The 1,153,433-nt window shown below is 34.6% G+C and overlaps 1 protein-coding gene and 2 pseudogenes across 4 annotated transcripts; 1 reads left to right on the top strand and 2 right to left on the bottom strand.

Moving 5' to 3' along the window:
• Positions 1-457,998: 457,998 nt before the first annotated feature.
• Positions 457,999-461,386, bottom strand: LOC306655744 (tyrosine-protein kinase ABL1-like; annotated as a pseudogene). Its single transcript has one exon. The product of its transcript is annotated as a tyrosine-protein kinase ABL1-like (transcript).
• A 41,365-nt stretch (positions 461,387-502,751) lies between these two features.
• Positions 502,752-1,118,870, top strand: DPP10 (dipeptidyl peptidase like 10). 2 transcript variants are annotated; one of them, XM_079135625.1, is made up of 26 exons: positions 502,752-503,380; positions 641,054-641,168; positions 667,871-667,966; positions 810,757-810,851; positions 841,821-841,895; positions 985,862-985,914; positions 986,012-986,093; positions 1,025,726-1,025,846; positions 1,036,352-1,036,506; positions 1,041,758-1,041,855; positions 1,048,035-1,048,158; positions 1,053,635-1,053,673; positions 1,058,449-1,058,556; positions 1,066,546-1,066,637; positions 1,067,015-1,067,062; positions 1,070,419-1,070,540; positions 1,071,651-1,071,698; positions 1,080,310-1,080,408; positions 1,080,519-1,080,588; positions 1,096,488-1,096,682; positions 1,097,346-1,097,400; positions 1,109,957-1,110,056; positions 1,110,302-1,110,360; positions 1,110,470-1,110,542; positions 1,114,311-1,114,384; positions 1,116,254-1,118,869. In XM_079135625.1, the coding sequence occupies exons 1-26, from the start codon at positions 503,309-503,311 to the stop codon at positions 1,116,386-1,116,388; spliced, it is 2,403 nt and encodes an 800-aa protein (XP_078991751.1). In that variant the 5' UTR covers positions 502,752-503,308; the 3' UTR covers positions 1,116,389-1,118,869. The 2 variants fall into 2 exon arrangements, with proteins under 2 accessions (XP_078991751.1, XP_078991752.1); XM_079135626.1 differs by lacking the exon at positions 502,752-503,380 and adding an exon at positions 503,516-503,621 and having other exon boundaries at positions 1,116,254-1,118,870.
• On the bottom strand, positions 927,797-929,251 carry LOC306656764 (annotated as a pseudogene). The gene has a single exon. The product of its transcript is annotated as an uncharacterized misc_RNA (transcript).
• Positions 1,118,871-1,153,433: the final 34,563 nt, after the last annotated feature.

Raw genomic sequence — 1,153,433 nt, 5'->3', positions numbered from 1 at the left:
TGCATGTGGATGTCTAGTTTTCTAAGCAGCATTTGTTGAAGAAGCTGTCCTTTCTCCAATGTCTGTTTAGGGCATCTTTGTCAAGAATCAGTGGTGGTAGATGCTTATGTTTCTTTCCACATTCCCTATTCTGTTTGATTGGTCTGTGTATATGTTTCCATGCCATTACCATGCCATTTGGGTTACCATAGCTCTATAGTATGTCTTGAAATTAGGTACTGTGATTCCTCTGGCTTTGCTCTTTTTGCTTAAGATTGTTTTGGCTATTTGAACTCTTCTGTGCTTCCATATGAATTTTAAGATTTTATTTTTCTAGTGTGAAGAATGTCATTGATATTTTGAGGGGATTGCACTGAAACTTTAGATTGCTTTTAGTTATATGAACATTTTAACAATACTAATCCTGTCAATCCATAAACATAGGTGGTCTTTTCACCTTTCAGTGACTTCTTTCATTTCTTTCATCAGTGTTTAATAGTTTTCGTATAGAGGTCTTTGGAAGATTTGTGTTGTGACTATCGTAAGATTGCTTTCATGATCTTTTTCTTGGCAAATTCATCATTGGTGTATAGAAAAGCTATTGAGTTTTTGTACATTGATTTTTGCATCCTGCTACTAAACTGAATTCCCTTTTCACTTTTAATAATCTTTTGGTACAGTATTTAGGTTTCTCTCCACTGGATTAAAGTTTTTGTTGTTGTTGTTTGCTTGTTCTTTTTTGTTTTTACTTTGGTTTTCAAGAATCTGACTATGATATCTCTGTGTGTATTTAATGTGTGTATTTGTATTTTGTTTGGGATTCACTGAGCTTCATCTAGGAATTGAATTTTTTATTTTTTAACAGAAAACAGATTTGGAGTATTTTAAGCCACTATGTCTTCAATTGCTATTTCTCTGCCAATCTCTTCCTCTTTCTTCTGGGATTTCAGTTACATACATGTGAGATTATCCAATGTCTCCCAGGTTACTTTGGTTTTATTAAAATTTTTAACCTTTTTTCCTTATTCATATGATAATTTTGGAACTTCTATTGCCCTGTCTTGAAGTTTACTAATTGCTTATCCATTTGCAACATTCAATCTCCTGTTAAATCCAAAGGTGTCTTTTCAAATATTTTTCAGTTTTATAATTTCTATTCAGTTCATTTTTATGGATCCTATTAATTTGCTGAGAATTCTTATTCATATATATGTATATAATAAGTATGTATATTATAGATATAAGACATTATTTAAGAAATATTGACAAGTTGTAACACTTAAGCGTTATATATATCTACATATATCATTTTCATGTATATGTATTTCATTTTCAAAATCACTGAACATATTTTTACATTCTTTTAAAGAACTTTTCTATTAGTTCAAGTACCTGTCATTTCTCTGGGCCTGTTTCCATTGACTATTTTTTCTCTTGGTCATGAAGAAAAGCAAAGGATTTCATTGTCATGGTAATCATGATGTAAATATTGCTGTGATTTGACTTGACATAGCCATAGGCAAATTTTATATAGCTTGACATCATTAATTTATTCCAATTACATGCTTAATGTGCCAGTAACAATCTTTCTGGCCTAAATTAGTGTACAATAGAAAACTTAGCTAATATGCAAGGGAACATAAAAATATGATTACATATGATCATGAAAAGCAATGATGCCTAAGTATTTGGATTTGAACTCTGTTTTATCTTGTTGAACTGAGAATGCTTAGGTTAAAGAGTAGCACTGCATTGAATAACATGAATTTGACAGAATTTGTTGGACCTTTACAAGTAGAAGAAGGGAAGAAGAAACTGCAACATTTTAAAGAGATTGATACCAGAAATAGACACCTAACAGAGACAAGTTAGTCTTCTCGTTTCCTTTTCCTACTTACCTTTCAGCATTTGAAGACTCCGCATTGTAGTAAAGAACTCAAATTTCTTTCTTCAAACCTCTTAGAAACTTCAGAGTAATAAGTCACCCTGGTGGGAAGACAGCTGTTTTTATATAACATCCCTTTATTAATTTATTCAGTATTTACTAGGTACCTGATATAGTTTGGCACTCTAACAGAACTTGTAATAAGTAGGCACAGACTTGGTTGTTATTTCCCTGGAATCTAGAAACTAGTTAGTGTATTTTTTAATGCTATTAATTTGACAGCTATGTGGAAGCCACCAGGTCCTTCAATGAACTACCTTTGCTCCATGGTCCCTAGACCATGCTCCTGCCAGACACATGCATATTTCTTAGACTTGGTACTCCATAAACTCTCAGTATCACATTCTTTCTGTAAGGTAGGACTTCAGGTAAAATATTTTGGGTGTAGCTTTACAGTTGTTTATGTCCTTCTGTTTTAAAGGGGTTAGGAAGGAAGGTGGGACTTATATCACATTCCACACACAACACCGTGGGATTCCATTTCAAGTTTTAATGATAGTATAAGCAGTACATTGAAAGACAGCCAATAACATCCATCTCTTTAAATAAGTATGCTGCAGGGCTGAAATAACTTTGGCTTTATTGCTTTTAAACTTCATGAAGCCTGGGTTAAGCTCTTGGCTACGTTACATCTGAGAAATACAGACCTCATTTCACCTGCTCCACACTACAGCTGCAGTTTTATTTGGAAAATTGATGAGGGCATTAAGATCTGAACTCGTGTTGATTCTAATGTAAATAAATGGCATCATAACTTCGTACTTGGGAGTGCCACTAATCCAGACCTTAAAATTAAGGGTTATCTTGTTGATTGGGGGAAAATTAAGGCAATCAACTTTCAAGGCTTTAATAAATGAGATTGAGCACTTAAAAATCATCTTCAAACTGGCTTTAAAAGCAGATGACTAGAAAATCAATAGAAGTAATACATACCCATGGATGCAGAATGGTCTATATTTATTTTTAAGGATACTTTCTTCGATTGTTTGTCTTAAATTTATTAATAGGAGACTTAAAAGCAATTATTTAAAATATTGAACATATTTTAGTCATAAATATTCACTGTTGCAGTTGATAGAAATAAATATAATTGAAATCATGAAAAGTTGAATTTTCAAAAGAGTGATAATTTAGACTCAGTAGAACTAATGTAAATTCATGAAATCAAAGGACATGAAAGTTTTCTCTAGAAGTTAGAGAGGCTCACTCATGTTCCTTGTCACTTTTGCTCCATGTTACTTGTGTGTGGTGTGTGTGTGTGTGTGTGTGTGTGCGTGTGTGTGTCTGTGTTTATCCTTGTGTAAACTTTATTAAATCATAATATATAGTAGATTGATCTTAGAAATTCAGCTCTATAAAATGTTAGAATGCAAATTACTTCATCACTGAACACTATCACTGCTACCATCCCAGCTTGGATTTCTTGAGTCTGACTGTGTGCTGGAGAGATTATGTACTAAATCTTTATTATGAAATGCTTTCTCAATGCATGTTTGCAAGATATTTTTCTGACATCCACAGGGTCCAGTATAGTTATTCTTTTGACATTAACATGAAAGGTAAATGAAAGTTTTACTTGCATTGGGGAAGATTTCAGATGGGGAAGTTTATGAGTGAATTCCATGAGTAGAAATGGGTAGATGTGAAATAAATTACAAATTTATGTCTAAGGTCAGTGTGTGCTTAGGGAACACAACCTGGTCATTTCAAGACAGCATTTGTGGTGGTTTTTATTGTTTGCTTTTATGTTTGAAGCAGATTTGTGCTTAACATGAGATATTAAGCATTGCATAAATTTTGAGTTCAGAATTGATACAAATGAAACTTTCGGCACTAATCTGCATGTTTAATGAAGTACATAATAATTAGTGTGCTGTGTTATAAACATGAAAAAATAGTATCAGAGTAGTATGCCCTAAATAGTCCAAATTGTCTGTCTTGCCATCCCCAATTCTTGGGGCCTTGGACTGAGCAGGCATAGGGCCCTGGGACCAGACAGATCTCTGTTTTACGTATAATCAGGATCATAGCAATCATAAAAATGATTTTCATTTGTTTTGAATTTACTACATGCCAGGCTCTCTGTTACATAAGCATGCATATCTCATTTTAATAATATGAGTGAGACACATAGATGCAGTTTTCAGATGAAAAAATTGAGGCTGAAGACTTGGACATGAGGGCGACATGATATAATGGAATGAACGTGAGATTTGAAATCAGATAAACTTCAAGTCAGGATTTACTACTTATTGTGAGATCTCCAGAAAATTATTTTTCCCCTCTGCATTCCAGAGAAGAATGTTTAATCATAACATAGAATTACTTTTGTTTCCCTGTTAAAATGACTCATTTGGATAATATGCTAACCCAAACATTGTACCTGGGTCACAGGAGAATATGTGCAAATGCTCTCCCCTTCTCCTTCCACTCCTGGGATCTACTTGCAAAACTGTTCCTAGATTGACACAGTTAGTGTTTAGTCTGGCTTCAGTGAGGTCGAGGGGAATGTGACCAATGGTTTTCTTTATCAGGGAAGGGCATGGGTGAGAGAGGCAGCATATGCATTTTTCTTACCCTTTTCTCGAAGCACAGCCCCAGTAAGCTCTTATGGTAGCTTTGTTGGAAAATCACCATGAAAGGAAGAATGGTAAAAAAAAAAAAAAATGACCTCCTAGCATGAAACAGAAAGTATGTTGGTTTCCAAGATTATTTCCCAGATTTGATGATTCTCTGAGAAGACTACTAGGACTCAGCATATTGTCCTATTTATGCCTATGATCTATCACAACAAAAGGATCCAAAGTAGAATCAACAAAGGACAAGGCACAAGGGCAATGTCTGGAGGAAACTGGGTGAGAATTTCCTGGTGTCATTCTCCAGTGCAGTCAATAGGAAGCATTTAGTTCCCTCAGAAATGGATTGTGGCAGCAAGTGAGAAATGTTGTCTTCAAAGGAGTCACATCAGAGTTTTTATGAGTGCCTGGTCACTTCGACACCCATTGCCTGGCATAGACCAAATTCCAGACAATTTCCCAAGAGGAAAGCAAGAGCTCAACCTCAGTCATATATTTTGCATAATTAGATTAAGGGCAGTGAACATTAAGAACATTTAAGCTGGGAACGGTGAGAATTTTTCCCACCCACTTTCTAAACACTCTAGTGTCAAATATGCAAATAGAACCTCATATGGATGGAAAGCTCAGGCCTGCTCAGTTGACATTAAATCATGCTATCCTGTGTACAGGTATGTTAAGTCTTATCTGTATAGAAAGACACAGTCATGTACCAGGACCTAAGAAAGACAGAGCAGGATACAGATGAATCTGTCTTCTCCATCAGGCATGTCTAGGTTTGAACCAACTGTACAGTCTTTTATGGTTTTCCTGCCTCTTAGGGAAGTCTCCCATGGAAAGACATGCTCTCTGACCTCATTTGGTCTTCACTTTCTGGTCCTTTAAGTGTTGATTGGCTTTTCTCACTGACCCAACTTGATTTCTCTGGAGTAGCTCTTTGCAAATACTGAAGGTTTGACAAGTGGTTTACAAAAACTTGGATTAATTCTTCACTGGTTTCTGCCCACTGGGTACTAACAAGAAGCTTAAAAAAATTTAAGTTTATCTTGTATTTAGGATTCAATAACCACTTTGATTTGTGTATCTGTGTCTTTTTAAATTTTTATTTTGTTTTTCTTCAGTAAATACTTCTGTGAGGTAGTTTGGACTCTGATCAGATAGTTGAGGTTCAGTGACCATATATTATAATTATTAGATTCTACCAGAATACAGATTTACTATCTCTTGAATAAATGCCCTTCCTAATTAATTAAAGTAATATTAAAAAGTAATTTTATGGAAAGAATCATCATAGATAGACAATTTTTCTTCAAAAACAGGTAGCTCTTTCTTTTGTGACCTTGTAGGTGAGTTCTGCTATGGTATGGCTTCAGAAACCAGAGCTATATTGATTAGACTAGGAAATTCTTTCAACGTGACTAGAATCTAATAACACCTAAGGATACAGGCAAATGAGTAGATGATCAAGACCTAAGGAACCCTATCTGGAAATCCCATTTAAAGGACATGAGTGAGGAGAGTGACAGGAACAGAACTTAAAGTATAATGGGATATATATATTCAGGAACCAAGTAGCAAGTGAGTGATGAAGTTTAAAACAAGGACAGAGATCCAAGTATATTACCAAGAACTAGACAAGGATGTTCAAATCTTGCCTCTGACTAGCTTATGATAGCTCATATTTTCTCCCTCTTATTTGGACACAGTTATCAAGTGAATGGGTAGGTCATCGGATTTGAAGCCACCGTGTGTCATAAACAAGGCTCTACTTATTCAGGTCTCATTCACTACTTGACAAATGTTGAAATAACTATTTGGGCAGGAGAGTAAGTTTTATAGAGACATCCCACCATAAAGGATATTTAGTATTCAATAAAGCTTGCCGTTCTTTACCTTAATGACATGTCTTAATATATTGACTCAGGTCTCATTGGAAATCTGAGACACAGGTTCCATGATCTATACACTTAATAAAGCTTTAAATAAAGAAACAGAATATACTTGAAGGGCCAGCTATCTTCGTTTCTATTTTATGTCTGTACTTTTATGGGCTTGATGATTAGGACTCAGACTGACTCTTGGTAACATTGCAGAATTAGCAAAGGTCCTTCCAGCTCTATCCTGATTTCTCACTCTTATCACCCTTATTGCATATAAGTTCTTTTTCCAGTTGCTTCAAGTTCATATGTTTCTCTGATTTTCATATCTGTCTCTACCCTAAAGATTTTTCTGCCCTAGGGTTATCCTATGTACCAGATCAGAGTTCTTCAATATTCTGGGAGTTACTTGTTGTTTTCAATTCTTCTTTTCTTATCCTTATAGAGAAGGATATATCCATCATCTCATTGGTTGAACCAATCTAGTATACAAAAAGTGGTAGTAGGGGCATGAAAGGGAAGAAAACAAATGCAGTATCAGATGGCACCCAGGAAAATTCTGTACATATTGTCAGACCCCAAATTCTTCAATATCAGCACAGTGAGAAGTCACTTTGCATAATTTTCAGTAGATATATCATACCTTATAATTCTGTTCCATTTCAGGAATGCTGATGTTCATTTAAAACTAGACTCTTATCAAAAAGTGTCGTGTCTTGGAAGGAGATGACATATTATTGGGTAATTGAGACTTATTCTGGCTAAGTAAATTGTTGGAAAGATGGAACCCTAGTCTATAAACCCTAGAAGGATCATGACCCTGTGTTTCCCAGTGGACATCCAAGGTCCTGAAATGCAAAGCACCATATAAACCCCGGAGTAGCACTGACAGGATGATGGAAACATGACAATGATGTCTGTCATGAGAGTGTTTTAGGACACAAGGCACCTGTAATCTGATGCCTTAGATTAAATCTTACAAAATTCAAGTGATAAGAAAAATACATATGGGCTTCTTTTCCAATGGGTATATCATGAATGATTCTCATTTTTTCTTATGTGATCATAAAAATATTTAAACATCCATTAGAGATTTCATTGACTCTTAGCGAAACGTAAGATACTATTTGAGAATGAAAGGTATAGAGGGAACCCAGTTATCCATGCTGGAAGCATATGGTAGTAAGATTGAAAGGCTAAGAGAGATTTAAAGAATGACCCAATGCTCTTATTTTTGTGGATAGAAATGTCTTATGGGAGAAAAGATTTGCAACTGGAAGAAGACAAACTATTGAGTGTGTTTGTATGTGCCTATGTAATAAGAGGGACCTTGATTGCAATGGACTAACTTAGGTATGTCATATAATTTTCCTCCATGAAACCATTCATGAACATTAAATCTTACACTTAATGAGGATAGGAAAATGCATCCCAGTCTTTCAAATATGCTCTATGTGTATTTCTAAATGCTACCTTCTTTTTCCTTTTTTCTTGCTGAGTCAACTATAAATGTGAGCCTCTGGCTTCATGATTTCATCAGTATTTATCAAATTCCTACAGAGCATTTAATAAGCCACGTTCACTGCTAAGCTCTGGGAATATGTAGTGAATAAGTGAGGCAGATTTTCTTTCTGTCCACTCCTATACTCATCAAATGTTAGTAGGAAGTATTGTTTATTCACTGTTTTGCGTTCTCTGACACTTACTGAGATGATGCCAAACATGAAACTATTATTCATGACCTGGCATGGTCTTTTGTTTCAAGGGAGACTCTTAACCTCATACAGTGGATGGAGGATGAAGGAAGGACCTTACTCTGTGATGGATCACAGGCTGGAAGCCTGTGGGCTGGTGATGACCCCCAAGGTTCACATACTCTATAAATCTCATGAGCTCTCGGTCACCTATGCAAATAATATCACCTCCTCCAAAATCCTGGCCATTACATTGGAACTCTCCAAACATAAGCATAAACTGGCCCTGACCAACAAAGTTGACTTGTGAGGGAAATAAAGTGAGGGGATGACCCTTTTCCTTAGTGACTTACAATTTTCTGAGAAGACAAACAATAGAAACAATAAAATACTCGAGAAGATAACCAGATGGCTTGGATTTTTAGTGCCATTTCCATTCTTTCTCAAATCAATCATACTTAACACTAACCCACCCAGCACAGATTTTTTTCTCTCCCAATTGAGAAACAAGCAAACAAATGATAGTAGTACAAGGCCAACAAAGTGCATATGGAGAGGGTTCCACAAGACAGAGATGGCAAATATGTTACAAATATGTTACAGGGAAATAGGATGATGAATATCATTTAACTTTTAGGGAATTCTATTTATATCACATTTATATGAATTATGTCGTGTTATTTCCATAAAACTTTAAGATATAAATAATTTATTAATAAGGTTTCCCCAGGATTTAGAGTTTGGGAGGTATTGTGGACCATGACTTTAATTTAAAGCATGACTCTAGGAAGCAAGAGTTGGGGTACAAGCAAATAAAACAGTAAGGAGGAAGAGAAAGGATAACGATGCATTTCTGAAGTGGTTAAGACCAAGCATTACTGATTGCTTGGTTAACATTACTGTTCCCCTAGAAGCTGGGTAAGAAATATCTCAGAACTTTCACTTGGGATGGAAAGGGAGATGAATTTATGAATGATATTTGTTTCTGTCAGTCAAAGATGATCCCCATGGACCTTAACTTTCTTGCTCACCAGTCATTTGAGTTGTGCCTCAACAAGAGGTGAGAAGCCCACTGTTCTGCCTAGGGATGGGGCTATTAGCCAGTGTATGTGAAAAGTTTGACTTCACAGAGAGTTGAGACAAAAGACAGGTGAGGCCAAGAGAATTTGGAAGGACGTAGAAATGGTATTTAGTCCATTACTGTTTCCTTCATTTTACAGGTGAAGAAATCTGATTCAGAGAGTGAGGTAAATTGTCTAGTTAAAACCTACTATGTGATGAGGAGGAAGATTCAGACAGAGATTCCCCACTTCTCTATTCAAACTCCTAACTAACTGCTAATTACTGATAGAAATCCTCCCCTTGGAAACTTTTAGAAACTGAACCCTGAGATGACATAGACTAAACATTTGAAGAGCATAAAAATGAAACCTGTGAATGAGAAATTCGTACTAAGTTATGAAAAGACAGTGGTAAGAAATAGTTTGTCCTTAACTTGAAAACATTTGATTAGTTTGAGCACACCCTTCAATTTTGTATCCCTCAGATGCTCTTGCCTGTCCACACAATATAGATCTAAACTGGGTGTTAACATTCTTCAGTGTACTTGGCCATGTTCCAGAACAAAGAGAGATCAGTGGTCATATCCATTAGCACCTGCTCTGTGCCAGAGTCTGAGCTTAAATCTTTCACATGAGTAGTATTTCCAGGTAGGTATGATTAACTCCATTTTACAGATACTGAAACTAAGGCACAAATGGGTAAAGAGAGTTTTTCATTATCCCACATCATCTCAGTGGTATATATTATAGCATATATCTTAATTTTGATCTCTGACTGCTTCCTATAATAATACCATGGGGGTGGTATCAACCCTTAGTGGGTATCAGAATAATGTAAGAATTTTGATAAACTTACAAATTTCCAAGCGCCATCTGAAAGGGACTGTATTCAGTCTTCCCTAGCTAGGGGTTGAGATGTCTGTAATGTTAGCATATTTCACAGGGAATCCCATGGGAAGCCAGACTTGTCAGCCCAAAGGGCAGACAGAAAACAGTGAATATGCTTATAAAGCTGCATGATATAAATATGCAATATTCAGAACAAGGATTGGGAAAAATAATAGCCCTGCTCTTTGTACAAATCAGATCATCTCTGAAGAGGTGCTTTGAAGTTTGGGTAGCTTATATCAAGTGCCAGGATAGCAAAGAATGATTTTGCTTGAGATTACCATTGTATCCAAGGGACCTAAGACAAAGTCCGACAGAGCACTAGAGTCTAGCGATTTGGGGAGGGCTACAGAGTGTAACTTTCTCACCTACCTGTAACAAAAAAAGCAGTAGTTTCTCCTGGCTCAGTTGCTGTGCTTTTGGTGGCAAGAAGTAGGCCCAGTTTCTAGAAGGAGCTTAGCCTTGTTCCTGCCAAATCTTGCCCACAGTGAAGTTTGCATTGGGTCTTCACCTTGCCCTCCATTGCCTAAGGCACAGCGCCACCCCTCCCTCCAGGTCACCATCACCCACCTCCCACACTCCGGCAGTTTCAGCAGGACAGCTATTTTCTGACATACTCAGGCCCAACTTCCCAACTACACAGCTGTTCTACTTTCGTACCCTCAGGTGTAATTATGAAGGCTGTCCCTGTGCTCCTGCCTACCCTGCACTTAACAGGGAGGGAAGGTCTCTCCTTCTCTATTAAATGTTTTGAAAGAAAACCCGTAGGCATGACAAGGTTCAGGCACCGAAATCCAAGTGCCCCTGCTTTGATGGGCACGTGCAAGGAGTTTTAATTATCTACAATTTAAAAATTGTTCCCTTGCGCTATAAAAAGAAGAGAAGGATGACAACCCGATTTCCTGTGCACACAGGGAAGGGAATTGGTTGAGAACATGGTCTGCTGTCACTTCTCTTATTTCTTCTTTCATAATGTTTATTTTTCCCATCCAATGTGTGAACAATAAATAAAGAAAATAGGAAAACAGAAGTGCATAAAGATGAGCAACATGTAAACCCACAGTTTAGATATAGCTTCTATTAACATTTTTATACATTTTCATCCAGTTTTTCTCATGCACTCACACACACATACACACAATAGTGAAGATCTTATTGTAGGGTTGGGCATACGGTTCAGTTGGTAGAGTGCTTGCCTTGCATGCACAATCTGGGTTCAATCTCTAACACCACAAAAAAGTAAAGAAAAAAGAAAAAACAGGAGATTTTATTGTAAAAGTTTTACACTGATTTTTTTTGTTTCATATTACATCATGAGAAAAACTTAATGCTATAAAACATATTTTAAAGCAGTTTTGCAATAGTCCCATAGTATTTGTCATATCCTAATGCATTTTCCTTTTTTTCCTATTATTGAATATTTAAATTAATTCCTATCATTTTGCTGATAACTCATAAGTTATTTATTTACTTAGGCTATTGACAAGTCATGTTGTGTTGCTGACATTTTTCGTGAGGGCATGTTGTGATACAACCTGAGTAGGCTTGGGAGACAGAAAACTCCAGGGCCGAATCCTGGTGGTAAACATGCTGATACAGGTTAATAAAAATTTCACTGTCTCTGAGAATCTAGGTGAGTCATTAAAATATTTTTCTGACATGTAAAATGCAGTTCATGCTAACTTTCCTGCTTCGTGTTCTAAAACTCTTCCTTATATTCCCTACTACAAACTAACTGTATTAGTCAGGGTTCTCTAGAGGAACAGAATCAACAGGAAGTATGATTATAAAACAGGTATTTATTAGATTAGCTTACATGACCAGAAGCTCGATAGTCCACAATGACTGTTTGCAGCTGGAGAGCTGGAAGAACCAGCAGTTGTGCAGTCCAGGATGCAGAAGCCCCAGAACAAGAAAGATTAACAGTGTAACCCTAGTCCGAGACCAAGACTTCTGGAAACTACCTGGAGAATCACTGGCAGAGTCCACTTTGGAAAAATGAAGAAGTGAGAATCTGATATCCTCAAAGGATCAAAGCAGCAATCAAGAACCTATTCAAGAAGAACTGAGCTTGCATCTGCTTCCTTGTTCTTCCAGCTTTTAATCTATCCTATTGGGCAGTGCTGCCCATGCTTAGGGAGGGGCTCCATTCCAGTTCACTATGCCACATTCCAATCATTCCTAGACATACCTTCATTGACACACCCAGAAGCTTCTTTTAGATTCAATGCAATTCCAATTAAAATCCCAATGACGTACCTCACAGAAATAGATCAAGCAATCATGAAATTCATCTGGAAGAATAAGAAACCCAGAATAGCTAAAGCAATCCTTAGCAGGAAGAGTAAAGCAGGGGTATCGCAATACCAGAACTTCAACTATACTACAGAGCAATAGAAACAAAAACAGCATGGTAATGGCACCAAAATAGACAGGTAGATCAATGGTACAGAATAGAGGACACAGATACAAACCCAAATAAATACAGTTTTCTCTTACTAGACAAAGGTGCCAAAAACATGCAATGGAGAAAAGATAGCCTCTCCAATAAATGGTGCTGGGAAAACTGGAAATCCAGATGCAGCAGAATGAAACTAAACCCCTATCTCTTACCCTGCACAAAACTCAACTCAAAATGGGTCAAGGACCTTGGAATCAGACCAGAGACCCTGCATCTTATAGAAGAAAAATTAGGTCTAATCTTCAACATGTCAATTTAGGATCAGACTTCCTTAACAGGACTCCCATAGCACAAGAAATGAAAGCAAGAATCAATAACTGAGATAGATTCAAACTAAAAAGCTTTCTCTCAGCAAAGGAAACTATCAGCAATGTGAAGAGAGAGCCTACAGAGTGGGAGAAAATCTTTGTCACTCATACTTCAGATAGAGCACTAATTTCCAGAATATACAAAGAACTCAAAAAACTCTACAGGAAGAATACAAATAACCCAATCAACAAATGGGCTAAGGAAATGAACAGACACTTGACAGGCTAAGATCTACAAACAATCAACAGATACATGAAAAAAAATGTTCAACATCTCTAGTAACAAGAGAAATGCAAATCAAAACTACCCTAAGATTCCATCTCACCCCAATTAGAATGGTGATTATCAAGAATACAAGCAACCATAGGTGTTGGAGAGGATGTGGGGAAAAAGGTACACTCATACATTGCTGGTGGGGCTGCAAATTAGTGCAGCCACTCTGGAAAGCAGTGTGGAGATTCCTTAGAAGACTTGGAATGGAACCACCATTTGACCCAGCTATCCCATTCCTTGGCCTCTATCCAAAGGACTTAAAATCAGCATACTACAGAAATACAGCCACATCAATGTTCATAGCTGCTCAGTTCACAATAGTCAGATTGTGGAACCAACCCAGAAACTTCTTAATCATCAGCATCTCTTAACCCAATCAGGGTGACAATTCAAATTAACCATTACACTAACTATGTGAGATACTCTTCCCACATGATTCTCACTCTATCTTAAACTTGCAACTTCATGTTTCCTTTTCCAGCTTTACTTCATTTTCAAGGTCAAACATGAATCCAATACCATCATCTCCTCCCTTGACTTGCTCTGTCTCTGTCTCTTCCTTTTCCAGGTCCCACACGGACTCTGCATCAATGTATAATCAGACTGATTCTTGAGCCATTATCTCTCATGTCTCTGCTTTTGCACCTATTATCCCTTTTTCCTGGGACCCTCTTCTCATTCTCCTTCCTTCATGGCTGTCCAAATCCTTTTGTGTATGGGAAACCACCTGCAGCCAGCATTCTTCTGGGAGGGCTTCCAAAACCAAGACCATAGAAGAGGCTGAGTCTTCCTGATTGATGATTCTATGACTTGAAACCAAGTTACTCTAAGGAGAGAGATGTTCTATTTTAAACTTTCTGAATTTGAATATTTGGGGGTTCCCCCCACTATTTCTTCTAAACTCTCAACCACACAACAACTGTTTCTTTCTTTTCACTCTACCTCTAAATATTTCTCTGCTACACATGGTGATATGATCGGTAGTCACATAGATCTGACTCTGTCCTAAACATGATTCGTCTATAGTATCCATTGATGAAGTGTAAATGGAAGATGTATTCCTTAATACCAGAAAGAAAAGAAAACACAAAAAGTGAACTCTCAGTACATGACTACATGAAGCAATGTAGGTTATAGTTCATAAAAAAGTTCTGAGTTTTTCTGACTCCTTCCTTTACCAGCTATTTGGTACTGAGTAATCTTCTGAGCCATGTGCTCTTTATCTGTTTACATGAAAATAATGTGTGCTGATTCTTAGAGTCATACCAATTAAATAAATGACCCATAGTAATCACTTAGTGAATCACAGCTTTATTTGAAATTATTCTCAACTAGCTGTAGTTATAAATTATTAGAAATACTCTCAACAGTTATTGAAGAATCACATAAAAGAATTCCATTAAAATCCTATGAGAACATATGAGGTATAAGAAGTTATTGATATTTGACATTCACACCAAGATATGTAACATTAAAATTCAATAATGAAACAGATATCAGTGATCATAGCATTTGTCCCAACATCTCTAGAAATCTGCCATGGTTTCGTGTGTATGTTTAGCTCCCAGAAAGAAAGTATTAAATTGAATCATTGGTGTAATAAATTTTGTAGAGGCTTTGATATTCCATTTTTAAGCACCCATTCTATTCTACACACACTTATTAGCATATTTAAGAGACAATGAAGGTATTAGAAGATTATTAGGTTATGGACCTTAATAGAGAAAAACATAAAAGATCAAATAACCTAGGATGAATTTTATCATTTATAAGGGGAATTGAGGACCAAAGAGTTTTCATGAATTGCTAGGGCACAGCCTAAGAGGAACAGAGGTGGGATAATAGTCCGGGTCCTGTCCTTTGCCTCATCTACCCCACCCAGATTTTCTTCACATTTCAAAAGACTGGCCCTTTAAAACTTATGTATCTAGTGTAAATATGAATTTATATTTAAATTCATTTTCCACACTGATAAGAATTGCAAAGTGCCTTTAAGTGTTTTGTTGTTGAAATTGCCATTCCCTTCCTTCTTCATCCCTCATCCCAATTCCCACAATTTTGATTTTTTGTTCAAAGAACTTTTTATAGAAATAAATCTAGATGAATTCTTATGTTATATGTCAAGCTCCCTTATGAATCTGTCTAAAGCATAAGAAGATTAAATCCCAGGGCAGGAGAAACTTGTATTCATACATCTAATTAACCTTTAATTGTCTATTGTGACTGCCTTGCATTTCAATAGTTGCTTGATTTTTATTATCCACCTAATTAGTATGGTTTAAGTGGCTTCTTATGTCAGATTTTATTATATCATTTTGCTTACATAATTTCAGGACACTCTGGGGAATTCCAATATCATTGTTAAGAGCTACATGTATATGTGTTGTTCATTTTCCTCTTAAGAAAAAAGTGCTTTGACCAGTTTCTCCCACTAGGGTGTATAAGTAGTCTATGAAATTCCATGATGATGGCTAAAGCCTTTCTATTAATTGTGCATAAATTATGAACACACAATTTTTCAATCCTAATTAAAAACTTTTCTACCCAATAAGCCATCAAATTGACAGACTGGGAATTCTGAAACAACAGGAAGCAGTGGAGACTATCACTGAAAATACTATGATTTAGGAAAAACTAAACAAATATGCATATATTTGTGAATCAGTTTCCTTATGAAAATAAAGTTTAATGAAATATATGAATTGCAGCTGAGTGTCCATCTATAATTGAATGGTTATGATTTAAAATAATCAATTAGGTGTACAAATCTTATTCCCTATTAGTGATTTTTTTCCTTTTTCTTATTTTAACTTGTGAATTCCTTTCCACATGAAAAAAATAAGCTTATCTTCAATCATATAATTTGCATTTTCATTTGATTGTTTTCTTATTTCATAAAGTTTCTAAATTACTGAAAATTAACATGTACACAATTTAACAAATTCTGTCCCTATAGAGCAGTATGGTTGTTTCTACTATGGAAAAAGACTTTACTCTCTATTAGACTCCCTGAGTTCTTTATTTTCTTTGTCTCTATTCCCTTGGCTTTAAAATAAAATTAAATATTTTGACTTATTTCTAGATCCCTGCTTCTGTCTCTTTCTGTCTCTGCACTGGCAACATACAAAAGATCCGATGCTTACCACTGTGCTCACACTTCTCAGTTAATTACTAAAAGTCCATATGTTAGGTGGCAATTATCTTATATATGGAAACAAAGGGGTATTATCTGATAAAGGGTAGCCAGGCAATGTTTATGTTATATAATGTGATAATATTGATGAACACACATAGAAAGGAGAACTGAACTCAAATGTGTTTGAAATATCTTCTAGATCTGCTGCATCATTATAAATCCAGATGAATTACACTCATTATTTGTTTTTTAATCTGAAGAAAGATGGGGAAGAGATAATTAGAAAATAACCCAATTAATAAATGAGCAAATGAATTAAACAGACTTCTCAAAAGAAGAACTACAAACGACAAATATATGAAAAAATGTTTACGATTATTAGCAATTAGGAAATCAAAACTATACTGAGATTTCATCTCACCAGTCAGAATGGCAGTCATCAAGAATATAAATAATAATAAATGATAGAGAGGATATGGGGGAAAAGGAACACTTTTACACTATTGGTAGGATTGTAAATTAGTACAACCACTGTGTAAAGTATGGAGATTCCTCAAAAGACTTGACATGGAAACACCATATGACCCAGCTATACCACTTCTCAGTTTTTATCCTAAATAATTAGTCAGCATCCTACAGTGATACATATATACCAATGGTTATCCTAGCATAATTCATAATAGCCGAACTTTGGAACCAGTCTAGGTGTCCATCAGTGGAAATGGTATAAATACATAATAGAGTTTATTCAATCATAAATAAAAACGAAATGTCATTTGCAGGAAAATGAATAGATCTAGTAACCATTATGGTAAGTGAAATAAGTCAAACTCAAAAGATCAAGAGTTGCATTTTTTTTTCTTTTATATGTAAAAGCTAGAGAGGAAAAAGAAAAAGATAGGTGGGGGCAGATCTCAGGAGAATCAAAAGAAGATAAGAAGAGAAAAGAGACCAAAGAGATGGAGACCAAAGAGGGAGAGAGAAAGTGCTGGAGAGTGATACTGGTCAAATTATATAGTTAAATTGTGTACTTGTAAGAATACAGAACAATAAATCGTATCATATGTACAACTGTACTGCACCAATCAAAATGTGAAAAATAAAATCATCATGGTAGATTGGATTTTCATTTGCAACTATTATTCTTATTATGGAAGAATTACACAGTAATTGCCTTTGTTGAGTCACTTTTTAGAGCTTCCTATTAAAACTGGAAGAGTGTGAAGCCCCCTTCCATTGATGGTTTTGTTGAGGTGAATCCTTTACCCAATGGAATACATTGTACTAATGAAGACATATTGTGTCATTTTCAATCTAAGTCTTAAATCATAAAAAGTTTCTGCTATTCTGTATGGATTTTTTTCCTTTTGGCCAAGAGAAGATCATGCCTCAACTAGCTGTTGCTCCTTCCTCTGCCAAACATGAAGAACAAAGAAACTTGGAGCAAACTGAGCCCAAAGCCTGGATTCCTGTACAACTCAGCTGATATCACTATAGACCAGCTTACCTTCAGCCACATCTAGGAGCATGAAATTAATGTTGTCAGCTTTGGAGATTCAAAGGTTGTTTGCTAGGCAACATTGTCATGGATGAGGAAAAAAACTGTTAAATACCTCCTTGTATGTTCAAATGAAATTATTGATTAAAGAAGTGCTCATCAAAGAAAGATAAAATGATTAAATGAAAGGTCAGTGGGAAACAGTTGGGATGTTGTGTTACAACAAACAAAAATGCACATGGTATCAGGCTATAACTCCAAAAATTTCTAGTGTGGTACAGAGAATAAACATAACTTTCCTTTCAACAGTGAGATCAAGCTTTCACTTGTCTAGCCCATGCATCACTAATTATGTGACACCTAAACTCCTCCGAATGACTGTCTTTGCCAAAAGTAATTAGTAAATCTTTAGATCCAACTTTACTTTGATGGAAAATAAAAGCAATGGAGTTAGAAGTCGATACCACCTGCTGACAACAAAAAAGTCAGCATAGATGCACTCTACTACCCAACTGACTTGCCTCTTCAACAACTTAATGTTGCTAAAATAAAAAGAGGAAGAAAAACTATAACAGCCACATGCGATGTGTAGTTCTAGATTGGATCTCACTTTGCAACAAACTACTTAATAAAGATATTTGAAGGCATTTGAAATTTAAATATGGATTGGCTATTAAATCTTAATCAAAATTTTATTAAATTTGGTTTAATATTGTGGTTGTTAGTTAAAAAAGTCATATATTGAATTATTTAGCATCTCTAGCTTTTATGTGTATAATTTACTTGAAAATACTTTAAAATTGTTATTATAATTATGGCAAGATGATGCCAATTAAATTTGGAGAAAAGGTATAAGATGTCTATCATTCTAACAAAATTATGTTTGAAAACATTTTTAAATAAAATAGACTAGTCATAATGCACTTAGGACACAGGATGAAATTGTTTATGTTGTCAGACTCTGTAATTTGTTCCTGTGTTTCATTTTGTTTTTTAGTGTCCTCCAATTGTTGTATCAGTTTCAAGGCTGCATCCCAAAGAGGTTAGTAGGCTGCAGGAAGATTAGTAGCAAGTTTTATACTGTTTTGTCACTTAGAACAAACACTTGGTGGACATTTGAGCAAATAAATTTATCATTCCATCAAGATGAAAGTTTCTTTTGTTCATTATTACATTATTTTCCTCCTTTGTTCTTATTAGTGGAAGTATAGACTGCAATTTTATGGCATTTTGTGCTAACAATTAGTTGTTAAATCTTTTTAAGCACTTGAACCACTAGTAGAGCCATTTAAACAACTTTTTAGAGCTAGTAAAATATCAAATGCTGCTACAACTCTAGTTTCACTTTTCATGTCACCTAATAAGAAGTACAAAGGAAAAGACTATATGTTTAAACAAAAAATGGGCCTATGCATTTTCTTTCTCTGGGTCTCTGTGAGAGACTGGATTTTGAAAGAACTATTATGATGTAAATAAATATAAGAAGCCTGCAATATAAGTTTCAGTAATAAAAAGGCACCCATCATATTAATATCAACAAATTAACTGTATAACTTTCTTAAATTCTTTTATCAAGTATCCTGTGCTTTCAAAGTAATGGTCAAGATAATGAAATTGATTGATTAGTATTTAAAATTCCTCAGGGATAATGTTTAAAGCTTGAAATACATAGTAATTTTGATCAACTATAAATATTCAGTAAAAGGGGCTGGGGATGTAGCTTAGTTGGTAAAGTGCTTGCCTCACATGCACAAGGCCCTGGGTTCAATCCCCAGCACCACAAACAAACAAAAAACAGCCAGCATACAGGTCTTTTCATTCTTGTAGTGTCGCAGAGCTCAGAAAACTGAGGTTTTCATAAAAGAGATGTGAAGTTGGGTTACACACAGAGACAATCACTTTAAAAATATAAAAAATCAAATTATGATACAATTATTCATTTTGGACCTAACCCAGGAATAACTGAGAGGGTCTAAACATACTTTTCTTTTTAAAGAACAGTGGGAGGAGTTGAACTAAAAGTCTTGCATGCTTGCAGTATTATTTTAAGCAACAATAGTCCTAGTAGGAATTAAAATACAACAAAACAAAAATCAATGAGTTGTGACTACATGGACCAAAACCTTCTAGGGAAGACTACAGTTTTCAATATTTTCTTTTCTGACATTAGGTAAATACAATACCAGATAAATATAGTCAGTATAAAGAAATTGTAATAATGAATCAAATACCATATAAATTCAAGGCAAAAATAGCACTCTGAATTTGCAACACAAGATAAAGGAAGTTTTAACAATAAAAAACCCAATGTCTACATCACTTTGAATGTACAGAATCAAGCTTGAAATCTCAGGTTTAGATATCATCAGGAATCCTTGATACTGATTAGAAAGAAGATTTTAAAAAGGGAGCAATAGGTCACATGTTGGAAAGAAGACTATTGTGGAATGTTCACAGGGATTTGTTCCTTGAGAGCAAAACCAGCTGAATAATTTAGATGTTGTCAGGTAGGAATGAGGTATGGGAACAGTATGATTATGATGAATAAACAAAGGGTGAATTACATAAAATGTGCTCATCTACATGTGCTATGAGGTCAAATTTTAAGAGAAAATATTTTTTTGCAATTCAGAAACAGCTGGAAATATGTATTGTTTATATTAAGTTTGATCATATTTGATAATAACTTGAAAAAATTTTAGATAATCTAAAAGAAATGAGGTAGTTGCGTTCAAGTGACCAGGTAAAAGTGCAAACATCAGCATGTCTTCAAATTCTTTCCAGACATCAAAATATTTGCACTTTTGTCTCTGTTGAAAATAAGGATTTTTATGTTGTCTCTTTCCACTTGAACCTGCTTCCTAAAATGAATTGATCTTTCGAAAGATTGTTTTCATCATGGTCTCCTAAACTTAAAAAAAAAAAAAATGTTGCCAGTAGTTTCTCTTTACCACATCCAATTTGTGATTACCGGATGGGAATCTATTCCAGTATGCTTCTCACTATATGATCCTCTTAAACCCTGAGTGGGATATATTTTCTTCAGTTTCTACTTGCAGTCCCTCTGCAGGGGGCTGAGATGAAAAGTTTGGGGGGGATTTATACAAATATCTTTATCACTATACCAGTACCAGAACTCCATCCCTACAACTATTGCCTCCAACCTTCTCATTACTGATTCTGTGGCCTTGTGACTTTTTCTATTTGAAATAGCTCTTCCCTTTACTTTTTCACTGTAGCCAAAAACTAAACCCTCATATGAATAGACCCCTATTAGGGCTATTCACCAAGTTTTTGAAAAGTCCTAAATACCTCAATATATGTTTAAGTTGGAACTTTTCCTATCATATTTAATATTAAATTGATTATTGATATACTCGCATTTTCCTGCCAAACTATGACACTTAAATGGCAGAAGTTAAGTGCTGTTAATTCTTCTTTAATGTGAAGTCAATATTTAGGGAAACATTAATTCCAAACTTTTCAATTCTGTGAACATAATTTAGTATTCAAATATTGCTTCAAAGTAACCATTAGTAGGTATTTATTGCTCAATTTAAGATTTTATAGGTGTTCTACATCCGGGACAATGGGACGAAATGAATCAATGAATAGTCATCAGTGGCCATTTATATTAAAGTCTTGAAAATGCAAGGAAGAGAATGGGTAACCTGTGTCTTCAAAGGTTTTTCACTGAAATAAAGGGAAAGCAATGTTTAAAAAGGGCGAAAAGAGCAGGACTTGTTTCCTAGATCCACAGGAGCTTAGAGGGGATGAAGGACCCACCTTTCATAAGGACAGTAGAATTACATATGAGAAATGAGAAGTTCAAGGCATGGAACTGAGGAACATAGATGGCCTGGATACTTCATTATTAGGCAAGAACAGGGAGTGGGTCAACTTGTCTAGAATGATAACTTATCATGTGGAGAGGGAGTTGAGGTGACTGCTAGGATGATGCTTACAGGCTGCTAATTATTGCCTTATTTGAAATCACCATTTTCCTATTCAGAACATTAATTTAACTAATCATAATGCACCAACATCATTATGTTTTAATTGAGGTTAAACAGTGAAGTCTCGTATTTAATTAAAGGTGGGAAAATAAACCTATTATATAGTATGATAAAAAACCTTGTATGTGCCTGTTCCCTCTTACCCCAAGAATTACTTGCAAACCATTTCCAATTGACAAAGCAAAACCCCTTCATTCCATAGTATTTGATTTTTATATCTTTAAGAGTGTATTCAGATGATTTCAGAGGATAGTATTAGCACAGTTAATCGGCAAATTCATTTGTGTCCCTACCCTTCAGTCCCACTGAAAACAAAACAACACAAAACAGTTTTTACCACAGTTGCACAAACCTTCAGCACTTGGTACCCAATGGGTAATTTTCTCTTATTTCCCTCTCTCTCTCCTTCTAGATATCTGGGTGTATCTGAATATTTGTCTTTAGTGGAAAAAAAAAAAAAACATGATAAACCCAAATCTAGTAGAATTGGTAAAATAAGAATCTAATATCTCTACCAAGCAAGTATCAGCAATAGAACCTTATTTTTCAATTTTAAATACTTATTAAATTCCCATGTCAAACCAAGCCAAAATGTGGAGCCAGATGAAAAGCCCTGTGGGGTTCCTAGGCTAGAGATGCATGTGATCCCAACCATTGTCTAATTTTCTGCTATCCACTGAGAATGAAACAGATCAAAACAAGACTGAAAATGAAATCAGTGTTGGACGAGTGCAGCTGAATAATAGGCAGATGCTTATTATGTGTAGTGTTCACTGTTTCAGAGGAGAGAAAGACAGTAGCAATGCTTACATATGAATGTCTCTAAATCAAAACTAATTCCATTTATACCTCCTACATTCCCTAAATAGCACAATAGTAAAACTTTGCCAGTATTTGCTCCCTCATTTATGTTCCTTACACTATGCTGAAAAGTCCCTTACCTGCACCATCTTATTTAACTTTCATTTTACTGATAGAGATCCTGCACACAAATTCTAGAAGTCTCAAAAATGTGTAATCATCTAAGTTCACATAGATTCTGAATGGAGGATATTGGGGTTAACTACAGATCTTTCTCCAAAGTCTAACACTTAGTGATTATTTTATCTCCTAGTGAATCATTAACTATATACTCACATTAAGTTCTAATGCTTTTCTAGGTGCAATTAGTCCTACTACGTATCGACCCAATCCACAAGTATTAGGAAGGATATAGCTTCAGCAGCATGACACTACATGTCTCCACCCAACACTAAATGTCCCAAATTTTGTCAAAGAATAAATAATAATTAGGGACCTTTTTACTTTTATTTTATAGACACAGTCTTCCTCAGTTAACCATTTCAATATTTATTGCCTCTTCTGGTTGTACATGCTTCCATATATATAATATAACTTATTTGATCCCACTAACAGTACAAGGATAAAAAGGGCCTTTCTTACTCTGTGCTCAATGAGTAACTAGTTCTGGACTAGGTACTGCATCAGAGTACAAAGAAATGACATTAGTTTCTAAGGAGCTTAGAAATTAGTTGATAAAGCATTTGCATATCTAGCACATGGAGGCTGTATTTCTCATATGCAATTAAGTGCTACACTGTGACTAGACCAAGAGAATTTCACAGAGTCTAGATGAAGAGAGCAAAGTGATTGATGACTTCCTTTATGAAATGAAACTTCCTTTGGTATTAAAGGAGTGTACCTTCATTGAGTGATCATTGTTAGGCAAGAAGTGTGGTATGTGGTAGATACTTTACCTAAACTTACCCATTTGACCTTCATGAAGTAGGTATTACTATCTTTGCATATTTTATAGAGAAGAAAACTGCCATTAAAAAGAAAGTAATTGATTAACTTCACATAAAGTATTTGCAAATGGTCAGAATCTACATTTGCTGCTTTTTATACTACTTTACCATTTTCTCAATGATTGCTATATCTTCTATAGGTAGATAATAGTTATAATTTCTTGTCTGATAACATATCTTCTGCATTACTTTGGAAGACTACACTATCCCCTTTGTCAATGTATGTCCTTCAGGTAAGACTGGCAGCTTTCCATCATCTCTAGAATTAGACATGTGCCAGCAAAACTAATCTTCCTGGTCACAGTAATTGTTTCAGGTAGTATAATTGTTCAGGTATGTGTGTTGGGATAAAAAGATATTTCTCATAGAAATCTAATCTCTAAGGAATATGTTATTCAGCTGCTATTGACTACCAAATGTGAAAGGGTAGCATGAAAGAGAAAGATAGCATTAGAGAGAAAAACAAAAACAAAACAGGATCAAATGATAGAGACAGAAAGATTTGTGCATAAGCATTTACTTGCCTGGCCATGCATAAATTTTTATTTTTGTCTCCACCAGTTAGATTTGATGTTCTGCCATATAAAATCAAATAAGCCCAGGCGTACATGGAAGATAGTCCAAGAATGCCTGACAATTTGAAAGTGTCAGGATGAGCCAAGGTTAGAATAAGGAAAATGGCATGTATTAAATAAAAATATTCAGAATGTAGGCTAAATACAATGGGGGTACTCTATAAGAAGTGGTTAAGAGTCAAAAATCTTCTGTTGACTTCTGCTTCTTGCTACAAAGGAGAATTTGACCTGAGTTGATGGCACAGGAACATTCAAAGCAACAGAGCAACAATGCACTGAATGTTAAAATTTACAGCAGAAATAATGTGCATCATATATCTGTGATAAAAACATATAATTGTGGGTACTCTATCACAAATAGAAAATCTGTGAAATATATGTACAGAAACATTCAATGTATTATGCATAAAATAACATCCTCTAAAATGATATGATTGCAGCAACATAGTTTATTTTAAAAGACAAATATACTCTAAAAATAAAATGGGTGAACCAAAAAACACATTATTTGTTCAGGTTGTACTTTGAGGTCAACTGAGGTGCACTGCTAGTTTCTTGCAATTTAAGGGCCACTTATAAAAGTAATTTTCAAATGAGATTTAGGGAAATAGCAAAGAATCAAAATTCTTAACTTTCTTCAACAAAAAGCAGTAGCAATTTTTTTTAATCTGTAAAAAGTCTCAAAACAGTAAAAATGATGAAGCAAATAGTTCATAAAGAGCTCTATGGCACAATTACCTTTGCTTTCATTTTTCATATCAATCTATTCAAATAAATCTATTCAAATAAATGAATATAAATCACACGAGTTAATTCAATCTAAACTTTGTTGCATTATCTAAAAATTAATAGTTTTAAGTCTAACTCAAATTAGTAGTTGAAATTTCAAAAATAATAAAATTTAACAAATAGCTACTGAGTATACACTAAATACCTTGTACTATTTAATATTTAAAATATAAGAATAGATAAAATCAATCCAACCCATCAGGGAAGGGCCTCTTTTTCTTCATCTGTCAAATGGGGATGATAGTAGTACCTAACTCATAGGGTACTTGGGATTGGGAAATTAATTTATATAAAGCATTTGAAATAGTGGTTGGTGCTTCATAAATATAAATGATTGTTATTACTCTGAATAAATAACATTCACAGAAGTGTATGGTAGCATTAAAGAATGACTAGTCCTACCTTGGGACTGAAGACGTCTTCACAATGAAGGCAGAATTCTAGCTAGATCTTTAAGGAGGAGTGGAAGTTTGATGAATGGAAAAATGTAGGTAGAATCTCTAGGGAGAGTCTGATGGACCAAAATTCTGGAACCATGGAAGAGCTTGATATGCTCTGGGAAGGAGGGGATAATGAGGAGGATACATTAGCTCTAAAGGAATACTTGAATTTCATTCTAAGAAAGAGAGGGAGAGAAATTTTATGTGTGTAAGTATAATTTATTTTTTACAGACTAGTGATACAATATAGATTAATTTCAGAATCATCCCTAAATTTTCATGTGGATATTAACATACAGTAGTAGCATGGAATGGAGTTAGCATCACCTGGCTTAAGACCCCATCTGATACTAAGCAAGTTCACTTTTGAAAAAATGTGACTATTGAAGTAATATTTTTCTCAGAGGGTTTTCATTTGAAAGAGACATTTGTAGATGCTCCTCACATTTTATGATACTATATACAGCTTATACATGAGTATATGTGTATATACTCATGAGTCATGAGTATATGTCTATATATATAAAGTATTATATAGTATAATTACTAATATGCTGATGTGCATTTTAAATGTTGCCTTAATTAATGAACATAAATAATTGTGAAACTCATTAATGAAATAAAATATCAAGCGCAACCAAAGTAATTAAAATAACAATACAGTAATGAACTACCTTCACCCACCTTTAACATCTATCAACTCATGCCAATCTTGTTTCATTCATTTCCCTGTTTATATTCCCTCCTCTACAGATTAATTTGAAACAGATTCCAAAGAAATATTATTTAATTTGTAAATAATTAGCATACATCTCCAAGAGATATGACTTCTTTAAAATCATATTCCCATTACATTGTAATAGCTAAAAATCAATATTTTAGAATATCCACTTTTTGCTCACAATTGTATTAGATTTGTCTATTAAAATCAGCATTCAAATAAAGTTTGCATTGTAGTTGTTTGCTTGCTAATGTCTCTGTATTTATTCATCTCTTTGTTTCTTGGCCATTTTTCCTTGGTTGTATTGTTGATGACTCAGGTTGTGTGATCTATAATTTTGAGAAGTGTGGACATTGCTCTTACTGTATATTTTAGGTGTGTTTAACAAGATCTTCCAGTCCCAATTTATTCTGTCAATTGTTGGTTAGATCTAGAGGATGTATCAGATTTAGATACATCTAATTTTTTGCAATGGAAATAATTGTCAAGGACTTGAAAATAACAGTATTTTAAGTGTATCATTCCCTTCTCATTTAAGCTGAAGTACTATAAAAGAAATCCCCCTTTATCAACTACTAGGTTGTCCTGAGGTATAATGGGATACATGCTCAATGCCTTCCCTTTAGTTCCAGCTTTCAAAATCATGAGTTGGTGATTCTTTATGGTCTCCAAAGGTAATCAATGCATCTTTAAAAATATTATGAACTAGTGAATTGAGAAACATTATGTGTTTTAAAGTGATCACTTGCTAATTTTACTGAAGTTGATTTTCCCATTTTGAGGAAAATCATTTTAGCAAGATGTACATGTGACTCCTATATGTTAATATCCACATTAGATTCCCATCCAGTGGAGTCTAATTTGAGTGGGCTCATGAATACTTTTGGAGCTTTCTTTCTGATATATGAGGTACTCCAGGTTCATTTCATATCTTCTGCAGATGTGGATTTCATCATTTCTCTAAGAATCTCTAGTTCCTTTTAGTAGAAAATAGAATTCATTCAGACTCAGAGACTAAAATCTAAGAGTTAAGAATACTTATTCCTATGGAGTTGGTCCTTAATTATAGTCTTTTAGTTGACAGAGCAAAGGATATTTTTTTGGAAATAAATTACATTGTGTGTTTATACTGATGACTGCAATTCTAGTTCAGGGCTATAGAATTTTAATTTAACTTCACAGTTCTTCATTTTCTAACTCCCATGTTAAAAATCTTGGTATTCAACAGCATAAATGTGATTATTCATTTGCTTCAACCCATACTACATATAAAATACACTATAAAATACCACCAAATATTTGATTACTCAAAAACAATTCATAACTATAGAAACAAAAAGTTTTACCCCATTTGTGTACAATGAATCTCAATGCAGTCTGTAAACATAAAAATTAAATAAAAAACTTAAAATATTCATAATTTACTGTTTTTGAAGTTCATCTTGCCTTTAAGGTGTATCTTACAGTGAAAATACTGTTGCGCTATTATTAGAATAGGTCTTCTTTCTATGGCAATGTCATCAAATGGATATTTAGTTAGATTTATTTCCTTTTAGCTTTAAATTTAAGAATTTTTAAATTTAAATCATATTTTATAATTATGTGAACCACATACATGGTTTCAAGTCAAATCTATGTATTCAAAACACAGACTATTGAGACTTGAGAAATGTTGGAACCACTTTGCACTAGGGGGATTTGGGGGCAGTTGCTGAATCCATACTTGGAAATCATGAGTTTCTGTGAAAGACTGAAGGATCACCAATCTACAACCACATCTCAAATGACACGGAAGGGAGCTGGATATCACCGAGTACCAAGGGAAAACAGCAATGTGAGAGTATTTGAGAAAATGTTCAGATCTCTCTTATTCAAAAAAAGTAAATTATCAAATAACATTATGAAAGTTTTGAAAATTAAGGAAAAATATCAGCCACAATTTCTTTCTACCTTTGTGATATTTTATGTTTCTGTTTTACAGAGTTGACATTAAGAGGTTATTTATCACTTGCTAGTTTGCACTTTCATTTGACATTCTGTTATAAACATTTTCCATGTTGCAGCATATTCTTCCCATTATCATTTTAATGGCTGCACACTGTTCCATACAGTAGATAGACTAATTTAATTAATGACTGCACCACTGTAGAACATTCAGGCAGGTTCCAATTTTTGTGCTGTTATAATATTCTTACAACGAGCACACAAAGGTTTTAAAAAATAAGCATTGTCTACAGCTTTGGCAGCAGTAGCAAGTAGTATTTTTGGTCATCTAGGTGCAACATACCAAGTACTGTTCACCAATTAGATTAAATATTTGCCAATTAGAATGCAAGGAATAGCAAAGACATTAAATATCATTGTTACTCAGCTTCTAAGAGAATAGATGGAATCCAGTGGTATCTGGAACATTTGACCTGAAACTGTCCTCTGACCAGATTAATTTGGTCTTATATTTACCATGTAATAGTTTGCTACTCCAAATAAAATAACTACTTTTACCTTTTTTTCCCTCTTGCTGATGATACCATATACCACCTTGTTAAAACACCCCATGCTGGAGGTGTATGACTGGCTAGTTCTTCCTGCAGACCTAGATTTCCTGTAGGTGAACTAAACATGGCACACATTCTGCTAAAATGATCAGCCACAGCACTGAACACTAAGGGAGCTCTGTGGTCTTACATAATAATTGCACAATGCCTATCAGAAGATGAGGTGTGATGACTTCAGCAAGTTCATTTCTGAAGCTTCAGGATTATGGAAGGAGATGCTTTCAACATCTCTAGAGATAATATAAGAGCTTGGATTTTTCAGATCACCAGTGTGGATTGGTTTTGGAGATGTAAGTGATTGGAGGCAGAGAATTAAAATGTACTTTCCAAACTTGCTGGTCATGCAATATCATTTAAACTCACAGAAATATTATTGGATATTTTGTAAGTTATAAGTTATAAGGAAAGTCTGTGACAGATGACATTAATTTACTCATATAAGGGCTTGAACTAAATTGAATAATTAACTATTATTCAGATATTTGATTCCTGCCAGATTAATTTCTTTGCAAAACCCCAAAAGTGCCTACATTTTGAATTAGAAATTCACATTCTTCATGAAGCAATTTTTCACCAAAGACAATCCCTGCTGAGATTTAAATGAGTAGGACTCTAGTCATCTTGGGGCATGAAACACATGTCTAACTTTCCCATCATTTTATTGGAATATTATTTTATTCGAAATTTGACCCACTTCATTAAGACAAGAAAATCAAGTGAGTGAGAAAAGCAAGTTAAGATAATTAGTTAGAATTTTTCATTTTCAAAGTCCTTTGCCAACTTTAATCATTAACCTGGCCTTTAACAAACTCGAATGTTCTTGACAGCCTGACTCTCATCTTGAACTCTCCAATCTAACTAAAATTCTCCTTTCTTGAGATAAACTGTACAACGCCTCTTCAACCATCTGAGTGTCGGGAGAGTGTGGACAAATAGACTAGTAGTCCTGTTGAGATAGGCAATAGGCTACACTTGATTAATAGTAAGTTGAGGAAGTCATTTTATCCTCTCTTGGAGCTATCTCTTAGAATCAAGTTTTGAAATTCACAGCAAAGTTGATGAGCCAAAGGGTGAATTTGAGGGTTTTCTTATTTCCTTATCTCTGTTAGAAATACTAAATCTTACCTTTTCCAAGATTCCTAAGCTGATCCGCTAAGAAGAAACTGGTAGGCTATTATCTACAATTATTTTATCATGACACACAACACAGATGGTAGCTCATGTGCTGCTTCTTCCCATAGGCTAGTTTAAGTAGCTTCTCAGGTGTTTTGGATGTGCCACCAAATTTGAGAACAGCTGGCTGGTGGAAACAAGATGACACAGTATACTCACTGATAAAATAAAAATGATAGAGTAGAAGATTGCTTATGTTACTTTAGTTTTTCTTAAAAATTCTATTCCTTTTGCTTTTAAGTTAGATCGTTGTGAGTCTACCTCTTTGCCTTTGCTGAATTACCTAATGTAGTCTCAAAAACTAATTTGGACTTATAGATTACAGAAAAACTTCTAGATAATACAAAATCAGAGTCATAACATATTTTAGAAGATGTTTCTCAGTATACTTTAAAAAATTGCTCTGAAAAAGATTAAGTCCCCTAAAATACAACAAACTCTTACTAACCAATAAGAAAGTGGATTTGGGTTATGAGCTTTGGGAAGCTCAAAAAGAAATAAAAGTGGGTAAGAGCATTTGAAAACCAGTTTAACACTATTGATAAAAAATACATATATTTGAAATAGTAACAGCACAGTTTTGAGTATCAGATGTCATTAAACTAGCAACAATTAATAGCAAATCAAACTAAGAAGCAAAAACCAAAAAAGTCCAGTGGGAGTGAGTTGGTGAAGAATTTATATTGCCAGATTGTTGCCAATTGACATAGCTATTCTGAATATTAGACAGTAGGGACCTAAATTTTTAAAAATGTGAATACTTACTGAATCAGCATTTCTAGGAATTAGAATAAAGAAACATTTTTTCAATTATTCAAAGGGGTTGATATACAAATTCATAGAAGCAATTTTGTATGTTATTCAAAATCTGAAGACAAACTCCGTGACCATCAATTAATATATTTTGATGACCTTTTAATAAACTTTAATGTAGCCATGAAAACTAATGTGAATAGATGCTTATCTACATAAATTGATGTTTGATATATAGCAATGAAAAAATGCTATAAAATCACATAGGTATATATAGGCATACATACACACATATACACACAATATATATATACACATAAACAAGTTTCTTCAAAGTTTGATGAAATTTGGAAGATTATAAATAAAGTTTTAAGCAATAGTTCTCTCTTGGAGCATACTTTTTTCCCTGATTCTCTATGTAGGTAAACATTATAGTTAAATATATATTATTAATTAAATTTTAAAAAGTTAAAATCAGCTGTCACCTAGATGAATATAGTAAGAAAGTATACTATTTCAAAATCTGTTAACTCTTAAGAGTTTATTTCAGGCTCTTGGAAAGAAAATTGAATGACTGATTCAGGCAGGAGTTTTATATTCTGTACAGTTCAAGTCAATGCTAATAAATCTAAACAAATTCCAAAGTTCTGAGGCAAGCAAAGTCTGACTTGGAAAGGTCAGTTAATGAAATAAAACCTGGTTAGTATCAATTCTCATCCTCCTCATCCCATTCTATCTGATCATTTAAAATTAAATGAGAGAAAAAATATATTAAAATAAAAACAATGCTACATATTAGCATTCTTCCCATCTCAAGCTTTCTTTAAATCTCAAAAGAATAGCTGCCAACCCCACTCAGGTTCCAAAGAGAGGCCTGTGGCACCAGATCACCAGAGCAGGACTTGCTGATGAGGTCCAGAGTCACTTTTCCACCTAAGCTTATCTGACCATCCTCCTACGAAGGAGATTGAGAGACTTAATTTGCTGTAAATCAGAAGAGAGTTTTGGCAAGATTTTTCAGAATACTCTGTGATGCCTCCAACCTTTCTCCTACTCCACCATGGGGGAGGAGTAGAGAAACTTTTTCTTAGTTTCAAGATTAAGGAAAGAAGCTTCAGTGCTTCTACTTAGAAAGTTTGAAATGTGCCTCTCTACAGCTAGATACTCGTGCACTAGCATCTAGTTGATGCCTGTTCTAATGCAGAACAAAGAATTGCTGCAATGAAAACTTCATGAATTTCCAAAATATATGGAAATATAGTTTAGATATTCTAGGGATTAAATGTGGCCAAGATAGGAGAGGGAGGAGAAAGAAGCAGAGGGATATTCCAAAACTGTCTTAGAGGAGGTAAGAAAAGCTCAAAAGAGATTTGTGTTGAATGGCTACCACTGAGGGAGAAGCCAGGAGCCAGAGGAGGTGGATTTGCTGGCATGGAGAGAACTTCAAACCAGAATATGGAGTTTCTGATGAATCCACATTTGTCCCTATAGCATTAACTTTAAGAATGTGCCACCGGGCATGGTGGTGCACATACATAATCCTGGTGACTTGGGAGGCTAAGACAGGAGAATTGCAAGTTAGAGGCTAGCCTCAGTAATTTAGTAAGGCCCTAAGCAACTTAGTGAGATGCTGTCTCAAAACATAATAGAAAGGTCTGGGGATGTGGCTCAGTGTTAAGTGGCCCTGCTTTCAATCCCATGTACCAAAAAAAAAAAAAAAAAAAAAAAAATAGATAAAAGTGCCAAATTAAAAAATAACACCACTCCTTGCTGACCATGTTCCTATTACCCATGGAGGTCTGTGAATGATAGAGGAGCTACTGTGGAGAAATAACAAATGTCTCTTGTGACTTGGTTTTTCCAAATCCAAGACCCTCTGGAGCTAGAGGAGGAGATGTGGTTTTACTTTCCAGTAAGTGGACCATTTTGATTACTCCATTATTGAATTGTGAGTACTCTTTAAAAGGGTTGGAGGGATTTTTATCCCAAAACAAACAGAAAATTCAGTTGTTTTCCTCACACCTGAGTGTTCATACATTATAAGGAAAAAAAAAGAGTAGCACCTTTTTTTCATATTTGTTTCCATTTATCTCCTCTATTTCTGTTTCTCATTTAAAATAAATCAAAGACATCTCCAAAGTTTCTTATGTATTTCCTAAGAATAAAGACAGTTGCTTCTAGGACTAGCCTATTATTGGGACTTAAAAAATGAATCAATTGTTTCATATCTTCTAATATTTAGTTAACAGAAAATTACCTAAATGTTGCAGTCTTTGTAGCAGTTTTCAGTCTGACTTTATATACTTGCACTTATGTCTCTTTAGTCTCATCTACTCAAAAATATCCTTTTCATTGCTTTTCATGGTATTGCAATGTGGAAGAATCCAGGATAATATTATTGAATATTTCACAATCTATTTTTGCAAATTGTTTTCCAACTTATTCCAACTTGACAATTTTCTTTGTTCCCTACATTTTCTATAAAATTAAGTAAATTAGTTTCAGGCTAAAATTTATTTTTCTATTTTTGAGAATAATTTGTAGGTAGTATTTCTTTGCTATGTCATATCAGATTGCCCTGACATTAGAGATCTAAACACATTCACTTGGTTAATATTGTGACTTTACACTTCCCCTTTGTAATCATTAAGAAATCTGTGAATAGCCTGTTCTACACCACTTTTTAACTAATGGTTTTAGCATTCATTAGCAATATGTTCCTTAATAAATTACATTATTACAAGTTTATAAAGTGGTAATTTTACAAGTATTTTTTTCCCTTCTACATTTATTAGCTAGATGTTTCCTGCAAAAAAGAGTCTCTATTTTCTTCTCTTTTACTTTCTTTTGTTTGAGCATAACTTTGTACTTAGGGATTTTAACTTGTAGTAAGGATTATGATTAAATACCATTTACTTAGCTTTGCAGTTAAATTTATACACACTTGTCAATGGATGCTTCTTTAAGTTGGCTCCTTTATTCAGTTTTGAAAACATCTCAGTAAGTGCTTGCTTATTTCCTTTTGCCAGGATCCCCTAGAATTTTCTAAATCACAGACCTGAAATCATTCATTCTTTCAAATACATCCCATTCTCTTCATAGAACACGGTGTTTAGAAGGCAACAGCTAAAGAGCTAGGTGTGTCATTGCTACTGAGGTGTTGTTGCTTCTAGTGTTCTTAGTGGACAGACTCAGCACATATAGAAAATTAATTACTTTGCATTGATATTTCCATTACGGATTTAACATTACAGATTTTTAATTCTTTAGGTTTTGTTTTGATTTTTTTTTCCCTTTTATTACATTAGAAATCTTGGTTCTTAACTTTTTTGTGGATTTTAAATTAATGGATTACAAGTCGATCTATCTTAATTGGGTACATGTGTATTATTAAACTTAATGAGTGAAATTTAGATACAACCTCTTGGCAGATTTGCTCTATGTATGTATTTTAAAAAAAGATTCCACTAAAATTTGGAATATTGGGTTTAATAGCTATTTGAAACAATTCTTTAATTTGCATGTTTTTTTATTTAAATTAATTTAGTTCTCAGTGTTAAATTTTAACATGTATTTTGTATTTTTTGGTAAGATTTTGATTTTCAAATATGCAGAACCTTTACATAGCTAAAAAGTTAAAGCAATTTAACAAGTATATTCACAGAGTTCTCATTCCTGTCCACCTCATTTCCTATTCTAATGTGAAGTTACTTGAGGACAATGGTCATGAGGGATAGGGATTATCTTCATAAACACACATGGCACAGAGCGTTAGAACCATCTTTTAATCCGTGGCAGTTTGACTGCAGAGCTAAAACACTTAGCCACTTTGGAAAGGTGTTATAGATTTAACACTGTGAGGAAAATAGCGAGCACAAAAAACTTGAAAATCATAAGGGTCTATGGATTATTTTCTGTGTGACTTTGAGCAGATTTCTTAACTTCTCTGAGCTTTGTTGTCCCGAATTAAGAATCAGAAATAATAATGTTTACTTTGCAGAAAGGTGACAAGGAATAGAGATGATTAATGCAAATAAAGTAGATCGCTAGGCATGTAACAATTACTCAGTGAATGATACCAATTATTATAGCTATTAAAACTATAATAATCAGTTGTATGGTCATAGGGAAAGACAAATTAAAAACTAAAGATGTAACTTCATATTAGGATAGGAAATGAGGCAAATACAGATGAGACCTCTTTGAATTTATTTGTTAAATTGTTTTAACTTTTGAGCTATGTAAAGGATCTTCATATTTGAAAATCAAAATCTTAGAAAAATTTGAATTTCTTATCATTGAACTATGTTGGGTTCTGATTCTATATTAATTTCATGTAATAAAATTATAGTTTCCTAAGAATTAGTAAACTGAGTCATCAAACTAACCTCAGATTCAGGATGGTAAATTATGGTTTCAAAAGGAAAAAGAATCTAAGAGGAGTGGACTGACATTGCTTTTATGTTTTCAAAATAGTTGTAATATTTGAGTCAAAAAGAAAAGTTCTATTACCAGCAGGCAGAGAGAAGCAGCCAGATAATTTCTGGTTGAAGTGAGTTTTTCTTGATCTTATGTTAGTTTAATTTGCTCATTGTTTCCCTTTTCTGTTTGCAATATAAGATGTTCATATGCTCTCTGTGATTTAAAGAATTTTCATCCTGTGTTTAACACAAAGAAGGGTGAACTGTGCAGAGGTAGAATTTAATTTGTATAAAATCCTCTTAATAGCATGGTCTAATTAAGACACCCATTAAATTCATGTAATGCTAATTTAATTTGGAAGCAAATGTAATTGAGAACTATTGAATTTCTTTTAACATAAAATTAACTCAGTGGACATAAAATGAATGTGCTAATTGGATATTGTTATCAGAAATATATGAATGAAAATCATGAATGCTATCTTAATATCATTAGTTTACAGAATAACAAATATTCAACTTATGTTTACTAGCAAATATATATGTGAAACTATACGAGTAAGACTGTTAGTGACTGTTTTTCTGAAGAGGAGGTCATTCTATAATGCTTTTCTTACAGTAGCAAATGCCTCAGTTCTAGCTTTAGAGAGTTTGTTATATTGCTGAAATTTATGATGATGTCTTGAGCACATTGAATTATGTTAACACTATATATTTCAAAATGTTTGATCTCAACACCTCTTATAAAGGGTGATTTTAAAAAATGCTTCATAATTATTTAGAACTTTGCAAAACATATTAACATTGATTATACTCCTTGATACTTATTATGTGAGGAATTTGAACTGACACATTTAAATAATATATATTCGTTAATTCATTTAAAATAACAAATTCACATTAACATGAATATCATAGTTTATATGAAAATGACTATATTCCTCCACACAATAATGCAAAGTGTGAAGTTTTGATTTTTGTATATCTCTTTGAAGTCTGGTTTAATAAAAGATATTTGATTCCTATTATTTTCCACTGCATTGAATCTGTGATGATATATAGCTTTGGTTGTGGCTTTGGTAGAAGGATATAAATAAAATACAGGCTTCTTACATACATTTGTAATTGGAAAAATAGGATTGGTTTTCTGTAGTCTTTATGATTTGTGGCTAGTCTTCTTTTATGCAATACCAAAGTTTTACAAGAGGTGATTTCTTAAAGAGTGTTGGTAATGTGGTATATGGAATGATACTAATTTAAGTGTTCACATTTGGTTTTACTTTGAATAAGAATTCATGTTTAATTTTGTAAGATACTACATTGATCATAGTTTGCTGGGCTATGTAAAGTTACCAAATGCTGACAAATTACATCATATATTACTTGAAAATTGTATTACACTGTTCTCAACAGCAAAGTCTCTATGTGCTGGGAAACTGGCAACATCTGATTGCCAGATACACATTTTTCAGAATTTAAACTTCCTTAGGAGTTGTCAGTTGTTTCTTCATGATAATAGATCCATTAGTTCATTTTTGAGAAAATGTCTACCAAGAACCTGACTACCTCACTCTGAATACCTTTGGTTTATTGATTTCTTTCAAATAAAAATCATTTTAATAAAAAAAAAGCTGGTTCACTTAAAAGTCAAACAATTGCAGAATTGATTTTCCTTGAATAACCACTATGCTTCAATAGGCAGCAGAATTGTCCTATACAAACTTCTCATTTTATCAGAATGTTGTTGTTGATCTAAGGGTTAATGTATAACTAAAATTAATAATGCTTATAGAATCAACAAGAATATTCTTAAATAATATTGGCATTTCCCGTCCTTGCAAGTAAATGCCTTCAAATACAAGGCCTTCTTGAACAGTTTGGTGCCACCTTCCTGAATCTTGCAAAGACAGCCACAGTTTTACCCATGATTGGTTTTGCATCATTAGTAAAATGTCAACACAACCAAAAGGTCAAATAATATCTTAGAATTATAAGAAACAGTTTGACCTTGAAGACCACTGAAAAGAGACATGGGGGAAACCCAGTGGTCTGTGAACCATGCTTTGGGAACATTATAAAAGGTCCATATATTCCCACATGCCTTTAAATCAGGGAAGAGACATTTGCAAGGAAAGTTGGGATCATTTCTATGATGCCACTTATCTGGTGAGTCTCTGGGCAACTTACTAATGAATGCCAGTCCCTGCCTGTCTCCACCTTTCCTTTCCTCTCCTCTATTCTAACCCCCATACCTCACAGACCACAAAGCACATAAACAAACATAACAGAATATCTTAATAAAGAGTTTGAGCCAAATTTTTTGGTGGGGGAAGGGAAAGTATAAAAGGAAATAGACTGTAAAAAAAATGTTTAGAGCAAGTGAATCTCTGTGAGTAAATATTCAGATAATGTCAGAGTCAGAATATATGTTAGCCTTTTCATGGAGCTTTTCATGGAATAGCAGACTTGTATACTGTCAACTTTTACACAGGTGTTGTTAGTGTGCAGGCCTATTAACTTTGTTTCAAAGAACTGTCTTGAAAGGACATGGCTATTAACAATTATTCCTGCTTCTGTTATCTCAGGCATCCATACCACAAAAATCTAGTTTGGTATAGGAACACATCAAAAGGTCCTGCAGCTTCCCAAAGGGTGAGGCTCTTAGGGTTGATTTATTTATTGAAAGCAGAAACTAAGTATTCTGCAAACATGAAACCCTGGATGCTTCATTCAGTCTTTCATTTTCATTTTTAAAATACTACCTAAACTACAGATTGCCTAGGAAGAAACTAAGAATGCAGATTATTCTCCATGTTCTTTGAGAATTTGGGGGTAAAATGAACTTCAGTAAGAAGACAAAATTGTTCCTGGTCCCAAATCCACACATTGTAATTCGTTGGAATTTGATAGATTTCTGAGTCACAAATACAGAGAAAGGGTGCCACTTCAAATACTTGGGGAGTGAGGGAAGTAAGGGTGAATAGGATCACTTAACAGGTTCAAATCCTGCAGTGGTGGGACTTTACTATTGCCACATACTGGGAAAGATGACTCAGAAATAAAAATGTGGAGGAAATGATTAGAAAATTAATGCACATATTGTCCTTTGCTTAAATACTTGGTTTTTATTACTCATTATTTAAAGAATATTGTTTTTCTTTGACTAGTTTGAAAGAAATGCTTGCCGAAGGTGGAGTAAAATTCTAGTATCTTATTTTAAGATCCTTGAGCAAGTAAAGTTTATTTAAAATACTTAGCAATGGGAAAATGACTAAAAATGTATAATATTGATAATCATGTTTCTTTAATACTTTTGCCACATAGCAATTACTAGGTAAAAGTGTATTTTCCTATAGAACAAATGTCACAAGATTAAGTATATAGAGAAGTTCTTTGATCTGTTACCTTTACTGTTCTCTTCTAGTCTACTCAGAAACTGGTTGAGCATAATGTTGAATTGTTAAAGATGTCCAGGGAAAAATCAGTCCTTCCAGTGTACAGAAATCACATTTAAGATGATAATTCTTTTTCTACTGTTTATGGTAGTACATTATAATTATACACAGTGGGTTCGTTGTGACATATGCATATAAGCACATAACATAATTCGCTCCAATCTATTCTCCAGTATCTCTCCTTTCCCTCTCCTCCTTCCCACTCTTCTTCCTCTACTCTTCTGGTCTCCTTCTATTTATTTACATATTATATGCATGTATGTCATTGGTACATATTATATGCATGTATGTCATGTCATTATAATTATACATAAAAGTGGGATTCATTGTGGTGTATTCAAGCATATAACAAAACTCAATTGATTTTATTTTCTAGTTCTTTTCTCCTTTCTCTTTCTTCTCTTCCCTTTGGTCCCCTACATCTATTTTACTGCTCTCCCTTCTATTTTCATGATAATCTCCCCCTATTTTTTAATTCCCTTTTCTTCGTAGCTTCCAAATATGAGAGAAAACATTTAACCCGTGACTTTCTGAGTCTGGCTTATTTCTATCAATATGTTGTTCTTCAGTTCCACCATTTACCAGCAAATGTCATAATTTCATTCTTGTAAATACTACATACTTTTCACCTATAAGATTTATTTCATAAAATAAGCTATCAGTTAATTTGGAAAAAATTCAAGTTTAAGAACTTTTTTTTTTTTTTTTTTTTTTGGTTCCAGGAATTTCTAAAGATGTTGAACAAATTTTCTTCTTAATTTTATGTTTTTATCTTATTATACATGATTTTCTCAGGAAAATTTCCCCCAATTATAATTATAATGTAATAATTATAATTCCCAAATATTTCTTCTTGGATAAAAATGTGATTTGAAATGAATTTCTACTAAAATTTGTTAATATGTGGAATGAAAATCTTTTTCTTCCTCCTTTCTTTTCTTTTTTCCTTTTATCTCTGCTGGGGATAAAACCAAAGTCCTCACCAATGTTAAGCTAATATTCTACTACCAAGCTATACCTTCACAACTTGGGATGAAAATTTCAATGAAGATTCCTTTTCTTTAATATTCTTAAATTATGGGAGGAATAATAGAGGAGCAATGGCACAAATATAATCTACAAATCAGGATGATGAATGGCTTACAAAGGGGTTTGATTCTGTTGCCATTTCTATCACTAGCAAATTGTGAACTTATGCATGTTTTGAAAAAGTAATGCATAAATGATTCTGCAATTCAAGATTTGCTGAGGCAGGTGGAAGCTTGAAAACAATTGTTGAACATAGTTTAGATAGACTGTGGGTTCACTTACTGAAGCATCCTTGGAAGGGCCAGGAAAACACCAGAGTCTAAAACAACTCAGAGATGATCACATCCATTAGTCACTGTATTGTAACATTAGAATCCTGCTTTGTCTCTCCTAATAGCTTATATTTTTCACCATTTTGTTAGCTGCTAAGGTTATGTGACATTTTTTATATCAATATCTATTTCTTGTAACTCAGGGATAATTTCTATTATTCCTAGTGTATGCAATAATATCTCTGACTCCCCATAGTCTAGTCACACCTTAGGTCAGTAACCTAGCTTCTTTTAAATCCCTACAAACCATCTGGTTATGATAGCCATTCCTTGACCACCCCTGTCTCCTCTCATTTACCATCATGGTAACCTCTTGCTGCGGTACATCATGGGCACTTTTAGAAGTTGCCTCTTTTAATGTATTTCTTCCAATCAATCATAGAATGACATTTACTTTGAGGGATTTTTTGGTTTAATGGACTACATATCTCTTTTCCTTACTTAAACTTTCCTTCTTGATACGCCCTAGGAAAGGGAGAAGCTGAATGCAAGCTATCAAGATATCCATATAACTTGGTCTTGAAACAAAGAGGAGAGAGGTATTGTTCTGTTCTAACAATATTTCAAAAGAAGTCTGCTAGGCCATGTTGCAGAATCTTTTAGGCAGTTTCTATACTTCCATCATGGTTCATTTAATTCTTTAATTTTAATTGTCTGTCTGTCTTGAAGAGAAGGAAAACAAAAGATGAAACAGCTAATAAACACTGCATTTCACATGTCAGGGTATTTACTTTCACAATAATCAATGAGAGACTTGTAATTATTTCCATTTAACAATAGCAAAATGGTGACTCCAGAAAGATTAATAATGTTCTAAAGAATTTATTATTGGTGAGTCTATCTAAATCTAAATTTTGTTTTTTAATTTCTTTATCCATTCCATGCTGTTTTGTATTTATTATCATCATTTCATTTCACAAACATGTTTTGATTCAGACCTTTCTCTTTCTCCTTGATAGTTCCTTTGTTTTTAGTACTGCTTTCCATATTCATGACCAGCATATCCTTCTCAGTATGTAAGACAATGACTCATTAGAAAAGTCATGAATGGCTACTTCCAAATCATGCAAACTTATGTTAGTAACAGATACAATGATCTGGTGGACACTGCCAAAATGGGCACTGCACACATATATGATTTTAAATATTTTTCTAAATTTTAGATGATCTCAATGTCTTGCCTTCTAACTTGATTTAACTGATAATGATCCCTGGCCACAAGTAAGGTCTATTTTAAACTTATAAATGTTCTCTAATGAGGAATTTTTAAGAGTCCAAATAAAAGCCCACTATTCTGTAGTTAGAATAATTCTGTGAAATTAACCATGTAAATGCTCAATGAAGCAAATGATTAAAGAAGAAATGAATAAAAATATAGATTAAAATGGATAAAATTGTATTTTGTCTTTTTGGTACTGCTTATAAATCATAATTAAATTCTGTTGGTTCAAAAGCATAAAACCAGTTTCATCACTTATCAGGAGTGAAAAATAATGCTGATATCTTTTCTTAGTTTTAGTGATAAGTAGGATCTACTTTTTCACTTAAAAAATCACTTAGTACATTATTCTTTAATATTTGCTTTCTTGATTATCATTGACAATAATAACTGTAAATTTGATAATTTTAAGCCTTTGCCTTAATGATAACTTCAGACACAGATCTGCAGCCAGAACTAAAATATCTTTGTAATTGAGAGTCTTGCTTCCTTTTCTAATGAGGGCAATATATACAAGAAATAATCACATTTTTAAATTGGCATTTAAAATCCCAAATGTACCTATAGTTCTCTTTAGCTTACTAAGCTCTTTAACACATATGACCTCATTTTTATAATTACAGAGTATGGAAAATAAGCTAATGTAGGTATTATCACAACCATTTAACAAGGTAGGAATTGACAATAAAAGAGGTTAAATGGCATTTTCAAGTTCTTTGACTAAGGATTTTGACTGAAATCCAGATGGGTTGATTTCAAAATCCATGTTCTCTTTTGAAATGCAATGCTTCCCATGAATTAAAAAATAAAATAAAATAAAATTACACTAAGAACTAAGTAGGATTATATTTTCATGCATATCTAGCAAGTCATCCTGAAGGAGTTACTGTGTACCAGATTTGCCCCAGCAGGAACGGTGCAGATGGTGGAAGAAGCTGCTGAGTGCCCCAGGGTTGCAGGCATGTCAGCAACTCTGGATACCTTAGTCAAATAAATTGCTCTCCAGACAGTCGCAAAAATCACTCAACTGTGGGAGAGAGCCACAGAGTGAAAGCCTGGCCTATCAGGAATTCCACCTGGTCTCTGGAAACCCTCCCTCCCCTCACTTCCCATGTGTCTCTTCACCAAGCATCTGCATAACACAGATTGAAGCTGTCCATCTATTGTGTTGTTGATACCAGTATTTGAATGTGCAAAACTGAAAACAGAACCTGCTTGGACTACTCATGGAAATAACTACAATAAACTAACATTGTTTTTTTTAATTCCCCTTCATTTCTGTCCCATTTTCAAAGTATTATGATGCCCATTTTTCACTGGCAGATTCACATGGGATTATACACTCATTTATACACAATGAGTCTGAAGACAGAAGCACATGAGATCTTAATTTTGCTGTACTTGAAAAACTGTTTTCAGCCTAACTAGACTCATCTTTGAAGACATTGAACCATTTAAGAACTGCTTCTGGACTACCTGTGACCTCTCTGTGCTACTATAGTGTCCCAGTCATCCTGCTGTTCTACAGTCTTCAGTCCTCATCTTAGTTACCTTCATGGAGAGTCCTCCAAACTCTCTGATGGCAGACAGAGGCAAGGAGGACAATGCAGGTAGCAAGTTAACACAATTCCCAATTTGCAAAATTGGTCATCTTTTCTCCCCTGAAGCAATGTCAATCATTAGAACAAAAGGTGCAAGGTAGTTGCACACTTGGTTTATTCACCTTGATATTCTGTCCTAAGTGTCAAGGTCAGGGAAGACTGCTGCCACTCCTGACATATTTTTTATTTAAGACCCAAGGTTTTATTCTATGTTTTGAACTTTGTCTTCTGCTCAGCCTTCCAAAGATTCATCACAAGTCTACCATTAAGTAAAATTCTCCAGACTCATTATTTTCCTTAATATTATTTGCTTCATTTGCTTGTGATTTTTCTTGATAATAACATTAGTTTGGAAGGGGTTTCTCTAGTCAGAACAACCAGTTTACTGGTTTTCTATTGAACACTAGGCAGATCCTGTAATTATTCTTGGTTAAAGCTCACCTAAGTTTTGGCTTGTTTCTCTTTTAGGGGATGTCCATACACTTTGCCTTTCTTTTCACTATTATGATTTTATCTTACTGTCTAAAACCAGTTCTTTTAAATGCACTTATTAAGTATATTCTAGTACTACTAAGATAAGACATAGATTTTTCCCCAGAATAAATAACCATGTAATCATTCTTTGACATAGTTTTAAACATGTATGTTGATGTGATTTTTCACCCATTGTATATATCTTTCTAAATGTCATGTTTCTCTATAAAAGATCTCTTTTTACCCTTGATTGTTTCACATCATAATTTAGAATCTCAGGTTCCTGAAGGTTGGGTTTTTTGTTTGTTTGTTTGTTTGTTTTGTTTCTATTGCTGATAAGTGTAAGTTAGTGAAACATCATTTACCTTGGTCATAGCAGAATTTCTAGACACAGAGACCTGGACTCAGGATTTGCTAAGAGCTCTGCAGTGATTTTAATATGAAGCCAGGAAGGAGAAAGCCCATTGTTTTGATTCAGAGAATGGCAGGACTGTACATAAATTGCCTGTATCTTTTCTTTTTTCAGTCAATATTTATTAGCAACAGTCACTCATTTAGCAAACTAAAATATTCAATCTACTGTGTGACTATAATGGTAGCTCTGCAGGTAGCCTACTAACTTTTATCATTTCAGATCTTTCTGGTTGGATGAAAAGACATATAACCATTATAGTTGCTATTTTACTTTTTCTGCTAGAATTAAAAAACACACAAGACTTCCCTTCCACCTCCTAGCTTCATTTAATGAAATTCAGTCACTACAGATACAAATGCAGGTCCTAATATATGGTAGACAAACCCTCAGCATAGACTAGTTGGAAGACAGACCCTGTCCTGCCAAATTGAGACACTGAGTGAGAATTGTGTGATAAGTGATGTGAAGAGGCCCAGGGAGTTTGCTTTACCTAACAGGTATGCTAACCCAATTTCGCATCTGCCAGACTACATCTTTCTTTCCTCCTAAGTGAATTATTTCAATGTATTGTTGGTTAAAACCCCTCTTATAAATTCTAAGCCTATTTATTATTCCTATATGATATACTTTTATTTGCCACCTGTTATTTTTCACAGCTAATTTAAGTGTCCTGAATGAGGCTCTAAGAAGAATGAACTGGTCTAACCCATAGGCCAGGATAGCTGAAAATTCTCTGAGGTTGCAGGACATGGATATTTGATGAATTTTCCATGAAAATCTATTTCTTAGGATTTTCCTCCATTAGCAACACTTGAGCTATTTAGAGATGAGAACAGAGAGCATATCAAACCTCTCTAACAGGATGGGTATTATGTCCTGGGTAAATTTTTAGAGATAATTATAATATTTCCATGTTTAATTTTAAGAGTGTTTTTCAAATTTTGGACACAGTGTTCTAATCTTTTGTCCCTGAAGTCTGCACCTTCACTAGTCTATAGCATGAGGAGCTGAGGCCCTGCTCCTATGCACACCTGGCAGAGCCTGGGTATACCTTGCTGTCTACACACTGCTCTTCCTGCTAAACTGTAACTTACCAGGGTAGTGCCTGAAATATGGATTTTTTTTTTCTCCTTAACAGTACCCAAAATATTTCTAGCTTATGTGGCATCCATGAGCCAAATCAAAGTAGCTTCTTAACTCCAAATGAAATGTAGGTTTTCTCAGAAAAAGTGAAGAAAGAATTAAAGGAGGCCAACAATCACTGTTTGCATCCATTTGGATCAGTGCCGAGTCAAGCCAGTCTTTAGTGGTACTGGATTCACCAATCACACAAGGTGTGTTTCCAATCTGCCTTATTTTCACGGATGTGGTAAATTGAACAGAGAAAGCATTTAAAATGAGGGTTGGGAATAAAGGAATAAAAGAAGTCATCAAAATGGTAGAAGTATATAAATGACAAGGAATATTTTACTTGCTTTGCTTTAGTTGTGAGGTGCCTGAGGGTAGGCTGCACATGAAGAAGTCTTCTTGGGTCATTTTTATTCCTGCTTTCATTCATCTGTCTCTGTTAGCAATCTTCCGGTTCCTATAATTCAGAAGTGCTCCCCAAGAGCAAATTAATCTAATGGACTCTGCCTTAGAGATAGCTCTATCTCTGTTATCTGTCCCCAAATTCCCTCTCAGAAGGAACAAATAAGCAAAAAAGAGACAGTATTAAATCATATTTATTTCAGTTGTAACACATACATGCTATTTTCCAGCATGCTTTAGGTGGGCTTCATTTCAGGATTCTGTGTCTGAATTACTAGATGAGCCCAGAGGATTCCTAAAGGGAGTTTTCCTTTATGGGAGAAGGGAACACTGAAACCTAGTTTCCTGTCTTTTTCTTCAATCATTCCCCTAACATGTACAATGCTATTTGCAAAGATTCTTTTTGTAACTGCAACACTTACTAAAAAAGTATTTTGGGAACCATAGAACTAGTGAATCCCTACTCATTTTATCAAGGAGAAAACGGATTCAGAGGAAAGCCTGGCTAAGGTCCCCTAGACAGTCAGTTTCCACTCAGATGCTGGAACTCCAAACTGAATTCATTTTCTGCTATACTACGTTTCCTGGCATGGCATCATCTTTCAATTAGCTGTGGTCACTGCCTCACATATATATTCAATAGAATCCCAAGGAAAGCAAAATGAACATATTTCCAAATCAGCAAGCTCAGCTCTGAATAAGAAAAAAGTTCAAGGCAATCTTATGAGATGTCTCCAGGTGTCCAGCCTTCTACTTTCTCCTTGCTATCACTTTCTCCATTCTCAGGGGTGGGGGGAGGGCCATTCCCATTGACTATCCCTTGGGGTGAGCAGAAATTGGATGCATTTAATTTAGATTTTCCTCAGGCTCTTTGACTTGTAATCAGCACATCTTTGTATCCTTACCTCTCCAGCTGTTCTCTGTGCAAAGCTGATCTAACCAACGCTGTTGAAAATGCCAGAGTCATTTAATATCAGGGAATTTCCCCAATTGCTTCAACATTCTTAAAGTGACTAATTTAACTGAAATTATAAGACATCAGATAATAATGCTCTCCTTGGTGACATTTTTAGGGAATTTTATACTTGCAACGGAACCCATAATGAAAAGGAAAATAGAACTACATTTGGGAAGCAAAATCATTTATATTTCTCATGCAGCAGGTAAAAATAAGGCATCCTGAGTAACATTTTAACTTTGATTTTACCTTGAGACACTTATGATAAGCCTGATAAGTGTGGATAGAAGACTGTTGGGGCAGAATGAATTCCCATTCCATCCTACCTTCACCAAGTATTTCTCTAACAGGAAGCCCAATTCATTAGTCACTGTCTTGGAAGACTAGGATCCCAGTTCTGGCTGCTGATTTTATTTGCCATGTGTACTTTTTGTCTTCTAGTCTTGTTCCTGTTACAATTTGTCATTTTTGTTAAAAAAATTAATTTATTTTAATAAGTTATACATGACCATAGAATATACTTTGATACATCATATGTAATAGAGTATAATTTCTCATTCTCCTGGTTATACATGATGTAGAATCCCACTGGTCATATAGTACATGGGGTACATGGGGTAATAATGTCTGATTCATTCTATTAACCTTCCTACCCCCATGACCCCTCCCCTCCCTTCACTCCCCTCCACCTAATCTAAAGTAACTCTATTCTTTCCTAGACACCCCCTCCATTGTGAATTAGCATCTATATATCAGAGAAAACATTCGAATTTTGGTTTTTTGGGATTGGCTTATTTTACTTAGCATGATATTCTCCAGCTCCAGCAAATTCCATAATTTCATTCTTCTTTGAGGCTGAGTATAAACATATATATATATAAAATATATATATATGATATATATGATACACACACACACACACACACACACACACATTTTTTAATTCATTCATCTGTTGAAAGGAATCTAGGTTGGTTCCATAGTTTAGCTATTGTGAATTGAGCTTCCATGAACATTGATGTGACTGCATCACTGTCATATGCTGATTTTAAGACCTTTGGGTATAAACCAAGAAGTGGGATAGCTGGGTAAAGTCATCAAAAATACAAACAATAATAAACGTTGACAAAGATGTGGGGAAAAAGGTACACTAATACATTGCCGGCTGGGCTATGAATTGGTGCAACTACTATGGAAAGCAATATTCCTCAGAAAAATTTGGAATGGAAACACAATTCGGCATCTTGACTGCTATTTTCTATTCCTAACATTTGGGGACAATATGCTGTGACAATTCTGCATGTTCACAATCTTAATAGAAATATTTGTATAAAAAGTATCCTTGGAAGATACAGATAGAGCTCATCCAGGGGAAGAAGATGGTATGATGACATCTCCTTTTAGGACAAGAGTTGGACAGGTTTCTTGCTCCCCGCTTCCTTGATTGGTTGTTTTGCTTGCAGGTCCATTCACACGTCCAATGTCTTCTCACTTTGGGATTTCTCAGCTTTGGTGTAAAGCTACAGTGCATGGAGCATCTCCCCTGGTCCACTTCCATATGACCCTTAACCCCTACTATCACCGAGGGATTTGAGGGACCAAAGCCACTGATAAGAATATGAAGTTCAGGTTATCTCTTTGCTTCCATTCATAAATCATTTATCTGATACGGGAACCTCTCATCTTCTGTAATTATCTATGAAACTAGCAGACTGACTGGCTAACTAGCAAGTAGGGTTAAATCTTAGAGCCTTCACAGTTATTGACACCTGGTTTCCTCATTCTAGAGTATAGCTTTAGAGTTACATCATTGATTCCTGCTACAAAATTCTTGTACCAGCATCCCTCCCCATTTCAAGGGCTTAGCCCATATTTCTACTACTCCTCAAGAGATTACCGCTAAGCTGGCTCCCTCTTTGTGGTCACAAAGAAATAGAGAATTCCTGCAGGTATACAGAGGAGGCAGGACAGCTATATTTCACTTTGTATGTTGAATCTAATTATCAATAATGGCAATCTGGAGCTTATGATGAAAGGATTCAGAAATTATATCTAAACTCAGGAAAAAGAGTTGCATTTTCCATAGGTCAGTACACAAAATGGTCTAGATACTAAAAGTCCAAAAATCTGCATTTAGGGCCTTAGTGTCAGGCATACCCAGTGAGCAGATTAATACATATGTATAATATGAAGTGAGCTATTTTTGATAATGGTGAAGCCACTAATAATTCAAATAAGTAATGGATAAATACTCTGGCTATTTGTTAGGGTTGAATGTATTGAGTTCTTTCTAATTCTTTCCCTGATTTCTCTATGACCAGGCAATTTGGATGCTTTTGATATTTAAGGATAGAAAATACAGGTATTAGTGTTATAAGGCCACTGTTAATTTAGTAGGGTTTCAGAATGTAGGATTGGTTTATGAAGTTTTTAAATGGTACCATTTCTCCCTATGTTTCAACACCAGGAAAACTGGTAAATCTCCTGAATATTTAACTTTATTTTAAAATGAAAATGTTGTGATTTGTTCTTACTTATTCTTTGCATTAGCTGTTAGGAAGCTCAGAGCAAGTTTTTTCCATTAACAGCAAAGTTTCTAAACACTGACAAACTTCTGAAATGCCACAGAAGATTTAAAAAAATGGAGGTTTGGGTTCCAACACCACAGATTCTTACTTTCTTGTTTCGTAATGGATGCTGGGGATTTTAAAAACTTACTATATGCTTATAATATGAAGCAATAATTTAAAAGTGACTGTTTTATAGGATTTTTCATTTAGTACTTCATACTCTCTAGAATTCAGTTTGATATTAGTATATACTAAGGATCTAACTTTTATTTTCCTAAATAGAAAACTTCTCAATATTATTTATGAAATCTTCTATTTCTTTGACTAGTTTGTTTTCCTCACTGATTTTTAAACGATGTCTTTACAAATAGTAATTCCACATGTGTGATTGGACTTCTGGGAGTCTAGATAATTTGATTGGTCTGTTTGACTATTCCTTAAACCAAACTCATACTGCTTAAATTTCTATAAATTTACAGGGTGTTATGATAGGAAAACAAGTTCTGCCTAATTGCATCACTCTTTCAAAATGTTCCTGACTCTGTTATACATTTTCTTTTTTTAAAAAAAATTTAGAATATGTACATAAAGTTCCATACTCTGGTGCTTTGGGCCATAGAACTAGTCAGCTCATCTGATTAGAAGAATATGGTGTTCTGACTGGTCAGACATGAGTCCCTAATTTTAACCCTGAGCCCCATTTGGGAACACATGATTCTAGATCCAGGAAGGAGTTTTAGGGAGGCATAGCATGGTGTCAGATAGAGGGTAGGGAAAAATTGGGACCCTGTTACCACAAGGCAGGTATAGCTATGCCACATCAAAACCAAGCAAATGTCTTCTACCTTTTATTTCCCTTTTTATGGTAGTGGGAATCCAGAAGGCAGAATAGTGGTCCTCCAAAAAGTAAGCCAGAATTACAAATGATGTACTTTTATACTGGTCAATGCTGCAATCCTGTGGCAGTCTTCAAGGCTGTGCTGTATCACAAAACTCTTCCATTTTCAATATTTAAGATATTTAGAACATCCTATTAGTTTACCTAAGAAAAAATGGAATTAGAGAGATAAATGAGGCATAGGTGAGGCCTTGGTAGATGGGAAAATTCTATTAAGTATAATCTGTACTGTATAAAAATTCTGTATAAAATTCTATTAAGTAAAATCTATTAAGTATAATTTTAGAATTGCAATGGAATTTCAAGTCGTATCTGTCCCACCTTATTGTGCTTATAAATGAGCCAGCCCACAGAACTTCCATGGTAAATGTCCAGTCATAAAAACTCTGATGAGGAATTCTACTGAAGATATCATGAGTTTTCAGTCTCAGGGCCTTCATTCCTGATTTTTTTACCATCTGGAAATTTCTTCTCCATTTCTTGCCTTTGTCTAGCTCACTTTGCAACCCATGAATTAAAAATTTTCCTATATCTGTTGATTGCTTGTAGATCTTCTGGGAAGTGTCTGTTCATTTCCTTAGCCCATTTGTTGATGGGTTATTTGTATTCCTGGTGTAAAGTTTTTTGAGTTTTTTTAATATATTCTGGAAATTAGTGCTCTATCTGAAGTATGAGTGGCAAAAATTTTCTCCCACTCTGTAGGCTCTCTCTTCACATTGCTGATAGTTTCCTTTGCTGAGAGAAAGCTTTTTAGTTTGAATCTATCCCAGTTATTGATTCCTGCTTTTATTTCCTGTGCTATGGGAATCAACAGATATATGAAAAAATGTTCAACATCTCTAGTAATAAGAGAAATGCAAATCAAAACTACCCTAAGATTCCATCTCACCCCAATTAGAATGGTGATTATCAAGAATACAAGCAACAGTAGATATTGGTGAGGATGTGGGGAAAAAGGTACACTTATACCTTGCTGGTGGGGTTGCAAATTAGTGCAGCCATTCTGGAAAGCAGTGTGGCGATTCCTTAGAAAACTTGGAATGGAACCACCATTTGACCCAGCTATCCCACTCCTTGGCCTCTACCCAAAGGACTTAAAATCAGCATACTACAGTGGTTCAGCCACATCAATGTTCATAGCTGCTCAATTCACAATAGCCAGATTGTGGAACCAACCTAGATGCCCCTCAATTGATGAATGGATGAATGGATAAAGAAACTGTGATATATATATACATATATATATATATATATACACATACATACAATGGAATATTACTCAGCCATAAAGAATAATAAAATTATGGCATTTGCAGGCAAATGGATGAAATTGGAGAATATCATGCTGAGATAAGCCAATCTCAAAAAAATCAAAGGACAAATGATCTTACTGATAAGCGGATGATGATACATAATGGGGGGTGGGAGGAGGCAAAAATGGAGGAAGGAGGGACTGTATAGAGGGAAAAGATGGGTGGGAGGGATGGGGGGAAGGAAAACATAACAATGAATCAAACACCATTACCCTATGTAAATGTATGATTACACAAATGATATTCCTCTACTTCATGTACAACCAGAGAAACAAGATGTACCCCATTTGTTTACAATAAAAAAAAAAAATTTTTTTCCTGGCATTTTCTTAGGAAGGTGTGGATAGGATCAAGTGACATTCAAGAGCCTCCCAACTAACACCTAGTTATTTATTTTTTGGCCCATCTGTAATGAACTTGGAGAGTCACCTCAATACCCTCCTCCCTGTGTTTTATGGTCTCTTGCTTCCACTTCCTATTTGTACACAAATTCTTCCTCTCAGAAGTCATGGGATTTTTCCCATTCATTCATTTGCACTTAGCTTGTATGTAATCACATTCTGACTTTAATTACAGGGCTCCGAAAGGGTATGTTGTGTTGGGATCTGTCTGTATGTTCGAAGGCATTTCCTTCTAATATATTTTTTGTGTTTCCAGCCTGAGAGCCAGACTTCACTCATTTTTTTCTCCCATAGAACTTTAGTGAATAGCAAGAACTCAGTGACAGTGTTTCTCAAGTCCTTACCGAAGTCACCTGAAGAACTTGTTAAAACATTGTTGTCTTCTCCTCTCTTCTAAAATTCCTTATCAGAAGGCATCAGATAGAACTCAAGAATTTGAGTCCTAATAGTTTAGGTGATGCTGTTTAGGTGATGCCAATGCTGCTGGTTTGGGATTCACATTTTGAGAACCACTAATCTGTGATATTGTTCTCAAACTTGGTTCCTTGTTAGACTTAAAAAAAAAAAAGAAAAGCAAAAAATCTGTGCCTGGGTTTCACCATAGATTACATCAAGAGCTCTGAGAATAGAGCTTTTCTTGAAAAGAAAAAAAAAAATAATAATAATAATACCAGAACACAGATGTCAACAGGTACAACTCCTCAGGAGATTTTAATGTACAGGGTACAATGAAGAAGCACAGTCCTAAGTAACAGAGCACACTTGCTAAGAGGGTAGATCACAGCAAATGTCATAAACTAGTGAGCAAGAGGGAGTTAGGAAACCTGTGTCACATTTCAGTGTGCTTACAGGTAAGATGTGGATAGCAAATCTGGGATCATGTCTGAGAAACTATAGGTCTAACAAGCTACCAGATGAATCCTGTCTAGGAAACACATTCTGATTAGCAAAGAGTTGAACATCTCTAAATAATTAGGGTCAAGGTAAGCAAAGGATGTGAAAGGCAGGTGGGTAGATGGGACCAGGTGAGTGAACCAGGGCTGGAGGCCCACATCCAAGAATTCTTCAGGAATTCAAAAATGGGAAGATCAGGGAAATGCTGAAAGAATTCTCTGCTGAGGAATTTACTTGAAAATCTTAAGTCGAAGATGTTAAGTGAATTTCTGGAGAAAGTATCCAGTCTTGACAAGACTGGCTCAGACTAAGTGTATAAATTCAACTTGATTGAAGAGGCAGGTGTGTGAGCAAAAAGGCAAATGCAACTTCTACAGGAGCATCCTAACAGAACGCCAGAAAGATTTTAGGAAAGCCTATGGGCTTTCTCTGTCTTCTTAGTTGCCTTAGTGGAGAAGATAAGTTCCATTATGTGGGAAAAAAAAAAGATTTTGTTTTATTCCCAGCAGCTGGCATTAAACTAGTCCTATAGAATGTGTTTGGGGACCACATTGATGAGCACAGCTGTCTCAGCAACAGGTGCTTCCGATTCATATAATCATTTAACCATACACCCTGAACATATTTCAGTTCTCTTATTTGGGTTGACTTTTATGTACAGAATACCTATCTGAAGGTGTGTTCTAGTAGATGTCTAATTGATGGTGCCTGTCAAATTTTATGCTCTATAAATGCCAAGTACATTTTCCACAAGTATGCTCTTCCCCAATTCATTTCTCCAAAGTAAGCATTTGAAAGAAATTTAATTCTTCAAGGATTGTAGGCAGGACCCAATTTCCCACTGATTTTAGAGCTCAGGTTCAGGGTGGGGAGGAGCATTAGAGTCCCCTAGGCTCAGCAAAAATGGGTTGTGCCCAGACAACTTGCCTAGAAGAAATAAATGAGAGCAATTGAGAACCTCTGATCTAGAGCCCAGGCTGCTGCCCCCATGTCTCCTCTTTTCTTTTTCACTGGAAGACTGTGTGTGTGTTGTGTATGAGTGTGCTCACACAGCCACATGTGCACTACCTGTAGGGGTTTGAATGGTGACGTCAGAGGGAGTCATCCATCTATCTCAGAATCTGTGGATAAGATCTGAATTGGAAAGAGTCTTTGCAGATGTAATTAACTTAAGTATCTTGAGAAGTTATCACCCTAGATTGACTGGAGTATGCTTAATTTCAATATGAAGTGTTCTTATAAGATTCACAGAAGAGAAGCCCATGTGAAAATGGAGACCAAGGTAAGAGTAATGAAGTCACAAGCCAGGGACACCTGGAACCCCAGAAGGTGGAAGAGGAAAGAAACAGAATTTCCCCTGGAGTCTCCTGAGGAAGAGAACCTCATGGAAAACTTTATTTTGGATTTCTGCCCTCCAGCATTAAAAACTTCTGTTTTTATAAGTTACCCAGTTTGTACTATTTTGTTTTAATAGTCCTAGAATGTGAGTATATTATGTAATACCCTGTAGGGAATGAAAAGAAAAAATACAGTTCCCAGGCCCTCCTAAAATCATTGTTTTTAAACTTTGTTTCCATGCATTGTTGTGCCCTTTTAAGTGGACTTCTGCAGACAACAATACCAATGACCCTTTGATAAAAATAGGGTCTTTCTCCATTTCTATCTGAACACTGAGTCTAAATACAACTGATAGGGCCTGAAGTTAGGGAATTTCTGCATGGGTGGGTTGGTGGGAGGTGTGTCTTTATGTGCAACCTAAGTCTGAATTAAGAGACCCCTGTGGTGTAAATAAAGTGTTGAATATTTAAAAGAACATTCTCTTTGGAAATTGCTATCACCAGCCTCTCTGTAGCAAATATTGTCATTTCTTTTTAATCTTATAAAATAGGCACTGGGAAAGGAAACAAATCCCTTGGGGGAATCCCCAGCCCTCCAGGTTTGCTCCCAAGAGTCTAGTTGATGTTATCTGTATTAACATAGTATTACCTCTTCTGGTTGGTCTTCAATCACACTATGGAATAATTTTTTCTCTCAAATATGAATAACAAAACAGTAAAAGATGTCCTTCTTGCCTGTTTTTCCTGCCCATCCTCTCCCACTGCCATTCACACAGACTTAGCACTTTGATTTAATTAAATGAAGTTCAATATGAGACTCTGTTTTTACTCCTGCTTAGATTTCCAGGCAAGTAATAAGCCTAACCAGATGACAGATGAGCTTAGGTTAAATGACTCATCCAATTATATAACTTTTGACTTCTGTTCTTGTCTTAAACATTGGCAAATATTCAGTGTTAGGTGTTGGAAGGAAGGAAAATCTCCAACTATTGAGAATAATTTGTAGTCATTTAAAACAAGAGAGAGAAGTAAAAAGCAGAGTTAATTTCATGAAGTGAGAAAAACATATACTGTGATAGTCACAAGCCCAAACTGGAGAAAGCACAATTAAGTTCAGCAGTACCAAATAGTCCAGCAGAAGTTAAACAGAAGGTGAAAATTGGCACCCTCTGAGCTAGTTCTGACCTGCAGATGTACTTTTAAAAAAATTAAACCAATATTTTTTTTTAAAAATCAGGATATTTCACATAAGTGTATGAACTTTTATTCTCCTAAAAATTTTTTTATGGCGGCATTTTGGGCTGCATAACTGCATTGCCAGGAAGTGGTTCATGACTGCCCCCTCAACGGAGGGGTGTTGACTTGGGCCAGTCTGTAGTTTATCTGGCCAATCATGCTAAAGCCAAACGTAGTTAAATAGGAATGTAACATTTGCACTGGGGTGACTGGATGAATCCTTGGACATTTTCACAAGTCAAAGCATCCAAATTAAAAGGAAGGGATACTAGAATGAGTTCTCTGTTCTCAGAAGCGGATATGGAGTTCTAAAATTCATTTTAATTTTAGTTCCTTTATTTCCCTAATGTTCCTATTCTCTATCATGCTGTCATCACTAACACGGTGTCGGACCTTAGATAAGTTAGTTTATATTCCTGAACCTCTAGTGCTTTGTACACAAAGTGAGAATAATTATAAGATCTACCTCCTGGGGTTTCTGCAAAACCTGAATAAGATAATGGTCTGACAACTGGAAAGCAAAATGCCTGGGATAAAAGGAACACATATTTGATATTACTATGATTGCTATTATTTTAAAACATGATATTGCTTATCATTAATGATGTTGGAAATTGGAAGTTTCACATACAATACAAGATAGTTAGTAGCTAGGGACCCGTGATGACTGGAAATAATAGGAAAGTTAGTTACTGCTATACTACACTAGCCCTTGAGAAAAAAATGGGCAGTGTTTAAAGAAATTGCTTGCTAAACTTCTGTATGGCCTCAGTAAAAAATTATGCTCCATTTTCACAGCATGAAAGTGGCAGTTAAGGCAAGAATAGCACGTTTAGGAGTTTGAAGAGTGCAAGTGTCTGATGGGCTAAGAAATGAGAATAACCCTTTGTCAGTTAGGTACTCTTTTTTCTTTGTCTAGACAAATTCTTTAAGAAAAATAGTTAACATGACTTATGAAAGCAAAATAACCATAGTGTCTTTCTTGTTTGTTTTCTATTTGTATTTTGCCCCCAGGTCCATTTTATTATCAAATAAAACTACTTTTCCAAGTCAATGTCCGTTTTAGTAAAATTGTTCTTAAAGCATTCAGTTTACGTAATTGTTTATGGTTTTGTGGTTACCTTTCATATCCCAAAGTGAGGACCTCCTTAGGATCTAATTATTTCTTCCATTGAAAACAAGATGTTTCACAGAGAGAAGCTATAGATCAGAACTCATTAGGAAGGCATCTCATTATTTTTAATGAGCAATTCCATTATTTCTGATTCAGCTGAGAACCGGACATAATTCTGTCAAAGAGAGAAGCTTGTTAAAATTTGGTGGTCAGAAACATATGACTTCCAGTCAAATTTAGCATTGCCAATTATTAAGTTTAATGACACAATCTCATAGGTTTATGTGGGTTTCACAAAGGTGCATTGATGTAGGAGGCATATTTCCATATAAAGAATAATTAGATATGTCATGATTCAGTATTATTTGTATACCCCTGCCTTTGAAACTCCTCTGAACAGGAGTACCTTTTAGCAACCATTCTCTGTATTTGAACTACTCAAAAATTTTCAGTTGGGAAATCATTGAATAAATCTTCCGATTGCCGCTAAGATCTGGCTCAGTCTTAGAAACTCAGTTATCTCTGATACTTGAGACAAATCTGTGGTTAATATTTGGGCAGTTTGTCCAAAATTTCGTGGGAACAAGATTAATGAAACGGAAAGAAAGAAAGGGACCTTATATTTGTAGGAGAGAGCAAAGAATGACTTGTGGAAGATAAGAAAGAAGGTAGATAAAAGAAAGGAAGGAAAGGGAAAATAAAGTCCATATAAATCTCATATTTGATATCTTGAAAGTAAATCATGCTGTAAGTTGTAACCATATCTACAATCTATTTTCACATAGTCTTTAAAGGATAAAAGATGTACCATATCTATTTGTACATAAGAAGGTAAGAGATGAGGCACTAAATCACTTTCTCTGGAATCATGACTTCACTGATACCTGATGCATTTATTGAGTAGTCATTATATACATTTTTGTGTTTAATGCTAAGAACATGTAGAAAACAAGACAAAAGTTGTGTTTAAAAATACACTGTGAGGATGTGGGTGGGGTGGGGGTGGGGGATATTATATACAGCAGCAACATCTGCTTATCATCATAGTACAGCTTAATTGAACTTCCAGGAGAGAAAATTCTCTCAAAGTATTAACTAACAACTTTATCACAAGCCATTAAGCCCAAAGTGGTCAAATCCAGAGGAACAAAGAACAGAGATGAAGATGGAAGAATGCAGGGAAGGGAGTAGAGGGAAGATAGAAAAACTATGCACACACCATTTTTGTCTTGAATCTTTATGATAAGGCTTGGGAAACTTGACTTTGCATATGGACACATCATAAATCTATGCCCGCCAGGGATCAGAAAAAGCCATCAGAGTTGACTTTAGACAATTTTAACATACTATGGACCTAGAAGATAAATGGGTAATTTCAATTTCCTGATAATTCTTCACATGTGCAAGTTTATACCTTTTAAGACTTAAAAGATGTATAAAAAATAAAAAGTTCATTACGAAATTTTCAACATAACCACCTCTACTTCTATTTCTATGTTCTAGCATAGATACTTAAAAAGAACTGGATTTTTTTTAGCTTTAAATTCAGACTCATATAGCAAGAAATAGGCCTTTTTTCCCTTTTATGTTTTAAAATGACTACCTTTCAGTGCACCCTTTTCTAAGTAGTCATAATTTAGCTTGAAATTTTTAAATATTAGCAAGTTAGTCATTATTTGGTATTATTTCAATTTTATATGCTTGGTTAAATAAAATCAGCTTGTCAGATCTATATACTAATTATTTTCAATGTTCTTTTCTCTGTAATTTAAAGCTATGAGGTAAAAATAATTTTGTTCTTTGTACATAGGTTCTGAATAATCTATTGTTGAAAGCTGAAGTATAGTTATTACTTATTGTTTTGCTAAATAACATGTTTCTAAATTTGATAAAATATCTTTGTGTATGATATGTGATACCAACACATTGAACAATTCTTTGATCAAACATATTAGCATGTGAAAAATGTTTAAGCTTCTTGGTGTTTTATGAAATTAAAGCATAATTTTATTCATGTATAATCAATTTTGTCTTAAGGATCCACACATTTATTTACTCTTTATTATTTAAACCTCTGTTAGGTGCAAGATATTACATTAGCCTCTATAAAGTTTATAAAAGTGAATAAGGTATCAACTTCTTCCCTTGAACAATTTACAGTCTAACATACGCATTTGTATATATAATCTACTGCTAGAAAATGCTAAATAATCTAAAGAAAACATTTTTAATTGTTGTGAGCTAAAAACATATTTGGTGTGTGTTTGAGGGAAAAGAGTAAAGCGGGGCAAGTTGAATATGTATGGGAATATGTGTGGGGGTGTATGAAATTGACAGCCTATCAACTAAAACTGTGTGTGTGTTTGTGTGTGTGTGTATGTATTAGTCAGTATTCCATTAGTATCACAAATGCCAGAGATAATCAAATTGTAAAGAGAAAAGATTTATTTTATCTCACATTTTTTGAAGATTCCAATCTATGATTGGTTGGCTATTTGCTTTTGTTTCTGCAATAAGGTAGCATGATGTGTTGGGGAGCTTTTGGCAGTGGAAGACTACTTTGTGACTGGGAAGTGAAATAGGTTTGAGGTCCTGCTATCACCTTTGGGGAGACACCTCCAGTGTCCAAAGATCTCCCTTTAGGTGCCAGCTCCTAAAGATGCCACTACCTCCTAGTAGGATGATGTGGAGGATTAAACCCACATACATGGACCTCTGTGGGATGGTTTCATAGCAGTGTGTAACTGTGTGTGTGTGTGTGTGTGTGTGTGTGTGTGTGTGTGTTAAGAAGTAACCAGAGGCTTATGAATTTCAGTATGCTTTTACTATTTGAGCTGCTCTTATAGAATATATAGAATTTGGAAATGTGGAGAGAAGGGATATTGGACCTGGGAGGGGAATATATGTGTATATGAGTAGAATTTGTAGACTGAAAAATTGAGGACCTGTTGAAAGGATGACAAACAGCAGTTTTAGCAAAAAGACAAGTAGTATTAAGAATAATAATGGAAAATAAATTTAGAAAAATAAGCTTATATCAGATGTTAATTTTTATTCTTTAATTTTTAGTTGTAGATGGACACAATACCTTTTATTTATTTATTTATTTTTATGTGATCCTGAGAATCAAACCCAGTGCCTCACACATACTAGGCAAGTGCTCCACCACTAAACTACAAGCCCAGCCCTCACATGTAATTTTTTTGTCATAGAATTTTAAGTCACATTCTGTAGACAAGGGAGAGTTGAATAGGAAGAAAGAGACACCATTAAAGCTACACCAGTGCTCTAAGCTAAGTACATAATCAATGAGGGTTGGGTTAGAACTGCATTTTCAGTATCTTGTATGTTTTTCTTCTTATTCTTGCACCCCACAAAAACAGTCATGAAAAGTGAGAACTAAATGCAGACTCTTAAGCCAATTAATAGAATATACTGTGTCACTATCCAGATTAACTTATAATTGGTAGCTTGTCTATTCTGGGTTGGTGAAGGTCAATGAGTAGAATTATTGTATCTTCTAGAAGGTGAGCTTACATTGATGGGTATCAAACACTTAGATGTCTGTCACCAGGGAATGTATATAGCAGGAGTGTCTCAGAATCCCTGTGAGACAAATAGGATAAGAGATTGTGGATAACTTAAATATTTATACTAACAAAAATAAAAACCATAAAGTCCAAAAGTGAATTGTAATAAGGGATATGGAAGGACCAACTCATCATGGACCATTGCCTGATCTTTGCATTGACTGTGCATTTCCTGACATATTTGGACAGAGCATTATCTCTGATGTTTAAAAATATTCCCTTACCAAGCCAAACAATGGGATCAGACCTGGTTTTTCTATTTTAATATTTTTTTCTTGAGCTGATCAAACATTTATGTTTCTTTGAGAAAACAGTTATCCAAAAGTGTATCTATTATTTATTGTGGTGGGGTGCCCTTTAAAAAAAAAGTATATGGGAATTAGTGGGTTTAATTATGTTCCTCAAAAAATATGTTGAAGTACTAACTCTGAGTATCTCTGAATATAACCTTTTTGAAAATAATGATTTTGAAAATTTAATTAAGTAAAAATGAAACTGCATTTGATTAGAGTGGGCCCTACATCTAGTAACTGGTCTTTTTACAAAGAAAAGGAAATTCAGGGACATATAATTATACACAAGGGACTAAGCTATGAGAAGACAGGGAGAAATTGAAGGTATGCAGCTGTACATCAAATAAAGTCAAATATTGCCAGCAAACATCAGAAGCCAGAGAAAAGGTATGGAATGAATTCTTCCTTAGAGCTCTCAGAAAGAACATGGCCCTACAGACACCATGACTTCAGAATTCTAGCCTCCAGAACTGGAAACAAATGCAATTGGTTTTAAACTACACAGCTGTAGACTTTGGTAGATCCACCCTAGGAAGCTGGTACAAGAACCCAAAAAAATGGGGAAGGAAATGAGTGGGTCATATCATGTTTCTCATGTAACCACTATCAGTAATAAATGGCTATTTATATTTAGAGTCTTCACATCAAATGTACTTAATATTTATAGGGTACATGAATCAGGTGTGGAAAGTTATGATACCTTTTTCTTAGAGAAATTATATTCCAACATTGATCTTTGCTTATTAGATCTTCTGGAACGAGATTTATAGGATCATAGTGTCTTACTAAAAATCAGTGCCACACAGGAGACCTGGTGCCCCTGGGAACCCCAGTTCTCAGGCTTGAGACAAGGTACCCTAACTAGTTCATAGACATGAGATACTAGAGAAGCTTATTCAGTCTAGCATAGCTTGGCTAAGTGTTTATTCCTGCAAAGGTCTTAGAAGCAGTAGGCCTGAATTTGATTCCTAACTTTACAACGTAGTAGACAATGACCTTGCACTTGCTGAGGAACTGTTCTAGATTTCACTGGTAATATGAAAGCTTTGTAGGAGGTGAACTGGAATGTTCCCCTCTGCTCCATGAGTCAATGACTCACTAGATGAATAATTTTCCTAAAATAATATATAAAGAATCTGAGTTATGCAACTGGAATTCATAGTTTACTCACCCATAAGTAACAGCTTTCAAATAATTTTAATTAATTTAGGTTGAATTATGAATTTTATTTGTATTTTGTTATAAATGAACTGTAACTCTTATAGGTGATTTTGCTAAGAATAAAAAGAAAGGAAGTAATTTGAATTTCAAATTTCTAACCCATCATATGAAATGAATATTTAAAGATGAACAATAAAATTAGGTTACACTTTTGAGAAATATTTCTGTGTGCTAAAATCAGAATTATGCAGCCACGACCTTTAAAATCAAAGACAGAATTTCAGATAAATGTAGTAGTTGTAGATCATAATTTCTGGAGAATTCACCCAAAATTATATATGCCCATTCATTTTTTCTTTAAAAGAACAACAACAAAATCTGTAATTCATATGAATGTTCTGGAATGTTAAAATAATGTGAATGCCTTCCACTCTTCCTTATAATATGGATTCCCACAAAGATTTATAATTTCACACCCATACTTGACTTGGCATTTGAAAATTCACCACTAAATTTGCATCCGAATATGATTAGCTATTGGGGTTGTTTAGTTTTGCTCTTTTTATAGGCCACATGTTGTATTGGGTGGTATATTGATTGAGTGCAAAATAAAGATAAATGGAACTTAGGTTTCCCTTGGCAAATTTGGTTTTTCTTGAGATGTCATACTACAAGTATTTTATATATATACTTTATATATATAAAATACTTTATATATATAAAATACTTGTATATATATAAAGCAATTACTCCACAGATTAGGGCATATGTGTCAATATCATGAGAGCATCTATTGGAAAGAACCTGAAATATGCAATATAATAGTATTGGGGACAGAATTATCAGGTAATTTATGTGATAAGGTAAAAAGGGAGCAGTGTTATTGGAGGGCTTAGGCAATACAAGTAAAAACAGAATTCTCCTAGTCATCTTTTCACTTCTTATCATACCCACATTTATTACCTAAGTACATTCCCTGTTGCCTTTGTATGTATGTTTTATTCTGCTGGCTCAAAGTAGGGTAAATCCATCTTTGACTAATACTGTGAAAGTATATGAGAAATACAAATATTTATAATGCAGTCTTTGGCATTTGGACAGTCAAGCATGTTTTCTGAGACTTAAGTTTCCCTTGGCAAATTTGAGTTTTCTTGAGATGTCATACTATTAAGTATTTAATATATATTACTCCACAGATTAGGGCATATGTGTGAATGCACATAGTGATAAATTTTTTTTAAAATCCAACCAAAGCATGAAAACATCTCCTTCTCAATGAAATAATAACATAGAGATGATGATTCTTGATGCATAATGAGCCTAACAGTTAACAAGAGAACTTAAGTCATTAAGAATTTGGACTCTCTAGAGTCACACTACTTGGATTTAATTCGCAGCTCTGCCACTTGCTAGCTGTATGACCTTGAGCAATTTATTTAATCTCTCTGTATATTGCATGCCATAAAGATAGAATGGGAAGGATAAGAGGATCTTCCTCTGAGGACTGAGCTAATACATGTAAAGCACTTAGAACAGTACCCTTAACAAAAGAAGCACTTTATAAGTCATAGCTGTTTTATTAATGAGAGCGTAAAGATGGCAACTAGATAGGCAATTTGGGAAAAAGTGTAAATGTGCATCATCTACTAACATCAAAGGGAGAAATTGTACAAAATTCTACAGTTGCATTTTTTCAGTTTGAATCTTTGCAATTCAAATATTATAAGCATGGAGGATCCGGTTTGAAATTCTTATTGTGGTAGGTCAACACAGAACATGAGAAACTGAATTTTGATTATCCTTTTGTTTTGGGTTTTTTCTTTTTGTTTGTTCTTTTAGTACTAGGAATTGAACCAGGGGTGCTCTACCACTAAGGCACATCGCCAGTCTTTTTATTTCTTTTGTTGTGAGACAGGTTCTCAATAAGTTGCTGAGGCTGGCCCTGAACTTGGAATTCTCCTTCCTCAGCCTCCCAAGTTGTTGGGTTACAGGCATGCACCACTATGCCCAGCTTGGGTACATATTTGTAAACTTACAGTTGGCTCTTTCAGAGCTGGTCAGTGGAACGTAGGCAGCATACGAAATTAAATTCTAAACTTCTTTTCTTCCTTTTCACTTAAAATAAAATTAATAAGAACCACATGGATAGACTTAAAGGCAGCACAAGAGTCACAACAAATTTGGGAGATAAAAGAGTTAAAGTTCAGTAGGGAATGGTCATCTCATTGTCAACACGTGTAGCCACAGACACAATAAGGGTCATTGGCATAGGGCAGACAATTATGGTATAGAGGCTGCAGAGGGTTAAGAGCTGCTCTTGCAGTGGAAAGAGGCATATGATATAACAATAAGTTAAATACTAAATTTTGGATATACTATCAATGCAACCATGTAATAATATACTCATGGAAAGATAGCAGTTTATTATTATTATTATTATTATTTTGTATCTTAGCGTATGTTCCTATCTAGGAGATAGGAAACTTTTCTATTAAGAGACCATAAGATTTTAGGTTTCAGCATAAATCTCCTATAAATTCATAAGTCACTTATATTATAGTTTAGTGTTCAAGAAAAAATATATGCTGAAGAATGTATCTGAATGTTGCCACAATGTATTGCTTTTCTGACCCTAGCCCAGTGACTGGACCACATTAACCAGAGAAAACTAGCACCAAAGTTAAGAGGGTATTTGTCCTACTCTTTGGGATTTGACAATGAGTTTGCTATTCAAGAGCTACTTGTCTAATGGTCTCACCTATGCAGCTTCCCTTCTTCCCTAGACTTCTCTCTTCTCACTTGCAGTTTATCTCAGCCAGAAGGGAAATGAGCTTACTCTTTGCATGCACACTTTCCCCTGATGATGATTTCCCTTCTTTTCTACTGCTCATGACTGTTAAAAAGATTATGTAAGAATTGTCCCTAAACAGGAAGATGCTCTGTCTGGTATAGATTTCTTGCTTATAAGCAAAAATGGAGGCGATCCATAGATTTTTCACATATATCAAAGAAGGAAGGCTATCTTTGAAATGAAAGGGCTAAATTTATGTAAAGAGATTTCACAGAAAAAAATCTTTTTCATTTCCCCATTAGGAAAATGATTGTGGAAGTTGTACAAATAACAGGAACACTGACATTTTTGTAAAGTGGAATTTCTAAAAGCAAAAGCCCTTCAGTTCTAGGTGATTCCAAGGGAATGTGTTTGTTAAAAGAGTAAAACTGCGCAGGTTGATGGACTAGAAAAAATATGTGCCCCAACCCTCTTGCTTATAGAAATTACTGAATTGTACTTAGTACAACATACATTTTTAAATTATGAGGAAAATGGGATCCAGGATATTCTAAGTAGGATAATGTAATCTCATGGTTCTGTCCATCAGCAGTTCTCACTCTATATCATGAAACTGGAGTACAATTAGAGACCTTAATATACATCTGATCAGGTCAGACTCTAGAAAGTGATGGAGATATATCATCATGATTTTTTTCTGAATCTTATTTTAAATATACTAGTCAGTGGGATTCATGTTTTTATCTTCATGATTTAGGATTTTATTTCCTACTGAGTACTTCTTTAGAGTATAATATGTATCTTATTCATGTTTCGATCCCTAATGTATAGTCCAGTGAGCTGGGCACATAAGTCATTTAACATGTTTTAATAAGTGGATAAATGATTAACAGATAAAATGAGCATTCTTATACACATCTCTCAGTGATCACATTACAAGGCAAAAAGCAGAAAAATCCAAACACATTGTGATTTCCTATTATATTTTATCTACAAAGTTGACCTAATTTGGTTTTCTAGGAGAAAGAACATGCAAGGAATGAATATGTAGTATTATCTCCTTTTAACAGAGTTGAATAGCTGCTCATTCTCTTTGAGAATGAAACATGAAAACCTAGACTCTCCAGTAGGAGCCATACAATGGGTGTCAGTAAAGACTGGAGTTTTTCAGTGTGGTCTGTGGAGAAGAATGCAGAACCTGACCCCTCGGTTGCCCTCATTTGTGTTGGAATTAAGAAATGACCATATATGCAACCTCTGAAGTCCTAAGTTTGTGATAGACTGTGATAGGGAGCTGTACAACAAGAGAGTATCAGAGTTGTGAGCACATTATGTAGAAGAATTTTCTTAATCCCAAATATGGAAATTGGGAGTCCAGGGAGAAGCAGTCATGCGGTTCTGTCCACTCAACAGATACTGTAACAGTTGTTAGAATAGGAGAAAGAGCTGCTGTCATCATAAAAAGAAGCATATGATACAAGAAGCATTAAGTAAAATACTAAATTTCAGATATGCTATCAATGTACCTATGTAAAACATATTCATGGAATGGTGACTATTTTTTTATATTTATGATTATATTCTTATCCAGGATCTAAGAAATGTTCTCTGTTAAGAGACAGTAAGTTTTTAGGTTTTGTGGATTAAGAGGCTATATCCTTTGTCTTTGAAGAGTAGCCATTGACACTGTTTAAATGTCTGATCATCACTGCGTCATGACTGGTATAAAATAAAGCATGCATAAGAACCATGCTTCATTTCTTCAACAAATATTTGCTTATTAAACAAATATCAGATACCAGACATAGTGCTCTACACTGGAATACAAAGGTAAATAAAACTTGATCTGTATATTTAATTATATCATGATCCAAAACTATGATAATTGCCTTAAATTGTCCATGGATTATTTTTCTCCTTGTTGACTTCTCTCCTGTTGATATAATCCAAAAAATAAGCTTCTTCTTAAGAATCTAGTGAAAGAGGAAATGCAAATGAATAAGGTATGCTTTGAACTTATGTGAAGAACATAGCCTGCCTATGCAGGGCTTTTATTATCACGTAGCTTTGCACAGAAAGAACAGAACTCTGTTTATGTTGAAATTTGTCTTCAAAGACAATGGAGTCAGTGAACTCTACAGAATCCTTGAGATCCTTTATGGAATATTCATAGTTGGCAAATCTCACTCTGTGTGCCATTATTGCTCAAATAGAGCTCAGGGGATATTGAGTAAATGCTGCTACAGAAGAGATAAGACTTCAGAGAAGATGAATGCAAACAGAAATGTGCGTTTTTACAAAGACATATGAATGAGTACTAATAAGTGCAAGTACTAATAAGTATGCAATCAGGAATGCCTTGTAGCAGTGGGGTAAACACAAATCAATAACTTTACAATGGCTGTGTCACAGCACATTCTACATGCTGGAATTTGGACAGAAATTCTTATCAAGTAATGCTATGAGTTTAAAAAATATCCAGTAAGTGTATGCTGATTATCATTTGTGTCTTTAAGTCAGTGACCTCTTAAGGCTTAAGAGAGACAGAAAAAAATTATTCTTGCTAAGAGACAGCACTTTGAGAATTTTACAATCTAGTTCATAGGGTATTCATGAATTCTCCAGAGAAACTGAACCAATATAGTCATATAGAATATATATATATATATATCCTAATATATACCTACACACACAATATCCACAAGGAGATGTAAAATGTATATATATGCATATATATACACACATATATACACACATATATAAAGCATATAATATATATGGATATATATATACACACACATATATAGAGAATAATGTAAAATATATAAGGAAATTTGTTATAGAAATTGTCTCATATGATTATGGAGGTTGAAAAGTTCTATAATCTGATAATCTGCCATCTGTAAGCTGGAGAAACAACAAAGCTAGTAGTTTAATTCAGTCAAGATGAAAGGCTGAGAACTGGAGTATATATGAGAGGTTGGATAGGAAGGCACACACTAATGGTCTAAGTTCCAGAGACCAAAGACTTGAGAACCAGGAGCTCTCATGTAGGGAATCTACATGGATGTCCTGACTCAAGAAAGAAGAGGGAGAATTCATCCTTCCTTAATATTTTTCTTCTATTCAGCCCCTCAAAGTATTAGAGGGTTGTATGAGGACCATTCATGCTTATGAAGTTGTATCCTCTCTTCTCTGTTGATTCAAATACTAATCCCTCGTTAGCACCCCTCTCACAAACACACCAAGAAATAACATTTCATTAGCTCTGTGGTCTTCCTTTAGATCACTGAAATTGACACACAAATAAACCATCACATAGTAGGAATAAATTCTTTCAACTTAAACCCAAACTCAGCCAACACAGAAAGTAAACTAAGATCAAATCGGATGCTTGTTGATGATTCCTACCACTAGTTGTTGATATGGGAAGAACTAATATATTCTGCAATAACATATAGCACTTGTATGTGTGAAAATAAATAAGCTTTTAGTTCACCAGAAGGCAAACTTCTTCTTTGAATACTATTGAGTTGATTGCACTGAAAATCCAGCCCATGTGAAGTGGCATATAAGGAATATTGAAAGAAAATGACATTATCAGAGAGATGCTCAATTCCAAATTGATCTCTGCACAGAAACTATAACCAGGATCTTTAATAGTAGGCAGAATCTTTGCTGACCTTTTCTTTCTACATTCAATATCCCTTCCTCTCTTCTCTGACAGGAGAATTTTATTGTATTTCAGGTTTAAAAAGTCATGCCCTTCATTATTTTTTCTTCCCCCAACATGTGTTTTCATCACACCTTGTATATTCACGGATGGATCAGCCATCAGCTGTTCTCATGTATACCTATTTATAAGTCTATCTTCTCTGAGACTCTCAGAGAAGACTATCTTATCCCTTATATCTGAAGATACACTTTTTTTTTAAACAAATAGTTGGCTCAGGAGGTATTTTATCAAGGTTGTATCTACTTTCTTGTTCTCATAACTATTCAACAAATTATCTTCACTAATTGTTGTTTTAAAATTCTGATTAAATTTTAATATAAAAATATCATAGATCACAGTATAATAGATTCCTAGTATCCATAGCTTGCATTAACAACTGCATCAAGAGCTACTCTGACTATAGCTATGCTTTTAAATAAAGGCATAATCAAATGAAATAAGCATAATTTTAAAAGCTAATAATATGTGATGTGCAAGATTGACTGTTTAGCCTGCAATAATCACTGTAAATATATGTTTCTATAGATTGATAATAAATCTGTTGCTCCTAAAGGGGCTTTTGGTTTGTGTGTATGGGAATATTGTTTTGGGAAATATCTATCTGCAGAAATTTTTCCCTTAATTTCTCACTACAAATCATCAGATTGAAAGAATCAGGTTGATGCTCTAAAAAGGAAGAGCAATTTTGACAAGAAAAGATTTCATACAGCACTTTCTTCTTTTCTGTTTACTACCTACACAAGAAAACATATCATTTCTAGTAGTTAAAATGACACACTTAAAATAGTTTAGTAATTTCTCATTTACCTGTCTTTAAACTGACAACATTCTTGGTAATTGAACCCCCCTCACCAAATGACCATTTAAAAAATTGTGAACATAGTATATTTCAAAGAGAATATATACTTTAAATCATCTTCCTTCATTAGCATCAAACTTTACCTAATCATAACCCCCATTTAATGTCTGCAAAATTGAAAAATTATTTTTTCTAAACATAAATCTGCACATGTCAACAGACAGGATGTAAAGAGAAACTTGTATTTATATTTCAAGGGAAAATTATGTGTATCCTATTACCTATCATCATAATACCTGTCTGAATTGTTTTTGTAAGTCATTCATCATCTTAGAAGTAAATAATTTTCTTGATGTGTTGTAGAAAAAATACATCAATATAGAGAATGATGATGGCATGATTATAGTAATTATCACATATAACATGGACAGATCCTACCATTTAATTCTGTTCTAAGTCATTACAGAGCTTGTAAGAGTCACATTAAGGAGAAGATACAAGATGAACAACCTGTGAGAAATTTTCTTCACTGGAAATAAAAGGAATCAAAGGCTTTGAAGCAGTTTTGATTGACAATTTTATTCTAGCTAAATTTCAGTGCAAGTTATAATTATTGATATTTTTATTTTCAAAGGGATTAAAATAACTTTCTATTGGAAATGGTATTACAAATGATCATCTAAAATATGAGAAAGTAAAGGAGACCACAGACTAAAACTATCTTATTCAAAAAGTTATAATAATTTTTGTTGCTGGTTTTCATTTTCTTTTACTGGACCCTATATTCTTCAAGGGTGGAAATCAAGTTACTGCCATTTTTTCCCCTGGTGCCTTACAAAATGTTTGATATACAGAAAGCAGTATGTGTCCGGAGTCTGACTCATGCTGGTTTGCTAGAGTTGACTATTAAATTTTCAGGAATTGTGCAAGCTGTTAGGCATTGTGTTGGTAGCTTGAAATCAGGCACTGTGGGAGTATTTATACAATGAAATTGGCATGAAAGCATTTTCCCCCCAGGAAGTAGGTTATTAAACATTTATTAGCATTCTACTAGAAAGAATTCAATAAATGTTGAGTGAACAAAGAATGAGTAAATGATAAACACAACTTATTGATAATTGAGATAATAAAAATAAATGGAAACTGCCCATGTAGTAAATCATGGCATTAAACAAGATGAAGTTAGTATAATCTAGTATCAAGCAGGACTCCAGTCCTAATTGGGGTTTTAGCAATGATCACCTGTATTCTCATGCAAGATTTTTATATTCTCTGAGGGTTAATCAACTTGTGGAATGGTGTGTGTGTATGTTTCAAAACTGTTGCTAACAATGGTCACAGTATAGGAATATAATGGAAAGTATGAACACTGATTGCCAAAATATATTCAATTAACTCACAGTGAACTGACATCTTTAGTAAGATCAATAAAAGTGTTAGGATGGGGAGGGGGTTGGGGCCAGGAAAGATAATGGAATGAGACAAACATCATTACTCTATGTACATGTATGATTACACAAATGGTGTGACTCTACTTGGTATACAACCAAAGAAATGAAAATTGTACCCCATTTGTGTACAATGAACCAAAAAATAATAAATAAAGAGTGTCAACAGTTTCACATGATTTCATCTTAGGCATCTGAAATGCTTGAAGGGAGAAATAATAAGAGAATAATAAGAGAAATTTGTTAGGCAAGAAAGAAAGGATCTAGAAGATCCTAGAATTTTATCAAATCAAATAAATACTTTGATGTCCATACACATCCTGCCTTGTCTTGGGGTTCACTACTGTAACACAAACTGATGTTCTCTTAAAACCTCTGTAGCTGCCTTCTGAATTGTGCAATATGTATCCAGTATAATTTAGAGTAAAATTTAAGTCAGTATGTGGTAATGCTTTGAAGATGGTAGTTCATTTAGGTTATATATTTGGGACCAACTTAATTAAGATCACTTTTTAAAATCTACTTATGTTGTTAGCTAGTTGATTTTTACAAAGCAGTATGAGCCCTTTGGTGGGGATGTGTGGATAGAATCACAGCTAAATTAAAATTTAACTGAAGTTTAGCTGAAGTTTAACTTAGGCACTAAAACAGAAACCCTGCACCTAATAGAAGAAAAAGGAGGCCCAAATCTTCATTACGTCAGCTTAGGATCCGACTTCCTTAGCAAGATGCCTAAGGCACAAGAAACAAAATCAAGAATTAATAAATGAGATGGATTCAAGCTAAAATGCTTCTTCTCAGCAAAGGAAACAATCAATAATGTGAAGAGAAAGTCTACAGAATGGGAGAAAATTTTTACCACATACTCCTCAGAGCACTGATCTCAAGGATATATAAAGAATGGGAAAAAAAAAACACCAAATAACCCAGTCAATAAATGGGCTAAGGAACTGAACAGGCACTTCACAGAAGAAATAAAATGGATCAAAAATATATTAAAAAAATATTCAACATCTCTAGCAATTAGAGAAATGCAAATCAAACTGCTCTAAGCTTTCATCTCTAGTCAGAATGGCAATTATCAAGAATACAAGCAACGATAATTGTTGGCAAGGATGTAGAAGAAAAGGTACACTTAAACGTTGCTGGACTGTAAATTGGTTCAACCATTATGGAAAGAAGTATGGAGATTCCTTAGAAAATTTGGAAGGGAACCACCATTTTACCGAGCTATCCCACTCTTGGTTTATACCCAAAAGATTTAAAATCAGCATACTATAACGATGCAGGCACATCAATGTTTGTAGCAGCTCAATTCACAACAGCTAAACTACGAAACCAAATTAGATGCCCTTCAACAAATGAACAGATAAAGAAAATGTGGTACATACACACAACAAAAATTACTCACCCTAAAAGAAGAACACAATTATGGCATTTTCAGGTAAATGGATAGAGCTGGAGAATATCATGCTAAGTGAAATAAGCCAACCCCCCCAAAACAAAGGTTGAATGCTTTCTCTGATAAGTGGATACTGATTCAAAATGGGGCCAGGTAGAGAAGAATGAAGGACTTTGGGTTGGGCAGAGGGTAGGGTAGGGTAGGGGGTATAGAGACAGGAAGAACAGTGGAATGAGATGGACATTATTACCCTTATATACATGTATGATTACAGTACCCGTGTGACTCTGCACCATGTACAACCAGAGGAATGAGAAGTTGTGCTCTATTTGTGTACAGTGTGTCAAAATGCATTCTACTGTCATGCCTAACTAATTAGATTGAAGTTTAAGAAATAAAAATAGCTGTATATCAAAGAGAATACATACAAATATTGATTAGAACATAAATCAGATCATACTATGTTGTCTGCTTTTTGCTAAACAACTTGCTATGGACATCTTTCTATTTGAATACATATGAATCAATTTTATTTCTTATTTTTATATGTTGTCCTGTTGTATGGATGAGTCAAAATATAATTAATAAATTTTCTTTAAATTTTAACTTTAATAATGCAGCAATGAACATTTAAATGTACGTGTGTGTGTGTACACATACACATGTATGTGGAGAGAGAGGTTACATACATGTCAAATTACATATGTGAAAATATGTTGTTTTCATACAGGAGTAAATATTTCTATATGTAAAGTCTTTGAATTATAAAAGCTAGGAAAATAAGAATTTCCATTTAAAATTTGGACAGATACAACTAAATTGTTCTCCAAAAAGTATGCTCATTTATACTTTCTCCAAATGTATCAGAGTATCTGTTATATAAATGTTCAAAAACACTTCATAAATCATCTCTTGTATATTTGTAAGTCTGATTTATGAAGTGTCTAAAAATTTGTACTAATTGTTTATTGAATCCAATCACCCACATATTTATGTAGTCTTTATATTTTCTCTCTGTATTTCTTCATATTTTTTGTTCCTGTTTCTTTTGGGTTTGAATATATTTCCTTTTGTCAGTATGTTCCAAATACTGTTTCAAATTTTAATTTGTTCTTAAGATTCTCTATAATTTATAGAGAAATTATAATTTATATTTATATTTTATTATTATTATCTTTATTATTATTATTTGTGCTGGGACGTGAACCTAGGAGTGCTTTACCTCTCAGCTACATCCCCAGCTCTTTTTATTCTTATGTTGTTAATTGTCCTGGCTGGTCTTAAACTTAATGATCTTCCTGCCTCAACCTCCCAAGTCACTGGGATTATGGTCATGTATGCCCAGCTTCTCTATGGGGCTTGTTATTATACCAATGTTTAAAAATTTTTATGTTGTGAAATATTGTTTTTCTTTGTTGATAACATACATGCAGATTTTCTTATTTTTCCAGTATTACATATGTTTTATATTTAAATACTTGATCTGTCTAGAACTGTTTGGTGAAATGAGTGAGCTCTGTCTTACTTATTATCCAATGACTGACAGTTATTGAATGATCTCCCTTCCCTTCGTCTATCTGAAATACTTTCCTTTTCCTATTTTAGTTACCAATATATCTTGGATAGGTTTAAACTTTCAAAAATTATTTTCCAGTTATTTATTCTGGTCCTGCACTTACAAAACCTGTTTGTAATCTTGGTTGTTTTATTATGTTTCAATGTTATTTAGGGCGACTACTTGGTCATTATTGTTCTTTTATTTGAATGTTCTTAAATTTTTCTTTCTTTTTATAAATTTTTAAATATTTTGACATACTAAAATTAAATATAGATGTAGCATAAAGCGACAGACAGACATGTACACTCATTGGGACATCTCCTGAGCATACACTGAGTTTATTGATGGTTTATGGAGAACTCACATGATAGAAAATTAGATCTCTATACCCAAAAACAAAATAAGTTTCTCCATTTACTTAAAACTTATTGCCTTAGCAGAGTTTTAAAACTAAATTCATGAATCCTTCATATTTTTAGTAGTTATTTTCAAGATTCTTTTTTTACTCTTGCTATTGTGAATGAGATATTTTTGAAATCACATTTTCTGCCCTGTTATTATTTCAGTAGTAGAAAAATATGTGTATTTATTTTTTAACTTTGCTACTATTTTGAAATTCTTTAATATTTATAACTTTTTAAATAGACTCCCCATTGGATTTTCTATTTTTGCTATTGTTTTATACTTATTATGTATATTTTCTGTCTCTAGTCCACTGGCATTATGTTGGCAAACAATTCCAGAATAATAGAAGGAAAATTAGTTATCTGTCTCTCATGCCTGACTTTGATGTCAAGGCTTTCAGGATTTCACATGTAAACATGATGTATAAAGGATGGCAGATTGTGTCCTATGTGCTGTATTGTTTATATTTTGCATCTATTAGTACAGAATCCGTTAGTTTCTAGTTTCCTGTTCCTGTTATTATTTTTAAATATTACATTAAGCATCTATGATGACTTCCTATATACCTTTCTATTTTTCAGAGAAGGAAAAAATAAGCACATTTCCTAACATTCCGCTGTTGTTTTAATATGCTGTTGCAATTGATTTGCTAATAGTTTGTTCAGAATGTCTGCATAGATATTCATAAGTGGGATATATTTGTAATTTTATTCTTCTGTCCTATATTCTAAGTTTTCCTAATGGTGTTATTATGATTTTGTAAGAAAGAATTGGAAAGATTTCTTTTTAAGGCTCTATCTGCGATTCCCAACCATAGAATTGTAAATGTTAGGTACTTTTTAGAAATTGAGGCTGGGACCCTGCCCTGGATCATTTACATGGGTGGAGGGTATCTTAAGTTTCAGTTTAGTATAGTCTCAGATTCCTTCTGTTTTGCCTTGCCAAATAAGATATGTGAAAAAGAGTGCCTGGAAGAAAAAAAAATAGGATAATTAAACTGATAAAATTATCATGTTTTCTTTCTGCAAATTCTGTCTCTCCCAGTTTACATAGAAAGAAATATTTGGTAAATAAATTAGGTGAGACTTCTCTACATGAGTGAATTCTTTGAATCCTTGGCATTGACACTCAGTGATTACATATTTATGTCAACACTTTCTATTATGTTCCATCTGTAGAATTTGAAGTCACAAACTCAATCCCAGCTTCAGGAGACAGCAGATAAAATATGAGACAACGAATGGGAGGACGTGATGCTGGTTGCTTTCGGGAAGACTCAATTTGTCAGCTAATGGGAACCCATATCTTTCCCAGTTGACCTTTCTTGTTACATTTTCTGTACTTTTTTTAACACATAACAGAAATTACCATGAAAGTTCATGGGGAGACTGTCTGATTCTTGGAACTGCATATGTTACTTTGTGCAATTTATAGCAGCTTTCTGCAAATAATTTATCAGTGCTGTTGTTTAATGCCCTGTAAAAGAAATACCAGTTCATGCTCTCCCAAGAATATTGAGAGCCTTCCTCCATATGCAGACTCTTTCTTGATCACACTTAATTCTGGTACTGGGATGTCCCTAACAGCAATGTCAGGGAGCATGGCATGGGGCCTCCCCTGCATTCTGAGGTCCTCCAGCATTAATAACCTCTTCTCATTCTATTACCTGCTGTTCAGTGGGTTCTTAGCCATCTGCTTTCTGGCTTAGTACTGTGATTTGAGTATTGTATCTTATGAGTACAAAGGGTAAAAAGATAGATGTTAAACATTTTCTTTCTCAGTGTGCTACTTAATTTGCTTGACATATTATACCTTGTAAGTTTCTCATGTCTCTCTACATCCTCACTAACCCCAAACTAGCTTGCAATGTTTTTATCCTAAAATATCATCATCCCTTCCATACCACCATAGCTCCATACGGTGTCTAGGAGGAGCAAATTGTCTTTTTTCTCTATATGTGTGTATATGTAAGTTTTGCACTGAACCTAGGCCCTTATGCATGCTAGTTATACTCTCTACCACTGAGATACATCCCCATCCCTGAGAAAATAATTTTTAAATTACTTGTTGATTCAGACTGAGGACTATAGTAAATTATGATATTAGGAAAATTCCTGAAGTCATGCATTTGCTCCTCTGAACTCATTCCACAGGGAAGATGTGTTGACGGTGATTTGATTTCTATATTCATTACTTTCTTTTTATGTAAGAGACACTATTTTCATACATATAACATTTTCTTAATTTATAAAATATACTAGTTTGTTACATCAACTTTCGATTTTTATACTCCTCATTAAAACCAAGTTTATCAATGAATTTATTGCATATTGATAGAAGTTGTGGATATTTGAAATTGTATTTCTTGAATTCAGTTAATTTCTATGGTAGCATGTAAGGAAACAAGTATCTTTATGAATTAAACTCTCCACAACTGAGAACAGTAGATGTTTGTCTTAGTTTGATTTAAACTTCAAAGTCTTTTACTTTATTTTACTTTATGCTTCCAAAAGTTTTTCAAGTTATATTAGTAAATTTGAAAAGTAGAGGAGACTTTAATGAAACAACAATAACTTTGATGATCCTGTCCTACTCACTGTTAAATATTATTTGGCATATGTTCTTCCCACTTTTTTTGATATATGCATAGTTTTAATTAATCAAATTTATACCAAATAAACTTGTATATCCTCTTTGTTTCACCTTCACTGTGTGGGTGACTCTTGCAACAACACTCATAAAGGGCATCTTTTATGCAGAAATCTTTTAGTAGAGCAGTTTTCCCAAGGACCTTGCTTTATTCTTTTTGTTTGTTTGTTTGTTTTTTGGTACCAGGGATTGAACCCAGGGGTGTTTAACCACTGACCCTGACACATATCCCCAGCCTATTTTTATTTTTTATTTTGAGAGAGGGTCTCACGAAATTACTCAGGGCCTTTCTAAATTGCTGAGGCTGGTTTTGAACTTACAATCCTCCTGCCTCAGTTTCCTGAGCCACTGGGATTACAGGCCTTCACCATCCAACGGCCTTTCTTAATAGCCTGAAAGTCAGGTAATTCTCATTTGAACTGTCAGTTTTAATTATTATTATTATTTTATTTTTACGGACTGCATTTTGACTCATTGTACACAAATGGATATAACTTTTTGTTTCTATGGTTGTGAACGATGTAGATTCACACCATTTGTGTAATCATACGTGTATATAGGGTAATGATGTCTGTCTCATTCCACCATTGTTCAAACCCCTGGCCCCTGAACTGTCTTTTATGTTCATCTTGCTCCTTATTCCCTATCTCCTCTTTTTGTTAACTGGTCTGACATTGCATGAAGTCATTTGTCAGTGACTTTGTGTGGTTCTTCAACATCTCTTTTTATGAAATCTTTAAATGATTTGCAAAAATAGGAAATTTTATTATTTTCTTCCTTTTTTACTTGAGTTTTAAACATCTGTTTTCTTTTCAGTGGTAAAAATTAGGAAGAGATGGATATAACTGATAAAAGGGGAAATTTTTGAGTGTGAACTGATTAGATAAATTGCCCATTAATTAGCAAATTTTGTGTTATAAATTTTAACCAAATCCTAACTTTGGAATTGTGGCAAATCAATGTGTGGGTGACAAAGGCCATCTGTTTGACCTAGCCCTTGTGCCCAACTTACCTTTGAATGTGGTGTGAGGTCTTGTATTTTTCAATCAGAAAGGCAAAGCTAGATGAAGACATTCTTCACAGGAACCCTAAGGCTAGTTCTATGGAAAGCTGCAGTTCTCAGCACTGGCTTCACTTAATTGCCTCAGGAACTTTTAAAAAATGCCCATGTCTAAGTCTCACTCAGATAGATTAAGTCAGAATTTCTGGAGGTGGGTTCCAGACATAAGTACTTTCTTAAGGATTTTCTCTAAAGGAAAAATACAAGTATGTATTCTTCATTTTATGCATCTTCCATTCCTATATTCTGATTAAATGTATTAGTGGTCCCTATATTATCCCTATAAAATCATGACATAAATTATCTTAGGGAATAATGTGATCTGCATGAAAAGTAAGTACTAGAAAAGCAGGTGAATTAGTCTTTTTCTCAGAATAGCAGTACTCATTTGTTTCAATTTTTACTCTTCTCCAATTAATATAATCAAATACCTATTTTCAACTTTCCATAAGATTGTGACTACTTGGGTAGAAAAGAACTAAAACATGTATACCTATAGAAAAAAACTAAAACTTATATGCCAGTTTGACCTGTTTCATGATGAAAATTGATTATACAATATTTTAATTCAACTTATCAAATATTAATATATGATATTATATATAAAAGACACTGTGTCCCAATATTCATGGAGCAATTGTCATTAAAAGGTTCTCTAGATCAGTGCTGTAAAATTTGATTGAAAATTTAAATTATCTGAATTGTTTTTGAAACGCAGATTCTGATTCATATGACTGAAAAAAAACTCTAGAGTCTACATTTCTAATAAGCTTCTATGTTTTGCAAATGTTGTTGAATCTTGGTCCAAAATTGGAGTAGAAGACTCCAGGGTATATAGTGTGTGTGTGTGCGCGCGCGCGTGTGTGGGTTATCTTTCACACAAAACCAGTTTAGGAGAGCTCCTTCACTTAAAGTTGCCCCCTAACAACCTCCCCATGATTGGAAACAATAGAAAAAAATATACTTAACTACAATTTATTAAGCACCTTTTATGGAGAGAGCACTTTAAATATCAGACATTAAACACCTAACATTGTTTAATCATATTTAACTGAACTCAGGGAGAGAGAGTAAATTGTCCAAGGCCACGCAATTTAAATGGGCAGAACCAGGTTTCCTATCCTATTGGTCTGATCCTAACATCTGTAACCAGAATTTCTAAGCTTGACTTCCTCTGGCTCATCTACTTTCTACCATCTTCTTAAACCCAAGCTTTTCACATAATTGTGGGTCATGATCAGTGGTGAATGTTTAAACTTCGTTGCAGGCCACATACAGTGCACTGAAGATGACTGTCTAGGCAATATTTTTAACTATTAACATCATCGTGGAGGCCAGGAAAAAGTGAAATACACAGTTTGTTACCATACATAGTATCTCTTCCAAATACTCAAGTCCTCTTCTACTTAAGGGATTTGAACTAATAAGGAAAATGCATTACAAAACCCATCTTTATTTGGAGATGAAAAAATAGAGGAAAGAGAATATTTTTTCTAAAGGGAAACTAACGGCCTTTATTGATCCCTACAGAGTACTGGGCATTTTGCTAGTTCCTTCATGTATGGACTATCCTACCTTGTCCTTAAAACAGCCTACTGAATTATTATCTCCCACCTTCTACAGATGAGGAAACTGACAGTCAGGAGTTAAAAGCTTGCCTGCAGTTAACAGCTGCTAAATGATAGAGGCAGTGTTTGTCTTCTTAGTGAATCAATATGGTTAAAGGAATGTGGTGTTTGTTTCTATATAAACCACAGATAACAATTTGGAATACATTAGATGAATTTGAAATATATCATGCTAAAATGGATCTGGTTTTATTTTAGAACAAATGAAAACATGTTTAATCCGATGATCACTGCAATAACTCTAGCCTGATTGAGATTCATGGGAGTAGTTATTTATGTGAGGAAGATAAAGAAGCATTTGTGAAAGGCACACCCAACCACTAATATTTTTACATGTGACATAAAATAAATGCTTCTTAAAAGAAAAGATATGGAGTGTTTTATTTCTTGTATTTTAACTTTTGTAACGTGCCATAACATGATAAATGAATCAGGTTATATTGATTAGGTTTTTGCTGCAGTCAGTAATCATTTCACTTTCTAATCACTTATGCCTGAGAGTAAGAATTAAACAAATGGCTTAATTACAATGAGAGGAAATATCTTTTTTAGTTCTAAGTAGTAGCTGTGAAGATAAAACCATACATGTTTCACTGATGTCTCACTTCTAATTGATGATAAAAACCATTAGTATGTCAGGAAATCTGTGTTTGCCTTACTGCTTCTGATTTAGGTCAGTTTTCCTAATATCTGTGTGGATGCATCTTTTTGTTATCATTCTTTCCCTGAATTTTGTTTTTCTAATTCTATACTTAAGAGTTTTCACTTCAATTATGGGAAGAAGTTTGCAGCTTTTCTGATCTTGGATTCCTTTGTTTCACTAACTAAAGATGAATGATTTGACCTACCCTATAATGCATGCTGGTAAATGGTCTTATCACTTTTCTTCTCCACTCTTACTTTATTTTAGTTTTGTTAGTATATTGTAGTTATTTATCCATCATGTTCTCTTTTAGAAGCAATTCCTTGAGGGCAGCATCTTATAGGAGAAAACAACTTTGAAGCTCCAGATATCACAAAATGTTTAGCACTTTGTAAACTTAGTAGATGTCAGTAGAATTAACTATGAAATGCACATGCAGAATATTACTTGATTAATGTTCTTAACAAACTTTCTAAAATTTTGGGCTAAATAATAGTAAAATGATGATCCCTTTTTTTCACTCCTTTCACTCTCAGATTGATCTTGATTATGATGTGATTTCTAAGGAAATCAACTCTGTGGGATCAAAGTAGTTGTTTGAAATACGATTCCATTCCTTTTCATTTGGATCAGTCACATGGATCCGTCTCCTTAAATAAAGTCTCTTTCTCAGCATCCTGTTTCTGATCAGGAGTCCATTTGTGTCCTCAAACATCTGAGACCTTCATTTTGTTTTAGTGCAAAGACTTTCAGAATAGTGATAGCCATTCTAATATTGTACACAGAACTAGACTGTGCATTTCAGACAAGGTCTGATGCCACCTCAGTGGTTCATGAAATATAATGTATGCCACTCGTTTCAAAGTATGTTGTCAATGAACTCCTCAAATGAAAGTTTGAAAATTGACTTGAGTGGAGGAATGAATTACAGAGAGGCAAAGCTGAGATCTTTTGTAATGGCTAAAAGCTTCTTGGCCTCCAACACAGAGACGCTTTCAGGGAGAACCATAATACACAGTGTGTCACACTACTACTTTTCTACCTGTATGATAGTTGGATAATTGTTTTCTAAAGGGCTATTTCCATTGTAATGGCTCTAACTGGCATTTTTGGGCTCCTTTTATTTATACTGTAGTATTTATTTGCAAATAAATATTAGAGGACTCTTGGGCTAGAGAAGCAATGCAGGATGTAAATTACCTGCATGCTTTACTTAGTTTCCTCAATAGCTTAAAGAAAATCTTTGTTTGTGTACTAGGAGTAACCTGGATGTTGAAGAATAAGGACCTGGCATAAAATCAACGGCCTCACATACTAGTTATTTATCCTTAGGCAATTTTTATAAGCCCTTTTGTCCTCTATTTGTCTGCAAATTGTAGATAATAATAGTTCACTAAGTAGCTGTGAAGATTGAAATCAATCATTTATCCAAAAGAGCATACCTATGCCTGGCACATTGAAAATGCATACTACATATTATTTCTTCTTTGATGGCAAAATGCTATAGCCATTTGTAGTATAATATTAAAGGATATTCACTAAAACTGATTGTCAAAATTAGATTAAAAATAAGAGTTCTAAGTGCCTCCTTCAGACATCACTTTGCATCATTTAAATTAAGAAGCACTCAATGTAGGCATCTTTAAGTGAGCAATAATTCCTGATATATTATGGCATTTAGACTATAGATCAATCATCAACAAGTTTATAAAGGGACAGATAGTAAGTATTTTTGACTTTGTGATCATACCATTTTGGTCACAACTACCCAATTTTGCCATTGTAGTATTCTAAAAAATCCATAGAGAATATGTAAACAAATGAGTACAGTATGACTCCAGTAAAATTTTATTCACAAAAACAGCTGGTTGAAGATATTTGACTCATAACACCAGCAATGTCCCATTAGGTAGTATAGATAGAGATTATAGAATGCTGTGGTTTGGATCTGAAATATCCCCCCAAAAGCTCCTGTGTTAGGAAATGCAGGAATATTCAGAGGTGAAATTATTAGATCATGAGAACTGCAACCTCAAGTGGATTAATCTGTTTGTTAGATTAATAATGTGAATGGACTACTGGTTGGCAACTGTACACAGATGGGGCATGGCCAGAGGAAGTAGGTCACTGGGGGAGTGGTTTTTGGGACTATATCTGGCCCTACCCCTTTTCTCTCTCTCTCTCTTTCTCTCTTTTTCTCTGCTTTCTGATTATGTCCCAACAGTTTTCTTCCACTATGATATTCTGCTTCACTGCAGGTCCAGAGCAAAGGAATCAGCAAACTATGGACAGAAACTTCTGAAGCTGTGAGCCCAAGACAAACTTTTTCTCCTGTAAATTGTTATTGTCAGGTGTTTTACTGAGAGTGAGAAATTGACTGTCACATGATTACTGTGTAGTATATCAAAGATGAAGGCACTCTCTGCTACTGGGCTGATGAAGGGAGGTGCATGTGGGTGTTTCATTTTTGAGTGTGTGGGGTGCAGAGGTGTTATCAGTCAGTCTGACTTCACACAATGATTGGGACAACAGGAGCGATTTAGGTAATAAGTCATGAATTACTTCTTAAAGATATGTCTGCTGCAAAGTGTTTTTGAGATAGACTGTGAATTCCACCTTAGGACTCTAGTTGATTACAAGAATGCTCCAAACTAATATTGTGCAATACAAAGTTATTTAAGAATTGAAATGGCAAACCTCTTTCTGTTGTAGTAAATCTCAGGAAGAAAGCTCTGGAGTCTCAGTACAGATAACCTCTAGGTAAATAAGTTGACATATTCAAATATGCTGACTAAGTTCAGATATGGGAAATGATTCTGCAGTTCATAAAAGAATTATCCTTGGTATTTAAAAAAATGTAAGTAGCTCTTCTAGGATATTTATGTTAGGATATAATTGATATAAATCAATTTGCAGAATCCTGTCTAGAACAGATATGTTGGCACATCCGTACTTTATATTTTTATGAAATTATCTCTTGATGTTTACATGCTTGAGGAAAACTTATCCATTGTGACATCAGTGTCCAGGCTAAAGATATCATGGAAGGCAAGTAAATTTAGAATGCTGATATGCAAATGTTAATAAAACTTTTTGTTTTTGATAATGTTTCTTTTGAGAAATTCATGCAACATTTTCCCATTGTCATTTTGTAATCACTTCAAACCACAGCTATTTTCTCACTTTATTAATCTCATATATATTCTTTATCAAAACCATGTTACCACAAGTATTGTAATTCTAGTTCTTTTATTTTAAGAGCTTCAAAACTAAATTGCAAAATTCTTTCATCGCTCTGGTTCCATATTGTTCTTTCTGTCTTAGAAATGTAATTTTACTTCCTAAATCCTTACTTTTTAAGAGGTCAACATTTTTCCTCTCTCTTTTAAAAAGTAATTCTCTGTCTTTTCATTTAATTGTGGCCAATTGAATAAAAACATGTTTTAAAAGGTTAGTATAAACCTGTCATTTAGGGATTATATGAATGTACTGAAATTATTCTTCATAAATGTGAAGGACAAACAGTCCTATGAATATAGTCCTACAGAAAATGAAACAACTTTACTTTTTTAAATGAAAGAAGTCCAACCCACTCAAGGTTGTTTTCATAGGCTATTCATATGTACTTTCAGGAACCATTCTATAATTTACATTATCATTGAACTAAAATTATGACTCAAACATGGCGTGGGCCTAGAAAAGCATGTGTTCCAGAAATAAACAAGTTTATTTAAAGAAGGCATGAATTTTAACTACTACATTGTAAAGTTCTTCATGAGGAGTGTTTACTCCCTGTTTTCTGATTTCATGACTTGGTTTCTTTTCATATTGTTCATATTACAAATCATAGTCCATATTTTTATGTACACAGATCATAATAACTTTTTTTTAATTAAGTTGCTCCTCTCCCTAAATGTCCTTCCCAATTCTGTACCTATTCTTTCAAGAATACCCATCTTTTCAAGTCCTAGTTCAAATATTGCTTTCTTAGAAGTCTTTTTCTATGGTTCATATTTTTTCTTTGAATTGCTCTGATACAATTTTTTTAAACACCACCATGCAGCATTACAAAGTCCATTACAGTCCAAAGTAGGAGTAAGTCTTGCTTTAGCAATGCTTCTCCTAATTCATGTTAGTTCTTCCATACACTGTTCTGGTATGTAAATAGGGACTCTACAACCTTATGATCCCTTCCAATACCATTTCCTTTTTCATCTGAATATGATAAAGTGTCCTCCTCTTATTCTTTTCTTTTTCTTTTTCCAGTATTGGGGATTGAACCCCAGGTCTCATGATGGTAGGCAAGTGCTCTACCACTGAGCTACATCCCCAGTCTCAGTTTTCTAATCTTAAAATAGCATTTACCAACTCTGTCATGTGGACCAGAGTATAAATTTATAAGAGGAACAAAATGAGATTCCTTTGCTTAAGTTTCCCAGTTAGGACCTCCTTCGGAGATGCTCATTGATACCCTGTATTCCTGATCACTGAAAGGTCTTTTCAAAGAAATGCCTCCCATGACAAACGGAGGCTTTGTGCAGGCTTACTGTATTATGCAACAGCAGGGAATATCTGTATTAAAAAATGCTTTGAAAGGATACATTTTGCAAAGCATATAGTAGATCAGAGTAGCCGAGAGTGACTCCATGTTAGTTTTTAAATTGCTTTGGGATGAAGACAGCCATTTTTTATTTCTTTGTCATATAACATTGTTACAACCATGATAGACAATTAATTTGCTGTATTTTATGGTCCTATTATAATCTATATTGTGAGGTAGAGCACTGGCAGTGGTTGTAATGTTAAGAAAGTATGAATAGTATTACTGTGCTTAAGAAAGATTACATTATTTCCAATTATGGACATCCTAGAAAACTTAGCTAGCAACTGGACTAGGTCCTGGATGGTTGGAAATGCTTGGAAGAGATGGGCTAAAGTATTTCAGTTGTCCTATTTCATTCTTTCAGTAAAATTGCTGAAAACTAAGGACTAAGTTTGAGGCCCTGTTATAGTCATTTCTAGGCAGGTGTAATTGACATCTCCTAGACAGACTCTCAGATTGGTGTTCTCTCTGTCTCTCTTATTTGCTCCTACTCTCTTCCATTTTTCTGTCTGAAAGGTTAGACCTGTTCAGAACTGTTCTATCTAGTCAAATCTAAATCATTCTGAAAGCAGATTGAAATACATGTTTCCAGATTCAAGTGCCAGCTGGGTTTTGAAACATCATTTCAGAGACTCATTGAGCTCTGAGATTGTGTGATTCTATGAGATTCTAGTTTATCTTGTTCTTTTCCATTTTTTCTTTTAAACTTAATGTTTCTAGTGTACGATAGTCATTGACAACTATTTAACTTCGAAACATTTTCTTGTACTTTGCATAATCCCATATTTAGAAGTGTTTACCCAGTGATTAAGTTTGAAATGCAGTTGCCAAATCATTATCATCATTGTTATTATTAGGTTTTCAAATAGTATGGTATATTTCCTTGAAGTTAGAATTTTTTCCCCATTTTTAAATAAAATTCTTGATGTATATGTAACATCTGTCACAGGACCCACATATTTTAGCCTTTCTTATGATACCATGGTACCGAGAAAAATTTTTACATATATAATTATTTTATAATTAATTTTATAACTGTATTGTTATACATACACATGCCCCTTTTATAACCTGTGGAATTTCATTGAGTACTGAGGGCATATTCATAGCATGCCCTAACTCTGTTGAACCTGCTTAACTAGTGGTAAAATTGTCTTCCCTTTTCAGATCATGTATGACAAGTATTCCAATCCTTTAATTACCTTTTCCATGTATAAGCTAAAGGAACCTATACCTTTGAAATTTTGTTAATCACTGCAATGCAAACATAGATTGAATGCGTCTCATGAACACCAGTGGTAAGCAGTGCCATTATGTTTATTTTTCCTTGAATCTTATCAGCCACTCTTCATCAAGGTACCCTATTTACTCCCATTCTTCAGATAAAGAAACTGAGTTTATAAAATATTAGTCAACTTACTTAATGTTAGATAAATTCGTCCTATCTTACCATCTCTTATTTCTTTTTTATTTTAATTTCTCAAAAATATTTATTTAGTTCCTATTATATACCAGGTACTGTTCTAAACATGAGAAAAATAGAAGTGGGAAAAACAGAAGTGGTTCTTGTTTTCATGGAGTTTTTAACTAGTAAGTGATAGAAATCAAATCCTAATCCAGGTCCATACTTTTCCGAAGATAAACTCTACCACACAATAAAATAATGAAATAGCCACAGTGGACATGAGAAAAGTTTTACCCTAAGTCTGGTTGACTCACTCCTTTGTACTCCTTGGTGACAGTTCCATCCTTCTGTCTTAGGCCCATGTCACACCCTGACCTGCAGGAAACCCAGACAGTCCCATCCCAGGGATGTCATCCCATCTTTCAAGATTTACATTTCTGAATCTGGCAGATGTTTTTCCTTTTCCAAAGCCCCTACATAAGATGTTCTAACCTATTGCGTAGGAAAGACATGGCCATTTCCACATTATGACAGAAATCGACTGCTAATATTTATTTGTACTATCCCATGAAATAAAGGACCAAATGTATCTGTGACAAGTGAGCAAAGATTCAAGGGTTCTAATTGCTTCTGGCTTCTCCTAGCACCCTGGGCAGGGAGAATCCACACACCAGCACCTGCTAAGCCATTCACCACATTCCAGGTAGGGAAGATTTTTTTTTTTTTTAGGTTAGTTTCAGCTTTTAGACTGGGTTTGTGGTTTCACTTTTCACATAACTGTGAGTCAGGCCCTGTAGGGTTGGAATCCAAGTGGGCCTTCCTCACATTTACATAGATGTCTCTGAGTCGCTTTCTCTTTGGCTTTCTGACCACTTTAGGATAAATGGAAATTAAAGGAGTTGGTTTCACTTCACTGCCACTTCACCGTAGCACTCAATGTGGCAAGTTCACATGGTGTTCAAAGGATTAAAAGGAGTGAACCCCACAGTAGAGAGAAATATAAAAATGCAGAGACAAAGGGAAAGACAAAAGGGAGAAAACAGGATGAGGTTAAAACATAAAAGTCTCTTCTTTCTCTCCTTCTGGGCTGGATTCACAATGCTGCCATGCTGGGGTGGCTGCCTTCTTCAGTACTTTGTTAAAGGTCTCCAGTTGGGTAAGAAACTTCACTATAGTAGGAGACATCAAACATCCCGCAAGCCTTTGGTCTTTCCCAGGAGCCAACTAGCAGGGCCCTGTGCTTCTGTTCTTCCTTTCACCACATTTTGCTCAAGGGGTTTGGTTTGCTTCAGACACTCAGTTATATATTTCACAAAGGAAAAATGTTAGTGCACAGAAAATGACCATCGATTTTAACAGGTAAAGGCAAGGACAATTTATCCTCTCTTCCATCATGAGAGATCCATGAAAGCATATTTAATTCATAAGTAAGCCTACTTTTTTACTAAGTTCTGTTCTGTTCTCAGGATACTTGGTGTTGTGTTTGTGAAACTCAGTAGACTCTACCTAATGGAACACACAGAGACTCATTGGAGTGACCATGGGTAATTGTGATTGCATTCTTAACTATTTAATGGGCATCTACTAAGTAACATATTATATTAAGGTCACCAAAAATTCCCCACTCACTGGATCAAAATCATAAATTCCATTTTGGTATTATATGAACATGCTTCATTGTCTAGCATGAATCATTGCTCTCTGTTTTCAGATGCCTTCACTTTTCTTCTTCTGAGTTTCTTCTCCTGACAGCTCATCCTCTGCCTAGCTCTGAAATACTATTATTCACCCAGAGTTCCTTTTACATTGTTCTCAAGCTCCTCACTTCTCCCTACTTGTCTAAATGATTCCCTTACTCCTGTAACACATGAGATAAATCCAAGATTTGGACCTGTGAAGCTATTCCCCATGTGGGGACAACTCTTGACTCCTATGAATCACAGCCTAATCCCTACCACCCTTGACTCCTACTTTAATTTTGGTCAATAACTAAATAATTAACTTTTGACTATGAAAAGTATGGACCTATGACCCACATCTAATACAAAACAGACCTCTCTTTTCAGGTTAATGATTCCCATTTGTCCCCGATCTCCCATTTCTGGAGACAACTCTCCAGAAAGAAAGAGCTATTTGTTTGCTAGGATTCCCATATGATATCCTACAATTAAGTGTATAAAGTTAAACTCAGTTTTTCTTCAGTCCACCCATTCTGCCTATGTTTCCATGTTCCGCAAATGTTATCTAGCCACGTGCTCAAAATAAAACATGGAAGTCTTTCCTGATTTGTTCCTTATTCTCACCCTTTTTATACCCATCATGTTCCTACTAATTAGTGACTTCATTTCTATTCTTTCTAGATGTCTCCACCTCATTCAGATTCCATTGTTTATTGTCTGTATGATCATAAAAGGCTCCTATCTGGTATTCTTGCTTTTAATATTGCATTCTTAGAGTGCTTTGTTTCCACTATAGCCAGGCTTGTTTTTCTAAGGCATTAATTTATCCTCTTTATCCCTTGCTTATGTTCTTTAATAATGCCACCATCATCAGTTCTTGCAGTCCCCCGCAGCAGTGCATTCTACCTTCTTCCTTGAGTGCTATTTAAATTTTTCTTAATAGAACATGAACATGTTGGTCTTCTCACCTATAATGTGTGCACCCTACCTTCAACCTCATCACTGCTGGTCACTTTCAGAAGACCAGATCCTGTAAGAAAAAGAGTATGATCCTACTTATAGTCTCATACTAATATTTTATTCTAGTTCTAAGAGTTCTGAGATAAATAACTTTGGAATATTATCCACTTTGTTAAAGAACAATTTACTTACCTGTTTCACATAAAAATAGTACTAATGGTTATTTTAAAAGGATAATGGATTGAGACAACATAAAATTTTAATTGGGTGCTATAGGAAACATAAAATAAACTCCAACAGATTAAAACAAGGAATACTGATCTGCTATGGAGACTATAATATTTTACAAAATTAAAGAAAAAATGCCAAAAACAGAATAGATTCAGAGTTATAGAAGTTTAAATGTGAGAACATCATAATTTTAGGATTCACTCTTCTTCTCTTTTTATTTCTTATCTCTCTTTGCCTCTAAGTTTTGTTTAATTTTTAGTTCCAATTATACCAGCAGATCCCATAAGCCCAATTAGCCTCATCAAAAAAGCCTGAACAATATCTGATTTCCTATCTTGGTTCTGAGTGCTGTGTCTTGGGTTATATGTCTAACATTTGACATTCTAGTTATTGAGAAGATGGGAGGAGGGTTCAATTATTTTATAATAAACTGACTTATAAACCCATCCATGTGTTAGAAAGTATGAGCAGAGAAAGAATGCAGCAATTATATCCAATAACTTATTTGACCAATATACACCACATTCTTCCTAAACAACAAAAACAGCAAAATTTCAAGCATCCCTCTGTCTAATATAATTCAAATACCACACAAGCATTCTCTATGTTACAAGTGAAAGATAACTCAAAGGCATATTCAACTATTGTAATCAATACTCAGTTTAGGGTTTCTTTGTGCTGTGAACTCCTTTGACACTCATTATCTTGAAATATATGGATGAATTCTGTATAAACATCTGTAGACACCTGTTATATGACAATGGTGAGAAAAATAGGAAAACCTCACTGAAAATTCCTAAATAGAAAAGTGGAATATGAGAATTCCATACATCTGACACTGTTTGAAGGAAATATGTGCTAATGGGCAGGGATGGTAAGCAACAGATGGTTGAATTAAGCTCTTCCATTCACATAATTTCCTCATCTTTGCTGGCCTCCTTCTTCTGATTTTCATGTTACTTCTGAACATTATTCTTTCTGGCTACACTACCTAGGAACTGTAATTCATTGGCTGTCCTCTAATTTGATTGCAAGGGTATAATAATTGTCTTAGAAGTTGAATATTAACAGATGTACTTGAAACATGTTAAATTTCTTTGGCAATCCAACTACATAAATCTTAAATTAGCCACCCAATCCTGAGTGTTTTTATTTGGGCAGATCTTCTTTGCTTTGAAATAAAATCCCAAATTCCTATTCAGTTGTTTCCTTTAAATCTGAGCCCTGACCTCAGTTCTTTATTAATAGACTGTAAGTTTTGTCCATTACTCTAAGACTTATTTAAAAGTTTCAGCCTGTTCCCTGCCTTAGAATTGTAGATTTTGTACTAAGAAAAGATTAACAATTGCCCTGGCCCCAGCAAGAATCCTTTAGAGCTGAGCATGGCAACTGAAGGTACCATAATTTCTTACTGAATTTTTTTTACTGGAATGTGCCAGAAAGAGATAATAAGTACCTATGGCATATGCTTCCCCATTTATCTAGATATAGCAATGTCTTGAATGTCTAACATTTGCTTGGCTTGGCCTCTGTAGCAAATGGTTCTAAGCCATTCCTACAACCACCCCTTGGGAAGGTGCAATTTTCCATCTTCACAAGACGACCTGCTACCTCTTGTTCCAATTCCTCACAACTTCATATTCTATGAAAATCACTTTTCTCTATAAAGAAAAAATTTGTACTACTGTATAGTGGAACTTTTTCCACTTCAACAACCAAAAATAATTAGTTATCATCTATATGCTATCTACTTGTTACTATAGGAGAGTCTTGTGATAGAAATACTAAAATCACAGTTCTTAGATTCAAAAGGCTAACAATTAGAAGGTAGGACATGTAACCAATTGAGTAAATACAGAAAAAAGAGAATATACTGAGATAGCTGTACCCAGGACAATAGGATTAGGAGAATCCTAAGAAATCAACCCCAATAAACAAAACAGAGCCGAGAAGACTTCCTGAGAGAGGTAAGGATGTGAAAGGCAACAGGAATTTTTCCAGTGAAGGGCCAGTGGATAGAAAATCATAGATGTGGTGCATTAAAATATCTACATATAATTCTGTAGAATTAGAGTAATGATTCTCTTCTATTTTTTCTACCTAGATGAATCTGAGGAATAGAGTATATTCCCTTTTGCTGTCTCATACAATAATTAAGCAGTAATTAATCCAAGAGAGGTGGAGGAGTACTTTTCTAGGAAATAAAACAAAACCACCAAGCCTCTGCTTGACTAGAAAAGTCTCCAATGACATTCTTGTACTTGGTTCCAGAAAATATTGCATTTCACTTCTACTTGAGAATTGCTAAGCTGAATGACTCGATTAGGATTAGGGCTACAAGGCACCTGTCTTGTGTTATTTGAATACAGAAGTAAACAAGCTATAGTCTCTGCATGAGAGGAACCCACAGTCCAGGTAACTGACAAGTGCATCTAGGCTGACAAACCATGAGAGCTATGAGAATGGGGTATTATGGGTTAGAGAAGACAAATTAGGTAAGGATTTCTAGAGTAGGACCTATGTGGAATGAATTTAACATAGGATGCTATATAGTTTTCATTTTCAACAAAAGTAAAGAAGTTGAATTATAGGTGATATATTTTTTATATATGCTAGCTGCATCAGAAACTTAGATGGGGGTACTGGGCCACTGGAACATATTCTGGCAAATTAAACCCAGAATATTTGTTTAAAGATACAAAGCCATCAATACAACTGATGGAGAGAGGATGAGGGAAAAGGAATGTGACTCAGTTAGGTACAGCATAGTGACATGGAACATCTAATATGTTCTCTGGTTTTCCTCTCTGTTCTGAAACCAGTATAGGAGTACAATGAATATTTCAGATGCTAGAGTAAAACAAAGGTTTAAATCTTAGCATTGCCTCTCACAATCTGGGTAACTTTAGGAAAATTACCAACTTTCTTTGAACTTAGTTTATTAATTTTTAAAATGAGAATAATAAAAGTACCCTCCTCACAGGACTGCAGTGAGGATTAAGGGAATTAATGAATATAAAACATAGCTCAAGGCCAAGCATATGGAAAGACCTTAAGGAATTTTATTTCATTGATTATAAAACACACATTTTCCCCCTGTATTTTAACATCTCTGTAGAGAGGTTATGTCTTATAATTTATGGAATCTTACAGATGATCTTATAGTCATTGAAGTAACATATTCTTGCTTAAATATATGATTAATAATTGAAGGTTAGCATTTTGTTTAAAAGTGTTAGAAATCAACACTAGAATCAGATACCAACGCTCTCAGATGGGAATTATTTGCAGAGAAGGAGAAAAATATATGAAATTTGCAAATTGGGACAGAATTAATACCTGTCTTCTCCATTTTGAATTTATTGATTTATTCATTTCACAAGCATTACTTTGTTGAATGGAATAACCATGTGCTTGACTCTGTGTAGGTCAGATTTAAACAATGAATAAAACATGATGTTTCTTCAAATACCTAAAAGGTGTTCCTGGAAGACAGCACAAGAATCTAAGCACAATAATGGAAGTAAGCCCCTAAAAAGACAGTTTACATAGAAGCAGTACCTAACCCACAGGGAATTTGGGTGAAGAAAGACATAATGAAAGATGAGATTCATAGGCTCAGTCTCAACTGACAGGCATAGTGGGCTAGATACAAGGTGAGGAGAAGCATGTCCTTAGGAAGAGGAAACAGGAAAAAAGATCTCAAGAGAAGAAAATGAATGGTCTTTCTGACTCATGGTATTGTGCAATATTTAATTTGGATGACTTATTTGGGAAGGAATAAAGAATCTAAGCTAGATGTTAAGAAAGGTTGGGGGTTATGAAAAATGGTGGAAGGAGACAGCTGTCATTACCCTATGTACATGTATGATTATACAAATTGTATGAATCTACATCATGCACAACCATAGAAATAAAAGATGTACCCCATTTGTGTACAATGAATCACAATTCAGTTTGTAAAAATAAAAAATAATTTAAAACAATTAAAAAACATAAATTTCAAAACAAAAAGGTAAGATTTTTAAAGGACCTTTTGCAATAATGCTACAGGCTCTGACTTAAGCATGAACCAAGTATAAATACTCTGAAGGAGTTTAAAATGCTGGAGTAGTATAATCATAATTTTATTTCCAAAGTATTACTTACAATGATTAAAGTGGGCAAGGTTAGATACAAGGAAAGCAGTTAGAAATTTACTTTGATAATTCTTAATGGTATTGAGGATGTAGAAAGTGCGGATTTGAAAGATTCAAAGGGGATGAGATCCATACAATTTGATGATTCATGGGATTTAAATTATAGATAAGGGATAAATTTGAATTAGCATATCTCAGTCTATATGATTAACAATGATAAACATCTTAAGAGCAGAGAACATGTTTCCATACCATTTGCATGACTCATTGGGCCTACAACTGTGCTGGGTTCACAATAAACATTTGGTAAATACTTGTTGGCCAATCATCCATTCCTGTGGAAATTCTTTGTAGATTTCAAAGGCAGATGACCATAGTGAATTAACATGTTATTATTAAGAGAAAAAATATTCCTGGGTCAACATTCTAGAAATGTTCAGTTGTCTAGAACAACTTTTCTCATTGTCCTTTTTTTATAACAATATGGTGACTTAGAATATAACATGACACCAAGAAATAGAAAAATAAAAAGGATCTTTGAAGCAATTCCTTTTTATCTTGCTTTATTCTTAACAGCATTTCTCTGGTCTAATTCTTTTATGGTTCCAGGGAGAATTACATTTCAAATTCCATAATTGCACTGGAGAATTGGAGTCTTGTAAAAATTTAGAGCACTCTGTTCAAAGGCAATTTTTATTATCAACTGAACCTATGCTGCGATGCAGCCCAGGAAATTGTTTAGAGCATCATTAAAAGAACCCTTTTAATATGACTGCTTTCTCTTGAAAAAATGTAGCACATTCTTATTTAATATTTTCTTATTACTACAATTGACTATATATTTGTTGAAAGTCTTATGGTATGGTATTTAGGGTATTGAACCAGCACAAAATATACATGAACTTTATCAGTTTTCATTTTCCTTTTACAAACTGAGAACAATATTAAATGACATTTTATGACATTTGATAGGTATTTAAAATTTGTTATTGCGGCTGTTCAGTGAACCATAAAATACAAGTGTAACAGTATGGCTGTGTTTTCATTATGAGAAATGTGAGCAAGAAGTACTTAAATCAGCATCTTACAATATGTGCCCATTTTCCATCAATGTCTTGCTCCTGATCCTCTGCCAAGTTCATTATCTCCTCTGTACCTAAATTTGTCCCTATGAAAAATTAGGAGAGAAGGAAGAATAAATTAAAACTTGCCTCTAAAATGATCTGAAATTCAAGAATGGAAAATCTTATACAAGTTTAAAGGACAAATTTATTCACTACCGCCCTCATTTGTTTGAACATAGTACAGTGTTCTGCAGGAGAGTAGCTGAGAGACTGATGCATTATTCCTTTTCACACCTTCCATCCATAAAGACAGTTCTTTTATTTGCAGCTGAAGCTATTATATCCAGAGCCCATGGCTGTTTGGCGCTTTTAACGATGGAAATTTTAAAAGAGAAACAGCAAGTAAAATGTGAAAATGTCCTCTGGGACATTATTTTATTACTACATGTCCCTTATCATTTAGCAAACTAGATGCAATATGAAAAATTCACTCAGTTTGTTTGGTCGCTAGTTGGAAAAGAATCAAATAGCAGGTACTAAAAAAAAAGTAATACTTTGCTAACCTAAGCTGTATGTGTGTGTGCATGGTTGTACCACTGAGTCAAGTTGGAGAGGTTAATGACACAAATCAGTAGAGAAGAGGCAAAAGCCAGGTATCTTGAAAAACCAGCATAGCATCATAGAGGAAGAAACGGTTTTGAAAGATGGTGCACTTGGATTTGATAATCATTTCTGAGCATTCTCTTCTTCAATGAAAAATATACAATCATAGCGATATCGTACAGAGTTTTAAGTTTCAAATGAGATATTTTAAATCAAGAATTGATCAAGATTTTTGCCATCTTTATGCTTGATTTTAATTCTGGGATATTGGCAATGCAAAAATAAAGCATTGTGAAAACACTTACGTCCTTCCTTTTCCCATGGTCTCTCAGGTTCTTGGCTGATGCCTCTTTCAGGTGGTTATTATCGTTTTGCTTTAGCATGCATCAACCCTTTGCATATAACTGTTATGTGGAGAAGTTATTAACTGTATTCCAACAAAATTGTCTTACTGGGTCTAATCTGTTCAATCCTGGTGTTGATAAGCACTCTTTGGTACTTATCAATAACTCACTAATATTGAACTGAAGATGCTGATCAGAAAGAAATCTGATGCATCAGAGAAAGGAAGGCTACCAACATTAGTAGCTGAACTAAATAAGTTTATGGTAAATTTTCAAGAATAAGAGATCATGGATAAGTAAATAGGGAAGATACCAGGAACAGAGTAGCAGAAGTGAATCAGCAGTTCTTTTTTTTAAATGTTCAACCTTATTATTACCTCTTTGTTCTCTATTAGCTATAAGTCACTTGCTAACCTTTGAGTAGAAGCAGAGTAGACCACCCCAAATTTCCTTCTTATAAATTCATCTTATAGATTTTGGATTGGCTTCTATGTTGGTTTCTATGATCATGTAAATATTTGCAATTTCTCTTTCACCTATTTCACTATTTCCTTATTTGATTTCATGTACTGTAAAGAGCTGTATCCTCTTCCACATGAAGGCATCTGCCTTTTTATACTACTATCAAAAGATGGGCATTTTTAAATGTAAAGATAGAGGTACTTCTAAATATAAGGATAGATGTACTACTAAAACATTGTTTACCTGCATAGTGAGTTAATCTTTGTGATTCTTTTCTTAAAACATCATTAACATGCACACAATAAGTGTGACAATAAGTTTAGAACCCTCCTAGATCCCATCTGGCCTCACCAGTTCTGAAGTACCCAGGGCTTACTGTGCCTTTTTCTCCTTTCCTTTATTGTAGCAAGCCTATATGGTTCCCTGAGAAATCAAAGTCAGCCAGTGAACAACAATGGTAGGCTTTTACCAGGGCAGCTTTCCCTCTGTCCAAAGTTCTGAATGTTGAAGTATCTAAATTTAATTTCAAAACCTCTCACCACAGCTGGAGTGTTGGCCCACAGTCTCTAGTGAACTGTTTCTCTTCCTTGGAAAGTGTATCCCTTTTTCTTTTGGGTCAGATCTGATGTGGTGTTCCTGGGCATTAAGTGTCATTAATGGTTTCACAAAGTCTGTCTGCTTGAGTTTAGAGCCTAGAAATCACCATGCTGCCACCTCTTCCTGCGAATGCACACCTTTACTGTTTTTCCACTTTGCTTTCCTTCTCTAGGAAAAAGTTAAAAAATAGGAAAGCAAACAAACAAATAGAACTAAATATTAAAATGAATATAAAGAGTAAAAATAAATATAAAAGTAGGAAAACTATTTTTAAATTTAGTGGACTCTGTGTTTAAAAATGCATGTTTTTCATCTTCTTGCTTTAAGTCCTTATTTTAAAAGTTATTGTGCCTTACTGTTTTCTGCCCACACTTTTTATATACTCAAGACTTTTGAATACTATCAAAAAATATTTAATAATATATACCTGATGATCATGTATTTATAATTCAAACAAATAATTTTTAGCTATGTACTCTTTTAGTCATTTTGATTTATTTAATTTTATTACAAAAATATAGAACAGTTGGAGAACAAAATCCAAGAGATATTTAATCATTTTTATTCCAAAATTTAAGAACCAACATTTCTTACATTTTGATATATTACATTTTTATTTTTGCATTTTATAAATCAGGTAGTCTCCTGTTCTTTAATGTACTTTGGTAACACAGTTGAATACTCAAAAGTTTGCCTCATGTTAAGACAGTAATTTTTAAATCATATTCACCATGGTATTCAGAATACATGAAAACATTCTTCATGTACCTTTTAATTATTACATTAGGAAAAATGCTTTCCAGACATATCCATTTCCCCTCCCACTGCAGGGTACTGCAGGGTGGGTAAGGGACAATAGCTAAGCATGCATAGATGGACCCTTGAACCACCAGAGGTTCTGGTTGGCAGTCTCCAAAGAGGCTTGATGCCTGTCATCTTGTGATCACATTAATATATGTATTCCCCTCTCACCTTTTACTATAAGTTGTCTGTGTGGCAACAGAAAATGAATAGGTGATAGTATGTTCCTTCCAAGATTAAGTTAAAAAGACATGGTCCTATTTTATTCTCTCTTTTTCTCTCTTTCTGGGCTCTTTCCTTTTGGGCTATCATATAAAAGGGGTCCACCTGGAAAGGAACTGGGCCTCTTGTTGAGTGCTATGAGAGTGCATGGAATTGTAAGTGGATTCTTCAGTTCTGGTAGTCTTTGATGTCCACATCCTCATCTGTTCTCTCTACTGCAACCTCATGGTGGACCCTGAGCCAGAACAACTCAGTTCAGAGTCCTCTGAATACCCAGTCTCAGAAATTGTGTGAGATAAATTTGTCTTGTTTAGCTACTGATTTTTGAAGTAATTTGCTATGCAGCAATAAATGATAAATACAGAATGTCTAGGGGTAAGGTGCTTCTTGCCTGTACTCAGGACACTGGAGATTAAGCCCCTCTAGAACAAGGCTTAATTAAATCTAAACCGGGAGAACAAGAATCAGTCAATAAATGGACCTTAGAAAAAAGGAGGGCAACTTTGGAAAGTTGAAAACAGGTTTACTGGGAGTGGCCCATGGTCTAAATGAATTCCCAAGACCAAGTGCAAATACTTACCTGGCTTCTTGCATGTCTGCAGCATGTATTTGGAAAGATAAGCATGGTGCATTCAAAGGGTAAAGACAGATAGCCAGGACAGAGTCTGAATATTGTTTGCATAAGTCTCTTACGGAGTGATAAATGCCCTTCACTTATGCTAAATTTTCCTCTTACTGTCACATCATGTTTATAACTTCTACATCATACTGCCTTGAAAAATAAATTTCATTGGTCAGAAATAGGCAATTCCTATTTTTAAATGCTCTCATGATGTGTTCAATGAGACTCTCTTATTTCCTAGACTTTACATTTCTTTATAGACAAAGAGCTTCTCTTTTAAATAATAACTGTATAGACTAGGCTATAAAATCTGCTTGAAACCTGTGGTTCTATGAATCTATGCTGTAAGTAAGAAGGAATAAAACTACAAATGATTAAATGATGATAATCTAAATACCTTACAGAATTGTCTTATAGTTGACCTCTGAAAAACTTACTCTATACACGTTGAAGGTAGCATGCAGGTTGGTCAAAGGTGCACATGCGTGTGTAGGGGAAGGGAGTGAGAGCAAGTTTTTATAAATTAATGCCTGGGTATACAAAGAAACTCTGGTCCCTTGGCTACATGCTAAAAACATTGCTGCATAGTGATCTTTGGAAAACCTGTGTGACCATGTTATGATTCTCTTTAAAGTTCTTCAACAGCTCCCAACATATATAATATGCATTCCTACCACAAACTTATGGATCCTTACAAATTCTATGGCCTTTTAAGGAATCTATGCACACTGAAAACACTATTATGATAGAGTGACACTTTCTTCTCCCCATTAGCAAATTTGTTCCCTTTCTCTGAAACCTCAGAAAAGAACCTTGGCACATATAAAAGAAGGAAACCACAGCAGTCTTCTATAGGCAGAGGCTGACACTGTAAACCCTAGAGTTTCATTTTAAGAGGAAGTTAGTACTAGTAAGAGGAAGACTTATTTATTAAGACAAACAGATGAAAAAAGTGAGCAAATACAGGACTTGAAGATCTCCCAGTAGTTTCCTAGCTCCATCAAAGAGAATGGAAATAATTAATGGGAATTAATATTAATGGAACTAATTAAGAGCTGAAGCTATGCAGTGTGGGAAGAGCAGAGGGACCAAGAGGAAAAGAAACAAGGGAGAGAATGAAAGAGGAACTGTTGGATCCTATATGAACAATTAGGAGAGTGTCTATTTTTTTATAATACATTGGTTAGGATATTACTGAATACAAACAGTGAAAATATAATTCATGTTTGTTTAAATACTTAAGAGGCAAAGATACCTTAGAAAAGGGGGACCCATGGTAGGTGCACATCAAAGATATACTGATTCTGTGGCTCACAATTTTCAGTAGAAGTCACATTCCTTTCTAGATTTGCATTTTGCTCTCATGAGACCAGTTAAATTCTACAGTCTAACTCCCCATGAGGGTCACAGAATATAGCCATCATTAGCCCCTCTGGTTGCTGCTACATTCTTAACCATATAAATGAAAAGAAATTGTGCTCTTTGCTTCTGGAAGCCCTCCTAGAAAAGCAAGGCAGCTTATTTCCTAGAAGCCCTCAGTACATCTTTTCAGAAAATCACTTGGTGAAATGTGAGTCTCATGCTTCCCTGAATCAATAATGATGGCCAAGGGCTAGGATTTTGATGATCAGCTGAAGCTGGAACCACACCTCTAACCCTAGATCTTGAAGATCAAATCAGTTTCTCTCATAGTATTTTCATGTTATGTGGAAGAAATATAACTACCGAAATGAAAACTGGGAAAGTCTCCAAGAACAGAGGGTGAAAAACAATGGTTGATATTGGAGAATCACTCACCACCCCCATATTACTGTATCATTCTGTGTTCAACTAATAGATAGAGAAAAAAAATAAAAAAACGAATAATTTAAGCTATAGAATTCTTCCCACACTTACCAGTATTGAGGGTATTTAGAAAAAAAAAAAAAAAAGTGCATGTAGACCAATATGTGTATATGTATCTTTTCCTAAAGAGACCTTAAAAAACATTTGCCAGATTGAAAGATATTTATGATCTCAAAATGTTATGAATCACTGTAATTTAGGTGAAGTGCTAGATAACTTTCTCTTCTGGTGTGTCTCCGTTTTTCAGGCAGAACACTAACACTGAACAGTTCAAACCCTTCCCTTTTGCCATCCAGCATCATTTCATGCTGACCATGTCTATTCTGCTTTCTGGCAGTCCTTATACCTTTCCTTCCAGGTAAACTCTGAGTCTTTCTTTAAGACTGACTTCATGCACCACCTCTCCAGTTCAACTTTTCTTTATTGTTCATGCTTTGTGAACAGAGTAGATCCATCTCTTTTGTACTCTAAGTGTCCCGGACAATAAGTACATAATCTACTATATTGGTACTCTTTGTTTGCATGTCCCTCTCCCTAATAGGACTGAGAAATTTATGTCCATGATTTGTGCCTTTCCTCTTCATCTTTAGATCCACTTGGCTGGCTTGTTTACCCTGGTTCAACGAGGGCAAAACCTCTGATAGGAGAAGAGTTGTGTCAGTCAATTGGAAATTGAGAATGTGTGGGAGCTTTGTGATGGTACACTATTATAATCATTATTATTAATTTCAGAGAGATTTTTCTCAATCCACAGTTAGGACCTAGGCACAAAAAAGACAGTATGGTTAAAAAAGATATTTGGATAAATTATCTGATTCCATTTAATATTTGAAATTCACAAATTATGCCCCTAAATCAAGATAATAAACATGAATCTGCAGAGTTCACCTTTATTAAGTGCTATCAAAATGTCTAATACTATGCTATGTGCTCTGCAGATATTATTCCATTCATGTTTACAGAAGCCTCAGGAGATGGGTTCTATTGTTACTGCTTTCATTTTATATGTGAGAATGCTTAGATTTAGATAAAGAATACAATTTTCCAAGGTCATATTATCTCTAGGATTTGAATTCATGTCTTTCCAGTTACAGTTGAAGTCCTGAAGATCAGCTAGGGTGCATGTTTTAAGGTTCTCTGCTAGATATTTTATTAGGAAATATTTTTAACTTGCACAATCTTGCAGGAGATATATCATAATTCTTATTTTAAATGTAAGGAGACTGAGTTTCAAGGATGAAAACTAAATTTGCCCAATTCTCTAAATGTTAGAACCACCCTTAATTGTTTACTTAGCACTTGATGACATGCATTTTTCAATAAAAATTCTGGAAAATGAAATGTTACCTACATCCAAGGAATTATGCCTTAGGTCTTTATTAGAAAATGCCTCTTCCTCACAGGGATCTATAATACTGTGAAGATGGCAAAAATAGCAAATCAAATATTATAAAATTGAAGATTAGGCTTGGCATTTGATAACATCTAAGAAAATAATATTAAAGGTTTACATCAACTGGAAAATTTAAGTAGTCATTCAGTTGAAGACTAGAAAGATATTTCTGGATAGAAAATGACTACATATTTCAGTTGGATGAATAATTATTGATATAGACACTTGAATGAGAGAATTTTGACTCAAGATTCACTCACTCTCATTAAAGAAGCTACTCTGTTGAGTATCTACAGCTTCACTACAATGTAAAGCTATTTTAGATTATTTTTAGATCACTTCCACTAGACTATAAGTATTTTGAGGGTAAATAAGGAAGATGCATTGCTCTAGTTTTGTTCCCAGAAATTGACCCAATTACTTGGAAGTTATTCAGTAAAAATTTATCACATAGTGTGTCATCATCCCAGCCAGAGGGGGCATGGCCAGAAGGATCATCATAAAGGAAGTAAGTTTTAAAGTGAGGAAAGGTTTTGGTTAGCTTAAGAAATGGGAAATCTTTCCAGGTGGATGAAATGTGCGAGCCACTTTATCTCATCAGGAGAAAATCTCAGGGGGTAATGTTTACCCCCAGAAGCCTCTTGGTTCACTGCTACTAAGTGGTTATTGATACCTGGGTGTGTCCCTGCACATAGGGTACAAAGAATGTCACAAGTGACAAGGGAGAATGTTAGACTTTAGAAGGTGTCATCCCACCTCCAGGGTTGCCATGAGTGTTCTGGATGGTATGCAGTCAGAATAATCAAGATGTGCTTTTTATTAAGTTTTTAATTATTCTGTTATTTGAAAATAGGCAAGTCATTTAACTTCTCTGAATGTCAACTTAGAAAAGAGTAAAATCAATAATATTATGTCATGTACCACATAATGATGTTTAGGTGGTAATGGACCTTATATACAATGTTTGTCCCATAAGATTATAATGGAGCTGGAAAACTTCCTATTGCTTAATTATGTTGTACTGACTCATATCATGTAGGTTTGTACAAGTTCAGTCTATAATGTTCACACAACAAGGAGAGAGTTGTGTCCCTGCAATTAAGTGGTGCATAGCTCTATGGTGTTTATGATATTTAACCTTGATCTTGGATGATCAGGTCTTCTTTTATATGCTCTGTCTCCTTCTCCCTGGTTCATGAGGCCATTTGAAGACAAATGACCATTTTATTACTTGTTGGATGTGGCTTTACATTCCCTCTTAATATTCAACACTAATGATGGAATCTGCTTACCTGTGAGTCACAGGACCTCATATTTTGAAGGCCTAGGAAGCCTGAGTCATGCCTTACTTTGTTTAGACTCATTCTGGATTCTTCCCATTTTCTTAGAATAGGGTATAACACTAAAACTAAGGGTATCCCCAGACCAATCTGCTACATAGATGGAAAGACAAGAAGCAAGTTGAAAGAAAAACACTAGGTTATAGTTCACAAAAAGGACATATTTCCCTTGAATCTGTGCTTTTCTAACAAAAATCACTCTCAGATTCTTGAAGGATTTTGTCTAATTTACATCCAGATCCCTCTGTATGTTAGTATGTGAATGCGGTATAAGAAAGGTAGAACTATACCTTGACAGATGAGATTATGCTGGAGGTTGAAAAGTATCACGTCATCATGCTGCTAGCAAGATCAACTAATTGAAAAATATGTAAAATCAATTTGATGAAATGGAGTACAGTGAGCTACATATCAGAATTAAATGGTTGAATTGATATTGAAGTTCTACACTAAAGGCATTCTTGAAATAAGAGAACATGTCTAAACCTTTCACCTTGAGAACTATGCTCCTTATTCTGGAAATAACAAAGTATTTTGAAAAAAGTATTTTAAAACTCCAGAAAAATAGTAAATAGACTTGCAGAGCTGCTAAACATGCATCAGATCCCAGGTGTAATTTCCCAATGTGTCTTAATAAAGGAGCAAATTACTTTTTATTTTCATAGATGTAAGTTTGTTCCTAGGCTTTCCCATGTGGATTGATATACTTGTTTGAATGTGATTTCTGTTTTACCTTTATATTAAAACAAATGGAAGTGAAAAGGTCAAGTTTATTCAGAAAATTGTTAGCTATCACTGGGAAAAAATAATTCAGCAAGTGTGATCTTAATCAATTTTCATTCATTGTTAAAGTTCACACAAAGTTTAGCTTCATGTCCATGAGAAATGGAAATGGTGACTGGTATTATAGGTGCAATAAATATACCTGAATCCAAAGTCCTCTAGACAATATTGTTAATAAAACATATTTGTCTGGTTTCATAAAATAGAAATGTTTAAATTAGAATAACTGCTTGCTTAGATACTGGGTTAATAAGAGCATTTTCAGCACTCAATCTTCATTATTCCTGATGTCAAGAGGGAAAATTAACTCAAATACACATTCTGGGCTGTAAATCAGAGCAGTTATATAATGTCTAGGAGTAGCCACAGTGGGAGGACCTGGCAGTGAACAATGATGTGAGGGTCTGGGGTTTTTGCTTAGAGCTGCCCATACAACAGGGTTGTACCACATAATTTTTCATTTTTTTCACCGAACTTTCCACATAGTGTTAGGGCCATGGAGAAACAAGGGAAAGTTTTGTGTTTTGATGGTATGATGAGGATTATGACTAAGATGATCAGAATGAGTTGTTTGAGAAAGAAATTCATGCCCCTAAATAGAATTATAAAGACAAGATTAGGTGCTGGAGATGTCATAGAGCTAGTGATAGATGTACTGGTGATAGAAGTAGTGTTGGTGAACAATAATCAAACATGGAGAGGATCAGGGAGATCTGGAATAGCATTGAAGGGTGAAAGGGGGTCTGAGAGTTGTAAAGTGAGCAGAAGATTTGAACAGTCTAATAGAGTTGGGGTGGTCTTTTCTGGGTTTGGGAAAAATGAACCTAAGTAGAGAAGCAGGGATGCTATGTTATGGAACTCTGTAAATGTATACCTATTCTGCTACAGTCAGATGAATGTGTATATTGGGATCTTTGATGAACAAAGGCAAGTTGTTACACAATACCTTAACCAAATAGGCAATGACCATCTCAAAATGGGATGCTAATTGATTCCATCTATTTTGAAGGATCATTGTGGTCAAATTCTGGGAAAATTATCATTAGTACTTACTTCTCAGTAAATGCTAATATTCTTTTGCAAATAGGCTGCAAAAGTCTCCCTCTCAGTTTTAGTTTAGGTTGTATGGGTTCATTTGATAGATGTCAATATGCCTACAGGCTGAGACTTGAAGCTCACAATAAAAGGGTGATTTGCACCTTCCAAATCAATATGTGGAAGCTCTAGCACTGAGTATTACTAAATTTGGAGATAGCGTCTAAGCAAGGTAATTAAGGTTAAAGGAGATCATAATGGTGGGGCCTAATTTCCAAAGGACTAGGATCCATATAGGAAGAAGAAGAGATGACAGAACAGCATAGACACACAGGGAAAGACCATATGAGGACAAAGAAGATAGTCATCTGCGAGCCAAAGAGAGAGCCCCTTTCCAAAAACCAAGACTACTAACATCTTGATCACAAACTTTGAGCCACCTGAACTGTAAGAAAACTCATTTCTGTTGTTAAGACAACCCAGTATGTGATATTTTGTCATGGTAGTTCTACCAAAATAATAGGAGTTATGGTCACATAGCAAATACACAATGTCAGAAAATCAAAAGGCAAGCTGAATTAGATTCTTTCATAGACCCAGGTCAACAAAATGAAGAAAATTCCAGGATTATTCTAATCTATTTTCCTCTTAGTAACTTTGAAACAGTCTTGTTTTACTGGATGCAGTGCACATGTATGTTAAATTCAACATTTTGGGGGATGATTTTTAAACTAATTTCTTTTATAACTTTCTGATAAAGAAAAAAAAATATATATATAACATATACATGTGTGCACATATATCATAATACACATATTCATACATATATATACCCACACATATATGTGCATATTTATGAATTCGTGAAGTTTGTCCTGCCTTAAATATCCCATAAATAATTTATAATTTAAATCCATCTTCTTGGTTTACTTTCCTTGATTGCAGTAACAACTATCAGTTGACATAAAGAAATGATAAACATCTATTTATCTTGTTATGCTTATACTGAGAAAATTCTGGCAAACTTTTTGTTAATAATACACACACAAAAATAAATAAGCCAGGGAGTATAAAGTCCTAAAATTTAATAACTTTATACTTGTTGAATGTGTTAGTGAGAAAAAGAAAAGAAGTCAGTGAGGAAAAGAAAGGGAGGATAAAGAAGAACTGCTAGAATGCCTTTAGTGGCAAGTGGTAAAACATATTGTAGCAGGCTTTAATGATTAAGATTCTTTTGCTCTAGTTCCCAAGAAAATTCCAGTGTGCTTCAGGTGTAGGTTGGTCAGGTACCAATTCAATTTCTATGTTTCATTAACCCCTGTGTCAGCTTCATCAAAAGCCTGGCTTCTCATGATAGCAACATGACTCTATCATTTCCAAGACTCCACATGAAGGTTACATGCTGAGGAAAGAGAAGATCTCTGTTAAGTAGATTTATGCAGTTGTCCACACTGCCCCTCCGGTCATTTTTAAACTGTGTAGACTAGTCTCCTAGAAAACCTGATATTCTGGGAGTTTCTTAACTTAAGTGAAAGTTCTAAGCCACTGAAAGAGATGCCTGGCTATATGCTTTGATCCTAGAGCTGTGCAGGAACCAATCTGGCCACAGTTCACAATTCGGTTTAGAGATACACAGCCAGTATGGTAGAGTGTGTATATAAGAAACAGGGTGTTATTGGTTGGGACTAATCTGGGAAAAGAGGTTTTACAATCTTGTATTAGCTCCTAAGGTTAAATTTGTGCAAACTGCATTATTTAAAACAACAGAAATTTATGCTTTCACCTTTCTGGAAGCCATAATTTAAAAGTAAAGGTAATGGTGTGATTGTTTCTTTCTGGAGACTCTGAGGGAATATCTGTTCTATTTCTCTCCTTTAACTTCCAGTGGTTTTTGGTGACTCTTGGTGTTTTTTGGCTTATATGCATCTCTCCAATCTTTGCTTCCATCTTTACCTGAACTTCCTTTGTGGATATTGGTGTCTTCTCCTTTTCTGTTTCATTCAAGGACTCATAATTGGATTGGAACCCACTCTAAGTCCAAGATGATATCTTCATGAGATTCTTGACCTAAATAAAACTGTAAAGACCCTACTTCCAAATAGGCTCACATTCTCAGGTCCTAGTGGTCAAGAAATTGAATCTATCATTTTGTGTTCACTATTCCACTCACTATAGTCATTTTGGGAAAAATCTCAATAATATCAAGTTCAAGTGGTGGAGGAGCAGTTTCTAGATACATCTTAATTTTGCCAAGGAGAAGCTTGAATTTGAAAACAGCGGTCTCCTAAGTGGGGAGGAACAAGAATATTTAAATATTCTATTTATATTTTTGTTCATCTAAGAAAAGAGAAAGGGTTGGGTATTTTTTTCCTTAATATTGAGCTCATACATTGATGGTATGACCTTCCTGGGGTCTGTGGGTTACAGGAGGCATCCTGAATGGGAAAGTTGGTCTCCATATTGACAAGGGGCTGGCAGTAAAGTCTTTATTCAATCACTTGTGTGGATGGGATCAACCTCACTACTCGTGGGCCCCATTAAATGGGATATGAATGTTGTAGTGTTTTTAACTAAGATGATGCTCCTGAAATGAGCAAATGCCCTTAAATATTGCTTCTAATTGAGAATAATACTAATAAAGCTTGAGTGATGCAGAACAAACTTCTCTGTTTTGGCTTGTCAACTTCTTAATTACCTGTGTAAACAGGGTCCTATCTTGAATTTTCTCTACTTAAAACAAGCGCTAGTTTCTATTTTTTCGAGTCAGATACTAATATCCCTTTAAGGTTGAAGTGGGTGATCATGATGTAAATATACTTTACCATTTAGTTGCATGATGTTTTGCCACTGCCTATAATTTTATTTTCAGCTATGGTATTTTCTATACTCTTTTCCACCTAGCCGTAAGAAATTGCCAAGAACCAATTTCATTTTCCATATGCTTAGGGGATATTATATGAAAAGAGATAGAGATGATTGATAAAGCAAAAATCCAAATTTATAACTGGTGAATTTCAGGTCAGTTAGTATGATGAGAATAGATCCAAATATGATTTTTTTTCCATTTCCTCTTTGTAAACGAATGCCTGAAAGCCCATTATCTTTAATCAGAAATTTTTATTATTATCTTTTAAAGGTTTAGGAGAATAGAGCTTTAAGGAGAAATACAGAAGAGATGTGATTAGGAAAGGATTTTATGTAGAGAAAGAAAGAAATGTAAAGCAAGTCATAGTATTATCTTTGCATATGCAAATAAAGTATCTGATCTACTTTCAAGAGGCCACATTCTTTTGAGCTTTCCCAGTAAATGGAGAAGGTCTAATCAATAAATTTATGCTCTCCCTCTGCCAACTCTTCTCTTTGTTATATATTAGAATGTAAAGAGTTAGTGCTACACTGTGAGACATGACAGAACAGAAGTTGGCAAACAACAAGGCCTGTAGACCAAATCCATTTTGTAGTCTCTTTGTAACTAAAGTTTTATTAGCACATAAGCAAGTTCATTCATTCACTTACAGCCTATGGCTATTTACAAAGGCAGAGTTGATTAATTGCAATAGGCCTGTTAAACTGCAAATGTTTACTATATGGTCTTTAGGAAAAACTTTGCTGGCCCATACTTATCAACTTAGTAGTTTTGCATATGAGGGTCACCTAGATCCTTTTGCTCTTCAAGCAAAACATTTTGGAATATCTGCATTGTGCAGGTGTTGTAGTAGGTGCTATATAGAAACAAAAGCACATATATGTATTTAAGGGTTTCTTCACATAGTAGGATAAATATAACACTTGCAAACAGAGGTATGACAAGGTTATCAATGACTGCTTACCAGAGACATAGGTAAGAATTGTTCCAGAAGACAAAGAGATGACTTCCAACTAAGATGAAGGCCCAAGTATCAGGGACCAAGATTTTCTTTTCTTTTCCGAAAAGGGAGACACAAAATTTTTACACTCTGGGTGTACAGAGAAAACAGAAAATTGGACAATTACTTGTGTTTCTGGTTCAACCTGAGAGAGATTACGTATTTCCAAGGAAAGCAGGATTTAAAAATAAGAAAGTAAGTAAAAGCAGTCTTCAATTAGCATTGATGCATTTATCTATTTACTCATCAATATTCAAGTGTCCTCTCTGCCAGGTACTGTATGGTGTGCTGAAGACAGAAAACAAACATGGCCAAGGTGGTTCCTATTCTCTGGGAGATTATATTCTGCTGGGTGGCAGAGGGTGGGTGCTTTCAGTGTTTTACAGTTACAATAATTTTGTTATGAAACTCAAATGATACAGAATCTGTGGTTATTTCCTTACAATAAATTCTTATAATTACTGAGTTGAAGATCAAATTAGTTTAAGGCGATAGATAGATGATAGATAGATAAATAGAAACAGTTTTCCAGAAAGAACACTATTAAATCAATATTAACTTATCTAATATCCTATATACAAACAGAGACAACTATAGAGTTTTCTTTCCTTAATTATCAAGTACTTTTAATTTCAGGTTACACTTGACATTGGACTGAACAATACAAAAATATCTATATCAGCATGCTTCTTGCCTCCCAGAATCCGTTGATGTATAAGACAAGTTAGAACTATTCTTTCTACCCTTTCACTCAACAAATGTTTGTTGAGTACCATTGTTTCCAAAATGGAAATGGTCAGTTTAAATTTGGAAGTGATGATGGGCTCCCTTGATTTACATCTCTGGTTTGGTATCTTGATAGTTCCTGAATTTTTTACCCTTATTTTTAGAAAAACTAATGCATGCTTAGAGTTTGGTTGCTTTTCTGAGACTATTGTAAGGTTTTCTTTGTGACCTCTGTTATGATAAATCTCTCATACTTGATGCAATCTGAATAAAACTATGTTTCATGGTATAAAATAAACTAAAATTATTTCTGAGGACTCTAGATTCTGATATATCATATTTTTCCACACTATGCAGCATCAGTAATCATTCAGAGTATCAAAAAAGAAAAAGAGGATGAACCACAGTGGGGAACAAGCAGCAACTAAAAGTGAAGTAGAGGAGCACATTCATCTTTTCCCATAATCATAAAAATCTCTCTAGAAAAATAGGACATTTATAAAAGTTCTTCTCAATTTAAAGTCATGAATGTATTAATATATAGTTTTCTAGCCTCTACTTATACACATAGATCCTTCATAATTACATTTTTGTGTCTATATACATGTGTGTGTCTAGTAAGTCTTCTGTCATCTGTGAGCATAAAATAGACTTTATGATAGAAATGACAAGAGGCACTTATCCCACTTAAAATGAAGACATTAATTTAGCACCAAAATAAAGATAGTAATTTAAAATAAAATACCCTCTAGTAGAAGATTTTCAGTAATTCGATTTTTATTGATATAAAAATAATGTTTCCCAACTTCATTTTGAATGATATGTAATCTCTTAATGGCTAAGTTGTCAATGGGGGAAAAATTAATGCTTTATTCATTGAAGAGGTTCAAATAAGAAAAGATCATCCTTGTTTGAAATGAAAACATACTCAATATTGATGTGTTTAAGACTCTTTTCCATATTTCTTTGAATTTTCCAAGAAGGAAATATTTTATTCTGCTAAAAAAGATTTAAGAACTTTTAAATATAAATACTCTGAAAAATGTTAAAACCTAGTTAACACTATTGTTATATTGAATCTCTTAGTATTAAAAATAAGCATGTTAAAAATTGAAATGAAAGCTAATTATTAAAATGAAAGTACCATCCACTAGGATTCAACTAATCAAAAATTTTAGTCAACTTAGTAAATTACTTTATTCTGGTATTAAAAAGAAGACTCACAGTCAAACACATATTTCTCATACACATATACAAAAATAGTGTTGGTATATTGATTGAGGGATGATTATACATATTTACATATTTGCATGTATCATTAAATACAAAAATATACTCAACGAAGTAAGAAGAATTCTGTTTTATAGTATCATCATGTTGACAATAAATATGAATGACAAAATTAGAAAATAGTTCAAGATTCTCCTAGATTACCAGATAAGTGGTTTATGTTTCCATTTTCATACTGGGATGAGGCACATGAAAACATAATATTAGCCAAATTTCTAGTGAAATGATTACCTTCTTTAAAAAAATAAAAGCCCTTAATACTTTTCTTAGTCATTTTTCTATTGTTATAACGAAATACCTGAGCATGGGTAATTCATTCAAAATAGAAGTCCATTTGGCTCATAGTTCTGGAGTCTGGGAAGTCTGAGAGTATGGTGTCAGTTTTGAGAACTTCCATCTTGCATCATAACATGGTGGAATCAAATACCTGGGGAGGCAGAGCAAAGTTTCTAGGAAGAACTCACTTTTATAACAGAGGTGTTCCTTTTATTAGTCACAAATCCGTGGATGGATAAGCTATTTATGAAAGCAGAGTCCTCCTGAGTCAGTCACCTCTTAAAGGTGCCATCTTCAGATTTAATTAACATGAATTTAGTGACTGAGTTTCTAACACATGAAATTTGGGGACCACAATCAAACCAAAGCAATGCTCATAGTAAAACTGTGGTCTTTTCTTTCAGTCATCTTCAAAATGTAAAAATAAATAAATAAATAAATAAACTTATAGCTAGATCACATAGAATTACATACCTAGCAAGTCTGACAAAACAAAACAAAAAGCTACCTTTTTGGTCATTTGTACTTTTGTAAAAGAAGTTTTGATAGAAATAGTAAAAGGCCCTATGTGAAGACATGGCCTAGAATATGCCCTGTTTTCAACCAACCATACACTGGGTCTTCTCTTCTTTAATCTTCCACATCTAAACCCTAAAAACATAGAGCAAGGTGTTCCTTGTCTTTTCTCATCCAAAGAAACTTCTCCATACACAAAGCTGTACACAAGAAATTGAACTTATTGAAATATATTCCCCCAGTACAAAAAGGAATACAGCTCACATGTCAGTTATGAAGTTATTTCAGTTAACTAGGCAATCACTCTTCTTCAAGTATTCTGATTAAGGAATGCCTTGTTGTATAAAAATAAAATTAAAATCTAACTAGCTGGTATGCCTTGTTTAAAGGATAATGGGTTAAGTGAATAATTCATGAAGTCCTTAAAATCATAATGTTTTAAAGGTGTGAGGATCTACTTTTGAGGGAGGATAATAATGAGCTTCATTAACCCCCTATTATTGGTGACTCAATATACTGAAGAATTTTTGTGTGTATGTGGTACTGGGGATTGAACCTAGGGCCTTGTGCACTCAAGGCAAGCACTTTACCAACTGAGCTATATCCCCAGCCCCTGAAGATTCTTGCCTAAAATAACTTCCATATTTATTCAATTATCTCATATTCAGATATGAGACGTGCACAGATTGAAACAGAAAACTCTGTGGCTACAAAAGCAGAGAATATAATTGTGACAGCCATTGCTGCCATGCCTGTATGCATTTTCATCCACAGTTAATGTCATCAACATAGTTAATTTTCCTGTTAGATCCACAAACATATGATGTTATGATAAGATATCATATCATCATAAAACTATGAAGGAAATTTAAATTTCCAATAAAAATATTTTAAAAATTTCACTAGGAGATTACTTTGCAATAAAAAGTTCTTATGTTTAGAGTAGACAGTAATACCTCTTCCTTGAGTATTCTGATTAATACTTGGGCTAGGCAAAGCAATTAAAGGCAGTAGGAAGCTCCTGATCTTTCAGAGTAGGTCTGCAGTTTTCAAAGACTATCTTGTTTTTGATCCATGTGTCATGAAAGATGATCAGTTAGGCACAGAACACTGATTCATCAGAACCATTTTGCTAGTAAGCCAGAAAATCTATTATAACTTTATTCTTAGAAATGTTAGTTGAATCAAAGTAAATGAAAGTACAAGTTTATCCAAAATAGAAAACAGAGACAAATCCCTGGAATGATTCAGTTATACCACTCATTTGAAAGAGTGAAGATCCAGAGTTTCCAGATTAATATAGCAGCTTGTGCCCATGGAGAAGTTTTAGACATGAATGTTGCTACTGACAATAAAAGCAACAGCACATGCAATGAATGTCATAGCATGCTGAAGAAACAGCTTCTCTTCATCGCCATTTCCCTTCTCCTGTTAAATGAATGGCGAATTTTATATTTAATAATAATTTAAAGTTAGAGAACATAGTCATTGATGATAAAGGTGGAACTAGAAATTATGCCTCCAAATTTTCCATCTGGTAAGCTGCTGAAGAGTTTTGGTATTTACTCACTTGCCCTGCTCTTGTCTTTTGCAGAAAATCTTATGTAACTATCTCAAAGTTCTGATGAGACATAGTATAAGGGACCATTGCTATTTGTTTCTCCAGTATAGTTTTGATATTTATTTAGGGGTTATCCTTCTGACACATAGGTCTAGAACTTGAGGAATTGTCTGTCTTTCCTTACTTCTGGAAAAGCTGGCATTGTCCCAGAAGAGACTGTTACCTAAAATCAGAAAAGGGGGAATTCATAGTGCCACATGAAAATGAAGACTAGAGATTTTCAAATATTAATTCTTGCTGCTAAATAGTATCATTACCTCTTGATTGCTCTTTGCCATTTACATAATATATAGCTATAGACCTGCTTTATAGTGGCTACTCATCATATGTGGCTAAATTAAATGGAAGTGAAAATTCAGGTTCTTGATTGTACTAGCTCTATTTTAAGTGTTTAACCTTCATGTGGCTAGAGGCTATTGTATAGATATAGACTATTTCCATCCCAGAAATTTCTACCAGTGTTACAGTTTAGTAAAATCTATTTGAGGATTCTTGAATGTTATGTGAAATGAATATTGAGCAAAATAGTCTTGCCTTGGGTTATAATCAGTAGATGTAGACACTTGAATGCTAAATTTATAAGGTGAGCTAGTCATAGAATTTTATAGCCATAAAGACCCTACCAGGTAATTTAATTCAACTCCTCTTATTTTACTGTTGTGGAAACTGAGGTGCAAAAAGGCTAAGTGTTATGTGTACTGTCACTAGGGATTCTGTGACAAAATTTAATCATTGGTATCACTAGTGATGAACATTCACAAATTCCAAAATGAAGGGTATAAAATTAATTCCAGTACTAAAACTAAGTAGAATTCCCACAGGAAGATATCCAAACTGATTTATATAACCCAAAATACCAAATTCCAATTCCATTCTGAGATCTATGGTTGTATTCTTTTCCTTTAGTCACTCTTTAATGTTCCAATGTTTAGCTGATTCAATCAGGAAGATTCTCTAAATGTACCATGACAAACCAAATTCAGTTTTAGCAAAATATTTTACTTTCATGATAGTCTATTTAAGTGGGTTCCTGATTCAAGGAGAGCTGGTCTAGGACATAGGGCTTATATGGTCTGGTTCACGAGAATGAGCCATGGAATAGGTATTTTGAAATCTGCAACAAGTATAGTAAGAGACAAAGCCATTCAGAATGAAGGAATGGGCATAATTGAGACTTGTTGAGATGGAAAGAAGACTGGCGAATAAGCTCTTCCCAGTAGACATTTGAGGGTTTTTTAAATGGAAAGCAAAGAAATTTGACAAGTGTCAGTAGGGGACAGTCATATGGATACAAAGAGATTGAGACCTGAACAGAGAGCTTCTGACAGGCAGAAAGTTGCTCAGAAGAGGCAGGGCACCCTTTCAAGAAGCAGTTGCAAATTGGGAATGAGGCCAAATCCCAGTTTCTCTGAAGATTAATTTCTGAATGAATTTTCCTCTTTGAGTTTCCTTGGACTCTGGATCTCTCTCATATAACTTTTCTATTTTAACATAGAATAATTTATTAATCTTTGCACCTAAAATGCTCCTATTAAAACACAGTGTGGAGGCTGTAGTTAAGGCTCAGTGGTTTAACACTTGCCTAGCACATGAGAGGTATTAGGTTGGATCCTCAACACCACATGAAAGTGGATAAATAAAATAAAGGTATTTAAGAAAAAACAGAGTGTAATAGTACCAATACCAATAATGTGTTGTAAAAGTTAAAAGGAAAACAAAGATGACATTTCCTAGAGAAAAAAGTCAGTTATAATTGAAAGGAATGAAATTCCACAAAACAAGTTATTTTCCTAAAATTAATTTTAAAAAATCTTAAGACTAAGTAAGCTTTCAAGGTTTGTGAAATGTTGAATTGGTCTTTCCTAATTTACAGCATTTATTATGAGCAGTAACCCAGAGGCCATGTCCTAATGGAGAGAACAGTAACCTAAACACCAGGAAGCCTGCATTTTAGAACTACTGTAGCAGATATTACTGCTTCTCACTCCTATCTGGTTCTCCCCTACCTTCTAGACACATAAAATACTACATTACTCAGACTGTCGCTTAGAATCATGTTACTAGTTCTGGTCAATAAACTGAGCACAATTAACACATGCCATTTCTGAGCAGCAGTCATGGTGAGCTGTAGTCATCCATCTGCATTCTTCATCCTATCATGATGATTCTGAAAATCACAGTTAAGATGTTGAAACCACACTTTGGAAATTGCAAAGGTATATAAAGTCATGTAAAAGATGAGATCTGCCCTGGAAAGCTTTCCAAATGATGGCAGAGTTTGCATGAGCAAGGAAAAGGAACATGTTAAAGGGATAAGCCACTGTGATGTTAGGACATATATGTTACACAGCAGAGCCTATTCCATCCTGACTACATTAATTCACAAGCTTTTCCTTTTGCTGCACTTTCCTCATGCATACAAATGAGGAAATTGGACATGATTGCTTCCAATGACATTTCTGGGGTATGCATTCATTCTATAATTCTTTCTAATGCCTGCCCTACTTATCTTGCAGATTTACAGAGAGAAAGCTTTGAAAAATAACAAGGTCCTTACCAATGCATTCTTATAAACAAAAGATGTTGCTGTCAAAACTGACAGCTTTCAGAAGCGATCTTGCCAGTTTGAATTAAGCATTTGAAATGGCATCAAGTTTAATTTTTAATTTGTCTATGTGCAATTTTTTTATCCTTTTCACTAGGAATATTGAAACAGATTTTTCCTTTTGTTTCTCTGGTATTTGAAAGCAAAATCGTGAAAGTGTAGAGAACATAACTGACTAAGTGTGTCTGTTAGCTCTGCTATTGCTCTTCTTGACTTGTTATTCTTCATTGCCCATTTGTGAATCCTACTTCTGAACTCTCTGATTCTACAGATCAGCCCTGCCCCAAAAGTGCCTCACTAGGTGTCACAACCATGACTTGCAGAGCATGCATGCTCCTGTACTATTGCACACATATGGCCTGATAGAGAAGGATCTACTAACTTCTTCACATTTAGTGTCATACAATGATCCTAGAGACAAATTAAAGGTCAACATATTGGAAATTCCAGCTTAAAAAACAATAATGGGATGGTGAGAAGATCCAGTGATTTTCAGAAAATTCAGTGGTTTTCATCCAAGTGAGATAAAGTTCCCCATTCTCACTATGTCACTTCCTATCTGGGTGACTTTTGTGCAAGTCATTTAACTTTTCTAAATCTAGTTCTCTTCTTTATAAAGTGGAATAATTACTTTATAGTGTAGTTGAGGAAATAAAATGAGACATCTTATATTAAATACCCAGAAAAGTGCTTGGCTTCAGAACTTATACCAATTCTCTTAATTATCTTACATGAAGGAGGAAAGGAAAGATGGTAATTTGTACTAACAAAGGAGAAAGGTCTAGATAGAATTGTAGGAGTGAGGTAATCATAAAGACCCTGTACTTAGAAAAATCGAAAAAGATAATTCATAATCCTCTTATACATACATTTAGAATTATTCCTATAAATAAATCAATTATAATTGTAATTAATTATGTTTTTAAACTATATTTATCAAGAATGATAGTTTACATTTCTTACACTGCCATGATGCTTTTTATAGATTTTTCCAAGTTGAAATTTAGGAAGAGGGGATCTGAGAAGTAGATGTGGAAAAGAGTATCATCCCAGTGAGAAAAAGAGTCCATTCAGTCATAGGAAGTATGTCCAAGAAGATTGAAGCACATTATATTCCTATTTGATAGCAGTCCTCATTGAAGGCTGTGAAGTAATGACTGGCATTAATTAAACCCAGCTGAGAAGTGGGATGTAATCTTGTTCTCCTATCCCTCCACTTTCTAATAGTTTATTTTTTTCTTTGACTGTCCTTTTTTTTATTCTGTTACCCATCCTTTCTAGCAAAGAATTACAAAGTCTCGGGAAAAAAATTTGCAAACTAATTTACAATAAGCATTAATGACTTGATATGTCATGTTAAATAAATAAATTTCTAGTGACTAAAGTCAACACAACAATAATGGTAGGAATTTGAAATTGGAAGCTACAGACTTGAACCCATAGATGAATCTTCCCTCTGCATACTCATATAAAATGATAAACCCAATGAGAGCAGTTAATCAGGGCATTGGCATGGGATCTTACTCATAGGAAGTGAGAAAACAAGGTGTAGTTTTTACATGTGTCAACAGATGTGCTATCTACCAGGTCATCTGTGCTACGAAGTTAAGTCATCTTTTACTCCCCCACCCATCTCAATGTCCACACTTAGAATTTTACGGACACCTTTGAATTTTGATTGTGTAATACATCTTGAATCTATTTCCCTCCCCTTTTCCATTCCCCATGACTTCTACCCTGAATCAAGCTTGTTGCTGTTAAAATAAGAACAGTCTCCTCCATGATCTTCCCAACTCTGGCCTTGTCCCCTTAAGCCCATCTTCCCCAGGGTTTCCAGGCTTCAAAGATCACATGCAATGATAAGTCTGCTTCTTCATTTGCACATCTCCTAGAGGAGAAAGTCTGAGCTTTGTCCTATGATATCCAGAGCATTTGATAATAAGATGATGAACATGGCTAATATTTAATGCTCAAAAAACACATATCATGTTCCAGATAAACTACACTAAGTCTTTTTATGTATATATTTAAATTAGTCCCTTAAAATATCTTTCCAAATAGGTATTATTATCCTTCTTTTACTGAAGGAGAAACTACTAATCAGATTTGTTTGCCTGACTAGTAAGTTTTAAAAAAGAGATTTGATTCAATGCAAATCTTTATCTTCAATATGTGCTTGCATATACTGTATTACACTTTTCTGCCTCTCTTAAACCAGCACAAAAAAGAGCGTTTTTTAAAAAAACCTGCTAAGAGTTTTAGTGTGTAAGAATAATTGAGTTGAAGTAATTTCACCAAAAGTGCTTCTGTAATGCATTTGGGAAAAGCTAACTTAATGGGCCAAATGATTCAAATGGGCCCATGATCAAAAATTGACCTTCAATTCCCAGGGCAAGTGGGAATGGGGAAGAATTTTTGTTTTAAGTACAGTCTCAACTTTCCAAACAATTGACACTTACATCTGTTATGAAATGACATGTTTAGCCCCACTTTTGTAGGAAAAATTCAGGGTTCCAAAGAACCAATGGTAAATGAACATTTTAAGCTAAGTGTACCCTAAGCAGTAGATCAATTTCATCATTATCTCCATTTTTGTACTGAAATGTTTGTTTCTGCAACTATTGGAATGTTTTACTTCTTTAAGTGATTTGTGGTTTCAATTATGGAAAAATAGAAAATGAATATCCTGAAACATACACATATCAGGAACAATAATGAAAATCTCCAGAGAGGTCAATAGCAATATTGTGACCTTCCCTGAATACCTGTAGGTTTAAGCAGGTCACCCATGGTTTAAATTGTGAAGGAAAAAGAAAATTTCAAAATATGCTTCTAGTTCTAGAATTTTCCCATGAAAACTTTTGCACGAATATCAGAATATGATTAGGATCTCCAATAGTATGTTCTGGGAATAGAAGCACTCCTTTTAATATACATAAATATCATTTAAAGAATGCACAGTTTGTCTTCATGTATGTTTTAGAAACATATTATTTCTCAATGCAGAGGGCATGCACTTCTTTAAAGGTTTTCTGCATGGGAAAGGAAAACATTTAAATATTTGCACCACCATTTTCCCAGCATTATCCTTTTAATGTTTATCAAATCTCACTCAGTTTTTATCTTTATGTTATAGCAACAGTGTGCTATTGGCTGTGTGCTTGATTGTTTATGAAGCCAGAAGGCAAGGGTCTTTCCAGTGGAGATTAAGCAGGAATTCAGGGAGCATATGAATAGTTGGGAGATGTAGAAGTGAGTCTGCAAGGAAGGCAGCAGTAGCAGCAGCAGCAGTAGCAAACAGAAGCTTCACCTGCCTCTTGTGACAGGGTCTTCAGAGACTTCCTCCAGGCTGGGTTTGCAGCTGGGAACATCAATCTCCCTCCTGAACAGGGGCTTATTAACATTCAGAGTATCACTTTCAATTAAATTTCTCGAATGCTCATTTAGTTTCTAGTTAATAAGGCAGGATTGGATGTCATGTATGATCCAGCAGGTTGCTTTAAGGGATAAAAATAAAAGTAGCCCTGGGTTAAGTTAAGTGGCAGACCTTATTCCTTTGCCAATGTGGTGGCAAAACCACTGACCACCATTGACTTTGCAAATGGAATCAGGGCATTTTTTTAAAAGGTACTTTTCCTTAATGAATGATTTTGTTCAAATATCCAGTCTTAGGAAAACTGGAATATTCTTTTCTTAAGTCTGCACAAGTTCAACCAGCTTTTGTGGTTCAAATAATTCAGGGTTTGTATAGTAAAGAACTCAAATATATATGGAATGGAGAGAGTTCTAAGGAGGTATGTGGATAGGCTCTGCCAGCCTCTCAACAACGTTTTAGAGGTGATAATGCTAATAATAAACAAGATCACAGTGAGAGTCACCATTTATTTATTGAGTGTCTATTATCTCTCTGTCACTGTGGTCAGCACTTTACTTAAAAACCCTCATTTAATTTTCACACTAATCATAAGAGAAAGGACTAATGTCCAATTTCAAATGGTGAAGTTGAGCCACAGAGCTTAATTTTTCGATGATCAAAGAACACATTCGTGCTAATAAAGAAGTGGCAACTTTATAAACAGACGTTAGTCATTCATCTTTGTTCTCCTCCTTTTCTCCATTCTCTTCTTCAAAGTCTGAGAACACCGTGGAACAGACTTAGCATAGAAAAGACTTCCTAGTTAACAGGATACTAAGGGGCCAGAGTGGTGAGGCGGAAGCAGGCATGGAGAAGAATCATGGAATAAGTCAGGAGAAGATGCAGAAAGTCGGCGTTTTCTACTCAAGGTCAGGTATTCCTGCTGTACCTGTACACCTAAACAGGGGCAGTGAAAAAAATTACTGAAAGTTCTTGCAGTTTGGTATCAAACACTATTCTGAACCTTAACTATGCCTTTTTCTTGTTATGTGATCCCAAGAGAGTGACTATTTTGAGACACATTTAGTTTTAAAAACATAATTATCCCCATTCTCATTAGTTTGGAAACCATGACCTTTGGTTTCAGGAATAGGTACATGAACCAGGTTTAGTCAATCACAATGAATGTCCCGTTCTTTCAGTCTCAGAAATGATTCAGAGATGGTCTTTAGACTCCTGAACACCAAGTCTGTCTCCAGAACTGGGTTGGACTTTAAAAGGGTCTTAGCTCTTTCAATTATATAGGTAAGATCCAGAATCAGTTATCCACCTTTCTCCATGGGGTAAAACCAAGGGAGTTGATCCCACCACATTCTCTCTACTTCCAACAACCTCAGCTAGTCTATTATTTTGTCTTAAGGAAAGTGCACATGCATTATTTCACTAAGTGCAGTTGGGTTTTATAAAATAACAGATGTGGAAGGGGTTTTGAAACAAAACCTCTGGTAAATAGCAAGGAATAGAAAAAACATGAATTTTTAAACACATTTAATAAGACTGTGAACTAGGCTTTGGAAGTCTCTTCTGAACTTGTCTTTTTGAAAACCATCCCACTCACAAAACTGTATAATCTGTAGTATTTTTCTTCGGCACATGACTCTAGACCCAGAGAGGGAAGGTGGTTTCACTGGGACAGAATTTATAAAATGCAGAGGGCTGTGATTACAGTCCAAGAACTTTGTATAAAATGTGCTAATAAGAAGCAACAAGTGGCATTTGAAAGAGATCCAAGGGAGAAAAATAATTCATGAGGAAAAGAATATTAAAATAAATACTTGCTGGGTACATGATGAATTCCACCAAAAGCACAACTTTTAAGTACATGTGTTCAATTGAAAGCCAGAAGGTGGCAGCACTGCTTACTGAATAGTGTCCCATGAAGGCACCAAAGAAACTTGCAAAAACAAGCCATTTTGTAGGCTATAAGCAGCAGCTAGACATTCATAGATAAAAATGAAGTGACTGTTGGTAAAATACACCTCTGAAACCCCTGAGAATCTTTGGGTATTTATAAACAGTTGGTTATCTGTATCCAAGGGTTCTAAAGTCATGGATTCAATCAACTGCTAATCAAAAGTAGTTGGGAAAAAAAAAAAAAAAAAAATCTATACTGAAGGTATAGACTTTTTCTTGTCATTTCCCCATAAACAATACAATATAAAAATACATGGCATTTATGTTGTATTAGGTATTATAAGACATATAGAGATACTTTAGAATGTATGGAAGGATGTGCACAAATTTTATCCAAGTACTATGCCATTTTACATGAGGGATTTCATCACATAACTTTTCTTATGCAAGAGGGATCCTGGAACCATTCCCATGGGTAGATTTTACCAACAATTATGCAATGAATAAAGCTTACTAGAAATAAAAGTAAAGTTTTTGGCAGTGTATGGCTTTTGACTAAATTTTTTCCCACTGGAAATGAAAAGTAAAAATCCAAAGTTTGGTCCCCAACCCTGAAGCATCATAATTATCTGGGGATTTATAAGCAATGTTAGTTTTTGAAGTATCATGTGTTATTCTATTAATATTTACAATATTTGTTATTTACATTTAAGAATTTAAAAAAGAAAGAAAGAAATGTTAGTTTTCCAGTCCTACCTTAGACTTACTGAATAAGGAGTTTCAGAACTGGAGCCCAGATTGGTGAATTTTCTGAATTTCCACTTGATTCTCGTTCTGGCTTAAGTCTGAGAGCTACAGGTGCAGATGTTTAGACTACTACTGGGATTCGTGTTTCAAAAGGTGGGACAAGTCCTCAAGTAGTATCTTGCTGTAGGGCTTATCAATTATGTGGTTTTAACTGTAGCCTCCAGCACTTTGAATAGCAAGTGTGAACAACAACAAAAAAATTGATCTGTCAGAAAGCAGTGCTTCAAATGGACCAGAGCAATTAGTAAGAAATGGAGAAATAAACTAGGTTTTCTTTTACCCACACCATTTGAATTTTTGCCTATTTGACAATAGCACAGAAATCTTCAGAAAGATACATTTATTTTAAAGTAGTTTATTTTCTTTATATGAAATGTTTATAAGTTATTCTTTAGAAAAGAAAGAAAACCTTGAAAATAATTTTTAATTGTTCTCAGAATAAATGCATAATAAAATATAATTTGAACTGTCTAAATACACACAAAAAATGCTGGGGGTGAAAAACTGCATACATTTCAAAAGCATAAAGACTTTTTGAAAGAAGTAATTTTGCCATTTTAATGGGCATTGACTAAAGCCTAATCCAGAAAAATTCATTCTTGTTTTATTAATTAATTATGTGGTTATACAGTGAATGGTGGATCATGGGATCATTATGTCCATTAAACAAAAACAATATGACCACAGAGAGGAAGGCCACAGACCAACCACCTCAAATGGAGTGGTTGGCTACTCTCAGAGGAGCTCAAGGGGGAGGATCATTGGTGTAATCACAAAAGTCCAAGGTCTTGCCTTAATTTGGCAGATTCACAGTGTTTATTATGGCATGACACCCAGAATTGATCAGTCCCTCAGATTTTTTTTTTTTAACTAAATACACACGAGTGATAGATATTAGGCCTAAATAATCATACCAGTGAAAAACAAACTGAGTTTACCTGTATAGGAGGTTAGGCAGATTTGTAGGTCTTGATTTAAAAAAAAATTGTGACCCTGGCAGAGCTTTTGTGATAGTTTTCAGGCACTTCTGCATAAGAACCCTTTTTTTATAGTCTCCCATCTTTAGTTTTGTTAGGCCCCACACAAAGGCATGTCTCAAGTTACATCAAACCAAAAATTTTGTTTCCTTCTAAAAGTCCATGGATGGCTTGGCTTTGGCTATACTCTCCTGCCAGGTGTTTAAGAACAAGTCGGTCAAAATTGACTTGATTCTACTTACTGTTAGAGAGTCAGTTGAGATTTTTCAGGAGGCACTCTTGGGAACCTAACACATAGAAGCCTTAATTTTTCAAGAAAGCCCAACATGACACAGTTAAAGGAGATCCTTCTACCAAACAGGTAATTCAAATAAAAACCTGTTTTACAGAAATCAGATGGCTTTAGATGTTTTAACTTGAGCTCAAGAGGACACCTATGCCATTACCAAACTAAGTATTGTGGTTATGACTAACTGCTAATGTTTCTAAAGCCCTACAAGGTCCTCTACTCACAAATCAATGGCATGTGGGATGCCACCCTAAATCAGTTACTGTCTTCGTGGTTTTCAAAGACTAATTAATGATTCTGAAGGTTTTTGTGCTGATTGTTTGCAAAAACTGACATTTTGAACTCTCATTTCTTGTCTCGGCATGATCACTGTAATCATGGGCCTCTGGACTGCCCTAATGTGCAAGATTCCCAAATTATAAATGGCCATACAGATGGAATCCAAAATAAAATCCCCACCTACCAGGGGCCCTTGGCTTGATCTCTATAGAAGGACCCTTCTGCTATTCCACTTTCAATGCCCCTTGCAGCTTGAAAAAACCAGAACAGTCACTGACCCTATCACTATGGGCAGTTAGGGGCACTTCTTGATAGGGGTAGAAATGAGTAAGATAGGGTGGATAGATAGCTAAACAGGTAGTCAGTAAAGGAAATGGGACCTATAAGGACTTCTCTAAATGTAAAGACCACTCTATGAGATTCACCTATAGAAGCATCTCAAACATTCCAGTCAATTCCTTTGTTCAGAGAAGCGGAAGAAGACTGTAGACTCAAGGTCTAAGCAATCAGAATATTTGGGTTGAACCAATCGCCTTAGAATTTTCTGAGACTTGATTGCTGTACTTACTGACCAATAGCCTTGGTACTTTTCCAATACCTATTAACAAAGATATTGATCAGTGCCCCTACCCAGTAGCTATATAAGCCCCTAGACCAATGCACTTAAGTGTCAGCACTTATTGGGACCCCTCTTACTCTGTAGGAGCTCTATTTCTTTTCTTCTCACTTGAATATATCCTACTTTTTTACATTCACAAAACAACAACACATAAGAGACTCATATTAGTATTACCTAATTTTTGTTTTTATTTTTTCTAAATAAGCTGTGAATAACTGAAATAAATAGCCAGTCAGAGTCTGTTAGCTGATCTACACATAATCTTCTTGGCAAATCTAAATGCAGAGTCAAATCGTATTTGGAAATGTGCTTCATGAATATAATATCACATCATGAGAAATTACCTGGAGAATCTTAATATTTTAATGCATCTTTATTGTGGAGGAAGACATGTTAAACAAACCTAATGTTTTGGTTTATGAGTCATAGAATTATTACTCTGGAACAATATATGTTCTAGTTTTTTGGTTGATTTGTACAGGTTCTGTGTTTAGCCTTCCCTTTCAGTTGATCTTTTCTAATTTGAGGTACACTAGCATTTTTAGTATTCATTTGAATATAATCAAATCTTAAGAAAACTTGGTCTTGGGAAATATTTTGCCTTTATGTTACTAATTAATATCACAATACTGCCACTCCTCCTAATAACAGTGTCATATTGTTCTTTTAATTTGGTCTTAAAGTGTCTCTTAGGAGAATAGCTATAGATTCTAGCCCTGCTCTTATGGGACTCCAGTTGAGGAGACTGTGGGTGTTCACCAAGTACCTTTCCTAGGACATTTCTTTCTGCTGTAAAACCTAATGCCTAAGTGTCCAACCATGACTGGGTGTCCCAATCATAAGAAACTTGCTTATACTATCAGATAGATATACCTGTTTTGGGTCCTGCCTCATCTGTGTCCAGTTTATTTCTACCAAAATGGCTACTTTCCAGGAAAAACTTCAACAGTAGAAAAATATGTCTAGGTATATCTGTCAGATGAGACATAGAGGAGACAGTCCAACAAAACACATGAAATAATAGAAGCAGTGTATTACTTACTGATTCACAAGAGAAGAAGGTACCAGAGTGACAAAGAGATGATGATCATGGGGACATTGAGATAAACTAGTAGGTAGGGAAAGAGAGAAAAAGAGAGAGAGAGAGAGAAAGAAAGAGAGAGAGAGAGAGAGAATGAATGAGAGAGAATGAACCTGTGGGCCAAGGCCTTTATAAAGTCCAGATGACACTCAAGTAGGGTTCTCATGGGCAATTCTAAGTGATAAGTTTAGAGCAAGCAGACATGAATTCCTGGATCCATACTATTACTTGGGGTGGTCATTGCAACATATCAGTGCAGCCTAGGCAAGGTACAGGAGCCAGCACAGGGAGTCTGGTGGGTTGTATCTATTTGTCCCATAGTTATTTGTAATGAATATTTGTCCTTTTATGTTGCTTCAGCATTCATTTTGAGAAGAGGGTAAACCACCTGATTTTAGAAGTCTTGATGAAAATCTTACTCTTTCTCAGTGCCCATATATTAGATCAATTAAAGTTTTTGTAGCAATGCCATAAGGTAGGTTAAACCTGTATTATTCTAATTGAACAGATAATTATTGCTTTCTTCTTTTTTGAATGGAGATTGAACCCAGGGGAATTTTACCACTAAGATATATCCCCAGTTCTTTTTATTTTTATTTTGAGAAAGAGACTTACCAACTTGCTGTGGGTGTTGCTTTTTACTCCTGATTACAACTTGTACCTGTTGATCATTCTCTCTCCTTTTTCCTCTCCCTAAGCTCTGATAACCTCCATTCTACTTTCAAATTCTCTGAGATCCTTTCTTGTGGAGTCCACTATGATTGATATTATGCAGTGCTTGTTTGTCTGTGCTTGATCTATTTCTCTTAACATAATGATCCTCAGTTTCATCCATGTTTTCACAAATGACAGGAATGACAGGGTTTCATTTTTTTTTTAAGGTTGAATAGTATACCATTACACATATGTATCACAGTTTATCTGTTTGCCAGTTGATAAACATTTAGGTTGTTTCCAGTTCTTGGTTTTTTTTTTTTTTTTTTGTGCAGTGCTGGGGATCAAACCCATGGCTTTGTAAGTTCTTGGTTATTGTGAAAAGTGCTACCATGAACATGAGAGTGTACATCTCTTTAAAATATTGATTTTATTGCCTTTGGATGACACCTAATTGAGATTGCTGGGACATGTGTTCATTCTATTTTTAATTTTTTTAGGAAAATTTATATTGTTTCCCAAAGTGAGGGCAGGTCTTTGAGATTGCTTGGAAAAAGGTGGTAGGTAAGGGAGATGGCACAAAGAAATCCACTTTTTTTTTTCTTTTAATATCAATCTCATTGTTTCTTCTTCTACAACATATGCTATTCCATCCCCCTTCAACACTAATGGATGATCACACCTCTGACTATTTGGATTATTTGACTGGGATTGGTGATGATGTCCTTCTTTTGGTGAAGTTCAAATTAGTAACCTGCTTGCTACAACATGTAAAACATACTGTGAAGATAGAGAAATCAAGCAAAAATGGGACTGCTCTATTCCCTACTCATAATAATATCATGTGATCTTCTAGTTCCAGCCTATTTTCTCAGATTTTTGCCAGACAGGTTTTGTCTTTTTGTTTGAAGTACCTGAGCTGATAAGATTCCTAGGTTAGGAGGGACAGATAGAAAAGGGAAAAGTCCTTTTCCCAGAAGTGGTGGGATGTTGTCTGACTTCCTCTTTATGTTTTGGATGGCTGATGGTAAAGACAAATAATAACTACTTTTAGTTTCTCATTTAGGGCCAGGAAGACTAGCATTTTTAGTTTTCAAATAAAATTATTGTAGAGTAGCAAGCATAATAATCCAAAGGAAGATCCAGGTGCCTCCATTTCCTTTTATCTAAATAACTTATGTAAATTATCTGTAGAAAAAATAGACAGGCCCTGTGGTATCATAGCTTAGGGATAATAATTTGTTAAGCTAATCTCTTTCCAGATGCAAGATGGATTATGACAGGAAAATGCCCAAGGTCTCCTAAAATATTCTACTTCTCCTTTCTTGCTAAAATTTGAAACAGATGAAAGTACTAGACTTTTGAAGCATGCATATATTTGGTTCATAGAGCTACCATCACAAAATACCACTGGAACTAGAAGATCACATGATATTATTATGAGTAGGGAATAGAGCAGTCCCATTTTTGCTTGATTTCTCTCTCTTCACATTATGCTTTACATGTTGTGACAAGCAGGTTACTAATCTGAACCTGGCCAAAAGAAGGACATCATCACCAATCCCAGCCAAATAATCCAAATAGTCAGAGGTAAGATCATCCATTGGTGTTAAACAGCAGAAATTTATTTCCTAAATGTTCTAGAAACTAGAAGTCCAAGATCAAGGCATTGGTAGGTCTGGCTTCTTTTGCAGCCTCTGTTCTTGTTTTGCAGATAGATACCGTCTTTCTGTGTATTGACGTGGCCTTTCTTCTTTCTATGTCTCCCATTTCTCTTTCCTTCTACAAGGACATCAGTCAGGTTGGATTAGGACCCATTCCAATAGCCTTATTTTACCTCAGTAACCTTTCCAAATATGATTCTGAGATACTGGGAGGTCAGGATTTCAGAATATGAATTTTGGGTAGACAATTCAATCCATAAAAGCACTTAATTGCAATCATTTTTTTCTTTTTTGTTGTTGTAATCTAAAAACAACAACAACAACAAAAGGGAAATAAATAAAAAGAGCTCTGTGCTAGAAATGATACAGAACAATAACAAAACTCAATTTGATATTTCCAGGCTAGGACATCAGAGCGCTTTCTGTTCTTCAAAAAGACAGAGGTATGCTTCCTGTGTTGGGCTAGGCCTGTCTTAGTTTGCTAAAGGTAAGCAAGTATCCAGAAGTTACAAGACTCCAGGTATCATGAAAATTTTTCAGAACATTTTTCATTATACTTTTTTACTTCTTTCCAAGTAAAATAAACTCACTGATTATCACACTGTTTTCATCTCTTTGCTTATGATATGTTTTCTTTGTTCTTAATGACCAACCAAATCAGCTTTCTCTAAAGGCAACAGAAGATTTTGCTCATAGCCGGGCATTGTTTTCAGAGACAGGCAGTATCACTGCTTTTTTACAATTTCCCATTGAGTTCTAAGAGTAACTCTGAAGATATTTGAGTTGCTAAATGGAAAATCTGGCTCTCTGAAAAAGGAATACAAAATTTGTACTTATAAGTTATAACTGGGTAATTATTTGTGTTCCAAGAAAACAAAATCATTAACTAAAGTGATTATTAAGGAACATTGGGACTATAAAAGGATATTTTCTTAAGTCACTTCTATATATGCATTCACTTCCTCCAAACCTCTTTAATCCTACTTTCTGTTCATTTTCTGCCTTACTGTTAGAAGAAGCATCTTAGGTCTTCTTCAACTCTCCTTCAGCAATTCTCAGGACTCCATATTCCTCTGCTCGCTCTGGGACTTGGCATTTTTCTACTCTCTTCTTCCAAGGTATATACCTCTTCTGTTGTTTTCTCCTCCTGAACTAGGAGTATGCTCATGACTTGTCCTAGATTCAAAACATGTTAAATCTATATATGAATCTGGTTAAATTCTATTTCTGAGAGGCAAAACTTTCCTATTTGTTGTTGTGGCTCTGTTACCATGAATGGTTTCTAAATTACTATTGTTCCTACATAAACCTTTGAATGAATGAATGAGTGAATGAATGAACGAACGAACATCCATATAGGGCAACGCATTCAGGCACAAGTTGATCAACCAAATGAGTATATGTTAATGGTGGCAAATAATTGGATATTATTTAGAAAAATAAAATTGTTCTCATAAGAGTCTATGAAACCAGAAATGTGTATAGCTAATATTTCAATAACCAAGTTTTCAAAGCCAGGCAATGGAGATAATTTAGGTTAAGTTCAATCTTCCCTCCATTTTCCTTGGACAGAAATGGAGTCTAAAACAATTTCCAAAGACTATTCCACTTTCCTTTGCTTCTGGCTACATGTTTCAAGGTGCGAAGGGAGAAAATAAAGCCTGAATATGTTAGTGTAGTTTGTTTCTGTTTCTGATCACTTGGAAGCTTGTCAAGAAATAGACAAAGTCAGGCCTTGAGAGACTATCCCAGAATTTTCAGGATTCTTTCTAATAACAACCCTAGACTAGCTATCTACTAAGTCATTCTTTTAGGGCAAAAGTATTTTCTGAGATCTTACTAAATTTATAGCAATTGTGTAAAGTATGAAAAAGAACATAGAGAAGGATGCATGAACATGACCTTCCATAATCATTGCATCTACAGTCTTAATAAAAATAATGAATGTAAGTAAATAGGAAACAGCAGCAAGAAATGACTAAGGTGCTTAAGAATTATTACAAACAAAGAATAAAGCTAAATGGTATTGTTAGCCTCTGCTCATAGTGGTGACTCAAACTTGTGGTTAAGATAAGCTAGATGTTAGTTATTTGCTTATCCAACCTCGACTCACTGGCATTTGATCAGTCTCGTCTCCACGGATCAGGTAAAACTCCATAAGACCTGGATCTCTCCTGAGCTAGCCAGAGAGTCTGGAGCTGTGTCCTGGAACATGTGTCTGATTGAAGAATGCTTGCAGGTGCCTCTTCTATCACTCTAGTCCCAGAAGACTTTTTTTTTTTTACATTTACTACGCATTTTTAAGAAGGATGCAGTGGTCTGTGAAAAGGCTAACATTTCAGGAGAAAGAAATCTTCCTGACAGATAAACATCCCTCCAGCCTTTCTTATACCCTGTTTGTAAAGTAAGCTTGATGGAAAGGGAAACTGTAAGACTTCAAGAAGAAACAGTGGAGAGATAGAATCAATAGGAGGCATTTTATCTCTCAGAAATCCAGACATCAGTGTGTTCTTATTTTAGAAGGCTGGAATCCAAGAAAGTCACATGGTAACCTGCAATTACCAAACCTCTTGGGGCTGACTGACACTCTTGCAAAAAGTATGAGACAGGGAATCAAGTGACATGGTTGTATTCTCAGACCCATCAAGGACTACTACTTGACCTTGGGCAAAACTCCCAAGCCTCAGTTTATAATGCACTTAATGTTACCCATGTGATAAAGCTTTCATAAGAAAGGAATGCAATAGAATGTATGAAAACACCCAACACAGTGCTTGGCACACAGTAAGAGTTAGACCACAACCATGGCTAAGTGCCTTTCTCATGCGTGAGCAGACTGCCTTCCTGGTTGATTTCAGGGAGACTGAGGATCTCTTCACTCACTGTTTCCCTCCCATTGATATAGAACAATGACTAAATATATAACGTCTCAGCTAATTGCTTCAGTGTCTTCATAAAGGATAACCTGCTTATTCCACCTCTCATGTAAAAAATAAGGATTGAAGCAGAGTGGCTATCTACTACAGGGTTAAAAGGGAAATTCTGAATCCAGATTGCTTGTGATAGAATCTCTGTCCAATTACTGCTTACTACTCAGTTGAATCAATTTTTGAACCTCAGTTTTCTTATCTATAAAATGAAGTGGGTAGAACGTCTGAGCTGAACTAAGACGATAAATGAAAATAGGTAACTTCTACTGCCTGGTATCCCATTCAGTAGCTACTCTGCCTCTGAATCAAATATCTATGACCTCAGAACGGAGGGACAGGAATTGCAGTGTTTATTGTAATTGTCCTAAAATCCTACCTTTATTCCTTTCTCTTTTCCTTAGACTCTTCTTCCTTCCAGAGGTGTGGGTTGCACATTGTAATGGTTTATATATGAGGTGTCCCACCAAAAATTCATGTATGAGACAAAGTAAAGATTTTTCAGAGGTGAAATGATTAGATTATGAGATAAAGCCTAATCAGTGGATTAATCATTAATGTGAATTAACTGAGGGGAAATTGCAGGCAAGTAGGGTGTGACTGGATAAAGTAGGTCACTGGGGGCTTTCTTTATGAGTTTATATTTTGTCCCTGGTGAGCAGAGTGCTCCCAGGTCTTCCTGAAGCCATGTCCTGAACTGTTCTCCTCTACCATGCTATTCTTCATGAGATGCTGCCTCACCTCAGGCCCAGAGCAATGAAGCTGGCTGTCCGTGAACTGAGAACTCTGAAACAGTGAGCCAAAATAAATTCCTCTTTCTCTACATTGTTCTTGTCAAGTCTTTTGGTCATAGCAATAAAAAAGCTGCCTAAAACCCTCAAAGTGCCTTGGGAAGCTCAGAAGCTCAGTCCTACACCCCTCCCTTTTCTTGATGTAAAATAGGTATCTCCCACAGTACCCAGCAGTAGAAATAAAGGCTCCCCTCCAAATTGTCCCCAGTTTTGTCTACTTGTTTCCTAAATTGAAGTTTCAGGATCTCAATTTGCTATCAGGATTAAAACATCAAAGTAACTTAATCTTTTATCAATATCTGATAAGCGGTAGACATGCTACAAAAAGTCCTGTGCATTAGACAAATGTACACTAATGAATACTAATCAAAATAAAGGAATTACCATGGGAGAGTCTTTGAGAGACATAGGTGCAGCAGTTTTTCCTAATACCCTTTCACCACCCATCTGCAAGTCCTTTTAAGAACAATGCAAGGCATCATTCCCTTAGTAGATATATTTGATTAATTGTATGAATGACAAAGTCACAGTAAATTTGTAATAGACAATCTATGCTCTTAAAATGACAACACAGTAGAACATCTGTCAGTTTTACCTGACTAACACTAATTTACAGTCATCTGGTGGCAATACTGAGATTATCCTTGGGGAACTTCTCCAGTGCATGCAATCCTTATGAGACTGCCCAAATTGGCCTCTCATTCTTAAGACAAGAGATGGCAGGGGGTCATCCAACCTAAATCAATCAAAAGGTCTCTTCTTAGAATATATTTTTTTCAGCAAAATGACTTGAAAATGCAAATTGGCATCAGGTCATTCATTCATCATGAAGTCTTAAATGTATATCTACACTTTTTTTAATTATTAATTTTATTTAGCTTTTGGTTCATTGTACACAAATGGGGTACATCATTTCGTTTCTATGGTTGTACATGATGCAGATTTATACCATTCGTGGAATCATACATGTACATAGGGTAATGATGTCCGTCTCATTCCAACATTTTTCATACTTCCCTCCCTCTCATTTCCCTCTAAAGTTCCCCCATTATTCTCTCATATCTACTCTTATTCCCTAGTATGTTAGTCATATTTTCTTCCCTGTAACAAAATACCTGAAAAAAATCAAGTTAGGGGAGGAAAAATTTATTTGGCTCACAGTTTCAGAGGTTTCAGTTTTGATCAGCTGGCTCTGAGGCAGAGACATCATGGCAGAACAGCGTGATGGAGGAATGGTGCTCACCTTGTAACAGCTGGGAAAGCAGGGAAAGAAGGCAGGGAGAAGGAGCCAGGGACAATATATAGTCCTTAAGGGCACATCTCCAAATACTCATTCCTTCAACTACGTATTTCTATGGTTCCCACCACTTCCCTATAACACTATCAAATTATTAATCCACTGATGAGGTCAGAGCCCTCAGATCCAATCATTTCCCCAAATTCCACCTCTGAATACTACTTCATTGGGAGCCAAGCCTTCAAAGCATGAGCCTTTAGGGACATTCCAGATCCAAGATATTCAGAGATATTTCTATTTGTGCCACAATCAAGTTGTTCAATAATTCCTCTGATTCTGTGAGCTAACCTCTTTTGTCCAGTAAATTTATTTTTCAACCCAAACTAGAGTGCATTGCAATTGCCTGCAACCAAATAAACTAAATGAGGAAGATTAGGAAAATACAGCATAGTTTTACAGGTATGATATTAGAAGCAGACACAAACTATGGCAGTGGGCCTGCTATCAATTATTCTATTAAAAAATAAAATGTTTACCAAAGGAGTAATGAGATTGTCTTTAAAAAGTCTAACTGAATTGTTTTAATGTAGGGTCTGTTTCTTTCGTGGTCTGGTTTCTGCAGCACATATTATACTTGAATTATAGATTTCATGACACTAACGAATCAGAACATCTTGCATAATGTTTACTTGTGAAAATTGTTCAGAAATTAAAGTCAAAAAAGTTTAGAGTTCCAAATTAAAAGTTACGAGACAAACATCATTACCTTGTTTACATAAATGATTATATGAATGGTGTTACTCTACGTCGTGTACCAACTAGAGAACTGAAAATTTGTAACCCCATTTGTGTACAATGAATCAAAATGCATTCTATGAAAATAAAAAAAATTAAAGATAATAAAGCAATTAAAAAATTAGATTGCTATGGGTATATGTGTATTTGTGTGTCTATCCATATAAGATATAAGGTATATGTATGTATCTATATGTATATATGCTTCTCTGCATATGTATCATTATAATAATGCTATAATTTTATTTGCATTTCTGTTATAAGGAACCAAAAGCTCAAATAGTGTGAGAATTATTGAGCTTTGAATGGAGGACTTGGATAGGAACCTAGTTTTCCTTGTTTATAAAAACAGCATCTTTTGTCTTCCTATGGAACTTACTTCTCTGTGTACGTAACATGTTTTTAAACCTAATCCCAGGAACATAGGGGAGCATCTGGCCATCAGGAAGAACATAGTTATTCTTGCAGTCCAAGTGATTTCTTGGTAATAGCAAAGGCCAGGCAGAGAGCAGGGTGAGCTATGAAAACTATGAGAAGGGAAAAGGGATTTTCAGGACTAGGGTCTTCACTTAAAAAATCCTGAATGAGAGTTTGCTCCCCACCCTCTTCTTGTTCATGACTTATAAGAGCAGAAGAGAAGGATGAGTGGCCCAACCCGTTGTTATATGCTGATTTATGTCCCCAAAAAGGTACATTGAAGTTTTAACTCCCAGAACCTATGATTGTGACTTTAATGGAAAATATGTTCTTCATAGACATTATCAAGTTCAGATAATTGGGGTGGGTCCTAATTCAGTAGGACTGGTGTATGTATATGGAGAACACTATGTAACACAGAAATGCACATGGAGAAAAATGACCACTGTGAGAAGATGAAAGCGGAGATGGAGTGTTGCTGCCAAGTCAATGAATGCCTGGGGCCACATGAAATTACAGAATTCAGAGAAGAATCTTCCCTGAAAGGCTTCAGGGAAAGCACACCTCTTTTCTGAGGTGCTTTTTAGACACAGGACCTTCAGAACTGTGAACACATTAATTTCTGCTGTTTTAGGCCACCCAGTTTGTGGTGCATTGTTACAGCAGTCACAGGAATCTTAACCTTTGTCAACACCCCCTGGTACCCCTTATTAATTCCAGGACCTCTCTGTTCCTATGGAAAAAGTCCAGGAAGAGAGTCTGGGGCATAAGAAGCCCATGACAGTTGGGAAAGGGATACGAAGTAGGATCTACTTGGAACAAAAGCGAAGGGTTATTTTGGAAAAAAGATCTAGAACCTGATGTACCCCATCAAAGGCATCCCAATGAAGTACATGCACTGACTCCTAGTGGGTATTTTGGAACTTGCTCTTGAGGTATTTGTGCAACAGTGTGATGCACAAATGCAGGTAAGTTAACATTGCCAATAATCTCAAGGTGTTTTGTTTATAAGCGTGGTAAAACACTCCTTGTGTACATAGACAGTTTCAAGGATACTTACTAGTTTCAACCCTTTACAAGAAAGTGGGAAATGCCATATTGTGGGTTTATGGATGAACGAGAGAAGGACTACAGATGAATGGAATTCACTTAAAAATTTTCATTCATATTCAAACCAGAGACTTGGATGGAAATGAAAATTTTTAATTTAATATTAAAGTTAAAAAATATATATAAATAAAGGCAGGTAAGAAAAAAAATTTAGATCCTGAGAAGTCATAAACTACTTCAGTACTAATCAGATTGTATCACATTAATCATATCCTGGGGCTTTTATGTTTAAGCAGGGTAACTCAGCGTCAAATACATAATAATTCTGATCAATGAGATCTCATTGAGTCATATATATATATATATATATGTATATATATATATAATGATCATAACCTTTATAATCCAGATTCTACAAAATGCAAACCTTGTAAATATGTATGAAGAGCTCAGCCTCCTGAGCCTCAGTGTTGAGTTTGGGTGCCAATTCAGCAACTCACTAGCTTGTGACCTCTCTATGCTGGTATCTTCTGCTATAAAATAAAGGTTATATAATTGCTTTAGTTTGTCCATCTATGGTTTCCAATGATTTAATACTTATAAAGTATACAAAATATGAAGTTTTATGAAGCCACATATAAAGGGCTAGGTAAAGATTAGTGATTGAAAATGTTGTCTCCTCTATATAGTATTGTTAGTCTGGGTCTCAGTGGTTGTGATCTGGTTCAAAAATGAGCCAGTTTCCATCTTCTACCAAGATAGTTTGCTAATACACAACTCTACTGCAAGGTGATATTAGTTAAGTACTTTAAATCAAACACAAAACTCTCAAAAGTAGATGCAGGACAGGCAACTTCAGACCAGGGATACTGCTGGTGATGGCAGCCTTTGAACTGGTCTTACAGGAAACTGATATGTAACCAAGAGGAGCTTGGAATCCATTGAGTCATCAGCACCATCAAAGCACAAGAACATATAAAGATTCTGATATGACTGATTACAGGATACAGAGCATTCAACAATTAATCATGCATATAACTAGTGAGGTCTGATGGTGCCATGTCCTGGTAAGGAGTCAGAACCTTATTTCTGTAGGTCACTAAGAGATTCAGATGATGTTTGAAAAAATCATGATTAGATTATAGCTTCTTCTGTGAAAAAGGAAAAAAATATATCTAAGTAGACTATTGGAGGCGTGGGAAGTTACAGAAAAAGAGACCAATTTGAGAGCAATTTTCAACAATCAAATGAGAGACAAAATCAGTGAACATTGAATAGTAGTTGAGTATGGCATTGGAAGGAGTAATGATTTGCAAGGATCGAAAGGAGGAATGGCCTGTACTATGATGGGCACATAAAGATTAGGAAGGGGGACATTTTCTGTAGGATGTAGGAGAGAATGCTAAAATAAAGTGAGCTGTGGAATAGATATGAAAAGGACTCAGTTACGCAGACAGTGCCAGCTGAGACATGATTTTTCAGAGGAGCAAGCTATGGCCTTCTGGCCAAATTCTGTCCACTACCTATTTTGGTAGAATTATGTTGTGACACTTAACTCTAATCAGTTTACCTTTTGTCTATGGCTGCTTGTGCACTGCAAGGACAGTGCGCAGGGCTATGACAGTGACCGTATGACTACATTGCCTAAAACATTCACAGTCTGATACCTTTACAAAAATTGTTTGACTCCTGAAGAGTACCCTGACAATTGAAGTCAATGTCAGCAATTGAATTAGCTAATATATACACCTCACTATTCCTTTTTGGGGGATTATTGCAGAGTTTCTAAAACTTCAAAGATTTTAGCTAGCAGTTTGGAAACTGTGAAGTATAATAGAAAAACTGGATTGAGGATGTACCTCTTCCCACCAGTGTTTTCTACTTTATTGACAAAAGGCTGTCATAAAAACATATACAATGATAAATTTTGCTTTATTTTACATGGAAGAGGAAAATTTATTAAAAATACATTATTGAATCATTTTAATTTAGGCAAAGAAGTTTTTAATCAAACCTAATCTTTGCTCTAGATGATTGCACACATAGCATAAAGAAATGTACAGTGTAGTATCTGTCCTATTTTTAATTTTTTCATAAGGAAACAATGTAAGGCAATATCAAATATACTGAAGGATAATTAATGGAAAATTAATTTCTATTTCTTCTTTTATTTATTCTTTAGAGTTAGGGAGAAAGACAAGTGTTAATAATTAGACACAAGGTGTCTCCTAAAATAATTGTGTAAGACAATGCAAGGCATTTTCAGAGGTGAAATGATTAGATTATGAAAGGTGAAACCTGATTGTTTGATTAATCCACTGATATGGATTAACTGGGTGGTAACTATAGACAGGTAGGGTGTGGCTGTTGGAGGTGGGTCACTGTGTGCATGCCTCTGGGGTTTATATTTTGTCCCAGGTGAGCAGAGCTCTCTCTTCTTCCTGTCAAGTTCTGAGCTGCTTTCATCTACCATGCCCTTCTGACATGATGTTCTGCCTCATCTTGGGCCCTGAGCTGTGGAGTCAACTGACCATGGACCCCACCCTGAATCCATGAACCCAAATAAGCTTTTCTTTCTCTAAATTTTTTCTGCTCAGGTATTTTGGCCACAGTGACAAAAAGCTGATTGAAACAAGTGCATAGAGAAATGACCAGTTTTGACAATTAGGATATTTTAAATAAAAACCCTGATGTGAGGCTTCTGAAGTAAACAGATCTGGCTACACTCTGTGTGTGGGATTCACAAGTCAAGAGGCCCATGAAATTGGGCAGTGGGTACCCATTAGTGCAGAGCATATGCACTTCTGTTCACATGGTCCCTATCATTTCTTCTTGTTTCTTGTTGGTCCTGACTTCCTTGTTTCTCTTATCCATTGATCTTTCAAAGTAATTGATTTGTAATTCTTGATTTGGAAGCACTATTGATTTCTTACTGGTTCCTACGTAAGAGAAAGGAACCATTGACCACTTACCTTATTGCCTGTGCTATTTTCCACTGCACAGGCAATTAGAATTTTATCTCCCCTTTTTATTTTCATCTTTTGTTTTCTATCAGTAGGCAACTGATGAAAGAGAATTAGACAGTTGCCTCTCTGTCTCAGCCTTTGTTTCTTTTTTTCCCCCTCTCATCCTAGTCCCTCTTGTTACAATTCTTTACTCAAATGTCTTGTGAAATGCCAATAAAAAATAACCATGGTGACACAGAGCTCAATAGATGTCCTAGTGGTTCAAAGAGCAGAGTGGTCTTTGGCCTCACCCTCCAGGGTCTATATCTGCTGAGCCAAGTACATTCAATTAACTCATTCACTTGCTCTGACCCCATTATCAGTCTTATTTTTTCTTGCCTTTCTCTGCTCCTAGGGCAGAAAAATCATTTTTTTAAAATCAATTTTAAAAAGAATTTAAAAATTGCTCAAAGAAATGAGGAAATAAAATCCCCCAATGGGTAAGTCATGTGCCCATGTCTGCAGAATTCAGTCATGCATGGTCACTTTTTAGAGAAAAAAAGCAGGACTTGATGTCCCTGTAGTCTGGTTTTATTGCAAGAAGAGGACAAAAACTTCCAGAGGACTGTGGAGGGTGGACCTGAGAATGATGCTTGGAAAAGTGACTGGAGCTTCTTTTCTTCTTTGTATTTGATGAACAAATACCAAAGGAGCAAATAGAGGCACTGTTATTTAGGACTGAGTAAGAATCAAAGCAAACTACCCTAGGAGGTTTCCCGTGACAAAATGGAAACAAGCAGAGAACAAGGGCACACCACCTGTCTCCAATAGCCTCATGCTCCCTCTACGTTTAACCATAGAAAGCAAAATTAATTTGTCAAAGAAACACTGTTCCTGAAACTCAGGTGGAAACAGAAGAGCTATCCAAGTCTAACCATAATATATATATGAATACATACATATGTATGTATACATCCTTAGTGGGAATGTACTTTCTCATTTATTCAGTCCTGAATGATTTGCTCTGCCATCTTAAAGGTTGAGTGAAGAGTGGTCTCTCTTTCTCTCTTACTAAGAAACTATATATCAATAAAAGAGAGATGGAGGAGAATCTTAACACTGCCCTTCCTTCCCTACTTCTCTGCATTTAGATGTTAGTCACACACACAGTATTACTCCTTTAGGATGTGTCTTACCTGACAACTTTCCTTTAAGAATAATAAACTATGTCCTTCACTAGTAAAAATGAGACTTTGCTCTGTGTTCCTTTTTATCAATCTTTTATCCTTCATAAATGTGATAAGTATGAAATTCTTTATTTAAGAAATATTCCAAGGATTTTAGACACAAATAGTATGCTTTTTAACACGGATATAGCAAAGTCACCTACGATGTACTTTTTCCATCCCTTAACTGAATTCAATTGTGTTGGTATAGAAGCAGTTGTCATTTATAGCCTTATCAAACATTATCATCTAGTTGTATGTGTGGCACTTAAAAATTGGTAAATTTAGAGAAATGCATAAATTTATGAGCACATTTTAATATACGGTTTTAAGGAAAAACCTATAAATCCATTTCTGAGTCAAGAATTAGAACTTTTTATAAAAATGTGGAATGGAAATGCTTTGTTTCTATGTCATTCTTGTGCAGAGTTTGTACTTTTTTTCAAGATCATTCTGTGTTTTGTGTGCTTTTCAGCTCTGTGTGTCTGTAGTTTTGTTCTTGACGACTGCGGTTCCACTTGCTTATTTCATTCAATTGCCAAAAATATTCATTTTGACCAGGCACTTCTAAAATAACTTTGCTAGAGATTTTTGTCCCTCCATTGAATTATCTTATGTAGTTAATGCATAGATTTGAGAATATGTTCAAAACCACGGCCACTCAAGTTATGGTCCATCAGTCCTGAGCCATAAACTGTTAGCTACTGACCTACCACAAAATTAAGTGTAGAGTTTGAGAGTAAGCTCTTAAAATATTATGGCAATTTGTCAAAGAAATTTTATGACTCTCACATCTAGTAATAAAAAAAACAGGTTGTGCATCATATGTCATTCTTATTTTTCTCCACATTCATTTTTATACTTTACAAAAGTAGATATCCATGAAAAATTGGAAGTAAAACAAAATGAAACAAGGAAAAATCTGGTCCTTAACCAAAATAATGTGAGAAGCACTGCTACACAGGAAGAGATACTGCTTGCAGACTTCATTTCACTTATGTATCACAAGTTGAGCACCCCAAATTCTTGAGTTAAGACAATGGGAATTTTTCGGTTTGAGCTTAAGATAATAACTTCCCCACCCTGTCATTTTGAAGAGTCAGCTTCCAGAACAGGATGGGCTACTTTATTTATAAGACTTTTGCCAACTGCTTTTCATTCCTAAGGACTGTGCTATTTAACTGTCTTGTCTTGCTTACTACTACTGGCTAAGAATTACTAGGTTTACAAAGATATATACACACGGACACTCATCTCAGCTTGCTCCAATGACAAAAATGTAAAAAAATACATATTCCAAAGAATAAGGTAGTAGTCTGCTACATTATGGTAGACACAATGAAAGAACAACCATAATCATTCCAGAAGCTATTCTAAAAGGAGGATTATTTGTATATACAGTACATAATGTTGTGCTGAGCAAAAATTTCAGGCAACAAAAGAGAAATTTTGGTAAAGAAAAAAAATACGTGTCCAGATGCAAAGAGACATATTCATAAAAATGTTCTCAGGGAATTATCCTTGGGTGGTAGGATTATTTGTAATTTTTAAATTTGTTCCTTTACTGCTTTTCTGTGCTTTGCATCAAGTATGCTATTCTTTCTAAACTTCATTTAAAATATTTGACAGAAATTGGAAAGAATAGGAATATTTGTCAGGGAAGTAATGAGACTGCTATGAAAGTTTGGTAGCCAGGTAAACCAAGGCAATAATGCAATGAAGGCAAAGTCTGTGGGTGGGCAAGGTAGGAGAAGAAAATTATTCATGCAATGGCAGCAAGATTTTTGGAAGCTGTTAAAAAAAAATGACTGGGCCCCATTCCAGACTGGATTAACCAGTATTTTGAGGGGCATGCATCATTATTTTTAATACTTCATTGGGTGATACCTGTGTTCCTCAAGGTTCGAGATCCAGTGGAATAGATGCCAGTCTACCTATTCTGCCAAATCCATCCATGTTGGTTGATTGACTTTCAGGAACAGGACTCATATTGCAATAGTCCCCCTTTATCCTCACTTTTGCTTTCTGACATGTTACCTAGGGTCTACTGAGGTTTGAAAATGTTATTTGGGAAATTTCAGAAAAAAACAATGCATAAGTTTTAAATTGTATACCCTTCTTAGTAGCATGATAAAGTCTTACACCATCCTGCTCTTCCAACCCCACCATGGGAGGTGAATCGTTCCTTTGTCCTGCATACATGCAATATATATATATATATATATATATATATATATTATCAGATATACTGTCATGTAATATTATCACAGTGTCCATGTTCATGTAACCTTAATTTTCTTAATAATGTTCAAAGCACAACAATATTATGCTGGCAATTCAGAGCTGCAAAAGAGAAGCTGTGCATGCTTTCTTTTTCTTTTATATTTTATTTTTGAGAAACATGCTAATTATACATATTAATGTGGTTCCGTGTGATGTTTCCACACATTCATACAAAGATCAAAGGAGAACATATTCACATAACATTTATTACAGTATAGTTTTATAATTGTTCTATTTTTTATTATGAATCTCTTACTGTACCTAATTCATAAATTAAAATTTATCATAGGTATATATGCCAAAAATGGTACCTATAGGGTTCTGTATTATTCCTTGTTTTAGACATATGCTGGGGTTCTTGGAACATACCCCACATGGTTAAGGAAGCCCTAATCCATTCCAAAGTAGAAGACTGAGAATCAAATAGCAATATTCACCTCTCACAAAGTACTTCCTCTCCTCTGTGCTAGTGGCATAAGCCTGAGGATTATTTGTGTGTGATTACAAATTTTGGAGACACCAGTTGAAATAATCTAAACATTCTAAATATTGAAAGCTAATTCTTTAATGAGATAAAGCTATGATCTGGAAGTTGAATGGAGAGATTGCTTTCGGTGGTATACATAGCTGCATCTAAGTCAGCCCTCTTGAAAATGTTAATTAGCACCAAAGAACAATGGAAGATGTCTGCTTTCTTCCTTGGAGACTAAGAGATTGGGACAAGCCATTCTGCATGTGAGCCGAATGTGGAAATGGCAAAGAGATTTAAATAACAAATTTTAATAGGTTTCATCCCACTGGGAGAGACACTTCTGATTATCTGTGACCTATACCAATTATTGTGATTCTCCCCACTGGCTTACCACAATTTTAATAACTAATCAAACTAAGCCTGAAGGTTCTTTGAAATGCCAAATATATACAAGGGCTTTTGCTAGTTACAAAGCTAGTACTTGTTACCTGACCTTTTTACAATTTCTCCAACTATATTCACACCTCAGCCACATGTTTAAATGCTCAGCGTTGATTTGATCCTTATTGATCCTAGGCTGCTACCTGTTTGGACTGAGACATGACCTTCTGTGGACATCTAGGGAGGCCTGCCCTGCTGTGAGGAAAATTTCAAAAGAAGTTTGGTTAGAAATTTAATACAGATCTTGGTTGCTAGTGAAGCTGCATATAGTGAAATGCAATATAAGAAGTCTCTGTATGGTCCAGGCCCAGGCAGTAGCTGAGCAGAATAGAGTTAACTAGTGAGCTCTCATGAGGCTAATGAGGATAGAACAGGTAGAAATAGATGCTTGGGACTCAGGAGAGTTCCACAGAGCCACCTCTCTCCAGGTTTCAATCTGTTTCCTCATTGCAGTCACATACCCCAGATTGTAATTTATATGTAGCTTAACCTGAAAACCTCACTAAAATCCTACCACCTGCTTCATGATTTGGGTTTTTTTTTTTTTTTTTTTTTTTTTCTTTCTTAACTGTACACTAGTACTTAAAAAAAAAAAAAAAAAAAAAACAAAAAAAAAAAAAAAAAAAAAAAACTTTAATATGCTTACAATCACCTGGGGTCTTTGTTAAAAGGCAGAGTGTAAATAGAACAGTAGGTCAAGCTGCCTGGTGATTTGGTGCTCTAGTGCCAGACCATGGGATGAGTAGGAAGACTCTTGTTGGTTCTCAGATGTAAGTGTGCATAAGAATTACCTGGAAAGCTTGTTAAAACTCAGACTGCTGGATTTTACTCACAGAATTTATGATGCAGTAGTCTGAATTAGGACTAAGAGTTTGCATTTCTATGAAGTTCTCAAATAATTCGTGAATGTGGTCTACACAGTGTGAACCTCTGCCTTAGACTTCAGCTTCCCAGTGAATCCCACTTTAAGTATGCAGAAGGACAGATTGCTGAGCACATGCCATGCTTATTTATTCTTTTTGGCAATGTTTGAATGAGAGTGGAAAGACAATATTCTTATGATTTGTTTGTTTGTTTGTTTTGTTTTACTGGGGTACCAGGAATTGAACCCAGGGGCATTTAACCACTGAGCCACATCCTCAGCCATTTTAAATATTTTATTAGAGAGAGGGCCTGGCTAAGTTGCTGAGGCTGGTTTGAACTGATAATTCTCCTGCTATAGCCTCCCGAGTCACTGGGATTACAGGTATGCACCACTGTGTCCAGCGACAGTAACATTCTTACTTTTCAGGTATGAGTAAAATAGAAAAAGAAAGCCTACCATAATAGAAGAAAGTCCCCCAACCTTTTAGACACTAAAATGGTATATTTAATAGAGAAAGAAAAAAAAAAACAAAGCAAGACAAAATCACCCACCCACTCTGATGAAACCCTGGAATTAAATGTACCCCATTTATGTATAAGGAACCAAAATGCAGTCTGTAAACATAAAAAAAAAAATTAAAAAACTGATAGATGGCATATCCCTGTCTATCCTTATCTCTCAGTCTGCATTATCAGTGCTTGTTCTGTACTCTACAGTCTCAGGAAAGGAAACTAAAGTGTGTCTTTTCTTACAAAGCTAATATTGGAGAATATGATATACATATAAGTTGATAATGGGTTTCTTAAGGCTGAGCCTGCATGTTTCTTAATGTTGTAGACACATGTGTGTACCCATTTGCAGGTTGTGCTGAACTCCGCAATCATCCCCTTATGGGGACCTGCCCAGGCAAAATATGTGGCATGGGGAAACAGAATGGAATGTATGCTCTTGCAAATAGTGAGCTCATGAAAGAAATGAAGACAGAGGGACAGAGGTAGGCAAGCTCATCTTCTTCTATCCAACCCAGCAATCAATAAATGCTCCTCCCCAAAAGAGCAGGAGAAGACAAAATAGATACCAGAAATAATGATCTAAGGGATGTTCTTTCCAAGGAAAAAGTGTGAGCAATTAGTTACTACAAGCTTCCACTCTAATCCCCCACCCTGCAAAAGAACCTAAAACTCAAGCTTGCCAACCTGCTCCCGCCCCAAAGGCCAAGGGAACTTCTATCCCTAGTAGGCAAATTAGTGACCAAATGCTCTTTCATCTTAGGTTAGTTATTTAATCTCTTTGAGTATCAGTTTTACATCTACTCAAGAGTTTAATAAATTGAATCTCCAATGATTGTTTTGTGAATGAGATATCAATTATAAACTAAGAGGGACTCTATCTTAGCAATTTTTCTTCCCATTCTTTCTTCTTCATACTTCAGCTTTGTTACTTAAAACAATGAAGTATATAACATTTTACTCACCTTTGAAAAATTTGTAATCTTGAGGAATAGTGCACAAAATGTTAGCCTATAAGGCAATGTTCTGAAAGGCTAAAATAAGATTAAAGTGAAGTTTATGGAATATAACATGTAAAATACTGAATAAAAAGCTTAGTGCTTAGTAGTAAGTTAGTCCAAAATGAAAAGCATACATGAGAAACATAACTATATCACAGGTTTGAGACAGAAAGATGGAGAAGGGGTGTAGAGTTGGTGCGGTAGCTCCATGAGAGCACCTTGACTTTGATTGGCTCCTGAAAGATAGACAAGCTATCAGTCATGGAAGAAAGAAGAGGCATTTCTGGGATAGGGTACAACAGATCAGACACCAAGCACAGAGGTTCAAGGATAAGTGAAATAGAAGGTTAGACCTAGTTAGGGTATTCACCTGTTGTCTCAGAACCAGCTCCAGTTCTGAATCAGTCTCCACGTCAGTGCCTTTGAAGTCTATCACTTATTCAGGTGGCTGCACTGACAACATAACTAGTAGCAATTTCTCTGCACTTTATGTATAATGACTCGATTGATTTGAATGTCAGGGCAACTCTCAAAGTCTGGAGAGCAAGCAGTCCATTCTCTGCTGGAGTATTGTTATTTTTCTTTAAGCCAATTATTCCCAATCTTTGCTACACATTAAAATTACTATAGAACATTAAAAATAGCAGCAATATCATGGCTCCATCCCAAATCAATGAAATTCAAATCTCAGAAGGTGGGGTCTGGGATGAGTATTCTTCGTAATATCTCCCCAGATAATTCTAATGGTGCAACCTGTCAGGAAAATATGTTTGAGGCCAAAGAAGTCTGTTTCCTTGTATAGAAATGACATTTCTATCATTGATTTTCCTCAGGAATTATTATGAAGCAATTAACCATAATTAACTAGATTCTGAGTATTCTATAGATAAGCAACAAACCTGTATGTTATTATGAAATAAAGCAACAAATGGAAGCATGTTTTTCAAATATAAGCTAGGACACTGATTTACATGCAGAATTTAAAAATCTAGCAAAGTGGCCTTATTTAAATAAATGGTTAAATTTTATTCATATTATTAAACTATAGAAGGGATTTTGCAAAAGGAAAGGTTATGAATATATTAACAACATTGAGGTGCCTATGTGAGTTTGATAAGGTCATTTAATGCAGATTTATCTGTTTTAATAACCACTTGGTGATTTCATATTTATGTTACTGAAGTGGTAAGTTTTAACCCATTAAATCCCAAGTTTTCAATTTTGTGAACATTTAAACAATTTGACACAGGTGCAAAGTTACTTTAAATGGTATACTTGTTGCTGAATTTATGTTTTTATATGTGTTCCTCATCTAGAACAATGGGAAAAATGAGGTAAATGTGTTGGAAATATCATAGCAGGTCTGGGAGATGAATCTGTGTAGTGTCTGGCATCATTTCCTTTCATTAATTTATTCTTTCAGCCCATGTTTATTAATTTCTTCTACTGGGCATCTAGCAGTGGACAAAAATTGGTTGTACTATTTGTAACTAAAACAAGTTTGTTTTCTGACCTCCTGGTTCTCTATATCCAAGAGAAGAAAGATAGGAATCAATGATAGGCTGCACTATGTGCAGTGAAGAAAGCAAACAGAATATAGTGACAGATGAAAACTCTGTGTGTCCCTGTGTTGATAGACTACCCGGAAGGCCCTCTCCACCCTTCTGAGCCATGACTGCATGAGGAGGTGGAGCCAACTGTTAGACAGGGAGCTTATAAGCCTAAGGGCTCCTGGGCAAGGAAAAATTTATCATGTTCAGAACTGTGATGATGAACATGCTAAAATAGTGAGTTTCCACAAACATGTTCATAATAATTCTTTTTATTTTCTGAGTTTATTAACATGTTGGGTATTTTTTTCCTTTATCCAAGTCAATATTGGATATTTCCCATGTATCAAGAGTTAAGATAGAGCTGTGTATGGTGGTGAATGCCTGTAATCCCAGCTACTTAGGAGGCTGAGGAGGGAGGATCACAAGTTTAAGGCCAACTTCAGCAATTTAGCAAAGTCCTAAGCTACCTAGCAAGACCCTGTCTCAAAATAAAAAATAATAATAATTTAAAAAGGGCTGGGGACTTAACTCAGTGGTACAAGCCCCAATAACAACAACCACTACCAAATATTTAAGATAGGCTGTGAGGAGGAGGATTCAGTGGAGGAAAAGAACACTAACACTTGTTGGGAGAAAAAGCCCTGATGTAAGAAAGGTATTATCAGCAAGGTATGAAGGAATGTGCATTCATAAAAAGGCAAAGGAGGGTGTTTAGCATTGCCTAAGGATCTGAAGCATCGGGCAGGAAATTACCCATGAGTTGGGTCTTGTAGACCTGGGATGTCACAATGATGATCCAGGGTTGTTTAGCTGACAACGGTTGAAGCTGATGAGAAGTACATTAATTAAAAGAGAAAAAAGTGGTAGCATCTTGAAAAAAAAAATTAGAAGTAATTCAGTTTAGCTCTGCTTGTTAGTCAACCAACCTGAGTGCTACTAAACAGGATCAAGGTCATAACCGGTTCCACAGTGGTTCTCAGGTCTGGCTGTGTAGGAGAATGATATGGACAACTCCACCACAGAAGAACCAAAATCTGTGTGGCAGGGGCCAGGAGTGACACTGAGCTCTGGGACTCTGGGAATGCACTTGGGAAAGATTGTAAGGCTTGTTCTCACACTCACAAGGGTTCAGTATCAAATGGGATGGCAATATAGCAAGAACACAATCTCTCTCTTAACCACCACTTTTTTGATTTTTTCCCTGTGTGAAAAAAAAAGAAAAAATATCTCAAAGATTCAGTTCATATATTATCTCAGTAAAACCTTTATTCATACTCCTATGGAAAGTTAGTTTTTCTTTAATAAAATAGTTAAGGAACACATTGTTGAGGTCCCTCTCACCCTTCATCATCTGGTTACTTTATGTATCAGATAGTAAAATCGTCAATAGCTTAGGTGAAAGGTGCAAAGCATCTGACTTGGTGCCTAGAACATAGAAAGCCTTGACTGCATCAATAAAGGAAGAAAGGGAGGGAGAAAAGAAAAGACATAAGGAAGAATGAACAAATTAATTTGCACAACGGAGGTTCTTAGGTAGATAGTGGTGTTCAGATGCCAGAAACTTCAAAGAAATGGCATAGAAAAGAATGATAGACATGCCGCCAGAGACTTTACTTATATGAGGGTTTTCATCATTTTAAAAATATTATTTTATATTTTTAGCTTTTGAACGCTTTCTTCAAATAAATCTTAGCAGGTTGACTAAAATATGTAATACAATGTAGTTGTTCTCAGTGTATAGTTCATTGTCTGACCAACAGAATATTGTTAGAAATACAAATTTTCACAGCTTACATCGGACTTCTCATGTCAGTAACTCCAAAGAGCAGGGCCAGCAATTTTTAAGTCTTCCTCAGTGCTTCGAATATGTGTGCGTTTGAAAACCACTGGTGTAAATAGAAGGGGATCTGCTTTGGCTTCTGACAGCCAGTTTCCCATCTGTGCCACATGCACAATTGGGACTCTGACTCTCTTCACAAAGTCCCTAGGTTCCCATGGAATACAGTCTAATAAGCTGACTCGGCAAGTTTGGATCCATGCCTATATACTCAATATTCAGTGCTGTTTGACTAAAGTTCCTTGTTTTCCACATGCATTCTTCAAGATGAGTTATTTCTGATGATTGGTTTTAGGTTTAGAATTTGCCAGTGCACACAAGTCCATGTATAAAGACTATCAGGGCTTTGAGAAAAATCAGCTGCATGACAGTGCCCAGTCAGTTCAACCCTGTATAGTTTCTACCAGTTATCTCATAACATTGCCCACTTCATGACTGATCCCAGAGGCAACCACACTTCCACAGGGGCAGCCTGTTTGACATAGCATATGTCAAACAGATCCCCATGCTACTATTTCAACTAGTCATATTTTACATAATTGAAGTCCTTTTCTGAGACACAGTCTGAGTATTATTTTTTCTTCTCTACTTAAGAATTCATAGCCATGTTAATTTAGCATCCCTCCTCATTACATTGGTTCTGAGTAAGTTATATAGTAATGATGAATGATAAATCAGGTGGCCAGGCCTGTATTACTCATGACATTTTAATAGTATTAATCTGGGAGAGCTTTTAATTGTCCATTCTACAGTCTTTAATGCTAAGAAGACATAGATGTTTCCATTATTCTAATTGTATTTCAAATAAATGTATAGGGCTCAAATTTTCCTTCTAACCCTCTTAAAAAAGGCTAAATTAGAGATGTCTCTATGCATGAAAAATCAATTTTTTATAGCAAAACTCTTGATTAATCACACTAAAAAAATAGCAGGAACCTCAATTAAGTGTACATTGTGGACACTTAGCCTGTCAGAAAATGACATCAACCATGGGAAAAAAAAATTTGATCATTAAATTAAAAAACAAAATTTCAATAACCATTCAAAACAGCTCCCTAGATCTTTCACTTCTATAATTTAGTTAAGTAAAATGAATGTTCAGCTAATGTTGTGGTCCTGTAAGAATTTTAATTATAATACAAAAAAATTATTTTTTTTTCAGTTTCTACTTGCTAGATAAGAAATGGACCAAAAACATATCTTAAAGGCAATTCAACAAGACTATTGAGACAAACTGAGTTAATTTAGAAGTTTCTGAAAAGATGGCTTTCCAAAGATTCTACTTAATCAAATTTGTATAAAAGTACATCATATATACTGATCATATTTAAGAGAAAGGGTATACTTTCCAGAAATTTCTAGGTAATCGATGCTTTCCATATTGAGCACCAAAACATCTGTTTATTAATCATTTTGATGTGGTTAAGTCATCTGTGGTCTTATGAAGCAGAGGACAAAGGCTGTCCGTAGATGTTCCTGATATGGTTGGTATCAGTTAGCATCATTCATATGAGCACAGTTCTTGTAGCAGTAACTAGGCTATAAAACATTCTTATCTTTTTGACACCGGAACTCAGTATATTTCCTTGTTTCTGTCCTACATAGGCCCAGCTGTAAATCTTTACAAAAAAGAAAGAAAACTTTTTTAGTTTTATCTTCTCCTCCTGCTATCCCTGTATGACACTTCTGTCTGGGACAAGACTTTATACCAAGATTTGAATGCACGTTGGAAAGTGGCTCTGCCTATCCTACTTCACAACTAGAAGATTGCAAGAATGAGGCAAGTAATTCAGTTCAGAAAAGCAGATCACAGAAGATTTAAAGTGTTTAGGCAGCAGTAGGTCAGGGGCCAGGGGAATAAATTAAAGTCAAGAGTGCAAAGGGAGTGCTCTAAAGTCTATGTGATTAGGCAGCACCTGGGAAACTGCCAGGCACTGGGGAATCAGAACAAAATTAAGTCAAAGTGCCAGGCAAAATAGTTAGCAACTAAGAGATTTCTGGAAATTGAAACAGATGGAAGAATTTGAAAAGGAGGAACAATATTTGGAATCCGATCACAAGAAAAGGACACCAACAGAGAGGCAACTGATATCTAGCTTCAACATTAATTTTGTCTTAGATCCACCCACGTCTTACCATCTGTAATAATTCTACCCTAGTCTGAGTTGTCCTACCTCATCCATAAAATCTAATACTATAGAAGCTTCTCTAACCCGTCTCCTCTTGCTGACCCACCAGATCCTCTATACCAGACAGGGATGCCCATCCTCCAAGAACTGTTAACATTGGCTGTCAATAGTTCACATCAGCATCTTTCCCCTGAGAGTTGCTCTTAGCATATGAAGAAGTACCTGAGAGAGTGCACACTACCCCTGGCATTGATCCCCAACCAGAGGTAGACAAAGCCTGCTCCCTTGCCTCAATGTGAGATCAGTGAGTTTCCTTGCATGCTCCAGAGTATCCTGTGGATCAGGCAGAGTGAGGTGAGATGTCAACAAAACTAACTCTTTGTCAGACTTCTAACCTGGCAGGATATCCTTGTCTTCAATTTCCTACAAATCCTGTCTTGCCTTGTATATCTTTCTTTCCCTTTCTCTCCCTCTATCTTTTTTTCTTTCCTTCTTATTTTCTTCCCCAAGCCCTTTCCTATTTGCTCAAGTAACCTCTTTCTCAAGCCCCAATTCAAGAAACCCTAATGTAAGATATTTTGACTTCATTTGCTGACCTATGACCCAAGTAAAAATAGTTATTTAACTTATGAAAATGACATATGATTTGGCAAAATTGTACTTTTAATTTCATTCTAGAATGAAGAAATTTCATATTATTCAAAAGAATGAAATACATATCAAAAAAGAAAAAACAAAACTCACTTTCTCACTTTGTAGAGAATGTATATAATCATATTTCTTTCATACTCTTTTTGGAAAATGTGGGAGAAACTCCACAAAGTGGACAAATATTACACACTCTGAGTAAATTGAAATATTTAGTAACCAAAAATGATCCTTCTGGGGGAGGCAAAGAAACATTCAAGAAACTAAAATTACTTATTGACTAATTTGACATTTTACTGGGTACATCACATCTTAGTAAATTCTTATTTTTAATTTTTTTTAATTTTTACAGACTGCATTTTGATTCATTGTGCACAAATGGGGTACATCTTTTCATTTCTATGGTTGTGCGTGATGTAGATTCATACGATTCCTGTAATCATACATGTACATAGGGTAATGACGTCTGTCTCATTCCGCCATTTTTCATACTCCCCTCACATTACCATCCATGTAATCCAATGTTCCTCCATTCTTCTCTTACCCCCTATCCCCCCTCCCCCACTATATATCATCATCCACTTACCAGGGAAAACATTCAGCCTTTGGTTTTTTGGGACTGGCTTATTTCACTTAGCATGATATTCTCCAATTCCATCAATTTATCTGCAAATGCCATAATATTGATCTTTTTTATGACTGGATAATATTCCATTGTGTAAATATACCAGTTTCTTTATCCATTCATCTGTTGAAGGGCATCTAGGATGGTTCCACAATCTAGTTATTGTAAATTGAGCTGCTAATAAACTTGATGTGGTTGCATTAATGTAGTATGCTGATTTTAAGTCCTTTGGGTATAAACTGAGAAGTGGGATAACTGGGTCAAAAGGTGGGTCCATTCCAAGTTTTCTGATGATTCTCCACACTGCTTTCCAGAGTGGCTGCACCAATTTGCAACTCCACCAGCAATGTAATAGTGTGCCTTTTTCCCCACATTCACGCCAACACCTATTATTGTTTGTGTTCTTGATAATAGCCATTCTAATTGGAGTAAGGTGAAATCTTAGAGTTGGTTCAATTTGCATTTCTCTAATCACTAGAGACATTGAACACATTTTCAAATATTTGTTAAACAGGCCATCTTTTCTCCATTGTATATTTTTGGCTCCTTTGTCTAATAAGAGGTGACTATATTTATGTGGATTTGTCTCTGTCTTCTATTCTGTACACTTGGTCTGCCTGTCTATTTTGGTGCCAATACCATGCCATTTTTGATACTATTGCTCTGTAGTATAGTTTAAGGTCTGGTATTCTGATACTTCCTGCTTCACTTTTTCTGCTTAGGATTGTTTTGGCTAGTCAAGGTCTCTTATTCTTCCAGATGAAGTTCATGATTGCTTTCTCTATTTCTATGAGAAATATCACTGGGATTTTATTTGGTATTGCATTGAATTTGTATAGCACCTTTGGTAGAATGGCCATTTTGACAATATTAATTCTGCCTATCCAAGAACATGGGAGATCTTTCCATCTTCTAAGGTTTTCTTCAATTTCTTTAGTGTTCTGTAATTTTCATTGTAGTGGTCTTTCTCCTCTTTTGTTAGACTGATTCCCAAGTATTTTTTTTTTTTTTTTTTGAGGCTATTGAGAATGGAGTGGTTTTCCTAATTTCTCTTTCAGAGGATTCATCACTTATGAATAGAAATGCATTCGATTTATGCGTATTGATTATATATCAGCTCCTTTATTAGTTCTAGAAGTTTTGTAGTGGAGTTTTTTTGAATCTCTAAGTATAAAATCATGTCATCCACAAATAGTGACAGCTTGAGTCTTCTTTTCCTATTTGTATCCCTTTAATTTCTTTTGTGTGTCTAATTGCTCTAGCTAGTGTTTCAAGGATAAAGTTAAATAGAAGTGATGAAAAAGGGCATCCCTATCTTTTTCCAATTTTTAGAGGGAATGCTTTCAGTTTTTCTCCATTAAGAATGATATTGGCCATGGGCTTAGCATAGATAGCCTTTACAATGTTGAGGTATGGTCCTGCTATCCCTATTTTTTCTAGTGTTTTAAGTATGAAGTGGTGCTGTATTTTATCAAATGCTTTCTCAGCATCTATTGAAATAATCATGTGATTCTTAACTTTAAATCTATTGATGTGATGAATTACATTGTTTGATTTCCAGATGTTGAACCAACCTTCCATCCCTGGGATAAACCCCACTTGATCATGGCACACTATCTTTTTAATATATTTTTGTATACCATTTGCCAGAATTTTGTTAAGGATTTTTGCATCTATGTTCATCAGAGATATTGGTCTAAAGTTTTCTTTCCTTGATGCATCTTTGTCTGGTTTTGGTATCACAGTGATACTAGCTTCATAGAATAAATTTGGAAGGGTTCTCTCCTTTTCCATTTCCTGGAATAGGTTGAGGAGTATTGCTATTAGTTCTATCAATTCTTTCTATTTTCCTCATGCTGGCACTGAAAACATTGGCCTCAGGTAACATATAACTTGGCAGCCTGTAACTGTTTGAACAGAGGTATTTGACTCCACACCCTTGTACTTTTACCAATGGATTTCAAGAGGAAATTCCAAGGAGTACTAATTGGGCAAAATGCTTCTATAAAGAGAAAGAAAAAAAAGAAGGGGGACATTTTAGTGATTTAGAAAACCACTTTTTTTTTAGTGATTGATAAAGTACTACATATTACATCCCTACTGGGAGACAATTCTCCTTAGATCCCTCATGTTTGTATATAGTCTTCATCTTTGAGCAAAAACACTTGTAGTCAATTTAAGAATGCTAGTATAGGGAAGTATTTTAGGATAGTAAAATGGAGGTTTCTTTGTCCTCTCTGGAGGGATCTGCTTGCCTTCTTGGGTGAGAATGCTGTCTCTGTAAAGGAAGATGAATACATTTGCTAGCTATTCTCTTGTACGATAGGGCATTTTCAAAGTCTGGTGTTCCTAGGACACAGAGCCCCTTGAGCATAATATCTACCTGGCACATCATCCCATGGGAATTGGGAGGCAAGAGGAACCCATGAAAGCACGAATTTCACATTGCCTATTGTAATGAGAATAATAAACTGTCAAAATCCATTTAGTCCACTGGCTCCTTATCAGCCACATCTGAGAACTATTTGATCGCATGATAATCCTCTTCCCAGGCATACAAAAGTGAAAGTAAGTATTTTAAGAAGTCTTTTAATAAGGAAACACTCTTTATTTCCACTTCATTTCATATAACTCATTTTCTTCTGTTGCAGCTTAACCTAGAAGGCAGCCTCACTGTGACAGAAAGGCAACAGAGCTGACTGGGGGGGGGGGGGGGGGGTCTCAGAAATAACTCTCTGCTAGCTACTACTTTCCATGTCTTGTTTGAAGGTTGATTCTCTCCAAGCACCAACAGAGGAAATTCATGAGGCAGATGCTACACCTCCTCTGAGTCACTGCTTTTATTTGCTTTTCCTATATCAACTGCCTTCCCAACTTTAATTACATGTCTTGGCACATTCTTGAAGTAAAGATAAATTCATAACTGATATTTTCCCCTCTTAAACAGCAGCTCTGGAGGAAGTCTTAAACATTAGATCAAGAATTCACTTGGCTGTCTGTGGTGCTTCTACATCTTTTCTTCTGCTCACTGTAATTGCTATGCACTACTATCTAACCTTTCAAAGAGTCTGACTTTCTTCTTCTCCCTGTTGCATTTCTTGGGATAATGATATAAACAACTAAGAAGCTGAAATAATGTGGTGTAAACTCTCCTCAAAGCTGGTCTGAGAATTCTGCAAGATGAACTACAGAGTTATAAAAAAGAACTCAGTTGGAAATATACATTGGAAAAATAAATTGGAAGATGACTTTAAATGCTTTTGAGTAATCCCAAGGAATATGAAAGGAAGCAGAATACAGAAAATGATAAACAAAACTTTCAAGGCTGACTCAATAAGTAGCTCTTAAAATAGCTATGAGTTTCACTCCTAACACCCAGCAGGCTGCCAATAACCAGATAGACAAATCGAAAAATTAGACGCTATGAGGCAGCATCTGAACAGATCTATATCATAACATTCTGAGTGGAGCCTTAACCATTGTCTGAATAAAATGATGCTGAGCACAAGAGATTATTTCTGACCTGGACAAAATAGTGGAAAAACTATGAAAATAGATTTCCTTATTGAGCATCTATGATGTGTTTGATGGTCTGATGTGCACCAAGGATGCACAGAAGTCTCTAAACTATAGAGGAGGAAATGGATAAGCAAAATAGTTCATACAATATGGTTTGGCAAGGATTAAAAGGGATATGTATGTCCCACCAGGAAATCAAGGGAAAAGGTATTTTATCCAGATATGGGGTGTTTGAGAGGCTGAGTCCTATTGTCTGTCTTTGTGGATAAATTAAAATTTTTAAGGTTAAAAAAATTCAGAGAATAAAAATTTTAGGAAGATGTAGTAGGTCAAAAGCATCAGGCCATAAAAGGGATGGTGCTTTGGGAAATGATGAAGGTCATTCTGGCTGGAAATTTGAAAACGTGAAGACAGATTGAGAGATGAATGCTGAGCTCTGGAAGAGGCAAAATCATGAAAGGCCTTCTGTGTTCTGCTAAGGGACTTGGAATTCATTCTGAGTTAAGAAGAAACCACTGGTATGATTTACACTTTGGACTCATTCTTTTTATTCTTTTTTCCTCTTATAACCTTCAGAGGACACTAAAACTAGTCATGAGAATGACCAATTCATAGTTTATATATCAAAGTATTCTGACCACATAAATTCAAAATTGGTTACATTTTTATACACCCTGACTTGATTTGTTTTCCTCCTGATTTCAATTACATTTCTATAAGTAAAGATAATAATTTTTGTATCTTGCAAAGATATTTTAAAAGTCAATGAAAGAAGACTTCATGGTCAATTACTTATGAAAATAAGTCCCAATAAGGAAAAAAAATTGGTAGTGTTAATAAAAAAAAATCTTAAAACCAAACTGGCCTTATAGCTCAGTGGTAGAACACTTATCTAGCATAGATAAGGGTTTGATCCTCAGCACCAAAAACAATTCTTAAACTCGGAAAAAGGATCGTGTTTACTTAAAACATTTCTAATGCCACATATCTCAGTGGCAATGGGAATGGTATAGGGAAACCTGGCAGCAGATTCCATAGAATTTGGCATGGGTGGCTTTTAGCTTTAAGCAAAATAGTGACTTTCAGCCAGTATCAAGGAGAGCAGCCCTGGCAACTTTGTGTTTCATCTTCCTTCTGTGATAGATCATTCTTTCAAGTGTCTTGTCATTGCCAATTTCTCTGATCAGATCCTAGATAGTGGCTACAATTTCTCTCCAGAATATTCTTTATATTGTTTCCACACACCTGGTTCTTTTGATCGAGAACTTTTTTAAAAAAATATTTTTAATTTGGGACACTGCAAAAAACACATCAAATACTGAAAACTGTTTCATAAGGATCAAAGGCTTGCTTCTTTATGCAACTACTTTGGGTAAATACTACTTGAATAGTTACTTGGATGCCTTCAACTGTACTACAAAATGGTATTCCAGTGAACATCAAAAAAATGGGAAGATGGTCCATTTAATCTGAAAAGCTGCATATTTTTATATTATTTATACTGCAGTGCTTGACATATCTCACTGTGTTTTCGTTTCCTTGCAATTGCTGGCCTCTTAAATTGCTATTTTTTTATCATGTTTCTATTACATTCAGACTTCTTTCTAGCCAAATTATTCTAAAGATAAAAAAGAAAACAGTTTTGATCTCAATTTTACTGGCTTCAAGATTCATCTATACAATTAAAAACTTTAAATTTATGTCTAGAGAGAAATTAGAATTCTTTAATTCATTTTTATGGCACCAAATTTCCTCACATCACTACCATTGCTTATATTTGTCATCCAGATAGTGTGTATGATATCAGTGTATGTGTGTGTGGGGGGGGTGCATTTATTTATGTGTCTACACACATATCTACATATATGCATGTATGTATCTCCAAAAAGATTAGCTAATAGTATTTATTTTGATTTGAGTATTGTCACCACAAATAAGTAACACTTTGCTGTGCTAAAAAAAATGACAGTTAAATAAACTACCAATTAAATTGAGAAAGAAAGTATTTCTATCTTTATGTACAACAATGTAATACTTTTGCTTAAGTTTGTGATTTATGAATGTAATTTTAGAGAAGAAAAGACTTCATTTTTACTGGATAGAAAAAGAAAAAAATCCTATCAGCTGTGACCTTGAGGGGTTAGGCTTTTGTAATATAACAAATATACTGTCTAGACTGGAGAGGTGGGATTCCAGTTTTTGAATGAACATTGCTTCAAATGATTTCTCTGTATTGGGTCAGTCATTTCAATCAAGAATCACAAACTCTATATTTTCAGAGTGTTGGTAGTCTGTAACATGGCACATTTTCATTTCTTTCTTCTGATGTTTATTATTGCAAGGTAAGCTGACCTCTGACCATCATCAGCTTTTAAAAAATGTGCTTTACACATTTGACCTACAATAATTATATTGTTGCAGTGGCAGATTGTGTGCATATGTGTGTTCGGGATGATGCTAAACACACCATGAATTCACTTCATCTTTGAGGGAATTTTTTCTTAGTAGAGACTGCATAAATATGATCCTGATACATCCCAAAGAGGTTATAATTTCTCCATTTGTCAGCTAATTTTAATTAATTTATTCACTTCTGTTCATTTATTAAGTGAACATTATGTGAATATGAAGCACTACAAAGAGACAACCTCAGCAAGTATGAGAAATGGAGTTGAGAGTGCATTCTTTGGTCATATGGCAGAAGAGAAGCTCAGGAAAAGAAAAAAGTGTAGAGCCAGGTGCAGTTAAGCACACCTGATCTCAACTACTATAGAGGCTGAGGCAGGAGGAGGACAGATTTGAGACCAGTGAGATCTGCTTCTCAAAAGAAAAAAACAAAACAAAACAAAAAAAAAAAAAACAAGTCAAGTCTTAGATTATATCAAACACAATTTTTGCTACTTTCCTGGGATTTTAAGAGAGAAAGGAAATCTTTCAATAGCCTAAACATACAACAATAATTAAATAAAACTAATAATAATAGTAATAACCAATTCAGAAATTCAGATTAACTTTGGGTCATTCATTTTATTGCAAGAAATGCTTGAGATTGAGAAATTAAAAATGGAAGCCTTACTTAAAATGTTGGAATGAAACTGGAATTTGTTTGGGAGGGTCAGTGAGGGCTAAAGTAGTCCTGGGTTAGTAGCAACCCCTAGCTTCCAGCATGACCAATTAGAAATCCTCGCTGGAAGAAATCTTCACCATCTGTGGTAAAGGAATAATATAGATTAAATTCAAGTCAAATGTTAACTCATAATAGAAATCAGAGCAATAAATGTGTAAAGTATAAATTACCATGACTGAGTATCTTTCAAAATAACCCACATATCTAGACTTTCAAGAACTTAAAAATTGAAATTATTATATACAGAATATAATACATGTAAAATGATCAAAGACATGAAAAAATTGAAAACACGAAATTGAACATAGAATAAGAAATTTATGTGAATAATTTCAGATTTTGAAAAGACCCAGATAGAATTCTTATAAGTCACTATCAATGAAATTTAGAACTCTTGGTTACTACACACCTATAACAAAAGTTAAAATGAAAAAGATAGTACCAAGTGCTTGCTAGGATACAGAACTAGATTTTTGTGTATTTCTGATGAAAATTCAAAATGTACAATCACTTAGAAAAAAGTTTAATTATTTTCTTATTATTTTAGCCAATAACTTTTTACCTGGCAATTACTCTTGGGCATCTATGTCACATAAAAGATTTATAGTCTCAAAAACTTGTATGCAAACACTAATGGCAGATTAACAGAAACAGCTCACATATCCTCCAGTGGGGGGGTTAATGGTTGAACAGGTGTGGCTGTATTCATATAGTGGAATATTATTTGGCAATAAAAAGAATAGGTGTTTTTTTTAAAATATTTTTATATAGTTTTAATGAGAGTTTGCAATAAAATTGTATGATATCCCGTAAAATTTTCACTAATTTCCTCCAGTGGTAACATGTAAAGTAGTGCACTATCACAACCTGGATTACAAGGGATTATGCTTAGTGAAAAAGTCAATCATGAAAGATAATTACTTATGATTCCATTTATGTAATATTCCTGAAATAATAATGATCTTAAACATAAATTTAGAGAACACACTCAGCTACCAGAAGATGGCGCAGCAGTAGGATTAGAATAAAAGGGTTTCCCTCCTGGTAACAGAAAATTCTTCATTCTGATTGTTATGATAAAAGTGATAAACATGAGATAAAACTGTAACTCTACATACAAACACAAACACAACAGATTCATATAACAATGGTGAAAACTGAAAAATGACACTAATCTATTTAACAGAAGACAAATGTGAGTTTCCTGCTTTGTTATTGTTATATCACCAGTGGAGGAAATTGGAGAAAAGTTTACGGGATTCCACATATTTTCAAATTTCAAAAAATTTAAATCTATATCAAAACAACTCTTAAAAACCAAAATACTCTTTGAGATAGATTGAATTAAATTTACACAAAATCTGCTCAGATGAGATTAAAAACAGCTTAAAAAGAGAGTTCATATACTGAAATACTGAAAGATATATTTCAATAACCAAAAAGAGAATCTAAAGATTATGAAAATGATATTAAAGGACATGAATGATAGAATGCAAAGGTCTAACAAAGGCTTAATTGGTTCAATAGAGAAGTGAGTAGGGAGAATTAAGAAGTACTGTGAAAAATAATTTATGGCAAGTCTCAAAAAATTATGAATGGCTTAAGTCCACAGATAGGAGTAGTAAAAGGATGCACCTGATGTGGACATGTTATAGGAAAAGGGTCAAACACCAAAGGAGGGGAGGGTATTAAAAGCATTCAAAAAAGAGAGATATCACTTAAAAGTCAAAAACATTTAGACCAGTTCTTATAATCACACAAGGCATTTATAAACATCAGCTTCCGTACACCAATTAATTACAAGTCTCAGAAGGGACCAGGTGTCAACATCTGTTTCAAAACTTGCCCTGTGACTGCAGAGGCTGAGAACACTGACTGAGTCTCAGAGCAGCTTTTCCAAGGTAAGCAGCTGAGACAGAAGCCAGTGCAAAAGACTGTTTTCAGTGCTCTCAGAGAAAAAAAGAAAATCAATTCAGAATTATAACTGAAGCAAAATGACTTCAAAATAAAACACTTTTCTAGTAGAAAATAAAATGTCATACCAAAAGACTCATATCCATCTAGGAATTTCTAGAGTATATATCTCCTGCACCCACAAAATGATTTTAAAAAGACAATGCTAGTTAAACAAAAATGGTGCATAGAGAAATTGATCAATATGTAAATAAATCTAGAACATATTACCTTTTAAAATAAATGATTGCAACAATATTAATCTCTGTGTGAAGTTTAAAAATGAATGTATGCTGAATAATATTTCATATAAGTTTGAAGGGGCTGCTCAGTATTAAAATATTTTAAAGTTGGATCACTTGGATCTCTAAGGCAGAGAAGTTAATGTATTGATTGACTGTCTTGGTCTGCTGGGGCTGCAATAATAAAATATCACAGGTTGTCAGGCTTAAACTATAGAAGTTTAATTCCTCACAATTCTGAGGCTGGAAGTCTGAGGTCAGGATGCCAGCCAGTTAATTTCTCCTGAGGGCTTCCTTCCTAGATTTCAGACTACTGCCTTCCCACTGTGTGCTCACATGACCTGTTTGTGCACAAGCCCAGAAAGATCACCATGTGCTCTGCTCCAGTATCTGTTCTTACAAGGAAACTGTTTTAGTCAGCTTTTTTTGCTGCTGTGACTAAAAGATCTGACCAGAACAATTTTAGGGAAGAAAAGTTTATTTGAGGGCTCACATTTTCAGGAGTCTCCATCCACAGAAGGCTGGCTACATTCCTTGGGGCTCCAGGTGAGGCAGAATATCATGGTAGAAGAGGGTGGCAGAGGGAACCAGCTCATATGGTGATCAGGAAGCAAACAGAGACTCCATGCTCCAGATACAAATATATACCCCAAAGCCACACCCTCAATTCCCACCTCCTCCAGCCACACCCTACCACTTCAGTTACCACTCACTTTATCCCTATCAGGATTAATTCACTGATTGAGTTAAAACTCTTACAACCCAATCATTTCTCCTTTAAACCTTCTTGCATTGTCTTACGTGTGAGCTTTTGGGGCACACCTCGCAATCAAACCACAACAGAAACTAACAGAAGCCCACCCTCATGACCTCATCTAAGCCCATTTACCTCTAAGAGTTCCATCTACAAATGCCATTTCATTGGGGGTTAGGCCTTCAATGTATGAATTTTGAGGAAGAATAAATATTCAGGCCAAAATACCCACTAAAATAATAGAAGTAAAGGTGAAAACACTTGATTATCTAGTAAGGATGAGAAAGGAAATGTGAAATGCTGAAAAAGTAAAATAAAATGTTTAATAGCAAATTCCCTCAGTCTTACAAAGCTGTATTGAAAAAGTACATACTAATAAGCAATGAATTAAATGCATTCCTTAAATGAGTGATTGAGATGACAGTAAGGAAATGGGACATCACCTTGCAATAAGAGAACAGGGATAAAGAAAAGATGGTTTTGGAACTGGACCCTAAAGAATGGGTAGGATTTGCATAAGAGGGGAAGAATATAGAGCAATATTCACAACTGATCACTGTCATCTGATGAGGGGTCTGCATTCATTTCCCATTATTGCAATACCAAATCAACACACACTTGGCAGCTTACAAAACACAAAAGTGCTATCTTACAGTTCTGCGGGGCTGAGCTCTGGCCTGAGTCACATTGGGCTAAAATAAAGCTATCAGCCTGGCTGTGTTCTTTTCTAAAGACTTGGTTGGAGAATTAATCTCCTGTACTTTAGAGTTATTGGCAGGATTCAGCTCCTTGAAGGTGTAGTACTCCTGCCTCCATTAGATCCTTGGCAGTAAGTAAGACCCTTTCCTACCTTGTAGAAGCTGTCCCATCAGAAGACTCCTGGCCTCTTTTCTCCAAGAGGAAAGACAGTGGTTTGAGTTCTTTTCAACTCAGATTTCTCTCACAGTGCCAGGAAAGACTCTCTAATTTTAAGGTTTCATGTTATTAGATTGGGTTCATTTTGATAGCCCAGAATACTCTCCCCTTCTCAAGGTTTATAACCTTAATCACATCTACAAAGTTCCTTTTGCAATGCAAGGTCATATTCACATTTTGTGGGGAACACAATATGAACATCTTCGGGTACTATTATTCCATTTACCACAGGGCTGTTTGGCAGAAACAAAGGGTTTAACTTCAAAGATAAAATATGATGCAAATGCACCTGGGATCTGTCTTGAAAGAGGTCTCCAAAATGACCAAGATTATGATACATTTCAATATTTGATAAAATGTCCAATATTCTATATTTTTGTATTCAGATAGAATTCACTTTGACTGAATCAGATTAATGAAGTTATTGGCTATGAAATCGTGTTGAAAATCATACTCTAGATTTTGGATGGCATTATAAACCACTTTAGGAGTTTAAATTTGTTCTTAAGGGAAATGAAGAACTTCTGACATATTTTTGTGCATCAAGAGCAAGATCAAATTAAAAGTCACATATTAGGATTTCTCTGTCATTTAAAGTTTGTATTGGAAGGAGGAATGTAGACAGAATTAAGAACTATAATTTAAAGGTATAAGTTAAAAGAAAGAGGGGACCATATAAAAAGCCAGATAAGTATGGCAGAATAAAACCCCAGAGTGAGAATCATAAAACTTGGGTTAAATTAGTGGTTGTTGGCAATGAGGTGCTGCTTGTTAAATATTCAGGAATTCTGTGAAGTAGTTGGTGATTTGAAATCCATTACAGTGGGAGTATTTACACCAGGAAGTCCACCAATGCGCTCCCCTATTTCCTCAGAGCCAGTTACTACCATGCTAGCGGTGTCATGATATTGACAAAGCTGCTAATTATTCAGCTTTGAATCATGAAACCTAGTATTAGTGCTGCTCACTTCATAAAGGAATTTTAAGGCTTGAGATGAAAAATGAGCCAGTATATATAAGCAAACAAGGGGGCCAGAAGTTACTGAAGTTAATTTTAATCCTTTTGCAGGCAAAGAAAGAAATATTACTAGTAGGTTTCAATGAACTGAACCTAAGTCAAATGTTATATCACTAACAGTGTTCAGTATCTGAATGCATTCTTATTCCTGTATTATGACTCATGGATTATTATATATAGAAATATGAATATGTATGTAAAAGAACAGGTTTTCCTCTCCTGAAAAAAATATATATGTACACAACACTCATACACATCTTGGAAACACATTAAGGAGACTTACAGACTTCTCTGGGTCTTCCAAGTTTATATTCTATTAAAATATTGGAAAAGGGATGGAGATTACAATGTCGATGTCGTCCTGATGCACTGATTGGATAATTAGGTTTTAGATCATTGGTCATAGAAGTTAGTTCCTTCAACCCCTGGAAGCAGACCAAAATAACTACTCAATCTCAATGTGGGGTAAGACTGGAAATTGCAATGCTCTCTGACATGGAGGGAGTCTTCTCCCTTGTGCAAAGCAGGGTGAATCCAAAAGGCAACATTGTTTGGTAGTGGCCTGATTCTAAAGATAAAGACGAAAGATGCACTATCAAAACACTCATGAGAATTTCTTCCCCAACAATCAGTACTCATGGGAAAGTATTCCTTGGGAAAGAGTGAATAAGGGGAAGCAAAGAAGCAGGACCATGATTCTGGTGTGGTCCCAGTTGGCTAAAGGGACTACAGACCCAAGGAGGCCCCCAGTAATCACAAAGAGGGGGATTTATATTATGAAAACTCAAAAACCCAATGATACAATTGTTCTTTATTTGATTAGGAAATGACATTAGTTTTTATATTAAGATAGGAATCTATAATGTATATGCTAGTAGTAGTAATTCACACACATGGAAACATGGGAAGCAGGGATATGCACACGATATTGGTAAGACAGTGACTTGACCTCAATTTCTCTAAAAAAGCATAGGTCTATGATGTAAAATCTCAAAATGTGTTTTCTCTTAATTTAGTAACCCCACTTATAGAAGCTTAATGTATATTTAAATAACCAACAATCATTAAAGAGTGACATCCCACTTTCATATAAAAATCATAATGTACTAATTAATATAATAATAATAATCATAATAGAAGACACATATAGAATATAAGAAAGGAATTGGAGGGAGGAGGGGAGGTTAAGGGAAAGTACTGGGAAATGATATTAATTAAATTATGTGCATATATGAATATGTCACAATGAGTTCAACTGTTAAGGATAATTATAATGCACCAATAAAAAACATTTTAAAAGACACAGAATACTTTCAAGTGTATATAACTGGGAGGGGAGGGAACCCATGGGCTACAAAAGATAGAAAAACCTTTTACAAAAGTCAAATTTTGGCCTTGAATAATAATGCCATTCTTCAGCTCTGAATTTCTTTTATAACCTCAGTCTTGCTATAGAATTTTTGATACTTTTCTTTCATTTTTAGGTCACTTCTCTACAATGAATAATCAGGATTTCCAGGAACTACTCACATATTCAAAAATTCTGGAAAAAAAAAAATGTGTTCAGTCTTGGCTGTGTCTCCTGATAGCCTTTAGCAAGAAATAGGTGGTTATAAAATCAAATGAAAGATAGGACAGCAATGGTGGAAGACATTTTAGTGTCAGATGCACTAATTAACTTTAGATATGAATGTTCTGTTTAATTTATGTAGTGGTCTAAACACTTCTCCACTATATGTGATTATGGCCGGTAACCATCATTCTGGAGGACTAATGTATGTAGAATATGTTGAGAAATTTTTCTGTGAACATCAATAACTGAAGAAAATTGAAGTCCTGAACTTCCATCAGAGATCTGGCTCCAAACATTTTATGCATTCACCAAGAGAAAGCCATAAAGTTTCTACACTCTGAAATAATTTCTGTTAAGATGTTGGTTGCATAGGGGACATCATTCCCAACTGCAAGGATGGTGTCTCCTTTGGGGTTCATGTCAGTGCCCAGAGAGACATTGATCACACCTCAGAAGTATATACTTCCTCATCTGAATGACTAAGCCACCTGAATGCCCATCAAGGTTTGGTCTATCAGGTTGATTATCTTTCTAATAACAGCAGCTGGGGCAGCCCACATCCCAGGATAGAGGAATCCATCCTCAGAAGAATCAATGACCTCACAAAGACAAGGTCAGTTTATGAATGCCTCTCCAAAAGCGGCAGCAGATTTCATGAGGGCAGTCACTTAGATATGTAAAAAAGGTTCTATTTAATAACAAAATCCCATCCTATGTCCAGAAAGGAAAGGACTTTATGCAGAAACAAGGAAAGTCCACTGTTCAACATCACTTAACCTGAATTGAAGGGGAAGGGAGAGCATGTGATTTTCAGTACTTAGGTCACTTCCACATTTCCCCAGTCATTCATAAACTCAATCTGTTTTAAGGCCAATAAAATAGTTCCTACCTTTTAAAACATTTAAGTCCCATGGTCTGAGCATATAGTAAGCACTTAAATACTTCTGAATTATACTAAGGAAGCAGATGACCTCTTGTAACACTCTACACACTCAGGCCAGTACAGTTGAGTCAGTAAGAGGTGTCAAGTAAGATCAAGCATTGAGAAAAAACTCTTTTTTTCAACAGTATGATTAATATCTCCTGGGAAATTGCTATTTTCCCAATTTTTACATTATATCAGAATTATTCTAATTCTTTTTTCCTAAGTTTTTAAATCATCTTAGAGCAGAGATACATAAAATCACGTTTTTATGGTATGTTGCCCCAAATCTCTATCTTCTTTATCTTATTTATTTTATAAACCAAAACAAGTGCTAATGATATAGCTCAGTGGTAAAGGGCTTGTGTAGCACGCATGAGGCCCTGGGTTCAAATCTAGCACTGCAAAAAAGCATAATAATAACACTAAAAGTAAAATTAAACATATTGCCTTACTCAGGTTTTTATAAGATGAAGAGAGGGAGACCCATACCTTGGTTGATAAATAATTTTGTCTCTGCATTTACAGTTTGGAAAGTTCCTACATATATATTGCATTGTGTACATTAATTTTCTAAATCTCATGTGTTTTTTAAGCTCTCTAGCTCTTAATTTACTTTCAGCCAAAGTAAGCATAGATGTGCTAACTCAGTTATTGTTGTGAGAGGCATGGTTCACCAGGCAAGATCTTAGGACCCTCCCATGGTGGCTAACCATTAATTAATGTCTCTGTAATTATTTGAGAACTCATTGAGCTAGAAGTTAAGGAGCTGGAACTAGATGAAGCTCACCCAGTGATATTTCCATTTATGTTCCAATATGCCAGCATTAGCTCTATATGAACAGACACTTTAATAATGATAATTAACCCCCTCCTGACAGTATTACTCTATTTAGTCATTGTTTATGAAATTTCTGAGATCAAAACTAGGCTTTGAAAGGGTAAGTTACTTAAGTTCTCTAAACTTTATAGTGTCTATAAATAATTAAATTGAAATATGTGGTAAAAGAAAAAAAATTTCATATTATATAATTTCTCTTACATCCCTAAAAAGGCACAGATGAAGTCAATAGATGGTAATGTCTTGCAGTAAGCATAGGAGATTAACAAGAAAGGGCACAAAGGACTTCTTGGGGTGGTATGTTTGTTGTCTAATGTTCTAGTGGTCACACAAGTATGTTAATGCTCAGCATGGACTTTATACATAGCAATAAGAAACTTGATTTTTTAAATAAAAAAAAGAAACAGTTTTATACACAATACATAAGCAATACACATTGGTTCTTTCTGTACTCTTGTGAAAAGGAGCTAAACATAACAGTTACTTAAATTAATGCCCTTCATCTTTGGAGGTGTAATTGGAAACCAAAGCAAGCATTTGCATTCTTTACACTTTTCTAAAGAATGTGCATTTCCACAGAGAAGCCGTGCAGATTTATGACTAATTTGAGAAATCTGAATTTAACTTCAGTGGAAGTAACCACCAAAGCCTAGATATAAAATAATCTGAGGAGCCAGGCACCACGGCACATGCCTGTAATCTCAGCGACTGAGGAAGCTGAAGCAGGAGGGCTCTAAGTTCAAAAACACCCTCAGCAACTTAGCAAGGTCCTAAGGACTTAGCAAGACACTCTCCCAAAATAAAACATAAAAAAGGGCTGGGGATGTGGCTCAATGATTAAGTGACTCTTGGTTCAATCTCCAGTACCAAAAAATTAAAAATAAAATAAACTGAAATCCATGTAGTCAAACTCATACAATGACTTACATAGTTGCAATCTCTATTCTTTATTGCTTGCTCTTTAAATAGTCATCACTTGTCAACAATAATAACAAAAAACAATGAAATCAAATGGGAAGTAAACATTAGTAACCTGATAGCTAAGAGGGACCAAGTGTTTATGTTTTCAACATACCCACTATGAGATCACACTGTGTATTATGAGCTGGAGACTTGGAGATGAATAAATAGAATTTCTGTCCTCACATAGCACAAATTTCATAGTGATTCAGAGAAATGTGTGGTAGTATTATGACAGTAATGTGAGTCTAAATAATTCTAGACTTGTAAATGTTCTTAGTGTATTTAAGCCCATAACCAATCTATGCATAATAGTGAATTGAGCATTTAGGCCTTGGGTTTTGCTATTATATTTGTTACAGAACAGCATGTTTGAATCACTCATCAAAAAAGTAATTTCAAGTGAGACTTATTTATTAGAGGAAGAAATGGAATAAAGAGGCAGGTGATTTGGAGGAATCTCTATTATAACCAAACAATTTAATTTCCAGGATAACAAAATTACACCCTAATACTAGCTGAATATTTTTAACACAAAAATATAAGAAACTTAAACTTTTTTTTTTTAAAAACGATGAATACAGTTTTGAAGTTGTGAGAATGTCATTATTTCAAAGTTAACTGAGAAGCAGAAATGACTATATATCATGATTACAAACAATGATATATACTCTGGTTACTTTGCTTGTATTGGAACATTTATTCATTGTTTGGTAATGGATGAGCAATAGCAGTGAAGAGTAACATTAATGGGTCAGTTTCATATATATATGGACATATAGATAGTAGGGATTACCCTTTTTTATCTCGAAGCATGAAATTCAATTCTTTTGTCACATGCTAATCTATCTTTTATTTTCTTACCAATTCTGGGACTAACCCTATCTTAAACTCTAGATACTATATAGTTTAATTCTCTCTGCAATCCTTTGTGGTAGTTGCTATAATTACTATTCTACAAATGAGAAAAACAAGAGTTCAGATAAATTAATTGTCCAATCTAAAACAATACATCAGTAAGTGACAGAGACTTGGAGATTGATTCTCAGGTACCTGGATCCTGATCCCAACCATTGACTCCACTTGACACAGTGATATAATAAATCATCAATGGAGATGCAGCTAGGGGTAGGCATTATATCTGCGTCATCTGGTTTAATCCTAAGGATAACTCTAATTTAGTTTCTGTTGCTCTTCCAATTTTGTATACATATTAGCCAGAGGCTATAAGATGTCCAAGGAAAGATTAATAGTGAATGGCATATTCCAGGAGAATCGACCTCTAGAGTCAAATTGAAATCTGCCAATGTAGATATTTGAAAGAAATTTCCATCTCTGAAATTCAGTGATTTTTAAGAGAAAGTTTCTGGTTTCTATAACTGGTGGAGGTGGACTTACATTGGCTGCCAAGTTTAGAAATACCCTAAAGCCATGCACAGCAATTCAAGGATCAGCATTTCTGCCTCACTTCTGAGCATCTTGGAAATCCTTCCTCACTCTTATCAGCTTCCTTATAATCTTGCTTAAGCTAAGCTTAAAGTGGGCATATTTCAGCCTGTAGAAAAGCTCAAGGAGGCTAAAGGGGCCTGGTGAGTTTTCATTCTCTAAGCAATGTTAGTATGAACTCTTGGTACTCATTCCCTCTGAGTCTATGAAAGAAGCGATTAGAAAAAGGTGAAGCCAGAAAACAGAATACTACAATCCCTTTGATCTTTGTTCAGTCTGTTGAATTACGGTCAAGAAGCATCTCATTAATTCAACACAATCCATAATAATACATTCAGTGTCTTCAATGTAGCATGCACTGTTCTAGGTTCCAGTAATGCAAACAGTAAAAGCCAGTCCTAGACCTCAAGGAGCTATCCCTTTGAACAGCACAGTCCTCTAAACAAATAAATTTGCAATGTTGGAAATAAATGTATGGAAGCACATAGGAATGTCCCCAAAGGAAGGGCAGTTTACCATGCTTGGATGTACACGGCAGGAGAGAAGGGGAATGAGTATGGAAGCAATCAAGAATGTTTTCCCAGAGGAAATGGAAAACAGAAGATCATGATGAGAAAGCAAACTGATTTTAGACACAGACAGAGTTAGACAAACTTATGGCAACAAATTAGAGGCAGGTATATCCTACTGGTCACGAATTGTCATTCAATTGACTGAACTACAACACAGAGCACAAAAAGTTCTCCCTGACGGGAGGCCTCCTTACCTCCCTTTCCCCATGTAACATGAGGAAAGAATGACACTGTGACAAAGCATCCATCCATGCCTTTGAAAACCCTTCCCTCTGCTTGAATGACCTTAACTGCTATAGGGCACTAGAACATTTACACTTATCCTTGAGGTTTTAGAGCTTCAAGTACCTTGTCAAAGAAAGCATCTCTGAGTTTCACCCCCAAGTAATTGATCCTTCCCTTCCAATGACTTATCTGTTTCTAGAACATACTTCCACTGTAACAAGTATTACCACATATTATTTATTTTCATAATTTGAATCTATCTCCCTTCAGACCATGAGCTCCAGGCAAGCCAACACTGGATCTGAATTAACACTGATAGTGGTGTGGCAGAGTTGGCTTATGTATAGTCAGTAGAACTATGTTAAATATGTGGAGATTTCATGAGTCATTTTTTTAATCTTTGGCAGTTCAAAATCACTTGTGGTGGGTATATTTACATCATGAGGATCATGAAACACCATGTAGGGGAATTTTCAAAAAAGTTGATGGTTAAATAAATATGTTGTATGAGAGCAAGTTTAAATAATGCAATCAAGCTACAATGATTTAAATTAAATAAAATTAGCTCAAAATGTAAGAATGATGAGTAGAGTGGAGAGACGTGAGTAGGACTGCCTCTGCACAGCGTGACACTGTAAAAGGAAACTCGATTACCACAGAGGAGATGGAGGGATGATCATAGAAGGCAAGGGGATAGCCAAACAGATGCTAAGGATCAGTGTTCTCACAAGCTAAAAACAAATAGGCATAATAATTCCTGCCACACAAAATTTTGAAAAGATGAAATACTCTATATGAAAATAATTTAGAGACTAGATAGCATATAAACTATGAATTGTATAACTAGCATCTATTATGTACTATATAAACTACAGCTGCTATTAAATTAGCAGTTGATACTGTATTTTACCTAGTACTTCAAAATTTCTTTTATTTCAGAAGCAACAGAGACACACTCTCTGAGAATGGGTAAATTGTGCTGTTTCTGATGATCATGTACTTATGTATTTTGAAAAATTCTCCTTAGGGTACAAAAGCGAGGGAGAGGGCCAAATCACATTCAAGCCATCCAGTTCTAGGCCTGGCAACACAGCCTGGAAATGACTGCTGGAAATGACTTCCTTTGTGTCTGCTCCTGCTCCTCTCATACTTCCCATGGGAAAAACAGGAATCGCAGACCTCAGAACATGTTACCCATTGACATTTCTGAGGAGGGATTCAAGAACTTTTTTCTGAGTGTTGCTTTTGGATATAGTATAAATGATAAATCTCTAGGAAAAGTTTTGGAAAATTGGCAGCTGTCCATTTGGTCCCTTGTATTAGACACTTGTTGCAGCTATCAGCAAAAAGGGAAGAAAGGGTCAGACCAGATACAATGGACTGGGTAGAAGTAGTCCTCTCAGAAATACTAGATTCCTTGTGCTGAAATATTTCGTGACAGAGCTTGAGAAATAAATGTAAAATAGTGTTTGAATTCTCATCTCAAAGCTGCTTTAGTAATAAATAAGAAGCCCAAAGCAGTAAATATTTAAATTACTATTTTACATCTCTTAAGTGCAGTATAATATCCTAGCTGTATGATAATGACATCATTACACAGAAATTCTGTGAGCTGTGGCACCAAGATTCTTTATACTAACTTCTATTAAGTTACATTGTGAATGAACTCCCTGTCTTTTAAATAGGCTCATGCACACCTATAATTTTATGACAGGATCTACTTGAATAATTGTAGGTTAGTAGTAATGCACGAACTTTAGGTCAATAATCTGAAGATCTGAATATGAGTTTTCCTGTGTATTTTATTAGTTGAACATTTTCTGGGGTTCATTTTCAACACATTTAAAATAGGAAAAATAGCAATTGTCCTATGTCTGAAAATAAGTAAGATAATGAAGGAAACTAATTACAGTTCATTACAAATATTATTCAACAAGGTGTCATTGGCACAATTGTCTTCATCATCTTTTTTGTGTGTGAAGTTGCCGGGGATATCATCAATTTAACCAGCATCATCTTTAAGAAATTCCTGTTGCTATATACGGTGCACAAAGTCTCCCTGTCTGGGCCAAGAAGATCATTTCAACATGCAAGACACAGAAATATGCATGAAAAGCATTGGAATTAGTAAAATTCAAGTGCCATGCATGTTGATTGACACCTGAACTTTCACATAATGTGTTTTGTTCATGTAAATCATATTCAAAAATACCCATTGCATCCTAAAAGATTAGATACAATGGGCAATTTTTATAAGAACAACCTCACGATTTGGTGGCTTACCACAATAAAGGTTTATTTATTAATCATGTTATAGTAAATTTAAGCTGGGAAGGGTAGAAATTTGTTAATGTGATTATTTAAAATTTCAGGCTTCTTCCATCTAATGATTTCATTCCATCAAACTCAAGTTTTAGAGTATTCCAAGGATTTGCCTGATCTGTCAAGCAAAAAGAAGAAAAATCACAGTTGATAGCAAGTATAGTGAATGAGTCATGCCTGGACGTTGTATTTGCCACTTTTATGCTGATTTTATTGTCTTTAAATTAATTGTGTTTGAACCTAATCTTGATGGTGACAGAGAGATGGTATAAAGGATCTTATGTGTCTTGCCAACCTCTGCTATAGGGTTCTAGCATGTTTTCATAAATCATAAATTTAACTGAATGACAACACAAAATTTAATAGTATCACAATCTCTTATGGTATTTACAAAAATAATGTGCAATCTATTCTCCCTCTTAAGCGACATGTTAAATAATTAGAAGCACTTTTGTTAATTCACTGTTAAGCAGCAACTGTCTTGAAGGGTATGATCATGAACTCTATATGCCAGGATTCTGTTCCAATAGAGTTGGTTCCAATAGAGTTGGATTCCATAGAGAATCAGGCAGTATTGTGGAGGACAGAGCACCTCTGTAGCAACCTGGGTAATAGCAAGCTAATCAGCATTTACCCCTATGACCCTTCAGCATCCTGGATATGGATGTTGAGACTAAATGCTCTTCATTTGAATGAAGAGCACTATGCTTTGTAAATATTTAAACCTCACAAGACATAACATTTAGGCAACCTGACTCTGGATCTGATAACATATTCCTGTCATCCAAACCTGCTCTTGGATGGATAGATAGATATAAATAGATATCCCATATGACTTAACATTTAAAATGAACAAAAGATTAAAAACAAAAACAAAAAATAAAAACAAAAACAAGATCTAGCTGAGGTTTTAAATAACCTCTGTAAAACTAAATCTAGGGTAGCTCCCAGGGTTTTAGGACCTGTTGCATTCATATATTATAAAATTTAGACTCATGACTGAATCCTTATTTATTCATTGCTAATTTTGACATAGTCCAACCTCTTATGCATTTCCTCTGAGGCCTTCTTTACATCATAACAGAACTTGACTGTATATCACATTTGATTATATGGCTCATTCATGACAAGCCCTGACCTGAGATAACCTCCCTTATCATATCTAGCATTAGGGATACCAAAAATTGCACTGAAATCATCATCTAACACCCTGGAATGCTGCCAATACCATCATTTCATCTGATGAAATTTACATGTTCATGCTTCTGTGATCATGTTCATCATAAATTTCAAAACTGTTTCTTAATAAGGATAACATGAAAAAGAGAGAAAAACAGAGAGATGAAAGAGGGAAGGAAAGAAGGAGGAAAGGAGGTAATGAAGGGGAGAAGGTCATTTCCCCTCCCTTACTCACAGGATACACAAGGTGCAGAGAAAACTGCATCTAACTCCAGAAACCAATAATATGACGTGATTAGAAAAAAATAATAGAAAATTATCATACTTCATTTTTTCTCATAGATCTTCCTTTATGTGTGAACTCTATATTCCTTGAAAAATCTAGTGCAAATAAGCACCAACCTAAATTCCTATCCAATTTTAGAAGTTCGAATATTGTTTCCATGTCTTGGGGTACTGAAAGGAATTTAATTTCAGTATACACTAAAAGACAATGTATTTACAAGTTAAAATTCAATTGGGCCCTTTCTTATCATTAAATGTCATTTAATCACCAGTGCCCAATTACTCTTACAACACCTGACAAAATTGTGACTGCATTTACTTATATTCCACATTCTTCAAGAATTATTTGACATTTGAAAGGTCTGGTTATTATGATCATCAGAAAATTCGTTATATTGTTTGCAAGATGTCTTAAATGTTATAAAGTTGATCGGTTGGCTTGTTGAGTAGAATATTTAAAATTAGCAGGCTATCTAGTTAAGTTTTTTCAATAAATTCTTAGAGTTACTATGAATGAGAATTTTGCACATTTGGTCATAGATATGGGACATTCTTTAAGTCAAAAGCATTGCAGTCTTGTTGGGAGGATTGTTCTACTGAGTATCATTTGTCAGTTATTGTAAGTGTAATGATGAATGAGATGTTTAATTTTCATGTACCTGGCTCTTCTACTAGGATATAAATTTTAGAAAGCAAGAAATATGTTGAACCTCTCTCTCTTCCACTCTATGTTCTCACAAACTGCTGTATACTTGTAGTTATCAAAAGTAGTTAAATAAAATGAATACATGAGTATAAAAAATAACTTTTTGCAGAGAGGATAGAAGAGTACCTAGAAATTTGCATTTAACAAATTGAATATCTTCCCATGTGCAGTTCAGAGGAAAATGTTCTGGTTTTCTGTTCTTGTTGTCCTATAGAGGTGGGAAATGCTCATGAAGCCTCTGTGATTCCAACTGAGAAGTTCTAAGTACATGAACATTTCCAAAAGAATCCAAAGTGCTATTAAAATGTCAACAAGTGATTTTCCATGGATTGTGGTATCTACAGCTTAATATGAACTTATTTTGTTTTATTGTTTTGCAAAGGGGCACAGAAAGACTTATTATTTGTGATGTATGGTATAGGAACATGAAAAGACTCATTGATAGCAATTTCAGAGCAGATGATACAGAAGCCCACATGTTTTCCCATCAAGAGCTATACTGGAACCATCAGAGCCTGACCTGGTCTGAAAAGCGTCCTGGTAGACAGAACCCTACTGGTGTGACATATGTTCAAAAGGGAAGCATGGAAAAACCTAGGTAAACATGATGGTGGGAAGGCACTTGGCAGCCTTCAATCGCTATAACAAATGCCTGACACAATCAGCTTGTAAAAAGATTGATTTTGGCTCATTGTTTTGGATGGTTCAGTCCATGAGGGATTGGCCTCAATATTCTGAGGACTGTGTTGAAGCAGTACATCAGAGTGAGGAGCGTGTGGCCAAGCAAAACCATTCACCTCATGGCCAGGAAGCAAAAGTGGGAAAGGGCCAGGGTTGGTCCCGTGATCCCCTTCCAGGGCATGCCCCCAGGGATCTAAAGACCTCCCACTAGGCCCTCTGTCTTAAGGTTTCTACCACCTCCAATAGGGCCAAACTGGGGACCAAAACTTTTTAACACATGGGCCTTTGGGGGTATTTAAAATCCATACCACTATAACAAAGAGCTATGGGTAGAAAAAAAATGATCTTTTTAAAGAGGTAAAGTCTCATATGCTTATCCTCTGGTATTTGCCCTTTGCTTCCATTGAGTTCTCTTATATTCACAGAACCAGATGCTTAGTGAACTACTGAAGGGACAAAGGAAGGAGAGTCCAGGGCCATCCACATGTGTCTCTCTTCACCTGAATCTTCTAAATTTTCCATGATCATCATTTATCACTTTCTTAATGTGAACATGTAATTTTTGTGTGTTTTTACAAGGCATATGCATTTTGTTTGATGCTTTTTATTTATTAAATCTGTTTCACAGATGCATCAGATTTATAGCTATTGTAAATTAAATAATTAAAAGTGGCCAACCACAGATATTATCCTGATTTGTGATTGAGGAAATAAAAGAACGGTGAGATGCCATGATTTCTCCAAAGTCATTCAATTCTTAAAACTGATCCTTAGCCTAACAAAGTATAATCTGTGTGTGTGCTTGTATGTGTTGCACATTTTCCGTAGAATCTTCATACTGAGTAGTATTCTATTTTCATTTTATAAATGAGAAGAGATAAAGATTAAGATAGAATAAGAAATTTGCTGAAGGTCACACAGTTAAGAAATGACCTAGTTTTGCTGTGAATGAGGTCTATGGGAGAAACACACACACACACACACACACACACACACACACACACACACACACCATGAACCCATAACAACTCCTCACATTTACAATTGGCTTTCATGCAAAAAGTCAAAGAGAGAGAGTTTAATTATTGTGTTTACAAACTCTGAAGGCACCCAATTCAGGAGAAGAGAAAAATAAGAGTTACATCAATTGCTTTAGAGAGGACAAGGAAATCAAATGGCCAATTGAGTAGTAGTTATCAAAGACCAGTTTAAGTTCTCTTCTCATTTTATTGTCACATTTACAGATTTAGAGCATTCCGAGCTATGGTAAACAGATTATGCAAAAGGAAGTAATTAAATGGGTAGTGACTATAGTAGCTTTTTATGTTAACTGCTTCCTTAAAATAAATGTTACCATATCCCTGCTTTGCTTGAGAATAATCTCAGTGGTTTCACATTAGCTTGCTTCAGTAATTTCACACAATGCCACTCACTTAGAGTAGTGGCAAGACCATAGGTTGAGGACACACAGACTTGAACTTAAAAACACTCCCCAGTGTTCTGGTCAAGGAAAGAAAGAGCAGCTATTATTCCCCCTATCATTTCCATCATTTGATGCCTATACCATGATCAAATGAGACAGCATTAATAAGATACGCAAACATCATAAACCATTTTCCTTACAAAGAAAATTAAAATACAGAGTAGAAAGCAAAAGGATCTCTGAACATAATCATTAAAATTAAAAGCTAATTTAGTGAGGATTTAAAGAACTGTAATGATACAATCTAAAAAACCAAATTAAAACATCTAAAAGTAAACAAGATTTGAAAAGACCCTTACCTTAGTTATTGGAGATATAAAATTGCATCAAAGTAAAAATAGAAAAAAGAAAGTTAATTGAAAAAGGGAAGGTTCTTATAGAGATGTAAACTAAAAATGATAAAATACAGTAAAATAATGAAAATAAGCACCTCAAAACTAAAATTTAAAAATTGAAGTTAAAATATAAAGGAAATTATTTTTTGTATTTCCATTTATTCAACAAATATTGATTATCCCTTATAGTTAAGAAGAGGTGAAACAAGAGTGAGTTAAAATTAGCATATTTCAGTAACACAGCCAACTCAATGTTTATAGCAGCTCAGTTCACAATGGCTAGATTGTGGAACCAACCTAGATGCCCTTCAACAGATGAATGGATAAAGAAACAGTGGTATATATACACAATGGAATATTATTCAGCCATAAAGAAGAATAATATTACGGCATTTGCAGATAAATGGATGGAATTGAAGAATATCATGCTAAGTGAAATAAGCCATTCCCCAAAAAACCAAAGGTCGAATATTTTCCCTGATAAGTGGAGGATGATACATAATGGGGGTTAGGGTGTGGGGTTGAGAAAAGAAAGGAGGAACTTCAGATTATGTAGAGGGAAATGAGAGGGAGGAGGGGGCGGGGATATGAAAGATGGTGTAATGAGGCAAGCATCATTTCCCTATGTGCATGTATGATTATGCAAATGGAATGAATCTACATCATGCACAACCATAGAAATGAAAAGTTGTACCCCATTTGTGTACAATGAATCAAAATGCAGCCTGTAAAAAAAAAAAAAAAAAAAAAAACATAAAACATTTGCCTGTTCCTATGGGGTTAATAGAGACAGGAAACAGTTATTAAATAACTGCACATATAAATATACAATGCATGTATTTGCCATTTCTTTTGTGTTATGAAACATCTCTTCCCCATACTGTCTTTCTGCTGTCACTACTATGGTGACCAGTTTTCCCCAGACTTCCACCATTCCCTTTCAGGTACAAACTGACAGGACCTCTATTTTTCCACTCCTTGCTCCTCCAAGGACCTACTCCTGCCCCAGGGTTTCTCAGGGGAACTGACCCGCATCTGTACATGCACTATGCATGGGTGCAAGAGAGTAGAAACCTTTGGGGCCATCCCTGAACAATGCGGTCCCTATGTAATTAAATGGATCTGAGATCTATCATGCAAGATTATCATAGATTCAATTGAGATTTGGAACCTTTGAGCTTTTCTCCCATTTCTTTTTGACTCTTATCAAAAACTCTGTAGGCAAAACTTAGGGTTGAAAGAGTTTACATAATTTAATCAAGGTCAACCCTTTTATAACAAACAGTGCCACCTGTTTTCAACACCTCTGTTAAAAGTTTAGAGAACTTTTAAAAATATTCGACTTCTTCTTAAATTTGCCTTCCCTTCTTCCTACCCTTCAGTGACTTGAAGACATGAGTATCCCTCTGGTCTGAAGATACCACTAGTGATTGATTATGATATGACCTCCTCAGTTATGTTCATATGACATATTTCTGAGAGCACAGGATGTCTAAAGGAATGATCTCTAATACTGGAATTCCAGTTATCCACCTGAAATTGGTCATTTTCCCCCAAATTCATAATCACACTGTATAGAAGGTAGCCACTCAGGCAATTACATACAGGCACCTATGAACCTCTCTGGTAGTAAAATAAAGAATAATAGCCTTCCATCTTGGGTTGGTTTCAAGAGCATCCATAGAACTACTTATAGAACTGTTGTATTTTAGGGACAAATGCAGAAATCAGCATTTCCAGTCATTTTCTATCTGAGCTGGAAATTATAATGGCATGCCAAGTTAGACTAAGCAGAAAAGGAAGAAGGAAGATTCACATTACTCTTCTCTGCCCACACAATCTACATAAGCTGAGAAGTCTGTAGCTTTTTGTTTGCTCCATTCTTGTTTTGTTTGGTTGCTTTTCTGAATGTTTCCTTACGTCTTCTCCATTCTGGTAGTTGTATTTTTCTTTGCTTTTTTCTTTTTTAGATCCAGTTACCTGACATTTGTGATAACTTGGTAGCCCTCTGAAGTTGAACTCCTTTCTGGTCACTGAATGATGGAGGGAAATACACAATTGAACTATTTACTCACACCTTGTCCCTGCTTTTGTTATATTTTTGAGTTCTGTGTGTTTCACAAAGTTAATAGTTAATACAGAATATGCTGCTCATCTGGCAGAGCTAATGGAATAAGGCAATCTTTGTTTGTTTTGCTTTTTCTAAAGTTTTCCTTCCCAAGTTATTGCCAGATCTGAAGCAAGAAGCACTGTCTTTCCCTATTTCTCACTAGGCATCCTCTGCCTGTTTTCTAGAAGCTGTTGCTGGCGGCTATGCCTCTGACTGGTCACCCTTTCTCCACCTAGGTAGCTGCCTCCCAAATTTGACACTCTGTTTTCTAGCATAGAAAGGACCTCTTTCAGGCAGGCAGGAGAGCCACCTGAATCTAGAATCGAATGCTAGATTCCATCTTTTAGCTGCATGAATTACACAGACTTGAACAATTTCCTGAAACTTAAAACACAGGTACAAGTTTAGGACCATCCATAACCCCAAATCTCTGCCAGTATTGTCAAAAATGTTCCATGAGCACTTACTCTGAAGGGAGTTTATAGGGCCCAAGGAGTTCAGTGGTGAATAAAGGGAGCCCACCCTTGAGCTGTGACAGTATGAAGGGGAGCTGAAGAATTCATAGACCGATTTGAAATTCAGAATGCATTTTGCTTTGTTAATACCATTAGGTTTAAGGTCTAGTTTTACATGCTAACCTATAAAAGTTGCTTTGAACTGTGAAGAGATTAAATAAACTACTTAGGGGAAGGAGACTAAATTCCATGTTTTGGAAGCAAAGGTGGAGGAAGCTAATCCCATTTTCTTTTCCTGAACTCAAGTCCCATAAGAAAGATATTAAAATGGTAGTTTGTTTCAGCACACAAAGCCCTACTTCCATTTCACCTACCTAGTTCCTTCCCTCTTGTGAAACGCTGTGCCCAGGTGCTCCTATTTAGAGAACAAGAGCTATTATGTCTTTGTACAAAATTACTCTTTTCCTTCTTCCTCTGACTGGCAAAGCACAGATTCTCACAGAGCAGCTGTTCTCAAGTTGTATATTAGACAGGAAATAAGGTGATTAAGCTAAATCACTCTGTAGTGTGAAGACTGCTGGAACCTTTTGTCTCCTGGAGACTTTAGTGTTTCAAACATCCTCCTTCACTTAAGTGTTTATCTCAGCGATTCTCAGACTTGTGTCTGGAGCATCATACCCTTTCAGAAACACACACACACACACATTCAAGGACTCCTAAAAATACATCTATGCATCTCCCTGGGGTCAGAGGATAATGGATGCAAAAGGACTGTTTGCTCCAGTGCCTTCCAAGGAACAGGAGGAAGGTGTCTGCCCAGATGGTAAGACATGCTGAAATGGGGCCAGGATGTATTTGAAAAGCACTGCAGCAATATTGAAGTGTAACATCATATTCAGAAAATGAAAACACACATACACACAATTTCTGTCTTAGAGATTCTCTAAAATAAACTTTTATGTTAAAACCTCACTGAGCATATGTAAAATATGAAATAATTTTCAAGTAGGGAAATAGTGTGTTAGGAGTTCATTCCAGAAATTTCATGTGTGATTGTACCAAAGGTAACACCTGAGCCCTGATCTGGTTACTGGTAATTTAGTGTCAATTTGTGATATGACACAATACACAGAGGAACCAAAGCAGAATAGTACTCTGGTTACATCCCAGTTCTGACGGGGACTGTAGAAAACTGAGTTACTTGGGCTATGTTTTCACAGCTGCTCCCCTCAACCATTCTAAATGCACCAATGAAGCAATCCTGAGCACTCCACAACAGCCAAGTCATTTATTCAGCTGTATATTGACTATCGATGTACCAGACGTAGTTCTAGGAATTGGAGTACATCCTGCTACCTCATACGGTTTACCTTCTAATTGAGGAAGACAGATAAAAAGGAATAGCAAATCACCATTTCTACTGTGGAGAAAACTAAACATTTAAAAAGAATGATTTGACAAGAAACAACCAGGGTGGAAGAAGGGGGATTAAGTAGGAGATGATGTTTGAACCTACTGTCAGTGACAACTTTCTAGTCCTGCACAGATCAGAGGAAAGAGTATTCCTGGCAGAGAGAGCAGGAACTACAAGTTTTGGAGGGAGGAATGAACTTGGCCTCTTGTAGAAAAAGAGAGAAAGCCAGCGTTAATGATGGAGGACGGCAGTGTAGAGAAGGGCAAAACCTGGAGCCCAAGCAGGCTTTTAGGCTATGGTAAGGAATCCCGTTTTCATTGCAAATGCAGTAGAAAGGCACTGTAGGGTTTTAAGCAGGAGAGTGGCAAAAGTTTACCTGATTTAAGCATGTTCCTTATAATAAATAGTGCTTGTAAACCAGTGACTCCTCAGATAGTAACTGAGTAACTAAGAGAACCCATGGCTGAGGAATAGGACTATTTTGCTGTTCCTAAACCTGTGGAGCCAGTGGAAAGCTGGTCTTTGCTGCTCAGCCCACTGCCACCAAGCCTGCTTTACATGCTTGAGCTCCTTTGTGCACGTACCTCAGACTTCTGAGACAAGAACTCTCTCTCCACCTCCTTAGCATGCATGCTGCAATTTCACTGAAGTGTCTGTGGGCTGCCCACTTTGCTGTGATCTTCTTTTGGACTATTTTAATGGATTTTAGAAGACTGTTAAATATCTGCTTTGTAAAGACTTATTCCTATCCTCAAATTATCTTAATTCATTACCTTCTTGCTATGATAGTTTAATTGAGTGTGGGATATAAAGCTAATTTATTTCACATTTTTGCTTTTAATAGTTTTCACTTTCTTTATTGAAAAAGTAATTACTGAATTCCAATACAATAACTGGAAATGACTTTTTCTAATAACATATATTATCATGTCACCATCAGCAGAAAATGCTTTAAAGTATCCTCAACTTTGGGTTACTGGAAATGAGCTTAATATTGTTAAAATTGTTCATTGGTTACCGCAACATTGGCCTTTTTATTTATTTTTTTAAATTATACAGTTGCCCATATTTATTGAGGGAAAAATGATAAAATACAGAAAAAGAAAAAATAATATGTTGCCAACACTGAGCAATAAGCAGTATTAACGTTTGGTGAAAGACCTTCTGCATGTTTTATATGTTCTTATATACACAAATAAGCACATTTTATTGATATACTGATATGATTTTTTATAATTTGCATGTCCTATAATTATGAAATTGACTCTTTGTTTACATCCTAGATGAACAAATGCAGGCTATTTCAACACAATTCAGCATAATAGTGTCATGATTTTTCATATTTCTAAATATTTTATTTTTTAAACGTTTGAGTATCTTTAACTTCCAGCATAATGCCATTTCTACCCATTTTTGTGGACAAATGATCAATAATTAAATTGTTTAACATGCAATCTAGCATGAACAATTTTAATGACTAACATATATTTCCAAATTTCCTTAAACTTACACTCTAGCATGATACGTAGTTGCTTACATCCTCAGTAATACTGGGTATTATTCTTTTAGTTTTAAATAATCTTATTGATAGAATATTTTTAAATCATTATTTCATTTGCATTTCCTTGATTTGCCAATTAAAAAAAGTAGACTGTTGTTATGGTTTGAATGTGAGGTGTCCCCCAAAAGCTCATATGTGAGACAATGCAGGAAGGTTCAGAGGAGAAATGATTGAGTTGTAAGAGTCTTAACCCAATCAGTGAATTAATCCCTGATGGGATTAATTGAAGTGGTAGGGTGTGACTGGAGGAGGTGGGAATTGGGGCACAGCTATGGGGTATACATTTTGTATCTGGAAAGTGGAGACTCTCTCTGCTTCCTGATGATGTGAGCTGCTTCCCCCTGCCACACTTTTCTGCCATGATGTTCTGCCTCACCTTGAACCCTGAGGAATGGAGTCAGCCTGCTATGGATGAAGACCTCTGAAATCATGAGCCCTCAAATAAACTTTTCCTCCTTTAAAATTTTTCTGGTCAGATCTTTTAGTCACAGCAGTGAAAAAGCTGACTAAAACAACTGTTTTTCATATTATTTTGTCACCAAACCTGGAATTTTTTACTTTTTTTTTTTTTTTTTTTTTAACAGCTCCTTTACACAGGCTTCCATGGGTTCATGAATTTTACTCCATGAGCAAAGTATTGCCAGGCAGGTTCATCCCTGAGGAAAATAAAATGGATTGAGAAGGTCCCAAATGGGACAATGAAATAAAATACTGGGCGTTGGAGGAGGTTCACCATATATCTTGGAAACTTAGCTGCAATTTGAGGGTGACTAAGATCACCTGGCCTATACCTGGCTTTGGTCTAAAAACCCATCAGAGATATTTTTGAAATCAAAATCTTCTCCAGATTAAGACGTTAAGAAGTCTGAATTAAGATTCATCAGATACAAATACCTGGGGACATATTTACTCATAATCCTCTACTCAAAAGCAAGTACTTAGTATCTCTTACTAGAGTAATAAAGGAATCAGCTTTGCCTGACTAGCTTTTACAAGTTTAATAAACAAGGACCAGGAGGAGTAATAGGAATGGTTTCCTGAACAAAATGAAAGAACATCAGCATGTTGAGGTATGTTCCCATAACTCATGTATAAGTCAGTTGTTTGTTCCTCACACATAGGATGAGGGTGATGGGGGATGGAAAGTACATGATCAGTTCTGTAAATGACTTAACTACTCTGAGTGTGGGCCCTGAACCAGGAGCTTGTTAGAAATGCAGAATCTCAGAACATCTCTAAGACTTGTTGATTCAGAATCTGCATTTTAACAAGGTCCCTAGGTGATTCATATGCACTAGAAAGTGTGAGAAAATCCAATTTAGTGGGTAAAAATTTGCAGAGCCTCCTAGATGAGATATAGAAAGTGAGAGAAAGGATAGCAGAAGAAACCACTGAATGTTGGTCTTCCTCACACATGAAGGTATTGATTAACAACTAGTACCAAGCAGAAGGAGGCAAGTTAAATAATGGTTCAAGGCATTGTGAGGTACAACAAATGAGTATGGGCACCAACTCTGTGAAGAACTCTGGAGAAGAGCAGGAACCCATGGGCTGGATTGGTTTGCCTTTGGTCCACTCATAAATGTCTAAATAATGTTCTTGACATCATTGCATGAAACAATACATGTTAAGCACCTACACGATGCCTGACACATGATGAGCAGGCAGCCAGCTTTAGTTATTATTATTTCTATTAGCATTGTCATCATCTTTGTGCTTTTTCATATAATTGGACTATTAAAGAAGACCATACCTATTAGAGAACAAGACTGTGTTGATAGGGGTATGGTATGACTACATAAGGCCACCTTAATTACTGAAAAATGAAAATAAAATGTCGCCACTTTTAAGAAGCTCAGCGGCAGAATATCCCACATCAGCACTTAGAGAATATGCTTGCAATTAAAATCGTGGTATAGAATTCTTGATTGCTCAGCTTTTGCAAATTGAAAGAATAATAAATAGCTCAGAAAGGAAAATGGTTACTTCTTCAAAGATGCATACAAACAAACATCTAATTTTCGTGTTATGCTTGTTTAATTAGATAATTTACTGTAACATGTATTTATCAGACAAGAGTATAGACCCGAGGAGGCTTTCCCCCCTTATATCATTTTACGAGTATTAATTTATACCGCACAAAGAGACTTGCTGATTCTCACACAGTAATGCTGGTGATTGAAATTTGCAGACAAAAGGCATTAACATGAGTGTGGAATACAAGAAAAGAAAGGGAAAATAATATGAAGAAACATGAAGTGTAACACGTAGAGGCATTCAAACACTTCTAGGGCAGCAGAGTAGCCAGTTCTATGTCCTGAGAGTAAGGAAGTCCAAGTTCAATTGTGAGATAACACTAAACAACAAAGCAATTTTATACATGTGACCTAACCTGTCTGGGATTCATCTTATCCATCTCTGAACAGAAAAGATAGGGCCCAGTATAAATCACTTTGGAAACAGTAAAGAGGTTTAAATTTTTCCTACTGTTTTCTGGGCATGGGTTTTGGAAGCAATTCCACTTTTGTCTAGTTTTGTCTACTGAACTAGCTCTGTGACCTCAATTAAATTAACCTGTTTCCCTACTACTAAATAAATGAAAGCTAGTGTGAATAGAGAAATAGTGTTCATATCAATTTCTAGGATGTTCCCCTTGTCAATCAGGAGCTACTGCCATGGAAACAAAAAGACAACGATGTGTGTCATCTTTCACTCTTCATCTGCTCGGAGTTTTACTATTTACTTGGACTTCCAAGTAAAGTTTTACAATATACTTCCTCTGAGAAAAAAAAAAAATGAAAGAAAATAAAACTACAAGCCTATTTCAACACCCTACCCAAGTTCTCACCCTTTCTGAACATGCCCAATATGTTTCTTCATTGAGGAAAAGCTGATGGTTATAGGTTATCCAACAGGAACAGTCATTGGTGCTTGGGATTCTGACCACTGAATATGGTAAACAGGGAATAAAAACGGACAGTGACTATTCAAGTGTTGGAAAGCATCAGAAAATGTGCTTACAACATCCAAGTAGACATAGAAAGTGGTCATATTTAATGGTAAAATGCAAAACTGTTTAGTATTATAACTAGTACCTTGATAGTTAGAAAACAATTCCTATGATAAAATGCCAAACATCTGTATATTCTAAATATGTATTTATGTCATTCAGTTTATATTTTCACATTTCATCTAGCATTTGATGGCACCCCATCTTATCTAAGTTGTCTTGCCTCTACTAATTTCTTCATAAGAAACAATTGTTGGCAAAGGAAATTGACATTTTCAAGGTGACATAACCTGTTTCCTTGGCATTATAGATAATTTTGCCTCCATAGGTAATGTAGATCTATTCTTAGCTTTTGTTTTTCATAATATACTATAAAAGAAGCATTATTATTTTAAAACATAAAGAATAGTAAGGCATGGTGGCACAGGACAGTAATCCCAGCCTCTTAAGAGGATGAGGCAGGGGTGTCTCAAGTTCAAAGCCAGCTTCAGCAAATTAGCCAGGCCTTAAGGAAGTTAGTGAGGCCCTGCCTTAAAATGAAAAATAAAAAGAGACATAATTAGAACAAGATACATTCAAAATGCCTTCTACTGTCATGTTTAACTAAAAATAATCATTAAAAATTTTAAAAATTAAAAGGGCTGGGCTGGGGAGATACCTTAGTTGGTAGAGTGCTTGTCTCTCAAGCACAAGGCCCTGAGTTCGATCCCCAGCACCGCAAAATAAATAAATAAATAAATAAATAAAAGGGCTAGGGATGTGGCTCAATGGATAAACACCCCTGGGTTAAATTTCTGGTATCAAATACACACACACACACACACACACACACACACACACATATACATACTTGATATGAATATACGTACATATATATCAAGAATAAAGATATCAAAACTTTATAATGCTGCATCAGCTTGGGAATATAATTATTGAAATACCATTTTCAGTTGATATATATTAGTAACAAACCCAAGGGTTTGAAATGGAAATCGAATTAGGTAAGAAAACTCTCACCTAATTCATAAATACAGTACCTCTCTGAAGAGTGCCTACTGTGAAAAGATGCATAATCAAATTAACTAAGATACCACCGAATTTATTTGTAGGATTTGTTATCTATACACAAAACCAGATGTTCCCAAAATGGAAATAAGTAAAACCATTTTTTAGAAAAGAATGATCATAGCAGGAGTGAGTCTGCTATCCTCCAGCACACTTGCCAGGATGCCCATGGCTGGTATGTGGGAACATGCATTTTAAATAGGTTCTCACCTTTCTCTGGGAAGATTGCTTACTGTATTCCAATTGCTTATCCAAACAATATGATTTAGGTTGAGGAAATACTTTCCTTTTGGTCGCCTAAAATTTTGGTAGACAAAATTTCAGATATCTGGGAATGTAAGAGGGCATCTCTATGGATAGTTTCAATAAATCAACTGAGTCCTGTTATCACAATTGCTTACTGGAAGAATTGAGTGTGTCCTATGGGAACCCACTGGGGGAGGACTTTTAGAATTGTGTGCCTGTTTTCTTTTGGACTTCATTCCACATCTTTTCCTCATTCTGCTCAGTTTTTATACTTTCTTGCTAAACATTAAACCTAGGTGTTCCCAGGGACTGAAAAGACATTATTCTTGTGTTTTTAAAGTACTGATGTTAAGAAGAGATATTAATTAATTACCTACTATGTCTCAGATACTGTTCTAGCTACTGGGGATACAGCAGTGTTCAGAACTGAAAATTCCTAAGCTGAAACTAAAAGATGTCATGACTAGTATCAGCAGAATACTGCTTAGGTTCAAGGTGCCTATTTGGGTCAGTTACAAATTATGACCAAATTAGCGAATTAAAAAGATGATTCTTAAAGTGTTCTTCACTTTCTACATGTATAAACATGCAGATACAGATTCCCACTTCCCAAAGCCTGTTAACATCCTCATTCTTCATTCCCTTGTTGCCAATATTGTTATGACCAAACTGTAATTTTGCCTGAATTGCTTTGTGCTTCTTCTCTAGCACTTTAAGTGGTGTGCTTCAGTTCTGCTGTAAGTTGAGAGCAAACACAGTGTATATCTTTCTTTGTCTTTATGTCCTAAAGTTATTCAGTGTAGTGTCCTGGAGAAAAAGTGTGCTTCAAAAACACTTGACAATTTTTTCAGTGGTTTCCCACAAACTAAAGCATTGCTGCATTTCTACCTTTGGATGATTCTTTTTAACTGAGAGTCACAAGTTCATGTATTTTACTTTCACATCTTTCTAGAGGATGGAATATTCTCCTAGGAGCTTTATTTGACTTTTCTATTACTGGGAATCCTAGTCTTTGTTCAGCTGTAATTTGGGTGCAGTTCCCTGAACCTCCACCAAACCAGACAACTGTAGCAATGCATGATGCTCAGAGCACTCATTGCTTCAATCACATGGCCCTGAAGGGAAACCAGCTCTAATGAAAGTGGAGGCAAAAGTTCACAGCCACACACTCTCATACAGAATCCACAGAACTTAGAAGTTCAGAGAAGGTGAGAGTGCCCTGTTCCATTGTTCCTGCTTATTTATATCTCTTTGATACAAAAATAATTTTAGACTAAGATGACAAGGGAGGGCAGTGAACAGTCTAAGGAGGGAATTCAGTCTTTCAAACACTTGTCAAAATGACTTGGGAAAATTCTACACTCAAATTAATGAGCAAAATATATCTTTGATAATAATAGGAAAATCTATTTTTTCTACTATGGTAATCAATTCTCCAACAAGTGATTATGACTTGAGATACTGCCTTCCTTTTTCAGTAATTCCATGTCATTGGATGAGAAATGAGATAAATGTATTTTAGAATAAGGACCTACAAATCAATCAGCACTTTGCTGGGCTACATTTATAAATACATTCTCAGTTCTAAACCAAAATTGCAGTTTATAATTACCTTTCTATTGGCATCATTAAATATTTTCAACCTCAGAATGATGAGAAAGATCAACAAAATGTCAAAGAACAATAGTACAAACTCTAAATGCATTGCATGAGACAGAAATCACCATTAATCATCTGGAAATGTATAGTAATCACTACTATTTTTTCTCTTGTGGTATTGTCACAGTATTTTGTATAGCACTCAGCTATCTATCTTTTAATTGTCTGATATTGATTTGAAAGGTTTGAAATTTACTTGTCATAAATTGTTCCAGTGTTTATGGAATTAATAAAAATGGAATGGATCTATTATAATGTAGAGCTTTCATCTCTTTACTAAGGAAATCTGTATCCAGAATTCTGAATGGACCACTGTGTCATGACAGAGAATAGGATTCTCAATTGGATAATTTTTTTTCTGAGTTAGCTGCTAAGTATACCATTTGGTACCTATTGTGTATATATACCTTGATGTGATCATTTTGCTTCTTGAGTTTAGGAAAAAAATGTGTTGACTCTTAAAGTCATAAATAAATTTTCTGTGTAGAAGTTATGGATTTACCTAAGAATATTTGTAATCCAGCAATTTGCCAGACTGACTTGAATCAGAATGCTTTTACCAGATAAAAATTATATTTGTTTAAATGTGTAAAGGATGGACTGGAGTCTCTGGGAAGTCCACTTCTGAAAATTAATAATCCTCTTCTCTTGTCTGGAACTTCCAGTGGAAGCAGAAATAGCAAGAGACTTAGCTATTGTGATCATAGAACTCTATTCAAAGAGCTACTTAGCTAAGCAATCAAGATACCTAAAAAGATGAAACAAGAATGAGAAGGAAAAAGCAAATCAGGATTAGTTTGTATCACCACATCCAAAGAATACCAAATTGGCATCAGATCCCAGGACTTTCCTTATCTGTCGACTAATTTTGGCTATCAAGATTATCATGAGACAGCTAACATTACCTTATGTACATGTTGATTACACAAATGATGTGAATCTACATCATGCACAACCATAAAACGAAAAGTTGTACCCCATTTGTATACAATGAATCAAAATGCAGTCTGTAAAAATAAAAAAAAAGTAAAAAAAAAAAGATTAGCATAACACCAGGGACCCAACAGTCTCCACTTATTTTGGAGAGGCACTAAGGCTGGGAAGCTCTTTCTCAGTTTGTCATCTACAGCTCAGTGGTGAGGCCACCCTTACTTGGATCCCAGCCTCTGGTTAACACCAATTATTTTGTGAGTAGATTATGCATAGCCAAGAATTTAGGGACTTGGTTATCAGAATTCTGGGGTTTCACCATTAATTTTGCATATATATCCTAGGAGATCTCATGCAAGATAGTGAACCATTGTAAGCTTTAATAACATTTTTTAAGAGAACATTATCATTGCCAGGCAACATTGGCACATTCAACAAATACCTGTGCCAAAAATTAAGAAAGCAGTCAAGAAATAAATAGATAACAGTATGTCCAAGGGACATAGGAGACCACTTAAATGAGCTTCCCAAATGGAAGCTGGAATAATAAAGTAACAAAATAAATAACAGTACAAAATTATAATATAAAGTATAAAATAAGTATACCTGAAACTACATACATATAAAGAAATGATACAATAAATACACAAATGGGAGAAAAGTGACAAATCATTCTTATTGGAGGGTTAAAAAAAATATCATAGGTAGATACAGTTCCCTCTGGTATCCATCAAGTGGAGTACAATTACCATGTCTCATTCCCCCTTGAGTGGGACCTGATTATTGACTCACTACCACAGAATATACCATGAAATGAGGAGGACAGGTATTTTCATAATGGAAAAAACAGGTAAATAGTACCTTAACCAAGAAGATAAAGTTTGCATCACCAGTGCAAGTCATGTTGATATCATATATGCCTTCACCAATACTACCACAATCTAGGATAGAATACCATTGAACAAGACTTCATTTGCTAGCTGTAGGACAGAGTAAGTAACCATGATTTTGCCTTTGAACTCAAAGTCAGGCTGGTGAAACTTAACACTGGAACCAACCTATTGAAACCTCATCTTCAGGCCAGTGCCTGAGTGTGGAGCCTCTAGAACAGCCCGTCTATCAGTGGGAGACACAGTGAATTCTTCTGAGCATCACCTGTTGTCTGGTTGCAGTGGTCATGGGCCACATGTTCACTTCAGGAGTAGTCAACCTGTAACAGTGTATGTCTTGCTTCTACCTCGTTGTGCTGATATTGGTGCGTTGTTAACTCAGGGTATGACACAGTTTTGCTGAATCAGTGGACAAGGTCATGGTTTAGAAGCCTGGAGCTCATTACTCAATGGATATTCTGCTCAGAGCCAGGTGGAATCCTGTAGTACTCAGTCACAGGTTAGAGACTATAGATGAAGACTTTAGGTCTATGTGTTACTTAGGGAGAGGCTTATGATCAGACTACCTGTCTAGACACTCCCCCAGTTCATGCTGAACAAACTACATGTTTGGTGGCAAACCTGGGCATGGATTGTCCTCTAGTGCTAAAACAGTGACAACACACCAACAATACACTCATGACAAACCTGAACTTGGGACACCATCTAGTGCTAAAATAAAAGTGCTGAAAATAAGCAGCCAACTTAGAATTTCAGGAAGGGCAGGCTTAAACAAAGTCAGGTTATAAAGACTGAAATGAATGCTTAATCTTTCAATGCCCAGGAAATAGTGCATACTAAAAATCAAGAACTTTCAGGGAAGCTTGTTCTCACAAAGTAAGACACCAGAAACCAACCATTAATAGCCAGTATGTGCAACTTCTGGATAGAGAAGTTTTAAGTAAATTTAATGAGCTTAAAGAAAATACAGAGTATTGATTCAGTTCTCTAACAGAGGAACTTAGAAAAGTAGGAGCAATGAAGAAAAATCAGAAAAATACACTAAGTGAAGTAAAAGAAATAACACAATAGAAGACAATAATAGCATAATAGATCAAACAGAAGAAAGAATTAGTGAGTTCAAAGACATGCAATTTAAAATATATAGTTAGAAGGGAAAAAGGATAAAATGCAAAGATGCTTCCACATATGCAAATAGATAAATGTAACTGAAGGACAAAACTCATATGACCATCTCAAAGTATACAGAGTAAGCATTTGATAAAATTCAACATTTCTAGCTTGGTGCAGTGATGTATGCCAGTAATCTCAAAAACTTCAAAAGCCTGAGACAGGAGGATTACAAGTCAAAGACCAGCCTCAGTTAACTAGTGAGACACAAATAATAAATAAAAAAGGCAGGGGATGTAGTTCAGTAATAAAACTCCCCTTTGTTCAATCCCTTTGTTCAACATTTCTATATGATAAAAATACTGAATCAATTAGGTGTAGAAGAAATGTCCCTTGACATAATAAAGGTCATATACCATAAACCAACAGCTAGCATCATACTGAATGGGGAAAATTAAAAGCTTTCTCTCTGGCCTGTACCAGGACAAGGATATCCACTTTTAGTACATATTCAACATAGTACTGGAAGTACCAGCCAGAGTATTAGATTTGAGAAGGAAATAAAGGGCATCCAAATTGGAAAAGAGGAAGTCAGATTGGTACCCTTGCAGATGACGTGCTCTTATACATAAAAAAAATTCCAAAAATTCCAACAAAAATTAGTAGAATAAGCAAATTTGTCATAAAATCTTGAGCATTGCTATAAGTCAATAGACAATTACCTGAAGTAGAAATCAATAAAGCCAATCCCACACAGAATAACTCCAACATAAACTATCTGAGAATAAATTTAACCAAGGAGGTGAATGATCTCTACAACAAATACTAAAAAATAAGGATCATATATAGTACACTAATAGCTAACATCATACTGAATGGGGGAAAAGTGAAAGTTTTCTCTTTATGACCTATACTAGGACAAGGATACCTACTTTCGGCACATATTCAACATAGTGCTGGGAGTACCAACCAAAATTTCAGACAGGATAAGATAATAAAAACTAAACAAATTAGGTATAGAAGGAAAGTACCTCACCATAATAAAGGTCATATAGAGCCAGCCAACTGCCATCTTTCTAAATGAAAGAAATTGAAGGAGACAAAAAAATGTAAAGACATTCCATGCTCCTGGATTAGAAGAATTGATAATATTAAAATGACAATACTACGCATGATATGTTACAGAATTAATGAAATCCCAGTCAAAATACCAGTTCTTCACAGGACTAGTAAAAACAATCCTAAAATGTATATGGAAGCACAAATAGCCAAAGCAATCTGAAGCAAAAAGGACAAAGCAAGAAACTTTACCTACCAAATGGTGGTTACCAGAGGCTGGGAAGTGTAGAAGGGACAGAAGGATGGAAAGAAGGGTTGGTCAAAGGGTGCTAATTTACCCTTAGGTGTAAAAGGCTGTGTTCTGTTGCATAGGAGGACGGTCATAGATAAGAACTATTTACTGTACATTTCAAAAAACTGGAAGAATTAATAAAAGAGATATGTTTTACCTGGTTTAAATATTATGCAATGTATTCACGTATCAAAATATCATCTAAAATCCTAGATGTTGTGTAGACTTTTTATATTTTAGGTATTGATCCAAATTTAATTTAAATTTAAAAATAAAAATATAGCTTAAAGAAATTTATTAAAGAAGAAGAAAATGGGCTTATAACTAAGTGTCTGTTACCTAGTATATAAAAGAAAAAAATTATTTTTAAAATTCTCCTTTTTCTTACTCATAGTGAGATTAGGACTCTCAGGCACTAGAAGCTAGACATAATATGATTGCATTTACATAAAGATCAAGAACAAACAAAGCTAATGATGATGTTGGAAGTAGAAAATGTCCTGTTTCTTGATCCAGGCGCTGGTTCCATGTGCATGCTCACTGTGAAAATTCATCCCTCTGGACAATTAGATTTTGTTCACTTCCTCTGTTATACTTGAGGGGTTTTGTTTTAAGTTTATATTGAAGAATAAATGCCACAGGGAAACGGAGAAGACGGGTTAGAGTTCATTTAAGACCTGGACTAACCCTCTCCCCTGATGATCAATCTGTGTCTCTGCTGATTGCATGGACCAGCCAGCCTCTTCTCAGGGTCATCTAGAACATACCCTGGACATGCCGCTTCCGAAACTTGCTGGAAAGAAGAATTGGCCGTAGAGTCACTTCCCTTACTGGATCATACTTTAATGACTCCAGAGCTGACAGCCCATTTTTCTAGGTAGTAGCAAAGCAAAGCATTTAGACAAGATGCAGTCCTAGGCAGCAACGGCAGAGTTCCAGTAACTGTAGGCTCAGTCCACTTCATGTATCCATACATTTTTAAAAAAACTTGTCACATTTACATTCTTTACCCTGGACAGGAAAATAAAAGAGCCAGAGAGAGTAAGAGAGAAAGAAAGAAAAGATCCTTCTCCCTTTCTAAGTAATTCAATTAGAAAATGGACGCTTGACTTTTAATACAGTCTGTTTTCTGAGTTTTGTCTGTCATCAGTGGCCGGTGACTAGACAATATTGCTGTTGCACAGGGAGAAATATGGAAGCAGTTTTTGACTCAGAGGCACTACTCACTTAGAGTCGGCTCTCCCATGAGAAATACCTATCAAGTAGTTTCAAAATAAATTGGAAAAAGAAGTAGGGAAAATGGAGGGGGTGGGGGGAGGCAGAGGAGTGAATGAAGAGTCAGCAATAGAGCAGGTTTCCATTTGAAATTTAAATTGGCAGCTGGCACTATTTGAATCATTCTGCATTTAATATAATTTGAATGGGGTGGATGATAGTCTTGCATTTTGAAGAGGCAAAGCAAAACCTTGAATAGGAGAAATGTACAAACCTCTGTTATTTTGCACAGCTCAATTTGACACACTTCCCCTCATGATGCTCTGAAGAAAATGAGGCATAGGTATTTTAGTTGTTTATTCCTTGTCAGCACAATGTATAAATGATGTAAGTGCAAGATTCAAACTGCATGATATGTGGCTATAAACTATTAAATGGGATTATTGAAATGAGGGGCAAAAATAAAACCTTGAACTTGTGATTGATTGAAAGGGAAAGACCATAATGTGGAAATTAAGCTAGGCTTAAAAGTAAGTCATTAATAATAAAGTTATCAAACTTGTAAAGGTTAATCAGTTGGGAATGATATGCAGAAAGGAAAATTTAATTAACAACAGAAATATGTAAATTACTTGTTATAGATCTAAGAGAATGTGCTTTATTTCACCAGAACACTGATTCTGTATACTTATTTCAATTAACATTCAGAATACAAACATCTCAAGAAAAACCAGACACATCATATATAGGAACATTAAAATTAAGTTAGAAGATAGAAAACAAAAAGATGAGACAAAGATTCTTGTGAAGAATGCATCTGACCACCACATGAAGATATACAGTGTCCTAGACAAATTTGTTATCTTACATATTAGAGGAGGGAATTAATAGTTATTAACCTTCTAGAGAGAATAATCTTTGTTCCTATATTATCCCATTTTATTCTTATAGCACTGAGAGATATGAGAGGTAAGTTTTGCTATTCCAATTTTATATATGAAATAATAGAAACTTGGAAAAGAAACTTTAGAGTCAGGCGGTCAGAGAAACCAGCAGAATTTGCACCCAAGTCTGGTGTGATCTTGAAGCTACTGTACTTATTCAACATCTTGCTGACAACTGTTTTCTTTAATGATTTCCATGAAAACATATACATTAGGAAAATCTCAGGGGAATTTTGGACCTACATAGTGGCATTAGAAAGAAAAGGGGAGATTTTTAAAATTGTATCCTTAATCTGAAATGGCCTTGTGCTGGTACAGAAGATAGAAGAAAGAAACGAAGGAGACAAGACTTCAGGCAGTGCTGCTGATCCTAAAGGAGGGGGAAATTGCTAGAGGTCATATGCAATTCTCAGCTCTCCTTCAGGGGCATCATGGTGGTGACTTGGCAGTCATTCTACTGGGGTTCAGAGTCCGAGTCTGCACAACTGTGTGACTTTGCCTGCAACCTCTTTGTGTTTCTGTTTGTTAATTTATATAGTGGGGTAGATAATTTGTATGTCATGGGGTGAATTGTGAATATGAAATAAGAAGCACATATGAAAATCTTACTGTAGTTTTGAAATACATGAGGCAGTCAGGTATTAGTTCTCTCCTCCTCTCATAATATTTCTTCAATAGAATGATGGATAAAGACAACAAGGGATGGGGGTTGTTTGCTCTGCATATAGCAAAGAAGAATTTCAGGATCTTGCCAATTATTCAACATCACATGGATCAAGCATAGAGATATTGGTTCTATTCCGTTTTCTTCTGTCTAGATGCTTGATTCATGGATACTTGTAACAAAACAACCAAATCTTGAAATAGTTTAAACTGAGGTTGCTTGTTCATATGGATCCAGTTTGCCAGTTTTCCAAATTTCTATGTTGTATGTGAACAAAGAACTTATGAAAACATCTCTAGTTATCTCCATCTCGCTCAATTTCTCTATTTATGCATATATAATATGGTGTTAGAAATAGAAAAGTAAAGAAACTCAGTAATCAGTTCAGTAGTTTTCACTTCTCATTTAAGGTGTCAGCCTAGAGAAGACAAATATTTTATGTAAATTCAACAAGTAGTAAAAGAATATAAATTAGCTAGTAACCAATATCTTAAATACATAAGCTGGGAATATAATCAAGTATGAGGTTTCAGAAAAGGCTGTTTCATGGTTGTGCATAATTTAAAAGGAGAGGGCAAGTATAAATATAGGTAATATGGGATGAAGGTATTTAAACTTTTAAAATATTTAAATGTGGTTTGATTGCATCCCAAAACAACTTTTTCTGCCCTGTCATCTGGTGTCACTAAATATAGCCTTACACGTTGGTAGATCAGAGCTGTATCTACTCAGTGGGATAATTAGCCTCTTGTATTAAAAATAAAACTTATAAATATCACATCATTAGTAGGATTATATCCTCACTATTACCTGTTTTCTTCATGATCTGGAATAATCCACAGTACATTGAGAAATCTAATGGATAGAATGGAATATCCAAGATTGGGTTTCAGGGCTATTGTGTGTTGTGGGTCAATAATGAAAAATGATTCCTTTGGATTTTAAATCAATGGGCTCTGAAGGAAAATAAATGACTTGAAAAGACCTTAGAATTTGAGAATTTGCTAGTTGCCTCATTTCTACATTTGGATATCCGTCTCAGTTTCGGAGTTATTTGCTGGCATGTTACAAAGAAGATTTCAGAATCCTACCATGGGGATCAAGCATACAGAGGTTGGTTCAGTTCTCTTTTATTTCTTGCACATTCAACTACTATATTTTCACCAAGGACATAATGATGAGTATTCGATTCTCAGATTTTTTTCTTTCAAGTAAGTACAAAATTTTATCCAAGGAAAACAATAATAATATACTCCAATCATCCTAAGCATCACTCCCACTATGTTCAAATGTGGTCACATTAGCATAAATGTTCATGCTATGCTAATGTTTAAACATCAAGGAGCTCAAATTTCTCCCATATTTTTCCAGAAGTCACCAAGAATATGTTCCTCCATTTAGAATACTGGCCCTCATGAAAACTCAAGATCGCTGCTTCTCAAGGACCAACCAATCTACTGCCTTCTTTGCATAGAGTCCCAATCTTCAGGAAGCTTGTCTGTGCTGAGAGGTACCAATGCACTAGGAAAATCCTCAGACAATAAAGTATATGGGACTTGGGCAACTCCTTCCTTAACCACATTTTCAAATGTGTTCCTTTTACTATACATGACAATAGAGTGTATTTTTTAATAACTGTTTTCTTCTTCTATTTCATTTTTTGTACCAGGGATTGAACCCAGGGGAGCTTAACCACTGAGCAACATTCCCAGTCCTTTTTGTATTTTATTTAGAGACAGGGTCTCCCTAAGTTGTTTAGGCATCACTAAATTGCTGAGGCTGTTTTGAACTTCAATCCTCTTGCCTCAGCCTCCTGAGCCACTGGGATTACAGGTGTACACCACCTGCCCAGCTAGTAGAATGTATTTTGACATATTATGCACACATGGAGTATAAATTATTCTAATTAGGCTCCCTTTCTTGTGTTTATATATGATGTGGAATTTCACTGGTGGTGTATTCATGTAAGAACATAGGAACATTTTGTCCAATTCATTCCACTGTCTTTCCTATATCTGTCCTCCTCCCTTCTCTTCCTTCCCCTTTGTCTAATCCACTGAACTTCTATTCTCCACACCCCACTTTGTTGTGTTTTAGCGTCGGCATATTAGAACATTGGACCTTTGGGTTTTGGGATTTGCTTTTTGTCACTTAGTGTAATAGTCTCCAGATCCATCCATTTACTGGAAAAATTAATAAAGCCATTCTTTTTAATGACTGAGTGATATTCCACTGTGTACATATACCACATTTTCTTTATCCATTCATCTGTTGAAAGGGCACCTACATTGGTTCCATAGTTTAGCTATTGTGACTTGAACTGCTATAAACATTGATATAACTGTGTTACTGTAATATACTGATTTTAAGTATATACCAAGGAGCGGGATAACTGGGTCAAGTGGTACTTCCATACCAAGCTTTCTGAGGAATCTCCATACTGCTTTCCAGAGTAATCTTAACCACATTTTTAATTACTTGTTCCCTAATTCAGAAGTTTGGCCAGACACTGACAAAATCTAATATGAATAAACTCTTGTAGCTCTTTCCCTAACCCTTTTCACATACATCTATTATGACTTGCTAAATTATCCTACTCTAAAATCCTATTGACTTAAAACAAAAAGTTTATTTTATACCACAGAATATTCTTTGGGGCTTAGCAGAGAAGCTATGTTTTTTGGAGGTGCTCACAGACCAAAGTGGGCAGATTATTTTCCCTGTCAAGTTGTGCTGCTTCTGTGCCAAAGAGAAAAAGAACTATTTAAAGAATTAAATGCTTGACTTAAAAGGCACGCATGACCTTCCATTTGCAACTTACTGGTCATAAAGATTACATAACTTCAGTCAGGGGGTTTAGAAGGTTCATGAAGTAGAGTCCTACCATGTGCCCTAATGGAAGGAGAACCAGAAGTCTTTGGTGGACTTTACTACCACTTTGTTAAAACATTGAAAACCAGTCTCACCAAGATCCTATGCAACTATAACACAAAAAAGTGATAAAAATGTAAGAATACAGCTATGTCGATTATACTGGTTTGATGATTATTCAATGTATTCATCCGTCCCACTATACTTAATATAAATTTACATATATGTTGATAAAAAATCATTAATTCAACTTAATGGGAAAAAAATCCTCTTATTGGTATTGTTCTCCACTATTCTTAATCCCTTTCCTTAGACCGAAACCAGGTATCTCTATATAAGACAACTTCTCCAGGAAACTAAAAAACTAAAAAACAACCAACCAAAAAACAAACAAACAAACAAACAAACAACAACAACAAAAAACTATCACACATCTACCATCAACCTTGGGGAATTTGTTCATGCAAAAATATACCTCAGAGTTTCCAGATTCTCTAGGGTCAATAAAAATAATCCAAACTAAACATAATACAATTTGAACTCAGGGAAGACACCTGACTATAACATATTCTTATTTCTAATTGATGTCCACATTGAAGGCTACTTTAAAATCTGATTTTACCCACAAAAACATTTGAAAGGGCTGGGATGTAGCTCAGTTGGTAGAATGCTTGCCTCCCAAGCATAAGGCCCTGGGTTCAATCCCCAGCACAGCAAAAAAATAAATAAATACATAAATTTGAGAGTAAAGTAAGTCATGTTATTACGTCCATTTGATGGTAGGAAACTATATCACCAAAAGTTTGAGTGGCTTATTTTAGACTACCAAGCTGGTTGATGATAAAGTTTAGTTTACAGTTTTAAAATTCAAGCTCAAATATTCATTTCTCATGCACCTATTTTAATTCCTTCACAAAAAAATTGCAACAAATGAAATTGTACCCTAAAGGCTGGAGAAAATGTATTTTTGAAAGTTAGATTGTCTTGTTTTAATAACTAGTAATGATGAGTGTTTAAAAAGTAAGCAGAAGGGGCTGGGGTTGCGGCTCAGTGATGGAGCACTTACCTGGCATATGTGAGGCCCTGGGTTCCATACTCAGCACCACATATAAATAAATAAAATAATAGATAAAAAAGTGAATAGAACAGCTTGCTCTCCAATTTCATTGAATTATTGGGAAGATATTACTGTATCATGGTAATTTGATTAAGTGATCAGTGGATTTATTTAGGGACGGCAAAATGAGTCTCCTTATTAAGAGCAGATATCATTTTTTATTAATATTTTCATGGACAAATCATAGTTGTATATATTTGGGGGTATAATGTGATATTTTGATATATACGTAGAATGTAAAATTATTAGATCAAGCTACTTGACATTTCTATGACATCATTTAACTAATATTTTGTGGCAAGACATTTGAAATTACTCTCTTATTTTGAAATATAAATTATTATTGCTCATAGCTACCTGCCATGTAATTGGCCTCCAGATTTATTTCTCTTATTCGAAACTTTGTATATTTTTCCCAATAATTGCCCATCATTTTCTCTTCCCCTTTTATGGCCCAGGCTCACTACTTCTAAGTGTTCAACTCTTTTAGATTTCACACAGAAGTTAAATGGTACTGTATTTGTCTTTCTGTGTCTGGATTCTTTCACTTGGCATAATATCCTCCAGAATCATCCAGGTTTTGTTGCAAATGAAAGAATTCCCTTCTTTTTCAAGGCTGAATGGTAATCCATTGGGTATATACACTACATTTTCTTTATCCACTCATCTATTTATGGACTGAGGCTGCCTCTGAAACTTGGCTATTATGGATAATATTGTAACGAACATGGGTGTGCAGCTATCCCATTTAATTTCTACCTAGTGGTGGGATTGCTAGTTCCTATGGTTACCAGATTTTTAATTTTAAGAATATACTAACTAGAAAACACATATCTGGAAAATTAGGCATATTATAAAATAATACTACTTGATAACAATGAAATGCATTATAATATCAGTAAATAGCATCACAATCCAACCAATTACTCAATTCAAAAATTTATAATCCTTCTTGATTCTTCTATTTTTGGAACTCCCAATTCCGTCTAATCTTATTGGAAATTCTCTTAACTTTTCTTTCAAAATATATCAGAACCAACATTTTCTCTCCCTCTGCACTGCTAGTCCATGCTGCTAGCATCTTTTTCATGGAGCACAGAATCATCCTGGAAAATTACTTCCCTACTTCCCTATTTCCTCTCTTGGGTCATTTTTCACCTGACAAGAAGAATAATATTTTCCAAAAACTTTTTATAATGTAATATAATATACATTCAAAAAAGTACATAAAGGAAAATATGCTTAACAAGTACTCTGAGGTAAGTATTCAAGTAATTGTTAATGAGATCTACAAATAGAACATTATCTGAATCCACAAGCATCAGGATAAAACCATTTTTTCTCTCCTTTAGATGGGCTCTTTATCTTGAATTTCATGGTAATCACATTCTTTGTTTAATGTTCCTCCACAACTAGTACAAATTGTATAACTAAAACATTTTTGTAAACCAATTGATGTAATTTGGGTTATGTTTATAACTAGGTTTTTCTGATACATTTATCCCTGTTGCCCTGGGTCTCAGTGGTTTTGATATCATTGTTCCAGTTCCCTATTGCTGTACAACAGATTGGTTCCAACTGGAACTTCAAAGTGCTCAGAAATGAAAAATTATTTTATTATGCTTATAGATTCTTTGGGTGCGGAATTTAAACAAGGCACAGTTTGTAGACTGGCCTTTGCTCCACAAGTGTCTGGGGTTTCAGCTGGAAAAGCTTGAGAGTCTGAAACTGGGGTCATCTGAGGTCATCTGGAGGGTCCTTCACTCACATGCCTCATACCCGGGCCAGGATGACACAGCTAAGAATCTAGATAAGTGTCATTTCCACCAAAATCTATTGGTCAGAATTGCCACTAGCCCAGATAAATTCAAAAGGAATACACAAGGATACCACATCTTGATTGGAGGCATGTTAAGTAATTTCTGGTTATGTGTTAAACAATATATTATCCATCATATGAATATACTATAATTTACATATCCATTCTACTTTTGATAGATTTTGGATTTGCTTCTAGTGTGGAAAATTTCAAACTATGCTCCCATAAACATTCTTTCAGTGTTCTCTAGTACATGTCAGCATAAACTTCTAGAAGAAATACACATAGGAATAGAATTGTTAGGTCTTCGAGTTTGCAATATTCAATTTACTACATACAGTCAATGTGTTTATTGAAATGATTGCATGAATTTACACTGTCCCCAAGCATAAAATGGGAACACTCTTGCCTATATAGAGTGCTTGCTTCAAAATGTAAGACTTTTGGTTTAACAACGTATGAAAATTCCAACAGTATTTGAAACAGAAATAAACCCTTTGCCATGACCTACAGGGCTATAGACCCAATCTCTGCACTTCTCTGTGCCCTCTTCCTTATTTTGCCATGAAGAACCAGCCCTTGGAGCCTTCTTTCTAGTCCTGAAACAAAAGAAGCTTGTTCCCTATCTAGGACATTGCTTCTGCCATTTTTCTCCGCCTAGCAACCTCACTTCCCCCAAGTCAAATCTTTCTTCTCCTCAGAAAGAACATGTGTGATTTCCAGTCTAAACGGTATGACAGTTCTCACCCCTCGTTTCTTCCTTCACTGCTATTCTATTTTCAGCAGATCACACTTACCACATAAAATCATTTTTCTTAAATGCTTATTTATTTAGAGTATCTCAAACCTCTAGAATCCACAGTGGCTTGAAATGTGTTAGAGACTGTTCTTTGAATTAATTAATTTTAATTTTAAATATTTAAATAATTGAGTAAACTCACTCAGATGCCTGACAAGAGGAGTTACATTTTATATTCTTCATATGTAAGGATTTATGCCTAGCACAGTGGTCTAGACGAGGAGATAGTCATAGTAATCGTTTGAATAATGTAATGAATATTAAGGTTGAAATGGAATAAAGTCATAGCCCAGTTTGGCTCTCAAAGTTTTAAGCTGAATTAGTAACATAGGTTCTGAGATTTCATTAAGAACTCTGTCCATTTCTGAATATAAGAAGGGCAATTTAGAGGTTATAACCCACCAGACTGTCATCATTGTTGATTTTCCTCTTTTAATTCTTCCGTTTCCTGCTATTATTTATCTCCCTTCATCCTTTGACAGGTCAAGCTCAGACTCCTTCTGCAATCTATTAATATGCGGCAATTCAACTCCAATATTTTTGAAGCCTTGATAAAAGCAGAAAATGGTAGAAAAAGTGTCTCAACAAGGCAGTGAACATCTCTCTTTTGCAATAACTGAATACTTGAAAAAGATTTTGATTTTGTTGTCTGATGCTATGTGACAATCTAGTGAAAGGGTCACTTAATTATGTGAATTTGAGACTTCTGAGATGAAGCTATGTGAGAAGCTTTGTATGAAGAAACTGATTCGCCCTGAGAAAGATATAACCAGCTTCCTTAGTGAATAGCAGTCACATTTCAGTTGAGAGCACATCCTTCAGTGTGGTGAGTCTCAAAGTTTAGCTGCAACATAACTTGCTGGTCCCCACACTCAGAGTTTATTCAGTAAGTTTGGAGTGAGACTTGAGAATCTGCATTTCTATCAGATTCCCTGTTGGTGCTCATGCTACTGGTCTGGGTGCCACTCTCAGAACCACTGCTTTAGAACAGGCTGCCCTTTCATCCTTGCCTCGGATTCTTGCTTGTTGATCTTCCCCTCAGACTTCAAAGGCTTATATGCAAAAAATTCAGTTTTGCCTGCACTCTCAAACTCTTGAGCATGACTCCATATCTCTAAATGATCAGTAGGTATTTCCAACTGGATGCAGTTTTGAGAGTTCAGACTTAGTAACCTGAAGTCCGCCCATAGCCCTCTCTTCCATATTCTAATAAACGATACATTTTTTGTTTCTCAATTTAACAAGATTTAAATGCTTTCCCACCTGCTTCACTTCCTCTTACTATTCAGTTTTGATGAATTTTATTATCATAAATCCAAAGAGTGGTTTTTAGGTAAGTAGCTACAGATGACATTTATTATTACAGACAAAATACCTGCAACCGCCTTTTCTGAATTCTGGTTCACAGATAAAATCTTGGTGGTCTTGGTAGAGCAAAGTTTAAAAATGAAGCAACTACTTCCAAGTTTAAAACAACAAATGATAAATTCCGAGGGTGGTGCCCAAGAATCAGTATTTTTAATAAAGAAGGCTTGAGCCAAGAGTTGCATTATCATTGAATAAGATATCATTATCATTGAATAAGATAATGGTTAGGATATATTAATGCCACTTGCTCATATCTTGCTTTAAGAACTAGGTCAGAAGCTACATTTTCCGGCAATATCAATATTTGCAACTCTTCTTTTTTCTGACATAGCCTTGGTGTGTGTGCAAATAGATGTTAGTTTTATGTCGCTGTGTTAGTGTGATTTTCTTCATTCCCTGCTGATACCCACTTTGGGACTCTGCATGCAAAATGCCTGGATAATGATGTGACTTAGACAAGGGTCCTCACCTCTGGTTTCCCTCTGAGCCTCTTCTGCTAGCATTCTTCAAGTTTGCCAGAAGAGTTTATTCATGCAATTGATCTTATCTTTATTTGTCAATGAAAATAGCCCTGAAGTTTTCCCCAGAAGATTCTTCTGACAACACAGATCCACAACAGAAAGGGCACCATGTTAAAAATAGAATAGATAATATTTTCCAGGCAAGATGATTGCCATGGCCTGTTACATCTTTCTCAGCCTTGGGTCTCTCTTTTGGGTTCTTTTCTCACAATATGCTTCTAAGGTAAAATGCAGGAAGAAAAACAGTCAAATGTTCTGAGGCTTTTGCTAACGTTCCATGGAGTAGGAAAGGTTGGGAGGAGAATCAGTGCCTCTCCGCCCCAATAACAACAACAACAAAATAGAATCTCATGTTCAGATTTCAAATGATCGCAGCGGGTGAAGCAGAAATCCCATAGATAATATAATTTACAGTGAGTGGCAACATTTCAAAAAATTTAATATGGTGAGAAAGGAGCTATCTCAGGGAATGAAACACTGTGAACAGTCTAGGTGTTTATTTAATATCTTCATTGTCCATGTGCACACATTTCTCTTGAATCACACTTTGATTATCACCAACACTTCTGCCAACACAAACTTTGCTGCTGCCTCCACCACCATCATCCCTTCCACCAGGAAAATAACTTCCAGTTCCACCCCCACTACCTTCCCTACCTCCAGTGCTGCCCCAGTATCACCCATCACCCACCATCATTCTCTTCCAGTTCCTCCCTGATCTCCTTCCAAACCTCCATTCTGAGGAAAGTCTTTCATTAACAATAGAGTGTGAATGACTCATGAACTCCCATCCTAGTGCTATGTACAACAGGGCAGAAGAGATCTAATATTTTTTCCTGGACCCACATGAGTGAGTCATAGTTCTATTTTCCTCCAGCCAGGTTTTCAAAGAACAAAAGTTCTCAGTAGGAGAGGGTGTCTTGGAGACCTAGTCCATCTCCTGAGGGAGCCCTTCAGGGCAACACTCAGCTATTCTCTGGATTGCCTGTTTTTCTATGAAGGTTTCCAAACTGAAACCTGTTTAAAATAAAATCAAAATCTCTGTAGAGGAGCAATGTCAAAGGATGCTTCTTTTGCCTGCAGGTAGCGCCTACTTGTAATTTTAAAATATGTTATAGAAAACATGTAAATTTACACAATCTGCGAGGTTGGTTTTGCAGGCCCAGTGGTCAGCACAGATGGAAACGGAAGTTAGAAAGACTCAAAACCTTGGTTTTATTTATTTTTAAAACCCCAGTTTTCCTGAAATGTTTGTGTGTATCTTTTTTAAAGAATCATGGAAAATAAATAACAGGAAGCATCCGTGTCTTCATTCTCTAATCCCACAACTTCCTCCTTCACTCACTTCCATGCCCACGGTTTTCAAGAGATTTTTTTTTTTTTTCTGGTGTAAACATTCCAAATGAAAAACTGAGTGACTGTCACAGAAATGAAATGAAAAAAGTTCACAGTCCTGCTCTCACAAATATATGGTTTTGGGGTTATATAGGCCAGATCTCTAGTTTATAGTACAAAGAAATGTTTGCTTGACTGATGCCCAAGGGAAGAAAGCTGCTGGTATTATTCCAGTTTCTTAGGGATCTGTGGCTCCCCTGAGCATCGGTGTTGAGTTATGTTCATGCAGCATGTAGCTTCTAGCATCCTGTCCATATCAAACCCATCCTCGTGGAAGCTGATTTCCATAAAGGAAGCTACTCATCAGATTTTTCCCTACTCTGTGTCATAATCATGATTCAACATAGTCTGGATTCTTTGGATTTCTTGAAACAAAAAAATATGTTAATAAATATGTTAATAATGAAGTAAAGAACACTCTGGGTTAACAGTGGCATGCGATTTACAATAAAGAGTCATACACAAAATGCATGTAGAAATAGAAAGGACGGGATTATACCATTTTGGGGATATTTGATTTTTATTCCTATCTGAAGCACAAGCTAGATATGTGAGCTCTGATGAGTTGTCCTCTCTTAAGTTTCATTTTCTTAACCTTTAAAGTGGGAATAAAAATACCTGAATTATACACAATATTTGCAAAGTACTGGGATTCATACATAGCAAGCACTAAGTAAATAGTATCTCTACATACTTTAAATTATTCTCTGAACCTTCAGTTTCTTTTCTGCAACTCTGACTGAGAAACAGGTATTACTGCTAGGATCTGCTACACTATCTGATCTCTGTTTCATTCGTTGCTTCAAAACCCTTATTCTTCTTCATTCTGGTTTTGAGTCTTTGTGAAAGACATGCCTGCCTGGTTCTATGACATTTTGTATCTTTAATCCACACACTTATTTTCACCACCATCTTCGACAGGAGTGTTATGTTTTTTGGATTAATGACTTTTTTCACCATACAGTTCTGGGGTGGAAAGAGAAAAAACATGTTCAATAGGAAGATATTTTCTTGATTTGGAGCTTTAACTGAATACAGATTTCTCATCAGGAATATGGCTTCCATGACACTTCTTGTATTGCCTAGAAATAATCAGTGGGGAGAAGGGAGTCATGTTAAATGATATCATGACAAATATTCTGTGACTTACACTGGCATGCATACATAAGCACATACCTGCACATGGATGCACACACACACACACACACACACACACATATATCATGAATTGGTTATTAACTTAATATTCTAAAACTCTTATTTTTTTCTTAATTTGGTTAATCAGATGAGCAAAATTTATTGAATGCTTATGTTTATCATCATTTTACTAGGCATTATGATGGATAAAAATAAAATATTAGGGCATACTGCCTTTAATAAACTTACTATCTTTGAGGGAATGAGACAAAACAATCTGATGATAATTAAAAGTCAGTTATGGTTTGGGGTTGCAGGTATATGTAAGTGGTAGAGCACATGTGTAGCGCATGTGAAGTCCTGGATCCAATCACCAGCAACACACAGACAAAAATCAATTGTGAATTGGAATCATGATTTTCATTGATAAAAGTTTTGAGAAGATGACTATGAGTTAGTGTTTTCTCTCTTTGTTAAAGAGAATTGTTGATGTTTGGAGTCTTTTCACATTGAGAAACTAGATGGGACTTTTATTCCTCTTTTGTTTATATCTTATTTCTTTATCTCTCTGAAAGTCTCTCCAGTTTTATTTCTTTCCTCTAGAGCAGAGTTGCACAAATGTTATATATTATTTAACATATTTGAACAGCCTTATTTTAAAAAGTGAAAGTAGGCAAGTGGAATGAATTTTAATGATATATTTTATGTAATCCTTTATATTCAAAATACTATCATTTCAACATGTTTTTATGAGCATAATTTAGGAGTTTGACAGCACATGTGGGTAGTTTCAGATAAGTTCTCAAGGATCACCACCAGATGGTCACAGAAACCCCTGAGCATCTCATCTCTCATGGTTTTGCAATGCTTATTCCTTTGGAGGGTCTTTGATTTTGTGTCATAGATTCTTACTTTCTTCTCTCCACAGTGATCCAGCCCAGGATCCTATAGCTCTCAACCCTTCCTTCCTTCTTTCCTTCCTCCAGTTGCTGTTGCTACTGTCCAGTTGAAAATGAGGGCAGTGCCAACCTTGGAGGATGTGGATTAATATGGTCTGCCATAGTCCATGCCCCACATAGGGATGGTGCTGGCAGGGGTAGGGTCAAAGAGTAAGGACAAGGGAGAGAACGTGATATGAGCATTTTTAATCCCATCCCATAATTTTATTTACATTTTCATATACAAGTCAGGGAATATTCGATTTTGGTACTTCACTCAGAATTAGTGAATTTAAGATGGTCATTTATTCTGAAAACATCACCTCAGAATCTAAATCATTCTCAGGACTGAGCCAAACATCGTCTTAACAGTACAGGCAGGAGGTGGTAATGTTTTCTAGAGTGTCTGTTACACACTGGCCAGGAGTTTGGAGATGGCACAAAGATGAAACTCTTCAAAATCATTTGTGTCTGGGTTGAGTGCGTCTTCGGAGCAGAAGGGCCACCCTTATGCCTGGTATGTCTTTCACTCAACTTTGTGCACTTCTTTAATTGCTTTTCAGAGAAGTTAGTACCTAAATGAGTGAAGTGAATAGTGACAATTATTTCATAATCTGGGCAAAACTGCCTAATGTTTGACCACCTAATAGTGGAATTTCAGGCATCACTAAACAACACAGAAGATGCATTCAGAAGAACAAGTTGTTTTTCTATTTCACCAATCATATCATTACTCTATCTGCGAACAATCTGTGCATAGGCTCGTGTACCAAGAACCAACGATTGGGAGTGAAATGCCTTTCGTTTCTCAGGTAGCTGCCAGCCTCTTGAAACACATTTTATTTTCTTTTTTTTTTCTGGACAAACTTCTTCTTAACTTTTCTCATCTTTAAAATGAGGCAAATAGTTTTATCTACCTAGATATTTGTTGGAAAAAAACAGATCAAAAAGCTATCTATGAAAATAGATCTCGAGAGGGCAATCCAAGAAAGTGGACTAGGGGGTGACTGCATCTCCAGTCGCTTCAGAACCCAGGATTCAAGAAGGGGAGGCATCGAGAGGCTCAGACTAAAATAGAACCATGGGTGAGTCTCTCCCACCCGGTGAAGCTTGGCCCGGGGGGCAGGCCCGGATTTGGGCAGCTTATTAGAGTAGGGCAGGGCAGCTAGAGTCTCCCCCAGTCAGCCCTGAGCACTCCGATGGTGGGCTCCTCCCACAGGGCCAGATTCTCCAGCTTCTTGGAGCAGGCCCCCCAGTGAGAGCCTTTCTGCACAGAACCAGCTCCAAGTCCCTGAGCCAGTGCGCGGAGAGCTCCGGCCCGCCCGCAGGTTGCTTCAGAGACCAGGACAGGGCAGCCAGGGACTTCTGAAGCAGCCCGGCTCCCTCTGGCGGGAAGCGCCTTTCTAGGCTAGCTTCTTGGAGCAGACCCCCAGCCAGCCACAAGTCCCCAAGCCAGCGGAGACCTCTGACCCGCAAGCAGCCTCTGGGACCAGGGCAGGGCAGCCAGAGACCTCTCCAGGTCTCTCTCCCTGGAACCAGTAGCAGGCTAGGGGCAGCTTTCTTCAGAAGCACTGCATTATCAAGTTACTCCAAGACTTCAGGCTACTGAAGGCTGGGAGGTTATACACTGGAAATCTACAGGGACACTATAAGCCAATAGAGAAAATCTGCAATATCACAGAGTCCCACTGACATCTGACCAATATGAGAAAACAAGGGAAGAAAATATCCCAAACAAACCTAGGTACTATATCAATAAAACCTAATGACAGCACAGCAGAAGAAATGTCAGAAAGGGAGTTCAGAATGTACATAATTAAAACAATCAGGGAAGCAAACGAGGAGATGAAAGAGCAAATGCAGGCATTGAAGGAGGAGATGAAAGAGCAAATGCAGGCATTAAATGATCACACCAATCAACAGTTAAAAGAGCAAATACGGGAAGCAAGAGATCATTTTAATAAAGAGTTAGAGATACTGAAAAAAAAAACAAACAGAAATCCTTGAAATGAAGGAAACAATAAACCAAATTAAGAACTCCATAGAAAGCATAACCAATAGGATAGAACACCTGGAAGACAGAACCTCAGATATTGAAAACAAAATATTTAATCTTGAAAACAAAGTTGACCAAACAGAGAAGATGGTAAGAAATCATGAACAGAATCTACAAGAACTATGGGATATCATGAAAAGGCCAAATTTAAGAATTATTAGGATTGAGGAAGGCTTAGAGAAACAAACCAAAGGAATGAACAAGCTATTCAATGAAATAATATCAGAAAATTTCCCAAATCTGAAGAATGAAATGGAAAACCAAGTACAAGAGGCTTATAGGACTCCAAATATACAAAATTACAACAGACCCACACCAAGGCACATTATTGTGAAAATACCTAACATACAAAATAAAGACAGAATTTTAAAGGCCACGAGAGAAAAGAATCAAATTACATTCAGGGGGAAACCAATAAGAATATCAGCAGATTTTTCAATCCAGACAATAAAAGCTAGAAGGGCCTGGAACAACATTTACCAAGCCCTGAAAGAAAACAGATGCCAACCAAGAATCTTATACGCAGCAAAACTTATTTTCAGATTTGACAATGAAATAAGATCCTTTCATGATAAACAAAAGCTAAAGGAATTTACAAAAAGAAAGCCAGCATTACAGAACATTCTCAGCAAAATATTCCATGAGTAAGAGATGAAAAGCAATGATGCAAATCAGCAACAGGAGGAACTAGCCTAAAGGAATAGCCAAATAAAGGAGAAACCAAATCATGTCAAAAAACAAAAATGAGTCAAATGACTGGGAATACAAATCATATCACAATAATAACCCTGAATGTTAATGGCCTGAACTCATCAATCAAAAGACATAGACTGGCAGATTGGATTAAAAAGAAAAATCCAACAATATGCTGCCTACAAGAGACTCATCTCATAGAAAGAGATACCCATAGACTAAAGGTGAAAGGATGGAAAAAAACATACCATGCACACGGACAGAGCAAAAAAGCTGGAGTATCCATCCTCATTTCAGATAATGTGGACTTCAAGCCAAAACTAGTCAGAAGGGATAAAGAAGGACATTACATATGGCTTAAGGGAAGCATAAATCAGCAAGACATAACAATCATAAATATCTATGCCCCATACATTGGCTCATCCATGTACGTCAAACAAATCCTTCTCAATTCCAGAAATCAAATAGACCACAACACAATAATACTAGGCGATTTTAAACCACCTCATTCACCACTGGATAGATCGTCCAAACAAAAATTAGATAAATAAACCATAGATCTCAATAACACAATCAACAATTAAACTTAACCTACTTATATAGAATATACCATCCAACAAAGAACGAATACACTTTCTTCTCAGCAGCACATGGATCCTTCTCTAAAATAGACCATGTTTTATGCCACAAAGCTACTGTTAGCAAATACAAGAAGATAGAGATACTACCTTGTACTCTATCAGATCATAATGGATTGAAATCAGAAATAAATGACAGAATAAAAAACAGAAACTTCTCCAATACTTGAAGATTAAATAATACAGTATTATATGATGAATGCATAACACAAGACATCAGGAGGGAAATAAAAAAATTCTTAGAAGTAAACGAGAACAAAGAAACATCATATCTGGGACACTATGAAAGCAGTACTTAGAGAAAGATTTAGTTCATGGGGTGCATTCAACAAAAGAAGTAGAAATTAACAAATAAACGACTTAACACTACAGCTCAAAGCCCTAGAAAAAGAAGAGCAGACCAACACCAAAAGTAGTAGAAGACAGGAAATAGTTAAAATCAGAGATGAAATCAACAAAATTGAAAAAAAGAAAAAATCGGAAAAATTAACAAAATAGAGAGTTGGTTCTTTGAAAAAATAAACAAAATTGATAAACCCTTAGCCACACTAACAAAGAGAAAAAGGGAGAAAACTCAAATCACTAAAATTCGGAATGAACAAGGAAATATCACAACAGACACAATTAAAATACAAAACATAGTTAGAAGCTATTTTGAAAATCTATACTCCAACAATACAGAAAACCTCGAAGACATCAACAAGTTTATAGAGACATATGAATTACCTAAACTGAACGAGGAGGACATACACAACTTAAATAAATCAATTTCAAGCAATGAAATAGAAGAGGTCATCAAAAGCCTACCAACAAAGAAAAGTCTGGGACCAGATGGGTTCTCAGCCGAGTTCTACAAAACCTTTAAGGAAGAGCTCATTCCAATACTTCTCAAAGTATCCCATAAAATAGAAGAGGAGGGAACCCTCCCAAACCCATTCTATGAAGCCAATATCACCCTGATACCTAAACCAGACGGAGAAACATCGAGGAAAGGAAATTTCAGACCAATTGCCTTAATGAATATTGATGCAAAACTTCTCAACAAAATTTTAGCAAATTGCATACAAAAACATATTAAAAAGATAGTGCACCACGATCAAGTGGGTTTTATCCTAGGGATGCAAGGTTGGTTCAACATCCAGAAATCAATAAATGTCATTCACCATATCAACAGACTAAAAGTTAAGAATCACATGATTATTTCAATAGATGCAGAAAAAGCATTCAATAAAATACAGCATCCCTTCATGCTCAAAACACTAGAAAAAATTGGGTAGTGGGAACTTTCCTTAATATTGTAAAGGCCATCTACGCTAAACCCATGGCCAATATCATTCTAAATGGTGAAAAACTGAAAGCATTCCCCCTAAAAACTGGAACAATGCAGGGATGCCCTCTTTCACCACTTCTATTCAACATCGTTCTTGAGACTCTAGCCAGAGCAATTAGACAAACCAAAGAAATTAAAGGGATACGAATTGGAAAAGAAGAACTCAAACTATCCCTGTTCGCTGATGACATGATTATATATTTAGCGGAACCTGGAAATTCCACCAGAAAACTCTTAGAACTCATAAGTGTATTCAGTAAAGTAGCAGGTTACAAGATCAATGCTCATAAATCCAATGCATTTTTATACATAAGTGATGAATCTTCAGAAAGAGAAATTAGGAAAACTACCCCATTCACAATAGCATCGAAAAAAATAAAATACTTGGGAATCAATCTCACAAAAGAGGTGAAAGACCTCTACAATGAGAACTACTAAAGAAAGAAATCAAAGAAAACTTTAGAAGATGGAAAGATCTCCCATGTTCTTGGATAGGCAAAATTAATATTGTCAAAATGGCCATACTACCAAAAGTGCTATACAGATTCAATGCAATTCCAATTAAAATCCCAATGATGTAACTTACAGAAATAGAGCAAGCAATTATGAAATTCATCTGGAAGAATAAGAAACCCAGAATAGCTAAAGCAATCCTCAGTAGAAAGAGCAAAACAGGGGGTATTGCAATAGCAGATCTTCAACTCTATTACAAAGCAATAGTAACAAAAACAGCATGGTATTGGTACCAAAATAGACAGATAGATCAGTACAGAATAGAGGACATGGACACAAACCCAAATAAATACAATTTTCTCATACTAGATAAAGGTGCCAAAAATATGCAATGGAATAAAGATAGCCTCTTCAACAATGGTGCTGGGAAAACTGGAAATCCATATGCAACAGAATGAAATTAAACCCCTATCTCTCACCCTGCACAAAACTCAACTCAAAATGGATCAAGGACCTCGGAATCAGACCAGAGACCCTGCATCTTATAGAAGAAAAAGTAGGTCCAAACCTTCAACTTGTTGGCTTAGGATCAGACTTCCTTAACAGGACTCCCATAGCACAAGAAATAAAAGCAAGAATCAACAACTGGGACAGATTCAAACTAAAAAGCTTTCTCTCGGCAAAGGAAACTATCAGTAATGTGAAGAGAGAGCCTACAGAGTGGGAGAATATCTTTGCCACTCATACTTCAGATAGAGCGCTAATTTCCAGAATCTATAAAGAACTCAAAAAACTCTACACCAAAAATACAAATAATCCAATCAACAAGTGGGCTAAGGAAATGAACAGACACTTCACAGAAGAAGATGTACAAGCAATCAACAGATATATGAAAAAATGTTCAACATCTCTAGTAATAGGAGAAATGCAAATCAAAACTACCCTAAGATTTCATCTCACCCCAATCAGAATGGCAATTATCAAGAACACAAGCACCAATAGGTGTTGGCGAGGATGTGGGGAAAAAGGTACATTCATACATTGCTGGTGGGGTTGCAAATTAGTGCAGCCACTCTGGAAAGCAGTATGGAAATTCCTCAGAAAGCTTGGAATGGAACCACCATTTGACCCAGCTATCCCACTCCTTGGCCTATACCCAAAGGACTTAAAATCAGCATACTACAGAGATACAGCCACATCAATGTTCATAGCTGCTCACTTCACCATAGCCAGATTGTGGAACCAACCTAGATGCCCTTTAGTTGATGAATGGATAAAGAAACTGTGGCATATATATACAATGGAATATTACTCCGCCGTGAAGAATGATAAAATTATGGCATTTGCAGGCAAATGGATGAAATTGGAGAATATCATGCTAAGTGAAATAAGCCAATCTCAAAAAACTAAAGGACAAATGATCTCGCTGAGAAGTGGATGAGGACATATAATAGGGGGTAGGAGGGGTTAGTGTTAGTGTTAGGGTTAGGTTTAGGGTTAGGGATAAGGAGGGTGGTAAGAATGGAGGAAGGAAGGACTGTATAGAGGGAAAAGAGGGTTGGGAAGGGTGGGGGGAAAGGGAAAAAATAACAGAATGAATCAAACAACATTGCCCTATGTAAATTTATGATTTTTAATAAAAAAAAGAAAGTAGATCTCAATTGTATTTAGTACTTTAAAAGCAAACAGTTAGAATAAAGGGCAAAACTATCTTCACTCCCTATGTGGAAAAAAGTCAACTCTGCTTATCACAGTCTTGACCCTGCACAGTAAGGACATCATCCTGGACCACTCTTCATCTTGGAGGTCAAGTCATAGTGCCCTGAAGCCCCACTTTGACCCTTCATCTTTGGAATATTCTTTCCTGAGACTAAAGTAAACAACCTCTTACTATAAAAGTTCAGACCTTAAGGTTTTTCACCTTAATGAGCATGACTCTATTCCCCTGTCTCAATAAAACTTTATTTACAAAAACTGGTAGTAGGCTGAATTTGATACATAGATCACAAAATTTTCTGCTCCCTGTCCTAGGCTTTCCATAATAGATATTTCTAGTCATTGTGGTGTCAGATCAAGTAGATCTGAGGTCTTCCTTGACTGCTTTATTCAAAGTCTCCTTGTACCATGTCTTTATTGTTTTGTTCTGTTTTATTGTCTTCCTAGTGTTTATTTACATTTTAAATGATCCAAGAATTTATTTGTTTACTGATTTATCATACACATGAATTTTCTGGACTATTATAATCCTAGTCCCCAGAGTGATGATCTGGAACAAAAATAGTTTATAGGAGATAATTAATTTGTTTCATACCTGAATAAAATAATTTTCTCAAAGGAATAAAATCATAGATAAAAAATTCCAAATTTTAGCGATAGAAAATAGAACTCCTTTGGGGGCAACCAGGGGCACACAAAGATCAAGAACTCCTGCAAATTGTGAATTTTGTTCCATGTATTCTCTTCCAAATAACATTTCTAAAAGCCAGACCACATGAAACAAAGTAATTTTTTTTTTTTTTTGGCCAATATCTGGGTACAATATGAACTGTGAATCTTTTTTTTTTTTTCTGGCTATAAAATAAACTGATCCATATAGTCCAGACCAAAGGCATAAATAATTCTAGTTCATTAGTAGGCTATGTGCTCTGAAATGCACATTTTGTAAGAGTAGCCAGTCCATTCCCTATGCAATCAATCAGCATTCTCAATCAAATGCCAATTCCATGTCATTGCAATGGATATCTATCAAGGGCACTAGCAAAATTAGAAAGCCTTTGGCTTCGCTATCAACAAGACTTATTACTTAATGGGAAATAGACAAAGATCAGATGCATATTGATAAGGGTACATCAGTCAGTGTCCTGGCAAGAAACAAACAGTTCACACCACAGGATTTAACCTAAAATGTTAGTGAAATCATGACAGTACACAGATGACAATGAGGCTAAGAGAAGCATTTGAAAAATGTGATGCACTCCACACTAGCAATAGTATAAAGCCATTCCAGCCCTTAGGCCAGAAGAATAAGGGAAGCAAATCATGTTTCCAGCATCCAGTGAGAGCTGAGAACTGGAGGGTTCAGCCAAAATCAGTCCTGACATTAAGCAATGTGGCTCTCACTAAACTCTAGCAAGACAACCTTTCCATTCTTCTACTCTGCTTGACTGAACAGTTAGAGGGAATGAAAGCTGGCTTATGGATCCCAAAGAAGCCAGATTTTGTGGAGCTGAGAAATGAACCTGGCATTAGGAGGTGGGGAACGCAAAGGTAAAATAAGTACAAGAGTAAGTAAGAGTAGGTAAGCCAAGGGTAGGTGAGCCAAGAGTAGGTGAGTCAAGGGCTGGTGAATCAAGGCTGCATCTTGGAAATCTACATTTACCCTACTGATTTTAATACTTCACAATATGGAATTTAAACAGAAAATAAGAAGCCAAAGAAGATTTTAGAGGTGTCTATTTTTAATACGTAAGGAAGTCAAGTCAAAAGAGTTCCAGAACTACTGGCAGAGTTGATCAAACTCAAGTTAATCCGATGACATCAGACAGAGATTTGAGGGGTTAGAAAGTGCTTTTCTGTCCTGCTGCCTGAGGAGGAAATACTCAGAATTGAAGATAAGCCTTTGCTTAAGACAAAGAAACCATAGAATAAATTTTCCCATCATCAGAAATATTGCAGGCTCATGATTGTCTAAAAAAGAAAAAGGGAAAGAAAATACTTAAATATATGCTTTCTATCCACTGGGCAGAGGTTTGACATATTCCTTGTAATGAAGGTTAATCACTTGCAAGCAATAGTTCTTCTTCTTCTATTATTAGTCAAAATGAAATCTCTTTTTACCCTGCCAAAACAACAATTATAAAACCAGGACCTATTACAGGCTGTATTATAGATCTTTGAAACTGGTATTTTAGGATTGTACTCTCTAAAAGAAGGTCTCTTTGCTCTGACATCTACTGGAATGAATTTGATTTTGATAATGGCCCCTCTCCTTTACAGACCGTATGATGCTGCAGCATACATATCATGCTACTCCTAAGAGGCCTCTCTACCACATGCACCCATCCTTCTCATTCCCTAGTGAGGAGCCTTCCTTACTCAGTTGAAGTATGAAGTGTTGACCAAATTTCTTCAAGCAACTCAATTTTGAACCCTCATTATCAAGTGATCATCCCAAATAACTTTTGCTTTTGTGAATTGATTTCATGACCTTTTGCCTAATCTTGTTATATAGTCTTGGTTAGTCCAGGTAGCTAATGGAAGGAAGGAAATGGAATGCTGGGCATTTCCTTAGGTGATTTCAGGAACACAATTCAATACCAAGGTGATTATCTTTTGTGATTTTCACAGTTATCTTCAAGTGATCCAAGCAACTTGTTTTGTGATTCCCTCATGGTTGCTCTGATTAAGTTCTCTTTCATAAAGAAGGTCCAGAACAAACGGGAACCTGTATGAAATAATTTCAACAGCTATCCCTTTGAAATTCAGGTTGATTTCAATGTTATTCTGGTCGAGCTATTAACAAACTTTGAGGCCTCCGACAACCCTCTGAGGTCCTCAGTATTCTCATCTATAAATGAGACGGATGGGCTAAGTGGTCCTTGGAGCCCTCTACAATTCTACAGATTGATTATGAGTCTATTGCATCCCTGGAAATATCATAAAAATTAAAAATAAAACTGATTGAATTGAAAATGATCCAACACTTACAAAGAAATATTTGACATTGTAATCAGGAACTCACATGAGTTAGTCTTTTGGCTTTTTAATTTTTGAAGCAGATGTTTGATTGCTTGTTTAAAGCCTATATAAAAAGTCCAGCCCAGTCTTGTGAAAGCTCAAAATATTCTTAAGCAGAGATGTGAATTACATAATTTCCTAGACCTGACAGTTTGGTTGAAATTCACTCATGGCATATTTAAAAGCCTTTTTCTTTGTGAGTATGTAGTATATTTCCCATTGCTCTCCTCCCAGGTATCCATTTGTTATCAAAACCAGAAGCACAGTGTGGCATCCAATTTGAAGTTCACTGTCAGCACAGGTTACATTTGTACATTTCCCAGAAAAGGAAAAGCTATTGTCATAGGACAGGATTAATGTGTGGCCATTTTGGTTCTTTATTATAATCTTTTCTTTGAAAATGAGAGATTGGAATGTGAACGCTTTCAATAATCTATGAATTATCAAGGCATGCTATACTGCTTTGACCTTTTCATCCTTTGGTAATTTTGATTGAGTGACCATCCTGAGCTTGTTCTTTTCAGTAGATCTATTACTCTGTGGAAAGAGGAAGGTTAGTCAAATTTTGAAACCACATTCATCCTGAAGCAAGAATGAAGAAGTCAGTTGCAGTGTGCCAGAGAGAATGCTTAGTAGTTAGTAGAACATCTCTTGTGTGTTCGTCAAAATACCAAAATGCTTGGTAGTTAAGAAAACATCTATTGTGTAATGTTCACATCATTCTGTGAGTAAATATCATTGTCACCATTTTATAGATGAACAAGTTGAGGCTCAGGGAAATGACCATAATGCTTCACAGGTAAGAGCAAGAAACAGCAATAAGTCTAAGACCATTTGTTATCACAGTCTATGCACTTTCCAGTGGATCACACAGTTTTTAAAGTTCCAAGTGAATCTAGTATGCAGGAAATACTTATAGACATCCTAAAATTCTTCCTCATTCCAGAATGTACTTTCAGCACTGGTATCTATTGAGAACCGATTAGCACCTATTATGTCAGGTTCTGTTTGGCTGGTAGAGATAGAGTGATGGACAGGATCCAAATCTCCACCCCCACAGAGATTACAGCCATGGATATATTGTCTCAGAGTTATGCGGATACACAAAGGATGGTGTGGCGATACACAAAGGATGGTGTGGCATGCAGAGATGAGTGATTTGGGGGAGGTGGTACCCAACCCTGATGCTGAGGACTTAAGGGATAAGGGGGAAAATAGTGGTAGTATAGTCCAGTAAAAAGTGGAACACTTTTCCTTCCTAATCAGTAGGAAGAATATTACTGTAAGGCTCAGGGATTTCCAAAAGTAAGAAGCTATATTTGGAAAGTGGAGGAGAAGAAATATCCCTTTCTGTCTTCTGTTCTCTTGTTGGCACCTCTGAATCCAACCAGCTTTCAGCCATCATAGAACCAAGGCTCAGCAACTGGTGACCCAGAGCATAGTAAGGAAGAGTAAAAACTGGGTTGGGGGAGAAATGTAGAATCGCCAATAAGATGGCTTTCCAAAAACTAAAAGGTAGCACATCTCAGAGATGGAATTCTGTGGATTTTTCTTTCAAAACAAAGTAACTACCTACAGTTTTCAATTGATTTGTTTCCAGCTTCTACACATCAAAAATCTCAATGGTGTTTTTTTTTTCTTTCCTGGAGTACTTTGTTTTTTTTATTTATTTATTTTTTATTGTAAACAAATGGGATACATGTTGTTTCTCTGTACATGTCGTAGAGGCATTCCTGGGGGGGAGGGAAGGGTTAGTGTTAGGATCAATGGTGTTTTTATAGGTAAACTTACATGTGGAATTCTCAGGTGATAAAATGGTTTAGGGATAGTAAGATGAGCTCCAATCAATCTGTGTAATGCCTGAGTTGTTGAGAGTGAGAAATGAAAGAAATATTGTCCTTCCTCATTTTGGTGTAAAGATATCTAAATTCAATACGCTTCTTCAATTCCTGAGATAATGCTGCATAACTGATGATGGCTTTCTAGAAAAAAATTGGAGTCTGTGTGCCTTTGGAAGATTGTGAAAAAGACTGAATATATTCATAGTTCTGCAGAATTAAAGTTGAAATTTCAAAATGACAACAGTAATGAGGGGTCTTTATTGGTTCTAGCATTAATTCAGTTCTTGAGAAGGTAAAGAAAAAAATACATGATACCACAAGTGACATTTAGGCAAAAGGCAATTCTGAGTCATTTTTAGATCATTTTCAGAGTCAATGCATTCACAAAGTTTTTAGATTTTAAAATATTTGGTGAATTATAATTTTATGTGTTTTATTAGGGAATAAAAATCATTTTAATTATTAGAAATAAGCTTACTTTAAAAACTGGCCATTGAAAATAGTATTAAGAAGTTTTTTTTTTTTTTTTGTTAGAAAGATCCTGAAATAAAGTGAATTCTTGTGTGAGAATTCTTGTCTTTCAGTATTTATAATAGGAACGCTAGGGAAATATGTAATAAGGTTTATTTAATAAAATTTCAGAAGAAGAGGGAAAACCACTTTATAAGAGAACTTTATATCCTATGTAATAGAAACTCTGTTGTAGACAAAGAAATGCATGCTTCAGTAAAAGGCAAAATGAAATCTCAGTAACCCTTCTGGGGGAGGTGTCCTCAAGATAACAGTTCTGAGAGGAGGTTTCAGTTTGATTCACTCAACAAGTATTCAGTAAAAATCTCTGTGTAGTTAATGCCATGGAAGGTACAAAAGTTATAATAATATCAGTTGTAGACCGAAGAATAAGAATGCATTTATCAAAAACTTTAGAGAAGTACATTTTCTAGTGTGAGATTTGGAAATCACATCTGTTGGTATAAAATCATCAGAGGTCTTCCCAGCAGACTCCAAGTGACTACACATCCTACCCCTCCGAAGTGTTTTATCCAAGAATATAATTAGTTTCCACTTAATATCTGGGACTGAAATCACAGGTGGAAAATGCCATGAGAGAAAGACTTGTTGAGAACTAGGGATGGACGAAACAATAGTTGAGAAAGATACTTCTGACCTGCTTTTCCCTGGATGTTAATTGCATGCCCACGAGATCAGTTCTCCTTACCTTCTGGTGTTGGCTGGGGAGTTATTAGCCAGCTGGTACCCAGATGACCACCCAATCAAGTATTTTTATTTCAGTTATGCATATGGTTGTTTTAGGACTTTCTTGGGTTATGCAAGATATAACATATATGTATACACACACATATATGTATATACACAAACTATATATATAAACTATATATATATAGTTTCTTTCCTATGGAATCAGTTTCTTATCAATCTAGGCATAAAACAAAAAGATGTATAGTTTAAGTTTCCTAAAATAATGACTCATGGAAACAATCTATGAATTTCATATTCCTTCTACCCTAAATGCAGGTCCAGAATTTGAGATGAATAGACAGACATATGTAGCTTAATAAATTATTTTCCTTCTCTTTTACTTTTTATTTTTGGATAAGTGATGAGTCCGGTGGAATATTCAGTTCAGTGACTGTGAAGTATTAAGTGACCAGTGAAAACCGTTTGCATGGGACACACGTAGCTGAAACAGTAGTGGTTTTAAGAAGGTAAACTAGTAAAATTGTGGCATATTTCTACTGATGAGGAAGAGAGATGGTTAACATCATGACAAAGAAATTATCATGGTGTTTTTGTTTTCTATGCATATGTTTTGGGCTTCATATTAGAAGTTACTATTTCTGCCCAAAAGAATGAAGTATAAAACACATTCCAATGTCTGCAGTAAATTCAGACACACTCAAAGGCAGATAGCAGAACATTCTTGAAATGAGAAGATCAAAGTTCTATTTTTAAAAATAGAAAAGCAAAATTTCTAATAAATAATAACCTGCCATCTAGCATTTGGCAGCATATGTGAGGTACAGAGTGAAATTTATGCCCTGGATGACAGAGAAGCTAAAAAGACATAGAAATTGTTTTTAAAACAGCAGTTAAAACCTGAACTTTGTGAAATTGCAGACAAGACCTTGAGAAGTCTTCCTAAGTGGCAGCACATACAGAACAGAGTCATTTCAGGAAAATAAATCAGAACTTGAACAATATATAACATTTCATACACATATGTTAGAAAAACATACATAAACAACTTAGTTGATGTGTTAATAAATAACATTTCAGGAATTTTAATAAGTATATGAAATGTTAAAACAATAAATAAGCAATAGTGTTGTAGGTGGAAATAGTAATACCTTTTCCTTGCCTATCTCACAGGTCATGGCTGGCACCTCCACAACAGAAGACAAATTAACAAAACTATGAGAAATTGATCAATCAAAGTTTTATGTGACATGGGAACTTTCAGAAATAAAGACCCAAGGTCTCAGAGAAAACTGTGTTTTAAAGTTAAGTCTGATGAAAGACATAAATAGTTGTGGGGAAGCATAATTCGACAAAAGGGGTGTGATCTAATGGTAATAAACTGGGGATAATTTAACAAGGTGTATTTATTTGAATTCTTTTCTGTGTGCCAATGGGATATTCATTTAACCCCAGATATGGGCTGAATATTTCTTACCTGAGGACATTTGAGGGTGGGAGTGTCAGAGGGTAACTTTTCTAGGATATATGGTTTGCTGTGAGGGGATAAATTCTAATTGTTATGACCCACTTGAGGAAGAAAGGGGAGAGGGAGAAAGGAAGGTAGGAGATCAGAGAGACCTGGCTTCTGAGACCCTGCCAAACTTGTTCAAACAGATCTCCACACTGTGGAGCATTATATTCTTAGGTGAAAGTGTTCACACTTAAACTAACAAGCATTCCTCCTCAAAGTCTCAAGAAAGAAGAGCTTTTGCATACACACTCTGGAAGTGCTTTTACAAGATGCATATCTGATTGAGATAAACTCTAACTGGGAAGCAATATGGTTCCCAGAAGAGGCAGGCTAGGTAACAAGCACCCTTTCCAGAAATTTGACTTAACATGTTTGTTTCACATGATGATCAAACTGAATTGAATTGAATGGACTTTAAAAGTAGAAACTTGATTTTCATTGATCGAATTTAAATTAAAGATTATAAAATTAATGCGTCCATTCATCAAAATTGGAACTGTGTAGAAGATGCCGAAAACACAGCAAATTCAGATCTTTATGTGCATTTATAGATATTACTTAAGCTCTATGAAAGCAGTACTTAGAGGGAAATTTATTTCATGGAGCGCATTTAATAAAAGAAGTAAAACTCAACAAATAAACAACCTAACACTACAGCTCAAAGCCCTAGAAAAAGAAGAACAGAACAGCACCAAAAGTAGTAGAAGACAGGAAATAGTTAAACTCAGAGCTGAAATCAATGAAATTGAAACAAAAGAAACAATACAAAAAATTGACAAAATAAATAGTTGGTTCTTCGAAAAAATAAACAAAATTGATAAACCTTTAGCCACACTAACAAAGAGAAGATGAGAGAAAACCCAAATCACTAAAATTCGGAATGAACAGGATATATCACAACAGACAGGATTGAAATACAAAACATAATTAGAAGCTATTTTGAAAATCTATACTCCAACAAAATAGAAAATTTCAAAGACATCAACAGGTTTCTAGAGACATATGAATTGCCTAAACTGAACGAGGAGGACATACACAATTTAAATAGACCAATTTCAAGTACTGAAATAGAAGAAGTCATCAAAAGCCTACCAACAAAGAAAAGTCCGGGACCAGATGGGTTCTCAGCCGAGTTCTACAAAACCTTTAAAGAAGAGCTCATTCCAATACTTCTCAAAGTATTCCATAAAATAGAAGAGGAGGGAACCCTCCCAAACTCATTCTATGAAGCCAATATCACCCTGATACCTAAACCAGACAGAGACTCATCAAGGAAAGAAAATTTCAGACCAATATCCTTAATGAACATCGACGCAAAAATTCTCAACAAAATTTTAGCAAATCGCATACAAAAACATATTAAAAAGATAGTGCACCATGATCAAGTTGGTTTCATCCCAGGGATGCAAGGTTGGTTCAATATCAGGAAATCAATAAAAGTAATTCACCATATTAATAGACTTAAAGTCAAGAATCACATGATTATTTCAATAGATGCTGAATACTGAGATTTTAAAACAAAGAAATGGACCTCAAACAGAAGGTGATCATGATTTGATGATCCAGAAACATATACAATAATTCCTGCTTTAGAATTAAACCATTTAACTATAATCAATGCCAGTCAAGTGATAGCAGACAATTCATGGAAATGATTCAGTAATGTTCCAATTATTGATGCTCTAAGAAGACAAAAATTACAGATGCTGAATTGTCTGTGGATGTATTAAAAATTTGGGACACTAGATTGTTGGCCATGGTTAATAGAGACAAGGCCATGCTTGCAGCTAGACATCTAATCATGGCTAATGGCCATCAGCAGGTTAATATATGGTTCATATGTAAAATATAATCTAAATCTGGACTCCTAGTGTCTCTTCAAACCACTTTTTTGGGTCTATTTGTAATTATTTAATTGTTAATTTAGCCATTCTTTGTGTGTGCTGAAGTGCAGTCGTTTAACACATTAAGATCTCTTAGCATAGCAAAACTTTTTGTGAAAATACACTTACCTATTTTGCCCAAATGATGGAAGTGGATGGAAGGAGATAGAACAAGTACAATGGAAAATTTTGTGAGGAGTCCAACAAATTCACCATTTTTGCTTCTTGGTGAGCCTGTCTGCCTTTCAAAGGTCATTATGAACATGTTCACATCACTTCTTCCTCTGGCAATAGTGTTTGCAGATATGAAAAAGTATTTCCCTTTGAGTTTCACCACTTGATTTTTCACTCTTTGCCCTGTACTTCCACAATGTGTGGAACCCAGTGCCTTCCACACATTAGGAAAGCATTGTACCATTGAGCTATACGTTCAGTACCACCCATTTCCTTTTTCACAATAATAAAAAGCAGATTTTAAAATCACAATGCACATAGTGACTTTTTTTTTTACTTTGTAGAAAAAGTTGTAGTTATTTATTTATGCATCTCTATTATTGTCATGATTAAAGTGAAATTTTCTTTTTCCATTGCTTTGATATTTCAATGTTTACATACAATTTCAGGGGACAAAAAAAAGAGTGGCATAATTCTATGACCGGGTCTTTTGGAGACAAAGCAGAGAGAACTAGGGGAATGTTGAAAGTTTTATGTTCTGATAATGGCATATACTTTTGAAACTTTAACTGTATAAGAAACTTTAATCCACTAAGTTCCCCCTCCCAGATGTGGAACACATAAACACTTATATTAAGCAGCAAATATGCCACTTATGATAACTTGAAATGAATACTATGGTTTTTACAGTTCTATTTATTTGAGAAAATCAGTAGGCAATTAATTGATTAGGGCATTTCAGCATACATCTATATTCATGTTTTATGTATTGAGCATATGTATTCATATGCATATGTGTGTGTGTTCCTTATATATAAGGGATATATAAGCTCTGGACTATAATTTCCAAACTATTTTAATGTAGGTGTATCGATTTTCATTTTTATTTTTTACTTTGAGACAGGATCTTGCTAAGTTGCTGAGGCTGGCTTTGAATCTGTGATCCTTCTGCCTTAGCCTTCCAAGTCACTAAGATTATAGGCATGTGCCACCATGCCCAGATAGCTGTGTCAATTTTGTTGAAGTATTCACAGAATTGAAACCTTGGAACTTTATGGGTTGATATATAAGGACAGAACATAAATTTCATATATTGTAGTTTGAATATATTTAAGGGGTAGGGGTATGACTCAGTAGTAGAGTGCTTGCTTAGCAAAATGAGTCCCTGGATTCAATCTCCAACATCTCTAAAGAAAATAAAAATTGCATTCACATCTATGCTGAGCACATGCCATCTTTTTTTTCTTTCATGATTCCCTGAATATCACAGCACTTACACTATATTAGTTACTATAAGTAGTTTAGAGATGACTTAGAATATACAGGAAGATGTTGTGTATTATTTGTCAATACTATTCCATTTCATTTAAGGGTCTTGAGCATCTACAGAATTAGTATCCTCCTGGGACCTGAAACTAATTCACCATGGAGTCTGAGGAATGACTATGATTATATGACTTAATATAATGTTAGCCATAATTATTTTTACTAGCACATTTTCCCTTTGCTACACATAGAAAATAGCAAATACAATTAAATACACATAGGTACTAATACTTATAGAAACACATTACATATTTATACATGCACACACGTAAGGAGTCAGTGCTTATTAAGAGCATAATAACTTGTTCCTGGTGGTATTGCAAAGATGAATTATTCCCAGTTTTGCCCTCAAAGACCTTGTGGTTTAGGTAGAGGTGACTTAAAAGTACAAATGAAATTCATAGACTAGTGTTTTCCAGTGAATAAGGAATTAAAAAAAACATGTGCCATAAATGAATGTGTAAAATAGCACAAGGGAATAGTATGCACTATTTGATGAACTAAAAATGCACAAAAAGCTCAGAAGTTTAAAAAAATGGACAAAGCTTATAGGGCAATGGAACCATGGGGATTTTCATGAAGAAGTTGGCCATCAAAATATGCAGGGTTTTGTGTTAAAAGGGCACATGAAATGGTAAGGATAGAGAAGTTGAGTGGAGAGAGGGAAGAAGAGGTTTATATATTTATTTTTAGATATAAATATGAATAGTTAAGACAGTGCATAGAAAATGGTATGCAATAAAGAGAAAACATACATTCAAGATAAAGTAATAGATTGATTTAAAAAAAAAGGAACTTAGTGAGAGAATATCAGCAAAACAAACAAACAAACAAACAACAACAACAAAAAAAACCCAAAAAACTAAGTTCTATAAAAATAGACCACTTGGAAGCCACATTTTCATTTCCCTAATCGTACTTCTAAGTGATCAAGTTGAGTTCCAACTATCGTGGAGCTCTGTCTTGAATCCACCCATTTTTCTCCTTTCCTGCTGCCTTTCACCTATTGACCTGTGTCCTTCCACTGCCATTGATTGCTGTCCTCCTCTGGGCTGTCTACTGAACATTCTGCCTTTGTGGTCTCCTCTTCTTAGATCTTAGTCTAATCAGAATTTTCTCTATAAATGCTGACATAGTAATATGGGTTCCCAGGTTATAAGCTTTCACACACTCGTTACTGCCTGGAAGATAATGCCAGACTCTCTAGTACAGCATTTATTGCTCTCATAATGTCACCATCAGTCACTTCCTTTACCCTGTTCCCCATTCATTTAACCCATTCACACTGAGATTCAGTTAATCTTCTTTGCATTTCCCGATGATTTGACATGCTTTCTAAACTCACTGCTATTTAGTCAGACTATTTCTTCGCCTATAGTATCTTTCTATCTTTTGGTTAGAAAATTCCTATTTCTTTTTAAGGCCTACGTAACTCATTTGTAAAAAATTATACTCTTTTTCTATTACTATGCCCCTGCATCTTTGTGAATATGCCTTTCACACCTGTCGCATAGTGGTGATTTTAAATTCTTGAATGCATTGTTTTAAAATGGAGGCAGATACAACTGTCACTTATTTTAATTTTATTTTAAAGGAGGATTTTTTCTGTTAGTATGTGTACTTTTTACTTTCTAGTTCTAATTATTTAAATTAAGCAGAAATAACACTCAGAGCCTCTTCTGAGAGCCGGAACATTATTGATAAATGCAAATGTTAGACCATGACCTCTACTGCAAGTTTTTATGAAGTGTCCCCAACTCCAAATTAGGAATAGACATTTGTCTTTATATAGTCCTTGCCAACATACACATTCTGTTTTCATTTAATGTGGTAATTGTACGTATTCATAGGATACAGTGTGATCATTTGATAAATTTGCACAATGTGAAATGATAGTGAGGATTATCTCTGTCTTTTTAAACATTTATCATTTTTTCTTGTTGAGAAACTTCAGTCTCCTCTCTACTACTTCCTTATTAAGGTTTTTTTTTTTTTTTTGTTGTTGTTGTTTTTGTTGTTGTTATTTTAACCAGGAATTGAGCCCAGGGGTGCTTAATCACTGAGCAACACGCGCAGCTCTTTTTATATTTTATTTTGAGGAAGGGTCTCACTAAGTTGCTTAGGGACTTGCTAAATTTCTGAGGCTGACTTTAAACTTACGAGCTTCCTGCTTCAGCCTCCTGAGTCACTGGCATTACAAGCATGTACCACCATGTCCACCTTAGTTCTTTATTAAGGATACAATATTGTTGGAAGCCAGGAGTGATGGCACTCACCTGTAATCCTGAGGCTGAGGCAGGAAAATTGCAACTTCTAGGCCAGTCAGTATAATTTAATGAGAACGTTACTCAAAATAAAATGAAAAGTGCTGGGAATGTAGTGCAGTGGTAGAACACTTAGCCAGTAAGGTCAAAGCCCTGGATTAATCCCTAGTATCGGATGGTGGGGGAAGAACTGCTGTGAATTCTAGTCACTCCACTGTATTATAGAACACTAAACATTCCTTCTAACAGAGTTTTGGTTTCTGTTATCTAATCTTCCCATCCCTACCCTTCCTTCCAGTTCTGGACTCTAAACTTCTTGTATTCCAAAGCTACTTTCTATCTTTCCTCAATTTATTAGGCCTAGTGGTTACATTGCTGGATATATTTTTATCTTTTTTTTTTCCATAGGAAAAGGTTTATACATTGTTTCTTTACTAGGCCTAACACAGTAGCAATTTTACTATATTGTCATAGTAAACTCACTAAACTTGTCAAATTGCCTAAGGGTGCACTTGAGCATTAACCCTTTAGGATGCATGAAAAAAAAAAGGTTAGTCATTTGACATGTTAGTTTATTATTAAAAAAAAAAAAATCAGCAAACATTGCTGAATCTACTTGTTTAATGTGCGTGTCTTGTCCACAACTCAGTTGTGCCAGGTTATTGGGGTATGCTGCAGGCAGGCCAAAGAAAGTACTGAGACAGCATGGGAGACAAATGGTTTACCAGGGAAAGCTTACGAAAAATCAGTGACTGCTCTAAGAAGAGTTCAGTGACAGCAGGCTGACAGATAGTACCCACATCCCTCGTGGTGCTTTGCCATGTAGGTGCCTTCTCTCGTTTCCTGCAGATAACACTATCTTGCCCTAGTTCCCAGAATGCATTAGGGAAATCCAGTGTCCTTAAAGATAACATGTATTTGGACTTTCTGGCCCAGGCTTGCTTGCACTGTTTCTTAACTTGGCTAGGTTTTTGGGAACAGAAAGGGGGCACTCAGTGACCTGGTGTTTTACTGTCCCTCTTTGGTTTACGAATGATACAGTTAGACAATATGTAGAGTTTTTAAAGAAAAGTTTTGTTCTTCAACCTGCCATGGAATATTTAAACACACATGCAAAAGATACATTTTGCTAAATTGTTAACATCAGAAACACATTAAAAATAGTGATGACAGAACATACATTTTTATGTGATAGTACAAAGAAATGGGGAAAATAAAAATGTTAATGTTAAAATTATAGCATTTCATTGTCTTCCTTCTCATTTTATACTGAGTTTTTCAATAGAACATAACTATAAATATAGTTTTCTTTATAACAACTTCACATATATATATATATATATATATATATATATATATATATGTCCCATATTTCACCATTTGGGATGTTTATAATGTATTTTAGGAAAAAGAAGCAGGTCAAATATCTAGCCATCTAATATTTCATGTTTATGAACAGGAGAAAACAAATTGAAAATTAGCTTTGGGTATATCCTAACTTAGCACCAACTCAGAAATATGGGCTTTTGGAAAGCAAATAATTATAACCCAATTTTCAGAGATCATGTAATTTTTTAATAACAAAGAAACAAAGTTATGTATCTAAGTTTTATTCAGAGCCATTTTGCATACTTAGTCAAAATGGTCAATCTGAGTTTTTTTCAGCATGAAAGATCACTTGGGAAAAATGGGTTTGCAAACAATGTCATTCAAAAGGAACCTTAAGCTTAAGAAGGGTCAAGAATCTATTTAATGTAACTAGAAATTAATTGCAGAATACAATTTAGCTACTATATCAGAGGCATACTTCAAAATGTTTAAGAAAAGGAAAATTAATTTTTAAAAACCCTAGTATTTATCAAGAAAATACTTGATTTAAAAAATTTATATATATATAAAAATTTATATATATATATTTAAAAATTTTTTTCCTCTTTAAAAATGGAAAAGATTCCTAAATATACAAGTGTTTTTAACCAAGACAAAGGAAAGCCATCTCATTGATGTTGTTTGACCAAGACTATCTTCTACTTCCTTTGATAAATATATTTATACTAAATATTTTCTATCTTCTTAAGGTTTAAATAATTTAAGAACCAAATTTGGACACATTTAAATGACTGGTCTCTTTCTTAAATATCTTATTATTCTTTTTTATCATTTTATACAGGAAGGCAGTTTTTAGGTTATATAATACACAAAGCAGTTGACGGGAGAAAATGTTTCAAGTGCCTTTATTTCACAATTAATCTTAAATTGCAAATGGTTGTGGTTGTGGCTACTGTTTTCCTTTGGCAGTCCTGGTGTTTGAACCCAGCATTTGCTTGGGCGAGGCAAACACTCAACCACTGAGCTACATTTTTAACCTGAAAAAAGTGTATTTTTTCAATGAATATTACTGTCTCAGATCTAGCTCAGGGTAAAAGTTTAAGAGTGCTCTGTTACAATTTTTCATTGCTATAGAAAGAGCTTCTTTCTGGAAAAGGAAGTTTGAAAACATATTTCAAGATGTCCTACCATATACTGCTTATAGTTAAATTTTGTCAATCACCATAGGAATCCCATCTAAGAACAAGAACCTTATCTAAAAGGAGCTAACATAACATTTTTTTCTTTGACTTGTGATTATACCCAAGAGTAGTTTTGTTTTCATACATTGTTAGACAATCCTAACAATGTACGTACCTTTCACTCAGTAATACCATTTTGGATTGATGTAAAAGATTCCATCAAAATAGCAAGCACCTTCATATATAATTTAGGAAACATGAGCAAATGAAATTTTTCATATTTACAGAGATAACTAAAAACTCAAGCAAATATTTGAGATTAAATTTATATTTGAACACATATATGGATAGATGGATGGATTGAACAGAAGGAAATCTTGAGGTGCTCTGAAATACTGTGTATGTAGAACCCATGGCAAGAAGAAAAGGTAACATGGATCAAATCTACCTAAGCATATTCCTTTTTCTAAGAAACTTTAAGTGATTTGATATTTTAGATTTGAATATAACTGCTATTCAGAAACAAAAAGTTGCTCTGTATTATATGTGCATTTACACATTATAATCCTAGGAGGAATTCTAATTCTGACTAAAATAACTAAAGGTCACACATTCAAACTTAGGAAACAAGGAAGACAATTTACTAGACATTGGGTGAAAATCTTGGCATTCTGGTCCTCTAACAGATTTCTCAATGGCATTTTCATTTGATATAATTTAAAAAAAATTTGTAGTACTATACTAGCTACATTACTTAATGAATAAATGAACTTTAGATTTCAAGTTATGGAAGCAATAAACTAAGCTGTAAGAACTGTATTTATATATTCTATGAAAGTTAAATAGTTTTTTAAAACTACATGAATTAAGCTAAGATTTACTTGCCTAAAAATTTAGATTTTTAAAAATTTATACAAATGTTTCTCAATTATCACCTAAAGTCTTTTTTTAGGAAATCACATTTCTTTCATTAAATTATTTCTCTTGAAAACCATAATATTTGACTTAGCAATGAGCTAAAAATCTAATAATTATAAAGATAATTTAAAAGCAAAGAGCATAGTTCTCTTCCAAACATACAGGTGGAGCTGATGTGCTATCAAGGAATAGGCTATGACATCATGATTGTAGCCATTAAGCTTGAGTTGCTTATATTATGCTGCTCAGAGTCAGTCAGTTCTTAGTTTTCTGTTGCTGCTAGTTGATATCTCTAAACCTCAGTTTTCATATCAGTCAATGTTACTTATTTTATTGTTCTACTCTGAGGATTGCATGAAACAAAATGCTGAGTATAATCCATTTATTCCAAAGCCTACCACATAATAAATATCCAATAAATGGTGTATATAGAGAACACAACAGAAGGAAAAGAATTGATGTATTCAGAATCACACATCCTCTTTTGTCCTTGGAAGGGCTTCAAGCATGAAATTTCAATGATATGTGGTAGTGCTTTTCCTCTTATAATGACCTAAAACTAGTCTTCCTAAGCAATCATATATATATATATATATACACACACACACACACACACACATATATACATATGTATATATGTATACATATATACATATACATATGTATATATGTGTGTGTGTGTGTGTATGATCATATATGCACACATATGTATAGCTATCATATATATGTATATATATATATGCATGCACACACTGATTTTCCTATCCCATTAACTTTAAATCATATAAAACTAATGATGAAATATGAGTTTGTCTTGTTCCTGCTGACACACTCTCATTTTTCTTCAGCTATTCTGATTGTTTTCTTCATAAATCCATCTAATCCAATCAGTCTTGGCAGGATTGAATCATGTTCTCAGTTGAGGTCAGGATCTTGTTTCCTGGTCACTGAAAGCAGGGTTAAAAGTAAACTCCAGAACTGCTTGTAAAATTCCTTGTCAATCAGACAAATACAAATTCCTGCTATGCACTCAATAGGCTATTAAACACTGGAGTAAAGAAAATCTGACCCTTATCACTGAGTTTACAGTCCATTCAAAAGGGAATAAAGAAGATTTTATATAATTAGTATTCAATTGTATGAGGCAGCATATAACTAAAAATATTTTTACTATGAGTTCGGATATTTCAGAGGAAATTTTATATTCGGTGAGTACTGGGTCTTGCCCCTTTTGTTTTTTTATTCCCTTTTTGTGATTAAAATAGGAAGAAATCTGGTATGTGCCACCTGTACAGAACATATGATCCCTTTGCCTGTTACTCTATGTGGTGTTTTTGCTCTTACCTGCAATAATACTCCTTGCCCACCCCTTGCTCTCTCCCCACCCTCTGGCAGTTCCATGCAAAGTCACTAAAAATATTCCTTTTCAGTAAAGTATTTCCTCAATTCCCATTTAGAAAAATTTCTTTCTCCTGCTGTCTTCAACTTTGCTTTATGGGTCTTGCTCAATTTGCAACTTGTGGTACATTCTGTTATAGTTATTTTATAATTTTGCTTGTTTTATACTTATGCAGTTATCCTTCATGAGGGCAGGATCTCAACAGCAGACAGAGTCCTGCAGACAGTGTGTATTTACAAAATACTGGCTAAAGTTGTGAGTGCACTTCAATAATTTGAGTACTTCTGGAATGTTAAGAGCTTTAATTCAACTTGTATAATGAAATTCTCTGTTTTCTGGGGAAAATAAAAGTAAGTACAGACCTTAAAAAATAAGTGGGAAGGTTTGGAAGCAGCTAGTAGCTACTCCTATCTCATGTACTCTTAGTCTTTCTTTATGTCTCTTCATGTAGTTGTGGTTTAGGGCTTTAACATCTCAGAGAATATTTTTGTTAATGTCAATTATATTTAGAATCTGACCCTGTGTTTTTAAATAATGATAGATATTTTAATGCTTCTTATGTGATCTTCATTCTAATAGCGAAATTTTGTCAGGAATTCTATTGAAAATCAGCTGCATGGTTAACAGGGATACTACTTTATTTCACTGTGGTTTAATTGTTGCTTGCTTATCTTGGAAAGTACCTCTGGGACATAAGAACTGGATAATCTGTGTTGTCACATGAGAAATATCTAAGTAAATGGCAATTAAATATATCCTATTAAAATATGCTGTGAGAAAGATAGATTTAAGTTGGAAAATAGCTTTAAGGGGACCTTACAGAGCTCTGGATTGATAATCAGAGAAGTCTAGAACAGATGCTATAGAAGCGATCAACTCAAAAGACTTCATTGACCTAACACATATGATATGGGGATTATTTTTTATTTATTCTATGCATCAATTCTATTAGTGATCATTAAAAAAATTATTAAGGCAAAAATAATAGAGCCATTATTCAAATAATTATTGCCCACTGGAGAGAAAACAGATCAAAAAAAAAAAAAAAATGAACTCTGCCTCCTTAGTGACTTTTTGGTAACTAACCCAATTATTTTTTTCATTTCTTCAGAGGAAATCTGACACTTACCAACTGTCATACATGTTATTTGTTCTAAAACTGTTTTATTCTGCTGTCATTCTGTAATTTTGTTTCCAACATTGCCCCATCTCTTTTTACTCATGTTTATTCTCTTCTCTTTGTTCTTAGATAGATAAAAAGTCAATTTTAAGACCACAAAACAAGAAAGGAGCAATTCGAAAGTGGCAAAGTTCTAGTTTATAGCAGATATTTCAGAAGAAAAATGCAAAATTCTAAGCAATCTAAAAAGACCCAGGGAGGATACAAAATATTAAGATTAACTTTAATAAACTATTGGGTAACATTGCATACTTAAGACCAATGAAAGAAAAAAAAATCTAGACAATGTTATGCATAGGAAAAGAAAAAAGAAAGAAAAATGCAGGAGAAAATAGTGTTCATCTTAGCACTCAAAGTGGTAGATCGTTCTCTCCCAGTTTATGTGAAGTTGAACTGGGGTGATATGTTTCCCCTCTATGAGCATTCCTTTGGGATTTCACAGAAGCCTATTAAACAGAAAACAAATGTTTTTCTAGGTAAGTATATACCCAGTGCCAGTTTTAATGAAATCTCTTTTAAATATTCATGAAGCATGCCTTATGAGTTGGCCCTTGAAGAGTACTTAGGGATTAAACGGATGTAGGGGAGATTTCTTGTTTTTGTATCATTTTTCTCAGCTGGGGAGTCTAGTAAAAACATTATTTCAAAGGAAGAAAGAGTAGTGTTAAAAAAAAAGTGGGAAGAGTAGGAAAGCCAATGCTCACTAAAGCACTAAGCATGTGGAGGGCCAGAGAAATTGTTTGGTCAACTCTCTTGTTTTGGGTTGTGGGGCTTGAGGTACAGCTGGAAATAAAATCCAGATTTTTACTACACTCCTCTCCTACTACCTTAATATCCTTAAATTTTAAAATAAAATCAAAACCCAAAAATTAAAGAAAACTTATTTTTTCTATCATTTTAAATAGAGAAATAAAGACAATAAAATCTCCAACATTTAAAACCCCGATATTCAAAGTCTTTATTTTAAAGAATAGATTAACTCAAGAACAGTAGTTATTATGTTTAGCAAAGTTTAACTGTTGTCTTCCATCCTCTAACTGCATTTGATGGCAGCAATCACAGAGTATTTATGATTCGTGGTTGTTCTTTGCCTCCACTAACCAACAAAGGGAGGATATTTGTACTGTCACTCTGTGAAAAACTTATCTGATAAGATTATGGTTGTACTGTGATGTTTCCCCCTATACTTTTTAAGTGGCTAATTTCATTATGCTTAGAATCCCAGAGAAGAGAAATTTTCTTTTTTTTTAATTTTTAACTTTTGTTCTTATTAGTTATATATGACAGTGGAGTATAATTTGACATGTTTAACCAACATGGAGTACATCTTATTCTAATTAGGATCCCAGTTTTTTGATTGTACATGATGAAGAGATTCACTGTGGCATATACACATATGTACATAGGAAAGTTAAGTCAGAATCATTCCACTGTCTTTCCTAATCCCCTGTCCCTTCTCTTCATTCCTCTTTGTCTAATTTACTGAATGTCTATTCTTCCCCTCCTCTCAACTTGTTCTGTGTTAGCATCTGCCTATCAGACAGAACATTTGACCTTTAGCTTTTTGGGATTAGCTTATTTGACTTAGCATAAAATAGTCTCCAGATCAATGGGGAAAAGGGTACACTCATATATTGTGTGTAGGATTGCAAATTAGTGCCACCACTCTGGAAAAGCAGGATGGAGATTTCTCAGGAAACTTGGAACTGAACCACATTTGATCTAGCATACTACAGTGACACAGTCATATCAATGTTTATAGCAGCTCAATTCACACAATAGCTATGGTGACAACCTAGGTGTCCTGCAACAGATGGGTGGATAAGGAAAATGTGGTATATATATGCAATGAAATATTACTCAGCCATAAAATAGAATGACTTTGTGAGAAATGAATTTTTTATCCATATCTGCATCTATTCTATTGGCACACAAGGTAACCTTCATGTATGTAGGATATATTAAACTAGTAAGCTTCTCTACCAGACTCGGAGATTCTGTGGTCAAAGTATGTGCCATGTCCCCTCCTATATTCCGAATGAATCCACAAATATACAGGGGAGAGTCAACTGAAATTTTTGAATATATATTGTTTTTAAACCACATCAAGTTTAAGCAATTGCTTACTATGAAATAACAAACCAAAGTTTCAAACCAAAATGTGAAAAAACAATCTTTTAAAAACAGTTGTGTGAGGAGGGGTATGAAAAATGGTGTAATGAGACAGACATCATTACCCTATGTACACGTATGATTACACAAATGGTATGAATCTACATCGTGTACAACCATAGAAATGAAATGATGCACCCCATTGTGTACAATGAATCAAAACGCAGTCTGTAAAAAATTTAAAGATAAATAATTAAATTTAAAAAAAAAAAAAACATTGTGTGACTATATTCAATTCTTGATATTTTTTCCTTTATACTGATTTATTGACATATTCTCAGATTAAATATTGTGGATACTTATATTTGGTGAGTTAGATCATTGAATACACAGGACTGCCAGCCGAAATAAATATCATGTAAGATGACAGACTAAAAGATCTAGGAAACTCCACTGGGTTGACATTCGAATTTTGGGGTAAGACAGGTATGGGGTAGAAATCCATTCAGAAAAATCAACTTGGGCATGATCCAGTCAGGGAGTGCCTGTAGGAGATTGAATTCAACAAATTATACTAGGTGATTTCAAACAGAGGTGAAAGTCAGAGACTAGGGATGTGTTGAGTTTGTATTTTCATACATAGCCATGTTATAGGTTAAGCAATGCTTTAGAACAGGGGTTATATAACTAGGGATTCAGAGTCAACTTCCAGGAATGAAGGAAAATTGAAGTATTAGACTAGTGAACAGTTCATGGGATGAAGAATCAAAGAGAAAATGTAATTCTGTGTACCAAACCAATATAAAATTTAGACATGAAAATCCATGAATCAGGGGCTACATAATCATCTGAAAATTGCAGAGGTCTTAGATTGAGATTCTGCTTGGCAGAAAGGATCTTAGCTAGATGAAGAAAATTGGAGGAGACAAGCAAGTGTGCTGGACCATACCAAATTGAAGGGACTATGGCTTCTCTCCAAGACACACTTGATGGTCAGTGAAGTAGACAAGAGCTAGGGTTACCGTATTATCATTATTATCATTTTGTCCACACCTTTTGATAAGGTTTAGATATGAAGTATCTCCAAACAGCTCATGTTAGACAATACAAGAATTTTCAGAGGTCAAATGACTGTTATGAGAGCCTTAATTTAGTCAGTAGATTAATCCACTGATATGGATTAACTGGGTGGTAACCATAGGAAGGTAGGGTGTGGCCTGAGGAGGTAGGTCATTAGGGGCATGCCTTTAGGGTTCGTATTTCATCCTGATGAGTGGAACTCTCTGCTTCCTGGTTCCCATGTTCTGCTTTTCTGACCCATGCCCTTTCACCATGATGTTCTGCATCACCTTGGGCCAGAGCTATAGAGTTAGCCATCCATGGACTGAAACCTCTGAAACTGTGAGTCCCAAATATACTTTCTCTCTTCTATATTGTTCTTCTCAGGTTTTTTGGTCACAGCAATAAAATAGCTGATTAAAACAATTTCACATTTGATTGTAGAAGGGAGTACTTTAATAATTATGACAGAACCACAGACAAAAGTTTGAATTGTTCTGAACAGAGTAGGATATGTTATCAGCATAACTATAACAGGGTCTGTAAAAGTTAGCAGGAGCTGAGTTTCAAGGATCTTTCAAGAAGGAATGGAGGGGCTAGAACTGGGGTAGTTTGGGAAACATTTATTTCTTATCTTCATGTGAAGATTATTTGCTTCATACCAGAAAGCACTGATAATTAGATTAGGTGAGATGGAGACAAAGATACCATGGCAGGAATTTGATGGAGGCCTGTAACAGGTTCATTAGAGAAACTCTGGAATAAAATTCTTCATGACCACTTCCTTTGGATTTCTGAGGCAATCATGAATTGGTTGGTCAGGAATTGAAGAATTAAGCCTACTGGACAAGAACAGAAGAAAAAAGGAACCAGTAAAGTTGAGTAACTTCCCATGATGAGAATCATGAAATTCCAGTGCACACAGATCAGAATACAGGAAGATAAAAGTCTTCTCTGTCATGAAAACTCCTCTAGTCACTATACAAGAATTATTATTATTATTATTATTATTATTATTATTATTATTATATTAAGAATATACACTTGGGAGAAAGTATTTCGTGCATTTCCCTCTATTGCTAATAGATCAATGTAACTGGGTAAAAGCAGTAATTTTAAATTAAAATTTATTCACTGAAAGAGAGTTTCAATAGCATGTTTCTAAGCAATATGGAAGACTGCTAAAGATATAAAGGATTGCTGAATAAAATAGCACAATCATCTTTTAAAGAAAATTCTAAACTGCTGGAAAGTAAGAGAACTCCCCAGAGACAAAAATAAGGAGATCATTGAAAATCTATGATATAATGACAACGAACTGGACTTTGAGTAAAGGAAAGGAGAGGAATTGTGAGTATAGTACTGTAGAAAAGCAGAGCCCATAGAGTGACATGCTTAGTAAAGGTTGGACTGAAAAAAATGTGCCCACCAAAAGGATAATGAAGATGTCTGGGCAGTGTGGAGAATCAAAGAAACTACCTAACCCTTGTGTGAGGATCATGCCACGAGTATGTCCTCAATTGCAGTTTTCATTTATACCAATTTCTCTCATGGCTCTGAACCCCACAATAGTAAATAAAAATAATTTTAGGATAGTAATAGTCATATGATTCTTGACCCAAGCCAATGTAAAACCTTATTGGAGGAACAAAAGTCATAGGACCTTTAAGGCAATCCATATATTACTCATGTTGCTATCATTGGTCCTCTGAAAAAAAAATAAATACACAGTCTCAGGAATGTTTTGCAAAATGCTATTTTAATTCTAGTTTAAATCCCTATCTTCTTTAAAATGATGCATAATGTCCTTGACTCCACGCCTTCCAATGATATGATTGCTCAACAACATAAAGATAATTTAGAAGTGGACAGAGTATGCAAAGGTTTACTATTTTTTCTGAATAACAGAAAAAATAATCTCCTTCCATCCACTGCTTATTTTTAGAATGTGCCCTTAAATTTCAGTGTTTGTCATTATCGTTCATAAAGCTTATCTATATTGACCTTTACTATCCTTTTTTAACATCTTAAAAGCTTCAATCATATCTCTGCTCTTCAATGTCTTTTCTTCAACTATTGTAATCTCAGTTTTTCTAGCTCTCAGAAGTAATATAACCTCCTTTCCCATTTATCATTCTGGTCCCGTCAATCCCTTCTGCCTCCTCAATGTCTTTTCTGTGACATTATTCCTTTCCCTGCTGAGGGAGATTGTCTCAAATGGTAAGTTGCTGAGTGTATTTAATCAGCTACCATTACAGTGTCTGGTTTCCCAAGACATGTTTGTAGCCTATTTCATAAATTTATTGTTCTTAAAAGCAAACCTAATTTTGCAATGAAACTACCCAATCCCCTTTTCATCAAAAGCCAGGGTAAAATATGTCTTTGGTGTAAACAATACTGTTCTGCTGCTGTGATCTAATTGGAATTAGTTTACCCTGCCTGTTCTCTAAACTCTTTTTTCTTGGACTTCTTATTACAGTGGATATTGCTTTGATCCCTTTTCAGTCTACTTTTGTACCTTATTTCTTTGCTATTTTTCCTTCACTCCTTGGGGCAGGCACATTCCTGTAACCTCAGAAAACAGCTGCCCACTGTCTCTGGTAGTCTGTACACAATAATGTGTGTGGCACTTGTGTTTTTACCCTGGATTCCTGGAACAACTATGTGATTGCTACTGGGGCCCAAATGATGGATCTTCCTCAGAAGCTAAAAGCCTCGCCCAAGATCCCATAAGGTGTGACACAGGAGGCAAAACAAGAGGTTGACTCTCTCTACCCCTACTTTTTTTACTAAACCAAAAGCCTGAACACCGAAGATTTTTTTTTTTTTTTTTTTTGACATCTGAAACTAGTAGGAGAGTATTATCAGGTTCTTGCTAAGATTGAGAGATTTCTTTATGGTGAATACAAGAACTATATTTGCATAATTTTAGCATATATTTGCATAATGACAACATGCAGTCAGTATAAAGTAGTAGTAAAGTAGTAAAGCTACTGAGGTTTGCATGATTCTTCTAAGAGCTGTGTTTTAAAGATTAGTTATCATCATCTGCAAATTGAATTTATACTTTCTATTTCTCCTATGATTTCTTTGATCTTCCATTTTTCTTTCTAGCTTTGTTGACATATACTAGCAATTCACATATTTATATGTTTAAATTGGGTACTTAAACAAGATGTAAGTACAGTAGCACTCCCTTATCCATGGTTTCACTTTCCATGGTTTCTGCTTCCCATGGTCAACAATGATAAAAAACATTAAGTGGAAAATTCCAGAAGCAAACAATTCATAACTTTCAAATTGTACACTCTTCTGAATAGCATCATAAAATCCCATGCCATTCCCTCCGCTCCATCCCACCAAACTATGAATCATCCCTTTGTCTTCTACTGTTGTACACACTCCCTGCCTTAGTCATTTAGTAGCCACCTGGCCTGTCAGATTGACTACCATGGCATCACAGTGCTTGTGTTCAAGGAACTCTATGGAGAAGATGATATCTGTGTCACAATGACTATATCATTCACCTCACTTCACCTCATCACGCAGGCATTGTACTGTCTCACACCATCAACAAGAAAGATGAATACAGTACAACAAGGTATTTTGAGAGAGACTACAGTCACACAATTCTTATCACAGCATATTATTATAATTGCTATACTTTACTATAAGTTACAGTGCCTAGTTTATAAATTAAACCTCATCATAGGTGTGTACAGAGAGGAAAGAACCATATAGGTGGGGTTTGGTATTATCTATGGTTTTAGGTATTCACAGGGGAATATACATGTGACACAGATTACAGATAAGGTGTAACTGCTGTAAATAAATTATAGCAGAGAATTGATGTAAACTTAATCTTACCTGGAGTCAGGGTGGGAGGGAATAATAGGAGGATAATGTTCACTATGTTACTGAGCACTACATATGTCATATATACATTCCCAGTAGACATTTTTTCTTACAATGCTGATGCAGAACAATAACCTTCTGTTTATTTTACAAGAATTGAAAAGACATTCTGAAGGGTAAATCTATTCAAAGGACAGGATTCAAACCCAGGTATTTCTGATTACAAAGTCAGTGCCATTCCCACTACAACTACAAGCTACAACTCCACATATTATGTGGTCTCAAGAAGCTACCATGACCTGGTACCTTGATCAGTCAATCAACATGAAGTAAGTTCATCTTCTGTATAGGATACTGAATAGGCAAGACACCATCTTCCTAAACAAGAACCTTACAATCAAATTAGTAAAGCAAGAATAGGAGACATGAAATGATTTTTAAAAAGTGCATAATTACTTCATAATGTACATATATGGGGACACAGGATATATAGAAATTCCCTAGACTTTCCTCTCAAATTTTGTTGTGAATCTAAAAGTGCTCTAAAAATAATCTTTATTAGTTAAGAATAGAATCAATCAGAGTTGAATATTCTTTGGAATTGTTACAACTTCCATACTCAGATCCTTATTGCCAATTATTAATTCAATCCAAGACATATGAAGCATCACTGTAAGGCAGGTACCCACGAAACGCAGACCAGGGATCCAAGCAATTTTTAGCAGCATTTTATTTATTTCTCAGTAGCTTCCATGTCAGCAGGTTCCCCCTGAGTGTTGTCTCACCCAGCAGGGTCTATGTGAGCCACAAATGAAGTATAGCAACTTGGCAGGTTGAGGTCTGCAAAAGGTGTGAAGAAATATCTTTTGCAAGAAGTGTGAAGAATCTAGCAATGGAAATATTGGCAGTCACTTCTAAATGGACACTTTTTCAGGAAGTGTGTTTCCTCACTTGTTTCTCACTCTCTCTTGGGCCCAGCTAATGTATAATAGTTTTGAGGTGTTAAAAGAGGCAAACTCTATCTGAACTTATTTATTTCCCTTGCTGAGACTCTTCAAGGAGCCTGAGTAGATAACTCTCTCATTTTTTAAAAACTCTTTACGGCTTCTTCTAAATCACTGTAGATAGTCTTTTTCTTGTACAAATTCATTTTTGTATATGGCATCTTACCACAGACAAATTTAAAGAAAAAGCTATGCTAACAACTAAGCTGGATTCCATTACCACTCAGTTCTACTAATAATTTCAGCATAGTTTGTCATAGACATAATGTACTTCTGATGGTGTGTCAATAAAATCAGACATTATTTTGAAAAATTTCTTAATGATATGTCGTTGCCTTGAATTGAAGCTTGGGACCCAGTTTTACTAATGCTGTCTCATTCAATGACATACTATGTGTAAAAAATCAAAATATCAAGCCATGATATCAGGTTACTTTTATGAATGCTAATATGCTAATCAATTATTTTTAAAAATACCCCAGATGAAGTCTATGAGAATCTGTTTGATTATAAAGTGCCAGAAATATGGCTATTAAGGAAACAAAATTCACCTCTCAATTGCAAAATAAGATCTGAGAGTCCATGATTGAATTATTTGCAGAAAAAATAATGGTGGCCCCAACCCACTTTCTCTCACACAACTTAGATACTAATAGGTAAAGGGCACTTTTGCTGTTTCCTAAATGAAAAGTGTATACACAGATTCTGATTTTTCTATTTTAAGATTTGCAAATTTGGTCAAAGCATTGGTTTTTTGGATTCCTGCACCAGAGATAAACTAGTGCAGCCCTTGCTTTTATCAAGTACCACATTTTCAGGCTACAACTTCAGATCTGTCCATAGAAATGGGAAGGAAAAAAATGAGCTTCCTACTGATTCTGGCTAAGTTGTCTTCAAATTGTGCTGAATGGGACTGAGATGACTACATTGTCCACATGTGCAATATTTGGGTTTGATTTTAAGGACGTCAAAATATCAGATTGTGAGTTATGCAATTGCCTGGTTAATTCTTTCATTTGCATCACCACCCAGGTTTATGTCTCAAATCTTGGAATGATTTGTTCCTTAGTTACTTTCAGTGCCTCACCTCTCACTGGGCCTTGCCTCAAACTCTGCTCCGGACACACTCACTTCTCTTATCACACTAGTTAAATTTACCTCTTTATTCCTCATCTCCAAGCACTGTTTGTGCTGATATTATCCTGCCCATGTTTTTAAAGTAACAGTTCAAAGATCAGACCTAACTTTTTGAGCACCTTCCACCTCCAGGTCAAAGCTCCCCTTCGTCCGTGTGCCCTAACTGCTATTGTCTGATCACTGAGCCATTTAATTTGTAAATGTCTTGGTAATAGCCTTATATAAGTTATCTTTCTTTATATTTCCCATCCTTAGAGTAGAATCTAACACATTTGAGGTGATGGAGAAATATTTTCAGAAAGACTGTCCTAATGAATGAATGGGGAAAAAAATTTCCTATGTAGAATTTCAAGATAATAAGAGTGGATGGTTTTTTGTATAAGTGAAATAAACATCTCCCTATTATGGTTTAGATATGAAGCGTCCCCCCAAAATTCATGTGCAAAATAATCTGAGAAAGTTTAGAGGTGAAACGATTAGGTTATGAGAGCCTTAACCTAATCTGTACATTAATCTGATAGGGACTCACTGGATGGTAACTTCAGGCAGGTAGGGTTTGATTGGAGGAGATGGGTCATTAGGGCCTGTTTTGTAAGTATATACTTTGTTAGTGAGCAGATCTTTCTCTCTGCTTCCTGGTTCCATGTTCTGGGCATCTTACCTCTGTTCTACTCTTCTGTCATGATGTTCTACCTCTTTTTGGGCCCAGAACAATGGAGTCATCCATCTGTGGACTAAGACCTATGAATCTGTGAGTGCCAAATAAACTTTTCCTCCTCCAATTGTTCTTGTCAGGTCTTCTGGACTCAAAACAGTGAAAAAGCTGACTAATATACTCCCTTACTTTCATAGTATAATTTTAACAGTTTTAAAAAGTTTTTATCTGTTTAAAAAGTTATCTATTTGGTACAGAAGTGCTACTAAGTAGCAGAGAATATTTCTAGTATGTGGAAGGTCCTGAGTTGAATCCCTAATGTTCCCCAACAAAAAGTTATCTCCTTATGATCCTATGACCATAGAACCTCCTTTTGGTAAAGGAAATGGTTTTAATCTTAAATGTATGAAATAAATGATAAACTAATAATGAAAAAGGAAAAGAATAACAGACCATGGGTCAGACAATAAGGAAGATGTATAGCTACCAAAATGTATCATAATAATATAGTAAGACAAAAAATGGGCTAAGGAATTGAACAGACATTTCACAGAAGAAGAAATACAATCAATTAACAAATAAAAAAAAATGTTCAACATCCGTAGCAATTACACAAATGCAAATCAAAACTGCAGTGGGATTTCAACTCACTTCAGTCAGAATGGTGATTATCAAGAATACAGGCAATAATAAACATTTCAAGGATGTGAGGAAGTTTCAAGGATGTGAGGAACAAGGTACACTTATGCATTGCTGGTGGGACTGCAAATTGGTGCAACCATTATGGAAAGCAGTTTGGAGATTCTTCAGAAAACTTGGAATGGAACCACCATATGATCCAGATATCCCACTCCTTGGTTTATACCTAAATGACTTAAAATCAGCATACTAGAGAGACACAGATACATCAATGTTTATAGCAGCTCAATTCACAATAGTGAAATTATGGAACCAACCTAGTTGCCCTTCAACAGATGTATAGATAAAGAAAATGTGGTATATATATATACACAATGGAATATTAGCCTTAAAGAAGAATGAAGTTATGGAATTTGCAGATAAATGGGATGAAGTTGGAGAATATCATGCTAAGCGAAGTAGGACAATCCCAAAAAAAACCAAAGACTGAATATTTTTTTGATATTTGGATGCTAATTCACAATAAGTCAGGGGGCTAGGGATAAACAGAGGTACTTTGGATTAGGCAGAGGGGTGTGAAAGGAGGAATGGGTATGGGGTAGGAAGAAGAGTAGAATGAATCAGACATTTTTACCCCATGAATATATATGATTACACGACTGGTGTGATTCTACATCATATACAACCAGAAGAATGAGAAGTTATACTCTATTTATGTTTGATGTGTCAAAATGCATTCTACTGTAGTGTTTAACTAACTAGATAGAACAAATAAAAAACAAATCAAAAAATAATAGAATACTGATAATGATTAGAATAGCAACATCTAAAAGTGTTTAACACAATGAGAGGGTTTAACACAATAGGTGTTGTGATAAAATCATATTAAAGTCATTAACTTCACCCATACTGACAAAAGTATCAGTCCTGAGAAGTGTGTCTGGAATAAAAAAGCCAGCCAGGCATGATGGTGCACACCTGTAATCCCAGAAGCTAGAGAGGAGGCTGAGGCAGGAGGATTGTGAGTTCAAAGCCAACCTCAGCAAAAGCAAGGTGTTAAGCAACTCAGTGAGACCCTGTCTCTAAGTAAAATACAAAATAGAACTGGGGATGTGGTTCAGTGGTGTATTGCCCTGAGTTCAATCCCTGATCCACCCCTAAAAAAAAGCCCGAAGTAGGAAGGATACATTGCCTTATACCCAGGACAGGGTGGAAGTTGAAACTGATTTGGGATGTTCAAAGGAGAGCTCAAGTCCATACGATAGAACCTGGATGAACTTAGCCAATTACAAAGATGCTTCCTTGCTATCTTCTCCTCAATTTGTAAAGAATGAAGTTTCTCATGAGAAACTACAACTCTGTCTACTGCTGTCCTGGAAAATGGGATTGAATTCACTCTGCACTAGCCAAAGCCCAGAATACTACAGATATGAATCTCAGATCCATGAAATCCTTGAGGCTCTAGTGAAGAAAATTTAACTCCACAGGGACAGGTTCACATTTCAGGGTACATGTTACTCAAAGAGTAAGCAAACCAACTCCAAGCAAAAATGAGTTCTAAAAAAAAAAAAAAAAAAAAAAAAAAAAAAATACAGCCCCGCTGAGGAGATGAAGAGCAATAAGGGAGAATCCACAAATGAAAAAGATGGGAGAAATGATGCCCCAAGGACTCTAGATAATGGAACATTATTTGATATTCCAAATGTTTGAGATTGAAATACTTAGGATCACATAGATACCACTAGGATTTTCACTGAAGAAAAGCTTGCTGTGGAGTTGAAGATGAGGTTACTGTGATAAATACCATGCCACTGTGACTCTACAAGCCTTGACTTATCAGAGTTTTGTTTGATGTAAGGGGATCTGAGGCTCGTGTTTCTAGGGAATAGGACTTTAATGGTCAGAGAATTTAGTCTACTTATGACTAACATCTCCTGTTGCACATTTGGGTTGCTATAACAACATACCTTAAACTGAGGGGCTTATCAACAGTAGAAATTTGGTTTCTCACCGTTCTGGTGGCAGCTGGGAAGTCCAAGGTCAAGACACCTGTAAAGTCAGTGTCTTGGGAAGACAGGCTTCTTGGCTCACAGGCATATCTAGGTCTTGCTGCATCCTTGCATGGTAGAAGGGACAAAGAGGCTCCACAACAGCCCCTCATAGATATTTAAAAATAATAGCTACAGGATATTGGATTCAATAAAAACATACACCCAAATTTATGTGGCCTTCCAGTCCAGGATTGGCTGGTTCTGGCTTTGGTTTCTTCATAAACACATTTACTCAGGCCACCAAGCTTTCACTTACTGGTTTCCACATGGCTAAGCAGTGCACCAGCCCTCTGCTTCTCTGAATTAATTGTCTTTTCTTTGCTGTCCTCTGCCAGGTTTTGTGTATGTGGAGTAAGATGGAAGGATACGTAAACACCATTTGCTTAAAATTACTTCTTAAAAGAGATCCACGTTCCAAAGAAAAAGGGATAACAAAACACAAGTCAATATCATTGCCTAGTAGCAATAGACAAGAGATAATTCAGGAACATCACCAGTTATAGCCACAATGTGCCTACAGTAATATAGATAATATGACTATTTTTATCTTAGTGTCCTTGGCACTGATCTCGATCTCAGGCACCTTTGGTTTTTAGAATTCAATTGTCTTACTCTAATTTTTTTGTTTGTTTGTTTTTGATAGCAGGATTGAACCTAGGGGTACTTAACCACTGAGCAACATCCCTAACCCTTTTTATTTTTTATTTTGAATCATGGTCTCATTAAATTGCTGAGGCTAGCTTGAACTTGTAATCCTCCTGCCTCAGCCTCCCAAGCCACAGGGATTACAGGTGTGTGCATGACTCTCTAACATTTTTGAGGAAAACTATCCAAAATTCATAAAAAACAATAAGAGATAGACTGAGAGGTTATTAAAGTAATATTCTTTTATGGAAAAATAGTCACTTAAATGTAAATAATTAATAGTGAAAATTGAATTAATGATGATACTTTTTGTAAGTGTGCACTGCTGGACACAAGCAATTTTTAAAATCATCATTGTCATACTTTATGAAGAAGATATTGCAATTTTCCCATAGTTGCTTGTTTTTAAGCTGGCTAAGGGTTTCAGTTCAGATCCTGAGATTCTGAGGCCATGTTATGGGGCGCAACTTAAGAACAAATGGATCACAACTGAGAAGTCCAAATTTGAGAGTCTTTATTAAGCCGGCCGGCTGACTGTCTCACACAATGCCCCCAAAAATGGCTGTTGGGAGAACAGCCCTGACCACAGGGCTGAAGGGGTTCTTATACCAAAAATCACATTAATCATAAGTGTCTGTAGCTATGATTCAAAATTACACATTAACATCATGAGATCATCGACAGAGGGGGAAGTGGGTCAAAATGACTCTTACCTAGGTACAAACTAAAGAATGGTTACTAACATCCACACAATCACCGTTCATCACATGGTACATTGTTTAGGAGCAATAGGGATCAAAAGAGAGCAATTTTTCTTTATATAGGAATTATCATTCTGTATTGTTAAACATGTCACACTAAGTAATTGATGATGGGCACAGAGGCGGGGTGCTCCCATGGGAGAAGATTATCTCCTACATAACATGGAGTCTCAGAGCAAAATGGAGTCTGTTCAGTCATTTCCCTTAGAGTCGGGCCTATAACTTTCTCATGGAGCCAGATCTATCAGCCCATCACAGCCAGAGGGTGAAGAGGGCTATGTAGTTGATAGGGACCCTGAAGCTGCTCCTCCCTAATTTCTGCTTCCACACTGTGTGGAAGGGGTCTTCTGTTTCTGAGATAAGAATCCTAGAAGACTCATGCAGATAGTATGTTTACTATTTACTGCCTTTAGTTTTCATGTTTTTTCCTTCCACTGTACTCAATTTTATGTCAGTTTATTTTTTCCATTTTTTAAAAAATTTCTTTGGAAATCTTCCAGATACTGTTTTGTTTAGAATATTTTGTAAGGAAAAACCTTATACCGTTTATAGCACTTTAGAACCAGAAATGTTTATTTGATGTGAATGAATTCTCTAGACAGAATTTTTTATAACTGCTTCATTTTGATTTAGTACCTTGACTCATTTTTCCCTCATTATATTTTTATTATAGAGAGGATAAAAGGCCAGTGAAGGAAAGATCAAAAGCTAATTAGAAGTAATCAAAAATTTTCCTTCTAACATTTATTCCTGACAGCAATTTTGGCTCATACCCTTTGTAGTATTTTTTAAATCAATGTTTGGCAAATTATTCTTCTGATCCTTATTTAGGGTTTAACGATGTTCTTGTATATATTGATCCTTATTTAGGTTTTAATGATTTCCTAATAGATATTATTAGATGGGAGTTTATGTACGTTATTGACAGCAAGTCTGATACAATAAGATGTACTGCATATTTATTATGTATCCTGAAATATCAAGAACTTTGAACCTATAGCTGACACTAACTGTAATACTATGAAGTAAATATTAACCTCTCATTCTATAAGATCTGTTTGGTTACTAAATCCATTCATTTAACAAGATGCTGACCACAAAATACACCTTATGCACTGTGATAGGTTTTAGGAATATAAATGAAAATAAGCAAATTCCTACTGTTAAGAGTCTCATTTTATTGTCAGAGCAAGAAAATACAATTCAAGCATTATAAATTGCTAAGTTATTTGATAACTATGGTGCTTATTTGCACAGTGATGCATATAATCCTTCATTTTGACTCAACAAACCTACAATTTAGTGATTCTTTAATGCAATGATTTTTAATTATGCAGGTTATAGACCTCAGCTCACAAAAAAAGTAAATTACCATCTCCAAATAAGGCATGCCTATACCTAGCACAATTGTATGTACAATGCCAGGAAATTTGAAGACTCCTAGAATGTCATCTGAAAATTTCTGCTCCCATTTTATCCCTTTCTAATCCATTACCTTAATTGTTCCTGTAGTCATTTTTGTGCAGAATAGACCATGCCACTTCTTTTCTTAAAGACTCAAAGTTTTCAATAGTCTACAGAGTACAAATATAAGCTCATAACCACAGTGTGTGCAGGGATTTGTGATGTGGACATGTGGCATTTTTGGAAGCCTCATTCTTTACCCTCATCTCATCACCATGATTCTCCCAAACATGCTACTCCTACTTCTTCTGCACATTTTTATAGATACTGAATTGTTATTGTTTAGATATTCAGTGTCCCCCAGAAAATCAAGTGCAAGTCAATTTCAAAAGGTATATAGGTAAAATGATTGGTTTATGAGAGTCTTAACCCAATCAATGTGTTAATTTCATGATAGGGGTTAAACAGTGGCCATTATGGGAAAGTTGGTGTGGATGTAGGAAGTGGATCACTGGGGATGTGCCTTTAGGGTATATATTTTGTGAGCTGTGCTTAGTCTTTCTCTACTTCTTGGTGGCCATGTTCTGAGCTGCTTTCATCTGTCACACTCTTCTGTCATGATAATCTGTCTCACCTCAAATCCTGAGGGATGGAACCAGATATCTATAGATTGAGACCTCTGAAACCATGAGCCCTAAAATAAACTTTTCCTCCTCTGATTGTTCTTGTTAGGTCTCTTGGTTGCAGCAGCAAAAGAACGGACTACAACACGAATCCTCTCTCTTAGTATAAACCTTTTGTCTATATTGCACTCCTAGTTACTCCTGAAATATTTCTTTTCTGGCCCTTCTAGACAGCCAGGATTCCATATTCTTGATCATCTCACTTCCATTAGGGTACTTGTAGCACTATGTTATGATCTTCTTGATAGGAAACTATGCCTATGAGTGTTTACTCCAATCATGTAGTTCAATGTCTGGCACACAGGGAGGACAAAAGCATATTTAGTAAATGGATTGATATACTCAATGTGCTCTGTATCTGGAAAACAAATTCAGGGTTTTACTTTATCTTCCAAGTATGCTATTCTCTATTCTACCTCCAGGAAGTAACACCCTATCTCTTAGGAAGTGAAATTTTTAAGGTAAGAATTTCAAACACCTTTATAGGCAATATTTTGATGAGATAATCTTCTCTCTGGACTCAGGATAACTGATCATACAATTAAACATATGGTGTCCTCAGCTAACAAAGCCAGACAAATTTTCATGGTGTGTTTCCATATAAATGAAGTTAAAAACAGGCAAAATTCATCTAGTGGTGATTGTAGTGGACTGTACTAGTCAGTTTTTCACTACTGTGAACAAAGAACCCAACCAGCACAATTGTAGAGGAGAAAAAGTTTATTTAAGGGCTCATGGTTTCAGAAGTCTTTAGTCCATAGAAGGGTGGCTCCATTCCTCAGGGTTCCAGGTGAGGATGAACATCATGACAGAAGAGTGTGGTGGAGGGAAGCAGCTTACGTGGTGATCAGGAAGCAGAGAGAGAGAGACTCCACTGGCCAGATTAAAAAAATATATATATATACATAACACATACACATGCACACATACACAATAGCCATGCCCTAATTCCTACCTCTTCCAGCCATAGGCCACCTGCCTCCAGTTGCCACTAAGTTAATCCCATCAGGGATTAATCCATTGATTAGGTTAAGACTTTCACAAACCAATCACCTTTCCTATGAACCTTCTTGCATCATCTCACACATGAGCTTTTAGGGGACACCTCACATGCAAACCATAATGTTGGGGTCTTAAGTCCCCTTGCTCTTCTTGACCAGGACAAGGGAAGGGGACACTCCCCAACAAGGTCAGACCGGGATAGGTAGGGCCAACTGACCGCCCACACCCAGCCCTCTGGGTGGAGGACAATCAGGCGTGTCAGAGAGACCAGTCACAGCAGGAACTCGTTTATTGAGGAAGTCACACAGCTTTTATGTAGGGTGGAGGCTAGGTGGGAACCAATCAGCTTAAAGGTCAGCAAGGCATGGGGGTTCACGCAGGCAAGAGTCCCACAGGACTATATGGCAAGTGCGAGCTGATCGTGTTTGCGGAACTGTTGTCAACCAATCCCTGATGGTGGTCCGATTTATCATCATTACCCTTTGAAACCACCTTTGATCCTTGATCTTTCTCACTCACCAGGGAGAAAGGAGTCATCCTGAGTTAGTTAACGTGTCATTAGTCCCAACACCATAACATCAACGTATAATGAGAAATGTTTATTTTGCTTGATGATTTCTGAGATTTCAGTCCATTATCCATTGGTCCCATTGCTTTGGACCTGTGGCAAGTAATTGTGTCAAGGTGAGAATGCTTCGTGGAGCAAAGCCACTCACTTCACAGTGGGGGAATATAAAAGAGAAGAGGAAGGGGTGGGGGTCCTAATATCCCCTTCAAGACCATGTCTCCAAGGTCCAGAAGAGCCACCATTAAACCCTGCCTCCTAAAGATTCCAAAAAGCCTCAGTATCACCAAGCTGAAGACCAAGATTTTAAGCCCCAGGCCTTGGGGGACACTGCAGATCCAAACTGTAGCATTAGTAGAGGTCAGAAGATATTTGGGGAACAGTGTCTAGTAAGGGGCCTCACAGAGCTTTCTTGAATTCTGGAAATGTTCTATAACTTGATCTATCTAGGTTTTATTTGCATGAACATAAACATATGTAAAAATTCACCAAGGTATCAGTGAAATACTGTTGCTACTACAACCACTAGTAATAATTTTTATAAATAAGACTGGAGCTAGATTTCACTATGATATATGTCAGCATGCCCACATTCTGATTCAATAGTGGACAGGGTAAATGGTTAGTCATCTTTTAAAAGCCTTGAAATGTGTTTTTACAAAATTCAAGGGATTTTAGGAGATGTTAAAGTCCACCCATAGCCTACACCCTATTAATTTTAATAGATAATGTGCTGTTCTAAAAGTATGCTCTCATATCAAATTATTTGATAGGCCATTCCTCAAAAAGATGGTCTAATGCACCTCTAGTCAAGTAGGGTTATACTTAGTGACTTGTTTCATTGACAAGGAAGAGCTAGTGAGAAATGATTTACAAATGTGGACACTAGGTTATAAGGCACTACGGAGTATTTCATCCATTCTCTCTTGCATCACTTATGGTGGAGAATATCAGCTTCTCTACTGTTAAAAACATGTGGTCAGGAACTGAAGCAGTATTCCTATACCCATGAATGAGCTTGTAAGTAGATTCCTAAGCTCAGGTCACACGTTCATATAGCTGGAGTCCTATCCAACATCTCAACTGTAAATTCACTGGGGATCGAACCAGAAACACCCTTCTGAGCCACATCTGTATTCCTGACATGAGAAACTTAAAAAAAAAAAAAAAAAAAAAAAAAAAAAGTATGTTGTTTTTAACTGCAAAGTTTTGAAAGAATGTGTTATGTATATATAGATAATTGATACATATTTGGAAGTTAAAGTCCATTGATGTTAAGAAACTTGTGTGGAATTATATATAGAATCATAATAAATATTTCAAGATGGTCTCAGTGGCACACGCCTGTAATCCCAGCAGCTTTGGAGGCTGAGGCAGGAGGATCCTGTTCAAAGCCAGCCACAGCAAAAGCAAAGCACTAAGCAACTCGGTGAGACCCTGGCTTGAAATAAAATACAAAATAGGGCTGAGGATGTGGCTCAGTGGCTGAGTACTCCTGAATTCAATACCTGGTATTCCAACCCTCCCCCCAAAAAAAGTGAATCTAGATTTCTATTTTATAATGCTGTATCAGATAGCTTTGCATCACTATAATGAAATGCCTGTCACAGGCTAACTATGAAACAAAAAGAGGTTCATTTTCATTTATGGTTCTGAAGGTTTTAATCCAAGGTAGGGTGGTTCATCAGTTTGATCTCTGGTGAAAGTGGTATTTAGCAATGTCAAGTGTACAACTAAGAGCAGGTGGTTACATCATGAGTCACGAAGCAGAGAAAGAGAGTGAGTGGGGGTGGGGGGGGAGAGAGAGAGAGAGAGAGAGAGAAAGCCCAAGACCAAGAGGTTGGGGCCTCACAATCTTTCTGGAAAGTACACTCTCAGTGACCTGAGGACCTCCCACTAGGTCCCATTTCCTAAAGGATCTACTATCTCCCAAAAGTGCCACCCCAGGGACCAAGCTTTCAACACGTGGGCCTTCAAGGGACTCTGAAATCTGTTGTGAATTATAGAAGAGATATTTTTGTAAAGCATTAAAGAATAATTTTGACATATAGTAAATTGAAAATATCAGTTTTAAAATTTTTGTTCTTCACAATTGATCTCAACAGATTATAATACAAGATAAAAAAATTTCAGCATATGAATCTTCACCATTAATCTCAAGGGCCATTTTTCTGAAAGGATGGATAAAGAGATTATCCATGTACTGTGTTCACAAGCCTGGCTATTCTCTTCAGATGAAGACATTGAAATGCAAGTCACCTCTGGTGGAGAGGCCAGCATTGTACTGCCTGATGATGCTCAAGAGCTTCAGGAAGATATTACCACCTCAGAAGAACTGAAACAGGTGTCAGAGTCAGGGAGCAGATATGACCTTGAGATGTAAAGATACCAGGTTTAAAGGAGCTCTCAAAAAATAAAAATAAAACTTGTCCTTTTTTTTTTTTTGTTATAGAGATTGTAAAAACATGAAAGATAGGGCTCTGGAATATTGCTGTTGAATAGTCAAAAAGTAGAATTATGTATTGGCTAAGCCATGGAACATGAGCTACATGGCACTTTTATTTATTTTATACTTTTAATTTGTCATTAAGAATAAGTATGATTTGGTATTTGATTTATTTCCCCAAACAGAAGATTGGGAGTGGATAACTCACTATTTCACAGTGTGAAAGCACATGCACATTTGTCCATGTGCATTTGTATATACCTTGTCTCAATCCATGAATAATTTAATGCAGAACAATGATCGTGTGGGCAGAATTGCTGCTCTGCTTCTACTCCTCGAGACTGCTGTAAGTCCTCAGAGGGACAAGACAAGAAGTGTCTATTGATAAACCCTGCAGCACTCTCTTTCCTTTCCAGGGAGATTCAACTTGAAATTTTGTTAAAAAGAGGGAATGTGGGTCTGAAAAAAGAAAGGCAGGATGAAGAGGAAGAGGAGAAAGGGAGGAAGAAGGAAAATGAGAGGGAGAGACAGAGGTGGGGAGGGAGCTAAATTATAAAAGTCTTATTATGGCAAACGACCATAGTACACAATCCAAAGGAATCTTGTCATCTAGTGTGCACATTCTGTGAAAAGCTGCATAGAAGTAAGTTCCTTCCACACCAAAAGGTGAGCATCTTAGATGATATAAATAATTTGTAAGAGGTAATTTAAAAATTCACAGGGCTATGCAGATTGTGTGTTTATTATTTTTTTGGCACTTCTACTCTTTTAGTGTCTTATCTTAATATGCAGTCCTGAGTGGTTGCTCTGTTATCCTGAATCTGACATAAATGTACTCCAAACAATTTCTAGAGGATTAGTGTTGAAGGAGCATTGAACCAAAGGTTACATCTTCAAACTAGGAGTTAGAGGAAAGGCTACCAAACAAACTGGTAGCATCGTCCTTAAATGGGCAAATAATTTATATACAGACTATATAAAAAGAAAAGGTTTAATAAACCAACAAGAAAAATGCTATAAAAGTAAAAGAAAGAATTAAAAGGAGCTAACCACTTGAATAGGTACTGCACAGGAAGAAAATATTGAGGCAGTAAATGAATACATTAAAAGGAGATGGATTTTATTAGTTATAAGTGAAACACAAATTTAAATTCCATAAAATATAAAATGCCCACCAGAATAGCTGACTTCTTAAAGCAACTGAGGCACCAAGTATTGGTAAAGATACAGAGAAAGATGGATTCTCATAATACATTTTTGGGAGCGTAAATGGGAAGAATCCATTTTGATACTGTATTCGATTATCTCCTAAAATTAAATGTGTACCTATCCCTGGCCTGCAATTTCACTCCTAAATTTACATAGACCACAATTTTGTCTTAACACAATTGACAATTGTGTCAATGTCACCAGAGAAAAATATGAGAGTTTTCAGGACAAAAGTAATTGTAAGTCAATAAAAACTAGAAATATTACAGTGTTTACCAGAAATATGAATATCCCTTATAAATAAAATATTATATAACAATGAAAATGAACAACTACTATCACACACCAGGGATCTCACAAGTGTAATATTTTGTGAAAGAAACTAAATACAAGAGGGGATATTATTGCAAAAACTTCTACATGTTTGGAAATTTAAGAAGCATGAAAACCGACCTCTAGTATTAAAAGTCAGAAAAGTGAGTACATCTGAGCTTGAGTAGAGGGTACGGAAGACTTTCTGCTTTTAAACTTGGAGTGTACATTTGCTTTGTGAAGACTCCTCTCACTGGAACACCTGTAATTTGTATACCTTTCTGGACTTCAAACATAAAACTCCATGAATGATGATAACACTAACAACAGCAACAATGATAACTGTTTTTAAATGTCTTACACCTGTCCATTATAATAAATACAACATAGTTGTCACTTCTTAAAATAATTTTTCTAGGTGTGTTTTACTATTCCAATTTGTAAGCAAAGATGCTGACAGAAAGGATGTGACTGAGGGTCAGAGAAGGGAAGTAGCAATACAGAATCTCCAGACCTAGAAATTGAAAGGATTAACTTCTAGCCCAGGTCCACTGAATCCAGAACTTATATATTTTTCTTTTATCCCTGCCTGTTTTTTAGTTGACGTGAATTTAGTTTTTAGTGCCTTCTATTCTTTCCCTATATTCATCTAGAAAAATTAAATGCCTCTTGTGTGTGTGTGTGTGTGTGTGTGTGTGTGTGTGTGTCTGAAGTCATCATTCCGCTCTGCTTGGAAAGTCAGTTTGGAGGCTTTTCAGAGCCTCCTGTCTTCTCATCTGCTGGTCGCCCCCAGCACACCTAACCTTACTGATCAGCAGAGATCTGCATCCTCTAGAGGTATCAAAGCATACAAGATTATATTGGTTGAGGTCAGTCTGGCTTCTTGGACTATTTCTCTCTGAGTTCTTCTATCCCTTTCTGGATATTGGCTCATGTTCTGAACTTCAATTCCCTTTCTTGCTTACAAACACCTCAGGCTCCAGAAATCCTCCTTTGACTTTTTCAGGTGAGAAATTAGAACTGGAATGAGTAGCAGTACTCATATAATGAAGATTCACATTTATGGAGAAGTTGGTTATTGGAAGAAAAGTAGGATGCCTGACTGAAATAAGTACATAATGGAACTTAAAAGTAAAATTGTTGAAGCATCTGTAAGAAGCACTTATTCTTACTTTACTCACATCTGTAAGAAGCAGTTTTTCTTCCTTTACTCACCTCTCACTGGGTTAAAGTTCCACCCTGGATGACGGACCTGTTCCAGAGCTTCTGCAAGTGAGGCAGGCAATGAAATGTCCTGAGGTGAGCTCTACTTTATTGTTCTTGTGACCTTGAGAAAGCTACTGTTTCCTTTAATACAAAAGGAACTTAAGAATGTCCAATTCATAGCTTGTTGACAAATTTATAAGATCAAGTGTGTGACTGTGCTTTGTGACATTGCAACTTTGCAGCTATAGGGGTTTAATTCATATCATCATTATTTGCTTTGAAATATACTCCCCATCTCCACAATTGAAGGAGACAATGATACAATGGTACATTTCAATCTCTTCCTTCCCTCTCTTTTTAGTCCTTTTTTTGAAAGAATTAATTTGTAGTATTTTACATTTCCTTGAGTTAATTCAACATAATCTATCAAAAGAGGTTGATTTCGCTTTCTCCTATCCAATAGGTCACTAATGAAATATATGTCAATTGAATCAGAGTCGAGCATTTTCTTTAGAAAAAGAGATTTGCAAAATGGCAGTGTCCTTGCTTCCCTTAGAACTATAATTGAAACATGCAAAATCCCTTGAAACTACAGAAAATCAAACATATTTCATGAGTTTTCAGGTATGAGTTGAGTTCCACTTACGGTTTTAAAAAGATGTGGAATAATATTAGTATTATTTTCATACCTGGCATTCATAAAATGTTTATGATGCACTTTATAAGTTTTCTTATTTATTCCTCCAAACAATCCTGGGAATTTCTTTGTAATATTCACATTTTACAACAGTGAAAGATTCTAGAAATCTGCACCCCAAATTTAAGGGACTGGATAACTAGTAAGAAACTGAGTTGCAGTGTATATTGAATTTGTGTGACTCCAAATCCTTTTCATTCCCCCACAGAGAGTCTTTCTGCAGAGCCCACACTTTGTTACAAAGCTCAGTAGGAATTGCAACTGAAGGTCCAATTTGTTTTTACACAATGTTGTTAAAATTGGTTGAAAAGTGAATTATTTAGTCAATCAGTAGATTTTTAAACATACATGTGACCACACCATAATTTTGACAGATTTTATATTTTGCTTAAATAGAAATTAGGTTTGAAGTTAAATTCTGACAAACCAGTCAATTTCATTCAACATATTATTCGAGGGAAGAAATAGTCAAACTGTTACTTGGTTTATGAATAGCAATAGTATATTTAATTGGAAATGGAAGTCACTACTTCTAAAGTCAGTGTGATATGTATGTTTCTAACACCACATACAAATACCTACATGCATCTCACTGTGGCTCTTTATATGTGTCTTTTCTCTTTGTTCATCCATCCATCTACCTGTGATCTCTTACCACATAAGTGAGAGTGTTTTTTATTTCTCAGCCAATTCTTTTGACATGACCTTATTGATTTTTAACTTAATTCCTGGAGTTAACTTCTTTTTGACCATCAGTGAGCACAATTTCATGGATAGTCTATACCATGACTTCTAAAACATTAATTAAACATATGAATGAATAATCCGAAGATCCTGTTAAAATATCTCATTCAGTAAATTTAGGATGAAGATCAAGATTCTGCATTTCTAATAGTCTTATGGATGCCTTTGCTGCTGGTTGTAGGACCACACTTTGAGAAGAAAGGCTCTACATAAACCAGAGTTAATGACAGATCAATTCATTGGATAGAACTTTGAATTGGTTGCTGGGCAACCTGACTTCTTATCTCAGTTCTTTTGGGATTTAAACATGTGAACTGATCAAGCCACACAATCTCTAGGTTTTGATTTCTTTAAATGTGTCTGCTTCACACCATACCTGTCCCTATCTTGGCCAGTTTCCCAACTCCAACATGAAATTGTAATATTAAATATGATACCACTACCAGTTACACTATGTCAAAGCACCTCCCAAGTTCCAAGCATTGCACTAGAAGCTACACATGTTGTTTCATTTTCAGTTTTACAAAAACTCACTGTAATAAACAATAGCATTATGTTAAATGAGCATATTGAGAATTACAAAATAAATACCTTTTTCAAAGCTTCAGGGTGATTTGAAATAGAGGCAGGATTTTATTTTAGTAAAATAGTATACCATTTAAAAGTTATATTTTATATTATTTTTTGTTAAATTGTTAAAACATTTTATATGTAAGCATATGTCTTTGTTCTTAGGGGCACAAATGTATTTACTAACATCTTTGCCACTATTTTTTAATTTACAAAGCTATAATTCATCATTACAAATGAAAATTTTCAAACAATAATTTTAACTGAATAAAGAAAGAAGGAAGATGGGCTTCATATGTAGTGATACAATTAACCAACACTTTTATCTTCATTTTACTTTTGCTCAAATTTTTATTTGCCATTTTTTTGTAAAGGTTATGCCTTCTCATGATTCAAAATATAAAGTTCACTAACAAGTGTCTAATGAAATGGATCCTTCCTTTTCCTATCCTTAGAAACAACTAATTTTGGACCTTTAAATTCTTCCTGAATTGCCTTATACTTATTTAAGCAACATTTTTCTTGTTTTTTATTATTTATTCATTTTTCTCCTATAATTTCTACATGAGGAACTAGGAGTTAAACCCAGGTTTCTTTGATTCAATGACTTCTAAAACATATCCCCTTTTTCTTACCAACACACAAATTAAGTATAAGTATTTTATTACAAAAGCAAAATATTTAGGTTCAAACACTATCCCTGACTTGAACTCTTAACTTTCTTCAAGTCTGGCTGCTGGGAGCCAATGCCCTGTGGAGAAGAGAGTAGGTAAACTGCATCTGACTGTCTTAGCACTCTTCCTGTGGCCAACCTGCCCATAGTCTGCAATGACTGATGTTGCAAAACTTAAGGAAGTAAATTGACTCAACTCCCATGGGTGAAGGCATCAAACCCTGAGCATGTTGCTTCAACAGTCTCTTCCATGAAGATCATGGCAAACACAGCAGTCCTTTTCTCACAAGAGACCAAGATTTTCAACCTGAAAAGTACCATATAGTTTCAAAACACAACAAAAGTCCACTAGATTTACCAATGCATAAATAAATACTATTGACATGATGCTTATTTATATTTTCAACTCAAGTACCAGATATTGGCTCTGCAAATAGCTAAAACAAGTTAACTTCACAACTACAATTATCCATAGTGTTTATACAATAACACATGGGAACATGCCAGATGAGGTTGAATTAACAGAATAGCAGATTTGTCAGTCCCTGGATGGTTTGGTTCACCCCATGTGACAAGTTTGATACACATCACTAAACAGGATCTGAGTTTTATAACCAATATATATATTTTTTTCTAATGCAGGCTTTTTGATAAAAGAGCGAAGTACCTTTGGGTACATGTTCTATTTTGGTTGTTTTTTCCTTGCTGAGGTTTGAACCCATGACTTTGTACATGGTAGGCAAAACCTCTACCAATAAGCTATACCTTCAGCCCTGGGAGAGTTTTTTAATGCCCAGGGTCTGTGGTCATTCCTTTTATCATTCTTAAACAAGGTGCTCAAACGAGATTATATGTTGACTTTTTTTGAAGCAGCCTGAAAGTTTCATCTTGGGAACTTGGAGATATTTTGGGGAAAACGTAGATATTGGTTCCTTTACTAGGAAGTAAGATATCCTAAAAGGAGAGAGAGGTTTATTTACATTACAAATGCAAAATAATTAGTGGATAATTTTTAAATCTCAATCAATTCAAATTGTTTTACATACATGCAGTAGGAAAGCAAAGTCTTAATTAATATTTTCATACCAGGCACAATGATCTTAAAATCTTTTATAAAACATGCCTACAAATCCAAATGGTCAAACCTAGAATTTTATTACTCATTTCAAAATTCCACTTAACATAACATTGTTATAGAGTGTAGCACTAGCAACAGTTTGCAAAGTGAACAAAGGTAAGAAAACAGACTTTTAAAACTCTGCAGACAAAACTCCATCTGGAAAGCATTCACCTACGACTGTCCAAGGGGGAAAAGAAAATGGAAAAGGCCCCAAATTTATTTCTCATGCAGGATAAAAAGGTTTTCTGTCTTCATCCTAAGATTGTGGAACTGCACTTTGTTATTTTCCCCAATGTTAAAACTGTGATCTAGCACTGGCAGCCTGTATGCTACTAGAGTGGGAAAAAATCTCCAGTCTCACACTTGGGAACCTGATGCCGACAACCTTTTTGGCAGATGGACTTTGATTTTTCTTTTCTGTAAAACCAAACATTCCAATTAAAATCGTTCTCTGATTTGGGGTCAATGATAAAGGCAAAAGAAGCTCCATGAAGAGCAGATGGAAAATTTAAAACAAAAATTCTTTAAAACGGCAAGAAAGATAAAGACAGGTGAGAAGAATATATCAGAAATAAAACTCAAAGCTGAAAAGCAGCTTTGAATTTTATTTCTGATATATTGGAGAGGAAAGGAGAAAAATGATAAATATAAGTGGAAGGTTATTTGAACAGAAGCAATGTAGAAGAAGCAATGATATTTGGAAAAAGTGGGACTATGTTACATGAAGTTTATTCACTCTTTGAAATAAACTTTTCATTTTACTGACTCTCTGAAACCCAGCAGTTTGGTCTTGTTTGCTGATATTGCTTATTTTAGAACAAAACAAAACAAAACAACTCTTTTAACTTATAGATTTATTGCATGGTTACCTCAGTTATTCAATAAACAGGAATTGACCCCAATCAGCTGCGCTGGGAATTGATCCAGGGTCTCACACATGCTAACCATGCATTTTAACACTGAACTACACTCCCAGTCCTAAACTACTTCTTTGGTACTGGACGACTAGGGCTGTGGTGAGGACAGCATGTCTGCATTTTCACCCATTTTTAATAATTCAAAGGAGGAAATGTTATTTTCTTAGAACAATTCCACCTTTCATACCTACCTTCTCCCTGTCCCTGCCCTTTGCGTACTAATGTAAATGAAGAAGAAAAATAATTTGATAGACCTCTGGGTGCAGGGACTAAGGGCCTCCAGGTCAAGTTTACATCCATGCCTCTGGCTGCTAATCTGCCTTCTAGGGGATATTAGTTCAGCTAATTGAAGGATTTTTATTTTGCTCAAGGGACATACAACTTGGGGACAGAGTTAAACTATTCAAACAGTAGAGGATACTGGAAATATCATTGTAGACAAATAGAATAAAAATAAGGAAGAGCCAATTTTAATAGAAAAAAGATACTATAAAAACCGAAATGTTGAATAGAGAGTTTTATTGTTTGCAGTATACTGCAAGACATAAACTCTGTTGTTGTTTCAAGAAAGCTAGTAAAATATACATTTCTCACTCTTTTGTGACATAGATTTACTTTATCTATGTGACATTTGCAGTGACCACAGTGATGAATAAAGAACACTGGGGTGCTTATCCAGATCTTGCTTTAGCATGAGGAACATGATATTGACCTGGAAAGTCACATTCCCTCCCTCTCAGCACTAGCCATCAAGTCTGAGAGCAGGGATAACATCATTAGCAACTCACAATACAGGCATAAAATAAGACTTGATAAAGGGAACTGGGAAGGAGATCAAGAGAATGCACACAGTCCTGCAAGCTCTTCTCAACCCACTGAGATCTCAGGATGGTTATTCCATGGTGGTGTCCCAGAGAGGGAATCCTTCCCTGACCTACTTTGCTTAAGTTCCAGGGGACACAGAGCATGCAATCATCCATATCACAGCAGGAGGTGTCAGGCCTGTGATACACCTTACTGGAAAAACCAATATCCAGAGCTGGGACCTAAGTCTATAGGGTAGTGTGCATGCCAATACCTGCCATTTGGAACTTCATGTTTCTTCCTGTTGATCCAATTTTTTGCTAAATGTTGAAAGAGAGCCACAGAGGACATCAAATGAAACAGACTTGCCTCTCCTGCACATTTTTTTTTCCAGTGAAATTTCTTACCTAGATAAAGAAATGAAAGAAGCAAAGTAAGGATGTTTAGGAATAACCACTTATAGCATCCAGTTAACTTATACAATCACTAGATATCTTTGTTTATCCAGTAAATTCACAAAGTAAAAAATTAAAAATAAACAGAAACTAAGAGAACATATTCTAATTTTGAAACAAATTTATCTGAGATAATCTGAGATACAAAATTTTGAAGTTTTACATATAGGTGTTAATTCTAGAAAGTAATATTAGAAAAAATTCAAAGAGATTCACAGAAGTTAAATTCAGAGAAATACGTTATGATGTTGTCCAACTGTATAATGACCCATCTACTCTGTGATGAATAAAGCTCCCTGTATCAGCCATTGGAATTTGGCTTGACTCTGTAGATGAACTTTGAGAGTACATTTAAACTAATATTCCACACGGCTTCCTAATTTAGACAAAGTAAATGTTGTAACAATTCTCAGTTTTGTGGAGATCTGTGACTCCTATAGCTTGAAAATGGATGACTAAATTCAAAATGAGAATATAAATTTCTCAAAATGAGATTACAAATGGCTTATATTCTCTCTCTCTCTCTCTCTCTCTCTCTCTCTCTCTCTCTATCACATACACATACACACACACAAACACATGCTTTCTGATAGTTTATGACTTCTGATTATGAATACTCTTCTTCCCATATACCAAGCAGCATCTCACACACCTAATACACCTTATTTTTATTTTCTTCCTAATAAGTATCAGTTGGAAACCAGTGAAAGGAGTCTAGATCTGCTTTTCTAATGGGCAAGTTCTTGACCTAATCTTCATCAAACAATTTTCACAGTATCCTTTTGGGTGATAATACAAAAGAGAGTATTTCTATGAGATAGGAAGGTTTTCTTTTAATTTCAGAAGTCACCCTAAGAAGTGCCAAAATTTGAAAAGTATATGTAGAACAAGAATTCATACTGTAGTTAGTGTGTATGTGGGGGGGCACATCTAACTGGAAGCAAAAGTTTCTGAGTATCTGATACTAGGGAAACAGTGACAGATGCTATTAAAGTTGTGCTGTGCTTATAAATTATATTTTCATATTGAGGCTCCCTAGGTGTTTACACACCCTGTGAGAAAGCAGTTTCACTGTGGGAGTCTCAGAAGTTGGGTGAGGCATTAAACCCTGAATATATTACTTACCTATTCTAATTGGTCTGAAAATGACAGTTATGTAAAAATTCAGGGTCAGAGATCTACTTTATTTACTAGTGAGACAAGCTTTCAATTCTTTAAGTAGAATGAAAAAAATAAGTATTTGCTGCATGACTTGTTTGCAGAAAAGGTGAGATAAATTCATAAATAAATCTATTACAAATCCTGACTGAAAACTAATGGTCTACTTTGCACATTAGGGCTTAAAATGCAGTCTTCAATAATGGGAATGGCATTCTTAATCTCTTCATTGTTATTTAATTTAACATGTTGAGCAACAGGTTCATTAATCATTTCAGATTCATATTCAAGAGAGACAGGAGATGCTGGGACTTGTTCTCTTCCATATAGTGATTCCATTTGATTTAGGCATGATAGGGAGGGAAGTGGAAGGGAGATTAACTTTCTGACACACTTATTTCTGCTTCATTATCCTGAAAGTCTTTTCTGAAACATTAGGAAAACTTTACCAGAGTAAGGCCAATAAAACCTCCTTTATTCAAAAGTTTGTTTATTCAAAATATAACCACTTTTATAAATCATGATAAAGAAGAGTGATCATTAATATCCTCCTAGATTTTTACTCATTTTGGGGGCATATAGAAGCTACTAGAAAATACAAAGATTGGCTTATTTCACTTAGCATGAATCTTCTCTCTGATACATGAATACTAAGACAAAATTGGGTGTAGGGAAGGAAGAACAGAAGCTTATTGGACTAGACAAAGGGGAATGAAGGGAAATGAGGCAGGATGGAAACAGGAAAGGTAGTAGAATAAATCAGACATAACTTTTTTATGTTCATATATGCATACACAACCGGTGTAATTCCACATCATCAACCACAAGAATGGGATCCTATTTAGAATAAATTATATTCCATGTAGGTATAATATGTCAAAATACACTATACTGTCATATACCTAAAAAGAACAAATAAAATTTTTAAAAATTGATAAAAGAAGAAAACAACTATTTACTGAGATCATGTATTGGGCTTTGTAGTTGTTTTTTCATATTGTTACTAATAAGTCATCACACATGTGAAGCAAAGCCTCTATCCTCCATGCAAAGCGGAATATATAAATGGACAATACAATGTAAGAAGACACTGTGTAATTTACAATAGTTAAATTACCTGTTGGAGTAGTAGATAGTAAATATTTAGCTTTATGAAATATTAAAGTTGGTGCATTGAAAGTTTTAGAAGCTTATTTAATTCTTATGATGAATCTATAAGGTAAATATTTCTGTTCCTATTTAACAGTCAAGGGAGCTTAGATTTAGGGATGTTAAACAACTTGTACAAGGCCACAGAGTTGAAAAGCAGAATTTAAAACCTATGCTCTTAATCACATATGAGGAAAAGGAATGAAGAGTTAACTTCTGTAAATTTACTACTCAGCATTTGGTTACCCTGTGACCTAAACAAATGTAAAAATATGCTCTACTAAAAGTCTCGGACTTTCCTACGACCTTTGTAGTTATAAGTGAAAACTGGAGACCCTCTGGCCTATCCTCAAGTGCAGCAAAGACCATTAATAGCTCAAACATTCCTTTTGAGAAGTTCTCTAGGTCAGGAGAAGTTGTCATGCCTTCGTACCTTGATCTAGCATAAAACCATCTATTTCCACAAGCAATTTTGTATTCTATCTTAGTAAGCAATGCATAGAGAATGAAAAACTAGACTCAATAAATGGCTCTATTTGCTTCAACATTTCCATTTCCTTCCAGTTTACACCAAAGTGGATTATTGTCACTGGTCTTGGTATTAACTATAAAGCTGAGCTCATGGGGAAGCTGAGTTCATGGTAAGAAACCAGAGTTAGACAAAGTCTTTATTTAGTTCACTCCTGCTTCTCATTTCCATCACAGAAGATCATCACCTTTTGAATGATCTCACTGAATATAATTTGAGTGGTGAGAATTTTTTAATTACCCTTTCTGGAAACCTTCCTTGGAAAATCTTCATTCTAGTTTTCAGAAGATAATGCAATCAAAACTGGACTTATTGGATTTTAAACATCCTAAGTTCCTTCCCTTTAGGAACACAGATCCTAGTTATGTTTTTAACTTCTTTTGCCCTCTGGGCAGAAGGTGTCATCCAATTACGTTGCTACAAGTTTTCTTATGCCTCTTTCCTTATAAGTTAGAATCTCATTAGATTTTATGAAAACTTTCAGTAATATGCAGTGTTTTGCAATTATGAGCTTTGGCATCTGTCTTAATATGATCTCTCACAAACTTTGAGAGTATTTATTTATGGCTGTATGTCTCATTATGCACCAAGCTGCAGCTTGCTAAAACAAAAACCATTTTTATGCCTCCTCTATATCATGGTAGGAAGTACTGCTCTTCTGGCAGACTGTGCTTTCCTCTTGTAAAGAAGTTCAAGAGCACAGAGAGATGTTGCCGGAGGCAACGTCAGGAAAATGAGGTCATTGTGTCACCAGTAAAGGTTGTTGGGCTGGCTCCTCTGAGCCTTCACATCTGACACTCAGCTCCCCAGGCCCACAAACTCAATCTTGTCAGGAGTGTCCTAGACTTGATTAGATTGGAACTCAGAGTCACATTAACACAGCTCCCACAAAATGATATTCAAAACCAGAATATACAGGTATTAATGTACTATGGGATAGATAATTGACAGAGGAGTCATGCATCTTCAGGTCAGTATTCTCTTATTATTCTCACATTAAAGACGAATTATGGTCAAAAGAACTTGGCAGTAAAACAGTTGCATTTATTATGATTTGAATATTTAGAATCTCCAAATACCACCACCTGGTGCATTTAACTAAAAATCTACTTGTTACCCTGTTCTCTGGTGGAACAGTTTGAGTCCTTATTAGGACCCCTTCTCTTAGGTACTTGAAAAGACTCTGCCAGTTTTCCCACACTTTATTATTAATTAATCCATTTTTCTGCTAGATACGTTGATTTAAAACAGAACTTCTGGTGTTTTCATAGTTAAATATTGCTGGCTTAAGAACCATTTTATATTAAGAGATTTGTGTTAAGGGGGCCATTATGTCTTAAGGTGACTTTAATCTCATATATAAGGTGCTGATTTGTAGTTTAGTCCTCCAAATTCAATCTTATTTTTCCCATTCTGCCATCTTTACCTCCAATTCTGCTCATGATCGAGTACTGGAAACTATCAGTTTATTACCCAGGAGTCAAGAGGTCAACTTTAAGATAAAAGGAATAATTCAATGTCACCTACTTGGTGTGGTCAGGAAAATGACAGGACTCTTTGCTTCTTATTCAGATTAAATCTGGAAAATTCCCAGGATCCAGGGTAGATCGTGATGGCAGGAAGAAACAAAAGGCTTTGATGGAATCTGGCAGGAATTTCAGGATATTTTGATATGGGACTCAAAATAAGCTTTAAAATATATATAAATGAAAAAGAACCTTAACAGTTTTTTTACTTGTTAAGTACTTTGTTTAATTAACTTGTTAAGTGACTCTAGAAGCCACAGAACATGTTGCTTATGCTCATGAGATGTGGGATCAGCCAGAACTGGCTCTGCCACTGTGTGATTTTGACTAACATAACCTCTCTGGATCTGTTTCCTCACCTGCAAAAGTGGAATATAATAATGCCTACTTACCAAGGATAGAAGGATTAAAGAAGGTAGTACTTGAAAAGATTAAGTTCAATGTCTGCACCATAGAGAGCATTCATTAAATGAAGGTTGTTGTTATATTTATTGGATTAAGGTGTTGGTTTTATTTTATTTAAGCATTATCAATTGATGGCTTGAGAGCAACACTGTGGCTTATTTGCAAAATAAGAATATGGAAGAATGTGTTTAGGCCTTTATTAGACTATGAGGTGTTGTGCATATTAAAATCCATGCAGAACTGTGGAATCAAAGCATATTTCCTTACACATAGGCAGGACTAGGTGCAGCAGCATAGATGTTATAGGTGAGACAGATCAGGGCACAGAGGCCCTAGAGCCTGACTACCTGTGTTTCAATGCTTGCTTCTCCCTTGTTAGCTCTATGGACTTGGGTGAATTATGTACCCTCCTTATAATTATAAAGTAAGAAAAGTAATTGTAATTTTCTAAGACTTCCGAGACTTTTAAATAACTTAATACATATAAAACACTACATAAAGAACCTGACCCTTAATAAGCACTAGACAAGGGAATCCTATGATCATAGGATTAGTTTTAGATTCTGTTAACCAATAATATATAGACATAAGTATTTATCATAAACTGGTTCTAGTTCACCTCTGTCTTTGGATCTTAAATGCCCTTTGAAGGCTCATATCCTAAGACACTTTGTCACAAACGTGTTTGAGGAGTGGGGTCTATTTGAAGGAATTTTAGACCAGTTGGTGTGTACCCTTGAAGGGGATATTGAGACCCCACTCCTTTCCTGTCTGTCTTTGCTTTCTGGCTGCCACACGTGAACCATTTCTTCTGCCATGTTCTCCCCACTGATCTACTGTCATACCACAGGCCCAATGCAGTAGGGCCAAGAGACCATGAACTGAAACCTTAGATTCCATGAGTCAAAGCAAGTTCTTTCTCCTTTTAAGTTGTTTATCTCAAGTATTTTGTTACAGCGACAGCTGACTATGATCCTCTTAAAAATCTCAATTACTCTCTTCTATTTAAAAGAAAGATTTGCTTATCACATTTCTACTGTTTACTTCACTGAAAAGATCAGACTTTTCCAAGTTGTTTTTCATCTGAAACTCCACAATCATCTGTAAAGAAGGCAATTAAGGAGAGACTCAGAAATTCTTTAGTCTCCATGACCCAACCAATCTTTGTCACTGTACAAACTTATTTTGTGTCTGAAGACAGGCAAAAAAGAATAAGAAAAAGGAAGAGTGGGAAAGATCAGTAAAGCAGTCCAGACACCAAGTTCGGTTCTGGTACCTGGCAAGATGTAGTGGTAAGGGAGGATGCAATAATATTTTTGATGATTATTTCTTCATTCAACAGAGGTTTTGATCAGTTTTTACAGCCTGCTACAGTTTCTGAGATATTGTAGGTAAAATCTACAGTCCTCACCCTGGAGATTTTTCAGTCTAGTGAGGGTGAACCATTGAATTAGTCAGCTCATGGTTGTCATTGTGAATTCTTGTGATTGCTCCTCTGCACTTCCCTGCAACCAAATTTTTCCCTTTTTACTTGGACACCAGACATAGTGGATAGAGCCATACTAATGGTGTAGTTTTAACTAAATTGGTTCTTTCAGGGTTTATTTTCAAATATAGTCACACTCTGAGATAATATATGATAAATACAAAGGTAGAATAAGCACATGATGATTTGGAATTTGAGCCCTGATTGAAGAAAGGAAGGGAGGAATGGTAGAAACTCAAGGATCTTCTGCTAGTTCCTTACATTAGGGGCACCGGCGGGGCCTGGTGATCCCCAGGCTGTCACCCAGATTATTCTCTCCTCCCATCTTCTGCAGATATCAGAAACTAACTGACTCAGCTTCTTCCCACCTTCAAGTATTCTTTTTAGAGATAGATTCCTAGGATTTCATCTGACAGAATGATGATGTGATCTTATATCACTGTCCCCAGTGCATCTGAAGAAAGGTTTTAACACTAGGAAAGAGACATGGAGAAAATCATGATTATCTATGAATGGTAAAAATGAAAATTATTCCTGGTGTTTGTAGAAATCTAAATGAATCTTGATTTTATAATTTTCTGGTTCCTTCTAATTTTAGGCATTGTTGTAAAAAAAAAACCTGGTAGTAGTGGACACTGTTTTGTTCTTGATGACAAGAATGTGACATAATGGTTAACTTCAGTTCAATTTCCAGATTTTTCTCATTATATTAGTGACCTTGAACAAACTTCTCAACACCTTATCTTTTTAGCAAAATGGTTGTAATAATAATGCTGCCTCTTGGTGTATTTGTGAGAGGTGAATGGGAAAATACATGAAAAATAGTGAATATATATTATAACCAGAATAAACACTCGATGAATTCAGTTTTTCCATTTTAGTCCGAATACACAACAATGAATCCATATTGGAATACTTATATCTGGAGAGTGTGTAGCTTAAAAACAAAAATATTCTCCATACATTAGTAGAATATTTCATGTGGAAATAACAAGTCTATGGTTTGGGCAATAGAAGTTAAAGAATCAAGTAGAAAGAGAAAAGTCTTGACTGGAGTAGGAATTTACCCTTTAGCTTTCCAGACCTAAATAACGTCAACTATTTTGCCCTAATGGCCTCTATATTTTGGAAGTTAACTGTCATTAGCTTCTTGATAAAACACTTCATCATTCCATACAAGGGGAACAAGATACTGGGAAAACAAGATGTCCATAAAGCAATTATAAAGACATTCAAGAATATGCAAAAAAATTACAATCAAAACATACTACCAAATCAGGAATAGGAGAGATTAATGTGGATGGAGGTGTCCTAGGGCAGATCTAATAAAGCAAATAGAGTTTAACGTGAAACTTGAAAGATAAAAAATTTAGCCCCTCATAGTCTGAGTTTTTAGTTGTATGTAGAATTGTACTCATTACATAATTTTATACTATGGGAATCAGGACCTACCTTTATGTATAGATTCCTCTCTTACCTGTAGTTTTGGAGAGGTCTGAACCTTATTAACTTGCCCATAACTTGTAGAAGAAAGATCAGGTTTTGGATATGGGAAATCTATTCCCATAATACCCTGTTCCAAAACTTTCCCTTATTATTGTACTAGCGAGAAGGTGAAGATTTCTTTGCTACTCAACTAGGCCAGATTCAGTGGTCCCTCAAATTACTACTTTATAAAACAATAATGTCTCACAAACAGATACATTGCATACCAATTCACCTGTAGTTAGAATGCTAAGTCTTATACTTCTATGAAGCACTGATAAAAAAGGGCAGCTTCATGACATGAGTTGGAATTTTGTAGTTTGCCTTGAATTCATATCAATTCCAGGGATCCTCAGCCAGAAGAAATAACAAACAAAGATTTGACGTACTCTCTTTTCGTGATATAATGCTTTCCTTGAAAAGTCATTCATCATTAGACATTTATAAAATCCTCAATTGAGAATGGTGCTATAAAAAGGAGGAAGCACAAGGAGAGGGCTATTCATGGTTCCTACTGACAAAGAGCTCATAGACTTTTGGAAGAGCAGAAGACACACAGATGAATACATTGCCACACGGCCTAGTGAATGACAAGACACAAGTGGCTAGATTTTTTTTTTCATACTTCATTCAGCTTATGGCAGAACTAAAATCAGTATCTTTATTTTGACTCCTGCATGGAATAAATCTTGCTTTGCCTCCTGGGTCAGTGAAAACTCTGTTGAGAAACTAATAAGGTCAGCCCAAATTCTCAGCAGTATGCTTGATGAGTAATAGCAGCTTTTGAAAACAAGAAAAGGGGTAAGGCAGTTCAGAGTACTAGAACTTGATCCAAATATTCAGAGAAAAAGTTCAGTTTCTGGTTATCTAAATAAGCAGGTGGAGACAGTTAAGAAATTAGCATAAGTTAAATAGTGAAGCATTCATTATTTCACAATTGAATTACTGAAATCCTTGGCATACACACTTTTATGTCATATGCTTTCTTATTGTTGCTAGTAGAAGGGAGTCAGGTACAGTTCAGAGAGACTTTAAGAAGAATATCAATTATTTTGAAATACATACATACATATAAAATAAAAAATAGACAAGGGCATCTTTAAAGTTATAAATTTCAACACCTCCGCATGTTTAGTGGAATATGACATTTTAGAATGAGTTATCAGACATTCCAATATATTTCTAGACTTTGAATTTTTATAAAGTGGAATGTCTTGGTCATTTTTTATTGGTCTGATAGTATATTCAGTATTCTCACAAACTACAGATAAAGTAAATGACTGTTCCAATATTTGACAAGAAGTTTATAAAGAAAAATATGAATGATATAAAATACAGAATAGAGTGTAATGAAAAGGCACAGCAAATACATTCTGTTTTATACACTCATATTTCTCAATTTCTATAACTATTCTCTAAGATCTTATGCAATATTGGGAGACAGATGAATTGACAAGATGTAGTGGAAAGGATATTCATTATGGCATCACCAACAGAGCAGGGAAATCCACAGATCAGGAAGACAAAGAATAAAGTTGGTGCTTTGTTCAACAGGTGTTCGTTCACAATTCGCTCCGTGATTTTTAGGTGAACCCCGGTCAGCTTCCACTTCCCTGTATTCATGGGTGGCAGAGTAGGCCATTGGACAAGCTTCCTGTGAATGTCAGGGGCTCTGGATTTTAACTTGACTCTGTCTTTTAATAGCATTGGTACTTTGGACAATCAGGTGTATTTTTCTTTTGTAAAGTAAGAAACAATATAAAAATATATAATCTATGAATATAATATATATCACATATTATATAGGCATATATTACATATCTTATCTTATGGATTAAATTAGATAATATATGTCATTATATAATCTCTCTCCCTACTTTATTAGTCCCTCAAGCCCTTCCTTACTTTTCCTCAGTGCCCTCTTGTAATCATCCTGAAAGTCCAGTTAACTTGGCTTCGAGTACAAATCTTACATCTGTCAACTTTTCTCCATCTTCCCTGATACACTTAAAGGACAGAAATCCTCAACCTTGAGGTTAGTGATGTTTGGAGCCAGGATCAGCTACATAATTTCCAGGGTCCAGTGCAAAAATGGAAGTGTGACATCCCTTCTTTAAGGGACATCCACAGGAAAAATGTGACACTAAATGTGCTAAAATATATTTTTCCTATCACCTGCAGTGTCTCTTTCAACTTGTCATAGTGTCTTAATTTGTGATTAATGTCATTCTTAATTGGGAAAATTAAAATGATACATTATGAACATGAATTTTGCCATTCATCTGTATTTTATACAATTTCAGTTTTAAGTACAAATAGAAGAATATTTAACCTGTATGCAAAAATCACTCAGATTATACAGTACATAGTATGTTCTTACCAGGACAGCAGAAAGGTTGAACGAAATTAATACTGTTGCTTTTGTTTCATGTCTTGATTTGTACACATCCTGAATTCATTCTGAACAAGAAAAGAAAGAAAAATGAAACAAGGTTTTTCCTATAGTGAACTTTCCTTCAATATTATCATTTTCAAAGTAAGTAGCTGGCTAATACAGAGGAATAATGTAAATAAGAAAGGATACATATGACCCCTTGATTCTGTGTGTTTCTTAGTCTTTGCCTTTTTTCCTGCATTGAAAACAATTTCAGATAAGAAATGTGGTCCCTCAGGGCTCTCTGGCATGTCACAAGACGATCATAGAAGTAAAATTGTAACCTTGGGCTTTGAGTCTTGCTCAAATCCCACACACCTAAGTCCAACTAATTCTGTGCTCACCAGGTATGTATGTGTCAATGTATCAGCAAGGAGGAGGGATACACATATCACACCTACTTCTCTTGTGCTTTTGGCATGCACTATTGTCCCAATGTACTTTACTTGCAAATCACAATACAATTACAAGTTCAACGACACTAATTTTAAGAATTCAGGATCGTAACAGCAAAGCAACAATTCCCGTGTGCATCCCTCAGAGGCTGAGCGGAATTCTGTGAGATCGTGCAAGTATTCCTTACACCACAGGATAATTCTTTTCGTGGAGGACACTTACGATGTTATCGGTATTTTTGCCTCTGTCCAGCAGATGCTAGCATCAGCCCCCTACTGGTTATGACATTGAAAAAATATCTCCAGATATCTCCTAGGCCAAAATTCCTCCTGCTGAGAGAAAGCACTCAGGACAAAATCACCCTTGTTTCTTACTAACTCTACAGCTTGCCGACCTAACCAGAATCCCTGGCTCCAAGGTTTACATCTTACATTTCACTCACTGTGCACCAGGATGATCTTTAAAACAATCTTATCACTCTCCTACTTAATTACTTCAGTGCTCACACCCTCACCCACTTTACTCTCTTCATATGTAAAAATTCAACCATCCTCAAGCCCCTGGATCAAAAGGCCCTTTGAAATCCTGCCCCTACTACATCTGCTTCTTTGTTTGCCTCAACTTTCCTCTTGCCTCCTGCGCTCAGCCTCAGCAGTTTTTAAATGTTTCCCCACATGCCAAACTGGTACATACATAATAGCCTTTGCACTTACTTTTTCCAATGTCAGAGTGTTCTCAGCGTGCTGACTCCTTATGTTTCATGATTTAAAAATCACTTCCTTTGAGGGAGTTTTCTGGACCATTAAAACAACATAGCTATACCGTCATTCTCTGTGATAGCACTACTTTTATATTTTCTGCACAACTCTTTGCTCTAATATCTTTTCCTTGCCTAATTATTTGTCTACTATCTGACTTATTTCCCCACTAAAATAAAATTCCATGAGAACAGAGATCTATCTAATTTCTCTTGTTCCCCATACACTAAATAGCAAGTATACAGTACAGAGTAAATGCTCAAGAAACAGTCCTTGAATGTTTGTGGAGCACACTAATTACTGAATGTATGGAAGGTTTATAAGAGACTTAACATCTCTTTTTTTTTTTCTTTCTTCTCCCATGACATAACTGTTTTATGCTGAGTGCTACCAGATTTGAGCTCTGACATGCCTTTCTGTTCCATGGATTATGATCACCTCGCTGTCTGTATTTTATTGATTACTTTGAAGACTGTCTTGTTCACCTTTCAGCTTGTGCAACTCTAGAGTGGGGAAAAGGAGGCAGGAAACTACTCTACTGAGTCCCCAGTACTAAATCCAGCACTGTGTGTGCTGTCAGAAACTCAGGTAATATTTGTGCATCATAGACATTTTTGTTAATATTATGGGTTAGAAAGGACACTAGACTGAGAGGAAACCTAGAGTCAAAGTCTTGGTTTTGTCATAACGAGCCATTGTCTTTTGAACAGCTGCTTTTCTCTATGGTTTCCACCATAGAAGAAGTTTGAAGTTCTTCAAACTTCTCCAAGTCCTAAAATTCTATAACACGAAGAAAATGTATAGACAAGTTTTAGGAAAAGAAAAATTATTAGAAAGGGAAAATACTCTGCTAGATAAATCATAGAAAATGTTCTCCAGTAATGTCATTTTTAATAAAGGCTACCAAAGTAGTAAAGTTTATAATCCTCTAAAAATTAAGTCTTTGGGAAACTCAAGAAACATGTACCCCCAAACTGAAACATTAATTAAAATATTTCAGATGTATCTGAGTAAAAGCACACTGATGAAGTTTTAAACAAAAATCATATCCTTTTCAATGACCCCATTGTTAGGAAAGGCTATTTGGAAAAGACTGGTTTTGCTAACATCTGAAAATTAGACAAATAAAACCTTATCTTCAGTATTGGTCTCAATTTCTGCATAGGTGAGAGGGGAGCATGTCGACAAGTGGATTCCTTCCATCCTTAATGAAGACAAGATGTAGTGCTTGTCCTTGGCAAAATTGTGGTTGACCATCCATCTTCGTGGCATTCTATCAATTCTCCATCACCCCAATCTACCTTCCATTCACCAACCATCAATTTCCGCTTGTGGGACGAGATTTATATTTGTCAGAAGCCACGCAGCATCTTTGAGGAGCTGCAGAACCGTAGTTATCATTTACATAAGGAGCTGAAGAAAGGACAGAAGGAGGAGTTTGGCACTATTTGGCAGGTTGTTCTTCTGGTCATCTCTCTACTTTCCCCTCACCTTGTTATGCACCTGAATATAATATCAGCACAGTCCTGGAAATGTGGGTGCAAATCCTTTAATGGACCTCAGCTGACCCCCATAAACATGGCTGCTCTCCATTGCTGCCTCCCAACCCTTGGCTTCCTTGATCACTGATATAACTGATGGCTGCTTGTGGGTTATTGATAAGCACCAACAGTGCCCTCCAGTTATAATGCTTTCTATTGCTGAGGTTCTCTGATATTTGTCACACCAGATTCATGACTTTAGAACTGGATAGCTTTTCAGAGTTCATTTTTCCAAAGGCTTACTCACTGCAGAAATTCTCTTTATTATATCCCCAAAAGATAATCTATCTTCCAGTTTCTGCTTGAACCACATTCAATGGCAGAGAACTTGCTAGGTTTTGAGGGAGATCATTGTACTGTTAACGACACTTAATGGATAGAAATTATCTCTAACTTCCATTCACTGATCTCCTATCCCCTCTGAAGTCACACAGAATAGGATTCTTTTTTTCCTGTGATGTCATGTTATATATCATTTTTCTCTAGATGATGGATTCAAAACTAATATCAAGCAGTCTGGATGAAATTCATAATTATGCTTTGTCTGCCTTATTCTGCTCCTCCTCCTCTGGTTTTTTAAGATATGGTTGTGTTATGGTTTATATGTGAGGTGTACTGCAAAAGCTCATGTGTGAGACAATGTAAGAAAGTTTATAGGTGAGATAATTGGTTATGATACCCTTAACCCATTCAGTGAATTATTCCTATGATAGGGATTAACTTGGTTTTAACTGTAGGCAGGTAGGGTGTAACTGAAGGAGGTGGGTCTTTGGGGGCGTGCTATTAGGGTTTATATTTTGTCCTTGTTGAGCAGAGTTCTCTCTCTGCTTTCTGATAGTCATTTCCTAAACTGCTTCCCTCTCCCATATTCTTCCACCATGATGTTCTGCTCTACCTTGAGCATGGTGGAATGGATCAGATTGTCCATGGACTGAAACCTCTGAAACTGTAGGCCCTAAATAAACATTTCCTTTAAAATGTCAGGTCTTTTGTCACAAGCAGTGGAAAAGCTGAATAACACAAATTGAATTGTTTTGGGTTTAGCCATTATTTGGGGACATCAATAACATGTTAGTGATTTTTAAAAAGAGTTCTGTAACGAAAACCTATAAGCAATCAACAGATATATGAAAAAGTGTTCAACATCTCTAGTAATAAGAGAAATGCAAATCAAAACTACCCTAAGATTTCATCTCACCTCAATTAGAATGGTGATTATCAAGAATACAAGCAACAATAGGTGTTGGTGAGGCTGTAGGGAAAAAGGTACACTCACACATTGCTGGTGGGGATGCAAATTAGTGCAGCCACTCTGGAAAGCAGTGTGGTGATTCCTTAGAAAACTTGGAATGGAACCACCATTGGACCCAGCTATCCCACTCCTTGGCCTGGATGCAAAGGACTTAAAATCAGCATACTACAGAGCTGCAACCACATCAATGTTCATAGCTGCTCAATTCACAATAGCCAGATTTTGGAACCAACCTAGATGTCCTTCAATTGATGAATGGATAAAGAAACTGTGGTATATATATATATATATATATATATATATATATATATATATATATACAATGGAATATTACTCAGCCATAAAAGAAGAATAATATTATGACATTTGCAAATAAATGAATGGAACTGGAGAATATCATGCTAAGTGAGATAAGCCAATCTCAAAAAACCAAAGTCTGAATGATCTCTTTGATAAGTGGATGATGATACATAAGGGGGGGTGGAAGGGAGGCAAGAATGGAGGAAGGATAAATTGTATAGAGGAAAGAGGGGTCAGAGGGATGGGAACAAGGGAAAAAATAATAGATTGAGATGAACATCACCCTAGGTACATGTATAATTACACAAATGGTATGACTCTACTTCATGTACAACCAGAGAAATAAGTTTTATTCCATTTGTTTACAATGAATCAAAATAAATAAATAAAAGAAAAGAAAGAGGAAGGACAATCAGAAAAAAAGTATTCTATGGACAGTATATTGTTCACTACTCAAAATAACTTTAGGAGGTAGGAATCATAATTATTCATTATTATTAGCATCACCTCTTTACTGATGAGAAAACTGAAATATGAATAGCAAGTCAGTAACACAGCTGGGATTTAACTGTGGCTTTTGAACCTATTCTCTTTCAAGTCTTGATACTAGGCTGTACCCTATAGAATATTCACATTGTGTAGGGTAATCTGTATTTCTACTTTCTCTTGAAACATAGAATAGTCTAGTTGTACTAGGTTTAAGTCTTTTAAGGCAAGATGACTGTAGAAAGTGAGGACTGGCTTCTACATTAACTGGGGAATTCATATGTTTAATTCACTGCCATTTCAAACCACTCCCTACCTCCTACTCCAACCAGTTATTTTGCCTATATCCTCAAACTATTTGAGTTTACAACATTGGAGACAAATTTTATATTTTCTGTGTTAAATATATTTTCTTTACCTACTTCCTAGAATCAGAGACTGAAGATCTTAAATGAAGAAATATAATACAAATATAGACTAAATGGGTTTCAAGAGATTTACTTGTGCTTTCTTTTAGGAAAGGAACTTAAGCAGGAAAAAGAAAATGTAGTCCTGATAATAAAACAATTCATAAAGTTGATGGCATGCGAAAATTGAAAACATGTAGAATTAAAAATATTTGAGTACATTCTTATTACGTCACTGACTTGAGATCTCACAGCTAACATGGCATTGCAAATATGATACAGACTATGGGCTTGATTTTCCATCCCTGACAGAAGCAGCTCTATGATTCTTCTATTTTGAATGAATGTCTTTGCCATTGAGAATAAGGGAGGAAAGAGCAAAAAGTGCCTTTTCATAAATGTCAGAAGACTAAATGACTGAGTCTTCTGTAGAATAAACTAATCAAGACTATGTATGATGTGTTTCCTATTTCAAGGTAACCAAGATAAATATCATGAGGGAGGGAATTTCCTTGCTTAAAGTAAAGGCAACTTTCAGGATAATACAGTTTGAAACACAACTTTAGCTTTTCATGATTTCATTTGAATAATTTTAGAAAAAAGTAACTGGATGTTACATGTGTAAAAATTACTTTCACTTATCCTTCCTGCCTTGAGTCATAGGATAAGCCTTTGGCTGGGTTAAGTAAGTAGCATCAATGCCCCCATTTTGCTATGTGGGTTTTTCTTCATTCTCTTTTAATAACTCTGCTCTTTATGCTCACAATATTGCCAGGCATATAAAACATTGTCAGTATCTGAATTCTTGCTCATGAAATTCTTCCAGATTCATCTTTCCTTCTGTTTGCTCTCAGTCTATTGATATCTTGATGCTAGTCATTGCCCAAACCTTGTTTGTCCCAAACTTTGATTTTTTTTTTTTTCCTTTAACTAGCCTATATTAAAAAAATCCTGGTTTGAGGCTGTTTGCATTGGATCTCTCCTGGCATTCCTATGGGATATTAGACCTAGGGAGCAGACCTCCTCTAACATCCACATTCCAGCACCAGGCCCTCCACATCACCGAATTATCCATCACTAGTCCCAGTTTGAAAAAACAAGAAAGCAGTTAGTATAAGGAAAAGAACAAGAAGAAAAGGAGGAGGAAAAAGAAGAGGGGGTAAGAGGGAGGAGAAAGAAGAAGAGGAGGAGGAGAAGTAGTCATTGTTGAATTATTAAATCATTCGGCCATCAGGTGTATAGTGGTAACATTTATAATTAAGTCTGGCTGTAAGTAACAGACAAATTGGATAGAATATGGTTTGAACCACATGGAAGCACTGTTCAGAGATTGCTCATTGAGGGGTTGTGAGGCATGAGGTCAGGGAGGTAGTTCCTTATATTTTGTGTCCACCATCTCTGCCCCCACTCCCAAAGGTTCTCAGGTCCAATATGGCAATAAGATCTTTAGTTATTTCATTTGCCCTTCAACTTGCAGAACAGAAAAGGACCTAAGTCCATGGCCCCTCCATTTAAAAACCCTTTGAAAGTTCTGAACTTATACTGATTTGCAATCCTGGTTCCTTTGGTTGTGTGTCCTGGGGAGTGTCATTCAACAGCTCTGAGCCTCATCTTCCTTATCTGGTAAATCATGAATTAAACAACCTAATGGGAGTATTGTAACATTTAAATTGAATTGATCTACTTAAAGCACATAGAATTATACAGATAGTTTCCTGACTTAGAAAAGCACCATAATTATTATCTCCACCATTACTAAAATCATTATCCTAACTATTATGACTGATTATTTGTTGGTTGGTCAGTTGTAAAATTTTCTTAAATCTTTTAGTATTATAGTATTTATTTTAGTATTATAGTATTTCTTCTTTGATATCACTTAGCATGTTTAAGACTTACTATAGTTTAAGTACCTGTTGATGAGTTTAATAAAATCAGATTCATTCTTCTTTTACTGTCTATTTAATGCCCAGGTTGTTTCTTTTCCTTGTCATTTGTATGTATTTCCAAGTGTTTTTATCGAAAATCTCTCTACCTCTGTCTGCTCATATGCATCTCTGACTCACATTTTTTTCTAGTACCAAAACTTTATTCGAGCTGTATAACTAATGCTATGAGAACCATCTAAGATGTGGTATAAGCTAAAAATACAAGTATCTCAATAAATATTAGAAAGAAAAGAACCATAGACCATTAAGAGAAACCAGGTATATATTGGAGTACTAACTAACATTTTGAAATTGACATAAAAGTATGAATATATTATTTTATAAATCATTTATGGGCATGCCTTAGGGACAATACTCCCTTGAAGACTGGATGAGGTTGTCACCCTACAGAAGTCAGTCTCCTTCCAACCTTCCACTCTTGGAAAAATCATTAACTTATTGTTCTTTATGTAACTTCTTTATCACTGGAAAGCGTCTGTGATATTTGAACATGTAAATATGACTCAAGTCACCCTGAGCAACGCTTGGATGCAAGTCTGAAGTCTATGAGCATCTATTTTAAGAACAGGGGTCCTTAAATAATCATTGGCTTTCATCCTTATCACTCCCCTTAAACCATTCTTCCAATGAAAAACCTCCACTCTCATAAATCGAATGACTAAGACTGGAGAAAAACGGGTTACCCTGCCACACTTGAACCATCGGCAAGATTTTGCTTAGGCAACAATTACAATTCCTACCTTGATTCATTCTCTTGGCTTCTCTGTTAGAACATACTGTACTCCTCGTTCTTTCCACAGACACTGACTTCTCTGTCTTATTTGCTAACTCTTTATCCCTATGATTAAATAACATGTAACTTTCAGGATTACTATTTTTTTTTTCCTTTTTTGGTTCTAATTTGTTGCACATGACAATAGAATGTATTTATACATTTTGATAGATCATACATAAAAGAAGTGTAATCTTTCATTTTTTTGATTATACATATTTTAGGATCACATCAGTCATGCAATCATATATGTACATGAAGTAATAATGTCTGTTTCACTCTACTATCATTCCTACCCTATACCCCTACCCATCCCTTCACTTCCTTCTACCTAATAAATAGTAATTCTATACTTCCCTATCCTCCCCCTTATTGTGATTTAGCATCCACATATCAGAGAAAACATTTGGCTTTTAGTGTTTTGGGTTTGGCTTATTTCACTTAGCATGATATTCTCTAACTCCATTCATTTACCAACAGATGTAATAATTTCATTCTTCTTCAAAGCTGGATAATATTCCATCCTCCTCTCTCCTCTCTCTCTCTCTCTCTCTGTATATGTGTGCATATGATATATAGATATATATATATATATATATATATATATCATATTTTCTTTTTCCATTCATTTGTTGAAGAGCATCTAGGTTGGTTCCATATTTTGGTTATGATGAATTGAGCTGCTATAAACAATGATGTGGCTGTGTCACTGTTGTATGTTGATTTTAAGTCCTTTGGATATGATCCAAGGATTAGGATAACTAGGCCAAATGGTGGTTCCATTGCAAGTTTTCTGTGGAATCTCTATACTGCTTCCCATAATGGTTGCACCATTTTCCACCTGCAATGTATGAGTGTGCCTTTTTCCCTACATCCTCACCTATATTTATTGTTGCTTGTATTCTTGATAATTGCCAGTCTGATTGGAGTGAAAGAGTAGTTTTGATTTGCATTTCTCTAATTGCTAGAGATGTTGAACATTTTTTCATATATTTGTTGATTGATTTTATATCTTCTGTGACGTGTCTGTTCAGTTCCTTAGCCTTTATTAATTGGATTGTTTGTTTTTTATGGTGTTTAGTTTTTTCAGTTCTTAATATATCCTGGAGATTAATGCTTTATCTGAGGTGCATGTGTAAAGATTTTCTCCAAATCTGTAGGCTCTCTCTTCACATTATTGATTATTTCTTTTGCTGAGAAGAAACTTTTTAGTTTGAATTCATCCCATTTATTGATTCTTGATTTAACTTCTTGTGCTTTAGGGGTCTTGTTAAGGAAGTCAGATCCAAGGCAGACACGGTGAAGATTTGGGCCTATTTTTTCTTCTAGTAGTTGCAGGATCTCTGTTCTAATGCCTAAGTCTTTGTTCCATTGTGAGTTGAGTTTCATGCAGAGTGAGAGATAAAGATTTAATTTTATTTTGTTACATGTGGCTTTCCATTTTTCCCAGCACCATTTGTTGACTAAGTTAACTTTTCTCTGTGAATGTTTTTGGCACTTTTGTCTAGTATGAGATACTTGTATTCATGTGAGTTGTCTCTATGTCTTCTAGTCTGTACACGTGATCTACATGTCTGTTTTGGTGCCAATACTCTGCTGTTTTTATTACTACAGCTTTGTAGTATAGCTTGAAATCTGGTATTGTGATGCCTTCTGCTTTACTTTTCTTGCTAAGGATTGCTTTTGCTATTCTGGGTCTCTTATTTTTCCAAATCAATTTTATGATTGCCTTTTCTAGTTCTATGAATAATGTCATTGGCATTTTAGTAGGAATTGCTTTAAATTTGTATAGTGCTTTTGGGAGTATTTTGACAATATGAATTCTGCCTATCCACAAGCATGGGAGGTCATTCCATCTTCTAAGGTCTTCTTCAATTTCTTTTTTTTAATGTTCTGTAGTTTTCATTGTAGAGGTCTTTCACCTTTTTTGTTAGATTGATTTCCAAGTACCTTTTTTTTTGAGGTGATTGTTAATGGGGTAGTATTTTTTATTTCTCTTTTTAGTTGGATTTCTCTTTTAGTTCCTAATGTATAGGAACTCATCTGATTTATGGATATTGATTTTATATCCTGCTACTTTGCTGAATTCATTTATGAGTTCTAGAATTTTTTGGTGGAATTTTTTTGATCTTTTAAGTATAGAATCATGTCATTGGCACATAGTGATAGTTTGAGTTTTTCTTTAACTATTTGTGTACCTTTAATTTCTTTCTTCTAATTGCTCTGGTTAGAGTTTCAAGGACAATGTTGAATAAAAGTGGTGAAAGAGGGCATCCTTGGCTTGTTTCTGTTTTAGAAGGAATGCTTTCAATTTTTTTCCATTTAGAATTATGTTGACCTTTCATTTAGCATATATGACTTTTAAGATGTTGAGGAATGTTCCTACTACCCCTAGTTTTTATAGTGTTTTGAACATGAAAGTGTTCTGTATTTTGTCAGATGCTTTTTCTACATCTATTGAGATGATCATATGATTCTTGTTTTTGAGTCTATTGATATGATAAATTACATTTATTGTTTTCTGTATATTGAAACAACCCTGTGTTCCTGGGATGAACCCCTGTTGATTGTGGTACTATCTTTTTAATATTTCATTACTTGAAATTGTTCTGTTTAAATGTTGTATGACCTCAGGATTACTACTAAAACTTTTCTTGATATCTACTCACCGTTTGGATAACCTTACCTCATGGCTTTGCAAGTCATTTACCCTTAAGATTACCAAAGTTTCTGATTTACTCCTGAACACCAGATTCATGTATACTAGTACCTTTCCATCATTTCTCCTTATTTTTTTAATAGTTACCACAAACAAAAAAATCTAAAATTGAACTCTTGATCTTGATCCTCCTTTTCCTCCAAGACCAATCCACTTACTGGCTTTCTAATTTCAACTCATGTTTAACTCAATCCATATTTTCTCAGACTAAGTATATTGCAGTCCTTTTTGACTCCTATTTCTTTCAACCATATTTAAGATCTTCTAGCTAATTCTGTTCACCTAACATTCAAAGAACATGCAGAATTTGGTCATGTCTCACCAACTTCACTGCTAAAAAGATACTTTAAATATATAACTTTAAGATCTATTAATTATTTGTTTATTAATTCAATGAAAATGTATTAAACCCCTTCTATATATCTTCAGCATAGTGTTTACAGGACATAAATTGGTACCAAAAAATAAAGCTTTTACACTTATAAAAGTTAAATTTCTTTGGGAAAGCATACTGTGAAGAGAACAAAAGAGTAGTATATTGAATAAAAATAAAGGAAGAAAAATGTTTAGCTACTAAAGTATACAACTTAAGATCTGGTGACCAAGGTAAGCACCAGTGAGAAGATGACATTTCAGCAAATACATCATGAAAATAAATGCTACATAACCAAGTAAAGAGTATTTCAAACAAAGGGAACAAGTTCAAGGGATTAAAATGCACGTGTCCCTATATGTTTAATGAACAACAAGGAGGTCACTATGACTAGGGAGGAGAATTGACAGAGTTCAAAGATTTTGAACTTCAGTCATGTGGGAACTTGCAGAACATGGCATTCTTTGTGAGATGGGAATTCAATTGTTGGAAGGACATGGGCAAATGGGTGACATTTTATTAATTGCATCTTAATAGGATAAATCTGGATTCTCTGTTTAGAATTGACATGGAGTGGGCTGGTCAGGAAGGAAGGAAGGAGAGCAGCAGGCTATGGGAACAGCCTAGATAAGAGATGATGGTGGCTAAGACCATTGTGCTGGCAGTGGAGTTGGTGGGACATGACCACAGTGAGTGAACACTTAACGGGACAATGACAACCCATTACAAGCCCAATTCCTGGTCCTTTTTAATAGTGAAGTAGCCAAAGAGCTGGAGAGAAAGTATCTGGTCATTTGAATCCCCCACTCCCTACTTGTGCTTGGATGAGGAAATCAAATAAAATGATGTTAAGAAACTCTAATGACAAGAAAAAAACATCCTTTCATGAATTAATCGATAAAGACTTCAGAATATGACACATCAAAATGATTTTTAAATGATTTAGTCAGACATTTGCCAAGTGGGAAAAAAAAGTCTCAAACTGATTGATTAGCTGGATTTACTCAAGATGGTTGAATTTAGACACTTGTAGACACAATCTGAAAGATCCATTGTATAACCTTTCTCTCAAAGTCTACTCAGGTAATTGCTCCTTCATTTGTAACATTTATGTCTGTTATTTCCATGTGAAAGGAATGGGAATTACCTAGGAAGGTGTGTGAAAACATTTCCTAGGAATTAGAGGCAGTTTTGCAAATAATTATCTCACTGAGAATATTATCATGTATATTTTTCAATTTAAAATATGTTTAAAATAGTAGATGACTTTTTAAGTACATGGTTTTGTTTTGTATTGTTTTCTACATTTGCTCCCATCCTCTCCCTAAGTCTTCTCTGACCACAAAATTTAACATGTATTTATCAAACAACACAGTTCATGCAGGGCATGACTGCTGAAGATATTGTAAGGTAGAGTCCCAGCCATCAAGTCCTGCCCTTAGGGAATTTACATCAAGGAATTATTAGTGGTTTTGTTACTTCACTATTTTTCTGCTCCATAACTGTCATTATTATTACTATTATTATTGTCTCATGAATGCCCTCATCTCTGTTCCTCACTGTATTACAAACCCATCTGACCAATTTATCCAAACTCTTCTAATACTATTGAAAGAATGGACATTTTTTTAAGTTGTCTGTTTTATCTCAACTCCCTAAGGTTTCCCTCCCAGTAATGGGAACAAAGCCCTTAAAGCTGTTCTCTGTTCCCAAACAGAGAGTAAAAGAGTAAATTGAGCCTGATAGCCAGATAGTGCTCAAACAGTAGGATTACCAGAAACTATTGACCAGAATCTACAGCCTGTTGTAAAACATTGTGAAACATGTTGTCAGCAAACCCAGACCCCCTTTGAAATTTCCTAGCAGCTTTGTTCCCCCTTTTCCCCCTTTCATGTGTGACCCCTCCCGATGTGTGGTTTCTGCCTTTATAAACCTACAAGATTTTCTGCTAGGGACTCGACTCCTGGAGTTGGGTCCCAGCGCGCTGGAATAAACACCTCTTGCAGTTTGCATCAAGTGACGCCTCCTGCGGTTGATTGGGGTTGCCATCCATCCATGGGACAGAGTTGGGGTTTCCTTTTGGGGGGCCTTACACTATCAATTTAGCCTTTTCTAAAAACTTTCAGGAGCTGAATAAAAACAGGCATCTTTAAATCTTCAAGGTATCTTTTCTTTCACTAGAATGCATAGAGATTTTCAAATAACTTCATAGTTCACATGTGAAATATACAATCTTAGGAAAAGAAAATTAAACATGATTCACATACAGTAACAAAAGCCTCCATTATGGAGGGTGAATGAGGATCTTTGTAATAACTGGAATATTTGGCAGAAAAGAAAAAGAAAATGTGATTTAGAATTCACTAAATAGGATGATAAATTCAAGAGGAGTTTTAAATAATTTTACACAAAAATTTTAGAATACAGTTATCACTTCCTGTTATTGACAGGAAGTTCCCCATGATTCATCATAGGTTTTAGGACACTGGGTAACTAACAAAATTTAATACTAATAAAGGCTAAGATGACTCTACATATGGAATTTAAGGATTTTAGCTACCCCAGTTTTGATGACAAATGCCATCATATAAAGTATTTTGTGACAATATATGATGTAACAGATGATTCCGATTCCTTATGGAACTTTTTCATCTTCATTTTACTTACTATTAACGTCTGTACTGAATAAATGAACTAGTTGAAACTGTGACATTTGATTCCTCCCAAACACTAAGGGGAAAAGTTAAATAATTCTGCATTAAAGACATTCACAGCATAAAGTTGAGGAACTTAGTTTATGTGCTAATCATTGTTTTGTACTGTTTGCAAAACAACCATCAAATTTGGTTCAAGACAAAATGAAGAATATTGTCTCGTTAACAAATTTGGCAGTGTTATAGTGACAGTAATCACATTTTTATTCTATTTTCATATTCAGAACTTCAAAGCAGCTTAAAAATATTCATTAACGAAGCAGGTTGCAGCATGCCAACCCATAGCTACATCAGCACTGTCATATATAATTTTTGAGCATTATCTAGAAGGGCAGAGTTTAGCTTTAACTGCAGGAAATATATACACACAAAGAAACATGCCAGATGAGATTAATGAAAATGTTCTGTTAAAAATAAATGAGCTTCTCAATAAAATGGAGGGAAAAAAAATCCTGCAGTGTAATTTGTTGTTTGGATTTTAAGTGCTGTGGTCAATCCTTAATGAGCAACATTAGTTAAGAAACTTTCCAAAGACTGAACTTTCTCTAAATACAATTATATAAAACAACAAAAAAGTATACAAATGTGCACAAGTGTGTCAAGCACAATAAAGCATTTACTTATAAAAATAGAAAAAGAAAATGTAGTAATATGAATGAGATAATGAGACAAATCAGTTTCAAAACCAAGTACCATGAAGACTTTGTGGAATTGTATGCAGTCTATTGAAAATGATACGAAAGTGAAAAATGTCTGGAACAATGGTGTGCCAAAGAAGATGTAGGCAAAGGACCAGGTAAAGCAGGAATGCCAACTACCAGCTATCCCAGGTCAGTTCTTACTTTATCTCTGTGGTGTTGGTGTGACTACAATTTTGATATAGGCTGAACTTAGTAAATCTTCACTTCATCTTTATTTCTAGACATGAAGATCCAAGGAATTGATTTCTTTTTGCTCTTAAATCAGACACATCAATAAAGAGGAAGAAAAGATGTCCCTTGTGCCCTGGTTGATGGGCGACTTAGCTTCTCAGGTCTGGCATTTGCCTGGGGTGATGGGAGCAATCAGGGATCCTTCTGTCCACATGTAGCATATACCTTATGCTTCCTCAAGCAGCATTTTGATTCTAAAAGTCATTATCTATTTGCACATTTTTTTGTAATTTATCATATTTTTAAAATCTGCTTTGATCTATTTGAACATATTATGTATTTAATCTACCTATGATCTAATAGGTTCAATTTATGAGGCAAATTAAAAAGTAATGAGGATAAATTGGAAAATTTAGACTAGGGCCAAATTAAGTTGTAGAGACCATGAAAGAAGTCCTTTTCATCATTGGATGTTATTGTTTTCTTTCTCTTGATGTTAGTTTGTGATGGAAAGCTGTTTCTCCAGGCAAACTCAAAGAGGCACCAGTGATTTTTAACATCCTTAGTGTATATGCTGAAAACAAATACATTGAATTAGTCTGGATAGTGTTTGCGTGAACACCCAAATTAACCAGATAGTTCCTGGTGTTCTAAAATTGTGTGACTGATTCACTCCTCCACACAAAGTAGGTCAACATGTGTGTTTATATGCCCAGTTTTTTTCAAAAAAACAGTAATTACTATTTTTTTTGGTAAAAGATTCAGAGTAATTCATAAGTACTATATATATACATATATATATACACACACACACACATATATAATGAAAGAAATAAAGTAAATGACTTTATAAATGAAAAGAGCATATCTAGGAATCAAAACCCAGAAATTATGAATGGTAATAAAATATTGAGTAAAATAAAAGTGAAAAATCATATTTTGGAAGGCCAAACATATACAATCACTATAGTTTATTTCTCTGATATTAAAAATTATGGTAATTCAAGTCTTTTAAATATAGATAAATAAAGTAGCTATCCCTTTAGTTAATAAAGTTGTATCTGTGCTGTTTAATTCTAAAATTGCCAACTTTCATTCTCATGTGACCTCTTTGAGTGAAGGAAGGCAAGTCCATACTTCCTCAACTGCAAGTTAAAGAAATGCAGGTATAGAAACATTAAATGCAAAATGCAGGATAAAGCCATTAATTATTGCAGCATTTGGGATGCAGATCAAGCATGTTAACCCCTGGGGAGAGAAGTTTTTCTAAAGTCCCAGGTTCATTCTTTGATTTGAGGACCATTCTAAGAGGGGCTATGTAGTGTTTGGGGGCAGAGGAGCCTGGTTTTACTTCACAAAGGGCAAGCGATACAGAGATGGGAAGGACACCTAACTCTGAGCCTGTACTTCTTAGAGGTTGTATTCATGGAATCACATGTCACACACAGAGGTTACTGGGGGCTCAGCAAGTGATTTCTAATTGATTAAATAGTTTGACTCCTTCAGGATTTATAATTACTAATACAAATTAGTAAGGTAGGCTTTTATCCTTCCAAGGAGCAGAGAGACTTTCATTCCCAGTGGCTAGGCCAAGTATATATGAATAAACACATTGTTAATTGTTGAAGAATATTAATTTGAGTTCATTTGGACATGACTCTGTCTCAGGTTTTTCCTGCTCACTTTTAATCCATTAGTAATATCCCTCCTAAATTACTTGATCAATGATAAATATTTCTGAGATTTCTGAGAAATTTCTGAGAAGAAAAATGACAAGTAAGATTTGCAACTATAATGTTTACCCTGCTATGATAAAACTACTAAACATTGAATAAAACTTTGGATGTGCCAAGAGCAGCCTGATCTTACAAGGTTTGGCTTGGGTCTTAGATGGTCTCACTCACATGACTGGAATTTGGGAAGAGTAATGGGAGCAGTTGGGAACCCAGATCTCCAACATATTGCAGCAGTTTAGATGTTCTTCACATGGCATTGGAATTTCAGGAAAATAAAAATTTAAAAATCAAGCAAAACCAAGTACTTTTTAAGCTTCTCTGTGCTTAAATTAGAATTAAAATTTCTGGGATTTATTTTCTTTTTCTAGTCTTCTATAACGCTAGCTTAATTTCAGGTTTGTGTTTTCAATTTTCCTTATGATAAACAAATGAGTTATTAAAATTGACTTAACTCTTTTTTGTGTTAAAGTGTCAAAGATAAAGTGAATGCACAAGAAGTACTGAGACACTGTTATGTTTGGTGAACTACTGCACTAGGTGATACAGTAAAGTTAAAAGTGCCTTTATGTGCTTCCATTGGTTTGTCATACAAGATGGTCTCCTTGACCATATAATGAAATTGCTGGCAGCGTTTTAAAATTTAATTACAAATTGGAAAGATTTTATAAAACAGAAACTACTGCTGCAAACTCTTCTCTTATGACTGTTGATCACAGGAGGGGCAAAACAACAAAATGTGGATAAATCTCTATAAGTCCACTACTGCTGCTAGAGTGTAGGTCAAGACTGGAATCAACAAAACAAACATTCCCTATACGTGGTTTGGCCTTTGATCTTATATTTCCTCCCTGTTTGTTGAACATTAGTGGACTTGAGAAAAAATGAAATTCTATTAAAAAATTCTTAAATTTATTAAGAATGAGGGATTTATACACAGTGTAACCTGATTTTTCAACTTTCATGAGTGACTCCACTGTACTGATTTCCCTTATACACAAAATAATATTTTTCATCACTAATATTTTAAATGATATCTAGATGTCCATAAGCAAAGCATTTAAAATTTTTAAACATCAAACTTCTTGTCTTAAAAATAGGTAAGATAATTTCAACTTGCAAACATTTGCATAAGAATAAAAGGACAAAGAAAATAATGTTCAAAAAGTTCTTAATATAAATCCATCATTCAATAAAGTGAAACTATCATTATTAATGTTATTTATGACAATGTCCCTTCCATTGTAAACTTCTTATATGTCTTTAAGTTTACGATTTTAATTGAAAAATCTTGCTTTTGGTCAAAACTTGAAATAACATCAAAGAGAAGTAAAATGTTATTTCTAGAAGAATATACACTTCAATTCCTAAATGATGTTTTGTATGAAAATCTTCAGGAAACATTATTCTTAATATCTGAATAAATAAGTTTCTCAGGCTATTCTGAAGTTTAGAATCATCTTTCACCTTGAATTTCAACTGCACATCATGAGTGAAAAAGCAATTCATACTGAGATTTCTTTTTTCAAACATAACACTAGCAGCAACATCCCCCTTTTACAAGCTCTAGTTGAAAATTTATCATATGAAGATTTGAATTTCAAGTTGTCACTGAACATCACATTTTTCTATCAATACAATTATACAGAAAACCCTATAGTGGTACCTAAAGAGTAGATTAACTTTCTCATGAATTCTGTTTATATCACAGTTTATAGTCTGAGAAACACCATCACCTGCAGGTTAAAATATCTTTGTTCAGCAGTGATTATAAAAGTATCTATTTATTGAGCATATAGGCTTAGATATATCCACTATATCTGTGTTAACATGCTGGTTCAATAATTTTTAAAATGTTTTTTATTTACAAAAATTATCAAAATTCTGTTATTTGATGTATTTTCTCTCCATGTTTAAACTCTCCTCACTATGAAGCATATTTTTCTCTTTTGTTGTGCAATGCCAATTCTTCAGTCATGTACTTAGGTGTCTTCCCAGAGAAGTACTGAGGAGCTGTATATATAGGCTTATCCACTTGCACATAATATTGAACTACTTTAACGAATGCTTCTCGTTAGCCTTCTTCTTCCCTGCTTTCCCCCAGTCTGGCATTCTCAGGTTTGACTCATAACTTTCCAATAGTATGGATTATTTTATTTTCTTTACGTGTCATCTATAGTAGTCTCTTTTTCTCTCTTTCCTCTTGATTTCTTCTAATCTATCTCTGTTATTTCTTCCCTTTCCCAAATTCCTCCCCATGTACTGATTCTCCAATCTCTCCAGTTTTTGCTAGAAACTTAGGACAGTTTCCCTCTCATACAAAATGATATTTTATATGAAAAATATCATTAGTCTTCTCAGTAATGACTAGTGTATCTGAGCATTTTGGATATTGGGATTTCAGGTTTAAGAGAATATATTGTAAAAATTACAAAGTAATTAATTAGTTTGAAGTGACTCAGTGCAAATTAAAATTCAAGATTATTCAAGATTGACTCAGAGGGAAAAGATAAAAACCTAACCATAAAACATTTTGTCCTGGGAATATGTCCTCTTAAATATGCTCACCATTCTCAGGACACCATTGCATGTAAATATGGATATTTATAGCCTTGTAGTTTTAGAACTATTCAATTAATTTACAAATTCTTAAGAGCAAGGTTAGGGTCTTAGAAGACTTTCAGAAGTATCGATCTTTCTTTTAATATTTGTGTCATCATGGAGCAGGTTTCTCACATTCTCTACAGATACTTCATCTTTAAAATGGTGATAAATGTGTTATTTCAAAGAGTCTATCTGAGGATTCCAGCAGCAAGATAGGGCAACTACTAAAAATGCTACTTGCCTTTCCTATTGCCCCATTTGGAGACAAAATATTCTATGGTATACTACAAAGCTTAGGAGTTAGTGTTGCTGGGTTTGATTATCAGCTCATGGGACATATGAGCAATTTACCCTTATATTTGAAACAGGTCTTTCATCTAGAATATGAATATTAATATGACTCTATGTTATAAAGTATCAGTACCCATACTCAGCATAGCTTCTGAGCATAGCTTTCTTGCACAAAGTAGAACCCACCAGATGTGTTGATTGACTGATCCCCATAATTTAGGATGAATTATAAAACACAAACTAAGTAGGTCATTAGACTGTATTAGATAAAAGCAAAAGAAGATACCTTTAATAGAGATGTTGACACAAAGTGACAGTTCTCAAAAAATGTTCATGAATCTGTATAGTGATTAAGAAGTTTTACTTTGAAAGTTTGATAACTATAGTTAGCAAAAAAAGAAAAAAAGATGATCAGAGAAGTTTTGGTTAACACAAAGGAATTAAAGTTCAAATTAGTTTGTAGATAAAACTTGAATTTCATGTTGGGAGTGACAGAAGTTTGGATTTAGGTTCTCAATATGGAATTCAGATAACAATCGTATCCTGGCTGAAAACATTACTTTTATTTCTTGTGTTAAAGCACTTCTTTATGTGATGATGTGTAGAGATTAATATATTTATTCTTTATGTTAAAGGTGATAAAGGATCCCATGTTTCTCTTCTCCATTTATTCCTACATTGGGGTGCCACCATAAGACAGTTGCCACAAATTATTTTACCCAGAATTCCTTCCTTCACACCTATGTTGTATAATAGGCCTAATAGAAGCTCAACTTCTGTTAGTATATTATATTGTTTGTTACAGGCTTAATTGTGTCTGACTCAAATTCCTCTGTTGAAGTATCAACCATGAATACCTCAGAATGTGACTACATTTGGAGATGGGATCTGTAAAGAAGTAAAATAAGATTTTCAGAATAGGCCATAGTTCAATATGATTGGTGTGTTTCAGCAAAGAATAAGAAATTGGGAATCAGATGCATATGGAGGAGAGACTCTGTAGACATGGTGGGAACATGACCATCTACACGTTAGGGAGAGCTGCCTAAGGGGAAACCAACACTTCTTTTGAGCTTTAAGTCACCACAATTGTGAGAAAAAATACATTGCTGTTATGTAAGATGCCCACTCTGTGGTGTTTCTTGACAGTCACAGCAAAACAATACATCCCTACTCACAGTGGCTCTAGCACTTGAGATTGAGAATGATTTCCTATATTTGTATTTCTTAATCTGTTCAGTATCTATAAAATAGTCTTTAGATCTGGATCTGTGTGATTCTAAGCAAACTTCAAATATTGCATGTACTTTTACGTATTTTGCTAATAGTAAATGTATGAGTTGAATCTAGTAAAATTAGGATATGACTCATCACTGTCATTCTTGCTCATAATAATGTAATCTTTGGGTCTGAGTGTGCAAAAAAATCTTTTGAAATTTTTCTATATAACATTGATTGCAGTTAATATTGTATGGAAGTTTTATAGTCATTCTTTTATCCACCTACGTAGCATTTGAGATTTTAAGGGAAGCCCAAATAAAATCATTGTCTTTGAAGTTTTTTACATTTGTCACTAATTCTGCAATGTCACTTTAAAATTTATGGATGAAGTTATCATAATGATATTGTCTGACATCTGGAAATTTGACAGATAATTCTCATAATTGTTCCACTTTTTGTTCATGTTTTGCAATCTATAGCAATACTTTAAATGAAAGGCATTTTATAAAAAGAGAGATACGTAGCATATACATTTTTGTTGTGTCTGTTCAGATATTCTTAAAGTCAGTGTTCTTTTGCAAAGGCCAAGTTCCCACAGTCAGTTCAAGAAGATTTTACATATGTATGACACGAATGATTATTGAACTAACATTTGTAGCAGTTGCTGTGATTCTAGGTATGGATGTGTGGATAAATAAGTCATGTCTCTCTCCCTTATAGTCTGGTGGGAAAGAAGCATGTATTAATGTCATTTAGTTCAGTGTGCGCTGTGAATGTCATCTGTATATTCCAGTGCTGATCAACAGGTTAGAGGACAAGATCTTGGCTTGAGTGATACATTAACACAGAATAAAATGGAATTGAGCCAGGAACACATTTTCTAAATGTTGTTGTGTGCTACAAGGCAAAGAAGAGAAAACATATTGCTCAAGAAATAAGAAATTGTTGAAAAAGGCAATTTGAACATGAAAGGTCTGAGAAGCAATATTGAAAGGAAATGGAGACAGAAAATAAGACATAAAACTACCTCCTACTAATGACCTTCCCCCTCAAATAAATAAGTAAATAAAATAAATACAGGTAGAGAGCAGAGGCTTTGGAAAGAGGAGATCTTAAAATAAAGCATACAAAAAAGGGAAAACATTTTTGAATTGTATCTAAGAATATAGAACATCCCTGAAGATCCTTAAACCGACTTCTCAAATTTCTATAAAAGTAGACTATAATTAGAGCAATTTAAATTATCACCCAATTGTTATTTCAGCCAAGATCCCAATACTTATTAGCATCATTCATTTCTGAAGCATGTATTGAGTTCTTAGTATATTCCACATAATGTGATAACAAATGAAATTAACTTTAAGAACAAATGAGGCTCTACCACTGGATATTAAGTTAGAAATAACAATATCTTCATTTTTTCTATTTATGGAGTATATTCCATATGTAGAGCACTGTAGCTGGGTACAATATGGCCAAATGCTATCACTCTGCCAGGAAACCATCATTTTATTTGGTACTTGTGTTCAGCTGCCCATAGTTCTGGAAAATCACATCATGATGAGACTATACTATGTAAAATCAAGACTGATTATTTTTAAAGAGACAGAGGGGAAATATGTCTTAGACAAATTCTGAGCCTGAAAGAATGCTTGTTCAACCAATTCTGTGGGAGGAATATCTGCAGAGTGTTTGGCAGCCAAGAATCCACATAACTGTAAAGGCAAGATGAGCAGGGTGAAAGGCCAGTGTCACAAGAATGAGATAGTCCAGGGATATATTAAAGTAGAAATTCAAGGCAAAAGAAGTGCAGTTGGGTCACAGCATAAGCCTTGTTACAAATTCTACAACAAATGCTTTTTTTTTTGACATGTACTTAATGTCTAATTGGAAAGATTATTCTACCTCTCTTTACCTCTCAGGGTTACTATGAGCTTGATGTGGAACACATGTATTAAAACACCTTAGGAATGTTAAACACAAGAAAAAATGGAAAGGCTTATTATTTAAAACTAAGTTTAGCTGTCTTGGGAAATACTACAAGTAGGTAGATGTGCAGAAGGGCTTACTTCAAGGGTGTGGAATGACCCAAGGATGAGACATCCCTGGTAATTGTGCCCACACACAGAATCATCACTCCCAGCAGAACCTTTATCAAAAAGGAGCATCATCAGTCATTAGCAAACAATTTCAAAGCGTTGCAAGAAAGTCATGTGAACTAGTTGAAGAATCATTTTCAATGTCTTTAAATGTGTTTTGATGGTTGATTATTCTTCTAATCTTCTTTTGCAATTAGTAATTGAAGGACACTGAGTCAAAATTACAATTGAGACAAGAAGAGGCAATCTGTACTTATCTTTCAATATCACATGCTGGGTGAAATGGCGATTTATACCCCAGTCGTTCTTGGAGGATGTATTGCCTGCTGAGGATGTCTGTCTGTCTGTCTGTCTGTCTGTCTTCCTGCACACCTAGTAAAATAGCACATGCATTTCTGTCTGGAGCCAGTACTAGCTCTCCAGAGGGTAGGACACTTGACTTCCTTTAAAACCAGAACCCTGCACCACCCCCATCCTTTCTCTGGGCTGAAAACTTTGAGACAGAAGTTATTGAACGATTCCTCCTATAACTAATGTCTTTAAAAAATCATATTTATTTAACAAATATTCATTAGACACAAATTATCATGACTGACTACTGTGGGTTACACATCACACAAGGATAAACCTCAAGGGAATTGTCAGCTACTAAGGGACCAAATTCATGCAGATGAGTGTGGTAAGATAAAATCTTATATTAACCATCTCCCCTGGTACTTTTCCCTAAAGCCCTGACCCATTCTTTGCAGCCAGTTATACTTAATATATGCTACTAAATTTACAGTGGAATTATATCCACTTTAACACATGTGAATTCAAAATACTGTGGCTCCAAAATGCATTTAATATATCTAACATACTGAACGTAAAAGCTTAGACTAGTCTACCTAAAACATGCCCAGATCACTTACATTATTCTACAGTTGAATAAAATCATCTAAAACAAAGTCAATTTTATAATGAAGCATTGGATACTTTATGTAATTTGTTGATTGCCTATATTCAAAAACTGGTGGCAACATAGTATGCTGCTTTGTATCAGTTGTTACCTTTGTGATCACCTGGCCTACTGGAAGTTGAGGGTTACTGCTGCTACATAGCACAGGGAGAGAGTGTCCTATAGCAGGTTGCTAGCCCTAGAAATGATCCAAATTTAAAATTCACAGTATAACTTAGACCAAATGTATATTTAAAACAATTTTAAGTCAAACCATTGTAAGTCAGGGAATATATATATATATATATATATATATATATATATATATATGACTAATTACATTGGAGGAAGTTCTCAAAGGAAAGCCAAAGAACAAAACAGTGCAATTCTTATTAAAAAAAAAAAAAATCTGATTTGTTGTTCCTAGACCAAACCAGACCAAAGATCCACAGAGCAAGTGGAAGCATGAGGCAAAGGTCTGCTTTGACTTCACTGGAGTTTATAAGAACAGGCCTCTGGACTCCATAGCCACAATTATCACCATCCCTGGGGGTAATAGAGCAGCTCAGCCCAAGAACTTTGTGTGTCCATGCAGACAGACGTGCACATCACTCCTGACAAGGACCCTATCAGTCATTCTTTTCCTCATTATTTGATGAGGACTGCCAACCCCAAAGCCTTTTAAACTTTAAACTTCCAACCCCTACCACCACATCCTTCCCCTGTGGATAAGCCTCCTTTCAAATACCGTGTACAGAAGATGAAACCCTGAGACATGCCAAGAGACATGGCAGTGATCAGAGGGAAAAGTCCATTCAACCGGATAATGAGATAGCAGAACCACTAAACTTCTTCTACTGAGTTGATGCATTAGTAAAACCAATACCCATTGGACATGAGGGTTTTCTTAAATGTATTTCCTGAGAACCAAGATATCATAAGAAGAAAAATCTTCACTATTAAAAAATAACAATTTTATAGTTAAACACATTTTCAAATATTTCATATTTTAATTCTCTCCTTGAATGTCTCAGAGTTCCAGGGAATATATACTAAGGAAAATGCAATTCCCCAAATTTATATGATCACGAAAATTTTTTCCAAGAAACATCAGACTCAGAGTACACTAATGATTCACACAACATACATACAAACTATGTATTTATCATCAAATATATTGCACATTTACTATGAGTTATATTTGGATCTAAAAGAATAACCTGGAAACCCATATAAAACTTACCAGAGATACAGATCAAATATTTTGCAGCTTCAAAGGAGAGAAGTTTTCTTCCAGTCAAGGCATATGGAGAGCCTTCGTGGACATTGCATTAAGGCTTGTTTTGAAATTCAGGCAACTTTTGGACCTTTGGAATTTGAGGAGAAAGATTTATTCTAGGATGAGGAAATAGCCCCCAAACAGACAGAGCCATGACAAAGAAATCCAGCACGTGGAAGATTAGCTTATCCACCCTGGCTCTAAGATAGAATCCCAAATAGAATAATGGACATAATAAGGCAGAGGAAGTTGGTTGGTACCAAGTATGGATGGTTGTGATTTCTAGAAGTTTGAGCTCTTCTCCACAGAGACAATGATACCCAGGTTTATAAGCAAAGCAATAACCCTTTTGAAACTTGAATTTTATATCAAATTAGGATATTTCTGATTAAAATATTCTCACATTGTGTTCATTAGCTATGTATAGTTAACATTCCAGTTAAAATTTTAAACAAAACACATTATTTTTTTTTGGCACTCCCCTTTGCTCTTGTTCTGTGCAGAGATTAACTCTTTTCTGTCTCCACTAATTTAAGACTTCCTGCCACCTTCAATCCTTTGTTGCCCTCATTTTCTTTCCTCCTGGATATCTTCCATTTCTCCTCATGCTTCTCTGCACCTTCCTATGTACCTTTCCAATTTTCAGTTATTTCACACATTTAACCAAGTCCCATGACAGAAAGTATCCAACTGGTGCACTTTTTTTTTTTTTTTTTTTTTTTTTTTTTAACAATAGCTATTTATATAATGAATATTGCAAGGTTTGGTTGGTTTTGACATAAATTAATTTTATCCTTATAGGAACTTCATGAAATAAATGATAATATTTTTATTTTGCAGGTTAGGAGAAGAATAGGTCATTGCACAAAATAACCCAATAGTTTCAAATCATGCCTGCCAGGTTAAAAAAGCTGTGTACATTCTTAACTCAATATTAAATTCATTTTTGAGTCTTCAGAGATGTTATTTAACCCTTCTGTAATTCTAATTAAAACAATGGCAACAACAACAAGAAAGGTTTTTAGCTGTTGTCTGAGGGATTGAACCCAGGGCCTCACACATGTCAGGCAAGCACTCTACCACTGAGCTACATCCTTAACCCAATGATTAAGTTTAAAGGAGGTTGAGAACACAAATTTAGACTTAGAAATGTCCACAAATCATCTAGTGTTGGTTTATTCCTTTCCCCCAGTATACCACCGTGGTTAATTATTTAGGAATTACCTGGATCTCGATCTATTGACCAACATTCATTGAGAAATATCAAACATTCTGGTTTTATTTGTTTGTTTTTGTCTAAAAGACATTGGAGAAGTACTGCTGTATGAAAGTAGACAAGAAATAACTTCAACAGAGGAGTCACATTTTTGAATAATATTCAGGTCAGTTTCCTTAGCAGGTATTTAGCAGATTTTTTATCACCTGATTTTACAAAGTTAATAAAATTTACTTAAGAAATGAACCAAGTCTAAAACATTCTCACAGTTTATCAAAAGAAAATTTAGAGTAAATATGCCCCCAGGCACAGTGTCACATGCCCTATAATCCCAGCAGCTCAGGACACCAAGGCAGGAGGATCAGGAGTTCAAAACCAGCTTCAGCAAAAGCGAGGCACTAAGCAACACAGTGAGGCCTTTTCTCTAAATGAAGTGCAAAATAGGGTTGAGGATGTGGCTCAGTGGTTGAGTGCCCCTGAGTTCGATCCCTGGTAACCCTCTCTCAAACAAACAAACAAAAAAAAGAGTAAATATGCCATTAAATATTAAAGTATTTTTAAGAGCTTACATTAGGTCTCCATAGAAATGTAAATGTACAGAATATTTGCATAAACAATAATATGTAATATATGGGAAAGAACATAGTTCATGGCAAGGATAGGTAAGATATAGAAAAGTACTAATGTGACGTCAATGAACTTGGTAAAAATTCTGTTTTACCTTGTTTGATTTACTAGAAATATGACAATTAGACAAGTTCCTTAAATCCTGCACCTTTGTTTCCTAATCTATAAAAATAGATGGCAGTAGTTCCCACTCCGTGTATGATTGTTGAGAAATTATAAGTGGTTTATAATCAGAAAGGGTGGAGGCAGTATTAAGTAAGAAGGACGAGCCATGAAAGTTTTATCTACCATTGTTATTAATAAAGAACCTGCAAATGAGTTCTAAGAGCATTTCCCTTAGTTTGAAAAAAAATGAAACAATCAAGTGTGAATGCCAAAATGTTTGCAAAAGTACCAACAATGAAGAACTGCATTAATGTGTCTGACAATGATCTTGTGAATAGAGACACCACAGAGATTCATCTGGCCCTTTCCCTCTTTCATAAGACAGACATTAGGAATTCATTTCTCGGCCTTATTGCAATTAGGTGGAGGCCATGTTACTGAGTTCTGGCCAATGGTATATGAACAAGAGAGAAGCAGGCAATTTTTAAGTGTAACAAAGGTCCCGCGGGACCCTCCATACTCTCTGGCATCCCTTATGTCCTGGGCAGCTCCTAAGGTAAATGATTCAGGGGGTAGCTTCACTGCTTTTAGGAGAGCCAAGAAATAAATGCTGAGTGCATTATGACTGTAGAGTATCCTGCCTCCATCCCCCAAACTGGCATCCCCAAATCTGGATCATACTATGAAACAAACATTTATTCTTGTAAGCCACTTAGATTTTGCAGTTGTCACAAGAGCTAGCCTACTGTAACTGATACAGTAATGAAAGAATATTCAAATAAGAGTTGGGACATTTGTGTCCAATTGTACTTCCTTTACTAGCTATGTAACATCAGGTAGTTTATTTAATCTCTTTGGATTCCCTTTCCTTTGGCTTGAAACTTCCATCAAAATGTCACAAGAATTAAATATTATGACATTCGTGGACATAGTATGGACCTTTAAAGGATGATTAAATTTAATTTAACAATGATTTAGTCAATACTTACATAGCCCTGAGCTATCTATATACATAGTAAATTAATTAAATAATATTTTAACAATGATGAAATTATTGAGCAGAATGGTTCATTTTCAATAGCATAGGTTGATTTCACAAAGATGGTACTTTCTCAAAAGTACCATGCTTCTTTTAACAACTTTCTCTAGCTACTTGGTATTGACACAGTAAAGAAAAGGACTATTTTTTATTTTTTTCCCTTTATGTCTCTGCCTCAATTCACCCAATCTCTTCTCTAATAGAGTAACCTGCATTTAATATGCAGAACAACTGCAAGTCATTAATTCTCTAAGTCTCTCCTAAATCAATTCTGTTTATGGACTAGAATCCTAATGCAGTTTTGGTAGTTGGGAATAACATCACATTTATTACATAGGGAGAGATGTGACATGGGAAAGATGCATATTAACTATTTAAATGAATAAATTTTTTCCTTAGGAATTTGTTTTTGAAAAATTGTTGTGAACAGATTGCTATCCTGGAAGCTTGTATATACTAGCTTAATCAATATAGAAATTCTATTTACAAACACACTTTTAAGCATGCCTATGTTTCACAGCTAATTGTCATCTGTTTTCTAGAACAGGCTAGACAGTGGCTAAGAACAAATTTCAAGTTTTTAAAAAAAATTTATTAGGAAATAAAATATGCAATCAGTAAAACGCATTAAACATTAATGTAAAGTTTAACATTTGCTACTTAATAAACTATTGTACAACAAGAAACATACTGCCAGCTCCTCAAAAATCCTTTCCAGTTGAAATGTCTCTCTCTCTCTCTATGAGATGAAACCAAAACCACTCTCTTCTCTTTCATGGCAATGAATTTCTTGCCTCCAAAATAGTTTTACGACTTAACTTTGTATCCTTATTGTGTTTTGAGGCTTATTTAATGAAATCATTAGTATTATTATTTTCTAATTTTCTTCTTTAACTCAACAATACTTTTTTAGGTTCATCTATGTTAATTAATGTAGTTATAGTTTGGTCATTTTCATTACTCTATAGCAATTACTTGAAGTCACATTTTTTATACCTGTTTTACTCTTTATGAACACTTGAGTTATTTCCAATTTGGGCCTATTAAAATTGTACTGCCAATAACATTTTTGTGATAGCCAACACTAATGCACTGTATGCTAAGTTTGTTAAGAGTGTAGATCTCATGTTAATATTTATAATAGCAGAAGATAAAATAATAAAATAAAACACAACAAAAATTCTTGTACATGTCTAACAGTGGTCATGTGCACACTGTCTAGTGGCTAGTACCTAGAAGTAAATTTTTTTACTTAGCAGTACACAATTTATATCCACATTGAGAAATTAGGAGTGATCCAATGACTCCCCTTCCCTGTCATTACATGATTTTACCAATATTTTAAATTTGGCAATCTGTTGTGTAAATCATTTTATTGCAGTTTTAACTTCCCCCTGCCTTTTTGGTAATGAATTTAATAGCATTCATGTTCATGATAATTTCCAATTATTATTTGTGAAACATGTATACAAATCTTTGCTCATTATGAAAGGGATTATTTCTCTTTTATTATAGATTTGCACACTTGCTGTGTTTAGTCTTGATAGAGCTTTGTATTAATGTTGCAGATATTTTTCCTTACTTTGTGTCTTATATTTTCATTTGCCTCATGCTTCATATTATGAACAGAAGTCTCTCTTGGAGTTTACATTATGTGGATCTGGACAAATGTATGGTGACATGTATCTGCAAATATAGAGTATCTTCATTATCCTAAAAAATCTGTGATCCACTTACTCATTTTCCCTCCATTTGACCACGTAAGACCATGAACCTTTCTACTGTCTCCATAGTTTTGTCCGTCTTAGAATGTCATATGTGGAATCATAAAAATGTAGGTTTTCCCCTTAATGGCATGCATTTAAGTTGACTTCATATCTTTTAATGGCTTGATAATCTCATTTCATTTTAGTACTGATTAATATTTCATTGTCCAGAAGTACAAAAGTTTATCAATCCATTCACTTACAGAAGAACATTATAATAATTTTCATGTTTGGGTGATTATAAATAAAAGTGCTATAAATATCTGGGAGCTTTTTTCCTGTGCACATAATTTTTTGTTTCCTTCAGGTCACTATCAAGGAAAGCTGTTGATCTTATGAATGGATGTTTAATCTTTTGGGAAATTACCAAACTATCCTCTAAAACTGTTGTAGCACTTTGAATTTCCTCCAGTAATGAATAGAGTTTCTGTTTCTCTACATCCTTGTCAGCATTTAATGTTGTCAGTGTTCTGGGTTTGGCCCATTGTAATGGGCGTGTAGTGGTATCTCATTATTGTTTCAATTCCCTGATATGTGGTTTTGAATGTCTTATACTATTTGCCATCTGTATATCTTCTTTATTGAGGTGTCTGAGGTTATTTTAAATTGGACTGCACTGCATTGCTGCATGAATTTGTGAAGAATTGCGATCTTTGCTATATTGAACCATCTAGTCAATGAACATGTGCTATGGACTGAATTGGGTTCCCCCCCAAATCATATCTTGAAGCCCTAACTCCTAGTGTGATTCTATTTGGATAGAAGGTTTTTAGAAAGTAATCAAGGTTAAAGGAGATCATTACAGTGGATCCATAACCTGGTAGAATTATTGGCCTTATAAAAGGAAGAGAATATCTCTCCATGTGCATGCAACAGGAAAAGGCTAAATGAGGACATAGGAAAAAAAACTGTCTACAAGCCAAGAAAAAGGCCACAGAATGAAAGCTGCCTCAAAGGAAACTTGTTCAGAATAGTAAGAGTAAGCTTCTATTGTTTAAGTTACACATACTGTGGCATTTGATGATGGCAGCACAAATTGACTAATACTGGTTTTGGTACCAGAAATAAGATATTACCGTAATAAATATCTAAAATATAGAAATTTCTTTGGAATTGGGTAGTGGATAGAGACTAGATGGGTTTTGAGATAAATACTAGAAAAGTCATCTGAATTTTAACTAAAATAATTCAAAAATGCAAAAATTTTATTTTAAATGGAATCAAAAAGAATTATGTACTTGGGAATAAAGTTAAAATAAATTAAGATGTTTATAAATAGAAACATTGATGAAAGAAATTAAAGCTCTTAATAAATGGAAAGCATTTCATGTTAATGTATCAGGTATTTAGTATTGCTAAAAAGATGGTACTTTTCAAAGTGGTCTGCTGATTGAACACAATTCCTAGCAATATTCCAGGTAGTTCTTTTGCAAAGACTGGAAAGATGATGCTAAAATTCATATATACACACAATAGTGAACTTTGTCATAGATTGTTAGAATGAATGAGAGTTTGACCAGGTTACTAGAAATAAATCCAGACAACAACAAAAAATCATTTCTGTATTCAAATAATAAACAAAACAACATTCTGCAAGATATATATATATAATAAAACATCAAATGCCTAGAAACAGAAACTCCTGGCTTTGATGGGCAGGATCAGATCTGTTGGGTAATCCTGTCCTGAAGGTACTAACCCAAAGGCTTCACCCCTATGGTTTAATTACCAAGGTTCTGGGTGAAAGTCACCTGCCTAACTGAAATCAGTTCAGTGGCCCTGATGACTTCTGAATTGCCTATGGGATTATTTTTTTAATAGTAGTAATAATAGTGCATGTTTACAAACAAATATTTCTATCAGCCCATCCTGTGAAATCCAAGAACTCTAAAGCCTTCATTCATTTCACCTCAACTCTGTCACCTTCAGTTCATGCTGGCTATACTTTGCTCATATAATCCATACTCTGTTTACTCTGGTTTTCCAGTCATTTCTTTACTGTTTTCTTCAGCATCCACTTTCTCAATTATTGCAATATGGAGAGGTTAATTTTCAAAATTTTCAAATTCTTGTTTCTTTTTGCTTTCTTCCCTTACATTCATTTTTAAAACTTATTTCTGCAAGGTCAAAATGATTTTAAAATTTTGCAGTTCTTTTTCTTGTTCAGTCTGGATGATATTTCTCATTTTATTCATATTTTTAAGAATTTCTAGTTTCATTGACTTTCTTTTTAATTTTTTTCTATTTTTTAAATTTATGCCCTAACTTTTATTATTTCCTTCATTGGAATTATTTATGAATAAAACTGTTATTATTGTGAATAAAACTATTTGTTTCTCTATTCCCAGTATCTTATCTTGGAATTTTTTTTTCTTTTCTTTTCACTTTTTTATTAGTGCATTATAGTTGTATATAATGATGCATTATAATCTATAATTATAGATGTATATAATGATCATAGTTGTATATAATTTGTTATTATCTATTTGCACATGTATACAATATAACAATGTAATTTGGCTAATACCATTCCTTAGCCCTTCCCCGCTCCTTACCCTCCTCCCTACCTCCTATCCTTTTCCTGCTGATCTCCTTTTGATTTTCATGAGATCCTCTCCTCCAACGTTCTGGAAAATTGGATATTTATTTGATATCTTCAATATTTGTTATAAAATACAGATTTTTCTGGCTATCAGTTTCTCTCTGAGCACTGCTTTAACTATTTACATTAAAATTTGGCATGTTGTATCTTCATTTCCATTTATCTTATAATATTTTTATTTTTCTTTCCCTGAGTGCTTATTTAATTAGAAATGTGTGTTGCTATTATTTTTTTAATTTCTCAATATTTGTGAACATCTAAAATTTCCTTCAGATTGATTTCTAACTTAGTTTCATATGGCTAGAAAACACATGGTTTTAATTATTTTAAATTTCCTTTTGAGTTTGTATATATATATATATTTAATGAAAAAAGTATGTGGGCTACTCTGGAAATTATTCCATATGCATTAGAGAAGACAGTGAGTTTGCTTTAATGGGTGGAGTTTTTTGTACACATTGCTAAGTCTAGTTGGTTTATAGTGTTCTTCCGGTCTTCTATTTTCTTATTGATCTTCTGTATAATTCTACTATCCATTATTAGAAAAGAAGTTCTGATGTTCCCAACCACTATTATTGAATTGTCTATTTTTGCCTCCTACTCTGAGGAATTGGATTTTGTTACAGACAAATACAAGCTTATAATTATTATAGCTTTCTGGTAGATTGATTCTTGTATCACTGTAATGTATCTTTCCATCCCTACTAAAACTTTTTTTGTTTTAAAATAGATTTTTATCTCAAAGTGTTATAATTTAGTTGCTATTCATAAGATACATTTTCCATATTTTCATTCAACCTATTTGTATCAATAAATCAAAAATATACCACTCCTACAAAGCATAAAATTGTATTGTGATGATTTTATCAATCTAATAAAATTTCAAATTTTTAAAATCGGATTATTTTTTCCCATTTTTTTTTAATTAAAATCATAAATTTACATAGGGCAATGTTGTTTGATTCATTCTGTTATTTTTTCCTTTCCCCCCACACCTCCCATCCCTCTTTTCCCTCTATACAGTCCTTCCTTCCTCCATTCTTACCACCTTCCTTATCCCTAACCCTAAACCTAACCCTAACCCTAACCCTAACCCCTCCTACCCCCCATTATATGTCCTCACCCGTTTATCAGCGAGATCATTCGTCCTTTAGTTTTTTGAGATTGGCTTATCTCACTTAGCATGATATTCTCCAATTTCATCCATTTGCCTGCAAATGCCATAATTTTATCATTCTTCATGGCGGAGTAATATTCCATTGCATATATATGCCACAGTTTCTTTATCCATTCATCAACTGAAGGGCATCTAGGTTGGTTCCACAATCTGGCTATGAACATTGCAGCTATGAACATTGATGTGGCTGTATCTCTGTAGTATGCTGATTTTAAGTCCTTTGGGTATAGGCCAAGGAGTGGGATAGCTGGGTCAAATGGTGGTTCCATTCCAAGGTTTCTGAGGAATCTCCATACTGCTTTCCAAAATTGAAAATTGGATTATTGAATAGACTTATTTTAATGTTGATGTTGACATGACAGCATTTTTATCTGCTGTTTTTCATTTTGCTTTCTGTATGTCTTGTGTCTGTTGTTCTGCCCCTCCTCTTTTTTTTTAATTTAATAAATATTTTCTAGAGTAACATTTTAAGTCTTCTAATGACTTAACTATTTTTTCAGTTACTTTTGTATTGATTATTCTAGGCTCACAATATATATTTTACTTTATCAGACTTTACTTCAGGTTTATGATATTTTAATTCCAGTGAGCTAGATAACTTCCAGTCTTATAAAAGCTCTTTCACTCCTGCCCTCCTTTCTGTGCTGTTTAATATTTTATCATCAATTATGGTATTTTCTATTAAGCTTTTATCCTTTTGTGGACAAAGATATAAGTAAATTCCTTTTTATATTTTTAAAATCTGCAATGAATATCGAGTTTTAACAAATACTTTTTCTACATCAAATGAAATGATCATGTAATTTTATTCTTTACTCAATGTGTTGAGTTATCTTGTTTGATATTTCTTTGGTAAATCAACACTGTACTTCTGAAATAAATATATATTTCTCTTGATGCATTTTTCTTTTTGTATGTTGTTGGAAATAGTTAAAAATATTTTACTCATAGTTTTTTATCCATATTTTAAAGTGAGCTTAATTGAATTATCATGTCATATTTTAGTACTGAATTCATTTTACTGGCAACTTGAAAATTATTTTATTTTTAAAAAAGTTTCTAGAAGTATCAATAAGCATGGTACAATTTCTTCCATAAATGTTTGGAAGATTTCTCTCATGCTGTTATCTTAGCTTGAACTTTTTGTCAAGCAGACATTTTTAAATAAGGCATTTAATGGTTATTAGTTTGCTATTTTGTCCTTGTATATTTCAATGATACATTATTTTAGGAATGTGTCTATTTCACTTAAATTTGCATGTATAGATTTCAAAATTTTCAAATTGTGATTATATAGCTTTTTTTTTCTTGTTAGCATATATTGTAGTCAAGCAGACTCTGATGTGAATGTGGATTCAGGTACATATCAGTTATGAGAAATGAGATACTCTTTCAGACCTACGTTTTTTAATTTCTTACATGAATAATTAATAATGCCTACTGTGTTCCTGGTGGTGGGTTTTCTATATGAAAGACACCTGATGGTACAGATCATCTAAACTCCCAGATAAAATATATAGGTAATTATTTAACTGGAAGTAAAATGAAAAAATTTTCAAATTGTATCAAAACAGAGTCTATTTTGAACTAGAGGCATCTGTGAATCACTAGTAGCTTACAAATCACATATACAAAGCCCCAAACCAAACAGTATGAGAACTTAGATCACACACCACAAAAAGCATACTTCCTAACCCTCAACTCTCTCAATGGAATCCTAGAAAAATTTCTTCCATTCAAAGGAAGTGTGTGCACATGTTTTTCTCAGTCTAGATCCTCAGTAAAGCAGAAAAGAAAAAAGAAAAGATTCTTTCTTAGAAGTCATACTTACAAGTCATCAGTCATTAGGTTGGGGCTAGAGTTTACAGAATGGTTGTATTTTGGAAAAAGTCAACAGTTCAAGTCATCCTTTCTGTGCAGAGTTGGCTATGTCCCTTGTTAGCTGAGAGAAGCAAACACAAGTCTTCTGTTTGAAATGCTTTCGGCTAGTTCTCAGTGTCTTCACAGTGCAAGTCCTAAAGGACATACATTTATGTACACAGGCATACACACCAGGTAACACCTAAGGAAATAAGCTACCATGCACAAGAGTCAGCACACAGAATCTCAGAATCTGAACCTCAGACTGAGAGATGGCATACACTGAGTATGACATATATGTACTTAAAGAATTAAACGATTATTTGAGGAAGTCAGAGCTGCCATACTATGCTTTTTCTGGATTCTAGGCACTTTTACATTCCTCCATAAATATAAAAACTGGTTTTAAAATAAAGTATTTTTGTGGGCTTTTAATGGTTCCATGCACCCTAGTCACTAGACCCACTGTATCTAAAGTATACCTTGGCTCTAGAGGCAGCAACAAGTCTTTATCAACAGCCAGGTTTGGAAGTCAACCAAATACAACTCGCAGATTTTAAAAGACTCAGTAAAAAACATTAGAATCTTAGTAGATGAGACCTGATAACAAATCAACCACAACTTAAAGCATAGTTACTATTGTATAAACTTACAGATTCTTATACTCAAATAACACAAAAATAAATGAGAAAAAACAAAGCAGAGATTAAGAGACACAGAGAAAAGCATGAGAATGAAAATCAAAATTCCAAAATGATAGACTATAAAGAAGAGGTTGTACAATGGCTGGGAACTTTCCAGAAATAATTAAAGAAATAAATCCTCATATTGAGGACTATCAATGAATCCCTTAGGGTATACCAGTAGGTCTCAATGAAAATAGATAGAGATGATTCTTACAAAGTAAATGGCAAGGTAAATTTATTAAAATAAGGGCAATTAATTAAAAACTGAAAGGAAATGTTGTCCTTAGCATTCTCAGGCACACTAAATTAAAGCATAAGTGGCCAGAACTAAAAATACAGTTGGATAATCTGTTATTCAGCCAAGTGAATTATCCATTATAATTAGAATTAAGAATTCAACATGGCACAATTTATTAGATAACCATCATTTGATAATAACCAGCAGGTGAACATTATCTAAGAAAGTACTGAAGGCTCACTTTATAGGATACACTATGTATTAATTACCTACAATTTATTTGCCTGAAATGGAGCTTTATTTTGCCAGGTTTTCCTGATATCTTTCCTGTGTCTATTGAAACCTCAGTGTTCAGTGTAGGCAGGAATCATGTTATTTATCTTGGCAGAAGTAGTTGCAATATATTTTCATTTGTTGCCTATTTTAGATAGTGCAAAGCTCTGTTTTGCTTACAGCATCTCTTCAGATTTACCAAAAGCCTCTGAGTAAACTGTCTGCCCTTTATTCTGGAATTAATATTTTGTTGTTATTCTTAGCAGAGAACATCTGCTTTGCACCTTAGCGTTCTTTATCCTTTTGTCAATTACTGAGATTCCAAAGAGGCATGTTTTTCTTTCCTTGAAAATTGATCATTTCTTTAAAAATGCTCATAGAATCTCATGCCTTTTAAAATGTTCTTACCTATTTGTAGAATTTTAAATCTCCAAGAGACCTTAGAAATAATTTAGTTTAGCCTTCTCATTTTACATCTGATATATCTGAATGATGAGGCTATTTGTTCAAGGTCACCTAATGTTTCAGAGACGTGTCCAAATTTAAAACACATTTTTCTCATTTCCAAACTTATAGTTCTTTTTCTGTATTCTGATTTTTTAAAACTGGTCAACACAAAGGCATTGGAGACTTATTTTGAGCCTAGAACTGTGCAGTGTGGGAGAGAGGATGCTTTAGAGAAGCTATTTATATATAATCTGTGGAATTTGGAACATTCCCAAAGATTTGCACATTGAAAATTCCAGAGCAACACTCTTTAAAAAGAAATACCGAATATCCATCTTTCAAAAATATTTTGGCTTGTGCTAAAAACAGATTCGATACCATTCGGAATATAGGACTTAAACTTTAATAAGCTTATTGAACTTTGAGCTGAGGTTGTGACTCAGCAATAGAGTGCTTGCCTAGCACATGTGAGGCCCTGGGTTCAATCCTCAGTACCACATAAATCAATAATATAAAGGTATTTGTCTGTCTACAACAAAAATTTTTGTTTTACAAATAAGTTTTTTGAACTTCAATTTGAACTTGCCTTTTCGTAAGATAATCTGAAGTTATTTCCTTTGATCTATTCTTCCCCCATGTGGAAAGTAAGACATAAAAGAAGTATATTGGTTCTTCCTATTCTTTAACATTCGACTATATAGATAAACAATTCAATTTTTGTATATGTGCTTCACTCAGTAGTTAGGAATCTCTCATGAGTCAAGGAACATACTTAATAAGTTCCCTTTATTCCTTCAAGAATTAGTATGTTGTTGGTGCATAGTATGTGTTAAATGAAAGTTTGAAATAGATTATTCTTTGTCTACTAGTTACAGAAAATCTTCACTTTTTATTTCACTTTTAAGTTTTTATGTTCTCAACTTATTTTTTTAATTTGCATTTTTGAGTGTCTTTTTATTGTCAAGGCAACAAGTTCTAACCTTCAAAGAAGATGTGCAATCTGTGTTCAAAGGATTGTATGAGAGCATATCCCCAACAAACCCATTTACTCAACTATTCTTTAACTTAGTGCTTAGCACTAAGACTAGAACATAACAAACGGCAATGGAGATCTCTAACCTTCTGGATCTCATGGGCTAGAAGAACAACAAATAGGTAGCAAATAGAATCATTGAGCCGTTATGGCAAGGCTTCATGATGGACATTAGGAGAATGTAGGCAGCTCATGTAGAGAGGATGTTCAGAAAAAGACTCTGGAGTACTGACCCAGATCCGGGCCCAAAGCACAGCCATGCCAAATCTAAGGAAAAAGTCATCCCAGCAAAAGCCTTACATGGAAGTAATTTTAATGACCACAGAATTAAGAAACTAGATCACACTGACTTTGTGGGACATGGTAAGTAGGCTACTACAGTAGGAGCATTGAATTGTTTTATTTAGTGAAGTAGCAATGAGACTCAGAGCAGCTTCAATGAGATATGTGATGATGTTCACTAGGTTTGGGGTTGCCAGGATAATGGTTTTATGCTTCTGCATAGTTAGAGCTTTCTGAGCATATTTTACTGGAACTTGGACCTAGAATTAAAAGGTAAACTTTAGAAGTTAAATTATGATTGGATAAATAGTGATAGGACATCTGGAGGAATATTCCTACCTGCCAGGTTGAATGTATTTATCTTATCTTCCTCTTGGAGATATGTATTAATATTTCAAAGAGTTAGAAATAAGAAGCCATCCAAAGTTGAATTTGTTTATACTAAGGAATGAACAGTTTCTGTCCATCTCTGAAGAGAGGAAGCAGGTCAGCTTTCCTCCTTCTCTATAACCCACCCAAAGTCATATTTTCCTGATTCCTCATCTGCCATACAGATCCTATCGTGTGACATGATATCTGACTCACCAAGAGTTGGAACAAAATAGACCAGTGCAACTCCCGCTATGAATAAGTAATAACTATTCTGTCTATGCTCTAGAAAACCTCATGTTATATTCATGGTAATGTTTTAAATACAAATGTTAAAGACTTAACATTAGGTTCTTGTAGATGACAAAAAGTGAGCTCAATTGAAATACACACACACACACACACGAAATGATGCAAGACACCTTCTGATGAATTAAATGAGGTTTGGTGGATGAAAGGGAGGAGTAGGGATGCCTCTAATTTTTATTTAAGTAACTTCAGCAAAAGAGACATTATTCGTTGAGATGATAAAAAACTGAGGAAGGAGAAAGTTATGAGTAGAGCAGTAAAATTCTGACTTGGTCAACTTAAGTGTAAAATGCCTATAGGGCAATAAAATAAGTACTCAATTATGCTATTTGATATGCACATCTATATGACAAGGAAAAGTTAAAATATATTTTAGTCTTGGGGAAATTTGAAATCACCCTGAATTATGGTTTGGATATGACTTAAGTATGTTTTTAAAGGCTCATGAGCTAGAAGTTTGGTTCCCAATGTGGCATTATTGATGTGGTGGGAACTTTAAGAGATAGGGGCCTACTAAGAGGTAATAAGATTATTGAGGGTCCCACCTTGGAAAGGGATCTCTCTTGGTATATTGCATAGTTCTCATGAGCTCAAGTTATTACAAAAAAAGCAAGCCTGGCCCCTGAGAACACTGGCTTCAGGTCTGTCCATATGATCTCTCCCTTACACAAGCTGCTTCCATGATGCCATCTCCTGGTAGGTTAATCTCAAGTAGATTTTCCTTTGAACTCAAGATAATATAGTCAGATATTGTAGAAGTGAACAATTCTGGTTCACATGGCTTCTGAGAAGTTACTTCCAAATCCACTATCCCTAAATAGCCCAAATAATCTCTTAGGATTCCATAGTCGACTGGCATAGGTGGCATTTCTCATTTGATGTCTTGCTACAGTTACAATCAGATGGTATTTGATCTGGAGGCATCTGAAGATATTTTCATCATACTTTCACTGTTTTAGCTGAAATGCCTCCTAGTGGAATATTCCTTTCTTCCCATGGCCTTTTCATAAACTTGAGCTTCCTAATAGCCTAGGAATATCAGGATAGGAGCTTTCTCTGTGGAAGATAATATTCTCCCCATGACCAAAGAAATCTAAGGGGAAGCTACAGTGCTTCCTCTGATCTAATCACAGAAGTCACATAATGTTAGCTTTATATTCATTGGTTAAAAATCCATATGTCAGTACAAATTCCAGGATTGTAGGAATAGACTCCATTTCTCAATTATTTTTTTATAGAGAGGTGGAAAGGATTGATAGTATTTATCTTGACAGCAATGTGCCATATTCTCCTGAGCATAGTCTGGTTTGAAAGGAAAAAGTTTTGTTTTGTTTTTTCCATACTTCAACCCCAATCAGGAGTGCTGACCAGATATGACGAATAGGGGACTGATACCCAAAGCACATGTTCCAGTGGAGAATTAATAAGGCTGACACCACCTTCCACCTCCGTTACATGCACACAGGTTAACAAGCCTCACAGAACCTGCTTTGGTCATTTGTCCATCTCCATGTAAGCTATCACTATAATAAGAATTGAAAAGCAGTCATACTTGCCACTCTCTCCTTACTTGTTAATGTGGTAGTTCTTCACATCTATACCTTAAAGATGCTCCACAGAGTGCGTAAACTCCCAAATCTACTTGAGCATGGTGGTACTCAAACTGTAGTTTGGGTACCATGGATTTACCACCATTAACCAATAGTGATACAGGAAACCATGGTGACAGATTAAGACTTCTCAGAACATTGTACCAAGCAGTTTAAAGTACCCTATTTCCAAATCTTTACACATGTTTTTTGTTATAACTGGTTAACTTGAGAATGCACTGTCACTCATAATATTCTTTCTTCCAATTTACTAAAAACACAAGGTAAACAAGCAAACAAATAAATAATTTCTTCACCAAATTAAATGCAACTCTGAAGTTAAAAATTCTCCTTGAGCTATAAAATTCACCAGGGCATAAAACAAAGGAGAAATTAAAATATTGAATTAAGAAATGTGTATTTTAGTATCTAATTTAGGTAAAACAATATGTAGGTTTTGCTCTGTTTCCCTGACTTGATATATATTTCGGTGAGGAATGAAATTCATTGTTGGAGAGGAAGTATTTTTTGCCTATTTGGAAATGTTGTTAAGTCATACAGTTGAGGCAGCATAGTCTAATGATTCTTTGAAATGTAGGTGAAATACTTTGGAGGACTACTATACTTTTATAGCATGGTATAGAAAACACATAATGAAAGCTTCTGCATATGAATTTCAGGTATCATGTATTTAATTCAGTGAGAATACATATCTAAAAACTTTTATCAAATTGCATTATGAAATATTATCCCAGTTATATTCATTAATGTTATTATATTATATAATAATTTCTAGCTACTGTGCATAAGATATATTAATTTAAACTCATAATGAACATGTTGAGAAGTCAACCTAAAAATGTGTGGGGAATTTTGATAATGTTATCAAAATTTTATTAAGGGATTAAATGAACAAAATGATTTTGGCAACTTCTGCTTTATTCCCATTCATTTTAGTGATCTGACTTTATTTAATCATTTGTTATTATTTTGGTTTTATATTTAGACTGTGGGTCACATTGATTCCAGGATACTGTCCGTCTCTCAGGGCTCTATTCCAGAAGCCTAGCACAATGCCTCACATTCGGTAGACATTCAGTGAGTGCATCAAGCACATGTATGTATGAATGAGTGAGTTCATGGCCAAAGGGACACATATATAGTATGCAGTGAACTTTTCCTTGTTTAAATGTCTATTGATTTTTTTACGTTACTTAACACTAGAACTTTTTGAGGGCTAGTACCTCTATTATGATGTCAGTTTGCAAAATGCTAGAAATATATCAAAGGAGTGTACATGCATTATGTTATTTCATTTGTTATTTGATTAAAAAAAAACAGCTTTAGTAATACACAATCCGCACACTCTGAATTTAACCCTTTTACTTTGCAGTGTAAAATTCAGTAGTTTTTAGTATGCTCACAGAAGTGTACAATAATAGCCAAAATCTCATTTTGAAACATTTTCAGCACCTGAAAAAGAAACCCCATACTCAGGAGCAATTGTTTCCCTCTCATGTTAGGTAGCCAGTAATCTCTGTCTCTCTATAAATTTGCCTAATTTACATAAGTGGGGTAATATAATAGGTGGTCTTTTGTTACTGGCTTCTTAGCATAATACTTTTCAAGGTTAATTAATAGTATATCATGTATCTTATTTTGTTTTTAAAATTTGCTGAACAGTATTCCATTTTTGTGATATACCACATTTTATTTATGTATTCATCAGTTGTTGGGCATTCAGGTTGTTTTTAACTCATATGATTAATCTCATTTTGAGCATTGCATGCAAGTTTGATATATATGTATATGGTTCTCAATTTTCTTAGGTCCATACCTAGAGGCAGAATTATTGGGCCACAAGATAACTTTGTGTTTAACATTTTGAGAAACTACCAACTATTTTCCCAAGTGGCTGCACGATTTTACAATCCCACCAGCAATATATGGTGGTTCTACTTTCTCTATCACTTTACTAAGCCTTGTTATTGTCTCCTTTTTTTTTTTTTTTTAATTATAGTCCTTCTAGTAGACAGGTGAATTTGATTTGCATTTCCCTACTAATTAGTGAATATCTTTTTATGAAGCATTTTACCATTTGCACACAATTTCATTTTCGTTTGAGGAAGTTCTCTTCAAATCTTTAAATTAAGTTGTCCTTTTATTGTTAATTTGTAAGAGTTCTTTATATACTCAATGCAGATTTCTTATCAGATACATAACTTAATTTTCTCCCATTCTTTAGATTTTTTCCCCTCTGTTTTCTTTTCTTTTGGTGGGGGAAGGGTGCCAGCGATCAAACTCAGGGTAGCTTTACCACTGGGCCAAATCCCCAGCCCTGTTTAAAATTTAAAATTTTAAGATATGGTCTTGCTAATTGTTGAAGCTGGCTTTGATCATGCCATCCTCCTGCCTCCTGAGTCACTGAGATTATAGGCAGGCACCATCATGCCCTTCTTCTCCATTTTCTTGATAGTATAGTTTGCAGCATAATTTTTTAAAGCTTAGACTTAATCCAGTCTATGTTTTTCTTTTACCACATGTGCTTTTGTTGTCATATCTAAAAAACAAAAACTATTGATTTTTAACTAACTTACTGAAAATAAATATAAATCCCTGCTATCCTCATTCCCTTCCTTTGTGCCCCAACCACACACACACACACACACACACACACACACACACATACACACACACACACACACACACACATACACACACACACACACACACACACACACACACATACACACATACAATGCAAGTCCTCCAGACTTGACAAGACTTTAGCTGGAACTGTCATGTGCTTTCTCTAAAACAAGTGCATGACAGAGCTGGGGTCAGCAGAAATCCTTTCTTAGTACTCTGTTGAAACCTACAGGAGTTTTCCAAAAGCTTCCTTACATTAGGGAAAAAAAAAAAAAAAAAAAAAAAAGTGAATTAAGGAAAGAAAGGAAAGTGTGAAGAAGTTGAGATAAAAAAAAATCTCAGGAGAGCATAAATGCTGAAAACATTACCAAACAATGACTAATTTGTGATACAACCTACAAATACTGAAAGCACAAGAGCAGAGTGTGTTTTAGGAAAGGAAAGAAGATTAGTCTGGTGGAAGAGACACCAGACCAGGGGTTGGGGGATGGGGTGTCCATAGGACCACATACAACCAAACACTATCGCAACAACACAAAACAAAAAAGCAAAATCAAACAGCTTCGGTAAGAGTGAAATTAATTGTAAAGATCTGATTCTAAAGAGCACTGCTTGTCACACTATTGTGCACACAGATTACCTGTTCAAAACAGGCTCTGATTTAGTAGGTATGTAAGGGGACATCAAAGTCCAAGCTCCACGTGATGCTGACTCAGCGTCCATGACCATGCTTTGAATCTCAAAGCTGTAGAAGAGAAAAGGGAACCGAGAGTTCATTCCGTACTTTAGAAGGGGATAAAACGGTTCACTTTTTGATCAGGCTGTTTATAAGATGACCTTTTTTGCATGTGTTAAGTCTTTAAAGGTCAGATCTGTTTTCTTCTCTCCAGCTGTGTGGGAATTGCTCATCTGTGCTTCCTGTGTGGGGTTTGATTATGTAACTGAACCAAAAATTTTCACAACAGCTTGGAGAAAGCTCTTCTTAATAGCATCCTACACTCAAGAGTTCAAACCAACAACTAATGGTTGAGCTTGGAAAGGTACCATCCTTTTGTTTTTTTCAGTTCAGAGTGAGGAATGAGTACCCAGAAACAATCTGGCCCAGAGCCCTATTGCTCTGTGTGTGTGTGTGTGTGTGTGTGTGTGTGTGTGTGTGTGTGTGTGTAGGTTGGTGGGTTTAGACCCTGTTATATATACAAAAGCATCATTTTGGGAGAGACTTTTTCCAATGAACCACTGACAGTGTTCACAGGCCAGTCTACGCCTAATTGGAAAACCAAAGAATCTGCCCTCAGCAGTTGAGGTGAACAATTTAACAAACTCTCCAGAATGCATGGTGCATACTAAGTACAGTGCCGGTGTCCTGGTTATAGAGATTAGTAAATTGCTGATGCCTAAAGTACACAACTTTCTGGGGAGACTGACAAATAAATTGCACCATAGTAATGAGGATGGTGAAACCAGAGTTTTGAGATAAAATTTGCTTCATTGCTTCTGCTTGCAGGTGTGGTCTTCACAGGCTGCAGGCCTCTGCAGCCAAGACAGTGTTGCAGCTCCTATTGGCAGGCCATTACTTTGCAGCAGAGCCCAGTAGTTCAATATCAATTTCTTCTCCTTTTAGGGTCCTTGTCTCATGAATTCAAAGAATGAAACCCATGGACTAGAATGAATGAGTCTAGAGTAGGGTTTATTGAAAAATAGAAACAGAACTCTTGCAGTGCAAGAGGGAACCCGATATCAGATTTTCTCTGGATGTGCTAGACTAGGAGTTTATATAGCACTTGGGTCACTGCTCTTGATCCAAATTTATATTCTTTAGGGTTTGGAAGAAGTACCAAGTCTATTGGTTCAAATTTGTATGGAAACATACTAATGCTATTGGTTAGCCCTGAATTCCATTCAGGTTTACCTTACTTCCATTTTCTCTCCATTTGAGAAACAGGAGGTTGAAGGTATTGAATTGCACATGCTCAGTGGGATGTCTGGAGCCACATCTGTGTGGAGCGTGTTTATGCAGTGAGCATCTCCACTGTGTTCAGGCCAGGTTGCACTGGGTGAGAGGTCAACTTGCCCCAGGCCTGCACCGCCATGGCAGGCTCCCCATGGTGGCCTGCATTTGATGCCTGTGCTTTAACTCACCTGGGGTGCAATTCTGCCACTTCACTGTTCCCCTACTGTTTCTCAGCAGGGACCACTGTGCTAGCTGTACAATTTGGTGACTTGGAAAGTCTTGTTAGTGGTATCGTAGAGGTAAGCAGAGTTTGGAGAAATACCCAATTCAGTCTCAAAGCAGAAATCTCAGAAATAATCTCAGAGGATGTGTGGCTTCAACTAGTTGCCCCTTCCTTTTTCTCTTCCCAAGTGACTTCATGCATTTAAGCAACTCTTTTGTCTGAAAAGTGTTTGGGAGTTTCCTCTAGTAGGAAGACAGAATATTTGCTGGGACAGGAATATTTCTTCAATTCTTAAAATCATACCACTGGGACGATTGCTGACATTTTGGAAGCTGGACCAGACCAGAGAGGCCCTGCCCTGGAGCAAGAGATCTGCTCCCAGGCTGAGCTCTTGTGCTTGGCCTGGCCCTGGATTTCCTTATTGGAGATGAGACTTGGGAAAATGCTAACTGCCTGCTGCCTTGCTGAACTACAAAGTAGTGATTTGTAGAAGTGACAGGTACTTTCCTCCTCTGGGAGAAAAAGGTAAGCCATGTGTTCTCTGTGTGGGCTTTCTGGCAGGCAACTTAATATGGAATCACACCCCTGGAGGAGACAGGTGAACCCTTGAACAGCAAGGTCAGGTCTGAAAGGCAGCAGAATCTAGATGCAGAGGCAGGTGGCAGCTTAAAATGACATTGAGTCATGAAATGTTTTTTTCTCAGCTAGGGGAAGATAGTTTTCTAAACAGTATTCCAGGCTGATGTGCAAATAAGTAGATGAAACACTCCATCTGATATTGGATTAAGCAGCCACGGAAACTGGGGCTGCTGCTCACTCATGACTGGGTAACTGGGCAGCAGAAAAGATGGTATGATTAGCAAAGAATGAGCATGGGACTTAGAGGAATTGAGGTTAGAAATCCGCTGCAGCCATTTACCAGCTACATATCTTTGAAAAATAACAAAGCTGCATGCTAAGATCTTTTGTGGAAAAAAAAAAAAAGAAAAGAAAAAAGAAAAATAACTGTATCAGTTATAGTTGCCTGGTAAAATACTGGATACCAAATAAAATTTGAATTTCAGATAAATAACAAATGACTCTTTTGTGGGTAAGCATGTCCCAAATATTGCATGGGACATACTTATACTAAAACGTATTTGTTGTCTGTTCAAATTTTAAATTAAACTTCAGATTCTACTTTTATTTGTAAAATCTGACAACCTTAGAATAAGTCATGATATGCCATTTTAAACTGAAGTATTATTTAACACCTTAATCACAAATTCCATGAAAACAATTGTAGTTCTCTAAGTGTGATTTCCAGAGAAGCAGTCTTAACCTTTGTGGAATCTTCACAACCTATAGAACTACTGATTCAGAAACTCTGAAATGGTGGCCAGCAATCTGTATTTTAATAAGCCCCTACTCGGAGCCCCTATAACTCTGACAGATTAAAATTTGAGAACAACTGCAAATATTTGCTGAATATCTAAAAGCTAAAACTGTCAGTTGAATAGCCTAACAATTCCACTGATATCTGTATACCAAGAGAAATGAATACATTTTCCACAAAGATATATGCATTAAACTTTCATAATAGCTTTACATATAAGAGCACAAAGCTGCAACAACTCCAATATACATCAACAGGAGAATGGGTCAATTGTGGTGTCTATTACATGGAATACTATCATCATAGTTTGGATGTGGTTTGAGTGTATGCCTCATGAATTCATGTACTGGGTTTCTCTGTGGTGGTGTTAAGAGGATCTTTAAGAGACAGAACCCAATGGGAAGTCATTGACAGCATTGCCTTTGAAATGAATGATGTAGTTCTAATGGGACCCTGGTTATTTCTTCCAAAAACCTCATTATAAAAAATATAAATCTGCCCCATTCCCAGCTGCTATGTTTTCCTGTATTGTCATCTATTTCCTCTTGCCTGCACTCCCACCATCTTGCCATCTGCCACGAGGTCCCCACTAGAGCTGTTGCCATGTTGTTCAGAACTTCAGCCTACAAAATTGTTGGATAAATAAACCTCTTTTCTTTATAATGTATCCAGCCTCAGGCATTTTACTATAGTAACAGAAAACAGATTAATATAACTTCACAGCAGTAAAAAGAACAAATTGCTTACATGTGAAAAAAAAACTGAGTGAATTTCATAGACATCATTTTAAGGGAAAGAAACAAGACATGAAAAGATATGTTCAACTTGATTTATTTTTATAAAATTCCCTTATATAAAGCTAATCTGTGGTGATAGAAATCAGAATAGTGGCTCCTGGGATGATTTGGTGTTTAGATTTTCTGGGAAGAGACATGAAAGGTCTTCCAAGGTGCTGGACATGTCCTAAATGTTGACTAGGTCATGGTCATGCAGGCATATTCACACATATGAATTTAAACACAAGCAAACTTAAAAAGAATGCACTTTTTGTTATACCACAAAATGAGAAGAGAAAAAATTTAACATAAATCCTAATGGCTAAAAATGTATGCCCTGCTCCTTCTACATGATTGTTAAAGCTTCCTCTAACCTAATGTTCATTCATCTGGCCTCACAGTGTGCAACCAGTTCCTGTTTCATGACAGGAGAACAGTATATTTGTGAAAAATTGGAATGGCTTTAAAATACCAACTTTTTGGAGCTTGGTGTACTAGATAAACTTTCACTGTGTTAGACATATATGATGAAAAATGTAGAATGGTCCTGCTCTTATGGAAATTCAAGTTTAAATTTAAAAACAAGACATTAGAATAAATTAAAGAAAAAAAATAAATCACAACTTTGAAAGATGCACCAGAACATTAGCCACTCACCCTCTTGTTTACTTGAAGCCTCTCTGTAATCAGGCAGCACCATCTGAGTTTTGGGTGAATAGTCTTGAGTTATCCTTTCCTGTCCTCTGCAATACTTCAGCATCCATATTAGTCATCATTCCATCCTGGATGGAATGGAGAGTAGAACTGTGGAAGCCAGTGTTGAGTGGAGGGACCTGAGTCTAAACTGCATTAAAGCTCAATGCAGAATTCATAATAATTGAGAGGACAAAGAACATCAAACAGGACTTATCATGATCTAACCAAAAATTATGGAGAATGGACTAAATTTTTCAAAAGCAGAAGACATAGAAATGTGAGGAGATTATGTATCTGTATATATGTATATATATACTAGCTGTGCTGTTTTTCTGCCTCACATTTCCCCTCACAATCTCCTCACAGGGATTGAGCCTGGGGGATTTAACCACTGAGCCACATCCCCAGCCCATTTTATGTTTTTTTTTTTTTTTTTTTTGTTGGGGGGGGGTGCTGGGGATTGAACACGGGGCCTTGTGCTTGTGAGGCAAGCACTCTACCAACTGAGCTATCTCCTCAGTCCCCTCATTTTATGTTTTGAGAGAAGTTCTCACAAAGCTTCTTAAGGCCTAAGTTCCTAAAGCTGACTTTGAACTCCCAATCCTCCTGCCTCAGCTTCCTGAGTCTCTGGGATTAAAGGCACATAGCCAGGTGCTAGAAAATACATTGAAGGGTGAGAGCTATATGATTAAAAATATATATCTGGAAGATTATCAAACATCTGCACCGGAGGTTCTCAAATTTTATCTTGCACCAGAATCATCTGGTGGGCAGTCTAGGCAGAGGAGCCCTACCCTAGTAGATCCTGAGAGGGTACTAAGAACGTGCACTTCTAATGATGCTCAGGTCATGCTGTTCTTGTTAGTTCCTGTACACACTTTGAGAACTGCTGACCTAGCATAATGGAAGAAATATGTTTGTGGCTTTGTGCAGGCTGCTCTTATTCTCAAACAGGAAACGGAGGAGTTCTGCTTGTGACTGTTCATGGTTTTTCCAAACTCTGCCATAAAAATGTAGGCATGTGATCTGTTTTAATGATCTGGATATTTGTGTGTGTGTGTGTGTGTGTGTGTGTGGCTGGGGAGGTAACTCAGTTGTAGAATTCATGCCCAGCACGTGTGAAGCCCTGGATCTAATCTCCAGCATAAACAATAATAATAACTTTATATATGTATATACACAGTGTTGGCACAGTGAATAACCATAACAAAAATTCAAAAATTATTAATAATAACACTTATATATACACACACACACATAGAGATCGAGAGAGAGTGAGAGGGAGAGAGGGAGGTGAATAACCTAAGAAGGGCAACCTGCCCTCCAGGACCACAAGAGTGGAATTGGATGATGCCATTTATTCAAGATGATATATAGGAGGCCTTTCAGTAGCAGAAGTTTGGAACCATGAATATAAAGGAAAGTTAGTGAAATAATGGGATAGACTAGAATAGAAAATAATACCATGGCAATCATTTTCATATTACAAATATCTTTTCTCCATGCCCTCATAAAATAGTATATTAATATACTTTTCCAATCAGTATCCAACAATTGATAAATTATCATATCATCACGATAGTCATGTTCATTCAATGAAAAGATATTTATTGAGTGGTTAATGAGCGCCAATCACTGTTAAAAGAGTTTAGAGTTTTGGAGATACACTAATGAATGAGATAAATTTACTTGAAGTACTTAATTTATTGGGAGTTTATTTTTAACTGCAGTCTTTTAACTGTGTGACTCACTGCTCTCTCATTACAACATAATGGCTTTCGTCTTTGTCCCTCAGTGTTTGATGACAACCAGTTGTTCTACTCTTATCTCTCCCTACTATCCTGATCAATAGGCCACTTCACTTGCCCTGTTGTCACCCTTTCCCTCCTGTTGAAAACAAACATCCTCTCAATGCCTTTAAGCCCAGCTCAACCTTGTTCCTCCTTCACGGGGTCCTTCACCTCCCTTTATTACTGGAACCCTTTATGTTCACTCCAACTCAGAGGCAGCGCTCTTACTCTCTAAATATCTTTAGGACCTAATGTGTCCATTAGACACTTAAATGTATGCAGTATTGACTTTGTATTGAACCATGTTATGTGTAAGTAGTAACCTCCCTTTGCAATTTCAATCCATCAGAATTATGGACACAATTTTCTGTCCCTTCATAGAATTCTCTTCCCACAGTAGTGTCATTTAAAGTTGAATCATTTTCTCATAGGCACTACGATTGCAGTTTGATGTCTATATTTGAAAGAATACTCTAATTCAGCCATTCTCCTACTCAGAAAAAACCTCCTGTATTATCTGTTTAAGTGTATGCATGTGTGCGTGTGTGTATGTGTGTGTGTGTGTGTGTATGTGGGTGTGTGTGTGTTCAGGTTTCAACCACAGAGCAACTATCTCAGGATTTCTGTGTAAGGTGCCCTGGGAATCTATATTTTAAACAAAGTACCTCCAGTGAATCTTATAAAGAAGCAAATTTGGGAACCTCCTGGCTGGCTGTTAAATTTATAAATATAAGGCATCAATATCTCAATAATTAACTTAGAATCTCTGAGGGTGAAGTTCCTTAGCATACATATTTCTAAAAGCAACCTGGTAGTCCTAGTGGACTATTGGGGTTGAGAAAAACTGCAGAGTATAATTTATGCCCAATATTGTTAAACAATCAGTGAAAGCAGGGAATTTGGCACAAAATCTAGTCACATGTATTTCCTCCATAAGAGATGTGGGGGACCCTTAAATTAGAAGAATATTGACCAATTGCCAATTTAATTCTGATAATGTAAGTGATATATATTCATTTTCGAAAAGCTGGAAAACTCTACAAAGTATAGAAAAGTGAAGTCATTCATTAATTCAACATGCACCATGAACAATGTGATCTATTTCATCGTATCCATTTGCTCCACAGATTATACATTGATCGACTATATGTTTGTGACAAAATTAGTTTTATATTTGTATACAATTTCAACATATTTTTCTATTACTATAAAGTATATATTTTTACATGTCAACATATTTTTGTAAAACATTATTTTAAAGAATGTCCATAATTAAATGGAGTAAGAAATCATTTAGCTGAAACATTTTCCATAAGTTTTCCCACTATAAATAATGCATCATGAATACTTACATAAACCTTTGTATATGCTGTTTAGCATTTGGAACATTACAGAAGATACATATGTAAATATCTTTATTATATGTGTTTATATACATAATTAAGCATGTAATTTTTTCCCAAGTAACCAGAAGTGTATATCTGAATTTTAAAAAGATCATACAAGTTTAAATTTCTCTTCAGAAGTATTATTGCTTTGTAAAACTGTGTGGAAATTCCTATGTACTTTGCTATAATAAAAATGATTTATTACAAATTTATTTTAGTTGACAAATTTTCTAAGTGAAAAGGTTGTACTTATTTGTTTTAATTTGCATGATTAAGGAATGGTGACTCTGGAAAACTATCTTTTCCTAGGCATTGGTCTAATGTTTCCCTTTGCAAATTGCGGGTACAAATGTTGAGTTATATTTTTCAGAGGGGAAGGGTGGCAGACATTTTTTTCCTTATTAATTTATATGGTTAAATTTTTTAAGTTCACTATCCTTTTTCCTCATCATGTTTTCCTCATCTTTTAAAAAAAATTCTGTATTAATTTTAAGTTTTATTTAGTCAATTACCAATTTTTTCAGAAGAGTTCTTTCTTTGATATTATGCTTCTCTTTTGTAATTTAAATCCAGATGATTAAACTTTTACTTATTTTTTCTGGCATCATATGTAGAATATATTTTTCATGCTTGTGAGTGTATGTACATAAATAAATATTCGTCTTTATTTCTTCTAGAATATATTGCACTATATAAAATGGTCCCCTTTTTTCATTTCTAGAACTACTTTTACATTTCCCTCAGTGGTAGTTTCAGTATGATTTTATTTTTTCTATTAATTTCTCAATTGACTTTATCATCTACTAAATTTTTCTATATTTTCCTTCCATGTTCTGTTTTTCTTAATTGACCTGCATTTCTACCCTTAAATCAATTTCACACTGTTTAAATTATTGAAATTTCACAATAGATGTGAGTACCAGCTGGCATAAAATCTATTTCTCTTTTATAATGAATTTAAATAATTTTATGCTAAACTAAAGATACTATTTAAGATAATAAATGATTTGAAGAAACAAAATCCATAGTAAATATAAATTTTAATTGATATCTAACTATCATTAATCTATTACAGATTCTATTACTATTATTATTATTATTATTATTATTATTTTGTGGTACTAGGAATAGAATCCAGAAGTGTTCTAACTGATTGTTATCCCCATCCCTTTCTTTAAATTTTATTTTGAGACAAAGTTTTGCTAAGTTGCCTTAGCTGGCCTCCAGTTTGTGATACTCTAGACTCAAACTTGGAAGTTGCTGAAATGACATGCATGTGCCAATCTGCTTTTAATTTGAAAGAAAATCATTTCACTTTCTCCATATTGTATAAGCACCATAGAACGTGTGTTCAAATATCTTTGGATGATATCTGTGATTTCTTCCATTTTATTTCTTCTCTTCTTAGGGGTTAACTGCTAACTTTACAAAATATTTTGATTCATATCTCTGGCTCAAACCAAATCTATCCTAGTGAATTATAATATTTCACGTTTCAATAAAGGTATGAGAGTCAATATTTGACTTTAATTTGAATATTTTATATACCAAAATATTTAATACATTATACATTTATTATTTTAATTTTAATATTATTTTATTTTTCATATTTTAATGTATCTTTTAGATCTAAAATTATATTAGAACACATTGTATAAAGTGAGTCTTATGAATCTACAGTGGATCATTAAATACATGTCCCAAATATTATATTTGGTATCCATGGTAAAAGTCTCTTGCACTGGTCTCTTGTGGCTTTCACTTAATCTGCCTTGTATTCTGGCAACTTATTTAAGCTTGTATTTTAATCCTTGGCAATTGGGAAAACATTCATAACATGCATGTAAACAATTATTTCTAAAACATCTTCCTTCCAGAAGCATGAATAATCAAAGGCTAATGCACAATCTAATTTTGTCATTTCCTGATCAAGCTTCTATTATTCTGTGAAACTCTCCAAAATTGCTCTATTCTACACAGAAGCTTCCACTGCTGTTTGTCACACAACACTTTGAGTAGTCTGACTATCTTATTATGTTCCAGTTGATACAGTAATCAGTTAGAGTCCAGACACATGTTTTATTATAAGAACAAACAGAGTGCATCTGCTCTAGGGATCAGAGAGAGAAAGAAACACGATTTGACAGCCATGGACTTCTGAAAACAGACTGTCCTGAAATGATAATTTTTGTAGCTAAGGCAGTTAGTATTGTGACAATCAGTTTACATCTAAATAACAGAATCTCCACCAGAGACCACTCAAAAAAAAAAAAAAAATGATGTTTTAATAAAATTCCTACATGTTTGCACTGGTTTCAGCCATAAGGAACAGAGCAACCCCAGATCAAGATATGAAACTTTTTCTCTATCTTGTGTTGAGGGAATATCAATTAGGTGGAAAAGAAATTAAAATGTCAGGTTTTGATAATATAGCATTAAATGATAAAGTGAACTGCCAAGACAGCAAAGCCATTATGTTAACAGTGTTGTGCATTACTATGACTTGTGTTTACTCCTGTGCCACACACATTTTATTCTGCCTGTGCATTCTAGTCTCTGGCCTCTTAAAATGATTAAAAGCTGTAATTTTTCCTTAAATATATCTCCTAAGTCACTAATTACATTCTCTAGGCTCTTACATCCTTATTCATGTGACCATTGCTTATAGTTTACAATGGCACTATTGTCAGCTCAACAATCCAGCTGTAATACCCAGACCTGGCCACACACTCTCAGTGCTAAATCCCATTACTGAATCCTTTTTTCCTGGAACTTGTTTTATCGACTACTTAAGAAAGGTTTAATTGTAAAAATGCTAAATGGGAATCCAAAGAATTTGTTCCTTTTTTCTTAAGTAAATTTGAAATTGCTTTGCTTAAAGCATGTAACAATTTCTGTGATGTGCATGGCATCAAGACAGTACACAGATAACTGCTTGAATCTCTGTGGTAACACTGTCTTAGGAACCAATCTTGTTGTCAGGTGTTCATTTCCAGGGTATTTACTGGATGCCTCAGATTTATTTGGTGAGTCAGATTTTTTTTTTGTTTGTTTTCTTTTTCTTTATTAGATATCATTCAGTTCTGAAATCCAAAGATCAAATAGTTACCCAGAGAAGCCTCTCCATGAAAAATTATTGTTTTTCCATAAATGAGTCAGATGTTCCCAGGAAATTAGTTATTCCTTTGATATTACAAGGTAGGGGAAATATTATTTTGTAGGTATTATCCTATAGGGGATGTATTAATACTAAGTAATAATGTTATTTTAAATAATTAGAGCATTTCCTTATTTTCAGATTATCAAATTTTAAGCAAATCCTTAATCTTTGTAGGTAGAGAGAATATGGTTTAGTGGTCTTTAAAGGTGTTCTCTTACAACAGATGATAATTCAATTTTGTGAAAATATTCTCTTAGCAGACAACAATTAACTGCCATTCACTTACTCTATACAAAGTAATAAACTCAAAGTTGACAGCTGATTGAAAAGGCACACCTCTAGCTGTCATTGGTTATGAGGTTTATGCTCATTCGGAAACACCCATGTTGACCTCTAAGGAAGAACTGAGAAAGGCAGTAGAATTTTAGAAAGAGTTGTACAGAAAGACTTTGGGAGAAAATTGAATCCATAGAGAGAGTGATAAATGTAGCTCAAATGACTTTTGTTCTGGATATTTTGTCAGATCAAAGATTATGATATCTCTATACCATCATTAACTATTTTGACCAATTCAGCTGGTCAATTCCATATGAGGAGGATGGTCAAGTACTGTGTCTGGGAAGGACATATCACTTTTTTTATTACATTGATTAATCAATTATTTTTCAAAATTGTGTTTCTAATCAGCGTGCCTCGTGCAGCGACTGTAGGCCCTGCTGCTACGGTCAAACTGCTCTTATATGCTGTAACCTCAGAATTATTTTCCACAAAATTTCCTAAATTAATTGCCTTACCTTGAAAGCAACTTCCTCACCCATAATGGTCATTATTCTCTTTTATTTTAAAAATATCTGTGACAATTATACCTTGCTTGGTCTATGTAACACAAATTATTTATGCTAAAGAATAAGGTTGTTGTGGACATTTATTTGACAACATCATAAAAAGTCATATTTTATAAAAATTAGAAATCAATTTCTAATGATTGAGTTAGATTGAGACAATCTTCATTTACTATTTTCATTAATATGATTTAAATAGTGAATATTAAAGAAAATATAGAAGTAATGAAAATGTTTTAAATGTCATGACTCCTGAAAAAAATCACTAACATGGTAGTGTATTTCTTTTCTTTTTAAAAAAATATTGTAGAGACTATGATGTATATACAATCACCTCACTACAGTTACATAAAATTTTACAACATCTTTTCCCCTGCTGTTATTATCTCACTTTCAACATAAGATATTATAGCTATACAATATTCTTTTGTGTTAATATGCTATAGTTTATTTTGCTTGTTCCTTTTTTTTCCCTATTTTTTGCTATCCTGATATAATTCTACAATAAACAGGGTAAAATATTTTCTTAATTTCAATTTCTTTTGGTGCAAAGGTTTTCTATGAGTAGAATTCTTTGTATATTAGACATAGTCTATTCTTGGACACAGTAAGAAGTGTATACATTTAGGGAAAATAGTTTTTTGGTATTAGTAATAATGCAATTTGTAATAACATTTATAAATATTAATAATGTGATCCATTATCACACAATTACTAGAAAGAGATACTAATTCCACCAGTTTAGATAGCTTGTCTTCTTTTACAGGATAAACATGCACTTCTACTTAATAAGCATCTTTCTCTGACAGCAGTGAGCTTGTTTCATAAGACAAACATTCATTTCTCATTTTTTCATCAATTATTTGTTTACATACTCTACTTCTTACCTACAACTTTAGACATTTCTTTCCTTACTAAGTCTTTTAAATTACATTTTTCCTTCTCAATCAAATAAAATATATGAGCATTGAACTCTGTAGCAGGAATTATTTATTTCCTTACCTGAAGTTCTCTCCAGTCTTAAAACAGTGTTAAAGATGTTCCTTTTTCCACTGGAACTACCTAATGTAATAATGACTGACACAAAATGAGCATTTAGATTTTTACTGGACACTTTATATACACTGCCTTTTTAGGTCTCAAAACAACAATAAGGAAAAATAGATATTGAGGTTGAAGGAAGATAAGTAACTACTGAATATTTTGCTAGACTTGCAGTTTTATGCTTTTTGAATCAATGCTTTATTAGGTTACTTAAGTAAATTTAAAAATATCTCACTATTGTATGATTTTTCTCCTTAGACTCTTGATATAGTGCATTTCACTGATTAATATTTTGACTGTAAAACCAATCTTAAATTCCTGAAAAAAATGCATGTTTTATTTTCCTTTCTATACATAGATGGATTTAGTTCACTAAAGCTTCACTTAGGATTTCTTGATGCCTACATTAATGAGACATAGGGTATTGTCTTCTCATTTAAGGTTTTGGTAGAAGTTTGTATCAGGGTCATGCTGCCTTCATACATGGTTTTGGGATGCACTGCCTTCTCTCTCTTTTGCTCTAAGAGTATACAGAAGGAGGGCCATTTCCTCCTTAAATGTTTGAAGTGTTCTTCAGTGAAGACTTATGAATTTCTACTTTTCTTCCTGGCAAGATTCTTAAATATGCATTATCTCCCATAAATAGATCTAGAAATATTCCCATTTTCCTTTCTTATGTCAGCTTTGTTAAGTAATACTGTTCAAGAAATACAAACATTTCATCCAAATGTTCAAATGTATTGAATGATTTCTGTTTAATTAAAGAAAGTCATGTCAAAATAATCAAATTAATTCTAAGATTTGATATCTTTTATATTTGGAGGCTAGTAAATGACTTCTATATTTGTTGATCACTACTATTCCTTTTCAAAATTAGCTCCATTAATGGAATATAATACCCACTTTGATATTATAGACTTTTATTTCTATTTTTCAGATAAGAAAATTGATAGCCTAACTATTTTCCATAATATTGGCCTTGTATACAATTTCTTTCCATCAGTGAATTTCTTGGTGTTATTTTAGTTGATCCCTCTTCAAATTATCTGAGAGCTAATTTGCATATGTGAGTTTGATTTTCAGTTCTGTTGTAATTACATGATCATTCTAATTTGTTAGTTTATTTCAAATTCTGAATTTTTATATACTGTGTTTTTATCTTATTCCTATTTTCTCTAAATATTCTTGATAAAAATGAACTTTGCTTCATTATTTTTATTCAGTTTTTATTATCCTTTTTCTCACAACTTTTAAGCCCATGCATGTATTTACTTTTCCAATCTGTTTCTGAACATATTTACTCTCTGTTTATATCTGTCTATCTGTATCTACTATCTCCTTATCTATTTTCTTCCAAATAAGATAAGTTTCATAGTATTCTTTCACCACTATTCTCCATTCCCACTCCAAAATAAGATTGGTTGGGAATCTGTCACTGCTTTAACATTCTTGATATTATAAGAAGAGAGGGTTTTGAATGCACTCACTATAAAGAAATGATAAAACTTTAAGTTGATAGATATGCTGATTACCCTGAGTTGAGCACTGCCCAATATATATGAATCAAAACATCACATTGTGCATCATAAATATGTACAAATATTAGGTGTCTGTGAAGCACCTAATTAAAATATTTTTATTTACTTTCTCATATTCCTCATATTTCTTTGCTTTTCATTGCAGTCATTTCTCAAAAAAAAATTCTATCAAAGAGGATAAAAATCAGACACAGTTTCTGTATATATGTAATTCCAGAATTTTTTTTAAACAATAATTTCAATAGTCATATATTTTAGGTTCAAACTTTATTTTTGACATATACATCTTTGTGGATATAAACTGCTTTCCTCTACAGCTTTTAGAATTCCCTTCTAGTTTTTTATGTTATGAAAGTTAATTTAGTGTGTTCATGGGTCTCTCCCCACCTCTTATCTTTTTAGTTCAGTGTAGCATGAACCCCTTTAATATGAGGGCTCTTCACTTTCTTTAGTTCTCAAAAATCCATGATTACTATTTTTTCAAAAATCCTTTATTTTTTTTAAACTCTGAGATTATTCATGAACATTGCCATTTCTATTTGTCTTACCTTATTTTTGTTCTTTTTATTTCTGCTTCTTTATCCCTCCTTATTGTCTCCTCCACAGATCATGGACTTAATTATTCAGTTTACCAGGTTTTTTGGTAGCTGAGTTCATTAGGCCATATAACCCTTCAATCAATTTCTTAATTTAATGTCTTATTTTTTAAACATAATATTTCTATTTTTTTTCTTTAAAAATGTTAGTTCATTTTTATATTTCTATATGGTCCTTATCTCTATAAAGATATTTATGATACATCTTTAAAACTCAAATTTTATCTGTTATTGCATTTTATTTTATTCTTGCATAGTTTGTCCTTTTAAAAATCATACTGCCCATCAGTTCTCTTGCTTTGTTGCCCTGAGGTTCATGGTTTCCAGGGGATCACAGCCACTTATAATCTTTTGTATCTGGGGAATATGAAAAACCCTGACCTTATCTTTCAACCTTCTGGTGATCTCTTCAGCAGAGAATTAAATACTTCAGAACTGATAACTGGAATATCAAAATGTGAACTGAAGTCCTTCTATTTCCTTACTACCAACACTGATCATTCTTTTCCCTTAGACATTTTGTTTGTTAATATCTTTCAAGTATGTCAGCACTCTCTGGAATGAGAGTATAGCAGGAAGCCATGGGTACCTGTTGGTAACCACTTGGTTGTCTCAAACTTGTCTGTTTATCAGAAGTACCTGGCAGGTTTGTGAAAACACAGATTATTCACTCCCACCCACAGAGGCATTGATTCATTGGAACCCAAGTTGTGGGGCCCAGGAATTTGTGTTTGACACACTCAGTCATTATTGCCAATACTAGTAGTCTGGGACCGCCATGAGAACTTTCACTTTTAATATCTGGCTTGAATCAGGCTAGTCTTGTTGCTTCTTCAGTGCTGTGGATGGAAGCATCGATTTATGCAGTCCAATGTGGGTGGGGGTGTGGTGTGAGGGGAAGAGGAAAGAAAAGAGATGAGAATTCTCACCGCAGCTCTGTGCTGCTTCTTTCTTCAATGTTGTGTTCAGTTATCTACAATCTATCTCCCCAAGATTTTTCAGTTTTGACATCAGTGCCTGGGACCGGTCAGATCACTTACTTCCCTGAAACATCTACATGTATGGTTGATTCCATGGTGGGGAACATGCAACCTCTGTTTGTTTATATTCTCTTTTGAAATTTTAAAGTAAATCTAATGAGACTTGTGAGAAATTATTAAAAAGCTGTTGAATGTTATTTTCATATAACCATATGCCAATTACTTTGATAACATTTGTATGTAAGATGCTCTTTCCTAGTTATCTGTGCCTACAGTAATGTAAATTCAAATCAATCTTATCTAGACCCAAGCAATATATTTCATGATATTTCCTTCAACATCCCTGGAAACTTTTCAGTCATTAATGTCAAATTGCCAAGATGATTGCCCTATGGGGACACAACTGTAATGATCGGATACATCTTGATTTTTTTGGATATAACATCTTGAGTAATTTTTAAATTCTAACATCTGTGCAGTCTAGAACACCTGAGTTTTCTAAGAAATGTACCTATAGTACTCTCTTTGGTGAGCTAAGTTTTGAAGGGACCATATCAAAAAGAGAAAGAGGTATTTCTGCATAGCAGAAAGAATTTTGCTAAACCAGGGACAAGATTTCAAATACTGAAAAACATTAGAGTCTTTTCAAAGACCGGAAAATGAATGATATAGAAAAACAATATATGACAATGAAACAGATGCGAGCTCATTTCTGTTAATGAGCATCCACGGGCTGCTTATTTGGTGGGTTGGCCTAACATTTACATCTATGTCAATTCTATGGATTATAAGGAAAGCATCTCTTGTTGGGATGACAATAGCAGGATATAATGCAACAATGAAATCTAATTGTTAATAGCGATTGCACTGGAATATCAATGAGTGACTTCATTGTTCAAGAGCTAGCATTGGCAAAGTTATTAAATTGGTTGGTTCATGAGGGAATATAGTACATTAGTGGACTATTCAGCAGTGACTGAGTGTATGTATTAGAAAGCATGCCTTCGTAAGTTTCCAACATCATAAATCAAAGCAAGATTTAGTGTACAACACTCCCTAGAAGGGGCAGTCGTATATTTTACAAGGCTTAGCTCCAGTAAGCTCAACCTTCAATCATATTTAGGTCAGTATTTCATCTTTATAATTTGCTCCATACTATTGTCATGTTTATTATATTTTGTTCTTGTACAGGGAACTTTATAAGATGAGCACAATTAGGACTGAGTGATAAAAGACTGTCCCTGCAGATTTCTATAGAGTTCCTTTTGTGCTTGGGAAATAAACTGTAACTTTTTGACTTTTAATTATATATGTCTGAAAGTGATCACAATCAACATCCTTGCATTTATTTCCCAGGTTGCTTCAATAAGTAATTACTGTAGGTTTTTAGCTATAAATCTAAATATTATAAAATACCCTACAGCTAGACTGAAAGTGAAGGTTTTTAATAAATGGATTTTTTAAGTGATAAGATTAGAATTTTACTTAGTATTTATACTATTCTAGCCAAAGTATCTCCTTCTTTTAGCAAGTCTTCTGTGGTCTTTCCAATCTCAATGAATATCATGCCTTTGAATTTTACCATGTTGCTTTATGCTCATTAAGATGCTTATCTCATTTGGCTCATGTTAGAGTTTTTCACATATCCATCTTTCCTCCTATTTTACTTGACTGTTTAAAACAGGAAGCATGCCTGATTATTTGAATATTTCCTTCTCTTTCCCATAATATGCTAACATATTTAAAGGCTCAAATATTTTATATGATATTAAAAATAGGACTTCATAAAACCTTATCAAATGCATTTTGGCTTAAGCAATAATCACTACTTTAGAACTTGTATATTCTGTTTATATTAATATAAGTAGTTTACTATGGTTAGGTATATAAAGTTACTAATTACTGAACTAACATTAAAATCTCAATAAAAATATGTTAGGATTATAAAATAATCTAATAAATATGCACTGTATATGATTAAATTCTCATACATGTTTGTATATAGAAGTACTTACATATAAATTATATCATGATATGACATATAGAGAGAATTCATGGGAATACATTCATGAGAAATGCATATGTACAAAGTCAATATTTTTATATTTAGCAATACTTTTCTGTGCAAAAACACATATACATGCTGTTCCAAGATCATTTCATGTTATAGTATTAACATGTTAAAGATGGTAGGTGTTGGAAGTACAATAGTCATAAGATTGGAGAGTTAGTGTCCAGTCCCAGCACACCAATAGCTACCACTCATTATTAGGAAATGATATAATTGCTCTGATCTTTGATACCTGTCTTGTAAAATTAGTATGTGAAACTCCTTGATTTCTAACATATCTATTTCAAATAAATAGTTATGAGCCTAAATATATTTGTAAAACTTCCATGTTCTTAGCTCTGTGCTAGGAGCTCTGAGTTCTGCTTGTATCTATGAACATATATGTGAGTATGTGTTAGAGGAAGGTAAGAAAAAACACACACGAAATTCACCCACTGTAAAATTTTACTGGGATAGGACTGGGTATATTCGTGTATCTCTGGAGAAATGTCTATTCAGATCCTTTGCCATCAGATCCTTTGCCCATTCTTTACTTGAGTTATTAAATTTTTTTATTACCAAGTTGTAAAACACTAGCAGTGTATAAGAATTCTACAGATTAGTTTAAACTTGTAGTTGTCATTTGTGTGCAACATGCGTAGTTCCATGTTTAATTAGGAAAAAAATTAGCCAGACCTGTGTTGCTAAGTAATGTTCATCACATATATGCATACCCAGCAAGATACTATCAATTACTAGTACTACCATTTGAAGATTTAAAATGTGTAGAATGCCCAACTCCCAGAAAATCCATTTGCTAGTTGATATTTTGATACCTTTAAAGCAAGAAAAGTATATTTCTATGAGTTTCAACTTTGAAAAAAGAAGTTGAAAACAAATAGATATTGTTCCTGTGGCTTCCATTTTTAAAAGATCTTTTCAAAACAAAATGTTTGTAATGAGTGGTAAAGGAGTATTCATTTGGGAAATGACTCCAGTGTCTCTGGATGCCCACAGTATACCTTGCACATAAATACTTTTGTCACTTGGGCTAAGACCAGTGATCTGAGAGAATAACTGCTGGAAAACCAAAGTACTAGAATATTCTTGGCAAAGTTAGTAGTTTTACAATTGTTAATTTTACTTATTTAAGAAAATATAATTTGTCACATTATTTCAGGTGTGCTGAACATGAGATGATTCTGCACGTTTCGTTTACACAGGTGGAATCTCCTTATCTAGGCTCAAGACAGTTAAATGAAAATCCAGTTGTAATCATAATAAGACTGCATAGTGGCGATATGTTATATCCATACAGTTTCTGCTCCAGTGAAATCCCATTTTAAGGAAATATCAAATGCTCTTCAGTCACTGGACATTCATTGTAATGGATGTCATTTGTATACCAATATGAATTGTAACTTCTTTCAGGTGGACATGTGTTCAAGAAGATGACTTTGAAAAACTCTCTACAGGGTTAGGTGACCAATGTGTTTTTCTGGCTGACAGCTCAAATGAGTTTACTGGGTAGTAGTGGTTAATATCCTATGAAAAACAGACAAGAATACATTATAACTAAACTATTATTTAGATTTAAACAGATAAATTTCAAATTCCAGAAATTATGTCACATCTACCAAGTAATGACCTTCTTTGTCTTTGTGTGTTCTTATAACACATTTTTATGAAATGAGATCAGAATATTTATCACACTGTAATTGTATCTGCATGTATATGCGTATGTGTGCACACACGTTTGTGTCAGAGAAACCTGAAAAATAATTAAGGGTATGGAATGTGAGGTTTATCTTCATTTTTCCAAAACCTCGTACAGTGTTTGCTATAAAAGGTACTCAATTCTAATTCATGAATTAATTGCTGCACTTGCCACTGTGAGAGTTCTTGCTACTTATACTATCCCTACTATTGTTAACTATTATTTATTGAGCACTGATTATGTGCTATAAGAGTTTCACTTTGTCACATTTAATTCTTGTGTGTATAAGATGGTGCTCTTATTATCTCAATTTTATATGGAGTTGTACAGAAAATGATCCTGGGAAGAGTTAAATGTCCTTTTATCAAGGTTTTTTTTTTTTTTTTTTTTTTTTCCAATTCTTTCCGCATTCATGCATTTGTTGTAGGTTTATTTAAAAAATGTGGAGTAAGGAGTTAGGCCCCAGCATGTGCTTTAAAATAAAAGTCAGAGTTAATGGGATTTAGAAACATGAAGATTTAGTCTGTCTCTTGTATCTGTGGCTAAGGGAAGGGAAGTAGGGATGGACATATGATTTTTAGTTCAAATATCAAAGAGGTAACATCATGTCATCTTCTTTTATTTGCCTTTCTGCTCAAAACCCACAGTGCATAGCTTGTCCAAAATGAATAAAGTGCTCACTAAATATTATTGATAGGCAGACTACCTGCCACATAGCGTCTTTGATAAGTGAATCATAATGACAATACTTTGGGTTATGATGTCTGCCCTTTGAGAGAAAGAGAATTTAAAGTAACCACAGACTCTCAGCCTGCTGGAGATATGAATCTCTTGGCACCCATTAGCATAATCTACTTACGGAAGAGACATAAACGTGGAGCGCAAGACTTGCAAAATGATTTGCTGGGCACTATTGTTGAGCACTAATTTAAATCACTTGGTTTTCTCAATTATTATTCCAAAGCCTCATCTGAATCCTTCTGACACTAAATGTACTTTATAGGGACAATATATTCCCATAACTTGCAAAATCTTTAATGTAAGATTTATATATCTTCAACGAGATGGATGAGAATAATTACATTGAGTCTTGTTAAGTTCCTTCAAGCAACACTGTTACAAATTTGTATAACAGGAAGAATTAAAATGTCACAAGATATATTTCTGAAGATGATCACCACAGCATTTAAAAACATTTTTAAGCACAGAATATTTTAAACAAAATCCATGGACTATGTTTGCCTAGACTTATACATGAGGACAGGGTGATTTCCCTGAAACCCTTAGTTAAAAAGATTGCAGATTCCTTTTAAGTACAGGCCAGATTTGATTATGTGAAAACAAACATTTCACCAGAGTTCTAGGGACACAATAGTTTAAGGCAGCAAATGTAACAACATCCAGTGGTCATTGTGTAAACTTGGAAAGAGAGGGTATAAATTCCATTATCCCTCAAAGGAAACACAATTCAAAATTCATTATTTAACAACCATTGACATAATCTCTTTTCTTCACAGGAGATAAAATCATATGTCAAAGAAAGATTTCTTTCCAATTGTTTAATTCTCAAAAGATGCATACATCGTCATGCCAAGAAGGAGGTATTTCTTCCATAATATGCCACAATTAAATTAGATTTTAAAAATATAGTTAATTTGAATTTATAGTATGGAAAGCAGTTAGAACCAGAAATTTTTCTGGGTGCATCACTGACCATTTGGAAGTTCACTAAATTATGATCTTAAGAAAATATGACTTGCTATGCCTGATATCAGTCTTACATCACTTAAATTTATGCATATAATTATTCATTGCCCATTTATCAAGCACAATGTGCCATACACAGATCTAGGAACTGTGGACACAGTGCTCAGTGTGTCAACAACAAAAATTCAAAAATCAAATTCAAAAATCCAAGTTCCCATAGAACCTATTTCTATTGAAAGCGATAAGACAAACAATTGTATCATTGTTCAACAGTTGGTCTTATTTGAAATAAGATGAGCAGACAGTGAAGCACTTTCAAAAGAGGAGTGGCACTGTACAACTTAGTTCTGGTTGATATTATTGTGGTTGCTTTGTGGAGTATAGAACAAGGAGAAATAAGGAGGCTACTGCACTAATATCAGTGGAGAGAAGATAGCAGCTTGGAACAAGGGATAAGTAAATCAGGTTGCTCATTCTCCTTGATCTTAGAGCTGAAAAATTTTCATATGGATCAGACTAACTATGCAAAGAGTTGAAGAAATGTATTCTCTTCAATTTTAATTCCATACACACACACACACACACACACACACACACACATATACATAAACATGCTGTATCAAAATTTTAATGTGGATTATTTTGTTTGAATCAGATAAAGATATGAATCTCATATGTGATAAACATCCAGGTAATCTAATATGTGTGTATCACTTTTTACCTCCATCAGTGTACAACTTAACATCTTAACATTTTAAGTTTGGGTCGTGTGAATAAATATGATTTTGCAAGTGGTTTCAGATTGCCTTCTTGTATCTTCAGGAAAGTTCCTAGAGCCCTTAGTAGAGTGTATATTTTAAAACAAATATATGTATATTAGAGAAAATTATATTCTTCTTTTCAAATAAAAATAATTAAGGTTATTGTGCATTTCAAAACTGGTATGGGTGCAACTGGCTTTTGGCATATTGATTATGCTAAAGGTCTATTTAAAAGAATAATGTATCCTGTTGCAGTGGCACACACCTGGTATCCCAACAACTCAGGGAGCTGAGGCAGGGGGATTACAAGTTTGAGGCCAGTCATAACCACTTAGGGAGGACCTGCTTTTAAAAGGTTTGAGTAGGTAATTCAATGGTAAAGCATCATTGATCTCCAGTACCACCAAAAAGAAAAACAAGAAAAAAGAAATTAAAGGATAATGTACATTGTTGTTCAAGCAAAAGCATTAACCCTGACAACTCTTGGGCTTTCATGGTTCCTTCACATGAAAGGAAAGGAAAGTCAAAAGATTTCTGTGACTGCTAAGGTGAAACAATATTTTATTGCATAGTTCTCTTGAGGAAACCAAATTTATGGCAGGTTAAGGGTCCAGGAGCATGTGTGGTTTGATGCTGAGCAGATGAGAAGGCTGTGCAAGATTTACTTTGACCCTTGACCTCTCATTCGAGCTGTATTAGTTAGGAAAATGAATGGGAACTAGAGGCTATAATTTAAATGACTCTTCTAAATTGAAAGGACTTGCTTTAGCTATGATATATTAAGATAATGAAGCCTTTCATATATTAACAAAACACGCTTGCTTCAAATGTCAAAGATTTTGAAAAATGTATCTATTCATTCATTTTTCTTCTAACAGAAAGGAAGAAAGAAAATAAACTTGGTTCAAAACAAATGTCTCTTGGGAAGGAATTCAACTTTAAAGAAGAAATAAGACTCCATATGGTATTCTTTATCTAAACACAGTCAGATTTTTACTTCAGTGTTGGATCACTGTGTTCAATCAGAGAAGCAGAACTACAGAAGACAGATCCAGATACTCCTTTACTTATATGGGGCTCATTAACCCATATATCCATTGCAAGTTGAAAATATCATAAATCAAAAGTACACCTAATACACCTAATGTACTGAACATCATAGGTTAGCACCATAGTCTACAGTACAGAATTGGTGTTTCCCCCTCAACACTGCCTGGATGCCAGGAACCATGGTTCACTGCCACCTCATGGCAAGATTTGGCTGTAGCATATATGACTAGCTTGGGAAAAGATCAAAATTTTAGATTAAAGGTACTATTTTTATTGAATATATATCACTTTTACAACATTACAAAAAATCAATAAATCATGAGTTGAACCAACAAAGAATCACTGTACATTGATGTTGTGTGCATGTGCATGTATGTATAGAAAAAGAGAGAAAGAGAGGTTTGTTGCAAGGGTTTGACACTAACCAATTGTAGAGACCTGTTAGGCAGTCTTTGTGAGGATGTTGTCTTTGTACCTGACACTGGAACTTGAAGTCTGCAGGGATGTTAATAGGACACAAAAATCAACTGAAAAACAACAGTACAAATGAGAGCACATTAAACTGATTATCAGTTCTTATTTGCTCCAACCCTGGTGTGTGAGTGTCCTGCAGAAACCAGAGTCCTTTATGAGAGACCTAAACACACTCCAGGTCCAGGAGTTGGTAAAACCAGAGGAGGAAGGAAAAGAAGGAGGAGCAGTTGCAGACGCACCACAACTGCCCTCCAGCCAGGGGAATCAGCAGGTCACTGGCAATGTGTGTCAGCTACAGTATCTCCTGAAGGAATCTCTCTCCGTGTTCCCTCTAACTAAGGGAATGAAATGCTGGAAAATATAGTTCAACCCAATTAACAGGAATAGAATGTTTGGGAAACTGGGTCCAGGAACAGGAATACTGGGTTCAAATCACACTTTATTGCTGACCAACTAAGATTTGAGGGGTGTCACATAAGCTCCCTGTACTTTTCTACCTCATCTGTAAACTGAGGTTAATAATGATAATTGTGAAGATTAATGTAGATTCTGGATGTTTAGCAGAACAGTGTCTAATTTTGACAAGTAATAGATCTGAACTTTTTACTTATTCCCTATAAAAAGTAAAGGAGGGCACCCCTTATGGGGGGGTCCTCTCTTGCCCTGCAAGAGTTCTGTTTCTATGCTTCCTGATTGACTAAATCCTACTTATTTGACTTTTGCAAAAAAAAAAAAAAGTAATGGACATTGTTTCATAGTTAACTTTTTAAATTATAAGATAATACTTGTTTAAATGTGTAAACTGGAATTGAGTTATTCCTCAGACTCCTAAAACATCTCAATTAAAAAAAAGAATCTGAGTCTTATTAATAACGTTAAAACATTAGATGAGAATTTTTAAAAGCACAAATAATATCCAAAATATTTTAGCAAATGGTATTTAAATACACAACTTAGAAATCTTTGAGAGAATCCAAATTTGCTTCATTTCTGAAATAAATAAGAAGGATCATTTGCTGTGAGAAATATGCCTAAGGGAACAGAGAAAAAATTGATCCAGTTGTTGGATTGAATACACAAGAGTAAGGAAAAAAGTATATAACATATATACATCAGAGATCTAAAATTTATATGGGGCACTAAAACATAATATTATATATTTCCTCCCCTATATAAGCACTCTGACCCTCTGTATCAATATAAACACACTCAGTTACTACAGCTTCTTGCACAGAAAGCAAAGGGATTCAGAGTCCATCCTACCTTAGGCTTCCACCACGCACGGCCATCTCATTAGGTGCTGGGCTGTGTGTGAACCTGCAGGACTGATCGAAGACTTGAAGGAAGCAAGTGAAGGGAAGACTTTACCCAGAGCATCCAGTCCCAAGAGATCTTCTAGGATTAAACTCTGGGGACCCTGAGAGTTCAGTAGCTAACTAAGAAGTTAAGAGTTTGAAACAGAAAACTATCAGGGTGGAACTGGGACAGGAGTTTTTGGAGGTAGAATTTGCAATTAGTCTTTGAAACAAAGATACAGAATAGAAGAAATGTTATATAAAAGTGTTTTTGGCTGAGCCCATGGGGATAAATGACCTCTGTATGGTTGAAGAAGTAACTAGGACTAAACAAAGAAAGAACCCACCCCTCAATCTCTGGGCGTTCACATCTTTGAGGAATATATTTGATTTCTGTAAGTGTGGGCAATAGCTAGCTTATCCTCCTTACAGAATATATGTGAAGAATTATGTGACTCTGAATATAAAACTACTTTGAAAAATCAAAAGTCACTTTCAAAGTAGAACTACTGTCCTGTTAGTTTTCCTTCACTTTCTCTTTTTTCCTTTCTTCCATTCAGTAGCAAAATTTTATGAACATTTAGTACTCACCAGACATTTAATATCCTCTATGAACAGTCATACCAACTGTTACTATGGAGTTTGCATCCTAGCTGGAGGAACATAAAATGAACAATATTGTGTATTAGATTGTGGGATTCAATGCTGTGGAGGATATAACATGAGAACAGAAGAGAACTGAAGTGATACAGAATGTCAGAGTATTGAAATTTTAAACAGGATGTCCATCAAAGTCTTCCCTGAGAAAGTAGCCTCTTCATAAAGACCACAAGAGGTGAAGGAATAAACTCTGCATATTTCTGCAAGAAGACTATACCAGCAGCGGGAAGAACAATTGCTGAGGCCACAAACGTGGAAGAATGCTAATATATTCAAGGATTCCCAGCACAGCAGTGAGGTAGGAGAAGATAGAGGGAGATAACTAAATGAAGTCAGAAAGATAACAGGGGAACAAGTCATATGGAATCTTCAGGGTCAGAATTAAAATTCTGACTTTTCTTCTGAGCATGGAGAAGCAGGACAAACGTTGGCAGCTCACTTTAAATATTAATTTGAGAATATACAGAAGAGGACCCAATGTTAAAATAGGGCACCTGTTTAAATATACTGAAAATAAACCACTGTGGAACGATTGTCAGGTAACAGAACGGCAGCCTTGGAAGCATTGAGAAAAGTAAAGATTTTTCAATATGTTGTTAGGGGAAAGTCAGAAGGTTGGCTGAAATCTTGGGTGAAGGTTCTTAACAAAGAATAAAAGAACTGAGCAAATAAGAGAGCTGACATCAACTGAGAACGAAGACTGGGGCAACAAAACTGGAGGAGGAGGAAGGAGTTCAGGAATTGAGTTTTGGACATTTACATTTATAGAAGCATAATTACATCCAAGTGCAGAGAGCAAGGAGCCTTTGGATATGAGTCTGGAAATTGTGGAAGTAGATTTACTTGAATTAATACATTTGGATATTGTTAGAGTAGAGATTTCTTATATCAAGGAAGCTGGTTAAGACCTCCAAGGAAGTAAGGACAGAAAATAGAGACACGACCTACAATTTAACTGGGGAATATTCATGTGTTTGGAGATCAGAAAGATGAGGAATAAATACAGAATGTCAAGTTAGGATAATACTCAGTACAGTGAGGTAATCTGTAATAAGGCATCTCTGGGGTAGGGAGTGATACTTACAAATGTTGCTGATGAAGATGAACATTTTCCATCATCCATTGACAATTTTGGCACAAAAAGTTTCACCTGAAATATGGAGGAGAATCATAAAGAATTTAGTTTAAAAAGACATGGGAGGGGAGAAATTAGAGACAGCAGGTGTCAATGATGTCTTTAATGAATTTTGCTACAAACAGTCAAAAATAAGACAAGGGGATTTAAATCTGAGCAAGGTTCTTATTTTAATAACATATATTCTAATGGGAATCATTCAGAAGAGGAAGATGGCTGATAATTACTGGAACAGTTCTTGAGCAAGTGAGAATGCATGAAATCTCGTGCCCAACCACAGGAGCTGTCCCCAGATGTGCTTGAGAGCTGTTCTCTGTGGGTGCAGGAGCATGCAGAGTAGGTGGGCACGGATGCATTAAGGATGGATGTGGCGGGAAGATCCTGCTCTCCACTGAATGGCTCTAGGTTCTCAGTTAAATATAAAGCTGAGTTAGGCTGCTACTGGCAGTACCAGCAGAGACTGGGAGAGAGAATGGACCAGAAAAAATACAGTAAAAATTTTGGACTGCAACATGGACCCAGTAAAATTTAGTGGTATAAATTTAAACTGTTTCAAACATTACTGCTTTGTGTTTTTCTTCAGTACTCGACTTTCAACTGTGAAATTCATATGAAAAGTAGTTGGAGAGCAGGGTTTAAGGAGGAGTCTTATCTATCAACATAATTGTCATCAATTGTGGGTTGAAGGACAAGTCAGTGAGAGGATAGATGAGGGAGTGAGGATGACTGGTTATTGAAGTCAGGCAAAAAGGAAAATGAGAAACAGAGCTTGAGGCAAAAGTCTGGAAGATTAGGTGGAAAGATTCCATGGTTCCAGAGCTTCTCAGTGGTCCTAAGAACCAACAGTCTTGGTTATTCATTTGCTAAAATGCCTTGGCTTCTTTTTACCCTTATTGCCACTGCTTTATTTTATGCTGTTATTACCATTCTTCCAGGACATTTTCCTTGCTTTTGCCTCAGTACTAACCAAAGTAACACAGACTAGCAGCATGAGCATCACTTGAGAGCTTAGTAGAAATGCAAATTCTTGGGCTCTGTGGAAGCATATTGAATAAGAGCCTCGATGAGCGGGACTCAGATGATTCTCCCGCATACAACACGTCAAAACCTCTGCCCCTGCTGCAGTCTGTACTTCTCACAGCCACCCTAGGGATTTCCCAAGTAAGCAAACCTCCTTATGTTATTCTTCTCAAATTTTTTCACTGAGTCTCCTGACCTAAAACATAACATCTAAAATTCTTTGTTTATTCTATCTCCATCTTTTGCTCCCATCTTGATTTTCATATTTCCATGCCTTAGCCTCTGCTGTGATTGTCTCTGAAGATTATTCCTTATTATGCTACACAGACAGAAAAAAAATATGACTCTGTTTTCATATTTAAGCTGAGACCTTTTCCGGTTCCCCTGGGTCAGCTCAGATGCTTTTCCCCTGGTGTCCATTGAACTTTATATAAACTTCCATTTTAACAGGCATCTCATTATATCCTTAATTTTTGTGTTCATTCCTCTCCACTAGACACAAAGTTTCTCAATGATAAGGGTATATATTAAAAATGTGTGTTTGTTATTTATTCTTGGAAGATGAATAAATTATTCCAAAGTAAAATGGTTTCTGAATTCAAATGCCATGCCATGTCTAAATCTGATGCACAATAATTTATTCTATACCGTGCACAGCCAGAAATAATGAACAATGTGTTTATAGAATTTGTTTCCTTATACTAGGTCATTTATAACTACATTAAATCATAATGTGTAGTACTTTTTATTCCTCATATGGTAAAACCCCACATTTACTATTTTTTCATCAGGACACTGTTATTTGAATGAATTATTTTTCTTGAACTGTATAGAGTTTCTTTCAACTATGTAGATACTTTCCTCAGAGCACCCTGGCGGCCCCTGACAATGTTTGGCTTTTACTTTGTCAAGGCAATGTGACTAGTTCTTGTAACTCGTTTTCCAGTTCAAACAATGATGGAAGTCATGATGATGACCTCATACATCTCTTGTTCTGACAAATGAGCCAACAGGCCCTTTCATAGTTGTCCTGTAGTTCATTCCATGGGGACATACCAAGCAAACACTTTACTGCTAATCTTTGACACCTGGGTCAACTGACACGTGTAAACAATCACAAGGTATTCTTGAGAAACTAAGATATAAAATGACAAAATGATTAATTTGGTTAATCTGCTTCCAATGATATCTTAAATTCTTTTCATTTCATGTTGGTGGATTAATGGAATCATCTGATCAAAGATTTCAGTTTGGTTTCAACATTTCTGATTAATGGCATATACTTTTCAAACAATAATGCAGATTTCCATTACTCAAATTACTATAGGAAAAATGTTACTTGCTTTGAATAACAGAACTACATAAGGCTCTAAAGTATCAAAGACATATATGAATTCTGGTGTACTTGTTTTGGAAGAGGATTTCTAATTTCACAAAGGAATTCACATAAATTTCTTAAGGAGTATTTTTATAATATAAATATATTATTTATATTTTGATTTTTCTCAGTTATGCCGAGATCATAGCCAGGATATAGAGATAGTGATATAGATTTAGATAAAGACATACATACATACTAAATTGAAGGCATTTTTGGAGAATCAGTTTACAAAATTATATGGTCCTGGGTTTAATAGTTCTAAGGACTCTCTGCTTTGCTTTGTGAAATCCTAGCTGTTTTCTCTTCTCTTCTGGAACACAGATAGATGGCATTTTCCAATATACTTACAGTTATGTGTGACCATGTGACTGAGTTTTGGTCAATGCAGTATAAATGGAAGTGATATGTAAAGTTTTCAGGCAAGCCTCCATCACCTGCCCCCCAATTTTTATTTTTAAACTTTAATAGCCTACTTTCCTGCCATGAGTCTGAGTGAGCAATAATCTAGGATTCCTGGCTCTAAATTGGTTCAATAGAGCAGTAACTTTCCCACTGCCAGTTTCTCCAAGGTCTTACTGAATTTTGATGTGATCAGAAAGTTTGCATTGTTGTAAACCACTTGTATTTCAAAAATCTGTCTCTTATAGAAGATAGGATACTTGCCTTGATGAGCATGATTGGCATCTACTTATTACAGCCAAAGGTCAGTTTTCTCCCATGCTTGACTCTACCTGAAAGTGTTGTTGAATGTCTAGGTCAGGCATGAAAAGATGACTTTTAGTCATTTAGTTCCATTGTTCCTGTTTTTTATCTCTAACTCTGAATTATGAGCGAAAACATAAACTTGGTCCCCTGAATATGACTTCATTCACTCAAAATCATGAACTGCATTTCCGTCCATGTGACATAATTTTATTCTTCTTTATGGCTTAATAAAACTCCTTTTTGTGTATATACCCATTTTCTTAAGTTATTCATCTATTGATGGACATTGAAGCCGATTCCCTAACTTGGCTCTTGTGAATTGTGCTGCAATAAACATGGGTATGCAAATACATCTAACATATACTGACTAATTCTTTGGGAAAAATCAAGGATTGATAGAGTTGGATCAAATGGTAATTCTATTTTCAACTGTTTGAGGAAACTGCATACTGATTCTCATAGTGGCTGTTATAACTTATAATCCCACAAACAAGTTATAAGAGTCCCTTTCCCTCTGCTTATTCACGTGCATTTTATGTTGTTTATGTTCTTGATGATCGCCATTTAGCCAGACAGGGTGTAGTTTTAATTTGCACTTCCCTGACAGCTAAATATGTAGAACCTTTTTTCATATAATTTTTGGCCATTTGCACGTCTTTGAGAAGCGTCTGATTAGTTCATTAATACATTTATTAATTGGGGTATTTGTCGTTTTTGTCTTTAGTTATTGACGGTTTTTGTCTTGTTTTGTTGTATTCTGGGTATTAATCCTCTCTCTCAGAAGTGTAGCTGGCAAATATGTTCCTCCATTCTTTCTGTTGTCCCTTCAGTCTTTTGTTTTCTTTGTTTTTAAGGAGCTTTTTAATTCAAATGCCAACCCATTTATTGATTCTTCTTAGTCTTATTTCCTGAGCTATAGGGTTCTCCTGTTCAGGATGTCTTTGCCTGCATCTGTATGTCGAAGTGTTTCCCCTATTTATTCTTCTAACACTGACATAGTTTCTGGTCTTATACTTAGGTCTTTGGTTCATTTTGAACAGGGTGAGGACAGGGATCAATTCTCATTCTTCTGCATAAGGATATCACCACTTGTTAAGAGGAGGTATATTCTTCATTGTATGTTTTTGGTGTTTTTGTTAAGAATTGGTTAATTGTAGCTGTGTGGGTTTGTCTCTGTTTTCTATTCTGTTCCACTGGTCTGTTTTTATGCCAGTGCCATGCTGTTTCAGTTACTGTGACTCTGAGGTATAATTCAAAATTGGATGCTGTGATACCTCCAGCATTGCTGCTATTGCTCAGGATTGCTTTGGCTATTCTGGTTCTCTTGATTTTCCATATGAATTTTAGGATTCTTCCTAGCTTTGTGAAGAATATCATTCATATTTTTATTGGGATAATAAAATCTGCAGATCACATTTTGTACATGACCACTTTAATAATATTAATTGTCTATCCATGAACATGGGAGGTCATTCCATCTTCTAATATCTTCTATAGTTTTTTTCTTAAGGGTTATATAATCAGGGAGAGAGAGGACAGATGGGTGGAGGTGTTGGGGTGTGAAATTGGTTAAATTATTTTTATGCACACAGGAATATGCATGTACAGTTCATTTCAATTAAATTGTCAGGTACAATAAATACAATGCTTGCTTAATGAAAAAACTTTTTACAAATCTAGAAAATTTTGCAATTAGATTACAAAGAATTTTCATTTCTTATTGTCTTGCTTTTATTTAAAGGAACTAAAAATGAAGTTTGTAGAAAATATATTGTGGTTTCATTATTCTGAAAGGAATTTATTTTATCTCTAATCACTGAACATGTACTCAAAGAAAGATTTGTTCTATACCAAATAACTAGTACACAGTGACTAGTGGAAATATTTTTTACTTAGCATAAAAATGTTAAGGTAAGCCTACCATTCCTATTTTAACAATATTTTTAACTCAGTGGTCAATTGTTTTAGATGAAAGCATTTTGTATTTCATTTTTTAACTAATACATAAGTGCTTTTAATTTAGAAATTTAAAATAAACCATGGTGTTACTTGATTTTAATGGAAGTAAAATTTTAAAAAATTAAAATTTCCTGAAATTTATATAAACGCTTTTTATAATAATATTTTAAAATGCTAATACTTTTTTACAGGTAAAACTCACCAAAATATTATAATTAATTGAAACTGCATTACTTCAGTTTTTTAGCATCTGTTGATTCTTATCTATGAAGGATGAAGTAATTAGCATTTTTCCTTCCCTATTTCTTTTTCTCACCTTCTATTCTAATTTTGTTGTTGTTGTTTATTCAGTACTTACATGCTATTTTGAGCTATAACTTCCCTATTACTATATTTAAATTGATCCAATACCTACTGCTATCTTTTCTACTATGGTGTCTACATTTTTCAGTTATTGCCATTTATTTAGGAGTTATCTAATTTTTTTTTCCAAGAACATGAGTGCAATATTCCCTGAAGGATTTTTTTCACATGTGAAAACGTCTTCTTGCTGTTTAGCTCAAATGATAATGAAATTGGGAATAATACAGAATTAATTAGTTATGCCCTCTTTTTTTAATTATAAGGATTGTTTTACAATATTTTGCAGTATAGAACAAAACTTCACAGAGAAGTTTGAAAACAATATATTTTTTCCTGTGTTACAAGAGCTTTTTTTCTGCAAAAATTCTATCTTTATCTTTGAAAAAATAAAAATTAAGTAGGATATATATGCACACTGGTGTTTGGTGATAAATTTTCCTAGTATTTTATTTATTGTGCCTATTTAGTCTGTGGGTTAAATGGTCTCTCATTTCAGGAAATTTTTTCCTGTATTACCTTCCCCAATACTATTTCCCATTCCATTTGTTGGATTTGCTACTTTGAGAACATCAATTATCTTTATGTTCAATCTTCTTTGTCCACCTTCCATATCTATCATCTTTTGATTGCTTTGATCTCTCTGTCTTTTCCTTTCTATTCATTCTGATTATTCCCCCTGTGCCAGTAGTTTGATATTCAGGGATCCACTTCATTTATTGTGCCTTCCATTTATTTATCATATCTGTACTGAAGTTGTTTTGATATTTAAACTTGCATTGATTGTTTTATCCTGCTACCTGTTGTCTTAGAATTTTTACTTTTTGATTGAATTTCATATTTATATTAAACCTGCTTATATCTTTTGTAATGCCTCTGTCCTTTGTTTTATGTCTTTTGTTTTTTATGTTTCTCTCAACACATATCCCAATCTTGCCCAAATGTGTCTGCATAATTATCATGACATTAAAATATTCTTGTTCATAATTACATTGGACAGCTCTGCCCACACCTTCTATTTGCTTTGATATTATATGAATAAATACTTCAAAAATTCACCATCTTATCTAGTATCTTTGTTTTTCCTTCAAATTATAGTTTGCTGGATTTCAAATTTAATCCATTTTTATAGACCTGAAGTCATGAAATAGTAAAGGCAAATATCTTGAGTAAAACAGACCATACCTTGCTGGAGTACATAGCTCTGTTATTTTCATTGAAATTGTTTGTACTAGAGCCGATTCTGCCAGCTAGGTAGGCATCTCCCAAGTCAGTAAGCCTTACTCTACCTCCCACACCAAAAAAATAATCCCTGTAAGCTTTTCCTATATCTGAGAATCCTACATTGGTATGTGTAATCTTCCAGATCCTACAAGTGATAATTACTTCTATTCTTAATATAATTTCTTATCAAATTGTCAAATATTATCAAAATTATCAATTCTGAACTAACTCCCCTTATTTTATTTAGTAGTACCATGGCTCGTTCCAGAATTTACTTTTCCCTTTTTGACTATTACTTTAGATGTTTATGCTGATTTGCTAGTGGTGAACCCTGTAAATTTTTGCACACATGTGTGCTGCTTTTGTGCTTTTTGCATGTTTGGGAGATACATTTTATAGTACTGTTTCCATGAAACTCTCTCCAAAATTCTCTGATCTCTAAATAATATTTATCACTACTAAAATGAAGTAAAAAGAAAAGAGTGCAAGAAACAAAGAGTCTTAGACATTTTAGTGTAATGCATGATGGAACGAAAAATTTAGAAATTTGCATCATTGTTATGATGTGGGCAATGTTATATAATAGAAATGTCTATGATGATGAAAATGTTTTATATTTTTACTATCCAAGGTGGTAGTCATGAAGCAATATGTGGCTACTGAATACTTAAAATGTGATTAGCATGATTGAAGAACTGATTTATTCCACTTAAAATAATTTAAACAAACTTTAATCATTCTTGTGGCTAGTGGCTACCATATTGGGGAACATAGCTAATGGTTTGCACAATTTAACATGTGTAACAACTTCCTTTGCATCAATGATTGGGAATTTTTTTCTTCTCTAATACTCCTCACACGATGTTGATAATTTCCATGTTCCTGGATTACATAATTCAGTATGGTGCTCCAAGACAAATTAGGACACTTTGTGATGTTCATATGGAGAAAAATAAAGCCCATCATTTCCTAGAGAAGAGCAGTTGACAGAATTTTCTTCAAATGAATAATCTCACCCTGATTTTCTTTGGTCCAGAAGGTTATCATATTTTATAAATTGTTTGAATTTTGGAAACATCTTTCAGGAATAACTCTGTAGAAAGATTCCCTCCAGCTAGAATATATGAGGTGGGAAATTCCTTTCTCTGACTTTATTCAAAACAGTAACCAAGCTTATTGGGAAAAGAGATGCAAAATGAAAAGAATAGCTTTTTTGGATGTTTTATTTAGAAATTTTTACTTTTCATTTTTGCAGGGGTATGCGGGATTGAATTCAGGGACCCTCAACCACTGAGCCACATCCCCAGCCCTATTTTGTACTTTATTTAGAGACAGGGTTCCACTGAGTTGCTTAGCACCTCGATTTTGCTGAGGCTGGCTTTGAACTTGCAATTCTCCTGCCTCATGGAAATTCTTACTTTTAATTATATGATAGGTCTTATTAGTTCTTCTCACCAGTTTTGATGTTTCCTACTACTTGATAATATTTTATTTCCTATGATGTTTATTATTACTTGTTTCTTTTTTAGTAGGCTTTTCCTATTCTTACTATAAATTTGTACTCAGTTATCATAGATTTCTATTACTTATTGAGTGAACACATTTGATATTTAGTGATCATTATTGAACAATCTGTCATATTTGATAATGTGTAAATATTATGGGTAAAAATATCATATTTTGAAAACCTGTTATTGCAAAAATACACTTTAACTCTGTAAATCAGTCAAGTGAAATTTATTCAGTGCTCCTTTTAAATGTTTGCAACATGCATGCATGAAGTACTTTTAAAAATTAAATGGTAAAAAAATGAAAATTAGCTGCATTAGTAAATACCCTAGTAAATCAGTGGAGAAGAATCATTGAATACTTATAAAATACAATTTTAATTATCTAAATTCTGTATTGATGTATTTACTTTTTTAATATAGGTGGGCAAAATAAAAAAAATATTAATTTGCCTATTGGCACAAATGACAATTGGTATTTTCCTAAGAAAATTTCTGTCTTTTGTAATCAGCAATGTATAATCTCAGGGTTTATTTGGAGTGTGGGGCTGTTTATTGTCTATTAATCAACTAAAATAAAGAGAATCTCATTTAGTTTTCTTTTTTTAAATAAGTAACCTTATTCCCTAGCCTTCACCATTTTTCTTTTTTTCACTTTTATCAAAGTAAAATTGACAATATATGCGTAGACTCAAGATATACAACAGGTTGTTTTGATATAACATGTACCATGTGAGATGTCTTTTGTTTTTCTGGATTTCTTTATCATACAGCCCCCATGTGAGGGCAGAGAGTAAGCTTGGTGTGTGTATGTGTGTTTACTGCTTTTTTTTTTTTATCCTTGCTACCTGTGAAAATAGGGAAGCATGTGGGAAAAGACAATGACCAAGACTCTGATCATAATGATCTTTTAGTAATTAATAGAATCACAAATTTCAGCATTCTAGCAATTGTCACAACTTTTCAGTTCTCTGATTCTAGCCATAAATGATGGATAATACATCTTAAATATCATTATAAAAAACCTCAGCGCTCGAGAATAAAGTTATGAGGAATTATGTCACAGATGTCCTGAGAGTCCATAAAAAAATTTAAAGGACAGATGACTAATTGGGGAAAACTTTTATAAACCACATAGCATACAAAAGAAAAAAAGCCATATTTTATAAAAACAATTTTAGAGAAAACAGAAATATATTTCCAGAAAAATAGAAAATGTGACTCAGAAATTCTCTGAAAATAAATGCCAATGGTAAAACACAATCCCAGTTTTAATTAAATAAATTCAAGTCCTAACAATGATGAGGTACTAATTTTAGCCCACTAGACTGACAAAAGTTGAAGATTAATAATATCTGGTCTTTCCAAAAGTATAAGGGGATAGACACTGTCACAAATTTATGGTAGGAAAGCATACTGGTAGAAACATTTCTGAGAGCAGTTTGACTATATTTCTCAGAATATAGCCTGAAATCCATTAACTGATTATTCTGTTTCTATCAAATAGTACTGCATAGAGGTCTATGTAAACAGCCCCTGAAACATTATATATATGAGTAAAATATTGGAAGTTACCACACAGCCCCTGTCTGGTAAAATGGACTATGTTGAGTCAATAGAATGGATTGCTTGTGGTCATTAAAAAACAAGAAAATTAATGTGAAAGTTGACCTTGTACTAAAAAACTATGTTGAAAACCATTAGCTCTAGCTATAATTTTTTATACAAGAGATGTACATACATGAATACCTACATGTATACACATGAGTATATGTGTGCACTTATATACAGGCCCCAAATGTTTTATGAGTCTACAAAGACACTCCAAATTGTCAACCACTGGGAACTGGGACTGAGAGGCTGAAAACTTTTCATTTTTTTAAATTTATAAATTATTTTACAATGAAAATGTGCTATATTTAGAATTTAGTCTCTTGCCAATAACATTTTATACTCCATAGTGTAGAACAATACAGCACAGAGTTACTCTTTCAAGTTTCAAGAAAAATAATCCAAATTAAATAAATGGAGGTTTATCCAAATATGGAAAGATACTTTTTGTTAAAAACTGAAGAGTGTAATCAGGAAAACTGAATATGTACCCAAAAAAATCTCTATTAGAAAACTTCTAGAACTCATAAGCTAATTCAGTAAAGTAGCAGGATATCAAATCAATACCAACAAATCAATTGCATTCCTATACACCAATGTTGAATCAACTGAAAGAGAAATCAGGAAGATTGAACCCTTTACAATAGTCTCAAAAAAATAAATATTTGAATCTAACAAAAGAGATGAAAGACCTCTATAATGAAAACTACAGAACTAAAAAAAGAAACTGAAGAAGACCCCAGAAAATGGAAAGATCTCCTATGTTCTTGGATAGGCAGAATTATCAAAATAGCCATATAATCAAAGGTGTTATGCAGATTTAATGCAATTTCTATTAAAATCCCAATGACGTTCTTCATAGAAATAGAAAATGTAGTCATAAAATTCAACTGGAAAAATAAGAGACCTAGAGTAGACAAAGCAATTCTTATCGAGAAAAGTGAAGACATGAAGAGACCAGTGGAACAAACTAGAAGACACAGAGACACACCCACATAAATACGGTTACCTCATCCTAGACAATGGTACCATAAACATGTATTGTACAAAAGGTAGTCTCTTGAACAAATGGGGGTGGGGAAACTAGAAGTCCATATGTAGTAGAATAAAGTTAAATCCCTTTCATCCTGCATAAAACGCACCTCAAAATGGATCTAGGACCTAGGCATTAGACTAGAGACCTTGAGGGTATTAGAAGAAAAAGTCCAACTATCCATCATGTCAGCTTAGGAATCGACTGCTCAATAAAACTCCTGAAGTGCAAGTAAAATCAAGACTCAATCAATGGGATGGTATCAAACTGAAAAGCTTCTTCATAGCAAAGGAAAAAAATCAAGAATATGAACAGAGATCCTACAGAATGTTAGACCTTTACTTTAGATATAGCATTAATCTTCAGATTCTACAAAGAACTCAAAAAGCTTAACACCAAAAATACAAAACAACACCAACAATAGAACCAACCAATCAATTAATGGGCAAAGGAACTGAACAAGCACTTCACAGAAGAAATATGAATGGTTAACAAATATATGAAAATATGTTTAACATCTCTAGCAATTAAAGAAATGCGAAACTAAAACTACACTGAGATTTCATCTCACTCCAGTCAGAATGGCAATTATTAAGCATACGAGTAATAATAAATGTTGGTGAGGATGTGGGGAGAAAGATACTCTCATTGTTGTTAGTGGGACTGCAAACTGGTGCGACCACTCTGGAAAGCAGTATGGAGATTCCTCAGGAAACTTGGAACCACCATTTGACCCAGTTATCCCTCTCAGTATTTACCCAAATGACTGAAAATCAGCCTACTACAGTGATGTCTATAGCAGCTCAACTCACAATAGCCAAGCTATGGAAACAACCTAGGTGTCCTTCAATAGATGAATGGATTAATAAAATGTGATAAATAAACATAATGGAATATTACTCAGCCATAAAGAAGAATGGAACTATGCCATTTGTCCAGTATTTACTGGATGGAACTGGAGACTAAAGCCAAAGGCCAAATGTTCTATCTGATTGATGGATGCTAACCCACAACAAGGGAGGGTGGAGAGGGGAAGAATAGAAATCTATCGGATTAGACAAAGGGGAAAGAAGGGAAGGGAGTGGGGTTGGGAATAGGAAGGACAGTATAATTAATTGGACATAACTTCCATAGCCTTGAAAACTGAAAAGCTTTGAATACAACCAGGGTAACTTTGCATCATGTACAAGCACAAGAATAGGATCCTAATTAGAATAAGTTATATTCTGTGCAAGTATGATTTGCCAAAATACATTCTACTGTCATGTGTAACTAAAAAGAACAAATAGAAAAAACTAAACATGCATATCATGTCAAAAAAGTCTTTCAACAAAATGCAACAAGATTCTTATTGATGGGGCAATATACTAATTTAAATTAATATCGTTTAACTTTTGTTAAGTATTAATACCGAAATACTTTTTTAATTTCTTTCATAGAGCATTAACATTTCATATTTCACTATTTCAACCATTTATGTTAATTTATCTTAGAAATTCTTCAATTTTTCCTTTTCACCACAAAGATTATAATGATCTAAAAAAATTCACAGAAATAGGGTCAGTAAATTGTGATAAAACTATCCTGTGACCCTCTGTGTCTTACTAATTTCACACATTTTATCACTGCTGTGGTACAGGTGACTATATAGGAAAAGGAAGGAATTGTAGTCAATATAAACCTCCTTTCGAAATTAATAAAGTTTCATCAAAATAACAAAACGCAAAAAAATAAAAAATATTTTTACTTCAAATACAAAAACTTTCAAATTTAACTCCAACATATAAAATTTTTTTTCAACTTTAGCATTATTGTCCTACTAAAAGTTCATCTTTACATATAAATTATATGCACATAATTTTAGATTTAAGATCAAAACCTATTTTCTTTGTTATTGACAAACTTACCCAGAGCTAACAGTGCACTCTACATTTGACCATGAATTTTTTTAAGTGAAGTGGGAAAGTAGATATGAAAAGAATGCTCATGTTCCTCATAGCTCTGGAAATTTCCTTTCAGTGATTTTAAATCAGTGTTACCAGGTGATCCAATTTCTCCCTACAAAGGTTTAATTAGTTACAGTGTTGAAAGTTTGACATAGTTCCTGGATAGTTTATATTTAAGACTTTTTTATAATTAAATGTCATATTATAAAAGCTCTTCTTGCTTCTGCATTAACTTATTAATGGACATTGAATTAAAAATCATAAAACTTAATACTGGTGAATAATTTTTAAATCTTGACTAATAAACAGTTGGCATATGGGCATTCTTGTTGAAATATAGGACATTTTTACTGGTGAATACATTTTGCCATTTAAAATTTTTTATGCTGATATAATATAATTGGTTCCATTAAGCCATTATAATATAAATTGCATTCCCCTAAGGTCATTTTAGTCTTTACACATGGTTAAAGGCTTTCATCAGTCATATAAAATTGAGTGCTGTCAATGAATTTTACTATTGTGTAGCAGTCTGCCCACTAGACTAAATAACTGAAAAAAAGGAAAAGAAATGAAATAATGATTTAAAATTCTTAACACTTACATAGACCTAATTACTAGTCATTGACTTTTTTAAAATTGTGTCTCCCATGTTAACTTATCCAACTCTCAAAATAAACTAAGAGGTTAACCTTAGTGGCATCCCCTTTGTAAAGCTAAAGTAACTGAGGCCCAGAGAATTTAAGTAATTTTCCTAATAATGTCATGCAGGTGGTAAGGAATTAAGTTACAATTTAAGCCTGGAAAGTGTAGCTCCAGAGGCCATGTTCTGACTTAACCGATTGTCTGCACTGCCTCTCCATGCAAACCTGCCTACTGTGTCAGTAAATGACAGACTGCCTATCCAACAGTGTCCTATAAGATTATATCACATAGAAATGTCAGAGCTGTCTTAGTGCATAAGCACACTGTATGAAGTCCGCACAGTGACAAAATCACCTGATGGCACATTTTCCAGAACATATTCCCAGTCATTAAGCATTGCGTGTACTAAGAATCAAGTGACATATAAAGCTGCAGGCACAGATGGACCCAAGATTTTATGACTTTAATTTGCTATCACAAGACTTGCAACTTGGAAGTTCTGGTTCCTCTGCGTATTTAATACATTATTAGGCTACACCAATAAATCTGATTCAGCTCTATATTTGCTGCCACCAAGTGTTAAACTCTAAAGAGATGTAGTTGGTTGCTTCCAATCCCCTGCCAGACAATTAATGTAGAAAAGGATAAGCTTTCTCATCAAACACACTGATGCTTGCTCTTATCTTAAGAGCCTCATTTTTATCACATTTTTTGTTAGAATACATTTAAAATACAAACCCCAGGTTGTGAAGTAGGGTGAGGTTGGCATATATTTGTAACTGCTACCTTTCGGTTCAAAAGGCCAAGTTGAACCAAGAGGAATATTACTTAAGGCAAGTGCATTTTATGAAATGTTTGAACAAAAAGGACAAGAAATGGTCATATCTGCAAGTCAATGGAGTGTGTCAATGCCACAGGCATGTTAAGGATGAAAAAAGGAAAATTACTAGTAAATAACCAGTCAGGCACCATTGTGCTAGTCAAAACCTAGCATGGATCTTCTTTTATTTTTTTTCCTCCCATCTCCCTACTGTGATGTGAGAGCTGATGGAAAGCTCTTAGCACTTTCCTGTTTAAAACTCACTTCAGTGAAAAGAAAAACTCGTGCATCCCCATAAACCTTAGAATACAATTTAGACTCTTTGCAAGGCACAAAGACTGAAGAATCTTGCTTTTCTTTCATTTTTCTCCTTCCCTCCACCATGCTCACTAATTTTCAGTTATACTGCTTCCTCTTGTTTCTCAAGAATGTCCCACACTTTCATGACTCAGAATCTTGCCACTTTCTTTCAGTTCCACCTTGAATTCTCTTCCCAAGTTCTTCAAAAGTCTGGTTCAACATCATTCAGTTCTTGCCTTTATATCACAAAGTTTTTGGGAAAATCATGTTACTGTCAAATAACAATAGTTTGAGCTCTTCTTTCCTCTAATTTAAGAAAATGTGGTATATAGTCACCATGGAATATTACTTAGGCATAAAGAAGAATGGAATTATGGCATTTGCTGGTAAATGGATGGAACTGGAGACTATCATGCTAAGTGAAATAAGCCAATCCCAAAAAAAACAAATGCAGAATAATTTCTCTGATATGTGGATTGCTGATATTCAATAAGGGATGGGGGAGAATAGAAGTTCACTGTATTAGACAAAGCAGAATGAAGGGAAGGTAGAGGGGATGGTAATAAAAAAGATAGTAGAATGAATCAGACATAACTTTCCTAAGTTCATATATGAACACTGAACAGTGAAACTCCACATCATGTAAAACCACAAGAACAGGATCCAAATTAGAATGTTATACTCCATGTGATATGTCAAAACACACTCTACTCTCATGTCTATCAAAAAAGAGCAAAGTTTTAAAAATCCATTATCTTGGAAAAATTTTTAATAAGCAAATGTATGATTTAGGAAGTTAAAATAATTTAATTTCAAAATGTTGCTATTAATAAATGTCATATTTATTTTCTTTTATTTTCCTTATTTCAGAAATCTCCTGAAGTATAAAAATGTGAGGAGAATTGAAACTAAAATGGACTTTATTTTTAAGTGTAGGTTTTCTTCTCAATTTTGTTTGGGCCTTGATTATAGAGTAATTACCACAAAACTTAATTAAGGTTTAACAAGCTTTTTCAGGAAGAAGTTATTATACTTATGTTCTTTCCAGAATTCTGAGCATTATCATTTGTACCCCGTTCCCTGAGTTTCTATTTCATAAAAGCCTTCTGGAAATAATTATTTAGGGAGTGTAAGAATCTCTGCAAATTGTTCCAAGAGAATGATCATGATTTTTATTTTAACTGCCAAGATTAATCAGATCTAAACACCACTTATTTAACAAACACAAGTCCATAACAATAACAATGAAATTACCAAACTCAACATCGAATGACCAAAAGGTAAATAATATAAATAGTGAGAATAATTAAATAGCCAAAGGTAATAAGAGTCTGCAAAAGTGTAAAGATGACTTCTGCAAATTCATTGTCATGGGGTACATTTTCTAATTTTCTTTAGAGAGTTTTTAAAAATTATGTTAAAAACTCATTGAGCCATACGCTTATCAGATTAATTTGATAGTATGTAAATTATGACACAGTAAAATTTCTAGAACAGTTACATACCAGAATTCTTTTCCAAACCTACGTCTATGTCACATTTCAAACTAATTTAGTCTATTTCTATTGTATATACAAACCTTCTCTTGGACCCAAATTTCATCACCAATTTAAATAATAAAATAAATATCCCCTAGTACCTTACACTTGGTATTACCTCTTCCTTTCTTCTTTTAATTATTTCTAACTGTATAATCCATTCATTCTTTTAGAGTTTTATCTTTCCCAATATCCACAAACTGTGAAGGACTGGCATGGTCTTTGGTCCTTATTGCTGAATGAAAATTTGGAGTTATTAAGCATTTTATTAATGTTTATTATTAAAGTTAATTAATAGGAATTGCTGTTTGTGTTGTTCATGTGGAAAGGGTTAGAAATATCCTTCATTTTATTGCAGCACTCTCTCTCACTACTGGCTCTGGCTGTATTCCCTAAGTGAAGAGACTGGATCTTATTTTTTTTTTTTTCTCATGCATCTCCTGTGACTGAATGTTTGTCTTGGTACTTAGAAAATAGTTAATATTAACCATATTTTATGGATTTAGTAGTTCCAAAGAAATTGTTGTATTTATTGCAGCAATCATTGAAACAATCAAATGTCACTGTAGAAAAGCATCACTTTTTCAGGTCTACAAATAATGAGGCACACAGCTATGTGGTACATATCAAATGGCCATTTTGTAAATAATATTATCACTCTCTCTTATACTAAGAAAGTAAATAAGGTGATGATATGCATGAGAAGAAAATGATAAAAAGCCAAACCTGTCCCTCTTTCCAGTACCCTACTCCAAAATTCTCCATAATTATCCCCAAATTTACTATATTTTTCTCACGCAGCCTTCCCTATGTGATTCATCTTGTAAGCACATCATCATACTCAAAATCCCACCTCTTACATAGAAACAAAATCAAAATATTTTTTCTTTTACTCCTTTCCCATGATACAGTCCGTTTTCTCTTCTTTTACAGTTCCTCTTCTCATCTTTTCTTCATTAATAATGCACCAACACTATGATCAACAGCCCATCTATCTGCTTCAATCTGGATCTTTCCCTACACTACTTATTATGAAATTTCTTATGAAAAGATCACATAACCTCAATAGTTAAATTGTATGTTTTATAATTAGCATTCCAGTTCTATCAAAATGCATTGTTCTTCATATTTTGTTTAAACCAAATAAATATGTATAATAATTGAGATTGAACAAAAATCACTGTGGCATTATTAGACTTGCTCATTTCAAACAGCAGGTAAACAAATTTCAGCTTTAATTAACAGTGAACTAGTCAATTCCAATCTGAAGTTCTCATTAATCACCTGCTGTATAAAAGGCATAGGAGAAATAATCAACTAATAAATTGAACTTTTCCCCTTAAGATACTGTATAATGGCAAAAACAATTATAAGAGCACACACTATATTATAAACCAGATTGCGATGCTGGAAGACAAAGAAGTCTGCATCAGAGAGAAGGGTCATTCTAATTGGAAGGTAGGAGGGAAATAGTTCTTTCCTTTTAGGTCCTGCCCTTGTTCTTCCTTTCTTCCTTTCTTCCTTTCTTCCTTCCTTCCTTTCTTTCTTTCTTTCTTTCTTCCTTCCTTCCTTCCTTTCTTTCTTTCTTTCTTTCTTTCTTTCTTTCTTTCTTTCTTTCTTTCTTTCTTTCTTTCTTTCTTTCTTTCTTTCTTTCACATTTATGAAATGTTATTTGAGCAGAAAATGTAGACCCAACTCTCCCTCAAGTTGGCTTAGGAACCAACTTCCTCAATAAGACTCTTATAGCTCAAGAAGTAAAATCAAAATCAGTGAATTGGATGGTAAAAAGTTTCTTCACAACAAAGGAAACAATCAAGAGCTTGAAGAGAGAGAGTACAAAATGGGAGAAAATCTTTGCCACCTGCACCTCAGCTACAGCATTAATCTCCAGGATACACAAACAACTCAAAAAATCTAACACAAAAAATCAAATAACCCAATCAATAAATGGGTGAAAGAACTGAACAAGTACTTCACAAAAGAAGCGATATGAATCAAAGAAATATATTAAAAAATGTTCAATATCTCTAGCAACTAGAGAAATGCAAAGTAAAACTGCACTGAGATTCCATGTCACTCCACTCAGAATGGCGATTATCAAGCATACAAGTAACAATAAATGTTGGTGAGGAAATGGGGAAAAATGAACATTCATACAACGCTGCAAATTGGTGAACCACTCTGGAAAGCAGTATGGAGATTCTTCAGGAAACTTGGACAGAACCACCATTTGACTCAGTTATCCCACTCCTGGGCTTATACTCAAAGGACTTTTAAAACAGCCTACTATAGTGACACAGTTACATCAGTGTTTATAGCAGCTCAATTCACAATCAACCTAGATTCCCTTCAACAGATATATGGATTAAGAAAATGTACACGCATACACACACACACAGGAATATTACTTAGCCATGAAGAAGAATAAAATTATGGCTTTTGCCACTAACTGGATGGAACTGGAAACTATCATTCTAAGTGAAATAAGTCAATCTCCCAAAACCAAAAGATGAATGTTCTCTCTGATTTTGGATACTGACACACAATAAGGTGGTGGGGGAAGAATAGAAGTTCATTGGGTGAGTCAAAGGGGAATGAAAGGAAGGGAGGAAGGATGGGATTAGGAAAAACAGTAGAACAAATTTGACTTAACTTTCCTATTTTGAGATCTGAATACACTACGAGGGCAACTCCACATCATGCACAACCTCAAGAATTGGATCTTAATTAGAATAAGTTATATCCTATGTGTGTATAATATGTCAAAATGCACTCTACTGTCAAGCATATCAAAATGAACAGATAAAAAATGGATTACATATGAACCGTATCTGGGTGGGTGAATTACATGGCCACAGTGAGAAGTGAAGGAGGCTCCAGAAGGATGAACCTGGGAGCAAAGAATCGAATGCTGTATAAGAGTGACACCACGTGTGTATGTGAAGATGGCTGCAGCCAGGTTTTAAAAGCCTTGCAATCTGTGTTAACACAAACACTCCACCAACAAAGAAGCATGAGCAGATGAGTTACTACTCAGGTTCGTGCAAGATTGTTCTAATAGAGGTACAGAGAATCTACCTGAGGAACAGGGCTACAGAGATGAGTTCGGAGGTACTTCATTATTAAGTAATAATCACAATTAAGATTTAAGAAAATATTTCTTGTTGGCACAGTAGTTTAAGACAAAAGATTTCTTAAAATGAATTTTTTATTCCATACGAATCCCCAAAGCCTTATAGTAAAATTCTTTTCCAACGCTCTTGTTTTTCCTAGAAACATTTACCACTATTGGAGTTTGGTTACCTTCCAAAACCCAGGTGCAGAGTTCCTGATCTATTCATTCCTAGTACTAAAACATAGATCGAGCTGCAGAATGGGAGATTCAGTTTCCTCAACTTGTCATTTATTTTCTTTGACTTGCTTCCCCTACTGCTGCTTCTTTCCTCTTTCTCCCGTCCTCCTTTTGTAAATTTGATATGTTTCCCTGATATTTGTTTTCTTATAAATTGTACTTTTCCATTCTTTCTCAAAATTCATTCTTATCAAGGTAAATAGCTGAGCAAAATTCCACTAGTTACAAATGTTCCTTGTGCCAAACCTAATTTGTTGTTTTTACACAATTTTTAAAAATTGAAATCTTACAAAGAGAAGTGGCTTATTTGTTTGGAACACTAACACGTGTAAACATATTATTTGAATGTATCAAACCTACAGTTTTCAACACAGTGACTAGAGAACTGAAAAGAGGGAGGTGCTAAATCTTTTGCAACATTTGATTAAAACACAAGTTGAAATATGTGAAAAAGTACTTGAATCTATCTATGTATCTATTTATCACCTTCCTCACCTTGAATGTGTGTGTAATTCTCCAGTTCCATTTTTCCCATATCTTAGATTCATCAACAGCTCAGATTTGGGGACTTAAATTTGTTACAATTGTTTAATTATTCTACATACAATAGTTTTTATGGCAAACAGTAATGTGATAATTTTCCACTATTAAAAATCCTTTTCCCCATTCACATATTTAAAGTTCTAACCTTTTTTCTTTTCCTTACATGGCATTTTTTTCTGAAAGATTCTTGACTGTTTTCCACTGGGGAATATTTCCGATCCCAGCATTGTTACTTCTTTGACATTAACATCTTGCTTTCTGCTGAAAATAGTTTCTACCTCTTCATTTTCTTTGACCCCCATCCAGCCTTCAGTCATGCCCTGAACTTACTGTCCCTGCTATTGCTTCTGCTGATATTCTATTGCTGATTCTTTTATTCTGGAAGGGACAAACTCTTAGTTACTCACAAAGCATTTTAATAGGTTATAATTAGTATTTAAAATTTTTAAACAGCAAACAAGCAATGGCATTTCTATTGCATTTGGTATATAACAAACTTTATGTACAATGAAGAATACATTTGTTAAAGGATCGACTCATAAAGTTTTCTATAAATAAATAATAGATAATATGACCAGACCATAATTATAGAATCTAAGATTAATTAGAAATTTTTGAAATGTTTCAATTTTTTATCAGTAAGTATATACTTGGTTTTGCTGTTATAAAATATAAGCATCAAAATATCAATATAATAATGCAACAAATGTTTATTTATATCACAAAGGCTGCCATAGGCCTGACCAACAGTCCAGGGCAGCTGTCTTCTCAATTTTGGCTTCGTAGTCCGGCTCCATGATCATCAAAAAGAGGGAAAGCATTCTGAAGAATTAGTGTCAATAATTTAAGACATTGGCGTAGAAGTGATAAAAGTTATTTCCTCTGAAAAACCATTAGCCAGAATTATTCACAGGTGTTCTTTTAAGTATAAAGCAAAAAAGAAGAAAGGTTAATTCTTTTAAATAGCTAGGGAACTTAAGTATCACACATGGTAGATAACTAGAAATTTCTACCACAACATTCTACAATGGACATCCACCTTAGCACAAATAGCTCTGCTTGACTCTGTGCTATGAACATTAGAAGGTTAAGTTGAGTAATTAGAAAATGTTAAATGGAGAGAGAGATTTTTATGGATGAGGCATTCTAGGTTTAGTGAATAAAGTAGCTGGGGCTAGAATAAATAATGCAAATACAAGGTAAAAGAGGATATATCAACTACAGGACAGTATATGCTTTCAGAGGTTTTTGATGATAACTTTTTTAAATTATATAAAATGCTAGCATATGGGAGAAATTGTATGTATGCTCTGTATGATGGTATTAAAACACTAAAAGATAGCATGCAAATATACTGTGCCATACAAGGCCAAAGATGGGAAAGGACATAGGTAAAGAAGAAACAAGTGCACTGTGGACCTTACAAGACACAGAGCAACCAGTACCTATGTGAAATGAAACCAGACCTAATATAACAGGCATGAACCCAGCATTACTGGTCAGAAAACCAGCTCATACCCTTCAGGGCCACTATAGAGGCTGGTGTGAATTTGGAATCCTGGTTGAGGAAGTAAAGAAGTATCAAAGAAGAGAAACCTTCTGAGCTCCTAACAGGACCAATGTCAGTGCCCAGGGTGAAAAGGCATTCTCTGTACATTTGCTTAATGCTTCAGCTCTTCTTTCGTTTTTATATTTCACTAAAATTTTAGTCACCCGTGAAGCTTGTGAGATGGCAACTGCTGACTCATTATTCAGGGTTCCCCCATGTTTCCTTGCTGAACCTGAGATATGTGAACGACAACATCGAATAGAAAATTTCCACAGATTCCTGCTCCCATGGTGTAGGGAGCCAAACCAAGTACTGCCTTATACCAGTGTGGCATTTATTATCTGTCCTGTGTTTCTTACCTATATAAATCTTTCGGGGGGTTGTTAGTTATAATGAGTCTCTGTTGCTTGCTACCAAATAATTACAATTAAGACTACTTTCCTCTCCTCTACCCACAAACAACTGAGATTTTTACATTCAGGGTAACTGAGAAACCTCTACAAATAAAGAGCAAGTTTATGATCCTGGCCTAGGTAGCATACATAGGAGACATTTAAAAGAGCAATGAATAGGGTTTCATGACTCAATGATTTTCATGAAGAAAAAAGAAAAAAGCCAAAAAAAAAAAAAAAAACACAATTAAAGAGCTTTTAAATTAACATCATTGGAAGAATGTAATGTGACCAATAATTATACAGTGTTTGTAAACTCTCTGTGGCTGTGTATTGGTATCCCCGCAAGGGTAATTCTATTTATTCTGTCAATTTGTCTCAATATTTCAATTACTCCACAAAGAAGAGGAGATATCTTCATCCTTTCCCTCTTTTATATCACCTTTCCACAGAGTCACTGAATGTAACTTTCCACAGTTACATTCAAATATGTGAATTTCTCTGAATACGTCATACCCTTCAGCACGTATATATTTGTGCCAAGTTATCTCTCCCTCATTGGAGTGACCTTTTCCTCCCTTTTCCTTCATCTCTTAGATGAGTTGTCACTTTGTAGAAAACTCACAATCAACAAGAACAGCTATAGAAAATATCACTCACTACTTCCTTCCTACAGTTCTGGGAACCCATTCCTAAGATTCCTTTTGTCAAATTGCAACCTATCACTGAGTTGCGTCTATTCTCTTTACCCAGAGTTCCTAGAAGTAGGACTGTGACTTTTTCTTTACTGCAAGACTGCATGTCTGGTACTTAGTACAGTCAGAGTGAGTAATCCTTGTTTTTTTTTTTTTTTTTTTTTTTTTTTAACATGGATGAATAAATAAATCAGTGATCTACCCTTAAGGTCATTCCACATCAAAATTTGACATATACACACAGACTTTCAAACCTTTAAAGAAGTAATCTTAGTTAAAAAAAAATCAATAAACTGAAAGCATATATACACAAGGTAGCTGCTAAATGAATTGTTTTTGTATATTTGCATGATGCAATTAGTGCTTAATATAAGGATTCTACCCTTTTAATAAAATGCCAAATTTTACCCTATATACATAATTGGCATAGCATGCATATAGTTGTTAATAATTCCTATTCTTGACTTTAGAACCTGTTCATATATTGTATAGCCATGTGCATGAGTTTGTATGTATGTGCACATGTGTATGTATACCTGAATGTTTACACATATAAGTGGATTTTGAGATATAATTGCAAGTAGACTTTGCAACTATTTCAGTGACTGCTGAATCATCATACCCACCATTCCTTCCTTGATTATCCTTATCCCCAATTACCACTTCGTCCAATATTGCTCCATTTTCCTAGTTTATATGTTTAGACCCTCATCTCCTGTGCTCCATGAAATTTACCCTTCATTTGACTGATGTACATTGTAATGTAGTGACTTGATTTTCATGAAACCAAACTAGAAAACCTATTTCTGTAAATATTCTAGGTTTAGTTGCTTTTATTAATTCAGAAGGTTAAGTTTTCATTTCAGCTCTGCACAATTTAGTGGTTCATATATGTGTATAAAATATAAAAGAGCTTTTTAAAAGCACTTGAAAAATACATTAAAACTCTAGATAGAAGATGGGGGATGGTAAATGAAATTACTATCTAGAGAAGCACAGTAAATCTCAAAGTACCTGAGAAATTTATTTACGAATAAATCATTTATGTATGAATTACTTATCAACCATGTATATAAATACATATACATACATAAACAAGCATATATTAATTTAAATATATATGAATTTATATATACACGTATATAAATTTAATTTTATTTGTATATACATATTTATATTTTGTATATATATATACATATTTATATATGTATATATACAAATTTAAAATGACCATAATAGGACTATCAAACATATTGTGAGACAGTAGAATTTATATTGGGCAGGGTCGTGCCATTTTTTTCCCTTATATACAACCTATTCTCTCAGGGTTTCTCATTTGTCCTCCTCCTACAACTCAACTTAAACCAACTTATATGAGAATTATACACCAATTCATATAGCCTTTGTGGGAGTAGCTTCCAATTTCCCGTCTCTCAGAGCCTTAGCTGCCATTTCCCAGCACCTGTGCTATCCCTTTTCTCCACTTCTGTACTTGATGTAGTGTCTCATGCTGTCCCTGGAGTTTCCTTTAACCCATTATACCCTTTTCACATATTCACAATAACTGAAACACCCTTATCTCCTCTGAAATCCTGGCAAACACCATTAATCTTTAAATTTCAGTTCCTCTAAGATCACTTGCTCCAGATTCTTTTAACTGAATAGCTGTTGGAATTGAGCTATTGTCTGCCTGATAAATCTTATTGTTGTACTTGCTACTCTGCATTTATCTCTCTACTTAATTTTTTGTATTATATTTTTAAAGAAATAGGACTGCAGTTCATTAATACCCCATGTCTTTCTGCAATGTTCCTTAATGATTTCTGCCCACTTTGAGACTGAACTTAACCATGTGATTCACTTTAGCCAATGGGATGTTAACAAATGTGATCAGAGACTCGCACTGAGACTCATTTGCTCCTGTCGTTTGCCATTGCTGTGGAAACTTGCACAGAAGACACTTGGAGCACAGCCAGGTTGTCCCAGTCATCTCAGTCACAGACATCCTGCATCAAATGCTAACACACAATGTTTATTATGTAACATTACTGTGACAATACATAACCTACACAGTTGACTAGCCTCTGCTCTGTTATCTATCTACTTATGAGTGAGGTATCTCATAAATGTCTTAATTTTTTCTTCCATTTCTCAAATACTAAGACCTGACATGTTTTGGTTTAATTGAACTTTTGAATGTCATTTGTCCTTTTCCCAGAAGTGAATTGCATATTTTTTCTGTTCGATAACTGGAAAAACTTGATCATCCACTTAAAAGAAGTACACACACACACACACACACACACACACACAAAATGATTGAATTATATAATCCCCCTGAAGTGATCAAATATGCAAATGATTAATTCATCTACCTCCATAGCTAGACTTAAGCTTGCCAAAGAGAATTTTAAAAGTGTGTATGTGTGTGTGTTTGTAAGTGTGCATGCTTGTCTAGTGCTTTTTTAGTTATATTCTGAATTTCTTTAAAATTGTAAAAATATGCCAGATTCAGGGGTGTTTCATCAGTGTTTCTTATTCACCCTTCTTCTAGCTAACATATTGGGCTCTGAACAAAGCCTACCATGCAATTTCAATGTGAACTGCATGTGTACATTAGCTAATCTCTCCTATTTCATATACTTGATAAAGTACAACTTCTAATATACATTTTTACAATAAAAATTACTTATAAATTTGCAAGACTGGCAGGTAACCAAATAAACCTAGCTCTCACTTTTGTGTAAATAATGGAAATCACACAGTCAAGATAGAGATGTGAAAAGATTGGGATTTCTAGGATTCAGCATATTCAGAAAGATTGCTCTGACCCCCTCACAAAGGACTTTTCTTTCAAGCTTTGAAGGAATCAATCTCTGTAAGGGTGTTTCTCTAAGCTGCTAGTCCAAAAGTAATAAACATCAAGCTTATGGACAAGTGTGGAAACTGAATGGCTTTGCTTTTCTTCTGAGGGATTTAATTTATTTTTAATATCACAGGTGGCTTGAGGCAAGGTGTAATCATCTGTCACTCTTCAGTTAAATCATATCCCCTCACTTCTAAAATATTCTTTGATCTCCCCACCTGTAAATCACATTCTACTTTCTTTGTCATAGACTGTAGTGCATAGATATAGTAATGACATTACAAATTGCCCAAGAGGCTAGGGAGATGATTGAGAGAAAAACATGCAAATACTAACCTAGAAGTTAACATTTTTTTTCTTCTTTTCTGACTTCAGTTACTGGAAAATAGAAATTACATGAAATCGAGGCAGAAGACAGTTTTAAATTTCTTAAATTTTAAGGACATTAGACTTCTTTTTAACTCTCTTTATAGTTTGGACAAAATTGGTTTCTTAAATCTATAATTCTGTCATTTTAAATATACAGGTTTAAATGTTCAAGTTATCTATTGGGCGGAGTTAGAGACTAAACTAATATATATTACCTTAATAACAGTTTGATTTGTGGTAGCATGTCTTCATTTATAAATTTCCTAAGGGGCATTGGGTATCGTATGCCTTATGAGTTTTTGTTACAAAAAGTGAGGTATAACATTAATTTTGGTTATTCTAATATAAAAAGTTAATTTGTTACCCTTGTCAGTCCAATCACTAAATAACTTATAATAAAATTTAATATTGCAGAAAAATAACTCTTTTGAATGAAGATCATAGATGGAATGAATATCTGAAAAACTTTTTGAAAAATTGTAGCACTTTTATTATAAAAATGACCAATTTCATACATACTTTACAAAGAATCAAGATCTAGTGAAATGGGAAATCCAAGAAGTCATTGTAGAAACAGCTTTGGTTGCGTCAGTGGTAAGATCTGTGGATAGCAATGAGGAAGATAGAAGGAAGTGCTCCTGTTTTCAGGAGGGAGCAGACCTGGGAGGTACATGAAAGTCATGCATAGCCTCTGCCTTCTCCCTCATAGGAAAAATAATTTCTGAAAATGCTCTTTTAATGGGTTTCTTTTTGAATAAAGAACTACTACAGCACTAACTCAAACCAACAAAACTGTATACAGAGAGTGACTTGAAGTAACTTTACTAATTTCTAATATTAGGCACAATCTTGTTGAAACTATGCCTATAGTTGCAACCAGTCAACAGAATTGGTCAATTTGGTTAAGTCCTGGTTTGGAAAGAATTCATGTACATATGTATATCAACTCTTTGCTTCTATTTGATACTTCTAATTGATACTTCTAATTGATACTTCTACTTTGCTTCTAATTGAGAACTTCTATCAAGAATGTCTGTTTGATACTTGCATGGTTGTTAATATCTACCTCAAAAATCAGAATTATGACAGTTGAGAACACTATGCCTTTTGCATTTTCATGGAATATACTCGAGAGTCTTGGAGCCAAAAGGTGCCCCAGTCTGAGCTGCTGTTCATTACAGACTCATAATTTGAAAGTGACTACAATCAAAAGCTAGTTCACTGTGGTTCAAAGACATGGTGTTCTTATAAGGCAGTAGTATATTCATGACCCAAACTGCAATTTTTTGTCTTTCGTAGATGCTTTGCATTTGAAGTAGTAATATGAAGTCTCCTCATGTGGATTTTATTTTTTGAGCTTCATAAGAGCTTTATAAGGCAGTAGTTATAGCATACTAAATTATAACTATCTTGCAAATGAAAACTAAGGCTGGATATTCCATTGCCTTGCCCCAGGTAAGAAATTGTCCTCCAGTTTATCTCCAAGGCACTACTGAACACAAATCACCTCCTTCATTGTCAACATCCTAAATTGTATAAAATATTAAGAACATGACAGGCCAACATTTGTAATGTTGTATTGCAATAGAATCCTCAACTAATTATCAGAAAGAGACATGGCTTCCACTCTTCTTGGAAAGAGTACAGCATTTTACAAGAAGGGCAATGGCTCATTACCAGGGCACATACTAGAATATAATGGTTCATTGTGCGCACATTGGAGAGGTTAATACTATTTACAGGTAATTTTCTAATAGATGCTTTTCTTTCCTACAAGTGATATCCTAATATTTATGTTGATAAGTCAACAATGAATCAATATATTAAAAATCCTAGGACTTTCAAAATAATTCTATTTTTATTATTGATGGCTTTATTTCTCTGAATACTACCAATTCCATTCCCTTTTTCTTCATAGTATCTTTTGACACTTACATCAAAAACATAGAAGGAAATTCTAATAGAATTACTTGCTGTATTAGGCAGCATGCTTTTTTAGTGAGAAATACATTTTTTTTTTTTTAAAAGAGCTACATTGATCAAAAGGTAGCCTGTATCATACAGGTGCTCTCATAGTAGCCAGTGGTACACTCAAAGCTCTGGGAAGACCTGAGATAGGAAACTCCTCCCTCAGAAGAACCTAAGTCATTTATCTGTCCTTACATCCCTTACATGAATTCAACTGATCACTTAGTGTCTTGATCAGAAATAAATAGCATACGCCAACTGAGAAATCTGAGCACAACTTAATGAAAAGAAAATTTATGAAGATATATGCAGCATTTTGTAGTACCAACAAGAAATACACAGTATCAGAGGGCCGGGAAGAGCAGAGAGTCATGTTCATATCCAGGCCTAGAGGAGCAGGGCAGAACAGGAGACTCACAGAGGAAAGCTGTGAAGGGAACATCCCAGGAAGATTCATATTCCCTACATCTCAGAACCAGCAACAGGTGTCCTTCTCAAGCAGCAATTTCTTAGATATTTCTTCCATTGTCATATCTCTCTCTTGTCACAATGGAGAAATATTATTCTCTTCTCAGGGTTTATGTGATTAATTTGAACATACTTGTATAACCCAGGATAATCTCTCCATTGCAAATTCTTTAATTACAGCTACAAAATCCCTTTTACAGTGTATTATAACGTATTTAGAGATTCCAGAGAATAGAACATGCAACTCTCTTGTTTTTACTTTGTCATACATGATAGCAGAATGCATTTTGACTCATTATACACAAAGTGGAGCACCCATTTTCTTTTCTCTGGTTGTACACAATGCAGTCACAAGATTTATGCAATCATACACATATATATGTTAATGATATCTGTCTCATTTCACCAATTTTCCAGCCTTCCCTCTTCTCCCTCCCTTCTTCCCTGTTCAGAGTTCCTCCATTCTTCCCTTGCACCAACCCCGCTATGGATCAGCATCCACTTATCAGAGAAAACATTTGGCCTTTGTTTGTTGGGGGATTGGCTTATGTGGATTAGCATAATATTCTCCAACTCCATCCATTTATCTGTAAATGCCATCATTTTATTCTTTAAGTTTGAGTAATATTCCATTATGTAATATATACCACAGTTTCTTTATCTATTCGTCTATTGAAGAGCATTGAGTTGGTTCCATAGTTTAGCTATTGTGAGTTGAGCTGCTATAAACATTGATGTGGCTACGTCACTATAGTATGATGATTTTAAGTCCTTTGGGTATAGGCCAAGGAATGAGATAGCTATATCATGGTGGTTCCACTCCAAGTTTTCTAAGGAATCTCCATACTACTTTCCAGAGTGGTTGAAACAATTTGCAGTCCAACCAGCAGTGAATGAGTATAACTTTTTCCCCAAAACCCACCAACATTTATTGTTTCTTGTATTCTTGATAATTGCCATTCTGACTGGAGTAAGATGAAATCTTAGAGTAGTTTTTTAGTGATTCTGATTTTTTTTTTTGAGTACTTTTCATTTCTCTGGTTATACACAACATAGAGTTGCACCATTCATGTAATCATATATATACCTCATCATTACCAATGTTTCTCTTATTCCACCATCTTTCCTTCCCCCTGCCCCATCCCCTCTCCTCATTTCCCTCTAAACAATCCAAAATTCCTCCATTCTTCCCTTACCACCCCCCACCCCATTATATATCAGCATCCACTTATTAGAGAAAACATTCAGCCTTTGGTTTTTTTGAGATTGGCTTATTGCACTTAGCATGATATTCTCCAACTCCATCCACTTAACTGCAAATGTCATAATTTTATTCTTCTTTAAGGCTGAGCAATATTGCATTGTGTATATATACCACAGTTTCTTTATCCATTCATCTATTGAAGGGCATCTAGGTTGGTTCCACAATCTAGCTATTGTGAATTGAGCTGCTATAAACATTGATGTGGCTGTGTTACTGTAGTGTGCTAAGTTTTAGTCCTTTGGGTATAGGCCAAGAAATGGGATAGTTGTGTCAAATGGTGGTTCTATTCCAAGTTTTCTGAGGAATCTCCATACTGCTTTCCAGAGTGGTTGCACCAATTTGCAATTCAACCAGTAATGTGTTAAGTGTGCCTTTTCCCCCACATCCTCACCAATATTTGTTGTTGCTTGTATTCTTGATAATTGCCATTCTAAATGGAGTAAGATGAAATCTTAGAGTAGTTTTGATTTGCATTTCTCTAATTGCTAGAGACATTGAACTTTTTTCATATATTTGTTGATTGATTGTATATCTTTTGTGAAGTATCTGCTCAGTTCCTTAGCCCGTTTATTGATTGGGTTACTTTTTCCTTTGATGTTAAGTTTTTTAGTTCTTTTTATATCCTGGAGATTAGTGCTCTATCGCATGTGCATGTGGTAAATATTTTTTCCCATTCTGTAGGCTCTCTCTTCATGTTATTGATTGTTCCCTTTGCTGAGAAGAAACTTTTTAGTTAGAATTAATCCCATTTATTGATTCTTGATTTTACTTCTTGTGTTTTAGAATTTTTGTTAAGGAAGTCAGGTCCCAAACTGACATAATGAAGACTTGGGCCTGATTTTTCTTCTCTTCAGTTGCAGGGTCTCTGATCTAATTCCTAGGTCCTTGACCCACTTTGCATTGAGCTTTGTTCAGGGTGAGAAATAGGGATTTAAGTTCATTTTGCTGCATATGGACTTCCAGTTTTCCCCAGCACCATTTGTTGAAAAGGTTATATTTTCTCCAATGTATGTTTTTGGCACCTTTGTCTAGTATGAAATAATTGTATTGACGTGGTTTGTCTCTGTGTCCTCTATTCTGTACCATTGGTCTACCTGTCTATTTTGGTGTCAGTACCATGTCGTTTTTTGTTACTATCGTTCTTTCCTTGTCTTCATCAGCATGGCTAAATGTTTATCAATTTTATTTATTTTTTCAAAGGATCAATTTTCATTTTGTCAGTTTTTTCAACTTTTTCTTTTGTTTCAATTTCATTGATTTCAATTATTTCATGTCTTCTACTACTCTTGGTGTTAACTTGTTCTTCCTTTCCCAGGACTCTGAGATGTAATGTTAGGTCATTTGTTTGTTGACTTTTTATTCTTTTAATGAATGAGCTGAAAGCAATGAATTTTCCTCTTAGCACTGTTTTCATAGTGTCCCAGTTATTTTGATATGTTGTATGGGTGTTCTCATTTACCTCTAAGAATTTTTTTTTTAATCTCCTCCCTGATGGCTTCTGCTATCCATTGTTCATTCAATAGCATATTATTTAGTCTCCATGTGTTAGAGTATCTTCTGTTTTTTCTTTTATCATTGATTTCTAATTTTATTCCATTATGATCATATGGAATGCAGGGTAGTACCGCTATTTTTTTTTGTATTTACTAAGACTTGCTTTGTGGTAAAATATATGGTCTATTTTAGAAAAGGATCCATGTTCTGCTGAGAAGAAAGTGTATTTACTCATTGATGGATGAAATATATTATATATATTTGTTAAGTCTAAATTATTGATTGTGTTTTTGAGTTCTATTATTTCTTTGTTTATTTTTTGTTTGGAAGATCTATCCAGTGGTGAGAAAAATGTGTCAAAGTCACTCAATATTACTATGTTGTTGTCTATTTGGTTCTTGTAATTGACAAGAGTTTGCTTGATGTACATAGATGCTCCATTGTTTGGTGCATAATATTTACATTTGTTATATCTCCTTGATGTACGATTCCCTTAAGCAGTATAAAATGTCCTTCTTTATCCCTTCTGACTAATTTGGCCTGAAGTCCACTTTATCTGATATAAGGATGGATACCCCTGGTTGTTTCCAAAGTCCATGTGAGAGGTATGTTTTTTTTCTCATTCATTCTTCTTCAGTCAAGGAAGTCTTTTCCTATGAGATGTGTCTCTTGAAGGTATCATATTATTGGGTCTTTTTAAAAAATCCAATCTGCCATGCTATATCCTTTGACTGGTGAGTTTAGGCCACTAACTTACAAGGTTATTATTAAGACATGATTTGTATTCCCATTTTGGTTTACTTTTGGTTTTTAACTTGACTTGGTTTCTCCTTTGGTCAGCTTTTCCTTTATGTAGTTCCTTCCTTTGCTGATTTTCATAGTTGTTCTTCATTTCTTCCTCATGGAATATTTTACTGAGTATGTACTGTAGTGCAGGCTTTCTATTTGTAAATTCTTTTAACTTTTGTTTATCATGGAAGGTTTTCTTTTTGTCATCAAATCTGAAGATTTAATTTTCTGGATATAAAATTCTTGGTTGGCATCCATTATCTTTCAGAGCTTAGTACATGTTGTTCTAGGACCTCCTACATCTGAGGGTCTGGGTTGAGAAATCTGCCAAGATCTGAATTGGTTTCCCCCACATGTAATTTGATGCTTTTCTCTTGCAGCCTTTAATATTCTAGCCTTATTCTGTATGCTAGGCATTTTCATTAGACTATGCTTTGGTGTGATCTGTTGTAATTTTCTACATTTGGTGTTTTGTAAGCCTCTTGAATTTGATTTTCCATTTCATTCCTCGGGTTGGGGAAATTTTCTGATATTATTTCATTGAATAGATTGTTCATTCCTTTGGTTTGTATCTCTGTGCCTTCCTCTATCCCAATAATTCTTAAATTTTTTCTTTTCATATTATCACATAATTCCTGGAAGTTCTGTTCATGGTTTCTTACCATCTTCACTGTGTGGTTAACTTTATTTTCAACACCACATATTTTGTCTTCATTGCCTGAGGTTCTGTCTTCCAAGTGATCTAGCCCATTGGTGATGCTTTTTATTAAGTTTTAATTTTGTTTATTGTTTCCTTCATTTCAAGTATTTCTTTTTGGTGATTTTTTTCAGAATCTCTATCTCTTTATTGAACTAATTGTTTGCTTCCTGCATTTGCTCTTTTACGTCTTTATTGAAGTGATACTTTGTTGCCTGCATTTTCTCTCTTATATCATCCTTTACTTTGCAGATCATTTTAATTATGTACATTCTGAACTCCTTTTCTGACATTTCTTCTACTGTGCTGTTAATGGGTTTTATTAATGTAGCATCTTGGTCTGTTTCAGGCACTTTCTTCCCTTGTTTTTTCATGTCGTTTGTGTGTCTTCCCCTCTAACAGTGCAGATCCAAGGGTATTATAGCTTCCATACTATAGACTTATAGTGTCCCTGCAGGTTTTCAATACCTCACCATTAAGGGGGAGATCAATATTAACAGAACCAAATACAAGCAATATGCAACCTTAAGTCAAATAACTGCTGTTAAGAAGTTTTTTGCAATAAACAGAAATTGTGTGTTCAATTTTTACTTATAATATAAACAGGTTTGCAAATGGGTCTACAATTTCTAATGATGAACAAAGAAAGAGGTGGTAGGGGGTGTAGGATGAAATGTTAATGAGGTGAGAGGTGAGAATATAAAGGTATTAAATCATAGGAAGCATGAAAGAAAATTCTAAAGAAGTTGGCTGTTAGCAGGAGAATAGAGAGAAAGAGATTGGTGAAACAGATTAGTGGGAGGAAATTATAGAGTAGTAAAATAAAATAGAATATAATAAAATAAATTAAATTAAATAAATAAAAATAATACTAAAAAACTATAGTATGTTAATGAGATTTCACAGTCCTCAGTAACCTGGTGCATGAAACATACTTGGTTTCAAAAATGTTGGGGATGAGAGACCAGGGAAAGAAAGAAAGCGGGGGGGGGGGGATCTCAAAGGAGTATTGAACATTGTTTCTGTTGGAGTTTGATACCTTTTCTGCTTCCCTTCTCATCTGATAGGCAGGGTTGTCTGGAGTTTGCTTGTAACTCCACCCTCAGGAGGGTGAACATTACTAGGATGGGAAGTTTATTCTTAGAAACAGAACTCCTGAGGTGGGATACAGCAATTTCCAGTCACCATTGGAAGACTGCACCTCAGGAATCTCTTTTGGGATCTTCTTGTGTGATGTAGGAGCCTGGTCTCAGCCTCTTATATTGACTGTGGACCTCACTATACTTGATCCCTGCTTTAGTCTTTGAACTGTATCTCTCCCACTCCTGCACTTTCAACTTCCCAATTTGGAATCTCTCTATTCCGAGGTACTGAGGGCTGGGCACAAGGACTTGTACGCCTGTCATGGAGAGCTGTTCTGTATCTTGCAGGTATTGAGAGCTCTGTGTTTGCCATGTGGCTGCAAGCACTGGACCAGGTTGGTAGCTGGGGGAGAGAGGGTTTAGGAGATTGTAGGTAAATTGATAATGGACTTTCAGGCCCCACTGGTGTCCAAAGATGGTAGTTGTCCCAACTAAAGATGGCAATGGCAGTAGCGTAGGGAACCCAAGATGGCAGCAAAGGTGTCCCAAGATGGAGGCAATCATTTTCAGAGATAGGGGAGCAATGGCAGGCCATATAGTGGTGTTGGGCAGCCTATTTAGAGATGCAGTGCTGTGGCAGGAGACTGCCTCTGGGCCCTGTTCAATGACCCCAGGGGGGGAGGTTTCCACATGGAGCGAGCTACAGCAGTGGTTGCAGCGTCCCAAGATGAAAGTGGCCGGGGGAGACCCATGTTGGCAGATGGGGAGCCAGGCACAGTGTGCAGATATGCAGCTCTGCTGAGGGGTTCATTCTCTGGCCATAACAATTCTGAATTTATCATGTTTACAAAGATTAAATGAGAGAAAGCATGTAAACTATTCATGATTGAATTTTGCAGAAAACAGATTGTCAAGAAATGTTGAGACTCTGATAATACAAGTGATGATATGAGAAAAAGTGCATGTAACTATGTGATATCATTTCAAGAAAGCGAAGCATATATATATATAATATATATTTTTTTTTTTAATTCAAATGATGTCACCTTTGCCTTAGTGGTTGAAATTCCACCAAAAGTCAACTTTTCCTTAGGTACTGAAAAATGCATATTGTCCTCGAAGCCTATAGGTGCTTTTAGAAGTATGGGGAAGTTGTATTGTTAGGAATTAACACCAATGAAAACAGAGCCTTCAACAGCTGTAAGAAAATAGATTTGTAGATTCATACATTACAACTCAAGGAGGGGGCTTCAACAATGCTCCCAGGGCCACTTCCTGAGGTTCATATTATCTCAGTCCAGATCACTTCCCAGAAAACTCTGAATCCTGACTGGCATCCCTCTCAAGTCCATTTCTACTTTTTTACACTAGAATGAGGATTGCCAATTTTCATCCCTCACTTCCTTGGTTAAATTCCAACTGGATTTTCCTTTTGTGTTTAAATAAAATCAAGTTCCTGTGGAAACCTTGAAGACCTGGACTGGCTCACTATTTTCCTTGTACTTTGCTCAGCAGTCTCATGAAAGGTTTTTTCTTTCCTTGCTCACCTGTTATTGCCAGTTATCTGAGTCTTTTGTAATGCTAACTCCTCTACTTTATTTACCCCTCCTGTCCTGAAACACCCTTGTCTGGCATCTTTGGTTTCATACTGAACAAAAGTACTACAACTTCTAGGAAAGCTCGCTGACACCTGAGCTTCAAGGTTGCTCTTCTCAACCTGGAGGATGCCTCCTCTTCTTTCTTGACTCTCTCTCTCCTGTCAAAATCTTGAGGGGAGGGGAGAGAATAAATGAAACAAAATTTTATTTTTTTTATTCCCTTTGGTATAATACTCAGCACATATGAAGAATGTAAGCAATAAATGAGCTAGAAACTACCAAATAAATAGTCATTCCATTTTGCATAAACAGACTTTATGAAAATCAGACATAAAACAATAAAAAGACAAAGGGCACAATTTCACTCTGAGCATACATACCAGTGCCCATGAATACAGAATGGGGAGAGAGAAATATATTATCAATTAATGGAGCAGTCTTGGGCAAATTTGGTAAGTTTTCTATGCTGTGACAGTTTCATCTGCCAATCCCAATATAATTTCTCACTGCACAAAATGTTATAGGTTCATGTGAGATAAGAGCTAGACTTAGAATCTTAGAAACTAATTCAACTATTAGCTTTATATGCTATGCATATAGCTCTGAAATGTATTTTTTAAATAGCAAACTTTTAAGTAAATAAAGGAAAATTCCCAGTACATCTATGAAAAAATTCTCAAAGTCACATAGACAGAAAAAAAAAGCAAATTAAAAGTAATTCAATGTGGGATACTTTTCTGTCTGTCAGACAGTCCAATTTTTTCTTGAAGATTTGTGTCTGATGCTACAAAGAAAAGTATACTAAAAAATAAGTGTCTATTATTAGTTGTAATAATGTTACACTATTTCCAAAAAAAACCAAAAACTTAACAATATTTATTTAAAGATTTTATTACTTTATATACATATATATTAAGATACAAAGTAATTGTTATGGAAACAGTGTGTTCAATATTCCTACATTTTTTGCATTGTTAATTTTGTTTTTATTTAAATTATACAGGTGGGGGTAAAGGGATACTCTAAGACTTTCAGTACTTAGAATCCATATTTGTATTCTAACTTTGAGTAGACATATATATGCTATAACACAAAATACCAGTAAAAATAAAAATGTTTGAGATATTTATATAGCAATTGCATTTTGAATGATCTACTTTATAGCACTGGAAGCATAAATAAATTAAATTATTTTAAAATGATTTTTGCTGCATATTATTTGAAAACAAAAATCTGAACTCAAGCATAGTTTCTCAATAACTGAAAATTGACTAAATAAAGGTACATATATCTTTTTAAAGGACTGAAAATGTATTAAGCATTAATCCAGTGTGATACTCATGGTGTGCCAATGATAGAAAGAGAAAAGTAAAAGAACAAAAGCAAGTTATAGATTAGTATAAAAGGGGAAATCACATTAATGAAATTTAATTTTATATATCTATATATATATATAGTAAGTGCTTGAATAAATAGTTATGAAGAATCATATATCTGGCATTAATTAGAGAATATATATATATATATATATATATATATATATATAAATTTTCTATCTTTCGTTACCTCTATGGGTGAGCATAAGAGTACAATGTTAGATGAAATACCAATTTTCCAAAAATGTATGATGCTTTATTTGCCAATATCAAATGTACTTTGATGACACAAAATCCTGAATTAAAAAATAAATTTAAAATTTTATGACTTTATAGAGTGGGGGTATTGCTTAGAAAGAGAGATGGCAGAAAACTTGAGAGTAGTAGAAATGTTCTCTATCTTGCTTATGGTAAGGTTAAATATATGTTCATAGGGGTATAGATCTAGAAGCACTCATCCAATTGTATCTTATAATAGGTACAATTATGGTATATTACTGCTCAATATAGACTTATAGCCATTTAGTAAGGAGAAGATCCAAAAGAATTTTTTATCTACATTCCCATAGTTAGATGCCAATGACTTTGTGTATGTTTGTGTGTGTGTGTGTGTGTGTGTGTGTGGTATTATAAGGGCCTAAAACCATGGCCTTGCATATGATGTGCTAGGCAAGAACTTCACCAACTGAAGTATTTCCCCAGCTTCCCAAGAGCCCTTAAGATAATTGGTCACCTTGAACTGATCAATGCTGGTGAAAGAGTAGACAAAGGCTGACCCAGAATGATATGCTGTATGCCATCCTTATCCGTGGGTTCCACATTTGTGGATTCAGACAATTGTAAAAAATGTTTAGAAAAATATTGCTTCTGTACTGAACATGCAGAGACTTTTTTACTTTGTCATTATTCTCTAAGCAATGCTGTATAACAACTACTTATTTAGCATTTACATTGCACTAGGTATTATAAGGAATCCAGAGATGATTTTACATATATGGGATGATGTGTGGAGATTATATGTTGGTACTATGCCATTGTATACAAAGGACTTGAGCATCTGAGGATTTTCAAATCTGTGGGAAAACTGGAACCTATTTTTCCTTATATGCCAAAAGGAAACTGTGTTATTATTCTTGCCAATTGAATCCAATCCAATTATCCCTAAGGTTATGCTATCTATGTGTGTATGTGTGTATGTATTGTGTATTTCCTGATGTTTTGTTTATTTTAAAAAATGAGAGTGTTGTATTTAGTCTGTTTTTCCCTTAACCACCTCTAGGCTAAGAATCAAATTTCCGGTTTAATTATAATAAATCTAGTGTGTTATGATGTCTACGTTTATATTTTCTCTTCCACCTTCCTTGTCTCTTTTAAACAAGAATCTAGTGTTGAACCCTCATTTTGCTTAGTTTTTTTTACTTATTTTTACAAATTCATATTTATGTACTCTTTTTGTAAATAACCTAAAATATATTTTAGAAAAATAAAGACAATTTAGAAATCTAATTATTCAAACTTCAAGTTAGTGTTTTTGTACACCAAGAATTATCTGTCACATAAAAAATAAATGCATGAAAAATTAGGGAACTTAGGTCTTAGGGTTCAGAATTTCTATGGTCAGTAATTTTCTTATTTTAGGAATCAACAACTCCAGAAAATAAATCCTTCCAAAAGAACTATATTCTGTAATGTGGAAAGAAATTTTATCTATTTAATTCTTTCAGTTGATTTTTTAGTACCTATATTTAAAAATAAATTTGTATCTTTTATATTGGTTCCCTTTGTCATTACAGTAAATAGCCTTGGAATGTAATAACCCATTCTGCTGCTCATAAAACCCGTTTGATCTGTGTTTACCATTTTTTCTCTAAGTAGCTCTTCATTTCTATTGTAGCTCCATGGATATGAAATATACTACTATAACAGTCTTTAAACACCAAGAGCACTATGAACCAGTATCTTTGGTGGGTATTTAAACAATTTTAATGCCTACACAACATAATTTAATTTCCCTTATATATATCGAATGTTCTTAAGCCATTAAAAGAAAACCACTCATTCTTGAAAACATACTTGATTCTGCAAAACTTAGTTCAGGCCTATGAGCAATTGAAGATCAGCTTTTCCTCATTTCTACTACTAAGTACCATCATATAATACAGTATCAGGTTTTGACATTTTCACTTATTTTGAAGAATTTTAAAAATTATGTTAAAAAGGAAATTTTAATAATTCCTATCATTTAAATATTTTTTATTTAATTTTTATATGTAATTAAAATTATTTGTTCTAATTAGTTATATATGAGTGTAGAAATGCATTTATGCCTTTTGATGAATCATACACAAATGGAGTATAATTTCGTAGAGCATATTTTTTGATCACATGCCTACAAATGACCTGTCAGGGAATATGGGACCCACCGAAAATAAAACATGAGCACAAAATAAATAAATAAATAAATAAATAAAAATTCTTTATAAGTTAAATATATTAAACACATAAGGAAATGAAGAGGTCTAGAACAATTATGTCATTTATGTACTACAATAATGCAAATAATTTGAAAGCAAATATAATCTCATAAATACACATTTGATATTCATGTAGATAATCCAGCAACATATTTCATCTATGTAGGAATCAAGGGATAAATTTTAAAGAATCTAGTGACCTTTCTAAACGTAGAGGCTTGATTTATTATGGTATTATAATAGCATTATTGTACATTATAGTATGCATATGATAGTACATATTATATGTCATATATTACCTATCTAGTATTATTTAGTCCATATATATTATATATAATATATATATATATACACACATACTTATATATAACTATACACATGTATTTACTAGTTTATTCATCAATTCAACAAATATTTTCTTGGTCCTTACCTGATGTCTGGAACTATGATTTGTGCTGAGAGTATAAAATTTAACAGTATTGATCAAATTATATTGTTATATTGTGTGCATTTACATATATGTAACAATCAATCCCATCATTATGCACAATTAAAATGCACCAATAAAAATGTGGAAAGAGAAAAATAAAATAACAGAGCCAGTTTTTGCCTGCAAGAAATGTTAAAGAAAATTAAGTAGATGTTTAAAACAGTGTGATAACTACACTAAGAGTTATCATAGGTTTTCTGAAGTTTTATAGTTCATCTTCAACTTTACATCTATTTCTTTATTTTGTCAAAAAAGATAATTGAATATATATGTGCTTTTCTTGCTGATTTTTTCATTCATGACTGATTTCTAAAAGTATACAACTTTGGTTTTAATAAAGCTTATTTTAAATATTCTGTAGGCAGTCATATAAAGGTAATCCAGAAACATGAGGACCAAGATTGTTAAAGGTGGTGACATACGGTGAAAATGTGAACAAATGAATGCAACAATGTAGTTAAGTTTTTAAGTTTTTAATTTATTCCTATTGTTTGATAATAACATGAGTTCAGGGTGATTGATGTATAGTTGCTATTTATCCAGTCACACATTGTTTGTGAGTAAGCACGATGTACAAAACCTCCTTTCTGCTTCATTAAATAAGTTAATCATATAAACCACAGGAAAAATCTTAGAAAATATGGATAGTTTAAACATGAATGATGCATTTTGCACTGCTGAAAATACAAACAGATATGACAATGCCCAGGTGTCAATCATAAAACATTATCATTCTTTATATAATGTGTATATAATGTGAATGAATAGAAAATTAAAAGGTCACATTGATATATATACTGCTCTCTGTAGAACATGATCACCAACACAAATCATTCTCCATAATTTCAATAAGTCTTAAGGGGTCAAAGACTGATAAGAATTTAAAATGAGATGCATATCATATCTGCAAAGGCAATCAACACATTTTTACAAAAATTCATCATTAAGGCAATGATGGATCCCTTAATGTATATTTTGTGAGTTCATGACAACAAATTTTCCATGGCTGAATTCAACCCCACAATGTCCCATATAACATCAATGAGAAGCAGTAGTGGCTTGGCAGAAATGAAAAATTTGGTGGAAAGCCATTGAATGAATGGAGAGGAAAATATAGTGATGACCATTTCAAAATGGATAATCAAGGCGCCATCTTAGAGGCAAATATTGGTAAAAATTCATCAATGTATTATGTTTTCATTTCCTATCAGTTCAAAATACTTTCTCATTTACCTTTTAATGTCTTATTTGAACCACAGATTATTAGTATATATTTTATTTGATTTCTAATATTGCGGGATTTTTAAGATATATTCTATTAATCTTTTTTTTTTTTTTTTTGTGCTGCTGGGGATCGAACCCAGGGCCTTGTGTTTGCAAGGCAAGCACTCTACTGACTGAGCTATCTCCCCAGCCCTCTATTAATCATTTCTAATTTAATCCAATTGTGATTAGAGAATGTACTTTGTATGCTTTTAAACCTCTTAGATTTATTGATACATTCTTCTGGTTGCTCAGAATATAATCTATCTCTTGGTAAATGCTTTGGGTGCACTTTAAAAATGTGACATTATTCAGTTGTGTGGTGTTCTATAGATGTAATGAAGTAATGAAGTTGAGTATATAATATCATATAATATAATCTTTTATATCATAATGCATTTTTTCTAGTCTGTAAAATTATGAAGTATTTGTCATCAGCTGTAATTGTGGATTTTGTCTGTTTTCTTTTTGAAGTCCTATCATTTTTGATTTATGTATTTTTTCTTCATTATTGGGCACACAATCATTTAGAAAAAAATTAACCCTCTATATCATTGGTAATATTCATTCTGAAATCTAATATTATTGTAGTATGAGCTACTATATTCATTACTATTAGTATGAGCTTTCTTTGACAGTGTTAACAGATTATGTCTTTTTTTCATTTGCTTAATGTTAAACAATTTGTATATTTCTATATCAAGTGGGTTTCATATAGACATATATAGTTGAGTCTTGGTTTTTAATTTGATCTGATAATCTCTTATTTCTAGTTGGGATTTTTAGGCCATTTACTTGTAATGTGATTAGTGACCTGGTTCAGTTTACATTCTCTTTGTCCCATTTTGTCTCATTTGTTTTCCTCTTTCCTTTGGATTAAATTTTTTAATGATTCCAGTTTTTATTCTATTTTGGTCTGATCAACTACAAATGATTTATTATGTTTTTAGTTTTTAATGATTTCTTTTGGGTTTATAGTATATGACTCCTTGCATATTACAAAAGATACTTTTAGAAGTTTTCTTCCATTCATACTCTTATAGCTACTTATGCTACTTAGTTCATTTTATTTCTATGTGTGTTATAAATTCTATAATAGGTAGTTTCCACACTAAATGGTTAAGTGCCTTTGGCAGAGAATTAAATAATAAGAAAAAGAAGTTGATTTGCCCACATAGTATCTTTCCTATTATGTGCAGATTCAGGTTTCCATCTGATATCATTTTCCTTTTGTCCAACAACTTGTTTCAATATTCCTCATCATTTAGCCCTACTCATTTTAAAATTCAGTTTGATGTACCTTTAAATGTCTTTATTTCACCTTAATTAAAAAGAACTCTTTGCATTTGGTCTAGAGCTCTAAGATGACAGGTTTTTGTTTTTGTGTGTGTGTATTGTTTTAATTTTCTTTCAGGATTTTAAAGCTATTCCTCAGGTGCCTTCAATCAATGCTTTGTGGCAAGGCTACCTACTTTTTGTTTCTTCTATGTATTATATATTTTCCCTCTGGTTGCTTTTAAGATATTATACTTATCAATGATTTGAAACAATGTAATTATAATTTTTCTGTATAGTTTTCTTCAGACATTTTGTGATTAAGATATTTTGAACCTTTTTGTTCTGTGAGCTTATAGTTTTCATTATCTTTGGAAAAATTTTTAGCCATTATTTCTTAAATATTTTCCCATACTTAGTCATCACTCCCTCAGGGACTCAAATTACATAATTATGTGGCTGCTTGAAGTCCCACAACTCACTGATGATGTATTCACTTTTTTCCAGTTTTCTGTTTTCTCTCCGAGTTTCATTTTGAATAATTTGTGTGCTTGTTTTCACATTCCGTAAGATTTTTTTAGTGCTAATTTACTGTTAATATCATCCAGTATTTTTTCTCAACTATTGTTTTGATTCGCTTTTATATTATTCTAGTATCGTATTATTTCTAGAAAGATTTCTATTGATTTTTCTCATTATGAGTCCTATTTTGCTTCTTCTTTGAATGCCTGAAAATTTTTGATTAGATGCCAGAGAGGTTTTCCATTGTTGGTTACTGAATATTTTTGCATCCAAATAAATATTATTGATATTTATTCTTAGATGAACTTAGTTGTTTGGAAATAGTTCCATCCCTTTGCATCTCAAATCTTTGTTTTGCTGATCAGACCAGGTTTTAAATCTAATTTTGCCTCACTATTAAGGCAAATTTTTCTATTTAGTACTCCACTTAGTGCCCTACTAATTGTAAGGAGTACTTCTCTGACTTGCATAGTTTCTTTAGCTGAAGATTCAAAGGGGCTGTCTGCAGATTTCTAGAGTGCTCTATGCTGCTCTCACCTTTTACTCTACAAATTCATGTAGTCTTCCCCTTGCTTGACTTTCAACTACTACTTTTTCAACTCAGAGAAACCTCAGGGCTCTGCCTAATAGTTCTCCCTACACCATGCCCTGGGGGCTCTCCAGTCAGTAAGCCAAGCGAACCCTAAGGCTCATTTAATATATTTTCATTTCTCAGAATCATTATCCTTTATTGCCTATATCAGGCCTATATCAGTGTCTTGAAAACATTATTCCATACATTTTCTCTGGTTTCTTGTTATTGTCTTTGTATTTTAGTTGTTTTAGCATAATGGTAGTAAAGCTGGTTCCTGCTAATCTTGTCCTGAAGTGGGTTTACTAAGATTGCATCTTGACCTTAGATAATATTTTACCTCCAATGATGGGTTTGCTTAAGAATCCAAACTCAGAAAATCAAGGGTCTTGTGTTTTCTCTCATATGTGGAACAGAGATAAGAAAAAGGAAAAGAAAGGTGTGTGTATATGGTGTGGGGGATCTCATGAAAATCAAAGGGAGATCCATAGAATAAAGTAAAAGAACCACGAAATGGGAGGAGGGAAGAGAGGGAGAGAGTACTAGAGAGTGATATTGAACAAATTATATTGTTATATTGTGTGCATGTACAAATATGTAGCAACAAATTTCACCATTATGTACAACTATAGTACACTAATTAAAAATGAGGAGAACAAAAAGAATGCAATTTTTCAACTATGGTATTCAGTACAAAATATAAGAAATTATTTTCTAACGTTTATTTATCATTTCAGAATTCTTCACAATTCTGGGGATGTCACCATCTTTGAGAACCTCATGACTTGTAGTTCCTGGGCTGAAGACCCCTTGGGCATGCATGATTTGCCTCCTGTCTCATTTAAATATTTCTCTCTTGGAAACATCTAACCACCAAACTATGGAGTTAGTGTATATATGCAACAGTAACAGTGTTATTCACAACTTATTTCTCTCCAAAATAATATTTCCTAAGGTAGTTGTCATAGAAGAATCCTTTGGTGAAAAAGGATTTCTTCTGTCATGTGGTGTTTATCTGCAAGTATGAACTGATAGCATGGAATGGTTTGGTGAGATACAAACTCTGGGCTTCCTGCAGCATCTTAGCACTGATTGCTCAGCTGTTATTGGTAGCTAGTAAGTCTTACAGGATGCTTAATTGGCTTTTCAGAAAAGATGACTAGTTTGCTTGGTTTAATTGTGTCCAATCAGGATGCATTTGCAATCTAATTAATTAGTATCTTCCTTGCCTCTGCTGATTTCCAGGGAAATAAACAGTGAAATTCCTAAATCACTGAATCATGGCTTTCTCTAATAAGTCAGTCTTCTGCATGAAGATTGCATATTAAGGCTAAGCAGCTTCATAGCTATTTATTTGAGGTGTTTATGAAAGAAGCAAATAAAAAAGGTGAGGAATTGCTGCTTATTCTTTTCTTCAATGTTTTCATGGAAGGGTAAATCTTTACAAAATCTCTCAAAAATGCCATGAGAGGTTTTTTCTTTCTTTTTTTCCCCCCAGAATGTAAAAACTGCAGCTTTTAGTCATTTGACATTACTAACATTGCTATTTGACATAGAGGAAAATCACTTTGCATTCTTCATGGCTGGGATTGGATATAAAAAGTTTTCTTGCCTGAGATATAGCCATAATGGTGTTTGTTCTTATATGGACTGCACAAGATAATAGTTGTAAATATCACTCTGGAGTACAAACCACCCATTATGTATGTAAGATGCTTCCACAATAATGTGTTTTGTAGCTGAATTTTTTTCATTTTCAATATTCACTATGATGACTGAAGGCAAAGCTTAAGTCTATCATATATAATTTTCTTATAGAATACTCTAGAAAAAAATCAAAATGAGAGAATGATTGCTCTTTGACTTCAATAATTCTGTATGAGAAAGGAAATAAAATGGCTACAATACAGAACAGGCAGTGTTTGATAACAATAGAAGGAAATATCCCAGTATCTGCCTTTCTTTGTAATAGAAGGAAACTTTTACCACTCAGGTATGTTCTGGAAGCTGTTTTTTCTCCTACTGAAATGCCAGGAGTCTCCATCCAGCAGAGCAGAGTCCACGTAAAGCAAAGCTCAGAGGCCATTTTAAGAGCATGTCACTGAAGCTGGCATTTAAGAGTGAATGGAAGGTGAGAAGAATGGAGGAGACATAAAATTCTCAGAGCTAAGAGAGCTTCTCAAACATTCCCCAAACCAAACAGAGCATCTCCTATGCCCTCAATATTTCCCCTTCTTTATTCTGTATGTATGAAAGGGGAATGACTGTTCAGTTATCCAAACTTAAACTCAAGACTCTCCTAAGTTAGTTAAAATATTTAAGGTGTCATACTAGACTCTGTAAACTCTTAATAATTATTAGTTAATAGAAAGTAGTTATTACCTTTGACTTCTGACTTCTTTTTATATCCAACTGATCCACAGCCATGACAATGCATCACTGAGCTTGTAACTTTTCCATGATTTTTACTGCAACTGTTTTAGTACCTTCATGCTATTTAATATAGAATACCTCAATGTGCTTCTCTTAGATTCTGATCATTACATTTTCCCACTGCCTACAGTGTTATCTTGCAAAAGTTTAAATGGGACCACATACTGAGTTATGTTCATATAATAATATCTTGTAAAGTCTTTCCCAATCTAGATTCAAGTTACAATGTCAATCACACCATTGGCTCTTTGCCCCCTAACATTCCCTGATATACTCTACCGAATTGCTCGTCTTGAGACTAGCTTCTTCCCACACCGACTTTCTATACTGTTTTAATATGTATAATCCTCACTTTTTCTTTCTGCCGAAAAAACTTTGACTCACTTTTAATCATGAGCTTAAACATCTTACCCTACCTATCTCCCAATCTCCTTTCATCTGTATCCCATCAGAGAAAATGGAAACCTAGCCCCTCACAGATTCTGTGCAAATTTTATTAACCAATTTTATAACATAACATTTTTCATTTTTCTGTAACATATTTTAAAATGTCATTTTTATTGCACACTAAATTGGGTACTAGTAAAGTAAAACTAATATGTGTTGAAGGAGGAAATCCGGTCTCATTTGAATTTTCAGAACCATATAATTGGCACATATCGAATTCTCAAAAAATATTTATGGAGTGAATACAATTAACAACTGTTAGATTTTGCCTTTTCTGCCAATTCAATGTAGGATTGTAAATAGAGTAGATACTGACTTTATTAGTCATGTCATCTCTCATACCCCAAATGTGAACTGATAGGAAGCCTCTAAACTATTCCCTATCTTGTTTCCTTTATCCTTGAATGCCAAAGATAAAATATTTCATAAAATTTTTATGATTTAAATAAACTCACATGTTTTCATATCTATCCATATAATATATAAAACTATAACTGGCACCCACTCTAGACCTAATAAATTAACTATTATCATTTTTAATCATTTATTTTCATTTTGTTATTTTTTTGGCTACATTCAAATGCATTGCTATGTACAAGTATTAATGTGTTCCAAGTTTCTGTGACATAAAAAGGAGAGATCAGTAATTTCCCTTAAAAAATATGAAAGGTATGTAATTTAGCCCTCAAATGCTTAGGGAGAAATGATAAAAGTTGTAGATTTCAAAGTAAGGATTGTTAGTGTTATGTTATTATCATTATTATTATTAGAAAGAAAAAAAACTTTTCTTTAAATTATTATACCCTCCTATTAAATATTTTAAAAATTAAAAAGTGGCTTTTGTCACATAATTCTAAAGCAAAAAAAGAGAAAACATGGAGACAAAGCATTAAGATGATTGCTCTTAATTTCCACCTTAGCACCATTTTTTTAGGTTCTCCTCAGTTAATGCTGCATGTGATCACAATGGTGAATTAATTTATTCAATGTACTTAATGTTCTTTAACTTATTATCTATATAGAGATTACAATTAAATATTTGCACATAAAGTTTTCTTATGCAAGTTTCTTTTGAGAGTCATTAAAGAAACTCCCAATCTTAAACAAGAGATCCACAGAAAATAAGAGAATTCTGTGAGCTGCCCCAAATCTGCAGGATATGAAACACCTTTCATCACTCACTTTTCTCAGGCCTCAAGATGCAACTACCTCTGAGAAAGACAATGAGATGTTTTACTGAGGGAAGGAAGCAAAGGAAGCCATTGTCATTCTTCTCATTTTAGAAATGGATTGAGCTGCCATAATTTGTTTATCAAACACAGACAAGAGGTTCTGAGCTAAACACAGATCCTGTGAGATGCAGGGGGCAGACCAGGGGTGCTGTGTTGATAAACTTAAAAATACTCTTGTTCAGATATAACTATTCACAATATTTATATATTACCATTAAATTTGTACTTCCTGAATATTATTATTTACATATAATGAAGAACTAGAGGATTGTGAAAGGAGATAAAAATGAATGAACTAACATTAGTATGAAAAATAGACATATAGTATACACACATGCATGTATCAAAAAGACTTTCTCTCAATATTTCTAAAATTTCAGGTGAGATCCTGATTCGGTATTTTTTTTTTTTTCATTTATTAAATAATTACACATTTAGCAACCATTAATTTCCAAGTGTTTTATGAAGTAAGAGAAACTAACAACAGATAAGACTATCCTTAAGAAACAGATACATGGTGCAGTGATTTTCAAAGCACAGTCTCTTGACTATGTGCATGAGAAGTACATTGGGTCTTTGCTAACAATGCAGACATCTGGCTTCACTCCAAATTATAATCTCCATGAAGGGGCTTCTGAAGTCTATATTTTTAGAAATCATCCAAATAGATTCTTTTGCTTTAAAACATTTCATATTAATCTATTGCTTTTCTTAAACAGAAGGCCAGAGATGTCTCCTACATAAATGTAAGGGGAGAGGTAAGGAATATCCGTGTATAGCAGAGTAAAATATGAGTGGTCATACCATGCTTAAAGCAATTTCCATTCTTTACACTTGAAATAAAAAAAAAAGAAAAGAAAAGAAAAGAAAAACCTCTACAATGGTCTTACTCAGTGTGGTCCGAGAAACAACAAAGAGATCAGCATTTCCCATCACAGTACTTTCAAATCACACTCTGCATTTCATTTACTCACTAGGTGTTGGTATGCATTTGAAAGTCTGAGAAGCACTGGTTTAGTCCACATGATTTCTGGAACCAGCTATACCAGTAATGTGGGAGACACAACCTGAAAGTTTTCTTTAGAACCTGAATTCCACCATTACACAGTATTCTAGTTTTAACATTTCTAAGGTAAATCTTCCCAAACTATTATACTTTACTTGAGTTTCTTGTGGTTTTTTTTGTTGGTTTAAGTTTTCATTGGCACTGGAAATTAAAATGGTAGATACGTGTGGTTTGGGCTGATTTGGTGAGTGTCTGGGTATGTGTTAACAGCTTAGTGTAGGCCTTTGTGGACGATAAATACAAACAGTCTAGGATATGGAAATGAAATCAGACTTAGCTCATCTACCTTCATTAATCCAATTATTCATTCGTTCATCAAATATCCATTAAGCTGCTTCTATGAATTAGGGATTTAAATAGAATTTAAATTATTGAAAGCAACTCTTTATGGACAATTTTTATTATGTGTCAGAAACTCTCCTTGATTGTCACATGTCACTGCATTAATGGTCACACCTTGTAATGGAGGAACTCTGATTATTCCTCTTACAAGTGAGGAAGCTGAAGCCTAGAAAGAGAAACATTCTCAGTTATACAGCTAGAATGACTTTTATTTGGAACTTGAACTCATATCTCTTTCATCAGAGCTGCTTCTTTCAACCTCCCTGCTATAGTACTTAGAGAACTGGCAATTATGTCTTCAAAGTTCTTATTTCCACGCACAGGTGAATAATACATATGATGAACATGCTACCTTTAAGGCATACAGGAAGTACCATGGAAGCTGGGCAGGAAGCAAGATTTCATTGATTTCCTTGAGGAGTCAGGAAGACCAAATGTTTCCTAGGTACATGTATGGGAGAAAGAGTGTTTTAGTCAGCTATTTTGCCACTGTCACTAAAAGACCCAACCCAGTACAATTGTAGAGGAGGGAAGATTTATTTGAGGACTCACGGTTTCAGAGGTCTCAATCCCTAGAGAGCAAGCTCTATTCCTTGGGGCTCAAGGTGAGGCTGAGCATCATGGCAGATGGAAGCAGCTCACATGGTGATCAGGAAGCAGAGTGAGACTCGCTTGCCAGATACAAATACATACCCAAAACCACGCCCCAATTCTCACTTCCTCCACCCAAACCCTACCATGTTAGTTAGCATTCAGTTAATACCTAGCAGGGGATTAATTCACTGATTGGGTTAAAACTCTCACAACCCAATCATTTCTCCTCTGGACCTTCTTGCATTATCTCACACATGAGCTTTTCGGGGACAACCTCATATCTAAATCATAACAAAGAGTGACATTCTGGCCATTGGAACTGCATGTACATAGAATAAGACATGAGAGAATACACCATGCTTAGGCAACTGCAAATTATTGGAAAGGTTGGAGGGTGAGTTTTCTTATGGGAGAGAAGAGGGCAATGATGGGCAGAAAGCAAGGGCCAGATACTGAAAATAATTTGATGCCATGTCAAGAATCTGAGCTTTTTCCTACAGGTGCATTATTGAATAATTTAGAATATATGTATTGTTATATTTCACTTCAGAGAGCTAGTTTTCAAGAAGTGGTAATTAATAGCACCAACTTTTAGACAATAACGAATCCAAATGAATTGTTATTGCAAATTTTAGTCTTCTGGGCCAAGGGGCACATAAATCCCACAAAACAGATGGGTTTCTGAGAGAGATTGTGGGTGTTCTGACCATGAGGAAGGTGTGAGCGTGATATGAGTTCTTTCACCAAAGGGCAAAACCTTCCCAGCAGTTTTTCTGACCTGGAAAATTAAGTGTGCACATTTTCCTCCCAGGAGTCAGTGTTATCCTTGTAGGTCAGTTGTATTTTTTAAAAAAGCATTTTAAGTCAACCTTCCTAAAGCAAGCTGATTTTTAAGATGTTTGTTAAAAAATAAGGTTTAGGTTGTTTGGTACTTTGGGATTGTAGAGACAACATATTATTGGACACAATAACAGTCTAACAGTGCCTAACGCTATTTACATACATATGTACATATGTATGCCACCTACATATCCATCAGCAACTGTCTCTAGATCAATTCTGGAATTAAATTATTAATAATAACACCAACTCCAAGCACTCAAAAATGCGATATTTATAAATCTTAACCTGAAGACATCTAATGAACTGTGTAAAACTACAGAAATACCAACACAGATGATGTCACAATTTATTTGTTTAATCCTTCTCAGGATCATTCAGGACACACATATGCACACACACCATCTGGAAATAATTTTTTAGATTTATTTTAAAATTCAAATAAAATTAATTCAAATTAAAATTTTAGAATTAAAAGTAGACTTTTAATTATAACTGACAAAATTTTAGTCACGATTTTGGACATAAATCAATGAGAAAGGAGAAAAACTTTATCAAATGATGACCATTTCTATAGCAAGTAACTTTTTATTATTATTATTATTTTGGTATTCTGTGATCACCTGGCAAATGAAACAGCCATGAAATTACATGTTGATGCAATCTTACTAATGTTCAAAGATACCAGTTTTGCTCCCATGCAATTTTCAGTATCAGGCACCTTTTTCATGTGAAGCAGATAATCATTGGTTTCTTCCTTTGAGTTTGGTGTGCCTTTGCCCCAGAAGATGGGTTGTTTGTCTTTCTTCCTAACTATAGATATTGCTTATGTGATAGGATCAAATAGAGAAAGAATATCTCCAGTTTAGTGGTTTTACTTTTATGATCCAAATCAGGACATGAACTTAAGCACCACTGCAAGACCTCGCGCACTGACAAGCTGTATGTTTTGTACGTTTTTCATGGTCAAGTGCTTGTTTGGGTGTTTCTTTACTGTTTCCTGCACTCTGATTCTCCAACACAGTATATCTGTCTAGGTCACACCTTTGTTGCCTTGAGAATTTTAATGAGAGTTATAAATCTACAGGATCCAGATACCTGGAAATCTCTTCCTGACCTCACCCTTTATCATTTTCGCATGAGAACTTGGTATGACTTTGAGTAATGGTGTGTTTTAAGAAAACAGATTATAGAAATAGGTGATGCCCTTTGTTCCACAACGAGAATGGCATGAGCCTGTGGGCCTCTGTCAATAGGTCTCTCCTTGTGTTGGTTCTTGGCTTTCCGGCAGGAGAGATGTCCTTGTAGTGCTCTTACCTTCTTAAATTAAGTTGTGTTTATCTCAATGTCTCATTATTTTTCTTTCAACCAAAAACCTTCCTTCTCTTTTTCTATATTGGACAGAGTATTAGATATCAAGAAAATACAGGTTTGAATTCAGGTTTTGTTACCTACTCATGTATTTCAGTTGTCAATTCTATAAAATGGATAAAATAAAATAAATCTTTCAGGATCATTGTAAATTTTAAAATATGCAATACAAATAAAATGTTAACATTGTATTTGCCATAAAATCCTCATAATATCTAATGTCATGGTTATCATAAAATTTTTACTCTTGATTATTGACTCATGGAGTATTCCAACTGAACCATCTCTGTTTATATTTGGAAGTTTTATTTTTAATTGTCACATAATTGTGCAAATTTATGAGGTACAGTGTGATATTTCAATATATGCATGCAATATATAATGACAAATAAAAATAGATTAACATGTTCATTACCTGAAGTAATTTTCATTTTTTGTGACAAGACACTCAAAATGCTCTCTTACAGAAACATACAACACACTATTATTGACTGTATTCATCCTATTATGAAATAGAAAACAACAACATATTTCTTGTAAATGTAACCCTGTACACATTTATCAGTCTCTTTCCATGCCTCCCTGCTCCCTACCCCCTCCAGCCTCTGATAATTATTATTATACTCTCTACTTCTGTGAGACAGACTTTTTTAAACTGAGCACGAGTGAGATCAAGTGCTCTTTATCTTTCTGACCTAGCTTGTTTCACTTAACACACTGTCCTCTGGACTCATACCTGGTTTCACAAATAAGAGAATTGCACTCTTTTTATGCCAGAATACTATTTCATATTGTATATGTGCCACATTTTCTTTATCTGTTCATCCACTGGTAGACACATTCCATCCAGTACCTATCATGAATAGTGCTGCAATGAACATAGAAGAATAAATCTTTATTCAACACACTGACTTCATATCTTTTGGATAGCTATCCAGTACTAAGACTATTAGACTATAAAGTAGGTTTATTTTCAGTTTTGTGAGAAATATAATACTACATGTTTTTTTTTTAAAGATTATACTCATTCTCACCTATACTATGCAAGGGGGCTTTTACTTCATAGCCTCACTATTATTTATCTTTGGTCTTTTGGGATAATAGCCATTTTTGCTGGAGTAAGGCAATACCACATTTTGGTGCTCATTTGCATTTCCCTGATGATTAATAAGGTTGAACATTTTCTCATACAGTTATTGGTCATTTATATATCTTCATTTAAGAAGCATCAATTTAGCTCTTTGGTCCATTTTTAAGTAAGATTTTTTTTCCTATGGGCTATTAAGTTGTTAGTTTTTCTTACATATTCTAGATATTCATTTATCAAGCATATAGTATGCAAATATTTTCCACCAGTCTGTAAATTATCTCATTACTCTTGTCACTTTTTCCTTTGTGGTGAAGAAACTATTTAGTTTGATCTAATCCCATTTGTTTATTTTTCCTTTTTTGCCTATACTTTGGGATCTTATCCAAAAAAAAATCCTTGCCTAGCCCATGTTATGCAGCATTTCCCCTATGTTCTCTTCTAGTACTTTCATAGTTAGAACTAAAATGTTTCTTGATTCGAATCCCTCATTTCATAGGTTTGGAAAGAAAGGGATAGAGCAGATAAATGGGTTGATCAGAGGTTACAGATGGAGTTAGCTTTCTTCAAACCTTGATTCTTCAATATCAATTTATGCTATTATCTGTCGTGCAATATCTGCTCCACGTTGACATTTTACTAATTTTTTGAGTAATTTTCTGATGGTTGTATTTACATAAGAGAGCTAGTTGGTATGTGACGAAAGGCTGTGTGTGTGTGCATGTGTGTGTGTGCACCTGTGTGTATGTGTTGCCTAATGGCAATTAAATTCAAACTGTATATTGCTAAATTTGAATTGATGAACTGTTTTCATATAGAGGCAATCAAAATAGACATTTTGATGATATAAAAAGGGAACATAAGATTCTAGCATTCAATCAGGGGTTCACAATTTAAAATTTTTTCCTTCTGTAAAAATCATCATTTTAATATGTGGTATTATTTCAAAGCAATGACAAAAGCCAACTCTGAATGCAAAAGGTATAATGCTAGGCTAATGAAATAAAAATATGTACTTATACCACTTGAATTCTTGGAGACATTAAAATTTAAGTATATTTCTACCATTCAAACCCCATGATTGTTTTTAATAAATCAAATAGTATGAATCTTGGCTTGGGTGAGGAAAGAAAACAATCTTTCTCTTCAGGATCCTTAGGTATACTACATCCACTTAACAATATGGTGGCCCTGTGAAGTTCTAAATTAGAGTAGGTGATCCCTAATTTCGCCCAGAGAAAACTCCTTAGTCTTTCACTTGAATAGTTAATGTTTTGAAGTTCTAAATCAGAGTAGGTGATCACTGATTTTCACTCAGAGAATCCTCCTTTCACTTGAATAGTTAATGTTTGGCAGTAGCAACTCTGTTTAATATATCAAACATCTGCAAAATACTTTGTGAAGGAGGAAGATAAAAACATTCAGTTGTCCAAAATATTACAGAGAAAAGCATACATCCAAATATAATTAAACTTAAGCATACCGTGACATTATGTTTGCTGAAGAATTTATCATTGATATTAATTTTGACTTCTTCTTACATAAATTTATTCTATATGAACTTTCATTGTTTTGGTATTACTTTCCATTCGTTTTCTCCTGTTGTGTATATTTTAAATAAAAATTGCCATTTTTCTAACCTTATTGCAAATTCAAATATGTCGTTATATTATATATTTTACTTTTGGGTTTATGAGTCTCATTTGATACAGATTAAACATGGACTATACTCTTTTTAAATCTGGTTCATGTTTAGAAACCAAGGTTGAAGAAGAATTACTTCTAAATTTCCTCATCATTTATTATTTAAAAGCAGTTGAAAATTAATAATTTCAGCAGTGTTAACCTGTATGTAATTCCATTGAACAATTAAAGTAACACTTGAAACTATAAATTATAAATATGCTGAATAGACAACTCTCATTCCAATATTTCATAAATCAAAGGAATATTGTATTATTCTCTTGATGATTCTAATCAGATATCTGGTTTTCAAAAATGTATTTAACTTTATCCTTTAAGTCCATTCATAATGTCATTGCTGCTTAGCAACAAAACCATTAATTACATTTTGACTATTTTCAATCTATTACATTTTGACTATTTCAATCACTATTACATTGTGATTTTAAAAATTGCTGTGTATTCAATTTAACCTTAATATTTCTCAAATTCAGAAACTATTTGTCTCCGAGAGGTCAGACATTCATCAGTAAGAATTATTTTCAAACAAAATTGAATCATTTCTTTTTCCTTCTTTAAGGCAGTAAAGTCTCAATATTTTTCTCTTTTCTTGTTTTACAAGTCTAAATAATATAGAATAACAAATCAAGGTGATTCACATTCACATTTTAAAATAAAAAGAATCGTCAACACTTTGCTTTAATAAGGACAATTTCTAAAATTAGAATGAAAATAAAAGTAATAATAAAAGGGGTACATCTAATAGATATTAGTAATAAAAAGAGTAACTGGAATACTTCTTGCAGATTGTTGCCTGCCACAAATATCCTCTACCAACCCCTATTAAACTCTTCTGTTCTGAAGCTATTTTTTCCTATTTATCCAAATCTGACTTGCTTAGGTTCCAGTCTTGCAATCTTCATGATTTGTTTCCTTAACTTCTGCAGCCACGGCTCTTGATACCAGAAAATAGTGTAAGCCTCAGGTGCACAACTTTTTGATTCTCTAGTGATATCCTAATTTTTAAATGATCTTTTATAGGTGTCTTACTTCCTTAACAAAACTGTGAACTTGGAGCATGTTTGTACTGTTGGATTTCCCATGATTTCTGACACGGTGCCATATACTGTGTACTATATATCTAGATGTGAATATGCCCAATATTCAACGCTCCACCTAACACCAGTTTCTCTTCTCTTGATTTCATATTTCTCAGCTCCACCACGCCTCCTCTTGGCCAAGACAAATAAGTAATGTCATCTTCCCCAATCTAGTAAGTCAGAAGTCCTACCTTCATCTATCCTTCATCTATCCTTCATACCTCCTTCATCTATCTTGAATTTATCAGTCACTCCCACTGACCTTGTCTTGGTTCAACCTGTCATCTGCAACCTAGCTTACAATGCCATTCTGCCTGACATTCCTGCTCAAAATTGCCCCCCAATACTTGTTTACCCTGTCTCCAGAATGGCATTTCTAAAATTAATTCTTAAGTTAATCCCCTCCTAAAATTGTCCATGCCTTTTTATTTTACTCACAGTAAAGTTTGAACTAACTGGGATTATGACTTGGCCTCTGCCCACTTTACCACTTCATGCCAAACCACTTCTTTCCTCATTTTGAATAGCTTATTACACTAAACTGACTTCAACTACCTTTTCATTTAATGTGACACTTAGCTTTTCCACATGCATTTCCTCTTTGTTAGGTATATTCTCCACACTTCACTTTACCAATGTCCTTTGGTCTTAGCTAAAATGTTCTCATAAAAGACTTAGGTGATCTGCTCCTCCAGATTTTGTGCTTTTTGAATTTCTGCATAATTTCTTCCAACTTAATTGTATAATTTATTATGCTCTTCCTACTTTAACACTTGCTACCTCTTACTTCAAGTTTTCTGTTTCCCTCAGTCTTCTGTGAGAAATTAAAGGTAGAGCTATGCCTTTCCTCTAGTTTTATCCTCAGCATTTAATAAGAATATATTTAAAATATATTTAACGAGTAAATGGATGATTGGATAGATGGCTATTTAGTTGAATAATTTTAATACCTAATAAACATGTGTTGAAAGGAAGAGTAATGAAATTTATATAACAATGATATAATGCATAATTGTTTCTAAAATATATTTTAAATCCATTTGCTATCTCATTAATTTTACTGTGATGTAAATGATAATAAGAGTGATGAAGCCGGGCACAAGAAATCCTAAGAAGTAACATTGTTGAGCACTCACTGCTAGATATTGTGCTGCTCCGTATATCTGACAATCACTCATGGCACTCATTGCTGATTTTCTTACCAAGTTTGAGGAAAAAGTGACTATAGAAAACTAGCTCTGGTTTCTTTGTTATCACCAAAACTTTCTACTTATAGTTATCCATTATTTATTTTTATCTATGTAGTGGAATAATATTTACTGCCTTTATCACAATATAGACATGGCATATGAGGCAAGATGCTTAAAATGATTTAAAATTCTTAGACTACATAAATTTGATGTGTTTCTTTTAAAAATTACAATTTCAGTTTCTCTAATATCAGAAAATAATGTTACCCTCATTCATATTGAAAGTACTCCACAATGGAAACTTTCATCCCTGTGGATCTGATATACTTAGTGTTACAGATAATTGAGGATGTCATATATAAATTTTGTATTATATTGTGCATTTCTGAACCCTTTGTCATGAATTAAACTGACAATTTATCTCTGATTGTTCCATTTATCTAACTTCTTTATAGATCTTTTTTAGTGGTACTTGGATATATGTAAATCATACTGAATCTTTTTTGGAATAGACTATGGAGAAAATGAGCCAGAACTCATGAAAGTACAATGTCAGAAACATGATAACCACCAAAAAAATAAATAGATTGCCTCAGATATCAGGTTATACTAAGTTTTTTTAACCATTGCATTAGGATTCCAATAAGTCAATAGAGTGAATTATTTCAAGAGAAATTTCCAACACAGTAAAAATAGAAAAGTCCATATCTAAATTAAAAAAAAAAAAAAACTCACAAAAGCATATAGAAACTGCCTAAATTTACATTTCTGGAATTCTGAAAACAAACCAAGATCCTAAAGAAATAAAGGGAATATTTAATGAAGAAAAAACAGCTCACTCTTGACAAGAACAGGAACCTCTGTAGTGTTTGAATTTGCACTGGTCTTATAAACCTCATCTTAGGGGAACCAATGATGGAACGTCTTATAAAACCCAGTACAGGTATCAGAATTCAAGAAAATCAAATGGGCTTTATCCACAAAGAATTATATGTTTTGACCCACCTGGAACCTGTTCAAAGGGTTTGCCTTAATTTCTTATAACTCAGAACTCTCCCAAGTCAGAGGTGGCTACTCAGGTGTCATTTGTCAAAAACATTTATAGACAAATCTAATAGTCACCATTGCTGGGGTGAACAGTTGAGGACAAAAATAGACTAACTGAAAACTTGGAAAGAAACACGAGGGAATGAGATTTTGGGGGAAATAAAGGCTTTGGAAATCTCCAATGTGTTTTTGGAAATCTAGGGGGCCATTGGTGGGCACAGGGTTGTAATATTTCTCACAAATAAAACTACAAAGTCCTCAGTCTTTTATCTCTGACTAAACATCAGGCTCTTCAACAGGAGGTGTGTGCTAGTCAGAAGCACAGCTGCCTATGTAGTGTTGAGCATATGTCCCCCAAACACACGGAGCCCATTCCCAAATTTGTGAGATATTATTTAACTGTAGACATGTAAGCAAATCTTTTTCCAGTCTCTAGATGACTACTCACATAACAATGAAGAACCTCATTAGTCTCCCAGGATAAAGAAAACAGACTTAACAATATTAATTCAGAAAAATCACTAGCCATCAGCAACTACAACAAGTAGAACAACAAAACATAATGAAGAAGGAAATCTGAATGCCATGGCTGCACCTTTTTATATTAAAATATTCAGTTTTGAGGAAGAACAGCAACAAATGCTAAACATGCAAGCAAGAAACTATGGCCCATGGACAGAGAAAAATATCACTTAATGTGAATTGTCCCTGAGTAGATCCAGTCATTGGTATTAGCTGACAAATCACTTTGGACAAGTCCACTATTTTAAATATGCTTCAAAAGCTAAATACAATCATACTAAAAATTAAATGAAACAAGGAGAATAACTAGAGATTATTAACAAGGAGATAGAAATTACAAAAATGAATAAAATGGAAATTCTAGAGTTGGAGAGTACATATATAAAGTACTGAAAGAAAAAAGAAAATTCTCAACCAAGTAAATAAGACTTTCCATGTTAAACAAAACAGAGATCTTCCTAAATATTATTATCCTGCAATAAATGCTAATAAATGTCATATGAACTGAAATAATGGAAACTAAATAATAAACAAAATGAAATTAATAATTTAGGTTAAGGATTTAGTAGCCAGAAAATATACAGAATTCACAAAACATAGTGACAAAAGATAAAGAACATGACAAAAAAATCAACAAGTAATCTGAATAAACATTTCAATCAGATAATCCATGAGCACATGATCAGCATCATTAGTCATTAGTCACTAAGGAAATGCAAATTGAAATTACAGTGAGATACTATAACTACCTGGATGGCGATTTTTTTTTTTTTGATAAATGGGAAAAGGATAAACAAGTATTGATGAAGAAGTGGGAAAACTACTATAATACAGATATGAATACAAAATGATGTTGCCACTAAGGAGAAGAGTGGACCATGCATCCCTACAGTTCCTCTCAGACCCTGCAGTTCCACTTCCAGGCATAACCGAGAGAAAGTATGTTTACACAGAAACTTCCATATAATGTTCATGGCAACGTTATTGTCAATAAACAGAAGGGAGGGAAAAAAACAGATGTACATCAGTTTATCAATGAAAAGATAATATGTCACATGTCTATAGAATGGAATATTATTCAACCACAAAATGAATAAAGTACTGGTACAGAGTATAGCATGCATGAACTCTGAAAACATAATGATAAATGCAACAAGTCAGACAGAGCACGTATTATGATTCAATTAATAAATGTCTAAAATAGGTAAAATCATAGAGACTTAAAATAGATAAGTGGTTACAAGGGGCTGGGGGTTCAAATTGATGGCAACTACTTAATAATTATGGATTTTCTTCTGTGAGTGATGAAAATCCTCTAGAATTATGTACTAGTGCTGATTGGATATCACCATGAAAGCAATAAAGATCAATGAACTGTATACTTTAAAATGGCAAAGTCAATTTTAATTCCATGATCATTCATTTTTATAATATTTCTAAAGAAATTTTTCAAAATATATAAATATAGAAAATAATAAGAATACGGTGTCATGCTCTGTAGTACATTATCAGTTCTGTTTGACTTTTTTTTCTAACACTTGTTTCACTCTAAAGTGGGTACAAACAGAGAAACAACATGTATCCCATTTGTTTACAATAAAAAAAATAAATAAATAAAAAATAAAGTGGGTTTCCCAGTACCCACTTGTAGAACTCAGCAAACGGTGTTATTTTCCTACTAGTCTATAAGCATCTTGAAGGGTAGAAATTATTTTTGTGCCATTTAGTTTACTATTTGCAACTAACTTCATGGCTTACAAAGAATGACCATACCTATATGGCCACTAAATAGCTGATTAATGATTCAATTAATTAATTTTCTGACTTGTGTCCCCATGCTAATATGTTATCATTGGCAGTGTCTTACCCAGTTCTTGACTTCAGATTCAAATACAAAAATAAAGAAAAAAAATATGGTTTCTTGTCATAGTTACCAGTAGGATGGAGCAGCTCTCCATTAGGTTCATAGAGATCACTCAATAGGGAAACATGAAACTAAAATTTAAGGTAACTTAATTTTCAGATACCCATGAAAACTTTATCTCATATAGTTTTGTTTTCCATTTATTATCATCTTTTATTTCAGTACTGAAGGTTTTCTGACCTCTTAGACTGTTAGTATAGTATACGTGAAGATAGAGAAGAGATCTACTTTCTAATAACTATGGGTTTCAAAATCATCATGTAGTTGATATCATTGAACTTTGTATTTAGCTTTTGCTAATTGTTTGCAGTTCTTTTAGCACATATATATCTGTTACTCTTAGTTCTAACATTACTTCTTTACATTTTCCTCACTGAAAAATGCAAGTGACATTTCACAGCCTTTTCAATAATATTATGAGAAAAAAATGTATACTCTTGGTTTCATTATTGTAGATTCTTACATTAACCTAATTGGAAGTTTTAAGTAAACAATTAAACATTCACTTCCTTAATTTAACCTTTGGGCTATAAAATTCTCATGTCTGATCTTAACTTTAGATATAAATAAATAAAAATATAAATAGCTATATTTCATACCTCCCATACATAACTTCTTTACAAATTACAGTGAATTTGGATTTGCCTTTTTATTGAGATTTTTGCTCTCATATTATTATTGCATTTCAGCATACCTTGTTTATTGCCCACTCTCCTTTAACAGTAATGTCACTGTATATTTTTGTGGTGCAGGTCATGGTATTGACCTGCCTTGTCTGCCTTTTTTCATCCAGATTATTTTCTTTGAACCAGTCTAGCCTTTACCAAAACAAAAGATGGCACAAACTAGTTATGTCTTGATTGCTTCAGACCCCTGAAAATGTTTTTCATTATTTCCTTGAATTTCCCTAAGGCCTATTTTGGTTTTAATCCATCTTTTCATAAGTAATAGAGCTATGCAATTCAACACAGAAAGTAGTACAAATAAAACTTATTCCAAGGACAACCACTGGAAATATTTTGCTATTTTGAAACTTACTGTGATAAATATAACAGAAACTGAAAGACCTTATCAGTGTCATTCTTGAGAAATGTGGCTTTCTTTTTCAATGATAGTAGGACTTATTTTCTTTGACAAAGTATGTTAGAAGAAAACAAGAAGTCAAGAACCATTTGAACTTTTAAGGAGTTCTTCAAACTTGAAATTCTGTTCTTTGGAGTTCATTATTTTTTATAGTAAACCTCTAAAATAAAATGAGTATTTGAGGAGCAAACCATCCAAAAATGGTTATTTTCAGACAGTTGTCTGACAGTGTTTGAAAGTGATTCATTTCAATTGCTGGTAGAAGTAGCTTAATATACCACCCAAACCTAGAATAAGAGTCTGACTGAACCATTGCTACAAGGGAGAATTTGCTCATCATTCCATATGTTAATGTTGTATAATGGTTACCCTCATAAACGTTTGCTTTTGTTGGGCCTTTCCTGCCACATAAAAATGCAGGTTTTATGAATGTAAAACTAAAAATGTTTCATATTACATTCACTCTTTTAAAAACTCATGTAGAATGTAAAACAAAAATTATGGAGGACATAATAAATAGATGCATCTCTACCCAGCTTAATAATTAATATCCTGCCAAAGATCAAATGTCCTTTGTTTCTTGCTTCTTGAACATCTCCTCCAGAAGGAAACTTGTTTTGCTGTTTCTGTTTTTAAATTTTTTTAATTTATCTTTTACTTTTTTACAGACCGCATTTTGATTCATCATACATAAATGGGGTACGTCATTTCATTTCTATGATTGTACATGATGTCGATTCATACCATTCATGTAATCATACATGTATATAGGATAATGATGTCTGTCATACCCCCTCCCTCTCATCACCTTCTACATAATTTAAAGTTCCCCCATTCTACTCTCACTTCCCACTCCCTGACTCCTATTATATATCATTTTCTCCTTATCAGGGAAAACATTTGGCCTTTGGTGTTTTAGGATTGGTTTATTTCACTTAGAATGATATTCTCCAAATCCATCCATTTATTTGCAAATGCCATAATATTATTCTTTTTTATGGCTGAATAATATTCCATTGTGTATATATACTACAGTTTTTTATCCATTCATCCATTGAAGGGCATCTAGGTTGGTTCCACAATTTCCCAAGTGTTTTACTTTTTTTGAGGTTACCATGAATGGAGTGATTTTCCTGATTTCTCTTTCAGAGGATTCATCACTTATGTATAAAAGTGCATTAGATTTATGAGCATTGATCTTATATCCTGCTACTTTGCTGAATTCATTTATTAGTTCTAGAAGTTTTCAAGTAGAGTTTTTCTGGATCTTCTAAATATAGGATTATGTCATCAGCAAACAGTGACAGTTTTAGTTCTTTTCCTATTTGTATCCCTTTAATTTCTTTAGTCTGTCTACTTGCTCTGGCAAGTGTTTCAAGGATGATGTTGAATAGAAGTGGTGAAAGAGGGCATCCCTGTCTTGTTCTAATTTTTAGAGGAAATGCTTTCAGTTTTTCTCCATTAAGAATGATGTTGGCTGTGGGCTTAGCATAGATAGCCTTTACAATGTTGAGGTATGTTCCTACTATTCCCATTTTTTCTAGTGTTTTAAGCATGAAGGGGTGCTGTATTTTATCAAATGCTTTCTCAGCATCTATTGAAATAATCATGTGATTCTTAACGTTAAGCCTATTGATGTGATGAATTACATTTATTGATTTCTGGATGTTGAACCAACTTTGCATCCCTAGGATAAACCCCACTTGATCATGGTACACTATCTTTTTAATATACCTTAGTATGTGATTTGCCAGTATTTTGTTAAGGATTTTTGCATCTATGATCATCAGGGATGTTGGTCTAAAGTTTTCTTTCCTTGATGTGTCTTTGTCTGGTTTTGTTATCATAGTGATACTAGCCTCATAGAATGAATTTGGAAGGGCTCCCACCTTTTCTATTTCCTGGAATACTTGAGGAGTATTGGTTTCAGTTCTTCTTTAAAAGTCTTGTAGAATTTGGCTGAGAATCCATTTGGTCCTAGATTTTTCTTGGTTGGTAGGCTTTTGATGGCTTCTTCTATTTCAGTGCTTGAAATTGATCTGTTTAGATTGTGTACCTCTTCCTGATTCAGTTTGGGAGGATCATGTCTCTAAAAATTTTTCAATGTCTTCAATGTTTTCTATTTTGTTGGAGTATAGATTTTCAAAGTAGCTTCTAATTATGTATTTCAATGATGTCTGTCATGATCTTTCCTTTTTCATCACAAATTCTAGTAATTTGAATTTTATCTCTCCTTTTTGTTAGTGTGGCTAAAGGTTTATCAATTTTGTTTACTTTTTCAAAGAACCAACTTCTTGTTTTGTCAATTTTTTGAATTGTTTCTCTTGTTTCATTTTCATTGATTTTAGTTCTGATTTAAATGATTTTCTGTGTTGTATTATTTTTGGTATTGATCTGTTCTTCTTTTTCTAGGGCTTTGAGGTATAATGTTAGGTCATTTAGTTGTTGACTTTTTATTTTTTTAATGTATGAGTTCAATGCAACGAACTTTCCTCTTAGTAATGTTTTCATAGTGTCCCAGAGATTTTGTTATGTTGTGTCATTGTTCTCATTTATCTCTAATAATTTTTTTTTGTTTATTCCCTGATGTGTTCTGTTATCATTGCATCATTCAATAGCATATTATTTAATCTCCAGGTGTATGAGTAGTTTTGTTAGTTATTTTATCATTCATTTCTACTTGCATTCCATTATGGTCTGATAGAATACAGAGTAGGATCTCTATTTTTTTGTATTTACTAATGACTTCTTTGTGGCATAGCATATGGTCTATTTAGGAGAAGGAAATATATTTGCTTGATGATGGATGAAATACTCTGTAAATATCCATTAAGTCTATATCATTGATTGTATTATTTAGTTCTGTAGCTTCTTTGTTCAGTTTTTGTTTGGAGGGTTTATCCAGTGGTGAGAGCAGTGTGTTAAAGCCCCCCACTATTAATGTGTTTTGGTCTATTCCATTCTTAAAATTGAGAAGAGTTTGTTTGATGTACATAGATGCTCCATTGTTTGGGGCATAAATATTTAAAATTGTTATATCTTGCTGTTTTATGTTTCCCTTAAGCAGTATGAAATTTCCTTCTTTATCCCTTCTGACTAACTTAGGTTTGAAGTCCACTTTGTCTGATATGAGGATGGAGATCCCTGCTCTTTTACTGGGTCCATGTGCATGGTATGTTTTTCTCCATCCTTTCACCTTTAGTCTGTGGATGTCTTTTTCTACGAGATGAGTCTCTTGAAGGCAGCATATTGTTGGGTCTTTCTTTCTAATCCAGTCGGCCAGTCTATGTCTTTTGATTATTGAGTTTAGGCCATTGACATTCAGGGTTATTATCATGATATGATTTGTACTCCTGGTCATTTGGGCTTATTTTTGGTTTTTAACTTGACTTGGTTTTTCCTTTGATTGGCTTTTCCTTTAGGGTAGTTCCTCCCTATGCTTGCTTGTATTGTTGCTTTTCACTTCCTCCTCATGAAATATTTTGCTGAGAATGTTCTGTAGGGTAGGCTATTTGTAAATTATTTTAACTTTTGTTTATCATGGAAAGATTTTAATTCATTGTCAAATCTGAAGTTTAGTTTTGCTGGGTATAGGATTCTTTGTTGGCATTCATGTTCTTTCAGAGCTTAAAATATATTGTTCCAGGTCCTTCTTGCTTTTAGAGTCTGGGCTGAGAAATCTGCTGATATCTGTATTGGTTTTCCCTTATATATAATCTGATGCTTTTCTCTCACAGCCTTCAAAATCCTATCTTTATTTTGTATGTGAGTTATTTTCATTATAATGTGTCTTGCTGTGGATCTGTTGTAATTTTGTGCATCTGCTGTTCTCTTGTATTTGATTTTCCATTTCATTATTCAGGTTTGGGAAATTTTCTGAGATTATTTTATTGAACAGGTTGTTCATGCTTTTGGTTTTTATCTCTGCATCTTCCTCAATCCCAATAATTCTTAAATTCAGTCTTTTCATGATATCCCATAATTCTTGGAGGTTCCATTCATGACTTCTTAACATCTTCTCAGTTTGTTCAACTTTATTTTCAAGGTTAAATATTTTGTCTTCATTTTCTGAGATTCTGTCTTCCACGAGATCTATTCTGTTGGTGATGCTTTCTATTGAGTTTTTAGTTTGGTTTATGGTTTCTTTCATTTCAAGTATTCTGGTTTTTTTTTTTTTTTTTTTTAGAATCTCTATCTTTTTATTGAAGTATTCTTTTGCTTCCTGCATTTTCTCTTTTAACTGTTTAGTGGAATGGTCATGCATTGCCTGCATTTGCTCTCGCTATCTTATCTCATATTTTGCTTCACAGATCATTTTAAGTATCCAGATTCTAAACTCTTTTTTGCATCATTTCTACTGTCATTGGATTTTATCACAATAGCATCTTGGTTTATTAGAGACAATTTCTTCCCCTGTTTTTTCATATCGTTTCTATATATTCCCCTCTGGTGGTGAAGATCAGAGCTATTGAAGCTCCCCCCGGCAGCCTTATTATGACCCTGCAGTTTTCCACTACTTCTCCTTTGAAGGGGAGATTAATAGCAGTAGCACCCAATACAGAGAAAATGTGGCTCTGAACCAGATAGCCCCTATAAAGACTTTAACATTATTCTAATGAACAGGATGAGTTCAATTACTATTTAAAGTATTTCTAGTTGTGAACAAGAGGTTGAGGAAGGGTGTAGGATGTAAGTGAGTAAGTGGAGGTACCTGTCAACAGGCCTTCAGTCTCCTATATGTTTCTCCTATATGTTTCTTCCGATGATGATGACCACGCCCTCAGGAATAATTTTAAATGCCTGCACCAGCCTTCAAAGAAGCTGGGGAATCCCAGCAAGGGTACACTGAGTCAGTACAGAGGCAGGGGCAGTCTCCCTCAGCAGTAAGGGGACAGGCGGGCAGACTCAGCTACTGGCCTCCAACCTCAGTGTCGGGGCGGGCTGGGGGGTTCAGCCCCTGGTCTGACCACGGTGTGAGGGTGCAGGTGGGCTCAGAGACAGCTGTAGTGTGGGGGGGTGGTGAGCCTTTGGATTTTTTGTTTTGTTTTGTTTTTAGTACAGGTGTATGTGATATCACAGAACAAAACAGCAAGGAAGCAAAGATGTGGTAAATTATTAACTTTAGAAGGAGTTTCCACTTAGTGGAAAACAACCTCATAGATCAATAAAATATAGGCGTAAATAAGAATCAGAGAATTTAAAAGTTAGACAAAGATTTTGAGATCATTCAGGGAATTTCTCCTAAGGGACAGAATGGTCCCAACATCTCTGTGAAAATGAGAGCTAGCCACACCTCCCTGTCTGGTCTGGATTTGAGTTTTTGTAAGAGTTTTGAGTTGGACTGGTTACATATCTGTTTATTCTCCAGTTTAGCACAGCAGTAAACAAGCAGGAGACTCTAAAGGACTTAATAATGTTTGGCTCCATAAAGTCTCTGGTGTGTGTACACTGGGACAGTCTTCTCTGATGGGTTGAGGTAATTTTCCATTTTGCCCAGTCAGGGATTTACATGGGCAGACTTCTCAGTGACCTGACAACATCCTGCTCTTTCAGTTTGAAAAGCACTAATTGTCAATCTCTCTTTTACAGCCTTAATTTGTAATCAAGCCTGGGTTTGAATCATAAAGTGGCAGGAAACACATTATTAGAAAAACTGCAGGGTCTCCTATTTTCTTAGCAGCCCCTTTCTTTCAAGAAGGCCAGAAAGGCACTTCTTAGATTTCCATCTGTGTCCTATTTCTGCAATCTGAATCAGCACAGAAAAATTCAGTGGTCTATTCTGCAAGATAACCCTTTACATTTTTTTAAAAAAACCACCTTCTCTTCACAACAGTTCCTAGCCTTAGGAATGGTTAATGCTTGTATTTCCAGACCCCAAATCCTAATAACATCTTCTCCCATAACCCAAATTTCTTTTCCACCATAGTACCTAACAAGAGTTTCCTCCAATGTGTTGCTACAAGTTATGAAGTGCAGATCTCCTAGCTGACCTGGCTGAGACTCAATCATCCTTCCAGGATATCACATCTCTATGAGGCATTCATTCATATCAGTGTTGGAAATCCTATGCAGACAGTTTCTGACTTAATAATGGTCCAACCTGCAATTTTTCAACTTTACAATGGTGCAAAAAAAGTGACACACATTGAAAAGAAATCATACTTTGAATTTTGATCTTTTCCTAGGTTTACAATATGTGGTATAATGTTCTCTGGTGATGCTGGGAGAAGCAAATAGATAAATCAAATTGATAGTTGCTTGAAACTTACTGTTCTTCTCTATTTGTGTCTAATAAATTAGGAATGAAACATTTTAAAGGCTCCAACACTTCAAGATTAAAAATTTTCTATTAATTTTATATATTCTGATGCTATACTATAAAGTAATAAGATTTCATGTTTATATTTCTACCAATAGTAAATCTTTTCAGTTTGTTCCATTTGACATTTTGTATTCTGGAATTGTGATGGATTTTTTAAGTGTTGATACAATATTAGCTTTTTGTTGAAATTTAAACATAATACACTATCATTTCATTAAACTTTGGTACATTTTAATCATCTCATTTTCATACAGCATATAAACAGATTTGATATTGTTGATAATTTTGTGTCTTTCATCTTTAGTCACTAATATTAGGACCTCAGATTTAAAATAAGGATATATAACTTATTTACACTTATCATGTTGGAATCAGACTTTGAGATGAGACTAGATTCTCTGCTTCGCCAATTTCATTCTGGGTTCTTGTCTCACAAATTTGAAGAATAAAATCCATTGACAATAATGGAAATCAAGAGTAAGTGGAGCAGGATTTATTTAAGTAAGAAGAAAAAAGAGCTCCTGCAAAGTGAGAGAAGAACTGAAAACAGGTTTTTCACCTATTTGTATCAGTCTAGGATCTTAGGTAACTTCTAGGTAAGGGCACTGATCAAAATCTCTGTTAAATAGATATTGGAAAAGTGTTAAGGCTATTGGCTTGGTCTGTGATCCTCTGATTGGCTGTATCCTTTAGCCCTGGACTCTGAACTTTCTTGTAAGGTCCATTCTAGTCCACCCCCACCTCCATTTTCTACCTGCTGTAGAAAGGAGTTGGCTGGAATGTTAAAATGTTTCTACAGGATAACCTCATAGAGTAGTCTTTATATTTGAAAATAATAATAACAGTTGAGGCCTGTTACCCTGAATGCTTGATCATTAACTCTCTATTCTTATTTATTGTCTACTAATATATTTCACTTTTCTTAGGTTGGGGATCTCCAGAAGACAGGGCAAGAGACAGTACTTCTTCTGTATGACAGTGTGACCCAAGGAAAAACAGTGAGGTCAAGTGCAGTGAAACATGCAAGAGGCAACAGAGTGTTAGTGACCTAACTTTCAAGAAAGTAGTGCTTAACATTGAGAAGTTGTGTGCCTGTGTCTCAGATTGTGAGCCCACAGGAGAATGGGGTGAGAAGTTATTCTCCCACTCCTACTGCCCAAAATTCTGACTGATTGGGGAGTTAATTCCCTAACACATTCTGGTTGAAAATAATCATTCACTGAGTTTCATGCACATGTATGTGAAAAACAAAGCACTTAAAGCAGGAGGCATATGTGAAGCACCAAGCACAGATCTTGAGGGGAGGTGCTATATGTTTGCACCCGTAGAAGGTAAACATGGTCCACTCAGTGGCAGTCATCACAGAAGTATTTGAGAGAAGGGCAGATGTGTCTGAGAAGGTAATGGACAGAGAAGAAGAACTAATCATAGTCTTCTTCCCAGCATAATGATTTGATTTATTTTTGTGGACTGATTTTTTCCAACATTTTTTCTAGTTTTAATCATTGTATAGCATACACCTACAGTTGTCCAAAAGTATTTAATATGCATGTTTATGCTATAATTTTTAAAGATAATTTAAATTGCTATGTACTTATAAAATTACCACAGCATACTTTTACCTTCCTAATATTCCATTTGCTTAACTTTCAGCAGTCACCATCCATTTTGACATCTTTTATATTTAACTTAATGTTAATAATATTTTTTGCACTGTTTCTGGATCATTTCACATAACTATATTACATATTTGTTTTCTGAATTCTGGAGAAACATTCATTATTGAGCTCACTAGTTTCCTTTATAGCTCTATCCATTCCTCAATTCAACTCATCAATTGTGTTTCCTAATTATCTTTTTTCAATTGGAAATTGAAAGTTTAAATCAAACTCTTAAATAATCACTGCTTAGTTTAACTTGTAAGAGATAATGGAGTAGTGGCTCCTGGTGCCCAGATCTCCTTGATGGATGACCAGAAGCCTCCCCTGCCCTTGGTATCCAGGACTCTGATTGCAGAGGTCTCCTGCACTGCTGAACCATAGCAGAGGGTCCTCCAACACCAAAGTGTAAAGGTTTAGTTTCTCATGTTTATTTTTTCATTGTTCTTTGTAATCTACTTATTTTGTTTCCAAGATTCTTCACAATTCCCCAGCACTCTTTTCCTTTCTGGTGCTCATTTTGAAGTGTGTGTGTGTGTGTGTGTGTGTGTGTGTATGAGTGTGTTTACTCTTGCCGTTGGTAGTAGGATCCTCCCCTCTCACTCTCTATTTTCTGCCATTTCTTGTCTTATCCTAATTTGTTCTCTTTCATTTTCTCTTTTCAAGGAATGTTTAAACAATCTGAGTAAGTTTTTATAGTCTTCCCCTTTGATCCAATTTCCAGTACATTTTCCAATTAATCATCCTTTGTTTTCATTAAAACATACATACTATAAGAAAAGACAAAAAAATCTTAATTGTGTTAGTATATCTGAGTTAGTATATCTTGTCTGCTTGATAATTTTTAAATCTAATTCAGTTTAACTTCAGCATTTGCACATCTATTTCCTGCTATTCTATACTGGGCTGTTTCTGAATTGGAGTAATAATTAAATGATATATTAATACATGATAAACTACTAAGGTGTATCTTTATTCTAAATCATGTTTCTTGACAAGATGCATGCTATTGCCTGTGATAAAAATTAGATATGTAAAATTAATAAGGTACTAACTTAAAAACAGTCTAGTAAAGACAACACAAATAAGGATCCATTTCTATACACATCATAACATATGATTCACTTATGTATATACATATAACTCTTTGCCAATCACCTTATGGATTATTTATTGGTTGGGATTGATATAAGCTGTATTTTTTGTCATGTGTCTGCATGCGTGCATACTTTACATATGCAAACATTTGTAGTTCTATATTTAGACATTGTTTCATGACCACAGGTTAACTTCAAGGATATGCGAAATGTGAAAATGCAAATAATAATATGAAAAGGACTAATGCAACTATTTGAACAACCTAAATACAAAATTCTAGCATGCCTCCAGGATCTCATGGAGTTTTAGGAATCCATTAGAGGGCACAATTGATTTATTGCTCAAATTTTGATCAGTAATACCTTTAAAGGAAATGATAACAAAATATTAGAATAGCATAACAATATTCCAACTGATCCTAAATGACCACCTGTTCCTAGCTATGATTTCCTCAACATATAATTATTAGGGAACTGCTTCTCAGAACCATTTAATGCATTAAAAGTATGAAGATAAATAAGGGAACAAAATAACCACCAAAATGATTGTTTAAATGGTTTTTTCAAACTTTATAAGATTTAATGGATACTTAAAAATTCAATATATTTACAATAGTCAATGTGGTATTGTCATATATGTTTACATTGCAAAATGATTACCACAATCTAATGAACATATCCCTTAACTCACAGAGGTACCTTTCCTGTGTGTCTGGTGAGATCAGGTAAGATCTACTGTTTTAACTATTTTTAAGTAAACACTACAGTTTTATAACTGTGGTCATTCTATACTAGACTTCCAGAATTTTTTCATTGTGACACTTTGTGCCCTTAAACCAACATCTTCCAATTTCCCCTGCCTCCAAGATTCTGGTAGCCTTCACTCTTCTCTATGCTTCCGTTGAATTCAAGTCTCAGATTTATCATATAAGTAAGATCATGCAGTTTTTGTTATTCTGTGCCTATTGTATTTCACTTAGAATAGTATTTTTTCAGGTTTATCCTTGTTACTGCAAATAATAGAATTTCTTTCTTTTTAAAAGTGAAATAATATTATATCTCTGTGGTGTGTGTGTGTCAGAGTTTCTTCATGCATTCATCCATCAATGGATACTTCAGTTGATTCCATAACTCAGCTGTTGCAAATAATGTTGAGAGAACATGAGAATGTAGATGGATTCTTGACATTTTACTTATAATGCATATGTGCCCAGAAATGGGACACCTGGATTGTATATTAAATTTATAATATTTTTAAGAACCTCTCCTACTGTCATGATAGATGTACTAACTTACACTTCCACTGAGGATTTCTCTTAGTCCACATCCTCACCAGCACTTGTTATCTTTATTCTTTTTGATAATGGTCATTCTAATAGATGTGAGATAATATTTCCTTGTGGTTTGATTTGCATATCCTTGATGATGAGTGATACTCAGCATTTTTCATATAATGGTCATCCATTGGTATATCTTTTTTCAGAAAGGTCTATTAAGATCTTTGGTATATTTTGATTTGGTTCTTTTTTTCTTGCTAGTGAGTTGCTTGAGTTTTCTGTATATTCTGAATATTAACTTCATATCATACATATGGTCGTATTTTCTGAACTTCCATAAATGTCCCTTCACTAAGTTGATTGTTGCTTTTGAGGTATAGAAACTTTTCTGTTTGATGCAATCCTATTTGTCAGGTTTTTGCCTATGCTTTAGGGGTGATAGCCAAAAGTCTTCATTCAGATAACAACTGAAAGATTTTTTCCCCATGTGGCATTCCAGCCTTTCCATGGTTGCAGGTGTGATGTCTAAGTCCTTTCTCCATCCTGACAAACAGAGTAAAATTGAATGCAATTACTATCAAAACTCCAATGGTGTTTTGGAGCGAATGGTCCATTTTGAAAATCAATTTTCCCTAAAATTGTAGAACTGGTTTTGGTATAGATACTCTATTCCACTGGACTACATACATATCTAACTTCATGCCAGTATCATGCTGTTTTGATTACATAGCTCTGAAGTCTATTTTGAAATTAGGTAATGTGATGCTTCCATCTTCATTCTTGCTCAGAATGGCTTTGATTATTTGGTAACTTTTATGGTTTCATATGAATTCTAGGGGTTTTGTTTTTTTCCATTTCTGTAAAGAGAGTGAAATTTTGGTGAGTACTGAACCTGTACATGCTTTGGGTAGTTTGGACATTTTAACAATTTTAATTATTCCAGTTCATAAACATAGACCATCTTTCCATTTATTTGTGCCTTCTTCAATTTTTTTCATCAAAATATATTATTGGTTGGGCTCAGTGTCACATGCCTGTAATCCCAGTGGCTTGAGAGGCTGAGGCAGGAGGATTGAGAGTTCACAGCCAGCCTTAGCAAAAGCAAGACACTAAACAACTCAGTGATACCCTGTCTCTAAATAAATTACAAAATAGGACTGGAAATGTGGCTCAGTGGCCGAGTGAGCCTGAGTTCAGTTCCCAGTAACACCCCCCAAAAAATATATGTATATATATTGCTTTCAGCATAAAATATAGATATTTCATTGCATTGCTTAAATTTATTTCTAATTTTTATGAAATTATAAATGGAATTGCTTTCTTAATTTTTTGATAATTAACAATTAAGCTATATAAATGCAACAGGATCTTATATGTTGATTTTGAATCCTGCAATCTTGCTGTATGTTTTTTAGATCTGAGAGTTTTGAGTGGGGTTTTTAGGATTTTTCTATATATGAGATCATATCATCTGCAAACACAGACAATTTAACTTTACCTCTGAAGGTTATTGCTATAGTTTTAATCTGGAGTGTCCTACAAAAGTCCATGTGTTAATGATGTGTTTCTCAGTTAGGCACTATTGGGAAGTAACGGAGTCTTTAAGAAGTGAGGCCCACTGGGAAGTCCTCGGGCCTTTGGGACATCTCTGTAAAAGGATTTGGGGACGTCAGTCTCTTAGTCTTTCTCTTTTACATCCTGGCCATGAGTTGAGAAGCTTTGCTCTAGCTCATGGTCCTCACTACTTTACCGCCTTGTCACAGACCAAAAGCAATAGGGTCAAACTGACAATGAATTTGAAACCTCCAAAACTGTCAGTCATAATAACCTTTTTCTCTTTTGATTACTTCAGATACTTGTTATAGTGACGAAAAGTTGACTAACAATCATAATAGGTAACCTGCAGACTGTTCAATCACTTCTTCAGAGAAACCACAATTTTGCTTTCAATAACCTCAACATATTACAAGACAAATGAAAATTTCAGGATGTTTTCTGTTGAAAATAAAATAACCAAGTTTATTTTCAGTTTAACATAGTGGTAAAGCATGTAGGCTTTGACTTTAGAGATATGTAAATTCCAATTCTTTTCTGACAAATTTAGGCAAATTTAACCTCTCTGAGTATCTCTGTTTTTTTTTTTTATTATTTGGAAAATGAATATAATAACCACAGAAATCCTATGTTTTATGATCTAATAAATATCTATTAATATATCTGTTTACCTATATCTATATAGAATTAGATATAGAGATATACATAATATTTAGCATAAGAAAGAATCCAAATAATGTTAGTGCCCTTACCGGTAAGTATTTATTGCGATATTTATGGACAAACCTAGGGTGTGTGTGTGTGTGTGTGTGTGTGTGTGTGTGTGTGTGTGTGTGTGTTTATGAAGTGTCCAAATTTAAATAAAATAGATTTGAACTTAATAACCTGGAATGTTAGCTTTATATCATCACAATCTATTAGGTTAAAATGTGGATGCTCTAAAACAAACACAATGAAGCCCCACAGGCTCATAAAAGCATAATGAGAAATATATTATGTGGTGATAAGAGCTAATATATCATGCAAATGTGACATTACACATCTCTTTGTGTTTAGGACTATACTTGTCAGCTATGCAAATGCTAGTCATTATTTCTTAACATATTTGGGCCCTTAAACAGCACAAAGACACAAAGATTCCATATTTCATTTATTTAGGACATTAATGTATTGTAATTTTTAAATAAAACTAAGAAGAACTAGAGCATACTATCATCTTTGATCAATGTTCAGAACAAATGTGTGGTAAAGAATTATTAAATACTACCTCAAGCATACTTTTTCCAGAGGGCAATAGATTATTTAGTACTGTGTCAAGTCACATAAGCTAATTCAGATATGATAAATTACTTTAAAAATCTGTTGATGTTTTGTTCCTGAATTCTAATAATGGGTATAAAATACTGTTGACTGTTATCAATCAGACACATTTATTAGCAAGATAAAAACTGGTTACCATAGTACTTGCAATAAAACAGTTAAGAGTATATGATTATTAAAAAGATATAGACATTATTTACAGCATAGGAGCTCATTTATTATAGGAGTGATGATTATAAAAATAAGCACAGAAACACTGATTTGTTAATTAAGTGAATTTAAATTCAATATTATTGGTACTGGTTGATTCTCTTTGCCTCCCTGAGTTTTACATTTTTTTAAAAAAAGCATTAAATAACTTGGAATCTTCTCTAATTTATCAGTGCACTTAGCCTTCACCTAATAAAAATGTTTATTTGGCTTCAGGCATGAAATTCTCAGATAGTCAAAAACAAATCTGCCAAATCAATGCCAATAGTCTTCTAAGTATTTTGAAAATTAATATTTATAAAGGACAAAAGGCTTCTTCCCTAACTTTGCAATTAAATGTCTATTTTCTCTTCATAAATAGAAAATAATTAATGAATCAATACTTATGCAATTGTCTGCTTGCCAATTAAACACTTATATTATGAATTCATAAGTGTCCTTGTTCTAAGAGTCAGCAATACAGAACATTTTTCTTTTCTTTTTATGATCTTTCTTTGGTCAAATTATTCCTTATTCTTCAAACTTAACTATTTTTTTCTCATCCTCTGTTCCCTAATGCTTGTTCTTTGCTTGTCTTCCTTCTCCTTATGTGCCTTGGACTCAAAAAGCAATGTGGGGAGCCGCAGGCAAGGGTGTGACTGAGGCATAGGAGGGAAATATTGTTCATAGGCCTAATCATCTTAGTTTAAATCACTTGGAAGCCAAGAGGAAGTTTCCTGATCCATAATCTAGGGGCCCCTTCTCACCACTGCCAAGTTTCTATTTTTCTTTCCCCCTCAAATAAACAGAGGATAATTTGACCATATTGTTCCATGTTATTGGCAGTGACCCAAGATAGGACCACAGAGTGAAGAACTTGAAAGAACAAGAAGAGCCAAGAGGAATTGTCCAGTTGTGCATATGAGAGAAGTTCAACCCTTAGTTGAAATGACAGAAGATCTGGAAAGGACAGGGAAGATGGTGGGGAGACAAAGAAGGAGACGTGGTAAAATTCATCAATAGGTTGAAGAAAAAATAGAAATGAGCCTCAGATTGGAAATGGAATAAATGCACACTTATGCCTTCTTCCCCTGCTGTTTTTTTAAAAGCACATATATCACCTGATGCTTATCTGAATGAGAGCCTGTCTGGAGAGGATGACAATCAGACTAAGCCAAGCAGACAAGTAGCAGCACTATGGGGAACAGTCCTAGGAAAGGGTTTTACGATTTAGCATAGATATGTCTTTTTTCTTAAAAGAAACAATCTTGGCTTATATTTTATTCATAGAAGCCATTCTTTACTCTGTTGCCTTGAGTGATTTTGGCTGTGTATAGATGTGAGTATAGTAGCTTTAAATTCACCTGTGCCCTTGAAACAGCAGCCTGTAGTACATTCAACATTGTTACATGCATTGCTTCTATTCTGCCTTCTTTGTGAGCCCATTATGAATCTCTTCTTGTCATAAAATTGTGGTCTTGTGCTATTATTGCATTAACACTCTGCTTAAACACATGTGCACGCACACACACATACACGTCTTGTGGGGAAAATATAGACAACACAAGAACAACACAAAGGCATTCTCTCTATGAAGATCATTTAAATAGTCTAAAATTTCCTATTTATATACTGGTGAGGAAGGAAGCAGGAAGGGATTTATTTGTAATAAATAAGCATGATGCACATTAAATAGAAAGTAAAATTTTATTTTCTTTCAGATGAAAATAGTAAGCATAATTGTCCTGCTTTTGCCTTCCACATTAAAGAAAAATTATTAACTGTCCAAAATTTGTTTGTTTATACAATGGATTTAAGAACCCATTCCCCAAAAAATTTTAGCAGTGCTTTCCAACCTTATTTTCACATTGAAATCCCCTATAGAGCTTCAAAAATACTGAAACCTGAATTCTGCTCTAAGAAATTCTCATTTCAAAATCCCACTGGTCAATTTCATGCATAGCCAAGGTAGAGAATCACTGTTATTAGGGCCTGCCTGTGGTTGAAAAAGATCTCTTCTACAAACTTACCTCAAAATAAGATGGGAGGTAGAGGGCAGTTCCTTCCGCACTTTAAATAGGAAATCAACCAGTTTACAGTTCTGTCACTGAGTAACCCTGGTATGTGTTATTCTGGGCTGTCCTTGCTTTGAGAAACAGTCTATGTAGAAGAGAAGGGATTGTGTAACCAGAGACCTCAACTTGAGTCATGCCTCTGATCATTTACCTGACTAAGATACTTTGGAAAATTATTGACTCTGTTGTGACATCAGCTTGCCCATCCATAAAGTAGACAAAATTAAAAAGTATATCCAGCCTCTTGGACTGTTCAAGTTAAATAAAAATTATCAGTGTGATTTAGCAAACAGGAAGCACTCAGGGTGTATGAATTTCCTTCTCCCTTGCAACTGAAATGTAGCCTCTGGTTCAAAGTCAAGCAAGAGTGATCAAAATCTAGGCAGCCTATTTGGTATTTTGGTGGTATCTCTGTAAACATTGGAAAAGATTGGCATTTTGAACTTCTAAGAGATGAAAATTATTTATTGTAATATAGTTTATTTTTGTCTTAATAAGAACTGTCCAACTTAAAATAATTACATGTGAGAGCTCTGGGTTTATGCCCAAGGTGCTCCTGCAGCTGAAAAAGTTTATCATAACCACACACACCTGAAATTGCTCTCTAGCATTCAGGGCACCTGAGGCAGGATGGCATTATAATATTAAGGCAAGATACTGAGACAACAAACCAAAGAAAAACAAGCTAGCTTCCCAACTCCATAGAGTTTACCTTTTAGAGGATGACAGATTTTGATCAAATAATTTTATAGATAACTAGAACATATAAAATGGCTATATATGGGGAGAGGAACAAATGTAGATATTCACAGACCAATTACAAAATAATGGACATTATCCAACAGGAGAGATGATGATATCCAAGACTGGGAGGTGAGGTGGAGGGAGGGAATAGTAAGTTTATATGAATTGTTCAGGAGGAAAAGACAATAGAATTTTAATATGGGGAGGGGTGAGATGAAAACCTATGTATGTAGTATTTTAGAACTAAACTTATCAGGATTTGAAGGAGAAACTCATGCATTATTATATCTGACTTGAGTAACCAGGTGAACAATTTCATTGTGCTATGAAATTGGGAGTACAGGTTTTGAAAAAAATAAGATTGAGTTGCCTTTGCTTATCTAAGATTAGATGTCAGGTATTCAGTTGGAGAGATGCCTCAGATCCACAGAAGACACAGACACATATAGAACATTGACTATAGATAGTAAGGTGACCAGTGAAGCCAGGTGTGGAAGGCATATTCAAAGAGAATACACAGTGAGAAGAGTGCCTTTACAAAAGTTTTTACTAAAAGCCTCCTATGATAGCACTGACTGGTAATCATGCTCATGGTGTACATAAAATAGCACGATCTAATTCACAAGTCTTCTTTTTTAGAGGTTGTCTAAAAGTGAAAGCAAACTTGCTTTTTCAAGAAATGTCTCTTGCAGATACTTGCTAGTCCTAGGACAAGAGTAAATTTACCAAATGGCCTTTTACATGTTGCCAGCATGTAGAAGAATCTAGTGAAAATCCCTCACTGAGAACTTTGAAGATTTTCCTGCCATTTCAGTATCATTCTCAGTCCAGGATCCTGGACTATCCCCAAAGAAATAGTTACCCATCAAGATTTTGCCAAAAATAGTCTCCTCTAAAAATAATTTCCATGTTTACTAGCTGCAATCTTTAATCTAAAATTTAATTAGAGATTCTAAATCTCACTTGAATATCTAATAATCTTTCCAGCTTTAAAGACATCTGAGGCTTACGGGTTTTGCTTATCTTAGTGAAGGGAGAAAAGTGAGAAAGCAATGATGAATGACTTTTCCTGTATTGGACCACTCTCTCTATTCCATAACACCACAATACCTACTTTTCAGTGAAAATTCTATTTCTATATACCTTTGGTAGAATAAATGAATTCTTACTATTCAGGTGTGCTGAATCAATTTAAAACTGTAACAAGTAAAACTTGGTTCACCTTTTCTTGAATTTAATCTTACCCTTCAAATTCAGGAGTGCTTTAATGGTTTGGGTTCCTAATAGAGTGCAGGAGGCATTAAAGAAGGGTGTTGTTTTGAATCATGTACCATGTTCAGAATTGATAGATCTGTTTTCCACCACCATCTAGGACACCGTGCCTCTGAACTTCAACTTCCCTAACTCTCATCTTCTTTATAAAGATTTGATCTTTTGTTGTTTCTATTGCTGTTAGAGTTTAAAAATTTAAGGTGAACTGTCAGACATTCAGGTAAGAACAAAGTATTCTAAAAAGTAACATAATAAATATTAAGGTTTTTCAAGGATTCACATTAGGAAATAACTGTTTCAGATTATATATTAAGAAATTAAACATTGCATCTACCAGTGAGGTCCTTTTCTTACCTGCATCCTATGTCTTTTCTTTCTCTTCCTCCTTTACTACTATTGCAACTAGGAAGTCGGTGCATATAAAAGAAATGTTGTAGACTAAAAGTCTTCCAGATCCTTAACTGTGACTGTAGATGGTAGAATTAGAGTGTGTGCTAAATCCATAGGTACTGACCCTGTTATATTTAAAAATACTTTCAGTAATGTATTTTATATTTTCACTACATAGGGATATATCCACAAATATAAGTTGTGTGGTTTACAGTTTTTGTTACCTTTTATTGAAACAGCATTATATTACCTGTAATATACACCTTGCTTTTGCACAACACATTGTTTCTGAGTTTTTATATGTGTTGACAGAGATCACTGGAACTTATTCAGCTACATATGTCAATGTGTTTTTTTACTTTTTAACTGGGGATTGAGCCCAGGGGTATTTAACCACTGAACCACATCCTCGGCCATTTTTATTTTTTATTTTCAAGACAGGTTCTTGCTAAGTTGCTGAGGATTTGCTAAATTGTGGAGGCTGGTTTGTACTCACAATCCTGATGTCTCAGCTTCCCAAGCCACCGGAATTATAGACATGCACCACTGAGCCCAACCCACAATGTAGTTTTTTATAACACTGATGATAAATATTAGGTCATCTACAATTTGTTATTATAAATAATAAAGCAATGAATATTTTTGCTATTGTACATGCCTTATGTTCATATGTGAAGGTTTTATACATAGGATATGACAATGTAGAACATAAAATCATTCCCCTTTGCTAAATTGCTAAATTTCCTCTGATGTGGCTGTAAAAATGCATACCTCTTTTAGCAGTTGCTAAGAGTACCCATTTTTTCATGATTTTTTCCAACAGCTAGTGTTTTCTCATTTTGTGTGCTATCTCAATTTTATCTCAGACTTTCAGAGGTAAGTCTTTGGTACCAATACCACTGCTATGATCATAATCTCCATAGACTACCTGACTCTTTTCACATGAGCACTCCTTAAACATTTAGCTATGATGAAGGGATCAATTACTGTGTGAAGTAGTGACTGATACACTAATATATAACCAATATAATCAAATTCATGAATGGAGCATTTAACCTATCTCATTCATGATATGTTAGCTAAGTGGTAAAAATGCGAATAATTCTGATTCTAATTCAATTAAAAAAGCTTTATGTGATTTTTGACAAGAACGTGCTAGATTCACTATGAATGTCTAAGAGTGGTACACAAAATTCTGTACTCCCATGGTTTGGATATATGACATTTGATCATGCTGGTAAACTAGGAAATTGATCATATTATCAAAGGTATTTTAGCTCACTCCAGACGCTCTTTGATAACGCTTCAAGTAATTTTAGAAAAAATGTACTAATGATCTTGTTCAATCCCATTTAAAATTTATAAACATATTTGCTTTTCAGAATATGAAACTGAGAGAGGTGAAAAACCCTGATAAAATCACATGAACTTTGATCTTTCACTTCTTTTAGGTGATTTATTTATTTACTTATTTATGGCAATGTGGTACCCCACAATGTGGTATTCTACCAAAACCTACCCCGATGAAGAGTTTAAGGAATCAATATTTCCCTGAACCACTTATGTACTCTACTATCTCACCAATTTCTTATCTATTGATTTAGGACTTTCCTCCTTGCTAAAGAAACTGGTAAATTGAACCAGATCTGACAGTGACTTAATGTCCTACCTAGTTCCAACAATATTGTATAAGAGAGAACTTTTCAGCCAGTTTCTTTTAAAGTCTCTCAAAATATTACTGTCTGCCATTATCTTGATCTTAGATATAGGAAAAAACACAGATCATTCTGAGTCTTTTTTAATTTTAAAATGCTTAAGTACCCATAAGAGGATTTCTCCACTCTGATCCACTCCATAAAGGCTGAGAATCACATTCACCACTTAAGTTCAGGCATATACAACATGCTAATGGTACTGAGGAAAATATGAAGGTAACAGTTTCTTTCTAATGCCTATTAAACTGTACTAAATTATAATGAAACATTTAAAAATACGTGACATTCAAATGAACACCAAATAATTTCATTTCACACTAGTCAATATTAAATTAACTCAATATTACATGAAAATGTTAAACATTACTGAGATAAGCAATAAAAGAAAATTATGTTGTAATATCACCAACACATCATGGTTGCAAATTTGTTATTAAAAAAAAGATTAAGGCAAATATTTAAAAACTATTTTGTCAATTTTTTAAAAGAATTATAGGAAAATATTACCACATCAGTAATCTTATTATATGTTTTAAATTAATGAACAAATAAAACACACTAAAATGTAGGACTGCATAAACTAATTGCTATTTGTACAATGCAAAACATTAATGATTATTTAAGTAGAATACTAAAATCTCAAAAATATGCAATCTATAAATGGTAACTTTCAGAATTATGTTTTACAGTTTAAAGTTGAAATAATTAACTGAAAATATCAGTAACCTAATTAAATTCTGAATTTGTAATATACATGTGATTGGTAACCTCAAATCAATATATAATTTGTGTCAAAATGTAGGCTTCACAAATGGACATTTCTTTGGTCTTTATAATATTCCCATTATTTCCACACATTTATTCCAGTAAAACACACATTTAAATATTTCAGATAATTTAAATTATTCAAATTATCAGTTAAATTACTGAAAGAGTAACACTATAATTACTATACAATAATATTTTGATTATTTTGACCTCTTTATAATCATGCTCAAGAGATATTTATAAGTTACTTGATTAATGGGCAATTTTGATTGAGCCTGATGGTAAAATTAAAAGTTACTCAGTACTTTTTTTTTCTTCAACCAAAAATTCATTAACACATAAACTCACTTGAGTACCCACTCTACACCATGCTGGGTCACAGAAATAAGATGTCTTTAAGGAAATCACAGCTTTCCATGGAAAACAAGGCAAGTACATAATGTATATGGGCTGGGCTTGGGCTCTAGGAACACAGAGTAGCTGTGTGTGATGACTTGGCCAGCACCCCTTGCTGGAGAAGGGTCACTTGAGTTGAAACTGGAAAGAACAGCTCTTGTCGGTTAGGCAAATTGGGGTGGGTTGGAGAGGACAGCCATGAGAGGGAAGCACTCAAGAGATCCTGCTCCCCAACATAAGTTGTGAGATGAGCACAGATGCGGTGAGAAAGTGGAGAAAGTGGCTAGAGAAATAAAGGAAATGCGAAAAGAATGGACCTCACAATTTGATAAGGAATTGTGACTTGAAGGACCAAGAAGTCCTTAAAAGAAACAAAAAAAGAAAAAAAAAAAAAAAGTGAAGAGGGAAAGGACATTATCAAGCTTGTGTTTCAGAAAGTTCATTCTAGTTGCATCATTGTTGTTGAATATTTCCTATAAGTGCACATAAGGAGATGCTTTGTGATAAATTGCCCAGGGTTTCACCTATAGACTGTAAGGGAAGGATGAGAGACCATGCTAAATTCATGGGTACCAGTATTGTAGATGTTAAACTAGAATAATAAAAGAAAGGATGTGAACTTTTTCAATTCTTTGTTTCATCTTCCTAAGCTGAGAAGTAAACTATGCTGGTAGAACTGGGAGTTCACTTAAGTTAGGGGTCTGGAAATGATGGCTACCTGACCGTATCCAGACACTGCCTGATTCTCTAAATAGAGTTCTACTGGAACCAGGCCACATTCTCCTTTTATGCATTGTCTCTGTCTGTCTTTGGACTACAATGGCAGAATTTCACAAAGGAGACCAGATGGCACACAAAGTCTAAAATACTTACAGTCTGTCCCTGTACAGAAAAAAATTGTCAACCCCTGACTTAAGAGATCATTCAGTTTACAGCATGTATTTTTCCCCATGCATTTCCACTTTTTTCTTCTTTTCCCTTTTTCCTCACCTGTACCTGGGACCTTCTGTCAAAATGCATGTGTTAGAATGTGTTCCATGCAAGTCTGCCTAAAGGACCCCACTCACTACTGTCAGTCTGAAAATGTCCTCTTTCATCAACATTCATGAAATATTCCCTGGGTTGTGATCATTCTCTTTTAGTAGATTAAAGAGTTTATTCCACTACCATCCATGTTTGTTGCTATTAAGAAGTCAGCTGCCACTGGTAACTCCTACAGCATTTAAGGCAATGTTTCCTCTTGTTCTTTGTTTTTGTTCAATTCTGGCCTCTCTGAAGAATTTTCTCTTATTCTTTTGATTGTTTGTCTTTTTTTCTTCCAGTGGTTTCAATGTAATAATATTTAGTTTCAATTTCTTTTTTAATTAATTTTTTAAAAATTTTTTTCTAATTAGTTATACATGACAGTAGAATGCATTTAGACACATTTAGACACAAATGAGCACAACTTCTTCCTATGGCTGAACATAGTGCAGAATTACCATGCATGGGATGGTGCCCTTTCTGAATCGATTGATTACTCTAGGAAATTCTTGACCACTCTCTCAGGATATTATCAGTCACCACACAGTCTCTCTTTGCTCAGTCAGGACTTCATCTACATTTCCTATACCTTCTTTTAGTGTCAATCTTGGTTATTAATTTCTCTCATGGATATTTCTCCCTGGGTCTTTTAGAATTGAAATCTAGATAATCGTTTAACCCATCTTCACAGCTAGTAAGAATGTCTTTAGCTACCAAAGATTTTGTTAAGTCTACTCACAGAGAATTTAATTTCTATTAATTTTTTCCTAGATTTTTTTTCAAACCTGCTGTTTTTTTTTCACAGTTTGTGGTCCTCCACAGATATCTTTAAGTTGGTACTTCATTTATTAAACATCATCAATATAGTTGTTTTATAGTTGGTGCCCAATTATTTCAGTATCCAATGCCTTTGCCTTTTGCTGGATTTCTGATTTCCATATCTTCCTTTTTCTTCTTGTCCTCATGGAATCTAGCATGCATATGTACCTAGTTATCATTTAGATGTGATGAACATTTTCTCAAAAATATTATTTTTAGAATTAATTGACAACCATTTTTCAAAGAGAGTGCTTATTGCTGCATCAAGTTTAAGATGGTATGCACACAATTCATGACTAGTTCTACCCAGACTCTGACACTTCTCTTGACCTGTAGCCTGAATATAAACTCTTTAGAGTATCCACTTACCAAGAACAAGGAAACTGATTAGCTTCCAACTTTAGGTAAATTCTGGCTTTGCTTTTCTTAGCATCTGCTAAGAAATTAAATACCTTCAGGACAGAATCATCTTTTGCACTGATATCAATCTCTGAGTTTTCATTATTCCTTTCCTGTTTGGCTGATGATGTGTTAACTGTCCTGTTGCCCTTCTGAGGCTTTTTAATTGTTTTCAACAAGAGAGTATATCACAATAGCCTGCTCTGCCTTTCACTTTCACAAAGTCTCCTGAATATTCATTTAAATGTGGGAATGTTAAGTTAAATGGGGCTTTTATAGAAATTTAACTTTCCACAATGTGGGGCTGAGGTAGATTGCTTGTTCTTAAGCCCTCCTATGGAATTAAAAAGCAACAGCCAAACTCTTCGTTGTTTTTGCTCCCACATGGTAAAAATTCCACACTAAAATAACTAACTGAGGACATTTTTATCCCTAAAGGACTGTGACTAGGGCAGATAACCAGAATTCTGCTAGTGTCAAGATATATTTCAAAACTGACAATTTTTTGCAGCTTTTCCAAGCAAACTGGGATCTATTTCTCCAGCATTGGAATCTAGGTTGCCTTGCATCTCATTTGGTTGGTACAGAGTTACTAAAGGATGCTGTTTGTGTCTCTGAGCATGGGCTCAGGAATCTTTGAGCACATCCACTCTTGCTTTTGATACCCTGTGAACTTCACATGAACACGCCAGAAAAAGACTACTTGAGAATTGGAAGTCATTTGGAAAGATGCCCTACTCCAGGCAGTAACCCTTCCAGTTGATCATAGATCCATGAGCAATATCACTTGAGGTTAACTGATCAACCAAGTCTCACTCAAACTTGAGTATAAGTGCTCAGCTGAGCATACCTCAGATTTATGAGCTAAATAAATGATCATTTTTTTAAGCTGCTAAATCTGGAAAAGGTTTGGTTTGCAGAAAAACTAAAATATATAACTATATTACTTTATTAAAATTATTCTTATTAAAATCATTAATAACCTCTTATTTGTCAACTCGAAGAAGCATTTTTCAGTCCATAGCTAATGAGACCATTTTTCAGAATCTAGCATGATTAATTACTATTTAAAAAATTGATCCTTTTTTTGTTTCTGTGCCATTGTACCTTCTTGCTTCAATTCCATCTTCCACACTTTTAATTCTTCATTTTCCTTATTTTTTTTTTCATTTCTTATTTTACCTATAAATGTGAGTATTAAGTAGGGTTCAATCTTTTACCCACATCTCCATCTACACTCTCTTGGGTCTCTTCTGCTGTTTTCTTTCTACTACCACCGGTCGATGTGGTTGTGACAACATAACCTGTATCTTTATATAACCCTTCTTTCTGCATTACAGACTTGAATATGTAATTTGGCAGTTAGAAACAGACATGTGTCCTCACACCCTGAGAGCCAACGTAGCCCAAACTATGTAATCACATTCTTCTCTGCCATCTACTGGCTGGCTGGCTACTCTTCTATTGTACATAGTGTTACAACCAGGCACCCAGGCACCTGTTAGAGAAATCCAGGCATGGCACTGGGCTTCCTCTTCATTGTCATGATTCTGCCCTCTCTGTTTCACACTGCCTCCACCCAGTCCTTCCTGCTCTCTTCTGAAGCACTGTACATTTCTTAACTCATTTCCTTCTCTAGTGTGTTTCCCTTATATCCATCCTAAACTTAGCTGCCAAAATAAGTTATTGAACAACAACAACTTTCAGAGGCTTAGCTTTCACTGCAGCAAGTTTGGCAAATAATAAGCACATATGTCACTACAATTTGTTTCTCTCCCTCTGATAGACATCATTAAGTGATTTCTGTATTATTTTCTAGTCTCCAAACTTCCACTAACAGTCATCCCTATTGGGTAGGAGGAGACTTTAAAGCTGAACTCTACTTGCCTTAGGATTGTCCAAGATAAACAAGACTGGATATTAGTGGAAGTTCTAAGAGCAGATTTTAAATCAGGCAGTCATACACTATTGCAAAAGAGTGCAGCATGAACAGAACTCAACTTTGATTTGCACATAAGTGACTGGACATTTTAAAAGGACTCTAATGGAGTAGTGAGGGGGCTTGTGAGATCTCTGAGTAAGGACAAAGAAAAATTAGAAAGTGTAAATGCACTTAAGCCAGTTGTCTATCAGTTGGCAATTACCAAAGTAAGAATCTGGTCTTCTCATAGGGTATTGACACCAAAGACTCAGCTTTCTGGGTTCATTTCAAAGGAATGGCTCTAGGTTATGTGAAAGACACTCCTGAGTTATAGGAGGTACATATGCATCTCCAAGGGACACAGGAAAGTTTCACAATTGCAAACCCTTTTTAGTAAATCTAAAATATCAAGCCATGATGCTACAACAAATAGTATACTCTTCTGGAATCCTTGAGCTCTCTCAGGCAGGCACTTTAAGGGGACTAGGGTCATACTAGGGATTTGACCTTGAACTGTTAGAACTATATTAGTGTTTGTTTAATTCTTTTAAATGGGAAGTAGAGAAAAATTTTTGTGTTGAGTGTATGTAGTTTTTTTAGCACACCAAGGTTGAGGTGTAGTTGAGAACCAGTACTCAAGAGAAGTTTACAGTTTGGCAAAGAAGCTGTGTCTTTGTCAGGATTGAGCCTTAAACTCCATAGCATGAGATTATGAGAAAACATGAGCACACAAATACTTACTGATTATTACAGCTATTTATACTACAAGGCAGCAAATAACCGCAAAACTCAGTGACTTATTGTTACAATGATAATTTACTTCATACACAAATTTTAAGTAAGTCAGAACTCAGGGAAGAAAGCAGATTTCTGCTCTGTGCAGCATTAGCTGGGCAGCTCAGCTCATTCAGACACAAGGATTCGCTGCTAAGTTATTCTACTCACATGATTGGCACGTTTGTGTTGGCTATAGGCTGGGTGCTTGATCTGTGAATTTAGTGGGTAACTGCTATTCTTCTCTATAATATAATGAGTCCCTATATGGGGCCACTTAAGCATGGTGTATACATTCCAGAAGCCCGAATTATGAGATAAAATACTTCTTTAGAAACAACCTGAGAAATCTCAGAAGGTATTACATACCTTCTTCACATTTTCTATATCAGGCAAGTATTAATTCCAGTCCAAATTCAAGGGAGAGGGATTCTATCTGTCACCAAAAGGAGTGTCAAAATATGGGTGGTCATTTTTAATACACCAGAGCAAGCATTTGAATGAATAGAGTAATAACTCAATGAAAGACACCTTTAACTTTATCCTGTCTGTAGCTTCTTATTTAACTTTTCCATTCCTTCTTGAAGGTTTTATGCAAAAGAAAATTGAACAACAACAAAAAACTAACCATTTGTTGTGTTCCTCACATATCATCTTTGTTTTTCTCTTTTACTATTCATGCTTCCTCTGCAGAGAATTTCCATCCTTTATCCTCCTTTTCATTCCATTGCCACTCACATCTTTTAAGATTTTTAAGATTCAATTCATTTTTCTTTCAGGTGTCCTGTTATGGAACACCTAGAAAGGTTGCATGCTGCACCTTCATGATTCTAACAAACCCTGCATAAATTTCTATAAATAAACTTACAGTTTTTTTTACAAGTTTTTGATAATGTATCTAGTTGCCTCATTAGAACTCTGCAATGTCAAGTATATTATATTAAGCATCTTCATAGTCCCAACATTTAGCACAGTACTTGACAATTTATTACCATTTAATGATTTTTAAAATTATGACACACACTTACTATATATATAAATACTGATTTCCCCTGCCCAACAATTCTGTGGACTGAACATCATCTGAGAATTAGACATTCAGTGAAGATTATGATTCCAGAATATCTATAAACAACTCATTCTCTTTTCTCAGGAAATGCCCAAGGTGTCCCATTTGTATGGACATGTTTTCTGACAAAGGTTTGTGAAATTAGGGTCACTCCCCTCTCCAGTTCTGCCTGGCACTGTGACTATAGTGCCTAAGCATCTTGAGGTTCCTGGGCAGGTGTACACCAGGCTGTAATAATTCAGAAGCTGTTTTGTGTTCTTGAAACATATGGTGCTAGCTTAGATTTATCTTGGGAAAAGCTGGTCAGGAAGAGAAACTGCTGAAGAGCCGAAATCTCTCCCAGCAGCTAAGGAAGTGATAGAGGGGCACTGGCATCCTTCCTCCCGGAGCTCAGGCTCTCTGCCAGTTTGTGGCCCATATGTTGAGCCCAGAGAGCTGCTTCAGTTCTCATAATGATTGTGTCAAGTTGTTTGGGGCTGATATTTCCCCAGAGAGCTCACGGATTCAAGCAGACCTAAATGCACCTGTTAGAAAACACAGCTTCAGGAAAAATGGATTAGCACTTCTAAGAAAAAGGTTTATTTTTATTCTTCCTGGTTAAAAGTTATAAGTTGGCAGTTCAGAAAAAGTTGTTTTTTGCATCACTCTGATGTTCAGTTGGGTGCAACATGTTTTTGTTCTAGGGAAAGCACACAGTACCAAATATGGCAATAGAGAAAATGCCAAGTGCCTCCTGGCTTATACATTTCAGAAGGATTTGCAATGATGCTGAGACTAGGACCACCTGAAATAAATAGCATCCTGAAAGTGCAGTCTAAATATCGTTCTATGATTACTTCCTTATAGTAGACTGAATTTGAACCATGAGTACTTTGCCCAGGGAATTATACGATCTTAGTTGACTTGATTAATGTACATTTTTGAAATATTTGCTTCATCTATTTAGGCAGTACCAGAAACTAATAAGGCAGTGCTAGTTCCTTCCTCTTCCCTCTCTTTCTTTCCCTTTCCTCTCTCTTTCAAGGAAATAGTTGAAGGAAGATATATGTATTAAGGATTTGTAATCCTTTAATAAAGGATATATTTTGTGGGAATAAAAACAAATCACTATAAGCAGTGATCCTCTCACATAATGGACATTATCAGAATCTTTCAGTGGGCTGAACAACTATCTCTGGAATTTCCAGTCAGTAAGCCTAGGGTGTGGCCTCGGAATATACATCTCTAACAAGTTCCCAAAGTATGCTGATGCTCTTGGCATCTTTGTTCATTAGGGCTGCTATAATAGAATGCTGTGAATAGATAGTTAATAAAAAATAGTAATTTATTTGACATAATTCTAGAGACTGAGAGATCCAAGATCAAGGTTCCAGAAAATTTGGTGTCTATTGAGAGCTCCCTTCCTGGTTCATAGATGGCCACTGTGTCCTCACATAGTAGAAGGTGTTACTGAGCTCCTTCAGGCCTTCATTTTAGGGACACTAATCCCATTCATTAGGGCCTATCCTCATTACCATTTACTTCAAGTACCTGCTTCCTAACACTATCACCTTGGAAGTTAGGTTTTTGAATAGAAGAATTTGGAAACAACACAAATATTCAGACCATGGTAGCAGGAGGGGAATACTCGGAAAACCATTGTTCTAGAGCAATACATAGAAGGTTCTGCAGTATGGATATCAAGAGGATATTGAATAAGATTAAAAAAAATAAAAAATATTTGAAAAAAAGGAAACTATTTGAAAAGAACTAACTTCCAAACAAAGAATAATAACTAACTTTAAAAAAAAATCACTTGGTTTATATTAATTCTCTATTCCTTTGCAATGAAGCAATTAGTAAAATGTTTAGTAAATTTTCATCCAAATGTAACCAAGGAGAAAAGATTGCCAACCTGGCATGATAAAAACTCCTGGACACAGTTTACTGATGGTCATGTGGCTTCCATACCCTGCACTGCCTTCCTATGTTGGCCATTCACCCCATATCAACATCCTGGAGAATGCCATCTTTCACACTGTTCCACCTGTCAGGCCTGCAATCCTTACATACCACTGTCTCAACACAGCCTCCTGAGATCCTTCAGGCTCTGTGTTGCCCATTTTCTTTTTTACCATTTTTCTCAGTTTCTCAGTTTATTCTCTTCTTCACTGTTTTTCTAAACACACCTAGACCTCACAGTCAATCATCACATTGACCGTTGCTTTGTAATATCAGGTAAGTCCTAGCTTCTTTGTCATTCTTCTTGCAACATGGCCAACATAATCCAACCTAATATTTCTTCCCTTTAACTTCTACAGTACTGATCATCACCAGGAAAGTTAGTTGTAAAACTCCATTGTGAATTTGTAACTGAAATATTGTGTGCAACATCTGTTGGGTTTTAGTAGTCCATATCCCCAGGGTGCTGCTTCCTGCCATTTTCCAGTCTCTCCTTCAGAAGCTCATCACGAAAGTCCCTTTCTCACCACCTTCTCCAACACACTTTAGAAAAAAACCTTTCCTCCAATTTCACACACATAAAATAACAGCCATCAGTCCACTTTCACTTTAACTGTCTTCACCTTTCCCTATTCTGCTACTTGTGTCTTCATTATTCTGTGCCATCTCTTCCTGCTTTAGAGAAAAATAAAAGCAGGAGCAAGAGTGAGATCAAAAGTGGAACTAAACAGGTAGTCCCATCCAGAGGGGGGAAAAAAAATAACAAATAATAGAGGGAAAAAAAAAAAAAACTAAACAGGTACTAGAGCAGTGCTTTGGAAAACAGGCAACATTAAGAGGTTCTGAAACAAGGCCAATCCACCGCAGGTTGCACTTTTGTTTACCATAGAAAACCAACCAAGCAAATAGCAAAATACCTCATTCTGTTGAAATCATTTCTTCATGTCTGGGGTTAGTAAATTTTCTGTAACACTACAAATATTTGAGATAGTCAACTTAAAAAGCGGAAAAAATATTTTGGCTCATGATTTTGTAAGTTTCTGTCTCTGGTTGGTTAGCCCCATTCCTTTTGGGTCTGTCAAGGGTGCTCATCACGGCAGATGTTTATCGAGGAGGAAGCCTGTTCACCCTTATAACTAGGAATAAGAGAGAAAGAGGAAGAGACCAGGGTCCAACATTCCCATCAAGACCATACCCCCAGTGACCTAAAATCTCCCATTGTAAGCTCTCCTAAAGCATCTAAACCTCCCAGCAGTGCCTTGGGCTTTAGAACAGCCTTTCATATAGACCTTTGGGGACGTACCAGCTCCAAACTACAACATCTCCTAAACAAGAGATAAACCTTTTGCTCTTTGAATCTTTTCTTTTATTTCTGTGTCTCCAAAACTAACTTAGTATCTGATACATCACAGAGTCAGCTCAGTAAATGAATGAATGAGTCATTCTCCTCTCTCAATATTTAATTTCTGCTGATTCTTATTTTGTACTCCATGGCTATCTCCCTCCTAGTTTTCTCTTCTTGGATATCATGGTTTATGATATGTTTTATTTGCACATCCATTCATCAAATGTTCATGTCTCATTTTAAAAATATTAAATAAGACATAAAAGTGCAAAGGAGAATTCTACTTGCCCAGAAGTAATCATTGCTGGTGTGCATCCAGCAAATGATGTTCTGAACAAGCCCTATGCATATTTGAAATGTGCAATTCTGGTTCTTATTCTGTGTTCTTTCTGTTATTAGTTCTCTCTCAACGATAAGCCAGGAGGCTGGACTTCTACCTGGGGTAGTCAAATATCATTACCAAGTGGTAGTGATTTTTGTCAGGGGTGGGACATTCTCAGCTGCCTTGGAACAATCTAAAACTTCAGTTGGAGAAAAAAGTTTCAAATATACTCTCACAAATTCTAATATATCCTTCAACTTAAGAGCATTTATCTATTCAGAGTTTGGCTTTCAGGGTAAGATTGTCTCACAGCAAAGTCCTCTGATAAGATGAGATGATCACCGCTAGTCATATGCCTAGGGTAAATTTGTTAGCAGGCCTCCCTGTTAGGACTCTCTCTTCTGTTCTGCCTTGGAAACTTAAGTATGTAGCAGGTCACTCTCCTCTTTCCTCCCTTGGACCATCCATACTTCTAGACCTTGTTGACACTCTCCACAAAGTATCACCAAATCACCTTTCCAGCACCATCTCACTTTCTCTGAGAGAAGTCTATAATTGTACAAAATCTGAGAAGATCAATATTAGCTTGAAGCCTCCTCCCTCATTTTGGTCCAAATTTTAGTATGTGACAAAGACTTTTTTATTTTAAGAATACAGTTAAATATTGAGAGAGGAGAATGACTCATTGATTCATTTACTGAGCTGACTCTGTGATGTATCTTTACCACATAGAATAAGTTTGTTTCCTCTCCCCACAAATGAGTTTATATATGTTTAGTGAGGCTAAAGGTAGGAAAGCAGAATAAAAATGAGCTTAACTCTGCTATTTTTCTGTGGATTTTCTTCCAATTTAGTTTGAAATTGCTTTTAAGAACAATGTACTAAAAAGGAAAAATTAACAAAAACAAAATACTGTTGCTAGTGACACTTTGCTCTGGGAAAGGTTGTATTTTGCTGTCATTTGTCCTGCAGCTCTGTTCAGATTCTCTCCTCTTTGAGTACACATGTTCAGCCCACCTGCATTCTGCATTGTGTTGTCTAGCATTGAAGTTGGTTTGTTGTTTAGTACAGAAAGTAACATCTTGTTAGAAGTGTAAACTGAAAATACTCACAGTGTTGCTCTCAAACCAACCTCTAAGAAATGCCATTAAATAGTCATCCTGACTCCAGCAAGCTAGGCGTATTTTTCCTTGCCCTTAGGGTATGTTCCAAGATACAACTGTTAGGAGACAGATAGATGAGGATCATGGGAACATGAGGTTAAAAGAATTCTATAAAATGGGTCTACTCTGCTGACCCCCGCATGCTTTCTTTACCAAAAAAACATTTTTCCTGCAGCCCTGCCTGGCCTAACTAAACAGAATATGTCGCATTCCTCAGCAAACTCAGTCAAGGGCAAAGGTTAAGCAGTCGGTATAAGTAGTTAATAATGGCAATAAGAGAGTGATGGCAGGTTATCAAAGAGAGAATAGATTGCTAGCAATATATGCCCCTGCTCCCACCACGTGTATAGGGAAGAAAGAGAAGATAACAATTACAGAGGGGAACTTGGGGTCTATAAGAAAGCAAGTTGCATCCCTTCCACAGGTTTTTGGCTCTGAGGCCCCCTTCTCTTTGGAGAAGTCTTGTATCTATCACTTTCTTACATAAAACTTACTCTCCATGCTTACCTGTGCATCTCTCTGGTGTTTAATCTTCAACACTGGGAAACAAGAACCCTCCCTGATCTGCACTGGACTGGTATCACTACTGGATGCCTGGAATTTCAGATAGTACTGAACCCTATGCATACTGCTTTTCCTATATATACATACCCACAACAAAGTACAATGTATGAATAGGCACAGTAAGAGAGTAAGCAATATAATGAATAAAAGATAAAGTAATTATAACAATATATGGTAATGAAAGTTATATGAAAGAGGTCTTTCACAAAATACTTCACTGCTTCCATCCTTTACCTTGTGACAATGTGAGAGGGGATGTGATGCCTTCTTGATAAGATGAAGTGAGACGAATGACCCAGGCATCATAACATATCACTAGGCAGCAAAGTTAGGGTAAATTGAACACAAACACTTAAATACTGTGACAGCTGATGTGATAAAGGAGACTGAGTAACTAACAGGCTGGTAGTTTATACAGTGTGGATACCTTAGACTAAAACATGATTCATGTCATCATGCTACTCAGGATATACAATTTAAAATTTATAAATTGTTTCTGGAATTTCCCACTTAATATTTTTGAATCGCAATTAGCTATAAGTAACTGAAACCACAGGACGCAAAATCCTTTAGTAAGGGGGAAACATTATAATAATAACAACTACAGAGGCCTACTAAGTACACATATCATGCCAGACACTCTGCTAAGGACTTGTTTAAATTTTAATCTATTAAGCAGCCTGGAACTTGTCTGCTATACCTACATTTTTAAAAGAGAGAGACTGAACCTCAGAAAGCTTAAATAATTTGTGCTACTTCATCATACTAATAAGTAGTGAACTCTCTCTGCTTGACTCCAAAGACTATATTCTTGAACACTATCCAAACTAATACCAAATAACTCACTTTCCAAACATTTCAAGTCCATTATCACCTCATTAATTTGTTCATTTTATCGCTCATTTCTAGAATGGCCTTGCCATTCTTCTTAACATAAAACTCCCATCTACCATTAGCCAGTTACAACTCAAACCTTACTTTCCTCTGATTATCCAGCATAATGTTTTTCTGTGCTACAGAGGCATCTCTCTTTTTAACATTTACTTTTAATGTAATAGTTTAAGTTAAAATGTATTTCAGATTTGCACTTCATATCTCTCATCATGTCTGGTACAGGACTAGTTTTTATTTTTATGTTTTTAGCCTTGATTTTAATACACCGTATGAAAAGAGGAGGCATGATACAATAAAAAAAAATAGTGTAGTGCTGGATACAAGAAGCTCTATATCCAATTCTAGCATTTACTAGCTGTGCAATAGTAGAAAATGCAACAGGGACCACTAGACCTCAGTATTGTTCTCTGTAAAATTGATCATCATAATAAAACTACTTGTTTTACCTTTCATTGGGATTTTAAGAGAGAAGCTACTGCAGTAATAGGCATAGACATATTTTATAACTCATAAAGTGCTATGTGACTGTATTTTGTCGTTACCAATAAAAAATAGTTGATCGATCAGCTGATTAATTTACTTTTAGATAGGTATATAGTAAATAGTAAAATAATTCTAGAGCTGAGCTTGTAAACCTATAGCAGGACTCTTGATGTTGTAGAAATGGTCTTTCCTTTAGCTGAAGTTCTCTTGTTACGCATTGCTTCAGGTGTTTTCACCTGTTAAGATAAAAGGCTAGAAGATAAAGACCAGGAAAGATTACAGAGGTGAGGTGAAAAAGTCTAGCTAGACTACAATGGGGAAAACCAAGATAAGCAACTACTGCTCCCCTTGGAGGTGTGGTAGAAGAATTAAACTATTACAATGATCATCAACAGAAAAACTAAGTTGCTGAAACATGTGGATACCCTATTAAGATAGCCAATGTGAATTAAGTCTCATATATATATTATATGTATAAATATATATATGTAATATACATAATTGTGTGCTCACAAAACACTTCTAAATGTCATAGTATAAGTTATAAATTGATTTGATTTAAAAATGTACTTAGTGGCTCTACTTGTCTATTATAAACTATATTTAAATTTAAAAACAATATTTATCTCTTTAATATAGATTTTAAGATGAATGATAGTTTCATAAAGTGCACTTGCTTTTCTTTGAAAGAAAACCAAATCTGAACATTCCAATGACAATATTTATTAAGAACAGTACATATTTAATAAATATTTGTTGAGTGATTATGTGAATGGCAGGTACTGGTATAAGCTAGAAAAACTTGTGGATTACAGTTAAAGCTGAAACAATGATTATTTTGAGCTCTTATGGTCGGTCATGTTATATATATATATATATACACACATATATTTGTGTGTATATTATTATATATGAAGATATGAACTTTAAAACATTTTAGGGAGATGTATAAAATAGCAACTAATATTTTCACTGTTCTGCAAAGTTAATTTGCTGACATTAATGAGATTTTAATTATTGCATCATGTCTTTGTGAAGACATTTGTGAACTACTTGTTTCCTTTTTAATTTTCTAACAATGAAGAAACATTCTTTTGTGTTCATGAAATAAACAGCTTTGAAGTTATTTTATGAAATTAAATGGATAGTTTAGGATTAATAATGTCATATATGTTACAGTGTGATATGTTTTAAGACTGAATGGGAGACATTTAAAGCATTCCCAGCTGTTTTTCTAGGGCATCAAGTAACTTTGAGTTGTTAAGTAATGAATTTTGAGTGATGGAGTTCAAGCTTCTGTTAAACAAAAGAGAAAAACCATTTGTATAGTAGCTTTAATCACTGTTACTTTACACAGTGATGTGCAAATTAAAATCAGGAACATGTCATTTAAATAGGTTTAAGAGTTACTCAGAGTAAGAAATATGACAATCGCTGACCTTTATTGTTATGCTTTACTGCAACAAAATCTTGGTGGATGTTATTCAATTTCTAGTGTGAATTGACTGAAGATGATAAAAGAAGTCAAATATCTGGATGAGATATGAATTTTAGGAGATAGAAAAATTACTTTCTTATCTTCAGCAAACTTTCTCATTGATCATAAGAGTCAAAAGGCAATCTTCAAGTCTCTGACTTACAACAGGTGGCCAACTCTTTCAATCGTAATCCATAAAATGAAATATAAAGATAATATTCTGCAAGTAAAATGAGGAGATTCTATTGAATATGAGCTTCTTGCATGAATAATTTTTACATCTCCTGGACCTAGAAAATACCTATTTCAAAATAGTAGCTCTGTGGTATTTATCGAAATCAACAGAATTTAATTATCTGAATTTGAATGAAGTTAAATTACCTGCAGAATGAATTTATCTTAAATAATTGTACTCAGCTAACAGCAACACCCAAGGCATTAAAATGGACATAAGTATGAGTTCTGCCAACATCTTCTGTAAAGAGAAAGAAAATATTTTAAGTCAGACTGTCAATCAAGGATATTACTTAGGTGCATATATACTATTTTACATTTAACCATTTAAACTTTTTTTTTTTATTTCTTAAATCATAAATCTAACAAAAGCAGGCAGTGGGCACTTTAGTTTTAGCTCATGAGCTACACATAGTTTACCATCCTCCAAACTATACTTTTGCAAAACCACTTTGAGAATTTTATCACATCGTTTACCTAACTAGTTCTATAGATCAGGTCTTTTGTAATGCAAATGTATACAAAATAGTAGTCAGATGATTAATTAGAATCAATTTCTTGTGAATTTAGAGTAAACAATTGAAACAAATCATTTATGTATTTATTACCATACACACTACTAAATTCTAGGAGACAATTAGATAATGTTGATAATGAGTTAGATAAGTCTGGGGTTTTTATTAAGAATAATAATAAAAAGAATGGTGTCATTGACAGGAAAAGATCAATGATGTCTAACATGTGCCTCAGAACAAAAGGGTAAATGTGGATAAAGGGAATTCCCCTGCCCTGGCAGTAGGAGGACTCAAGTGGATTTTGGGAATGTTATGAGGATGAGTGAGACCGAGTCAGAGTGAGCACAGCAGTTGACTCTACTTGAGGCAGGCCATTTTCCTTGAGGTCTGCCGTCAGAGTATCTAGCAATGAGAAATGTTAGACACAAAATCTATTCAGAAAACCATTGTTATCCTTCCCCAAAGGAATTTTGCATTTATTACTGAACAAACTGCACAATAAAATACACATGAGCAAAGGAAGTTAGCTTTTCATTGCTTTGACCAAAATACTGGACAAGAACAACTTAGAGGAGGAAAGTTAATTTGGGCTCACAGTTTGAGAGGTCTCAGTCCATGTCATCTGGCTCCATTTCTTTAGGACTGAGGTAGGCAGAACATCATTGCAGAAGGGTGTGGCAGAGGGAAGTAGCTCAGCTCATGGAGCAGGGAAGCCGAGAAAGAGACAGGAAGGAACCAGAGACAGATACATTCCCCCAGGCCACTCTACAGTGGCCAGTTATTTCTGTCATGATGTACTTGCCCAGAGTTTTCATCACCTCCCAGTAAATTCATTTTAATTATTAATCCACCAAATATATTAATCCAATCATAAGGTCAAAGCTGTCATTATCCAATGATTTCACCTTTAAAGAGTGCTGCATTGCCTAATACGTGGGCTTTGGAGTATATTCCACATCCAAGTCATAACACCTTTCATCAATTCATTTCTAGATTTTAAACAATATTTATATGGAATAATTATTGTGAGGCATTATTATTACCTTATTAATGGTACTGTATGCCATCTCTAGATTTTATGTGTTGTAAAATTAACTGGCATAATAGAAAAAAAATATAAGAAAAGCAAAAGCATATGAAGATTGGCAAGGACATTAACCTTCCTGAGTTTTAGTTTCTTCATGGTGAAGTGATATTATTTAAAGATTGTCAGTGATTTATCTATCTGTGTAATGCCTGGAAGCCATAAACTTTCTTAAGTATCTAAAGTGCAAAACTACTTACTGAACCACCCAAGGTACACAATGCACACACATGTACTCATTCAGTACCTAAACTCCTAGCTCCCAAGCTTCCTGTCAAAGGACAACACAGTGAAGTCAGTGATATTAGTCAGACTGTAGAAATCACTACCGTAAGTAGTTAACTTTCAACCTCAGATCACTGCATTACTCTTATCCATGTCTTACCATTTCAAAGCTGGGTTTCTGGCAATTGCTGTAACAAATAGCCATTACTGCTTTTCAGTAGCACTGTGCAGTGCAAGGACAGGTACAAAGGAACAGATACTCATCCATAAAAAGCCGCAGAAACAAAAAGTCAACAACAGTATAAAAAATGGTGTTTTAAGAATTGGCATTAATTCTGCAGAGAGTCAAAGAAACCCCCACCAATAGTAAATTCCTAAGGCATTTATATGTGTAAATACATCCAGTTCATTGTAGACCTGGGAAGAAGCATGGTAGTGTCCAACCTGATTCCAAGGTTTAAGGATTTGTGCAATAACTAACAGATTGTTAGGACACAAACACAATTTTCCCTTCACTTAACTACATAAGAAAGGATGCTAAATATTTTCTTTGTCCAGGAAATGTGGTAAAAATGATAACAGTACTGAGAATCAGGTTCGAGTCTTGTTCCCCTGGTGTTGAAGTTTAAACACCCAAGAAATGCCAAGGCAGAAACAAAAAGTATTATTTAAAGGTTACAACAGAGAAAGAGAGAGAGGGAGGAACAGATGCTACTCCGCAGAGGAGGGGGTCCAAGTTGGTGCCCAAGACAGTGGGAGTGTCTGGCCCCTTTTATAGATTTTAGATTTTTTTTTCTCATGCCCCATCCTCCTCTCACCTTGCCTATGTGATCAGTGACCAAAAGCTTAGAGAGGAGCTACCCAGAAAGGGACTCATTTACAACTTCTTACAGGGTGGAACAATTACCTGGAAGCAGTTAACCTTGGCAACAGGTTGGAGGAAGGGGAAGTATCCTGAAGGTATTAACATTGTATTTCCTTTTGAATCAGCCCCCATCTTCCTGACCCAATCATTCATTACTACACTGACTGTCCTTCTGCCCCTTGCCTTAAAATGATGACTGAGACATAAGGGTGCTATGAACAAAAGGACTGCTGAGATTCTATAGAAATCTTTTCCAGGTTATGCCTTTTCAGAACATTTTAATTTTCCAAAGCTCATTAACATGAATATTAAGTATACCTATCACAAAAGTTGTGACTTACAAACCCCAACCACATTTGTTTTTAATTTGTAGTGTTCTAACCACAAATGCACACAGACTTATAAAACAACTCTGACCCTTTATAAATTCAAAGTTTATCTTTCTACTTTTTCCCTGCTGGAAGTTACTCAATAGATTAGAAGCAACATTCCCCGGTCCATTGCCCTTTGATACAACCTACATCCTCTCATTCTTGTTACCGATGGCGTTTGAATTTGGGAGAAGCATTTCGTTGGATCTGTATTTATCTTTAATAGGCTGAAAGTATTTACTCATCTTAATACTCTAAATATTTACCACCTCAGGGATTCCTTTGACTGTCTCTGCCTGCTATTAAGATCAGTTCTTTCTACTGGTACTTTCTCTTTCTGTGATTTTGCATTGTATCATGCTACTGAAAATATTTATGTCTACTTAGGAAAACAGTGACAGTCTCTTCATTTTTTTGCATTTGTTACTTGACCCACATTTCAATCTGTGCTAAATTCAGTTTCCCTATGTATACCAAATATAATTACTTATCATGGTATATTTTTTTACTGCTACAGGTTCAATCTTTTCCTTTATAGCTGGTGTATTAAACTAAGTTCAAGGTTTTCCTTTCTTTAAATGATGGCCCATACCTAGATAGAAAGGCCAGTTTATGCCCAGATCACATTTGCTTTCTAGTCTTAATCACAACCTAATAAGGAATTATGTTCACTAATATGATTTCATCATATTTTATGTAGATTGTTAGATCTTCTAACTTTTTAGATAAGTCAGAAATCTGAATTTCCTATTATAATCTGAGCATTCCTAATCCGAAAATTCACAAATACTTCTAAATTCAATACTTTTTGAGCATAGTGTAATGCTACAAGTGGAAAATTCTATACCTGACCTCATGGGATAGGCCACATTTAAAATATAGGCACATTAAAAATATTGTATAAATATAACCATCAGGTATTATAAATAAATTATTTTTGAAAAATCTCAAATCCTAAACATTTTTTGTCCCAAACATTTTGGGCAAGTGATAACCTGTGTCATTCTCTAAAAGATGTTACCAATCAGTAGGTAAAGATTAGTGATTGAAAAATAAGTTTTTATCACATAAAATATATGTGTGTGCATGTGTGCATGTGTGTGTGTGTAAATGGAGAAAAGGAAGTTTAACTACCAGTTTACTAATACTTACAAAATTGGGGGTTTTATTTTTAAATGTCTTCCAAGTTACCTGTCAGAATGTTTCAGGATGCCAAAGGTGGACCAACTCTTCTCTGAGAACTCATCATGATTTAACCAAATCAAGCTGCATTAAAATGAGAAGTGTTTGGAGAAGGAGAAGGCTTTCAAAAATAAATTATATGTTTTGCTTTAGAAATTATTGTAATGTTAATAATTTTGGAATCTAAATTTTCCGATGAATAACTAGGAGCAGAAAATTGGAAAGAGCAAATAAAATCTGAGAATAAATTGCTAAACATTCATAGCATTTTTAAAAATCTATGAGGTCACTTGATTTGGTGATAACTGCTCCATACTAGTACACTCATCAGTGATCTAGTAGGATATTGTTTTATTAAAGGATAGTATCATAACACTGGAGAACGGCAAGGCTAGTCATGAATATAGATTAAGTTATAACTGACATATTCTATGAATGAAGGCAAGATCAAGTACTGGGAGTACCGAATATTTTCTATCATGAATATTTCCAAGTTCATAAGGTTTGATTTGAAGCCCTGGAACACATTTATATATGCAATATTTTGTTTACTGAAATTGCCAGATAATATAGTATCAATGCAATTCAAGGTAAGTATAAAGGTGATACATTTCAGAAAAAAAAAAAAAAAAAACCTCATAAATTCTTCAAATTTCTTTGTGATAAATGTCATTATTACATTCTTCATAACAAAAGTAGAATCTACGACCCCTTAAAAGTTGGTTGAGCTCATTGGTTGATATCTAACTTTGACATTACAACTTGATGGATGTGACATTCCAAACCTAGCATTCCATACAGACTGGCAGCTTCTGCCCTTGCTTTCTTAGCACATAGATGCCAGCCTTCCTAAGGAGAAGACACTATGTGGGAAATTTCCAACCAGATACAGGAGTGAGGCTATCTTAAATCATGAACCCCTTGCTCAGCAACCAGTACACTGCTACTGTGTGCACAGGAAAGACCTACAAAGGAATTATCCAAGTGAACTCAACCCAAATTGCCTGAGCATACATCAGGGTCACAAACTTTTCCTGAAATGGATAGAGCGTAAATATTTTAAGTTGTGAGACATACAATCTCTTACACAACAACTCAGCTCTGTTGTAGCACAAAAGTAGACAAATAATACAAAAACACCAATCATGACTGTTCTAGTAAAACTATTTCCAAAAAGAGTTGTCTATATTTTGCTAAATTCTGATATACATATACATATGTTACATATGCATATTTATATGCTTTCAAGAAATGTATACATATGTGAAAAGTCTCATGACTAATGAATTAAATAAGGAACAAGTAAGAACTTAAGTGAAGATGGAAGGTGGGTTGGAGAGAGCCTGGGTCTTAAATCAGGGAAAAGATTCAAGGGGGTCATCTTTCACATGTGAAAATATACATAAACACATGTATGCATATTTTCATTCTCAGGTTCTCTACAAAACATTGCTACCAATTGTATTTTTTATTTGGGTGACTGCTCATTTAATATGTAACAGATATCCAGCTTTTATTATTCTGAAGCTTATAAAAAATTTTAAGGCATAATAAATCAATGAATGTCTCATTTTGAACCTCATAGTTCTCAAGTTTAAAATCATTCCCTTGGTGCTGTCTCTTAAAAATAGTAATAAAAGGTTTTGCTCAAGCAGAATGCCTGCCTAATCTAGACATTGCACTCTTGTGAAACTAACCACTTTAATAGTAAGGAGATAGCCAATCTCATAGAGATTAAACTCAGACGGTTATGTGCCTATGTGACTGACATTCAGTTGGTCATGTTATTAAGAGCTAAGGTGCTGTGAAAATTATTTATACTAATAAAGGTGATAATAGTAATACAGCTATTGTAATCTGGCTAGCAGAGAACCCCACAAAATACTTTCTCCTTCACATTTTCCTAACTTCATACTAAAGATTATATCTCTGATTTCAGTTAAAGATCAAATTTTTAAAGTATGGAGACTTCAGATCTGTTTCTGTATTGAATTCTAATGTGAAGATCTTTACTAGAAAGCTCTGAAAGAGATTAGAAATATTGATTCTCATTTAAGTACTCTTAGATCACCAAATTCTCACTAATGAAGAATTTCTTGGGATAATGACTCCTATTGGCTGGTTAACAAACTATATCATGAACATGTAATACATTAATCCCTCAAAAAATATGACCTGAAATCCCAAAATTATAAAAGTATCACTTTGCTTTCTGCCTATAATTGATGAAAGTGTGGTATTACTGAAATGTTCAGTTCTTGCTCAAAGTTCATATGGGCATAATTTTTAAAGAAATGATTGGGCTCCAAAACCTCTTAAAATGCATGTTTGATTTTGCCTAATATTCATAACAGAGGTATTAGAGGTATTATTGGGTCATCTGGAGAGCTCAATCCTAGAAATTACAATTTATCCTGCTACTTTGAATTGTTTTTTAAATAGCTGTTTCTTTTGTTTTTTTTTTTTTTCTTTAAATTATGGGGGGACCCTTCTTGTCATCCAGGCTCAAATATCATCTTTGTTGAAAGAAAAAAAAAATTGACAATCCTTTTTATGTAGGACTCTCCAGATATTTGACTTCAAGACAGAAATGTGCATAGACTTTTATTTACTATATATTGCCCTTGGAATAAACTACCATGGGAGAGCAAAATAAACCTGGACTGGGCATAGGAATACCATCAAAATTAAGGTCTCAGCAGATCCATCTTTCCATCTAGGTGCTCTGTGCTGGCATTTATCTACAGAATTATCCCAACTTTCTCCAGAGGGGCAGACATTCATAGCCCCTCATCAGTCAGCCATAGGATGGGAGATGGGTGTAACTGTGAGTGTCCAAGAGGAATAAACTGGCTGAGAACTGTTAGCCAAAAATACTACTAGAAGTTTCAGAAGGATGAGCCTTAGTCCTAAAGGGGTAAGTAGATGTAGTACACCAGCATCCACAACATTACACTTCCTGTACCATCCAGATAGTCATGATTTGTGTATTAAGGTCTAGAATTAGTTCTTCATTTCCTACAGAAAGATACAAATGGAAAATAAATTAAATGAGCCATGTCCTATGCATTAGATCTTGTCTGAAGCCATAAATGATACTCCCTGTTTCTTTCCTTTGTCATCCTTTCTAGATTTACTAACTAGTACTCTATTAGTCTTAGCAATTTTGTAGAATGAGGTGTTAGCAATGTCATTCCTCAGAGGTCTTGGATCTTATTCACAGTAAGTTTCTTGGACCTTGCCTGTCTCTACTATCCAGTTACCATAAAAATTTTCCAAGAGATACCTGGTACATTACCAGGTGAATCCTGTGGGAATTAAATTCTTGCCTGACCCCAATATGAAACAGTAGCTATGCAATCTCCTGGTGATCAAGGTAAACTACCTCTTAAGAATGGTGGCTTATTTCTGTGTCTACTGGTCTATTCTTATGAGAAGGCCAGTTACTATATATTGAATTTTAGTAGGGCTCTTGTGGCCCACTGGGTCTAGGACACTTAAACCTATAGAGACAATAATTGTGAGGCCAGGAAATACAAATTCCCTAAATGGGTCATTGGGAGTAATGGTAAGTGGGAGCATTTCAGTTCTCTATCCATGTGTTATGCCTGTTGATAACATGGTTATATGTAATAGTTCTTTATATATAGTGCATACTGTATCCTGAAAGATGGTCCTCATCCTTTTAGTGTGTCCTTTCCAAGCTGGAGTCTCAGTTGTGTTTATATGACTCTTCTATTACTCTAAAAGATTGGCAGCCTCTAAGTGCTTGGTATGTGATAGAGTCAGGAGATCCTGTGGTCCTTAACTGTCTTATCTTTTTGTTGAAGTGTGCATTACTTGGTTCAGTATGATGTTGCATGGGATGCATGTTGATACATCAAAAATTCTTTAGTCCAATTATAAAGTGAGGCTTGCAAAGATCATGTGAGAAGTAAAGGCAAATCAATTCTTGCTATATGGAAAAATCCCAGTCAAATAAATTTCTGATTTTTCTAGAATAGAAAGAACCTAATGGAATCAGTATACTACCGTTTGACTAGTTGGTTCCCTCAAAGATTGGTGCCATATTGGAGGTAGAGCACTTCCCTCTTGTTGGCAGGTAGTGTGTTCAAAAGTGACAGTAACTTGATCAAGCTTGGGCAGTGGAAGATCACACTAAGTGTTATGGTTTAGATATAGTGCCCCACAAAAGCTCATGTGTGAGACAGTGCAAGAAGGTTCAGAGGAAAAATGATTGGGTTGTGAGATCATTAACCTAGTCAGTGAATTAGTCCCTTCTGGGATTAACAAAATGGTAATGGAGGCAGGTAGGGTGTGCCTGGAGGAAGTGGTTCATTTTGGGCAGGGTTTTTGTCTCCAGCAATGAGTAAGAGAGGAATCAGGTTTGGTTCCAACAAATGGATTTTATCCATGCAGTGCACACTCAACATTCCTAATAATAGCAAGTCACAAATATATTGAAGATTCACTCCCTTGTTCACCTAGAGTCCAATCCCCATGGATTTACTCAATGCACCGTCTCTTAGTCAAGAAGTCAGTCAGCAAGACCAAGGGGATTCTTCTCAGCCGTAGCCTCTCTCAGCTCCTCAAATGTCTTTGGATGTCCTCGAGTGTCTGATAAGCTGAAGACTGGGTGGCAGTTGTCACCGAGGGAGAGGTGGTCATCTGGCCTTGATCAGTGACAACGGTGGATCAGCAATCAGTGATAGAGTGGACAGTAGCCGGGGAGGTCAAGAGACAGAGTGACATGGAGTCCTCTGTTCATGGTGCTGCTGACAGTTTGCTCCAAAAGTCCAGGGGTTTAAGTAGTCATTTTCAGCCCAGTCATGCTCTGATCTTCATTGATAAACACCAGAACAAGACTACATTAGGAGTCACCACTCAAATCATAGATAAACATTCATGTGGGCATTGTTCAAGAGTGTCATCCTGGGGCTGGGGAGATAGCTCAGTCGGTAGAGTGCTTGCCTTGCAAGCACAAGGCCCTGGGTTTGATCCCCAGCACCCAAAAAAAAAAAAAAAAAAAAAAAGAAAAAGAAAAAAAGTGTCATCCTGCCACACAGCAAGTCTGTCACCAGGCGCCTTTATTTTAGCTTTACAAGTCCAGGCAAATACTAAATACAGCTTTTTATTACTACACATAACACACAACTATAGCAATTCTTATTATTTACTTGTCTCATTACAGTTATGGGGTATATAATTTGTATCTGGAGATTATAGTCCCTCTCTGCTTCCTGATCACCATGTGACCTACTTCCCTCTGCCATACCCTTCCACCATGATGCTCAGTCTCACCTTGAACCCCTAGGAATGGACTGGCTGTTTAAGGACTGAGATCTTTGCAACCATGAACCCCTAAATAAACTTTTCCTCCACTAAAATTGTTCTGGTCAGATCTTTTAGACACAGCAGTGAAAAAGTAGACTAAAACACTAGGGGATTCATGCACAGATTCTTCCCTGACACCATGACTGCTCTATTACTTTGCCTGTTGTGCCAGCACCAGAACGGCACATGAGAGTGGCTTATTAACATGAACTGCTACACTTCCATGCAATGACTGGGTGCCTCTTCTATGTTAGATGCTCTCTGGTAAGTGTTAACCTGTGACACAAAAAAGGATCATTTTTTGCCACCCCTGTAAATCCATTCATGAACCTCTTCCTCCAGTGTCTTTTATCTCAACCATTTAATTCCTCTCCTTCCCAGGACCCTGGCCAATCAGTCATGCCACTCATCAAAGTCCACGAACTTATGCATATATATTCTTATCTTGGGCAAGGTCTCTTTCCACACCAAACAAAAAAGAAGGTGAACCACCTGAAGTACTGGTCACTCGGAGGACTTCCTCATATGACGGTCCTTTCGTTTAAGGTTCATTTTTAGTTTCCATCCACATACTTATTCAACCCACCTATGAATAAAGCTCAGTAACTTTCCTTCTCTATTAGCTAGTCATAAGGGTACCCCTCTTGGAGCCATACATAGGTATGAGCTTAGGAAGGAATTTGTGTACAATGGCAATGGATGATATGGGATCTGAACTACCTGATTATGTTCCTTACTTGCTAGCCTGATAGGGATGCTATAACAAAATATCATATTCCAGGTAGCTTAAAAAATAAATGAAAAACATTTATTTCTCACAGTTCTAGAGTCTTAAACATCCAAGATTAAGATGTCAGTAGATTTAGTTTCTTCTGAGGACACTCTGGCTTGCAGTTACATTTTTCTTTGTCTTCCCATGGTAAAGAGAGATACCTAGTTTCTCTTCTTTTTGCTAGTTATAAGCAAAATAATGTCATTATAAGGGCCCACCCTTATGACCTCTTCTAAACCTAAACACCCACAAAAGGCTCTGCCTTCAAATACCATCTCATTGAGGATTAGAGCTACCATATATAAATTGGAAATGAAGACACTAACATTCGTTTCATAAACCAGGGAATACTAGTGAAATCCTTCATCTACTCAAGGAAAGAGTCATAAAAGAAAAAAGTGCTTTTCACAGCCCCAATCACCATTCCTGTATACCCTGCCCTCTCCACATTCTGTGTTCACATATGATCAGTGTCTGAACTTATGGCAGCCACTTTGTGGCCATGTGACAAAAGAGTCAATGCACTGAAAACAGTGATAATCATCAAAGACTTTGATGATATCAGTAAGCTAAAAAGGATTCATAGAGTTCTTGTCAAGAGCATTTTTCTTATTTGAGTTGAAATCTTTTGAATAAATTAATGTAACAATAACTGCTAAGAAAAACTCTAAAACATCAATAGCTTGATAATATAAAAATTACTGCTCTGTCATAACAGCTAACACAGAGGAATTCTAGTTGAATTACTCTCCTCTGGACTCTGGAGCCAAGATTTCTTTCAAATTTTGGTTCCACCAGGGGCACGGGAGTGCACGTTTGTAATGCCAGTGGCTCTGGAGACTGAGGAGGATCACAAATTCAAAGCCAAACCAGCAATTTAACCAGGCCTTGTCTCAAAATCAAAAATAAAAATGGCTGGAGATGTAGGTCAGTGGTTAAGTGGGTTCAATCCCTGGTACCAAAAATAAATAAATAAATGAATAGATTTTTAAAAATAAATTTAAGATTCACAAATTTCAGTGGTTTTACAAGTTCATATGTGTGCACACACACATGCACACACAGATAAGTCAATATTTCTGGGTTTTTCTTCAAAACATCATTCAGAAAACAAGTACTTTTTGTTTGTGGCCTCAACAGATAATTCCAAGGATGTTTGGGGGTAAGATAGACATATCCACTCCAGCATGCTGACATGGTAAGAGAAAAATCTTGTGTACAGGTTTTTATGGGTGAGTCTCAAAAAGGTTCACATTCCTTCTGATTGTATTCTTTCAGCTGAGACTCAGTGTAGCTGTGCACCCACGAAGAGGAGAAAGAGGGGAAATGGATTAGTGACTAGGTGTCAGTTAGCATGTCCTGCCTTTTCTGAAGTGATTATCCCTATCCAGAGAATCTTAGCCCCATTCCCCCTGCATTTCATTCTCTCTCGTTCTCCTACTTTACCTCTTTCATATAACATACCTGTTTCAGAAATGTTGATTATTTCTTGTGTTTTCTTGTTTACTTCTTCCCTTTCCTAATAACACATGAGTTTTATGACAATAACAATCTTATCTTTTCCCCTTATCCCATTCCTAGAACACTGCCTGGCTCATAGCATGAACTCAATACATGACCATTTAATGTCTGAATACATTAGTTTTCTTTCCTGTTTCACAGCCAAAATTGTATTTCTAGATCTAAAAATGTCTTGCAAATGCTTTATGTAACCATAGTATAAGATTCATGTAAATTCTTAGTTCTAGAGAAAGAACTCAAATGATATTTTCTATTATTAATAGATTCATGATTTCATATTTGTGTTTTTGTGTATGTATGCAAATATGTGTCAAGAGTAATGATTGACCTTCTTTGTAACAATACATAAGATCTCCCTAATTCATCACATTGGATGAGTTTTCATAAACATTTAAATAAGAGATAGTGGACTTTTTTTCTTTGCCAATAGCTCAGTGAAAAACAATTGCCTTCCAACATAACATCAAAAGTATCTGACCAACTAAGTAAAACTCTATCTTGTCTCGTTGTATAGAAAAATATGTGTCATAAAATGATTATTTACCTGAATAAATGGAATTTTCTCATGGTTAAAAGGAAAGATTCTAATTTATAAAAAACAATTTGGAACTGATATTATATTTTACCATTTGTCCTTAGTATCTGCCTTAGTCTAAGTCTACATCTTGATTGATTATACTTCTTTATTTTTTTTAGATAGCTATGTTGTAATTCTAAAAATCCATATGATTTTCTAACACACACAAATGGGTAAGCAGTTATAGATCATTGAGTAAGCTCTGAAGTCTGTTAAGTTAATATCAATCTTAGGCATATAAAATATTTATATTTTCTAGCAAAATATGTTCTGAAGCTAAGCACACACATTTGATGAATTATTCACTCATATATTTGATGTTTCTTTTTAATTATACAAAATTTCAGTGATTATGTTTAAATATATGCCAGCAAAAGACTCTAAATAAACAAATGAATGTCCTTGGAAGAAATATTATGTCGATATCAATGCAAGCCTTCTAATTTTTATTGTTAGTGTAACTTAGATGCTTTCAAGCTCAGGTCAGCTTAACTCCTGACATAACCCAGGCACTTAAACTGTGTCCTCTAGTACTAAAGACATGAACATACTTATAATTTCTTTCACCTAAAACTGTTTTGGCATTATTGTGATGGCCTACTGTACTTTTGCAAATTACTTTATCTCCCTTGCTGCTTTGTGATTCTTCTTGTCAATGCCATGTCTCTGATAATGTCACTTTGAACAGTGATTGTGTGAATGCTTAGAATTACTGATAATTTCCACAGACAGTATCTTGTGGTGAAGTAGTGAGGGGATATTTTTCCATTCTGAGCAAGTGTTTTATGGTGACTGATTTCCTACAAGATGGCTTTCTTGGCATCCTATGCAAGGACGCTAGTCTCAAGAGAAAACTTGATGCACAAATTAGAATGGATGAAAAGCTTGCTTAAAATAGCACTGCATTAGAAGATGTGTTCTTTCTTAACATGTTCTAAAGCAGATGATTCTGTTAATCACTAATTAATAATTATTATCATAACTCTGAACATAGTATTCATAAGGTAATAGATATTTTTGAAGTCTTCTTTTTCAATAAGTGTTATTACTTTAATGGGTATAATAGCACAAGGGGAATAGAGACCACCTATATGACACTCTATTGTTTGGTTTAATTGTGTACAAAGCTGAAATTCCTAAAAATGTGAAATTCAAAGGTCAAAAATAAATTGTTTATGAGGAGAAAGAGAAAACAGTGTAGCAAATGGAAAAGAATAAAGGAGGTTTAATACAAAGGTTTTAGGTTTGGTTACAGCTTAATCTTTTTCATTAAATATATTTTACTTTTAGGGGCTAATTATAAGGTCAACCATATGTCAGATAGCTTGAGCATTAAGGTTAACATTTTAAAAGCCAAGAATGTGAATCTTGGAAGATATATTTTTTGAAAATATCTTGGATTAGATAGACAGAGATAAAGACAGAGACAAATATAGTCAATCCTCTGTTATCTAAGGGTTCCACAAACGTAGATTTGAAAAACTGACCAGAAATCATTTGAAAAACACTTTTCTCAGTACTGGACATGTGCAGACATTTTTGTTGTGATTATTCTTTAAACAATACAATATAATAGCTATTTACATAATATTTACATTGTTTTAAGTATTATAAATAATCTAGAGATGAAATAATAAGGTATATGTGTGGTGTTAGAGGTGTAACTCTGTGGTAGAGTTCTTGTCTAGCCTTGTAAGAACCTAGGTTCAATCCCCAGTTCCTACACAAAACAACAGAAAAAAATTTTAAAGTGAGTGGAGGTTATATACAAACACTACTGCATTTTATGTGAGGGACTTTTACATTGAGAGATTTTCAAATCTATGGGATAGGAGGGTACCAGAGTCAATTCCCCAGGGCCACCAAGGGTGGACACTGTATGTATGCATATATCCATTCCTAGTATACATGTATATTAATTCATGCAGATGAAATGTGCTAGAAAAGAAATTATGGATTCTCGAACCTGGTATAAAATTAAAGAATTACAGCACTTCCAGACCAAAGTTTGCAAATTCAGATGCTAATAGGACTTTTGGAAGATAATATAATAGGATTGAACAGCCAGGAATAATCCAAATTGACTGCGGTAAACTTGAAAGCCTAGTCTCCTCTCAAGAAAAGTACTTATAAAAGAAGATTGTTTTATTGTTGAAATATGCAATAAATCTTAACATCATTGAAAAAGAAGTCAAAAATTCAAATTTTTTAGATAAAGTGTCAATTAAATGTAGGTAAATCATACAACTTTTTAAACAACATATAAAATTACATAGAACACATCTCTACCAGTTACACATATCTACATACAGCCATTTTAAATCTATGCATAGGTCTAGTAGAGGAATTTCAGATTTTTCTATAACAGAATTCTGAAAAAATTTCGTATTAAATTTGAATGCCTTTCAACATTATTTAGCCATGCCCACCATTCATATTATCTCATATGTGTAATCTTTATTCATTTACTTGCTTGCAGGCCTCCAAATTCTTTGGATTATAACCAGCATTGATCCAAAATTTTCACTAATGATGTTAGTATGACCACTCATCAGTGAAAGAGAGGTTAAGTGTAGGACTGAGAAGTAAGAATGAGATGTTTAGGAGACTGGATGACAGGTTACATCAGACAGATGTAATGATGCCCATTCACTGTCATATGTGGCACTTCTTCATCCATTTGAGTATCTGCAGCTATGTGGAAAAATATCTGAAATCATTTTTTCCGGGGTAATTGAGATTAAAATATCAACTGACCATTTCTGAAATGAATAATAAGAATTTGGAAGAACTGTGTCTGGCCTTGTCAGAGGCAAACAAGGGGTACATCTGCAGCCTTATCTAAGTCAGCTAGGGCAAGGTGGTTCTTTACAGTCAGACCTTTCCTGGATACAGTGTCCCTGGGAGTTGCTGAACTTTGTGCTTTTCAGAATCACAGGGCTCAGTTGAGATTCAGCACTTTCAACAAAAATTTGACTGTGAGGTACAAAGACAAAGCTAGAGAGAACTCAATTTTAAGGAACTGAAGTTCGTAGCATCCATAGCTGTTGGGCAGTGATTAGGAAACATCTTTGGTTGTCACAAACAGGTGGGAATACTTTTGGCATCTAGTATATGGAGGCCAGGGATGATGCTCTAAATGTTCTATAATGCTCAGAGCAGCCCTCAGACAAAAGGGAATTATCCAGTTTGAATTTTCAATAATAATAATAAAAACATGAGAAACAGCTATAGGAAAAAAATAAATAAAAATCACAAATTTGAGCACTGGATAATTCTCTGCCATTTTCTGGCTGGACTCCCATAAACAACTTATTAGTCTGTATCTAAGATCTTTATGTAGTAACTGAGATTTGGTTCATGGGTTGTGTTGGGAGAATGAAAGATCTATGTAAGCACCTACCAGAGCATCTGGGAAGTAAACCTCAGGTAGAAAATGTAAATTACTTGTCCACTTTCCATCTCCCTTCCATCCACTCCTACCCACTGTTCACATAGGCTCCTCTGGACTGCCTTTGTCAATTACTTATTTCACAGTGATTGGGAAGACAGGTGAACAGAAATACTCTGGCTCTGGAGGAAGGGAACCATTTTAGCGCCACCAGGATTTGTTTATGACCTTAAATAAAGTAACTTACTCTATTTAGCTTCCGTAACTGTCAAAGAATGAGAAGACATTTTCCCTTACCTGTCTCAGAGATGAGAATAAATGAGTTACTAGGAAAAGCAATGGTTTGCCCAGAAGAAGGGATCAATAAACGATTTTTACTTCAACATGTGAAAGCACTTTCAGAAGTTAAGCACATTATCTAAATTGAAGAATTTGAGTGGCCATCAAAATTTATTACATGTAATGTATTTACCTAGTCTTTTGTTGACAAGGGTGCTCTTTACTTTTTAAAATTTCATTTTAAATTAAAGAACAAACAATAGCATCTTAAATTGCACACACACAAAAAGTGAATATGAAATTAATAGTACAAAATTACTAACATACCACTATCCAGTTCTGCTCTGAATAATTGATTCCTTTTCATAATTTCTGAGTTTTGTTTCTTTACAACCAATTTCCCTTTATAAATTTGTTTTCAACTATTTCTTGATTTACTAACATTAAAGAATATCATTTGATTCCACTTTTCAGAATGTTAATCACTTAGTGACTAGCCTATCTATATATCTCTTCTCCTCTTAAAGTTTATTTTTCATATCATTATTTTAAAAATATAAAGTTTATGAATTTTACATTCGATATGGGGCTAAAGTTGTTTTCCAATTTTTCTGTGGGTTGGTTCCAAAAGTATAAGCACAATAAAAATGACATTTATAGTTTTAAGATTATGTAAATATTTAAAATTATGTAAATATGTAACTTAAGTACTGGAATTGAAACTGGAAAAGGAAATGCAACCTATGATACTGAAATTCTAATGTAGGAAGGAGAATATTCCAAGCATCCCACATCTAATGGCTTTTCTTTTGAGCTTATTATTTTCTTCAACTTTGGTGACCATTAATTCATATTCAAAATCATCTTCTCATTTTCTTTCATTCTTCAATGCTTTTGTCTTTTTAAAAATTTTGTGGGGCAGGTTCTTAGTGAAGGTTGACTTCCCAGAAAGTGGAATCCAAAACAGACATTTAGATTCAGGAAATTGATGGAAATTTATTGGACCTTTCTCCTGAGGATCATTTCTGGTGTGGAATGAGGTGCAGGGCTGGGTAAGGAAAAGCTGGGCTTTGAGGCAACCATAACAAATGCTTCTACTGATTCCCATGGCAGAACTCTAGAGTTCCGCTGCCCCTTGAGGATATTACCCCAAATTGACAGAAGCGAGGAGACAATGGACATTACCTTGGGCAAGGTGATCCTCTATAAACAGGACAGTACTGCAGGGTGGGGAGGGACCCTGCTGCAAACTGTCAGCCACCAATACTCCCAGGAGTTTGGGGAGTGCATGCTTCAAGACTTCAAGGTTATGACAGAGGGGGAGGGTATCCTAGCACCATACAATAGGATTAAAATAATCCCCAAAGGGGTTTTGGTTATGAGATCCTTGAACACTTTAAAAACTGAATTTAGAATTTTCCTTGTGCTTTGTGATAAATTGGTGGGGTAGAATTGATTTTCAAGATGTTTCTTTATTGTCTTCTTAACTCTCAATGCTCTGATGAAAATAAAATAACCAACCAGACTATTGCCATGTAGGGTGCCTATTTCACTTTTTCTCTTTGTGGAAGATTAAGAATTTCTCCTTATCCTTGAAATTCTGAAACTTTACAGGCATCTGTGAATGAGTCCATTCTTCAATATCATCAGCGTGTGTCTTAACATGAAGTTTCTTCTTTCCATTGCTATATGTTAGATAACTGGCACAAATATCCTCAAGGGACAGCTCTGAATTCAAGCAAAGGGATTATTGACAGTCTGCCAGGCTGCCCCTCTTTAAGGCACAGCAGCCTCCTGGAAAATACTTCTTAACTATATGTTAGGGAAGTCTGAGCAGCTGTATGGGGGCGGGGCATTAGGCAGCTCCCCCGCCCCCAACCCCGCACGTCAAAGAACAACCAATCAGATGTGGGGAGATAAACCCCAGTGATATTTTCCAACCGCCAATCAAGGGAGCCTCTAACCAACCCTAGGGGTACACTAAACCTTCAAGCCTGCCCCACCACCCCCAATTCTGGATTTTAAGGGCCCCTGGTCAGCCTGAGCCTCTGTGGATTGCCAGGCCCTCAGCCCTGGCCTTTCACCCTGGAGGATTGGTGAATCTTGCCTGAGGGCCAAACCCCAATAAAGCCTTGTTTAGTCACTTTTGGTCTGATTCCTTTCTGGTCACCTGCATCTGACCTTACGATATAGTCATGTACAAGGGAGTAGTTGAAAAAATAACCTGTCTGGCCCTGTGATTGTTATTTGGCATCTTTGCTATGGTTTAGATAGTTCGGAACTCTTTGGGGGTGGTGTGATTTAAGCCTATACCCTTAGCTTTGTTAATTTTATTTTCCATTCCACAAGGTGACTAAAAAATTTCTGGGTACTTTATGTTTTAATTCTTTTTGTTTTTTGATTATTTTTGAATTGAAATATACACATTGTATATATTTATTGTGTACATGTTTTGAAATATATACATTGTGAAAAGTCTAAAATATGCTAAGTAACACATAGTTAATATTTTTATGATAACAACACTTAAAATCTTCTCTCAGTAATTTTCAAGATCACAATGTATTCCTAGGAACACAGAAAGGCAAGTACTATGTTATTTCATGTATCTGTGACACAGAGAATTTGAGAGTAAAATGGTAGATAACGGTCTGAGGAGGATGGTGTTGGGGAGGTATTGCTCAATGGATACAAAACATCAGTTAGACAGGGGAAAATTCCAAAGATCTGTTAAACAATGTGGTGACCATGACTAACAATTCTCTTAATGACCACAACATGTACTTGTTTTCCTCTGGATGTACTTAATGTATATTTTAGCTATTTTCTTCTATCATTTCTATCTCTGCTTAGACAGGTACATATTTACTCACCCTGGTACTTTCTTTCATACTTGGTTCTTGTGTTTGGTGATTCATTAGTCATTATTTTATAGGGAAAAAAAAAACCTGATAAGTACAGTTGTTTTCATAGGTTAACTCTGCAGGTACATGCTCTGATTCTCCAAGTGATTAAGTTATGTATGGGTGCATGATGTATTGATGTGTGATTGTGAAGCAAGAACACAGGTCAGGCAGATAGTGTAGATAGATGATCCAGTCAGGTTGGAAAGAAGGCGGCTAAGTCAGTCTGGGAAGATGTAAGCTGATTCAAAGGTACTGGAATGTTAATATCTTCAGGGCACATCACCATACTGGTGACCAAAGTCATGTCACTGGCCTCTGGTATTGAAATGCGAATACCTCCAGAGCCCTTTCCCATGTTATAACCTGTTATCAAGGGGACCTGCTTCCAGGGAATTGTTCCTCCCAACAAGGGGCTGTTAATGAATGCCTCTGGGGCAAGCACCCTTCCTGACTGGACCCCTGTGTGGCTTTATTCCGGTCAGGAGTCACTGGTCACAGGTCACATTTGCAGGATGGTTGGGGAGAGGCGATGAGAACAAAGGAATTCTAAAATGTATAAAAGGGGCAGGATACTCCCACTTCTTGGGATACCAGGATACCAGCTATGGCCCCCTTCTACCTCCCGGGAGATCTACACTTGCCCCCGCATTTCTCCAGTGTTTACTCTTCACATCTGGGAGACTGAACTCCCTGTCACTGCTAACTGGCATTATCAATTGTGCATGAGCTGGGACTGTTCTATACATAAAATTATATTCAAATAATATATCAATGTTTATAAATTAAACATACAAAGGTATATTATTTATTTCATGTTATATATTTTATATAACCTGTATATTTTTAAATTTTATAAACATTTATTTCAAAAATACCACAAAGGAGAGATTTGGATTAAACAAAAAATAACCACACAGTCATATACAGAAACAAAAAATGTATTGGACTAAGGGAGAGAAAAGGGGATACCCCTGGCATCATGAAGGAATTACAGTGGAAAACTACATACTCATCATTTATAAAAGAGTAAGTCTACAAAAGAGTGTAATATCAAAGTATAAATGCAAAATGTAAGAAGAGAGACCAGTACCTCGCGGACACCGGCAATAGGGGAGAGGGAAGGAATTTGGCTTTATCTCAAGGCCGCTGGCGATGTGGTGGTGCCTCCCTGGCTGAGCCAGGGAGTGATAAACTGAGAATCGCATAAAAACAATCCAGAAGAACCCATCTTTTCCAGAAAAACAGAACATGAGTTAGGTGGCTGTGTGCGAGCAGGGCCTTGGGAGACTGCACCTTGCCTGCTCTTCAACTGAGGTCAGGGAGGCCCAGGCCCGGCCCCTGAGGGACCAGTCTGCACTGGGCTCTGGTCCTGGCCAGCCTGGCCCATGCTGAGGAAGCCTGGGGTTTCCTGTCTGTGGTTTTCTCAACAGTCCCTGATGGCCTCTCAGGAACACGGGGCTAGAGTTGCTCACGGTGATTAAATGAAAGATCTGCAGTTCCAAGGTGCCTGCACTGGGGAGCGGGGGTGGTCTTTAGGGAAGCCATGACACTCCTTCTGTGTGTGGGGCCTAGCAGCAGCTTCTCTTTGGGTCAGGTGACTGTGCGGAGGGCAGAACTTTGAAATGTTCCAGGAACTCCAGAAAACTGCCTTGTCACCAAGGGGAGGGAGGCCCCATGAGAATCTCCTCTGTCTCAGAGGATCAAGGAGGGAAGGGAGATTGGCCAGAAACCCAGTCCTTTTGGGGCACCTGAATGTGTGCAAGGAGGGTCCCCTGGCTGCCACAGACCTGCCCAGGCGCAGCCCTGGGCCAGCCCTTCCACTCCTACCCTCAGGACCCACTCGGGACTCAAGCTTTCTCTACAAAATTCTCAGTGCGTGTCACAGGGAGCCAGAGTTGCATGCTGGGACACAGGGAGGACAAACAGTGAAGACCCCTCAGCCAGATCCTCTCTGTCGGGCCTCCAAGGCTGACTGGTTTTAGCACCTGTGTTCCCTTGAATCCACAGCTGTCCTTCCTGCGAGGACAGTGACTGGCTGGTGACACAGGCACGCTACCTTCTGGGAACAGAGTTCTCCAGACAGGCCTTCAGTGTGGAAGGTCAGAACAGTAGGTGCAGATTCCCTCCAGGGAAGGTAGAGGCGATGGCACGTGGGGGCACAGCCCGAGCAGAAGGTCAGGAGAGAATTGAGGCCGGGATGACCCTCAAGGCTGTTCCCAACTGGCCTGAGAGCATAGTCCCTGCACCAGTGGGTGGCCAGCCTGGTAAGCCCTGGTGTGCCAGCTGCGGTCCACAGAGAGGGGACTCCACAAACACCAGCACAGAGGTGGCTCACAGGGCCAGACTTGGGAGGAGATGGTGCAGGAGGACAGTTTGTGCACAACATAGGTAATTGGGTGGGACTCTGGGACCCTGGTCCCACCTGGCTGCAGAGCCCTGGGCCAAGTACTGGCTCACTGGTCCTTTGTCAGGCAGGGCAAGCCCTGGCAGGCTGCAAGCAGTTCTAGCTACTGACCCCTGGCTTCTGCCACCTCGGCATGGTGTCACTGATCTCCACAGAACTGATTTGCTTGCTAAAGTCCTGTGTGGCTGCTGGGCCACTCCCGGCTCAGGCTGGGCAGATCTGAAGCTCTGGGAGGTTATTCTCCAGTTTGTTGATGGCCTCTCGGAAAGCCAATGTGTTCCTCATTTGCTGGATGGAATCCACATAGCTCACGTGGAACGTGTTAGAGGCTTTTGCCAGCCTCCAGCACTGCACTGTGGCTCGCCATTCGTTCAGAGTTGCTGGAGATGGCAAGGCACAGGGCCTTGGTGCCATCCAGGACCACGCCCTTTGTGATGGTGCCACTGGTGATCCTCTCTGGGGGCTAGTGGGTTTTCCTAAGTGATACGTGGGTTGATATGAGGGGGACAAAGACAGTGGAGGATGACTGGTCACCTGCTAGTGCTGAGGATGTTGCTGGCAACACAAAAGGGACAGGGGCTGGACTGGTGGGGGTGCCTCGAGGCTTGGTGGCTGATGGTGGCTTGGGCGTGGATGGGAGCACAGGCTTTTTGAGGCCTTATCCTGGATGGCTGGGCTTGGTGGTGTCACTGTTCACAGCATCCACAACCAGACTGGTGGACTTCATTTTGGCACTGGCGCCCATCTCCCCTGCAGCTTCGTGGCCCTGGCTCTGCGAGGGCTTCCTTAGTTTCCCTGTGGAGGCTAGGAGAGGCTTCAGGTGGGCTTGAGCTTGGATAACCTCCCCTTGCTTCTCCCTGGTGACTCAGAGTGGTGCTTGTGCCTTCTCACTCTGGATTCTTCGGCTGGGCCTTGCTGTGGCCCCCAAAAGCACCTGCCTGTGCTCCTGCTGGTGCTGAGTAGGGGATCAGCCACAGCAGGGGCCCTAAGGCACTTCCTTTCCCAGTTTCCTCCTTGTAGGGGAGGCCAGTGTCAGGAGCCATCATGAAATGCTGATGGAGGAGCTTTGGAGTCAAACTGGGAGGGAGGGCTGGAGCGTAGGCTGGCCCCCGTGCTCTTTGAGTACCTTATCAGCGGCCTCCTCACTCTTCTTTGCTAGCTGGAATGGAGGGGCCACCATGCCTCTGGTCACCTGGTCAGACCTGTTCTCACTTGCCCACTTCCGAGGCAGAGCTGGCTTCTTGCTCTTGTGCCCTGCAAATGTGGAGGAGTCTGTCTCCCAGTGGACTGCAGGTTCTGAGGCTGCGTGACCGACTTCTGCTCTGTGTCCTTGGCCCCGTGGGGCACACAGGAGGCAGAGCAGGACTGCAGGAAGTGCCTGCTGGAGCTGCTGCCACCTTCCTCTTCACTGGTTGCTAATTGGCTGCTGATCAGTGTGCTGGAGTTTTTCCACAGGTGGGAAGAACAGAAGCCCGAGCCCCCAGGTTCCCAAAAGTTTCCACTGGGAACATCAGCTCCATTACTAGGCTTTGGGGACTTGGTGGGCTCGGCTGTGTCTGCGGGGTTGGGAGCTAGCACTTCATTGCTAGTCTCCTAGCTGTCTTCCTCACTAGCCCCCTGCGCTCTGGTTGACCATCCATCTTCCCAAAGGAGCTGCTGCATTTAGGAGGAGTTGGGTCATCTTCTTCTTGATCAAGGTGCTGAACAGGTTGGTCTTTTTTCTTTGGAGAGAAGGTGCTCATCTTTGTTTAGGCTGCCATCAGGGGCACCTCACTCTTTTCAAGGGAGCAGTGGAAACACAGTAGGCTCATGGTCCAAGGGGTTGCTCTCTCCCTGACCCTTGGAGTGGGGCTTTTTGGGTATGTCAGTGTCATCTTTGTGCTCAGCAGCTCTCCTGGAGGTCCTTGTCTTGGTGGGCAGCTCTGGGGCCTGCAGGAAGGTGCTTGCAGCCTCACACAACTTGCTTCCCCAGCTCCTTTTCCACTTCGTCTGAGATACTGGATTCTTAGAACATCATTTCAAAGGTTTGGTGGATCTCAGCAAAGGAGGGCCAGTCAGAGGGTCTCCACTGCCAACATGCTCATGTGAGGAGTTCATAGACCTTCTCTGGACAGCCTTCTGGGTGCTCCATGCGGTAGTCCTTCTCCAGCAGCTCATACACCAGGGACAGGTCAGTTCCTGGGTAAGGTGACATGCCATAGGTAGCAATTTCACAAAGCAGTATTCTAAATGCCCAGATGTCAGACTTGATGGAGAATTTGTTATACACCAGGGTTTTGGGTACAGTCCACTTAATGGGGAACTTGGCTCCAGCAATGGACTGTGTAGGTGGCCCCGTCATGAATCAGTTGAGGCCAAAGTTGGCCACCTTCACCAAGTGGTTTTCCCCTGTGAGGCAGTTTCAGACAGCAAGATCTCTGTGGATGAAGATTTTCTTCTCCAGGTACTCCATGGCTGAGGAGATCTGTGTAGTCATGTACAGCAGCATCACTGAGTTCACCTCCTGCCAGTTATAGTCTCTCAGGTAGTCCAACAGGTTTCCGTTAGTCATGAACTTGGTAATTATATAGAAAGGGGGCTCCCAGGTGCAGACCCCCAGCAACTGCACCAGGTTCTGATGCTAGATCTCCTTTATGACTACAGCTTCTTTCAGGAACTCTTCCACCTCCATGGTATCCTCCTTCAGGGTCTTCACGGTCCAGTCAGTCCGTACTTCTTTCACATGCCCCTGTACACTTCCCATTATTGTCCTCCATCCATCTGTGCTTCATGGTGATGTCCATGGGCTCCATCTCCCACTTGTTGTAGTTGGGGGACATGCCATAGACTGTGGGCTTGTTGTGCTTGGGGGCTGGGTAATGGAGTGCGTGATGATGAGCCCATCTACCACTGTGGAGTGATGGTGAACCAACTCCATCAAAGTGTTGAAGCAGCTCTCAGAGGAGATGTATAGCTTGCCATGAGAAACAGTGTTGATCCTGTAGTGGTACACCCTCCCTTCATATCTCAGCAAGATGGATCTCTGGCCAGGACTGCTCTTGCTTTCCCGCACCAAGAAGCTGCTGTTGATCCCGTTGTTCAGCAGATACTCGGCAGCATTCCGGGACATGGGCCCGTGGTACCAGGAATTTTTCTCCAGACTGTTGACAGGTATGATGGAGTTGCTTGGGACCCATCCTTAGCCATTTTTGGTTTGAGCTTCATACCATTCCCCATTGTGATTGTAGCCTAAGACCTGGAGCTTTTCACCTTTAGTGATGCTGAGGGTGTTATCTCCACTGGCCACAGTCGTACAGTGCAACGAACAGGTTGGGGTCATTTTCACTAGGCCCAGCAAGGAGATTTTCCTTGGAGCTTCATCAAGCGCTTCGCTTAAGCCTTGAAGCTCAAAGTCAGATGATACTGGCCTCTGCAGGGCTTCTTCTAGGCAACAACTAGAGGACAAGGAGAGCCCCTTGAAGCCCAGCTTCAAGCAGATCTCCAACATTTTGCCATGGCGGCTACCTGTTCCTGGCTCATTGCGGGCCTGGGCCTGGATCCCCTGGCCTGTCAGGATGCCTTATAGCCTATAGTTTATATAGTATGTTTTGTTTTATGTTATATGTTATATTTTATGTCATACATTGCATAGTTGCATACGTTATACATGCATATATAGATATTTTAATGTGAATTTGAATACTTTTACAAAATGCAAGTTTCCCAAACGATTCTTTCGCCTCCAAATGTATATTCTCTTGGGTTCGATTTATCTTCAATATTTTTGTAAGGCATATTTTGGTCATGTTTTCTGCTTATAACCAACCATTCCAGCTCTCACTTCTCATTCCTCTGACACAAGGAAGAAATTTCTAATCTGACTATCTAGCAAACAATAATCAAGTCATGCTCACTAACATGTATGTTGAGTGTGGGTTAAATTATAAGCATCCATCTTCTTTTTCTTGGTACTCATGCAAAGCTGGACAAGCTCACGAGGGACTGGATTTCAGAATCAGCCCTCTCATGCTTGAGCATGTCTCTACTTTCTGCATTTACATGGCCAATTTAAGAGAGATAAGCTCTTGAGTTAAATATTTTTAGACAATATAAAAGGTTTCACATATGCTGCTCAAAATCAGATTTCACAGAGTTGTGTATTAAGGAAACAGGCATTTATGCAGCCGTTACCATTATATCATGGTTCTTATTTAGCTATTATTCCTTTTTTTCATTGCCCTGTTGAAAACACAGATGGGAGAGTGTATATGGTAAGTGAGCATTTGATTTTGTGAAAACATTGCATTAATCCCTTATAATACCTGTTTATATATTCTACTATGTCTATGTGATTCCATTTATAATTATGCATATTTATGAAGAATAAATTTTATTCATCTATTAACAAGCATTAATGATTGTGATCAAAATATTAATACTCACAATCTAAACCATCTTTATGTGCTACCTAACTCTTCACTTTTGCCCCTTGGTCTGCTCAGAGTACTGCATTTCAGTGGTGACTCCACTTATTTCACTCTCATGACAAGAACATCAAAGTACATTTCAATGCAAGCAAGCATTTTTATACTGATCACACTGAAGAACATATAATTCAAATAACAAAATTTCTTTCACATAATTTTTTTCTCAACCATTAATAACCAAGACCAGAATTAATGGCAAATTAACTTTTGACATGCCTATTTCCTTATTGTGGCTTATCAATTTGTTTTGATTTAGAAGGTAATATCAACACAGTGGTGTAGATAATTCCTTGATTTAACTGGATATAAATGTTTTGATAGGAATATGGTTGAACCAAAGCAACCCATACCCTGTGAAGAGTAGGCCCTACTAATGCACCACCTTGTGAAGAGATGTGCAACCATAGTGCCATATGTGGAATTAGGACTTACAAATGTAGTGTGCGTTTGTGTGTGTGTGGTTGTCTGTGTGTTGGGGAGCTGAGGGAAGTTTACGGGTTAGGAAACTGTATTTCTTCACCATTTCGCCAAGAGCTCCTGCTGTATTCCAATATCTTTGAATTCATAGGTAGTGAATTCTTTGAGTAAATAACTGAGCTCTGGAAATGGATAAATGACCTGGAAGCAAAAAGATGTGAAGAGGACTGTATCAGCTTTAGTGTTTGTCACTCTGTTTCTGTGGCAACCATTGCTAGCATGACAATAAAATCCATGGTTACTTTTATGGTTGTGTTGAGTTGTTGGGGGAAAAAAATAGAAAAAAAATTGGTTTATCCGTTCTCAGGAGACCCATTTGAATCATCGAAGCTTAATGTCATCTGTCTGTATCTCTTTCGACCATGCAATCCACACAGCAATTTGCTTAAATGGTGGATACACATGCCAAATCTAATTATCCCTATCTCACAAAGTCATTAATCATTCCTATCCATTATTCATTGACTACCCATAGTTACTCTACTCTTCAGTTCACGAGCCTTCAATACACATTACAATACCATGTTTGTAAGTGGCATTTATCCCTGAAACATACTGCATGACATTTCTAAGTCAAATGAAATATTCTTGGCAAGGAAATCAGTGATGTGTTTTATGATATCATTCTCATAATCTATAAATTTAATAATATAAAAACAATATGCTAGAGATCATTGCAAAGCTGAAAATAATTATTCCTCGTAACATTAATTAGCACTGTGTAGTGAACACAGTATGCACTTGTATAATATTTAGGGATCCCAAAGCACTTTGGAAAGAAATGGTGAATTACCAACAGCATAGGAGGAAAGCAGTGTCAGGGAAGTATTAGTTTAAAAGATGGATAAGTGTAACTGCTGGTAACTATACCATTTCCTGGTCATTTAGTATTGTCATTTGCTGTGTTTTACACAGTTCACATTGTGCCATATATTTTGAACTTTTTTTCTCCAATTTTCTTGAGTGGTGCAGACATAGACTTAATGATTAAATTCAGGACCCCCTCCAACCTCTTTTTTTTTTTTTTTTAAATACATTTAGAGCACATAGGATATAGCAGAGATTTGAATGCAAATACCCTGACTGCAACCCAGAACTGTTTCATCCCTGGATATTGAGGAATTAAACCAAAATATTTTTCAGTACCTCCTACATTACCAGTTACTATACACAATGCCATTACATTCACAAGTCTAAGTGAAAAGATTAATTATTCATCTCTATTTGCATCTACAACCTATATATCAATCAAATCATCAGTTTATTTATAAATGAGGAAATCAAGTGTCATCAAGATTGGACATTATGGCCAACCCTAGGTAACAAATAGGTCTTCTAAGATTTGAATCTTAGTTTGTCATATTTAAACTATAATGTGTGCATTTCAAGACTATACCTTTTATTAGTTTCATACACTTTGGGGCAAGTGTTATGGTTTGCATATGTGGGGTCCACAAAAAGCTCATGTGTGAGACAATGCAAAAACATTCAGAGGTGAAATGATTGGGTTATGAGTTTAGAGCTGAATCAATGTCTTAATCCACTGATATGGATTAACCTAGTTATAACTATAGATAAGTAGGGTGCAACTACGGAAAGTAGGTCACTGGGAACGTGCCTTTGGGGTACATATTTTGCCACTAGTGAGCAAGCTCTCTTTCTCTCTCTCTCTTTCTCTGTGCTTCCTGATACTTTCCTCCTCCACACTCTTCCACCATGATGGGCTTCCTCACCTTGGGTCCAGAGCATTGGAGTCCACCATTGAAGGACTGAGACCTCTGAAAGAATTATTGCCAAATAAACTTTCCTCCTCTAAAATTATTCTTGTGAGCTCTTTTGGTCCCAGAGATGAAAAAGCTGACTAAAATAGCAAGTGGGAAGAATGTGTCCTTTTTTTATTATAATAAGAGCAAATGCTACATTTCAAGGAGTCCATAGAGAGTACCATATCCAATTCCCTTATTCACAAGGTAAAAACCTGAGACCCCACCAAGGTAATTCTCTGCATATATGCAATTCTTATTAAAATTGAGGTAAAGCACAAATTTCCTACCTTTTACTCTCAATACTGTGTTTCTAACACCATGTTTTCCTCTTGAACTGCAAACAATTGATGTATCATGCCATACGTTCCTCTTTCATTTCTTCAACTTCTAACTAATACCTGTACATAATGTAAGATTGACCTCAAAATCTCCATCTTGCCTAAATACATACCAAATTTCCCAAGCACAGACAATTTCTCTTTTTGGGAATGAATAGGACATATATTTGGTACAATTAATCTTTTCCCAATTTGCTGTATCTTTAATTAATCAATCCTAATAAACACATCCCTTCCTAAACATGTTCATATCTTCCCCTACCAGCTAGTGAAATTATGTGAGAAAATTCCGTATGCTCCCTTTCAGTTCTCCACTCTTCCCTCCTCAGCTTTTCCATTTATTTCCTTTGCCATGATGGGCACTTAATCAGTGTTTGGTGATTGAATGATTGATGTGTGACCATGACAGAGAATGAATTGCTTCATTTATTCCATTTACAGGGTATAGGAAGTCAAATAATATGTGCTTTTATCATTTAAAAAAGGAAAAGAGAATTACAGAGGTTAGAAATTCACTTCAGTGTTCTGCTAGCAACCATGGAGGTGGAAAGCAAAAACACCAATTTTAGCAGCCAGTTTTTCCTGGAGTGTGCTTCTAGGCCAGTGAGCTCCTTATTCTAACATGGACTGTCTGAAAATAACTGCTAATGTTTATATTTCAAAATGTGCCTATACTTCACATATTTTATCACACCTTTAGAGTACTGACTTGTGCATAGATTCCTGAAAAGGCTTTGCAAACTCAAGATAGAATGAAAAAGAAAAAAAATATTTGAACTGGCTTGATCTTGTGGAAACAAATTATGAAAATACAAAAATAAATAAATTCAATGAGACAGGGTTTCTTAAGGGAAGGGATAAGAATAACTCTATTGAGGAGAGAGCAGAAGGACCTACATGAGACAGCAAATAGGAATACTATGGAAACTCCTTTTCTAAGTGTGAGGATTCTCTAGGAGAGCTTTTCAGAAATAAAATATGCATGACAATAAATTGTGCTTTAATAAAAATGTTTTCTATCCTGTTAAAAGAAAATCATGACACATTTAATAATAGATCTAATTGAGATTTTTATAATTTATGATGTGGGATAGCCTCCATTCTACAAACCAGAAAGTAAATTCACTCTGGGAATAGCAGAACAGAGAGTATCATAAAGTTGGAACAAAGAAACAACAATTTAAAAAAATGTTGATTGATTAATATCAGGTTACTTCAAGTTACTTTTTGTAAGGGAAGGACTAAAGCAGAGGGGATTTCCATATCACACTGCCTCAGGTAGATTGGAATCTCATATTCAGCTGAGACTGGTCTGCTTGGGGATCTGTCTGCTTCTTTAAAATGCCAATTTGATTATGTGGCCTTTGCCATTATTGGCTCCATTTTGGTTCGTTCTGGACTGGGAACTCAGTCCAAAGCAATAGCTTTCCATAATTGGTGTAACAACACAAATCTATCTTTTCTCTGGGGCAGCTTCTAACACTGATTAGCACCACCAACCACCCCTTTACTCAGGTCCCAAACCTACCTGTTACTATTGACCTATTCTCTTCATACCTATTATATCTAATCAATCACCAATTTCTCTTGAATCTCTCTCCAGAAATATCCCTGGGCTTGTTATTATCATCATGGTATAAATCATCATCATCTCTTACCTAGACTACATACTCCTGTAAACTAATTTCCATCCCTTTTTAATACTAAAAAAGTACAGATATTTGAAATGCCAACTTCCAAGTCTGATAGCTCACTGATTAGCTAAGTGATAGTGGGCAAATTTATTTAAGATTTTTGTAAATCAGAAATAATAATTATATCTACCTCACTGAGTTGTTACAAATATTAATGTGATGTGAGTATGTGTGTGTGTGTGTGTGTTCCCAAAACAGCCTGGTACGCAAGAAGTACTCAATAATATTAGCTGTTATTATTATTGTACCCAACAGGCCCAGGGACATATAAAATGCTTATCTTATTATGCCCTTTCAAGCTTAAAACCACTTAATGACTCCCATTATTTTTGGAAAATATTCCAAAATTCTTGATATAGCTCCAAATGAGCTTGCAATATTCACCCCTGAACACTTCTTGGGCAGGCCTTTGCTATCTACTCTCTCCCTCATTATCCCACCAACAGTTTAGTTTAAATTTGTTAGTCACACAAAGCACTCATTTGGGTCTGAGCTCTATTTACCCTATTAAGCTCTATTCCCCCTTCCTTGGACTGAACTCTCATGTATCTCCCCCTTTAACCCTGATGTTCTTTCAGAGTCCAGTTTAAATAGTATTTTCTCTGGCACATTTATTATGTGACACTGCTAAATGACTACTCAGGCTAGATCAAGTACCCCTTTTTATGCAATCTCATAATACCTAGAATTATAGATAATTAATTACTTATGTAATTATATGTTTTTGTTCCTTTATCTCATGCAAATTGTAATACATTAAGTTTATATTGAAACAAGCAATGTCTGCTTGTTAACTGTTTTGTCACTAGTGTATAAAAAAATAGTACTTAACATGTAGTTTAACAAGTAGCTCCTAAATAAGTCAATAATAAATTAATGGTTTAGAAAAATAACTGAGAGTTACTCTGATTCTATTCCTTGACTTCTTAGGGGCTCATTCTATATCTACTTACCAGAAGGAGAGCCATGGACACCTTAGGGTTTATATCAACCTACTATTTTTAAAGAAAACCCAGATAGCTGATACAACAATAAGAAGGGGCTTTCTCATCCTTCCTCAGTCTTGAATTCCAGTGTTTTCTTTTCTGTATTCACTGGGAAGGGAATCTCAGACTTCAATTCAGGCATTAGAAGTGATAATTGGACCAATTTATAAAGTTGTGCATTCCTAAAAGGGTTAATCCCAAGGTCCAAAATTCAAATTTTAGAAGTAACAAGATCAGTAAAATACCAATATAAAAAAAAAAAAGTCTTGGCACCATGAACAAGTGTTTCTCCTACCTCATCTAATTAACACCATACCTGGGTATAGAATGTAAATTGTGATGGATATTTTAAAAGTGTTCTTAAATTAATATTATAGAGATATGAAATGTATTCCAATATTTACAGTAGCACAATTCAGAATGGCCAAGTTATGGAACCAGTCTTGGTGGCTGTAAACAGAAGAATGAATAAAGAAAATGTGCTGTATATACACAATGGATTTCTACCCAGCCATGAAGAAGAATGAAATTACGTCATTTGCAGGGAAAAAGATGGAATTTGGAGAGCATCAGTCTAGGTGAAACAAGTCAGACTCATAAAGTCAAGAGTCAGATGTTTTCCTTTATATGTGGAAGCTAAAGATAAAAAGGAATTATGAAAGAGTGAGATTTCAAGAAAATAGAAGGAAAATCAGTAGAGAAGAGGTAGGAGACAAGGAGGGTGGGAAGAAAGGAGGGAAAAGGGAAGAACTGGAGAATAAAACTGAGCAAATTATCCTATGTGCACGTGTGAATATACCATGATGAATCTCACTTTTGTGTATAATTATAATGCACCAATTAAAAACATCTATATTTGAGTGAATAGAGGGAAGACCAGAAAAATGCAGAAGGAAGGAGTGGAGAGAAAGAGGAAATCCTGAGTAATTAATTGGAGCAAATTATAAACCTCACTATTGTGTAAAGTTATAATGTACTAACAAAAATTATTAAATATCAAATTATTAAATTATTAAATATCAAATTAATTCTAAACAAGAAAAATCAAGATAAAGGACAGATACCTGTTTTTGCCCAGTGCTTTAAAATATGACCCATTCTTATTCTTTCCACTGTGAGGAAAAAAATATTGTCTCTAATTTGAAGAAAGGTAAATATATAAAGCACAAAATTTGAAATAAAACTATCAAACCCAGTTTTGAGATAAACTTTTTTTGGTATTAGGAATTGAACCCAGGGACACTTTAACACTGAGCTACATTCCCACCCCTTTTTATTTATTTATTTATTTTTTTAGATTTCGAGACAGGGTATTACTAAGTTATTTAGGGCCTCACTAAATTGCTGAGGCTGGTCTTGAACTTGGGATCTTAGTGTCTCAGTCTCCTAAATTGCTAGGATTTATAGGAGTGTGACACTATGCCTAGCCAATTATAAGAGTTTAAAAAACAATTCATTGTAATTATACATCTACAAGCAGATTTTGTTTCTTTGTTTTCTCAAATAGTATGTCACCTAAGTACAATAGATCATAGTTTCATTAATAATATATTTAGATTTTCAATAAGCCATCTTATGAGTCAAAAAAAATTGTGATTTCCACACTGAGCATATATAAGTAACCCTGTATATCTGTGGGCATTGTATTTCACTAATTTCAGATTTAAAATATTTTTTATTCTGAATATAAACAGCCTGCCTTCTTGTCATTATTCCCTAAATGCTATAGTATAACAACTATGTACATAGCATTTACATTGCAATAGACATTCTAAACAATCTAAAGAAAATTTAAAATATATAGAAGGATGTATTTAGGCAAATACTATGCCTTTTTATATAAGGAACTTCATCACCTACAGATTTTGCATCTCTCAGAGGTTCTAAAGCCAATTCCCCAAGGGTACTGCAGTACAACCATATATAATTGTACTGAAATGGCTTCTTATGTTCAGCATTTCTATTTTATATAACTCTATTCCATCATTGTTATTAGTGAAAATTATGAAGCACTTAATTCAAGTTATTTTCTATTCTCTGTACTTAGGCAATCTTGACCAAATATAAAGGTTCTATATCAACCTAGAGTAGTTGAAACATGTTTACTTAATGGTGATAGTAATTATATAAATATATATAGAGATAGTGATTATATAAATAGTATTTATATAATTATATAAATAGTATAGTATGTCCTGAGGAAGAAAGTTGACATTTGAACTAGAGATGATATGTTCTATGTATCTTAGTTGTTTTTTACACTTGAAGTTCAAATGTTCTTTTTGTTCTTGCTGATCCAATGCACTTTCCCTTGTTGCTCTTTGTGTGTTGTAGACATTTATATTCCATTTTTTTTCCTAACCTAACCTTTCCCTGATTACAGGCATTGTGCTAATTATGCTCTGTGATTCCAAGGTTCAACCCAAACAACTTTCTTCTTACTTCTGCAAAGCACACACAAAAAAACCCCTTCAATATTGAGTAGGGAGTTCCTGAAAATAACCTAAGAGCATTTGGGAATAGATGTTCTTCCAGTGGGTAAATACCTATTCAAATAAACAAAATACACATTACGGAAGCATGGTTTTGAAATTCTATAGGCTTTCCAAATGAATCTGTTTGCAGTGAAAGATTCATACTATTCTAATACAAGTGTAAATATTTAACAGGTCATATGTAAAGGATGGAAAACTCTAGTAAGTGAAGATGCCCATTACTCAGGGTTCTTAAGATGTTCTACAAGAAAGGATGCACAGTAATAGGATCCTGTAACTGTGAAGAACCAAAAGAATATTGCTGTTATATTTTGATTTTGTGGGTATGTTTAAGAAAATGTACAAAAATTGGAGTGTCCCAATGTGTTTGTTCCACCTATGAAATTCTGACTTTGTTGATGCTAAAATGATAAATTATTTAATAAAAAATAATATCACACAAGATTTATATTCCTGACTTCTCTTGAAAAACTGAATACCCCCAGTTCTGGGCCCCAGGCCTGTTCCACAGCAACTACTGCCATTTGTGGTGGCTGACCCTTAGGGTGAGGTGGGTTCTGCACTAGCACTGTCCCCAACTGTCTTTGCCTCTCACTCTGAGACCTCAATCTCTATGACTTTCCTAATGTTAGACTTGAAAATTGAAAATATACCTTTATGGCCATATGTCTAAATAAAAAAAAAAAAAGTCCAACAGTCCAAGGAGAAAGAATATTTCTTTGCAGAAGCAAAGAATATTCTATCCTTTTAATTTATAAGGGTATCTGTGTGAAAGACTGCATCTTTGACATCCCACCCACTCTGCTTTGTATGCACATTTATATTAGCTTACTTGCCTCTTTGGAGTTTAGTGTACAAGCACAGTGACTGTAATACATTAGTTATAATGTGAGCTGACTTTAAACTGGGTGTGTGAACATATGGATACTTAGAAAAAGTGGCAAAGGATTTACTCCCAGTGTCAATGCACTATATTTGGCAAATGGGGTTATGTGTGATTGTAACTTGCCTGTTTCCTTTTTCATGTTATAAATTTTTCACCATGTACTTGTGGTATTTTTCAAAATAGAGGAAGAAGAAAAATAAAAAGAAAATAAGGAAATGGTTTGGGCAGAATTCTAAATATATATTCCCTATTTGTTCCCCTCTGGATGCAATTAATGCATACTTCAATCTTCATAGAAACTAACCCAAATGCAAGGGTCTTTATAATCAGTCTTCCCAAATTGATTTTCACTCAATCAAACCCTCCTCTCCAGGCATATTGATTTTCTCATTGTCCCTTAAACACACGTGAACTCTGAACCATTTCCTCCTCCACATTTTTATTTATTCTGTTAACCCTCTTGACTTCTATCCCAAACCAGAATATCTTATTTTGTTGATATATCAAAATATGCACATCATCCAAGACAGCTCAGACTCCTTGTTAGTGTTTTCCTGAGATCTTGAAATGATCACTGTACTCCCTAATTGCAACTGCTGATTATAGCAAACAGTTTAATCTTTACAGTGATAGTTCCTGATTTTTTTTTTTTTTTCCTCTTAGGAACTCTAAGACTCTGAGATAGTATTCGTTTTTATAATACAAAATGTTACATGATTTAAAAATAAAACAAAAATCTTCAGAAATATTTAGTTTAAATTAAATTAGCTAGATTTACTTTCTGCAGTACTTGAGGAATCATTAAGACATGCATGTGCTTCTATTTATATTAAAGAAGAGGGGTTTTAATATGTGGAATTTTGAAAATTCTTTGCAAACTCCTTTTTCTGTTCATTTTTTTTTTCTGGTAGAATTTCATAGAATATTATTCTGCAGAAGACTATCTGGGTAATAGTAGTTTATTGTATAGTTTTATGTTTATCTCTTTCCTCCAAATTAGCTAGAAAATTTCTAAAGACACCAGGCATATTTTTGCAATTTTTTCTGTGCTCTGAATTCCTTGAGTAATTATGAGATTGTGGTATGTGTACAACAACCACAAGCAGGTTAAGAATGGTTCCAACAATGCATTGTCTTTTGGTTAAAATTTTGGAGCAGTAGCCAAGAGGGGTGTCTCCCAGATTTAGATAACAAAATACCCAAAAGGACAATGCTTTCCTCTTCGTGACACTGGCATCTCCTTTTCTGTCTGGACCAAATGATTTCAAACCGGTGTTTCCATAGCTCTCCACTGCAAAAGAGGCTTAGGGAGATAGGATCACTTCCATTCTAAATGCACACTCATTTTCCCCTCTACTATTGGCAAACTGATAGGAACTTTACATCTGTCATGTCTTCTTTTAAAGATGAATGTGTGGCATATAAATGATAATGCACTTTAGTAGTTATTCAATTTCAAAATGAATGACAAGTTGAAAAACTCTTCCTGAAGTCTGGATCCAAAGAAACATGAGAGCTGACTTTGTACCATCGCTAACAAATTATGACCTTTACTTATTTTTGAAGTGCTTAGGTATCTATGTGTTCATAAAGAGAATTTTTGCATATATTTTTCTCACACATATTATGATACCCTAAAACTTTCAAAGAATTGACAACATGCGCTGCAAAGGAGAAGACATTCAGGTTAAGAAAGAATTTATAGTATGTTTAATGAACATGCCAACTATTTGTAGAACACGTTGTTATTTCTTCTTAGCATTTTGCCTTGTCAAATTTTTCCAGTTTTGCCCTTATACTGAGGACACTGGATAACCCATATTGCCTCAGTCATCCTACTGTCCTCTGTGTACTTATCTAAGAATTGTCAAAGCCCCAGAAGCATGGATCTCACCAAAGTTTGTTGGAAATGCAGACTCACAGGTCCATCCTTAGGTGCCGTAATTCAGAACATGCATCTAATCCTTTGGCAATTATTATGTTCATGAAGGTTTCAGAAGCTGCATACTAAGTGCCCACCTGAATTTTTCATTATGAGTTTAGTTATGTGGCTCATAAACTCTCTCCCAGTTTTTCCTCTTTTCATGTGGGATGTCTTCAGATATTCTCCTTCTCCTTCCTTTCAGCGAGTCAGCTTGCTTAGGACTCACTCCACCACCTTCAGGATCGATTTTCCACCCGCCCAATCAAAACTCTCCTACCCATCTATCCCCACTGCTACTCCAAACACAAAAGTTTCCTCAGGTTCGCCTCCCCATAGTTAACTAGTCCAGGTTGAATTCCATGTCCTTGGTGCTACTCAGATGAGTACTCCACTCTCCAGATCTATTTTAGCTTTTCATCTGCCCTTCTGCCTCATCCTTCTCCTCCAACTTCCTAAGTCACAATCAATTTAAGTTGCTGAACATATTGTACATTTTTCTAACGTCCATGGTCTGGTCTCTCTGTAGTCTTTGCAGCTATTGGTATTTTCCTTTTTAACCTCTCCTTTGGGGCTGGAGGAGATAGCTCAGTGGTAAACACTTGGCTCATATGCATGAGTCCCTGGAATCAATCACCAGCACTGGAAAAAAAAAAAAAAAAAAAAAAAAAAAGCTTTCCTTTTTCCAAAATTGTCTGAAATAATCCTCTTTTGATTCTATGACAACTCAGTTGGTACTTTCTCTTTTTCTCTGTGTTCCCATTAAATACGTGGCCTCCATCCATCTATCCTCAGCTTTCTTCTTTTATCTCTCTGCACATTTTCTTTTAGTGATATTGCCTACTCAAGACTTCTATAACCGTATTCCGTACAACCTGTTACTTTTATCTATGGCTGGCCTTTTCTCCCAAGCTCCAGGTTCAGGTCTCTCTCTAAATGTTAAACATCTTTCCCTGTTAGTATGCCCCAAACTAAAATTATTCTCTCTTCTTGCATTCTGTATTCCGTAGCTGGGCTAGTGGAATTGAAGTCTTTCTCGACTCCTCCATCTTTTACCAGGCACATCCAGTTGTCCTGAGTTCTTCCAATCCCACTGTATTAATAATTCTCAAATCTCTTTTGCCTCTTATTTCATGGTTACCAACTTAGTTCACTGTTTCTTCATTATTTCTTCCCTTCACTGTAATAATTATCCAATACTAGGTTGTCTTGATCCTCAGTTGTAGGGTTCTTTCTAATCAATTTTTCTTCCTTCCTATTCAGTGATAAAGCTTCCTTCCTTATATTGTTGCCACCCCATGAATCTCTTCATGCATGTTTGCCAAAGCAAGGAAGGTCTTCTGAGCTTATACCAACAGGAAAGAAAGGTCAGAAAGATGAGGAACTCAAATTAGACATGGTTTCTTGGTCAACTCTTCCTCTAATATCTATGAACATAGAAGAAATGAGGCAAAATTAAAGTCACAGCAAATAAATATCAACAACACAAAAAACAGCAACATTAAAATAAAGCAAAAATTCCAATTGATTCTGGGTCAAAAATGTATTTGCCAATAATTCCTAAGATTTTCTACCTTAACTACTAGCTAGTCATTCTTACACCCTACTCATTGACCATCCAATTTAGGTATGGCTCATTCATAAATATGAAACTCTCCCCTTTGGTCTTTCCATTTTTGCTTGGTACAATTTCATATTTCTAAATTATCCACCCACCAAATAGACTTAGAAATTCCTTTTCCTCTAATCTACATCTTCTGAAAGAGAGTCTTGGAAGCTATCTTGTAACTTATCCTCAAGAGGTAGTATTAGCAAAAGAGAATTATTCCAGGAGTTTGCAAAGGATCCTAAAATCTGAATAGAAAGGAAACTTTAAATAACATTTTATGAGCCAAAGATATAGCTTAAATTGTTAAATAGGGCCATAAAAATATTCAGTACCAAAGTTAAGCCCCTTTTTATTAGTCAACATTTCATTGCTGTGGGGAAAAACAAAAAAAACAAAAAAAACTAAGATGAACAATTTAAAAGAAGAAAAGATTTATTTTGTCTCATGGCATCAGAGGTTTCAGTCCATGGCCCCTTGGCTCCACTGTTTCTGGGTCTATGGTGAGGCAGAATGTCATGGAACTGGTTGGTGGAGCAAAGCTGCTCGTCTCATGGTCGCAGGAAGTAGAAAGGGAAAGGAGAGGAGAGGAGGCAGGGGAGGGGAAGAGAGGGAGAAAGAGAGAAGGGGAGAGGAGAGGAGAGAGAAAGACAAGCAAAACCCTGGACAAAATATACCCTTCAAGGGCATATACCGAGTGGCCTACTTCTTCTGACTAGGTCCTTCCTCCTAGTTTTCCACAACTTCCCAATAACCCATTGAGTTATGAATTCTTAAATGGATTTCTCCACTCATGAGTTCAGAGCACTCATGATCCCACTCACCTCTCAGAGGCTCTGACTCTAAACACTGCTCCATTGGGGGCCACACCTTCAATACATGAGCTTCTGGGGCATTTCAGATCCAACCCATGGAACCAGCAATCAAAGATAATGGCAGACAAGTGCATGTGCAGGGAGAAAAATCAGTGACAACTGCTCGTAACAACTGTGTAGTAGTGCCTCAAATTCAAGAGAGCTAGGAGCCTGACCAAAGAATCCCAGTATCCTATCCACAAAAGCAAATGTGCAGTGCATGTTATCCTATTAACTCAAATACAGAAAGGAACATACCATTAGTGATTTATCTTGCTTTCCTCAATGTCAATCTACAAAATACATCCATACATTAAAAATGATATTAATGAGTAATCCTTGAAAAGAAATATTTACCAGAACTATTTCTCTTTAGGAACTTAAAGATCAAGGAACTGAGTTGATTTTGAGTACTTGCTAAACTTCAAGACCCGTCATGCATGGGCATTTAGATATATTTTCTCATTTAACTTTTAATAAATAATTTCATAAAAGGATGTTCTCAATAGAGAAAATTTTGGAGAATAAATGAAAATAATAGCAATTGTGTACCTACTTAATGCCAAGAACTTTTTTAGAAATCATGGGGTTTCCATTGTACAAAGTTATTTTTTCGGGTGAGAATGCTGCTCAGGAATGATGAGCGAACTGCTTGCAGAAACACAACTCTTAGTTGATAACATGATGTTTCATTCATTTGATTTTAAGGCCCAAACTATTCTCATTATAATCATCTACAATCTTTTTAAGGCAGCTGAAGACACTTTTGGGTGCACATGAAGTAAAGTTTTTAGCTATTTGCATTGTAATCAGCTCTGTCTGCAAAAATATCTTCCGGCTATTTTGTATTTGCCCCGCAATGCCTAGCACTGTGTTCTACCATATACAGCATCAATAAATGCTTCCTGAATTGGATGCACTTTAGTGTTCTCTTAAGGAACACTCACCAAACTCCAGGAAATGCTTTGTTTCTTTGCTAATAGGCAACTGGTTATGAAACACTTTTTAAAGAAAATAAAATTAATCTCTGAAATACATAGAGTAAAATTGATAATTTTATCATTATTTGGATTGCTTTTGAGGGTGTTGATCTTATATGTACTTAAATACTTAGAAAAATAGAAGTCTTACTGGAAAAAATTCTTTATGAACATGATAAAGAATAGTAATTCTTTAACATATAGATTTAAATACAAAATTACAGAGCTTCCTTTGAAGAGAAAATTGATTTACTGTCTTATGTTTCAGTGAAAAAACAAGTATTTCTTAATAGAGAATTCCATATATGTGCTACTTGTCAGGATACCCCAAATAAGTAACCATTTGCACACTATACTGAAGAGATTAGGAAAGGATGTGATATTTATTATGTGGCTGCTCTTTATTAAGTGGTTGGCTAGATGGTGCACATAGCCTGTGTAATGTTAAGACCATCATATGAAATGTGTGTTACTATAATCACATTGGCATGGGAAAATTGAGTCATAGAGAGGTTACTCAAGTTTTACAACTCACAAATTCTATAAATGTTAAGGCCAAAATTTAAACTTGTCTTGATGATCCCAAAGTCTTTTTCCCCTCTACTTCTACCATGCCACCTCCAATAATTCAAAGTATAAGGAAGGCACGGTGGTACAAATAGGGCCTTCACCCAAAAGGATCAGAGTAATAGCATAATGGATAATAAAATATTTACAATATCAACAGGGTCAGGGATAAATGCATTTTTGGAAACAAAAAATGACTGGAAGGAAACACCACAATGTGAACAGTGGTTACATCGCATTACATTTTGCTATTTTAGGAATGGAAAATTTTAAACTCATAATATAGCAGGTTAAGTGCATTTTAGGACAAGACTGTACATCAGATCAAACAAGAATTCTGGGAGAAGAGCGTCACAACACCATTGTCTAGCCTGGGCAGAGAGAGAGAGGATGTGCCACACTGCATCTCCTTCTGAGCATGAGCGATGGCATATACAAATAACTGGCCAAGTACACTTCCATTTTAAACTTAGGCAAGGGGCAACAGTCATAATGGAGAAGAGCCCTGAAGAGGATGAGGATGGTTAAGGCTCTTACCTACTACCTCAAATAATAGGTGAAAAGTACACAGGTGCTAAACAACTCAGACAGGAAGAATGCAAGATCTCAGAGACAGAGGATTGAATAGTCGTAGAAGTCCTAGAGGTAATACAACATGCTGCAGGAGAAAGTGATTCTCCTTTAGGTTTTACTGCTTCATGGAGTTTCTGAAGAGGGTCAATGTGTCTACATATTTATCCCACATATAGTTTCATATGCCTTCTTCCTACAATTCTGATGGTGAAGTACAGCCCAAGGATTGTAAAATGAAGAGTAGAATGACAATGAAAACTCAGTTCCTTTTAGTTTTTTTCTCTTACATAGCTTGCCTGCCTTCCATCCTTCCTTTCTTCCTTTGTTCCAAATAAGTGCATCTTCATGAATCTCCCTCCATCTACCTCCTTGCAAATTAGTGAGGTTTGTAAAATATCTAGATTAAAAATTTTCTTATCAATAACACTCAATCCAACCAGGCACAGTAGTGCACACCTGTAATCCCTGTGGCTGGCAAGGCTGAGGCAGGAGGATCGAAAGTTCAAAACCAGCCTCAGCAAAGTAGCTCAGGGAGACCCTGTCTCTATAATAAAATTTAAAAATAACTGGGGGATGTGGCTTAGTGGTAAGTGCCTGTGGGTTCAATTCTTAGAACTCCCCCAAAACATAGCAGCCAACCCATCTGTTTTTTCAAAGATTTTACATTTTATTTCTAATGCCCCCCCCCCAAAAAAAAAAAAAAAAAAAAAAAAAACCCTCAGCATTACTAGAGTGCTGCTTCATGTAGACAGAGTGGCCCTTCCCATGTAACACTGTTTACGGTTCTAAATGAAACATATTAAAACTCAGTGAAAGCATTTCTGGTCTCAGGAACAATGAATGCTTAATTCTCAACTCTTGGAGAGGTTGACCTGAACATGATTAATTGGGTTCTTTTTGGATCCCCTAATGAGTATGAGTGGTGATGACAAAACACCAGCCTGACCCAGGACATATTTTCCTATGAGTATTTTAGGCCAGTTATTCAATTTTGTATATTTTACACTTAATTCCAAATCATTCTGCAAGGTCTCCTTGGCTTTCATCTAGAAGGTCAAGGGCAAGTTTTTGTCATGACTTGAGATTCTTAAGCTGAGGTTCACTGGAAAGGAGGCAAGCTACAGCACAACCTGTCTCATCTCTGCCTTTAGTTTGAGCAGCCAGGCCTGCTAATTTTGCCTCCTACTGTCATTCAGAATCTTCCGCCAAGAGAGTTTTTTGAGAAGCAAGAGGCAAAGCACTTAGACGAGGAGATTGTTTTAATTATTTATTTTAAGAAGTGGAAGCAACTGGGAAGGGAAAAAAAAAAAAAAAACGGATGGGTCTCTGATGAGTCTATCATTCTGGAAACCTTAGGATAAAAAACAGCAGCTACTTAGTTTATACTGAAAAGAAAAATATGCGAATATGAATCATAATGCAACAACAACTGCCCATACCTAGATTCTGCTAAGTGTACTAAAAGAACAGAAATCTTGGATTTTCCATTAGAGAAAATGCATTTCAGTCTATGAACAGAAGAGTGCACCTGTGTGAGTTCTGTCTCTTTATTTCTGCAACAGTGTGTATTTCCTATTAAGATTTCTGAAACAAATAGCAACATTTTTCTAGCCTTGATGTTATCTTATAGTATGCAGGAACACATCAACTGGGCAAAGAAGCAGTTATGAGCCCTAGTATTTCAAAAATTATTCTTCTTAAAGCTCATATGTATATTCTTGAGAGATGTCTTTAGGAGCTCAGTCACAACCAATGTATTTTTATGTCATGACCTATTCTGCCACATATGATTATTTCATCTTCCAGGTCAAAACATTTAAAGGGGAATCACTTCTAGCAAACAGCAAAGGCAAGGCAAAAAATGCAAATAGATATATGGAAAAAATATAAAGACATAGGACTTACAGAGTCACACAGTTTGAGAAAACCTATTTGAGGAACCAACAATTATACCTATGCTAATAATCTTTACACAAAAATTCAAGTTCCAAATGTTGGCATAATTCCTCATATTTAAAATCCCTAATGAAAGAAAGCAGAAAGGAGTATAATAATTTTAGAAAACTGACCATCCCAAATAGATATTTAAGTATTTCAAATTTTAAAACAAATAAAATTTAAACAGAGCATTTCCTTTACTAGATGTAACATATATCAGATGCTACTCCACTCAGATCAAGTTCAGTTAGCTCTGTTTCTTTCAGCACTAGGTGGACGTGGTGGCCACTTGCTGCAATGGTCCAGATGATTTCATTCTCTTGCAACAGAGCAGTCCCAGAGCAGTTAACATGCAAACCATGTGCTAGTGTGTGTGTGTGTGGGAGGGAGGGAGTCACTGTGGGAAGAGGAGGTCATCTGTGCTAATGGAAAATAAACTCAAAGGGCATATCTTGCATCACCTTCATATGTGAAGGGCATCTATTTGGGGTTTTCATTTTCTGATAGGGAGTGATAGAATTACAAGTAATACAATAAATAAATAGAGCTTTAGGGAGTGCAACAAAATAATTCCAACCCTGGCCAGTGATTTGATTTGCTGTAGCACATCTATCTGACTGAGCCATCTGGCAGGGAACCAGCATATGAGAACAGGCATGGTGTAGCCTTGAGGCAGGTCAACCTCTTAGAAAACAGACCACTGGGATAAGTTCAAGATGTGGCATGACTGAGGAAGGGTGACTACTCAGGAATGGTTATAGCACAGGAAGAAGAATGAGTGGTTTGTATAACTGTGTCCAGAGTGTTTGACCAGGCCAGGTACATATGAGGCCCAGATAATTCACAAGAATTGTCTCAGAGCAGGTGGTGCTGCTGTTAGACAGATGCTGACTATGGTTTTGAGATACCTGCCTATTTATAACTGTGGGACTATGGGTGCAGAAACCACTCTCTGATGAGAGTAACAATTAAGAGTTTGACTATCTTCAACTGAGAAGGCCTATCCAGGGACAGGAAAGGAAAATAGTTGAATAAGACAGGGCATACAGAATGCTCTGATTTAGTGATTGTATAGGCATCTGTCCTACAGGCACACCTTGCTCTCATTAGACTATGAGAGCAAGATCTAGTTCAAAGTTCCATTAGACTGACATAGGCTACTAAAACTTCCCACTATGTCGCATTTGGCTGGGTTGCCCTTACTCAGAGAAATGACAGACACCAAGGTAAAGATAAAAATGTTCAGAATTTATGAAGGAAAAGTAAATGATATAGTATTAAGACTGGCAGAGGCACTAGTCTGTATTAAGATGCATCTTACAAAACTGGAACACATACTTTTTTTATTCTGATTTGCTTTTCTAAACATTACATGCATAAATACTCCCATTGCTGTGTTTGTGCCCAAAGGAGGGGGTTAGGAGGGCTATCTGTAGGAAAAAGGAAAAAGCTTATCAATTTTTTTTTTTTTTTTTTTTTTTTAGCACCCTATTGAACACATCACTGCATTTTAATCTGGGACAGAGGGTGGAAAATGGCATCTGGTTAATCAGGGGTTTGTAGATTATTTGGTGATACAACTTAACTGTGTTAAGATGAAATGAGAAATTGTGTATCTTCCCTGGAGCAGCATTATCAAGCATCCTGCCTGGTGCTTAAAATTGATTGTGCATTATATTGGTTAAAGAGTGGCATTTTGAAATAAAATTAGGGCTGATTTGCATTTGTGTTAAATAGTCACACATGTATTTAATAAGAATAAGTTTTTTTTCTTTTAGAGCACATTTATAGTTTGCATTACTTTATTTCAATTTTTATGCAACATTTTTTAAAGGGAAAGACAAACAAGGATATAATTATTCATAAGAAAAATAACTTTTATGAGTTATATTTTTTATTTGGAAAAATAAATACTTTTTTTATTAATTAGAGAACACATGCAATAACAGTAAATGTACCAAGGTGATTCAGGTTTTTAACTGACAATTTTAAAAACATTGGGAAACATTTTGTGTTATCAATTTTTTCATCTAGAGTTGCATTTTTAGATGCTTTCAGAATCCTTGATCAATATCTGTTGATTAAGATTTAAGCTCCATGAGTTTGTTGCATTATGTTTAATTTATGTGTATTTCCTTGATTCACAATCTATAGTAAATTCTTATTGCTTAGATCTGGGCAAAATGTCTTTAAAATTATCAATAACTTCCAGGCAGCAAAACAAATGAATTCATATTGATGGTAAAGGAAAATAAACTGCTAATGTAATGTGCACAGATTTATTAACTAAATAAGTCATCATTTCTCCTGCAAATATGATTGAAAATTATCTACTATATAGAAAATTCCACTTTCCAAATGGGCATTTGAAAGACATTTTAATAACAACTAAAATAACAATTAGTTCAGTAATTATAGGGGGGGACCCTGGAAATACATGGAAAAAGAACAGAACAATCATCTTATTTATGTTACATTACATTATCTTTGATAAGGGACTTGAAGTTAGAAAATTTAATCACCTAAGTGAGAAGATATATTGCTGTCACAGAATTGGTGTTGTAAGATGGCATCAGAGATAAAAATTAATTTAGAGAATTTCATAGATTCTTTTTCCAACTTTTCAGTCTTTTAGTGTAAATCATCAATGGAGTCTTGGAGGACATAATCAGGTTCCTCCTCTCCTCTTCTCCTCATCTTCCAACCACCTTATAAGATTTACATTTTAAAAGGCCAGGCAAATACTACTAAGACAGTGAAATATATAGTAAGGACCTGGTTGTAAATCTAACCATAATCATCTCTTACAAATTGGTTATAAAATGGACATTTTGGGCTGAGTGTCAAAGGTTTAATAACTTAAACCTTGTCAGGAGGAAAAGAAATTGAGTTTCAAAGTGGCCCAGGGATAGAAAGAGAACATGGGAAGGAGCTTCTGTGACATGCCCCCATGTAGTGAACAGCCTGTAATGGAAGGTAGGTCTGAAAAGTGAGAACAGTAGATAACAACAGATCTTGAGACTATTTAGTTGTAGAATAACTTGATGATCTTGTGCAAATGATAAATGAATCAATTTCCTACCATTCACACAGTGAACTCGTTCAAAAGCTGGCTGTAATGTGACCCTCTTTGTCTCAGACAAAGGGTTGTAGGGCAAGAAGTTTGAGCTCTAGACAATGGGACCCCTTTGGAGGGTGCTGATTTGAGTATCATGATGCACACGTATTCATTAAGTGCCCCCACATAGTAGACACCATTCTGAAGATGTGGGCCTTGGAAGTGAACAAATGAAGGATTTGAGATCCAAGATAAGATAGATGATAAGCAAATAAACAAATAAGCACGTAGAGATAGATAGTGGTAGGTTTCATTAAAAAAAAAAAAAAAAAAAAAAAAGAACCAGTTGTAAGAACTCAGAAAACCACCCCAACAAGGGAATTGACATAAGAGGGTTTAGTAAGCAAACAGAGTGTCTCCCTGCAGGATAAGAGAGAAAATGAGAGGAAAAGAGAAAGGGCATGCACAAGAGAGTGTGAAAAGCCAGGAGGAGAGAGAAGAAAAGTGAGTAGGAGAGAGAAAGCAAGAGAAAAGATGCCAAGGAAGTTATCCTTAAGCAGTTGAATTCCACTGGGCTAACAGGGGACCAATAACGGAGAAGGATACTTGCAAGCTGACTGATGAACCAATAGGATGTTCACAGACTGACAGGTAGTTGGGAGGCGGGAAATGACTGTAGAGTAAAGGGCCGGGGAGCAGCTTTATATTATATTATACCAGTAATGCTATACTTTGGATTTGAATTGTTGCCCAAAGGACCAGGTGTTGAAGGCTTAATTCCCAAATTGGTACTACTGGGAAGTAGTTAATATTTTAAGAGTCAGGTCCTAGTCTTCAGGTCATTGGAAGTGTGGGCTCAAAGGGAATTGTTGGACTCCATTATTTCCTCTTTCTCATTTGCATCCTGGCCACAAGGTAAATGGCTTTGTTCTACTATGTGGTCCCACCATGATGTGCTGTAACAAACCAAAACAACAGGGACACTGGATCATGGACTGAAACCTCTAAAACACTGAACTAAAATAAACCTTTTATCTTTATGAGTAGACTATCTCAGGTGTTTGTTAGAGTAATAGGAAGTTTACCAACACAAGAGTAAGGAAGATAGAAAGGGATGCCATTTTAGAGAAGGTGATGAGGAAAGATCTGAGAACAGTGGCATTTGACAAAGATTTAGAAAAAGAGAACTATAAGCCACGTAGATTTTGTAGAGAAGTATACTCCTGCCAAAGGAAAACAGCAGAATCTGAAGGGTTATGGAAAATAATATTCCTATAAAACAGCTCCTCAGAAAAACAGAAAGATGATTTGGCTCAGGAGGAGAGAGGGAAATTACCAAACATTAAACCACTCCCAGTAAATCCTTTCCCAGGAACAATGGCCCTTGAAGAAAAGAGGCAGATACTGAACGCTGGGCTCTAAACTTTGACCTTCCCCAATTGCCAATTGGTCCTGAACTGAGGCACAGCTAATAGTGAAACTGTAGGAAACAGTGAACTCCAGAGGAAGAAGAAAGGCAATGGGCAGGATGTGAGTATTCAACCCTCAGGATCTGAGCTCCTGTCTCCTTCTGGCAACAATGAGTTTCGTACTTTTTACAACTACCTTCCTGAGTTACAATTTTAACCTGCACAACTAATTCCCTGACTGTCCAATCAGCACATCCTCAGTTTCCAATGATCAAACCACCTTCCTTGTCCCCTATAAAACTAAAACCCCATTTGTAAACGACAGCCATTTTCATACCCAGAAAATGAGTCCCTATAGTGCCTGAGTTTGCGAATAAATAAACGGCTTCGCTGAATCGTTGAGGTCTGCCTCCACCATTTTGCACTTACAAAACAGTTCAAAGTTTCTGTTACGGACCAGGAAGTCCACCAATGAGATTACAGAACTGTGATCAGGGGAGAACCAGGGAGATGATATCTCAGAGCTGTTGATAACAAGGAATGAGATCACACACTCTGCAATTATAGAAAATTTGTAGAAATTTGACTCTTTCAGACAATAGGACTTTTTCAATGAAAGAATGATGTGATCTGACTTGTCTTTTAAATAGTTTATTTTGGCTTCTCTAAAAAAATTAAAGGGAAACAAGGGTGCAGAAAAGGATAGCACCAACCTTTTACAAAAATTCAGACAAAAGTTACTAACAGCTTGGACCAAGTTTCTAGAAGTGGAAGTAGTAAGAAGATCTATTATGAGTCAACCAGATTTGCTGAAAGATTAGATGTGGTGTTGAGAGGAGAGATGTGATCCATGACTACAAGTTTTCTGATCCAGGTAATTTGAAAACTGAGTTGCCATTTACTGAAATGGAGTAGATTATGAGAAGATTATATCAGGTGATCCTTTTGGGCACATGATCACTTTGAGATGCCTATTAGATATTCAGGGACAGAGTAACAGATATGAAGTATTTGTCTTGGAAAACCAGAGAATAAACAGATGATAAGAATATAGGAATATTACCAGGTAGCCCTAAAAATTTCACCAGTTTGTGACTTGTTCCCAAGGGATTCTCATGTTTCATCAGGAATGAAAACTGTCGCATTAGGACAAGAAAGACAGAATTTCTGATGAATAATCACTTGGAAATATTTTGCCATTAATTATTAATGCTTAAACAATCACTTGGAAATATTTATCCATCTACACATTATAGGTGTGATGTTGGGAATTAGGGTTGGTGTGACAAATTATATGGCTTGGAAAAGTTCCTTTGTTGATTCTCATTGTTCTTTCTAAACAAGGAAACCATTAACATAAATGCAGAGGATAACTCTGTGAGTTTTTTTAGGAGCATTTTCAAGCTAATACCAGGACTTGGCCATTTTGGTAGAGAAGGAAACTAGTAGTTGCTGAATGCTTTCTGTCCTAGATACTACTTACTACTTCACACGTATTATCTCAATTAATTATCTGCACACTTTTTAGATGGAGTCTCTGACTTCCGATTTACAGATTGAAAAGGTAAGATTACATAATTACATCTACATAACATAGATAAGTAAGAATAGGGCTAGAATTTTTCCTTGCCTTTAATCACTTCTATCTGAAGAAGTTGAAAAATGCCTGTAAACATGTTGGTGAGATGAGGTACATAAACACTTAAGTCAATAACTTGTTTAAGGGCACAATATCTGCATAATAATATATGAAATTCTGTAAATAAACTGTTTTAGGATTGTAATCTTCATGAGGATATAGTACATGCTGTCCTATATGTAGTTTTACTCTGTTTTCATTCATTCATCTAGCTTGCATTTAGTGCTCATAATAGGCAAGGAGTTATCAACTCCATAGCTAAATAAGACACAATTCTTGTTCTTGAGGATTTCCTATTATATAGAAAGAATCAGAAAATAGCACACTGTTTCTGCTTTAAAGGCCGACTCCTCTTGCCTGTTTAATATTCATCAAGTACCTATAATCCTGGGCTTTGCAAAAATCATTCACTGCTTTCTGCAGTGATCAGTTAATCAAGCATAGCCACAAAGGGATTTGAGTAAGGGTGGTAGAAGCCTGGATTCTAGAATTCAGGAAAGCCACTGCTAGCTAAGGTTCTAAATACAGACAAGTCAAAGGCTAGGAACAAAGCTATGTGTGCTCCGAGGTAACCTGAGCCCAAGAGATCAGCCCCCGGGGTAGAGCTCAGAAAGAAGCCAATATTGCTGTCTAAACAGAGGCAGACCAAGTTTAGAAATTCAAACACAGGAGTTCAACATTTTCAAAGAGATTCATCGCTGCTTTGAAAATTATGAACTGAAAAGTTGGGGTGGATGTAGCAGAGCCTTAGAAGCTCCCAGAGAGAGGTGGATCTTACTGGGGCACTTCTCTGGGGCCTTCTAGCTCAGACTCTTCTGAATGGGCTCTAAAGTTTCCTCTGTCTGGACTCAGACAAAGAGGAATTGCCTGTTCCCTGGCAATACTGCTGTGGTAGAGGAAGAGGCAGAGCTACAGGCCTCAGCTCCAGAGGCTCTGGAGAGCCCTTAGTCTACAACTTAAAAAGCTGCCTGACTCTGAGGAATATTTTCTCCCTCCACTCAAATAAGAAGGGCCTACCACACTTGCTGTTGGTGGAAGGTGTCTTCCAGTTGGAGTAGAACTTGAGCTTTTTGTAAGCGTCAAGGCACTTGACCCAAGTATTTTTGGTACTTGGTTGTTCTTAGACAAAATCCATTACTGGTATTTCTAGCACTGGTCTTTGGATATCTAGAGGTCCTAAGTTTCATTCCCTTCCCTGCTGGATTCAGCTACCTTACAGGTGTTTCCTGGTATGGAAGGGTGCAGGAATCAGCTTTCTGCTGCTAAAATAAATACTTAAGATTAATCAAATTAGAAAGAGTAAAAGTTTATTGCTTCAGAAGTTTTAGTCCATGGTCACTTGGCCCACTGTCTATGGGCATGTGGTGACACAGTACATCATGGTACGAGTGTATGGTAGAGAAGGCCTGCTCACCTTAGGATAGATGGGAAGAAAAACGAAACAGATAAAGGGGCTGGAGTCTCCATATTTCCTTTGAGCACATAGCCCCCAGTGACCTGATTTTCTTTCACTAGGCCCCACTTCCTAAAGTTCCTACCATGTCCCAACAGCACCACAGACTGGGGAGTCAGCCTTCATAATACCTAGGGGACATTCTAAACCCAAACTGTAGCAGAGGGACAGTAGACCATATCATGACAACAATGGATGTGTTTGATGTTGTGAGGCTGCCTGGAATGGCCAGGGAAACATTAGAGAAACAATAGGCAGGAAGTGTGCCATTTAAGCCTACTGCTATCCCCCATTTCTAGCCCATGGCTGAGCAGGTGAACTGTAGCCCCTTTTCCATGCCTGGATGTTGAAGCATTAGTTATTAAACCAGAGAAAATATGTAGGCAGCTGGAAGTGATGGTTTATTAGGATTATTGAAACAACAACAGCAATGACAATTCCCAAGTTAAGGAGATCTTAAAGGTATCATAGGCTGCCTACATAGAATAGACCTGATGAATAAGCTTGAAAGATTCCTAAAATATGAGGTGAAATCAATGGGAGAGAATGAATGGATCTGATCAGTGGATGGGACACTATTTAAGATGTGGAATAATTTCCACAAGGCTATAAATTCTGTCATGCTGTTCATGCTAGAGAAAGCATGGGGAATTTAATGTACACTGGGAACCTCAATGGACAAAGGCATCACAGAGTTCAATAGATGTAATCCTGCTGAGGATGGCCATGCCCCACCCTAATTCAGTCTTCTGTATATCAGTTTATTTGTATGCTAATGGAATTAAGTTGAGAAGCATCATGAAATGGTGGCATCATGGAATGATCAATCTCCCCAGATACCCAGAATTTCAATAGCACATCTCATTCTGTCTTTATCCCACTACCAGCAGACAGCAGAGCAGCTCTCAGATGCAGCTTCTGCCAATTGATAGAATCCATTAGCCATATCTTCACATAGTCTCATGGGGATAGTCTGTTTCTCACAACCTCATCCCAGATCCTCTCTACATCATACCAAAAAAAAAAAAAAAAGAAAGATTAGAAAAATGTATACACCCTTCAAGGTAATATCATTTATGTTGTCCTCTTAGAAAATCATCCGAGCTGTGTAAAGCACAGGGTAGAAGGATAAATTCACTTGGTTGAATTTTCAACACTTAGAACAGTGAAACTTTTAAATATTAAACTTTTGCTTGACTTGTTCAGTTACTTGCATGAATGTAGGATAATCCCTGAATCGTCATTATTACCACCACACAATTCCTGGAACTTGGAAATGAAATTTTTCCTTAAAAATACCAATGTATAGGAAATAAAAACATTACTACCCCGGGAGGAGTTTATCTTACTCTGATCCATACTTCTGGTGTAAGAATGACTAAATTCCCCTTTCCAGACTTTCTCTTTACTATGAATTTTATCTTGTTCTTTAGTTAATCTCATGTGGATAGACTGTTCCCTCCTCAAACACAGGTTAAGATTCAGAGCAAGGTACTGCTTAGCTTTTGTTATGTAAAATAGTTAAAGCTGAAATTTTTTCCTGGAATTGTAATCCTGATTCTTTTTAAATCCAAGAAACAGCTACGTGGATTTCTTTTTTTCTTTTCTTTTTTTTTTTTTTTTTTTTTTTTTTGGTAATGTGGGGACTGAACCCAGGGTCTTGCACATGTGAGGCAAACACTGTACCGCTGAGCTGCATGCCCACCTGCAGCTACTTCCCATCCATTTGGAATCTTCCCAGGTGTTTATAGTTCATGGGTCAACCAGAAAATTAGGTAGAAGCTTACATGATTTTTTTTAAAGCACTCTGCAAGAAGCAAGCTAAAACCTTTCCTTTGGCCGGATGCTGTGAAAAATGGCAAGGCACCAGTGCTGCTCCCTTCTCCACAGTGACTCCCCTCCAGGACTGACTGCTTTTGTCACTTGCCAGTGCTTTCAGGTAGCGGCTTTTTGTAGCTTGTCCAGTGTTTATAGTTGTTATCTCTGGGAAGGACAGGCTGACTGAAGATTCAACTCTTCCAAAGGAATCCCTGAGGAAATAGGAAATTTTGCATTACTGACCTTTTGACTTGTGATCAAAAGGATTGTGATTATTTTTAAATTTGTTCATATTGGAATGCAAACAATCAAAGAAAGGTTTAGAGAGAGTCCCTGACTTACAGTGGTTGCCTTTTTTTTTAACTATATGATGGTATAAATATATACTCATCCAACAATTTTACTTTTCACATTAGTGTAGTATGTAATAAATTGTATGGGTTATTCAACACTTTATTATAAAATGGGCTTTGTGTTAGATGATTCCACCCAACTGCAGACTAATGTAAGTGTTCTGGGCATGTTTAAGGTAGGCAAGGCCAAGACATGATGTTTGCTATTAAAAGCATTTTTGATTTCCAGTATTTTCCTATTAGCATAGATTTATTTAGATATAACCCCACTATAAGTAGAAGATTATCTCTATTTTAAAAAAAAATGAAGAAAAAAATAAAAAGACAAGAAGAAAATTGAGTGGAGATAGAGTAAGAAGGGAGGGAATAGGAAACAAAGAGAGAGTTCCAAGCAAACAGTGCACCCTTGAAAAATTAAGAGTATGTACCCAAGAAAGTGGCAAACTGGGTGACTGCACTAGGAGACAGCAAACATCTTAGATGGTCTGTGCCAGAGGAAAAGTGAGGGGGAGTATAAAAGGCAAAGAATCAGACATGGAAAGGGGCAAGTGATAAGCACACATATACAGGGATAAAAGGATGATGCCCAACACGTCATGTCCTTGTGTAACCCCCTCCTCTTGAAGGCAGCCAGAACCCGTAACGTGCTTCTAGACAGCAGAGTCAGGCAAAGGAGATGGGATTCACCCTCTTTTTTATAATGCATTATATGAGACTCCATTTTAGCAAACAGGAATGAGATATTCTCCTGTTGACTTTGAGGAAGCAAGCAACCATGCTGTGAACTGCCTCTGGAACTGTCTCACAAGGCAGAGAGTAACAGTGGGTGGCCTCTAGGACCTGAGGGCAGCCTCCAGCCAAGAATCAGTAAAAAGCTGGTGTGATCATTCCTCCAGCTGCAAGGAAATGATTTCTGACACAAACTGTGTGTGCTGGAGATTTATGGCAGTGGTAGATTACCGGCATAGCATGTACAAGGCCTGGGTCCATCACCAAACTGTGTAAGCTCTGAGGCTGATTCTTCTCTAATCCTGCCTTCAGCATTGATAAATCTTAAACTAAAGCCCTACTAATCTGTGCCTAGATCCCTGCTCCATGACAACAGTGAGGTCATACAGGTATTAAATGGCATAGAAAACTAATGCATGGTATAAGGAAGAAAATGCTGTCATTAAGAGTTTACAAAACCTCACAGAAGTCAAGAAATGGCTATCTAATTAGGGAACCTAGAAAATGGAGAAAGAACAACACCTCACTGGTCTGAATCAAGACCCTACCAGTGAAAGGTTATTAGGGGCTCTGACGGGGATTTGAGTCCATAGGTAATGGCAAGTTCCGTTGAAATATAAAATGGAGAACTGAGATGATACCTAGAGGATTCAGCTGTCTTCCATTATTGACTACAGCACAGAAATATATAGGTGTTAAATAGACTTGGTGTTTTTACTGTTTTATCCTGTTATCAAATTTATCTTTACTGTGGAAATGTGTGGGGAAATAAATCTATAGTATCTCCTGATTAGAGGACACAGACATGCTTCACATATATCACATACATTTAAGATATAACCTTACTATTTTCAGTCTAATTTACTTTATGTAAGTAATTGTGCTTTTGTACATACATTTAAAATAGAAATACAAGATGTCACATGCAACAAAATATCAAGACTTCCATTTGGACACAGACAGGGGTTCTGAATCTTGAGTACATGTCAGAATTCCCCATGCCTACTCAGCTTGAAGAGTCAGATGTAATAGTGTGGAGTCCAAACATTTGAACTTTTAACAATATTCTCGTTGAGGACCTTTGGTCCTTTGAAGGGTTATTAGGTCATGAGGGTGGAGCCCTCATGAATGAGATTAGTGATTTATAAAAAAAGTTCCAGATAGCTCCTTACTCCATGCACCGTGTGAAGACACAGAAGGTGTCATCTATGGACCATAAAGTGGGCCTTCACCAGAGACCACATCTGCTGACATCTTGATTTTGAACTTCATAGCCTTCAGAACTATAAGAAATCATTTTCTGTTGTTTATGAACCACACAATATATGGTTTGTTTATTATAGCAAAGAGGAAAAAGTTATACTCTATGCTAGATAAATTGGACAACGATCATACAAAATATATCTAGCATTATGATATATTTATGGACCTATATAAGTTTATTGATTGCCTTTTTTATTGAGTAGAAATACACACACAAATTCATTTTAAGTATTATATATTTCACAGTAATTTAAAGCAGGCAAAATTCAGTATAGCAGGTACTCTGAAACCTGTGGATTAAGAAGATACATATTCTTTATGGCTTTTGATCTAAGATAAGACATCATTAAGGATATTAGGAATAGGATTACCTGTGTTCAAATTCCTTTTCTGCCTCTAAATAACTGTGGAATCTTGGCTAAGCTTCAGTCTCATCTTTTAGGTCATGGTGCTCCCAGGTTTGGATGGAGGAAGGGGTGGCATCTACCACCCTAGTATTAATATGTTAAAAGCATTAGACAGTGCCTAGTGCACATTCCACAGTCAATAAATATGAGCCATTATTGTTTTCACAGTTATTATTAGTCACAGGAAATGTTCAAAACTGAGAATGGACTCAACAGAGTGGAGGAGTAAAGAGTGTTAGAATGCTAGTGTGAGCTAATGGTATAAGGAAGTAAATGGTATGTGACAAGTGCATGAATAGAAATTAAGTACTCTGGGAATGGAAAACAGAAGAAAGAACTTCTCACTGAAGTAAGCAGGATAGCTTCTTTGAGAAGTCTAAATGAAATTGCAAATGTTTAAGGTGGAGAGAATGTGCACTTGGAGAGAATGTCTTCAGGGATATGAAATTGCAGAGAATTTAGCACTTTTTGGCAGAAGAAAAGAACCCCATTTGGACCCTCAGGCACAACCCACTGCGCCAAGACTTGGCAGTGTGAGGCCAGATGGTGCCAAGGCAGGTGTTACATAGGAAGAAATCTTCATCATATGAAGAAAAGGAAGCTTTCTATAGTAATTAAAGTTCAGCTTGAGTAACAAGCTGCAAGCCCATTTATAGCTAGAAAATTGCAGACTGAGGGCTCTTGCCCTTTAAACAAAGCATGTCATTGAGTTCAGAAAGGGAAGAGGCATAGTCACCTGAAACCACAATTCCTGCTAAGAACAGGATTAATTGTTCTTTATATCACTCTGGCTGTGTTGGTTTGTCATCAGTAAGAAAGAGTGGGCTCAGAATGGGACTGGTCGATTTTTGCAGGTAAATTTGGAATAGACCAGACAGATCTAAGTCTGCAATTTTCTCCATGGTGTCAAATGTTGGCTAAGTTGATATGATATTTAACAGTATGCAAATGAGTTTATAGCCTTGCCATGAGAATCCTCAGCAACAGAAACCCCATTCTCCTTACAATCTCTTTAGTTTGTCTTGGTTTATACTAACTCTGAGGAGGTCTAAAAGCATAAAGAAGGTTAGCATTCTGCTTTCACCATCATAAACACATTTTGGAAAGGTAGGAGCAATTTTATAGCTGTACATACATTGAAGAGAGGGCATGACCCCTGAGAGTTGGAGGTTTACCATCACTTTAAAAAATAACAGTGTGGAAGGAATTGTTCTAAGGGTAATCCCTGTCTTTTACTTTATATTCCTTAATAGTTGCCTTTTATTGGGTGTTTAGTAAGAGCCAGGAATTCTATTAGGTATTTTTTAAACTTTTATTTTAAAATAAAACAGGTACAGAGAAATACACAAAATTATTATAGGGCAAATGCCATTTTAACTACCACTCATGTCAAAGAATAAAACATTTCTGGTCTCCCAGAAGTCTCTCCATATGCTCTGGATTTTCTCTCTCCCAAAATGACTACTGTCATGACTTTTGTAGTAATCATTTTCTTGCACTTCTTTATGACTTATCATGTTAGTATGAACCCTGAGGCACTATAGTTTAGTCATCAATTTCCAAATTGATAAGTCTTTTAGCTGTAATTTAATCAGCATGTCATCTACCTTGTCCCTGCAAATTCCTTTTTCTCCTCTCCTTAAAATGAATCTGGTGCATACTTGTTCTACTCATGGTTGAGTTTGCCCAGGAAGTAACTGATGATTATATTAACAAGGTACAATATTATTCTCTTCTCTCCTTGTCCTGCAAATTGGCATCAGGACCTTTAATCGGACTCAGTTTTGGTAATTTTGTTTAAACTATAGGTAGTTCTGATTTGCAGGATGCAAGATGTTGATTTTTGCCTTCTGTCAATTTAGTAATTTTTGATAGTTATCATGCTAGTTCATACCAAATGACCCAGGGTTGTCTTATAGTTATTATCTTAGATATGGATCCAGCCATTACTTTAAGAAGTCCTGGTTTCTTTTAACCTGACAATATGGGTGTACAAATGATAGTTATTATTACTAGAATTGCAAATTTTGCAAATAGAAATACAAGACACACAATTAAATTAGAATTTCAGATAAACTACAAATACTTTTCTCTTTGGTGTTAGTATGTCCAAGTGTGAATGTGTTCGTACGTGTGTGTGTGAACCATAAAAATATATGGTTTATATACATGTAAATGTATATATTTTTGTGTATATGATTGTTTATATGAAATCCAAATTTAGTTGGATAAGCTGTATTTTGACAACTAATTTCTACTAGGTCAGTCATTATTTCTAGACGCTCTTAGTCCAATTTCACTGAAAAGCAGTGGAAAATTAGATGCACAAGAGAGTTCTTGAAGGAACTCCATGTGAAGAAACAAAGAAGGGCATGGCGGAAGCAAGGAGAGCCCTTGGACTGGCACACAGGCTTGCGGTCACTGTGAAGGGTAGAGGGAAGAAACCAGAGGTCCAGATGAAATGTCTGAAGTTGAGTTCAGTTCTAAGAAATACCTGGGGAGTCCTCAAGTCAACATTGTCCAAAGGAGGGGTCATACAAATCCTATGAAGGTAACTGTTTTAGTGTCCCTGTTGTAAGCACTACATCATTCACCTAGCATAGACTGTTGGAAGCAGCCCCACTGCTAGTGGTGATGTATGTTGCATGAGTTGATAATGTTGTCTTCAATTCAGTTCATTTTCAGTGCTAATTTTTTTAAATGAACCTCTTCTATTCATATTTCCTGTCTTCATACTGATAATCTTGGTTCTTAAAACCTTGGCAATTAAACCGGCGCAGTGCCACACACTGCTAATTCCAGCACAGCTCCAGAGGCTGAGGCAGGAGGATGGGGAGTTCAAAACCAGCCTCAGCAATCACTAGCCTCAAAGCAACTCAATGAGATCCTCTCTAAATAAAATACCAAATAGGACTGGGGATGTGGCTCAGTGGTTGAATGCCTCTGAGTTCAATCCCTGGTACCCACCCCCCCCCCAAAAAAAAAAAAGAAACTTTGGCAATTAAGCAATTTGAATCTCCCATAATCAGTCATTTATTTTTTCTAATATTACATATTAAAATAGTCTAAGTATAGCTATACCAACATTACCATTACCCATTATTAATATTGAAAGTATGGGTTTTACTTTACATATACCATCCTCATTCTCCCCCATTTGGGGGGGGGTTTGGTTGTGTAAATCTACATTGTTAGATCACATAGCTATTTTAATAATATTTAACAATCACTATAATCCTTATGTTCATCTCTCTCTACTCCCTTGCTGTCCATAAGTGCTACTAGATCTGTACAGTACTGGACAATTGAAATATAGCTAGTCTAAATTGTTTTGTGTTCCAAATATGCACTAGATTTTGGAAAATTACTAAATATCATAAAATATCCCATGCATAATATTCATATAAATACATTCAAATGATAATATCTTCAAAATATTGGGCTAAATAAAATATTGCCATTTCTTTACATTTTTGTCAGATGACTACAAAAACATTCAAAATTATATATATCATTTTGTTATATTTTGATTCTAACAGTGATGCTTCGTTTAGTAGCTTACTTAAAAATGGAGCATTAGCATAGGATTTCTTAAGTGGTTACATTGATAACAGTCCCTTTATGACCTTTATACTTGAAATTCAATTTTGCTGTATACAATTTCCTAGCCTGTTTTCTTTTTTTTGAATATTTTAAATATGTCATTTCATTTTTCCCTGCTAAATAAGTGCTGCTGTACAAAAATCTAATAAGTTCATATTACTTGATTTTTAAATCAAGTGTTCTTTTTAACTTACATGATCAAAGAATTCTTTTTCTCTTTAAGATCATTTATTTTTATTTCTTATTGATTGTGATGTATTAATATCCTCTAGTACACTATGTGTTTTTTAAAATTTTTTTATTTGTTGTTTTCGGACATACAGGACAGTAGGGTGTATTTTGACATATTATAAATATATGTGATTTTTAAAATAAGTTTATTTTTTTCCAATTTGGGATCACTTACTTGAATTATAGCTTTTGTATTTGTTTTTCCACCTTGCTTTGATTCCTTACTCAGGAACTCTCATAACCTTTATGTTGGACCTTCTTTGTCCTTTATAACCCATGTCACTTTTTCTTGTAACTTTTTTTTGTTCCTCCTTTTCTTTTAGGTTTTTAGTTTTTTTCTCCCTCCCATTTTGATCCCTTTACAATTTTATATTTATTTTCTTTTATGTGCTTTCTAGATAATTTTTCTTTCTAATACAATGTTTCTTTAATTTCTAATTCTTTCTTGAGTTATTCCTTTTTCTAATTCTGATTAATGTTGTTCTTTCATGTCTCATGTGATTTTCTTAATGCCCTTTATTCATTTTAAGAGCGTATGTTTCAGTTTTGAAAAAGTTTTGAGCATGAACTTCATGGCAGACATTTTGGCCATTAATGGAATTTAGCAAACATCAGGTTTGAGGCAGTACATATTTTATACTATGCAGGTTATATGATCTCTAACAAAAACATTGTGATCATAGTATGAAAATAGTCATAGGAAATATTTAAATTAATGAGTGTAGTTATGTTTCACTAAAACTTTATCATAATAGAGGAACAAATGAGTAACTCTGGGTGTGGGAGTCTGGGAAGAGCGTCAAGCATCCTGATACAAGAGACCAATGGGACACTGACTCCCAATAGTGCCCCTTTCACTCTCTGTCAAAGGGCAAAAACCTCTTCTGCTTCCCCTGAATTCTCAGAAATCAGTCCCATGTACTTTCTTATGAATACTCATTGACCACTTGGAGCTCTGGGATGTTTTGGAATTGTCAGGCATGTCATTTGGCTTGCTGCATCATTCTACTTCTTTCTACATAGAAATAAAGCTTGTACAGCTTTTGGTAATCAGGGATTTGTGAAGGTTCTTGTTATCTCCAATTGTGAAATTTATATTTTGTGTTTGATGTCTCATTATCTAGCCTAAACCCTGCTGGTGTCACTGCAGCCCATCTTCCCCAAATAGCACAGTATTCTAAAGAAAGTATGCCAAGCCTAATTTTACTCTTTTTGAAGTTCTCATTTTGAGCATCAGACTTACGCTGCATAGGGATGCTCGCCTTTCTTCCCTCCTCCTACGTCAAGTGGTACTTATGTGTTTTGTTACTTTAAGTAAAAAGTCCAATGCTTGTTTTCTTCCTATAAGATCATTTTTTTTCTGTATTTGTGTATTCTACCAAACATACTAAACAAATTCTTCTTATCCTCCTTTTGGTATTTTTGGCATATGTTCCAAAAACTAATAAATCAGATAAACAAGTGTATTTAAAATGTGTGTAAAGGATGCAGAAGAAGGGTATTTTTCTAATCATCAATGTGTATGAATCTAATAATATTTGTTACAGATTCTGTTTACCTCTTCCACTAATACTTACTAATTGTTAAGTATAACAAATGATAAAATGTTACAAGAAAAGTTGAACTGAAATTAATCAAAACTTTCAAATATAAATCACCTACTGGGAAATGAGGAAGTAAAACTTTGGAATGTGCATTCTAAAATTATACAAACACATACTATATAACCAACAGCAGGAACAATGTTTAGTGCCAAACCCATAGAATTTATGGTATTTCATGATACTTATGGTGATGCTAATAAAAATATGAAACTTAAGCCTCACTAACATCCCTAACATCTTCAGAATGTATTCTCTTGGCATTCCCTACTCTCTGTCTCTCCTCCTATCCTACCATGTCTCTTTCTTCTTTCTCTGATTTGAATAAAGATACATGACTGTAGAAAATATTTATATTTGCAAGACAGAAATAGAATAACTTAAAACATTTTCTTATTCTCCCCAATACATAGAGACTGTTGGAAGATAGGTAGATGGATCAATACAAAAGGAATCCATATCACTAGCATGCAACCCATATAGACTACTAGGTTAAACAGAATTAAACAGTGATCAGTACTGAGAGTTGTATTTTAATGTACCTGATTCCAATGCAGGTTGTATCTCATGATGTCCTGAAACTTCCATTTGTAAAATCTAAACAGATGACTCTGAGTGTGAAAGTATCAATCAGAGAACCCAAGGACTTGGCCTCAAGTTTCCTTTGGAGATTGTGGAATGCTTCTCACTGGCAGAAAGTCTATTGGTGGGGAGAAATGCCAGGGACCCTTTAACCAATGGTCTTCAGGGACCATGCACTCCACTCTGAGACTGTCTCTTATTTCCAAGAGGAAACTTCATGTGACTGTCTGAATTTGGTACTAAATCTTTTAAAAATAAATTGAGTTTGGTGAAAGTGTTACAAAAGATGGAAATCCTCCTTGCCCTCTTGGTGAAGATTTTACAACAGAATTTTCTCTATCAATGTATACATTATTTCCTTGACTTGGAAATGTGCTTTGCACTGTTCTGGGAATCACCTAAGGAAAGACAGCAAGTAACCCACTATAAACACTGAATGTTTGAGAATGCTCAGCATTATGCACTTTCCAAGGGCAAAGGGAAGAAGATGATTTTGAATCATTAGAAAAACTCAACTTGTTTAGGAAAATGAGAAATACCAGGTTCAGAGAATTTTGTTCATCAAAGGCAGACTCATTATCTGAAAACACCAAATGTTATGCCAATGTTTCTAAATACTCTTTCATATCTAACAACCCTTCTGTCATTTGGAGACAGACTCTGACTCAGAAAACTTTATTTTATCTCTAAGGAAGTGAAGATCAGAAAAAAAAAAACATATAAGCAAAAAGGGATAAAAGGTTTTTTTTTTCCCTTTACATCAACATAACCAATTTATTAAATGATTATTCTTTTATAAAGTAAAATAAATAATTGCAAGTCCTTTGTTGAACATCTAGTGAGTGAAAATAATAATAGCCAGAAAATTTCTCACATTCTCAAGTCATTTTGTTTTTATTGATTCAGCTGTACATAGGGAGAAAAATCATATGTGGGAAAAATCATGTGTTGTTTTATTGTCTCAGTAGCCTCATATATGTTATAGAAGGCTGTGAGGTGAAAGGAAGACGTGAGGTGTGTAAATATAGCAACCAAGGAGACTCTACAACACCGGAACCTGTATGAATGAGCAGTTTGTCAATATCCTCAGGTCTCCAGTGAGCAGCAAGAATGGCTCTCAGGATATTGCAACTCTGTCTGCTTCCACCAGAGATCATAATTGGGCTATGAATTTTTATAACAGAAAAGTCTTCCCGATGTAGACAGAGACTGACAAAAAGTTTAGTTAATGCCAAAACAAAAATCTCAGGACGGTGTGAACAGCATACATAGATATCACTGAAACATGTAATGACTTCTTTCTGTTTTCTTTCTCACTTTTAAAATAAACATCTGATATAGTTTACTGAATAGAGCTTTGAAAAGATAACTTGTTTCTGAATATTGCTCACTGTACTGGTTTTCTGCCCAAGGACAGGAGTTGTACTTTGGGGAATTTGAGGAGCCGATTGAGGTGAGAAGAGGTGATTTACAAATCGAAACCAAATGATAGCAGAAGGTGTGAACTAGAGCTGTTTCTTCATCTGCAAAGAGCTAATTGGGCAGATTTCAGGCCAGGTCTCTGAAGGCACAGCTCATGAACCCTGTCTTCCTGATGCTGTGCTCATTATAGACACTCAATATAGGACTGGTTAATGGCAGGGAAACCCCTACCAAGGTGGCCTTTACATGACACTGCAGATTTACCTCAAAAAAAAGAAAGAAGAGGAGGGAAAAGTAAGCTAGAAATTCCAGGCAACTGGCCTCATATGGAGTCTCCTTTGTCTTATCTAATTTATCTGAAATTGAAGAGCTTTTTCTCTAAAGGCTACTCTACTTCACAAAATTTCAAGGGGCTTTTTTCTCTCTGACATATAGAGTTTAACCTGACCTTATTTGTTACATGGTTGTTGTTAGAGAGTTGATTTTGTTTTTTGTTCTCATGTCTATAATTTGATTCGGAAAATTGAATACAGCACCTATGACCTGTATCTGTCTGGAACAACCTATGTTTGCCACACGGATGCTGAAATATTTTAATGATAATCTTGAATTGGTTCAGTACTTACCTAAATTTCATAATCTATCCTCGATCATTCACCTTAATATATCTAGGTAAAATAAGATGTACTGCATTCACATCTTACTTTTAAGGCATCAGATATCAAGGAAAGAAAGACATTGTAGATGTTCACAATACTGTATGTGAGAAGGTGTTTAAGACTTCACAAACCCAAAGAAATACACTGAAGAAGCAGCATTGAAAGTTATGTCTACATTGGAACAGGAAACTGGAATTTGTGATAATTCAGTTTTCTAAAGGAACTGGTGGAGTTGAATCCTACAAAACAGTTTGAATAAAATGGTCACATGTTACAAGACCTTTCTAACCCTAAATAGAGAGAATTTCACTGGGCAATCTTAGTCCTTGTTCAGTGATAAAAATCTGATTCCATTACATGAAAACTATAGGAAAACTTCTATTGCCATCAGTATTATAAAATATATGGTTGCCAATGAGTTAGTTCCTCCAAGATACTATAAATCTATACATTTCTATAAAACTCTCTTAACATATAATTTTTCATTTTCAGAAATACCTTGTAAATTATTTTTTAAATTTTAGTTTTCTGAATCTTAAAAATATATAAAAGATAAAATTATTATTATGCACTTGTGTCTAATGAGATAGCATGGGAAAAATTTGGTGGATGTTAAGAATCCTTTGTGAGATAATTAACTCATCTATTGATTTTTTTGTATTTTTCTAAGCACTTAAATTGACTCAGTAAGTTTTAAGCACATACAAATAATTTATCATTTGGAGGATAGTCTTTTGGCTTATAAAATCAATACATAATCATAGAAATTTAGAGATAAAAGGGATCTTAATGTTCATGTAGTCAAAGCATTTTAATTTTAACAGGTAAGAAAGTGGAGACAGGAGATAAATGACTTCACTCTGGCCCTTCGCTACATGCCTGGAGGAGTAAGAGTAGCCATCTTCTAACATATAGTTAAACAAGTGTTTCCTATCTTCACTGCATTAGGTCTATGTTCATATGAGTAGTTTCAAAATCTTGTAGACATTTGATTACAAACTGGTGTTTTTGTTTTTTCTTTAATGATGCCATATTCAACAACCGTATAAAACAGAACTGCAAACATTTTCTCTTGAAGTGTAAGTGTTCCTATATTTTTTGTGGACATTAAATTTTTTTTTCTTAAATAGGGAATTGATTTGGCTATGAAGTGGAAAATCTAACATTGTAATTCGAATGTATAAAAAAATCAGAATATTTAAATTTGAAAAAAATCAGTTTATTATGTGATTAAGTTTTAATTAGTGCCCTTAACCTAAATCTCAAGAGCTAAAAATTAATGTTCTTAGCTTGAATAAATAACAACCCACTCAAAAGATGAAGACTCGGAAAAGCTTTCTTTAAAAAACATTCTCTCTCTCTCTCTCTCTCTCTCTCTCTCTCTCTCTCTCTCTCTCCCACACACACACACACACACACACACACAGAGCAAGTGAAACATCTTACAACTTATGTCTTGATTTGTAACCAAAGTAAATTTTATGCTGGATACTGAAAATGGATGAAAGTTCAACCACTGAATTGAATCAAATAAGTAATCTTAAATAGAATGAGGATAATTCCCTCCAGTATGTACTTTTCCTGTGTGACTGAAATCTCCATCACAAACTAAATTCCTTCAAGTCAAGCAGATTGTCCAAAATGGAAACCCTTAAAATGATAACTATCCCCAAATAACTACTGAAGAGCAAAACGTAGAGATGAAAACATTTTATAATAACATCTCTTTTCCCCCCTTCCCCACCCCTCAAATTTTATGTGAGAAAAAAATCTTCATAGATTTACTGGATAAACTCCTAGAGAGTTATTTAACCAGTTCCTTGAGTTTTTTTATTTGCTTTATATTTTTACAACTAGCAAAATTAATTCTGTTGGATAGTTATTTCTACTGAAATGGAACAAATATGTCACTCACAATATGACTTGGAGTGCATAGTTTTGAAAAGTTCTCTCCTTCATTGAGATTTGACTTTTCTATTGGTGATCACTGACTTATTTATTTAAAAAAGTGTATTTTGATGGAGCTGTTGATATAGTTAATATTTAAGACAAGCATGATAATTCATGTTTTAGGAATTGACAAGGTTGGAGCACCACCCCTACCATTCTACAACAGCCCTGTCAGGGGACAGATTAATTCATGCACTGAATAATTCAAACTAGAAGGGAAACAATCCTTAGGTGAGGAAACCCAACTCTGGGCTACCCTTCACCACTCCCCATATTCTCATTCTTTGCTCTGAAACTGCATTACAATACTTGGGTATTTGCTTCCTGAGTTTTCTAAATTCAGCAACCTCCAGAAGCATGTAGCTGAGACTGAGGGGCTGCTTGTGGTCCATCTGCATAAGGCATATCCTTCCTACTACCCAAGGGAAAGCCTTGGAGGAACCATGTCCTAGGGGCTCAGGATGAAACTAGTGAACTTTGTCTATTGCATTTCCAAAGACCTGTGCTAACTCTTTGATTTATATTCCTGCTCCAAGTTCCCAGTCCATACACTATGAAGTAAGTTCCTTGTAGTCAGGGGTTTTGGTAGATTTGGCTTGTTATAGTCTCTTTGCCTGATCCCTTTCCTCAGCCTTTACGTATGTTTGGCACATGTAGATGCCCAATAAACACACTTTGGGAGAGGGTTATGTTGATCTGAATAACTTAAAATATGAAGGGATTTCTACATGTTTCCAGGTTTTTTTTTTTTTTTTTTTAAAGTATCAGGTTATCATTAAAGGTTGTTAGCATTTTTAGCCAATATTAGGAATTCCACTGGCATTAACTAGGTAGCTAGCTTTCCGGGGAATCCAGGCTAGAGGCTAAAGGATATCTATTGCCTCAAATCAGGTGGGTCAGAAGCTCAGGTCATGATCTGGGACAACAGTCCCAGGTCCCGACAGGTGTTGCACGCTCTCAGTGGGGCTCCAGGCCCCTGTCTCCCTTTGCCCGCTGCCTTCTAGGAGCACTGGAGCATGCCCAGTGGCAGCGCTAGAGCCACCAAGGGCTTTGCACGGGCTCACTCCGCTTCTCCGGGTTTTAGCAGGAGCCCGCGGGGGGCGGAGGGGCTAGGGGAGCCCGCAGAGCCCGGCAGCCTTGGCTACAAGAGTCGGGAGCTCGCTTGCCACACAGGGCTCTCTCCCGCGTTGCGGTTGCTCGGGAGATGCTGGAGCGCAGCGCTGGGCTGCTCCACCTGGCGCGCTGAGCGCGGTGCCGGGAGCCCCCGAGGGCGGGCTGCTTAGCGGGCGGGGGACGCGGACTGCGGTAGAATGAGAGACGGGCTCATCTGGCGCTGCGAGACATCGCTCCAGCGCGGTCAGGTGCTGGAAGCCAGCCGCTCGCCGCTCCACTAACTTGTCACTTGGTAGTGTCTGGTCTCTACGCTTTCCGGTGGTGGGGGGCGGGGGGAGTGGGGAGTTAGAGGGTCTGCGGTAACCTAAAGAGGGATCCTGCAAGGGGGAGCCTGCCTGCTGCCGCTCTTCTCCCCCTCCTCATTACTCCCCTCCCCCCACCCCATCGCTGCCGCTTTCCCTTCCGCCAATTCGGAGAGCGGCGGGCGCCTGTGACATGCGATCGCTGCCAAGTGACGGTCCCTGAGTCTGAAGTGCCCGCAAGGAAGTGAGCTCCTACGCGGGCCGCCGGCGATGACAGCCATGAAGCAGGAGCAGCAGCCCACCCCGGGGGCGAGGACAAGCCAAGCGCAACCAGCGGACCAGGTGAGAGTTGGCAGCTGGGGCCAGGCCCTCCCAGGAGGGGTGGCTTCAGTCCGCGCTACCCCCGCCTCTCCTCCACGGCTTGGCTCCCACGCCTCCCTCTCCCCACCCTCCCCCCCGCCCCAGTTCCAGGCTCTCCTCTGCTCATCCATGGACTCAGCAGGAAGTTAGCGCTTCTGAGTGCGCTCTGGGGCCCGGCGAGAGGATGCGCAAGGTGGAGAGCCGCGGGGAAGGGGGAAGAGAGGTAAAGGCTGGGGGTTCCCTGGGGAGCCTCTGCGGGCGGACCACCAGGGGAGGGAGAGGTGGACGGGTCCAAGGAATCGGGCTTCTTGGCTTCTATTAGCACACATTGAACGACTCTGCCGCGCTCCGGGAGAAGACCACTTGCAGGGTTCGAGCCCGGTCTTGCTGTAGCCGAGAGGCGCACTGGTCAAAGCGACCCAAGTAGGCAAATGACCTTTAGGCCAACAGAGTTTTCCCTTTCCTTTGTATATTCTTTTGAAGAGACGGCGACGGGGGTCGTAGGGGAGGCTGGGTGGGAGAAGAGGATGTACCCAGAATCTGTAGTCTGCTGAGTAGAACGGGGCTTGGGGAGCAGAAAGGCATTTATCATTAATGGGAGCCTGGAAGGTACTGACTAGTGATTTCTTGGGTCCAGACGTGTTGTGTCTGCAGAGATGAGGTGCCTTGTGTTGGCTGAGGGTTATTTCTGTCCCTTTTCCGTCCTTCCACACCCACCACCCTTTTTTGTTTAGATTTTTAGGGATCTGAACCATAAGGGTATGGTAGATCCCCATCTCGTCTCTGTTCCTGAATTGGGGTGATTCGGGAGTTCAGTGACGCTTTTTCCCAAAGTTATAAGGTCTGGAGCGCTGAGATGCTCAGGCTAGGATAGGGGAGTCTGTGATGAGCCGACTGAAGGTGCGGTCACGTTAACATCAATTAGAACTGGACAGAGAGAGCTGCGCTTAGGTCAGCGCATAACTAAGGAGCTGGAGGACCCAGGCATTGGAGTACAGGAGATAGGGCTCTTTGCCCGGAGCGCACTGTCAAAGGCCGCTGGAGGCGTTCCCGGCAGACACTCCCAGTTCATCGCCAGAAGTGGGGTGCCAGGGGGTGCAAACAGCTAGACTTCAGCATCATCTGGGCTCTTCGCTTATTCTAAGCACTGAAGAGCCTGTTAGGGGAGCTGTCCAAATCGCCCAGGAGTGGCGGCGAGGCAGAGGAAGCTATGCCAGGAATGCTGTTATTAATATTCCAGTCCTGGTCATCTCTCCTGGCTTGTGGTCTCTTTTCTCTTCTTTCCTCCCCTTCTCATTTCCCTCACATATGTTTCACACAGGTGGTGGAGATTTTTCAATGCCTTAAAGATCTCTCTCGGTTTATGTGGTTGAATGTTGCAGTTTTTACAAAGTATTTGTTTTCTTGAACCATTCTCTTTGCTCCATATCCTTAGATAAGTTTGAAAATATTAAAATATTGTATCATAATGTTCCTTCCTCTCATAGTCCCCCCAATCCTAGCACACATTATAATATAGAAACTGGATTGCTGATGCATAAAAATAATTTCAGGAGAGGACCATGGATCCTCTTTCAAGCTGACAGCCCTAAATTTCATTAACAAGCAACTGAGCCTCTCTCCTGCTCCTGTAATGATGCTACCAATAAGAACGATTAGTCAGGTGAGAGTCCCCACATGAAATCTTTGCTCACTAACCTGTGACACCAGCTGGTTACTTGAGGTGCTGCAAACAGTTCAGTGATGGAGGTGGGGAGGAAGAGGCAAAGCAGAGCACACAGAAGCTTCGAATGTATATGTAAATAGTGGACACGTTGTATATGCACAGGAAATCCTTTTGTCACGACTAATCTGGTACTTAAAATTCACAGGATGAGATAGGTTCAAGCTTGAATCCATTTTCCTTGTTAGTATGCACATTTTTATGGCCACTTCAAATATTCAGGGAGTGGCCATCTGCATAAATCCTGTTTTAATTGAGCATTTTTAAGTGATTTTTCTGAGTGTCTACATGATTTTAATATGTCAGTGGTGCACATTTTAAACATGTGTTAAAATTAAAGAGATTGATTTTTGCCAAGGGAAAGAAAGTCAGACAGAAATATACACAGCACTATCCCTGCAAGGTTTTTTTTTTTTTTTAATTCCTAGGAAATTGCTATGTCTACATATTCTTTTGTCCAAAGATTGACATATGAAATGATGGCCATATAATGTAGGTGTTTGCTGTGAATACTTAAACTACTTTCTGTAAGATCCACTAAGTTTTTATGAACAGAATTAGTTATTATGGTTTAATTCCGCAGTTGTCACACAACTTTCATGCATTACTAGATACAATAGCTCTGTAAAAATAGGATTAATTTTGCTGGCTTCTATGATAATTAAAAAGAAGATCCACAAAGTTAGTTTAAAATGTACCTTTATGAAATTCTACCTAGTGGTTAAACAGGGAGCATGTTCCAGCTAATCATTCACTATGTATTGATTTTGGAAGATTTAAACTTTTCAATATTGCCAAAAAAGTCTTTTAGTTTCCATGACAGAGATTTTTATGAACCGCAAAGATGCCTTGCCCTGAGGCCATCAAACACCTATTTCCATTCAGCACCATGGAAGTCTACAGCATTGTTTTCTAAGCAAAAACAATTATGAGTCATATAATTTGGTTACTGTTACAGTCCTATAGGAGGCTTGGCCTCCTGTTTGGTCTTATCTGTTTCTGTCCTCTATCACAGGGTACCATGACCAGAGACTCCCCTAATCAAAAAGCTGCAGGGATTTAAAATATTCTCTTAATATTCTGAACTGTTAGAAAGATTTTTATCATGTTAGTAGTCCTTCTTTTAGAACTTTATTAATGAAACAAATGTTTATAACAGTTATTTTTATTGTTTCCATAACACTCCATTTTTATTAAAGGTCTTAAAATAAATGCTTTGACATAGGTAGATGCAGTCATTTCCACTTAACATGATCAGTATCTCACTTTAATGAGGAATCCAAAATCTTAAGTGACTAATTGTCACCTCCTAAACGTTTGCCACATGTAGCATACTGTTCTTGGGGTTGGATAAGGAGATATTTATTGAATGTATTTTTCTCTTTGAGTCTCAGAACAACTTTTTGAGGCACAGCCTGTTGCTATTCCCATTATAGAAATGAGAATACAGAGGATTAAAGAAATTAAGCAACTTGACCAGCTTATCTTCAGAAGTGATGGAGGTGGTGAAATTAGATTTAGGAGCTCCTTTAAGTCTGAAACCCCATCTCCTACCTTCTACACAATCACAATATAACACATTTCTATTATAGGAAGAGATACTAGTGTGTGTGCGTGCATCCATTACCTTCAATGGCAAATAGATAAAAATTTGTTTAAATCCTCAACTGTAAGTTTAAATAATAAATAATCTTGAAATTTTAGTCAACTCCTTTATTAATTTTACAGTTAACATCTTTTCCTATGATCTAAATAATAAAAATGAATATATAGAATCTCATAAATGCCTAGGAAGTTTTTAGAAAAATCTTTTAGGTCTTTGTGTCACTTGCCTCTGGTAATAATGATAAGATTCTAAAGGTTTGTTAAGTGAGTACATTTTTTATTCAGGAAAGTGAGCTTTAGCATTTACTCACATTTCCACCAGGTGGCACCCTTCTGCTGGATCCAATGGGGAAAAATATTGCCTGAAACACGGGGCTGTCATCTCAGCTCCAAAAACAAAACAAAAACAAAAATTACACCCCATATATATAAATAAAAAATAAAAACAAAATGACATCAACTCTATTTTCTAGAATATGACTTAAAGTATTTTTAAAGAAATGATTTAGCTCCAAAGATTGGTTATGCTTTTTCCTTAAAAAAAAAAAAAAAAAAAAAAAAAACATTTTGGCAGAAAACCAATCTCTTCCAATTCAGCATGTGGCAGCTTCTTGATGAATTAACCCATGGTCAGAACTGTGATAACATATAATGGGTAAAACGCCTGCTGAAAAAATATCCCTTGTACTTTTGACCCTTAAATAATATGAATCAAAAATGTTTCAGCAGAGAAATTGGTATTCAGTGTTTTTTTTTTCTTTAGCTTTGGTCTACTCAACCAGATTAAAAATTTCAAATGTATGTTTGACAAAAAAAAATCTCAAAAAAGTTATTCTTCCATGTCCCCTTGCTAATATGTAAACATGTCATTATTTAGTCAATAAACTATTATTTTTAACATAGGACCTTGAAAATAAATTTTGTAAATCATCTCAAAAACATATTTGATAAAAGATGTATTAATTTTCTTTTAACTATTCAATATTTATAACATTGTACCTCCTGAGGTTGCAGTTCTATACGTTTGGTTAGAAAATATTATTTAAATTTTTAAAAAAAAAATTGAAATTTTTTTGTGGGAGACCAGATTTTCTTCTCTCAATTTCTTATTTTGAACTTAGATAATATGTTAAACATGGAATACGGTATATAATATAAATATTTTATATGTAAAACATTTTATTTACTTAGTTAAGAACATGCCACAAAATATCCCTTGCTGGGAAATGTCTAATATGTCGATATATCTATTTGTTAATTTCAGGGACTGAGCAAACTGCATATTTAAAAAAGATTAAATTATATAAAAACAAGTTAAAGAAAATTGTGTTATTAAATATTAATGCTCCATTATCTTATGAAGCACATTGCTTTAAATGAATTTTAAACTAAAACTCTCCAGTCTGATAAAAAATAAAGCTATTTTAAAGTTTCAGTTTCTTGAATAATTTATGATTATAGAATGCTTGAAGTTTTAGTAGGTATAAGCATATTTATTTACACTGCATCATGTTTCATATAGAATGCTAGAAAGTTATGACTAAGATTTTGATGTTTATACCACCAACTACAAATATTTATTTAACATTGACTATGAGTTACGCACTGGACATCACAGATTCAAGTTCATAGGCAGTCTGGCTCCACCAGGACCCACTGTGTTTTCTTGGGAGGGTTACACGATTTGTCCATTTCATCCATGAATGGAGATGACAGTAGGTCCTTTGCATGCTTCTTTTAAGGATTAACTAAGATAATGTGTAAGTTTTGAATAATGTCTTATACTAAATCCTCACTTTAAATGTGCAGTGTGGAAATAAAAGTCTAGACAAAATTTGAAAAAAAAAAAAAAAAAAAAGGAGGATCAGTAAGCCACATGTATCTAGTCCATTGTTTTAACATGTTGAAAATAATCACATTATTCAGTGCACATATTTGTTTGATTATACATGAGTTTGTGCATACATGTAAATATTATATTAATAGACTTGGACATCAGGTCTAAATCTGGAAGACAATCGCACTTCAAAATATTTTTGTTTCATATCAGCATCCATTCAATCAAAACTTGCTTTTTCACCATTCTATTCTGTAATAGAAAGTAAACCTTGGCTGATCCTCATTAACAGCTTAATTAACTCTAAATATGTTGCCTATTGTTTCCTGTGCAGTACACCTAATAAGATATTTAACCTTGGAAAAATAATATTTGAAGGAAAAAGGTATGCGATTTATAGAAATATATCAGGGGACGGGTGAGATTTTCGTCAGTGAAGCAGGAAAGTGAATACCCATGGAGAACCCACAACTCCAGAATCTGAACCCCTACTGTCATTAGTTATGGGAGAATTGGACTAAGCATTGCCACCATATATTTTGCTGAGGAACTTTATGTGTGTCCTAATCAAGTTCATGTACTATTGAACATTATAATGAGAAAATATGCTAAGACATGCTTCAACCAAGAAAATTCAGATCTTTTTCCATCTGAAAACCAGCATAGGGTCTAAAACAGGTCAAGGAAATGATGGAAAGAATGTAAACTTCCCCACAAATGTATTATCTCATGTTGTTAGAAAAATTTCTATCCTGAATCTATGCTGTCTCTCCTGGAGAAGTCATGCAGCTTAGTCCTGATTATTTCCAGCACACTATTGTTTAAAACTTTCTATTGATCTGATTCACAATTTTTTTTTCCAATAAAGAACCTTGGTGTTCATTTTCCTGACCAGAGAGCACCTGTTCTTTAAGACTTTAGACTGGTCATTTACTACCCCCACACATGCTAGATGCTCCTATCATCTATTACATATTAGTTTAAGAAATGCTTGTCATTTCCAAGATGGCAGAGAAGCTGGGAAGGGGAATCAGAGAAAAGAATGGAGCAATCAGGAGAAAGCTTTCCTATTGTATATTCTTTTTTTTCCAAGCTGTTCCAAAGTCTCAGAATTTCAGACAGACCCAAAACATACATTATAGTAAATATAGTATTTGCTTTGACAATAAATTGAGGCAACTGAGTTTCATCCAAAACTGAAAAAAAAATTTAATGCTCTATTTGGAACTCTTTTGGTTAAGTAATTGTTGTCCACAGTACTCTTTATTTTGCCTTCCATGTGATAAAATTTTTATTTTATTCTTAGCATAAAATATTTGAAAAACTTTAAAATGCAAATTCTACCCAACATGTAGGTGATATGTCTGTTTCAGTAATCAGAACAGTATATTCTGCAACATCTTTGGAATTGTCAAATGATTTTCAGATTTAAGTTGTTTTTAGTGGAGAGTCAACTTGATGGAGAATTGAGAACAGAGTGAAACATTTAAGACTGCATCCTTGCCTTACCATTTACTATGCAATCTATAGCCCCTCAGAAATTCTCAGAATGGTGAGAACGTTGCAATGACTAGAAACAGGAGGTGTGAATGAGCTTGTGTAACATCTGCCCAAGGCAGAAATTGGATAAGTATTTTATTTTAATACTACTGTAGTTCTGCATCTTTAGAGGAGATCATTGCATTTTTTCGAAGGGCAATTTTGCATTTATGTTAATGAAAATTCTGAATTAATATTAGTGTACACCCTTACCAAATATGCAGGCACCATAATACATATAATATACATATATAATTATATATGATATTGAGTTGATGTGTATATACTTAGTATCTAAATACATGAAGTATTTTACAGTTAGATTATTACAGGACATTAGATAAAAATCTATTGTGGCAACTCAACTGATTTCTGCTATTTTTAAATGACAACCTGTTTTCCCAAAAGGCTTACAATCTTCTCTGAAGTATTTTTGGTTTAAAATTCTCTTTCCAGAAGTTTGATTCCAAGAAATGATTGACTTAGAAATTCTTTGCATATGGGAACTGATGATATATTGACTTGAAATTCAAGAAAAGTTATTTGAATGCATAATCAACACAGGCTTTACATTTGGAAACGTTCTCCAGACAAGCTGTGTATTGTCTGACTTTACTATTATTGTAATTTATCATGCTTATCGATTTTCCTGGGTTAGGACAAAAACCTATGTATCAAGTTGCAAGACAGCAAATGAAGAAAAGTGAGGGGAAAAGCCATTTTTATGATCTTTATCCCCACCCTTTTTTGAGAGCTAAATGAAGTTTGAGTTTCTTTTTTCATCTGAGGGTCTCTGTTCTGAAAACAGCAATGCTACAAAACTGAATTACATAATTGGGAAGTTGAATGACAGGTTTTCTTATGATTTATTTTCAAATAATGGGCAAGAGAGACCACTTGAAGTTGCATTAATAATGCTATTTCAGGAAGGAGTAGACCTTTCTCGTTACTGGAACATGGGTTTACTTTGGGTGTGAGGAACTGAGTAAGTGAAAACCCTGATACTCATGCCTCTGCTAATAACTTCTTGCTGCCAGGAATGGTTTAATATAAGTAAATGTATGCAAGAAATGGCCACTTTTTATTTTACATGTTTTGAAACAAATGCTGGAAGTCTTTTTTCATAAAGCAGCCTTTTAATTCAATGCTTCACAAAACTGGCCTAATAATTCTTCTCCCTTAGAAACAATTGAAGATTAAGCACCAAGGCAACCTTCAATCAAATTGAGCTAAAAAATATATCTTTTTGAGAGGAAAAAAAAATTCCTGAAATTCATGAAGAATTTCTCCAATTTAGAAATAGATAATTTGTTGGGTAGGTTAGTCTACAATTTAAATTTTGTGGGAATCTATGAATATATGAAAAGGTTTTTTTATCTACCCCAGTAGCTTCCAGGGACTTTGGAGGGAAACGATTGTACACACCACTTATTTCCTTTGTAGAGTACTATAATACATAAGGGTTCAATAAATAAAGTGAGTATCTACCATTTAAGGGTTATTTCTTTTCTCTGATCATAGTGATTGTGTGTATTTTACTTCCTGACAATCGTATTGATGGTGATACTTGTGCGTGACCTAAACCTGTAGTTGAAGTAGAAGGGCTTCTTCCTTCTTTACCATCTATGGAGTTTGCTTTTAATTGCTCTGAATGAGGTTTACATAGTATCACTGTGGCCTTATGTGTGGTTTCTACTGCTACTGCTCACAGATTTCTGTTTGCTCACAGAGCTGGTTTCAGTGGTCTTCTGGTCCCCTCATTTTCCTTTGCATTAGATGCAACTGTGTCTTCTCCAAATTCAAATTCAGTTCCTTCCATTTCTTCATATTTCTGAAAGCCATTCTCTTTCCAAAACTTGATTTCCCGACTTGTGGAATGAACACCTTGATGAGAGTACCAGCCTCACTTTTCTGAAATCCTCCCTTCAAAGAGCCAAAACATTATGAATTATGACAACATTTTGAGAAATTATCCTGTCTCCTGAATCTAACACCTCTCTTTTCAAATCAGAAAACAGATGTGAGGGGCTTGTCTAAGGTCACACAACTGGTTAGAGTTAGGAGCCCAATTTCATTCTGGAAATGTGGGTCCGTCAGCTTTTCATATCTGTGACCAAAATACCCAAAGAGAACAACTTATAGGGTAGAAACGTTTATTGTGGTTTTAAAGCTCAGTCCATGGTGTACTGACACCATTGCTCCAGGCCTGAGGTCAGGCAGAACGGCATGGCAGAAGGGTGTGGCAGAGAAAGGTTGCTCACCTCATGGCATCCAGGAAGCAGAGGGAGAAAGGCAAAGGGACTGCAGGGGCAGATGAAACTTTCTATGGCACAACCCTAGTGATTCACATCCTCCAGCCACGCCCCACCTGCCTGCAGTTACCACTCAGCTAATCTATTCAAGCTAGGATATAGTGATTAGGTTAAGTTTCTCACAATCTAATCATTTTACCTTTGAATATTCCTGCATTGATATTCAAAGGTGGATTTGGGGAGATACCTCATATCCAAACCGTAACAGGATATTTTCACATATGATCATTTCCCATGTAGCTTGATTCCAGATGCCGTTGCTTATACAAAACCTTTGATGGTTTCATGATGACACATCTGTCTCCCTTAGCATTTGATATTTGTATAAATACATATATGTATAAATACACATATGGTTTTGATACATACGCCAAACTCACTTGACATTTCTTATGTGAATCCTAGGCCAATGGTTTTTAGACTTTTGACACTATGAAGTCATAGTCCTGACTATGCATATGCATGTTCTTCACTGTGCAGTGATAAGAAATCACCCCACAGCCATAAAGTCATTCTGAAAGTAAACTGTGAGATCCACTGCCCCAAGGAAAGGACAGTGCCTTCCTTTGCACAAGCAGAAGTTTTCTTTCTTGCTTCTTGTCTTGCTTCATCATGAATGAGCTCCCCCTGACCTTCACACTAGGTATTTCAAGTTGCAACTCAAGGGCAATAGGGTGGTGATTGGAAGAATTCCTCCGGAAGGAGTATGTACTTAGGATCTGTAGAATGCATGAGGGTGAACTTTAGAGTTTTCTCACGCAGTTTATAGAGAAAGAACGAAAGAAAGAAAGAGAAGGAAGGAAGGAAGGGAGGGAGGGAGAGAGGGAGAAAGTAAAAGTTGTAGGAAGGAAGGAAGGAAGACTGATTCACTGAATTTCTATTCAGTATTTTATTATTTATTTATTTATTTATTTATTTATTATTTTAGGTAGTATTTTATTCCAGAAACTGATTATTTTTATTTCTAGACAGAGTTGTAATCATACCAAGTTCCAAGGCCAGACTTGAGAAATGTTATATGCTAAATAAATAAATTTATGTGAAGATTATTTGAATCAAACAAAAATTTTTTTTTTTTTTTCTAGTAGAAGGAACTGGGCCCTCCACGTCATTTCACTCGATCTTGAATCCTAGATCCTTGACTTTTTTAGTTCGAGCGGTTTACCTAAGCTTTTTCTAAATCTGATACTTTATCTGGAAGGAGAATAATGTTTACCTTGCAGCATTATTGTGCAGGTCAGCAATAAGATGGGTTATTATTTAGGTGGTTGCTGAATAATGGCAGTGTTTATTGTTTGACTATTAATATGTGTTGGATCATTATATCAAACATGAGCCATGTGATGAAAGTCAAACTATGCTAAATGTTGAGGTTCCCAGAAGTTGGAAATCCAAAGTTTAAAGCAATTCTTTCCATTGCTTTGACTAAATCAGGAACTTAAATTTACCTTTAATATTGAGCTCCTGTTTTTATTGATATGGAGATTATATGGAGTCATCCTGTCTTCTAAAGCAAACACGGATTAGGAGTTGGTTAAGAAAATGTATGACATCCGTTTTTATATTCCTTATAAATGCAAAGAAGTCAACAACGTTTGGAGTTTGAAGATGAAGAACTGAATATGCATTTACTTTCTTGAATTTGTTATTTCCTTTCCCCATCTCATGGTTAAATTCCATCTCAAGCTTATAATGTATTTTGTATTCGGAGTGCCGCTTCATTCCTTCTCAGAGCTACAGTCCTTGAGCTGTAACAGCGAATCCAAAAAAACTAATATGGAATCACAGATGGTGCAAATATTTGAAAATAGGTAAATACAATCTAGGATTAGCTGCTTGGGCTCAGAAATGTCAGCTTCACATTGCTTATTGGTCACACAAGGCAATTTTAGTTAAGGAAAACCCAGGGCAAAAGCATCATGATAGAAAATTGCTGGTTTGGAGTTGTACAACATAACAAGCCCATAATTGTTATATAAACCTCAAAATGAGTCACTCTGTAACAAGGAAAAGGTATTTCAGAGAGGTCACAAAGCACCAAGAGGTTATACGGGGGATAAAAAATTAAGCAGATATCATAACAGTACTGTACCATCTGCTGACTTCCATTTAAAGCCAATTTTTAGGGAAAAATATCTATTGATATGGGTATGCTTTAGGTAGGAACATATTAAATGGCCTGAGCATCAGAAGCAACAGTCAAGTTGCCAGCATAAAATCTGAAGTGGTAATTAGTAATGTGTGTGGTATGCTCCTGTTTCTGTCTCTGAAAATTTTAAAGACTAGAATCTAATTTTCATTTAGTTTTCCCTCTTTAAGGAATGAATATCTGTTAAAAGAATCTTAGAACTGACCATGTGGTTAAGTCTCTGGGTATACTGGTAAGGCAAATAAGAACTACAAATGGTGACATATTTAAAATCAGACCACTGATGAATTCAGGGGATTAAAAAACAGAGTTCCTGTCTCCTAGATGAAGAAGTGATAGAAGGAGGCTTAATTATCAGAATCACAAAAATTATTTTTGGTTGTTCATGGTGATTGATGCCCATAAATGATGATGAGGGTTAAAGTGGGGAGTTTCCAACTGGATTAAGGTTTATTTTGTTTTTAATTTAATTTTTATTCCTGGGTAGAAGGTTTATCAAGATCCCACCTTCTTAAGTAAATTCTATCTAGAAGCAAAAAGGTTAAGTGTGTGATGTTTTGGATGATGTTTAGATTTTCTGCAGTTTTTCACTTCTCAGATGAAGTAGCAGAGATTTTGGAAGACTTGCTCTAGTTCAGACATGAAGGTCCATAAAATAGCAATGATCATGTTAAAGTATATAACTATAAATGAATACACATGCTTCTTATAAAAATAGGTAGTGAACATATGGTCAAGGGTTTAACTTAATAAAAGAACTTCCAAGATGGTAAAGCTGGTTCAAAAAGCAATGGAGAAAGGCAGTTTTATATAGTCAGTGAGGAAATGAATGGCTTAAAGTTTGCAAAATTAGGTACAAACAGGTTAATATCCAAAAGAACATCTAAATCATAACCTTTGCTGTTGTCTTTTAGAGCAGACAGATATTTTTTCTTTGAAACTCACCTGTCTCCTACAACTAATGTCTAACCTTACAGCTTCTGAGCCTATGTCAAATAATAAATAGGAAGTCAAAGAAAGATTCATTCTTTTACTATTGTATAATCATTGTATATGCTGATTAGCTGGCGCCCTAGTCTGACAAAGAAAATATGAACTTGTACTTAAGTTTTATTCGTAGTTCTCAAAAATGTATCTTAACATTCCCAACCTTAGAAAATGGTGTACTATAAGCCTGCACTAGGTGTCACAGCCAACTTCTTAAGCAATTTTATCAAAGATTTCTACAAGCCCTATGGTGCTTCCAGTGTCAGATTTGATTCACCAGCAGTGAGGGCCTGGAAAGCAGCCAGTCAGCCAACACTACTTGTAGGTTCTTCCCAACAAATTGGTCCAGGTGTCTTTGAAGGATAGAGGAGAACAATTTGGTAATCTCAAATAGCTCTTCTGTGGAGAAGATGAGATAGGATAATTGCATTCAAGAAAGTGAAAAGCCTTTCTTGGAGGATTTAACGAAAAACGGCTCAGATCAAATTGCATATTGGTATTGTCCCTAGAGATGGCTGCTTTCAGAGCTGCTTTTAGGTAGACCATGTGGTCTGATGTAAGACATATCATAAATTTTCCTTCCCTTGTCACTCTCTTTCCTGATGGCCATTACTCTGCTGAAAAATAGCTCTTCTCATCCATCTGTATATATCTGGAATTCTACCATGACTTCTGCTGTTTCTTAACTTAAGAGTGACTTAGCAACTTATATCTAGTTTATATTTGTCTCCCCATGATTGCATGATATGCTTTCTTCAGAACTGATGTTTAGAGTCAAGAAAAATAAGGGCCTATGAATGTAAGACATGGGGCCAAAAGTAAATAAACACTGAAATGGGACTGACCAGCTGAGTGGTATTCAGGAATTGATTTTTAAATTTTATTTAGTTTTAATTAGTTTTAACTTAAAATAGCTGCATGTAACTAGTGGCTACTGAATTAGAGAATCATTTTTAGGCTATTGCTTTTCAAACTTCAAAGGTACATATCAATCACTAGGAGAAATTGATAAAAAATAGATTTTAATCCTGTGAATCTGAGTTGTGGTCCAAGATTCTGCATTTGTAACCTGTGTCCAGATGATATCTAGTTTGTGGGCCCCACTTTGAGAGGTATGTCTTTATTTCTCAGCAGCAAGAATTATTTCCAATTTATGACTTCCATCAGACTGATATATGTCATAAAAGATGAGTCTGATGGATCTGTAGCTAAATAATTCATACTTATTGTATAATTATTCTAATTATAACAGGAAAAAATTCTAGTGATAAAATTGTTGATTTTTTTTGAGTCTATTCTATTCATAATTACCATGCAGTTTTCAACTGCATAAATTTCATTTAATCCTTACCATACCTCTATGTAATAAATACCATTTTTATTTCAGTTTAGCAAATGAGCAACTGAGGTTAAGAGATTCCCAAGATAATAGGGCTAGGAAACGGAGAAGCTGTTGTTTGGTAATGTGCAATTATATATGTCGCATAAACCATCAATAACTTTTCATTATTAAACTGAGGCCAGAGATCTGTTCCTTCTGATGGATCAGTAAATTATATTTGACCAAGCACTGCAAATAAAAGCAAAAAATAGACAATGGGTCAATCCAACTAATAAGCTTCTGAACAGCAAAAGAAACACTCAATAGAGTGAAAAGGGACCTATAGAATAGGAACAGTATTTGCAAACTATTCATCTGACATGAGATTAATATTCAAAAAACATAAAGAACTTAAAAAGTTCAATAAGAAAAACTCCAATTAAAAATGGGCCAGGCTATGAATGGTCACTTCTCAAAAGAAGAAATTCAGATGACCAACAAATTTATAAAAAAATGGTAAACTTCATTAGCCAGTGGGAAAATACAAATCAAAGTCACAATGAGATATCTTCTTACACAAATAGAATGACTGTTATAATTTTTTAATTTACCGTACACAAATGGAGTACACCTCTGCATTTCTCTGGTTGTACATGATGCAGAGTCACACCATTCATGCAATCATATATGTACATAGGGTAATGATATCCTTCTCATTCCACCATCTTCCCCCCCATCCCCTCCCCTCCTCTCATTTCCCTCTGCCCAATCCAAAGTTCTTCTATTCTTCCCTTACCCCACCCCTCATTATGTATCAGTATCCACTTATCAGAGAAAACATTTGGCTTTTTGGGATTGGCTTATCTCACTTAGCATGATATTCTGCAGCTCCATCCATTTACCTGCAAATGCCATAATTTTATTCTTTAATGCTGAGTAATATTGCATTGTGTATATCTACCACAGTTTCTTTATCCATTCATCTATTGAAAGGCATCTAGGTTGATTCCACAATCTAGCTGTTGTGAATTGAGTTTCTGTAAAGACTGATGTGGCTGTATCGCTGTAGTATGCTGATTTTAAGTCCTTTGTGTACAGGCCAAGGAGTGGGATAGCTGGGTCAAATGGTGGTCCATTCCAAGTTTTCTAAGGAATCTCCATACTTTTTTACAGAGTGTTTGCACCAATTTGCAATCCAACCAGCAATTTATGAGTATACCTTTTTCCCCACATTCTCACCAATATGTGTTGTTGCTTGTATACTTGATAATTGCCATTCTAAATGGAGTGAAATGAAATCTTAGAGTAGTCTTGATTTGCATTTCTCTAAGTGCTATAGACAGTGAACATTTTTTCATATATTTATTGATTGATGGTATATCTTCTTCTATGAAGTATCTGGTCAGTTTCTTATTCCATTTGTTGGTTGAGTTATTTGTATTTTTAATGTTAAGTGTTTGGTGTTCTTCATCAATTTTGGAGATTAGTGCTCTATCTGAGATGTGTGTGGTAAAGTTTTTCTTCCACTCTGTAGGTACTCTCTTCACATTATTGATTGTTTCCTTTGCTGAGAAAAAGCTTTTTAGTTTGAATCTATCTCATTTATTGATTCTTGATTTTATTTCTTGCACTTTGGGAGTCTTGTTAAGGAAGTCTGGTCCTAAGCTGATATGATGAAGATTTGGGCCTACTTTTTCTTTTATTTGGTGCAGGGTCTCTGGTCTAATTCCTAGGTCTTGATCCATTTTGAGTTGAGTTTTATGCAGGGTGAGAGATAGAGGTTTGATTTCATTTTGCTGCATATGGTTTTCCACTTTTCCCAGCACTATTTGTTGAAGAGGCTATCTTTTCTCCATTGCATATTTTTGGCACCTTTATCTTAAATGAGACAACTACATTTATGTGCATTTATTTCTCTGTGTCTTCTGTTCTGTACCATTGGCCTACTTGTCTCTTTTGGTGGGAATACTATGCTGTTTTTGTTACCATAGCTCTGTAGTATAGTTTAAGGTCTCTTATTGTGATGCCTCCTGCTTCACTCTTTTTGCTAAGTATTGCTTTAACTGTCTGGGTCCCTTATTTTTCCAAATGAATTTCATAATTGCTTTCTATATTTCTATGAGGAAAGACATTGGAATTTTAATTGAAATTGCATTGAACCTGTGTAATGCTTTTGGTACTATGTCCATTTTGACAATATTAATTCTGATTGTCCATGAACGTGGACAATCTTTCCATCTTCTAAGGTTTTCTTTAATTTCTTTCTTTAGTGTTTTGTAGTTTTCATTGTAGAGGTCTTTCACCTCTTTTGTTAGAGGGATTCCCAAGTGTTTGTGTGTGTGTGTGTGTGTGTGTACACCTTTATTTATTTATGCTACTGTGAATGGGGTATTTTTCCTAATTTCTCTTTCAGAGGATTCATCACTTAGAAATAGAAATGCATTATATTTAGGGCATCGATTTTATATCTTGCCACTTTGCTGAATTCATTTATGTGTTCTAGAAGTTTTCTGATGAATTTTTTTGGATCCCCTAATTAAAGAAACATGTTTTTGGCAAATAGTAATAGTATGAGTTCTTCCTTTCTTTTTCATATCCTTTTAATTTCTTTCATCTGTCTAATTGCTCTGGCTAGAGTTTTAAGGACTATGTTGAATAGCAGTTGTGAGAGAGGGCATCCCTTTCTTCCATTATTTAGAGGGAATGCTTTCAGATTTTCTCCATGTAGAATGATTTTGGCCTTGGGCTTAGCATAGATAGCCTATAAAATGTTGAAGTATGTTCCTACTATCCCTATGTTTTCTAGTGTTTTGAACATGAAGGGGTCCTATATTCTGCCAAAAACTTTCTCTGCATCTATTGTGATGATCACATGCTTCTTATCTTTAAGTCTATTGATATGATGAATTACATTTATTGATTTCAAGATGTTGAATCAACCTTGCATCCCTGGGATAAACCCCACTTGATCATGGTGCACTATATTTTAATATGTTTTTTATGTGATTTTGCCAGAATTTTGTTAAGAATTTTTGCATCTATGTTCATCAGAGAAATATTGGTCCAAAGTTTTTTTTTTTTTTTTTTTTTTTCTATATGTATCTTTGTCTGTTTTTGGTATCAGGGTGATACTAGCATTGTAGAAGAGTTTTAAAGGGTTCCATCCTTTTCTATTTCATGGGATGCTTTGAGGAGTAATGGTAAATCTTGTAGAACTTGGCAGAAAATCTATCTGGTCCCAGGTTTTTCTTAGTTGGTAGGCTTTTGATGGCATCTTCTATTTCATTGGTTGAAATTGTTGTGTTTAAATTGTGTATGTCCTCCTGATTCAGTTCAGGTAGATCATATGTCTCCAGAAATTTGTCAATGTCTTTGAGATTTTCTATTTTGTTGGAGTATAGATTTTCAAAAGAGTTTCTAATTATCATTTGTATTTCAATAGTGTCTGTCATATTTCCTTTTTTATCACGAATAATTTGAGTTTTCTCTCTCCTCTTCATTAGTGTGGCTAAGAGTTTTTCAGTTTTGTATATTTTTACAAAGAACCAACTTTTTGTTTTGTTACTTTTTTCAACTGTTCCTTTTGTTTCAATTTCCTCAATTTGAGTTCTAATTTTATTTTTCACTGTTTTCTATTACTTATGGTGTTGATTTGTTCTTATTTTTCTAGGGTTTTTGAGATGTGGTGTTGGGTTATTTATTTGTTGACTTTTTATTCTTTTAATGAATGAGCTCAAAGAAGTGAATTTTCCTCTTAGTACTGCTTTCATAGTGTCCCAGACGTTTTCATATATAGTCTCAGTGTTCTCATTTTCTTCTAAGAATGTTTTTATCTCCTCCCTGATGTCTTCTGCTATCAATAGGTCATTAAATAGCATATTATTTAGTCTCCAGGTGTTAGAGTAGCCTCTATTTTTTTAAGTTAAGGTTTGTTTTCTATTTTTTTTTAATTTTTATTTTTACAGGCTGCAATTTTGATTCATTGTACACAAATGGCGTACATCTTTTCATTTCTATGCTTGTGGATGATGTAGATTCATATCATTCATGTAATCATTCCTGTGCTTAGGCTAATGATGTCTGTGTCATTCCACCATTTTTCATATCCAACTCCCTCTCATTTCCCTCTACATTTTTAGATTTTTATCATTGATTTCTAATTTCATTCCATTATGATCTGATAGACTGCAGGGTAGTATCTCTTCTTATAATTTGCTAAGAGTTGTGTTGTGGTATAACATGGTCTATTTTAGGGAAGGATCCATGTGCTGCTGAGAAAAAAAGTGTATTCTATTGTTGATGGATGGAATATTCTACATATGTCAGTTAAGTCTAAATTAGTGATTGTATTATTGAGTTCTGTAGTTTCATTGTTCATCTTTTGTTTGGAAGATCTATCCAGTAGTAAGAAAGGTATGTTGAAGTCACCCAGTATTATTGTGTTGTGGTCTTTTGGATTCCTGAAGTTGAGAAGGGTTTGTTTGACATACATAAGTGCTCCATTATTTGGGGCATAAATCTTTGTGATTGTTATGTCTTGTGATATATTATTCCCTTAAGCAGTGTGAAATGTCCTTCTTTATCCCTTCTGGTTAACTTTTGCTTTATGTCCACATTATCTGATATTAGGATGGAAACCTCTGCTTTTTTTATGCAGCCCGTGTGCATGATATGTTTTTTCCATCCTTTCACCTCAATCTGTGGATTTTTTTCCTATGAGCTGTGTCTCTTGAAGGCAGCATATTCTTGGTTCTTTTTTTATAAGTCCAATCTGTCAGTCTATGTCTTTTGATTAATAAGTTTAGGCCATTAACATTCAGGATTATTATTGAGACATGATTTTCATTCCTGGTTATTTTGACTTATTTTTAGTTTCTAACTTGACTTGTTCTCTCTTTTGATTGACTTTTCCTTTAGTGTAGTTCTTTCCTTTGCTGACTTTCATTGTTGTTTTTCATTTCCTTCTCATGAATATTTTGCTGAGAATGTGAGAATGTTCCATAGTGCAAGGTTTCTATTTGTAAATTATTTTAACTTTTGTTTTTTGTGGAAAGTTTTTATTTCATTGTCAAATCTGAAGCTTAGTTTTGTTGGATATAAATTCTTGGTTGGCATTCATTTTCCTTCAAAGCTTGGTATATGCTGTTCCTTGACCTCCTAGCTTTTAGGGTCTGGATTAATAAATCTACTAATATCCAAATTGGTTTCCCCCTATATGTAATGTGATACTTTTCTCTTGAAGCTCTTAAAATTCTACCTTTATTTTGTAGGCAGGGCATTTTCATTATAATGTGCCTTGGTGTGGCTCTGTTGTAATTTTGTGCATTTGTTGTCCTGTAATCCTCTTTTATTTGATTTTCCATTTCATTCCTCAGGTTTGGAAAATTTTCTGACATTATTTCATTGAATAGATTGTTCATTCCTTTGGTTTGTATCTCTGTGCCTTACTTTATTCTGATAATTCTCAAATGTGGTCCTTTTGTGTTATCCCATAATTCCTGGAGGCTCAGTTCATGGTTTCTTACCATCTTCACTGTGTGGTCAACTTTATTTTCAAGATTATATATATTGTCTTCATTGCCTGAGGTTTTGTCGTTCAAGTGATCTGGTCTGTTGGTGATGCTTTCTATTGCGTTTTAATTTGGTTTCTTATTTCCTTCATTTCAAGGATTTCTGTTTGGTGTTTTTAAAGAATCTCTATCTCTATTGAACTAATCTTTTGAATCCTGCATTTTGCTCTTTTATGTCTTCATTGAAGTGATCTTTTGCTGCCTGCATTTGATCTCTTATATCATCCTTTACTTTGCAGATCATTTTAATTATGTACATTATGGACTCCTTTTCTGACATTTCTTCTACTGTGCTGTCAATGGATTCTATTAATATAGCTTCTTGGTATGTTTGGGGAGCTTTCTTCCCTTGTTTTTTCATGTTATTCATGTGTCTTCCCCTCTAATCTGAGGTATTACAATCTTCAACCTATAGATTTATAGTGTCCTGGAAGGTTTCCAATTCCTTGCCTTTAAGGAGGAAATCAATATTAACAGTACCCAATGCAAATTATATGCAGCCATAAACCAAGTAATCTCTATTAAGATGTTAACAGTTTTGTTGCGATAAACAAAGATGATATGTTTTATTATTTTCTGCAGCATAAACAATAGGTTTTCAATAAGGTCTACAATTGCTAATGGTGAACAAAGAGAGAACAGGTAAGGAGTGTAGGAAGCAATGTTAATGAGGTGAGAGGTGAGAATATAGAGGAATGAAATCATAGGAAGAGTGAAAGAGGAATCAAAAGTAGCTGATTGTAAGAAGAACAGAGAGAAAGGGACTCTGAGGTAACAGATAAACGAGGGGAAAGTAGAGTGAGTAAAAAAGAAAAAAAATGTAAAAAGTCTAAAAATCTACAACAAAACTGTTTATACTATTTAAACCTCCAGGTCCTCAGTAGCCTGATGCATGAAAAGTACTTGATTTCAAAGACGTTGGGGATGTGAGAGCAGGAAACAAAACAAAACAAAAAAAAAAAAAAAAAAAAAAAAAAAAAAAAAAAAAAGGGAAAGAATAGGGTAAATAAAATTTTCTTGAAGGAAAATTAAACTTCAATTGCTTCTGTTGGAGTTCATAACTTCTCTATTTCCCTTCTTTTCTGATAGGTGGGGTTGTCTGTTGTCTGGAGTTTGCTGGAAACTCCACCCTCAAGATGGTGAATGTTACTTAGGTGGGAGGATTGGACTTGGAGGAGGGATTTCTGGAGACAGAGTATAGCAATTATCAGTTCCACTGGAAGACTGTACCCCATGACTCTCTTTTGAGGTCCATTCATGACCCAGGAGCCTTTTCTTAGTCCCTTACCTCACTTGTGGACCCCACAGTTTCTGGTTTCTAGTTTAGTCTCTGAAATCTACCTCTCCTGCCCACTCTTTCAACTTCCCATTCAGGAACCTCTCTTCCCAGAAATCCTGAGGGCTGAGCACCAAGACCAGTGTGCCTGTCATGGAAAACTGTTCTGCATTGGGCAGATCATGATCAGGTGTTAGGAGCTGTGGGCTAGTTATGTAGCTGCAAGCACTGACTGGGGGGTTGTTGGGAGCTTGGGGATTGAGGAGCTGAAGGACCCTGTTGATTACCAATCCAGAGAGACCAGATGGATAGATGGCACATTGGGAAGGGAGTTGTGGACCAGATGTCAGGTTCTAGCAAGTGCTGCCTGAGTTATCTCTGGGATCCTGGTAGGTGCTAGGCTGGTTGGCTGGACAAGCCAGGACCAAGATGCCCTCACACCCTCTTCCAACCTTCTGACCAATTGAAAAGCTCTCTGCAGCAAGATGGTGGCTATTAGCACAACTAGCAGGAGTACCTCAGATGTAACCAAGTCTGCAGGTAACTTGGTGATGTTCTTTCAGGTTCTAGTTATTATCCCTAAGTTGAAGCGGCCATGACCCTAGTTGGTGATGGCATTAGCAGTTTACTTTTAAGTATCTTGATATTGGTCTTCTAGTTTCTGACTGGTGTCCCAACATGGAAGCTGCCCCAACTAAAGATGGTGGTAGCAGCCGCAGAGGTAACCCAAGATGGTGGCAGAGGTTTCCCAAGATGGGGGCTGCCACACATTGATAAATGGGGAACCAGAGCACCTCTGTGTTTCCAGTGGGCGCATCACTGAATCCGTGGATGCTGGTGGGGCATTGGACCAGACTGACTATTATCAAAAAGACAAAATGTAGGAAAAGCTGGTGAAGATATTGAAGAAAGGGAACTCATATTCTCTCAGTAAAAATGTAAATTATACAGTCACTATGAAGAAGAGCATAGACATTACTCATAAACTAAATTAGACACACCAAGTAATCCAGCTATCCTCCTTCTGGAAGCAAAATCAGCATTATCAAAGAGAGACTCCTTAAGTCCCTGTTTGTTGTTACACTCTTTATAATAGCTAAGATATGGAATCGACATACATGCTCATCAACTGAGGAAAAGGAATATAGTATATACACACAGTAGAGCATTACTCAGCCATTAAAAGAATGATATCTTATCGTTTATGGCAACATGGATGTAACTGCAGGGCATTAAGTAAAATGTAAAATGCCAAAAAATAAATTCAGCATATTTTATCTTATATGTTGTGCTAATTAGTCTTTGGTGACAAAAAAGAAAAAAAAAAAAAAAGAAAGAAAAAAAAAACCCTGACAAAAACAACAGAGGAGAAAATTTTTATTTTGGCTCACAGTTTCAGAGATTCACTCCATTGTGGACTGACTCAATTGCTCTGGGCCAAGGTGAGGAAGAACATCATGGTGGAAGGGCATGCGCTGCTCCACTCATGACAGCCATGAAGCAGAGAGGAAGCAAGGGGAAGGAGCCTCAGGGTAGATGAACCTTTTCAAGGCAAGCTCCCAGTGACCCACCTCCTCCAGCCACACCTCATTTTATTTAGCCCATTCAAACTCTGATGGACTGATTAGGTGACACCTCTCAAATACAGTCGTTCTGCCTCTGAATAGTCCTGCACTAACAAAGAAGTTTTGGGGGAACACCTCATATCCAAACCATAACACATATGGATATTTAAAAATGTCAATTGGAATATACAGTAGTGATTACCAGAGGCTGGGATGTGTGGGGGACAAGGGAGAGAGTGGGAAGTGAGAAAATGGATGTCCAAATAAGAAATAAGTTCTCATTTTCTACAGAACAATGGGAGGTTTATAGTTCACATTGAATATTTATTTATTAGAAGTTCGAAGACTCTACAAATTAACGAGATAGAAATATTAATTACCCTGATTTTATAAGTACCTTTTATATACATGTACTGAAATTTTATACTCTATCCATAAATGTGTACATTATCACATCTTAATCAAAATTTGTTAACTACCCTGATTTGATCATCATACCCAGTATACAGATATTGAATTATCACATCATTAAAATAACGCTTTTGTCTTTAAAGTAATAATCAAAATTTAATTGAAAAGAATTTAAAAATATATTAAAAATCATGTCTAACTCTTCCAGAGATGATAGCAGTAATAGTCCTTTCAGTGTCGTAGTGATGATTCTCATTAGGACTCTATGCGGTTAGCATTGTCATTCTCATTTCAAATACAAGGAGAGTGAGGTGCAGGAGGTATGTTCACCTGACAAGGACTGCATGGCCTCTAAGGGGAGGGCCAGGTTTGAACTTCAGCTGTCTGACTCTAGAGCCCATGCCCCTGTCTGCTCCAGGAGGCAGTTTCTCTGCTCTTCAGTGCACACCTGCAGTTTGCAGGTGAAGTGCTGACAGCATGGGTCCCACCTTCTGCGTGAGGCAAGCACACAGGCACACAGGAGCACTGGGGCTGGTGATCAGGTAATGAGACATAGACACCTATTTCTTCAAAAACAAAAAAGAAGAAAATTGGTTAAGGAATCCAACGGTCAGGACACCTGTTTTTATAACATCCAGGTTTTTCTTTAAAGGGCAACAAAAAGAGTATGCACCATTAAATAAATGAGTATGCTGACTTTTGTATAAAAAAGAAGTGAAAGGGTCTAGATAGGTTGAATATGCAAAAATTTCCCAGAAATAAAGAAAAGAAAACAAGGAAAATAATAACAGTGGCTATTTATTAAAAGAATGGTAGATTGAGGAGTTGACTAGCTGGGAATAACTCTGGGAGGGAGATGTCCTACTGTGTACATTTGTGTAATATCTGAGGTTTGAATTACATTAATGTGTTATTCAGAAATAAAACTATGTGCTTTGTTTAAAATCAGGAAGTTAAAAAAAAATTAACTCAGTGAACATTGGTCACTGAACCAAACAAACTGATAAGAGACTTCTGAAGAAAGAGGTTTACATCTGACATACAGAATATTGAAAAGCTGGGGACAAAGTTTGTCTTCAAATTCATTTAAAAAAACGAAGCCAATTTGCTGCTGAAAGTTATTTTGAGAGATCAGAACAATAGTTTTAAACTTTTCTAAACTGGAAAGTTTATATGGATGTTCCTCCACTCATGATAAGGTTGTATTCTGATAAATCCACTGCAAGTTGAAAATACCATGCCCAAACTGCATTTTGCACTTAATCTACCAAGCATCCAACACAGCACACAGTGGAGCACCCATTGTTTCCCCCGCTGACCCTGGAGCTGACTGGAAGCTGCAATTTGCAGCCACTGCCTAGTTTCACAGTAGAGTTATCAGTCCCCATATGGCTAGCCTGGGAGATGATTAAGACTCAAAAGTCAAAGCAGGGTTTCTATTGGATGCAAATTACTTTCCAATCATTGTGAAGTGGAAACTTGTGAGCTAGGAAATATCTGTAGATATAAGCACATACATACATATGCATCTTACAGATCTTATCAGTTTTTTGCTAAAAAAGGGGACATGAGATGTTTTAGTGTTGTTAAATCTAAATAGGTAAATTTTTAAAAATTCACTTCATAGAACACACAACCTAAATTATACATTTTAGACAAGGAAGAGTAACTTTTCTTCTTTAAAATATTCTACACAAATATGAACTGTGCATGGTTAACTTTTCCAAGTAAACTACATTTCTAATTGAGCATAAGAAAGGCAGAACCCATGCCGTCATTCAGCATTGCCTGCAAACAGGTGCCCACTGAACACTGGAGAAACTTCCTCCTGGAGCAGGCAGTTCATGGGCTCTAGGGACTGACAGCCAAAGGTCAAACCTGTTCCTTAAAGGACACTTAGAGGTCATGCACACTTCGTCATATTACTTTACCTTTCTGCACCTCGGTTTTCTCATCTTTAAAATAAGAATGGCAGTGCTAACGTGCACACAGAGTTCTAATGTGTGTTACTATCGCAACGCTGGCATAACTACTGCTTCTGCCGTCTATGGAAGAAAGTCAAACATTATGTACTGATTGGCCACAAGCAGCATATCATTGGCTTCAATTTAATAAAGGGAAGAAATATATGGTTTTTATATGCATCATTGTATGATACTGAAAATTGCTTATGCGTTAACCAACTAGGCTACCTTTTGTATCTCATAACTTCTTTTAATCTCAGATCCTCATTAACAAAACTGGAATAAAACTGTTATACTTTGGATCTGAAATGTCCCCCAAAAGCCCTGATGTTAAAGGCTTGATGGCAAGCCTGGGGTGCTATTGAGAGGTGTTGGAACCTTTAAGGGACAGGGCCTCATGGGAGGAATTGAAGCCAATGTGCGGGGTGCCCATGGATGAGGATATTGGGACTCTCACCCTTTCCTCTCTCCCTCTCTTTGATTCCTGACTGCCATGAGGTGAGCAGTTTTGCTCTATCACATGCTTTCTTCATAATATGCTGCCTCATCACAGGCTCAAAAGCAAGGGCAACCACTAACCAAACACTGAAATATGAATATGTGAACTAAAATGAATCTTTTTTTCTTTTTTAAGTTGATAATGTCAGGTATTTTGTTACCATGTCAATTATTGTCATTCACTCCAATGCTGTGTATCTGTGTGTGTGTAAATGTACATGTATGTCTTTATAGCATTGGTCTACATGTGTTAATGAGTGTCTTTCAACAAACTGAAAAAAAGAATAGCTTCCTTCTATCCCAAGCATTGAACTCAGAAATGAATGTCATCATTTGCGTATTGCAGTAATTTAGAGGTAATTGATGGGCCTATCCCACTGGTCAGTTGAAGGAAAAGGGACTACATTGTCCTATTATGAAAGACAGTTCTATACCTTGAAAGAATTAGATATTCATAATAAAGGCATAAGGAGACAATATTTGAAATCCCAGAATTTAGTAACAAGTTACCCCATATTTCTATAATAATATAGAAAGTTTTATATTTCTGCACATACAAATGAAAACTGTGAAACCTAAAGCCTGCTGCGAATTGACAGGATCCAGCATTACGAAAATGTTGTTTTTATATTATTATTAAGGAATATCAAGACTCTTAATAAGCAAATGATGAGTACATGGTGTGCTTGTACCTTCTGATATCTTGTGGGATTAACACAATTTGGAAAATGTGAGGATCTTTTTTAAAAAGAATGTACTTTACTCACCTGTCTCTTTTATCTTTTATCAAAAAGGCTGTGTGTGCTGTCAGTCACAGATGATCACCTATTAGTGAAGAAGAAGAATATTAGTGGAGAGATGGGGGGGGGACCTTAACCTTTTGGAATAGTTTTATTTTCCAATAATAATTACTTTAACAAATTACAAATTAATATATTATTATGTCCTTCACAACTCTTGTATTAATAAAGCTGAGAACTCTTTCAAATTCTGCAAATTTAATTGGTCAAAATACTCCCCTCTGTACTACCAAGTAGTATTGAAAATTATAAACAGTGCACCAAGAAGAAAAATAGCAATGTTGAAATGTTTTATTGATCCTTTAAAGATGATCAGCTCTACCAAGACTCCAAACCATTTCACAGGAGGAATTTTTAGTTAATGTCTTCTTAACAATAGGGAAAAGAAGGTTTTTTAAAAATTTTATTTAAGATTCTGTAAAGATTACAGAGCTATTTAAAATCAAATAACCTCTTTACTCTGAAAATTTTTAAAGAAAAATCAATTTTTTTACAATACATCTGCTGAATGATGGCAGACATACTTGGTAGCAGCTAATCTTTCAACACTAAGGAAAAATATTCAGTTTCCAGTGCTTCAGGAAAGTGAAGCTACTGAATGGTGTTATGGTTTGAATGTGAGGTGTCCCCCAAAAGCTCATGTGTGAGACAATGCAAGAAGGTTCAGAGAAGAAATGATTGAGGTTAGAAAGCCTTAACCCAATCAGTGAATTAATCACCTGATGGGATTCATTGATGGTAACTGAACACCAGTGCAGTGTGACTGGAGGAGGTGGGGCATTGGTGGCGTGGCTTTGGGGTATGTATTTGTATCTGACAAGTAGTCTCTCTGCTTCCTGTTCATCACATGAACTACTTCCCTCTGCCACACTCTTCTGCCATGATGTTTAACCTCACTTTGAGTCCCAAGGAATGGAACCAGCTGTTTATGGACTGAGACCTCTGAAACATGAGCCCCCAAACTAACTTTTCCTCCTTTACAATTGTTCTAGTCAGATCTTTTAGTAACAGCACCAAAAGAGCTGACTAAAACAAATGGGAAGTGGGTTTTAGAGGTCAGATCCTTAATGTTCTGCTTGGATAAAGACTGAGAACACAGTTTGTGTGTTGGGGGCACTTTGATTGAAATCAAGTAGGACTTTGATAATTTCTTTCCTTTTAAAAATCTCTTTAAATGACTTAGAGAGAAAAGGTATATGCTTTGATATCAGCAGGATTTCCTATTTTGTGTTATAAATACTGTATGAGTATGATTTAAACTAAATCTTAATGAGTTACTGATTACATATTCATACATATAGTCTGGGTAATGGTGTCATTTGATTTTATCATGAAGATACAGCCTTTCTATGTATCATAATCCAAGTTCTCTTAGGTTAGATCTATTGTATTTGCAAATCAAAAAGGAAATTTTGTCAGGTAATCTAATTATGATGTTAATACAGGACAGTTTTTTTTTTTTTTTTTTTCCTTATAGGAAGTCAGGATTTCCCCAGGATTTGTGTGAGTGTGTGTTTTTTTTTTTGGTGTGCCAAACCCTGTTTCATCAGCTACTGTCAGACTCTCATGCTGTGCTTAACTGATGAATTATAATTTATGCTCCTGGAAATATCTAACATTCTACCACTAGAAATGCACATCTGCTTATAGACACCCAGATGTGTGGTCAAAGAAAGAAGAGAATGGCAAAGAAAACCTTTCTGCCTTTTCATCTCCACACCCATGGAGGTAAATAGGTACCACTGAAGAATTAGGAGAAATCTCAAGAATCCTTCATTACAAGTAAAGTCAAGCTTTCTTCCTTCTCTCTCCCCACACTCCCCATTCATTTTCTTTCTTTATTTTGCAAAAATCCAAGATAAAATAAGAAAGTGAGTAAAATTCTTTCTCTTCCTGAAAATGTTTCATTAAAAATTGTTTTTGTTCTTTCATTTTGTGAATCAAGACAATTTAATAGTCATTTTATTTCATTAAACACCTTTATAACAAGAACTTGCAAGGCATATCTGTTCCTTTTACCCTAGACTTTGAAAAATAGTTTTCAGACAAGCAGTTTTGGTGTGAAAATACTTAAATGAACAACTTTCATAGTTTTTTCAGAAGTCACAAAGGAAAATCCGAAGAACTAATGTTCTTAGCTGAGAATTTTCACAGTGTTTTATTTATTAGTTCATAGCCCATTATTCCCATATTCGGTGACTTTGAACAATCAACATCTTATTTGTTCATGATTCTGATGGTCAGAAGTTCAGGCAGGGCTTGGTATGTAGTGCTTCCACTTCAGGGATATTTGTGGGGGTCATTAGCTCTACTGTATTTGGTGGGCATCTGGGCCAAACTGGAAGACTCAGGAAAACTCACTCATGCCTGCTATCTCAGTGCTACTGATGTGTCCTTCCTTTCTCTTTACATGAATAATTTAGGATACCTCATAGAATGGATGTTTTGCCAGACAGTTGCCTTCCAAAATGGAACATTCCAAACAAGGAGGTCATAAATAACAGATATTATAAGGAACAACTTTAGAAGTTATAGAACATCTCTTTTGCCACATTTTATAGCTTAAAGCAGGACACAAGATCGGCTCAAATTCCAAGAAAGGGGAAATGAGCTCCTTGTTTCCATAAGAGAAGTGGTAAGGAATTGGCCAACATCTCAAATCTACTACCCCACTCAAAAAATTTCATTAGCAAGAACAACAGAACTATATCTGGGCATAGGAATTCATAGAGGAGCATGTGGATAATTTAAGGGTATTAAGATGTTGAAATACTATAAACATAAAAATGGTTCCATAACATTAGTGCTATACTTAACTATAATCCCTCACAATTTATCTTTTGGAAAGTGAAGAGTCATAATTAATAGAAAACAATTGTTTGAATTCAGTGATGTTTAAAAGGATAGAAATTTATATTTTAACTGAAAAATAGAAATAACTGTAAAACAAACACTTTCATTTAGGTATAGTCACAACATTTATGCATTTGAAAATGAATTTAATCTATTGCTTTCTTGAAAACGTGGTATGTTATGAATATTCTTTTAACATCAGGGATATTAAGGCCATCTAGAGTAATATTATGCCACAATGTGAAATATACAGCTAGACTTCTGAGAAGGTGTACATTATACAGGAAAGGGCAACTTGTACATAGAAGCTGGTTATTAAGAACACACTTTAATTCTGAGATATAATATGAATTCTGTCACTGTGAAATCTGCATTGTCATGTTTCATGCTAGAAGAAGCAGTTAAGTTGGCATTGTTGGGATTCCAAAGATTTCATGTTAAACCACATTCTTCAAGTGGGAAGATAAGAATCTGGGAAAAAAATTCTTTGAGATTCTCAGGAGTATAATAAAACTCTCTATGGAATATCATTCAAATATCTCCTGCCCTCCTTAGATATTTACATTTGCAAGAAAGTACCCTGTTCTCAGTGGTCTTACATTAAAAAATAAAAATAAAAACTCCAAAGCAAACTGTAGATAGCCCTTTCCATGAAGTCTGGGCTATGTATGACAAATACCTCCTCTATTTGCTCCTGGGATGGAATGAAGAATATGTAACTAGAGAGAAAAGTGCAGCTACCATCTCAGAAAGAGGATGCCTGCATGACAAGTTGAGGAAGCCTTTCTTCTGCTCCCCACTCCTTCCTGTTGCCTTTTTGTTTAAAATCCTGCTTCCTCCTTCCATCTTCTTTCATTGTCATGGAATATAGGAATGTAGGAACCAAGATGTTTGAAGTGGTAAACTTGGCTCTACCCTCCTAAGAAAAATGGCATGACATGAATATACCACACGGACAGTAGGCTATTGGTAATCATTTTAGGAACACGAAAAATTTATATGCACATGCCACTCCCTAAAAAAAGGTGTGTATATGTGCGTGCACATGCATATTAAGGAAAAATATTTGACTACTTCCTTTGGTGGTCATGTACATTTTAACGCACATTCTCTTATTCAAAGCAGAAAAGAATACAGAGAGAAATTATCCCTGTTTTAATATGATGTTATTCTATACAAAATGCCATGGAAGAATTTTCTTTCATGTTTAGAGATTGGTTCTTCCATTTCCATTCTGGACATTTTGAAAAAAAAATCCTTGCTTCCAAAATGATTCTGACTTGTGGCCTATTAGAATATAGCTCATTGTGTATTTTAATCATGCCTATTCTGGTGTTTTGGGTAAGTGCCATCCAGTAGCAATCCCATAGAACCTTTTCTTGCCTCCATCATACTTTAAAATTCTCAGTTTGCTGGTCTCTCTCCAAACATCTGCACATTTCTTGAGAACAGGGACTAAACTTTGTTCATTTTGAATCATCAGTGAGAGGTTTCAGAATATATTTGTGAATTTGTTTTTGTAGTCAAAATGCTTTAAATCAGAAAAAGGAGTTGGCATTTAGTGGAAGAGCCATGGAGATCTTTACCTTTTTAAGGCTCACTAGCATTTATAATGTCTTCCAATTTGTGGAAGGGTATAGGCCATTTAAGCTGAAAAGAGCTGGCTGAGTTAGATGGAATAAATATTAAGCCCCCTACCTTGAGGATCTAGAGAGGAACTGATGCATAGTAGGAGGACTGAAGCTCAAAAAGGTGGAACAAAGAGATTCAATGAAAGTAGGAAGAACAAATCAAGAAGAAATAAAATCCAGAGGATGCTGGGCTGGCAGGAGCTATTTCCTATGAATCTCTAAATGTCTCATGGAAATTATGCCAAGTGGCAAGTTTCTGTAGGATCAAGCAGTCAGGCACACACACTAAACCAACAGCAAGAGTATGCTGCAACAAGGTTTTTGCTTTAAATATAATCAATGCCTTCAGACTTGAGTCCTGGACAGGGAGAAGGAAAAGAAATTCAGTGCCTCTTAAAATGAATAATTGTATGAAACTCAATAAGAATAATAATGACCCAGAGGGGTAGGGCCTGATCCTTAGAGATGTTATGGTCCCAAATGGAAACAACTAGTGCTTTTAACTTGTGTCCAGGGATCTGAATGATGAATAATTTGGCTATTATTATTATTGTTGTTTTTCCCCATAATGAAGATTGTCAGGATGAGTTCTGGTGCTACCAAATAATCTGAGCACTTGAGGTGATTGTCCCAGACTGCTTTGGGAAGGAAGAAAAAAGAAGGAATTTCAAATAAAAGTGGAAAGTAAAGTTTGTGTGAATATCAGTAAGTGACATGTGTGCAGTTGTATTTCTTCTGTTTCTTGGACTTTAAAAGGTTATGGTAGCAGCACCCAGGAACCTGACAAGAGTAACATTTTCTTTGGAGGCTTCCCTTGAGGAATGTCCCCATTTATCACAACCATACAGAAGTCACATGTGGGAGAGCCACAACAGGCAAAATCAAGCCAGCTGTAATTAATGACCCAGGCCAATATTGTATTTGACACATTGGATATTAATAAATATTAGATAAGAAAGGCAGCTATTTATCGCTTCACCCAATATATCTTCAAACATTTGTACAAGAGATAGATATCCTAATATAAACATTTGCAGCCTCACATATTGTCAGAACCTCTGAGCTGTGACTGGTGACAAGCAGGTTGCCTTAAATAATTGCATTGAGACAGAATAGTACAAGCTATCATTCTCTTAAGTATTCTTTTTCTGAGAAGCATAGTTAGGGAAAATGAGTAACAATTTTTGCAATACATGCTATGTGATTTAAAAGCATATTGAAGACCCTAAAGGATACTTTATTGCCAAGTTTCATCATTGCTTGAAGAAAACTAAATTTTATCTAGTAGTCCTTTGTTGCTATGTTAATCAAATTATGAAATAAGTGATAGTAGGAAAATAGCATTGGTTGGTATTTTTATTTTTACAATTAGATTTAGGACTATAACATGAGGTAAATCACAGTCAATTTATACCATTTGAGTATTCAACTGTTATGAACACTATAATGGTGTTGTTTTAAAAGTATTCCATGCTTACAAATCAAAACACATTTATGTGTTTATTTCCAGGATTTGGTTTTATAAGTAGGAGAGTTTTTTTTTTTTTTTTTTTTTTTTTTAACTTTTAGACTATAACCCTATAATATGTCACAGGTGCCTATGAGGTTCTCTAAGAACCTTGGAGACTAAAGTGCATCAAGTTCATGAGGGAGAACCTGATGTCAAGAATTTAAATTTGCAACATCCATTAATATGTATTTATAGAATTTTAACAAGGAAATATATTTATTTCCTTTTAGAGTATTGTGAAAATGTCGTATTAAAAAATAACTCATGGGATATTTACAAGCCATTTTACCAAATTCAGTATGCAGGAAGATTAGCACTAGAATCCTAAAAATGATGAGTTCATTCAATATTTAAAAGTACATAAAATTTAAATTATTAAGAAATATTTTAACTTCATGTCAATCTCTATTAAAATTACAAGTTTTCAATTTCCAAAGAAAATCATATTAGGAATGTATAGAACATTTTGAATTATGATTAACAAACCAAGAGGAAAATAAATATCAATATAGATGTTTAATGATATCTAATTAGGCATAGATGGATATGACTCTCTAATTCAGGGTGTCAGGAACTCCAGAAAGCTAGTTTTAATAAGGTAATATAATCTGGACAATACTGCACATGAAAGTCTCTATATTAAAGGGTGCTTACTATAGTTTTAACCTTCCTAGAATAGGTTGTAAAGCAAGTGTATTCTACTGAAGTTCTCCAGGAATTATGTATATTTCTACGGTGAAAATATTAAAAATACCTTCAAGAATAAAACTGATTATAGAATAACAAGCACTCGCACCATCTCTGTCTCACAATAAATATTACTATGTTAATTATAAGTTTCACAAAATTTGTCAGTTGATTATTTTGTAGTCTATTACATTTGACTTGTTTCTACCTCTTTGCAACTGATTAGAAAGTTTCTTTTATTTCTTCCCTTATTTCTTCATTCTCACCATTTAGTAATCCATTCCTTTATTTACTTCACTTCCATTCTGAGTTTTGTCTGTTTTTTCTCTGAAGTGCAAACCCATTTTTATGTGAAAGTTTTTCTGTGTAAAAATGAATAAGAATACAATCTATATGCTTGGCACAAATATTTGCAGATTAATGGGATATTAGGTATCTGGAGTTGTTCTTGCTGAAGAAGATGTGAGACTCATCTCAGAGCTTACAGTGGAATACAGACAAGGATAGTTCAGCATAATGGCTTGGTCATTGTAATAACATGTGCAACCATAAAAGGGTTTTGCTTAGCTCATGAATGGTGGTATTGCAGGGAGGTAAATTCTTCCTGGAAGAGGTGACCTTTGACTTGAGATTTGAAACATAAGCAGGAAATGGAGCAAAAAAGGGGACAGCTTGCAGGATGATCATTTAAAAAGCCAGTTCCATGCACAAATTGAATAGATCTCAATTTCATGGCAAATGTTGGAAAATCACAAGAAATTTTGTGTGAATGTCTGTAACATTCCAAAAAGTAATATGGTAGATGAGGTTGAAGGAGTCATGTCCTGGAAATCATGTCTTGCAGTATATTCATAATCATTGGGCTTTACCCCAAAGATGCGGGCACTGTTGGGGGGCATTAGGACATTGTTGGTTTTAAATGTTTATTTTTGGCAACAGTGTGCAGGGTGACATAAATAATTTGCTAGGATAGACACTCTAACCAAAGCCTGCTATCAAAGTTCACAAGAAATAATAAAGAACCTGAACTAAAATCATAATCTATGTGTCTCAGGTTTCTAGCACTACAGAGTTAAGGAAATTGTGGAATATCAATGGAGAAAAAAATGTGACTGAGAAGCAGAAATAGTTTTGTTTTTCTGTTTAGTTACACATGATAGTACACTATGTTTTGACATACGCATGCAAACATGGAGTGTATCTTATTTTAATTAGGATCCCATTCTTGTGTCTCTACATGATGTGGAGATTTACTGTGGTGTATTCATATATATACGTGGGAAAGTTATGTTAGATTAATTCCACTGTCTTTCTATTCCTGTTCCCCCTCCCTTCCCTTCATTCCCTTTTTTTCTACTCCACTTAACTTTTATTCTTCCCCTTGCCCCCCTTGTTGAGTGTTAGCATCTTTGATATACAAATTTGAGATACATATGGACATTTTCATATGAAATTGAATTTTGAAGGAAAGAAGGAAGAAGTAATATATTTGGGAGCCACCAGCATACTCATGGTGGTATAAACTATGACAGTAGGCAGACATTTTTGGGCTTAATCTATATGATGGGATAGAGGTGGTCCAGGAGACTTTCTTAAAAAGTCATCTGAGGGACAGAGGAAGAAGAGAAGTTCACTTCACCACAGCCATCACAGACATCAAATGGCCAGAACAGGAGGTGTAAAATCAGGAGAAGAAGGGTACCATAGGATCCCAAGAAGTATGGAATTTCAGTAACAGGAGGGGAATTTCCACATCAGTGGCAGGAGAGAGAGCTGGAATTAAAATTAATATATTTTGTGGCTATTTGGGTAAAATTATAATGGGTTGTGAGAAATAAAATTTCAAAAAGGTTTGCTGAGAAAGGAGGGAAAACCATTAGGAATGGAGAATACATAGAATTCAGCAGATTTTCTTGTTCTTTAAATTTTGTTTTTTATCACCTTCGTGATTTTTTTTCTCCTTGAATTTCAAAACTGAACGATGTTAATGAGCTACAGGCAAAGAACCAGTTGGGACTAAGATTGGAGGTATGGAAAATAAAAGGAAAATTAAGGAAGCAGGGTTATGGGGAATGTCAAGTAACTAGATCTTTCTGTAGAAAAATTTGGACTAAAATCTAAAACACATTATGGTTGTTAAATGTTCATTGAATTTAACTAAAAGAGACCATTAGTGAAGCAATTTTAAGCCTACAGAGATGTATTAAGAAAGCATACAGTACCTTAGTGTCTCTTAAGAAAATTCAACTGACTAGACCATAATATGTAGGAAACCCCAAAAAGGTCAATTGTAGAGAATGGATAGCCCAAGTTGAAATGCCAGTGTTTCCTTCCATGCATAAAGATCCTTTTATTTGATTATAAGAAAAGAAACAGTAATTTAAGCCATAGAACCATACCATTTATCACCTTTGAGACTGGCAAAAATCCAAAAAGTTTGGTAATGTGTATTAGTCTGGAAATTGCTTGCGGAAGTACAAAATGGTACAACTCCACATGGAGAGGAATTTGGCAGGGCCTAGTAAAATTATATGTATTTTTCACCCTTTGGCTCTGAACTCATACTTTTAGAAACCTATTTCATGAATATTGGCAAAAATATGAAATACACTTAAGACTGATTATTGGGAGTCTCTTTGTAATAGCAAAAGACAGGAAACCATCCAAATTCCTTTTAATCTATTGTGGTACATATATACAAATACAATAAATTTCACCTACAAAATGTCTAAGAAATATGATTATGTTATTTTATCAGTATAGACATATAAGTATATTTATATGTGTATATGTAAATACACACACAGAGTAGATAGAAGTGTGGGTATTACTTGCTACATTTTTCTTGAAGAGGTGATATATATTTTCTTGGTACATAATATTAAAGGGCATACATGCATGCATTTACCTGTGTGTAAGTGTGGACAGGAGAAGCGGGGATTGGGAAGACAATAATATATTCTTCTCTGTGCATTATCTTGTAGAATTGATTTTGAATTTCCGCACATGATTTCTATAAATTTAATTATGAAAAATTAAATGAAGAGGGAATCCCTTAATCTTGTCTCACTTCTATGTTTTTAGATATTTTCATGCATTATAGGTATACGTAATAATGGGGCTTATTTTGACATCATCATATATGCATGGAATATAATTTGTTCCATTTCAGTCCTCAGCACTTCCTCTTTTCCTTCTCTCCACCCTTCCCCTGTTCCCCTTCCTCTACTCTGGGAATCACTTCTATTAAACATAAAAAATACACCAAATATATATGTAGTATATATGATATATAGAGAGGAACTATTTCAAGTAATATTGCAGTAATATTGCATGCTTAGTGGAGTATCCTAAGATTGAAAAAAAAAAAACCTGCAATATAAAGTAACTGTTTTATGTTATCTTATTTTTAGAGGGCTATTGTTATTTCAGGAATCTTGTGTGTGTGTGTGTGTGTGTGGTATAAGCTAGATGTTATAATCCTTAATGTAGGATGAGGTTTCGGGACATTTGTAAGCTGTGGAATGTAACATACTTGCAAGCTGGCTTTAAAAAAAGGCCTGACTTTCTGAGCAAATCATTCTGCACTATTTCATGCACTTTTGTAAGAACCTGAAATGATTTTCAAGTCACTGTTACCTGGTGTTTTAGATCATGCTATAAATTCTTATGGAATCTAGATGTCAGGGGACTACAATGGACATATATGTGACCTTTGATATTGTAAGGCAACAGGTTAGATGCAATAGAATTTACTCACTTTTTTCTTGTTCATTAGTTCTGGCAGGAAAACAGCACATGGTAAAAGAGGCTTTGGCTGCTTTATGCATTGAAGGATTGTGGTGATAGACTTCCTGATGTTGAATATTGCCTATCTGATAAATTTGAATTGGGACAGTGTCTGATGCAGACTTGGAAGCTATATTTTAGGCATTCAGTGCATATTAATTATCATTATATACCGGTCAAACTTATGTTGAAGAAGTAGCATTGTAATTAGAAGACCAGAGGTGCTCTCTAATTCAGAGACCAATGTTACACTTACTTATGCACTTAAGAGATCCCATAGAGGATTCTAATTCTGACCCTCTCATGCTTTATCATTGATGCTACTCTTAAAAAGGTTAGGAGTTATTTATTATCTAGTGTGATGAAAAGACCACACATTGCCCTTACCCCCACACCTAGAAAGAAATATCCCATTGGGCTGGCAGCCGTGGAAGGTAGAGACTCAATTTGCTCATGTCTTTTAAAAGTGAGAATATATTTCTGGATGTTATTTTGGGCTTGTGCTTCAGTTCCTGTCAGCTGTTACTTCTGTGTAGAGAGTATGCACATGCTGTTATTCTCATGTCTACTTGTGTTAATGTGTTTATGTGATTTTTCTATCATGATCAATACCAGAAATTATTATTACATTTATTAGTGCTGGAAGAAAATGAACCAAACTTGCTGACCTTTTTTCTTCATTTAGAAGTGGTCAAAGATTGTTGATGTCTTGCAGAATTTCAACAGCCATTTCTACATCTTCTTACTGTGTGGTTTTTCTTCCTTTAATAAGGCGAGTAAAATTATGTCATGGTACCCTAAACAAAGCAACAGGGCAGCTCCTCAGTGGATGTTAATTTTCTGTTTCCTTCCACATTTCCTTGTGTACCAACACAGTGTATTTTTTACTGTATTACTTCCAGTTGGGTGAAAAAGTGGATTTTCTATGACAACCAAGTATTTAATGGAGGAGAAGCATAGATAAAGAACACATCTTGAAAGAATTACACAGGAGAAATATTTCATGTCAATCTGAAATGTTTTCAGTATTAAGGAAAAAATACATCTCATTGAAGTGTCATTTTTTTTAAGGGGCCAGATATTCATTTTATTTATTAATGGTGGACAATCCATCAAGTGCGGAAATACTTTCCTAGAGATTTCTCCTTGAGGTTTTCCAATTTATTTGAAACGCGAAAAAGAAAAATTTCTGCTGGAGTGGAAGAATTAGAGTTCAACTTATGTGTATTTGATCATTGGAGCATATTCTTCCTTCAGATATCAAATATTTCAGAGAACATCTGAGATTCTCTACTTGAATCTTGAATCTACCCTGCTTCTCCCAACTGGGATTGTTATGTTGACAGTGACCCATCAGATTAGTTGTTCTTCTACTATACCTCATGAAAGCATATTTTAAAATTATCATGAGATTATATTTATTTTATACACTCTTCAAATAACTGGGGTTCCTGAGTTTTCTGTTTCAAAATATATTTGTAGTTTTGTTTTAATTTTGTTGATGCATAATAGTTAAGATTGAACTTACATTTTAAAAGATTGTACTAATTTTAGCAAAGGAATACTTTAAAAAATATTGACCTTAGCATTTATTATCATTGTATGTACAATCTAAATCATGTGCTCTTGAAGATTTTTGAGGCATTGGTGAACGTTTATGGAAATTTTATGGCTGGCATTTTTTTTAAACTTTTTTTATTTTGAAAAAAATTTTATTTGTTCTAATTATGGTCTATATGACAGTAGAATGCATTTATACATTTTGCTGGATCATAAATAGAGTATGAGATCTCATTTTTCTGATTGTACATATCACAGGATCACATCGGTCAAGCAGTCATACATGCGACTTGCACTTTTCATTTTGTTAGAATAAATGAAGTTGTGAATTGGTGTAGAGCATAGGAATGTTTGTAGGACAAAGCAGAAGGCAATTGAAGCACTAGGTTGACTACCACCAGATACTATGATAAATTATGTAGAGCAGAAAAAAGCTCCCTATCAGAGGTTCCTTATGACAACAGTGGATGGACCTTCATCATACCTTGAACAAGGTTGAGCCCAGTTGTGGTAGGTAAATATTACATGGACAAAGGTTTAACACTGAAATATTAAGGAAATACAGAGAAGACTGAAAAGGTGGAGTTGGGGATACATTCATACCAGTGCCTTGACAAGTTCCTAGAAATGTTTCATGTCACAAGTGGTCCAGTAACTTTTATTTACTGTGTCAATACTGCAAATTGGTCACCCTCAAATATTTGCAGTTAGTGTAATTTGACTTGCAACCCAAACTTTTGGGTTAAATGCTTTTTTTTAAAAAAATATGTTTTTAGATGTTGATGGACCTTTATTTTATTTACTTATTTATATGTGATGCTGAGAATTGCACTCTTCCACTGAACCACAACCCCAGCCCCTTGGGTTAGATACTTGATCGATTATATCTTCAAGTTCTTTAGGTGTTGTTACCAGATTTTCTGTAGTGCATTTGAAACCTACTTTAAACATTTTTGGCAGTTGACCTGACTCATCTGAGTAGCTAGAATCTGAACCATAAAATTTGTTGGCTCAATACATATCTCATATGCATAAAGCAACATTATATTGTGGTCTTGAAGTATGCTTAAGAAGATACATTTACTATGATATTTGTAGTTGGTGAGAGTCCGAAATCAGTTGGGTAAATAGTTTAGCATTTGTCTACATATTTTAGCATCTTATTACTAACTTTTGTACTACTCCCCAAAGAATGATTTTTTATTAGTGTTGTACCTCTTATTATTTTAAATACTGTGTTTTCACCATGATTTGTAATAGCAGTGTTTTTCACTGAAACATTTACTTGGACTTGTTAATTGATTTTAGACTTTGCCTCTCAAATTATTTTCTGTGTTTCTTTTACACTCTACTTTCTCATCACAACTTAGTGATCATATCAATTTTGTTTTCTTGAAAATGATTCAAATAATTACATTGAGACTAATTAAAATAGACGCATTTGTCCTTAATGTTTAAGTGAAAATTTAAATGAGTAATTCTCAACTTATCATCTTCAATGGCTGCCCATCTCAGAATAGAATCAAAGTTCTTGATTTGGGTTACTAGACTTTACATGATTTAACACACTCTGATACTTCTCTGAGTTCATCTCTTCAGACACTATTTTTTCATGCCCTCACCTTTGTGACATATGTTAAATGAATAAAAGAAAGCTTCTCCTGAGAGACAACCATCATGGTTACCACTCAAGAAGTAGGTTTTCTGTTGAAAAGTTAGAAAAACTCTCATTATTCTTTCTACCTATAGCCATTGCCATGCTTAAATATTAAATGAAACCAAACTTCCGGAATTCTTCTTACTTTTCCAAACAACATTTGGAATCCATATAAGAACCACATTAGAAGAAAAGTGTGGTGATGTGGATAATATTAATAGTAGTATTAACAATTTCTAGTATTTATTGAGGACTGATTAAATTTCATATATATTTTTAGCAAGTCACCTAAAAATGTTATTAAATTACTGAATAAAAATATTTTATTAGCTTCTTAGCACACTTAAAATTCTTAATAAGCAATTGAGGTAATAGTCTTATTATGCCCATTTTAAATCTGATGAAAATTAACCACATTTACAGTAATTTGCTCAAAGTTAGAATGATAGTAAAGACTAGATTTTGGATACCCAGCAAGTTCTGTCACAGAGTACATACTTTAACCAGTATGTCACAGATTAACTACCACTGTATTTCATGGTACTTATATGTGGGGATTCTCAGGACAAAGAATACCTTTCTTTTTATGTATTTACTTATTTTTTATGCACAGGTGTGTATGTATTTTTCTAGTTGGAATCTTCACACATTTGAATGTGGGTTTCACTACAGCTGTGTATGGTATGGAGAGTGTCAGTGTTGCTTGAGTTCTGTGACTACTTTTGTATTCTTCTAGCTTTTAAGCACTAAGCATCAAAAAAAAATCATGCATAACCATTACGTTTTCACTTGCCTTTTTAAAAATACCTTCTACATCAAAGAAACCATCTTATCTTTATTGTCTTAAGTTTGAATATAACCATACTTGAGAAGAACTTTTTGCCCACAGAGAGCCATATGGCTCTAACTTTATTTTAATATCCTCTTTACATCCTAAGAGTATTTCAGAGGAAATGTGTGATTCATTTAGGATTAGATGTTTTTTTGATTTTGATGTTTATAATTCTTTTCTTTCCTTCTTTCAATTATTATCTTTCTGTTCATAGCACTGTGTTCCCTGAGCTTTGTGTTTACAATGAAGAGATGATTTAAAGAACGTGGCCAAATTTGTTATGATTTGCTTCTCATTCATTGTCTTCATGGCATTGTTAGAAATATCTTCTTTTCCTAAGGCATAGTTTACAGTTTGTGCATCTGAGTTTAGATATTTGTCAAGTAACATAATAAATTCTCTGCTCTTACAGTTGTGATCAAATATCATCATAACACTTACAATTTTTTTTAAATAAGGAAGAAGCCCAGGTTCCTAGGCAACTGACCTTTAACCAACAGGAAGTACACAAAATGTATAGAGAGCTGAATGATCATATTCCAATCTGAGATGATTCAGAAATAACACCAGTCTTGGGTTCCCTCACAAGGTCTGTGTATCACTGGTTGCATGGAAGAAGCAGAGTTCATTTTGTTCCTCCACAGTTCATCTAGTTTGAAGCAAGAAAATTTAAGAGTGCAGCAAAACAAACTGCCTTTTCCAGCTGAACTCTATCTTCTCTGACAGATGGTTCAGTTGGGCATCTTTTCCATCCAGAGCAGTGCTGTATTTGAAGAATGAAAGCATTGAGAGGGATCATTTGTTGTATAGAAGCAGGATTTCAAATAACCCTCACTCCTGCCAATCTGTGCTGTAATTCTTGAATTTTCTCATAGGTGTACAAAAAGCCCTGCAGTGAGATTAAACATTCAGCTAATGTTTTCTCCCAAAGTCATTAAGCACCTAGCATTTAATCTTTTATATATGCAGATTAAAAATGAAGGTTGATTAGGTAACAACAAAGGAAGATTCATTCAGAAAAACTCTGGCATACTCCTCAGTGTCTTTGGTGGAAATGAATAATTTATTATGCAGAAGACTACGGCTTTATAAGAATATCATCTACCTGTGCAGGTATAGCACTTGAGAAGGTTATGGAATGTCTGTGTACTCTGTTAACCTAGTTCTCTGCCCATTTCTCTGATCAATGCTTTTTTGTCAGGTCTATCCAGAAAACTTTACTTAGGACAACACTGCAGATTATCTAACAGGCTCTAGGCCTTTCCTGTTCCCATTCTTATCTATAGAGTTTTAATTTCTCCTTATACTTGTCGATTTGAGTTATTCCACATAATGGGAGATTGTTTCATACTAATTTGAATTAAGGTATTACTGACTGACTTGTTTGCTATATTTGTGTTTTCTAAAGGATCACTGACCTCTATCCTAAATATTTCACCCTACTGGAGAGGAAACAGACATGCTGGTTATTCGTTGAAAGAGGGAGGGAGCAGGGAATTAGTATTTGCACTGGGGGAGCTTTCCTTATTCCTCAATTTACATTGTTACATAGTCCTGTTTTAGATTGTCCTCTTAACTCTATTAAAGAAAAAAAATGGGACTGCAGATATTCTAAAATCTACATGATAAAACAAAATAGACATTCAGACACACAAGAGCATGCTCGAAAATAATGAGACGATAAAAATAAAATCTACCTTGAAATTTTGTCTTTGGTCAGTCTTCTCCCAAGTACATCTTACATGTTCAAAAGCACTGAGCCATTTCAATGTTGCCTATGGAGACTGTTGTTTGTTTTTGTTTTTCTTTTACAACACTTCTCAGTTGATAAAGCCTTAAAGTGAGACCTGATAATTGTGTTTGGATAGAAACAAGAGGAAATGATTCCAAGAAGAGGAAAGAAGTGTGGTTCCTTGGCCAATAGACTGTTTTTATTCAAGAGCTCATGTTATCCTAAAGATTTGTATGAAAATCCCTTTTTGTGGTTTTAAAATCATACTTTATGTTTATTGGGGGCGTCTCCCACCAGTAATAAGAATAAGGAAAATGAAGGCTCCAAATGCCTTTTCCAGCAATGTTTTTGCATATTCAGAATTGGTATCATACTTTTTTTCTTTTTGGTACTGGGGGATGAAACCATGAATACTTTGACCACTGAGCCACATCCTTTCCCCTTTTTATTTTTTATTTTTTAAGTCGCTTAGGGCCTTGCTAAATTGCTGAGGTTGACCTTGAACTTGTGATCTTGTCTCAACCTCCCAAGTTGCTGGGATTACAGGTGTGCACCACCATGTTTGGTTCCCATGGGGAAAATTTGAGGTTAAAAAAATCTCTCTTCTTACACTAGTGGGTTTTTTTCAATGACTTAGGCATCTACAATAAGAAGGACTATAAATTTGATGCTAAATTACTGTTTGTGCCTTCTTAAAATGCTAATTAACAAAATGAGTATGCATTTGATCAAAACTTAGCCTTGGATATTCAATTTATTTCCATTATATAAAAGTTCAAGAGATAAAGGCTGCTGAGTTTAAAGGCAGGATGTTTTCTATGACCTAATAACTTTAAGTGCAATCATGCCTGTTTTGTCACCAAATGAAAATACCTGCTAACTTACAATGGAAAAATCCTAGCTTTGTGGAATTGAACTTATTTTCAATTTTCTGAATAAAGTTCTTTGGAATTTAATTCACCTTCTTCTTGAGAATTTTTAAATTTTTTTTCAGATGTAGGTGGACACAGTACTTTTATTTATTTATATGTGGATCAAACCCAGTGCCTTTCACATGCTAGGCAAGTGCTTTACTGCTTAGCCACACCCCAGCCTGAGAATTTTTTAAAATTGCATAGCTTTAATCTATAGACTTCCAGTGGATCTATTTGCCTCATCCCCCCGCTTGAAAATCTCTATCACATAAAACTGTATTATTTTGGAGTGTTTCCTTATTTTGAGCCACAATTGGATTTGCTGTGCTTTTACATGGTTTCCACATCCTCCTTCTCAGAACAAGACCATTTGGAACTTTAAAATGCTTTAAGCACTTTTTTAAAAAAATATATTTTATTTGTTCTAATTAGTTGTACATGATAGTAGAATGCATTTATACATTTTGATAGATCATACATAGAGTGTAATCTCTCATTGTTATGATTATACATATTGCAGGATCACATCAGTCATGCAGTCATACATGTACCTGAGATAATAATGTGTGTTTCACTCTACTATCATTCCTTGTCCCATACCCTTTCCCCTTCCTTCACTTCTCTCTTCTTCCCTATCTCCCCCACCTGCTATTGTGAATTAACTTCTGCTTACCAGAGAAAACATTTGACCTTTGATTTTTTTGGTTTGGCTTATTTTACTTAGCATGATATTCTCTAACTCCATCCATTTACCAGCAAATGCCAGAATTTCATTCTTCTTTAATGCTGAGTAATATTCCATTGTGTGTGTGTGTGTGTGTGTGTGTGTGTCCCACATTTTCTTTATCCATTCTGTCTTATATTTGTTCAATATGGACATGTGACTAATGAGCCCTTGAAATATGGTTAGTGGGATTGATTTAGCTAAATTTTTAAATTTATTACATTTTTGCTAAATTAAAAGAGCCCCACATGGCTAGTGGCTGCCATATTGGATAGTGTTGCTTTAAGGAAGTATTGCTCTAATCAAGGACAGAGGGAGGAAAAAATGTCATTTTTTAATACCCCTGACTTAGAGGCAAATTTTTCCTAATAATTTTTTTCATGAACTTTTTCAGAAGAAAAAAGGATATAACTTTTGAAGTTAATGTTTGTTTTGACAAAGAAATCATTTAAGGACAATATCAATATTTGGTGAAGATTGGTGAACTTGAGTTTAGTAAATAGCCTTCTAAGGTAATTGATCAATGTACAGATGGGTCAGAAAGATGTAGAGGGAGGGACCCAAAGTAATGACCTAGTGATCTATTATGGGACAACCAAACAATGGCAAAAATTCAACCACAGTGACAGAATTCATGTTTTCTGCAAGAGTGGGTGGGTGTTTAGTACAAGGCACAGGGTTGGCTTGAACCTAATATTACCTTACTCTCAATCTATCTTTAGTTTTCCCACAAGTTGTTGCCAGTGGAATAAAAATTTAAAAGATCATTGGCACTTCTCAAATCTCTATTGGAGAAAGTACTATCGAGATAAGGAGTTGGATGATATTGCACAATATGCACTTCTCTTTTATCTTGATTATGATTTTTCTCTGCTCCTTAACCCAATGTGAACAGATTGGAGAGGGACATGTGGAGTTGCATTATATTAAACTGAACTGCATTGAACAGAGCTAAGGGTGATATCCTCACCAACTACTACTGTATTCCACGTTTTGTCTCATTCACCTGGTGCAGCGATTTTCCTGCTCTGGGAAAATAGAAAGGGCAGGCACACACACACACATGAAGCTGTCACTTTGCCTTTAACCTTCTATGTCTTGTGGAACTTCTCTATAGCCGCCTTATCCTTCTAGTCCAAACATAAAACTAAGTTGTAGTATATAATACAGTTTATCTTATTTTCCCTGAGTATTTTCTCCTTTGGTCTGTTCAATCTAAACTCTGCATATGAAAGTTTGTCTAGATAGAAATTTGTCTAATTATAAAAATATTAATTCATACTCTGTTATGAATAAGTTCTCTGTGGCGCAATAAATATTGTAAAGAATTTCTGTTATTGTAATAAATACTTAAATGATGGAACTGCAGGGATAGGTGATTTTGTGCAATACAGATGTCCCCTTGCATACCATGAATTTTCTTCAGTTACTCTGATTTGATCTGCTTTTACGATACTTTTGAAGAAAAATAAATTTCACTAATTAGTGAAATTGTCTTCTGAAGTCAAAAATTAATTATGTCTTGTCCATCTGTGTCTGTGGACAGAAAGAAGCTGATGTTTCCTGAAAATGCTAAGTGACCACTTCTAATTTAGGCAAAGATAAAAGTGCAAGTAGCAAAGTACGTAATTTAACTCAGTCAAGGAAAATTATTCTCTAATGAACCAAGAACTGGCTACTATCCTCGGCATTCATAGAAAGAAAAAAGACAAAGCCTGGAGTCTCTTGCAACCCACAGGAGCAATAGATATTCCACTGACAATGTAAGCCTTGCATGTAACTATGGTGAATTCTATGATAGGTACAGGGGGAAATCATTTATTGTGCCATTTGACAGTGCCAGGACTTTGCAAAGCATTTTTTCCATATTAACCCTAAGCATCAAATCACCCCCTCCCCACCAAAACAGGCATTAATACCCTGTAATACACTTTACAAACAGGGATTCTGAGGCTCAGAGAGTTGGTGTTGGCAGTTGTGCACCCTTGGACTCTGACACTTGATGCAGGAATAGACACAGAGGAAATATCTGTACTCTAAGGGCAACCAGGTCACAAAAGAAGAGAAAGCAGCTCAGTTTCATGCCTCTGCATTCCCTATCAGATAGTGACAGCTATTTTCTTTGCAGAGCAGAGAATCTGTGAGTGATTGGAAACCAAAAAAATAAATAAATAAAAATAAATAAATTAATTAATTAAATAATAAATAAATAAATAAGGAGAAGCAGCTATCCACTCTGGGGAAGCTTTCTAATGGGAATGTTTTATCTACTTATACACCCACCCACCCACACTCTTGCATGTGAATACGTTTATGTGAGTAAGTGTTATGCACATATACACTTTCCTATGGGAATGTGAGATGAGCAAATGGTACTCCCTCTGTCAGTGGGCTGGGACATTAAAGTTGGTAATTTGATACTGTGAGATAGGATACTAGAGGGCACAGGAAAAGAGCTTAATTTTTTTAAACAACCTATTGCACTTTAAATCGGTATACACTATTATGACTTCCACATTTTATTAATAACTACTCTCTAAAAATCATTCCTTAACAAAGCTCTATTTATAGGCACATGTGAGAGAGATTGTCTACTAAAGCCCCTTTCTTGAAGCTCTGAGAAGTACTGAAGAGGGAAACCATTTGATTTTGTTTAAAATGATCCTGTCCACATTTAACAATAGAGCCATGTTTGTTTATCTTCAGAAGCTGCCTAATACCATATCTGTTTCAGAATACATTTGAGATGTTCTATTAAACTAAAGAAATAAGTGGTGTGGAAAATTCAGGCATTATGGTGGGATTAGAGAAACATTTCAGGCGGAGAATGGGTTGTGGGTATCCCTTTTATTACATTATTCAGGCTATGTTTACCCCTCTGTTTAGTGCTATCTCACACACTGAGGGTATGGTTATTTAATTTTCTAGGAGTAATAGAAGCTATCAGTCTTATTTTGTAAATGCCAGGTTAAAGAACTATGCTAAAGTTAAAAATATGCATTTTGTTCAACCTAGGTGCAAACTGGGCTCAAAGAGTTAGGTGACTTCAATTATGTTGAGAGTGCCATCTTTTTAACAACCTTCAAAGACAGGATCGTAAGACTAGAAATAGAAATAGAACTGACTAAACAAATATGACTTTTGAAGATTTTTCCAACTGCTAACAAGTGTTTTGTTGACTGTTCCAGACTTTTAAAAGTGCTGTAACTTCAACATTCGAATCTCCTTTTTGTGTGCATAATAAACATCTCTGCTCTGTGTAATTTTAACTAGACTGAACGATGCTTACACTTTCCAGATACCAGCTGTTGAAGCAGCAACTTTCAAACAATTTTGCAGATCGGCAAACACATTATATCATTGTGTGCTTTGCAGCTGTCTCTCCCTTTAGCCTTGCTTTGCTTTTTGCAGAGTAACTTGTGTACAGTTACAGAAGAGTATTTGTTTTGCTCTTGCAGTCCTGGCAATTAGTGCTTTCCTAGCTCCAATTTTTCTTCTGTGTAATAGGTACCCTGTATTGTGGAACATTTACAAACCAAGGTAATGACTTGTGGGTTTTTAAAAAATAATTATTGTATCAAAAAAAAAAAAAAAAAAAGGAAATGCTTTGTACTGATCTAAATCATTTGAAAATTATTTACTCTAAAAAGAAATGAATGCTTCTTGTGTTTCAGGCCCTCTGTTAAGTATTTTATATCTGTGAAAGAGTAAACAATAGAAGTTTTTTGATAAACAGGAGTAAATGTGAATATCAATCTAAGAAACACTAAAGTTTCAGAGACAGAGAGCATATCAACAGAATGCACCAGAAGGAAACCCAACAAGTCCACAGTAAAGAGTTGAAAAACAGACTATCTTAAGGTAGAACTGAGAATATAAATAGTAGATTGTAGAAGACCATGTTAAAGAGTTTGGAATAGAATTGAGTTTAGAATTAATGGAGATCCTTTAGGGAATTTTTTCCCCCAGGGGAATACTAAGGTGAGGTGTGTTTTTCTACAAGAATGTCCCTCAGTATAATTGGAAGAATAAATCAGATGGAGTCAGTCTAGATGCAGGGACACTGGTAAGAATATTATTGCCTAGCTATATAACTTTATTGGCAAGAAAGGGACAGTAGAAATGTACAGTCCTAACTAGTTTTTTTGTCAGTATACCTATTAGCTGATACACAATTATTAGAGAATGATAACATTTAGATCTGTTTTATCCACTAATGCAAGCCCTTAGTTTAAGATATGGAAATAGTCTCAGGACAATTAAATCACCTTGCTGTAAGATTTAAAGTGGCAAAGCTAGGATCAGAATTCACATCTTTAGGGAAATTTTGCTTTGCATTCCCTCTTCATTTCTAATTTATTTTGCATTGTATTACCTTCATCATTTAGTCTTAAGCACATAGTATTGAGTAAAATGATTGCTTCTTTTAAAATAATGTAAGTTGCTAAAACAGTTCTAGAATAGAGGAGAGGTGTTTAATTATAGCTTCTCTACCTCTTTCTATTTGACCTTGAGCAATGCATTTATTTATCTCAAAAATCTGCTTTACATCATTTACCAATCTCACTGTGTCAATTATTCAGTGAGCAAATTTTGGCCACTTATGTTCCAGGGAATGTAATGGGTATTAGGTGAATGTTATGAGTGAAGCCCTGTCCTTGATGCTCATGTAGCATAGAAGAAACAGGGCCACTAGGGAAATGAAGCACAGGCTATGCTGCCACAGCAGTATCAGGGCATCCAGCCCTTTCTAGGGCACTAAGAATTGACTCCTGGGGCTGAAACGTAATTAAGGGCAGAGTTGACACCGTAGTTTCAAATTATCTGGATGTTTAAGTATAGGAGCAGATTAGCAAAGCTATAATGATATTCCTACTTTAGTTTTTGTACCTAAAACTTGATACTTATTACTGTTTTGATGTTTAATTTAAAACCCTTTCTAGGACTGGCCTTGTGTGTGGACAACATGTTAGTTCTCAGACCAGAACATTGAGTAAATTGGTATGATGTTGGATAAAAACTTGGGGCCAGCCCTTACTCTTTACTTCTGGTGAGAAGGATACTCAACTCTAAAGCATTGTTTAGATTCTAGATAATAACATCTTGACCCAGAAGAGAGATCTTTCTCATGAATACCTCTTTCCAACTTAAACCATGATTGCATTTATAAAATAAACCATTCTCATTTCAAGGAAACTATTACAGTTTTCATTAAAACTATAGTCTGTGCAAGGGACCAAATGTGTCCTTTTTGGGAACATTAGCATCTTCATAGGAAAAAAGAAAAGCTATTGTAAATCTTACATTCTTTATCCAGTCCTTTCTTAATTTCTTTTCTAGCAAATAAATTCATTTAGCAAAAACTGAGATATGTACAGCTGTGCATGCACACACACACATACACACACACACAGTCTTGAGTGAAAAATAGTAATAATCTCACTCAGTTGCCTTCTTGCTAAATGAAACTTTATTGTGTGAGTTTTGCTTCTCTACTAAAGCCTCTCACTTTTTTTCATCCAGTCCAAGTTTCTTTTATGCCTTGCTTTAATCATCTCACTTTTGCTCTTGTTCACCTCCTGAGCAGGCACTGTAGTCTTGCAACTCAGAACAACTAAGAAAAAGATACACAACCCAAAAGCTGTAAGGAAAAAATTATGTTTTCTTGGAGAGGCATTCTTGCCAAAAGAGATGAAAAAAAATCCATTCTGTTAGGAACAAGGAAGAATTACAGATATCTCTGAAGTTTATATTTCCCAGATTTTATTCAGAATGATAGTAACAAAGATTAAAAGCACTACATTTCTCCAATAAGTTAATTAGAAATTTTAAAGATTTGAAGAGGAAGAAAAAATAATCAATACAATCAATACAAATCAATACAAATAAGAAATATGAAAGACATTTATAGTTTAGTGCAACTTGTTCATTTTGCAAAAAATAAATAAGCAACTATTTGATCGATGGCATAATTCTACTATTTTTTGCTATCCTTTAATGATTAATATGTAACTTGACTTGAAAAAATATTAATTAAACTTTAGTAAATTATTTTGCTAAATTTATGTGTGCTTTTCAGGAAGACAAGTTATTTATTCAGTTTCTTTAGCTGATTTTGTTGATGTTTTGATGTGCTTCTTTCCTTTTGCTTTAAATCATACTATTTCCTATGGAAAAGTATTTTTGAAATGATAATTAATCAGTGGGCACCTCCCTCCTGAAAAAATAAACACACAATATGACAACATATTTCAAAATGTTTGCCTAAAACAAAAATCAAACTTCTCTCTCTCTCTCTCTCTTTCTCTCTCTCTCTATCTATCTCTATCTCTGTCTCTATCTCTCCCTCCTTCCTTCCTTATGTATTTAAGTACTGGGAATTGAACCCAGGGGCACTCTATCACTGAATCACTGAGTTATAGCCTCAGTCCTTTGTGTTTTTATTTTGAGAGTATGTTTCACTAAGTTGCTGAGCATCCTGCTTACTGACCAAGGCTGGCCTTAAACTTGCAATCTTTCTGCCTCCATCTTTCAAGTTGCTGGGATTACATGCATGTGCCACTATATCTGGAAAGCTGTCTTTGTAATGTAAACTGTGACATCATGTTTGACTTTCTCTAATGTATCATCTTTATTATCTCCTACATTTTCAGAAGTCACCCTTGTTCTTCACATTTGAGTAACATATCTGCAATTGAATAACGTAACTAAAACCCTAATCAAATAATTACAGTCAATAAATTATTTTCTTTTGTGAGTCCCATTTATTTTAAAATTTGTATGTATGTGAATATGTCCACTGGAAAGATTTGGTTTGCATAAGAAAATTAAATATTTTTTAATCTATCATTATCAAAAATTGCTCTTAAGACTGATGAATTTACTAGAACACAGAACAGCCTAGTGTCATGACTAAGAGGATGGACTTTCAAACTTGCCAGCCAAAAAGCAGAGGCCTGGACTAATTTTTAGCTGTGTACCATTAGCAAATAAAGATTCTTTTTAGTCCTCAAGATCTTTATTTGTAAAAAGACCCAAATATCAGACCCTACTTGAGAAGAAAACTGAGAAAAAGCATGAAAATCACATAGCATAGACAAACCCTAGGAAACTGAATAAATTGCCACTGGCTAGTGTTAATGCAGTTTCTACAAGTTCTATTGGTTCCTGCTTAAAGGCATCATTCATCCATGATTCAGGCATATTTTGGATTAAATTACATTGACTCTCTTTGCCTATTGAGCTGTGTTCTTATTGACATCAAAATACTTTCTTGTAATGTTTTTTCTTTTCTCCTTATAATAGAGACACTAGAAGAGACATTTACCCTTTGTCTTTTCAATATGGTGAAAACCTACCATCTCACAACCAGTCTTATTTAATTTCATATTTTTAATTTTTGGAATATTTATTGAAATTATAATTAATTCTATATTCACTTAGTAATAAATAGCAATATAATTGCATTTTCCCATCAGCCAATTTAGTACATGCTTCCACTTACTCTTTCCTGTTCTTCAGCAAAGTTTTGTACTTTTCCATGCTGAATTTATTAGATTTTTATGAAAATGACCAAAAAAAAAAATCTTGAGAAAGATTGTCTTACTTTGTAATGCAAATTCTTCATATGCAGATTGTTATGACAAGTTTTGCTCCAAAAATATCTGATAGCATGTTTCAGGCTGGGAATTAGGTGATATTTAACCACATTGTTTTGTGCCTTACACTTGGTGATAGGATGATATGCCCCTTACACTTGGTGATAGGATAATATACCTCTTTTGTTTGTCAGGGACTCACGTATGAGCCTTATTCCTTCCCGGGACACTTCTTCTCCAACCTTCCTTCATATTGAGACTTTTTTCTGTTGAACTCTTCCTTCAAACTGCTGCCTGTGCATTACTATGCTGCTTCTCTGTGTTTCCCAAAACTGAATACTCTTCTCTACATAATCTGCATCCTGTAAAGTGGCAAAGAAAAGGGTATACTCAATTCATTTTGGTTAGAAGATTCACTTCTTATTTCAAGCACAAAATAAAAACTCATCTTTTGCTGCCCAACATGGATGCCTTTCATTTTCTATGTGCCCCTTAAATTTCCCTCCTAGAAACATACACTCAGGCCTTTAGTGATCCAATGTAGGTGCCTACAAGTAACATTTCTCATGACTTTATTTGTTTGTTTGTTTTTTAAATTTGTTCAAGCCACCTCAACATATTATTAGTTTTCATATTTTTACAGGTTACAAAAAAAATAGCTCAAGTCTTCTTCAAATAAGATCATTTAAACACATAATCTGGTTTGGTGCATGAAAGCTAATTTCATAGCTTTTAAATTAGGATATAAAAGTTTAATACAATTATTTGTGTAAGGATATGATTTGAATTTATATTACACACTACTGGATTATATCCAATAGCATTTACCTGGCCCAAGCAGATACTCTGTAAATAAAATATAAAAGTACAACAACACCAAGAGTCAGCTTATTTTAATCAACAGAAGCAATAAAAATTAATACTACTTAAATGCATTCATATTTTGAAATATTTTGTCCATATAGTCTTTGAAATCTCTTTAAGACAAATGATGTCCTTATTTGATTTAAGTAGCATAGGAGATAAACTATTTGATTGTTTTCCTTCATTTTTGGCATGTGAGAGGCAGCCAAAACTTTGAGTAGTTTTTCTTTTCAATTTATTATTCTTGATGAACAAGTAAGTGCTAGTTAAGCTATTTGATGCTCTGACCATTTAGCTCCTGATGCAAAAGACAGGTCAAAATCATTTGATTTGTTGAGTTAACTACGCATTCAGCATTATGCAAAAGCAATAACTGGGGATGCATAGCTTAGTTCTGACCTCAACCTGCAATTACTTCTCAATGAAGCTTTGCCCTGCTGCTGCCTTTGTCAAGTACTTGTATTTTATACACAAATTAGCTAATTTTCAATTTGTGAGGTTAATCTTTATCTATGTTACCTTTAAACTAAATACTTATTGTTCCCTAAAGCGCTTTAGTGCTTTAGAAAACACGTTGGAGTGAACCTCCTTGCCTGAATCTGTTATGTCATGACCCTTCATTACAGACTCTTTTGAAGGTATGAGGCAGTTTTATATTAAGCAAAGATTAGCAGAGCTGCCTGCTTTATGGAAAGTATCAGTCCAATATACATGTCACATTCTAACATTTCCCTTTACCAAAAGGCAAACACTAGTTATTCAGATCAGAGACAGCCTCAAGTAACCAGTCAAAATATTTCACTTTGATCTGAATTTTCTTAGATTCAACATATATTTTTTTGTTATATACCTTTTAAAAGTCTATGCCACTACTCAAGAGTCACTACAGAGTAACATACTCTTAATATGAGACAAAGTGATATATTTTGTATGATATTTTTGTGTTTAAGAGAAAATCATCTGTGTAACAATTATCATTTTATTCGGTTTTACTTCTATTACCACTTACTTTCAGCACACAGGAATATGCCAAAATCCCATATTATAATATATGTATTTATTTCATCAAAAATTCAAGTATCATAGTTATATATGTTTCTTCATAAACAAATTTAACATGTCATTATTTATTTATAAGAAATACATGAGTTATTCACAGTGGGTATTAAATATAAAGTTGAAAGAATTTATTGTACTTCCTGCTCAGGATCATTTAAATAGTTCATTTTACAAATACAAAATGCAATCACTCCATAACTAGCCCTGCCCATTAATGGTTAATTTTCACCATAAAATAATCCTATTAATAAACTGAATAATAAAACACCCCAAATAACACACTAGTACTGCCAGTCTTAGTTATTCTTTAAATAGGATCTCAAACATATCCCTTGCAAAGCCTGTAGAATATAGTTTTAAGGATTTAAACTGTTGAGAAGAAGAGAATTTCCAAGAGATTATAGAAATGTCTTCATTCACGACTTATTTGAAAACTGGGATGTATACCTGCTCCTGCCTTGGCAGATATCATACATTTTCATTTAGTTATCTTTTTCTCAGAATTGGTAAGAGATACCTGGGAACAGTAAACAACAGTAGTCTTGAACAACATGAGTCAGGAATTAGCTGATACTGTTAACTCAAATACACTAAAGATTCTTTTTGCTAATCTCTTGCTCATCAAATACTCTCCATATTTTTATCCCATGTTGCCCACTCAGTGAGAAGAGGCAATAGCAGTCATCAATATTCATCCTTATGACTTCAGGTTTGGTTACATATCAGGTCTTCCCAGATCTATGTGTTTTATCTATTCCATCCTGCCTGATCATAGATGGCTTACTTTTCCCCTTTTTACACTAAACATTTTTTCTTTCCTTTCTATTGGTTGTTTTCAAGTGTTTTCTCATTATGGTGTCCTTATTTGATGCAAATTAGTTTCATGAATAAATGTGTGTGTGTGTGTGTGTGTGTGTGTGTGTGTGTGTGTGTGTGTGTGTGTGTGTGTGCATGCATGCCTGTGAGGCACAGTTAGGCAAATATGAGTCTGATCTGACTTTCTGGGAAAGAATAGTCTGTGATTCTGTTTGTAATCTCTTCCTGCTGATTCCTTGATTCTGTGTTCAGTTGGTTTTGTTCCTGCAGTTGACATTTACATTTACTACTACTCATGTACCATATACCCATGTACATGAATATATTCATTAATCCATCTTAAATGATTACTATATGATGCATTGCTCTGCACAATATGTCACGATGCATGGCAGACACTATACTGGAAGCTTAGGTCTACAGTGCTTAGATTAATCTCATTTCAAAACTTACCACATTGATGAGTGGATAAAGAAACTGTGGTATATATATATATATATAATGGAATATTACTCAGCCATAAAGAATGACAAAATTATGGCATTTGCAGGCAAATGGATGAAATTGGAGAATATCATGCTAAGTGAGATAAGCCAATCTTAAAAAGCCAAAGGATGAATGATATTGCTAATAAGTGGAGGATGACACATAATGGGGGGGAGGGAAGGGTTAATGTTAGGGTTAGAGTTAGGGTTAGGGAGGGGGGCAAGTATGGAGGAAGAAAGTACTGTATAGAGGGTAAAGAGGGGTGGGAGGGGTGGGGGGAAGGGAAAAAATAACAGAATGAATCAAACAACATTACTGTATGTAAATTTATGATTACACAAATGGTATGCCTTTACGCCATGTACAAACAGAGAAACAACATGTATCCCATTTGTTTACAATAAAAAAAAAAAAAAACTTACCACAATCACTAACTTTAGGTACATGTAAGAGCTTCATAAACCAACTCAGATCTCCAAGGTACCATATTATAAAGAAATAAACATCAGGTTTTATGGATAGAAAAAAAATAAGCAAAATACTTTTAAACATAAAAAATAAGGTCAAATAATTTTCATAAATAGCATTTAACATTTGGACTTCAGTTTTGCAGTTGAATTCTGCATTTGAGAAGCAAAACCTCCACTGGCTGGAGTTGGGAAACAGACTGGGGAAGGAAACATAATATCCTGTCAAATGTGGCCAGCGGGTTGGAGGGTGCCATGCAAATTGAGAACTGAGAACAGTTGTGGATGTGGAATGAATGGGGGTTTGGTCTGGGTGCCAAGTCAATGTAAGGAATAAAAGCTACATCCCATGAAGATGGTTTAGTGACAACTCTGGCTTTCAGCAAGTTGATGAAAAGCTTTATTATTCTAATTCTTCAGCAGTTGCAGGCGTCCTTTCGGGGGTTAAGCTCACTCAAGAGTATTACCTCATTTCCAAATCCTGATACATGGTATGAAGTTGTTTAACCCTGTGGATCTTGAATGGCCTTTTGGAATGATATGTGTCAACAGAAATGATGTTAAGATACATGAGATCATTTTTTATCACTTATACTATAGCTGACTTTAAGAGAGAACAGATAGGGAAATACTGATCAATATTGTCATGGAGTATGTATTTTATATATGAAATAATTACTTGCTTCATTGAACATGTGTTTGTCTGGAAGCCATATGTTGTTTTTAGAATGTCCTTATTTTTGACTTCCTTCTTTGTTCAGTAACACTCAATGTGCCTACATTGTTCTTAATGTGCACTGTCTTCTGCCTCTGAAGGGATGTATAAGATTAGCCTGGTTTTCCATATTGGCTCCTATCAGGCACTGTCATTCCTGACCTCTCTCCTGACTATGTTCATGCTTGCTTAACAGAGCTGTGACCTCCATGCTTTCTGTTGACCTCCATTCATTCCTCTGAGCTCAGATTTTCCAATCCACCTATCTGACAGTACCCATGGATGGTCAGAATATGCTATCCCTGTGCATCTTGTCTTTTCTGAGATCCCTGTCTCTTGGGTAGCTAGACTGCTGTGTGTAGCATAGACATGACCCAAGGCAAAAAAGGGAGACAGGAATTTTAACCTGCTCTGTTACCTACTAGGTTTGGTTTTTCTGATCTCTGGTTTTATTCTATGGAAGCAATCTGTGTTGTGATATTTATACAGTAACTATTTGGTGGATGTTGTCAATGTCAGTTGCCCACAGTTGCCTCAGAAGAAAATATTGGTGTTATTCTCTAGACTGGTAAATACACTGTTTCTATTTTTTAAAGCTTCAAAGAGAAACTTATAATATTGGACCAAAGTAACATCTTCAATCACATCTAACAAAAAATCAAAAATTTTTTTCAATAACAAAAATTGTAAGTTATTTGACCAATGTGATTAACATATTATACTGTGAATTTGACACTGAGAAAAAGAAGGTATTATGAAATGGGTTATATGTTTCTAGCCATCTGTGAAGTTTATGGAAAAGTCTGAAATTTAAGATACTAAAATGGGTCACATTTTGTCTTAGCTGATATAGTCACAGAAAAACTAAAATTCTCCAACGTCTGTAGAGAGATAATGGAACTTTAAAAATGTGAGTGACTGATCTTATAGATATGTGTCTGACTTAACATAATCAAAAGCGTACACTAAAATACTGAAGAGTTTCCTTACAATACACTTTTCAAATTGATAGCTATCCTCTTACCTCTCTGATGAGCTGCTATTCATTATAAAGACCCAGTTCACATAGCAATTTCCCACCTTTTCGCAGGTGAGTTGTTTTTATCATAGTGTTTTATGAAGACATTTTATAATTAGAAACAAGGAATAGGTATCAGATAATTAAGTTTTGAATTCTATGTCTGGTAATTGCCAGCTTTCTGATTTTAGGATAGTCGTCTAATGGCTTGAAATCTTAATTTCTTCATCTTTAAAATGATAGAATAATAGCTATTTAATAATATTAACTGGTTTTTGCTATGAATGCTAAAAGACATCATGCATGGTAAACACATATGGATGTTGTTACTTACGGACCAGTTAATATTCTATTTTTTGTGTAGTGATGGATGTTATTATTGACTTAGGAATTTTGTTTTTTTTGTCTTAACTATTTATTTGAATGACTACTTCAATGCTGGAACTCTGTCCTGGCAGCAATAATTTGGAATGCCTTACTCTTTCCTCAGAAAGTGACACATGTCAGAAACATAGTGGTATATATATATATATATTTTTTTTTTTTTGAATGAAAGTTCTTCTCTTTCTTTTTTTATTAGAGTTTTAAGGTTATTCATAGTAGTTGGCTTTGTCCCAATGAATTCATACATGCATGGAATTTGATTTCAGTTCATGATTCCTCCCCCTTATTGCCTTCCCCTTTTTACTCCTGTCCTCCCTCCCCTCTCCCATTCTCCTTCCTATACTCTACTAGAATTCCTTTTGCTCGCCTATTTATTTATATGTGGATAGTTTTTTCAATCTATGCATAACATTAAAGTTCCCTGTGGTGTACTTCTGAAGTTCCCTAGGGTATATTTATATATGCACATAGTATGATTTTCTAAGAATTCATTCTGCATTGCCACCCTTACCCATACCTCCACTTTGCCTCTTGATCTCCTTCGTGTACATTTTGAGCTTACCTTTATCATTATGTTATCCTATCCTTTCTTCTCCCTTTTCTTTATATGCAATAGTTTCATTCTTTTTATGGCTGAGTAGAACTCCATTGTGTCTGTGTGTATGTGTGTGTGTGTGCATATGTGTATATATGTATATATATATATGTGTATACACACACACACACACACACATATCCAGATAACTATTCCTCCATTCCTCTCTCTCTCTCTCTCTCTCTCTATATATATATATATATATACACACACACACACACACACACACACACACACATAGCACAATTTTTTAATCCATTCATCTATTGATGGGTATTTGGGTTGATTCTATAATTTAACTATTGTTATATAGTGGCTATATTGCTATTATATGCTAATTTTAGACCTTTGGGGAAAATACCAAGGAGTGGGACAGCTGGGTCATATGGTGTTTCCATCCCCAGTTTTTTGAGGATCTCCACATTGCTTTCCAGAGTGGTTGTAGTGTTCTGCAGTCCCACCAACAATGTACAAGTGTTCCTTTCTCCTTACAACCTTGGTATCATTGGTTGTTGGTGGTCTTCTTGATTATTGCTATTCTGACTGGAGTGAGATGAAATTTTCATGTACTTTTAATTTATATTTCCCTGATAACTATAGCTGTTGAACCTTTTTTCATATACTTTTTGGGCCATTTGTGTTTCTTTTTTTGAGAAGTTTCTGTTTAATTCTTTTGCCCATTTATTGATTGGGTAATTTGTTATTTTTGTATTAAGTGTTTTGAGTTCCGGATATTAATCTCCTATGAGAGGAGTAGCTGGCCAAGATTTCCTCCCATTCTATTGGCTCTCTTCATGCTCTTAATCATTTCCCTTGCTCTAATAGTGCATCCCACTTTTTGATTCTTGGTTTTATTTCTTCTGCTTTTGTGGTCTTCTTAATAAAGTCAGTGCCTACACCTCTATGTTGAGTGTTGACCCTCTTTTCTTGTAGCAGTTATAAGATTTCTGGTCTAACTCCTAAATCTTTGATTCATTTTGATTTGAGTTTTGTGCAAGGTGAGAGATAGAGGTCTAAATGGATTTTTTTACATATAGCTATCCAATTTTCCCAGCACAATTTGTTAAAAAGGTTGTCTTTTCTCCAAAATATATATTTGGCCCTTTGTCAAATATTGGATGGCTAGACGTATATGGATTTGGCTCTGTGTCTTCTACTCTGTTCCATTGGTCTTCGTGTCTATTTTGATGTCCTTACCTTGCTGTTTTTGTTACTGCAGCTCTGTAGTGCTGATTTCAGATCAGGTTTCAAGATGCCTCCTACTTTGCTTTTCCTAGTTAGTATTGTTTTGGCTACTCTGGGTCTCTTATTCTTCCAAATGAATTTAAGAAAAGTTTTTTCTAGTTTTATGAAGAATATCAGTGGCATTTTAATTGATTTAGTGTAAATAAATAAGGATATTATTTCCTTACAAAATACCACATACAGAGACATATTCCAGGTATATCTCAGATAAACATTTGATTAATTTTCATGGATTCTAAAGCATCGGCTCTCCTCCATTTGAAAAACAAGCTCTTTTGAGAACTAGATCATTGGAGCTGGCCCACATTACTTTCCCCAGCACTCTTCAGATTGACTTACTTTGTTTTCCGAAATACGCTACCCACTCACATGTCTTTTTACCTTTGTTCAAGTAGTTATCGGTTGCTTCTGTCTGGAATTGTCCTTGTCCCATGCATGTCCTTGTCTGATGGCTTGACTCCTTCAGGACTCGGTCAGTGAATCACGTTCTCTTGCAACCCCGATGGGTGTGGTTATCTCCCCTCTAAGCTCTGCCTTGCCTGTGTGTCACAGTTCTCATGACCTTTATTGTTACTATTTTTGTCTCTGACTCATGATATTCTATGTTTTTCAAGGGCGGGCACAGTTCCCATGTCTTAATTATGAATATCTTATCAGAAGCTTAGTTCTTAGCTCCCCAATACGATTCAGTAAACATGTGTTGAGCGGAACACAATATTTTGTATGGTTTTTCTTTTTCGATGCAGCTTCTTTTGCATTTAGAAGGACACAGTTGATATTTTTTTGTATCTTAGCAGTCAAGTATAAATAAAAGCTTGAACTCAACAGATAAACGTCTTGAGGTTTTGGGAAAGGGTTATAAAAATGATTTAATTCCTCTAGAAGCATGATGTCTAGCTGTATGTATCTTATCTATAATTTTAATCAGTGGGTATAGGAAGTTTTGCTGGATCTTTACATTTTTCTAGAAAAACTTTTATTTCCTTTTTTTTTCTTATACCTGTGTTCCTTAGAGAATAACATTAGAATGAAATACATAATTTAGGAAAATGTATTTCTTTTATGCTATGTTGTTTCCAGTATTCTACTGGGATAAGATTCAAAGCAGAAGCCCTGTGTCGTTTTGTAAAAAACTAAAATGTCTTTTGAGAATCCAAGAAGTAGCAGGGTGTGCTGGCATACACCTGTAACCCCAGCTATAGCAGGGTCTGAGGAAGGAGGATTGCAAGTTCAAGATTAGTCTGGGCAATTTAACAAGATCTGTTTCAAAATACAACTAAAAGGGCTGGAGATGGAGCTCAGAGATAGAATATTTCTGGGTTCAATTCCCAGTACCACAAAACAAACAAAATATGCCAAATGCAATAATTTCTTAGAATGTTTTCCTAAGGCTCCCTAGCCACCCTCACGACTCCCCAAAAAATTCTAATACAATTATAATGAGTCTGATGCTGAAAAAATTCTGGCCTCCATTTCAATATACTACTTGAAGGAGGCAAGATCTGGCTCCTTTCCTGTCTACTGCACCAACCTCTATCGTTCATATAAACTTTGCCTTTCAGAATGCTGTGTGTAGGTCTGGGTTTGTGGCTCAGTGGTAGAGTGCTTGCCTAGCATGTGTGAGGCATGGGGTTTAATTCTCAGAACCACATATAAATAAATGAATAAAATAAAGGTATGTCAACATCTAAAAGAAATATTAGAAAAAAAGAATGCTTTAAGTAAAATCTTGGGGTGTCTTTCCACATCAGGGAGCTCCTCTGTATATACTTAAAATAAAATTGTGCAGGTAAATGGATGGAGTTAGAGACTATCATGCTAAGTGAGATAAGCCAATCCCCAAAAACTAAAGACTGAATGTTTTCTCTGATAAGTATATCATGATACATAACGGGATGGGGGATGGAGTAAGGGAAGAATGGAGGAAGGATGGATTGTGTAGAGGGAAATGAGGGGTGAGGAGGGGGTGGGAGGAAGGAAAGATAAAGAAATAAGATAAACATCATTATCCTATGTACACGTATGATTACACAAACGGTGTGACTCTACTTCATGTACAACCAGAGAAATGAAAAGTTGTACCCCATTTGTGTATAATGAGTCAAAAAATAATTTAAAAAATATTTTAACTTTAAAAATAACAATAATAATATCAATAAGAGATGCTGTGTCCATCAAGATGATTGATGTTCACCATGTATAGAGAGGGGTATTTGTATTTCTTGAAATATTACCCTAAATTCTCAATTTAAAATATATAAAAACAATAATTAGAAGAATTAAATAATATTAATTATCATAAGCCAAGCTGTGAGAAACAGAAGTTAAAAGACTAGTCAACATCTCATAGGTTACTTGGAATTGAGACTAATCGTAATCCCAAACATATCAACTTACTCTCAAATCCTTTAATGATGCTATCCAGGCATCTTATGTTAATATGACAAAAATTATCATGGGAAAATGTGAATAGCTGAGTTTTTATCCAAATTTATGATCTGATGATTTATAAGCATCATTGGATTTAATCTTCACTTCAACAACATTAGAACTGGAATTCTCATTTTAGAGATGAGGAACCTCTTACCCAGGGGGGTTTAGTTGCTAATTTTCCTTGACCAGTGCTGCAACATCTTTGTTCTAAGTCAGGCTATCTAACACCAAAGCCTGCACTCTTAATTATTCTGTATTTCTTACTTTGTTTCATGTACCACCACTATGATTATAAAATCATAGGCATTACCACTAACCAAAAGTTACCTTTAATAATCTCTGTGAAACAGTGATACAAAAGACCTAGTATATTTCCTATCAGTGAACTTTGTATAGATTTTCCATGTGTTCTTATGAAGGAAACCTTGAGTTTTATATTATCCTGAAAAAAAATAAATCCAGAAAAAATTGTGGTACGAAGTCATTTGTTTGCAGATGAATTTATATAGTGTAGACATAAAACATCCTAGAGAGGGAGAAATATGTCACCTGCACAGGCAAGCTTGGGAATTATTAGAATTGCCTTAACTTGGAGTTTAGCTAGTTGATACTGCCAGAAACAAAACAAAACAGTACACAACTATGCCTTTGATGATTCTTGAAAAATCCAAAAGGGAACCATAGTTCACTGCTGTTGTGCCAGACACTGTAATACAGAGCTTACAGGATTTGCTTCTAATTACAATTATCATCTTCATCCATTCACATATATTCCATATCCATATATCATATATTCATATATTATTTAATTATTTTTATGTACCTGAAATACTGTACAGTTAATGAAGCACAGAGTCAAACCGTGCTTAGTTTATTGTGATTTCAAAACATTAAGGTACTAACTACGTTGGAAATTACAAACTGTCCAAACTGGTCTGAATGCAATATTGCTTTTTCTATATATCATCAGTGTTTCTTTCTTTCTTTCTTTCTGTTTACCAAGTGTGTATTTTGTGGTCATTACAGTTAGAGTTTGTTAACAGCATTTCAAAATTAGGAGATTTAGCAAGAAGATGTAGATTTTTAGTCTCTTGAAATATTAGTGACCTGGAAATGTTGAGTTCACATTCATGTGTGAATTTATTGGGGAAAGCCAATTAGACTTTAAATGGGAACGTTCTCCTTAGTGTACTGTAGTCAACACCTGGCTCACTTCATGCATTTAAATTAACATATGCTAATTTATATTAGCATATGGTCCCAGTAGGAATTTAGGTTTGTCACTTTTGCGTTGATTCAAATGCACTAAAACATGGATCAGCAAATTGTGGCTCATGGATGATGGCCCGTTTTTGGATATGTATAAGGATGATTTATAAATCTTAAAAGAGTTAAAAAAAATAAAGAGGGGATGTGATACAACATACATGATCCACAAAACCTAACATACTTTGCCATCAGGCCCAATACATAAAAGTTGGCTGAGTTCTTCTATAGAGGATTATATGGATTCTGTTTATTCTATTCTGGCTTCAACTCTTTGAAAAACCATTGATAGCATTATTTAAAGAAATCATTATTTAAAGAAATCATACAAATGGTATGCCTTTACGCCATGTACAAACAGAGAAACAACATGTATCCCATTTGTTTACAATAAAAAAAAAAAAAGCAAAAAAAAAAAAAAAAAAAAAAGAAATCATAAACATGGGAACAGATTTTTCCACAGAGAATAGCCTGGCTATCTTGGGCAAAATTAGAGCTTTTGAAGCTTTCCGTCTGCTTTCTCTGTGAATTGCAAGGAAACCATGGCCGACAAGATATTTCTGTAAACAAAACCAACAGCTCAACATGGACTGCTGATTTTTCTGTTTACTTCTGCTTCTGAAGCCAGACTGGGCATCAAAAGATTGCCTGAACTGTTCATTTAGAACCGTTTGTTTGAAGCTGACTAATGTGGTGCAAATGCTAAGTGTGAGTAAGCAATGTTATTTTAGATCTGGGCTTTGGAGAGGAACAGTGGAACCTGATTTAGCTGATGGTAAGAGCAAGTGACGGCTTTCTGGTCACTGGGGGCATAGAAGCACATCAGAGAGCAGGGTCGCCAGCAGTCATGTTGTTTAGCATGCATGGTGCTGTTTGGAATGAAGACCTTTGTAACCTTGGAGGCCAAATAGGTACTATAAGGTGGGTAAAGGGGCCTGACAATGAATCTGAAATGAACATCTCACCCAGAGGCACTAAAACAAGGGGGAAACACAGCAAATAGCATTAACAAATAAAGTCTCTGACTTAGGTTAACCAAGACTTGTAGTCTGTAATTTCTGGTTTAGAATTATAATTTCTGACTTTTAAAGTGAAAGGTATTTGAGGGTAATTTGCTGAACCCCATCTTATGAACAGCTAAAAAATTAAAAGTAAGGTACACAAAGTTTAATTAGTTAACACTAAAGAGTAAGCATCAGCATGGAGATCTTCTGATGCAGATTTAGGGCTCTTTTCATTACATTGTCTATGGCTTCACTGAAATTTTCCCCCTGAGGAACCTAATAAAAATCAATTGCCTGGTAGTTAAAAGTAGCATACTCAAAGCAAAGGTCTTAGAACAGGGTAATTAATTTAATTATTACCACAAATAAAATAAATTAAATTTATAATAATATTTGTAAATGTACTTTGATTCATACAAATAGATATAATACATCTGAAAATAATCTTAGTCCTTTAGGGGTTAGAGTCTCCTTGGTGAGGATACAGCTAAGTAGGAAAGCCAGTTTGTTATTTCTGGGACTCAGAATAGGTCAATGTGAGAGATAAATGAAAACAGTTTCAGCTTACTAAACTCATGGTGATATGATGGCCTCAAAGATCAAATCTATTCCCGTAATGTTAGACTTTTAGGTGTATGTGTGTGGAGGGGTGGGGTTGTGTGTGTAATAAGTAGAATTAGGATAAGGTAGGGCTTAATTTAATTTCATATCTATTGAAGAGTTATGTCAAGGCCCAGTGAAAAACCTAGGAACAACAGGTCTGCTTAAGGCTTAGGCTGATGGCTCCTTATGGAGACCTGGACAGGTAATTTGTATTCTGAATTCAGGTAACTTCCTGAAAATGGATAAACTAACAGTTCTAGGGTCAAAGAGTTAAGTATATGCAAATCCAAACATTAGATGATACATATAAAAGCTTTCTGAGAAATCAAGTGGAGTATGTAGTTTTAATAAACTATATTAAAGAGGATGGTTGAGCCTAAGACATATTTCACTAAAAAAGCAGAAAAAGATTAAATGGAAAATATGAAACCCAAAAAGTAACTAAACCTGAGCACTGACTACCAGCAGCAATAGTATACTAGAAAGTCTAAGGAAAACCTGAGAAATACAACACTATTGGTATCAGACTGATGTTAAAAAATTCCAGAAGAGTAGCTCTGAAATGTTTCTTAGAAAATGATTCATAACATATACAGAGATGCCTCAGAATGTTAATAACACTCCGGCTGGTTATAGAATTTGGAAGAAACTCACTTTCACCAAAATATGTTACTTTGATTAACCATATTGTGTCAGTATTTTGAAACATTAAAAGATCATTGAAATGATTTTATAGATTGTATCCACTGATATCTGAACAGTGAAAATTACAGTAATTCATTCAATAAAATTGTATTTGGCCCCCATGATGCATTAGACACTATCACAGGTACAAGAGATTCAATGATGAGTCCAAATTAGCACTACCTCCTTCAATTTTATGCTCATTAAGTGTAAGACTGACATTAATCAATAATATGCAAATTAATGAAAGTAAAGTTACAACCGTGAAAACACTTTGAAAATAAAAGTATGACCTTATAAAAATGCACAAGAAGGGAACCTATTCCATTTGGGGGTTTGAATGGGATTTCCTGAAATCTGGAAAATAATATTAAGAGTTAACTATGTGAAAATTAAGGAGCAAAGTTTAAAAAAGTAAACAAAAGGGGAAAGAAAAAAGTCATAATTTCCCCACTGGAAGTGGGAATAAGGTTTGTGTTGCTAGAGGTTAGAACATAACAGGGGAGTGTTTGAACAGCTGAATATAAAAAAAAAAACTGATATTAAAAGCTGCTAGGTGAGTCTAGCTCTTCAGATTCCATCAGAGATATTGGTCATAAAAATAGAGAATATAACAATGGATCTCAGAGGCATGGTGGAGGATTGGAAAGGTGTTGGACAAGCGATACAGCATTTCATTTAGGAGGATTAAACTCAATAAAGCTATTGTACAACATGGTGTCTAGAGTTAATTATAAAGTATTGTATATTTGAAATTTGCTGAGAGTAGACTTTTAGCGTTCTTACCAAAAAACAAGGTAAGTATAGGAGGTAATCCATCTACTAATGAAATCAATTTAGCCATGTCACAATGTATTTTTATTTTAAAACATCATGTCACATACCATGTATCTATACAGTTGCCTTTGTCAATAAAAATAGATTTTAAAAAATTGCTAGGTGGCAAATATTGGGTGTTGATTGTGCACCAGATATTATAGAATTATCCTATTAAACACTCTCGATAACTTCTGAGGTAGGTATTTTATAGTTTGTACTTCTCCACATGAGGACAATGTCTTAGTCTATTTTTTGGTTGCTAAAATTAGGTACCTAAGACTGGATACTTTATGAAGAAAATAAGTCTGCTTAATTCAGTTCTAGAAGTTCAAAATCATGGCACAAATATCTGTTCAGCTCTGGTGAGGGCCTGCTGAATAATAGCTTCACAACATTGGAAGTATATGCGGAAGAGGCCACATGGCAAAACAGGAAGAGGCCAGGCTTACTCTTCAGAGCAACCTACTCTTGAGGAAGCTAATCTACTCCATGATACCTGCATTAACACTTTCCAAGGTGGAGCTTTATGACCTAAATACCTTCCATAAGGTCCCACCTTCCTGAGAGGTTCTACCACCTCAGCACTATCACTCTGGGGGTCAAGATTCCAGTACTTGAACCTTTGGGGATACACAGAAACCATATCTAAACCAAAGCAGGCACTAATGTGCATTCCCCTCTACCACACAATCCTAGAAGAGCTAAAGTTTCAATCCCATTACACTCACCTTTTAGATAGGAGACAGAACTTCGGTCAAATTATGATATTCCAGATTTTGATCTTTATCCTAAAGTAAGACAAAAAATTGACAAGTTGGCATCTTGGACATATTCTTCTGGCATTTTGTGGGGAGGAATATTCAAGAGGAACAGGAGAAGGATGAATCCAGTTAGAAGGCTATTAAATAATAGCAGAAGACAGGCCATGTTAGCTTGAACTGGGAATGGAGCACTAGAGAGGCAGAAAAGGAGACAAATTTCAGGGGTGTATCACAGGTGAAATTACAGAGTGCTTCATGATGGATCTGTTGGGGTGAGATATAGGAGGGAGGTGTTAAGGACATCCTAGGTTTATGTGGAGAATGAGACACTTCCCTAGACCAGCAGCACTGAACAAAGGGATACAATAGTCTTGAGTGTGGTCCTGTCTTGTTGAGTATTTTCTAAACACATAAATTTTGAAACCAAAGCACATGAATATGTATATGGAGCACAGTGGAGAAGACAAGGCTGGAGATGGAGATTTGTGAGTCATCTGTGGATAGTTGGTGATTAAGACTGTGAACATCAATGAAATTACCCTGGAAAACATATTAACGAATATACATGACTGCAAATCAAGTATTAATATTTATTTATCTTCAGTATCTCATGTACTTTTTTCTTTGTATTTTTGAACGTTAGTCAATATATATATATTGCTTTTTGTAGAATAAAATTTAATAAAATATTTAAATTTGGAGAAAAAGGAGTTAACACTTGCAATGGTAGAACAGAGATTTTTGTGCATAATGCAGAGGGTAGAGGAAGATGAGATCAAAGACAGAGACAGGTTCCCTGTCTGTTTTCTTATTGTCTTTACCCTCTTTGTCCCTCTCAGCCTATGACTGTTCTCTCTTACTCTCTGACAGAGTCATCCTCATCAAAACTCTAGTTTCAAATATTTTATCAGGCAGGGTTGTTAGTTGTTAGAAGTTGCAATAAAGCTTATATTCACTTTTACTTACCCTTTAACAAATAAGGTTTATATGTTAAATGTCCTAGAATGGTATTTTCATTTGTCTGAACTGCAGGGTATGTTGTTATGATATATTCTCAGCCTTTTGATAGTGTGTAAACCAGGCTGGGTATTGTCTTTTATTATAGTGTGTTTATCATGTTTGATGTCCTTTTTTTTAAATTTTTTTGACCTAAACTAACATATAATTTATTCTGGTATATTTTCCAAAAAGAGAAAGTTCTAAATTTGTGTTCCAAACGTTGATCACGTTTTATTTTATTTACTTATATTTTTAAAATTATTTGTTTATTTATTTGTTTTTTACAGACTGCATTTTGATTCATTGAACACAAATGAGGTACCTCATTTCGTTTCTATGGTTATACACGATGTAGATTCATACCATTTGTGTAATCATACATGTACATAGGGTAATGATGTCTGTCTCACTCCATGATTTTTCATACCCCATCTCCCTCTCATTTCCTTCTACATAATCTAAAGTTAAGAAATTTAATTATCTATAGTTTAGGTGTATATGCTAATGAATTGTACATATATGTACATGTATGCAAATTGATTTGTTGACTCAAATGCATTTCTAGAAAGATGGTATGAAAATAAGGCAACAAGACTTGCTGCTTCTATTTTCAGTCAGAAAAGTTGCTACTTTGTCATCATCATGGGGTTCTATTTTACATTTCCATGAAATTCATTTGCAATGCCATAAACATACATTTTTTAATTTAATACTTGTAAATGTACTGTCAGTTATCAGCATAGTCAAATAAAACCTAACAGCCATGAACAAAATCCTTGAACAAGCTGTCATGTTCTATCAGGTAATCTTATTCAGCTATGAAGTACTTAACACTTGGGAAATGACACTTAACTGAGCACTTCTAGCCATAATAGTGTTTATGAAAATGTTCATTTTGAACTTTTTCTATCAATTGGTATTTCTAATAGTAGTTAGAAGAAGCACAATTAATTAAATATCTGGAAGGACAAAATTGATTTAGAGCAAAATTGCTTTTATAAAATTGCTTATTTGAACTTTATATTTTGTTTGTTGCTAATAGAGTCACCCTTATATAACTTAGTATTAGTTCTACTTTCTATGTACCATGATGAATGTGCTCATATCTGAAAAGCTATGGATTTCTGGCAAAAAAAAGAAGAAATTGCCATACTAAGGAATATGAGTATTCACAACCAATATCAAGGCATATTTCATGTTTTCACTAGCAACTGGAAAATCCATATAAATAGCCATATTCCTAGTATGTTCATACAGGATAGAGACAAACATTATATCTTTCCTCATTATGACTTCAAGAAATTTGGGTGGGACTGATCTTCCCAAGGATTAATTAAAATTATAAGAGTCATATCCAATGTACATGTCTTCCTTCTTCTCACTTTAAGCAAAATAAAATGTTTTGAGTAAATTGAATTATGTAAATGGGTGAGATTTGGGGGGATTTAATGAAATATACTTTTCATTTCTGTCTAGATTGTAATATTTTAGCAGTAAATTATTTGTCAGAATGAGGTCAGTTTTCAGAGTCCATGAAATATTTTGGAAATATTTAACTTGTAGTACAGAAATATGCTGATTCTTCCAGTTAGAAGTCAAACTTTAACACTCTTTTTTTTTTTTTTTTTTTTTTTTTTTGCTGTTGTCAAGTGCTGTGGGATGAAATTTACACATAATTCTTCATTTATCTTGGTACTTTTTTATATATAACCTTAGGGTTCATTTTGATATTATCATAAAGTCTTGGAACATAATTTGTTCTAATTCAGTCCTGAGTACTTCCCCTTTCTCTTCCTTCCTCCCTCTCACTGTTCCTTTATCTCTACTGATCTTTCTGCTACTTACTTATAGCTTTTTCTTTAAAATTAGTGTCTTGTGGATATACACCCTACAGAGATTCACTATGGTATATTCACATACATACATAGGAAAATTATGTCAGATTCATTCCAATGTCTTTCCCGATTCCATCCTGTTTCCCTTCTCTTCATTCCCCATTATCTACTCCACTGATCTTTCTTATATTTTTTTATCACTCCCCCCTTATTTTGTACTAGCTTCCACATATCAGAGAAAATACTTGACCTTTGATTTTAGGGACTGGCTTATTTGACTTAGTGTGATAATCTCTAGTTTCATCCATTTACTTGCAAATGTCATAAAGTCATTCTTCTTTATGGTTGAGTAATACTCCATTGCGTGTATATATTACATATTATTTATCTACTCATCTGTTGAAGGGAACCTAAGGTGAACTATTGTGAATTGTGCTGCTATAAACACTGATGTGACTGTGTCACTGTAGAATGCTAATTGTAAGTCCTTTGGATATGTATCAAGGAGTCAGACAGCTGGGTCATATGGTGGTTCCATTCCTAGCTTTCCCAGGCACTGCCATATTGCTTTGCAGAGTATTTGCACTAATTGGCAGACCTCCTCTTCCAGGTCTACTTAAAATATAGAATAGGTTAAATCCCTAACTTCTCAATTTTAGCATATATTCTGCCAAGGCAAACATTCTGTTAATGTTTTGACAATTTGTTGACTGATTTTACTTTCTATTAGGATTTTTTAAAAAATAAGTTCTCATGATTTTAGTCTTTAGAAAGAGGGAAATTTCCATTTTGCCTTTATATTATTTGGAATTATTTATATTTTCAATAAGTATTGCATTTAATGAAAATTAAGTTGTATAAAGAGATTCTACTAAAACTCCTAAAATCTAGTAATAATTTATTTGTTGTACTTTTTGGTACATTTTTGATACCAAATTAATTGAGGAAAATTGGAAAATGCAGACACATATAAAATAGGATAAAGAAGAAAACCTATATTATTCTAATATTGCTTACAGTTTGTTGGAAAATAGAATATGTTTTCAATTCATGATATCTGTAAATTCAGTCTCAGAGATTGAGAAACTACTGTTATACTCGAAATTTTAAAGGTAAAGTCACAATTAATTTTAGTTAACTGAGAAAGAAAAGGAAGTTGTTCTTATTGTGTGTGGAGCAGGAAAATGCTTCAATGTTTAAAACTAAATAAGGAGGAGGAGGAAGAGGAGGAGAGGGTGGAAGAAGAGAGCCAGCTGTATTTTACTATTTGAACCAGCCCATATCCTCCTGGTAGTTCTCTGCTTTTATTACCCTATGTAAAGTGTTTGAGGTAGAGTTACAAGTGAAAAATTAAAAATTTTTAGTAGAAAAAATAGGATGGAATAATAGCACAATAATGAAAAATATAATAATAAAAAGAATTAAGTACATGCAAAACTTACATCTAAGTTTTGAAATACACAAGTTCTAAATTCAATAGCTTAAAACAAGAAGATGAACATTCTCTTATCTCTATCCCATTATAAATGAAAATATAACACCATGCACTTGACTTAAAATGTGCATATCTTAAGGTATATACATATATTTGCAAACTTTTTCTTTTTGGTTTAGTCCTTTATCATGAAGAATTAATATTTTTTGAAAAAGGTATACCTACCTTAATTCAGGATTGGAGGTGATCTGAGAAGTCATGCTAATCCAAACACCTCATATTTTCCAGAGAAAAAAAATCTGTATCTTCAATGGTCAGTGAATAAAAACTTCCAGTGGATTTCAGGACTTTCAAGACTCAGTTCAGGAACTTGAAGCCTACTTTCATGGCATCCTAGTGATACAATGAATTCCACCAGAATAATTTTCTTTACCTATTTGTAACAACTTGTAGTCCTCAGATCTTTTATCCAAGAAGTAGAGATTTAAAACGTCAATCCAGTCTCATTCACTCTTTTCTGTAACTCTCACATATCACTCCTCTGTGTGCCCAGATCTGTTACTAAATATCAACCCTACACTATCTGTTGTCAGACCAGTGGTTTCCAAACTTTGGTGGATAGGAGAATTACTTTGAGAATTAATAATAAGCATAGAGGCCCAAACTCATCAAATAAAATAGGGCTGAGCTCTGTAAATTTATACTAGATTTTCCAAATGATTTGGCTCCCCAACTGAAGTTGAGAATCACTAGAGTAGACCCCTGCAGTAGATCCCTTCCACCTCTGACCTTTCTCCCTCTCCTCTAATCAAGCCACACTTCGGCACATGGTTTCTGATTGTCTGGTCCATTGTTTTGTTCTGAACACATGTCTTTGACATCCAGTGAACTGAACCATACTTTTCACCTAAGCATTAGAAGTTTCCAGCCTCACTTTCCATCTGTGGACCCCTTATTCTGGCACCACTGAACTCTTCTTTTGGAGGCAATGCTGAAAGTATGGTTTCTACTGTTGGATACTTTAAATTCACGGTTACTCCTGATAGACTTTCATGATCCTTGCCTGATTTTCTAAAAGAGGCAGAGATTCTTTGTGAGCTTTAAATATAATATATAAAGTCCAGGGATAGAAAATAAGGCACTTGATGAACTAGAGGATGATCATCTGACAGGTTTTTCCAAAAGCATCCTGTTATTCCCTTTTGCATGTAATTATTTTACTTATAACTTTCCAACTGATCATCTGTTTTGAATGCACACTTCAATCTCCTGTTTGGGTTTCACTGATTCCCTGGCACCTTCAGATTTCTCCAGCATTGTGTCTTTCTTTCATCTCTGAATGTGGGAAGGACTGTCATGTAGCCACATTGAGAAAGGCAGTCTGCCACATGTGAGTATTAGTGTGCATTTTGCATTATCCTCACACAAGGCAAGAGAGCTAATTTTATTCCTTTTCATAATCACTGCACATGACGAGCTCCCTAAAATGCATATTGAATGAAGTGAATACACTCATTTAGAGCTCTGAATCTGTATAAGCATTAATATTTCCTCGTAATCATAATAGCAGCTGCTGTTTATTCAGTAGCTAATATGTGCCAGCCTTGTGCTGTTTTATGCATGTTATCATCATTAGATGTCCTCAGAACAGTGACCCTGAGTTGTGGTTTAGTTAACTACATTTCACTTATGTGGTGATTTGAATCTCAGGAAAGTGAAATAACAATAAATGGCGATGGGTGATAAGAATTGAAACTGAGTCATTAATGAAAACTCCTAATAACTTTATCCTAATCACCTTAATCTTGACTATCGATTGAATTTTTGTAAATGGGTTTGAAGTAATAGAGCAAATAGGTGACCGCCATGGTATATTTTTTTTAAGTCTCGATATATAAAATTGGGCATTGAACTTTCAAATTGAAAAGTTCTGTAATTGTGTAGGTGCCATGTGTGTGTGTGTGTGTGTGTGTGTGTGTGTGTGTGTTTGCTTACATGCAATTCAGCTGAGTCTGGGTAAGTGCTATTAGCTTTTCTGATAATTGGTCCAGGAAAAGAGCAGTCTTATTCTATAACATTTTGGGCACTTTTGTTATTTAAAGGGTCTTATCTAGTTTTTTTTTTTTTTTTCCCTTAAAGACATGATTCTAGAATCTAGTCTAAAATGGTATAGACTGACTTTACCCCACAGCTATCCTTCAGGTGTGGAGAAGGTGTGTTCTTTTGCACCTCCTTCCTCTTCTCCCTACTCCCTGCTGCCACCCCCTGTGTTATGCTTTACGGGAGACCTCCAAATGTGTTTCCCCTGGGGTATATTTGGTGGATTTTCTGAGGGACAACAGGTCTCTCCTGTAGGGTATCCTGGCCCAGAGACTCTGTCCCTGCCAAGAGCAATCATGAGCAGAGCTTGACAAATTGGCAGCCCCTTTTTTTTTTGGGGGGGGGTGCTGGGGATCGAACCCAGGGCCTTGCGCTTGCAAGGCAAGCACTCTAGAGCTATCTCTCCAGCCCCTTGGCAGCCCTTTTGTTGATGAGGCAGGAGGCTAATTGGCATGGGATTTGGATGTCACCCTCCTCACTCAGGGAACATCCCCACGTCTTAGCCATGCTCCAGGTGGGGATGCAGGCTCTGCTCCTACCACCCTCACACAAACACTCTTCGCTGCTCCCCTCTCCCTCCCTTGACCTTCTCCTGCCAGTATAAAATGAATTTAAAACTTTGAAAATTTTAAACAAGGGATGTAAATCAGCTACCAGTCATTGGTAGAATAGGGGAGAGGGGGGAAATACTTTCGAGTCACTTCAATCTTGACGAAAGAGGGATTTTCATAAATAATAGAAAGGGAGGCAATCATTGTCTTAAATTTATTCCTTAGTTTTACTATCCAGATCAGTATTCATCTCTTTCCCAAGCAGTCCACACTAACAAATACATTCTGCCTCAAAGTCCTGTCTCTGTTTGTCCATTTCTTTCTTCATTAACACTCAGACCCCTACTTGAGGTATTTTTTAAAAATAAAATGAAAGGATATTCTTCTAGCTATGTGCCCTGCCCTGCATTTTCTTCTTCATTTCAGTCCTATCAGTGTTTAAATCATTTATTTCATGACCTACTGAACGGATTAGATAACCTTTGGATGGGTCAGTTCTCACAATTTATAAAACGCTGTAAAAGGTAAAGGCTAATAAACATACTGGTGGCCTTTTTTCCCGTGAGTGCAATGGATTCTCAGATCAATAGCTGAACTTTTCAAAATCTGGCCCTGAACATTTCAGGACCTTCATTCGCAGTCTGGGTTTCCTCTGCTGCAATGCCTGCAATCCTGGGGATTATTTAGAGACAACAAAAATAGCAATTGCTATGTCATGTCACCCCTCACTGTGTGCACTTGCTCTGGAGGAGAGCTGTGTGTGCACGCTGATGTTCACTGGACGATTTTTATTGTTTTCACAGAATAGGATAAAAACAGACAAATGCTGCTTTTTAAACTCTTCTAGAATGTATAAAATAAAAAATTAGCCACTATTTCTCACTCCTGAAGAACAGCCACAATTTCAGATCTTTCAATACACATGCTCTCTCTCTCACATGCTTCCATTTCTTTTCTGTCAGGGCCTTATTTATTCTAAGAGTGGATCATTGTAGACAATGTGACCTTGACGTGAAATTCAGCTCTTACTTGAAAATGGAAACTGGCACCTCCCTGTTGCCTTGAAGGGTAAATTTATGATCTCTCTGGGATGAGAACATGATCTTTAGACTCTATTAATGATTCTCCAGCTTCTTTCTCATTTACCATGAAAATGCTTAGGCTTTTCTTTTTGACTATTTCTTAGCTTTATTGTACACTTGTTAATTTTATTCTCAGTGTGACCTCTTGGATATCCACAGGGAAAGGCAAATTGCTCTAGAAACCCCTGTGCAAGGAAGTACTGAGAAATAGACTTCTCTTTGTAAGAGTACTATGGGCTGGAAATTGCTTATTGGGGCACACACACAAAAAAATTTGCATATACCAAAAGAACAGGAGAATGGAAGATATTATCTGGATAGTAAAAAAAAAAATAATAAAGACTTGCCCCATTTATTTAGTTTTAAAGGATTTGTTATGTGTGTCTCTGTTTTCCAATTTCCAAATAAACAATAGCAAAGCAACTCTGAAAAGCTACAGAAGAGAGGAAGCTACAGATCCATTTAAAAAAATGTAATTCTATTTTAAGTCAATTATCTTACTTGATTATTTCAAAACTAAGTATGTGATACTATTGTGGAAAGGTTCCAATGTATCCCAAGATGAAATGTCCTAAGGCTTTTGCCCCAAGAAGTATATTGTGCAGAATATCCCTGTGGCTTGATTCTGCCACCTGGATGTTCTCTCTGTGCAACATTAAAGTTGGTCTCTAATTCTCAGTCCTACTTCCTTATGACTAAAATGAAAAGTTTACTCCTGGCAAAGGAGTGTAGAAAACAAACAACCTACCAAAGCAAAACCTGTATATACTCCCTGCACACATTCAAGATATGCCTCATTCTCTCTGATAGGCAGATGCTAACACATAACAAGGTGGGGGGTGTGGAGAAAAGAAGTTTAGTGGATTAGACAAAGGGGAATGAAGGAAAGGGAAGGGATGGGGGATGTGAATTGGAAAGAATTAATTGGACATAACTTTCCTATATTCAATATGATTGCACCACTAGTTTAACTCCATATCATGTACAACCACAAAAATGGGAGTGATACTCCATGTATGTATAACATGTCAAAATACACTCTACTGTCATGTATATCTATAAAAAACAAATTTAAAAAAAAGTAAAGGAATGGAGAAAAATAAACCATGCTAACATTCATTAAAAAAAAAAAAAAAAAAAAAAAAAAAAAGGTGTCCATGGTGGGGCATGTCTGTCATCCCGGTGCCTCAGGAGGCTGAGGCAGGAAGATTACATGTTCAAATCCAGCCTCAGCAGCTTAGTGAGGCCCTAAGCAACTCAGTGAGACCCTGTCTCTAAATAAAATACAAAATAGGGCTGGGAATGTGGATCAGTGGTTGAGTACCCCTGAGTCCAATCCCTTACCCTCCACCCTGTAATAAGACATGTTTTAATATTCACAAGATTGAATGGAACCTTATATCCAGTCCTTTCTGTGTGTGCCTTGACATTATATTAAACCCCCCCAAAAAAAAAAAAAAAAAACCCACTTTAAGCTAAGTATTCTTGTTGATCTAATGGCAGCTGGTGGAATTTTAAAATCAAGTTTTGTGAGTATACTCGGGGATGACTACTGAGGCAAATACCCTATTGTAAAGTTGCCTTTCATGATGGATACCCTTTCATATACTTAGAGGGAATCCAGTGGTTATCTTATCAATTAGTATTGAAGATTAGCATGAGCAGTAGTGTTTTCTTTGATCCTCTTATTTCCAAGCAATGTTTCTGTCTTAGTAATGAACTTCCTAAATAAATATCAGGGATTGGCACTGGGTTCCGTTTTCTATGGCAGACATTACTAAATGGCTATGCCATTCTTTCCAGGAAAACCTAAGAGCAGAAGTCTCCACAAATAGCCCTCTTGTCAGCCACCACCAATCAATTGTTGATGGCATTAAAATTGATGTCTTCTGTCTTCTTCTATCTTATGACTGTTATTCTGAAAGTGAAAGAGATTATTTAGAATTTTTCTCTCAGATACTTAACAGAGACACTTATTGGACATCATATAGAATAATCTGGTTAACTTAAGGGGTGTTCTCTTTCATGGAGCTCAAACGAGTTGACTTTCTCTGTTAATGTAAACAACTTTACCATCTTAGTGTTGTAGTAAGTTAAGATTTTCAGGGAAGGTACCTTGCATTTATACCCTGAATTCTGGATTGGTTGGGAACAATTTCAGTTCAAATACTGAGATCATAAAAAGGTTTCTGTTCCTGGCAACTCCTTAATATATGTCAGCAGCCTCTACCACCACAGGAATGCAACTTATCTGGGTTACTCATATAAAGCTAAGCTCTGTTATTCCTCATGCACAACAACCTTGTAAGATCATTTCCTTCTTTAGAAGTCAGAATAAAATAGCAATTCAGTCTTTAGTATCTCACCCATCAATGGAGCTAAACCCCAGACTGAATACCAGGTCTGCATTTCCCTCCTTAGAACCTGTGATAAACAGAGAGCTAAATTACAGCAGTGGCTCTTCATGAAAAACTTGTGAAGGGTTTCCAGTACATCTAAGAGAGACTTTCAACAAACTGCATATTTGAACATCTGTGATACTCCTAATATTTTGATTGTTGTTGGTAGCCACAAATTCCCTCTATCTTCTATCTCAACTCTCTCTGAAATAAACACACACACACACACACACACACACAAACACACACTCACACCCCAAGCCCATTCATTTTCTACTTATTTAGAATCTTGCTTCATATGCTTTAGTTTCAATAAGCTTTAGTTTCACATTCATCATGAGTAATAACATTAAACAGCATAGACTTATTCATTAAATGTTTATTTGCAAATTTTGTGATTTACAATATATCAATCACAGCATCTTGATCTCTTGCCTATCCTCACTGGCCTTGGTGATATTTATGCTAGGAATTTTATAATCCATGGCTTCACGATGAGAGAGTTCTACACTAGCATTCTGCTGTTAATCAAACCATGAATATTTCCTTTTCACTTTTCATTTGACATATTTTGGCTTCATACAATACAGAAACATTTTATACTTTGAAACCAAATTGTACTGACTTTGAGTTAATTTTCATGTCTGTTAATTGCTTCATTTGGGTCAAATCTGAAAAATCCTTCTGTGCTTCAAAAGTTTATCCCCAAAATGGGGATAAATCTAAGTCATAGAGCTGTCATAAAGATTTTAATATACTCCTGAGCAATCACTTTGAAATTATAAGTGTGCTATTATTATCACAAAGAATACTTTGAAGTAGAAAACGTGGCTAATTTTTAAATTGTTATTTGGAAGTATAATTTTAAATGGCCATTTAAAAACATAAGCTAAGCTTTAGTTTCACAATTAAAAAACTACCTTGAAAGGAAGATATTTAACAAAAAAGTGAATATTAATATTGATCATGTAAACCTTTTATGTGTGTGTGCATCTAATATTGGTTTTGTTCTAACTAGTATTCATATATTTTGCCTCTCATTTTGGTGCAGGAGTGTTTTACCAAATATTTTGCCACTGCAAAACATGTAAAATCATCTTGCCAATTCTAACCTTAGTTTCTTGGCACCAGCTGCTTGATGCTAAGGCAACGAAAACTATTTTTCTTTGAATTGCAGCAGAATCTCACTTTTGGTACTTGTTTTGCTATAAACTTAGTTATGGTGTGCATGTTAACCTACAGACAGATCATCTCAGTAACTGAACACATGGAAAAATCCTTTCTTACTAACTGACCATGGCACTTGAGTGACTCTTGAATGATTCTGCAAGATGACATTTATTTACCTTGTGGGTCAAACTCCAGGTTCTTTCTACCTTGTAAGTCAGTCATGTGTGGGAGAGAACAGCAGAGGGACTTACATGGATTTATACACTCAGTCTGGACATGACACAAAAGAACTGAGAAAGGAATACATTCTTTTTGCAGCTCCAGGGGAGAGCCGGGTAACAGCAAGCTCTAGAAGTCATCACCATACATACTAATCTGCATGTCACATAAGTAGAATGGGAAACAAGACCATTCAACTAATCACTATCCTCTGCTACACTCATGGATACTCAGTCAATTCTTAATGTTAACGTGGAATACAGAAAGATAAATTAAATTCCAAATGAAAAATTCATATTTATACCATATAGAAATTTGGCACCAAGATAGAGACTTAGTTATATCCCTTGTTTAAATTAATTTGTTAGGATTTCTTATTATGAAAGTGTACTGAATTTTGTCAGATGCTTTTATGATCATTGATATAATCACAATTTTTCTTTATTCTGTTAGTGTATATTACTTTGAAGACATTTACCTCAGCATAATGAATGTCAGTATAAAAATCCCATAACCTACAGAATACAATGGTGAAAGCTGAAAATGTTTCCTCGAAGATCCAAAACAAGGCAGGGATGCCAATTCTAATAAGTCAGATTTCATATGATATTTAAAGTTGTAGTCAGAGAAATTAGGTAAGAAAACAGAATAGATGACATTCAAATCAGAAAGAAAAAAAAATTACTGTTTGCCAATGGCATGATTTTGTATATTGAAAACCCTATAAACTTTACAAAGAAAAGTTAATAAATTTGAAGAATTCAAATAAAAAGTAGAAAACTTAGTTGTTTCTGTACACTAACAACAAATCATTCTAAAGGGAAAATTTTAAAAAGCCTATTGACGTTATCACCAAAAATAATAAAATACATAAGACTCAATTTAACCAAGTGTGGCAGTGTGGCAGAAGTCTTTCTCCCTCTCTCTCTCCCCCTCTCTCTCTCTCTCTCTCTCTCACACACACACACACACACACGCACATACACACGCACACACACACACACCACACACACACCTGTAAAAGACTGAAGAATGAATTTTAAAAGAGAGTACTGGGGTGTAATCCCATGATAGAGCACATGCCTAGCTCAACCAGTAAATAGAAGCCCAAAGTTTACTTCCCATTAACTTAAAAAGAGAGAGAGAGAGAGAGAGAGAGAGAGAGAGAGAGAGAGAGAGAGAAAGAAAAGAAAAATGAATAGTCAGAAGTCATCTTATGCTCATTAATTGAAATAATTAATATTGCCAGTATGCCCATATCATCAAAACTGATCTAATGATTCAATATAATCCCTATGTATATCACTAAGGGCTTTTTAAAGAAAAAGAAGAAATAGCCTAAGGTTTATATGGACCCACAAAACACCCTGATACCGAAAGGTATTTTGAACAAGAAAAACAAATCTGAAGTGTCATTTTCAATATCAAAATATATAACAAGGAAATCAAATTAGTGTGGTGCTGCCATAAAAAAGACATATAAACAAATGGAATAAAATAGAAATCACAGAAATAAATCTATTTTTTTTACATTTATGTGGCATATACAGCCAACCGATCTTCAAAAAGAGAAGCAAGAACTTACAAAGGGAAAAGATGGTCTGTTAAGAAAACTGAATATACATATGCAAAATAATGAAATTAGACCCTTATTTTACATCCTATGCAAAAATTAACTCAAAATGGATTAAAGACTTAGGCAAAAGACCTGTGACTATAAAACTCCTAGAAGAAAACATAGGAAAAAGTCTTTTTGACATTGGCCTTGGTAAGTGATTTCATAGCTATGACACTAAAAGCACAGGCCATGAAAGCAAGCATAAAATGGGATTACTTGAAACTAAAAGCTTCTACAGAGCAAAGGAAACAATCAACAACATGAAATCACAGTCTATGAAATGGGAGAAAACATCTGCACACTTTTATCTGATAAAGTGTTAACCTCAAATATATAAGAAACACCTACAATTCAAGAGGAAAAAAATCCATTGGTCAAAATTTTTAAAAATTCGACACTCAAAAAAACTGAATAGACATTTCTCCAAAAAGATAAACAAGTGGCCAAAAGATATTTCAACTTCACTAATCAATAGCAAAATGCAAATCCAAATCACAAGCAATCACCTTAAACCTGCTAAATGGCTATTATTTAAGAAATAATAAAAAGAACCAAAATAGCAAGCATTGAGGATTATGTACAGAAAAAGGAATGCATGTACACTGTTGCTGGCAATGCAAATTGGTGAAGCAGCAATGGAAAACAGCTCAGAGCTTCCTTAAAAGATTAAAAGTAGAGCTGACATATTAATCAATCTCCAATCTTTGTTTATATCCCAGAAATAGAAACCAGGATTTCAAAGAAATATCTATAGTCCCATGATCACTGAAGCAGTGTTTACAATAGCCAGATACCTTCAATATTCATTGATGGATGAAACTGTAAAGAAGACATGGTACATAAATACAATGACATATTATTCTGCTATAAAAGAAGGAAACACTACTATTTACAATAAAATGGATGAATGTAGAGATCATTATAATGAGAACATTATGCTAAGTGAAATAAGACAGACACAGCAAGACACATACCTCCTTACATGAGAAACCTAAACAAGCTTCTAGAACAGTGAGTAGAACAGAGGCTACTAGGGAGAAAGAGATGGGGAGAAATTAAATTGCACAATTTCAGATAGACAAGGTAAATATGACACAGTGTTGATAGACAGCATAAGACCTATAGTTAATGACACTGTTGAGTACTTAAAAAATTGATAAGACGATAGATCTTACGTTACATGATCTTATCAGAATTATAATAATAATAAAGAGTATGGGAGCAAACTTTCACATATGAGGGCTATGTTTGTGGCTTGCATAGATTATAGTGATTCTTTCATGGCTACCTACATATCTCACAATATTAAGTTTTATACCTTAAACGTCTATTGTTTTCTATGTATATTATTATTCTTACAGAGTTTTTCTGTTTAAAGATTGAGGTGTAAGCTGGAAAGTCTATGTTTAGTCGAGCACAGAGTTGTACAAAAATGTATTAAATGCATTAGCTAAAATGGATAGTGTAGGATTAAAAATAATGTTTGGGAGTCTACTTACAGAATCTTATTTTGAAATCCAAAATTGTTCATATATCTCTTATATTTAAGTCTCTTTTCTTTGAAGACTTAAACATTTAAATATGTTGAATATTACCCGATGTAACAAAAGATATCGCAAAATAAGAAAATAAATGCCTATCACAAGAAGGAGATCAAAAACCCAGTTGACATTCAAACAAGAATCTGTATCATTTTATTTTTAATACAAGAACTGAAAATAAAATCTTATCAGTCCATTAATGTGTGCATAATTATAGTATATATATGAATGTGTCCTATGATACACTGACCTTTTTAAATTACTTCTACAATTGCTTTGGTGCAGTTATAATCATAGAAATATACTTCATCAAGATAAAAGGTATAAAAATGTTTCTGGCATTAAAAAAATTGCAATGGAGGAGATTGAATTTAAAGAAAAAACAAATAGTTTATATAATTAACAGAGAACTACATCTATGGTGAATTTTTTGGCCTAGTAATACATTTCTTAATTCTTGAAAGTGATAGTTCCATATACTTCGTAAAACAATAGTGAGAGAGAATGCATTATATTTAAAAGCTAAACAAATAAATAGAAAATCTTGTTTAGTCATGTACCTTTTGTTTTTATTCTTACAATTCTAAATACATTTTAATGGGAGTAAAATAAATGAAAAATTGTTTTCCAAGAATGGCTCTGCCATTACCATTGTAGATTTTATTTTGCAGAATTGTAAATAAAAAAACAAAAACAATCAGTGATAGAATAGAATTGCATTACATTTGTTGATAACTTTTATATGCTTGGTCTCTTTCATGTGAACCCAAACAAATTAATGATTCTATGATTCTATGGCCTACCTGTAGACATTCTAAGGAAATCAACATTAAAACACTGTGTTTAAAATACATAACTCAATATTATGTCTAGGGCCTGGGGTTGTAGCTCAGTGCTGGAGCTCTTGCCTTCCAAGTATGAGGCACTGGGTTTGATCCTCAGCACCACATTAAAAAAAATGAATAAATAAAATAAAGATGTTGTGTCCATCTACAACTACAGTTATTTAAAAAAATTGAAAAATAATATGTCTAAACATAAACTATTTCAGATCTCTTATAATTGATTTTATTTGAGTTCTATGTTGATGCTGGCTTTTATTAGGAAAACATTCAATGAGATCTAAAACTTATGTTTATATTTGATATGTGAAATTACTAGATATTAGGTGCAGAAAATTGAAAGTTTCACACCTGAAGTAAACTACTTTGAGAATGGAGTGATCAGATTTCTGCATTTAATAGCATTCGGAGCCCACCTTTCACTGAATGCTTTCTTGGTGTGAAGGACTTTTTGCCCTGTTATTCCTAGTTATCCACAGAACTGGCCAGGTTTATTTGCATTCATTGCATAGCTGTCGACCCTTCACTCTATTACAGCTCTGTGCCCCTCACTGGTTGTACAAAGATGATGAAGCTCATTGACAATAATGTCAGGATGCAGATAACTTACTCAACAATCCACAAGCAATTACCTAGGTACTGTGGGAGCATGGGGAAAGATAAACTTCATTTTGCCTGGGGAAACCAATCAGGTTTTCTGGAAGAGGTGGTCTTTGATTTAAGCCTTAAAAGAATCAATGAATCTTTCCAAACAGATCTTTCTGAGAATACTCTAGACAAAACGAGCAGTTGAACAATTGCAATCACCATAACTGGCTTGACAGAGATGGATGAAGTGGTCACCATTGGGTGCCTACTGCAATATTCTCGGTGAAGAATGAAAAAGAACAGAACCACAAGTGCAGCAAGAGGGAGAAGAAATGATAGAATGGAGGAACACTGAAATCAATGAATTCAAAGCATGAGGCATGTACAGATGTTGCTGGGTCAGTGGATTTTAGACTGGACTTGAACTCTTGTTTCACTATACTTATTTTATACATTATTCCACAATACATAAAATAAATGTAACCATATCTACCATGTTTCATATCATGAAGAGATCTGCAAAGTTGCAGTGACCTGCCTCCCAAGAACTTTTATTCTCCCTCTATAGGACAAAAAAATCAAAGGTTTTTATTTTTCCCCAAGGTCCTGTGACAACTAGATAATGGAGGTTCCTTAGTCTCCTTACTGTCCTTACATTCTTCATTATTTAGGTCAGGTTGTTCCCAGCTGTAACATGATCAATCATTTTGGATATGATATCGCCTTTGCCAGTTTACCTTTTTCCATTTCAGAGAGTTGCAATGATTTTTTTTTTTTTAACCAAAGATAGTACGAAGTTGCCAGAAATGGAAATTCACATCTCTCAAAGGTGCCCATGCCTACTGAATGGATGATGCTTTCTCTAGAAGGAACTTCTATATTGTCTCTGTTCAGTCACTATGATTTGCCCTGTGCTTTCAGTGTCTGGTAGCTATTCCTGTAAAGTAACTCTGAGTTTTTATGTGCTCTTTTATGCTTTAATGTAATTCTCTGTCTCTAAGACTCAGGTATGAGTCCCACAGGAGAAGGGCTGGCAGATGCGTTAAGTGCTAGACCATAATCTGTAGTCCATCATTCGTCCATTAAGACCCAACTCATGGTTTTGAACTGCACTTGTATACTCTGACTTTTTCCTTAGAAGAGATTTTTTACTAGGAGTTTCTGTGACTCTGTCTGTAGACTTCTCCCTTGTAGATCAGTTCAGTCCCATTTGTATGACACAAATACACAGATTAGACAGCCAACTGGGGGTAAACTGCTCCATTTGTTATTTGACTGATGAAGTAAGTCTCATTCAAATTGCTGTTACTCTTGTTTGTCACTGAATAAAAGTGTGAGTATAGTAAGGGGGTGAAATTCCGTACTAATAATGAAAAGGAAGAATAGTGCTGCTTTTATGAGGACCTAAATAATAAAATGATATATAATTTTCGTTGTGCTAAATATGTAAAAAATTATGTATGTTATTACTGCAAAGTACAAATGAAACAAATAATATTTTGCTTAATGCACCAGGAGCTGAAAAGAGGAAAACAGTTTTAGACACATGACTAAATCAGAAGGCTAGGAAGAAATCTCAATGGTAATGCAGGGTACTGTTAAAATAAGTACATAAGGGAATTTTGTCCCATAATTTCAGAACGTCACACAAAAAAAGAAAGAAAATAATTTGAAAGTGGAAATTCTTCCAAATCATATTGAAGTTTGGTAGTATATTTTTTTGAAAATGGAGAAATAATTTTGGTACCTTTGTTTTGCTGAAAAATAAACCTAGTTATTCATGAATTAATTATTTTTTGCATGGGCTAGGTAAATTTTCAGCCTTTAATATGTAAAATAATTGGCAGTGTAGTGCCAATTATTACACAGATACACAGATGAATCTGACAATGTGTCATCCGATTTAATTAATGTCATAATATAAAATGCACTGTAAAAGTTATTAAGTATTATAAGGTGTAAATTATTGGAAAAGTTCAAACAGTTTGTGCCCATATATAGTAATAAGAGACCTTATAAAAATGTTGACATTTTAGCTAGATTTATTAGAAGCTTTTAGTAATACAGGAGAAAATGTGGCACATTCCAAGTAGAGGAACCACGTATGCAAAAGGACAGAAGACAGTAAGCACTGAGCACAGGATGCATGGCTTATATTTATTGGGTCACTTGGTTTATGAGAGAAGTTAAAGGAAATGAGATTGAAAATGTAGACTGAGGGTAAGTCATTGTATCCCATAACAAGGAGTTTGGCTTTTATCTGAAATAATTTCATTGGTTGATTTTAAGCCAAGTTGTTAAATGATCTGATCTGTGACTTTATAAAGAAGTTACTGCAGATACTGAGACTTTTGAGTTATCCTTTTTTCCCCTTTTAAACAACATCTGCTGCAGCAAAATTCAAGGCCTTAGACTAATGATCAAAGTAAAAGGAACTTTGATTTTCTTCCTTAACATGGTGCTTAGTAGATGTAAAAAAAAAAAAAAAGTCATCCTTGTTACAGGAAAGGAACAATAAGTATCAAGGAGCAGGAAAACTGTCATGTAGAATGAAGAGATTCAAAAATGGTCAAGTAGTCCTGAATGATGGTGATTAAGTTAGCTATTGATTACTACAATTGCCCTGTATTTATTGAATTTTGGCAATGGTGGGTCACCAGGCAGTAAAGAAATTTGTCCCTTAAGCTGATCAGATATTGAAAAGCATGTAAAAGTGAAATGTTTTTAGCTTTTAAATTCAGTAGCTAAGCAGTCTCCAAGGCACTATATATTTCTTCCTTTTTTTTTGCTTCCTACTCACTGTCTGCTCATTGTCCTGAATGGGGTAGTTTCCTATGTTGGATTATGTCATGTTACCAGATAGTTTTCTTATATACCTTGCCCACAAAAATGACTTCTATGGATAACGTCCATTGTTTAATTATAGTGCTTCATGAGTCTGGAGGAAATTGGTTCTAGGATCCCCAAGCATAAAAAACTCAGCAGATGCTCAAGTTCCTTTCATAAAGTTCAGATTTCCTTATGACACATGTTCATCTTTCAGTGTACTTTAAATCATCTTTAGATTATGTATAATATCTAATACAATGTAAGTTCTATGTAAATAATTATTATATTGTATTGTTTAAGTAATCACAGAATAAAAATGTCCACTCATGTTTAGCAGAGAAGTAGTATTTTTCTGGAGTATATTTTGACCAATGGTTGGTTGTATTGGATGAGGAACCAATGGATACAATTGTATTTTGTAAAATAGATATTTTCTGAGAGACTATAGGTGCCACATCCTTTACCTAAGACAGCAGATTCACTACATTGTAACTAATGAAGAAGATTCTCTACTGTAAAGCTGAGCTAAAACAGATCCTGTCTTTGGTGGCAGAGATAAAAATTAAAAGCTTGTATTAAGGAGGAAAAAACCATTGAGGCACGTATTGGATCACATACAAGGATGTTTGCTTGCAAGGATCTAGACAAAGGGAGAAGAGTGGAATAAGATTGTATGGGTGGTCTATGTAGGAACTTAGCACTGGGGAAAACTGTCACCATCGGGTACAGCAATGGCAACTTCAGCTCCCAAGGTGTTTGGATCATGCTCCTTTCTTAAGTTCCTGGAGAAGTTTCCCAGAAAAAAAAATAGTGTTGCCAAAGATGTCAGCCTAAATCACAGTTTGTGTTCTAGATTCATCTTTGTTAGGGAGTTACTGATTGGCAACTTAGAAATTCTTTACATTGAAAACTGGTGTGGTATTGATGTTGCACATTGGTATACCACAATCTTCCCTTTTAACTTCCAGCATTATGTTAATAAACAGTAGTAACTTGCTATTGCAAACCTGGTTTTCATGGGGGAAGTGTGCACTGAATTCCAGTGAAATGCCAACAATATAGGTTGAAATCGTGATGGAATTGTGTACAGTTGATGAGTGTTCTAGGAGTTGGGGCTTCATTCAGTGGTGAACCCAGAATGAAAGTGAGAGTCAGGACACTTTTCTGGAAGAGGATGTCATGTCTTTTTCTCCAGTGGCTTTAGAGGAATGTGTCTCTGCAGTTATTGTGGGAAAGTCAATTAGAAATAACCGTTCCAGTGGTAGCTGCCAGAGACAGTTCTGTATATGAGGAATCTGAAGTACTTGTTTCTGCTCCTTTGTCCCCATTGGAATCCACACCGATTTGAAAACACTTTCTCTTCATTTCTAACAGCTTCACTAAGAAAAGCTCCACAGCTTTCTCTAAGAAAATCTTGGAGAAGAGGGTGTGACTGACCTAATTTTATTAATGATGGATTTAAAGACTATTGAGATTGAGGCTGTCACTGCTAAATGCGGCATCTCTTCCCCAGACACCATTCTTCGCACTCATAGGCACATCTGTCTCCTACTTCTGTCACCCTCTTAGCTGTCTTCAGTTTCTCTGTTGATCTAAAAACTCAGTCATAGAGGAAGAATGAGTTTAATATAATCCTCCTATTAGAAAGCTCTTATTCAAATCTCCCAATTCTTCAAATCTTAGTCTAAGTCTCTTCAGCAAGTATCAATGGGGACTATTTGATGTAAAATATATAAAAGAAAGAGAAGGAAACAAAAAATGAGAAGGAGGAAAAAGAATTGCTCATGAGGAAAAGTAGTAGAATGTAAAAAGTATGTCAAGATTTATGTACATATCTGGGTTCAGGGTTTTTTTTTTTTCAAATATAATTATTTATTGAATATGAACACCATTCACAATCACATTCTAGGCAATAAGGGAATCATAAATTCAGTACAATTTATTTCTAATATTCAAGGTGGTTACAACGTAATGAACAACTATTTACTTGCAAAATAATTCAAGCAATTTCTAAATAGAATTGAAAACATGGCTGAAGGAAAACATTGAAGAAAGATTGTGGATAGATTTTTTCTGGGAAATCTGACCTTCCCAGTATCACTATGGAAACTTGTATTGAAAATGGCTACAAGGGCCAATGGTGTAGGTCACTGGTAGAGTCCTTGCCTAGAATGTGCGAGTCCCTGGGTTCTACCCTCAGCAGTGCAAAAATAAATAAATAATAGCAATAATAATAATAATGAGAAATGAGAAATTGCTAAATGATAATCCTGTCTGTTGACCACATCTATAAAAATTTACTGCCTATAAAATTTTCATTAAATTGATGTCTTCAGCAGACTCTTAATAGAACCTTATTCAAAAGAACACATCACCTCATAAATTACAGGTTTAATCTTCTCTAAGGAAGCCAACCTTCTAACTTGTTGAGGAATGTTTTATTTTTCCTACAAGTAAACCATGATTTCATAGATTCCATGGTCTGAACTTTACCTTCATATTTAATATGTTGGATAAAATGTAAAATTTCAGCATAATAAGCAAGGACCACGCTTGTTAATTACCAAACTATTTCCAGTGAGTGACTTTTACTTTAATTATTTGGAAAAATTATACTAGAACCTGAGGACCATGAGCTATTGCCCCACAAGCCATGAGAATTTGGTTACAGGGGAAAAAATAACAGAATGAATCAAACAACATTACTCTATGTAAATTTATGATTACACAAATGGTATGCCTTTATGCCATGTACAAACAGAGAAACAACATGTATCCCATTTGTTTACAATAAAAAAAAATAAAAAAATAAAAAAAAAGAAATAATGGCCAAAATTACTGTTTATTTTAATCCCAGTTTAACTTGGAGATACTGGTCCTTTCCTATGCTTATGAACTGTACTCCAATTCATATCTAATCAATCACTCATGATTTAGTGGGATCAGCCATCTTCCTTTCCATATTCGCCTACAGGGGGAGAAATCCAAGGTATTGCAATTGTTCACTCCAGTCATTGGTCTTAAATAATTAAGATTTTTATTTTAAATTTAGTGCTAGGGATAAAGAATTGTCAGATTTTTATTTATGTACTTGAGTGAAAGTTGCATAAAGGTTTCAAATCCCCATAGTCTCAGATTAATTTGTTTCCCCATTGTAATGCTTCTCTTTCCCTCTTGCATTCTCAAAATGAAAAATATCTCTTTTAACCCTCTAGCTATAAGGGATTTGCCTAAGGCAAAGTTGTTAACAAAGATTGTTATTTCTGACCCTCAGTTACAAGTTTCTTTTTGTTTTAAAAGCAATACAGATGTCATGTGTCCAAGGATGCAAGTTACTCTATCAGGAAAAGGTGAAAAACTAAGTAGCAACTCTCATTTTCAAGTAGATGTTGAATTTTTATCTATGTTATAAAAAAAAATACACTGTACGCTAATCCATAACTTATGTCATCAATTTCAGTTTAAAATTATTTAACAGAATTTTTTAAAATCAGTAATGTCAATGTAATTGAATTTAGTTATGAAGAGATATAAAAGGTTTCTGTCAAGGGAAGTAGTTGAAGTATAATAGGAGAGCAGAGACAAACAATTCCATTTGCAACCAACATATGTAGCGTGATGTTTCTCCTCTCTATTCTTTTTATTCCTAATCCTTAATTGGAAGCAGATGTTATTAAAATTTGAAACTATTTCTACTTAAAAAGCAAACATCATGTATTCTTGTCAAAATTATCAATAAAACAAACACACTTTCAAGGTAAATTTGTTTTCATAGTGGTCCACTGAAGTAGGTTTTGTGCTATTTTATGAGCTTGCAATTAATATGTTATGCAAAAGGATTAGAAATGCAAGACTTAAGCAGGTCAATGGTAAAGATGCTGCCAGTTGCTGATATTCACTGAAACACTCACGGTGTGCCAACTACATCCATTGTTATCCCTTAATTTTCATGGCAACTCACTGAAAGAGGTACCATCCATATTTAACAGATGAAGAAATAATTCTCAGAGTTTAAAAAGTCAATTGGAAAGCAGGAGAACAAAGTTAAGAATCCAGGAATAAATCAAAAATTTAAAATGTTCTAGATTAAAAACTCCAGGATTCAATTTAGCAAAACAAAGTTCCATAAAATTTAGAAAAATATAATTAAATTAAAAATCAAAATACATTGAGCATAGAATATTTAATATTTATTAATAAACATGCACTCAATATGTTAAATGAGCAAAAGTACATTGCACACTACATTCATAATGGCTATTTTTAAAAAATGTACTCATGTATTTATATCAGCACTTCAGATTAGAATCAGTTGCATATAACAGAAGACTACCAAAACCTGTGTCTTAAGCAAATTGAAGCTATCCTTTGTGTAAAAATGTCCCTAGGTAGTTATTCCAAGGCAGGCAGGGAAGTGGTCAGGTATTGCTAATTTGTCTTTTAACCTGAGGATCACTCTATGGCACAGAATTATTGCTAGAGTTTTAGTCCTCCTACCTTCAATCCAGGTAGCCAAAGGGAGGAGAAAGGAGCAAAATATATGCTTCATGAATCTACACTACTAGTAGGACACCTATCCAGAATCAGCTTCAAAAAACTTTTGCTTAATGTTCATTGGCTGAGAACTTAATCATGTGGCCCCATTTAGTTACAAGAGATCCTAGAAAATATATATTCCGTACATAGATTTGGTGTGCCCTTAGTATAATTTCTGGCTTATAATTAGGAATCTCTGCCATGACCTATTTGCATTAAATGACAATGATTTAAAAAATACACATAATACACATATACCTAAACCATGTTATATATATTATAATCAGAGTTTGCGTGTACTTGTTTCTCCACATAAAATGCTTAGTCATACCTGCTTATTATATCTAATAGTGGTTATCTGTCAGGGGAGCTTATGTTTTATCTTCTTAGCTCAATTTATAATTAAAAATATTTTTACCTTATCTGTGTATACTTTTTGAAATGATGAGTGGAAAAAAATAATTTTGATATTCAATATCATTCAGTCACAGCTTTTCCCATGATGGTTTTAGTATTAGCTACTGTTTTTCATTCAACTGCATAGAAAATATCAGGATATTGTTTTCAGGTTTTTATTTATATTAGAATGTCACCCATTGTAGTGGAGGAAGTTGGAAGTGGATTCAAATCATTTTGCTGATGGCAATTTGGACTTCTTTTTCATAGTATGAATGATTTTATTTGTCTAGAAATGTAAAGATCATGTGAATGTGCTGGTTACACAGTTAAGGGTCAGATGTCCAAGTCAGCAAAGACTTGGCGTGAGATAAACCACTATGCGATAAAATTCCCTATAAACACAAGACTCTTGCCAGGCCTAAAACAGAGTAGTAGATGTATAAATTTCTCAAAAACTCAATGATAACAGCACTATTTTTTTGAGTGTGAGGTGTCTACTTCATGAATATGTTTTATAGTTTGAAGAGCTGGATTTCAAATGTCTATCCTGGTTAGTAATTGTCTATGATTAATAAGAAAAAATGTTACAGATGAATGATTGTTTAAAGTCCCGTTTCAGTGTTGTTCTTTAGAGTTTTAAATTTTCTAAATTTATTCTTTTATTTTATTTTATTTTTTAATTTTTACAGACTGCATTTTTATTCATTGTACACACATGGGGTTCATCATTTCCATTTCTATGGTGTGCACAATGTAGATTCATACCATTCTTTATGAATATATTACCATTGGGAATGTTCTTTTGAAAAGTGAAACTAATCTTTGCATGGAGGACTACTTTTAAAGTTAGTCTATCCTTGAGTTCATTAGTCTATTAAATGAGGAAATTATAAGTAGAAGAAACTGACAAGAAAATTGGGGCATACTATGAAAGTGTTCTCAAAACTAAACATGAAAGTAAAAACAGTGTCAAAATCATAATTAGTATTTGCCCTTGAATTCTCCTTGTTAATAGAAGTAGAACAGTGGAAAAGAGTGCCTAGGAGCTTGGGCTGGAAACCACATTTGATAGCTAATAAATTCCAACCACCATAGTGGAATGTCATTAATAAGAGGGTCTATGATCTCTGTGGTTTCAAAAGCAAATAGAGCACATCTTGTTCTACATTTCTAACTTGCAACATGGAATCAGTTGGCTCTATGCCATTTAGGATTTCATTGCTACCAAATAAAAGCTATATAGGGTTTAAAAAAAAAATCTTCTAGATGTCCCAGTTTTGATGACCTAAAAGGCAGTGGGTCACACAATTAATTTGGTGGATTATTTCCAGTTTGGGTACTTCTATTAAAGAATCAAGGTTGAGTATATGTGAAAAGTTGGAAAATTTGCCTTGGCATCCTGAGGAATTTCCATTTGGCCACAATCATTTTAACTATGTTGACTTTCCTCTCTTAAAATTTTCTCTAATCTAATTTGTCATGTGTTGTTTTTGTTAAAGGGAAATAAAGTTGCCACAATTTCTGAAGTACCTATGTTAGAAAGGTCAAAGGGAAAGAGTTCATTTGTCTGGAAGCCAATGTTTGGTGTGTGTTATAAAATCTGAAGTAAATGTTTAAAGGTGATGAGTAGCTGTTTTTTCTCATCTCTCTTTTTACCCTTTCCCAAATTATACTGACTATGCAAGAAGTATTATTAGTTGCAAATTGTGTAAGCTTTTGCAACACTTAATTGTACTATTATAACTCTTGTCAAAAGCATAGAACTCCTCCTAAACCATGTACAATCAGGTTTTACTAGCTAGGTAGTGGCTACCTTAATATGGTCCCAGATAAGCAGGATCTCAGGATTCTTACCATTTGGGGCTTTCAACTACATAAAGGCAGTTGACAAGGGCTAGGAAGGACCTAAAAACAGCTTGCAAAACTAATGATTCCATCTTACTTCACTTCAGAAGAGAATCTTTAACTCCTGAGTTTACTATTTTCATTAATCAGGTTCCATTATATTTCTGATACATAAAGATGCTTTTATACAATTAGCTAATGAATTTAAATCTGATAAACAATTCATCACACATTTTAGTATATTTTAGAAATAGCAGGACACATGTCTCAATTTGTAAAATCTCACAATCACTGTGCTATTTTTTCTTTAACTTTGTGGCCATTATCGATCTGTAACTTTTAACTTCAAATCTTAGAACCAATTTCTCCCAGAGTTCTGTCACCAGATTTTATTTTTATTTTAAAAAATATTTTCTCAGAAACCTAAAATATCAGTGGATCTAGCTCAACATTTGTTCATTTTTGATTCTATGTATACAAAGGAACATAATATAAGGTAACTATGGATTGTCATCTGCACTATGATATAACATTTCCCAAAACAAATATCGTTTCTTTCTATCCTAAGATGGTGTCTTGGTTTGTAATTGAAATAAAGAAAAATGTCACTCTTTTTTGGGGGGGGGGGGGTACTTGGGATTGAACCCAGGGGCACTCAATCACTGAGCCACATTCCCAGCCATATTTTGTATTTTTATTTAGAGACAGGGTCTCAGTGAGTTACTTAGTGCCTTGCTAAGTTGTTGAGGCTGGCTTTGAACTCTTGCTCCTCCTCTCTCAGCCACCCAAGCCACTGGGATTATAGTTGTACATCACCATGACTGGCAAGAAAAATGTAATTTCTTAAAAAAAATATAGAATCTGAAAAGATCATTAAATAACTTAATAAATTATTAGCATAATTTATTACCATGACTCAAAATAATGGCTGTGTACTAGGGTAGGTCATTTCATTTCTCTGAACAGTTTTCCATCCTGCAACATATTAGAGTTATCCACAACATAAGTCACAAACTTATCAGGTCATATTAGAATCACAAACATGTTTTCCTGGATTGTAGAGATTTAAATTTGAACCAATTAATGATACTTGACAAATTTAGAAATTTGAGATTAATATATTGCAAATGCATACAAGGTCCATCAATTAGCTCTGGCTAAACAAGCGCTGCACTTGAAAAAAAATGTACATTCTACAGTTCTGTATAACCAATTAGAACAAATTAAAAAATTAATTTAAAAAATGTACATTCTCTGGTTCTCCAGAACCCCTACCATTTTCTTTTGTCCAATAGGAAATGAAAACATGTGCATGTTTATGCTTAATGTCTAATTCCAATTTTAGTAAGAAAAAATATACAACCCTGAATTTATTCTCTGGCCTACATGATCAAGGGTATATTTAACTATAATATTTATGTTCTTTTTTTGTTGTTGTTGTTGTTGTTCACTGAATGGTTAAAGTTGTCTTTGCATTGTGTTTTAGTCATTTTTTTCTATTGCTGTGACCAAAAGACCTGACAAAAACAATTTTAGAAAAGGAAAAGTTTAATAGGATCTCACGTTTTCAGAGAGGCCATAGATGGCTGACTCCATTCCTCTAGTCCCATGGCAGAACATCATGGTAGAAGAGTGTGGTGGAAGAAAGTGGTGCAGGACATGGCTACCAGGGAGCAGAGAGAGAGAGAGAGAGACCTCTGCTCAACAAGGACAAAATATATACTCCAATGACATGACCCCAGGGACCTACCTCCTCTAGCCATACCATACCTGTCTAAAGTTACCACCCAGTTAGTCCCTATCAGGGGCTGAATGTAATGATTATGTTAAGACTCTTGTAGCCTAGACATTTCACCTCTAAACGTTCATTGTCTCACACATGAGCCGTTGGGGAACACATCACATATAAACCATAACACCTTGACTCTTCTCCTAGAAATGGTGTGATCAGGTTTTGTCCTCTTAAGTACAGAATAATCCTATAAGGAATGTGTGATATTCTGTTTTTTGAACTGTTTTCCAGAGAAAGATATGACATCTTTAAAAATGATACCTAGGCAGGCTACATTAATGATTTTAACAATTACCAATCCAGAAAAATCCTAATCTTGTATGAAAATATATTTCAAAATATTCTAAATCAGTAGTCATTCTTTAGGAAGTCAGGAGTTGTTTCAGTACTTTAATGTTTATTTTCAAATACCTTCTTTTGTATACATGGTAGTTAGCTTTCTTCTCTGAAACTGGGTTCAGATTTTACTTTTCCTTCATAAGCTAGCTGTGTAGAAATCGTGAAAGGGGTTCAAAACACACACTTGAGTCCAATATTAAATATGTTGCGTATGTTTGAATTCAAGTAATTATGAGTTACAGAGTATATTTGGAATGACTAGGAAAGTGCATCTTAATTCAAAGGCAGAAAATTAAAGGCAGTCAAATATGATTTTTATACAAAATATTCAATAGAATTGTTCACTAAAAAGAGAGTATACGCCAAGGAAGTTATACTGATAACACTACTGAGACTCTTTAAGAGTGCAATTGGATATCTATGATATATTTTTAGCACTTTACATTGGTTGTTATATTTTGATAATCTGAATTATTAAAATGTATCAGCTCTTTTCTATAAAAATAATGCTGCATTACAAATGATGTCTAAATCTCAATGGCTAAAACCAACTAAATTTACCCCTTTTGGAAATGACTGTATGTTGATTGGTGTAGCCATGTTTCAGGGTTCTTATTGAGTTTGGGTCTCTGTGTGCCTTTCACTCAAGGACCATAATTAGCTGGGGAATAATATCTGCATACTGTAGAGCAGGATTGCATATTCAAGTCAAATCACACACTCATACCTAAAGCCCAGGTGGATGTGGTTCAATATATCAGCTCATATTCCATTTGTCAAGGTAAGTTAAAGGTAAGTATAAACTCAGTGAGAGAGAAGAATTATACACAAATTATAACCAAACCATGCTAAGTCATTTCAAGATAGGGAAGGAAGAATTGTAAACAAATAATACTTTTTGCCACATGAAATATGCTTGGTAATATTTGCATTATTTTGAACACTTCCCATAACAAATTCAAATATGCTTTAAGAAATGTAGTAGACAAAGATACCATGTTTTTAGAATAATACTGTTAGATGGTACTATTTCAGTTCTATTTAATCTTTATTGATATATTATCTTTGTTTGAAAGTATAAAGTTCTTTCCATATAGTGCATGTGAAAAGTGGCTAACAAATTCTTGAGTCTAGGTAATAGGATAAGAATGGAAATGAACATAAAAAAGAAATGATGGATTTAGAAAATGCCCATTGGTAGATTTTATTAAGGGTGCTAGACATTTCAACTTACAAAATGAAAAAAGAAGAGTCCTTTTTAACATTACTATATGAGATGGCTAGCTCTTAAAACTTGCTTTAGATTGCATTTAAGTTTGATAAAGATCCATAAGGATATATATCTTCATTGATTATAGTAGTCAATGTGCTACATGACCTCACAATGAAGTCTCAATTCAAAGCCAGCTCCTAGAATCATTGAAGATATAATTTAACCTTGGAAATTCCATATTCCTTGTTTCTTTCATTCATCAAAAATACATTGATGTCTTCAATGTCTTTATGATGTCCTTTGATTTTGGCTTCCCTGTATGTGTGTGTGTGTGTGTGTGTGTGTGATGTGTGATTTCTCTTTAATTTTATTTATTCTCCTATCTATCCTATTTATTTTTATCTCTTCTATTCACCTTTATTTATTTATTTAGTTAGTTATTTATTGTACATCAAATTCCTTTTAAACACTATATCTAGATAAGTAGAAGATATATTTTTCCTAAAATTACAGCATCCACAATTTTTCAATCTTAGGACATTATATGAGAAAAATATTTTCATTGGAATTAACTATAACATACATATACACAAACATGAAACAAAGGTTTCACGAATAGTAGACTATTTCCTATGTGTGATACATTCTGATCTATTTTCTTGGGGAGAAAGTTTAGTAGCAACTCACTAAATTAATGTCAATCCCACTGATGTGTCTCTATGCATTCTAAAATGCTGCTTTAAAATTTTAGACCCAACTGTTATCAGGATTAAAGAACAAAGAAAGAGGCCTTCATGCATCTCTCTGCTATCATTAAATGCTAAATAATTGGTGCATATCATAAGTGGTGAAAGTGTGTAGAAAATAAGCTGATTTGGGTTATAATAGTGATACCATACTTCATTAAGAATGAAGCTGTATGGCCTGGATTTCATATTGGTGCCTCAAAATGATTACTAGAAGAAGGCAATTCAACTGTTAGATTGGCATGGTCATAAGCAAGACATAATTCAGAGAATAAGTTATATAAAAGGGATTAAATATAGGATTCACATTTTAGATTTAGTGAGAGATAACCATGAAATGAAAGATTAATTACATATCATGCCTGGGCATAAATTTCAGCTTATGTATCTTATGCTTAGTTCTTTGGGCAATAGTGAGTTTCTGATTTGGAGGCTATAATGATGTAAGAAGTGTTTAAGAAATTGAATTTGAGAGGTAATATGATTACTTATACTTTTTCATATTTTTGTTACTATTCTTCAATATAAATTCTATCATATCTTCTTTGGGCTTGTTTGCATTTTTAAATTTTATTTATTTTTAAAATGTTATTTATTTATTTTAAATTTCATTTATTATAAATAAAATATAATTTAATTTATTTTATTATTTATTTATTTATTTTGAAATTTTTATTATTTCTTGCTGTAGTTCTTTTGATGTTTGTTATTTTTAGTTATACATGATAGTAGTGTATAATTTGACTTATTTATAGAATCATGAAGTACATCTTATTCTAATTAGGACCCCAGTCTTCTGGTTGTATTTGATGTAGAGATTCACTGTGATGTATTCATATATGTACATGGGAACATTATGACAGAATCATTCCCCTGTCTTTCCTATTCCTGTCCCCTCTCTTCCCTTCATTCCCTTTTGTCTAATCTACTGAACTTCTATTCTTTCCCTCCCCCTTTTGTTGTGTGTTAGCATCCACATATCAGAGAAAATATTTGATCTTTGTTTTTTCAGGATTTGGTTTATTTCACTTAGCATAATAGTCTCCAGATTCATTCATTTTCTGGCAAATATCGTAAAGTTATTCCTTTTTATGACTGAGTAATATTCTACTGTGTATATACCACATTTTCTTTGTCCATGCATCTGTTGTATGGCATGTAAGTTGCTTGCATAGCTTAGCTATTGTGAATTGAGTTGCTATAAACATTGATATGGCTGTGTCACTGTAGTATGATGATTTTACGTACTTTGGGTATATACCAAGGTTTGGGATAATTGGATCAAATGGTGCTTCCATTCTAAGTTTTTTGAGGAATCTCTATATTGCTTTCCAGAGTAGTTGCACCAATTTGCAGTGCCACCAGCACCAAAAGTGTAGAGGGTACACTTTTCCCCACATCCACCCCAGCATTTATTGTTACTTATATTCTTGATTGCTGCCATTCTGACTACAGTGATTTTATTATATTTAACAGGAGTTAAATTGAATAGTGCTTTAAATGGAGTGAAGGATAAGTATGTACAATTTTTTTTAAATAATGCTGGGAGTGAACCCAAGGGACTCATGTGCTTGGCAAACACTTTACCACTGAGCTACACCCCCAGCCAAAATGGTACAGAAAAGACAGATGTCCAGAGGGGTGTAATATATTCCATCTCAAGCTTGTAGGTTTTCTCCTGAGAATTTTATGTGTATTTTATACAGTATTTCAAGTAACTAATATGTGTTGAATTTTCCCATTACTGGTCCAAATGCTTTAGTTTGTGCTATTACTCTTTTGGAGGACTACACATAAACAGCTTCTGATTTAAAAGTAATAACTGAGGCAACATTTATTTATTAAGAAATTAACCAATAAAAATAACTTGAAAGATTATATAACATGAAATATTCATAGTGACCATATAATGAAAAATAGTAGGAGATATTTCTATTCTCATAGGGATGTTTGCAGAGAGTATGAGCAAAATCACGTACTTTTTTTCTGTTCAGGGGGACTTGATGAATTGTGCAATATTTTAATGCACTAGTTTTTGTATCATTGTAAGCAAAATCATTCCCTTTCTGAATGCTGGTCTTCATCAGTGCTAGAGGACTGCTGACTTGGCCTGTTCCATCTCCACCCTTTAGCATATCACCATCTAAAACATGTTAGATACCATACAACTTTGTGTGAAAAATTTTTGTCCCGGTGACTGGGAGGATGCTAATATTTATATTCTAGAGGGAATCCTGTGTTGTTTGGAGGGATTGTTCCTGTATTTTTTTTTTTTTTTTTTTTTTTTTTTGGGTGCTGGGGATTGAACCCAGGGCCTTGTGCTTACAAGTCAAGCACTCTACCGACTGAGATATCTCCCCAGCCCCTGTTCCTGTATTTTCTATATCATCTTCATAGAAGCAAATATTATTTCCAGTAAGATGTCCCACATTGCTTATATCAGATAAGGATTATACGGCTGTACTCTCCTGGGTCTGACTCTACTGTGAAATTTAATAAGTTTAATTCATTTCTAACACAAACACATATATGCAATATATATGAAACAAAACCTGCAGAAAGATATGTTTTTGCTCCTTGATAATTATTGAACACATTTCTAATTTGTATAGAATTTTCTTTAGGGAACAAATCTGTTATATATTAGCAACCATCATGCTATTTAAAAATGATTTCTTCAGGCATATTACTGATCGAACTCTTGAAAATGAGGGTCCCTTCATTAACATGTGACTACATTTTAACCCTGCTTCTCCCTCTTCCTCTCCCTGTCTCCCCTCTTTTTCTTCTTTCTTTCTCTTTATCTCTTTCCTCCTCCCCTTCTCCCTCATTGTCTCTGTTTCTCTCTCTTTTTCTTCCTCTCACCATACTTTTTTGCCATTGTTTTTCCTCTACTTTCCTTCTTCATGCATTTTGCTCTGCCTAGCATGCCCTTTTTTTCCTATGGGTAAATATAGGTCCTAACCATTTATCAAAAATCCATCTCAAATCACAGAACTGTTGAGAGTTTCTCAAAGCTTTCATCTGATTTGATTTGAGGACCCCGTTTTTTGAAACAAAGTTAGTGCTTTTTCAAATTTTAGTTACCTTCTCTGTCTTATTTAATGCTGGTTCATGTGTTTCCACTGATTTCATATACATTCTAAGTAGGTCAAGGGATGTGTTTGCCTCTTACATCTTACTCATCAACATGGAGATTTGCACTCAGCTGAGTAAATTGTGACTGTGGATCAATTTTTAATCCGTTGTAGCTTCAACCATATTTTTATTTATTTATTTATTTATTTATTATTATTTTTTGGCAGTGCTGGGGATTGATACCAGGATCTTGTGTTTAATAGGCAAGCACTCTATGAACTGAGCTATATCCCTAGCCCCAACTATATTTTATTGATGATATCATTTGGTGAGAAGTCTCCCTCAAAGACTGAGTGTGTTTTGGTGTTGGATAGTATCTCTCACTCATATTTATATTTTCATTTTCAATTTTCATGTATTGAGTTCCAGCTTAGTGCCAGACTCACTGCTGCTTCCTCTGTACTTTCTAAGGCTTTAAGAGTTAATAAGTGAAAAACTCAAAATTAAACCTCAGAAAATCCTAATTTGAGCTTTCTGTAAACTAAACAAATAAATGAACAAATATGACTTCAGCATTATGAGGTTTGTCATGAGGAAACAGAAGACATCATGTTACCTTATAAACTACAATTTATTATTTTTTCTTAATAAATGTTTAAATAAATGCACTAAGTGTAGTAATACTGAGAATCATGATCTTGGAGCTGAAGTTTAGGGCCATTGGCCCACTGGAAAGATAGTTGCTGAAGCTATGTTCAGAAGTCATAAGAGACAAATATATTCATGGAAAAATGAAATGGAGAGAGATAGTGGGTCTGTTTATTATGTATTTAGTGATTTATCATTATTCCCAAGCCATGGACATTTAAAATAATATTTTCTTCATAATTGTCAATTTCTATCCTTTTGTAATGTCTTAGATATAATGGAAAAACACATCCTTTATTCATTTTCATGCCTAATAGACTTGTACCCAGTGTCTTTAATGAAATATCTTCAATAAATATTAATTTGGAGAATTAATTGGTTTAAAGCTCAAGATTTTAAAAAACTCAAGGTTGTGCTTTAAAAAGTAATGGAAGCTACCATTTATTGATTTGCTATTAAGGCATTGCACCAGAAGGAAGAATACTGGACACTTTGATATTAGTTATCTTTTGCAATAACAAATTACTCCAAAGTTTTTGTCTTGAATCTAAGCTTTATTATCTCACAGTTTCTTTGGTTAGGAATCCAGCACCTCTGATGTAAGGTCTCTAATTAGAGTTTGCAGTCAAGCTGTTAGCGAGGTCCACAATACCATTAAGAAATCTGGCTAGTAGAGGCTCTGCTTCCAAGTTTTCTTATGTGAATCTTGGTGTTCCTTGCTGGCTGTGGACCAGAGCCCTCTCTCAAGACTTTGTTATGGAAGTTTCTCCAAAGGACTTTCCCATGACGTGTCATCTGGTCTCCCCACAGTAGCAATCCAAGAGACTTTGTGTCCACGATGTAGTCCACAGTCTTTTTATAATCTAACTTGAAAGAACATTCCATCACTTCTGTCACACTCCAGTGGTTTGTTGCAAGTCAGAAGTTCAACCCATATCCAAGCAGACATTACAGAATATTGAACATGTTAAGAGGAGAATTTTGAGAGACTGTCTTAGAAGCTTCTTCCAAAGTATTTATACTGATATTCTCTCTTCTCATTGACTTCCTCTCTAATATAGCCTTGGAGTTTCTCTTTGGAGAGGGATCATATACTTTAATCCCACCATAATGGGCCTCCAGTGTATTTAGTTGTGGGCATTTACAGTGTGCCATTCATGGTATACTTCTTTACCCTGGTGTATGCCTAAGTGACCCATTTCCTGGTCTCCCTCACAGGAAACTTGTTTATACTAGTAGATGCCCTTTTCACTTTTGGGTGACTTGAGTCCACTTTACTCTTCTCAAGATGGCTACTCTCCAGGAAAAAAAATATTAGGCAAAGTGTTCCAATTCAGGTGAGGCATGGAGGAAGCAGCGTGTCCATGTGTGCTACACGCACACACACACACCCACACACACACTATGCATAGGATGGCAGAAGTAGTTTATTATTCACAGGCCATGAAAGAAGAGGGGAGCAATCAAGGCAGGTGGGAGAGTTTCAGGGAAAATGTTCTAAATTAACAGGTGGGTAGTTACAGAGAACAAAAACTATTGATTGGGACTATGGCTTATTGAGGTCTCTGACCATTAACCCTTAGGCTTTCCCAGAGAGGTCATTGAGTTAGCAAACTTAAAAAAGATGAAGGTGGGGTATGAAAAATGGTGGAATGAGACAGATATCATCACCCTATGTACACTTATGCTTGCATGAATGGTATGAATCTACATCATGTAACCATATAAATGAAATGATGTACAATGAATTTGTGTACAATGAATCAAAATGCAGTCTGTAAAAAATAAAAACTAAATAAGTAATAAAAGAAGAAGAAGACATGGCTGAAAAAGGAAGCTTAATTTTCAAGGCTCTGGTGTTAAAATTAGATGTTTTTTGTCAACAGCTACAGGTGTGTTGGGTTGTGAATCAATAAGATGAAGAATAAGCAGGCTGTATCATAACCAACCACAAAGGGAGGGAAGTTTTGACAGGGCCAGAGGGGTTGAGGTCTAATTGCATACAAATAACTTAATCAAGAACTGATGTGGCTCAGTGGCACAGTGCTTGCCTGGTTTTGCACAAGTTTACAAGGCCCTGTGTTTGATTACCAGCACTACAAAAAGAAAGAGAGAGAGAGAGAGAGAGAGAGAGAGATTAGACTTAAAATGGTAATTGAGCATAATTTCCCACTAATAATGAGCTTGGGGCTACAAAATTGTGTTAATCAGCTTTTCATGGCTGTGACAAATACCTGAGAAAAATAACTTCAAGGAGGAATTCTTTTGGCTCAAAGTGGTAGGGGTTTCATTCCATGGTCAGCTGGATCCATTGTTTTTGACCTGAAGTGAGGCAGAATATCATGGTGAAGGGGCATAAAGGAGGAAAAATGTTCACCTCCTAGGATCAGGAAGCAGAGGGAGAGAGAAAGGAAGGGGTCAGGAATAATCTATACCCTTCAAAGGCATGCCTCCAGTGACTCACCTTTTCCAAGAAGGTTCTACCTTCTAAAGTTTCCACCACCTTTCAAAATTTTATTTGGCTTTGAATCCACAATGGACTAATCAATTGATAACATCAGAGTTGTCATGATCCAGTCATAACTCTCCTCCTCCTCTGAACACTGTTGCTTTGGAGATCAAATTTTTAATACATGAGTCTTTGGGGGATATTCTGTGTCCAAACCATAATAAAAATTATTCTCAGGACAGTATTCCAGGAAGCCTCTCACTCTCAATCATTTAGGATTTGAATTCCATTTGAAATAGACTTGTTCTTTCTTTTATTAAAAAAGAGCTTATCAAAATCCAATGAATTAGGTATTCACTAATTCATTCTCCACTCTGGAGAAAAACATCACCACAACACTACAAAATATAATAATTAATGATATATGTGTGACCAGTACATTTAAGCCCAGTTCATCCTATTAAGAAATGCCCAAGTTTTTCCTACTCCATTATAATGCTTTCAATGTCAATTTATTATAGTTCAAAGGGGATGTGCATCCTGACATGTGTGAAATACCAATAGTTATTATAGAAATGATTTTCTTTTTTACTTGTAGACAATTGAATCCAATTTGATTGGGTTGATTTGAACAACATTAAAGAAATATAACCATGTTTTATATTTTCAAACTATTTCTGATAGTTTTAAGACAGCTGTGTGCTTTACTAGCTGGTAAGGTTTTAGAATAAGGGAATCTTGACAGAAGTTTTGAGAAGTGTTCTTTATTCTTTCAAACTGTGAAAACTATGCACTTTCCTAAGAGTAGATTTTTAAAGTTACACAAGGGATCATGCTGAAAATTGACTTCTAGAGTCTTTGCTCTGCAGGTTGTTCCACTTTTTTCTTTACTATTGAACACTCTCTTGTTCATGCTTTTTTCTTCTTACTGCTTTCAGAAATGTGATGACAAGCTCTAAACTCACACAGAAATCATAAGCAGTACACATACTCGGTAGCATCTTTGAACACCTATGATGTCTTTTGAAAATATTTATTTGACTGAACTAGGTCTTCAAAATCTATCTGAAGAGTAAAATATGTGTTGGGAAACAATAGTGGTTCTAAATAAATCATAGGTAAAAACATTTGAATAGGAAAATATGAAAAATATGGTCAAAAGCTTTGGACAATAATTTGATGATTCCAAAGGAGTAATTTATAGTATAGGTACTTTTTATCAGGATTGTACAAATGTGTACAAGAATGTAAAAGTGAAAATTAGACATAATTGTGAAAGATAAAAATGGAAATATTTTTAAAGTTTTTTCATGAGTTCCATTTTTATGGAGGAATATATTTCTTAATGAATAAAATATATGTGCAAAATATTATCTTAATCTTCTGAGTTTTAATAAAAAAGTAATCAATGTAAGCATATACAGTCAATCAGCTAATGATATTCACATTCTCTCTTGGAAATGCTCTATTAATCATGAAATATGTTTTATAGATCATAATAAAATTGAACAAATATCCTTCCCAAATCAATTGGCATGGCTGTTGCATAGTTTGTATTGTTATAAATAATTGCTCATAAAACCTTGTCGTCTTATGCTTTCCATGAAATTGATAAAGCTCAACACTGAGAACCTATAGCAGGAGATTGACTCCAGACTGTTAGTTAAAAAAAAAAAAATGGATATGCCTTGGTGATTGACATTATTAGACTGGCAAAAATTCTGGCCTGTGATCTGAATGTCTAAAGTGGGACACACCAGTATTTCTTTAGAAAAACACTTCTATTTTTATAAATTGTAGAAAAATATAAATGAACAGAAAATCTCCACTTTGACCTGGAATATAAAAATTTCTTAAAGAATAGAAAAGTCATATTTAATTTAAATTTGAACAAGTCTTTCCACTGAGGTGCTGAAAAGGAAAAAGAGAATAGAATGAAGGTCACTTCTTAATTTTGACTCTAGGAGAAAACCTTATTTTATTTCTCCAGTAACTGATTTACATAAAGTTCTACAGAACAAGTGAATTTGTAGAAATGATCACCTTCCAAGAAAACAACAAGAGTTAAACCTTTAGATTCCTGTTCATTTATACACTGTTTTAGTTGCTAATATGAATCTTGCACCTCTTTGTACCCATGTATTGTACAGCCTCACTCTCGGGCAGGGATTTGTGCTTGCTCATATTATTGTTCTTTTCCTGCCTGCTATGAAAAGCAGATAAGCTAAAGCTCTATAGAACATGAGTCTTCAATATTTGATTCCCCTTTCAGTTTTTGTCTATTTTGCTCAAAAGCAATACCTATCTATGGATGTGAAATGCTCCATAAAGCTAATATTTCTTAATTCAAATAAATTTTCAAATGGTGGTACAAAAATATACTTGTGAGATTTTTTTAGGTGTCTAAAAGATTGTCTAATTACAATCTTCTAATTATTATTGCTTAGGTTTATATGGTAAAGATAAACAAACACATCTTCTATTAAAATGATTTTTCTTGGGCTGGGGAGATAGCTCAGCTTGCTTTGAGGTAGAGTGCTTGCTTTGCAAGCACAAGGCCCTGGGTTTGATCCCCAGCACCACAAAAAAAAAAAAAAAAAAAAAAAAAAAGATTTTTCTTCTACATATGACGATATTTTGGAAATATATGAGAGACAGAGAAAGGGAATCTGCATGAATTTTGGTTTTTCCCTTGAGTCTTTGGAAATGATCACATTTCTTCTTCAGTGTAAATTGTTTGGATGTTCAAATATCCAGTATCTTTCTCTTCTAAAAGCAAAATATTTTCCAGTTTTATTCTTTTATTCACTCTAAACATGCATTTGAATGTGTTGAATAACCAAGATTATCTATATTTTTTTTTAGTTATTTTAGACCATTTGCCTTTCAAGAACACTCACAAATAGCTATCATTTAATATAACTTCTGATCTAAAGTGTGATAATTCAGAACATGTTACTAGAGATTTGCAATGATGTTCTTAGGAATCACTGAATTTAGTGATATGTTTTAGAAACTGAGTAGCAAATGTTCTAAAGATTACATTCCATACATGAGGCCAATTTTGTGTTTCCTTAAACTGAGTAGTGCTACTTTATAAAAAAAAAAAAAAATAGGATTCCATGGCCAAATTTATTTGGGTTCATAGAGTTAAGTCACTTTTAACTGACCCATGGAGAACTTTACTCTGCTAACATGCAGAGTCTGCTACTCAGAGGGTAGTATGATTAATTCAGTGAGTAAATTGGTCAAAGAATTCTTTTCTCCCTCCCGGCATCCTGAATTAGCAGTTTTCTTGCATATACACTTTGGAAAATTCCATTTATAGTTACTTTTAAATCATTGTATCTAAATGATATTCTTATTTTATAAATCATGTAACTATCCTTGAAAATACAGTCTGATTGTTTTATCTTCCCATGTGATGTTTAAAGCTGAATTTAAAAGTTCACTGTTATGAATGCTATGACTTCATATTGAAGGTTTTTAACACTAGGACCTGTGAAATTAACTCAAGTCTGATATTTAGCACTATTACCTTGTCCTAACACTTGTCTTTCTTCCTGGAAAAAATTTAGGTGGACTTTGAGATCTACTTTGTTATTGCTCTAGTGGTGTGGCTAGAGTGTTTTTTTTTTTTTTTTTTTTTTTGGCCTCCATATTTCCATTATTGTTTAATCTACAAAGAAGTTCTTCTGAATTTTGAGAGAAAGAATTATACTGGCATCCAATGCCGAAAGATCTAATAAAAAATTTACACAGCACAAGCCTTGGTTATATGAATTATTCATTGACAGCTACCCATCAGGGAATTAGAAGTTTACGGCAACATGAGCTGTGGAAAATAGAAAGAAAAATTACTCATCACTAACTTTTTTTGAAGGGAAAGTAAGAAACTCAGAATTTGGATTTTACCTATGTACATAGAAAAATGCTATACAAAATACTGGTAGAGATTATAAACTTTCTTTGTGACTCATTATTTGAGGCCAATTAACAGTTGTACCTCCATCTTTTCTTTCCCTTTCTTTTCTTTCTTTCTTTCTTCTTTTTCTTTCTTTCCTTTCCCTCCATTAAACCTAATAATATGCACAGAACAAGCATGGTTTAGTTGTTCACTTTAACATTCCACTTTTTAATGCTTAAAATCAGAGAAGCTTTCATTATAGATACACAGAAAAGTTGGGTTCATTTTGACATATTTATAAATGTATATAATGTAGTTTGCTCCATTTCAATTTCTAGTCCTGCCTCTTTCCCTCCCCATCTCTGCTCCCATCCTCTTCTTCTCCTTTATTGGTTTTCCCTTTATTTATTTATTTATTTATTTATTTATTTATTTATTTATTTATTTATTTTTAATTGGTGCATTATAGTTCAGTAGAGTCTAGTTGGGGAACCAAGGGAGATGGATGGGGGAAAAGGGGAGAACTGGGGGATGAAGTTGAATAAATTATGCTATATGCATGTATGAATATATCACAATGCCTTCCAATTTTATACATAACTATAGTTTTATAGCTTACAATTAACATTCCTTTTTAAGATCATTTGTGCTTGGCACCTCAGCCCTGGGTTCCATTCCCAGAATAGAATCCTATTTTGTTTTCTTTTATATTAGAAACAGTCCATTGCATCTTGACAAGGTGTTATGAACCAGAGAGGAAAGGTCAATGATTTAAACCAGCTTCAGTAAAAGCTTATATGGAAGTGGTTTCTTGGCTTTCTGAAATGAATTTTAACAGGCACCTATAATTGAAAGCATTTCATACAGGGCACTTCATGCAGGGCATTTCACAAATCAGACATACAAAAAATGCAGTTTGACCTGTAGTGAAGAAGTAGAATCGCTTTGTGTCTTTGAGAAGTACTCTGGGATAAATCATGTCACCAACTGTATTGAATTCTCTCATTAGATCTTAGCTTCTTTCTTTATCTCTCTAGCAAGCTATCCTCTGTGTGAATGTATGCACACCATCAAATATATTTTACATAATTAATCTTTTAATATGCACTAATAAGTAATGACTATGTGTTCAGCACATGCATAGGATACATTCGTTTATATTTACTCAAATATATTTCACATAGTTAATCTATTTATATATATTAATAAGAAATTACTATATGTTTAGCAATACCCTAAGTATATACCCTATATGATTTCAAAAATCTATGGGAAAAATAGTGTTATAAAGAATTTACATATGACAAAACTGAGGTTCAAAGAGTATAAGGGAACTTTCCAAGTTCACATACTAAGAAAAAAGTTGTTATATAAAACACTTCATCAGCAAAAGCTACTCTTTCTTTTTTTTCTGGGTATCATATAAAAATTATATAGAGAATTTCTTTAAACTGATACCATGAGAACAATTTCTTTCTCTGTATTGTATTTTAGTGTATCTCATCTCTTGGGGACAGAAATATCTTTCTTAAATCTCACCTAGAAATGAAGCATTTGCCAACCTCTTTTTTGTTTAATGGACATGTAGAGGGACCAATCATAGGTCTGCTTTTTAAATTCATTGTTGGCATAGTTATGGATCTTTAGAAAATACTCAGATGGCAGATGACCATTTGGAAAGGAGGAAAAAAAGGTACAGTAGACCCGTAGAACCCCTATCCCACTTAACCATGGTTGTAGTCAAATGTGGTCCAAAAATATTAAGTGAAAAATTCTAGATATCAACAGTTCCTAATTTTTAAAATTGCACAATACCATTTTGAGTGACAAAATGAAATCTCACATTATTTCACTCCATTCCACCTATGACAGGAATCCTCATTTTGTCCAGGGTGTACATGCCACATATGCTACATACTCTCAGTCACTAACAGCTGTGCTCCTTATCATATCAACTGTCATAGTGTCAAAGCATTCACGTTCAAATAACCTTTTTTCACTTAGTCCCAAAGCACAAGAGCAGTGATGATGGCAATTCAGATATGCCAAGGAGAATCCATAAAGTGCTTCCCTTAAGTATAAAGGTGAAAATTCCTGACTTAACAAGTAAAGAGAAAAAAAAAAAAATCAGATGCTGAGGTTGCTATGTTCTATAGAGTACATTAATACTCAGAAAGAGAGGTCACATTCATAGAACTTTTATTACAGAGTTATTATTTCATTTTATATTTAGTTATTGTTAATCTCTGTGTCCAAGTTATAAATTAAACTTTATTATAGGTATGGATGCATAGGACAAACCATTGTATATAGAGGGGTGGGTACTGTCTGTTATTTTAGGAACCCATTGGGGATCTTGAAACATATTTCCAGGGAAAAAGGAGGACTACTGTAATAGTCAAATTTTGGATAGTCACCTTTAAGAAATAGAAAACTGACTAGAGTTGCTAATAAAGCCTTATCACTTAAAAGCCTATCACTTAAAAGAATAATTTGTAAATGTCAATCACATGCCAGAACATACACTCTATTCTGAAAAGCAGAAAACACATTATACTGAGCTAAAATTTAACTTGTATTTTAGTTTTTAAAATACACTTTTATATTTCCAAAGGCAAATAATTTTTTTGTTCTAAATGGTGCTACATTCATGAATAGGAAGGCACTCATGCTAGGAAGAGAGCAATACTAAGTTGAGAGTCCTCAGGGAGACAGTCACAGGAGCTGGCACATTAGTGAGAAAGGAGACATTACTTCAGAAGAACTTAATGATGCCATTTATTTCTTGGTGCTCTGAGGCACAGCCCCCATTTAGATGGATTACTCTGAGGATTTTGTAAGATATCCAATGAGATAAAATCACCTTTATTGGTGGCACTATAAAGGCAAGCATGAGAGATTTTGGCAAGATCATCTTTTTTTTAGAGATTCATTTATCATCTTCCTTTTTCCTTCTTTATTAAGTAGGTGCTAACACTATTTCTGATTCACTGCTGTTCTACTCCCAGGAATGCACTAATAAGATCATTTTCATAAAGCTCTTGGCTAAGAAGTCCTGGTACTGACCTCTGCCCCTCCATATCATGGTCCATCCAGACTAGAGTTCAGCATAAAAAAAACTTCAGTAAAAAAAAGTTTAAAGTTTCAAGATTCATATTTCTTTCTTATTTTCTCGAAAGACATTCTTAAATGAATTTCTTGAGCAACTTCAGTAAGATCAAATAATTCAAATATTTTAAATAGGTATTGTTTTCACCACATTTATAACTTAGATATTAAGAAAAATCAAGAAATAAATCCCTAAAGCAATAACATTTTCTATTTTTTTTTCTATGTCAGCACTGGACTAATAAGAAACCACTACAAACTGAACTAGGTAAAGCTTTCACAATTTTCTACTATCAGAGTCCTGGAGTAAATGGCCAGGGAAATCTGTCAACTCTTGGGCAGTTGAGTACAGTGGCAGTGATGACCTCATAGAGCTTCTAGCCTGTGAGGCTGTCTGTTTCTAAGACCTTGCCGTCTATTAGTATAATGTACTTTTTGAGATCACTCTAGGGATCTAAGGAAATGATAATTTTACTTAAATACTGCCAAATATATATTTTTTTTCTATTCTCAGTAGTACTTTGTTTGTACTCTGCAAGTGACATTTATGTTACAGAAGCAAATGCTTTACAAAATGTTTATATGTCGTTTGGGCACTTTGGTCTTTATGTTTCCTTGGACTTATAAAATAATAACTAATTTTAAATAAAGGTCATTCTTGTGAGATGTAGAAATATGTCACTAGAATATACATATGTGTATGTATGTATATCACTAGAATATATATATGCACACTCCTCTTTCCCTCCATACTTCCCATTGGTTCCACTCTACTCTATTTTTTCTTTCTTTTTTTTCTTAATGAATTTCTTGAGCAATTTTGGTAAGATCAGAAAACTCAAAGCCAAGTATAGTGCACTATGTGCAATGTTTGTGACCATTTTAAAACACAAAATTTTAAACTTTGACAAAGTATACCAGAAAAAATGAGGTCAGAGATTGAGGACAATACTGACTTTGCAGTCAGAAAATGTATCAGCCTGAAGACCTCAATTGGTGTTCTTGACGCACACTTACAAATATGTTTCATCGTTGTGCAGTTTAATGATGTGGTTAAAATTCTAGTATGGGAGAACAATAGTTGTGAATTCTAGTCCTGGCTCAAAAGTTTCTAGTTGTTGTTTAGATATACCACTTATTATTTGTAAGTCTTGTTTACCTTGTCTGTCATTGTGGAAATAATATTTTCTCTATATAGGTGGCAAGGAGGATTTAGTGCCATCATGCATGTGCATAGCAAAGTATTCTATATAGCTCAGTATCATGATTGCTTCCTTGTGATAATGACACTCAAACCATGATCTACTCCCCCTAGGGTGCTTTGTCTAGAAGTTGGGCTCTTTCATTGCTGGGGTAGTTATCAATAATATCACTAATTTGCCTATTAAATCCATTGTTATACATGCCGTTTTGGTGAATTCGACTGCTCAGAAGCCATTCTTTTTAAAACCATAGCTGTAAAGAAGAGGTACAGACCATACAGTTCACCAGTTTAAAGTGGACAGTTCAATGTGTTTTAGTATATTTATAGAATTGTGCAATCATCACCACAATGAACCGTGAAAGCCTTACCTGAAAATGCAGAAGGAAATTTTTCCTGCCTTGGTTGGCAATGACTTCGTAGACACCAAGGACATCAGTGATAATAGATCAAAAAACTAAGTCAGACTTCATCAAAATTTGAAACTTAGATAGTTCCATGAAGTATATACACCACCAGAAGCATACTTAGATTATGTTACTAGCCTGTGGGCATAAATGATTAACCAGAAATGCACATTAACCTGTGGGTAGACTGACACATGTAGGCATTTGAGACAGACACAGGGAAATAACACAAGAATCTCTGTGGACCTTAAACTGGAAAAAATGTAGAAAATTACATTTTACTATGTTGAATGAGAAGGGAAATATCAATCCTCAAAAGAAAAAATGAGAAGGAGGAAGAGGGAGAGGAGGACAGAATGTGAGTTTGGTCTGGACTAACACTGTTCACACGGGCTGTGGGAATTGGGGCTGATCCAGGAGTTACGTACTACTTGAAAAGGAACCTGGGGCAGCATGCCATTCAGTTTACATTTCTTTAGGTAGCAGGATTTTCTCAATTAACAAAATTAACTGTGTTGATTTAAATTTGACACAAACTTGTGGTCAGAGTCCAGGATTCTAGGTAGTGTTTTCCTGAGATACTGGAACGCTAAGCTTTTGAGGGTATTCACTCTTTTTACACACTATGCCCAATGGTAGCAGGTTGCTTGCCCTACTAGTACTCAGTGAGTGCAGAGGGGTAACTAGTACTCATTGAAGGTAGAGGGGTAAATAATTTATAAGATTCTGAATTTCAACTTATATAGTTGTTGAGACAATAAAAATTTGATATGATAAAAGATGTGTTTTTAGGACCAGCAGGCTTATATGGAAACTAATATATATAATAGTCACAGACTTACTAATGAATAGATAAAAATTTACTATCATTTTATGGTTAAAACCTCAAAGAACTTTCAGGCTTGCAGGTGAAGATTTATCCACTTAAGAAATTTATACTTGGGACCTTGAATCTGAGGCTCAGGGATCTAAGCTCTTCCCAGGAGGATTGTAACTTCTAGAGACCCAGAGTTATACTCTGGAATTATAAAGCCACGAAACATATTCTATAAAAAAATAAGTGAGTGGCACTTTCATAGTGCAATGGCCATCTTATAAGCCTTCTCACACATGAAATTATGCTAATTAAACAAACTCATCTGATAGTTGGTATTGGGAAAATAATTGACTACAAAGCAAGATGTCACCTTTAATGTTGTATTCTGCACACTTGTAGAAAAATTGTATCATTGCAGAACTCTTTAGCTAACCTTGGACCATTAGTCTTTGCTACAAGATTTGAAACAATTTCTATTCCTCATTCTTTGTTGTCTCTTACAAACATTGTGTTCCTGGATTTTTAAGAGAGAATTTCTAGCTACTTTAATTTTGATTACATAGGCAGGATGATATGAGGGAATGCTTTGATTGTCACAAATCCATCGCTACCATTAACTTCATGTCATTGTTCTTACCTGATTTATTTTGTGCTTATTTAAACATGACGATTTTATCCCTTCCTCCCCCAGAGTGATGTGCAACTAACTGAAATAGCTGTATCATTAAAATGCATGAAGTTTAACAGTGTAGAATGAAACTGGAGTTCGATGCTTATAAACAGTCTTGTACATTTTTTTTGCATCACTTCTTTGATCAGCTAGACTATGAACAAGAGGGTTAAGTTTTTTTTTTTTTTTTCTTTTGTTGAGTTGCTTCTAAACAGTTCTGTTCCATTCCAAACTTAAGTTTTTACCCCACTGTTCACTCTTAGAATACAGGGCAGGCTTCGCTTTATTTCGGTAGGAGCTAGAAATAGGTGCCTTAATGAGGTAACTCCTTCCATTTCAGAACTGGGTGAGACTTTGATTTTTTATGTCAGAAGAAGAAATAAGCTCTGTGCTTGCTGGTATGTGTTCCAGAGACTTATTTCTCCTCACTGTTTCTACCAGTTATAAATAAGGCAGAATTCCCATAGAGTAATTGTATCTGAGACGCCACAGACATGAAAGCTTCACAGAAAACAATGTTGCTTCCTCAGTGAGCTCATGCTAATGGATGCCATGCTGTATGATCGATGCTGGTGTGCCATGGAATACCCAGTGTAACTGCTCTCTGTGTAATCTCATGGGCCCACCAGATGGGATGTGCCATCACATGAACAAAGTTTCTTATTTTTAAAAAAGTACATACAATCTTATACATTTTGTTGTTTTGTTACAGGTATTATTATTATTCTGATGATGCTGATGATAATGATACATTGCCCCATTAGTGCCTAGCAAGAAAAAGTACTCAACAGATACTAGATGATGGAATGAGTACTTTAATCCACATAATATCTACAGAAGATACAAATCTATGTGATCAATATTCTACTATGAACACCACCGGATATCTTAAGACATTTAATAAGGTTAGGTGTGGAAAATTATCACTGAGCTTCATGATTGAAAAAGTAAGATCTATCCATGATAAAATATTTAAAAATACAAAGAGGTTTATAGGATAGGATAAATTTTTACAAATTCAAAAAATTTGGCACAGGAATAATTATTAAGTTTGGTGGTGATTTTTATATGTCTTTCAAAATTATTGTTATTGTTACACTAATAAGATGTAGTTTTTTTCATTATTTTCTTTATTTTGAGGTGGGTGTAGAAAGGTTGTTTAAAAGAGAAAAAGGACATCCTGTGTTTTACTTTTCTCCCTTTAAGTGGTCTCCATGATCAAGACATGAATTGATGAACTTTAGTACTTATTTTAAAAAAGAGAATTTTTGCTAACTTGTGACATAGACTTTAATAGAGCTAACAAGATAAATGTACATCAGAGAAAACTGCAGTTATTCTCACACTTTTTAAGGTTTTTATTTTTCTCTGTGTATAAGAATATTATAATTAACTGGAGATTACAATTAGTAAGCAAACTAATTTTTATTATTTTCTGTTAGCTATTAAAGTATAATGTTCATATAATAAAATGCACTAATTTTAAAGATTCTATTTGATCAGTTTTAGCAAATGATAAGTTATATAACCATAATTATATCATATATAAAATAGTTTCATTGTTCAATGTCTTTAGAAAATTTTGTTTTCTTCTGTGAGTTTTTTCTGTGAGATCAGCCCTTATATTTAAAATTATAACCCTTCCAAATTAATATTTTACATGGTATATGGTTATGATTTTAGATCATTATTTTCCATATGGGTAACCAATTTTCCCAGCATCATTTATTGAGAAAATTATTTCTTCTGCATTAATTGCTTTGGCACCTCTGTTGAAAATCAACTAATCATTTATGTGTGAGTTATCTTTTAACACTATATGCTGTTCTGTTATCTACATATCTGTATTGGCCCCAGTACCATATTGTTTTGACTTCTGTAGCAAGTCTTCTAATCAGGAAGTTTGAGTTCTTTAACTTTGGTCTTCCTTGTCAAAACTGGTTTGATTATATAAACTCTTTTTATTTAAATATGTTTAGAAATAGCTTCTCAAGTAGTACCAAAAAAGTTAATATTTTGATGGAAACTAGGGAATCTATAAATGTACATGGGGAGAAAAGTTGTTTTAATATTATTGAACATTCTTGATTGGTGAACATGGTATATTTCTCCTTTTATTTTGGTTACAATTAATTTTTCAAAGAACAGGAATTTATAGTGAATCAGTCTCAGACATCTTTCATTAAATTTAGCCCTAAAAGTACTTTATATTTGTACAAGAGGTAATAATGTCTGTTTTGATACTATTGTGAATGCAATATTTTAAAATTTCACATTTTCTTAAGTTGTTTTAGTTATATACACTTGAAATAATATTTATTTGTTTGCTTGTTTATTTATTTATTATTGCTAGAGATTTAACCCAGGGATGCTTAACCACTGAGTTACATCTCCTAGTCCTTTTTATTTTTTTATTTTGAGACAGTTTGATTTTTAATATATTAAAAAGATAGTCTATGACTGTGCTAAATGCATTTCTTACTTCTAAGATGTAATTAGTTGTAATTTTTTACTGTATTTACTGGTATTTTCTGTATAAACAATTGTCATCTGCAAATGGAGATAATTTTATCTTCTGCTTTCTAACTGAAAGACTAGTATTAATGCATATAATTTGACTATGTATGATAACTGCATTTAATCTTTATAGTGTCTCACCAACAGAAATTGATAATAAAGCCTTTCTAAATACCATTTTCTTTCCTGTAGTGTTTAGAGCCAAGAGGTATGCTTCTCATAGGAGTTAACCTAGGAACTAGCCCTCATCTGCAGCTGTAGTATCTCACACCATCTGACTTTTCTTATAATTTTCTTAAAATGTGCCAGAGACTGGTTAAATATCAAAGAAGCTTGACATTATTTGTTTGGGGATACAACAGAATATTCTCTCTGAAGCTACTGTTTAAAACTAAAAGCATTGCCAATTTTGAGTTTTTGTTTGTTTCAGTCTCATTGGCAAAATACACTTCATATCATGAACCTTATTTTCCAGTTTGAGCAACTGTTTTGTTGCTCAAACAGTAACTCCCTCCTTAGAGATACTCTTTTTACCTCTCTACTGATATGCTTGGATTTTAAGAAAACAAATCCCAATCATCATATGGATCAAACTTCTGTATGTATTTACAATCTGAATTAGACCTTTGATTATTTATTCATTTATAAAGCATCCCCTTCATGGTCCTTTTTTTGGATTAGATTTTATAATCCGGCCATGGTTTCTGTAAGACCTGTTAGTAGCTCAAGCTTTCCTAATCAAATCTCACTTCTGGCCCTGGCTAATTTCCCAAATGTAAAGGTAGTGCAGATTTTTATGTTTTAGTGCTTCCAGAGCTAAGGCAGATCATTCAATTACAGTATTCTGAACAATCATTTTGAAGCATGCAATGCAAATATCACTACCTTAATGACATCCAGCTTTAACTCATAATAAGATTGAAAGTAGTGAAAACTTTGCAATATAGAGCATTGTATGTTTGTATGGAAAATTTGGTTGAAATTCTATCAGGTAGAAAGTAAAGTCTTCTCTGGTGGAGGGTGTCTTTAATGCACTGATAATCAAGTAATAATTTTTGATAACTGTTGCTTATCTTAGGTAGGAAGCATATGATAGAATTTTATTATAGGCTATGAGTATTTGAGGTTATTTTTAAGTAGGTGTCTTTGCTCAGGTTTAACCAGATTGAAGGGTGTTTTTGCCAGAATAATTTATAATCAATCTGGTAATCTTCAAAATTGTTCATCCCTGAGCATGTATACATATGATATTTGGTTGTGATCATTTGTCAATTACAAACAAATTAACTATCATTTTTCTGTATAATATCAGACTTTTACATGATTCTAAGGAATGAATTCAGAAAAGAAAAAGAATCAATACCAGTTGCTGTAAAATACTGGGTTATTTCTATGTAATCCTGGCTATTAGAGATATATCCTATTAATTTTTTGGTGACAAAATGCAAATTGCTTTCACAATATCACTGTTCCCTCCAGTACTCTGATGGTCATTTTCTGTTAAACCAATTCAATAGAGAGGATCCATCAGTGCATAAATTATGTATTATCTTTCAACAACTCTGGTATTTTTTGTTGTAATCTCTGAGTGGCCTCAGTATGTCAGAACATGACCTCATTTTCTAACCTGTCAGGGTTTTAGGCATCAAGTAATTTCTCCTGCACTTTTAACTAACATCACAAGATATCATTTATAATGAAATAGATATATTAACCAGTTGTATACAATAAAACAAAACTAGTTCTTGGATCAGTGAAAAGAGAAGTAAATACAAATTTTTGTGTTGGAAGAGGAACTCTCAGGATGTTACTTCAGAAGAGTGAAGCTATAGAAATTGTGGCAATGAGAAGGAGATGTGAGGTAAAATATAAAGTTTATAAACATGTCTCAAGATGGCATGTGGAGGAAGAGGCTCGGTTTAGAACGGAGGGGGTAGAGGAATTTGTTTTAAATCCTTGTCAGATTCATATCTAGTTTATCCTGCAGATCATTTCCCTTACTCTTCACTACCTTAGAATTTACAATTCTCCAAAATTGCAACCATGTCTCATAATTTTATCAAACACTCAGCTTCCTGGTGTTTCTTACACATTGTGTTTTAACAGCAAATGTGTGGTTTTATAATTAGCTGTCATAATAGCTAACTCATTACTGCATGTCCATCCATCCTGCTCTGTGTTAAGAAGTTATGACTCATGATCTCATTTAAGCACCAACATTCTCTGAAGTTGGTCCTCTTCTGAACTGTGGGTGAGGAGATCAAAAGTTCAGGCACTTAGTCATCAAGTTAGGGTAAGTGGCAGAGTAGACCCAAGAACCCATGCCTTACCACAGTAACATCTATGTTCTTAAGTGCTATAGCCTCTTATATCACTGAGAAAGTCTTTATTGTACTAATTATCTTTGAAAAAGAAAACTTAACACCTACTATTTCATTAGCTTAAAGAAACATTGCCCATAATATTGTAACGTGACATAGCTTACCATATATCCAAATGCAGGGGAAAGTGAATATACCTTAGGGAAAAGTGATAGGAAATAGTAGGGAGAACGCTTATGTCTGTGTTGATTTATTTTAAAAATTCATTTCAGTATATATTAACATCTTGGAATGTGTGCAGGTTACAGCAATGACCTTTCTGCATAGAACTCCAATGAGAAAAGCCATCCCATTGTTAGATGAAATGCTTTTCATTTCAAGCATGTAAGCAGCACCACACTTGGTGGATTAAAGATCGATTGATCTCAGCAAGCAAAGAGCATTGTTAAATTGGTAGTCCTCTTTCTCTGTCTGTCTCTTTTTGCTAGGAATGGAAAAAGAGGAGGCCTCCCTCTCTGTTGCCCTAAACTCAAGCATGAGGGCTACAATTGCTGCAAATGAAACCCAAGAACAACTGGTTTGTGTTTTCCAAGTGTAATTACATTATAGCTGCTTCTCTTTGCCTTATAGTCACATTTGCAATCTGTGATTAAAGTATTAGTGGAAATGAAGTAATGATATATTGTGGTTAATGAAGCATTTTTTTCTCTGTTGTTTCTTCAACATGTTTATTTTTTTCCACAGAATAAGATATTTATGTTAATTTTTACACATGCGGTAGTTAGCTTTCTCTGTATTTTTTAGGGAAACTTTTGCATTAGCACTAATAAATAAACTGTTGAATTTTAAATCATAGTCTTTGCTCTAGTTAATTTATTTATATTTACTTTTTTTTATTACTGTAGGAAGAAACAGCCCCAGTGTTTTATTTTTATAATAAAATACTCTGAGAAAGAGTTATTATGGGTTCTAATACTGGTATGCAAACATCATTAAAGTTTACACAGCAAAGGCTTTTAATAACATTTGGAGAGATTTGGGCTGATGCAGTTTGTACACTAATATGTCTGCTTCAAGATAAGATAAACTGGATTTTATCCTTACTTGGATCCTAGGAAATACTGGTGTTATTTGTAAATGAAGATTTAGAAGCATTTAACTAAACTTCTGTTTAAGGTGTACATACAGAGACATGTCTTTTTTACTTTGATATTTAAAAATATGATTTATCTTCCTGTGTCAGGTAGCCTGCAGTTTCAAGTGAAAAATAAGAGGACTGACAATTGAACCAGTATTGACTCATTCTGAACAATGGCAACTGGAAGATGTTTGGAAATGAGAATGTAGTGTTTATGTGGAGAAGGGAGGTGAAGACACAGGTCAGGATTGGTGGCAGGTAGATGAAAAAGAAGGAAGAAGAGAAATATATTGTTGAATTTTTTCTTATTAAATGTGGTCATTATTTTGAATGGTCACTCTACTGTTGTTGTGACTCCCTGTTAAGAATAATAAGACAAGTGACAAAATCGTCAATTTTGATGTGCTCTTTCTTGGATAATGGGAATTGAACTCAGGGGCACTGGACCACTGAGATACATCCCTAGCCCTATTTTGTATTTTATTTAGAGACAGGGTCTCTGAGTTGCTTAGGGCCTTGCTAAGTTGCCGAGGCTGGTTTTGAACTTGAGATCTTCCTGCTTCAGCCTCTCAAGCAGCTAGGACTATAGGCATGCACCACTGAGCCCGGCGAGGTGCTTTTGATAGTAAAGGAATCATAGTATGCAAATCCTTGGCAGTGAATTTTTCTGCCAGCTGACACAGATCTACTGCAAAAAAAGATGATCAATGGCAGCCTATATGTTTAAGTTTTCTGCCTCTAGTTACCAGCACTATTTCTGAGTGGGTTAAACATTCATGAATGTAGTTAAACATTCAAGAGTAAAAATTGAAGTATATAGTTGTGATCTAGAAAAATTGGTGTTTAATAATTTGATTTCTTCTATATGGAAAGTCATAAAATGTAGGACTATAAATTCAGTATTCCTGAAATTATAATGTATATGGATAAAGAGAACAATGGAAAGTCAAGTCCCAGAGTATCAGAAATTGGGGAGCATGAGAGCAGTGGAAGCTTTCACTGAAACTGGATACAAATATTTAAATGAAAATTAATAGCTGAGTCGCATTGGATACAGGTATTTTATTCTATGTTAATTTAGCCCTAAGAAAAACTTTAAAATAGTGAAATCAGTGATATACATGTTGGATGGAGAATTTAGCAATGAAGTGTACTTATGTATACAAATGTCTCAAAGTGCATCCAAATTATAAATCACCTTGTAATGTGCACGTTTCCTAGAAATGTACCCAAAATTAAGAAGAATTAATGGATGAGTAGATGAAAGAATGAATTAATGGAAGCATGAGTATGTGCATATATTTATATATATGTACATATATATGTGCATGTGGATTAACAGGTGTATGTGTGTGCATATTTAGATTATCTGTATATGGATTAATAAATGTATATGTGTGTGTGAATATATGGAGGTATATAGGTGATGAGACAAATATTGAAAAATATTAATTCTAGAATCTAGATTTTGGGCACATATCTATTTGCTATGCATTTCCCTCAATTTTTCTGTGAAATTTTCTTAATGAACTCTTGGATTAATAAAATAAAACTTACTGAGAAAATGGTAAAAAAATATCCATGATGCTTATTTGGTAATACTTGTTGAAAATTAAAATGTCTGAAAACAGCATTTTGATAAATTCATGGATTATATAAACAATGTTTATCTGTATCATGTCCCCAGTGTTCTTATTTGTCAGAGTCCTGTACTGGATACACCACATATTTGGTCAAGAATCCAGTTTGGAGGCTGAGGATATAGTTCAGTGCTACAGTATTTGCCTAGTATACATGAGGTTCTGGGTTTCATCTGCAGCACTGTGGGGGAAAAAAAAGTGATTTTTATACACTTTTGATACAAAAGGAAATGTAGTTTCCAAATGTACTTTGCAGAAATTTCTTTAAGTCCTATAATCTATAGCAAATCAGATTTATAATAGCAATACTTTCAATTTAAATTCTGTTTCTGTACAAAGATACCTCTCTGTAAGGACTAGCCACATTCTTGCTGAATCATTTGAGACTACAGATTAAAGCATGTATTTTTGACTTCAACTACAGCAGAGAGGAGAACCAAGTTGAAATAACCTTCAAGTGGAAATGGTTGTCTTAACCCCAAAATATCACCAATGCCAGATGAGTAAGAATCTTTTCAAGGTGATATATTTTGGGGAGAAGATATTCCTGTTTTCCCCTAAATCATGGTGCATACAAATCATGAATTTGCAATAAGATTATCTCTCATTTCTCAAATTCTTGAGTGTTACTTGTGATGGAAATTCTTCTTTCTGGTCATCAAAGAAAACTCTTCCTATCTCCCCTAAAAGGAAATGAAGATAAGGTAGATCAACTCAACAGCCTGTGAGGACCTAGTAATCCCGGCTAATCTTCACAGCTCTGCACCTCCACTCCACAAGAGTTTGTTATAGGACCACAGATCAGGTGCTGCCCCTTCATACATACCATTGCTTTCATATCTCCTGGAGTAAATATTCAAGGTCATTAATCAAATGTTATTCTATGTGAAGACATAAAATTTTTGACTTTAAGCTTTACTAACCAACATAGCATATTGAATTTTCCTCATCACAAATTTCCAATAGCTAGCAAATTAATGGTGTGTTTTGTTTTTATCTTTAAATATTGGATGAAGTACAGTTCTGCTTTTACAGAATCACAATACTTGTCTCCAGGAACAATTTTTATGACTAATGTATTAATATTTTAGTTATGTACAGATTTTTTTTCTCCTACTACCATAAATGATAGATGTGTTGATGCTAAGCCCTTTCATCAATAAGAATAACTACTACTGGGAAACTTTTGTGAGTTATATAGCCATGAGAATTTCAGAACTGATCTTTTATGACGATGAAATGGTCACTGACCAGATCCTCATTGTAGACTCATTACTTTTCAACACATTCATCAATACAAAGGCCTTGAGGGTGACTGGATTTTACGGATCTATAGCGCTGTGCCACTGTGCACTCTCTAAAAATCCATTACATAGCATAGACTATGTTTTCCCAAGCTTAAGACTAGGGAAATTGATTGCCTTTCCTGTAAGTTTATGTAATCAGAAAAACCTAGAACTGGAAAGTATTTTAAAAGGTCATTCAGGTTAAACACCTGCTTCCTTATGGAATTTTTCTTAAACTATCCAACACAGGCAACATCAGGTTCTGTTCTAAAATATTTCTAGGAGAAATTCTTCAGTTCAGTATTGTCCAGCAACCATTCTGATTTTCTTTAGTGCTGTTTAAACTAAACTCCATAGAAATGAGTGCCTCCTAGTAACATCTTTCCCTGTATATGAATAGAAATAAATAATGGCATGTATAACAAGTTGATCTTTCTCTTAGTCATTTTTACTTAGATTATACAGTTTGAATTCTTTTGCTCTTATTTTAGAACAACATTCTTTAAACTTTTATTTTGCTCCTAAATAGTAGTCAAGGAGCCCAAATATATAATAAAATCTACTTCTTGAAGAATTTTTGTGATCTAAATTTTAGTCTTTAAAATATAGCCCACAGTTTTTACATACTACTCTATTTTGAATCTGTGCTTACTTTAAACACATCATATTTTAAGTTGTTAGAACACTTCCACACATCAAACTTTGGATTTATTATACAGCTTACCATATACTTGCCATGATGCTATTTTCTCTAAGGTGATGTTTGTCCAAATTTAGAGTGCATGGCCTCAGTGGATCACAAGCATAGTACAGTCCTTCATCACTTAATGGGGGATGTTCACAGACATGCATCATTAGGCAACTTAGTTCTTGTGCAGAAATCAGAGTGAACCTACACAAACCTAGATTGCATAGAAACTATACACCTCAGCTTTATGTTATATATAAATGTTATAGCCTGTTGTCTGTAGGGTCATGTGGAGCAAACCAACATGAGATTAAATTAAACACAAGAGGAAATGATGTCATCAAGAGACCTGATAAACATGAGATATATAAAGCTGCTGCTGGCATAACAGCAAACAGACTTAGAAATTTGTAGTAAAAATTTTAATGTAAAGGGAGGATGGTTTAATCTAAAGATGAAAAGAGGATAGTATATACATAAACCAGTAACAGGTATTTATTATCATTATCCTTATGAGGCATTATGTGCTATACATGATTACACATGCTATACTTCTTTGCAACTGGCACTCTTACCAGACAATAGGCATTTTTCACCTTTATTAGGATCTTGTGGGTCACCATTGCATATGTGGTTCATCACTGATCAAAATGTCATTATGTGGTACATAAATATATACATTATCATTGTAGTTATTGTTGATGATGATATTTTATCAAAAATATTCAAATTCGAACCACGTTTGAAAATGTGGTTTTCAAAATGAAACACTTTTCCTGAGGGTCTGAGAATTCGCTAGTGTGGTTGGGATGTGCTACTGCTCAATACCCTACTGAGGATACTGGGTGAATCCTCAAAATGTGTGTATTTTTTTTGTGAAAGTTTGAAAGGCAGGTAGGTGAATGCCAAGGTCAGGCTATCACTTAGCCAAGTCAACCAGCTGGACACCCTCATTTCTCAGAACCTCCCATTTACTTTGATGGATTCACCTAGGTAAAAGTCCTGGCATTCCGCTTTGGGGCACAGATACTTCGATGTTTATAAACACATTAGATGGATCCATCTTGTGGGTAGAGATTCACATTAACCAAGGACACAGAGACTAGCAAATAAACCACAGTGCCAACTGTAAATTGATAAAGAAAAGAAAAACAATTTTGCAGCCTGCAGGACATGGGTCAGTCTGGTCAGGTTCTTCTGTTCCTCTTGACAAGTGTTTTGGAGAAGCAAAATGAACAACGAGAAATTGCTCAGTGTATATCAAAGCAGAGTGAGGTTATGTGATTTTAATCTTAGAATCTTTAGTGGTCTGAACCGAATACTTTCTTAGACACTCATTACAATGAAGATTTGTATATCATAGGATTCAGACTGTTTGAGAGACAGAAGGCACTACTGATGGTTTCCTTTTCTGATTGCTGTGTGGTTTGTCTGGATATGTGAAGATAATCATGGCATAGGCTTCATCTTTCTCTGTTGATTGGGATCTATGCTATTTCTTGTAATTCAACTTGAGGGAAGCAGTGCTTTCTTTTATTCTTCAAATTCATTGTTAAACCACCAGGTAATGAAAATGAACTTTTGGTAAGGAAAGAATGAAGGGACTTAGGTTCAGCTGTTCAAAAACTGCACAATTTAGTAACGCAGGGTAGCAATAGACTAATTCCTCTCTTAAGTGGAAAGACAGCTACAATGTGCATGAATTGGTGATTTTAAAAGGGAGAAAAAGAGAAAGAGACAGTGAATGGTAATGTTAGAGTCATATATCCTGAGGGATCCTATGGAAGTTCATACCCAATCTATGCTTCAGTTTGTATACATTTTGTCCCCACCTAAACTTGTACTGAGGCATGGTGACCAAGGTAAGGATGTTGACAGGTGCTGGGTCATTTAAGAGGGGTCAGTGGTTTCCTTGCAGGAGTGATCTCTTGCTCTGGCAGGACTGGACTGGTCCTATGAGAGTGGATTTGGTAGGAAGCAAGCCTTGCACCTGCTATCAGTGTCTCTCCACCATGTGTTCTTCTGCCCCTGCTTGCTTCCCCTTTCTGCTTTTCCATCACCATTTGAACTTCCATGAAGTCCTCTCCAGAAGCCAAGCAGAGTCTGGCACCATGCTGTAAGACTTCCAGAACTTTTAGCTAAGTACATATCTTTAAAAGAGTACCCAGCCTTAGATATAATGACCACACAAAACCAACGGAGTCTCACAGAACTCAGAATCCACATAAATATCGGTATATCTCTGTTTTTCAGAAGGGTCAAACTAAGGCTAAAAAGATGCGCCTTTTGCTTTTCATGTCCATTGTTTTCCCCTGGAAGCCAAACCAAAGGAATGAGGCAAACAAAAAAAAAAAAATTCTCTAAAATAAAGAACAATAGAAATCATTACTGAAAAAGAAGCTAACCTATCTCATTATTAGTTGCACTAAATGCCACTCCTTTCCAACCTGTTCAATTAAAATTTTTGGTTAAAGATGTGGACTAGTAGAAGAAACACATGAAATTGAACAATGGGATGCAATTTGGCAAGTACCAACACAGGAGTGAGCCAGGTTGCCATGAGCAGACTCAGGAGAGGCCCTCATCCAGGCTTGGGGAAATCACTGAATCATTTTGGAGAGATGGCTTTTAAACCCAGGCTCAAAAGGCAGTCACAGTGTGGTGGACATGCATTAACTGGTAGGTTGATCTATGACAGAAATGTTTCTGGTTTTATAGATAATCTGTTTACAAAATGCATGTTACAATTCTATTATATATCAGGCATTGTTAGCATTGCAGATATAGAAAACAAAGTAAAAGAAGATTCTCCTAGCATGGAGTTTATATTCTAGCAGGCAGATTAGCATTTTTAAATTTACATCTGGAAGGACTGTTATCGTTTTGCTGTCCTTTCTCTTTGTTTTTGCTTTTGGAAAAAGGGAATTTCCAAAATAGTATATATGAATATTTTTAATTTGCTTTCAAAGCTGTCTTTGGAAAAGCATAACAAAATGAAAAATGACTACATCCACATTGGCTAACTTATTAATTGTGACTATCCCTATGGAAGTTTTGCACCTATATATCTTATGATGGAGAAGCCCACAATTGGTCTGAGACAACTATTAAACATCAGCAACTGCTCAGAATACTTTTGTTATGCTAATAAGAATCACCGCAAAATCAATCAGTGTTTCTCATGTGGCCAAGCAGTGATGATTTTACAGGAGGGAGAGACCTGAAGTTAGTTATCTGTTCCTGGCAGATGTGTTGTCACTCCCTGTCCCCTCCACCCCCATGTACACACAAGGTGGAGAGAATTTTGCTTCCCTCTCCTGGGAAGGAAAGTACAAGTACAAAAGGATAAAAAAATAAATACAGAACAAAAGAATTCTCCAACTTAGATTTAAACAGCCATTAATCTAATAATTCAGGTGAAATGAACCTTTGGAGCAAAGCTCTTTTGAAATGTGTGGGGAATTGTCTATTTAAAAATTGATGTGCTGAGGGAGACAGACTAGGCACTGCTGCAGATACTGGCTACTCTGTTCACAAAGGCTCTCTTCAGCAGATGAATAGAAACATTGACTGGCTTTGAGGCCAGTAATTGCCTTATTCCTCCATACAAAAATTTCAGCCAGAGGAATCCTTTAAGCAGAGCACAAATGATGTGGTACACACTTCAATACAGTGTAACTTACCTTGAGCTTATTTAATTATTCCTGGTCCATGGACTTTCTGAAAAATAGCCAGAATATAGAATACTACCTTATTACAGATTTAAATAATAGGCTTACACCTCTGTTAACTTCTTTTATCTTAATCACATAGTGTATATGCATAGCATATATGTGTTAGAATTGGTTACTAACCAACAGAGTAATAGAGAAGCTAACACACACACATACACACACACACACGCATTCTTAAAATTTATAATTAAAAGGAGCTTGAAATACTGATTATTATAGTGGAATTGTAATTCATTATTTCTTTTCTTTTTAAATACCTGTATGGTTACTTATTAACATTTTAATGGCAAGAGCAATAAAAATAATTAAAAGCACATTTAGTTCCTGTTCTGCCCCATTTCGTTAATTTGTACTCTTTTTTTCTTGTGAAGGAAGAGTTATAAAATTGATATCTTACCTGCAGCTACCTCTTTATGATATTAAATTTCAATATATAAAAACTGTATTAGAAAGATGTTCTCCTACACAAATGATATGTTTAAACTTAAAATAAGTAACTATATCTCCATTCCTCCTATTTAAATGGCAGCATGGAAATTTTTATGAAAGACTAAATGCTTAATATTCAAAGTTTTTTGTATTTGAATTTTTTAGAGTTAATTGTTCCTCATAGATGCTCGACATATAAATGTATGGATAAAATAAGGTTTTGATCTATATAAGATGTTTCTATTCCAATATTGGCTTTAACTCCTGAGAAAGCCCAGAGTTTGTTCACTTAAATAGGTCTTCCTAGCTATCAACTTTCCTCTGGCAACGTTTACTGAGAATTGCTGCCTGCTCCGAATCAGAGAGGAAGGTCCATGTCCAACTTAGTGTAGCCTAACTGAGATGGCTTTCGACTTGGGAGCAGTGATGACTGAGAGGAAGGCAGTTAGTTAAGATAAGGAGACCGGGTAAGTTGCCAAATTTCCCCCCAGATGCTCAGCAGCAACTAAAGGTCAGTTGTGTTATGAAGGGCAAATTAATAATGCTGGCCTTGAACTTCACTTGAAGCTGCAGTGATACTTGTTCTTTTCAAGCACCTGCATTTTGCTTAACCTTTGTTTGGAATCTTAATTTGACTCCTGGGCAATTACAACCTTTAAGCACCAGAAAAAGAATCACATTAAACACATCTTGAAGAGATAGTGGGGAACGGGGCTCCCTTCGCCTGGGGTGACATTTGTCCACCTTTTACATCTGACCTTCTTTTAATCTAGATTTCTAACTGGGGAAGGGCCAGAATAGAATTAATCTTCCCCATACTTAACATTCAACGTGATCTCTCTTCCCTAGATTCCTTTCCCCTTTAATATCTTGCACCGCAATGGTAAGTATTTTAAAAACCATTTTATTTTCTCTTTTGGTCCTCTAATGCCTAATGAACTACTAATCTTCCCCAATAGATTGTCCTTTACTGAAAGCAATTAGTTCATCTGGAGTCCTTACCTTCTTTCTTCCTTTTAATCCTTCTTTCTCTTTTCTTTCCTTTTAATCATTTAATACCTGGGCATCTACTTTAACAACAAACTGAAGCCATCCTTCCTATGATGAAGCTTGTTTGTTAAATACTAGAATTTGGGTCAGACTTAGAAGAGAATATGTTTATAGCATGTTCATCTCCTGAAATTAAACTTGAAGATAATTGTCTGACTTGTTAGCAATTCATGCTGGCTCACCATCCCCAGAATTTTAGGGCTATATTTCCAGTTTCTACATGTCTGACTTTCTTTGTTCTTTTAACCACAAACATAGAGCATCTAGGATGGACTGAGAAGTGCATTCTTAGGATGCCTTTTCTGTGTAGATTTCAGATGGGGATAATTACTTCATCCCTCAGTCCACACATTGTGAGATATGTCCCTATTCTCAATTCAGAACATAAAGTTGAACACAGTGCTTGACTCCAAATGTTTTCAGCATACATAATATGTGCTATACTAGAGCTAGGGATGCAAGGATGGGTATGAATTAGTCTCTGACATGGAGGAACTCAGTTCAGACTTAAACATGATTTGAAAAATAACAAGTATAAAGGAAAATTAATACACCTGATCATATATTTTAGGCATGAATAATTAGGTTTATAATTATGCTTGTATAGATTAAGTCAATTAATTGTGTATGTAATAGAACTAGTAAGTAGATAAATGGAGAATAAACCCATTATTGACTTCAAAACTTCTACGCAATAATGTGTCCACTAAATTCATCTGATTCTGAGATGGATCATTTTAACTGTTCCAGAACTAATCTCTATGGCAGAGGACTTAATCTCTATGGTAAAGGGTTTCAAACTTTCTTGTGCACAGGAGTCATTCCCAGTTTGTTAAAACAAAGATTTCTCAGCTCTTCCCCAGAAACTCAGTAGGTCTAGGGTGGGGATAAACGATTCTCATCTGTACAAGCTCCCAGGTGACATTAGCCATATGTTGAATAGCACTGATCTCAGGGAATGTTTTTCAAACTTCAGTATGCAGCAGAATCACCTGGAAAGCTTGTTAAAAGAAATTATTGGGTCTGCTCAGGCCCAGGAAATTCAGAAGGTCTGGGATAGACTGAGTAATTTTTACAGCAAACAGCTCTCAGATAATGCTTACTGTGGTGGCTATTCATGGCTTACATGGAAGTAAGGAACGATTTAAATGGGTCGATTGACACAACCTATCAAGAATTCAAATTCAAAAGATGCAAAACCTCGGATCAAGTTATATGTGCTACTTAGCATGGAATTCTCTCATTCAGAGAAGCTGAACAAAAGCAGGAAACTGAATAGTATGACTCTTATGGGCATGTATAAGAAACAGTAGACACTATAAATAGCAAATGATGTTAACATAGAAGGATATTTATACAGAGATAGAAGATAGTCTGCTGAAGAGTAGAGTAAGACCCTTAGTTTTCAGACTTCTCAGAAGTCTTTTTTATGAAAATTTTTCTGTGCATTCTCTTATTAACATTAATGTATAGTGTTGATAGAAAATCTGAATAATATAAAAAGTGGCACTGAATGAGATCACTGTATATGGTTCTCACCTGGAGAAATGAGGTGGTCTGGGGTTAAGGTCTGGAAAACACCACAGGTGAGAGATATTAGAGGATTGAAAATGGAGGATAAATAACAAGAAAGGGTGGCATCGAAGGAGCAGGAGAAGGTCCTCCGAGAAGATTTGCACAAGCAGATTGGTAATGGAAGATAATGGAAAAAACTGACACCCTGATTTAGTACCATCTCTTATTGAAATACTGTATGTGATTTCAGTTGCCCTTCTTTTCAGAAAAGGTACAATGAGAAAGTAGAAACCAAAATATAAATCTGCCTATTTATGTTTCTGGTCATGTAACTTTTCTCTTTAAAATAGTTTGCTTCTGTCTTTTTCTGTATACCATACTTATTTTTTAATAGTATAGATTTATGTTTTTATTTATTGAGGGATCTGGGGATCAAGCCCAGGGCCTGGCAAATGCTTACCATGTTCTCTACCACTGAACTACTTCCTTCAATTGTACTGTGACAGGGTGGGGCATGGGCAAGCAAAAATGCCATGAAACTTTCTACCCTTTCTAGTGGGACAGTGTACTGGGAATTGAACCCAGGGGGACCCAACCACTGAGCCACATGCCCAGCCCAGTTTTGTATCTTATTTAGAGACAGGGTCTCACTGAGTTGCTTAGGGCCTCACTAAGTTGCTGAAGCTGACTTTGAACTCTCAATCCACCTACCTCAACCTCCCAACTGCTGACGTTTTCTTCAGTAGGCATTCACTTGGTTGCTGCAGATACTTATTCATTACCAGAGCTCACATGTGGCTCTATTTAAGTCAGTCGTTGGCTATTTATTTGATGTTTCTGGAAGGTAGCAGGGCCTGAGCTTCCTAGTCTGCTGCCTTTCTCACATCAGGCCTATTTATTTGTATTTTTAAAATAGTTTTAGTTTCTGTTTTGAGGCCTGATCCAAGATCTCTAGGTCATGAACCTAGAAATGTAAAGCTAATACTAAACCCTGTACTGATGATAGCTGACATCTTGTTTTTTTTTTTTTTTTTTTTTTTTTTTTTTTTTTTAATTTAATGGTAATCCTCTAGAATCATGTTACCAACAATCACATTTACTGGGAAACAATAAATGCCAAATTACAACTGATATAATTGCTAATTCTCTTATAAATAAACTAATAATGAGCACACAAAACTAAATGAAAATAAAATTTAAAAATTGAAGCAAATAGTTAAAAAGGACACTCATTCTGCATTTTTAACAATCTTTCAGGTGATGCTGCTGGTCTCATAGCTTGTACTGTGAGCAACAATGACTTAGCACTACCTCATGCAGGTCAACACAATACCCGTAATGAATTTAGGAAAATGCAAAACTTGTTATACACACACACACACTTTGCACAGAGTTCTCCAATCAGAGAAGTAGGTTAAATGATAAAATTATAAATGGACCTGAATATAATGAACACTTTTAAGCTGCAGTGGTCATTAATTAACTGCTAATTAAATAGGAGCAATGGTCTCTATAATTATATTTTCATTCTTGATATTCTTAAGAGATGTTTTAATCCATGACTATCTCCTAATAGTGAACAATACTTCACAGTTGTTACTTAACCTGTTAATTCAATAAAGTTTATTTACATTTGCATTTATTTTTAAAAATTGATTTTAAAAGTTATTCCTACTCTATATTTTTCAGACAGATTAGGACAATTCTATGGACTTAATTAAAATGTGTATTTTTTTTTTTTTTTTTTTTTTTACATAAGAGGGTTTATTAAGCAAACAGAGTGTCTCCCTGAAGGGTAAGAGAGAGAATGAGAGTAAAAGAGAAAGGGTGCACGCAAGAGAGAGAGAAAAGTGAGGAGAGAGAAGGAAAGTGAGTAGGAGAGAGAAACCAGGAGAAAAGATCTAAAATGTGTATTTTTTTTATCTTTCAATATGTTATGTTTTAAATGATACAGAAGCTTTTTGAAGTTGTTGAAAATTATTTTAATTTATTTTATTGGTTCATTCTAGTGTATAAATTGTATGAATTATTTTAGTGAAAGGCAAAAAAAAAAAACAAAAAAAAAAAGCATGATTTTGAATGTTCCAAACCCTCAAATGTGTGATTTTACTTTCTACTTTAAAAAGCAAAGTCCTCTGATTTCTTCTTTCAATTCAGATGTTGCATAGTTATGTAATCCTGCCATCCATCATCTTTTATAGGAAATGTTGACCATGCTAAATCAATATTTTAATGAACATTAGGAAGTTAATAGCATTCCTTCTTGTTTCCCCTAACAAAGTATTGTGATTTTCTGTTTTACCCTTCATTATTCAATTTTGTGTTATGTTGGTGGTCAGTAAATCCCTCCTTAGTCCTAGTGCTCACTGGGGACAGGCCACCTTTTCATTTGTATTTCCAGATGCATCTATTGCAGTGTCTGGAACACTCAAATGACTCCAGTGTATGTAGTATTAGTTAACGGGAACTGACCAACTGTCAAATTACTAACTCAAGTTTTCAAAGTCAACTGGATAAAAATGTCCTAATTATGCTGGAAAAGCATTTTTCAAAGAGTTGGTATTTATCCTAGGTATCTTTTTAAAAAAGCTTAATTCGAAAATTCTGTGTTTCTCTAATATGATAAAATAATTTAGAAAATTTTAAATTATTTTCTCTTTCTTTGTTTTCAGAGTATTAAGTCTGAATGTGTTTGGACTATTTTTGAACTATTAATAGTTGAAACTTGTACAGGTTAAAATGTGAAAACCACCAGTAAAATAAAATAAATGAAAAACAATTCAATTTTTTGAGCTATTATAAAGGAAATTAGTTGATAGGAATATGTTGCTTCATTTAAAACAATGAAGAATTTTATAGAATTTGTTTCAGAAAACATTGAGTCTGTGTTCATGAATAATTAAGTACATTAGAAGGGTATCAAAGCTAAAGTACAGGAAAGAGAAAAGACAAGTGATTAATTAACTTTTTGGATAACTTGTGTGATGATATTGACAAACAGGCTAAAGAATTCCTATAATAAAAGCTAAAACTTACTAGAGGTCTAATACAGATTTTAAAGCAGGAACAAAGATATTAAAAAAAAAAAAAAAAAAACCTTTTCAGTGCTTCTTAGATATGTGGATGGATGAAGAAATTTATTTTATTTTATTTTTATTTATTTATTTACTTTTTTGCAATTCTGGGGATTGAGCACTTACAAGGCAAGCAGTCTACCAACTGAGCTCTATCCCCAACCCAAGAAATATATTTTTATTAACAAAACCACGACCAATTTGGAGACATAACATCTCAATGATTTTTTCCCTTTTAATATTATTTTCTAAATGTTTACACTTTTAAGAATTTTTTTTCAATATAGAAGGACTATTTCTTCCAGGACAGATATGGCAGATGAATGCATTGATGTTTTCCAAAGGAAAGTATAAATAGACTATGATTCAAATTAAAATATGCCCCAAAAAATTAAAATATGCCAATCTGATGCCCTTTACATTAACTTACTTTTAAAGAAAACAAATCTGTTGGTTAAGCTTTTTTCCTTAGTTGCTAAATGAAATGACATAAAAACCTCATTTATCATTTTTTTCTTCCTTTCTTTTTATCATGAATTCTAGTGTCATTCTCTATCCACCTGAAGAAATTAAAACTACATTTGATTTATATAAACTATCTTTGTAGTAGTCAGGCTTTTCCAATAAACTCAGCTTCTATGAAGGGTAATGGATAATCTGATTGGCAGTAAATAATATGAGTAACTAGAGTACAGATCCAGTTTGGTTTGGTCAGTAACACTAATGTGGTTTTCAAAAATCACAGTACTAAACATAATCAGAAATTGGATGTAAATACAGTCATGTGTCTGCTCAGCAATAGGGATACATCCTAAAAACTGTGTCCCTATGCAACTTTGTTACTAAACATACATCAAAAAATGTACTTACATAAACTTAGATAAACCTATATGATATAAATTACTACATACCTAGGCTATATATACCATGTTATATGTAGTTTTTTATTGACTGAAACATTATAATTCAATGCATGATTGTATCTCAACTGATGCCTCCACCAACTACAGAACTAATTTGTTCTTAAAGCTTTAAAACTATCTGATATCATAACCCAGCACTATTTTCTGCATCCAGATGTGGGCTTCATACATGCTTTACATCTTAGGCTGCTACACAGCATCCTACCTTTTCTGTGGCCTGGCAGGTGCAATTGATTGCTTTCAAATGTTGAGTGATTGAAGATCATCAAGAAAGCAAATTGACAAATTGATTATGACTACTTCCCCCAGCAATAGAGATTATCATGCAGGAGGTTGTTTTTCCAAGAGGGTGCCTAAAGAATGAAAACAATTTCAGAATTCAAGCAGGTGAATAAGGCTAAAAGTAATTGCAGTTGACTTAATCTTCAGCAAATAATCACAATTAAAAAGTTTGCTATCATCATATATTTAACCAATGATCCTGTATCTACATACCTTCCTAACTCCATTTTTACCACTTAAATAATTGGGTATTTTTTTTCTAGGTATCTCCTTTAAGAATCAGAGATTGTTAAGTGGCTTCAGGAATAAAAATTGTCCAAGAAGCAATTCTTACTTTATGAAGTTAATAACTGAAACAGGGATGTAATAAATTATTTTACAAGATTTTAATACCACTACACCACCACCATTATCATCGTTATCATAATGTTGCTATTATATACTCATTTTTATTGTGTATCATTCATTCAATAATATTTTATTATCTGAGAAGTACCTGTCTGAGGTGATAGGAACATAGAAAAGAACAAAAAACTAGGTTACTAACATTGTGTGGTCCCCTGAAGCAGATAAAATGAACGTTTTAAGAGATTACTATAATTATTAACATGAATGTCAAATAAAACATATGTATGGTATACCCCAAAGTTATAATATATGTGACAGTTATAGACTACTTAATATATACATAATATGTAATGAAGAAAATAAAACTAAATGCAAGGATAGAAGGAGACAAAGCATCTTAACTTAGAGAAAGTTGTCAGACAAGACTTCCCTGAGACAGGAGCACAAGAAAGGAGATTTGAATGATAAAAAAGAATAACTTTTATCAAGTATACTGAAGGAGAACAAAGAAGTTTACTAAGTCAAATTTCTTATTTTATACTTTTTTAATAACTTTATATGACTTTAATCCTTGCAACATTTAAATATAATTATTATTCCAGTTATTCAGGTTTTCTTAAAAAAAACAGTCTAAGAAGTATCTTTGCAATCTTATAGCTATGAAGTAGCACAGTTGGATCATAACTATTGTTACAATAGACTTTAGGGAAGAAAACATCATAACTGTCTTATATAAATGGGGGAGAATCCCAGGGAAAGAGACATATGAGCAGAATCTGGAATGATTGACAAGGTCAATAATTAGATGTATATGAAAATTGTATTGACTTTTTGTCACTATGAGAAAATATCTAAGAAAACAACATAGAAGACAAAAAGGTTTATTTTAGTTCATGGTTTCAGAATTACTATTGTCTTTGGGCCTGTAGCTAGGCAGAACATAATGGTGGAGACCATGTGGCAGAGGAAATAGCTTATCTCATGGCATCTAAGTAGTAAAGGGAGAGAGAAGAGGCTGGGCGTGTCCCCAATGACCTAACTTCCTTCCACTAGCCTCCACATCTTAAAGGTCTTACTACCTTTCAACAGCACCACTGGCAGGCAACCAAGCCTTTAACATATGGGCCTCTGGAGGACATTCAAGATCAGGTCATAACAAAAAGGATTGGATGGAACTGAATTAGGAATGGAATGGTGATGTGAATGTAATTTGAAGTTCCAAAGCAAATGTGGGGAATGGGGATCAGAGAAGTACAGGGTTACAAGTTCTTTCTCAAAAGGAGACAATGCTTAAGCTTGGATATTGACAATTACTTTTCTGGACTCGCACATTTGTACTTGATCATTTACATGGTGTGAAGATGTAAAAAGACTTTGGAGAATAAAGTCACATAATGAAACATGCTTTTGAAATATTATAGTGTAGAATGTAAGGGGATGGAAAGGGCAGAATCGTGCTGAGAGATCAGCAAGTCCGCAGTCATTAAACAGGGTCTTCTATATGCCGTGGGCATTCATAAATCATTTTAAAGGAGCCATCCACTCTTATGTGAATCACTTTATGAACAGAAAAATTCTTCTCATTCAAACACCTTTTATTATTTTTAAAAAATTGTACACTTCCCTAGGTGACCGTGACTGTGGAAACATTAATTTATTTAAATTTAGTGTATCACTGTAAATTTTCTCAAATAAATGCTATTGTGCAACTAACTATATGGTTCCAAATAATACACTGATTTACTAATTCACTTATTCTAGAAATATTTATCTTTAGACAAAGAATATTATAGTAGTTAAGATTATGGTCTCTGTAGCCAGATTTTATAGACAGGACCCCCCATCTCTCCCACTTATTAACAGTAAGCAGATATGTAATTAATGTCTCTAAATCCCATTTTTCTCATTTGCAAGTCTGTCAAAATAATAGTAATCTCAAAGGATTATTTTGAGGATTATGTGATATTATGAATATGAAATACTTAGTAAAAATGCCAGGCATACAGTAAGATATCTAAATTCCTGTGTTGGACAATGTTTCAGACATTATGTGGAATTACCATGTTCAAACACTGGAAGGCACAGTTAGAAGTCATTTCTCTGCAGGTTTATCTGTAGTTAGAGTGGCAGTGCATAAAGATAATGATCAGTAGATTAGAAATGATGATTTCTTCTTAATTTTTTTACTGGAATAAAAAGTAAGCTATAATTAATTCCTATTCTTCCTTGCACGGTGAAACAATAGAACCTGCTCAGCTCCCTTAGAGTTACTAAGAAAGTACTTATTATTCTTGGCCCAGACACCTATGTGATGTTGGTTCCTGTCCCTCTTTTACTCTTAGTTCTTACGAGTGTTTTACAACCTTCAGATCCACTGATGTCTTTGATTCACAATAGCAACCCCTTTACTTCTTTCTGGCTTCTGAGGAGCCTTAACATAGGTTGTTACTGTTAGTAGTCAAAGAGAATCAAGCGCACACCTAATGAAGGAGTTCAAAATATCCTGCAAGAATTCCTCATTCCAGATAAGACTTTATGATCATAGGGCAACTGTTGCTTGTCTTGAAGGTACTACTCTAAACCTGAGGATTTGGGAACACCACTTTATTTGTTTGGAAAATATGACTAGACATTTTAACCAAAGTACAAGAGGAGTAGAGGTGTTGGAAAATAAGCATTATTGGAATTGGGTGTGGAATGAGTCATTAAAAAAAAAATAAACAATGCAATTGACTCTTGCTAGATTTGGTTCATCAGAATGAAAGACAAATCACAAGTGGTTGATGAGAGAAGGGAAACAGAACACAAAACTTCTCTGCTTGTCTTCTTGTTATAGTTAGCTATTTCAATTTCATATCTTCATGGCAGAATTCAAAGCCAAAATCACTAGGCGAAAATTGGCATCAATGTTGTATTCTGTGTGTCACAGGAGCACATTTACAAACTATTAAATGCTTGTATCCTATTAATCTTAGTTTAAATCAAAGTCGTTCTGTGGCTTCTTGGATTATCAATGCCTACATAGTGAACTAAACATCTCTGTGTCTTGTTTTATTTTCCCCCAAATCAGGGAGATGCTTCTAATTAAAGAAAATTTTGCAAGGAAAGGATGTAAATTTTGGGGAATGAGGTAGGAAAAGATACGAGATATTCATTGTTTTTAAAACAATATTGAAAAGAAAACCTAACATTCATATTAAACCAATGTGGTCAGTGCTTTACTTTGGTGAATTATGCCTATACATTTCCAGTCAACAAAGTAGAACAGAGATCCACTGAAAAATGAATAGCTTAACTGCACGCATTGTGAGAGATGTGTTTTTTGGGTTTATTTGTGTGTGTGGTGCTGGGGATTTGAACCCAGGGCCTTGTGTTTGTGAGGAAAGCACTCTACCAACTGAACTATATCCCCAGCCCTGTGGGAAATGTTTAAGTTTATCCTTCCCCATCCATCTTACCTCCTTGCCAATATCATGTGTATTGCCCAGTGAGACAACATCATTAATATTGATAGAGAAGCACTTCTTTAATGTAGTTACTATGTCTTGTTGTTTTTTATGAATGGTGGGGAAATGTTTAAAAAGAACTTGTGCTGATCAGTGAGCACTGCTATACTGTGAAGGGCACTTTGTGTGATTTTCCTGTTTCTAATCTTTTCCCCTATCCACTTAAAAAAGTAGTTGACTATGCTTCAAGAATAGTTGTGTTTAAATTTGTGTGGTGGGTTTCATTGTAGCATGGATTAATGTAAATGGAATCACTTTATTTCCATAATTATTTTGCAGAGTATTTTGGCCATCATCCTGGTGTTTGCAGTCAATTCATTTGAACACCAGTTACATTTTCGACAGCAGGTATAAAGTTCTGCTGGTTTATCTTTAGAGAAATCGGATTTCCCCCCCAAAAGATAGCCATTTATTATATATGCACCTTTGAATAATTAAATGAGTTATAGAACAGGAAATGGATTCTAATCAGCTCTCAAACTGTGATTGTGCAATGCACTGAATCATTCCTTTATGAATATATTTCTCTTGGAGCATGTATAATTATGAAACTTTTTTTTTTTTTCCTATCTCGGTAGGAACTGGGAAGTAACAGCCCTCCACAGAGAAACTGGAAGGGAATTGCTATTGCCCTGCTGGTGATTTTAGTTGTATGCTCACTCATCACTATGTCAGTCATCCTCTTAACCCCAGGTAATCTGTCTTTATTCCTCTCTTATGATGGTGTTGTGGATGATAATTTCACATTCAAATGCCTTAAGAGGGTAGCAGTATGTGGTGTCTGAGGACACATTAGCTTTGTTTGGATTTTTTTAAAAAAGTATAATCAGACATTTTGCAAAATGGCACAGTAATTTTGAAGTTCAAATATCATGTGGATTTTTTTGGAAGTTGAAAATGTAAAATATATAAATTGAGAATGCCAAGGAGTCTTTAGTCTCCATTGCTACTTAGAGAATTATTATGTTTGTCAGTTTACTGAATGTGTGAGACATTTGACTTTTATTGTGGGTTGAAGATGAGGGTGTGGAGTCTGGAAATTCCTGTATGTGGGTAATAACCCATCTTATGGAAATGGAAAGAGAGGATTTGAGAAAAAGATCAAGTTTAAAAAAATAACATGTACTTCTCTAAATGCAGGTATTCCTTCCTTCTGCCTTTTTTTGTCTTTTTCTTTCCTGAAGTTTTTACATCATAAGTTCCAACCCCTGACTAAAGAGTCTCTCTAAATTGTCCTTTCTATGAACTTTGGACTGTGTTCTTCAGATTAGAGTTTAACATGAATATAGAAATTATGAATAGACTTAATTCTTCCATGGATACTATTTCAATTCACAAGAGTTTTTCTATTATGTGATGGGTGTTAACAAAGAAGGCACAGATAAAGTCCATCTTCCACAATCAGATAAATCTGACATATTGCTACAACCTACCCAACTGCCTTTCTCAGAGTGAATGTCCATATATAGTTCATATATAGTGTTATGAAAAATAGTCACTTCCAAGATAGGATTGATCTAATCCAAAAATTAACTGATAGCATAAAGTGGTAGCTTGCTGTTGAATGCTGTTTATTTATACCTCAGTTCCCAGCTTTGTTATTACATAAGCTCCTTAAACACATTCTACTTATTTTCCAAGGAACAAAATGTGATTAACAACAGCTCCTTTTCAGAGTCGTTTAGTCAAGTAATTACAGTGACTAATTATACAAATGGCAGTTATTGATTGTTCCAATGTGGTACTTGGTGAAATATTTCATCTTTGTAAAAATATTGCCTTTGAAATATATAAACTGCCAAAAATATAGCTTGTTGTTTTCATTTAACATATGAAGAGACTGAGAAAGAATGTACGGGAGCCAGGAAGGAGGAATGAGGAGAGAAAGGTAATTGAAAACTGAAGAAATAAAGGAAATTTCCTGGTAAGAGCTGGTTTATCCAGCATTCTCTTCAGGAACTTTCTCTTAACTGCCTCATTTGTACATCTGTGGTACAATATAATTCAGCAATGTGGTGGCTCTAAGTTGCTGCAGAATGCCAAGAATCTTTTCTAAAGGAAGATGAGCTTATGTTCAGATGGTGTTTCACTTAAACATAGGAATTTTAGCATGATTGCAAAAAATGAATGACATGGTTTTGTTGCCTTGTATTGGTGGCTCGTAAACAGATGGTGGGTATTGGTGCCATAATTTCTGAGTATTTCTCTTGAACTCCTATCTTCAAACCTTATTCTAGCATCCATATTCCAATAAATCATTCTCATATTTTCTTGTGATTCATTTAGTGATACACTGGAATCTCTGACAGTTTGGAATAACATGTATATCCTAGAGTTGGCCATTTATTAAATTAAACTTGATCTACCCAACCCTTTCCATTTACCACAAGTATAAAACCACAATGTGTTTGTGTTCATTTCTCCATACTCTTGTTCATGTATTAAAGAAAGGACTTTGGGTAATATACCTTTAGTAATTGACAAATTCTTTAAACTTGGCAAATTATTTAACTTTGTCTCTCACTTATTCATCTGTATTATTGGCATGCTATATAGCACCAACTTTATGAGTTAAATGAGATAATATTGTTCAACTATTTAGTATAGTACCTCACACTACTGTTACTACTTCTCTGATTATTCCTATTTTTCATAACTTATTGACCATCAGAAACCATGCCAAACATTTTGTTACATGAAGGATATTTTCCAGAAAAAAATATAAATTCTTTTAAGAAGATAGATCTTCTGCAACTTGAATTTTAAGTTATAACAAAAGAAGAATGACTAGATGCTTATTCTGGAATTGTTTTTATAGTGGTCTGATTGCTTTTTCATTTGTTCATTCATTTATTCATCTAATAGATAAATGGAAATCTTACTATATTCTAGGTGCTATGGATTTTGACTGCACCATTGCTTTTTTATAGCTTTCATCTCCAATCCTCTTCCTCTAAAGTCACAAAATATACAAATCTAGAAAACCCACACCCCCAATTCAAAGTCTTCATTTTACATGACATTAATAATACAAATGGAAGTGAAAATTATCACTTAGGTTTATAGTTCACCTAGTACATTTTGCATATCCAAATGTCATTTGATTTCACTGTTATTTTTGGCAGGGATATTGTGAAATTAAAAAAAAAAATTAAGCTGTAGTAGAAAAACTATAGCTATAGGAAGCAGACACCTGTGTTCTCCACCATCTGTTCGTAAAACTCATTGGCACTATGGGCTTGGATGATTATATAAATAGATGAAATGGGTAGGTGACACTGGTTAGGAATTCACTTGACCCAGGATTTAGTATGATGCCAGCCAAATTATATGGCCTTTATGTGGGCCCAAACCAAACATGTTCAAGTGATATGTAAACCAGAAGATCTACAATTTGAAGCCTAAGACTTGAGTCATAAGCCTGAAAGCACACTTAGAAGTTATCTAGTCTTGTTTCTCTCATTACCCAGGAAATACAAAATCTGAATTTAGTTTTTAATATATTTTCATGTTTTTATTGGAGCATCATAGTTGTGCTAGTGTACATTTTTGATGTAGCCTGTGTATGGAGCTGTGTATGCCTGTGGTTAGACTTTAGTGCTTTAATTGCCCTTAGTCATCCTTTCCTAGCCCTCCCAGGCTTGTGGTCTATTTGTCTTTGTCATTAAAAATACCTGAGATAATCAACTTATAAAAATTTTCTTTGACTCACAGTTTTGGAACCCTTGTTCATGATAGGCAGACCTGTTGCTTTGTGGCCTCTGGTGGCAGGGCAATGCATCATGGTAGGAGTGCATGGCAGGTGCTCATCTCATGGAGGGATATGAAAGAGAAAGAGACCAGGGTGCTGCAGTTCCTCTCAGGAGTATGTCCCCAGTGACATAAATCCTCCAACTAGACCCCTCCCTTGAAGTTTTCACCCCACCCCCAGTATACCAAACTGAGGACCAAAACTTGAACACATGACTTCAGAAGAACATTCCAGCTTCAAACGATAACTTCAGTGTTTCATTGAAGTGAGGGGTATCTGGTTTGCCTGACAATGCAGTGATCTCCTGAATTTTCTTAATGCATATGATCTAATATGGTGGGAATAACAATGATAATAGTGGTTTGTTACTGAAAAATAACAACAAATTAAATCCAGCATCCTCTTTCGCTAAGTCATTTCCATCCTGAAAATATATGTCATGGTTTTTCAAAGATGAAAGTATACAAAAGATTACTGAGTCTGAGAAACAATTTAGAAACCATTTTGCTCAAAATGGCCTCACAGTTTGTAGGTAAGGGCTGAGGAATGCAAGCCTATAACCAGAGAGACACATATTCATTGTAATTTTGGTTTGATTGCAAATTTTATTACAGAAGCAATTTGACACAGGTGCCTTGATTTCAAAAATTGTCAGAATCTTCCCGGCCTTATGAAGAGAGGTCTTGGTTATTTTTGAAGAGTGAGTTAACCATTCAAGGATTTTCTTTAATAAGGAACAATTTCTGAAAGAATTGTTATTCACTCAATTTTTTATTAAAGGACAGACATTTAGATCTGCTAAACAAACCTATATGTTCTAGCTAGTATTGAGTTTATTTAATGAAAAAAGTATATCCACTCTTATTTTCAGAGTTTGATGATTACAGGATCAATAATTATCCTTTACACATATATGAGAATACATTCATACTTTTAAGTTATGGGAGCATGTCTAATGGTACCATGCACTTACTTTGTATCTTATTTTTACCCTTAGTATGTAGAATGAAAATGATCATCTGAAAAATATTTATGCAGAATATAGTTCCAAAGTTTGACCTGTTTGGAGAATACAATTGCATATTTTATGAGTTAGAATATGTTTGGGGAAGGGTGTCCATTAAGATGTTTAATTCCTGTTAAAATAACACCCTGTGGGCTGTTTATGCACCAAAGTTCAACAGCAACAGTGGCCTATTGCCTTTAACATTATGTCTAATCAGTCAAGGCCAATACATGTTGAGTTACTATCTGACTAAGGTTAAATGTTGAGTTACTATCTGACTAAGGTTAAAATTGTAGAGTACTTAATGCTGTCTCCGTTGTTAGCTTTAGCACTTCCTTCTTTGCACAATTTTTCATTTCTTTGGTATCCTGTCTAGATGAGCATCTGAGATTGTTCTGTACAAGCCTATCAGAATATAAAAAAAGTCAAGCTTTTATGTAAGAGAGCTGTCAGAACCCTGCTAATTCTCCATTAGACAGGACTTTCATAGGAACACCCAGTTCTACTGTATAGATGCCTTTATTTTCACTTCCAGGAGATTCTCCAATTTTAAGAATTTTAAATGGATCCGTATACTATGTTGGGGAATCTTTTTGCAGGCCAAGACTGCTGCAAGTGATGTTAATGGTTAGGTAAGTCTCTAATATCAGATGAAAATTAGATTCATGATGCTATGTTATTTCATTTAAATCAAACACAGAACTAAGATGTAGAGGGAACCAGAGAAATAAATGGAGGCAGCCCTATTCAAAGAAATCCACAAAACAAAACAAAAACAAGAAGTCAACATTTAAGGAATCAATCTTTTCTTTGAAGAAATAGCAAGTTTTATTTTCTAAGTACTGCACCATCATCTCATTTAACCCTCATTAAAAAAAAAAAAAAAAAAAAAAAAAAAAAAACCTGGGTTTAACAAAGTAGAGCAATTTTATCGATAACACCGAGGCCAGTAGATTTGGGTGACTCGGGCAGCTAACCTGTGAAGAAAATATAGCATGTGGATTTGATTAAATTGACCTTGGCATCAAACTAACTTGGGTTCATATTCTGTTCTTGTCCTGTTCCTACAAATATGACATTGAAGTACAGAATTCTCCCTCTTATTGCCTATGATATCATATTGAAAAACAATGATTTGACCCTTTGAAACAAGCTTAAGAAAGATTAATTTTGTCCTATTTATAAAAAGAGTGTAAGAGATCATTTTCTAGAAAGAACTTGATAAAATTAATGACTTTATTGGATTAGTGACAGCTGATTTGTTATTGTCATACAAAAATTCAAAGTGAACTGATTCTAGTTACTATTGTGCTCTACTAAAATAATAGCTTCTGGTTATAGTTAGTTAAAATGTCATGTTATATTATGTGGTAAACAATCTTTTGGCAGCTATAATTTAAAAGGTGCCATTTAAGCATCTGACCTGTGTCTTAAAATGTCAAAGCAACTATTAAGCTATCCCATTATGATTTTATGAGGGGAAAATAATGTTTTACAGATTTTGAGATTTGCATTACTCATTTGTAAACATCAACATCAACCACAATACAAATTGTTTATTTTATTTTGTTGAATTAAAAAAGAGATTATGTTATATTGATAGGCATAATCTAATGTGTCTCTGCTTGTTTTTCCAAGAGCAGCACAGATGAACTCATTTGAATGTAGCATTACCCAGGCATAATCAGCCTTCCAAAGAAAAACAATGACACATCCTAACAGTTTCCCCCCAGATAGCATGCATTGTTTTGGCTTTTTAAATAGGTTTATCTCTGATGTTGAATGAAAATAATTTTCTCTGGCACTAAGAGAGTATAGATAGTTACATCTTTTTGTCTTTGTTCTGTAGTTGCATTTCTATTTTTAAGGCATAACTGATTTCCTTACTCTCATTTTCTCATATTGTCCAGATAAAAAGCAAATTTAGTTTGTCCTAGTGCATTTAGTTTTACAAGAGTCAGAAGAGAATCTGTTTAAATCAACCAGCCAGATATTGAACATGCACTCTTTTATTTATTCTCACATCACTGACATGAATATAGGCATTAATTTATTCATGTTCTATAGTATTCACTTGAGTCTTATAAGGTAAACTTTATTGCCTAATGTCATATAAAGAGAAGGCAGAAAAGCAGGAACCATATTCCAAACCCTCTTGACTCTATCCCTGTGTTAATATCTTACTTTAAGTTAAGATATATTCTTGCACCCCACGAAGAATCTGGACAAGATATATTTTACACTGCACAAAAAATAGAGGTGAGACCTCCTTATTTCTGGCCCATGATTTTTTTTAATGAGCAAAGTAATTCTGTATATTCCCTCCTCTGTTATTCCTACAGTGGAGAAGGAATTCTGCAGTAGATAAAGGAAATGACAGATATGAGAAATTGATAACCATAAATGTAAATTCTCTCTGAAATTTTATTTCAACTCTCATATATTTTTCTCTGGAACATCAAATACCCATGATAAAATATAAGTACACATTTTCCTTGCTAAACTACATCGTACAAAAGTTATTTATATGTCATTCTACAACTTTATTTTCTCCTATTTTTTTATTTCTCCCCTCCTAATAAAAATACTTAATTTGGAAATGTGATATCTGGTCTCTAAAATGCAGGTTTCAAGTTAGTCTACTACCAAGAAGCAAGGTTTCCATAAAAAAAGGAAGTCACATCCAACTACCCCCTCCTCCTGGGAAAAAATTTTGTAATATATGTTTACTACATGTTTTTATGGAAGGCGATATTTTAATCTGGCATTATTTGTCTAAATACATTTGGTGGCAACATTTTACATTGATTTTCCTTTTTATTTTTAGCTATACATGACTAAATTATTTTAGCAGAATATATGTACATAAAGTATAGCAGTAGAATTATTTTAGCAGAATATATGTACATAAAGTGTAACTTATTCTGTTAGATTACCACACTGTGGTCACACATGATGGGGAGCATTGATTTCCTTTGTTTTGAACTATAACCAATGTTATATTACAGAATTCACTTGTTAACTGTAAGAAAAGATATTATCAGACATTCTTATATATAGATTGATCTGATATATGTCAGATGATTATCTGTCTATATATCTTATTTAACACTATTTTAACATGCATGATGTTTCACTTTCTTTGTTCTTGAAAATTTTAGCTGGAGTAATTTCAACATTTATTCAGTGTTTCAGCATATTTGTCCACACTATTTCTTTTTTATTTAAATAGTTCAATTGAGTATAAAGTCCAATTGACTTCACTTTCTAGAAAATGAGATTCAGTGAAGTTATCTTCCACATTTACCTGTAAGACTACACTTTACACCTGTGGACGTGAAGCCTTTGTGGTGGGCGTAGACATCCTGTGCTCTAATATTCACAGCTTACGCTGCCTTTCCTGGGGCTTCAGCAGTAACTAAATAACAGAGTTCTAGTTACTTGAATTACATTACCTTTCCCTATTGCATTTTGTATCTTTCTTCCCTGATTCATATCCATGATGCTGATAATTATGTTCATAATTTGGAACAAATCCATGTATAATGAAATTATCTGTTTCAAATAAACATTTCAATGGCATCTTGTACAGTCACAAAATTTGCATCCACTCCCTCTGATTCCAGAATACACTCATTACCTCTAGAGTAAACCCTGTGCCCAATAGACAGTTACATTCCATATCCCTCTTCCCTCAGCCCCTGGATATCACAAATCTACACTTGTTATCTAAAGATTTACCTTATCTGGGTATTTCATATAAATGGAATCAAATAATATATGACTTTTTGTGTGCTTAGTGCCTTTTAACTAACAGTGTTTTGGAGGTTCATCTGTATAGTCATATTTATCAACTTTTCATCCTATGTTATAATGGCATAGTATTCCCTTATATGCACGTGCTACAATATGTATATCCACTCATCCACAGATGGAAATTTGGACTGGTTTCACCTTTTGGCTATTGGGAATAGTGCTATTATAAACATGTATGTGCATGTATTTTAGGGGGGGTCTTGCTTTTGATATTTGGGATATACACCTACGAATGGAATTGCTGAGTTATTCTGTATTCAACTTTCTGAAGAACTATTGTGCATAGTAGTTCAGTCTTTTTACATTTGCATCTTCAATATACATGTGTTTAAATTTCTTCCAATTCTCACCAATGATTGTCACTTTTCATTTATTTTTTTCAGAGAAGTTCAAGGGGTTTGAAAAGGCATCTCATTTAATCTATACTTGCACCTCCCTAATGATAGTAATGTTAGGCATCTTCTCCTGTGTTTGTGGGATAACGGTGTGTCTTCTGTGAAGAAATGTCTACTGGAGTACGTTGCTCACATTTAACAGTCGTTTGTTTTTATAGTTATTGAGTTACAGGAATTCTTCATGTATTCTGTATATTAATCTCTTGTCAGATACGATTTTTAAATATTCTCTGCTATAATACAGATTATTTTTTCAATTTTTTGTTATTGTTCTTTAATTCACAAAAACTCAATATATATCTATCATTCTTTTTGTTTTTCATGCTGGTGTCATGTATAAGATTATGTTGTGAAACACAAGGTCATAAAGATTTGCCTCTAGGTGTTTGAAAAAGACTTGTAGATTGATCTTTGTGGGTCATTGATCCATTTTAATTTGCTTTTTGTATATGGTACTAAGAAGGGAGTTTTTTCTTTTGTTCTCTTTAGTTATACATGACAGTAGAATTCATTTTGACATAATTGTATTTGTTCATTTATTTGTTTTCTTAATGTGGACATCCATTTCAACTAGCTCCATTTGTTGAAGAGATTGTTTTTCTTCCCTTTGAATATTTTGGTTTCCCTTGTTGAATGACCTTGCTTATAGATATGTGAGTACTTCTAGGTTTGTGATTTTATCCAATGTTTATTCTCATGCCAGCACCCCACTATTTTAATTATTTTAATTTTGTAGTAAGATTTGAAATCTGGAAGTATGACTGTTCCAACTTTGTATTTTCTTCTTTTCAAATATTGCTGTACTCTTCTGGGCTCTGCACAGTTCTATATGAATTCAGCAATTGGCTTTTCCCTTTCTGCATGAAAGCCAGAGGGGATTCTGAGTGATTAGATTGAAACTCTACACTGCTTTGAATAATAATATCATCTTGAAAATGCTGGCATCCCAATACCTATGTACAGAATATCTTTACATGTATTTTTGTCTTGTTTTCTGTTAACAGTGTTTTGTAGTTTGAGGTACAAAATTCTTTTTCCTAGGTTGAATTCATTTCTAGGTATTTCATTCTGTTGATGCTATTGTAAATGGAACTGATTTTTTAAGTGTCAGTCATATAGTTTTAAAAATTCACTTATTAGCTCTGGGGTTGATGATTGTGGATCACTCTGTGTTCCACCAATGGTAGTTTTGCTCTTTTGTTTACAAGTTGATTTGTTATTTTTCTTGCTTATTTACCATGACTAGAACTTAAAATGCAGTGCTGTCAGGCAATGGTGAAAAGGATCATCCTTGTCTTGTTCCTGATCATGGAGGAGATCTTTTGGTCTCTCACCATTGAGTGTTCTTAGAGCATTTACATAAATGTCCTTTGCCATGTGGGGAAAGTTTCCTTCCAAACCTAGGTTTAAAATAGTTTTTATAAATTAAGGATATTGAATTATGTCACATGTATTTTACTGATCATCTGGAATGATGATCCATTTTTCCTTCTTCATCTATTAAAGTGTGATATAACATGGATTTTCTTTTGGTGAGACACCCTTATATTCCTGGAATAAATCACACTGGTTCCTGGTACACCGTGCTTCATATATGGCAAACAGTTTGTCTTGATAATATTGTTAAGGATTTTTATGTATATTCATATGAAGATATTGATCTTGTTTTTTGTGCCATCTTTGCTTTGGTGTCAGAATAATTCTAACCACATAGAGTGAGTTAATAAGTAATCCCTCTTTGTCTAGTATTGGGAAGAATTTGAGAAATATTGGTGTTAGGTCTTCATAAAATGTCTGTTATATTTCACAGGATAAGTCACTTTGTCCTGGACTTTTCTTCGTTGGAGGTTTTTGGTTCCTGATGAATTTTTGTCAATATTTCTTACAGGTCTATTTAGATTCTCTAGCTCTTCTTGAGTCAATTTGGTAGTCTATGTACTTCTAGAAAATTGTTTGTTTCATATAGATTATCTAGTTTATTGGAATATGATTGCTTGTAGTATCCCTTCGTAATCCTTGTTTCTGAAATGTTTGCAGTCATGTTCCTACTTTCATTTCTGTGCCAACCTCTTTTCCTTTTTAGTTTAAACTTTTATGAATTTTACTGATGTTTCTAGGAAATTAACTTTTTATTTTGATTCTTTCTACTGTTTTTCTCTTCCCTACTTCATTTATTACCAATCTAGTAATCTGTATTATTTCCTTCTTTTAGCTTTCAGTTTATATACATTTTTTCATTTCCTTAACATAGAAAGATAGGTTTGTGATACTTTTGTTCTTCATATTGTAAGATTTTATATTCATAAATTTCCTGCTGATTAATGATTTTAATGAATTTTTCATACACATTTGAAGAATTTCAATTTTTTTCTTATTTTCCCCTTGACTTCTTCTATGATCTGTTATTAATTTAAAAATAGGTTGTTTAACAACTATGGAAATCACTATTAAGGCTTCTCAAAGACTAGGACTAGAAACACCATGTGACCCAGTTATACCACTCCTTGTTATTTATCCAAAACAAGGTCATCATACTGTAGTGATACATGCATACCTATATTCAATGTAGCACAATTCACAATAGCCAAACTATGGAACCATTCTAGGTGGTCATGTATGGAGGGATGAATAAGGAAAATGTGGTCTATAAACATGAGGGACTTTTATTCAGCCATAAAGAAGACTGAAATTATGGCATTTTCAGGAAAATGGGTGGAATTAGAGGCCATTATGTTAAATGAAATAATCCAAACTCAGAAGGTGAAGGATCATATGTTTTCTTTCATATGTGGAAGTTACAGAGGTAAAAGCAAAGGAAAGGTGGGGGAAATATCATAAAAATCAAAAGGAAGTCATTAAAGAAAAGGATATAGGAGAAGGAAAGAGGAGATACTGGGAAATAATATTGGTGAAATTATATTGTTATAGTAAGTGCATGTATGTAAGTGTAAGAACAAATTTCACCATTATGTATAACTATAATGTACAAATTAAAAATGTGGAGAAAATTAAAAAATGGAAAAAAGTATGTTGTTTAATTTCCACGTAAAAGTGAGTTTTCTAGTTTTCTTTCTGTTGTTGATTTCTAGCTTCATTTTGTAGCATCTAGAAAAGATGCTTTGTTTGATTTCAGTCTTCCATAATTTACTAAGACTAGTTTTGTTCCTTAATGTGTGGGTATATTCTGAAGAATTTTCCTATGTATTGGAAAAATGTGTATATTCTAATATTGTAAGGTGAAATTGTTGACAAGTTAAATTTTGTCTACTTGGTTTAAATTGTTATATGGTACTTATTATCTAAGATCCAAATGTTCCATCCATTCTTGTAAGTACAGTATTACAATGTCTAACCACTTTTGTAGATTTAGTTATTCCCTCATTCATTTCTGTCTTTATTTGGTTCATATAATGTCTTGGTACATTTGTGCTACTATAAAATGATGCTGCAGACTGTGAAACAATATAAACCTATTTACAAAGTGAAATTTATGATTAAGGGACCAGCAGGGTAAGTCTGATGAGAGCTGCTTTCTGTCCTAAGATGTTTCTTTGCTATTAGGCATTACTAGGACCTTTGAATGGGAGGAACATTGAGTCCATCTTGGAAGACACAGAAGGGCAAGAAACTATCCTTCCGATCTCATCATTTTCATTTACTTATTTATTTATTGTTTTTAGATATACATGACAGTAGGGTGTATTGTGATATATTATACATACATGGAGCACAGCCCATTCTAATTTGGATCTCATTCTTGTGGCTTTTGTACATGATATGGAATTACAATTGTCACATATTCATATGAGCATAGGAATGTTATGTCGAATTCATTTTTCTGTAATTTCTATTCCCATTCCCCATCCCTTCTCTTCATTCTCCTTTGTCTAATCCAATGAACTTCTATCCTTCCCCTCCTTTGTTATGGATTAGCATCCATATTTTAGAGAGAACATTTGCCCTTTGTTTTTTTTAGGACTGAATTATTTCACTTAGAATGATATTCTCCCGTTCCATCCATTTATTGGCAAATGCCATAATTTCATTCTTCTTTAAGGCTGAGTAATATTCTAGTGTGTATATATACCACATTTCTTAATCCATTCAACTGTTGCAGGACACATAGTTTGGTTCCATAGTTTGGCTATTATGAATTAAGCTGCTCTAAACATGAACATGATGATATTGCTACATCATTGTAGTATGCTGATTTTAAGTCCTTTGTGTATAACCAAGGATTGGGATAATTGGGTCAAATGGTGGTTCCTTTCCAAGTTTTCTAGGGAATCTCCATGCTGCTTTCTAGATACAGTCCCAGGAGCAATGTATGAGCAAATGCTTTTCCCCCACATTGTTACTTGTTTTCTTGATAATTGCCATCCTGACTGAAGAAGGATGAAATCTCAGTGTAGTTTTCATTTGTATTTTTCTAATTGCTAGATTTGTTGAACATTTTTTCACATATTCTTTGACCACTCCTATTTTTCTTCTGTGAAGTAACCCTAAAGAAAGAGATTGAAGATCTTAGAAAATGAAAATCTCTCCCATGTTCTTAGATAGAATTAATATTGTCATAATGGTCATATTACCAAAAGCGCTGTACAAATTTAATGCAGTCCTAATTAAAATTCCAATGATGTTCTTTATGGAAATGCAAAAGGCAGTCTTGAAATTCATTTGGAAAAATAAGAGACCCAGAGTCACCAAAACAATCCTTACCAACAAAAGTAACACAAGAAGCATCACAATACCAGACCTTAAATTATACAACAGTGCTATAGTAACAAAATGGCATGGTATTAGCACAAAGATAGAACTGAAGACCAATGGAACAGAATAGAAAACACAGAGACATGCCCACATAAATTGTTCTCCCTTGTTAGACAAAAGTGGCATAAACATAATGGAGAAAAAATAGCCTCTTTAACAAATGGTGCTGGGAAAACTGGAAATCCATATGTAGTAGATTGAAATTGAAGTACTATCTCTCACCGTGCACAAAACTCAACTCAAAGTGGATCAAGGGCCTAAAACCTGTGACTACTAGATGGAAAAGTAGGCCCAATTCTCATCATGTTGACTCAGGAATAGACTCTCTCAATAAGAATCCTAAAGCACAAGTAGTAAAATCAGGAATCAATAAATGGGATAGAGTCAAATTACAAAGTTTCTTAACAACAAAGGAAACAAGATATAAAGAGAGAGCCTGCAGAATGGGAGAAAATCTTTACCACTGTTACCTCAGAGCATTAATTTCCAGGATATATAAATAACTCAAAAAACTTAACATTAAAAAAAAATAACACAATCAATAAATGGGTAAAGTAACTGAACAGACACCTCAAATCATTTCTTAAGTATGTGAATACTCTTCATGAGGACAGAGTTCTTTTGACTTTATTATCCCTCAAACGCTATACTTCTTACTAGTGTTACACTGGGAATTAAATTGCAACATGAATTTTGGAGGGGACACTATTATTCAACCTTAACCTATAATTTGTGTCTTTAATGTTTGGTACATCTATAATTAGTAATATATTTCTTATAAGACTTCATTGTTTTTCAATATACAATTTTTTTCTTTGCCTCTTAGAACAATTTTTTCCTTAAAGACTATTTTGTTTGATAGACTATTTTTGATATTAACATATTAACTTAATATCAAATCCATTATTTTGTTAACTATATAACATGTTGTTTTGCATTGTTCCTTCAAATATTCTTTCTTTCCCTTCTTTTCTTTGTTTTTTTCTATGATTTCCATCATTTTTTTGTTGGCGTGCTTGCTGTTGTTTCATATCTCTTAGACAATGTTCATTTTCCTTTTTTCCTTTTGTCCTTCCTTGTCTCCCCATACTTGACAATTTCATTTGAGTTTATTTCAGTATCAATTGAATTTTTCTCATGTTAACTTATGCCTGCTCAATTCTACTATTTTAATCCATTAGTGAGATTAATTATGTTGTATATTTCTGTAACATTTTTCTGTTCTCTGTATTTTAATTTTTATTGTTTATTTATTAGCACATTATACACAATAGTGACTTAATTTCCAATTATAATACATTCATAGAATATAATTTGCTCCAATTCAATTTCCAGCTATTCCACTTTCCTTTCCCTCCTCCATTGCCCTCTTTCCTTTCCTCTGTACTGATCTACTATTTATTTACTTATTGTTTTTTTCACAGATACTCTATAGATATAAAGGTGGAATTCACAGTGATATATTTGTACATATACACAGCATAATCTGTTCTATTTTATCTCATAATTCCTTCTTTTCCCATTCCTCCTTTCTTCTTCTTGGTCTCTTCTTCTAGTCCCTTCATCTCTGTTTTATTTTTATGGAATTTCCCTCCTCCACTTTCCCTCTTATTTTTTTTATTTATAATATATGAAAGAAAATATTAGACTTTCGACTTTGAGTCTGGCTAATTTCACTTAACCATATGATCCCTAGGTCTATCCTTTTACCAGCAAATGACAATTTTATTCTTCTTCATGTCTGAGTAAAACAACATTGTGTACCTCCACCATACTTTCTTTATTCATCTATCTGTTACTAGGTACCTAGACTAATTCCACAACTTGGCTATTGTGAATTACTCTACTATAAGCATTAATATGCCTGTATCACTGCAATATACTGATTTTAGCTCATTTGGATAAATACCAAGTAGTGAAATAGCTGGGTCATCTGGTGATTCCATCCCTAATCTTTAGAGGAATCTCTACACTACTTTTCAAAGTGATTTTATGAATTTGCAGACAAACCACCAAATCAATGTATGAGTGAGTTTTTCCCCTCATTCTCACCAACATTTTTTATTTTATGTTTTCTCAATGATTGCTATTCTAAGAGAAGTGAGATAAAATCTCAATGTAGTTTTTGCTTTTCCCTAATTGCTATGAATATCAAACTTTTTTTTTTCATTTATTTTTGCCGTTTGTATTTCTTACTTTGAGAAATGTTTGTTTAATTCTTTTTCCAATTTATTGTTTGGATCATTTTCTTTTCTTTTTGGTGTTAAGGTTTTGAGTACCTTCTAGATTTTTTATATCATCTCCCTGTCAGAGGAGTACCTGGCAACAATTTTCCCCATCCTGTGGGTTGTCTGTCCACGTTCTTAATTGTTTCTTTTAATGTGCAGTTTCTTTTTTTTAGTTGGATGGTATCCCACTATTAATACTTGGTTTTATTTCTTGAGCTTTAGGGATATTGTTAAAGAAGTTGGTGCCTGTGCCAATAGGTTAAAATGTTGAACCTGTGTTTTCTTCTGTGCAATGTTTCTGATCTAATTGCTAGGTCTTTGAGTCACTTTGATTTGGCTTTTGTGCAAGTTAATAGGGATCTAGTTTCATCCTTGTACATTTGGATATCCAGTTTTCCTGCATCTTTTGTTAAAAGTCTATATTTTCTCCACTGTATCTTCTGGCACATTTTTATCAGATAACTATATAACTGTGTGGGTTTGTCTCTATGTCTCTCATTATGTTCTGCTCACCTTTACTTCTCTTTTGGTACTAATACCATGCTGATTTTGTTGCTATAGCTCTGTAGTACAATTTGAGATCCTATGTTGTGATTTCTCCACTGTTAACTCTTCTTGCTCAGTATTGCTTTGAATGTTTTGGGTCTTTTACTCTTCCATAGAATTGTAGGACAGATTTCTCTAGTTCTGTGAGAAATGTCATTGGTATGTTGATGGGTATTGTATTGATCTATATATCACTTTTAATAATATGGCCATTTTGACAATATTAATTCTGTCTATCCGAGAACATGGCAGATTCTTCCATCTTTTAAAGTCTTCATTTTCTTTCTTCATTTATATATAGTTTTCATAGTAGAGGCTTTTTACTCTTTGGGTAGAATTATTCCCAAGTATTTTATTTTATTTTATTTTCTGAAGATTTTGTTAGTAGATTAGTTTTCTGCTTTTCTTTCTCAGAAAATTCATTATTGAAGAAGGAAATAACTGATTTTGTCTATCATTATTCTGCTACTTTGCAGGATACAATTTCTATTTTTATTAATATCTTTTATTTTTCATATGTTTTTATCCTGGTTTGATTTAGCTTTGGGAGCATATCTAATGCAATTCATTTGAAGTGTTTGTCTAGTAAGTAAAATGTTTTCTCCCTTAGTAGAAGTATTTGTTAATTTCTTTTATGAAGGAAACATACTTTCTCACATGTTTTCATGATTTTTAATTTTTAGTTTAAAATTACACATTTTAATATTATAATGTTTATGGCAACACTTCTGTCTTGTTTGGGATTTTGTTACTTGTTCTAAGTGACTATTTAGTAGACTTTTCTGAACTATGTTTGAAAAGATACTCTTCTTTATTGTGTGTGGTTTCTTAATTCTCTTTTCCTTTAGATTGTGTTCATTTGGAGGTTTTTATTTTTATTTAACAGATATTTTTTCTTGAGGGAGAAACAGAAACCAAGGGGAAATAAAAATAGAAGAAGCAAAATAACCTCTCTCATTTTTTTCAAATTAGGTCTCTAACTTGGTTATTTTTCTCAATAAATTAACTCAGCAGAGCTTAGTGTAGAACATTTTGACAAATTACTGTGGACTCAAAATTCTTTGGAGCATTGGAATTCTATCTAAAATTATTTGTAAGATTAGAAATTAGAAATTTCTGAGATTTTAAAAGCAAATTATTTATTAATTCATTTTAAATGATAATGGTAAAATTATTACATGTGAATATGACTTAACCCTTAATAGTAGCTATATATTCTTTTTCATTTATTCATTTTAATTGGCTCTTGTTAGCTATATATGATAATGGAATCGATTTTGATATAATTATACACATGGGATATTTCTTATTCTAATTAGGACCCCATTCTTTTGTTGTATGAGATGGTGAGATTCACTGTGTTGTATTAACATATGTGCAAACAAAAATTATGTCAGATTAATTTCACTGTCTTTCCTTTTCCTATCACTCTTCCCTTCCCTTTATTCCCTTTTTTCTAATCTGCTGAACTTCTGTTCTTCCTCTCCCCCACCTATGTTGGGTTAGTTTTCACATATCAGAGAAAACATTCTACCCTTTGGTTGTCTTTTCTAAGACAACAAATAAAATAGAACAGAATCATAGTTTTATATTTTTAATTTTTTTTTGCAAATCATTTTAATATCTGGTTGTTATAGTTTAGATGTGGTATTCCCCAAAACCTCACATGTGAGACAATGCAAGAAGGTTTGGAGGAGAAATGATTGGGTTATAGCCTTGAACTAATCAGTGAATTAATCTCTAGTGGGATTAACTGAGTGATAACTGGAGGCAGGTGGGGTGTGGCCAGAGGAAGTGGTTCATAGCTGTACGGTATATGTTTTATATCTGGAGAGTGAATTCTCTCTCTGATCATCATGTGAGCTGATTCCCTCTGCCACACTCTTCCACCATGATGTTCTGCCTCGCCTTGAGCCCAGAGGAATGGAGCCTGCTGTCTATGAATTGAGACATCTGAAACCATGAGCCCCCAAATAAACTTTTCCTCATCTACAGTTGTTTTAATTAAGTTCTTTAGATCACAACAGTCAAAAGCTGATTAAAACACCGGCTCAATAGAATACATCAGGATTCTCCTAATGCTCCTCTAATGCATTCGTTAATAGGTGGTTTTGGTTGCAGAATTTGAAATAATTCTGCCCTCATGAACATTTGTAATTAAAAATGTAAGACATATTTCAATAGCTATTTCAGATAATTGTTGGTATTCTTTTCTTATACTTTTAAAAATTAGAATAGTCGTGGATTCTTGGAAGTTAAGTAAAGAATCTGAATAACATTTCATTGCTCTACTACATTGAATTCATTAATCCCTCTTAAACTTTGAAAGGCTCTTTCATCTATACATGATTCTTTAATATCATGAATTGGTCATTTGGAAAGTATTGGTTCACTGAGTTTCATAGATCTTCCAATTATTTGTTGAATTTATTACATAATTTATAAATTTATGTGATTAAAATCAATGATTACACAGAAACATTGGAGTATTGGGAAGCAGACAAATTTATGATGGAGAATAACTGATTTCCAAAATTCAATTTTGTCATGGGAAACTTGAATTTTATCATTTTTAATGAGTATAGTAACTTATGAGATTTTGCAAGTGAAGAAAAGCCTTTATCAAAAACTTAAATCTAAATAATTGTAACTTTTTAACTTATTTCTTTCCTTTAAAATGGTGTTGCATAGGGGGAAAAATCAGTGAGTTGAAGTCATAATCAGGCAATGGTCCCCATGCTTTTCCATGGGACAATCATTATATTTAGGACACAGTGGAATTTGTTTTTATTTTCATCATTCAGATATTGAGAAGATCTCGTGAATTGAGTTTTAATACAGTTAACATTTTTTTCTTTCATAAGTGAATTCTTAGTCTGAATTTTTGTTGTTTTTATAATTGAGGTTAAATCATAGTAAAGAACATCAGTACTATAATAATTGCTTTATGTCACTTTGTTGACTCATGATAGGGTACCGAAAACCGCTGCTTCTAGCCCAGGTTGCTCCAAGCGGCTCACGCCGCTTCTTGCTCTTTCTGCCGGACCAGCAGGACAAAAGACACTACTCTTCAGAAGTTCACGAAGCAGCTTTCCGTTTATTCAGATAACACACCCTCAATATATAATCAGTCTCATGCATAAGCAATTATAACCAGATATGTCCATCCAATCCTGTTAAAGGTCAAGCGATCACTCGCCAAGCATACATGGAAAGTATATCTGTCCACATGCTGGGCGGCTGAACTGATTATCATACAGCCAATTGTAAATGCTTCCTGCCTTTTTCCAGGCATAATCAGGATGCCATTTGCTCTCTGCCAGTCGCCATCTTTAGATGCACGTGGCGTAACCCTGGCCCCGGGTCTCGCCGCCATAATAGGGTGCTTAGAGTTTTATCCACCATTATTTTGCACTGGAAGTGAACATTTTAATCCATGAAGAAGGGACGTAATATCTTAATATTATTATTAATGTGGTTTTGACTTCTAAGATCCCTATGTTACAGAAAACCACACAGCACTCACTGAAAACCTCTGCTGTAAGGTAATAAGTATGTGGGAAGAAATTTGCATTTGGCAATGTGATAGAAGCAAATAACATAAGTAAAGAAGAACTTAAATATAACCATGGGAGAGCTTGAAGGTCTAAAATAAAATCATAACACTTTCCAGTGAAATGAAGGTATTCCTTAGTGTGTAGGTGTTCTGTGTATGTGTGTATATGTATGTTAGAGTATGAAATTTCCCTCTAACTCTCAAAATGAGAAAAGCCTTTGTGCAAGTACATTTCTCATATTTAGTTTTTTAATTCAAATTCAGGAGATGCTAATTCGAAAAGGTCTCCAAAAGAGGTTTGAGAATGATTAGCATTTTGAATAATTGACTAATTTGACTAATTAAACCTATGAGTAAATCCTAAAGCTCTTGACTTATTTATTCAAGGGATGTTAAGTTTGAGGGAGAATTTAATAATGGTGCTTCAGAACCTAAAAGTACATTCCTTATTTAATGAACATTTTGAGTCTTTGTTCAAAACAAGAAGGAAAACTAGTGCAAAATATGACAAAAATGAGAGGATCTTAGGAATGCAGTTTGCTCTGTGGGTCATCTCACGTGCTCGTATGTGTATGCTGTGTGTATGGACCCGGGTATGTGTAGTGCTTCCAGTACAGGTCTACACAGACAAATCATGCACACCGAGGGAGCACTGTTCTGGTTGGATTGTTTCTAACCTCATGGTCCCCATAGTCTTCCCCTCCCACTCCTAGTTTCACTAGAGTCCTCAGAACACAGTTGGCTACAGTGAGATTTTGCCAAACTCTCCTTTCAAGTGGGGAAACTAATGGAATGATCTAGCCAAGGATATCCATGCTAGTGAAAGGCTGAACTAAATTCTAACCTCCAAACTCTAAAAACTGTTATTGCTGAATTATTGTTTATTCCTGTTTGAGGACAGAGAAAGGGAGACTAAGCTCCTAACTTTGTGCTGGGAACCCAGAGAAGATGGATGTATTTAGTAGGTAAAGTTCTTACAATCCATATTTGATTCTTTTATATTCACTATGAATTTCCTAAAATTTCTTCCATATATGGCGAAAAAAATAAAAACAGCAGGGTTTGGGTAAAAGAAAGAAAGAGGCAGATAAACTAATATGTAATACTTTATCTGTTCTCTGCTTTCTAGTCAGTATAGACACACCTGAGTCTTAATTGAGTAACTTACCACACAACTGAATTTTTAAAATACTTTAGTTAAAATATGTATGCAACTCATATGTTGGAATCAAAGATGGAAAGAACATTCATTCAAAGATATTCTGATATATAGAATGAATTTCTTAAGAGGAATATGCATTATCAGACTTGTATTACAGGGTTAATACAAGGTAATGGCATTTTTTTTTTTTTTCATTTTGTCTTTTTTGTTGTTTTGTTTTGGTAGGAGGGATTGAACACAGGGAAGCTTAATCCTTGAGCCACATCCCCAACCCTTTTACTCTTTTTATTTTGAGCTAAGATGCTTAAGAACTTGAAGAGTTGCTGTGACTGGGTTTGAACTTGCAATCCTTTGGTTTCAACCTCCCAAACTGTTGGGATTACAGTTGTACACTGTCACACTTGGCTTATTTTATCCCATTTTTATTATTTATTTGTTTGTTTGTTTACTTATTTATAAGAAATAGCTATTAGCTTAAAAAGATATTAGAAACAGTTAAAAGATCAAAGGAATAAGAAAGCTTTGAAAGGAAAATCCTGACATGCCAAAGGGAACAAAGGGATTTTCCTGGGATTACAAACAGGTGTGGCATAATACACTTTTTCCTTTCTTGACTTTTGTTTGATAAATGACTTTAGGTTCAATATACTAAATGATAAACTATCTAAAGTTTCCTTCCTTAACTGATTTGTAGGTTTTTATTTGCATGATTCACATTTCAAACCTTTCAAAATTGACATAGTCAAATGACCCTCTTTCATAAAGAGACTTCTGGGTGAATTTCATGCATTATTCTATTTTTAATTAACTCTAAAGGAGCAATTCAATATTGAACTCTGGTGATGATAAATCTGAGAACAGAAATATTTTGAATGAATATAAAAAAGAAATATTCCATAAAAAGTGAGCAACATATTTCGTTTGGTTCTAGAATTGAGAAATTAAAAGGTTCTTCATATCGGCACATGTATTTTAAGTTTTAATAACAATAATGATAATGGCTGACATTAAATGAACTGAATTCTTTCCTAATGTTCTCCATCTGAGTTTTCATTTATGTATTAAAAATAATCTATGAACCTTTTGCCAGGAAATATCTTCACTTTTTTTTCTATTTTGATATATGTATTTTATTTATTTATTTATTATTAGTTCTTCTTAGTTATATGTGACAGAGGAATCAATTTTGATAAAATTATATAAACATGGAATATATCTTATTCTTATTAGGACCCCCTTGTGGGTGGGAAAGATAGTGGGATTCACTTAGGTATTTTCATGAGTGTACATAGGAAAATTACGTTAGATTTATTCTACTGTCTTTCCTGTTCATATCCCTTCTCCCCTCCGTTTGTTCCTCTTTGTCTAATCTACTAAACTTCCTCCCACCCCCTTATGTGATTTAGCTTTCACATATCAACAAAAACATTCAACCTTTGTGTTTTGGGGATTGGCTTATTTCATTTAGCATGATAGTCTCCAGATCCACTCACTTACTGGCAAATGTCATGAAGTCATTTTTCTTTATAGCTGAGTAATAGTCCATTGTATATACATCCACAATTTCTTTATCCATTCATCTGTTGGTAGGCATCTAAGTTGGTTCCATAGCTTAGCTATTGTCAATTGTGCTGCTATAGACATTGATGTAAATGCACATCAAGAACCATAACATTTCTTAACTAGGAAATAATAAATCTGAGTTCATTTTCTAGGTAATACATTAGGCATTTTAAATGTTAAATTCCAGGCTTTATACAACATTTGCTGTCTACATATCAACTGGTCAGTCCATGGAACTTAAAGTTATTTTAGTCTATAACATATACAATACTAATTGTGAAAGAAACTAATGAAATAACAATGAATAAGAGGACAATTAGTATTGTATGTGCTATGGACTAAATAACTTTAACCTTGATGGCTATGGTTTGCCCTCTGCATTTTCAAGGAATTATATAAAGAAGATTGAAGGCAGTGTTACTTTTCAAGGAACTATTTGATAACATTTAAAATGAAAATGCACTAAGGACTCGCTTTTTCTGATGATAGCTGTGGAAAATTAAAACAATCCTAAAGAATAAATGAAGATTTAAGCACAGCAGAGGGAAATGGTATTCTCGGCTAACTCAGAGTCCAGTAAAGGGAGACTCATGTGAGCAGGAGGGGAAATGGCTTTTCTCTTCTTCTGGGAAATTCTGAATAACCTGATTAGATGTTACCTTCTATTACTGTTTTAACAGGAAATTATTTCAAATAGGATTTAAATTAAAGGGAATATTTCTGAACTTCTGATATCAAGAATAAACTAGATAAAAAGTAGCGCAATTATTTTCAATAAAGAGGAACCAAGAACTGAAAGTCATAAATTAGTTTTTCTTCAGTTCAATACTGAAGAATGTACTTTTTTCTTCTAAGATTATGCAGCCAACTTATTTCAAAAGGCCATTTAAAAGCAAGATTGGATTTTTGGGAGAAAGCACAGAAATACCAATAATAGTCTATGATCTTAAATGACAGACTGGAGCAGAGAAAAGAACATGGAGTGAATTATTCAATTTTAGTTATGTTACTGCATTTATATTGGGGAAGGTGAATGGTGTAGTCAAATTTCTATACCCTGTAACTTTTTCACAAAACATAATGCATTTTCCAGTTCCATAAATACTTGTGAATATTGTTATAACTGTACTTGTAATTTTTTGTGTTTCATTTACAATCCTAACATGGCTGCATAGCAATCATTTACCTTTTTAATAGCAGCTATTAACATATATTAAGCTTATGGAATTTCATACACATATACATGCTCTCATATGTATATACATACACACACATACATACATACATATCAGAGAGGTATCTTATATTTAGCTACAAAATAGCTAGAGAAGTGGTTTGTTAACAAATACCTTTCTAAGAAAAGTAATGTCTATGGGAGGTGAATATTAAATTTTAACAATATTTTCTTGGTATTAGGGACAAGATATTGATTTTAGAATTTCTTTCTCTAAAAATTATCTAGAACAGCACTTTATGTTACCCTAAGTGATTTACAATCTAATGTCAATTTCTTTCTCCTTAGCATTTATTGTGAGTGATTGGGATTAATGAGTGATATTTAGGATTCTCTGTTTGCTACACAAGTCTTCAGTGTTAAAGTGCAGATAAAATTATTAAAATGTACCAAATAGTAAGATTTCTCCAAGTAACTCCCCCTGGGTCTGATACTAACATAAATTAAGTTCCTGAGCAATTAAGTTGCCGTGTAAGTTATAAATATTTGCTGATGAGTTGTAATGAGTGATGCTTCTACAGTCAGCTCTTGAAGCATCAAGAAGCAGTGGAGGGAAGGTGAATTTGGAATTTCGGGCTGGAATATTAGAGACAATTTTCTTGAAAAATGCAATCAGAAATTTGCATATTTTAATGAATGCTTGGACACCCCTCTGTTTATGGGGAAAAAAAGGAGGATTATGGTAATGAAGCTATCATGGACAGACTGAGGCAGAATGAATGGGATAGTAGTATGATCTTAAGAGATGTGCATGGAGAAGTTGAATTTTCAACTGGGAGAAGAGGTTTTGGGACTGAAAGCCAAGGAAAGCCTTCTTAAAATCTTGACTGTGAGCTTCATAGGATAAATCTAAAGTCAGAGACATGCAGGTTCACATTTTATCTCTGTGATGTATTAGCTAAACCTGTGGTAGCATCAACCCTGCTCAACATGTTTCCTGTGAATGAAGATGTGAATACCCAGTAGGGGTTTGGTGGACATTTGAAAATAGAGGATTGATTACAAAGGATGAGCCTCCCAAAAGATCACCATGAACTTGGTGGATCCTGTTCTTGAAGGAGATGGGGAATAGAAACCAATTTAGGAGGCTTCAAATAAGAAGCTCCATTATTTGTTTATATGTCAGCAAATATGATCGAAATATTCAAGAGAGTCAAACATATATTTCTTTGTAGCTAAAGAAAATTTAAAGAAGTGAACAAAATGTCACAAAGGGTAGAAAAACAATACAATCAAGCGTATCTTTTACTTTTTGAATAGTAAAATCAAAGAAATTTATCCTTAAATATCATACTTTTTTCCCTTTGATTATTATTTAAAGGACAGATTTATTTTAAATAATTTGAATTAGTTGATTATTTTATTTTATTTATATATGTATGAATGTTGTACAGTTGGAATTATGTAGTATGTAACCTTTTCAAATTGACTTCTTCTTTTTAGTCATATGCATTTAAATTTCTTCCATATCTTTTTATGACTTGCTCACTCATTTTTTTAGCACTGGATAATAATTTCCATCATTTACTGATACCACAGTTTATCAATTCACCCACTGACAGGTATCATTAATTGCTTCCAAATTTGACAATTACAAATAAAGTTGCTAAAACTTCAGTGTGCATGTTTCAGTATGTGCGAGTTTCCAACTCTTTTGGGTAAATACCAGAAGTATAATTACAGATTATATTGTAAAAGTATGTTTAGTTTTGTAAGAAACTTACAAATTATCTTGTAAAGTGACCGTATGATTTTGTATTCTTGTCAGCAATGATTAAGTGTTGTTTGCTTTATTTTTGAATGAGTCCTTTGATTCCTTTTTTTGACTTTTCTCTTCATCTCTCTGAACTCATTTAGCACTCTGCATCCTTATCTGGACACCTATCTAATTCCTTGCTATGTGAATGTAGAACCCTCTAGGAAGATTATTGCTAGGTTTCCTGTTGTGATACTTGTGATGCCTCACTTGTTAGTTTGAAAAAATTTTTAGGAGGGTACTAGGGATTGAACTCAGGGTCACTCAACCATTGAACCACATCCCCAGCCCTATTTTGTATTTTATTTAGAGACAGGGTCTCACTAAGTTACTTAGGGCCTCACCATTGCTCAGGCTGGCTTTGAATTCATTATCCTTCTGCCTCAGCCTCCTGAACAGCTGGAATTCCCGGCATGTGACACTGCACCTGGCTGAAATTTTTTGAATGAATTTAGAAGGTTCAAATTTTGTGTCATATTGTGAAGCATATGATCCAATGCATATCATTGAATAACATTTTTTTGACTAATATGTGTATAATTACAATGTCTTATGCTAAGATTGAAATAAATGTTTATATATGTATATATACACATATATATACACACACACATATATGCATATATATATACACACACATATATATAGTACACATTATGTATTACATGAGAAAGAGAGATTCAGTAGTTTCTTGACAGCTATTTTGTTGGTTAAATACATGCTTGATTCATATCAAAGAAATTGCATTTGAAATTATTGACTTTTTGCCCCAGATTTTCAGCTGAAGAAAAACAAAGCTTTTGTTACAATAAGTGCTGAACTTTTTAAAAATAAAACCTAATGAGGTTAGTATAAACTTTGACATTTTATTTTCAATCAGTGAAGGTCATAACTGAAAGGTCACAAAGAAGAATTTGAACAGCAAATAAACAATGCTGTTATTTTGCAAAGAAAATGAAATATTTCTGTCTATAGCCTCTTGTGTCTAAAAGGATACTCATAATGATTAATTTTGGTTATCAAGTTGTATTGTCCTTTTTATTTTCTATATTTTTTAAATATGAAAAGAAAGTGTACTAAGTTTATCTGTCAGAAAATAATATAAAATATGTAGTTTTCATTTATATTCTAGCGTGATACTATTTAAACTTTATTTTTGTCCTAAATTCACTTAGTAATTGTTGGGTAATAATTATTTTATGGAATTTGGTATTTATTTGATTTATTTGAACTTTCTTTTGATTTGGATAATTTTCTTTGGCTCCACTTTTTTCTTTGAGACAGTATATTGCTAATTTGCTTAAGGCCTAACTAAGTTGCTGAGGCTGGCTTTAAACTTGTGATCCTCCTGCCTTAGCCTCCTGAGCCACTGGGATTACAATCATGTGCCACCACACCCAGCTATAAAAATGTATGATTTTGAACAGGACATAACAGAAATTCTTAACTGTTTTCATTTTACATATAAGTACATAACATGGGATTGATCTATTTGTGGCAAATAGATGTTATCTAGGTAACTGTTATCTAGGTAACATTCCATATTTTATAACATACTTGTTTTAAAAACTAACATGAGATAGGATCTAATCTAGCATCTCTTTTACTTTAGATGAACTCACGAATTCATCAGAAACCAGGCTGTCCTTGGAAGACCTCTTCAGGAAAGATTTCATGCTTCACAATCCAGAGGCTCGATGGATCAATGGTATGTAGAGACTTTTTATATATTATATTGTTTTTGAGTCCTTTATAACTTAAATTAAAAGTGAAATTTTAGGCCATATTTTAATAGATGCTATTCTTTGAGTATTATATGTATTATTTAACAAGAAATCAGAACTTTGGTCCATGTGAGATAAAATCAATTTCTAAAATAATGCATCAATACAACTATCTTCCAGACATTGTTAATTGTGCAGTAGCTGCTGTTCTTTGTTTTTGTTTTTGTTTTCCTAGCCTGGCAAAGAAAACTATCTCAACTCTTAATTTATTAGATGAAAGTTGAAACAGGAAACCACTTCCTGGATTTTGGTTTGTCATTATGCAATATAATATAGGGAGCTATTGCTGAACTAATCATGAGAAATGTGTTAGTGAAAAGGAAGGCACAGGTTTTCATTTTTCTAAATATTCCAATTTAGCTGACATTATTATTCACCAGTGTTGGATAGTTGTTAATCTCTGCCGCCCTTCACGTTGTTTATATATGTTTGCTTATATCTAAGGCATAGACGTGATTATTTGTATAATAAAGAAATTTTGCCTTTTAATTTAATACACATTATCTCACTTATAGTCCATTTCCTCTTCTCCAATATCCTAATTAATTTATGCCTGCAAATTAGACTTTAATTTATAGAAGCTATAAAAAGAATGCAATCTAACTCATAAGGGCAAAGATCAAATCACACTTATTTATCTAGTACTGGTATAGATCTGGGGAATCTGTGGGCATTAAAGATTTATTTTTCAAATAAAACCAATGAATGTTTAAAATTGAAGTCCACTATCATTTTTCCAGAAATTCAAATTTCATTTGAAATTGGTTATAAGTTGAATGTGTATCATGGTGACAGCATTACAGATATAGAACACAGTACAGCATGTTTCCTAATGTATTTTTTATTTTCTTTTGAAATTTTACATTAGCTATATTTTAACATTTCTACTGTGATTATTTCAGATGAACAGTATTATTATTGCAGATAAGCACTATGACTAAAAAAGGCTAATACAAATATTACCAAATATGGCCCTCATATGTACATCTCAGAAGCAATCTCACAATGTGTGGATGTAATTATATAAATCATCTATTCACTTGCTAGTTAATATTTTGTCTTGCCAGACATGGTGGTGCATGCCTATAATCCCAGTGGCTCAGTAGGCAGGCTTGGGAGGCAGGAGGATCCTGAGTTCATAGACAGCCTCAGAAAAAGCAAGGTGCTAAGCAACTCATTGCACCCCTATCTCTTTTAAAAAAATATATTCTCTTAAGGGAGATAATGAAAAGGGATGTTGTCAGAATTTTCAAGAACATGGTAGTATTGTGAATCATTATGTTTGAAATGCTAAATAATTTCCTATTTGATTAGAAATGACTTTGGACAAATTACAGAGATTTGTATAGTCTTTGGCCTAGTAAAGTTAGAAAGGAATCTTGACCCTCATCTCCTTCTCAGGTTAGTTTGGACTATTTAAAGATGCATTTACTTCTAATGTGTAATTGACACTTTGATATTGAAGTTTCTAAGGAATGAACAGATATTCAAGCAGGGAACTGCATACTAAATTAAACCACATTTTAATATCTAGGACAGAGATTCTGCTTTTATACTTCACAAGCTATCAGAATGATGTATTTGGATTTAATCATTTTAATTATTTTTTTTGTAATTTCTTTACTAAGCATCGGTAACCTTGCTCTTGAGAAGATATACTGGCATGAAGCTGTGGTGATACTGGAACATTTTAAGTAATATATAAGATACATAATATTTTAAAAAATTGACATAACGCAACCTTTAAACAGAATCTAGAATAAACAGATTCTTGGCTTTGAGAGCAGGCAGTCTTTATAAATACCACCAAAGGAATTGGCTTAGTGTCTTTTGAGGTGTGCACTGGGTTGCTATTGGCATAGTGGAATGGATTTGTGTGCTTACCTAACTCAGCCTCCTCTCTGCTGTCACTAGATAGTTATCCCATTTACATATTTCTCATACAGTTGGAAAATACAGTGGGAACCATATGAATTGGATGTAAAACCTTGGCCTTATTATCACAATTATATCTCAATGTAAAGCATGAGCCTCCTTCTTATTCTAAGGAGATGTCTTACCAGGTTTTCTTAATGCATATGTCACTTGAAGGCATTCAAGCTAAGCTGATTTAGAAGCTTCATTTAATTCTTGGAGGTCATCATAGGAACACTTAATGCATTGCTGGTCAAGGGTAAGGAGGGAGTCTGGACAGTCCTGATGTGTAGTTTGTGGTGAAGTGTCCTCATTCATTATGCAGGTTCTCAAATAATATATCTGAGAATGTCATTGCAGCCTTGGATGGATGCTTGTGTGCATGGTTAACTTAACAACTGCCATGCCCCAATCTGTTCATATCCTTGAAATCTACATTTTTATAGCATCTTCTTCCTAGTTATGTCACCTTGAAACCTAGAAATCCATCTTCTTTAAAATTACTCATTTTTCCACATATATTTGATGATCAATTGATCATCAAAGAAGATTCTAACACTGAGCACCTTCTATGTTAAGCTCTGTGATAGATGCTTTAAATATATATTTCATGTGGTAACTTATAACATTGAAATTAACCCCAGAAAACGGATGCTTATCCAGATCCATTCAATAAGAGGCAGGGCCTGCTTTAATCAGTATGTGTAAGTATGAAACTTACCATCTCATTGTCTCACTCCTTTCTCAAATTTAGCATATTAAATATATTTCTGTCATGATGAATATTATAGTGATACCTTTTTTCCCCCCAGGTACATCTATCCACACAGGCATAACTTAGGGAGTCACTAAAGATGAATGTTATAAGCATATTTATTGGCACGTTCATGATAAAGTAAAAATAGTGACTTCAAAACTGTTGATAATACATTTCACATTGCATTGTACAACAGTGACTGTCTCGATTATTGCTTTCTTATGCCTATTCCTTTTTTCTTAACTTTCTTTAATAAGTATATATACTTGTATAATTTTTGTTTAACTACTAAAGAAGAAAAATTGCTCTCCACCTCTTTCTGTCTCATGGGTCTCTAATTCCTGCAGTAATCGCCTGACAAATACAACTTTCCAAGACTCAGTTAATAACTGCTAAAATGCTTCTCAAAGACCATCACAAGAACCATTTTGCCAATTAAATAGAGGAAAGAAATGTCAGGAATTACTTTGTTTGAAATAGTGTGCAGTTAATAGAGAGGATTATTTTTACATAATAATTTGTTTTTCCTAAATCAGAAGTAGGCAAAAATTTAGAGAAATTTTCAGATTTTGATCAAAAAGTGACATATCAATATTTAAAGTTTTTTTAATATAATAAGTGAGCTTTCTTCCTCTTAACTAATGCTAGTTAGATTGATAGCCCTACTTACGGGGGACATTATATATCAAAACTCTTTTCTTTTTTATTTTAATAATACTCATAATAGAGAACAAATCTGTCTCCAAAGTTAGGATGATGATAATGGAAGGAGAAGCTTTAAAACAAATTTAGTAATTTCAGGATATTCATTTTGAGCTTCTATCCAAAATGAATTGAGTGATATTGTAGGTTTAAATTTCATCTTTAACTCTTTGTAATTAACCACTTCCAAAATGAATTCCATGTAGTATAGACAACTTAAATGAGTTTTTATCTTAATGGACTCTGGATTTTAAATAAATCAGGATTGTAGTGAACAAACATACCACCATGTAAGGTGTTTTTTACTGTGTGTGGCTAGTCTGTCCCTTGCTTATTCCATAAATGTGACACTTAATGAAATTAGTTTACTTATCACATTTCTGTATTGTGCAGCAATGTCAAATTGCTATTAAAGTTTCTGCATGCTTCCTCTTAATTAAACTTATCCTGTCCTGAATCAGTGGCCAGCACTTTATCAACGGGCTTTTGTCAACCAGTTTCACTCAGAAGAGCTCTTGCTCTAAGCGACAATAGGCCCTGAGGATAAGGACTTGGGACACATTCACCTTGAGCAGCTAGTGATCCATAAATAGTTGAGTATCATATTTTTTTTCATGCATTAAGGTGGGCCCACTTGATCTACAGTCAAATTGTTCGTTTTGGCTCATTTTTCTCATAGTGTGCATAATCTTTTCTCTGGTCTATACAATGTGAGTTGTAAATGTGATGTGACTTGTACACTTTTTTTTATTTTTTGGATAATGGGAGTCTGGGATGGGTGATAACGTATGAGGCTCTGGGTTTTATCTTGATCTTATCAGATTCGTGTTGGAGCCAATTAAAGTAATTTGCCACATGATATTCCAACAGAGATATTTAAACCTGGTATCTTTTAAATGATGTGTGACACTGTAATACACTGAAATAGAAAAGACATTAAATCAAGGCAGTCCAGGGCCTTTCAGCTACTTATTTAAGCTTTTTAAGGCTTGGTTTCTTCATCCAAAGTGTGGATAATAGCACTCTGACTGGAAGCATAATGAAAAGAAAATGAGCAAAAGTCTGTAAGAAACAAAGATGAAAAGGTAAAAAAGAGGAAGGAAAATATATAAATAAAAAGAAACAGCCTTATAGATCTCGAAATGATAGAGACCATTATAACTACTTTTGAACATGTTTGGACATCTGTTATTTCTTCATAAATGCCCCTGGCAGCCTCATTCTCATAAATAATATCCAGGATATTAAAGAGGCAGTGAAAAGTCGCTGTTAGTCAGTTTTTCATCTCTGTCATAAAAATATTTGAGAAAAAGAAGTCAAAGGAAGAAGGATTTTTTTGGCTAATGATTTCAGAGGTTTCAATTCACGGTTGGCTGGCCCCATTGATTAGTGGTCTGAGGCAAGGCAAAACATCATGGCAGACGAGAAGGTCATGGTGGAGGGAATCTGCTTGGTTTCTAACAGACAGAAAGCAGATGCATAAATGTGTATATGTGTACATGAATACACTATTATACAAGAGAATATTACATATATTTTTTATATATTTACATATATGTATGTAAATATATAAATATATAACATGTTTTGGAGACAAGATATACCCTTCCAAGGCATGCCTCCAGTGAACTACTTCCTAAACCTTGGTCCTGCCTCTAGTGGTTTCCACCACTTTCCAATGATTCAGTTATGAATCCATGAATGGATCATCCATTGATGAGATCAGAACTTTTGGTCCAATCACATCCCCAAATCCCCATCACTGAATATTGCTACACGGGGGACTAAGTCTTCAACACATGAACCTTGCGGGGCCAATCCAGATCCAAATTATAAGTCATTGTTGTAACTTAGGCAAAAATCCAAACATGTTATTTTAGATAATATCAGTAATATGTGCAATAATAAAGGAACTCATAATCAGAAAAATCAAACAATTCAATCTGTCACATTGTTTGGCACTACTTTACAATGCTATAATTTTGCTTATCTACTTAATTTGACTGAATTGTAGAAGTTGTTGAATGCTATTCCCCTCTTTTCAACATGTACTTAGTTCTGAGTTAAATTACTTTAATATACATTTACATTTAATATACAGTATACATTTGTGTATTTTTTTAAAAAATTATTTTTATAATTTTCAATCAAATTGACTTTTAAATAAAGGAGAATTGAACTTATGAGTTTCTTGAAGATAACATTTTAATTGCAATATTAATTATTAAGACAAAATATTAGATGTAAATATATAAGCTTACATAGATGGTTAAATAATTTTACATATATTTAAAGGCATACTAGACATTAATGGAAAATGTTTCAAATAACAACTAATGACACTAGAGCTTGCTTAGAATGAGAAACTATCTTAAAATTATATAATACAAAATTACATGTATTCAAAATTTCATCACATACTAGTAAATACCATAAATGTGCCAAAATATTGATTTTCTGAAAGAGTGATTATAACTTGCTGTTTTTATTTGTCCCTTTTTTGTCCATATTTTCTAAATTTTCCACAAGTATCTTATTACCTTTCATGAGAGAAGCAGTACAGAGAGAGCCAGAGTTTGGTTCTAGTCCTAGGAGGATGAGAATGTTCTCAGTCCAGCATTGAGCCAGCAGGCTCCAGGGATGTTGGTCCTAATAACAGCACTTTTCACTCCCTGTTCTCCCAAGTGGTTGACTTAGTATTTCTTGTAGTTCATTACCATCATCTTTCTTCCAGTAATATAAACACATAGAGAGCAATAGAAATTATGACATCCCTGGTTCCTGATTCATAGCTCAGAGAATTGAAAATTAGGTTAGGAATATAATGAATTGTTCTCAAGGCTGACCTTTCTTAGAGTAATGTACACTGAAGTATCTCACTAACCATAGAAGATAATTTCTTGAAAAAAAAAAAAAAAAAAAAAACTAAATAAGCCCTTACAAAAGCAGACTATTGAGCATATTTATAACTTTCCAAAGGATCAAAAACATTTTATTTTTTTGGTAAATTATTTGTGAAATCATGTTTTTACTGAAATTTAAATTAAGTTGCACTTATATTGACTTGCTTGAAATGAAAAATAAAGTAGAAATATCTACTATAAGAAATTTATACTATGGAAATCTTTTATACTGACTGTAGAAAATCAAACTTATTTAGTTCAAATCTAAATAGTTTTCTTCAAGCAAATATTTTTAAGATTCCAGTTTGTCTTAAAATAACAATATTTATACTAAACAACCAGAGAGTAAGGAAAAGAACTTACCCATAAAACCCATTGTTAACGTTTCAGAAAAAAAAAAAATTTAGTAAAACATATCTATATCTATGGTTTAGAAATGCAATGATAATGGCTTTTAAAGCTAGAAAGTAAGATTTAAATGTCATGTTACCACATGCTTGTTAAAATGGAAAACTTTTATTGATATTTAAAAGAATTTAAAACAGTTGGGTCAATGGGATGAAACAGCCATGGCCATTCTCAGAGTTCATCGACAAGTATTTATTGAGTTCCATCTCTTTGCCTTGCATACATCTTTGCATATTACAGGTAGAATCTGTTGACATTAGAAAGGTTTGCAGAAAAAAAACGATATTCATAGTTCTATGGTATTCTACACAATTGCATTTGATCTTGGCTCTATTAGCCAACTAACTGAGTTTGTCGACATAAATATAGATTAATAGGTATGTTGGCACATCTACCTTTCCATCTGTTCATTCAAAATATATTTGTTGATCATAACAATTCTAGATACAATTATGTAAGGATGAATAAACAGTCTCTTTGATCAAGAAGATTTTTAATATACAAGGTTCTTTCCCCATTTGCATCATATCTTTTTCTGATGTCTTGGGCTTAATGAAGTGAAGTCATTAACCCAAAAGCTGTGAACAGGGCAGGAAGTATACATAACTGGAAATATGCAAGAAATATTCAGTCCAAACTATGATAGCAATTCATTAGCTTTCTCGTCCCCAAAATCCAAAACATGCCTGCATATCCCACATCTTTTGTTCCACTATAATGCAGGACAACATAGCACTTTCCAGTTTTTTGGTTCCCATTTATTCTCTCTTCCTCTCCTTCTCTTTGCTATAGTCTTCAGTTACATAGGTTAATAATCATGAGTAATATATGCATGTATACAACATATTCAAAACAAATAACATGTAATTATGATACCTAGAAGCTGTTGAAACTAGATGGAAAAAATAGGTCTTAAACATTTAAGCAATATTCAAGTGATAAATTTAGGGTTATTTTTTATAAACAGATCTTGGAATGGGGGACATCAGTTTGAGTTAAGAACAGTTGCAATAGTCTTTATGGAAAAAGGTGAAGTTTAGTATTGGTGAGTATGAAAGAGGACACCGATGGGAAAAGAATAAGGCTGTGTATGACAATCACAGGAATTGTCACAGGATGTAAGATAGGCTGTAAGAAAATGGTGTAGTGTACGTGTATGTGTGAGCGTGTGTGTGTGTGTGTGTGTGTGTGTGTGTGTGAAGTAATGGTGAATATAGTTGGTGATTCAGATGGGTATCCAATTATTTTACCAAAATTGCTATGTGTAGTACTTCTTTTACAGATTTACCCTTTCATTTGTCTATAATTTGAACTTGAAGAATTTTAAGTTGCCTTATTTTATTATAAAATAAATGTGGGAAGCACCAGTAATAGGAATTTTATCTAATATATTTAAAGTGCATCAAATTTACACCTATGTTTCTACTTTCCTAGGACATTGCTACTTATTTTATTTATTTGCATTTCTTTAGGAAGCCTTGTTTTAGAGTTAGGGTCAACATTTTTTTTTTTTTTTTTTTTTTTTTTTTTGCTTTATAAATGAGTAAGCTGAAACCCAGAGAGATGTTCTGCACTTCCCCAAGATTCAAACTCAACCATGAGCTGGGGTGAGAAGACATCTTCCTTGTCTGATGTTAAGTAGGGTACGGGAGAGTAGAGAAAATGTCTCAAGAGAATTTGTTATATTACTATGAAACTAACATTGAATATTCCTGATAGCTTAATTTTTTTAAAATACCTATAGAGTTAAGGAAAACAGTATAAGGGAAAGAGAGATAAAGAAAGATATCATATAAGGAAAGTAATCATATTCAATGCCTCAATTCGACTGAAGTATTTTGATGATTTTGAGAAAACCAAGTCATTTTTCTATTGAATAAATTTTTATAATTTTTTTAAAAAGAATGGAGTCTTTGAAGCCTTACAGAAACTTATATTTAGTGGCTGGGGATGTAACTCAGTTGTTGAATACTTGTCAGTATGTGTAAGACCCTGAATTCTATCCTCAACATCAAAAAACAAAAACAAAACTCTCAAAATTATGACAGAGTTCATATTAATCTTTTAATTCAACATACTATGTTTGAGTCATCATGCATGTGTGTGTGTGTGTGTGTGCATTTCTTTCTGAATGTTTAACTTCATCAGATTGATCATGTTAATTGATTTGAATGGCCATTGAGACCTTTGCATAAAATAAAGTCAAATATTTCAGCCCATTAGTTAGTATTGGATAAATATGAAGCAGAAGGTATATTCCAAAAAGTCATTACCTGAAAAAATGATCAGAAAGATTATTGTTTATCATTAAATGGCCAATATTCTCTATGGTAAATTATCTCAAGACAAGCTTTTGTCAACAGAAACATTCACAAGGATTTTGGTTCATGGAGGCACACACGACATACGAGCTAGCAGATCTGATCTATTTCTTTTCTATATAATTTACCACTTCATTTTTATCCTTGCTAAAATTAAACACTATTATTTGTAAATGATGGCGATGATGGTGATGGTGATGGCATTGATGGTGAAATTACAATATCTACCTTCATCAATTTGCTATTAATGCAGTAATAGTAAAAGTTTGGGAGGCCATCTAGTAGTAGTGATGCACCATGCTACTCATTTTTAACATGTTATAGCTGGTGCCTGCAGTTCTCTAACTTAGGTAGATATATGACCATTTTATAAATGAAGAACTAACACTTAAAGCAAACAGATGACTTATTCAAGACCCACAGAGGGTTGTAGAATAAGAATTTAAGTTCATATATTTTGTGAACAATCATAAGAAGCATAATAACCGATCAAATGCAGGTTTAGGAAAAAGATATTAAAGGAAAGATAAATATCAGAAAGAATGATTTTGAGATGTTTCATCAAGCATATGTTATATAATTTAGGAAAATGGAAAAATTATCTAACCGATTTACCCAAGAATTAACATGCACAGAGAAATTTGAATTAAAATGCACAGAAAAATAAGAATTTAAAACTCCTTATAGTTTAGAAAATGGGGTGTTATGCTGGTTTTAGAACATCAGGCTCAGTAGTAGAATGTTTACTTTAGAAAAACCTCATTACCTCACTGGTGACTTCAGTCTTCATCTGTGTGATTATAGGGTTTGTCTGAATGACTTTCAAGGTTTTTAAATTTTGTTATTTTGTAATTATCCAAATCTGGATGTTGCAGCCCAAAAGGCCCTAGAGAACATGGCAATATGGGTGGAGTCAGCTAATTTCTAAACTTCACACCACCTGGTTCAAGTGGAATTTTCCTTGCTATCAGCAGTACTATTAGTACTTTACACTTCTTTGATATCACTTACAGAACTTGATCCTACTCTTTTTAATTCCTTTTGGGGCTAGATAAGTGACATGAATTAAGGTGAAGTCTGAGTTATGATATTATATACGATGCTAACATTGTCTCATATCATTACTCATAGCTTAATGCACTTAACATTTATTTCTGAGTTAAAACATTAGTTAAGCTTCATTTTGTAAAAGAATTGAGAGTTTTAGGAAGTATGGAAAGTCTGAGAAGTGATATTCTAGTAATGATATTTTTTTCACTTGTTTGTTTTTTGGACGAAACTGTATCTGTTTAGGAATTGTGATGGTTTAGAATGAAAGAGAAATAATTACTATTAACATGGAGGTAAAAATACAAACAACACATAATGGTAAGTGCGAGGTCCTAGGTTCAATTTCCAAAAGCACCAGAAACAACAACAATAAAAGAATTGTCTAAAAATTCTATTACCCAATGATGATAGCCACATTTCAAGTTCTCAAAAGCCACATGTGGCTAGTAGCAACCTACTGGACTTGCTAAATAACATGACACCTACAACAGTACATTCCTGTCAGTATTGAAAGTTCTATTGGAGCTGTTTTGTGACATTTCACTTTTTCTTTTTTTTTTTTTTTTTTTTTTTTTTACTTTTGGTACAGCAGATTGAACCCAGTTGTTCAGCCACAGCCCCAGGTTCTCTTATTTTTTATTTTGAGATGGGATCTTGCTAAGTTTCTTAGGGTCTCACTAAGTTGCTGAGGCTGGCCTCAAACTTATGATCATCCTGCCTCAGCCTACTGAGTCATTGGGATTACAGGAATGTGCCACCACACTCACCTGACATGGTGTCTTTTGGTAAAACTTTTTGTTATGACTTTTTTCCATTATAAAATGAAAATAATATAATGAACTCCGAAGTATTTGTCACCATCTATGAATGATTACCAACATTTTGTGAATCTTGTTTTATCCAGTGATATGCATACAAAACTAAGGGTCAAAACTAAGGTTTGGACAACCTATATGAATTAATCTAACTGGAATAAGAGATGGGATCAAGAAGAGAGTTCTGTGCTCAGTATCATCAATTTCTAGAACTATGTTAATTTTGAGTGACAAAGTTTAACAGTGTTTGCAGGTTGGAAAACCAGGTTATGATCTAGAATATCTGAAATGTGGTTGAAGAAAGTAAGAGCTAGAGAAATAAGGAAGTGGAGTTGTAATCAGACCCAGGATGGAAATGAAAGCTCCTCCTGTGAATAAAATATTGATTTCTCATGTAAATTTTAGAATTAACGGAAATGGAAGTCAGTGATTGCAGACATCTCATCAGCATGTTAGGCTACCTGTCAAGTGAAGTTTGCCAGCTTTTGGTTAGATTGCAGTAGAAAACAGTGACTTTTCTATCCCTGTTCTTATTATACAGGGTTTGGTAATGGGATTTGTGTAGTTTATATGAAATTTCAAAAAATGACCTCTGTGTTCAACTCGAGTTCTGTGATTTTATCATTTTATCTCCACATCCACCTGATGATTTGGTTTAAACTTCTGTTTCAGTCATTCTTTTGTTTAGGAAAATAGTTAATACATTGGTTTCAGATTCCTTCTCGGGGATGATATCAGCTTTTTGAGAAATGTTTCTTTTCATTTCTACACAGGAAACCTCTGGTGTGAGACATAAATTTCTCTATGGTTTGACTGGCTGCATGGAGTTGCTGAAAAATAATCTAACAGCTGATCTCACATTGTGCTTTTAGTTGTTAACACCTTGCGATACTCTGTTGTGCTGTCAATGCTCAGGCCAGTTTTAATGAGCTTGAACATTCATTACTAGGGTTGTGTACCCAAGCCATTAACCTGTCACCACTGCCACGTGCTTGCAAACAGCATGTGAAGGCAGGTAGTTTGCACCTATCTGCTCTCTGATGATATCCAATTTGTAAGTGAAAAAAATATACTTATTAATTAGCTACATGTCCCTCCCCCCACTTTCCTTGGAGTTTGAATGTTCACTTGGTCTACATTACCAGTACTTCTGATTATTTAATTTTTCTTCTGTCATCCCATGCCTTTGATGAAATATTTTGTTTTCATAATGTCCTCCTTAGCTTTTGATTCCCCCCAAATCCAATTATATTCAAAGGATTAAAAAATGTGAAATCCTTTAGAACAGTAGATAAGACTTCATGGAACACGGTGATTGCATAATCATTTGGTTCATGCTTTGACTAAGTGGTGTGACTTGCCTGAAACAATCAGTTGTGTTGTTGCCTAAGGCCCAGCTGATCTCTAAGTAGAGAGATTGCCTGATGATAGGTAGGAGCCTGTTTGCACAGGCAGAAATCAGAAGCTTTAGTGTTACATCTGGTCAACATGTTGGACAAGTCACTCGACTTCCTATAGTGGACATTTCTTCACTTATAGGATTAAGAGTATAATTTTTCGTGTGCCTCTCCTATAAGGTGAGCATCACAAGACATGTATGTTTTCTAAAAATCTTAAAATACTTTAAAAAGTATTTAGGCCTATTTTTATTGAATGAGGTTTAATTTTTACTACTTTGGATTGTCTGGTTTTGGGTAAGTCAACTGGTATGTCTGGGCATTACTTTTGTCAGAGTAATAGAGTGATCATCACAGCAGCAATAAAAACTAGTCATCTATTTGGTGTTGAGTATTTGTCAGGCACTGGCCCTATAAATGTAGGCCAATGACCTTATTTAAACCTCAAAGCAAACCTAGGAAATATTTTTATCTGCATTTTACAACTGAGGAAAGTAATGTGAGAGAATTTGTTAATTTTCCCAGATTCACATAGCTAGTAAGTAGCAGAATTTGTGGTTCCTGAGTAGGAACCTAAAGTAGTTCAAAAAGCTTTGGTTAGATAGGGTGTGGGTTGGAAGGAACATTTGCTAATTCAGTTTGTTTTATTTTGGCCAACTTTGTACAATCCTTGTACACTTGTGTTAGTCAGCTTTTCATTGCCGTGATAAAATACCTGAGAAAAACAACTTAACGGAGGGAAGGTTTATTTTAGCTCACAGTTTCAGAAGTTTCATTCTATCACCAGCTGGCTGCATTGTTTTGAGCCTAAGGTGAGTCAGAACATTGTAATGGAAGGGCATAGTGGAGGAAAGCTGCTTACTTCATGATGGCTGGGAAGCCAAAGTGTATGATATCTTGCCACACCTTGGGGCAGTGCTCAAACCATGCTTATTCTCCATAAATTGGTTTGTGTTCCAAACCATGTCTTTCTTACAGAATGATTATTTGCCTGGAATATTCTTTCCTTTCCATACCAAAAGCAAATTTCTTTCTTTTTTTTTTTTTCCTGGGAAGTCATTAGTTGTGTTCTGTAGTTACCAAGGACTTCTTAGGCATTGTTATTTTTTTCAAATAAGCTCCTCCAATTTTTCTGCTCAACCATCATTGAGCCACTCTTTGTTTTAGCATTTCTAGCATCAAACCTGGTTTCTAGCATGTAGTTATCTAGTTAGTTCAGTAAATGAATTAGTACTTTGTTGCAGCAAATGGTAATTTTAATTTGAAAAGAGACACAATTGTGAAGGTAATCTCTGAAGTTTCCCAATAGTTTTAAGTAAAATATAAATAATAGATGATATTATTTATTCTTTCAAAAATTAAAATAAGCTCCTTCAATTAGTTTAGCTTAACAAGAAACAACTAAATTATGACCAGCATGGTCATAGAATATTGTATGCTTATTGGTGAGCAAATTTCAGCATCAAAGTTACCCCTATATATGAAAGCTAATTTTAGTCTATCGCAAATGCTGAGGCAAGTTATGAGAAGCAGAAATATCTATGTATATTTAGATCCCTAAAATACTCACCTGTTGTGGAGCTGAATTCAAGCAAACCAAATTCCTAGTACTAGACAGACTGTTCTAGAATCCAATAGGTTGTTGAAGGTACCCTGAATACTAGGAGGCAGGATATCCCTGAAGTTCACCATTACCCAACTGCAAATCTTCCAGTGAAAAATGAGAACATTGAACCTTTTTAAGTGGTTTTTAAGTGGGAATATTTTGAACACTCACAAAGGGAAGTTTCAAGTTATGACACTGGGTGGCTTCTTAGAACCATCTTGGATAGCAATAACTGAAAGAGATTGCTGATATCAGGTGAGGATGTTCAAGTTGTCAGGCAGCAAGTCATGCATTCTTCACAACATGCCATCTCTCTCTGAGCATCCTTGGAGTTTCCATGCTCAGAAATGTCTTCCTGCTGTTTCTACAACTATGTTGCTTTATATGAAGCCACCACTTTTCTCCTTGATTTTCCTATCCTCCCAATATAATGGCAACTAATCCTGCAAACTTAAAACTGGAAAGGGTTTTAGAGCAGTACCACACTTTTCCCTAAGTATCTGAAGATGGGAGTCTGATTTAGTTTTTCTTTGATCCTATAATGCTCAGACAAGTTCCTGCACATTTTAGGTGTTTAATAAATTGCATTTAAGCTAAGTTGGACCCATGGTTTCTAATTGCTGCTACCCACAATCACCATTGGAAACCCTGATTTAGAGAGAAAGGACTAGCATCCTTTCATTCTTGACCACAAAAGCTGAGGCAAAGCTAGATTTAAAGTCAACAGATTGCTGCTTGTTTTTGTTGTAAATCCTTATAATTATTTGACTGGACTCTATGACCAATAGGGATGTTTTTTGATTCTAGATTTTTTTTTTTTCAATTCAAAAGGTTTTAAGAGAAATGTAAACCAATGGTAATTGATAGGTAATGACTGGGACTTTTCTGATAGGTGACATTTTGCTAGTATAATTATTCTGTTTTCTTCTTCAAGGCCACCTTCAATGCTTGGGATGACTCTTTATGCTTTGGCTTTTGTATCTATAATCTTGTGCTATATTTCTGTCAGTTCTTTAGACTTGCCAGCATCTTCTGAGAGATTGCCAAATTTATGTTATATTTCTTCTTTTCTTTTCTATGGCATCAATTCTACATTCTTCTAACAAAAATACCTCTAATGCTGGTACTAAAATTTTGTTTTTTTGATGATCTTAATTATAGACTTTCTTCTTAACTTTATTCTATAGTCTTTTATACTATGATATATTCACTGCACATTGTCATGTATCATATTGAGTTAAACCATAATTTTGAATTATTTTGTCTTTGGAAACATATCGAGTCTTTTACACATAAGTCAACATTCATTAGTTGCCTCCTTCTTTGAGTATTCAAGATGATATTATGTGAGTTTTCTGTCATAAACATTGATTTGTTTTTCATTTTTGTCTCCGAATTTTCATCTAGACTCAAGTCTATTTTCCTTTTGACTTGGCTGGGTCTTGTAGTGTCCCTAGGTTTAGGAAAGGTAGAAAAGCCTACTTCTTCTTTTTTTTAATATTTTTTAGTTATCAATGGATCTTTAATTTATTTATTTATATGCAGTGTTGAGGTCAAACCCAGGGCCTCACACATGCCAGGCAAGTGCTCTACCACTGAGCCACAACTCCAGCCCAGAGATACCTACTTCTTGATATGTTGATTGGTGTCTGATCAAATTCTGTCTAGTGCATTTCTATTAATTAATATTGTGTATTTTCCTAATTCTTACCTCTTCAAAACTCTAAACTCACAGTGTACATGAAAAATCATCGTAGCTTAACCTGATTCAAACATTATGTCTTGTACCACATGTATCAAATATGTGGTATTTCATTTACATGTATGACTTTTATGGTTTTATATATTCATTCTTAAGAGGAAAAAGGGTGATTTACGAAAATTATCTTAATTATGCCCAAACCTACAACTCTATACTTATATGACCTACACATTCCACAATATGTAAGCCCCATCACCACCTTTCCCATCATTTATACTAAGATTCTTTTGTGAATTTGACATCTAATAGATATTGTAAGAGTGATGCTATGGGGAGGACAGAGTTGGAAAATAAAGCACAGCAGGTCAAGACCTTTAAATAGTACCTAAGCAGCAGACAGATGGCACCTAATTACCTGCTTGATGCAGCCATTTGAATTTTAGATCTAAGGATCAGACAGAAGCATCAGGAAATACGGGTTTACAGTTTGGGTTTTGATTTTTGTCTGTTGTATGTGTATGTCTTGTGTGAGTGTGCATGTTAAACTATTTTATTATTAACACAGCCCAGTGATCCAAAATATTATGATATTTTAGTTCATTTCTAGGGACCCTGTAATTCATGGAAATTCTTCCCAATTTCTTAGAGTTTGACAGTTCTTGATTTACATATATTGTGATACTCCCTAGATTAGCTCATATTTTCTACTTATACACATTTATAATTAAGTAGATATTTAGGAGAGCATGTGGCAAGTACTGCTAACCCGCACATTTAATATTAACTATCTTAAGATTTTTTCTCCTTTTCAGTTCCAGAGCCATCTTTTTTTGTCTTGATCCACTGTAAAATTCTTCAAAATAGTAAAAAAGTCTCATAATTAAACAATGTCCAGGATCAATAAATCACAAAACATTAAGGAAAGTTAGTTGTAATAACAAAACAACTTTTTCTCCAGAAAAGACAGTTTCTAATTAATAAAAATCATGAATACAAGTTTGTACATCTTTTTGCAATATATATATATATATATATATGCTTGTATTTACTTTGAAGTTATGATAAAATTTTGTGCTATACAAAACTAGCCTTAATGATTTTGAAAACAGAAGTAGGTATTTGGTAGAAGTTCAAATATACTAAAAACCCACATACATCATTCACGGTTTTGGATTAGAATTTTAAGACCTACTTGAAAACAACTTAGAAATTTCAAAACAAGGAAAAAAAAAAAAAAAGCACAAACACAAAACCCTGTCCTAATTCTGCCTGCCACCATCTGGTGTGTAACTTCAGGAAAATTATTTGAAGAGATTGCCTAGCTGGAAGTCATCAATGAGTTCTACACACCTTTATTTAGCCCTCACAGTCAATTAAGGTTTATGATCATTATTGACGCTTTCCCTGACCTCTTTACAACAATGGCTTTTCATCTCTTCTTGGCATGAGAGTTGGTTTGAACAAAATCATACTGAAAGAGAAAGGCTGCTGGGGTCAAGGGGAGAATAAACTTGAGGAGAGTATAAATCTGTGAGCAGGAATCTGCCTCTCTGGAATACGCTATGTTTCCTTCCTTCCTCTCTAGACATCACTGGAGGCTTCTGTGAAAAGTCTAGGGCTTCAAGGAGCAACAAGAAGGAAATTGACACCCAGGGCTGTTGTGAGATCAGAGAATATGATAGGTGAACACTGTAGTAAAATCCAAAGCCTACAATATAAGATTCAGAGTTATTTTACTTTCAAAAATTTATTTTATTGAATGTTAATATCCATCATTCTTTTTCAAGTCATTGGGTAGTCTAAACCTTTAGAATACACAATTATACTATCACAGTATACTTATCCTTAATTATCTTGGGGTGGATTTTTTGAAGTATTCAAATTAAATCACGAATTTGAGTTGAATTCGATCAAGAAAATTAAGAAATATTTGTAGAAATGTAATTGTTCATGGATAAAAGATACTAATTCTGGTCTTTATCAAGGTCAAGCATATATGTGGATAAAATTAATACAATATGACCTTTTCACTAAAATGCTGAATGCAATACATTTGTACAGGCGCGTGATGATTGATTTCATTTTAAATTTGAAATACTTTAAAGTATTTGGTTTACATAAATTTTGTCATCATGGAAAGTCATGATATTGAAAAAATACCATTTTGTGGTACTGTCAGTGCATGTATCCAAACTATTTTCACTAATTATATAAGTTACTTTGTAAGTAAAGAACAGGTTCTGCATATTTTAACAGAGTTGTTTAAGTTCTGACTTTCATCAAAACGATTTCCAGATACCTGATTGCGTACCTGATTATGAATCTTTCCTACAATACTGGAAATTCACTCTTCATTATAACTAACAGAAAATGATCAGATGGGAGCCCAAACAGTATGAAATATCTATAGACTTGTTAGGTTGAAAATACAATCAAATAAATTAATAGCTTGCATTGGGGAGAAGGAAATTCTTTCAAAAGTATTTAAAAAATCAAGATTATTTTATAAAGAGGTTTATATATTCACAATAATGCTGGAATTTGAAACTAGGATTATTTTGAACAAAAAAGCATTTACCTCAAGTACAGTTAAATAGTTTATCTGTGGGGCCTTAAAATAATTTATAGGGATAATTGTTTTATTTTCTCCCCTGTAGTTTTGATTATTTAAATATACATTTCCTGCATTCCTTTCATATGAAATACCCATATTCAATATTGGGATTTTAATATTTAAAGGAAGATGAATAAGAGATTACAGCTTAACTCAAGGGCAAGACAGAGATGTTAAGTTAATAATTCCAATAAAATGTGTGGAGTTTATCTAGTGTTAGCAGTCTGTTCAAGATAAAAATTATAGCAGTAGCAAAATTGAGTTTTTGTGGTAATACTCGAACAAAAGAAATAGAGCCTCAGCAGGATTTATCAGAACACAAGTTGCTAAATGTATAAGGGAATATTTAGAAAGCACCAGACTGAGGGTAAAGTAGTGTCTTTGCATGTAAAAATGTGGTCCGAGTATTCTACTCTCAAGGAAGTTCGGATTCTCCCTTCTCTGGTTGTACATGAAGTAGAGTTCCCTTTGAAATGTAGGTAATTGAGTCTACTGAAAGTAACTGGTGATAGGTAGATCAACAAAAGAAAAGCTTCATTTTTTTTTTTTTTTTTCAATTTGTACATGTACATGGAAGCCATACAAACTCAAAGAATGGCCAGATGATTTGGGCTTAAATGCCCTCTTCTAGGAGAGGGAAAGGAGGGGTGGTGTTGTCAATGTTAAAGGGATAATGCATGATTTTCAAAGGAGATAATGAGCTTAGAAAGTAGACAATGATCTAGAATGAAGTTCCTGTTGGCTCTTAGGCATGGAATTGGAGTTTTAATTTCTCTGTTATGTGAGTTTAATTTTCTTGCTTAAATGTATTGCAGTGAGAAGACCATAAATGATGATATTCTTTGGTGCATCCAGTCTTTAGGTAGATAAGGAAACTTTAGGAAAGCCCCTTCTTATGTTTCAGGACAGAAAGAGGATCCAGAGAAAACAAGTGTGGGGAGGCCAGGGAGACCTAGATGCTGATGCTTTAATTCAGTATGTCAGTGTTGTACTTTGTGGTACCATTTTCTGAGTCCCAACATACTTAGTATCTGAGATTTTGTTTCTTTTTTTTTATTATTCAATTTATAGCTGATTATACTTTCCAAGCAAACAAATATTTTCTGTACATGCTTATCCTTGTAAGTCCACCTGTAAAACATACAGAAATACCTAAAGAAAATAATTTTATAGATCAAAATTTTTAGATGTGACAATGGAGAACTTAAAAGATGAGTCTTTGGCGTTGGAGAAGAAGCAACCTCATGAAAAGTTTTCCTGATACTCTGCCTCAACAGGGAAGCCTCCCTTATGCTGATTTTCATATTGAGGTTTCTCACTGGGGGGAAACAAGCAAAAATAAAAACTAAAAATTCAATTGCAAAATGTAAATACGTTTAACTGAAATTGCCTGTCAGATTTAGTCCTGTGATTGTTTTTCTTGTTTAATCTATTCCTGATGATGGGAAAATTGAAAGCTTGTTTATAGACTTGGGAACACTTATCCTTTGAAATCTATATCTATTTACTTGAAGGTCAGTCATTTTGCCCCCTGATTATTTTAAGAAAATGTCAGGGAAAGAAACACAGTATTTGATCATATTAGGATGGAGTAAATCCTTGAAGAATTGAAAGCTTGATCTTGAAAGCTGTAAAGTATATTTGAGGATGTGTAGAGAAAGAGAAGATAATTACAGACCTAGAGAAAGCATAATAAACATGAGTGGAAGCTGCACAGTCTCTGGGGCTATATGCTGGTCCTGTGCTACTCCTGATAAACACAGGGAGCAATGGAAAGTTGAGATCTAATTCCCGGATTACATGCTTTGTCAAATAGGAAGATCGATTTAAACAAGAAGATAAATTTAAACAAGCAATGTTTGTCCTGGAATCTTCCATCCATCTATTTCACTTATTATAAACACATATAGTAGAAAATATAAAACAAATGTTAGCATCTATTAGAATCACCTAGTGGGCTTGCTTAGACTGAGTTGCCGGGCCTTACCCCAGCATTTCTAATTAAGTAAGTTTGAAGTGGGCCTAAAAATTGGCATCTCTAATGAGTGTCTGTGCTATTGCTTGTTCCAGGACTAATTTAGAGAACCACTAGAAAAGCAAACCATAGACGTTTACTTATTGAAATATATTGTCTTCTGCCAAGGAGAAAAGGAAACTCCCATTTTTCTGCCTGAAGAGTTATAATGGCCTTCATTATTGAACAAATTAATTTGTTTTAGAAATTGAAATTTTAAAATTTGCTCAAAGGAGTATAACAGTACCCACTACTTTTATTTTATCTCAATTTTTAGGTTCATGTGAACTTTCCTTTTATTTTCATAAAATTTGATAAATTAACATGTTTAACCACAGTATATCCATCATGTGCATTTAAAATTTAACATTTAGATTTTCAAAATAGCCTCTCAAGATGAACTCTTCATGCCTCTCAAATACTATCTCAGTACTATGGATCTACTGCTAGATGGATGAACTGTTAGTTAATATAAGCATATCATAGGAAAATATTTGCAAACTCATTTATAAAAAGGACTAGGAATTTTTCAAAATACATATGAACCTGAAAGATTTTGGGAACATCATTAAAGACAGTTTTTCAAAAAAACTGACTTTACCTTATCTAACTTTTACTCCCCTTTTAGATTTCTAGTACTATAATGTGTTCTATACTTTTCAGTATAATTTTGTTTTGTTTTGTTTTGTTTTTGCTACAAAACATATTCAGTATTATTTAAATAATGTGTATCTATAATTTTTCTTTTAACACAGACCCAAAGTTGTTGAGGATGTGATCATAACACTGGAAAAGTATGAAAGGGAAATATTTTTGGTATTCAGATATTTTAAGAGATATCATTTGTGAAGGAGGACATATTTTGATCTAGTCTACTGTCAGTGGAGAGAAGACTTAGAAATGGGTTTTGTATCCTAACTTGAAAATAACATCTAAACAAGTAAAGCAGTTAAGTAATATGCTGTTACTTTCATAAATGTCTTCATGTTATAGGAGTAGACTTAGATAATTATAAGAAATATTTAATAAGAGGTTTCTAAATAAAGTAAGGTTTGTTGTCCTGATTCTTTTACAGTTCTATCAGTTACCTTATATATTCATCTTTTCCCCTAAAGCTTATTTTCTGAGTAATTTAACGAGTTTTTAAGGCTTTATTAAACATTCGTGTATTTATAAGTACAAAATTCCTCGAAGTTTTGCATTTTAAAGATTGTTTTCATTAATAAGTGTGATTTTGTTGTTAAACCACAGAGCTATAAGTAGTAGAGATATTATTTTCAAACGAATTATAGAAGGAAAATAACTGAAAGGAAAACAAAAAACCTTAGAAGTATGAAAAAAGAATACATTACACATATTTTGGGTTTGGAAATATGAACATTGATTTCTGATGATAGTTTTTTTAAAAGTTGTAATTTTGTTTGAGTATTTCTTTTCCTTCTGGGTATCACTTAAGACAGTGAATAAAAAGGTAATCATTACCCTTCAGAGATAAGAAAATTTCTGCAGACTTTATAGACCTTATTTGATTTTAATAATCATTTAAAGGTTCTGTGATTCTGCAGTGTCCTGCATTTACTATAGAGCCAAGATTGATTCTGTTCTGATCTCGGCAGGATGAAACTTATAGCAAGCATGAAACACTCTTAATGGGCCCCATCCTTTCATTGGGACTATCACACTGTCAAGGGCTATCACACGTGGTAGCTGGCTATTGACTCAGCAACTGGATCAGAGAAAAAGGTTGTTGATGGACCCATGTCAGAGACCAGATTACCTGACCAGCCACAAGGTTTATAATTTAGGCATATAGAATAAACATAGCATCATTGGAGTCAGACTGACTTAAGTACTGTCCTGGAGATCAGTTGTAGGCATGAGAAACCAGTGCAGCCATCACTGTCAGGCTTCTGTTGGAATCCTAGCCTGGACCTTTATTTTAATTTTATGCCAATTATTTAACTTACGTTAGACACCAGAAATAAAAACACAACATCAGTCTGTCTTCAAGATATTTTTCTCCAACATAGTTGTGATGCTACTCAGTTATTGATATTAAAATACATAACACTTATTATAGACAATTAAAATACAGAGTTATGGTATTATTGTTGAGGTGGCACAGCCTGCACTAGAAGTCACAGGAGGAATGCCTGGTGAAAGAGACAGTGTCCTGGATGAGGGTACATTGTAGCTGAAACCAGCAGAAGAAGGAGAGGCAATAGCTCTTCAGTATTTATCTATTGAGTGCTTGTGTCTTGTGTGCCCCAAACTCAATAATAACCATACAAATTAGCTAGTTCAGTAGGAAAATCCAATCAGGACATCCCATTATTCCTCTTACTCAAACTGAGGATGTAGATATTTAAGAAGATTATGTAAAATGATTGCTTATATTGCAAGTTGAAGCTAAACTGGAAGTCAAAGTGCAGTTAATGCTGTTAATCCCTGTGCAGTACCACACAGAGTGCTAGAAAAATGGTTTTGCAGATCTTTTCTATAGGTATATAGAAGCTTTGGAAATGCAGGAGAATGTTAATTGATATAGAAATAGAGGGATGAGAGGTCTAGCTTGTTCCTGGAGATTGTCCTTACACAGAAAGTAAAAATAGGAAAAAGAGCCAAAAATTTAAGTGGAGAAGTGATAATGGGGAGGATGGTTCAAATACAGCATAGTCAATAGGGACAGATATTTCAGGAATTAAAGGCAGAAGACAACTGATAACATCTGATGGTTTTAGCACTTTGCAGTTTACTAGTAGTTCTTGATATAAGAATGTTTATTAGGATGTTATGGGTCAACGCCAAAAAACAAGAAAACATTAGTGTGTGAAGTTACAAGAGAGAATAGATGCAATAAGTTAAGCATCCTCATACCAAAATCATATTGATGGGGATATAGGTGGAGGCAGGAACATATAAAATGAATATATATTTGCTTATTTGTGCAAAGATTAGACTTTAAGGGAATTATTTCTTTTATTCCACAACACTTTTGAAGCAGGGCTCTTGGTAGCCTCTGGGCTGGAAGCGCCAACTTTGGAAATGATAATTTTTCAGTTCATCTTCATTTTTGAAAAATGTTCTAAAAGAGAGACTAGAGTAAATTGGAGAAGAAGAAAGTGACTACTATTTAAAGATAATGAGTTGTGATTGTGCAGAATAGATTTAAAAATCTTTTAAAACTCAGGGTCTTTGAATGAGCGAATCACAGTGAATATTAAATGGAATAAGAATCAATCCATTCACAAGATTCTGAAAATCCAGTTACATGAACCTGGAAACTGTTTTACTGAAATTAGTTCTAGTTGTGTCCCTGCTAAAAGGAATTCTCCAAAGTTGTGTTCCTAAGACTTGTCCTAATTTTATTCATCTGTTGTGAGAATACCTGTTTTGCACAACACTGTCCATTTGTATATACTTAAAACATAATAATTTGATTTGGTTTTATATTGCTTATATGATAATGATTTAGCATATACTTCGCTAAAATAGATTACTCTTTTTTTTTTGTTCCAGTGAGTTTTTTATTGTGTTAGTTAGAAAATGTTAAAATAATTTCCCAACAATATAGGACTATTTTGCTGAGGGTCTTCCTTACCTATTTTTTTAAATATTTTCCCACAAAAAAAGTAGAACATAAGAAACATGACCAAACCCTTAGAGAGGTATAATTAGAATTTTGCATCTTTATGCCTATATACTCAAGGTGTAATATACGTTTTCCTATGTGGAAAAAAAAAATAAAGAGCTGTAATGATATTCTAAAACTACTCTGCCACCTAGGAGCAAACTTGACCATATAGGTAGGACTGAATATTAATTAGGATTTATCATATTGATTTTTTAATGTTTTAATTCTGTGGAATAATTAGCAGTTAGACAATTTATACACCACATATTCATTATTCAGAATCCCCTAGGAAATTAATTTTATTAGACAAACTTTATAAGGGAGGCAAGAGTAATTGAACTACTATTAATTAAAAGGATCAAGTGAACAAGATAAGCAGGCTTCTTGGTTTTCTTTGCCACCAGCAAAATGAGGAAAGTCCTATGTCACAGGATAGTACAGGGGTGTATTTTTTTTTCCTCTGCCCTTCTTAGGCTCATTGAGTAGTGTGCTCTGCAAATAAGACTGAAGCGACAGATGAAGAAAAGAAAACAAAATATGTGTAACAATGCATCAGGCTCATAAATGGGACCACTCATAATATGTCGTTCAAAAGGGTTGTTGGAATCTAAAACTTATGTATACTTTTAGGAAAGAATAGTAAATTTGTAGAAAACTGACAAGATAAAGAGAAAAGAACTTTGAACTTCTGTGGGCAGAAATTTGTGGGAAATCAAATATATGGAAACCTAATTGTACATAGGGCTAGTGAGCGAAGTTCGGTTTGTGTGGTCCTCTGGTGCCCTGTCTCTGAGATCAGAAGAGTCTAGTTGTTTCCATTTACGAATGTCTGTCTATCCTTCCTGACAGAGAAGGGAGGAGGGACCCTTTACAAATTTATGTCCTGGTTGTAGGCAAATAGGGAGAAGGCAGAGGAATTTTCTTGTATCTGCTTCTTCTCAATTGCCTTCGGTTCAAAATGATATTTATGGGAAAATGAAATAACCCATTAGCATTCAACAGATTATTTTTGCACATTTTTCTTGATGTATAATAATACTTCTTAACTTTATGTTGACGTCTCAAAAAGAGCTGTGTGATAATACTAAACTAGGAGGGTCACAGTGCCTCTCCTTAAAGAGTTACAAAGTCAATTGTGTGTATACGTAAGTATAATTTCAAGTATAGAAGAACTGGAGACTTGAGTGTGGTGGAATCTGTGCAGCTGCTGGTCCCACTTGTGCTTCTCTCTTTCACTGCCTTTGCCTCTCACCTCCATGCAGTGAGAGGGATGCAGAGGGAGGTCACCCTGTACTGACGACCTTAGCAATATGACTGCCTGATTGATTTGTTTATATCATACAACGAAGGCCCTCATATTTCTGTATATCTCAAGCAATTTGGGGCAGATTATATGAAAATAACCTTTGTTGTTTATCTGAAATTCAAATTTACCTGGGTAGTCTGTGTTTTTATTTGTGAAATCTAGTAATTAGACCAACATTTCCCTTGGTTTTTGAGGTTTTATAGGTCATAGGTGTTAGGCAAGCCCTGGTTCAGTGGCTAGGCATAACTATGATGAAATAATCAAAGTCTTTCACAGATTCCGTTATAACTAAGGGTGGTAAACAGGCAAGAAACAATTAAACAAGGTGTTGATGACTGCCATGGAGAAAGAAAAATGATGCAGATGTGACTGAGGGATAGAGCCGATGCACCCTGGAAGGTCAGGGACAACTTCCCTGAGGTGGTGACCATGGCATTTGCCTGGTAACTAAATTATAGAAAACCTCCACACATGTACCAGTATTAAGAAAATGCTGAAGATTGAATACATAAACTTCCTGAGGGGTGAAACTAATGCAATTTACTCACTGAATGTAAAATAAACTTATGTCTCTATTATGGTCTGTTTTTGTGCGGGACCTTGAGCAAACTATGTTGTGGCTTTGATCATGGGGTGGAATTTGGATTTTATTCAAACTATGTTGGGAAGCTTTAATGTAGGAACACAAAATGGAACACTTTTCTTTTGCAGATTAGTAGGGCTGAGGAATATTGCCAGAGGTCAGGGTTGTAGAAGTCTTGGACTGATTTACAGGGGGTGATCACTCTGTGGCTATGCAGGACTGTTCAACTAGCTCCACTTAGTTTTATATACTTTCAATAGAATCATAAGTGAACTCGTATCCCAGCATCTAAAAAGCTATCTTGGAATTCCCGGTTTTGCGACTTTCTCCCCTTCCAGACTATAAGCCCCTTAAGGACATATAATTCTTACCTTAAAGCACCCTGTTGACATGTAATGTTCCATGTGGTATGAAAAGCAAGTCATTGATACTTGCTCCAAATTCCATGAATGCCTTTGGAAGCACTTTGGTAGTTTGGAAGTCATGGGTATTTGCTTCATGTAATACCAAATGGATTTAAATAAATACATGCTTCAACTATTCTATTAATTAAAAGGATTGCAACATTAGAGGAGGGAAGGAGGAAGGAAGGAAGAAAGGAAAGAAGGAAGGAAGGAAGGAAGGAAGGAAGGAAGGAAGGAAGGAAGGAAGGAAATTATATATAATTATGGCTAAATGAGAAACCTTATGTCCTATTTGCTTTTAACCTGTGATAGTTAAATTTGGGGAAATATGTTCATGAGTTGTGTTTAACCAGAGCAAAAATAACCAGACACACAGGTCAGCTTCCTTAGGAGATCTAGCTGTCACTATTCTATCAACTTCCCTTTACCAAAGCACGTGACTGGTATCTGAAACCTCTCCACTGTTCCCTTTGCAACCCAGGCCATTCCTGGTCATATTGGTGAAGACTATATTCTGTGATACTTAGACTCCTACCAACTTAATGAAATCAGCTTTTAAAATGTCTAAAGAAATAAAATGTACCCAGCTGCAGCATTCCCTCTGGCAACGCTTAAGTGTGCTTGCAGTACAAACACACATACTCTACCACATTTCAGTTTCAACCACATGGTTCACTACATATCCATGAATGGCAAGTGATACGACTTCTTATCTATTTTACAAATTAATAATTTTTTTTGTAATAACTTTAAATTTTGTTTGCCCCTTAACATTTCACGAAGGGATCATTTCTATTTGTTAATTTTTCTGCCTTTCACCCCTCACATGTGCCTGTCAGTTAAAATGAAATACATTTTTAATATGTGAGTAACTGATATAATGAGCTAAGTCATAATCTCCCTGAACACGTGGTGAACTCACGAGTGGTGTCAGTCTGAGTGTCAAGGGGTCAAAGGGCATAAAGAATCTGGTTAGAGCAATGTGCAGATTATAATTTCCATTAGTAAGTAAATGCCACTTAATTCTAGGGTACATAATGTGCTAGCATAGCACAATATAATGCATGAGAACTTTGAGGAACTCCTGAAAACAATATTGAGAATATTTTCTATTAAAAAGAAATAGAAGTCACTATATGGTTATTTATCTTAGTGCTTCTGTATGAATACATATTTAGTAAACATGTCAAATTCATTAGAAGTACCCAAAAGCTGTCTCTCGAATGGGTTAGTCTTTCATATTTCGATTACCATCTGTTGTAAAATGTCCTTCTTTCCTAAGTCCTAATCACATCAAAGCTAACTGAGTCTTTATTCCCCCTTGGCAGATTCTTGATGGCAGCAGGGAAAACTAGAAAATTTCTTTGTTGGTGATGGAAAAAGTACTTCTACATCCATCAAGTGTCTCTTCTTAATCAGCCCACATTTTGCTCTGACTTCTGCTTCCTCTAGTCATTATCGTAGCAACTGGCACCTTGCAGATACGCAAGTACCATTTCTTACAAGTCGAATGAAGAAACAGCACTTGTGTTGAAACTAAGAAAAAGGCAGCTCTTAACAGTTTGTGTTTATGTCCCCAGAAACGCTTGTTGACTACACACAAACACCATGCTGAAATATAATCATCCAACGAAATCATCCAAAGAAATAAAGCAAAGCTGAGATAATTGCCACAGGGACATTTTTAGTCAGTATTAATTATATGTTAACCAACTGGTATTTTCTGCCAAAGAGGAGATGACATTTCTGTGGATGACACACGGCATGTGTTCCAGCTGCATCTTCATGGCACCACGGGCTTTCTCTAAGTCTCTGCACAAGGAACTCACTATGAAATGATCTTGCTCCTTTTCTCATTGCTATGTCTTTGTGCTCCTAAATAGGGGCATTGACCACTTCTTACATGGTTATTTTCACTATTTCCCATTTTCACTATTTCAGCATTCCAGTTTTTCTCTCAGCACTCAAGTCTAATGTTGAGAGAGAAACAAAGTGACCCCTGTGTGAGTCAACTTTCTATTACTGTGACAAGCACCTTAGATCATCGGCTTAGAGAAAAAGTTTATTTTGGCTCCAATTTGGGAGGTTTCATTCTTGGATTGGTGGTTGTTATTGTTCTGGTTCTGTGATGAGACAGCACAGTGGGGAGTTAGGTGGGGAGTTAGGATGTGGCGGAGCAGAAATGCTCACCTCATGGCTAGAGGAAGGGTCTAAGGTCCCACAATCCCCTTTGAAGGCATGGCCCCAATGAACTAACACCTCCCACTAGGCCCCACCTCTTAAAGTGTCCATCATCTTGGAATAGTGCCATTCTGGAGATCAAAACTTTAATATATGGGCCTTTTAGGGAATTCAAGTTTCGAACTATATAAGGCTTTTGATATTCTCCAACTTCATCTGTTTGGCTGCAAATGCATTATTTCATTCTTCTTTATGGCTGAATAACATTCCACTGTATAGATATACTACAGTTTCTTTATCCATTCATCAATTGAAGGGCATCTAGGTTGGTTCCATATCTAGCTATTGTGAATTGAGCAGCTATGAACAGTGAGATAAACCAATCCCAATAAACAAAGGCCAAATGATCTCTTTGATAAGTGGATGATGATACACAACAGGGGGTGAGAGGGAGGCAAGAATGGAGGAAGGATGGATTGTATAGAGGAAAAGGGTAGGAGGGATGGGGGGAAGGAAAAATAACAGAATGAGACAAACATAATTTCCCTATGTACATGTATGATTGCACAAATGATAGGACGCTACTTCATGTACCCCATTTGTGTTCAATTAATCAAAATAAATAAATTATTTAAAAAAGGCTGTTGAGGGTTACATTTAATTGATGAAACATTTTTCTTTTTAAGACTAAATGTGAAAACTCACATGCTAAAGTTTTACGCTCTGAGTAAAGTTTATAAAAAAATGTTAAACTAAATATAAAAATCTAGACTTAGTAAAAGCTAGACTGTTAGAGCTGTGATTTAGTGAGGAAGTTTCACTTAAGACAGATTAAATCTTTGAGGTCCAGACCTCTATCTCAGGATTAATTATATTTCAAACTTTTTCTTCTATCTTCATAATTAATATGATCTTAAACCAGTTAACTTTTTTGTGACTTATAACTGAAACATTGAATCTTGCCCCATCTTTCATTACTTGAGATTCTGATAATCTTATGGGGACCATTAGATTAAAATCTTGTGTTAGAAGCTAAAGAAAAGAAGAATATGGGAATAAGGAAGCTGGTCATAAGGGCTGTTAGGTATAGATGTTAGGAGCCACATGAAGGTAATAGATACTTTTAGAATTCAGAATAGAAGTTAACATGTACATAATGCACATGTGACTTATCAATGACATCATTTTTGGATGCCTTGTTTAGGCATATTACAAAGTCGAAGTTTTCCAGGATATAAATATACAAAGATGAATAATGATTAATAATAGGGGTATATCCATCTTCATGCTTCCATTTTCTTATGACTCCATTTAATATGAATTCCTGACTACTGGAAACATCATGTAAACAGGATAGCACTTGTGAGGAGTGATCACCATTTAAGTCGTTGTGTCTTATGAAGTTGGAATAGGTTACATTCAGGAACTGTAAGGACACTCTGGGTAAATACTGGTATCTGGAAGGAGGGGATTTTGAAGTAGTATGTGAAATGACTTATGGCACATAATGTCTAACAAACTTAGTTTTGAAAGTTGGGTACTAACCTTTTTTGTTCTTTTTTGGGGGGTACCAGGGATTGAACTCAGAGGCACTCGACCACTGAGTCATATCCCCAGCCCTATTTTGTATTTTATTTAGAGACAGGGGGTCTCACTTAGTTACTTAGCACCTTGCTTTTGCTGAGGCTGGCTTTGAACTTGAGATCTTCCCATCTCAGCCTCCTGAGTCACTGGAATTATAGGCATGCACAGTCATGCCAGGCAGGGTCCTCATCTTAATAACTCTATGGTCTTCATCAACTAATCTCTCTAAGCTGCAGTTTGTAAATCTACCCATCTGGGGTAGCAATTTGCACAACATTAAGATGAAATAGAGCACTCTGTACAAAACAATATGATTTCAGTGCATATAATATAAATAATAAATAACCATTTATTACAATTCTAAGTATGTATCTACAAATAAATGATCCAATACTTATTCCACTAAACTGAATATGGAAATAATATATTAAAATTACTTCCTGCCCACTTCTCCAGATGGAAGGGAGAAAAGTACAAGGTGAGTTCTGGGAATGGATATATTAGGAAGCTACAAAGTCTTTTTACAATTACCAGTTTATTTATTTTCCTCTTTTTTTAAGGTAAGTAGATCTAAGTTAATTAATTTAGCATAACCTTACTGTAACCAGAAAAAATCATATTGATCTAGAAGACTGGAGACCCGAGTTCTTCAGTAACCATGTATATGACCCAGGATAAGATGATATCATGTGTCCATTTTCTCATCTATGCTATGGTGAATTAGGCCTGGTGGTCTTTAAGACTTCTTTTAGACACAAGTATTTGCTGATAAAATAGTGCCTCTTTCAATTTATTTCACGGTTGTCAAATGAGAAATCCACTTAAGGGCTCAGATTTTAATTCTATTTTAGATTATTTTTCTTTCTTTCCCCTTGAAGCCTGAAATTACCCACAAGTTACAGAGTCAGTAAATCATAACAAAGTCCAGAACTTTGGTGACTTTTATTCCTATAAACTATGCTGGATTTTATTGTGAGTATCAGGTTTCTTTCACAAAGAGGTGACCACCTTGATATCATAATAGGAAGGTCAAAAAGGTTTTAGCTTTACAGTTATAAATTGTTGAACTGAATCTAAGTGTTTTTATGTTTCCATTTTCAGTTTTTATATTTTACGCATAAAAATGTGTGCTTTCATTGAAAAACATATAAGTGCTTTCATGAATAGTTTAATAATTATTAAAAATGTTTTTTAGGATGTGGTTGAAAAATATTAAACCAAGAAAATTTAATTATATAGACTATTTCAGGATACTGGCTGTATTAGTCAACTTTGTGTTGTTGTGGTCAAAACACCTGACAAAAACAATTTGGAGGAACAAAAGTTTATTCTGCATCATACTTTCAGAGATTTAGTCTATGATCAGTCAGTTCCATTACTCTAGGCCCAAGATGAGGCAGCTTATCATGGTAGAATCCTGTGGCTGCTCAGGGAAACTTCTCAGGATATGGTGGCTGGGAAGCGGAGAGACAGGAAGGGGCTACAAGGAAATTGAACCCATCTCTTCCAGTCACACCCGAACTGCCTGCAGTTTCCACCCAGGTAGCCCATTCAAATTAAGATGGACTGAATAGATCACAGCTTCCATAATGTAATCAATTCACCTATGAATATTCCTTCAGTAACACAGGAACTTTGGGGTAACACCTCACATCCAAAGTGTAACACAACTGATTAGATGAGCAAGCTAGATTAGAAAACAGGCTATATTTAAGAGAATCTGTGTGTCCCTTTCAGTGGCCACAATTTAAATTGCAATGAACCTTAAATTTTTCCATAAAATACAATTGTTTTACAAAGTTTAGTTATTTATATTTATAATTTAAAGAGTTCTTTTGGCATATCAGAAACAATAGTTTTTATTTTTATTAATATATTTTATAAAGATAACCTTTGACTCTGAAAGAAGGATCTGTTACATTCATAATAGTTCTATTTTCTTTGCTTGTCTGAGAGATTAATATTATCATTGTGATTTACATATTTATATTGTATTCTCTTTGCTTTTTGGATGTTTTCTATTCTTTCCAAATTGTATATGGATAAATATGATTAAAACAAAATATTTCTAGGTCAAAAAATGCCACTACTGAAAATTGAACAAAAACAAGGTCTGAATGGTTGTAGACTCTGGGTGGGAAACTGGACACTGAAGCCACATCTGTCTTCTGCAGAATAATGACATATGGAAATACAACCCTCTCCAAGATCTTTACACACTTGGATCTGAGTTTCTGTTAGAAGTTTCATGTCAGGGACATGTGGAAAAGGATACTATTGAATTCATTAAGGATCAATCCATTTTCCTGGCACTCTAAACCTTTGTTCAGTTAGGGAGTTTTGGAGCTTTCTCTCCTTGCACAGCTTCTGGAATGCAGGCCATTCTTTTTTCTGACTTGGTTAAAGGACCTAATAAAGAGTCTCCCAGACTTGATCTGTCTGAGGTGATTTCTAAGAACAGCAATTTATAACAGGATAGGAAGCATAAGTTGAAGTTGGCAAGGTCACATAAATAAGGATCATGTATTAGTGTACTTGGTCTGATAAAAAAGTATATGTGAAGGTCCATAGATGAGATATTGCAGTGTGTTCTAGGTCCTGGAAGAAGTCATTAGTTAGTGGAATGTAGACAGAGTTGGTTATACAGGAGGAAGGGGGATCTATGTGATGCAGAAGGAGGAGATTGAAAAATAATGCAGAGATTGAATTATGCAGGGTTTCATCAAACTCATAATGAAACTGACAGTTTATTCCAAAAGTGATGAGGATATAACACAGTGTTTTATGTGGAAAGCGACATGAACAGATCTTCATTTTAAAAACTGGAATTCGAAACTATGCGAATCTTTGGATCTTAAAAACTCTCACAGCAGAGGTTAGCAGTTGGTTTATACACACTGTCCATGAGAACACTGATCCCCAAGGAAGGGAAATTAGTTTCCATCACATTTCTCTTGAAAGTGTCAGTGAAAGCACTGGTAAAATGCATGCCACTGTTCCTGAGGATATGCTTTTTGGGGGATGTAGAAGATGCTAAAATTATTTTTTTCATTAAAAAATAACACTGTATTTTAATCTGCTATGAGTGATTCAACCTCACCACAAACAGAAAAAGAAAAGAAAAAGAAAATCCCTACTGAGCATTGCCTCTTTTAACATTAATGATACTAATAAATACAAATTTCTAAAAGCATTCATTCCATCATATACAATTTTTTATTACAGCAGCCAGGTGGAGAATTAAAGCAACTCTCAATTAGTTCATAAGAGTTGCAATGTTTTTGACAAATAACAAGTCTGTTATAGGAGAGGAGTTTAAAACTAAGGTTTTTCTGAAATGTGGCCCCACTGTCATTTGCCCAAGATAGCACAGCTTTTGTTAGACTGGTTCAAATAACCAGCTACTTTTTCTATGTTTATAGACAGTTCTGCAAAAGTATATATTTATCTTCCATAAATATGATGAGTCCAACCTTAGGATTCCTGGCTCAGAAAAATGGAATCAGTATTATCAAGAGTTGAGGACGGCAAAAGAGAGTTAAAGATCAAGATAATCATTTTGGCAATGGAAAAATAAGGGGATTTTCCCAAAACACTCCACCTCCCTTTGTAGAAAACAATGTTCACTTTCTCAAAACTGTTTCTCGTTTACCAAAGCTGCCATAGCAGAAGACCACAGGCTGGAGACTTAAGCAGCAGACATTTATTTTCTTACAGGGTGGACTCTGGGTGTCCAGAGTCTGGGTGCTGCTGTTGTGGTCTCCTCTGAGGACTTTCCCTTCTCATGGTTGTTCCTCTGTGTACCACGGTGACTCTTTTCCTGGGTCCAAATTTCTTCTTACAAGGACACCAGTCAGAGTGGATTAAGGCCCACTACAGTGGCCTAATTTTAGCTTGATTGTCTTTTTAAAGACCATATCTCCAAATATAGTTATAGTCTGAGGTGTGGGACTTCAACATATGAATCTGAGTGGGAATACAGATTAACCCATAACAACCTCAAAAAGCTTCGATGATAATTATCAACTAAAAAAAATCCCTCTTTCTTTCTAAGCCTTCCCTGATTTGCCTGACTCCACTAAAGTCTGTCAGTCCTTCCATATGAGATTCTTTTTCCAATATATCTCTATCATTTTTCCCATTTCTCTAAATCCTATCTAGCATTGACTTTACAACTCAGCTCAAATTATTCCCAGATTATATTGTGGAAAAAATTCTTTACTGGAGGATTAAAGTCTTAGTGAGCTGATACACAAATTCCCATTTAAGTCTTACATGGAATTTTACTTTTGGCTCTTCATCCACTGTATTGTCATTGACGAGAATGGGAATAACGTGTCATATGCATTTCAGAACTTCCTATGTATTGTATTATGTACAACAGGCCATTGTGTGACTGCTCGTGTGTATGCATAGATGAATTCTCAAAGTGCCCCATTTGACTGAATTTCTGATTAGTGAAATATGCAGCAACCTGATTCCTGTTTTCTTTTGATTTCCTGATTTTCCATACCATTAATTGGTCCTCTGAATTCCCAGCACTAATTTTTATTCAGCATATTGCTTTATAGCCTTCTCCAATGCTTGAGTAGGTTGTTGGGTGCTTTAGGTAGCATTGTAGGCCTGAAGGTGGCTGCACAAATATCGTTTTCACACTTTCAGGCTTGTTTTACTGATGTGGATGGTTATCTTGTAAGGCCCCCAAAAAAGGAAACCCCAACTCTGTCCCATGGATGGATGGCAACCCCAATCAACCGCAGGAGGCGTCACTTGATGCAAACCGCAAGAGGTGTTTATTCCAGCGCGCTGGGACCCAACTCCAGGAGTCGAGTCCCTAGCAGAAAATCTTGTAGGTTTATAAAGGCAGAAACCACACATCGGGAGGGGTCACACATGAAAGGGGGAAAAGGGGGAACAAAGCTGCCAGGAAATTTCAAAGGGGGTCTGGGTTTGCTGACAACATGTTTCACAATGTTTTACAACAGGCTGTAGATTCTGGTCAATAGTTTCTGGTAATCCTACTGTTTGAGCACTATCTGGCTATCAGGCTCAATTTACTCTTTTACTCTCTGTTTGGGAACAGAGAACAGCTTTAAGGGCTTTGTTCCCATTACTGGGAGGGAAACCTTAGGGAGTTGAGATAAAACAGACAGCTTAAAAAAATGTCCATTCTTTCATTTCCCCATTTTCTTTTCTGGTAAGTTCTAATCATGGAACTTCTGTTTCTATATACTCTTCTCCAAAGCTATTTCCTTGGTGGAGAGACTGGTATTATTGCCTGAGCATTAGTACCTGTACAGCACTTATTCTTTCCCTGATGAAGGTGACTAGGTGATTTCAGGCAAGCAAGAGCTCAGGGGGCGGGCCACCAATTAGCAGCCCCTTGTTTGCAGTCCTTGATAAACAGTTCTTGATAAAGGCAGGTAAATTTGGTAATCAATGGGCTCCGGAGATCCTTGACATTCCATTCTTCCAGGGGCAGTTTCCAACTTCCAGAGGCAGATGATTTTATGGCCATTTCCTCAATTTGACCTGATCCCTTATTTCTACACTAACTACCTGTTCCCAATTCTGGCTTTATTTTCCCCTCTAATCTCAGGAACTCCATGCTGCTGGGGAAGGAGGTCGATGACCGCTCTAGCTTCTTCGAGCTGGAAGTGGGTGGCGTGGGGCAAGCAGCTTGGAGTTCCTTTTCTAAAAATCGGGTCAATCAAGGGGTCCCAGGAAGAAGCCTGGTTGGGGAAGAGCAGGTTGTAAAGTCATCTGGGGGCGGCTGCTTCTATGATAGAAGAACAAAAAGACATGAGTACTGAAATGAGATTAGCACAAAGTAAATGTTGCAGCATCTGAAACATGCCACTGAGTATCATGAAAATGACAGAAGTTAATCTCTCACCAGGAGGTGGAAGAACTGAGAAATTGTTCCCATAACTAGGCCTAGCAAAGGCTGGAGAGAACAAGGCCTTTATTTGGGGACTTTAACATTGTCATAGATGTCCCCAGAAAATATAGTTAAGCTACTTAATGTCATCTGATTTTGTAAAATATCCCTTTATTGGTATAACTTGTGTTTACTAGAGATCTCTATACTTCTGTTACTTAGGAATAGATAATCATACTGGCAAACATAGATTAAGTCTACCTGTGTAGCTTAGGAAGGTCTTAAACTGACTAAAAACTTCTGACTCTGGCAGTTTCTCTTGATAGTTATCAGGCACATTTGCTGAAGAATCTTTCTTTCATTTGTAGCTTCCAGCCTTTATTCTAGTGGGCTAATATAAGTGTACATCTTAAGTTACATTTAATTATTATTTCCTTTAAATGCCCAAGAATGGCTATATTTTGGTTTTAACTGTTTTGCTGGGTATCTAAGATCAAGCTGGTCAAATTGACCTGGTTCCTGTCTTGTTAAAGAGTCAGCTGAGTTCCCACAGGGGTCACTCATACAGAACTTAAGAGCGGCTCCTTAGCTCCACCAGTGACTTTGATTAGGCAGGGTCTCTTGATGAGGTGACTTCCTTTAGAAACATCAAGGGATGTTTCCCCTTTTTTATGACCCTCCTCTGCAGCAGATGCACTGGATAATTTTTCATCCTCTAGTCTCAACAATCTCCTTGATCAGGAGGTTGTGTGACCCAGAGTTGCAACGCTCCTTAGAGAAGTTCTCTTACTCCCTGGGTTCAGGCTAACGTTGAGGGCAAGACCCAAATATGGACTTTTCTTGACCTCTGTATTTAACTCCAATTTCTAAGTTGGATCTTAATTATCCAGCAAGCCAGTCTCACCAGTCATAAATTAAGAGTAATGGGCTTTAACTTAATGTCCATAACTTTACAGTTATTTACCCTTTTATCTAACTGGAGTCTGCATTAGTACTGGAAGTTACCACTATCTATTCTATAGGTGATGGCTTATTATCACAAGTTACCTAGGTTGTTTGTTCTTGGAGCAGCTACTTCTGCAAAACATTAACAGGTAACAGTTTTACAAAATGAAATTAGCAAGAGTAAAAATATATTCAGCTTGTATAATAGCTATCTTGAATTTTGACTGAGAACCACATTCTATCCCCTATTTGAGATCACAGTACTTTTACAACAAGAACCAATCTTTTGACTATAACTTTAAATAAGCTGAAGTCTGGCTTATTTTGGAGTCACTCTAACATGCAGTGAGATGGGAGGCAGAGCCTTATCTCAGGTAAGGCAGGGCTCTTTACAGATCTTAAGTGTTCTAATTCTGATGTTGATCTTTGCTTCTTTTCCTTAAATACCATTAAGTAGTTTACATATACTGTTTCCTGAGTCTATATAAACTTTATAATTAACACAATTTAACATAGTATCTAAAACATGAATCAAAGAAAGGCTGAGAGAGCTTTTAACTTTCCTTTTGTGTGATTAAGTGGCAAAATGGTTTCATGTTTCTTTCATATTTCACAATATTAACCTTTAAACAAATCAGACTCTAATGTTTAGAAATACATTTACATTTGAAATTCTTTATCTCAGTGTAAAAAGTAACAAATTTTACACATACCCTATTGATAGCAGGTCCTATAATAGAACATTAAATGATAGAAATAAATCCCCAATAAAATTTACTCTTTATAAGTTTAAGATTACCATTACAGACAAGTTTTAATCTGGAGAATAGCAGAGCTTAATAAATTCCTTGCTTTAAAAACTTGTGGTCCTGAAAAATATGAACACATTTAATATACAACTAGTGACCATTTCACAAATACCTTGACACTTTTATCTTACCAAATTGAGTTTTTAAAGAGAAATGTATACTCTGTAACAAAGTACAATACTCTATAATAGTTGTTTAACCATAATTGTATACACCCCAACTTTTAAGACTAATTGTTCTAAAGAATAAACTTAATAGACACAAAGTTAAGAGTAAATTAGTGTTTCAAATCCTTGTCATTTTACCATGTCATTCTACCATATAGATTAAACTTTGGTTTATATCAGAACGTTAGTATTTCACCTTAGGAAAAACCTTCAATAGTTTTAGCTGTCTCACATACATATAACCAACTTAGTTACACACAAACTTGTTGAAACTTGCCCTTTATTTACACAGGCTTTCTTAGCACTTACTTAGACCCTCATGTATTTCATCACACAAGCACTTTCTTACCCAGAAACATTTCCTTTTTCCTTTTACTAAATATATTTCCATACCCAGAACCTTTTATTTTCTCTTTCCTATTCGTTGTCTCCTTTTTGTTCACATTATGAAACAACTCTTATGAAATTTCTGAATTTAGATAAATTACTCTATTTTAATAAGATTAAATATTCTGTTGTTTATAGTACTCTAATTGAAACACAGTTGAAACTTTTTGGGACCCTTTGTATATAGAATTGCACTTGTTAGGACATAACTCTTAGTAACCTTGTTTTTAGTTTAGTGATGACACAAAGCAAGTTTAAACCCTTTTATTTACCAACCTATGAAAACACCAATAATGTTTAAGTATGATACCCCATGGAATTTAAGGAGTTAAAAGTACTCGATGTTATTTAACAATTAGCATTTTAACTTTGTAAATTAATCAGATGTCTCTACAAACACATTAGAGTAATCCCATACATGTTAACTCTAATTCACTTATTCTGTAAAAAACCAAGATATCAGACAAGTGTCCTGAACAGTATTTGCTGTCTCTTCTCTGTTGAAGAAAAGTCCTAGAAACAATTGATATTAGACACTTTATTAACATCAATATTTTATTAGCTTGACCACCTAGAGACTTGCAAGTTATTTTCAAAGACATTTTACTCTTATTAGTTTACCCAATTTGAACCTTTTTAAATCACGTGAATTAAAAGTATCTGGATCCATTTTTAAATTTTAATTTTAGGAGCGCTCAGTTTTGATACAGACAAAACATGACATCAGACAGCACAACATACAAATAACACAAAATCAAGCCCTTGTAACTTTATAGGTGAATCTCCATTGCAGTGTAACAGATGTTCAAAAACTCTAGTTGAATAAAAAATAGAACTGATCAAAAAATCATGAGCTCAAAAAAAACATATAATTAAAAATATAGCATTTACTTTGCTGGAGTTTTAAAGACTCTTTTTACCTTTTCTTTCCCTGGGTTTGAGACTGGTCTCCTACTGAGCCTTTAGGCTTCTTTAATTATATTTCAATGTAAGCCTGGACTGAGATCTGGAAGGATCTAACAGGTTTTAACAGAAACTCTGTGTCTAAGGCATTTTAGCCACCTCATCCAGACAGGTTGGATGTTAAAATTATGAGACCTTATTTTTCATTACTTTTGAGACTGAAGCTACTTTGCTAAGTTACCCTTCAGGGCTGTCGGGAGGGGGAGTCCAGAGAAGGAACCTTTGGGGTCCACCCGAGAGTAGCCCAGTCCGAGAACCCCCCAGTTGTTCCAACCCTTCCTCCACCTTGTCCACCACAAACACACAACAGAACCAGATACAGACGGGCGCCAATCTCTGATCCACCAATTGAACCCCATCAGCGCCCTTACCGACGGAGACTACCAGGCGTCCCTGGCTCTCCTTCCACCCTTAGGGCGTCCCCCAGGGCTGCAACCTGTGGCCCCCCAGGCACGTCTGCCGGCCACTGTTCGGCCACTCTCACGAGTCACCGAACGGCTGCCACCGAAACCGAAAGCGCGCTCACAGAACCAGACCAACTAACAAAACACAAGACAAAGACAACTTCGGGGTACCCCTTCTTACCTCCAAGGTCGACTCCGCGGATGAGGGGGGCCATCTTATCCCGGGCGAGCCCCCAAATGTAAGGCCCCCAAAAAAGGAAACCCCAACTCTGTCCCATGGATGGATGGCAACCCCAATCAACCGCAGGAGGCGTCACTTGATGCAAACCGCAAGAGGTGTTTATTCCAGCGCGCTGGGACCCAACTCCAGGAGTCGAGTCCCTAGCAGAAAATCTTGTAGGTTTATAAAGGCAGAAACCACACATCGGGAGGGGTCACACATGAAAGGGGGAAAAGGGGGAACAAAGCTGCCAGGAAATTTCAAAGGGGGTCTGGGTTTGCTGACAACATGTTTCACAATGTTTTACAACAGGCTGTAGATTCTGGTCAATAGTTTCTGGTAATCCTACTGTTTGAGCACTATCTGGCTATCAGGCTCAATTTACTCTTTTACTCTCTGTTTGGGAACAGAGAACAGCTTTAAGGGCTTTGTTCCCATTACTGGGAGGGAAACCTTAGGGAGTTGAGATAAAACAGACAACTTAAAAAAATGTCCATTCTTTCAATCTCACCTTACCCTCAGGTTTCTTTGTGTGCCTTTTCAGATAACCTTACCCAATACAGAACGAAGATTTTTTTTCTGTTTTTTTTTCTTTTTTAATTTTTTTTTTATTTTTACAGACTGCATTTTGATTCATTGTACACAAATGGGGTACAACTTTTTGTTTCTGTGGTTGTATATGATGTAGATTCACACCATTCATGTAATCATACATGTACATAGGGTAATGATATCTGTCTCATTCTCTATGATTTTTTTTAGGATTATTCAAGCATTTGTGCTCTATGTGGTAATCTTCAAAGTCACAGACACTGCTGGACTATGTTGGATAAAATATTCACATTGACCTCTATAAATTACTGTTTGTTTTAGAATATTGGTGAAATGTTATTTGGAAATTAATTGTTACCTGAACCAAGTATCCTCTAACACAAGTCAGTTCTCCCATGTGGTTTCTATAAATGGAAATCATGTCATCTGCCTCCTCCACAAAGTTTCAAAATGGGTAAAAGGGCCTTTGGTAGTCATGATTTCTCTATTGTTTATACTTCGTTGTTGTATAGGCACTTAGATTGAAACCACACAATGTCAGCATCTCCCCCTGTGTTAGCTTTTACAGTCCCAGCATATGTCCTAAGTTTAGGAAGCAATAAAAGGCTGCTGCTTCCACAGTCATTAGCTTTGGTTGCTGCAGTCAATCATCCTTAGAGGTCAGAGTCATATCAGTTTTTTTCCATCCTCATTGCAAACTCAACTCTAGCCATTGTGTTCATTTATCATTAAAGGAAAAAATGAACCAAGGAACCTGTCAAAACTCCCAGAGTTAAACTGCAATTAGAGAAAACTCACCACTTTGAGGAAAGATGACTCTCTCATGTTAAAGAGGCAATAAATATGTAAGACATCGATACTGTAAATTCAAGTATTAATCTCTAAATCTAAAAAATGAATTAGTTTAAGAATTCGAATCATTCTGAATGGAGAGAAATGGAACACATTCAGTATAAAAACAGGAACAAGACAGGGATGCCCACTTTCACCCCTTCTATTCAACATATTCCTTGAAACTATAGCCAGAGCAATTAGGTAAAAGAAGTAAATTAAAGAGATAAAATAGGAAAAATAAGTACTCCAGCTGTCTTTTTCCAATATCATGATCCTATATTTAGAAGACCCCAAAACTCCACCAGAAAACATCTAGAATTTATAAATGAATTGGACAAAGTATCAGGACTCAAAATTAGCAAACATAAATTAATCATGTTCATATACTACAATGATAAATAGGCTGAAAAAGAAATTAGGAAAACTATCCCATTTACAATACCCACCAAAAAAAAAAAAAAAAAAAAAAAAAAAAAAAACTGGAAACAAACCTAACAAAAGAGGCGAAAGACCTCTATAATAAAAACTACAGAACACTAAAGAAAGAAATTGAAGTAGACCTTAGAAGATGGAATAACCTCCCATGTTTTTGGATAAGCAACATTAATGTTGTCAAAATGGCCATAACACCCAAAGCATTATTCAGATTTAATGCAATTTCTCTTAAAATACCAATGATGTTCCTCATAGAAATAAAAAAGCAGTCATGAAATTCATTTGGAAAAATAAGAGGCCCAGAATAGCCAAAGCAATCCTTAGCAAAAAAAAAAAAGTGAAGCAGGAGATATCACAGTAGTAGACCTTGAATTATACTACAGAGCTAGGGTTACAAAAACAGCAAGATATTGGCACAAAAACAGGCATGAAGACCGATGGAATGGAATAGAGGACTCAGAGGCACACACACACAAATACAGTTCTCTCATCCTAGACAAAGGTGCTATAAACATGCTTTGGAGAAAAGATAGCCTCTTCAACAAATGGTGCTGAGAAAACTGGAAATTCCTTATGTAGTAGAATGAAGTTTAACTCCTGTCTCTCACCCTGTACAAAACTCAACTTAGAGTGAATCAAAGACTAGAAATGAGACCAGAAACCCTTCCCCTACTAGAAGAAAATGTAAGCCCAACACTCCAACATATTGGCTCAGGAACTGACTTCCTTAACAAGATTCCTAAAGACAAGATTTAAAGTAAAACGTCAACAAATAGAATGGCATCAAACTCACAGCAAAGGAAATAATCAAGAGCATTAAGAGAAAGCCTGCAGAATGGAAGAAAATCTTTGCCACCTTCACATCAGATAGGGCATTAATCTCCAGGATATAGAAAGAACTCAAAAGACTTAATCCTCCAAAAACAAATAACCAATCGAAAAATGGCCAAAGGAACTACATAGACATTTCTCAAAAAGGAAATACAAATGGTCAACAAATATATGAAAAAAATGTTCAACATCCTTAGCTATTAGAGAAATGCAAATTAAAATCACACTGAGATTTCATTTCACTTCAGTCTGAATGGCAATTATCCAGAATACAGGTAATGATAAATGTGGCAAAGATGTGAAGAAAAAGGTGCACTCATATATTCTTGGTAGGACTGCAAATTGGTGCAAAAAATCTGGAAAACAGTACGGAGCTTCCTCAAAAAACTAGGAATGGAATTGATCTTTGACCGAGTTATTCCACTCTTTGGAATATATCCAAGGGACTTAAATCAACATACTACAACGATACAGGTGCATGAATGTTTATAGCAGCTCAATTCACAATAGCTAAACTATGGAGCCAACTTGGTGCCATTCAACAGATGAACAGATAAAGAAATTTTGGTATATACATACAATGGAATGTTACTCAACTATAAAGAAGAATGTCTTTAAGACATTCACCAGTAAATGGGTGGATCTGGAGACTAAGTGAAATAAACCCATCCCATAAAACCAAAGACAGAATGTTTTCTTTGATATGTGGAAGCTAACCCACAAAGGGCATTGAGGGGGTAAAATTTCAGTAGATTAGATAACAGGAATGAAGTGAAGGGAAAGGAAATAGAAAAAGGAAATGTAGTGGAATGAATCTGACATAAATTTCCTATGTACACATATGAATACACCACAGTGAATCTCACTGTCATGTACATCCACAGAAAATTAATTTAAAAATATAACTATGAGTAAATGGCAGACAGATCAATGGAAGGAAGGAAGCAGGGAGAAATGAAAGGGAAGGGGAAGAAGAGGTACTTAATTAGGATAATATATATATTCCATGTTTGTATAATTATGCCAAAATAGATTCTTCAGTTATGTGCAACTAAAAAGAACCAATACAAAGAAACAAACAAACAACAACAACAAAAAAAACACCAAAAATGATATGAATAATTAGCAGAATTACTTGGAAATTTAAGATGAAATTTACTTTTGCCTTGGCATATTGATCACTTCTGCTTAAGTCATTGTTAGGAAAGCTCAGGGGATTACTTTAGCAGAGTGTTGCCTGATCCATCTATTAAGCAAAGAAAAAAAAAAGGAAAATATAAGGTGGCCATGTTTGAATTTCCTACTGGTTATATAGCAGTGAAATAATTTTTTACTGGATTAAGTATATCAAGTAAATAAGCTTATTTGAAAAAACAGATTGGAAAAACAGGTACTTTTATTGCTATTTCCATTGCACCCTCTGGATTCCACACATTTCATTTTAACTCAGTTACACACATTCATCATATTAATCATATAGTTTGAACTTATTGGGTCATTTAATAAAGGGATATTATACCATAGTCATATACTTACAAACAATTGGAGTTATATTCTAAGTCTTCTGATATTTGATTGTGTTAACTGATTATAAATTTACAAAATCTGGGTTTGAAAGTGAGCATTTAAGAAAAGTTATGAAAAGGATGCATAGGTGGTCTTTTTGAATGCAAGTTGTAGCACGATCCTTATTACCCAGAAAAGGGAATGATGTGGAAATTTTTATGCATGTTCAGTTTCCATTTGGTTTTCTGACCAACTCTGTCCAGAATATTCTCCTTGCCCTTGGGACCAGAAATTTTTGATTATTTAAATTCTTAGTATGCCTACTTTGAGCCAGAAATTTCAAATTGGGTGCTTTTATGATCTTGACTTTGTGTTTCCGAAGTTTAGGAAGACTCCTCCCAGAAGTATTTGCCCACAGTTTGGTTGTATTCACAAACATTGCTAGTTGCTCATGTTCACGTCTCTCTAAACAATCCCAGACTCACCCCCTCATCATGTGGGTAGGTGCTTAGTGGAGTCGATTTCGCTCAGAGAATAAATGTTTGTGATCATTTTTTAATTGGATAATGTGATGAAATGTATGGATACTTTTCCTTATAAAGATGCTCATCACATCAACAGTTACATATGATTTTAAGACCTATTCATGAACTTGAACTTCCGAACTCCAGATTTAGAGGTGCTTTCAAATGTGTTTCATTGAATTTTTTATTGTATGTGATTTTTTCTTGTTCTTTTGTCCCCTGGTTATATTAAGCTGCTTTAGAAAGCAGAGCTTAAGAAATTGGAATATCTCTTTCCATATAAATGTGTGATAAAATTTATTACAACTTATATGATTTATTAAACTGAGTCGCCCCTGAAGCAAATGCATTATTAAGTAGTTAAAAAATTCATGACATGTCCTTAACTCAGTGAGAGTGCCTTAGAGGAGCTCATTCATCCGATAAATATGTGTTTAACAAAATTGCTTGAAATGAATCTCTTTTATGGGTTTTTATAATTATTGTTCTTATTTAAGACTTAGATATATATAGCATAAATAACAGAATGTGTTTTTCACATAGGGTCGTGATTTGTTTTTGAATGCAGATAGTCAGTCTTCATGAGTATGTAATAAAATGCTTTGTTGCATCATTAAAATTCTTCAATAGGCTGTGAAGCTGAAGAACATATTCCCTATATTGTACATAGCTACATCTCTATTTTGAGATTTAAAGGAACATATACAATGGAAATCTTACTTGATGTTTTATTGTGCATATTGGACTGAGACCTCAACCACTTGGTTGCAGAAAAAAGATCTTAAACTTTTACTTTCCTCAGTTTTCAGTTCCATGTGTTCAAGGAAAAAAAAAAAAAAAAGTGCTATTAAAAACATTTCTGGCTGGGTGTGGTGATGTATACCTGTAATCCAAGAGATTTGGGAAGATGAAGCAGGAATATCTCAAGTTCATGGCCAGTCTGGCAATTTACCAAAACCCTGTCTCAAATTTTTAAAATATAAATAGGCCTGGAGATGTATGTAATTAATGGAACACCCTTGGGGTCTTATGTTTCCCCATCTTGTAGAATATGAATCTTTCTCGTTTTATGTACTATTTTTGCTATTTATTTAATAGAAGAGGCAAGACTCCTTCAATAACCAAGTATAATCTCCCTATGGCTGTTGTCACATACAGAAAACAAGTCACTGCTAGTTTTAAAGTTTTCTTCCCCTAGCACTTATTCAAAAACAGATTTGTATAGTTGCTTAAGAATTAAACACTTTGGCTAAAAATTCTGAGGCAGTGTTTATGATCTTTTAGTTGCTGCTGGTACCACCACTGACTGGCCTTATTGATTGCTAATACTACTAGTTGCATCATCTCTAATAACTGGCTACAGTTTGTTGAATGCTCACTCCATGACTTATATCAAGAAGAGAAAAACACTTTATTTTAACCAAGTTACAGATAAAGAAACTTGGATCCAGTAAATTTATACAACATGTACAAAAGAAATGTACCAGAGGATGATTCATTTTTTAGCAATCTACATATGCAATCCAACAACACACAATTGTAATACTGTAAACTATTCTCCCAACTCCTAATGATTGGACAATTTATAAATCAAAGGAACACATTACTTAATTTTTATCATTTGTGTTTTGCCTAAGCTCTTCGAATATTTTAAAATAATTCTCTGCTTGTCCAGCTGCTTTCTTTGTCTCCCAAAGAATCTTGAAATTTTAATAGGTCAAGAAATATTTTTAGACATTGTTAAAGAATTTCTTTGCCTCAGAATCAACCCATATTCTGTTCACTTCAGTTTTATGTACTACTTGATTTTTAATCTGGAGTTTGAAGTATATTAATTTACACATTTTAAAGCATGTTAAAGTATAGTTTTATTATTTGTAAATAAAATGCAACTGAAGATAAGAAAAAATTATTTCAGTATAACTCTATCCAAGTCCTTTATAAAAAATTATCAAATAAGTCTCTTGGATGGGCTAAATTTGCCATATCAATTATGAATGGAAAGAATTGAATGTACACTAGCAAGCAAATCTATTTCAGTTTAAATATTTTAAGAAACTAGAAGGAACTTCTCTCAGTTTAAATTAATTTATACTAGACTTCCAATTATAGCAATAAGAAGATATTGTTGATTTTTCTAAACATATTAGTATAATACTGGAAAAAAGAATGTTAGCAATGACATTTCAGGGCCCTGGATACGGCCAAAAACTGGCAAGGGGTTAAACAGGATTTTCTCTTAAAATAAATACAAGAGCTGTTGTATACAAAGAGGTAATATTTGCTGTTTTCTTAACCAAAGTGGCTGCTATCTTAGCTCTTCACACCAACAGGTTCTGCAAGAACAGTAATTGCATACCTGACTTTGAAAATGAATAGCTTTAGGCTATTTTTTTTTTCCCCCAGGGTTGGGCTGGGGGGTCCAGAAACTGATTAAATTTGGAAAAGTTATTGAAAACCAATGACTTTACCAGCTAAAAGTGAGAACTTGGTTGGGAAGGAGTGGAGAAAACTCACACCTTTGGTAGCTGAATGTTGTAGTCCTGGTTCAGATGAGCAATGAGACAGCCAGGAATTTTACTCAGATTTTATAAGTGAGAGAGCTACAGAAGGGCCAAAATAAGCTCTCCACATATTGCTGGATGATGCGAAACTGTGTACATCTGTCAGTGGAACCTGACAGCAGTGTTTGAGAAATAGAGGTGCTGAAGAAGACTTGAGAACAAGCAGCAACTTTAAATGTGTTTTCCAAACAGCTCACTCATCAATTTGAAGAGAGCAGACTCCTTATGGGAACAAGAAGTTTTAGCGAGCCTTCTGTCCAAATAATTGACTGACTGCTACACTATATTAGACAGAGGGGGAGAGTATGAGAAAACAAGGCATAAAAACATAGCAATATTAATAATAAAACTAAGCAAAGAATCATTGACTATATATCTAAGCCCATAGAAATGAAAAACTCATTCCAGAGTTGGTATGCTGTGTTTTCTAAAAATTAATTTTTGAACCATAAATTATGAGACATCCAAAGAAATATGAAAGTGTGATCAGTACTCAAAACAGTATTGAGTCAATAGAAATTGACTCTACACAAGACCAAGTGTTGGATTTAGCAAGATAAGAAATATATAAAGCAACTGTTATAAATATTTATAAAGCATTAAAAGAAACTTTCCAAAATAAAGGAAATGTAATATAATCTATCTAACAAATAAGGAACCTCAACAGAGAAATAGAAATTATATTTTAAGAGAAAATCAAAATTTGATATTTGTTACTGAGATGGCCATTTCTCCAGATGGCTGCAATAGCAGATCTGAAATTGCAGGAAGAATATTTAGTAACTTAAAGCCAAATAAATAGAAAATTCCAATCTGGAAAAGAAGGAAAAAAAAATTGAAGAATACTGAACAGAAACTTAAAGATGTGAGAAAAAAATGCAGCCTTTTAACAAGTATATAGGATTGGAGTCACGGTAGGAGACAGGAAAGAAAACCAGGGAAGGACAACAAATGTTTGAAGAAATAATTGCCTAAAACTTCCAAAATAGATAAGAAAACAGTAATCCACAGGTCCAAAAAGCTCAATAAACACTAGGGAAAATATTTCTTTAAATAATTTTTTAAAATTCAAGTTACTTTTAACATTTGAGCTTATACTTAATAAGTTTTTTCCCTCAAATCATGTATTTTAAATTTGTATGTCTTGTCCAACATTGAAATGTTTGTGTTTAAAAAATATTAAGATATTTATTCATTTCCCTAATCCTATAATATTCATGCTATACTATTCAATTATAATGCAATATTAGTAATAACTAAATCTTATTGAAATGCAGCATTTCTTTACAGTTTTCTTTGTCTTACAATATAGTACTATAAGCAAGTACTGTAAAGAAGTTTGGACAACAGTTTTTTTAAATGCTTTTCATTTTAAAATAATAAAGAAATCTCAATCTATATGGTTCTTTGCATTGTCACTCTGATATAAAAGCACACTGATGTGCCTTCCATTTTATGATTCTCCTTGTTGCTTTTTGGTTTCATTATATTTGATTTGTGAAACATTCACATGCTTCAAATCTCAACGACGATTTGATGGAATAGAAAATATAAACAGAAAATACTATTTTATTTCATTTTGAAAGATGGCTCTCAAAATTCTCATTAAAAGAACTACTTGATTAAAATAAATAAATAAAAGCACTTGTATTCTTACTTGGTGAAGAAGTACATTACCTTCCCAGAGGCTTAATGGAATCCTGAATGGGGAGGGCAAAATTGAATGCTTATAAGGTTTAGAATATGATTCAAAAACAGTTTTTATGAGAGAGTTTGATTAGGATGGGTGACAAATATTATAGTGATTTAAATTTGGTTAATATAGCAAGGTAAATATTTTCTAAGAAGACTCGAAAGAGTCTTGAGAAGTACACTGTCACTTGATGTTATTTATTTATTTTCTCATTTTGGGGCCACAAACCAAGGATTTTTACGTGCAAGACAAACACTTTACCACTGATATACATTTCCAACCCTCAAGCTATCTACAGAAATGTTGAAAATGTTAATGCTTATTTGAATAATTATTTAGGTGGTTCCAGGAACGATAACTTATTTGCAACTACTGTCTTCTCGGAGAGGTTTCCAGGAATATCGATCATGTTGATGCAAACAGTAGAGGAGTCAAATACTGAGAATGGAGACATTCACTCTTACATTGCACTTTTTGGACATTTATTAAAAATCACCTTACTTTTAGCTGAGTACCTACTATGAGCCATACATGGTGCCAGGCTGCTCACATTTAATTTGCTGTATACATCTGCTGCCAGCATTGATCAAATAGCAATCTACATAAACATTTTACTATTATATAGGAGAGAAAATTAAATTGCATATAGATATAGTATTTCTACAAATATTAATCACATATTAATTAAAATTAAATTATAGATTCATGGAAAATAGGTCCTTTTTAGGTAATTTGACTAAAAAGAGCAGATTTTGAAGAACGAATAAACCACTCTACAAACAGGTGTGCACTTGTAGGTTTATTGAAATTTAAATTTGTTCAGTGTTCTTCACAATGAATTTTGAATAACACTTTCATCTGAATTCTTGGAGCATTATTAGTTCAGGATTGGGAAGAATTCTGCACAATGAGTTCTGAATAACATTTTCCTCTGAATTCTTGCAGCATTACTAGTCCAGGTTGGAATCTTTGTTTCCTTTATAGTGACTCTGGGTAACTGTTAGAAATTTTCTTTGGCATAAGACTAAGTAAGCCCTTTTTGATCTAGTCAATCAAGAGTAAGCACATGGATTACTAGTTCTTGTCTACTAACTGTATTGAGAAGACTTCTCTCCTCTCTCTCTCTCTCTCTTTCGCTCTCTCTCTCTTTTTTCCCCCAGTACATTATCTGAGAGAACCAAAATCTTTAAGTATTAGAGGAGAGGAGCCCTCTCATCCCACATACATCTAATTGGATCACAGAAGGTCATCTGAAGAGGAAGTGGTTTTCTGTAGGCTGACCAGGAGGTTACCAAGAGGGCCAATTGGAAATTTCCATCCTACAAGGCTACTCTACTGAGCAGTGATTGGCTAGCTATTCATTTACTCTCTCCCAAGAAGTCTGAATTTAAAGCATATAGAAAGCAGATGCAAAGAGAAACTCTAGAGAAAAAAAAAAAACAGTAAACGGAGGCCATATGTTAGTAAAATCCATGCACTTGAGTGATATGAATATCAAAAAGGAGCAAATAGTAGCAGAACCCTCACAGTGGTGGAACAGTAGAGCTCCTATTTCTGTGTAGTGTAGGTTGTATAAATTAGATTTCTTCCTTTGTCTTATCCATTCTTTGAATATTGCCAAATAAGAAAACGTTATCTTCATGATCAGAATACTATATTCAAAAAACACAAATGTATCTATTTTTTTAAATCAATGGCTTGATTTTACCAGATTTTTCTTTATTTATCATTGTGACTCTGCAAAAGCTGCAGCATCTGTTGTATTATGAGTGAAATGTTGATTGGGTAAGCAAGAATAGAGTTTTCTGGATCTCAGATGGAGAAGACTAAAAAGTCAGGCTTCATGTCAAAGCCAGACATAGGTTTCCATCCCGAATTTCAGCTTTGGCCAAATGTGGATGGTAGGGAGTTTGATCATATCAGTTACCAAGTTTAATTATGAACTGCCTATGTTTTAATCACACAACTTTAAGTAAGGTCATTTTGTGTCTCTCAATTCTTTCCTCCACAACTTAGCTTTTGTTGTAACTGATGTCTTTGACATTCTGACTATGGCCTAGGCATTTGATATTTGCTTCTGATCCAGTGGTCTATGGTGTTAAAAATCATGTTTTATTATAAGGAATACCCTTGAGATTTTTCCTTACATTAATACAGGCCTGGTGTATATCAGATTTGTCTAGGCATTCTCTAAATGACTAATAATAATATGCAATCATCATGCCCCAAATTCTATCTACATAGGATTGAATTTCAGAATCTTACTTGAACCCTAAACAAATTTTAGAAATAATTTAGTTTAACCATATCATAGTAGAAATGTCCAAAATGCAACCTCAAACAAAGAAAGTGACTTACCAAGATTATACAAAAAGTACATGGCAGAGTCTAGACACTGTCTTTCCGTTTCTGTCCAGATTTAGATTCTGTCAGACCCTAGTAGACTCATGTTCCCACTCACCACTTTTTTTTGGTACTGGGTATTGAACTCAGGGGCACTTAATCACTGAGCCACATTCCCAGCCCTATTTTGTATTTTATTTAGAGACAGGGTCTCACTGAGTTGCTTAGCACTTCACTTAGTTGCTGAGGCTGGCTTTGAACTTGTGATCCTCCTTCCTCAGTCTCCCAAGCCGCTGGCATTACCAGTATATGCCAACATGCCTTGCTCACACTTGTCTTTTATCCTAATATTCATTATAGTCCCTGACGCATAGTAGGTGACTGATTAGTGCCATTTAAATGAATACTGAATATGTGCTATAACACATTTCAAAAATTCATATACTTTGGTGAAGTTTTCATTTCCATGGTATTCATTGTTAGGGCAGATTTTGAGACTGACACATATTCAACATCAAGTAGCATCCAATTATGTAAATAAAATTTTTGTTTTGTGCACTGCAAGTGTCTGTCTAAAGAAAATACTATAAAATTTCCTTTGCCTTTCTAAACATTTAATACCTAAAACAAAATCAAGAAAAAAGGAAATCTAAAGGGAAAATATTAAGCTCTTCAACACTTTGGCAAGGCATTTATAAATGATCAAACCACAAGACCAAACTTAATCAAGTCTCGGAATGCAACTCTATCCAGCCAACAACTCTGAAGGAAAACATTGTTATTGACCAAGACTATCTGGATTTCTACTAATAAGTTGTGTTTTTGAAGATGGGAACAGATTTCTCTGTAGCTGAATTTCACTCTGGTCTTTCCAATCACCCAAAGGCTTCTCATTATCTCAGATCTTATTACTTCTGGTTTCTTTTCCTCTTCTTTAACTCTGAGATCTGTAATTCTGGGGAAGTTCTATCCTTAGTCGTCTGTTTTCCTGGTGAGAGATGTGTTCCATTCTCCTGAAATGTCTGCTCTTTACTTCCCTCATTACTCCCTTTCTTCTTCTTTCCACATTCTCTTCTCTCCTTTCTTCCTCTCTTCTTTCCTTCCTTCCTCATCTCACCTCACCTCACCTTACCTCCCCCTTCTCCTCTCCTCCACCGTCTCCCTCTCTCTCCTTTCCCTCCCTCTTTTCCTTTCTTCCTTCCATTCATCCACCCACCCATTTATCATTATTTTTCCTTAGCACCCATTCATCTGACTGTGCTTTGGTCAATTTCATGTATCATTATTTGGTTTTGGTGAATGTCAGTATAATCAATTCAAATCCTAGCTCTGCTGAAAAATTTCTGGCCTCATCAAAGCAGAGCCATTTACACCAACAGCTGCTTCTGGGTGTACATTTGGCACCCGTGTCAATGTATGTTAATCCTCTAGCTATAGTAGTTTCTAGAGGGTTAATTCCTAAATTCTCTCCTTGAACAGGGAGGATCTCTGGGTAAAGTGGAATGGGAACTAACAACATCTGTATCAATTAAAAGACCCATTAAGGGCTGAATGCCAAAAGTTGAACAGATGAAAGCTTGCCAAGTGCACAGGTCCAGAAACTTAATTGCACCTTTCTTAAGCAAGAGTTCTATTGACTGCAGGTCTCAAATATATGACCTTCCCTTAATTTTCTACTAATGCATAAAATAAGGGACCCTGCTTGTCTTTGTACTTGCCATTGCATGACATTTATGCATGTCTGCTATAAGTGGTATTTGCAAATATATATGTGAGAGTAGTGTTCTTGCTAACAGTGGAAAATAAATCAGATATCAAGTGCGTGTGTGTGTGAATATATATGTATATATATTTTTTCCATTTGTATACTTGATGTTATGTAAATATATGTGCATTCATCTTTATTTTAATGATCAACATATTCAAGATTATATACAGTGACTTTTTAATGTTGTATTTTAATTCTAGAATTGCACTATTGTTTTGTATAGATTCAATAGTAACTATTAGACAAATCTGAAAGCAAAATTATAAACGTGAAGTCATCTGAGAATTACAAGCTAATTAACTTGCAGGGTATCCTTCCAAAATTGAAATTATATTTTGTTGTTTTCAACTGGATTGCACTACAGAATATGTTGCCATAGAATGGGCTCCCATCACTGCTACCATTGAGGCAGTTTTCTTAGCCCTTTCACAGAGGTAACAAGATAGATTCAAGGCTGATAAAATACAAAATCCAGTCCAGCTTTGATTTTCTGATGTGCCATTGAGCATGCTTTGGGATTTCAAAGAAAGTTTAATCAGGGTATTTCTTCCTGCATTCTGATTATTTGCGAATACAGTTTTCATGTCCATTTCAAGTAGGAAAAATAAAAACCACATATCTGTGAACCGATAGCTTCCTCCAGGGATAGCTAATGCAGGTGGTTAAGCATCACTGAAACCATAGCTGAGTCTAGCCAAAGCAGGTGCATGAAAAATTGATGGTAACATTCTGGAAAATCCTGGGTCTGCCTGAGTCCTGGGAGCCTTAGTGTGAGTCTCTTCAACTTTATACTGCCCCTGAATTTATGATGCCTCACTTCTTCTATGTTCATTGTAGTTTATGTTAGTTTTTTACTTGAATTGCCCATGTTTTCAGGTATGCAGGCATACCACCAGTATATTTTCATATCACTGCTTTATAATTTTTCCTCTCTAATGTATGTCTTATTGAATTGTGTTGGTCAGAATCTCCAGGATAATAGTTGTGGTAATGGGCATTCTTCCTTGGCAAGAATGCTTTCATTTTTCCTCTAATATGTGTGATGTTGACTTTAAAGATAAAATAGATTTTTATAAAGTTAAAGCTAATGCAAGAAAGCAACTTCAGTAATCCACCTGAACGTTAGTACTGTAGAGATTATAGTCCAAATAATTTTGGAGGCAGAGTTGACAGAATTTCCTGATTGATTGGATATGATGTACAAAAGAAATAGAAGATTCAAAGACGACTCCATTTTCTTTGCTTGCTTGTTTTCTTGTTTCTTTTTCTTGGCCTAAACCAAAGGAAACAGGAATGTAGTGCTACTGAGATGTGGAAGTTATGGGAAGAAAAAGTTTCGGGAAAATCAAGAAATCTCTCTTTTACATATGTGTTACTGAGATGTGTTCATAAGATTTCCAGTGCTATGATAAAATATCTGACAGAAATCATTTTAATGGAAAGAAAGATTTCTTTTGACTCACAGTCTCAGAGGTTTCAGTTCACAGGTATTAGTCTCATTGACATGGGCTTGTGGAGGGGCAGAACATTGATGTAGGAAGGGCATGCAAACAAAGTTGCTTAATACCTCATACATTCCTCTAAGCAGGAAGCATAGAGAGAAGGAAGAGACTAGGGACAGGATATCCCCTCTGAGGACACTCCTTGAGTAAACTGCTTCTTCCCAGTAGGGTCTCCCTCCTATGATTTCTACCACCTCCCAGTAGTGCCACCAGCTGGGGACAAAGTGTTCAACACATCAGCCATAGTGATGTTCCAAACTATATCTTTGGGTTCTCTGAATTACATAACTAATAAGAGAATGGATGAGAGAATGAATGAATATACCATGCAGGAAAGACAGGTTTCAAAATAGGCTCAAGGACTATTGGGAGTGGATAGATTCTGTTTATGGAACAGCTCTGTAGGCAGAAATTCTGACAAGATTTGATGCTGTAGTCTTGAGTTAGGAGACTAGAGGCAGAATTCCATCTTCTTCAGGGAAACTCAGTCTTTGCTCTTAAGGTCTTTGATTGACTGAGGCCCACTCATAATATGCAGGGCAGTTTGTTTTACGCAAAGTCCATGGATTTAAATCTTAATCACATCTAAAAACTACTTTCTAGCAACAAATGAATGAGCATTTGACCAAAGACTGAACACCATAACTTCGTCAAATTGATCCATAAAACTGATAATCACAACAAGTTAAATTTCAGATGACTACAAGATATCCAAATGGAAATGTCAACTGGCAAGTAAAGTATACATATCTAATTAGAGAGAAATTTAGGGAGGAGACATAAACCAATTTATCAGCACACAAGGTTTTGAAATTTTGGCACTGGTTTTGAGGCAGTCTTGTCTGAGAGTCCAGGTAAAGAATGTGGATCCAAGAGGGAGTGATTGCTTATCTTAATGCTGCTGTGGGTCAAATAACAGTTTGAAGAATAGAATATTGATTACAGTAATGTAGAGGTAGTTGCCCTTGAATTTCCATGAAGGAGTAAATGTATAAGCTTGATTAAAGTGGAACTAGAAAAGAATGTGAATGGGAGGAAGAATTAGAAACAGCTCTTTCAAGGGATTTTGGTGTAAGAAGGAACACTGCAAAGGCACAGTGACTGTGGCTAAGACAGACGTGGGATCAGCCGAATTTTTTTTAATGAATTGCATTTTAGCATGCTGTATGTGAATAGGAATGGTCTAGTAAATACAGTGATATTTATGCAAGAAAGAGACAGCAATTGCTAGCAGTCCGTCCTTGAGGAGGCATAAAGCTTGGGATTTAGGTCACATAAAGAGGTATTCTCACAGAGTGGAGAATGATAGTTTATACATAGTAACAGGGAAAACAGCACAGAGAAACAGAGTTACATGCATAACATAGTGTACTGGCAGGATGAGATAGCACTTCTCTGATTGCTTCCATTTTCTCTGTGAGGCAATGCCATCAAGTGAAAGTAAAGAAAAGGAAGGTGGTATTGGGCATTGCAGGAGACAGGAAATATATGAATTGATTGTCTAAGAAAGTAGCACATTTGTACAATTTAGAAACAGCTGTGCTGTTCTTTCATCTTCTAGAAAATTGCTGTGATATATACACAAATCTGCAATGACTGTGACTGTAAGTAGTGTCCTCTACAAGTGGAGCAGTACCCACAAATACACACTGAGACTAAGTGCTACAAAAATGTGTCAGAGAGCCTAGTATGAATATAAATCAGAGAATATTTTTACCCAAAGGCAACTAATTAACCTATTTAATATAAACCGAGTGGCAAAGGTTGCATGTATGGTTTCCTCTTTGAGGTATGCCAATATTAGTATGGTATGAAGAGATAAAACCCACCATTAGCTTCATGATTTCCTGCTTTGCCCAACTTAGCAGTGTTCAGTGTGTTAAAATTAGCTTTTCAACATTAATTTAAAAATAGGCCATCTCTTCCTTTTCTTTATAACTTAAATGAATCAATTTTACCCTCCAAAATGTACATGCTTCTTGAGTTCTATAGAAAAGAAAGAACTGAAATACATTCTTGTAATATATAAAACCATTAAAATGTTCCCTGGTGATATTTAAAATGAGAAATAGGGCACTATTAGTTTAAATAGTGTATTAATAATGAGGAAATCAGTTGAATCTTCTCCTCTTGGGATTTTGGAATTCTTCCTCTTGCAGTAGTCTACATCCACAGATTATTGTTCACTGAGGGATAAAAAATGTCCTTTTAAAGTATTTTTGACTCAGTTTAATTCACTTTATGTAAAATGTCAAATGCAAATTATTAGAGGTAAAGGTGAGGCTTTGGTGTTTTGACAAATTATGTTGGTTCAGTACTTGCCAAACCCAAACCCTTCCTGCTAATTCTGGATTCTCACCATGGAGTTCCTGAGAGGCTGCACTTTTGGGTGTCAAAGTATCACTTTAACAGTAGCCATTGAAACATCTTATGCTGCCATACAGATACAGATGTCTGGACAAGGAATGAGTTGGTATAGCTGACTTACACTCACCGTCTGAACAGAACATTCCATTTCTCCTTAAAGATTGCTATTGATATGGATATAAACAAGCAGGATTATAGGAAGGAAGGAGGCATGGTTGAGGAAAAAATAAATTGATTTATGTAGATACGAGAGAGTAGAGTTAAAATGGAAATCAAGAGGCAGGAAAGAGTGGATCGTGGATGACTACTTATTAAGGAATGATTATGTCCTCAAAAAAAGCCTCATGACCTCACCAACGAGGTTAGCAGCTCATTTATCAGAGATCTGCTGCTCACAGTCAGGGCTGGTTTGTGAAGTACCACGAGCCAAATGTAATGTTTTGATGATGTTGGACCTCTTCACATTTTGACCTCAATTAGTGTAATTTGGGGCATGGCATCTATGTTGCAGGCCATCTCTTTCAACTTACTGATGGTATCCACAAGCTAACGGATCTCCAGAGAATTTAAGTGAATTTTCCTCTGTGAATTTTTCTGACTCATACAATTCATATGTAAAATCTCTGACACTTTGATAGAAGTCAGAAATGTGTGGCCTATTGGTGGGGATATACCTTTGGAGTCTATTTCACATGAAAAAAAAAAAAAAAGAGAGACATTTCCTGGGAGAGAATTATACTTAAAAAAAGGAAGTTCTTTTAGAGTGAAGGAACTGTTCTTGCTGTAGATAGTTTAAGACCTAGGGTTCAAAAGCTATGTTTCTGGGAGTGTGTCAAAGGTTTAGTAATAACCCAATTAATAAATGGGCAAAGGAACTAAACATGCCCTTCTCAAAAGAAGAAATTCAAATGGTCAACAAATATATGAAAAAATGTTCAGTATCTCTAGCAGTTAGAGAAATGCATTAAAGCTACATAGTTTATTTCAGTACAGTCAGAATGGCAACTATCAAGAATACAAGATACAGCCACATCAATGTTCATAGCTGCTCAATTCACAATAGCCAGATTTTGGAACCAACCTACATGCCCCTCAATTAATGAATGGATAAAGAAACTGTGATATATATATATATATATATATATATATATATATATATATACACAATGGAATATTACTCAGCCATTAAAAATAATAAAATTATGGCATTTGCAGGCAAATGGATGAAACTGGAGAATATCATGCTAGGTGAGATGAACCAATCTCAAAAAACCAAAGGATGAATGGAATGATCTCACTGATAAGTGGATGATGACACATAATGGGGGGTGGGAGGGGGGCAAGAATGGAGGAAGGAGGGACTGTATAGAGAGAAAAGAGGGGTGGGAGGGGTGGGAGAGAAGGAAAAAAAAAAACAGAATGTATCAAAAACTATTACCCTAGGTAAATGTATGATTACACAAATAGTATGCCTCTACCTCATGTACAGAGAAATAAGAAATATCCCATTCATTTACAATAAAATAAATTTTAAAAAATCAAAGAAAATTTAAAAAAGAATACTGTTACAAAAAGAATACAAGTAACAATAAATGTTGGTGAGGATGGGGAAAAGGGTGCACTCATACATTCTTGGTTGGACTGCAATTTAGTGCAACCACTCTGGAGAGCAGTATGGAGATTCCTCAAAACACTGAGGAGTAGAATTACCATTTGACCCAATTATTCCACTCCTTGGAATTTTATATCCCAAGGATTTAAAATCAACATAGTACAGACTGCAGCCACGTCAATGCTTATAGCAGTTCAATTCACAATAGCTAAGCTATGGAGTCAACCTAGGTGCCCTTCAACCGATAAGTGGATAAAGAAATAGTGGTATACGTACACAATGGAATATTACTCAGCCATAAAGAATGACTTCATGATATTTGCCAGTAAATGGTTCAATCTAGTGAGTCATGCTAACTGAAATAAGCCAATCCCAAAAAACACAAAGGTCAAATATTTTCTCTGACAGGTGGAAGCTAACCCACAATAAAGGAGAGGGGAGAAGAGAAGTTCAATAGATTAGACAAAGGGGAATGAAGAGAAGGGAAGAGGGTCAGGACTAGGAAGATAGTAGAATAAATCTAACATCATTTTCCTATGTATATATATGAAAGTACCTGAATGATTCCCACCATCATGCACACCCACAATCCATCTCAAAATGGATTCTACTGTCATGTGTAACTTAAAAATACAAAAAAAAGCAAACAACAACAAAAAAACCCTAGTATTCTTTACTCTTTATTCTTTGTCACAAGACATTGCATTACTCCAAAAAAATAGTTCCTGAAAGCACTTTGGTGATGGTGAAAAACTCCCCTGAGATAGAAACTGAATCTGTGGTCCAACAGAAAAGCAGTGCTGGCTCCTTTCCAGGTATGGGTGGCATGGTGGCTCCTTTCCAGGTATGGGTGGCGTAGTGTTTCCATTAGTAAACAGCTCTGTAGCAGCAGGAACTCTCCTGGAAGACGTCTTGTAGGGGGACCAGAGTAGATGCTGCAGGGTGTGTCAGATGTCTAAGAAATGAATGACTCACAGAACATCCAGATTTCATGATAGCAGGTGAAAATAAAAGCCTGTTATACATAATTAATTTTATTAGTAGTGTGATCTAATTTGTGACCATTCTCCCTGGTCTCATCTGAAATAGGAAGTTAAAGCAATCACAGGGCTGCTGCTGCCTCTATTTCAGAGGAAACAGTTACATTTATAATCTGTAATGCAGTAGCTCTATTTAAAGTTTTTATTTCCTTTTTTGTCTTCTTAATTATATTTAATTCACTAATTTATTAAATTCATACCATGTTCTTACAATTAAGAACATTCTACCTCTGTATATTCCTAGCATGTCAAACCTGAAAATGATCTTTAATAATATCAGTTTATTTATATTAATTTGCATCATTAAACTTAAGCAAATAGTAAGATATATGGGAGGGAATTCCATGTAGAACTAAATATGCATTCATAATGTTTTCCACATCAACTAAAATATAAGATTGTTAAACTCAGGGAATATTTTATATTTAATGATTTTTCTTCTATCTCTAACAAATTTAAAGACACCCCCATCCCCAGACACAGGTCTTTAAAGGTTAGGCCTTATAAATTGCACCTTTAATTCACTGGGTTGTATTCCTGTAGCAGATGCACATTGATTTCTCTGTGACAAGCCACTATGGTAGATTCCTTTGCAAACTAAAACAGTTTTGAAAAAGAAACTTGTTGATGAAAACATACAAAATGAGTTCTGTTACTTTAAGGTGAAACCAGTTCTCCCAGTGATTATTTCCTGTAAGAGGCAGAGTGGAAATTTCCCTTATGTCATAAATTGTTATTTGAATATTTATAGTGCAGGCAACAGAGGGCTCTGAAGTTTAAGGTAGTTTTTTTCTTCTCCTCAATGAATACATTTTAGTATTGGTTGCTGATTTCAATCAGGGCTATGTCAGAAAGCATTTCCATCTGGGAATTTCCTTAGCTTGATAGTTTAGGTATGAAGTCTGTGATATGCCAGTATCATGTCTCTTTGTGACAAGAAAATGTCATTCTGTTGTGAAGGGCAGCACTATTCACTCAAGGTAAGCAAACGCTGTTGGAAGATGAAATGGCACAAGATGAAAGTTCCATCCGTGGATCTTCATAGCCCATGACTTTCATTCTACCCTTGCCAATAATGCAATGACTTGATTTATTCTAGCAAATAACCACAGTTCACACTTCTAACCTGCTTTTTTAAAAAGAAATTATTTTTAATCCTAAATAAGGTTGGATTGTTAATGAGGAAAATAAATCTTAACCAGTAGTGTTGATTCAGATATCATGGGTTAATTTAATTGAGAAAGATGAAATAAAATTCTATAATATTTTCTGTCCCTATGAGTTCTTAGAGTTGAGAACATTTGCTCCATTTCATTTACACATATCAAATTTTTAATAATTTATAGTTAAGAAATAATGAAATGCCTTCAAATCCGATTCCCTTATGTTGTATAGCCAGTCTTGAAAATATCCTCACTACATTTAGTTTTACTGTTCAATTGAAGAATACTAATCCACAAGTGTAAACCTTGAAATTTTCTAGCAGCTACACTAAAAAAACCCATAATTTTAATAAAATAATCTAATTAACTCAATGTAAATACTAGCATTTCATCATGTATTCAATATAATAATTATTAAATGTTAAATTGCACATTATTTAAAATGTTGATTGTGGACTGGGGAAATGACTCACTGATGAACTACTTGCCTTGCATGCATGAAGCCATGAGTTTGATCCTGAGTACTGCAAAATAAAGAGTAAATAAAAACATAAAATATGTTTTGTACTGTATACTTAAAAAGGATTCCTGTTCACATTAACCATGTTTGAAGTACTCCATAGATAACAGTTGAGCTTCGTAGTAGGTTTTCTTTTAGAAACAGAAAGCTATAGTTTTTAGGAAGCATCACAAGATCTTTTAGATGCTAAATATTCTTATGCCATGTTTTGTACGATACGGGTAGGCCACCTGTAATTGCACGATTAAATGGCTATTTCTTTGTATAGATAGCTAGCCTTGCCTATGTAAAGTTTCTACAGAGGAAGAACAGTCAGAAATGAGGAAAAAAAATGGCTTTGTCTTGGACAGTGACAGAGAGAACTGATGAAAGTGATGTGATGAACTAAGACTAGTTAAGCAAATTTTAATTTCCACATTGTGCATTGTAAGTTATATAAGGAGCATTGATTGAGAGAAATAATATTGCATTGTACAATAAAGCAGCGGTGCCTGTGGTATGTTCATCTCCCACTTCCAGCTCTGCAGTTTTACTTTCTGTGGTTTCAGTTTCCCTCAGTCAGTTGTGGTCAGAAAATATTAAATGGAAAATTCCAGAAATAAACAGTTCATAAGTATGAACCTGTGTACCATTCATAGTAATGTGACGATATTGGGCTTTGTCCTGTCCTGGTCATGAATCATCCTCTGTAAGGTGTATCTTCACTGTGTACACTACTCACCCATTAACCACTTAGTAGCCACCTCTGTTATGAAGTTGACTGTTGAGGTATCACAGTGCTTGTGTGCAAGTAAATCTAATTTCACTTACTAAGGGCCCTAAAATGTAAGAGTAGCTATGCTGGTAACTTTATTTACAATATATTGTTATGATTTTTCTACTGGACTATTAGTTATTGTAGGAAATAGCATCTGTATCTAAGTTATAAATTAGACCTTATCATAGACATGTGTGTCTATAGGAAAAAGCATAGCATACATATGGGTTCAAGTTTCCAACAAGGAAGAGACTCCTATATTTCTGTCTGCTACTAATTGAAATACAGTACTTGAAAAGTAGGATTATTTTATTACAACTATTTTCAGCAACAAAAAAATAAATTGACATAGGACTTTTTTTTACTTTCTCAGTTTTGTTGTTGTTATTGTTCTTATTTTGTATGAGTTTATCTTTAGGAAGAGCTGATTTTAAAAAGAATATATAATGTACATTTCTCAGTATACCAGACTCCTCAGGTGCCAAATAAGATAAATATCTTCAGGACTTAATGATTCAGAATTCAACCAAAGTCTTTGTTGTGAACTGTAGAACTGTAATCATTGGATTCTATACAACTTTTATCCAGTCTGGCCATAGGGTAGCTTGTCAAATTAGAAGAAATGGTCTTTACAAAGATAACCAGAGCAACTAGCATCCAGTATTGTTAAATTCTAAACCATAATCATTTTTTACTATTTGTTAGAATTATAAAGACAATAGAGTAAGCCTATTTAAGATTTAAATGTTAAGTCATATGTGAAAGTTTGTTTTTGTTTTGTTTGTTTTTGTTTTTCCAGAAGGCCAGGATTCACTACATATCTGAACATACATAGCAATATAAGAAACTTTATACTTTATTGTGAGATATCTCATTAGATTAGAATTATAAATTTACTAATTTTTACACATTTTGTGTTACTGTTTTCTAAAATGTTTTTCTCCTTTAGTGGAGTATTGAGATAAACTCTGAGCAAATAAGAGGGAAAAAAATAAAGAAAAATTGTTGGCATGACCCTGAAAGTCTATTTCATCAAATTACCATATTCTAATCATCTTGCTAGTGCTCAATTGCCTTAGTTATAATCTCTTTTATCTAGTAGAATTTTTTTAAAGTATAAATAGATAAAAATAAATATAAATACCATTAAGAATAATCAGTACACACACAGATTTATTTAAATATGTTCACAGAGTTGGGGAATGAAAGTATAATTCAAATAACAGAATATAGATAGCTGACATATATGCTAATTAAGATGTCGAATTTATTTGTACCTGCCATAAGATGAAAAACATTTATTGTTAAAGTGAATTTAAAGGTGTGGTTAATAGGATTTCTGTAGAAAGAGATTATTTTGAGTCTGCCATATGAGCTGTGTATGAGCAATATATCTTGCCCAACTGGATGGAAGAGTAAATTATGTGCATGTTTAAACTACTGAAGAAGAGAAGTAGGATAGTTGGGAATGAATAGAGGATGAAGATGGGGCCTTGGAAATGTGTAGTGTGCATTCTGGGGAACCAATCCCATGACTAGGTTCAAAGGAGAAGAAAAGGCACAGATGGAAGAAAGACTCAAGAAGAAACTAATGGGACAGGATCTGCTGACCCATAAGGAAGTTATTCCATTATCTAATTGACCATTTTCAGAAGAGGAGTAATGGACTTGCCAGATAGAAGAGAAATGACATATAGAAAGAGTTAGTTGGATGGTTACATGTTGGACAATTCCAGAAACTGTTCTAGGTACTAAAAATCATTCCTAATTTTAATTCAAAAGTTTAAGATACTGAATAGCCAACATGGTGTCCATCATAAAAGACACATTTCCTTCCCTTTTAACAGCTCTGTGGAGACAACTCATGCTTTGAAGATATTTATTTATGCCTGTTGAAATATTGTTTTCAAAAATAGAAGATCCTCTTTCTTGCATCAATGCTAGTTTTGTTCATTAAAAATTGGACAGAGAGGGATCATGATGAAGGAGAAGGGGAATGCTTCATCACTGAAGCCTGGGTATAGGGCAAGCCTTTTTCTGTTGGACTTGGACTAGCGAAACCTTGAGTCTGGGAGGGATCTGCATCTTCTCACCCACTCATAGCTCTAAGAGAATGAGGTGATTAAAATTAACAAAAGGGTGGTAGTGGGGCTTAATAACTGATTTGAAATATATAAAGAATATCCATAATTGTAGAATCTATATGAAAATAACACTATTATATATTCTCCATGAAAGTATACTTTTTATATTGTGTAAAGGAGAAATAAAAGAATTTCATAAAAACAGAAATAATAAGCTTAATATGGTTATTTTTTGCATAGGACATTGCTTTTTTAAAAAAAAATATACGTTTAAGATGCTTGTTTCCTCAAGCTCTTCATATTCCATTTGAAGTATATTAAATAAAAAGGAAAAATTTTATACATTCATATTTCCCTTAAGCTGTATGATATATAAAGTGTATCTTACTTTAAGAAATGAATTAAGCCTAACAGAGATATAACCAAATATCAACAAGTTATCATAAAATTATTGGTGAAAATACATGACAAAGCAAGATGTGGTCATAAAATAAAGTAGTAAAGAGGGTTAAGTATGCATAGAATGATGCCCAAAGATGCGTTTCTATCATGTTTGGCATATAAGAAAAATTCAAAAGAAGGATTGATTTTGTTTAGCTATTAATGAAAATCCAATGACAGTTTCTAGAAATGATACCATTGTGTTCTCAGGTCTTTAAAAATCTCATGAATACTTTGCAATTAGAATATCCATTCACCAAAGGATCAACTTCTATACCCACTTCCCCAGCATTCAGTCTTGTCTAGAACCTTTACTTGGTTGACTTTTTCAATACCTGTGGAAAGGTAACCTTCCCTCAGGAAACAATGAGTTTGAAAGCATTGACAGCAACAGATGGATAATGAGACAGAATGGCACTGGGGATTAAATCTATGGGTTCTTAAGCACTAAGCCACATCTCCAGCTCTTTTTTAAATATTTTATTTAGTTGCTTGGCACCTTGCTAAGTTGCTGAGGCTGGCTTCGGACTCATGATCCTCCTGCCTCAGGCTCCCAAGCCACTGGGATCACAGGTGTGGGCCAGCTTGCCCAGTTAGAATCTTAATGACATCTAAGACCATCACACTTTGCTCTGTAGACAAAATCAAACCTAAAGTATTCTGCCCACTTCCTGTTTTCATTATTTTAAAAAGTACATGAGCCATCTGGAACATATTCAGAGGTGTATGACTAGAAGGGCCAAAACATGATTATGACAGAGGCTAAGAAAGCATTTTGTTGTTGAGGATTAGGATAAAAAGAGGAGGGATATCCCTTTTCAAGTATTTTCAAAAAAGAACTCATTTGAAATGAATTAAAAGAATGAGTGAATTACGATCTGTAATTGGAGGTTGGAGTTAGATTTGGGATTGATTTTGATTTTTCTAATAAGCATATATGACCATTGGTGAAATTAATTGCCTTTCCAAATGACGTTTACTATTTAGCTTTAAATGGATGACTACAGGATTGGGACTCGAATATTGGGCATGTTCCTGAACTGCAAAATCTGTTAATGTTACCAGATATACAGTGAGAAATCCCTTAAATTTTGCCCAATAATTAATGGATATGAAACTAACATTGAACATTGTAAAATATATAAACATAAAATATTAGCATGATATTTTACCTATGAGTGTAGCATAGGGGAAAATGAGATTATTTAACATTGAAAATAAAAGTGGATAACATTCTCATTATGACTTGTCTTTATCTGAGATTTTAAAAGTCTGTTAATTACAGGTTTCAGGTTATTGTGGAATTCAGTTGTTTACCAAAAATAGGGTAAAATAAGTAATGCAAACAAAATTGATTATATTTTATGAGGAAAAAGATAGAAAATAGCATTACTTTTACAACATGTATAAAGGAACAACTAAATAGATAATCTCAGGGTTTTTCTTCGTATTGCGTTTTCTAACTGAAAAGCCTCAGGCAGTACGTTTTCAAGAGTAGTGTTCTTTTCATATATGACTTTAATAAAGACAGCACATTGCCAGTGTCCATGAAATGGTTGATGAGAAAATTGTTCTGTGTTTTACTGCTCACTCGACTCCTGTATTCTGCATTCACACTATTTGTATTTGACAAGTAGGACTTAAACAGGAACACTCTCTTCTTTTTTTCTTCCCTGAAAGGGTAGTTACTCTGAAAACTTAAATGTATTGGAGTATGCTGGCATAAATTTCCCTCCTCATTTATTAAGACTTGATCTGCATGCAGTGCTCTGCTAGGCATATTATATTAGGATGGTTAAACAGATAAGGTATTAGTTTTTAGAGAATGAAAATCAGATTACATAAAAGTATAGACTTAGGGCTATCATTCATAGCAGTGTACTCTGGATTTCTCATGACCTAATATCTTGCAAGAGAAAAGGAATCCAGGAATGCAGTGATGAATATTAGATGGCCAGTCCTGACCAGAAATTTAAGGATTCATCATAGCAATGAGAAACTTTTGAGAGCCTATGGTACAAGTCATAGCGAAACAGGCAAATGTTATCCTCTGGGCATGGGTACCATCAACAAAGAGTAAATAATTAGGCAAAAGGATCAAGGAATAGAAGATCAATGATCATAGCAGAACCACATCACCAAGTCAGGAGCCCCAAGGCAAACTGCGTACTAGTAGCTAAGGATCTAGATAAGGTTGAAAATATACATGAATAGGAGTAGGAATCAAGTGTGATGAGGAAGTTATATAGGGATAGTGCTGCCTACCACATTCTGCTTGAGACTCTTGATCTCTGAGTAGGAATTGTCAAAAAGCAAAGTAAAGGGTTCTTTGTACCATTAGGTCTGAGAAACTAAATATAGCAGAGAAAAATCATAGCAAATTCCTCGTACCTCACAAGCCTTGGCCTTACCAACATGTTAAGCCTGTGTGTAGAAAACTTACTCCAAGTACACAGGCTATATATATATATATATATATATATATATATATATAGCCTCTCTCTCTATATATATATATACTCTATTCCAGACCCAATATTATCTCTTCATTCCTTGGAAATCTGAATTTAAAAATGGATAAGCAGGCACTTATAAATTCCTAAATATGCATGTGAACTACATTTTGAACACAAGTGTTCTGAATCCTCATTACTGCAGGATAGCTATAAAGTTAGATTTGGAATTTGATTAGAATAATGTCAGAAATATTGTCAATAATTTAAATAAGCTACTTTCCAAGGTGAAGAGACAAACCATAAACTTTATTCTTAGAAAAGTCGTGCCAGTAAAAATAATAATCAAATCATTATGAATTACACATACTCCAAAGAGAAAAGCGACAAAATATTATTAAGCAAAAAAAAAATCAGTGATATGGTCAACATTTCTGCTTAATTTTTCAATCCTGGAACTTATTATCTATTAGTTGCCTTTCCCTGGAAACATTCAGAGTATGGACAAGTATACTTAATTATGTAAGTTAGAATTCTCAGTTTCTTGACAGGCCTCATCAGTTGGTTGGTCTTTTATTTAAGCTATTACAGACTTGGCTAAAATCTGAAGGAAAGAAGAGGCAATTTCTTCTAGGAAATAATGCTTGAAATTATAGACTTGATTTCAAATGAAAAGGATGTATATTAATAGAAAGAGTTGGTCTGCTGGTTTTGCTGCTGCCTAGCCAAGTGAGTGACTTTAAGCAAGCCATTAAAGTAATGTAGGTCCTTGCTTCCTCATCTGTGACACTGAGAGACTAGACATGATAATTTAGAGGGACTATTCCTTCCTGATATGCTGTAGATTTTTATTGATGAATAGATAACATGATGGGTCTATTAAAGTTTAATTTTGTAAGTGTAAAATAATTTGAATTACTTTTAAGAGGTCCTTGTTTAACAGATATATGCATGTGTGTGTGCATGTGTGTGTTATCACGGGCCAATTTTACCTCCCAGTGGATCCTGAAAAATGAATATATATATATAGAAGTACTACTGGCTTCTAGTTGGTAGAGTCCACAAATGCTGCAGATATCTTGATATGTGTGTGACAGCCCTCCCTGGACAAATAATTATCAGGTCTAAAATGTCAATAGTGTTAAAACTGAGAAAACTTACAACTAATTAGTGACCCATATTGAAAGCATATCACATATTTCAGGGTACAGAAATCCATTCAGTAGTGGTTATTATCTAAACCAAGCACGGTAGATTCATTTTTTGCTTTGATTTGTTTTATTTTTCCCACAAGGAAAGAGTCTGTACTTTCTGTCTCATCCACAAGGATTGGAGTTCATTTTTATTCCCACTATTGACAGCCCACTTTGTGAGCTTAGCAGTCTGTATTTATTTTTGTTATTAGTATTTTCTTTTTGTCCTAATGTAGTGATTTTTAAATAAATGCTTCGTGAACTGTGGAAGAAGTATATCTCCATTCCCATGATAGAGCATTGGGAATGTATGAATATGATCAATATTATGGATTGTCTTTAGGTGTAGTCAATTAAAAACCAGTGAATTGGTTTTATTTCCTTCATTTCTCTAATTATACTTACTTTTAAATCTGGGCAGAGCTGATTTCTCCATTTGCATGTGTGCATGTGTGTACATTGACATATAAAAGTAAACACATCTAAAATTAAGTTTCCTATCTCTGTGTTGTTGTTAATTTGATTAGTAAGACACTGTTTTGTGTACAACACTCATTTTATTTCTAGTTAGGATTCACATTCACCAAATGTTGGTCTTCTCTTAATTTTATTTTAATAATAGCACAGCAGGCTACCACATGGCAGTTCTTTACACTAGTCTACCCCAAGGCCTCACTAAGTGAACACACCAATATTTTTTTCCTTTTTCCTTTATTAATTCCATTTATTAATTTGTTTTTCTGACACATAAGGACTGGTATTTCCAATGTTGAAATTATGTAAATGAGATTCTTGCTTAAATTTTTAACTAAGATTAAACCTTCTGGTATAATTCATATACCATGAATGCCAGGCTTAAATCCCAACAAGTTTTTGTTCTGTAAGATTTTATGTGTCTCTGGAGACTTGAATTCCAACCTGACTCTTAAGAGTTATTTAATTTGTGTCTTTGCTAGAAGAATAATTTTTATACATTGTGTATCACTGTATATTTAAATAATCTTATCACAGCATTCTACTCTATTTGCATCATACATGACATGGCATAGTGAACATTAAGAGGCTCTGAAAAATATTAATGGCTATAAATATATGCGTGATGATAGTAGTATGATTTATACATTAGACAGTCATAACGAGAGAGAATACCAAAATCGAAATTGACTGGGAACAAGAGAAAAAATTCATAACATCAAATATTGTGGGTCATTTTAATTTTAGATCATGTTATTAATTATAATGATAATTGGAAAAATTATTTCAAAATTCATCAAGCTTCTGAAACTCTGGCTTTATCATGGCATTTACAAGTTAAATTGCATCGTTTTTCATGAAAAAAAGTGGCTGAATACCTACTAATTTTTACACATTGAATTATGTCCTGGAATATCAGGGAATGTTGATTTGGTTCCATATCCTTAGGAATCTGTCAGTGCAGTAAAATGGCACACTGGTGGCAAGATTAGCCATAGGTAGGACAAACAGAAGCTCAGATAAACTCTTCCTATTAGGAGGACTCAGGGCAAGCTTCACAGTGGAGGTAAGAAACAATTGAGTTGGTTAAATATGTTAGTCCTTACCTAGAAGTAAAAATGAATGTGTTGGTGCAGTCTTTACTTTGACTCTCTGGCCTGTTTTGGAGCAAAGGATTAGTAAGTACCGCAGAAACTATTCACGGAAACTGGACCAATCTTGCTACTGCTAGGGTCAAGACTGGAGAGGACAGCCCACTAAGATGCCTATTGGGCTGTAGGTTTACCTTTATAATCATGAAAGCTTAAAGGATTTCAAGAATTTCTTGTAGTTAGAGATAATGCATATTGAAAACAACTTAGATGTTTCCTTTATGATTAATAATAAGTGACTTATTTGTGTTAATGGAAGAATTTTTCTTCATCAAAAATATATTTTCCTGACATACACACACATACAAACAAGTGTACACTTTGGCAAGAGTATATGTATGTTCTGTATTTCCAAAAAATATTTCAGAAATTTTAGTTACTGTTTCTTTTTTTTTTTCTTTCCCTTTTAAGGCAGTCATTAATGTGAGTGGAAATTTAACACATTTACCAAGTAATGCTTTCCCTTTGTGCATACATTACAACTATGGTACGATTTGGAAATGCATCCTTCTTATAATTACATGTTAAAAATATTTTCCATGTGCTTGAGTAAATTTGCCATCAATTTTAAAAGTACAAAGTAATTTTTCTATTTTATTGTAGGAAAAAAAGAGTGCATAAAGTGATATTTTTTAACAGATAAAAGTTCTTTGGAGATAATTTGAAAATAAAAAAAATGGTCTGCAAGTATAATGTGAAATACTTAAGTCAGTATCTTATTAGCAACCAATAATATGGATTGAATGAATTTTAGCCTATTTCTATACAAAGGTGTTTTAAGAGTTAAATTCTGGAGGTAGATGAACCGAGGTTTGAATTCCTGCTATGATTATGTGAGATTTGTCACATAATATACCTTCTCACATCATCATTAATGACTTCAATATTGTTGAACTAAGGAAAAAAAGAACTATAAAAACGTTGAAAAGTGCTGAGAGTGTGCATGTGTGTGTTTGTGCATGTGTGTATGTGCATGGACATACTTTGAGTGGCTAGAAAATAAGAAGTACTAGATTGGTGGTAACTAATTATTGTTCCACTCTTTTGTGGAGTAGGCAGAAGGTATAAATTGTGGAGATGTGTCATTCTGTTCTTTAATGTACACAGACGCCACTTGTTTGAAATGAATACTCAGTGTATCCTTGAAGGAAAGGCTGTGTCAAAATAAAGTGACATGATGTTCAAGGTGTAAGCAGGGAGGGAAGAACATTTGTTTGTATTTGCAAAAGCAGAGCTAAATCTTTTCTTGCTCCAAAATGAACTACTCTTCTTTATCTACCTGGTAGACAATGATTCATTTTTCATGATTCTGATTAGGTTCATTTTCTTGATTAGACCTTTTAAACCTCACATCCTCCTGCAGCATTCTTCTATCACCAGCTTTGTAGAGTTGACCATTTCTCCCTTGAACTTACTCACTCTCTAGGGCCCATCTGACATGAAATACATGACAGTTCTTAAGTGGGGACTCAATTACAAAACTATATTTTTTTAATGAACCATGAAAACATCCAGGTTTTCTTTTTCTGTAACTTCAGAGTCTAGTGAATTGTAGGAATTTCATACAACTTTGATATGTCAAGGTGTTTGAAATGCTCTCTATAGCCTGAGAGATGGGTAGGTGTCTGATTGCAGTAGCACATCAGGTTTCCTAGGGTTAGGAAGTGACCTCTATCTGCTATGTTACTGAACTACTTTTGAAATTACAAGAAACTGTAAGAAAGGATGTTTTGATCACTGATTCTGAGCTCAGCTGTCTATTCTGTACCTGGAGAACCCAGTGGTGCATATTGACATGAAGAAACCGGAGTGCAACACTTCTGAAGGAATGCATTGGCCTTTCGGAGGACAGATCCGTGAGTGCAATTTTAATACTGTAGAAAATACCCCCGGACTATGTCTTGGCAGGGCTGGAAAGGAATGCACTGCCTTCTGGACTGAATTCACTGGGACATCAGTGCTGTGGCATTTATTTATTCCCTAGGAGAGGGATTGTGGGGTTAGGAAGACAAAGAAAGTAATTTGCTCTGAAATCCTCACAAGTTCTGATGAATTTTGAAACTTATAAATGGGTTGAGAAACTTAAGGACAGATAGACAAATGACAAATATGTAAGCCAAGTTGATTTTGACTTGAGGGCTGGGTCACACTGAGTGTTAGTAAGATCATAGTTGTTTTGGTTTAGTCTAGTTCCCATTATGTTTCCTTACCACTCATGCTCTGCCCAACCAGTCTTCTGTCATCATCTCCACTTTTGTGAAAGAGTAATTCTTATATCTTTCCAATACCTATACCAATCTATTATCTGTGTTTTGATATTTCTCTAAAAACCCCATGCCCATTACACATAATATACTTCTACAATTTAACCCCCTCACCCCTTTCTTTCTTTATGCTTGGAATGCATTCCTATTCTTTGATCTATTCCCAGTTTTTCTATCCTTTCACCTCTTGGTTAAAACTGTAGCTATTGTAATCCTTGTTAATTTTCAAAGCATGATGCATGCCATCTGTCCCAGTGGTTTCCAAATTCCACTAACCATCAAGGGCACTTAAACACACATATTCTTAGACCATATGCAGGGGGAGTGGATGTTGGTAGGTCCAATTTTGTTTCCAGGAATGTCAAACTTTATAAAATAGCACCTCAAGTGCTTTTGATCATCAGCCAGCTTGGCGATCAGGAAATACACACAATATGTATTATGTAGTTGCCAAGAAACCTCCATTGTCTAATGCAGGTTGCTATATGTTGCCCAATTATTTCATATTTATTGAGAATTTTTTAAATATTTTTGAACCCTTAAATATTAAGCATCATATACATTATACATATATATGTATATATCATAATAAGTATTTCAATGTAATATTGCCACATAATAATATGCATTATGCTATATATATTTTCATTGACTATATACAGTATATTTGTACCTATCATATACCAGGTTTTATAGTCAGCTTTTTTGATGTTGTGACTACAAGACCTGATTAAAACAAGTTTAGAGGAGGAAAAGTTCATTTGAGGCTCACAGTTTCAGAAGTCTCAGTCCATAGAAGGCTGGTTCTTTTCCTTGGGACTTGAGGTGATGCAGAGCATCAGAAGAATGTGGTAGAGGGAAGTGGCTCACATGATGATCAGAAAGCAGAGAGAGAGACTCTGCTTGCCAGATACAAAATATATACCCAAAGACACACCTCCAGTAACACACCTCCTCCAGCAAAAGCCTACCCACTTTCAGATGCTACTGTTAATCTCATCAAGGGATTAATCACTGATTGGGTTAAGACTTTTTTAAACTAATAATTTGTCTTCTAAACCTTCTTGCATTGTTTCACACATGAGCTTTTGGGGGACACCTCACATCTAAACCATAATAACAGGTTAGATGCATTTTGAATTAAGCTAGGATTAAGGAAGTGATTCTACTTATTTTTCATTGTTTATCCCTTTAAGTGAAAGGAAGAATACACTTTTAGTTCAGAGGATGAAGCAAATTGTTTAAAGGCTGTTGTTTTTTGGATGGACTAAATAAGAGGAAAGAAGCCTCACTGAGAGTAATTTGGATGGACCAAAGAAATGGAGCCTGCCCAGGCCCAGTGGCACATTCCTATGGCCACTGGAGACCGGAGTAGGAGACTAGTTCAAAGAAAGACTTAGCAATTTAGGGAGGCCCTAAGCAACTCAGCAAGGCCCTTTCTTTAAATAAAATATAAAAAGTGATAATGCTGGAAGTGAAATTAGAGCTGGATATGGCTTAGTGGTGGAGTGCCCCTGAGTTCAATCCCCAGTACCAACAAAAGTAGAGTCTACAGGTGGAAGAGTCCTCAAATTTCTATTTTAAGTAGTAAATCTGACTGGGTTACTATCCTGCTACAAAACACAGAAATGTTAGAAAGTGTATAGGCAAAAATAGCACACACACAATTGGTCCTCATGTTTTAGATTAAGATGAAATAATTCAGTTATGGTATATTTATATATCATCTATCTTCCAACATGGTTCAAATTACAGTTGCCATAAGCTATGAATAATTTGCATCATTTATGTCTTCAGTCCACAAGTAACCAGGTAAATAAAAAGTCAGCATCATGATCAGTGACCCATCATGTCACTTCTTTCTGTCTGCGATTGGTCACTGTGCATGCATCTACTGTGCAGTTCATATGCAGGCTACAAAGCATGCAGTTGTATTCCTTCCTGTCTCAGGTTGAGGAACATACATGACACTTCATGAACACAGATATTTGAAAGAGGAAATGTGTCCACAGTAATAAAAGTGCAGCAAATAAATGCAAAGTGATAATGCTGGAAGTGGAATTAGAGCTGGATGTGCATGCAGTTGTGGAAGAAATAGCTGACATGGGAATGGTAACCTGCTGCTATTCAAGAGTTTCTAGGTGAGGTTGGGGATTTAGCTCAGTGGCAGAGTACTTCCCTGACACGTGGAAGGCTCTAAGTTCAGTCCTAGGTCCTCAAAATATTTTTTTTTAAAGTCTGTAGGTAGGAAGCAGAGGAACCTAATGAGGGAAAACTCCATGGATTGTATTATGCAGCTCAGGATGCTGTAACAAAATGCCATGGAATAGTGATATAAAAAATGGACATTTATTTTTCAGAGTACTAGGAGCTGGGAGTCTGAAGTCAAGGTTCCAGCCAATTTGGTTCCTGTTCAGGTCTCTCTTCCTGGCTTAGAGATGGCCACCATCTCATTTTATCCTCACATGGAAGGGAAGAGAACACAATCCCCCTAGCGTCTCTTGCTATAAAGATATTCCCATCAGAACATCTCCAGCCCCTATCATGATCTTATCTATCCCTACTTAGCATTCAAAAGTCTGGTCTCCAAATAACATCACAAGGCTGGTGAAGACTATCATGTATGAATTTTCCAGGGCAGTATCATAAACCTTCAGTGCATAACGTTGACATAAATGAAGAAACATGTTTTGAGAAAAAGGATGAAGGTTTCCAGAATAAGTGTCATGACCTAAAAAGTTTAACAGTAAGGAACTATCAGACCTATTTCAAGACAAGGCACCAAAGTCAAAATGTTAGATCTAAATTCAAACTTAGGAGTATGATCAAAGAATAGAAAACATATGAACTATGTATCAGAAAAAGGCACACTTTTACATTGCTGGTGGAGTTGCAAATTGGTGCAACCACTCTGGAAAGCTGTGTGGAGAATCCTCAGAAAACTTGGAATGGAACCACCTTTTGACTCAGTTATCCTACTCCTCAGTTTATACCCAAAGGACTTAAAATTAGCATACTACAGTAAAGCAGCCACATCAATGTTTATAGGAGCTCAATTCACAATAGCTAGATTGTGGAACCAACCTAGATGCCCTTCAAAAGATGAATGGATAAAACAACTGTGGTATATATATACAATGGAATATTATTCATCCATAAATAATAATAATGTTATGTCATTTGCAGATAAATGGATGGAATTGGAGAATATCATGCTGAGTGAAATAAGCCAATCCCAAAAAACCAAAGACCGAATGTTTTTCCTGATAAGTGGATGATGGAATATAATGGGGGTGGAGAGTGGGGGTGAGAGAAGAATGGAGGAACTTTAGATTATGTAGAGGGAAATGAGAGGGAGGGGGGTATGAAAATGGTGGAATGAGACAGACATCATTACCCTATGTACATGTATGATTACATGAATGGTATGAATCTACATTATGTACAACCATGGAAACAAAATGATGTACATTTGTGTACAATGAATCAAAATGCAGTCTGTAAAAATAAAAACTTTAAAAAATAAAAAAGGTAAATATTGTCAAAATGCTCGATAAATTCTTTACCAAAGAGAAAAAATTCTCAATATTTCTATTGTTTAAATTATATTGACATTTTTCATTTTATTATAATTTATAAGCAAAAGTAATTAAATTTTTATTTTGAAAACTTTTCTCAAAAGTAATGAAATAATCACACTTTTTCTTATTGACTTTTGATTGCTTTGTACAATTTCAGATTGCACAACATTTTTGCAGTTGCACATAGTTTATGATGTTAGTATAGCCTGTATATACTCTTCAGTGATGTGACTAAATTTGCAAAGCAGAGGAAATCCCTTGGACCAGAAACAAAACACACAAGTGCCAAATTATGTATGTTAGCACCAGGAAAATCCACAGACCTCAAACTTTGAGTTTGTATGGGCAAGAATATTCTAGATACACAGAAAAATTTAGAAAGGTGCAGCATTTTTTGTGGCAGCAGCAAAGACAATATTGGTGTGCAGAGTTGCTGGAAATAAGAAGGGAAATGCTAAAAAGAGATGGGAGTCTGAGATTCCTTTTATCCAGCAGACAAATCTCAATTTTTTTAAATCAAAAGCATCGGGTCAGATATTATTGAGAGTGACAATATCATTTTCTTTGGCCTTTTGAAACAATTTCAGTAATAATGGAAACATGCAGTCAAAAAAGGAGAAAAGTACTTTTCAGAGATACTAAAAAAACCTAAATTGTAATGCAAAATAAATCTTTTGGGTGTGGAATTGTGATAGAAATCTATAATCTTAGTTAAGAAGTGGTCACACTTCAAAACAGTGGAATATATTTTTGTCTTGTCATGTCATAGTTATTTTTCTGCATTATTTATTGGTGCATTCTAATTCTACATAATGGTGGAATATGTTGCTACATATTCATACTTGCACAAAATATAGCAATATAATTTGGCTAATATAATTTCCTGACAAAGTGACATGTGAAACATATTCTCCATTTTTATTCCTGAGTCCAGTATCACATATAAACTAAGTGTAATGAATACAATTGATGGTGTTTGGCTTAAATTTCTATCTACAAATTTGGTTGTGAATGTTTGGGGCTTGAATGCTATTAAGTATTAGAAAAGTATATTGCTAAATGATTTATTTTTATCTAAAAGTGTCTAGTGTTGAATATAACTTATAAAAATGCTATATCAAAATGCTTAAATGCCATAATTTAAAGTTGAAACATTGAGGTTAGGGTAGGATGTGCAACTCAATTATAAAGGCCCTGATTTTAGATAATTGATGGATTTTGCCACACCCATGAGAGCTGAAATATTAGCCATAATCAAACACTTAACCCCCATTTACTAAGGCCCATTTAGGGTCTTGACATGGAAATGTTGTTTGGATATTGCAGGGATCAGGGGGTCACTAAATAAATAATACTAAAGAACAATACAAAGGATCAGAACAAAATAGTTGAAAATTTTAAGAACATGGAAAGTTATTTGTGCAGTTTGAAGTTTTCTTGTTCCAGTTCTGAAACTTCTTTCAGTTTATTTGCATACTTATGTTTTTAAGTGGGCATCAGGATCTATATGAAGCATTTCACACTAAGTCATATTTAGTTCAATTAATAATTTATTTTACCTACATAATACTAATCCTACCAACAGTAAATTCAAAAATTTAGCTTAATAATGTATAAGACAGGACATTTACAAAGTATAAGATATAGGGCTTCTCCAAAAGTTGCATAGAGGGCTCGGGTTGTGGCTCAATGGTAGTGCACTTGCCTAGCATGTGTGAGGCCCTGGGTTCGATCCTCAGCACATGTTAAAAAAAAATAAAGGCATTGTGTCCACCTACAACTAAAAAATATATTTTAAAAAGAAGCATATATTCTCATTTATGATTAAACACTTGACTGCATGGCTTTAAATTAGAATATCCTATATTGATAATTTCATGCCAAAGAAATGCAGAAGTTTTAGATCCATGGAATATTTCAAGTATCATGTAGTCACTTGTATGATTTCATGGAAAAAAAAATTTGCATTGACCCAAATCGGTGTGTTAATAGGATACTGATAGTTTCTGTTATCACTAAAAAGATTCCTTGTAAATTATCTTCTTAGTGCATTGGTTAAAGAACAGCATAAACCTTCTGTTTTTCCAGTATAACTCCTTTATAACCTCCTTTGAAACCTCTTAGTAGTTTCCAGCTTTATCAAAAACAATTGCCAATTTCAACATTTTATGCGAAGAACTAAAATTGTGATCCAGTGTTCTACCCTCCCTCACCTCACGCCCAGGGACTTCTGGAGCTACTACTTATTTGTGATAGGATATTTATTGCCAAAGCAGGTACAGTGAGCTCTCTCGTCTACCCTGTAGATTTAAATAACAACGTAGATTCAGAAAAAAGAAGTCTATGGATCAGAGTAGGGTGAAGACGATTAAAAGAGGAATTTTCTCAGGGACACCAGCCCTTTAAGTGAAGGGTGTGAGTGTTGAGTTCGTGATCTGAGTGGAATCTACCCAGCAGAGCAGTCTTATCCCACATGTGTTCAGATTGATAAGCACGGCTTGCTACCATCCAAGTTATTTAAGACTAAATCAATCTCCGAAAAATGTGTACATGATGCTTTTAAAATTGGAAAATGGTCCTGGATAGGAAAACAGGTGGCAACTTAAATATTCATAATCCAATGTCCCTTTACCTTAATCATGTAGTAAACAACAGCTTGCACTTCAGCCTGTGAAATCATATTAAGAATGTGACTAAAACGTTTAAGTTCATTCATTAGGAAATAGGCGTGAACGGTAAAGGTGATAAATGACTCTCTCAGTGGTATTGTAACAGTTGTCAACAAAAAAAAAAAAAAATGGAAAAAAGAAGATACACAATTTTTGTTGTGTCCAAGTTTTCATTCCAAAGCAGTATAATTTTTATAACACATTTTATTTTATTACATGCATTTTGTGTACCACATAGAAATAAACACCTGACACCCAAACACTTCAAGAGCAAAGGTTTTGTTTTATAGTATATATTAAAAATAATAAATCTTTTATATGACTGTAAGTTCAAGCTGAAAAGAAGAGGAAAGATAGGTCTACTTATGTGGATGGAATATAAATTAAATGATTAAACTACAATTAAAAATTTGTGAGAATTATGAGAATAAGCACATGAAAAGATGCTAAATATCACTAATCATTAGGGAAATGCAAATCAAAACCACAAGGAGATGTTATTTCAAATCCATTAGGATGGCTATTTTCCAAATTAGAATTAGGGAAAAAAAAAAAGGAAATGTTGGCAAGGATCAGGAAAAATTAAAAGCTTTTTGCACTGCTGGTAAGCATAGGCAATTTGAAAGATATGATGGTTCATCAAAAAGCTAACATAGGGTTATCATATGATATAGAAATTCAGTTGCTAGGTTTATACCCAGAAGAACTGAAAGCAAAGACCAGAACAGTGATTTGAACCCCAATGTTTATAGCAACATTTTTCATAGTAGCCAAAAGGCAGACTCAACCCCCAGGTCTATGGATGGAGAAATGGAAAAACAAAATGTACCGTGCATATGCATCTGGAATATTATTCAAAGAGAAATTCTAATATATCCTGTAGCGTGGAATCTTGAAAACATTCTTCTCTGTGAAATAAGCCAGTCACAATTCTACTGATACTGGCTAGCTAAACAGAAAGTAGAATAGTAGTTATCAGTTTGGGGGAGAAGGCATATGGGAAGTTATTGTTTCATGGAGACAGTTTATGTTCATTCCTGAATTAACATTCTTTGGATCAACAATTTTTTCTTAACATCTTGCCCATGAAATAAACAATCTGCCTTGGAGGAATTTGTCAGAAATATATGTTGGAGGGGGTTACCCATGTATATATGTAAATACATCCATATATTTTATGAAAAGTGAGTTTCAATAAAAGCTTTCCTAAGAACAAATATATTTCTTCTAAAAAGATAATATGCAATATTGGACTGATAATTGCTTTTCTCATATTTTTATATAGTTCATTGGTATATTCAACTCTATGAGTCAGAGCTATATTTATTTGATTTCCCCTTCTTCCTTTTTCTAAATATTCCTTTTTAGTCTGGCTTTTTCCTCCTAAAGTGTAGATTGCGAAAGGGAAGGTAGTAGGTCAAGATGCCTTTTATTTAATGCCTTAGATGATTACTGAGTGATAGCTTGTTTAAAAGTGAACACAAATCTAAAGATCAATTTACTAAACACATTCTGTCTCTTTCAAATCTAGAGTAGCTCTTCCTTGCAACTATATTAAAATCTGTTATCATAGACATTCTTTTCCCCAAGAGCATTTCACTCTTGAGAGAAATGTAAGAGGTAAAAATTGAGCACTTAGCACTTGCCAGCATTATCAGTGTTGTGCTCATCATCTCTCTGATGAGACCTGAATTGCTTTTAACAGTTTGGTATACCATGCAGCTTTAGTTTTATCTGATAATACAAGGGTACAAAACAAGAAACAGCATAGTCTGTCAGGAAAGAAGGTGTATGACAATGACTGAGGCTTTGGGTCTATTCCGAAGGATATTTAGCTCACTCACTTGTATATGTGTGTACGTGTGTGATTTTTGGTTTGTGGTACTGGGAATAGAACTCAGGGCCTCTCCCATGCTAGGCAAGCACCCTACTCCTGAGGGACATCCCCAGCCCTCATTTTTGTTTTATGAGTTTGTCTTTTTTATTTCAAGTTCATGTGAATAGAAAGACTTCTTAAAAAAATTCAACATTAGGTTCTAAGAAGTCCTTAGTTTTAGAATAGGTAAGCTATGGGACAGACACAGACTTTTTTCATTCATATCAATTACATGTATACATATTGTAGGGTGAATTCTTACAGGGCTAAAACAATTTGATACCAGGTTTGTTGATGTTCTCAACCTGAAAAGCAGAAGAAACACAATAATGTCCTCCTGTCTTGTATGAATTAATGTTAACAACCTATAGTTAATAAGTGTTTGTTGTTGTTTGTCGGGGAAATGGTCTCAGATGTAAACATAGACTTAGAATCAAAGACCATTATTTTAAACACTTAAATTGCCAAAATTTTTGTTCACTGGAAATTTGAGTGCCTGTTACATGAATCCTCAGCCCTGAACAAGTTAGATCTTGCTCTGATGGAGCTACAGTCTAGACTAGATGAGACATTTCACTTGGGATTATAGATATGATATATTGTATGGAAGGAGAAGTGCAGACTTTTATGAATAGTGACTTTCAAATAACTAAAATCAAGATGGTGTTTCTGAAAATGTGTTTCTCAGACAGTCCAGTGCCATTAGCGTAATCAGGAAACATCTTAGAAATTTTGAGGTCCCTCCCAAGGTCCACTGAATCAGAAATATTGGAGATGGCATACAGCAATTTGTTTCAGTAATCGTGTTTCCTCTTCCAGGGATTCTGATGGCTAACGTTTCAGTAGAGCTGCTCTCTGGCAGGTGTTGTAAATTTGGGCACTACTAATATTGGGGCCAGAAAATTATTTGTTGTTGCAGTCTATTCCTTGTAGTTTGTTTAGCAACATTTATGGCCTCAAACACCCACATGCCAGTAATATCTCCGAGTAGTGACAGCTGAAGATACCCCCCAAAAGTGGCCAAATGTCCCATTTAATCCAGGCATGATCTTTTCACCAGTTCCTGGCTTCCCTGCAAGCCCCAGTCAGCACTCAAATAACTTCTGACCTTTGACTTGTTAGTATTTGCTAATGTGCTCTGAAGAAGATAAAAGGAAGACCAGCCACCATGTTTATTCATCTGAGGAGCTCTCAGTGGATTTGAACTCAAGTCAACAGATGACTTAAGTTTTGGTTACATTTTTTGGTTTGTCAGGTTTTTTTTTGCTTTTATTTTTTAGAGGGGCTCAGGGCCCATTTATTGCCCTTTTGTGGACAGATTTTTCAACGAATTGACACTAAGTTCACTAGACAGAAAGGCTGTTTAGAACATGATTACTCTGATCCCATTATTAATTTTTTTCTATTTTCAACCTATTTTTCTTCTTACTTCAATTAGTATCCTAATATACTAGTCTTCTTTTGACCATAAATAGTAAGCCCTTTTATTTATGTCTTACTTTTAGTAATTTGATTGCAAATGAAGTCCTAGGTCAGAGACCTGTCTCTGGGAATCCAACAAATCAGTTCCAGCAGTTGGCCTCAAAAACCAAATGGAGAAGGTAATAGTAAAACGCATGAAATAAACTTTAATCAGTGTAGCTACACTGGGAAGACAAGGGTCCCATGTCCTTAGTCCTGTCTTGTGCGGGCTGACCATAACTTTGAGGTTTTATCAAAAAGGGAGTGAGCCCAAGTGTTGGGGGTTTGTGTAACTGGAGGATTTTCACAACTTCCAAAGCAGGTGCTCTTGATCAGGTGTGGTTTGGTTCATCTTTATCTCAGGTTTAGTCAGGCTGGAACTTTTCCAGGTAAGAGAGTTGCTGCTGCTGGTGGGGTGGATAATTTTTAACTCATTCCAAGATGTTTATCCATTAGACCTTGGAATCCAAAGTATCTCAGAGCAAAGGATAGGGATACAAAGTGCAGGTGGAGATGCCAAATTTTTAATACTGTTTTTATTTACTCATGACACATTTGCAGGCAAAAGTGAAGAGGGTAAATACTTGTTACAATTTGATGAGTCTTGTATTTAAAATGGAATTCATTTTTATATGAATTAAACTGAGGTACCTGTTCTTTCCTAAGTATGTTAAACATAATTAAGAAAGTGAAAAAAATAATTTTCATTTTGCTTTGTGTTAATACTGATAAACTGAAATTCTTGAGACAGGGTTCTTTGTAATAAAAGAGTTTATTGGAGCTATTACAGAGGCTAAACAGAAAAGGACCAGATCTCAGGACAAGTTCTGCAACTACCAACAGGAAGGCTAGACAGCAGTTGGAAAAATGTCCACTAGAATGCAGAACCAAGAGCATTCTTACAACAAAACTTTGGAAAAAGAATATATCAATCATTTGCATTAGTAAATTGTTTACATTGACTGTAGAAAAGCAATAAGCAGGGCAGGAAAACCACATGGGAAGAGTTTGGGATATGTGGACACTTTATAAGTCAAATGCTTGCTGTTCTGGTTTGGTTGGAGTAAGTAGACTAGAAAGTTTCCACGAAAACAGGAGGTAGTGGCACCTGAGGTGATGGTTAAGTTTTTAAAATACATTCAGGAGTGTTGGAATGGCCTTTGTTAGTGTCAGCACCACAGGTTAACTTCCTTAACGTCCTTTGTCTCCTATCATGTCTACTCTCCAACCTTTGTAATTAAATTTAGAACATCTCAGAACTTTTATCAACAACCAATAAAAATATTCTCAAAATAGAACTTTCTGTATACCACTGATTCTCTTGGAGCCGAGCACAGTGACGCACACCTGCAATTTCATCTACTCTAAGTTGAGGCAGAAAGATCACAAGTTTGAGACCAGTGTGGACAATTTGGTGAGACCCTTTCTCAAAATTTAAAACTGTAAAAAATAAATAAATAAAGGTTTGGCAATGTAGCTGAATGGGAAAGTGCTCCCATAGGCTCAATCATCAATACTGCAAAAAAAATAAAAAATAATAAAATAAAATAAAATTGGGAATTTGTTTCCTTCTAAGAAACTTGAGTCTTTTTCTGTAATTATTTATTGTAGTTCACAAATCTTTCCTAATCCATGGTTATAAAGTGAAATATGTAGTTTCTTAGTCTCTGAACCAAATTCCAAAGTGTTTTAATTTTCTACATTTTATAGCATAGGAAGCCCTACTTGTGAACAGATTACTTAGGAGCCAAATAGGTAAAAACAATTTCAATTAAAAAGCAGAGATAACTACAAGTGTAGCACAATGCATTTTTTGTAGGTTTATAAACATATGCACATTTTGCAAAGTGGCTAATATAAGTTCAAATGGTACTTTCATTCTGCCCTTCAAAGGTTCTGTAACTGGGCCTATGAAACAAACTGAAAATAGATATCCAAGTGGGAGAAAGGACATACATGAGGGCATCATAGGAATGTGAGTGCCTCAAAACACAATGAGATTTAGAAGCTTATATTCCCTCTTTACAGAGGGCAGGGAAGTGGAGGATGCAGGTAATTTTTGAGGAATGACAATTTTTAGGGAGATGAATGGGTTTGAATTACAGACATTAGGCTAGGACAAAGTTCATCTGGGCTCTGGATGTGTTGCCAACTCTAATCTTCTCTCCTGGAAATTAATCTTCCTGGTTTGATGAGATTATCAGAAGGGAACACCAAACAATTGCATCCCTTGTGTGGGAAATTTCCTTAGTCAGAGAAAGACACTCAGAGAACAATTGACTGGTACTTACTAACTGATAAAGGTCAATGATATTTCATTTGACCAACAACAGATGCTTAAGCAGTATGACAGTGATAGAGTTTGATACTAAATAGTGATGGATATGATGATGATAATTATGATGATAGTGATAGTGCTAATAAATTCTACATAATTGGAACAAGTTTCAGGCAGCCATGTTGCAAAGGGAGAAGAATTTTATAAATGTCTAGATGGTATTGGAATAAACATGTCATCTGAGTTTCTGATGAAAGAGGGGCATCCACCCTCTGTGGGAAACACTGAGAACAGGTCCGCTAAAGTAAGTCTTTAGCTACTGGAAGACAATGGGTAGAGTGTGAGAAAATGCATGATAAAAGAAATGGCAGGCTTGAAGGATTACATTCTAGGGAATAAGTAGGCACTTTAGAAAGTAAAGATGTCTGTTAGAAACTTAGGGAAAGAAGAATTAGCTAAAAAGAGAATAAGGTCCTACTTGAATAAAATGTCATCAAATAAGATGTCAATGAAAAATAGGCTATTCATTAAATGGGGGTCATAGCCCAATGCTAGAGTACTTGCTTAGCATCTATAAGTTCTTGGGTTTGACCCTCACTACATGCATACACACAAACATAAACACACACACACACACACACGAAAAAGTAAAAAAAGGAAAACAAAGTAAAAGATAAAAGCCATTGACAACAACAACCATAAGGTAATAACAACAGAATTCTACTTATAATGAAGAAACTGCACAACTATATTCAGTAGAGCAAGAAAAATGGGTACCCTTAAGAAGCCAAGTGATCCACCTCATCCCTCAAGTGTCATCACCTACTGCTAGAGCAAAAATAACTGAAGACGTGTAACACTGATCCTCAAATAGAACCCAACATTCACAAAACTTATTACATGAGGAAAAACATTGCCTACTATTGGAACTTTTAAGTTAGGAAATCCTAACCATTAAAAAGGAACACAGTAGGCACAAAAAATATGACATAGAGACAAGGTACTTGGTAGATACTTTAATTGTGTATTAATTCAGAAGTGTTCATTAAAATGTGTAGGTGAATTTAAGAATATGGATTCCATTTTAAAACACCATAGAGGTGCCTTCTCAGGGACATGTTTTCATGATTTTCCCCAGTATTCCCTTTGTAGTTAATATCACTTCCTGAAGTTTTACTATAAATTTTTTTAGTTTATTTTCAGTGCTGTCCACTACATTATAAATACCATGTTGTCAGTGAGTTTATTTTAGTTTATCTGTCATACTTGGAATGGTGCTTACCAAATAAAAAGTGATCAGTAAACATTTGTTGAATGAATACATGATTATACAATTTTCATTATATAATTTGAGGAGATTTTCATATAAAATAAAAATGAATGGTGAAATTTTCAGCAAATTAAACCATAAATTGAGATGGGCTAATTCCTGTACTTTGTTAATTTTAACTTATAAAAATATTGTGATCATTTAACTAAAGGAAACCATTTTACAAATAAGTCAACTAATACGTTTTGGAAAGCATTCAGCACAAGATGCATTGGGAGAGAGCCATGAGATCTTGCCAATAGACCATTAATTTTAATATTGGAAATTTTAATAAAACAGTAAGATCATTGATGTTGCTTTCTATTAGGGAGAATTATCAAAACAACATATGCTGAATAGATAAATATGACCAAGAGGCATAAAGTCTACTTGATCTTGGGAGTTGAGGGAATTCTATTAACACCAGGGGTATGGAAACACTATAGTGTTCTAGTTTGCCCCCTCTCTTTGCTCCAGAATTGATGCTGAACCAGGAATTCCAAAGTATGTTGTCTGAAATGACAATGTTTATCTTCATTTTCCCTATTAGTTAGCATCAAGTTACTGCTATCCCTGCATATGTCTGACACATGAATGTTTAACACAGTGAAACATCAATAACTTTATTGCCTTAGGCATTCCATTTGGGGGTTCTTATAATGAGCATGTCCAAGCCTGTCTCCTAACTAGATGTTGAACCAGTATCAAGAAACTGCATCCTTTAGAGAGTTGATAAAGACTTTGATTGTCACTTAGCATTAAGCTCCATACCAAGCTAATATGGATTGCAAAATTGTTCCCACACTGCTGCAGGGGTATAGCCATAGACTATCCATCAGATACCTCAGCACATACATAAAAACAATTTGTGGCAGTAAACATTGAGGCTGTCACAAAAGTTACATGAAATTTTAGAGTTATAAATATATATGGTAAAATACATAATTAAGTTTAGGGCATTTTAGGCTGAAATTGCCTTCATTAATCTGGTAGAAATAAAACAAATCTCAGAAGAAAGAATTTTCCCCCATAGCTCAAGTATTACTCATTAGCAGAACAAAGGCATAACATGAAGTCTCTTAAGTCTTAATTCTCCGAGACTTTCTAATATGTGGCACTTATCTACAGAGTCATCTAAATGCCAACTAAATAAACTCCTCAGTTAAGATTTTTTTTATATAAAACTTCAATTTGAAACAAAACAGAACAAGAAGATATAAGAAATTACGATGTCAGATCATGCTTATAATGTAGCAAAAAGCAAATTTTAAAAATAAGATTCCAAGGCCAGGGTTTATTAAATCTTATCCTTTTTTCACTTCCACTAATACCTTATTAGGAATGACCAAGTCAGGCAAAAAGAAAGATATGACATGAAATGTACCTGTTCTTTTTCATAGGTCTGAGTATTTTCTTTTTATATAGAGGGTGTCTTGTAGCTGGAAAAGGATTTTAAGCCCTTTATTGTCTCTTCTAATGAGCACGTAATTATGCTAAGTTCTGAAGATACAATCACTTCCAAATTACCTACTTTGAATCTTTTTTTTATTGCCTTTTATGTTTTTTGATTTGTTTCTTTTACTTATACATGACAGTAGAATCTATTAAGACATAAATATCTATCTTTCTTAAAACTGCATCTATGCAATTTTAGATTTTGTTTTGTTGTAATATTCAAAGTAGAAGATAATAAAATACTAACAAAATGTTGTTACTTTATAAAATGTTGTTTCTCATTTAATATAAAATCCTGAAGTATAAGACAAATATTTTTATGGTAATCTTATGAATAAAGAATCTGAGTGTCATAGATTGTGATTTGACACAAAATACAAACTTAATAAGTGACAAAATACAGGGCAGGAATTTCTGGCTCAGAAGCTGGTGGATTTTGTTTATTTGTACTTTTTCCTTTTACTGTTTGACTAACAGTATCTATTCTGAGGGATTATTATTTCAAAGCCTATTATTTTTTAAATTGAATTGTCATTTAAACAGTGTTTGCAATGAGCTGGGATATAGCTCAGTGGTAGAGCATTTGCCTTTCCTGTGCAAGGCCCTGGGTTTGACCCCCAGTATTGCAAAAGCACACAATTGTTTGCTAAAAGTGACAGTGTAATAAAGTATTCCATTATTAAAGATGAATAAACAAAATTTCATGTGAGAAGGTAAAAGGTTAAAGTTTAAATGCATGTATTTATTCTTTAAAAAAAACTTTGAATAAAGTTCTTAATACAACTTCAAAAACTTCTGTGAATATATTAAATTGACTTTTTCAGTCTGAAAATTTTTACAAATGAAAATATAACCTTTGAAAGCATCTTGAGATTTGTCTTCTAGATCCTTTATGTGTGAGTGTTTGTAGGTGTATTTATTACAAAATTGCATTTTTCATTTTACTATTTCTATAATATTGTATTTGAAAGAAATCACTTAATTAAAAATATCATAGAAAAGTGACTAGGAAAATTGAAAAAACAGAATTAGGTACTTAGGTTTGGGTCCTGTGACAGTTATGTCTTTTAAATAGTATTTAATCATATTCAGTAAGTAATATTTGTTTTATGTACTATTTAAGATATTTTTAGTTTATGAAGGAAAATTTTGTATTATATTTGAAATAATAATAAAAATCAATATGCTATGTAAAGCTTGTGGTTCTACACAAATGAATTTATAATAATCATGACATTTTTCTAAGTAAATGGAATATGAGCTGTAAGGAGAAGTATGTGTATGTGTGTGTCTTTATAGAGTTGAAGGAAATTTATTAAATCTCAGAAGGGTTTTACTGGATGTGATGTTCCAGTTGTCTATCTGTTCTACCTTTTTGCTGGTTAACAGATCTGATCCTGGAAAGTCAATCAATATCTTAAGGTCACACAATTTGTTGGTGTCAGAGCCCAAACTAGAACACAGATCTTTTCATTCTCACTTTAGTTCTCTTAGTGCTTTGCTCCTTTTTCGATTTTGTTTGTATTATTTATCTAGAATTTATAGCTCATTTCTAAGTTGATGGGCCTAGGGGAATTCTGTTGTCTTGCTATAGTGGATCCTTTGTGTCTGTTATTTGGGAACACCTGACTTGGTGAAAAGGAGGACATATCATTTAGTTAAAAAGTTTATATGGTGACTCCCAATGACAACCTGAAAAATGCTGTAGCATGCTCTGAAATCTGTGTCTTCAGTTTTAGCAAATTGTTAAATAGGACTTGTGGCTCCATACTCCTAAGTCCTTAGGATTTTCTCTTCCACCTTGATATAATTCAAGGTTGATGGAACTTGGTTTGTTAGAAGTAGGATGAGTAGGACTGTCCTTGTACTGTCTCCTTCCAGGTGCAGTTGCTCCAGTTATCAATGACACGTACAATGAGTAGATATTTCTCTCTTCTCTCATATGAACATGTACTATTATTCTACTTGCAAGATTTCTGTGCCTACTTCTTTTCTAGCATATCCCAGTCATTCTGACTTTTCTGTAGATCTTCATTGTTTCTGTAGATAATTGCCTTACTTTTTGTTTAATTCTCTTATTTGCACCTTCTTTGATGTATCATACAGGTGCTGCCATATTTCTTTTTTTCTTTTTTGAAAATGGTTCAGAATTTTTTAAGAACAACTTAGGTAACAATCCTAGCTACTAGGGAGATAAAGTGATTATGAAAACAAAAATCTGGACACAAGAACATGAGTAGGTTAAGAAAGAAAACATGCTCACGTAGATCATTGATCAGCTAGAGAAATCTTGGGAGAACTGAGGATTTGTTTTTCTAAGTGATTTAGAGAGAAGAGAGTGAAGATCTTGACTTAAGATCAAAGGCAACAACATAACTGTGCAGATGTTGGTCTTTTGGGGAGTTGAGAATCAGCAGCAAGACTGGCAAGGAGCTGCCGTATTTCTATGTATTCATATTTCTTTGTAAGAAACCTTGTAATTAGTGATCAAAATAATTCAGATAATGTTGTTCAATAATAAAACAGATAGGTATCATGTTTCAAATGAACCAGACATACATGTTTGTAGGTAAGAGTTTCCATATCATTAGTGATAAGCATAAAATGAGTTTTACCTCTTCATGAACAAGTTGTTTTCCTTTTGAACTCATGAGAACAAGAAAAGGTGCTTACTTTTTAAAACTTTCACCTACAAAACCATGATCTCATGTGATTTATTTTTAAATACATAACTGAGCCTTTTCTAACTACTCAGTATTTATTATATAAGAATATTAGGAATATCTGCTGAAATGAAAGCTTAACTTATGTTTGATTTCAAACATGCCCATCTTAATTCTTAAAGGGAATGGTACTTTTTTAAATTGCATCTAAATTCAGATAAGTTGTTGAATATTATTATTATCTCGACACTTATGATAAAATCTCTCAACCAACTAGGAATAAAAAGGAGCATCTTTAAACTGATAGTATGTAGATCACAGATAATATGCATACTGGTGAAAAATATTTTTCCATTACAATCTGAAATGAGGCAAGGATGTCTGCTCTCATTTCTTTTACTCAACATTGTACTGTAGGATCTAACCAGTGCACTAAGAAGAAAAAAAAGCAGTTAGCAGCTTCCAAAGTTGAAAGAAAAGTAAAATTTTAATTCTCAGATTATATGATCCTTTGTGCAAGAAATACAAATATACCATAAAACTATTTTAAACAAATTTGCCACCAGGTATGGTGGCGCATGCCTACAATCCCAGCAGTTCTGGAGACTGAGGCAGGAGGGTCTAGAGTTCAAAGTCAGCCTCAGCAAAAGCGAGATGCTAAGCAACTCAGTGAGATCGTGTCCCTAAATAAAATACAGAATAGGGCTTAGGATTTAGCTCAGTGTTCAAGTGTCCCTGAGTTCAATTCCTGGTGCCCACCGAAAAAAAAAAGAAAATTAGCCAATGTCACTTGTCAAATACAGTATAAAATAAATTGTATTTTTGTATTATAGCAAAATGATCTGAAAATGAAATTATGAACAATTTCATCCATATCAGAAATAATAAGATACTTAGTAATAAAATTTGCAAAAGAAATGCAAACTCTTTGTTAAAAACTATAATGCAATGCTAAGGGGAATTAAAGCCACACTACATAAATGGGGAGGAATCCTATGTTTGTGATTTGTTAAGACTCTGTATTGTCAAAAGAGTTGAAAATTATTACGCAATTGATCTATAGATTCAATGAAATTCCTCACAAAATTCAGGTATGATTTATTTTTTGAGATAGAAATTGATGAACAGCTTCAAAATGTATATTGTAATTCAAAGGACCTAAGTTAGCCAAGACAATTTTGAAAAAGAAGAATTGAACTGGAGAATTACTTTAAGTGATTTAAAAACAGTATAAAGTTACAGTAATCAAGATATTTGTAAGTAGACATAGAGATCAGTGGACCAGAATTTAAAGTCAAGGAATAAGCCCTTCAGTTTATGTCAGATGGACTTACAAAATCCTGGTATCAAGGAATTAAACAGGGAAAAGAGAATTTTCAACCACAATGATAGGACAATTGCTTCTATGTCCACTTGCAAAAATATTAGTTTTTACCTTTATATCACAATATTAAAAATAAGTAGTTCAATATGGATCATGTTTAAAATAAATTTTAGAACTCACATTGTAAGTGTTAGAGGAAAACTGCAAGAGGATAATATTTTGCTTAGGTTTAGTCAAAGCTTCTTAAGTATGACATCATAAGCATGATCCACAAAAGAGAAGCGTGCTAAATTTGACTTAGTATGGCTGAGAATATCAAAAGGCAAGGAGAAAATAGTTGTAAACTTTGTATTTTATAAAGAATGTATACCTAGAATGTGTTTTAAAACATTAGCACTCAAGAAAGCAAAGAACACAATTTTTCAAATGGGAGATTCTAATGAAAAACTTTACCAAAAATGTCATATGGTTAGATGATAAGCACATGAAAAGGGAATCATCATTATTCTTTAGGGAAATGCAAGTGAAAACTAAATGGAGATATTTCTATATAAATAGAGGTATAAGCAAAAAGCAAATACCAGGTGTTGGCTGAGATTTGCTGAGACCAGAGCCCCTATGCACTGCTGGTGGGAACATAAAGTAGCATGACATTCTGGGAGACAGTTTGACAGTTTCTTAAAAAGTTAAATACACGCTTATGAGAAGACTCAATAATTCCACTCCTAGTTACATGCTCAAGCAAAATGGGACACACATTCATGCAAAAATTTGTACAGGAATATTTATTACAGCATTACTCATATAGCCAAAACAGAATCAGGAATTCAAACTCATTTAGTGCATGGATAAAAAAAAATTATTTATTTATTAATTTGTATCTGATATGTAGTCAACAATAAAAGGATTCAAATTCTGATCAATGCCACAAAATAGTTAAGTCCCCCCAAAAATATGTTGAATAAAAGAAGCTGGCATACTATGTATTGTATGAATACAATCATTTGAAATGTCCAAACAAGACAATTTTTCTGGAGATAAAGAACACTCTGGTGCAGGGAGTTGGGCAGAGATTGAATGACTGTAAAAGGGCACAAGACTATTATTGAAGTTTATGGAAATGATCTGAAACTGGATATTGGTAATGATTGTATAACTCTTTTAATTCATTAAAACCATTGTATTTTGCACATAATGAGTGAATTTTAAGGCAGGTATATTATGCCCCAAAGTGAGAGAGGTAGAAGAAGAATTAAAGTTGTTTCCAGTTACAACTTAGCCCCTTGACAGGGGGATGATATTGTATGAAGACAGTCTCAAGAACATTATTTTATCATTTCAATTGTGATTATTTTAATTATGACAGGAACTAAGATTTTAAAGAATAAAGAACAATATTTTAGTGATAATCCTAAATTTACATGTTAAATACAAAGACAATTGTTTAGAAACCACGTTAGCCTAAAATATTTTATTTAGACTGTTTCTTTTAACTGAAAAAAAAATGGAAAAGAGGCATATGTAGAAATTTAATCTAGCATCACAAAACTTTCAGCTGCTGCCTGTGTTCCTCTTCCAACACTTAAAAAAGAAAGTGAAAATGAAAATATGATGGAGAAAAGCTTTTATTCAACTTAAGGATTTTACCTGGTGCATTTTGAGTTCAGTAGAAGTCGATGTTTGATAATATTTCGACTTGTAGCATGTATATACACACATGTACACATGTGCAATCCTGAAAAATGGGGTAAGGATTTAACATGTTGCTTTAAAGTTGCAGCAAGGGAAATATTATATTGCTCTTTCTAGTTTTCCCTCACCAAGTGGAAGGGTCATAGAATATTTATCTTAGCACAATTTTTAGCTTATGTTTAAAATAGATTGAGTTAATTTGAAAACTCAATCACTATGCAATATCACTCTTTATCCCCCTTTAAATCAGTTATTTTGGTGAATTGGGTGATTACTGGGGCAGAAGGATGCACTTCCACTTATGATGGGTGGGATATGCTGACAGGGGATAGCACACTTCCTCTGTTGTCTCTGTGCCATGTGTTCTCACAAGAGTTGTATTCACTCCAGTGCTAGGACTACATTCCTATCTTGGTACTATGACTGAGGATTTGACTCCTCTCCCATTAATTTAAACATCTACATTTTAAAACTCTGTATGAAAATATCATTTTATGTCTCAACCTGATGATGTACTTATGTCTATTTTAATTTGTAATAAAGAAAGATAACTGATAGGTCCTCAAAGAAACAAACTTCAATCAAACTGTATTGATTAAGCATCTACAACTTCAGTGTCTATGTGTGTGAGTATACATAATTAGATTTTCCAACAATTCATATAATTCATATACCAGTTGTGCATATACTAGAATATTGACATTTTTAAACTGATTAGGAATAGAAAACTAAGTAACAAAGAAAATCAGGAAAAAAGAAAAAAAAATTACTTCGGAAACAGCAGTGCATTTGTAGTGTGAATATACTGCATATGTCTCATGTTTACATGTGCCACTATGTGTATTACACAGATGTTCACATGTATAATATATAGCATGCAAATACCAGTAATATTAAATACATAAAGTGTGCACACTAACAATATAATGTTCTTTATGTTTTATTTTCTGCCTCTCATGGCAAGGAATGTTAATCTAAGTAATTGGCAGACTTTTCCTTTTGGCTGTGCTTCAGCAATAGTCTAATGTCATGTTGTCTACATGGTAAATGCTTACAGTGGACAATTGTCAGTGTACAGACTTAGCATAGACCAGCACCTGCATTAAACTTGTCAGAGATCCCACTGGTGATTTGGGTGGACATATAACAATCAGTTATCTAAATGTGAGATAAGTGCTCTTTCTACAAGTTTGTTTTTAATATTAATGTTTTAAATTTGTGTGCCTCTGTAGTGCTGGGTATCAAACCCAGGTCCTTCTTCATGATACACAGGCACTCTATGGCTGAGTTATGCTTGCATCCCTAAAGTAAATGTTTATAACCATGAGTGTTCATGGTTTCATTAGTGTGGCTACCACAGTTGATGTGTATTTGTGTGTGCATGTGTGTAGGCAGTATTAGCATTAAAAATTCATAAAGATCACACTAAACTTAATTTTTCAGGAGTGCCCACAAGCCCTTCCTATAACTGAATGCTCTCTAGAACCAAGGGGGAAAAAGGCAATTTGAGGAAAGGCAGACTGTGAAATTTCTCATAGATATATTGAAAAAATAGAAATTTCAAAAAATAAAAGTTTAATGTAATATGATTTTAAACTGTGTATATTTCCAAATTCATACAATTGAATAACTGGGATTATTTTCAACTTGAGAGATTTAATTTCTGTCCCATGACAAGAGTTTATTTAAAGAACAATTTGGAAAGGACTACTGTGTCATCAGACTACCTTTAGGTAAAATCATTTGCAAAGCTTATGTAAGGAAACATGTATACATCTTTGTTCACATAATTGTGCTAAGTGCTCTAGACATAAAGCAGAATAGAATATGGAATTTGTCCTTAAGGATCAAAACTGTATTTAATTTCTTTCTTCACAGTAATGTAGTAATTTTTCTTTTCAGAATTAGTAACCAGAGTAGTCGTTTGAATATTCAGTGGTGATGGGAGTTTCAGTTTTTAGCTTTATAGGTACTTCCTAGTGACTGATGTAATTGGTTTCAGAAGCCCATTAACTCTACTTGGTGTCCACATAAGTAATCACACACTCTGTTGTATGAATGGATTACATTTTTCATAATGACCTGCAAATATAAAACCTTTTTTGCACTTCCTATTAGTTATTCTCTCTTGGCACATAAGTAGAAAGGACATAATGAACTACTTGGAGTTTTATCTACTTGAACTCAAGTAATATCTCCCAAGGTGACATCCACATGCTATGAAAAGCAGTCTCCTTGGTTTTGTGTTTTAAAATACATTTATTTAGATCTAGTTTTAGATGGCACTTTTCTTGTAGGTATTTGAAAATGCTTAACAAACCTAAAGTTTATCATTAGTCTTTGCAGATATATTCTGATTCTAAAGTTCTCTAATTAGCTATTCTTCTTGGCTCATTGCCTACACATTTCTCTGGAAATTTTATATCACCTTGACAAGATAATAGTTACATAACCATCTTCCTACTATTTTGAGTCTGGATCCCTCTCATCCTTCTCCATGAGATCCTGGGAAACCACAGAGGAAGGTCACTGGAGGATTGCAGTAAACATAAATTAGTCTGACCAAGGCAAGGTCTAATAAAGGATAGGAGAGGAGTTATTGCATATAATGAATCTGTTAGTAAGCTTTCTGTCGCTGTGACAAAATACCTGAGATAAACAAATTATGAAGAAAGGTTCATTTTGGCTCATGGTTTTAGAGGTCTCAACCCATCATTAGTTGGCTCTCTTGCTTTTGGACCTGTGGTAAGGGATTACATTATGGTGATAGCATCATGACAGCGGAAATTGCTTACCTGATAATGTGAGGAAAATGAGGAAAAATGAAAGAGTTGTGGTCCCAGTACTTCCTTTGAAGACACCCCCTGAATGATCAGACTTCCTTCCAGTAAGTCCCACCTCTTAAACTCTCCATCACCTCCAGGTGCCACAGGTGGATGACACGTGGGCCTTTGGGGACATTTCCAAACCATGGCAATAGGCAATTTGAGTAGTATAAAATGAATTTGGTCAGGAAGTATTGCTTTAACTGTATATACCCAAGGTCTACCTAGAAAGGGGATTATTTCATATAATCAGAAAATTTTTTAAATTTTTTAAATTTATTCTAATTAGTTATACATGACAGGAGAATGAATTTTGAAACGTTGTACACATATGGAGCACAACTTCTCTTTCCTCTGGCTGTACATAGTGCAGAGTCACATGGGTAGTGCAATCATACATGTATATAGGGTAATAATGTACGTCTCATTCCACTCTACTTCCTATCCATACACCCTCACCTCCCCTGACTTCCCTCTGCACAATCTAAATTTTTTTTCATTCTTCCCTGCCCTCCCCCCCACATTATGAATCAGCATCCCCTTATCAGAGAAAACATTCAGTCTTTGTTTTTTTTGGGGGGGTTTGGCTTATTTTGCTTAGCATGATATTCTCCAGCTCCATCCATTTACCTGCAAATGCCATAATTTCCCTCTTCTTTCAGGCTGAGTAATATTCCATTGGTATATGTATCACATTTTCTTTATCCACTCATCTGTTGAGGGGCATCTTGGTTGGTTCCACAGTTCAGCTCTTGTGACTTGAGCTGCTATAAATATTGATGTGGCTGTATCACTGTAGTATGCTGATTTTAAATCCTTTGGATATAAACTGAGGAGTAGGATACCTGGATCAAATAGTGATTTCATTCCAAGTTTTCTGAGGACTCTCCATACTGCTTTCTGTAATGGGTGCACCAATGTGCAGTCCCACCATCAATTTATGAGTTTGCCTTTTCCCCACACCCTTGCCAACACTTATTATTGCTTGTATTCTTGATAACTGTCATTCTGACTGGAGTAGTTTTGATTTGCATTTCTCTAATTGCTAGAGATGATGACATTTTTCCATATGTTTGTTGAGCAATTTTATATCTTCTGTGAAGTGTCTGTTCAGTTCCTTAACCCATTTATTGATTGGGTTATTTGGTTTTTGTTAAGTTTTGTGAGTTCTCTTTATATCCTAGAGATTAGTGCTCTATCTGAGGTGCATGTGGTAAAGATTTTCTCCCATTCTGTAGGATTTCTCTTCACATTATTATTGTTTCCTTTGCTGAGAAGAAGCTTTTTAATTTGAATCCATCCCATTTATTAATTCTTTATTTTACTTCTTGAGCTTTAGGAGGCCTGTTAAAGAAGTCAGGTTCTAAGTCAAATGATGAGATTTGGGCCTAATTTTTCTACTATTAGGCACAGGGTCTCTCTGTTCTAGTGCCTCAGTCTTTGATTCACTTTGAGTTGATTTTTTTGCAGGGTGAGAAATAAAGGTTTAATTTCATTTTTCTACATATGGATTTCCAGTTTTCTCAGCACTATTTGTTGAAGAGGCTATCTTTCTCCATTGTATGTTTTTGGCACATTTGTCTAGTATGAGATAACTGTATTTATGTGGGTTTGACTCTGTGTCTTTTTTTCTGTACCGCTGATCTACATGTCCATTTTGGTGTTGATACCATACTGTTTTTGTTACTATAGCTCTGTAGTGTATTTTAAGTTCTGATAATGTAATGGCTCCTGATTCACTCTTCTTGCTAAGGATTGCTTTGTCTATTCTGGGTCTCTTTCTGAATGAATTTCATGATTATTTTTCCTGGTTACAGATTTAATGCAATTCCTATTAAAATCCCAATGATATAATTTTGTGTTTAATATTTTTTAAAAATTTTTACAGACTGCATTTTGATTCATTTTACACAAATGGGGTACATCTTTTCGTTTCTATGGTTGTGCATGATGAAGATTCATACCCTTTGTGTAATCACACATGTACATAGGGTAATGATTTCAGTCTCAACCCACCATTTTTCATACCTCCCCCCCTCCCCCCCTCATTTCCTCTATGTAATCAAAAGTTCCTCCATTATTCTCTCACCCCTCACCATTATATATCATCATCCACTTAGGGAAAACATTCGACCTTTGGTTTTTTGGGACTGGCTTATTTCACTGAGCATGATATTCTCCAGTTCCATCCATTTATCTGCAAATGTCATAATATTATTCTTCTTTATGGATGAATAGTATTCCATTGTGTATATATGCTCTCAAGGTTCAGAGATATTCTTAATAGGAACCTCTTTTATAGTGAGTTGGAGAAATGACTGTTTCAGATAAAACTTTCAGAGTTGCAATTATATTGTAGTGTGTATTTGAAGGACATATTCCAAAGGAAAGATGAAATTAAATGTAATAAATATGCATTTATTAATTCAAAATGTATTATTTAACCAATTAATAGTGATTATCTTCTCTGTGTCTCTATGTAGAGGGGATAAAGTGATAACTGAGGAAAGTATGTTCCTCATATTTGTCATCTCAAAGGCCCCAAATACTCTTGATATAGTAGGATTTTAGTTGTGACATTTTTTCTTTTTCAGTAAAAATTAAAACCTAGTGATGAAATAGTCATTTCTTGGGAGTGTTGTAGAGGTTCTATAGTTTGAGTTATTGGTGGTTACATGCTTGGAACTTTGTCAAAATGCATTAATCTGTGCTGTTAAAATGGGTGAATTTTATTATATGTAAATTACAAACAAACAAAGCTGATGTTGATTAAAAGGGACAAAATTTCTTATGCAGTATGAATAAATTCTAGAGAGCTAATGTACAGTATCATGAATGTAGTTAGTAACAGAATATTGTATATTTGAACTGTTCCAAGAGATTAGATCTTAAATGTTCTTATCATACGCAAAATCAAAAATGGTAAATATGTGAGATAATGGATATGTTAAGTAGCTTGATTATGTCAGTGATTTCAGTGTGTATATTTATCAAAACATTATGTTGTACATCATAAATAAATACATTTATTTGCCAAATACACATTAATAAAGGTGGAAAAAATAAAAATAGTAGCTTGCCTTTCTCTCCCATTGACATGATAGACAATGATGTGTACTATTACTTTAGTTACAAATGTTATTATAAAGAATATTTGCCGATGTTTATTCATGCTTTGTGAAACCATTTCCCCCTTGCTCTGATGCTGTGAATGTGGAAAATTTCTGAGTATATAGTCAATTTCAATTTGTCTCTCCCCATCTCTCTAATTCTTCCCTTCTTTCTGTTCCTCTCCTTCTCTTTTTCAATGACATAAACTAAAGACATTATTTGATTAAGACATGCTCTGTCCTATATTCCTCTCTAATCCCCTGGTGCTTTGGAATGTCTTTTATTCTATTAAGTTATCCAAAAATGAAATATTCTCTTGAGATTTTAAAAGTTTGCTTTAATTTACTGTTTTCCACTAAAGAATTGGGGTTTCAGCAATCCATTGGTGACTCAAGCTCCACATATTTGAAGTTGGACTCCCTATTGTTTCTCATAAACTTATATATTCTGTTCTTCAGTCTGCAGTGAATGATACCATCATCTGCCAATGATACCAGATAATGTTCCAGGATTCCTCCAAACCTACCTTTATCTAATCCCTTATATCCAAATGCACCCACATTCCAACACATTCACCTTTTTACTATGTCCATTGTATACCCCATTTTGTTTCCATCTTAATTCAAGCTCTATTAATGTTTTATCCAGGCTACTGTTCTCTATTTTCTTCTCACAGTCTTGCTATCCTCCTATTCCTGCATCAGCAGAAATATGATCATAATAATATCTAATTGGTTACATTAGTTCTTTTTTGGTACCAGAGTTTGAACCCCTCATGGGCACTTTACCACTGAGCCACATCCACGGACCTTTCTTTTATTATTATTCTTATTATTACTATTATTTTTAGATTGACTTTCACTAAGTTGCTTAAGACCTTGCTATGTTCCTGAGGCTGGCTTTGAACTTGGGATCTTCCTGCCTCAGTGTCTCAAGCAGCTGGGATTATAGGCATGCATCACTGCACCCAGCTTGGTTAGATCAGTTTTTGATTTAAACCTCTTTAACCAATTTTCCATTGCCTTCTAGGTTAGGATCATAATTCCTTGATGTGACACACAAAGTCCTCTATGATATGGAATCTGTCTACTTTTTTAATAACAAGTAATAGAATCTGATCATATTTTGTAGTTTGGATCCTAAACCACAAGAGATTATCTCACTTCTTTATATTTTTGTCTAGGTTGTTTTCTCTACCTAGCATGGACTTACCCAAACAGGCTCATCTAGTGGAATAATTACTCAGCTCTAGTGTCAACCGTGTTTGGAATTAAACATATTCTTCTGAGGGATAACGATCAGTCCTCCTGTGCCACACAGTGTACTGTTTCTATACTTGTGTTATTTTCTGAGTTCTTTTCATTACTGATTCATCTCTGGGATACCAACACCAAATCTGTCATCTAACACATGTAAACATCAAATCCTTGGCAAGTTACTGATAACTATTCATGTTTCATGTGATTCATTTAAGTTGAAAGATTATGGTGCTTTTAGCATTTGAATACCAGGCTTTTAAGATTAAAAAAAAAAATCTAAAGATGTAGTTGAAGAATTGGTTTCTGAGGTTTTTAGGATGGAAGAAACTATTGGGAAAGGATCATAAGGCTATTGGCAACCATCTCTTTAAATATATAGAAGTGGTATAAAAAAATTTATCCACGTATAGAAGAGTCACAAAATTGCTCGTACTTCATCTTAAGTACGTAGGGAAAATATAATTTATATTTTCTTTATATAATTTGGTATTCCTTATAAACTGAATATTGGAAAAATACTTTATTTTGATATGTTTATATGTAACATTCAGCTTTGAGTGACATCTTAGGGAAGGGATGACTTTCTAACACTGACATATAGTAATGCCCTCTGGCACATAGATTCAAACATTTCATTTAAATTTTAATCCTGTATCTCTGTGGTCCCTGATTCTAACATCTGAGTTCCTAAACTGTTTGACCCCAGAATGGTATTTCCCATCTTTATTAAATAGAGACTCATAGCCTTTCTTGCCTACTCAGGCCCCTTTTTGCTGGTAACAATGCTCTGGACTCTCCAAGTCATAGATTTCACTTCTCTTTGGCTCTTGCTGTTCAAATTCTGGGCCACTTTGCCTATCCAACTCTACACAAGATTCCCCTAAAAAGATTCAAATGATAAATTGTACCAACTACTGTTATGATCAGAGCAGGCTCAGCCACAGTATCTCATCAGGTCAGAGCACAAATATAGAGACATTTCACATTAAATATTTAATTCATTAATCGTGCTAGAAGACTGAATATAAAATACATCCCAGGCTCCTACCTTGACAAAGATATCACCTTTGTCTAAAAAGCTCCATTTGAAATGGGGACACCTGAGTGTTTACAGTTTTTATACAAAAAGGTGAGTGTCACAGGAGAACCAGTACCTGGTTTCTGCTGTGTCCAAACTCCTTGCCTTCTTACTCCTCCATTTAATATCTTGAGAATCTGCAAATAAGCATATGTGGGTATTCCAGTCTGCAAGTTGAAACTCTTTACCTGTACATCTCCTCAGACCCAGACATGCCTGTATAGGTGGTTCAGTCCATCTTTAGGTGGAAAGATTCAGGGAAGTAATTATTGCAGATTCTGGATAGGTACATTTTCAATAGTTAATTATGGCATCCTTGGCCTCATAGAGTCCTTGCTTTTGACATAGGTTTGCATGCAGAGGAAGGATATAGAGTCTACCCCACCAAAATGCAGGACCCTACTGTCTAAGGCCCATACTTAATTGGTGCACAGGTAATTTTCCTTAATCTCAAATCCAAAATGTCTGTGCTTCTCCCCACCACTACCTTTATTTGATACTTCATGATCTCTTTACTAATATGGCCTAATTGTCCTTCTTTTATTCCTAAAGAGAACAGTCATCAATGCAATTTGTCTGAAAACCATAAATCATTGGCCCTATCTAAGAAAAAGATTCAAGAAAATAATAATAGAGAAAATTTATAAGTATTGTTTAATATTTGCAGTATATTTTCCTTATTACTTACATAAGTAGTGCCTTTGACTCTTTCTAGGTCACAGTAAAATCCACTCATGAATTCTTCAGTTAACTTCTCAGTGCTGCAAATAATGCTATTGCTTATTTCTTTAAAAGTATAACAGTGATCCTATTAGGCAATGTGAACATTGGGGCAAAAGTACATATTAAATATGACTAAAAATGAAAGATCTAGTATATTTTCCAGACTAATGGGAGGAAAAGCTATTAAAACAAATTGTATTTTATCAAAGTACTAAATACAGAATATGAGGATTAATGGCAATTGTTGAAAGTTCTTGTCAAATACAAAAAATGAGCCAGGTGTGGTGGTGCATGCACATAATTTGAGCACTCAGGTGTCTGAGGCAGGAAAATCACAAATTCATGCCCAGTCTGGGAAACCTATCAAGATCCTGTTTTCAAAGTGAAATTAATTGATTAATTAATTAATTAATTAAAAGAACTGAGGATGTGACACAATGGTAAATGTATCCCTGAGTTCCATCTCCAGGACTGCACAATAGATACATAGATGATAGATAGATAAAACAAAATATAAAATTACATTTTTTAAAACTATTTAAAAGGTCATGAAGACAGACCAAAGTATCCAATTTAATAGTATTCTAAAATTAAAACTTTCAAAACTATATTTAATCTAACAATATGTTGCTGGTTTAGTTTTGAATGATATATAAAACTGCATAAGAGTATGAAATCAAAGATAAAATTCACTGAAATGTCATTTTGTACTGTGATTTTAGCCTGTCATCAGTTTTAAAGGTCTGATACTTAGAGGCATTACCTCACTACTGTTACAACTAACATCTTTTTTGCTTTAATTTTATGTCTGTTTTAAGAATCAATATTCTTTCACAACCACAGATTGAAATTACTTTGAAAAAAATGTTAGCTTCCCCAGCTTCTATTCAGAAGATGGTTTCTTTAAAATGTGGATATTACTTAAGACCTGTTCTTTGTGTCGCATATTGAACCTATTGAATGCATTCGCTTTTTAAACAAATAATGAGGCAAACCATGTTTTAGGGTGAAGAACCCTCACAAGATAGAAACTGTGTACACTAATATGTCTTTTGATTTTGGAATTTGCAAGATATAAATTTGATTTCTTACAACAAAAAAACAAAAAGCTTAGCTACCAAAGTCTTCTGTTCTATTGCAAGAATTACCTGAAATTTAAAAGAGACACTTAAAAGAGATTCCCCGTGTCTGATGATTTGTAGGTAATGGTTATTTGATTTTGAAACATTCAAGAAGACTTTTTAGGGCAGATATGTTGGTAAAACTGTTTTTCTTGCCAAGAATAGAAGAGGACAACCCAACCTTTTAATGCAGTGAAACATTCATCATTCTGTCACAGAACCATCTTCTTCCAGTTTCATCCTGGACTAGGGCTTCATGGCACAGAAAGGAGCTGGGCATCAAACCACGGCATATGAACAAGTGGATGGCCCAAATGTTTGAAAGCATCAACATGCCTCACTCACTGGGCGCTGGGCGGGAGGGTTTGAAGCCCATTATTTGTAATTGCAGTTCAGAGCAGGAGAAAAAACTGTACAGATGAGAGACAATTTGAATGTTTATGTGGGTTTCTGTCACATTCCATCACTCTGTGAGCATTTCCCAATCTGCTATCCCAACACTGAGGCCATTTCTGCATTTTCTCTATAATGCACGTTCTTTTCAAATTTTCTGTTCTTTCTTCCCCAAAACAATCTCATTTAGATTTTCGATTTAATACATGGTCAATAAAAGTACATGCTTCTAAGAGGTTACAGTATAAAATTAGAGGTGCTTTAGCATAACACATACTTACTTTTACATTTTTATTCTTTATTCCTCACTTATTTGAAGATGCTCCTCAGTCTTAGCTAGAATTTTATTATTTTCAAACTTAAATTTGGCTGTTATTAATTTTTGAATCGGAAGGATGATAAACATAAAAATGTGGGAAAAAAGACATAAAGGAGAGGGAGATTGTATTATTCAGTCACGAATGAGTAATAAATGTGAACTGTTAATGAGAACATATTGAATAATACTCTGCTTTTACAAGGCAAAACTGCAGGCTTTCAGTGCCATGTTCGATGCTGAAGGTAGGGTGTGACCAAAAAATGTACATAGATAAATGCTGGGGAGTATTCTAATAACATACTACAAATAAATACTTTAGAGAACATATTGTTATATCATTGACTAGGAATGTGCTCTCTCCTACTGTTGTAGAGGATTGGCAGAGATTTGCTATTGTATCTTCAATATTAAAACAATGAAGACAGAGCAATGCAGTCTTATTAGGGCAAATGAGAGCAAAAGACTCCAGCTAAAGTTTTTCAGATATTGCTTTTTGTTTATTATTATAGATTCCCCTCTCACAAATTTAACATATATTCTATGTACACATATCTCTTTCATTTTCATGACATTATATATCTATATTTAAAACTTAATTTACCATATTTTTTCCTTTCTTATTTTATTGCCCAATGTCATAGCCTTGTAACTGCCTACAGCTCTAAAGCAAAGGACAGCTATCTAGAAAATCTTGCAAGCTTTTCTCTTTCACCTGAAAGTATATTTCCTTAGTTCTATTTTATCCTAGTAAGCTGTAAACATCTTATGGGGGCTCATGTCTATCCATAATCACAAATAGAATCTGAGCATTGATATTTATTTTGCTTGACCATGCCCAATTTCCAAAATCCAAAATGTATTTTCACAACCTGACTTACAGCGTATGTGGTAAATGAGCACAAGATTTGAAGGCTCGTTGACTTCATAGGCTCAATTCATAGGAAGCGATAACTGGCCACATACACAAAAGCATCCTGCCTTGAGATTCTGTTATCAGGAAAGAAGAAAGTACGCCTTACACTTCAGAAACCCCATTGTATCAACAGTTTAGTAATATCCCACATGCCATTACTTATTGCCCTTTTATTTCTTTTGCTTTTATATTTCGTTTGACTCTCTTAGATAGAATAACTACTCTCACCACTTCCTTACAATGGTGAGTTTTGGCCCATCTCTCTGTTTCTCTTTCCACACTGCTTCCAAGAAGTCTGCAGTCTTATTCCCTGAAAACTACTTTCAGTTCCTGGAATGGGTCACTGTGCTTTCAAGTTCTGATGACTTGACTTATATTGTTCCCTATTCTTGGAATATGTTTCCTGTCCAATAACACTTGGACGGCTTCCTAACTTTAAGACTTATTTAAATCATACCATTTTAAGGAAATTCTACTTAGAGTTTACCTTTCCCAGTCTGAACTGGGTAATCTTTCTGTGTCTTTTGCTCTGTGCTATTAAAAATAATAGCCCTCAATATATTTTAAATCATGTTCTTGTATGACAACCTTATTTAGTAAATAGCTGTTATTATCATGTTTCCTTTTTTATATGTAGAAACTGAGGAAATGAATTAATTAACTTTCTTAAGATCTCAAGTGAGTAATGATAGAATGAATTTTGTAGATAGTAGGTATAACATCTTAGTCTATTCTAGCACTATCCAACAGAAATCCAATGTGAGTTACAAATTCAAAATAGTTTTCAAATTTTTTAAAATATATTTATCATAAAAATAAAAGGAGGGCTGGGAAATAGCTCAGCTGGTAGAGTGCTTGCCTCGCAAGCACAAGGCCCTGAGTTCGATCCCCGGTACCACAAAAATAAATAAATAAAAAATAAAAGAAAATAAGTGAAATTAATTATGCTAATATATTTTGCTCAAAAAATATTTCCCGGATATAATTTAAATATGTAACAAATATAAAAAAAAATTAATGAACTATTTTACAGTTTTCTTTGTACACTTACAACAGATCTCAATTCAGCCTAGAATCCAAAGTCACATCTAATGTCTTCCTTATTCAATAGCATAAGCCCTCACACTTAATCCCAGCACTCCTCTTTGTACTGAAATAATTTTACTTTCCTATCTCTCTTATTAACAGGTGTTTCTCTTACTGTGCAATGTATTACTCATTTTTTTACCCCTAAAACATAGACTAGTTAGTGCTTGACATGTAGTAGAAACTACAAATGCTTATTGAATTTTGTGAAAGTATTGATGCTGATGTTGACTACAGATTTGTGGATTTTTTTTTTCCATTTTTTTGAGTTGAAACTTTAAGAAATTCAAAAGGCTTGGCCAATCTCCAAAGTGCATGCATTTGCCACTCCTGAGCAGGTCACATGGGAAGACAGAGAAGGTATTCAGGAAGCTGCTGGTGACTCTCACACACATGCTTATACTTCCCGTGGAAGAGAATTGTAATTGCTATAAGTTTCATTGAGACTATAGACTAGTATGATAAATTAAAACATGGTCTAAAAGTGTCTTGAAAATGTTCTATTACAGAATACTGTGTTTTATAACAATTTAGTAGAAAAAGGGGATCAGATTTAGTATTGTAATGTCATGTTTGGTAAAGTCATGAATGCAGTCATGCCCCATCCATAGTAGATGCTAAAAAATATCTCATTTGATTTATTTGAACTGGGCTTAGTAAGTTTAATTCCTACAGGTGTTCATTATTTATTTGAAAACCTATCCAACTTGCCATCAGTTGGGACAAGCTGGGACAGTTCCTTAAAATGAACTCCATTATAGTCAAATTGTTCCATCTGTTTTCCCTAAATGAAAGAAACTTCCCTTGATGCTAGTCAGACTGAGGGCTCCTTGACTCAGAACCAGATGCAAGCTTTATTCCAGCCTTCTATTTCAGCCCAATTACAGTCTTGGCAGCCAGCAAGACTCATGGGGTAAACTTTTTATAACAATTATCAATATCAGCCAATTTTTCAGAATGAGCAGGAATAAACTTCAATGGCTCCAGGATGAGTTTCCTGTCTTCCAGAGGCTCTGTCTGGCTGTCTGCCATGGAGAATTTGTAGAATCTAAAGGCTGCAGTTTTATGTAACACTCTAGAAACCAGCTAACTTTATGTCTACTAAGGTTACTCAGATTGCTTCAGTCTGAATGAACCATTTAATGTTGTGTTAGGGTACTGTTTTGTGAGAGATGGGACAGTTTCAAAATGAGAAATCTGCATACAGAAATTCAGATGTGTATATTTGCACGAGTGTGTGGGTTTATATGTAGATTATCTAGGAATTCTTGGAGGCTGGCCTGTCATTGACCCCCTTATAAAATTATTATGGAAGAGAAAGCATTTTAGTAATGGACCATAAACTTAATAAAAACTTGAAATGATTGCACTTTCCCTGTCCTGGTGTGTGTTTATTGGGATTAAAGATTTTGTTAGGAGTAGAGCTGGAATTTAGAGTGCTATGAAATAATACTGTATTGTCCTCAAAACCAGAAATGACAAAGTCCTGTGTCATTATCCACCAATTCCTATATCCTGTGACCTCAGGCGTATTCCAGTGCCAGGGAAATGCCAGTTGCAAACACATGCTACTCTGCTACTCTCCTATTCACCAAATATCCAAAAAAGAAAATTCTTCCTTAAGTGGCAATAGGAAACCTGGCTTTTTCTCAAATTTAAATAAAAGCTTTTCTTTCCATAACCTATTTTGTTCCATCATTCCATATGTGGAATCCCTATAAAAACATTAGTATATAATGCATAAATATATAACAATAGAATTATATTTTAATATAAAAATTAAAATCATTAAGATTAATTTAATAATATAAATGAGCTCTAGATTATGATTTCTAATCTAATTTAATGTACTTATGTTATTTTCATTGAAATATTCACAGAAGTGAAAACTTGGGACTTACTGTGTTGAAGTCCAAAGCTTAGTACTAGATCATTTTTAAAATCAAAACCAAGTAGTTTATATGAGATAAGAAGAGTGTGAGAATCTGTATGAATCCCCTGGTCTCTTAACTAGGTTCTATTGGGTTCAACCCAGGAAGGCAGGAATTAGAAGATATTAGAGAATACATGGACTTGATTCTTGGAAATGCAGCCACAGAGATTCTAGAAGCATAAGAACCAGCCATTCCATGACCATAACCTTTGAACACCATGATTCCTCACATTGTTAATTGTTTAATTTGGTTTTCCAAAATATAGTTACCAAATATGGGTTGTCTTCAAAATGCTACCAAAATTATTTTATAAATACAAATTATATTTAGCAATATGCTCCAAGAATTGTGTGCAATCATTTCTGAGATAAATATCCTATCACACACACACACACACAAACACATACACATGTGGGGGAAATAACAGTTCAGTTGGTTTTTGGGATTTGTTTGTTTGTTTGTTTTCTTTAACAATTCCCTAATTATTGCCTGAGCATTTTTTTTTCTTAAAATGGAATTCCTATTGCCATCATTAAGGCAAATTTTAAGATACATCATATCTTCTCACCTTTTGTGAGTTGTTTTCATTTATTAACTCTTGAGGAAGCCTTTTTTCCTTGAAAGAATGGGAATTCTGATAGGTATTTGGAAGGGGGGCAATTGTGACTGGGAACAATGTTGGGAGACACTATTAACCTAAGGGTCATAGTTGCTTTTCCTATCCAGCAAGGAAGTTCCATCAAAATGTTCCAGCATCCTGCCCACAGTGGAGTTGGGACATTTAGACTGCTTGGATTCTGTGTGTGTGTGTGTGTGTGTGTGTGTGTGTGTGTGTGTGTGTGTGTGTGTGTGTATAACATTATGATAGTATGGTTTGGATATGAAATGTTTCCCCAAAAGCTCATGTGTTAGTGAAGGTATATTCAGAGGTAAAATGACTAGCTAATGAGAGTTGTAATTCAGTGGGTGGTTAATTCTTTTGACTGACTGGGTGATAACTGTTGGTAGTGGGTTAGGGCTTGAGGAAGTATGTCACTAGGTATGTGGCCTTGGGGATTCTATTTTGTTCCTGGATTCCCCCTCACTCTCTGCTTCCCAGCTGCTATAAACTGAGGCGCTTTCCTCTGCCTTGCTCTCTCCCCATGATGTTCTGCCTGGACTCAGCCCAGAGGGATGGAGTCAGCTGATCATTGACTGAACCTATGAAACCATGAGACAAAAATAACCTTGTCCTCCTCTTAAGTGGGCTCTTGTCAGGTATTTTAGTAACAATAACAAAAAGTTGACTAACACTATATGTTTGTGTGTATCTTACAAATTCATGTCATATTAAAAGTAGAATCCCAGAACCTCCTTCTATCCCACTTTATTAATACTGAAATAATATATATTTGTCTCCTTTAGGAAATATTAAGCCCAATCATTAAAACACACACTGAATTTAAAAGCAATAAAAATATTCTACCAAAAAATACAAATCCCATAAAATTCCACTGTTAAAATTTGTGAAACTATTTGAAGGCAGAATATTGATTATTAATATCATTAATGACTTTTAATATCATTATATTATAATCAATTCCTGCTACTGCAAAGGAATGTTAAAAACTTACTAATAAAAATTGAATAATTTCTGTTCCATATTGAATATTTTTCAGTCATTACTTAAAATGTAAAATAACATTTAATAATCTACAATGATATTTTCTACTACTTGAGGTAAAATCAGATAAGAAAAGTCCATAAACTATAGACGTTTAAACTTATATTAAACTATAAAAATTTTAATATATTGAGTCCTAATGACATTGTCTTTGGATATAGAGATAATAGCATTATAACTCACATTTTCATTTTTCAAACGAATTGTGTTACTATTGAAGTCATAAAAATAGGGGAAAGAATTTTGGGAAGATGGCTGAGTAGGAAATGCCAGGAATCTCTCTCTTTACCCAGAAAAATTTTGCACTGACTGAATCTGTCTGCTGTAACTATTTTGGAATTCTGGAGGCTATTAAAGGCTTGCAATTTCCAGGGAGATGATTTGCATGGTAAATTGTAGTTAATATCAGTCAATTTCAGTTTTCAGCATAGTAGCAGCTTCTTTTCCTCCAAGTGCCAGCCTGCCCTGGCAGGCAGCTGTGCATGTGTTTATGGAGCAACTTGCATGCAGCTTGAAGAAGCCAGAGTAGACTGGAAAGACTTTATCTTCTAACAATCAGGGTTTGGTTTTCTGATCATTGATTAGAGAAGGTTGCTTTTGATCATAGAAGTGCAAAGAAGAGGCTATGGCCATTAGTACCTCCAGCCATTGTGGGAACCCCTCCAGCCAGTGCTGGAAGCCAAGGTGTACAAGAATTTCATTGTAGATAAAAAGAACAGAAAGGGCAAAAATGAAAGGTTGTATAAAGATATCCCAATGTATGTATTAACCAGAAGAGGGCAGGGGTGGCTATACTAATATCAGACAAATTGGGCCTTAAATTTAAAAGTGTACAGCAATGACAAAGACGAGCATTCCATATAGCAAGAAGACACACTTAGTTGTCTACTAACAGATGCATGAAGCAAAAGTTGAGAGAATTGGTGGGAGAACTGAGTATTTCTACAATTCTAGTGTTGCTAGAGGAAATCTGAGGAGTCCTGAAAAGGGAATTCTTGATATATGTCAAAACAGTGAATTTAAGGACATGTCAGAGGCACAGATAATTATTTAGGAAATCACGGAATCTACATTTAATGGAGAGTGTGCATCACCTGTAGAGTGAGAGGTACTTTAGGGGGTTCTCAATTTCTTCTTTTAAAGGGAACTTGGTGAAGAATGTTCATGGGAAAGTTTGGGGATGACATCAGTCTGGTAATCACAAGGAGGCTTATGTTGGTTTGGCAATTCTCAGGATCCTTAGGCTGATGTGGTCTCTGTTATCTGATTTGTAGACAACATTGAAAAGTACCCTACATTATAAGATTTTTTAAACATCATATCCCCCCCACAACTCTCTCTGCTTAATCTATTTATTATGTAGGCTAATCAACAGTATACAGGGTGATTTAAGTGTATGAATTTTCAGTTACTGTAAGGATTTATAGATTTCCCCCAAATTTGGTTATTACTGCCTTGGGATAAGAAGTGACCTGGGAAATGTACACCTTTAGTACAAAGCTTTCAGATTAAAGCTATTTTTCTTTGCCCTTCTTTTCATCTTATTTTTACCTCTCTTTTTTTTAATTTCTTCTATCCTATCTCAGTAGTAAGAAACTTCAGAAATCCACTTTCAATAATGAGCAGAACAGAAAGGAAGTAAAGAAGTTGCTTGAATTACATGATCAATCAACCATATCTCAAAGATCCATTCAACTCATGTCACATGGAATGTTTTCCAGCATAGACCAGGTGTTAAAAATTTAGTCTCAATAGGTTTAAGAAGGTAGAGCATATGAAAAATCTCCAACCACAATGGGATAAAGTTAAACTTCAATAACAGTAGTAAAACAGGAAAAGTCACAAATTAGTGTATAAATTATTCATTCTATGAGGTCAGCATTGTCTTGATACTAAAGCTAGACAAAGACATTACAAGAAAAAAAAAAAAAACCTAGAGACTCATATCCCCAATGACACTGATAAAAAATATTCAACAAAATACTAGCAAACTGAACTCACAAACTTATTAAAGGGATTCCACACTATGACCAAGTGAACTATTCCTTGAGTTCCAAGATGATTCGACATATGAAAATCAAAGAGTCTAACAGAGCACATTAGCAGAAATGAAGGCTAAAATTCACACAAACCTTTTAATTGGTACCGGAAAATAATTTGACACTGATAAACTATTTTTTTCTTGTCATACTGGGGGTTGAACTCTAGGCCTTGCTCACACTCGGCAAGTGCTCTACCACTGAGCCACATCACGAGCTCTTTTCATTTTTAATTTTGAAACACAGTCTCATTCAGTTGCCCAGTCCGGCCTCCAAATCATGATCTTCTTTCCTCGTTCTCTTGACTAGCTAGAATCACAGGCATGTGCAATTGTACTCTACAAATTCAAATATCTTTACCATAAAAACTCTCAAAAAACTAGCACTAGAAAGAAAAGTATTTCATTGTAAGAAAATGCATACATGAATATCCACAGCAAATATTGTACTTGGTGGAGAAATGCCAAAAGCTTTTCCTTTAAGATCAGAAACAAGGTATGAGTCTTCACTTCTACTAGAAGTTTTAAACAAAGAAATTAGGCAAGACCTCCTAGCTTTAAGGGTCTGGATTGAGAAATCAGCAGAGATATGATTTGGTTTCCCTCTATTGTTTTTCTCTGGTAGCCTTTAGAATCCTATTCTTATTTTGTTTGTTAGGCATTTTCATAATAGTGTACCTTGGTGTGGGTGTGTTGTGATTTTATATATTTGGGGTCCTGTATGCCTCCAGGATATGATTTTTTATTTCTTTCTTAATTTTTGGGAAAATTTCAGATGTTATTTTGTTGAAAAGATTATGACTTCCCTTGGTTTGTATCCCTAAGCCTTCTTTTTTCCTGATAAATTTAGTTTGGTCTTTTTATGTTATCCCATATTTCTTGGAGGTTCTTTTCATGGTTTCTTAACATCTTTTCTCCATGGTCAACTTTATTTTCAAGATTATATGTTCTGTCTTCATTGCCTGAAACTCTGTCTTCCAAAGGGTCTGGTACACTAGTAATCCTCTCTCTTTTGTTTGATTTATTGATTCCTTCATTTTGAGGATTTCTATTTGATTTTTTTTTTCAGAATTTCTATCTCTTGATTTAAGTTATCTTATGCTTTCTATATTTTCTCCCTTACATTGTACTTTTACCATGCTGGTTAATTTAACTATTTAACATTTTAAACTCCTTCTCTGACATTTCTTCCACTGTGTTGTTGATGAATTGTGTTACTGAAGTATTTTGGTTTGTTTGGAGAAACTTGTTTCCTTGCCTTTTTATATTATTTCTGTGTCTACCCGTCTAACAGTTGATATTGAGGCAGTAGAGTTTCTACCCTGTGGACTTACAGTGTCTCTGAAGGTTTTCAGTACCTCGCAGTTTAAGGGGAGATGGATAATAATATCTGATGCAAACAATTTACAGCATTAAACCAAATAGTTCTTGCTATGAAATCTGCGATGTTATTTATCACAATAATCAGAAATGATATGATCAGTTTTTGCCCACAGTGAAATCAGTAAGTTCACAAAAGGGTTTACAATTTCAATGGTGAAATGGGATAGAACAGAAGTAATATAGGTTGTGATGATGTTGAGGGAGAAGAATAGAAAACAGAAGTAAGAAATTAAAGGAAGAATGAAAGAGAGAACAATAGGGATTGGCTGTTAGAGAGTCAAGGGAAACCAATGAGAGAAAAAATGTCTAAAATAAAAATTTAAAAAATTAAAAAGAAATGGAGGGGGGAGGGTATGGGGGTAAGAAAAATGTTGGAATGAGACAGACATCATTACCCTATGTACATGTATGATTACGTGAATGGTATGAATCTACATCATGCACAACCATAGAAACAAAAATATGTATCCCATTTGTATACAATGACTCAAAATGCAGTCTGTAAAAAATAAAAAAATAATAATTAAAGAAATGGAGATTATAAGAACAAAATCAATATATACTAATCGAACATCTTAGTCCTCAAACTATTGGTGCATAAAAAACAACTGCCCTCAAAGAATGCTAGAAATGAGAAATATAAATATAAATATAAATGAGAAATATAAAATATAAATGAATATATATAAGTATCTAGTTAAATATAGAGTTCTTTAAGAGGAAAGAAGAACTGGGGTGGTAGAAAATGGTTTATAGATTCAGAAGGTGAATGGAGCAGCTGCAGCGGAGATGTAGTTTGTGTTTATGAAAAGGGAGAACAACAACAACAGAAGTAAAAGAATTAAAGGAAGAGTGAGAACAAGCAATAGAATTCGGCTACTGGCAGGAAAAAAGAGAGAAGTAAATACAAAGGAAAACAGAGTTATGAAAGAGACAAAAGAAAATCAATACAAAATATAATAATCAAAAACCCTAAACCTGGGCTAGGGAGATAGCTCAGTCAGTAGAGTGCTTGCCTTGCAAGCACAAGGCCCTGGGTTCGATCCCCAGCACCGCAAACAAACAAACAAACAAACAAACAAAAAACCCTAAACCTGAAGAAACAGCTCAAAAGAATAGCTACCTTCAAGAAATGCTAAAAGTGAAAAAGCAGAAACAAAAATATATGTGGATCAATGTATAAATATCCACCATGTATCAATCACTACCCATTCAAAAATGAAACAAAACAGAACAAAACCAAGATAACAGAAGAGTCAATGAGAATATTTTCCCACTGTCTATGCCAAACTGCCTTTCCATGTCTCAGCTTCCCTTCTCAGTGGGATAGTGTGAGGAGCTGCAGAAGATGCTTTTTGGAGCACTGAGCTCAGATTCTTTCAGATTTCTTTGCCACTGGTCCTGTGTGCTCCTGGCTTCAGGAGGAGTGGGGCTTTCTCAGACCTCTCCGACTTGTATCGCCTCCCAGCAAAGTGTTCTCCATGCCAGAGATTCTCCTGCTTGGTAGGCTCAGTTTAGATCTCACAGTTGGTGTCTACTGAATTCATGTATTGGTTTCATCTGCACACTCACAGATCTAAGTTCTCAGCCTCAGTTCACACCAGTGTCTTACCAAAGTATTAAAATATCCCCAGCTTGGGCTCCCCATGCACAGCGCACAGACTGTGACTTTTGTGCACTAGTTTAATGAGCCATACAGCCTCTGGTTCAACTCAGGGAGGTCTGCCCTCCCCATCCTGAGATTTTCCATGCCAAGATTTTCTCAGCACTTTTTTGTTTTTGAGGATTTTTAGAATTTGTTCTTATTAGTTATACATGACAGTAGAATGAATTTTTACATATGATCCATACATGGAGTATAACTTCCCATTTTCTGGTTTTACATGATATGCATGATATGAAGTTACAGTGGTCATATGTGCATATATGAACACAGGAAAATTATGTCTGATTCATTCTACTATTCTTCCCATTCCAATTCCCCCTCTATATCCCTGCTTGTCCCTGTCCAATTCATTGAACCTGCCCTCAATTTATTGTGAGTCAGCATCAGCATATCAAAGAGAACATTCAGACTGTTTTTTTGGGGGGGATTGACTTATTTCACTTAGTGTAATAGTTTCCATTTCCATCCATTTACCTGTAAATGCCATAATTTCCCTCTTCTTTCAGACTGAGTAATATTCCATTGTGTATATATACCACATTTTCTTTATCCATTCATCCGTTGAAGAGCACCTAGGTTGGTTCCATAGTTTAGTTATTGTGAATTGAGCTGCTATCAACATTGATGTGGTTTCCTCTCTATAATATGCTGATATTAAGTCCTTTGGGTATAAACTGAGAAGTGGGATAGCCAGATCAAGTGATGGTTCCATTCCAAGTTTTCTGAGGAATCTCCATACTGCTTTCCATAGTGGTTGCACTAATTTGCATTCCCACCAGCAGTGTATGAGCGCACCTTTTCTCCCACATTCTCACCAACATTTATTGTTACTTGTATTCTTGATAATTGCTATTCTGACTCAAGTGAAATGAAATCTCAGTGTTGTTTTTATTTGCATTTCTCTCATTGCTAGTGATGTTGAACACGTTTTCATATATTTGTTGACCTTTCATATTTCTTCTTCTATGAAGGTTTGTTTGGTTGCTTTACCCATTTACTGATCCCAGCACTTTTTGATCTTTTCTGACCTTGTGTATTAATTTTCCCTGCCCCCTCCTGGAGCTCAATTTCAAGTTTGTTTCTTAGCCTTGTCGGATGTACCCCAGATTTCCCAGACTTCTAAGTTCTCTGTCCGACACTGAGTATGAATGGAGTTTATTTTCTCACCTCATAGAAAAGTAGTTTTCTCACTGTTTGAGTCCCAAGTCACAGAGCTGTGAGAAAACCCACTTTGCACTAATCCGCCATCTTTTCTCTTCCCTGGATGTATTTTCTTATCATTTTCTGGCACTCAGAAGTCAGCCCAGCTCTTTAAGGATCTTCAGCACCTGTGTGAACAAAGCAACCTGGGCCTCTTCAGAGTGAAAGTAAAGCCTACAGCTGGATGGCAGGAAAGGCCAAGATGAAAGATTTTACATTGAAAGGTACAAAACATTTTTCAAAGAAATAAAACAAAAAAACTGGGGAAAGTTAAAAAAAAAGAAGAAATGAAAGAAGATATAAATAAATGGAAAGACAGGTCATTTTTATGAATTGAAATGCTTAATATTATTAAGATGTCAGTACTGCCCAAAGCAATATTAAAATTAATGCAATCTCTGATAAAATCCCAATATATTATTTTGCATAAATAGGAAAACCTATCCTAAAATGGGTCTGGAAACTCGAGGGACCCCAAATAGCCAAAACAATCCTGAAAAGGGAAAAGCTGGATGACTCACCCTTCCTTATTTCAGAACTTACTACAAAGCTACAGTAAGCAAAGTAAAAATGCTGGTGGAAAGACAGACACATGAACCAGTGGAAGACTGTAATGGATTCTCCTGTATGGTTCAACAATTTTCAACACGGTCTCAAGACCTCTAGAGGGAAAGGAGTCTCTCCAACAGATGGTTCCAGGAAAACTGGATATTTACATGCAAAAAAAAAAAAAAAAATGGAGTTGAATCCTTATCTAACACCAAGCAAAAAATCTTAAAGATGACCTAAATATTATAAAACTTTTAGAAGAAAACAGGACAAAATTCCTCATGATATTAAATTGACAATAAATGTCTTAAATATGATAGTGAAGACACAGCAACAAAAGGGAAAAAAATGACAAATTTGACTCATAATATATGTTTAAACAGAATGATTAAACAACCCACAGGATGGGAGGGGATGTTTGAAAAGCATACGTATAATAAAGAATCAATATCCAGACTATACAGAGAAACTCTCAATAATCACAGTAGCACAATAAACACCTAGAAAGTACAGGTGTTAGTGAGGATGTGGAGAAATTGGAACCTTGTGCACTACTGGTGGGAGTGTAAAGTGGTACAGTTGCTATGGAAAACAATATGGCAGGTCAGCACAAAAATTAAACATAGAATTAGCATATGATCCAGAAATCTTCTGGGTGTATATACTCAAAAGAATTGAAAGCAATTTCATGAAGAGATGTTTATATGCTAGTGTTCCTAACCACATTATTCATAACAGCCAAAACATGAACTTAAAGCAAGTGCCCATTGATGGATGAGTGGATAAGCAAAATATGAACTACACATATACTGAAAGTTTACTAATCTTTAAAAAGTCTGCAAATGCATGAAAAAAATGTTCAAAATCTTTACCAATTAGAGAAATGCAAATCAAAACACTCTAAGATTTCATCTTACCCTGGTCAGAATGGTAATTATCAAAATTGCAAATAACAATAAATGTTGATGAGGAAAATGTACACTCATACATTGCTGGTGAAACTGCAAATTAGGGCAACCACTATGGAAAGCAGTATGGAGATTCCTCAGAAGACTTGGAATGGAGCCACCACTTGATCTGGCTATCCCACTCCTTGGTTTATACCCAAAGGACTTAAAATCAGCATCTTATAGTGAGGCAGCCACATCAATGTTGATAGCAGCTCAATTCCCAATAGTTAAACTGTGGAACCAACCTAGCTTCCCTTCAACAGATGAGTGGATAAAAATATGTGATATATATATATATATATATATATGATATATATATTATGATATATAATATATATAATAGAGCATTATCTTAAAGAAGAATGAAATTATGGTATTTGTCAGTTAATGGATGGAGCTGAAGAATATCATGCTAAGTGAAATAATCCAATCCCAAAAAAACAAAAGCTAAATGTTTTCTCTGATATGTGGATGCTAATTCACAATGGCAGGAAGGTGGTAGGGGAGGATAGAGTTACTTTAGATTAGGTAGAGGAAAGTGAAGGAAGGGGAGGGCATATGGCAGTAGGAAGGATAGTAGAATGAACCAGACATTATTACCCCATGTACAATTATAACTATACAACTGGTGGTATTCTATATCATGCAAACCAGAAGAATGAGAGATTATACTCAATTATAGATGATATATCAACATGCATTCCACTATCATGTATAACTAATTAAAACAAATTTTAAAATATGAAGGACAGTCTGACAAATGCTGTAGTGTGGGTGAACCTTGAGTAAAGATGGTAGGTGAAATAAACAGTTACAAATATTATATGACTCCTAAGTACCTACATGAGGTACTTAGAATTGTCAATATTGTAGATAGAAGTAAAATTGTGGTTTCCAGGGACTGGGGAGAGGGAATGAAAAGTTATAGTTTAATGAGTACAGATTGTTAGTTTGCAAGATGATGATGGTGGTGATGGTTTGCTCAACAATATGAACACCATAAATTCCACGGAGCGTACCCTTAAAATCGCTAAACTGCCAACTTTGTTATGTATATTTTACTAAAATAAAAAATTGGAGAAAAACCATAATTACTTTTTAAATGAGAAAACACATATATAATCTTTTTTGGAAATTGCCTCACTTTTTATTTATTCATTTTTAAAATTTGTTCTATTTAGTTACACATGAGAGTAGAATTCACTTTGACACATCATAAATAAATGGAGCATAACTTCTCATTCTGTACATGATGTAGACTTATACTGGTTGTGTAGTCATATATGCACACAGGGCAATAATGTCCAATTCATTCTATTATGCTTCCTACCCCCATACCTCCTGCCTTCCCTTCGTATATATGATCTTTGATCAGATGATGTGGACTGTCATAGAACACCAGGAGGACTTGATCAATTTTGCTCCAGTCCATGTTGCTATTCAGGCCTTTGGAGGTCATCACCCTACTAACTTCAGATATGGGTCTCCACCAGATTGGCAGGGCCTACCTCCACTCTTAGTCAGCTGCTCTTCTGCTGTCATCACAGTTTATCACAGACTGACAGTGAACACTGGCAAGGCTGAAAGGAACTGTAGTGTGCACCCTGAAAATAGATATTGGAAATGTTTGCTCCTGAATGTGCCATGTTCAGAACTCAGTAACTTACCATTAGTGAACAAATGTTAATGTGGCAAAGACGATCAGGAGTGAGCCTTTCAACGATTGGCTCTGTGTGCTGAAGATTGGGATATGATCGGGAGAGTGCTAGGAGGGTCTAGGGGCTAGGTAGTCACATCCCCTAGGGCTTATTCAATTTTCACTGCCAAATTGTATTTAAAGTCTGTTGCCCATCACAATTTTGCTCCACCATTCTCTTAACTACATGATTAAGCTAATTAAGTGCCCCAAAGCTCAATTTTCCATATGTAAAATATTGTCAGTGTCATTATTATGAGAATTAAATAATTATAAATAACTAACAAAATGTCTTTCCCAGGGTAAGTGTTAATAAATGTCTGTTAAAACAAATGAGCCACATAACTTTATATAATCTTATCTGCTAGGCCTTCAGGTGTCTTGTTCCCCTCTTTTACATTTCCTAGTTACTTTGAAAGCATTTAACAAATATTTGATTGAGATTGAAAAATTGCATGCATTATCTTATTACTTCTTTGTTACCTCAGAACATGCTGATAAGAACAAAAGCATAGAGCACGTTTTCTATATCATATCTGCATCTGTGAGGACAGTTATCTACTATTTTATCGAATTTGTGCTTCCAGCTGTGCCCCAGAGCAAATGTTATGAAGTTAAAATGCAGGTGAAGTGAGGCAAGATGTGCAGATTGTACCTCTTATCTGCTTAATGATGTGTACAGTAAGTGTCATATTAGGAAGAAGAACAGGAAGGCTCATCTTTTTGAAGTAGAGACATAATGTTCAGGGCAAAGCATCTACATCATGTTTTCTAAAAGACCAGGGAAGGAAAAACACAGAAATAAAATGCTAAAGGATAAACATCTGTTCTCTCTGATTCTTTAACCCACTTTCAACCTGGAGAAGCAAAACAAAGTGACAGTTTAACTCCTGTGTTTTGTCAGGTCCAGATCTTTAGCTCTTGCATGAAAGTGAGCAGGCTACCGTCTGTGCAAACAGGTGGCTTGAATTAAATAGGATGCCTAGTATTAGAAAAATTGAATGGCAAATTTACTAAAATCCACTGTGCATATGTAATAAGAGGAGAAGCTTGAGCCCAGGTAAAGTGTGGGAATATTTTTTTCAGAAGGCTGTAAACACCTATGTACCTCCCATTATCCCTGAGTAATTCTGTCATCAGTGTGCCTCAAGAGCAGGTGGAGCACCATTACTCTTGTGTCCCCCTCAAATGATTTCTGAGGGTCAGCTGAGGCCACCTTGGAAAGGGAAGTAGGAAACATCCTTTTTGTCATAACGTAACAAAGAATAGGTCACTTGTGCCTTAATTATGAGTTAATAATGACTCAGCTTATCAGAGTACTTTATTAAAATTTTGAAGCTATGGTGAAAGTCTGGAAAAGTATCGATGAGAAGGAGCAACATGAACATCATTCATTAGTGAAGAAACTATCATTGTTTTTTATTTATTTATTTATTTTTTTATTGTAAACAAATGGGATACATGTTGTTTCTCTGTTTTTACATGGCGCAAAGGCATACCATTTGTGTAATCATAAATTTACATACAGTAATGTTGTTTGATTCATTCTGTTATTTTTTCCCTTCCCCCCACCCCTCCCACCCCTCTTTACCCTCTATACAGTACTTCCTTCCTCCATTCTTGCCCCCTCCCTAACCCTAACTCTAACCCTAACACTAACCCTTCCCTCCCCCCCATTATGTGTCATCCTCCACTTATTAGCGATATCATTCGTCCTTTGGCTTTTTGAGATTGGCTTATCTCACTTAGCATGATATTCTCCAATTTCATCCATTTGCCTGCAAATGCCATAATTTTATCATTCTTTATGGCTGAGTAATATTCCATTATATATATATACCACAGCTTCTTTATCCACTCATCAATTGAAGGGCATCTAGGTTGGTTCCACAGTCTGGCTATTGTGAATTGAGCAGCTATGAACATTGATGTGGCTGTATCTCTGTAGTATGCTGATTTTAAGTCCTTTGGGTATAGGCCAAGGAGTGGGATAGCTGGGTCAAATGGAGGGTCCATTCCGAGTTTTCTAAGGAATCTCCACACTGCTTTCCAGAGTGGCTGCACTAATTTGCAGCCCCACCAGCAATGTATGAGTGTACCTTTCTCCCCACATCCTCGCCAACACCTGTTGTTGTTTGTATTCTTGATAATCGCCATTCTAATTGGGGTGAGATGGAATCTTAGAGTGGATTTGATTTGCATTTCTCTTATTACTAGAGATGTTGAACATTTTTCCATATGTTTGTTGATTGCTTGTAGATCTTCTTCTGTGAAGTATCTATTCATTTCCTTAGCCCATTTGTCCACTGGATTATTTGAATTCTTGGAGTAGAGTTTTTTGAGTTCTTTATAGATTCTGGAGATTAGTGCTCTATCTGAAGTATGATTGGCAAAGATATTCTCCCACTCTGTAGGCTCTTTCTTCGCATTGCTGATAGTTTCCTTTGCTGACAGAAAGCTTTTTAGTTTGAATCAATCCCAGTGGTTGATTCTAGCTTTTATTTCTTGTGCTATGGGAGTCCTGTTAAGGAAGTCTGATCCTAGACCAACAAGGTGAAGATTTGGACCTACTTTTTCTTCTATAATCTGTAGGGTCTCTGGTCTGATTCCGAGGTCCTTAATCCATTTTAAGTTTAGTTTCGTGCATGGTGAGAGATATGGGTATAGTTTCATTCTGTTGCATATGGATTTCCAATTCTCCCAGCACCATTTGTTGAAGAGGCTATCTTTTCTCCATTGCATATTTCTGGCACCTTTGTATGAGAAAATTGTATTTATTTGGGTTTGTGTCCGTGTCCTCTATTCTGTACCATTGATCTACCTTTCTATTTTGGTACCAATACCATGCCGTTTTTGTTACTATTGCTTTGTAGTAGAGTTGAAGATCTGGTATTGCAATACCCCCTGTTTCACTCTTCCTGCTAAGGATTGCTTTAGCTATTCTGGGTTTCTTATTCTTCCAGATGAATTTCATAATTGCTTGCTCTATTTCTGTAAGGTACGTCATTGGGATTTTAATTGGAATTGCATTGAATTTGTAGAGCACTTTAGGTAGTATGGCCATTTTGACAATATTAATTCTTCCTATCCAAGAACATCGAAGATCTTTCCATCTTCTAAGGTGTTCTTTAATTATTTTCTTTAGTGTACTGTAGTTCTCATTGTAGAGGTCTTTCACCTCTTTTTTGAGATTGATTCCCAAGTATTTTATTTTTTTCGAGGCTATTGTGAATGGGGTAGTTTTCCTAATTTCTCTTTCTGAAGATTCATCACTTACGTATAAAAATGAGTTGGATTTATGGGCATTGATCTTGTAACCTGCTACTTTACTGAATTCACTTATGAGTTCTAAGAGTTTTCTGGTGGAATTTCTAGGTTCCTCTAAATATATAATCATGTCATCAGCGAACAGGGATAGTTTGAGTTCTTCTTTTCCTATTCGTATCCCTTTAATTTCTTTGGTTTGTCTAATTGCTCTGGCCAGAGTCTCAAGAACGATGTTGAATAGAAGTGGTGAAAGAGGGCATCCCTGCCTTGTTCCAGTTTTTAGGGGGAATGCTTTCAGTTTTTCACCATTTAGAATGATATTAGCCATGGGCTTAGCATAAATGGCCTTTACAATGTTAAGGAATGTTCCCACTATCCCTATTTTTTCTAGTGTTTTGAGCATGAAGGGGTGCTGTATTTTATCAAATGCTTTTTCTGCATCTATTGAAATAATCATGTGATTCTTGACTTTAAGTCTATTAATATGGTGAATTACGTTTATTGATTTCCTGATGTTGAACCAACCTTGCATCCCTGGGATGAAACCCACTTGATCATGGTGCACTATCTTTTTAATATATTTTTGTATGCGATTTGCTAAAATTTTGTTGAGAATTTTTGCGTCGATGTTCATTAAGGATAGTGGTCTGAAATTTTCTTTCCTTGATGAGTCTCTGTCTAGTTTAGGTATCAGTGTGATATTGGCTTCATAGAATGAGTTTGGGAGGGTTCCCTCCTCTTCTATTTTATGGAATACTTTGAGAAGTATTGGAATGAGCTCTTCTTTAAAGGTTTTGTAGAACTCGGCTGAGAACCCATCTGGTCCCGGACTTTTCTTTGTTGGTAGGCTTTTGATGACTTCTTCTATTTCAGTACTTGAAATTGGTCTATTTAAATTGTTTATGTCCTCCTCGTTCAGTTTAGGCAATTCATATGTCTCTAGAAACCTGTTGATGTCTTCGAAATTTTCTATTTTGTTGGAGTACAGGTTTTCAAAATAGCTTCTAATTATGTTTTGTATTTCAATCCTGTCTGTTGTGATATTTCCTTGTTCATTCCGAATTTTAGTGATTTGGGTTTTCTCTCGTCTTCTCTTTGTTAGTGTGGCTAAAGGTTTATCAATTTTGTTTATTTTTTCGAAGAACCAACTGTTTATTTTGTCAATTTTTTGTATTGTTTCTTTTGTTTCAATTTCATTGATTTCAGCTCTGAGTTTAACTATTTCCTGTCTTCTACTACTTTTGGTGCTGTTCCATTCTTCTTTTTCTAGGGCTTTGAGCTGTAGTGTTAGGTCGTTTATTTGTTGAGTTTTACTTCTTTTATTAAATGCGCTCCATGAAATAAATTTCCCTCTAAGTACTGCTTTCATAGTGTCCCAGAGATTTTGATATGATGTTTCTTTGTTCTCATTTACCTCTAAGAATTTTTTAATTTCCTTCCTAATATCTTCTGTTATCCATTCATCATATAATAGCATATTGTTTAATCTCCAGATGTTGGAATAGTTTCTGTGTTTTACTCTTTCATTTATTTCTAACTTCAATCCATTATGATCTGATAGAATACAAGGTAGTGTCTCTATCTTCTTGTATTTGCTAACATTAGCTTTGTGGCATAACATATGGTCTATTTTAGAGAAGGATCCATGTGCTGCTGAGAAGAAAGTGTATTCGCTCTTGGTTGGATGGTATATTCTATAAATGTCCGTTAAGTCTAAATTATTGATTGTGTTATTGAGATCTATGGTTTCTTTGTTCAATTTTTGTCTGGAAGATCTGTCCAGTGGTGAGAGAGGCGTGTTAAAATCACCTAGTATTATTGTGTTATAGTCTATTTGGTTTCTGAAATTGAGAAGGATTTGTTTGACATACATGGATGAGCCACTGTTTGGGGCATAGATGTTTATGATTGTTATATCTTGCTGATTTATGCTTCCCTTAAGCAGTATGAAATGACCTTCTTTATCCCTTCTGACTAACTTTGGCTTGAAGTCCACATTATCGGAAATGAGGATGGATACTCCAGCTTTTTTGCTGAGTCCATGGGCATGGTATGTTTTTCCCCATCCTTTCACCTTTAGACTATGGGTATCTTTTTCTATGAGGTGAGTCTCTTGCAGGCAATATATTGTTGGATCTTTCTTTTTAATCCAATCTGCCAGTCTATGTCTTTTGATTGATGAATTCAGGCCATTAACATTCAGGGTTATTATAGAGATATGATTTGGTTTCCCGGTCATTTGGTTCATTTTTTTATATTTTATTTATTTATTTGTTTGACACAACTTGTTTCCTCCGTTATTTGACAATTCCTTTAGGATAATTCCTCCCTTTGCTTATTTGCTTCTTTGTTTTTCATCTCTTCCTCATGGAATATTTTGCTGAGAATGTTCTGTAATGCTGGCTTTCTTTTTGTAAATTCTTTTAGCTTTTGTTTTTCATGGAAGGATTTTATTTCATCGTCAAATTTGAAGGTAAGTTTTGCTGGGTATAAGATTCTTGGTTGGCATCCATTTTCTTTCAGGGCTTGAAAAATGTTGTTCCAGGCCCTTCTAGCTTTTAGGGTCTGGATTGAAAAGTCTGCTGATATCCATATTGGTTTCCCCCTGAATGTAATTTGGTTCTTTTCTCTCACAGCCTTTAAAATTCTGTCTTTATTTTGTATGTTAGGTATTTTCATTATAATGTGCCTTGGTGTGGGTCTGTTGTAATTTTGTGTATTTGGAGTCCTATAAGCCTCTTGAACTTGATTTTCCATTTCATTCTTCAGATTTGGGAAATTTTCTGATATTATTTCATTGAATAAATTGTTCATTCCTTTGGCTTGTTTCTCTAGGCCTTTCTCAATCCCAATAATTTTTAAATTTGGCCTTTTCATGATATCCCATAGTTCTTGTAGATTCTGTTCATGATTTCTTACCATCTTCTCTGTTTGTTCAACTTTGTTTTCAAGGTTAAATATTTTGTCTTCAATGTCTGAGGTTCTGTCTTCCAGGTGTTCTATCCTATTGGATATGCTTTCTATGGAGTTCTTAATTTGGTTTATTGTTTCCTTCATGTCAAGGATTTCTGTTTGGTTTTTTTTCAATATCTCTAACTCTTTATTGAAATGATCTTTTGCTTCCTGTATTTGCTCTTTTAACTGTCGATTGGTGCGATCATTCAATGCTTGCATTTGCTCTTTCATCTCATCGTTTGCTTCTCTGATCATTTTAATTATGTACATTCTGAACTCCTTTTCTGTCATTTCTTCTGCCATGCTGTCATTGGGTTTTATTGATGTAACATCTAGATTTGTTTGCAGCATTTTCTTTCCTTGTTTTCTCATATTGTTCAGGTATCAGTGGACCGCTGAGATATTGCAGATTTCCTCTATTGACTTACAATGTCCCTGAAGATTTCTATATATATTCCCCCTTAGCCTTCAGTAGGCTGAAGTCTTGGAGGAAGTTGATAATGCGGTACTCCACAAGGAAGCTGCCTCTCTAGGAGTGGTGGCCTTCAGGTGGGGTATAATCCCTGCTAGTGGGCAGAGGTGCCTCCACTTGTTGACCAGTGGTCATTCAAAGGGGACCTAGGCTGCCGGCTGAGGCAAGGCCTGTTTGGGCCTGAGTCTCTAGTTTTACCGTCCTTGTGGGGAAACCTCACCCAGCAGGGAAGACTCACCCGGTAGGGAGGTCTCGCTGGTCAGTACCCTCCTAGAGGTTCCCCTCAATTTACAGCTACCGCCTGGGCTGGGCTGCCTTCCTCTGCAAAGTCCCCAGGGGCCCGGCCCTACCTCCTGGGCCTCGGAGCCTCACCCTTCGCAGATGAATCTCCTTAGGCTGCCCCTCCTCAGAGAATCTGCCCACAGGCCTGGAACCTTCGCTCCGCCCTAAGCCTGTCTCTGTGCGGCTCTTCCACCCAGAAGCCTCCTAGATCCTGGGACCCTGCTCTGCACCTAATCGCCTGGCTATGCGACCCCTCCTCTGAGCAGCCACCTGGGGCCCCATACAATCGCTCTGAGACCCAGAGACCCAGAGACCCGCCACATGCCTCTTCCTCCAGACAGCTGCCCAGTATTCCGGTCCGGTCACTAGAAGTCCAAGAAACTCACTGCGTACCTCCACCTCCCACCAACCATCCGTAGCCCTGGGCAATCAATCACTCCGAGTCGAAGTGACCCTCCCCGTTCCTCCTCCTTCTCCAGATAACCCCCTGAGTGTTCAGGAGCAGTCGCTCTGAGTGGCTCTGAATCCACGTGACCCGCAGCACGAGTCCTCTGGGCAACCACCTGGAGCTCTGGTGCGGCCACTCAAGACCAAGCGACCCACCACGCTTCTCTTCCAGGCAGCCCCCCCTGTGTTCAGGAGCTGTCACTCTAAGTCCAAACAACTCACCACTTGCCTTCTCCTCTGAGCAGCCGCCTGGAGCGCTAATGCAGTCACTGCGAGTCCAAACGCCCCCGCCGCTCTCCTCCTCCTCCTCCTCCTACTCCTCCGGGCAGGCCCCGGGGTTCAGAAGTGGTCTGAGTCCAAACAGCTCGCCATGCAGCCCCTCCTCTGGCAACCGCCTGCAGCTCTGGTGTAGTCCCTCTCAATCCAAGCTGCCGTGCTCCTCCTCCTCCTCCCCAGGGCAGGCCCCGGTGTCCTGAGTCCACACAGCTCTCCTCGCCACTCCTCCCCTGGGCAGCCGCCGGAGCCCCAGTGGTTGCTCCGAGTCCCAGCGCTGTGCCGAGCGGCCTCCTTTACGGCGCTCCCAGTTCGAAACTATCATTGTTTAAGAAGCAGAATCGACTTGGAATCCCCATCAAGGAATTTTACTTTCTGATTGCTCACTGGGCCCACCTACTTTTTGATGACTTTGATTTTATTGTTGAAAAAATTAAATCATTGAACAAAATAGCATTCTTGGTTCATCCCAACCCTTCAAAATATTTTGGGGTAAATATTTATTGTCAACTTTTTCATAAAAACCTCTATAGACACAATGGATCAATGGATAAAAATGACTTGTCAGAGAATTAGATAACTTAGTAAATACAAATAACTAATATGTAACTACCTTTTATTCAGAATCTATGGGTGGAGCCCTACATTAGTGGAAATTATAGTAAGAAGATTCAAAGTGAAGGAGAAGATGAATTACAGGTAACACAGGTAGTGCAAAACCATTTCTGTTTCACACTTAAAGAATTTAAATTTACTTTGAGCAATAAGAGTAAGTACCAGGTAAATGGCACTTTATTTCATTATATATTGCACTAACAGTTTTGGTTTTATAGCCAGCAGACACCTAGAACTTTGTATTTTAAATTTCTGACATCTCAGGAGCCTCTTCTTTTGGTAATTACTGCATTTTTCTGATTTACTTTTTTAAAAACAATACATTTAGTGTAACGAAATTCACATACCATAAAATTTGCCTTTTAAGATTTTACAGTGCACTGCTTTTTGGTGTATTCAGAGTTGTACAACCATCACCACTATGTATTTCCACATGTGTTCTGACCCTTGAAGAGAAATCTGATACACCTTAGCAGCCACTGACTGTGTTTCTCTCCTCCCAGTCCCTTTGCATTTACAAATCTACTTTGTATTTGTCTGAATTTTCCTATTTGTACATTTCCTATACATTGAATTCTACAATATGTAGCTCTTTTCGACCAGCTTCTTTCAGTTAGATAAATGTTGTCAATTTCATCCCCCTTATACCATGTATCATTATTTCGTGTTTATCATTAAATAATATTTCATTATATGAATATGCATTTATGAGTTTATCATTTCATGATACAGTATTGGTTTCCATTCATCACTGCCTTTTGAACTTACTGTCCTCTTATATTTTTATCATTATTTTAGAGGTAATTAACCCTTGGAATTTCACTCCAAACTTCTTGAGGTTGTCATTACATTCATACATTAATTGCATAATGCTCAAAATTGGAATAGACATTAACTCAATGAGATACCAACTATATACTCAATTCTATCCTAAGTAATTGTAAATAATAAATATGAGTGTTTTCTTCTAGACAATGTTCATTTTTATGGTTAATGACCAGATCTAATAACAGTAAGGTTCTAACATAGGTGAATTGGAGAATCAAAATAACTCTAACTGAATCAACATATTAATGCTGTCTGCATTATCATCATGAATAGGATCACTTATTGGCACGTACTCTAATAAGATATTACTATATTTTTAATGTGTATTTTATAGTATTTGATCTTAAAACATATTTGTACTCTTGTTATTTTTCAGGTAATAAAAATAAAGTATAGATAGATAATATAAATAGCTCAAAAAATAAATGCTCAGATGGAGAAGATTTAGATTTTACCCCAATTCTCTAAAATATTCTATTTCTTTCAGAGTTACATATGTCAATGTAGATAGAGATGTACATATGTAAAACAGACATCTTCTGGAGAGAATTTCTGACTCATAGAAGGGGTGGACCTTAAACCTGCCCCTGTACTTAGGAAGAGAGATTTGGTCAGCCTCTGGTCAGAGGTGAGCTGGGGTCAGGAGTTTGAGGAAAAGAACCATAGCAATAAAAGTTGTACTTCCCACTTAGTCCTAACACTAAGTAATTGATTTTAAAGCGTATGTTTAGAGGTTTTCCTTGTTGGCGGGCCTCACTTATAAATTTGGTCTGTTCCTTGGAAAATCTGATAATGTTTAACAACTCAGCAGAAGACTCGAAAATGTAATGGAGATTTGTGGTTATCCCAGGGCACAGAGTTGTATCTCTGAAACAGTTTCAGACTGATCTGCTGCCAACATGTGTTTTCCTCCTCTCAGTAGAATGAATTTCTGACTACACATTCTGGCAAAAGCACTCGTTCCTCCTGGCAAGCTTCCCATATGAGCATCAAAAGTCTTGAGATTTCAGGCACAATCATTATTCTCCAAGAAAAGTGTGACTTGGGTAGATGGTACCTCCACAGACAAGCTAAAACAGCTGCTCAGATGTTTAACAATGACTAAAGCACATTTCTTACTATGACTCATTTTTAGTTTTTTTTCCCCACCAAGTAACACCCCCACATAAATTCATGTACTTTTAAGCAATTGTGCTGACTTTCCTGTATGATGAAATTTCAACTTTTTGGTAAGTTTGCAGAATCATTGTTTTTGTTACAAATAACACCCTTTAAAAATAGTCACCATAAATGCACATATGCTGTGTAATGGAACTGTGATCTGTGTCACATAGTCAACCATGACCCTTTTCTGGCATCCAGAATATAGTTTTATTCTAAATGAGAAACCAATCCCTATGGGACCCTTTGGCATGAGTGGGCATGCCATTTAGAACTGTTCCTATTAGTACACTGCATTGGCTAACACTCAGTGCAGGAAGGATTACTTGGTCTCAACAAGATCAGTGAGAACAATGAGACTGTGACTGAGAATCCCAAAAAAGAGAATTTTTTTTCTTGTTGACTTGAAAGTGAGAGACTGTTGGGTCTCCATGTGCTAAAGTCTTCTTTTAATCAGAAGGGAAAGCCTATCTGAATGGAGTACTCTGCAAGAAAGCTACTGTATGATACTACCCAGGCCCTGAGTACATCTTCAGAGCACCTGCATCAAGTCATACTTGTCTGCATGGAGACGGACATATGGTATAATCATTATGGGAATTAAGCTCATTCAGGTTGTACCTACTGAAACTTAAAAAAATAAGTAGTCCTTTAATTTTCTCCCATCTCCTATCCAGTAAAACAAAATGCTAAAAATGACTTATCTATGCATTCCTACCAACTTTCTCCTGAAAATATTGCCTTTTGTAATAGATGTTTATTGTTAAGTAAGTTACATCTAGGCACAAGACAGAATATGTTTAAATATATTATATAACTTAGGACTCCACCGCACTTTTTCCATCAACTGAATTTTTCTAATGAACATTCAAAGAGTCCAAAAAATAATAAAAGCCTTACTATGCTTCAGAAATGGTTTCATCCACAAACAAAAACATATATTTGCCAAACCCCATAATATTTCCCCATTTTCTTTAAACTTAGCATGATAACTACAGCTTTCTGATTTTGGTTACTGTACTATAATTATTTCATTATGAGTATTTTATTTTATTTTTAAAAAATGTTTTAGTTGTAGACTAACACAATGTCTTTATTTTATTTATTTATGTGGTTCTGAGGATTGAAACCAGTGCCCCACACATGCGAGGCAAGTGCTCTACCATTGAGTCACAACCTCAGACCTCATTATGAATATTTTAATATAAGTTATATTTTTGCTGTTCATCCCAGGGTCTGATTATCTGAGTATTTGAATTTTTACCATTCTTTTTTCATTTTTTTCAATGCTCTTTTTCTTTAAATAAGTGACATACTTCCAATTTATTCAACTAAGTCAATTTACTATTCAATTAAGCCTTACCTTACGCTTTTACTTGTTGGAGTGTAGTGATAAATTCTACTCTCTAGAGATTTAATTGAAATATGTAGAGGTTGATAAAGGTATGCCATTATGCATTTGAAGAATCATAACATATGTTGTTTATATATTTAAATTAGTTTGTCAGACAACAAACCTCTTCAGTGATACTGTATATAATTATGTTCAGGAATATAACATCTATTTTTCCTTTTTTCTGTCTTTTAGATATTGCCATTTTTTTCTTCTTAAATGTCTAATTTTTGTGCTTCATTTTGTTTATTTTCAATAATGTCAGTTTGGGTTGAGAATGTTAGATATTTGAGATATTAGGGGGCTGGGAATGGGGCTCAGTGGTAGAGTGCTTGCCTAGGATGAATAAGGTTCAAGGTTTGATTCTAAGCATCAACACAACAACTTTAAAACAAATAGTCAATGTGACATTTTTAATGACAGCAAAATGCCTGGTCTATAATTGCAAGATGATAAAATGAAATGAAAACCTTGATATACCTTTTAATTGCAACTCTGTGTTTTATAAGGGAAGTTATTATAATTTTTTACATTATCTACAATGAAAATTTATTACTTTAAACTTTGAAAAGAAGCAGGGCTAGAGATATAGATAGTAGTAGTGTGCTTGTTTAGCACACTACTGGGTTTGGTCTCCAAACCCTGGGTTTGGTCTCCAACACTACGAACAAACAAAAATCAGAATAGAAGTAAAAATTACTCTTTGATACTGTTTTTTTTTTTCCTTTATAATCAGGCATGATATTATGCATGCCTAGATAAATTTCCATACAGCAAGAAAAACAGCTTAAGATAGCTGACATTGACTAGGCAAAGGCATTGTATTCAGCTGTCCCTTCAATCATAAGGCCAGTAGGAGAACATTACATTTCACTAAAAGGGTGCAGTCTTAGCAAAGATATTGGAGAGTAAACATGTTTGTCAATGGAACAATGTCAATAGTCAGTGAAATTGCCTATACTCCATGCACTGGCCATGAAGGATCCCAGGAGAAATCAAAATAAGTGGTGTATGGTTATAGCTATACTGATAGATATTTTAGTAGAATAATTGGGAATCTCAAATGACAGAAAATGTAGGATCAAATCACTATTAAATGCATAGAGGTTAAGTTTCTAATTTACAATTCTTATGAAAGATGATCTGTTTTGATTAAGGTAAAGAAGAAATATCTCTATGTGATCTGAAACCATTATTTTATTAAGGGTATAGAAATTAAAATTAAAACTTTAGGAGAAAAGAGGGAGATATTGGGAATTGAGGGAACTATTGTGAGGGGTATAGATGTCATCCTACTTGCAAACTTACAAATTAGCCTGCCAAAGAATATACATGTATATAAACATGAGAACTTTCTGTCAAAGGCAAAGAGTTTATTATAGTAACTACTTAGTGCTATGGTGAGGGTCAGGTGGTCCTTGCACAAGCAGTAAGGAAGAGAACTGGAAGGGAACCCCCAAATGAGAAAATTCTCATTTTCTATAGGATTGCTGGTGATTTGCCCATACCTCCAATGCACATTTAGAAACAGACATCGCTCGGCTTAATCTTTTCAGAATGAGATAAATAAATAAATACATAAATACGTAAATAAAATAGTGAAAAACAGTGGCTAACAAAAATCAAAAACAAACGGAAAAGAAGAATGATGGTTTGCCTTGCCTTGGATTTTATTTTTCTGGTTAGAGGTTTAGATATTACTTTAAGCTCTGATCCCTGCCTGTGTCATTGCAGTGCTGACTCTAGAACTTTAGGATAGTGGAAACCTAACCAAATTTTCTAGGCTCATTTGAAGCAAGGTATCAGTGAAAAGAAGGCATGAATCTACTTATGTATTTCCTTTCTTTGCCTACCTAGTTCAATATAAGAAATACCAAAAAAAAAAAAAAAAAAAAAAAAAAAAAATCCTGAGTCTCAAAAGAGAAGCACCAGGAACTTGAACCACTGAATCACTAACAAGCAACTGTAAGCAACTCAGCCCCTGCCCTTGTCCACAGAAAATAGCAATAGCCCTTGTTACAAATCTATAAATATTAAAACCTCAGACCAAGTCCTTACTTCTCATTCTAGGGATGTACTCCTTCCCCATGTGTGAATAATTTTAAATTTCCTAAATAAATCTCTGCCCGTGCTTCTATCTGACAAATCCGTAAATCCCATCCCTTTCTCTGATGGCAAGAATTCCATCTGAAAAGAAAGGATCCCACTCATCCTGAGTTTAGATGGCACTCTCTGGGATCTCTTGGTACCCTCTGGTGACAGGACCACTCAGACAGAGGTTGTTGATTTGACTCTCAAGTTAAAAAACAGCTTTTGGTAAAGACTTCAACTATAAAACCTTAAGAACCAGTTAAAGCTATATGTATGTTACTGTTATCCAAACAACCCTTCTGGTGGGAAGAGTTATTTGAAATTCTAGAGAGGAGTTTTGTTTTCCTCTTATGTGATTTTAAAAAAAAAATAATCTAAAGAATGGCATGATCATGTGAAAATTGCTGCTATTCACATTTTAGCTACAAATCAGAAAAACATAATTTAGTTGAGTGGCTATCAACTGCTCCATTATCTATCCTGGAAAGGGCTCTTTATCACAGAAGTGCCATTCATAGGATTGACACTTCCATATGAATTAATGATGATTACTTGCAATTATGGTGACTTTTAAATGAAGATGACCTTTTTTTCTGGTTACTTTTTAGGAAAATATACTTCTTTTGTATACCTGGTTTTATCCTACTTACTAGGAATTTGAATCACCTAAAGGCAAAAAATGTATCTAGTGGGGGGGATCCCTGCAGAGTTTATAGACACTTTGGAAACTAAAGGAACAGCCTCTTAGTGGCGTTACAGTGATCAATGACTAAGTTAACATTTATAAATATAATAAGTTATAGATGCATTTTTTAGATGAGACAAACGATATTTTAATACAAGGAACAAACTTTTTTCTTCAAAGGACCAAAGAGTAAATATTTTAGCTTTGTGGGGCTTATGGCCTCTGTTGAAAATATTCAACACTGTCTTTGTAGTGTGAAAGCAGACAATGAGTAAATAAATAAGCAGAGCATGTTGTTTTTGTACAAAAACGGGCATTGGTGAGCCACAACTGGCCCAAGGCTATAATTTACAGACCTCTGGCCCAGCTAAATAAAATACATCCATGCATAAAATACACAATGACAAACACACAAATATTTTACATTTAATGGTAGAGCTTTTTTTAAAAATAGACTATGTAAGTTTAGGTATTCACATTAGAATTAAAGAAACATTATTCTGATACAGATTAAAATAGTAAGGAAGCCATTTGCATGTAATCCCACCATTCTGGAGGCTGAGGCAGGAGGTTTGCAAGTTCAAAGCCAGCCTCAACTTAGTCAGGCCCTAAGCAATTTAGCAAGACCCTGTCTCAAAACAAAAATAGAAAGGACTGGGGATGTGGCTCAACCTGCCCCTGGGTTCTGTCTCTGGTACTGTAATAAGAACAACAATAAAAATGAAAAATCAGTAAGGAAGACTATAAACAGAAGTGCTGCAATAGGGCAAAGAGACTGAACTCAACTCAAAACAGCAAAGACAGCTGGGGATTTACAGTCGATGAGCAGAGTCAGGGAGTCAACATGTGGGAATCAATACAAAGGAGTCATCAAGGGAAGATTTCCTAAATCAACCTAACAGAATTCTAGCTAAAGCGAAACCAACAACTTAGTTTTCAATGATGGGTGATGAGGGATTTGATTATGTCAGTGGGTTAGGATACTCTCATGAACTTGATCTAGTAGGATCTTGGTAAAGACAGACTAAGTTGTGGGGCTCTTTGAGAAGAAACACAGAGAAAATTGACTAAATTTCGATCAAGGCGGGTATCTTTGTAGTCATAAATGTATTTCTAAATTAGGTTCTAACAGTGAAAAAATATAAAGATGAATGTAGTCAGATATAAAGATGAAAATATGTGTTGAAGTCCTTTTATGGAATTGCTGCCTTATTACTCATTATTATTATAAAAATTAAGCAGCATATGGGACAGGAAGAACAAAGAAGTGATATTTATGAGGTTTTCAGGTTCTATTTTGGTAGATTTATCAATAAGTGTCTTCTATTATAATTAGCCAATATGTATGAGTTTAAGAATTTATGACTGGTGAATTCAGAGAGGTGAAATCAGAAAGACTCTTGAATAGTAAATTGTCACTTGATAGAACTGGTTATTATTTTGAAAAGAGATATTTACCTGAATTTATCAGAATATTTTTCAAGTAAATGGATTCTGAAAAAAGCCATGATATTATTTGCAATTTCATTTCACTAGCAAGAACATCCTAAAATATTAATATCATATTAACACAGACAGCTAAATAATAAACTTTGTTATATTGGATGTGTTGGTACACCACTACTCAGGAGACTGAAACAAAAAGATCACAACTTTGAGTTCAGTCTGGACAATGTAGTGAGACTCTGTCTCAAAAAATACATATAAATAAACATATTAATCTATAGTAAAGATTTGTGGGTGTAGATGATTTCAGTCCTCAAAGGAACAAGAAACAGGCTTCAGAGAGCAGAAGCAAGATGGTGGTTGAGATTATCTAGTGATTTTCTCCCCACAGACTCACTGAGTTTAACAGCTATTCACATATTAGACTACCTTTAAAAGACCTAAGGAAATCAGGGGAGAGACTATAGTGCCTGCATTTAGTTCAAAATAAAAAGACCATAAAGAATTCAGGATTGGAAAAGTTACATATGCCAACCCTCCCCCAACTCCAAGTAAGAAAAAGTGCAGACCTTAGACTTGAAACCCAGGACCAAGCCCAGCACAGTGAAATATAGTGTTGGGCAAAGTCCCATGACCCCTCTCCCTGCTCCTACCAGGCCAGTACTCACAGACTGAGTCACTGAAACTAAGTCGAAGTAACTGACAGTAATGACCACCTTTCCTCCAACCTCAGGTGGCAAAAGTGGGAAGTTTTTAGATTATCTGAATTCAAAATGTAGTATAGAGGCATGGTAATCAAAATAGCATAGTGTTGATATAAAAACATGCACATAGACCAGTGAATTACAGTAAAGAGAGTCTAGAAGAGACCCACACATCTACAGTCAACGGACTTTTGGTAAATATACTAACGTGCATAGGAGAAAGGAAAGTCATTTCAATAAATGGTGTTAAGGAAATTGAATATCCACATGCAAATGAGTAGAACTCTCCTTACCCCTAATCAGTTACAAAAATCAACTCAGAAAAACTAATACTTAAATGTAAGTCCTGAAACTATACTATTACTGGAAGAAAATATACTGTAAAAATCTGAGGACTTTGGAGTCGGCAAATAATAAGTAGGATTGCTTGAATATATATCAAGAGGAAATAAAATTAAAATATCAAAGAGACATCTGGACTTCTATATTCATTGCAGCACATTAAAAATAGCCAATAAATAGAAACAACCTAAGTGTCTATCATCTAATAAAAAAAGAAAATGTACATAGCACAATGGAATATTATCTAGTCATAAAAAATGAAATCCTCCCAGTGACTGAGGTAGCCTCCTGCCTCAGTTCAAAGCCAGCTTCAGCAAAAGTGAGGTGCTAAGCAACTCAGAGAGAGCTTGTCTCTGAATAAAATACAAAATAGGCCTGGCGATGTGGCTCAGTGGTCAAGTGCCCCTGAATTCAATCCCCAGTAAACCCCCCAAGAAAAGAAAAAGAAAAAAGAAATCCCATTATTTGTAGCAACTTAGATGGAATGAAAATCATTCAGCGAAGTGAAATGCACATAGAAAGTGAGTAACATGATATTATTCATCTAAAATCATTTTATTCATCTAAAATCTAAAGCTGATCTCAAAGGAGTTGAGAATAGAATAGTGGTTACCAGGATCTGGGAAGAATAGTGAGGAAAGAGGGACAGAGAGTAGTTGATCACTGAGTAATAAATTACAGTTAGGAGTAAGACACTCTTGTTTGATATTGCACAGTAAATTGACTATAGAGAATAATTGTCTATACTGTATTTCAAAAAGTTATTAAAAAGAATTTTGATAGTTCTCACTATAAATAACTGATAAGCATTTGAAAAGATAAATATGTTTAACCTAAGTATTACAATGTACACATGTATTAAAATATTCTGTGGTACTCCAGTAACACATGCAATTTTTGTTTATATGAACTTGTTAAAAAATAAATTTTATAAAACCTCTTCTTGAATCTATAAAGTAATTGAAAAACCCAAAACAAGTAGATCAAAGCTAAGTAAAAATAGTAAAAATTTTGAAAGGAATTATATAATCAAATATTAAATGATGGCATAGGAGTCCAGAAGATGAAGATATTGAGTAAGAACTTTAAAAAAGTTGGGAAAAAACAATGATTGAAAAAATGAAAAGACTGAACAGGATCCAGGGTGTTGGTTGGTGGGTACCATAAGTACATATAATGTAAAATAGGTATGGACCCACCTTTGGCTCAGTTATCCCACTCCTTGGTTTAAACCAAAGGATTTGAAATTACTACAGTAACACAGCCACATCAATGTTTATAGCAGCTCAATTCACAATAACTAGATTGTGGAACCAACCTAGATGCCCTTCAACAGATGAATGGATTAAAAAAAAACTTTGACATATATACACAATGGAGTATTATTCATCCATAAAGAAGAATAATATTGTGGCATTTGAAGATAAATGGATGGAATTGAAGAATATTATGCTAATTGAAATAAGCCAATCCCAAGAAAGCAAAGGCAGAATGTTTTCCCTGATAAGTGGAGAATGATATATAATAGGGGTGGGGAGTGGGGAGGGAGAGAAGAATGGGAAAGCTATAGATTAGGTAGAAGGAAATGAGAGGGAGGGGGTATAAAAAATGGTGGAATGAGACAGACATCATTACCCTGTGTACATGTATGATTATATGAATGGTATGAATCTATATGGTGCACAACCACAGAAATGAAAATTTGTACCCCATTTGTGTGCAATGAATCAAAATGAAGGCTCTAAAATTAAAAAAAAAAAATAAAATAAAAAAGTTATGGAACAGTAAACAGCAAATGATTGCAGCTGTTTTGTAGGGAATTAGTAGAAAAGAAACATGAAAACATATGTTGAATTTTATACTTACTAGGAAGCACGGGTCTCTTCGGAGTGTGTGAGAAGATGCAAAGTGCTGTGTAGATCAGGTTGGACTATGCAATGGGAACAACTAGAGGCACAGAAAACCCCTGGACACTAACAATCATCCCGATGAGATGTCATAATCAAAGTACTAATACAAGAGATCAAGAGACAGAGGAATAATGAATATAAGGGTGAATATGTGTGCGAAATTTGAAGATAGGGTGTAGCCAATTTTGTTTGCCTTTAGTCTACTGAGTTTTATGTTTCCACAAGATGTTTATGTGATCTAGCAGAGCACTGGGAATTTAGAGCTGGCAAGTACGAAAGGTCAAGATTTGAGTTGAAAGTTTAAGAATCCATATAGGAAAATGTCAGTGAAAATGATCACTCAAAGAGAAACTGTGGGGAAAAAAATGTCCAGGGCTGAGCTTTGAAGGATGCCTTTGTTTTGATAGCAATTGGGAGGAAACAACATATAGAGATGTTTGAAGAAAGAATACCAGGACAAAGTAGTGGTTCAAAGCTAGAAGGAGAGGGTTTCAAAGTCATCCTGTTCATCACTGTTGCATGCTGTGAAGTCCATGGAGGGAGAGATTAATCACAGGGGAAGAGCACATGGCATGTGGTCAGTGCAGGTCAATGGTGATGTTGGATGCTTTCTATTTCAGGAGAGCGAGAACTTGCTGCTGCTCCACAGGAGATATGGATATATGATGGACAGAGAATAAGGCAGAATTCCCTATACAATATGTCTGTTGGGATTATTGTGAAAGGGACTGGGACATAGAAAAGACCTGAATGAACCTGCTTATATCTTTTTTAATATAGAGAACTATATTCACTGTGAAAACTATAAGTAGCTGGGAAAAAGAGACAGAAATCAATGATATTTGAGAGTCCGGAGCACATTGATTTGGTTACAAAGCAGAGATCTTCTTTGCATAGGAAACAGATTACCTCTTCCCAAAAGTCAGGTGGAAAAACAAAACCAAACCCATGTGCACAAAAGTAGATTTTGAGGTAGAAAAAAAATGGGTAGTGATACCATATCTGATGACCCACAGCTCTTTAAAAAGTGAGGAAAGTGTTTCACTGTTGTGAGCAGTGTTTTAGGAGAATTGATTGAGGGACCTGCCTGATTTCAACTTTGAATAGCTCCATATTCTTGATTTACCATGAATATGCTTAATTAAGGAATAAAATCTTAACTCAATATTTAATGATTCTTTCCTAAAATTATTTGAACATTTTCTGTGAAAATCACTTTAATAATATGTTCTACCAAAAGGCTCAATTTTAGATTTCTCAGTTTATGTATTTCTTTGAAAATTATGGGATACAACAAAAATATTATTTTAGACATATAAATAGATCATTTCAAATGAAGATTATGTTTGGATTAAATTTTCTCCAAGAACTGATTTTCCCAAGATATTTTTACACTATTTGAACTCTTTATAGATAGGAAGATTTAATTTAAAAAAATTTGAAGCAAATTATGTCAAAATTAAAAGTATATATGCATTATCAATAACACCATGAATAGCTAATAAGGTGAGTTTATATTGATATACATGAGGAGTGAATTTTGTAAACTGTCAACTTCTGAGCAGCCACCCAGAAAAAACAGTTAACCAAGTTGAGTTTATTACCTGTTGCTATCAAGAAAGACAACATTTCAAGAGTTTTAGGGTGTCCAGATGGAGGGGATCAGAAGAACATATGTATATATTTGAAGATCTGAGTCTGTGAGGGTCCAGTTGTGGCTGGGCATCTATCATCGTGTTGTAGTTTCGTTAGTTGTTTGACGATGAGCAATTTGCCCAATTTTAGAAGTGAATCCATAGATTTGAGAAATTGATGTTTAGCAAGTTCATAAAAAAATCGAAGATTTTGTTCTCCAGTAATCTTAATATATGAACAAAGACTTCCGAGAGCAAAAAGTAGATAATATGGATATAGGCTGCCTTGGTTCTTGGTCCTTGTGCAGAGGTCTCAGTTCTTTCAAGCCTCATTAAAAGTAAACTGTAATGTTAAATGCTTTACAATCAATTTCGTGAGCAAGAGTATAAAATATAAGACTGCATTTACCTGAAAGACCTTAAACTAGGACAAATTATACCATGTTTTTTTTTTTGTTGTTGTTAGTCTAATCACATGGTGGGGTAAGAGTTGGTCTGTAATAACAGTAGTTGTTATTTAGCAGTACCTTAAACTAAAAATTCATACTCGTATCTCAGGGTGGGTAGGCTGCACAGTGATTCAATTCTGTCAGATCTTCTCATGAACAACAAAGTTCACTGTGTGCTCAGGATAACTGGCTCTTAACTTTCAGAAAGCCAGAAAGATGGAAAGATTATTTAATCAAAGTACTGTAGAGATGCACATGTGCCATATTTTAAGAATGCTTCAAGTGTACCTACTTTAATCTCCCTGTGTTCATACTTTACTCGTTGATCTGATCCACTATTACCTCATTACCTAGTATTAAACAAAATACAAGGTAGTCAGTTCAGAACTGTATTTATAGAATGCTACTTATTAATCTAGTTAAAGGAGTTTATAAACTAGGAGATGCCACTAGTGATTATAAATCAAGCAGTACATAGGATAAATGTGAGATATAGCTGACTAATATTCCATTGTGTATATATATACCACAGTTTCTTTATCCATTTATCTGTTCAAGGGCATCTAGGTTGGTTCCATAATCTAGCTATTGTGAATTGAGCTGCTATAAACATTGATGTGACTGCATTACTGTAGTATGCTAATTTCAAGTCCTTTGGGTTAAACCGAGGAGTGGGTAACTGGGTCAAAAGGTGGGTTCAGCCATAAAGAAGAATAATATTATGGCATTTGCAAATAAATAGATGGAACTGGAGAATATCATGCTAAGTAAAATAAGCCAATCCCAAAAAACCAAAGGTCAAATGTTTTCCCTAATAAGTGGATGATGATATATCATGGGGGTAGGGGATGGGGAAGTGAGAGAAGAATGGAGGAACTTTAGATTATGTAGAATGAAATGAGAGGGAGGGGGGTATGAAAAATGGTGGAATGAGACAGACATCATTACCCTATGTACATGTATGATTACATAAATGGTATGAATCTACAGCATGTAAAACTATAGAAATGAAATGATGTACCCCATTTGTGTACAATGAATCAAAATGCAGTCTATAAAAATAAAAAAAAAATAAAATTTTAAAAATATGAACTATAGAAGACTAGATCACAAAGAATATATAAAAATTAAAGAGAATTAATAAAGACAGATGTGTTTTTGAAATGATTCATAAAAAAACCTTTATTCAGTATTAAGCTAAAAAATTACAGTTGAATGTAAGAAAAGTTTTCCTGCTAATACAACATTGAATCTAATGGTAAAATTTTTACGAGTGGTTATCTAAAGGTATTTTCGAAACTCAAATCTTGGTAGATTTTTCTTCTGTGCAAATCGTTATTCAACAACATTGACTTAAAGAACAAAACAATATGAACAATAGTCTTTATCTTCTCATGCAAGCTTTGCTTTCTTCCACTTGGTTCTGAGTGAAATAATGTCTCTCTTTTTTTTCCACCTCTAATACCAAACCATCACATACTTTAGCTTTTTTCTTACTGTGACAGACACTGAGGTCATGTTACTTTTTCTCTCCCATTGAGCAGAGACCATTTTTCATACTAAAACTTTACTTTCACCTCTTCTCTCCAAGGGCAGAGGCCATATTTCTATTTAGTATTCTTCATGGAGTTTGTCTTTTGGAAAAAGTACCACTGATTTAGTGTTTATAAGCTGTGTTTGTCTCCAAGCTGTGATGGAAGGTAGGGGGAGCCATTTTCTCTTAATTTATTGAGAAAACATTACAAGGAAGATTTTTCAGGGAATAATATTTGATTCTTCTTGCTAATCTATAATGATATGCTCAGCAAAATCAAAATGTGGTCGTGTGTGTGTGTGTGTATGTGTGTGTGTGAATAAAACATAATTACAGTGAGGCATGGATGTTAGAACTTAAGTTTGAAGTTGAACTACAACATTAAATTGAGAGCTGAAAGAAAAGATCATACCATCTTGCAAAGATGAATGAGCAACACAGGTGATTGCTGTTGCTATTCATAAATGAGATATAAAGGAAGATAAATCAAAAGAAATATTTGTTGTTTGTGTGAATATGTTATTAAAGGGGTAAAGTTCATGATAAGAGGAATCCAATTGATTGACAGCTGTTGATAGAAATTCAGAATATTTTAAAGATCACACACTCTCAGTCTATATGTTCAGCCTCAGGGAGTAACTGGAGCATCCCGTCTTGATCTCTTTCCTCCTTTCTTAAAATATGATTTGTATTTTCCTGTTCCCAGTTCAGGGTTCTAACATACATGTCCAGTATAGCTATCTACTTCTGTGACATCTTTACATAATATGAGTTAATACTGAGCTCTCAGTCTTTTTAATAAAACACTGAATTTTAAAGCACCATTTTTCTTTTTAGTATTGATCACTTATCATCTTAATCTTAGGTGTTACTATTTTTTATTATTGAAATAACTGGAGAAGAGTCAGAAAAATGTCGTTATGCCAAGTAATCAGAACATATGTTCCTGTAGTTAATCTCCATAGCTAACCATGCAATACACTACCTGTTTCCAAGGACATAGGTGAAGACTTCCAAATATTGAGAGATTGTAAATTGTATAAATTTACTTATTATTAAGAATTTTATAAAATTGTTCTTTTTTACAAGAATAGGGGGTTAGGTTAGTACATGTAAAACCATGAAATTGGGTAAAACTGGAAAAGAGATTATCATTTTAAGAAAGAAAAAGAAAGTATTCAAGGCTAATTTATTTTCTCATCTTCCTTTTCATTTAATTTTATGTATACATTTACCTTGTACACATACATATGGATACTTAAACACAGATATATATGTACACAAATATAATCATCTATATGTATATATATTTATGTGTTTATATGTACTTATTATTATTATTATTATTACTTTGTGGTAGTGGGTGCTTTGTCACTGAGCTACATCCTCAGCCCTTTTTATTTTTTAAGAAAGGATCTTGCTAAGTTCCTGAGGCTAGCCTTGAGTTTGAAATCCTCCTAAGTCACGTGTACCACCATGCCTGGCAGCAAACATGTTTTTTTTTTTAACTCCTTGGTGTTCTTTTATCCTGTAAGTTTCCCCTCAAGTTAATTCTTCTGGTCTGAGGTATTCTTAAGATGATTTCATTTAAAATGTGGTGAAACGTAGCTCAACAGATATAAAATTAGCCATCCAGAAGCAATGCAACTATTTAGAATGACATCTTTCTCCTGATGTTGATGAAGTATATTTGATGGTACAGCAACACCATAGAGATTTGGATCTGTGATGATATAAAACTCGTAAAATACCAGTGAAAAATTCTCTGCCCCAGAGAGGAAGAGGTTAAGTAGGAATTGAGTGGGGGTAGAAGTGCCAGGAATGTGGGCAGGGCTGCCTGAGGGTGCTTCAGTCTGAGTTGACTTAGCATTGTGTGCAGTTACCATACTGGGTAGCCCTTGTAAATTTTAGAAGGAGCTCACACACTGGTAATGGCTTACTTTGGAAAATGGATACTCCTCACTGTGTGTCTCATCTCAGAATGGGCAGCAGATTGCCCATATTTTAATTAATTTTCATTTGCTAAATCATGAGACTGAGTGGCCTTCTCACTAACCCTGTGTTCATTGCACAATAGAGCATGTGTTAAGCAGGCTTCCTGATCTTTCAAGAGAATTTATGTGAGCCAAGTACAGAAATCTGCTTGGGTTATTGAAGGCTAACAATGATTGTTCCAATGTGTCTGTTTATTATGCACATTTTCTCCCCTACAGTTATTATATTACCTAGTCAATGTATTTGTCAATTGTTAATGTCTTTGTTGTTGCAGATACAGATGTGGTGTATAAAAGCGAGAATGGACATGTCATTAAACTGAATATAGAAACAAATGCTACCACATTATTATTGGAAAACACAACTTTTGTAAGTAATCAATAATTACTTAATGCATTTCAGTACTGTTTAGATTGCTCTCTAGATGTACTTGACTTTGTATTCTTCAGCTCCAGCACTTGCAAAGCATTTCAGGTGGAAAGGTCAGGCTGGAATATCAGTAGAATCAGGACATCTTTTGATAGAAAATACCCCTGTCACAACCTGCTTCATATGCTTCCCATTTACCTTTTTCACAGAGCATGTGTCCTCAGGGATAATAGTTGCTTACAGTGAATACTTTTCTTTATATTTTCTGTTGGTTGTATAAATGCTGAGATTTTACAAAGTATGGTTAGCCATGCTCAAGTCATTATTAACTTATTTTGCCCCCTTTATTTTTTTGTTCTTCCTGACTACTTTATAATTCTGTGGATTCCTGGATCAGAAGAAAGAAGGTTTTCTAAAGTTGGCCTTCCAATGAAGTTGCTATGTTTTAAGTTTAGAATTTAGGATTCTGTCAGGGCCACTTTCATTCTCCAGAATCAATGCTTAGCTAACAATGCTCAAATGACTGAGTGTATTTGTTTTGTTCTCATAAAAGTATATATCATTTGTCTTCTGAAAAATCTAGTTCCCTGGCATGGTGATGCATACTTGTAATCCCAGCGGTTTGGGAGGATGAGGCAGGAGGATGAGGAGTTCAAAGCCAGCCTTAGCAACTTACGGAGGCAATTAGCAACCAGTGAGATCCTGTCTCAAAATATAAAAAGGGCAAGAGATGTGACTCAGTGGTTAAGCACCCCTGGATTCCATCTTTAGTACCAAAAAAAAAAAAGAAAAAAAAAAGAAGAGCAAGAAAGAGAGACTTATCTATGATTACCAGTTGAGTAAGTTAGCATGAATGAACTAATACTACAAAATCTAATTACAAGCAATGCTGAAAAGTAATACCATTATTTATTCATTATTTTGTAATCAAAGGTTAAATATATTAGATAAGTTCATATGACACAGATGAAATGCAGTACAAGGTTCAGAGAAGCTTCTCCATAATAAAGGACAAAAATAAACTTCACTGGCTACTTTTTTTTTGGTGCTGGGGATTGAACCCAGGGCCTTGTGCTTATAAGGCAAGCACTCTACCAACTGAGCTATATCCTCAGCCCCTCACTGGCTACTTTTAAACATGTGTTCACACTTGTGTATTTGGGGTAGATATTTTAATCTTTATATTTATCATTGGATAGAGAAATAGAAGACATGGACAAGGAACCTTCTCTTGTTCAGTGCTTTTAAATATTAAGAAAATAGTGATCATGTAAATCATGAAGTATTTATATGTGTATATACCTATTGGACTAAATTTAACCAACCAGCTGATGTATATTAACAATTAGGTCATTATTAGCTGAAATTGGTCACAGTTTTGTTATAAAAATAAATTAATTTATAGGTATTTAAGGATTAACTATTGGGTATGCAACCCTTTTTTAGTACTTGTGGGATACTAAAACTATATAAAGCAGATCTCACTTTCTTTTAAAGTATGGGTTTCTTTGAGGAGATAATACTAACATTTAAGAAAAATTGGAATAAACAGCATAGAGATGTATATATTACTTCTTCATGGGATGGTCTTCAGGATCACTAGAGAAAAGTGTAGGAAATCATTAAGATATGCTACCATTTGTGGAAAAGAAGCCTTCCATAGGAAAATCGGACAGGAAGAAGTAAGTCGGAGTTGGTAGTGAGAGGGTATGTTAGTGGTAAACTGGGTAAAGTCAATGTGAATTATTTTCCATAAAATTGAGGAATAATAATAAGTACATCTTCATTTTTATTTCCTTTATCATTAGGTAACATTTTAAATGGAGATTATAGGCTTCCAATAGTCAAGCAATGAGGTGGGGTATAGACACTTATCTGTATGTGAATATTCTTTTATGTAGCTAGTCTTACTCATCACTCCATATACAGGTTAATGAGATTTTTCCCTCTGATCACTATGATGTTTGTTTGTTTCTTTTTAGCATTTATTCATAGCTTTTTTAGCCTTCATGACATCAAAAAAGAAACAAAAACAAAGCTTTTATGTTATTATTCCATTATCCCAATGTTTTTGTTGGTGCTACATACCACCCCCATCCCATCTCATTATAGTTTCTTCCATGTGCTAATTAATGCTCTTTTATCTTTATGGGTATGTGTTTAATCTTTTTAAATCCTTTCCAGGTCTATTTCTATTCTCCTTTGTGTTGACTATGACTCTTAATTACCATATTCGCATTTAGCAAATATTCTCATTTAATGATCTCCTAAGATTCTCAGTCTCCCTAAAGACATTTATGTCACAATGCAGATAATTAAGCAATTTGTAAGTCCTAGAAATGTCAGAAATTAGTTCAGGGATTGGAGTCAGAAGGGTTAGGGGAGTGAAGGGTGATATATTTGCCACTAGCTAACCCAAATGAGAGATCAAAAATACAAATTACCCTGATTCTAAATTATTTCAGGCACATCTGTTTAATCATTTCATATCAACTCCAACTCCAAGTTATATTGTTAAGTACAATTGTGTTTTTAAAGTTCACATGAGGCTAATGTCTGTATTTACTCTTTAAGTCAACTGTTGAAAAGAAATCTATTATCAGAACATAAATGTTTATTCATAGTGCAGATATTTCTTTGAATAATTATCAGTATTTTAATTACAGTCATGCTTAATTGGATTAGAATTAGATCATTATAAAAAGTTTTAGAATAAAAGTATACCAAGTCAATTGAGAAACCTTATTGATAAACATGATAACAGAATAGCTTAATGTTTAATATGACTTATCTGTAAAAATATAACTGCTAATTTATTTAAAAAGTAATATAATTTGATATCACATTGTAATTTTCCAGCTTAAACACATTTTAAATATGATTGATGGATATTTTAGGCTATGTAATCATGGTTAACAGACTCTATGAGTCAGGATAATATTAGGTATGATGGTCAAAAATAAAAGAAAGTAATTTTCATGAAATAATAATTTTAAGACACTCTTTTGGAGTGAAGCTAGGCAAATATCTAATGAAGGAGGGAATTGAAAAGCATATAACTCTTTGACTAGGAGAATGGGAAAGAAGTGATTTAGCCCTAAAATGGTTCTTAATTATTTTTAAGTGTTTAGAAATGTTATCTCTTAAAGCCAGAAGTATTTCAGACAAAAGCACATTCACAATGACATAATGAGGAAAAATGTTTCATAGGTATTAACTGTATTCTTTCTGCAATCAATAATTTGAATATCAGCAGAAGTCTTGGCAAAAAACACCAGCAGTCATAAATTGTTCTATCAAATCAATTTTTGAAATTTTCTGGTTGTAAAGATGTGTCTGAGTCCCATGTACTTAAATATTGTTAACATTATCTTTATTTAAAAATTTTCTTTCACTAATATGGAAAATAATGATTTGAGAAAAAAATGTAATCTCAAATATCAGAAAATTTGTGTTAAAATGCATTCTGTAAAAAATAGTCTAAAACAGAGGCAAAAATTCATATGTGGCAAGAGTGACTCCAAAGGAAGTATTGTTCACTGTCAAATTTTATCAGTCTAGTTCTCCATAAGCCATTATAAGATATTAGCTTCCACTAAATCTAGGGAATATTTTGACTTATCACATACAAATAGTATCAGTTATTTTTCATAACATGCTAGTGGTTTGGGTTCATCTGTCCTTTGGTTTGCTGTGCCACTGGGTCTGTGGGACTGATAGATACAGCTCTTTGTACCACCATGATTTGGGAAAACTAATCATCTGATTTGTGTTTGGAGAAACAGGTGACTTTTGGGGGAAGGCGAGACACACAGCAGCTCAAATAAAGAATTGTTACATAAAGAAACCAAAATTTTCATCTTCTAAAGTTTGAGGTGAAAAAGGGTTATCAAAAAATTCTGATTGGCATGTGACCTCACATGTTATAATCAAAGAAAATTTGTTATTTTTTAAAGTATCTGTCCTTAGCCTATATGTGGGTTTCCCAGTATCCACTGAGATAAATAGTATAACTAATACTGATTATACGCATGTGTGTTGTCGTGTTCTTGACAGTACAGTTTTTGTTTTGTTTTGTTTTGTTTTTCTTTAGGCCAGTGGCTCTCAACAGGGAGTAATTTTGTCCCCAGGAGATATTTTGCAGTTCTGCGCAAAGTCTTGATTTTCATAACTGGAGGCAAGAGATTTGCTAAGACAGTCTCATGAGTGGAGTTCAGGGAGAAGCATCCTACAATGAGAACAGGCAGCCCTCACAACACAGATTGCACACCCAAAAATGCTGGCACTGTCAAGGTTGAAATCCCTGTTATTGACAGAGATGCAAAGGAATCCTATGCTGATCAGAAGATAATTTTTTGAGGTGAAATTAAGTGGGTAAATTGTATGGAAGATCTTAAGTTCTGACTTTCAGCTCCATTATCTTGAGGTAACATTCCCTCTTTGCAAGGATTGTATGTTAGTAGAGTCACGTGGCCGTAGTTTCCTGTGTTTCACATTTTTGCCAAGTTAACACTAAAAGGGTGACTCCAGTTTTCTTACAATTCTTTAAGGATAATTCTAATTAAAATTTTGTTCAAGTAAGTTAATACCTCTCATTTGATGGTTGCGAACTCTTTTGACCAGGAAGTGATTTTTCCTTTTTACCTCACGGCCAAGGACTCTAGCCAGCATAATCGCTTTAATGGGTGTGCTGTTTTGATGAAGAGTTGAATTTCATTGTCTTTAACTTGAGCATAGCTTTCTCTTCTCCACAGAAATTGCCATTCTTTATTGTAGGAAACCTTAATAGTTCTTTTATTTTTATTATTTACTTTGAAATACTTAAGTACATTTATATGAGCAATATCCATTTTGAAATTATTTTTTTGTGCCTCTTTTTTTTATTAAAAATCAAAAATTTACATAGGGTAATGTTGTTTGATTCATTCTGTTATTTTTTTTCCCTTTCCCCCCGACATCTCCCACCACTCTTTTCCCTCTATACAGTCCTTCCTTCCTCCATTCTTACCATCCTCCTTATCGCTAACCCTAAACGTAACCCTAACCCTAAGGCTAACCCCTCCTAACCCCCATTATATGTCCTCATCCTCTTATCAGCGAGATCATTAGTCCCTTAGGTTTTTGAGATTGGCTTATCTCACTTAGCATGATATCCTCCAATTTCATCCATTTGCCTGCAAATACCATAATTTTATCATTCTTCATGGCAGAGTAATATTCCATTGTATATATATGCCAGTTTCTTTATCCATTCATCAACTGAAGGGCATCTAGTTTGGTTTCACAGTCTGGCTATGGTGAATTGAGCAGCTATGAACATTGATGTGGCTGTATCTCTGTAGTATGCTGATTTTAAGTCCTTAGGATATAGGCGAAGGAATGGGTTAGCTGGGTCAAAAGGTGGTTCAACCCAAGCTTTCTGAGGAATCTCCATACTGCTTTCCAGAGTGACTGCACTAAATTGCAACCCCACCAGCAATGTATGAGTGTACCTTTTTCCCCACATCCTCGCCAACACCTATTTTTGCTTGTGTTCTTGATAATCGCCATTCTAATTGGGGTGAGATGAAATCTTAGGGTAGTTTTGATTTGCATTTCTCTTATTACTAGAGATGTTGAACATTTTTTCATATATCTGTTGATTGCTTGTACATCTTCTTCTGTGAAGTGTCTGTCCATTTCCTTAGCCCATTTGTTGATTGGATTATTTGTATTCTTGGTGTAGAGTATTTTGAGTTCTTTATATTCTGGAAATTAGCGCTCTATCTGAAGTATGAGTGGCAAAGATATTCTCCCACTCTGTAGGCTCTTTCTTCACATTGCTGATAGTTTCCTTTGCTGAGAGAAAGCTTTTTAGATTGAATCTATCCCAGTTGTTGATTCCTGCTTTTATTTCTTGTGCTATGGGAGTCCTGTTAACGAAGTCTGATCCTAAGCCAACAAGTTGAAGGTTTGGACCTACTTTTTCTTCTATAAGATGCAGGGTCTCTGGTCTGATTCCGAGGTTCTTGATCCATTTTGAGTTGAGTTTTGTGCAGGATGAGAGATAGGGGTTTAATTTCATTCTGTTGCATATGGTTTTCCAGTTTTCCCAGCACCATTTGTTGAAGAGGCTATCTTTTCTCCATTGCATATTTTTGGCACCTTTGTCTAGTATGAGAAAATTGTATTTATTTGGGTTTGTGTCCATGTCCTCTATTCTGTACCATTGATCTACCTGTCTATTTTGGTACCAATACCATGCCATTTTTGTTACTGTTGCTTTGTAATAGAGTTGAAGATCTGGTATTGCGATACCCCCTGCTTCACTCTTTCTACTGAGGATTGCTTTAGCTATTCTGGGTTTCTTATTCTTCCAGATGAATTTCAAAATTGCTTGCTCTATTTCTGTAAGGTACATCATTGGGATTTTAATTGGAATTACATTGAATCTGTATAGCACTTTTGGTAGTATGACCATTTTGACAATATTAATTCTTTCTATCCAAGAACATGGAAGATCTTTCCATCTTCTAAGGTTTTCTTTAATTTCTTTCTTTAGTGTTCTGTAGTTCTCATTGTAGAGGTCTTTCACCTCTTTTGTGAGATTGATTCCCAAGTATTTCATTTTTTTCGAGGCTATTGTGAATGGGGTAGTTTTCCTAATTTCTCTTTCTGAAGATTCATCACTTATGTATAAAAATGCATTGGATTTATGAGCATTGATCTTGTAACCTGCTACTTTACTGAATTCACTTATGAGTTCTAAGAGTTTTCTGGTGGAATTTCCTGGTTCCTCTAAATATATAATCATGTCTTCAGCGAACAGGGATAGTTTGAGTTCTTCTTTTGCAATTCGTATCCCTTTAATTTCTTTGGTTTGTCTAATTGCTCTGGCCAGAGTCTCAAGAACGATGTTGAATAGAAGTGGTGAAAGAGGGCATCCCTGCCTTGTTCCAGTTTTTAGGGGGAATGCTTTCAGTTTTTCCCCATTTAGAATGATATTAGCCATGGGCTTAGCATAGATGGCCTTTACAATGTTAAGGAATGTTCCCACTACCCCAATTTTTTCTAGTGTTTTGAGCATGAAGGGGTGCTGTATTTTATCAAATACTTTTTGTGCATCTATTGAAATAATCATGTGATTCTTAACTTTTAGTCTGTTGATACGGTGAATGACATTTATTGATTTCCGGATGTTGAAGCAACCTTGCATCCCTGGGATAAAACCCACTTGATCGTGGTGCACTATCTTTTTAATATATTTTTGTATGCGATTTGCTAAAATTTTGTTGAGAATTTTTGCTTTGATGTTCATTAAGGATATTGGTCTGAAATTTTCTTTCCTCGATGTGTCTCCGTCTGGTTTAGGTATCAGGGTGATATTGGCTTCATAGAATGAGTTTGGGAGGTTTCCCTCCTCTTCTATTTTATGGAATACTTTGAAAAGTATTGGAATGAGCTCTTCTTTAAAGGTTTTGTAGAACTTAGCTGAGAACCCATCGGGTCCCAGACTTGTCTTTGTTGGTAGGCTTTTGATGACCTCTTCTATTTCATTGCTTGAAATTGATTTTTTTAAGTTGTGTATGTCCTCCTGGTTCAGTTTAGGTAATTCATATGTCTCTAGAAACTTGTTGATGTCTTCTAGGTTTTCTGTTTTGTTGGAGTATAGATTTTCAAAATAGCTTCTAATTATGTTTTGTACTTCACTCGTGTCTGTTGTGATATTTTCTTGTTCATTCCGAATTTTAGTAATTTGAGTTTTCTCCCTCTTTCTCTTCGTTAGTGTGGCTAAGAGTTTATCAATTTTGTTTACTCTTTCAAAGAACCAACTATTTATTTTGTTAATTTTTTCGATTGTTTCTTTTGTTTCAATTTCGTTGATTTCACCCCTGATTTTAACTATTCCCTGTCTTCTACTACTTTTGGTGTTGGTCTGCTCTTCTTTTTCTAGGGCTTTGAGCTGTAGTGTTAAGTCGTTTATTTGTTGATTTCTACTTCTTTTTTTGAATGTGCCCCATGAAATAAATCTTCCTCTAAGTACTGCTTTCATAGTGTCCCAGAGGTTTTGATACAATGTGTCTTTGTTCTCGTTTACTTCTAAGAATTTTTAAATTTCCCTCCTGATGTCTTCTGTTACCCATTCATCATATAATAACATATTATTTAATCTCCAAGTATTGGAGAAGATTCTGTGTTTTATTCTGTCATTTATTTCTAATTTCAATCCATTATGACGTGATAGAGTACAAGGTAGTATCTCTATCTTCTTGTATTTGCTAACAGTAGTAAAACATGGTCTATTTTAGAGAAGGATCCATGTGCTGCTGAGAAGAAAGTGTATTCGTTTTTTGTTGGATGGTATATTCTATGTAAGTTGGTTAAGTCTAAATTGTTGATTGTGTTATTGAGATCTATGGTTTCTTTATTCCATTTTTGTTTGGACGATCTGTCCACTGGTGAGAGAGGTATGTTAAAATCACCTAGTATTATTGTGTTGTGGTCTATTTGATTTCTGGAATTGAGAAGGATTTGTTTGACGTACATGGATGAGCCAATGTTTGGGGCATAGATATTTATGATTGTTATGTCTTGCTGATTTATGCTTCCCTTAAGCTGTATGTAATGTCCTTCTTTATCCCTTCTGACTAGTTTTGGCTTGAAGTCCACATTATCTGAAATGAGGATGGATACTCCAGCTTTTTTGCTGTGTACGTGTGCCTGGTATGTTTTTTCCCATCCTTTCACCTTTAGTCTGTGGGTATCTCTTTCTATGAGATGAGTCTCTTGCAGGCAGCATATTGTTGGATTTTTCTTTTTAATCCAATCTGCCAGTCTATGTCTTTTGATTGATGAGTTCAGGCCATTAACATTCAGGGTTATTATTGTGATATGATTTGTATTGCCAGTCATTTGACTCATTTTTGTTTTTTTGACATGATTTGGTTTCTCCTTTATATGGCTATTCCTTTAGGCTACTTCCTCCCGTTGCTGATTTGCATCGTTGTTTTTCATCTCTTCCTCATGGAATATTTTGCTGAGAATGTTCTGTAATGCCAACTTTCTTTTTGCAAATTCCTTTAGCTTTTGTTTATCATGGAAAGATCTTATTTCATCATCAAATTGAAAGTACGTTTTGCTGGTTATAAGGTCTTGGTTGGCATCCGTTTTCTTTCGGGGGTTGGTAAATGTTGTTCCAGGCCCTTCTAGCTTTTAGGATCTGAATTGAAAAATCAGCTGATATTCTTATTGGTTTCCCCCTGAATGTAATTTGATTCTTTTCTCTTGCAGCCTTTAAAATTCTGTCTTTATTTTGCATGTTATGTATTTTCATAATAATGTGCCTTGGTGTGGGTCTGTTGTAATTTTGTGTATTTGGAGTCCTATAAGCCTCTTTACTTGGTTTTCTATTTCATTCTTCAGATTTGGGAAATTTTCTGATATTATTTCATTGAATAGATTGTTCATTCCTTTGGCTTGTTTCTCTAAGCCTTCCTCAATCCCAATAATTCTTAAATTTGGCCTTTTCATGATATCCCATAATTCTTGTAGATTCTGTTCCTGATTTCTTACTATCCTTTCTGTTTGGTCAACTTTGTTTTCAAGATTAAATATTTTTTCTTCAATATCTGAGGTTCTGTCTTCCAGTTGTTTTATCCTATTGATTATGCTTTCTGTGGAGTTTTTAACTTGGTTTATTGTTTCCTTCATTTCAAGGATTTCTGTTTGGTTTTTTTTTCAGTATCTCTAACTCTTTATTGAAATGATCTCTTGCTTCCTGTATTTGCTCTTTTAACTGTTCATAGGTGCGATCATTTAATGCCTGCATTTGCTCTTTCATCTCCTCCTTCAATGCCTGCATTTGCTCTTTCATCTCCTTGAGTGCTTCCCTGATTGTTTTAATTATGTACATTCTGAACTCCTTTTCTGACATATCTTCTGCTGTGTTGTCATTGAGTTTTACTGATATAGTATCTAGGTTTGTTTGGGACATTTTCTTCCCTTGTTTTCTCATATTGGTCAGTTGTCAGTGGGACTCTGTGATATTGCAGATTTCCTCTATTGGCTTATAGTGTCCCTGTAGATTTCCAGTGTATCACCTCCCAGCCTTCAGTAGCCTGAAGTCTTGGAGTAACTTGATTATGCAGTACTTCCGAAGAAAGCTGTCTGTAGCCCGCTACTGATTCCAGGGCTTGGAGCTGGCTCTGTGTGGAAAGGCTCTCACTGGGGGGCCTGCTCCAAGAAGCTGATCGAGTGGGAGGAGCTGGAGTGCCCAGGGCTGCCTGGAGAAGACTCTAGCTGCCCTGCTCTACTCTAATAAGCCGCCCGAATCCGGGCCTGCTGCCCGGGCCGAGCTTCACCAGGTGGGGGAGACTCACCCCGTGGTTCTATTTTAGTCCAAGTCTCTCAATGCCCCCCCTTCTTGAATCCTGGGTTCTGGAGCAACTGGAGATGCAGTCACCCTCTAGTCCGCCATCTTGGATCACCAAAATTATTTTATATTTATTTAGATAATTTCTAACTTTTAATCATCAAATCGGAATCCAAATATATCTTATGACCCATATACATTCAGGGATACAAATGGAGCAATGTATTTTTCAGCAATTTTTTTTTTTGAAAGAAAACATCAAATGTATTACAAATATTTAGCTTGTTCATCATTTTCTATAAGTTGCAAACTTCTAAACTAAATTCCAGAATAGTTTTAAAAGTAGTGGTCATGAAAATAGGAGAATTAGCAAGAGAAGTTCTGATCCCCACCCCAGAGGTCTAATTCAGGCTCAAATTGAGTTTTAAATATGAGAGGCCCTACTCATTGTTTCTGTGTATTTGCAAGTATGCACCATTAACCTGTAGTCCATACTATTATTCATGTAGATCCCTTTAGGTGAAAATGGGACCAAAGTAGAAAATTTGACATGCCTTCTTAAGTTTCCGTTATGAATGATCTAAAAACTAGATTCTACTATCACATGTATCCATGAGGATCAAGTTTTCCAGATGGTATAACAACTTTTATACTTATGTTGCTGATTGTTACTAAGAAGTCCACATCTATAGTTAAATTTAATTATTATGAATATTTTTGAATAAGTTATTCTTGATAGAAACCAAAATCATCAAAATAATATATTTTAAGTTCTTCTTTGCTTAGAAATAAAGTAGTGAAATAAATAACACTTTCTTTGATTATTAGTCATCACTTGTTTAACTGTTTGAATAAGAACTTGTTCAATTTTCTCTGATATACCCTCCTAGATATGTAAAATAAAATGATTGCAATTCCAGTATTTATTTTTTGGAAGATTCTCATTTAATTCTTTCAGAACTAGAGGGGTATGTCAGATAAGATACTAGGAGATAAAGTAAACCAGATTTATTGCAATTTACTGTAATTACAATTGTTTTGTTAATTTGGCTTCCTGAGAGGTCAGCACTCTGATGGGGATCCAGGCAATCAGTCTATTTTGAGCAATCCAAGGCTATAGTTATATGCCCTTGAACATTTTCATTCCGTTCTGCCTTTCATTTTCTTTCTGAATAATTTTATGTAAGGCTAATTCCCAGTCATGTAGAACTAATTAGAAAAAATTTTAAATATGTAGGATACAATGTTTCTGTTAGGCAGGAAAAATAAGTTTTTGAAATCAGGTGCACAATAGGGGGACCATTGTTAATAATAATGTATATATCAAAATTAAACAGAGTAAACTTTAATTGTCTCACTACTAAAAATAATGCATGCATAAGGTGATAGATATATTAATTAGTTTAATTTTGTAATTCCATGTGTATATGTACATGTAACATTGTCCCTATAAATGTGTATAATTGTGGTTCAGCCCTTAAAATTATGCTAATTACAAATTGAATTTTTTAAATAAATTTAAGTATGTAAAAATCCAGATTTTTCTGTTAGTTTATTGTGAAATCTAAGAAAAAATATTTTCAGTGGAATTTTGAAATCTTTGAAGATGACATAGAGATAAGTTTTCCCCCACTTTTTGACCTTTCAAAATATGTCAGTCTGTGCAGCTTTATTGGTGCATGATATGGAGCCATGCATTGGTGAAATTTCTGAGATCTCATAGCATAATATAATGCTGATATTTTAATAGTACAGTGGAACTATATTAAATTCAATTTTGATTTGCTTGTGGTATATGCGTGACCATTCAAGGAAGTTCAATTTTTCACAAATATTAAATGATAATTGCAGCACAGCATACTACTGAAAAGCATTCCCTTGTCTCCTACTGAAGTTAAAATTTGTAAAAGTTGAGAATAGACTTGCTTGATACATCAGGAGTTGTCTTGAGAACAAAAACATCTTGTCTCCTAATTGTATTACTTGTAATAAACATGATTATTCTATTTAAAAAGTTTTCAAGAAATATAAAATCATATTAAAATTCTTTAACATTTTATGCATAAAATATTCTAGGTATATTGTGTATATTTTCCTTAAACCTGTTATGAAAGATACTTGAATTAAATATGAGGACCTGGATTCAGTCCCCAGTACTGAAAAAAGAAATAAAGGAAGAAAAAGATGATCTCTTATCTATTTATATGTCTGTATCTATATACATATATGCATACATATGTATAAATAGAGATATCTGTATCTATATGTGTATCTATCTATAGATGATTTCTCTATGTTCATCTATTTATTAATTGAACTATATATTTCACCACAAGTCAGTAATAAAGAAAACATCATAATGCACGGAAAATAGAAAAAGACACATGTGGTTTCAATTGTGTCAATTACCTTAATTTGGCCTAAATTACCACATTTGTTCTTAACATTGTAAATATATCAATGACTGTGTACATCATCATTCTTTCTATGGAAATATTTTCAATTCCTGTGCATAAATTGTCTGTGCAAACAAAGAGAAATGAACTTGGTTGATTTTTTTTTTTTCTGTTGTTTTTGTTGTTGTTTTGCTGTGGGAATTGAACCTAGAACATAGGCATGCCAGCCAAGTTCTTTACCATTGAGCTATGCCACAAATCTTTTTATTTTTATTTTGAAACAGGGTCTCACTGAGTTGCTCAGACTGGCCTTCAACTTGTGATCCTCCCCTCTCAGCCTCCCAGGTGGCTAGGATTATAGCTTTCACACATCACCTAGCACTTGCTGCATTTTACACACACACATTGGCACATGTACATCCAAGCAGCATCTGTTATGAACCACTACTTTGATCCCCTTCTCTTCTTTCTCTGTATATATCTGGATGAAATAATCTACTTTACTTTTGAGATTTTTTTTCTTCTCTTAAAAGCATATGCAGATTGTTCTACCTCTTCACCTTTATAATGTTTCTGCCCTCATTATTTAGTTGGTTAATCCATTTGCTAACTGCTCATTGGAACCCTACCACTTGTCAAATAATACTTCAGAGTCTGGAAATCCAGGGATGAATGAAAAGTTTGTAAGACCAACAGCAAATTAATTCTCAAGTGAAAATACAAGAAAATGTCTGCTAGTATTCAGTTCTTGGACAAAAATGACATACCGTGAGGCAAGAGAATGACTTGGCATTAGAAAAGACCCAGGGTGGAAGCAAAATTTCAAGGTCAGAATGAGTAGTTTTTAGGTTGCAAGAGCAATAAATAACCCAGGGTGGGAGCCTAGTTGGGAATAGGATAAATTTATCCCAAGAACAGAAAATATGTACCTCCTAAGGCATATGGAGCATGGTACAAGAGGAACCCAGGGAGATAACAGGGGAATGATTATGCTGAATTTGGTAGGTCAGAGTTTTCTTTTGTTATCAGTAAGCACAGGTTGAAGAAGGAAAGTGGCAATGTCTGAGCATATTTGAAAAGAATCTACTATATTAGGAATATATTCCAGGGATATTAAAATAATAACTGAGACCTCTTTTAAGGTTCCTGTAATTGTACAGATAAAAAAAAAAAATGTAGACCTTAAACAATAAGGACACTAATGGAGAAAGTCAAAATTGGGTAAATCAAGAATTTCTTTGGAGGTAGTGTGGACCGGCCTTTGTTGACTAATTGTCTCGAATCCATTGGAAATAGAGGCACAAACATTGTCTTTTGAATTTTGAAATGTTCATTCAGGAAGCAATTCTGTTATTAAGAGATTTCAACCTGTGTGTGTGTGTTGCTGGGGTTCAAACTTAGGGCCTCAAGATGCTGGGCCAGCACTATCACTGAGGCACATCTCCTCTCCTAAGAAATTCTAACTAATTTTGAAAATAGAATCTATTCAGGTTTGTTATCTGTATATTTTTGGACATTCTCTGTATGTAACAACACTACAGATGAATTTTTAAAGACTTGGTTGCAAAAACAATGAAAATGAAATTAATAATCTTTATAGAGCATTGAAATGCAGCCCATCATCCCCTGAAGGTTAAAAATTTACTCTTTTACTTATTGGTTGAGTCACTTACTAATTTCTATGTGCCAATTTTATTCCATATACTGCAATAGTGAAGATATGATAGTAGAAAAAAGGAAGGTCCTCAGCTCTGATGACCTTGTGGTCTAATAAGGGAGTTGTACACTATATAAACAATTAGATATTAGATAATTAGATAATAACCATGTTATTAGATAAACATTCACAATCTAAAATATGTAATTAAAGTGAGTATAGACATGAAAGTATGAAACTAACACACCATAGTCATGGTAGAATTTCTAGTACATTGGCCTCTTCTATTTTGAAGAAGTTACAGGAAGCTTCACTTGCGAAGGTGAGTTATGAGAAATTGATTAGGTAAGGATAAAACGTACAGACAGCAGGAACTGGAAACTAAATTACAAATTGTCTTCAGGAGAGGATAAATAAAGACACTGCTATATGACCTGGACTTGAGATCATTAAAAAAATGGACTTAGGCTGTGGCAGTAGAGATTGACAGAAGTGAAAAGATTTGAACGATAGAAGTAAAATAAAGCAGAAAATGAGAATGGCAGCAGATGGGGGTGGAGTTTAGTAAGGAGGCATCCAGGATATTCCTGAGAATTCTGTTCCATTCTTATGCATGGAGGAATTAACCACGAAGGTGGGGAATCCTGTGTGAGAACCAGGTGTAAAGGAATGACTGGATGAAAATTTCAGTTAAATCTGTAGTCAGGGTAAAGTGGAAATATTTATCAAGCAGTATCCCCAATTCAAAAATAAAAATTAAAACGTAAAAATAAGTCAAAAAGCTAGATTGTACGATCAATGGCATTATTATTAATTTCAAAATATAGAAACATATGTTTACTTAAAGCCAAATTTGATTGCCTTGGGTTATCCATCTGATTATCTACAACAGTTCCTCCTTATCTGTAGGGGATGTATTCCAGTATTCCCCAGCAGATGCCTGGAACCACAGATAGCATCAGACCTTGTAGTTTTTGGTGTAACGAGTTACCTCAAATAGAACACGTTTTCTGTTCATGTCTCCCACACACAAGCATGATGTCTTTCCATCTTAACTTAGTACTTATGCACTGTGGCCATAAGTTTTGCAGCTTGAGGTGTGACAGCAACTCTAGTAGGAATTTCCTTTTTTTTTTTTTCCTTCACGATTTCCTGAACAAAAGATTTATTCTTACTGTAGATCTCAGCAACCTTGTAATGTGATGTTTTTCTTTTTAAGTTGAGAACTTTCACCTTTTCATGTAAAAGCATTTCACAGCTTCTTATTGGCATATCCAGTTGTCAGCTTCACCATTCCAGAGTAACCTTACATTTATGTACATCTCTATATATTACTTTGTAAGCAGCAAAAGGATTGAGAGAATTTAGAAATATTTCTACATAGAAAAGCCCAGGCCCAGACATTTTCATTTGTAAGTTCTATCAAATATTTACAACATATCTCATGCCAATCCTTTATAAACTTTTCCAAAAAATGAAAAGGGACATTCATTTTTTAATACTCATCTTGATGTTCATCTTATTAGGCCTCTATTATCTTGATAACAAAATCAAATGTATTTCCAGAAAGTAAAATTTCAGACCACATTTCTTTGGAAATAAATACCAAAAAATTCTGAACAAAATACCAACACACAGAATCTGGGAACATATAAAAAGAATTCACACCATAAGTCTGCTTTCTTAGGGAGCAAAGCATTCATTTATGTAAGTTCTAAATAAATGACAGTACTTTTGCATGATAATTTTTAATCAACATCTGTGGACTTCCTTCTTTTTTATTTTCAATTATGTCTCACTTCAAAAATCATTTCTAAACAGACTTTAAAAATAGCAACAATTGATATTTGAATAAAATATAGTATAATTAAGAGGGTAAATATTATTCTCAATCTCCTTTATTGACATTTTTTAAAACAAGAAAATAAAAGGATACAAAATATAAATAGTATTATCACTACTAGATATGAGAGTTACTAGCCAAATGTGGCTATTTAAATTTATTTTTAAATTAATTAAAACTATATGAAATAAAAAAATCAATTCTTAAGTCATATTAGCCACATTTTAAGGATTCCAAGAGGCTAAATGGAACAGTGAGTACCAAATTGGACAGTATAGTCACAGAGTACTTTCATCCTCACAGAAAGTTCTGGTAAGCAAACTATGTAAATACAATGAAAGCAAAATTTCCCTTCTCATTATTCTGAGTGCCATGTAAAAATTTGTACCTGTTAAAAAATATCCTCTAGAAATTTATCTGTATATGTTTTCATATATCTACACATAAGTGATATAAAGGTCCAAAATATACACACTCATAAGCATGTGAATGTGTGTTTGTATATGAGTGTGTGCATGTACATTTAATTTCAACAGTAGAGATTGCTGGTACTTTTTGTCTACTTAGTAATGTTCTTAAAAGCCTTTTTATTAAATCCCTTTCGTTTTCCTCTAATATTTAATGATTATGTAAAATTACCTTGCATGATGCACTACCATTTATTATTTAATTGTTAAATTATTTATTTAATTATTTCCTTATTATGCATATGCTTCAAAAAAGAAAAACAAAACCTTGACAACTATTTTTGAAATGCTTTTGTTGCCTAAATTTATAGCAGTTGTACTACTAAGTGAAAGAAAAGGTCAATTTGCAACTTACTAGATAACATCAAATTATCCAAATACACCCATCAATACAATATAATATTACCTGTTAGTCTACTCTTACCATCACAAGGTATTGTCAAACACTTTAAAGATTATTCATCTGCCTGATGAAAAATGATATTTTATTGTTAAAATGGTTTGCAATTATTTAATTATGGGTGATGTTGAGTACCATCTTTTCTATGTGCATTGGCAAATTTTTGTTTTGCTTTTTTTTTCTGACAGTTCTTTTTTGTAAGCATTTCACATTGGATTTTGCAAGAGATATTTATATGCAGCAAAATTTCTTTCTTTAGCTGGGCATGGTGGTATACGCCTGTAATCCCAGAGGCTTTGGAGGCTGAGGCAGGAGGATCGAAAGTTCAAAGCCAGCCTCAGCAAAAGAGAGGTGCTAAGCAACTCAGCAAGACCCTGTCTCTAAATAAAATACAAACAACAACAGCGAAAAGAATAATTTCTTTAGACATTTTTACATGATCTGAAACTCATTGAATTCCTAATTCACTAGCATTTAGAAAGTCTACAGAGAGTATTTTCTGTATTTCAGTTATCTTAGTAGACTTATAACTGTTACTAGTTGGTCTGAAAGAAAAAATAATTAATTGGGAGAAGAAACAATGGGAAGAATTCTGAGTAAATTTCTATAATGAACTCATTCATCTACTTATTTCATGCAATTTCATCTGCACCATAAATCCTAGAAATTTAACTTTTAAATGATGTTTCAGTTTTTTCAGATGAATTAAAATTAATATCTTTTAAAAAGAGTATCTTCTTCTATCCTTAGGGTTAATCTAGTCACTATCTGGATACTTAAAAACATGCAGAAAAAAGATTGAGCTTATCATTTATATATTCCACAAAAACATCAAAGTTACTAAGGAACATTTCTGAGAAAGTAGAAAATATAAGACATGACTTTTGGATTTGAACCATTAAATGCAAATTGATAAATAACAAAGTTAACTTGACTCATCAGTGCAGCTGATGGAAACTGTGACAGTGAGACAAGAAAAGAGGTCCCTGTTCTTAATACAGAGCCAGGGATTTAGGTTCAAGATTTTGAATCTGAAGGTGGCTATGGATAGTTCCTCATTGTCATTCACCTGGATTCGACTTCATTTTATAGGCTGTAATTCCTTCCCCAACTCATCAGAAATTGCTGTGTTGCAGGTAGGTACATATAAAATTACTGTTTTCCTTTATTATTGTTCTTCTCTTTGGCAGAAATAGGTCAATTATGATCTCTACTTTTCAAATATGTATTAGCAAATGAGCAGAATGCTACCAATCAATTTGTTGTTTTGAATCTTGAGCATGTGGAGTGATATTCCACCCGATATCATACTCAGGAAATATTGATGTTCAAAGCTGAGAATCTGAGTGTTGTTAGTCTTTGATTTTCAAAGAAATTGCATATTTCGAATTTTCTTAATGAATGGTCATATCCTTATTTTTCAACTGTTCATATGTTTTAATTTTATGTTAATTTAAAATACACGGTAAATGAAGGTAAAAAGCATTAGAGAAAATGTCTCATAATTAATATAAAAACTTCCAAATCATGGAAAATGAACAAAGGATATTAATGAACTTTTCACAAAAGAAATATGTTGATAAACAAATTAAAAGATTGCTTAACATAATTTATAAGCAAACTATTAATCAAGGGAGATAGTTTTTTGCACCCATCATATTAGCAAAGTTTAACTCTAATATTACCAAGAATTACAAAGAATGCAGAGTAACACAGCTTCTTAGTCACTGATGGCAGGAGTATAGTTGTGTTTGTCATTGGTTGAAATAGAACTTTCACATGCCCTAAAACCCACCACATCCTCCTTACACATACATACCATAAGAAAACAATTGCAAGCCGGGAAACAACAGTAAGTTTTAATTCAGCAAACAGCTGCTGATGTCCTCCGCTGTACTTCAGAGTTACTGATCAGTGTACCTTTGTGAGATAATGAACCTTTAAAGTGCAAGTTTAGTAAATGATAGCTCAGCTTTTAAATTAGTTTCACTATGTAAATTATTTTTGTATCTTTGGATCTCAGGCAAATATCTAAAGAGTTTGCTTTGCCATATGTTTGTCGATGTTACATATAATTTAGTCTCAGTTGGTTATGAATTAATTTCTTTCTTTCATTCTTTCATTCTTCTTTCTTTTCTTTTCTCTTCTTTTCTTTTATTTCTTTTCCTAATTTTATGGAACCCAGGGCTACACGTGTGCGAGGCAAGTGCTGTACTACTGAACTAAATTCCCAGACCTTTTAATCTTTTATTTCAAGGCAGGGTCTTGCTAAATTGCTAAGGCTGGGATTGCAGGCATGTGACACTACATCCTGTGGTTATAAACTTTTAAAGGAGGCATCAGGAAGTCCTTGATCTTCCTGTACCTCCTTTACTACTCAGTATTGTGACTAATTCCTGTGTGTTTGCATTTAGTTGTTCACTTATCTTCATGACTATTTGATATTCTTTTTTATGTGGTATTTATGAATATGTGATTTATTGTTCTTTGATTGCAGTTTATCTTTGATTTATTTCATATTCAAACTTAACTGGAAATCCTGTATTTTTATTTAATAAATTTATCATAAATTACTGTGTTTAGAGAGGAATTTAAGGTTAATCCAATATGAGACAGTAAATGGGATGGAGAAAATAGATATCTCTTATTGTATTGTTAAAGAGTATATAAGACTATGGAAAATATTGTCTTCTTAATATGAATCCTTTCAATCATGATCTTGGGTTATCTTTCTATTTAGATATTTAATTTATTTCAGTGCTATTTTGTTTTGGGAGGAAAAAACAATTAGTTTCACACCTCATTTGTTCAATTTATTCCTAAACATTTATCTTTTTCATGTTATTATAAGTGAAATTATCTTAATTTCATTTTTGCATTATTCATTGGTAAAATATGAAGCTACAATTGATTTGTGTTTATTGGCCTTTTATCTTACAAAGTTACTAACCTCTTTTATTAAATATAATGTATTTACTTGCTTTTAAAAAAAAGACTATATCAAACCTGGCACACGTATCAATATTACTCATATTCATAACCTGTTTTCTCTTGTTGTTTGATAATATTAGTGGTAATGCTGTTAATTATTTTTTACCAATATTAATGAGTTTTTGAACCATAAGAACAACTCATGAGCTGTCAAGAAGTTTTATTCTTTAAAATATTATCATTTTCCCATTTTTATCTCATTTAAAAACTCATACTTTTTATTTTTTGTCAAATCAATATTACTCATATTTTTTCCATCTTTTAAAAACTATGTATTGAAAAGTTCTTGGCAGCCGTCTTCTTGCCTAAACTAGAAATCATATTACTAACTGAAATACTTGATATGTACATATTATACTTTAAAACATAAAGTGAATTATTTGTGGAATCACACTTTTTGAAGTTTGTCTGATAGGATATTATAACAAGAATGAGTGGAGGTATTTTACCGTTGGACCACTGAAGCCATCATTTTATCTTACAAACATCATGAGAGACACATTGCCTAAGACCATGGTGAAGAAACTGAACTAGACATTGTTTTGTATTGGGAACTTTTTGTTGTTGATAGTATTTTGGGGGTACTTGGGATTGACTCCAGGTCACTTTACCACTGAGCTACATCCTCAGCCCTTTAGATTTGTTTAATTTTGAGACAGGTTCTTGTTAAGTTGCCCAGGCTGGCCTGAAACTTGCAATTCTCCTGCCTCAGCCACCCAGGTTGCTGTAATTACAAGTGTGCACCATCATGCCTGGATGTCGTATTGGTTTTTAAGACTTCTATAGCTTTCACTTTCTTTGTAAATGTATCTATACTTAGATATGGCAGCACCATTTAAGAGAAAAATATATTTGAAATATGTTGAATATTAAGAAAATATGAGATTCACTAGACCAGCACAAACTGAACTTCAAAGAAATAATTTGCATAAAAATGCAAGTTACGACATTTCTTTCTTTTTCAGTCACAGCTTTTCTAGTTTATTGACATTTCAGGTGGAGAAATATTGGCATATTCCTCTTCAAAGTTAACTTTCTGCTGTGTGTTTTTTTTTAAGCTCTTAACAGAATTCAGTAAACATTAATTTCTCCCTCTATTAAAATAAAAATTGTTTTTAAACATTTTAGTGTATGGTGCATGATCTAAATCAATAGAGTATTATTTTGAGTGTTCACATTTACTGAGCAATGCAGATCTATATGAGGCACCCTGCATGGCAGGTCCTAATTCTTAAAATATCTAGTTGTACCTTGGCATTTTGTGCATTTTTGATGTTTTATAAAATATTCCATTATCAATGAAATACATAGTACTGAAAGAAAGGAGAGAGAGAGAGAGAGAGAGAGAGAGAGGGAGAGAGAGAGGGAGGGGGGGAGAGAGAGAGAGAGGGGGGGGGAGAGAGAGAGAGATCTATTATGTGTACACAACATGGATATTGTGGGTATCACAGAGAAATATAATTTTAGTATTATCCTAAGAAATTGGGTAGCAAAGAAAAGAGAATAAAAACACACACAATAAAAGAGTTGATTTTAAAATTTCCTGCACATAAACACATTCACAGCTGTAGAAAACAAATCATGGCTTTGTTTAGAGCTGTAAGATTAAAATAAAACAAAACAAACACAAAGAAAACAATATATATCCCTTTGCTTCTTCCTGTTACTTGAAGCCAGGCAGTGAAAAGCCCATCTTTGGTACCATAACATGGATTGCAAATTGATCACCTCATTTTCCAACTTCCGCTTACTTTGTTTTCTTTCTTAACTGCATTGTACCATTTATTCTTCTTCCTACCTGCTTAAAATCAACTGACTTTCTGAAACCCTTCCTTATGTTCAAATTGGATCATGGTCAACTGTTGTAAAAAACTTCTTCATGATACGTATTTAATTATGTAAATGAAAAATTAAGATTTAACTTTTCTAGAATGACTTTTCTAAACATTTTTGTTAATTATCAATAAAGTAATTATGAAATTGGGTAGTGAAGAAAATTACATCCCAAATAATTTAATGTGTGTGTGTGCGTGTGTGCATATGTGCATGTGTGTCTGCGTTAAGGGAGGTTGGTGGGATGGAAGTTAGGGGAGAAGGAAAATACTACAGGATCCATGAAAATTTACATTCTTGTTTTCATCATTCCTCATAGATACAAATATATGTATCTATGCTTTCAGGCCTAGAGAATTATTCAACTGAAACCCCTAGACCATGAGTTTTTAAGTTTGAATGAAGATGTCTATGTATATTTTTATCACTAGCTTATTCCAAAAATCTGGAACAATGCATGGTTCTTTAGCTTCTGTCATTTTTCAGTTTTAAGGTAACCAAGTCCTTCTTACCAACTGTGTTATTTTAATCCCATTCCTTATTCTCTTCCAGCTCACTTCCTTCTCAGCCTCAAGTCTTAGAAATGCATATTTTATATTTCCTGGCACTTCTGACATTTAAGTTTGTGTTAAATGATTTCTTGCCATGATCTTTAATATCTGACATCTTAGAACACCATCATTATCCTATTTCCACCTCTAGTTATAATGTTTCTGACAAAAGTGAATCATTGCAATGAAGCCTCTTAATAGGGACATTACTGTGGCAATAAAAGATGTAAATTGCAGTTCCAAACAACCTAGAAGAGTGATCATGAAACAGTGATCAATCGTTAGATGAAGTGCACATATAATAATATACATGTGAGGTCAGATGAATCACTAAGCTAAGAAGCACAAGGAAGGCTTGAAGGAGGAGAATTAGAATGATATGTGAGAGAAATATAATTTGAATAAGAATAAGGGAGGGGTGAGGGAGTGAGGAGAACCAGCATATAGGAGAAAGAACACATGCATCCTTAGGGTATAAAAGTGATAGCAAACACCACTAACCATAACCACAGTGTTGCCAGTCGACCCTGGTAGAGCACATGGGCACATGGGCTAAGAAGTGCTACCCTTTTTGCTTTTATTTTTACTGATTTTTTTTTACATTCCAAATGAAGGAAACATGCAATATTTATCTTTCTGAGAAAGGTTTATTCTGCTAAACGTGATACTCTCCAATTTCCTCCATTTTTTTTCCATAGATGGTGTGATTTCATTCCTCTTTATTGAAAAATACTCCATTGTGTATATGTGCAAATGATTTATCCATTTATCCATTGATGGGATTGGGCCGATTCTATAATTGGCTGTTGTGAATACTGCCATCATAATCACTGCTATGCAGGCATCTTGTTGGTATGCTGACTTTGATTCCTTCATGCACATACCCAGGAATGGTATAGCTGGATCATATGGCGGATTCTGTTTTTAGTGTATTTGAGGGCCGTCCACACTTTTTTCCATAAAAGCTGTATTAATTTATATTCCCACAAACAGTACGTAAGTTTTGCTTTATCCCCTGAAGTTTATAAGCATTGGTTATTTTTGTTTGATTTTTTTTTAAATTTTTTTTTTATAATAGCCATACTGAGTGGGCTGAGATATAATTTCAATGTTGTTTTTATTTGCATTTCCCTGATGGCTAAAGATGTTGAACACTCTTCACGAGTTTTTTGGCTATTTGTGGTTTTTGACCTTTTGAGAAATGCATATTCAACCTATTTGCCTGCTTAGTGAATGGATTCTTTGCTTCTTTTTTGCTAAAACTTTTGAGCTATTTATATATTCTGGATATTAATCTTCCTCAAAATAATAGGTGACAAAGTTTTCTCCCATACTGTAGCCTGTCCCTTAACACTGAATTATTTCTTTTGCTGTGCAGAGGCTTTTTAATTTGATGTTATCCCACTTATCAATCTTTGCTAGTATTTTCTGAACTATTAGAGGCCTTTTCAAGAAATTGTTAATTGTACAAATATCTTGAAATGTTTCCCCTATATTTTCCTCTAGTAATTTCAGCATTTCATGTCTTATATTAAGGTCTTTGATCCATTTCGAGGTGATTTTTATACAGTGTGAGAGATGGAGATCTAGTTTCAATCTGCTACAGGTGGATGTCCAGTTTTCCTAGCAACATCTGTTGGAAGTGGCTGTCTTTTGTCTAACATGTTTTTGATGGCTTCGTCATGAATCAGATGGCTGTAGATGTGTGGGTTTTTTCCTGGGTCCTGTATTCTATTGCATTTGTCTCCCTGTAATGTGTCCTCTCCTCTTTATGATCCTGTCTCTTCCTTAACTCCCCAGCCATTTGCCCGAATTGTCAGGAGAGTCTCCTCCCTGATATCAGGACCTCAAGTTATTACCAGATCCAATGCATTTCTCACCCACTTGCTAAATTAGAAGATCTAAATTCAAATCTGATTTCACTGCTTCATTGACTTTATATTTCACCATCTTTGAAAACAGCCATCAGTTCTGCCATATTCATGTTGATAATAGTGTATACATGATTAAGACAAATACTAATCCATGGCACCATCTCCTACCTTTCCAGGTAAAATTTTAAACTATTTATACATTTTCTGGAGGTTATTCTCATAATGTAGTCTATAGTTTAATTTGGCTGAAAAATAATGAATCATGAGTTTTTCACTTACATTGTCACTGAATATATGAAAGGTCTAGAGTCTGTTCTTAAACCTCATCACATTGACTTCTTTTCCCCACTGTCCTCAGTTCTTACCCAGATAACTTTATTCTTACTCTAAAGACCCATTCCCTTATGACCATTTGATTTCGGATTTCTACTCTATAATGAACTACAGAGATCCATGGGGCTTATCTAATTAGTTTCCCTAATATGTGTTAGAAAATATCCAGTGAACTTTTTTCCAATTTTGTATCATCTTCAAGGGCTAAAATGGTGATTGTCATATAGTGAATGTGCAATAAGTGATTTTTGGTGGAATTCAATGACTCACACAAATAAGGTACCAGAACATACTCCCAAGCTACCTAAAAGCATTCAAATGTTTTTCAACTTGATCAAATGTCTTTCACTCTTTTAATCTAGCAAATTACCTTCATTGTTTTTTCCCACTGTTTATCCGGCCTCACCTGGCTTTAAACGGGTGTTCCTGGCTGACAGAGTTCATGCATTTTAATTCCCTTTGGTCTCAAATATGCCTGGTAGGCATCGTTGCTAAATAATGACAATAAACACACATAGAAATTATCTCTGCATCCATTTCAATGCTAATTAAGTTGTTAAATATGTTGGAAATGCAATAGTATTATTGGCAATAACAAACTTCCTCAATCACTAATTTGAAACCATATCAAGTTGAGACTCAACCAGAATTATATTAAGGTCTGCAGTAGGGCCAATGTTGACCAAGAGTTCTCGTGTGGCTGCTTGAAAGAATTAGTTCCCACATGTTAAAGATGATAGCATTAATGGTTTATATCAAAAGGAATTTTCCTGAGACTTCTAATGCCTCTTGACTAAACTTCTAGAGTGTGACCCTTACAGTGTGTTACCAGTTAAGTCTCTTTTCAGCACCAGTGAGTGACCTGCACGTAATTCTCTAAATTCAGAGAAGGTTCAGCAGCTTGGGTCCCTGAAAAGACATTTGGAATGCTTCCCAGTTTGTGTGCTGCATAAGCTGGAGGGAGTATAGTGATAATTAATAAAGTGCCAGACTAGATAATTGTAGGATCTGTAAAAGATACTAAAATGTTGTTACCAGAGGCACAGACGCACCTGTGAAAGCGTGAAGTTAATTTGTGCGAAGAACATCACATGGGGGTAGATGGGGACAAGGGAGGTGAGATTTCCTTTAAATAATTCAGACATCAGACAAGGAAGTTCTCTACCAAAAAACAAAGAAAAAAATGCTGTCAAGATAATGCAAAGCTTATAAAAGGAAGTCTTCCTGCACCCTCTTGTTATATTTTATTTTCTGTGACCTTGAGAAAAGTTTAACAAGTATGACATTGGAGTTTTCTAATACCCATAGAACAGAAGTAATGAAATTGTCCTCTTAGCCAATTTTTTAATGACACAGTCCTCTGATACTGTCCTCTTAGTCAGCTCTTTAAAGAACAACATTCCTCCTGATACTGTAATGTCAAGGGAAATGGACTTGTCTTAATGTTACTCAGCATTCCCTACAGACTAATTTCCATCTAATTTTTTATTGGTTCTTTTTAGTTGTATGTGACATTAGAATTCATTTTGATATAATTATACAAGCATGGAATGTATCTTATTCTAATAAGGAACCCCTTCTTGTGGATGTTCACAATGATGAGATTCACTGTGGTATATTCACATATGTATGTAGGAAAGTTATGTAAGATTCATTCCACTATCTTTCCTATCCCCCCTTCATTTCCTTCATCCCTCTTTGTCTAATCTACTAAATATCTATTCTTCCTCTTTCCCCCCTTAATTTGGGATAGCATCCAAACTTATCAGCGAAAACATTTGACCTTTAGTTTTTTGGGACTGCTTTATTTTGCTTAGCTTAGTAGTCTCCAGATCCATTCATTTACTGGTAAATTACTGAAAACCGCCGCTTCTTAGCCTGGGATGCTTCAAGTGTCTCGCGCCGCTCCTTGTTCTTTTGCCCAACCAGCAGGACAAAAGACACCTACTCTTTAGAAGTTCATGAAGCAGCTTTCCGTTTATTCAGATAACACACCCTCAATATATAAGCAATCTCATGCATAAGCAATTGTAACCAGATATGTCCATCCAATCTTGTTAAAGGTCAAGTGATCACTCGCTTGAGCGTACATGTAAAGTATATCTGTCCATGTGCTAGGTAGCTAAACTGATTATAATACAGCCAATTGTAAACGGTTCCTGCCTCTCTCCAGGCATAATCAGGACGCCGTTTGCTCTCTGCCAGTCACCATCTTTAGATGCACTTGGCGTAACCCTGGTGGGTCTCGCCCACCACAGTAAATGTCATAAAATGTCAATATACAAGCAGTTAATTGGAAAAAGGGAGGGAGCAAAAGAGAGTGGCAGAGAAGGAAATGAGGATACCTATCTCACTGATTACCCCAAGCCCAGTTCTTAGCAACTTAATGGATCATGTGATAGACATCTTATACTTGGTAGCTGCTAACATTCTTGTTCCCATTTTTGTTTAAATGGATCTTTTTTAAAATGGAAAACAATATTTTGTGATTAATTATTGCCAGTGATCACTGGGACATTTTCTAAAATGACTCATACAGAGATTGTACAAATTGTGTAAGTAGGCAAAACCTCTAAATATTAGCAATGTTATTCTATGTGATGTTTCCCTGAACCCAGGGTTTTCTTTGAATAGCTGATTCAGGGATTAACAAACTGTGTCATTCCAATAGCAATTCCCTGACAATGTTAAATAACAATTATAGGAGGCTGTTGTTTTGGACAAGGCTTCCACACTTGACTCCAACAGATCAGACTAACAATCAAAATGGTGTCATTCTTGCCAAAGTTCCAAGTAACCAGGAAAAATGAAAGATAGCCCAATCTGTCAAACAAGCCAGGTCAATTGGCACAATAATTATTTTTCTGTCTTTGTCCTGACACAAAAAAAGGCAACATAAAATAACCTGATGTTATCTAATCACTTATTTTTATTGTTCTCTCTCCCTATTCCTGCTTCATAAGGAAAATAACTTTGAAATGACAAAATGGTATTCATTTTTTGTTGTTATTTATTTTCACATTTTAAAAGTCATTCTCTGTCTCATGAAAACAATCTCTCCTGCTCACCATATAGAAATTCTCATTCCATGTTATGGAATAGTGTGAATTATCACACAATTCTAGAATTGAAAATAAAGTTAAATAATATTTTAAACTAAATTGTTGTGATTTTGTTCTTTGCCAACACCAATTGGTGTCCTGAAATTTAATATAATTCTGACTCTAACTACCTGACTTCACAGATTAAAAGGTTTAGTCCTACAAATTGTGCTGATTTCAGATGCTGGCTGCAAATTCCAGACCCTGAGGTTGCTTAGGCTCTGTCCAAATTGACTCTAAATTGGGGAACTCCCACTACCACTCTTCTGGTTGGACACTTCTTTACAGTGGTTCAGAGGGTTCAAGAAAGAACTATAATTACTATCACTAGCTTATTATAAAGGATGCAAATGAACAGCCAGTTGAAGAGGTACACAGGATAATGTCCAGAGGGATTCTGAGTCAGTTTGCACCTCATTGCAATTGAGGTAAATCACCTCCCACACCTCCCAGTAAATTGATGTGTTCATCTGCCAGGAAGCTCCCTCAAACCTCAGCATACAGGGTTTTTTGTTTGTTTGTTTGTTTGTTTTTTGTTGTTGTTGTTGCTTTTTAACTCAAGTTGTTATCATTAGGCATGACTGGCCTTTAAATCACTGACCCAGGATTGAACTTAAACCTTTCCACTTCCAGGTCCTGGGGAGGGGTTGAAATTCTAGCTCCATAAGCACAAGGTTGATGTGATCTGGTGACCAGCCCCATCCTGAAGTGCAAGTTAGTTCCACCCATTGTGAAGAGTTTTCTCAGGTCTTTATATCATAAACTCATGTATGGTTGAAAAATCTTTGCTCTGAATAATGAAGACTTTTTATAACTGAGGATATTCCAAGCATTTTTAAACTTTATACCAGGAAGCAGGGACAAAGACCAAATAGATTTTTTATTATACTACCAAGTTGTGTAAATATTGGTTAGTCTGAGTTTCTTATCGTATCTTGTGTTTTGGAGCCCCTAGGTTAGAAACAAAACAAAACAATCCAAAACTAGAAACCCTGACTTTACACTTTTCTGTTTTTCATAGAGAGCAGCCTTGTGGAAACTATCCTGGAATAAGCTGTATAAAATTTATTTATATATGTACTCCTTTGCAAATACATGAAAACTATCTCATTCATTTAAAATACTTACACTTTTATTTTTTGTTTGTATTTTGTAAACTTTTATTGATGTAGCAACTCAATTTGCTTGCCTTCTTTTTAGATACAGCTTGCATAAATTCCTCTATATCAAAAAAATATTTATTTACCCTCAATGTGTTTCTCTTTCACTGTCCATTTTAAATTTCTCTGTCACCAGGTCTATTCTATTATTAAATTGTAGGCTGAAAACCAGTCAGGTACAGTGTGTGTAGTTGTTGTCTGACATCAAATACAATCAGTATATTTCTGTTTTAATGTGTTTTACCCTGGGAGGTTTCTTTAAAGAGAGTCTGTCTTCAATGTGTATTTAAATATAAATAGTCAACTAGTCAGAACAAAAAAGTACAGACACAGAAAATCAAGACACAAGTGTAAATATATCTTTTTTTTTCTTTTGATTAATCCAAGAGGGAACTAGAAAAGCATTTTGTTGTTTTAAGAATTTCAGTGGTTCTAATATGCCACATGAAAGACAATAAAAGACCAATGTAAAGATGCTATGATTGAGGGACTCTAACCCAGTCTGATTAACAGGAGCTAGCACAGGAAGAACAGAACCTTCTTGATTAAATCCTGACAGCAATGGGGGCAATTTATTTGCCAAGCCTGAAGGCAGGGAAGTGGCTGCAAAACTTTTGCAAAGAGAAGACATTGGGTAGTGAAAATTTAGATACAAATGAAGGGGATCAATAATGATAGATTGAAGGGTATAGGAAAAAAAGCCAATGTCTTAAGCAAGATACAGAAACAGTTGAGTTTTGTCTGAGTTTTTTAACAAGCATCTATAGGTAGATGGTCCATGTTGTTTCCTAAAGTGAGAAAATAAATCTCTGAGGGACAGCTGTATTAGGGCTGAAGTTGTCATCATATATGAACATTCAAGAGTGAGACATGTGTTCACACTCCTCTTGAAGGTTATCTCCTTTAACTTAAAGGTCATTTCTTCAGGAGGGCCTTGTCTATAATCCAAGACTCAAACATTCTGGCAACTCTCCAGATTTCTTCTTTGAATCATGCATCTAAAGGTGTAACTCAGTAATTAGTTGTGCAATTACATGCCAATATGTGTGTCTTGGATTCTGTGAGAACTGAGGTCATTTCTGTCTTGTTCACTGCCTTGTTCATCACCAGTACCCAACATGCTCTAATCTCTAATAGATGCTCAATATGTTCTTAGATGACGACCGGAAATACTATAGTAACAATTGATCAAATTTACTAATTAAAATAATAGTACCATTCATTGCTATTAGAGACAAATCCAATATGTCCTTTACAATGGTATTCTAGATTTTTTTCAATCATGTGGCGATTGCTATGTGATCTTGGATAACTCCTTAAGGATTCAGTTTTCTCATTTATAAAACGGGAATGATTATTTGTGTGAGTGAGTGTGTGTGTGTATGTGTGTGTTTGGCTTTATTTCAATGAGAGAATTGTGCATGAAACAATTTTAAGCCATCAGATGTCTCAATCTGGCTCCTCAGTATTCTTTATCTAACTTTGCCTTGTATATAAAAATTATAGAACCTTCTAGGACATAGGCAAAAACACCCACCTCTAAATAGAAGAAAGTACACTAGAGAATGGCAAACTTTAGACCTAAGATCCCAGGTGACTCATAAACATTGTATGTAGCTCTTAAAGAACAAAAAGAAAAATTATTTCTTCACCAGTTATGTTTACCAGATGGTTAAAAGTAATAAGATTGGAATAAAAAAAGTAATTTCAACCAATCTTTCCTATTTTTTCTTAATTATAAAAGTATTAGCCTACTCTTTAAGGGAGAGCATATAGAAAGATATTGACAAATGCTTTTCCATCTAAATGAGCATGTCCTCTTCAAGGTTTTACATTCATCTGTATAATCATACATAATTATTATATGTTTATGTATATAACAAGAATGAGAATACCCATTTTAATGGTGCCATGAGTTGAGATAATTTTTATATATATCCAAATGCATGTTAATTTCTCTGTAATTCAATTTTTAAAGACAACTGTTCTTTTTTTTTTTTTTTTTTTTCCAGGTAACCTTCAAAGCATCAAGACATTCAGTTTCACCAGATTTAAAATATGTCCTTCTGGCATATGATGTCAAACAGGTAAAGGAATTATCTTTGGCAATATTTTTCTTTGCCATATACTCAGGTGACAGTTCACAATTTTATGTAGTCATCTACTCACCTAGGCAAATTCCGCATATCTATTAACTACAGGGGAACATCGATGGCCACTTTGCACAAGAGATAGTTATAGACAATGCCCTTTCTTTGACTCCTCGCTAGCAAATAATTGGACTGAGCTTTCAGGTACCTGTGTTGAATGTGTAGGGTTTGGCAAATCTAACAAACGAGGGCTTTTGAAATGTTCAGGATAAGCTCTCCTGTATACTCTAGAGTTTTTCATGTCTGTATAGGCTAGGGACTTTCTTACTGGTTCTTTCAGAAGTGGTAGTGTGTACATTGGAAAGGGACTGGTGGAAATATTGTTTTAGATTTTGGTCACTGAATTGTTTGGATGTATTTGCATGTAAGCTTTGTGGATGTAGAACATTCTGCAAGTGGGGTAAGCCAAGAAATTAATTCTAAACAAATAAAACAGTCTAATTGCAATTAGTGTTTCATTATTCCATGTCAGCTCTAGAGCACAATTAGAGCAGTATGTATGGTTGTTGAGTATTTTGTACATAGATATAATTTGCACAGTTAAAAAGCAAAGTGAATGTTGGAAACAATTCAGCAGATTAGTTTCTGTAAAGAATAAATGATTAGAAATCATTCAAGAAAGTTTTATGAGCTTTAAGATGGACAATAAAAATTTATGGACTTAAGGCAGGCAGCCTCATATAATGCTTTGAGAGTCTTTGAATACATGAAATTTCACAGTTCAAAAGACCTGCTATTTGATGATTTTATTCCTTTGGAATATACATTTTCTATATATTTTAAAGAAGTTTACATTTTTATTTAAAATAATTAATTTGTGCTGAAAAAATGGGGAGATTATAATCAAAGGCATTTTTTTCCTATTGTATATCATGGCCTCTTTCCTACTGTTCTATGTTATCTTCAGTTGTAGATATTATAAATCATACGGTATAACACTATTAAAAATATATTAAATAGTTTCAAAAATAGCATTATCTGAGAAATTTAATTTTAAAATAACTGCTATATTTACCTGAGAGTGAACTTTAAAAATCAGATTTCAGTAGTCATAGTATTCAAGACTAGGTCTTCTGCTAGATAGAAACATAGATCAATGAAAGAGAATATGGAACTCAGAAACAGATTCTCATAAATGTGTCTAAGTGATTTTTGGCAAAGGTGCAAAAGCAATTCAGTGGATGAAAGATGGTCTTGCCAACACATGGTGCTGGAGTAATTGAATATCTATAGGGGAAAAAAATCACGTTGACCTTAGCCTTGCACCTTATACAAACTCAAAATAAATCATGAGTTGAAATTTTAAATATAAATCTATCAGATCCTTAGGAAAGAAAATATAGAAAAAACTACGGGTGTGTAAGGCTAAGGAAGTAGTTGAATTATGCAGCAAAAGCTTAGTTGATCAAAGGAAAAACAATTGCTCTGTGAAAGACACCTCTATGAGGATGAAAATACAAGCTACCCTCTAGGAAAAAATATTTGCATTTCACATATTTGACAAAGGACCAATGTTCATATATAAAGCATTCTCAAAATTGAACACTTAAAAGCAAGAACAAAACAGCTATGCAATCAGAAAGTGGACTCAGACATAAAAGACATGTCACTGGAGAGGCTACACAGATGGCAAATAAGCACATGAAAATATTTCAGCATCATTAGCATTAAGTAAAAGCAAGTTAAAATCACAAAGGAATATGCCTACATAACTATAATAATGGTTAAATTTTTAAAAATAGTAGTAGAACTACATGATGGAAAGCATGCAGAGAGGCTGGATCACTTCAACACTGCTGCTGGGAATATATAATGTGTATTCCCAATGTGTCCTCAAGTTTTTTCAACAGTTTTTTTTAAAAACCAACCATAGAACTACCATCCAACCCAGCAGATTCACTCCAGGGCATTTATCCCAAAGAAATGGAATCTATGTTTATACTGAAACCTATACTCAAATATTTATAGATTTTTCTTGTCAATAGCCAAAACTTAAAATCATCAAGATGTTCTTCAGTGGATAGATGGTTAAACAAACTGGTGGATCCACACAAGAACATACAACTCAGAGATAAAAACAAAGAAGCTTTTGATATAATTCGAGGGCCTGGACGAATCTCTAGGATTAAACTGAGTTGAAAAACAAAATCCCCAAATCTGATTAAGTATATAATTCCATTTATGTAAAGTTTCTTGAGATGAAAATTGTATACATGAAGAACATTGGCAGTTTTAAGTGACATGCAGGGAAGTGGGAGTGCCACTTTTTTATTAAGGATATACAGGTACAAACTCTCTATCTTGACCCTTGTGCCTACATCCTGTTACTAATCTTACATTTTAGTTGTGCAAGTTGTTGCTATTGAGGAAAGCTGGGTGAAGGATACATGACATTTCTCAGTTTTATTTTTTACAATCGTATGGAATTCTACAATGAACGTAAAAAAAAAAATTGTAATTTATAGAAACCTTAAGTGAAGAAAATCTCCTAAACTAAAACATAAAATTTATTAAAAAATAAATCAGGCTCAAACCAGTCATACAAAATCCCATCACCCAAACACATTCAATAAAACCAATTCCTTTGATGTGCTATTTTTATTGCCTCTTAGTTATATAAGTAAGGAAACAGGAATTATCCTTTAAGAAGCATTATCTTAGGGAGAAGCTATTATCCTGATTTCAGAGAGGAGTAAAGCTGGTCCCAGAAAAACTGGAAAGTATAGGATCAAAAGTATTTAGAAATTTATCCAAAGTGTTTCATTAGGGAAGAACTGCTCTAGTCTAGTGAAGTGGCTTGTACTGATGTATTCTTTATCGTTTTTCTAAAGACATGGGTCCAAACAGAAAAACTCAATGTCTGGATTTCATTAACTTACAGATCCCCCTATTGTGAGATTTTAGTTAGTGCCTATTTTATTTTATTTTATTTATTTATTTATTTATTTTTTGGTAAACAAATGGGATATATGCTGTTTCTCTGTTTGTACATGGCATAAAGGCATACCATTTGCGTAATCATAAATTTACATAGGGTAATGTTCTTTGATTCATTCTGTTATTTTTTCCCTTCCCCCTACCCCCCCCACCCCTCTTTTCCCTCTATACAGTCCTTCCTTCCTCCATTCTTGCCCCCCTCCCTAACCCTAACTCTAACCCTAACATTAACCCCTCCCTCCCCCCATTATGTGTCCTCATCCACTTATTAGCGATATCATTCCACCTTTGGTTTTTTGAGATTGGCTTATCTCACTTAGCATGATATTCTCCAATTTCATCCATTTGAACGCCATAATTTTATCATTCTTTATGGCTGAGTAATATTCCATTGTATATATATACCACAGCTTCTTTATCCATTTATCAATTGAAGGACATTTAGGTTGGTTCCACAATCTGGCTATTGTGAATTGAGCAGCTATGAACATTGATGTGGCTGTATCTCTGTAGTATGCTGATTTTAAGTCCTTTGGGTATAGGCCAAGGAGTGGGATAGCTGGGTCAAATGGTGGTTCCATTCCAAGTTTTCTAAGGAATCTCCACACTGCTTTCCAGAGTGGCTGCACTAATTTGCAGCCCCACCAGCAATGTATGAGTGTACCTTTCTCCCCACATCCTCACCAACACCTGTTCTTGTTTCTATTCTTGATAATCCCCATTCTAATTGGGGTGAGATGGAATCTTAGGGTGGTTTTGATTTGCATTTCTCTTATTACTAGAGATGTTGAACATTTTTCCATATGTTTGTTGATTGCTTGTAGATCTTCTTCTGTGAAGTGTTTATTCATTTCCTTAGCCCATTTGTCAACTGGATTATTTGCATTCTTGGTGTAGAGATTTTTGAGTTCTTCATAGATTCTGGAGATTAGTGCTCTATCTGAAATATGATTGGCAAAGATTTTCTCCCACTCTGTAGGCTCTTTCTTCACATTGCTGATAGTTTCCTTTGCTGAGAGAAAGCTTTTTAGTTTGAATCTATCCCAGTTATTGATTCTTGCTTTTATTTCTTGTGCTATGGGAGTCCTATTGAGGAAGTCTGGTCCTAAGCTGACATGTTGAAGATCTGGACCTACTTTTTCTTCTATAATTTGCAGAGTCTCTGGTCTGATTCTGAGGTCCTTAATCCATTTTGAGTTTAGTTTCCTGCATGGTGAGAGATATGGGTTTAGTTTCATTCTGTTGCATATGGATTTCCAATTCTCACAGCACCATTTGTTGAAGAGGCTATCTTTTCTCCATTGCATATTTTTGGCTAGTATGTCTAGCCCTTTGTCTAGAATGAGAAAATTGTATTTATTTGGGTTTGTGTCCGTGTCCTCTATTCTGTACCATTGATCTACCTGTCTATTTTGGTACCAATACCATGCCGTTTTTGTTACTATTACTTTGTAGTAGAGTTGAAGATCTGGTATTGTGATACCCTCTGTTTCACTCTTCCTGCTAAGGATTGCTTTAGCTATTCTGGGTTTCTTATTCTTCCAGATGAATTTCAAAATTGCTTGCTCTATTTCTGTAAGGTACATCATTGGGATTTTAATTGGATTGCATTGAATCTGTATAGCACTTTAGGTAGTGTGGCCATTTTGACAATATTAATTCTTCCTATCCAAGAACATGGAAGATCTTTCCATCTTCTAAGGTGTTCTTTAATTATTTTCTTTAGTGTACTGTAGTTCTCATTGTAGAGGTCTTTCACCTCTTTTGTGAGATTGATTCCCAAGTATTTTATTTTTTTCGAGGCTATTGTGAATGGGGTAGTTTTCCTAATTTCTCTTTCTGAAGATTCATCACTTATGTATAAAAATGCGTTGGATTTATGGGCATTGATCTTGTAACCTGCTACTTTACTGAATTCACTTATGAGTTCTAAGAGTTTTCTGGTGGAATTTCCAGGTTCCTCTAAATATATAATCATGTCATCAGCGAACAGGGATAGTTTGAGTTCTTCTTTTCCAATTCGTATCCCTTTAATTTCTTTGGTTTGTCTAATTGCTCTGGCCAGAGTCTCAAGAACGATGTTGAATAGAAGTGGTGAAAGAGGGCATCCCTGCCTTGTTCCAGTTTTTAGGGGGAATGCTTTCAGTTTTTCACCATTTAGAATGATATTAGCCATGGGCTTAGCATAAATGGCCTTTACAATGTTAAGGAATGTTCCCACTATCCCTACTTTTTCTAGTGTTTTGAGCATGAAGGGGTGCTGTATTTTATCAAATGCTTTTTCTGCATCTATTGAAATAATCATGTGATTCTTGACTTTATGTCTATTGATATGGTGAATTACATTTATTGATTTCCTGATGTTGAACTAATCTTGCATCCCTGGGATGAAACCCACTTGATCATGGTGCACTATCTTTTTAATATGTTTTTGTATGCGATTTGCTCAAATTTTTTTGAGAATTTTTGCGCCGATGTTCATTAAGGATGTTGGTCTGAAATTTTCTTTCCTTGATGTGTCTCTGTCTGGTTTAGGTATCAGTGTGATATTGGCTTCATAGAATGAGTTTGGGAAGGTTCCCTCCTCTTCTATTTTATGGAATACTTTGAGAAGTATTGGAATGAGCTCTTCTTTAAAGGTTTTGTAGAACTCGGCTGAGAACCCATCTGGTCTCGGACTTTTCTTTGTTTGTAGGCTTTTGATGACCTCTTCTATTTCATTACTTGAAATTGGTCTATTTAAATTGTGTATGTCCTCCTTGTTCAGTTTAGGTAATTCATATGTCTCTAGAAACCTGTTGATGTCTTCAAAATTTTCTGTTTTGTTGGAGTATAGATTTTCAAAATAGCTTCTAATTATGTTTTGTATTTCATTCGTGTCTATTGTGATATTTCCTTGTTCATTCCGAATTTTAGTGATTTGGGTTTTCTCTCGTCTTCTCTTTGTTAGTGTGGCTAAAGGTTTATCAATTTTGTTTATTTTTTCAAAGAACCAACTATTTATTTTGTCAGTTTTTTGTGTTGTTTCTTTTGTTTCAATTTCATTGATTTCAGCTCTGAGTTTCACTATTTCCTGTCTTCTACTTTTGGTGCTGGTCTGTTCTTCTTTTTCTAGGGCTTTGAGCTGTAGTGTTAGGTCGTTTATTTGTTGAGTTTTACTTCTTTTATTAAATGCGCTCCATGAAATAAATTTCCCTCTAAGTACTGCTTTCATAGTGTCCCAGAGATTTTGATATGATGTTTCTTTGTTCTCATTTACCTCTAACAATTTTTTAATTTCCTTCCTAATATCTTCTGTTATCCATTCACCATATAAGAGCATATTTTTTAATCTCTAGGTGTTGGAAATCTCCAGGTGTTGGAATAGTTTCTGTTTTTTACTCTTTCATTTATTTCTAACTTCAATACATTATAATCTGATAGAATACAAGGTAGTGTCTCTATCTTCTTGTATTTGCTAACATTAGCTTTGTGGCATAATATATGGTCTATTTTAGAGAAGGATCCATGTGCTGCTGAGAAGAAAGTGTATTCACTCTTGGTTGGATGGTATATTCTATAAATGTCCGTTAAGTCTAAATTGTTGATTGTGTTATTGAGATCTATGGTTTCTTTGTTCAATTTTTGTTTGGAAGATCTGTCCAGTGGTGAGAGAGGTATGTTAAAATCACCTAGTATTATTGTGTTATAGTCTATTTGGTTTCTGAAATTGAGAAGGATTTGTTTGACATACATGGATGAGCCACTGTTTGGGGCATAGATGTTTATGATTGTTATATCTTGCTGATTTATGCTTCCCTTAAGCAGTATGAAATGTCCTTCTTTATGTTAGTGCCTATTTTAGTTATCTCAAAATAGTCCCTGATTTAACAATATTTTGAGAATAATTTTAAGAATAACTTTTTCCTTGAATTTAACATTTCTATTGAATACATTTCCAGAAATCCTCTTCTGAATAAGTGTATCATGATTTTTATTACACTAAAATTAACATACCACAAAATGAACTAAACTGGGTAATTTGGTGGCATTTAGTAAGTTCTGAGCCTGTGTTCTACTACCAAGCTATATCCGCAAGCTCTCAAAACATCTCAATCTTGCTAAAAGTATATCCCAAACCCTGCAGTTATTCCCAGTCTCTACTCCTCCGCACTCGGATATCTACTAACATAGTATCTCTATATTTGAATTTATAGACTTTGGAAAATTCATATAAGTAAAATTATAGCACATGTAGCCTTTAATCTTGCTTCTTTTACTCAACATCAAAGTTCATCTATTTCTTAGCATATAAATCAGTACTTTATAACTTTTTATAATTAAGTAATAATCTTATTCTATGTATGAACCACTATTTGTTTACACAATGATGGGCAAATTTGGAATTTTCACACATATTGGCTATTATGAACAATGTGTCTATGAAAATGTGTATACAGTAGCATGCTTTTTGTGTATTTGTTTTCAAATCAGTGGTTTAAAGAGAAGAACTTCTGGGTCATATCATTTTATTTAATTTTTTAAGGAACCACCAAAATATTTTCCAAAGTGGCTGTACCAGAAATATCTATGAGTTCAAATTTCTCTTTGTCCTCAGCAAAGTTGTTATTTTCTACTCTTCTTAACATATCTATCCTAGCATGTGTGGATTGGTGTCTCCTTTGATTTTGAATTTGTACCTCCTGCATGACCAACAATGCTTGGCATATGTTCATGTACTTCTTGCCTGTTTTAAATATCTTTTTTGGATCTATTCAAGTTCTTTTTCCATTTATTTTTGTTTTGGTCTTTTTGTTGTTGATTTTAAGAATTGTTCATATTCTGGTTAGTAAACTTATCAGATATGTGACTTACAATATTTTTTCACATTTGGTAGATTGTCTTCACATAAAAAGTCTTTTTATGCACACTTTTTTTGAATTTTGATGACATCTGATTAATCCTTTTTTTCTCTGTTGCACATGATTTTGGTATCATATCTAAAAATCCAGTGCAAAATTTAAGGTCATAAAGTTTTATCCTTATGATTTCTTGTAAGATTTTTATTTCTTGAATTTAGTTCGTTGATTTATTTGGAGTTAGTTTTTGCATATCACGTGAGGTAGAGATTTGGGCAAAACACATTTTAAGGCTCACTTTTGCAGATTGAAAATCTGCTCAATTAGAAATTCACAAAATTTATCCAGATTTTTCAAGAGTGAATAAGATTGTTCATGCTCACTACTGTATAGTATTCCAGTTTACATATCACAAGTTTTCTACTGTTAATTACACTATAAAAATATGTACAGGAAGAGAATATTTGGGGGATGAATTAGTTCTCTCATTGCCCCTTTCCCATTCGTTATCCTTCATCCTCTTTGATGAGCAAAAATTTGAGCACTTGGATTATGCCGCTAATATGAGAAGTGTGTTCTACCATTTTAAACACCCTCCAGTCCCTGATTCTTGGAGGTTGGCACCATATTTTAGAAAATACAAAGAATTAAAAATATTAACTAATGTAATTAGGAGTTCATTTCAGAGTAAGAATTTAGTCCCATTCTTCTACCTCCAAAGTCTAGTCTTTTGATTACCCTACTGTTTTGAGAAAGATTCTTAATACCATTTTGTATTTATTATATACTCTTATACAGTCATTTTCCATTTATTGGAAGTCATATAAACTAGATTCTAATTTATTAATTGGAAAACAGCAGAAACTTTAATTATATATATTATTTTTAACACTCTGGTGCCATATAATGCTCTAAGCTTAGTGATTATATATTTTATTTTAATATCTACACCTTTGGAATTGTTTCTTAAAAAGTACTATCTAAACTATTGCCTTTTAATGACAAAAATTGAAGATGTTCTGTAAATAAAAAGTATTTCAAAATATGACTAATGTTGATATGATAAAATCTGAGGATAAGAATATCTATGGTTAAGGATTATCATATAGCCAGGCATAGTGGTGCACACCAGTAATCCCAGATACTTGGGATACTGAGGTAAAAGGACCATAAATTGAGTCCAGCCTCAGCAATTACTGATACTCTATCTCAAAATTAAAAATAAATAAATAAATAAAAATTAAAAAAAAAAAAAAAAGAGCTGGAGATAGCTCAGTGGAAAAGTGCCCCTGGGTTCAAATCCCAGAACTGGAAACAAAACAAGCAGTGACAGCCACATCAATGTTTATAGCAGTTCAGTTTACAATAGCTTAATTATGGAACCAAATTAGATGCCTTCAACAAATGAACGGATAAAGATAATGTGGTATATATACACTATGGAATATTACTCAACGATAAAGAAGAATGAAATTATTGTATTTACATGTAAGTGGACAGAGTTGGAGAATATCAGGCTAAATGAAATAAGCCAAACCCCTCAAAACAAAAACTGAATGTTTTCTCTGATAAGCAGGTACTGATCCTTAATGGGGGGCACTGGGGTAGGGAACATGGAAGGAACTTTGGATTTTACAGAGGAGAGTGAGGGGAGGGAAGGATGGTGTAATGGGACGGACATTATTACCCTATATACATGTATACAGTCACACTACTGGTATGACTCAGCACCATGTACAGCCAGAGGAATAAGCTGTACTCTACTGTGTACAATGTGTCAAATGCATTCAACTGTCATATATAACTAATTAGAACAAATTTTAAAAAATAGAAGTTACACAAAAAGAATTATCATTCAGTGTTTGACCTTCCCAACATCAGACTGAATGGTTTTTCTGTTATTCTTAATCATGATTATAGTTTGAATTTAACCATTAAATCTATTTCTTATCATATATCATCCTATTACATTTGGAATTATGGGATTTGATTTATCTAAGAGTTGCATTTTTAAACCATCTTTGAAAAGTCAATATAAATACTATATATTTTAAAGACAAACATGTAGTAAAAACAAGTATTTTTTTAAAGACCAACATGAAGTAGAAACAGTTGTTTTTAAATCTGTTTTAATTAAATCTTATTTATGATTTTCTTATTGCCTGGATTTAAAGTACATGTTAAGTGGACTAGATAACTATTTTACACTGTCAACTTCTTCCTTATTATGTCTTATGTTTGCAGCAGAAACTTTAATCAAATTTACTATTGCTTCAGCATAATTAGAATTGCCCTTTATGCATAATAGTACATAAATCTGCATGAAAATGAGCTCTCTCTGAATGAAAACATAGAAGCTGAATGATTCATTTAAATTCTGTGTGACAGAGAAAACATATCAGTTTTACCTGTGCTGTGTTGACCTCTGACCTCCAAACTGAATGCTCTGCAGAACAGTATTGTTAACTCTCTAGAAAAGGATGTGATCATTTTAGTTTAGGTCCCTAGTATTCTGCAGGTCTGTAGACAAAATTCTCTTTATGATAAATACCTATTTTATCTAAGAAGTAATCACTGTAAAATGAATCCTGCATGCACTACTGCTTGAAAAAGTAACTCTTCTCTAGTGAATTATCTAATTAAATTCTCTGTCTTAATACTTCAGTGCTTTACAATTACAGAGACATATTTAAGAAGTCTGTGGGATTGCATGGTCTGGTCATGGGATTGTCTAGGCTGTTAAGCTTCATACACTTGGGGTATATTAATATTTCAAATAATCCTATTAATGATAAATTCAGGAATCTAGGAAAGTGACCATATTCTAATATATGTGACTTCTAGTTCATCCTGAAATTCTCGTGCCTTCTCATACCCATCAAATGCACGCTTTTTTCTGCTCATATATACTGCTCCTAAAGTCTCTTTGTAGTTAACTTCCTTTTAAAAAGAGAGATGATAAGGAATGGAAGACATGTTAGAGTAGATTTTATATAACGTATATTTTATATAACTCTGTGTGTGTGTGTGTGTGTGTGTATGTATCTCCAAAGAAATATCAAAAGTTCCTAATTGGCAGGACAAAATATATGAACAAGGGAAGGAAAGAGGGACAAAAAATTGAGAAAAATTTTGGAAGTCAGTACTTATTGATATAAACTTATCACTCATTCAGTCACATGCTTTGAAACAGAATTTTTCTTTTTAAATAATATAGGAATATAGAAAATGTAAAGTTAATTATTTCTTTATCTTTGCACACATTTACAGCATGAATGTAGATTTGGGACTTAGATTCTTAAAACTTGTATCTTCATATATAAGTATATCAAGCCAGTGGATTTTTCTTTAATATAATAAATCCCTGAAAGTATTTATTGAATTAAGTCTATGGCATTTATTCTTATTAACAACAGATAAATATCTAAGGAAATATGACAATCTATTTCCTTCAGTTTGTTGGATGGCAAAATTTCTTTTTGCATATGGGCTACACAAATTTTAATAGATTTACTATGGAGAAAATAGAGTTAGTCCACATATATTTGAGAAATATTAGAGTAAATAAGAGTTAGCAGGGTTCTCAATTATAAGTTTTCACAGAGATTTTAATAAGGAACTATGTTACTAGTCATCAAATGAAAGAAAACACATTCATTGCAACCCAAGATAGTATGCTTACACATCTCTCTTTTTTGTGGATCAGTTTATACTAATAGAAAACAAAAGATATACCTTGGGATGTACTATATTAGCAAAACACAATAATTCGAATTATTAACATATACTCTGAACAACTAATGTTGCATAATGCCAGATTTAATGGTATAAAACTACTATTTTTGTGATCCTGAATTCTGTGGATCAGGGATACTGGAAAGGCTTGGATGTGCAGTCCCCAATGGGGTCCTTTATGTGATTGATGCCAGTTGTAGAAGCTGCAGTCATCTGCTGGCTTGGCTGAACCTGAGGATGGAATTCAAAGGAGTTCAGTCAAGGCTGGCAATTTTACTGTGACTGTTGCCTGGGAACCTCAGTTATTTCTATGTGAACCTCTACACTGTGCTGAGTCTCCTCATTGCATGGCATATGGCTTACCTCAAAGCAGGTGATTCAATAGAGCTGGGAGAATCTGTAATGCCTTTGTTTTTTTCATTTCTACATGCAGGTGAATTTATTAGAAGCTAGAACTCCAACATTCCAAATATTAATAACATTGTAATGCCTATTTTGATCTAGCTTAGTACTGATAAACCATCACTACCATTAAGATCTATTTGTCATACCGGAACAACTGTGATTCCATGTGGGAAAAAAAGTATGCTAGGGCAAGAAAATCAAGAGATGGGACTCACTGATGGCTCCTTTTGCGTCATTGATCCTGAGATGAAAGAATAAAATTGCATGAAGGCTTTGGACAGTACACCATGAAATCTTTCATAAAATTATATTTAGATTATATGGTGACTGCCAGTGAAATTAGGTGGTCTTAAATGTAGTTGAATATTCATACTCATAGGATTGTGATTAATATTATGTGCAAGAGATTCAAATGTATCATAAGCTGGTGTTATTTTCATGAAACTTCCCTATTGCATATGCTTAAAGGAGTTTCAATAAATACATAAAATAATATGATCAAAGTTTTCAATGAGTAGGCTGGAATGGAGGACTGATTTAGTGGGCTACAGAATTAATATGACAGATAATCTGGAAGTGTTAATGCTGACCAGTTAACATCATTAAACTTTATAGCAGTTAGAGTGAATTTAAGCATGCAATTTATAAAACTCTGGTTCTCAAAGTATAGAAGGATGGATAGTAATTGAGTAATTGATAAATTTATATTTGTTTTGTTATGTTTTGGCAATGCTGGGATTGGATTTAGGGCTTTAGGCATGCTAGGCAATCCTCCACCAATGAGCCATACCTACAGCCAATTTAGGTATTTCTATAGACCATGTCTCAGTCTGAATTTAAGCTGACAGATATAAACTTTAGAAACACTGACCTATCTCTAGGCTGAGTTAATAAAATTAAACTATCTAGAACTGTGCAGCCAATACTGTAACCACCATCCATGCATGCTGTTGAGCACTTGAAATATAGCTAATATGAACTGAGGTGGAAAATGCATGCTCCAGGTTTTTAAGACTTAATATAAAACAGAGGACTGCAGAGTGTTAATGACAGCTTATATTTTGAAATAATATTTTATATACACTGAGTTAAATAAAATACATTAGTAAATTGATTTTACCTATTCTCAATTTTTATTAATGTGGCTACTAAAAATTAAACTTATATATGAAAAGTTTGTATAACATTCTGTTGCTCAGTGCTACTCTCAATACACAGGAGATGACTATTCCTTTGTTCTAAGTGCCAGTGTGGAAACACCTGGAGTACTGTACCCAACTGGAGACTACATGGGAGAGGAGAATCAAAATTCCTGAATATTTAGAGATGGTCATGGAAGAAATTACAAATGTCGTGAAAAGAAAAAAAAATGTGGGGAAGATAACGAATAGAAAGATAGATTCAGAACTGGAGGACTATCACAGAGAATACAAATTGTATGTTTGTTGTTTTGTTTCATGTAAAATTAAGACCCTTGATAGCAAATAGCACCAGAAAGGTAAGAGTTTAAATTGACATCAAGATGGCCTCTTTTAACTGTAGTTTGTTCACAAATATAAGACAGTGTGGAAGGCTGCCATCCTACTTTATTTTTAGAATTTCAAGATGTGGATAGGTATCTGTCCATCACAGGAATTGTGCAAAGAAATCTTGCATAGGTCAGCTATATTAGGTGAGTTAAATTTCAATGTTTTCCATTAATCCAAGAAGGATAAGTGTCCTCTCTGAGATATATCATACCATAAACACAAGTAGAAAGAGATGTGACTTTCCAACTAATATGTCAGGTAAATATCCTGAAGATTATACAATCCTTTATTTTTCTTGCTTTAGACTTCAATCAAATACAGTGCAGTTTGCTCCAGTTAATCATATCTAGTTTGAAAAGTAGCAAATATCGGGATAGCTTTTCTGATAATAATAACAATAATAATTCTTAGTAAAAATAGAAAACTTTCATGTGAAAAATAAAACACACATAAAAAAGAAATCTAGAAGCAGTGTTTTTTGATTATATTAACCCAGCAATTTGATGATTCTTAACTGGAGTTTACACCAATTAGCTTTTAGTTGCTTTCATGTGGCCTATTTTTAGAAGAAAAACAGTTAAAGAATTTGTGTTAGGATGTAGCTTGGAGAGACTCTTCATTAGCCAAATGGAAAGGACCTTAGTGTTTCTGAGGACAGAGGGAGTAGAGAACATAATTAGAGTCATAAGGCTAATGCATTTTTAAGAGACCTCAAACCCAAAATGACCAAGACTTAATGGTCAAAAAATTTAAATTAATTTTAAGAGCAAAAATTTTTAGAGGTCATATTTTACTCACTGTATCTGAAATATAATGAAGTATGAGTTTATTATATATAATTTTATTGATTCATACTTTGTTTATTGTGTTTGATATTTTCACACATTTTTCTCCCCTTGTGACCTTAAAATCATTCAAGGCTCTAACCAGATCTTAATCTCTGCAATAACCCCAACATCAGTACAATGTAGGTGAAAGCTGCAGTCGTTTATTTTTTCTTGACTAAATGAATGACTAGAGGTGGGGGCACAAAGCTTATAAAACCCAGTGACAGGATTGGGGATGTGGTTCAGTGGTAGAGGACTTGCCCAGCACAGGTGATGCTCTGGATTCCTATTCTCAGCCCTGAAACAAACAAACAAACAAACAAATATGAAAAAAGATATTTGTGTGGATTTAATTTTCATGAACAGAAAAACAATGGAACTTCTCCAATTTTGCACCTTAATCTATGTTTTACACCAATAACTAACTTAGGTTTATAAAAATGTCTGATTGACAATGATTTTCATTGGGGGGGAATAAAACCATGTCTATAGGTGGTACTCCAAAATGCAAAATTACTAGTGATTTTCAGTGTGGGGATATAGTTTTGTCATCGTTTCCTTGTAAAATTAAACAGTTTTTTTGTTTGACAATTCCATTTAACTTAGTAAACGTGTCTTTCATCCTAACATATATAGTAATACCGTGTGGGGGAGGGCATTTTATTAATAATTTACATTGCCTTTGTTTGCTAATTTAATAGTGCCATGAAGCTAAAATTAATAGGATACATGATCACTTACTCTCTGATAGCTAAATAATATTCTCTGCATTTATTGGTTTAACATAAAATATATTTATATTGTAAAAGACACTGTAAAAAGGAATTTATATAAATAAAGAATACTATTGTTAATTAAGAATAGAGATCTAAGATGTCACTTTAAGTTACTGTGGATTAATGCTATATGAATCCTTTGTTCTTAGAAAAAAAGTCTCCAAATTGTAGAATAATACACCAAAATCCCATATCATTTTATTTGTTATTGGGAATTTAGGTTATTTAAAAATTTTCCCATTATATAAAACACTTGATAATCATCCTTGTACTTCAAACTGTGGCCCCAGTTCTGATTAATTACTAGGTCAAATGGTATAAATTTTGGAAAGATAATCATATTCCTGTGATTCTTTAAAAGTTTATCTCAAATAACATTTTCATCAATTCTGAAATATTGCATATGTGATTTTTAAATTTAACCTTTTAAGCATTATTAATTTTCTGAATGAGAAAACTTAATAAAAAGTTCAAGTGGGTTGATAAAGATCTGCTTCTTTTTAAAATAGCAGAGCTAGGATCAAAATCAAAGGTCATGATATTAACCATAATGTTAAGATGAGTCTTTAAATGAAAAATATTACATTCATTAATCATAAATTATTCATTAACTACTCATAGAGAGCTTACCATGCCCAACATTACTTTATTTACTATGGTTACAGCACTGAACAAAACCAATGAGAATTCCTTGCCCATATGGGGCTTGTCTACTAGTGGAGAGAGAAAGAGAATATAAAGAAAATAAATAAATAGATAGTATATTCCATTGTGATCAGCACTGGGAAGAATCTTTTATTTTAATTTTGTTTACACTTAAATAAAGACTCATACATATCAATTTGTGAAGTAATACACAGACCTCTCTCTCAGGTACCCATTACCAAACTTTCCCCATTGGTGACATCTGCATTGCACCAGTAAATTAGCAAAACAAAGAAATCAACTGGTACAATAAAATTATATACACCATAGACATTACTCAGATGTTATCAGCTTTTACATGCACTTATTTTTGCTCTCTCCTTGTGTATGAGTCTGTGACACTTTGTCCAACATGTTCATCCCCACCATCACAATTAAGGTACAGAACTGTTCTGTCCTTACAAAGGAACACTTAGGTTGCTTCGTTCTAGTCCTCCTTTGCTTTCTTTAATCTCTGAAAAGCATTATTTTGCATCTTAATTTTGTCATACTGACTTCTAGAGTTTATAGATGAGTTTAGCAAAGTAGTAGGATACAAGAACAACACCCACAAATCAATAGCTTTCCTGTACACCAACAATGATTGATTCAGCTGAGGAAGAAATCAGGAAAACCATCTCATTCAAAAAAACATAAAAATAAAAACTTTGAGAATTAATACAATCAAGTAGGTAAAAGACCTCTATAGGAAAAATTATAGAACACAAAGAAAAAATTACAGAAGGCCTTAGAAGATGGAAAGGCCTTTCATGTTCTTGGAGAGGCAGACTTAATATTGTCAGAATGGCCAAAGTACCAAAAGTACTATAGAGATTCAGTGCAATTCCCATTAAAATACCAATGACATTCTTTACAGAATTAGAAAAAAGAAAAAAAAAAAAAAAAAAACTTCTTAAGTTCCTTTGGAGGAATAAGAGAATAGACAAACCAATACGAACCAAGAAAAATGAAGTAAGAGGCATAACAATACCTGATCTGAAATTATACTACAGAGTTGTAGTAAGACAAATGCCATGGTTTGGGCATTAACATAGACACAAAGATGAATGGAAAGAAGACACAGAGACAAATTCACATATTTTTAGCTGTCTGATATTTGAAAAGTTGCCAAAATATAGATCTTGGAGAAAAGACAGCCTTTTTTAGCAAATGATCTTGAGAAAACTGGATATCTATATGTAGAAAAATGAAACTAGACCCCTGTCTCTCATCCTACACAAAACTAAAATTGAAATGGATCAAAGACATAGGAAACCTTACAATGGTAGAAGAAAACATAGAATCGATATTCTATCATAAGGTACTGGCAACACCATTCTTAACAGGACCCCTGAAACACAAGAAATGAAACCAAGAATCAATAAGTGGAATGCCATCAAACTAAAAAGCTTCCCCACTACAAAGGAAATGACTTAGAGTGTAAAGAGATAGCCTACAGAATGAGAGAAAATCATGGCCAGCTACTTCTCTAATAGGAGATCAATATCTAGAACACACAAACAAATGAAAGACTTAACACCAAAAAAAAAAAAAAAAAAAAAAAAAAAAAAAAACCCAAATAACCCAATCAATTAATGGACAAACGAATTAAACAGAAGAAGAAACACAAATGATCAATAAATATATGAAGCAATGTTCAACATCTGTAGCAAATGCATATCAAAACTACAGAAAGATTTCATCTCAATCCAGTCAAAATGGCAATGATCAAGAATAGGGACAATGATAAATGCTGTTGAGGTTGTGGGGAAAAGGTACATTGTTGATGTGGATGCAGACTAGTACAACCACTGTGAAAACCAGTGTGGAGATTCCTCAACAAACTAAGGATGGAACCACCATTTGACCCAGCAATTCCACTCCTGGGTATATATTCAAAGGATTTAAAGATCAGCATACTACAATGACACAGCCACCTCAATGTTTATAGCAGCACAATTCACAACCGCTAAAATTATGGAATCAACCCGTGTGTCCATCAGTAGATAAGTGAAATTAGTAGTATTGTTGAGTAGTATAAAGTAAAATGTAAAGCAGTAAAGAAATTGCCATTAAGAATGGTGTGGTATTCAAGGGAGTGGTTAGAACCATATCATAGACATAAGAAGGTAAGAAACACACAGGTGCATATTTGGAGGAATGGTTTCCTAGGTGAAGGGAGTTTCAAAATATTAATCTTCTGTAAAAATGTTTGGAGTTGAAACTGCTGTGATGTGAGTGAGCAGAAGCATTTAGAAATGACCTTAGTGCTCGAGGGTGCATGGGGGATCAGCTCTCATTAGACCCTGAAGATCCTTCACAATTAGTGTGTAGCTGCAAAGACTGTATAACTGTAATGGTTATATAATAGGAATGACTCAACATTTCCCATGAATTTACTTCCAAAAACTGAGTTGACTGAAAGAATTCTTTCTTCCCTGGCACTGACGCAAAAACAACACTTTGTAATAGTAAACTATCTCGAACTCAAGTTTAACTTTAAAAATGATTAAGTTTATAGTCCATTTGTGAAATATTTGTGTTGATTTTATCAGACCCTGTATTTAACTTTGGCATGAGATGGGAAGCACACATATATTCTCTCCTTTCATCATCCCTGAGTCACTGCTGCCTACAGGCTGCTGAATGGGTTATGAAAGGTTTAGAATTTACTGGAAAAACAGCATTGGCACCTCATGTGACTCAGAGGATATTGCATTAGTGGGGGATGGGTGGTCCTCAGCACAGCAGGAAATATCATGGAAGACAGGAGTATGGAGAGGAAGCCTTTTTAACTGTGGATATCTATGGATCTTTGAGGTCATGTCAGATGTCAAACTCTGTAAGTGCTCCTGCCAAAAAATTCCAGCCCATTTGGGAAATTATATGACTTAAGTCAAGTTCTTTCATTCTGTCAAAGAACAAAAAGAGTGTAAGTCCTTTTGACAAGTCTCAAAAGCATCTTAGTAATGAGCAAAGCTCAAGAAGTCAAAGTTGCAGATGTTAATGGAAAGACTGAATTGAACTGGTGCTGGAGAGTCTGCAATCCCAATGTGATTTCCACAAACATGCCGGTGACGATAAACTTCTCTAGTAGAAAGAGTCAAATACATAGAAATTCAGGGGGAAAAAATGTTTGCTGTGAAAATTTGATTTCTTTAATCTTGTTCAAGATGATTGGAAATGTACCCTTTGGTATTTTACAGTTGTATTCCCAACATAGTGTTTAAGCTCATGGAAAGCAGACATTAAGCCTTTCTCCTTTCACATATTTTCCATACTAAGCACAGAATGTAGTGCAGAGCAGAAAGCATTGGCCCTTAGTTTTGAAGAGGGTTCCTTTCTCTGACTTTAAATAACACAAGTTATCACTTTCAGGTGCATGTGCAAAAATGAGTGTTGCTATAAATAATACTTTCAAGGGGCATCAACATTTGATTAATAGTCCCCTACTTACAAAAAAAGAATTAATAGATGAAATCTAACTGCCAAGAGTCAATAGGGGAAAATAGTCATTGTTTTGATTTCAATGCCAATGTGCAAGTTGCCTTAATATTAAATGGATTTTTATTTAACAATAGTATCTTCAAAGGGAACAAAAAATTAATTACATGAAATATTTTCAAAGCCTCTTCCCCAATAGTAAAAGTAAGAAAAAAATTAAAATAAAACCCAGAAGAATCACAAGCTTTTTTTTTTTTTTTTTGGAAAGTTCAAAGTAGTAAACACTGAAAAATAAATTAAGATATGCCTTTTAACACCATATGTAAAATTATGTCACAAAAGCAACATTAGAAACAAGAATTCCTTACAATGTTCATTTGTAGGATATTAATAACCCTTAGGAAATTGTCAGTATAGTTTTCTTTCTGGAATTATAAGTGTTAGTTCATGTTGCTATTTTTAACTTCTTGTTTTTATATTTAAATCTGTTGGGAGAGTATTTATTCACTAAGAGTTATCTCGATTGTTGCCTGAGTTATTTCCTCTCTTCCAGGTAGATGGTATTCTGGGATAGTTACCAAGAACTGACTGCTTTTTAATTTTTTTTTTTTATTTATGTTAGAGGAGAGTGTAGGACACTGTGATTTATTGCTGAGAAAGTTGAGGCCCTGAGAAGTCAAATGACAGAACATTAGGCAGTGGCAGAGTTTGACCTAAATAATAGGTTTCTGGATTTTCGAGTTAAGGACTTTCTCATCACACCATTCTTTATAATATTCCTTCTCAGTGGGAAAGGAGGGCATTTTATTTCTTTCACAAAAAGGTGGGGGGACACTTATCTTGTCCCTTTTGAATATTAATTACCTTGTATTTTTCAAATATATACTTGTGTATTTTAAATAATTGAATATCAGTAAATGTGCTAGGTACTAAATAAAAATACTACCTGTCATTTGAAGAGTACATAGTCTGGTGAGGGAAATTTGCATAAATCAAAGAGTTATAGCATATTGGAGTAAGGAACAAGGAATAGCTCAAATTTCTAAGAAGAAGACATCAAAACTACCATGAAGATTGAGTAGGAGTTTTCCAGGGTTTAAAAAATGGGGAAAGATGCTTTCAGGAATGTACAGAAGAGTCTAGCATGTGTAGAGAATCGTGAGGGATGTGGTGTGGTAGAAGTATTGGAAAATGAAGTGTGGAAATGAGTCAGGACAAATTTAATTCACATATTTCCTTATTAATTTCTAATTTAAATTAGCTGTGAGGAAATTAAATCACAAATTCCCAGGTCTTCAATCACTGACAGATTTACAAGGTATATAAGATTTTTTATATCAGGGAAAATCTACCTATTTATTGTTTGAAAGTATTTATTTCCGTATGGTACCTGTAGTATCATTGGGCTTTCAGGAAGCTCATAGGATTTCCTTTCCATTCTCTGATCTAGCATTAGCAGTAAATGTGGGCATCTTGGGCCCCTCTCTTTCATGTTGTCATCATTGTTGGTTCTCAGGGCCTCTCCAATCCTCTCTCAACCTTGCTGGTTCTTATTCTTTTTATTTGGGATTGGGAGAGATAAAGAGAAGAAGAATTTCTAGCAATACCTAGATTTTAGAAATGACCTTCATAGACTTATAGTCTAAATCTACATTAGGGATTGGGAATATCATTTTTTTATTTTCTACTTCCACAAAACAGTGGTGATGATTAGTTCTGTTCTCTTCCTTCCCAACTGGCCACCAGAATGTCTGTCAAAATTATAACAAGCCAGATGCTGTGGTACATGCATGTAATCACAGTTCCTAAGGAGGCTGAGGCAGGAGAATCAAAAGTTCAAGTCCAGTCAGGACAATCTAGTGAGATAGTGAGGCCCTGTCTCAAAATGAATAATGAGAATAATAATAATAACAATAATAATATTGTTATATTATGAGATATAACTCAGTGGTGGGATACCCTTAAATTCAATCCTCAGTACCACAAAAATAAATGAATGAATGAATGAATAAATAAATAAATAAATAAATAAATAAATAAGTAATAGTTAAAACAGGAACTGGCCTGCCATTTCTAGTTAAATGAACTTTTCTTTAGTTAAAACAGGAATACCTAAATTGGACATCAAACTGTGTTTGAACCCAATATCAAGTAACATTATGTATGTTTATGTATATGTGGATATGTATTTTCCTTATGTAAATCACAGTTGTATTTGTTGCATCCTCAGTCTGGATAAAGCTAAGCCTATGACAAATCCATGGGTTCTGTTGCAGTAAGATGGTAATATATTTTCTTCCTTTCCCATTCATTCTGGGTTCTTCATATAACATGTAACATGGAGAACACAAAATGAATGGGAAAGGTACCAAAAAAGGTACCAACATTTTTATTCCCCATTTAGTTTGCTTCTTGGTCATAATACCTAAAAAAATTATCTATTCTCATTAATTGGGTTACATCATTGTGGTCCTTATAAATTATAAGTGCACAGTTAGGGTAAAAAAAAAAAAAAGACATTGGTAATTAAGACTCTAAAAGACCAGCATATCACATACAACTAACTCCTTTCTTTGCAGAGAATAAAGGGCTTAAGGAGTGTTGTTTTGAGGATCTAGAGGTGTAAATCCTTGGGAAGATCCATTAAAATTGAATGATATAAAGTGGGGCAGGAAAATACCAGTGACTGTGGAAGAACAGATATTTCCCCTATTTCACTGTTGTGGGATTACAGATTTCCCAATTCCTCCTATTCTCTTTTCACAAGTGCAGCTGGATCACATATACAGAATGCAGTTTAATTGAAATATTTACTGTAGGACACCTACTAATCCAACCAACATCTGCCGAGCCATACAAGAAATGCATGTGAAATCCTTAGAAGCTATGACCCTGGCCTTTGGGAAGTTTATATAATTTGATATTCTTTCTGTAACTCACTTTTAGTTCTGCATACCACCCTTTATTCCTGACACCAAATGTCACCCTGTATCCATTTCCATCCCAGCACTGCCTACGGAAAAACTCTAACCAAGACATGAATGATCACTTCTAATAAAATTCCCAGTGAGGTCATTCTTCATCTTTCATTTTGTTAAATAATTGGGGAACAGTATTTTAAAAGCTGCCTGGCTACAACATATAAAGTCATTTTGTAAGAATGCTTTTGCAGAATTATAGCACAGAAATCTTTTTTATTAGAGCTTCAAGATCTTTAAAAGTTGTTTTGTTAATGAAAATATTCAAGTCTTTCATGATAAATATAAGCTCATATTAAAAAGAATAAACAATTCCTTAACTCATTATGTCATTTCTAAATTCAGTTCATAAATTTACATCAGATATACTATTCTTAAAATGGCTTATGAATGGTTTTGATGTGCAAAATACTAGGGAACCAGACAGACTTTATACATCTTTACATGTAATATCTACTAGTCATAAGTAGAATTGGCATCTTTACTAAATTAGAATAAAATCTGTTTCTTTTATATTTAGTTGTTTAAACGCATTTTACTTAAAAACCCAATTAGACTTGAAAATAGTACTAGAGTACATATGTGATTTTAACTTTTGCACAATAAAACCTTGATTAGTTAGCACAAAACTAACAAGAAATATCAATTAACCAGAAGGAACAAAATTATAAGGCAACTCAAAAGTATCTGAAATTTAGAAAGCCATAATGGAAAATGTTGGGAGGAATGTGCTCAAAGTTATAAGCAAGCATCTAATCTAATTCATTTGTTTTTATGGTTTTATAATCACAATTTAGATTTTTAAATCTTCTAGGATCATTAAAGCAGATTTCCTTCTGTGCATTGAAGTCTTCTTACAAAATAAGAAAGTGGGAGAAAGTTACAATTGTGTGAGCCACAGAAACTGAAAGTTTTTATGATCCCTCAGGTAGCTTGAGTTCAGCAGAACCTGTCTTTTTCCTGATATCATGCAGAAAATACATATATAGAAGAAATGATAGTCTCAAAAAGCAGTATTTGAAGTAGCCATTTAGGAGAAAAATATAAACTGGTTACGCACAGAGGTATTCTTCCAATTTTACTGTAGAAGTACAATGATGTAATGAGGAGCTTTATATAAATGACTTTGCCTATGTCATCTACAGTCAAAGCCCTGTATTATTCCAAACACTAATAACTCGAAAGAAGATGCATTTCCCTGCCTCTGTAAGTTTACTATATCCAACGGTGGATAGTGGAGGGAGGTCAGCAATGAGACACATTAATCTTCCTTCATTAGAGATCCTGTGCCCAAAATATTAACACACATGCACTTTGAAGCAGCTGTGTATTCATTTGAAGATAGGTCTGCAGGTGTAATTCAGTGGCATAGCACTTGCCTTCATGTGTGAGGACCTTTTTTCAATCCCCATCACTACAAAATAAATAAAAATGAAAGACAAGAAAATAGCATTTATTCTCATCTCAGTTATGGGTTAACGTTTGATTTTTTGACTTTATGGCAATGACATCATATGACAAATTTAAAATATATGTGTAATTATTCTCTCCTTCCATCAAAACATAACATTTTATTGATTGTTTCTGTAAAGGTATAATTTCCCACATAACTACCAAAGATTGAAGCCTCAGTTATCTTTGCACCATCACCTCTACCATCACTCATCCAATTATTCTTATATCAACAAACCATGCTAATGCTTCCTGTACAATTCCACTGCTAAGACTTAATTAGGTACTTTTTATTTCCTTCTGTAGCTGTGACTCCAGAAGCTGTGTCCCAACTATTGCCAAACATATACTATGAAAGCATAACTTTGTTATTTCCATTTGTGGATCTCTTGAAAACCTTAACTGCTCCAGTGGCTCCTGTTGAATAGAAAAGGAGTCACCTGATACCAAAGCCAACACAGTACGCCCAAAGCTGCCTTTTTAATACTGTTTCCAGGTCTGCATTAAGTGTTCTTTTTGCATTCCTTGTCTTTCCCAACACTATATCTTTTCCTATCTTTTTAACTGCAATCACCTACGGATGTTGCTTTTGTGTCTGTCATCTACTTCTGTCCATCCTCTTCTGTCCTTCAATCTTTATACTAAAGATCTTAACTTTTATGCATTCCTCACTTCAAGATGGCTTTTATCTGCAACTGCAATTTTCTACCACTTTTTTTGACACTTTATAAGTATTAACTTATAGAATTAGAAGCATTTATGTGCCATGTGACCATGTCCGTTATTAATTCCACGTCCACACCACAGTGTTAAATAGAATCTTTATCATCATTTACCGAGGTCTCCTAAATGGTTTCTGCATATATATGGCATTCCAGTTTCTCTCTAGTCCATTCCCCACACAGAAACCATAATGATTAAATGTGCGAGCACACACACACGCACACACACACACACACAAATCAATCACTTGCTTGAAATCAATGAATGGCACCCCATTTCGGATTTAGTGTTAATTCCCAATCCTTGACAAGATCTACAAAGATTTGCAAGCTCTGGTTTGTTTCCTTCCCCAGTCATGTCTTTTCCCACTGTCGAAGCTCCATGCACATGAGATGGGATGCATTTATACTATGTCCTGTGCTACTTTCCCCCATCTTCATACAAGGAACTTCTGTAATGGCAATGCTCTCCTCCTTTGCCCATCACACTGATCCCTGAGCCAGTCACTGTGACAATGTGACTCTACTGCTCAGTGTGTAACAATCCAGTCCAGCTATACAACTTGTTTGTAATTAATTCCTCCGAAATCATTTGAGCCACACAAAGAGGGAAAGCGAAAATTCCTGAGGGATTGTTAAAATAAAAAAAGAATAGAAATTTCTGCTATGGCCAGTAATTGCTTTTATAATACATAATTATAGAGGATTTTTACCTGGTTTCAAAGCACACTGAATCTGATAGTGAGAAACACGTAACAAATGAAGAGAGCTCATTATCATGTATTGCATGCACATCAATCAGTGGCTCAATAAGCTCACTTACTTCTCTAGTCCAGGTAGAAGTTTTTACTCTCATAATACCAATCCCTTTACTAACATTATTGTTGTTGCATCTCTAAAAGATTGTTCAGAATTGGTAACTAAAATGAAATATGTAATTATAAATTGTTCTCAAAACCATGTTCAAGGAATATACATAGCAAAATATTAAAACATGAGAATCTCCAATGTGTTTCACCATCCAAAAATATCCAAATTATTTTTCTATCTACTTTTTTTCAGCCAGAAACTGACCCTCATTCTCAGTTTTTGCATGTAATTCTCAGTAGCCATCTGCTTAGGCTTTGACCTATTTTCTTTCTCAACTTTTCAGTTGAAATGAGAATCAGCTTTAAAGCTTATTTAAAGGAATGTGAAAAAGCTAAATATGGGGTTGCAGCTGGTTGAGGCTTTCTATTGAAATCCTCATGGCCTGGTATAATTTAAGAACTATTTATGTAATTGTTGTGAAGTAGGAAAAACAATCAAAGAAAGCTGTGTGTTACATCATTTTGTCAAAGAGATATGTCAGAAAGACATTGCCTTCTTCTTTTTTTGTTTGTTTGTTTAAAGAATTTAACTCTGAAGTAGCAATCTGGCCCACTAACAGATGTGTTTGGGTTGACCCTCCCAATGCTAGCCCACATATTGACTAAGAAATTTTTTTTGAAAAAAAAGTATTACTTGTCAACATTTAAAAATTGGGAAATTTTATATAGAAGTCTATAGTCACTTTTATTTTTCTCTTGAATAATTGGATGATTTAGCAATATAGATATGTTGGGGTGATATTTTCTTCTGATAACAATTGACCCACCCTTCACTTGGTACTAAGAATTTTCAATGTTTGCTTATTGTATTCTTGTTTAGAGTACCTCTCAAACTTTTGTAGACTTTTCAGATTATAGCAATTACTTCTCACAATGTGAGCCTCTCAAATAATGATCTCACCAAAAATTAAGAATATGAAGAGTTTTATGTATAGTATCAATTTTGAGATTCAGTACTATATCGGCTAGAAACTCTGTCAACTAAAAGCAAAGGAAAAACTCAAGTTAAAAAAAAAACTGTTTAGTTATTCATTTCCCATTGGTGCCTATAGTGGTCAGCTAGTGATTTTGGTCTGTGACTCTGTCCAAGCAGAGCTGGCGTCTCTGAATGCCCTTGTCTCTCTCTTGTGCTTGTCTTCTGGCTGTTTTAAGATGACTGCTATAGTTCCATTTACTCCAAATCTACTTGAAGCAGAGGCAGAGGAAACAAAAAGAGTAAAAGACTGCATTAATTACATTGGTACCTTTTTAATCAATGAAGCAAAATATGTCCATGAAAATGTCCTACCTATGTGACACTGATTAAAGCAAGTCTTTGGTCAAGATCAATGAGATTATGATTCATTTAGAATGATCAGAATTTATGCTCTTGAGATGACATTGGGTTTGTCCTCCCAGAAGCTATCTTCCAGAGTTTTTGTAGCACAGAGCCTGGAAAGAAGCTGGAGATGGTTGTATAGGCAATGGACAGAGTCTGTCACACAAGTCTTTTATGTCTCCAGTCAACTTCAAACAATTTCACTAAAACTTTGGTCATGTACTTCAGAAAAGTTAAAAGTTAAAAGGGTAACTCTTACCTCAAACCCACACTTACAGAATTATTGATTTAATCAATATAGTCTGTAAGATGAGGCTGCTGAGCTATTCATTCTGTAGGTTTCTCTCTTTTCCATTTTATCTTGAATTGTTATTGACCTTGGCAAAGGATAACTGTGTTTGTCAAGGTGAAAGATGTTTCCCAGGCAGTGTTGTTTTAGCATATGACAAAATCAGGGGGAAATCATATTTAAATTATCTTTATCAACTAACTCCTTGAAATAGCTACATTGAATATTTGTTAATGAAAAATCTAATCATTTCAGGAAATTCAAGATCATGATTTAGAATGGGATGATGATTTTAAAGAATGGATTAACTGCAGGGAAAAACCTGAAAAGTCCCAAAATCTCTCTGACTTCTGCCTTTTTAAAACATTATATCTCCTTTGGTTTTAGGCAAAAAGAAATTACAGAAGGTATGCAAAGTTTACTTATACTTTTAATTTCTAGATTTGGAAGTCTTAAGTTCGAAAAAATGTTTCTCCAGCAGCGATGACTCAAATTAAGACAGGAGAGTAGAGGCCTCAGACCAAATCTTCATGTAGTTGTCATTGCCTGGCCTTGGAAATGAATGGATTTGAAGGGAATTCACTATGCCAAAAGCAATTCAGATAAATTTAATGTGAATATTTCAATGTACACTGTTGAATTATTCATGTACTATCCAGATATTATTATTTTATATGCAAGTCTGTAGTCATTTGACTTTCAAAGTATATCCTGTAGATATCTTAGGTCTGATATACTTGGTATAAATTATGAAATTATACCATAACATTTCTATGACTCTTTATATTCAAATGCAGATTGTGTCTTTCCTGATAGCTATTTTCTTGTTCTTCTAAATAATATGAAGTCAATGTAAATTATAATTGTAAATGGGAATTATCAGTATTTTTAAGATTAATGTGGATTAACTTATATTAGTAAGTTTATCAAAATCTGTCATTTCACTTACAAATTACATCTTTCTTCAAGAAATGCATAAATTTTTTCATTCAAACCTTGAAAGAATACAGATAATGGTATATTAAATTTGCATAAAATACTCCGATTATTGAGTATAAATATTGCCATGGACATCCTCCTCAGAGAACAGAGGATCCTAATTAGATTAGGACATTGATTAAATGCATTAGTGAATAAATAGAAGCTGTTATTTACTGAACAAATGGCATATTTCACTTTATCTGAGCTATCATTAGCAAAAGAATCTGTTCTGATTATTTTATATAGACTACCCCATTTGCATGTAATTTGAATGGCTATGCTGGAAGACACTCTGATAGATCCTTTTGGAACCCCAAATTATGCTGGGAAGTACTTTGCATTGGATCATTTTTTGAAGAGTATTCAAATAAATTCTTGAATAAGCCCCAATAAACTGAAATATCCTATATTCCAGGTGGTTTGTGCAGTAAGTAGAGAGGATCAAATTCAAAATAGCTTCTGAGCTGTGACATTTCTTCCTTTGTCTTTTCCACACATACAACACACACACACACACACACACACACACACACGCACGCACAGACACACACATACACACACAAATGTAGGACAAAGCAGCAGCTTTCTTCCAGGTTCATGAGCATATGAACTCCATCTTGTCTTATATGCCAGTGATTATTACTCAAGTGTCCTCCGAAATCTACTGTTATCTACCTGGAGATTTGAGATTACAATTGGCAGAACTTTAATAATTAAATTAAAATTGGTCAGAATTGCTAAAATTATATTACATGAGAAAATGGAATCTAATCATATATATGTCCTTACATATATTTTGTTTAAGGAAATGGCTGTACTTTAAGTTGCATTATCACTCTGTCCCTACTATGATAGCCATTTATCATTTTGGAGAAAACACCATGAGGTGTTATTTCCTGGGTTTTTATCTGAGAACTAATATTGACTGTTGGACAATAACAACTTGCATACCCACAGTATGTTGGAAGGGTAAAATATATAAATTAAATATATTTGTTCCATGCACTGACTTATTTTATGTGTGGCCAGAGTAACCCTAGTTTGTATCTATGAATCAATCTTAGTATCTCAGAATTTAACTTAATTTCATATTTAGAGATAACTACTATTAATGCCTGCTTGTTGATCCTTCCAGAAATATCACTCTTCTCAAACACAGGTACGTTCATAACTTAGATTGTTTTCTACAATAAGTTAAAGATACTGTGTGCTTTCTGAATAATTTTCATGTAACATGTTTCCATGACAAAATGAAAATGCAGGGCATTTCCTTTTCACCAAATTATTTGAAAGAAATATTACTTTAGTTTGTCTTACAGTCTCTGCCCATTGCATACCCTCTGTTTTACTATACAAGTACTCAGTACATTTGATCCACTTCTCTTCTGATACTCTTTTCCAGAAACATTTTAATATAACAGGCATCTGTAACTCTTCATCTCCTATTGGTTGTTCACAGAAAATGTATAACTTCTTCATTAATACCTGGCTCTTCACACCTCTGAAACAGGGAGAAAAAGGAAACCATGACATGACATCAGTATCTCTTTTCTGCTTCTGTCATTTTGGTATCTGATGTTCCATGTGGGCATTTTGATGCAGAAATTTATTCCCAATTTAATAATCAGGAAAAAAAATGATTTAGCTAGGTGGTATTATCTCCTGTTTCATAAACTTCTCACTAGAAACTTAGAAGGCAGATATAAGGGAAGGGAAACTTAACTCTTTTATGTCAAGTAACTGGGGTCTGCAAATTAAACTGAAAAAGATAGATTAATGGGATAAAAATAATACACTTTCTATTAATATCAATATTTTAAATTTTACATGCAAGTCTATGAGTGAAAAAAATCAAAAACGTGGTTAAACTCCGGGACTCGTACACCATTTTAGCCAGAGGTATTAAATGAAATAACAAAAGAAATGTAACTTGAATGTAGGCCAATACATTGTGGAAAAGTGACTAGGAAATATGTGGGAGGAGCTGATGATGCACAAGTTATTTAGTAAGGTTCGTTTATGGTGCTATGTTCATCTCTGGTCATGATTGTTCTCCTCTGCCTGTGATGGAAGAGGGAGCACATTTTGAAGAAAAACTTATGTTCTGCTTTTAGTCAGATTGGGATACAATATATACAGAGAGATCTTCCTATCTCCCATTTCTACCCATTACCTTCAGTTCAAAATAATCTTTATGCCAAAATGGCAATTTGAGGGTGGCATGTCATGATCCATTTCACATGAGTAAATTCCTTTTGTTTATCTAAAGAACATATCCTTTAAATGCATCCTTTTTTCCACTAAGAATTCCACATTAGCACTTAGGGAAATTATGAAAATACTAAAGCTTTGAATCCTTACACTAATGAAATATGCGTGCCTTTTTATGTCCTGTGGCAGTGTGATGCTGATGGTGGGTATATTGGGAGAGGTTTCTCTGTAACTTCTTACTTCTTCAGATCTATTGCTGAGGTGTAGATTTCTTTCTTAATGTGCAGGTATCCAAGTCATTGTCATTAGCATGTACAGACTATGGAATTACCACCTGAATGATGAGAATCTTTTATTCTTTGAAATATGAAGTTTTTCTCCCTCCCCACCCCCCATGTATTAAAGCATAAATTAAAGTTAACTTGTAGGATTTTTCTTTTTACTATTATAGCTTTAAATTATTCTGGAAAAGATGAGCAGACTTTTCTTAGCAGATACTCTATTATCTTAATATGAATATGGAAAAAATAGAAGAAAAACTGACTAGACTGACAAAAGAGGTGCCATTACATTTATGAATGTGCCTTGCTCACAAATGACACTAACATCTGAATCCTAATTGTGTGCCAAAGAAATAGTGCTATTAAAATTTTTCTGTAGTTCAAACACTCACTTCCAAGCGTCCATTCTAAATATTACATACTCTCATATTATTTTAGCCAATAAAAAATAATCTATCCAATTTATATTCCTACAAGGACATTCTGGTGAAATTATCTGATGTAATAAATAGTTTGAAGTAATGTGGCAATACCTAATGCCTTCTCCTCCAAGGTAACATCTGTATTTTAGGGCTACTTCCACTGTCTGCAATGGGCCAAAAACTGATAGAACAGATTTCTGTTTATCACTTTATGCACTATTAGGAAGTTATAAAATGTAAAGCTTGCAGAACCTTTTAGGCATTTTTATGCCCTTTTCAGATGAGGATAATAAGATATTGTGCCACTTTTCCAAGGTCACAGAGCAATATGAAACTAAAGATTTCAAACAAAATAAACTTTGACAAGGACGATTCTATTTCCATTTGACTAAATAAACAATGAAAAGCAGTAGTTTCCCAATTGCAACTTATAAGTACTCTATGATTTGCACACATGATAACTTGATTTTCTTTAAAAATTAAAATTTAGTCACATGAAGAATATTTATATTATGAATAAATAGGAACTGGGCACATAACTGGGTGGTAAAGCGCATAGTGAATAGGAATGAGGCCATAGGTTCCATCATCAGCATTAAAAATTAATTAATTAACAAGGCTCTCTATAGCAATATGTATATACATTTATATAACATACATTTATATATACAAACATGTTATACATTTATGTAGCATTTATATAACATCTCTATATCCATGTGTATACACATTTATATAACTTACATTTATATAACATACATGTTATACATTTATGTAACCTTTGTATAGCATCTCTATATCCATATGTATATACATTTATATAATATGCATAGCTGAAACTGGATATAATAAAATGCTGTTAAAAATAGTTCTATAACTTTTAAAATTTATTTCAATATGACATTTATGATGTTTCTTCTAAGACCTAAGTGCTCATAAGCCTTGAAACTTTCAAAAAACATGATGAGAAAATGGATGAGAGGCTTCTGAATAATAGGAAAAAGGTTGAAGTGTTTCTCAAAACAATTTACCAATAGGCTGCCATTTTTGATTCCACATAGGACAGCCATAGAATTAGCTATCACTGAGAATTTCTTCATGCAATATTCTCTTTCACGTCTTTAGAAATTACAAATTGAATCAATACTTTATAGTTTTTCTATATTGCTGTAACCCTGGCTTCATGTCATAGTTCTAAATTCCACATGAACTTCCCTTCCTCGGAGTATAAACTTTCTCTAATCTTTTGGGTTAGCTTCTGTATTTGTGGGCATATTGTAGAACTGTGTTGAGAATCCTAGTATGTATTTCCAGATGTTCCAGACGTTGCAGATTCATCATGAATTGGAAGGCCATTAGCCAAGAAAGATGGATTAAGGTCAAAGGGAAAATAGAGGATGATCTTGCTCCCATTTGTCACTTCCTCTGACATGCAGAAGCTCATTCTCAGTAAGATATTTTTCATGTGTTGAGAAGACTCTTAGGATTTTATTTATTGTGAAGAGTTTTCAAGTCTCATCTTAAACACAAGATTCATGCACAAAAAGGGAAAGTAACATTATGTAGTGAAAAAGCAACTTTGAAGTCAAATGTTAAAGGTTTTGTTCTTCATTTCTATTCCTTATCCACCTCTAGGACCTTGTCCAAGTAGGACACACACACACACACACACACACACACACACACACACACACACACGTGTATATATATTACATTATGCATATATATCTACATATATGCATTGTAATATCTGTGTGTTCCTGTGAGAAGCAGAAAAACAGGCCCAAGATGTAATTAGATATGTAAGGGTTTTATTAGGAAAAGTCCTGAGAAGGAAAAGGAAGAAAGGATAGAAAGAGGAAGGGAGGAACCTCAGTGCTCACTATGATTATGACACTTGTAGAAGGAAAGGGGCAACGAAGGAGGGCTGTGTGTGAAGTGTCTCCGACTATATGACATGTCTGAGAAATTGTCAGGAAGGCATGGAGTCACATACTTGCACCAAAGCAGCCTTTAAAGGAGTGTCACCTCCTGCAGGAATGGACTTTCCCTCTCCCCCTCTGAATGTCACCCCCAAAGACATAGCACCTCAATGTGAACCTGGAATTGGATCCAGAGAGGCAGCACATGCTACTGATAGCCAAACTCTGTTCCCCCTCCAGGGCCTCTGAATGAGAGCTCAGAGGTATATTTCCATGCCTATAGTGTGTGACCTAGGTCTGCACTTCATTTAGGACTCTGAGAGGGAACAGCTTTGTATTACGGGATTCCTTAAGACTTCACAGAATGTCATCATGAAAAAAACAGTAGGAACAGTTGTTAATGAAAACCATCTGTCAGAGACTTTCAAATTTTAGGGTATATAAGAAAACATTCAGTGGTTTACTAAAATGTTTATCCAAGCCTCATAAATTGTAATTCAATGGGTAGGGAATGAAAATCATTTTAAAAAGTAATGAAGGGATCTAGCACTATGGCCCACACTTGCAATCTCACTGATTCAGAAGACAGAGGCAGGCTGGATTGCAAGTTCAAGGCTGGCCTGGACAACTTGAGGAGACTCTGTCTCAAAAATAAAGAATAAAAAGGGCTAGGAATTTACTTCAGTGGTAGAACACCCCTGGATTCAATTCCTAGTACCACACACGCATACACACACACTCACACACACACATACACACACACACACACACAAGGAGATTCTGAATTGGTGGTTTATGTACTACATTCTGAAAAATCCTGACCTACCTAAGTTATACAGAACACATAAAACTGCACTCATTATACTATATTTAAGAACATTAAATATGTTTCTAATTAAAAAAATACTCTAAGAATTAAGCTTTTTTATATACAATTGAGATATTAATAGAACAGCCATTTTTAAGAAAGAAAACAGTAGACACTGACAGTATTTGGAGGAGTTCCTTTCCTCTTCTCAGCTGGTATCCCTCTCTTACACTAGAAGCTGTTATCTACTTTAATCATAATGAATCATGGGGTGAGCTGCATGTGTGAATGACAGGTACTTACTTATGCATATAAATGGACCACACTGTGCTAACTCAGTTGATCAAGCTTTCCAGGTCAAGTAGGGCATTTTCCCAGATTAGATAAATCTCTTCAGAGATAAAGAGAAAAATCATTAGAGTGTATCTATCATTCACTCTGGAATCTCAAGTAGTATTTTTGTCCTTAAATTGTTCCCCAAATATTAGTTCAATTGACTATAGATACAGTTTTTCGAAATATTCGTTTCCTTATTGAACTCTATCATTTTCCTATTGTTCACCTCACAAAAGTACACTCAAACAGGACAGATGCTCCAGTGAAAGATATGAAAGCCAGGTTCAGTATAAATACATGTAAATTGCTTCATAAGAATGTTGCAAAATACTCTACAAGGGATTAATTTAATGTGAACAAAACATTTTTAAAGTGGCTCTTTATGCTAATGTCCCTATAATTTTTCAATAGCCTGAAAATAGTAATTAGTGACAGAATTATAATTTTATGACAATAACTTTCTGAGTTTGAAATCATCAAGTGACCTAATAGAGGTCATTCTTATTTGTTTTACAGTTTTATTTCTATGTTGCAAACTTAAACAGGAGACTGCCTTCCTGGTGCTTTAGTTAATCTAGGGCAATATAAATAATATTTAAATGATAGAATGGTACATTAGGCTTCAGTTTCCATTAATTATCAAAATTATTAGCTTGTGGTTTGCATGTTGTTTTATAACTGCACAAAAATAATTGCACATGCATTTTACAAATGATGTGCAACCTGTAGAAGACCTATGTTAACTTTAAAGCCACAGTTCCCCCGCAGCATCCGGAAATTCAGTTTGCATATAAGGTCAAATGAGGAGGATGAGCAGGCCACTTTGCAGCTATTACAAGCTGTCAAAACATTTTAAGTTCTTGTGGAAAAAAAAAAAAAAAAAAAAACTTGTATCAAATAATTTCTAATGTTCTGACCTAAGTTTTTGTTAGACACTGTTAGAGACAGTATCTACAAAGGGTACATTGTTTCATGGCTTTGGAATCCTGACTTTGATCTATCTATGGGCATATATGGTCACATATCTAAAGAGAAAAATCCTTTCTTCTGTATGAACTAGTAGAGACTGTGAGCTTTAAATTCTCCCTCTTAGGTTTGAGGTCACTGTTCAAAGAATCCATTGCTGTAAAAGAGCCCACAGCATCTCATTGCTTTTAAAGATGATATGGTGATCCAACTATTTTTTTTCCCCCCAGGGGAAGTGTATTTACAGTCTTCAAAGATTGTCTTGTTGATGCTAAGTACCTAAAGAGAAGAGCTCACAGTAATCTAGCCCTCCCAAGTAGTTCAGCTTAGGATAATTGTATTACCAAACCACACAGTGGAATTCTTAGGTCCTCAGGACTTGCTCAAACCTAGAAGAAAATCTAGCAAAGTGATGCTGTGAGCATTGAAAAAAAGAAATCAAATGAGAACGAGATGTTTGAATTTTCATGGTTTGACTCATCTAGTATAACTGTGGTCATTATGACTATCAATTCTCCCACTCTAAAATATGTTTAAATGAGTCAGCAAGCCTTCAGTGTAGTTGATGTCTCATAATATGGACACTTCAGTCCATTTAGGCATCTTCTCTAATTCCTGCTTCACAGCAAAAGTGGACAAAAGAAAGAGGTCATCAATAGAGGCAGTTCATTAAAAGTAATAAAAGGTACAGAAGTTTCAGTTTTGGGGTCAATATGTTGTGATAACAGAAACCTTATGGAAACCAGTTCATTGGCTACAGTAATTGATAGAGTTTGCCTATTGAAACTTCAAGGGTTTAAATATTGATCCATTGTTGAGTCATGTCATCCAAAACAGTAGGAATATTTACACTTTGTTTAGAGGGAATTAAGATAATTTTATGGGGAAGTTATTTGGAAAACATGCAAAATTATTTTTTCTCATTTTCTAAGTAATGGGCTTTAGGATAAAGATTCTAATTCATAATATATATGTAAGTTGTTAAGAATTTAAGCAAGGAAATAAATTATGGAAATCATTCCTTTTTAGAAAATAAAGAATTTCCTCTACAACCTCAAAAATTATATTAGATAACATAGAAAAATCACCTAAACCTGTTTTGCAATGGATATTAATTTTCCACATCAAAGAATATATAAATGCTGAACTTTTCAAGCTTTTCTGGAATAATTGAGAGAAATAAATTCTTATATCTAGAATTACATACCTTTGGGAAATTTAATTATGTGCTTTGAATCAATATGTCACTTTTCAACCTATCCCAAAGCAAAGCATTGCTTTGGTAAATTCTAGAATTCCTCTTCTTTGATCTCCCAGATCACTCTATATCTTTAAGCTCTTCTTTGAATATAATCCCAAATCTCATTCCTTTCCCAGAAAGCTATAGTTGTTCATCCAAGATGCAATCCCTATAGTTTTTTTGTTTGTTTGTTTTTGTTTTTGTAGGGAATGGCATTGTTTTCTTTCAATTCCACATATGTTATAAAATAGGTGTTTTATTTGTTCCTCTTTGCTACTTAAAAACTTTACAGGCACTTGCCTATAATTCTAGCAACTGGGGAGGCTGAGGCAGGAGGATCACAAGTTTGAGGCCAGCCTCTGAAATTTAGTGAGGTTCTGAGCTATTTAATAAAACCCTGTCTCAAAAAAACTAAAAGGGGTGGAGGATGTGGTTTAGTGGTTAAACTCCCCTGGGTTTAATCTCTGGTACCAAAAAAAAAAAAAACAACAACAACAACAACAACAACAACAACAACAACAAAAAACTTTATCTTCTCTTTCTTTCTTCAAATCCCAGATTTTTTGAAGTTCAAGTCATTCATCTAGTTGCTTCTAAACCCTTAGTTTTCTATCTCTTACTCCATCATCTTTTCCTCTACCCTAGCTCAACTGATCATTTAAAGGTGCAAACCCTATACTTTTTCATCACCATTAATAGCATCCCTCCATGACCAATCATAATTTCACTTTTTTTTATTCTTTAGATCACTGATTAAATGAAAAATCTTCCCTACTCCTTATAAAGCAGAATGTAGCAAGCACTGAACTTTAAAAGCATGTATGGGTGTGCACATGCTCATAGTTAGGTTTCTATGAAGGAAATAAGGTAATTTACTTTTATGTGTTAAAACTGTTGAGTATGAAATAATTTTAAATTACAAAAATTGCAAAATCATTTAATAAAATATGATAAACTTCAATATCCTTTCACTCCATGTTAATGTGCACATACATTACAAGTATACATACATTGCTATTTTTTTCTTAAACACATGAGAATAAATTGCTTATGTGATATTCTGTTAGCTGTAAGTATTTTAATGTTTATTTCTTTAAAAAGGACATTCTCTTACAAATCCTTACTATAGTGATGAAATCAGGAAATTAAGATGGTACAAAATTATCATCATATCTATAGGTCATATTCAAATTTTACCAGTTGTTCTACTAAAGTTGGGAAGAACAAAGATTGTAATACTTCTTCCAATGCAAAAATCACACGTTACTTTCATTTTCCATGTCTTCTTTTATTAGAACATTTTGTCAAATATTCTTAATTAACTTGTCATTTTTTAGGAATGCGGGCTAATTATTTTATAGATATTCTACCATTTGGGTTGTCTGCTGTTTTCTCATGATTAGGTTCAGGTTATACTTTGGGCAGTAATACTACGTAACTGTATCAGGAAAGTCCTTCACATTATAAAAAAAATCTGGATCATGTGATATCCATGTGTCTCTTTGGTGATGGTAGTCTCTTAGAACATTTGATTAAGATGATAACACTTTGTGATTTGAAGGAGTAATAATTTTCAGTAAATTTTGGAGTTATATAATTTTTTTTTATCAACTTTTACTAGCATTTTACCATCTACAAGTTTTTTCTTTCCTGAAACCATGATTTACTAAGATGTTTCTCAGTTGTGATATTTTAATTTCCTTCATTTCCTCTACATTTATCGATTTGATTGTTATTATAAGTGCTTTCTATTCTTCCCAGTTTATCTGTTTGTATTATTGTAAACTCATGGCTTACATTTTATTCTGTGGATTAGAACACATTATTTTTACAACTTATTTTGTTGATATAGTTTTCTATGTTTGGCTTATAGGACTCACTTCTAGTTGACTCTGTGTCCTTTCAAAAATCATCATTCTACAAATGTGTCCTCACACATGATAGGCAAACATTCTACCACTGAGAAGAAGCTATATCCTCAGCCCTTTTTAATTTACTTTGAGACAGGGTCTTACTTAGTTGCCCAGACTGTCCTTCCTTGAACTTTTGATCCTTCTGCCTCAACTTCTTGAGTAGCTGCAATTCCAGGCAAGTGCCACCATGCCCCACTGTCCTTCCTTTTTGATGCTGTTAGTTGTTCCAGGCTCATCTTGAAAGTTTCTTCAATTCAAGAATCAATCATTTAACCAATGCACTGACTTTTACTAAAGAATGATATTTAGGAACCAAGATAGGGAGCTCAAGATGAGTTTATTACTATTGTATTGACATATGCATACACCTTCAGACATATATGTTTAGGTGTCTCTGTTTCCCACCTTATATCAAATCCATTAATTTGTACTAATCTTGGAATTCTAATTTAACATCATATGGTTCATTTTTGTCTTTCCCCCTTCTATGTTTCTATCTTCTTACTTGGGCAGGGAGAAACCAAGATTCCTTTATCTACAATATTTTTGCCATTTCCTCAGTCTTAGGGTACGCATAGTGATTTGGAATTGCTAAATCACAACCTTCATCAAAAGAAAACCAACTCACTGTTTTATTTTGTTTAATTTGAGTGTGCATGTCAAAAAACTGATTTCAAATGTAAGTTGGATCAGGCTTTATTTTTAGTTAAGCATATTTAGGCTATCAGTGAAAGTAGCTTTTTCCACACTTATAATTCCATGAATTTGTATTTGTGTGTATGTGAAACATTAACCGAATTGTTATAGTCAAAACTACACAAAAAGTTATACTCAAAGAATCCTCTCCATCCCTGATCCTTTTTCTTGTTCCTACTCTTTTCTCCTCTCTTGTTGTTTTTATTCACCCTGTGCAGATAACCAATCTCTTTAGGTTCTGATTCATCTTTCCTGTGTTTCTCCTTTCACAAATGCAGATATATGGGTTCTTCTTTCTTACATGAAACTTTGCCTAATGATAGTCTTGGTTTTTCTCACTTTAAACTGTATCCTGGGTATCATTCCATCTCAATTCATGAAGATTTTTTCATTTTTTAAATAACTTCATGGGACTCCATTTTTTAAAGTTTATAGAACCTTTTTTATATAGAATAATTTGACTTGTTTTCAATTTTTGACAATTATAAACAACAACTTAATGGAAATCATTGCTTATAAATTTGAAGCTGAATCATTAAGGTACATGTTGGCATGTCTACTTCCTGGGTCAATGATGAATAAATATGTGGTTTTATCAAATGTTACCAAGTTCTTCCTTAAAAGCTAGCACCAATTTATATTCATAGCAATGTTTGATAGAATTTGAACTTCACCATGAAAATGCTATGTAATACTTTTTTAATTTTTACTAATACGATAGGTAAAAAGTGATATCTTGGTACATTTCCATTTGCATTTCCTCAATTTACAAATGTGGCTAAGCATATAGTTTTCCTTTATTTAAAAGCCATGTCATTCTTTCATGAACTGATTTTGTCTTTTGCTGATCTATTATGTATTGATTCCAAGTCCCAACATTCTCATCTTTTGAAATTTTCATTTTCTGTTTGTTTTTGTCTTTTTATCATGCTTAAGGTAGGGAGTTTCTGCAGTTTTGTTGGTTCTTATTTTTATGTATTGTTTTTGGATAATATGAGCTCTATGTCCTTACTCATGACTATTCAGAGATCCTAAACACATACTCACACACACACTTTTCATGGTTTGTTTTTACTGTAATGTATAAAATAATAAGTTTGCAAAACTGCTTAGATTTGTATGTTTAACTGATACTCCTATTTGTAATCTTTTACCTCCTCTCCTTTTGTTCCTGCCAGAGAAAGATTCAGGAGCCTGATTTTAGTAATGTCCTTTCCCTATTCAGAAATCTTCAGTGTTATTAATATTGGTATTTAAACAGCTTTAAAATCCTACATATAATTCTTATGGGATTTCTGGGCTGCCTCTTCTTTATTTCTGCATGTTCCCATGGGACTAACCTGGGCATGTTCTTCACTGATTCTTCATTCAGCCTAAGCTGTCAGTCAGGGCTCCAATTCTTCTCTCCTTCTGCTACCATCATGTCCTTGTTTCTTAGAAAATAATTTTTAGGTTTTTAACAACCTCGAGTGAGCATACCAGAATAAATTGTCACCGGGCTGATCACATTAATGAGAAGTTCCATTACTCCTTTGGGGGTTGTTTAGTTCTTTTCACTCCAGTCTTCTTTTTCCTTGGTCTCTAAATTTCTATGATTTTTGGTGGTCTTTCTTAATTTTTCTATACTGTCCATGCCCCAGTTTCTTTCTACTGATCTTCCTCTGTTGGATGTTAGCTATGTCCCAGTCATATCCTAAGGCCGATATGACTTTTTACTGTATTATATTATATTTTACTGTATTATATTACCCATACTTTGCAATACCTGCATGATATGCAGACTTTCACCAGCCCTTAGTTAACTGATACAAGAAAAACAAAACCAATAAATAATAATAATAATAATTACAGAGAAATGAACTAACTGAGTTTGTATTGTATGGCTCATAATTAACAGAACCAAGCTGTGGATCCAACTATGAGCTTTCAGAGCCTGGACTCAAAGCCTATAAAGTGCATGCTGCTTGAGTTGACCACATTTTGATTTTGAAAATTTGAAGACATCTAATACTCCATCTTAAGTTTTAAAAAGACAAATGTTTGTTGCTTAATAAATTAGGTAAAGAGGTATTTGGGTTTAATTAAAAGGACAATAATGTGCTACAGTTTATATATTAAATAATTATAATTCTGTAGCATCATTGGTTTTTATAATTAATTTGTACTTAATTTGGTATAGCAAATTTTAATTATACTTGGTATAGGAAATTGAATTTATACAGAATTAATTAATAAGAGATTTATTTTAAAATATACTTAGCTCATATTACATGATTAATGGATAATTTTGTTCTATTTTATACAATAGTAATGTGATGAAACAAAATGATCATTAGGAAAATACCCTTTAAACTAATGAATTTTCTTTAACTTCAAGTTATTATATCTAGGATGAACCAGTATGCATATACACCCAGCCACATTAATGTGTACACTGCATAAACATCTGCTTAGGTTGTGTGGCACAGTGGAATCATCTGAGTCAGGAATCCAGGAGAACTTTAGGGGACCCACTGCTCTTGACCTGATGATCATAACCCTGTTTATTATTATTGAAAATTAGTTTTATAACAAATATGAACTAAAACTCTTGAAATAAAAGCATGTAAAAGTACTAATTACTCAAAAAATAATCAGAAAAGCATATTATTTTCAATCATCAAATCTTAAGTCAGGTTCCTGGCAATTGAAATTACCTTAAAATGATCTGTATGATGTAAAGACTAAATTTGATAATCTCTAGAGAAAAAAAATTATGCAATATTTCTCCTGGTATTAAATTGCTGCCTTTTGAGAAGTCTTTATTCCTGAACAGAAATCAAGACAAATGGAAAACTCTTGGCCTCATTAGTGATGTTTCTGATTTTTTGCCAGTGACATTCGTCGAGTTAGATGATATATACTGAGCAATGTTTAAAGTTATGGAGACTACATTTGCAGAACCAAATTAAACAAAGAAATGCAAATAATCCAATGAAATCCATCAGAATTGAAAAATAAGGAAAATCTCAAATGCACATTTTCTTAAATTGGCTCATCTATTTTGGTGGCATTCTTGTTAAAATGTCAAGTATTAATGCTGCTAGACATTTTCTATATATTTCATGAAGAGTAAAATATTTGATCAGGACTTCTAATATCAAATGTTTTAGTATTTCACATAGTTTGTACTTCAAATCATACATACACTCTTTACCCAGACATGTTCTTCTGGGTCCACATGTTTTTTATGAGAACTTCACAATCTACCATAGCATTTTCCTCTTAAAGAAATTACTCATCATCTGTATGCTGTCTCTCTCTATCCACAAGTGCATGTCAGTTATTGGATCAAATATATACCCTGTGGTTTAATTATTCTAATCTCCTAACTTGAGTATACCTATTAAAGGGGTGTGGGAAAAATATGAAAATAATATCCTTTGGTTAAAGACACAAACTTACAAATGCTTTTATCTTATGTATACATATTGACCAAACTGCAGAACCTAATACAATAATTCTACATGACTGGAAGATTCAACAAATGATGTAAGTAGGAATATAATGAGATAGAATTGTCAGAGCATTCATACTTCACGTGCTACCTGGTATCATTCTTTGCAATGATTTAATCATTTCATGTGACCTGTGTGAATGCACTGACTCTCACCATGGTACTCGGGAATTGGTGGATGCTAGCCACTGTATTAATCAGGATATGAGGATGCAGAGTCAGTCAGCTGCCGTAGGCACTCACACACCTGGCTAATGTTTGAGGAAGCCAGGACTAATTCCCATGTCACAAGCTCAGCCTAGTTCTTTTACTAAACTAACTAAAGGAGTCAAGTAATTAGATCTATGGATATATTAGGTACAAGTCAATGCAATGCAGAAAGGATCGCAGTGGCCGCTCTGGCTGTGATTGTTGCCAGCATCTTTAATCATATGTGCAATGTGTAGAAAAGTGCTAGGAATGACACTGCACTGCAAACGGCACGAGTACTGTGTCCTCTGCTCTGCCTTAATCACAAGGACCCTGCCTAAGTTGTGTCAAAAGAGCTTGAATACCGAGAACCGCTGCTTGCCCCAGGGCTGCTTCAAGCGGCTCCCATTACGGAGGAAAGCCGTGGCTTCTTTGCCCAGCTTGCTCCAAGCAGTTCGGTGCGGCTTCTTGCTCTTTTCACTTACCTAAAACCGCCGCTTCTCACACTTACGGCCTGACCAGCGGGACAGAAGACACGTACACTTCAAAGGTTCATCAAGCAGCTTTCCCTTTATTCAAATAACACCCTCAATATATAAGCAGTCTCATGCATAAGCAATTGTAACCAGATATGTCCATCCAATCCTGTTAAAGGTCAAGCAATCACTTGCTCGAGCATACATGTAAAGTATATCTGTCCACGCGCTAGGCAGCTGAACTGATTATAATACAGCCAATTGTAAACGTGTTCTGCCTTTCTTCATGCATAATCAGAACACCGTTTGCTCTCTGCCAGTCGCCATCTTTGGATGCACTTGGTGTAACCCTGGGCCCCAGGTTCTACCCACCACACTTGAAGAGTTGTTATTTTTGTTTCTTTTTTTCTAATTTTAGAAAGAAAGAAACATGTGCAAGTTGTGGAAATCATGAAAAATGGAGAAAAGATCTAAAGTTTAAAAAACAATTACACATAATCTCAAAACCCAAAAAGGACATTCTGAAGAATTATTGACATACTTTCCTCCAATATTGTTGTGCAGGAGTGTATGTGTGTGTGTGTGTGTGTTTGTGTGTGTGTGTGTGTGTATTATAAAGTAAAATTGCTTAGACCCAGCTGGGATGTGAGCCACCCCTTTGTCTAGCATATCTGGGATATAAAGTAAATCATTTTCACATTTTCAAACTAAATTGTTAAGAACCTTTTCTCTAGTGGACATTCATATTAGTCAACTTAAACACAAAGTATTTTACAAAGCTATTATCTGAACAAATGAAAGTTGTCTAATTACAGTATTTTATAGTGTGCTCTTTAAAAAAGCTTGATGTATTTACAGATCAAAGCATGTAACACCACACCTGTGTTGCTATAGAGATGTCTAAATTTTATTGAGATTAAAAAAAAAAAACTTTAACAATAAGTGCAATATGTATGCTAAAGACTTAAACACCCACAAACTTTTTGTTTGCATAAGTTTCATGGGGAAATGCAGGTGCAAGGTATTGTGTGCCTTTAATTAGCTGCTTTTTCAATTTCATGTTTTTGATTCTTCTGATGCATCCTTTCTACTGACTAATTTCCTCATTTTAGAATTGTTAGTGGGAAAAGTTATGTCCTTCAAACTTTTCAGACATTACTTGTCAAACTCCTAGTGTGAAGTGTGAAGAAAGTATATACTTATATACACATGTACACAAATGCATGTGTGTGTGTGTGTGTGTGTAATCTCCAGTTGTCCCTCTCTGTCCATGAGGCATTGGTTCTAGTACTCTCCATTGATACCAAAATCATAGATGCTCAAGTTCCTTCTAAAAATGGCATAGTATTTGCATATAACATGTGCACATTCTTCTTTATACTTTAAATCATCTCTAGATTACTTATAATAACTAATACAATGGAAACATGTGAATAGTTGTCATACTGTATTGTTTAGGAAATGATGACAGGAAAAATAGTGCCTATAAATGTTCAGTACATGTTTTTCCCTGAATAGTTTCCATCTTTGGCTGGTTAAATAGGCAATGAAATCCCCCAGAGGGACAACTGTGTGCACATACATATATAAACACATATGAACATGATAGATACATATATACATATGCATGTGTTTATCAATACCTCTGTCATTCTCTAGGTATAAACAGAGTACAAGCCTGAGAATTCTTATTATCCATGAGATAGAATCAACATTTTCTGATCTAAGAGTCATCATATGTATTCAGAACTTTGAAAGTCTGAGAATTTAGGGAGGATAATTCTTAAGAAACCTAGAACCTTAGCATTCAGTTTGGTGATTTGACAATCTCTAAAAAAATGAACAATTATTAATGATATTGAAGTTTACCATGATTATACCTTTTTTATATACAAGATTTGAAAAACTTGGAATAAACTTTGTGCCTGGGAGGAAATAAACTGACTCATGTTAGCAATGAATATTTCATATTGCCATTGGCAGGAGAGTGAGGGGAGGAGGTGACCTTAGAATCCATCTGTGATAATACCATGTCAAAGGTTTTCTTTTTTGCTTTGTGCTTCAGCTGTTTTCAAGTCCTCAAAAAGAGATACACTGAACTCTCCGTCCTTTGGAGCTACTTAAAGTGGAATATGTTACCCAGATTTACAAGAATGCAGATATGTTAGGGTGCTGAAATGAGTTTTAGAATCTTGGAAAACCTAATAATAGAGTTAATCCCCTTATCTTAATGTGATAAATTTCAAGACCCCCCAGGAGACGCCTGAAATCTTGATAGTATGGAACCCTATGTACAGCACTGAGATACGGAGACAGTTGATCTGATAACCAAGATGGCTAGGGAGAGACTAGTGGGAGGGAAGCAAATCCAGATAGCACAGATATGCTAGACAAAGGGGTGGTTCACACCCCAGCTCTGTCCAAGCAGTAAGTGCAAGGTCCCTTCCCACTGCTCAGAATGGCATGCAATTTAAAACTTATGAGCTGTTTACTTCTAAAAATTTCCTTTTAAAATCATATTGTCTGTAGATAACTGAAACTGGAAAATTAAGCAGTTGATAAGGAGGAGCTACTGTAGTAACAAGTAGGAAATAGAACCGTCAGATCAGGGTGGTTAAGAAACAAATGGATACACCCACTCCACATGAGGCCCAGGCCTCCTGAGACTTTTAAACTCCTGGATTTCTAGCATGATTCTTATCTTCTTATTGATCTTCATGTATCTTATAGTAACCCATCCCTTTACTTGTGCTGGCCTTGTACTCTGCTTGCTGAACAAGTGAAATTTATCTAAAACCATGTCCTTTCCTAACTACTGCCCACGTCAAGTACCACGACTATTTTGCATAATGAATTGGTTGACAGCCATTCTTCCACCCACATTTCCAGAATGTCTTACCTCTTTCTTCCCTCTCTTCTCCAATGCCCTCCACTCTCCCTCCTGTCTGGCTGCCTCATTTTCTGGATTCACTTACCCCTTTTGTCTTTAAAAGCATTCTCTCATCATAGTAGTATCTCTCTCTTAAAATATTAAGAGATCTTGGTAACTGATTTTCTCCCACCAATCATGTTTTCTTACCATCCCCCACATTTTATTCAGGGTTATAAGACAAAATTATAACTATTTGCTTCTGATTAAAATCCTATTACAAGCTTCTTACTCTCTTATACTAAGCTCTGTATGAACGAAACTACCTTTCCAGCTTTAGCTGCATTGCCTTGGATTTTAATGCCTTGCCTGTCTTTATTTTCTTAGGCATTTCAGTCTCCAACTCAATGGTCATTTTCTCCAAAAGATTTTTCTTCCACATATGGTTGGACTCTTCTGTGCCCGCTAAGCTGTTTCTGTTAATTGGCACATTTCATTGTCTACTGAATAAATATTCTAATTCTCTGGTCTTTCACTAAGCTATCAGCTTGTTGATGGTCTACAACAGTGCCTGGAATATGTTAGCGACCAATAAACATTTGTTGAATGACGTACTTTAGAGACAGTGCCATGCTTTAGATTTAAAAGGCTTCCTGAGTGCTCTCCCACTATCTGACCCCACTCTTCTATGCAGCAGGACTATCAATGGCAGCCAGTTCACCTCTTATGCCAAACCCAGTTGGTGGCCAGCACTGTGCCTATGAGGGTATTTCAACACCAACTCTGAGGTGCTTAGAGGAAGTCTCTGCAGAACAATATGAATCTTTGTGTGGTTTCCCTGGGAGCTGCTTTTACTAAATCCATCTATATTTTTCCCCTCCTCAGTTTTATTTTAAAATACCTTCAACTTTTCCTTCCTGTGTATCTGTGGACTTAGAAGAGCCCCTCAACTGCTTATTATCTCTGTCCCACTTTAAGAAAAATCTTTTTTTTTTTTTTTTTTTTTTTTTTTAAGAATGAATGTTCTGATAACAACAGAGCAGGCTGAGCAGCTGAGTTGGTGTACAGGGAAACAAGTCACCCCAGGCACCAAGCTGTTTATAGACTTAAAGAAAAATAAATTTAAATTTCTCTTACTTTACTATATTTAGTACTGATTGGATAGAATACATCTTCAAACAGCATCATAAGAAAATGAACATTTGGTCCTGATTTAGAACTTCAACTTGAAAGGGTTGCAAGTGTGAAGAGTTGGCTCCTCCGGAGACATTCCACATGTCCATCGTTACTGTCAAGTGGAGGAGCCCAGGGCTCCCATACATTTATAGTCTTTGTTCCTAAAGGATCAAAAACAGTTTTTCCTCATACATACACTAGCTAGGAGCTTGTCACTTCCTCAGGAAGTGCCAGCTTGTGTCTGAATTCAATTTAGGTTCAGAACTGCTGGAAGCTGAATTTCAGGGCCCACCAGCACAGGACACCTCCTTCTGAGTGTACCTGTGTGATGATGGTAAGATGGTAGTCAGAAGGAGCCCCCCACATGTCCACATCCTAAAACCCAGAGCTGGTTAATACATTGTGTTAATTGACAAATGGGAAATAAGGAAGCAAATCAGTCGATCCTTAAATACAGAAAGCATACTGGATTACCAAGGTGGGCCTATTATGACCACCTGAGTTTTAAAAGCAGAAGAGGAGAGGAGAAAATTTTTTAGAGATGTGACAAAGGTGGAGAAAGAGGGGCATGAGCCAGAGAACACAGGCAAACTTTATGATTCGGGAAATGCCTTCAGCCAACAAGAACACACGGACTACAATTGCCAAGAGCTGAATTTTACCAATAATCTGAATACGGAAGCAGATGGATTCTTCCCTAGAGCCCCCAGGTAGCTGATGCCTTGATTTTAGTTCTGAGAAACTCAGGCTGGGTTTGTGACCTGCAGAACCATGAGAGAATAAATTCATGATGTTCAAAGACACAAAGTTCTTGGAAACTTATTGCAGCACAGAAAAGCAATTCGATGATCTGTCAAGAGCATTGATCAGCTTATCTTTATAAGGGTCAAAAATGCCTTCTGATTAGAACACTGCGATCAAATTATCAAGGAAAGATGAAGATGTGCAAATGTCATCAGTGATGAGAGAACAAGACAGTATATGAGACACTGACCTGTTAAATGGCAAAATAGTAGCGCACGGTACATTGCAAATGAATTCTGTTGAGTTTTGATTAGAGTCTTAATGAAGGGGTAGCAAGAAATGAGTTTTACTTTACAACAAAAATACAAAGAACCCAATCCATAAATGGGCCAAGGAACTGGACAGACACTTTACAGAAGAAGACACACAGGCAATTAATAAATATATGAAATAGTGTTCAACACCTCTAGTAATTGGAGAAATACAAATTAAAACAACTCTAACAGTTCATCTTACTCCAATTAGAAAGGCTATTATCAAGAACACAAACAATAAAAGATGTTGGCGTGGATGTGGGGAAAAACGCACACTTTTACATTGCTGGTGGAGTTGCAAATTGGTGCAGCCACTCTGGAAAGCAGTGTGGAGAATCCTCAGAAAACTTGGAATGGACCCACCTTTTGACCCAGTTATCCCACTTGTCAGTTTATAGCCAGAGGACTTAAAATTAGCATACTACAGTTACAAAGTCACATCAATGTTTATAGCATCCCATTCCCTTTATATGAGCTTGGCTTATTTCACTTAGCATGATATTCTCCAGTTCCATCCATTTATTTGCACATGCCATAATATTATTCTTCTTTATGGCTGAATAGTATTCCATTGTGTATATATACCAGAGTTTCTTTATCCATTCATCTGTTGAAGGGCATCTAGGTTGGTTCCACAATCTAGCTATTGTGAACTGAGCTGCTATAAACATTGATGTGTCTGTGTTACTGTAGTTTGCTGATTTTAGGTCCATTGGCTATAAAGTGAGGAGTGGGATAACTGGGTCAAAAGGTGAGTCCATTCCAAGTTTTCTTAGGATTCTCCACGCTGCTTTCCAGAGTGGCTGCACCAATTTGCAACTCCACCAGCAATGTAAAAGTATGCCTTTTTCCCCACATCCACGCCAACATCTTTTATTGTTTGTGTTCTTGATAATAGCCTTTCTAATTGGAGTAAGATGAACTGTTAGAGTTGTTTTAATTGTATTTCTCTAATTACTAGAGATGTTGAACACTTTTTCATATATTTATTAATTGCCACATTTTCTTTTGGTGTGGGATACCAGGGATTGAAATAAGGGGCATTCAAACACTGAGCTACATCCTCAGCCCTATTTTGTATTTTATTTATAGACAGGATCTTACTGAGTCGCTTATCTTATCACTTTTGCTGAGTCTGACTTTGAAATTGATATCCTCCTGTCTCAGCCTCCTGAGTTTTTGGGATTATAGCTGTGTTCCATTGTTCCTGGCCCACATTTTCTTTATCCATTCATTTGTTGAAGGGTACCTAGGTTGGCTCCATAGCTTAGCTAGTATGAACTGAGCTGCTATAACCATTGATGTGGCTGCATCACTATAGTATGCTGATTTAAGTTCTTTGGGTATATACCTTGGATTGGAGTAACTGGGTCAAATGGTGGTTCTTTTCCAAGTTTCCTGAGGTATCTCCATATTGCTATGCTAGTAGAGTTGCACCAATTTCCTGATCCTCCAGCAAATATGAATATACCCTTTTTCTCACATCCTTGTCAACATTTATGATTTCTTGTGTTCTTGATTGTTGTCATTCACACTGGAGTAAGATGAACTCTTAGAGTAGTTTTGATTTGTATTTCTCTAATTGTTGAAGATGTTGCACATTTTTTCATATATATGTTGAATTCATATATCTTCTTCTGCGATGTGTCTGTTCAGTTCCTTTGCTCTATTATTGATTGGGTTATTTGTTCTTTTTTTTTTTTTTTTTGGTGTTAATTTTTTGAGTTCATTTTATATCCTGGAGATTAGTGCTATATCTGAGGTGCAGGTGGAAAGATTTGCTTCCTTTCTGAAGGCTGGAAGGTTTAGTTTCATGATCTCAACTGTCTATTGGAGGTTGAGTATAGAGCTGGGAGTCAGTCTCAAGAACATTCATTATGGTATAGTGGTATCATGTTATGAAGGTGAACATTTCATGACACTGAGTAGAGATGTAGAGAATACATTTGATGTTTTGGGGCAATTGTCAAGAGCATGACTGGATAGAATGGACAATAACATACAGTTTGGATGATTTAAAAACAGAAGTGAGAGAGGCTTTCTGGAGAGGCTTTCCAGAAAAGAATAAATTCATCAGTGTTTTAGCATTGAAAATGTGTTTTTCACCTTGTGAGACATCAAGGACAATGTACATTTTATGAAAACCACCCACAAAGTTGGAGTGAACCCTCCATTCCTGCCCCTCATAACAACTTCTTCAACTCAGTGACGGGAAATGCATGGTACTGAAAATGAGATGGAATAGACAATAGTCTCTTATGCACATTTCTTTAATCCTTCAGAAACGTAGCCAGAGTTATAACTAATTTAAGAATCAGTTTCATTTTGGAGTCTAAGCCCCCCTCAAACCAGGATGCAGAGAAGTTCATTGAAAATCAGGAGAACTGCTCAGAAAAGTTGGAATATCAAAGGGACAGGAGATTTTATGAGGGACAAAGAACACACGTAGAACAGTTCCTAAGGCTCCTTCTGTTCCAAAAGTGATGTGACTAAGGCAGAGAAAGGCTCCATCCTATCAGAAGTTTCACTGAATGAGGTCCTTACTGCTCACTGACCCCTGAGGCCTAAAGGTAGTCAATGTAGACGCAAACCCGACCTCTAATGTGACTCCCTGCCTGGGGTTCATGAAGTCAGGTTCCTGTGGAGCAAAAGACTCCAGAAAGCCGGGCAGGACAAAGAAAAGAGCACAATTCTTTTAGTGGGAAGAGGTGGATGAAATTCCTATCCTCAGCAGTTGTTAACACTGGGACTTCATAACACTTGCCCAACCTTTCTAAACTTTAGTTTCTTCATTTGTGAAATGGTACTGATGCTACTAGTGTGCTTCTCTCTGAGCAAACATTTGTGAATGTTTTTTAATTAAAAATCATAAATTTACATAGGGCAATGTTGCTTGATTCATTTTGTTATTTTTTCCCTTCCCCCCCCCCCCTCCCACCCCTCTTTTCCCTCTATACAGTCCTTCCTTCCTCCATTCTTACCACCCTCCTTATCCCTAACCCTAAACCTAACCCTAACCCTAATGCTAAACCCTCCTACCCCCCATTATATGTCCTCATCCGCTTATCAGCGAGATCATTCATCCTCTAGTTTTTTGAGATTGGCTTATCTCACTTAGCATGATATTCTCCAATTTCATCCATTTGCCTGCAAATGCCATAATTTTATCATTCTTCATGGCAGAGTAATATTCCATTATATATATATGCCACAGTTTCTTTATCCATTCATCAACTGAAGGGCATCTAGGTTGGTTCCACAATCTGGCTATGGTGAATTGAGCAGCTATGAACATTGATGTGGCTGTATCTCTGTAGTATGCTGATTTTAAGTCCTTTGGGTATAGGCCAAGGAGTGTGAATTTTTGATATAAATTTCATTAAGATCACATAAATCTTCAGCAAAATATTAAGTAGTATAAAGTGTTCACGTTGTTATAGTGAGGAGTGTTCTATGAGTCTGCTGGTGTTGCCATAACAAAGCAAATGAACGGGTGGCTTAAACAACAGAAGCTTATTCCTCACACTTCTGGAGGCTGAAAGTCTCAGATCAAGGTATACATGCATCCAGACGTTCTCCTCCTGCAAGGACATGAGTCACATTGGAATGTGATTCACTCTAATGACTTCACTTTAACTTACCTCTTTAATGATGCTTTCTCCAAATACAATCACATTCAGAGATACTAGGGGTTAGGTCTTCAACATATGATTTTGGGGGACATAATTCCACCCAACAACAATTATTATTACTACTGTTATTATTCATTCAAATTCAGTAAGTAAAATACTATGTATGTATTATGAAAGATATCACTGCCATCTACAAATATCACTTCATGAAAATGTGAATGTATATTTTAGGCCCCTTTATGACCTTTCAGGGTCATAATGCCACCACTTCTCAGAGACAATAGTAAGACAGTAGTCTGGTGCCGGTGCCTTCCCTTTGCTGAAATAACCACCAATATAGTGTCTTAGCTTGTGTGGGCTTTGTCATCTTGATCATAAAAAACTGTCTTCGAATTATAGCCCCATTTTTCTTTTTTGTGCAGTGTAAGGGCATTAAGTGTGCCTGTAGAAGTTGAGTCCAGTAACAAAATAAATATTGAAAGTAGCAACTTTTGTGTAGCCACTCTGAATTCCCTTTGGAAACACACACACACACACACACACACACACACACACACACACACACACAGAGAGAGAAAGAGAGAGAGAGCGAGCGAGAGAGAGTAAGAGAATGAATCATCATGCTTAGTTGATATTTTCTCTCTAAAACTTGAAGCTTTGTTTTCTCATTAGATCCTCTCTCTTGCTAGCATAGAGACTGCATTGGTATTTTAGGAAGAAGGCCTGTATCTCAAATTCCCAGTAGTCCCATTTATATCCAGGCTTCAGACAAGCAAAGATATGGACAGTAAGCAGCATTTATCCCAGGGAAACTGATCATGGAAGGGAAGCCACATGGATTAAATAACTCAAGGAAACCTGCATACTCAGAACCAAGATTTGATATGCTAATCACTACAGAAGCATGTTTTATTGGTCCACTTAATTTGGTCTGGGGAGAAATTTCCCATAAGGATTTGGGGATTTTGCAGACCTAAGGCTCTGACATACAAAGTAAAGTTGGATTTTGCTCTATTAGCTGCCCCTGTGGAATCAGTTCATCAAGGCTCCTAATAACTAAAGCAATGGCTTTCAAACTTTAATGTCTTTAAGAATTATCTGGAGAGCTCGTTAAAATGCTACAGGCTCATGAGATTCTGATTCATTCAGTCTTGAGTAGGATCCAAAAATCTGTACTGTATTAAGCCTACCACACCACTCTAGGCAATTTAAATTTTTCATATGAACACTCATGGAGTGTTTATTAAATGTCATACACTGTTATAAGCATTTTATAAATATTAACTTCCTTGAAGTCACAAACCCCATGTTTTTGTATTGGTATTTTAAAGGAATGAATGAAGGCAGAATTGCTTATATAGGACAGCACTAGTAGGTGGCAAGGTTGGGATCTGAACCTAGGCAGTTTGGGTCCAGAATCTATTCTTTTGGCCACTGTGTTATGCTTCCCCCTCATTTGAATGCAAGTTTTTCACAAGTCATATTGGAAATCAAATTAAAGATCATTCACGTAGACATAATCACTGACCCCATAATGAAAATGTTTCCTATCAATTGGTATACCTGCTTTGAAGAAAGGAAAATACAAACATTCATTAAATATCTGCTTTTACCAAAGGCCCTCATAACTAGTGTTGAAAGACATTATAAAAGAAATATTTCTAAATATTAATGAAACTTTAATCACTATGATAAATAGAAAGCCATTGTCACTTATAAGTATAGATACCTCTGAAAATAAAATTGGAAACTAAATATCCTTATTCAATTCTAGCAAGTTACATGTAATCTCTTCATTAAAAAATGAAAAATAGAAGAAATAAGCATTGCCAGCAAACTATCACCAACTAAAGATATTTCTCTTGATTTATAAAGGACTTGAAAGATAATTGAAAAGGAATAATTTAGTATGCAAATTTATGATGCTCTGCCTGAGAATCACATAACATCATCTCCTGTGTCTGTCATGTCACAGTGCATTTGGGATATATCAATTAGAATTTGCTATATAGAACCACTCTTCAGTCTAGCAGTGAAAAGAGTAATCACTGAGCTACTAATTTGTAAGTCAGTCCTTCAGGATGTGTCTGGCTGGACAGTTCCCCTCTGCTCTAACTGTGTTACCTGGGCTCATATAAAGGGAATGGGATGCTATAAACATTGATGTGACTTTGTAACTATAGTATGCTAATTTTAAGTCCTCTGGCTATAAACTGACAATTGGGATAACTGGGTCAAAAGGTGGGTCCATTCCAAGTTTTCTGAGGAATCTCCACACTGCTTTCCAGAGTGGCTGCACCAATTTGCAACTCCACCAGCAATGTGAAAGTGTGCTTTTTTCCCCACATCCATGTCAACATCTGTTATTGTTTGTGTTCTTGATAATAGTCATTCTAATTAGAGTAAGATGAACTGTTAGAGTTGTTTTAATTTGCATTTCTCTAATTACTAGAGATGTTGAAAACTTTTTCATATATTTATTAATTGCCTATGTGTCTTCTTCTGTAAAGTGTCTGTCCAGTTCCTTGGCCCATTTATTGATTAGGTTCTTGTATTTTTGGCATAAAGTTTTGTAAGTTCTTTATAAATTTTGGACATTAGTGCTGTATCTGAAGTGTGTGGAAAAGTCACATCAATGTTTATAGCAGCTCAATTCACAATAGCTAAATTGTGGAACCAACCTAGATACCCTTCAACAGATGAATGGATAAAAACACAAGACACAAAAATTAGGGGAAAATGCTGTAATGTCCAAACTATTTTGAAAATTCACAAAGTTAGTGTGAGTATGTAAAAGACATTGAGAACATCAGTTTTTTCAGTGTTTTACAAACTGACTCAGAATATTTTGGTCATAGGCCTCCCAAATTTCATTCAACAAATATTATTACATTCCTATTTTGTGCCAAGTCCTTTGTTAAACTTTGGGACTTGATCATTGAAAAAGGATCACATGTAAGTTCTACCCTCAAAAATCATCAAATATAGTGAACAATATATTACCCAAAAAACTATACATCAATGATCATACACCAAGAATTGAAATGTTACAAAGAAAGCATACTTAGTATGTAAGTATCATATAAAAATAAGAGACTTAATTTAATCAGGAAGGCAGGTAAATGAGATAGACTCTTACACTGATACAAACCACAGGGTACCTGTAGTTTCCAGAAATAAGATGGGAACATAGTTTGGGGAAATGTTGGCCTGTCTTTGTTAACCAGTGTAAGATCTGATAGTCCCATGTGATTATTTAAATTTAAATAATTTAAAATTAAATAAATATAGAAGTCCAGAGCCTTCTCTGCTCTAATCACATTTCAGTTGCTCAATACCTAAAGGTCACTATGGTACTATAGTAAATAGAAAAAAATAAAATCCTTCCATTTACATAGAAAGTTCTATCATATAGCCTCGCCCATGCTCAAGGAGTAGCAAAAACTATGATCCATCAACCAAGTCCATTTAGTGACCTGTTTTCTGCACAGTCTGCAAGTTAATATTTTAAACATTTTTAAAGAGCTTGAGAAAGAATGAAGGAGAGAAAGGGAAAGAAAAAGAGAGGGAGGGGAATAAGGATAAAAACGGAGAGAGGAAAAACGGTAGGAAAAAAGGACAATTTAGTGGCTCATATGTGGTCTATGAAACAAAATGTTTACTGTGAGTTTCTTCATTGAGAAAGTTTGTCACCCTGCTCTAGAGTGACACCCTGCTCTCTCCTTCTTGCTCATCCTTCCAGTGCAGCATTAGGGGCTTGGTTTTGCTGCCTGCTTAGAAAGCTGCAGTTGACACTGCTTGGTGACCAGGAAAACATCATGCCACCATTCCAAGGCACAGAGTTGTTGCTAAGCAGCAGCTGTCCAGACTAGGGAGTTTGATTTTGAACCTTGGCATCTAGTGCAGCTGTGAGGACAGTGGTTGCTAATGGATGATAAGTGAAAGTAATGGGTGTCATTTGGGTTCCAGGTGATGGGATACTGGCTGATGACTCTCTCCACTCTTTTTCCTCTCTTGCCTTTGTCTGCCAGTTGGAAAATGTTATGCTCAACAATCCAGCCTACACCTGATATCTGATCAACAGTTCTCAGGTTTTTAAACACATACCCATTAATTTTTATTGTGTCTCATTGGCCGTAATTATCATGAAAATATCTGTACTGGAGAAGATATAATAGTAAAAGTTGTGATACAGAATAATTATTTTCTGGGCTTGTATGTCTTTGCAATTAATAGCTAGGAAAAAATAACCATTTGAAGGCTCAGGGGGCAAAATATCTCTAATAAAATTCATTTAGGGAATATATCCTAAGTCCCAAAAGCAGATGTGACTGAGAAGTAAATTAATCAGTCAGGTTTACTATTAACCAAAATTCTAATGGTTTTCATTTTAATAGATTGCCATGATTAACCCCGACATAATTTCAGTTGCATAAATGGGTAATCAAGATAAATGGCATCTTGAAGAGATACAATAAAACAAAATACAAGCCAATTTAATATAAAATAAAATAATATCATATATAGTATTATATATATTTAAAATGTATCCAGTTCATCCAGAATATTATTTATTGTTGCTAATTGCAGGATCTTCCATAAATAAAACTTTTTTTCTCATTTGTGATATCACTTAAGTCTCACAATAACCCAGAGGCAAATAAATCACATTTAGTTCAGTTTTACTTCAATTAAAAATATTTGATCACTTAATATTAAGCATTTAACAACCATGAACCTCCTCCTTCAAGTTCCTAAAACCATGAAATGCCAAGCCAATGCCAACTTTTTGCTAAAACAATGTATGCAACATTATATATGTCACATTGTATTTGGCTAATAAAAACTTTACTATCTTCAGTGGTTTTGGAGGGGATAAATAAGGAATGGTTTTAAAAGAGTTCAATTAATGTTTAGCAATGTACACAACAACAATCTAAATGCTAATTAAAGTTTAAGTTCAATCTGAATGGAGAATATTTGAAATAATTCACAGAACTTTTGGGGGGAACTCTGTACATCTGCCAATAACTTCAATCAATGTAGAAAGGATTTTTTAAAATCTAATTTATGAAAAATTTAAATCTGGAAGAGCAGGTGATTATGGATGAATTCTGGAATCAATATTCAGAACCAAAAGACTAAAGTGTCACACCAAAGTTAACAAAATGAAATCTAATAGCTTGACTTTCTGTGTTTTAAAAACACATTTTTAAAAATGCATATGTAAGAAGACATGGAGTAGCAGAAGCTCAACAAATGTTTAAACAAAATTTCAAATTACATGGTGTAATGGTTCATTTGAATTGTCAGCTTGATTGGATTAAGAGATGAACATGATTAAGAGGCTTCTGGACAGAGATAAGATGAATAGAACTCTGAACAAGCGCTCTTCCTCCACTTGTAACCTATTAAAAGGGGGTTGGGTCCATCTCAGATGACTAGAAATTCTGTTCTCTCCATTGCTGGCATTCTAGTAAATATGATCATAGTCCCTATTAGTTGCAATCATTTGACTTGTTGCTGTTCAGTCTTATCACCTGAAACATGGTGTTCTCAGGTTGTTTCTTCTGACCACTTAACTCCAATCTATTCACAGTCATCTCCTGTAAGAGGCCTGCCTGATCCCTATACTGGAAGAAGTCTTTCTGTCCTACAGAATTACAATATTTATCACTATCTGTCGGTATTTTTGAATACATGCCTTATAGCAGTATAAAATAATTCAGCACATTAAAGCCCACCTCTGGCTGGAATAAGCATGTAAAGTCAGATCCCCAACTAAGTATAGCACTCTAACTTGTAGTAGGAAATGTTGACACTAGATTATTGTTTACTTTTTATATTTTTATTTTTTATTTTTTCTATATGATAGTAGATTATATTGACATATTTCTACAAATGTGGAGTCTTATTCTTATTCTGATAATGATATTCTGATATTCTGATAATGTCTTATTCTGATTAGGATCCAAGTCTTGTGGATTTACACAATAGTGGGATTCATTGTGGTGTGTTCATAAATGTACATAGGAATGTGCTGTCAGATTCATTCCACTATCTTTCCTATTCCTATCCTCCCTTCTTGTCTTCATTCCCCTTTGTCTAATTCACTGAACTTATATTGTACCTTTCCCCTTTGTTGTGTGTTAGCATCCACACATCAGAGAGAACATTCAATCTTTGGTTTTGGGGGATTGACTTATTTCACTTAGCATGATAGTCTCCAGATCTATCCATTTACCAGAAGAACTCATAGTCATTCTTTTTTATGGCTAATATTCCATTGTGTATATATACCACAGTTTCTTGATCCATTCATCTATTTAAGGGTACCTAGGCTGGTTCCATAGCTTAGCTATTGTGAATTAAACTGTTATAAATATTGATGTGGCTTCATTACTGTACTATGCTGATTGTAAGTCCTTTGGATATATACTGAGGATTGGGTCAAATGGTGATTCTATTCTCAGTTTTTTGAGCAACCTCCATACTGCTTTTTGGAGCAATTGCACCAATTTGCATTCCCATGAGCAATGTATGAGTGTACCATTTTCAACACATCTTCACCAACATTTATTGTTTCTTGTGTTCTTGTTGCCATTCTTACAGGAGTGAGATGAAATTTCAAGGTAGTTTTAATTTGCATTTGTTTAATTGTTAGAGGTGTTGAATAGTATTTTCATATATTTGTTGACCATTCACATTTCTTTTTCTGTGAAGTGTCTGTTCAGATCCTTTGCCAAATTATTGATTGGGTTATATGTTTCCAAATGATTTTATAATATTCTCTTCTATTCTCTACCAGGGCACAGGTAGAATTATATTTGTTCCCTAAAACTTTGACAGGATTTACCCATGAAGCCATTTGAACCTGTATTTTTTTCTTGTATTCAACTATTATTTCAATTTATATTAATATAGGGCTATCTAGGTATCTATTTATTCTTAACCTTGGAAAGTTTTTAATCTTCCAGGAATTTTTTTCATTCTATCTATGTTGTCAATTGCTTTTGCATAAAGTTGTTGATAATGGTACTTCATTATTTCTTTAATATCTGAAAGATCTTTCCTTTCTGGTATTGGAGATTTGTTGCTGCTCTATTTTCTATTGAATATTTTTATCTTAATCTTTAGTGTGAACAAGATTTTGACTTTATTTTCATTACTCTTGCCCTTTCCTGTTGGGTTAATTTGGCTCCTGTCATAGTCCCTTCATCCTACTTACTTTGGTGTTTTAGTCAACTATTTCACTGCTGTGACTAAATGACATGACCAGCACAATTATAGAGGAGAAAAGGTTTATTTGAGGGCTCATGGTTTCAGAGGTTTTAGTCCACAGAAGGCAGGCCCCATTCCTTGGGGCTCCAAGTGAGGCCCAATATCATGGCGGGAGAGTGAGGTGAAGGGAAGCAACTCACATCACAATGATCAGGAAGCAGAGAGACTCCACTCTCCAGATACAAAATATATACCCCAAAGCCACACCCCAATTCCCACCTCCTCCAGTCACACCCTACCACTTCAGTTAATCCCAACAGGGATTAATTCACTGATTGGGCTAGGACTTTCACAACCCAATCATTTCTCCTCTGAACCTTTCTGCATTGTCTCACATGTGAGCTTTTGGGAGACACCTCACATCTGAACCCTGACATTTGGGTTTACATTGCCCTTCTTTTTCTATATTCTGTAGGTGTCCCTTAAGCCTAGTTTACACTATGACAGTTTGATTGTAATATGGAAACTTTCATGGATAGTATTTTTATTTGCATCTAGTGAAAATATTTTTAACTTTAATTTAGTGATTTATTCTTTAACATATAATTTCTCAGAATTGTGTTATTCAGTTTCCAATATTTGGTTTTTTTCCCTCCATGTATCCTATTGTAACTGGTGATTAACTTAGTTATACAATTTTCCCAAAGAAAACATACTTCATCATTCCAAGAGTTTGGAATCTTTTCACATTGCTTTCATGGCCTAGTTGATGCTCTCTCTTGGTCACACTTCCTGTGCACTTGATGGTATGTGCAGATGTTAAGTATGGTTTTATATGATCAGTTTCGGGGACTTGAGAATGTTGTTTAGATTTTCTGGAATTTTAACAATCTTTTTTTCAGTTTGCACTATCAAGTGCTGAGAGAGGATGTTAATCTCCAGGTATTACTATGAAGTTGTCTATTTTCCTTTACATGCTCCATTTTTCCCCTTATTTTAAACCTTGGTTATCAGATGTATATACATGTATGATTATTGTTTATTTTCTCTTTTATTATTAGAAAATGCCTCTGGATAGTTGTTAATGCCTCTGGATTGTTTTGAAATCTATTTTATCTAGTACTGGTATTGCTTCTCTTGCCTTCTTATGCTTTGTAATGTACAGCATATATTATTCAATCCCTTGACTCTCAACTTTCCTGTTTTCATATTTAACTTGCATTTCTTCTCAATAGCATATATTGAGACCTAGCTCTTTTATAATGTCTAACATAATCTTTCCTTTTAAAGTGTTTAGCCTATTGACATTTACTGTAATATTTATGTTTATATTTAGTCCTTTAATTTTGTCATTTGTTTTATGATGGTCTGCTCTCTATTTTTGGTACTATGATCATCTCTCCTTTCATTTTCTCAATTATTTGATTCTGTTTTTAGAAGTCAGATTTTTTATTCATTAGCTTTTTGGTTATGTGTCTTGTTATCATTTTTAGCTCGCTTCTGTATGGATTACAATTTATATCGCTAACACTGAACCACATAGAACTTAGAATTCATTTGTACCATTCTGTGTGAAATAGAGAAATGTTGCAATCATACAACAGGCCCACTTACCCCCATCATATTTTGTATTACAGTTGATATTTGCATTAATCCATATATAATTTAAAACCCCTCAAAATAATGTTTTAGTACTGGCCTTATGTATTAGGACATTTTAAAGAAAGAAAGAAAAAAAGAAGTAGTCTTTCGTATTCATCCATAATTTTAACATTTCTTATGCTATTTACTCATTCCTAAAAATCCAAGATTTCATGTGATATAATTTCCTAATTTCCCCTTAGTCTTATAATCTTTTTGTTTGTTTTTATGGGCATTTTTTTTTTGTAGTATAGTTCAGATGGAAATACATTTCCTTTGTTTTCTTTACCAGAAAAATACATTTATTTTTCTTGAAGCATTTTTTACTGCATTTAAACTTATTGAGTCACATTTTTTTTATTATTACTTTAGTGCTGTAAGGATTTTCCCCCCACTGTCTTTTGATCTCTGCATTTCTGCGGAGAAGTCTGTGTTTTTTTCAAACTGTTGTTCCTCTATATTAACATGTTATTTTCACTGAGTACTTTAAAATTTTCTTGTATTTTCTGGCTTTGAAAAATTCAAGTGTGATTATCTACAAAATATCTTTTGAACATGTCCTACTTGGGGTTTGCTGAGTTATTAATGTTAACATCTTGTTCATTTAATAAAAATGGTTGTTATAGTCATTATTTTCTAAGCAGCTCTTCTGCCCCAGTTTACTTCTTCTCCTGGGAGCCCAATTACCTGTTTTAGAAGTTTTGATATTATCATATAGTTCTTTTGGACTTTGTTAATTTTTTTCTCCCCTTGTTTTACTTAATGAAATCTACTGATAGGCTGCCCATACTCTGGTCCTTTTCTGTCATCTCCATCCTATTAAGTTCATCCAGTGATTTGATTTCAGATGTTTATTTCAGTTCTAACAGTTCACTTGATGATTTTTACATTGTCTATATCTTTGCTGAGATGTCCTATTTTCATTTATTATAAATGTGAGTTTTGATTTACTTTGCAGAACATGGTTACATGAGCTGCTTTACCATCCTCATATAATTCTAACTTCTGAACCATTCGGGTTTTGATTTTCTTTTACTTTGGGATTGGATCACATTCTTGGTCCTCCTACACTGACTCATTTTGGATTGCATCCTGGACATTCTACGTGTTAGATTATATAGATTCAGGATTTGGTTCTGTTTTCTCCCCCGACGACTGAAAATGCTTTTGATTTTAGCAGACAATGTCTTTGTTTATTCTTGAACTGCAGACTGCTCCACTTTCACTCAGCTCATGAATTGTTCAGTGGTCTGCCAGGAACTTCAACTGAGTTTATGGAAAATGTCTCTGAATGTCCCCTTTCTGCTGCTTACTCTTGGGCAATACCTAGTACACTAGTGCTCCTTCACCTGATTTTTCTGACTAGAAATCATTTTAACTTATTTTCAGGGAAACTGCAACTACCCAGAGGGTAAATTGCCAATAAAATGGGAATTTTACTCCACATTAGATCTTTGTTTTGATTCCCTTTATGAAACTCCCTGCTTTCTTCATCCTCCAAAGTTCTTAGTGTTGAATTTTATACAGCATTTAAAGCTGTTATGTATGAGGATTCATTTTTTTAAAAGCTCATTCTGTAATCTCAAACACACAAACTTTATGTTCATTAAATTTTCAATAACTAAAGTGATAATGTATTAACTTTCTCTCAAATGAATTATAAAGATTTTAATAAATTTTATGAAATGAATTAAAAAGCAATTTGAGAAAGAACAGTAACAATGGTTCTTTCCTAAAATTCTTATTTATATATCAATCCTATTAAATATGTTAGTTGATTTCTATGTATGGATTGAAAAGCTCAGGACTAAATTTTTCAGGTAATTTATTCCTGTACATCTTTGGGGAAAAAGGTTTCAGCATGGTTGCCTCTAAAGCATGGTTCATTCACATTTAATTATCTTAAGAATAGGACACTTATAACATTAATCCACAAAGCTGAATTTATAATTTGTAAGAGATGACAACTTTGAAGTTGACATTTCTTTTATATCAATGAGATTGCAGTTACAGATGAAGGACAAATGGCAAATTATGCAAAATAAAAGTTTAATCATGAGGGAAAACTTCAATTGAATATTTCTGTTTGATTAATAATCTATAAGCAGATACCATCTAATTTAAATTTATACAAAAGCATAACTGCTATTGAAAAATTGCTGCCATTTAGCAGTGACATCAATCCACATTCCCTTCCCCCATCCTCTCTGTGTAACCACTTGTGAACTGGCCTTTTTAGAATTAATGCCTGGAGAATAGAAAAACAACAATAACAAAAAATAGGGTAGCCTATTTATACCCATTCACCTACTTATCCTCTCTAAATCCTTTATTTGTCCTTATGTGGATAGAATCATTATTCAATTTTATCCCAGTTACCTACTTAAAAGAGGAAAGTTATCAAAATCTTTGAATTTTGACTGATGCTCACTAGAAATGTTCTAGTTTGTCAAAACCACCTTACATTAGTGAGTAGAACTGAAAACAAAACCTACTCAGGTAAAATGAGTTCCAAGTAAGTGCAGTGGATTTACTTTTGCCATTATCTGGACTTCAAAATGTTATTAAAGTGTCCTAAGATGGATTTGGTTTTTGAGAGGTAGTGGTGAGGAACACTTTTTTTTTTTTTTTTTAAGCCAACTTACCACTCTTCTAATAGCAACACAAACACAGACTACCCACATATAAACAGATGATTAAAAGCTATTCTCCCACATTAAATACTGTCAAACCTGGAATATATTACCTGAATCTGTAATGTAGATAAATACTTAAACACATTGCTATTAAAATTGATCATACTGCTCAGATTCAAATGTTTGGCAGAAGTTCTCCATTATTACATAGGAAGTTATTGAGGGAAAAGAGGGATTTATTATTTGGGTTAATGAACATTACATGGCAATTTAGATCTAATTTTAACCACTTATGTAATACTAATTGTACAACTTTAGACAACTCATTTGACCTTTGTTGCTTCAGCTGTGAGATTAGATTATACTATACTAAATCACCTACAAGTGCCCTTTATTTAAAATATATATATATATATTTCCATTTATATCGTCCCTGAATATAAGTAGGAATTTAAGTCTTTAAGAAAGTCTGTTTGTCAGTGAGTTAGAAGACTGTAAGCAATGACAATCATGTCACTATTTGTATATAGAGCTCAAGAAGTTATTAGACATAGTTTCTGTGCTGAAGGAGCTATTTTTAAAGAATAACAAAGTTGTATGTGTAAACTGATACTCTTTCCAAAGAGAATACTCATCTCCAGCACAGTCTTTTAAAGATACTATAATCAAATTCGCATCAAATTGAATAATCCAGCTCAACCCCATAGTTTCTGTTCATCTTTAATTTCATGTCTAAGAAGACAGATTATGTCACTCAATATTCAAAAACTCTTTTAAAAAAATGCTTTCTCTAGTTTTTCTAATTGCTCTTTTGAGCTATAGAAATTTTTCTTTTTTTCCTTTCTTTTCTTCCATGTAAAGTTGCTGATTTTGTGTTACTGTGGTTTTATGGAAGAAAAAGATCATTTTCCTTCCAGGCAAAAGTTCTGTGGAGAAAAAAAATGTACATGAGCAAGGTAACAGTTCTTCCATGGACCACTTTTGGCACAGCCTGGAGGTACATTCTACTGTGCCCGTGGGGAACTCAGAGCTGTGCAAATTGCTTTTATCAGATTTGCTGGGGATTCATTCAGTATCCTGAAAAAGTCAGTTAATCACTGGTCATTTAAAATTATATTACAACAAATATACTTAAAGCCTATGCCTAATGTCTTTGGAACAATTTCTAAAATACATCATTAGTGTTTAGATAACTTAAAAGAAAATCATTTTAAAGAGGCGTGAAGAGTATTGGCTCTTGATGTACACTGACATTTTGTCCTCAGAGAGTTAATACATTTGCTATTTTACCTGAAATATTTAAGAGTCATATTTCCCTTTATTCTTGTCAACATGCTACATATGCTCGATATAATAAATAAATATAACTATATGTAAATTTTGACATCTTAAAGTTCACTATGTTCTTTTGGAGAAAAAAGTCAACGTTTGAGTCAAAATTCCACCATCAAGATATAGCCTGTCCTCTTATATTTTCTTCAGTTGGTGACAAGGGTACCATATTGTCTGCAAATTATGACCTGGAATAAGCACACAAAAGACAGAGTACAGTTTTAACTCTGACAGCGGCAGTGACCAGAAAAATAGAACAGATCTGTTTCCTCAGCTTTCTTTGCTCTCCCCAATGTCTGAAGAGGCAGGTAAGATAGGATGTCAGCTCATGCTCCTGTGTAACATTTGGGCATAACAAAGCTCAGCTGGAAGAGGTTGGTCTCCCCTCGGCTCTGTTTTTCTTTGGATTTCCTGACAGCTATGACTGTGTAAGCCTAAGCACAGAGAAAAGGAGATAAACTGTCAGTCCCGCTATGTGCAAAGCTGGCATATTTTTAAAACAGTGTTTTATGCAAGATAAATCTTAACCTTTTTAGAGCAGTGATATTTCTTCATCAGAATTTGGATCTATGAACAAATTTGATCCACTGCTAAGATATGGGATAAGCACAACATTTATTTATTCTGTAAGGTAAAATATTTACGAGATGATTTTTATCAGAAGGCACTCATTCAGTAACAATCTTTGTGCAGAGAAATCTAGGCAAAACTTACACTGAGGTAAACCCCTATGTGTTTACTTCTTAAGGAAGGCATCAATTTCAACTGAATGCTGAATAAGAACATGCATTATAAAGATTTACTTTATAAAAGTAGAGAGGTAAATGTAGTTTAGGTTAATGGAGAAAACACCAACAGGAGACCAGCTGTAATCTGAATAAACGTCCCTCCTAGCTATTTTATCTGAAGATAGATTTTGAGGCAGTGCAATCTTTCAGTATGTCCAGATCCCCTCTTCAGCAAATGGGTGTCCTGTGACAAGACTGCAAGTTTTAAGTCAGGTTGTAGCAGCAGACTCTCAATGTCACCCTCTTGCAAGGGCAGGGCTTACTGTCTTTAGAGCTAGACTACTGTTTAGTCTTCTCAGCATAGCTCTCAGAAACTTTAGTCTCCTGGTCATCAGTCTGAAAATAATGTGTCTTAGAATTCCTTACTTAAGAATATACCTAACTTCTGATTTAAAATCAGTCTGCCTAACTGCAGTTCTTACACCGTCACGTCTTTGAAGACCTCACATGAACTCTTTCAACCTTAACTATTTGGCAACTCAGTACAGAAGAACAGTGCTAAGACTGAGCTGGTCAGCCATAGTAGCTCTGTTCTTTCAGGGTGGTGGCTATTATGATTCACTATGTTCTCTCTTTGTTTTAAGGAAACATCACTCAGATTTATCCTACCTCCTTCACCTTCAGTATCATAACCTAAGTCCACGTCTTTTTCATTGCATGATCCTTCCTCTGCATAGGTCTTCTTACCATTACCTTGCTTTCATGCAATCCACCAATATCACTACGATGACCCACTTTACTTTTCACCACATCATTTGTTTTTTGATAAAAAAGTAATCACCTCTTTCCTACCATATTGTAAAAGTTCCTAAGAATATTACAGTCATTTAAAATCCTAGAGAATCCAATTTTTTTCTCTCACATTTACCCTAAAAGTTCAAGAATGATTAATTACCTGGCATTAATTATTATTTTTTAAATTGCATTTATTCCAAGTTTCTAAATGCCTATTATTACTTAATAATGACTTCAGGATCTGCTACTAATGTTTCAATAACTTGATGCTTAAGAATAGTTTGACAGAAATTTTCAGGATTTCAGAAGATAATATGCAGATGGGTAGATGGTAATAAATTTACAAAGAATAGTAGTCTCCAATATCCACCTCTTCTTCAGGAGTAGGTCATAAAGAAATTCAGAAATGGCCCATTTCAGTGAATTATTAGCATATGTGTGTTGATTGTATTCAGTGCCTGGGATGCCACAGTTTATATAATTTAATGCTGGTAAGAAGCATTGCATTGTTTCTCTCATTTTGAAGATAAGAAGAGAGATTACCTCCTAATTTTTCTAAGACACAATTTCTGAGCAGGAAAGTCAGTATGCTAAACTCTTCTATCACCTTATGTAGTTTCCCTGGATTTTTCAAAAACTATTTATTACCTTCTTTTGGTAAACATTTTTATAGTTCTGCATGATTTACAGTCTTCTCATATCTGGTTCTGTCCATGCTAAGCAGATAAACATTTTCCTCTAAAATTTAACAGTAAGATCTAGAGAATTTGAGCTTTATCTGATTTTTTCAATGAATAAACAGATAAGCAGAGTAGAAAGAAAGAAGAGGGATAATAAAACCAACCTGAGGAACATTTTTACCTACAATAGTTTTGATCCTGAATGTATTCAGGGGCCCATGTATTAAAAATTTGGTTGCCAGGGAAAATTGGGAGGCATGGAACCATTGGGAAGTGGAGTCTAATGGAAGGACCTGTGGTCACTGGAGGCATGCCCTCAATGGGAATTTGTGAGTACCTGGCTTCTACCTCTTGTTTTTTTATTTTTATTTTTTTCATTTTTTCCCTTCTGGGTCTGTGAGCAGTTTATTCACCATAGCCTCTCAAATATTGCCATCTGCCATACTAACTAGAGGCCTAAAAGCAATAGATTCACTTGTTCTTAGAATGTAACCTCTAAAATTGTAAACCACATTAAACCTTTTCTCTTTATAAACTAGTTATCTCAGTTATTTTGTTATAGTAATGCTAACGTATTACCTACTGTCAAATTGTGACCTGTTCCTACCAAGAACATTTCCATTTTTTTATCAAAGCAAGTAAATTATACTAAGTAATTTTAGAAAATGTAATTTTGTTGTGCGTCTTAAACTGAACATTTATAGAGCACCTATTTTGTGATAGGGTAATTTTCTCATCACTTTCTCAGCATCACTATGAATGGAAAATATTATGCATTTTTTGTAGGATTGGCAACTAAACTCTGACAAGCATCTGATCAAAATTTAAGTGAAGATTCAAATGCACATATCATCATTTCAAAGTTTAGTATTTTCATTTTATGTATTGCTTGATATTGAAGCTCTAAAATTCCTGATGTAGGATTCTTTAATTTTCAAATGAAGATTTCTTTAGCCAAAATTTAAACCGATATAGAAATTAGTAAATACATGAATGTTTATTAATTTATTATTGTTACTATTTAAAGTATTGCTATTGATTTGGGCTCACAAAATTAAAATTTTTATTGTCTATTAAAGTTTTCAATAACCTTTAGTTTTTAAACCCTGACAAGAATTGAAGGTGCAATCTTAATTTTTTTTTTTTTTTTCCTACTGGCAATTGAACCAGTGGTACTTAACCACTTAACTATCTCCCTAACCCTTTTTATTTTTTGATGTGAGATATGATGTCAGGAAGACTCTGAGTTGAGCCTTGAACTTGCTATCCTCATGCCTCACCTTGCAAGTCACTGGGATTGTAGGCACACACTGGGATTGTTGGCATTGCAACAATCAAATTCTTGAAAGAAAAACCTGTTTTAAAATTCTACAGGGGAAACTGAAGTGTTAGAACTTCACTTATCAAATGTGATTTTACCTCTTTGAGTTTGTTTTGAAATTGCAAAGCAAGTAGTATCATTAAAAGAAGTTTGTAATAATATTTCAAGCATGAGTTTTTTTAAAGGAATAGATTAAACTATGAGTTTAGAAGATAAAACCAAACTAAACAAAGTAGCACTATTTAAAATAATTTTAGGCCAAAATGTATTCTGATGTTTTTTGTCCACTTTATCCTGCATAGCTGGCTTGCCATTGAGTACTGATTAGTTTTTTTTGAATTTTTCTTCTCACTTTCCTCTTGAGAGCCAGATTGTGGAATCCAGCATTAGATCACAGCTGCTTATAAACACTCAGCTGAAGGCCTCTCAAAGTCTTCAAAAGACTAAGTTCAAATGAGCCTAGGATCCTGAAAGGATACTCTTCAAGTGTGAGGAAAGAGGCACCATCTCTTCTGAGGCTCATTCTTGCTATAACAAAAATCAAAAAGTCAACATAACATACACAGATTTGAATGCTGGTGCTGATTTTCTGGACTCTTTCTCCAGAAGTTGTCCTTTTACCTGATTAGAGACTGATATAAGCACTTCAAGAATAAAAATAGGAAATAACGTTCCTATTTGGTTATCCCATAACAAATCTTTTGCTACTTTAGGTGATAAATGGCAAAAATGACAAGCAAAAAAAGCAACAAGAGCTTGTGTCTTCTTTCTCCTGTTGTAATTAGAACTAGTCAAATGCAACCAAGAGCCCTTGACAGTCAGTTACAGGTTGGGATTGCTCTGAAGTAATCTATACTTCCAAACGATCAAAAAGCAGGGAGGAAGAAGGTTCTAAGAAAGAAAACCAGATTTGCAGAAAATTCAAAAACTAAAGTCTAATGACAATCAAGTCTAAAGTCAATGACAGTCTGGATGAAATAATTTCATGACTTTTCCCTGATCTCTTTTGTCTTATCAATGATGCCATACTTATCCCTTTTGGAGATGGGATAGCTATGGTAGACTTAGTAATGTATTTAGAAAATAATGTAAATTTAATTAAAATATGTCTCAATAATATAAAGAAAATTAGATGTTTCCTCAGAAGAGGAAACCATGTAAATAGATATAAAAGCCCACATTTAGTAAAAACATACATATGAAAGCACACATTCCTACACAGATATGTAGGGGAGTTGATTTTTAACAACTGCTTATATAAAAAGATACATGAGTGTAGGGAACATTCCTCAAGCTTATCTGACAGCAGTCACTGACACCACAATCTAAGTAAGCCAAACAGTCTGAACAGAGAAACTGAGGTAATGGTAAAGACTCGCCATGGAATGAAGGTCTTTGTAGCTGTTGAGGCTGAGTTTGAACTGAAGGGAGGCCTTGTTCTGATATGCATCACAAAAAGCTGTGATGTGAGCTCTCCCTCACTGCCTTGCCTCGCCTCATGCTGTGTGCTGGAGCTTGCTATTCCCCCAGTCCTTTGTCTCAGACCTGTTGCTGGGCAGAATTGCTTAGGCATGCTTGGTTTGTTTACACTCCCTGGACCCTTGACATATAGTTCACCTATAGGCTGACTCTGTTATACTTTAGCAAGCTTGTTAACCTGATCAGATAATGTGTCTATATATGTCCTGTGCAACCCTAAATAAAATTAGATCCTTGCCTTCAGAGCTCGATCTCCAATGCCTGAGTAAGTGCACTGGATAAGGCTAGGTAGGGTAGGTGTCGTTCATCCTCACCCTCAGCAAAACCCTCTCTGAACATCTACACATGAGCATTTTAGTTGATTATCTTTAGCACAATATGAGCCATTAGCATTATGCTGCTGTTTAAAACACTAAAGTAATTTAAGTTAGCGTTTTTAGAAATAGGTAATAAAACAAAAAGAGAAAATTGTTGTTTTGCATTCTACCTTTCTTATGTTTTAAACATTTGTTAAAATTTAACATTTTCATTTTGTTTCTGGACTTGTTTAGGGTGATTTATTTTCCATTTGACTATTATCTCTACACAACAACTGCTTTATTTAGTAGTACATGTTCAACCTATTCCTTATACAGTATGTGACCCACAATATGTGTTCTTGGTGTCTGATATATAGTATTTGAGAAAAAATTGAGCAGGTATAATATATAAAAGTTGGAACCTGGGGGGATATAGCATATATTATATCCTAACACATTAGTCAGCTTCCCATCACTGTGACAGAATTACTAAGAAAATCAACTTAAAAGAGGAATGATTTATTTTGGCTCAGGGTTTCAGAAGTTTCAGCTTATGGTCACTTGGCTCCATTGTTTCTGGGTCTGCAGGGGTCATAATATTATGGTAACTAGCATGTGGTAGAGCAAAGTTGCTCATCTCATGACAGCTAGGAAGCAGACAAAAAGAAAGGTCCAGGAACAAAATAGATCCATCAAGTGTATATTCAAGGATCTACTTCCTCCAACTAGGTCCTATTTCCTATAATCCCCACCACCTCCCAATATCCCATTAAATTATTTAAGCCATTGAAGGGTTCAGAGAACTCACAACCCAATTGTCTGCCAAAGTCCCTACCTTTGAATAATGCTGCACTGGGGACCCAACTTTCTATGCATGAGCTTTTGGAGGAGATTTAAGATACAAACCAGAACACCTAGGAAACAGACCCAGAATCACTATGCAGAAATCATGAAGGGATTAAATTAAATTCAACATATTATATTGTAGCTATTGTGAAGAAATAAAATTAAAATATTCACAAATGGAGTAGTTTAGACTTCTAATTAAATGTGGCAGAATAAAATCTCATTTGTAATTATGGCCTTGGAAGCCTCAAGTTAGTTGAAGGACTTACAAAACAGGGAAAAATTCTTTATCCTTAATAATAGGGCATCACCAACTCCTTTCCCCAGCTAAGATACAAATCACTGTCTGCTAGCTATACTCTATCTTGAAGAAAATTGGAAGGTTTTTATCTGAAAATGGAGAAACCCAAAGAAAAAGATGTGCAGATAATGTCACAGTTATCCCAAATAAGTTGGGACTGTCTGGACACCACAGTATCATCATTCCTCAAAATGTGTCTATGATAAGACATTCCAGTAAGACTTCAGAGTCTCTTTCTTTTAAATGTGAATGGCTATTCAGCAATGAACAGGTTCCTGAGAAAAACTTCTAATATAATGGAAATGATAGTAAGAAAACCAAACAAGTAGAAGAGGAAAGTGGGGAGCATAAGAAGAAAAATGTCATCAAAATCCACTTAGAAATTATTGTGTTGATGATGAGGTGCTATAAAAAGGAATGCACAACCAACTCCAATTTTATCAGATAAAGTTGAAGACATGGGAAAAGAATTGAAACACTTTAGTACATATTATAAAAAGGAAAATTGGAGGCTACTTTATGGAGATCAATAGGAGTTGTAGAAAGAAAGCAATAAAAGTAGGGGAAAAAATCTTCTATAGTACAAGGATACATTATGAGCAATAGATGAACAAAGAAAACAGATTCATACCAGGGCATGTCAGTATGAAGACCCAAAACATGGAAGGTAATGATAAGTTCCCAAAACTTCCCAGAGAAGAAACGAGAGATTTCACAGCATAGAGGACTGAATATCACAAGGATCATCTCAATGATTATTTTTGATAAACATTAGAAAACATTGGAGAAGAATTTTTAAAACTACTGAGGGAGATTTATTCCCAGGCTAGTGATCCATGCCGATAGAGCATGATGTCAGAATGAAGATATTTTCAGATATCTGCAATCTCAAACACCATTCGGGAAAATTCTAGACACGATGTTGCAGTGGAAAAAAAAATGTATGGAAATTACAAAGAAAAGAAACAACCCTGGTGTCCAGAAACCAACCTAGGACACTTATTAGGACCACAAAGTAACTGATCTTGACAAAATTAAAAAAGCGTGGGAAGCACATACAGGACTAGGCCCATGTTCAATATACTTTTTAAAACAAATTAATAAAATTATGGAATACCAGATTCTTGTAACATTTCCAAACTGTTTGAAGATTTTGATTATAAAATAATTGTCATTGCATAAAATACAGAGAAAAAATTTTAGAAAAAAGGAGTTACCTTTATTGAAACCAAAACTGCATCAAGTAAAACAATGTAATTGATGTCTGAGATATCTCTGTGAACCAGGGATATCTCTCCTGAGACTAGCCTTAGAAGACACCAATTGTTACTTTCACAATTTGCAGTTTTGTACTGACATCAACCCTCTTTGTAATGGGACAGGACTTGACATAGATAAGCACATTACAAGGAGAGGATCAAGGGGTCCACCTTGTAAGCTCCCACAGGAAAGCTGGGTGTGCGTGTATTGAACATGGAGTTAATGCTGGACCCAGTCTTCACTCCTAACACAGTTGACAAGGAGCTACATGGGCAGAGACCTCAGGAGTTTAAAAAGAACATGTTTAATAATTATCCATTTGAATGGAACTACTTGTCTGTGGACCTCCTCCTGAAAGGCTGTTGCATATGTAATTGCTTCATTTGTTTGCTTTGTTATTAGTGAAAGAAATCTTGGGTTACCCAAGAGTAAACTATAGGCCTCCTTTAAATTTTGTTTATTTGCTCTTCAATACCACTCCCATGTCCAATCAGGAGTAAGTTACAGTCTTATCTGTTTTGTATTAATTTCTTTAAAAGAAATTAACTTGCAAAACTGCAAGTACTAAATAAAATTTTAGAGAAAAAACTAACAGAGCAAAAAAAAAAAAATAGTGGTCAGAATGAATATTTTTAGAAAGAATCTGGCTCAGTAGAACATTGATATTCCTAGGCATTTCAGGAAATTAGTCTTCCCACTTGATAATGGCTAGAAATTGGTATCTTAAGACATAGGTCTTTTCCCTACATATCTATATTATATCAGATCGATATAACTTGCATTCTCACTGTAAAAAGGAAATAGAATTTTAATAAAATCTGGATTGTGTAACTAATATTCTTGAATTGTAGTGCATAAAAAACCCTCATGCAGGAAATGAAAGAGGAAAAAAATTACTGAGATCCTAACTTTTCAGTCGGGGAGCGAAATGTAAAATGATTATAGAAAATAAATCATTTTCAAATTAGTATTCTGCACTTCAGGGGAAGAGCATATTTTCAGGGGAAGAGCATATTTTTCTCCTGCATAAATTATTTGCGAACACATTTCAAAAACCCAATCTTAATCTAAGCAATGAACATTTCAAAAAGTAAATTAATATCTTCAAGGGAATGAAATACAGCATCTGAGGGAAGCCTACTCCAGCGACACAGTAATTATGGTGTTGTCAACATTCCTTGCAATGCCTGATTCTGAAACATTATTTTCCTCCCCCCACAGCCCCATTGATGACAGAATTTATGCATATCCTAGGATTTGGATGCAAAATTGATCTATGCATTTCTTCTTCAATGACACTCCTTTATAAAAAATATGACTTTCTAACTTCTTAAATATCTATATGTATATTTATATTTATAAACACACATATTTATTTACATTTGTGGTTGGCAAATTCTCTCATGCTTTATTTAATCTATTATAAATTACTTAATTCTATGAAAATATGGAATTTTTCACTTTTAGAATTTAAACTTGAAACATGTTGCTGAAGCCCCATCCTGAAGGGGAAGAAGTTCACAAATATTTGAAAAGCACTAGTCTTGAAGTGAGACTCCCTGTTCCAACTGAGGTACACCTTCATAAGGTTGCCTTGCATCACTTTACTTTGGGGACTCTCCATCTGTCTCTCACTCTTTCATCTGTGAAATGGGAGCACTAAACCAGATGACTTCTATAAACTCTGGAAATCCTGACACTGTTCAAGTTTGAATACAAAGTTAAGGAGAATTCTCTAGAAAGAATATTCATGTCCTAACTCTCAGTTTGGTATTTTTGCCTACATTAGATTTATGGTTATTAATGGGAAAAATGTAACTATTCTAAAAGTATTTCAAAGTATTTCTAAGCACATGAGATATATGACAGTGTTTTAGTTAGCTTTTTTTTTTTTTTTTTTTTTGCTAACATAACCAAAAGATATGACAAGAACAATTTTAGAGGAAGAAAAGTTTATTAAGTGACACAGCTTTAGAGGTCTCAATCTACAGATGACCAACTCCATTGCCTTGGACCCCAGATGAGGCAGAACATTTTGGTATAAGGTTGTGGCAGAGGAAAGCATCTCAGATAAGATGGTCAGAAAGCAGAGAGAGCTCACTAGGGATAAAACATATACCCCCAAAAGCATGCCTTTGGTGACCCACCTCCTCCAGACATACCCTACCATCCAGTTAATCCATTCAAGTGGATTAATGTTTACATTAAGGCTCTCACAACCCAGTCATTTCAATTCTAAACTTTCCCGCACTGTCTCACACATGAGCTTTTGGAGAACACCTCATATCTAAACCATAGTGGATAAGATCAAAGTAAAACAACGCTTGCCTGTGGCACTCCCTGTGGCCCTCATCAGGAACATGCACTGATAGTAGGACATGTGTCCAACCAAAATCCATATTTCTTTATCCCCACAGCTATGTGGCTTGGCCTAACTTCTTCATATGACCAAATTTATATTTGAAAACCTAAAAGAGTCCAAACATGATCTATAAGCATTTGGTAACTATTTTTCAGCAACCCTGCCATTCACCTCCAGCCCCATACACACACTCCTGGGGTCAAAGATGGAAAGCCATTCTAGAATTCTGAATTTCAGCCTTTGATTAGAATATAGTAGTGCTTAATTTGAGTGTAATGATTATCCTGTGAGTTTCTAATCAGATATTCATGGGACTGTTTTATAAAATACTTTGGCTATCTGACCCCAAGCCTAATGTCCTACTTTTTCTATGAAATCCACAGGAAAATGTACCATCATAACCATCATTTTATTTATATATTTATTTCATCAGTATATTGGATTAGAATATATCTCAATCTTCTAGAATATAGTAAGTGAGAAAGCAGGTGTAGGCAGGGAGAAAAGATCTGAGTTGAACTCTCATTTCTTGCACTTTTTATTGTGATCCTAAACAATTTGCTTAATATCTCTGAACCTTAATTTCCTTATCTGTAAAATGGGAATAATCATACTTCTCTCATTAGAACTGTATATGTTGATATTATATATGTATATATGTGCATATATATTATACACATAATATTACATAAAATTATAAAATGGAGATATGGGTATACCAAGTAAAGTTAGATTCATTGAAAATGCTGAACATAGGCAGCCTTTTTTCATTTGCTAATTCTGTCACTTTCCATTCAATCACAATAAAAGTATCACAACTGGCAATTTTAGGAATAATCTTACCACTAAGCAAGTTTGATAAATCAAACATGTAAGATGGGACATAAATCATAGCATATGTTTCTTTGTTTAATGATGGTAACCATGGCTGCTTCATGACTTTTATTCTTTGCTGCAGAGAGAATGCATATTTAGCCAAGAGCTCAAGAATTACATTTCCATAATGTATATTGTTTCTTTTCTATGACTTGCTGCTGAAGTGATTTCTAGGAAAGACAGATGTTTGGATGCTATTTTTATATAGGTAGAAAGGCAATCCTTCCATTTATCCAAAGTTCTTGTTATTTTTTATTTGGTGGTGGACCAGGTAAAAGTCACATATGCATAATGGAGTTCAGAATAGTCCAATGCTTCATGCAGGAATTATTTGAAGGCTAACATTGGTGTAGATAATCTTTGGTTTCTCATTTATAAAAGCTGAAGTCATAAAATTATATACAAACGTTTATATTATTGTGTCCTACATTTTGTGTCTTCACGTCCATGCATTCTTCCTGACTAGATGCTACCAACTTGTTTGCCTATGTAACCACTGTCTCTCCATGTTGTGAAATATTCACTGTGTTTCAGAAAGGTTGCTGCACATATCATACTCATTCCTCCAATGTTCTCTTTTTTTCTTCAGTTTCCCAACACAAGCCTTATCTTTAGTGAATCCTTTCCTGACAGCCTGAACAAATAAACCACTAAGATATATTTCTTCTTGAAGTCTTTACCCTTAGAGTCAATGTGTTACTGTCTCAGTTTGCATTCCCACAAAAACAAACCTGAAGGCATGGAATTGAATGTGAGTAGATTATGTTAGAAGTGATCCGAAGAAACCCTAGTGAGAAAGTGGGGCAGGGAAGGAAAGACACCCTAAAAGATATATTGTTCAGCATGTTAGCATTGTGGGCAATGGGAATCTGTTTCCCCTGATGAGCTCTGGGAAACAGCACGTCAGAGTGACCCCCACCCCATGCCTGCTCACAGGACGAAGAAGGATGGAGGGCTCAGTCTCTGATTTAAAACATATCCAGCAATATTAAATACCAAGCACTTTTTTTCAGTCTTTAAACCAGATTGATTATAATTTTGTCTTATGACTGTACATGCGAACTCACACACACAATTTTAAGCTTTTTACAGGCTTTCTTCAGATGGAAGACATTTTAAAAACTATGTTCTCTGTTATCTTAACACTTACGAGTATGGCTTATAACATGTGATAAATACACTAGAATAACCATAATCATTATTTGAAAAAAATGAAGTATTTTGGTTTGATAGACAAGTGCCTGTTGAATTAAATGTTTAATTGTAGTTTGTTGTTCAGAAAATTTTCATAAACTAGGTTGGGTAGAATTCAGAGGAAGAGCTGACATTATATGAGAGTAAGAAATTCTCTGAATTCTATGAATGCAAACATATGTAGCCCCTTCATTCAACTGTTTTCGAATAAAACTTGCAGGGATGGGGGTATAGCTCAGTTGGTAGAGTGCTTGCTTCACAAGCACAAGGCTCTGGGTTCAATCCTCAACACTGAAAAAAAGAAAAAAAATTAGAATAAAACTTGCATCATGTAAGACAATACTTTGCATCTCTTTTGATATCAGCAACAACAATAGCACATCAAGTATGACTTTTCTTGCCAATACATTAGGAAGTATAAACGCATGCTCTATTTCAGTTTTTCTGTATATGAATGCTGGCTAACATTTGCTTTTCCTTTTGTGATAATATCAACTGTAGCGGATATCCTCAGGCAAAAACCAGGACTGACTTGTGGGAATAATACATTAGGATACATATCTGGAAGAGGTGTTGGCAGCTCAAAGTCTGTACGTTTCAATATTTTGCTAGTTGCTACTAGAATACCTTCCAAAATGGTCATAATTACTCACTTTTCTATTAGACATAGGTGTAAGAGAGTTACTATTCCTAGCATGTTCTTGCTATCACCAAATATTATCAATACTTATTTATTTTATATATCTTTTATTTGATCTTATTAGTTTTATGTGAAAGTAGAATGTTTTGACATATTATGCATATATGGGGTATAACTTCTCATTCTTCTAGTGGCATATGATGTATAATTACATCGCTCATGTAATCACATGCATGTAGGAAAGTCCAATTCATTCTACTATCTTTCCTATTCCCACTCCCTCTCTCTTTTCTTCATTCCCCTTTGTCTAATCCAAAGTATTTCTATTCTTTTCAAACCCACCCCCCTTATTGTGAAGTAGCATCTGCATATCAGAGAAAACATTCAGCTTTTGGTTTTGGGGAATTGGCTTATTTCACATATGATATTCTCTAGTTCCATCCATTTACTGGCAAATGCCATAATTTCATTCTTTTTTATGGCTGAGTAATATTCCATTGTGTATATATATATATATATACCATATTTTCTTTAGCCATTCATCTGTTCTGTTAAAGGGCACCTAGGTTGGTTCCTTAGTTTAGGTATTGTGAGTTGAGCTGCTATAAAACTTGATGTGGCTGCATCACTGTAGTATGCTGATTTTACGTTCTTTGGGTATATGCTGGGGAGTGGGATAACTGGGTCAAGTGGTGGTTCCATTCCATGTTTTCTGAGGAATCTTCATACTGCTTTCCAGAGTGGTTGCTCCAATTTTTAATCCCACCAGCAATGTATGAATGTACCTTTCCCCCCACATCCTTGCGAGCATTCATTGTTACTTGTATTCTTGATAATTGCCATTCTTACTGGAGTGAGATGTTTTAGGAAATGACTTCCTGACCAAGCACAGTTTTGAGAGAACTGGAGCAGAGCAACACTGCAGTTTTCTGGTGAAATGCAGAGGACACGCTAAGGGTGAGAGTCAAAACTGTGAGCAAATGACTGAACAGTCTACCACAGTGTAATGACCTTTAAAACTTACCCCTTATGCAATTTTAAAATTGGAAATAACTTTAGCAATTAATTCCCAGTTTATGATTCAACAAGTTTTGGGTAGCATGTTAGGTGGGGTGGTTCTTCCTTGAGTGGTTCTGTATGCACATTTCAGGGTCTGCACATTAACTCCCGAATGCTCAGTTATTGGGGTTGCATTAATTACCATTAACGTTTTCAAATGTTTCATAATCCAAGAGTAGTATGACTATAGCTGAAAATTTTCTCTGAATTGCACAATTTTATAGAGGAAAAATTGGCACTGGGTAAGGGTAGATGCTTTTCTTAAAGGCACTCGGTAATCAGAGGGATAAGTTTCTGAATTCCCACAAAGTCAGGAGAAAAGTCGTATCTTTGTCGGAGACCATATCTGAGATATTAAACCTTGGTAGTGTGGAATCCTGGGTACATGTTAATATGATGTAATATTTTCATGAATAATAAATCTTAAACTATTATGTGGACTGGTCATGTAGCACTAAAATTCCCCATAATTCTTATTTTTCACCTCCTTTTGTACAAGTAATTATATATGCATAGTAGCAAATCAGAAAATAAATGCATTTAAAATTATTAAAATAAGGGCACATAATTGCACAGTATTTGCACCCCCCATGTGTATATTTTTGGAGGGAGGAGGGCTATCTTGATGTGAGCCACAAGGCTTGCATGATACCTGCTTTAATTCTGGAATCTTCACCAACACAATGTTTTTTCATCTAAGTGTTTCACCTGACTAGCCAATATACTTTTCCTGTGCTTAGTGCTCTTCAGATGAACAAGTATGTAAGTCTATATTCAAGAATTCTTTAGAAGATAGGATACATGGGCTGGGGATGTAGCTCAGTGGCAAGCACTTCCCTAGCATGAGTGGGGCCCTAGATTTCAATACCCACTACTGCCAGAAATAAAAAATTAAAAAATAAAAAAATGAATAAGCAAACCCAAGAGAAAAAATCCAGTTGGGAACTGAAGTCAAATATTGAGGGAACAGATATTTTATTTTCAAACAACACACCCTCCTTTATTTGGTTTTCCCTTCTGGAGATTTCTTGTATTCTTCATCCCTACTCTAGACAGATGATTTCAGAGTTATCGCTGATGCCAAAAAGAGAGAAGAATCTATTGCATCTACAAGTGTTCAAAAAATGATTGAGTCACCAGGATAAAGGGAAAATCCAAAAAGAAAAAAAAAAAATGAAGAAAATTAGGAATAAGTAGAAATTTTAAGGAGGATTGAAGAACATCTCAGTATCAGAAAAAATAAAATTAAATAACTAATGTTAAAAAATAAAAGTAAAATGTTAAGTATTTCATTTCACTTAACAAAGACATCCACTAATTTAAATAATTTTAGGAAGTATTTAATTTTATAAAAACTACCAAAAAGTAATGTAAAAGTAAACAAAGATTTAATAGGACCAAAGTTATAACATTGATTACATTTTGATAAAACTTGAAACTTTACAGGCAAAGAGCTCTATTAATTCAATTTTATTTTCATGTCAGACTACTGTTCTATCTGTATAAAATTATGTTTTGAATGTTCCCTCCAAAAAAGAATATTATTTAGTAACTTGATTGACTAATAATAAATTCTAGACAAGGAGAGAGTAATGGACTATATCATGCATGGCACCACAAACTACACAAATACAAACTTTGCTGGTGTTGTTACAAAATAAATGTATTATCAGGTACCTGGGTTTTTTATGAAAGCATAAACTCAATCGGGGATACTGTTTAATAAAAAGGTGAAGCAATAAATTTCAAAATATTGATAAATGTGAAAATATTAATTTTATGTTAAAAACTACAAATCATGGCTTCAAATTGAGAAGTCATATCTGTTTAATATCAGGGCAATTATTTATGGAGACTAAAAAACTTAATGCCAAATATAATATTTTGGAAAAATGGAGAGCTCAATTAATTAACTTGGAATTGGACATTTCATTTTGGATTGTATTCCTTTCTCTTCCCAGAGGGAATTAAAATGGAGGATTATATTAGAGAATTGAGTTTGATGGTTCATTTAGAAAGAAGTAATATTATAAGTATTAATTAAATGTAGGTGAGGGATATATGAAATTAGTTTTAGTCATTAAATTGATCATTTCAAAAAATTGGAGATCTTTCCACTCTAATACAGGACTTGTGAAATTATGTACTATTCTAAATTATTCAGACCCACTTATAGTCAATGAATTGTGATTTAGATGAATTTGGAGAGTTACTCAGTTTGTACAAACTGTGTCAATTAGTTTTGGGATCCCAGCCTTCAACAGTCAGCTTCATTTTTATTTTAGCTATGTCAAGATACTGTTGAGGCTTATCGTATGTGATTTAGATACATTGTGCTAGAGAATGGGAGTGAACCGTGATGATAATAAAAATACTATTTTGTAACTAAAATGTATTGAGTAGTAATTGTGTGATAAGGACTTCAGATGTGAATCACTCTATTAATTCTCATAAAATCTACATGATATGTAATGTTACATTCTCAGTTTTTTAGATGAGATAACTGAATCACAGAATTAAGTATCACAGCCATGGGCATGCAACTAGTATGCAAGAACTTGCTTGACCCCTCCAGTGTCCTTGTGCCCATCTAAGTCAGGTTACAGACATCCAGATCCTCACAAATACATTTCAATCTTAAAGAAAAAAAAAACAACAACCACCACAACCACAAAACCAATCAAGCACATTCCCAAGTAAAGTCTTTAGATATATACGTAAACATGTATAAAAAATGTTTGCCCCAATGTGTGATACTGATGCAGATTATTTTTCCGCCTTTTTCTCACTAACTTTCTTGTTATCATTTGATGAAACTGGCCACACCTCACTCTGGCCTCATCTATTCCTCTGTCCTCTAGTGCTACTGGACGCTTCTGACTGACATTGTTTTGATGGTTACTTCTCTTATTTCATTAGAGATTTCTGAATTTCCAATAATGCCAGCATTTTCTAGTCTGCTGTTTTTATACTATGCATTCTTCTTTGATAGGTGCTCATGTTCAGCCACCATCTCATATTACCAATTCTGGTTCTGACTGCTCCAGAATTTGAGCCTATTTTCTTCAGCTGCCCACAGGACACCACCATTGAAAACTTGTGCATAAACTTGGTCTTCTTCTACTTGCATAAATCTATCCTAGATCCCTGGAAATCTGACTTGACTCCTCCCTCTTTTTCACATGTTCCCATATAAAATTTCATTATTCAATCTTAGTTAATGCTTTAGCTCTTCATAATTTGTAAATGTTTATGTATTAGGAATATTTCCAAGTGCCATAAAGATAAATATATATATATTTAGATCTTTTTAATATTCATATATATCTTTATAGCACTTGGAAACTTTCCATATGCACTTATATAGTCCTTATTATATATATATATATAATAACTAAATACTGTCTTCATGAAGCTTATATTCTCATAGATGAGTTGGATTCAAGAAGACAATAAATACATAATGAAATAAATAACAATGTTAACTAAATCTGAGTACAAGTGACTAAAAAGTGGAAAGGTGTAGCCTTTTATCTAAAAAGTTCATTGAGTGAAAGTGAAAGTGAATTAGATGAGTGAACTATTTAAAATTGTGAGATCAGTGAAGACTTGGAGAAGCAAAATAGGCAACTGGAAAAGCAAGTTCAAAGATCCTGAGGATTGTACAAGTTGTTAACTTCTCTTAGTTTTACTTAACTGTAAAATTTGCTCGTTGAAATATTTTCTCTCCATTTTCACTCTGGTCTTTCTTTTATCCCAGTATTGATTATGCAGAGTTCCTGGTGTATCTAGCACATGCATATGAAAATTTGATTTCAGTGTTTATCACTTTCTAAGATTCCCAAATGCACTTGCAAAACACCAAGGTTATCATTAATTTAGACTCTACTATAAGCGGCTTAATAGCTCTGATTTGCAAGTCATCAATAATCAGGGGAGGTACTCCTCTATGACATATTATATTTTTCTTGATGAGGGTATACCATTTGCTGTAGTCCTATTTCTCACAGTTTCTTTTTAGTTTAGAAATTATACATGGGAACTTCAGAGAATAAGGAAAAATACTGGTCAAATGTTCTGGTTAGAAATTAAACCTATAAAGCACTTGTAACTATTCAGAAAAGGTTGTCATATTGTAATGAAAAAGCCATCCTTCTTCCTCATCTGAGCTACCAATTCTGATTGAGTTTTTGATTGCCTAAAAAGTTATAATTCTCTATCCATTTACTTGAAAGTATGCCTTTTACATTTTTTTCTTCTCCCTAGTAGGTAAAGATCAATAAAGTTTTATCAGAAACATATTCTCTAATCATGGACATTTGCCTTTTCTTATTAAATAGCTACTTAACAGCTTAGATAATTTGTTTGAGGAATACAATACCAAGGTGGTGCTCACAGATGGATTGTCTAAGTCAGGTTACTTCTTGATAATAAAGGAAGCTCTATTCTTTGATATAGCTGAGTGTCAGACATATGTTGGAATACATGCTCAAAGTATTCTATGGGGCCATTTCTTACAGAAGGAAATATTTCCACATAAAGCAAATACTAACCACCTCCAGAGACTGAAAGACCATTCTGTAAATATGATTTTCTCTTCATAGTTCCAAATGCCAAGATTTTCATTTGGGAGTAGAAAGATGGTGACAACACTGGTGTTATGAAATGGAATTCTTCCTGGTCTTAATTTGTTAGGTTCTAACAACAAATGAAGATAGAAAATCATAGTACTAGAGCATCTCTTCTTGAATCACAGAGTAACAATTAACTTTTAAACTATATACTACTGCCAACATTTTTCATTTGGGGGACCTTTTTTAACTTACATGTCAGCTATCAGATGTGAAAGTAGGAATAAATACTGCAATTATCCTCTATTATAAAATACTGTGTTTTTAATTATAGTAATTATTTCTAGCTACAAATTTTCAAATTCATGATGTTTTACTTGTCCTTGATAATAAATAGGCAATACATAGTGATACACAGATAACACAATTCATTGAACATATATCTAAATAGGAAAAATGAGAAGATGAGTCCCGTTGATTTTAGAAATAAATTGTTTTTTCATTGACTTTACTTTCTTACAGGCCTTTAGGATCTCTGTAGGTTGCAAATTTCATGCATAATAAAAGGGAGATATTAAACATTTAAGGATTATCTCAATAATAAAATTCCATAATGTGAAGTTTATCATGCTAATTTCAAAAAGGGGAAAATAATTCTGTGGATGTGTTGCCAATCCTAGCAAAGTTTCCTAAGAGGACTACATACCATATGGCATGTCATCTACTTGTAGTTGCTCAGTAAACACTAGAGATCAATTCAGTTGGCTCTTGAGGACCCATGAATGTTTACTTGATATTTTTTCATGCCTTTAACATGGAAGAAAGTAGGATATGGCCTATGCAGGGTACAGGTCTTTATAATCTTTAAATTTTATTATTAAAAACTATATCATTGTCCCCAGAAGACAAATGCCTCTAAGATTTAGTGGTTTGTTGTTTTTGTGGGGTTTTTTTGTTTTGTTTTGTTTTACTTAAGAAGACATGCATTTAGAAAAAGAACACTTGCATTTCATTGATTTTTATCTCTATGAAGAGTAAAGTAATTTTAACTTTTCTGAATGGCCGATGGATAATATAGCCTTCCTCATCTTTGAGTTAAAGCACTGCTTTTCAAAGTGTGATGTGTACAAAAATATCTGACCTTCAAGGATTCCAGGGAAAAATGCAATTTGGAAATGTTAAATACATTCTTCATCATACCTATTAGCATTGCATGTGGCAGATGCAAAGGAGAAAACTTTTGGAAATGTTGATTTTAAAAGACTGGGCAAAGATATTTCCAGTATCTCCCAAAGATTGGTCCAAACAATAGTTTCTATTGTTAAATAAGTATTTGGGCTTTTGAAAATATGGGTTAAAGCACAATGTTATTAAATTTGGGAAAATAAATTCAGTCCTCACCTGAATTCGACACCTAAGTCCTTTAGGACCCGTTCGTAACAAATTTATCCTATTGATTATCAGGTCAACTAAAAGACAACCACTTCTAACAGAGAAAGCAGAGTGACCAGTAGTGTTGAGTGTAAGAGCATGATCATTACATGTAAAGTATGGCATGATGTCACCCACTCTGTGTGTTCTGATTGTTTCCTTGGTTTTTACGTGAAAAGAATGTTAGAATAGGATGAGTCCTCCATACTCTGGGCATATTATTTTCAATGTTGACAAGGTCATAACAGGTTGGGAAAATGAATTTTAATATTATGGGTAGCCATATTTTTCTTTGAGTATCTTATCAAGTCATGGAACCAGAAATAAGCACATAAGCACATATTTGCATATCATTCTTGGGGTTAACAACCACACACAGTTCCATTTTTGGGTAAATGGATGCCAGGATTAAGACTCTGTCATTATGAGGTCTTATGACTGAACCTGGGTTGCTTAACCACTGAGTCACATCCTCAGCCTTTTAAAATAATTTGTATTTTATTTGAAGACAGGGTCGCTCTAACTTGCTTTAGGGTCTTCCTAAGTTGCTGAGGCTGGCTTTGAACTCACAATCCTCCTGCCTCAGCCTCTGGAGTCCCTGGGATTACAGTTGTGTGCCACCTTGCCCACTTAGCATTTTTTAAGAGTTAATTCATAGTTATTTCACATGTATTTCAGAAGTTGGACATTCAATTTTATTTCCTCTAACTAAGGCTCTTGTGGATCCCCATGTGCCAAAGATGAGGATTACTAAAATTTTAAAGCTAGTATTTCTGATTCTGAGTCTTAGTCATTTTACTTCCTTAATTTCAATGTATACTATAAAGGAGGAAATATTTTAAAGATACTGGGTCAAGTTGTACAGATATTTAGTGACTCAATTAGTCATAGTCCCATGTGGTGCTTAGAATGGAAAGAAGAATCCAGGAAATCACAAGAAATAGCAAGAAAATGTACAACGAATATCAAAGAAAGTGTATAGTTCAGGCCACCAGAGCTACACCAGCCAATTTCTCCATTGTTAGGGGGCTGGAAAATGTGTTTCTTTATATCCATATTTTTCTTAATTCATGCTTATGTTTTACCTGAAATGTGAAATGAAAGCTTCTCATCCTCTTCCACATCCAAGCAGGTGTACATTTTTATAAAATGTGTGTTCTGAAAGATTATGCAGGCATTAGATTTTGGAAAATTAAATTATTTCTCACAAATCAATTACCACAGGAATTGGAAACACTCTGTCACTTAAAAATAAATTCTGTGTTTTTTAACAACCTTTTTTGGGATATAATTTCTGTGCCATATATTATTCATTTAGTGCACAATTTAATAGCTTTTGCCTACTTATAGGTTGTATATCCATCACCACAAGCTAGTTTTAAAACATTTTCATCATACTCCCCAAAAGAAATTTTGAACACATTGTAATTACTCTTCATTTCCTTTGCTGTCCACTTCTTTCTCAGTTCTCTGGTTGTAAACAGTTGTCTCTGTCTCTATAAATGTGACAATTCAGAACACCTTATAAAAGTGGTATTATGCAATATGTGATATTTTGTGTCTAACTTCTCTTACTTAGTATAATGTTTTTGCAACTTACATGCATTGAATCATCTATCAGTAATTCATTTATTTTTATTATTTAATATTCCACTTCATGAATATTCAGCATTCATTATTCATTTTTTGGGGGGAGATTCTTTCAATATTTTATTTTTTAGTTCCTGAAATACAAATCAAAATAACTTTTTGTTACATATCAATTGAACAAGCTTGATATTTTTTTCAATACATGGTGAACCAATACAGGTATTTTAACATTTCCTTTTTAATTACAATACATCTTGTTTTGGAGGAAAACAGATTATCAAAAAGATGAATGTGTACACAGAGTTAGGATATACCCTCCAACTTAAAATTTGGTCCACTAAAATATATCAGTATTCCTCCTATAACAAAAATAAATTAACCCTCATAGTTGAAAAAAACAAATATTTGGCACAGGTCTCTGAGATAGCTTGAAAAAACAAGTTAAGATGTGTTTCAACTCTACAGAGGAACATACAAAATCCACCAGAAACATCTTACAGAAAACCTGGTCTGATTGCTATTGGGATTCTTCTGCTTCAGAAGAAGGGGAGAGAAGGTACACCAGAGGGCAAGGAAGACTCACAACGGCCACAGAATCACTTATGAGAATTAATAAAAATTTAATACAGAATAACATATGACAACAGTACAATAATCTCAAGTTATTCAAATGCCTGGAAAGCAAGTTGTAAGATTAGAACAAGTACCTCAGCAGGAACAATACAACACATTTATATAATTTTGAAGGTGAGAAAACATCATTCATACATGATACTTTGTATACAAGTAACTTAGATTTTAGGACTCGGGAGATAACAAAACATACAACAACATATCCAAGCTGCTTAACCTTCAACCATTCTCTTGAGTATTAAACCCAGGCCACCTTTGGCCACTTGCAGAGGTGTTTTTTCTTCCTTGTTCTCAATGTATATACTTTCTCCTTGGGACACCAGCAGCTTTGCTTCTTCTATTCTCTCCTAAGTGTAGAGGAGTGTTACCCTCAGTGTCTTGGATGTTTGTGAATGCTTTGTAGTACAGAAGGATATGAATCATCTTCAAGTTACCCTTGGCTGCTGCCTGGTGCATTGCTGTAGCCTCATAATGATCCTTAGCATCTGGATTAGCCCCACCTTCTAGTAACATGACAGCAATCTCATGCCTGTTTTTGGAAGCTGCATAATGTAGGGGAGTACAACCATTTTGATTGACAGCATTCACTTGCGCACCTTTTCCCAGGAGCGCTTTTACAATTTCATCCCGGCCAGCAGAAGCAGCAATATGAAGAGGAGACCAGCCTGCATCATCTTTATCATTCACTGCCACTCCAAGTTGCAGCAAGAACTCACAATTTCAGTATGTCCAGCTGAACATGCCCAGTGCAATGTGGTTCTGCTGTCCTGGTCAGTTCTAGTAGCCTGTGATTTATCGGCCAGGATGCTCTCCTTCAACTCCTCCAGCTTCCCGCTGTAGGCCAGGTTGCAGACCATCAGGTTAGACACACACCCCTCCATTTCGCTTTCCCAAGATCTCAGTGAAGCGCAAGCAACTCCCGCCTCACGTCCCGGGTTCCGCCTGCCAGTCAAGAGTATTATTCATTTTTTAGATCATGGATATTTGGGTTATTTCTAATTTTGACAATTAATCTTGCTATTAATGAAAAAGTGGGGGTTTTCTGCTGTTGTTGTTTTACCAGGGTTTTAAAATGTATATTTCCATTTCTTTTAGTTCAAATAAAATACCATATAAAAATGAAATTTTTGAACCATAAAGTAACTATTTAATATTTTAGAAATTTACAAACTGTTTTCCAAAGTTGTATACCATTTTTCATTTCCACCATAAATGTACAAGTATTCCAATTTCTCCATACCCTTTCTTTATTTGTTCATTTTAGCTATACATGACAGTGGAGCCAATTTTGGCCTATTTATGCAAACAGGGAGTATCTTATTCTAATAGGATTCCAGTTTCCAGTGTGGAGATTCACTGTGGTGTATTCATATATATATGTGAGAAAGTTGTGTCAGATTCATTCCATTGTCTTTCCTACTCCTGTTTTGTCCATCTTTTTCATATAGGCATTTTAATGGGAAAATAGTAATATTGAGCACTTTTGCCTATTTTTATAGGTAAAATATTATTAGAACACAGTCACAGACATTGTCTTATTATCATCATCTATGGATGTTTTTGCAGTATTATGGCAGGGCTAAGCAGTAGAGATGGTAGGATCCAAAGAATTTAAAACATTTACTATCTTCCCAATTACAGAAAATGTTCACCAAATCCTTCTTTAACAAATCAAAAATCCACATCCTCTATCACATTTTATAACAAATGCATTTCCATGTATCATATGCGTGGTGAGAGTTAAAAGTGTATCTCATTATATATGAAAGAGATGATTGAAATGATTTTGTTTGAATACATTTGTGAATTTCTGATTGGTGTTAAGTTTCTATTTATTCATTCTCTCATATTAATTCAACACATTTATTAAATATTCACTTATTCAATATAGTTAAAGACTTACTGTGTATCAGTGACTCTGTAAGACTCTGGGGATAATATAGTAAGGACAGACAATGTCCACGCCCCAACAAAGCCATTTATGGAAAGAGTGCTTCTTACAGAAAGGAAATAGTAGGTTTTGGGTGCATGGGAAAGGAGAGAACCCAGAGGAAACTCTAAAATGAGAGAGATAAGGTATAGCAAAAGGAACTCTTAGAGCAATATTTCCAAAGGGTGAGGATATTTCTCAGTGTGTTTTGGGGAGCATTGGTCCAGTGTCTTTAGGTCTGAGCAACAGACTTTGTTTGCTGACTCTTTCTGAGCATTTCATATATGAAATGTGCACTGTAGCTCTCTAGCAGGATTTGCAGTTACCTGACCTTCCCATCTCAGAGTTTGATAGAGCATGTTATAGGAGTTAGTGTTCCATGAAGCATTTTCTTGAGTTAAAAAAAAAAAAAAAAAAAAGAAGAGTTAGAACTTTGTTGGTCAAGAACTGAGCTGCAGATGAAAAGATTCATGAAAGTGCCTGGAAAACAAAATGAGAAGACATAACCAGCACCTTCCATTCCCTGGAACAGGGTGAACTTTCAGATCCTGAAACTTTCCCTTGTGTAGATATTAGGCCTGTAAATTAGTTATGGTAATGCATCATTCAAAGGGTCTTTGAAGTTTAGTTTTCCTTTATTAAATATCTATCTTTCATATGTCTTTTTAAAGAAAGCACTTTAAGATCATGCAGAAGAAAGTTCAAGGAAAGTTGATATAATGGATTATTCTTCCTTGGGCTCTAACACTTTTGAAAGGATTATTTCTTACCTTTTTGTCAAATAGACTTCGATAAATTTTCAAAGTGAAGTGTTTCGGTTCTCAAAGGCTAGGAGTATCTTTTGATCTCCTTTTTCTTCTTTCTAACATTTTCCTTCCTTCACCAGTGCATGGTTGGAGAGCAGTTTTGAAAATATTATCATAATTGCTTTGCTAATTCTTTGTCAAGCTCCCCAAAAGGCAAAAATAAGCACTAAGGAAGCTCAGTTCAGCAGCATCAGAAGGGCTGGATGTGCCCATAGTAAGCAAATAATGAGATCAGCTCAGCTGCTTCATGCACAGTCAGTCACTATCCTGAGGTGTGGAAAACTGAAGCTCACATGTGGACAATTACCCATGTTGCCCCTTAGTCTCTGCATAAATAACTGCCCTACTTTGTAATTCAGAATCCTCAGCTATACAATCAGCAGAGTTAATAATACCTCAGTTGTTATGAAGTACCAAAGAGATGGTTTACATACAATAACTACAATTACCATCATATAACGTTGGTCTAACAAAACGAAAAAAAAAAAAAAAATCTGTTATGACAGTTTTTAGGGGTGGGTAGGGTAGGGTGGGGTGGAAATACCAATAGTGCTCTGAAGATAGATTGATCTGACTCATTGTATCAGAATGACCAGATGAACAAATCAGTGAAATACAAAAGACATAATGAATATAGGTATCACAATATCATTATAATCACAAAAACAAATGAGTAGATTCACAAATGTATACATTTACACTTGAAAGAGATATCTAGTATTCAGTTGAACTTCCCATGGGTCTGTTGAGGGTTAATGTTCTCAAACTGGCCCAGTTAGACTTTTATCAAGATATAAATAAGGGTATGAGATACATCTTTGAATAAATAGACAAAAGGCAATTTAGTCAAATATGTGAGTGAAAGGGACGAATATGTTGGATAAGAGAATGGTGGCTGTATCATTCTCACAGATAGCATGATGCCTTTAATTTATGAGATAATTTTTAAAATAATGTGAGGGAGACCTCCATTTCGATCCAAATGACATCCTCCCAAGTCTATGAAAGGAAAACTTATGTCTGTAAGAGACTTAGGGATTTAAAATGGCTTTAGTAGTAAAATAATAGTTAATGGTATGATGAAGAGGTACTTATGACAAAAAGATCCCAGTAAAATCCCAGCCCACTCCAAATGCATATAAAAATACAATAATGGAGGACATTGCCCTACTGAAATTTGGACTTGATTATTACAGTATAAGATTTAGTTGTAGTCACTCCATTCTCAGAGATAAAGCACATGCTAATATATTCAAGAAAAGTTAGAATAATTGGTTGCAGTTGTTGATAAGAGTATTAAGATATTAAAGACAGTGACATAGACTTGAAAATCAATTACAAAAATATGCAGGTGGACCTATATTTTAAAAACTACATCTGTATTCACTCCAACAACCCCATACATAGAAATTTACCAGGAAGTTATTTCTCATATGTGAAAGCGATATATATTCAAGGGTTTAAATTGAAACACAGTTATAGTTATAAAATGTAGAAAACTATGTCAGGTGCTGCTTGAAGAATTTGTGTGTAACCACTGAATAGAATGCTAATTTTCCATAGGAAAGATGAAGAAGTTTCTATGGATTAATCTGATTACCAGAGTATATGTTGGAAAGAATAATTATGGTATGTTAGCTTTTATTTAACAAATAATGGAAAATAAAGTACATAATTCTCTCAAGATGTCTGCATATCTCTGTTTATCTATGCTATAGACTATATCGTAGCCTATGCATCTATGATTTTGTTTGTAAAAAAATAGAAACTGAGTAAATTGAAGTCAAAGTTAGTTTAAAAGGATAAAGAGCAATTGATTCAAATTGATTCTGAGTATCAAAGTAATAACCACCACACTGAGAAAATAAGTAACTTTTGATTGATTAGTTTACTTACTAATTAACATATTAATTAATTTACTAATTAATTGAGATTTTAAATTCAAGTGTCATTATTCATAACATACATGCTTAGAAAGATGTTTCCTGAAGTCCAAAACAACTAGAAAAACAGCATTAACTCTTCTTAGTAGGAATTTTTGTTGATAATTTTATTGGTATAGTCATTCTGAAACTGTTTTATGCATGTGTTATGGGAAATAACAAATGAGTGAGTGAATTAGTATTGTTTTGAGAAGGGAGTGCAAATGTGAGATGAGGTCAGTGTAGAAGCCTGTAATGTTGAGTTTATTTAGAAGTGTCCATATAATCCCATTGAGTACACATACATGCATACACACAGCAAAAACACAATATTATTTTTTAAGCACATAGTCATCCATTTTGGATCCATTTGGCTATTCTGTGTTACAAGATTACTGTTTCTTCAGAATACCTGTGTGTACATTTAATGCCCAAATCTTGATTTATAAGTACCATTTACTAAACATACATCTAAAACTGGGAAACTTACATGGCTGGTGTTAAGTTTGAAAAGGGAAAGAACTAGGTGGGCTATGCTGGAAAGCAAAGGTGTGCTCAATAATTAATAGGATGAGGTGGAAAGAATAGGTATACTCTACAGAGAGAGTTAATTGATAACATTTGAGATGTGTAGATCAATAAGAAATATAGAGAATAACATGTTAAATTTTAAAAGAGTGACAGAAAAGAGCAAGAAGAAAATGTACAAAAATAAAATAAAAGGAGTGGGGATTTTTGGAATAGAATGATATGTTTTTATCACCCTCCATTCACCATGAAGGGCCATGCATGGGTTCACTTGGGAAACAGAGGAAGTATCCAGAGCTGTGGAAGGCAGGATTTGTACTATCAAGAGAGTGGGTGATCCCTGGTACCCATGGGAAGATGAGATTTGTTTGTTTAAAGAGCTCTGCAAGCTTGCAGGGAACTGAAACCCACTACTCAGTGATAAACCGGAACTGCACCTGTTTTGTTGGATAAGAAGGGTGACTTGGAGAGGTGATCTTATCTGCAGGAACCAAACAGGGAGGGAAAGTGTGGTTGGGTCATTGAAGCCCTTTCAATTTCATGGATATCAAATGGGCACATAATTTCAGAACTTTTTACCCCTTCCATGACCTAATAAATGTGGTTGAGATTATGGACTAGAAAAGGTCTTGATTTTTATCTCCTATAATAATTTACTAAGGAAAGGATTATAATTATCCAAAAAATGCTAAAATCATTGGGTGAAAATAGTGTTTAAGAATAGGATGTACATATGCTTTCGAAGCTTCATCACACACTACTCATAAAATACAAAGGTGGAATACATTCCTTTACAAAGCAAAAATCATATAGTGAAAATTGTGGCTAAGTCTTTACTTGGTAGTCTAAAGCCTAATGTTTTGTGTCTTCTGATAAAATGCAATGGGAGGTACACCTCACCAGTTCTATGGTGCTCTGATCAAAAATATTGACCTGAATCTAATCACATGGGAACAGACAAATCTACAAGGTGGAATTCTTTGCATGACGGTTGGCCTAGATTTTCCAGAAGATTTTAATACATTAAAAATAGGGGGACACAGATCAACTCTTCTAAATTAGCAAAGATAAAGGTTAAATGCAATGTATGAATTTTGTATTATGGATTGAAAAATAGATATTAGGAATATATATATGACTACAAGTGAAATCAGAATGTAAGTTGTATGGTAGATGAGGTTATTAAGATAATAGAGTTTTTTTGTCTCAGAGTGGTAATGTTGAGATTATATGTTCTTGGGAGAAGCATGCTGAGATATTCTGAGTGTATAATCTAGATTATTTGATAAAACAACTTTGTGTATGTACTGTTGAAAGACAGAGAGAGAAGTAGAAATGGAAGAATTTTGAGATTCAGTTTATTAGTCTTCATTGTACTATTCTTATAACTTATCTATAAGTTTGAAGTTCATCAACTAAAAATAATTAATTAACTTACAACTTAGCAGAGTGTAAAAACATATCAATTGCTGAAAGAAATAACATAAAAAGGATATGGATTTCTGTTCACATGCTATATCATAATACAATTACAGAATTCACAGGAAAATGGAATCTTAAAGATTCTGGAGGAAAGATAGACTACAGAAGATTAACAATTTAAACAGATTTCTCAGCAACAGCCATGAGAAACTAGAATGTGATAGAATAATATCTTCAGTGAACTGAGATATCTTAAAATTATATACCCAGAAAATGCATCTTTCATGAGCAAGGATGAAATAAAATGTTAAGAATACAAACTGAGATAAAGCCAAAGAATATTTAATAAAATATCTGCTGAAGGCAGAATGCAGGTAGAAAGAAAATGGTACTACATGGAAAGGTAGAGAAAAAAGAAGAAATTATGAGCAATTATATTGGGTAATATGTGATTAAATCTAAATAAATAATGATCATATAAAGCAATATTGATTTAAAATTTTATGAAGAGGAATATAATGATCACAAAATCAACCATAAAATCATATATATCAGTAGGAGGGGAAACAAGGGAATAATATAGACTAGTCTGTATAATTTGGAAAATGGGTAAGTTAATTATTTTCAAGTTTGTTGTTCGGTTAAGTGAGGGTAATCACTAAGCATAGACAGAAAACACAAACATCTAAAAGTAGAAGAGGAAATTGAGTAAGAAAACAAAAAGCAGAAAATTGAGCATAAAAGGACATGAATAATACAATAATACAATGGTGACTGGGGAACAGGGACACAATAAAAGTTGGGAAGTTTAGAAAAGCCAATGCAGACTAATTTTTGGAGAGGACTTTTCAGAGTCAAAGAAAAATAGCATCTCCAAGTTACAAAGCTGTCTTATGAGAATTAATACCAAAATATTATTGAATTTGAATTTACTATTAAATCCTCAAATAGATTATGTGTCTTAGGCATATGACCTGTGGCGGGTGTACCCACAGCTCTCCCTGACTGACATGAATTGTGATGGCGCCAGTCAATTCAAATTTGTGTGGGGATTGATTATTAATGGTCTCATAGAATTGATGCACTTTGCAACCACTGCTGAGTTCAGAGAGAAAACATTGTATCTTGTAAATATGAAGGTAGAGTTTGAAATGATAACCTGAGGTCAGATTCCAAGGTAGTTTTCATTATAGGACATCTATAAGAATCTGAGGGTAAAACATATTTTGGAATGAAACGACCACTCTCCTTCTGAGTAGGACTTGAAAATCTCTAGATGTATGTAGTTTAAAATGCATATGTGGATTTGCCTCATTTTAATGGGTACTGACTGCTTTGTGATTCTTTGGAAAGAAGTGTATCAGGGGACTTTGAAATCTATCGGTTGATTGCACATTTCTCATTCAGTCTAAACTTACTTAGAATTCCAAGTGTACATTTACTAAAACTGTGCTTGAAGGGTAGGTAATGGGTGATTTAGTTCTCTGATATTATATGTGATTGCAATCTGGAAGGCTGAACCCTTTTGGTGATGGCCAACCATGCAGTAAGAAGGTTGACACAATTTGCAATGGTAATCTCTGCTTCATTTATACATTTCAATCAACTCCTTCATCTCTCTTTCAGTCAACCTTGGAATGTATCTGGATCCAAGTGCCTATAAATCATAAATCTTCAAGAGAGAGGAGTTGGCTTTTTCCTCCCTCATTTCTTAGATTCTAGATCACAATTTCAGGTCCAAGTTTTGTGACTAAACTATCAATATTGATTTCTAGGGAAGTGGGAATGCCTGAGGGGTTCTATATATTTTAGCCATATGTCATTAAGATTACCTGAGTATATTATTAAAAAAAAAAAAAAAAAAAAAAGAATGGGTTTGCTTCCCATTGTACCATGGAGTTCTTTGAAGTCCCTTCTCTGATGTGTGAAATGTGAGAAGTCCGAGAGTTGTGTGGGTGTCGTGTGTGCATCTGTCTGACTTCAGTCAATAGCACAGAGTTACTGAAAGCCCTGTAGGTGCAGGGATTTATTATAGGAATTAGACCTCACACAAGTGCAGGAGCATCAGGTGAATTGAAGGAATTTAAAGGGTCCTGGAATGATTGGAGAAAGATTTGTTAGCCAGTTTGTCTGAGGCATTTGCTCAGGTAGACAGGTCAGCGCTCAGGCCTGTCCCTTTAGAGGCACTGCTGTATTCCTGCAGTGAGATCAGAGACTAGATTCAAGGAATAGATATAAATGGAAATTTTCAAAGGCTAACTAGTTTTTTAAACTGACTAATTCTATTTTTTAGAGAAAATTAAGGATGAAGATGTCAAATAAAATATCCATGCCAGATCTCTCTTAAGTGACTGAGGCCTGTCTTTTAATTTAGATCTGTTTGGCTCCAAAGTGTATTCCTTGAGTGTTGAATGGGGTAAAAGATTTCAAACTTGCTCAGCTACTGATATACTTACTAAACACCTATCACTGAGACCCATCAAGGAAGGAAGAGTAGTAATAACCTACAAGTAAGAGAAGACTGTGTGTATCTCTAAGAAAAGTTCCGAGACCAAGATCCTCCAGAACAAAAGTACTAGTAACCAAGCAAAGGTGTAAGAAAATCACTGCCCCGCAAAATGAGAACTGCACACTTTGCCTGTCTCCCTGTCTCTCCTACCCCCAGTCGTGCACTCTTTATTCCAATTTCTATTCCAATCATTCTCTTTCCCTCAATCCTCCATATATGTGTCTGTGTATAGATATGGCTATATGCATTATTTTTGTTTCTCTGCAGAATCCTAATGCAGACATGTTTCTTGTAAAAGATTCAAAATATACTATTAAACTTACATAGCTTGTCCAAATATTTATTTGGTTATTTCAATTAAGTAGATTGGCTCCGTCTGTTATTTCTTATTATCTGTTTATAGAATACTACTAAGAATCAAAAGATAAGCAATACCCCATTCATTATGAAGTGATTTAAATTATTTAATTGGCATTAACAAAGAAATTTTAGTTTGTTAATTTGCTCATTTACTAATTAAGTTCAGTCTTAGCCCTAGAAATAAAATTCTTCTGAAAAAAAGTGTAGAAATAGCAAGTGCAACAGCATTAGTATTCAGTGAAACAGATGACCTTAGGGAGTTAGTCTTATATAAGCTCTTAGAATATGCACAACTCATTGCTATAGTTCAAAGTTATGTGCGATGCAATTTTTTTTTCTTAATTGCTCAAGACACTCCACTGTGACATTGGCTAGTTTGGCTGCAATAGAGAGATTAAAGAATCAAGTCCTTATTTTTTACAGTTAGTACAACTGCTAATACACGAAGAGTAGTAGCATTACAATTTTGTAGTGATAATGAAATAGAAGACTAAGGGGCCTACCTGTGCAGGTTGTAAAGTCCATATTTGCTGCAAACATTAGATGCATAATTAAACTCATGGTACAGTGCATTACCCAAAAGAAAGTTTGACTCAGAAGAGTGAATGACATTGAAATAGGATACATATGAAGTTGCATGAAGAGAATTATTCTCCGAGAGCCTTTTTAACTTAAAAATAATTGTAGTCTTAGTAGTCTTTAATTTTGCTTGTAAATGTAGCTATATTCAGCATATTTTAAAAACCTGGTCATGAAGTTTGCACCTTTGTTAACATGAAATGTTAGCTGCCCTGAACCCAGGTGTTTACTTTTGCTAATGGATCTATTAATTTAGGAAATATGAGTTTCTACTAGTACTGGACCCTGATGGGTTTATTTTATATCCTCTCAGTGCAAGACAAATCAGTTCAGCTTGGCATATTGATGGAAAAAATATGTACTGAATGTCCACTTAAAAACACTGCATGATGACCTTGTGCTCACCTTTGTTGGTGCACTGTCATGCCCCTGGTCATCAGTACCATGAGCATCCAACTGACTAACCAGGTCATGTCAGTTGACTGATTCCTTTATGAGCCATCTAGCAATTCTAAACATAGTCTCACACTACATACCAACTGTGCTTCACGTCTGTAAATCAGAAAAATTTGCATGTCTAACCCACAGGAAAGACACATTTTCTTAATTTAATTATAGAATGGCAATGTTTATGTGGGGTACAGTTTAGCAGTCAATATAAATAGTCCCCCTAATTTAATGTTGTTTGTGTAAATTATCCCTACCAAATATATAATTATTTATGTTGAAACATAAATATATCCAACAACATCATTGGGTTCTGTGTTCCTTTGCAATTGTAAATAAGTCAAAGGAAAATCCATAGAGTGGCAAGGTTGAGTTTTGAAGGTAAATTGCCTAGGAACTTTTTGGGGGTCTTATAACATTGCTCCTCATCATTTTAGATATTCACCCTGATATGGTGTAAAAAGTGCCCTATAATGACATCAGACAGAAAGCAAAACACTGATTTTTTTTCAGCCCCTAGGAGTCCTGAGAACTGTCTTGAAGCCCTCAACTCCTTCCCTGTAGGCCAAGTCCTCTGTGTTTTAAACATTGCATCAGTTACAAACATGGAAATGGAGAGTATTTACTTTAAAATTACAAAGATTGTAGTCTTCAGTTTATTTACAAGGATAAGACATGGGTACATTCCTCCATGACCATGACTAGCTGGAACTGAGAGTCTGTGTCCTCATGCAGAGGAGTTCTGGGACAGGCAGGGCTTTGTAATCCCCAAAAGGTACTTTTCTGTCATCCACCTGGATCCTTTAGTCAGAAGAGCTTGAAATTCCCTAATTAGTCTACATTTTTAATTTTCTCATGTAAGAATTTTGGTTATGAAGAAGAAATAATGATTTACCTAAATTTGTGGAAAACAAAGCTCACTTATAGTGAGTCATATGTCATAGCCCCTCTTCTTTCTTATAACAAACAAAATAAAACTGGATACTGTTCAGAGTGACTACCTGTCTGATTTAAATCAGGACAAAAAAAAAAAAAAAACCCTGTTAAGTTCTCACACTTGTAAAAAATGTTCTGTCACACACCATGTTCCAATATTATATAAGCAGGAATCTACTGGGAACTTTTAGGAAACTTATGCCAACTCTTTCTACTCCTCTTTTCTTTTACTACATAAAACATTAAGATGAAGTCAGAGTATCCATATCGTGATCTTGAAGCAACAACTATTGAGACCAAAGTCACAATATAAGAATCACAATCAGGTCATGCAGAAGAGTCTGAAGATGCTAAGCCACACTGCTTACCTCTTTGTTAAATGGATCAAATATAATCCTTTTGATACACATAGTTTCCTTCCCACCTTATACACTCATATGTGTGCACACACACATGCACACACACATGCACTTCCTTGCCTCTTCCTCTTGTTATATTATTCAACATATAGCTACTAGTGCTTACTGTATGCCAATTACTATTCTGACCTCACTTCAGCCTGGAAATGATGAGATCAGACTATAGCATGTTGTTTCTGGATCAAATGGGCTCATGAAAACCAGCAAGTTATAGAAAATAGCTACTCCTATGTAGATCTTTAAAAAAAAAATTATCACAATGAAGCAGTAGCACCATGAAGCCTGACTCTTGGTAAGGGAAGAAGTGAAGACATTGCCGATAGGGAATTCTATTATTATGTTAACAAAATTTTGAGATAAGTTAACAAAGAACTCTAACTAAAAATAGGTCTATAAAATTCAAAGTAAATAAAGTTAGTTCTCAGAAGTACTGCGGTCATACTGCCTGTCCACATACACAACTTGCACTGTACTTTATGTCCTATTCTCTGGATGTGAAATGCAGTGACTTTAAGACACAGGTGAGTGTGTTTATGTGTGTCTATGTATGACTTTTGTATCTACTTTAGCATTTCCTTTGCCCACCTCAACTAATAGGCAAGGAGATGGATTGGTTAAATTAGAAGGTTTCGAAACAACTTTCTTAGGTCTTCTGAATGAATCATGTTCTCAAATCATTGAGTTTGGGAAGGTTAAAAAAAAAGCATTTTCAATGGAGGAACTTTAGATTATGTAGAGGGAAATGAGAGGGAGGAGAGTATGAAAAATGGTGGAATGAGACAGACATCATTACCCTATGTACATGTACGATTACACAAATGGTATGAATCTGTATACCATAGAAACAAAATGATGTACCTCATTTGTGTATAATGAATCAAAATGCAGTCTGTAAAAAATAAAAATATAAAAATAAAAAAAAAAAGTTCTGAAAAAGTTGAGAACCCTAAGCTTCCATTCCTTCCTCTGTAAGTGGAGACATTGAATTGTGTCCTTATTAAGTTCCTTCCAGATTTAGCACTTTCAGAAGTCTATAAAATCACTTACAAATGCAGCTTGCTTATCCTGCCCCTGTATGCACACTGCTTGCTCCTGGATCAATTCCAGCAGGCGAGGAAGATCCATGCCCCATAATTCCTCTGAACTGATAGGTCATAACTGGGAAGAGAGATATAGTCCTTTTGTAGTAACCATAAAATAATGATTCCCATCAAATTGGGTGAAAGGAAAATGATGTCACTTCTCTGTGTATTTGCAATTCCTGTGGCTTCAAGGGGCCATGGACGTTCGAAGGTACCTCAGGGCCAGTTGTTTCCTTAGTGTGGGCCAAAAAAAGGAAAGAGATTGCCTCTATTAGGTGTATAACCAATTTAACAAGCACCTCTATAGATATTATTAAGAAAAAAAATGCATTCTTAATGTTAGAATTTTAGGCACTGATGTAGGCATTGAGGATGTGGCACCAGTACATAAGAAGCTTTGTAAACCTCTCTGTACAGTCATACAATGATTACACTCATTCATTAGATCTTTAATAATTTAGCAGCTAGTATGTGCCAGACACTGTGCTAGGACTTTCAGATAAGACATCACACAAGGCAAGATCTCGACTGTGGAGAGTGGAAACAATTAAAAATGTAAGATAAATGCTGCATTAGAAATCACTCATAACAAAAAAACAGATTAATAGACAAAGAACTATGATAATTTGGATGAGGGTATGTCTTAGGCCACTTGTGCTGCAACAACAAAATACTCAAGACTGGGTAATTTTTAAATAACAGAAATTGACTTCTCACAGTTCAGGTGAAGGGTAGTCCAAGATCCAGACACTGACATTTGGTCTGCGAAGCCCTTCTTGCTTGTACCTTCACATGGCAGATGGCAGAAGGGAGAAGGGCAAACCAGAGAGCAGTTACTGGAAGGCTGCATGAAGCCTCTATTTTAAAAGAGCCATAATCCCATTAATGGAAGCAGCTTTCAGGACCTCTTAAAGATTCCAAATGTTAATATCATCACCCTGGGAACACCTGAGTTTTGGAAGGGATTAAATTTCAACATGACCTAGATTTTAAGACATCTATTGTACAACATGCTAAGTATAGTTAAAAACAATAGGGGCTGGGGAGATAGCTCAGTCGGTAGAGTGCTTGCCTTGCAAGCAGAAGGCCCTGGGTTCGATCCCCAGCACCCAAAAAAAAAAAAAAAAAAAAAAAAAACAATATATTATTTTTCTAGAAAATTTCTAAAAGAGCAGGTTGAAGTGTTCTCATCATAAAAATTATAAGTATATGAAGTAATTCATGTTAATTAGCCAATTGAGCCATTCCAGAATGCATACATATTTTAAAACATAACATTAAACATAATAAAAATAAAAATATTTGTCAGTCCATTAAAAAAAATGTGATCCAAAGGAACTTTGTGGAGTCTAGGTGTCCTAACTACTTGCATGAGTTAGTTAGAACCTATGAGGGAAAGGTGCAATCTGGGAAGCAAAGGTAGAGGGAGAGTTGTGGAGTAGAATCCAACCAAGTCGGAAGCAAAGTAATAATGAAAATCACATGGCAGATCTCCACCATTTGTTTCTGCTCCCTTAGCACCAACAAAGTAGAATAGGCCAAGAGTTTATGGATAAATGCAGTAGAGACAGCCAGCCAATTGGAAAGCAAAGCAGTAATTTAGATCCGGTAGAGGTTCTGGCACAGGGAAGCTCTGAAAACTGAGTTCCTGTAATTAATGATTATGTTCCTAAAAATGTGTCTTTCCAACATTAATGGGAAGACAAGAATTTAAAGAAATAATCAATGGCATAGGGAAAACAGAGAGGAAGTACATAGTACAGTGTAAAGAATGAGAGTATTAATGGCAGGAAATAAAGTATTTTTGCTGGCAAGAATAGTGAATTAATGCTTACAAATGGCCCCAGTGCCTGGGCCAAATGTTCAATGTAAGTGAGAGGAGTTACTCTTCTGTTACTTTCTCTGAGTTCATTAACAACCAAAGGGATTATAATGGACTTTGATAGGCTTAAGTGACATTCAACAATCAAACCATGATGAGGGCTTATTGTAGAGGACATTGTATTCAATGATTAATATTAAATTCACAAAATACATTTGAGAAACTCAGATTAAATTTTGGACTTCATATTTTTGTATTTCAATCTTTATTCATCCTTCAAAACACTGTCTATATCAGAATGAGATTTTTTCAGAAAGCTATTGATCAATGTCCTATTCATATTTTATTCTTTTATATTGCATTGTAAAATAAGATTAACCTGCTTTTAGACTAATTTAAATGTAATCTTTGGAGTTAGCAGTGTTCTGCTTTCAAATGGTGATGACAAAGGAAATTCAATTAAATATTACATTCCCCTTATCATGTGGATTTTTAAGTACCATATGCTATGTTTTCTGCCCTTTACTATATGATTAGAATAGATACTTGCCCCATATTTTCAAACTATATACTTCCTTGTTCTTTCATATTCATTCAAATAGTGAGAACATAAAAATACTCCTATTGTTCCTCCTACATCCTTTCCTTTTATTTGGCTTCCAAACCATCCGTAGACTTTCTGCCTACCTTACATACCTACGAAAAAGGACTGGGTGCTGTTAAATTCATTTAGAAAATTCCACACTTCCTCCAGTGTGGAAGAACCAAGACACATTTTTGTTGTTGTTCAGAGAGTGTTCAAGTGTGTCTGTTCAAAGAATTTGTGAATCTGGGGCAGAAAACAGATACTAAAAACAGTTTATGGTATTCTCCCTGTGGCCAGTGCTAATTTGTTAGAACAAATTACTATACTGTAAAAGATACTCAATTTCCTTTTTGATAGTGTTACTTTAAAAATGGAGTTTGAATCAACAGATGTTATCCACACAGAATTTTAGACATGGTATTTTTTTCAGAAGTTATTAGATAATTCAAAAGTGGCTTTTAATCATTTCATCTTGAATGCATGCATTTGTTGAAAGATTTCCTAGTTAGTGTGATCAACCCAGTATGATACCATGCTTAAGTTTTACTGAGTAACTTTTCTGACATAACAACTTCTTATTATTATTATTTTTTTAATCTTGAAAGATTGTGTCTAGATAAAGGCACATGCTGCATGGGAGTAAGAGTGGGCAATGAAGGCACTTGATGACCAGTGAGGATAATTGTCTTTTTATCATTTGTTGATAAGTAGATTGTTAACTTATAAGTCATTTTATGGTCATAGTTAACCTCTTTCAATTCTTTATACCTATTGCTGCAAAGTAATTTTTTTTGTCTCTTATATTTCATCATAGAGATTTCTTGCTGGAGAAAAAGAGAGTAATTTCTTGATGGCAGGATTACTCTTAGGATGATACACAAGTCCTCATGCTCTGGTCTCAGCTTGGTCCCCAGCCTCCTCCAGCCTCCTCTGCCTCGGGTCCTTCTTGCAGTAGCAACGTTGAACAAGCAAGGCTTTATTCCTTCTCAGCTCCTGGGGACAACCATGCTTTTGCCCTCATTTTTCTCTTCTAAGTTGTCTTTAAGGACAGGGAGAGAAGAAAGAGGAGAATGGAAAGATGAAGGGGAACAGGGAGGAGGAGCTAGAGGAAGAGAAGGAAAAGGAGACAAGCAAATTAGAGGATGACAGAGAATGCAGGAAAAAGAGAGAGACAGAGAGAGAGAATGAGAATGAGAATATTCCAATCATTTCTCAAGACTAACATCAACTCTTCCCTCCTCAAGTCTTCACCAAATCCATACGGGTATCCCCATTCCACCATACCCTGTACTGTGTCACCACCTAGCAAATTCATATGGTATTGCAAAAATTGTTGGTATATATTTTATCTCCCTTACAGATGATTAGGATCTCCAGGGAAGGGTTACAGATATATGTGTCTCTGTGTTCCCCAGCACCTGGTAACAACTTGGTCCAAAACAATTTTTAAATAAAAATGAGTGGAAACTACAAGTTCATTGACAGAGAGCACAAAACAAAAACTACAAAACAGAATAGATTTTTTCAATCCTATTTGTGTAATAGATGTAGACCTCTAAATTAGTTCTGCTAGTTGGTAAATTGGAAGAAAATTTATGATCCTGAAAATGAAAGGTAGGGCCTTACATTACACACTTTCTAGAACATAAGGGGTGCCTTTTATCCTTTGGATGCCCTCCTTTCCCTCTCTACACTGGATTGTCTTCTAAAATTCTTCACCCAAGTAGAGAGATAATTTTTATTAAATAATTAAAGGCAGAAAAGTAACTTCATTTCCAGGGCAAAGGTTTGGAAAGAGAAAGGAAATAATTGTCATGAGTAGCTTAGACTCTAAATATACTATCACGGGAATAATGAACACAATGAAGAGAATCCACAGGAAAATATAATGCTATGTACCAGCAGAAGGTGTAAACTCTTCTTTTATTCCTTCTCCTGTCTAGATGTGCCATCTCTAATTTTCTGACTTGTGGGTACTAGTCCATAGAGGTCAAATTTATGTTCCTGACAAGAATAGGAAAATCAAATGGGGAAGAAGAGGGGAGTAATGGTGATTGTAGTGCTCTTTATTTATTATCTGTATTGATTATCTGTTTTGACAAGGCCCTGTAGAGCCTGTGGAGTATGTCTTAATTGCAATTTTATGTAATTCTTTTTTTTCTTTTTTCTTTCTTTTTTTTTTTTTTTTGTACTGGGAATTGAACCCAGAGGCACATTAACACTAAACCACATTCCCAACCCTTTTTTCTTTATTTTTAAGTTGGAGACAGGGTCTCACTAAGTTGTTAGGGCATTGCTAAATTGGTGAAGCTGGCTTCAAGCTTTCGATCCTTCTGCTTTAGCATCCTGAGTCGCTGGTATTAAAGGTATTTGCCACTGCACCCAGCTATTTCATGTCAATCTTACAACAATCCTAGCTTCCCTTTTTGACATCTGTTATTGTGGAAATTGTAGTTAGAGGGATTGAATGACTCATCCATGCTCACCCAGTTAATAAGAATATTGTTAATTCAATCCAAATACAAATTCACTTTTTGAACTATCAAAATAGATTTTTCTGAGAAATCTTTCATTATTAATAAAAGTTTTAAAACTCATAAAACCTTCTAGTATGTTCATTTTGTATTATAACTAATTTACAGCAGAATTATTTATACATTTTGAAATTTTTAAATTTTGGGATGAGTTCTATTCACCCTGCTCCTTCTTTGCCCTGTTCAGTGTTGGGTTCCTCATTGTTAATTTGTAATATTATATTAATTTATATATAAAAAGTAAATTCTAAGTACATACAGTGAAGGCAACATATAACAGAGTAAAAGTAAGAAATCCTAAAAATTTGCCTTTGCCATTTTGAAAATTAGGAGGAATAAAACCTTATTGAAATTTCCTTCTATGGTAATGTCAGTAGGCATATATTTTGAATGAAAATCATTTGATTCTTTTTATTAATTATTATTTGAAAATGGAAGTGCCAAAGGTATAAAGACAGAGCAAGAAGCAATACCAAATGAACAATGTGATTGTCAAAACCAACACAATAGTAGTATAAAAGCATGACTTAAGGCCAGGAGTTATTCTGTCACCAGCCATCGAAAGCATCAAAATTAAATAGTATGACCTAAATAATCTAGTCATAAGGGGATAGAATATACTTCTTGTTACATAATTTTTTTAATGAATCCCTTGTAGGATAGCTCATTAAAAGATGAGATAGTGTTTTTTAATTGTCTGTAGACCAATCAATATCATTCAATCCCAATGTGTAACCTCTTTGTCACTATTAAGACTGCAGAGGGCAAAGGAAGTGCAATAAATGTTAGCTTGTACAAGATGAAGTGGCTGGTAGACTCATTAGAGTAATTATCAAGAATAAAGAGAGCTGTCCCCAACATCAGTCCCCTCAATGCTGACCTTTAGAGTGGATTGCTTCATGAAATTCAGACCAACTTTCCTCATTTTTAAAACTGTATTTGTTCTCTAGTTTCTCTGGTATCTTTCAGGATTAATTTGCAAATTATCCTTCTAAGTGGGTAGTTGGAGAAAAATGATTTTTGAACTTCACTCTTTAATTATTAAATAAATGCATCCAAATGAAGATAGAAGTGGGTTTAATATTATTTTATACTAAAGCATATTACCTCTAGGTATTTTTTACATGTTTCCACAATATAAATCTTCTCTAAATATCTTTTATTATATGTATTTGACCAATACACAGTTGAAAGTTCCTTTTTTTTTTTTTTTTTTTTCCTTCCACTATTAGGGATCAAACCTGGGGCCTTACCCCTGTGAGGCAAGTGTTCTACAGTCTCATACATTCCCAATCTTCTTTTATTTTTATTTTTGGACAAAGTCTGGTTAAATTGGCCATCCTGGCATTGAACTTGTGATCTTCTTGCTCTGCCTCCCAAGTAGCTGAGACTACAGGTGTGCACCAGCATACTGTATTTGGATGTTTTGATTAAGATTTAAAGGCTGGAATTTAGAACACATATGCACACAAAAACTCAGTGGACCCCTAATATGGATTTCTTTGTGCTAGGTCTTTAGGAGTATTTGTCATTACTGAACATCTATCGGAATAAAATCGTTTTTTAATACATGAAATCTTTCAGCAAAAATTTTATCATGTAAATTTGAAATCTGTGAAAATCACAAACTGTGCTTTACCAATTCATTGTATTTATTTAAATCTTCTCTAGCCACTGGATATCTACATTGTGTTATTGTTTTAGGGTTACAGAAGAGTATTGAGTCTTTTAGAAGCTTCTCTTCTTTTCCCTTTCATAAATTTCTCTCAAATTTACAATTCATGTTAGCTAAAAATCAATAATTAAAGGCACAAATTATCAACAAATTGATAGCACAATTGCTCAACACCTTTTTACTGAGTGATTTTGATCTTTTGAGAACTAATTCACTAAATAAAAAGATTAGCTCTCAAATAAAGCAGGTTTTTAGGGGAAGGTTGATAGAGGAGACTAAGAGAAGGAGGCTTGAGGATTGGGTGTTAAATACTATGCGAAATAGCCAAACCCAAAGAAGCAGAGAATAGAATGGTGGTTGCCAATTGCATGGAAATGAGAAAAAGGGATTATTTTTCAATGAGTGTAAAGTTTCTATGTGTGAGATAAATAAGTGTCAGAAATCTGCTGGATAATATGTCCTCTCATTAATAAAACTATATTTAAGAGACCAGAATAGTTGTATTCTTACCAACATGCACAGGTGAATACACACACAGACATTTTGTTGGTGACAAAATGTTGGGCACACTGGTTGTATGATATCACAAGGGTATGTAAACATCTTGATCCATCAAAATGTTTACATGAAATGTGTACTGTCTTTTTATTTCAGTTATACCAAAATAAAGCTTAAATTCTTTGGAAAATTCAGTAAGACAGTGACATATTGTAAGATATTATTTGTATTTTGAATTGTTTTTTCATAGGCTTCAATTAAAAAATTGAAACAAATTCATTTTATTTCTTTTAATTCTGGGGACATAAAGAGCAAGATGTGAACAGCTTCAAAATACCACTTATATTTGATATGTACTGCTAAAAGATGCTCTTCTTGTGTCTTTGCAAAAATATATAGAGAGAGAGATATGAAGATATGGGATAGAAAAATAATAAATTCTATTTAGGAATTTATTCTTTATTAAGTTTTAATCTCAATCTTGCAAAAATAACTTTTCATTAAAGATTTTCGTATTGAAAATTCAGATAATATAGAATGTTACAAAGAAGGAATTTCAATAAGCCAATTACCAACAGTAGAAGAAAATTTCCATTATTCTTGGCAACAACATACATAATAGGATATATAGAAACACTACTACAGAGTTGAGATGCTAATGTGTCTCATAGAAATGTGATCATTCTATGTAAAATTTATAATATTCTTTTCTTTCTGGAATTGATAACATCTTTCTATGTCAATTGTGGCAGATTTGCCTCTCCCCACCTCCCAATTAAATTAACATTTATTTTGTTCTTTTTGGCATTAAATCACAATTATGTATAAGGAATATATTAAAATGAACATCTATTTATGTTTTTAAAAACTTGAATGTTTGTACAAACCAATATGTAAACAGAGAATAAGAGGTAGTAATAAAATTGATAAACTTATCAAGACTCTAAAATAGTCATTTAAAAATTATGCCATCCTATATCAAATTTAGTATTCATTTTAGTGCATGAACCAGAAATTAATAAATGTACATTTCTCTTAACTTATGAAATTTAGAACATATAACCGTTTTGTGTAGTTCTCTTTAAGACACTATTTAATCTCTTTGCTTTTATTGTTTCTCCTATTTTTAATCTTTATCTCTTTTCCCCAATTTCATTCACTTGCTCTGCTTTATCCTTTTATCTCTACTTCTCATTTACATTCACCATTCTGATAAAACTCTTTCAGTTATCAAATTAATAATGGCGTGGCCATTGATTATTACTTTAAGAAGTTCTCATTTTATTTAAATGTTTTTGAATAATCAAATGCATAGAAGATAATTATAATATTTGAAAAATAAAAATGATACATATATTTTAATTTGTGTGAGGTATTGTGGGTTTATTTTTCCTTATGATAATGGCTATTAAATATAAATAATTTTCAACAATTCCCTTGAAGACTTTAAACTTGGAAGCAAATTTCTCAAATTAATATTGTTGTCTGTATGTTTGAAGATAACCTATTCATCCATATCAGTAGAGCATATCTACATATTGTCTTTTTACTTTCAAAATTTAAGGGATTGTTTACAATATCTACAATGCTGCATTATTCTAAGATCATAAAACTAATGATATATTAGGTGACAGTGATGTATTAGTCTTTCAAGAAAAATTGTAAAAACTATTCCTTTTGGAAAAAAATTCACCTATTCTGATGTGCTGTGCTGAGCTAGAAAGTACATAGCCAAGTACCAGCAATTTATCTCTTTTCTTAAAGTTTGGTAAATGCAGAAACAATCCCAAAAAGGCAACTGCAGTTGCTTAAAATGAACAAAATTTATTAGTAATTGTTATACACTTTACAGGATATCAATTTTTTAATTCTGAATAATGCTCTCAGATTTGATCATTTACTCATCCTTTCTCTACCCCAATCTTTTCCCCAATTTGTTTAGGTGGACAATCTACCCCTTTTTTTTAAATAAATGTGAATTACACTTTTTAAAATCTCAATCTCTGTCTCTCTCTCTCTCTCTCTCTCTCTCTCTCTCTCAATCTCTCTCAATCTCTCTCTTTTTTTCATCCTTGTACTCTCTCTCTCTCTCTCTCCATATATATATATATATATACATATATATATATTTATTTATTTCAACTTGGCAACAAACATTAGTTATGACTTGCCATATTTCACTCCCCAAAGTGTTAACATTGTTCATAAATTATGACCAATGGTAGGCACTAGTTGTTATCAATCACCAGGAAGGAATTGATGCTGATTGAATCAAATAAATGTGATGTTTTCAAAGCCATGACCTTGTCAGTCAACTTGGGTGCAACAAATCTATTAGACCCATAGGAATTGAATCTTAAAGATAACCAAGGACGGTATTTTCCCTTGAATTTAAAGATATAAAAATGGCTTGGACTTTGAAAATTCTTTACAACATGGGATAGTCTGATATCATGCAAAAAAAATCATTACTACCCTTCCTTCAGTTGGATCAAAGGTTAAATTAAGTATTCTGGGAATATTAAGCCTTGTTTTACTCCCATTTTATAAATAAACTATAGAAGGACCAGATAGAGTAAATTGTTCTGGGTTGTATAATGAGTCTTTTTAGCACACATAGGGTCAGACTCTGCTTTCCTCTCCTTTCCCCATCCCTATTTTCCCTTTTTCCTCACCAAAAGTAACAAAAAAAGATTTAAAATTAAATTCATTCCCATTATCTTCAAAATGCAAATTGCATTTATTTTAGCATATGTCTGTAAAAAACTGCAACTCAGTCAAGCCCTTAAGGCTGCTTTCAGGTTTTAAAAGTAAAATTCACATTGGTTGTGCTGATTTAGCCAGAAATCAGCATCTCGACTTAGATACTTTTCCCAAATGACAGTGAATTTGATTCTGAGTCAGTACTTTCATGGGATGTACATTGCTGTGAGATTATGGCCATAATGCTTATATAACAAGAAGGATTTTTATATATCTAAAATACTGAAATATATATAAAGACATTGGTCTTATATTGACTTAAGAATTAAGTGACTGTCTCAAGGAAAAATATCATTTGTTTTTATTCATCAGTTCTACTAGCCCTAGGAAAGTTTCTTAATGTTTTGACTTTTTATTAATTAACCATATCCTAAGTGCTGAAAGCAAGGAGTCATATTTAAAATTTATCTTTTCTGAATGCCATCATTTCTAGTGTTCCCACTTCATACTCACAAACAAGCCATAAATGGATTAATCATTATGTCATATGAGGATATAAATCCATGTCATGTGGTTAATTTTAAAAATAGTTTTTACTATAATTTTATAGCATCTTTAATTTATTAAGGCCTGCTGTGTAACAGTCAACGCACTGGGCATTTTTCATGTATTATTTTCAATTTGCTACTGGCAACTTCTCAAGGATTATCTGGTTGAAATTTTTCTGTTAACAGAATGAGAATCTAGAGTTCAGGAAGTGTGAGCATATTTCCAAAGTTCAAATGACAGATGAGCAGAAGAGGCAATGTTACTTTACTCGGCCTCTGGATTCTGAATCTTCTGTTTTTACCTCTTCACAGTCTGATACTGCAAATCTGAAAATTTAGAGGGAGACTTTGGCCTTTCAAGTCAAAATCAATTGGTAGGAATAATTGGACTGATGAAAAACCATTTTAGTAGACAATGTGGTCATTTCTAAATGTCAGGTTTCTTTATTGTTTCAAGTATTTCAATACCAAAACTGATTTCCTGTTTACATAGTTTGAAGTAGAACTTAATTAAATAGAGTCTGAAAAAAAAAAAAAAAAAAAAAAAAAGATATGGGAAATACCCAAGAGCAAATAACAGTAACAAAATCTAACTACATCAGAGCAAATAATACTAACAAAATCTAAATTTCAGGATGATAGTTAGACCAGCTACATAATTGAATGCACCAAGTGGAATAAAAATGGGAGAACCCTTGTTCAAAAAGCAGGTAGGAAGTATATTAAAATTATAATATATAAGATCTTTCTACCTTCTTCTATGGTGTGTTTCTCAAATTATCATGGTGTTTTATTATTGTTGTCATTGTTGTTATTTAATAGCAATTTAAATTTTAAAGAATTACAAATTCAATTATTTGCAGGAATTTTACTACATGTACTCAGATTGGAAAATTTCAATTTCAAATGACATGATTTCCTATTTCATATGTGCAATAACTGAAATTACAGAGTTCTTCTTTCTACGTTTATATATGCACATAAAATTCTTTCTTTACAGAGCAGTGGAAGTGCTACACAAACTCAGAGGATTTGCTGGACACGGTGGCACACTCTTGTAATCCCAGCAACTTGGGAGGCTGAGGAAAGAGGACCACAAGTTCAAACCTCAGCAACTTAGCAAGGCCCTAAACAATTTAGCGAGACCAGTCTCAAGATAAAAAATAGTGAGGGCCAAGGATGTGGCTTTGAAGTTAAGCACCCCAGGGTTCAATCCCTGGTACCAACAAAACAAAACAAACAATACTCAGAGGCTTCTACTTTACTTGTGGATATAAACTTATTCTGCCATCCTCTCTTCCTTTCTCTTAATGAGTTATATAGGACTTGAAAGGGAAAGAAATTAAGGATGGCCCTATTTTTTCCTTTCTTTCCATGTAATGTCATTTTCAGTGTAAGTGATTGTCTAACACAGGGAAGTAAAACAAATAAGGAGAATGAAGGAAGCTTCCTGGGTAGTTCCTGGGTTTTTGTTTTTATTTTTGTTTTGTTGTGCTGGGGATTGAACCCAGGGCTTTATGTAATGTGGGTACACCCTCAGCCCTCAAGTTTCCTTTTTTATTCAAAACAGTTCTTTTGCAAGTACAGAACATCTTTGAGGGTCATCAGGGACCCTACTTACTCAATTGTAGATATCACACTCTGTGGGGGTTTCTCAGCCATGTACCACGTAGATGAGAAAAGGGTTAACTGCTGGATGATGATGTTAGCTATAAATCAATCAATTACCCATAAACTTATCTAGTCAATAAAACACACAAGAGCCAATATTCTTTTTAAATGAGAGGGGACATGATGGGTTGGGCCATACCAGATCTGGCCTCTAATGACGTGGAGTAGCCCAATTCTCTTTTATTTATGGTCATACAGGTAAAGGGGCCTGGAACTGGAAGGGCTTCTTGTATGATGAACAGGATGAGGAGTTAGGGGAGCCACTTTCTCAGGGAGACTATCATGTAAGCGGCAGGGAACCACTCCCATAGTACCACATACTCCCCAGCAAGCTGGGACAGACCTCCTTGGCTGCTGGTTCCTGGAATCCAGGCCTCTATGTCTTGTGGCTCAACCTTATCTGATTCTGCTACATAAGGATCGCTTCCCACAACACTCATCAAGTTTGAGTGTTGCTGAGCTTCCAAATAACAGATTTATCAGAATTCTGTGCTTATACGGCATCACAAACACTATGCGTGAAGGGGATGACAAGAGTTAGTGTACAGGCGTGTCCTGAATGTCTCCTGCGAACCTGGATGGAGCACTCTTCTAACCAACTTCCATTTCAGAACACAGATTCAAGGTCTGACTGTTAAAAAATTTTGAGATGGTGAAAATCAAGCATAGGGTCCTTCTGTGTGTGTCCAGGTCACATGTCTGTGAAACCAATCTTGCTTATATTATTGGCAGAGGTAAGAATATACTGTAACTTCAGAACACTCACTAGTAAAGAGGAGTTAAAAGAATTTCTCAGAAGATTTTTTTTTTTCCTACACAATGTCAGTCTGATCAATTTGACAACTGATCTTAAGAAGTTAGGGACCTGTTAAGAGAATATCTAGTAATTTATCAAATACGTCAATTACAACATCATCTTTTTTTTTTTTTTTTTTTCTAGATATTTATTCCACTACCTCTATTCAAAGCTGGAATTTAAGCTGCATTGATCTTAGAAGAAAACACATAAGCTTTTGGAACCTGAAAAATCTATATTTTTACTTGTAACATATCTAAACATACACAAATTATGTATCCTCATCTATAAAATGGGGATGATTATGCCAAGTTGTAGGAGTATTATGATAACAAAATATAACACTATAGAGAAAAGATGTTTTATAAATTGAAACTTTTTTTTTTTTTTTTTTTTTAAATGCTGGGGATTGAGTCCAGGGCTTTCCACAGGCTAAATAAACTCTTTAGCACTGAAATACACCCCCAGACCCCACTGCTATTCTTTCAACTTTAGAGGTAGCTATTGACGTTGGAGGAAAACATCTTCTAACTATGTTCTGAAATATGAAAGTAAATCAATGCTAGAACATTATGAGATGGAGTCTTTGAAAGTGGTGTCAAAGATAAAAACACAATGTGAGGGGAAAATCACTCTGAGATATTATAAGTTCAAAACTGTAAGAAAGAATCAAACCAAAGAGAAAGCCATACTAGAATGAAAACTTTATTTCAGAGGAAATCAGGAGTGTGCTTTAGAGTTCTATTTGGAGAGGCCAAGTGTTCTATGAGACCCTCTCTGCTTTCCATGACCTATGTTAATCTTGCTTTTGTTTGTTTGTTTGTTTGTTTGCAAACAAGAATTTTTCACTTTACCATTTAATCCAAGTGTTGTTTATACCATCAATTCCAGACATTTGTTTCTTTTTCCCTTGTCTGTAATATCTCCAAATGTATTAGGAAATTGTTTTGCCTTTCTTTTCTTTCACTGTTCCAATTTTTAACAGTAAAGGTAATTTTTTAAATGCTTGCTTCATCTGTAACATTTCTTATAGTCATTGTAAAATGCTGCAATAAATCTAAATATTTGGATGTAAAAGTGAGAAACTTAGACTATTAGGTTTTAAAGTTCTTTCTGGCTCTAAAATTTTATTATATGAATGTCTTTGGAAGATGGGAATTCTTACCATGAAAATAGAATATTTGGAAGTCAAGATTCAGGTTTCTTTTTTATATAATCTAAATCCTTAGTAAGCAATTATTCAAGCTACTTAAATTTCAAGAAACTATTTGAAATTGCATCTAATTCCAGGTCCCATTATAACTTTCATTCTTATGATATCCATTCATTTTCACTTTCCAGTTGTGTATTTATTTCTAATTTGTAATTGTATAGCATGGATGTTTGTATTTTGTTCAATTTTGTTTACTTTTAGTCATCCAACTTTTGGAAATATTAAGATATGCCTTATAAATAAGAATATCCATTTTGTACCATATTTATAGGCATGCAATTTCTTGATTACTTATTGGGCCAATGTGAGTCCTGAGAAAAGTCTTAGAAAAAGGAGTTTTCCATGTTATCATAGGAAAGTCAAGAACACCCGTGTGGAGAAATAAATCTGTAACCAGTTAATGATTTATTACAGTTTGGATATGAAGTATCCCCCAAAAAAGCTCACGTGTTGAAAGAATGGTACCCCATGTAGTAGGGTGCACAGGTAGTGCTTTTAGGAGAAGATTGAATTTTGAGAACCATAGCCTCTCCACTGGATCAATAATTTGATGGGTTGTTAATTTAAAAGGACTACCTGGGAGTAACTGTAGGTAGGTGGGGAATGGCTAAAGGAAGCAGGTCACTGGTGGTGTGGCCTTGGACAGTTATCTGCCCCTGGCCCTTCCCTTCCCCTCTCTCTCTCTATCTGCTGAGCTGCTTAGCAAATTTCAAGTGTATCATACAGTATCATCAATTGTAGCCACACTACATTAGCTCTATAGAACTTACTTAACTTGTATAATGGACACTTTATACCCTTTAACTCACATTTTCCATTCTTCCCACCCCTGGTCCCTTGGCAACCATCATTTTACTTTTCCCTTCTGTGAATTGGGCTATTTTACATTCTCTTTGTAAGTGAAATCAAGCAGTGTTTGTCTTTCTGCATCTGTTCTTTTTCACTTAAAATAATGCCAACTTATTGTTGCAAATGACATGTTTTTCCATTTTAAAGTTGAATGATATTCATATATATGAGCAAGTGAGTGAGTGAGCAAATATTCTTTATCCATTCATTTGTCAATAGACCTTCAGGTTATTTCCAAATCTTTGCTATTGTAAATAATGCAAAAATAAACACAAGGGCCCAGATATCTCTTCATCAATCCTGATTTCATGTCCTTTGAATATGTACCCAGAAATCAGATCAAGTATCATAAGGTATTTGTACTTTAATTTTTTGAGGCATCTCCATAATGTGTTACAAAGCAGCTATACCAATTTACATTTCTCAAAAGAAGACATGTTAACAGCAAAGAGATATTTAAAAGGGTGCTCAGATTCACTAAGCATCAGGGAAATGCAAATAAAAATCACCATGAGACATCACTTCATACCTGTTATAATTGCTGTTGTCAGACAAAAGATAAGGATGTGGAAATAAAGGAACTCTTGTACACTATTGGTAGGAACATAAACTGGTTTATTCAATGTAATTTTCCTATACTTCTATTAAGCTTTATTAGCCAAAATCCAATTGTTACTTGTAATCAAAAATTGTGATGCAGTCTTCCTCAAGGCATTATCAATAAAGGGACACCTAAAGATACATGAGCACGGCTTGATACATAAGACATAGATAGGAATCAGGAAACTTGAGTTAAGGTTATAGTTCCATTACATTTTGGCATCTTAGTTTCCTCATGTGTAGAATTATTTCCAAAAGAGGAATTTTCAAATAATGGGAGAAATTATAATGATTTAAATTTTTTGTCCTCTGTATTTATCAAATTCTTCAGCAGAGAATACTTATTTAGTATGTTGTAGTTAAATTAAAAATGACAACATATTAGTTTTAGATGTCTGTAACCTGTGGAACTGTATAGGAAGATTGAATAAATGCCGTTAAGGTTATTTGCCTCATGCACATCCTTTTCACTGTTTCATGGTATTCAGATTTATTCTCTCTTCATGATCTTTCATTACCTTGGTCTTCACTTCTCCCTGTGTCAATAAAAGACACTATAACTTCTGTGAGCAAAGTCACTTTGATGAAAAATTTAGTTTCATTCTTTATCTTAAAAGTCTGAATTAAACTAGCATTCAGTTTTCTTAAATACAGACTTTTTTAAAAAAACTAGGGATAGATGGATGTGGTATGTGTTTGCAAAAAGGAATAATGTTTTCTGAGGAAAAAATAATACATTATTTTCTAAACTATGATATAATTCAATCAAAAGGAAATTTTAGATGTAGCATATTTATCACATCAATCATCTTGAATGTGTTTCAAAATGTGTCATAGTTTAGAGCATGATTTTTCTGAAGCACCTATGGATTTCATAGTTTTGTCTAAGTTTGTGGGAAGTTTCCAGCTTCATGTATATGTCCAGAAGCAGAAATTTTATGGGCTCCAGTGTGAGATAATAAGAATGATGAGTAATAATGATAATAAGAGAATAAATTGACTGCTTATTAATGCACAGAAAGAAAAAGTTGTAAACCAAGTGCAGATTTTGGTTAGTTTTAGGCAAAGGAAGAAAATTTGTTCTGAGGCTGCAACAGGCCGGTGCAGTCCTTTTGTCCTTGGAGAGTCTTCGCTTTGAATTCTACATAGTTGACTTAGAATATGGCTAATGGCCAAGAGAGGAGCTTGTAACACAATCAAAGAGTTGTACCCTCTCCTTGTTGCTAAGGGAAAGATTGCCATTGTTTTTGAGGGCATGGAGTTTAAGGAGAGGGGAAAACAGATTTAGATACTAACCAAGGTTGTTCTAAGCCTCTGATTCTTTCACGGCTGAGAGCATGAAGATCAAGTTCCCCTACACCTTCAAATGCTTGGCACACATTCTTCATGCTTAGTGTTACTGTGTTCTAGTGTGTAACAGAAGGCTTGGAAGCAATTCCTTTTTTCCCCTTATCTTTTCTTTTTTTTAATTTGCTTTAATTTGTTGCACATGACAGAAAAATGCATTTGGATACATCATATATAATGGAGTATAATATCCCATTCTTCTGGTTATACATGATGTAGAATCCCACCAGTCACATAGTTACATATGTACATGGGGTAATGATGTCTGATCTGTTCTACTAGCCTTCCTGCCCCCATACTCCCTCTCCTCTCTTCACTCCCCTCCACCTAATCTAAAGTAACTCTATTCTTTCCTAGCATCGCCCCACCCATTGTGAATTAGCATCTGCATATCAGAGAAAACATTCAGTTTTTGTTTTTGGGGATTGACTTATTTCATTTAGGGTGATATTCTCCAGCTCATCCATTTACCGGCAAATGCTATAATTTCATTCTTATTTAAGGCTGAGTGTGTACATATATATATATATATATATATATATATATATGAATGATATATATATCACATTTTTTTAATTGGAAAATTCTTACTAGCATTGTCAAATCTTTGATTTTTAAACCTAGCCACTCACTTCTTAATTTATATACCTGTCTTTATTTTTCATCTCTCTTTTCTTCCCCTTGACTCTTAATATCTGACTTCTTTTGTCCATCATTTGTGTATACATCTGTAGTTCTTTTTTAAAAAACCTTTATTTTATTTATTTTTCTGTGGGGCTGAGGATCGAACTCAGTGCCTCATATGTGCTAGGCAAGTGCTCTACCACTGAGCCACAACCCCAGCCCTATAGTTCTTATTTGAAATGATTCCTTAATGTGCCTCCATTTATAGGAAAACTCATTAGTTTGGATAAGTCAGTGTGTGACAATATGAGCATGTATAGGTGTTTTCTAGCAGTATATAAGTACATAGATATAAATCTTTGTCACTGTGTCTTAGAAAACATGCCCTCTCTCCAGAAAGACAGATCATGAAGAGCTGTGTGGCAGGCGAAACCGGGGCCCAGGGATACGCCACATGCATCTAAAGATGGCGACTGGCAGAGAACAAACAGCGTCCTGATTATGCCTGGAGAGAGGCAGGAAGCGTTTACAATTGGCTGTATGATAATCAGTTCTGCCGCCTATCGCGTGGACAGATATACTTTACATGTATGCTCGAGCGAGTGATCACTTGACCTTTAACAGGATTGGATGGACATATCTGGTTACAATTGCTTATGCATGAGACTGCTTATATATTGAGGGTGTTATTTGAATAAGGCATTTGGTAAGGGTTCACCATATTGTGTGACAAAACAAGTGCTTTCTCCTCTGGTAGAATTCAGCCTGGTACAGGAGAATAGCCGGAAGATAGATAGGCTTTCAGTCACCACTTGTCTCCTCAGCCAGACTGTTTTGTATAGAGAATAAGCTGCACAATCATATAAGGAAGTCCTTATTATATGTACATATAATACACATATGTGAATACAGTCAGCCCTCCACCTCCACAGATTCCACAGCCATGGATTCAGCCAAATGAATATTGGGAATATTTGAAAAGAAAATTGTTTCCATACTGAATATGTGCAGAATTTTTTCTTGTCATTCTACATCAAACAATAGTGTATAACACCTATGTACATAAAGTTTACATTTCATTAGGTATTGTAAGTAATCTAGAGATAATTTATGAGAGGATGCGCTTAAGTAGCATACAAATGTTAAAAGATACTTCAAAAATAATTGGAAATTATGATTTTGTCAGGGAAAATAGTTTTAATTTGCAAAACTTTGTATATCAAAGTATATAATGCCTAAGGTACAGAAGTCTACGGGAGAATTACAAAACAAGAAAATAACAACATACATAAAATGTTATCAATTACTGATGATAAATTTTTGGTCCATCCACAGGGATAATATTCTCTGGACAATTTCAGCACATATCTGGTTTAAGGTCTAGCACCTTATTCCCAATATTAATTGTAGTATTTAGGAAACATTTTCAATGATATTTCATCTATACTTCTCAGTTGCATATTTTTTCCTATCAGAAAAATTGAGTAAAGTTGAAGCTAATATTGGGAATATCTCTGCCAGGTATGGAAATACTTAATTTCAAGAAAATCCTGGAAATTTGTGAGCAGCATGTGAAAAAGGAAAGACAGTTGCTTTTCTCATTGCAAGGCTAACCACATCCTGTACATTATCACATTCATTATTGTTTTCCTCTTCCACCTTGACTGATGATAGAGTACAGGTGCAAAAGTAGCTCTCATCATTTCAGAGCAGCGCTGTAGGGCTGCAACTTTCCTGGTCCTTCTACCCTACTGGTAAAATGCTCAATCCCTGCTAGTCACATGGTTCATTTGCATATTAATTAAACTTACATAAAGTTCTGCATTTAATTCCTCAGTTGCTGTAGTCATACTGCAGGTCCTCTACACTTGTGTGGCCATGGCTGCCATCCTGGGCAGTACAAATTGAACATTTCCACCGTTGCAGAAACTTCTGTTGACAGTGTGACCTTTGCACTTGCTTACAGATTAATTTGCCTTTTTAACTTACAGTCCCCTGGAATCTTGCTTTAAGTACTTTGCTGGCATAGTAAAAGTCTCATTCTGTAACGACTGTTTTATTTCCATTTCATGGTTGCCAGTAGGTAATTAGTTGTGCCTCCTGGGAGCAAGGACACCAGAATAGTCAAAGCATTGCTGCTTTTAACCCTTTGACAAAGTCATACTGCCTTTTATCACAACCTGTTTGCCAGAGTAGAATAATTACTATGCTTCATCCAATTGAGAGACCATCAATTAAAAGAAACAGCATTATTTTGTTTGTTGGTAAGCAATTAATGATTAACTTTCCATTTGTTCCAGACTCTTTCCAATTCCAGAGATGTTAAAATGTGGAAAAGTGCACTTTGCAGTTATTGAGATGTGATAAACATCCAAAACAAATATCTGCAACAAACAGAGAATAAGACAACTTAAATACAGAAGGTCATATTTGGCAGTGTCTTAATGGATTGAGAGGTTTCTTAAAATATCCCTCTTTTCCTTTCTTAGTTTACAATATCTTGCTTTATCTCAGATAACATATGGCTCATCTTTTCTTTCCTACAAGGGTATATTAAGGTATAATTTAACTATAAGAAAATTTATTTTTCTTAGTATACAAGTTGCAAGTTTTAATACCTGTGTACAATTGTGGCACCAACACAATAAAAGTAGAGGATGCACCTTTGCATCAAAATATTACTCATGTCACTTTGTATTCAGCCTTTCTCTATAGTCATTCTTTCTCTAACTCAGCCATGGCAAATACTGTTTTGTTTTCTGTCTCAAGTTTTGTGTTTTCTAGAGTGTCGAATAAATAGAATCATACAGGTGTAGTATTTTGAATCTGATTTCATTTACTTTACATAATGAATTTAACATTTATGCATGTTGTTGGGTTTATTGGTATTTTCTTTTTTCCTTTTATTACTGAATAGTATTTGATTATATTAATATACTTAAATTTATTATTTTCCTAGTTGGGAGATATACATTTAACTTAATAATATGAAGCAATTTTCTAACATATGATTTAAAAATTCAATCAGAAATGTTTCTTTTTATAATCAACACTCTGTATCATCCATATTATTATTTTACCATTCTGATAAGTGTGTACTTATGTTTGAATTTCCTCAGTAATTAATCATTTTTTAAAAATGCATGTGCTTAGTTGCCATTCACTTAGCATCATGGTCTCCAGTCCCATCTATTTATTTGAAAATTCCATAATTACATTCTTCTTTATGACTGAGTAAACTATAAATATTGATGTAGGTACATTCCTATAGTATGCTGATTTTAGTTCTTTCGGATAAATACAGACCAAGAAGGGGGATAACTTACTCGTATAGTTGCACTCCTAGTTTTTTGAGGAATCCCCATACTGCTTTCCAGCATGGTTATAATGATTTGCAGTTCCACCAGCACTGTATGAGTATCTTATATCTTGATGACCATCCTCTCCAATGTTTATTATTATTTATATTATTGACAGTTGCTGCTCTAATTGGAGTGAGATGAAGACTCAATGTAGTTTCAATTTGCATTTCCCTGAATTTTTTCATGTGTTTATTGACCACTTGTATTTCCTCTTTAGCAAAGTGTTTATTTAGTTCTTTTGCCCATTTATTAATTGTGTTACTTGACTTTTTGGTGTTAAGTTTTTTGAATTCTTTATGTATTATGGATATTAATACACTATCTGATGAGTAGGTGTCAAAGACTGTCTCCCATGTTTATACTCTCTCTTCAGGCTCTTTATTGTTTGCTGTGCAGAAACTTTTTACCTTACTGCCATCCCATTTCTTGCTTCTTTATTTCTTGTGCTGTAGAACTCATAAAGAAGATGTAGCCTATGCCAATATGTGGGAGTGTTTAACCTTCATTTTATTCTAGAAATTGCAATTTCTGCTCTAATTCCTAAGTCTTTGATCCACTTTGAGTTAATGTTTTTGCAGGGTGAGAGATATGGATGAAGTTTCATTCTTCTACATATAAATATTCAGTTTTCCCAGCACCATTTGTTTAAAAGCTATATTTTCTCCAGTGTATGTTTTTGGCACCTTTGTGGATCATCAGATGACTATATCAATGTGGAATCATCTAGGTGTCATCTATTGTATTACATTGATCTTCCTGTCTGTTTTGGTGCAAATACCATGATGTTTTTGTTACTATCGCTCTGTAGTATAATTTGACCTGGTATTATGATGCTTTTCCATCTTCTAAGGTCTTTTTCAATTTCATTCTTCAGAGTTATGTAGTTTTCATTGTAGGGGGTCTTAAAAATCCTTGGTTAGATTTATTCCTACATATTTTAAGTTTGAGGTAAATGTGATAGTTTTCCTAATTTCATTTTTAGAAGATTTGTTATAGGAGTATAGAAAGGTATTGATTTATATATGTTGATTGTGTATCCTGTTACTTTATTAATTTTGTTTATCAGCTCTAGAGTCATCTTTTGGAATATTTTGGGGTTATCAAAAATATAAGATCATGTACTTAGCCAACAGAGATAATTTGTTGATTTTATTTCCTATTTGTATATCTTTAATTTCCTCTTCATACTTGATCACTCTGGCTAGAATTTCAAAGATTATGTTGAATAGGAGTGGTGAATGTGGACATCTTTCTTGTTCCTGTTATAAAAAAACGTTTTCAGTTTTTCTCCATTTAGCATGGTGTTGGCCTTGAGTTTTACATAGATAGCCTTACAATGTTGAGGTAAGGCCTTTCTATTCATAATTTCTCTAGTGTTTTAAACATAAATGGGTGGCGGACTTTTTCAGATGTTTTTATTCATCCATTGAGATAATCATGTTATTCTTGACTTTTAGTCAATTTTTGTGATGAATTACATTTATTGATTTGTGTATATTAAACCAACCTTGCCTCCCTGTGATGTAACCCATTTGATAATTGTGCACTGTCTTTTCAGTGTGTTTTTGTATGTGGTTTTCCAGCATTTTATTAAGAATATTTGTATATTTGTTTATTAGGAATATTGGTCTGGAGTTTTTTTTGCTTTTTTTTTATTTTCCCCTTTATGTATCTTTATCTGGTTTGGGTATCAGAGTGATAATACATTCACAGAATGGAATTTGGCAGTGTTCTCTCCTTTTTTTGTTTCATGAAGTAACATGAAGAAGATTGCATTAGTTCTTTAAAGCACTGGCAAAACTCAGGTGCTAATTCATCAGTTCTGCAATTTCTTTCTTGGAAGGTTTTTAACAGCTTACTTCAATTACATTATTTGATATTCATCTGTTTAAGTTTTTTGTGTCTTCTTGTTTAAATTTAGGTAGGTCATATGTCCCTAGGAATTTATCAATATTTTTGAGATTTTCTAACATTTGAATATAAATTTTCAAAATAGTTTCTAATGTTCATATTTCAGTCATGTCTGTGGTGCTATCTCCTTTTTCATCTCTAATTTTGTTAATTTGGGTCTTCTTTTTCCTTCGATTAGATTGTCCAAAGTTTATAAATCTTGCTTATCTTTTCAAAAAACTGTCTGTTTCATTTATTTATGTATTTTTTTAGTCTCAATGTCATTAAATTTGACTCCATTTTTAATTACTTTCTCTCTTCTACTGATTTTGATATTAGCTTATTCTTATCTTTCTAGTGTGTGATGAGTGACATAAGAAATTTTTTATGTTGTTCTTTTTTTTAAATATAGAAATTTATGGCTATAAACTTTCCTCTTAATATTGCCTTTCTACTGTCCTTTATACTTTATACTTTATAGGTCTTGATATATTATAACTCTATTCTCATTTATTTCTCCCCTGAAGAATACAATCCATTCTTCATTTAAAAGTATATTATTTAATCTCTAGGTTATTTAGTACCGCTTTTGATTTTTATCTTGTCATTGGTTTCTAATTTCATTCTGTTATGACCTGATAGGATGCAGAAAATAATCTGTTTTTTTTTTTAACTCTCTCATTATTATGTTTGCTTAAAAAGGCTTAGACTCCTTGAAATAATTAGCAGAAAGCATGGAGTTTTACACAGAACACAGCTCAGTCTTTTCATTTACTAAGATTTCCTTTGTAGTCAATATGACCTATTTTAGAGAATGTTCCACGTGGCACTGAGAAGAAAATGAATTCAGTTGTCAGTGAATGGTATACTCTAAAGATGTCTGTTAGGCCCATTTGGTTAACAGTAATTTTTAGTTCTGAATAGTCTTTACTTAGTTCATATATGGATGATCTATCTAATAGTGAGAAATGTGTATTGAAATCACCCAGTCTTTATTAAGATCTCTTCTGTTCTTTATCTTGTGAAGGGTTTGTTGTATGTGCATAACCACAGGGTTGTTTGAAACACAAATATTTAAATTTATTATATCTTGTTCTGGATTACTTCTTTAACCAGTGTGAAGTGATCTTCTTTGTCTCTTCTAATTTTGGCTTGAAGTCTACTTTCTGTGATATGAGAATAGCTACCCCTGCATGCTTTTGATTTTTATTTTTATAATATGCTTTTCACAATCTTTCACCTTCAGTCTCAGAATGGCTTTGTCTGTAAGTGTCCTATAAACAAAATATGGTTGGGTTTTGTTTTTGTTAATCCAATGTGCCAATCTATGTCTTTCAATTAAAAGGTTTAGACCATTTACATTCAGTGTTATTATATAAAAATTATTTTTATTTTCTACCATTTTGATTTATTTCTAAAGTTGAATTTGGAATTGATTCTCCTTTAATTGCCTATTTTTCAAAGTACAATTTATCCCTGTGTTTATTTTATTTTTTATTTCTTTTGTGTAAAATATTTAATTATGTTTTATAGTATAGGCTTAGTGATTAGGAATTATTTTAGTTTCTATTTACCATGGAAGGTTTCTATTTCATCTTCAATTCTAAAGAATATAGAATTTGGTTGGATATAATATTGACTGGCTCCCGTTTTCTTTCTGGGTTTGGCTTATGTTATTACAAGCTTTCCTAAGATTTGTGCCTGGGTTGAGAAATCAGTTGAAATATGAATTGGTTTACCTTTAAATATATCCTGCTATTTTTCTCTTACAATTTTTAAAATTCCATCATTCTTTATATTAGGCATTTTTATTATGTGTATTAGAGAGAATCTTCTTTTTTTTTTTTTTTAATCTTGCCTCTTTGGAGTTCTAAAAGCTATGATATTTGAATTTTCAACTCATTCCTAAGATTTAGAAAGTTTTCTAATATTATTTAATTGAAAAGATTGTACATTTCTTTGGTTTGTATTTCAAATCCTTCTTCTACCTCAACATTTCTTAAATATGGCCTTAAATGTTAACCAAGAATTCTTTTTTTGTGTTTTTAAACATAGTTTTAATTTATTATTTTTAGGGGTTTTTTTTTTTTTTGTTGTTCTTTTAAATTATTTTTGGGGTTGTCCACATTTCTTGAATATTGTGGTCATATTCTGTTATCATTTTTTCTTTATTGTTGACTTTATTTTCAAAATTATATAGTTGTTTTCAAGGCTTGGAAATCCATCCTCAAAGTGGTTTAATCTATTGGTGATGCTTTCCAGTGAATACTTAATTCGTTTTATTGATTCTTTCATTTCCAAAATTATGTTCAATTATTATTTTTTAAAAATCTCTATCTCTTTATTTCAATGATTCTTCACATCCTGAATTTTCTTTTTACGTTCTTCATTTAGCTTGTTGATCATTGTCAGTATGAACTGTCTAAATTTTTTGTCCAACTGAGGTCAATTGTTGAAGTGTTGTAGGCTGTTTGGGGTGGTTTGTTTTCTTGCTTTTTCAAACAGTTTATATGTCTACACATCTATTGGAATAACTATAACTTTTCTTATGCAAGGCATTATTTAGTTAGCTTCTTTTTTTTTAAGAGCCCAGGACTGTGTGGATATTTTACTCAATTTGTGTCCTTTACTGTTTCCATTATTAGCACGATTTTGAGAGATGATGGTTTTCAACAATTCTTCTAATCCAGCTATAAACTTGTATTAAAGTTCTGGAATAGGTTGAAAATTTAGTTATTAAATAAAGTAAGATTACTCCAGTATTATACAGGGGACAAAAGTTCAATAGGAGAAATTGGGCAAAAGGAGAGAGAAAAAGAAATAAGATAAGATAGAAAATAATAATAAATACCAAAGTAAAAAGAATAAAAAGATGAATGGGAGATTTGAGGCAGTAACAGATAATGCAAGAGGAAAAAAAGGGGATAACAGGAACAAGTGCAAACCTGAGCTAGGAAAACAGAATAATTCAAATTAATGTTGTAAAACATTAGAAGAAATACAATAAAATTGGTTGTCTACAAGCATAGGGCCCACGTTTGTGGATTTTCTGTGAATGGTCTCTGGAGGAAAAGCATTCCTTCTGACCTAAAAAGATTGCTTAGGTATTTTCCTTGTAATCAGGAAAGAAACTTTGTCAGTTCATGTGGATTTTAGCTCCCAATGCCTAAGGTGTTGAACCATGAGCACCAATCCCCTCTGCTGCCTGAGACAGAGACAGCCATCCTGAATGTGTCCAAGGTTTCACTGATTATGACTGTAAATCATGGAAATTGTCCCCCTCTGTGACCTGGGAAAGATTTTCCCACTTAATTCTAAACTCTTACTTCAAGTCACTGTGGGTGAGTGTGTATACATGGTCTCTTCTTGGGATCCTTTAGAAGCTCTGAGGAATGCTGGGTTAGGCTAGCATTTCCTGGGATGGGTCTGTTCTGCTTGACTCACCTTATTCATGGGGAGTGAAAAAGACTTTCAACAACTTTAGGATAGTGGCAATACCTCTACTAGTTTCTTCTAGAGGGACATTCCCCTGCAGAGGTATTCTTGTAGTGCAGCTGGCATGTTGTGAACTCCACAAAATGGCATGTCTTTTATCCACAATTTGAGTTAATTTGTTTGATCTTCTTCAGTGACCCCACTGCTCCTGCCATTTTGTGTATTTCTAATGTTTAATTTTGTCTGATTTTCTTTCCAGCTGTTGTTAAGGGCCTGAGCTTATGTGTTCTTCTCCCTCTTTCTCTTTATTGTCCCTCCTTTCTAACCCCACCCTGGTCCAGTTTTGGGGTTAAGAAACTCTGTCCTTATTTTCTAATCTGGTAACTGAACTTGAAGTCTCCATAGACCTTAGGCTATAAAATACTGGGCCTTAGAGCATTTATTCTGTCATCTATATCTCCGGTCAACTGTTCCTTCTCTGATTCCTTTCTGTATTATGAGGGGTAAGAGATCACTGTCTAAACTCTGCCATCTTTTCTGAATATCTGGTCTTTCTTTTTATATCAATCTTTCAGTGTATATCTTTTAGTAGGAGAGTTGAAATCATTTACATTTAGCGTTGATATAGAGAAATGTTTATTATTTCCTACCACTTTGATGTAATTCTAATATTTAATTCGATCCTAATTCTAATTTGTTTAACTATTTGCTAATGTGACCTCATCCTTTCCTAAGATCTGCTTTTTATTTTTATCTTCTTCTTGGTATATAAGACTTCTTTAAGAATCTTCTGCAATGCTGCAATAGTAGTCCTGAATTATTTTAGTTTATATGTATCTTGGAAATTTATATTTTCATTGATTTAGAAAGACAAATTTTGCCAGATTCAATATTTTTAGTTGTGAGTTATTTTCTTTCCATACTTGAAATTTATTTTTCTATGCCATCCTGAATTATCTGAACTGTCAATCCATAGAGAAACTGAAGTAAGAAGTTCACAAACCCAAGTCATATCTTGGGAACTCAGGGAGACTGTGTATCAAACAAAAAGCAAAATGGGCCAGGGAAACAGCTCAGCGGCAGAGCACGCCTATGTTCCATCCCCAAAACTTGAAAAAGAAAATTTTTAAAAGGGTTGGGAGAGGTGTAAGAAAGGGAGAGAAAAGAGGACAAAGCAAGGAGAGAATAGAGCGGCAGAGAGTATTCAAAAATAGAGAAGAACTGAGGAGTGAATACCTGTTAACTCATTACAGTATTAAAGAAAACAAAATTGGATTAAGGAATGGAAATATCAAATAATGAGAGGAATCACATCAACCCAATATGGAAGAGGACACTTGTGGAAAAAAAAAGTTAACATTTGAGAACATAATACTACTCATTGATGAAATATATAAGCCAAATACATTTCTCTCTGGATCTTCCAGCTTTGGATTGTGCCAGACACTGGGAGGTATAGTAGATGCTCAAGTCTTGTCTGTGGCAGCTTCAGTACTGTGACCATGGGGTAGAAACTGTATTAGCTCTCTTAGCTATGTATTTAGTTCTTTTTTTTTTTTTTTTTATTGTAAACAAATGGGATACATGTTGTTTCTCTGTTTGTACATGGCGCAAAGGCATACCATTTGTGTAATCATAAATTTACATAGAGTAATGTTGTTCGATTCATTCCGTTATTTTTTCCCTTCTCCCCACCACTCCCACCCCTCTTTACCCTCTATACAGTGCTTCCTTCCTCCATACTTGCCCCCCTCCCTAACCCTAACTCTAACCCTAACACTAACCCTTCCCTCCCCCCCATTATGTGTCATCCTCCACTTATTAGCGATATCATTCGTCCTTTGGCTTTTTGAGATTGGCTTATCTCACTTAGCATGATATTCTTCAATTTCATCCATTTGCCTGCAAATGCCATAATTTTATCATTCTTTATGGCTGAGTAATATTCCATTGTATATATATACCACAGTTTCTTTATCCACTCATCAATTGAAGGGCATCTAGGTTGGTTCCACAGTCTGGCTATTGTGAATTGAGCAGCTATGAACATTGATGTGGCTGTATCTCTGTAGTATGCTGATTTTAAGTCCTTTGGGTATAGGCCAAGGAGTGGGATAGCTGGGTCAAATGGAGGGTCCATTCTGAGTTTTCTAAGGAATTTCCACACTGCTTTCCAGAGTGGCTGCACTAATTTGCAGCCCCACCAGCAATGTATGAGTGTACCTTTCTCCCCACATCCTTGCCAACACCTGTTGTTGCTCATATTCTTGATAATCGCCATTCTAATTGGGGTGAGATGGAATCTTAGGGTGGTTTTGATTTGCATTTCTCTTATTACTAGAGATGTTGAACATTTTTCCATATGTTTGTTGATTGCTTGTAGATCTTCTTCTGTGAAGTGTCTATTCATTTCCTTAGCCCATTTGTCGACTGGATTATTTGAATTCTTGGAGTAGAGTTTTTTGAGTTCTTTATAGATTCTGGAGATTAGTGCTCTATCTGAAGTATGATTGGCAAAGATATTCTCCCACTCTGTAGGCTCTTTCTTCACATTGCTGATAGTTTCCTTTGCTGAGAGAAAGCTTTTTAGTTTGAATCTATCCCAGTGGTTGATTCTAGCTTTTATTTCTTGTGCTATGGGAGTCCTGTTAAGGAAGTCTGATCCTAGACCAACAAGGTGAAGATTTGGACCTACTTTTTCTTCTATAATCTGCAGGGTCTCTGGTCTGATTCCGAGGTCCTTAATCCATTTTGAGTTTAGTTTCGTGCATGGTGAGAGATATGGATTTAGTTTCATTCTGTTGCATATGGATTTCCAATTCTCCCAGCACCATTTGTTGAAGAGGCTATCTTTTCTCCATTGCATATTTTTGGCCCCTTTGTCTAGTATGAGAAAATTGTATTTATTTGGGTTTGTGTCCGTGTCCTCTATTCTGTATCATTCTAAATGGTGAAAAACTGAAAGCATTCCCCCTAAAAACTGGAACAAGGCAGGGATGCCCTCTTTCACCACTTCTATTCAACATCGTTCTTGAGACTCTGGCCAGAGCAATTAGACAAACCAAAGAAATTAAAGGGATACGAATTGGAAAAGAAGAACTCAAACTATCCCTGTTCGCTGATGACATGATTATATATTTAGAGGAACCTGGAAATTCCACCAGAAAACTCTTAGAACTCATAAGTGAATTTAGTAAAGTAGCAGGTTACAAGATCAATGCCCATAAATCCAATGCATTTTTATACATAAGTGATGAATCTTCAGAAAGAGAAATTAGGAAAACTACCCCATTCACAATAGCCTCGAAAAAAATAAAATACTTGGGAATCAATCTCACAAAAGAGGTGAAAGACCTCTACAATGAGAACTATACAACACTAAAGAAAGAAATTAAAGAACACCTTAGAAGATGGAAAGATCTTCCATGTTCTTGGATAGGAAGAATTAATATTGTCAAAATGGCCATACTACCTAAAGTGCTATACAAATTCAATGCAATTCCAATTAAAATCCCAATGACGTACCTTACAGAAATAGAGCAAGCAATTATGAAATTCATCTGGAAGAATAAGAAACCCAGAATAGCTAAAGCAATCCTTAGCAGGAAGAGTGAAACAGGGGGTATTGCAATACCAGATCTTCAATTCTACTACAAAGCAATAGTAACAAAAACGGCATGGTATTGGTACCAAAATAGAAATGTATTTAGTTCTTGATGGTCTAGGATTATCTCCTCTTTCAAATGCTGCCCAGAACTCATGTTCTTGCACTTCTCCACCCCAACTTCAACTTGATATCTTTTCTGAGCCCATATGACTCTAAGTTTTATTTTATTTATTTATTTATCATTTATTTATTTATTTATTTATTTATTTATTTATTTATTTATTTATTTATTTATTTGACATTTCTATGCTCCTGAAAGCTCACTGGAGGGTTTAGGGAATATCCTGAGTGTCCACAGCTCTGCTGTCCAATTTTTCTGTCTTTTACAGTGGCTTTGGTGTCTTGTGGGAAACACCAGGCCCCAGGGCTAATAGCACATACCTCATCCCTGCTTTTCTAGGGTTGTCTTTTTGTGGGAATCAGACTGCTCAAGAAGCAGCAAGCAGCACTTGGAGAGGAAGAGAATTCCAAACTTTATTTTATGTCAAACAAACCAGAGGAAAATAAAAACTCCAAATTCTGAGACGTGACCCACATTTTCTCACAATATTAATAAGTTATATGATGTCATCTTAGACCCATCCTATCATTGGGGTCTTTCCCTCTTTTTAAAATAATTCCTAATCTTTGTGGCTGAATACCTTGTGCAGGGTCTCTAACATGAAGCATGCTCACAGAGAGATAAGAAGACAAGGCTCTATTCAAGAGCATCTGTTACATTTCAAGAGGGAGTAGTTAGAATCTTAGGGCAGTTATTTACAATCCAAAAGGTAGGACCCATGGTTAATTAGGTTTCCTGGAGAAAGGCTGAGAGAGAGGAGCAGAACTGACCCCTTTCCCAGGCATTGGTTTCTTACCATAACATTTTTGTAATTTCATTTCACAACCAGGTCTGGTTTTGCCATCACAGTCTGCGCAACTTTGAAAGCCCCTAGTGATGAATCCTAGCAAGTACGGTAGGTTGTGTGTGTGCCTGCACCCCAGGGTTAAGGGTACTTTTCTTGCCCTGCTCTTTTGCATAGTCAATGTGTTCTGAAAGTCCTGTCACAAATCCCACTGCTTGAGACTGGGCAAAGTAAACCATGCCTAACCACAGCTTGTATGCACAGTCATCCCACATCCAAAGGCTAACATTGTAAATCCTGCCATATAGACTTGTTGCTACATAGATCTCCTGTGGATTCATGCTGCAGTTGCACTTCTGATCCTGAAATAATTTTGTCCAGGAACCTGCCTATAGAGTTAAAAAAAAAAAAAAAAAAAAGAAAAATGAAAAGGAGGCCATTGGATCTTGGGGATATAAATAAGTAGAGATAAAAACAAAGATAACAATGAAAGAGAGAGAGAAAGAAAGGAAGGAAGAAAGGAAGAAAGAAAGGGAAGTAGGGAAAGAAAGGGTAAGAAGTGTACAGGGATTTCTGGTCTTCCATTTAGATATCTTAGATGATGCAGTCCCTTTAAGAAAATGTCCCTTTTACCAACTCTCACTGAATTCAGAGGGAAGTGTCTAGGAGTGGAACTTAAGTCACACCAACTCACTATGCATATTTAAATCTACTTTCTGCTCAAAATGCTTATCTATCTGATAGGGGAGTCTTTGTTTTTCAAAATTTTTATGAGTCCTTTTTTTAGTTGTCTAGAGGGGAGCTTTCCCTCCCCCACTGATTAGCATACACCAAGCACTAGTAGAGTTTATTTTTCTTTCTTCTTTTGCTTTTTTGAACTCTCTTTATTATAAAACACCACTGCTCCTGGGCTTCATCTAGTTGTTGATTCTCTGAGTTGAATTCCAGCATTTTCCCTCTGCTCCTTCTCCCATCCTGAAGCTGCAGAACTGTTGATTTAGTTTGATCTCTGGGAGCAGTCAGTGCATAGGGTGTGCTACTTATCTGTCATTTCCCCTGCCCAATTCCTACAGGAACCTTTTAGAATCAGTATGTTTCTTAGTATACTTTTGGCTTTGCTTTTGATGGGAATTGTAGTGGAGCTATAGATCAGTTTTATTAATAGATGAGATCTGAGGAAGTGAACAAACACACAGAGTGCTCCAACTCTTCCACAACATATATCACAATTTCAGTTGGGTCTTTAGTTCCTCTCATCAGTGTATACTACCTTAGCATCTTTATATGTTCAGTATTGAGAGCTGAGTGTAGTTTTCAGTACTAGGATTATGTGTATTTGCTCTAGAATATGGGTAGAAAGTTAAAAAAGAAAAGAAAAAAAAAAAAAAAAAAAAAAAAAAAACTACTGTCTGAGGAGTAATGCCCTATCCTAGAAAATATTGTCAGTACCATTCCATGGCTGTCAATGTGCCTCTGAGGTACTTTTGATATAATTACTCTATTTTAAGAAGTTATTACTTTGTTAAATCCTTGTTTTGTCCTTTGGTTGAACAATTGTTAATTCGATATTTTGGTATCCTCTTCTGTTAGCAGATATAGTTGTATAGAGCACTGTACTCTATTAATTTTTTTTCCTATGGCTCAATCAGGTCCTATTCTTTGTATGTCAATAGTTATTATACCACTTTTGCAAAAGTCATTTTTGAATAAATAATTAGTATGTAGCTATACATACTGAAAATGAAGGACAAGGACAAGGGAAAAATGAGCTCCTTAGGAACTAAGGCAATCATTAGTCTCAGATTCCTTAGTAAAATAATGTGCAGTTAAAAGGTACCAAATACGGTAATTTCCCATTTTATTTTTGCCCCTAATGTTTTGTTTTCTTTCCCAGTCAATTGTTTATATGAATATTATCAAATGAAGTGACATTGTGGTTATGTTACTGGAGTCCTAGGTCAGAGACCTGATTCTGGGAATTTCAATAAATCAAATCCAGTCACTCATCCCAAAAAACAAACAGAAAAGTAAGGTGATAAACAGTGTATCTCCACTGGGAAAACAGGGGACCTACATTGTTAGCCCCATCTTCTGGGGTTTTAACCTTAGTTTCCAAGTTATATAGATGAGGGGGACCAGAAATTCGTGTAGTCGAGCAGTGTTGATTTATTTTGTGTTCAGGGTGATCATTACCTCAGGACTGCTCAGGACCAGTCTTGTCAGTGAGAAGACAGTTACTATGGCCTGGGGGTGGGCTCAGCTCATCATAAGATATTTATTGATCAGACCTGTTTTTTTCTGGAATCCAAGGTGTCCCAGAGCAAAGGAGACAAATGCAAAGACAGAGATACCAAGTATTTTATCCTGCTTTTAGTTACCCATGGGACATTTGTAGGCCCAAGTGAAGAGTCTGTGTCCTTGGTACAGTTACACATAGCAGAACTGAGACAGACTTTCTAACATCAATCCTGTGTAAAGGCAAAACAAAGATTTGCTTATATAACTTCCAGTGAAGTATATAGGAAGTTTCTTTAACACATTCTCACCTGAAAACAGTATAATTATTAATGATTAAGGTTCTGATTTAATAAACAATCTTTGTTATAGACCCACTAAAACAAAATTTGATTTTGTTATTGAGTTAACTCTCTCTTACTCAATCTCAGGATGAGTTAATCTTTTGTTTCTAATAGTTATCACATGTCATGGGGTTATAATCAAGGAGAGTATTTTCATACAGAAGGAAGACAGGCTAAAGTAGAATTTTGTCAGTGTTATTTCCTATCTGTTTATTCTACTCTAAGTACCATAATTTTAAATGCCATTGATATTCAGGAGTTTAGGATATGTCTGAGAATGCCTGTATAATTGACTTATCAGAATTGTGTAAGTGAGAAACCTGGTCCTAAATGACTAAATTATTGACACTGTATAATAACAATTCTTAATATTCAATCATAAAATTATTTCAAGTATAATATTCTTAATAATAAGGATTATAGTATCTAATATTTGTAGGACACTTAAGATATACTAAGGACTTCACAAACATTATCTTATTTAACCCACGAAACAAGCCTACAGGGCAGGTCACACAATCATTCTTATTTTCCAGACATGGAACCTAAAGCTTCATGTTCAATTCCAAGAGCATATCAAGTGTCTTAACCAAAAAATTGTGAAGATTGCATTTTTCCTGAACATTCACGTTATCATCAACTTTTTATTCAGTATCTCCTGATACCACCCTAAATTACCCAGACCCTTTTTTATTGTTTACTGTGCAATGTCTGCTGCCAAATATTTATGACCCTGAGCCTAGATTTCCTCTCTCTTTGTATGGATCAATAATGATATTTAATACTATATGTTTCACTTGTATTTCTGTTTTCTGACAATTTGCTTTTGAGAGGGGATGTTAAAACACTCAACATTTCTTTAGAATAACTGCCTTATTGGCATCTAAACTAAAAAGAACTGATTCATTTCACATTGTGGAAGAACATAGACTCTGAAACCCTTTTCTCGTGCATGCACTGGGATCAAACTTTTCCAGCACACTCTTTTTCTGTTCAGTCACTTTAGTGTAAACAGTGGGGGTTTTGATGGAGCAGAGGAGCATATTCCAAATCAACCTGACCATAAGGTTGATCCCAGGCACCTGGTGAAATGCAAATTTCAAGGGATCTCTCTAGTTGACTCCAGTACTGCATTTATACAATACTTCTAATGATTTCTATGATTCAGAAAATTTGAAGAACAATGGTACAATACACTGTTTTTAAAGGGGGAAGGAAAATTCAAAGTCCTAAGATACTGAGCAGTCAAACTACAATACTGAACTTCTAGAATCAAACAGAAGAAAACAGATACACATGCTTCAGTTTTATTATCATTATTATTATTACTATTTCCCTGTGAAACTCTGATTTTTGCTTTGAACTCTATGTACTGTCTCTCCCTTGCGCGTAGTTATTACACACATATGACCTGCAGCCTTCCTAAAGGGGAAAAAGGTCTATTCTTGGGCACTGGCTCTGAAAGATGTCTCTGGTATTTTTAAGACCCAGTTCAGCTACTTCAGGGCTGAAGATTTGGCCACTTCAAGAAGAACATTCTGTTATTAGTAATCATCAGGTTGGAGTGAGCCATGGGCCCGTCCAGTTGAATATACAGGAAGCAGTTGAGGGTGAAAGTCAATCCCTTATGTCTTTGAGTTCCATGCCACCGGGGACCTTGCAAATAGAGGTCAGAGGAGCTTTTATGTTGAAAATCAGTAGAGTGTTACCTTTACTATGGAAGAAAACAACTGTCTTCAGATATTAATGTCACCATTAGAGTAATTGCTCTGTAAAGCTGTCTCTGGAGTTCCATTTCCTGTTGAACAACAAATCTTTCTCATCACCTTAGTATTCAGCTCATTTTTCATAAGCAGCATATAAAGAACGCATTAATCTTTATAGATGTCTGCCTATATTTTTATCCCAAGGTTAGTTATTGTCAAGTGTTTTCAACTCACAACCTTTTTTCTTGCCAAGAGTTCTTCTTATTAACTTCTCCAATAACTACTACTCATCCTTTAAAAGAGCACCATTTATTTTAGTTGAATATGCGATCATTACCAGGAAACTGAGGCAGATGAGATTTAGTCACTTGTTCAAGTTTGCACAGTACATGATGAGCCAAACAGCCACAGTTATTTAGTACTCAACCCACAGCCTCACTATTACTCGATAACATGTTCTTAGATTAAGATGATTATGGAGGATTTAATGAAAAACGTGAACAATAAATGATGCCATGACCAATAAGCAAACAGGCATTTTGAAAAATAACTTCAGATTTTAAGAGATTTCTATATAAAGTGACTAATTAACATGAAGCAAATGTAACAGGGGCAAATCTTCTGATTTATACATTCTATTTCTGAGTGCATTCCAAGGATATGCTTAAATAAGCATTGAAAATAACCTCAGAGTTTTGTATTCTATGTGGAAAAGCTGAACAACCTAAACAGCTATTAATAAGTAAATGTATAAATTATTATTCATTCTTCAAAATTATATCTATCATAATTTTTCTAATATTTTAAAAATTATTTGATGCAGGTGAATATTAATCATCTATGGGGGTTATAGTGCTGTGAAAAGCTACTAATACAAAATCCAAACAACCCTTTTCAAAGATTTTTTTTTTCCTGCCTGGTAGCAAGACTTTCATTGAAAAATTAATAAGTTGCAATTGAAATAGATTTGAGCTTTTCTGGTTACCCTCTTTTGCCTTAGCTCCAGGTAGTAGCTAAACATTTTCCATCTGTTTTGTCCTTTAATCTTCATGATATAACAGTTGGATGTACATTACTTTCTCCATTTTATTGATGAGTCAAGGAAGGTCTTTTTTGTTTTGTTTTGTTTTTTGTTTTTTCCTTTGAGTAACATGCTCAAGAACACATAAGCCAGGACTTGCTCCCACAGAAATGGAGAGCCTCCTCACCATAGCTGCTGGGAAACACAATGAACACTGTGATGGTTTGAATGTTAGATGTCTCCCAAAAGCTCACATATGAGACAATGCAAGAAAGTTCAGAGGAGAAATGATCAGATTGCGAGAACCTTAATCCAGTCAGTGAATTAATCGCCAGATAGGGATTAACTGAGTGGTAACTGAAGACTGCTACAGTGTGGCTCCAGGAGGTGGGCATTGTGGGGGTATGGCTTTGGGGTATATACTTGCTTCTGGCAAGTGGAGTCTCTCTCTCTCTCTGGTTCCTGATCATCATGTGAGATACTCCCCTGTCACATTCTTCCACCATTTTGTTCTGCCTCACCTGGAGACCTGAGAAACAGAACTGGCTGTCAGTGGACTGAGACCTCTGAAACCATGAGCCCTCAGATAAACTTTTCCCCCTCTAAATTTGTTCTGATCAGGTCTTTTAGTCACAGCAGTGAAAAAGCAGTAAAACAACCACTTCCTTAGGCACATGCTTGGCTCCCTACACAAGGCCTGCCAGCGCCTGCATGTGGGAGCAGCAATCCCCTTCCCTGCCTTCCCTACTCCTAGGCTCAGTAGAAACAGTGATGAGAGTTTTTCTCTCATTCTGTCCTAAATTCATTTCTGCATCAATATTCCGGAGAGAAAAACCGATTTATAGGATGTGAAACAATGTTTAAATTTATTTTAGCATACATTTAAGATCTACTTATCCTGTCAATAATTGACTTTTAAATGGTATTCCGGTTTTCAAAGTAGATATTTTCAAATGATAAGTAGGAAGTAATTTAATACCAATTAATGTGGAAGTTATGCATTTGCATCAGTTAATGAAGAGGGTCTTTAAATGAAAGTATTTTATTACAAAAAGGGGCATTTTCAGTGAGCTTGCTACCTTAGCCAGCAATGTATCATGGTGAAAGTATGAGTTAAATATGAATCATTGAAAAATATACTATAGAACATATTTGAAATGAAATATAACAGAGAACATCCCTTGAACTGAATTCTAAGAACAATTAAGAGGAAGTTTGATTATAATATAAGTAGTTTAATTATCTGAGAAGGACTACATCAGGAAATGATTTATTCTGGGCACTCCAGCATCTCCTGTTGTATAATTACATAAACTTCTTGAGCTCTTACTATGTAGGCCATTTGGATTATATCCTGGGCAGAGTGTTCCTACATAAATTGAAAAATGTTGCCAACATAATTTTTGGTTTCTATCTGCTTTGAAGATTGGAGTCACAAGCTATCCACTTTTCTTAAACTAAAGAAACACATTAAATGAAAATTTATTTACTTTATATATTCTCATTAGCTTGTCAGCTCTTATACTCTGAAAGTATTGTCGAAAGTATTGTATTTCAATTTGGAGTAAGTGCACTATAATGTTAAAATTGTACAAACAATATCCTATTCTTTCTGTGATAAGCCTGTTACACCCAAATAAACCAAGGAAGAGTATTAAAAATAATTTACCATAATATTGTATGACATGGAATCATGATGCCTGTGGGTTCCCAGAATTACCCAACTGGTTTGGTGAACAAATAGTTTATTGTTATTTTATTTTTGAATAGCAAATTTATTTTTATATTAGTTTTTGACATAAATATAGCTTAATTTGTACAACACATAAACTTTATCTTCTTCATTGACATTAATTTTAATCTTACCACCTTGAGTATTTTGCTGTGTCTGCCAATTACCAAAAACGATGATGTAATTGAAGACTGCTGATTACTCTATTGTTTCCTAGTGAAACAATGCTTGCGTTTTTCCTTTTTTATTGCAGTAAAAAGGAAATAAATTTTGGAATTAGTAAAATCTTAATTCTATCCTGATTATGACAGTGTGTTTATTGGAGAGATCGCCATATTTTATAAAGTTATAATGAACCTTGAGAAAACTTATGAAAGTAATTAGAAATATTGGTAAGAATTGATTGCACTTTTCATTCTCTCCCATATTTATTTTTCTTTTCAACCAACATGTGTTTGGTGTTCACAAAGACTTTTGGTAATGAAAGTTGCAAAATAATTTTGTGAAGCTGCAGTTCATGATTTCATGAATTGTAATTCACAACACAACCATGTCCTACCATATCACCTTAGCTCTTAACTGCATAATAACATATTTCAGATAACAGAGTTACAACTCACTCATCTTAAAGTGTTATCTCATTTTCCTAGACCGAACCTGGCATCATCTTGATTTCCAAGAGAACACCCTTTGCCTGTATTGTCAGTTCTTCCACTGGCATTCTTTTATAAATGGTATTGACTCAGAGGTTTGCTTTCTCTCACTTAATTTTTCCTGCCTGATTTAGTCAATAGCAAAACCGTAATACAATTCTAAATATTCTCCATGCCATGCAAAAGAATGTTATGTATATCAACTCAGCAGTTTAACTGCAGTGCAGAAAAAGTTGTGCTACCAGGGAAAAAGAAAACCTCTGGTTCAAACACAAGTTACAAGTTTTCTGCTGTTTTTTCTTGTGAACATAACACTCCTTGACATGAACACCCACATATGTCTTAAGTAATAACTATTCTAAGGGGAAAAAAGTTGAGAAAACAGCTAAAGAAGAAGGAGATTTACATGTTTAATCTGACATATTAGATCATCTTTCCAAAATGAAATCTTTCTTAATTGGGGCAATCACAATTAATTCATGCATATTCCTGTCAAAGAATCTTTGAATGGTGGCTTAATTGGTTCTTTGCGAGTGAATCTTTTGCAAATCTGAAGTTGTGCTTCACACACTAGCTTCCTGAATGACAGCATGCAGATATTAGATCACAAGGTGGATTGTAATCATACAATCATACACAGATTGTGGCTGTTTCCTACTTAAACTTTCAATTTTAAGTTTAAGCTTTATAGAGCCTATCATATGAATTATGAATGATAATATCTACTTGAAATTGATTTAAATGTGAAATTATATAAAACATGCAGGCACTCAGCAGTCTGATATGTAGTACATACTCAATTTAAGAGTTGTTAAAAGTAGGACAACCTCAAGTTTGAAAAACTAGTTGTCTTTTTTTCAACTGCATTAATCCCTTCAGTGCCTAAATAAACTATTATTATCTATAATACAATCTAGACACCAAAAGATTAATCACTTCTTAGGAAGCCTCTGGGCTTACAATTTGCAAACTCTAATTTAAACATGACCTGCAACATAGTACTAATGTAATGTGTCTTAGTCTTGTCACCCCAACTGGATCATAAACTCCATGGGAACAGGAATCACATTTATTAAGGTCCTCACATTTGGCAAGGAACATAATGTATGAGCTTGCACTTAATTAATGACCAATAGTCATTTAAGTTCTGACAGAGGAGTAAATAAAAACTATACACTGATACACTTCAATTTTATCCAATTTTAATCCTTTTTATTTTGATAATGAAACATAATATCTAGTATAGTGCCTGTATCAAAGAAATTGCTAAAGAGGCATTCCTTAAATAAAGGGATATAGCGAATGTTCATTTGCAGAGCATGAGTGCCACTATTGGTGGAAAACTGCTATACTCTTTTCATGTTCAAGTTCTGGCAGGCTTTAACCATGTATGGGTTATTTGTTTCTTTCAGCAGTATCCCATGCTACATCTCTGTAACCAATATAGTCTTCTGTTCCTTGTGTCCACTATTTTGGCAAATTTGAGTCTACTTGTCCATATTTACTTGTTGCCCAGTTAGTACACTTGGAGCTTTTGTAGTCATCTGCAGACATGTGCAGAGAGTTGCCTCGCCAGTTTCCCAGCTGAGGTCAAAACAGTCAATACCATGCTCCTTAATTCAGCTCTTATTTTTAAACATGTATCTTTTCCACAGTTTACTTAGTACTTTTTTTTTTTTTTTTTTGCATTTTTTGTGCTTTTTGTTGCTGATATCACTGTTTAAAATCACTCCCCATCATGGAACTCAATCCCCAAATATAATATTGAAGTGCTGTCTTCTATTAGTGCAAAAAGGCTGTGATGTGTCCTATGGAGAAAATGCATGTGTTAGATAAGTCTCATTCAAGCATGAGTTATTGTGTTGTTGCCCATTAGTTCAGGGTAGCTTAAGATATATAAACATAGATATTTCAATATGTATGTAATATATATTATATATATATATATATAAAATGAAGTGTCTTTAAACAAAACACACATGAAATTAAGTTTTATTTTGACTAATAAAAATGTTGTGACCAGATTCTTAAAGAAAACTAGTCCTATATTTGTCCTAGGATTAGTGGTTCAGTGTTTGCTAATACAGTGTTTGCAGTGACATTAAATATAACTACTATACATAATGAAAATAGGCTATACCATCTTTGTTGTCAACTTTTAGTATTAACTTATTTGTGGGTCCACAATGTTATGTAGAGATGATGGGGACCAGATTCGATTGTGTGATTTTTTGCTGCTTTCTGAACTGCCCCATACCTTTTGATGTCTTGGGATTGGATGCTTGGACATCTCAATCCAGCTTTTAGGAATAATCTTTGCTCAAGGTTGTTATGATCTATCTCAGTTCCATTCATTCCCACTACTTTTTCTCTTACTAGTCACAAGCAATGGAACACCATTTCCAGAAACGGATGAATATGCAGCTTTTGACTGTGAAATGTGTTTGTCCCCAGGAATCTCATCACAGCTTGATTTTCCTCTCATTATGCCACAGCCAATCATCGTAGGGAAAGAGTACACTGCTCCTAATCTTAAGTGACTCCTGTATTACCCCGTCATCATGGAATGAGTTTTGTCTAGCCAATATAGAAAAGGTGTCTAAAATAAAAATAGAAAGTGAGTATTCTTTAAAAAAAAAAAAAAAAAAAGGAATACTATACATGGAAGAAGAGAGAGAAATCGAGCCAGAGAGATTCTCTGTTTAATATCCCCCATCCTCACTCCATGCTCTTCATATTCTGCTGTGAGCTTTGGATATTATTTTAATCATTGCAAATTACAAATCAAGAGGATTTTGAGATTGTCTGGGAATACACACACACACACACACACACACACACACACACACACACACAGTGGATTTAGAGGAAAAAGCTCTAAGCTAGGTAACAGACTAGAGTCAAATTACCTGTACATGGCAAACTTCTGGCTTTGTCGCATGCATATAGACAAGAACAAAACCTATAACTTATTACTTTACCATGCTGTGGGTGTTCTGGCATTTAGGGTTACCTCCTTTATTGTGACCTTCCACTTTAGCACACAGACTGAGGAAAACAAATGTACTAGGTTAAGAACTATGAAGTAGAAAGCAGATTCGCATTTCTCTTTGTCCAGTTTACACAATTAGAAGGTCATTTAAGTACTTTGGACTCACATATAATGAATAACCAACAACCTCCATAACAAGTATTACAGAGGAGACTGACATTCCATGACTATGCACAGTTATGTCTCATTGGTTGGTTGGTGGTTCTGCTTTGCCACCAACTGATACTGCACACTAATTATTTCTCTCAAGACGGAGCCTGGAAATCAGGGACAGTATATTAGGTATTAATAGATGGGATGAATAGTCTGTTTTTACTCATACATCATGGACACATTTGTCTGCTCTGAGGATCAAGTGCTCACTTGGCAGTCTGCTTTGGCAACAAAACTTTTTGAGTCAGAAAAATGTTGACAGGGACGGACATATTTCTCATCCCTTTGTCAGTCATAGTAGTAGATTCAAGGTTTAAATTTTGTAGTCAGATATAGAATTTTATACGATATGAAGTGAATGCCAAATAGACACCAGAAAGTGATATTTTTGCTTCTCTAACCCAAGAGTGAAGGCAATCTCAGATTTAAGTGTTTCAAAAAGAACGGGAGCATAAAGCTTCATTACAAAACACAATACTGTAACAAATGGGAAAGTTTGAATTTCAAAGTCTGAATTTCAATGCAAAGAGAGAACAATAATACTACTTTGCCAAATATGTGGCCAATCATGTTTAATTGAGGCTATTATTGCAGCAAGAAGAAATAACAATTTGACTTCTAGGGAGTGTTAATTGACAGTATTATAATATTTGTGCCATGTATGCATTCACTATAGGAATAAAAGAGGCTTTAGTAATTATATACTGAAAGATGAAAGTATCAATATAAATCCTGGAAATAATAACATAACAATATAGCTAGGTAAAGAAAAATATTCTTAACTAGATTCACTTGACTTCCAAGAAAAATGATTTTTATGGAAGTATACTATACTCATCACTTCTTTTCCTAATCTGTCTTTAACAAGTCTCTTCATTTTCTCTGTATTACAGTATTTCTTCTTCTTTAGTGAGAACCAAAATATTGTGTTATTTTTGCATTATACTCTGTGGTCCTATCTTCCAGATTTTATTTCACCTTGTAATGGGTGTTTTAATCCTTGGTAAAACGACCCTTGAAAAGAAACAGGATTCTTTAAGGATGGTAATGAAATACCTTGAAGATTATATGCTTGCAACCAACTATTTGATATATAATTTACAACTATCACCAGGAAGGGGTGGGAGGTCCTATTCCACTTGGTCTTCACCAGCAAACATCTGAACATGCTTGGGTTTTTTCCCATCAACACTATTACTTGACAAATATCAATTGAGTGTTGCATGTAAATATCACCCTGAGCTAGGAAATGTGAAGATGAATGCAAAGATAACACATATGTGTACCTGACAACCTTCCATTGGGAAAGAGTCATATTAAAATATTTGTACTACGGACGAGAAGTATCCTAAGAGTCAGATAGTAAATTGAGAGAAATGGAGTTCAGTTGAGGGGATTATTGTGAGCTCCATTCAGGGACTAGTTTATAAGGTGGGAAAATGCCTACATGAGTTAAGGAAGGATATACTAAAGGAGAAAGAAAGCAGAAAACATTCAGGATATATATACAGAATTCTCCTAATTTGCTTGAAGTATAGACAAGATGAATCAAGGATAGGAAAACATGAAGAAGCCAGAACAACAAAGTCCTTGAACACTGGATCGAAGCATTTGAACATTTTTATTTTTTCATGATTTCATTATTGTGTTATTACTATAAATATTAGTGTGGGTCATTTTGATGTAGTAGCACATGTATGGAATATACTTTGTTCCATTTCAGTGCCTAGTACCTCATCCTTCCTTCCTCTTCTGCCCCATCCCATTTCTCCCTCATTTACTCCACTGGCTATCTCCCCATCCATTTATTGTTCTTATAAATTTGTGCTTTGTAGGTGGATGACTCAATCATTACAAGAGTAATTAACTCTCTGGAACCTTGTTATTGGTATATATAAAGATGGGATTCACCATGGTACATTCACCCACAACATAATATCCTCAATCTCATTCCAGTGTTCCTTGCCTTTCGTATCCTCCTCCTCCTGTCAACCACATTTCTCCATTGTCCTGTTCTCCTTTACAATTTCATGGTGTCCTTCCTTCCCCACACCTAATTTTACTGTAATTTCCACATATGGGAAAACATTTAACCCTTGACTTTCTGAGTCTGAATTATTTCACTTAGTATGATGTTCTCCATTTCCATCTATTTACCAGCAAATGCTATGATTTCATTTGTCTTTATGGTTGAGTAAAAATTCATTGTGTTTATATGCCCTATTTACTTTATCCATTCATCTGTTGACCAGTACCCAGGCTGGTTCTATAACATGGTTATTGCGAATTGTCCTGCTTTGAACATTGATGTGACTGTATCACTTCAGTATGCTGGTTTTGGGGATAAATATCAAGGAGTCAGCTAGCTGGATCATGTGGGGGTTTAATTCCTAGTCTTTTGAGGAATCTTCATGCTGCTTACCAAAAGGTTGTACTAATTTTCAGTCCGATCAACAGTATGTGAGTGTACAGTTTTCCTCTCACCCTTTAAGTATTTACTATTATTTGTATTCTTGACAAGTGCCATTCTGACTGAAGTGAGGTAAAATCTTAATGTAGTTTGCATTTTCATTTCCCTGATTGCTAAGATGTTGAACATTTTTTCATGCATCTGTTGACCATTTGTGTTTCTTCTTTTGAGAAATGACTAATTCTTTTGCCCATTTAATGATTGGATTATTTGCACAAAAGTCAATTCAAAGCGGATCAAAGACCCATGAACTAGACAAGAAACTTTGTAACTGCTAGATGAAATTTATTTCACAGGCCATAGATGTCATTTAATATTTTGAACAAGAAAGCAATCTAATCACAATTATTCTAAGGATAGAAAGATAGAATAAAGCATGGGATCAATGATAGGAAGAAGAGTTAGGAGGTGTTTGAAAAGGCACAGAAGATACAATACACTCCTGAACTAGAATATTTCATATTTGGATTTCTTCCTTATACCTGGGTTTTATATCATTTTATTTAAGTGAAGTCTTTATTCTAATCTATAGTTGATAACTCTTCCCTTTTTTTTATTTCAGATTTTTCACTATTCGTATACTGCTTCATATGTGATTTACAGCATACACACTAGGTAAGTTCTTTGAGTTTCTGCTTTTCCCAAGTAATTATCCAGTTTAATTGGTGTAGATGTCAACTTGTTCATGTAAAAATATTCACATTTTTTCAAGGGAAGTTTGGGAGTTAAATCCTCCGGAAGTAGAGGACTCCATCTTGCAGTATGCAGCCTGGGGTGTCCAAGGGCAGCAGCTGGTAAGAATAGGCATCGGTATGCACCGAGCCCTGTCAATTGTAACTCTATGAAACATGTTTACAGATATCATTTCCTTGTAATAATCATCCTGTTAGATATCATGTTTCTCTAAATTTCTTTATATCTTTTGTCTAGTATTTTATCTTAAAAATATAACAAATGGTACTAGCATTATTTTCACAATTAATTTTAAAACAAAAAGATTTTATAAAGGATTGTGTAACTAACCTTACAAGATGTCCAAGATATTAGAGCCCAGTTCTGGGCTATTTGTATTATCTAATGTTGTCAATTTTTATGCAAAACTTAGAAAAGGGATTATTTATTCTTAACATTATTCCAAAATTTACTAAGAATCATCTAATATTCTTTTGAGAGGTATTTTTTCACCACGTGCATTTTAAATATCACAAACTTAAGGAGAATTAGAAATATAAAAGGAAGCTTAAACAAAAGAATATTCTTATACATGTCTCGTGGTGCCCATGTAAAGACTTTCTCAAGGTTATACTACTCACAAAAGAGTCTGGCTAACTTATATGGTACATGCTTGCTCATAAGTACTAAGCATCACCAAATTGATTTGTAAATTTTTCATCAAGTGTGTGTATATCTGTCAGCATCCACAAGAGCTCTCTTTGTTCCATATCTTCACCAGTATGTAGTTTTACCATTTAGTATTTGTAACTTCATACTTATATGTTAATATTTATAATTCTATATTTGTCTTTACACCAAATTTTAAATTTACTTGCTCCTTCCTATTTGTATGTTAGAGTTTCTGTTTCATTTTCTAATGTAAACACTAAAGACTTTTAAATTTTATGTTTAATCTTTATTCAAAACATTTGATTGCAATAGTATCTAAATAAGATCTAATTATAATAATCTTGAATATCTACAATACCTTTTAAAGGATTCATTATTGAAATGTTTGTTTTTAAATTTAAAGACATATAAAATTGGTATTAAGACTAATTTTTACTGTTCAGAAATAAGTCTTTATAATATTGACTTTGAAGTTGATGAAGCTTACTTTCTGGTTTGGTAGAAATTATTATAAATGTTTTCCCATGATGAAAAATTTATGCATTTCTCATGCATAATTTTCTTTATATACCTATTAGACCAATCTAAATAATTATTCTTCTAAAACTTTTATTTTTTTATTTTGTTTTAATAAAGCAAATGATCCCAGTGAAATTAAATTCTTGGTACTTTAATCAATATGTGTTTACCTATTTATCTTAGTCATTTAGTTATTCTTTTGGGGGCACACTATGAATTGTACCCAGTGAGTAGCTTTACCACTGAAATATACCCCAGTCCTTTTTAATTGTTTTTAAATTTTATTTTCGAGACAGGCTTTCACTAAGTTGTTGAAGTTGGCCTCAAATGTGCAATCATCCTGTCTCAGTCCTTTAGTGGAGTTTCTAGATATTTTAAAAATTAGAATTGCTACGTCCACTACAACTGGGTGGTTGAGATTTATTTCTTCTTTCTCAATTTCCTGATTCATAAAATAAGAATATGTACAGCATCATATTGTTATAATTATTTTGAAAAATATAACCATATATACTCTTAATAAGGCATACATCAATTTTATTCTATTTCATAAATTTAAGAAATGTTTTTTTAAATTGATTGGCAAAATAGGGAAGTAGTATTATTCCCTACTTTTCACATCATAAGAGGGCTATAGAATAATATACTGTTACTATTTAATGTTTATTTTCATTGGAAAATATTCTGGACCCAAAAGTAATCTGAAAGTACATATGCCTCAGATATGGTCTCTGTGTTTGGTCACATGACCCTGGGCGAGTCACTTTTCCTCTTGGTACCCAATCTTCATCAGCTGTAAAATGAGGATGTTTGACTCTGATTTTTGTACTTAGCTATTTAAAATATTATATTGGTCTAATTTAATAAAGTTTTTTAAAAAATTAAATTATAATCATTGGTTAAAAAGTAAGGCAGAATATGCAAGATTAGAATGAGTTGAGCAACTTTCTATAACAATTTTGTTCATTTTTTGAAACTATAGCTTGTACTCTGATATATTGGATTAATGATTGGATATAGGAAAACATTTTTCACATGCATATTTTCATTTTTTTCTTGGAGGATGCATTACTTTAATGTGTAATCTAAGTGTTAAATAGAATATTAAAATTAAAACCTACTTATAATGTAAAAAACAGTCAACAGTAAAATAAATCATATTTATCCCTAGTATTGTATTAGCCTTGTATTTAATATAGTTTTATGTACTTAGACCAAAGGAACATTTAGAAAATTTTAGCTCCTTTAAAATATTGAAAAATGCATATATGAAGTTTATTAACATTTTATTTGAAGTCACTTCAATCTTTATGATTGTTTTATCAAAAAATTCTGTAAAAGTCCTGTATTCACTGTCATTTCAACACTAAATGAATGCACAGTTGAATAAATAATTATGAATAAAAGCCAGTGATATAAATCGAACACATAAGCACAATGGTTTTGATACTATAGATTACTGGTCATATGTTTGCCTTCATCATATGCATATATATTAGAGAAATTTTAAAAGAATATATATAGTCTACATTCGAAGGACTCTCTCTCAAGTCTACACATCATGATATTCCCACAAAGTGTCAGTAAATGTCATAGCAGGTCAGCTAGATGTGAAGATGCCAATTTGATACAAAGAAGTTATGGAATTAGGGTGTTCTTGGAAGTGGTGAGTGGGATATACAAAATGGTAGGAGCTCTCTTTCTACCAGCTTCACTCTGATTTTGTGAACCATAGAGCTGACCTCGGGCCAGGCAAAACTTTCCAGAACCCAGAAACCAATATAATACCTCTTTCATATTAGTAGTGAGTCCTTTGGAAATCTTTAAAACTTTAGCTAGATTTAAATGACTTTTATTCTCCGAACCTGAGAGAAACACACACCTATGCCCAAAATAGTAGCATTTTAAAATATAGAAAGTATTAGTATTAATCGTATGGATGTATTTTCATGATTCTCAATTGTTATTGATTCCTTATTTTTTTATATATTCAAGAAAATTACAGAAAATTCTAAAAAATAGAAAAACTATGGGTTCTTCCATAATAATTTTATCGCAAGTAAATGAATTTTGACTTCAGTGCTTGCTACCTATCAAAATTGAAAACATTATTTATTTTCAATATACCTTAATTTCTTCATCTTTTTAAAGTTGAGATGATAGCATTACCTTACTAATCATTTTGGGGAGGGTAATATATTCATATAGATCTAAAACACTGAATAATATATGATCTACAATAAGAATTTTTTATTTGTTAATTTTTGCTTTTCATATGATATTTTTTAGAAATGACATAAATTTTAATATCTTAGGGAATTTTAATGTCATTAGTATTGTGGAGGATAAAACCTAAATTCTTTATAAATTTATAATGACATTTTCAAAATCATCTGGAAAACTTTGGGAATTAAATAGTATTTTTCAGGGTTATATTTTGTGTGCATGCACACATGAATTCAATAAAGTAAAAAGTGTGTCTTTATAGCCAGGCGTGGTGGTGCATGCCTGTAACCTCAGCAACTCGGTATGCTGAAGCAGGAGTATCACAAGTTCAAAACCAGTCTCAGCAACAGCGAGGCACTCAGCAACTCAGTGAGCCCCTGTCTCTAAATAAAATATAAAATAGGGTTGGGGATGTGACTCAGTGGTCAAGTGCCCCTGAGTTCAATCCCTGGTATCCACCCCTCCAAAAATGTATCTTTACAAATGGCCAATGGTCTAGTTCATGTAAGTATGACAGACTTTGTCAATATTTGAAGCCACCAACAAAACAATATAATTTTATTAGAGATGAGTCATCATAATACTATAATTAGTTTCACACTAAATAAATTGAAGAGTTCTGTAGTGTTTACTAACTAAAAATAATAAAATTTTATCCTTAATTTTTAATTTCTAATCTTCCTTGCTATAAAAACAAATCCTGGTGGCAAGAGAAAAATGGTGAACAATTCACATAATGTATGATAAAAAAAATGGCTTAAGTTAGAATTCAATGACTTAATAGAATGTCCTGTTAAATGTAAGGGAAAGCAATTTGGATGGGCATATTAAGTGGGGCAAAATAACCTGAATCAATACAAAAATGCATTATTCAGAGAACTTAGCAAGTAGACACATTAGCTGTAGCAAATGTTTTATAAAAAGAAATGATTTGGGGGAGGATTCTAGGAAATTGAGGAGTAAGAAGTACCAGGAATCTGTCTCCCTTCCTAAGTTGTATTTAGACTAGTAGACACATTATTATTGGACACTCTAGAATCTATTTGAAGTTTCCAACTTCCATGCAAAGTTTTCAAAGTAATTGGTAGTTACTTTCAGTTTATTCTGCTCTCAGCTCAGCAATTGCTATATTTCACAAACCCTGTCCTATGGCAGCTGTTCCTGAGATATCCAGCTCCTGGAAACCAGGGTTGACAACAAGGATCATGCAATCCAAGTACCTGGATATTTGTGTTCTTGGGGCTGATGGTCACTTAAGATGGAGTTGCAGACACAGGTCCAGGCACCTTCTCAAACCTTTCACCACCATCATTGCAAGTCCTTCCTCTCTTCCCCTCCTCAGTTTCCTCTTTTTCCCATTTTGGAAGCCATTCATTAAGTAGTTGGGCAATCAAAAGAAGCTGAATATATGGAAAATATGAGAGAGTCACTATGCATGCACAAGGAAACATAAAAGAAAACCCTAAGTTAAACTGAGGATAATTCTTACAATGGAGAAAGCCTACAACAATTAAATAAGTAAGCAAATAAATAAAAATAAAAACTAAACATCAAACCATGGGGAAAAAGAATGTGATTTCTGAAGATATTAAAATGTAAGATTCAAATGTCCAAGGTCTATAAAAAGTCTCAAAGACTAGGGGTGTAGATCAAAATTGTAGACTGCTTGCTTAGCATATACACACCCTGGGTTTGATTCCCTGCACCAAAAATAAAATGAAAGTTCATTTCTCAGGAAAAAAAAAGTCTCAAAGTACACTAAGGAACTGGGAAATATGTACTATTCAAAAGGGAAAAAAAGTAGCATAAAATTGCTGGTGAAGATCAGTATTTAGACCTACTAAATGAAGACTAAAACTGTCATCTTAAAGGTGTCCAAAGTAACAGACATGGAGAAACTAAAAAACATGATATATTAACAAAATGTAAATGTCAGTAAGAAGATAAAGAACCTAACAGACAACTAAATAGGAGTTGTAAAGGCAAGAAATACAATAATTGAAAAGTTCTCTAGAAGGAAGCAAGACATATTTAAATAGGCATAAAAATTTACAATAGGGCAATTGAAATCATTGAGTCTCAGAAGCCTAATGAAAAAAAAAAAAAGACTAGAAAATGTATAGAATCTGAGGGACATCAAAAAGTAGGCATCAAAAAATATGTATGGTGGGAGTGTCAGAAGAGAGAGAAAGAAATAATGGCCAAATATTCCTAAGTTTGATAAAAGACAAAAATAAAATACTGAAGAAGCTCAACAACTCTAAACAGGATGAACTCAGAGAACCACAGGATACATTATAATTACCTGTCAAAAGTCAAAGTAACATGGGAGGGGGATACATCATATAGAAGGGATTCCCATTAAGATTATTAGATTTCTCATCAGAAATATTGGAACCCCGAAGGGAGTGGGACTGATATAACTCAAAATGATTAAAAAAATTAAAACTGTCAACCAAAAAAACCTTTATTTGGCAAAATAATCCTTCAAAACTGGGAAACAGATTAAGGCATTCACAGATAAATAAAACTAGAGGAAGTAACCACTAGACATGACCTTCAAGAATTGCTAAAGGAATATGTCAAAATCAACTCAACTATTATATATTAATACAATGCACTAATAAAATAATAATAATAATAATAATATTTGCTAAAGAGAATCCAGTGGGTTGAAATTAAAGGCACTAAAAAGTAACTCAAAGTCATATACATACATTAACAATTATAAAAGTTAATAATATTGTTGAAACAAAGGTTTGTAATTATATATTTTGTTCTCTATTTGACTTAAGTTAATACATTAAAATTTATTCATCAAAAGGTCAGTATTATTTTAGCATTGGTTTTGTAACTCTATATTTTATTTATGATAATATTTAAGAGATTAATGCATTAAAATGTTATTAATTAATAGGGGCTGAGGTTGTGGCTCAGTGGTAGTGTACTCACCTAGCATGTGTGAGGGTATGGGTTCAAAGGTCAGCACCACATTAAAAAAAGTAAAGGTATTGTGTCTACCTACAAGTAAAAATATATATATTTTAAAAATCTTTAAAAACTTATTAGTATTTTGAGACAACATAAAAATATATAGCTTTGTGATATCAATAACTGAAAGAAGTGGGGAAAGAGCTCTAAATCAGTAGCGTTTTTCATATTAATGAAGTTAATCTGGTGTAAATTAAAGTTAGTTATAATTTAAGGGCATTATTTGTAATCATCAGAGTAACAGCAAAGAAATAGAATATACAGGACGTGAGAAAGAAATTAAAACATTTCACAAAACATAAAAGAAGCGGTAACGCAGAAAATGAGGGTCAAAAACCTATCATGCATATAGGAGAGAAATAGAAAAATGTAAGATTAAATTCTCCAACCACAAGATAGAGATTGGCAACTTGACTTTTAAAAAATGATCTAAGATATACTCTCTTGGAATTACTCAAACATACAACTAAGTTGGAAGTAAAAGAATTAAAAGATAGATTTCATGCAAGTTGTAACTAAAAGAGAGTAGAGGTGCCTTAACCAATATTTAAAAAACAGAATCTAAATCAAGAAAGGTTACAAGAGAAAAATTATATATTAATCAACACAGTGAGAAGTTATAACAATTGAAAATATTTCTATATCAACATCAGGCCATTGAAGTATATGAAACAAAATCTATATCATTAAAGACAAAAATTAATATTTCTATTAAAATATTTGGTGATGATTTCAATATGTCACTCTCAATGGGTAGAACAAACAGGTAGAACATAAGGTGAGAAAATAGAGAACTTAAACAACCCAATACACCAGCCGGATTTAACAAATGTGCACAGAACATTCTACCTGACAACAGTGTACCATTCTTTTCAAGTGCATATTGGGCTTTCTCCAGAACTACCCATGTTTTATGTTACAAATTACATTGCAGTAGGTTTTAAAAGACAGATTTCATACAAAGGATCTTCTCTGATCACAGCAGGATGAAATCAGAAATCAAATAATAGAAGATAAAATGGAAATTCACAAAATTTTGGAATTTAAATAGCACTCTCAAACAGTGGGTTAAAGAAAAAAAAAGTCACAGGAAAATTAAAAAATACTTAGAGATGACTGAAAATTAAAGAATTGTATATCAAAATTTATTGAATGCAGGAAAATGAATGCTGAAGGGCAGATAACTCTGAATGCTTACTGCTACAGAAGGATTTGTGTCCTGCCTCTCCCAAATACAAATGCTGAAGATGATTATTGGTACATTAGAGATAGATCTTTTAGGAGGTATTTAAGGTTAAATGCAGTCATAATCCAAAAGTATTGAGGTAGTATAAGAAATGGAGAGCTCTTTCGCTGTTTTCATTCTTGCTTTTCTCTACACACTCAGAGGAAACAACAGGTGAGAACACAGCAACTTCTGCACACCAATCAGAAAGTCTTCATCTGAAATTCAAATGTGTTGGCCTTGATTTTGGACTTTCCAACCTCAGGACTCCAGGAAGAAATACAAATAATGCATGTGTGTGTGTGTGTGTGTGTGTGTGTGTGTGTGTGTGTGTGTGTGTGTCTGTGTGTGTGTGTGCAATATCATATTACATATGTACCTATATGTTTATGTATTTTTCTTTCATTAAACCACATGGTATTTTGCATGAAACCAAAGAACTAAGACTATCACATTAGAAAACTGAAAATCTCTAAAATGTACTACTAACTTTATAACATAAAGTTTTAAAAAAGAAAAAAACTAAATCCAAAGCTAGCAGATAAAAGAAAATAATAAATATTAGAGCAGAGATAAATCAAGTAGACAATAGAAAAATAATAGAGACAAACATGGAATCAAAAAGTCATTTCTTTAAAGAGACCACAAAAGTGGCAAAACGTTAATGATATTGACTAAGAGGAAAAAATAAATCGCTAAAATTAGAATTGAAAGAAAACAACTGATTCTATAGAACTAAAATAGGTTTTAAGTACTGTGAGCACTGATATACCAATGAATTTGGTAAAACAAATGGAATAAATAAATTTCTGTAAACACAAAACCCACCAAGATTAAACTACTTAAAAATGTACAATCAGAATATACGTATCACACCTACAGATATCCAATTAGTAATAAGAAATCTAATTAAAAAAACTCTGACCCAAACAATTGACTGGTAAGTACTGTTAAACTACCAGTTGAAGTACTAATACAAATTCCCCTCAAGCCTTTTTGCAATCATTTGAAGAGGAATGAACTCATTCTGTATTGCTAGCATTATGCTGATACCAGAGCCACACAGAGATGTCACAAGAAAGGAAAACTACAGTTCCATACCCCTTATGTAGTTATGAGGTTTCTCCCCAAAACTAATGGGTTAGATAATCCAAGAAAGTTTAGAGGTAAATGGCTAGGTTTTGAGAGCTAAACCTAGTCAGTTCATTAATCCACTTGAATGAATTAACTAGGTAGTATCTGTAGGCAAGGAGGGTGTGGCTGTAGGGAGTAGGAATTCAGGTTTGCCCTTTGGGGTGTATATATTTTGTCCCTGATGAGCAGAGCTCTCTCTTTGCTTTCTAATTAGGAGTGTCCTAGGCTGCTTTCCTCCTTTACAACCTTCCACTCATATGTTCTTCCTCAGAGCAATGGAGTGAGCCTTTTATAGATGGAGACCTCTGAAAACATGAACACCAAAAACATTTTTTTCTCCCTTAAAACTGTTATTATTAGGTCTTTTGGTCACATGAAGAAAAAGTTTATGAAAACACCTTATAAATTTTGATGTAAAAATTCTCAAGAAAATCTAGGAAAACAAATTCAATAATTTATTAAAAGGATGGTACAACTTGATCAAGTGGGATTTATACTAAAATTCAAGCACAGTTTTACACATGAACACTGATCAATGTAATATGCCATATTAATGGAATGGAGGAAAAACACATATGCTCATCTAAATTGATAGGATAGAAATATATGATAAAATTCAACACCCTTGTATGGTAAAAGCATTCAACAAACTGGGATCATAGGGAAATACCTCAGATAAATAAAATCCATATGTTAAAAACTCCATCATTATCAGAAATGAGGGACAGAAGACTTTTCCTCTGAGATCAGAAATAAGGAAAGAATGATTTCTTTTGGCAGTTGTATTCCCCATAGTACTAGAAGGCCTAGCAGAAGAAATTAAGCAAGAAAAATGAAAAGCATCTGATTGAAATAGAAGAAATAAAATTATCTCTAGTCACAAATATTTTGATCTTCTTTATAAAAAAATCTAAAGATTCTACAGATCCTGAAACATTTTAGAACTATTAAATACATTCAGCAAAGAAGCAAAATAAAAAATCAACACAGAAAAATCAGTGGCAAGTGTATGCACTAACAATAAGAAATCTGAACTGGAACTTAGAAAACAATTTCATTCATAATAGCATTAAAAATAAAATACTCAGAAATTAGCTTCATCAAGTTGGTGAGACTTTTACACTGAAAACTAATATACGTTTTCTGAGAGAAACTGCAAGAATCAAATTAGAAGGCATCCAGTCTTCATGGAGTAGAAGACTTAATGTGGTTATGATTTAATGTTACTCACTGCAATGTACAGGTTTACTGCAAAGTATTTTTCATACAAATAGAAAAAACCTATCCTAAATTCATATGAAATCTTAAGGGGCTCCAAATATCTAAAACTTATTCCTGAAAAGAGAAATACTGGAAAATTCACATAAGCCAATAGAATAAAATGGAGAGTAAACAAATAAACTCTCATATCTGTGACCAACAGGCGTGCCAGAACCTTAATCAACCGGGTGAGAACAATCTTTTCAACAAATGCTACTAAGAAAACTGAACGTCCATGTACAAAAGAATGAAGACTTATTTAACACCACATAAAATACCTAAAACTAGATCTATAGTGGAAGACATAAAACTATAAAACACCTAAAGAAAACATGAGGAAAAGCTTCAAGACATTAGAAGAAGTAATTGAAATAATCATTTGTCAAAAATTATTTGGATATTACACCAAAGGCCCAGGCATTAAAAAAATTAAATCTCATGAAAATTTTAAAAAGAAAAACTTTTGTTTTAAAAATACTATTGGGCTGGGGAGATAGCTCAGTTGGTAGAGAGTGCCTGCCTTGCAAGCACAAGGACCTGCCTAGCACCGCAAAAAAAAAAAAAATCAACAGAACAAAAAGGCAACCTATGGTATAGGAGAAAAATGTTTTCAAATCATACATCTGAAAAATTACTTTTAAAGTTATATGAGAGTTTCTTAAAATTTAATAAATGTTAGCAAATAACCCGACTCAAAAATGGCAATAGACTTTGGTGGGGTTTACTGCACAGATGATATATAAATGGTCGATAATCTTATGAAAAATATCAACATCACCAAACATTAGGAAAATGCATATCAAAACCAAATGATATACCACCTCTCTCCGATTAGAATTGTTACTATATATATATATCTTTTAAAAAACTGAAAATAGCAAGTGCTGGCAATGATGTGGAGAAATTAGAACACTTGCTCACTATTGGTGGAAGTGTGTGGTGCCATGGAATCAACCTGATTGTTCATTACAAAATTAAAAATAAATTTACTGTATGATCCAGCAATTCTAACTCTAGGTATTAATTCCCCAAAAGTTAAAATTAGGATCAGAAAGAGATATCAACACTCTTATGTTCATTATAATGTTATTCTCAATAGCCAATTTATGGAAAGAATCTAAGTGTCTATAAACATATAAATAGATAGGAAAAATGTGCTACATGCACAACAAGGAATACTATTAAATTTGAAAAAAGGGAGCCATTCAATATACAACAAGGCTTATGAGAGTTATGCTTACATGGTATTAAGTACAAGAAGGCAATAAAGAGAAAGACTGTCTCATTCCACTTATAGGAAGGAGTTCAGCAGTCCCAGAGACAGAAAGCAGAGTGGTCATTTCTAGAGTCTGGAAGCAGGGGTAAATGGGCAGTTACTGTTTATCAGCTATGGAGTTTCAATTTCCTCATATCGAAGGGTTCATGCTGGAAATGGGATGGGCGGTGATAGTAAATAACAATATGTAGTGCATGCATATTCATATGAACTGTACACTTATGTATGGGAAATTTTAGGTGCATTTTACAGTCTAATAAGATGGTAAATAAGAGATAGATTAGAGTACTAGAGCAAGAAAAGATGCAAGTGGATCTGAGGCTGGAGCTCAGAGGCCCATTCACTTAGAGAGACTTGACATGTAATGAAAGGGTGTGGCAACCAGCAAGAAAACACAAACCAACAAATGGGCTTAGATAAGTGCTTATCAGGATGGAAAAAAGAAAAAATTAGGTTCCTACATTACATCACTTTCATTACATCACTCAGAAAAGGTACATTCCAGATGGATTAAAGACCTAGATGAAATAAGGACAAGTTTAACGTTCCGGAAGAGAAAGAAGGCCTTCTATGACCATGGGCTAGGGAGAAATTTCTCAGAAAAGTCATAAAAAGGACACACCCAGCAAAAACAGGTTCATATGTTCATTTGTATTAAAATCAATACCTCTTATTTAAACAAATAATACCAAAAGCAAAATGAAAAGAGAAGTCAGAGTGGTATGTATTTTCAATATATGTGTATACATGCGTATGTATATACACATGTACCAACACACACATATATAATTTTAATAAATCGATAAAAAGAATACCTACTCTTTATGCCTCAAGAAAATGGGCAAAATGTTTGAGGAGGAATTTCAGAGCGAAATAAATCATAATGGAGAGAAAAGACTCCCACCAAATCTTAATCTTACTATGGATTATAATTTTTTTGGAAATTATCATTTCCAATGGGTCAACCTAGCCAAATGAAAGAAGCCAGTCTTTTAAGTCAATATGTTTTTTAATTTCATTCATATGAAAGTCCCTAATGGGGAAAACTACAGAGACAGGAAGTACATTAGTGGTTACCTAGAGTCGGAAGAATCGGGGGATAAAGGGATGATGCTGAAGGGTACACTGTTTTTGAGGGAATGAAAATAGGATTAAATAGACTGGTAAGATTTGCACAAATCTGTGAATACTAGTAACTATCAAATGCTACATTTTATTTATCATTTATTCATTTTAATGCCTTATGAGTGGATTGTAGTTATACATAACAACGGGGTTCATTTTGACATATTCATAAAGGTGCCTAACATAGTTTATTTCAGTCCACAGTACTTCCCCCTTTCTGCACCTCCCTCTCTCCCACTGATTCTACTCTATTGATCTTTCTTCTATTTATTTATTTTTAACTGGAGCAGTATATATAAAAGTGAAATGCATTGTGATATATTCATATGTGCACATAGCATGATTTTGTCAACTTCATCCCCTACTTCTTCCCCTTCTCTCTCCTCCTCTCTCCCCCAAATTCTCCATTTTAATGGATGACTTCTGTGGTGTGAATTCTATATCAGTGAAAATGTTTGCTTTCACTGAAGAAATGGTAAACCGAAAACTGGAAAAACGTGTTAGGCATTCATCTGAAAAGGCTTCTAGCTTACGAGCGAGTGTCCTTCTCTTTTTAAAAATGTAATTTAGAATTATGAAAGTTAAAATTACTAATTACGAAACATTTAAAAATTCATATCATCAAAAAGAATGGATTTGAATATCAGATAAAGGAGTTTGAGCTTGAGAAGGGAAAGCTTTATACTGATTAAAATGTATCTAGAATCAGGAAACCGCAGCTGAAACAAAATTGTGTGTGTGTGTGTGTGTGTGTGTGTGTGTGTGTGTGTGTGTGTGTGTGTGTAATGCCGGGAACATTTGTTGAGATTTATTTTTAAGAATTGACTCATGCAGTGTTGGGTCTGGCAATTCCCATATCCTGGAGTAAACCAGCACTCTGCAAATTCCAGTAACAGTTGATGTTGCAGTCTTGAGTTTGAAATCTATCATGAATGCTGGCATTCAGGAAACTGGCAGTATTTCTTGAAGCAGCATTCATTCTTTTATAGAAATTCTAATATTTCACTCTATAAAGCTTCCACTGATTGGTTGCAGCCCACTTACATTCTTGAGGATAATCTCCTATACTTAGTCAACTGATTTTAAAAGTTAATCCTGTTGATAAAATCCCTCCTAGAAACTTCTACACTAATGTTTACTGAACAACTAGACCTACTCAAGTTGACACATAAAATTAAACATTTATAATAACAAGATAAATGATAGCTATTATTTTGTTGCCACCTATTATTTTCTATAAATTACTCATTTAATTCAGAGTCTGCAAATCTTTCACCTTAATATTTTAGTAATTTATTTTCTAATGCCTGTTCTCTCATTGCTAGTCACTTTAATTCATCTACTACCTTAATACCCTTAATAAGGCCCCCAGTAGATTGCAAAAGTTCATTGAAAGGATACAATGTCATTGATTTGACCAATGTGACATATCATCTGACTTCTGGCACTCCATGACAGAACACACATTTTTCTCTACCTGAACGAAATTCTGTGTAACTCCTAGGCAGAGACACTCAGTTCCTCTGTCTCTGACTCATTCCTTTTTGTGCACCCAGTCTTTTTTTTTTTTTTTTTTTCCTTTCTTTTTCCTCAGAATATTTTGCAAACACTTTCTCTTGCTCTTATCTGATTGTTTATTCTCAAGCCTTACTCCATGCTATCTATCTATCTAAATTGCTTGATTTCAGCATTACAGCATTCCTCCATTTTGTCACAAAATTTTCAAGTTTAATACCATTTATTGATATATTGATATTGGTATCTTCCACCACTGATTTGTAGGGAATAGGTGGAATAACAGAATATGCTAAATATTTTTTTCTTTGCTTTTTTTTTCTCCCTTCCTCTCTGGCTTCTTCTTTTTCATAAAGTTTACTTTAGCTAAAGGCAAAATGTAAGTTTAAAAAATTTCTCTGCTACTGAGGAATTAAAGAAGGCCTACTGCTGTTCCAATGCATGATAGAAAATCAAAGAAGGTTTTGAGGTTGGTATAATGTAAAAAGGAAAAAGGAAGATCACATATGAAAAACAGGTGTAATAGAGGAAATCATCAGAGACAGAAGGTGGTTGAGTCTAGTACCCAGGAGTTAGATGTAGAGATCATTATTATGACTGAGAACTGAAATGATAAATAATGATATACTTAAGATAAAAATGAAACCAACTTGAATAATGAAATTTAAAATTAATTCTGCACAAATATAAAAATTGTCATATAAATAATCATTCATGCAAATGAAATGCAAATATTAAAGAAGTATATGTCTTCAAATTTTTTACAACAAAATCTCTTTGAGATGTCTTCTTTGATATTGATAAAATTTTTTTTTTACCTTTTGGGGACAAAATAAAATAACAAACCCATCTTTTCAATGGCTTAAAGTTTTGTACAGTGTTTTATTTATCAAAACCAGATATTTGGAAGAAATCACTTTTCAAATGTATTACCTAAATATTTAAAAACTGTAGTGTTTAGGTAATTTCCCAAATATATATTTTTAAAAAGCAGTTTTACTATTTCTAGAGGCTTCACTTAAAATTTATCTAAACTTCAGCTGATTCGAAATGGTTTATTGCCTCAAGGAGATTTTAAATTTCTGTGATGTAATCGCTTACTTTGTCATTAATAAAAACTTGAAACTATTTTGCTGACTTTCCCAGGTAGATGTATAAGGCAATACTTCCTTCGAATATGTTTTTGAAATCTCATATTTCCTAATAAAATTCAATACACTTTGCCTCATATTCCATTAAATATTCATGCTTTTTTCCAATGGGAAAGTGGTTAATTCTTATTTAGATAAATTCAAGAAATAAAAGTAAACACAATTATAAGAAACAGAGATGCACTGCTGGAGTCACTTGCACTTTGGGACAGAAGTCTTGGAATTTGACTACTAGCATACCAGAACTGTAATAGAAATAAAGAATATCTAAAGAGAAATAGATAAAGAAAAGAGATTTTAGAAATCCAGTTCTATTTCTAGTCAGTTCCTCACTGCATTATGCATGGTGTTCACTGCTATTACAGCATGGCAGAAAAACCCCTAGGGAAGAAGCAAGAACCCTTTCACCATTCATATCTGCAGTGACTGAATGTGATGAGTCTTTCCATTATAAGTCAATTCGGACCACTAGTTGGTTGGTTTGTTAGTTTGTTCCCACATTCAAATTTCTTATGGAGGTAATTGAAAACAAGTTACTTATTCATTTTATCTGGAACCAAAGCTAATCTTTCAGTTACAGGAAATAAAAGCAATAACCCTTACCACATCCTAGGATTAGCCATACCAAAATCTAGTGGTTCTCACTTCAAATTTGAGATCAAGAAAATTGATATCACAAAGTTCAGATTATTTCTTTACTCAATACTTAGGCTAGAAATATTGATGAACCATAATGCAATAACTGAGTTTAATGAGAAGCACACATATACATACAAAAAAAAAGCCCTTAAAATTTCTCAAACCTCTTGACTGATAAATTTGTAGAATACTCAGGCATATATTTATATTAATGTAATGCATACATAAATATGACAGGAAATACCTTCTCATATAAATAAAATGCTGTAACACTGAATGGTTTGTGTGGAAAAGAAAAAAAAACATGCAATTGCAATACACAATTTGAAAGAAAATTAATTTAGATTGCTGTATGAAAATCACCCACCCATCAGAGCAAGCACTTTCAAAATCTCTTTAGTGTCTTAGTTAAATAGCATGATTGTGAATTTTCCACTGAACTTCAGAGATCTTAAAAAGAATATGAAATGCTGTTCCTTAATAAGCACAGATTTCACACTTTATTTTTCCACTTCAGTGTTGCTAATATCAATGTAGAGAGACAATAGAACATTCTGAGTGCCGCTAGCTGAAGTTGTGTTTTTTCAAGTTGTTTGTGCTGGCCTTAGTAGAAGTCATTTGATAAGATGTGTTGTGTTGACTTTGCTGATTGCTTTGGACTAGATTTTCTGAAGGCAGGGGCTGAAGCTTTGTAATCCTCCCAGCATGTAAAAATATGTAATGAACTATGGAGAAGGCAGGCAACATTTTTCCACTGACAGTAATTAATGATGCTGCTCAGAGAAGATGGTCAAAGCTTGTGCCAGCATGTGAAATAGAAGGTACTGAACTGCTGAAAGTCCCTAGAGATGTTTCTAACACTGACAGGCTTAAGAGAGAGAGAGAGAGAGAAAGAAGGAGAGACAGAGGTATGGAGGAAAGAAAGAGGAGGGGAGACGAGGAGAAGAGGTTGGAAAGGAGAAGGAAAAGAGCCCCACAAATCTACTCAATGATATTTGAGAATACTTTTCCCCTGTACTATGTATGTTTGTAATGTTTTAATTAACATTGTATAAAAATCAAAAGGAAATCAGTACTCTGTGTTAAAAAGTACCAATGTTAATTATGGGATGCCTAACCTTTACCTATCTCTTTTTTTGAGGGTAAAGGTAGTCTTTAACCCAATCAAACATTTCCATAGGTTTACACAGCACATACTATAAATTTTTATAGAGATTCAAACCAAGTATTAAGATCCTAATTTTACTTCTTAGGAATATAGAAGGCACAATCTGCATCCCAGGTATCAAACTATAGAGAACTAGTGCTGAGAATTCTGTGGTTTGAAAAAGCACTTAGAACAAGAAGTGATCTACAAGCTGAATCTGGAGTTTGGCGTCATATTTGTATCTCTCTGGACTACACAAATATGAAAAGAAATTAACCCAGGGCTTCACACAAGTGCTGTACCACTGAGCCACATTCCTGGTCCCTCTTGTGTTACCATTTTTAACAACAGAAAACTAAAATTTAGGGATCACTTCCAAATGTGAGAGGATAGAAATAAACAAATGTATCATCAGTGTAAAGCACATCAGCTAATTTGTGCTAGGAAGAATAACCATTGCTTACTACAGTCCCCTTAATTTGTAATTAAGCAATTTTTGAGTTGTTTAGAAATAATGAAGAAAATGCAAAAACATATTTTTGCCTTTTTGGTTAGATTTTTACTATAAATAGCAATTTCTGTGGCATATCTTATTTCACATTGCCACCCCCAATATAAAATTAAGTAATAAATTAGAAAGACCATAGAGATTTTAAGATTGTGGATTTTATAACTGTAATCAGGTCATACATAATTCAATGCACTCAATACTTCAGACAATTCTGTCGAGGTAAAACATTTGAATGGAATAGTGGTATAGATAATGTGCAGCAGAAGTTCCTAAATATTAGCCTCTTTCTATTTCACTGGAGCTTTTGTATATCTTTTGTCCTTAAGTTTGACTCCTCAGGGTTGTCCTACAGTGATGGCAAAAGTAATGCCATCTGCCATCTAAACAAAAACTTAAGGAGAATAATATTATAATAACATCTTTTGTAAGATGTGAACCACTTTACACAACACCTGGGGGTGGGGACCTCAATTAGGAAGCATTTAGTGTTTTAGTGATTTGCTGTGTTTTGTTAAGCGGCATGCAGAGAACTCCCTGAGAGAACTGTGTTCTGCAGTCCTGTCAGGATTCTTCATGTCAGAAATAACTCCAGATATCACTTTGATGTTGAGATACAGTGAAGATCAATGAAAATATGAGAAGAAAGATCATCAGTAAACGTTATCATAATAAGCCACATCTGAAATGGCGATTTCTAAGGAAGATGCGGTAAGATACTTCCAGAGCCAGGGAAGGATTGAGAGCAAATATACTTTGTAATTGAGAAACAAAAGAAATAGACAAATTGAAAATCTTAGTTGATGATTTTAACATTTCCTTTACAGTGAAAGAGACAATAAAAGATAAAATACAAGGAGGAAAATAAGTAGGGATGTAAAATATTTGATCAGTGCAACCAACTTTATATGAATGATGATTATGAAAACCTATACTTAGCAATTACAGAATACAGAACATTTTCAAGAGCACACACATAAAACAAGTTTCATAAATATGGAAGTATTACAATATTCCAGAATATACTCTTTGATCACAAAGGAATTAAAATATAAATTTTAAAAAGCTTGAATTTTATACACACACATTTTTATTGGACTAAGAATATACCAAATAAAAATATAGGTTTACATAACCATTTAATATATAGAATTTATCCTATAGATATATAGCAACTGTGCCTAAACACATGCAACAAGAAAAGTCATTGCAAAATTTTCATAATTTTAAAACAACTTAAATAATCCTTATGGTTCTGGTAAAAATAAATTGTGGTGCATAAAATAATTTAAAAAAATGTTAGGAAGCCATTAACAGGAGTCTTTGATAAGTGCAAACCTTCAGTCCTGCCCACTGATAAAGATAAGTCCATACCATCAGTCAATATGTTCTCATTACTATAATAAACCCTCCCCAATAAAAATGTACAGTGATTGTTTGAATATTTCCAGAATTATAAATAACAAAGAAAACCTTAAAAGATAAAATTGATTTTTATTACTGCACATGTAAACTTGGGATCCTGAAAAATTCCAAAATAGTGGAAGAGTTGGCCAGTTTTACATATGCCAACTTAATCTTCCATGTCAGAACTGGAAAACTGTATATTCAAGTAAGTTAAAGTTCTTTCACTGGTGAGTGCTCTGAATTAGGTGGTTATCTTCTGGAATAAAATTCATCATCTTCCAGGTAAACAACATGCTTTCAAAAAGTACTGGTAGTTTAAATTTGAGGACAAATTGAAGTGTATATTAGTAGCACTGGTCTTATAAAATGGTGCAGGCTTTTACCTGTGCTACAGATGCGGAACAAAATCAAGGTACACATGGAAGGGGAGAGAGTAGTATTCATGTAACAACTGGTTTAGAGTAGTAGGTCAATAGGTAATCTGATCTTTAAAATTAATGTAATTAAATTGCATAATGTTTAATTAGAAGAGGAATTAGAAGGAATTAAAAGGAACAAGGGACATAAAGGAGTACATATTTAAAGCTGAATGAAAAATGATCATGGCTTGGATTCTAATTTTGCTTAAAAACCAAACCAAACCAAACAAAAAAATCCTGGCTGATACTGAAGGTGAATATTAGAATACCTCTCATTTGTTTCCAATGTCCTTTAGAATGAAACTAGAACTAAGAAATTATACTAAAAATTGTTACCCAAATCTGAAGTTCCCCAAAATAATCCTAATAGCTGCATTTTATGTCCCAACACGAGGCTGGAACGTGGGCAGGAAGATATTCAGGACTAGCTGTAAAAGTAACAAAGCTTATCCACCTATTTTTTTTTTTTTTTTTTTTAATTCTCCTATGTAATCCAAATGCATTGTCTCCTGACAGAACTTTCTTCTGGAAAGATTTACCATCTTCTAGCCAGCTTTAAGGCTGTTATATAAAACCTGTCATTAGAAACATAATGACATATATCAACTGATAATTCAGATTCTCAATTGATTATTAGAACTAGAATTATCCTCAAATTTAAACCTTTATCACCTTTTGAAATTATGACATTTTCCTATAATAAGAAATTCAATTTGAAGAAAAGAAGAAAAATATTTTATACATGGAATATGATGAATTATGTCTTGGAAAATAATCTAATTCAGAACTGTCTTCAATTAAAAGAATTTTGACTAAATTTGAAAAAATTGTGTCCCAAATCTGATATTTGTGCGCAATTGCTAACATCCTAATCTTCATGCAAATTTGTCTGTAAATGCTGAATAAAGTATTATTTAAAAAATAAACAAAACAAGCAAAACAATTCCCTAAGGTCTGGGAAACTACACAAAACCAGCCCAATTTTCAAAGGGAGTAAAATTGACAAATAAGTGATTGACAGGATATGAGTCCTTCCTTCTATTTTTTTTGTTTTTTTGATTTGGGTTTTATCCTAAGGGCAACAATAGCTAAGGCAAAGACAGGTTGTGAAGGGAACTGAATCTCTGTCAGGGAAACCCATTGTCTTTCAGGCAAAAACAGAAAGCTCTGAGTGACTGACCATGAGACAGCACAGAAATGTTTTTATTCTCTCATATATTTACTATTATATATTCATAAATTTGTAAAATATTAAGAAGAACAAAATAGTTATTTTTATGCTTGCTGAATATCTAAAATTTAAAAAAAATAACTGTATGGGGTTAACAGGAGGATGGAAATGACAGAACAATAAGAGATAGACATCATTCAACATGAAACAACAGACAATTACAAAGGAAAAAAGACAGAGCCCCAGGGAACAGTGAGAAAACTACAAAAGGTCTGATATATGGTAACTGGAGAGAATGGAGGAGAAGGAAAATATTTTAAGAAATGATTGCCCAAAATTCTGGAATTAGTGAGACAATGAAGTTCATATTCAAGCATCAGCTGAGTGTGAACCACAAACAGTGAGTTCACAGAGTCACTCATAGTCACATAAGAGTCAAACTGTTGAATACTACAGATAAATTGACAATGTTGGTGTGGCCAGAGAAACATCACAAGTAGAACCAGGGACAACAATTAGAAGGCCTTTAGTGTTCTCATTAGAAACCATGTGGAATCAAAGTGAAACAAAGATAGTCTCTGATTAAAGAAAAGGTCCATGCTATAAGAATTGCTCTTATAACACTTTCAATGTTCTTTTATTTATGAAGATCTGAATTTCCCTTGCATATCAACATAAAGAAAAATGATAGCAGAAGGAAACCCAGATCTTCAGAAAGGAAGAACATAGAAAATAATATATATATATATAATATATATATATATATTATATATATATATACCAGTAGATAAGGAACTTTGATTTTCCTTTTAATTTCTGTATAAAATATATTAATGTTAAAAGCAAAAATGATAATATGATTTAGGGGCCTATGATATACATATAGGTGTGATGCTGTTGTCAATTATAACAATAAAAATGTCATCAATGTTTATGTAAGAAAATTATACATTTACAACATTTCTATATTTTACATGTTCTTATTTTCATGAATGATAATTTGCTTAAACAAGGTACTTCAGTTGTTAGCTGACTATAAAACTTTACCTTGTCTGGTAAATAACTTCAGAATTTAGGACATAAGGTATTTGATCTTTATTAAACAACAATAGATAGAATTATGTATTCATAATGCTCATCTTGTTGATGTTTCTATTCCTCATACATGAAAAGTTAAAACAAGGTATTATGAAATTTCCTCCTAGATGACTAAGGATTTAAAATTGTTTCAACTTTTTTCTTAGAACATTTTGAATTTTTGAAATGTTGGCACATTTGTTCAGATTCCTAAAATTTAAATGCATCATCTTGATTGTAAGGAATAAAGCCTTACATTGATAACTAATCCAGTTTTAATCATTCAACTAATAAAATATTTATTAAGAAATTCAGTTTTCCTGGTAGCCTATGTTACTCCAAAAGGTCATGACCTTCAAGAATATAGTTATTAAATATGGAAAATATCTCCTGTAAATGAAAAACAAAACAAAACCAAAAAAAACTAGGCACTTGATTTTGTAAAAAATAAGGAGTTCGTTTTTAGAATCTGTAATGTGTTAGCTACTCTGGTGAATTCTGTTGGAATGAAACTCAGGACTTTCTGAAGCATTTGAAATCTAGAAGCAGACGGTGATAAGTCAAAAAACACTTTGGGCAGTCAGCATTTGGGTGACACATGCCTGTAATTCCAGTGACTCAGGAGGCTGAGGCAGGAGGTTCATAAATTCAAAGACAACCTCAGCAAATTAGTGAGGTACTTTCCCAAAATAAAATATAAAAAGTAGTGGCCAGTGGGACTGTACAGCTTGGAGAAAATGGCAAGATCTGTTGGGTCAAAGAAAAATGAAGTCTCCTAATTTAGGAATGGAACCAGTTTTGAAAGAATTATGACTAATTGCTTGGTGCCTTTGATTCATGGACTTAGCCTAAAAGAAAAACTGCTAACAAGAAAAGACTTCACCCTTAACCTCATTCACCATTTTTTTAATAGAGATTCATTAAAAACAAAACTGTACAGGATATCTAAGACATCTCCCATGACCTTTCCAGTTTTACCTGTTTAGAACATTTGTGTTTATAATCAAACTGGTCATTGAGAATTCTCTTAATTCAATGGGCATGGTGGCACACGCCTATAATTCCAACAACTTGGGAGGCTGAGGCAGGAGGATTCCAGGTTCAGGGCTAGTCTCCGCAACTTGGCGAGACCCTGTCTCAAAATAAAAAGAACTGGATACGTAGCTCAGTGGTAAAGCACCTCTGGGTTTAATCCCCAGTACAAAAAAAAAAAAAAAAAGAAAGAAAAAAAATTTTTTTTCTTAACTCCCAGCCAAACAGCTTACCAAAATTCTTAGTCTTTCTTATCCTCTTTTTCTCACCAATATCATCTCCATTTTTGTAAGTTATGTGTTCTGGGATCGTTGCACACTTCAGTGCCATGGCTGCTGCCTGTGTTGTTGTTACATTGAAGCACAGAAGTATGAGGAGATTCCGGGAGTATCACCTGAGTTATATTTTTGTGATGACCTGCTCCTGATGTGTGAAAGTACCCAAGCTACTTCTGACCGGGATCAAGTGGGTGTGTTATGTGTCTGTACTGCTTTGAATCAAGACTTCTCTGATTATCCTGATTATAATTTAGTGTCAAGATTTCTGGGTAGTTCCCATTTCTGAGGGAAACTGTACTTGGGACTTTTTCAGTTGTAGGTGGGCATAACACCTTTATTTTATTTTTATGTGGTGCTGAGGATCAAACCCAGGGCCTCACATGCTAGGCTAGCACACTACCACTGAGCCACAACCCCAGCCCCTTTACTTGGTACTTTTAATATCATTAAACATTCCTCTAATTTTCAAAAGTTTATGGCACACTCAGATTTTAGATTCACATTTATGCTCTTAGAAACCACTAGAGGAGTAAATGGAGAGTTCAGTTACTTCTAGATCGAAGTGTAAAGCTTTAGGCACATCCTCTTTGTCTTTCCATTTCCTTATCAATTAAAGTAGGCATAGTCATTTTGATAACTAGCATGTGAAGTGCTAAGAACAGTGCTTGGCAGAGAGGGTGGCACTCAGGTTAGCATTTATTTCATAGTTTCTCCGAATTATAAATTCAGTATTCAAAGAATATATCTTGGGCAGGAGGATTGAGGGCAGTCTACTCAGCTGAGTAAAGGGACCAGTCTTTTCCCATCTGGATGTGCAGTTCTGGAAGGGAAAGGTCTAGGGCAACATATTGGATACACGTGCATGATCTACCCAGAGAACACCAATCCTTAGTACCACATTTCTGGGCTCTCCCAGCTAAGCGAACAAGCTGCCTGCCATCTTTAGTCCTCTGGGCAGGCTAAGGTGGGTGTGGCAAGATCAGGGTGCACCTTCCTAGAAGTGTACTGAGGGCCACATTTCAAACCTCACAGAGTTTAAATTCAGAGCAACAGCAAATAGTTGTTAACAGTGGCATTAGACTCTAGCATTAGAAGGTCAAGACAAGGAGAACAGAGCTCAAACAAGCACATGTATAATGCCATAAAGTGTAAAGAAAGTTAAAAGATGTAAAGGAAAAAGTTATTTGGTAAAATCATATACTGTAATAACAGTAGAGGCTGATATCAGGATGGGAAATTGGAAAAATTAGTGTAAACTTAAAATCTCAATGTCAGTATGTCTGTCTGCCCTTTCCTTCCATTCTTCTTTGGTACTGGTGATTGAACCTGAGACATTCAACCACTGGGCCACATCCACAGCCTATTTTTTTATTTTTTATTTTGAGATAGGGTCTTCCTAAGTTGCTGAGGCTGGCCTCAGCCTCTGGGGCCGCTATGATTTCAGCTGTCTTTCATACTAATCTCCACTAAAAGAAACTCGTGCTCCATGTAAGTTAACTGACCTCATATGCTAAGATAAAAATCTGGACTATCTGATTGCCAGAAACAAACAAAAAATTGAATATAATAAGAATGACACTGAAAAGAGTCAGTGTAAAGAGGCTCTTACTGTCCAGTTTGTGATAAATTGAATATTATTGGAACACACTTCTGAGCAGCCATTAGTTTATAATGAGAAAAAAAGTAGTTTAAATTATGAAAAAGCTGTTAATGTGACTAATATGTGTGTTTATCTTTTGTTATAGATGTCTTTAGCCAGGAGTGAAACATAGCCCCTATCTGTTTTTTAACATGCAGATTTATTTTTTAAAATTTTTCGTGGTGCTGGATGGAACTCAGAACCTCCCACATGGCTGGGCACTTAAGTGGTCAACCACTGAGCTACAGCCCCAGCCCCCAGATCAGCTCCTTGATCGCACACTATTCAGGTGGAAGGATAAAGTGGGGTGCAGGGTGTCTGTTACTGCCCCACAAAGAGAAAAAAGATTCACGTTCCAAAATGTTAAGCCAAATGCTCCAAAGAGAAATGGAATTTCTGAGAGATTTCATGATTTCTAAATGTTCCTTCTCATTTTTTTAAATTACTATTAATTTACCATACAAACTTTTTAAAATTACTCAAGTACAGTATACTATTTAATTATCATAAAATTTAATAACTGGTACAACTGTTCTCTTTTTATTACTTTTTACCAGTAATGAAAAGTAATGCTAAAATTTTTCTTTGCAGTTTCTTGCCCATGTATTTATTTATTTTTTTCTTTATAAACTTTTAGATCAGTTTAAATGAACTTTTGTTTTTCGTTTTGTTTCTGAGGTACCGGGGATTGAACCCAGGGGCACTTTACCATTGAGCTACATCCCAAACCCTTTTTTACTTTTTTGAGACAAAGTCTCTAAATTGCTAAGTGTCTTGCCAAGTTGCTGGGACTGGCCTTGAACTTGCAATCCTCTTGCCTCTGCCTCCCAGGTTGCTGGGATTATAGGCGTGCAGCACCTCGCCTAGATTAAATGCACACACATGCTTATTAGACTGGCAAAGACTAAAGAGATTAGTAAATTTTATCAGAATATGTTGGCAGTGCAAATTGGTTTACACTTTTTTTTTTTATTGTAAGCAGGTGGGATGCATGTTGTTTCTCTGTTTGTACATGGCGTGGGGGCGTACCATTTGTGTAATCATAAATTTAATAAAAAAAAAAAAAAAGTACTGGGAATGTAGCTCAATGGTAAAGTGCCCCTGGGTTCAATTACCAGGACTAATAATAACAACAATAATAATAATAATAACAACAACACTTTAAGCAAAATTGCAATGACACAATAAAATGCAGATAAACAAACACATTCATGGTTTTAAAGGGGAATAGGAGTTAATTCTTGAATCTTTGTTTTTTGACTTAGGGGTTTAAAATGGTGTCCATCTATTTTACAAAAGAAAAATAAGTTATTTGCAAAGACTATTCAGGAGGATTTGATATATACTTTTAGGGAAACTAAAAGATAAGATACATGAGGGATCACTGGAATTCTATCTTGGTAATATATTTGCTGGAATTGTAAATTATCACTCTGGATTTCTACAAATTTTAAAGTGAAGTTAAAGGTGACTCTACAAGGTATGTGCAGGGTGGTTTTGAGTAGAGAGAGATTGCCTGGGTCAGAGTTCATTGAAGTGGCAGTCTATCTAGTACAGATTTGAAGTGGCAACCATTTACATATATAGGTATGAAAAAGTTGCAAAGTTTGTGAATAAAATGGATAGAAAATATTTTCTGTGGATTTTTATTAGAACATGGTCAGGTGAGGAAACCCAGAAGCTAAAGGGATCCAAAGTAGCTTCTTCGAGATGAGTTTTATTATTAGTACTGGAATTTGCTGACATGGAGTTGACCTATAGCTTGTAACAGTGTTATACAATTTGAAAGCTGTAAAGAATTTGTTCTTTTTTAAATTTTTTAATCTGTTCTAATTATTTATACATGATAGCAGAATGCATTTATGCACTTCGATATATCATACATAAATGGGGTACAATTTCTCATTTTTCTGATTGTACACGTAGAATCATATTGCTCGTATAATCATATATGTACATAAGATAATGTGTTTCAGTCTACTCTCCTTCCTCTCCCCATATCCCCTCCCCTCCCTTCACTCCCGTCTACCTAATCTAAAGTAACTCTATTCTTCCCTGATGCATGTCCCCAAAGAATTTGTTCTTAAGGTTTCAAGTAATCATTGTCCATTATTATTAGAGAAACAGGATATATTTTTAAATACTTATTTAAGATTATTGCCTAGAATATTTAACCTAAAACTTATTCTCATGTTATTTTTGAAAACATGGCTTAATACATTTAAAAATATCATATCTTGGATCTCAAAAATTTAAATTTAAATAGAAAAGTTTTGAGACATCTTGAATTGAAAGGAAAAAGAATAAAAAAAAAAACTATTATTCTTTTAGTTGTTTTACCTTAGACCATGGGTCAGCAAATATTTCCTATAAAGGATCAGATTGTATATACTTCTGGCTCTTCAGCATAAGAGACAGAATAAGTATTATATAAGTACTTATATAGCAAGACCCAAAAATAATTGTCACAAAATTTTATTAAGATAATTCAAACGAAAATAATGTGTAAGTATAATACTTTGTAATACAAGTCTACAAATGAAAGGAATAACATTCTTTTCTTTCTGAGTTGTAAATATAAATTATCAGTCTTCAAAGCAATCATAAATATTGGTCTGCAAAGACCATTCTTAGCTTGTGGACCATACAAAATCATGTGTAGAGTGGATTTTGCCTATGAACCATAGTTTGCTGAGCCCTGCTTAAGACTATATGTACATGTATATATACATATACATATACATACACATATGCATATGTACATATATAAAATTATATATATGCATAGTTTCATATAGTTTTATATATATAAATATACACATATATACTATATACATATACACATATATATACACACACACATATATATATATAGTTTTATATATAGTTTTTATAGAATTAGAACTAGGGTTTTAGAAAATCTATCCTGTACAATGGAGAGCCAGAGATCCATAAGGCTGATAGGCACAGATCTCATATGAGAAGAACTTTTTTGTATGGATTGAAAAGGTTATGGTCTAAAGAAAGAGCAGGGAAAAATGAGCACCTTGAGTTATGACATGGTATAGCAGTAGTTCCTAGAGAGGGCTTCTGGAAAATGCTATCCTCAAGGGAAAACCACAGTTCCATTATGGTAAAGAGGGAAAAGGAACACTCAGAAGAGAAACTGAGAGTAGGGGAAGTTGGTTGGTTGTGGAGTGGTGGTGCTGGAGTGCACAGTGAAAAGGTATGGCAGGTTGCATTGGTAAAGGACCAAGAAGTATTGAGCATTATTACTGGCACAATAGCATGGAGTGGGATCTGTTGATAGTGGCAATAAGTATTGTAATCTGACAATGCAAACTGGCATAAGTGGCATATAAGATTTACCGGAGTTATTTGTACAGGAAAAGTGATAACCATTCCTCGTGGTCAGGGGCATAGTTATCGCAATAATAGGATCCATTAAGGTTTCATGTTCTTTGGTGGCTACTATAGTTTGAATGTGTTCCCCTAAAAGCGTGTGTGAAAACTGAATACACAATGGAACAGTGTTGGGAGGCGGGGCCTAAAGGGATGTGATTAGGCAAGGAGGGCAGAGCAAATGAATCACTGCCCTTATCTGGTCTAGGTTCCAGAAAGGGAGGTCAGCCCCCTTTCACACATGTTCTCTTGCCCTTCTGCCTTCCAACAACTAGAAGGCCCTTGTCATATGCTAGCCCCTTGATCCTGGATTTCTCAACCTTCAGAACCATAAGAAGTAAATGATTCTTCTTTAATAAATTACTCAGTCTGTGGTAGTCTATGATCGCAGCATAAAATGAACTTAAAAAATAAGTTAAATACTGTAACGAGATATCATATTACTTGAACTATGTGATGAAGCATTCTATACAGCAGACTTGTCTGGACTGGTCACATTCATGCAGTATCCTCTTTTTCATTTGCTCCCCAGTTTTGTTTTTTTCTCTCCAAGAGTTATGATGCAAAGTAATTAGTGAAGTCTGAGCTTGGACTTGCTAAAAAGTCATTTTGCCTGCTACCTAAACATTTGTTTTTCTATTTCTACTAGTCTATGTCTTATCTGTTCTATCTCTAAAGGATTATGCACATCAAGGGTAAGAAGCACACTCGACTCCCATCACAGGCTGATGTGAAAAGCACTCAATTTTAACTGAGGATGGGTTATTTCTTTTCAATACTATTACCTGTAATATCAGGAGACTCATATGGGAAAGGTGTTTAGTGGTTTGGATTGATATCCTTCTGCCTTAGTTGTTCATATTACAGTTTTGTTGGGATTCTGCTAAACCATTTCACTTTCTACGTCTCAACTAGAGCAGAATGTAGAGAAAATATGTTTTTTTAAAGGCTAGCTAAAAACAAAGTGCTCTAAGATCATGACAAAATGCTTTCAAGGTACCTTATTTATATTTTTATCTCCAAAATTGGACCAATATTTTTCTAGTCAGTTTTTAGATGGAACTTTTCTTCATAAAGATCATTTAAACCATGAAATAGACAGTTAACAGTTACCTCCTATATTTTCCCTGCTTCTCCCTAGTTCTATAATAATATTTTATCTCTACCCTGGCACCATTATCTCTCAAACACACATCTCTTTGCCTTGTCCTTTCTCTAGATTTCTGTCTTGATCCTTTTATGATTGTGCCTTCCTGATGGAACCATCTAGATCTGCCTTGCTTGCTCTATTTACTCTACTTAGAATAATGTTTTACCTGCTCCCTGCCCAGAAAAATCTTCTGGAACTTGTGGATCCAGTACAATGTCATAGCTCATCTGAAGTCATTGCTGACAACCTCTCTCCTTACATTCTGACCACCTCATATGCTTTACTTAAGTTCCAGTAACACTTTAAACTTTATTAAATTATAGAAATATAAACTATTTCCTTATCTTTCTCATTATAAATTGTGAATTGTTCAATAACAGGGGCTATGTATGATGTTCCTTGTTATCTCACAGACCTGGTGAACATTAAGAGTTCAGTAGAATTGTACGTAAATAATGAACCCTGTAACCATCATGTCTCCAGGCATATCCCTCCCCTGATACCATGGAATTGTCTATCTTCTTTCTTTCTTATAATTTCTTCATTAGAAATTTTAAAATATTTTCCCAAATAATGATGTATACATATTTCTTTTAAACAATATGAAATTTACCATATCATTTAGCACAGCAATTGACAGAAGTGGTATTATTTCACTAGGTGTTATACTTAACTATTCTGCCCCCAAGGTCACTTTTTCTATCTTGTGTGTCAATGTCTTCTCCAAGGAAGAAGCAAATCAAACAATTGCATACAAAATTAATGCATATTAAATTTTTAGGATTGACCAAGACAGAATATAATACAGTGGATTGAAATATATGTTCTGAATAGAACACTTTACTTAAAATTTCAGTCTAAAGATTCTGATCTGTCTACTTTGTGTAATTGGAGCACTCCTCTCCACCACCAACCACATTGGACAATATCACAGTGAATGTACTGCCAGAAAAATTCTGATTTGTTGTTGTATGATATGGGTGCCAATGAAGACTAAAGGCAGAGATACCAGTAAATAATTTATTGTATACCATCAAACATACTTTACTAAGTGTCAGAAATTAGTATTTTGAATACCATCTTATATGCTTGCATCCCCCAAACAACTTTTAGAGTATATTCTGTTGCAATTATTCATATATCATAGGTACTTCCAAAGTAGCAGAGTAACTGAAGAACACTGGAGAGTCCACTGTATAGAATCTCACTGCTTTAATTCTGGACCCCAAGTGATACTTAAATTTAAATGATTCTCATCCTCAATTGTGCATTGGTGCAATCAAATTTAAGTTTGTAAGAATACTAACCAGAATAAATAATTTAATTCTGGACACAGGGATTTTATTAAGAAGTCCACTTTCTATGGATATTTTACTGGTATGTAGTATTTTTAAAGGATATAGTATAAAAAATGTTTGGGTGTTTCTGTTTTGCAATAAAAAATATTTCTTCATTTGTGGCCAAGGATGCCTTGAAATTGCATGAAGTAGAATAAAGAGTCTAGAGCTGTGGGGAAAATGTGCATGGGAGATAGCCAAGCCTGGTTCCACCTTCTGCATTTTTCAATTTGTTTTCTTATCAGCATGCCCATAAACTGGAAAGTATTACGCACAAACCCATTGATAAGCATATGAAAATTTCTTCTAGTCTCTCTAAACTTTCCTTTATGGAAACTCTTTTGATTATTGAAATTTGAAATAAAAGGAGTTACAATACAAATGTGAAAGCAAATTATTTTAGCTTTGGAGGCTAAAGTGCATATGCAGCATATTTTCCACTAATTTTTTTGATGGCTAAGAGGAAGGACAACTAGCTGGAAAGATGTTCTATATAAATGATAGTGAAGAACTTTTTTTCCCACGAGGATATCAAGGTTAAATGGTTGCATGCCACCTGTTAATTAAGATTCTGAAAGTAGGCAACAGAAATGGACTCAAGGATCACTTTAACAGAAAATGAATTCATTAAAAACATATCTGAAAGCTTTCAAAACCAAAGAAAAGCTTGGAATTCCATAACTGGAAAATGAATAGGAGCCATGGAGGTCTAGACATTTTTGAACATAGGAATGTGTTCTGGAGAATCTGATGAAGGTACTGCAGCAAAATCTGTTAGGATGCTGCAACTGGCAGTTAGACATGTGGACATTCATCTCTGCCCTTGGTGAAGTGAGGGTCTCCTGTGAACAGTTTTTGAACTGCAACTTTATTCCCTAAAGATTCTGAATCATGTAGAGGGACCTGACCATAGGATGTTTCATCTGGCTTTTTTTCTTTATATTGGAGACAAGTCTTCCCATCCATACTCTACTGCACATCAATACTCAGGTAATACAAGGATCCTCTAACATTGAAAGGAATTTCAGAGGCTGAATGTACAAATAAGAGAAAATGTACTCTATACAGCTGATATTGAGAATCAGAGTACCATCTTCAGATGCTTATGTTTCCTTTCAGGATAATAGGAGTGTTTGATTCTTTCTAAGTTATAATTATATATTTTATGACCAATTACTAGTAGATTCTAATAATTAAAAAACCAAACATCTGTGTACAGGTTACTGATCAATATCCATAACATGTTTTTTTTTTTTTTTTTGAAACATGTAGACCACTATGAGGAATGCTAAAATTTTTGCTTTTACAAATGAGGAAAGTAAGGTTCCAGAGAGGGGAAGTGACTTCATTGCCCAAATACTGCAAAGAGCAATTGACATTGCCAGGATTATATCCCACATCTTTCTGATAGAAATCTCATTTTCAACAGGGTCATGAATAAAGTTATCTTTCAGATAACAAAATTTTCACATTGAATAGCTAACCCTGTCTTATATATTTCTTTTCTTTATTTTTCTTCAATACTCCAAAATCTTGCTTTAATTTTATTTGTATTTTCCATTTCAAGTTCTATTGCCTTCAATCATGTAAGGTAGTACTATTCCACCTGAATTGTTATTGGTTTTATTTTTCTTTTCCACCATACCTGCATCGATTTGTATATGCTTTTATTGTAAAGTCATACTAGATCACAGGGTCTTGTATTTAATTTTTTGTCCAAGGCTTAGCACAGTGCTTTATGTGTAGAAGATGACTGATATGTATTTGGTTACGATGAAGGGCTAAAAGAAGGGAAATGGGCGAGACAATGAAGTGGTGAAGGAAAAGTGAAAGAGAAGAAAATGAGGAAGGGGAGTCAACAGATACACAAAGAGGGGACAGTACCATCCTCTGGCACTGACACATACATCAGTGCCTAAGGAACTTTTTATACTTGTAATAATGTTGATGACTTTCTCTCTCATGGATTCTAGTGTATTTATTTGGACCCATAAATAAGTGTATTAATATTTTCAGTTATCAAGATGATCTGTTCATCACAAGGCCATCTCTTAGGCCAAATGAGTTTTACAGACTGATGTAGCCAAGAGACAATCTGCTGTTACCTTCATTGATTGAATTTGATACTTCATTCTGGTATCTGTTTGTCTCCTAAGATATGTATGTATAAAAGATCAGGCTTTGGAACTGTAAAGTGACTTATATAATTAAGAATTTAAGACAAAAGGATATTTTTCACTTGCTGAAAAATGCAATATGTTCTGTAAAGGTTTTAAAAAAATAAGAACTTTGAAAGGGCTTCCTGATATGAATAATTGTAAATGTCAACGTATGAAAGTTCCCTGATAGTGATTCTATTTCTAGAATGTCAGATACTGATTCAAAGGTGACATGAATGATTTGAATGAGTTGTTTTATATCAGAGAGATGGTCCTGTAGCAGTATGAAAGCAAGTTTATAACCAAGAGAGAGATTTATTTAAGGCCAAAATGTCAGAGGTAATCAAACAATTTAACTTGTGCTCATAACTTTATTTTGCTCTATATTAATTGACATACAAAATTTATCATATCCCAGCAAATGAAAAAACAGAATTTTATGAAGAGAAAAATTGAATGCTACACTGTTTTAGTGACATATTGATAAAAATCTTTATGATAATATTTTATAAGAAATAATATAAATTACAAAACACATTTTTAAGTTAGTTTTCAGTTTATTTTAGCATGCATGCAGCAAAATAGTCAGCGCTGGTCTTTGTGAACATTGACATAGTGCCTCGAGAAGAAACAGAATATTGTTTGTACCCAGAAAACCTTTATTCTGCCTTCAGCAAGACACTATTTCACTCAAATGATGATAACTATCCTTAGCTCTCATAAGTAGTGTTACTAGGAGCATTTTATATGTGTACAAACACACACACACACACACACACAGATATAGCAATCTGTCTATTCATTCACATACATTTCTCTTAGGCATATACCTTGGAATAGCATGGCTGGGTCATTCAGCTGCATATATGTTCTGCTGTGGTAAAAACTGTTAATAAGATTTACAAAGTATTTGTATAAATTGTCTCAAGTGCATGAGCATTTTTGTTATTTCTCATCATTAGTCTTACATTATGGACTTTCTTTTTCACTTTATCATTCTAAGACCCAAATATTTTGGCTTTTATTTCTTTATTTTCTTTCATGTTTAAAGAATCTAAATTATATAAAATGAAATAATGACTTTTCATTCATAAGATTTTACTTAAAATTTCAAGTAAATAATAATTCCTCAAATGTTCCCCAGAATGAAATTGCATACAAATTGTATAAATTGCTTAGAGAGGAAGTTTTCTTCAATATTTGATGGAATCATATCCTTTAAGGGGAAATACCTTAAATATTTCAAGGATTTTTATTTACTAAAAAATTAAATGTCTTATAATATATAATATGACAGAATTTAAGGTACCTTACTCTCATGTCAAGGCATTCTTATTCTGTAATAAAATTATATATATACATATAAATATATAATGTTTTAATGCTGTCAGTATGATGAAAACTTCTCATTTATTGAAAAATAATAGTGTCTGACCCTAATAGTGTCTCTAAATCAATAGAGAATCTTCATATTTCTCATCATTTATTTCCAGAATATTACAATGTTCATTTTAATAACAAATGCTCAGTTTATCATAGTAAACATTTTTAAAGAAGTTGATAAGCTAGCATGATTAAAAATTAAAATCTGTTCCTGGTAAAACAAAAGATCAAAGGTTCCATGCACATTTTGGAACTAGATTTGAGCCACTAAGGTTTGGGCAAAAGGAAATAACTGCAAATGACTTGAAGGATGTGCAGTCAAGGCTTAAACAAGCTCCTGTGATTGACTCTGGATGGCGACGATTAAAAGGATGCCAGTGAGAGAAACTAAAGAGCTGGCTTCAGAACTCACATTTAAGTAAGCACTTCAGACATAGCATTAGGAATAATGACACCATTTTAACAATTATCATTCCCATTAGGTAAAATGTTTAGGAATTATCTTCCTGCCAACAGTCTCTCATTTTCACCATCCATTCTTTAATTGCCACCGATTATTTTACTAAATATTTCCCTAAAGTTGATCAAACTGTGCACCAGTTCATATGCAATTTCAAGTTGTCAAATATTGAGAAACTTTGGGTTAGTATTCAAGCTTCTCTGTGGTTTGGCACCAGTTGACCTTCAGATCAAGCGTGGGTATATAGACACTCCACAACTCTTCTCCAAATATGTCTATCGTTGTCATGCTTTATTTTTAGCTCATTCTGGTCTGTAGCATAGAGTTTCTTCCTTTCTACCTTTCTGAGCCTGTGGAATCAATCCTGTCCTTTATGCAATGCAAATTTAGTATCTTTAAAAGTCATTATGAACGAAGTCACTCATCCTGACCTCTGCCATTCATGACTCAGCCTAGTAATACTTGGATTTTTCTTCATTGAATTTTAGAGGTTAACCTACCTGTCACATAAAATTATAAGCTTGAAGGTGGGAAAGACACATTATAAAAGTACATTATATATGTACATCCTCAGGAATATTTAGCAGAGTTCTTTCAAACAACAAATTACAAATTGGCTTTTAAAGGCTTGGGGAATTAAGTTACATATTTAATATATGGAGCATGGTTATGCAAAGAACTTATTTACCTATCTCAGCTGTGGAGTGGTTTTGCTCTCCTCTTCCCTGCCAAGGGACATATGGAAATGTCTGAGGACATCTTTGGTTATCCTATTGGAGCAGAGGGAGTGCTACTGGCATCTTTTGTGCAAAAGTCAGAGATACTGCTAAACATCTTAGCATGCATGGGGCAGTCTTCCACGACAGAGAATTCTCTGGCACTAAATGTCAGCAGTTCTGTTTGAAAACTCTTCTAGGTTAGGAAAACACCCTTAGTGTCATCAGATTTTTTAAAAATTAAATAGCTACTATTCATGTAGCCCAAAGGCTAGATTAATTTCTATATTACTCATATATGAACTTCTATAATTTATATGCAAATATAAATGTGGTCATTAATCACCAGGGAAATGCAAATCAAAATGACAATGAGATACGACCTCACACTTTTTAAGGATGGTTGTTATTCAAACAAAACACAGGTATTGACCAGGACACAGAGAAACTGGTACACTTATAAACTGCTAGTGACAATGAAGCAAGGTTTTTTTAGAAAACAGTATGAAATTTCTTCAAAAAATTAAAAATAAAACTACCTTGTGCTCTAGTAATTCTTCTTCTTGGTATTTGCTCAAAAGAATTCAGATAAGGATTTCAAAAGATATTAGCACTCCTATGTTTGTTGTAAAACTATTTACAACAGCCAAAATATGGAAACAATGTAAACATTCATCAATGGATAAATAGAGAAAATGTGCTATATACAACAATGGAATACTTTTGATCTTTCACTCTACCCTTAATAGCAATAGCTGTCATCTGAAGTAAATATTTGATTAGTTTTCCCCCCTACAATGCAAATCACAATAAAAGGCAATTCAAATATTATCCCAATTCACTGTAAGTTTACAGATTCTCTGATGCCATTATAATTCATGGAGATTTTTGACAATTCATTTTATAATTTCAGATTATCATGAAAATAACTCCAGTCAGTAAATGTGGAGTAACTTTTGAGTATTTCTGCTAAAATAGATTTAATATCCAGTGCATTTCTTTTGCTGTTCTTTTAAGCTGGCTCAAAGTTAGTGAGAGTTTTGGCTCTGACAAGCTGTTTCCTCTGGCTGCATTAGTCACAGTAGGCTCATTAACACTGTGCTTATTTACAATCTTCACATTTTAATGACTTTCAATATCAAATAATTATTTCGTGTTGTTTGTCCAACACATGTCACTTGTGTGGAGGGAGTATGTTCAGTGTCTCTACTATGGTTTGAATGTGAGGAGTTCCCCAAAGCTCATTGTGTAAGACAATGTAAGAAGGTTTAGAGGAGAAATTATTGGGTTATAAGAGTTTTAACCCAATCAGTGAATTCATCCCCTGATGGGATTAAGTAGATGGTAACTAAAAGAGAGTAGGGTCTGGCTAGAGGAGGTGGGTCCCTGGGGGCTTGATTTTGAATAATATATCTCATCTGGAGAGTGTAATCTCTCTCTTTCTGCTTTTTGTTCATCATGTGAGCTGCTTCCCTCTGCCACACTCTTGTGCCATGATTTCTGCCTTACCTTGAGCCCCAAGGAATGGGGCTGACTGTCTATGGACTGGGACCTCTGAAACCATGAGCACCAAATAAACTTTTCCATCTCTACAATTGTTCTGGTTGGGTCTTATAGTCATAGCTGTAAAAAGCTGACTAAAAGCGCTTCCTCAACCAGTAATCCAGGCTGCTGGGTATTTAGCATCTGGAGCATCTGCTGTCATTGCGGTAGAAGGAAAAGTTGGTAAATTGAAAACTGGCTTTTAAAGAGTCCTTTCCATCAGTGACACACATTGTGTCCAATCACTTGATAATGAGCAATATCGACTAGCATATTGATTAGAATAATTTCTTGGAACATGTATTACATATTTTCTGACAGCATAATTCAGCACATCATATTTCAATTATCCTCCTGTTTCCTTTGGTGACTTTACAATTTTAAGTTATTTTGTGGGTAGATTAAGAGCATTGATTTTGAAAAACTGGATACTTGGCACGCTCTATAAATTTAAGACTTAATTGATCAAATACCTATCTTTTTCTATTTGTTATGCTTTATAGGTGACTCATTGATAGAATGGATTAATGTTATCAAAATATTTTGACAGTTTAATCAGTACCATGGGGATACATGGCATTACTGTTTGTCATATTTTCAAGGTGATTTAGGTCTAGTTGCAGCCCAGTTTAATTTTATCCAAATGGAAAATAGGATACAGTTTGATTTCATCAGAATACCCAAATAGTACCTGGGAATATGTGCAGTTCTCAAATTGTCAAGGTAGTCATTAGAGTTTTTTATTAGGTGAGATAATACAATTCAGTGAAAAATCTTGGTAACTGAAAAAAAGTTAAGAAATTATAAAGGTAGTTTTTTATGAGGCAGTCACTCTTCTGTTGCTGTGGTTTTCTACCAGGAAAAAACAAACTGGTAGACTGTCTCTGGTAGTACAGCTTTCAGTAGAATGGCATTAAAATTCTGATTCCATATTGCTTGTTCTTTTACATTGGAGCAGATGTCAGTTTCATATGGATTCTGGATATAATCCAATCTGTTCTTCAAATATAAATGTAATTACTGGTCAATAGTTTGGGATAATTTATACATCTGCTGAAGTCGTGGAGGTTTTATTAATTATTTTGACTTAGAGTTTTTTCCTTCTGAAAAACTGAGGATTCTGAACCATATTGCTTTGGGAGAAGTCACCCTTCTTCCTAATAAAATCTTGGGTAAAGTAGGTGGGGGTTATGTGCAGTCATTACTCACAAGTGCTATTAGAAGGTTCAGATTAAAAAAAAAAAAAACAACAACAAAAAAAAAAACAAGGGAAGTAGTTTCTTCAAAGAGTTTATTCTTTTTTTATGAAGAGCTGAAGAAGGTAGTATGAGAAAAACACAAAGTTTAAGATTTAATTGGCTAGAATAAACAATGTATTTTTCTAGTTATCAGGGTTTAATTAATTAAATTCATTAAATTAATTCCAAATTTCATCCAGTATTATGACAGCTAATATTTTTCTCAAACTTTTTCCTACATGTGATCCCTATTCTTTTAATAATAAACTTATTTCCTATTACCTGAAAAGTTTCTAACTGAAATGAAAACAATAAATATAATTCATTTAATCATCTTTCCCCTTCCACTACTGCAATTACTGTTCTTCTAACAGTAATGCATATTGAACCTGCATAATGTGAACTACTGACCAGTTGTTGGTGATAATTTATAGATGGGCTGAAGCCATGGTATATTTTATTTTGATTCAGAATTTTTAGCCTACAAAAAACTCAAGATTTTGAATGACATCAACTTATGTGGGATCAGCCTCACTTTTAGCAATAGGCACATGTGTTCTATATTTTATATTCACTATCTTTTTTACTATTCACAACAGATCTGTAAGTTACATGTGAGTCTTAGTCATGTTTTACAAATGAGGTGACTTCAGTTTACCAAGGTCAAAAAAATTATCAAGGTCACTAGATTTTAAATGTAGACAACCTGACTATAAAGTCTATGCTTTTAAGCACTCTGCTGTACCCCTCTATTTTCCAGATATTTTATCCATAGATTGACATTCTTAAATATAATATAATATAATATAATATAATAATAATGATTAACTAAACATACCCACCGTTAAATGCTTGCCACATCCCCAAAATCAAAATAGAATATCAATGGAATTTCCCGTATATATACAGATTTGCTTTGTTACTGTGCACACCAAAATTTGAAATCCAGGATCTCATAATTATATAGACAGTTGTTTTGGAAGTGCTTGTATCTTCTCTACTTGCCATTTTGCATATGATTCTATACCATGCTAGATACATCTTTTTTCTTATTGGTAGAATATTGGATGCTAAAAGCAATTTGACTTGCCCTGAATGATATTTGACAATATATGAAAGAAATTTGGTTCTATGGAAGGTTTATAATACAACACAAATCAGCACATTTGGTATTAAATACAATGTAAAGTGAATTACAAATAATTTTATCTTGAATTATCAATAGCAAAGATACATTATTTTGTGTTAACACCATCATTCCTGTTTGGGCACTGTTGTGTTGATATTATTGTGGGAGACTCTATGCTGGGTTCAAATTAAAACTCTTCCACTCTTGGGCACAAGGCCCTTATCATTGCTATTCTATTCAAGAAAGAATTGTCAGGGAATATTGGTACATGGGTAAATGAATTTCATTTGTAAGTTAAAAGAACTTTTATTATTCCTTATTATCACTGAATCTGGGAGTCAAGCTGGATAGAGTCAGAGAGATTTCTAAAGATTTTTTTATTGACCACCAAATGCATTTCTCTAAGAGTAAAGACTCAAAATTGAAGCTTTTCAAACAGTCAGTTGACTGTTACTAAAATGACATCTAGTTTCAGTTATTATTCTCTTGAGTATGCAAAATGTTACCTCACAGCCAAACCAATTTTGTGGTATGGGAAAAACATTATTAAGTAGATGAAATATCCTTGCTGAAAATATGGATTTAAAAGCATCAATACCAAGTTCCATGTAATTTCCAAATGACAACTTGATATTGATATGATAGGGAAAGCAGTAGCCATTAATAATTGATTACAATACAAATATATGCATTAAATTTTTTAAAAAAGCTTAAAAGCAGGCAAATGATAAAACAGTGATTCAGTAGTCATTATATGACATGAAAATTTAATAAAGGCATTCTAACATGTTGGGATTTTTGTTTGTTTCATATGTTTCCTGATCCAGATTTATATTTTTGAAAATAATATCTACTACCAACCTGATATTAAGAGCAGTTCCTTGCGACTCACATCCTCTGGGAAAGAAGGAATTATTTTTAATGGGATTGCTGACTGGTTATATGAAGGTGAGTTGAACAGATTTTGTTTAAAAAGCATACAAGTGACATATTTTGATACAAAATCTAAAAGAAAAAAATCTGTTCATTTCAGAGTAATACATTTAACACTATATCTTCTCCTTATTTCCTCTCAAAATTATCTTTGTGCTTTCATGTTTTTGCACGTGCTCACATTTTGCCTGGTTGTGATTTACATCTACTTATATGATTCCATATTTGGTGTGTGTTTGAATGTGTATATATAATATGCACGTATATAGTATGCACACTTGGTCTCGGCTACACAGATTTTGTTGTTGATGATACTGAACAAATGAGAGTGATGGATACCTCACAGCATTCTGGAATTAGATGCTTAATTTTTCAGATTGTCTGCAAGAGAAGAAACAAAAGCCTTTCCCTGTCAAAAAATGCATGAAAGCCACTTGACTTAGTCATTTCCATCAGGAACAGTCTGTCACATTTTAAAAGCCATTGCATAGGGAGAAAAATAAGGCCTAACTGATGGGTTATTTTCAATAACTGTTGAATCAAGTTTTGCTAATAGCTGAGAATAAGGACTGGGAATGTAGCTCGGTGGCAGGCAGAGAGCTGACCTAGCATGCTTGAGGTCCTGGGTTCGATCCCTGGTACTATAAAAAAAGTGAAATGAAATAGTAATAATAGTATAAAAATCAGTGAGATGCTGAAAATCTCTCTAGTTTTGATCATCCATTAATCATCAGCTCACTAGCTGAGTTCTGGGTACATATTGCCTGGGAAATATTCAAAGCATGACTTCAAATTCAAAGCTGAGTTTCAGATTCTGCAACTGATCTTGGCAAAACAGGTCAACACTTAAAGTAAATCTATTTGATTTACAAATAATACAACCAAGAATCATACAGAAAAGTGATTTTATTTCTTCAACAATATTTGCAGATGCAGTTTCTCTACCTCAGATTCAACAATTAATAAAATTGTTGTAATAAAAGTGAATCATCAGAGCATTCATTCATTTTTTCATTCTCTCCCACAGTAGTATTACTGAAGGCCAGCTGTATTGCATATACTTGTCTGGGTACTAAGATAGAACAGGAGGTAAAATAAATACATATGTGACCTTGAGACCTTATATTCAAGTGAAAGATTTTGCTAGGCAGAGATATGTTATTAAAAATGTTGTAGTCCTTGAAATTTATAAGTTGTAGTCCTTGAGATTTATATATAGCTGTGTATGTGCACATGCCTATTTATATCTATAATAGATTTCTGTATACATGCCAGCATCAAATAATAAAAGATTTTTAGAGACTGCTTTATTTTGAGGAGTAGTGAGAGTTACACTGAATATCAGCAATCATTATGCCATGAAAGTGCCAAACAACAGCAGCAACGAAGAAATACATGAGTAGATAAGAAGGGTTCTTGGGTTGAGAGTTTCAGAAGTTGAAACTCTGACTTTCCTATTTTAAAAAGATAAGTCTGGAGAGGCCTAGAATGGTCCACTAAATTGAGAAAGAAAAAAAAAAAAAAAAAACGCTGGAGAAAATACTTGGTTAGATCTGGGATTTGACTGGCTAGAGCTAAGAGATGCCCTTTCCAGGAGAAGCACAGGCTAAGATAAACCTTTTAACTTTATGTCACTGATATACGTGAGAGAGTGACAAGGGAAGAAACCAGGTGAATTCAGTGTGATGAGGACTCGACTTATGGTCAACACAGGATTCTCTGGAAGGGTAAAGAAATGAGACTTAGGCCAATCTAATCTCAGGAATTTTCCAACATTTTCCTTTCTGAGTTGAGTCTGAAAAATTAAGAAGTATTACACATGAGAAGAAGATATTAGAAAGGAAAATGCATGCAGAGGTAATGGCTTGAAAAAGCACAGAAGGGTTAAATAGCACAGTGTGTGCTAGGAAACTAAATCTACTTTATATTATCAAGGTATAAAATTTGGGACACAGGAAGGCAGTAAGAACTAAAAGATAGGGACCTCCCACAATGATCAGGGATTTCAATTATGTTTCTACTAATAAATGTGGAAACTAGTAGAGCTTTTCAAGTACAAGAGTGACGAGATTGAGTCTTCCATGTAAATAGACAATACTGGTTATGGTGCGAAGCTGGAATCTAATAGTGGCAAGGACCAGTGAGTGGCAATAAGGCTTTTTCTATGCTCTATCAGGAGATAATGAGCATTGGAACTGGGGTTAAAGCAGTTAGAAGGAGGGAGGATTCTAAAATTGATGAGGCAGTGAAATAGTTAGGTCTTAGTGACTGAGCAGATGGGGCGCATGAGAAAAAGTCAAGAGTAACTCTGTGACTTCTGGTGTAGGTCACTAGTAAATGGTGGTGGCAGACACAGTGAGCAAGCACTAACAAGGAGTGAATTTCAGGGAGGAGAGGAGTCAATGGAAATGTGGGCATTTCAGTATACTGGCCATGCTAGGTTAGGCAATGCAGTGTGATCCTTAGCATCCATGAGCTTTGAAGTCAATGAAGTGTATGTGCAGTGTAGACTGTGACTATTTTGCTGATTTGAACCCTGATCAAGATGACTTAGGCCACTGTCCTATTGGGGAAGCTTCATATAGGTTATGGGCATTCCACTTTTAGGGAAATTTTAAAGGACAATATTGGAGACCAATAGATAACAAATAAGATCATTTTCTTAATGAGGTAATAAAAATATGTATTTGCTCAGAGAGTGAACAGTGTCTTGAGGTTTTGGAGTGGGCAGGACAAACAAGTAACAAAATCCTTTGTGATGACACTATAGGTCTCAAAGTTTCCAAAGGGGAAGTGAAAAAAATATATAGTTTCTTCCATTCAAATTGAACTCAACACTTTGGGCCACTATGTTCCAAGTATACTAGGAAATCTCACAGTGTATCTGATTTAATCCTTATAACACTGCTTATTGAAGAAATCAAGGCTTAGGGAGCACAAATGACCTTTAAAGACTCATTGCTGATGAGTGGCAGAGTTGGCCTTTGGAAGTCTTCTGTTTCCAAAGCCATTGTTAGGCACCAGGCCGCCCTAATGTGTTGGTGTTTGATTTCCCTGGGTTCTAAGACATGGCACACATGTGGGCCCCTAAATCTTCATATTTCACTAATCATTTCCTCAGCCAAAGGTTCTGCATGCTGCTATCTGTGGACTTACTCAATGTTCACTTCATTTCCAGAAGAAATCCTTTTAAGGGAATCATTGATAGGTTTGGCAGAAGGACTTAATTCAGATGTTATTGATTCTCCCTTAACATTTTGGCTGCTGTCCCCAACCCGTGCTGCCAGCATCCCATGTGCACCTTAATCTCCCATGTCGCTTGCTTATTTGAAGTGCCAACAGTTCCAGCTCCAGAACTTTCTTTCACACATTCAGGGACACAGCGACATGCCTTGTGGAATTCATATGTTCTTTAGTGCTGTGTGTGTGCAGTTCTGGTGTGGGCAGCTTCGTATTACTTGTTAGAAGTCAATTACAATCGCACATGTGTGGAAGTTTCAGGAAGTAACACGTAACATTTCTAATTGTTTTCAAAAATTGAAATTTACTTTCTATAAATGTCATGGGAGAAAAGATAAGAGGAGTCACATAAAAGATAATAAAATGTTTTATGGCAAATTTTAAGGATGGAGCTTAATTTTTTTTGGACTAGGCCACTTTGTGATTGTGGGTATTACTCTCAACCACAGTCAATACCATGGAGTCTTTAAAAGTGTCATTTTAAGTGTTTTTTGTCTCATTCTTAGCATTATTCATTTCCCAAATAAAATAAAAACATATAAAATATGGCATGTTTTAAAGGGATGGTGAAATTCAGAGAAATAATAAAACTGTTGGGATAGAGGATAATTTTAAATATTCTTGACACAAAGCAGACCCAATGCTAGTGATGTGCATCTATGTATTTGGTATTATAATTAAATGAGGTAACTTATCAAAGGTGAATTTTTAAAAATCTTTTAAATTTTGTTTAAAAGAAAGTATATAATTGCAAAGTTCACAGCTTTGGAAAGTTCTATATTTAATCTATCTAGTAGAAAAAAATGTCTTACTTTAAATTATTTAAAGTCTATCAAGTAATGAGACTAATGTGCTTAAATGATTTATTAACATATTTTAGATTACCATATTTTTAAGAAATTGTTCTCTGAACTTCAAGCCACAGCAATGTAGCAAATATATCTGTCAAGGCTTATCTGAAAGCAATAAAATGAGGAGTAAGAATTTTACTATATCCAAATTAGTGAAGGGATAAACTATAAATAAGTATTATGTAAGGAACCATTCAGATCATGGAAAAAGAAGTATACAAATAACCTATGTCATTATATTAAATAGAATTATACATAAAATTAAGTTTGATATGCCAAGTATGGTGGTGCATATCTATAATCCCAGAGATTCAGGAGGCTGAGGCTAGAGGATCACAAATTTGAGGCTAAGACCAGCAAGTTAGTGAGGCCCTAAGTAACTTGACAAAACCCTGTCTCAAAATTTATAACAGAAAAGAACTGACGATGTAGCTCAGTGTAAATCACCCCTGCTGTCATTCCCCAGTATGAAAAACAAAACAAATGAACAAAAAATAAGTTTGATGTGGTAGAGGATTCCAAGGTGCTTCCTAGAAGAAATGGTTCTTGTATTGACTTGCAAGAATGGCAAAAATAGAAAAATATTACAGGATAAACAATATCCTTTTTGAAAGATTACAATTGTTGCATCTTTTTAATTTAATGAGAACTATTCAAAATACCTATTTTTCACTTTCTGCCTTCTCATGGATACATGAAGTCACATTTATTCCTCATTTATTCATCAGAATTTTATTGAACACTTACTGAGAGTCAGTGTAACTAGACTGTAACAGATAAGATTTTTTTTTTTTAAAAAAAGATAGTGATGCAGCCATGAAGCCAGAGAAATGCATAGTTATCAACAGTACTGAGTCTGTAGAGGTCAAACAAGCTAAGGATTCTGAGTTAACATTGAATTTGCTACTTGATTATCCATGACCTTGACGGGAGCAAAATCAGTGAGTTGATGGGACCAGAATGAGACTGCAGTGCATGGGAGCCCATGAAGGAAGGGATAAGACTATGAATACAGATAATTCTTACAAGAAAATTGGCAGTGAAATGCAGAAAATAAAGGGAAAGCATTAACCACAAGCCTGCAGGGATGGCAATACATTCTTGAGAAATTCTGTCTAAGTTGATTATAAATGGATAAAATCAGCTTGCTTTTCAGAATAGCATGTTAATCCGAATACAATGATCATATCTTAGTTTTCTGGAAATGCTTTGTGTGGAGGCTGTTTTTAAGTGTCTGTGATATAAAACCACATGTGCTGCAGACTCCATCTGCTCTGCAGTGAGATTTCCTAAATCAGAATAATAAAAACATTAAAGAGCCAAACCTACACTAAATTGGAATGGAATGCAATTTGTAAAAATAAATTGTTTGTAAATAATACAATATAATTAACGTAGGAATTTTCAATCCTTAAGTAAATGTCCCTCTTAGTTGCAATTAAAGAAGCTGGGCCTTCTCCAGAATGACTGTAAAGCAAATGCATATTAGATTATTCTATTTAACTTCCCTTTCCAGTTAACTTCACTTTTTCATCAGGAAAAAAAAAAAACACATATCTCTTTGTGTTTGTCGTTTTGATATGATAACATTTGTGGAGTAGAATATGAGACAAAGATCAATCTAAAATAAATGAGAGTTGGGTTTACCCAATTTCTACTTGGGTATAACAGTTCCCTGAGGTTTATATACCATGCTTACTTGTGGAAAGTACTGTCATACATACCTTAGTACCTCTGATAAGACCCACCCCCTCAGAAATCCAGAGTGTTGACTTTAACCAGTAGGGTTTCTTTGCACATTTAAATTTCATAGGTATAAGAATTCATAATTGTTTAGTCCTCATCATACATTCTCCAGTGGGTCATGTGTAACTCTCCTCTTTAACTGAATTGTAAATTATTCATATAAATCAAAAACAATTAGAAAACAATAGCACACTCAAAAGTAAATAATTTAAGAAAGTTATATTAGTCACCTTCCCATTACTACAAAAAATACCTTAGGCAATTAACTTAAAAAGGGAACAGTTTGGTTTAGCTCACCATTCTGGAGGTTCCAGTCCATGATCAGGTGACCCTGTCACTTTGGGCCTCTTTTAGGGTGGTGCATCACCATAGGAATGCATGCATGCAGGAGCAAAACCTACTAAGCTTAGAACCAGAGACCCAGGACTGGGATCCCATGGTGCCCTTGAAAGGCACACCCCCAGTGACCTAAGGGCCTCCCTCCCACCCAGCCTCACTGCTTAAGGACAAGGTCTATGCAACAACCACTGGCTAGTAATGGTTTGATTATTAATACCTAAAGTGGAAAGGAGAGGTAGCAGTCAGCAGAAGCTAGGAGAAGGAAATCCTGCATATTTTTTCACAGTAAAAGAAATAAGTTTGGATGAGGAACACAACCACACACATGATTTCAATGTGTAGGAGCCAAAAATAAAATTCCATGCACTCATTTCTGCCCTTCATTTGATTTGCCTGTTTCATATTGGCCGTACCCAATGAAAAGTCAGAGACCAAAGGAATATTCTTAATATTCTAATTAAAAGCTTATATCCCTAAAAGAGGAGCACACTAAGTCCATTCTGCTACTGTTTCATTGCAGGATGGCATCAGTACAGTTTTAGATTTGGAATTTATGAATACAACAACACTCATCTTTTTCATATACAGTTGTGGAGCAAATACTCCCATTAACAAAAGAATTGAGTTTATCATGTGGCATTAGGCAATAATCATGATTGCCTTCTTCAACTACTGATCCTTTTCCCTTTATTTTGCTATGTTGACTAGATATGTTAACTAGTGGATCACCCAAAACTTTATTCCTACAAAATCTTATTTCTTTGCTTAATTTTCTTAGTCAAATTGATACAATTTCTTTCTGGAACTATTGGGCAAAGAAGTATTTGTGAATGTCCTAAGTTCTAAATACATTTTTCTATGATCTCTTTTGTATAGTAAAGACACATTTTATTTCTTGTAAATGAAATATCATCAGATCCAATGCAGTGTCAGCGTCTTCTGTCTGTTAATTGTTTCTTATAGTTTGTTTCTTTTTATTTGTAATAAACTCAAAATATTTAGGGAAGACATTTCAGATTCCAATTCAAAATGTGTTCAATGGGTTATTGGCATGATAATGACTGATGATGTTAAAACTCCTATCCCAATTTTCCTAGAATTGTTCCTCCTGCCTATGCTGTTTGGAAGTGTTGCAGTGTAGGCTGTTATGACAATGGATACATTTTTCATTAAGTCTACATATAGTAGTAGTACTGGCAGGACTGTATATAGCAAAGACAACATACCCACTCCCAGGATATGTTTCTCTCTGCATGACACAAATGCTGCCCATTCCTGATGGAATGGTTCCATGTAATCCATCTGCCATCAGTTTGTCACATAGACTTATTGGGAAATTATATTATACCAAAGCTCAGTGATAGTGGCTGCCATTGCCAGGTAGGCAGGGGAGCCAAAGGCTGATTGACATGCATGGGGAAGTCATCTTGCTCATTTAATTACTGGTAACCACTTTAGTTGTGCTTGTGCTCTGGTAAACATTAAGTTGGACATTAATATCTTCACATTTTCAAATATTTACCCCTTATGATAAGTCAATCCACTTATCTTTCCTAAACATCTTGGTACTAATTTTCTAGTTTTACTCTTTCCCTCTCTGTGATGAGATGGCTTATCATTAGTTACCATGCATGAATCACAATGAATCTATTCTTCAAGCCAAATTTTCTCCAACAAAAGTGGACAACTAAATATTTGGTTCGAGATTCTGCCAATTGGAAGACATGTTCATTATTGTCTTTCAATGCCTCCATGACTTTTGTGAGTCAGATTGTACTACACAGTCTATCTAATCCTGACTTACTCATGTACATCATACAGGCCAAACCAATGTTTATTTGTCCACCGCCAGGTTTTTTCAGAAAACATACCCTAGGGCATAGGTGTGAGAGATGAGAGTGGGAAGATGAAGCAAATACTGCAACATTATGGAAAGTCCCATGTGTTTTCTGGTTCAATTCCATATATAAGACTTTTATCTTTTAGTAAAACATTACTGTGTGTGTTTAGGTATATGGTCAGTGGAGCAGATAATAATTGGTTTTGATGGGTGGTATGGATTGCATAGTCATTTGATAACTCATTGTCAGGCTAATTTTCTCAATCAGAGCCCAGTAGAGAACTGTTTATGAAATAGATAATATCCATTAATACAAGAGAGAATGAATGGTCTTTCTCCAAACTGTGAAATACCTGTGCTGTGATTATCATATGGGAGTGCCAAAAGCTCCACATGGCACCTCTCGTTGTTATGGGCAGTCACATTACTACTGTATCTGCTGAGTCACAAGGTGCAGGAGGGAGAGAAGGTCGCAACATAGCCTATCTGCACAGCAGAATCCTCAGTTGCTCAAATCCAACTCAGAACTGGAAGCCTTACAGGTCACCTGGGAACAAGAACAGAGCAAAATATTAAATATTAAAATGTGGTTTGTGTTTTCTTCAAAGTCCAGGAGAGTCTAACTCATCTTTACTTTTGCACAAGTGCAATTCCAAGAATTTTTCTCTCTTCTGAGAAGAAACCCTGATGTGTCATGGACTACCAGGTCTCTAAAAACTTTCCCAATATTTTAGACTCAAACTTTCAAAGAAGTTTGTTTTGAATTTGCTGCCATTATGCAGAAGAGTTCTAATTTTCTTGTACAGAGGTTGTCTCTGTTAGTGAAAAGACTTGTGAGTATTCTGAGGTTCAGAATATTTAACCATAAAATCAGTTGCATATACCAGCACTATTTAGCACAATATAGCACAATGATATAGCACACATGCTATATTGTGATATGTTATATATATATATCACATATATATTACATATCATATATAACACAATATGTTCTATATGAGACTGGTCAAGAGAAAAATAAATGTTCCTTCTCTTTACCCAAGTATCCTTAGTTGATGTGTGAAGGTCCCAAATTATCTTTACCAATATCTTTATCTTAGCTTAAAATCACACAGGAGTTGAGCCCCTAATTTGGGTGCAGATTCTTAAACATTACTGTGTTATCTTGGACCTCAGCCATATCCTTCCCTAAATGCAGAAATGAACTCATTCAGTGATCCCATGGTGACCATTTATTCTCTATGTACATCCCTAATTTCACAGTCATAGTTTCAACTTCTCTCTTTTTTCCCTAGGCAATTTCCCTGGGTTGTCAGAAGAACCACATCAACTGTATTTCAGTTTTATAATCACCATTGTTGTTGTAGCAACTAAGTATCCCAAACACTTGTTCTTCTAACACTTCTGCCCTCTACCAGCATGTCTTCCCATGTCACTACTAGTGACAATTGATACTCACAACTCCATCTCCTACTATGGATTATTTACGCTACAATTTCCTCTTAGAAAGTTATTATCATATTCCATATATATTTTATATTTAGAATATAATATATACGGTATACAGTAATAAAGACTGATCTCAAAATCTAATTTCGAAGGTCTATCTTCTGAGACTACTTCTGGACTATTTCTATCAGGATTCCAAAAGGAAAGGACTGACATATGCAGGTACATAATTTGGAAAGGGTTTATTTACAAAGAGAGTTTACAAAACAAAAGATATGAGGAAGTCACAAAAGGAGTGCTGTGATCTCAACCTGTAGCAGCCAAGCTACTACTAGATGAGAAAATTGTGTGGAGGAGCCTGCTTTGACCAAAGTAGTGATATCATTTAAAGTTCACAGGCAGCCTGAGGTGACATTGCAGCATAGAGCTAAGAGAATAAGTAACCTGGCTTTACTCTCTTCCTTCTAATCTCCTGCCAAAGCATTATAATGATCTGTGCTCTGGAAGCCAGAGGGCATGGGGGCCCTTTTGATGTAGTTCACATAGATTAACTTCCTGAGCCAGAAAGCGGGTGTGGAAAAGTGGATAGTGATTCTTGGGTTACATGAAAGATATCCAGTGTATTTCTTATTCTATTTCCTTAGAGTTTAAAATAGTTTAATGAATTTTAGTGAGTTCTCAATTCATTTGGTGAGAGAATGAAAAAATAGTCACATACAAATATGAATTCATGGTAACACTCATGTGGTTTTAGGCCATTTCTCACCCTTCAGTCACTGTTCTCATCCTTTCTGCTGTAATAGTGCTTCCATATGCCTTGTCTACATTGCTGATGATGGATGAAATCATGATTTTATTATTTCATACTGTCCTTCTGCATCTGTTCTTCCTGGGACTAAAAGGTAGCTCAGAGAATTCTCAGGGAAGTTAATAAAATTCAGCACACTGTCCAGAAAATATATGTGTGTAATGGAGATATCAAGGACAGATGTTTGTGGGTCACTGAGCCCACATCTCTACAGTCAGTTTCAAATGACACTTATTTATTCTAGAGGAACTTCTGCATTCTCACATCGCCCACTGGTGGTCCCCAGATGGAGAGAGGCTTGCCTTCCTGATGATAAATGACTCCCTGGTGCCTAACATGGTTATCCCTCGGTATACTGGAGCATTGTATCCCAAAGCAAAGCAATATCCATATCCCAAGGTAAGAAATATGGAAGTGGTAGTTTGTTTCTTCTGTCAGCACCAGAGACTGGTGAGATAATGTGCTGGGTTCATGAATAAGTTGTCTTTGGAAGAGAAAGTTTCATTTACTTGAAAAATAGATGCATCATTTCTTAATAGTCAAGGCACAATACTAGGTTGAAAAAGGGAGAAATGGTTTTAATGGGCATGGAGTCTTTTCTTGTGATTCTCATTCTTGTTTTTCTCATCTTCCCTGTGAAAAGAAGGTGAGAATAGGTAAAACAAAGAACTGATGCTAGGATAAGAGTTTCTCCAAGGTATAATCTAGGAGTTGCAGGTAGGTGTTAAAGAGAGGGGAAAGTGGTATCATCAAATAAGTTGGAAGTTCTTAGCTAAAAAAGAAAAGCTCTAACTTCTTTCAGATGATTTCATAGAACACTTAATATACTATATGTTAATGTGTATTATAAATCTCCTATAAAAATTGACTAAGCATAAAGAATCTGAGTAAGTAATAGACTAAGCATAAAGAATCTTGATAAAGAACAGACAAAGCATAAAGAATCACCAATGAAGAATAGACTAAGCATAAAGAATTTATTAGTATTAGTATTAATATCAGCATTATTTTGGCAGTGCAAACTCTGGAACATGGTTTAAGAAATGCCTGTGTTGAATTATAGCCAGATATAGACAGGAGAGATGATAGGGTTTTCCTGAGTGAGAAAATATGAAAATCTACCCAAATAGTAAAATTATTTTCAAATATTGACTGAGCCTTTGGAGCAGCCTGCAAAAGCAGAGTGTTTTGGGTTTCAATTGTAGGCCATCCTTAATATCTGAAGGTCTCTTTTTAAAACTTCTTTTCTCACTTATGCTTATCTAACAAAGAAAAAGGCTTATGGTGAGGGTCCCCATGTATTAGTCATGTAAGATGTCATGTAGAAAATTTCTAAAATACCACTTTATGCATTTTAGCTCTTATTAGGTAACAGGATGCTGATTTCATTTAGAAGCTGTTTTCAAACCACCCCTTTTTAGAGTTGTGCTTTGTTTTTCTCAAGATTCCCAGGGTTTGAATTTGTGCACTACTTTAACTGAGCACAGCACACTGGGCAAATTTCAATCAGTTGTTACTCCAGACCTGCTGTGAAGGCATGGTCAGGATGGGGCAAGGTCCTTCATGCTTTCCTTCTTCTCCTACTATCCACCAGACTCAAATTATCCAAGAGAGAAAGTCAGATAGGCTTGAGTATGGGAAATCAGGAATATGATGAGCATTTTCTCCAGAAGTTTCTGCCCTCCCCATCTTCCTTTTTGTAGGTTATAGTAGTAATGCAGGTTGGAGAGGAATTGGCTTCCATGATTTTGAAATGCTATGTTTCGGGTCTTCTCTGGATACAGATTAGAAGGCACATTTACCTGGTGCTTTCGGGAGAAAATGGTGATCCAACCTCTCTACAAAATAATCATATTCACAGAGAGATTTTTATTGTATTCTAAGGAAAGTTCTTGACTTCTCCAATTATAAATTGAGCTTTTTGTGTGTTTGATAGTTGGTGCCTATATAGCACACCAGTATACCTTTTATTTCCAGATCAATTGAAAGATTTTGGTTTACTTAAGATGATTAAAGTTTACATGGCAATTTAAATATAAAATGGAGAACTAATGATATACTGTGAAAGGCACATCCACCTGTTCCATGCACACTGCACAAAGGGAATAAAATCAGTCCCACAGAAGGGACAACACTTTGTAATTCATTTTCCAAGAGGAGTGAGAATTTAAAAGATATACTTAGCTTCATCTTCAAATTGCCTTCTCAGTTATGGACCAATGGTAGTTGAACTTGGAGACTACCAGGACTCACAATTTTAGCAAAACTGAAGCCAACAAATGAGCAAAAAGAAACATCTGGAAAAATTGAAATATATGAGCAGTAATTCAGAAGACACAGGACACAAACGTAGACACTTAATTATTTAATCATTTATTATGTAATCAATTATTTAACAGCACATAACAACGTTATATAATTTACAAGTGTTAATAATGTAATATGTTTTCAGGGGCACTTCACTAATATTTCTCATATGATCTTTATCTTATCTTTATCTTCACTAATATTTCTCATATGATCTTTATCACAATTGCCTATGTTTTACAAAAGGCAGACAGATTCTAAAAGGTTAAGGACTTTTATAAAAGTCACAGCTATTTTTAAGAGTAAGAAAATAACTCAAATTTATTGATTCCATTCTTCTCAATAAAGCTATCAGAGGTCATCTTGTATATCAGGAAACATTGATGAAATCAAAGCATCTTTGTCAAGTTAACAAATATTTGTAGATCTGTTTGCTACATTTGCTCCTAATGACCTGCCTGTGAATGGGTAGTATTCTCAGTTTTATACCTACAATATGCAAATATAACATGATGAGGGGCCTGAGTATTGATGGTTACTATTAAAGAGGATTAAAATAAGAAATAAGCAAATATCCTAGCAGACAAACTAAGTGAAAGCACCCTAGTCTTCAAATCGTTATTTGGAACACCAGCCCAGATATGTAAGAGTGAGACAAAGAAAGTAGAGTTGGATTTTGGTCCTTGTTCTCAGAATATATTTCAGTATTATTTTGGGCATGTTACTTTAATTTTCAAGCATATTATTTTCTACTGTGGCTTAGAACAACGTTTGCTAGTTTTTTCCCTTAACAAATGTATTGTTTCAATTTGCTCCTACATAATGTACTTTCAAAAAGTGGTACTTTAGAAATTGAAATAACACATTGAGTTCATACTAAATTGTGTTTTAAATTAAACTAGATTAAAATGAGTGCAGCAAAAACCCAATGTGGTCAAATTTACTAATGAAATACTTACACCAAACAAATATATTAGTATTTTACTTAATTCAGCATGATTCAGACCTCATAAAACACCCTATCATTAGCGATTCAGCACGAAAGAGATACACAGTTCTATCTCTGTGACCCCAGGTTAATCTTCTTAATTAAAACATTATCTCATTTAATGACAATTTAGTTGCCAGTAGAATAAGGTTAATTATTATTGAGGCTTGTGTTTCAGAATCATAGAGGAAGGAATTCTGTGGTTCTGCAGGATTTGTGGCAAATGTGAATGCTAAAAGCAAATAGATGAACTTCTAATTTGCAAACTCTTGAAATGATTCAAATATTAAAAGGTACAAATGAACTTGCCATATGTGCTTAATTTTAAAACTCCATGGAAAAGTAAAAATGTAACAAAATTTGGATGTGCTGAACAGCTGAATTTTGGAGACAGCCTGATATTTCTTTAGAGTTCACTTTTTACCTAAAACTGGTCTCAGGTATACACAATTGTTTTATTTGTTTTCATGTAGAAGCTAATGGGGCTATCAGTGATCTTGAACAGGTATAAACTTAGAGTGTTACTGACAAAGCTGCCATAACAACAGGATAATGGTTGATATGTCTGGCAAAATATGTCATAAATTCTAGATTACTGGTCAGAGGTCATAGATATCAAATTTAATTAAATTTCTTTATTAGTTTAATCAGTATATTGAATAAGAATATAAGTACACATTTCACTAACTAGATCAGAAGAATTAATCTCATAACAATAACTTTCCTTTTTAACTTATTACCATTTACTAGACACATTATCATCTTCAGTCCATGTAACAAATCTATATTTTTATGTACAGAAAAGGAACCATCTTTGACTTAAAACTATTATTTTGACATGTTCTCAGAGAACTATGTGTCTCTTTTTTGATAAGCAAGTAAATTATACTGAGAATATTAAGCATCTTTTCATGATCCATGTGAAGTAAATGGCAGAGTCACAATTTGGATTCAGATTTCTCTGATTCTCAGAATAAACTAAACCAGTTCTTAAAATGTTGTCCATTCACCATCATCATGCGGCATTGTCCTCAAGCTGAAGGTGGGTTTCATGGAAATGGGTGGAAGGTATCATATTACTTCTAGTCCTGACTTAATTTTGACTTTGTTGGTAATATTGTCTTGAACATGAATCTTTCTTTGTCATTTTTAAATCAGTTTTCCCATGCTTTTCCACTTTGAACTCACTTTGCACTCTTCAGTTTTCAACTCACTTCAACTCCCTCAATATCTCATAGTCTGTTCTGTAGCCCTCAGTCACACCATAAGGATAGCCATACCTGTTGTTTAGAAACACATTGAGCCATAAGTAGTCAAGTGATTTGATGCAAAATTTCTTCCTGATGGGAACATTTTTCATTCATTCATTCATTCATTCAAAGTGTTTGAGGCATGATGGAGGAAGTTCCCTTCCTGCCCCTTCCTTGCTCACAGTGTATTTTAGAAAAACTCCCAAGGACATTGCCCACAAATGAACTAAATGCCTAGTCAAGAGCATCCTGGATTTAAATACTAGCTCCCTTTGCTAATAGGTGGTTGGTTGAGATACTCCATTTTCATCTGGAAAATGGGTATATCTTAGGACTGTAGGAGGGATGTTTAGTGAGAAAATTCATGTAATATATGCCAGAAACGTACCAACTCCTACTTACAAGTTATTATTTAACACAAATTTAATTCCTGTTCTCAAATGATATATACTTTTCACTTCCCTTACACTTTTCATGCCAGATACTTAAGGAGGGCAGTCTTCCCATTTTTTAAGAGATCAATTAAAGAGTCATTCCATTTAAGAATCACTAAAGTGTAAAAGAAACTTCAGGTAGATGAATGCAAAGGAATACATTGAATTTTCTGGAGTTTTAAGCATGTGACTTATGCTCTGTGAAGATAGGATAATCATATGTGAATAGGATTTCTTTTCTTTCCCTTTCTTCTTTCCTTCTCTCCTTCCTTTCCTTCCTTTAATCTTTCTCTCCTTTTGAGTTAGCCACATCTCCCCACTGCAGTTCACATGCTATCATGTGAGCAGTTGTTCGATCTACCAGTTGTTTTGCGCAGCCAGCCCTTCTGGTGCCTTTCTGTGGTAGAGCAGGGTAGCACTGCCTGATGAATAAAGTTGTCATGATTTCCTATCACCTTTAATTGTCTGACTAAAATGCTTGAGAAGCAGCAATCTGCAGAAACAATTGAAAGCAATCAAGTTGTTGAATTTAAAATCATTTATACTTTAGAGAAATTAAACTTTTTTCCCCCATAACACAAAAAAGTAAATGAGTCAAAATGCCTTTTCTTTTATTCTCAATGTAGCCTAATGCTTAATATACTTGCATTACAACTTTCATTTTCTCAAAGGCAGGTCAAGTGAACCCAACAATAAAATTATATGTTGTAAACCTATATGGACCAACGCATACTTTGGAACTCATGCCACCTGACAGCTTTAAATCAAGGTATGCAATTTCAATTTCACTTTTACGGGGAAATAGATATTTTCAATCCAATTATCATTTTGTTGCAATTTAGAGAGAGATGTGATCAGCTCAACAATTCCACTTGAAAATAAAGCTGAGGTTGCCTCCATTAGTGAAGAATGAAGTCATTCTGGGTGTCTGGCTGTTCCCAAGACACATTTAGTTTCAAGGTGATTAGCAGTATCGCAAATGACTGAAGATACTGATACTGAGAATTGGGTCTTTTGCTAGAGATGTGATAGAAAGATAAGGACAAAGGATAATTTCGAACTGAATTTTCTTTTAGAAAATAGTCATTCCAGTTTTTTTAATGTGCTCTTTAAAAGAGTGTAATCTCCCTAAAATTTGTTTATTTTTCCAACTTCCTCCCCACAGCTTGCCAAGAACTTGCTAGCATTCTTCTCCAGGCAGAGAAATTTAATGAGATTTTGTTTCCACTTACCCTACCTCAGAAGCCTTCACTTTTAAGAAGTTTGATCAGACAGGAAAAAAAAGCACATTTTATGTGTCAGAAGCATAAATTTAATATTAGCAAAGTCTTTAGTAGTGAACAAATAATCAAATAATCATGTATATTTTGAAATCTGAATGGCCTCATACTTCAAAGGAAATTTTTTTCAAATGTTGCAGACATTTAGAAATTTATCAGAGTTCGGAAGAAGGAATAGGCAGGTAGGAAAATGGTTTCATGCTGGTATTGAATGATTTGGGGCTAAACTCAAATTTTGTTTTGATGATGTCTATAATCAATGCAGGGTGACTGATTCCAGCAGAACTTTCATTAAAATGTTGACATATTGAAGGAAATCTCATCCCACTTTGGGTTGCACAGATAGTGCAGCCTATTGTGTATGGAAATTTTTTCCATTTGAAAAACTAATAAAAATCTATGCAATGCTTTCTCTGAAAGACACCTCCTTAACTAGCTAATATAAACTGTTGTGTTTTTTTTAATTTTATTTTAATCAATGGGAAAGGTGAAACTCAGAAGGATTAAATGGTTGAAATAGAACCTCCGAATTAGTTGTTAGCCTTGGAAGAACATGAGGTCATTAAGTCACAGAGCACTTTAGCCCTATTGTAATGGAAGACCTAAAAGTGGATCTGAAGTGGCATACATAATGCCATTGGGGTCACCAAATCAAATAGAAACTTGTCTTTCTGAGCTTGGTCTATTAGCCATGAGGGATTTAGTCAAAGGCAAAGCAGTCATAGAAATATCCTCATTCTGTCTGGCCTTTAGTCGTGGGATGCTCTGATTTAGCAGGAACGGGCTGAGTGTCTGCCACCATTCCACAGTGTCACCTGGTCTCTGGACCTCTCTCAGGGCCAGACTCCCTCCACCTCCATCTTGAATTAAGGATCTATCGGTTTCATTCTTTATTTTTACATCTTATCCACATGGATCACTTTTACAATATCCATATTTCTTTTTAACAGGAGCTAGTGATACCTGACCTTGATTTTGTTTCCTATTTGTAAAAATGTAAACAGGATTAAATTGATTATAAGTGATATACTTTCCTCCAACCCTATTAAATCTTCCACATCATTAAATGACCCTTCTGATTTTTTTTTGTTATTTTGTTTTTTGAATTTGTGTTGTGTTCATACATTCCATTTTAGACATTGCCTTAGTTTCTAGTAACAATATAAAAATCATATATGTAAATTATATGATATGTAATTTATTTTAAAGTACATATAATTTATTTTATAATAATTTACATGTTTTGTATGCTATATAAGCAGTTGCTATATTTTTATAATCTTTAGAATTTCTGTGTAATGGCAATCAGTAAGTGAGTTATATTTCATTATTCAGTGAAGTTATAAATGATCTTTTTACTTTTCAATTTTTTTCCTGTCATAGTTAAAACTCAAAAATGACTACCCCTCAGCTTTCTTCTATTAAACCACTGTAGTTACAAAATAATAATGGAATATCCATCATTATGCCTATATAGAAGGAAGATACATAAGATAAATGTAGGAAGATGTTCTTTACCTTAAAAATTAGATTTCATTACCTCCATGTGAGAGAAAAAATTATGCTTTGAATTTAAGGTCTTAGGTCATTTCTTTTAGTCCTTTTATTTGGAAAACTGTTTGTTTATAACAACTAGAGATTATAATTAGAGAAAGGTTTTCAAGCTACCATCATCATGTGGTAGATACTCTAGCCAAAAACTATAATTAGATTTTATCTCATTTATATGGTTTTATAAAAGAAATTAAAAGGATAAGATATCCTGGGTAAAGGCATAATTTATTTTCTAAGTTTCTACCTTCATTTGCCTTCTCCATTTTCTTTATTTATTATTCATTCATTCATCCAAAGTTCAGCTAAAGCACTTCATTAAACAAATTTAGAATATGAATGCAGCCTTTCCTCAGTAGTAGTTCAATACATACTCATCTCTTCACCATTGAGCTCATCTTTATTGGATTAATGGTCTGTGATGATTCTGAAAATAAAGTAGCAGCATGGTAGGACCTAAGATATTGGCCCTGCCTGGGTACCAACCTCTAGAAGTAATGGTGGGAGCTAGAGAAGTTATCTCATCTTGTGATAAAGAGCTATTTTGCAAATTGTTGCGCTGTGAGTTTAAGGTATTACAAGCACTCAGTGCCTTTATTAGAAAATTTAGCTATGAGTTTAAAATTGTATAGTTAAATTCTAATGAAGAGGTTTTTTTTATAATGAATCATACCGATTTTTTTCATAGACGAGATGCACGTCACATTATTTGGAGGGAAATGACACATCATCCTTTGTGTTCAGACCTTTCCAGTCTGAACAGTAAAAGTAATCATCTTTGGTTTGTCCTTACCCCAAGTCTTCAGCATTATTTGACTTATTTGAAATCTTTCTCTGGCCACCCACCTTGTATGACCCATTACTCTCCACCTACATCATTCATGTGACACTGTAATATTGCTCCTGTCACTTGGGCTTGACACTGTCATGCTCTCTCTTCCTATTTCATTGAAGTATGTCTAACCTACATCTTATATTCTTCCAAGGAGTATCTGTGCCTTTTAAGAAAATCTAAAAAATAGATTAATTTGTGTTCATGACAGTGTCCTAAATGACCTTTTTACAAGTAGCACATAGTTATTAACAGAGGTCTTTGGGAGAATACTCACTAAGAGAAAGTCATGAATGCAGTCAGAGTATACTTCTGGGCAGAATTCCTGGGTTGTCTAAGAAGAGAATGATCTCAGAGTAACTGTATTTGCACAAAGATTATGTTGTGAGCCCAGAGTAGTGATTATTCATAAGACCAATTAAATCACAGGTGTGACTGCTGACATACCTGTCTGCAGGTGATGCTAGGGTCTCCACTCCATATACCCTGTTGTGGACAATTAGATCTGCTGTGCCAGACCACCCAGCTGATAGAAAGTCTCTGTTGACTTGAGTGCAATCCCTCTAACCCGCTTGTCTCTGTCTCTGTGGCTCAAGAGGACCAGATCCTCGAGTACTTCCTGGGAAATCCAGAGCCATGGAGACTAGGAACAAGCAGGAAAGCCAGTTTAAGAAAGGGACACTTCTGCTGGCTACTGGTTGTGGAACACCAGATCTAATATGTTCATGAGATGGAGTTCCAGGAGGACAGCCACATCTGCAGCAGGCAGGCCAAGAAGTGTCACATTTCCAGGTAAGGGTACTACTAGAACTACTTTCTCATGCAGAGAAAGCCTGAATGCTTTTGAGCACACAGAATATATCCCTGTGAATAACAGGGAGATGTGCACCTAGGATCCTGGGACATGGAAAGCAGGAACACAGGAAGATATTAACTGCACATGTTTATTGCCTCTCTGCCTATGTCAAGAACTACTTTAACTTCCATTTTGGGTGTTTCCAACACTTTAACATAGATATTTCAATGCCTAGAAATTACCCCATATGAGACTGTACGCATTCAATTTTGGAGAGAACTCTCAGTACAAAGATTGTGGTTACCATGTGCAAGGTCACCCTTGAATATAAATAAGGTGTATACTGAGGTATCTCACATCAGATTCAATTTTGCTTATTAACACTAGGTGCATTAAGTACAAACACACAAAAATTACATCATTTACTCAAAGAGCAATGTAAGTGTATGACTTCATGTTCATGATTTTAGCTTAACAATTTTACACCTAAGTTAGTGTCTCTTAAAAATTCAGTTATTCAGCAGACTTGCACTGGTTGTCTTTTCCAAGTGTCAATTCTTTTTAAAAGTCACTATTTGCCTTCATAATTAACAGATATAAATATGTCAGTATTTCTAAAGGTGTTGCAAAGATTTTCTAGCAACATTTCATTTGAATACTACTTTAAAAGAGAAAGCACTTGATATGAATATTTAAATTCTGTTCTGTTATTTTATTTTTAAAATCATTTATGTTCCTTTGTCATCTCGTTGTGCATAAAATACATTACTTGCTTTAGCTCTTTAAGAAAATTCTTTGGTTTTGAAAATTAGCTATGTTTTAGTCTTATCTACATTTTTTCCCCAAAATATGAACTCCTTGATTTAGCAGTCTTTTTAGCAGTGTTTACAATATTCATTTTAAATTTTTTACTTAATTTTGAACAATATTTCTACCTATCATTCAGAAATACATATTGTTGGAATTCAGCACTTCTTTTCCTGATTGAGCATAGTATCCACTATTTTTTTCTCTCCAGCCTTAATTCTCTAGGTAATCTATTAAATGTTAATACATTTATTTTCTGCTTTTTAATACTAATACTGCTAAATATAATGATGTATACAAAATAAATTAGTTAAACAAAACAGAGAAAGTGAGCAGGACATTGTCCCTTATAGGATTATAAAGTCCAGAGAGTTTGGTCACAGATTATACCTAAATTATCTATTATTTGGTTCACAGTTGTCTTGCTAACTCTATTTAGGGCCCTTCCTATTATGGTTTTCTGGAGTCTCTAGACAATTTTCAAGTGGGATTCAGTTGTTTGTGAAAGCTGCCAGATTTCTTTAGGAGACTGTTGAAGAAAATATGGTGGGCTTTACTCCATGGCAGGATAACCCTCCAACTAATGTCTTCACTTTGATGGACTGATTGTCTAGAGAGAGTGGTAGCTACTCAGCAGGGTTAGGAGTAAGATTCATGTAATTGGATATATAACTCAGATATATTTAAGGACAGGTGTTTTGTATCACAACATTTTTCTTAGTCTGGCTTTAATATAATGCCCATAGATGATATTTTTTAAGTCATTTCTAAAGCAACCCATCTCTTCTGATACTAGATAAGAATAGATGTCATTTGTATCATAAATCGAATAATTTTTGATGATTGAATTTTTTATGTGGGTGTCAACAATATTATGTATTTCCAAAAATACAATGTGCAATATGTCATCATGGAAAATATATCTATCTTTCTGGAACTGAAATCACCTTCAGGATATTATTAATTAGCATCCTTTCTATATTAAATATTTAGTAGTCACTCAACCCCTTAAGTCTGATTTCTTCTTAGTTTTAAACTCTTTCAAATAAGTAAAATAATTAACAATACTGTAAAAAAAAGTTTTGCAAACAAAAGATTTGAACTGGCTCTTGATTTGAACTGGCACTTGATCTTGAACAAAACAGACCATTTATCGCCTTGTAAGCAAAGTCTCATATATAAAGTGAAACAACATGAAGGTCATGCACAAGACATAATTACAAAGCCAAGATTAAGCTTTGTCTTTTAATTAGCTATTGATTGTGTTTTTAAAGAAACAAAGTATTACGTAGCCTTAAAAATATATTCTTGTTTTGCACATGTATCAGCACCAATCAATTAATGTTTTTCATGAAAGTCTAGCTTCTCATCATTTCTTTTTATTTTCCAAGAATTGCTTTTCTGAGGAATCAATCATTTTCAAATTTATTCTCAAATTTTATGTATATTTTATATGTGTATATATATATGAACATATGTTTACATACATTATTTGCATTTGTACATGTAAATATTTAAAAATAGCAGATTGTGCAAATAAATTTCTGTATATATAATGGAAATTATATGAAGAAGCATCCTTTTAATATTTTCAGTTACATTTGAATATAAAGTGTCTACTATTGGTTTTACTCAGATTCTCTGGCTCTAAACGTAATTTTTCATTTTTGTTTCCAAACTAGAGAATACTATATCACTATGGTTAAGTGGGTAAGCAATACCAAGACAGTGGTGAGATGGTTGAACCGACCTCAGAACATCTCCATTCTCACGGTCTGTGAGACCACTACTGGTGCCTGCAGCAGGGTAAGTATGATCACTTTTCTTCTGTGCTTGAAACAAAGAAGTTAACCCTTCCTTACAGAGAGAAATCAGGAAATCTTTTGTATAAAGTCTTTGATATTTAACTTTCAAAGGTGGTTGGAAAACAAAAAACCTGTATCTTATTAAAAGGGTACACTTGAACAGTATCAATGATAAGCAAAAGAGAACAAATTCAGCTTTTAAAAAATAAGTGAATTCTTGGGTGACATAAAGGGTAGTCTAAGCCACATAAATGTCTTTCTCAAATTTAGAACTTTTTTGTACCTCTTGTCTTTGATTAACTTGGGATCCTAGTAAACTTCTTTCTGATCTTCTGTAAAGACATTAATTTTTTTTTCTGTAGTTCAGATTATCAAAAGATACTGTTTCTTTGTCCTAAAATTAAGCAAATATAAATTTAAAAATTTAGACTCTTGAACCAACAAGTAAATTGTATTTCAGTTTCTAAAGTCAGTTTTTATAAACTGTGCAGTAAATTCAGTATATGTCATTTTTAAGGTTCTCAGTAGAAGAAATGGGGCAATCAGATTAAATTGTTCTATTAGGTGCTACACAATTGAGTAAAAGGATTCCCTGATTATTTAACAATGTAATTTCCAAATGTCTGCTCTGGAAAATATGGAATAAACATTATAGACCAGCATTTCTGTTGTATACTAACACCAAAAAATCCTGTGTGTGTGTGTGTGTGTGTGTGTGTGTGTGTGTATACACACATATATTTTATGATATTATGCAATATATATATACATATATACATATATGTACATATATTTTCTGATGTTTTGCAATAGGAGAAACAGGGCATGTTGGGTAAGTGCTCTGTCTCTGAACTGCATCCTAAGCCCTCTACTGGCTACAATTTTAGACTACAGAATAAGGACATGGAGCCCAAGAAAAGTAAAATGTTGTCACTTATCTAAGGAAGCAGGAAGAATCAGCAGCAGACTTGACAAGGATATTGTGAGAGAAAACATTCTCATATAAAAATTCCTAAACTTATTTACACTTGACTCTAGCAAAGTACATGGAGGGGTCATTAGTGTCTCATGTCTAAAGGGATTGTATCCTAGGGACTTAAGATTGGTTTACTATTGAAAACCAAATAATACAATATATAGCAAGATAAAAAGAAGAAAATAATTAAATACTATAGTAGATGGAGAAAAAGAAATTGACAAAATTTGGTATCTATCCATGGTAACTTCCAATATACATAACTAGAAGGAAACATCTCCAATCTGATAAAGGATATTCATGAAATAACTCACATTCAATAAGAAAATACCTTATTCATATAAAGATCAGCAATAAATCATGGATATCCATTATCACTTCTATTTATACAACCATTACTAAAAGACCTAATCAAAGTACCTCAGCAAGGAATAAATATTATAATGTTTGGAAAGAACAGAATGAAACTGTCTTTATTTGCAGATGACGCTTTCGTGTACATAAAAAGTAAGATGTACAAATAACCTAGAATAAAAGAACACATTTTGTAAGGTCAGTTTACTAATACAAATTTTTTGTTCAGTTTCCTGACTTTTGATAATTTTGTTGTTGTGTTACAGATTCTAATTTTCACAGGAAAAACTCATTAAACTATTTAGGGGTAAAGAATGCAGTCCCTCTAAATTGCTATCAATTGTTTATTTTAAAAGCATAGTTCTAATTTTTTATTGATTTTTAAAATGCATGTTTCTATCTTCTTCGATGCTTTAGAAACTGGGAAAAGAGGCAATAATAACACAAATGATGCAAAAAAATAAACAAGTGGTAATTATGTCAAATGGGCATACAGAACTTGCTTAAACTCATAAGTCTCATAAATTCTCCAAGTTTACACTTGTTACAAAAAAAGAATTTGGAAATCAGAAAATACATTTTTCTATACTAATATTATTTAGAAAGAAATGATTTAAACATTAATTATATAAGCATAAATACAACAAATACTCTGAAAAATTTCACTATTGAATATTATACAATTGCTGAAAGGCATTTAAAAAGATGTAAATGAATGAAAGCTAGCCCATGTTCTCTAATTGAAAAGTTTACTCTTGTTCATATGTCTGTTCTATACAAATTAAACTATAATTGAAATATGATATGAAATAAAGTCCCCTTAGACCCTTTTTGTAGAAAAATTTTAAAAATTATGTGGAAATGGAAAAACTTGAACAAGCCCAAACTATCTCATAAGAGAAGTTGGAGGAGTTTGTACTTCCTGAGTTTGAGGATAATTACAAAGCTGTTGAAGCCTAGAGATAGTAGGAGAGGTACAGTGACATGCAAATAGAACAACTGAATCACACAGTTTGTAGAAATTAGGCCTATATATGTGTGATTAATTGATTTTCAACATAGATACCATAATATTCAATGGAGACTAAAAGCACAATACTGGAACAATTGGCATCCAAAAGGGAAAAAAATGAAGTTTCACCTCTATTTCATATCATAGTCTAAGTTTATTTGAGATAAACCACAAAGTGTACTATTGGAAGTCTTTTAAAGGAAAATACAGGATATAACTTCACTGTGTTGAACAGACAAAATATTACTCATCCTAAAAACAGCAACACATGGGATCTCATCAGTATTAAAAACTTCTCATCAAAGGGACCATTAAGGAATCAGAAACTATAGACTGAGGGAAAAACTTTTGCAAAATATGTATCTGACAAGGCAAAAGAAAATCCAAAAATTATGTCAAAGAAAGTGAACAGGAATTATAAGGAAGATGATAAACACATGAAAAGGTTTCAACATCAGTAGATATTAGGGAAATATAGATTAACATTATAATAGGATAACACTTCAAACCACTAACATGACTAAATTAATCAAACAATGAAAAGGTTAACAACATTATTTGTTGATGATGTGGTAAACTAGAATTTTCATTCTTCATAGGTGGGAGAGTAAGCTGATATACTTACTTAAAAACTGATTTTTCAGTTTACTTTATTTTAAAATATTTTATTTTTCAATTTATTTTATTTTAAAATAAAGCTAAACATGTATATATCATTATGTTTATATATAAATAAACATGTACATATATATGTATACATATCACATGCATGAAAATACCTGATAATTTCATTTATAGCTATTTGCCCAAGAAATAAAGCGTGTCTACCAAAGGATTAGTAAAGAAAAAAACAAACAAAAAAACTTCATTAAAGCTTTACTCACAATAGCTAAAACTGGTGACTCTTTGTGCATTAACAGGGAATGGATTTTAAAAATTAAGACCTATCTATCCAAGAGAATTCTCAGAAATTTGAGAAGAAATAGCAATCAAATGTTGGTAGGCTCAATAATGAATTTCAAAATCATGTGATATAAGAAAAACCTCACATCAGCAAGTGCATAATATGTTTGTGATGCAGTTTTAGTTTTTTGAATTACTGAAACAAATAAAACTAATCTATAGGGGAAAAGATCAGGAGAGTGACTGCTATTTTGGAACCTCTGGGAAGAAGCATGAAGGAATGTTTGGAGGAAACATAAAGATCCTATATCTGAGGCATATAAATAAATTCACCAAACTCATCACATTATGAACTTAAGATTTGTGTATTCACTACATGTATATATTTTTAAAACATACTTTTTAAATAGTCTGTAAAGGAAAGAAAAATAAAAAGGTAGAAATTTAGAATGAGATGATAAGTATAGATGTGGATATGAGATAGGAGACTCAACCATTTATTTACTAGCTTTGACAGACACTTGTCACATTAGGCTTATATTAGGTAATTTATCTCGGTCATCCTCATTTGTCTTGTTACATTTTGGACTGAGAAGCCTTTCTGCATGTATTTAATAACGTGTCCTTAGGTTTTCTTATTCACCTGATTATTAAGTAATTTAAAAATTGGCCTGCATATTCTACTTAATCAGAGAAAGTCTGTTATCTTCTGATAAGGATGATCTAAATTCTTTTTATTGAGCATAGATAAAGGCAACAATTGGAAAATGAAAGATAGTGCAATGAATCTGATACAACTCTCCTATGTACATATGGGAAAATACCACAGTGAATCTTCCCATCGTGTACATTCACAAGAAATTAATTTTAAAAATAACTGTAGGTAAATGGGAGGAAGATCAATAAAGGGAAGGGACCAGGAGGTAGGGACAGGAAAGGGGAAGGAAAGGTACTGGGGTCTGAATTTGAACAGATATATTCCATGCTTGTATAATTATGTCAAAATGAATTCTACTCTCATATAACTAAAAAGAACCAATAAAAAGGAACTAATTTAAATGTTATAATAAGAAAATAGTAGTCCTATCATATCATTTGATACCTTATTGATGTTTTATTGTAATTCTTTGACATATTCAGAGTTAAAAAGGTTTTATTTTCAGTTAATTGAAATAGTAAAATAAATAAAAAGTAGCACATGAAGTTTTGGACTCTGTCTTTTTCTAAGAAAACTTTGTGGTAGTAATGAGTACCCTCATTGATATTTTATGCCTGTGTTCTCTAGGTACTGTGAATGTCTATGGCTTAGGAACAAATAGGAATAGTGATTTAGGCAGATGTTTTCATAATGTCTGCATGTGGTGAAGAGCTATTGAAAAACATGCCTCCAAAAGAGAAAGTGGTCAATCATAAGCGATAATAATATGAATTTAGAAAGGGAAAGTGATATAAAAATTGTAAAAACATTACTATTAAAAATTTGAAATAAGCACCTTTGCATATAGAAAAACCTCAAATATTTTGTATTTAGTTTTGTTAATTTGAATACTCTTGTTATAGAATCATTTCTTTCAAAGATTGCAAGCTATTTCATGTCACTACACAGAAACATCACTAAAACATTTTACCTGTACATATTTGAGATGGAAGTAGTCAAATTTTTCTTCTTGCAATATAATTTGGGTTCAGACCATTTGTAAAAATGCTTTAAAGAAATGTATAATTTTGGCATTTCAAATGTTTGATGTTTTTCCTAAGACTGAAGTACTACTAATATAAAAAATGGCAATGATTAAGAGTAACTTGAATATTGGAAGAAGGTCCACTTTTTAATTTTATTCCTGGCTATTTGCCTAGTTCCATTGGAGGACTTAATAATTTTGTTTCCTGATGATGCCTAGAGGTGAAAAGAGACAGCGTCTGGTGGTTCAAAACAGTTTGAATGAGGTAATCAAACATAGCTGGAAAATGATCTTCTATGCCTGGTGACATACATCTGGGAATGCTATAGGAGTTCACCATAAAAAAAAGACTCTATAATTAAATTATCAATTAATACCAGTTCACTACTTTTCATTCATTTTAAATCAGTAATGACAATGGGATATCTCATAGGGCATCACTGCTTGAAGGGAGGATAAAGTAGTCTGAAGATAACAGTACAAAAAGTGTTAAATTAAATATGCTTGTTTTGGTCTTAGATGCTTCATGCCATTAATTGTTTTGTTTCAGAAATATGAGATGACATCAGACACCTGGCTCTCTAAACAGGTATAGTATAGCTGTTCTTACTCTAAAACGTTATTTCAGTAATATGACTTTAAGAAGTTGGTAGTTTATACAATATGATTCCTTCACATTAAGATATTTACGATTTGGGTTTTCTGTGACATCATTTGCAAAAAAGTTACTTCTGTTTTGTATGGAATGCAGATTACAGAATAACTTCCAGGATCCAATTTCAGGATTGCTCATGTAAATACACATTTGTTTAGATGAAGGAAAAAAATGTTGCAACCCATCAAAACTGGAAACCATCTGCATTGTTCAAATTGCCCAGAAATTACTCAAACCTCCACATAAATTGGTCATTTGGATATTATTCAGATGAACACATTTTTTCTTAGATGTAGCCTAGCTCGCTGTGCTATTGTGTGACATAAATGAGCCTGGAATTGAGATAAGTACAAGAGAGTGAAAACCAAATTTCTCTGCAACCTGGTCTCCTACTGGACAATTTAGAAGGAAACACAAATAGGCTATCCAGATACTGTCAGATCCATTCTACTGCTCACTCCATCATTGCTGTTTTTTAAAGAGAAGCATTTCGCTTTGTGTGGTGGCGTTGTTTTGGGTTTGTTTGGCTCTTCACAGCTGTCCTTTATTTCATATTCTCTTTCTGGGTGTCATTCACATCTGTGGTTTCAATTACCTCCATATATTGAAACTTACATGTTTACAGCCACAGACACTTTTGAGTGTTCAGAAACATTCACATTCATCTTAGCATCTTTTCCTAAATCTATAAAATATAAGTTATGTCTAAACTGAACACCTTTTTTTTTCCCCTGTTAGGTCTTATATCATTTTTGCAGGGGTGGCGGGTACCGGGGATTGAATTCAGGGACACTCAACCACTGAGTCATATCCCCAGCCCTTTTTTGTATTTTATTTAGAGACAGGGTCTCACTGAGTTGCTTAGTGCCTTGCTGTTACTGAGGCTGGCTTTCAACTTGTGATCTTCCTGCCTCAGCCTCCTGAGTTGCTGGGGTTACAGACATATGTCTCCATGCCCGGCCTTATTTATCACAGGAATAATAGAACCATTATCCATCTAGCAATTAAAACAATTAATTAGCATCCATTCTGAAACTTTTTTATGCCTTTAACATAGTTTCCTCCATTTCAATCCTCAGTATGAATCTCTATTATCCTTATCTTGAATATATAATTAATCATCAAGTTTCACATTTTCAATGATCTATCAAGTCAATTGACTTCTCCAGTTCATAAACATTTCCCAGGTTTAAATGACAGGTACGACAATCCTTCCTTATTTGCAAACTCTTAACCCTTCAGGCACCTGCCAATCAGTTCACACTGCAGTTTGACTGAGTGACATTTTTTGAAGTATGCATTTGATTGATATTACCAACTTTACCCTCATATTCCATTCCTATGACTCAAACAACTTTTGTCTTCTCTTTCAGTCCTTCAGATAATGACCAGCATTCTTGCATGGTCCACAACAGATTAAACTGGAAGTTGTTTGTGCTGTGTCTCATACCATCCTTACAACCATTTTCTATCCAAGCCACATTAGCCCTCATAAGCCAAGGACCTTTTGCATATGCCATTCCTTGTGAACAGATTCTTTCAACTACTTTCTTCTTTGAAGTCTATTCATTTTTCAAACCTCAGCTTAATTTATCTATTTAAAAAAATTGCCTTCCCCAACCACCTTATCATATCACCTCTCCCAGTATAAATTATCCTAAAGTATAGACTTTATGTAACACATGCCATCATTTTTGTGATTTCTGCATTAAGATTTAGGGACAGGAAGGATGTTTGTTTTTTTGCTCTTTGTAATCCCAACATCCAACATGGGATTTGGTATATAAGAAGTACTCTACAAACATTTATTGAATGGATAAAAAAATAAAATAAAATGTAAATAAGTTAAACCCATATGTGCTTGAATTATAGCTATATAAAGAGATAGAAATATATGTATATATGTACATATATGTGTATATTTATTTTATATATATTCTGCATATATCTGTCTACATGCACAAATATCAGTTTAATCAAATGGTTTTCTCCTAGGCAATGTGCATGATAAATTGGAATAAAACCTTGGTTTTACAGCCAATAATGGACTCTCACTCAAATTCAATACTGAAAATAAAACCATAAAAATGTGAACTCAATGGAAATTGATATATTCTGAGTAGCCTTGCTTTATGAATCTATTCTTTCTATATTTTTAATGTCAGAGACATTCAGAATAGTTTAGCAGACATCAACATATCTAAACTAAAATTCCAAGTTTATGAATGGTTAAAAGAAACTTTTTAAAGCAAAACATCCAAGTTATTAATTATTTAGTACAAAATACAGTTGGCAGTTTATCACAGTCGATTTGTTTTTCTTAAGAAGTTCTAAGGAATTTTTATTGAATGACTAGAATTGCATGAGATTGAAGGGATGAGCATGGTAGAAGTAATGAGAGGAAGTAAATTTTTAAGATGACTAGAAATTTGAGTCATATGCTCACTTTCTAGATAATAACAAGGACAGAGACAAGTGGACAGGACTGGCCTGGTTTTTAAGGAACTTTAAGTTAGGATGACCAATATGTGATATATTGGGTCAAGTTACCAAGTTCAACATCCCAAGTTCATGGCATGTCAGACTCACAAACATTTCAGGTAGAACCCTCCCCCATATGTTCTTTTTATGAACCACTTTGAAGGCACCAGAATGGAAGAAGGGGTGTTGTTAGTGAAAGAATGCTTAGTATCTCTTTACCAAACAATAACTATTTATCCTTGAATGGAGTTCAGTGAGAGAATGTTGAGTAAGGTCAACATATTATAGAAGGATGGTGAATAGATGATATATGTATAAAACAAACCTTTGGGCTATTGGGTATGTGCACTCTTTGTTTCTCAGTTAAAAGTTGGGCACCTATTATGTTCTGCTCAACAGAATTAAGCAAATCAGATTTAATTATTAATTGACTATGAGAGTAAACCAACAAATTAATAGATCAACATAATAGTGTACAATGTTCAATAAATAGGCAAATACGGGATACTTTTTAGAGTATTGAATGAGAGATTCCTTAATTTGTAGAGGTTCTTCAGGGAAATTTGAAAATGGTATATGTCTCATGAAATTAAGTTTAAAAAAAAAGTAAAAATTACTACAGGAAACAGAAAGTTTGTTTCACATGGAAAATGCCCTAAAGATAGAGGGAGAGATGGAACAGATAGAATTATTGACTCTATTATAGTTGAAAAATGGGATTTATTCATTCAAGTATTTTGTCTGTGTCTGTCATGTAGCAGTAATGCTACTTTCCTGACCTTGAAGTATATATCAGAGTTTTCAATTTATTACATATATTATCTTAGGTTTTCTTAAATGTTCATGAAGTAGACTAGGAATATATCTTTTTATGACTATTAATGGATCTTCTTACTGATAAAGTTAAAATCTGTCTCTCTAGCATATTAAAATACTTATTGACTTATTAATTCAGTATATAATTTATCAAACACAATTTACAAGTCACCGTCCGAAATGGTGGAAATGTAGAATTAAAGGTTCCTACCTTGTGGGGCTCACATTACAGAACAAAATTGCATATGTACATGCATCTACACATGCTTGTATTCATATGCATACACTCACAAACAGATGCATGTATATATAAAATATATGTTGAATGATGATGGTTGTTATTTACAAAGTAAAAAGAAGGTAAAAGATGATGAAGTATGTCATAGACTTAGATGATCTGGCTTCTCTGGTTATGATTTACATAAAATAATCAGTAGAGTCCTCATTGATAAGGTGACATTGGAACAGAGATATGAAGGAGACAAGAGGAAGAGCTAGATGAAGGTAATAAAAAATGCAAAGACTGTGGATCAGGAGCCCAGGGAGAAAGCAGAAGGACAAGAAGACATATCAGAAAGCATAGGGACAAGTCATCAAAACAGGTTGGAAGGCTATTTAAAAAACCTACAGATAAAAGCCTTTTTTTTTTGTACCCTATATATAACCACTCTCATTAATTTGATAGGAAAGAATTCAGTGTTCTGTCAGATAAATACATTTCCTGAACATTCTCCTGGAAGCAAAATATACCAACCTCTAAATGTGGCTTTCATCATTTGCTTTTCAAAAATAATTTCATTTACTGAATATGCCTCTATAATTTAATTAAAAACTATCAATTAGGAATTCACTGTTGTGGCTGGGCATTTTGTTTGTGTGTTTGTGGAGAGATGAGCAATGGAAACAAGAAACTTGAATGAAATTATTTTCTGTAACTTTTTGGGTTCATATTTTAGGTAAATTTCGTGCTCATTTTCAGTATTGAATCTTCAAGTAACTAGAGCTGCTGAGTGAAAGAGTTCTGAAAACTATATGAACTGTTATAACTTTTTAAAAACTCTATAAACTGATGTAGATGTTCATATTTTCCTTGCCTATGAAGAATAAATTGCCAGACACAATTCCACACGGAAGTTTTTGTGTGAGTCAATTTAAAAGCATTGTATCTGTTCACTGTGCACAGAGCTTCTCTGTCATGTTCACCATTTACGTACATGCAGACAATGAAGTTGTCACATGAAGTTCAATTTCAAAAAATAATAAATGTCATACTCTTTGTTTTTGTAAATACTTGGATCAGTTTTCCAAACTAATTCAAAATCAGTAATTTATACACCATGCTTGACTTAACAGTAGGTAACACAAGTTTCACGTACCGTTTTAGGATTCTTATATGTGCTTCTATATTTTAGAATGAGGAACCTGTATTTTCTAGAGATGGCAGCAAATTCTTTATGACAGTTCCTGTCAAGCAGGGAGGCCGTGGAGAATTCCATCATATAGCTATGTTCCTCATTCAGGTAAGTGCTGGCTTCTTTCTGTGGTTCAATTTCATTGTCATTATGTCCCTACAGGTCCAATTCTTATGGAATTTTGAGCTTACAGTGAATGTCTGTGAAGTGCAGTCATATACAACTCATAGACATTTTAAGAAAAGAACCCCAGTCCACAGTCATAAACGCAAGCAGTAATTTTGCACAAAACAGTCTCAAAAGGCAATTAATTATTGAGTCATACATATGTGCTATGGACTGAGGGCCTTGGAATAGATAATCTAATCAATGAAAAGCATCCAACTTTCAAGGACCTGAGGACAAGCTAAAGGAAGAATTTTATTCGACATTTATTACCATTTTGTACAAATAATATTTTCAAGGCATTATAAAAATTTTGAATGCTGACAGCAAATTAAATGTCCACCAAAATTGAATGAATGAATAAATTAAAGGTACATTGACCCACACAGGAAAATACCATGTAGGTTTTAAAAAACTGTTAGATTAATTTTTATTTATTGTCAAAGACACAGGGGCTATATAATATGTTTCCAGTCTTTTTTGATTAAAGTAGGAAAATTTTTGCTTTCCTCTAAATTTTGAAAGAATGTTAACAGTTTAAAATGTTTTATTTAATTATTTAAAAACTACATAAATTCACAAGTCGTTTCAATATGTCAAGATTCATATCAGTTTGACTTAATTTCAAATTTTACAAACTTTTTTTTTTTTTTTTTTTTTTGTAGTACTAGGGATCGAACCTAGGGCCTTGTGCTTGCAAGGCAAGCACTCTACCAACTGAGCTATCTCCCAGTTCTTTTACAAACATTCTTGAGAAAATAAAACATTTCTTAAAATTAACTGAATAATCATTCTAGTGTCACAGGTAAAAAATTTATAATGATAAATATTTGTGGTTACTTTGGAATCTTTATGACATAGTATTATTTCATAGTAACAATGTACAAACTAAAAAAATGTATGGCCTCCAGGCATGGTTGCACACACCTGTAATCCCAGCAGCTTAGTAGACTGAGGCAGGAGGATTTTGAGTTCAAAGCCGTCTCAGCATTTTAGTGAGGTCCTAAGCATCTAAATAAAATATAAAAAAGGGCTGGGATTGAACTAATGTATATGTTGATAGTGGGGAGATTATTTAGATACTTATATGATGTAAGGGTTTCCAATTTATGAAGAAGCCCTTTTATGTATTGAATTCATCTTCTTCTAAAAGATTTGATTATATTCATATAGAGTTTCCTCTATTTATTTGTTTTGTTCCATAATTTGTTTTACTTTGTTGCTTTATGACTGCATTTTATTTTCTGTTATTTTTGGTTATTGTGTTGGGTAACAAATTGATTTTTTTCATTTTTGCAAATTTTTTAACTGGTAACTTTCCAAACTCTAATCAGTTCTAAGAGTATTTCAGTTTACTGGAGTAATCATAGATTTTACCTCCTCTTTTCTAACATATATGCCTTATTTGTTTACTTAAATATTTTCTTTGACTTTAATTATAAAATATAATGACTCAATAGTAGTAAACATTAAATACATAGGGTAAAAAATAAAAATAATAAAAAAGGGCTGAGGATGGAGCTCAGTGGTTAAGCATGCCTGGGTTCAATCCTTAATACCAAAAAAAAAAAAAAAAACAAAACAGAAAGAAAGAAAAGAAAAAGAAAAGAGAAGGAAGGAAGGAAAGAAAAGAAAAGAAAAAGAAATGTGGCAAATATTTCCTGACCATCTTGGCTATTTTGAAATCTGCAGAACCTTTGACTCTTGTGCACAAGAAATAGTTATTATTATCTGTATATATTTGTATTGAGCAGCTTAATGCTTTAAAGTCTCAATATCTTGTGTCAATGATTTAAAATTCAAAGCTTGTCTAAGGTCTCTGTTATTAAAGTAATTGTCATGAATTTTACTTTAATTTTAATCAAGTCTGAAATAAATAATTAAGAACATATATTATTTCCATAGTATAGATGTAGATTGATTTTAAATCTATATATATAATACATATATATATATTATTCATTTGGAAAAACTGAATATAGACTAATGTATAATGTCATCCCATTTATGTTCTAAACAAATGTATGCATTTATATATGAATAACATTTTGGCAATCAAGGTAAACCATTAAACTATATCAGGCCAAGCTGGTAGCATTTTAAATTAACATTTTCATTTTTTTTTAATGTGAAACAGAATCGTCACTAGCCAATTATTTTACCTAACATTTACTAAGGATAAACTTTGTTATAATAAACACTAGGTAAATATTTTGGACAAAAACAAAATTTATGCTTTTCAAGTCTTATAAATCATTGTGGCATTTTATTGAATGTTTAAATTCCAGTAATTTATATTTTACAAGCCATGTAAACATCTAAGTACAAAAGAGGACATACAAATTGTGTATACTCAAAAAGTATAGTAGAAGATAGGATAAATGCACCCTATGTCTTTATATGTACAATTCCAAAAAAAGAAGAAATTCTGTTCTACATATCATGAGGAAAAATGGAGTCAAATAAATTGTTGGACAAATGGTGATGGTGGCATGTGGAGACTGAGATGTTTACACAACTGTGAAAGAAAAAGAGAAAAACTTTCTGTGCCCAATCAAAGCAGCCTGACATGCAGTCCAATTAGTTATTTCTAAAATGTTCAGGAGAGCTTCAGGGAGCAGATGTGTTTGCTTTGTGTCTCTTCTATTGTGGAGATTGTAGCAAAGCCTCCAGTGAAGGAAAAAACATCTTGCACCTTTCTGGTTGCTATTCAAGCCTATTTGTGGGTTGCCACACTGAGAAATTACGATGACTAGTGATTACTTATGGATATTCTGACAGTGGACTAAAATTAATTTATTTTCTTAATGAGTCAGAATTCCATGCTTATGTAAATACAGTTTTACCTGAGTTTACATACATACATGCATCACATTATTGTAGGAAATAGTTTAAAACCACTTGTTTTAGTAGTCTGCTGTAATCCCAGCAGTTTGTCAAACTGAGGCAGAGGGATCATGATTTCAAAGTCTGCCTTAGCAAACACAAGGCACTAAGCAACTCAGTAAGACCCTGTCTCTAAATAAAATACAAAATAGGGCTGGGGATATGGCTCAGTGGTTGAGTGTCCAACTACTTGCTTCAATTTAATAATATTTAATATAAAAAAATGTTTTGTGAATTGTGTAAGCCTGCCTTGTTGCTACGTATATGCTACAAAAATTTGAAAAATTCTAAGATGAATAAACTAAATACAACAATATATAAGATATAATCTCATCATCTCACTTTCTCATGTTTTTAATCATTTTCTGCATATATTTCCAATTTCTTTTTATACTAAAATATGTAATTTTCCTTTAAAGACTGCAATCAAAACATAATTTAGTTTTGTAACATTTAAAGAATAACTTTTCTCATATCATTTAATTATGTTCTTAATATTTAACTTTTAATATTTTTCTTAAATGTGACTTTAATATCTGCTCGGTATTCCTTCAAGTAGACATATAATGTTTCAGTATTTAAATGATCCAATTTTATTCATTATTAAAGTTATTTCTATTCTTGATATTAGACATAATTCAGAAATAAGGACTCTTATGTATAAACACTTTTTTCCATTTATAGTTATTCCCATGAAAATGACATTCTAGATGTTAAAAGGTATTTAGGTAAAGCCTATGCATATGTAATGTATTTGTTTAGGTATTGATATGCAGTGGCAAATTTGCTCCTCCAAAACAGCACGAAAACTTGCAGCCTAAATAGTAATGCCTACCAAGGTAGGTGACCTTGTACCTGTCTTCTGGCTCTTGCCATGTTGTTGTACACTTAACATGAGCGTGCCCAGAAAGCGAGAAGTAACAGGACCAGGAGACTCTGCATCCTCAGTCAGAAAGACCACCACTGCACATCTTCATGTTTAGCTGTCTGAGAGCTTCCTGCTTCACTCACACATGTTTGTTTAAATGAAATTGGTACATTTTTGCAAACATTTTGCTGTCTTATACAATCAGTGACTAGATAAAAACCATTAGAGGGCAATATACCAAGTTATTGCTCTCGACCTATTTTTATTATAATGAGAGTTATTACAAATTCTATGTTTTTTTCCCTTTATTTACAGAAGCTAGTCCTTGTTAAAGTAATTGCACAAAATAAAAAGAAAGAATTTACATATTTTTCTCTGGTCTTCTCCTTTTAAACATGGCTGTAATTTTATACAAATTACACTATTACATCTTGATATTTTAAATTTAAAGTTTCAATTAATACCTTTCCATATACTATTTTTTAAAAAAATCCTTTAAGTTATTAACATTTAGTTGATTGGATGTGTATAGATAAACATAAATGTTCAGTGTTCAATCGAATGGAAATTTATTATAATTATAGATGGCACTGTATATAAAGTTTATTGAAATTATGAATTGTTTCTTTAATATTGATTACCAGAACTGGAATTCCTTAATCACATATAAAATATTTCTTTTCCCTTATAAATGTATTTCCCAATTATTTTTATTATGAATATGTAAAAGCATGCTTTGTGAGCATTTTCTTAATTTCACATATTCAATTAAAAGCAATATTTAAAAAAATATGACTTTTCTAAACTTCTATAGAGCTAAACTAACTTCTTCTGAACAATCAAGTGTATGCTACTGTATGTGAAGTTGTTCTCAACAATTATTGGCTATATGCATATGATATCTGTTTATGTACTTTCTTTAATGTACCTTCTGAAGTTCTCACTGAGGTTAAACATTTTGTTTTTGTTGTTTTTTACCTCAGACCATTAAGTTTTTGATCACTTCAGATATTCTCCCCTTCCTTCCCAAATAATATTTTTTAAATAGACCTCTAACTTATGAACTCCCATTTCAGGAACTATAACATCATACCTCCTGCAATTCAGGCTTCAATGAAAAGTTTTTGTCAGAGACATAGGGCCTTTTTTCTTTTTAATCAAATATGGGGTAATCATAGTTCCCATTATGTTAAGCGGTTCAGATTTGTGGACATAAGCAATGACAATGTCATCTTTTAAAATTGTGTTAAATGAAAAATTACATGTTGGTGAATCCATTCATTTTGTCTATTTAGCAACATGAGGCTTTGCCCATGAGAGCTGATGATTTCAGTTGGAACACTTTTAAGTGCCATGATTCATTACAAATACTGTACAAAAATACCATGCCCCAAATTCACAGTTCTATCACCTAATCAAACCAATAAATTTTTTTCATTAAATCTCACTGCTGTATCTGATTAGAACATTGTCTGAAAACAATTAGCTCATTTTATGTGATGAATAGACGGTAAATTAAAGCATTCTATTTTTAAGCACTACAACATTTTCCTTATTTAGAAACTACAAAAGTTAAACAGAATTCAGGTATTTGAATGAATAAGGCATAACCAGATAAAAAGCAAAGGCACCATTAAATTTTTACTGATATCAATGTGTTTTCATTTTACAAATAGAAATATAAAATTGATCTTTAACTTCTTGGACTAAAATAAAATCTCCACCAAGTCAGGGGAGGTGTCCTGAGTTCTAAATCCAAATACAACCACTATATTCTGGATTTCCAGACTTCTTTTAAGAATGGATGAAATCTCAAATTTTAATGCTATTTTCTCCCTAAAATTAGAGTTGACATGAGAGTTCAATTTGAAGTATATTGCCATATTGCTTCATTCAGAGGTCTATTATGTTTTTTACATTCATATTCAATGTTTTTACATTCATATTCAAGTATGTCTATTCTACCATATTAATACAGCAGAGATTATGGATTCTCAGAAAGAAATACTAGTGTGGAGTAAAAATTGTTATTTTCTGCTGTATTAAATGTCCTCTCCTGTGACTGCATTTCTGGTGAAAGTGTGTGAAAAGCTAACTGACACCCCCTTATGCAAAGCAGTCAAGCCCCTTGATAAGTATTTTTATAAACTATAGAGTAATATACCATATTCTGCTTGTTATTGGGATTATTTTCTTTACATCCAGATCAAAATCAATGTGTTCACTGTTATGAAACTCAGTATCCCTATATATATATATATATATATATATATATATATATATATATATATTTGGAAATTAAGTCTAAGCTATAATATGTGAGATGGGAATTAAACTTATTTCCCAGTCCATATTTGCCTTGGTAAATATAAAAAAAAAAGCAAGGCAATTACAGATGTTTGAAATAAAATCAAAAACTTGGGAGGTTCTTATTATGACTCTCAATAAGAGATTATTTTTCTTTTTACACTTAGAAGCATAATATTTCGAAGTAAATGGATCTTTGAAGTAAATAGTGTAAAATTTTATTTTTATGTACGCTGTGTTCAGACATTTTTCAAAGCATTGAATTTTTACTCAGGATCATTTAAATGCAGCCTCTTTGTCATCCTTAAAACATACACACACACACACACACATACACACACACACACACATACATACACACACGCACCCAAAATTTTCCTGGAAAAGAGAGAAACTAATCAACCTAGAAATTGTGAAGAAAATTTTGTCCTGACATTTAGAAATATTGAGTAAATTTTCTTTAGTAATGTTGTAAGAATTTTCTCATCTTTTATATTGACATTAAAATGCACTAAAACATACAGATGTTAGTATTGATCTTGGCACATTCAAGATGGGACCTAAAAATAAGTGAGGATAGTTATTTATTCACTTATTGTCCTGTGGAAATTTGACAATAAAATGTCTGAATTTAGAATTCCACACTAACCTTGGGTCGTATCTGTCTAAAATCTTACAAATTATGTTTCATATTGCATTTACACCTTAAGTCAACAAATACTTGTAAATGACAATGATGACTCAGACAATGTACAATGAAATTGATGTAAAAATATCAGGTACTCATTGATCTCAAATAGCTAGATGGCTGGAGAATTTCTTTAAGAACAAAGGAAAAACTATTTAGTTACCAAAAAGACATTCATAGCATCTGAGGGAAGATTATTTTACTATATACATATGTAGTAGAGGACAGAATGGTCTTTTGTTTCTGTTTTCCAGTAGTTTGGGGAGATAGATATGATGATAAAACTCTCCCAGATCAAATAACCTAGATTTTGGATTTATTTACACCAAAAAAAAAAAAAAAATGCATTGTCAGTGCACTCAGTGAATAGATTATATTCTCTGAACACAGTGCAATTGAATTAGGAGTTGACAACAACAATCATAACTTTTAAAAGGCCATCAATTTGGAAATGAGATATGATTTCTTATTATTCATGGATTAAAAATGTACATAAAAATACATAGAACTAAATGAAAAAAAACTATTCCAATAGATATAATATAGGAAAATTTATACTATTTATTTAAAGTATACATATAAATATAATAACATTCATCTTGTATATGTATCAATATACAATGTAAATGTATAAAGGAGCATACAGAGCATATGAAATTAGAATTTACGAAAAGAACAGAAGAAAGTCATTCCAACTTAGAATGAGGAAATGAAAAATAATTTTTTTGAAACTAATAAGCTAGAAAGCCAAGATAAACAGGTATGGCCAAGTAAACAGGTATGGCAAACTAATATGTTCTTTGAAAAAGTAATTGAATTCATGTTAATTATAGTTTATGCAGAAATGTTTTATGTAAAGTTGTCCAAACTGCACAGCTGCCAATCATTTAGGAAAAAGTTATAAAAGTCTTGGTACCAAAATCTGCTGTCAAGTTAGTACACAGGTGTGTGCTCACTTGAAGTTTTTTGAACTGTTTTCCTATAGCTCAGGAATAAAGGCACCATCCGATAGCCATCTGTGTTTCTAGGAATGTGTGGTGTATCCTGGAGATTTAACACAGAAAACTGAATGTTAGCAGAGAACTAAAAAATTAAATGTGATACCAGCAGTCAGTATTTTCATGTTTACCAGAGAGATGCTGGTTAAATAAAAATAAAATCAATATTTTCTATTTCTTTGCAGAGTAAAAGTGAGCAAATTACTGTGCGGCATCTGACATCAGGAAACTGGGAAGTGATAAAGATTTTGGCATATGATGAAACGACTCAAAAAATGTGAGTGTTTTTTGGTTTTCACATCAGGCAGGCAGTCAGACTTTTCAAATGAGATCTTTTCTACTAGAATTGTTTTGCTTACCATCCTAGTTAAAATAAGCCATCCATGAAAAGAATAATCTCTTTTTAAAGACTTCTATACTTCACTCGAAGACACCTTACACAGAAGCGTGCACATGACACACACACAGATTATGAAAAAGGGTGATGATTTTATGAAGAACAAAATGTATGTTTTTCAGATGGATCAAAGTCCTGTGGTTGAATAACAAAATAGCACTTGCCTATTTTTCCACAGTTTAGAAAATTCAAGTGAAAGCTCAGTGTGAAAAAGGTAAATCATTACTGATGTGTGTGTTGTTTTCTCTCCTGCACAGTTACTTCTTGAGCACTGAGTCTTCTCCCAGAGGGAGGCAGCTGTACAGGTAGGTACTGTACAAGGATCTCCTGATAGGTGGGCTTCTTAATAGCCATCCACACAAAATGATGATGACATGCAAAATTTTGAATTGTCATTTTCAGCATGGCTAGGAAGAGCCATCTTGGTATGACAACACCTCATATTCTTGGTCTCATCCCTTCGTTCTGGTCCTCTATGACCCTGGAGGACTATACCTAGAAGGAGACTTTCTTATTTTTTTCTTTATCTGCTTTTAGTTTCAGGATCTCTCTCTCTCTCTCTCTCTCTCTCTCTCTCTCTCTCTCTGCGTGCACGCATGCGTGTGTGTGTGTGTGTGGTTTGTTTTTCTCAATATCCCACATCAGTTGACATTGATGTATCTTCCCCAGTAACCTCTTCTTCTGCTGGGTCTCATTTTGAATTTTTAGTGCATTAATGTGACACACATATAATTTATTCCTAAATAACCTAATAGTACTGTGAGCACTTAGTGAAGTGTACCAAGAAGAAGCTTCCCCTTTTGTCCCTTATTTCATAAAATCCAATGAAATTGCTGAGGGAAAATGCATCCTTATTTAAGGAATTTTCATCATATAACTAAATCAAAACAATGCATGGGGGAGCATTTACATCTGCCCAATTTCCCAAAATATAAAACTGTATTCATAGAAAGATCTGGACAATGCACCTATTTAGCATTTAAATGTCTAGTTACTCACAAAGCATTCTTCAGAATTTCACAAAAATGACTTATTTTTGGCCACCAAATGACTTATTAATTCTAGACTTTATATATACTTCCAAATTTCCATTTCACAGGTCCATTTTTTAAGTATCAAAACTGCCATGTCATAATTTCAGTGGAAATTCATCGTGTTTGAAGAAGTATTGCTTCTGATTCTTACCAAATAGCCTAAATATTCCTTTGAGAGCAAAAGTGTGTTTAACATACCCTAATTCCCCCTAATTCATCCCTGCACTCTCATTTATAAAGAATTATTTTCCTTCCAAAGCAATCCCTCCTTCTTATCATATTCCCCTGCAATTCATTTTCTCCATTTATTCTCTTGGACCTTCTGAACTCATGTTCTCAATTCTGACACCTTTAGAGGAAGAAAAGCTGTTTGATTTTGGTTTGGAAGGCTTAATCCAAAGTGCTGGTCACTTTTTCTTTCTAGTGACCTTAAGCTCATCATCTTGAAACACATATTGTTATTAATGCACAATAATTCAGAGGGTGAAAATATTTGATTATTGTTTTATAACTCCTATTTTATAAAACTCTTAAAGAAAAATAACCATATCAGAAGTTAAGACTTGGTTAAGGTGAGCAAATGGAACTATCTCAATCTCTATTCTGCTTACATGGTGATTTGAATCACCATGAATCTTAAGATTTGTGGACTTGCCTCATCTTTCTCTTGACTGAGGCAGAGCAGTCAATATATCTATGACCTGTACTATTGTAGCTGACTGTGTTATAAATAAAACGTAGCACCAATAAATTTTCCCTTAAATAGCTCATCAAATGCCAGTTGGCTTGACTCTAAGATAATGCTAGTGCTTGATCCAGAAAACTCAGTGTCTTGCTCAAGCTATAAAGTGGTCATTGGTTGACTTAATGTACGGCACCAGACTTCTCTGCAGACCCAGAACTATTAGCATATTCTGTGTTACATTTGTTTGGTTTCAAAGTCTGCATTTCCTACTCTGGTAGTCTCATAATCTAAATAATGACAGAATATCAGCTTAAATTTCTCAGGAGCATGGATCTGAAAGCTTTATGGAATCATGGAAACAGAAAAGTTTTAAATCTTAGTAAGTCACTGAATTGCTGTGTGCAAGTGGGATAATTTCTAAGGATCTTTGTGGTGCTGATTATACAATATTCTGATAAAACTGATGAAGCTGAATTATATACCTAAAATGGTTAAAATGGTAAATTTTCTGTTATACTTATTTTACCACAATTAAAAATATAAATGGATATGATTATCTTATAAGTCAGCGTACTGGTAAACTAGCTAAATTGCTTTACATGGCCTATTTTATACATATATATTGCCTTTAGTAAAGTCTGAATTATAATCAGCTTTTAGTGTCCCACATATGAAATTATGACTTGTGAACTATAGTTGACATTGAACTTCAATTGCTTCTGGTACCTACTTTAACACCTCTGCTTCATCCCATGACTACAACATATTGCATATTGAAACCAAGATGACTATTATTCATACATAAATTCCAAAACCATGTTTCATTCCAAAATGCAATTGAGAATGTATGTTTTTAAATGTATGTTCAGTAACAGTTTCATCCATTGAGTAAGATAGTATCATTTAAAAATAAATGGATGAAATTGGAGGATATCATGCCAAGTGAGATAAGCCAATCTCAAAAAACTAAAGGACAAATGATCTCGCTGATAAGCGGATGAGGACATAGGAGGGGTTAGCGTTAGGGTTAGGGTTAGGCTTAGGGTTAGGGATAAGGAGGGTGGTAAGAATGGAGGAAGGAAGGACTGTATAGAGGGAAAAGAGGGGTGGGAGGCGTGGGGGGGGAAGGGAAAAATAACAGAATGAATCAAACAACATTGCCCTATGTAAATTTATGATTTTTAATTAAAATAAAAAAAGGTCAATGTGGATCATTTAAACCGTTAGAAAAAGCAATAAAGAATTAGTTTATAGGCATCAAAAATAAATAAATAAATAAACAATTCAATGTAAGTAATTTAACCTTGGTTGAATATGTCTACCCCTATAAAGTCAACCTTCATTATTGTAAAATAAAGATATGATCACTTTTCTCTTTACCTTCTCTATTTATTAAACTATGTGTTATCATTAGCATTATATGTATTATAATACAAAAATAACTTTTTTTTACCTATCTACAGGTACATTGTGAGGAAAATATGCCAAATTCTAGTGCTTAGACTTTTGAGTTAGAAAATCATGAGCTTGACTTTGTGTGACTTGTGGAAATATTTATTTATCCTTTTGACTGACATTTATTGATGATTACTTTATCTCTTGCTATCTGTGGCCAAATTCTTTTTAAAGTTTATACAGAAATATCTGCAAAGAAAATGCAAATAAGTTACATTGAGTCCTATGGAAATCAGTTTCTTTATAGCCATATATAAATACATATTACATACATACAGGCATACATAATTTTAATTTTATTACAGAGAAGAAAAATGTGTGTGTCTGAACATTAATAAAGGAAATTCATTTTGTATGTGTATGGTGAGTCATAATTTATAAGGAGCTTCTATGCAAGCACTGTTGCAGTTTTTCTCTTTAAGTTACACTATATTTAAATGTGATGTACAGATTTAAGTAACTTCTGACTTTCATTTTCTTTCCCCAGTGCTTCTACAGAAGGATTATTAAATCGTCAATGTATTTCATGTAATTTTATGAAGGAACAATGTACATATTTTGATGCCAGTTTTAGTCCCTTGAATCAACATTTTTTATTATTCTGCGAAGGTAAAGTAACAGGATTTCTGATTATATTTCATCAGTTATCTATTAATACCATCAATAAATTTAATTGTTACACATTAGAGATGCAAATTTTACTTATATATTTCATTTAGAAATAGAAATTAGGAGTGAGATCTCATGCATACAAAATTGATAAAGGTACATGAACATGGGCATTTTAAAAAGGTGAATACACATTCATATTGGCAAGACCATGCCACAGTGATTAGCTAACTCAGCTATTGTTTTCTGTTATGGCATTTTGGATCTAGGGAAAATGAAATTTCTCTGCTTCAGCTTTCTTTAATTGTGAGCAATCCCATCACCCCTATTACTTCTGTCTTTGGAGAATACCGTGTAGTCTTCCATGGTTATACAGTCTCTCTAGAATGTTCTTAGGAATAACTTACTCTTCAATCTGATGCTCTGTTTTCTGGAGAGAAGTTAGAATCCACATGCCCTCTTATAATGCGATGAAATGAGTGTTCCTGCTTCAGTCTGAACATTAAACTATTCTTTTTTTTAAGACAGAGGAAAGAATAAACCAACATTGACTCTTTTGTCCCTTTAAGAAAGGGAGGTTTCAAGATAACATGGTAAAAACTTAACTGATACATTTCAAATATCTGAGATTTTGGTTAATATATTTTTAAAATGAATATATGATTAGCCCCCTTTTTCATCCTGTTGTATGTAAAAATTTCAAGTTCAAATGCATTCTTTCTTTCTTGACTGACTGCAAATACAATATCTTTTGCATCAGATGATGGATGAAAATGTCATCAACTTCCTGAACATCAGCGATTATTATATAAAGTCTAAAGATGGAAGAGTACAGCACATAGGACTAGCTAACATCAAAGAAGTAAAGGGCATTTGGGGAGATCGGGATCTTAGCACAATCTGTGGAAATAGTACTTTTCCCTCATGTTCTTAATTTTCTGAACAAAATGCCCATCAAACACAATTAAATATATTTATATGTCTCTGTTTCATTATATTTTAACTATGAGATGCTTCCATTTGGAAAAAAAGACCCTCCCATGTAAGCATTCCAATACATATTACTTAGATGTCTTTAAAAATATTTATACATATATTTTTAAAATCCAGGTCCAAGAGTCCCATTGGTGAGCCTACACAGCACTGACAACCCAGCAAGTGAGTACACATGAATTCGCTTTAGAACAGTTCTGGCTGGCATTAACATTAGGCATTATGTTGCTATTCAGGATGTCATATAGGACTTTCTTCAAACCCAGCATGGGGAAAGCTGAAGAATGAAAATAAATCAATTGGTTTGAGTTATCTTATAGCTGGGATTGGATCTTAGCTGCCTGAAATGAGGCACTTACCATCTACCTACCATGAGGAATGAGGAATGAAGAATGAGGCAGGTGCATTTCAACCTTCTGAACCTTTCATGCTCTGGGTCATTCTTTTGTGGACTTCAGGTCCCTTCAGAACAATGCCTTATATGGACATTTGGAATACTTATGAAAGATATATTATTTTATAAATTTTATACTCTCTTAAAGATATCTATATCTTCTGGTTTAATATACTCACTTTTGTTTATTTTATACTTATTCAGCTTTAGTTTTAAAAGGATATATACATTATCAAGCAATGTAACCAAGGCAAGGACAATATTGTGTTTATGTACTTGCTATAGGTGGATAAATAAATGTATGCTTGAGCTAATTTTAGGAATGAATATCCAGATTGCTTCCTTCCTTCCTGTGTTATTTCTTTCTTTCATCTTTGCTTCCTTTTCTCCTTTTCTTTTTAGATTTATTTAATCAATGCTCTTATGCTCCAATGATTAAGCATAAACTACTGTTATCTAAATGAGGCTCATTCTGTTGAATCTTTTAATCCTTAGAACTTCCCTAAGATAGGGAGTTTTATTATCTCTTTTTTACAGATGAGGAAGCTGAGTCACAGAGAGGTTAAATAACTTGGCCAAAGTCAAACTTATAAATGGCAGGGCCAGGAATCAAATAAAGCAGTTTGACTTCAAGTTAGGGTTTATAATTACTATAGTACAATGGTAACTTTTTCTATCGTGTTTTTGTAGTGTATCACATAACTTTTATTGAAGTAGGAGTCTCGGATGTTGTCAGCTAGAAGGGACACAGATATAAAAGTGGAAAATTGAATGATAAATATTATTTTGAGCAAAGAGGCACCATTTATACATGTCAATACTACCAATACTCTACTTATTTACAATATTTCATACTTCAATACTACCATATGCAGGCTTACTGCTTGCCCTGGACAAAGATTTCAAATTTGTGTTGTAGTTTTTGTTATTGTTATTCCTGTTGTTTTTGTCTGGCCTGAAGACGGCTTAGCATATATTTTAGTGTTTGTTTATTCCTTTATCCCTGTCCCCAGTATACATCTTAAAAAGATTATAGTAAGCAAACTCAATCTGTTCAATACTAACAGTGACAGCAAAAGTTATGATAATAAAGATGGCATGTTTGATGAAATACAAGAAGGAGTGAATGACATGAATTCTTAGAGAAATTACTATATGATATGAGTTCATAATATACTTCTTGTGGGATCTGATACAAGTTAGTTAATGCCTCAAAGGATCAATTTCTTCTTAGGGAAATAAGCAAATGAGTTTGTAGTAAGGATGAAATACATTCATAACATGCAGCCCACACTTAATAAATTACAGTTATTTGTATTTCATTGTATGTTCTGCTTTTAACAGAGGATGAATTAAAAGGAGAGTCCCCATCTGATTTTAATTTTATTCTACTGTAACAAGACAATGTTTTTATAATAACATTGCTGCAAATTATGAAACATTTTTCTGCAAGTTACAAAATTGTCTGTTGCAAATGATGAAACATTTTTGTTTAAGGGAAGTCTTTCTGATCTTCCCAGTTAGATGCCAAATCTAATTATCTCATGATCAAGAAAAAAAAATTAAAATGGCTATAAACAGTGGTCAGGTGTTCACTTTTCAAAGAACAATTACTTATGTTGATAAAATTTATATTCAATAAGTCTGTTTTTTAGTTAATGAAAGTAAATGCACCAATGAATCAGTAATAACTCATTTTTGAGCCACAGAAAAAAGTCACAAAGAGAAACTTGTGAAGGAAATATTAAAATATTTAGCAAGCATTAAAAACATTTTAACCCAATAGTTGTCAAAGAAATGAAAAATGCCATGTAAGTTTTCCTAACAAACTCATAGTATACAATTTTTACTTTAACGATAAGGATATAAATAATTTCTCCTAACTTGCTGGCAGAAATACCAATTGCAACCACCATTTTGGAAAAAACTCATCATAAGCTTTTGATATTTTGTGTCCTTTTTATTTATTTTTGGTGGTTTGGTTGAGAAAATAATTCTAAATCAAATTATTTTAACAAAGTTATTGATAATAAAAATATTATAAGTAACAGAAAAAAAATAGGACTTCATAGGGAATTTTAATGTAATATTACTCAGTCCCCTGGATGGTTACCATTTACCCTTCCAGAATCATGTTTAACTCTCCATTCCCCAATGTCCTCTGACTCTGAAGTAGCTTGTGTAAATAACTTTGGTTCTGTTGCCTGTGGTTGACCATCGGATTCAGTGGATAGGAACAAGGTAGGCAACTGGGGAGAGGAAACAAGCGACTTGAAGTTATCTTTCCATCAGTCCTGTTTCTAAAGAGTCATCACAGGTTGACTGTAAGCTTTGGCTAACTTTATTGACCCCTCAATATGGATCCCTTGCACAACCATCTGCATGGAGGTTCTAATAAACTACTCTCTCCTGACCATCAGGCCTAACCACTCTCGTCCGCTTTGGGTTACTATACTATCCCTATCCCCCTTTTTCTTTATTGGTACTGGAGATTGAGCCCAGGACCTCCTCACGCTAGACAAGTGCTGTACCACTGAGCTACATCCCAGCACTGTACTATCCCTCAGGTTCCTCCTACCCCAATGTCCATACGTCTGTTTAAAAAGTCCCTTTATTAAAAATCTTAAGAAATTATTCTAATGATTGAATGCCATCACTTTCCTAACAGGATTAAGATAAAAATATATTTATAAGCACTAATTTTTTTAAAAGCATTTAAGCTATATTTTTAAGTGATTTAGGAATCAAAAGTTTTATGCTGCTTCAAAAAACCTTTGAAAGTGTACATAAAAATGCAAGAAGATAATACTTGCAAATATTAAAAGTTCTTACATTTGTCTGGCAGCCTTCCAAATGATTATGCTGCTGTTCTTTAGTGTTTTCTTAATGTTCTACAATGAACATATAACTTTTATACTGAAAAATAAATCCTTCAATAAAATACTCAGTGACTGAAGACATGGGATAAATATGTGGAATTTTACTTAGTTAATATTTCAAAAGTCCTATGTCTTACACTGCTTTCTATATTAGTCTATTTTTCATTACTGAAGCAGAATAATTAAGGCAGGCTAACTTTATAAAGAAAAAGAGAGGTTTATATTGGCTTGCAGTTTTGAAGATTCCCTGGTCAATATCAGGTAGACCCTATTGATTCAGCTTCTGGTGATAGTGTTCTTGCTGTCAGAGTCCCAAGTGGCACAAAGCATCTCATGACAGAGGCAGAGAACACATGTATATATGTGTTGGTGTGTTTCTCTCCCTCTGCTTATAAAGCTGCATACATTCATTCATGGGGGTTCCCTCACAAACAGCAAAGTCAGATTAGGTTTCCAACCTCCTGACACTGGGGACATAGGGCTCTGATGATTCATCTCCTGGATGAATCTGGGGGACAAACCATATTCAGAATACAGCACTGCTGTTCCATTTTGTCCCTTGAAATTTCAGCCTTGTCCTTCTCTACCTTCATGTTTTCTTTCTTTTTCTCTTTCTTTTGAGCTTCTATTCCTTTTGTTCTTTTTGATTCCATCCTTTTTCCTCATCCCTCCTTATACTGCCTCTTTCCTGTTTTCATCTCCTTCTCAGTTTTCTGTGCTCATTATCTTCTCTTTGCTTCCTTAACTTTGTACTTAAAATAATACACTCACTGACATTATCTCCTATTTACGATGTTTTAAGAAAAAATGTGTATTAAGTGTACTTTTTGAATTTATCATGAAAAGAATGCTGTGTATTTTTCATATTTTGAAAATGGTTTTAATCTTTATATTTATTTGTCTTACCTAGAATTTATTTCTCTGTAGCCATGCTGGATATTTATTTCATGAGTAAACTAATGGTGTTCAATTTGAAAGTAAAACTTTCTAACTATGGCCATAATCATATAATTAGTTTAGTTTATATATAATTGGGTTTCTCCCCATTTGCATTTTATAAAAAACAGTAGGAAATTCCTAGCATATTACTCTTACCTTGGTGCCTCTAGAGGTATCTATTTGATTATTTAATTATTTGTTAATACAATAAGATATTACACATTTATTAAGAATTTCTTAAATTAGAATGACTTGTGAGAAGTATAAAAGTAAACGTTTAATAGATAAATTGCCTACCTTTATAGTTAAAAATATCAAGTGAGATTTACTTCTACATTTTAAAAGGATTATTTTTACTCTAATACTTAAGTGTATTTTACAGTTAGTGCTTATATTATAAATGGTAAACCCTTGAAAAATAATACAAATTTTAAGAATTTACATTTTTAAATATTTAAGATGGGCTGTGTGATAGCTTCCTTGAAAATTTGCAAGTGTTTAAATAATCTGGGGTTTTTCTTTCACATTTTAAAAATGTAAGACACTTCGAGGAACATTCAATCTTCTCAACTTAGAGAGGAAGACATTTATTTACACAGATGTAGTTGGCTTTGCCTGATGTAGAAGTCACAGTCCAATGAGAGTGACATGGAATGAAATGATTATTATATTGTAATAAACAGATGTAGCTAATGGAAAGAAGTCAGTGGACAGGCATTTCAAGAGGAAGAAACCTTCACACACAGAAATGAGAAGTTATGAAATTATTCTCATTTGCAAGAAAAAGTTGTTCAGCGTGGCTAAAACAAAACAGTTCAGGAAACAATGAAAGATTATGAGGCTACATGAGTAGACTGAAGCCAGATTGTACATCTTGCATTTCATTCTTAGGAATTCACGTTTAACCATAATGACTCAATTACAAATATTTAACATCATTAAAATGCTCTTATTCTGGTTATCAGATAATGCAAAGTTAACCAGGCCACCTACCTCCACCAAGAAAGAAAAAAAAAAATAATCAAAGAAAACTGAATAAAATATATGAAACAACTATTATTCTATGTTGTTGGATGTTAGTCAACAAGGATCTCCAATCCCTGAAGGAAGGAAAGAAATAAATTAGTGTCATAAATCCACTGGCTTTAAGGTTGGAAATATTTTCTGAACTACAGAGCAGAAAGGAATAATCCAGGTACAGCCATGGATACCTTTGAGTTGAAGAGACAGAAATTTTTTTTCAGAAGGGTTGGAGCTTAAGGAATATTAGAAAGATGGGCTGATCCTAGAAAAGAGGAAGGTTCATGGAAAGAGAACCCCAAATATCAGCAGACAGCTGCATACCTGGAGACTTTCTGAAATACTCATCTGAGGATGTGCTGCAAGACACTTCATGACCTAAGCAAAGCCAGAGCTCACCCAGTGCTGGCCTTGTTCCTTTTCTCATCAGCTGGAACACCAGGGTATTTAGGGCACATCCCAGAAGAGCCATGCATTTTAGTAGAATTAAACTAATCATAGAAAAAGGGTCATTCAAACCTACACTAAAGGGTATCTTAAAATCTTGAAATGATCAAGCCGACCTACAAATAAACATCTGCCAGATAAAGCCCAACAATTTTTGGGAGGGAAGGGGAGTACTGGGGATAAAACTCAGGGGCACTCAGCCACTGAACCACATCCCCAGCTCTATTTTGTATTTTATTTAGTGACAGGGTGTGGCTGAGTTGCTTAGTGCCTCTCTTTTGCTGAGGCTAGCTTTGAACTTGCAACCCTCCTGCCTCGGCCTTCCAAGCTGCTGCGATTTCAGGCATGTGCCACCACACCAGGCAAGCCCAACAATTTTTATAAAAATTACAGTGCAATTTAAAGTTCAAAAATGTAAATATTCCAATGGTCAGTGTCCAGTAAAAATTTGGGGGGTATGTGAAAGAATTAAAAAATATAACTCAGAATTTCTACTAGTGAATATTCAGACTCAGATTTAGAAATGATAGAGATGATAAAACCCACTCACAAATATGATAGACTATTAAAATATATTAAAAATGAAAACTAGGAAAATAAATAGAATGTATTTTTGTAATGGAACTTTATAAATTTAAAATGTCTTAAATAAAAGCTTTATTAGAGCATACTAAAAGCATAACAAACAGCACCAAATGAAAGATAGGTGAACTTGAGAAATCTAAAAATTTCTAGGGAAGAGAGCAAAAGAATGAAAGAAATCAACCAAATTACAATTAATCACAGGCTAATATCTTCATCTTTCATAGTTTTAATTGGAGTCATAAAGTAGATGTGGCTAATAAAAATACTTGATGAAATAGTAGTCAATAATTTTCAAAATCTCATGAAAAATAAAAATTGAACATAAAAAATAAGCATGATACCTCTCAATAAAACCACATCAAAGTATAAAACAATAAAATCATTGTGGAAATTGTGGAATTTCAGTGATGAAGAAAAAATCTCAAATCACCAAAAACAAAAGGGCATATGATATGATATAGACTAGCAATAGAGAAAAATGTACTTCCATGACAGGATCAATAAAATTGATAAAATTCTAAAGAGATATGTAAGGAAATAGAGAACAAGTACAGTGTCATTACCATTTTCACTAATAGAATAGATGATGGTAATTCACATCCTACAGACACTTAGAATTATAATAAAGGAATATAATAAGAAATTTTATACCAGTAAATCTGATATCTTAGATAAACTGGATGGATTCCTTAAAAGACATAGGCTGGTAAATATTCACTTGAGAAGTAACATAATACATAAACATACTATTATTTACTAAATTTTTTAAATTTACGATTAACATTCTTTTCAGAAATGAAACTCCAGTTCCAGATAATTTCACTGGTGCATTCTATGAAACATTCAATAAATTAGCAACAAGCTTGCACAAAATTTTTCAGAAAATATAAGGTCACCCATTATATGGATAAATAAAATTTTCATAAATTTAAATGTGTTACTCCTTAACTAAATAGAAGCAAGTCAAACCTAGCAATTTTCAGAGAGGATAATACATTATGATTATATGAAGTTTACACAGGAATTCATATTGCTGTAGCCTTCAACATGTAATCAGTGTATTCACCATAATATACCGACAACGCAAATGATTTAGAAAAAGCATTTGATAAACTATAATAATACATTAATAGTAATTAATAATTACTCAGCAATATAAAAACAAAAATTACTTAATTTGATGAACGATTTCTACAAAAGTTCAACAGCTGGCAGTATTCTTCTATTTTTTAGTTGATTTTATTTTGAAATAGTCTCCCTATATTGCCCAGGCTGGGCTCAAACTCATGATATTCTTGCCTTAGCCTCCAGAATAGCTGATGCCATTCTTCATGGTGAAAGACTGAGGCTTTCCCTCCAGGTTTGGGGAAGTCACGATTGCCTGCTCCAACCCTTTCCATACGCATGTAGAGGATATAGCCAGAACAGTAGTAAGAGAAAGACACATAAGTAGTGAAAGTGTCACCATTTGCAGAAGACATACTTGTTACCAATCAAACAAACAAAAACTATGTAATAGCAGAATAAACTATTAGAAATAATTGCATTTATAATGGTTATAGTATAGATGGATATACAAAATGCGATCATTTTATAAAATGCAATAAAAATCAAAAGATCGTCTAAAATACTTTTAAAATAACATCAGAAATTTAAAATTTCTAGTAATAAATCTAATGAAAACATATAAGTACCCTAAAATAGAAACTATATAACATGTCTGGGAGATATTAAAGACTCAAATGAATATAGACTTATACACACTTACATATTTTAATATGCAATATCTCCCCAAATAGACCTATATGTTTAATACAGTATAAACAAAAATTTCAGCAAGTTACTAACATCCCCTTTATGTTTTGTCAGTTTGAATTATTTGTTGTTGCTTAATTTTCAATATTTGCTATTGCTGTAAAGTTCATTGATCTTTACTACAGAATCTAATATTAATTCCACCCAGTATATTTTTTATTTTAGACTATACATTTCATATATTTCATATTCTGCAGTTTTTCTTTTTAGGAATATCTTACATGTTCGTGCTTTTTTTCTTATTGAACAGCTAGACTATAGTTTTAATCTGTTTTAATGTCCTTATCTGGAAATACATCATCTGTGTCATTTCTGTATTGTTTTTACTGATTAATTTTGTTCTTATCCTGAGTTTTGTATTGGTATTCAGACATTTCAAATTTCACCCCATTTAATGTTGGATAATTCTGTATGTCTTTCAAGATTCTTAAGCAGAGTAGTATTATGATTAGATTTTCATTTTGCAAATGTAGTGCTAATTTTGGCATATAGGTGTAAATGAAGAAAATTTCACAGGGGTAAGGAAGTTCAGTTAGAAAATTGTTGTAGTAATTTAGGAGACAAATTGTGAGAGCTTAGCCAGTGCCTAGCACAATGACTGCTGAATGGTAACAACTGGTGATTTTTGTGTGGTATTGTACTGATTCCAATTAATGCACAGGAGTTAGCTATTTATACTGTCATTTTTGGTTTATAGAATATTTTATATTGGAAAGCAATTCTATGCTGAAGGAAGCTATCCAGAAGAAGAAGATAGTAAAGTCAGAGATAAAAATACTTCATATCGACGATTATGGTAAAGTTCTGTGCATGCGCTGTTATTCAAAAACAATTTTCTCTGCATCTTATAGTTTTACATGTGAGTGACTCTCCAACTTTAATATTTTTTTTTTCTTTCTTTAAAAGAACTTCCTTTACAATTGTCCTTTCCCAAAGACTTTATGGATCGTAACCAGTATGCTCTTCTATTAATAATGTAAGTGTTTTAATTGTTTTTAAAATAAAGGGATCTAAAGATTGTATATTATTTATGCTTCAGTAAAAAAACAGAAGCCCTATATGCGTAGTTTACTTGGGTAGCTGTCATTTGTGTGACTGCGAAGGCAATTATACCCAAGTCCATATCCACCTGCTGTAGATCCCTGCCACACATGGGAAAGCAAACCAGGGTTACAGATTATTTCAGTTTTCTTTGAGAAACTAACTGGCTTGTCTTATCATTAGGCTTGTGCTTTGGTCTTGTTGATATTTTTGACGTGAGAGGAAAGTAAGAATCTGTACAAGGAACCAATTTAAATATTTGCCTCATTGAAAAAGGAGACTTGCATCATTTTTAGAAGCAGGATTATAAAAATTTTGATTTTAGAGCCAGCTAAAACTCAGTTCAAATTGGAGCTGCAAGATTTACCAACTCACTACTTAATTTTTCTAAGCTTCTGCTTCCTTATAAATTAATTGAAGCTAATACTGTGGTATTTTATATTCATATATAGTATTTTAATATGCAAAATGTTTATATAAAATATATATTAGTTTAGTGTTTGGTAGAGCATAAACACTTGGAGGAAGTGTATAATAAATTGTAAGCATAGTCATAATTATTATTATGGATAGTAGTATTTTTGAGTATTTAATTTTATCAATATAAATATTTAATGTGTGATTTAGTATTCATAAAATTATTTAATGTGTAGATATTACTGAAGCATTTAAAGTGGTATAGTCAGACCACAGAATTTACTTTGCTGCATTTTTGGTTGATGAAGGAAAAAAAGTAAAGAAGGGAGGGAGGGAAAGAGGGAATGCTAAATCATGTCAAGTTAATTCTATTTTTAAATCCTGTTCACATTAAATATTAATTCACTTTATTCAGACTCCTTAGTTTTCAGAAGTAAATTCTTAGGAGTTATGCTGAAGATGGCACCAACACCAAACTAAGGATTTTTTAAAAATTTATATTTATAATATTTTCTATTCTTTTAAATATCATGTTCATTTCTAAAATATTTGTACTTGGAGATATAATGTGGGCCACAATGACTTAAGTATAAAGTATTTTTAAGACAATTTTAAACTGCTCATAATTTAAAGGCATATTTTTCTTTTATAATTAAATCCAATTCTCAGTAACAAATTGACTTCACAATCTAAACACAGTAAGAATTGAAATACTATTTCATAAATGAGCAATTAGACATTGCTAAGCAATATGTGGAGTGGCCACTATTTAATGAGTCTATGAGCTGATTTAGTGTTTTAGATGTGACTGCTTTATTGCTATTCTATGCACTGTATCTGATACTCAGCAAATTATGAAACATTTCTTGATCTGTGGAGGTGGGTTCACATCTAGTTCTATGGAGAAGTTCTATGGAGAAGTCAGGAGTTGGAGAATCATGTACCTGAATGAAAGAAAAATTGGCCTTGAAAGAAATGGCCTCTGGCCATTTGGAAACAACCTTATGGCTAAATCTTCATTATGGGACCTCAGAAGAAACTGCCCTCTGAGAACTTCTCTTGGCCATGTGTCCTCTACCCTAACCTAATTTATGTTATTGAAAGGATAAGTGGATTAATGGGGACAGAATATTTTTTCTGTAATAGAAAATCTAAGAAGCATTGCCACCACAGATGGACCCTGATGGCTTGGATTTACTGTGGTCTCTATGTAGTCATGATGCCCTTTCCCTGCCTATACCCCACTCCTGTCTCTCATCTCCCTCCAAATGCTTGTCTTTCTCTAGTCTTTTTGTGTAACTCTATAGTGAGTCCTTTAAGGCCCAGTCATCTGTATTTAATTCTATATTCTGTCACTTTCAACATTTATAACTTCATGTCTGTTTTCTTTATATTATTTGTTTCCTACTCATGTATATGAAATGTAGTACAACATATGTATACCATGCTGTTCTATGTGGAAGAAGCTGTAGTAATGGCTATGGAGTGATTAAAAGAGTGCAGGCATAGTTTTTAGACCTGTTCGGTATATTTTCACAATGCCAGCATACACAGAGGAACCTTCTGTCATTCTGTAATAGTGCAGGACTGAAAGTAATGTGAGCAATATAGGACCATTGCTGATGCTTAGGTGATAAATACGTAAAATGAATCTAAAAAGCCTCGGCCTTGGTAGAAACAATCCAGAGAGTTGTACCGTGGAGTTTAGTGTGGTGCCACGGGCCCATCATCTCATCCCATTGTCTGCTCTGTCACATCTGCCCGTACCTTCCGTACTGGATAAAGGTCTAAACCAAGGGGACAGTGAATGTTCAACAAGTTATATGAATTTCCAGAAGCAATATGATGTATGGTGCTTCCCTGACTTTTTTCCTCTCCTTAAATCCCAGGGAACCCCTGGTCATCCATCAGGACTAACCTTCCCAAAATATACTTCCACTCTACTTCGTACTCCATCTGTATCCTATCATGTTCCCTAGTATCTTCCTCCTCCTACATCCACAGCCTTCTGCAAGCCCCCTTCATGATCTTGAGACAAATTTGTGGTATAACACTGTTCAACTTAAACTTTTATAAGAATATTTGTAGATGTTCTTTAGGGAATTCCTGACTCCCACTAGATTTTTAACCAAAGTTTCTGAAGCAAGATCCATACTTTGGAAGTGAGTACTTAGGGAAATAACTTGTAGTTAAAGAAATATTTAAATATCTTAAGAAAATGAAGATTTTTAAGTCTTTTAATTTATGCATCCCAAATATCAGGCAATGCTTGCAACTAGCTCTTAAGAAGAGTCACTCTACAAATATGTATTGAGTGAATATGGATAAAATTCAAGAAATTTATGTGTATGGTCATTCTCATGCTTTTAACACAAAGAAATTCTAACTGGGGAGCATTATTCATTTTCATCTAAGTATTGTCATCATTCAATCAAAGTTTTACACATAAGAGACCTATATTTTGGTCATCTTGATACAAGTGAGCTGGTTTTGAGCTGTTTTCTGTATAATTTTTGTGTTAAAGAGCATGATAAAATTTATTGTTTCATTCACAGTGAGTGAAATTATCCAGCCATTCATATCCAGCAGTTGAAAACATATTTTCACTGGTTTTTTCATACGTATTTTTCATGTGCTTAATATGTGAAAGATTGTTTAGGATTGTGATTATCATCCAACTCATGGGACCATAGATTCTTGTCTTTATTCACTGATGTTTCCTGAGAGTTCATCTTCAAATCCCACAAGAGCCAGACATCTTAGTGGGATGACTTCCTTTGGTTTGCTACTGTGACCTCTCTTAGGTGCTTTTTTTTTTTTTTTTAACCTTTTCAGACTTTTTTTTTTAATTAAAAATCATAAATTTACATAGGCAATGTTGTTTGATTCATTCTGTTATTTTTTTCCCTTTCCCTCCCACCCCTCTTTTCCCTCTATACAGTCCTTCCTTCCTCCATTCTTACCACCCTCCTTATCCCTAACCCTAAACCTAACCCTAACCCTAACGCTAACCCCTCCTACCCCCCCATTATATGTCCTCATCCGCTTACCAGCGAAATCATTCATCCTTTAGTTTTTTGAGACTGGATTATCTCACTTAGCATGATATCCTCCAATTTCATCCATTTGCCTGCAAATGCCATAATTTTATCATTCTTCATGGCAGAGTAATATTCCATTGAATATATATGCCACAGTTTCTTTATCCATTCATCAACTGAAGGGCATCTAGGTTGCTTTTTAATTGCACCTTCAGGGCAAACTTGTTGAAATTCCTATCTGAAAATGTAGCGCTCACACCAACCAGCTCCTACCTGAAAGAGAAATCTTCACTTGAGAAGCACCACCTTCTAGATTCTTCCTCTATATGTTTATACAGTCAGCAGTACGCTCAGTTTCCTTGCCCTGCTGGAAAAATTCTACTACTTCTTTCACATACATTTCCGGAAAGTTCTATATACAAATCTAGTGTAAACGTGTAACCAAAACAGATATTAATAACTCCTTTGCTGTCTCTTCTGTTAAACTCAAAAGTCCTTGATGGAAATGACTGAAATTGGAATTGGAACAAGAATTGAAGCATAATTTGTATTCAGTAAATATCAATAGAATGAATGCATGAGTACATGAACAGGAAAGTAAATAAATCCATCAACCTGAGTATTCATCAAGAATGAAATGAGTTGGGAAAAGAGAAAGAAGCAAATGGCTGCAGAGTTTATAATGTGTATAAATTTAGTCTCTACACAAGTCAACTTCTTTGAGGCTTAGTTTCCTGTTCAGTAAAATGAGAGGTGAATTTCCCATCTTAGAGTCTTTGTGGATAAGAATAAATATCTATTAATTTTCACATGTCTTCACACTGTGTCTTTACAATTAGATCATTCAACTTTTCTCCTTCAAATAGTAACAATTAGTAATAGATATTAATGACTGTTTATTGTGTAAGAGTCCTTTTGATAAGAATGCATTGACCCTTTTAAATACTTAGAGATATCATGTGAGATAAATATTTTGTCCCAGTTTTAATACAAGGATATTGAGAATAAAATATATCATGTATCTTATTCCTGAAATCACAAGCAGAACAAAACTAAGGTTTGAACTGAGAAGATTTTTTTGGGGGGTGGCGGGTACCAGGAATTGAACTCAGGGGCACTTAACCACTGACCCACATCCCCAAGTCCTATTTTGTATTTTATTTAGAGACAGGGTCTCAATGAGTTGCTTAGTGCCTTGCCTTTGCTGAGGCTGGCTTTGAACTTGTGATCCTCCTGCTTCAGCTTCCCCAGCTGCTGGGATTACAGGTATGCATCACCACGCATGGCTTGACCTGAAAGTTTATTTATTTTTGGATCCTAAACCATTACTGTCTGCCTACACAGTTCACTGCATTATTATTGGCACATTATCAAAGGGAACACTAACCTGACTCAGAAGAGTCTTCTATACAGACAAATTCTAATGTCCTTCTGGTCTTCTTCCCACTTCACAGTTTACAATAATCTCTGGAATGTAACATTTTCCATGTGCATCATGTTAGTGCTTTGGTATAAAATTCTTATCTTGGAAAATAACTAAGTTCCTGAATATTACATGTGAGAGATCAAATTTTCAGTCCAGACTGTTTGATAAAATTCTGAATTCTAAACAAATGTTCACTTAATGGGAAGTCTTTACACTCTTTATTTGTTTTGTAGATTCCTAGACTTTGAACAAATCAGATGGCCAGAGGTAAATTTGTTTTGTTTCCCAATGGTAGAGACAGATATATTCCAAAAACCTCTAACATTATGTGATCCTTCATTTTTTTCATACTAAATGTTCATTCATTTTTGTGTTCAGTTTCATGCAAAAATAACACATATACTGTCTGATATGGACAAGAGGGCTAATATTTATTTCAAAGAGCAGTTATTACCTTATTATGTAATGGGATTCAAAGCTTAAATTTTAAGTTTCTCACTTTTGTTAATCTTCCTCATTTTAATGGATGTAAAATGTACCCATATTTAATATGCTGGGAATTATTAAGAGGAGAAAAGACACTGGCATTTAATCTAAGTAATGGAAGGTAGAAGGTGATCATTTCATTTTTTTTTCCTCAAACATTTTAACCTTGTTCTTTCACACTGTAGATAATGCATCTTAATGTCCCCATGAATTTCTTACTGCTATTTAAAATGTGAAACAGAGTTTTTACAGAGATTAGAGTTCCCATTTTATGGGTAAGGATACTTTAGGATTAGAAGTGGAGGGTAATGTGCTGCATGCCGGAATCTACTAAGAGATGAAAACTTGACAGGAGGGTACATTTGAAGACTTTTATTAGTTTTTCCATAAATAATTATAGGGGAAAAAGGCATTCAGAAGATGTAGCATAGAATCAAAAAGACTAGAATTAGAACTTAGCAAATAAGTAATGGCTGTTTAACATCTAAATCTAAATCCTATTCTGGATAATTTCAATTTCTACTAAGAATAATAATTCTAATAATAAAAATAATAATTCCAATTTTCTTTTTCTTTGGCAACATAATCATTTATATGCTAGAGATCCTAAATGAATATTTTCCTGAGTTTCAGTCTTATAATTATGCTAAAAAGATGGAGTTATTTATTTATGATTTATAATTTTTAATCTTAGTTTATTAAATTGTAAAATGTTTCTACTATTAGTACCTGCTTATAGTGCTATAGTTGTTTTATTATTATTATTATTATTCATTGAACAGAACAATGTAAGTTAAGATTGAAACTTAACTTCATATAGTTAAGTTTCTTTATATAGTCACATTTTTATTGATAAATAAATGTCTAGACTACAGCTAAAGGATTAGGAAAAAATGTTTTAAAAAAATATGTACACCATACATTACTGAAGGTTTTCATGCTGCCCTACTTAGGCCAAAATGGAGATTCAAAGTTTGTGTATAATTAGCATCCACTCCAATATTACAAGTCCATTTCAATCTCTACATATACACTATGTATTACAGTTCTCCTTTCCTTGAGGAAATGGAAAAACCTCAGTTTGTTGTGAAGATTGTTATGTGGTTCTTTTGTTTAGCTACTTTGTTCTATTTTTATCTAAAATACTTCCACATTAAGTCAGCACTAGAATATTTTTCACTGTCATTTCTAAAGCAAACCTTCTCATAAGAGATTTACATGAGTTATATACACATGAAGAAGAGGATAGATTTCTCTGTCCTTGGTCTGTTTATAAGATATGTGAAGATGTCATTTAACTGTGACTTAGGTGTGACCCCTCTAAATGCAAGGGAATTGAGCAAATGCTATTCTAGGTCCATAGTGATATAACTGTTCCCAAAGAAAAAATATTCCTACCCCCTTTTCTTTCTACATCCTCACCTACTCCATTAGAAATTGTCTCAAATAGGAACTGGCCAAGGATAAGAATTAATGTAGTAAGACTTTGACAGCAGAGATGATTAAGAGATTGAAGCTTCCTCCCATTTTATTGCACATTTTCTGTCCAGGAGATGTCCCTGAGGTGCTTTTCTATTGGTTCCGTTCTTATATTTTCATGTGATGTCTAAGATGTTTATCCTGAGGTTAATTTTGTGTGGATAATACTACCAGTACATTTTTGAGTTTTAGAGCTGGCTCATTAATATCCATGCTGTTCAATGCTCCAACCTTTACTGATAAGCTTTCAGTTTTTGGCTTCCTCTTACAATGTAAATAACTGGATATAGAGAACTGGATTCCACTTTTTCTTCATTGATCTCATGAGGGTTGTTATGCAATTTTTGCATCTGGCTAAGGAGACGATCTTTGGCTTCTATTCAAGAGAAAGAGCAAAATAGGATCAAATTCCCTTCATGCAAAAAAGAATGCTTTCAGTAGGTAATAATTGATCATGGCACAAGAAAAAAGAAGAAAGTTGTAAAGAGAAGGAATATGGAAAAAATTCAGTTTTTATAAATGCAAAAGACTTTCTCAAATTTGCTGGTAAAAAGTCATAAAACATAAATCCACTGTATGTTTTGTTTTCAAAGAAATTTTTAAAAACTTGAATCTGATCATGATAGTGAACACTTGTAACCTCAGGTACTCGGTGGATGAAATCGGGATGATTCTAAGTTCAAGGCCATCTTGTGCATTATAGTCAAACTTTATCTCAAAAAACAAAATGAAATATAAATGAATGGATAAATACAATGTGCTATATATGCACAGTGGAGTTTTATTCAGCCATAAAAAAGAGAGTAATTTTGTCAGTTACAGGAAAATAAATGGAACTATAGAAAATCATGTTGAGTGAAATAAGCCATACTCAAAAAGTCAAGGATTGATTATTTTTTTTTTTCTCTTATAAATGGAAGCTAGAGAGAAAAAAAATGGGGAAAGGAGCACAGGAGAATAGAAAGGAGACATGTAGACTATAGGAAAGGGATCAGCAGGATGGAGGATAGAAGGGAATAGGGAGATAATTGGAATGAAATTGGCCAAATTATGTTATGAGTATATGCAGTATGTCAGAATGAATCTCACTATTATGTATAATTATAATGTGCTATAAGAAAAAATTCTTAGAAAGATAAAATCAGAGGATGTAACTCAGTGGTAGAGCATTTGCCTAGCATGTGCAAGGCCCTGGGTTCAATCTTCAGCATGGCAAAATAATAATAATAATAATAATAATAATTTAAAGAGATAATTTTTTTATTAAAAAAGACTTAAATTCACTTTTCCATGTTCATTCTGCAGTGAAAGACAACAATATTAAATTGCCCTAAAATGTAGTGAATTGATCCACCCAAGTATATAAGAAGTAGAAATACTAAAGACATTTTCTTTCAAATAAACTACAATGAGAACAGAGATACTCTAAACAACATTATCCTATGTAAATTTATGATTACACAAATAGTATGCCTTTACTCCATGTACAAACAGAGAAACAACATGTATCCCATTTGTTTACAATAAATAAATAAATAAATAAAACCTAAAAAAAAAAAAGAAGAAAGAAATTGAAAGCACTAATCCAATTCTGAAGAAACTTACAAGATACCTTGAACACATAGGTGATAGACTTACAAAGGGACAGGCAGTCACTCAATGGATTTATGTTGACCAGCATAACTAGATGCAAAAGATACTTCTTTTTCTTTCAAATGTACAAAGTTACTGCTAAACAACTGCAAGTCAAGTCAGCAAAGATTTTGATACATGTCCTATCAACTATTTTAGGTAGAATTATCTAATAGTTTATTCATAAAAAAGATTTTTAAATTATGTGTAGTTGTGCAGATGGAATGGGCATCTAGAACACTTTTGTTGACCGAAGTTCACTTTCCTTTAGAAACTGTGTTTTTGAATATGGATACATGAATTATCAATGTAGACTTGACTAGAAATAACCAGATTTGATGAGCTTATCTTCTGACAAGAATGGAAGGTAAAAGTTTAGGTCCAAAGCATTAGCCAGAACTCGGTTAAAACTACTGGGACACCTACCATGGACACACTTTACATATATATATATGTAAAGTACATATATATACACACACACACATACATACACACACACACACACACACGTCTTGTTTAATCACTGTTATACAGTATACTCTTTTAATTGTTGTCATAACTCTCATCCTCCATGCCAAAGATAATCAAATATAGGAAGAAAAGTCATTTGTTTAAAGTCACTGGGCCAGGTGTCAGTTCAACTTCATTTGATCCCCATACCACCCATATCCCTTTCAATAGTTATACTCTCAGTTCCCAATAAGATTTAAATCATTAATTAAAACAAATTTTTCTAAAAGATTTAATAGTGGGTCTATAAATGCAAGTAGGTGAATAAAAGTGATTAAAGATTAATACAATTTGAGAACATACTTGGTGTATTAGTCAGATTTTTCCCTGCTATGACTAAAATTATTTTAGGGGAGGAAAAGTTTATTTGGTGCACATGGTTTCAATGGTCCCAGTTCATAGATGGCCAACCCTATTCCTTAGAGTCCAAGGTAAAGTAGAACATCACAGTGGAAGAGTGGAGTAGGCAAAAGCAACTCAGGACATGGTACCAGGAGGCAGAAACACTAAGCCTGGCTCACAAAATATATATTCCAAAGACACACTCCTAATCACCCACCTCCTCCAGGCACACTCTATCTACCTATATATCTATCACCCAGTTAATCCCTATCACAGGATTAATGCACTGATTAGGTTAAAGCTCTCAGAACCCAATCATTTCACCTGTAAACTTCCTTGTATTGTCTTACAATGAGCTTTTGGGGACTTCATCTCTAAACCATAAAATTCTACCCTTGGCCCCCAGAATTTCATGTTCATCTCACAATGAAAATACATTTTGTCCAGTTCTAAGAATCACCATAATCTTTAACAGTTTCAGGATTACCCAAAAGTCCAAGTCCAAACTCTCCTCTGGGACTCAAGGTAACTTTTATGTTTCCCCTATAAAAATCAAAAGCTATTTACATATGTCCAATATAAAAAGGCATTTCCATATAGAGAAACTGCGGTATGGAATGAACAGATAGGACCAAAGCAAGACTGAAATCTAGCTGGGCTAATGAGTCCTGTAGCTTCACATCCAGCATCTGGGCACATGACATGATGATGTTGTTTCCAAAGGTCTTGTTCAGAGCTCCCATATGGCCTTACTTGTCATAGCCCACATGCACACTCTCTTGACTTGTCTCTACTACCTGATTGTCTTGTTTTGAGTTGCTTTCTCCTAGGATGCCCTTACACCCCAATGTTCTGTCTCACCTTGGCTGCAGAGCAATGGAGCCAGCCATCTATGGACTGAGGCCTCTGAAACTGTGAGCCCCAAAATAAACTTTTCCTCCTCTAACTGTTCTTGTCAGGTCTTCTGATCACAGCATTGAAAAAGCTGAAACACTTGGCAAAACTAATTACCTATTTATTATTAGGTCAACCTCATCATAATCATTACCAGAAATAGTATCTTAGGAACTGGAAAATTGAGTGTGGATATCTGTATGAACAGCCTTGATCATTTCAAATGCTTTCCTGGGTATGACTCAGAAGAAAAGGAATTCAACCAAGAAATTATTAACCTGGGTAAGACATTTGAAGATGATATTAGTAACATCTCTAAAAGGAGATTTCTCTGACAGGAAAAAAATGTAATGGTACTCCTAAAAGATGAAACAAATATACACCAAATTCATCCTGCCATACTTTATTTAGGAAAATCCATGTAGTTGAAGGAACTGAAGGACAATAAAATAAGAAAGTAAAGGAATAGGCCCAAGAGATCTTTAGCCAATGTATATATATGCACATATATATTACTTGAAAAAAGGCAAACTACTTTAGACTTTAGATATGTATGTATATATACCATCACTTATTGTAAAACCCTATGGACGAAATTTCAGACTTAAAGCAAAGAATATAGTGTTTAAAATTAATCTCCTACCTAAAATTCATGGGCTACCATAAAATAAAATTCCTCCTAAATAACAAAATCAGAAGCATTGACAATTGATTTTTCTTTCTAATTTAGTGTGATGTGACTCTTTGAAGAATGCATTTTCTTTCCCCTGTCTACCTTGATCTCCATTCCATTCTTTACTCTTTCTTTGATACTTATTTTTTGTGCATCTTATTTAGAACAAAATTGCAATACCTGTTTCTCAATGAATCTGTCTCTTCACAGGACATTCATGCAGCTGAGTCAATCTATTTTAGACCTAAAAAGAGCAAAAAATGATATGACTATAAGCAATTCTTTCTATGTCTCCTCCTTCAGCTACCTCAGTCAGTTGAACACAGATAAAGCAGCTGACAGAAGAGCAGTGCTAAAACTCTGCCACACACTGGACCAGTCATGCAAATTGCTTGTATTAGAAAATATTATCCTTCCATTTATTGCAACCAAAGTTTTACTGATAAGGAAGTCTTTTTTTTTTAATGTATTGCACTTAATAAATAATATGTGTCAATCAAAAAATAAAATAAAGCCCCGCGTGTGGTGGCACATACCTTTAATCCCAGCTACTCAGGAAAGTGAGACAGGAGGACTGCAAATTTAAGACCAACCTGGGCAATTTAGTGAAAACCTGTGTCACATAAAAAGAAGAAACAACAAAAACTACCATCCTGCTTATTTGTGATTTTAACTTCTTACCAAATATTTAATAATAGAAACAAAGAATAAAAATTTTAAAAGCATATAATTGTTCAAGGTGACTCAGCAGATTGGTTGAAAAGTCAAGGACCAAGACGTTTGTCTTCTGAATATAACTATAACCCTGTTTTCACTTAAATGCCACTCTGTGAACCTCATCTCTTTAAATTACTGTTAGTATAAATAATGTACTCATGTCATAAAATGGATCTTGTTCTGTCATTTTAAAGATTTCTGGGATTGTGGTTTGTTTGTGCTTCTGTACTTTATTACGTCCTTGTATTGTGAGCTCCACATCCACTCTGACTCACCCAGTGTTGCAGATATTGAAGTAGATGAGAATTCTGCCCTTGAAGACCTGAACTTCTAAAAAAAAATTTGCCTTCATTTGATTCTGCTGCTTGTGTTTAGGAAAAAAACAAGTTTCATATTGCTGTGACCTTTCCCCTTCTTAAAACAGAATGAATTATTCTGTATTTTTTGCAAATTTCAACAAATTTTTAAATCCCCAACCTTAACAATCTCCCCTTTTGAAACAATCTCCTTTCTATGGGTTCCCAGAGATTTCTGAGATGGAGGGGAAAGACAAAAACAAAGTATTGTAGAAGAAAAATGAGGAATACATACAAAAAAAGAGAGAAAAAGAGAGAGGAGAAGAAAGAAAAAGAAAAGAAAAAGAAAGAAAAGAAAGAAAGAAAGAAAGAAAGAAAGAAAGAAAGAAAGAAAGAAAGAAAGAAAGAAAGAAAGAAAGAAAGAAAGAAAGAAAGAAAGAAGAATGGTTGGAGCTCAGTGATTCTGCATGACCAATATGCCCACAAGTTATGTTACCCATTTACTTTGTAGTGAATACATACACAGTAATACATTCCCTGTGACCATTCCTGCCACCAAATGTCTTGCAGGACCTCCCTCACTGAATGAATACTCTTTGCTTGACTTAATTTACAAAACAAATTCAGCTTATTTTTTTCTTACCCTTTGTGAACAATTAACCTCCACTGTAGTCCTCCAAGTGCCTGCCTGTTCCTTGTAATGGCAGTGATTAACACCAAACCCATGTTCTTTTAAACTTTCCTGAAATAGTCATACCTACACTATGCATCAATTAAAGAAATGTGTTCAGGATCTTTGGTTCATAATATATCAACACAAATCACTATTCTGACATTAAAAACTTAGAAATACAACATCGAAGTTAAAAATGTCAATTTAGACAAGAGATTAAAGGAGTGAAATTGAATTTTTATCCCTAGGTATTGCAAACATGAATCAGTTACTGAACATTTTTGTTTTGGAAAATGTGTAGTCATTTACTGATTATATTTTTGAAACATGCCATATTTTAAACTGTATTTTAAAATAATTTGTCTGCCATAAAATATATGGTTTTTCACATTTTCGCTAAATTTAGGTGAGAACTCCTAAAATAGCTATGAACAATGCAGAGAGTCACATGTAAACTGGAAAATTACATCTTCCAAATTAATTAAATATTTTATGCTACCTTAGTATTGCTGCCAGAGTCTAGTATGAACAGTCCTAACTTAAAAGCTCACAATATTCTGCTTATCATTCCAAAGGGTCTGTTGATTGCACTTTTTATTTTCTTTTAAGGCTTTAGCTGTCATTGGTCCATCTAGAAAATTGTAGTCCCAATGACATAATAGCTCATTCAACATTGCAGTTGTATTTTGTCTGTAGATATTACGCAGTTTAATTTCTGTGTGACTAGTCAAAACCCTTTTCTACTCTACTTTGGACAATAAATAGCTCAACATAAGCTCAAAATAATATAGTAAAAAGAATTTTTATTGTTCTATGCATCCCCTAATGGATTTACTCATTTTATTTCATTTAGCATTTTCAAATACATTATATCATTTAATGCCTACAAAGAATTCTTTGAAGGACACAGGTTAGTATTTTAACAATATTATTGATAGAGAAATGGGGTCTTAGGGCTTTAGAATCTTGCCTATGTTCAAAGTGAGGTTGAGACTCAAACTTTGGTATTTTTACAGTTAAGTATTAAAGGTTGAAGTTAACTTTGGTATCTTGTCCTCTGTGAATCGTAATATTTGCAGTAAATCCCAAAGTTTCCAAAGTACAGTATCTTTATGTCCACTCAGGTATTTTAAAGTCTTTTCATTTTAAACTTCAGGTCAGTCTATTTTTCCTGAAAAGGTCTAGTTCAACAAGCTTAGACTGTGTCCTACATATAGCAGAAATAGTACTATGCATAATGATTCATGCCAGTTCTCAAATGCTAGACAAACTGTATCAGTATCACCTGGGAAAAGGAAATAAAACAGTCTTCATTCTTAATGAGGCAATTAGAATTCTAGGTTAGGGCACACAGATATGTACAGTAGTTAATTCCCAGCTTTCTGATCAGAAAGTAAGGTTGCAAGAATTAATATAAAAAATAAAATGCAAAACGTTTTAGAAGGCTAAGTATGCAAATTTGGTGGAAAGACAAGGTAGATCCTGATTTGAGTCAGAAGATCACAGTTAAATGTGAGATTTAGGAAGGAATGGAGGGAGATTTGATTAATTAACTTCCATGTTACAGTTTTTTTAAGATAATGTTTTCTTATTTATAAATGTAATAAGCAATGTAACAGACAACTTCTTCCCCTAAAAGTTTAATTAAATTTTGGTAGGTTAAGGAAATAATGACTTTTCAGCACTTGCTTAGATCATAAAAGATACATGAAATAGTTTGCTAGGGTTGACATAAGTCAATAGTTCTGACTGGGTATCTTAAAGAAGAGAAATTAATTTTCTTCCCACAGTTCTGGAGGCTGGATGTTCAAGATCAAGATACTACAGGGTTGGTTTCCTCTGAAGTCTCTCTTCTTGGCTTTTTCACACATTGCTACCTCTTCACAAGGCAGTATTCCCTGTGCATGTACATCCTTTGGGTCCCATGAGTGTACAAATTTCCATGTCAATTAAGGGCAGCTGTCAGATTGGATCGGGGCTCACGCTAATGGTCTCATTTTACCTTTGCCTCTTTAAGAACCTTATCTCCAAATATAATCACATTCTGAAGTACGGGGGGCAACAATTTAACATGAATTTGGGGGGAACACAAGTCAGTTCCTAAATAGTGTTCAATATACTTTAGTTGTTGAAGGTCTTCTCATTTTCCCTATTTCTTCCTTTGTCTAACTTGCAGCTTCAAAATAGTCCCTTTATCTTCTCAGTTCCAGTTCTATTTCTTCCTCAGAGGTTATTTACTTTAGTAAACTTTATAACCCAAATGCTTGCTAATGAGGATTGCTTTGTGAATTGGTGCTTCTAGATAAACATTTGCATAAATGAAGGAAGGAGTTTGGTATCTTTCCCTTGGAGAGTAAATGGGGTAGGAATTTCTGTTGTGTGACTCCACTAACAATGGAGGGTTTTTTTCCGAGTTGGGTGTTTTTATGTTCCTTGTTATCTATCACATAGATGTCTAGCTACCTGTTTGAACTGTACCTAGACTTGGACCTAGATATTCTGTGTGATTTTATGAGAATCTGTGCTTTAGTTTTTCTGTATTCTAGAAAATGAAATAATAAAACATCATTTTAGTCTGACATTTAAAAATTGTACCCACATTTTTCCTCTGGAGAGAAAGTTCATGCTTTATAATTTGTGTGTCCTTCTTTACATCCAGCTTCCAGATTTTTCAAACATCTGTGACTCTGCTTCCTTTCCTTGCTCTCAACTTCAGTATTAAAAAAGAATTTTTCTCACTGTCGAATTCTTGTAAGAATTCCACCATGGAGAGGGAGACTCAGGAAACATGAATGCAATATTTCTTTTTGAGTCTGACATTCTTTAGGGTGTTACATTTCCTGTTAAATTAGCAAATGGTTTCCATAATTGGTTCTGTTCTCTTATCAGAACCTTCAACCCCTACAAACCACCTGCAAGATATTTTTAAAGCACATTTGAAGAAATACAGACATGTCAACTTGCCAATCATTCTTTAGAAATATCTATAGAAATCACTATGCATTTTTCTTCATCTGAACTGTGCAGTTTTAAGACATATTTTTATTTCATTCAGAGAACTTTTCATTTAAAACTTTACAAAGGAAAATGATTCTTTTACTTTCAAATTTATCATCAGGAATTATCAAAAATTTAATAGCCAACACAGGTCCTTGCCATAACTCTTGTTAACTAGTAAGCATGAAAGCTAAAACTTTTCCCAGATTGTCCATCATTCTCACATTCATTCAATATGTTGCCGTTTTCAGGGATGAAGAACCAGGAGGCCAGCTGGTTACAGATAAGTTCCACATTGACTGGGAGTCTGTCCTTCTTGATACGGATAATGTGATTATAGCAAGATTTGATGGCAGAGGAAGTGGATTCCAGGGCCTCAAAATTTTACAGGAGATTCATCGAAGATTGGGCTCAATAGAAGTAAAGGACCAAATAGCAGCTGTGAAGTAAGTGAGGGCAAATTTTTCTATTGTAGTTGCTATCGTTATGACAACATAGGTATATTACACATACCATTACCCACTGACTCAGAGGTTTCTAATTTATTGACTAGCAAATTTTCCAAGTTAAGTATTTATCTGTAGTACCTTTTTTCAAGTACTAACACCTGGGGGCTATAATAAAAGTATAATTATATTTCCCATCTAGAATTAGAATTTACTTTAGATTATGAAAATGGAAGTGACATTATATCACTGTATTATTTATTTATGATAATCCATAATGTGTGTTATTTCCCCAGTTAGTTATAATCTTTAAATAAATTTTAATTACTATTATTACACTTGGATGAAGAAGTGACTTCAGAAAATTCATGGGTTGTTTACCACAATTCATAGAAGTCAGTGAAGTTGTTTTTAAAATAGAGATGTTAATCTACAGGCCTGAAATGCAGCTGAAGATTCTGCATGTAGAACATGCTTCCAGGTAATACAAACTTCTAGACCACCACTTTGAAAAGCAAGATTTTAAAATATATAACCCTTCCACATGAGTGGAACTAGTCAATAAATCTTATGTTTGTGTTTGTGTGTAATGTCCACTATAAATTCATTCATATGTACATTGGACTCAAGATATAACTATTTATTTTTTCTTTATCCTTGCAGATTTTTACTGAAACTGCCGTACATTGACTCCAAAAGATTAAGTATTTTTGGAAAGGTAAATAGTACAAACACCATATCTATCTATCCACTCATACATACACACATTGTGTGTATATTTGTAGATAAACTATATAATTATACTCTTCATTGTACTTTAATTTTTTGTATTCTCCATTTGAAGAACTGCCATGGTTCATACTGTGTACAGTAATCATGTATTAATTTACCAATTTTTTGTTAAGAATTGAGTTGATGCCTGGTATTAGAAATATAGTAGTAATGGGGGAAAAGACTTGTTCTCATAAAGCTTACCATCTAAAGAGGGGAAACATTAAAGAAATGGTAAGCATAATTGCATATAGGAAGGAGTCTCATGAGGAAAACAAAAGATGATGTATGAAAGAGTACTGCAGGAAGGTCTAATGTTAATAAGTTGCTCAATAAAGGGCCCTTTAAGAAGATGATACTTAAGTCAATACCTAAATAAGGAAAGGAAGCCAGTCAACCAAATCTCTTGAGGCTGTCTATTCCCCACAATAGGCACAGCAAGTACCACATTCTTAAGAAAGATTGGCAGAGGCCTATAAACTAATATAATGATTTGTTCTATATTCTTTGGAAGATATTTACTTCATATCTGCATATATACATATATATGTATGTATTATATATATTTTTTGGGGGGTTACTGGGAATTGAACTCAGTGGTGCTTTATCACTGAGTTATATTACGAGCACTTTTTATTTTTTATTTGAGACAGGGTCTCACTAAGTTACCAATATTGGAGCTGGTCTTCAACTTGCAAGGCTGGCCTTAAACTTGTGATTCTCCTGCTTCAGCCTCCCCATTTTTGGGGATTATAGTCATTCACCTCAATTCCTGGCAAAGACTTTAATAGATATTTGTGGATCACTTATTTTATGTACCTCACTAGTCAATATGCTATCAGGATAATAAAATGACAGAGAAGAGCCCATGAATTAATTTAGTTTTCAGATGAATTCTTGGTGTTCATGGATGCAAGCATATTTCTACTTTTCATATGTAAATCTGGAGATCAATGACATGAAATAACTGCTGATTTTACTAGGGTATATATTTCAGTGTCATACACTGACAGGTAGGTACATAAAAATACCACTTAATAAATGAATAAAACATGAATCAGCACAAATCGCTACCATTCTCCCCCCACTTCAGATGCTTGCAGTACCTTTATAAATTCTAACTTTGTTGTCAGTAATAGTCAATAGGTTAATGAAAATTTGTTTACAGTACTCCCTGAAAACATAAATGTGAACAAATAAATGACAACAAATCACTAATTGTAAGAATGTTAGTGAAAAAAAAGAAAAACACATAAGAAAGTAGTCATTACAGAGCAATGGAAATTCTAGATACTTAAGAAAATACATGTAGTATGTAACCCTGTAACAAGGCTACAGCAGTGGTGATTCTTAGGACACTGTGCTAGGCGAAAGGAGCAGGTCAGAGAAGAATGGGTACAAATGAATCCAATTATATGAAGTATCTGTCTTGATCAAGTTCATCAAGGCAGAGTGGAATAACATTCTCCAGTGGTTGGAGGAAAGGAGAAAAGGCCAATGTTTTAATGGGTCCTCAGGTTCAGATTTGCAAGATGTAAAAGTTCTGCAGATCTGTTTAATAAGTATATGTGGACATACTTGATGCTTCTGAGCTGTACTTAAAAGTAGTTTAGATGGTAAACCTTACAGGTTTTTGCCACAAAAAAAGTATATATAGTGAAGAGGATTTACTTACTAATGGTCCTGATGTATGTAATAATTTACAAAGGAGTCAGGGCTTTATTTGCTACACTCATAAATAAACATAAAGGACTAAATGAGCTATATGAACCTGTATGGAAATTTAAAGGCAATTCGGAAGGCTGTGAAATGTCTATTGAGAATATGAACTATGTTGGTGAAAATCATTGAGGACATTGAGGAGGTGAGGGAGAAACTTCTCATGCAAATATACTGTCAGTATGAGGCATTTGGGAGAACATGAAATAAAGTAACCGACTGTAAATGAGGCTTACATGATAGGCAGTAAACAGAGGAAGACTGGGTACAGACTTTAAAGGATTCTCCACATCAGCTGAGGAACTTGGATTTTAGCCTATAATAATTGATAGGAATAAAAACTTAAACCTAAGATTTAGAAGTTCAAAGTCTTGGCATTGTACCCCTCAGTCACTGTGCAGGTATTGATGAACCTCAGGGCAGTTGATACTGGCAAGTTAAACATACAGACTGAATAGAGTGCAAATATAAACATTAATGAATTTATTGTAAATGGAAAAACTATTTCATTCCAACTAACAAACATGCCTGTTTTGACTGAATTTGAGTGAAAAGATGACTTTTTGAGCATACAAATGAAATTATTAATCTTAAGACTTCACAGAATTTTTGTTGTTGTTTTTTCTTAGACTATGCTTGTTTTATTTCAGTACAAATGATGCTAAACTCATAAACTGTGCTAGGAAGTAATGTTCTTATTTTTCTTAGTGTTTGAAAAACTTGTTTAAAATTTTAATTAGATTTTAAAAGTATCCTGGGCTATTACTTTCTTTGTTGGAAAATTTTAAATTAATTTTTAAATTTATTTGGCCATTAAAGGATCATCACAATTTTTCATTTCTTTTGGAGTCTCTTAATACTTAGGGAGCCACCTCAGCTCTGAACACAGGGCCTTGAGTATTTATGCATTTGTTTGTTTGTGTGCAAATTTATCTTTCTTGGAATTTTATTGATGAGATTTCTTTGAGATTTCTTTGAGACTTGTATTGAGTTCGTGCTTTTACATTATATTACATTATATGGTGAATTGGGACTGAAAAATCAAGTGCAGACTTATGGCTCAAATTTTCAGTCAAGATTAATTTTTTTCATTAGCTCTGTATAAACCCATGACAAGAAGAAGAAGAACAAAAACATTTTCACCATCTCTTTTGTTCATGTTTAAATCATCCTTTCGGAATCTGGCCTTAATCATGGTCTCCTTTAATCCATGAGTGGAGTCATGCATTCTGTGTACCCATCCACTGAAAGAGCCAACACAGCAGAAGGCCAAAGTCATTACTGTTTGGAAAAACCAAGGTCTTTATGCCTGGTTTACCTTTCAGGTTTCTAGTTTCCCTTTGTAATTAGCCTCTGCAAATTAATTAACTTTGCATAAATTTAATGATACATTTAAAATTATTCTTAATTGTTTGGAGGGTTTTGTTTTTGTTTTTGTTTTGCTACCACTTTACATTTGTTTCGGGGGATGTTTTGTTTTCTTTTCTTGTTTTGCGCTGAAAGATCAATAGGGTATCCGAGTCACCAAATACTGAAACCGGAAATATCACACATGTGCTATTACCATCAATGAGGGTAAAGTAGGTCTCCCTTGCAAGAAGATTGCAGACTGAGTTTAAACTGGTGTGAAGAACCTTGCAGTTTCTTTGGTATACTCCCTTTGAAAAGTAAGGATGATTGGCAGTACTAGGGCCAGGAATCTATCTCTGATTAACTTCTTTCCTTTTCTTGCACCAGTATTTGAATGAATTTCCCAGATTTTTTTCTTCTTTTGGTCCAAAATTCTTCTTGTTTTCTTAGTGGTATATATTTGTATCTATAGCTACCTAATTTGCTAATTTTATCCAGTATAATTGACTTTACCAGCAAAAGTTAAATATACTTAGACATTCTGAGATATGTTACATTTTAGTCTCTATAAATTTGAAATTGTGAATTCTTTTTTTTTTTTTTTTTTTTTTTTTTTGCAATTTAAACCTTACAGTTGTTTATTTCTGGAGTTTTCCACTTAATATTTTTGGACTACAGGTAACTGAATCCATAGAAAGCAAAACCTTGGGTGGGGTGGAGACTTCTATACTGAGTATCTGAAAAACACTTTTATTTGGATTTAAGACAACAGGGATTAGGTAAAGATGTTGGAGTAAGTTTAAAAAATTTTTCCCAGTATTGGTCAAACTTTGGTATTTTTTAATTTTTTGATTTTTATTGGTGCATTTAAATTACACATTAGTGGAATTCATTGTTACATAATTATAAATGCACACAACATAAAATAGAATTTGGCCAGTGTCATTCCTTAGTATCCTAAAACAATCAATATTTTTTGGTTTTTGTATAATTTAATTTTTCAGAATTTGAAAAGCAATTCTCTCTATACTCACAAACTATGTAAACATTTAAAGAAGAAAAGGATTGTATTTTTAACAATGTTTCTGGGTCAGGAAATTATATATATATTTTAGACAATGTTGATGATTTCTACATAGTGAAATGTTAAGCCTGTAAACATTAGAGACACATTGATTAACTGAATATATTACTTTCTGAAAATATCACATGGATATTGGAGGAAAGAGAAGAGATAAACTTCGGCTAGTGTAAAAGGCTTTATATCTAATTCCATTTTATTATATCACAAATATTCCCTAAATTTTAATATTTCAGTATACTATACCTTTTCCAGTTATGTCTTCCACAATACAATTAAAGTGGAATTCTCTTTGGTTATAGGGATGCCTTCTAACCTTCTACCTCGCTGTCTTTGTTTATGCTTTATTCTAAAAGCAGCCTCCAGTCCATGCACTGCTTTATAATTCCGTCTCTTATTAAGCCTACTGTAGGTGGCTCTTTCTTCATGAAAGCACTCACTAGATTTCTTTGACTGGACAACACCATTCCCTCCTGTGTACACAAAGAACACTGCCATAGTTTCTTATAGCTACTTCCCCATTAGGTAATGTATTATATTTAATTGTATTCTTATTTCATTTCCAAGTCAGACCACAAGCCTAGTCAGGGTTAGTGATGTTTTATTATTTTTTTTTGTTGTTGTTGCAAAGGCATTTGAATTGAGTTTATCTCATGTTCTTTCTCTAATCTGTTCTTTCTTTTCTTTCTTCCTTCCACATATGTGTATTCTGTGTGTGTGTGTGTGTGTGTGTGTGTGTGTGTGTGTGTGTGTGTTTACTAGTGATTCAAATCAGAGCCTCTTGGCCTCTTGCATGGTAGCCAGGTGTTCTACCACTGAGTTACATTACATCCCTAGCTCTTAAAACATGTTTCCTCAAGGTCAAAAATAGTTGGATCTTTCTTTTTTTTTATCCAATTTGACACTGACTGCAATTTAAATAATTTGATCAGATCATCTATTTTCAATATGTTTGTCAATTTGGTTGCATTTAAATTTACTATCTTGCTGTTAACTGTTTATTCCATTTTTAGTTTGCACTCAGATTTTTTCTGTCTTTTATATTAAAGGAACATTTTTAATGATTTAATTGGTTACTGTTTTCTTATTGGTTATAATTCTCTTTCGGTGATTTTGAAAGTTACTTTAGGGCTTAAAATTTACACTCCTAACTGTTCATAGTTATTTTCCTCTAGTATCATCCCACTTCATAACCACTATAGTAACTGCACAGTGATGTATGCTGTCTTTCCCTTCAGGACATTTTGCTGTATTTATCAGACATTCTATGCTACATGTGTTGTAATGATTCATATATGCAAAGTAGTGTTTTCTTTTAAAAGTTAATTTTTAAAGACTTAAATAAATCTAATTCTCTTATTCCATCTTGATGAAATTAAAAATTTTTACAGAAAATTACTTTTTATTATTAAAACTTTTAGAATTATCACTGAACTAATGATATATGTGTGAATGCTCAGATTTTTGTTTATGTTGGTTTCTGAGATATATGAATATCAGAACAACATATGTATTTGTTTCCTTATTGACATTTTAAGATTTTATTATATTAAACATTAGGCCTTGATCATATATGTGTGAAATATTTCCTTAGCTTGTTGATTGTCCTGGAATGTTATAAATGATGAGTCACCCCCCCCCCCCCCCCGCAAGTTTTAAAGCTTTTATTTGGCAATATTTTCCCTAATTCTTTCTTTGGTGATTTCTTCTAATGATTTTATTCTATAATGTATCATTCTTAAAAGGAATTTATTCTGTTTTATCTGGTTTGGGTGAGGAAGAGAGCAAAGTACTTGTAGGACATGGTGAAGATTTACTTAGTTTCAAATAGCCATTTTTCTAACTCACTGATTGACTAAATCACACTAGTACTTCATAATAGCTATATATTAATTTCTCAAATATCCCTGATTTTATCTCTTATGCAATCTGCTTGTCTACTCTTATGCTACTCTTATATAGTCTTAAATTATAACATGTTGAATAATAATTCATTTTAATATTCTTAAAAACAATGTTCCACTCCTTTCTTTTTCAAAATAATACTGGTTTGCCTCTCCTATTATTTCCATATTTCCATTTTTTTCAAAATTTTGTTGTTTTTGTTGTTTCTCTTTGCATTTTGCATTTTGTTCTGTTTTGTTTAAAGAATAGAAATTTATCTTACAATTCTGGAGACTGGGTGTACAAGGTCAAGGTGTGGAGATGGTTGCTCTGCTTCTCTTAAAAATGATGACTCTCCCATTGACTCTTCACATGGTCCCCACTCTGTGTCAACTATAAGTTAGAATTTTATTGAATAATTTTGTAATGCTTTGAGGAGAATTAAAATCTCAACAAGATAGGGCCTTTCCTCAAGTCACACAATTTATATAGTATGTCTCTTTTATTTAATTATTTCTTTTTCTCTCCCAGTAGAATTTTGTGGGTTTTTTTTTCCCTTAGAAAACTCACATCTCTGCTCTATATTGCTTATTTCTTGGTATTGTTTTCTTTGTGTGTTTTAATTTTAATGTGAATGATACGTGTCCTCTATGTTATTTTCTAACTGGTTTGCTAGAATGGTGAAAATTTTTTAATAGTGAAATATTTAGCTCATATCTGGCCATGTTTAATTATTGGTATGACTTAACTGAGGATTTTAAATAATTTTAATTGGAATAATTATCCTCATAAACTAACCGAACCTCATATAATATATACTTTCAATTTTTAATTCTTTAAAGCACCAAAATATTATTATTGAAAGCAAGAAAAATCTGGGAACCAAAATTTTTTTGAACTATATTCTCAGAAAAACTGTTATAAATTGAACATAATTGGCAAATTAAAAACTTATTTAAACATCATTCATAGAACTGATGTTAGTATGAATACCAAGTCAATATTTATAAGGAATAAAGTCAACTCACTCAAGAAACATTTATGTAGTGTATACTGTGTATCCAGAATTTTTGGAGGTACTAGATGTAAGTCAATTCCAAAGCAGAAAAAAAAAACATATTTTTTACTTGAATTTATAGTTTAAAATGAAGCGATACATGGAAATAAATAATAATTAGCAAAATATGTAAAATGTCAGATGATGATAGTGCAACCCATAAAAATAAAGCTGAGATGCAGAGAGAGGCCCTGAGATTAGGGATGTGATGGTAAATTTAAATTAGGTCAAGAAAGCTTCCACCAGGAGATCACACTTAGATTAAGAATAGATAGTGCATGAGGGGGAGGGTCATGGACATTTGAAGAAGAGATTAGGTTTAAAAATGTGAGTGAATGTCTAAGCTACCTAAAACTTTATTGATGGAGTTAATCATTCAATTTTTAAATTTTCTTTTCTATTTAGTTATACATGACAGCAGAATGCATGTTGATTCTTTGTACTAAATGGAGTACAACTTTCCATTTCTCTGGCTGTAAATGATGTAGAGTCACACCATTTGTGTAATCGTACGTGAACATAGGGTAATGATGTTTGTCTCTTTCCACCATCTTTCACTGTTGAAAGTTATTGTACCTTTTCAATTGACAAAGAACTTTTCAGAGTTTCAGACCAACTGGAGTGCCTTCTAGATTTTGAAGATTTTAGTATTTATAACCTGAAGAACATATCAAGGCTGGTATCAAAATCTAAGTAATTATAAATGTTAAACAAACAACAGATTAAATGCAGAACAGTACAGCAAAAATTGTTTTTCATAGTATATTTTAAATTGTTTATTTGAAATTAATTCATCATGTGTTATAAGAGATGAAGTTCAGAAAACATCACACAGGCATAAGTTTATAGGAAGCACCTCCTTTCTCTCTAGTTGGGTCAGTGTACCTTTTTACTATATTTGCAATATAATTTAAACAATATAAAAAATATATATCCATGGAAATATAAGTCCTGTGTAAAATAGCAATCTTTGCTCCACCCAGACTTTTTACTAAATTTCTTACATCATTTTTTTAAAAAGGAAAAGGAACATTTTTTTTGTAGTTTCACCAAATGAACTTTTCATTAATAATATAAATTTATTTATATTTTATAAGTAATGTTATAATGCTTGAAACATGGATATTGAAAAGCAGTTGTAGAGAATGTCAAAATGTGACCACTGGGAAACCAATAAAATGTTGACTCAATGGAAGCAGAGCATCCTGCCCTAATTATTGAATTCTTTGGATCCTTATCAAATCAAAAACAAACTCTAATTGACTACAAACTCAATAGGATGATCTTCAGTTTTAGGATCTGTCTGATGATATGAGTTGTTTTGAAAATTTAAATCATCATCTTTATATCTAACTAGAGCCTATAGCTGATACTTGCCCTCTTTCTGAATGTATTTTTCAAAAACTCATGATCCACCCTTGCACTCACTGAATAAATATAAAATGGTTGAGAGGAAAGTGAGTACTTAAAATTTAATTTATTCTAATTCCTGCCAGTGTTGATTTTCTTTTAAAACTAGAAACTGTTTCTCTGAAATAAATAAAGTAACATTTTGGATTTGATTTTTTTAAATGCTTCAGAAAATAATTTATTCCATAGCATTCACTATCATTATGTCTTAGAGGGTTTTTAGCTTCATTAAATCCCAAATTTTCATATAAAAAAATAGTAGAACACAACCCCTTGTGCAACAGCAATGGTTTATACCCCTACCTTTATTGTAAAATTATAGGGCAGAAAGGGAGCACCCATTCCCAACGGATTACAACTGAATTTTTTTTCATGTCCCCCCCACTTTTTTTTAAGTTCCAATAGTCTAGAGGATTCTGGTTGAAGCCATGTAGACATTTCCTAAGTAATTTTAGTAAATGATTATGCTTAAGAACTTGTTATTCAAAATGTAGACCAGCAGTTAGTTTGTTAAAAATAAAAACTCCTTAGCCCCACGCCAGATCTACTTAATCAGAATTTTCATTTCTAACAAGGTTCCCAAGTGATTTTTTTCTAAAGTAATTTTATTCTGGAATATATGATGTATATAATATTGGAGGATACATTTAGATTAAATAAAAGAGTTCCTAGAGTGGAACAAATGGACATTTCTATCATCTCACAGAATTTTTCTTTATTTGTTGTTTGTTTTTACTTTTGTGGCAAGAACAGTAAAATCTACTCATTTGGCAGGAGTCCTAATGCCAGTACTTATTAAAAAAAATTCTACTCATAGTACTCATAGTACTTATGACATCTCCAGATTTGTTCATCTTATGTCTGATACTTTGTATTCTCTGACCTACCTCATTTTCATCCCCCATCCCACCACACATTATCACTTTCATTTTCTATTTTTATTGAATTTTTTTAGATTCCACATATTTGAAACATCATGCAATATTTTACTTTCCTTGTCTGACTTATTTCATTTTTCAGTGAGCATAACATTCTCCATCTTCATTCACTTTGTGGCAAATGGAAGCATCTCCTTCTTTTTAAAGGTTGGATAACATTCTGTTGTACCTCAGTTCTACAGTTTCTTTATCTGTTCATGAATGACACTTAGGCTGCTGCCATGTCTTCGGTATTGTGTATAATGCTGCAATGAACTTAGAAGTGCAGATATCTTTTGAGATAAAAATTCCATTTCCATTTGGTCTGTGCCCTGAAGAGCAGCTGATGGGTCATAAGGTAGTTCTATTTTTAATTTATTTAGAAAGTGTCATACTGTTTCTCTTGATGGCTCTACCAATCTACAGTCCCACCAAAAATGAACCTTCACCAATATTGTTATCCCTTTTTGACAACAGCTATCCTGACAGATGGGAATGATCATCTTGCAGAGATTTTGATTTGCATTTTCCTAATTAGTGATGTTAAATACCTTGTCATGCCTCTAGTGGCCACTTTTATGTCATCTTCAGAGAAATGTCTATTCAAGTGGTTTGCCCATTTTGTAACCATGTTTTATGTTTTCTTGCTAATATTTTATCAGGATTTTTTCTATATGTTCCAAATTTTACCCCTTATCAGATACATGATTTGCAGACATTTTCCTAGTACATTGGCTGTCATTTCACTGTGTCATTGTTTTCTTTGCTGTAGAGAAGCTTTTTAGTTTGATGTAGTCCCATTTACTTTTGCTTTTATAGCCTGAGCTTTTGGTGCAATATAGAAGAAACCATTGCCAAGGCTGATATCCAGGAGCTTTTCCCCTCTGTTCAATTCTAGGAGTTTTATAGTTTCAGGTATTTTATCCATTTTGAGTTGATATTATATATGGTATAAAATAAAGGTCTAATCTAATTTCATTCTTTTGTGTATGAAAATAGTTTTCCTAACACCATCTAGTAAGTAAACTTTCCAGTTGTGTCCTCTTGGTGTTCTTACTGAAGATTAATTAGATGTATGTGTTTGAATTTGTTTCTGGACACTCTTTTCTCTTTAACTGATTCATGTGCTTGAATCTGCCTCTCCAGAAGGCACTATTATTCTTAGTTCCTGCAGGTAATTGCACTCTGAAAGACATGTGAAACTCAAGTCAGTACTAACCAACATACTGTCCATTTATTAACCTAGATTATTTGAGCATGATGTGTAATTCTCTGGACTGAAGCTTTAATAATTGAGATATTCAGTTCTTCTCTCAAGATGATCAGCTTAAATAAACAACTAGCTGTTAATCAGTTGGAAGTTTGCTTGCCCACCATGATATCAAAACCAGAAAAGTTACATGCATCAAGTAAGAAATGTAATGCCTCCCTCACCATGGGAAAGTCTCACTTGTGGAAATATTCAAAGCCCCTGACTGTTACATCCTTTTCTTATCTCCATGATAGAGAAAAAGAAACAAAATACTGAAAATATTCCCTCTAGGGACAGGACTTTCAAGGGCCCTCCCCACTTTGACCTTATAATAATTATTTTTTTCTTGCTTTGCCCTTACTTCTTCATAATTTGTTTTTTATTTATGTTAATTCATTTACAACTGCTACTTACATATTACTGACCTAATGCTCATCCTGTCTCTCTCAAAGAGCAATGGTAGGGTAGTCTAAATCATTAAGGATACTTGAAGAAGATTCACTCAAGCTTCTGAGTATGACTTAAACATTACAGTATAAACTGAAATTAATTTCCACAGCTTATAACCCAGTAGGTCAGTATCTTACTGTAAATTATTAAAATCTCTTCTGGAACTTTCCTAGCCAGATATTGGACTGCAAAGGAAAACTGGAAAATTGAATCATTATTTAAGAATTTATTGTTATATTAGTTCAAAAACGTTTCAAGATGATGTTTCAAAATTAAAGTCTTTATCCAAGTCATATAACAATGTTATTAATTGCATCCCATGACTTTTAATATTTAGTTATATGGAATATAGGGTAGGGAAAAGTAATTTTTCTCTCTACTCTCCATGTCTTCTTAGGTAGCACTCCCTGTAAGTAATAATAATAGCAACAATAACAAATACATTTAGTAGCATATATAAATATGAAATATAACCAGACGAATGGAACATGTCTGGAATAGATCTCAAAGAACTGGTTTAGACTCCAGGTTTAAATACCATCATCTCTAAAACAGAAAGAAGAGTGAGGGTAAAGCCCAAGCAGAAGCACTTAGCAGGAAATGCACCATAAAGCACAAGTGAGGTTTGTTATGCAGGTAAAGTTAGTGCCTTCTTCAATGATGAGCTTCTCTAATGATTCTATCATCCCTGTCTTCCTGGTGCTGAGGGGAGACACCCTTGAAAACTAAGACTTCCTTTATAGATTAAAGTTCTCTTACAAAAGGTCAACTCCCTAGCACTGTTTTCAGAAATAGTCTTGTTCCTGCAGTTTCTCAGAATAGGCAGCTCAAATAATTCTTATGCCAATGAAGTATATTTGAGGTGGTAGATTCTGGTCCCCTACAGTCATATTTTGAGGTAGAATGTCCTGAGCCCCACCAGGAATTGAAAGCAGAATCTATATTTGTGATGCTATATTTTAAATATTTGATTCTTCTTTCCTAATTCTAAATAACAACCATTGTTATTTAAATTACATGTGTGTGAGTATATGTATATATACATATATATAATTTTCTTAAAATGATACTTGATTTAAAGAAGGCTTTGTATTCCTAGCTTTGAATTATTAGGGGCATTTCCCAGATGTACAGTATGAAATCATGGAGCAAGTATTTGTCATTTGGTGATATCTAATTTTCTATTTTACTTAAGTTTATTAAAATAACCTGTTAGATAAAAATTTAAACTATTCAAAATCTTCATTTGCACAAAGTGATTTTAGTGCATTCTTTTAAGTCTGAGAAATTATGATACATGTTGATATGTACATTAGGCACATTAGCAAATCATGATCAAACCCTAAAATATGTCCAGGGATAATTGTTCTAATTTTTTGGCAGGGGTATGGTGGTTATATTGCATCAATGATCTTAAAGTCAGATGAAAAGCTTTTTAAATGTGGATCTGTGGTTGCACCCATCACCGACATGAAGTTGTATGGTGAGTGTATTCTACAAACTAATGTAATATAATTTATTGGTTTACAGAAAACAAAATCCCAATGCAGAGAATCTCAATTGAGCTCATTTATCATGTGTTATTAAAGCCTGTTTTGATTGTTTTTCACCTCCCTGATTCAATTGATTTTACTGGAGCATGACAATTAAATTTGAAATGGAGGAATAAGTGATGGAATATGCTAGGTTTTTAGTTTATTCCTAACTTTCTTCTTTCTTGTGTCACAGCCTCTGCTTTCTCTGAAAGATACCTTGGTATGCCATCCAAGGAAGAAAGCACTTATCAGGTAACTAAATTAAAAATAACAGCAAATAGAATCTTCTGCTCTAAAAATCAGGTCAAATTGCTTTTTGAGGTAGATCTATAGATACAGATGTTTGTGTTTTTCTTTATAGGCATCCAGTGTGCTGCATAATATTCATGGCTTAAAAGAAGAAAATATATTAATAATTCATGGAACTGCTGACAGTAAGTATTATATTTGCTGCTACTGTTTGATGGAATGTGACCTTTTACAAAGGGATACATCATAAAACTTGCTTACAGAGGGCTTATAAACCAAAAAGAAAAAAAAAAAAAAAAAAACAGGAGGTGGGACAAAGAATGATGCATGATAGGAAGTGGGGAGAAGGAATTCAGGGCTAAGAGAGGCAATGATGAGCCTCAAATGGCAGCATCTCCAATAAAACTTCCTGAGATGTTGGGAATATCCTATCTGTGCTAAAAGCACAATAGACATTGACCGCTTATGACTGAATTCCATTTGGTGTGACTGAGGAATATAATTTTTAATATTGCTTAAATTTTACTAATTTTAATTAAATAGCCTCATGTGGCTAGTGGCAATGGCTACCATATTATTCAGCAGACCTGAAATGGAAATAGACCTATAAAACAGAAAAATAATGTAAAGGTGCAAGCACTGAGATGAATTTCTTGTGAGGTTACTCATTTACCTGAAGTTAAAATAAAAGCTTCCTAAAACAGCAATTTTTTATCCCTTTTCATTTTTTAATAATTTTAAACATGGTAGATGGATGTGATTGATATTATAAATGATAAATAATTACTTATATTCACATGAAGCTTTCAGCGCTCAAAGAATTTATATTTTTATTATCCTATATGATATCTCACAACAGAATGTTGAGTATTTATAGTCCCATTCACAGTTGAGAAAAATCAATTTCAAGAAAGAAACATTTTTCCAAGGCTATCTGACAAGTGAGCCAGGAGAGTCCAGATCTTGAATCAATATTTTCTCAATCCTGAACTTGTTTTTGTTATCCCACCCTAACCTATCACAGTATTTTTTGCCAATTAAAAAAATCACTAAAAATTTCTCTTAGCAAAGAGTATAGAGTATACTATCTCTGCAACTTACCTTTTAAGCATGTCAAGCTATAGTTATATTAGAGCTTATATCAATGTGTATGTGTGTATTATATATATAATAATATAAAATATATATATTATACAATTACATAAGCAAATTTTATATAATATATAAAATGTGGGAAGAAACAACTAGCCCTTAGGTAGAATTCTGTATAAAGTATGTGACTACTCCCTCTCAAGGAGCCAAAGTTAAGTTCCTTCCTTCCTTTATGATGGTTTGCATTTAATGTTGTGCTTCGAGAGTATTATGTAGAAAAGAAGAGAAGAACTTCACAATGAAAACTTGTCCTCCAACACATTAACCAGGGATGAAGTTTCATGTCAACAGCTATGAGTCATGTTCATAGTAGGTATACTGCATATGAGGTAATGAGAATGACACTTCACCTATGTCATTCAGTACCCAAAAGCTATAACCACAGTCTGAACTTGAGAAAAACATCAGAGAGGAAATCCAAATGAGGATTCTACTATATATCTGATCACTTCCCCTCAAAACTGTGAAGGTCATCAAAACCAGAGAAAGCCTGAGAACACTCCATAGATCAAAGAATACTAAGGTGCCATGATGTCTAAATATAAAGTGGTATCATGGATGGGACTCAGGAACAAAAAAAAAAAAAAAAAAAAAAAAAAAAGTCAAACACTCAGGGAATCCAAATAGAATAGGTGTACCTAATGGCAGCACACTGATATCAGTTTCTTTTGCATGACAAAGGTCCCATAATAATATAAGCTATTAACCTTGGAGGAATGGGGTGAGGGATATACAGAACTCTTTGAATTCTCTTCATACCTTTTCTGTGAATTTTTAGATTTATAATAGTTTTAGCTGTTATAAATTGGAAGACTTTTCATTAAAAGACAGATTTAGATTGTATAATAATTATAAAATATCAGCGTTGGATGAAACATGGTGAAAGAGACTATAAAACTTTTGGAGGACTTTAGAATTTTGTTTTAAGATATTAAAACTTTTTACTTGCACCTTAAGGGTAGTAATAATAAATAGCACTTATTAAGTACTATGTCAGAAAATGTGCTGAAAGCATTTAGTTTTTTCTTATTCATTCTGCACAAAAATATTATACAGTGGATCTTACTACATTTTTATTTAATATGTTGGATAAATAAATATTTTAAAAGACACACAACTGTTAGTAAGAAAAATAAATAAATAAATAAATAAATAAATAAATAAATAAATAAATAAATAAAAAAGATTTGTTTGAATCCAGGAACTGAAGTTCTTATTTACTGTACACTGCATCCTCAGTCATGTGAATAAATTATATTCAAAAATAAATTAATTTACCCCTAACCATCGCCCTACAATATGCTAGTGCTCTTTCAGATTTCTCTGTCCATATGATATTGCTATTCAGTAAATCACATTCCTATCTGGTTCACTCAGTTCTGGGCCTGGCTGTTCACCTACCTGATAAAACAGAAATTCTGGTAACTTCAGAGGACTCTCCCCAGTGCCTATGAATAGGCACAGGCACCACACAACCCACAAAACCCTGCAGAGGTCAAGATACTCTGTCAGTGACATTCTAATGTACCACACTTAATGTTATCTTGAAAGATTATTAACTAATTCACTCAGCCTAACAGTCTTTAATGTCCCCCATTTAGTCCTAGGAAAGAGATGAATGCAAACATCAACAAACTATGTACAAGACACTAAGCAGCAAAAAATCCAATTGGAAAATTTATTTGTACATCTTTTTACCTGAATCTATATGGAGAAATGATGGGGTTTATTATGTATAGCTTCCATATAATAAGCAAATGTGCTGTATAAGGGACTATTTTACCTCTCATTGCCCCTGTTAATTAACATTCCTAGTAGCTTACACTTACTGAGAAATATGTCCTTATTTAGAGTTGATGTGGTAGTTTTTCCATTAAATATAATAAGAAGATGTTGGGAAAGAGCTTGCATGTTTTTAAAAGATTTGAATCATCATTTGATATCTTTTATCCTCTGCTATAGAATGATTATTTGGCATCATCTAACTAGAACATTAAAAAGGATTAAACCAGTGATGAGGCTGCCCTGGGTTTGCAAAGAAAGTTTCAAAATATTAGTTTAGGAGTGATTTGAGAAATGCAAAGATATACAGAATACAGAAGGGAATAGCCCAGGTGGCACATGAGCGAAGTGCTGTGCACGAAGATTTGAGTGCTGTGCACAAAGATTTGACTGGTCCAGGATTTCACAGCTATTTGAGCCAACACAGTTACCAAATCTAGAACTACTGCATTGCTTATTTCAAAGTGTTGGACCTTGTATTCAGGCAGAAGGAAGACAGAAGGAAGCAGGAATAACCAGTATGCTGTACATTAAATATTTAGCTCTTGAATAAGGAGATGTAGAAGATATGTACTATATTTTCTCAATATAGGGCATTCTGTTCTAATTTAATATAATAAAGCAGAATACCATTATCTAACTGAGATTGGATTCCAGTAATCCTCTTAAAGGAATACAAAGCTATTTTTCTGCATTCATATTTAGAAAAGAAATTCACTATTTTAAAATCCTTATAAGGCATAAAACAACTGGAAATAATAAATGATATTAAAGAAGTATATGTCAATACCATCCTGTACAGTAATTAAACCTTAGTCATCACTCCAGTAAAACTGATTTAATGTTTTATAATATTAAATTTTGCCATTATATCTGACACCTTTCTAGTTAAAACCAAGGAATAGCCTTTTAATTATACAATGTATGTAAAATACCTTTTATCTCTTTGAAAAAAACTAAAAATTTTCTGATCCTAATAAATGTATTTTCTTCAAATGTCATAATTTAATTTCTTTCAGCAAAAGTTCATTTCCAGCATTCAGCAGAATTAATCAAGCATCTAATAAAAGCTGGAGTGAATTATACTATGCAGGTAAGCCGTTATTTAGAAGAGCATGGTGTTTGTCTGCCTTCCTTCATTATAAGTTACTTGAGATAACGTTATACAGAGGAAAATTGATTTGTCTACAGGTTGAAGGTTCAAGTCCATGATCATTTGACAGGCCTTGGGCCTGTCACAGGCAGCACATCATGGTAGAAGGACATGGGAGGGTAAAACAGATCACATCATAGACCAAGGAGCAAAGGAGTGAGGGAGGAGTTCAGGTCCCACAGTCTCCTTCAAAGGCACATCCCCACTAACCTGGAAACCTTCCACTTAGCCTCACCTGTTAAAGGTTCTACCACCTCACTAAAGTGCCTCCACAGGGAGCAAGATTTTAACACATGGGCTGTTGGAAAATATTCAAGACACAAACTATGCCAAGTGTCCTTGTCTAAATTCCTCTTTTACTTGTAAGATATACAACACCATTTCTGCATTCTTCTATTCTCAATGTAATTATTTTTAGTATGTTTTCTAGGTAATAAGTTTGTATTCTTTGTTCCCAATTACATTGAGAATGTGGGTTGCTTTATGCTTTAAAAATAAATGTCATAAACCTATTCAGAAATGTCCTCCTCAAAATTTGTATACTATCAATATTGAATTTTTAAAAAGATTAATTTTCTATTTCCATCTGTCCCTTTGTCTTGTTTTTACTTTAAGAATGATTATTCACTATTAAGAATGCTTATAAAAAGTGGAAGAGAAATAAGTGTGGGGGGGGAAATGCTATAAGAAAAGAGGATAAGATAAAATTCTATTTCTAATTTCATTTATATCTGTGCATTCACACCTTTAATAAATATTAATCAAAGACTTACTTTAATAATGGTAAATGTGCTGTAGGGGTAACCATACAGGCTTCATGCTATCAAAATCTTCCAGCTTGATGGAGTAACCACAGGAGAAAAAAAAGTAAATAAATTTCTCACAGTTGGAGCAAACAATTGTGTTAGTTATATTTCTGTGTTCTGACAAATTATCTGAAATAAACTATGAGGAAAGATCGATTTTAGCTCATGGCTTCAGAGGTTTTGGTGCATATCTCCTTGGCCCCATTACTTTGGGCTAGGAATGACACAGTGCATCATGGTGGTTTTGTTCACCTCATGGCTCCTAGGAATCAAAGAGAGAGACAAATGGATCTGAAGTCTGAATATCCCCTCTGAAGGGCATGCTTCAGTGACCTAGCTCCCTTCCACCACGTTACACCTTGCAGTGTACAGCACCTCCCAATAGTCCATCCAATGGAGATGAAGCCTGTAACATGGGCCTTTGTGATACATTTCAGATATAAACCATGGCATTCCACACATGGCCCCCAAATCTCATGTCTTTCTCACAGTGCAAAATACAGTCAATCCATGGAATAGGAAAGAATACCAAGGAAAATGGACCAAAGCAAGACTAAAGCCCAACAGGGCAAACATTAACCACAATAACTCCATGTCCAACATTCAGGATATTTGGTGGCATGATGGAAGCTCCAAAAGGCTTGGGCATCGCTGCTCCTCTCTGTAACCAAATAATTCTAATTTAAATACAAAAGGAAATGAGATTGTGGTTAGACATGTTGATATTCCTTTCTTATTTTTTCTTCCTTCCCTCTTGCCTGCCTACCTGCCTTCCCTCCCTTTTTTTCCTTCCTTGGCTGTACTGGGAATCAAATTCAGGGCCTCACACATGATAAGCAAGCACTCTGTCTCTGAGCCACTGAGCTATATCTCCAACCCCTGGTTAGATACTATTTTTCAATGTCTGTATGCCAGAGGGGAAAAAGGAAAGAAAAAAGGAAATGAATGCTGAAGGTAAAAGTTTCTTTAATAACTTGAAACCATCTTCCCCTCAATGTCTTAGGTCTACCCAGATGAAGGTCATAATGTATCTGAGAAGAGCAAGTATCATCTCTACAGCACAATCCTCAGATTCTTCAGTGATTGTTTAAAGGAAGAAATATCCGTGTTACCACAGGAACCCGAAGAAGATGAATAATGGACCCTATTTATACAGAACTGAAGGGGATATTGAGGCTCAATGAAACCTAACCAAGAGACTGTCATATTGTAGATGCTCAGAGTTTCAAGGGCAGCTTAAGGAGATGACACTGGAACAGCACACTCAGAGATAATGAACTAGAATTTGAAGACCGAAGTCCAAGTCTACTGTGTTGCCAAGGGTGCAGAATCTGTTGCTTTGTAAAAGAAGGTCAAAGGGTTGGTTTCCTGGGAGAAATTAGTTTTACATTAAAGTAGGAATAGTGCATGTTTTCTTCTGTTATCCCCGTTTGTTCTGTAACTAGTTGCTCTCATTTTGATTTCAATAGCCACCACCATCTTTGCACATAATGCACAACTTACCGTCAGTACTACAGTCCCTGATCTCTGATGGCTGAGCTGCAGTCTAACACTTTCCTGTACCTTTACAATAAGTGCAATTCTTTCATTGTCTATTATTATGCTTAAGAAAATATTCAGTTAATAAAAGCAGAGTATTTTATGTAATTTCTGTTTTAGAAAAACATTATTAAATGAGTCGAAGGACATGTAGGAATATGGATTTCAGCACCTTCCAAAGTTCAGCCAGTGATCAGTAGATACAATATCTTTAAATCACACGAGTGTATCTCTCAAGATACGTATGTACACGTGTGCATATACAGTGAATCTATCTTTATGTGTTATTCATGCTACCAAGGGTACACTTTTGATGAATTAGAAAAGATGCTCTTTTACAGGCTATAATGGATGCTTTGTTTAACGAGCCAAATATGATGAAACATTTTTTTCCAATTCAAATTCTAGCTATTGCTTTCCTATAAATGCTTGGGTTGTGTTTGGTATTGTTTTTAGTGGTTAATAGTTTTCTAGTTGCAATTTAATTTTTTGAATATGATACCTTGTCACATGTAAATTAGATACTTAAATATTAAATTATAGTTTCTGATAAAGAAATTTTGTTAACAATGCAATGCCACTGAGTGCTATTTTGCTCTATTGGTAGAGAAGACTTCTTTTTCAAACACTGGGTCCTTTTTCTCTCCTCAGTGCAGAATCAATTCTCATTTTCATTGTAAAAGCAAAAATCTGGATTATTTCATTTTCTAGTTTTTATTTAGTATTCCATGCCTGCCCAATTCATCTGTTACTGTTAAATTTAAATCCTTCTGGTGAGAATTAGAAATGAAATATTTTTATTCATTGGCCAAAAAGTTCACAAACAGCAATGTTTGCTATTTAATTTTAATCAAAGGCACAAAATGCATTAATTCCTGTGTTCTGTTGACTTGCAGCAGTAAGTAACTGAAGAGTGTGAAATAAACTGGACTGTGTAGAGTCAAAACAAGTCATGAGAATATGAACAGTGGTGACTGAAGTGAAAGAGCATCCTCTTACTTTGCATATGGGATCTTGCAGCAGATGCCTAAAAGTGTAACCAAGCTTTGAAAGGCAGAAAATCTAGGCGGTATGCTGTGTTTTCATGGTTAGAAAAAAAATTCGTAGGCAAGACTAGATTATCATGTATCTGAATACCAGGAGGAAATTTTTGAATGACAAGAAATCTCTCAGTCACCCTCCTGTTTTGTCAAAAGATCAACCTAATATTCTGGGTGTTTAGAAATAAGTGAATCACTGATTGGGTCTTCCACTTTGCTTCTGGATGCTTTGGAATTGTGTCTTCACTGCTCCATTAGATTCAACTTAAAATGGGAAAAGCTCTCTCCTCTAAAAGACCCAGTTTAGGTCTTTTTCAAGAATAGTAAACACATTTTTTAACAAAATAAGTTGTAATGTTTAAAAGGAAAGTTTTGCCTATTTTATTAAGATGGAAAATTTCTTTTTAGGCTAATTTGAAGTCCAACTGAAGCTTTTTAATCAATATTTTAAATTTCAACCACTAGAGTTTTTTACAATGCAAATTATTATGTTGTCTGAACGATGTGGTTTTATTGAATGTCAATTTGAGTAACATTTTAAAAGTATTGACCTTTTACTGTTCATCATTTCTCGTTTTATTATTATTATCAATGTTTATCTATTTTTCAATTAATTTAATACAGTTTGTAATGTGAAAGACATTTGTCTGGGACCCACTTTCACCTTAAAGTCTAAGTAGATCTAAATGAAAACAACTGTTTAGTAGGAAGGTAGAAATTTTTCATCTTTGTGATTCTTTGAGTTTTAATAACTGGTCCACTATATAAAGGAAATGCTCACCAACACATACCCACTCATTATCAAAGAATTCATGTAACTGGATTTTTCCTTTAATATTTGCCTTGGTCAATAATCACACTATTTCAAACATATTTATGCATTCTGAAAGTGTCCTCAACAGCAAGCTTTCAAAGTGTTATTTTCCCTTTAAGAAAAACACCATGGTAAACTAAAAATGCTGTAACAAAATAAGTAAGCAATATTAACTCATTCATACAAACATATGACTAATAGTTTTTTAAGCTATTTTGCAAGACACAAGTTTTTTTTTTTTTTTTTTTTTTTTTTTTTCTTTGCTTCAATCAAGAAGATCGCCAACTGGCAGGCATTGTGGCACATGCCTGTAATCCCAGCAGCTCAGGAGGCTGAGGCAGGAGGATCTTGAGTTCAAAGCCAGCCTCAGCAACTTAATGAGACCCTCAGCAATTTAGTGAGACCCTGTCTTTAAATAAAATATACAAAAGGGCTGAGGATGTGGCTCAGTGGTTAAATGCCCCCGCCTTTAATTCCTGGTACCAAAAAATTAGAGACTAACAAATCCATTGGTCTAAATGAGTATTTTTTGAAGAACTGAAGGAGGGAGATACTCCTCCAATGAACCACTTTTGCTTCTGCTGCCATAGAAATACCTCTGAAGGTCTTGCAGGAACCTTTAGTTGTGGAACTATTAAAAATAAATTACCTAAGCATTGGTCCTAGACCTACAAAGAATCATTTAAGCCACTGTCGTTCTAATGATGGACTTTCAAACAGAGTTCCTGGGAATGAATTGCTCACAAGTCTCTAGGACCACTGAAGTTACATGGATTCCGTAAGGAATTGTGTGTGAAATGCCTTTGGTTTCTCCTCACATGCTCTGATCACCTTTTCTGGAGGCAGCCAGTTTTGCATAAATGTAATATGACCTCTTAGTGGTGCTCTGACTTTATATTCTTTGGATTCTCTAGTACTAATTAATGGTGGCTACCTACTAGAACCAAAACACAGCACATACTCACTACAAACCTATATGAGAATGCTAATACCCCATTGAAGCCCAAATAATAGAAGACACTAGCAGGTGACTGTTCTCCTGTAAACATGGTTCTTGGAAGACTCTATGGGCCCTGCTGCCCACAGCTGCATGACCAGCTTTCTGGTACCCATTTCAACCTTCTCAGTCCCCACTCCTATTTCTCAGGACCACTTCCCAAAATAAATTGCATTGACACCAATTGTTGACTCAGGTTCTGCATTCTGGGGGAAACTTTTCTTCCCATAAGAGCTTCTCATTTTGAATATATAGAAAACAAAGGAATACAATGAGAATAAAAATGTGGTTTCTTCCTGGGTTGAATGTTGTCTCTACCTAAAATTTATGAGACTCTTAATAAGAGTGGCAAACATATGCTCAGTGTTGCATAGGCATTATTAGAATCTTCTCAACATGCCCAGAATAGACATTATTTCCATTTAGTACATAAGGGAATTGAATCTTAAAGAAGTATGGAACTTGACCAAATTTTTGACTAAAACTAAGTCACTGCATCAGTCAATTTAGACCATGCTCTCAGTCTTTCTGCTCTGTGATACCCCCAAAATAAGGAAAGATTTAACTCAGGTTCGTCCCATGTTGAAAAGGATTCAACATTTCTAAGCATAGAGTTCTAGATATTTTTTAGAATGACAGAAAGCATTAATACTGAAAATCAAATAATAACCCAATATACTGTTCTTGGTTACATGAATGAATTTCCTAATACCAAGAGGGCATGTGTAATATTAAACATGTTTTTTTCTGTCAAAAATATATAAGAATTATTTCTATCCACGAAATATTTTGCTCAGTTGACCATAACCTGAGAAGTCATAGTAAGTTCTCTTACTCAGGCATTATGTTAACAACATTCCAAAATCATTCCAGGAGGTATTCATATACTGCAAGAAGCACTTTGTTGCTCACAATGCTCTGACTTGTAAACATGAAAATCTCATGCAATCTTTAAATGTTAAGCATCTAGAAAGCATATTGCCTCACTTAGAGTCCTAGGAGGCTCCTACAATTCTATTTGCCATCTGACTTAAGAAAATTTTATTACCTTACACTTTTTTCCTACTATAGAAAATAGATTTGGTTTACTATTGATCAGATCTTCTAACAATAATTATATTTCCTTTGGCAATATTCCAGTGATTGTCAGCACAGATTCTTTGCCCTAAAAAATTCCCTCTCTCATCACAGGCAGGGTAAATAGATTTTTAAAAGGAAGCAAGTCACATGAAAGTATAATCTTGACTATTTTTCTGTTAGACTTCCAGTTGAGTTAATGATTGGTTAATGTAAACATCACAGATCATTAATGCAGCAGTTCATTCACTAGGTGATTCTTTGTGCTGATTACCACAACCTGTCTATGTATGTCAATTCTAGTACTATTTTAACTGAGATACATTTGACATGAGTGAAGTTTGAGAGTACTGAATTCCATCCTGCTAGATCACAAGTTCAAAACCAGCTGGCCCCAGCAACTTAGCAGTACCTTAAGTAACTCAGTGAGACCCTGTCTCAAAATAATGTATAATACAATATATGTATATTATATATATACATAAATATATTATTATATATATTATATTATATATACATATTATATATACATATTACATAATATATATATATATATATATATATATATATATATATATATATATGGGCTGGGGATGTGGTTCAGTGGTTAAGTTGCCACTGGGTTCAATTCCTGGCATCAAAAAGAAAAAGAAAAACACCCAAAATAAACAAAATAAATAAACAAATAAACAAAATAAACAAAATAAATTTTTAAAAACTCCATCCTGTCAATGGCATCAAAGAAATGGAAATCACACTGTTCTACATTAAGCTTTTTTCACATAATCTCAACTAATGCTCAAACTAAACATGGGAGATAGAAGGTATTATTACTTAATGAAAAAATCAAGATTCAGAAGTTAAACAATTTTCCATTAATGTCATGAAGCATGTAAATGGCAGATCCAGAATATGAAATCAGACAATAATAACCTCCAGGCCTTCACATACTATGATCTCATGTACGCATTTTTTTTAACTGGTAAATTCCTAAAGTTCATTGTGTATGTCTTTAGGGTGGGTTAAACTTTCAAGTCCCTTGATGTTTGTTCAGAGGTGTCATTTGGCATACTTCTGGCTGCAAGTAACTGAATTTGAATTTTTAAATGATTAAATACTTATGACATAAATGTGCTTGACCATCACCTGGGAGTGTGATAGATATGCAGACTTTCAGGTACTATGCTAGCCCTCCCTCCAGAATCAGAATCAGAATGTTCAAAGATCGCCCAAGTGATTTGTAGGCACATTAAAATTTGAAAGGCAGTGATTTAAGAAGTTTTATCATCTCCACATCTCAAGAGAATTCAAAGTTGGGTGTTTCTAGGGCAGTTTATAGATCAATAATGGCATCAAATCCTGGCGTGTCCCATCTTTCTGTTTCCTCAGTTTTGGTCTACTGTCTGTTCCTTGAAATGTCTTCATATAACTGAAGTCTTCCTGGGCAATATCTACTGGCACAGCCTTATCTTTTATCAGGAAAGGTCATTTCCCCCAGAAGTCTTAAGCAGAATTGCTTTTACAGCCTTTTTGTCTAGGCTTTAGTTACAAGCCGGTCTCTAACACAGGGAAGCTGGGAAGTGACACATCTGAAACTGTACTCTCTTTAGTGAAGGTGCAACAAGTAAGGAGGATGGGAGAGTGAACATAACTGGAAGTACAACGTGGGGCACAGAGGAGACACGTCTGCCTACCCATGGCAATAAGGTCATCAATGTTGGCATTTCATCTACAGGCAATTCCCCAAGCTACTGAGCAGTGTTTAATGCAATCCTTCCTCTGAAGGTGCCTCACTTTTCCTCCCAGAAGACCCTCAACATCTGTTTCACCCTCTGTTCCTGAGAGTCAGCACACTCCTTTCTAGTCCACATTTTCTGTTTTCGCCCCTACTCTTCGTCATTGACATGTTTTCCAGTGCAGGCAGGTAGTCTTGAAATTAGCTTGCTGTGCTACCAGTCCCATCTTGCAGCCTTTATTTCCTCTAACATGATTTATGGTGCCTTGATTATCTCCATATGGTTTGAATTGCTAGGCACACTATTAATTCTCCTGATTGATGGATTGTGGAAGGTTTATACTGATGGGGAAAGAAAAGGCTTGACAAGGAAACATAGGTAACACAACTTCCCCATTCACATATACTTTTTAATGGATGTAATTCTCATTACATTCCAACACTTATCCTTTAGGACACCATGTGTGACATTTAATGATCTATATAGTGTAATTGGATATTTCAAATCCTTGGGTAGAACAAATTGTAAATTCCCTTGCCCAGATAAATAGAAATTTTCTACTTTGAGGTTGTCTTCAGATCATATAACACCAAAAGGAAATTTTGTCCCCATTATGTGCCAGATATTGTGCTGTATGTAACAGCATTGATCCTTTTCAAATGACTTAATCTAATTAACATGTCTAATGTGTAATTTACTCAAATGGATATTTAAATGAATATTTTAGCCCAAATTTAGCCAAATGAGTCATCATTTACTAAAAAGTATCACCATATTCAATCATGTTTTGGTTTTCATTGAGTCACTTTACTGCCCACATAATTAAATATGATATTCCCTTTGATCTACCCACATTAAATAAAGATAAAATCCTACATATTTTATCCAAAAGGGCTCCATAACCCACTTTCATTCTTATAGCAGTTGGTCTCTATGTAGTTTCCTGTCCCACATTTAATTGCAGGGAAATTTTCAGTCAAGTTCTGCTATTGTTTGAGAATTATTTCTCAGTCCAAATCATGTATAACAGAGACATTGATATAAAATAATACTTAGATTTGTTTTGTTATGGTGTTAGATTTATTCTGGTGTATTGATCAAGGATGGAAGGAAAGCATTCACATCTTTAAAAACAGAAATATTTTCAGAGAATAAAAATACAATAATAAAATAGCAACCACAACCAACCACCTGACTTTGGAAGTCAGTTGTGTTTCTACTCAGTGTGGCTCAAGAACCAGCCCCCCACATTGTGCTTCACTCTTTTTTTATTTTTATTTTTTTTATTGTAAACAAATGGGATACATGTTGTTTCTCTGTTTGTACATGGCGTAAAGGCATACCATTTGTGTAATCATAAATTTACATAGAGCAATGTTGTTTGATTCATTCTGTTATTTTTTCCCTTCCCCCCACCCCTCCCACCCCTCTTTACCCTCTATACAGTAGTTCCTTCCTCTATACTTGCCCCCCTCCCTAACCCTAACTCTAACCCTTCCCTCCCCCCCATTATGTGTCATCCTCCACTTATCAGCGATATCACTCGTCCTTTGGCTTTTTGAGATTGGCCTATCTCACTTAGCATGATATTCTCCAATTTCATCCATTTGCCTGCAAATGCCATAATTTTATCATTCTTTATGGCTGAGTAATATTCCATTGTATATATATACCACAGTTTCTTTATCCACTCATCAATTGAAGGGCATCTAGGTTGGTTCCATAGTCTGGCTATTGTGAATTGAGCAGCTATGAACATTGATGTGGCTGTATTTCTGTAGTATGCAGATTTTAAGTCCTTTGGGTATAGGCCAAGGAGTGGGATAGCTGGGTCAAATGGTGGTTCCATTCCAAGTTTTCTAAGGAATCTCCACACTGCTTTCCATAGTGGCTGCACTAATTTGCAGCCCCACCAGCAGTGTATGAGTGTACCTTTCTCCCCACATCCTCGCCAACACCTGTTGTTGCTCGTATTCTTGATAATCGCCATTCTAATTGGGGTGAGATGGAATCTTAGGGTGGTTTTGATTTGCATTTCTCTTATTACTAGAGATGTTGAACATTTTTCCATATGTTTGTTGATTGCTTGTAGATCATCTTCTGTGAAGTGTCTATTCATTTCCTTAGCCCATTTGTTGACTGGACTATTTGAATTCTTGGAGTAGAGTTTTTTGAGTTCTTTATAGATTCTGGAAATTAGTGCTCTATCTGAAGTATGATTGGCAAAGATATTCTCCCACTCTGTAGGCTCTTTCTTCGCATTGCTGATAGTTTCCTTTGCTGAGAGAAAGCTTTTTAGTTTGAATCTATCCCAGTGGTTGATTCTAGCTTTTATTTCTTGTGCTATGGGAGTCCTGTTAAGGAAGTCTGGTCCTAGACCAACAAGGTGAAGATTTGGACCTACTTTTTCTTCTATAATCTGCAGGGTCTCTGGTCTGATTCCGAGGTCCTTAATCCATTTTGAGTTTAGTTTCGTGCATGGTGAGAGATATGGGTTTAGTTTCATTCTGTTGCATATGGATTTCCAATTCTCCCAGCACCATTTGTTGAAGAGGCTATCTTTTCTCCATTGCATATTTTTGGCCCCTTTGTCTAGTATGAGAAAATTGTATTTATTTGGGTTTGTGTCCGTGTCCTCTATTCTGTACCATTGATCTACCTTTCTATTTTGGTACCAATACCATGCCGTTTTTGTTACTATTGCTTTGTAGTAGAGTTGAAGATCTGGTATTGCAATACCCCCTGTTTCACTCTTCCTGCTAAGGATTGCTTTAGCTATTCTGGGTTTCTTATTCTTCCAGATGAATTTCACAATTGCTTGCTCTATTTCTGTAAGGTACACAATTGGGATTTTAATTGGAATTGCATTGAATTTGTATAGCACTTTAGGTAGTATGGCCATTTTGACAATATTAATTCTTCCTATCCAAGAACATGGAAGATCTTTCCATCTTCTAAGGTGTTCTTTAATTTCTTTCTTTAGTGTTGTATAGTTCTCATTGTAGAGGTCTTTCACCCATAAAACAGAAGAGGAGGGAACCCTCCCAAACTCATTCTATGAAGCCAATATCACACTGATACCTAAACCAGACAGAGACTCATCAAGGAAAGAAAATTTCAGACCAATATCCTTAATGAACATCGACGCAAAAATTCTCAACAAAATTTTAGCAAATCGCATACAAAAACATATTAAAAAGATAGTACACCATGATCAAGTGGGTTTCATCCCAGGGATGCAAGGTTGGTTCAACATCAGGAAATCAATAAACGTAATTCACCATATTAATAGACTTAAAGTCAAGAATCACATGATTATTTCAATAGATGCAGAAAAAGCATTTGATAAAATACAGCACCCCTTCATGCTCAAAACACTAGAAAAAATAGGGATAGTGGGAACATTCCTTAACATCTATGCTAAGCCCATGGCTAATATCATTCTAAATGGTGAAAAACTGAAAGCATTCCCCCTAAAAACTGGAACAAGGCAGGGATGCCCTCTTTCACCACTTCTATTCAACATCGTTCTTGAGACTCTGGCCAGAGCAATTAGACAAACCAAAGAAATTAAAGGGATACAAATTGGAAAAGAAGAACTCAAACTATCCCTGTTCGCTGATGACATGATTATATATTTAGAGGAACCAGGAAATTCCACCAGAAAACTCTTAGAACTCATAAGTGATTTCAGTAAAGTAGCAGGTTACAAGATCAATGCCCATAAATCCAACGCATTTTTATACATAAGTGATGAATCTTCAGAAAGAGAAATTAGGAAAACTACCCCATTCACAATAGCTTCACTCTTTTTGTTTTTGTTTTTGTTTTTTTTTTCAGACTGGTTTTCTCATTCTCCAAGACTTATGAGATCATAAAATTTGCATGCTTTTCTTTGGTCCTAGGTTAATAGGTACTACTCAAAGAAGTTAAGCAGCTTTGTATATGTAACTCTGCTAATTATGTACTTTGCTACTTTAATTTATATACACTTTTGAGGTAGAGTGGTGGTTTGGTTCACTTAGGCATTGGGTGGTGATTGACTTAGGTTAATTGCCGTAACCATCACCTTAAACTTTTATCATTTCTTTATGGTAAGTACATTCAAATTCATCCCTTCTCTTTTGAGATATCAAATGCATGATTGTTTATTAAATTCACCTTGCAGTATCAGAGAACACCAGAATTCCTTCCTTCTGTCAAACAACAATCTACCTGTATGCTGGCCTCTCCCCCCTCACCCATCTTCAATTCCCCATTGTCTGGTAACCATTATTCTACTCTCAACTTCTATGAGATCAACGATTTTAGAGTCCACTTATGAATGTGATCATTCAGTGTCTTTCTGTGCCTAACTTATTTAACCTGTTTTTCAGGTTCATACATGCTGTTGCATATGATAAAATTTTCTTCTTTTTATGGTTGAATTATGTTACATTCTATATATGGACTAAATTTTCTTTATCTACTTATCTATGGATGGACATTTAGTTTGATCCCACCTGCTAACTGTGGTGAAAGTCCATACTTACTAAAAGTGATTTGTGGAGTCAATGATCATTTGTCACGAAATTAGAAAAAACAATATTGAAATTTGTAAGAAAACATAAAAGACCCTGAAAAGTCAAGGCAATGTTGAGCAAAAATAATAAAGCTGGAGGCTTATAATACCACACCTCAAAATACTGAAATTATATTAAGTTCATCTAGACTATAAATAATAGTTGGTAATTTTTTATTCTTATTCACTTTTATGTCAAATTCTAATACATTGATCTCAATTATTTTCAGTTATTTTTAAGTCTCAAATCCCCCCTCATTATTGTTTCATTAAAAATAATGGATTGTTCACATTTACTTTTAAATGTATGTAATTTATATTATGCCCTAAACAATTTATCATTTCCTGGGTAAATAAAAAGATGAAAATAGTAGGAAGAAATAACATTAACTAGTTGCTTAATTTGTACCAAGCCCTAGAATAAGTTTATCCATAGACCTATTTCAACTTTCAGTTAGTAATTAACTGAGAGCACCATGTCAAATTTAATATGAAGAAACTGTAAATTTAACAAACCTGAGTTATTAGAGTCAAAGTAAGGCACACTTGTTAGTGAAACACAAGACAAACGTTACTCAGTATGTTGAGGAAATAAGTGTTTGTCACTCACAAGACGTCATTGAAGTCAGGTGATCTCTCTTCTACGTAAACCATCTGAGCAGGTGGCTGCCAAGCTACAGCCTCAGGAAAAGAGAAGGCTGAGGAAACACAGTGCCCCCTTCAACTGCCCTTTCTCTGAAATGACACTCATCACATCTGCTTGTAGTCCTTTATTCAAGACAGCTCTCAGAGGCCCCACCTGTCAGCAGGAGGTTGGGAATTCAGGGGAGCAAATAGAGAATTTAGAGAGCACCAGCTGACATAGAAAAGTCCACCTTTCTGAACATCAAATGTTTGACTTGCTCCTTCAATTCCCCAACACACAGTATGTAATCAGGGCTAGGGATATAACTCAGTTGGTAGAGTGCTTACCTTGCAAGCATAAGGTCCTGTGTTCAATCCCCAGCACTACAAAATAAATAAATAAAAGAACATAATCAACCCCACCCTCAAGGAAGACAACCCCAATCCCTTTCAGCTCAAAACCCAATTTCTGGATGCCAAGAAGTGGTCTTAAAACTAAAGCCATATAAAACTCACTTTGACCTTTAAAACCATGTTTTCTGTCCTCCACACTCCTAATATACATCAACAATGAAGATAGAATAATCAAAATAAATAGTCTCACTTAGAATGGGAACAAATGCTAAATCTGCCTTCAGGGGCAACACAGCTTTCTAGCCTCCTTCTGGCTGTAGACAGATTGGAACCCTCATATCTCATCAAATATCCTCCCATAAATAGTGAAATGCTACTTGAAATACAGACTCACATAATTTAATATTGAGAATTTAGTATCTTTTTTATTCATTTATTTAACTTTCAAACAACTCTGAAATGAATACACTTAAATTCCTTTTCACATATCATTTTAGAATCTGTAGGGGTTTTTTGTTTTCGGGTCTTTTTTTTTTTTTTTCGATTTGGTGCTGGAAATGGAACCCAGGGTCTTGCACATGCTTAGCAAGTGATATTTCAATGAGCTCTGCCCCATACATTTAATTAAATTTTTTTGTTTTGATAGAAAGGCTCACTAAATTGCCAAGAATGGTCCCAAACTTGCAATCCTGCTTCCTCAGTCTCCCAAGTAGCTAGGATTACAAGCATGTGCCACTATACCTGATTGGAATCTTAAGTATTGTTGTGTAGATAGCATGTGTAAGAGTCTCATTCTCTCAATATAATTTAACACTATTTGTAGCAAAGAAGGAAATACTACACCCTTAATCTGAACTTTATGTTGATCTTCTATTCAAAGGAATGAGTTATTAGACTTCCACTTTCTCATTATTATCAATAACTAAACTTTCTGAACTCTGAAAGACCCAGTTAGCTAAACTGTGAGACCTACTCCTTAAATTTGCTTTTTATTTATTTATTTATTTATTTATTTATTTATTTATTTTTTTATTGTAAACAAATGGGATACATGTTGTTTCTCTGTTTGTACATGGCGTAAAGGCATACCATTTGTGTAATCATAAATTTACATAGAATAATGTTGTTTGATTCATTCTGTTATTTTTTCGCTTCCCCCCACCCCTCCCACCCCTCTTTACCCTCTATACAGTACTTCCTTCCTCCATACTTGCCCCCCTCCCTAACCCTAACTCTAACCCTAACACTAACCCTTCCCTCCCCCCCATTATGTGTCATCCTCCACTTATTAGCGATATCATTCGTCCTTTGGCTTTTTGAGATTGGCCTATCTCACTTAGCATGATATTCTCCAATTTCATCCATTTGCCTGCAAATGCCATAATTTTATCATTCTTTATGGCTGAGTAATATTCCATTGTATATATATACCACAGTTTCTTTATCCACTCATCAATTGAAGAGCATCTAGGTTGGTTCCACAGTCTGGCTATTGTGAATTGAGCAGCTATGAACATTGATGTGGCTGTGTCTCTGTAGTATGCTGATTTTAAGTCCTTTGGGTATAGGCCAAGGAGTGGGATAGCTGGGTCAAATGGTGGTTCCATTCCAAGTTTTCTAAGGAATCTCCACACTGCTTTCCATAGTGGCTGCACTAATTTGCAGCCCCACCAGCAGTGTATGAGTGTACCTTTCTCCCCACATCCTCGCCAACACCTGTTGTTGCTCGTATTCTTGATAATCGCCATTCTAATTGGGGTGAGATGGAATCTTAGGGTGGTTTTGATTTGCATTTCTCTTATTACTAGAGATGCTGAACATTTTTCCATATGTTTGTTGATTGCTTGTAGATCTTCTTCTGTGAAGTGTCTATTCATTTCCTTAGCCCATTTGTCGACTGGATTATTTGAATTCTTGGAGTAAACTTTTTTGAGTTCTTTATAGATTCTGGAGATTAGTGCTCTATCTGAAGTATGATTGGCAAAGATATTCTCCCATTCTGTAGGCTCTTTCTTCGCATTGCTGATAGTTTCCTTTGCTGAGAGAAAGCTTTTTAGTTTGAATCTATCCCAGTGGTTGATTCTAGCTTTTATTTCTTGTGCTATGGGAGTCCTGTTAAGGAAGTCTGATCCTAGACCAACAAGGTGAAGATTTGGACCTACTTTTTCTTCTATAATCTGCAGGGTCTCTGGTCTGATTCCGAGGTCCTTAATCCATTTTGAGTTTAGTTTCGTGCATGGTGAGAGATATGGGTTTAGTTTCATTCTGTTGCATATGGATTTCCAATTCTCCCAGCACCATTTGTTGAAGAGGCTATCTTTTCTCCATTGTATATTTTTGGCCCCTTTGTCTAGTATGAGAAAATTGTATTTATTTGGGTTTGTGTCCGTGTCCTCTATTCTGTACCATTGATCTACCTTTCTATTTTGGTACCAATACCATGCCGTTTTTGTTACTATTGCTTTGTAGTAGAGTTGAAGATCTGGTATTGCAATACCCCCTGTTTCACTCTTCCTGCTAAGGATTGCTTTAGCTATTCTGGGTTTCTTATTCTTCCAGATGAATTTCATAATTGCTTGCTCTATTTCTGTAAGGTACATCATTGGGATTTTAATTGGAATTGCATTGAATTTGTATAGCACTTTAGGTAGTATGGCCATTTTGACAATATTAATTGTTCCTATCCAAGAACATGGAAGATCTTTCCATCTTCTAAGGTGTTCTTTAATTTCTTTCTTTAGTGTTGTATAGTTCTCATTGTAGAGGTCTTTCACCTCTTTTGTGAGACTGATTCCCAAGTATTTTATTTTTTTCGAGGCTATTGTGAATGGGGTAGTTTTCCTAATTTCTCTTTCTGAAGATTCATCACTTATGTATAAAAATGCGTTGGATTTATGGGCATTGATCTTGTAACCTGCTACTTTACTGAATTCACTTATGAGTTCTAAGAGTTTTCTGGTGGAATTTCCAGGTTCCTCTAAATATATAATCATGTCATCAGCGAACAGGGATAGTTTGAGTTCTTCTTTCCCAATTTGTATCCCTTTAATCTCTTTGGTTTGTCTAATTGCTCTGGCCAGAGTCTCAAGAACGAAGTTGAATAGAAGTGGTGAAAGAGGGCATCCCTGCCTTGTTCCAGTTTTTAGGGGGAATGCTTTCAGTTTTTCACCATTTAGAATGATATTAGCCATGGGCTTAGCATAGATGGCCTTTACAATGTTAAGGAATGTTCCCACTATCCCTATTTTTTCTAGTGTTTTGAGCATGAAGGGGTGCTGTATTTTATCAAATGCTTTTTCTGCATCTATTGAAATAATCATGTGATTCTTGACTTTAAGTCTATTAATGTGGTGAATTACGTTTATTGATTTCCTGATGTTGAACCAACCTTGCATCCCTGGGATGAAACCAACTTGATCATGGTGCACTATCTTTTTAATATGTTTTTGTATGCGATTTGCTAAAATTTTGTTGAGAATTTTTGCATCGATGTTCATTAAGGATATTGGTCTGAAATTTTCTTTCCTTGATGAGTCTGTGTCTGGTTTAGGTATCAGGGTGATATTGGCTTCATAGAATGAGTTTGGGAGGGTTCCCTCCTCTTCTATTTTATGGAATACTTTGAGAAGTATTGGAATGAGCTCTTCTTTAAAGGTTTTGTAGAACTCGGCTGAGAACCCATCTGGTCCCGGACTTTTCTTTGTTGGTAGGCTTTTGATGACTTCTTCTATTTCAGTACTTGAAATTGGTCTATTTAAATTGTTTATGTCCTCCTCGTTCAGTTTAGGCAATTCATATGTCTCTAGAAACCTGTTGATGCCTTCAAAATTTTCTATTTTGTTGGAGTATAGATTTTCAAAATAGCTTCTAATTATGTTTTGTATTTCAATCCTGTCTGTTGTGATATTTCCTTGTTCATTCCGAATTTTAGTGATTTGGGTTTTCTCTCGTCTTCTCTTTGTTAGTGTGGCTAAAGGTTTATCAGTTTTGTTTATTTTTTCGAAGAACCAACTATTTATTTTGTCAATTTTTTGTATTGTTTCTTTTTTTCAATTTCATTGATTTCAGCTCTGAGTTTAACTATTTCCTGTCTTCTACTACTTTTGGTGCTGTTCTTCTTTTTCTAGGGCTTTGAGCTGTAGTGTTAGGTCGTTTATTTGTTGAGTTTTACTTCTTTTATTAAATGCGCTCCATGAAATAAATTTCCCTCTAAGTACTGCTTTCATAGTGTCCCAGAGATTTTGATATGATGTTTCTTTGTTCTCATTTACCTCTAAGAATTTTTTAATTTCCTTCCTAATATCTTCTGTTATCCATTCATCATATAATAGCATATTGTTTAATCTCCAGATGTTGGAATAGTTTCTGTGTTTTACTCTTTCATTTATTTCTAACTTCAATCCATTATGATCTGATAGAATACATGGTAGTGTCTCTATCTTCTTGTATTTGCTAACATTAGCTTTGTGGCATAATATATGGTCTATTTTAGAGAAGGATCCATGTGCTGCTGAGAAGAAAGTGTATTCGCTCTTGGTTGGATGGTATATTCTATAAATGTCCGTTAAGTCTAAATTCTTGATTGTGTTATTGAGATCTATGGTTTCTTTGTTCAATTTTTGTCTGGAAGATCTGTCCAGTGGTGAGAGAGGCGTGTTAAAATCACCTAGTATTATTGTGTTATGGTCTATTTGGTTTCTGAAATTGAGAAGGATTTGTTTGACATACATGGATGAGCCACTGTTTGGGGCATAGATGTTTATGATTGTTATATCTTGCTGATTTATGCTTCCCTTAAGCAGTATGAAATGACCTTCTTTATCCCTTCTGACTAACTTTGGCTTGAAGTCCACATTATCGGAAATGAGGATGGATACTCCAGCTTTTTTGCTGAGTCCATGGGCATGGTATGTTTTTCCCCATCCTTTCACCTTTAGACTATGGGTATCTTTTTCTATGAGGTGAGTCTCTTGCAGGCAACATATTGTTGGATCTTTCTTTTTAATCCAATCTGCCAGTCTATGTCTTTTGATTGATGAATTCAGGCCATTAACATTCAGGGTTATTATAGAGATATGATTTGGTTTCCCGGTCATTTGGTTCATTTTTTAAATTTTATTTATTTATTTTTTTGACACAACTTGTTTCCTCCTTTATTTGACAATTCCTTTAGGATAATTCCTCCCTTTGCTGATTTGCTTCTTTGTTTTTCATCTCTTCCTCATGGAATATTTTGCTGAGAATGTTCTGTAATGCTGGCTTTCTTTTTGTAAATTCTTTTAGCTTTTGTTTATCATGGAAGGATTTTATTTCATCGTCAAATTTGAAGGTAAGTTTTGCTGGGTATAAGATTCTTGGTTGGCGTCCATTTTCTTTCAGGGCTTGAAAAATGTTGTTCCAGGCCCTTCTAGCTTTTAGTGTCTGGATTGAAAAATCTGCTGATATCCGTATTGGTTTCCCCCTGAATGTAATTTGGTTCTTTTCTCTCACAGCCTTTAAAATTCTGTCTTTATTTTGTATGTTAGGTATTTTCATTATAATGTGCCTTGGTGTGGGTCTGTTGTAATTTTGTGTATTTGGAGTCCTATAAGCCTCTTGAACTTGATTTTCCATTTCATTCTTCAGATTTGGGAAATTTTCTGATATTATTTCATTGAATAGGTTGTTCATTCCTTTGGCTTGTTTCTCTAGGCCTTCCTCAATCCCAATAATTCTTAAATTTGGCCTTTTCATGATATCCCATAGTTCTTGTAGATTCTGTTCATGATTTCTTACCATCTTCTCTGTTTGTTCAACTTTGTTTTCAAGGTTAAATATTTTGTCTTCAATGTCTGAGGTTCTGTCTTCCAGGTGTTCTATCCTATTGGATATGCTTTCTATGGAGTTCTTAATTTGGTTTATTGTTTCCTTCATGTCAAGGATTTCTGTTTGGTTTTTTTTCAGTATCTCTAACTCTTTATTGAAATGATCTTTTGCTTCCTGTATTTGCTCTTTTAACTGTCGATTGGTGCAATCAATCAATGCTTGCATTTGCTCTTTCATCTCATCATTCAGTGCGTGCATTTGCTTTCATCTCATCGTTTGCTTCTCTGATCATTTTAATTATGTACATTCTGAACTCCTTTTCTGTCATCTCTTCTGCCATGCTGTCACTGGGTTTTATTGATATAACATCTAGATTTGTTTGCAGCATTTTCTTTCCTTGTTTTCTCATATTGTTCAGGTGTCAGAGGACCGCTGAGATATTGCAGATTTCCTCTATTGACTTACAATGTCCCTGAAGATTTCTATATATATCCCCTCTTAGCCTTCAGTAGGCTGAAGTCTTGGAGGAAGTTGATAATGCGGTGCTCCACAAGGAAGCTGCCTCTCTAGGAGTGGTGGCCTTCAGGTGGGGTATAATCCCTGCTAGTGGGCAGAGGTGCCTCCACTTGCTGACCAATGGTCATCCAAAGGGGACCTAGGCTGCCGGCTGAGGCAAGGCCTGTTTGGGCCTGAGTCTCTGGTTTTACCGTCCTTGTGGGGAAACCTCACCCAGCAGGGAAGACTCACCCGGTGGGGAGGTCTCGCTGGTCAGTTCCCTCCTAGAGGTTCCCTTCAATTTACAGCTACCGCCTGGGCTGGGCTGCCTTCCTCGGCAAAGTTCCCAGGGGCCCGGCCCTACCTCCTGGGCCTGGGAGCCTCTCCCTTCGCAGATGACTCTCCCTAGGCTGCCCTTCCTCAGAGAATCTGCCCGCAGGCCTGGAACCTTCGCTCCGCCCTAAGCCTGTCTCTGTGCGGCTCTTCCACCAAGAAGCCTCCTAGATCCTGGGACCCTGCTCTGCACCTAATTGCCTGGCTATGCGTCCCCTCCTCTGAGCAGCCACCTGGGGTCCTGTACAATCGGTCTGAATCCCAGAGACCCGCCACACGCCTCTTCCTCCAGACAGCCGCCCAGTATGCCGGTGCGGTCACTAGGAGTCCAAGAAATTCACTGCGTGCCTCCACCTCCACCAACCACCCATAGCCCTGGGCAATCAATCACTCCGAGTCGAAGTGACCCTCCCCGTTCCTCCTCCTTCTCCAGATAACCCCCGGGGTGTTCAGGAGCGGTCGCTCTGAGTGGCTCTGAGTCCACGTGACCCGCAGCACAGGTCCTCTGGGCAACCGCCCGGAGCTCTGGTGCGGCCACTCAAGACCAAGCGTCCCACCACACTTCTCCTCCAGGCAGCCCCCCTGTGTTCAGGAGCTGTCACTTTTAAGTCCAAACAACTCACCACTCGCCTTCTCCTCTGAGCAGCCGCCTGGAGCACTAATGCAGTCACTGCGAGTCCAAAGGACCCGCCGCGCTCCTCTTCCTCCTCCTCCTACTCCTCCGGGCAGGCCCCGGGGTTTAGAAGTGGTCTGAGTCCAAACAGCTCGCCACGCAGCCCCTTCTCTGGCAACCGCCTGTAGCTCTGGTGCAGTCACTCCGAATCCAAGTGGCCACGCTCCTCCTCCTCCTCCTCCTCAGGACGGGCCCTGGTGTCCTGAGTCCACACAGCTCTCCTCGCCACTCTTCCCCTGGGCAGCCGCTGGAGCCCCAGTGGTTGCTCCGAGTCCCAGCGCTGTGCCCAGCGGCCTCCTTTAGGGCGCTCCCAGCTGTCCGAGTTCACTGCTCCAGCGGGGGGAGGGGCGTCTCGCCGGCAGTTCTACTTCACAAAGTTTCCTGCGTTCCGGGACCACTGTCCCATCCGGGATGCCTCCCCAGGGGGTGAGAGTCACCCGGCTGCTTTGAGTTGGTCCCAAGCGTCTCAATATCTCCTCTTTTGAATCCTGAGTCCTGGAGCAACATGAAATGCAGCCACCCTCTAGGCCGCCATCTTGAAACCCCTAAATTTGCTTTTTAAATAAGATATAATTCACAGACTATGCAATGGTGCTTTTTAAATTAATTATTTTCAGTTGTTTATAAATGTATTCATTAAGCTATATAAAAATTACCTTAATGTTCACCTTTGCTTAAAGAATTCCTATATATAATCTTCAGTGTTGGAGTCCATATATAAATTATGGGTTTGTTAGAACCATTAAGGCAGGGAAACTGCTTCTCTGGAAACTCCTGGGTGAAATTCCCCAGTTCAAGAAAAACCAGATAATGCTGGCACCCTGTCTTAGCTCAGCCTTAGGATCAACCAGTACAGCAGGAGATGGGCAAAGCCTACCAAGCACTGAAACAAGACTCCTCCCACACTGAAACCTTTCCCTGCTTTGATGTACTTCCCCTTAAATAAAGAATTGGGGCCTTTCGTGTTAGGTCAGTTCCAGTTCCTATCAGGGCTGGAAGACTCATCAGGAGCCCTGCTTTTTAAATCTGATCTTTGACTTTATTTTATTTCTTATCGATTATTTCAGACTTTTTATACTCCCAGGCAGCTCAAACCTCCTGAGCAGGAGACTTCTCTGCTCCTATGTTGGCCACCCCGTCACTTCAGTAATCACCTTCCATGCCTTTGTCAAACTAATCAATAAACAAAGATTCTCCAAAGTCTGTTTTTTCAGGAGTGAACACTGCAGTGGGGATACAGGTGAATGCATACCTAAGAAGGAGTTGGCTTGTAAAGGTAAGAGGAAGAGAGTTACATAAGCTGTTTCAAAACAACTATCCTTCACTAAAAGGATCAATAGCAAGGGTCACACGAGTCCAGGATAGACAGGCAATTGCTGGGAAGATGTCCTTGTAAAAATGCCTTTTTGTGTAAGGCTGAAGTGGTCTTTGTGCAGGGCTGTGGTTCTTGAGGAGCCTCTAGTAATAGTTCTTGTTATCAGTTGTTATAGTTTGGATATGAAGTGTCCCCCAAAAGCTCACATGTGAGACAATGCTGGAAGGTTCAGAGGAGAAATGATTGGGTTGTAAGAGTCTTAATCAAACAGTGATTTAATCCCTTGATAGGGATTAACTGAATGGTAACTGAAGTGGTAGGGTATGGCTGCTGGAAGAGGAGGGAAATGGGGTGTGACTTTGGGTATATCTTTGTATCTGTTGAGTGGAGACACTCTCTCTCTCTCTCTCTCTCTCTCTCTCTCTCTCTCTCTCTCTCTCTCTCTCTCTCTCCTCTCTCTCTCTCTCCTTCCTGAAGATGTGAGATGCTTCCCTCTGCCACACTCTTCCCGCATGACATTCAGCCTTACCTCAATCTGTAAAGAATGGAGTTGGCTCTGTCTCTGAAACCATGAGCCATCAAATAAACTTTTCCTCCTCTACAGTTGTGCTGGTCAGGTCATTTAGTCACCAGCAGCGAAATAACTGACTAAAACATGAGTCATGCATACTGATATATCCTCCTTTTTTACTTCACAGTGTTACTTATTTCTTTGTTAATGTTTGACAGAAGCAACTACATATTGACATCTCCCTTTCTCTAGCCACTATCTTTCTCTGGGCTTGCCAATTTCTCTGGGCTTGGCAATTTGGCTTGCCAAATAAATACAACCATATAATACTTGGTTTATTTCATTTAGCATGATGTTTTCAAGGTTTATCTATGTTTTAGCATATATTGATACTTCCTTCATTTTTATGGCTAAGTGATTTCCCTTTGTGTAGACATACCATGTTTCTTTTATTCATTTATCAGTGGATCAAATTTGCATTTTGGACACTTAGGGACTTCAATGAATACTACTGCAATAGTGCATTCTGCAAAGTGCACATTGATATGTAAATTTGTATGTGGATATATTTTCAAATGTCCTGGCTCCATATTTAAAATGAGAGTTACTTGACCATAGAGTAACTCTATGTTTAACATTTTAGGAATTGACAAGCTCTTTTCAGAAATGACTGTATTATTTTCCAGTCCACCTGCAATATGTGAGAGCTAATTTTCTCCATATCTGGCCAACACTTATTATTTTCCATATTTCTTTTATTATAATCCTTCTAATAGATGTGAAGTTTCTCATTGTGTTTTTGATTGCATTTCCCTAGTGACCAAAGAGGGAGAATAACTTTTTATTATTTACTGTTCATTTGTATATCTTTAGAGAAATGTCTAATCAAAATATTTGCCCATTTTTAATTGGATTGTCTTTGTAAGAATCTTTTTTAAATTCTGGATAATAATCTCTTATCAGATACATAATTCACAATTTTTAATATTGTGTGGGCCTTTTCATTACTTTAGGGCATTTTTTAGCACAAAGACTTTCATTTTGATGAATTACAAGTTTTCTGTTTATCATTTGTCTCTTATGCTTTTGGTATTATATCTAAGATTTCATTGCCTAATGAAAAGGTCATGAAGATTTATGCCTGTCTTTACTTCTATGACTTTCATGGTAATTTTATATTTAGATCTATAATCTATTTTGTAATAATTTTTATACATGATATGCCATTGACATTAAAATCTGTTTTTTTGTTTGTTTGTTTGCATATGGTTCAGCAGTTGTCTCAACACTTTTTGTTGAATAGACCATTGTTTCCTCTTTGAGTTCTCTTGACAGCCTTATAAATCAGTTGACCATAAGGATCTATTCCTGAAGTCTCAATTCTATTCCATTGATCAATATGTCTGTACTTATGCTAGTGCTGTATAATTTCCTTTAATTATTATAGTTTTCCAATAAGTTTGGAAATCGGAAAATGTGAGTCCCTGCATTAGTAAGCCTTTCATTGTTGTGACCAAAGTGTCTGACACAAACAACTTAGAGGAGGAAATATTTATCTTGGCCCCCTATTCAGAGATTTCAGTGCATTGTCAGCTGGCTCCAAAGCAAAACATTATGGTAGAACAGTGTGGAAAGGAAAGTTGTTAGCTCATGGCAGTTGGGAAGCACAGCAGGGTCAGTGGGCCAGAGATAAGATACAGTCTCTAAGGATATGCCCCCAGTGTCCTACATACTCCAAACATGCCCCTCCTGACTGGTTTCCACCTCCACCCAATAGTCCATTCAAATGATCAATCCATCCAATGCACTAATCCACCAACAAGGGCAGAGCTCTGTGATCCAATCACTTCCTATTAGTCTCAGCTCTGGACACTGCTATACTGGGGACGAACTCTTCAACACATGAGCTTTTGGGAGCATTTTAGATCTAAATCTTAACAGTCGTCCAAATTTATGATTGTTTTTCTTGTTCTCATTGGGTTCCTTGAATTTTCCCTATGAAATTTAAGACTGGTCAATTCCTAAACAAAACACAGATAGAACTCTTACAGAGATGAGTTGAATCAATACATGGTTTTGATAAATATCAGTATCTTTGCAAAATTAACTCTTTTAATCCATGAACATAATGTCTTTTGTCATATTTGATTGCATTCAATAATATTTTGAAGTTTTCATTATAAAAGTTTACGATTATTTTGTTAAATTGATTTCTTAGAATTTTTCTTTTTAATGCCAATATAAACTATTCATTTTGCATTGTTTGTTTCTCCTGTATAGAACTATGAGTGACTTCTGTTTATTGAACAAATATCTGTAAATTTTGCTGAATTCATTTACAAGCTTTTAGGACTGATTTTTAGCAATGTCCTTAACATTTTTTATATGAAAGCACATATGTATATGAAAATCCATATATATGTATGTATACATAATAAATATATATATATATATATATATATATATATATATATATTTCTTCCTCTCCACTCAGGATACATTATTTTTCTTTTTCTTACCTAATTAATTTAGGTACAGATGATAAGAAATTATTGAACAAAAGTCATAAGAAAGGATATCCTTGTCTTATTTTTGATCTTAGGGCATGTACTTTGAATGTTTCATCATTGACACTGATGTCCCTGTGTTTTTCAGAGATGCCCAACATAAAGTTGAGAAAGTTTCCTTCTTTTTCCATTTTTTGGAATGTTTTTTGTCGTAAAAGGAGGTTAGATTCTGTCAAAGGATTTTCTGCATCTTTAGAAATAATCATATATTTATAGCCTTATTTATCTCTTATTCTATTAATAAGAATAATCTCTAATTCTATTAAGAAGAATCTCTAATTCTATTAATAAAATATATTATGGGAACTTCATATATTGAACCAAACTTGCATTCTTGGAATAAATATCAGTTCGGCAGGGTGTTTGATCAATATTTTTTTCCTGGATTCAGTTTAATGATTTTCTTTACTCAGTGTTGGAAACAGAACCCTGGGACTTGCACATGCCAGGCAGGTGGCCTTCTGCTAAGATATAGCCCAGCCATACTATTCTTTTTTTCTTTTTTCTTGATGATTTTTACATCTTTAATCATGGCAAAATGGCCCAAAATTGTCTTTTCAGGGGATATTTTTGTTTCATTTTTAATATCAGAGTAATAACTGCCACATAGAATAAGATGAGAAGTGGTTCTCTTCTTCTTGCACTTTAAGAGTGTATATGGAATTTGAGTTAATCATTTTAAAACATTTTTTTAAAACATAAAATTTACAAGTGAATATATCCCTAGTTTGGACTGCCTTTAATGGAAATGTTTGTGATTTCCTATTCAATATATTTATTTGTTCCAAATCTGTTCAGATTTTTTATTCCTTCTGTTTGTTTCAGTAATTTGTGCCTTTTCAAAAATCTATTTTCTCTAGGTTACCTAATGTGTTCACATACAATTGCTCATAATTTTTATAATCTTTTAAAAATTTTCTATAAGCACAGTGTTAATATTCTGCCTCTCATTCATTAAGGATTTTAGAAGCTGATTCCTCACTCTTTTTCTTGTTCAATCTTGGTAGAGGTTTATACACTTTATTAGTCTTCTCTGAAAACTAACTTTTGATTTTTTTTTTTTTCTATCACTTGTGTGTTGTTGATTTCACATGTATGTCCACTCTAATACTTATTATTTAATGACCTAACATATAATATGTAGTACAGAATGTTCCATGTGAACTTGCTAGTTCAAGGATCCCAGGCAGGATTAGAGTTTAGAATTTTAAGAAACAGAAAAATTTTAGTAGTTGACTCATATGCATGAGGGGAAGGCATTGAGTGGAATTAGGTAGGCAGGAAGAGGTTCAGGCAGTTCTTCATAGGGAGGACAGGAACCGAACTCTGTTGAATTTGTAGGAGTCACTGAAATTTACCAAGCAATCTATGATATCACCTGATTTATATTTAATAACACTAATTCAACAGTGGTGGGGGAAATACATTGAAATGTTAAAAAAAAATAGAAAAAAAGTTTGAAAGCTACATAGTCATCCACAGAAGTGATGATGGTGGTTTTAATTAAAATACTGTCCGTGGAAATGGATAAAAGTAGACATTTCAGATTTATTTCAGATGTAAAGCCAGTTATGCTTGCTGACACCTTGGATACTCAGGATAAGGTAAATACTGGGCATGAGAATGTTGCCAAGGAATTCGAGTTGAGCAACTGGGTAGTAGCTATTTGATGGAATGAATAGAAATCAGAAGAAAAGCAGACTGAAAAGATAAAGGAAGAAATCAAGAATTTTGTTTTGACCACATGGTTTAGAATGACTAGGCTCTGAGGTGGATGGATTTGTTGCTTTCAGAGGTTGTAGTTATATCTTTCAATCTGATACTTTTCAACACTTAGATTGCATACTACCTTGAGATTATGTGAGTTTCTGCAATACGGCAGGTAGAGTAAAAGGAAGCAATAAAGCAGACCAAGAAAGAGTTGAATATGAAAGACAAAAACTGAAAGAACCTGCATCACTTAAACCAAGAACTGATACCATTTTAAAATTGAAATTTTGTTTTGTATTATAATCATGCAAAATATTGCAATACCTTTTGACATAAGTTCATAAAAAAGGAATTTAATTTGTTCCAATTAAATTGCCAGTACTTGCCCTTTATCTCCCCTCCTCCTCTCCCTATACCTTTCTTGTATTTGGCTGGTCATCCTTCTATTTATTTATAGTTTATTTTAATTAGTGCATTAGACATATGCATAAAGGTGAAATTCACTGTGGAGTATTCATATATGTACATAAAAGGGTTTGGTCGGTTTCATTCCATTTTCTTATCTTCCCTGTCCCCCCTCCCTTGCCATCACTGCTGCACTCTGCTCCACTCATCTCCATTCTGTTTTCATGAGTTTTCCCCTATGCACATACTCCTTGATTCATTTTAGTCTAGCTTTCAAAAATCAGAGACAACATTCAACCTTTAGCTTTCTCAGTCTGACAGTTCACTTAACATGATGTTCTCCAGTTCCATCCATTTCCCAGAAAATGCCATAATTTTGTTCTTATTTATGGCTGAGTAAAACTTCATTGTGTGTGTATATGTCAATTTTCTTTATTCATTCATCTGATGATGAGAAAGTGGGCTAGTTCCACAACTTGGCTATGCGAATTGTACTTCTGTAAACATCAATGTGGCTGTACCACTATAATGTGTTAATTTTAGTTTCTTGGGGTATATGCCTGGGGAGAGAGAGCTGGGTCCTATGGTGGTTCCATGCCTAGTTTTTTGAGAAATCTCCATATTGCTTTCTAGAGTGATTGTACTAATTTGCAGTCCCACCAACACTGTCTGAGTGAATCTCTTCCCCCACATTCTTGCCACCATTTATTATTTGTATCTTGACTTTGCTATTCTGACTGGAATGAGATAAAATATCAAGGTAGTTTTGATTTATGTTTCCCTGATTGCTAGAGATGTTAAACATTTTTTCATGTATTTGTTGACCATTTGAATTTCTTCTTTTGAAAAGCATCTGTTTAGTTTTTAATTGGCTTATTTGGTTTCGTGGTGTTAGGGTGTTTTTGGGGGGGATAATTATGTAATCTGGATATTAATCCCCAATCAGAGGAGCAGCTGACAAAGATTTTGTCTCATTCTGTAGATTCCCTCAACATGCTATTAAAACTTTTCTGTGCAGAAGCTTTTTAATTTGATGCCATCTCACTTATTGATTCTTGATTTTATTTCTTGAGTTTTAAGGATCTTGTTAAGGAAGTTGGTACGTACACATACACTGATGTGTTGAAATGTTAAGCTTATGTTTGATTCTAGCATTTTCAAAGTTTCTGATACAATTCCTAGGTCTTTAGAAATTTATTTTTGTGAGATATGGGGGTCAAGTTTCATTTTTCTACATAAGGATATCTAGTTTTCCCAGCACCATTTGTTAAAAAGACTATTTTCTCCAGTGTCTGTGTTTGGCATTTTTGTTGAGTGTCAGATGTCTGTATGTATGTAAATTTGTCTCTGTGTCTTCCATTCTATTCTATTGATCTTCATATGTTTTGGTACCAGTACCATGCTGTTTTTGTTACTAGAACTCTAGTATAATTTGAGGTCCTGTGTTGTGATTCCTCCAATATCACTCTTTTTTCTTGGGATTGCTTTGGCTATTCTGGGTCTCTTATTTTTCCAAATAAATTTTAGAACTGATATGTGTGCACTAGACCACCCCTCAAAATAACCTATATGAACCTAGTCCCTTTCTTTGTTCAATGGCTCATTTTTCACCAGGAGAGTGAGTCCATAAAGAGCTGAGATGGCGTGTGAGGTTTGCGTCCTGCCCAGTCTTTTCCTGCCTTCAGATGGTTTTTCTAATTTCTTTTTTCAGATTCACTACTAGAGTATAGGAATATAATGATTTATATATGATGATCTCATATCCTGCTACTTTGTTTATTTTTACAGGAAAGAACTAGTGACATGTTTTAACCATGGCTGACAGGTCAAAAGTCATTTGCCTATGCTTCCTTTCATCTCAATGGCCTGTGCTTCATCTCACCATAGAGACTGGGTGGCTGAACATGGAAAGGCCTTCTGTTCCTACCATTTTGTCTTCTTGCATTAACTAGGATTTCCAGTATGATGCTGTAAAAGAATGAAGAAAAGAGATATCTTTCTCTTTTTCCTGATTTTGATAAAAAGGTCTCTATTTTCTGACAGATAGGAATAATGTTAACTATAGTTTTTTTTTACAGATATTTTTTGTCAAATTGAGGAAATTCCCTTTTACTTCTAGCCTGCTGGGAGTTTTTAATCTTGAGGGAGTGTTGATTTTTGTGAAATGTTTCTTTCTTTCCCTGTACTTCCTGAACCTACTGATAGGAATGTGTGATTTTTGTCCTGAGCCCGAGGTGATGAATTACATTAATTGATTTTGGATGTTTCATTATCCTTACATACCACAGATAAATCTGACTTGGTTGGAGTATCTAATTTTTCTTATATATTATTTGATTTGAATCGGCTATATTTTGCTGATGATACTTTCTGTGTAATTTTGAGATGAGCCAGAAAATCTGTAAATACTTCCTTTCTTTGTGGTATGACAAAATATTTTATATTTTCTTCTTAGTTCTTGTACCAGACTTTAAGTTCTGGTTTATTGCAGTGTGAAATTACACACATATATATATGTATATATATACATTTAAAATAATAATTTGAGCATTAGTAGTGTTCAATAGTGATGGATTGGATATTGATTTCTTTTCCTTTTGTTTTTCCAGTGGACTGAACAAGAAAATATATTTTAAAAAATTAAAATGCACCATATGTTCAGTACTTATTTAAGTTCTCAGTGAAACTAAATAACTACTAATTTGTTGTAGCCCATAATTCAACATTGCAGTCTCAGGAAAATAATACCAAATTTCCCACAAATAATATGATTACTAAAGTTAGATTAAGACTTTTTTCCCTAATCTCATAGAATCAATTATCATATTTAAAAATCACATGGAGAAAAAAAAATTCCTGCAATGTGATTATATTTTATACTCACTGTGATTTCATTCTTTTCAGATCTGTAAAGTCTATTTATTACACTCATTTTTTGTGTAATAATGTAAAATACTTGCATGATTCAGAAATAATCCATAATAAAGACTATAAACTAGTTCTAATTTTATTCATTCTTCTCATTAAGTCCATATATAGCATTAAAAAAATTTGTGTATTTATTTTTAAACAGAATGATTTGATAATATATATCTAATGTATTTCATATATATAATTAATTTCAGTTTCTTAAGTGAACAGTGAAATATACATAAAGAAATTTTTCACCTTGACTTTTTTATTCAAAAAGAAATCCTGGAGATCAAGCTATAAAATGATTAATATATATTCCTTTTGCATTTTACTGGTACATATTAAGAAGTATGGCAATGACAAACTAAAAATATTGACTATTTAGAGAAATTGTATTAACTTAAAAATTAGTGTTCAGAAATGACATTTATAGTGACCATTCATAAGAATACAGTATGTCTTTTGATTTGTGTTTATTCAGTAGTATTTCACAGTTTATCTCACATGGATTGGGACATGTCTTGTTTTCATGGATTTCAATATGACTATATTTTAGTTTATTTTTTATTATAATAGACGTTTCTTCTATTTATTACTATTTTTTTGTATAAAATAAGCGAACACATTTTTTATATATTTTTAATGAGTCACTTTACTAAATTCATTTAATATTTTTATTATTCAAATTAGTTTTACATGTCTGCAGAATGCATTTCAACTCATTGTACACAAATGGAACACAAATTTTCATTTCTCTGGTTATACATGATGTAGAGTGAAACCATTCATGCAAACATACATGTACATAGGATAATAATGTCCATCTCATTCCACCATCTTTCCCATCCTCATACACCCTCCACTCCCCTCATTCCCCTCTTAGCCCAATCTAAACTTCCTCCGCTCTTCCCTTGCTCCCCACACCCCATTATGGATCAGCATCGACATATCAGAGGAAACATTTGGCATTTGGTTTTTTGGAATTGGCGTATTTCACTTAGCATATTTTTCAACTTCATCCATTTGTCTGCAAATGCCATAATTTTACTCTTCTTTATGGCTGAGTAATATTCCATTGTGTATATATACCACATTTTCTTTAACCATTCATCTATTGAAGGGTATCTAGGTTGGTTTCACAGTCTAGTTATTGTGAATTGAGCTGCTATAAACATTGATATGGCTGCATCTGTATAATATGATTTTAAGTCCTTTGGGTATCTGCTGAGGAGTGGGATAGCAGGGTCAAATGGTGGTTCCATTCCACGTTTTCTAAGGAATCTCCATACTGTTTTCCAGAGTGGTTGCACCAATGCAGTCCCACCAATAATGTATGAGTGTTCCTTTTCCCCCATAACTTGCCAACACTTATTGTTGCTACTGTTCTTGATAATTATTATTCTCATTGGAGTGAGATGAAACCTTAGGAGTTATTTTGATTTGCATTTCTCCATTTGCTAGAGATGTTGAACATTTTTTTCATGTATTTTTTGAGCAATGGTATTTCTTCTTCTGTGAAGTGTTGATTCAGGCTTTAGCCCATTTATTGATTGGCTTGTTTGGTTTTTTGCTGTTAAGTTTTTTGAGTTCTTTACATAACCTGGAGATAGGTGCTCTATCTGATGTGCTTCTGGTAAAGATTTTCTCCCATTCTGTAGGCTCTCTCTTTATATTACTGATTGTTTCCTTTGCAGAAAATCTTTTTTATTTTGAATCCACCCCATTTATTGATTATCAATTTTATTTTTTGTGCTTTAGGAGTGTTGTTAAGGAAGTCAGGTCCTAAGCTGACACGAGGAAGATTTGGGCCTACTTTTTCTTTTATTAGGCACAAGTTCTCTGATCTAATTCCTAGGTTCTTGATGCACTCTGAGTTGAGTTTTGTGCAGGGTGAGAGATGAGGATTTAATTTAATTCTATTACATATGGATTTCCAGTTTTCCCAGCACCATTTGTTGAATAGGCTATCTTTACTCCAATGTATGTTTTTGGCATCTTTGTCTAGCATGAGATAGCAGCATTTATGTGGGATTGGCCCTGTGTTTTGTATTCTCTACCATTGTTCTGCCTGTCTATTTTGGTGCTAATACCATGCCACTTTTGTTACTATTGTTCTGTAGTATAGTTGAAGGTCTGGTATTGTGATACCCCTTGCTTCACTCTTCCTGCTAAGGATTGCTTTAGCTATTCTGGGTCTCTTATTTTTCCAAATGAATTTCATGATTTCTTGCTCTATTTCTGTGAGGTATGTGATTGGGATTTTATTTGGAATTGCATTGAATATGTATAGCACCTATGGTAGAAAGGCCATTTTGACAATGTTCATTCTGCCTATCCTAGAACATGGGAGATCTTTCCATCTTCAAAGATTTTCTTCAATTTCTTTCTTTAATGTTCTGTAGTTTTCATTGTAGCATTCTTTCACCTCTTTTGTTAGATTAATTCCCAAGTATTTTATTTTTTAGAGGCTATCATGAATGGAGTGGTTTTCCTAATTTCTCTTTCAAAGGATTCATCGTTTATGAATAGAAATGCATTATATTTATGCATATTGATTTTATATTCTGCTACTTTACTGAATTCATTAATAGTTCTAGAAATTTTCTAGTGGAATTTTGTGAATCCTCTAAATATAGAATCATGTCATCAGCAAATAGTGATAGTTTCCGTTCATTTTTTTTTTTTTTTTTTTTTGTCTGTCTAATCACTCTGGCTAGAGTTTTGAGGACTGTGCTGAATAGAAGTGGTGAAAGAAGGCATCCCTATCTTGTTTTACTGTTTAGAGGAACTGCTTTCAATTTTTCTCCATTTAGAATGATGTTGGTCTTGGACTTAGCACAGATAGCTTTACAGTGTTGAGGCATGTTACTACTATCCCTAGTTTTTCTAGTGTTTTGACCATGAAGAGCTGTTGTGTTTTTGTCAAATGCTTTTTCTGCTCCATTGAGAAGATCATAATTCTTTAAGTCTATTAATGTAATCAATTACATTTATTAATTTTTGTATGTCAAACCATCCTTGCATTCCTGGGATTAACCCCATTTGGTTGTGGTGCACTATGCTTTTAATATGTTTTTTTATGTGATTTGCCAGAATTTATTAAGAATTTTTACAACTATGTTAATCAGGGATATTGGTCTGACGTTTTCTTTCCTTGATGTGTTTTTGTCTGGTTTTGGTATCAGGGTGATATTAGCCTCATAAAATGAATTTGAAAGGGTTCCTTCCTTTTCTATTTCATGGAATAATTTGAGGACTATTGGAGTTAGTTCTTCTTTAAAGGTCTTGTAGAACTCAGCTGAGAATCCGTCTTGTCCTGGGTTTTTCTTGGTTGGTATGCTTTTGATGGCGTCTTCCATTTTTGTTTGAAATCTATCTGTTTACATTGTGTATGTCCTCCTGATTCAGTTTGGGTAGATCATATGTCTCTAGAATAGTTTGTTGATGTTTTTGAGATTTTCTATCTTATTGGAGTATAAATTTCAAAATGGTTTCTAAATTATGTTCTTTATTTCAATAGTTTCTATCACAATATTTCCTTTTTCATCACAAATTTTAGTAATTTGAGTTTTCTCTCTCCTCTTCTCCTTAAGTTGTATCCATGTTCTGCTGAAATGAAAGTGTATTTGCTAGTTGATGGTGGAATGTTCTACATACATCTGTTAAGTCTAAATTATTGATTGTATTGATGAGTTTTATAGTTTTTTTATTTAGTTTTTGTTTGGAAGATCTTCTAGTGGTGAGATAGGTATGTTAAAATCACCCAGAATTATTGTCAATTTTATTTATTTTTTCCAAGAACCAGCTTTTTGTTTTGTCAATTTTTTGAATTGTTTCTTTTATTTCAGTTTCATCCATCTCAGCCCTGATTTTAGTTATTTCCTATCTTCTCATTTTTGTGTTGATTTGTTCTTCTTTTTCTAGGGCTTTGAGATGTAATGTTAGGTCATTTATTTGTTGACTCTTTGTCTTTTAATGAATGAACTCAATGCAATGAATTTTCCTTTTATCACTGCCTTCATAGTGTCCCAGACATTTTTATATGTTTTGTTGATGTTCTCATTTACCTGTAAGAATTTTTTTTTACCTCCTCCCTGATGTCTTCTGAGATCCATGCATCATTCAATAGCATATTATTTAGCCTCCAGGTGTTGGAGTAGTTTCTATTTTTTATTGTATCATTGATTTCTGATTTTATTCCATTATGACCTGATAGAATACAGGGTAGTATTTTTATTTTTTTGTATTTGCTAAGAGTATCTTTGTGCCATAATATATGGTTTCTTTTAGCAAAGGATCCATGTGCTGCTGAAATGAAAGTGTATTTGCTAGTTGATGGTTGGAATATTCTACATACATCTGTTAAGTCTAAATTATTGATTGTATTGATGAGTTCTATAGTTTTTTTGTTTAGTTTTTGTTTGGAAGATCTTCTAGTGGTGAGATAGGTATGTTAAAGTCACCCAGAATTATTGTGTTGTGGCCTATTTGATTCTTGAAATTGAGAAATATTTGTGTGATATACACAGATGCTCAATTGTTTGGGGCATAAATATTTACAATTGCTATGTCTTGTTGATGAATGATTCTCTTAAGCAGTATGAAATGTCCTTCTTTATCCTTTCTGACTAAATTTGGCTTGAAGTTCACATTATCTGATATGATGATAGAAACCCCTGCTTTTTTACGAGATCCATGTGAATGACATGTTTTATCCTATCTTTTCACCTTCAGTTTGTGGATGTCTTTGCCTATGTGGTGAGTCTCTGGAAGGCAGCATATTGTTGAGTCTTTTAATAAAATCCAATCCACCATTCTACGTCTTTTTATTGGTGAGTTTAGGCCATTAACTTTCAGGCTTATTATTGAAATATGGCTTTTATTCCCATTTTGGTTCATTTTTGGTTTTTCACTGGACTTGGTTTCTTTTAAATTGACTTTCCCTTTAGTGTAGTTCCTCCCTTTGTTGATTTTATTTGTTGTTTTTCATTTCACCCTCACGGAATATTTTGCTGAGAATGTTCTTTACTCAGACTTTCTAGTTATAAATTCTTTTAACTTTTGTTTTTCAAGGAAGGTTTTTATTTTGTCCTCAAATATGAAGCTTAGTTTTGTCAGATATAAAATCTTGGTTGGCATCCATTTTCTCATACAGCTTGGTATATATTGTGCCAGGACCTCCTAGCTTTGAGGGTCTGGATTGAGAAATCCACTGAGATACAAGTTGGTTTCCATCTATATGTAATCTGAAAGTTTTCACTTGTTGCCCTTAAAATTGTATCCTTATTCTGCATGCTGGGCATTTTCATTTTAATATGCCTTGGTGTGGATCTGTTGTAATTTATTACTTTCAGTGTCCTGTAAGCCTCTTGTGTTTGATTTTCCAATTCATTCTTCTGGTTTGGGAAATTTTCTGATATTATTTCATTGAAAAGAGTGTGCCTTCCTTTGGTTTATATCTCAGTACTTTCCTCTATCCTGATATATCTTAAATCTGGACTTTTCATGTTATCCCATAATTCTTGGAGTTTCTGTTCATGGTTTCTTACCATTTTCACTGGGTGATCACCTTTATTTTCAAGATTATATATATTGTCTTCATTGCCTGAGGTTCTGTCTTCCAAGTAATTTATTCTGTTGGTAATTCTTCCAATTGAATTTTTAATTTGGTTTATGATTTCCTTCATTTCAAGGATTTGATTTGTTTTGTTTTGTTTTTATCAGAATCTCTATCTCTTTTTAAAGTAAACTTTTGCTACCTGTAGTTTTTATCTCTTTATTGAAGTTATTTTTGTTGCCTATATTTGCTCTCATATCATTCTTTACTTTGCAGATTATTTTAACTATGCATATTCTGAACTCCTTCTCTGACATTTCTTCTACTGTTCTGTCAATGGATTCTATTACTGTTGTATCTTGGTTTGTTTGAGGTACATTCTTCCCTTGTTTTTTCATGTTGTTCATGAGTCTTACCCTGAAGCAGTGTAGATCCAAGGTATTACTGTTTCTACCCTAGAGACTTATAGCACCCCTACAGGTTTCCAATAGCTCAGCTTTAAGGGAGAGATCAATATTATCAGTACCTAATGCAAACAAAATGCAGCCTTAAATCAAATAGCTCCTATTTAGATAATTATAGTTCTATCACAATAAACAGAAATAATGTATTCCATTATTATCAATATAAACAGTAGATTTGCCAAAGAACTGACAGTTTCTAATGGTGGACAAAGATAGAACTGGGGGGTTGTAGGGTGTGATGTTTATGAGGTGAAAGATGAGAATATAGAGGTACTAGATCATGAGAAGAGTGAAGAGGAGTTAAAAGAGGTTGGCTGTTAGCAAGGGAAAATAGAAAGTGAATTCCAGGAAACAAATAATTGAGAGGAAAAGAGAGAGAGAGAGAGAGAGAGAGAGAGAGAGAGAGAGAATTAAAAAAGAAAGAAAGAAATAAAGAAAATGAAAGAAAAAAGATAAAAAATGTAAAAATAAAAGAATATACAACAAAACTATAAAAAACTGTAATATACTATTTAGACATCTCAGTTCTCAGGTAACCTGATGCATAAAGAGTACTTGGTTTCAAAAATGTTTGCGATGTGAGAGTGGAGAAGTAAAAAAAAATCTCAAAGGAAAATTGAACAATTGTTTCTGTTGGGGTTCAATATATTCTCTACTTCCCTTTTTATCTGAAAGGTAGGGGTGTCTGGAGTTTGCTGTTAGGTCCACCATCAGTATGGGGAAAGGATACTGGGTTAGGAGGATTAGTCTTGGAGGTGGAACTCCTGGTGGTGGGGTACAGCAATTGCGGGTCCACATTGGAAGACTGTAGCCCAGGAATTTCCTTTGGTGTCCACTCAAGTGATGTAGAAGCCTGGTCTTAACTCCTTACAATGCCTGTGGACCCCACAATTCCTGGTCTGTAATTATTCTCTAAACTCTATCTCTCCTGCCCCCATCCTTTCAACTTCTCTATCAGAGACCTCTCTCTCTCCAGAGTTCCTGAGGGCTGAATGCTGGGACCTGTGTGCCTGTTGTGGAGAGCTGTTCTGAATTGGGCAGATCAGGACCAGGCATTGAGAGCTGCCAGTTGGCCATGGAGCTGCAAACACTTGGCTGGGTTGGTGGCTAGGGGTGATTTGGACACTGGGGATTGGGGAGTCAGAGGACCCTGTTGACTGCCAAATCAGCAGGCCCAGATGATTGATGGATGCTGGATTAGGGAGGGAGTCAGGGACTGGACTGGGATCTGATTCTGGCAAGTGCTGCCGAGTTGACCCTGAGACTCCAGTGAGTGTTGGGCTGGTTGGCTGGGCAAGCTGGGATCAGAACGCCCTGACATCCTCTTCCAACCTACTCATCTTCTGCAAGGCTCTTTTCTGTCTCTGCAGCAAGATGGTGGCTATTTAGCCCACTTAGCAGGTTACGCCTCAGGTGTAATCAAGCCTGCAGTGACCTTAGTGATGGCCTTCCAGGTCCTGGCTATTGTCCCTAGATGGAAATAGCCATGTCCCAAGTTGGTGGCAGTGGTGGTGATAAACATGTAAGTACCTTGATATTTGGCTTCCAGGCCCTGGTCATTGTCCCAAGATGAAAGCTGCCCCAACTAAAAATGGTTATGGCAACAGTGGAGATAACCCAAGATGGTGGCAGATGTGTCTTAAAATGGAGGTGACTGCTTTCAGAGATGAGGCAGCAAGGGTGGGTGGGGCAGTGGTGTTGAGAGGCATGATCAAATATGCAGTCTTGTGGTGGGCCATGCTGTGGCAGGTGGTGCTGAAGCAGGTGGCTGCCTCCAGGCCCTGTCTGGTGTCTCAAGGTGCAGTCTACCATGATGAGAGAGCTATGACAGTGGGAGACTGGGTAGCACTGCAGGGAAGGAGGGGTCTAGGGTGTCAGGACAGTATTCACTTAGTTTTCCGGATGATTTTTCCTAGTTCCGTCAGGAAATTTTTAGATATATAGTATCTACAATAATAGTTTCACCTATTTCCTTCTACTTCTTATACTTCTACTTGATTTACACTTCTAATTACTTTGTCTAGTATATTTGCATATATATGCTATATATTTATATATGGGCACAGATATATGAGATGTAGTTATGTATCCCTATGTAGACATGGATCTATTTATTTATATCTACTTATGTGTAAGAAATACAATAATACTGATTATGTTTTTAACATCTTATATTCTCAATAATTTAGCTTTGTCTTCAATTGAGAGAGAAGTGTCAAAGTCTCCATTATTAATTTAGGTTTATTTTCATTTGTATTTTCTGTAATTTATGCTTCACAAATGTTAATGCATGGTTATTAGTCACCTCAATGTCCAAATAGTATTGTTTTTCTATTTTTTTTGTTTTCTTTTTTAAATTTTTTTAAAAACTTTACTTTTACAGAATGTATTTTGATTCATTGTATTGTTTTTCTATTTTTAAAGAAGTTCTATAGTTTTATTTAAATATGTGCCTCTTTCACACATTCAGAGTTGGCTTTTCCCAGATAAACAGTGTCTTTTCTGTTAATTCTATAAGTATTCTTTTAAAAATTCAGTAAATAATTCAAATTGTAAATTATGGTAAAAATTTAATAATTTTTTAATTTTTTCAGTTATTTTCTTCCTTGTTGCAAATATAAATTGAATCTGCTTATATTACTAAATTTTTATTTTTTTTTACAAAATATCCCTTTACATACCTATTTAAATCA

This window comes from Sciurus vulgaris (genome assembly GCF_902686455.1).
Source record: "Sciurus vulgaris genome assembly, chromosome: 3".
NCBI lineage: Eukaryota > Metazoa > Chordata > Mammalia > Rodentia > Sciuridae > Sciurus > Sciurus vulgaris.
Note: the sequence above shows the minus strand (reverse complement) of the source record. Positions and strands in the feature narration are given on the sequence as shown.

Bases quoted from the DNA above. Each gene is read 5' to 3' on its own strand.
- DPP10 (XM_079135625.1), top strand. From the start codon at position 503,309: ATGACAGCCATGAAGCAGGAGCAGCAGCCCACCCCGGGGGCGAGGACA. The intron at 841,896-985,861 runs GTAAAGGAATTA...TTTTTATTTCAG, and splicing joins TGGCATATGATGTCAAACAG to ATTTTTCACTATTCGTATAC. The intron at 1,053,674-1,058,448 runs GTATAGTATAGC...TCTATATTTTAG, and splicing joins ACACCTGGCTCTCTAAACAG to AATGAGGAACCTGTATTTTC.